Below are 1,019,974 nucleotides of genomic sequence, written 5' to 3'. Positions count from 1 at the left end.
TTCTCAGCAACGCGCCGGCTGACGCCATCCTCCTCCAAAGCCTTGCGCATCTGAACGTGGCGCTTGATGCGGTTAATTTCGAGCTTGATGCAGAGGATGGCAGTGTAGAAGGAGAAGAGCAGGATGCAGTCGAAGAAGAGGATCCACGCGGCAAGGAAGCAGAACTGCTGCAGGCCGCCCTGGACGCCAGAAGCAGCGCCCAAGACCAGAATGCCGGCCTCAATAGCGTAGTCCTTGACAATGTCAAAGCCCTTCTCCTTGATCGCAAGCTGAATAGCGGACTGGATGCTGTGGGCCGAATCGGCCTGCTTGGAAGGCTTGCCAGACTTTTCGGTCGGGCGGCGGTGGTCAATGGCATGCGACAAAACAGCGCGGGTCAGGACAATGTTCTTCTCAAAACCAATGGTAACGACCAAGAAGGGCAGACCCTCCGAAAGCAAAACCATGTTCATGGGAACTCCGAGCTTGGTGGTAACAAGGAGACCAAAGAGGAACGCGAAGATGGACGAGAAGATGACGCTGGTAGCAAGCCAGAAGTTGGATCCCATGCGGCGCATCGAGAGGAACAGCGAAACGAAGGTAAGGTGCATCGAGATGTAGCCCAGAGCCATGATGATGATATCAAGAGTCTCGGCGTTTCGGAGGAGATCGGTAAATTCGACCCAGGCGTTCTGTACCCACTTCACGATGCTGCTGCGAGTCTGGACACGGGCAGCCTTCATGATCCACATCTTCTTCTCGTGGCCGCGCTCGGTCTCAATGGTCTCCTGCGACGACACGGCATTCGGGATCTCCTGGGCGTTTGCCAAGAACTCGGGAGCTTGGCTGTACGGGAGAGAGAAGGCGAGCGCGCTGTCTTGGGAGTAGGTAAAGGAGATGGCAGTCGACGGCAGAGGCGTGATCGAGAGGTTGCTGGGGATGGGAACGGTGTTCGTCTGCGCGACAACGGGACCGGACTCGGCGGTATCGGGGAAGACGAGGGTGAGAAGAGCGAGGTGGTTGGCATTCGCAGGAACGGGAGCTTCGGGGTCGTGATTTTGCCAGTTCCACTCCGTATTGGCACCGGCGCGAAGCATCCTACTGCCCGCCTGGAGCGACTCCCATTCGGCCTTTCTGACGCTTCTGGTGACATTGAAGAGGCTGTTTTGAAGGAGGCCGATATAGGAGGAGCTGGCGAGCAGAGCGACGAGAACAATGGTGTGAATTGGGTTGGACGAGGTGATCTTGGACAATTTCTGGAGCGGAGGGGTGACCTTTTTGTTTATCCACGAAGGTGTGGCGGCCTGGGTGGCCGGCTGCTCCCCTCGAAAGCGCGAGGGGAGAAGGCTCGAGGCGATCATACTGGCAGATGTGTAGGGGGGAATTGGGACTGATCACCGAGATCCGACCGACATTGAGCAGGGTCGAGAGTGCAGTAGATATGGAATCTAGGACAAAGCAAGCGTCAGTAATCATGATCGAGACGAGACGACGCGCCGCGAGGCACAGATGGTTCAGTTATAATAAGCCCGAGTTGGCGGTCAGCAGCAGCGCGTGCCACCCGGAGGAGCGAACTAGGCCATCCCGCAGGTTGCCGAACATGAAAAGCACCACGTTCTTTTGCCGAGGATTATGGTGATAGTGCTGAAGGAAGGATTGCGGCGCGAAAGGGTCAAACTTACATCACAGGTTGCGATCAATTGTCGCGGGTACCGAGACCGCTCGACAGAACCGGTGCTGCGCTCCGCTTGTGAAAGCCGTCACGCGAACCTTGCGTCGTGCGCACTGGCCTCACAGCAGAAACGGGGAGTTTGAGAAACTCGTGCTGGCGAATCTCTCTTCCCGCCTTTCAGTTTGGTTGCACAAAATCCGATTATTGCAAAGAATAACCAGAGTGCAACAAGTCCCAAAGAACTGGAAAGGTGGTGGAACAAACTGAAGTTTGGTTGGCGGCTGCAATGAAGCTGCTACCTCGAGGTACGGTTGATGTACCTTTCAAAAGAATGAGGGGAGGAAGGGGGGGGGAGGGGGAAGAAGAATCGTTAGACAATGTTGAATTGAGCAACAAAAAAGTCCAAGATCCTGACCGGAGGGAGATCGGTACTTCTCCGTCACTTGTTGCTTGCTCTGCTCGAGATGAGGACCGAGGCGGAGTGGGTGTCCGGGTTGCCCTCTTGATAGGCAGGTAGGTATGGGAAATAATAAAAACTTCCAAAAAAAATTGGGAAGGACCAGGGGACCTCTCTCACTGGGTTGGACGATGCAGTGCCAGTAACACGGGCCACACCCGCTTTTGTGTCTTTCCCCAAGACGATCCAATCCGGGCGTCGCTTCTTTCGCGCTGCACGACGACCCCCTTTTTTCTTCACGATGGAACATTTTCCCACTTCCATTGACGACGGTTCGCCCAAGACACTGGAGATCTAAAAGACATTACTATGCTCGATTTGGGCTACGCTATGTGCACCGATCCATATCTTTTGCTTCAACCACCAACGATATTTCAACACGCCGTCCTCGCGCAATGGCCTTGGGCCCGAATGTTGGGTAAGGTAGAGCGAGGTCGCTTCACCGCCTAGGTTCCATTCACCACCTGCACTGTACCATCGCGACTAGTGACATGCCACTAAGTACGGGGCAACAGTCCACAACCTCTTCTCTTCTCTTGTGTTCTCACCATCCGGCGCATGGCTACCGTACAAATACGTGCTCGCCGTTTGGATCATTGTTTGATTGATGGGATCAAGCCAGCGTCATCAGCTTTGTCTTTGAACATGTTGCGCCGGCTATATGCGATGCTCGATACGATGTGCAGTGGCTTGAGGGGACAGAGCGTGCATGTGGGAACAAGCCGTCCCAACTGGATCGTTCACTTTGACGGCTACGTAATGATTGTACACCACCCCCTTTTCCTATTGTTTTTTTCTTCCCCAACGAACACTTTTCCGGCTTCCAGAAATCTCAAAATGGCAACCTGGCCACAACACAATCATTGGCTGTTCAAAGTTTTTTTTTTTCCTCTCGTGAGCAGCGCCAACTGAGCCAGTCATCACGGGCACCAAACGTTCAAAGACGAAAACCCCGGCACGGCGAATCGACATGATCTCCCAGATCCCTCCCAGCTGGGCAGGTTTGTTTCAATTCCAGCCTCCTCCAGCCTCTCCAGGTTGTTCCCTGAATATCATCACGTTGCAATAACCAGCCCCACCGAAAAAGGCCGAATGGATGTCTGGGCGCAATTTACCCCCCCTAGCCCCCACCATTATAACCGTTATCGTCCGTTATCGCCCGTCAAGCTCGCTTGGACGTGGCATTGCAGAAGGCTCTCGGCTTTTGGACGAGGTCGTGGATCCTGGCGACAAGAATGCTGATGCGGGACCCATGGTTGCTTATCGATACCGGTCATTGCTTATGATGCTTATCAGATGATCTGATTATTTCTTACTGCCCCTCCATCTCCACCATGACTCTACACACATGGAGTAGCGTCGAGTCGCCAAATGCCCCTCCATAACTGGCCGTCTACAATTACTGAACTGATCGTGAACTCCAGCAAAGCCAACGCTTAGTTTGGTGGGAGTTTGGCTAATGTTTTGTGGTGAGAGTGTACGGATGATGGACTTGACAGTTTCTCGGAATTCGGGGTTTCTCTGGCGTTGGGGGGGGCTTTAATATGATAGGTGAGCTGTCGCAATGACCATCTGTTTTCGAGCCGGACTTTGGGAAGCATTGATTCTGGGTTTTGGAACGTAAAACCCCGCCGAAGTGCAGACGTTCGAGCTGCGTTTGTACCCAATGCTACCGAGTCCAAAGTCCCATCACAGCTACAGGGAGCGTTCATAGGCGGAGTTAACACTCGGGGTTCTGTTTCACGCGCTTTGCATTTTCTACAGTACATAAAGGCCGCCCTTCTCCGATATCGTTCTCAGATCACGTCGTACAAAGGCGTTGAGCCCGCATTGATAAAAGAATACCACGTCAACTTCAGCTCGACATAGTTTGCCAGATGCAACCAAGTTGTGAACGAACGACCCCCATCACGGTATGTAAAGCGGAGGTACGGAATTGTTGCGAGCGGAAGCTCATGGGAAGTGCCCCTGGGTTGACTCTTGGAACCCTAACCCTCGTGCATTGACCGTTTGCGCCGATTAGTTGTGATTCTGCGGCGGGCTCAATTGTATACCAAGTATAGGATGCGCACAGGCGCCGTTCCTTGGTACATAGTGTGCGCCGATGAGTGAGGTCCAGTGGCGTTCAGGGACCTTATCGACGCTTGTTTATCCGTCTTATCTGAACTTTCGTTGGGGGCCGTGCCTCCTGTTTCGCCGCCGCTCTCGCTGATTGCGACATCCACCTACGACGGCCATCACCAACCGCCTGATCCTTCTCAAAAGATACTGCAGGGTCGTCTATTGAATAAACACGCCCGAATATCATGGGCTTCCTCGAGTGGCTGATGCCCCCAAGTATCTTCAATGTGTTCCAAACACGCCTGCTAGAAAACGGGCAAGGTGCTCAGCCGGAGCCCGATTTCAGGCCGGCTCTCCTGGTGGTTGACATGCAAGAGGACTTCTGCCCACCGGTAAGCCTCAGGATCTGCTTCCTGCACGTACCTGTACAGAACTCGCAGCAGCATCGATATTTTAGTCTTTTTCTGTGACGTTTTTCACCCATCCTGACTACCCTCACTCGTTATCATTTGAATCCTCGCATTGTTCTGGCCTCTTTTATTGCTTCAAGAAAGCTGGAAGTTGTACTGTGGCGAGAACATACCATTCGTGTCGTCGCCGTGTAAGCCTCATTCTACGGGCAGACAGACCACTTGCAATCTCCCTATGAGCTCAGTGGCTTGCAAAAAATACACAGGCCCATCTCTTTCTTCATCTCATATTAAGTCAAATCACCTCACTCTTCACATCACCACAGTCCGCTCACTTTACCTTGATTTCACACCCACCTTCACCCATACTCAAACACTAACACTGGTCTTGCAAACAGAACGGCACCCTGGCAGTCACCGGCGGCCGCTCCATAACCCCCCTAATCAACACCCTCCTCTCCTCCCCTCTCTTCGTCCTCCGCATCGCCACAAAGGACTGGCACCCGCCCAACCACATCTCCTTCGCCTCCAACCACAACCACGCCTCCTCCCCATCCCCCTGCTGCCCTGACTCCTCCGGAAAAGCCGCCATCCCCTTCCTGTCCACCACCACCGTCCACAACCCCCACAACCCCTCCGAGTCCTACACTACCCGCCTCTGGCCCTCGCACTGCATCGCCGACACCCCCGGCGCTAGCCTCATCCCCGAGCTGGACGTTTCCAAAATCGACCAGATCCTCGAAAAGGGAACCAACCGCCTTGTCGAAATGTACTCGGCCTTTTACGACCCCTTCACCTCACCCCGCGTGAGCGATTCGGGCCTCGCACACATGTTGAGGGAGGCCAAGGTAACGCACGTCTATGTGGTGGGGCTGGCGGCCGATTATTGCGTGTGGAGCACGGCGATGGATGCACATAACGAAGGGTTTGAGACGGTGGTGGTGGAGGAGGCGACGAAGCCTGTTGATGAGGACGGGTGGAGGAGGTGTAAGGAGGCGCTTGTGGGGGAGCCGGGGGTGAGGGTTGTGAGGTGGGAGGGAGAGGAGGTTAGAAGGCTGTTTCCTGGGGGTTTGGTGACAACAACTGTCGGTGCTGGGAATGACGAGGAGGTAGTGGAGGAGGAGGAGGAGGAGGAGAAGATTTGAGGAGGTGGAAGGAAAGGGAGGGAGGAAAATTGAAACTGGAACTGCTGGCGGGGATGGACGAGGTCAGCGGGAAAAGGCTTTGGCTTTTTGTTGTGCTTTTGTAGGCGGGTGAAGAGGTACCTTATATGCAGCGTTGGCTGCTCGGTCGTTCAACGGGAGCATGACAACATGCAGTGCACAGGCATGGCATGGCGGCCATGCTTCAGGGCGGATACTGCGTTGCTTCGGCGCCTGCGTTGCGTTGCGTTGCGTTGCGTTGCGTTGCGTTACGAGCTTTAGATTGTTTATTTGTTTTCATTTTCATTCCACGGCCGATTATAGCTGACTTTGTTTAGGCTTAGCGATGAGCGCTCTTAGCGATACATTCTTGATACCCTTTCAGGAAGATGACGAGCAGATACCGACATGTGTTGTGCAATATCATGGCGATTTGAAGGGGAAGCTTTGCCATGTGTCAGTACACTGCCTAGTATTCGGCATCCCGCTCAACGCGGATTTAAAAAAAAAAAAAAAGAAAAAAAAAAAAAAAAAAAAAACCAAGAGGTACTCGGAGTCTCCCGCCTACTACGGTGTCGAATTCGTGGTTGGACACATGGAGTCAACAAAGTTCCAAGAAGTAAGCGGGCAAAAAGAGACTCCATGCCCTTGTGCGCTCGTGAAACTACACACGAAATGTTGACAAATCGTCTCCCTAACCCTAATGACATGAATGGAATTTACTGTACAAGAAAGTGATAAAGATAAATTGTCATTTCTCATGCAATTCATTAAGGGATGGTATGATTTCCCATTCAAACGGGAGTAAATGTGTGTTCAAGAAACCCACGCCATTCCGACCTTCGTTCCCAAGCGCCAATGCTATGATCCCCGGCCAAACCAATGCCCCTTTTTGATCCCCTTTCGTTCATTTTTTTGTTCTGTTTTACCGGCCAACGCGGATGACGCCAGCAGCGATAAGCTTCTGGATCTTGGTCCTGACGTTGGGGTTCCTCATGTGCTCGGCCAAAGCGGCAGGGTCGGACTGAGCCTGCTGGAGGATGGCCTGCATGACAGGATCGGACATGATACCCATGATCTGAACGCGAATATGTTAGTATATGTTGCAAACAGTGAATCTGGTATTACGATATGACATACCTCAGGATCACGCGCCAGACGCTCCCTTGTCTGCTCCTCGGTCTCGTTCTCGCGAGCCGCATACATGGCGTTGAAGGCCTTCTGCTCCAGCTGCTCAATCTCACGAGCGTTGGCGCCATTGTGGTACTCGGCATCGATCTTGCGGGCTTCGGTGCAGGCGTCAACGCACTTGCTGTACTCGCGCATGCCAAAGTAGATCTGAGCCTTGCGGATGTAAGCACGGATGAACTTGGGGTCCTTCTTGATGGCCGTCTCGCAGTCTTCAAGGGCGCTAGGGAACTCGAGGAGCTTCATGAAAGCAGCAGCACGGTTGCTGTAGCCGCGGGGGTCATCCGGAGCACGCTTGATCATCTCGGAGTAGGCAGCAACGGCGCCGGGCCAGTCCATCTCCTTGAACTTCTTGTTACCCTCCTCACGAGCCTCCTCGGCCTTGACGGGGTCAATGTAGGCCTTGCGGGCAGCCTCGATCTTGTTGCGTTCAGCCGCGCGCACCTTGCTGATGACCTCAGGGGTACGGTGCTCGCGCAGACTCTGGTTGTAGTATTCAATCGCATTGGTAAGATCACCCAGCTTCTCGTAGGCAGAACCAATGCGCGCAAGCGACTTGGCAATGACCTTGAAGTCGGCATAACGAGCACGACCCTCCTCGGCAGCCTTCTTGCAGGTGTCAATGCAAGCCTGGTAGTCGCCCTTCTCAAAGTAGGCGGCGCCAAGGTTGTTGAGGTACACAATGTCCTTGTACAAGTCCCAAGCGGCCTGGTAGTGCTTGATGGCCTCATCAAAGTTGCGCTTCTTGTAGCACTCGGTACCAAGGGCCTTTTCCTTGTCGGCCGCCTCCTTGGCCTTCTTCTTCTCCAACTCCTCCTCATCCAGCTCCGGCTCGGGCTCGGGCTCGGGCGTCTTGGGCTTTGGTGGCGTCTCCTGCTTAGGGGCCGGGGCATCAGTCATGTTGACGTCCTCCTGGGGGGCTCCAGGGGGCACGTCCGAGTCCCTCAACTCCATGTCTACACCCATCAGGACACCAAGGACCTGGATCATCCTGGGGTCGGAGAAGAGATCTTGCGCGTTCGAAGGGTTCTGCTTGACAGCCTGGAGCTTGGCCATGAATGCCGGGTCGGAGAGGAAGGCAGCCGTCTTGGGGTTGCCGGCGAGCTTCTGGATGAGGTTGGGATCGGCGAACATCTGGCCAATACCACCGCTGAGGTCACCGCCGCCAGCCTCCTGCTGCATGGCGCGCTGAACAGCCTCAAAATCCTTCTTCATGCCAGCATTGTTGGGATCAATCTTGAGGCCCTGCTCGTAAGCATCGTTTGCGCCCAGCAGGTCACCCTTGCCGAAGAGCGCTGTGCCCTTGCGGCCCCAGCCCTTGGGCCAGTCAGGCTTGATCTCGGTGGTCTTCTCGGCATCCTTGAGAGCATTGTCCCAGTCCTTCTTGGAAGCGTACGCGGCGGAACGGTTGCTGTAAAGGATGTGGTTGCTAGGGTCGAGGGCAATGGCTTGTGTGAACTTGTCACTGTAAAGGGACAGCTAGTGTCAGTGGATAGCTGACATGGATGTATGTGATATCGGCGGTAGAGCTTACATGGCCTCGTCAAAGTTCTTCTCGGCAATGGCCTTGTTGCCAAGAGCCTTGAGCTCGTCCGCGGTCGACATTATGGTGTGTGGTTACTTGTATTAATGATTTCTGAAGGTGATATGGGTATCTCGGGATAGAAGAAATGCGACGGGGAGTGCAAACTGGTGCGTTACAGAATCTTGCTTTTGGGTATCACGGAATTGGATGTCAGTGCCCAGGAAAGAGGCTTCGTCGGGAATCAGGCTGAAGGATCACCAGATTTATTCACGGGGAGAAAGAGGGCGCGACATGACTGGAAACGGCAGCGGCCTGGGCGGGCGGCCTTCTGTCGTGGAAAGGGAATGGAAAGCTCTGGACCTTCGATGCCTTTCGATGGTCAAGTCGGCTTGTGATTGGATGGTATCGTTGAGCACTGGAGTACACTACAGCTCCCCCGCCAACTGCGTCTTTCAGGGTGGCAGGTGCCCCTCTTTTGAGGCTGCTCGGCTGCCGTCTATGTACCTAATGACCCCGCTGACAGCTGAGGTCCGACCCCCGCATCGACCTTAGGTTGTCATGGTCGAGGCCGATGCGGTGTCTCGTCCGTAGAAGTACCCGGGCTGAGAACGGCCAGCGTCACCGGAAAAACACCCTGGAGGTCCTTCAGAGAGAGCGGTAGTGATTCTGTTTCACTTCGACTCTACTTCGGGATCAGGTCGACGCTTGCCACCAGTTCAGCTCACTTACCTTCAAGCCTATAACCTGGACACGGCCGCCTGCATTGCCCCGAGAAATGGGCGCGCCTTGGGCTTTCTAACCATTCATCAGGCAATACTTAATAGGGTAGTGCAACACTTCCTACGATGGGAATTTTCTCCTGTCCACCTCCTATTCGGTATCGCAGCAGGCAGCCGAGAAATAGCTAGTGTATGTGGCCAGACTCCACAGACAACCTCAATCATGTCTGGGTAAGCATCGCGAAGGTCCTCAGCCCATCCCTTGTGCTCATCGATAGAGAGGACGTCTACCGGCACCGAAAAGCAGGGCGAGGACAAGCCGGCGCATATTCTCGGGTCAATAGTCTCTCAAAGCCCGAGGACATGATGCTTCTGATGCTTTGAAGTCGGTGGACGAGTTCTCCTCAGCGCCACATATCCCCAACTGCTTCATACCAGCTCTGTCCCTGTCCTCTCTTATCCGTGTGTTGGCACAGACTGGGAGTCATGCTCGAATGACACGCTCCTTACGTCAACACCTCTCATAACCACCTTCTGTCGTCTGAGAAATCCGTCTTCCTTACCTAAGGGCCCGGTTCAGGCAGATACGGCTATTGGACCATGAGTACGAGCATTGAACTGAAGCTTTAGGTAAACCCGAATATGTTGGATCAGCCTCACACGTTGTTAGCTCAATTCGCCATGATCAAACATCCGTCTACTATTGGGTTCGTGGCCGGTAGATCGTATGCTATCTCATCTGGGCTTGAGTGATGGGGCGGCTTTTGCGCATTGCTGGAAACTCGTATGGCATACAAGGAAGACCGAGTTGTTGAACTCTTTGCTTGCCGGGAGTATTTGAACGCTCCCGCTGGTTGTCATTATGTCACCCATGGGCTTTGACCTCACGATCAAATGAGTATATGACGACTTACGGACCTGCTACTTGCATAGTCAGCCTTCTGTCCATTTCATTGGGAACCAAGTTATCATCAGCTCAAACTGCGACAATGCCTACCGTACCAGGAATGCCAACGGGCCCGGAGGACCCTAGGCGTCCCGGCGAGAGTCCACCCACAATATCCATTGTTATGTGTATCATCGTCTCCATCCTCATCTTAATAGCCATATTTGTGGCCAGACGAAGCTCTCACAGGACAGAGTCAGACGAACACCCACACCGAAGACTGAAGAAAGGGTCCGGAGGCATTGGGGTCAACGCTCTCCGCTCATTGCCGCTCGTCAAGTACGACCCAGACTTGATGGGCCAGGACTTTCACCATGACGGGAGTACAAGCCCACGGGGGCTGCATCTGTTGCGCGGCATGGACATGGCAGTCGGCGAGTCTGGTGTGGGAGATAAACCATCTCGAAAGGCATGGCGCGCGTTCTACCCCCAGATACGACACGCACTCTTGGGCAAACACAAGGGACAACCGCCTTGCACGGAAGACGGCAACACCAATCACTTGATACAAACTTGTGCGATTTGTACCGATGACTTTGTTCGTGGCACGAACGTGAGGAGGCTTCCTTGCGGTCACTTCTTTCACCCACCCTGTATCGATCCATGGCTTCTGAATTTTGGGGTGACATGTCCCTTGTGGCAAGTTTTCCTCCCCTCCCTCTCCTTTCATCTCGTTGCCCCAGACTTGGGTGGGCGATGCCTCCTTTTGCTGACTCCATCACAGCCGGGCAAATCTCAGAACGTTAGCGAATGCAAATAATCTGAGCGAAGGCTGTGTAGCTGAACCGCCACGAGCAATGGTAGCAGGAGCCGGATGGGTATAGGATTGGAAAGACTTACTGTACACCAGTTTCTTCGTCTACACGCACCATCTCGAAGCGGATGAGATTTCTTGCAATCATGAACTGAAGTTCTTACACTTCAACTGTCTTTGAACTGACCTCCAAATACAAAGTACAACCTTATAAGATTGTATACCTATTTGTCATTGCCTTTTGTGTTCACAGCAAGAGCTTTCTTATCTCCTCGCAGCCATCTTCAGTGCAGTATGACGGGACATCGGCTGCTGATGCCCCACTCGGATTGGCGATAAGGAAGGCACCATACATACATACCCGCATACATACATACATACACTACATGGGCGTCCGGCCCCCGCCCCCGCCTCCGCCTCTTGACCGAGGCAGGAACTCCGGTGCAGCATTCATATATAAGTTGTAGCCGAGGAACTTGTTGACGAAAAAGTAGATAATCCAATCTTGTTGGTTTTTGCTTCTTTTCACCTGAGCATTTTCTTGTTGCTGCACAGCTTGAGAGTGTCCATGAGTGCGCCCCGGTCTTGTCTCCACTGCCCGTCTCCTGGGCAACCGTATTTGTATACAACAACCCTGAATCTGTATCATCGCGACTTGCATAACGGCCAAACACCTTTGAGTTAAAAACATGACCACGGAACATTTGCTATGGATTGGGGGTCTCGAAAAGGCAGGAAATGGAGAACTGCAAGTTACTGCTTTCCGGCCTTCAAAAGAGATGGCCTGAGACCGTATCACTGACTGGACTTCGATGCAGGATCCCCGTCGAGAACCCAGCGACAGGCGAGATCGTTGCCCAGTAAGTAGAGCCTCTCATGTATGCAATAGCTACCTCGACTAACACAGTTTTCCTACAATTCAGCTGTCACTCCGCGTCCAAGGAGGACGTCGTTTCCGCCGTTGAGCTCGCCCACGACACCTACAAATCCGGCGTCTGGTCTCGTGCTCCCCGTCATGTCCGCGCGGAGGTCCTCGAACGAGCCGCCAGCCTCTTCGAAACCCACCTTGCCGCCCTCATTGACATCGAAGTCACGCAAACTGGTCGAGCAATCCGCGAGATGAACGCCCAAGTCCCCTCCCTTGTGAAATGGTTCCGGTACTACGCCGCCTTGCTCCGTACCGAAGAACGCTCCGTACTTCCTACCGTCGGCAAACTACACAACTTCCTCGATCGTCGACCGCTGGGTGTAGTCGTCCAAATTACTCCCTTCAATCATCCCCTCCTGATTGCTGTCAAGAAGCTTGCTCCAGCCTTGGCGGCAGGTAACTCGGTGCTACTGAAGCCGAGCGAGTTGACACCCATCACATCACTGATGCTGGGAAAGATCATGAAAGAGGCGGGTCTGCCGGACGGAGTCCTGAGCGTACTGCCCGGGTACGGTGCTACTACTGGGAAGGCACTTGTTGAACATCCGCTTGTAAAGAAGGTGGATGTTACGGGCGGAACAGCAGCGGGACGGGCCATCGGTGAGATCGTAGGGAGAAATCTGGCCAAGTATACGGCCGAATTGGGTGGGAAAGCGCCACTAGTGGTTTTCCAGGATGCCGACTTGGACGCAGCTGTCAACGGCATCGCTTTTGGAGCTTTTATTGCGAGTGGGCAGACGTGCGTGGCCGCTACGAGGATCATCGTTCACGAATCGATCTACAGTGAAGTGCTTCAGAAATTGACAACCAGAGCTACTTCCATCGAACGGCGGATGGGCTCACCAAAAAATCCCGAGTGTATGATGGGTCCACTGATCTCGGAGCGGCAGCTGAAGAATGTGGAGGAGCTAGTGGATGAGGCGTGCCTATATCACGAGCGAATCGTACAAGCAGGCGGGAACAGACTGGAGGGGCGAAGTGAACTCGACGATACAGACTTCTCCAAGGGCTACTACTTCCCACCTACCATACTTGCATACAATAAGCCAAAAGATAGGAGCATACTCAACGCAAGGATCTGGCGCGAGGAGGCATTTGGCCCGGTTGTTGTGGTGGTCGGATTTAGTACTGAAGAGGAAGCCATTGAGCTCGCCAATGACAGTGAGTTTGGACTTGGAGCAGCGATATGGACGCGCGATCTGGCGCAAGCTTTCCGTGTGTCTGAGCAGATCGACGCAGGTATTGTCTGGGTCAACACTCACCATCGCAACGATCCCAGCAGTCCTTGGGGAGGAGCCAAAAGCTCAAGTGGTGTAGGAAGCGAAAACGGGATCGATGCGTACCATGCATATACTAAGACCAAGAGCACGATAATCAACTATGCTTCTGCGGAAGAGATGGCAGCGGAAGACTGGTTCAAGGAGGGCGCAGGGACTGTGAGATATGGCTGAGATCGGCTAACTGGCACTTCAGATTCCTTCGGGTCTGCCTTTTTCACTTTTTCTCAGAATACCAAATACTCACAACGAAGTCCCGGCCAACTTGTCTGAATCACACATACAAGCAAACAAAGCTCACAGGCACGGAGTTATACATTTAAAACCCTCCTTACCCTCATGCTTCCATCCATCTGAACCAGTGAAGATGTCATAGAACTGTAAAGATTGGAATATAGAACAAAGAGGGGTCAGACTAAATACAAGATTCATCCCAAAGTCGCCATTCGTTCAGTCATTCATCGTTCCCTTCCGTCCTTACCCGCAAATCCTTCCATCCCAGATTTGTGCCTAGAATAGTACTCCATCAATCGTCCAATAATCCTGTTATCCTTTCTTCACCCTTCCTTCCTTCCTTCCTTCCTTTCATCTCACTTCCATCTGCTTCACTTACTCCGAGATATCCTGAGGATAGACATACGGGCGGCATTTATTGGCCGCGCAGAAGCCGTTGCAGCAGGTGCCGACGTACTGTCCGTTCTTGACACAATCCTCTGTTGAGACACACACACCACATTGTCAGCCATTGTCCAGTCATCATTTTACTCACATACAGTATACTCAACACACTCCTTCTCACTTGCTCACTTCAGGGTGGATATGTCGTGCACCACAAAAAAAAGAAAAGAAAACGAGAACAAAAGAAGATCTTCCCATATATGAAAAGAGGGGAGGGGAGGGGGAATGGAAGAAGAAATAAGAACATACCATAAATCCCCAAACAATAACCGTGGCATCTGACCGAGTCAATCGGCTGCGGCGGACCAACAGCAAACTGCTCCTTGGGGAACGAGTCACCGCTCAGCTGGTAGTTGAAAGCGACCTGCTGGTGCGTGGCGAACTCGCACTGGTTGACGGTGAAGTCGAGGGCGGTGATGATGTTGATGTTCAGACCGTTGTCTAGGTAGGTAGGTAGGTAGATGTTTGGTCAGTCTGGATATATTTATATATATATATATACCTCCGTACTTGGAGTAAATCAGATGGATAGATAGGATATGTATTGACATACTGGTAGGATACCAGTTCCCGTCGGCGGGAACAGTCAGGTTGTAGCCGGTAGCGGCGGCTTGGAAGTAGAAGTGGGCAATCTGGGGGTCGGCGCGACGGTCAAGCTCGGGAGCAGCTGGGTGGGAGACGGCAAGGCCGAGAAGAGCTGGGAGGAGGAGGAGGAACTTCATTTTTGCTGAGAGAGAGAGAGAGAGAGAGGTTTGTCGTTTTGCAGACCGGTTAGTAGTATGGTATCTTAACTAGGTATGTTGAACGTGTTCTTTGATCTTGAGAATGATCTTTGAGATGGGGGATGCTAGATCAATTCGCTCCTCTCCGTCTGGAAACCCCAGGACCTTTATACTTCCTTTCCTTTCCTTCCTCCCTCCTCCCCGTATACGTCCTCCATGTGTGACTGTATTTCTGACTGATGCAAAATTGCTCTACTTCCGGGCGGGAGCCGTAGAGCTCAACCGCCATTATCGACATAAGCACACTTCGTGATCAACTGCACGGGTGATCGGTCGGTCAGCTACAAGAATAGCAATGAACCGCCTCAACCCCTCAGATTTTCCCAAAGTATATGTGCACGTGTGTGCCGCCTCGGTGTTCATGTTTGTCATAGATCTCCGCGCTCCTCCTCTCAAAAAAAAAAAGGTATAAAAATCGATAGGTAGTCAGCAAACCCCCTTTCAAGTTCTGATGAAAGAGGCGTCTCTCGATATTCTCGTATAAGCAGCCATGGCTTTCCAGTCACAACGCGATGATGTAAGACCACAACCGACTCGGATTATATTACCTATGGTGTCGGATCCTTCTTGGACTAAACAGGTAGGTTTGCAAGTGTCCCGTGATGATCTCCTGTTGAAAAAAAAAAAGACTGGGCAACATAAATCCTGAGCTGAGCGGCGCTGCGCTGATGAGGAGGAGGCGCACCTGTCAAATACGAGACAATTGCCGTTTTGGGCGCTCGTCGCTCCATCATGACCCGTAGTGATTGGTTTGGTGTTCCCGTTCCGTGGGGTGCTTTTTATGTTCTGGGTTCCGGCTTCCGGCAGTTACGTAGTATGAGCTCAATTGAGAGTCTGGTGGTGGTCATCACTCATCACACCACTGCCGATTGTGGGTAGGTAGATATTCGTGAACTAAAAAGTTACGTACGTAACGAACATCTTACATACCTATTTCAGCTTTGCGAATATGCAGTCTTTACTGTGGCACGTGGATACGATGGGAAAAAAAAAAAAAAAAAAAAAAAAGAAAAAGAAAAGAAAAACTCTGGGGTAAGTAAGACGGAGAAACTTTTTTCGATTGATGACGGACCATGTTCTACCTACTTTTGGCATTTCTGTTTCTGTTAGCAATATGACTTACAAGCCACCACACGGTATCACACGAAGAGTCAAACTGGAAACCTTTGAAAACAGCATACGGGCCTCGAAGTGTCTTCTTGACTTGGCGCGCGCAAGACTGCGATTGCAATCGAACCTACGCATCTGGCATCTGTCTCACGAGGACCTGAGGAGGACCAGACACTGTAGGTATATACTAGTGTTCGGGGCGGCACGCCGCACCCTTCCGTATAGGTGCAAGGCTGGATTCTGGGTTGTTATGTGTAGAGCTGGATTCTGGGTTGTAGCCCGCCAATACCTAGGTATATCTTTGGAATTTGGGCTGGCCGTTTCTTTCTTAATAATTCGTATACTTTAGAAGTTGATGCCAGGGGGCTGCGCCCCCCGGGACCCCCCCTTAGGCTTATTTACACGAAAAGTACACGAAAACGCGAAGAACAGCTGTATGGGAATGCACTAACAGAAAAACCACAAAACTCAGATAGTGCTAACAATTATTTTGCGGGTGAAAAGGGGGTTTTCGGTCCGTGCGTTATGATTTGGGTAGTGCGTGCAGGATTTTACGTAGGGACCGCCCGCGAAAGGCACTAACACCCTACCCTTGCAGTTGACCGCCCCAGCTACTGTAGGTATATAGAGATCGAGGATACCTAGGTTCAATCACCGTGATTCGGTCGAGATCCGGTGTCGCCTCGGATGTACCAAAGTCCCCGGGCTCTGCTCAAAAGTGGATATAAATTGCCATCTTCGGGGTCTGGTTTGGTCCCTTGATGTAACTTCAACCTGTTGGTATCCTACATTACACTAGAATACATAGGCTGACTGGGAGCTGAAGATCCCGTCCCGTGCTCATGGCTGTTTATGGAAGGTGGGGAAACCCCAAGGCCAATGACGCCTCCCACCGACGGGAGAGGCGGTGAGCCAGAACTCATAGGGGCATTTATAGTGGGGCCTGTAAGCCGGGAAATGTGGGGCTTGCGCGGCGTGAATCTCGGAGGGGACCGGTGGACGCCCGGACCAGGAGGGATTTGATATCAAATTGCCAGTCATATAAGGGGGCAAGTTTGCACCAAAGTATTTATAACTCCGGGCTTTCCCCCCTCTAGTGCTGAGGGAGAATAGAAGTCAACATGGTGAGGTGAAGCTATCATTCTTCAATAGTATTCACGTGTTTCCCATGGGGAGAAGCTTTCTCACCAGTCATGACGTTTCGCATGGATAAATATTTATCACGGTAACCCCATTGCTTATTGTCCGTGTTAACTCTCAATATTGTTGTGGTATAAACTTTAAACTGTTAGGTACCTGTACCTTCCCCTTTGTAACCCTCTGCCATCTATTTCTGTACCTCTGCCGGTATGAGTTGATATCTTTATCCAAGCCCAGAACGCCATCATTCATAATCATTCCCAAGAAGAAAAAGTCAGACCCAATATTCGGTAAAACAAAGGGAAAAAAAAGACAAAAAAACCAAATCCAAAAAAAAAAAAAACCGCACTCAACACCACCGCTTTTTGCTAATAGATCATGAGCATATCTTTATGCCTCCAGTCATTTTCCATCCATGATGTTTGCTATGGGGAAATTCTCTCTCCTTCTCCGTCTCGCACAACTCCAACTTTATGGCTTGTAATGTAAAAAGGTTAAACTCTAGAAACTGAAGAGACCGCTCCGCCTCTTTCCAAATGGGTAAACAATCAGAGCACTCAGAGATAGCCCAACCGAGATGCTGATAGCGACCTGAATGACGCTGAATAAGACGTTGAAAGCCGTGCTGTTCAGGTCTGCCGTTTGCGCGCCCCGGGTGAACGTCTGTCCATCGGCGGAGAGCGTCTCGTTGCGAGTGATCTGGTCGGCGCTCGCCACGCCACTGAGGAGCGAGCCGCTGACGGCCAGGCCCGAGGGTACCTGTACGAAGATGGCGGGTAACATGGCGGCAGCGGCAAGCCCGTATCCAATTTGGCGAGTGTGTTTGTGAGGGGCTGCGGCGGATTTTTCTGCCGGTAGGCCCAACTCAGGGTCTTGGTCCTTCCGGAAGGAGCTGTTGGATCCTCCTTCCGTGGAATATAAACGCCTGTGCTTTCCCTTGAGACGAGCGATGCGCGGCTCAAAGATCTTTTCCCAGCAATCGAGGAACTTGTTTTGTACTACACGGCCCACCCGTGAATACAGGTTTGCCAGGACTCCAATGCAGAGAGCACCCAATGAGTTGGAAAGGGTCGTGTTTCCTGAAAAGTACCTAGATGAAAAGCTGTTCACGCAGTAGCCTGCCAGGGAGATGATAACCATGACTGTGGAAAGTCGTTAGTAATGTTATCACAGGAGCAGGGGTAATAAGATGATGCGTACCTGGAAGCTGCTTGAACTTGGCCTGATTGATGGCACAAAGACACAGCGTGAAAGGCAACACAAACAAAATGTAGTAGTTCTGGTCTGGCCGTTTGCTGTACCACTCAGAACCAATCTTGCAATGAACGGTACTGACTGCATTGTGGTCCATGTATCCGTAAATAACGGATCCGATAGTGATGCCATAGCCAAGGAACAGCGAATAGATGAGTGCGTAAACCATGCGGACCGAACCGGATATCATGGAATGACTTTGTAGCTCCAAGCTTGCACAAAGAACCATGTAACCCGGAAGAATCAGAGCAATTGAAGACTGTGCAAGTGAGGAGAAGCAAAACAAGTCTCCATTTTGGAGCGATCCGAAAACACGCGCGAAGAAGGATGTGAGGAGAGCGGCCGTGATTTCAAAAACGTTTGCGTACAGCTCGTTCGCAGGCGCAATATAAAGCTGCAAGATGCCAACCATGCATCCGAGAATGAAGGCGATAGGCATGTCGATGTACCGACCCTCAAAACCAAAAGGGGCCACCGTCGCGGAAGCCACACCAAAGAGCAGAACACGCAGCCAAGTTGGATACTTGTTCTTCCGATTCGTAATGTCGTTCAATCGCGTTGTAGCCTCATCGACGCTGATGAGATCATGTACGACCTGTTTGTAGACTTCGTGAACGTCGCGTAACTTGCCGAGGTCGACGCCGGCATTACTGCGCACAATTTTCATCTCGGTAGTGTGAGTGTTGCTGTCGTCGAATGAAATGATCATGGTTCCCGGCAGGTACATGAATTGGCCTTCGATGCCAAGGACGCGGGCGGACATTCTCATGTAGGCTTCCAAGCGATGTGTGGGTGCACCGTACATCATCAACGCGTTGCACAGCTTCAAGAGGTACCGATGGCGGCTGATAATCTCTGCAATGTGTTTGGTGATGCGGAACTCTTCCAGCTTTTGCTTATCGGCTCTGAGTCTCGATCTCGACCGTCTTTTGGTCTTGTCCTTTTCCTGCTTAGCCTTTTCCGTAGCTTCGGCTACCTCTTTTCCGGCACCGGGGACAGCAAACATGAAGGACGATTCCATGAGCCTCGATGTGGACGATGATCGAAACCCGCGGCTTCTTCCCCGATCCTTGTCCGTCTTGGGAGTACTGGGCCTCGAGGTAGGAGGAGTCGTTGTTGGCGTTCTGTTCGGTGTCTGACTTGGGGTGGTCATGGTACTGGAGCCACCAGACGTTCCTGCGCCTGCCGTCTCTTCTGCGTTGTATAACTTGAGCAAGTTCCCCAGAATACCACCCCTATACTTGTCTGGGCGAGGTACATAGTCCAGGTCGTGAGGGATTGGTGTTGCAGTTCCAGACACGTGCGTGCTCTGGGCGGTTTGTGGGCGGCTGAGAGCGTTGAAAGCGCTGATGCGGCGTGTATGCTTCCGGACCAGATCATTGGCGACTTGCTGTGATTTCCTGCGAGCGCGGAGGCTGTGGGAGTCGTCTTGATCCTGCGCCTCAAAGTCGCGACTGATAGAGATACCAATTGGCGGTACGTTTCCGTTGAGGGTGGTTTCGTCTCCAGAGTCGCTATCATTGCCAGCAAACGAGTTTCTTCGAGACGCACCGACTGATGAAGTGCCGACGGCGTGGGCAAGCTTGTCGGCGCGGTTACGTGCTTCCACCTCGGATCGATGGGGAGGCTTGAGCATATCGGGTTGAGGATCGGGAACAGTTGTCGTGTTTTTGCGAAGAACAGGACGTGGCCGAACGGGATGGGCGGAACTGGCCTGGTTGTTGAGCTCGGGCCTCAAGATCTCGGCTAGGGCAGCCGTAACCTCATCTTTATTAAAGGAGTCGCGTTTTGCTGGAGGGCCGAAGGTGTGGTGCGGAGGGGTCGTGGCAAAGTCGTAGTCGTGGATGGGCGAGGAGAAGTAATCCTGTGCAGTATGCTCCTGTCCATCCGGAGTGACGACTACCTGGGGGGCTGGTGGGCCACCGGCCTGTCCTGGTGGTCTATCGCTAAGGAAGCCAACTCGCTTCTTCTCTTTTCCCTTTGGAAGCTGAAGGTGGGGGATCTGTGGCGCAAGTAGCGGTTGCTCCGGTAGAGGTGTCGCAGTTGCGCTGATGTTGGCGCTGGCATTCTGGCTGGTGCTACTGCTGCCCTCCCCGTTTCCACCCCCAGATGGTTCAACCCCAATTCCTCCCTGAACTCCCTGGAGGGTTGTCTCACTATCACTTCCACTCCGGCTGTTGCTGGCCCCGCCGATATCACCCTGATCCTGCGCAGAAACCATGGCTACAGCAACGCCCTCTCACGGGCGAGAGGGCTACTTTGCCCTTCCCACAAGTATCCCAAGATTGATGATGTCAGAGTTGGTTGAGATGTCTTGGAGCTCTGGTGCTAATAATGGCGAGGCTCCAGACTGGTTTCGGATCGTCGTGGAGAGATTCGAGGAACGTGGAACTGAGGAAGAAGGAGAAATAAGGTGAATGATAATCTCGGAAGGAGAGGTGTCTCTGGACTGCCCGTGATGTGACTGGGAGTTGGCTGCGTCGTGGGGGTCGGCCGTCAACAGACGTTGATCAACAACAGGGATGGAGATAAAGGAGTTGAGAAGGCAAGGTTCCGGCCTTGGACAGTGGTGTAGAGGCTGTGGTATGTGCAGGTTGTGGTGGTATGTACACTAGCACCGGAATTAAGCGAGTACACAAACAAAGAGGGAATAGGGACTGGATCAGCAGGAGAGGGTGAGTGGAATGGATGTTCATGGACGATGGAGGAGATATGACACATGCTGGCCAAGAACCATGGGCGGAAAAAAAAAAAAAAAAAAAAACAAATGATAAGGTATACAGCGGCTCGCCCACGCCCACGCCCGCTCTACTGCGTCCAGCCGGTAGCAACGAGCTATCATGCCACATGTGCTGCCAGACCAGTAGGTATGTACCTGTACTTGCATTGTTCCCATCCGATTTCCGTGTCCTTGTCAGCGTCATTGATGATTGGACGGCGAGGAGTGTTGGCAGCAGGGCAGCTGGAGCCAGGTACCGTCTCAGACCGAGGACACCCAAATTGTTGGTGTTAGCGTCGATGATGGTCGTGGTGTTAAGGCCCCGGCCCCCCGGGCGGCGGGCTGGTGGAGGCGGCCGAAGCGACGATCGGTTATCCCAAACAAGGCATCCGCAAGGGCGGGCTAGTCCAGTGGAGATGCACCTCGAAGATTCAAGGCGTCCTGTCAAAGCATGGATGTCTTTCCTTGTTTTGTCTTGCCCTGTCTTTTTGGCTGAAAGGGTACTGTCCCTCTTGTTTCAACAGTCTCAAAACCTCCGACTAAGGACACTATATTCGACCCGTGTGAGGCTTTGCTTCGCTGAAAATTTCCGATGAGAAAGACCAGGGCACGTGTTGTGGTTGTGATATCACCTGGACTCGTATCCCCCCCGTGCGTCGATTGAGCGCTCTGAGCGCGTCCTTCCACTTTTGATCGGCATCTTATGGTGATCTCAGCGTTGCTCTGGACAAGGTGCTCGCGGGCGGCTAGAACAGTCGACGCAAATTGCCCAGTTGCCCCTGAAGTATGTGGTCAGGGTACGAACAAGAGGAAGTGGAATTGGCTGGTCGCGGCTCTCGGTGAATTCTTTGGCTACTGCGGTTACTGCAAGAACAGCGCTGTGCCTGTGTGTGTCAAGCCTGTCCGTCGCTTTGTGCAAGCCGGTTGCGGGCGGGCAGCTGGTTGCAAGCGGCGCGGCAACGGTAAGGTATTGCCGTCCTAACGTGGGATGCCGCCATTGTCAGAGTTTTTTTTTTTCTCTCTTCACAGTTGCAGTGCAAGAACGAAGGGCCTCGAGCGTTGGCCTGGTGGATGAATGTACAGTACATACCGCAGTTCCGCCACTTCAGTGGGACTCGTCGAGTTTCGCAAGTTCCGCTTTCCAGGTTTGGCTCCCAGGTTTGCTCCCAGATTGTGGTTGTCGCGACGTTCCTGACCAGTCGAAATGGTGAAAAGCGACGACACACGTCATTTGAATCCTGGTCCTTCCATGAGGTTTTGCATTGTCTCCACCAAGGAACCCACCGCCTTTATCGCCCTTGTCCGAAGTGGCCCCGCCAGGTGGGTGTGCCACCACGGGTCCACGGCTGGGACAGCCAGAAACTGACATGGCGAAAAGGGGAACTCGTTAACAGCTCCAGCGCCCGGCCTCACCAGGATGGTGTTAGCGGCTCCATGACAGTTGCGAGAAGATCTTGTTGCCCATCACCCATCATGAGACTATGGCTGAGTAGCCAAGAGAGATACCGATGGGCGACATAGCGAGAGATTGTAACGCCCCGAGTATTCATATCTGCTATATCGGTAAATACCGCTGCGCGTTGATGATCATTTCAAAGAGTCCCTTGTTCCCTATTTCAGGGACGTGGGAGTCCCATCTGCTGTTGGTGAGCACTGTAGTGTACGAGTTTCCGGTTTTCGATCGATCGATGTCGGTCCATAGGTAAACGAGTCATGAGGATCGATATGTACTTGTCGACACCTGACCCAGGCTCCAAAGATGAAGAGAACCCCCAAAAAAGCGATCCAGGATTGTGTGGAAATGCACTTTGGGCATTGCGAATGGCAGCCCAAAATGGGGTCAAATTTCACAACTGTGGGGGACAAGGGGAGAAGAAGGAGAGAGAGCCTTGCACTTTTGGTGAAAAAACTAGCAGCTCGTCTAAAATTGGCCGGTCTCGTTTCGAGGGTTGCGCCATTGCGGTCCGACTTTTGGGATGCCGTGATGAAGCTTGTCACGCCGCGGGCTGAGAGAGGAGAATGCGGCTCTTCACTAGCAGTGGTCGGTTGATAAGGTACCTGTACCCCTTTGGTCCTTTCCGCCAATTGCTTCGATCCGATTGTACCTGCAGACATCAAACCACCATCGCGGCGGGAGGGGAGTGGGAGGACCTAACGGGCGTTTAGGTTGGAGGGAGGGAAGAAACCCTCGGACGGTGATGGACAAGAGCCCCCTTTTCAGGAACAGCCCTGTTATTTTTTGGGGGGCAAGGAAAATGCTGGACATTGGTTGTCCGGGCCGCTGCGGCAGCAGTGGGTTCCTGCCGGCCTGCCCTAATGCCCGCCGCGCCTAACAAAGCGGCGGGAGTGAACTGTGCCGTTCCTGTATCTTATTTGGCGGGCGCACAGCGCACTAACCAACCTCATCACGGCACTTCAGTGCTTCCGACTAGTCGTCTTCGACCAATCTGGGCCTTTCGACTCAAGACGAAACACCACCACCAAAAAGCGAGCGACTACACAACCACAGTTCAGCAGCACGGTCAGTGACAAATCAATCAGTCCATTGCCCGTTCGAGACCGATCCACTCTTACTTCCCAAACGATCCTCGTGTCCGACTTTAGAAACCTGGTTTCGCATGATCCCCGCAGTTCCGCCCACCACGAGGCGGTGCCTGACAGTCTGATACACTACATACACGTCAGCTCTCGTGGTTATCTGTCTGAGCTGGAGCTCCAGTCCGTGATCAGAGCGACTATTTCCAGTTTTCGGATGGAGTTGACAGTGTGATCGGCCTAGGTCGTTGCTCTTCGTACATACCACCCTCAGACCACCCAAACACGTGCCGTCTCTGTACCACCCCAACTCGTCTTCCACCATTCCACGATTCCCTTTCCACCCACACATTCAACATCAACGACCGAGAAAAGAAATTCGAGTTATCTTACTGCAGGGCCGTACACTACACCTGAGCTGACCAGTGCTGTTATGAGTGTTTCAGAATATCCCTTCGCCCATACCTTGCCATGTTGACGGCTCCAGCCCCTATGTAACAGTCCTCGACGATACGCGCGACAGCCGCCCGATACAGAGTCGCTCCAAGCGTAGCGTGGATGGACATTGTGTATTCTCGTTGGGTTTGAACGGCTGTGCTTCTCCAAGTCAAGTATGGCGTGTCGGCCTGACTCTGGTCAAAATGTCACATGGCTTCGAGTAGGCACTACATACACGATAGCATAAGTGGGTGGGTGACGTGATGGTGATATCAACCGCCATCCACTCACCTGGTACATTGAGAATGCTCGACATGGAATACGCAGCTGCTGGTCACCATTCATTCAAACCCATCCTGAGAAAGTCGGAACGGAAGTCCGCCAAAAGATCAGCAATTATAGCGAGCTTCAACATTACGGCCGATACACGCAGTCGCATTTTCCGGAGCCGACAAACCCATGCGCTGTTTCAGATTCGACGCGCTGAAAGACGCCGTATACGCTAGAGAATTATCCAGGCGAGGCGCGCTGTTACGACGGGCCACAAGCCGTGGTGTTTCTTTTTCCTCTAGCTCTCCTGCTCCTGTTTCCGCTTATTTCTGGCCAGGGCCGCCGTGAAGGTTTCGATTTTGTCTTTTGGGCGAGGTGCGTACGAACTCGCGCTCGGCGCCGATCACCTCCCTCTCGCCTTGTTTTGCTGTCGCGAAAAAAGATCGACCCGGCAATGGCTGAGGCGGCCACTTGCGTAGAGAAGGAATACGGCGCGAACAAGGGAGGAGGGTAGGATCTGCTACTTGACCAAATGGTTAAGCTTTTGAAGAGGTGACGACATCTGTGAGACAGACATAGGAAACCCATGGCTTCTCTGAGCCGTCAGGCAGGCAGCGGACGTTGTCTGCATGCTGCAAACCACCACAACACATATAACGTGGGCTTATGAATCCGGAGGGCAGCACACTCGGAACCTGAATAGCCATACCTTACTGACTGGCCCAGGTACCCCCTCAAGCCAGATAAGCATGTGTACTATGATGATATGGGTAAGTTAAACCCGTGGGCCAGGTCGTTGACCACACAATGCTCACGAAGCGTTGACTGTCGTGGTCTGTGTGAGATACCTGACAGGGAGGTAAAACTTATGCTCGCAACCGCAGTATATCTGTCAAAGACAAAGCCTGCCTTTCGTCTGCATCTTCTTATTCCTTCATACAGCACACATCACACGTTTGCTTACGGTTAGTTCAGTAGTTAGTTGAGCTGAGCGTACAGTACCTTGCGCTGACATCCAATCCGCAAAATGCGACCCGCGGTTCCGTCTTCCGCAGTGTCGAAGTTACAAGCAGGGTTCCGAGCATCTGGATGTTGGAAACTGTATCTTGGACGTTTTTCAATTGAGGATTATGGGCAAGTACAATGTCAAGGTAGGGTTGTAATGTGGGGTACTTACTAGCGAGCAGCTACCATTCGGTTCCTAAAATAGCCTCCATCAGCACTGTATGGTAACTCCCGTTATGTAGCCCAGTCTCACCAGTCACCTTGTGTGTAAGTCCGGTGGATAGGTCCTGTAACTCTCGACATTGCTTTTCAGCGCAACGGACTGGATTCTACAAGTAAGTTGAGGCGCCAGAGGAGGCGGTCACCATGCAGGTATCAGAAAAAAAAAAAAAAAAAAAAGCATAACAGTTCGGTCACCTGGTTCTAAGCTCACTTTGCTTACTTGCGACATGGAAGCTGGAGGTGATGGTTCTAATTGGATGGCTGGAACTTCGGCGGTTGGTGGTTTGACAACTTCCTTGGTACATATGTACCGTCGTAGCCCGTGATGAGAGAGACATACATGCACGTGATAGCGCGACGATGGAATGTCTTATATCCCCAACCACTTTTCTTCTTTTTGGCTTTTTGACGCTACTTATGCATAGGCATCTTACTGTCCTTCAACCAAAAGAAGAAAGAAAACATGATATCAAAGACGCCCATATCACCGCGTCAACAAGGGAATCAGTCATACACCACACATCAACCAACGAGATCTGAACATAGAACCCCAGCAGACACTAACTCCAACAACAACAACACCAGTTTTTGCTTCTACCCAGACGCCAACCAGTCATTTATCACAGTACAAGACAAATTTTCAACAGACGCCTGCCTCCTCTCACTCTCGCCATGTGACGAGTCTAAGGCCCAATGCGGTATCCCTTGCCCTGCCCTTAGGGTGTTGACAGCAAGAACTAAGTCTAGATGAGGGGGCTCAAGGTATATCGGCGTCAGTACGAAAGGCGGTCAAGAGGGCAAAGTAAAAGTTCCACGCGCACGGATAAGGTGAAGGCCGAGACGAGACGCAGGAAATCACATATACCAACCACCAGGCTACTATGATAGTTTGAGACACACACTCCAGCGCAAACTGAACATCAAGGAAGGGGTCCTTCTTTCTTGGTGTTTACTCACTCAGATTTGGCGCCATCATACATCAAAAGCAAAGAAGACGGACAGACACTTTTCATCTGATTGGTTCACACGTTTCCTTTCTCCCTCCCATCTTTCCCGGGATCCCAGCTGGATAAGCTATTTGTCGCGGTACAACAAGCTGTAAGTCTATATACACACAGTAGGCAGTGACCCCTGGAATAGATGATGATCGGAAAAGGTTGACACCCTCCTCAGCGGGCGCCGCGCTCCCTCCACAGACGAAGAAGGGTCCCCTGATAACGACGGGGTTGGGGGGAGAGGGGGGCCTCGACGCGCTTGTGGTAGCGCTGAGGTGACTGTTCGGCAATAGGTACAAACGCAGGTTGTTGCCAACGGTAACGGCGGCATTGTTTAAAACCTTCGATGGGCGTGGGGATTATCCGTTGCTCTTGTTGAAGGAGAGAGACGATCTTGGGAAAGAGAAACCTTCATGGTACCACGACGACTCGATGAACTTACCCTTGGGGCGTGTGGATGGATTGCTTGGCAGCCACGTTGCACGTGTTTACTTCAGGGGTAATGCGCACACCATGGCCGTACTTTTCATGAAACTTAAAGACGTAGAAAGAGCACTGGCCGCCGGTCTACTTGTAGATAAGGGCCCAGACGGTGAAGCGGGTGTACCAGGGACCGGGAATATGGCCCAGCGGGCAAGTGAGAACCCTGGTAGATGGTCTGGAAGAGGACGGATGCTCTGGTAAGTAATCGGGGAACTGTACGTCGTGGTGGACCGGTGCATGTGGATGGAAGAAGCTCTGCGGAGACTGATGGTGGATTCCAAACGTACCGGAACGAGGAGAATGGCGATCACTGTAAGGCTGAAGAGGGGGACATTGGATGCGGGTGGTCCCAGAGAAGGGCGGCAGATCTTCCAGACGGGAATTACGGCTGAAAGTCTTCGGTGAAAGTACATATCCATGGCTTTAACCTGACTACAAAAGGTGCGAAGCTGGCTCGAGGCTTCAGATGTTTGACACTTTGACGTTCGAAAGAGATCGCTTATCGCGAAACAGCCCCCTCCAACAACAACAGCAATCCGTGAAAAAGACTCAATCAGCTACCGATACTCATCCCTGGAAGACGGATGGCTGGCTCTTTTCGATTCTATGGGGGAAGATTCCCTAGGTAGGCTCCTAGCATGGGCGAGAGAGGTCGATGCGTTGCAAGGGCGGGTCGGCACCATCCGTCCTGTTGACTGTGGAGGCTGAATGTGTTTCGATGGGAGGAGACGGCAGTCCCTGACACACGGTTTGATCGGCCAATCATGGACAGCCGGCTCAGCTTCGGCGTCGATCTCCTCCAAGCCCACAACTACTGCAACAGCCGAGTGCAACGTCGGGGATGAAAGAACGCTTTTGACGTCACATGCGGTCCAATTTTCGGTGTGTGTTTGGGTCTCAGGAGGCAAGGAATAGGGAAAGTATAAACGTCGAGGCTACTCTTCGATATTCGTCCACGAATTTGTTGACAAAATGCCCATTTTCTTTTCGGTAGCCTATCGACGATGGCCGGACACGAAGCTATGAGAGCATGGCCAAGCTGAGGACTCGAACTGCAATCAAAAACAGCAAGTCAGCAACTGAATCGATTTTTCGACAAACCATCACTATCGAGATACTCGACCTTCTTGACGATTGTACCTTGACACTACTCTTACAGGGCTCGAGACCATAAGCCGTACAAGGGCGCTCTCACATTCGCACGCAGAGTCAGTTCCAAGAGATCAACCTCGATTGGATCCCTCGTTCAGATGCGAGTCGATTATCGTCATAACTTTGTGGCCGTTGGACTCGACGAGGCACCTGAAAGCCTCGACGTCTAGGAGAAGGGACAACACAGACCGATTGCCGGGTTAGCTGTCAACATGTTCTCGAGCTAGCCCAATCACCTTGCACATCCCGAGCTGTTGGTGAATAAAACTGTTGGTCATCTTGTCGCTCAAAGGAAAGAAGTGGACGAATACCGGCACCCAGCTTGCCTGTCCTCGTTTTCTCCAAAATAACCGATCGAGAGAGTCAGAGCGGAAACTCCAGGTTGCCGGATACTTTTCGTTGAGGAAGGTGCGCAGAGCGTGTAAAGGAAACGATTCGACTAAACTTTGAGTGAGTCGGCAGTCGCACCCAACCGACGAGTACCACCTCGATTGCTTTTTCCATCTTTTCGAGATGGAACGGATCGTAGCAGGATGTCTTAGTCAGCGGAGCGTCCCGCCGGGTGTTCGTGCCACCTTCCATCAAGACTTCAAGCAATGGACGAGATAAGACTGGAATCTCATAGATGGGTGAAACCTACCCTAAGGATATCATCGCGCTATCGTGAAGCGCAGCTGCAACGAAATTGGCAGAAAGCCGATCCCCGGCGCCGTTTGCTGACCGGAAGTCGTTGCTCTTATCGCCGTAAGCATTCGGTTCAGTTTCCAAAGTTCTGCCGTGTGGAAGCTACGGGACCCAGGGGTGTGACTCCTCAACGCGGCACAGCCAAGGGAAGTGCAGTGGCTTCCGAAACCGTATCTATTCCGGGATGGTCCTCCCCATCATTTCTCTTCCGTTCAGATGACGATCCTACCTTTTCTCGCTTCTTTTTTCTCATGGTTTCTTTCACCTTTACTCCCACACTCATCCGCGGTACCATGAGAATTACAACGTTGACCGCACTGTCTATCGCTTCTTCATGCTACCGCCCTGGTGCATCAACTGTCACCAAAATTCTGGGGGCCCATCGATTCCGACATGCTCTGTTCTTCTTCCTTCACTTTCCACTCAAGCCGTCATGATGCACGGCATTATGCTCTGAGAATGTCTCGGGGCCGCCGATGGTGTGCACATCTTCACACTTTGCAGACTTCGCTACATCAACCATCGTAAACACTGAGGTCGTCATGGCCTCGTCTATAATTGCCTTCGTGCACCTCATAGCCCTAGCATTAGATTGATTCGCCATGTCCGATCGTTGATCGTCTTCTCGCAAAGGCCGCCAGGGTGAACCTGGTGGGAACATGCGGAGTGCATTACTCGACATGCGATGCAATTCGGGTCACCCTTGCTTTGCGACATATCAGCTTCTGACTCGATGAAAGAACCATTCGGTTGCTGTAATAGCACCTGCGAACGCTTGACTGACAACAGATTTCACCTACAATCCATTTGCTTACTAGAATCTTTGGCGTGCAATTGAAATGTCGACAAATTGGAAGCGGGCTCACCTAGCCTAAACGGAGAGTTTTACACACAACAAGCATGCAGCAGTTCTAGGTATACCGAGACACCCCCAGACACACGGCATCAGGAATGTAAATAACAGTAGCTGAGGTTACACTACCACAACGAGTGATAAGTATGCAATGTCTTTGGTCAACAAATTTGCATCAACGGAGGAGTCAGCAATGCCTCCGAGCAACCCAACGAGAGGCTTCCGCATTTACCAGATCGTTCAACTACAAGGAAAAGAATATGGCGGTGATTGATGGAATCCTACTAACTGCACTGGTAGCCTTGTCATTACTTCAGATATCGAGGACACAATGCTTCCTTGCGGATAAAACCCTAACCCTCACAGAGACAAGAGTACCTACCTATCTGCGAAACCGACCCCTTCGCCATGACACTCGCAGATTCTCGGTCGAGGAATGGGATATCCAAGACATCGGTGCCGAGGAAGGAAGAGAGGCTGGTTCGCCATACTGTCTGGGTATAGATACGTCAGTTCACCTGCGGTGTATTGCTCAAAAGTCACGAGTGTCTCAGTTGAGACAGTTGCACTTGCCCGCTTAACCGGCTCATCTTGTTACACGTGAAGGGAAGCGGAATGTACTACGGAAGGTACAAGCTCGAAATACTTTTCAAAAGTCTCAAAGTACATCAGGGTACCTAGAGTCGTTGCCATGTCACGGCTCGAGAAGGATCTGCGATGTTCCATGAACAAGGGAACATCGATGGGAATGATATGCCGGAATGGCATGCTTGTTGGAGTTGGGAGACAGGCGTACTACATCATTCATCATTCTCTACGAGACGTGCACATTCTTCCCAAGTAATTGTTCACGACAACTCTGCCGTGCTAGCTAATACCTGATAAGCATGTTTCACTTTCTTCTCCGTGAGGCTGCACTTCGGAGATGCCCTATTGCTGACTTGAAATCACCTGAAGCCAGAATTGTGTCCGAGTACCTGCTAGGCAGCCAACGCATGACACCATCATCGTCGAATTCAATCCGAAGGTAGCCTCTCACTCCATCAACTTCACCAGCTTTGCACCCTGACCAGGTCTTCTCCCCTCCACCACGTGTCAGTTTTCCAGTTCTTCCTGCCCTAGTTTCAAGTTCGCCCTGAAGTTTTCCCACCTTGTCCGCCAGACAACGATGTCGGTATCCGTCCCGCGGCCCCATGCCGTTATGCCCAACTGCCGACTTCCGTTCCCCGACACCCATCCCTGCCATCATCCACTATTGGGAAGCTACAAGGCTAGATAGGACACTGCGATACTACCTAGCTAATTGTGATATAAAACTTCGATGATGAATGTGACACAATATTCCGGCCTCATCAATGGCAACAAACTGGCAACTCCCTCGCCATATCCTCGGCCCAAACCGAGAAGGAAGTTGGAATGCTTGTCAACTTCCGGTTCACATGATGCCATCAGCTACTGCTCAGTGCATGCAGTTGCTTCCCAGCTTGCCGCTCACAGATTGTTCGGCTAAGTCCCGGTCACGAGCCATGAAAACCTCTTATTGCGGTGCAGGCGGTGCCTGATGGCGATGTTAGCTATCTATGACTTCGCCAGAAAGACTGGGTAATCACTTTAATGTACAACGGCGCAGCAACCCGGCAAAGCAAGCTTTACACAGAGAATCGAAAACTGCATGTTCACTATGGTGTCTACAACTTCTAGGTAAAGGAGTCATGAAACATCGACAACTCTCACATAGTAAGAAAACAATGTCCCATGATATCCCAAACTTAAGCCGTCTTTACCTTTGCTCACATCCTTAACTGGTCAACCTGTAAGCCCAGATCACGGGGCGGAACTGCTTATTTCCTCACCGAAGTGAGAAACCAAAACCTACCCTGCAGCCAGCACACTTGTACAACCCGACATCAAGTCTCGCTTTACCGAGCCTCGCTTAGGCAGAGTCTGACACTCAACCTCATGTATGTCTCGAATTTCAACCCGGATCAGCACCAACTAGTCGCTAGGGACACCCCCATAAACGTCAATATTTCTCGCAAGGCTGCCACGATTCTTTGATGGAACTGTTCACCCACTTGTTTCAGTCATAAGGCATCCGTCTGTGTGTTTTTGCCACTGCCATGACATTCAGATACGACCGAGACCGACCGACCGACTGCAGCAAACCAGCAGAGAGCTTTCGGGACCGTGCCGTGTCGGCTCCATGACTCAGAAATGCGTGCGTATATGAACTCCGATTGCGGTGCTAGAGAACATATCCGGCGCTTCTGGAGTCTCTGCTGGTTAAACAAACGGCTGGCTACCTTACAGCCTAGAGGTACCATCCGATTTAGGCATACTATCTTCAGTTACTAGTCTAGGGAGCTAGTGCAAGGCCAACCAAATCATTGAGTCAGAAAGCTCAAATAGCATTACGGAAAGAAGACAAGCAACCGCTGACCGCAAGCAAGCAAGCAGCGGCATCCGAACAAGAACCAGAAGAGTCGGATCTTGTTCGCCAAACACACCAAATATTTGTGATAGAGGTACTTGGTAGGTAGGTAGGTAGGCATAGATATGAACTGCATGTCTCAAACAAAGGCGAATAGGTATCAAGTAGGTACCTAGGTAGGTAGGTAGGGAGGTACTTATCCCGTTTCAACGCAGAAAGATCGTTTGTTTGCTCCTTTCTGTGTGCTGCTGCACACACTCAACCAATAATCTTTCCCGATATCCATCACAAGCCCCCCTTAGACGTAGTTAGTTTCTGCGACCTCACTAGATAGATGCCAACACTAGGTAGGCAGATTAGATTAGGGCTTTTTTGCCGACTCCGATCTTTTCCTCCCGGTGAAGAAATCTTGTTCCGCAGGAAAAAAAAAAAAAAAAAAAAAAAAAAAAGAAAAGAAATCTCCGATACCTCCGATACTCGCACCCCACACTTGCAGTGATCGGTAGTGTTATTGTTGTTTGCCTGTCGTGACCAGTTACGCAATACCCTAAGGCTGACTCGGACATTCAAAACAGATATTGATATACCAAACTGGCCGTCAATCTTTTTCGTTGGAAAGCGAATTATTTTGTATTCCTTGTATACAGGTACCTAGGTAGGTTCGAATGGTACCTCTAAGTCAGGTAAGGTAGGTAAGTATGTAGGTAGGTAGGTAGGTAGGTAGGTAGGTAGGTAGGTAACATTGTGCAAATCAGATCACATGTGTAGTGTAAGTTGCCTTGTTTGGATTTGGATTGGGACTTTTGGACCGACCGCCCCGTGAGACCCGTGAGACGGGGTGTAACGGGCACAACGGGCAACGCTGGATCGGGCGGAGGCATGAGGCTCTGCTGGCGACGTTGGTTCGGTCAGTCGTTTTGTGGGACTACCATGTAACAGTCAGTCACTCCAAACTGTAGAGGTAGGTAACTTGGTAAGTCGGGACTGGTATGTAGGTAGGTAGGTAGGTAGATACTCGACGTGGCTCGGCTTGGCTCACGAAACGAAGCTAAATGAGAGTTGCAATTTTCTCTTGTATTGTGTAGATGACTTACTTGATTGTGACTGGAAAGAGAATGGGGGGCATTCATTCATTCCTTCATTCATTCATTCACCCAAGGCCTGAAAAATTATCGATGTAAGCCAGGAGATAAATGGGGTTTTGGCTGTTGAGGAAGTGATAAATTTTAAGGTTATCTAACTTCATACAACTACTGTGACTGATGCTTGAGATTCTGAACTGAAAGTTTATGTTGCACAGGGAAAGTTATTAATTAATTTTATACCATACTACGATTGACCATTACAGTGAATAAGATACATGATAGAAATGATGTAAAAAGCAAGTAATTAACATTTTATATCATTATCTGGAGATTAAAATCAGGAGCAGATTAAAATCATAAAGATGATCAAGTCCAAGTACTTAAGTCAGACTTGCTGCTTGTGCCTCCCAACCGGTATGCCCATACCATGCATGCATGCTACATATTTGATCCAAAACGCCGTTGACCGTAAAATTTGTAAAAAAAAAAAAAAAAAAAAAAAAGGAGCCACCGTTGATGCTTCCCATATTCCCAAAATTTTGCACCGCGGTTATTCCCCCCGTAGGTGTAGGTATGCTGTCATGATGTTTCCATCTGCCAATCTGGGCGACAGCTATGTAGGTAAAAAGGAAAGAAAGAGGTCAAGGAAACAACGCTAAAAGTTCAGAAAAAAGGGGGGAAGAAACTCTTTGAAGAGCTTCTGAAGAAAAGGAAAAAAGAAAAAAGAAAAAAAAAAAAATAGCGAGGATAGCAGAGACAACGTACTAAAGCCTCGAAGAATCTCCCCACATACTCAACACCGGGTCCATGAAAAACCCATCAAACTTCTCCATCGCCACGTTCCTCTCGCCTTTCTCCCTCCAAATCAAGCCATGCTTGTCATGCACCGTAATCGGCGGCTCCGCCGGGACGATGCTCAAGTCGGCCTTTTTGGAGTCAGAGACGATAGGCATGGCATCATCAAACAACTGCCTCAACCTCCTCCTGTGCTCCGAAGGAACGTTGGCCCGTACTGCCTCCCTGTACACCCAATCGCCCAGTGTCTCCACGTTGGGGCGTTCCTTGGGCCGGAGCGAGTCACCCTTTGCGCAGGCCACCTGAGCAAAGCACACGGCAAGGATGATCCAGGCGATGGCTTCACCGGGGGTCGTGGAGCCAGGAGGCTGGCGGAACTCGATCGTGCCTCGAGACTTGTTGTGCACGAGGTTGAGAAAGTTCCATCGGTAGCCGGAATGGGGAAAGTCGGACCGCTGGCCGAGGGCCCGGCCCGTGGATGAGTTGGGATCGCAGCGGACCATGTGGGCCGCAATATATTTCCGTTTGCTGAGGGAGTCCAGGTGTGAGAAGCACTCGGCTGTGGTCAAGTTGGCCATTTGCTTGTTGTACCGGTTGCTCTTGGCGAAGACAGAGGTGCGGCGGTAGAGAGGCATGACAGCGTCAAGGCAGGACTCGAAGTAGAGAATGGACTTGGAAAGGGCGCGGATATCGGAACGTGTCCACTCTGGGTGGTCCTGGTCCAGGGGAGCGAGGTGGATAGAAGTGCTGCATTCGTGTGTAGAAGTGGTCTCAAAGTCTCGGTTGAGGACTTGCATGAAACTCTCGAAATGTTGGATCCAGGTGTCGAAGGAGGAGAAGCGGAAGAGAGGAGAGACAAACTTCATGGCGTGTTTGTACTCGGTAGGCTTGGACTGGATAGAGTGGTCGCTGGTGATAGTCCAAACTTTGTAGGAAGGCGTGTGAGTGTGTGTGGGGTGGTCGTATGGATAATCCGAAAGAATTTGAGACTTGATGCCTCCATTGGTAAGGGAGTAGAGGATCTCGTCCTCAAGAGACTCTGAGCTTCGATGATCAGCCCGACGGCTTCGGATCTGAAGGGTCAGTTCTGCGCAGAAACGGAACTGCTTTGGCTCAGGCTCTTCGAGGTAAACCATGCTGTGACGGCGGTGGTCACGGTCACGGTGACGATGACGGCTCCTGGCCGACCCATCTGAACTAACGGAAGGAGTGGTGGCATGCGGCATGGCTGCTTTGATGTGTTCAGGTTGTTCTAGATGTTCTTTAAGAAAATAGCTAGAGTGACTGAAGAAGCGAGTGAAGAAGCGAGTGAATGTGAAGCTTGATGACTTGAACAGCTTTGAAACCAACAATACGAACATTGGGATCTGTCGAGGAATCTTATACCTACATCTTGGAGGATGAGAGAGTGGCCCTTGGTCAGTCTCGATCGGCTAGGGCCACCAAGGGGCCCAGGATGCGCGAAAGCGCGGCGTTCTAGCAGGGGGGGTGTTACGGCTCGTCCTCGGAACGGTCATGTTCTTTTTGGTCGAAGGTTGCATCGCACAAGAAGCTCAAACTTCGTGAACGATGAGTGGTACGGTGGAGAGGCAGGTATCTACCAATTCGGTACAAGAAGAACTGAGCTAGGTCTAAGGCGGTAAGGAGGGACGATGGTCGTTTCTGTATGACCATGTCACCATTCGAAGTGTCGAACATGGGTGAGAGTGGGCCGTCGGTATGGCCCACCACCCAGTTGTAGTTGGAGCTTTGGTGTCTACATGCGAGTGTCATGCGTAGCAGCATCGAGCTATTCTTCCATTGCACACACCTACGCACACCGTCAGTTTAGAGTGGACAAGCATACAGACAGCCTGCAGATGCAAGACGCAGGCAGAACGAAGTGCCGTCCTGTAGACGATCACTCATCGGATGGCCCCGAAGTAAGCTGCTGCTGCTGTGCCCAATGATGTTCCACAGAACACGCCTGAAGCATAGCCGGATGTGTAATTACTGCCTTGTTTGAGAGGAAGGATACCAACTCACAATCTACATCGGGAAACTGCTGTACGGTAGAGTGTCCCTGTGGATCGCCAAAACAAGACAATCAAACAAGGCTGCCAGTGGGGATCACGCACCCGATCGAACCTATCTCTAGGAATGGCAGTGGTTAACAGGCGGCCTTTGGCCCTTTGGGTGGCTGCATGAGCTCCGCCACCAAAAATATATCATCCATGGCCATCAGAGAGTGCTGTGTTGTCGACTTGGCCGTGTTACAATGGGCCTAGGGCCATAATGCTGCAGTCGTCAGGAAGTGGATTTTTCAACATTTGGACTCCTGATGAGACCGGCCAGACTCTTGAACCCCCATTCTTTTCTTCTGCTCTTGACCAGTAGGAGCTTTCTTTGAATAGCCATGGTAGCATCGAAGCGGCTACCGGGTTTCTTCCAGCCACAGCGGCCCCAGGTAGTATCGGTCGCTGTCGTGATTGGTTCCCTCAGGTGTCGACCAGGCCGGAACAGGGCCTCAAACTGTTACAGACTGCAGCAATGGACGCATGGATTGGTTGTCAACGTCCCATTCGAGCGTCCCTCAAGGGACCCAGGGAACTGGTTCACAAACCCCTGGCGCATCAAAATCATCTAAAACTAGGTCTCCTAAAAGCGCGAGCGCGGATCGGGATGTCGACATCAACGGTAATGGCACTGCCACCTCCGCGCTGTAGAGCATCTTGTTCGGAAGCTTTTGTATCAATAGCCGCGCGGATAGCACAATGGCACTGCCAAGAGTGATGGGGAGGGAAGGGTGAGTTGGAGTTGAGAATAGGCCAGAAGCCTAACGCTGCGCGGCATAAAAAAAAGGATCCGGCTTTGATCTGTGTCCCTAGCTCGGGCGGAAAGCGCCGACTAGTAGTGTGGATATGTGGCCGCCCACCGAAGCTCTTCAGGGAAGGATGATGAGTTCAAACGTCGTCCTGCGCCGATCTAGGCAATGTCTGTGTTCCGTTGCCAGCCAAAGCATGTATGTAAGATGATGTCGTGAACTTGTGAAACCGCATATCCCATTTGGACATGAGAATCTCCAGATCCAGGATGATGCCGCCTTAAGGGTCTCTGCCTGTTCATTTATGCAGTCGAGCCTTACTTATTAACCTCGTCTTGGTGCTACACCGGGCATATGTTGCGGCACTGGGGCGACCTGTCGTGTTCTCGTGAAAGGTTCTTCGCCTGCTTCAAGCTTTGGGTCTTGTCTTTGTTCTTTTGAACCTTGTCATGCTTGCAAGTGTGCGTCCACACCAAACGAATACCCGAGCAACCCAGTCCATTCATATATGAACCAGCCTAATCCCGTTTCAGATCTCGGTGTTGAGTTTATCCTCGGTCCCTTGTTCTGGATCGCCTCCGTCTGGGGCGTCTGGATGCCTGCTGGATCGACGTGGACTCACGAAAGCGAGCTGCCGAAACTGACACTGCCAGCTTTGGCTTTGCGCACCGTGGCTCAATCGCGCCTCGGTTGGTTTGTTTGATGGCGGGAATGTGGTCTCGTGTGTTGTGCTTCGTAGCGAAGGTCTCGGTAAAATTGTCCGAAAGTCTGATGTAAGGATCGTTCAGATTCAGATCCTGGTCTCGTGATCTGCATGGCAGTGCAACTAGCCCTAGAGAATGAGTTGCATTCGATCGTCTTACACTCTCCGAAGTTGGGTGGTGATGCATCACTCGTTGTCGCTCTCTCGTATCTTGAAAAATTGTAAGTTATCTGCTCTTGCTTGATCAGCCACTCCACCACCTGTTATCCAGTTTGAATCGGTCTTTCGGTCCGAACAGGGAAGTTGACTATAGACGAAGTCAAGTACCTCCTCAGCCGTTTGGGATTAGTGTTTTTTTTTTTTTTTCACAGCAATATGGAAATCGAATGATGTCCTCCCCGGGCGATATCCGATGATCACAGCATGGCAGAGCTGTCAAATGAGAACGATTATTCAACTTCTGAAGTTTCAGTAATTTGTGTGTTCTCGAACCCCTGCATCGCGTTGAGCCAGGTAGAGTGCACATGGCCGGTCGATGGATTGCGACTCGGTGGAATGGACTCTGCCGAGTTAAAACTTGGTCGTTAGCTTCGGACCATGTAATGGCAAGGATTTGTGTACATGATATCGGACGAGCACTTACAGTAAAATGGATTCATCCTCTGAATCTTCATGTTCAGTTGACTGGCTGGTCCTAGACTTGTGTGATGCATGATGCGCGATACTGTTGTCCTTGATGGGCTGCCCAGGATGACGGTTTACTTGCTTCCGCCAAAGAGAGAAAATAGAGGGTTGTATGTTTTGGAGAGAAATTTGGATGACGCGGAGGCAAAGCCTAATGCTGTATTTTCCCACAGGAGGATAAATACTTTCCTCCTGTCGAAAAGGGTGAAGTGGGCAAGAAAAGAAAGAGAACACGAAGAGGAAATCCGCCCCGCGTTGGGTTAATGAGGAAATCCAACCTTCTCGAGAGCGTACCTCCCGAACATATTTGAGACACCATACTCAAAATTGGAAAGAACTCTGAACGACATTCATTGTGATAACCTTGGCAGTATTCTGAATAACGCCTATGCATCAGTATAGCTGTAGCTACGTCCGGGTAGAACCTCAAAATAACCTTCTCTCACCCGTTTGCGCCAGCCTATGGTATCTCACCTACTGGTGAAGCCCTCTTTGCAACCCAAACAATCCATGAAACAGCAAAACCACTTTGAAGCAAAACAACATCAAGAAGAGAAAGAAGCGCCATGAAGGTCCCGGAGATGAATCCTCACCGTGACCAAGAAATCAACCTACTCTCTCTTGGCAACAGTATCAAAGCACTCCTTGATACTCGTAGCACTCCTCCTCAACGCCTCCTTCTCCTTCTCATTCAGCAACAGTTCCACGTCCTGATGCGCTCCCTTGCTGTTCAACTTGCACGGCATGCTCAACGCCACACCCTCCACGCCGGCATAGTCACCCACTCTCGACACGGTAACCAGCTGATCGGCATTGGTAATGATAGGCTCCAAGATGCTCACCAGTACGCTTGCCACACCGTAGTTCGTCTTTCCCTTCCTCTGGATAATCTCATAAGCCGCCTCGCGTGTGCGTTTGCTTAGCGCATCCATAGCGTCCTCATCGTAAGCGATGCCCTTCTGCTTGCAGTAGTCCTCCAGACGCATGCCGGCGATGCTGGCGAGCGACCACACGGGCAGCTGGCTGTCGCCGTGCTCGCCCACAATGACGGCGTGCACGTTGCGCGGGTTGACGCCGTAGTGCTTGCCGAGCTCGTGGCGGAAGCGGGTGGTGTCCATGGCGGTGCCTGAGCCGATGACGCGCTGGACGGGGAATCCGCTGAGCTCGTACGCGGCCTTGGTCAGCACGTCGCAGGGGTTGGTGGCCACGATCAGGATCGTGTTGGGCGCGTGCTTGGCAATCTGCGGTACGATTTGCTCAAACAGACCGTAGTTGGTCTTGACCAGATCCATGCGCGTCTGTCCGGGCTTCTGGTTGACGCCGGCGGTGATGATGACGGCCGTGGCACCAGCGCAGTTTTCGTACTCGCCCACGCTGACCTTGGCGTGCGCGAAGTGGGCGGCGTGTGAAAGGTCCATAACCTCGCCGAGGGCGCGGTTCTTGTCGATGTCGATGAGGACGATCTCGGCAGCGAGATGGCTGAGGAGGAGGGCGTACGCGGTGGTGACACCAACGGAGCCGGCACCTACGATGGCGACCTTGATGGACTGAGGTTCTCGTCAATGGAAACCCTTGATCATGATGACCGGGGTTCAGATGTAACTCACCTTGGCATGGCTCTCGATTTCCGTGCTTGGTACCGACATTTTTGCTGTTATGTTTTCTGTGGAGAGTGTTGATAACCTGCTGATATCTGAGGGTTGGACTTGAACGAACGCTTGAGATGTGGCTCGGGAGGAGATGGTCTATTTGTAGTAGGAAGCGGGGGATGTTGTTTGGGTATGATGACAACCTTGATGCCTTGTTGCCGAGATCCTCAGAGCTATCTTATATGAGATCCAGATTTAGGCACCGTCCGCCCAGTTGGGATGGAGCCCGGTTGGGTACCTTTGCCAACATTGGATGACACCTTATCTCGATCGCGATGCAGATTTGAGTGGTTGACAAAGAATGAAGCTCCCGTCAGATCGGCCTGTTGCAGAACTCGCGCAGTTTGTCTACTTGGGGGTTAGCGGTGGAGTCTTTTGCCAACCCCCTCTCATTAAAGAGGGGGAAAATTTTCTGTGGGACAACCGTTTAATCTGGGACAGCCCATATAGAATTTTACTAGTAATCTGACCCATCCCTATACTAAACCACTACATTATATACTACAACAATGTTATTAGAAGCTACTAGAAACCCGGTATATTGCTTAATAAGGTAGTAAGTAAATAAAAGGACGAGTTGCAGCTATTGTATATTATTTTTTAGTACTAGTACCTCCTCTACTACTAGTGCTAGTGCCTCCTCTACTGTTGGTGCTAGTGCCACCTCTACTACTAGTACTGGTACCACCTCCTCTACTACCGCCTCCCTCCTTATTAGTGTACTCTTTATACGTGCCGCTTGTTTTCTTGCTTGTATTTGAGGTTTTATAGTATTCTTAATATACTTTATAACCCTATAGTATAGTGTTGATTTAAAAGATTGTAATTGTAATAGAGTAGAGGGGTTGATGGTTGGTGTTAACGGTCTAGCTTATATAGTATAAAGTTTGGGGGTAGCGGGCGGGTTAAAGAGACGGCGGTTAATTAATTGGAGTGGTGGTAAGTCGACTTCCTCCTCCTCCTCCTCCTCATCCCCATTATCCTCTCCCTCGTAGAGCTCCTTATAATTGGCTTTCTCCTTATTATTGTTAATTAGAGTACTTTTATTTTTAAAGAGGGTATTAATTATTTATATATTAAAATGACTAACGATGTCGGTAGTAGTCTCAATAGTAGACTATTAAAGTAGGTAAGGGGGGGAGAATAGAGGGTCGGCTGGTTGAGCGGTAGAAGGTAGTTGTATAGTAGAAGGATTATTACTTAAATTAATATTAACTAAGTTGTTAAATAAAAGGTAAGAGGGGTTACCCTATATTTTCTTAAAAATTGTTAGTATTAGTATATTAACTGTATTACATATAAATAATCTATCCCTATCCTCTTTATCCCTCTCCCTCTCGTTAAGTATATCCTCTTTATAGATTAGTATATACCTATCCTTCAATTGCTCCTTCCTCTAGTTATTAAGGTAAACTCTCTATATAACCTTACCCTTACTATTAACCGAATTTTTAATCTAATTATTGTAAACCTACTTTTAAATCTTTTTATTATATAATTTAACGGCTATAAACTATCTCTTCTCTTTAACCAACTACTCTCGTTACTACCTCTCAATAGTATATTAATTAAAATCCCCCTTTAAAAGACTTAATACCTCACCTTCCCTTAGTATTTTATATACCTATTTCCTCATTTTACAATTGAAGTTAGCTACCTTCTCTCGGTCTTAATAGTTATATTCTTATATAGTATTATATATTAATAGCGCTTTATAAATTATAACTTCAGCGGTGTAATAACGGGCATGCGTTGGCGAATTGAATATATAATAGTATTTATCTTTAATGTAGGTAATGACTTTAGTAGTTTTTTAAAAGTAGTCCTCTTTAGGGAGTAATAAGGGTAAGGCGGGGTTGGCTTTTTTAGGTTGCTTTATTCGGATTTATATTAAGACTTTCGTATAGTTAATTAGTTATATATTAGTATTAGAGAACCCGTTAAAGATATTATACCTAGTTATACTACTATTAAGGATATATTAAAATATTGGGGATGCTATAGTTAATAGGGATATAAAATAAAGGTATAGGGAGGGAAGCGAACCTCAAGCTCTCTAATAAACGTGGTGCGAGTAAAGCTAAATTCTCTATATTAAATGAATTACTATAATACCTTTTAATAATAAGCTTTAAGGGACGAAAATACCCTAATATTAAACGGCTATATTATATAAATTAAGTAGGGAGGTAATACTATTAATATAATATTAAAGGTATTAATATACTCTTTAATTTCTATATTGCAATAATTATTAAACCTATCGATAATTAATAAATAGTAGATTAATCGGTATAGCCTTTTTAACCCTACTCTATTATTTAAATCGTCGAGTTTCCTATTAGTATAGTCAACCCTATACTAGTTACACCTAAACCAATTTTAAAAAGAGAACCCCTTATTTCCTAGCTTATAGCCGTCCTCTTCCCTTAATTTTGTAAACGTTAGGGACGAGTAGAAGGAATACTAATTGAAATACTTTAACCAATTGAACGTAAGGTCGGCATTCGAGAAGCTAATCGGCGATTTAGTAAACCGGATAGTATTGTTGAAGTTGTTAATAATAAAGTCCTTTATTAGATCCGTTTTAAATATTATATAAATAGGGATAGTCTTACTAATTGAACTTATATTAATTATAAGGATAGCCGACTCTTAATTAGTAATATTATTAATCTTTAACTATAATAAATAGTAAGTATTTACCCCTATATAAATTTACTAGTAGAACAATATACTAACTTACTCTTTACTTTACTAAATCCCTAAATATAATTACCTTTATATACCTACCCGCTATACAACCGAATTTTACCCCTATTTTATTATAGTTCTAAACGTTACCCTTAACAACGTTATACTTCTTAATTATAACTTTATAATTATTAAACTACTTATTAATAGAATTTTTATTCAATTCCCAAAACCTCCTCTTAATATCGATAGTATAGTAAATTATAATCTTTAATTTTAGATAGTCTTTAAGGAAGTTTACTAACTACATTGCATTATAGATCTTTAAAGCACCCTATAATAATTATAACTAATTTACTGTACTAATAACTATTTAATATAATGCGGAAAATCGTCCTTAGAAGTAGAATATTATATATAATACAATAGCATCCTCCTCTATAACTATCAATATACGGAAATAACCTTTTAAATATAATGAAATAATTAATTTGTAGTACTTAACTAGCGATTTAATATAATGAAAGATAAATATACGGGACTCCCTAATAATAGCGGTAATCTCCCTAATAGTCGGCGGCTTACGCAATATTTTAAGGCGCTTACTAAGGCATTCAATACGATTGCAAGCAGTTAGATATATACGGGCGCCGTAGTAGCTAGCGGGCGCTTTCCCTATTTTATTAAAATATTTATTAAAATCCATTGCGTAATAGTAGGTTAACCTCTATTAATCTATAGATATATATAGACTATTTACTTTTATAGCTTTAGAGTGCGAGTCGGCGGTTAGAAATAGTGAGTTTGAGTGTGGTTGTGTTGCCGGTGTGCACGATGTTAAAAAGTCATTTTGCGTAGCGTTAATAGTCGATTGTGTATGGTACCGATCGGCGCTTGTCCTAGATTAAACGGTTGTCCTACAGAAAATTTTCCCCCTCTTTAATGAGAGGGGGTTGGCAAAAGACTCCACCGCTAACCCCCAAGTAGTCGTGATTGGGAAACAAACAGACAGTCTAGAACTAGATGGCCTTCTAGCGGAGAAGTCGTCTGGTTTCGTATTGGTCTGGGCAGCGACAAACGCCGTGCCTCACTGGTGGACCGACAGCCAAGACAGAAACTCCATCTCGATCCCCTATCCGCGCCTACCTCTAGCTGCCGTTCCTTAGGGCTGATGTGCTGAGCTGTGGCGGCTTGGCCACCAGCACCAATTTGGAATTCAAGACTCGCCCTCGCTGTCCAAATTCCACTGCTCGGATCATTCTGATGGTACCAGGCTCTTGTGCAACATATCGTTCGATGCGAAATCGTTCCATGTTGCCCGGAGGTTGACGAGTATCGTGCGAATGAGTCACTGTTTGAGCGTTCTAGTGCGAGTTATGCGCTGAAAGATGAGGATCTGAGTTTGTGGTGATACATTCATCTGATTCGTTGTTACCATGCACAGGGAATGACAGATCAACAAACCAATAGGTCTCGAAAACATCAGGGACGACGTGTTTGTAAATGCAATTGAAGGGTATCACGACAACAGCAGCAGCAACAAAATAACAAGAACAATCATGCGATCCAAAACCAGATCTTCTCCAACCAATTCCTCGGAACCGGGTCCACGTCATTCGCGCACATATCGTCCATCTCCTTCTTGCCTGTCAATACATCGATCTCAACGGCGGGCTTGTGGAACGGCGTCCTGTGCCAGATCTTATGGCCGAAGTATAGAACAAGGAAAGCAGGCAAGGTAATGTACGCTGCAAGGAAATCCTTGTAATTCCACTTGACAAACACCTGGAATCCGTTTGTGAGTGTCAAGATGCTGATCATGACCAGGGCAAACCATGCCGCATATGGCTGGCCCGGAGTTTTGAAGGGCAGTGTCGCCAACAGTCCCTGGACCTTGAGCGCCTGACGGAATCGCAGGTAAGTGATGAGCAGAACGATCCAGCCAATGTACCCGGAGATGGTGGAAAGGTTGGAGAACCAGGTAAACACCTGAGCGCCGTTGTTGGATACGTTCAGGTACGCAAGCAGAGAAAATGCCCAGGTCATCAAGACGGCGGTATATGGAACACCACGCCTGGTAGTTCTCGTGAAAATAGCGGGTGCTTGGCCGTTTTGGGCCAGAGAATACAGGATACGGGATCCTGAGTACAAGAACGCGTTACCGGCGGACCAAGCAGAGGTCAAGATGGCAGCGTTGATAACATGGTTCAGGCCGCCGATACCGGCGAGCTGAATACCTATAACCCAAGGACTGGCGCTGGCGTCCGAGGTGCCGGAAAGCAGGTTCTTGTTATCCGAGGGAACAATGCAGCCTACGATCAAGGAGCTGATACCATAAAAGACAGCCAGACGACCCAAGAAACGGCGGGCGGCCTTGGGGATGTTGCGTCTCGGTGCGACAGTCTCACCAGCAGCGAGACCGATGAGTTCGGGGGAGGTGATGAAGCTGAATCCGGCGCGGACGAATGCCGTCCAATACGCAGCAAACCTGCCAGTGGCACCAGGTGCGAGGTACTCCTTGAACGCTCCCGGATCGTTCCAATAGTGGAACCCTAACCGCTTGTGGTTTGGCCCGCCTCCCAGCATGATGACGAGGCCAACAATGATGAGCCCCATGATGGTGATGAACTTGATGCTGGCAAACCAGAACTCGGCCTCACCAAAGACCTCGACCGCGATGATGTTCAAGACCAGATTAACAACAAGGATGATGGTGATCCAGGCCCAGGTAGGCACTGGTGTTTCCCAGTAGTTGAGGAGGATGGCGCCTGCGGACGCTTCGGCGGCGACGAGGATGGCGTACGCATACCTAGGAGCCATGGCGTCAGTTGGACTGAGCATTTCGTTCCCTTGCTCCCAAAAGAAACTCACCAATAATTCCAGCCAGCGGCAAACCCCAGGCTAGCATCGACGAAACGTTCGGTAAAGTAGGGCAGTGTGATTCCTCTGAGAGGAAGGTATGTGCACATTTCGCCGATACAGTTCATGACGATCCAGACAAGAAGCATCATGGATAGGTAGGCCAGCCATAGCGGCGCTGGGCCGACGGTGGCCAAGATACCACCCGAACCGACGAAGAGACCCGTTCCGATACTGTGAAGAGCACCATGAGCGGATTAGTCTAGGAAAACATTGGGGTTGTGGCAGTCGTCGTCAGGGAAGGAATTGGAACGTACGCTCCTCCCAAAGCCAGAAATTGAATGTGCCGACTCTTGAGACCTCTTTGCAATTGATGGCTGGCGTCCAGAGAAATGGTACCGTCAATCACCTGGCCTTGGTTGTGAGAGGAAGCCACATCCAGGGCCTCGCCGCCGCCCTGCTTTTCGGCGAAGTTTCCATCGCCGTACTTGGACATGGCAACCGGATCAGGACCCTTTGGAGGCACAGGAGCTGGATTTCGAGATTAGCCAAATGCTGACGGGATTCCGTTGGTGATGGTTGTCTTTGGTGTAGCAATCAGACGAGGCCCGCGGTGCAGAAGACCAACGACACCCAGGAGAGTGGAGGAAGGGGGACAAAGTCTTTGATGCGGACTTGTGTGTCGAGGTCAGCGGCGTTCTTATGGTAGTATTTTGGAGATAAGATCAGTAGGGTTTCTTTGCAGAACATGCCCCAATCCGTTGTCTGAATCCATGGCAGCCATGCCGCTAGTGTAGGAATGTCACACCCGATCAGGGGCACCGAGTGGCCGGCGATAAGCGCATGTATCCATGAGCTGGGATATTTTGGACGTCTATCAGCCAAGAAGCCATATGAGTCAAGCCCGGTTCAGTTGTTGGTGTTGAAGTCGGATCCATTGAAGATAGCAGTGGGCGGATCAAATCCGTAGTGAGAGAATAGAGCCGCGATTACCCCGGATTTTGGAGTCCAGGAGTGGCATCCGTATCGCCGACGAGAGGTAGTATTGGTTTACCTAAGAGTAAACAAAAGTCTGGAACTTGACGACAAGCGAGCCGACAGCAATAAGAAGATCTTTGCCCTGTTTGAACCAAAACCTTGCTGGTCGGTTTCGAGCGCTCGGTGAAGGAAAAGAGGTTGGCGTGGCTGGCAGAAGAAAAAAAAGAAAGCAGAAGAACTGGTGCAGCGCCGTTGGGATAAGGCCGGACACACCTTCCCTTTCCAGTTACCATCTCCAGATGCTTGGCGGGGGAAGCGGTGGGGTTTTCTGCTTCAGCGGGGATGGTCCTGGCGTACATACCGGGAGATAGCGCCTTGTGGAGTCCAGTCTTGGGGAACTTGGGGGCCCGGGTTGTAGTGTAGGGTCTGGGCTGTTGGGGACACCCCCCCCCCCACGCTTCTATTCCACTTAGCACTAAGTTGTTCAGTTCCTGTTCCATCATCCCGTCCTTCGTGTTGTGCGGTTCCCTTCGTTTCTGATATTCACTTCCATCTTTGTGGGAACATGAAAAGGTCTGTCGGGCTGTTGAATGAACTCTTCATTGTCAACACCATATGAATTCAGTGCCAGCAGATTACTACGGGATTAACTTAAATGAGCCAAGAAGGCTTCAAGTTCATGCCAAGATGACCGGCGAGAGGCCATTCCTGACTTCGGTTCCTGGCTTTCTTGCAAGGAGGTGGCATGATTCCCCAACTGTTCCCGCCGCCCCGCACAAAGTTCCATTCATCCCGTTCAAAGTCGGGGTAAAAGCAACCCCTCGGGTGACGCTGTGCCGAATGACAGCTTTCGCATGTAAACACTACTTGATCGAGAAACGTTGAAGCAACTCGGACGGGCCAAGGGATGAAGCCGGTAAAGCTGTTTTGGCTTGGGATGGGTATCGCGATTGAAATGATGAAGATTGAGAAGCTCTACACTCCACCTGTGGTGAGATTTCAGTCTTCTCGTCTCGACGGAACGGATTGATAAGGCATTCGTTGTTCATGAGTAGTTATACTCTTGAGGAGCTAGAAGACGATGAGGATGGAGGTACCACATGTCCTTCGAAGCACCTGGTCTAAAGTTTAAATGGCCGAGTTCCAAAACAGATGTAGTTTTGCTAACGTTTTCGAGGTTACGATGGTCAACTGATAGACGTCGGAGAAGCATTCATCATGAAAATGCTGGTTTAAACCACCTCGAAATGTCCACCCGACTCAATGCTTCGAACCGTACAATGTGTGCCGACTTGCCATGACTTTTTACTCCGCAATCACGGCCTAAAACCGGACCGGTGATCGCTCCAGAACCTCACAAACCCCGACTAACGGTTGCCGCTGGAGCGCTGATGATCTTATCTGATCCGAGTCATCTCCGCATCGAGACCCTTATTTTCACTACATTCACGCGTAGCAACCCTGCAGGGCTTCACAATACAACTTCGAGACATTAACTGGTCAGACCACAACTAAATCTACAATTCCTCAACTCACACCAACCCAGAGGTCATCATTACAAAAACCAACAAAGATGGCCAAAACAACCCTCTTCATCAACGGCCGCATCTTCCTCTCGCCCCTCCGCCCCGGCCAAAACGCCGGCCTCCACACGCCCCCCTCCTTCGCCTCCTGCCTTCTCATCCGCAACGACACCATCCTCCACGTCGGCTCCCCCCAAGATGAACCCATCACCACTGCCCTTCTCTCCTCATCCTCCGAGGGGAAAGAAGAAGTAGTAGAAACCATCGACCTAGCCGGCCACTCCCTCCTCCCCGGTTTCATCGACGGCCACATGCACCTGATGATCATGGGCCAATCCCTCACCAAACTCGACCTGGGTCCCTGCAAATCGCTGTCCGACATCCGATCCACCATCCGCTCCTACGCCGCCTCCCACCCCGACGTCCCCAGGATCTTGTGTCGCGGGTGGATGCACTCCATGACTCCCGACGGCGTGACAGCCAAAGACCTGGACGGGCTTGACATGGACGGCAAAGACCGACCGATACTGGTGGACACCAAGGATCTACACTCGGCTTGGTGCAACACGGCCGGCATCCGCGACTTGGGCGCCCAAGAATGGACGGATGTTCCCGGCGGGACGATTGAGCGGGATGCCGACGGCAAAGTGACGGGCGTGTTCAACGAGGCGGCCAACATCACCTATGTATGGCCGTACCTGGCGCGGGTGGCGACGGTGGAGGAGAGGATGGCTGCTATACAGGCTGCGGTGGAAGCGTACCATTCCGTGGGGTACACGGGGGCGATCGATATGGCCATGGACGAAGGGGCGTGGGACGCGTTGCAGGAACTAAGAAGACGGTCGTCGCCTTCGGAGGAGGGAAACGGCGGCAAGGAGGGCATTCCGTTGAGGATTGCGGCGTATTGGTTGGTGAAGCCGGGAAAGAATGACGAGGAAAATGTGAGGCAGGTGGAGAGGGCGGTTGAGCTTGCAAGGCAATTCAACAGCGAGACGACGCCGGATTGCAGGATTGTCGGAGTGAAAATCATTTGTGATGGCATCATCGATGGATGCACGGCTGGCCTCTCGGAACCCTACGAGCATAATGGGCACAGGGAGGTGCCGCTTTGGACGGCGGAGCAGCTGGAGCCCGTGGTCAAGAGGGCGGATGAGGCGGGATTACAAGTGGCGTTGCATGCGATTGGGGATGAGACCATCAAGACGGTTCTGGACGTGTTGATTGCGCACGCGAGCCCGGAGAGGAGGCCGCGCGTGGAGCACTTGGAGCTGTCGAGCGAGAGGGATGCCGAAAGGCTGGGCAAGGCGGGCATCACGGCGTCGATTCAGCCGGTGCATGCGGACCCGGCGATCCTGAGGGCTTGGCCCAAGTTGTTGGGAGCGCACAGGTGTGGAAGGGCTTTTGCGTATCGCGAATTTGCGGATCATGGGGCGCCGTTGGCGTTGGGAAGCGATGCGCCCACGGCACCGCATGCTCCGCTGCCTAATGTGTACGTTGGAGCGACGAGGAGATCGTATCGGGAGCCCGACTACCAGACCACGGTCAACCCGCACTTTGCTCTAGGCGTGTGCGAGGCGATCGCTGCGGCGTCCCAGGGCGTGGCGTATAGCTGCCGTGATGAAAACAGGATAGGAAGACTGGAGAAGGGGATGAAGGCTGACTTCACCATTGTGGACATGGATTGGGAGAAGGAGAAGCTGAAGGAGGCAAAGGTTTTGGAGACATGGTTCGATGGCAGGAAGGTGTGGTCGGCAAAGAACTGATGAAGAACGACTTGTGGATATCGTCCTCAATTGTTTTTGGATATCAACATAGCAAACGCAGCAAGCCGAGTATTCTATTCATAAGGCCAGTATCGCCTAGGCCAAATGTTCATCGCGGTCTTGAGCCCATCCCCCGGTGGAAGTCCGGCATGGTTTGTCCGTTCATCACCAGTCCCGTTGGCATGAAGGTTAACCCAAAAGATAGCATTGCCAGCAACCGGTCTGAACGCCAACCCTCCATCCTCATGCTCCCGCCAAAGAGGCTTTAAATCAGTCACGTTCTTCAGCTTTTGGTCCTCTAATCCGCCACGCCACATGGGTTCTTTCCACGGACTCGACAATATGATTGGCTTCGCATGAGGGAAGTGTGTCTCGCCTTTGGTGCAGTTGTCCTGGAGTATGGCAAAGAAACTGGCAACGCGATTCCACACCCTGTTGCTGCCGTCGTTGGCTAAGAGCGGCCTGTCAAACCAGTCATGATGGACATTGAACCTCTGACCGGCCCGATACCGAACCAACTGCGGCGGACCCATCTCGTCCCAGCCATCCCTCAACATTGTACCCATAAAGCCTCGTGCCCGGTCCAGGACGCACTTGACAGCGGGATCGTCGCGTGGTAGTCCAGCTGAGCTCGACGTGCGGTCTTGCGTTTGTTGTTGACGGCCATGTTTGGTTACCACCGATGGTTTGAACATGGGTTCGGCTGTGTAGAGGAGTGAGGAGATCTCGGAGGGTGTTATGAGGTTGTGGATGTAAATAATCAAAGGGTCCAGAGAGACGAGCTCAATCTTGTATGAACAGGATACATCGCAGAAGAAGGGCTGTCGGGGTTTTTCTGTACAAGTTGCTGTATTCCGGAAAAGTTTCAGGGGTTTTGCGAGAGGGTGGTCAGGTACTGGAAGGCCGCTGATGATGAAGGTGAGTGATGAGATCTGGGAAAAAGTCTCGGACAGGTATGGTGCACTCAAGGCAACCAAGACTGTCCAAGCCACGACTAAACCAGCAGCTTTCGTCAAACCTAAGCCAGACATGCTGAATTATGCTTTTTCGCGTAAGGAGCTAGCTTGTCAATCAGGGAGTGAAAGAAGGATGAAGGGGCCAGAAAGATTGATATTGATGGATTCAACCACCAAATCAACCCCGGTCTATTCGTCAGTGAGGGACACAATCGCTTTTATTCTCTGCGCATAGTCCTGTGTTCCTCCTCCCGTCATGAATGATAGCGGAATTGGATCCAGACCTCACTGGCCCGGAAGACGTTGCCGAGAATCTAAACTCGGGGAGAGATCTTAAAGAGCACCGAGATGGTGGTGACGGGCAACCAAACATGGTTCGATGTGGCTGCTGAGTACCCGACCATAGTCGTCGTGACCGCTATCCCCAATCTTGCACACATCTTGGCTCATTTTGGGCAGAGCGGAAGTTTTGACGCCGACGTGCATGCGGAGGTGCTCGTTTTGGTAGTCCGACCTTCATCTATGGAGTTGTGGTTCTTAGTTTGGAACCGTGGGTGAATGAAAATGTTACGTCAACGTGAGCGAATGGTGGGATTGACGATCCAGCGAAATCCGGGGCCCGTATAAGTGCCGTCCGTTGAAGACACCAAACCGCTAAACTGTTAGCGGGGAAGGTACCTGAATACTTGCCTGGTGGTTGCCTACTAAGCGAGCATACTGTGTATACCGCTGTGAATCAGCTGACCTGGCGCTTTAACGTGCATCGGGCATCCGCTGTCGTGACAGGTCAACAACCAAGGGACGGGAGCTATCTGCACGGGGACCTTGATGGCCTTCGCCACTGCATCCTGTTTTCCCTCCTCCCGTCGTTATCATCAATCCGGCAGCGGACACTCTGTCACCCTTTCCATCTCCTCCTACATCTTGGATTGTTTCTTTTGGATAAGGGACAATTGGAAGTATCCCACCACGGCTCTTTCCCTTCTTCGGCAATATCACCATCTCCCCAGATCGCAGCAATGGGCATAGGCAACACGGCCACCTCGAGCAGAAAGCGGAAGCAAGTCGATGATGAACCAACTGTTTCAGATACCAAACAAGTAGCTACATCCTCAAAGAAGTCCAAGAAGGACGAGTTGGCCCTGGTCACAGACGAGAAGCGACTACGCAGGTACGCACACCCACCCAATGCGCATGTTTTCTCTCTGTGACTGCTAGCTGACCCCAACCCAGATTCCGTGACAAAGCACCCCAAGCATTTGCTGTCATCTACGAACGAGCCACAACTCAACGCTTTTTTGTCCTCTCGCGTAAACGCATACCCGTATGGGACAGCTTGGAAGGCTTCGAAGAGGAGGTGGAAATTGCAGGTTCGACAGGCAATATCTACACCGTGACAATTGCCCGACAGCCGACATGCACCTGCCCCATGGGTGAGAAGAACGAGCAGTGCAAGCACATCATTTACGTACTGGCCCGAGTACTGCGTGCCAAGTACGAATATGTCTACCAACTGGCACTGCTAAGCTGCGAGCTCCAAGACATCTTTAGCAATGCCCCTCCGATCGTGGAAGGGGACGGTGACAGTCTCACAACAGGCGAAGGAGACAAGAGGAGGAAGCCGATTGAAGGGGATTGCCCCATCTGTTTCAACGAGATGGAGGTACTCAAGCCCGAGGAAATTGTTTGGTGCCGGGCGGCATGCGGCCAGAACGTTCACAAGGAGTGCTTCGAGATGTGGGCGGCTACAAAACGGAAGCAGGCTGGTGGATCCAAGGCCGACGTCACTTGCCCGTACTGCAGGAGTGTCTGGGAAGGCGATGATGACTTGATCAAGATGATCAAGAAGGGGAGGCCAACCTCGGAAGGATACGTGAATGTTGCTGACCAGTTGGGGATTAGCCAAGTACGAGATACCAGCACGTACTATTATGGGGGGTCACGGTCAGGGTACTACAACTATGGCAATAGGAGCAGACGGTACCGGCATTATTGAGGAAGTGCCAGCTTGGGTTTTAGGCAGGAAGAGAGTGTTGGCTGTCTGGCTGGCCGATATGCCGCCCAAACACCCCGCCTGCTTGATTTTTGTACCAGTCCGGCTACAGGACACTCGCGAGGCCCGGGAGAGCAACGCGAAGTCCGTTCTGCGTTTGATGAGATTTCTTTTTTTTTTCTTTTTTTTTTTTCTTCTTTTCTATGACCGCCTTGAATGCAAATTATCCCCGCGCTGTATCAGTATACGACAGTCACGTATTCAACACACAACATAACGCAGCATATGAAATTATCAGCATTCCTCAATTTCACCCAACACTTCACTACAGCATGATGTAGGAGAGCCCGGTTCTCAAGGCCGCACCATGGTATGGAGCCTCACCTACGACTCCTCAGAATATGCTCACACTAACTGGCCCCATCAGTTCTTCCCGATAAAGTCCTTCATTCGCACAGTCAGGCTAACGATGCGCGCCGCATCGGTTACTTTCTCTTTTATTATCTTCGCAATAACCAGCGTACTGGATTTCGCTTGTCGTGAGGACACCGCCTATCACCAAGCTGTCGACTACGTCCTCCAAGCATTCCTCAATATGGATTTGGACACATTCGAACTCACTTACGTGGACACTGACGCCAACCTTGACGTCGGCCTTGGGTTCTACCTTCTAGTATCCGTCACCGTTGCCGTGTTTGGGAGCATTCTTTTCTATTTGGCACGGTGGAAGTTTGGAGACCCGGGAATTCAAGAAGAACTGCGTGGCTGCCCAAATCTGCCTTCTCTTTTCAGAGGTGTCCACACCAGGTTCTTGAGACGAGGGTTTATCGGTTGAATGTAATGGAAGTCGGCCAGATGGAAGGTTTGTTATTCCTCCACCCGATCTTCAATTCCGGTCTTGGTTAAAGAGAGGCTGTGATGGGCTAAAAGGCGGACCGTGTTGTCCCATGGGGCCGTCTATGGCTATCAGCATGCCTTCACCCCAATTCACCATTGCGGAAGAATACAGAACGAATCGAACGAGATGGCTGGATGTTGGATTAGGCATTGGGATATGACAGCGGATTGGTGTTTTTTAACGGATGCAGCATTGAGCAACAGATTACATGAAGTATAGGTACGTACCGATCAATCATAGTCCTGATTACCTTTGAGCAGCAAGCCGCTACTATGGTAGCCAACAACAAAATATCATCAGAAATCAATGCTAATCAGCGAAACCCAGCGACATACTATAAGTATCACAGCCTTTTTCACAAAAAGAGCAAATGTACACAACGCCGAAACGACGCCGAGAAAGGTGCCGAAAGACAACGAAGACACCATCACTCGTTTTGCTTCCACTCTTTTCAGCCTGGAATTGACCGCGTAAGAGTGTTTAGGTACTGTCCGGACAATTCTCTCGTAGAAATCAACGCTGGGGCATAACCACTTCATTACAAACAGAGAAAAAGATGTACGCGATGGAGCAAAAAGAACATTGACAGAAGTTTTACTTGCCTTACTACGGAAGGGCTTCTCAACAATCAAGAGGTCCAGTCCCTGCCATCAGCGGGCCGTCACCAACTGATTTTCCTCGAGTTTCTAAAAGAGCGCACGGAGGGTGGTGCCCTGGGCAGTTATCGTATAGCTCTCGGTGCACTGACTGACTGACATTTTAATACCGACCGAGAGCTCGTATCTAATCCGTGACTCTACCTCTGCCTACGTAGCGTTGAGACTTTAGCTGAATACACTAGTTTAATGCAGAACAAGTAACCCATCCTTGTCACGAGGTCAAGGCAAAAGGTGATACTCCTTACCTGTCTCAACTTGTCTTCGTTGTGTACCAGCCATGCTGCTCTGATTGACTTTTTTTTTTTTTCCAATCACGAGAGGGTAGAAAATACATTTAGCAAGTCATAGCCGTGACTTAGGTGAAATTCTTCGAGCCCGTTGTCAAATGGAAATGATGGAAAGAGCGGGAGGGATAATCAGGAGCTGGGTGACATATTACTGTATTAGGGTTCACAGGAAAAGGATCGCAATACAGTACATTGGCAAAGGATAATACTACTACCATCAGTAGTATAGATCAATTAAAAAAGGTCGAAGTGCATCGGAGGTTGGAACGAGTCGGTGGCGAAATGGGCGATAAGTTGGACTCACGACGTTGTTGAAAGCTGATTTGGGCACGTAGGAACCTGGAAGAGGGGGAGGGTGAAGAGGGGAGGAATTCACAGGTCAAGGCAGTGGAGATATGGTGATGGGAAAAAAAATCCGTACGATGAAGGCCATGTATTAGTGAACAAAGAGCATGCATGCGCTGAGCTTTTCACTCTCTCTGTTTGTCTACCTCCAGATCATCAGTGCCCTATTTCTAAACCATATCCCACGGGTGACCTCCTCTCCCATGCTCCGACCGCAGTTCAAGTTCATAGCCATCCCGCTGGCAAGTTCCATCATTCCTAATATCATTACCATCAATACCATTCAACCACGCTCCAATAGTCGAGAACAACCTGGTTGACCTAGCTTTGAAAACGCCGCCACGATGCTTACTACTTGTATCGCACTGCTCATCATCATTATCATCATCGCGTCGTCCATGTACTGAACCTAAACCAACACCCCAGACAGCAGCAGGCCATCGTGTACTCCTTGCCCCTCTAGCCTCTCCAGCAGCCCTTCTTCCCGCGCTCTGTGTCTGTTCTACTTCTTGTTGTTTCGATCGTTGCCCCCACTCCCATTCCCACACTTGTTGTTTTCTCTCTGTCCGCCCATCTAGCTGTGTCCCCGGTGCCCTCCTACCCGGCGATACAGCAGGTACAGGTAAAATAGGAATCTCATTCAACTCAATAACCGCATCCCCATGCCCATGCCACCCGTCCATGTGCACAATGGCACTCCCAACCTCCTCCTTCTCCTCATTTATGCCCTCCAACTTATTCAAGGTTTCTTGGTCCACCAGTCGCAAAGTCGTCCTTGGTCTCGGCGGTAGGCTGTACTTCAACTCGATGGCGCCTAGAGAAGAGCGAGGTGGAGGGTCTAGACCAACGGGCGAGGGAAGGTCACGGTGGTTGAACCGGGTGTCGTCGTAGTTGGAGGGGCTGGAGTCGACGGAGGAGGTGTAGGAGTCGTGTTGTCTGCGTGTTTGCGTCTGTGATCGGGTTCGTGCTTGGGTTGGGTGGATTTGGGTGGTTTTTGAGTTGTGGTTGGAGGTGTAGATGTTGGGTTTGACCGTCGACACCGGATCAGGATCGGGACCGGAATGGGGATGGTGGATCGGGCTGGACGGAATGTCGGAGCTGGACGGTAGGAATATGATCCCGGAGGGGCGTTGTTTTTTCCACTTCCTGTGTGTTTGCTCTTGTGGATTGTACCGGTTGGTGTTGGTGAAAGGTGTTGCCCGGCTGTCATTATCGGGTACGGCGCCGGGGCCGGGGCCGGGGCCGGAAGGCTTCCTCGGTTGAGCGAAGTGGGCATACAGGTCTCGGTAATAAGGAGCATCAGCCAAATCAATGGATGCCGATGATCGGCCTTCCAACTGGTCCAGAGCGTCACTGCGCGCTTGGAGAACGGTAATGGAAACTGGCTTGGGTGGTGGTTCGGTGACAAGTTCCCGATTGTTTGCAAGTCCTTCTGCTCGGCAGTGTTGTTGCTGGCTCTGGTTGGGACTCTGCTGCTCCCCTGGTCCTGCTGCTCCTTCCCGACTTGACGATGTCCATGCGCCCCCACCCCCGCCGCGTCCCTAACTGCGGTTGTAGGTGTTGATCAGGTCGCTCCCTCTTTGGAGCACTGGGTTGCCAAGTGAGCGTCCTGAAGTCGCTTCGTGGTCGGAACCGGAACCAAGCGAGCTGTCGACTCTTGGGGAGCAGTCGTACCGGCTTGAGCCCGTACCGAGTCTACTTGTCGTGTCGACCCGATATGGGTTTCCAGATACTGTGTCCGCTTGGTGGTAGGTACCACCGCCGCTCCTGCCTTCGCCATGAGCTACGTTCCCGGAATCTAGACTCCGTTTTCTGACGTGCATATTCGGCCGTGGCCGGAACTGCTGCTCGGCTCCAGAAACAACCTCCTCCAATCCCGCCACAGAGATCTCGGACGGACGGCGATGATAGTCGATGTCACCCACCGGACCACTCATTGCCCTTGCGCACAATAGTGCTTTGTTGAACTGCGTCTCCTCAGACGCGATAACCCCGACCGAGGCAGCGCTTAGGACGAATGACGCGCAGTCAACCAGCATAAGGACCCAGAAAAGATAGATTTTCGTGCATGACACACGATCGTTTGGTTCGCTAGAGAAATTCAGGACCCCCAATGGGCCGGCTCGGAGGACAAAGCCACCCTCTGCTTTGACTCGAGGGCACTTTGTACCGCCATCGTGCATGGGAAGGCCGAGGAGGACCGAGAAAACACCAAAGGCAATGAGGAAAATTAGGTCGGTGACGATAGTGACTTTGTAGGGAAAGTGGCGACGGGAGTAGCCGGACAGGGAGAAGAGGCACCAGAGGAGTGAAGCAGATGTCTGTAGATTTCGTTAGCGTCTCAAGGGTTAGAAAGAAACAAAGGAGTTGAACATACCAGGATCATGAGAGCCACGAGGCTTGTGGCTGGTGATTCACCTGCTTTAGTCATGTTACCAAGCAAGCTGCCAGCTATCCCGGCCATGGTGGAAAGCGCTATAATCAATAAGAAACGGGAAAAAAGAAAGACATAGCTATAGAAGCATTGGGGAGTAAGGGACTCAAAGTTCCGGATAGGCGTCGTGCCAGGGGAAGAGGAGCCCATGTTGATCTCACGGGCTTGAAAAGTCCCCAAAAGAAATGTCGTCAGTGAGTGTAGAGAGATTATAGTCAAAGAGCAATAATCCTTGATATGCGGTTCCCGTTCCTGACGGGCTATCAATCATGTAGGTCAGTTTGTAAAGAAATTGACTTGAATTAATATGGCACGCATCCAGGCGGCTGCATTATTTATGTCGCAGAATGGGAAACTCGAGGGAAAGAATTGGACCAGAAAAAAATAAGTAGAGCGTCTGCATGGTAGAGAGAATTAAATAGATGTTGAGCACGGTTCCAAGATCAAAGCCACTGATCTGTGATTTTTCCGTGTTGCTCACGGCAACAGACGTTTCGACGCATTGGCCATGAGTGTGCGCTTTGGTGCTCGTAGTCATTAATCATTTTGGTGGTAATGACTGATCGACTGTTGAGGTTGTGATCGGTGGGTCGAGGGTGTTCGAGGCTGGCCTTGCGCCGTCATACCGAGCCGAGGGCGAGTGCGGAGGCTTGAGTCACTGGACACATACTTTGCGATCCATGAACTCACTATTGGATGAAGTATTCTAGCTCATGTTGATGGACTGCATGTTGGGATGATGCTCCAGCCTTACGGTTGTTCAAACCATTCGAGGAGGCTGATATGCCAGAAAAATAAAGACAGACGGAAAAGGGGGGGGGGGGGGGGGGGGGGGGGGGGGGTTGAGGGGGTTCACCAGTTCATAACGGGCCAGAAGTGAAGCCAATAAAGAAGGCAAGGAGCTTCAGTGGTAAAAGTTCCATCAAACGAACATCAGGGATGGAAGCTATGCGAATTCCACAAGATAAAACAACAGATCGACCGCAACATCGGGTTACTTGACCATGAGCGACTCAACAGCCGGCTTGGGTCTTCTGGAATTGTGAAGGTGAGGATGAGTGTATACGGGGACTTAAGTTACGGATCAGTTCACTCTTTGAGGGACTCGCACGCGGAAACAAAACGTGACAAACACAAAGAAGCCGAATGCAGCATAAATAGACGTGAAATTTTGTTGCAGACGAGAGGCGCTGCAAGATACCCACCCCTACCTCCAATAACATTACGTGGAATATAAATCGTTTAACTGCTCATCTCCTCTTTGTGTAACTGCACACCCTTGATCTACTCCAAGGATCCCGCTTCCGTAAGTAGACGACAGCGGTTCTAAATACTCCTTGGAAAACTCCTCACACCCAGTCAGGTAATTAACCGAGCAGATCGTCCAACCCGTGGTTGCCGCCAGTGGTGGGCCTGCTACCGCTGGTCGGAGTGGAGGGCGCAGGAGTTCCCCAAATACCAGCACTACTCTTCTCTTTGGCCAGTTGTCCGATAGCCGGACCCTTGGTGGTAGGCGTGCTCTTCTTGATTCCAGCACTAGCCTGCGACCACAGCGCACCGAAGGCGTCACCGCCAGCGGCTGGCTTGGAGGCAGCTGAACCGGTTGCCTTGGTTCCTGAAAGCGAGGACCCGGTGGACTGGGTCTGCAGCTGTACCGGGGAAAAGTAGTTTGGCTGACCGGCTTGGAAGCCAGTTGGCTTGGGAGCCTGGGAGACGGGCGAAAGGGGCGTGGAGAAAGCCGAGAAGTTGGCAGCAGGAGTCGCCGTGGAGCTGGGAGGAGGAGAGATGGAGGAGAGGGCAACCATGCCGCTAAGGTTGGCCTGCTGAGGCGCCGAAACTGGTTGCGGGGCAACAAACTGTGTGCCAGTAGAGAGGGGGGCGATTGGGGGAGAAATTGCAGAAGCAGGCTGCGTGGCGGGGGCTGCAGACTGGAAATCATCGAACTCGTCGTCGTCGTCTTTGGCGCCGCCGGCTAGAGCCGCAAGCCCAGAGCCGTTGGAAGGTGCGGCAGCGAGGGGCGCGGTCGGGATGGATGGCGCTGCGGGCTCGTCGAAGGAAAACAAGTCGATCTCGGGCTCCTTTTTCTTGGGCGGCTCGGCGGGTGCTGTTGTTTTCTTGACCCCGGCTCTTTCTGTCGTGGATCGTGGTGTCCTTGGCGCGGTACGAGACGACGCCTCAGCGTCCAAATCACCTGCATCGTATTCCTCAAACTGCTCTGCCCGTGCCTGGGTCCCGCGGTAGTCGTTGTTGGAAGGCTGGCCACCAAAAACACCTCCGTCGCCATAAACTCCTCCAGAATAGCCACCGTAGGTAGAGCTGCTACCACCGCCACCACTGCTGCTACCGCCATACGAAGTGTTGCCGAAACCGCCATAACGTCCGCTGCTCCCGCTGGAGAAGCTCATTCCACCCGAAATGCCCGTGAACTTGCCCTTGTTTGCGCGGGCCTTCTTGCGCTCTGCTCGGATACGCTCGACATCGCTGAGGAGCTCGGCGAGTTCCTTGGCGCGGTTGCGGACGTTGATACCCTGGTCTTTGCCGTTCTGGTCGATAAAATGGAACTGGCGCAGCATCTTGAGGAGGGTAAGATGCGACCGAGCATCGTCCACCACTCGTTCGGAACCGTGCTTAATCAGGTACTCTAGTAGTTGAAGGGCCTTGTAGATCTGGCGCCATTCTTCGGCGGACTTTTCTGTGAAACGGCGGTAAATCATGGGCATGATTTCGTTGAGTGTTTGGCTAAGAACAAGGAGGGAAACGCAAGTTAGCCGCGTTCGTATACAAGCGAGCAGTTCTCGAGAACGTACTAGTTGAAGGTGCCATCGGCGATCTCTTGCATCAAAGTCGACGATGCACCCCAAGGTTCATTGTTGGTGGCCTCGCGCACCTGGGTTCGCTGTCAGCTCCCGTTCCATGGTCTCTTGTCTGGGATCAAGTATATGGCGAAGGGCGCAAGAGAATGGTGCCAGTGTGGCGCGTGGATACGGGCATACCTTGGACTCCATCTCGGTATAGTTCATGACAGCTGGTTGGAGCCATTGTCAGCACCCTGAACACGAAATCATGAGGGAGTCTTGGTTCTGGACTAGGTGGTCACCTACCATTTTGAACCTTTCGTACGCCAGCCTTGATGTCGTAGAGTGTCAGGTTGGACACGGTATCCTTGAGGCTATTGAAATCCATTGCGTAAACGTGTCTATCGCCGGAGTTGCTGGGAATTGTTCTGATGGGCTAAGGTAATTCTTCTCTAGATCCAATCTGAGCCTCGCGGTGATGATTGCCAGACGGGCGGGATGCTGTGGCGACTTGGTGGTTTTTGTTCGGGCTGATCGCTTTCAGGGCGACGTTTCACGGTCTTGTCGGGATCAGATGGACATTGAGGTGGCCTAGCGTCAGGGTGCCGCTGAGCGCTGACCTCAACTGACGCCGTCCAAGGCCGACCCCTGCGCTTGACCCAACACCCTGACACCAAGAAGCCAGTGGAACCCAGGAGGTCTGCCAAGACTTTGAAAGCTTGGCACGAGCGTCTCAGCTCTTTGAAGCCTGAGTTTTCAGGCAAGAATTCTGCTTGTAATTGCCGGGCCGGCCGACAACGCGGGGCGGCGGGAGGGGACGCTCGGCCGCCGGAGCTCGCTTCCATGCATTTTGGATGGAGTAAAAATTGTTAAACACCCGACCCGACTCCGTTCTCCCTCTCGTCTCAGGTCTTTGTTGTGCATCCATCGCCGTGTAGCAGATTTCCATCGTTCGTTTGTTCGGACTTTACCTTGTACTTTTAGCTTCATTATCATCCTACAATCATCCAGGATTTCATCTTCCACAACCGGTACGTTATCATTTTTACTTTTGTTGCCATGTTCTTCTTGAGCCTTTTCTGTCTAGAGGAGCTCTCCCTGCCGGCTGGGAGCTTGCCCAAAGCTCCAAGCTCTATCTGTGGCAGAGCTCTGAGAGCTTCCATTCCCGGGATTTCTTGGCATCAGATTCAATTCGAATGTCCTTTTTTCCATCCACGCTCGAGATGAGGGGTGAGGTTTGTTAGTTTGACAATACCACCACCGCCTTTTGGTCCCTACCCCAGACATGGCCATCAAGGTCGTTAATGCCGTCCATCCCTCTTGTTCGGCTTGGGGTATCGTCCATGGCTCCGCAATGTCGTCAATGGCTGCATTGACAGAGGGGGACTCCAAATGAAAGAGGCAATCGCAACGCTATGAAGACCCAACAAGCCATATGATGGAGCCATGGGTCTACGGTCCTTTGGCCCGGATGTCTTTGGATAGCTCTTGCCAGCGCTTTAGCTGCCAACTATACACACACGGGTGGTGGCAGTTTTGATTGTCATTGCCGTCAGCGTCAGGGCCGACGGGACCTTGGAGACTCGGGGGGGAAGCGCCAACACCAGATGGCAGCTGTTTACTTGTTCGTACTGGTGTTCCTGAGCCAACGAACCAATCCGAAGCCCACATGCGCCAAAGATGACACTTGCAGAGGCTCATACCACTCCACGTTGTCAAGCTGACCTGCTGTTTCGTCGTCTCCCGCCGCACTGGCAAACGAGACCGAAACAGGCGGCGTGGCGACAGGCCGACAGCTCGAGTCGCAACAATCAATCACGTGGCGAGCAGCTACGTACCTTCTCCGCCCCCCACTTCTCGGATTGGCTGACCCCTCCTTTCCATTTTAGTGAAAATGTTTGGACCCCGCCATTTCTCTGTCCTTAAGACAACAGGTTCTCTCGTCTCCTCGACTTTCTCGTCATCTCTCAAGCCCACTGCAACTTTCTCCTGCGCCAGAGCTTTTTCGCAAACATCCAGCATCATGTCCAAGGTGTAAGTCCAGCCGCTTCTCCAGGTCCGCGCAAACATGGGAGCTGCGCCTACCTACCCGTAGCTTCAGGGACACCGACTGACCTGCATGCTTTAGTTTCTTCGATCTCGAGTGGGAGGGTCCCGTCCTCGGCCCCAACAACAAGCCCACCAGCGAAATCAAGGGTAAGTCTACTCTCCTCATCTGCTTTGTCTTCATCAATCAGGCTCAGGAAACTTGCGACGGTCGCTGGGACTTCACCTGGACGTCTGTCGTTGTTCGCAATGAGCACGGCGTCGTCCCGGTGTTGCCGCAGCCCGCAAGCTCCTGAACTACCCCTCCATACCGGTGCCCCTGAATCATAACGCCCGCACCACTCAGCCTCACCGCCCTCCCCCCGGCCCCGCCCGTCAACTGTCATGTCATGCCCATCGGATGTCTAACTCCCAATGCAGCTCAGTCTGGCCGCATTAACTTCACCCTCTACGACGACGTTGTCCCCAAGACCGCCCGCAACTTCAAGGAGCTCTGCACTGGCCAGAACGGCTTCGGCTACAAGGGCTCTTCTTTCCACCGCATTATCCCCGAGTTCATGCTCCAGGGTGGTGACTTCACCCGTGGTAACGTAAGTCCATGTCCGCCCAACAAGCTATCGAACATGGGAAAATAAAGACCTAACCTCTCTGAACAGGGCACTGGTGGCAAGTCCATCTACGGCGAGAAGTTCGCCGATGAGAACTTCGCCAAGAAGCACGTCCGCCCTGGTCTTCTCTCCATGGCCAACGCCGGCCCCAACACCAACGGCTCCCAGTTCTTCGTCACCACTGTCCCCACCAGCTGGCTCGATGGCCGCCACGTCGTCTTCGGCGAGGTCGCTGACGATGAGTCCATGAAGGTCGTCAAGGCCCTTGAGGCTACTGGCTCCAGCAGCGGTGCTATTCGTTACTCCAAGAAGCCCACCATTGTCGACTGCGGCGCTCTCTAAATTCCCTTGTGGACATTGTCGAGGGTTTTAGGGATTGGAGTCGCGGTACCATAATATTCATATGAATGTGCTGCTATAATATCTAGATAGCCCATCAAAATGGATTTCCTGCGCTGCACACCCACCCTTCTTCACTGCATCGTCATCACTGTCGCTTTGATGGTTGATGTGATTACGCAAACTGATGGTTGATGAGATCACGTAAACTGATGTCTTTTCCTAGACAGTTTGCAGGTCATGTGAATGTTATCGCCAACACATTGAATGCTAAACAGATTACCTCCAACGCCTAGATGAAACCAAATTACCCTTGCCTTCTTTTTTTTTACGCCGTTAATGCAGTTGTGATAGAGACCATGCAACGTCTTCTAAACGGAGACACAAACACATTCGAGTCGATCAGATCGAAATGACTTGTTCCTGTACCTCGTCACCATCCAGCCACCGTCTGAAATAGACGCAGTTGCTGGGGCTGACAGGTCCGCCTTCCTCGCACATATCATAGACAGGGCACCGCCCACAAGGCGCCTCCATAAGGCCACTTGCACTCGGCTCAACTCCCATAAATGAGGTAACAATGCCTCCTTTGGTTGGATCATGGTCGAGGCGTCGTTGATTGCACGTCCTCGGATCCTGTTTGGGGATGCGCGTCACACGGTACCCCTTGCGCCCATTGACCTTGACAGGCTCTACTAAGCCATCGTAGTATAGCACATCCACCAACTGCTGGATATCCGCCTCGCTCAACGTCGTATTATTCGTGATGCCGGCGTGGTGGATGAACTTTGCAATGTCCGACACAGTCGGGTACGACTTGTAACCGGCCGGGAGAGGCAGCAATTGCGGCTTGCCGGGCCTGGTCTTCTTGGCCGGTGCCGGTGCCGCCGTGTCGTCGTTGGAAATCTCGCCCGCGCTGCGCTTCGTCCCCTTGGAAATATCCTCCGAGTGGGGAATGGTCCCCTGAACCACGCCCTTCTTGGGATTCTTTTCACGCTGCTGTGCTCCTCCTCCTTGTGCTCCTACTCCTGGTACTCCAGCACCGCCGCCGTGGGAAGTATATGTCGATTTCTGCTTGATAAAGTCAAACACAATTTCCTGTAGCTCGTTGATGAAGGCCGTGTCGAGCTCGCCCTCAGTAAACCAGGGGCCACCTGTGGCGCGATCGGAGGGACGTAGGTTCGCCTTGATGTACATCTTCTTGTTGGGGTGCTCGACGTTCTTCATGCTGGCGATGTAGCCCTTTTGCTCGAGATACTTGATGCAATGCTTCATAAGCGAGTCGGCCATGTTGAGCTTGTTCTTGATGGTCCGGTTCCAGATGCCGTCGGCCCCGGCTTCGTCGACCATGGCGTATACCATCATTATTTCGGAGTTGGGGAGGGAGGTGTACCTTTTGGGAGGAAGGGGAGGTTAGTTGGTGTGCTCGGTTGTGTCCTAAAAAGAAAAAAGAAAGGTAGTAACGCACTTCTTTGCATCCTCCCGGCTTCGCCATCTCCACGACAGCCCCGATGCCGTGGTGTTGCCGACAAAGAGCTTCTCATCGCAGAGAATTTGGATCACCTGCATGAGCAACCCGATATTGTCTTGGGGGATGACCTGCATGTCCAACAGGTCCCGCTGCGTGAAGAGACGCTGATCGGAACCGTGGTCCCTCGCCGCCTCGTAAAGCGCATCCTTGAGGATCTGGATCTTGTCGCGGTCGGCCATCGTGTGCTGGTGGTGATTAGGAATTTCGTGTGGTGGTTCTGGTGACCGAGACGCAACAATTTGGAAGAAAAAAAGGGACTCGTGACGGGACAAAGACAATGCCCTGGCTGGTTGTGAGCGTCAATGCCCAGTCTGAAATGGGTCTGTTGATTGGATTTAGAGAAGGTGTGGCGTATGGCCAACTGCAGGTCGGTTTGCCAAACCGAGTTGCACTGGTCGATCACGAAATTTCCCAGAAGAAATGCCCCGCCTTTCTCAGCCTTGCATGAAAGAGCAGAATAAAGCGTTTTGTGATTGGTCACTCATGTTATGCCAAGACGGTGACTTCTGCTCAGAGTTCCAGGAAGTTGATTCGTCAGATGTCCTCTTCCCGATAAGTAAAGAGTCATGATCAACATGAAGTAAAACTGCGAGCATTGATGAGCCAAGTCTTGTATTTCTATATCAAATTGTCAAAGTAAATATTCCCTGACTTCTTACGCGTGACGGAATCCGAAGTGTTGCATAATCCACGGAATGCTCGATGTAAGCGTCCTCTTCAGTGGAGCACGTTCCACTTTCTGATCAGCCTTGCGGGACCACGCAGGCCATCCCAGTTTCGCAGGTCTTCTGCAACCTTATCATTTTTCTCATCCTTCAACCTTCCAACCGCCAATTTTCTTTGACAAAGCAACTCTCGCGGATCGAGTCACCACACTACATCGTGTACACGTCATCTAGCTCACCCATTGTCTCCTGCTTGATTTCCCTTTTCCCCCCACCCTAAATCTATCTGCTCATCAAATTCCTTCTGCGAAACTCAACGTGCAACCCGAAGGATATCGATGCCCACAATGGACGATAAATGCATTGACTGAAGGAACTCCTTGCCGCAGTGTATCCCATGATCCAACCACCGACAATCTGGGCTTGACTACCTCTTCATCTTCTTACAACTTTCGCTCATCACAGGATGATACGCCAGGTTGCTTGACGGTGCCTGATTCTCGCACCAAAGGGAATCAACACTGCCATACCTCCGCCCACTATGAGCGCAAATACGCCTGCCGTTGTTCCGAAAGCCTCAACATAACCCACCATCTGGACCCAGATCAAGACCGACGCCGCGAAGAAGAAGCTTACAATATGCTTTGTTCCTATTGACATCGTGCCGTGATTAGCAAGGTTACTCAACCAGGAGGGACTCATGCTGCTTCTTACCATTGACAAGCATAAGAGCATCCGAGTTTAGTGGAAGCAGACAGTCCGAGACATAGGCCATGGTGATGGTCGGCACCGCCGTCAATGCTACCGACATCATACCATATCCAAAGAACAGGCTGACCCAGCCCATTGCCTTTTCAATGCCATATCCGAACACCAAGCAGCCCGAGCCGCTGATGATCAGAGGTACGATGCAGAGCCACAGTCGATTCTCTGGTTCGTAAACGCCATTGTTGCGCCTGGTCTTCCAGTCGCAAAACTTGTCAACCGCCCAGCCGCCCAATACGCTGCCGAAGAGGTTACCAATGAGTCCTGGGATGTTGATCAAACCGTTGACCATGGGCGACCAGTTATACGGCGGTGCCTGAAACACAAAGGGATTTAGGATGTTCACGGCCACCGTCATCTCCAGCGAAATTGCATATGCAAGAAAGGCAAAAATGACGCAAGGATATAACCACAAGGGGAAGGGTCGGATGAACAACCGCCAGAGGGGGGTGTCACGAGAGACTACAGGCCATAGTCCAATCTCTTCTGCCCAGCACTTCTTTGGAAGATTCACACCGGCGTCGCTCTCATCAGTGTCGCCCAGATGTGAACGAGCTCCCTGAGCATTTCCGAACCCGAGCCCCTTTTCCGCATTCGAGCGACTGACTAGCCTTGGAGTCGGTCCTCGACTGGTTCCCGAGTCGAAGTCAACTGCCCTTAGGCTGTAGCGGACATAAGTTGTCTCGGGCACCAGGAAAGCAACCGCCAAGAAGTTGGGGACAGCCAGAATGAAGGTCAGCCACTTATGCCATCTCCAACTGTACTTCGACACGATGAAGCCACAAATGAGTGGACCGATGGTGTTCCCTCCCGAGAGGAAGGTCATATAGGTACTCATCACAGAACCCCGTTCGTGCAAGAAGTACAGGTCGTTTAACATGCTCGCTCCAAGGGTTTCTGTCGACGATCCAGCAAACGCTGCAACGATGAGGGACGATAGTAAGGACTCGAACGTTTCAGCCACGGCTCCCCACATGGAGCACGCGCAGAGCAGCCCGCACGCGAAAAATAACACTGGCCGTTTGCCCCAATAGTTGGCAATGGGTACCCAGAAGAAGTTGGAGGCGCCGAGTGTGAGGACGGGCCATAGCAGCAGGGCGCCGGTCTCTGCTTGTGTCTTTCCGAATTCCAGGGAGAGGAGATAGAAGGCAGGTGTCAAGCCTCCGATGCCGAAGTTGGTTAAGAAAGCGAACCAACATACCGATAGGAAAGCGACCCTCTTCTTGCCCCGGCTCCAAAACAGGGGATCGTTTGGGTCGTTGGATGGCTTCGGGACCAGGACAACTGGGGAATTCTCGAATCGGTACAGCCGCACTGTCCCTTCGGTGGGATCCAGGTCATGAACACTGTGGAGTACCATGATGCCTTGGCGCGCTTTGGGTCCTTGTCTTCTTGTGGTCAGGGCTGTCGAGGTTGTTACAACAATCAGAGACTGACGACTGAACGATCAAGAAATGATATTTGGTGCTTCCGACTTTACAAAATCAAGTCGTCATGATAATGGTACCCAGCGTCCATGAGGGTCGAACGAGCCCTTTTCTCATTTTCTACCCATCTCTTCTACTCTCTTGTCGCGCTCTGAACTGGTCATCCGATTGTGGAATCGTGATTGCCCAACATCGACGCGCCTATACCTTGCAGGGGCACATCGACATCGTCTGATTGATATGCTCAGAAGTATGTAATGTCGCGGTGTGAGCCTCTACAAAGCCCGTTGGCTTCCAGAAACATCAGTCCAAAGTCTTCGGCATACAGCTGATGACAGAGATGCTGTGCATACTCTCCGGTCAAAAATGCATACAAAAGAACAGGCGATTCATAGTCATAGACCTACCACTGCTTACATACATGATGAGGTTCAGTCTAGGTATGCAGGGTTAGCCAGCTCTGTAAATGACATCCTCGACAGAGTACCACGATCCTTATAAACTACAACCGCCAATGTTAAGTTGTGTCAGCTCACAATGCGAAGTCGCCACATAACAACCAACAGAAACAAACCATCCTTGTGAATCAAGGCTCTTCAGCACCACAACCAAAAGACATCCCGCCCTGATTGCGCACAGCATGCCGTATGATCTCGTCAACCGCGGGTTACAGATGAGGCATGATTGTGCGGATTCTGTGGGGCTAAAGGTCTGCCGGCTACGTTCGGCTGTATGTACGTGGCTGTAGAGGCAAATGGCACAGCTGTAACCCTGCTTCTCGACGAAATCATACGGTATCCCCAATTCATCCAGAAGATCACGTAATTGAGTTTGTGCTCATGGGATAATTCTCATGCTCACAGGTTGTGGGTTCTTTCGGAGACTTTGACAGTCAGCGAAATGGCATCAGCCCAGATCAATGGCCTTTGCGAAATTCAGGGAAGAGGGTTTAGCGGTGGCTTTCACTCACCCGGCAACAGGATTGTTTAACGGATCTGAACCGGTTTAGACGAACTTTGCAATTTCTTGTGTCGTCTAGATTCTTGTTCAGACACAGTTTGAAGTTGCATCTCTTCCACCGCACTCGCCGTCGACCTGTAGAATCAGGTTTGAGGGCTTCCATTGCTGGAAGAGCAAGTTGTTGGTTATTCTGAGCAATGACGATGGAGCAAGCATCTTCGGCGAGCAACAGCAATACGGAACCAAGTGCAGGACGTTCCAAGACACACACCAGTCTGCCGAGACTGCCAACAACTGCCAATACCTGCCAATATCTGCCAATGGCCTGCCAATTCCTACCCATTGGATGCCCATTGGATGCCGCCAATCCGCCAAGCGAATATCGAAATCGTCCTTTGGATCTGTCAGAAATTGGATACGGTTTTGACTTACGATTGTCATTTCCTCCCTCGGTCGCTTAATCGGTTGTTTGCGATGTTTGCTCTATAGCTCGTCGTCGATCTCCGACCATCTCAGCTCTTTAGCCGTTACCTAGACTAGTGGTTTGATCTCGCCTGTTGCCGCTGTGGGTAGGACTAAGTCTCAAAAGAACACCAAGCCCGAACCCTGCAGTCTTGTGGATGCCCATATCACCGGTCTTACCCACAACGGCCACTGCAATCTTTTCTCGCTCGTTCGCATCATCGGTTTCATAGCCCACAAAGTGAATGGTCTTTTCCTTGTTCCAGCCTTGTCGGGCTACATGTTACAACCACATCCTTCTGCCTACCGCACTCGTTGCCTCCGGGCTGTTTTCCCGCTGCTACGGATCTTGTTCCGGGCAATGCAGACTCGGGCGCCCAAAGGTGCGCCAGGATGGATGTGTATGTTATCTCCCTGAAGGTAGACGCTGGGAAGGACCTGGAGAGGCCCGCTGCGTTCATTCGCTTCTTGTCTCTTGGTGGATATTTGCTCCAGAGTGCCACGCTTTTTTCGATTGTCTCGGACATGACACTCCAGCTAGGCGATCACATTTCGATGCCTGGACAACCCAGAACATCATTTCTTTCATGGCAAGGGGAGGCCGGCGGCCGCCAGAAGGCACTACGCAGTATTTTCCCGTCCCAGCGTTGTGGAGGTTCGTCCGAACGGGTACCTACCTCTAGTACAGATGAGATGCAAGGTACGATGCAACCTCGACATTTCCCCGGGTCGTGCACTTGGTACCAATTTCTACTGGCTCAGCAAAAGCCATGGTGATGATTATGGCAACCAACAAACTGTTTTCATTGGCCCTGCTCATCCAATTTCGAAATGATGATGCAAGTCAAAGGCAATCTACGACAGAGATGGCCCTAGTTTCAATCCCTAGCGTCCTTCTTTCGCTCACGGAAGGCACCCTTCAAGCGAAGGACATCCCGCACATCTTGCAAGGTGTAATTGTCAGGGGTAGTATGGTACGAGATGAGCAAGATGGGGCAGAGCTGAGAATCAGGACCATTACAAAAAGAAGCCTAACGGCCACCTCCACGATTTTTGTTCTTCTTCTTTATTTGTTCGTCGTGCGGCCGCAGTCACTCGTTTGTCATATCCGCAGTGCCGTCACTCCTTGCAGTCAGTAATCACGATATATCTTTCTGGTCACTTTGTTTTATATTTTTTATTTTTATTTTTTTCCAGATCTCATTCAAGATGCGTGTGCTCGCTCTCGCTGCCCTCGCGGCGCCGCTTGTCTCGGCCCTGCAGTTCACTGATCCCGTCGCCAATGCCACCCTTCACAAGGGTGAGACCTTTGACCTGAAGTGGTCCACCGTCGATACCGACCCCACCGACTTCAGCGTGTACCTGGTCAACTTTGTCAACTGGCCTCCTTACTATACGCCTTTGGCCTATAACATTGAGCCTTCCTCCGGCGAGCTCAGCGTGACCATTCCCTGCGACATTGATAGCTCCTATGGCTGGCAATTGTATGTTTACCCTTTTGCATGTTCATGTTCATGTCACGCATGACCTGAGGACCCCACCCCACCCATCCCAAACAAACCCCTGGATCTCCTTCTCCCTTCCTTTCGGGAAGTGGACCCCGTCTCAGGAACCAACACAATGAACAACGTAATGGCTGACTCGCTGCCCCCTTTCTTCTGCTGGCAGCAATGCTATCAACGGGACCAACGTCTACGTTATCTATGCCCAGACGCCCAAGTTCTACATCAGCGGTGGTCCCTGCTCGGTTGATTCGCCCTTCCCGACCGGGGCGCCCTCGAGCTGCGCGCCGGCGGCCACCGTTACCGTCACGGTGAGCACAACCCTTTCGCAGTCTTCCTTCTCCACTCTTCTCTACGCCAACTCCACCGGAACCGCCAGCCCTACTACTCTCATGAAGCCCGCCACCATTACCAAGTCCCCCATTCCTGGAAAGTGTCCTGACACCATTGGCTGGGGCCCTTCAGGCTACGGTAATCCCGTAAAGCTGGCCGCTGTCCCTACCGGACCCGGTGACGTCCCCGCGCCGGCCACCACCGCTCCGCCCATGATCAACGGTGCTGCCTTCTTTGCCGAGACTGGCATCACGAGCACCATCTACCACACCGTCTACAAGGATCTCTCTGAGGTCCAGGATTGCATGTGCTAAGCAACATGGCTCGTGCTACCATGCGAGAAACAAAGACGAAGGAAGCTTGATTGATGGAAGGATGTAAGGATGTGATGGGGGATGTTTTGTTAGGCTAAGGGTTGGTGATTTGTGGGCTTGGAAACCTAAAGCGAAAGCGAGCGAGACAGGAGTTGTATCATTTTTATTTTCCTTTCATTCTAATCTTCAAAGGCACTAGCGTCTGAATTGTAAACCGTGGTTGGAACATCCATCAATTGAGTTCGAGCTTGGAGTGCCAATGTGTTTGCCTTTGACTACGGTATAAAGAGGATAGAATAGGGAAGCTGTGCGACGGGAGTATATGGCATGGCTTGGACTTTAAAAGACACAAGATCTGGACGAGACGTAGACCGAGCACATGAAGATGCCGAGGCTGCTGGAAGCAGTTTACCGTTTGATTCGGTCGGAAGACAGCTTATCTACGGAGGACCTTGGCCGGGCAGCAGATGTCATCGGGTGATGTCTTGCCATTCCTGCTCGTCCAGGGATCATGGTGAGGATAAAGACAGCCCGAATCTGGTCTTGCTGTGAGACCATCCCGGACCCTCTCGGATCCTGCTCTCCGAAAGCCCCACGAAGGGACGGACGATTGTGGGCCGCGGGAACCTAGGTACCAACGAGACTTGCAGGTAGGTCATGACCGGACAGCAATCTCATCCCTACCACGCCTGGTTTTAGCGGTATTCACATGCTGAACTTTGCACCATCCTGACTTTAATTCCCAAGGTAATCAATACCTGATAAATTGGAGAGGCTGACTAAGTCGCTAGAAGATAGAGCCATGAACTCACCCACAAACCACCAAATATCACAAATCACCTATAAAAGATTTGAGGCGTCACCAGTCAGTTGTATTGGAAAGTCGCTGTGAGTGGTAGAGAGGGAATCGGAGATTGAGTCTTGCCCCGTAAACTCCGGTCATCTTTTCGTGAACCAATGATATCTGTCGTTGTCTCCGAAAATGGAAAAGCGGGTGGACCCTGACACGGAGAAAGGGCGTTGTCAAAATCTCCGGTCAAACGCCGATTGACATTCCAGACCGTCATCAGTTCTTCAATCGATGATCCCCTATGCGACAGCCATGTAACCCATTTCTTAAGTTTTTTGTTCATAGATTCACGAAAATGGCGCAGGTTGGGCGAGACGAACCCCCAACGGCAACGACGCACGGAGTCGGCGGTGGAGGACGACGGAGTGATTCACTCGCATCGGAGAGCGCGCCGTCCAACACGCATGCGAACTCGCATCCGACAAACGCCAAATGGGGAAATGCCTGTTCCCAGTGTGCGGCGGCAAAGGCAAAGTGTTCGCGACAGTCTGATGCTCCTGGGACCAAGTGCCAAAGGTGTGAACGTCTGGGTAAAGATTGCACAAGTCAGGTGCACCGCCCGAGGAAGAAGAGAGCTGTTCGGCCATCGTTAGTAACACACCACTCACGTATTCATTGTGTGTAATTCGCGATCCGATCTCACTAACACATGTTCGACGCCTAGAAAGACGGCTCAGCTGGAACAACGGCTCAATGGATTGGTCGATCTCCTCAAGGCCACTGGGGATTTGCGAGGCATCCCCATCGCGGATAGTGTTGCCTCTCACGAGGTGATGTCGACCTATGATAGTGTTTCATGCATGGCCCGAGATCGTAAGCGATGATTTTACTATCATCATCAACCTTCAGGGTCTTGCTGACTCAACCCCGTCCATACACCTAGACGGCCTTGATATTGCCGTAGGCGCTCCTCAACCATCCGGCTCTGGAAAGAGGCGAGCAAGTCTCACGCCCTTGGAAGATGACCGTCATGGCACCACCGAGGGTGGATATTCCGACAATGAAAGCCACAGTGGCAGCTCAGAACTGCTGGGCGAAAGACCTATCCATGTGCCCAATCATTACAACTCTTGCGCCCCTTCCGGTTGTATGGGCAGAGCACAGGGCGAGTCTCGTGGTCCGTCAGAGTCAGACGAGACCATCCTCACCATCTACCAGACCCATCTTAGTCCGCTCTTTCCCTTCGTCGTTATTCCCGTTGGTACGACAGTCCAAGAACTCGAACAGTCCCGTCCGTTTCTCTTCTCGGCCATTCGGATGGTGACGACCCTCACAAGTATGCGGTCGATGCGAGCTCAGATGTATCGGCTGGTCCGACATGTCTCTGAACGCATGCTTTTGCGGTCAGAGAGGTCATTGGATCTGCTGCAAGGCATTCTCGTCATGATTGGCTGGTATCAGTACCATTGCCTGATGCATGCCCAGTTGAACAACCTCATACACCTGGCCGCGAGTCTTGTTTCCGACCTGGGACTGAACCGGGATCCAAAGGTGCAAGAGAGGGTAAGCGTCATGGTACTGTACCCCGACGATCCAAAACCACGGACAAATGAGGAACGGAGGGCGCTTTTGGGCTTATGGTATATCGCTTCAACGTGAGTATTACGTGAAACCGTCACCTTCCCTGTTATACCTATGAGCTCTACGCTGACATGTAACACCATCAGTATATCCGTGGCGTTTGGAAAACTCGAGTCCATCAGGTACTCGCCATACATTCAGCAGTGTCTTAATGAGCTACAAGAATCGAAGGAGTTTGAAACAGACGGAATACTGGTCCACATGGTTCAGTTACAGCGTCTGACGGAAAAGATCGCCCAAGTTAACTCCAAAACCGAGCTTACGGAATCCATTGGAGGGATTGCTAGGGCTCCAGATGCAGCTTACATGTCGACGTTCCAGAGTGAACTTGACAAGATATGTGGTTCACTCAACAAGGGCCAAGAGAACAATAGTATGATTGCACTCAACAAGCCTTCAAAAGTTGCCAGTCTATGCTGATGAGCTCATGCTGATACACGCTTTAGAATACCTCATGGTGTACGTACATTCGGCCAAGATGCGTCTTTGCGAACCTCCAGTTATCGATGCATCATTGCTGGCCAAGTTCTACACAGACCTTACTATGCTTGACGACAACACTCCGTCGGCTCTTGATGTCTTTTACCGGGTAAGCAGTGGGGTGCGAGAGTGGTTCGATCATTGGTTTACCGTACCCGTATCAGCATACTTTTACCTGCCGGTGTCTATCATCTGTCAGATCGTTTACGCCGTAACGATGCTTGCTCGATGGTCCAAAATCGTCTCCCCCATCAAACCCTTAGCATCATCACAAACCAGGCACACCCTCTCGACGCCAGCCCATCCTCAGCAACCCACTACCACAACATCATATACTTCAACATATATCTCAACACCTGCCTCCGTACCTACGCCCTCTCCACACTACAGCCGACCACCCGCCACATCCTCAACCATCAGCACCCCCGCGACCACCACTCCCGGTCCCGGCCTCGGAACCCCATCCCCCTCCATCATCTCCCGGGACATCTCCGGCTTTGTCGGCTCCCGCGCCACCTCCATGGAGCCCACGACGACCACCACTCTTAATGATACTACCACCGCCGCTGCCGAGCACCCAACCGCTCCCAACCCTAATAACAACAATAACAACCAAACCAACAATCTGAACAACCCCCTCTCCTCCTCCATCCGCTGGCGCGAAACCACCGACCCCCACCTTCCCCACATCGTCGCAATGCTCCAAGAACAGCTCAACTCCCAGCCTGGCCTGCGCGTCGACATCACCGAAATCATGACCCAGCTCGGCGCCCGCTTCCAGCAGGCCAGCGACAACATGAAGGAAGCGAGCGGCGGCGAGCCGGATAACAACATGTGGGAGGTCAGTGCTAAGGGGTTGGCTATGACTAAGGCCAAGTTGGAGCGGTTTGCCGAATTTGTTGCTCAGGGGGGTAAACTTGATGATCATGATCAGGGGAAGGGCGAGGGGGATGACGCGGCTTGTTTGAGACCGGGATGTGGTGGAGATGGGGGGAGGAGGAGGAAGGTAAGGAGCACTTTTCCTAATCAGGAAGAAAAAGGAGGAGGAGGAGGAGGAGCAACGGGAGGTGGAGGTGGAGGTGGAGGTGGAGGAGGGGTTGAAGCGATGTCTGGGCGTAGTACCTCCGCGTCTGGCTCTGGTTCTGGAACCGGAGGAGAGAGACATTCCCAGGCCACCACTTCGACACGAGTCAGGGAAGCAGCAAGAGAAGAAGGAGGAGGAGGAAGAAGAGGGGGAGCTATAGTAGCAAGCGGCAATGTCACTGCTACGCGGCAGTCACAGTCACAATGGCTGACCAGTCAAAGCCAAAACCTGCAAGGACAAAGCATGGGGAAACCACATCATGCGCAGCAGCAATACCAACATCAACAACAACATCCACCTCCTCCTCTTCATGGGTCCTATTCGAATACAACAGCCATGAGTGGTGTGAATACTCACCACAGCCTAGGCGCCGGGGCCCATGGCGGGGAGACCGGATTCTCCGCCGCCGCGGCCGTGACGGGGACGGCAGGAGGGGGGGCAGCAGGAGGGGTAGGAGGAGGAGGAGGGCAATGCAACAATCTACTTGCCACAGAGTTCATGGATCAACTGGCCCCTTGGCTTTGGTACTACGGCGTTGAAGACTGGCCTGGGACATAATTGGGCGGGGTATAGCCCGTTGAAGGTGTATGGATGGGTACCGACCTCTATGGGTGTGGATGCAGGCACGAATACGGGCATAGATATCGGTTGGTATGGCTTAAGGGCACACACACTACATACCTACCTACCTACCGAGGTATATACAGATAGATGAGTAGGAGAAAGATCAGCATAGTGGCCCACATGGCAGTTTTTACTCTGCCTTTTTTTTTTTTTTTTTTTTTTTTTTTTCTTAATTAGTTGCCAGACGTTGATTGAATACATGCAACAAAGGCAGCCTCGCCTTTCTAGAAGGACTCCATTGCAAGGGTCGCGCACACGTACTTACATATACCCATAGAGGTACATAGAGCCCAGTGTTTTTTTTTTGTACCATTCGAGGGTATCATTGAATGATGGGACATACGGGCGTGGCGTGATCTAACCTGTTTTCATTTGTTGATCGCGGCAAGAACAAGAGAGGACGTGGAGTTTCGGTTTTTTTTACGTGCCGACTGCGACTATGGCATACGACCCTGGCACGGAAAGCGACCCGGATAGTTACCTAGGTACACTACGAGGATACAAGGGGAGTGGAAGTAACATAACATAAAGTCAAGTTTTAGCGAAAGGCAAAAATTCTACATATGTACCTACAGTAGTAGGTAGGTAGGTACGGATACTACATAGAACAGTGGAGGTATGTATGTATAACGCTAGAAAATCTCGACTGCAACGCCTGGCGGGACACACATGCACCATCTGTCAGTCATTTGGCAAAGCTGTAACCGGCCGGCAGGAATAAACAACCCCCTCCCCCCCTCCTTCCCCCTCTCGAAGAAAAAGAAAAAGAAAAACAAAATATATATATAAAAATAAAGGAGCATTGCAGAGGCACGCAAATCCGGAGTTAACATGACTCTTACGCCGAGGTCTGGACGGTGGTTTCCCGCTTCGGGGCTCATGTAAACTCCGAAGAGGCCGTTCGTGCGATTGATGATTTCTTGAAACCGGTCAAGGTAGCCCGAAGCCCGGATGACAGAATAACCCCGAACGGCGGCATGTCTTATCCCGTTACCTACCTTACCTACCTACTGTTGTCTAGGTGAAGAGTCATACGTACTACCCTTTGTACATACACGGGCAAGAAAGAGATCTCTCTCTCTCTCTCTCTCTCTCTCTCTCTCTCGCGCGCAATGCGAATGCGACCGGCCAAGCCAATCACAAGAGTAAAATTCCCCGAAGCGAGAAAGATGATTACATGTGATGCTCCTGCATCCACCCATCATCATCATCATCATCATCATCGGGTAGCTACACGGTACCGACCTACCGTAGCTCCCTCTAGCGAATTTGAAGATGTAACGGAGTCTCCAGCAAAGGGGGCAACGCGCAGTAACGACTCACGAATATTCTCCTCGATCGTTATGGTAAGGTACTATCCAATCGACACCCCATATATTGTCTGTCGCCTTGGTAAAAGAGTTGGTAAAAATATTGGGACTTTGGGTTCTTGTCTGGGGCGTGGAAAAGGCACCTCTGAACATATGTCTCTCTTTTTATATCCCGGACGGCACATATAGTACGCATACAATGTATCGGACCGTAACGGGCTGGAGCCAGACTACAGTGGTTGCATTGGCGAAACGCATTGGCGACCTGCCATCAATGCCACGAAATACGGAGGCTACCAAACAGGCAAGTATGTAACTGCAATGGTCAATGGAAGCGCTTGCATCTCCACATCGAGATTTCTTATGTAGGTAGGTAGGTAGGTACATACTGACATCGCCAAGATAAGCTGGCCGAATAGCCGGCGGTCGTGCCGGTGTATGTAGTATGTAGTAGGGTGACTACCACCTACCTACAGAGGAGGTAGTTCACACCCAGAAATGCAAACTACCTAGTTATCAAGGTATGTAGGTAAGGAATCCATTGAGAAGCCAGACCGGCGTTGTACACAGTCTCGAGACAGTTAAACCGTCAAAGAAAACGACATCCCCCTTGAAATTTTAGGCATAACCCTACCTCTCTACTACCTCTACATATCAAAAGATGGTGGAAAGGAAACTCACTATTTGCCTCTTTCAAGTAGCTTTCCCGCATCTTTTTCACTCTTCTTACTCCACCTAGGGAACGTCTCCCATAATCTTCTCCTATAACGAGACGTACATATTACGCGAGGAATACTCCATGTGGACGAAGATCAGGACATGAGCGCACACGGGGATATGCACGGCATTCTGCCGGCTGGTTTCCCAGGATAGACCAGAAAGAGGAAACAAAAATCGGCGATACGACTGTTGATGGTGGTATATAGTATCATCAGGAAATATGAAAGCTTGTGATGGATACCGTGGCCGACTGTGTGGGCTGGGTTTTGAGTGGTGGATCAGACAGCAGTGGTGGATAACGAACTTGAGAATGGTTACAGAAATGGGTATCAATCGGAGGGCTGCTAGATGGAGATAAAGCGGCTTACTTACCACATGGAGAGTTAATTCGTGTTGTGTGACTGATGAGGGCGAGCACTGCTACATGGAGTATCAATTGTGAGAAAAGATGGGGATGAATACGACAGACTGTCGGATTGGAGGCAACATGAGTTCCGTTAGACAAGGCAGGGTCGCCGAAGTCGTTGCGTATAAAGTGAAAGAGGTTGGCTCACCATCTTCGAGCGTCCTGATCGATGTCAGTCATCTAAGTGCCAGCTTTTAAGTGTTGAGTGAAGACTCAACAGGAAAAAAAAGTTGCACGCTACTCTCTCTCTCCTTGTCCCTTTTAGGTCAAAAAGGGCTCCGGACTCTTTGTTCAGTCTTTGAATCAAGCCCCAGGGCAACAAGACACCATGCCCGTCATAGACAAGCTCGCCGGTGTCACCGGGTTGTCAGGACTACACCTGCTTCTCGGTGCCGTTGGCGTCACTGTAAGCAATTATCTTTTCATCTCATCAGTCACCCCCAGTCAACATATACCGCCTCCTCATCTTTCAACGTTCCATATCGATGAAGGAGAACCTTCACTAAGCCGTCTAACTTGAAACCCAGATACTGCTATACATCATCGGCTCCGCCATCTACAACGTCTTCTTTCACCCTCTAGCCTCATACCCAGGTCCGCTCCTGCAGCGCGCCTCCCCCATCCCCTTCAGTATCCGCCATGCCCTCGGCGTACAACCCTTCCACACGCAAGCTCTCCACGACAAGTACGGTCCCGTTGTGCGAATCGCACCCAATCACCTCTCCTTCACCGATGTGCGCGCCTGGCGCGACATCTTCGGCCACATCGCCGGCAGCCGTCACGGCCAGGAGGAGCTGGCCAAGTTCAAGTCCTTCGTCCGCCCCATCGACGCTCAACCCATACACATCATCAGCGCCGGGCGCGAAAAACACGGGCAGCTGCGTCGGGCTTTGGCCAATAGCTTTTCGGACGCGTCGATGCGCGGACAAGGGCCGCTGATTGGAAAGTATATCGACTTGCTGCTTCACAAGCTTCATGAGCAAGGACAGGAGGGGAAGGTACCCCTGAATGCAACGTCGTGGTATAATAGCGTGACGTTTGATGTCGCCGGTGACCTGATCTTTGGTATGTCGTTCGGAGCGTTGGATCAGAATGGTAACCATTCGTGGTTGCAGTACATTCTAGGCAGCCTGAGCAGCTTAGCGCCGATGGCGGCGTTAAGTTACGCGGGACTGCATTGGCTCGTTCAGCTCCTCTGGAGGGCGAAGGGCGCGGAAGTGTTTAGGAAGAGTATGGAGAGCGTTGATCTGATGTTGAAAGAGAGGTTGAAGATGCCCGTGGATAGAAATGACCTCTTTGAGGGTTTGGTTCAACGCCAGGAGAAGCTGGTAGGTGCTCTTGTTTCCCGTTCCTCCCCCCCCCCTTCCCTTTCTGTTTTCTTTCCTTTCTTCTTTCTGTTGTCTCGGATTCCAACCATACGGAATTCCGCCGAATCTTCAGCCCTACCCGTCGGGAGATTTTCATTTTCGCGTGAATGACGTGCATCTTTTGGATGCCAAGGTGGCACAACCGACAGCTACCCGTCAGCATAACGTTCATCCCCCCCGCCCCTCTCTCTCTTTGCGAAACAACAGCAGATAGCTAATGATGAGTTGTCAATCAGGGTCTCAGTTTCGAGGAACTTGCTTCAAATGCCTGGCTTCTTGTGCTGTGGGTCTTCCCGAACTATGGCATCGTCTGACACAATCCACCTAATTCTAACATACGTCAACAGTGCCGGTGCTGACACAACAGCAACTACTCTCTCGGGCACAACCTACCTGCTAACGCAGCACCCCGAAGTCCTCAAGAGAGTGACCCAGGAAGTCCGCTCTTCATTCAAATCCGTTGAAGAGATTGATATCAGCTCCGTCAACAGACTCACATACATGCTTGCCGTGCTGAACGAAGCTATGCGTTTGTACCCCCCCGTCACATCGTTGACAGCTAGGATTGTGCCCCGGGGAGGGGCCCATGTTTTGGGAGAGTATTTACCTGAAGGAGTGAGTAACGACTGATCAACCCAACCACTTGCCGCTGAGAAGAGGAATACCGACTGATCTTTTAATACGCAGACAATCGTCGATATCCAACAATGGTCCATGAACCACAGTAAGGAGAACTGGGTTGACCCCTGGGCTTTTAATCCCGCTCGCTTCCTCGACGATAAGGAGACAGCCAGGGAGAAGGGCAATGTGCTCGACGCTTTGCAAACATTCAGTGTCGGTCCTAGGAACTGTATCGGCAGAAAGTAAGTATATATTGTCTGCCCTGTCCTGTCAGATGTCGATGGTCCCTGTTCTAACCACAGCTCTCACCTGGATAGTCTCGCCTATGCTGAAATGAGATGGATTCTTGCCCGTATACTTTTCGATTTCGATCTGCGTGGGGCACCGACCAACCAAAACTGGATCGAACGGCAAAAGGCGTACGGTCTCTGGGACAGAATACCCCTTGATGTGTACTTTGAGCCTGCGAGAGAGAGGAAGTGAGGGAGATACATGGATACAGCAGGGTTGGCAAAGTTCGATCCATGGGGGTTGGTAGAGGTTTCACTTTCCAGCGACTTGGTGAAATGTAAGAGGTAGCGAATGAGTCCACTGAGATTAGTTAAGACTGACTGAATTCTGAGAGCCGTTGCCACCACCTCATGAAGAACATCGTAACTTCTTTGGCTCCCATGATTCCTTGCACGGCTACCCTGCTCCCCACCCGTTTTCACGAATCCTATAGATCCGTTCACCCTTCTACTACCCGCTGGTATGTGAGCTTTTCCACAAAAACCTTCGGATTACCCGTACGGGATACCGACCTAAGCTTTCACAGAACAGCGAGATGGCTGAGCAGAGATAATTGGTTGGCCTTAGGCGGGAATGGAATGTCCCCATAGTGACCAGACGAGGTCGTAATGGTACTTTGGGTTCCAATTCTCCCGATCCCAACCGTGTCTTAGAAGTCGCTCGCGGATATGGGGTTGCTCGAGAGTCAAGCAAAGAGCGTACTTGGCCACAGACCGGCCGAGGTCCCAGGTCTGCCAAAGTCGCCGGTTGTTCCTGTCAGGCTCCGGGACGTCGGTATCGAGGAACACTTCAAGGCCTTCCATCCCTAGAAAATGTCGGATCGTGGTGTCCCAATTCTCAAAGTTGTGGTGCCTGTCTCCATACAGTGGCACCAGAGTTTCCGGCACCCTTGCCAGCATTGCCAACCGGTGCAACGATTCCCGAGGGCGCATGCCACAGTACCTGTGCATTGCTGAAAGGCTAATTGCCACTTGGCAAGTGGTTGTATTTGGCGCTTCTTAGTTGAACTAAAAGAATGGAGAGACGACAACGAGGAAAGATCCCAAAACGCTTGTTTCTGGGTACGAGATTTTGCTGAAGAAAGGTTGCTGGAGATTTACACCAGTCAGCTGTCGCGTCTGCGGAAGTGCGCGATGAGGAAGACGCCGGTTCTCGCTTGACTAGATGTGTTGGAGAGAGAAGTAACGAAAGGGTAGGCAGTGACTGGCAGTGTTCTCGAGGAATGGTAGGGTGACTCTGTCATTTGACTTGATATTGGACTTACCAGCGCGATGGAAGGTTACAGATCGATCAGAAGTCGAAATCGACGGCCAAGGGCGGATACTTCGAGCGGCAATGCTCGTGGTGAGAGTGACTGTGTACGGTAGTATTGTCTCGATTTTCCCCAAGGAGACTGAAATCGCGGATGCGGCGAGGGCGAGTGTAATGCTGTTTTGTTTGTGTGGATGGGGAAGAGTGCGAAAGGTGGGGTGGTGAGTTGACAATCGAGAAGGACGAGAGGGGAAAGTGCAGCTCGAGGCCGCTCACGCAGCTCCTTCGCAACTTCAAGTTCTTAAACGCTTTGACCGCCTGGGACAATTGCAAGTATGGGCGACAACTCAAGGTAGCCGTTGGGCAGAGAATCAGTAGAGGTAGGTATCTTCAACACCTGTTTGAATTAGGACAGAGGCTATTGTCATTCTACGGGGCACTTGCAGCTTCGTCCTTCTACGCGCCGGACATAATTAGGCAGAAGGATTGCTTTAGAACAAGCCAGTTTAAATTATGTAATTAAGCATGCCCGGTGATGGCCACTAGCTACCTACTATCTGTACTTAAGCTATCTCATCTAGAATAAATCGATAATGACTGCAGCCGAGCAAGAACACGGAAACTATGAGTTCGCAGTAAATACTGAAATGGGGTTTCAGTCCTGCCAAAACTTTCATCCCTTTCATTTGTCATTATGGTCATTGATAGTGTCCAATAGCTTTTTACAACCTTACACGTTCGTTAATGTCTTGTCCATTTGCCGTTGATAATGTGCTCTGGAGTCCACGTTTATTGGTCCGGGACGAGGGTAAAATCTGCAGAGGCTGGCCACATCGGCGGGTAACGAGATAGATGGCGTTATCTATCACTAACTCGTATAATCGTCAGGTCTTTAAAACTGACCGTCTGACTAGCGGGTAGCTGAGCGCAACGATATTTTGAAGGGTTGCAGGAAAACGGGAAGGGAAGCCAGGAGAAGGAAGGCTGAAAAGGAGAAGGGATTTGCCCTTGATTCGTAACTCATTTCATAAGGACAGAACACTACAGGTAGTTGTATCGAAGAAAGGGAGAGTGAAGAGCTTGAACTGATCTTTCAAAGTTTCCGACGGCGGCCGAGTGGGTGACGTCGTGAATTACTCCGCAAAGTCACAGCCTAGGTCCTCCATCTGCGCGGTACCGTGAAGAATGAAGAAAAGCACAAAATTTCCATGGCCAGGGATCGAATTTGCATGAGCGTGAGGCAGTGTCGCCTTCCTGTTCTGAAGACAAAACGACGGTGGAACTTGGAAAGTAAAAACTAAATTGAAACTCACCTGTGTACCTCCTTCCATGTTTCCTCTCGTCCCTTCCTCTTACACCGGTGAAGGCACGATCTACCATGACGTTGACAATGTCGTGGGAAGAAGTTATTTCACGGCAAACTGTTGTTGTTCTCGTGCTTTCCTCACCTAGGTCTTTACAGATAAAATGAGCAAGTGACTTTCTACGCTTATGAAAATCAGCGTACCTCTGGTCTTTTAGAAACCACACAACTATGACCGATGTTTTCACATGAAAAAAAAAAAAAAAAAAAAAAAAAGGCGATATTCCAGACTGAAACAAGAATGTCGTGATCCCCAGAACTCCTTCTTCTCCTTCTTGTAAGTTCCTACCCATGCAATTCCCATCAACCCATCCTTGCAGCAACCGAACAAAAGCTAAGAAGAACCGTCGCCCGAGAACATAGGCAAGGACCGAAACAAGAAATCCTAATCCTCAATTTCCCTACTGTCCTCCTCCCTGTTGTTTTTGTCTGCGCACTCCTCGTCACCGTCTCCTTTGTCGTTGCCACTGACCCGGTCATCGTTGTGCTTGCTCTCACGAACCCTGTTCTTCATGCGGACAGTCTTATTCGAAGCTGAAAGTGCCTGATACTGAAGCATCAGAACGGTGAAAGGGGGCAGGGCTTTGTTTGCCTTGATGCCCTCGCGCTGAATGTCGCCAGTGCCGCCGGGAGTAGATAGCAACTGTGTGAGTTGGTGTTTATTGAGGGTGGAGGAAGATGTGATAGCACTAATGGAACAGACAGGGTCGATAGCGGACATGGACGAGAGGAATAAGAAAGATGGGTGGAGACGGGTGGTTGATAGTGATGAGGCATCAAGATGGGGAAGGCGCGGAAGAAGGCCGTTTTGCGGGTGGGGAAGGCTGTCCCTTCTGGTCTTCGTATCAGGAATGATGTTGAATCTGTTTCTCTTTAGAGTGGCGGTGTTCTGGGCCGGGATCTTGGGTCTAATGTTCGGGGGTGCAGCCTTCATTCTCGCGGGCGTGGCAGCCCAATGAATGGGAAAAGAAGACATCGCGTGGAACGAATATATGCCTGGATTTTTCCAAATCCTGGGCGGTCTTGCATGAAGCTTTGGCCGGTTGTCGTCTAGTGACGTGCTTTGGCTTATCTTTGGCGATGATTGTTGGTGGTGGTTGGAAGGTCGGGGAAGTAAGGAAAAGGGAAACTATTTCCTATGAGCCATCAATTACGGAGTGATGGAAGATGCGAAATAATAAACGAGGACTTAAGGCCGGAGAAGCATTTAAAATGTGCATCTTGTGGTTCTCCGAGCTTCCAGCGCCGCATATATGCAATGCTTCCATTTATTCGATGTCCGTGGTCAGCAAACTCAATTTGGTCACTTGACAGACGAATACTGTAACGTCTTTGAACCTTGTGAACCAACATTCACCATACCACACCTTGGGTCCCAACTCCTAACTCGAACGCCACGGCGCCTCAATGTTCATGACCGGTGCGAATTTTCATGGTGATGCCTCCAAAAATTGACCGGCAAAGACGCCGCTCGCCTTCGGACAAAGAATAGCCGCGGTGTAAGGTAGCCGAAGCGCGTCTCAACAGTGTAAACGCTCCTGTCCGCGTATCGACGTTGATATGTCCCATGATGACTTCCGTCCAGCAGCCCTATAGGTATTCATCACAAGCCTCAAATGGACTGGCCAGGCGTACATAATGGTTCGAGCCACGTTCAAAGCTTCGCCGGCCAAACCAACCACTTCGGTGACGTCTCCACGCCAAGTCGACGGATTTCAATGGCACTTGCCATGACAGGATATTTCCTATCGGAAGAAACGCAGAAGGTGACGCCTGGTGATACGCGGCGATTTCCCATAACGCTGAAATGACGACAGTTGAAGATGCTGGTGAGCCGGAAAGTCGACAGTCGTGAATGGGCGGCAATATCAAGGCTCGCTCGGACACGGGAACTCCAAATGACTCGTTCGTCCCAAATGGGTCATAAGGCTGAGATATGAGCCTCAACGTAGACGCAAGCAATGGTGGCAGTGCTGGTCTAGATAGTGGGTTATCGTCGTCATCCTCAATGGATGAAGCCAAGGTCCTCGGCCCTCGGAAACCGGGAGCTGGTATAGCATCCGCGTTGTAATATTGAATGATTCCTTGAGTGGAAGGAAACAAAACGACATTGTAAGTAGAGTAGGTAGTCCGTTTTCATGGCCATAATCCCTCGAGTCTCAACGTGGCCCACTGTGATTCTGAGGGCTGCAAACCAAGGGAACATCGGCAGAAAAAGCGATAAGATGCACGATAAGGCGGTCTCTGCCGACGGGAACAGGCCTGGCGGCGATCTGCACATGCAGATTTAGTGTACGGCACTTTCGCCCAATGACGTCTTTAGCTCAGCCATTGCGATGTTGCCTTCAACACGTCCGGCTGCTTTTTGCCAACGCAGTCTCGCAGATGGTTAGCGTCCCGGCCCCAATGTCCGTGGTCGATTGATTTGAGTCCACCGTTCGTTTCGTTCGTCGAAGCTGTTGCTCACACTCCATCATGAGCCCATTTTTGGGGAGTCAAAAGACGGGAACTACCTACAAGCACTGCTCGGAGACCGATGTGGCAAGTTGAAAGTCTAGAACAAAATGGCCCACCCATGATGATTGTCTGATTTCCATTGTCCACATTATTTCTTGGGACTCTGTGCCTTTCCACGGCTCACGGGTAGAGACGTCAGTCAGCTCCCGTGATGTCGGCCTTAGGCGGGCGCTATTGACTGCACAGACGACAGGTCGGGTGGGCCTTGTTGAACACACCGGACCAGCAAGAGGAGCGGAGTGTTAGCGCGTACAGACACAATAGCCGTGACTCTTAACAGAAGCCATCAGCGGCTTACAAGCGCTTTGCCTGCAGCGCGGGGCGCGGGCAGGCACCTCCAGGTCTCACATCCACCCACCAGTCCACCAACTGCATCGGTCGTTCCCGCTAGCCTTTTCTTCACAAAGTCCCCGGTCTAAAGTGGTGCCCTTCCATTCTTTCAATTCGACTAAGTTCTTGCCCGCGCGTTTCGAGCCAGTGTCTCTGTGACAACATTCAAAGACAACAATCCGGTGATTCTCTGACTTGGTCATCATCTTGCATTCCGTACGACCCCCGCTCGAAATTTCGCACATCAGAAGCCCCAGGGAGCGAACAGAAGCCGATACGAACAACAACGGCTGATTCAAGCGACCCCTCCAAGAGAAGGCCGTCCAAAAACTACAACCACCCTCTAGACTAGTCTCTACTGTACATCCGAGACTTCAGCGACACCGATACCGTTTTGCGCATTACCAACGATCTAGGCTTCGATACCCGTTCACAGTTCTGCGGTCTTCCGAAAACCGACAACCACGATGCCAAGCTTCCGGCGGAAAATCACCAAACATTTTGGAGATTCAGTGAGCCACCCGCGTTCCGTTCCTTTTACAAGTTCCAGAGGTTCATGATTGTCAAGGCGATGGGAAGCAAGCTGGGTTTGGCGCCGGGGTTGGTGCTTGGTGCTACCTCGATCTGGAGTGACCGAGTAGCCGCCTTCGCCAGAGCGCCACGGAGACGACAGCTTCAAGTCGTGATTTGCGGCCAGTTGCCGGTTGGGACAATGAAGAGACTGTTGAGTTATTCGAATTGGCCGCCCTTGCCTGTAGGAAGCCGAATTGACGTCGCAGGATGACGAGGTCGCGGGACTAGGCACATCGCATCGCTATTTGTCCAAGAACACTTCTGCTAACACAGACGATCCGTTTAGCTCACACCTTCAAAACCGTACCTCTCGTACCATGACATTCTCCGTATGTGGATCGGTCTGGCATATGTCTGTTGACCTCGATCTGACTTGGGGGTGATTAGTGACGAGTGACGATATCGTCTCGCTCAAATATGACTGGCTTACTGATAACGTATGTTACAATTCACTGTTGTTGTCGCTTTGGTCGCTAACCTGGTTTAGAACATTGCCTTCTGGGAAGAGTATGTACACATTGCCAATACCTCACTCCCCTTCTTTCCTACACCGGGTCTCCCGATCTGACATGCGTACTCTAGGTGGCTCGAGAGAGAGGTCCTTCCCAAGTACCCGCGCGCCCACATCGTTCTCCTACGACCTAGCATAACGTTTCTCCTGATGCAAGCTATCGATCTGAAAAGCATCGGGAGCGCGCTACCCGATTTCAAGAAAACGACGCACATTTTCCTGCCGGTCAATGACAGCCGGGACCGCGAGCGCGCCGACGGTGGTTCCCATTGGTCACTGCTCGTCGTGTCCGTCATCGACCGTGTTGCGTTCCACTACGACTCGCTCGGTGGTGCAAACTTTTACGAAGCCCAAAAGTGTACGGACCGTCTCGGCCGGGTACTCGGCATGCCCCTGCGGTTCCACCAGATGGAGGACTCCCCTCAACAAGGCAACAACAGCGACTGCGGCGTCTACGTCTGCATCGTGATGCGCCACCTTCTCATCAAGCGGTTGCTGAACGCCAACTCCAACGAAAAGGTGTCCATGTCAATGGCCAACAAGGTCATCGACAGCGCGGGCGGCCGCAAGGAGATGATGCAGATCATCGAGTCGTTACGGAAGGAGGGCGAGAGGCGACGGAGCTTGAGCCCCATGTCGACATCGTCGAAATCCGGATCGTCAAAGACACCGCCCCGCATTGAGTAGTGCTGCGAGTCAGCGAGTGTGCGATGCGAGTAAGCTAGCTGGCTGTTTGTTGTTGATTGTGTGCGTTGGACAGGTGATATCCCGCCTGTCTCTGAAGCAGGTTTCCATTCACAATGGCACAGAGAATCAAAAGTTTTAGGATACCTTTGAACGAGAGAGCGCAACCCCATTGGAAGAAGGCTGGAGCAAGGAACGGATGCACCGTCAATGGGCCCCTTCTACTAGCAATATTCCTGCATCACTGCGTGCAACGGGAGAAGTTTTCTTTTTTTTTTTTTTTTTTTTTTTACTTGGTCATAGCGTCGAGATGGACGACCACCCGCGCTGTAGGGGTCATCAGCACAAAGCGCCGCGTCAGACTGACGGAGAGGCGTTAATAGGCGTTAGGGTTCAAGCTACGAGCCGTAAAGCACTCAACACCACGCATAATCATTCCCAGGGGGAGAGAGGCATGATTGGAAAAAAGAAAAAAAGAAAAAAAAAAGAAACCAAGTAAATTATGACTCGAAAGGATAAGCTCTCCCGTGGCTTGGTTGAGAGCCCGGAGTGCTATGACGCCCGAACTTTATAGGAAATATCTAGCATAGGACGGGGAATTTTTGCATTATGGCATTGTAGCCTATTATCAGGCGTATGTATATGGCTTAACAAACGTGGTCCTTCCTCTCTCGTTTCTTCTTCTTTAGGGATCGCTGTGCTTGAGATACTCGTAATCATGGCTCTTTATGGCTCACATTCTTCCTTAGGTCGCAATGTCGTCTTGCTCGAAGTGCATGGAACGAGCAGGAGCAGATGGATATGTACTGTTTAGTCTAGGTAGAAAATCGAAGCGAAAAAATGATACAGAATTGGTACATGTATGCCTCTCCAACGCCGCCAAATTCCCAACAACAACAAGGTGATCTCAAAATGACAAGGGGGCATTGACCGACACGATCATGCCGTCTTGCCCAAGAAAGCAGGGTTCTGCTCCATAGTAGCAGAGATGAACCCCCTCAGCGCCGCCCACCTATTCGTCGTCGCCGGTTGTTGTGTCGTCGCTTGTGCCCCCTGTGTCTGTGTCGGCTGCTGCTGCTCAACCTCCATCGCAGGCGCCGCCACCGCCGCCGCCGGTTCCTTAACCGTCGCCAACTGCGCCAAACTCCTCCCAAACCGATCCATCTCCGTCTTAACCACCTTTTCCTTCCTCTTCAACGCCCCCGGCCGTGTCTTCAAGCTCTTATGCCTCACCCTCCCCATCGCTTCCTGCTGCGCATCCATCGTCTTGCCGCTCTCTTGGTCCTCCCTGATCTCGTTGCTGATTTCACCCAACACATCGCCCAAGCTCTCCAGCGTCGTCACCAGCTTTTTCGAGGGACGCCTCCGCTTGAGTTTGCGAGACGAGCCCGAAGATGAACCGGGAACGGTCTTGGCGATCCGCGACACAAAGGCGTTGTGCTTGATGGTGCGCTTGTCCTTTTTCGAGTCGATGAAGGCGTCTGACACCACGTTGTTCTCGCGGTGGAGCTTGCGCGGGAGGAGGGGGTCGGCGAGGCGCTTCAGGGCTTTTTCGCGGGCCGAGAGGCGTTTGCCGGGGGTCGGGGCTGTTGGGGCCTGTGAACGTGGCGTGGTCACAAGGTGGGTTAGCCTACACTACACTACCTACAGTAGTTGGTGTTGCCAAATGGGGAGGAGAGAGGGGAAAAGGAGTTTGGGAGGTTGTCTTTCGTTGCGCAAGGGGGGAGGGGGGCCCTGGGAAGAATGAATGAATGGATGAATGAATGAATGAATGAATGGAAGGTGGGATGGGTTGGGGACTTGGTTGCTTTGGTCGGTTGATTGTTGGGGAGAGTAGACGAACCATGACTGTTTATGTTTATTCGAAGTATCTGTCTGGTCTTGAGGGACTGATACGATGTGATGATGTGAGGAGGGCGAGTGCAAGTTGGTTTTAAGAGACGATGATGCAGATGTTGGCAGGGTTCAAGATGTGGACTGAATCGAGTTGAACAACGTGCCCGCGTACCTCGACTGACCACAATTGCTTCCCCAGGATTGAGTGATGGGCAGAATTGACTTTTGAGTGGAGCCGGAAATCGATAACGGAGGGAGGTGAACGTGCCAATTTCTCACCGCCTACGCCCGCCTCCGCTACAGGGGGCCGAGCTGTGTGCCAAGAAGTTGAACTGGAGGGCTGCAGCAGTGGTCAGTGGGGTTGATTCAGCCCTACGATTTCATCTTTTCGTCTACCTTTTGCTCATTCAGTTTCATGCCTCTAGGATTGCATATGGATGATATACACAAGGGAATTTGGTCATATATCAAAGAGGCAGAAGCTCAATGCTAGGTTTCCAAGTGCTGAGAATGTTGAGATTTTATTAATCAGGAAGTAATCAACCAGAATCAATCAAGCTCTTTGATCTCACTCGCGATAGCTGCCCCGCACTCGCTACCTACCTTCCTATCACTGACACGGTGACTGGGAACTTTTTATGTATCGCACTCCAACGTTTCAAATCATCTTACCCCAAACACAACAAGATGCAGAACGGCGGTGCCAGCTCAGACCAAAATGGCTCAATCAGCTCTGTCCCTCGGGACACGAGCCGGCCTCTTACAGAAGACGAGCTCGATAGATACTCCCGCCAGATGATTGTACCTGGAATGGGAAAAGAAGGTAAGCACCTCATCCCTAACGTTACTTTTCGGCCTACCGTTCGTTACCCCTGAACCAAAGTAAACAAACCACATCTGACCAACACCCCCACCCTTTCTGTCCCCAGCCCAACTTCGTCTTATCAACGCCAAAGTCCTCATCATCGGCGCCGGCGGCCTCGGCTGTCCCGCCGCGCAATACATTGCCGGCGCCGGCATCGGCACTATCGGCATCGCCGACGGCGACACCGTCGAGCGTTCCAATCTGCACCGACAAGTCGGCCACTCCACCTCTCGCATCGGGCAGTCCAAAGTCTCGTCCCTCATCACCCACCTTCGCGGCCTCAACCCACTCCCCACCTACGTCGCTCACACCACTCACATCACCCCACTCAACGCCGCCGATCTGATCTCACAATACGACCTCATCCTCGACTGCACCGACAACCCCGCCACCCGCTACCTGATCTCCGACGTCTGCGTGCTCCTCTGCAAACCGCTTGTCTCGGCCGCTTCCGTGCAAACCTCGGGGCAAATCATTGTCCTCAACTGCCCGCCTACGCCGCAGGGTCAACTCGATGGCGGTCCTTACCCGCCTTGCTACCGGTGCTGCTTCAAGAAACCGCCACCAGCCAACGCCCAGCTCTCGTGCGGCGAAGCGGGCATCTTGGGTCCCGTGGTAGGACTGATGGGCGTGGCGCAGGCGGGGGAGGCCATCAAGATTCTGGCTTCTGCGCTTCACATTCCTACTACTACTACTACTACTACCTCTCCGCCAGCTCAAGGGGTGCCGCGGGCCGCGCCCGTGGTGGAACCTACGTTGCTGCTGTACTCGTACTCGCTGACTTCTTTCCTGTCGCCCTTCACTTTCCGTGCTTTGAAGATGGCGCCGAGAAAGAAGAACTGCTTCGCTTGTGGCGAGGGAAGCAAGCAAAGGTTGACGCTGGAGGGGGTGAAGAATGGAGAGCCGAATTATGATTTTTTTTGTGGGTTGGGTGGTGGCGGGCCGGAAAAGGGGGTGTTGTCAGAGGAGGAGAGGATCACGCCAAGGGAGTTTGTGGAAAGGGTACAAGGAAAGGACGGCAATGGGAAAGGAAAGAAGTATGTGGTGCTGGATACGAGGGAGAAGGAACATTTTAGCTTTGGGAGCATCGAGGGGGCAGTTAATCTGCCATTTGGTAAGTTATTGAGCAAGGCTGCACAGTTGAAACGGAGCGGGGAGACTCCCAAGGTAGGAGATATTCTACCGCCAGAAATCCAGGTCCGCGACGGACATGGAGACAAGGACATTCCCATATACGTGGTCTGTAGAAGAGGGCTGGACTCGCAGGAGGCGGTGGAAAAGTTGAAGGAGATGGGGCTTGATAATGGAGGGAGCAGGAAGATTGTGGATATTGCCGGGGGAATGAAGGCTTGGAAGGAGCAGGTTGATCCAAGTTTCCCGTATCTATAACCACAGTGTGTCCTGTCTTTTGACGAGATGGAGTCCAGGATACAAGTCTTCGGCGGCGAGGTCCTTCGCGACGACCAAGAGATACCAAATATATATTTACATATTTATATATTGAACACAAATCTCCATGTCTGTGGGGGAGACCAAGCACGGAAGAAAATGGTTCTGTGGTGACATAGACCTAATCAGTCCTCATGTCCCGGACGAATGCCCCTGCGGTATCTATCCTCGTGCATACCACGCGACCTGACATCAAGTCATCATGTCATTCCTTTTCATCCCTAGCTGCTTCCCAGATGTTAAGCACAACTCATTTTCACTATTGCCCGATCGATACGCTCAAACAAAGGTAGTGCGCTTCTTGTTGAAGGCCCTCTGGTCCTTGAGCCATTGTCTGTAGCCAGCAACGCTGGAGATCTTCTCGCCGTAGAAATCGGGAACTAGGTTCCAGTCATGTTAGCCCAATTGGTTCGTACTTTTCCATTTTATGCGCAGTCTTTCCCCTCTGCTTCAACCTGAGACTAAAAGCAAAAAGATAAAAAAAACCTACCAGGGTTACCCATAGAGCTAGCGCTAGGATCAACACGGTGCTTCTTGATCCTCGCAAAGAACTGGCCCTCCTTGATCTCCATCTGACCTCTGTACTTGCTCTTCAGCGCGTTGAACACCATGCCGCCCATGGCAGGCCCCATCAGCCACCCCAGCGCACCGAAGCTGGCCGTCATCAGGCCGACTGCAAACATGGGCTCGAGCGGCACCTGCGCCACCATGGCGTCGGCCACACCCGTGCTCAGAACCGCGCCTCCGGCCCCCGACGTGATCAGCGTCATGATCACACTAAAGGCCAGCTGCACCCTCCGCCTGGTCTTGCGCAGCTTGAAAAAGGTGTTCCAGTCCAGCACGGGCTCCCCGGCATGGGCGGCTGATTGCGCCGCGGCGGCGGCTTCGGCGGCGTTGGCGTCGAGCTCGGCATCGGAGCGCGGGCGGGTGCTGGAGGAGGAGGAGGAGGAAGAAGAAGAAGCCCTACGAAGCTGCTGTTGGGCCAGCTGGGCTTGTTGTTGGGCGCGGAAACGGAGGACGAGGGCAGAAGGTGACGTCGAGAGAGGGCGCACAGAGGTTGGTTGTGAAAGCTTGGTGTTCATGGAGAAGGGCGAGCAGGGGCAGGCGGCGCTGCGGAGGAGCATGGGCTGGAGGGCGCCGGAGGACCGGCTGACGCCCGCGCGGAGCATCGTTGTTGCTGTTGAGCTAAGCATTGTGTATGTGTATGTGTATGTGATGTGTGTGTGTCGACAGAAGAACCGGTCAAGTCGTCGTCGTCGTCAGGGTGAGAGTTGTCTCGGTTTCGAAGCTTGGCGTAGGCAGAGTTGAGAGCTCCCGGTTGAACAATGGATCGAAGTGCGTAATTTGGTGGGGTGGGGATGGATGGACGAGGCACGGTCTTTCGACAAAGTTCGCTGTGATGCAAGTGCCAGTGGGCTGCTTTTAGCGGCTGTGAACTGCTGCAGCTACCTGTAGGTACGTACTGGGACTTGCTGTGCAGCAGCCCCCGTCTGGGGTACCTCTAGGTACCTCTATGTTGCCCGTGGAACCTGGTACTACCCCAGACAAAGATAAGATAGAGGTAGGAGCCATCGCCAAGGGAACTTCCCTTGTGAACTCCCGGTTGATGTCTTGTGACAAGTTTGGTCAGGGGGGCAAGGACTGCGATGTGATTGTTGGTCAACTGCTCAACACCCAATGGTCCATCACCTGTCGAAGATAACTCCAAGGTCGTCACTTCGGGCTGCAATATTACCTAGAAATGAAAAGAAAATCAAAGGAAAAAAAAAGAGATATGTAAATTAATTCAACATTTCTTACTTGGTAGTTAGAATGATTAAAATAATATCTATTTGATGATAAATTTTACAAAATTGATTATAAACTCAAGCTAAATCTCTGATTATTGCCTAGCTAGTTATGTATAAGATTAATACAACGTTCTTGGCATCATGAAATTAAATACGTATAGCGCAATAACCTGACATAATCCGGCCTTGGCGCCCAATATAAACCTAACGATCAACGCGATGGATTAGCAGCGCAACGCCAACTTACCTAACAATCAACGTGGAAGCAATCATCACCCGAAACACATCACGACATGGCGACCGGCAAGCTTTGTCGAGGCGCACTTTGCAAGTAAACCGTCAGTGTCCCAATGGCGCATCTCGAGGAAATACCGGCGGTCATCTTTCTGCCCTCACGCGACAAGTCTCGCCTTCGGCCCCTTCCTCCACAGCTGCGCGGGCCAACCTCGCGGGGCGCGTCGCACACGCCCACTTGAACCTACCTCTAACCACGGACTCCCAACCATTCAGTTCCACATACCATCTTCCTAAACTGCGCAATGGCCGGCAAGCCTGTCAGCGGCCGTCCCAAGACGACTATCGAAATACCTCTCCCTTCCATCAAAAAGTACACCCGTGGCTCGGGTCCACCGCCGCCTCCCATTACTCTCGCGCCGCCTCGAGATTCGACCGCATACATCATTGACCAGTTTGTCCTGCCTGTGCTCAAGGACACGAAGCCAGACTCTCGACGGCGTATCTTTTACCACATTGGATTTACCGACATCCCGGCTGCTAGGCTTCTGGTCCCATGCGACGAAGTCCTCGACTACGTATCCCCGCGCGAGTTGGAGGAATGGGAGTACGATGCTCTCCAAATTAAGGAAGCGGATAAGGCTGTGGAAGCTGAGCAAAGGCGCAAGAACCAGGAGCAAGCTCCTGCTAAGAAGAAGCCTGGTCGCCCTCCAAAGGCCCGCTTGAACGAGCCAGCGCTTGACGCACCCGCGGAGCCTGTCATATCGTTGCAAGAGGGGGACGTCCTGTTGGCCAAGCAGGAGGCTGTTGCCGGCCCCTCGTTAGCTACTCCACAAAAGCGGAAGCGGGCCGAGATCCCCAGGTTTGATGATTCCGACGAAGCGGCGATCCATCTCCAACTACAAAACCAGTCACCGGTTCCCAGCGAGGTAGAGGATAGCGGCACGGACTTGGAGGGCTACGATTCCACTGATCCTCTGTCGGCCGATCTAGGTCCAAAGACTACATCTTATTCGCGAGCTAATAGCTCAGGGTCGTCCGCGCAACAGCCTGTGGCTGGGCCATCCAAACCATCAGCAACAAACCCAAGTGTCTCGAGCAACCTTGCCTCGCGTCCGTCATCGAGTGTTGTTTCCACCCCAGGGAGAATTCATCCAATGTTTGCCCGCAGCATTGAGACAGGAAGAATCTCGGTCAGTGGACACGGCGGCCAGAAAGGGGCAGGCCAGAAAGGGGCAGGCCAGAATGGGGTAGGTCATTCGCGTGGCTTTGGAGGATTAAATGCGGAGGCCATTGCGCGAGCTTCTCCGTCTAGAGACAACAGCACACGTCAGTTCAAAGCGGTTCCTAAAGCAGCAGTACTTCCTTTTACACACCCAACACAAATTGCGCCGATTTCTTTCACGCCTCTTGCGGCTCCCATTGCAGTCTCTAGACCGATAGTCACTTCTGACTCTCTATCCAAGCAGGTTGAATCTTCCAGCGCAAGGAAGCGTCGAAAAGACGAGCAACCGAAACCGAGCAGAAAGCGCAAGAAGTCTCACATTGAAGAGCCCACTGATTCCTGGGTAGTCAAGGAACTACTCGACGACCAATGGGTAACCGAACACGGCGTCAAGGTTCACAAGTATCTGGTTCTCTGGGAAGGCAACTGGCCCCCTGACCAGAACCCGACATGGGAACCTGAGGACAACATTGATGACCAGGGCCTCATCAAGACATACCTGAAAAAGAAGGAAAGCGGGATGCTAAAAGCCCCCAAGAAAACACAGCGGTCCATGCTGTCGTATCTCTCGCAGCCCCAGTACTCGAGTGTTGCCGAAGCATTTGAAGGCGATATCGACGAACTACAGCCAGAAGCTGCAGCTGTGACACCGGAAAGTGATTCGGATGACGGTGATGAGCTTTTGGTGACGGAAGAGCCTGTCGCCAAGACACAGAAGAATGGGAACGGGGAGAAGAGTAGCAGTTTCACCTCGTTCGATTCGAAGCTGGAGCAGTACCAGAAGACATTCCCAAGGTGATGAGGAAGATGCTCAGGCCTATGATCGGGGTGCTAAAGGGCACGCACTTTCTTTTTGCTGGAGAAGTATGCTTGAAATACACTACGTTCTTGGGATGAACCTAATCGAGTAACCCTATGGGCAGAGTGATGGCTCGCTAACATCGCTGTTTCGCGGCTATCGAACTCGGAGGATCACAAGCCATGCCGTAATCTGATACTATGTCGCTATGTTCCTGTCCCGCCAGTTTTCATCCCACCAATTTCGGATAGACTGGATAGAGGAGACTGTTTCGACGGTGATTCGGGTGGTATCACAGAAGGCTGGATGCATGAAACATGTTGGACCTGGCGGGAGCGGCAATGGGCAAAATAGCTCGGTTGGCATGAAGAACCCATAGACAAGTACGGACAGCCAGAGTCGAGATCTTGGGTTGCTGGTATATGTATTCTCATTGCACAGAACCCCAACCGCTACAAGCTTCAGCGAATTACAACTCACCATCAACTTCTCCGTGTTTTCCACCCATCCAGACATTTCCGACGGGCGTACTATGTCTAGAGACAGCCTTGTTCTGGAGACATGGAAATCATCATGATCTATCATTTTACAACAATACCTCCATGCAGCTTTCACCCTTGAAACAAATATACCTCTATCCTCCATTATCGGCACCATCCACCTCCAATTCCATATACCCTCATTCACATTCATCCCAGTGCTCATCACCATTATAGTCCACCATGCCTACGTGCTCCCCCAAGTCCGTCCAACAAACCTCGTAGCGGCCCAGCAACGGCATGAACGTCGTCACATCTCATATCCCTCTTGCAAGCGCCATCTAACTATCCACGAACTGGCCCGTGATCCCTATAAATACTTGCACCTTCCGCAGTAGGTAGGTACCTACGTATCTTGGCTAGCCTGAAGAAGACACCTCCCCCGAACAGGCTGGCGAGCTTCGTTCAGTTCTTGCCCGATTCCGACTCAGACTTCGTGCCAAGTATGTAGCTACCTTACATACCTAACTTTGCGGCCAAATGCAACAAGTCCGCTTCAATCGATGGCCACTTCATCTAGCAAGCGAGCGCAAGAGCGCGTGTGTGTGCGTGTTAGGGCACCACTCCTCCGCCACCACCTAGTCAGTCAGTCCTCTGACTCCAGTCTGCGACTAGGGGCTTAATCCCCAGCAAGCATGTTGTCCGCTATACTAGGTGACACCCACCTAGTTTCCAAACCTTTCGTCATTCATCAAGTCAACGGGGGTTGTTGTCTGGTTGTTGGGTGTTGCTGACGGTGAGGAGGGAAAGAGGGAGGGAGGTTGATGATCTGAGAGGAAAAGGAGGGGTGGGGAGGAGGATTGAGATTGGGGTTATCCTCATTGGCGAGAGTCGGTGTTTTTCTCATTATTGGAATTTACCTATTGTCGGCTAACGTCCAGCACCTAGAGGTAGATAAGCACCCTAGTTCAGCTTTGGCACATGTCGTGAACTAGGGCAATATGTCACTTGGGAGAATGCGGCACAATCAGATAATGAGCTTCTAAAAAGGACGTGTTTTTTTTTTTTTTGGCCAGATTCATCGAGGTCGTTGCAATCACTTTGTTCATCACATCGCAACTTTGTAATTTCGTGACTGTTCCCTAATATCTTTATATCGCCACTTGTCCATTCCTCGAACGCCAACGCAAGTCTGTTCATTAATCCTCCACTCTGTGTATTGCGCAGCACATGTCGAGCAAATCTCCGCGAGCTAACAGGAACCATACCGCTCTATAGGTAGTTATACGACGTGCTGTTGGATGTGAAGGCATACTTAGGAGGAAAGTTGATGCCATTCGGTCCAACAGTGATATCTTGTCAACCTGGTGAATGCCCAACATCTGTCGCAGCTTCGTCTCCCCTTCAGGTCAAACTTCCCCTCCAGGTTCCACGAGGATTTCCCTTAATCTTCACTCCACGCCGAACACTTCCAGACTTTTCGAGACTTTTACGCCCATAGTATCATCACGTTGTATAGTATATCGTCTTAACTTGTGGTAAAAGAATGCCTTTCGTCGAAGACACCAAGGCCAACGTCTCTGACGGTAGGGATATCGTTGAAGTGAAGTGAAGAGAGGGGCTGAGCATCGCGTAGTTCAAGCCCAGTTCTGGCCGGCGGGCCCCCAGATGCCGATTACCATATCGTAATGGTACGTTGGGCTCGGGTGGTTGTCCTGCCAGCCGTACTCGTAAAGAGCCTCCCGAACGAGCCTATTGCCGAGGGTGAGATCGATGAGGGTTAACACCCTGCCCCGCTCGACGTGCCAATTGTCGCGACAGGCGTCGCACGCGCGCTCCTCGGGACTCATTTCATCAAGCACCAAGTGGTGCAGAAGGGAAGCCGCTCTGAGATACTGGCGGAGGGCGGTATCCCACATCTCAAAGTTTTGGTGGCCCTCTAGCTCCACCAGACCGAACGGGAGGTGATAGTAATTAACCACGTAAACGGGCTGATCGGGGGCGGCCATTGTCACTTCTGCCGCTTGGCTGGTGCTTGCTTGCTTTGGTGAAGTAGTAAGGTTGGTGATGAGGTATCGAGAGAAAAACGAGGACGCTTGACCTCGGTGTTGATTGAAATTCTGTGAGGAAAAACTGATATTTGCGCGCGTTAGCTGGCTACTGTACTTACAGTAGGGGCATCGATGAGATGATCGCTTGTTTGCTTAGTTAAACGAAATCACGAGCAAGAGTGACAGATGAGTAGCCAGGGCAAGAGTTAAATAGGTAGAAAAGGCGAGGCCTGTCATGCTGGGTTGCTTACATTGCACTCGTAGATGCCGGCTTGTGGTCCAATCAAGGATGGGTTCTGACCTTGAAGCTTTAAAGGGTGAAGGACGATGTGGGCTTATAGGTGTAGATCTGCGTTACTGAGGAGGAGACTCGATGTGTCTTTCTTGCGAAAGTCAGGTCTGGTCGTGAAGATAATGTTGTTGTTTGTGCGAGAGGAAAAGCTTCGCGCGGCGGGGTATTTGACCTGAGTGTCTTCAATGGGAGAGGGGGGGGATGGGAGCAAAACGGAGGGCAGGCAGAAGAGGGAGCGTACCTCGGGGCCCACCATTAAACTTTCAACCACTTTGTTTTCCTATTCTCGGTATCTGTATTCTTCCAGTTGTGGCACTTGCTTACGATGTTTCATACGTCAGGGAGATGGGCTAGGGCTAGATATTCATACTCTTGAACTGTCAGTCTCATATGTGGCATTCTGGGGCATTGGAAACTACCAGTATATAGTGTCAAGACCAACGTGAATTGAAGGCCACCACTGGCACAATATTGTTGTCTATATCGAACTAGGATTTTCTCAGACACTTAGCTCCGGTCTTTCCACCAGCCTCCAGTTAACAGAGAATTTGCACATGTGACATGACTACCCGAAAGTTAACACTTCCCCCAATGATACATGTATCTGTTCGGAAAAATGGGGACAGAAAGATTCCTAGACAACGGCCAATGTAACGAAACATTATGTAAAGGAACAGATTAGTCAACGTAATCACTATCCGAGTCATAGTGTGACGACACCTCGATGACCTCCTGAGAAATATCAGACAGCATCTCGCCAGCAGAAGCAGGCTTCTTCTGCTTCAAACCAAACATGGCGTTATCATCCTGATTCATAGCTTGAAAGGCGGGTTCATGTTCGTCCGAGACTCGTTGAGCATCAGACTGTTTGCTCGGAAAGCCTATCTCGTTGCGGAGATTCTCAATGAACTCATCTGCTTCCGCATCGATCATCTGGAGCTTCGTGGTCACGTCGACAGAATGTCCGATCTGTTCGTATAGCTGTGTCTTGAAGAGTTCCACAAGGTCGTCCTTCTTTGGGACTGGATCCTCTTCTTCGGTCGTCGCGCGTGAAGATTCTTCAACATATTCTTTCAGGCGCTCATCGCACAACCGATTCAACATATGCATTTTTTTGACAAGTTCAGGCTTACGGGCACTGGCCAGTATCTTCGAGATGTCAAATGACTGCAGTTGCTCCTGCAGGTGTCGGACGTCCTGCAACGCTGTGTCGAACATGGAGTACAACCTTTTGGTTGCGGCGTCGTGGTTATCAACAGTGGTTTCCCTTTCAGTTTCATGGCAAGTGTTCATAAGCTCAAGTAGCAGCACTGAATTCTCCAGGTAGTCCTTGATTATGTCGTCCACAACTTCTTCGCTCGGCTTAAGTGCGCGATGTAGCATCTATAGGGAGATCGAGGTCAGGACATCAAACATCACCAAAGAGGCTCATGGGCGGTGGAACTCACCATTCCTATCTTGTGTACAATCGCATATGTAGAGTTATCCTCTGTCTCTCTCCGCCAGACCTCTCCCGGGCTCGTTGCTCTGCTTTGCTCCAATGGCGTCGAAGCACTCCATTGACTTTGCGGGCGCTGAACTGGCGTTCCTTGAAATTCGCTTGTAAGATTGGCAGCATGCGGCAACGAGTAGGCGAGGTCAGATTGCTGAGAGATAGCCTGGACAGGCAATTGGTCGTGGGACGGCTGTTTGCGAAGTGTGTGAGCTGTGTTGCGATGCAAAACTTGGTCTTTGAACGTCTCCAAGCCATTGTGGAACATGTTCCTAAGCGACCTTGGTGCCGCTCCAGGTTCTTGATCATCGTCATAAACAGGACCTTGATCCATGAACAAAGGAGAACTAGAGAGTTGAGAGTTAACGCCATGATGCTTTTGTCCACGAAATGTAGGTTGAAGTACGGGAACTGCCTCCTGCGCCTGTTCAAGGTCGATAATCTGGTGTTGGGGTCCCCTCTGAGCCAACCTATCCCACACATGAGCGACATGTGAAGGCACGATGTCTTTGGGCGCTGGCGAAGAGACAGCGTCTCTTGAAATACGTTTGGGTGGTTCATTGACTACGGCATGTACGAGGGCTGCTTGCTCGCGAGATGGCCTCTGCTCATATTGTGTGACCGCCATCAGATTGGCAGTTGTCTTAGCAAGGAACGCGTCTTCAGATGTCGGCTGGGAACTGAATTGCTGTATTGCCTGATTTTGGTAGATGGGCTGCGTGTTGATCTTCTGAGTGCTCTTGTGAGGGGGCTGCAATATTTCCTCCAGCTCATTCGAAGTTTGGACTCCAGTGGTTGCCGAGTCTTGCTTTTCTACTCTGTTGTGATCGGAAAGCACCGACTCCTCCGGCTCATTGGGAGTCTGAAGCTTGTTACTTGCCGGGATGTGCTTCTCAGTTCTGTTATCATGGGGAAAGACTTCCTCCTCGGGCTCAGCTGGAGTTCGAATATGTCTGTTTGCTGGCCTGGGTCTTGCTGCCTCACTCTGTTTGGTAGTAGGTTCGCCCTGGGCTGAACTGGCTTGCTCAAGGCGTGGGACTTTGGAAGGCTTGGACGACAACGCTGATGCTGCCTTGTATCGTTCATCCGAGCCACTCGTTTCCAAAGTCTCGATCGCATGTGGTCGTGCCTTTCGCTTCCTAGGTATGGGGGGAATTGGGCCACTCTTCGGTTTCTGGCTGTCCTTCTCGACTTCAGACCTTGAAGGGGGAGGAGTCGTCTTCTGAAGCTTCTGGTGAGCATTAAGCTGAAAAATCCGAGGAGATCTCCGAAGAGCAAGCCCATCACGGGGGGACGTAGAGTCGGTGGACATGTCAGGTTCGGTCGGCGAGGTTGAGCCAGCACCTTTGCTGGGCTTGGCCTTTGGCTTAGCTTGGGACTGACGGGTCTTTGTAGGTCTTTTGCGGGAAGAGACAGAGTTCCATGGCATGTCGGGGGCTAGATCGTCGGCGGAGAGAGGTGTTCTGTTCTGAGTTTGGGCAGTAGCAGTAGGCTGGGCCTTGTTCTCGGGCTGTGGTGGTGTTTCCGTACTCGGATTGGGATCATGCTTCTGAGTTGGCTCCCAGCTGTCGGGGAGCATATCCGCCAACGGATCCCTTTTCTTAGGACTCCAGTCCATCGTGATGGGTTTGGAACCGAGATAGGACAGTCCATTGACATCGGAAAACGCTGTGAGTCTTGAGGGGCTTCTAGCACGGCGTTGAGAGGAGAGGACTGTCCACAGATCGCCTCCGTCAGCCCGTGTCAGGTCGGCAGTGCTCTCGTGGCTTGGAGGTAGCCACTGCTCCATGGCGGAAGGATGATGACGGAGCGCGGAAGAACTGCTCGGTCTCGATTGCCAAGTTGATCAGATGCGTCAAGTTCGAAGTGTTGTGAAAACCTGACCCATCTGGATACGAGAACCAACGGACACTGACTGAGACAACAGATTTGGACGAAACACATCATCGAAGATTGTGCGATGTGCGCATCGAGAGGGCAAAACGGTCTCTTGACCTACTCATTCCTTCGCGCCTTCCCATTGTGCTCGGAGGCATCCGGGAGCTCGACCACGAAGGAAGGAACGACCGAGTGACATTTGTAACATTCTCAACTTAATCGATGCAAAGAAAAGTCAGGCATCGGCTGTAAATACTTCTAACGCCATTCGAATCGTGTACTCAACACCTCAGATCGACGATGTAGGTGGTGGCATCATGCTGGGCCGCGGGAGTCGTCTCACCCCTTGAACTACCAAGAGGTGGTCAGGTGGCCCGAACGTAATCCGTGCAATCATAACGGAAGCACCGCGCTTCGCAGCCCTCGACGTGATACCCTGATGACTTCACGGAACCAAACGCAACCGGGGGGGCACTCGGGCACCGGATACCCAAGATTGCCGAGCGGAGGATGGTAGTCGAAGCGGGACGGAGTCTCGGAAATCATTGTCGCTAGAATGCCCCGTTCCGATTCGGCACGGCGAACGAGGTGGTTATTTTAGTGTACATACCTACGCCATAAGATTGCATTCGATAAGCTTCCACCAATCAGATCGATTAGTCAGCAGTAGTGCTTCCCGGATTGTAAATCCAATCCGACGGCAACATACGACCTTCCTTCAACCACAAACAAATCTGTCATCCCACCTTTTGGTGCCTTAGTTGATCTTGAATCTTGTATACTTCAACATCATCCAACGTCCACCTTTCGCCATTCTCATTGCAATCACGTCTTTGATAGTATCCTTCTGATTGGTACATCTTTTCCATCCCCACTACTGATCTGTCACCACCTGTGCACGGGCGATATCCCGACCCAGGCAATCATGTACTCCCGGAAGGACTACAACGCGACGGAATGTGGCATGTACGCCAGGGATGATAAGGATACAACGTCCGCAACGCTCAAGCATCTCGAATACCTTCCATCCTCGGCCTCCACCGCAAAACCATCCGTATTCTCAATCCCACGGACCTCTCGCGCCCGTCTCTCCCAACCAGACGTCTCACCCACTCCCTTCCCCGATGAACCGATCCCAGTACCTGCTGCGGCGGATGTGGGCAAACTCCCATCATCCAGCACCGTCCTCTACCTTGCCTATGGCTCCAACATGTGCGCCGAAACCTTCCTCGGCATGCGCAAGATCCGTCCCCTCAGCCAAGTAAACGTCTCGGCGCCTTCGATCCGTCTGACCTTCGACCTGCCCGGTATTCCTTATCTGGAGCCCTGCTTCGCCAACGTCGCTTTGCGGAAGCTGCCCAGGAAGCCACCAGTGATTCCTATCCCGCCTATCGATCCGCCCCATCTTCCATCTCCGGGACCCCAACCACCGGCCCAGGGAAACTCGGGGGGAAAAAGTGCAGCCGACTCGGATTGGAACATGGACACGGGCGGTCTTATCGGCGTAGTCTACGAAGTAACAGCAGAAGACTACGCCCGCATCATAGCGACCGAAGGCGGCGGAGCCAGCTACCACGAGATCTTGGTCCCCTGCATCGAACTGCCCGCGCCCGTTCGGATCCCCGAACACCCCCGCCCGGACTTGCCCAAACCTTTTCTGGCGCGGACGTTGTACGCTCCTCAGGTGCCTGACCTCCCCGACGACGATGGCAACGATCCTAAGCACCCCTACCCGAAGCCTCCCGGAGGCTTGGATTCTACTACTATTACCGGCGGAGACTCCGACCCCAAAGACCCCAAACAACCACCCAAACTTCCCCCCAAATGGCGCCAGGCGTTATCTAAACTCCTCCTCCCCATACACCGCCCCCAAACTCCCCCGACTCAACCTTCCCTCCGCTATCTTACCCTCCTCCGCTCCGGCGCCATCGAGCACGAACTCCCGCCCGCTTATCAGTCCTACCTAAACAACCTCGAACCCTACACCGTCACCTCCACCCGGCAGCAACTTGGTCGGCTGATATTCATGGTCGTCTGGATGCCGCTTTTCTTCATTGTGTTGAAGTTTACGAAATGGGTTGCTGATGATAAGGGCAAGGTTCCGGGGTGGGTTGCGGGGATGATGAGCGTGATGATGCATTTCGTTTGGGGGAGCTATGATTTTGTATTCAAACCGCTTTTTGGAGAGGGGGAGAGGACGGTTCATGACGGTGATGGGGATGATGGTGATGACGGTAAGGGTGGAGAGGAGAAGAAGGGGCGGGTGAATGGCAGAAAGAGATCGGGGTCTTGGTTGAGTAGACGAAGAAGTGAGATGGTAGTCGATGATGAGGAGAAGAGGTGTTTGTTGGGTAATCTTGTGGAGGATTCTGAATGAGATCCGGGACAAGGTCTGGTTTGATGCATGGTTCAAGGTTTAATTTTGGGGTCGTTGCACTCTGCACAGTTTACCTGGATACTATATCGACATGGTATGTAATACAGGAAAAAGGTTCCATTACGCCCTAAGCTAAAGACACCGTACACATACCAAATTAGGCTACACCATCCCGCGAGGAAGGATCTTCTCCTTAGAATTGTGAATGATTTTATGTTCCTCAATGGTATCCGACACGCTATGGCACGCATAAAACCGAACCCGTATAACACGATGAACTCAAATGCCGTTCCCCACACCTTGGAACAGTGGAACTCCCCCGACAACAGGCTCGATGCACTTTAAAAACCCCAAAGTACCTAAACCGCCGTAAAACGCCCCATGATCGCAACCCGAACCGATATTTGCATCTCTTTTCCATGTCTTTTACTTGAAAAGCTTGGGAATCTCCTCCACCTTAATCTCCTGGTCGATGATGCGTTCAACAGCCATGAAGACGGGGTAACGCTCCTCGGCGCCCTTGGCACGGAGGAAGCTGCTGACCTCGCGGGTAGTGGAGATACCCTGCAGCTTCTGTCCGTTAAGCTCCGTCTTCTCAACCTCCTCAATGGGCAGGTTGCGCTCCACGGCCAACTTGGAGCACCTCCAGTTGCGGGCGGAAGTGCAGCTCACGATCATGTCACCCCAGCCGGCACTTTCCTCCCAGAAGGTCCTGGGTTCGATCTGGCCGGGGAAGAACTCGTTGGCGAAACGAATAATCTCCTGCATGCCGCGGCGCATGACGGCCGTCTTAGCAGTCATGTTCCAGCCGTGTCCCTCGACATAGCCGCAAGCAATGGCGACAATGTTCTTGAGCGCACCAGCCAGCGAGACACCGACAATGTCTGACACCATGGAAACAGTGAAGTAGGGGCGGCTGAAGAGCAGCGACCACTCATCGTGATCCAGAGGAGGGTAGTCGAGCGGCAGCGGCGTGAGTTGCTTGGTGTGGTCGTTAGACTCGCCGTTGCCGACCGGCCTGCCGTTCTCGTCGCGCCTGTCAACCAAGGGGGTGTTGTAGGCAATGGTGGTCTCGCACCACTGCTCGTTGGCAATCTCGCTGGCAATGTTGGCACCGCTAAGGGCACCGCAGTAGATGTTGAGAGCGTCGCTGACGTAGTTGCAAATAAGCTCGATCTTGTCGTCGGTGACGGAGACACCCTTGATGCAGCTGATGCCGCGAGCATAGGGCGCAATGTGGTCCTTGATCTGTCTGCAGATGTTGCCAATGAACTCATGGGGAAGGTTGAAGATAAGGATGCTCGAGTCCTTGACGGCGTCTACCAGCGAAGGGTTGGCGACAAGGTTGTGGGGCAACGGGATGCCGGGGAGGTATTTGACGTTCTCATGATATGTGTTAAGGATGTGGGTGAGCTTCTGCGGTTGCTCGCCGATCGAGGCATCAAAGTGCTTGGAGTCCTTGGGGAGAGTGACGTTCTCCTCGTAAACCCACATCTGAACATCCTTCTCGAACGTATCGGGGTGCTCTGCGCAGTTCTCGGCAACGAGCTTGGCCACTGTGGTGCCCCAGTTACCGGAACCGATGACGGTAACCTTGTGTTTCTTGATGAAGTTGTTGACAGTCATTTTGGCGACTTGAGAGTATCTGCGGACAGGGAGGTGTCGTGTATTATTCAGAGGAGGAGCAAGGGAGGCTCTGCTACTGCGGGTGGACCAGAGGGACGAAGCTGGCTCAAGAACGTCGGCACGGGTTGCGATTTGGGGGCTTCGGGGGAGTTGTTGGTGAAAAGGAGAAGTTGGCTTCGAAATAGCGGCCGAAGACTGGACGTAAAACCGACGGCGGAGCGCTGAGTGGGTAGGCGGGGACGAGAACGATAGAGGTAGTTTTGGGCCTTGACCCTGTACAAGATAATGGAAGACGGAGGCGGCGTCTGAGCTCAAGATTCGGCTTCTGTAACGAGCCTGATGGAGAAGGGGTTGTCCGAGACGGGAACAGTTCATCTGATAAACGAAGGAGGGGAAAAAAGAGGAGGGAAGGAGGTAAAAAAAGAAAAAGAAGGGACGCCAGGAGCACGAGGGTCAACAGATCTGATATGTGTACAACAAGAGCCCGGCACAATGACGCAGGAGGAGCGCGCGGCAGCCGAAGGAAGTTATTCGCTACTGCTCGATGCCCTATCAGAATCTCAACAAAAAAATCGCTCCCGTAGCGCACTTTCCCACCATCCGTTTCACGCGCATGCCCCGGCAGAATTGGAGACGGCAAGCTTGTGAAAGTTACCGGGGTTCGTTGTGCAAGGCCTGGATGGCCTGGCTTGGGTTACAATTACGAGAATGCCTGAGTCGCGCCCCTGCTTTCCGCATTTGATTTTCACTTCTGCCGAGCACCTCGGTCTACGTACATACATCTCGGCCAAACCTGATGCTACATTGTAAAGGGGAAAAAAAAAAGATAACCATCGGCCAAAAACCAGACCTCATTCAATTATAAAGCGATATCGTCATTATGTACCGAGGCAAAACATGCTCCAGCATCGTTGGCGACAACGCACAAAAAGAGCCATACCGCCCCTTTGTTGCCAGAATACTTTCGAAATTTTGGGCGGGCACAAGCGCGAACCGTTAAGGGCTCTGCGGGGAACATGGCGGGGTTGCGGAACCCCCTTTTCGGTTGACACTGCGAATCCCGTCCTGTCACGGGAGTAAGAGAAGCGCTGAGGGATCCACAGAAAGCAAGTCTGGATTCTGCTAGAAAATCCGGGGCGCCTGGATTCTAATCGGGAGCTATATCATGTTGGAGTCCGACTGGAGTGTTGGTGTCTCAGTCTGGGGACTGAAAGGGGCCCGTCGGTCGCCGTGCGGACCTTGTCCCGGACAGCAGGCGGTTGGTGTCGAGGCTGGGTAGTCTTTTCTTTTTTTTCTTCTTCTTCTTCTTTCTGCTTTTTGTCCGATAATTCTAAAAAAAAAATTTGTTTAATTTTTTTTTTTTTTTCTTGGAAGAAATTGAGTTCTGCACGCCCGGTCCCGTAAAGCTTGTTTAATGGAGTTACCATCTCCGGATGAGGACCGTGCTCGAGCAAACTTGAACAAAACTGGCGGGCTTGCCTCCCTTGCTCAGACATCATGCCATACGAGCGGTCCCGACAGGAACATTATCAGGGTCCAGGAGTTGATCACTTGAACCGCACAACCTGCTTGGCTTACACGTGAAGGAGAGAGCCCACGTGGCCCGATTGTGTTGCACTTTGATGAGAGTTTCCCATCCTGGAGGATCGTCGACATCAATCCGGCTGAGACCCGTCCCTTTGATTTAGTCCTGAATAGCCACACCGTTTTCAGACGCAACGTGAATTCTTCGGGCAAGCATCGATCTTCGACATCGTTAGGTCTTGCACGATGCATATGCAGCAACATCTTGACTTGGGATCAGTCTAAAGTCCAAAACCCACCGTCTGATGTGATTAAGCTTCTCATCTCCCAATCATTAGAAGCCCCAAAGTTTCGCGGGCATATTCCACTAGGCCACTTATAAGGTCCTCACCAGTTCCCGCCCAGAGCCGGATTCGGATCTTAGCCCGGCAAAGCTCCGCCCAAATCTCAGTATGTTGGGCTCCGGAAGCCGTACATTTACCGGGTTCCGCGTTCAAAAAAACGGCCGTCGCGCATCACCTGCAGTCGGACAAGCAGGGAGAAGCGACAGAGGTGCCGATCCGATCGGTTCCACGACTGTCGTCCGATGCCGTCCCCTTCCGGATGCGGGAGTTGTGGTGGTCTGTGCGCCTACCACGGCCATTTGGTGATGTCATTGGAGATGTGACAGGGACCTGGAATCGACGCGGGGCAGCCCAATGCCACCCCTCGCTTCGTTCCTTTTTCCAAGACAGCGTTTGAACATCCCATTGCTTTGGGAGCTGTTGATCGTTATGGGTGCAGTTTCTGCAGTCAGGCAGGTCCGGGGCCCGAAAAGTGATCCCAACCAACATTTTAACTCTCACAGCGGTCGAGACTCTGGTGACGGGATAACATTCGTCAGGTCTTTCGTAACTTTGTGTGCAGGATGAGGAGAAGGCCCCTTCTCCAATCCAAAAGTCCAAGCCTCTACCGAGTACATCTAGCTCCTACTGGTGAATATCGTCATCCCGTTAGAGGCGGGAATAAACTGCCCCGCTTAGGTCTTGTTGCGGTCAGCGTCTCCCGTCGTTATGTTTGGAACGGGCAGGCGTGTCGAGGAAATTACTCTGCGATTCCAGACAGCGGGGCATTGATCTGCGCTCCAGGGAAGCTTGTATGTACACTACACCGGCCGTTGGGCGCCATGGGCAATGTTCTTGGGACCTGGAGCTCCCCGAGCGCTCTCTCGACTCGCAACTTGAATGGTTCTGGAACTGGCCAAGCACGTTGTGACGAGTCAAGGATCTTCAGGCACAGACTGCCAAACTGTCAAGGCGTTGTTTAATCGCCGATGTTGAAACCGACGATAAGGCAAACCCTCAGATCTCGCGGGAGGGAAGGCACACGGTTCAGGCCATGACATGGAGAATGGACATAAAGGAAGGTGCACAACACCTTCGTTGCTTCACGAACTAATGCGGCATCGTCCACCACATCACAACTCCCATCGAGGTCTCGTCTCTTTTTCTTTCAAAGTCGCAGCTGCCCTGCAGCAGTCATCTTCGCTGTCAGTGTCACTCCTGCACGCCCGTCTGCAATTGGACAAGTAATTGTTGGGTGTGGATCGAGCTCGCTCTTGGCGCCGTCTCGACGTCGGGTGCTGCGCTCTCACGACCTCCATCAGCTTACTTCCTTGTCTCGTCTGTCACCACGCACTCAAGTTGCCGTGGCAGGTCCGAGGTGGTGTTGAACACGGGCTGGGGTGGCATCGCCAATGTTAGGTTGTCTTTGCTGCTTTTTGCCTGTTTTCTGACGGGTCTCTTCAGCTCTAGACTGACATTCTGGTATATCAACCCCTGGCCAAGCTGTCGAGCTAGAAGCCAAACTTGGTTGTAAGCTCGCTCGCCAGCCAAGTTACTACAGTCAAGCCCCAGTCTGGAAGCTATTGTCTGCTTCCGGTCCTATCACAGCCAAACTACACGGGCCCATACCTACGATACTACGATTTGGACCTCTCTTGGACGCCATCACCTACATTGCCTACATACATAATCTGCCTCTGGCTCCCTTGGCTTTCGTTGGAGCCACGTCGCTTGCAACTGAAAGCTCTCTCTGTCTCTTCTGTCGTCTACATATTTCGTGTCCAAGAGACCAACAACCGTAAGACCAGCGGTATCCCTGATTTCCTGTGCCCTCTCAGCGTTACAGTCGTTACAGGCATCGCCACCACAGCTCCCACAGCCTGTACGGACGTCGTTGATAGGGTGAAAGCGTTCTAACTTTGTTGCTGATCAGGCAGATATACTTGGGATCCCACCGTGTTGATCCTTACAAGTTTTGTCTCCTCTCGAATCGCCTAGCACCAAGCTCCATCGCCGCCGGTCCGCTACGCTAGAGCCTAGCCCCTCACCGACACGCCAGCACTCTCAGAGCTCCCCTTAGTACTAAAGGTCGCGGGAAGCTCCCTCCGACCCCGCCTCCCTTTCCCCAACATGATCCCCAGAACCATGGTTTCCAACGAAGTTTACCTATTGCCGCTGAAGGACGATGGCTCGCCTGACGTGCCTGGCGAGTACATTTACATTGCGCCAAAGTCGAAGGATCCAGTAACCATTCGCTTTGCCATCGAGGGCACTTCCAGCATCTGCAGCCATGGCAGCTTGTGGGTGAACATCCCTGAGCACGGCGAGCAGTTCCAGCGGAACAAGTTCCGCGAGTTCAAGTAAACAACCCACCCCCTATTCTTTTCTTATCAGATGAATTCTCTAGAATACCGGGAAACATGGCTAACAAATCCGCTACAGGCTCGTCCCTGACTTCAACCGCACACTCGAGATTTCGATCCCGATTTACGAGGCTGGCGCGTACGCCTTCTACACCACATATGCCGAGCTCCCTGATTTGGCCAGCAACCTGGTCAACGCCGACGGCACCGTGACCAAGGCTACTCAGAAAAAGACACCGTTGTACTATATCGATGTCGCACCCCGGCTCTCGCTGGACGGGCAGCCGCTGCCACTTCCGGCGCTCTCCATCTTCTCCATCATCAGCAAGTTCATGGGCAAGTATCCAACAGACTGGGAGCGCCATCTTCGGGGAATCAGCGACCGAGGTTACAACATGATCCACTTCACACCGTTGCAGGTACGAGGTGCATCAAATTCGCCATACAGCTTGTATGATCAATTGGGCTGGGACCCAGCTTGCTTCCCCGCAGGCGAGCCGGATGTCCAGAAGATGGTGGAAAGTCTGGAGAAGAACCACTCCCTGCTCAGCTTGACGGACATTGTCCTCAATCACACTGCACACAACAGCGAGTGGCTCTTGGAGCATCCCGAGGCCGGATACAACTTGACGACTGCGCCATGGCTCGAGTCCGCTTACCTGCTCGACACCAAGCTGCTCGAGCTGGGCACCAGGTTGGAGGAGCTTGGCCTTCCCACCGAGCTCAAGGACGTCGATGATCTGGTCAAGATTATGGATGCCATCAAGAAAGAGGTAATTGCCGAGATTCGTCTCTGGGAGTACTATACTCTTGATGTGGAGCGCGATGCCGATGCCGCGGTTAAGTCCTGGGCTGCCAACGACATTGACTTCCCACAGGCCTCCGTTGGAGCTGGAGGTATCGACTCTCTACACTCCGCTACCCCTAAGGAGCAGGCAGATTTCTTGATCCAGCATGGTCTGCAGAACATGGATTATCTTGGTGAGCGCTTCAGGCGGAGGGCTAACCCCAAGGTGGCTGCCGCTCTTTTGTCTGCTATCTTCGGCCGGTACGAAGGAGAGACAAAGAATACTGCCGATCAGGCTGCAGCCAGAACCAAGATTGTCGAGATTCTGGAGATCGTCAACGTTCCATTCTACAAGGAATATGATGACGAAGTTGCCGAGATCCTGCAGCAGCTGTTCAATCGCATCAAGTATGTCCGGCTCGATGACCACGGCCCGAAGCTCGGGCCCATCAACGCCGAGAATCCTCTGATCGAGACGTACTTCACTCGTCTTCCCGTCAACGAGAAGACGAAGAAGCACAAGAAGGAAGACCTGGTTCTCGCAAACAACGGATGGGTATGGGGCGGAAACGCGCTGGTCGACAATGCCGGTCCCGATTCTCGTGTCTACCTTCGCCGAGAAGTCATTGTCTGGGGAGACTGCACAAAGCTCCGCTACGGAAGCGGTCCTGAAGACAGCCCATGGCTTTGGGAGCACATGACCAAGTACGCCCGCATGCTGGCCAAATACTTTGCCGGCTTCCGTATTGACAACTGCCATTCCACGCCTCTTCATGTCGCTGAGCACATTTTGGATGAGGCTCGTCGTGTTCGCCCCGATCTCTATGTCGTTGCGGAGCTTTTCACCGGCTCCGAAGAGATGGATTACGTCTTTGTCAAGCGTCTGGGTATCAGCGCACTCATTCGTGAGGCCATGCAAGCATGGAGCACTGGCGAGCTCAGTCGCCTGGTTCATCGTCACGGAGGTCGACCTATTGGCAGCTTTGAAGTTGACGAGGTATCAAGCAACGAGGGCCGCTCGTCGTCCATCAGCGGCACGAATGGGGATGGCGTCTACACACGCGAGGTCATCCGCCGTATCAGGCCGGTTCCCGTACAGGCACTATTCATGGACTGCACTCATGACAATGAGGTTCCTGCTCAGAAGCGCGATGCGCGTGACACGCTTCCAAACGCAGCCCTGGTTGCCATGTGCGCTAGCGCTACCGGCAGCGTGATGGGATACGACGAGATCTATCCTAAGCTTGTTGACTTGGTTGGCGAAACCCGCCTTTACACGTCCGAAGCTTCCAAAGCTCCTGTTAAAACGGGAGAGGGCAAGGATGGAATTGCTGGTGTGAAGAAGCTTCTCAACCAGATCCACACCTTGATGGGTATGGATGGCTATGATGAGACGCACATTCACCATGAGGACGAGTACGTCACTGTCCACAGAGTCCATCAGGAGTCAAGAAAGGGCTACTTCCTCATCGCACACACTGCGTTCCCCGGTTATGGAAACGGCAATGGCGCTTTCAACCCTGTCCACCTGACCGGTACAAAGGCTCGCCATCTCGGTAGCTGGATGCTCGAGGTTGATGCCAGCAAGGAAGCTGTTGAGGAGGTCCTGAGCGACAAGAAGCATCTTCGTGGTCTTCCCAGCCGTCTAGTAGGTTTGCCAGGCGTGCGGATGGAAGTCAAGGGCCAGGATACCATTATCACCGTCCGCGAGAAGTTCCCTCCTGGAAGTATTGCTCTCTTTGAGACTTGGATCCCGGCGGCAGAACACTCGAGTGGTTTGGACAACTTTGTCACCTCTGGCGCAAAGGCAGCAATGGATGAGCTTGATCTTGTCGATCTCAACTTCCTTCTGTACAAGTGCGAGCCTGAGGAGCGTGATGCTAGCGAAGGCCAGGATGGAACCTACGACATCCCTGGCCACGGCAAGATTGTGTACGCTGGATTGCAGGGTTGGTGGAGCATTCTGAAGGATGTCATCAAGGACAACAATCTCGCCCATCCTCTATGCCAGCATCTCCGAGACGGCCAGTGGGCTCTTGACTACATTGTTGGGAGACTTGAGCGTGCCTCGAAGAAAGACGACTTTCGCCGGCTGGCGAAGCCTGCTCAATGGTTGAAGGAGCGCTTTGATGCTATTCGTCCCATCCCAAGCTTCTTACTTCCTAGATACTTCGGTCTTGTGCTTCGCACAGCCTATAACGCGGCCTTTGAACGCGGTATCTCCCTTATGAACAACAATGTCATAAAGGGGCAATGGTTCCTGCAGAGTTTGGCCATGGTTAGCGTTCAGATGACTGGTCTGGTAAAATCAGCGTCATTGTATCCTAACCGGCTCGTGCCGTCGCTTGCTGCGGGTCTTCCTCACTTCGCTGTTGAGTGGGCTCGCTGCTGGGGTCGCGATGTGTTCATTTCTCTCCGCGGCTTGTACCTCGGTACTGGTCGTTACGCAGAAGCCAGAGAGCACATCCACGCCTTTGCCAGTGTGCTCAAGCATGGCATGATCCCTAATCTTCTAGGAAGCGGCAATAACCCCAGATACAACTCTAGAGATTCTGTCTGGTTCTTCCTGCAGTGCATCCAGGACTACACCCGTCTGGTTCCTGATGGCTTGTCGATCCTAGACGACAAGGTCAAGCGCCGTTTCCTCCCTTACGATGACACGTACTTTGACGTCGACGATGAGCGTGCGTACAGCAAGGAAAGCACCATCGCCGAGATCATCCAGGAAGTTTTCCAGCGCCATGCCGAGGGCATGAAGTACCGTGAGGCCAACGCCGGCCCCAACTTGGATATGCAGATGAGCGATGCCGGTTTCAACCAGGAGATCAAGGTTGACTGGAGCAACGGTTTCATCTTCGGCGGTAATCAAGCCAACTGCGGTACCTGGATGGACAAGATGGGCGAGAGCGAGCGTGCTGGTTCCAAGGGTGTTCCAGGAACTCCCAGAGACGGTGCCGCCGTTGAGATCACAGGTATGCTGTACAGCAACCTGAAGTGGGCAGCTTCTCTCAACGAAGCCGGCAAATTCAAGCACTCTAGTGTTCGCAAGGCCGATGGTACCGAAATCACTCTCAAGGACTGGGCTGCTCTCATCAAGGACAACTTTGAGCGTTGCTACTTTGTCCCCATCTCCCCCGACGAGGACTCCAAGTACGATGTCAACCCGGCGATCATCAACCGTCGTGGCATCTACAAGGATCTCTACCGTTCCGGTAAGGAGTATGAAGACTACCAGCTCCGCTGCAACTTCCCCATTGCCATGACATGCGCCGCCGACCTCTTTGTTCCGGAGCACGCTATGCATGCTCTCTGGGTTGCCGACGCCGCTCTCCGTGGTCCCACTGGTATGGCTACGCTCGACCCCAGCGACATGAACTACAGACCGTACTACAACAACAGCGAGGACAGCGACGACTTTGCCACCAGCAAGGGTCGCAACTACCACCAGGGTCCTGAGTGGCTGTGGCCGACTGGTTTCTTCCTCCGGGCGCTGCTCAAGTTTGACTTGATGCGCCGCGGCCGTGACGATGCCGAGGGCCGCACTGAGGCGTTCCAGCAGGTCACCAGGCGACTTATAGGATGCAAGGAGATGATTCAGCGGAGCCCATGGGCTGGACTTACGGAGTTGACGAACAAGAATGGAGAGGAGTGTCATGATTCGGTGAGTTTCCCAGATGCACAACCGCCTAAACACACGAATAGTATGCTAACCGTTGGGTTTCTACTGCAGTCTCCTACCCAAGCGTGGTCCGCCGGTTGCTTGATCGACCTCTACATGGACGCTGCTGAGGAACAAGCCAAGCTTGAGAAGCACTCGCTTCCCTTGAGATAGGTGTCGAGGGTGGTTGAAGAGGCTACAAACTTGGTTACGAAGCTTATGACTACGGCAACGATGACGAGTGAGCGTGACGGTGATGATGGCCATTTAGAAAGTGAAGAAGACGATGGTGCGTGAAACACCGAAAGGTGCAATAACTGTAATAGAACATGGGCGGAGTGATTGCAAGCAAACGCGTTGGTTAAAACCTAGACAGAGAAAAGATTGCCACCAAGGCAGATAGAGACAACCGAGGCAGGCAGGCAGGCTGGACCTTTCTTTCTGAATGGACAACAGAGATATAGAACATAACCTGAAGAATACAAGTTATGCCCATATCAACCATTTATTTACCCAAGCAGTACGCCTACTTAGGTATGCATTCGTCGGGGCTGAAATCGTGTGTGGCCACTCAAGGGTAGGCAGGTAAGCTCAATTCGAGTATGTATGTACATACACCCAATCGTGAAAACCGCCCACTCAGCGTTCCATCAAATCGATAGATAGGTACCGACTATCCACTGAGTGTCTGGGCCTCGAGTAATGAGCGGCAGCAAGGGCATTATTGGCAAATTATAGTTCTGCCAAGGCACCAAGGCTCTTGGGGGCTCCAAAAGTCAAGAAGAACTTATGAACGTAACGAGATTGCCATTTTTGGGATTTGACATTTGCTACGATCATGGGCAGTGAGTATCCATTTTACTCTTTAACATTCTGCCCTGCGAGACACATGCGGGAAGAAGAAAAAAAAAGGAAAAAAAAAGGAAAAAAAAAAGAAAAAAGAAAAGAGGCAGATCGAAGAGGATATGGATGATGGATGATAGATGGATGGATGGATAGATAAAAGGGCTTTGCAGCAGTAAATACGTAGGTAGGTAGGTAGAGACTAGAAGTGCATTAGACTAGCGTTGCGTTTTCTTTCCTTTTTTTTTCCCCCTCCTTTTTTTCTTTCTCTATAGAAAGAACTCCGTTAAGCTCGATAAAGGGCTTCTCAATTACTATATATTTCAATAGTCAGGCACTCATGAGCAGAACACGGTTGCAGCAGCATGAGTGTCGAACAAAATTACAATTTTCATTTTTTTCCCCCCGTTCTGAACACCGGAAACCTTCCAGTCTATCTGCTAATGATGAAGAGATATATTCCAAGGATCGAAGAGTCGGGTTTTCAACTGGCTGGCTGGCTGGCTGGCTGGCTGGTTGCTTCAGTTGATTCGGAGGGTTGCTTGGTAATGGAATGGAATGGATTTGGCAGGGGGGGATATCCTTTGTCGTCCCTTTTTTTTTTTTCCTCTCTCCATTTCCTTCCATCTCCGCTATGTCTCTTCTCTTCCTTTTTCCTGTTTCTCTTTCTCTACAGTCCCATAGTATGTATACAGTCCATATCGCACATCCCATAGCCCATGCCGCAATGTGTGTGTGAGAGGTGATAGTGGGTACTACTGATACAGTTTGATAAAAGGCCTGCCCTTCTTCCGCCCTCCGCCCTCACCCCCATCCCGTGTATAAGAAGACTGAAAATATCGAAAGAATACTACGCCGCAACGCCGACTAGATGGAAAGAATGTCCAGGTCCACAGAGGTGGATGGACGGAAATAACATGGACCCCGCCCCGGTGATACCCAAAAAGAGAGCAAGGATGATGATGTTGGTGACTAAAACAAAATATGCGAAACTTGACCCCGTTCGAAGGAGGGGAATGTGAGGAGGGGTGGCGGCGGGCGGCGGCGGCGGCGGCGAAAGACAGATCTATCATGACGGCGTCCGCGTCGATGGAGGCGTGTTTGTCCATGTTCTTTTTTTACTTTTTCCCTTCTCAAGTGTCGACAGGAAAGTCAAGCAACCGTTCGGGTTCCAACAGCCATATACGTGAACGTAAGCAAGGCCCTTTATGTCAATTCATGTCCTCTCATTGACAGTCCACTTCTTCTTCGTCTTCTTGGGCTTCTCGTCGAACACGGTGGCCTCAGCGATGGGGGCCGGGGAGAACATGGTCGCTCCGGGAACATGCACGCCGTCATTGGGAACCACGCGGCCGGACTCGGTGGTGTGGGCGAGGTTTTGGTCGAGCGCGTACCGACGGTCCCGCTTGCGAAGGTAGGACCGCCGCCAGAAGCAGGCGCCTATCCAAATGCCGACGATGGCGACGACGATGATGACGAGGAAGATGATCCATTGGTAGTGGTTGTCCACCCTGTGAGGTGCATTGTTAGTTACGTTGCTGGATCACGTAATGTGGGAGCAGCTGTGTGCACAGCTTTACCACGTCGGCGGGTAGTGTGCGGATGAAAAACTGGGGCGCCGTCACAGGGACGTCGATCAAAGTCGGGATGGAAAAAAGAACAGGACGAAAACAGAACATACCATGTGCCTCCGCCGCCTTTAGCCTTGCTGGCGACAGCAGTACTTGTCGACGTTGCTGCTGTACCAGTCGCAGTGGCCTTGCAGTAGCCTGTGTACCATGCCTGTTTGACATCATGTCAGTCATACATACTGCCCCTGTGTGTAGACGGCCACAGGACATGTGAATTGCCCGTACCTGAATGCGTGCCAAATCTGTAGGAGTAGCCGCACAAGCACCATCGCACACGCCGGCCGTGCCGGTACTGAAGGGAGCTAATCGTGCATCACCACAGAAGCAGTTCTGGAGGACATTGGCGGCGGCTGTCGCGGTTGCGCAGGCTCCGTTGACATCGTAGAGAGGACCACATGCTGTTACGCATGCAGGCAACGATTGGGTTGGGAAGACTGTCGTTACTGGCGCTAGAATACAGTGGTCTTGTTAGGCACAGCAGCAAACAAAGGAACAATGCGGTGACATCTAGAAAGGGCTCCTTGTGGAGAGCCAATGCAACTCGTAAAAAGAAAAAAAAAAGAGCACCAAGCGCCGTTTAACGTACCAGCCATCCTGAAAGATTATGTACGGTTGGAGGGGATATTCGGTGGTGTCTGTGCAAATGTCGACGAGGAGGTCGTTTTGAGGTTTGGTGTTGGTTCTGTTATTGTTCCCGCAAGAGTTTCTCTTTCAGGTGTGTCGGCTGTCGTGATTCCGCGACAGCGCTGCTGCGGGTGGTGGCTTGCTCCGCCCCAAAGGGTGTCGGCGGATGGAATGTTACGTCCGCCCGACTGGATCTTCCTTCAATTCCTTCCACCCGATGCCCTCCTCGAATATGCGCCCGTATCGATGCGATTACAAAGTAATGAATGTGGGATTTGGGTCGTGTGTTGGTGTTCAATTGACACGTTCCTTTCTATCCGATGTTGGCCCTATTGATTCCTGTCCCTGAACCCGTAGTCGTATGGTCGAAAGCTTATTCGTGCGCTCGTCTCACCGTCACACCCGATGTCAAATGGCTGCTGGCGCCCGGATATCGGAAAAGAAATTAAAGATAGAGGGGACGACGGTGCAACGGATGCAATCGTCTCGGTCCCTGACAAGACGCTATTGTGTTTTTTTTACTGGCGTTGTTGTTTTTGGTGATGATGATGACGACGAGAGGGCAAAAGAGACGATCGCAGATTTGGCTGGGTGTGTGAAATTCCGTGGGTCCCTTTGCCGGCCGTCCGGGGGGTTTGTCTGAGCAGACAAGTACGCGGATCTTCCCTCAGTTTATTTCCTTGGTAATGTCCGAGTGTTCCTCTCCGATTAAATCAGTCCAAGCGAGCGGACGGAAGGTGCGGGTGTCGTCAAAGCTGAACGATTGATGGAGTGGCCCGTCGCAAGCGGCAGAGTTTGGGCAGCTCGACAGTCGAGGAGTCGTCGGGGAAAACGAATGTCGGTGGTCGTCGAGTCGTTTGATGATGGTGAAATGGCAGCGGTAAAAGGAAAAATAGCGAAAGGGAAAAAGCAAGTGACAAAGCGTAGTGTAAAACGAGAAAAGGCGAAGCGAGGGGAAGGCGGATGATCACGCAGCGCAAACGAGGGTGTAAGAAGATGGACCAATCTGGACTCTGGCACCGGCTTCTGGTTTTGGTAACCAATACTATCGACCTTTGGCTTTGCTTAGTTCTTTCTTCCATCCTTTGCTGCTGACTAGAGGTGATAGTGGACAGCACGCCGCGGGCTTCCCGGTCATCCCTCTCGCTGGGCGTTTGCTGGGCGTGTGCTGGGCTAGAGGTACCCAGGCCACACGGGCTGAGTGATGGACTCCTGGCCAATCACATGGCCGAACTCACGGTCAAGACCCATCCGCATACGGGAACAATGAGCGCCTAGAAAGGTGTCCCCCGGAGTGCTGGAACAGTGCCACGGAGACGCTTGGCTTGGCAAGCATGACACCCTACAGATTGGATTAGTATGTAGTGGGTACCCAGGGCAGGTGGGAACTCCCGTCAGATCCACCAGCTGGCACGTCGCACTTGTTCCAAACCTCACAGCTGTCCGTCGCTTCGAGTGTCTTGCAACTGAACTGAACCAAGTTCCCGTCCCTCTTGCTCCATCTTCCCGAATTCAATGTCTCAATCATGATCCTCAATTCCGTGGCACCGACTCTTCTCTGCTCAGTCAGCAACATCAACATCAACATCAACATCAACACCAACACCAACACCAACACCTACACCAACACCAACACCAACGTCCGGTAACACCGTGTGACCTGACTGCCCTCCACGAGACCGAGGGCAAGTGTGTCGAACACCAGAACCGGATTTCTCAACTAATAATTCGATTCCAGTGGTGACACGTCCAATTTCTCGACATTTCCCTTTTCTTATTTTCCAGCTCAAATCACCCTTGGCACTCTGGAGGGAGGTCGGTCCCTTGGCTCTGATCCTTGGCATCTTGACTGCGAATCGAGGCCATGCCGCTTTGGGGAGTAGCCGCCATTCCATTCTTCACTCCAGACCCCAAACTCGGACAACGATAGTCTGGGTTGACGTCACACTTTTTTTTCTATGATTTTTGATTTCTCTGGCAAGTTGTGCTGGGTGTCGCAATACACTCAAGCTGAGAGTAAGTGCGGAAATGCTGCTGAAGACATACCTCCCTCCTGTTTATTGATGATAGTATCAATGAGCTCTTTATTTCCCTCCAGTGTCTTGGCCGCCAACCACGATGCTGCTTTGCTTTGTCCTGTCAGCAAAGCTTCTCTTGTTCGTATCGGTTGCCGCAATGTTCAGACCGTCTCTTTTCTCAAGTTCCCAACTTCAAAAGTCCCCCAATTCTCAAAGGGAGCGTCGAACTTTGAGTAACAAAAATGGGACATGAAACAAGAAACAGAAACATAACCGAGCCGCTTCTCCGACACTATCCTCTGAAATACCCCTCATGTGGCGATCCGATCTCCCCGGATCTTCCTTCTGCAGCCAATGTCATCATTCCTCGGGTAATAATCTGGTTCTGATATGAAACTTATGCCGATGCGTACCATTGACTAAACAAAGGAAACCCATCAAGTGGAAAAAGACACGACAATGCGACATTCCAGGGTTCAAACTCAACATTTCTTTCTTCATTTTGTCAAAAGTCTCAGTCAAAGAAAACATAAGAGTTCGACGGGATAACCATGATAACCGGAAGGCTCAGTAGCTGTTATTACCCCCAACCCTCATAGAGCATCAAAGCCAAGAGAGGCATATGGTAGCTGACCACATGGCCGGTTGCCTTATATCGCAAAATTTGGGTTGCCTTGAGCTTGGGATCATCTCCGTGTCACCAGTGGCTTGCTGCTGTGCCATTCTCACGTGGCAAAGCCGTCTCTGAGAGCAAGAACATCGTCCCTTTCCCATCCGATTTTACGCCCGTATGGCATGTTCGAAGCTCCTTCCGCGCTTACATGCTTTGCTGTCCAATATATCCAGGCTGATCCGATGTGTTCTTGGATGTATACTCTCCATTCGGCGGTGAGAAAAGGGCAGCCCTGCACGCATGGGCGGGCATGGTGCGTTGCAGCCTTCTCTCTTCTAGGTACAGCATGCAAGTGCATGATATGTACATGCGGTTCGGCACATGATACCAAGTGACGGGTAGGGTGACAGGATGAAAAGGACGTAAAGTTCTGAAATTAACGTGACTTGGTACCGGAAACAGCATCCGTGGACGGTCGAACCTTTCCTTCGGGTGTCGGAATTGAGTCCCTCGTGCTTCTCCACGCTGCCGTAGAACCCGCGGATGCCCCCATTCGCTTCCATTCCCCTGGCAGGTATACCTATCTCGTCCTTCGGTCACGCAGTCGGGTATGATCAGCTCATCAACATGACATGGGCGGTCAAGCTCTCCTGCACATCACCTTGTGTTTCTGCTGCTTAAGCTCGTCAACGACTGGCTTTGGACTCTTGGCTCGCTTCCTTGTTCTACACCACACTACGGGCGACACTAGACGCTGTGTGACTGTCCAGACGCAGTTATGGAAAAAGCACCGCGAATCCCCATAGGTGCTATGGTCGTCGAGGCTATTCCAAAGGTATCACCTGACGATAGGACATCAAGCCTCAAATACCTTTAGACGCGAGATTGCCTGTCCATGTAAAGGCACTGACCTTTGCCTGTAGTACCGCCGAAGTGCATCGCTCGTGGGGGCTTTGGCTGCCAATTTCCATCACAGGGACATACTGACGGTCAAAATGCAACCCCCACTCGCCGCAAGACCTCTGCTATGGTCGCAGCTCGAGTACGTGGCTGTCCGCGGAAGATGATCTTTAAAGTGCGGTTGGAAACACGACCTCGGGGCTTCCTATTGGCAACTAAGGCTTCAACGACCATCTGGACTTGAGAAAAGTCGCACGAACTGTTAGAAGTCCGAGGGCAGCAAGATTGGCCGGTATCCGCGGTACAGATCGTTATCCGAGCCAACTCCAAGAAAGCCATCAGCAAGGTGAACATCATGAACTCGCTGATCTTTCCTGCTGCCTGTCGCAGTCCATCTCAATATACACCACACCCCGGTTCCCATACGCCATACCTTTCTCCATGTACCAGCGCAATTGAAGGGCATCCGACTAGTCCCAGTGATGTCGATTTAGGGTTCGTATTCGAACCCTATGACTTACGAGCTTTGCTCGCTGGTACACGAGATGTCTTGTTCCCGCGTGTGAGGGAAGTACTGGGATCTGACCTGGCATCTCGCCATGTATATCTCCTGCGAGCCTTGCTCCGGAGTGACTTCAACCCTGTCGTGAACGGGAGGTTGCATTATGGTACGGCGATGCGGTTGAAGCAACAAGTATGTCACGCCGTCACCTTGAGGAATTTTCACACTTCTGATTCGCATACTAACCAGTTTACGAGAGGCTCAGTTGAAAATGAAAATTTTCTACCCTGCAACCCAAGTCATCCACTAACGATACTAGGAAGTAGCAGGTTGTGCTACGGCCATCGTTAGAACCGTTTTCCCCTTGATATCTTGTACAGTACTTGCGGGCCGTAAGATGACTGGGCTCACCTGCTGTTTATAGGATATGTGAAAACCCATGACAAGCTGCACCTTTCCGCGAGAAAGCACTCATTGATAACGAATTATCAAGCCAGGGCGCTTATGATATGCTTGCTGTCTTGGGCACAAGATCCCCCGTCTTCGGGACTCGGAACCTCCAGGTTGCGGATACGGATTCCGGCTTACACTCACGGACCGGCTGGATAAGGCCCGCTGTGGGAACCCTTGTCGGGACACTATGAATTTCGAGGCAACAACTAAATATCAAGTGCTTCTTCTAGGTGAGACCGGCGCCGACAGGAGGAATATTCACGAAGACGGCAGTCCGTCGTAATGTTCAAATGCTTAAGGTTCATGAACAACACTAAAATGGCAATGCCTCGGAGAAAATGACCAGGAAAGGCATCCATATTACTGAAACATATCGAGCATGACAGCCCCCCCTTCTTCCAGGATGTCTGACAGCTGACAACAATAGAAGACAATTCCCTAGTATGTCACCTAGGGCGGGAAGGGCTCGACGGACGCTTTCAATCCTGCGGCTCAACATTCCTGGTGCCTGCCTTCGGGTAGTACGGGCGGGACACTGCCTATGTAGGCCTTATGTAGCTGTCATCACAGGCTACCATTCGACCGTCCTATCCTCTCAAACGACCTCACGTTTTAACTAGACAATATCCCACTTTGATTGGGATTGCCCAAGCCTTGAAGTGCATACTGCGCCTCTCCCACACCTGGAAATTTTCCAGATTTCTTCGTCATGCGGCCCCCTACTATGTTGCAGGTTGAAATCCGCCAGTGTCAACTAAACAGGCGTGAGAGACTACAACATGTCACCCTACGCACGTAGGTCGATGCTGCTGGCACACACATGCACTCTATCGATAGAGAGCGTGCATGTCATACACCATGCGTGGCTTACATGCTGGCACTATAGTTGGAAGAAGACTGGCCCATGAGCGGGATACTCAGACCGGAAGTCACCCGAGACTGGGATACCTTGACTCCCGTGAACTTCGACGAATGCGTCTCAACTCTCGTCTATACAGACCTGGCGAGTAGGAGATGGGTGATCTACACCGGTCAATCTACGTTGGAACCAACCTATCCAGAATCTCACGCATACACCACTTCGTGGACACCAAGCTTCTATCTACCACCACACTCGGGGGGAAAGTATAAAAAGAAGGCTCGTCCGTAGGTCCATTGCCACTTCAATAGCATCGGCATCAGGCCTCAGCTCTTTATCGTTGTTTGATCATTGTCAACATATCAACTGAACTGAACCGCAGTCCCGTATAAACTGCTTTCACTCATCGGTCAACCAACCGCTTCAAATCCAAAATGTCCGGCCAAGCTTCTTCAAGCAACAGTACGTCTACCTCCAAGCACCACCTTCAGCATAGCCCGACTGCCGCCCCCCTTCCTAAGACTTCTTTCACGCACCATGTCAACCATAGATCTTATCCCTTTTCCTCCTCTCTCTCCCCTTTCCCATCCTCGTTCCCATCCCCTCCTCCCCTTACTCGTTCTCATCTGGCCTCCCTCTCCCCTCACCTCTCTCCAGCCTCCCACTTACATAAACACTTTACTAACTCCCTTCCACCAAACCACTTAGTCAACAACTCAACAAACTCCTACTCCTCCTCCCCTTCCTCCAACAACAGCACCAGCAGCAACTCTATCAACTACTCCGCCTACAAAGACACGTACGGCTCCGCCAACGGAAACACCCCGATGGATCGGTACAAGGAGCAGAGCCGCTATGACGAAGGGTGGAACTCGCACCACGTTACTAGCGGTGGGAGTGGTGGGGGTTATGGAGGTGGGTATGGGAAGAAGTAGGGTACCTAGATACCTGGTAGTAAATCGCAGGATGGATGAAGTGGAGGAATGGAGCACAGGGGGAACTGGAACGGTCGAAGGGGGTAGTGATGTAGGGCTGGTTTTATTCAAATTTGGTCCTGGTCTGGTGGTATGGAAATGGCGGGGGCAAGAGGAGAGTGGGCGGCTTTCGTGGTTGGTGAAGTGGAGGAATGGATGGAGAGAGAGATGATGGGATTGAGGTGGAGGCCGAGGCTGAGGCTGGATCTCGCTTCGCGTAGGTACCTTACCCTTTATGTCCTCTTTGGTTTCGAGTAGGATGAGGTGGGCAGGAGGCTCATCGGCATGATCTGGGGATCATGATCTAGTTTGGTTCGGTAACATGTTCCTTTGTTCGATGGGTTTGGGATGGCTTGGGTTTTGTGGATTTCGGGTGTTGGTGGTGTTTATGCTGTTTGGTCTTGGTTATTCTTTTATCTCTCATGCTTGTCGGACATTTGGTTGCGTTGGTACTGTTTTTGGGCGTTCAATTGGATGAAACGCCGGTTGCTCAACCCTATTTGTTAGGTTCCTCTTGTTCAGTTATAACTATTTCCTCTTTCCACGAGCGGTAAGGTCTGTGCCGCAGGGCAAGTTACCTAGAGGTACCTAGCTTGGAGTTGTAACCCGTGATGAGGAAGAAGGAACACGATTGAGAAAGCAAGCTTGTGAGGCTGTGAACAGGCAAATGAGATTCTTATGAGTAGGTGTATGTCTTGTCGATGGAAACGTGATGGTCGGAGCTAACTCTATCTTCGTGTAGACTACATGACAGGCATGTTGCTTAGGTAGAACACTACCTAAGTATTTCTTGGGGTACTATGAGAAATTAGTACTCGTTCTGAAGTCGTGCTAGCGAATGCCTCTTTCATTATGGTACCTCTACTGTCCAAATCCAGACCTATTCAAGGTCCTTTCGGCTCACCACAAAATCTCGGAACCTCGGAACCTTCCCGGCACAAAGAAAACGCCTACGGGAATCTGGCCATGCGCCGAAAACCTTTGTCCTTCTTCCGCTCTCTTGTCCTCTTTGGGCCTAAGCATAATGTCATTCATGCAAGCCTTATCACTGCTCCTTCATCCCAAATACTCCGAGATTCACATCTCCAAGAAGGACACAGTGGCTGTTCACTGGCAGCCTGAGGGATGAAGTTTGAGTGATTGAAGAGCTGTTCACTGCATTTCTCGGTGCTTTGTCTCAAGAGAACTCGAGCATAGGTAACGGAGGTTCTTTTGGGAGTTAAATATCATACAATGTCCTTGTTTCTTATACTTTTGAACCACCAGTACCACCATCACCAACTACAACTGCTCGAATCTTCTGGCTAATCAGCAATTATAGGAGTTCGTGAGATCTTGAACTTTTGGAAGATTATCTAATCTGGAGGGTAGAACTTTCCCTGAGGCTCCAGTAGAAGTACAAAATGGCAATTGTAAGTACCCCCATGTCCTTCCCCCTTTCTCTTTCTGTCCAGGTATGACCTAGGCACCAAACAAATGGACTCGCTAACTTCATATACATCACAGACCTACATCAGTCCCCGAAAGCTGAAGAAATATTACATAGATCCGTCCTGTGACGCCAAATTTGACCAGCAGTTCGATGGGTTCGTTCAACAGGCCATGGAGTATGCCCGCCGAGCCGTTAACAGGCTCACATCCTCCTCCGACTTAGACTTTGCCCGGGTCTACGAGACTCTCTTCAAAATGCCAAAGTCCGACAAGCAAAGGTTCAACTGGGCAAACGACTTCCGGCTAATGAACCCCCACAGTGCCTCGGTCCGAATGACAGCTTATGAACATGTCATCGGCGTATTGAGAGACTTTGCTACAAACTGGAGAAGGACTCCCAACCACTGGGAAGCAGATGTACGGTTTCACTGCGACGCTCGTAAGTAGCCCCCTTTTTCTTCCATGATCAGTTCCCCTCTCTGTTCAATCTCAAGCCGTCAAGACCTTTGCATGATGCTAATAACCTGCAGAAACCCGCTTCATCCCCATACACCACTCCAGCTCCTCCTCCTCCTCCCCTCGTGCTCTCACCTACCTCGACCCCACAAATTCAGTCTTCAATACCGGCTCCTTCCCCTCCAACCTCACCCGCCAAGCCTTCACTTCCTATGAACTTTCTACCGAGGGCAGCGCAAACGGACAAGTCCATAACCTATTTGGTCTCACCGGCATCCAAGGTCAGTCCAACGTCCAGAACCCAGCCAGGGTTGTGATCGACCTAGGCCAAGCAACGTGGGAGGCCTTCTCGGACAGCACAAGACGGGCAAAGAGGAAAACTTCTACCAGATACCATGACAACGCCAGTGTATCGGACCTCGGCATGTTGCTAAAGTCCAAAGTGGAAAGTAAGGTGGATGATGATGTCTCGCAATGGTCGTCAGTGCCGAAAATCATTTTCCACGAGATGATGCATTGTCGATACTACGGCCTTTGCGATGCAAATGCAAATGCTACAGTGGGCTGGCAATCGTGCATGGATGTCGTCCGCTGGGGATCTGGACCGAGCTGCGTGGTCTTGAATGCGGAGAGCTACGCGATGCTGGGCCTCATGGCTTGGCTGGCTGATATAAGACCTGACGATGAGGAGACGGCGGGTGGGTATACGTTGTCGCGCGAGGATGAGGGGGAGAGGGTCAAGGGAGTGGTGCGCTTTTATGCGGATATTACTGCCTAGGTAAGGTACTAGGTAGAGGTACCTAGGTAGTCTGGAAGAAGTATTTGAGGGCTAGTTGGAAGATACCTCTTCGCTAGGTACCTCTAGGTGGGATATCTCTCTTTTGTTTGTTTAGTTTGCACCAGACGGTATCTCCGACGTGGCCAGTAGTGCTGGACCCGGTCTGGCACTCATTTGGTATCATCTCTATTGAATTCTATCGCTATCTTGTTTCTCCTCATTTTATTTTCATTATCTTTCTCCTTCAGTCTTTTGGCACAATGCCCTCAATTTTCCGTTCCTTAGGGACTCTCTTGACCACAGTTGTTACCTACATATTTCATTCTTTCCTCTACGAATCTAGGTCCCTCGGTACCTACTTCCAGGCTTCACTAACGTCTTCGCCTTCCTGTTAGGACGAATTCGACGACCTCATCCATTCTATTTTCCTAATTTTATTTTATTCAAAACACTAGGAGTCCCAGGTCAAAGGTCTGGATGATGCATGGGATGGAATAAATAACACATGGCAGAACTAAGCTTTCAAGTGAAGACCTAATTACTTAAATCTATTATTGCCACTGTCAGGAGTGCTAGTGACAGCCGACCTAGTACGGCAACCTGTATGTATGTATCGTTCGTCTTTGTTCACATGAAGGTCCAGGTGAAGGCGCCCCAAGTGAAGGAACTACCCAGTGAATAGTGACTCAGTTGATAAGTACTTTCCGTCTGATATGAAGGCGTTCCTCATAAAGACGTGTATTGCTCATATACGGTAGTGAGACTCGACCAGGTATTTCTTAGGTGCTAGGCATTACGTGTAATGCCTCCTAACCCACCCCAGTTTTAATGGAGGACGGACATGCCAATAGACAAGAGAAACCACGTTATTACGTTAACCGTCGGCACCGGGTGAAGACATATCTTTCGGATACAATGGAGATTTCTGCCTGTCGTTCAAATGAACAATTCCGAGATGTGTTCAGTGACACACCCCGCTCGACATGGTCAGTTTCATGTCCATTCCTTGCGATAAGCATCGCAGCTTCATGTCCAGAACGTACAACACATTGTGCACGACGGTTACACCCGTGTTTCCAGTCAAGCTTCACTACCCATCTGGTGCCCGTATCTGCCATACCAGACCGAATGACGGGGCTTATCTCCTGTCGGTGTGACCTCCTTGAACCCCTGAACAAACATGTGTGAGTGTCCGACTACCCGTATGAACGACAATACGTAATGCCAAATATTGGGTTCCACATAAGTGAAGAGCTTCGCCTATATAAAGGTCAGGCAGAGCCCCTACCCTGGGGATCTTCAATACTGTAAGGAAAATGCCTTGCGGTAGCTCTCACAAGCGAATAATATCTGGGGAATTCGTTTGTTGAGATGCCTTAATACCTCTAACGAAGCTACCTACGCAGCCTCGTCCCGCAATCATGATGCACCAGCTCTTGGATCCTTTATCTTCAGCCATTCAAGCCTTCAAGTTTACATGTTCAAGTGCAGGACGGGTCGTGAATGTCATTGGAGTCATCATGTTCAACCATCATGGCAACAACATATGATGAAGAGCGAATATTGCCAGCACCCATGACATGCTCACCTGGGGCAAAGAAAACAAGCCAGAATGTCCATTAAAGGCCGGCCATAATGCATATGATTTTCTCCTGGAGCTCTTACTTTCTTTTCTTCCCCATCCGCACCTGAACTCGAGGGGAACGACGGCAAGCCATCAGTCAACCACACGCTTGGAGTCAAGGCCGAGATCACACAACACTAACTCTAGGTATCAAGAGGTACGTAGTTTGCCTTGAATCTTTCAATACTTGTCAAAGGCAGTATTTGACTGCATCTAGACCTCCCAACAACCAACGCCAATCGCACAGGCAAGCCAAAACCATATACTCGAGCAGTCATCATGCTACCAAACACCCAGAACCCCAGCGTCCAGGAGGTTCGGGAAGTCCACGAGTTCGATGGAAACTCCTCGGCCAAAGGGCCAAGCACACCACGTGCCTTTAACAACTACTCCTCCTCCTGGATTTCCTCTTCCCCAGCCACCGCAACCACGACCATATCCTCTCCTTCTCTTATCCCCTCCCCCTCCTCCTCCGCCGCCGCGGCCACCGCCCAGAAGCAGCAGCTTCAGCCCCTCAACGTAGCCCATCCAGTAATTTCCAACTTCGTCGTTGCCGAAACAGACGCGAGTTTCTTGGGATACACAACCCCCACTGGAGCCACAGAAGGAGTCCTTTCGGTTCGGTCGCCGTCACCACCACCGTCGCCGTCGGTGTCCAAGCCCCAAACTAGGCCTGAACCTGATTTTGAACTCGAAGCGGGGGAGTCGAAATCAGGGGCAATACCAATAGGAAAAACAACGGCGCAGGTAACGGCAGGCCAAGATACGGTCATGGCTATTTTGATCACACCACGGGCGCGTGATGCCGACTTTGCACAACGTGAGAAACAAGAAGAAGAAGAAGAAGAAAAAGAGGCCGAAGAGGCTGCAAAGAAGAACAAAATCAGGAGGCAGACTGCTGCTTCATATTCTGTCTGTGCAAAATGGTTGAGAGAGCAGATGGAAGACTCGGGGCGAGCAGATATAAGAAGGAGGAGGAGAGGATAGGGGGTAAGCGGATACCCTATGGATAATGCCTACCTCTAAGTAAAAGGGAGCGAGAGAGGTTGCAACTGCCCGGTTGGGAACTTGGGTACAGCTATTGATTTGGAGGTAAAAGAAGTTAGTAGGGAAAATAGAAGGTGCCACCTACCAGTAGGATTCAGCATTAGGGAAGTTAAATGACATCATCTCTTCTGCTCAAGATGGAAGGTTCCGATGAGAAGCGAACGGAGGGAATAGTGGGAAATTTGAATGGACAACGTAAGAACAAACAGGGATCCAAGAAGGAAATGGAAATCGATATGCTCAGAGAGCAGCGCATTTCGAAGTAGACAATAGTCCGAAAAGCGGGCAAATAAAAGCAATAACAAACGTTGAATGGCTTTGAATTGTCGAAGAAACGGTCTGGCCAAGTCTTTTCCAGTATGTTCTTATAAAGTCGTGTCCCTGTGGAAGCAAAGCTGATCGTCATACAAAAAGAGACTGGTCTGGTCGGTTCCTAGGCTTAGGAAGAAGCCAGTCGGGTAGCTTCCGTAGAGATAAGGTAGGTATTCTTATAGCAGTGAGGCAAGCTTGTCCATCACTGTGTGATTTGTACAAGTTGTATATGTAGGTATACCTATCTATTAACAATTGGAAGCATGATCAATGACGATGAACTCCAGTCAACATCCCTTTCAGGGGCTTCATGAACCTTCAAGGACAGTAAGGTGACGTACTTTCTTTCCATTTAAGCGTGAAGCCGACGAATGCGAGTGGTGAGTTCGGATCTTGGCACGCCCTGCCCCTTTCTACCTAATCCGGTGCTCTCCGTGGATTATGAAGCTACTAGGTACATACAGACTAAGGTCATTTAATCACTAGGGGCACCGAAAAAAGATGGAAACTCTAAGCCTTGCCATGTGATATTGATACTTCATCTTGCTCATTTTATTATGCCTTTCGGGGTGGCTTGGGTAAGTCAAGGACCAGCCCTTCGGCAATGCAATCCTATCCCCCGGTCTGGATAGGTAGAGGGGATTAAAGTTGGGGGAAAAGCAACGAAAGAAGGAAAGGAGAAACATGAACCGAAAAGAAAAAAAAAACAAAAAAGGGAGAAGAAGAAGAAGCGGAAGAAGCAGAGAGAGAGTGGGCCGGTAGATGCCTTGATACTAAGCAGGATGGTAAACTTGTTAGCAAGGTAGGGAGATAGCCTCGCCTCGCCTCAACTCTTGTACAAACTATGTACGGCTTATATGATTTCGGCTAAGGGGCTTCGCAACTCCAGTGCACTTCTACTAGAGAAGAGGTCGCGAGGAGAATCCATCGTCCAACCCTCTTCTTTTTTCTTCTTTCTTTCTTTTTTTTTTTTCTTTCCCTCTTTTTTCGCCTTGACCAAAGCACAGAACAAGCACAAAGAACAAGTACAAAGAACAAGCAAACAAAAAGCAGACCCAACGGGCCGCTTACGTCTCCTAAAGCTATGGAGTGCCAGAATTTCCAAGCTCTATCATTCGAGGATATATCGAACATGATTTTGGGGATGTTTTAGGCCCTGTTAGGAAGTTGCAATTGAAAGAACCACAACTTTCGAGAAGTCTGCGTCTGTTTAGAGTGTTCACGAATCAACACTGCCAATAGGTATCTATCTCTAGTTAGCTCGTGGATCTCGTCTCCCTCGGCTCCTCGTGGGATAATTAGGTGGGAGAATTAGAAGGCAAAACAGGGTGGACATACATACCAGACAGCCCTCACAAGGACGGAAAGACAAACCGGATACCAAGGCTGACAGGCAACCCGTTTGTATATTCGCGGTCTTTGGCGTCTTTATCAAAGTGGAAGGTAAAGGAAGGGCAAGGACATAGGATGACAGGAAGACGATATAACATGACGTTGGCCGTCAGCCGTGCGTGTTTGACACGGCGTCTACCTATGCAAGGTCCAGTCCCAACGCGGTTCGTCCCTAGGTACATTACGCTACAGAGTTTCTAATATGGACGCATCGTACCGGGCAAGCTTTCCCTTTGATACCTTGTTCCAATGTTATTCCAATGAAGAAGAGAGCACTAGTCGGAGCAGCTAGTGTAAGACTGGCCTAACTTCCCACTGTCTTCCATCTGATCTTCATGGCACGCCGATCAGGCAGCAAGACTGGGGTATAGTTTATCTACTAAGAAGGACCCGCCCCAGAATGGGCAGCCTTCAATGGTTTCTCCAAGAATACCAGAGCTGTCGGTTCCAAAGTAGACCGAAGACTGGTATGAAGACAACCAATAGTAGGAGAATATCATCATCAGCTTATCTCGGGCGAGATTTGACCGCACAAGTGTACGATATGATGACGGCGAGGTGCGCGAAATTGCCTCAGCTTTAGGTAAAGCCAAGTATGTTTCTCCTGATCTCTTAACCTCCGATATGGTTCGGAGAGAGAGTGGTCGGTACGGTAGAAGTAGGGTTTGTCCAAAAAAGGTGCAGCTCCGAGCTTTGATAGGTTCGGTATAAAGCTGCGGGGGCCGACGAAATGAGGCGAAGGCTCACAGCTCATACAGTACCTACACAGCACGAAGGTGAAAGGACCTTGAACCTTCACCGGCATTGGGTAGACAGGACAACCATGAAACCGGTGAGTGTCTCACTTGTTGTTGATACTTCTGTTCCAAGCCAACACAGCTTAAAAAGCAAAAGAAGAAAAGAAAAGAAAAAGGAAAGAGAGGGAGCTTGCTAAGCCTTACCAAAAGGTGTGTAAGGTGCCTGCCGTGTAGGTATGTATGTGTCTGTTGCCTGGCAGTTTGGTTCGGATTTCGCTGAGGGTCTCACCATTTCCACCCCCCGGTTTTCCGGTATTACAATGCCCAAACGTCTGGTTTAGCCCTATATACTATGGTATAAATTCCTTTGCGGGAATCCCCTCATGGAACATAAAGCTAGGTCAGTGTCTCGGTGTGTTTGGTCCGATGGAACACTGGGCACCTAGCAGGAAGGTTTTCGATCAAGAAATGCTGCACTGTTCTTCACATATCGTGGTTACCCAGTGGCTATATGTTGGCCAGTTTTCCCCGTCTTTTGGGCAATGGAAGATGCCGACGATCTCGTTTGGTGTCTTGCAATGCTGAAAATCATATGATGTGTCACCGATGCGGGTAAGGGTGTGGATGATCATGTTTCGTTTTTGCATCCGGAACTCATGGGGGGCTTGAGCTATTGTGTCGCGGGATCTTCCGTCTCGCCTGCGTCCGGTGGTTCAAAGTGTGCCGGGGACGATGGGCACGGTTCCGTGAGTGAGGACTGTCACTTCCCCGGTGAGCTACGACTGGAGCAGTTCCGGGGCTTGCGGTCGTTGACGATGCGCTAGAGAATAGCGTCCAGCTTTATTCCTTGCTGAGTCCTTAGGCGCCCCGCTCACCGAGTTAAGCCCCTGATTGGGCGACATGGAGGAGCTGTGATGATCGGCCTATTCTGGCCTTTTTTGCCTTCTTCTTGCCCGTTCCTGGACATGATGGGCACACCATCAATCAAGGCCAAGGGGAGTGTAGTGAGTGAGTGCTTGGGCCTAAATAGAGTAGTAAAGGGAAATGGTTCGGTACATTATATCCCACCCAGTGGCCACCCGCCACAGTCTCTCACAAGTGTCCCCGTCCGTGATGGTTGGAGAGTGATTGGGCGGCCAGCAATGGAGCATGGAAGCTACCTAATAAAACCGGGTCAGCACATGGAACAAACACAAGAGGGAAACCAGGGCATCAACCTGTACTGTGTCAAGAGGGGATAAGATTGAGCACATATGCATCACTGACCTACTCCCTTTTGGCAATGCCCTGCCAATGCCTTCTTGCTTCGTTGCAACGTGTGCTGGCCTTGGTTGCTTCACCACTGCGTGTAGAGAGCTATATATTAATGTGTTATCCCCCGCGCCCTTTTCGCATCCACGTATTCGGGTATAAATGTATTCGGGCATAAACCCGACGACACACTCAGAATCCCCCTTGCTGTGGCGGAATAGTTCAAGGACGATCGACCACACGGATACCCTTCCTTACGGCCTTTCCTGTCTCGAAAGTCTCGTGAGCGTTCGCTGGCACCAAAGTGAATAGTCATTGAGTGGCGACTGTTTGATCGCAAATAGGACGGGCCTTATCTGCCCGGCTTGCCTGACTTGAGAGAGGGTCTGCATCATGGCTGCCACGCTCCCACGTCCGGCTGCCCTGCCGCATTCCAGCGGGTGGCAGTCGTGTTCAGCTTCAGATCGTTTTTCACTTGAGACTGTCTCCTCTTCGCCAGCACCATCAACCACTAGCGGCAATAACACCACGGCGGAAAGCTTCCCCAGCACTACGCCCACCAATAACCCGAACCCGTCTACACCAAGTGGGACCGAATCACCACCACCACCAAACCAACACCAGCAGCAGCATGTCGGTTCCAACATGTCGCAAAGCGTCGTCTTGGTCCATTCAAGAGGGCTGCAGTATAACCGTCCAGTTCCGACATCGATGCAAGATATTACCTGGTATCCGATGCAAGAGTCACCGCAATCTGAAGACGGTGTGACGAGGTCTTCCCCCGAGATGCTCGTAGCCGTATGGCCGACAACAACAACAACAGCAACAACATCAACAAGGACAACATCAGCAACAGATGGGCGCAGCCGACAACCATCTCAGAATGTCAGCATCAGCGCGTCCGCCGAGACACCCTTCATCCACATCCCGCGATGCAAGCTTTCCATCACTGATTTTGACGACGTTCGCCAACCGTTACCTGCAGCAGGAAGAGGTCCCTATCCGGGACACGGAAGCATCAAGATCGAGCAGGTTGCTCTGCCGCGAGCCGTAGTGCAGCAATTCCTCTCTGGCATCCGCCTGCCCAACGAGCTTGCTGGTGGAGTGGACGTTGACGTCGCCTTTCCCCGCCACTTTGATGACGACGATGAGTGGGTGCAGTCGCGGTGCATCTTGTCAGACTTTTCCGAGCTGGACGAGGAAGAGGCGGCTCGGCTGTCCAGCGAGGGGAGGTTGTGCTGCTGGGGAAGCATCATATTGATGAGGGATGGAGAGCATGGATGGGACCTGGGATTCGTGGTGCACCGAGTGTTGACTTGTGGATGCGGTGGTCGATGACGGGTCATCACCCATTGTCACTTCCGCCGACAGTACACACTTTTCACGGTACACGTAGCATCCCATCATATTGACCGTGTCGATTCCGGGAATTTGGCGGTTTGTTGCTCTTTCCTTCTGGGTCAACAGGACAAGGTGTTGGAGGAGTCCGTGGTCTCTCAAAAAGACGGCGTGAAGGCGAACTTGTATGGGAGGGGCGGGTGCCTAGCGTAACCACGCATCACTGTACACTATTCACATAATGTCTGTAATTGATCCCCATGCCAGGCGCATTAGTCATTTTGAAGGGCTTGAAGCACTGGAGCGTTGGGGGGTCTTGGATCGAGGAGGGGAGTTGTAGTGTACCTTTTTTTAAAAAAAAAAAAATTAAATAAAAAAAATTCTTATAAAAAATAGAAGGAAGGTAGGAAAGAACAGGAAAGAAAAGGTTCAGTACAGGGCTGCGATTGGCTGGTGTTATCCGTGTTAGCTGTGACCAACCAAAGGAGCAGGAACAGATTTCTGCCCCGGTTACAAGGTAAAGCGGTCAACATAGAAGGTAGGTACATAGGTATGCTGTGGTCAGCGTCGTTGTGTTTGTGCCCAACAATTCCTTCCCAGTTGGATCTCGATTCCTTGAAGGCCCAACATCGTGAACGAACGAGCCAATCGGGCATATATTGGACATGCTGCAAGACTGTTCGAGATTGGAACAGAAAAAACCATCATGATGTCTTGGAGGAAGGCCGAATTGCGTGCAGATTGAGGCTAGACCTGACGGAACGCGGTCTTTGTCGTGACCAAGAGAGGGTAAGAATGCAGGGTTCGATAGAGGCACGTTGTTAAGGGTTGTCACAAGCGCAGCATACCGCTGATCGCTCAAATGCTCGCTGAATTTACCTATGTGAACATGATGTTTCCTGCCGTCCTACGCCCGAAGAAAACAGACTGATTGGATGTCTGAAGATAACAAGAAGGAGGAAGTAGGTGGAAGTGACAGAGATTCGACGATCAGCCGCCATCGGAAAAGCTGCCTGACAGTGAGACGGCAGACAGAGCAGTCTAGAAAGTGTCAAGTGTTATTGACAAGTGGATTGGATGGCAATCCCATGGCAGTTGCCAGAAAGGTCGTTGACTGGTCCGGGCCAGTCACCGACGAGGTCTAATTGGTCATGACAACATCGGAGGTGCCTCCTACTATCGTATGATGGCTAGCGAGGGTCTGCACCGGGCCTGCGAGGCACTCACTGTCAGTGACTTTACCCACCCACGCTCGTGACAGAAAAGCTGGTACCTGCCGGGCACCACATGGGTGACCAACCAAAAAGTCGCAAGAGTAGCTGCATAGGTACTTGCTCTTTTCACGCATCTCTAGGTAGGCAGTGCTTGAGTAGAGAAATCTCCAAAAAACTCTGTTCGATATGTTTGCAAATTGTAATAATCACGCACTAAGAAAGGTTTACAAAGGCTTTTCCAGACCGAAGTGAGCCGTGTTGTCGGTTGAGGTGGCATATCCGGTTCCTTTTTTTCTGACCACTTGCATAGAGGAACTGAAGGTGCCAGCTTTTTTGTCATTGGCGTGCCACCATTCAGCACTCAACTTGCGGAAGTGCCATGCCTGGCCCCTGGCTGCCACAGCAAATCAGCGTTCAACAGAGCAAGCGCCAAGGCTGCTGGGGACCACCGGATCGAACTGCATCAAGTGCATCAGAGAAAAGCAGACAGGGAACCCCCAAAAAAGAGCAGTGGCCAGAGTCTGTTGCAGCATGATCCCGACTTAGGAGCGCTAGCGAGCACATATAGAACACGGTCTCCCCGGCGAGCCGGTCATGAAAATGCCATTCTTACGGTCTGATGATGGAGGATACGAGAGTCAGTTTCATGTCAGTGGTATCATGTTTTCCTATTCCAGCATGGCGGCAGCATGGCTTCAACGCGGCTGAAGGAAGAGGAATTTCCCGTCATCTGGATGTCGGACCCTGATGCGCTGAAAACCGACTATCATTTACCATACTGAGGGACCGGTCTGTCGTTCGTCCACATCTCAAACTTGTCTGTCTACCTACACTCAGCTTACACTTACACTCACACTACGGGTCCAAGTCCCGTGCCCAACTCGCAAATCTCAACCCTCTTGAAGATCAAGGCGGAACAAGGTTGGCGGAAGGGAACAACCTTGTTGGAGGGGGTCATGGCGATGGGAAAGGGACCTCAGAGCTGACTTACAAAATCGTTACCAATCCCCCCACTACGACCACGACCTAGGCACCTACCACAGCAGCCGACCACTTGCACCACTTGCAACACCACCACCTACCGGCGACACCTCCGAATGACCCAGGGGAAGGGGCACACACCGGCACCAGACTCGACCGACCACACGGGATGGGAACACGACTTGTTTTCACCCAAAACTAAACGGCATTCCTTCAACACAGTACAAGTGCGCGGATCTTTCTGACGTCAGATACCGTGTCTCTCTGCCGCATTGCATGGAAAATCCAAAATTCACTGGTCACATATATCCATTTGTCCTCAGTTCCCCGTCTTTGCTTTGGCAAACAAAAAATACACCAGTTCCACCACCAAATTCACCACCAGCCTGTCTTCCCCTCTTCCACCACGACGATGCACACCACAACTGAACAACAACAACAACAACAACATCACCGCCACCAACCATTACTGCCGCTACCGCTACTACTGCCACTACACTACCACCGACGCTAGCACCACTGTTAACGCCGCCGCCACCACCACTTACCTTCACTGTAACTTCACCACCGCCAAAGCCGAAAGAGCAACAATGACAGAGCTCTTCATCACGTTGAAAAAAAACACAGCAAACCCAACTTTTCAGGGCACACCACAAGCACAGCAAAACAATTTGGAACTTCTCGGTCTAGTTGGAAGGCATATTAAACAATTGTTCAGAACAGAGGAAAAAGATATCATAGGTACATTATTCCAGACGCCAGACTCCAGATCCCTGAGGATTCCAAAACAAAACAAAACAGCACACCACGCCAACGCCCGCCCGAAGAAATGATGGCAAAGAAGCAAAAGATATATATAGAAAAAAAAATGGACATGACAGCAGCAACATCTGAGGCTCCATGTCGATATTGGCCCTCCGAGCTCATGTACCGAAAAAAAAAATAACCGATCACTAGACATCTCTCAGCTGGCATTTCAGCTTGAAAATGGCAGCGAAACGGACGAAGCGGACGACTCGCGTCTCTTGGTCTCCAGCTCTTGCATCAACTTGGCATTCGCGTTTTGGAGCTCATGGATGTGATGACATGCCCTCTCTAGGACCTCGGCTTTGCTCCAATTCCTCGATTTCCGCCCCGATGCGGACGAAGACGACTGCGACTCATCATCGTTCTCGGGCTCGGCTTTGGGCTCCATCATGCCAGGGTTGTCAGGAAGCACCTTGAGGAGGTTATCAAAGTACTCGTGCAAGCGGTTGCGGTATTGCTTCTCAACCTGGTTGTGGTTTACTCTGGCGCGACGCTCTTCTGCCGACTCTCCGGGCTTTTGCGCCGACTTGAAGCGCACCACCTTGCGGGCAGCGGTCCGCAACGCACGGCCGGATGCAGGTACAGGAGTGGTGTTATCTTGACCACACACTTTGCGGGCGGATTCAGGAGTCTTCTTCCTGCCACGTTTCCTGGATTCTGTCTTTTCAGGCTGCGACTGGTCGAGCCCGGGGGTTTGCAACGGACTGTCAACACCGGATGGCGCGCCTTCAACACTCTGCTGTGAATAACTAGGGGAAGAAACGAAGGTCTCCGCATCTACGACTCCAGCAACATCGTCCAATAACGGCGGAGTTGCCATATGAGGCAGACCGGCACGTATTGTGATTGTTTCGGCTGTGCTGCCTTTGTCAAATGATGACCTCATCGGCCACGCCTCGACACCAAACGACACACCAGGACTCGTCATAATGTCGGGGTTCTGCCAATCGAAGCCTGCGACCGAGTTCACAGCATCTGGCGTGAGAGGAAAGCTTGTGTTACTAGCAGCGCTACTGAATGTGCCCATGGGGCTGGGGACGTAGCCAGTCATGGTCTCGCCTCCGACTGGAGTTGTTGGGTCGGCTGACGCCCACGGTGAGCCAGTCTGGATGGCATTGTCGAGGGGTGCTGTGGCTGCATCGACGCGTCTTGGGCCTACGCTGTGCGACACGGAGGGCGTGCGGGCCGCGTATCTCTGGGCGATTGGAGCAGACGAAAAATCACCGTTTCCGAGGAAGAGTTTTGCGTTTGTCGCCATCGCGAAATCAGCATTCTGCCACGGGTCAAATGCGAAATGCGATGGCATCAGTTGAGGCTCGACATTGGAGGATAGGAATTGCTCTGGTTGCAGCATCTGATGATATGGATACTAGATGTTGAACGCCATCAGTCAGCACACGATCCAGCAGAAGAAAAATGCGATGCTTTCCATCTTTGGCCGATGGCTTCTGCACATAACTGCGACCAAATCGACGTTGATGACAATTTGAGCCGTTTTCGAAAAAAACACAACACACGACTTGCGCACTGTGTATTTACGAACACGAACGATGGCACACATGAAGAACAGCGAGAAGAAAAAGAATCGATTGCCATTTGTCTGGGTTTTCAGCTATCGCCGCGTTCAGGTGTAGCTGGATACTAGCACTGGGCGTGGGCTTGACGACACGCTGACTGGCTTTTTCCTTTTCTTTTTTTTTTTTTTTTCCCTCCACGATTTGGAGCCAAAAGTAACATTGAAAGAAAAAAAAATTGGAAGAGAAAGAGAGAGAGCAAGAGAAAGTGTCACGAACCTGATAATGAGCCATTTCGGACGACCTACGGACAGCAGTTTGGTGGTGTGTTTGGCTTAGGAAGTCCATGTTGTGTATCGCTTCACGTTGGTGATGGCGATGGCGATGAGTGTGTGGCTGCTTTGGTTCGTTTGCAGTCAGTCCGTGTGTGGTGGTTTGCTGCTTCTGGATTTTAGCAAGGTACGCGGGGCACACGGTTTATGCTGTTCTCGTTGATCTCCAATGCTTCGTTTCCATGGGTACCTATTCCGAACCGGGCGGACATTTGGCTGCACTTTCCAATGGTACAGTCTTCAGGGATGCTCGGCATTGAGCAAGCCAAGTGCAGCAGTTATGTGAGCGTCGGGGGTGCCAAGTGGAAAGCAGCACGAAGGCCAGCAGCGGACATGGCCTGCCACTGACCACCCAACACACCGCAAGCCCCAGCCGGTGCAGTTCAACCCCCCGATCCAACGGAATCCCATGTCGATGGATTCTTACCTAATGTAGAGATAGCGTCGGTTCTACCCACTACCTACTGGAGCAGCACCCCTCCCTCTTCAACCACACCCCTCCCCCCCCCCTCCCCCTTCCCAAAACCCTGACATGGACGCCCGGCAATTTTGGCAACAGACAGGCCCCGAATATTACGAGTTTCGCGCAGTCTGACTGCTCGGTTTCGGGTTATGGGTTATCGGTCATGGCACGCATTCAGAACCAGCAGCATCGGAGGGCTCCCAGGCCATCTCGATGGAGGGTGGCATCCGATGAAGATCGCTTCAAGTTGCAATGCAATGGTGAGTGACAATTGCCCAGCACAATGCAGACCCCCCCCCCTTATCCCCATTGTTCCCACAGACGGAATGGACGGGCTGACCCTCCGACTCCGAAGGGTACACCCAGTATGTAGAGGTATCATATGTACCCCTACAGTATGTACCGCAGCCCCGAAAATCCCACGTCCGTAACGCGCGACCGGACAAAACAACGCTAATGACGCCGGTGGTGGTGTCTTGACCACAGCCTTGCAGTACTATCTTTTTGCCCCGGACGCTGCACCCATCATCGGCATGGTCCAGGTTCTTTCTGGCTGTCGCCATCACCCTTCTGCGAGTCCAAGTTCAACCGGCACCAGAAATTCTTCCATGTCCAGCACCGGGTTTGTACTTGAAGCCCGGACGTTTTTGTCGGGCATGGAGCTCGCAAGCCCGTCACCTATGTACAACGTACGGTTCCAGTCTGCGACCGAGAAAGGAAATCAATCAGTGAGGTGGTGGAAACTCGAGGCCCCACCCGACGTGATTGGTGAGGTGGGATCCTGTGGAGAGTTCGGCCGTGAAAGCACCTGCCCACTGGTGCTGCAAGTGTTCCAGTGGTGTTCCCAGCGGTGGTCCGCACGATATGCCGTTGTGGGAGCACTTTTGCAGCAGTGGCTTCGCTTTTTCCCTTGCCCAGCAAGGATTGGCCGCCAATTCCAGCCTAGCACGACGCGCCTGTCTACAGTAGCGTCGCAACGGCCATTCGACACCTGTTCACAGTCAAGCCATCGCGATCCGCCAATTATCGCCAGTCTGGGTGGCAGCCGGCCCGTCTAGTGTACCTACGGTGCAGATCTGGGAGATGATGCTGCTCGAGATCTCTCAGGGGATGATGGTCTGTCTCCCAGGCCTCCTCTCCGGCGGGGGTGTTCGTCGTCTTGGAATTGCCTGGATGGCATGGCTGCATGGCCGCTGCCTGCCTGCCTGCCTGCCTGCCCTCGGGGTTTCAGGGCCCCAGGCTGTACTTTACTTACACCTGGGAGGGACCGTTGGGACCACTGGGACTGGTTTCCCTTTGGGGGGTGGGCGCTGGCTGCGGTGTGAGACATGGGCTCAATAAGTGCGGTGAAGGTGGAAAGACTCGCGGCTGCATGGGCTCACCTGACGCAGCCAGTAAGATGAGGCTTGACAAGTCGCCAATCCCATCCGCCAATCTTTGCTGCTTGTCCAGAGGTTCTAGGCCGGCCCATGAGGTCATTTAGCTCCCCCCACGCCTTGCCAGAGAGTGACAGGTACGAACATGCTGCCCACAAATCCGCATGGGCATTTCCACCTGGCTGCAGGGCAAACGAGCAGCCATTCAGAATTGTTCGCAGAGACGATCACCTTGCAGCAAGATACAGAACTGAGACACCCCGATTGGGCTCCGAGCTTCAGCCGTTCATGTCTTTGGTTCAGTCGGTGAACATGGGCAACAATTGATCAAGAGTGACACTGTGGATTTGTCCGAGGGAATGATAGGAGAATGCCTTCTCGCTTCTTCAGGCACACTCGAGCCTTGATTAGGCGTTTAGGTTCTTGGCACGGTAAGTGCTTGGCTTGGGGATGATGTGGATGTTTGCAGCCCAGCAAGCGAATAGAGTGGCGCTTACGAAAGTTTGCCCTCTCCATCTGAACCGGGAAATTATGGATTTGCGGTCCTTCATCTTGCCAGCATCAACGTTTTTTTTTTTTTTCCTACTGACCATGTCCTTGTCCAGCGTCTGCGGAGGTTACGCTGGTGAGGGTACGTATGTATTCGACTTCCACCACTAAAAACTTACTGCTTGGCTGGTCGCTCGCAAGGACAGGGAGATTGCGGCAACAGCCAGCGGATATGCAGCTCAGTTGCCGCGAACATGGCCACCCCCGGAGCATTTAGCAGCGTATCAGCAAGTCACCGATTGATCCCTGGACCACCAAAAACATTTCCCCCAGCTATGTAACGCCCTTCATACTAACTAATGTCCAGCCTGCTTATGTACAACACTTCACAGTCGGGTCAGCAAGATGCCATAATCGCTTGTCATCCACTCGAGACAGTCCAGCTTTTTGATGCTGAAACCGCGGGACCACGAGAGCGCAGCTATGCCACGGGTGCCACGGTTGCGTGATAAGCATGGATGAAGAAGGGAAATGGATCTCTTTTCGCTGTTCCCAGCAGCTTAAACGGCTAGTCCCGCTTTGTGCCCACAGAGCAGGGCTCATCATTACATATGGCGTTGGAAAACGGGGACATCAGGGGTCGGGTATCGCCTGAGCGTCCGGGGCGGGAAAGGGAATAGACCGGCCGTGGTTTGTGGTGGGTTCGGTGATGGACAAATCGTGGGGCGTGACACATGATCATCTCCAACGGCCTCATCGGTCTCACTCGAGTGGGATTATTGGAAGGAAGGATGCTGGAATTGAGCCAAATCCGTTCTTTATACAGACGAAATTTTGGGCGCGACGTGGTCAACGGGGTGGTCAACAGGGTGAACAGCGCACCGCGCACACCCGACGCGAATGACTTGTTGTTTTGCTGAGGCGGAATGGGCTTGCTCGAGTCCTATCAGGACGGACCGCTGGGCTGCGCTGCCTTGCGGCGCACCCAGGGGTCAATCTGATTGTGCTTCAAAGTCAGGATATTGTCTGTTTATGATTTCCGGAGGTGAGGAGGGAGGGAGAGAATCGCATCCTATTATCAGGGTTGTTCATGACTAACTGCTTTTGCAACCAAGTGTTCAACGGTTGAGTAGATTGCGTCTACAACATCTCCATACCTCTACGCACACTACGTCTATGACGGAGACGAAATCACGATGGCCGTTAATGGTGATCGATAGAAGCGGAAATCATGGCCTTTGATTCTTTTTTTACCCTCAAGTTGCCTGTATTCCTCACATTTTCAGAAATTACGTATGTACACTACCGTTAAAACAATGGTCCGTGCATCCCCCCGGGAATCAAGTGGGACGGGCATTTGTAGCCAGTCCCGGGCCGTTAGACCGCTGGAACCCACCTAAAGAATACCCGCACTACTTTACTAGGCCCCACCTAGTAAGCCTGTTACGGGGATCATCATTCGTTCTATATAGTACAGTGCAAAGAAACAGTATATAAGGTAGGTAATTACAGTTATTGCTGAGGGTCCGCTCGTTCTTACACTACACTAAGTAGTGTACTTACTTCCATGGTGATTGATCAATCACCCAATGGCAGATGTCTCTTTCCGGGTGCCACGTCGCAGCCGTGTCTTGGTTGCCCGTGGTTCCATGCCGGTCTTTGGAATGCCTGCCCTGATGCTAGGTAGCCGGGGCCTTGCTGCTGTCCCCTCATAGGGGCCCCTGTCCGAGGCTGGGGGTTCAGTTTGCCGGCCGCGGGTTATGTACTACATATGCAGTACACTAGGGCAGCGTGTAAAATTGGCGGCTCAAAAAGAGAGAGAGAGAGAGAGAGAGTGAGACATTACGAACCTAATCCATGTCACCGGATTTACACTGTCCAAAACCAAAGAGATATCTCCAGGGCCGCCAAACCTACGTACCTTACCTAGGTACGTAGTATCCGTCACAGAACTACACACCTCATTTGTAACCAACTGAATAATTCCATTTATTCAATTCGACGTTCAGGCTGTCTGTCTGTTTGTCTACCCAAATCACGGAGACAATTTAGACGTGTTTCATATACTCCATGGAATCCGTGTTGGAACGTGGTGTGATGCCATTCCTAGAGGTAGAGAATGCAGTTGTTTATCCCCCCAACTATGTACTGCGCAATGTAGAATGATGGTATGTAGTGTACCTGTACGCAATTCGCAGTGCTAGTTGTCAGGCGATAGATACTATAGTAGTCTACTGCGTACTGCGTATAGTGTACAGTGTACGTACAACAACTTCCCCTCCCCCGCCAGTCAGTGGTTCCTGGATTTCCACTATCCTGGATCCTGCCCACAAACACAAACACCACCAACCTCAACGTCGGGTCTAACCTACCTATACACATCAGTCCTGGTAAGTTCGTTAGCTTGGTACCTACAGACGGGGGTTTTAAGCAGGGGAGACAGGGGACGTAGCAGCCCGCTGTAAGTACACTATTAATGCCCTGTGAGAATGTGTGGGGCGAGTAAGAGACTAACAAACTTTCCAGGACTGATGTGTACACCCAACCGCAACATCTCGTTTCGAATATCAGATCGGGAACTCGCTATGTGTCTACCCACAGTGATCTACAGCTGCTCGTAAGCACTATTGATTTCTTTTTTTTTTGTTCTTTTCTTTTCTTTTTTTTTTTTTCGGGGTGAAGGGAGTGCGGATTAATCGGTATCTGCTCGACTAGGTTGTGAAAAAGTGTTACCCGACTAGGTACCTACCTACTGTACCTACCTACCTAGGTAGTGTGCCTGTGTTACCCGTCAACACAATAGTGGTCTCGCTTGTTGTCAATCAATCATCCATCTATCTATCCATCCATCCATCCATCCATTCATCCATCCATCCGTCTGATGATCATCACTATTCTGGCATTTCCAGTCAATCACATGCTGGCGTTCTTTGTGTCTTAGCCAAGTCCAGTTCGCGCATGGAAGCGGAAGCGGAAGGGAATAGGAAGAGAAGGAAAGGGAAGAGAAGAGAAGAAGGAACAGAAGAAGAAAGGTTTTACAAGGAAGCTACATTACAGTCATGACTCCCTGTTCTAGCAACCCCCAGTATGAGCAAACCCCCCCGCCCGTGTAACAGCAACAGCAACAGCATCGGTCTCACGGAGACTATTTTTTCCCTTCTTTCTTCCAAGTGCAAATTTACAAATCGCAACGCCAGCCGGATAGGAAGGTTTTGTTCGCTGTTAACTTGTATAGTCAAATGGAAAAAGAAAAAAGGGGGTCTGAAACAGGGGCAAATTTGCTTTTTAGGTAGCATGCCAGTTTTGGTTGTATTGTGTGTTTTTGGCCAGGTTGGATGGGATGTGGTTTGTGCACGACATTACTTTTAGCAACCCCCCCCCCCCCCCCCCCCCCCCACCCTCTCTGCTGTTTGAACAACATCTGTGGCCAGATTTTTGTGGTTGCTGGAACAGAGAGGATGTGGTCTGGAGGCTGAACTCAAAAGCAAGATGACACACCTGCCAAACTCGCTGGACGATTGATTACTTCAGCGTGCTGCCCGAAACAATTTCGGAAAAATGGGAAAAAAAAAAAATCGAACGATTGATCGTCGCCGACGTTAAACTATCGGTTTTTTCTTTTATCGAGGATCCGGTAGGTTGGCACGCTAGCATGTATTGGAAATGGTGGAATGATGTCGTCGACGTTGACTCGTTCATCGTTTGTTGTTGTCAATGTCTCACTGCAGTGATGATGAATGGAGTGCGGGAAGCGGGAATGGTGTCCTTCCCCCCGATAACCCCTCCCTGCCCGGTCCTAGTCTAGGATGATGGGACTGGTGGACCCCTTACCCTTGCTTACTTAGTTTGGCGTGGCTCGTGAAGTGTGAGTGGGCGTGGGGCTATCTTGATGCCGGTCGGGACGGCTGTTCATCCCCGACCGGCCAGCTCACAACGCAGATGCGGCGGCAGTCTCCAGCCTCCCTCCGTAGGACGCGCGGACTGTGGCTTTGTACTATGTATGGTTGAGCTAACATTTCACTTCGGGCACGACAGGGTAGGTATTCGAGTAGGGCAAGATGGGAATTGGGTAAGCACAGACCTAATGCCGACAATGGGACTTGCCTGAAATCCCGTAAAGATGATCCCAATCGAGAGAACCTGATGCGACATGGTGTCGTGTGTCGCGTCGGCAGCTCTTGGCTTCGGGGTCGGGCTCAAGGTAGGTTTTTGGCTCAGGGGAACACGTTATTCCCGGTATTGCGATACTGCACTGGGAAGTGGAGCGATGCCTGACTGGATGAGCGGAGCGGCGGCCGCGGAGGAATCACCGGTGTCACAAAAAATTGAAAAAGAAAAGTGATAAGGACACTACTATGCAGGCTGAGGGGAAGCTGTAGGTTATTATTAGTGTAGTACGTATGCGTGCTTTGCCAGGCGAATGTGACAATCAAACCAATAACTCCCTTTCGGATTGGGGCTACACTACATAATCTAGACTTATAATAGCGTACAAAGACAAAAGAGGTTATGTATTCTCCCCAACGTGGATCGGCAGTAGACCGCTCCCTTCTCCTCGTTGATTTGTGTATGTACCTAGATAGTTGCTGTAGCAAGACCCAAACTCTGGGAGGGTGCTGGCGGAAATCGCTGGTGGCAAACATGAACATCCCGTGTTTGGAAGGCACGAGGGTACAGTACCAGAGTACCAATCCAATGAACTTCCCGTGGAGGAAGTTCAGGTCGAACCCGGTGCGCTTGTTGGTTTCCCGCGTGGACTTGCACGGTAGCCGTTTACTCGGCGCACCTTCTTAAAGACGGGAGTACGGTGATGGAGGGTGTATTAGGGAAGTTTGGTTTTTGTGTTACTCCTAACGCCACCAGGACACAATAGTTTCGGTTCGGCTGCGCGCCTGATCTTGGTTGCGGTTGCACCGAGACTGAGGACTGCAGCAAAGTGAAATGAAATTGAACAGTTCTGGCTGACCAGGGGCATACGATGATAGAAGGTGCTTTACGCTGCTTATTTGGCTTTGGAGTCGCAGTTGAAAGAGGATTGCTTGCAAATCACAAATGGATGGGAACAGTACCATGGATGGGCAGGGAGTCTTTTTCCTCACTATTCATTCCCGGGTACCCGTTCACACCGGCAAGGGTGATTTGGTCGAGTGGAATAAACGGAAACCACCAAGACAGAACCATCACATGGCATCATCGCACCTACATGACATTCATTCCTCGCCATTGAACTGCACCACCAGTTTCACTTACTCCCTCTTTCACGGGGCACCCCAACCTCCACCTTCAATCCTCTCCGTCTTCCTCCTCGCCTTCACCCTCCAGTCCACTACAGCCCTCACATCCCTCTACTACTTCCCCCCCCACCTCCGACACATCCGGTCCCTGGCCCCTTCTCCTACCTGCCTATCGCCCGGCAACACTTCGCCAGCACATTCAACTCCTTCTACATACCAGTCCCATCCGCGCTGCGATTCCACCAACAGCCCACTCATCTGCATCGCGCCCAACTACCTCTATATCCTAGCCAACAACCTCGAGGTGTTCAAGCGCATCAATACTAGGTACCCGGCCGACGCACGACCGCGATTCCTGGAGGGCGCGAGATACAACAAGATGAAGGCAAGGGTGATGGGGGGCGTATGGAGATGGATGGGGTGGAGAGGCGGGTGGAGGAGGCTGTGGAGGAGTCTGTGAGGTTCGTGAAGGAGCGGTATGTTAGTGAGAATACCTCCGGTAGTGAACATGGAGTTGAAAATGGCTGGGCCGGACCTGGCAGATCGGTCCTCATATCTGACTAACTAGAGGTATGGACGTGATTACCGATCAAGCTGGGGTTTGGCGAGAAGAAGAAGAAGAAGAAGAAGAAGAAGAAGAAGAAGAAGAAGAAGAAGAAGAAGAAGAAGAAGAAGAAGAAGAAGAAGAAGAAGAAGAAGAAGGGCGTGTTTGGCTTCTTCCAGGGTTTGGGGAGGCGAATTGGTATTAATGGGGTTTACGATCGATATGACCGTCCGCTTTCGTTACCAGACCGACGACAATCAAGGCTGTCTTCCTCACACAGGGAACATGAATGGCTGGGCCTGACACGGGCTGAATTCGAGCACGAAGTCGTCTACCTAGGGCCGCACGAGAGGGCAAGGCTTCCAATCAGGTCCAGTATGTCAAATACGAGGAGGCCAAGACCTTTCCGTATTTGCAGGTACGTCAGCTAGGGGTTCTTATACGATGTGAACCCCCCCAGAAATGCCCACATACCTACCAGTCTACAGGCAGTTGTCCACGAAGGTCTGCGTATGGCGACCCCCAGTAATCGCTCTCTTCTTCTAAGCCATGCCACCAGAAGGTGACACCATTTGTGGCCGCTTTGCTCCTACTGGTTAGGCGATAGACTTCAACATTTCGGCCATTAACATGGCGATGGAGCTCTACGGCGACGATGCCGAGTTCTTTCGCCCTGAGCGGTTTCTCGACGCTAGCCAAGAGCAGCGCGAGGAAATGTGGAGGTAACTGAATGTCGTGGTGATCCTTGGCTCAGGAAGGTGGATTGGACGTATGCTGGGTAAAACATCGCTTGTAATTTCTGTTCAGAATGTTCAGACACTTTGACGTTGAGCGTGGTGGTCCCATCAAGCCTAGGTATGAAAACAGGACCACAGGATATTTGCCGGAACGAGGATTATCTGACTTAATTCAGGGAATCGAGGACAGATTACTAAATACCTCTAGGTACCTGCCAAGGTACCTGCACTTCCAATTCACCAGAAAACGAGACACCGAACTTCAACGCTCTCCCTCCAATCCTCCTCTCTAGCATCTGGATCCTCAACGGCGCAATGCGGTGCCCTCCTCGCCATCCCTGGGGAACTGTCGCTATCAAAGCACTTGATCAGCACCACCTCGTCCGGCTGTTGTTGGTACTTGAAGTACCACCGATGTTCTAGGTTGGCCTTGACCGTCCAAGACTCCCTGCGCTGTCCGCTTTTGAGAATGATAGATGCCGGAACGAGGTCGGCATCGGACACGGTGCGGGCGTCGCAGAGGGCTAGAGGGTCTTTGTGGATGGGCTTGATGGGCCGCCAGATCTATGATGTGTTAGAGTGAGCTAGCTGCATGTGCATTTGATCCTTCATGATGGGGTCGGGTAAAATGAAGGAGGTGTATTTTCCGACGACGCGCTGTCGACTTATCAACGAGTAACGGAAGTGTCTCCGGTGTTGGTGTGCAACTTGGAGTTCAGCCTTGAGGTACCTACATTAGCGCAACCAAAGCTGTCTCTGAGATAAAGAAGGGCTTTACTGAACCCATCCATGCCTTCATTGCAGTTCCATTAGGCAGTAGGTACGTAGGTAGTGACCATGAACTGACAAAGGGAGATGAACAGAAAAGGGATTGGTCAACCTACATTAACAATTCCCCATCTTCTCTGCATCAGTCTTCCCACTTCGTCCGGATTGGGTACCTTCTCCCGCAATACCATCTCCGCTCCGGCGTATGACTGGTCCACGTGTGCGCGGTGCAGCGGGCCCCGGTGCCGCACGTTGTACACAGGAATCTCATGCCAGTCGGAAGGGCCGCGGCGGACCCGATGGTCAAAGGCGAAGACGCGGGATGCACCGGTGCTGTTGGTTTTGGGGTCCGAAGAAGGGGATATTTGGTTAGTTCGTGTGCTGCTATTACTCGGCAGTAGTATCTCGGTGGGTAACTGACAATCAAGGGTGTCAAGCTGAAAATTAAGGGGAGAAGGGGGGGTACAGGATGAGGAAAGACACGTTGGAGGTAAGTAAGCTGCACAGGCGCAGATCTTCGGAGTCTAGAACGTTGTTTTTTGGTGTTTTTATGTTTATTTTTGGAATTAGAAAGTTGGGGTAAAAAACTGAGGAGTGGAGTTCGACGAGTTTCTTGTCCCTGCATAAAACCCTGCCGAGCCTGCTCGCAGAGTGCCTGGTTTCATGGGGTGTAGTCAGTGCAGACACGTTGCATGCGTGCCAGCGGTCCGGCGCTCGCAAAGGCTCCCCCCTTGAGACTGATAGCTGAACATCATGGGGTCTGCTGTATGTAGGTAGAGTGGATGTTGTAGTCATGTGAACAATAACCTCTGACCATCAGACTACCTACCTCTTGAGAACGCGGACTCCATCGAGACAAGTACATGTAGCGGGGACAAAACGAAGGAAGCTTGCACTTACACCTCCTTCAGGAACCCCTCGCACTCGGCCAAATACTCCCTTTGGATCTTCTCCTCGTCCGCGAATTCCTCTTGCGCCAACTCGCTAACGTGCTTCAGGTACTGAAACCCGTTTTGATCAAGCGTGAAGCTCTTCTCAACGCCATCCCCCGTCACGTCGGTAACGGTGGTGGTAACAGGCAGCATGAGTCGCTTGTTAGTGACTTGGTCCCTAATCAGAGGGCAAAAAGGAGTGAGGTTAATCATTAGCACTTGACATGGATGTGGGTAGCGGATGGTCTTGACTTTGGCTGGATAGAGGTTCATAACGTGATTAAAATGAAGTGGGATAGGACCAAAAAGGTAGGCTCAGGGAACTTGTGTGTTATCCCCAGCATGCGTGTTTTGTTAGGCAAATGTTGCTGCTGAGTGATGACCCCCTCTGGGATTGGAGCTGTATAAGCTGGGCCTGGGGCACGCGGAGTGTTTGCCATATACAAAGACAATAGACGTTTCCATACTTCCCAACGTAGACCGGTGTTGGAGCACTCCCGTCTCCTAGGTCTTTGTAGTAATTGATCGTCGTAATCAGGCCGTGTCGTGCTGGCTTTTCGGTCTCCATGTCAGATCCTGGTTTCGGGCCTGAAAGCACTGAATTTATTATGTTGCCTTCGAGTTTTCCAGGCAATGATGCTGAACTAAAATCCAAGTAGTTCGGTGTCGCAGATGTTTGTGCTATCCAGGTCTGCGCCGGCTCTGTCAAACCAAGTTGGGGTGTACTAGGTAACCTTTTATAAGTCCGAGTCACTCGGTCTATGATCAAGGTTGGAAAACCCCGCACCTGAAAACCTACAACATGATAGGCGGGCTGTTTGGGCTATCGACTGAGGATATGTGGCGCGGCTGAGGTCAAGATAGGTCGCCAAGCGATGTTGGTTAGTAGAGGTAGTATTGTCCATCCCGTAGAACCCGACTGGCTTGACCAAAGTCATCGGGAGCTATGTTGTCCAGTTGTCGGTTGACTTCGACTGGAGGCGAAGACCCAGACAAACATGGGATCGAAATCAAAATCAGAGGCCATATACAACAAAGAAGCTTAACCACCAACACAACTTCCTTCCTCCACAACACCCAAAAGCGTCTAAATAGCCCAAACTAATTACATTGAAACCGGCCAACCTCAAGCACACCCACATTCCCCCTCTCATCCCAAACCGCCCGTCTAGACCACGCACAATTCGGCCTCCCCCTATAATCCCGCTCAAATCCTCCTTAACGCCGTAGCAACCATCTGCTCGACCTCCCTGCCCTCCTCCATCCACTTCGCAAACGCCGCCAGCACATCATATCTCTCATCACCCAAGTGCCCGGGGACCAATCACCCCTCAAACGCTTTCTGCACCGTATTCAACGCCGGCAGCATCCGTAGCTGCAAAGCCTGCCCCGGCACGCTATAGTCCCAAGGAGCGTTAACCAGTTGCCGAAGTATCGGTGTTGCATGCTCGGGACATTGAATTAGGGAAAACCAAGAGCGAGTTTTTTTTTTTTTTTCAAAATATGTTCATAGAAGAAATGGTCGTGTTGTGATAGGCTAGCGACGCCTTGGGCGATATGAAGCCGTCGGCGAGGCCATGGTACATGATCATTTTCCCCACCGTGATTTCGGTGGAAGGAAAGGGCACCGAAGTGGTTGGCGGTAGCTTGGCCCAGGTTTGTCTATTCTGAGTCCAGCACGGCATGGACGTGGTTCCAGTATTTTTGCCATGTGTAGGGGGGTTGGGTGGACGTGAAGTTGTCGAGGAAATAACGCTCGTAGCTGAATTCGTACTCGGCGAGGAAGGCGTCAGGGTCGAAGCAGACAAACCAATGTTCTTCAAAGCTAGCTGAGGGTGAAGCATTTGTAAATCGTCCGGTTCGACCATCGCTTTTGACAATGTAGTTGCCCAATATATTGCCGGCGGTGTCGGCTTGCGCGCGAGTGAGGCAGCGGGAGGGGCAGGAGCAGATGATCTTGGATATGGCGAAGCGGTATTGGTCGGATTGGCTGATGATGTTGTCTTGGACGCGGTCTTGGGCGTAGCGCAGGACCTCGGTGACGAGGATGGATAACTGCGTAGCGCGTAGCCTGCCGTTTGCAGCGGTGATGAGTTGCTGGGCAGCGATCTTGGAGATCCATGGCATGAGGTGCAAGATGTCCCAGGCTGGGGCTCTGATGAGAGCGCCATCGAAGCTGCTGGCGTCGTATTGGATTGCTCTCAACCCCTGGCGGCCTCCGGTCGTGCATGCTGCATATTAGGAATAGTTTGGTGAGTTGCTGTTGTAACGGGCGACGAGTAGCTTGCCGACTACAACTGAGCCATGCAGCGCTCGGTAGCGCCAGTCGTAGAGCCGCGCTGGCGTTACCCAGGATAGATCATTTCCCGCCAAATTGTTACCGCTGTGGCGTTTCTCTTCGCTGATTCCTGGCCAGTTGATGTCACCCACGAAGGAGGCATCGCCTACAGTGAGAATCTATTATCCATACGAGAAATAGATTGAGAAATTAGTCTCCCGTGACCTGATCCCATGATACGTCGCCGTAGTCTAGCAGAGAGAAGTTGACGACCCCAACGGCGGGGGGATATGTTGTTTCTGTGCTGGATAGTACGGTATGTAAATTTCGGTGTGCGATAGTGACGTAAAGGTATTCAGTGGGGCGTAACATAGATGACCGAAGATGACGGTCACAAATGGTAAGAGGTTGACCACTCCCAGCCGTTTGGTGACATCGAGGTAAGATATGAATGACATTTCAACGTAACCCTTCTTTGGGAAAGACGTTAAGTTTGCCGCCGTATATGGTGACCAGACGTCTCTCGTCAGCAACTGACAACCTCAAAAGTCGTGCTTGAGTAAGATGTTTTGGGCGATGTTGTGGCAGTTAGGGTAAATACTGCGATTGGGAGTTGATGAGACCTGATGAGGCTGATGTTGCTCCGTAAAGCTGACAATACCGACGATGGCTGGACCAACGAGAAAAGGTAACGAGCAAGGATCAAGGCGCCGGACTCAACAACGTTGAAATATGCCGAATATATCCGGAACCGGTACTGATCTAGCCTGAAGAATTGTGCAGAAGGATGACATGATCTGCACGACTTTCCCGGGCTGACGGTACCGTGTCGTCAAGAGATCGGTTATCCTTCATCCCTGGAGTCGGCTTGACGTGCTGAGGCACTAGCCTGAGGATACGGAAACGAGTGGGTGACATGCGCAAGAGATGCGGCAAAGGCTGTCCGTTGATAAATGCAATGAACTGATAGCAAGTCCAGTACCTCTGACTGGATCTATGGCTCCAGGGATTTACCATCAACTGGCCATCGAAAGGTCGAAAAGGGTAGTGTGCTGGTATAGAAAGAGCAAAAAATGGTTATGATAGGAACAACAAAAGACAAATATAAGAGCAAAAGAAGAAGACGAAAAAAGAAGATGAACAAAAAGAACAAAACCACACATAATAAAAATCAGGAGGCATCGCAAGGAAGTGATTCGAGACGCATGGCTTGACTATCTGTATATAAGGACATGCCAGTCACTGGACAAGCAGCCTCTTTGTCACATACCTCTGAGGAACATAGCCAAGCGTGACTCTGGTCTCAGTGGGCAACACTGTTTGGGACGCCATACCGCCGTAATAAACATTTACAGAAGCATTAGAAGGTGATCGCTCAAAGTCGTTCAAACCGAGTGTCCTGCCTCGGTTGATCCAGCATGACTTTTCGCAGTAGGGGCATTACATCAACGCACTCCTTTCGTCAGTCCTCCTCCGTCCTCCCAGGTCCCAATCAGTTGACGCGGTAGGCGTCGTAGACGATCTCGGCGCCGCGGCGGCAACCACTGCCGACCCAGACGCCGCTGTTGAGCTCCTCGTAGCGCTCATCGCCCGTCTCAAGCTTTAGCGTGACACGCAGCTTGTAGCGGTTAGCTGCAACGTTGTCTGCGGCAACCGGGTCTTGGAGACGCTCCATGATCTCCTTCTCGCCGACCCACCAGCCCTCGACCTTGCAGATAATTAGGGCAGGATGGTCGTCGTTGGTCTGGATCAGGTAACGGGCATCGATCTTCGTCTCTGTTTCCTTAAAAGAGGTCTGAGTATCTTGACCGTTAGCCTGCGAAAAGCACGAGATGTTAGCATGCAAAATGTCAAAACCAAGCTGAGCCAGTCAATGGATGGACGGCATTACGTACCAGGACGTTACCCTTGCCCCAACGACCAGCCCATTGACCACCAATGCAAGAGATCCAGCTCTGACGGCCATAGGTGCCGTTACCAATGTTGATCTTGGGCTTGACCCGGATGCTCATCCGGAAGTCGAGCTCAAGAGTGGGGGTGGGCAGAGCGAGCGATGCGGCAACATCGTCATCATCAAAGTGGTGAAGAAGGTTGTTGGCCGGGATCCTGTCCTTCATGGTGGCCTGATAGCCAGGACACTGGAGCAGATGCTCGCGCTGGCGGGACGTGTTCTTCGCACGCACTTGGTTGCAGTAGATGCATTTGGCGGACAGGCACTTGTCACCCTCCTTGGCTTGGAACTCGACAAAGGCCGCATGGACCTCTGCAAGAGGAATCTCGGGCAAGTTGGGGTTGGTCTGCTTGGTCTTCTGGCGCTTGGCGGGAGGAGCACTCGATGCACCCGACATGGGGCGAATATGCTGAGGAATAGGGGTTCCGGTGCCATGGGGGGTGCTGGTGCCGTTAATCCGAGCATTGGGGGTGAAGCCCAGATTGGTATGCTGGTGCGGGTCAAGGGACGTGGGCTCGGGATAGACACTGGACGCGCCGGCAGTAGTCGCGGCCGGATGCTGGTTCTGCATCTGGCTACCGGCTGTCAGGTTGGCGTTGTTACCGCCGGTGTCCTGGCCGGGACCGTGGCCATGACCGTGGCCGTGACCGTGACCGTGACCGTGACTGCCGGGACCATGAGAGACGACGCCGCCGCCGCCGTGGCCGCCCGAGACGTGGGCGGTGGAGCCATCATGACTCTGCGCATGCTGCTCCAGAGAAGACTTGATGGCAGCAGCGGCCTCGGGGTGCTGGGCGAGGTACTGGGTGCACTGAGCCAGATGCTGCTTCTGCCTGGTGGTGTTCTTTGCGCGGACTTGGTGACAGAAGAGGCATTGAACTGACATGCACTTTTCGTCTGCTTGGTGGAGCCATCCAGAGACGAGTCAGCCTTGATCATCATTCATCGGCGACAGGTGGTGTATGGTACTGTCACCGATAGTATCAAATGTAAGATGTAACAACGCGCGATTGGTAACGATCGCGGTAAGGATGGCGGGCGGTAAGGATGGCGTAACGGAGAGGGTGAAATACCTGCGTTGCGGAATTCCATGAACGCGCTGTGCACGTCCGCCTCAATAGGCCTCGGCATGGTCGCTTGTCTGTCTATGAGGTGGAAAAAATGGCGAGACTGGATGCTGAGGCTGGGCGGCCGGAAAAAAAGAATTGGTAGAGGGTGGTTCGAGGTTTGCAACCCCAAAGACTTGTCCAAACACCTCAGTTGTTGCGCGGTGGAAAGAAATTGCTCGTCACGCACGGGACGGTGACTACCACAATACCTCAGCGCAGCTAACAAAATGCGCGGGCAACGGCAGGCATTTGGCACGGTCCCTGCTAAGGCAGGTGAATGGAAATTTTGGAATTACATTGACGCGGACTGTCCGTAATGTCGCACAAGGGGGAATCTCATTGGCTGTACATGTTCAAGGGTGTCCACAAATTAAAGTTGCTGATCACTTCCTTAGCCTCACAATAGTGTTCCCCGCACTTCTTGAACCGCCGTACAGAAGCGTAGAACCCCTACTATGCAGTAGAGACAGCGGCTGTGACTCCTGTCCTTAAACTTCACTTCTGCCTAGAGGTAGGTATCGACGTCATCATTCAGTCCAGTCCCGTCACAGCAAATAACTTCTGGAAGCTGCCTGACGTCCGAGGAAGTGCTTTTGGTGATCAATCGCCAGTATCTAGTCACTTCACTGTACCTCAAGTGGACCTGAATGGTACTCGTCTAGGCTAGAAACACCTCAGACTCTCGACCGCGCCAAGGGGAAGAAGACGACTCTAGTCCTGATGAGCATGCCTGCCGCTAAATGTTGACACAACAACCGGAAGCAGGCACAGGACGAGTGGATACGGGGAAGCCCATTTTGAGACGGGAGACCCATTAGGTAGTTGACTCAAAGATAGACCCACTGAGACGACCAACAGCAGACTTTCCACGTGGGCTCGTGGGACACTTGAAGCGCAAATATCTCAAGGGCACGGTAGCCCTACTATGACGCTGCCTGCCGCCTGGAAAACAAATGGCCTTCATCACCGGCTCAGAATTGTGTACGGCAGTGATTCTCTGAAGACCTAGAGAGTCCATTAGCAATGCTGGCCAGTCAAACCGACCTCTGTCTACCTATATTACCAACCACTTCGTTACCTATACAAGAAACGACGAGCACATCCTCCTCGCGCAGCCAGATGATCCTGATATGAGAGTGCCACCAGTAAACTTGTGAAGTACATACAGTAAAGATAGGAACTACCAGAAGGCTTCGATAAAGAAGGCTAAAGCTGAACACGATACAGCCTTAGGAAGTTGGTTACCTAGCTTGAAACGTCTGGGCTGTAGGCTAAGGCGTTTCTGATCCCAGCCTATTTCTATGTCTGCTGATTAATGACAATGGCCAAACCCTAGCGTAATTGTGTCGACTGAGGAAGGCACGAACTGATGTGATCTTTTCGGCTTCTTGACGGTGTTCTTGTGGCGCCAGGACGGGCTAGCATAGGCCCCATCCAGGGTAGGTATCAAAAAACAAGTTCTCAAACCGACACCGGACTCCGTTGTATGCTGCCCTTATGTAAAATGCTCACTGTGAAGAGACTTGCTAGTGTTCGTATTTTGCTTCGAACGTCGGACGACTTCATTGTTGACACCGCATTATCCACGACTTTGACAGAGGATCCCAACATGGTAACAAAACAGGGACATACGCACATTGCAATATCTACTTTCAACCTAACTAAAGGTCGGATACCTAGGTATGGCGAAGTAAGACCCTAACTGTAGGTAACCTAGCATCAAAGACAAAGGTGAACTGGATCAGACCTGCCCTGGAATTTTGATAAACAGTTTGTGGCATAGCTTGGATCGGAGGTCCTACGCAGACAGAAACTAAACTAAAGTGATACTGCGTGAATTCCCTAGTCTTGGTCAGGCCTGAAGAGGAATACTGTACGATATTATACACTGTCGGGATTCTCCCCCTCGGTACAACAGAAACGGTCATACTAATCGAGTGTCCGTATAAGGGGTAACCAGTGTTAGATAGAGCACCTAAGAAAGAACCACTGTAGCGTAGGTACCTACCTAGTTGACCGATATGCTATGCTCACCAGCCTGCCCATTGCAACCACTGGCGGTTCTAGATACATTTTGATGCATGCACACAAGCTTCAAACACTTGTAGACTGCTGATCTTTGTGGGTATTCGCGGTCCTGGTCGTTTCGGACGAGGAGGTTTTGGTCCTATTTACAGACATCTCGAAGCGTGATATGATGTCACCTATGTGATATAAACTGCGATGAAGAAGATGGGCCGAGGAAAAAAAAAAAAAAAAATTCACAGAGAGGAAGGCAGTTATAGCTACCTATGGTTGTGCAGTAAAACCTGGAACCTGATGTCCAATGTGGATAGGTTGCGCATAACCTCGATTTCTGCCAGGATCTGATAGCTTTCACCAACCACAGTCACTCTCCTTTTACTTGTAGGTATATGTAACCAGCCACGAGCTCCGCATTCCTTTGGAAAATTCAATGTCACCGTTTTGTGGCAACCCTTCCGAGGTCCGTTGCTTTTGGGTACGGCCCGCAAAATTTCTATAGTAACAGCCGAATCGTGGGGAAAAAGTCCACCGTGAAAATTTTCATAAGACCTACTAGTACCGCAAACTAACTGTGCCGGATCGTCCCGTCACATCCGGTCAGTTTAAACGCGTGGGAGATCCATCGTCCTGTGCATGTTAATCCACGTTGGGGTAGAGGTAAGGTTATCTAGGAGCCGGAAATAAGAGACATTGCAACCTGAATGCAGGAGCTTATCTCCTTGGTGATGGGAGGATCTTCCAAAATGGCCTCCCAAAGACCTCCAACTACTGGGCGATGTGCTGTCTATCATGATATGGCGTGTGTTAAATCAAACCTGGAGGTAATCTTAGACTTACCTAAGGTTGATGTTTACACATTCTGTGTCCCCTCAAAGCACCTGAGCATTTGAAGCTCGTTCTGTACACCTGCGACCTCATGGCGAGCGAGATCCTTGGTGTTGATGTCAAAGTTGGTGCCAATCCGTTGCCCACACTATAACCTCCGCCAACTTTGAAAATATGTGACTTCTGGTGTTGGTTTTCCTCGAAGGGACTTACATATCGATAAGGTACGGATCCTGCACCCTATCGATTTTCCAGAACCCATGTTGTTTCGCAGAGCCGCAACCCACGAAACCTGCATGCGAGGTGGATTTTCGCTTCGTTATTCCGAAGGTCCACATCTTTTGTTTTAGGGCCTTGATCCCTCTCATCGTACGTAGAGTACAGATTCACAGTAGATCACACTGTGTATGGAAGTCGTCGACCTTGGCAGACATGGAGTCATGGCAATACGAAAGTGCGTGACTTTGCTGCACAGCGAGGTGATTTGGAGCCATGACTGTCTAGCTCGTTCAGCTGGTTTCAGGTTGCGAATGTTGTGAGCTGATACTGCCCGTCTTGGGTACCTAGTGTCGTAATGTTGGGACCAGCGAGGCACTTATGATGACTACAACTCCAGCTCATGAAAAGTACACAGCGTTAATACTGAGTGTCAGAGAACCATCTGCCACGGAGCAGCGCCGTCAATTATCCAGCAACTTTGCTATATTGTTCATTTCATAACCCTTTGGACCCTACACTCATAGAAAGCGAGAGGAGGCATTTTCTGGGAGCTTTCGTTGACTCATCTCGATAGTGCTAAGTAGAGACCCAGACTGGGAGGCTGGCCTGTGGAATAACGCACCGAAGCGAAAAAGAACCTCCAACGAACTGTTGTGAGCGACAGCGACCTTGGCGCTCGTGGACTGCCTAGTTCGCTATGAATCAGTTGCGTCTGCCCGTGGGCGCGACGGCCCGAGGACAACCAAAACTCAAGCCCAAGCCGAGCTGCCAACGAGGTGACACCGTTGAAGTGACAGGGTCTATCCAGTCGCGTGGGTCGAGAATTCGCGCAAAGTCGGTCGAGGACAAACCAGCGGCCAGCCGATCGAATGAGACTGATCCGAAACGAGCAGCCAATGTGTTGAAGTCAAAGTGGAATGTCAGTGGGCCGTGAAAACAACTTTATTGAATGATCTCGATGGATGTTGCTGGTCCGCTTGGTCGCGTCGGAGAGAAGCGAGAGAAAAGGGCCGCAGGGCAATTGCGAAGGTGTTCACCACCGTGCTCGAGTGTTACGGAATATCGAAAACATCGGAATGTTGTGTCGTTGGGTCTTCAGCGTACATTCCGAGAGTATGTTAAATCTGGTTTCATCTGATAGTGATCTATCGCAAATGTGGCCATGTGAACATCTTAAAGAGATCGAGTTTCGGCTGGGACACTGGGAAAAGATCATGAACTTCTGTGTCAGACAGGGTGCAAGTATTGGCTGCATCACGTGAGCGAAAACACATGCCACACCATACTGGTGTACGTACCTTTGAACCGTTGGGCAACCGCAAATTGCTCGGCACTACATCCTGTGTAGCTCGGATCCACTCGCTGTCGCGAAGTCGGAGTTTTTTTTTTCTCTTGTTTCCAAATTTTGGAAAATGCAAGGACCCCGGCTTGCCCCACCGGGGCCTTACGTAATGACTCGTCCGTGACCTCGCTCTGTCGATCACGGCGCACATTTGGAATTGTCGTAGGCAAGGTCTTCAATCAACTGAACCGTTGCGACTGTACGACCAAAAAGAATCACAGCTTGACACAGAGGCTCACAGAATGAAGCGCCGAGCTAGATTCGATCAAACAAAAAAGACTGCAACAAAAAGCACTGCAACTGCATGTATCCCACTAGATGTTTCGCCGTTGGTGATGGCGTCTCAGCGGATTCCTACTCCCCATCTATACAGCATAATGATGGATGAAAATCGTGAGTGAGCAGCAGCATCTCGCTGAACAGCAGAGTATCACCGAGCTACACTCCTTTACCTACCAAGCGGCCGCCATCAATAACACAGCAGCAGGCCAATCCGACGTCGTGTACTGTAGGTATCATGTACACAGCCCTATGACACAGTACGGATTCCTACCGAAACGCTTCCCGCTGCAAATCCTCGTTAGCATTCGTCGTCCGGAGCCGCAATCCGGTGTCTTGGTCGCTCTTCGGGTCAAGTGGATCGGAGGGTCGGGCCCGGATTCGACAAGCGGAACGGTGACAGGGCCGCAGGGATGAGGTCACAGGGCAAAGCGGCCTTATTCCAATCGGGCCAAAGCGGCACACCCGAACTCGCCAGTGGTCTCTCCGTCGAGGGTCTCCCGGATGGGGCTTCTTAACATGGCCAGATGGCGCAAGGCAAGTTCCGACCATGCCGGCCATGCAAAAACAAAAATAAAAAGACAAGGAAACAGTTAACAAGGTCGACAAGCCTTTGAGTGTGTAGGCATAATCCCAGCGGTTGACACCGAGCACCAGCCAAACTAGACGCGCAAACATGGAGTTGATGGAGGGGCCAACTCCGAAGTCATTTGTTGCGAACGCCGAAGCTATTGGCGGGTTTGCAGTCCGGATGGAACTGTATACATCTGAAGCAGCCGCTAAGAGGCGCGATAGAACGCTGCTTTACCGTCCTCATCACCTCCCCTGAAACCTCTTTCACCGATTTCACCTCTCACTGTATCATGGGAGCAATGACTTAGTGGGCCTTGAGTTGTGGCCAGAGAATCCTCCCTCTCGCGGTCAAGCGTCCACTTCCTCGGGGATGCCACTATTCGAGAGGAAAGTTCTCCTATCAACAGTGGACCGAGAGGAGGATGAGCTCGAAACTCCGACAATTCGATGATGCTGAATCGAGTGATCAAGGCATCACGGATCCCAACCGAGAACATACTTCCTCTATTCAGTTGGGTATCAATCAGAGAAGTACAATTGGCATTCATCGCCAGTTCTGGCCATGGCAGGGACACTGGAGTAGTGTATTAAAACAGGTCGAGGGTTCAAAGGGGCGAACGAGTTCGTCGCGTCTATGAGAACTTCGCGATGCCGAGCCTTCCGGCCAATCACTTCCCTTCCCGCCTGTAAAACTGGGGCCGAACTCGGCCGGTTCCAGCAAACGTGGAATGACCTGCACAAGAGTTCGACACCAGCAATCTCTTCTTGGCAATCCTCATGATTCTGGCAGCTGGCTGCATGACGATTTTGACTCGATTGGGATGACCGTTCCCAAAGTCTTTGTTTCAAGGGGCCCACCGTCGCCACCAGGAACATGGCGATAACCATCAGGAAGGACTGTCCGCCGCAATGGCGACAGCACCTATCTCAGCCCATTGGGCACTTTCATTGGTTAGTTCTGGGTCACGCCGTAGGGCGTCAAAAACGTACCGCGAGATATGCTCGCTGTAAGAAGCGAGTCCGTAATGGTACAATACAGGAGTACCTACACCTACCCCTACGCAGCAGACAGTACGTACCGTATAACCACGACGGCGAGAGCACGAGGCTCTTTTGTTTATGATCTACGCAAGGGTGGTAGTGAGATTCCACATCATGCAGATTACCGAGTAAGCCCGAACCAAGGGCGAGGACGGTACGCGATAGACGATGAGCGTATCTAGGGAGATGGAAAACATATAATATTACGGACGGGCCTTTCCCGGGACGAAAGTGGTCCTCGCTACTCTATAGCAGATAATCAACACAGATTGACCGTCCAGTGGGGGTCATCATTCATTTTCTCTTTCAGTCTCTCTTAGATATTCCAGTGTTTACACCCCGTTGCATGGTAAACCACCAACCGGATCGATCGATTTACCCCTGAGCCGAGCCGAATATCATAATCCCCTCCAACACGACCGTTGTCGACTACAGTCTAGCCCTCTTTCATTCAACAACAAGCTTTTGTTATAGTAGCACCAACACCACGAGACATCGCCATGGCGACAACACAAGCAGCGCCCACGGCGGCTGGGGCGCCACAACCGCCCAAGGAAAAGATCCCCGAAGGAGGAGAGATACAACAGGACTACAAGCTCGTCACATTTGCGGAAGGAGACCCTGGAAACCCAAAGAACTGGTCGAAAGGATACAAGTGGTACTGTACCATGGTGGTCGCCATTACCTGTTTCGTCGTCGCCTTTTGTTCCTCCGTCATCACTGCCGATGTCGACAGTGTAGCTCACGAGTTTGGCATCAGCCACGAGGCTGCTCTCCTCCCTATTACCGTTTTCGTCGTTGGTTTCGGTGTTGGTAAGTTTCTCCATCTGGGAAGAAGAAGACAACATGGAACCATCTGGGTTATCCTCCGAGATCTAACATGATATGACACAGGTCCGATGGTTTTCGCTCCGCTTTCCGAAGTCTATGGAAGACAGATCATCTATGCCACAACGCTTCTCCTCGCCGTCGTCTTTATCATTCCTTGCGCCGTTTCCAAGAATATCGGTACACTCATTGTCTGTCGCTTGATCGATGGTATTGCCTTTTCCGCGCCCATGACCCTGGTCGGTGGTACTCTTGCCGATTTGTGGAGGAATGAGGAGCGTGGTGTCCCCATGGCTGCCTTCTCTGCTGCTCCTTTTATTGGTCCTGCTAGTAAGTTTCTGTACTATGGATCCCTTTTATCCACTGTTCTAGAATACCGATCTCTAGCAAATACTGACTTGGCAATCCTCAGTTGGTCCTCTCGTCGGTGGTTGGCTCTGTCTCGCTGGATGGCGCTGGCTTTACTGGATCCAGCTCATCCTGGCCTTCGTCGTCTGGGTCCTCATTTCCTTTACCGTCAAGGAAACCTACGCCCCGACTATCCTCGGTCGCCGGGCCGCGAAACTCCGCAAGCAGACGGGTGACAATTCATACGTGTCCGAGGGCGATCTGGACCAGCGTCCCTTCTCGGAGCGCATGAGCGTCTTCCTGATCCGGCCCTTCCAGCTCTTGTTCCGCGAGCTCATCGTGCTGCTCATCTCGCTCTACATGTCGGTCCTCTACGGCCTGCTGTACATGTTCTTCGTCGCCTACCCTGTCGTCTTCGAGGGAGGCAAGGGCTACTCGCACGGCCAAACGGGCCTCATGTTCATCCCGCTCGCCGTCGGCGTCATCTGCTCTGCCCTTTGCGCCCCCTTGGTTAACAAGCACTACCTCACGCAAGTCCAGAAGTACAACGGCAAGCCCCCCGCCGAGATTCGTCTGATCCCCATGATGGTCTCGTGCTGGTTCATCCCCATCGGCCTCTTCATCTTCGCCTGGACCTCGTACCCGCGCCTGATCTGGGTCGGTCCCTGCCTCGCCGGCTTCCCCATTGGTTTTGGTTTCATCTTTCTCTACAACTCGGCCAACAACTACCTCGTCGACTCGTACCAGCACCAGGCTGCCTCGGCGCTTGCCGCCAAGACCTTTATTCGTTCCTTCTGGGGTGCCGGCACCGTCTTGTTCACGGAGCAGATGTACCACCGCATGGGCGACCAGTGGGCCTCGACCTTCTTGGCCTTTTTGGGTTTGCTGTGCTGTCTAATCCCCTTTGGTTTCTGGAAGTTTGGTGCTCGCATCCGCCAGAGATCCAAGTACGCTTTTGGCGGCGATGACGAGGATGGCTCGCAAACCTCGGATCTTGAAAACCAGAAAGACGTTGTCGATCCGAATGCGCCGCTTGTTCATGATTCGTTGGCGTTGGAGAGGGCGAGGTCTTATGTTAGCAACCCTTGAGCGGTCTGTCTACCTAGGTACTAAGCAACGGTTCAATCGTTCTTTCCACAAATGGATCGGTCTTTATGAGGGACTGATCCGGATCACTCGCTTCGCTACATGAAGTAGCAATTGCGCAATACAAACGCAGAGTGAAGGAGACGACAAAGAAAAAAGGAGGATCAATCCATCTCCCTTCTCCTTTACGATCAAGTCGCCAAAAAATCCTCTCTATAAATAAAATCAGGGGTTGTTTTACTACACACAATCATAGAGGTACATAGAGGTACACATACACAAGCATCACCATCAACATCCTCGGCGTCATCAATAATCAGATATCCCCCTTGTTTTTCGGCGTTTATTGCGAGGAGTCAAAACTTTGTTGGGCGTTGAAGAAGAAGCAGACGAAGAAGAAGAAGAAGAAGAAGAAGCATGCATGATTTTATGGGTTTATGTTTTTTGTTAATGCGTTCCAGTTGTTTATGGGATACTTGATGTCGGACGAGCCATGGGACTGAAGTTGATGTAGATTTCCTTTTTTTTTTCTTTTTTTTTTTTTTTCTTCGTTTTGTTTTAAGAGATTCCCCCCCAACATTTCATACCTTAGAGGTACCTACACTGGTAGTCAATAATAGAAGACAGCACACATCTACACTAATACTAAATTCTCTTTACTTGCTCGCTCCGGAACAGGAGATTGTACAGTGATTCAACAACGAGCGTGCAAACAGAAATCTAGGTAGGTAGGTAGGTGAACTGGTAACGACTGTGCCAACCTAAGCGACGGGAGTTCCTCGTCCATCCCCCTATGGCGCCTTCGAGCTTCCTCCCCTCCCCGGGGGGCACTGGCCCTTCGGGGGTACCCGGAAATATTACATACATAGCGAGAAGGGAAAGGATCCACAGTCCGTCCTACTGCATACCTAGTACATACATAGTACATACCACCTGCACCACCAAACTGGGCAGTTCCCGCCGCTCACAATCACATCAACATTAACATGTCCACGAAAACAAAACTACAAGACGCCACTCGCTGCCTTCGAAGACGAACATGCCAAAAGCTTTGTATTTAGGTACCTTACACGACAAACAAGTTCAAGTGATTCGAACTAGTCTATTTAGAAGCGCCTTAGCGCCTCCCAAGTTTTGCTCACACAGTAGGGTCCCTCGGTCTGGCTACATAGTCAATTCGCCGACTTCGGACTGGATGCACGACAACCTATGTCGGCTGCTAAGCTACCTCTAGCGGACCAAAGTAAGGTACTTAAGGTACCTACCTTACCAACCGGCTCCTAAATCAGGGAGATAGGTACACCATTGCAGCGCCGAAGAAAACCTACCTTACCTACCTACCTAAGGTAGTCACTGTGTAGGTAGCTCGCTCTACCACCTGTAGTAGGTAGAAGGTATTAGGAAACTCGCGAATCGATTATGTACCTCTAACCTCCACCTCGGCCGCGTTTCGCACGAAAACTAACCCACCAGACCCACCAGACCCGCCAAACCCACCAGTCCCCTCCCAGGGACCCAGCCAGCCTTCCTTCTGTCGCTCAAGTGCGATTTCCTTTTACCGCGAGCTTTAAACGAGTCCCAGTAGTAGTGTACACACAATATCTCTTACGAGCGAGAGCCCTAAGCTCTTACGATTTTGCGTTCGTTATCCGAACATCCCGTCTTCGTCCCGTCGTCATGTCAGAGACCAGACCGCACCGACGACATTGGCTTCGGATCGTATGTCCTAGGCTGACCGTTGGCCTTGACCCCTTTCATTTCCAAATAACTCCTTTGTGCTGACCAGCGAGTTCTACATTGCACCACTGCGCGACGTTGCGGTACAGGATTATCGTGCCAGACAAGCACATTAGTACACTGCAGTATACGCGCGGCCGCGGCGCGAACAGGAGGAGTTACCCCCACTGGACTGTTTAATGACGTATGGCCAAGATAATTTGGTGTGTCCCGCCCGTTTAAGGAGCCGGGAACTTCAACGTCGATGTATTTGTACATCGTCCAGCAGTTTCTGTGGCCAAGACATTCTAAAATGCGGCGAAGGAATATCCTTTGAGACAACACACAAATCAGAGTCGCAGTCACTTACCCGAGACAATTTGGACGGTCGTAAGTATGTTTGAATGATAACGACTTTTGTTTTCAAATCTCTGTATGACTCCATCCTCACAACAACTCGAACGTCTACACTAACCTAACATAAGATGCAATACATGTTGACTGGACACCGTGAGAACCAAACTCCGTAATATCATGCTTTCAAAGCTGTGCCACACGGCGGCTATGTGGTTCATGCAAAGTACGCAAATCATCAAACCCGGGACAATGCAACCTCCCTTTTGCGCACCCACACACCTCGTTCTTTGTTTCTGTTCTTCTCGTCTTCGTTTCGTTTCGGTAATTTTTACTTCCGCCATCTTGATGCTCACCAGCCTCAGCCGCAGCCAAGGCATTACTTAGACTCCCTACGCTGACTTTGATGACAAGCTTCATCAGACCTCAGCCGGTTTTCGGCTTCTTGGACCGCGTGCTCCCAATCGGCTTGGTGGAGATACCAGAGCTCAACTGTGGATACCCTAGACAAGCACAAACCTAACGTCAGCATGCGTTTCGGCCCTAATGCACTGCAAATCATCCGCTAAAAGATAAGCAAATCACTGGGGAGAAATGGGTCACCACTTACACGGCCAAACCAATTGCAACTCCAAACCAGAGTCCTTGCAGTTGCCATCCCAGAGCCCATCCAGTCGAGAACGAAATGGGCAGGGCAATCAGGTAGTACGAGAAGAGATTGGTGAAACCGCCAATTCCTTGTCTGCCAATACCTCTGAGCAGACCGTGGGATATGGCCGCCAGAGCATCGACCAATTGCAACACTGCGCAGATTGGTAGGACCTTGGACACGATAGCAGCCACTTCTTCATCCTTGGTGAAAAGATACGGAATCTTAAACCTCAAACTGCTTAGTAGTGTCATGTTGAACAGACCAACAACAATACCGCAGCACAGTGCCTAGACAGATTGTGAGAGTCAGCGTTTTTGCGTGCCTAACCGTTATTTTGAGCTTCCAGAATTCGGAACATACCACTTTGGCACTGGTACGGGCAGCGTCACTCAGTTTGGCGCCAATGAGGTTAGCCACACGCGTAGACGCAGCAATAGAGAGTGGGAAAGGAATGTTGAACGTCGTCGATGTGACCGTGACGAGGACGCTCTGCGCAGCCAGATGGGCACTGCCGAATTGACTGGCGGCAAGAGTGAGAACTTCAAAAGCAAAGTATTGAGCTTCAACCATGATCATGCCAGGCAAAGCCAATCGGATCATAGGACCTAGTTTGGATATCAGCAAGTTGTCTTCTGCGCACATCTGCTGGGTGTTCACTTACCCCAGTTACTGAACGCATGTCGACTCAGTCCGTTCCAACACTCCATACCCTGGATGAAGCGGACATAAAGGAAGAGAAGGAACGGCAAAAGATTCTGCGTAAAAACGACAGCGCTTGCGGCACCCGTGAATCCCCATCCCATCCTCCAAACGAAAAACCAGTTAGCCAGCACGTTCAGTGGTGCACCAATAAGCAGAACGAATGTGGTGGCGTGGAAGAGACCTTGGGCTTGGACGAAGCGCTTGCCGCTCTCAAAGGCCGCCACTCCGGGAGTTCCAAGAATGAGGACTCGAAGATACATGCCGGCCAGTGCTGCGGTATCCGGATCGGGGATAATGCGGTGCAAGACACCACCCGAGAACCACCATAGTGTTGCGATGGGCAGGAGCAGAAGCCATAAAAGATAAGTCATTCTCTGTAGCTGAAGTCCAACCAGCTTCTTGTGACCAGAACCAAATGCCTGGGCGCAGAGCGTATCCAAGCATGTCGAAAGCCCCTGAACTGGAGCGTAACATGTGATGTTGGCCGTCATGGTAGCAAGACTGACTGCTCCGAGCTCCAAGCGCCCAATTCGTCCGACTGTAAAGACACTGGTCACGGTGACCGAGTAGTGCAGCAGGAAAGTCACGATCAGTGATCGCGAGTACTTGGTAATTGTCTGGGCCTCACGTTGCCAGGTTGTCTTGAGCATGTTCTGAGCAACAGCTCGTTCCCACTGATTGATCTCCTCGCTGATGGTTGGCGATGGCGGCAAAGGATACTCCTGAAGGAGCGGTGTCTCCTCGAAGGCCTTGTCTGAGACAGGGACCTTGGTGCTAAACAGACGGCGGTACATTTTCTTCCATAGAGGATCGTCGGGTGACCGAGGATGCTTGGGTGGGAGCAAATGGTTATCGCGAAGAAGACTGCGTTCTGCGGCGCGCGATTCGACAACGTCGGTCTCGCAAACAATCGGACTACCTTGCATTTCGCTGGCGATGATGGGTCTGAGGGTGCCATAAGCGACACCGCCAGGCCGTGAGACGAGATGACCAACGGGTAGAGACCCGACATCGATAGGCGGTTCGACATCTTCCTCATCATCGGAGCGGCATTCCTCGTCTCGTTCATGTTGCTCGTCATCCTCCAACTCTGCTAAATCCCTGGCGAGGATCTCTTGGGCGATTGGTGCGGTGGACAGGTACGAGGTCCCGAGAAGGGATACTGTGTCGAAGATGGTGTCATGGAAGTCCCGAGACTCCCTACGTGCGGCAGACCCCCTACGTCGCCCGGACGACTGAATGGGTATAGGTGGTGAGGCCATGATGAATGGTACTAGAAACCCAAGAACAGTTGTAAGCTATATATAGTCCCTAGACTTCGTGATGGCATCAGGGCTTCAGAACGGTGGGCAAGAAAGCCTATGTGCAGTTCTTTGGGGTGTTCGTGGAGAACAGGTGGGTAGGGAAAGGATCATGATGGTCGGGACGTAAAACTAACCTCTGCAGCAAGTGGTGAAGATGACGGAAACACTCGACGGAATAAGAATGACTTGACGGAAAGAGGTCAATGGCCTTGGAATGGCGAGGGGCAGGTTTTATACACCAGGCAGATGAAGGGATGGAGGGGCAGATCAGATAAAGCACTTTTGGAGCAAACAGGCTGGCCAAGCATCAAGTCAAGCCAACCTACTGTGTGAACAGAAAGTGGCGACTCCGAGTGGTCTCCGTCGTCACTGCACCGCACTCCGGACTCCGGTCAGCAAGCCGGCCCAAATTGGCAGGAGAAGGTACTTACTGTACTCATGTAGAGAACACCGTCAATTGCCTACACTACGTACCTCTTTCCCCCATCCATTGCACCATATCAGCATCTCAGCATCCTAGGTACATCTGCAGTGAGCTCTCAGGAATCTGTGCACTGGAATCCATCGACGGGGGTGGAAGCGATCGGGAGTACCACATTGCGCAGCATCGTCCACCGGCAGGTAATCACCGTGATCTCGGGTCTCTGCCGCGACCACCTCAGTTCCCTCAATGAAACTGTTGAGATGTAGAATGAACAGCGTAATGTGTCACGTCGGAAACGTGATTCCACCTGCGATTTGCGACGGGAAGCCAGGCTCTGACAGGTTCAGTTGGTAGGTACCTACCTTATCCTCGAGATGGGCTTTGGAAACTCCGGACACGGTCACCGGCGGCTACCTTTGTCTTTGGAAGGGGGGCAAGTCCACAACGGCCAACCGCTAGCCGGCCCACCGTGGTCTGTCTCTGCCGTGGCTACCTTGCAACACATGTGAAGGCGGATAAAGAAATATGTGCGGTTTCCAGCATTCAGACGGAGTGGGAGGTGACGCCTGCCGGACTCTCGTCCAATGACAGGCGACAGGCGCGAGGTTCTTGATGACGCTTGAGGCTGTGGTGAGGGGGCCCATGACGGTGTTGTGCAGCCCGTATATTATTGATGGTGGTGGTAGCCGTCACAGAAAGGACCAAGGTCGAAATACCTACAACCAGGATTGAAAAAGGAGGATGTCGCGCGAAAATGATCATGGATGGTGTCGAGAACGAATTCCAGTCCTTCAGTGGTTGCGACTGCCTCCTGGGCTGTAGTGTCCATACCTGCCCGGGGTCTGCTACGACCTTCTACGGTCTCGTCTCAGGTGGAAGTAACTTGTACCCACTGTATTTCTCAGTCCTTCCTTCCTTTCAGTTGTCGCTGTTGTCGCTTTCTTTTGACTCGGGCCATTTCCGAGCAATGTTTTCCTTGGAATCCCACTCCCAAAACTAGGTATCCATTTGTACATAGTAAGTGGACAGGCTCCTTGGCTCCATGCATCTGCAGCTGAGTGGTTTGAGACTTGGGGCCAATGTACGCCGTCTTGGAAATCGCCTCCATTGCCGATCACCTCATAAACTTGGGGTTTCACAGAACTACCACTCCATTATAAGGCGAGCGAATCACGGACAATATCTGGCTCGTGAGAAAACGCAACCAGCTCGTTGGTGATGCAAGGAGGCTCAAGGCTCAAAATCCGTCGACAGGATGGAAGAAAACCGGTAACCTGTGGCAAGGGCCTACCATCACCTTTGACCGTCAGGTGGTGGCATGCTGAAATGCACATCATCATCCGTCGCCCTCGGTCTGCTCAGTCTTCCACCACGGCGATACACAATGCCCACAAGTCCTTCACCGATTGTCGCACAATGGCTGGCCACCTGCAACGGTTGGAGAGCCCTGTCGACCCTGCCAATGCCCGAACTGGCATCCGACGTAGTGCGGATAAGTCGACTACACTACCTCTACGTAGGTAGGTGAAAGAAGAGGTCACGGTGTGACAGTGCAATATTCGATCCGAAGGCTTGGAATACCGTGGCTTCTGCACAGTGAGCGCCCCGGCCATTCCTCTCTGATGCCGCTGGTGGGGGCGCAAGGGCGCAATTACAGTGGAAGCTAGTACCCCTCACGAGCCCTTATGGTAGTCTCGACAAACGGAGCAGTCTACCCGCCTGTGGCACCGATTGTTCAATGACAGTGACGAAACAGTCAGTCTGAAAATGGCGCATGTTTCACCCAAGAGATAAGGATTTTTTTTTTTTTTTTTTTTTTTTTTTTTTTTATTCTTTTGGTGAGTCGAAGCCGGCAGGGCGATACGGTCTGCCCATGGATTGTCTTGCTCAATAGGCGGCGGGCGGGTGTTCCAAACCTGGTCATGGTAATGTCTCTGGACAAAAAAAGAAACCACCAAGATCCCCTGACCTTCTGGGTTTTGCGCATGCCGTAGTGCGGCTGCATCCCACACCTTGCTGCCATCACTGCAACCTGAATGCACGATCACCGAGAAGGAAGGTTTCAGTATCGAATTCAGATCTCTCCTAGTACCATACAGGCAGTTACTGCACTGGCGAGCCTCTGCAGGGAGCTTGGACCACGGACTCTTATCACGACGTCGCTTCCAATGAGGCACATGGCCGACGCCAATCGATGTGCTGCGCCTCTGCTCTTCATTGAGCAGTCTACTCGTCGGAGGAGATCGATCAACACGGTAACCACGATGAACACGAGGGTAGAGTCGATCCCTTGCGGGGAATACTTGTCGGAATATACCTCTACGCACCATTTCAACCCAAGCAGCGCGGGATGTCCACTCGCTTGACACTGACCACCATCAAGCTTCACTTTTGGCCATGACTTGGATGCCATGAACTACTCCTACAACTACACACCATCATCTCTACGCTCATTGGCCTCGAGAGTTGCGGTGTGAAAGCCACATCGCATGCCCAGCCGATACATGGCCTTTTGCAGTTGCCAATCTGGGTATCCCGTCGCTATAAGTCATCGGTACTCAAAAGATTGTCAACTTTCGGTGGTGTGCACGACCCCATCCTAAATCAAACCCATCTCGCCCCAGTTATGCAGCATAACGCAGATGTGAAGACACTCCGAATTCTTTCTACTACACTACTATTGAACAAGGCTTCAGAATCTTGACCTGGATAACCGATATGTAGCATTTTTATCCAAGTTTCTGGAAGTAGTAGACCCGACTGCTCCGTGGTTCAAGATTGAGTGACATGGAGGCCTCCGTTAGGGTCACCATCTTAGCTTCTGGCAGTTCCATCACTCCCAAGTGGGTCTTCGTCGAGGAAAGCAAAACGGGCAGGTTCTACTCTTTTCAAGAAGTCCAGTATCTTCACCCGCCCTTTTTTCTATCAGAGCAACGTTAGCTTTTCGTCTGAGTTCTTCTCTGTCTTTGGGGATAGACTTGCAATCACAACTGTGTGAGCAGAGACAACCCAGACTCATGCAACACATGAAGGCCATCCACCTGACAGCTTCGCATAGTCGAGGACAAGCACACATTGCACCCCAGAAACATAAAGCGTTGTCTCAGTCTTAAACCTTTGTTCCTTGACTACTCAACCCCAGCAAAAGTTCTTTTACTTTTTGAGAAAACACCTTTTGACCAGCCTCCCTGCAATCTACCACGCCACCTCCCTATCGTGACAAGAAGTCTACATGGGACATGAAAAAGAAAGCCGTGCTGTCGAGCACCGGCAGACGAAGCCTCCATAAGACAAAGCCGAAACATTATATGTGACTCGTGACAACCAGTCCCGACTAAACCAACCAGCCATCTCAGCACCTCCTCCACTCAAAGTCCCAGGTCTCGCTAGTCGCCTCAAAGTACGACTTTTCGTTGCGCAGAGCACCGCGGAAATTGATGTTCAGAATTCCAAACCCGTCATTCGAGGACGTGGTGCACGACGACCAGGCCTTGTCGGTGAAGTGGTTCTGGAGAGTCACTGCCTTGTCGATCCTGGACGAGCCGTCGTTGGCGAGTTGTCCCTTGCTAGTGGCCTGTTGATTTTTTTTTAGTTTCCCCCGTGCCATCTATCAGTCTCGTTTCCTTCCTTAGGTATTTACTTGCTCGCATTCTCGAACAACAAGAACAACAACACAAATCAAAAGACTTACAGCATCATCCGCACTAGAGCTAAAGTAAACTGTCGAAAAGTAATCCAGTGTCGCGCCCGGGTCCAGCGTCACGTGGCCGTCCACGAACGTGTCCTTGACGGAAACCTGCCAGCCGGCCGACACGCCCTGGGCCTGCATGTGCACCTGGCAGTTGGCTGTCCGGTTCACCGTGTTGGGGTACTCGATGGCGAAGTGGTTGAAGGTGAGGGTCGGGTCGTCCAGGCTGCCGCTGAACCGGGCCTGCGTCTGTGGGCATCCGCTGCCTGAGTAGCTGATGGAGTTGATGCGCGGGGTTCCTGCTGGGGACTCGGCGAGGGCGAGGGTGGTGAGGAAGAGGAGGGTGGTGGTGAGTGTACTGGTGATGGTACCCATTTTGAGTGTGGTTCTATGTGTGGTTTGTTTGAGATGGGTACTATGGCTGACTGCTGGCTACCTACTTAAGGTAACACCTAGTACCTGTGCTGATGGTCGATATCCAGGTGTTGAGCAGATGGAACAAGTTTTAAGGGTTAGGTTATTACAGCAAAGAACTTCCGAGAGCCTTCAGTGGTTTAGAGGTATTATTGCAAGTGATGATGATGATGATGATGATGATGATGGATGACAGCGAGCAAAAAAAGAGGGAAGTCGGCAACTGAACAACAGGGTTTCTCATGTCCTTCTTATAGAGACTGCTAATGTGATGCGACTTGGACTATACCTTACATAACTCACACTATCCCTCTCTTCCCGAGATACTAAACACCTTCAAAAAAGTGGTCTAGATCAACCATCGTTGTGACGGACGGAACGTGGTAGACCATGTTTGCCACGCAAAGTACGTAGGTCAAATTAAGTAACGGAATCGTGCAATACATCCCAGGTAGGTAAATGGAAGGTCACCTATGTTTGATTCGCCTGCCGGTGTCATTAAATTGCCAGGATGGGCCCTGTTGGTAGCAGTACCACTCGTTCATTCTCCGGGAACCACCACAATATCTCTAGAGGGGACCATACCACAATAAACCCAAAGGAGCCAAGAGGCGAAAAGAGAGAGAGAGAGAGAGAGAGAGAGAACCCAAATGTGTTGAACCACAGTTTGGATGCGGACTGGACCTTCTGGGACCCTATTTATCCATATTGGGCTACCCGCGAATCCGGGCCACCTGGATTGGGATTGGACCAACGGTTCAATTGCTACCTACATACCTATGTAGTCCAGCCCCAAGTTCCCTATATTAACCCCAGTTTGACCCACGTCGACCTTTGTGCTAGGAAGGTTACCTCTACCAAAAATAGCTGTGCCGTGCCCACATACACTGAGCTGGGACTGAACTGCCAAGTGTGATTCCGTTATCATCATTGGTTGCCCGAGTTTGAGGTAGTAGAAGGTAGGTAGGTGAACTGCAACTCTAATGTCCATGTCCCGAATGTTCGTCTAGGTACTACCTTGGTGGATATAGGTTTGGTAAGGTACCAAGGTAGGTAAGGTACTATAACGTGACGGTAGGTAGAGATGCAATGGTTCCATGGGATGGTCGACTATCCATTGGATTCAGGATTCGCTTCTTTTCTTGGCTTGGCTTGGGGTGACTACCTACCTAGGGTACCTATACTGTTGCGGTTGAACGGTTCGAACCAACCAAATGTAGGTAGGTCCCTTACCGGACGGGGGTGCATTATACCGTGAAATGGTTCTTTTTCTTTTGGGAAATGGAACAAGTAAAATGGAGCAGAGGGTTCCGTGACCAATATCAAGCTGTAGAGATAGCAGGTGTAGAGGTACTCTATGCAAACACTCAACTGACGGCAAAGAGGGTCGAACTATTCAGGTCCCAAGTGCTTATTAACCAAAGGCACCGAATTTGTAACCAAAATTCTTTCACGGCAGTTATGTGGTAAGTACTAGGTAGGTAAGATAGGTACTTGGGATGAAAGAACTCTCATTCATGGCAAAGACAATTATAGTCGTAAGAAACGCAAGTTGTTTGAAGCAAACCTTATCATGAAGTGGTAAAGAGTTTGAATCCTCCAAAGGAATTTTCAGGGTCCAGTGGGACGGACGGACAGTCGGCCTAAATGGACGACCCAGGCATTGACGTATGTAGTCCCGGGACTACTTCCAGTCAAGAGTCTATGACTGCCTGGAACATGTGAAATTGCTGGGCCGTCATTGCACTGCAGGAAAGTTAATATGCAGGACCATTGAAAGACGTTCGAACCCATGGAAGGGGTCCTATTGATGGTACTATGCGTGATGAGGTGGTAGTGCAATATCCGGCTTTTCTGACATGGGTCTGGACTCTCTCCAACTCGATTCTGGGGTAGTGCCGTTCACGTCGTTGACGACTACCTACCTACCTAGAGGTACCTTACTTTTTCCGTCAACCTTCTCGGCAGTGCATTAGAGGTATGCGAGATCACATGCACTGAAACAGAATTCGGGGTTCAATGATACATAGGTATGTCTGCATTGAATGTGACGAAAGCTCATCCCATCCTGGCTTGGACCTTGCCTACCTAGAGTCCGTGAACCTCGCTTGTATAACGCGTTGACTGGTGAAAAGTTGGAATTCGGAGCGGTTCTCGATCCACTTCACCTGTCCCGGATGGAGTGACTGGCGGAGGCCGGGACCATGAAAGAGGTCGCTTCGGTACTCTAAGTAACCGTGACCAAAGGTAGTGCCACGACGGAACTAATCCCGTTCTCGTCCCTGCGGTGGTGGTTGAGGTTGTATCGTACCCGACTGACGTTAACGTCGGATAGGTAAGAATGGTTCGTCCCTGGAACTGCCGGTGACGGAAGGAAAAATCTGACGCTTCAGCTGGGGCTGTAGTATGGCATTATTCACTTTTCGTCGGCCACCAATCCATTCAACTGCGGATACCGCAGTGCAATACTGACGGTGAGTGCAGCAGGACCTTTAATGCAGTTGGTGCGAAAAGCGTCATTGACTGCATTGCACTGCACCACTGTATCACTGCACACTCAGGGGCACTTGTTGAGCAAACGAGTGCCCCACTGACACTGCAGTGCACTCAGGCACCCGGAACAGCTGGAAGACCAAAGCGTTCAGTTCAGTTGGTCAAGCTGAGCTGTTCTTGACGGAACGAGTTGCCAGACCCGCACAAATGATGGAAGGAAGTGGAAGGCACCTCCCGTCCTCGCCCAGTTTTCGTCAAGTTCGGGGTCTGGATTTACTTACGCACTGCAGTCCTAACATGTATAAATTCAGAGAGCGTTTTTAGGTTGTTCGTAAGTGTATATCTAGAGATACGTAGCCCGCTTTGACAAGTTGTACTCTCTAGAGGTACTTACAGTAGGTACTAAGCGAAGTACTACCAGTAGGTACTTGGGTGACAGACGCATGGGACTGACGACGGAAAGAGCCGACAGAGCTTCAAGGGTTGGGGTAAGCGAGGAAGTGAATACCAAAGTGCTGACATGAAGTGGGTGAGCGACGACGGGAATGCCTGGGAGGGGACTGAGTGACTGGTAGTGACCGGCCCGTGACCATCGACCTCACTCACTGTAGTGACTTCCGGAACACTCGGACAGACGGATTTGTGATCTCAAACACTCCGTCAGAAGCGGGTCGGGACCGCAAGCCAGCTTACCTTATCTCCGGGCCGCTTACTTCACTGCAGGTCAAAGATGGCCTTCCGGCTGGTGTACTTACTTAGTTGATTGTACAACGATCATGATCGTGAAGTGCAGTGCAGTGGTGTAAACTTCACTGTCGTTCACAGGTTCCTGCCCCTGGGCTCTAGCTCTGTCTGAGCTCGGACCAACCCCCTGAAATTACAGTACGGTCCAGCTGTGTCCTGTACCGGGGGGTTAGGGTTCTTTCCAGCCAATGGCCCATGCCCCCACTGCAGGAGTTTCCTTTGATTCAGATATCAAGATGAACAACCAAGAACCACCCAGCAGACGGATTCACAGGTTGACTTAAACAATCGTTCATGTCACTCACTCATTAGCTGCCTATCTATGTACCCAGGTAGGTAGGTACTCTGTGAGTGTGACTTCATGCACTAACGTTTACCGTAACCAACATTTGGATTCCATCATTATGCCGTTCATCCCGCAATGAGGGGAGTGAGATTCCCACAATGCACGACTTCCTTCGTACCTATACAAGCTTCGGCCCCCCTTTGCGCGCGGGTGGCCCAAAACTCTTTCTCCAAAGGGGTGTCCAAATCCATCCGCCGATATGAGACCATACCAGTTATCGTACGCCATGCATGCCGTTTCCAAAACCAACTCTTAAACTATATCAAACGCCGCACAATCGTCAGAATTATTGCTTCTTCTGCTCCTGAGTGGTAACGACGTATTCGTCACTCTCGTACTGGGGAAGCGCACCACCCTCTTCGAGCTTGGCCAAGTCGGCAGGAAAGTAGATGCCGTCAATGGGAACCGGGTCCTGGTTGTGGAGATACATAAAGTAGTAGAACATTCCACAGAAGCCGCCGCCGCCGATGACGTTGCCGAGGAGAGAAGGAATTATGCCTGTGACCAAAAAGTGTTAGTTTCTTATACACCGCGAAGGGTCCTAACCAAGATAACATACCCTTCCAGATGTAAAGGCCTACAGTGACGCCAGGGGTGTGGTGCCAGATACCAAAGGGAATGTAGAACATGTTGACGACAACGTGGTCGAGACCGAGAATGGCAAAGCAGAACACGGGCCACCACATGCCCATGGCACGGGACATGAGATCCCGACCGGCCAGACCGAGATAGGCAGCGAGACACACGAGCCAGTTGCAGCCGATAGCGCGAATGAAGATCTGATGCCATTCGGGAACAACTTGCTTGTTGTAGACGAGGTTTTGGATCACCTTTACCTGCGCAGGATCCGTAAACAAGCCGCCATCTGGAAACAGAGAGACCAATCAGCGTTGCGCCAATGCGCCAAGTCCCATCGGACGAGTAGAAAGAAACAAAAAAACTTACAACCAAAGATAATCGCCATGACAAAAAGACAGCCGGCGAAATTACCCCAGAAGCAGATGAACCAGTGCAGCAACATCTTATGCCAGGGGATACGGCCTTGAAGACAAGCCACACCAGTTAACTGTTGGACAAAAAGTTAGCATCCGAGAAAGAGAGATACCTGGCATCTTCAACATCCACCCTCCCAAAGTCACATACCATGGTCGAACCGGTAAACAAGTCGGCACCGCTCATAAAGATCATAACCAAGGCGCAAGGGAAGAGAATGGAGCTGAGAGTCTTGACAAGACCAGGAGTATTCTCGGCCATCCAGGGAATATTGATGGCGACAAGGGTGGCACCGGAGGCGAAGGCTGCTATACAGCCGGCAGACACGGCCGAGCAAAAGACCTTGGCGGGGAACATGTTGGCCTTGAAGGTGCCCAGACGGCCGACGATTTCAATCGTCTCGATAGGGCTGTAGGCGTTGCCATTGCGAATCCAGACGGTATTTGGCTGGTTTTGAATGCGAGACATTGTGGCGGCTTGACGATCAGCTCTCACAAGCTCGAAACCGGTGGGTGTTGTTATATGACGGATGGAAGAGAGGCGTCCCCCCGTATTGGGAACTTTGGCCGATGTTGGGACGAACTGCTGAGTGTCCAGGGAGGTTCAGGAACTATGTCGCGCCCAGCGAGAAGTGAGAAGTGTTCGTGACGGTACGAGCTTGAGCTGAGGTGAGCTATGGTGGTATGAGAAGAGAGGATGAACCAACGGCTGACAAACTTGGACCAAGGTCGAGGCAAGCGGTCCTTCAAATGTATGTGAGCCGAACCGGGGAGACAGGCCTAAAAAAGTAGTCCCCCAAAGCGGTGGATATCTCGTGGCTCCTGCGGTGGAGTCGAGTTCCAACACCAGGTACACCCATCGACATTCGAGACCAAGAATGGAAGGCCCCATCCCTGTTTGTTGAGATATGAAGTCACTCCCTCAGGAGCATGTTCATAGTGGTGAAGCATACGCGTCCGCGAGTTTTCGCAACTCTACAGGCGGCCAACTTGGAAATTGGATCAAGACTCGGTTTCCGAAATCGAGGCTCAGGAGGGAACGGATAAGGAACGCTATTGACTCTGGATGAACACCCTGACTCTCACGCTGCCAGTGAGACTGTGGAAGTCCAGTTGTTTAGAACCGGAGCTGCTCAGGTCTCGTCCGGGATTAGCACGGCAGGGTGAGGACAGAAAAACCTGGGGTTGAGGAGCACAAAATGTGCACAAGAAGAAGTGAAGTCCAGACGCGGCGCACCGGCCCCGTGCGCATCCGGGTCTTGACGGTTCTCGAAGTCGGCATGAGTGGTTCATGAACAACACAAACCCCCAACAGTGACGGCTTCATGTGTCGAACGCTCACTTGACTATCCCATTTTCCCCGTTCCCAATGTCATCTGTTTCGGATGGCCCGTAACCCCCACAACAAGAGGGCTCAAGTGAAAGGATCGTTGGAGAAGGCTTTTCTCCAAAGGGGGGTTCAAAATCTCTTGCTTCACCACAACAAGGGAGCAAATTTGACCGAGGCGGTGGACCCCAACGAGGTGTGATGACTCGCGCCATACCCTGCTTACCGTGATCAGCTGTGATCAAACCCCGCGAAGTCGCAGAAGCTTACACATAACCCTCGATGACCTTCTTTTGATTTTGAATCCAGCGGCTGTTGGATTACCAGTAGTTGACTGTGGACCAGATTGCCTAACGGGCATCTTTGAAGTGCGAGGCGACGATGCTTGGGCTTCTCTTTTGCGTACAAAGGTCCGTCGACGGTGAAGCGTGAATCTTTGCCGACTGTCCCGCCTGCAGCGGCCTCTCTCGAATCCCCATTCTGCCTGAGGTTAATGCGCGGTCTGTCGTGTGCGACCACAAGATAGTGTAACCCCCTTTTCTTCAGGTTTAGCCGAAATCCAAGGTAAACAAAGCAAAGGAGGCAACGAACGCCCAGACTGCCCGGCAATAACGAACCTCCTTGTGTCCGTTGGGCCGTGCGCTTGGCGGGCAGCCGGCAATATCGAGGTAGCATTGCGTGAACCGGCACCGATACGGCTAGCACGCGACACTCTGCGCCCCATTACATGGAACATTCTGCGCACCAACAAGTGCGACGCTAATAGCGTACGACCAACGGGTAAGCCAGGTCTTGGCAGAGACGACGATCTCGACTGACGAGTCGACGATGAGCCGATTTCTGAGCAGCCGGCGAGCATGGTGTCATCTGCTGAGCACTGCAAGTTACAGCGGCACGCCTGGCGCTGTATCGTTCGCATAGCAGCTCTGTCCCTATCGTCCGTACTGAAGCCCGTATTGTAACTTGCGTGTGTAACCGGGGGATGGACCGTTCTCAATTGTCATTGGCGGTCGGTTGGCGGTTATGCGTTGGCGCGGGAGGTTGACCTGGGCGGGAGGAATAGATGGGGTTAAGGGAACGTGGAGAAAGCCCCGAGTGGAAAGCTTAAACCCGACGGGGGTGTACAGGTACAATGAGTGAGGAAATATTGTAATCCTTGAAAACCCCCCCATGAATCTGCAACCTCCCATTAGGAACACCCCAGCATCCCACTCTGCGCTCTCTCCGCTGCACAGACTTGTGAGCCTCCCCTTCCAGATCCGCCGTCGATGCTTGCCCAATCCGCACAAAGCCGCCCTCACCTACTCCGCTGCCATTGTCAACCCTGTCGGCGACAAAATTCGAATGTCTGTGACAACCGCTCATAATTCACTACATGTGGAGTAGACCCTCTTATCTTCAACTCTTGTGGGGAGCCACGGACGAAGGATAAGGCAACTTCGTGCCGGTCGTCAAGGATCTCGGATACAATGGCGGAGAGTGGTGTGTTGTCGACCTGTTGCGGCAAGAAATTTGGAAGTCCGGTTGTCGGTCGTGACGGTGTAATGCCGGCGTGCCGTTCTTCCCATCAGTATGTCGTCCTTCTCATTTATCCTCCATGATCTCGATGGGGGAAACCCTGCTCATACGAGCTACTCTCCCAATTGCCGCTTATGGTCCAGCAACTGGTAAGCCGTGAGCGCTGGTCAAGATTCGTTGTCGTTTTCGGAATAGCAAAGGCTGGCAGATATGAGGCCAAGCTTAAGAAGCATGAAGGTGCCCTCGAAGGCCGTTTCAGGCCCGCTAGGAGCACGAGTATCATAGCTGTCGTCCGCCGGTGAACACTGGGCCTCTCGACTCCTTGATTCTCCTTTTTCTCCGCTCGCCCTTGACGGAGCGACACCGACTCTTCGACCTCAGGGCGGGATTCAGCCGTGGAGAAGCTTCCAATGCTCAGCGCCTGAGCGCCTCCTGTTGTGGACCAAGGGCACGATTCCAGCCCACGCAGCTGACTGACGTCAGCCACTTACACAACAGAAACAGTTTTTTGTACCGGATGAACTGGAACTCGAAGGAGGTATCATGACATCAGAGATATGGGCAACAGACACCGATCGATGATCCCCTGGTCCAGCGGCTCCGATGATTCCACACCGACCTTGCAGCAGCAGAGCAGATAGTATCTTTTCCCAAGAACCATAACCCAATCTCCAAACCCACGAAACACCAACGCAATTATTGTGGACGACAACGACAGCGACGACAACCCTCTTGCTCGACATAGAAGCAACAAACAAAAAGAAAAGAGAGGGTGGTGTCGAGTAGGGCAGGAAGACCGAATCCGGAGCGGAAAAAAGCAGATCTAAGGCCCTAGCTTAGCCGAGCGACCCTGTTCTCGAAAGCTTTGCCAATCAACGGTTCCCGTCCGCCGCGCGAGTCTCCTGTTCACTTGTCCGCGCTCCCCGTCTCAGGCGCCAAGCTCGTTGCTGTTGCTGGTCAACAGTATAACAAAGCTCATCCACAGGTGACGACGGCATGGACACAACACCAGTACCCTGGGGGGGCCGATACCACTGGGTGCTGACTGTCTCTCTGCATTGTCTCGACCTGGCAACTATTGCACTCTCTCTAGCAAGTTCCCGTGACGGTACACATCTTGGGTCTCCGCCGGAAGATGGCCTAGAGCTGGAGAAAACTGCCCCTATCTCCACCTCCCGGGGCTGTTCCCCATGGAGCTCGCCCAAGATCTGGTTACCGTTATCCTGCATGCCAGCGGCATCGTATCAACCTTGTCGCAACTGGTGGCTGAGTTGCTGAGCGGCGACCGAGTGACGTGAATGACGTTGTCACGTGGATGAACAATCGCAGATGGACCCTTGACGGAGCTTGAAGCTGGAAATCTTCACCGTCATCCCCATCGGACGTGTCGCGACGTTGATGTGGCACTGATCCACCAAGGGAGGTGTTCGTCATTGACAGGAATCTTGGTATCGGTCTCGTCCAGGTTTGAAATTACCCTGTTCCCACGCTCTTGCGTCGAGGCAATCGACATACCGCTCCCACTATCACCACCATCACCACCAGCACCATCGGTCCCCCGAGCTTCGATGTCGGATATACACAGCGCGTTTTTTCCCCCCTCGAAACAACCCATTATAGATGCGACGGTCATAGTTGTCGTACACGTCCACGCTCGACAAGGCGCCCACTCCACCTGGTTTCATCTTCGACATCGGGCTCGTTGTGGTAGGGTTTGAGCGGCGCCGTCGTTGTGTGAAAGACAGTCCCTGATCCTCGCCTACTGTGGAAGCTTCTGCTGTGGGTGCCGTGGAATAGGGGTCATCAAGAGGAGACTGTGGTCGTGGATGCAATGGCTAAGGGTGGACAATAGCCGACCGAAAAATCGCTGAATAAGCGGCTTGAGAATCATGATGCGAGCACAAGTGATGGCAGCATTGGCTTTTGCCCTCGTCCAGTACATGAGTGTCGGCATGTTGGATGTCGAGTCGAACAACTCATATGTCTTGAGCGATGGTGTAAAGTTCTTTCGGTTGTTTTCGATGGGAACCAGGAGGTGGAGGACAGAGACGATGCAAATGCTGAACGAGCGGGAAACAGTGAGCCATGCCAAATATGATAACCGGCCCTTAGCTCCATCGATGCAAGGGGAAGAGGAGGCTGGTTGGTGTTTCTCGACTGACAAAAGCCCAAAGCAAGCACATCAGCTAGGGCCGTCTTTTGCTGCCGTGGTAGCTTCACTCTGGAAAAAGCCGGCATGGCAGAGAGTTGCGAGAGGGATACATCCGCTCTATCCAGCTGTAGGTGAAGAAGGGCTGATAGAGTAGTAGGATGGAGATTCTGGTGAAGGCGAGATTAAGAGAGCATCAGAGAATGATCCCGTAGAATTGAAGGCTGCTGGGGTGGTGATAGCATTGATCATTTTGGTGTAGACAGCCCGGACGGCCTCTTCATCGCGTGGATCTGCGTTGTCCAGGCAGCGGGGTCGATCCTCTGCGACCTGAAAAGTTCATTCTCCTGGCCAAAGTAAAGCTGCGGACTCGATCTGTTTGGGACACGTCGTATGCGGAAACGCTGTTGCCAGACGCTCGGACTTGTCGGTGTGTTTGTTTTTCTACTGCCCAATGTTGGTGAGAGGTCTAGCGGTGGTGGATTTTGGAAAGTGTGAGGTGTATGGATTGAAATTCGGCTGCTGTTGCGATTGGCTGGGGAAGGTGAGTTTTGGGTTGCCTCGATATTGCAACTCCGTCGCTCTTGCCCTCGTCATATTATAGGTACCTCTAGAGGAAAGTACCCATGCCATCCAACCCCGCCCCTATCAGTTTTTGATCTCCTCCAACTGATCAAGGAAGTCACCCGGAGGTACGGGATCTTCATCGATTTTAGTTACGCCACGCTCAACCGAGCATGTTGGTGATGTTCCTGCGGGAGAGTACCGTGTCGAGTGGAAGAAACCACACTACCGCAAAATCTCTTCTTCAAGTCGAATTTATCCCCACGCTCGAAGGCCAATCGTTCACAACTAATCCACCCAAGGAACAACCTGCAGGCCGGCACTTCAAGAAGGGAACGTAGCATTCAGACACAGCGAAACGATGCAATTGGCTTGTAAACCGTGGGGATATTCGGTGATCCTTTTCCGTGACGGTTGGCTTCGCGAACAGGGAACTATCCTTGTCTTGTACCTAAAAAGTGCCATGGTGAGCATGGATGGGAATTTTTGACCTCATTGGCGTCGGAGCATGTTCGGGTTCGGGAACGGCAACCATCTGTCCACTCTGCTTTGTGAAATCCGAACCATCAAAGATACTAGCCGGGATGAAACCTCTTTGTTTTTTTTTTTTTTTTTCATGTGACAAGTTTTGTCCTAAACGAACTACTATTCCAAAAATTCCACGCTTTTTTTTTTTATCATTTCTTGAATCATGTTCTTTTCTGCTTGCAGAAGAACTGCCATCCTTGTTGACACTTAAAATCGGCCCTATTCCTTGGCTGCTTTGACAGGCGGGTCTGGCGTTTCTTAACATACCCTTCCTAGAAGCAAGCAATACGCTTTTGTGGTAGATGGTGATGGCTTCAATGGCCTACTTGGCGTTGCTTGGATGCATTTTCAGCCCTCGATAAGTTTTGTAATTAGAGTTGAAGAATCGATCCTACGTAGTGTGGCGGGGTCCGTCAAAGCGAGAATGTACTGCGTACGTGGTTGCCAGACATTTTCAGCTCTGCATCCAAAACATCGGAACAAACTGCAGTGGTACTACTATATCTTTATAACGCTGTGACCAATTCTTGGGATATGATTTGCACCTAATAACGACTAAAAGTCTGAGGTGCTTCTAGCCCAAACAAGTGAGTACATGTCAACACTATTCAAACTCACGACTACACAAGATGAAAAAAATAAGAAACAAGAAAAACAATTTACCTCAGCCCATTCAACAAAAATCGCACCGCTAACACCTCTCTTGTATATGTGTAGTATGGATAAATTGTTTCAGCAAAAAAGAATTGAACAACCTGAAATCTTAGCAAAGAGCCAACCAAACCGAACGGCCGATATACGCCTTGAATTCCAACCCAAGCAAGAAAAAAAAACAATCAATTGAGCCTCCTTTACCATTTGATCCCACCCATCCCTACGCAAACCTTTATTGATCCGTCATTATCATTACAATTAATGTACACGGGTCACTAACAACGGCCAGGTCGAGGCTAGTTCAAGCATCAGTGCAACAGTCAGTGCAACAGTCAGTCCAGCAATCAGTCCAAGACCAAGTCCCGAGACTTGATCTGGAGAGTTGAAGCTGAGGACCGCAAGATACCTCAAGCAGTGGAAAACAAGAAGCGAGGTCAGGTCAAAGCCACAGAAGACCGAGACCAGTCCGCGTTTCTACACTTTAACTGTCTTCGGTTACCTGTCCCCTGTCCCTACCCCTGGGTCTGTGGGAGCCCTGCAACCTCCTCCTCGTCCTCATCGTGCTGGCCCTCCTGGGGAGGAGAGGAGGATCCTTCATTCAACTTCCGCGCCCGCTCGACCGCCTCTTCCAGCTCTTGATGATGTCTCGCCACGACCTGACGCATCTTGCCCAAGTTGAGCTGCAACATGTTGGTCTCCTGATCGAGCATGCCGCGCTCGTGTTCCGTCAGCATCAGCCGGCGCTGCAGCATCTCGACGCGCTCACGCTCGCACACTTGCCAGGCGTCCTTCCGGATCTGCTCGGCGGCGGCGCGGGGGTCTTGGCTCATGGCTATTGTAGCCATGGTGTTGCTGGGCCGATGCTGGCCCCGGCCTCCGGGAGTTCCTGGTACCCTCATTCCCATTCCTACTCCGGGATCGCCGGTCATGGGTTGTTGTGGTGGTTGCTGCATGTATGGTGACGGTATTGGGAGAGGTGCTGGGGAGGCCATACCCGAAGTCATCACCATGCCCGCTGATCCCATTCCCATGGACATGCCGCCGTGCATGTTTGTTACGGGCATGCCCATGTTCATGCCCATTCCCATGCCGTTGTCAGGCATACCGTTGGGCATTCCGTTGGGCATTCCATTTCCCATGACGTTACTCATACCGTTGCCCATCCCCATGGGCATTCCCATCGGCGTTATCGGTTGAGCGCCAAGTCCACCTATAGGCGTCGTCGGTGTTGAGTAGGCGTTGCGTGCATGTACTTGATAATCTGCCATCCAAGCCACAGGGCCGCTAACTCCGGGAGTATGGGTCTGCATGGTCTGCATGATGTTTGGTCGGCCTGGGAAGTTGGGGATAGGGCCAGGATGTTTGCGCTTCATCTGCGACTGGAGAACTGCCGTGTTCAACGCACTTGCTGCCGCGAGCTTCGGCTTGCTGTCCGGTTTCCCAATCTTGCTGGTTGATTTGACCTTCCTGTGATGGGGTCCAGTTGGCATCAAGTTTAGTTTCCCTGCTCTCCTCGCCTGACCCCCTGGAGATGCTGGTTCGTTGACACTGGATTTCTGCATGAGCGGTACTAGGCGCTGGTTGCTGGGTTCGATCTTGATCTCGGCAGATTCGCTCCTCCTCAAGGCGGCAAAGTCGGGAAACTCGGTATAGGGAGAAAGAGCCGGCTGGCTACCCGTCTCCCAACCCGCTGAAGCATTTGGGTAGGACATGGACTCCTCAGGCGACATGGAGTGCGTAATCGCCGCTGTGCCAAAATAGTCGCCGCCATGGGGATATGGTTCGTGAGAAGGCGTCACTGAAGCAACACTCCAGTCGGCGGCGAACATGGAGGCATTTGGATCATGGCCGCCCCATCGCGGGGTGCCTGTCGGTGTTTGCTGATTCTCCCAGGCGTTGAAGGGGACACCTTCTGTAACCACGGGCATGGGAACGCTCATGCCGGGCTGTGTCCATGGACTCGAGACGAGATTTTGGGTATCCCATGCTTGAAGGGCGTCGTTCGGATGGACTTGGGAGGTGGGCATCTGAAATTTAATCACTAGGTCAGTTGTAAGTTCAGCAGACGCATGTGCCTTGCATATATGTACATGTCAGGCGGCAGAAGCAGCGACGGGGATGCGCACCTCTCCCAGGCCATTGTCGTGGGGAATGTAGCTGCCTGCCATCATTCCGGCGGTGCTCGATGCAGTTCTTTAGCTCCCGAGTTGAAAACGCGGAGCGCAACCACGACTTTTGAATGCAAATCGCTGTGACAGGTACAGACAGGTACAGGTGTTGGACAAGCTTGTGCTTCTGTTGAGGTTGGACGGGGCGCGGGGTGTGACGTTGTGGTGGTGGTGGTGGTGGTGGTGTGGTGCAGTGCGTTCCCTGCGAATCGCCAAAACCTAAAAACGAGCGTGTGTTGTTGCCGTGTTCCTGTAACTTTTTTTCACGAGATGAAAGGCGTTTCGAGGCGAGCTACCGAGAGACTCGAGTTGTCGTCGAAGGAGTCGGTCGCGGCACAGTGATGGAGAGGTGACTTTGGTTATTGGATCTTCCCGCCTCGGTGGTGCTAGTGGTCAGTGATGTTTGATGGTGCAGCCCAGTGCTTTTGAGGTTGGCGGTGCTTCTGGGTGGTGCTGGAGAGATGCTTGGCGTCCGATGACGCAGGCGATGGAGCCGTGATTGGAGAGCAGCACACGGGCGGGCAGCTCAGCTGTCGGCCGCCCAACCTGTCTGTCACTTGGTGCAGCTGTCTGCTCTGCTACAACAAGTATCTGCACGCGTCTGCCGCCCTGCCCAGGACGGAACAGGATGCCGACTACCTAGTACACCAATTGACAGCTCTGGATCTGCAGGGCCGATGCCGCGTTTGGGGCTCAACAAGAGAAGTCGAGAGTGGTTGTGCTTGTTGTTCGTGTCCGTACGTGGTAACTGATTGTCCCGGGAATAGCTGCGCGGCGGTTGTTGCGCTGCGAGTGGTCGAGTTCAGGCTGTGGAGGGTCGCCCTACAATTACCCCAAGTTGCCAACAATCGTCATTTTTGAACACACTTCCTTAGTTGGGTTGCCGCAACAGAAAATGGTGGTCGCATATGCGACCCGCGCCCTGGCGGCCGACTACTTTTATAGCTTCTTCGTCTTTCATCCCAGACACATCCCAGACAGCCCGCGCGGGGATGGTGTGGGATATTCATTATATTGGGATGCTAGTGCCGGAGTAGCAGTTTTTTTTTTCTTCTCTATTGCTTGGCGCTGCGATCGTGATCTCCCGTCGGCGCATCGCAGTGTGCACATGCCGTTGGAATGCCCATCGCCATGTCCATCCATGCTAACATTTGGGAGGTTGATCCAAGGAAAGGGCCCGGGTCCCCTTGTTTGCATGCCCGTTGGGCGTGGCTTAGGTTAGATAGAATACGGCCCAATTGCACCGGCGCAACCTCCGTGCCGAGAGCGCATGTGAGCATTTGATATTGCATTTCTTGGTATGTAGTAGCGACAAAAGAGAGGGAGGGACAAGCCGATCGAATTTGGAGATATCGAGATGGATTTCCCAGGCCAGATCCATAGGTGGGTGGGCAAGTGGGATCCGCCACCTTGATGCTGTCGGCCCTGCACTCATTGGGTTTTGGCAGCACTGCACCTGCACCTGCACTGCCCGCCTCCAGCACTCAGTGAGCGGGGCCCGGACGGCTGGGAGAGGTGATAGATAAGCGCTTATCGCGGTCTGCCAGACCGTTGCAGACTGTCAGCAGACTGCGGGGGATTGTGGTGGTCCGTGGTGGGGTTGGTCGGCCATGTGCATTGTTTCAAAGGGGACTGCGGGCATCCAACTAACCAATGTCGTGATATCGGGTTGTCCGCGAAAGATGGAGATGCACTCACCTCAACGCTCCAGCGGGTCCTGCAACACTGCACTGCAAATACGAAGGTCTTGAAACAGACCGAAGCTCTGGAAGGCGGACACCAGACCATGGATTCCAAATGGACATTTGTGCCTGAAATCGGCTGTGTGCTGGCACGACAAGGATGACCGTGGATGGCAACCCAACCGGCCTCGGCGCTGCCTCTTGAAGAGGGATTCGATATCTCCGGCCCCTTTTCAGATGGACGTTCCTGATCGCAGCTACCGACGCCGGGTCAGATCCCCTTTGTTTTTTTTTTTTGTTTTTTTTTTTTTTTTGTTTTTTTTTTTCGGGCGAATGAGCTCCCGGGCCGGGCCCATGAGGCTCCCGGCTCCCCTTTCCCATCGGACCCTGCGCAGCTGATGATGGCCCGATTCATCGCCCGGCCACGCACATTGCATTGTTACTGTTTTTAGCATTGCTTTCGGTCACGTCCTTATTTGCCCTACCGATTGCTGCGATCCTCAACATCCCATCCGTTTCCACAGCATCGATAGCTCTGGTTAGTGACCAGATGGCAGTCGGCATAAGAGAAGCCTTCCACCGCCGGTGTACACTACACCTTGCCCCTGTTTGATCTTTGCCTTTTTGACTCTTCTGCACCACCTCCCGCGCACAGCAGGCAGTTCATCTCCACTCACATCCAATTCTCTCCACGGGGACAGTCCTGGTCAGCCGGTCAATTCATCTCTATAAAAGACTCATCGACCTTCGCAAACACGCAGAGTATCCAAAATATTTGCACATGCCATCCTTCACAGCTCCTCGATTTCTAATCCAAATCTTTGAACCCCCTCTCCCTTCACCTTACAATTCTTATCTAGACGGCCGAGGTTCGCGCGAATACAGCCCATTCCATCCCGATTCCGCGTCGATCACTTCTGACAGGCTCCACTGCTATCAATCCCTCCCTCAGTCACCGCTATCCACACATCACGCGAACCCTACAGCATCACGAGCTTTTTTTTTTCCGCTGTGGATTTCAGGCTGCGCAGCTCCATAACCTCCACCCATCGCCATCCATCTGATTCATCGCAGTTTTCACCCGCTGCAAGCCGAGACATCGGACGGCATATCGGAGCGGTCTTGTACGTACAGTCGAACCCCCTGAAACTGCATCCTCCAGATACTGCATATACGCCAGTTAGAGCATAAGAATCGGCGGTCTGAATTAATTCCCAGCTACAACTGCATAACTGCATACTGCATACGAATCTCGGACAATTTTTGGTACGTATGCACTTACAGACTTGGTCTTGAGCGGGAAAATCTATAGTATAGGGTCGAATTTTGGTGTCTCGGCCAGTTGTTGGCTGCCTATTTGGGCCTAGCTCCAATCTAGAAACTGCATAGATGCTACTTAGTGCATAGAAATCCCAGGTCTGAATTACATGCAGTTTCAGGGGGTTCGACTGTACATATGCAATCAGACCGGCGGCGCTATCCGGCGGCGCTATCCCCTTGGCCCCAATTTGAACAACACCCGCCAAGCCGAACGGGCCGCCCTCGCGGCCTCTGGACCCGGCAGAAGTCCACGCTGAGTTGCTTGCGCCGTGGTCCGTACCCAGCGGCAGCGCGGCAGAGTGGCGACTGCCACAGTCACATCCCGACGGCCGCCGGCCTATTTTGAGCGATAAGGCACGATGATCGGGTGGATGATTGCTTCATTTCCAGGGTACGCTAGCGCAGGTACAGTCGCCTACCAGCCGTTTTCCTGCCCGCGCTCCATTAGTGACGGGAACATCAGTGATGCACCTCACGTAGTATTGTACCTACCGGGTAGCACCGGTAATGTTGTCGGATCGCACTTATAACGCTTCTTTGCGCCCAAGGGCAGTCCGGTTCTGCGTTGCGTTTGTATCCGTTTGAGCCCCCTCCTCCGAGTCCTCAACAAACCCCAGGCCTGTGCATATATGCCCAAAACACATGTCCCGAAGCGTTCTCTGGTTACCGGTCAGTGTCTGGATGATGAAAGATCCCTCACTCTTAGACCATGGACCTTGAACCTTGGCAAAGCTTGTCGACAATCAAGCTTTCAACGAACACGGGTTATCCCAGCCCTTTTCCCAACCTTCGATCTGCGCATTTGTTCTTTCAACATTTCTGGAATCCATGACGCAAAGCCAGCGACATGGAGAAACAATCTCAACTCAAAACGTGATCCGCATCTCGAGTTTCACTACATACTGCGGTGGCTTTCACGCGTCATGTGAGAGGAGAGCAGTTCTCAGCAGGCAGAATTCTGGCAAATGTTTGTACGTCTGATTTCTCAAAAAAAAAAAAAAAAAAAAAAGAAAAAGAAAAAAAAAAAAGAAAAAAAGCCAACATTCACGCTAGTGAAGAACCAGGCACGAGTTGATGGTGCAATCTTGTTCTCAAAGCCGCAAAGGGGGTGCAACTTGATGAACCCTGGTAACCAACAACGTCCCTTATATCCTGAACATCAAGCACAAAGCCCCGCCTTCTCCCTTGTATCAGAAAGGGAATCTGAGGATTTATCGCGAGCACGGTCCCGACTCATTGGTCAGGCACATGGCATTGTGTGCCTTGTGTGAAGATAAACCTTCACCCCCATCCCTGTGACACGTATGAATTGAAGGTTGTGCCATCACGCCGTACACTACAGTTGATCATCAGATGGATGGGCCGCACTGCCCTCGTTCAACTCGCACAAAAGTCAGGCCCGAGTGTGTCCGACCAACTACCTCAATGGCGGGGATGAAGTGTTGGATAAACCCATGAAAGATGAACAGGAAAAACACGTTGTTGCATTGTGGAGAAAGATACCAATATCAGACGGCTGGTCGACAGGTTAGTGAACCAACGTCCCCGTGTCAGACAAATCGTACCTGCCTACCCCCGGGGCAAACCATGAACTCGAATGGCCCAGGTCTCCAATACCAGATGAGTAGCAACACATAACTCGATCAAAGTTGATGAATCAATAAGAGAGAACTTCCCTATTTATTCACCTTCAGAGCAAGAGAGGCTACGGATGCTTTCACATCTCCCATCCGCTGCCTCTGCCTCTCCCGTCCAAAGTTTGGGTAACACGATAAACGGACGCAATGAGAGCGGTATTTGCCGTTGCCTTTCAGTTGTTCTTGTCAACAATCATCATCTCTCAATTAGCTTTGACTGCAACATGTGTTCGAATAGTAGTCAACGTCACGTATAGCGAATATGTCGGAGAAGAACTTGGCAACGACGTCAGTCAATGGCTTGGACTCCGGTACGCGGCACCGCCTGTTGGTGCCCTGAGATTTGCGCCCCCACAAGATCCGCCATCTAACTCTGAGCCTCAAGCGGCAAATAAGGTGAGAGCTCCATGGCAGGATGGCGTAAAGGCCAGGGAAAGCTTTGGAGGGCACATAGTGACTAACTGCTGATGCAATAGCATGGGAACTGGTGTGTCCGAAGGCCGGGTAATTCTCTGACTTCGGAGGATTGCCTGTTTCTGGACGTCTATGCACCGACACAAGCAACCACAAAGTCCAACCTCCCAGTCTTCGTCTTCATCCAGGGCGGAGGATTCAACGACAATGCTAACCCGAACCTCAACGGAACTGGGCTCGTAAAGGCGAGTTCAAACAGCATCATTGTCGTTACACTCAACTACCGTATAGGACCATACGGGTTTCTCACCAACGGACAGCAAGTTGTTGCCAACAACGGGCTTCGAGACCAGCGCAAGGCTCTGGAATGGGTGCAAAAGTACATCAGCCAATTTGGTGGTAACCCTGACCATGTCGTTCTTGGAGGAGCCTCAGCTGGTGCGGCCAGCGTCGCTTACCACATGATGGCCGACAAGGACGGCAACAGAAAGCTGTTCCACGCAGCAGCTGCCGAATCAGTCTCCTTCGGTACCGTCCTTACCGTCCAACAAGCCCAGTACCAGTATGACAACCTGATGATCCGCCTCGGCTGTGCCAGAAGCGACGCCGCTGCCAGTCTGACCTGTCTGCGATCCAAGACTCAACAAGAAATTGCCGACAAGGACGGGGACATCCCGTACCCTGGCTCGTCCAATGGACCCATCTACATGTGGTCCCCCGTCATCGACGGCGACTTTGTAATAGACTACCCGTACTCCGCCTTCCGCAACGGCAACTTCATCAAGAACATCCCCGTCATCTTCGGCGACGACACCAACGGCGGCAGCGGCTTCGTCCCTGACCGCATCAGCTCCCTCGGCGACAGCAACCAGTTCATCAAGGACCAGTTTCCTGCCATCACCCTGAGCCAGCTCGACACCCTGAACATGCTCTATCCTAACCCGAACGCTTCGATCTGTCCTAAAATGGGCTGTTGGCGCGGACAGGCGGGAAGCGTCTACGGCGAGATGAGGTACATGTGTCCTGGGCTGTACCTGAATGATGCGTTTGACAACTACAACGATCAATACTCCAAGGGCACAAGCTCATGGGCGTATCGGTGGAACGTGGAGGACCGGGATCAGATGGCCAGCGGGCTGGGAGTGCCGCATGTTGTCGAGCTCAATGCCCTTTTTGGACCGGCGAACATGTGGTATACTGGCCAGGTGCCCCAGAGTTATTTTCCGGGTGCGACAAACGCGGCGGCGGTGCAGGTAATGCAGAGCTATTGGGTCAGTTTCATCAGGACTTTCAATCCGAATACGTTGAGGTGCTGTGGGGGCGTGGAGTGGAAGGCCTGGAAGAGCGGCGATGAAGCCAGTGCACAGCATCAGAGGTTGTTGTTTGGGACGGGCGGGAAGACGGCGATGGAGGTGATTCCATTTGATGAGGGGCTGGGGCTGAGGTGTAAGTATTTGCAGGCTATTGGGAGGAGCCTGCTGCAGTGAGCATGTGGCATGTCTGGTGGTGACAGTGTTGGTCGGGTCGGGTTGTTTGCTTCCGGAATCTGGCCACGACCAAACAGACGAGGAAGAAGATGATGGCGTGCTTGTTTCTCTGTGAATACCTCTCTTGAAGAGATGTCCTTAGCTACGCGACATGAATGCAACAAAGATCATGTTTTTCCAATGAAGAGGTCCCATCCAAGTTCAACATCAAAAGTGGAGATAGGGGAATGTTGTCGATGGCATGATGGACGTGATCTTTGACAACAAGTCGCGGAAGCTGTCGGCCGGACTCGCACAATTCAGTCCAGCGTTCATCCCCTCTGAGTAGTAACTTCCTTAAGCACATTTCTTTTTCCATTGCACGATTCGAATTCCTCGGGAAGGTGCAACTCCCCGAGCTGCGCGTACACGGACACTTGTTTCCGACCCTAACCCTGCCCCTGATCTAGTCCTTTAGTTGGAAAGCTCCTGCACATCGTCCCTCCCCCGGTCATTTCAACTTCCAATTGCGGCTGGCCAAAGAAAGTTGGAAGACTTCCATTCTCGTCCATATGGAAATCAAGGAACGCCCTACGGTTTCCGTAAAGGTGTTGCAGGATCTGCGTGGGCCCTGAACTCAAGGATCATTGACGGATTGGCGGTTCCACGCTTCACCCAACACAGCTACGGAGATTGTCCATCCGCGGTCCAAACCGAACGACGGCCCCGGCCTTACCGAGTTCCCCGCGCCGCTGGAAATGTTTCGATTTCCAAGAACCGGAAAGCTTCATCTCTCACCTGAGTTCGCGGGCCGACAACCTCGCGCTTAGTCCAGAATGGGCATCCGGGCTGCGCTCTGCCGCCCCCTTCATTGTCCAAGGCAGGAACTTATGCGAATTTCTTTCCTCCAAGACACTCCCCAGGTTGCCGGCTCGCAACCTCTACACGCATAACCTGACGTGATCCAAGGCCTCTGGATGCCATGCTGCCACACTAACTTCGCTTCGATCGATAGAACTGACGGAGGATGGGAACGAGGCCCGAGCCTGGAGCCGCATCCTTGCGACCTTGCCTGGCCGCCCGTGCTTCGTCGACATCGACATCAAGCCTTTCGTAGTGCATATATAATGTCAACATCACCGCTGCTGTCTTGTTGGTCCTCACTTGCGGGCCATCACCAAGGATTCTAGTTCCCCGGATCACCCTCCTCCCAAATCACCATGAAGGCTACGATTCTTGCCAGCACCTTCGCCGCTGGTGCCCTCGCCCAGAGCGGTGCCTGGGGCCAATGCGGCGGTAACGGTTGGTCCGGCGCTACCAGCTGCATCTCCGGATACGCCTGCAACTACGTGAACGATTGGTATAGCCAGTGCCAGCCTGGTACTGCCGCTCCTACCACCACTGCCGCCGCCACCACCCTCGTCACCTCGACCAAGACCGCCCCTCCTGCTAGCACCACCACTGCCACCGCCTCCGGCAAGTTCAAGTGGTTCGGTGTCAACGAGGCCGGCGGTGAGTTTGGTGATGGTATCTTCCCCGGAAGATGGGGCACTGAGTTCACATTCCCTGACACCAACACCATCCAGGTATGTCACCTCCCCTTGTTGTCAAGATATGTATGTGGTTCTGGATACTAACCTCGCTTGGCACTATAGACTCTCCGCAGCCAGGGTTACAACATCTTCCGTGTTGGCTTCGCCATGGAGCGCCTTGTCCCCAACACCCTGACGTCGTCTTTCGATAACGGCTATCTCACCAACCTCACCCAGGTTGTCAACTCTGTTACCAACTCTGGTGCCTATATTGTTCTCGATCCCCACAACTATGGCCGTTACTATGGCAAAATCATCACCGATACCGATGCCTTCAAGACTTTCTGGCAAAATGTTGCTGCCAAGTTTGCTTCCAACTCCAAGGTCATCTTCGATACCAACAACGAGTACAACACCATGGACCAGACCCTTGTCCTCAACCTCAACCAGGCCGCCATTGACGGTATTCGTGCGGCCGGCGCCACTTCGCAGTACATTTTCGTCGAGGGTAACCAATGGACTGGCGCCTGGTCATGGAATGTGACCAACACCAATTTGGCTGCCCTTACCGATCCCGAGAACAAGATCGTCTACGAGATGCACCAGTACCTCGACTCCGATAGCTCCGGTACCAGCACTGCCTGCGTTTCCTCCGAGATCGGTGTTCAGCGCATTGTTGGTGCCACTGCCTGGCTCCGCGCCAATGGCAAAAAGGGTGTCCTCGGCGAGTTCGCTGGTGGTGCCAACTCAGTCTGCAAGGCTGCCGTTACTGGCCTTCTTGAGCACCTCAAGGCTAACACTGACGTCTGGGAGGGTGCCCTTTGGTGGGCTGCCGGTCCCTGGTGGGGTGACTACATGTATAGCTTTGAGCCTCCTTCGGGCACTGGCTATACCTACTACAACAGCCTTCTCAAGACCTATACCCCTTAAGTAAGGGAAAGTGACAGAGTTGCTGTAGGGAAAGCGATCAATCGCCCAACGAGAACAAGCCTGTTTTGTCGTTGAAAAGCATTGATCCCCAAATCGTTTAACTTTTTCTTGTACATACATACTACCTTTGAACATATTAAATCGCATTGATTGCGCAAACAATTATCATCCCTGATATTCCATTTTATACTGGTGGACAGGGATCTAACCGTGTTATAAATATTAGTCCACACTTCTAACTAAAGCAACGCTGCGCTCAAAGCACCTCAAAACGAAGAAGCGAACGGACGCAGCTACGAATCACAGTGACCTTAAAGAACGAGTGAAAGCCGGGGGCAACGATCACGAAACCCTCAAATGGCTTTGTCGCCTCAACAAGACCATATCACCCGCCCAAACTCCTCCGCCCGTTGTAAACACCCACCTTCTTACGAATTCGATCCTCCTCGTCCAAACCCACCAAAGCGAAAATAGAAACTAGCAAACCTGCCGATAGTTGTGGACGCTTCGGACACCGCCATTGCGTCTTCACTCCCGTCCTCCTCCTCATCACCAGTACTTCCCATTGGTTCATCCGAGTCACTCGAGTCCTCACCATCCCAATTTACGCCGAGTAGGCTACCGTTGTACAACATATTCCTGGCCTGGAACCTTTCAAACTCGAGCCGGCGTCTCTCTAGCTCACGTGGAGACAACGGGGCTGCTGGCTCTTCCTCCAAGTGTTCCCAACCAACTATGAGCGAACTAGGCCCCCTTCCAACCGCAGAAACACTACTTTGTGGTATCGACGACGATGCAAGCTTTTGTTCAGATTTTCCTGATCCAGCCCCGAAGCCCTCCTTTTCCTCTTCTTTCCCAGCAGGGTGGTCCTCCTGTATAATCGCTTGTGGAACCGCTGTCACTCTTCGTCCCAGCTTTAATCCAGCAAACAATCCACTCCCTGCCCTTCCGGCTTTGCCTCCTTCGGCCAGGTCCCGCGGCGTCCAGGCTTGTTGCAAGCGGCTTGGACCTGGGCCCCTCAAGACAGTGTTCTTCCGCCGCGCCCTGAGGTCGTATTGACCACCCACTTTGCGGTTGGTGGGATTCAGTCTGCGTACGAGTGGTGTGGGTGGTCCCGGTGGTCTTTGGGGTGGTAATGCTGATCCGCCTGGTCGGTTATTGGGCAAGATGAATGCTGTGGGGAGTTTGAGTTGTTGAGGTTGCTGTGGCGGTGGTTGTTGAGGCTGCTGCTGCTGCTGCGGTACTTGGGCCTGCTGAGGCAACCAATTTTGTTGCGGCGGCCGATTCTCCTGTAGCGGCTGATTCGGATGCTGCAGAGGCGGCCGGTACATCCCACCCGGCTTTCTCTGCCCCTGAGCTGCCGCCCCATGATGGCCAATTATACCTCTATTAAGGAGCCTTTGCGGCTTTCCTCGGGCTGATCCCAAGTCCCGAGGCAGGAAAGGCACTACTGCATCTGCAGCGATCGGAGGGGGAGTCTGGAAATTCACTTGCTTGCGAGGAGGATTCGGTTGCAGCGGCGTACCTTGGATGCCGCCGGACTTGGTATGCGGAAGAAGACGGACGCCTGCCCCAAGTGCTGTCAGTCGTTTGTTGGTGGGAGAAGATGATGGCGCTCCCTCTCGTGCCGCTCGTGCTTGTGATGTAGCTTGTGCTATTGCAGCTGCCACTTTGGCTGCGGCTGCGGCTGCGGTCGAGCTCGTGGCCGCGGTGGAGTCGGAGGGCACGACGAAGGTGCGGACTCGTCCGGCTACCGCGTTGGTCCCAGCCTTGGGTGGTGGTAGTTGCGGGATTACAGGTGCCGGTGCGGGTTCCGCTGCGGTTCCCTCTAATGCTGCTTGGATGCGTTCCTTTGGAGTTGGTCTTCTTGTAGGTGCTGCTGCCGCTGCTGGGGTTGGAGCCACTGGAGCTACGGGTCGTACCGTTGCTTCTTGGTCAGAGCCTTGTAGATCGGGAACAGCTTTTTCTTGTGGAACTGGGTTGGCCTCAACTGCTTCAACGGCGGCCTTTATCTGTTCCGCTTTCACCCCACTGGATTTTCTGCGTGGACGCCCAAAAGGACTCTTTGCTGGGGGCTCTTCCGCCTGTTGAGGAGCAGGATCTGGAGGGTTTGGCACGGCCTGTTGAGGATCGTGATTCGGAGTGTCCGCTGCGGCCTTTGGTGCCGGTCTTGGAAACGCTGGTTTCTTCTTGACTTTGACGGGCCTCGTTGACTGGAGCTTAGGCCACTTTCCGGGAACCTTGAAAGTGAAGTCGAAGGTGCTGACACTCTGTTTACTAGGCGACACACCGGCTAACTCGGGTATCTTGCCCCAAGGAGGTCTGGAATTCTTTGCGAGACTCTCAGCTTTCTCTTCCCCCGGCTGTTCAAAGACGGCGGGCCTTGCTGGTCCTGGGACTCCTGGTGATTCGAAAAATCTTGCAGCCCATTGGCGGGCCTCATCTTCCGACAAACCTTCCCATTCAGACGATGTCTTCTCATGAATCCAATCCCAAAGCTGCTTTGCCTCAGGCCGCATGGCTGGACTGTCGGCCATGCATAAGACTATGGCGGCACGAAGGTCCTCGTCAATGTGGTTGTACCTCGTATGATTGATGAGACCACCCCAGGACCAGAATCTACCCTGGTTTTCAGCTCGACCTCGACGGCGGCCAGGAGGTCTGTGGTCGGTAATCCAGTAAGGAAACGGCATTCTGGAGGGTTTGTGGAGCGTTACGAGACACCACATAACTTGACCGATCCAGTATAGATTCGTTTTCCAGGTGTAATTGCCGGCGATGGTAGGAGTGAAGTTGACGGTTGTGGATGGTGTGTACTTGATGTAATCCCATTCGGGGTGGAATTGCTCCTAACCAACGAAGAGTACAGTGTTAGTTAGACGGGCATTAACTTGGATGCTATCACTAAACTATGATACCAACAGATGTCGTCGCAACGGGGTACCGAAAGAGTGTATTGGGAGAACATGACCCTTACCGGTGAAAGCCAGCCCGCCCCTGGCTTGCCGCAGAATCTTGACCCCCACATCTTGAAGCTGAGGAGAAGGTCAGCGAAATGATTCAAGACTGAAAGCCGTGAGTTTGAATATCGTGTGGCGTCATTCTCGGTCTCGATCTTGAACTTACAAATCGTTTTTCTCAGTGGCCATGTTCGTACCCAAGCCAAGATCAGCTATCTACAATCCAGGCAAAGGTCATTGTCAGCAACTGCTCATATATTGCATTTGCATTATGCGGTATATCTCGGCTATGTCACTCACCTTGATATTTGGCGTTACCGAATGCGACTCTCGAGTGGGAACATTGAAATCTCCAACAAGGACTACATATTCACACATCAGCAAGCCGTTCTGAGATTCTTACTGGGTCCCGGGAAAAGAGCCACTCACTATTTGCTAGATCTAAGTCAAAGTGTATAAAGTTATCCTTATCAAAGCTGACCACATCCTCTCTATCTGGCAATCGCTCTTCCATAATGGGGCCCGTCCTTCCTCCAGTTTCCCTATACTCATGATAGTGCCGCGGGGGATGAGCCATGGCGAGAACGCCCTTGAACACTGTTTGAGATCACGGTCAGTACGATACATTCTCTTTCTTTTGTCTTCTTCAGCATCGGGTCAACCGGGAGGAAAGAGACTTACAACACTCAAAGATCAACCAAAGCACTTTGGAATGAAACTTCTCTCCCGAGTGGGCCATCTTTCTTATCCACAAGTCAAAATCACCACGCCACATCGGCTCAATGACCATTAGGTCTGGATGGTTGTTGATGTCGTGGTCGCCATCGCTGCGTCGCTTGCTAGCCCCCTTAAGGTGCATGGCCTCTCTCGCTCGGTCAAAGATAGCCCTTGCAAGCGGACCACGGAGTGCTGCTCTAGGCGATTCCCCTGAAGCTGGCGCCGCAACTATCGGCCTGTCACCGCCCGGTCCTTTCTCCTCTTCGCCCGTTGTCAAACGTGTCCGTTTGGCGACCTGAAAAGCAGAGTCCGCAGCATCGCCAGCATACTTCCTCTTCATTGCTGCTGGTGCATTCCTGTTGATACCCAGTCCTGTTTTGTTCTTGTCTTTATCTTGCTGCTGCCTGCCGTCCTCCACCACAAGACACTGCACCACGTGCGCGGCCCTGGCCACCCGGACATGATTCTGCTTCTCCTGCCTGAAATTGTCTCTACCCCTGTCGACCAAGTTCATTTTGATCACCACGTTCTGTGACTGCCCTTCCCTCGGCTGTCTCAACTCAGCCAGCAACACCGCTCCCATGCCACCCCAACCCAGCACCTTCTTGATCCGAAAATCCGAGCTCGTCTCCAAAAACACCCTCGCCCTCGCGATCGCCTCTTGAACATGCACAGGCTGTCCCCCTTTGAACCTGTCACCCACCTGCGGCCCCGGTGCCTGCGCCTGGTTACCAGGGTTGTTCTGCCCAGGCGCGCCCGCTTGTTGTGCTCCGACTGGATTCTGGGGAGGCAGACCCCGGCGCGAAAAGGGGACGATTTCGTACATCTGGTTGGCGCCGTAGAACGGGTTGGTAAAATGGTTTCTCCACATGGGGCCGGGAATGGGCGGTTTCCACCGCTTGCGCAGCGCCCGGTGTTCGGGGGTGTCTCGCAGGTGCAGCTCGCCGCGCCGGTAGAGCACACACGGGTAGCCGTTGTCTTGCTGGTAACGAAGCATCTCGCGCTGGACGGCACGCTCGCCGTAGAGGTCGGCTGCGGGGGGTTCCACCCGGTCCATGAGCCCTCTCCCTCCTTGTTTCTGGGGTCGGTACGCCATGCTGAGTGTGAGGTTCAATGGGAGAATGTGGTTGTGTTGGGTTGTTGATGAGAGAGTGAGGAGTGAGGAGGTTATAGGTGTTGAGAAGAAGGCGGATCAATGAACTTCGTGCCTTTGCCGAAAACTATCGGTTCTCAAGCTATTCCAGTATCGCTCGTCAGTATGTGAAGCAAAGGGATAGTGAGAGCGGTTTGGTGATATTTGAGTGATGGCGGAATGATTGGGACGCCGTCACGCGTTGAAATGGCGCAAAGTTAAATGAGATTGAGTTTGATGATGACGAGAAGGAAGAGGAGGAGGTTGAAGTGCTATTCTGATGACGGTTGGACTGGCCCGCGATAGAACGAGTCTGTATGACGCGGGCTTGCTGGTATTGTTGACACGATTCTGACAATGGTCCCTGACCGCACCTATCGAACCGTTCCGCTGTAGTGGGAGTTGGCCGAGGTCGCGGAGTTGAGAAGAGAATGAATTAGTTGCCGGCGTGGCCGACGCTGGTGGTGTTGTCGCCACCAGGAGCGAAATTGTCGCCCTCGTCCTCGGCCTCGTCGTCGGTGATCCAGCCCGACTCGGTCTTCTCAATCACGTCTTCCTCACGTTGTGTGTGGGGGCCTGCAATATGGGTTGTGTCGACAGTGACTTTGGTGGCCTTGTAGATGCCGTCCTTTCTGCCGAATATTTTCTTGGTGGTGACGAGCTCGACGGTGGTGGTCGTGGTGGTGATGCGAGTTTTCGTCTCTTTTATGTAAATCTCGTTCTTCCCAGCATGTCGGTTAGGGGTGAGGTACTTGTCCTCCACGTCAGTACTACTGTCAGAGCCCAAGTGCGACTCGGACTCAACGCAATGGGGCTGGAAAAGATGCTCAAGCAGGAGATCTTCCTCTTGGTGGTGGAGGTGGTGATCGAGGAGAGGTTGGTCCTCGATCTCCGGGGTGGTTGTGGTGGACTGGCCATTTTGGCTGTCCACAGCCAGGCTCTGCGCCTCGGCAGTGGGGCTCTGGTGCTCCCGGTTCTGGTTCATCTTGGCTAATGAAGCTGATTAGCTGGTTTTGGGCGTTGAGAACAATGGAATGTTGTCTTTGAGACAAAGAAGACCTACAGCTTGGTGTGGGTGGTTGTGCTGTTCAAAGAACTAGTGGTGATGTTTCCGGGAGGGAGGGGCACTGGAAGAACAAAGAACGGTGGTAGTATGAGAAGGGCTTGAAATACCTGCAGAGATTGGAACAAAGACAACGCACAACAATGGGCTACTACCTACTGATTTTGCTTTGACTGAATAGTGAGCTACGCGTTGTTTCTTGTTTGCTATCTGGATTAGGCAACGCACCTTGCGAGCTTGCTGCCCAGCTAGCTGAGGTTTCTTCCTGAACATCTTTTACAATAGGATTTTCCAGGCCTCTTGTTCAAAAGATTGGACGTTTTCGAGTCTACCTACCAGACTTTGAAGGTTAAGATGAAATTTCTGAATCAAAGCCTGGACAGAACGTCAAACACATGATATAAAAAACAGCTAGATTCGGAGAAAGACAACGCCATCTGTGTTTGCTCAAAGGTCTTCTGATATTCTCTCGTCTGATCCATCAAGCAAAAACCCGAGATGTGTCAGGGGTGCCTATTCAAGCTGGGGTTTTGGAAGCTTGTGGAAGTGCTAGCTCAGCGCTACCCTTAAGATCCCACCCCCACATGGTAAGATACCTCAGAGACCTAGGTAGATGTAGTTATGCCCTTGAAAACTCGAGGTTCTCGATGATTTCAACCGTGAATTTGTTGCTGCTTCCAGACTTAGCATCTAGTCTATTCGTTTCGACAGGATATCTAGAGGCACCGTTTCCTTTGATTGATACCAGATGGAAACATCGTTGTGTCTTTAGCTGAACGTGAAGAGTATTTCATTTCTCTGATAGTGTCTTGGTTAGAATATTCACCGTATCTCGACTCAACTGTTCGGTCCACTCGCTTGAAAGACATAATTTGGTTTGTGGTGCTGAAATACCAACAATATTGTTCTTTGGATAACATCAAGTATGTAGTGATATTTGCAAGTTGAGGGCGTATGACGACAAACGCAACCAAAGGTTAAAGTTCGGTTCCTGTGCGAACATTCAAATTTGGAGACCTTGGCTAAAGTCATTGTATGTTGTCTCTGTCCATCTACTTAAGTTTCTCCTTTTCTATTTCTAAGTACTTTGAGTATCTTCTGCACCCACGATGTTAGAGGTATGTTTAGAGACTCCTCTATTTTAGCCGGGCAGTCGAGTGTCGAAGGGATTCTTATCATCGCAGCAGACTAGAGTCCGTTATAGTGGGCCTAAATTCGTTTGTTTAGAGCTCGGCAGCCAGATCGTGAGCAGGGTTGGGGGTAAATGTAGGCTGGAAATAAAACGTACTCGCGATCTTAGTCACTTGGCTGGCCATACTCTTATTTCCTAATGTAGCCTGCAGTATCTCGTTTAAATAATCGGTCAGATGTCGAAGGTGCTAGTATTCGTCTGGAATTGACCTCAGGGTATCATATGCTCTTCAGTCGACTCGAGCCAGATCGGCATAGTCTACAGCTGTAGACGACGTGCGACAACGTGGTAACATCATTTCTGATAGGGCCTATGACTGGAGGTACAGGTTTATTTACAATCAGATGCTTGAATACATTGTCGTCAGCGCGAAGAGGCAAGCAAACCTATCTTTCTTACCTCTGTAGCTTTCTATGAGCTCCTGCATCTCCTTCGTCTGCTCCGGGGATAACGCAGCCGTTCGAAAAGTCCCGGATCTGAAGTATCAGATCCTAATGGTTCACTAGTTGGATAGATGACCGTTTCTCGTCTTGCCGCACATTGCGCCTCTCTTTTCCGGTCGGTGGCATCGCCATCACAGTAAACATTAAAAAAGAAAATGACGTGCTTTAGGAAAGCCCAGAAGGTCTTCTCCTTCAAAAGAAAGTACACATTCTCGTCCTTGTCCTTATTCTCCATGTCGCTCCCCTTGGGCTCTAGGTTGAGACTAGAAGGGGTTTCGGCGTCCGGGATAGGGGGGAGAGCGGTCAAGGTAGAGGTAGAGAAGGTGTTGCGGGCTTGGATAGGGTCCGTTCCGTCTTGGTTCTCGCGAATCCGATTGCCGTGCGTCAGGGTGAACGGCTCGCGGGTTCCGACGAAGGACAAACGCTGTCAGGTGGTGACTGAGCTGCGCGATCCCTTCATGTGTGGAGTTTTCGAGTACTTTTTCGGAACTGTACCGACTACTGGTTGTACCTTGCGCCTTGGAGATGAGGCCGTGACTCGGGTATGGTCTTTGCCGGCGTAGAATCGAGCGAACGGAGACTGATTGTTTGCGTGGAGGAACTGCCGGAGCTTGAGTAAGTCAGTACAAATAAAGAAAGTGATTTGTGGGTGGCAGCAAAAGGACAAACAATAGCTTACTGAACTTATTATCCCCAGGTGAATAGCGAAATGGGTTTCTGTTATGGTCGCTCATGCGATCCAAGGCCTTCGCGTACGCGCGGCCAATCGGTCGACCAGCGGGTTGTGACGGTGAGAGGCAATCTAGGCCAAGGGGTAGCATGTTAATCGGGGCTACTACTCAGGTTGGTATCTCTCGTCGTGGTATCCACGATTCGTGTCTCTGTAGAAGTTGTTGGTTCAGATGAGGTGGTTTGCTCGGGGGTTCGCAAAGCGAGAGAATATTGGGAGGTCTCGAGGTTTGGAGATCTGGGAGCAGGAGAGCTGTGTCAGCCGTGGCAGGGACTTGAAATCAATCACTTGCCTACCCTGAGTAAAGTTCAATGGAAATACCAACCTTTGCTTGATCCATTGTCATGTTTATGGTTAAGTCAACTCGGAAGTTGGAGCGCATCAAATGTTGTTGGGAGGGAATTGAAAAAGGGTAGTCGCGACTGGCAGTCCCTGCATGCGCCCACAGTTGCAGCTGCACAACGCATTTAGTTCTGGCAAGACTGGTACAAGACACTTGAACGCAGCACATTCACGGATCCATTCCGTATTTTCCCCCCAAGGCATACCCTAATGGAACACCAAAGAAATGTAGTATGGTTCATTCCACTGTTCTATCAACAATGGCACACATGGCTTCTCGGGGGAAAACCTGACCTGTATCTTTGATGCACCTCAACATTCATACCGCTACGTACAAATCGCATGCAACAGAAGGAGAGCTTGAAAGAGGCGCTTGTTTCATAACCCACCTTACCTAGTCACCAGGGCCCAACGTGTTGTTTCATACAGGGCAAGTAGAGGTGGCTATGGAACATAGAGGTATGTTTTCACGGCGAGATCTGGAATCACATCACAACGCTGAAGATACCTCTACGAAAGGAACACCACAAGAATGCTTGCCTACCAGTACATTGTCTATGTGCTTTCTGAGCATGACAGCAAAGGAAATCTCCCTCTGATGACAATCATCCAAGGCGCTGAGAACTGAGCCAGGACGAACAATGCAGAGGTTTTGAATCTCTCCCCATGCGATGCACGGCCAACGTGTGACGAGAGGACGACCGGGCAAGCGCGAAGGGAAACACGATCAAGCCAGAGATCAAAAAGAAAAATGTTCCTCACTACGAGCCAAGGCATGGGAAAGCCAGGGCGTTCAAGTTTTAGAGGAGTTGATCTAGCCCTGATACCGACAAACCATGAAAAAGGCAGGTCGGGTTGGCGGCGGGCGAATGATGAAGTCAGCAATCAACAACAGAAAATGTTCCTCACTACGAGCCAAGGCATGGGAAAGCCAGGGCGTTCAAGTTTTAGGGGAGTTGATCTAGCCCTGATACCGACAAGCCATGGCAAAGGCAGGTCGGGTTGGCGGCGGGCGAATAATGAAGTCAGCAAGAAATGTCCATCTCTACGAGCCAAGGCATGGAGAAGGCCAGGGCATTGAACGTGTCAGAAGGAACTTTAGGGTCATTCATCTAGCCCTGAGACCGACAAGCCATGGAGGAGGCAGGTCGGGTTGGCAGCGGGCGAAGGAATGATCAAGTTAGCGATCAAACAAAAGGAGATGTCCCTCACTACAAAGCCAAGACATGGAGAAAGCCAGGGCGTTCAAAGTTTTAGAGGAGTTTGATCTAGCCCTGGCACCGACAAGCCATGGAGAAGGCAGGTCGGGTTGGCAGCGGGCGAAGGAATGATCAAGTTACTTACCTCTAGTGATCAACAAAAGGAAATGTCCCTCACTACAAAGCCAAGACATGGAGAAAGCCAGGGCGTTCAGTTTTAGAGGTATTGATCTAGCCCTGGCACCGACAAGCCATGGAGAAGACAGGTCGAGTTAGCTGCGGGCAAAGTGACCTACCTTTGGCATTTGAAGAAGAAGAAGAAAAGAGGAAGAGGTTCTGGGGGTGAGGAGGAGGATATTAAATACCCCTCGAGGACTGGTCTGTGCACGAGTGCAAATTCCCTGTCACGAGTGCAAATTCCCAATCAGTGTGTTTGTTTCCGTCAGTTACAGCCGTTGAGTATCGTCTGTTGCCATGTGGCGGGATGGAAATCGGCTGGTCGACGGGCTGATTGCGCGGCTCGAGGGGGTGGCCGGCCGGCCTGGGTCGAAAATCTTCGAGACCTTCTCAACTTCCCCCCAGACAGCACACTCCAGCCAGCCTTCCCACTTGGTGACGCTGCGAGAGGGGTCTGACTAGACTTCAAATGGTTGCCTTGTGCTCATGAAGTTGTTTATGCCAGTTGGATTACCTCTGCGGGACTGGATAGTGTGATGACATGAGCTTGACATTATCTACGAGAGTGTCACTTCATCTACGACGGGTTCTGTTATTTTCTGATTGTCTACCATATGAGAAACGAAGTGAGGTCCCATTTTCAGTGGCGCACACATGCCGGACTCAGGTATATCTTGACAGAAGGCAGACCAGTTTATGCGTACCTACAAAGATGACGCTCTCCTCAGCATGGAATGGGATTTTAAATCTCAAGTACAATTCATACGTGTTCATCATTTAAAGATAGCTAGCAAAGTTCAAATTGTTCGTCCTCTTCCTCGTGTGTTACTACTGTTCTGCTTGCCTTGGTGGATGGCGGCTCTGTGTGAACTCGAATTGTTGTGCCTGCCATCTTCCCTCAGTACGACCCCCCCCACTGCAGCCTGGACAGCTTAACCCCCCAGGACATGACCAGTGTGTGTGTGAGAAAAAAGCAGCATTTTGATCTATCCCACAAAGCTCAAAAGGTGACTGCTCACGTCGCGAATCGACCAGAAGCAACGGAGTGTATGTTGCCTTACCTTTCCCATTCTGAGCTCTTTCACACTTTCGCCTGACTTAGGAACTTCTCGTAGTCGTTGTCACTGTGCGTGACCACTTCAGAATTTGCTGACTTTGATATTCTGGATGGCAGTGACGCGAGCCGCCTTAATCACGAAGTGAAATAAATCCTCGCGATGGACCTCGACGAACGATTCTTCATCACTCGGAAAAAAAAAAAAAAAAAAAAAACAGGGCCCAGCAAGAACAACACGATATTCGACAGCGACCTACGTGTTCTCGATACTCGCGCTTTGCAAATTCCAGTTCGCTACCTCTAGGAGGGAACTTGGACAACAACGCGACAGCCCACCACTCAGAAGATGAAACCATTACGAGCATCATGGGATCCGATAGCCCGAACTTGGATCAATATATCTACTCCTAGTAGACAAACCCGAAGATACCTATACCGCAGTCATGATTCATGGTGCGATCAACACACAAACTTTCTTCCTTATGCGCACACGTACATCTATCTCGGGATGTTTTACGTTGGCTGTCAGCAGACGCTACAGATGACACTCGGCTCTCGCGATGGCAAACTTGGAAAGAAATCAAAGGGGACACGCTCTTCATATCAAAATACGCCTACACGCGACTTCACAACCTCAACCGATCGTGGCGGTAGGTATATATATGATACTTCCTGCCTTTTGTTCATGTCTTGCCCAGGAGAGAACAGCGAACATTTGCGCTCCACGAGCCATGGATTGTACCACCCCTACCTCACACGATAAACACCCACAACATCAGGGGGCCGGCGAACATGGAAACCCAGAACTTCAGTCGCATGGGCTACCTAGGTACCTAGGTATTAATCCAGTTTGCTGGGTGTCTCTGTGCTTTTACAACACGGGACACTGGAAAGCACCTGCCTACCTACCTTAGCGGTTATATAAGGAGGGCACCTAGTATAGTTGGGGGGGTACTAGGCTAGGTTCAATTTCTAACCACGATAGTGAGCCTAGCCTAGGCAGTTCACCTAGCTTAGTTGTAAAATGGGGGGTTCTGATTGGTCGAATTTGGGTATAAAAAAGCAAAAATTAGAGACCCTTATAAGGGTCTTCTGGAAGGTCCCTATAAGAGTCATTAGTAGTAGTTGCTATAGTGGTCTTGACTTCGATTTTGAAACTTAAAATTTGGATGAGGGTATTCACACTTCCGCGCGAAACTTTTCGCACGAAAAAAGACGACCACCAGCGGGATCGAACTGGTGATATGGAGAAAGAAAGCGACGACGAGAACCATTGAGCTACTGGCCCAATTGATTGATAAGAACGCTCGTTTTTCTATTTATATAAGGATTTGGACTTTGAGTTTAGGAAAGAGTAGCCCAGCCGGAAAAAAAAAAAAAAAAAAAAAAAAAAAAAAAAAAAAAAAAAGAAAGTCTAGCGCACCGTTATAGGGGGCACCTGAATTGACCAATCAGAGCCTTCCATTAAACAACTAGGCTAGGTGATTCAACTAGGCTAGTTGAATTACCTAGCCTAGTAAAGCCCTACTATGCTAGATGCCTCGGGGGATTTCCCGCTATGGTACCTAAAGTTCCTAGCAAGAACTACCTCTACCTACCTCTATCGATGCGATTTACGTTATCACAAGGGAACAAGAATAACTACCTCTACGCACTCCGAGCAGATATAGAGGTAGGCAAATAATCGGGCTTTAACCCCCATGATCCATCCTTGACTCCTGATGATAAGGCTCAGAGGCTCACACATTATACCTGAGAACACCGCAGACACTCCACGATATTCAACGAACCAACCCGACGAACGAACAAAAAGAAGACCCAAACATAGAGAAACTACATCTACCAACCTCTACCGACAGAAAATTACCTTCACCTTGAGCCACTGTCCACTCTGGACAGTAGCGAGTTGAGAAACTCAAATTCCAAATCGAGGAGGGGATGAATTGAAGAAGAGCGCAGTCGAGCCAAGGCGCCGTAGGATCAACACCAACCTGAACGCCAAGCCTGACACCCCTGAAGCGGGTAAACAAAGCACTGAATGCCCTCTATATTCAGATGAAGTCGGTATAGCAGACTAGCTTCGAGTTGTATGTTTGGCGAATGATTTGATAAAATCCCGGATAATCATCAAGGAGCAGCGAATGGAGGAGGTTTGGCAAGGCAGTGGACAACACTTGAACGCCAGGGATCACGCCACCCGACCTTGATGAATCACGACTTGTAGGTATGCACCACGACCCGTTACGGGGAAAAGCAAGACGACGTTAAAATAAACTTTTTCGAACCTGTCCCCCACTCTATAGGCCCTAGCTCTATTCCCCCTAAGATTTAGGAGAGCCTTCTCACGAGAATGCAACGCCAAATAATGTAACAGTAAAACTATTGACCGACCAAGCAACCAAGACAACGCCGAGCTCCCAAGAAGTTAAAGGCAACGCAGAGCAGTTGAGGTGCTTCTATGAAAATAAAAGAAATACAAGGAGGACCGTCTCCTACAGAGTCGTACAGGAAGTGAAACCGATCACACTCCAACGGGTGTACGCACCGACATATCGGTAGCGCGTGGCGAGTGCGTTAGGGGGCCGGTATAGTAGTGGCGTCCATGGGTGTACCAGAAAACGAGGGCAAAAATGAGAACGAAGAAAAAGACAACTATGGCGTAGTTCATCTGGAGGACATGTTAGCATTGCCACATCCTCTGTAGGTAGAGCCCAAGCGGGAGAAGATGGCGGTACTCACATTCTCAGGTGTAACAGGTAGCCGCGTGGGGAAGAAGAAGATCACGGCCATGAACGTATTCCAGGCAACCGCAAACGCATTGACCCAGACACTGTATTTGCCCATATGCCAAGGCCCCTTCTGCATGCGCCCATAGACCATCTTGCAAATGATGGGTATGACATAGGACACGTTCAATGCGACCGTACACACATTGAAGACGGCGCCAATGGCAGTACTGCTTGCTAAGCCGAGAAGATTGATGATGATCTCTAGGACAGCATACGTCCATACGGCGATAAGGGGAGTCTGTGAGCGTTTGGAGATGCGGACCCAGATATGAGAGAAGGGAAGAAGGTTGTCGCGGGAGAGTGCGAAAATGGTCCGACTGCCGGCTTGTATGCCAGGGATCGCGACGAGATTCATCACGCCGAAGCCGCAGAGTGTGAAGAAAATTGCGGGAGCACGGCCCATGCCATTGAAGAAGAGCTGTGCAACCTTGTCATTGACAACGTTAGTTTGGAAGAGGTCAGAACATGGAACCTTGGCTTGAGTAAACTTACCGGTTGGCCACTGGGGCTATTTATAAGGTCTTTGGGGTCGCCCATGCAGACAACCAAGACCAGATTGAAAAAGAACCCAATGACATAAGTGAACGTGGTCGCATTGGCAATGGCCCTAGGCACAACCATCTGAGGGTTCTTTGCTTCTTCAGCAATGCTTTCCTCGAGTCAGCATCATGGCTACTTTCATCATCCATGGGTCGGCCCAAACTTACCGAGCTGTACCATCACAGCCAGTCATGATCCAGGCTGGCGTAAGGCATCCAAAAAGAAAGGCAAAACCAGGAGGGCTCCAGCCCGATGAAGGCTGGAAATTGGTAAAGGCATATTTGAGATCGTGCATATCGTGCCGCTTCTGGACCAACAAGGTAACACAAGCGCCGAGTAGAACACTAATGTGGAAGACAACATAGCCGCTTGTTAATCGGTTCAACCAAGCCGTCGGTAGAGTGTTGATCATGGCATGAATAGTGGTAAGCCCTATCATGACACCCACAACATGGGTTGGTGTGGGCACGTAGCTGAAGTTGGATGTAATCGAAACAGCTGCAAGAAGCATCTGGCTCGCGGCATATTCGGTAGAGGCACCACCTGCAACGGTACCCACGAGATTGAGATAACCTTTTTCAGATCTGGTCAGCAACATGGGAGAGACGAGGGTGTCCTAGACATGGAACTTGCCGGCAATCCAACATAGGAAGGGAACTTGCTCTTCAGGAGCGAGAAACTTCAAGGTGAAGTACATGGCCCCGGAACTGGGGTAGGCAGATGCGATCTCAGCGATACTGTATGCAAGTGCCCACCCGCCAGCGCCGCCAATGATCCAGCTCCACATGATCGCAGCCGCACCTCCGGCTTGCAGGCCGTATATCCATGTCGACATGAGTGTGCCATATACTCCAGATATGCTCATAGCAAAACTGAAGCTGGACCACCTTGAAAACTCGCGTTTGAATACCTAGAGGTATGATATGTGAGTAGAAGCCCACAAATATTAGTGAGAGCGAGGCCCTCTAATACTAAACTCACTGGTGTATAGCCTAACGCCTCCAGCGCCTTATCGCCACTTTCGGTAGAGCTTGTTGATGGGGTTGAAGCTGCAGCTTCGCCAGAAGATGGAGTGCCTTGCCGGGTCATCTCAGTAATCTGGATGGTGGCGTCTGCCGATTTGTTTGGTGGTGAAAAAGACATGGTGGCACAAATGGTGCCGATGGGCTTTATGTAAAGGATCTCGGTACAGAATCTTCACCGGATTCGCTATCAGATCGGGGCTTGAGTTCCCCTCTTGCGAAGCGATGTGTTCCATAGACAAACAATGACAACGGGATGGCGGTGATTTTATATGGACGACACCAGTTAATACGGTTCTGACCGCCACATTCAACACGAGTCGCTCACTGAGATATTGGGCACTTTGACCTTCGTTCTCTGGTGAACCACCCCGCACAGTTCAGGTATCTGATGTTCGAGGCATAGTAAGAAGACCAGGAAACAATCCTTGTGGGGCTAATTCTTCCAAAGATGCACTTTTGTTGCATGCACGTGCGTGCCTCAGAAACCGTACATGTGGGTTGTGCATCGACGGGCTCAATCCTTGCGGTGACAAGTTCGTCTGGAGCTCTTTAGCTGAAGGCTAGACCCAATAAGTAGTTCGTCCCATAGTGTCGTCCAAGCTAAGGGTCGAGACCCAGCACTTGACACGGTTGAGTCTTTTGTGCTCGAGTCTCGAAAGCTGATACTCGGTCGGTCAAGGCGATAGACACCGCCTTGGTCTTGCCCTGGCCAGTCTGTGACGGTGAGTTTCGAAGGACGTTAGTGTCCTCTTCAGGCTTCAATCTCCCTTTCCTGGTCTTCTGATTTGGGAATCTTGTAGTCAAAGGCAGCCGTCTAATTGTTGATGCCCCCGGACGGAGGTGAAATAATCGCGTCCTGCCCATAGTAAGACCCGCTTATCCGGCCGTGATGGAGGTATTCCGATGTCGGCACTTGTCGGCTTGGGTCGGTTCAAATCAGTTTGCTCACTTGATCCCTTCTTTTCCTCGAATGTGTGGTGCTTCCAAACTCTTCGCCCTGGTGATGTCTGCGAAAGAATGGCGCACGATGTTGTAAGGCCTGTAGGATATCGGTTTGGTGGTTTTGTAGCTTGTTGTCCGTCAAGGGCTCCACCTCGTACACCAGGAGGCTTTGGATAATCGTGAACGATTGTGAAGGTATGGAAGTTTGACTAGTATGGAGTGTTGGATGTCAGCGAAAGATTGCCAACACATCTAGAACACTGCTTGGGGCAAGAGGGTTCGCCAGCAGAGCCCCTCAATCACCGTCTCTCATTCGTCCTGGCGTTTTAGACCAATGGGCATCTATACCCACATACTGAATCCATGCTCGTAACAACCAAAATTATCGGTCACTCCTGAAATGGTCCAGACTCTATAATACAGGCGGTGTACGCAGTATGCACTGGTCACGCTTGAAGCCAACTTTTTACACCCAAGGCTCGAACGGTCTCCCAGGGGCAGCTTACCTGTTCGAACATACAGTTCTTGCAAGTCGCGCAGTGGCCGGAAAAATATTCGCTTCTGAGTTGAATGATGATAACGTATTGATGTAGCTAATTGTTGGCTCTGGAAGTTTGATGTCGACTAAGACGTGCTGTCGGGTTGGGCGACGCAAGGGCTCGTGGGCCGGATATCGTGATAGGGCTCTAAGGCGTCGAATAAAGCTCCTAAAGTAACGTATGGACGGTGAACTTATCAATGAACGAAATCAATCCATTGTGTGAAGGAATTCACTTTCAGAAATGGGTTTCCTGCAGCTTGGTGGTTGCTGGCAGAAGTGTCCCCAGGCCACGCTTTGTTTGGATGTCTAGCATGCTGTGATTTACTGATGGAGCTTAGATAAGTAGCATTACTTAGTATGTGATCCCTCGCTCTGCCGCATATTGTTCCATGGATTGCGAGCTGCCGCGTCCGACCAGTCGCGCCTACCTGCCTGAAGAGCTAAATCCCCCAAATAGCAGTTGGTTGGCTGTTGGCAACTTCACGGAACCTCGTCTGTCACATAGAAGTCTGCGGGTTAGGGTTGTTTTGGGTGTGATTTTCCGACTTTTTGTAATCCGAGTCTGCTACCACCCAGTGGCTCGAGTCTGACTTGACTTGACAGGTAATCTCACTTTAATTGAGAAGGCAGATGTCTCGCTTTACACACGGTTGAGTATCAACGTAGAGCTCATAATCAACAACACCAACGAGCAGCACCGGCTCGGTTGCCGGAGGCTTTGACCCACTTATCGGTAGGTGGGTGTCCGCTTATGTCGACTGGGTCAATTCATTTGGTAGAGGTACCCTGGAGCCCCGACGACGAAGGCCTCCGTTGCTCCGAATCCAGTATACAGGAACATATTTGATAGACCTAACTCATAGCACGTCGTTCGTTGTGTAGAGGACTTGACAATGATGACGTGTTTGAGAAATCTACGAACTGACTGTATATACAGGCGAGGTCAATCTGAGGTCAATTTCACTGTCGATGTACCGAAAGTCTAAGAGGCTAGGTACTTATGTACGGTGAAGAGGCGCAAAAGTTGTCCTCGTCCGTCGTGACGCTACACCTTTGGCAAGTTGAGGCACTTGGACGTTTCCCGACAGAGATCATACTTAAGTGGAGGACCTCGGCGACATACCCCACGGCAGCGGCAGCTTGCTTCGGCGACCAAGCACATGTTCTTGTTTTGGGAAGATAATTTGGCAAAGGCCATGGACGGTGATCATGTTGTGTGCTAAGACAAGAACGACTAGACTTAGTGCCCCCCCCCCCCCCCCCCCCTCCCCCCATCTCTTCAACCCCGGAATTCTTCAAGAAGGTGCCTTGGTTGAAAAAGGGAACTATAGATTTCATTGCGATCGCTTTCGGGAAGGGCAAGATCAGGAACGGCCAGAACAGGTATAGCGTGCTCGGCCCCGCTATACTATTAGTACGTCGACGTCATTACAGCCAGCGACCCTTGCTCGCAATCATGGCAGTCAGTTTTGGCAGCAATTGCCAACGCGCCAATTTCAGTGCCTTGGACAGGCACTGTATACCAGTAAGAAAGTGTCATTCGGCAATCAGGGATGGAAGAATCAGGGGTACGGTAGGTACGGCACATACCGGGCAAACGACAGTGCAGGTGTCAGAGACACAGGCAGAGACAACCAACTTGAAGACGGACGGCAGTGAGACGGACCATGATCGACCGTGCAGCAAAATGACGTAGAATGGCGGGGCAACTTTGTCTTTGAAGCTTCCACCAAGCCCTCCCCTGCCTTTGGCTGCAAACCATCATCGTCATGCAACCGCAAAGGCAATGCACGGTGGGGTGTCTGTCTTTCCATGTGGTTGTACAGGCATATAAGGGACGCATCGGTCACACACTCCAAACCCTTTTTGTAGAACATCACTGCTTCCAATCCATATCCATTCAAGCCACTCCACTACTACTACTGCAATAATCAAGAGAACATCTTTCTCCAACCAACAAGGACCAACCACAAAACCAAACCAAACCCGCAAATCACCAATCCCATCAAACCCATCAAAATGGCCTCCAACCCCAACAAGCCCGGTGCCCCCCTCTACTCCCAGGCCGTCTCCCAAGACGCCGGCGAGCCCGTCACTGCTGAGCAGATCGAGAAGGCCCCCAAGACCCTCGCTTCCCTAGAGAAGGAGCAGAAGAGCTCCACCGAGAAGAAGGATGAGAGCAAGACCGAGGAGAGCTCCTCCACCTCCAACGATGATGCGCAAAAAGAAAAGTCCCCCGGCCTCCTCGCGAGCGCCACCAGCACCGTTACCGGCGCCGTCGGCAGCGTAGCCAGCGGCGTCACCACCACGGTCGGAAACACCACCGCTTCCGTCGCCAACACGGTTGGCGGTGTAGTCGGCGCTGCCTCGCGCGGCATTGGCGAGACCATCACCAGCGTCACGGGCGGCCTCGGAAAGCCTGTTGGCGAGACCATTGCCAGTGTTGGTACCAGCTTCGAGGGCGCCGTCAGGGGCAAGAGCGAGGAGAAGGACGACAAGGAGACCAGCAACAAGAAGAAGGAGGAGGAGGACAAGTAAAGGATCGGATACCCTACACATTTCAATTGCATTAGGAGTTTGTTGGTTTCGGGATGCATGCATGAATGAATGAATGAATTTGGGAAAGCATTTTCGTCACAATGGACATTACTTGGTGTTTTTTTGCGAGCCGGATCACCACAGCGCGGGAAGCATGTTGGACTCCGTCAGTGGAAAATTCGCATTTGGGCTTAGGTCTCGCACATAGGATACCCCCATTTGAAACACTCGATTTCGTTCCTTCTGTTGTTCTTGTGCTTGGTTTACGTACCGTCTTGATTAACCTATTGTCCCGCTGTTGCAAGTGTCATGTAGGGACGGGCTGTTGAAGATACAGAATACACGTGATTACCATGATGCGCGAAGAAGCTATCAGACCTCACGGAGGTTTAAAATAATCAGTCGACAAGCACCAAGAACTGTTTGTATTCACTCACGAACGAGTGACAACGAAGTCACCGCGATATTCACTTGACTTCACAACACGGCGAGGAACTACAAGTGTTTGGAGACGATAGTGGTATTCGTGTGTTTTCAGACTACTCTGATTGCCACTTATCCTCTTCCGTTACCACTGCAAACTCTCAAACACATCCTGTCGTCTCCTTTGCACCTCGCTCAGTTCTGGCAAACCTCTCCTTCTTCTCCTTTCTTTTCCTTCTTCTCCTCCTCCTCCTTCCGTAAGCGGCGCTTCCTCTGTTCTTCCGTCTCATTCGGGTCAGGAGCGGGCTCGGCAGGAGAGGTGCAGAAATTTGCATCGCTGAACAGTCAACCTGATCAAGCGGAAGTGAAGGTGAGATCAAGGTGAAGGTCCTGCCAACCTGGATTCTTGCCCCGCGGTCTAACAGGTGACAGGGTCGCTGACGAACTCCAGCGAGCGGTTTCCTCTATCGCCATACCTCCAGGATCCCAACTGGCTCTTCTTTTGCTTCTTGCGCTCAGCCTTCTCCTCGACGGTCTCGCCGTTGTGCTTCTTGCGCTTCTTGTTGTCGCCAGCCTCCCCGCTAATCTTCCTCTCCTTTCGTAGAGCTTTTTGTGAGGGCAAGGCATCTTGGTTGTTGGCGGCTATGACCATGCAAGGTAGGCGATGAGTTAATGGTTGATGAACTGGTTCAACGATTAGTCATGTTTTACATGGGAAGGAAAGCGAGGGATAGACATCTAGGTACTTACTGCTCAACCCCCCGGCTTAATTTTGAAGCCATTGGGTCCAACAAACCGGCCGAAAGATACATGTAACCTCGCTCGGTAGGAAGGCCCGGATCCAGACTGCCCAGACATGCAATGTCTGGCAACTTCGTTAGTTCTGCCGCTCGTGGTCATCAGTCCCATGATGATCGGAAAGAACGGGGAGGCCATGTGAGGTGTGGCCGAAATTGAGGGTCCCCTCCAATGGGGCTTTGGAATATTATTCGGCGATGTCGGTAAAGTGTACAGATGAGCACATACCTAGAGGTACCTCCATGTTCATCGGCCTCCGCGGAGAGCTTCTTGATCCTTGAAAACATATTTCTGTGTGACCAGGGCACACGCCATTCTTGTAGTGGATAAGGGTGCAGAGGGGTATCCGGCGTAGCGTCTTCGCCGGGCCTGATCCCCGTCATGGCGTGTGCCTGGATTCGGTGGTGGACATAGCGATGCTTATTATTGTTGGCCGATGACAGGAAGCATGTTGTGTCCCGTCATCGGCCAGCACAATCGAAAAACCGGAGATTTGATCACTGTACTTCATGAATGGTCAGCAACCATACCAGTACCTCTAGGTATACGATAACGAAAGAGTCACAGGAGGAGAGCGGAGTTTTACCTGACGTGGCCGGCACTACAGTCGTTGGCGACAGCGTCTTGCTTCTCCTGCTTCATTTTGTCCTCGGCAGACAGCTTTATGGTGGTGCCGGCGGCCAAATGCATATTACTACCTTATCAAGCCAGGTCAGTTAGATGCACTTCAAATTTTTTGACATGATCGCAAAGTGAAAGGAGCTTGAGTGTCTGCTGAGCTTTGTGTGCACCTTTGCCAGGCCCAAAATGCCCAAAGTCGTGACGAAGATGAATTCAAACCGGGAAACGGGTATCAAGCGGTTGAAGACGCTCGTCAAGGCAATTGATAGAGCTCACACCTTTTACGAACGACCGTATGGATTAAAGCCTTACCTCACAATACTTCGACAGGATGGAGGGGCCCTTGAGAAGGGACCCGAACCCCTTGCGGCACGACGCGCCTTGTTGTTGTTGTTGAGGAGGAGGAGGAGGAGGAGGAGGAGGATAGGAGAAGAAAACACCTGCCTAAGGCAACGGGTTTGGGTCGAAAGTTGAAGTTGAAGTCAAAGGAGGCAGTAGAATGCGAGAGCTGATTCTTGATGACTCAAGTTCGAGCCGTGAAAAAGCTGAAGAGTTTTGTGGAAGAGTCAAGTAGATGGTGCGGCGAAGTAGGGCAAGATCCTGTGCACAATTTCAAAGTACAATCTGAAACGGAGCAAGTGGAAGGTACTACCTACTTCGGTTTACCTATAAACGGTCCAACGATATCTGGTATGGAAGGTACATACTGTACGATAATACACTTGCCGCACGAGAAGACGGCCACTAAAGAGGATGGCCAACCATAAGAGGTAGGTAAGTAAAGTATACTTGCGTAAATAACGATCCTGAGTGAGTGCATGTACCGTATCCGCCCCTGCTAGGACAGGCTAGCCTCAATGGCTCTACGTACTGAGCCGTTCCCTCGTCCTTCGTTCGTTGCCTTCCAGCTCCGTTGACTGTGTTGACTCCGTTCCCCTTGAGTTTAGTTCGGCGCTCCGTGCCTCACTCTGTCCGACATCCTCAACCGGAGCCCCGACTTGGGCTTTATCAACGTCCATTTGCCTCCGTCGTTCATCTGCAAACCGGGCCATCTGCGCTCGGTTTCGTGCTATCCGCCTTCGCCTTCTGGCCCTGTTCTTCAATATTCCCGAGTAGACACATCCAACCGAAGCCATAATTATAAACAACGCATGAAGAAAGCTGCATCGACAACTTCGACGTCAGCAATGGCATCAAAGTCAAAGAAAGAAGACCATCTTGACTCCTGCGATTGGGGAAAGGTGTAAGGAGCAATCAACAACGTGAGTGTTCCGCATCACACACTTCAATCGGACTCAATGACTTACCAAAATACAATCATGAAGATCATTGCTTTACTCTGGTCCCTCCTCCATCGTTCCCGCGTGGAGTCCGTTCTGAGTCTGTCCTGAACTGGGTCGTTGTCGATAAGCCCTAGAAGGAGGAAGCAAAAGGTGCTACCAGCGCAAATCAGGACGTCGAAGCACACGGCAATGACATTGATCGGTCGTCGCCGGTCCAAGCACGAAAAAGAGACGATCTCATATGCGTTCACAAGAACGGCCACGCCCAGCTGCGCCCTCCATGTTAGCAAGAGTCCTACAACTTCAACTGCCCATCTTTGCTCAAGCCAAGAGACGTACTGGAAAGAAGCACGGGAAGATCAAGTCCACCCTCGCGTTGGGATCCCCTTTCCATCCATGGTACCACCAGCCCATTAGAGCGAGAATCCCCGCCTCATACATCAGGGCCAGGAACCGGGATAGGATTTGCGACAGCTTGAAGACAAGCCCTGGCCCGGCATCATACCTCGAAAGGCTTCGAGAACCCCGTTCGACATCCATCCATACCGTCCATCCACGTTCCGTCACAGTTGCTGATACCTTCCAGTCCTGCTTCCACCCCTAAGCAATCTGGAATTGTGAAGTATCGGGGAAGCTCTTCGGAACACGGTGTTGAAAACCCGAGGTTTCCAGGATTGTCCAATGGGTCTTTCTAGAGGTCACCTCCAAGCTACCAACCACCTCAAACTCCTCTTCAGTCCTCCCAAACGTTGGTTTCCTTTACCACCACTGCTGCTTTACAAGCATGAGCCAACCTTTAACAGCACCGGGTTGGTTCCAGATATCGAGTTGTCGCCGTCGTTGTCGCCGTTGTCCGAGCATCGAACAGAGGGGAGAAGAGGAGAAAAGACAAAAGGAAGCGATGAAAGGTTTTAGAGGAGGAAACCATCATTATAAATACATCTCGTCTCGAAATCCAGCAACAGCGAATCTCAGCTCCCAACGTCAGCAAACATGGGTACTACGGCACCGATTCTAAGCACTAGCGGAACAAGGCCCAGCGGCGGCCAGCAACCGACGACTCGGAACAGCGAACGAACGGGAAACCCCAGCCACCAAAGATTTCTTCGAGACCCAATCCAGGTCGTGAACCCTGCATGTGCAGAGAGGCTGCAGCGAGCAGCGCGCCTGTAACATAACGGGCTGTTGCCTGTCGAGCCTGTCTGAAAGGGGAATAGAGGCAAGCCACATTTGGGGTTGGGGGTGCTTGGCAAGATGTCACCGACCCACGATCCTTCACGACCAAGCTATTCCCGATCGAAAGTGCGACCTCGGATATAAATTGTACATCCACATACCTACCTCTTTGTACACACATCCTCATCCTTTCGTCGTCTGGGAGAAGACCACAGTTGATGGTTTTTGATTAGCAATATCTGAAGCAGAAGAGTTCGGTGCTCTCTCCCGTCCGATTGGCCCTCACAGAACCTCTTCCATGTACATCGGTAGACTTTGAGCTGCGCAGTGTCTCTGCAGGATCGTCAAGGTTGACTCCTGCGATACCTTTATTCGAGCCACCATTCTACCACTGAAGAGCTTTTCCTCTCCAGAACCCGTGTACGATGTATCCCGAACTAACGACAACCTATGTACATGTAATTGGACCCGAAGTCGCCAGCGAACCCTGCCAATAATAACGGCCGCCTAGAACTACAGCACTGTGTACATTAGTACTGCGAACAAGTGATACTTTTCCCCTCGCAGTTCACATGTCTGCATGTGCTGTGGACGGTGATGTCGGATCAGGGGGGCATTCCACTGCAGTACTCGTCCTGCGAATGGCATGTGGTGTTCGTATCAATGCTGGGCAACCCAAAGGTGAGCTTTGTGTGATGTTAACTGCTGGTTACTGTCTCAAAGGGGTAGCATGTTATTGTTTTGCTTCTTTGAGCAACTGTTTTCAGGGGTATCAGCGGGGGCGGAAAATCCAGACTACCGTGCCCTGGTATCTTGGAGATCATCCAAAGACAGATTGTGGCCGAACAAACGACAAAGATGCCGTTCAAAGGATCAAGTTCGTCATGGCTAGTGTAAGGAAATGATTTAAGGTACCTAGGTATGCCTGGGAGCCGCAGCCGATAGTAATAGACTTTTTCCTGGGGCAGGGGGCCGCTGAGGGCTCAACTATAGGCTGACCACAAAGCTTCCAATGTCCTAGAGAACATAGCCAGTAGAAGATAAAAGGAATTGAAAATTTCGACTAGAATACGTAAAACTGTGGGAAATCCTGGATGCAGTCGAGGTTGGTTCTGCTCAAGCGCTAGTATCAAGCCATGCAAGGCCTTACCACCTTCCCCATTCACGTAAACATGCCCCAGAGAAGTAACCAAACAATGCCCAAGCAAAGAATAGATTCAGCATAGTGAACTTGATTCACGTAAGAAACTAAGGACATGCAACCGCTGTACACAAAAATTCTATATCACGCCGTTCAAGGCACACCACAAGTATAATAACTTCCGTAGTGGGTCACCTTGGTATCTCATTCTCTTGCATCGAAGGAAATGACCAGACACTTTGCTCCTTATTCCAGCTGAGCAAATGCCAGAGCTGGCAATCACCATTTACCCGATTGGCAATGAATATACGCCGTTGACTGCTTTCACTCCGTTCCTTCCCATCGGCCTTAGTTCTCGGTGCCCCTCGGGCCCGAAACGCCGAGTTAGCCCCAAGGAAGCCGCAGAGAAAGCTCAACACGCAGTCTCCCTGCCCCTCCTGGCTGTCTTTTTTTTTTGAGCCTCGCGGTCCGTTAGGTCTGCACTTTGGATTACACGAGAACGAGTGCGTGAACTTAACGGACCCAGTTGGCACATGCAGATGGTCACTTTTCTTCTAACTACAAGGCAGGCAGACAGCGAGGTACGAAACTAGGTACCTACGTAAGCACTCACCTTGATTCGTAGCAACCCAACTTCATGTTCGCTGAAGAAGCCTCCAGTCTTTCCAGATCACATCGACAAAGGCAGGGGACCTTGATGACCACGCAGCCCCAAGTCCGTTTGTTCCTGCCTTTCTTGTCAAACTTTCCAAGACGTTCCGTCTGGACTGGAGGTCCCAATTGTTAGTACCTCTACTATAACCACGCAGTGCAGGTGTAGTAGTCAAAGGACCCCACATCGGTCTAGTCCGGGTGTCCTTTCTTTTCTGCGTATCTTCCATCATGACTTGCAGGCTTCTGCGTATATACAGGAGCTTCTCCAAAGTTGGGACGAAAGCGGGGCTGGGACTTTTTCCATTGCATTCCACTCAAAATCACAAATCTCCATCTGCTACTTAAGACCCAAACCCTCTGGTTCGTAAGAATGGGAGCAGTGTTTCCAAGTTGGACTTTGTTGCCTGTTGGTAAGGCTAGCCCTTCCCAAGCTAAACCTGGAAGCAACCAAGGGTAAAGATAGAGTGAGCTCATCAGAGTTAGAGAGGGAAGCAGTCAATAATGTCCACCATAGGTACATCTGAGGGTATGCTTTCATCCACTAGGAGGACAGGGCAATTTACAGTCGGGTGATGTGAAAGGATGCTGCCCTGCCGAGAAGAGTTCCAGTGGTAAGCTGCCAGCCCTTTAATAACCCGCGGCGTGTTACAGTGATGGCAGACATGAGGTCTGCGTTGACACCTACCAAACACCTCATACATGGTCATTGAGGAAATTCGCCTCAATCCACGTTATCAATGTTCATATCCGTATCCGGAACAGAGCATACCCAAGATAGCTGACGAGGCAAGCAAAATTGGAAGTCTTTCAACGTTGGTGCAAATCATCTTTCGCTCCTCTTATTTTAATATAGCAGTCCATTTTCCACTTTTACTTCCCTCTTAGTGTTGTTAGTACTTGGGCTTTTCAGAAGCCTCCCGTGAATGCTTGAAAGACTCTGGAGAAGCATGGTAATGAACGGGCTGTGATGAACAGGGCTGCTCGGCCATAATCACCATAAACGTTACTGAGTGAAGATATGCCGAAACGCCACTTTCACCGTATCCAGAATTATCAAGGATGGCTGAAAGTTCGTCTCCGGGACATGGATGGCCATAACATAGGTAGTTAAGATGCGGCCTGTGAATGGTTAGCCTTAGCTATGTATGGGAAGGGCTCGGGCTTGGGCAACATCAATTGTAGGTATCGATGTGAAGCAAGGAGAGTGACGCACGATGCATCAACCATAGCCTCAAACTCATCTAAAGTTAATCAAGATGAAGGGCACAGCAAGGCTCGGTGGATCTCATAGCGAAATCAAGTGCAACAAAGGACAAAAGACTGTGAAGCACAAAGCACAACGAAACGAGGTATAGCGAAGTGATTTAGCGATGCTAACCCATAGATAATCCGCCACACGCACAGGAAACTGTGAAAGCCAACCTAAGCTAACTTGTGACGAATCTGTCAAGATATCTTTGTATCTGGGTTGCGGAAAAACTTCCCATCGCTCGATCGTCCAGATGAAATGAACGAAAGCAACAATGCTCGCCGTAAAACCAATCTAAAGACGCGTTGACAAGCAAGAATTTTGAGACTAGACCACATCCTCTTTCCATCGTAAAACCCATGATCATTTTGAAAAACTCCGCGCAGCAAGCCATTTCGTAGAGTAGACCAGAAAGACCCGTACGACGCCCCAAGCAAACCCCGAACGACACAAACAACTCGAGCAAAAAGTGGCCACCTCGTCGTGGCTATCGGACCGAGAAGAATGATGGGAAATGCTCAAGCCAACCGGTTACCTGGGGACGTTTTGATTGCCGGTACGCCACACCCCAACGCCGAGCGATGATCAACCATAAGCATAGGCAGAGCGTGATTACTGTTGAATGTTGTTGTTAGCACAAACTAAAATGTTGTTTGAGAAAAGAAACAGGTTGTTTAAAAGAATTGAAGAAGAAAGTTGTTGTCATGTTAGGTCGTTGGGCTGCTTAGGTCCAGAGGTTGTGTGGCTCCCGAGTCTCATTTCATTCCGCCGCGGCGGAAGAAGCGGCCAACTTGGCCATTTGAACCACTGGGTTCAGTCTTAGGCTTGGTGATTCGACCGCTGAGAACACGGCCGTTGCTGCCGACTCTGCCACCAGCAACTCTGCTGGTGGGCTGGCGGCGACGTCCAGGGTTGGACGCCTCGGAGGTCACCGGCGGGGGGGTTACGGTATAGAGAGTGGCATAAGCCAACACAGGAGTAGCCGGGGGTTGAGGGGAGCCGGCAAGCTGAGCCGGGGAGGGGGCCGGGGTATACTGATCAGAAGAGGTGGGGCCTACCAAAGCCGGGGGCGGTCCGCCGTTGCCGCCGAAGTGAGGAGCGCCATAAGGACCAGCAGGGCCGGGCGGAGGAGGAGGGCCCATGTAGTGAGGCGGAGGGGGGGCGGGGCGGTAGGGAGTACCGACGCCGGAGTTGTTCTGGGAGCGACCCCAGGAGAGACGGACGCGAGAGTTGCCGATCGGGTAACCCTGCATCTGGTTGATGGCCATTTCGGCCGCGTGGCGGTGGACAAACTGAACAAAACCGCATCCCTTGCCGGGAGGGATCTTAACGTAGGTGATTTCACCGAAACCTTGGAAGAAGGAGCGGAGCTCATCCTCAGTGACGTAGCCAGAGAGACCGCCGACGAAAACAGTCGTGTTGTTGGGGTCGGTAAACTGGTTCATGGGCTGCATCGGGTTGAAACCGGAGTAGTACGGCTGGGGGGGAACTCCCCACTGAAGGTTGGTCGCGTGAGCGGGGACAGGGGCCATCATGGGGTTGGCGGCATGGGGTGCATGAGCGCCGTACTGATGAGTTCTGCTAAGAAGTGTTAGGACCGTGTTTAAAAGTATAAAAGGGCAAATGACTAACCTAGTCTTCGGAGTCGCGGTGCTAATTCTCATCGGACGATTGCCACAATAAACGCCTTGCATCTCGACGAGCGCCCTCTGCTGATCTCCTTCGTCTGAAAAGCGAACAAATCCGTAGCCGCGGGATTGGCCGGTCATGGCATCGGTCATGATCTTAGCTGACTTGCAGGACGGGAAGCGAGACTGGAAAAGCGAAACGAGGACAAACTCGTTGACCTCGGGACCCAGATCGCCGACGAAGATGCTATACTCGGGGCCACGGTCATCGCTATATTGCTATCAGTCACATGTTCAGTGGATGACAAGCAGATCTGTACGCACCGACGGTCAATCAGACCACCGCCGGAAGCCCAGTTCAGCTTGAAGGCACGGTTGCTGTTGGGAACCGGGGTGCCGTTCAGGTTAAGGGCCTTCTGAGCGGCCTCAGGGGTGGCAAACTCAATGAAGCAGTAGCCGGCGTTGCTGTGGTTTGGACAATGTAAGTATACAGGAGCGGCAGGACGCAAGGCGATGATCAAGATAGCAGAGATACTCACCCAGAGTTGCGATCGCGGATGACCTTGACCTGAACTGTCTCGCCGAGGACAGTGGTGAAAACGTTCTTAATAAAGTTCTCGTCCATCCAGCCTTCCATTTCGCCCATCCTGAAACCGAAGTCAGACCTCATTCATGAAGACCACAGTGAACACAAGGTTAAAAGCGAGCCTAATGGCTTGGTACTTACCAAAGGGTCTTGCTGGCCTCGTTGGTGCCGGGCTGAACAAGGGCGGCGGGGGCCTGGAAGTTGGCCTCAGAGTTGCCGTTCATAGTAGGAGCGGCGTTGTTGGTGCCGGGGGCTCCGGGAGCAGTGTAATCGGCCATGATCCTTTGCACTGTCAGTCTAGTTCAGGAAGCGGCACGAGAGCATGAGATCTCGGCGACAGGTGACATTCGTAGTGAGGCGGACGCGACAGAAGATCGAAAGAGGAATGATCGGGTAAAAGAGGAAGCGGGGAAGATGGAAAGACGCGTGTGACTGCTGGCAGAAGGGTCCAAAGTAGAAAGATAAGAGAGGGGATGGTTGCCACAGGAACAATGAAGGAAGCTGGAGGAAAGTGGGGTGTACGCAAGATGGGAAGGCAGATATAAACACAAAGTTGGGAGTGAGATGAGATGGCAAGAAGTGTAAACGGCTGAACAATGACTGGACTTGTCCTTGTCCGAACTCTGGGCTGTTGTCCTGGATATGAACAAACGTTGTACCCGAAAAGGACGCGGGGTGTGGGAGATTCGAGGATGAAAACCGCGAGGGTATGCTTCTCGAGCGTCAAAGAAGTGGTGGAAGGGTGCAAAGTGATGCCTTACCACTTCGACAGCAAGTTGGTTGCGCAAGGCAAGGGTTGCTGAGGTGTAAGAGTGGAAGGTATGGCACAGAGGCCAGGGCAGGTGGAAGGCGGTAGTGGTAGGATAGGGTACGTAGAAGTTGAAGGCAGGAACTGCGAGTTGAAGGACAAGGATGGAAGTTTGCCCAGAGTGGAGAAATTTTTGAGTAATGCTCTGCGGTCCCGATATTTTTGCCAAAGATGTGGGCACTGCTCAGTCACTCGGCCGAGTCCAGACAAGACCCTCTTGCCAGACTGCACAAGCGCGCCTGCAGCATGCGCAAGTAGCTGGGAAGATGGCAAGGAAACTGGGATAGCGAGTGCCGGAAGTAAACAACAAGATCAACACTTACAAGTTGCGCAACTCGGCGACCGTGTCGATGCGAGGTTTAGGTGAAAGCGGTATGTGCCGCAAGTGCGTGACGCGTCTCTGAAAACTCCTCATGTTGTCAGCTCTGACGAGTGTTGTGACGAGTGTTGGGAGAAGGAGACAATCCAGGCAAAAACCACTGTCCAAAAGACAATTTATACTCCGACATCCAGAATAAGCTGCCTGATCCATTTCAGGCAGAGACACAGTAGGGCCATCCGTGACGCAATAGGATTCTGCTCATATGCAAAGGCCAGAATGCGGAACACCTAATGTGCTCAAGTGCTCACCACATGGGATGAAAGCGAAGTACAAACACAGGAGGAAAGGAGGCAGACACTCACCGGTGTCGGGCGGAGTGGACTCAACAAGCAATATGTTGAGCTGCAGTCGAATCGAGCGCTTCTTAGAGTACCGTTACGCCTAACAAGAACGTACTATGACGAACGAGTTGGCCGTGATGAGACGACAAACTGAAGACAGGAAGAGGGTGGTTACCTGTATCCGGCAAGAGTTCGGGACGAAAGAGAAAGAACAGCAGAGACCTGCGAAAGTCGGAGCATTAGTAAACATTTGAGATAGCATGAATAGGCCCGTCCGTGCAAGATGGAGGCAGCATCCGTTGGCAACTCTTGTCATCCCAACTTCAATATTTGGCCGCTTTATGTAAAGCAAGACCTTTACACACACTCTCGGCACTAGCGTTAGTTTGGCCAGGCCGGCCATCAACGGGTCCATCTTTAAACCAGCTTTGAGCAACTGCTGAGCAAAAAACGTAGTAGGCCATCGACGACGAAGAGCCTGGTATCGAAGGATGCAACATAGCGGCCTCAAGACCGACTATTTGTCCCTCTGCTTGCCGGGTGTGTGATGTAGATGTAGATAGCGTCGAGTCCCGTTCTTGATCCATTTCTTTGAAAGCCCGCCCGTGTGCCGTCTCACACGCTGAGTAGCAGGCGTCCCGTCGTGACTCAAGCCTGGAACGTGCGGGCCGCGGAGAGATCGTTGGAGACTTGAAAGGTCGAAACTCTCGCCGAATGGGGTGTAGATTTTGGCAGGCGGGATATGAATCTTCGTTGCCCATACACAAGGCCATTGAGAAGAGAGGATCATTGTAGGAAAGGATCCGAGAGAGGGCGTGAACACCACCAATTCTTCTCACGGACTATCCAGAGACTCCATCTGTCCTAGGAACACACAGAAAGATCTCTCGGCCTGTGAGGTCCTCGACGTGGCCCACCGATCTCCATGTATCATGTTCATGTTCTCCTCCCTCCTCGATTTTCAAGGGCCTCCTGTTCCATTGAGTGTTTCCCATCTCTCGCTTTGGACGTAGTATTTTGTCGAATCAGCGTTGCAGCGCGCTGTGTGGGCAGCGTAACGAGGTCTGGGAGATCGGGGCTCGGGATGACGCCGGAGGACGGAGAAGGAAGTGCAATTCGGGGGCCCTCGGACCTTTGAAAGGGGGTACCCGTATCTTCAAATCGCGTGTAATCGAAGTTATCTGTTGGATGGGCCATTCCGGTAGATGTCCTAAAGCTCTTTGCCAGAGAGCTTGGGAACAGTCACAACTACACAATAGCCGAGCTTCGCCGGGCACCACGCCGACGAACAGAATATCGCTTGCCACGGCACACGCAGCTTGCAAGCACGGGATGAAGGGGAGACGAGACCGGTTGGGGAGCAGGACATGGCCAAGTGGTTGAACTTACTCTTTAACAGCACTGGAAGCTGAGCAGTGTCCTTGCGTGTTTTTTTCCAACTGGAGGAAGGGACAGGACCAATTGCTATGGGAGCCGCCAGTTCAGCATGGCGTCGACGGGCACCAGTAGGAGGATAATGGAATACGGACCTTGTCACGACGCTAATGACGACTTTGGGGGTTGCTGGCGGTACAGGAAAACAACCGCAAGGCACGAGAGAAATAATCGAAAGCCGAAAGCCAAGAGGACGTTTGGTGCGAGTAAGGCAGGAATGAAACCCTCTGGAGATGTGCACCACACACGGCAAAGCAAACGCAGACGACTCCAATGAAAAGAGAAGTGAAGAGCGGAAAGCAGATGAAGAAGAAAGGTGGAGGGAGTCCTTGCTACATAAGTGGTGGTAGAAGTAGAAAAAGGTGAAGAAAGAGGACGAGGAATAAATGTGGTGGAGTTTCCAGTTTTCGGGCAGAGCAAAGCTAAAAAAACGTAAAAACTTGGAAAGTTCGCGCCGTTCCTCGCTTTCAGGCGTGTATATTACGGTGCGCCGACGTATCGCCTGACGCGGGGACCGACCAAGCCCAGAGCAGATTTTCACACGCAGCGGGTGTTGAGAGTCACGGTACCTAGTGTACTGTGTCCGCCATCGATACCGATACTTTTCCCCCGCTGCAGTGATGTACGGTTCGTTACTACCTGCAGCGAAGTCTTCTTTACGCCGCTAACGAGGATCCTGGCACAAGCCGCAATGGTGGGCATGGTGGGGAAGTGGAAGGGAGGGGAGGCCGACGCCATGACCGCGTTCTAGCGCATTGATGATACTATCATGTGCGGATGTACCCGAGACCAAGGTGTACTTGGATTGCACGGCCGGTTTGGCCATGTCCGTTAGGTACCAAGCTCCGCTGGAGTGACTTGCATGAACTTGCACCCTGTTAGTGCAGATCACCACTTGCGTAGGGAAAGAACTAACGTGAACTGGGATGAGAAAAGATCAAAATATTCCTCAGAGCAGGTAGGTACGATGCAAAACGCTCTTCTTCCCACGCCGCGGCCTCAACATCAAGAGCAGGCAGCTTCCTCCAATTCGCACTACCACACACAACCTGGGCAGAAAGCTCAAATATTTGGGCACCCTCCTAGCGGTTGTAGCCGGCGCAAACCCTCTCCTGTCTGGTCTAAACTGAAGAAACAGGCTGGAAGACGTCTGTTTTCGAACGGTAGGAAATGTCTTTAGCAGCATGTCTGTCCCTTGGGCGTAAACGTGGCCAGATATGACGGAATCGCTCTCAACGTGTCCGCATGAGCACGTGCATGGTGGATGTTATCGAGACCCGGTATATATGCACTCTCCTTGATAATTCAAGCTTCTGCCAGCATGTGAACGGAGGCGGTGAATCGCATACCGGAGTTGCTTGCTTCGGGCTTCCGTCTTTCTGGCTACCGGTGCCTTGGGCGTCCAAAGTCTCCAACATCTCCCGGTACCTTCCTCTAGTAGTCAGTGCGTTCCATCTGTATGTAGGTGGGAGGGAGAGCCAGGAGTCAAGGCTAACCATTACTGTGGCAAAATGCATTTTTGGTCGGTGATAAGAAGCAGATGGGATGGTTCGTGGTCATTGGGGGCCTGTGATGGAGAACAATTTGGTCGTCGGACTGGATTAGGTAAGCCCGCGCGCTCCATCATTTATGTGTCTGGTGGCGGTGATGAAGAGTGTAACTTGACATGCTTAGCGGTCACAAAGTGCTTCCAAGTCGGTAGTGAAAGCGTGGTCGGCTTCAGGCTGGGCTTCTCTGATAAAGCTCCAGAAAGCTGCTTTCAGTCGGACAGTGGCAGCAGTATCAGAAGGGAGAGAAAAGATATGTGCCACGAATCTTGTGAGGATACGTGAATGGAACCTCCAAGCAATGCAAGTCACAGAAAAACTGGGCGTGTTTTGCCCCGGAGCAAGTGGACGAATCAAGAAATGGGACATTCGCATTGACAGGGCACAATGGGGGTGGGAAAGATGCTTTAAAGTTCCAAGAACCCCGAATGTCGTGCATCTCCAGCAACCACGCGGCGCCGCCTGTCACTAGCGATCCGTTGTATGTATGTACACCGATCTAGCCAGGTACTTTTTGCTGACTGGTGGGTTAGTCCCCATGTGCCGAACGATCAAATAACAATCCCCATTCTTTAACCCCAATATACCTCTTGCCTGTCAGCCTGTTAACATAGACGACTGGACAAACGAGGTTAAGCATTGCTTAACCGTCCTATCCCAGATCTGTTGAATGGGAATTCTCTCATCCAGTATCCTGCTGTCAGGAAGAAAATGGTAAGATTTCCTCGACGAGAATGGAGAGAGAGGTTTCTATCAGCGAGGGTCGTCATAAATCAATCCCAGCATGCACTGTTTGGTGTGCGATACAACCTTCCCCGGATCTACAGTTACCTCAATCCGCATTTTACGACCAATGGGGGCGGAGTTTGACCGCCACGATCGAGAAGCATGTCTTGGAGGATGCCTCAACTTTTCTTATCGGCGTCGACATGCTACGCTCTTTCGTATCTTGACTTTTCGCAGCCAACACTCCATGCCTCCAACCTTGTTAGATTTTGGAGTTTGTATCTTTAGCCCGTGGGGATGTCCGTAATGGCGTAGATACAGACCACCAGATGAAGTGCCTAGACTTAGTGCTGCCTGTCGGCATGAGCTTTGAAGAGAGTGAGCCGGTTAACTTCCGTGTTAGTTGTCACTGAAACTTCCAGGGAAGATTGTCAGCCGATTACATGAAGATAAAGCACGAAAGCAGCCGTAGCATATGGGGACGATACGAAGAACTGCGTTCAATGTGGCACTCGGGCCCTCTAGCATTGCCGTACTCATCGAAATTATAAGCTAGATAACTAAGTGTCTGTACATATTGGAAAAGGTCAATCGACGGGCAGTAGGCATAGCGAGGTGCGCTTGCCACCAATCTGCAATGTAGTGCGTACGCTCACGCAGAACGAGTTGCGAGCAAAAGTATCGATCGACATCCGAGCGAGCAAGAAAGTCGTTGACGAATGTTTCAAGATGGCCTCTACAGTACTGCCATGGAAGGTACCTTCATCGTGATTAGTCCCAAAACCGGCATTAGAGGACTGGACGGAATGATTTGATGGACTGGACCTTTCCTCCGTTGAATCCGTTTGGCCTTCAGTTTGCTGAAGCTTGCCCAAGCAGTTGTCCAATCGGCAGGTCCGGATTCGGCAGCTGCTGTCGGCCCTGGTCCCACTAGTCGACAAGTATGATTAGTCATTCATGGCGGGGTTGCGATACGTACCTCAGCCAAGGTACCTGCCAGCTCGCGTGGGCATTTTGTGCCTGCCAGCGAAACCATTTGCAGCTCGTCCGGTCAGGAGTGCCCCTGGTTGTCAGTTGTCATCGACCACAATGGATGATCAAGTGAGAGCCAACCGACACGACTATCAAAGCAAAGAGATACCATCCATACCACACAAAGATCGCCAGGCACAGCTGGATGACGAGGATTTGGAACGTGGCGATGCCTGCCTAATAGTGTAGTTCACCTCACCATTTAATTTGACTGTTGTTCTCCTCTGCGCGATTGCGACTGCCGCATTCTGGGGTGAAGCCTCCAACTCAACTCCTATCATCATCACCAGAGCAAGCACGGATATTGATTTATTTACACCAGCCCCAAACTGTGCAGTATGGCGACCTCATCAACCGAACAGAGAGAGCTTGACCTTGTGGAAAAGGTGGATTTTCGCATTCTCGCCGTGGCCAACAACGAAGAGAAGCTACAGCAGCTTCTCAAAACATTCCTACCGCCCTTACTCCTGAAAGCCGGCAGCGACTATGCTTCAGTCCGCAACAAGGTCCGTCATCATAGGTCGCGCCCCTCTTGAAAGACCCAACCTGCGTAAATGCTCACATTGCCATGTCCGCAGGTCGTTCAAGTATGCCAGAGGCTTACGACTTTCATCAAACAACCCAGCATTGTACTCCCCGTTGCCGCTCTGCTTGACCAATACAAGGCCACAGGGTCACAACTTATCAAGCACTTCGATCTCGTCTTCATTCAGCACAGTATCGTCAGACTAGGTCTGGTAGAACGTCGAGAGCTCATCCCCAAGATCCTCCCTGGGATCGGTTCGGATGTGAGCGCTTCGAGAGCCGGCTTGTTCAACGTCTTCCTCCGTTGTCTTCATGACTTCAAGCTGCCGCCCAGAGGAAGCAAGGAGGATGAAACGCTCCGGGAACAAACAGGCCTTCAGGATCCCAAAGACGCCCAGTTTGTCGCGGACTGGTTGGGAAAGCTGCTATTGTTGCGTATAGCTGCACAAGGCTCTGCGATTTCCCCTGGGCTGGCCCAGTCGGATCTCCCTTTTCTCACACTGAACAAGCCCGAGACTTGGAATCCTGCCGAGTCGGGTCTCAGTTTGCCCGAGACGCGAATTCAGGCCGTCAACTTTCTCGCCAGCGGTGCTTTCACGGACCAAGAACGTTTCCTCCCGGCCATCTATGCTGCCTCGAGCTCCGACTTCCGCCTCGCCGGTGTTGGAGATGATATGCTGAAGAGAAGCAAAGTGTCGCTAGAAGACCGAGAGATTGTTCGCCAGCTCTTTGACGCTCACTCAAGACTACCAGCTCGGTACAGGATACGTATTCTTGGTCTGCTGAGCAAGTCGGAAATAGCAACTACTTTCACCGACGAGATCCTAGCAGCTTTCCGTCTAGATGTGGCCACGCAAAGAGAGAGTCCAGATGCTATGCAAGTCGACGGCTCTTCATCGTCTTCTTCATCGTCCGGGCTTGAACTTACCAAGGTACATCGGGCCTTGTTTGAGTTCATTAACTGGGTCGCCCGCATAGGTGCCAGCAAACCGGAATTCTCCAAAATCAGGACCTTGCTTGTCACACTGCTCCGGGAGTTCGTTGAGGCACAGGGATGGCCTAAGCCTGAACGCCAGTCTCTTGATGACAACACACTTCGCTCCAGGGCCTACGAGACTATTGGCGTCCTTGCGAAGGGCACGGCCATGTCCGACACAGAGCGCATGGTTTTGGCCCAATGGCTGTTTAAATCTCTTTGCGAAGATCCCACTGCGGACGTCGTTGTCAACATTGACGCCGCTCTCTCCAGTCTTGCCGCAAACTTCAAACCACCTCACAATCCCGACCTGTCTGAACAGCTTCACGCTCTGATCCTGGAATCCATGGTCAAGACGGAAGAAGGCAACATTGTTCGGAGCTCTCGACACGCTGCAACAAAATGGGCGAACCAATGCTTGCCATTTTCCGATATATACGCACGATGGGTTGATATCCTTGCAGTAGCTGGTCGGCGGGATGAGCGGAGTGACGTCGTTGAAGAGGGTCAAAAGGGCTTGGACCCTTGGACGTACTACGCCAACGAGGAAAAATCCCGGACGCTGCCGGCCTGGCACGACATGGTGGTTACCTTCTTCACAAAGACCATATCATACGGTGGCAAACCCGGTGCTGATATGGATATTGATGAGGGATCATCCTTTACCAACTTCCCAGGACAGTGCATTCGAGCCTTTCCTGTTGCTGTCGATTATTGCAAGCGGATTCTCTTCCTCACTGCATTAAAAGACTTCACCATTGAACCGGGCTGGGAACGTCAGTTGAGTGCAACCGTACACTCTGATCTGAAGACCCGGCGTGCGGTCCGTGATTACCTGGCCTCCAGCGAGCATAGTGAAGCCATCTTCTGCCTCCTCCGTTCGGCCTTTGACGGCATGCTCTTAGAGGACACCGAGATTGCAGGGGGCTGTGCACGTTCTTTCGTAGAACTTGCTTCCTTCACTCCGAGCAAGATCCTCGCACCATTGGTTCCTCGTGCTGTGGACTTGATGTCGCTCATTACTTCCAACAAGCGGGAGATCCGCCCACTTGCATGCTCGGCATTTGGCATCCTCGCCGCGCATCCAGCTAACAGCTCGGAATCTATCAACATGTTCAAGGGTACCTTGGCTGACATAGCCAAGAACCTCAAGACAGCCGTTGGGTCGGAGCTCAATGCGGTCGAAGGAGCGTTCAACGCACTTGCACATCTCATCTCCAGATCGGTGTACTACTCTACAGATAAGGACAACAACGTCAGCGGTGATCTTGGTAACGTGTTTCCCACGCTTGATTCGGTATCCTCCAGCACGCTTTCAACCCAGGAAGCTATGATCGAGGCCTATAGCCAGCTCTGGACGGCGGGTATCTGCGTACTTCCTGGGGCGGACAAGGATACGATTTCCAAGGCCTTCGTGAATCCACTGGTTCTCCTTGCCAAAAAGGGCAATGAAAAGGCTATCACCGCTCTTGGGCGACTCGCAATGCCTTTACCTTCTGCGGAAACATCATCTAGTGAAGAGAGCAGCGATCTTGTTGCCCTCATACTTGAGAAGCTATTTGCTCTCTACGAGCTCAGACAGGCAGAGGTCCATTTCACAGTTGGCGAAGCCATTACCGCCGCCATTGCCTGCTGGGATTCTGAGGTCGTTCAGCTTTCGCTGGACGTTGAGGCCAAAGGCGATTCATACCGCATTCCCAAGCGATCTAATCGGATTACCGCGGTGTTGGAGAAGCTGCTCGCCGACTGCAAGAATACCAAGCCATCTCTGCTCAAAGCCTCCGGTATCTGGCTCTTTTGCATCATCCAGTACTGTGCTCATCTTGAAGAGGTTCAGTCTAGACTACGCGAATGTCAGGTAGCGTTCATGCGCTTGCTCAGTGCTCGCGATGAACTGGTCCAGGAGACTGCATCCAGAGGTCTCTCGCTCGTATACGAGAAAGGAGATTCGGCACTCAAAGGTGACCTTGTACGCGATCTTGTGTCATCATTCACGGGATCCGGTCCGCAGCTCAAAGTGGATGAAGAAACAGAACTCTTCGAAGCCGGTGCGCTCCCGACTGGCGACGGCAAGTCCGTTACCTCGTACAAAGACATTGTTAGCCTTGCGAATGAGGTGGGCGATCAAAGTCTTGTCTACAAGTTCATGTCAATGGCAACGAACGCTGCCACTTGGTCCACCCGATCTGCCTTTGGTCGTTTCGGACTGAGCAACATTCTTTCCGAGTCAGAGGTCGATCCAAAACTGTACCCGAAGCTGTATCGATACCGGTTTGACCCCAACCCGAACGTGCAAAAGTCCATGAATGATATTTGGAAGGCTCTAGTCAAGGATTCCAATGCCGTTATTGAGGCGAACTTTGATGCTATCATGAAGGACTTGCTCAAGTGTATCCTTGGCAAGGAATGGAGAGTTCGCGAGGCGAGCTGTGCTGCCATCTCCGACCTGGTCGCCGGACGGCCTTTTCAAAAGTACGAGCAGTACTACAAGGACATTTGGATGGCGGCCTTGAAGGTCCTCGATGATGTTAAGGGTACTGTGAGAAATGCTGCCTTACATCTTTGTATTGCTCTTTCAACAACACTGGTCCGCCAGTTGGAAGAGTCAGGCAACACTGCGTCTGCCAGAGCCATGATGAACGAGGCCTTGCCATTCTTACTTTCGGACAAAGGAATCGAGAGTGGAGTGAAGGAAGTCAAGTACTTTGCTACCCACACAGTCATCAAGATCTGCAAGAAGGGTGGAAAGGCACTCAACCCTTACATCGCCACCATAGCCTCAAATCTCCTCGGAAGCCTTAGTACGCTTGAGGCTGATATCGTCAACTACTACTACCAACGAGCTGGAGAAGACGACAGAGATAAGATCGATAAATTCCGGAGCTCAGCGGTCTCTCAGAGCCCGGTCACTGAGGCAATCGAGAGCAGTCTCAGGACAGTTGACGCCGACGTCATGGTGGAACTAGCGCCGGCCCTCGAAGAGGCCATCAAAACAGCCATTGGTATGCCTACAAAGATCGGCTGCAGTCGCGTTCTATCTATTCTGGCAACTCGGCATACCGTAGACTTCAAGCCGTACTCAGCCCGATTCCTGCAACTCATGGAGAAGCAGGTGCTGGATCGAAACGACGAGGTCAGCCAGGGTTATGCGCGTGCTGCAGCGTACATTATCCGCGGCTGTCCAGACGAGGCAAAGCTACGCTTCTCGGATAGGCTTTTGGAGCTCTACCTTGAGTCGGAGGACGAGGCTAGGCGTCAGAAGGTTGCAGATGCCGTCCTGGCCCTTTCGAAAATTTCGCCCGACCATTTCAATGCGCTCGAGGGCAAGCTTTTGCCTTTTGCGTACCTCGGAAAGCACGACACCGACGACTATGTCCGGAAAGAATTTGAGGAAGTCTGGGATAAGCACGCCGGAAGCAGCCTTAGCGTTGCTAGATACGTGTCCGAGATCGTCGAGCTTGTTCAACAGTCACTGAATACGGCACAATGGGCACTAAAGCATGCTGGCGCCCTGGCTATTGCGTCTGCCGTCGCAGGCATCACCAAGGCCAGCGATGTCACTGGACAAGTTAACGTTGAGAACCTCAAGACCTTGTGGCCCGTCTATGAGAAGGCATTGGCCCTCAAGACGTTCTCAGGAAAAGAAAAGCTCCTCGAGCCGTTTCCTGACTTTGTCAGTAAAGGCAAGGTGATCTGGCAGAAAGACGCCTCTTTCGGGGAACAACTGAAGAAAATCGCCGTACGCGAGGCCAAGAGAAACAACAACGAATACCGGCCTCATGCGTTCCGCTGCCTGTGGAAGTTCGCAGCTGCAAGAGACGACTTGACAATGCTGCCGACCATCTCGGAGATTGTGACGCCCTATTTGGACATGACCGCGGACGAGGACGCCATGGATGTCGACGACAAGGCGAGTACCAACAACAAGGCGAGAGGTCTGGATCCGAAAAGTCAGACGGCGTGGGCGGCTATGGAAGCTGTGGCGAAGGGGTACAATCGTGCAAAAATGCAGGAGGATGCGATGGGACAGTTGAAGGAGATTGCGCTTGCGCTGGAGGAAAACGCAAAGAAGCCGGATTTCAAGAAGCCGTACATCGGCCAGGCTCCGTTCGATGCCATCAGGAGGGTGTTTTGGTATGAATGCGTCTTGGAGTTGCTGGAGGCAGCTATCAAGGGTGGGGAGGAGGGAGCTGGATCTCCAGATCCCCAGGTTCTTGAATGGTATTTGGCGACCTTGGATCTTGACAAGGCTGATACTGGAACGGAAGACCAGAGGCTGCTGAGGGCCAAGGCTACCATGGCGGCTGTGGCGATGGGGAAGCTCCCCAAGCATGCGAGTGGCGATACCTTGTCGGGAGTCAAGGGAAAAGTTGCGAAGGCGTTGACTGAGGAGCGTTCGTCGGAGGTGCAGCTGAAGTGGAAGGCGTGTTTGGTTTTGCTTGATTAGGACTTTGTGTGTGTGACAACGCCCTAGTGTCAAATCCGTAGTCGAAATGCAGGAAGGGACTGTCGGTATATGGCAGACATCATAATGGGAACATAGGCTCGAAAGTCCAAGATTACTTAACTTCTCTACATCTCCGCAACTCGAACCTTGATCACTCGCTATCTCTGAATCCCAAATTCTAAACCCCTGATGCAGGTTGTTGTGGTTGAGGGTTGGTTGTTCAGAGTCTCACGCACAACCCTAACCCCCATCCCCAGATTCTAGCCTACTGTGTAGAGGTAGTGCTCGTCTCGTATTACTCGTGTAGAGTTGCCAAGGCCAGGGCCATTGGCGGCAGGCACAGTAGCCGGGGGATAGCAGGGAGAAGCTTCTATACAGGCCCAGACGCCTGCCTGACTGCCCGCCGAGCGGACTCCGGTCTTCAGTGCGGCAGTGTGACAGCGTCCCTCTTGCGTCACTAGCTTGGGCGCCTTAGGAAATCGATCCAATGCAGAACCATTGACGGGATTCAACTTTTGACCTCTCGAAATTAAAGACGGCAAAGGTTTCATTCACTCTTCTACCGCTTGTCTTTACTGCCGCGGAATATCCCCCATTATTAATCGGCTACCAGAAATCAGTTCGCCACAATATCTTTTTCTATCAACTACGCCCTCGAACCCGAAAGCACCATCAAGCTCCCGCCGCCAAACGAGCCCGACCAGGACCCCCACCTCTCCGTGGCCTCGAACATCCCTCCTCTCCGCCAGCTTTAAGTCACTGCGCGTGCGCTGTACAACAGTAGTCGGTGCAGTCACAGCTTCGCGTTACGATAGCGCATCCTCAAAATTACAAGCAGATCGAGAGATTCCCCTTCCCGCATCCGACCTCGACTGCCTGCCCTCCAACTCAGTCCTTTCCCCATTTCTTCCCGTTTCGCATCAGCTCCAGCTGCCAGAGACCAACGTCTTGTCCCCTCTTCCTGATAACTCTCAACTCAAGATCCGGCACCGGGCTCTCGCGTACTGCATTTCGTTGATTTGGGAAGCTCCTGTTGACGGGACCCCCTGGCCTCCTCCCAACTCTCTACGACCATCCCTTCGAACGCCATCACTCAACCAACGGTCTTCACGATGGCTGATTCAGAATCTATCGCGAACTTTGCGAGCATCACCGGGGCCAACGACACAGCTGCCAGGCGCATGCTGGAGCTGTGCGGCGGTGATCTGGAGCAAGCCATCCAGCTCTGGTTTGCCGACGAAGAGCTCCAACGTACCCTTTCCAACCCCGCGACAGAGACAGCTCCCGCTGCCGCTTCTCGATCTGCTGGCGCTCCTCGCTCGTCAAGCCGGCCCAGCCGCCCCAATGTCGGCCGTGAGGACGCAGCCGGTGTTATTCACATCGACTCCGACGACGATGATATCCAAATGACGGAAGATGATGACCTAGGACAGTTCGACGACTCGGGCGATGAGGCGACGAGGGCGGCCACCATTGCCCAGAGGGCCCAGGAGGAGGAGGATGCCGCCATGGCAAAGAGACTACAAGAAGAGATGTACGGCGGTGGTGGATCCGGAGCTGGAGGTCCAAGCGGTGAGGACGACGTTCGTGCCCCCATGGCCCGAACGACAGAGACTCTCGTTGCTCCAGGAGGTTTCGGCGGAGACGACGACGAGATGTTTGAGCAGTTTCGGCTGGAACAACAGAGGGTGAGGCAAGCTCGGGGTAAGTTTCCACAATTTCCAAGGCACTGTTCCATGTTATGCTAACACGCTTCCAGCAGGGCGACCCCATAACCCGTTCGCACAGCCCACTGTTTGGGATCAACCTCCCGATCCCATTCCCGGCTCCGCTGCCGGCGGTGTGGTTTCTCCCCCGACGGGAACTGCCTCAACGCGGGCTGGCCGTCTGGCAGAGCTTTTCCGCCCCCCGTACGAGTTGATGGCACATCTTACCTGGGATGAGGCGCGTGACGAGGGCAAGGAGGAGAAGAAGTGGATCATGGTTAATCTCCAGGATATGGCTGATTTCAACTGCCAGGCCCTCAATCGAGACATTTGGAAGGATGAGCCGATCAAGGAGCTCGTTAAGCACAACTTTGTCTTCTTGCAGTACGACAAGACCGACCGCTCAGCCGAGCAGTACATCTCGTTTTACTTCCCGAACCAGACACACGAAAACCCTCAGAACTATCCCCACGTTTCCATTATCGATCCTCGCACAGGCGAGCAGGTCAAGGTGTGGAGCGGCGTTCCGTTCCCCAAACCGCTGGAGTTCCATGCCCAGCTGGCCGAGTTCCTGGACAGGTACAGTTTGGAGGCTCACGCTAAGAACCCCGTCCTCAAGACAAAGCAGCCCAAGCAGGTGGTGGATGTGGACAGAATGACGGAGGAAGAGATGCTTGAGATGGCACTTCGCAACAGCCTCGAGAACGGAGGCAATGGCAGCTCTTCGGCGCCCAAGGTCCACGACCCTGATGCGCTTACCAGGCCGACAGACTCCACCAAGGGCAAGGAGCGAGCCGATGAAGAGCCCGCTCAGGCGGCTCCCGAGCCTGAACCTGAGGCTCCCTCCACCGAGAACTCCGTTTTTGCTCAGATCGCCTCGGACCGACCGCATGTCGAGCCCCCCATCGACCCCGCCACTGTGACGAGACTGCAGGTCCGCAACCCCCCGCAGCGCATCATTCGCCGATTCAGACTTGACGAACCCGTTCGCCGTATCTACGAGTGGCTTAAGGCCGAGCCCCTGCCGGGCAAAGAGGGACTTGAGTTTGAGCTCAAGTCTATGCCTGGAGGCGTCAACCTGCTTGATGTTATCGATGAAACGATCAGGGAGGCCGGTCTGGCCAATGGCACTGTCATGGTTGAGTTCATTGAGGAATAGGATAGCCATCAGCCTGTTGACGAACTCACGCAGAAGATGGGCAGGCCCGGGTGGCTGGATGATTAGAGCTGGCTTTATTTCCAGACGGGTTATTATACCTTTTCACAGTACAAGGAAGGATATATCGTTTTGTTTTTCCGCACAGCGGGGAATTGGCGTCACAGGGAGGACATTTGGAAGGTATACGATTGGGAGGATAAAGCAGACGTTTCACAGCTGAAGAGAACAGGAAGAGGACAGAAGAAGGGAACAAGGCGCATCATGGGTCATAACATTAGCTTTCTATATCTTTCTGCTTTGATCACCCCTCTTATAGCGTGGTTAAACGCATATCTAGGGTACACGCAAAACGATAGATGACTCAAGGTACCACTTCTTCTGCCCAAAAGGCCCCTACTATTAGCAGAGGTTATCCATCACCACTAGTCATGCAGCATCTGCTGTGGTGGCTGCCCCATCGATGGTGGTGAGGAATGCGCCGGCGTGCACGGTTACCCCACAAAAACCACACGGGTAGGCAAGGTCAAAGCTGCAAGCGTGCGACCAAGTGTCACTGCTGCAGGGCAGGGCACCGCTCTGATATGTAATTGTTAGTGCATGCATGTCGTTGACCCCCGCATGTGAATGTTTTGCACGTTCCTTAACCTCCACCTCCTCATGTCCTACATGTTGCGGCCTACAAAAGATAGAACTGAGAAAGAACACGAGAAAGAATAGATCGGCCTTGGAATACGCGAACTTGGATTTTGTAGATTTTGACTCATGATGCCACAGCATGCGAATAGCTCAAGCGGTGGTGCTGACAGGCCTGCCCTACGAGCCTACGAATGAGATTCCGCTCCTCGGCCAGGATCGCAGAACTTCATACCTATACATATGTTGCTTGGGTGTTTTGTACATAGGTACACTACACTATCTGGCGGCCCTCCCTCTCCCCGTTCCCAAGAGATTTCTGCGCGTTCCTGATCGTCCAGTCGATTGACGAATGGGAGGAATGCTCCGTCTGTGTAATTTGTATGAAGGAAATCGAGCATCTTGGCTTGGTTCCTTCCCCGGTTGTTGATTCGTGAGCTACGTACCGCCCTACAGGTACTTACTTCTGTTGGTGAGACACTCGGCGCTGAACACAGTGCGCGCGGGGAGGGATCCATTCTCCCAAACACTGCATGGAGCGGGCTGGGCGGGATCGCCATTTCTTAGGTAACCTTCGCGGGTCCGTCCCCTGCCTCCATTCAACTTCCAGAGTGTAGAGTAAACATCGGACACCTCCTTCCAAAGTCCCCATTCCTTCATTCTGATTGACCTTTCTCCCATTTTTGCGCCTGCGCCCTCCAACCTCCAGTATTCTTTCCCTCCAGCGTCCGACCGACTCCTCGCGTAACTGAAATCCCCAGACTGCCCGCTTCGCGACACTCCGAGTCGTCCTTGGAACTCAGGCGGTCATCGGGGCTGACCTGGTCCCGCCAATTGTTCGAGCTTCCCCTTGCTCAGTCCCCCGTGTCCCGGCTGCACCGACAACAGACCAGAGCATCATCCTAGTCACCGTTCGCTCCCGCCCTTGATCGCCCTCTCCTGCCTCGTAGCCCTACGACTTGTGCAGTGCTTCTCGTCGCGCATCTTGCCCACTACAATAATCCTTTGCGACCTTCGAGCGACATCCTACGACGAGATCCGACCCGATTGGCGCACTGTTGTGTCCCAGGCAAATCAACCAACCCATGCGACCCTCGTTCGCCTGCACTGCCGTCTGAAATAGAACCACCTCGCCCCTTCGCACGACTCAAGTTACGTACGCCATGGCCGACCGCGATCATGACGAGCACGAGGGATCTGTGGACCCCGAACTCCTATACACCAAGGAATTTTGTATAGGTTGGTTCACCGAGCGTCCAATACGCCCATGGCCCTCGGCGCCATTCAAGCGGCGGTTGCTGACCAGTAGACCGTGATTTGCAGGTGGAGGTAGTTTCGGCAAGGTCTTCAAAGGGTACCCTACCTATCCCATGTCTCTCCCCCCATGCTCTCGCAGCGCCGCATACTAATCTCTCTACTCAAAACCCAGTGTCGACAAACGGAGTGGCCAGGCAGTAGCTATCAAGGTTATCGACATTGAAAGCGCCGAGGACGAAGTAGAAGACATTATCCAGGAGATCGCCATCCTTTCCGAGCTACAGTCGCCCTACGTTACCAAATACTATGGTTCTTACGCCAAAGGCGCCGAGCTATGGATCGTCATGGAGTTTTGCTCGGGGGGCAGCTGTGCCGATTTGATGAAGCCCGGTCTGATTGGGGAAGACTACATCGCCATCATCGTTCGTGAACTGCTGCTGGGACTGGACTATTTACACCAAGACAAGAAGCTACACCGCGATGTCAAAGGTAAGGGACAGCAACTGGCAAATGCACATGTCCCGTTAAACAGCTTGTGCTAACCGCTAGTAGCTGCCAACATCCTCCTTGCTGCCAATGGCCAGGTCAAGCTAGCTGATTTTGGTGTTTCCGGTCAGCTATCCGCGACCATGACCAAGAAAAACACATTTGTCGGCACCCCATTCTGGATGGCCCCCGAGGTAATCAAGCAAAGCGGCTACGATCACAAGGCTGACATCTGGTCGTTGGGTATCACGGCCCTTGAGCTCGCCAAAGGAGAGCCACCCTATGCCGATATCCATCCCATGAAGGTGCTCTTTCTGATTCCCAAGAACCCGCCCCCACGCCTGGAAGGCAACTTCAGCAAGGGATTCAAGGACTTCATCGAGTTGTGCTTGCAGCGTGACCCCAAGGAAAGGCCAACGGCAAGAGAACTTCTCAAGCATCCCTTCATTCGGCGGGCAAAGAAGACGAGCTATCTGACGGAGCTCATTGAGCGTTACAACCGGTGGGCAGCTACGCACAAGCAAGATGACGAAGAGTACCATGAGCCCGAGGAGAACAACTATGTTGAGCAACGGAAGCATATCAATGAGGACATGTGGGACTTTGGCACAGTGCGGCTGGTTAGTGACCGCGGCGGTGTTGTTCACAGGCCCGGCATGTTGAACCCGATGGACGAGTCGACACTCAATGCGAGATCTTCGAGAGCTAATGAGAGCGCGGATAACCGGGACGACTGGAGGAGAGAATCTAGCCAGACGACATCCAAACTTGCAGTTGACACCAGTGGGACGGGCACCGCGAGGCAAGCATCCCCTGCGAGGAAACCTGTAGGAACGCCGAGCACAGCGATGCCGCCGCCTCCGACCAGAGTCCTTGTGCCTAGTTCGCCTGTCAAGCAGCAGATACAACAACTAGAGCAACAGCAGCATCAATCGAGGGAATCCGCAACGCCCCGCACATCACTAGCCAGGCCGGTCGCACACACACCATTAGGCAGTTCTCCAGATTACGATCGTGTGCTTCAGGAACAGTTACGACGGGATATCGGGGGTATGAACCTCGGACCGGCTATCCAGAACAGCACACAGCCACAATCAGCATTCTCTCCATCACAGTACAGCCAACAAGCTACGTCTTCATCGTCAAGAACGGCTGCTGGACCCATGAAGTTGCCCGAGATTCCCCCATACAGAGGAGGACAACAGCAACAGCAACAATCCCCTCAAAAGCTTACCAACCAGCAAACAAGTCAGCAAGCACCAAACACCAGCAAACCTTTCCAGCAGCAGCAACAGCCTCCCCTCTACCATCAACCTTCGCGTGAATCACTTTACCGGCAGCAACAGCAGCAGCAACCACAGCAGCAACAGCGTCAGCTAAATCACCAACCATCGCGCGAGCAAGTGTACCAACAACATCAGAGACAGCAGTCACAACCTACAATGCTCTATCATCAACCTTCGCGCGAGTCATTGTACCAACAGCAGCAGCAACAACAACAGCATCAACGACGAGATTCACAGTATCAGCAGTCCTCTGGACAGTATCAACCTAAGAGGTCAAGCTACCATCAGAGTCAAGGGCTGAGCCCCCTAACATCAAAGGAGATGCCACGCTCGTCGCCATCAGGGAGCCGCATAGTCTCCACCTCATCCAACCATGGCGGAGCCAGTACACCGTCCTCGTCATCAACATCACTGGCGTTTCCTTCGCCTGATCCGCCGAGTCCCAGCGGCGAGTTGGACGCCCTTAACGACGTGATTTTCCCTGCACTAGAGGAGGCGCTCAAACGCCGACAAATCATGCTGCAGCAGACGTACCGGCCGGAACCGGGGTATGCTCCAGCCCCGCCTACTCCGAAGCAGCAGCGTGCTGAGGCAGCCAACGAGAAGATACGCAAGTTGGTGTATAAGCTGGCACATGTGTGCAAGGAGATCGACCACTACGACAAGGCGGAGCCGGTGGGGATGGGCAAGGATGTGGGTGGGTTTCTGGAGGGACTGTTGGAGGAGATCTTGGTGAGGGTCGAGCCGCTTGATGTTTTGGGGGAGGATGGGCATGGTGGTTAGTGAAATGATGCGCGAGGGTTAGGGGTGAAGACAGGGAGCGGGCATGTTTCTGGAGGGGAAATAGAACTTAATGTATGACCGTCGACGACGATACTATGATGTGTTATGATCAGCATTGGACTGGGTTAGGGAAAACCAAGGCTTCCATCAAGCCGTGTTACCTACTGTTATTACCTTGAAAGCATCCGTTATGAAGGGTGTTTTTGAATAGAGTACAGGACTGAGATCTGTAAATGGAACATGGATTACCATCTGATGATAGAAATACATGTTCGGGATTTTTGCTCTCCTAGTACGAAGCCTAAATCGGGCCCACGTCTCGTGAGACATTCGACACATGGATGGGTTCATTCAGGCCTCAGGTCTCATGCTTGTTATACACTGTCAATCACTCTTGTCTTATCTTTCGGGACCGGACCGGATCTAGTGTTTCTATTTTCCGCTGATCACGTTCTGATTCGCGGTGATCACATGAACCGGATATGTAGAATCCGGTCAATGACCAGTTCAAAGGTGAAAAGTTATTGCCTAATTTTATGCATGATCAGGCTCAACAGTGGACGCTTCAACTTGTTAACTGACTGATACAGTAAGAGCCCCGCCTACGAGCTTCTTTAGGTTGGGCGAGCTTTGTGTGTCCCGACAATGAAGAAGGATCACTCAAATACCAAGAGTACATTACTACTGGTACTATCCGCCGCGTTGCCATCCAGTAATCCCCAATTAACTCATCTTATTACGTAGGCGGTTTAACGAACTGGCAGAAACATGAACAATGGTCACGCATGCCACCCGCTGATCTTTATCTTGAAGATGATGTGTGTACGAGAAGAAGATGGCTTTGTTTTTGGGCCACTCAAGCGACAGCACCAAGATATTCGTGTTTACCATCAAACAAAAATTTGGAAAGAAAGAAAGGAAATGAATCAAGATTCTGACGTGCTGGTAACACGGGAGATGATTTGCCATTTGAAGGGTTCGTTCACATCAGCTGTCACAAACGTAGGTACCCTTTCCATTGTCACTCCCGTCGTCAGGCCGTGATGAACGTTCACAGAGAGTGGACGGTGTAACATGAACTGAAGAAAGTTTGAATGAGGGTACAGTACTGTACATTCCACTCATCCTCAGGTACATGTCGTCGTCAAAAGGAAGTGGAAGGCGCGCCTGCTACCATAACGGAACTAAACTAACCGAACAACAATGGCACTATGATCTCGTCATGTTGCCTTAAGTTGAGGCACGGTACACAAATGACATCCGTCCCTTCCCCAAATGATAACGTTACTCGAGCCTCTTCTCTTTTCCTTTCCAAGTAGGTAATCAAAACACCACTAGTAACGAGGAAACAACGAACCGGCCAAAACCAAACCAAACCAAACCTTCAACCAACTACCTCTACCTAGGGTCGTATAAAGCGGAACGTGACTTCCACGAGAATAACGCTAAGATCACGACACGCCCAGAAAGACTGTTAGTTGTCTTACTTGACTGTACGGGAATACGAGATTTGTTAGTCCAATGTAGTATGTACGGGTTCATTCTAGTCTAGTTTCTGGTTCAGTTGTTGTTGGGTTGTTGGTTATCCCTGCCGCAGTTCCCTGTCCTCAGCGCGATCATATCGTGCTTGCCTCACTGTTCGGCTCATCCATGGAAACTACCCCGCTAGACGGCACATCCGCACTCTGCCGCGTTTTGTAGTCTTTTATCTTACGTGTTGGGATCGAGCTGACGGTTTTAAGGTGCAGTGTGGGAAACAGAGAAATCGAGATCAGGTGAAAGCAATTGATCTGACCTCAGAAGTCCGAACTGAAATACGTCTTTGGTGGGATACGATCGAACCAACTGGACTCTTCTATTTGGTGATGGGTATATATAAGCTGTTTCGCTGCTTCCCACCCTGACGGAATCAGAAGTACTTTGAATCCCACAAGCGCAGAGCAACACCCAGGTCCCCTGCCTGCCTACCTCAGGTAGTATACGGCTTTTCAGTCCAGTTTACTTACCATCTTCAGCATCATCTTACCTTCCATCAACCTCAAACAGCCCACCCCAAGCTCCCAACATGACGAACAAAACCAGCAATCGCTCGGGACTCCTCCTCACTGGCCTCTTCCTCCTCCTCTCCCGCTCAGTGGCCGCCTCCCCCGTTCCTGCTTCATCGGCATCCGGTCCCGTCGTCTCAATCCAGCAGTCCCCCAACTCCAACTCAAATCACGCCATGACCGCCTCCTCCTTTTCCACCAACGACAACCTCCCCGCAGGCTGTACCAACACCTCTCTCCACGGATTCCAATGGACCGTGTCCGACTTTCACTACTCCTCCTCTCTGACCTACACCACGCCCTCGCACCGCATCAACGGCGCCACGGTCCGGTTTAATCTGACTAGTAACGCGTTGCCGGAGCTGAATGTGTTCTGCGATGCTTATAGCAGTGATTTCTCGGATCCGTTTTATGGGCAGAGGGTATATGATTGTACGACTGTGGTGAACTCGACTTTGGGTGCAAGTGTGGGGGGAAAGGGGGAAAGAGTGTTGGCTGAGGGAGGACAGTCCCGGACGCAGTTTCGGTATTGGAAGAGTAGTCAGAGTGTGGAGGTGAGGCAGACTTGGGAGTGTGATGATTTAGAGGGGCCGGCGGCGAACATGTAAGTTCTAGCAGCTCCCTCTCTCTTTCTGCTGCCAGCCAGCTCCCCAGACTGGAATTACTAGAATGATGTCTGAGCTAATAACATCGACGAACTCCCCAGGGCCATATTCTCGGCCAACGGCACTTCTGCCGCGCAGACGCCCAACTGCACCTTCGAAGAGCACCAGACGCCTCCCGCCGAGTGGAAGAATGGCGATACGTACTACTGGAACGTCCAGGCTTGCACTCTGTCCGAGTTCTCGTTTGCGCCGTCGGAGCTTCAGGTGTTTGCGTAAGGATAGGACGCCGCCGCCGATACGGGGATAACATGTTGCGAACGAGGGGTGTGTGGACGAATAAGGATAAAGAAGGAGGAGGATGGTAACGGCCTTTCAATCACGGCAACGGCGTTAATGACGAGACGGGACGGATGACGGATACGGATGACGGATACGGATGCGGATCTGGAAGCGGGAACGGGCAGTTGCAGACTGCTGAGTAGTGACGGGTGGCTGATAATGAGTCTGTTCGACTAATGGGTGGTTGACAGACGTTTGGGGGTCAAAACCTGGGGATATCTGCTGAAAGCTCGATGATTCAATTAATGGTAACACGAAAACTTGACGCGAACATTTATTTCAATGCTTGTCAGTGGTATTCCTGTGTCGTGTACGATACGATTTCCCGAAAACGATAGCTGGCAAGAGTCCACTTGGTATTCACCACGACTTCGGAAAGACACCTAGAAGGGTCCCATTTCCAAAATCACTAAGCTTCGGTCGCAACGACAGCATCAAAAATGGGGCCAAATGAACTCATCTTCCTGGCGTGAGTGTCTCTCTACGATCCTCAGATGTCAGAACATCCTGAGGTCGGTTTTCGCTTGAGTCTGCGCTTGACCTGACCACTGTCATAACCAGCTATTGGTCATGCTCCAAAAGAACAAAACACTTCAAGCTGGGGGTGTGGCCTCAGAAGTATGGGGGTATTCCGTGGTGGTCTTGCTGCCTACTACCAAATGGACAGTTGCTGGCTACCGTTTCCGACAATCGCCCAATGGTTGTTGACAACAACGACATTTTGATGCATGACAGTAGCACTTGGCTTTTCCTCATCACCCAACAACTTTCCCTCATGCATCGATGCGTGGGAAACCGGCATACGGGGCAGGGTGACGAAAAGGCGGGGTTAGCTGTTGAGAGTAGCTGCATATTGCAATGTGGCAGTGTTCGTTGGTTAGGTACGGTGCCTTTACGCCTTCGCCTTGGATTTAAGATCTGAATCATTTTCTTCCTACTCGACCCCCTCATCCGACCGTTTGTTCCAGTCTTCATTGCGCTTTCATGGTTCTGACGGATTCAATTTTCTGGGCATCAAACGCATTTCGAAGTTCGCCTTTCTTCTTGACAAGAACATAAAAACTCAGACAACATGACAAACCTCAAGTCTACCGCAGATCCGTGAGTAGAGACAAGCATGAATCAATTGATTAGGAAAACGTACTGGAATTTTCAGCTAACAAACCTGCGTCAAGGCCTCCTTATTACCCCCCTTCCATCGCCGACGAGATCACCACCTGGTTCCTCGACGAATACTCGGTTCTCCATAAACGAGTTTCCGAGCTCAGCCGAGTCCTCGGACACAAAGTAATCATTGAAGCCGACTGGCAGCGTCTGCTGGACGAGTTCGGCGAACAACTACAACCTACACTCGTCGAAGCAGCCAGTGACATTATGCAATTATGGTGCGTTGAGCTGCAATCGATTCTTGATCACCCGGATAACGATGATTGGTTGACTCGGCTTCTCACCCGTCTGGTCAAAGCCAATGGACAACTGAGGGTCATGTTGGACGTGTGGGAGAAAACTCAGTTGGGTACGAGTTGGTCGGATGAGAGAAATGGTTTCCTCGTGCACTTGCCGAAGCATTTTCTATTTGTGAGGAGGGCGTTAAAAAGGGGAGAGAGTGTGATTCGCGAAGAGTTCCAAAAGGAATTGTTGTCGTGCTTCGTGACGACTGCAAATGATAAGGAGGACTCGAACCCCGAGCTGGGAAAGGAAGCGTGGACGGGAACAGCGACGGAGTCATTGAAGCAGTTGAGTGTGAGGGACGAGAAGTCGGGAGAAGAAAGATCAAGCACTGCGGCTGGAGCTGCTCCGGCCGCTGCTTGTAAAACACAGCCGAATGTCGCGAACGCGAAGACGACCACGACCTCGTCTGCGTCTTCTACCAAGCCAAAACCAGCGAGCTTTCCTACTGTCGCTTCCCTCCCGCCGCTCTCCGAAATCTGCTCGAACCCGCCCTACCATATCACCATCCACGATGGGTCAAGGCCTGGTTGGATCAGCATTCATGGTAGCCACGGCGCTTCGCTGAAGCTCATTGACAAATACATCAGCAAATGGACCCCAGACGTCGTCATGGAGAGCAAGGATGCGCCGCCGACCATTGACAGAGCGGCAAATGGAGCGTTGACTACGCTGACAATCATGAAGGTCGTCGAAAAAAGGGGGGAAAGGAGGCCTTTGTCAGTAACGATGCCGATGGTGTTGGCGATTATAGAAGGCACGCTGGGCTATGAAGTCGTCTGGCAGGGAAGCGGAGAGTACAGGTTGAGGAGAGATGCGCCGTTTGTGTAAGGCGAGCGCCTGGTGATATGTAGTCCTCATGAGTCTCAACGCGTTTTCAATTGCGGCCATCGGACCCGAGGTCGATAAAGGCGGGTCGAAGATAACCAGTGATGTTGTCGCTGGCGATCAACAAAACAAAGCCCCTGAGACCGGACCCTGGGTTCCTGAGAGGGAGCCTCATTGCGGATCGCGACTCGGAGTGGTGGATCCCGTCATGGCCGATCAATGGACATATGGCTTATCTCTAACGACGAAAGGGCATGAATGGAATGGGAGGCTCATTTTGTTCGGTTTCTGCGGAAGTTGCAATTATAAGTAAATTCGGACCCAACCCATGTTGTTGTTTGATGAGTGTCGTCGTGTGTCCGAGTTGTTTGACGCGAGGCGTTGCGTTGACGCGAGGGAGGTGACGTCGGAGATATGGTGGGTTCGAAGCGATAGCGCCGACGGGATTCGGCCAAGGCGACGGTTCCCCAAAATCTTCAGGCTGAGGACACGACAGTTTCAGTGGATGCTTCAGACCAATGCACAAGGCTTTTATCTCTTGGCAGCAACACTAACACCCGTCAATACACTACAAACAAGAACCAACGGTACCGGGAAGGTAGTTAGAACCCCGAACCGCATGTCCTCGTGTCTGTTCCGTAGGTAGGTTGACCCCGGGCTGACGGTCAGTGGGAGCTTTCAGGTTGTGTGCGGGATTCCAGCTACCTACCTCAGCTACCTCGGTAATAAGGTAGTGTAGAGAGCTGTCTCGCAACAGATGTCCAGACCTAGCACCACTGAACAGCCAGATGGAGCGCTAGAACACACTGACAGCGGGCGCGTAGAAGGTGTGTAGAAGGCGGGAAGGAAGTAGCACAGAGGACGTCACGGTGGGGCTGCTTGATCCGTGCACCCACTCGCCGGCCACACGCCTGCCACACGCCCTGTGACGCTAGCCTTATCCAACCCTAGCGCGTCGAATCTGTTCTTGGTTTCTCCGAATTCTGGTTCCCCACCAAGGCAGGGCAGGCGTATCCCGTAGTGTACACTCTGGGCTGTAGACGATTGGAGGGCATCATTGGCAGCAGCAGACTGGCTCCAGGCTCTGCATGTTTTTTGTGAGGCATTTGCCCTGCCTGCCCTGGGGGGGAGCCATATCTGCCAAATCTGCCAGTTCACCCGACTCGACCTCGATCCTCAAACTCCCTTTTCTCCAGTTCGAATATTTTTCCTCCCTCACCCTTCGGCCGCCGCTCCTTCAATCCCTCTCCGCTCTTGTCCTTGGTCATTGGCAAACCAGTCCTTCAAAATGCTCTCCAGAAACTCCATGGTATGTTTGCTCATACTGCTGCTGCTGCTGCTGTCTTGGCTCCTTGTGCTTCTGCTGCCGCAAAAATCTGCCACCCGACGTCATCCCCGCTCCAAACTCAATAACAACCATCTCGGATGGCGGGCATATTGGTCGCGTACATGACGCCCGCTTGTCAGACTTGCGCCGTGCCGCTGCCGCTACGTGCCATGCCAGCACATGCTCACGATACCTACCTATACGGTCGACGCACGCGACTAACATGTGTTTCCCCTACAGCGCCTTGCTCGGGCCGTTGCCCAGCCCACCCCCCGCCTCGCCCGCGGCTTCGCCAGCGTCCAGGACACTCCTGCGCAGACCCTCCAGTCCGACATCTTCAAGCCCACCAAGTACGGCGGCAAGTACACCGTCACCCTCATCCCCGGTGACGGTATCGGTGCCGAGGTTGCCGAGTCCGTCAAGACCGTCTTCAAGGCCGACAATGTCCCCATTACCTGGGAGCAGATCGAGGTTTCGGGTGTCCAGGACAACGCCAGCCGCACCGAGGAGGCTTTCCAGCAGGCCGTTGCCTCTCTGAGGAGGAACAAGCTCGGTCTCAAGGGTATCCTCCACACCCCCATCAGCCGCTCCGGCCACCAGAGCTTCAACGTCGCCATGCGCCAGGAGCTCGACATCTACGCCTCCATCTCGCTCGTCAAGAACCTCCCCGGCCTCCAAACCCGCCACAAGGACGTCGATCTCTGCATCATCCGTGAGAACACCGAGGGTGAGTACTCCGGTCTCGAGCACCAGTCTGTCGATGGCGTCGTCGAGTCCCTCAAGATCATCACCCGCGCCAAGTCCGAGCGCATCACCAAGTTCGCCTTCCAGTTCGCCCTTGCCAACCAGCGCAAGAAGGTTACCTGCATTCACAAGGCCAACATCATGAAGCTTGCCGATGGTCTCTTCCGCGGCACCTTCAACCGCCTCGCCAAGGACTTCCCTCAGCTCGAGTGCAACGACATGATCGTCGATAACGCCTCCATGCAGTGCGTCAGCAAGCCCCAGCAGTTCGACGTTATGGTCATGCCCAACCTTTACGGTGGCATTCTCTCCAACATCGCCGCTGCCCTTGTCGGTGGCCCCGGTGTCGTCCCCGGCTGCAACATGGGCCGTGACGTCGCCGTCTTTGAGCCCGGCTGCCGTCACGTCGGTCTTGATATTCAGGGCAAGGACCAGGCCAACCCTACCGCTCTCCTTCTCAGCGGTACCATGCTCCTCCGCCACCTCGGTCTTGATGACCACGCCAACCGCATCTCCAACGCCGTCTACGACGTCATTGCTCAGGGGTAAGTTCTCCTACCACTGCGCCTTTACTAAAAACACGTGCTAACCCCCTCACAGCAAGGTCCGCACCCGCGATATGGGCGGCGAGGCCTCCACCCACGAGTTCACTCGCGCCATCCTCGACTCCATGGAGAAGTCTCTCTAAAGATACCCCGCAACGTAGGACAAGCCTTGGCCTGAATAGAAAAAGACCATGGGTTTAATCCGACTGCATCTGCGCTCATTTCCATCTTTCGCCTTTAATTTACACTGTATAACGGCCCAGCCGCCGCCGGCTGGTTGGAGATACCACGACGGAGGTGATTACTTGTTCTTGACCTGGACGAGTAGATTGGGAGAGAAGGGAGCATTCGCCGTCTCCTATTATCCCTTGTATTGTACGTAGAGTTGGCTATACGAATTCCATTTCATTTGTCTGCTATATACCGGCGATCTTGGGGCGGGAGACAAGTCGTGCAATTTCCGAGCAATCCGAAGCATTTACACAGAATATAGGAGTTTTGGGTCTTATAGGGGGCTTTCCTCATGGCGCCTAGGTTGTTGATCTTGAATCGTGTTCAGCTCCATCAAGCTCTACCGAGCGGTCCGCTTTGTCTCTTCCGTATCTCCATCGCCTGCCTGTACGGGGGTTAAGCTTTATCAGTGGGGGGTCTTGACTAAGGCCTATCGGTGGAAATGACTGATATTCTCACTCAAACAGGAACCGCGTCAGGTACGCTACCGATACCTAGTTAAACAGGTCTTTTTAGCGCCCGGTGTCCACCATGGTCGGCATGCAGCTGATGCCAAGGGAAATAGGGCTCCCGGCTCCCATGTTCCGACGCTGAAGCATCCCCACGGATCGGGACTACTTGTCTAGGCTTTGGATGACCACCACATTACGACGACCTTGTAAGGTATAGGTCAAGAGCATTGCCAACGGCAGGTAACAACATCCCCAGATCACCAACACAATGTAGAGGAAGAGAAAAGGGGGCTGGCTGTCAGGCAAGCACGTCAAACACGGACCGTCGGTATGAGCCAATCAATGGCTACGTGCCTTGGGATATGCCATGGATGGATGGATTCAATGGAAGTGGTTCTTCCATCCTCTTAATCACCTGAGTGTCTAGTTTAGTCAAGACATACAAAAACCAACGACTTTATGCATTCCAGTCATTTGTTGCCAAAGCCCTGCTGTCCGTTGAAGGACTTAACGAATGGAGACATCAATACGGACAGATGTAGGTAGAGATTGCCCCAAATGTGAGATGTAGCCGGGGTTGCATCGATAGGTACCGCATGGTAAGTACGTACGCAGCATGCGGCGTATGTAGAGGTATGTATGCGCCTATGACGCACACCAAGACCACACTACTTTATATTGCCTTTCCCATGAGTGGTTGATATCCGCACAATATCAACTTACAGATATATATTTTACTTCCCAGGTAGGCAGACTTTTTGCAAGTGTAGGGCTGAAGATGACGGGCGTTCCGAAAAGAGAAAAAAGAAAGCAGATTTTGCAACACCGGCTGGCTACCTACCTACCCTGGCATCCTACCTAGGTAGCCCTCCTCGGATGGATCGACCGTATGCCGTAACAGCTAGCTATCTTCAACAATAATGCGTCGCGATGTTTGTGCGCGGGAGTTTCCTAACTACCTAGGTAGGTAGGAAGCTCGATTAGGTATCTTTAGAGGACGTCGTCGTCGGGTGGTGGGCCAGACTGAGTGGTTGAAGATACCTACCTCTACCATAGCCCGTACTGCTGCGTTAAGGCTTTATTGAATTTCGTAGGAAAAAACGCTAAGAAACAAAACAAAACAAGCAGTGATTCAGAGTCGTAGGACCAACCTTCCGTGAAGGTAGGTAAACAAAATGCGGAGAAGCATTGATAGACATGGATTTATTTGATGGGGGGGCTGAAACTCGGAACACCACTTATGAGTCCGGGGGAACTGGAAGGAGCTGTAAAGAGCTGTGTGAATCTGACTGCATCGCAGGATTCAAGCCCACCCAGTAAATTGATTTGATTGCTCGATTGATAGGTAAAAAAAAGAGAGCTCAGCCTCTTGTGAGCCGTGGGCGGCTCAACATATTGCTGATTGCTGACGACAGCCACACACACACACTTACACATACCGACTCCGACCAACAGCTCATGAACGCCACCACCAAACAAACCGGGGGATCGGGGCGGGATACTCGAAACAAGAAACCCGAATGGGTAAACTGGTAGTGGCGGGGAAAGAGAAACATGTTTCCCAACGAGGCTGAAAAGGAGGTAATCAGCTGACTGTTTATTGACCGGTCACTTGCTGGATGGACGCTGGGGGGCGGTAAACCTGAGTAAGTGGAAGATCATGGTCTATCTCGCTGGGAGTGACTTGGGAAAAATGACGACAGCTGGTTTTCCAAAGGGGATGGAAGTTGTCTGCCTTGGGAAATTCTGAGAGTATTTATACTTTGGATTTTTCCTTGTTGAAAAAGTGTCACCTGAGATGGGAGAAGCCTTGATGTACTACATCAGCAGTTATCTCCTTACGACATATAGACCACCAAGCAACCCATACAGAACAACGAACCAAGAACACTAGGCCATAGAGCAGCAACCATGAGCACCGACATCAAATTTGCCATCACGGGTGTACCCACCCCTCCCTCCAGCAATGGTGACCCTCCCTTCCCTTCGTTATGACTGCTTGTACTAACACAAACACCCAGGAGCGGTCCCTCTCCGCCGCGAGCTCCGCGACCTCCAACAAAACTACCCGGAGCAGTTCAATCTCTACCTCCTCGGCCTGCGCGACTTCCAAGGCCTCGACGAAGCCAAGCTAGACTCGTACTACCAAGTCGCTGGCATTCACGGTATGCCCTTCAAGCCGTGGGCCGGTGTCCCTTCCGACACGGACTGGTCCCAACCCGGCAGCAGCGGCTTTGGCGGCTACTGCACGCACTCGTCCATCCTCTTCATCACCTGGCACAGGCCCTACCTTGCTCTGTACGAGCAGGCCCTCTACGCCTCCGTGCAAGCCGTTGCCCAAAAGTTCCCTGTCGAAGGGGGGCTGAGAGCCAAGTATGTCGCGGCCGCCAAGGATTTCAGGGCGCCGTACTTTGATTGGGCTAGTCAGCCTCCTAAAGGAACGCTGGCGTTTCCGGAGTCCCTCTCATCGCGTACCATACAGGTGGTGGATGTCGACGGGAAGACCAAGAGCATCAACAACCCGCTGCACCGGTTTACTTTCCACCCGGTCAACCCTAGCCCTGGTGACTTCAGCGCGGCGTGGAGCAGATACCCAAGCACGGTCCGGTATCCAAACCGGCTGACAGGGGCATCGCGGGATGAGCGGATTGCGCCCATCTTGGCGAACGAGCTGGCGTCATTGAGAAATAATGTCAGTTTGTTGTTGCTGAGCTACAAGGACTTTGATGCGTTCAGTTATAACAGGTGGGATCCGAATACCAACCCGGGTGATTTCGGCAGTTTGGAGGATGTGCATAATGAGATTCATGATCGGACAGGCGGAAATGGACATATGTCGAGCCTGGAGGTGTCGGCTTTTGATCCGCTGTTTTGGTTGCACCATGTGTATGTGGTCACTCCCCTTTTCCCTTTTTTCTTTGCATCGGTCATGCCTGACAGGCCCCATTCCGTTATCGTCGCTGACAAGAAGCCCTTGATCTGAAGTAACGTCGACCGCCTCTGGTCTATCTGGCAAGACCTTAACCCCAACAGCTTCATGACTCCCCGACCCGCTCCCTACTCGACCTTCGTCGCACAGGAGGGTGAAAGCCAGAGTAAGAGCACGCCTCTGGAGCCGTTCTGGGACAAATCTGCTGCCAACTTTTGGACCTCTGAGCAGGTCAAGGACAGCATCACCTTCGGATACGCGTATCCTGAGACGCAGAAGTGGAAGTACTCGTCCGTAAAGGAGTACCAGGCAGCCATCAGGAAGTCTGTCACGGCGCTGTACGGGAGCAATGTGTTTGCCAACTTTGTTGAGAATGTCGCCGACCGAACGCCGGCGTTGAAGAAACCGCAGGCAACTGGCGAGGAGAGCAAGAGCACCGTCTCGGCTGCTGCTGCTCATGCAGTTGAGCTTTCCGGGGCCAAGAAGGTCGCAGAGAAGGTCCATAATGTGTTCCAGCACGCTGAGGAGAAGGCGCAGAAGCCGGTGGTGCCTGTTAAGGATACAAAGGCCGAGTCGAGCACGGCCGCAGGTATGATGATCGGCTTGAGCATAAAACGTCCATCCAAGCTGACAGCTTCACCAGGCCCAATTCCAGAGAGCCTCAAGTACCTCGCCCCAGACGGAAAGTACACCGACTGGATTGTCAACGTTCGCGCCCAGAAACACGGTCTGGGGCAATCCTTCCGTGTCATCGTCTTCTTGGGCGAGTTCAACCCCGACCCAGAGACCTGGGACGACGAGTTCAACTGCGTCGGTCGTGTGTCCGTGTTGGGACGGAGCGCCGAAACCCAGTGTGGCAAGTGCCGCAAGGATAACGCAAACGGTCTGATCGTCTCAGGCACTGTGCCCCTGACCTCCGCTTTGCTGCAGGATATTGTGGGCGGCGAGCTCCAGAGCCTCAAGCCTGAGGATGTCATCCCGCATCTGCGCGCCAACTTGAAGTGGAAGGTGGCCCTCTTCAACGGCGACGAGTATAATCTGGAGGAGGTTCCGGACCTCAAGGTTAGTGTGGCTTCGACAGAGGTGACTATCGATGAGGAAGGCTTGCCACATTACTCTCGCCAGTATACCGTCTATCCTGAGATCACCGAGGGGAAGCCGTGCGGACATGGCCCAGAGGATCACATCTAAAGGGGGATTCAGCATCAGAACGTAGGAAGGTCCAAAGGGGGGGGTCCTGTAGGGTGAGATCAAGAAACCGGGTATCGTTATTTCAGCCGTAAAAGAAATGGCAAAATCCAGAACAAAAAAAGACATATTTTTTCATCGCCGTAACCACCCAAACGCCTTCCCAATGCAGATGTGAATAAGAGACAAACAGACCCAACAACCCCGAAGCTCAGAACTGGATACGACGCTTGCGACCAGTGTACTTGGAGGTGGCTTTGACAATCTTGCCCTTGCGCTCCATCTGCTCCTTCTTCTTGATGATCCAGCCCTTGCTGCCCTTCTTGATCTCGCCCTTTCCGCCCTTGCCCTTCTTTCTCTGGTCAAGGATATCGACGCCGTCCATGTTTTCGACGACAGTGCTGATGTCCTTGCCACCGGTAGCGTCCTTGCCGACCGTGAGAACCAGGTAAAGTTTGACGTTCTTGGTGTTGGGGTCGTCCTCGAGCAGACCGGCGCCGAAGCCAGCCTTGACGGCGGCGGCAGTGATCATCTGCTTTTGTACGTCGTTCTTGGGGTAGAACTGGCAGACGGCTCTGCCACCACGTTTGAGCGAGGCGTAGAGGCCGTTGAAGAAGCGCGAAAGTCTGGTGGACGGGGCGGTGTCGCTGGTTTCGGCGTTGCATAGCCATTGGATGGCACTGATGCTGATGGCGGCGTCGAAGGAACCGGCGCGGAATGGCACGCCCTGGCCAATATCTGCGAGGAAGAGATCGCCCTCGACGTCGCGCTGTAGAGCCGTATCCAACATGGACGGGCTGATGTCCATGCCAACCCAGACGTGAGGGCCGCCTTCGTCTTCGGGAACGTCCGAGAGGATCTCGCCAGAGAGGCCACTGCCGCAACCGATGTCGAGGATGAAGCTAGGAGACTTGAGGTCGAGGAGCTCGAGGGCACGACGGGTCATGGAGGCCTGGATGTTCTGGATACGGGAGCTGGTGGTGTACTTGCGAGCTTCGGTGTCGTCATAGTGGACATCGGCCGCGCTGGTGTTGTTAGCTTTGGGGCACAAAACGAGGAGGACGGGAGTGCTTGTCGCGAGGCTGTCGTCGAGTCGTGGACCTACAGGGTATCTTCGGGGCGAGACATGTTGGGCTGGCTGGATTGAGACTAGACAATTACAAAACAAGGAAATTGACGACTGGCTAGAGGAGAGAAGTGATTTCTGTCCAGGAATGCGACAAGCAGAAGTGGAAATGCGCCGACAGCGGATGGATTGACAGGATGGTGCTGCTGGTCAGCCTGGTGCTGGTGCTGGTGCTGGTACTGGCGAGCGGTGTGGTGGGACACAAAAAAGTTTCAATGGGCCCTTTTGGAAGTGGGGTTGTTCTGGGGTTCCGCCAAGGGCGATCGCTGGTGGGATTGGCGGCACCTAGCTTATCGACATATCCTTATCGTACCTTAACGGCCGCCAATTCCAGCCCATGATGACATTCCTCGCTTGCAACCTGAACCGTCACGGTCCGCCCCACTTTAAAACACGGTCTGTTTAATTGAACACGTCAGGGGTAAGTAGCAGTGACCCTCCGGGGAAATAGGGACCGGGAGCTTCCATAGGGTACAAGGGGTTGTCTCCAGGCTCACCACTTGGCACCAGCCTTGAGCTTCCTTTCTCCAGAAACAACATCTCCATAACCCAACACATTGCCATTCCTTCAGCTTGGATGACCTCCCTACCACCACCAGCCAGTTCCCATATTATGCCCGTCTAATTCCAACCCAATCAATCTTCTATCTCAACATGTGGATTCTGCCTCTTGTTGGCTATCTCGGCTCCATCGCGGGCTTCTGTTTCCTGACCCTGGCTATTGGTACGTCTTGCTCCGTGAAGCTGCCTGCTGCGGGAGACCGGCCTGCATTTGCTAACAAGGCGTCCATTGCACCATAGCCTCGGGTCTATATTACCTGTCCGAAGTTGTCGAAGAACATACCGTTGTTGCCAAGCGCTTTCTTACTCGACTTATTTACACCATCATCGTCATCCAGCTTCTACTATGCCTTGTCGACCGATTCCCCTTCTTCCTAACACTGCTCAGTGTTGGCTCCCATGTCGTCTACTTGGGTAATATGCGGAGGTTCCCCTATGTCAAATTGACAGACCCGTTGTTCGTGTTGTCATGCGGTAAGCTTGAGCAAACAAGCCCCTTTTCAACCCACATCAACTCCCTCATCTCGTATGCATCTGCTGACATTGGCTGTTCCTGTCAGGCCTCGTTCTCGTCAACCATTACCTGTGGTTCAAGCACTTCTCGCGTCACCAAGAGCGCGCCTATCAAAACATGACTTCTTACTACGACATGCCATCCAATGTTCCCACCTTCACCGAGATCGCATCCTACTTCGGCATTTGTGTATGGCTGGTTCCTTTCGCCCTCTTTGTCAGCTTGTCGGCAAGTGACAATGTCCTGCCCACCATGGGTAATGACGCCTCTTCGAGCGGTGGCGCTGGCGGCGTCGGTGGTGATGGTACAAGGGCAAGACGAGGGCAGGGCCTGATCAAGTCCGTTGTCGACAACATCCTGGGGGCTGTGGGAGGAGTTACGTCCACAGTGGGCTGGAAGAAGTCCGACGATCGGCTATAGGAGGTCTAGGGCACTGTGAGAAAGAGGAGGGCCAGTTATTATCATAAATTTCGTGTAAGTTCTCATGTTGGCGAGATAGCAGTGTCAATCACACGCTAATCACATACCTAGATTGATATCGAGCAAAAACAAGCGTTGTTATCCTGCTTCGCCTGCCCTTATCTGCGTTAATCGCCCAGCGAATGAGCAGGTCTGCTATACTGTTTGACTCTATAAAGTCCTAGGTCATCTCCACGCCAACCATGCCCCAATCTCGGGTACCGCATTGTATCGTGACCAAAAACGAAGCCACCCTTACAATAGACTTACCGCCGCGAAACCTCTAGCTACTAATACAGGTCCATCGATGAAGGTGTCCGACTAGAAAAGGAGATCCACTGTCAACTCTTCCCATGCTTGGTCGCTTCTTCTGTCCGCCTCGCTCCGCGGATGATGCCACTCAGTCGCCTCATGCCTTCTCAGCTCTCGACTTTCGACCCTTCGCAGCTCCTTCAAGATATCTTGGACGGCATCAAGATTTCGAGCCGTCAGACAATGGCAGGCCACTCCGCTTATCGCATGGGTGCATCCTAGGTCCTCGTCATCCGAATGTACGTCGGTCGCGCCAGTCAGATCCAAGGAAGGAACCAACATGGCATTCACCATGGGCTGAAGAACCCCTAGCTCCATTATGCTTCCCAAGTCGCGCTCAGATACCGTCGAAGGGAAGCTGACATCCAAAGTCAGTCCGCTATGCTGCGTCACGAGGTCGTTAATGGAGAAATCGCCTCCAGTCGAGACGCTGATAGTTGTGACGTCGGAAACATGCTCCCGTTGCGATCCGCTATATTCGCTGTCCGAATCGAAGTCTGAGCTCATGCCAGCTGCATCAGTCATGCTTCTGTCGTCCTCATTGTCGCTGTCGTAAACGATGATGACCGACGGGGATTGGTAATCTTGGTCATCTGTCTCGTCCTCAGCATGATTGATGTGAGGAGGATAGATGACAGTCAAGGTCTCATGCCCAAAGTACCAGTCGCTAGAAGCGACATGAAGGGTATCATCATGTTGGATGGTGTAGGTCATTCTTTCAGGCTTTTTGGTGCCTTTGCCACGGCCCGGAAGTAGGGGTGTTGTTGAGCTCGATTCAGAGCGGCCTTGAATGTCTTCAGGGGTTTCAAAGTTAAATGGAGAAACCGGCGAGGTCAACAGTCCCATGGAACGCGGTCTGAAAGGAAGAACTACGAAAGCCAAGGGTTTCGTCCTAATCGTCCTACCGGCAGAGGATCCCGCCTCCGATTCATCGCCCGGTATCAAGGCCCCGCTATTCCCCTTCCCATCCTTCAGGATATATTTTCCTTGCGGAACGCCCAGGGCAAGCCTTAGGCCTTTTGCCATCCCACCATTATGGCAAACTGCATGAGTGGCGTTGTGTAGCAGACCGCGGGTAACCATGGAGAGCCAATCGTACCGCTCCGCTAACGAGAAATCTGCCGTACCGTCCTGAGCACGCAATCGTGGGAAGAAGGATTTGGGGGGAAGTCTTGCCTATTGGAGGGTGAGGGGCATTGATGATGGGTTCGGGTCTTTTTCCGACACGTTAGAATCGGTATCTCGCAGCTTTATTCATGTCTGTCTCAGATTTATAGTGGTTGTAGAAGGTTTTGGCAGCAAAGGACTTCTACAAAAATCAGGGGAACCTGGGATATATATTTGCTTTCAAAATACGATCGTCACTAGCGCCCTACCACAGCATCCAATGCTTCGATGCTCTCCCTTCTCAGTACCTCTCATGACAACGGCCCGTAGCCGAAGGAAACATCACCAGGGACAACAGTAGACTTTCCTTGCTCCATGTTCCAGCATGAACCATGCAGAGGCTCAGTGTTCAAGAACGCCCTGTGCCAACCCATAAGGCACACCGCAGTGAATGTCTTAAATCCCTTCGCGGACATAAGTGACTGATATTCTGTCATATGCCAAACTGCCATGGACCGCTTCACACCACATTAGTCCTATGACCCCAGTTTGCAGGTTTGGTCAGAGAATGGCCGTTTTCCCTCCTGCATCTATCCGTCCGCGCAACAAGGGTTGTACTATGCAAACGCTGGGGTCGCTCTTTCAAGTTTCAACAGCCATCTCTGCTTGGAGCTTCCATTCGCCCATCCACATGTGATTCTGATTCCCGCTTCACGGTATCTGATGCCTTCACCAACTTGGTGGAGATCTTCTGGAAGTAGTCCCGTTATTCTTCTCTACCTCACCGCCGGATGGGCACATGAATGGCCTACTGTACTCTAGCTTGGAAATGGTAACGGCACCACAATCACATCCATTCTCGTGTTCGTGATCAAACAACCTCAACTACCTCAACCAGACTTGAACTTGATGTTTTTCCGGCAGTCTCATAGTCTTAAGCTCCACCTATATTCCCTTCGATCTTTGGCTTTTAAACCCTCTTTGAGTTCGATGATCTCAGCATCGACGAGTCAGTATTTCCCTTTTCCTTCCCTCTTCCATTCAATTTCCCTTTTCCTTTTCCTTTTCTTTTCCTCTTTCCCCATTTTTTCCTTCTTCTAGCTTCTCACTCCTCCTGCAGTCTCCCGGGTAGGTAGGTAGGCAAGGTGATCATATTACCTCTACTCTACCCCGCGGACATAACACCACGAGAGCATACCTCTAGAATATCTTGGTATCGGAAGAACAAACACACCATGATGATGATGTAACGGGAGATCGCGCAGGATACCGGCGGGTGTTTGTGTGTACATGTACACCTCTTTGTACAATCTCTGTTGTTGATGGACTTAAAAGGACCATGCATGCCTTTCCTTCCTTTGTAGATGCTGGGGGGTAGATGGATGCTTCCTACCTGGCTTTCTTTAGGTTGCGTGCTCGCCACGGTTTAGGTAGGTACCTACCTATGTTGGTGTTGGTGCGCTAGTAGAGTCTCGCTCTTCGTCTATTTTATTAGAAGAAAGGTCGTGGATAATGTTGGATCTGTTGAAGAGGACTTGTGGTCAGGTACCTGTAACCAAGTTTTGGTGAATGTTCTCTACCATTTTGTTTTTTGCTTCCTCTTTTTGTTTCCACTCATTTTTTTCTTATATGAAATTTTTTATTCATTTCATCTCTGGAGGTTTTCCTGTGGTCTCCCTTCTCGTTCCCCTCGGTTCATTCACTTCAGTTATCTTCTGGGTGCCCAAGAAAAAAAGCCCATTGTTCACTAACTCACCCCAGGACACCACGGGCAGACCATAAGTTGACGAGTAACTGGTCGCAGATTCCCTAAAAGTAGTAGATACCTATGCAAGGAATCATCATCGACATGGCTCCAAAAGTAGATCTTTCTCTGCCCTTTCTTTCATCTTGTCACGTACATAATTTGACCAACGTCTTACTGGGTCTATATCTCCAGTCCATAATGAAGCCTAATAAAAGTTTGCCATTAGTCACGGCAGTCACTATAATAGTTTCCCTCACCGTGGTTAACGAACATCCTCAACCTTTACTTTATCAGAGTTCAAGAAAACAAAACCAAGCTGGCCGCGACCCAAATCGGGCCGTCTAAATGCAGGGCCTAAAGCAACCTGTCTGCCACGTCGTGAAGCCCGTTTGAGGCGTTGCTGAAAAGTGTCAATGATCTGAACGGATCGAGTTGTAGCCGGTTGCTATAAGGATTTTGGGGGCTACAATGTCAAAGAATAAAACATATTCTTTGCAAAGGTCTCGCCAGGTCACACAGGCAGGAACGGTTGTAACAATCTTCATGGCACTTTACAGGAGGCGTGACCCTTGTCTTTCTATACCCAACTCCCTGCTCCCATGCTGGAGAGAGAGCTAAATTGAGATCGAGAACCAGTTTAACCTGGGGAGCAAAATCTAAGAGACAAGGAAGAGCAGAGGTCAGTTATTCCTAGGTAGGGTAGCTATCAATGCAAAGCAAATTAGCATGTTGGTCGGAGGCAACCATTTGCAACTAGTGTGACCACCGTTACAACCCCGAGCCCTATGCGGCATCGTATCTACACCCATCAAATCCGAACAGGAACAGAGTCTCTCCGAGCAAGCAAATGGCCGTCAGAAACCAGCGAGTTCTTGCACGGCACTCGTCTGATAAAGTCGTCCAAATTGCTCAACGTAGACTCCGCAATCTCTGTCAACGCCTCCTCCGTGAAGAAAGCCTGGTGGCCACAAATTATCACATTGTGGAACGTTGCCAACCGCATCAGCTCATCGTCCTGGATGATATGGCCACTGTGATCCTGGTAGAACAGGGCGCTCTCTCCCTCGTAGACATCAAGCGCGAGCCCACCCAGCTGATGACTCTTGAGGGCGTCAATGACGGCCTTTGTGTTGACCAACCCACCACGCGACGTGTTGACGAGCATGGCGTCCTTTTTCATCTTGGCGAGCGTCTGCTTGTTTATGATGTGCTTCGTCTGATCTGTCAGAGGACAGTGGAGAGATACCAAGTCGCATTGGGGAAGCAATTCGTCGAGGCTGGCATACTCGCCGTACGGCTTGAAGGAATCGGTAGGATAGGGATCGTAGGCGATCAGCTTGCAGCCGAAGCCCTGGAGGATGCGAGCAAGGCTAACGCCAATCTTGCCAGTGCCGATGATACCGACTGTTTTGCCGTAAAGTGTACGACCGAGCAGGCCATCGAGGTTGAAGTTGCCCTCGCGCACGCGGTTGTAGGCTCGGTGCGTCTTGCGGTTGAGCGTCTGGATCAGAGCAATGGCAAACTCGGCGACGGCTTCGGGTGAGTATGAGGGAACGTTGGCGACGAAGAAGCCTAGACGCTCAGCTTCCTTGAGATCGACATTGTTGAACCCGGCGCACCGGAGGAGGATGGCTCGTATGCCTTCTTGGCGGAGAGCCTTCAGGACAGACCCATTAAGCGTGTCATTGACGAAGACACAGACGGCAGTGGCGCCGACGGCAAGAGGAACAGTCTCAACAGAGAGAGGAAAGTCGTGGAAAACGAGCTCAGTGCGAGGAGCTAGGGAGCCTTCAAATCCCACATGGGGGTTATCTGTATTTGCGAGACCGTAGCGGGTAGCGTGTACTTGGGATAGATATTCCCTGTCGTAAGGCTTCGCGCTGAAAACGGCCACTTTCATGGTGGTTTCCCCGCTGTGGGCGTCGACGTGGTAGTGGTTGGAGAAATGCTGGGGTAGTGGGGGAGGCTAGCGGCTGATTGGTGCGCTTTATGGGCCACTGTATTTCGAGGTCAAAGGATGATTTGGAGATTTGTGATGATTGTGAATTCAGGAGAAAGATGTGGTCAAGGATTGAGATCGAAAGCGAGAGATTGTATCAGCGTTTCGCATTAATTCGGGAAATCAGAATTAGGGAATGCAGGGTTGAGGTCACGATTAAATTGCATCATAGGTATGGACCTTGGGCATACATGTTCTTTTACATCTCTAACCCAGCATTGTGCCTGCCTTCCCTAATCTCCAGTCAATATTGCGAGTTCATACGGTAGAAAAACAAGTACTATAAACCAAACCCCCTGATCGTCAGCGACCTAGCCCACGGGTTTTACCTACCTTAGCGACATATCACCATACCTGTAGTAAGCACGTGTTCCCAAATTCTGAACAGCTTGATGTTGCAATGCAGTTTGTTGCAAATCAAGTGTGAGGTGATTTTGGACTTGGCGCTGCCATCCTCTTTCCCATGATGCCTCCTCGCTGCCCTGTTACAGAAGCCACTGTCCATCCACTGAGCCACTAACATTTTCCCTCAGGAGCTCCCAGCCAAGATGCCAAGCAATCCCCATGTTTTTTTTTTTTTTTTTCAGGTTAGTCTCGCTGCCAGTTCCGCGGTCGCTTTGGTATTATAAGGGAGGAGCATTCGGGGCAAACACGTCTTTGTCGCCCTTGAAACGAAGTAGAGGTAACAAGTGGAAATTCGTCCACCTCGAATTGTCCCAAACGTTCCCTTTTACATACTGTACGGGCTGTGCCTAAAGAACGATACTAAGAACCCCTGGGCTCTGGGGTGATCTGCACTAAATTTAGCGAGTGGGAGCTAGCTGTAGGGCAGGACGGTGCATCCCGTTGCCGACCCGTGCGGCCCGCTTGATGACCTCCCGACATCTCGGGGGCGAAAACATGACTTGATTACCTTACCTACCTACCGTGCCGCCAAAAACAAAAGGTAAAGACAATGATTTGGTGATCAAAGTTTCTGTACCTTGAGACATGGAAGCGACTATTCTTGGAACATTCCTGATCTGTATTTGTAGGAATACGAGGGAGTGTCTCTTGTGTTCAAATGGTGCCAAGCGAGTGGAACCGTATTCAGGGGTCAAGTAAATAAATAAATGATGGACTGACCCGCCAAAAAGTGGGAAATTGATCCCTGTGGTGCCCATGCTATGGCCTCCAAGAATTGAAGAACGCCATCTCCCCTGTCCATAACTCCTATCTATACCATGTATATACCGTTTTCATCTATCTATAACACCTGGAATGATACATCCGCATGAGCTTGATACTCCTCCATCACGGCCGGTTTCTTGGTAGTAACCAACCTTCGAGGGACTTGGCGATGTGTCGATGAATGATGAAGCAAACGTCAGGCTTGCCGGTATCTATGCTTAAGGAGATGGTGGCAACCACAGCTCCGAAACGTCTGCACTCGAGTTGAGGGAGGTTCTTGGCGAGGCGATCGAAGGTACCAAGGAAGACGACCATCGGCGACCTTCATGATGTTGGCCTTGTGGATGCAAGTAAATTTCCTCCTCTACTCGTAATGTCCCCTAATCGCCCCCTTAGTGCTTGGTATTCGAGCAGTCGTAGCACATATCGCCGGGATACTGGACGCTCTCGCCGCAAGTGCAGGCCTTGCAGGCGCAAATGTATTGCCCGCCCTCGAGGGGGGACTTGTGCTGGTCGCTGGAGGAGTCGCTTCCCCTACGGCTCTGGGAGCCCGAAAACCCGTCGGAGAACCCGTAGTACGGGTCAAATGCTGTGGCTGGTATAGGGGCGAGGGCCTTAGTCTTGTGGCCTCTGGCCTTATTGTTTGACTTAAAGAAAGGCATTCTTGATCTTGGCAGAGGCAGCCGGTCGCGTCGTTGATGGGTTCGGTCTTGGTGATTTTGGCTGTACGGATATTTCCAAAGTCTGATCTTGTTCTTGTGACGCCTCTTCGAAGTCTTTTAAGGAGTGAATAAAGTCTTGGGAGGACTATATTTTCGTCGCAGATGTTAGCGTTCATGCTTATAGGGAGTAAGAGCCGGTGACCTACCTACTGTATACTGACGGTTGAGGATGTTACTATCACGATGAAGATGTTAGCAACGAGTGAACTGAAGGAAGTTCGAAAGCTCAGTCTGAAAGTGGGGTCTTTGATTTCTGTCAACGGTCAGCTCCTCCTCAGAATTATCTCAACTTTTCAATTGCAAAGCTGCCCGTTTGCCACAGATCCAGCAGCTGACGCATCAAACCGTTTCTAGGTAGCCAGTCTCTGACAGGTGATAGATTAAGGTTAATGTCAGGCGTCATTACAGGTCTCCACTCCATTGCTATTGCGGTTTCAGAACGTGTGGATAAGGCTGAACTGCAAAGTCCCAATCCCGGTGGAATTTGGGGCTTCGACTGGAGCCAACACAAGCGGAAGGCGTCCTGACGAGGCAGAAGGGGGCGAACGCAGAGTTTCCAAGAACCGGTCACGCTTGCATTTGGTCACTTGCATGCCGAAGATGCTCACTCCCTCCTTGAGGTACCTTACCTACCTTGACTGCTCTCTGAGTGGTGCAACTGAAACTGACGCGAGGCAGATTGCATGCTCGATGAAGCAGATTCAAGCCTTGCCAAAGTGTTGCGGATATCAAAATCGCTTCGTGTAAATGTAGAATATGCGTATGCTTGGATTAGCGAAGCCTTTGCGTGGATAGGTACGGTCTCCAACATCAAGAATAGTACCATATCCTTGTCTGCCTACGGGGCCTCCCAACGCCAAGGTACCCGATGGCCGCATTAACGGTGTCGAGGTTTAGGAAGCGGGCCGAGGTCTGAGACTAAGAATTCATGTCCACTCAGTGGTGGATGAAAGATTGGTACCGGATAGTAGCGATGCTTACTCCGCCCAACTGCCGTCATTTCAATCGGCAGCAAGGGATGAAACATGACACTTTCACCGAGATCACACCACTGCGTTTAATTTTACGGGTTCTCCACCCGATCTCGTTCATTCCACCTGCAGCAAGATGGCCAATGGGGATATGAGTGACCCTGTGAGTGGAGGTCATATGCAAGGCACCAGGCACCAGGCACCAAGCACGATTGGGGAAAAGATATGGCAAGCGCGGTTGTCAAAAAAGCGCAAGGAGCGAACCGAATAGACAACCAGATACCGCGGCGGTGTAAAGCGGAAGGTTGAAGAGCAAAGGAGAAGTATGCGAGGGCAAGAGTACCTCTAGGTAAGCCGTCGCTGAAGCTGAGTATTCTGCAGTCGGCGAATGCCGCCGGTGGCTAATGGCTGCAAGACGCCAAGGATCAAATCAATCGATGAAGGAATCGAAAGGGACCAGCAGCCTTCAGCGGCGGAGGCACTTTAGATACAGCCTGGATGCTCATATTCAAAACTGAGCCCAATAATTGCAGAACAGTTGTAGTTATGCCTGCACGAAATCCCAGACATTTGATGTTTACTTTCCGACGTCTCATCTTTTGACCAACGATCCTATCAAAGCCAATGGTGGAAAAAAGGAACATGGCGTAGGGGTATGCAGGCCACCATGCAAGCTGTGACCAAAACGTGGGCAGAAATCAGGAGAAAATCCTATCAAACAAGCCAAGTTTAAGGCATCCGCATGGATCCTGCCAAATGAGGACGGCTTCGAGAAAAGTGCAACAAGAAGGAGCGTGACATGGAACGAAGCAAGACCTATCAAATACAGAAACCCGTTATTTCCACTGCATGGTAATAGCAAGAACGACAGCCTTTTCCACAACCGGCCACGAATCGCAATTGAATCAATCCAAACATCACCTCATTTGTCACATCAGTTCCTACGAGCCCTAGCACAATGACGCGCCCAAGTTACACAAACCAGTGTCGGGCAACACATGCCAAGAGTGATGTATCGTCAGAAAGGCAACCGTAAGTTCATTACTTGCCGTCTGTCCGATAAGCATGGAAAGTTGGGAAATGTAGTTTGTCGACGGAAAGGCAATCAGGCATATCTGGTCACTACCTACGTTAGTTCCCCAACTCCGAAGCCAGGAAGCCCATATATTCGACCAGATCACCACTGTATACAGTAGGTATGTAATGCGCCCAAAGCGCAAGCTTAATTCGACGCAACCTTGGCTTTGCTCTATAACATAAACTCTCTTGTGAACAGGCTCTGGGCTACCATGGCTGCTAACAGGCAAGCAGGAATTGGCTGGACATCATTTCTGCTACACAGATTCTCCAATGAAGCACCAATACCACTGCAGTTTCCTGTACCAGCGTTAACGCACTGTGAGAGCCTGGGAATAACACCTTTAAATCCGGGAGACATCTCTTGTCTTGCAGAACACAATTTGAACCCTCGACTTAAACATTCCATTCGTGACGGATCATTGCCTGTGCGTACTCCCAATCTCCCAAAGTATCGAAGCACACTGAAGCAAGTCCAAGCCTTCATAAGTCGCACAAGTCATTGAAGAAAACGCTCACTTCGTGCGTTACGCGGTTGCGAACGGGGGACAAAGACCTCCTTCTCTCCATATTCCCCTCCCAAATTCGAGGATCAGCCGTGACGATTCTGGGACATGGGACAAACTGACAAACTCGCTCCTTCCATGTAGCAAGGCAAGTCGAAATGATTTCCATACTGTACCACAAAAGACTACTGAGTGTCACACTGGTTGTCCGTGCCATCGATTCCTTCCATACCCTCACGTTATCCCCGCTTACCAAGTGTCCCATCCTTCCTTCTGCTTCAGTGTCCGCCAATGACAGCACTACCACCACCACTCAGTGGAACTTGCCCGCCCACCCGTACGTGGTGTCATCCGTGCCGTCCGTCTGCCGATAAGCTCCTCAACTCGGTCCCGGCTTTCTCCCGCCCCAAAACCAAATGGTATCTCTATTCCAATAGTTCGGTTTTGGGAGTTGCCCGTCCGCCCGTGTACGACAGAACGAAAGATCAGAGTACAACGGCGTATGTGGTAGACGGCTACTTGACAACGAATAATTACTGCCCAGGATATTATGACACATTAAACTTTCATTGACATTGGCTACAACAGCTGTCATGAATTCTTGAACTTGAACCATGGATATAGAGCCATAACTAGGTACCTAGGTACCTACCTCTATATAGCCGCAGACCCGGACAGCCTTTACAGAAAAAGGTAGGTGGGCAATGTTATCACCTAGTTCATATCTGCGTAACATTGCCTGAATCAAATAGATTCACCAAAGCATGGCAAGCCTGACCTTGCTTCTATTGCCATGTCATTTTTCATGCAAGTCGCGGATAGAGGGCTTGACAGATGACAGTTCATATAGACTCATATCACGGGCTGGGGAGAGCCTGGTATATGCGTAGGACGAGACTTGTCCATACAAGTGATGATGGTTTCTGGTGGTGGTGGAGATTGTGGGAGTCTGGTAAGGATGTCGATAAGTTAAGTAAGGCCGGGGGATGAAAGTCCCACGTCCACAGTTGACATGTAGCTACGTCCGGAGCTGTTATCGTCTTTTGGTGGTAATTGCTATCTAGGATCGGTTAGTTTCCGTTCCTTTCGACTTCGCAGTGGACTGGCTCAACGTTTTTTGCTTATCAAAGGTCTGAATGCAACCAACCCCGACTGCACTGTCCCAAAAGAAATCATGATGTCAAGTTTGCCATGTCGTAGGTATTGAAACTAAACTACAGACTGCGACGGTAAAAAGGAAAGAAAATGAGGAAAATGCAACTGTAAAATGCAACCCATCCGATAACCCGGGCAGCTACCCCCACCATCAATCACAACCACCATGGCCGCCTCCGTTCCTTGATAACACCTAACCAGAATTTCACCGCCGCGCGTGTTCTGAAGGGAGAGCACATGACAATATCCAAGTACCGACCTCTACTTATCTGTAGTGATAATGGTGACCCAACTTTGACTTGTGCCCTGTCTCTATTTTCATCAAGCATTGGAAAATGACAAAGACGAAGAGAAAATCATAAAAGGTACCACCAAATCTTGTGACCCGTGAAGTCCATACCAAACACGTATCGGCCCTTGCGTGAGGAAGCGGCTCCAGCCGACCCTACAGTACCGACTTCATCGCAACATCACCAAGTACCTAAGGTAGGAAGCCATTCAAATGCCGATTTTCTCTCTCTTGGGTTTTCCATCACTAAACGATAACTGATCCAAATCTCACGTACAACTCAAATCCACCGAGACATTTCCAAAAAAAAAAATAAAAAAAAATAAGATAAGGAATAACCCCCATCCCCCACGCCGGCCAAACCAAAGCACACCTGAAACAGATGCCAACCCGTAACACGTCCCTGAACTGCACGTACGTGCTCAAGTAGTATAGTAAAAATCAGGCCTCATATCCCCCAACTTATCAATCTGCTTCTCATCCAATCCCTCCACAAGATGATCCCTCTCGCCCCTCAGCCTCTTTCCGTTCTCGGCCCTCAGCAGCACCGTCATCACGATGGACCCGCCAAACAGGAAAACGGCCAAGAACCCCATGACAATGGCATGGCCCGTCTTGTGGTTGGCGTAGATGTTGCTGCTGATGATGCCCGACAAGTTACCCCAGCCAATGACGAACCCCAGCACGACACCGCGCTTGTACACGCCCTCGACGTTGTTGGCCATCCAGGTGACCGTGTTGGAGATGCAGGGGTAGATGCCCAGCGCACCCAAAAAGACGCCGACGTACTGCACCGCGGGCGAGTTGGACGCCAAAAGCATGGCGAAGCCGGCAACGCCAATGACCGAGACCAAGATGTTGCAGAGCCCGCGCTGGCGGGTGCGATCGGCAACGTAGCCAATGAACACGGTAAAAACGGCCGCCGCGGCGTATGGCGGTACCGACATGAGCTGCGACCGCACCGTCGACGTGTTCCAGCCGAGACCCTTAATGATGGCTGGAAGGAAGAGCGAGAAGGCGTACAGCGGCATGTCGCAGCCCATGTAAATGACCATGCCGAGCCACATCTTCCAGTCGCGCAGGGATTGATAGAGGTATGTCATCTGGAAGGTCTCGTGCTCGGCGGAGGCCTGCTGGTCCAGCTTGAGGCGGCGGACGACGCGGGCGCGGTCGTCTTCGGACAAGAATTTGGCCTCGTCGGGGAAATCGTGGACCATCCAGAAGGAAACGAAGCCAATGACGACGGTGAGGAGACCCTCGAGGATGAAGATCCAGGCCCAGCCGGGGCGATGGCCGATGCCGTCCATGTGTTCGATGGCGGCGGCGAGAAGACCGCCAAAGGAACCGGACAAGGCCGCAGCGGAGAAGAAGATGGCAGCGCGGATGCCAAACTCGGAGCGCTTGTACCAGCACGACAAGTAGTAGTTGACGCCTGGGAACAGACCGGCTTCAGCCAGCCCGAGAAACCATCTGGCTGCCATCAAACCATCCCAGTTGTAACAGAAACCCATGCCCACCATGCTACCACCCCAGAAAACCCTGCAATCTTTTGGTCAGTATACTGCGTGGAGCAGCCGAGAAAAGAAGGAAAAGTGTGTGAACTCACATGATGATGGGAATGAAGATGGAAGGGCGGAACTTCTTCAGCATGATATTCGTGATCGGCTCGAACACCGCATACGAGACAAAGAAAATGCTGAGAGAAGCACTGTATTGGCCATCAGACAATTTCAGATCTTTTTGAACACCAGCGATCTTAGCATTGCCGATGTTTGTGCGATCCAAAAAGGCAAGAAGATAGAGTAGGCATAGCTAGACGACATGTTAGACTTTTCTGAGCGGCGAAAGGCATGTATAACATGAACTGAATTGCTTACCCATGGGATGAGCATGAAATCGAGACGTCGAACGAGTTTGCGGTCCTAGATAGAGTATGTGGTGTTAGCATTGCATGAGGGTCATTGCAGAACCTGACCAGGAAGCGTGAAGTGTGGACATACGATTTCTGCCTTTTCCTCATCTGTCCGATGAGCATCCGGATCAGCGGGAAGGTTGATGCCCTCTTCATGTGTAGAGACGCGGCGACCTTCGCCAGACGACTTTTCCTTATCTTCGGTCATGGTTGATGAGCTCTCCAGGTAGTACTTTCCCTTGGGTCTGAAGGAGAATATTCGGGCTGTGGTGTGGTAGAACAGAACGTGTCAGTTATGTAACCAGTGACTGGGCTTCCACGGTGAGGTGCTGTGAGTTTTCGGGTGGTGCTGATGACGGGAGAGGTTGGAGCCTTGCGCGCCGTTCGTTGTCTGTCTTGATTTCCAAGAGGCAAAATGTAACAAGAGACCAGTGACTTATAACGTCCTCGGAGTTGCCTCTGAGGCTGTCGAAACAGGCAGAGGGGGGTAAATGCCAATGCACGGGAAGAAGAAATTAATAAGTACAAAGAATGAATAGTGAGGTGGAAGTAGAAAAGCGGAAAGATGAGTTGAGCTCTTATCTACAAATCGGCACCAAAAAGGGAGGGAGGGGAAGGCAGGGAATCATGTATCATCATAGCGAATCAACAATGGGATTGGTACAAATCGAGAACATTACAAACCCATTGCTCATGTTTGCCCAATACGGGGCAGCCTGATTCTGGAGTTTGGTCGGCGTGGGTCTTTGTTTTTGGTCCGTTTTTTGTGCTTCGGAAATGCTCACGCGGGAAAGCTCACTGAATCCTGATCTGCCGAGCTGCCGCAATGGCCTTTCCTTCTTTTGCGTTAGAGCTGTCAAAGGGGGATTGTCAAAGCCGGTCAAGGTGGAGTTTCTGGAGCTTTCCCCAGATGAGGGCGAACGAAACAGAATCCACGTTGTTTGGTTTTGACCCACGCGGAAGGGATGAGATCCCGGAGATGTAGATCGTAGTAAAGGAGGAGATTGGCGAACGTCGAAGCGACCCAAACCGGAAATTTCGCCGCAATGTGATAAGTTTATGGCATTCCTGTCTGGTAGTTGGGCACTGTGACCTGACTAACTCGCCGAACCCTTCACTGTGTCGAAGAAGCCTTCGTTAGATGTTGGCCCTATTTGACTGTAGCCACGCAACGGTTGCACTATTGGTGTTTGCTGTACCGGTACAGGCCGGGGAGGGGAATGTGGATGAAGTGTCGGAGGGAGGGACAGAGAACAATGGAACGTGTGCCCAAAATAGGATAGTCCCGAGGACGGGGACGGTGCGGGTGGGGTTGATAATGCGGAGAGGAGGAGGCTAAACCAGCTGGGGCAGCTTATAAGTAGTTTGTAGCATATCCGACACGCCGCATATGCGCCTACAGGCCCAATTGGGACGCCACCACGGACAGATGGACGGCAGATTACCAATGCACTCAACACCACCCCCACCCCTGCTCCTGGCACACCTCATCCTCGGTATTCGTAGAGGTACATGATAGTAGCCAGCCATGAAGGCATATCAACGACGGTGAGCATGGATACCAGGGTTGGGGCAAACATTCACCTGGAAGCGTGCTCCCCGATGCCAGAAGCCTCAGGCGTGCTGCTTGCTCCTCCTGCGGTCCCAGCATGTTGGGATCCTGGTTGATATGATCCCCTCAATCTCACATCTTACCAAAACGCTTTCTAGCATCTGTTATGACAGAGCTCACCAGACTTGTCCAACCGAACTACTCCAGTGTGTTCTCTTGCAGTCACTGTTAATTTACCGGCAATACCCCGCTCCAGCAACCTCAACAATAACACGACTCGAGAGAGTTGCCTTGTTGGTCGGTTTCTGGACAGGCTTTTACCTGACTAGTTCATGTCCGTGACCCACATGTTGTAGGATTCTCTCGTCCGAAGACGAAAAGGTGCCCAAGGCAATTGGAGAGTCGGACAGTGATACCCAGACAGGGAGGTGCACTTTCATCTTTCTAGAACCCCCTTGGAACATCGACATCAGTGATGCTTGCTTCGTGGTTCGTCAGAGGCTAGCAAACGAGGGAGCAAGAAGTACCTGTGCTCGTGTTTGAATCGCCAAGCGGGAGTGTCGTGCTGTCTCACCTCACTTTTGCTTGTCCCATGGTCTTGGAACATGACAGCCGGAAAGTAAAGGTGCGTAAAGGAAGGTCTCTTTCTTACCGGGCTGTACAGTTGTGTTGAGTACCTGATGGACCAGGAATGCCAGATAAATGAATTTGCTTGACCAAGCCAATCTGGCATCCATCATCTGTGGGCGACATGGTGTCTCAGCAGACCTTGTATCACCAAATCCTCAACCCTAGGAGCCCCCCTCAAGCGCACAGCAGCAACTAGTAACTTCTGTCCACTACGGCCTTTAGTGAGACTCATGTACCAGATTATTCATTGTTGACGATCCGAAGAACGGCATGTTCGGCGACTGCGCACGCAGAATTCGCCAAGGTCAGTTATGTTTCAGACAAGAGGAGGGGGGTTTGACACAGACTGTTGTTCCGAGTTTCTGGTCGTTACTAGCGGAGTGCTGATTCGGGGAAGGCTGAATTGATGGGTGCGCTAGATAAAGGAAATGCATGGATGCACCACACCATCCCGTCCTTAGGTCAAGGTGTGTTGCAACCCGAGTATTGGTTCCGAAGAGAGAACGTGCTGTGTACTGTCTTGGTGGACAATTTGTTGAGACCAATTTCTTAGTTCACGCTTGGCAGGTGTTTCTGTGTGTGTCCGCGGCGCGGCATGGACAAAAGCATGGCTTGTTTGCTCCCATGCGGGCGCCACACGAAAAGGGGCAGATGACAATGCCTGGTTCGAGGAGAACCGAGTCAAGCAGGGCCGCCGTGTTTGGAATTTGATTTCTTTTTGGGCGGACCAAGTTTGCTTTGTGTGAAGGTGCGGTCCTTTCGGTTTACCGTTGCTGGCCAGCTGCTGTAGTCCGTCGCCCGAAAGGCCAACAAAGTGGGCGAGCATGGCATTGTTGGAATGCTTTGGGAAACTTTTCAGGCGTGTACCCGCTCGGGCGACAGCGTATGTCATGGTTATGATTTGTGGGTTATCGTTTGGCAGGTCTCGCCTGCAATAGCGGCCTATGAGCAAGCAGCCGCTGTCTGGTAGGACTACTTGCGATCCACGTGCTGAGGACGTTCCGCCAGATCTGTGGCTGTACTCGGCAAGAAGAAAAGCAATTAGCTACGAAAATCTTGACGATGTTTTTGGGAAAATATCGAAGGATTTGCAGCTCCTTGCACTAGTTGAATCGTGTCACCAAGCTGCTGCAAGCGGCCGCCACGTCCATTGCGTCTGTCCAACCTGCCTCCAAAGCGAGCCGTGGCCGTCTCGTTCAAGGGCAAACTGTGACCTTGTTCTCCTTCTTTTTTTTTTTTTTTTTTTTTTTTTTTAAATTCTTTTTTTTTTTTTTTTGGACAAGGACGAATATAGAGACGGGGGTCAATGTGTGTAGGGCTGTAATCCGGTACTTGTATGTGTCTGTGACTAAGGGCATAGGCTGTAGTATTTTGGGAGGAGGCTAGAGGGCACATACTTGGGCCGTCTCGGCGGTCAAGTCTCCTCTTGGCTTGGGCAACATCAACCCCATGATAGCGCTATCGATCGGGTCGGGCCATATCAGCCTCTGGACTAGCTCTTCAGGTACCGGTACGCAGTGTGCCAGGACAAGCGAGAAGCTGCCAAGACGAGAAGCGGTTTTCTAGCTTGCTTCTGTGCTTCCTCCCCTGGCGATAATAAAGCCACCAATTTCTTGGTAGGTGACTGGCAGACTAGGGACTGGGACTTGGGCACCGGGTCAGTCAGGTGCCATAGCCAAGGGCCATGTGGCATGGAAAATCTTTTTCCATGGCGGTTGGGAGCTCAACATCGGTAGTGTTGATGAAGCCATGGCTGTTTCCTATGGCTCTCGACTCGAGGACTGTGCGATGGAATGATATGGCTGCAGGAGCAATTAGGAGAATTGTGCCAAACGACGAGCGAGATCTGCCAGCTCCCGAAGAGGGTCATGTCGAAGGTCTCTGGAAAGGTGCAGTGCGTCGGGTGTCCGGCTACACAACCAAGCGACTCGCAATTTAGCGCTTGAGGTTGGCTGCTGTTGGATCCATGGCAATCCAGGGAATCCCTTCTTGAGCGGCTGTCGTCCAGATAGGCAGGTGATGCGTATACTGTGATTGGAGTATGGATACGCTATGTGGTGGATGTCGTGTTGCCATGGCGGCAGGGTACCTCGAGGCTTTTGATGGTGGGGGTGGTGGTGGTGGTATATTGGACTTGGCGTCATCAAACACCTGCACCGTCTGCGCCGTCTGCTCCGGAGTGGCGGCGGCAAATGGCCCCGAACTCGACAACCAGGCGTCCAGGCTGGATTTCCACCGTGGGGGGCGGCTGGTGTCTCTTGGTATCGGTCCGGCTTCGGCGACTGTCATGTGTGTGGACAAGGCAGCCGACGGGGTCGGGCGGTCAGCTGAAGAGCACGGTGGTGATGGGTGTTTGTGTTGACTTTGTTGGTGTCGCAGGTCACTCAAGATAGACGGGGAGCGTGATTCCGGATCCAAAGCGCTGGGACTGCTGTGCTGGAAGCGTGGATTATGCAGTGGGGTCGTTGTGATGTTTGTATTTACAAAGAGGTAAAATTGGAGGGATGGATGGCCTGGATTCTTGGAACGGCAAGTACCTAAGAGGCAGCTGTGGACACATCCAGATGTTTGCCAGACGGCACGCGGACCGTGACCGGCATGGAGCCCCCCGAGTCCTGTGCTCCACTTCAGTTTTCATGACCCGACTGAATGGAGGCTTCCGTGTGCGTTCGGACTTTGGACCATGTTGTTGGAACTCGGTGCGCTGGGAAACAGAGGCAATCAGCGGATCACTAACAGTAGAAAACGTCATTTCCCTCGTTACTTGTCCTTCGGGTATACAACGGCACAAACCCTTTCTAAATTGCACATCAACAGGTCGTTGTCTTAATAAAAGAGTCTTCCAAAACCTAAGCCGACAATTAACAACTGTTTCGAAGCTTAAGATAGGATATGATGATGTGTGATGGTGACGTCTGCCTGAGGAACACGCAAAGAGCGCAGGGTTGAAGTGTTGAGAGATCTCGTGACTTGGATGAAAGGCCTGGGCCTGGGGTGCGAGGCACTTACAGGTAACAACCTCCATAACTATCCGGGAGGCAATGTACCGAACCCCCGACAGCTTATGCCTGGCCCTCAATTCGTGGAGACAAAACACACTAAACGTCTCTGTCTTTATTTGGCTGGCTGTTTACGCAATTGGTGCGCCAGATAATAAACCGTCACAGAGTGTATCGGGCAGGTCTAGCTAAAAGAATAATACATCGATATTTGCTCTCATGTTTCGCTCCTTCAATCTTTTCTCTCTCTCAAGCAGTCCCGTGATGCCGCTCGGCAAGTCTGTGACGTCTACCGGAACTCCACTGTTATTTAGTGTACATACCTCTACACTAGTCTGTGGGGTCGCTTGGTGCGGGGAGATCTGCGCCTTCCCCATTCCCGCCTAAAGCTTAACTTGACCTTCCCCCAACTCTTCTGTTCCCCGCTTGAGGAGACTTTCAATTGGTACCTAATTGGTCTGACCCCTCACCCCTCATTCCATCCTGAAGGAAGCTGACAGCTGCCGGACATCGCCCAAAGCCTGATCCCTGCAATATGACCGCCACTTCTGCCAGCTGAGGTCTGCTGTCAATCGGGAATATCGGATGAAATGTGACTCCACTCAGTCATCAAACCACACCTCATCACCAAAAAGGAACTGAAAGGACAGCGGCAGACAGCGGCACAACTTGGAGTTGGCCATCCCGTCTCGTAGTGGTGAGGCACTGCACGTAAACCGCGGCCCTACGTAGCCACCGTTACTCTCTGTCATATTTTGACGAGTTGTTCTGTCGCTCCCCAGCACCCGACAAACCTAATTCAGGAAGTGCTCTGGGAGGTTGAGCTGCCCCTGCTTCAGTTTCTCACCTGAAGCTGCTCCCTGTACACTCATACCATCGACATTGCGATTGACCACACCGAGTCACCACTCAACATACTGCCAGTCCGAGCCACCGCACGCCCCCGGGCCGTATTCCCCAACCTCAGCTCTCTCGGACTGTCCAGTTGGAGACGTGGCCTCATGGCGGCTTCAAAGAAAGTTTGCATTGTTGGTGTGTTCATGTTTGCCTCCAATTCACTTCCACTTCCAAGCCATCAGTCTTTACTCGTGCCTTCTCTTCTTCGTTTCTTTTCCCTTTCGACACTACGCGCCTGCACATGTGTCGCCAACATCAACATCAAACATGCCACTTTTCAACCCATCGACTCTTCCCTCAACGCCCAATACCGCCACATATCATCTCTGTGCAGCCATGGCTTTCTAACCACTCCTTGTTACAGGTGCTGGCCCGTCTGGTTTAGTTGCAGCCAAGTCACTCCTCCATGACCAGCCCAAGGGGACCTTCGATGTAACCATCTTCGAAGCGCAGAACCGTGTGGGCGGCCTTTGGCCGTCGAGGAAGGACGACAACGCCGGTTTGGTTCACCCGCTCATGGTAGCTAACCAGAGCAAACATACCGTCCAGTTCAGCGACCTGGCATGGCCCGATGACGCCCCCGAATTTCCCAGGGCTTGGCACATTGGGCGCTATCTTGAGGCATACCATGATCGATACTGCCGGGACGCCAAAATCCACCTTGGCCAGCGCGTCGTTCATTCTGAACTGCTTCAACCCTCTGACCAAGGTGTCGAGGGAGCCAAGTGGAAGGTCCGGACCTGCTCTCAAGATGGCCAACAGCTCGACCATTTGTTCGACTACCTACTCGTCGCATCCGGTTTCTTCGGCAAACCGGTGATACCTCCACCAGTGGCCGCTAGTGGTGATATACCGGTGGTCCATAGCAGTCAGTACCGGACTCTCACCGCGTTACTCGAACAGACAAAAGGTGTCGGGCGCAAGATCGTGGTGGTCGGGGGCCAAATGTCGGGCGTCGAGATAGCCGGCACTGTCGCAACCCACCTCTCCTCGGCATTGCACGCGCCTGGTGCGAGTCCGCTTCAGCACTTGGACCAGTACTCGATTCACCATATTTCCCAGAGGCCTGTGTGGGTCTTTCCACTCTTTACCTCACCAAAGGTGCCCATCCTCCATCCATGTCCCCGACTGTTTCCTCTTGGTGCCTTTGCGCTGACTTGTATGTCTTCTGGCTAGCCCGCGTCGCCCGCACCGCCCTTCTTGCCCATGGATCTCTGTTCATACAATCTGGCCAACAGACCGGATAATCTGACCAATATGCAAGGCCATGTCTCGATAGAGGCGGCCAAGACACGTCACTCAATCTTTGAAACCATGCTAGGGACTGATCAATCTGACTTCTCATCCAGTCTGGCCATTACAAACACCGACACAGACCAGCCCCCTTACCTGGCCGTTAGTGACACTTATGCAGACTTTGTCCGCAGCGGGCTCATCTCGGTGTCACGTGGAAAACTAGACTCGCTGACCGGCGATACTGTCACCGTCACAACAGCTCGGGGAGAGGTAAGCAAAATCGACAATGTTGCGGCAGTAGTGCTCGCAACTGGCTTCGAGGCAGCATCGTCCATCTCTTTCCTGCCGTCCCCTGTTCAAAAAATCTTGTCGGTGGTGCCCTCTGACCTGAACACTACTGTTGCCTTGGCCTTTCACGGTACCCATCATCCGGCAATTCCCTCCTTGGGGTTTGTGGGTTTCTACCGATCACCTTATTGGGGTGTCATGGAGATGCAAGCCCGCTTTGTCACAGCTTTGTGGGCGGCCGGAGGACCTGCTTCTTCGTCACTTCCTCCTAGGATGGCTACAGCTCTTGCTGAAGATGATTCCATTGAGCAAACTTTGGCTCTGCGAACTGATCCTCGAGTTTCTCAGTTTCCCATGGGCGATTACCCGTGGCTCATGCAAGAGTTTTCGAGGGCTCTAGAAATTGACCGCATACCACCGTTGGGGGAAATGCCCAGAGTTCCACCAGCTGACCAGAGCATGAACATCCTGACACCAGCACGCTATCCCGCAAAGCGAGCAGGTGAGGCACAACGTACAGAAGCCACAAAGGCCATTCAGCAGACTGAGAGCACAGCATGGTCTGGTGCTTCCTCGGCAAGGTTTGTTGCAAAAGCCGTCTTCCGTTCCCTTTTAGGTGAATGGAAGCTTGAGAGGGATCTTGTGAGTCGTCTTCCCACTCACCCGAGCGGGAATTTCAGTGGTACTGCCCGGTTCCTGCTCAGGGAACGTACAAGAGACGGACGTGAAGCCGAGCACGATGCTGCTTTGGAAAAAGATGACGATATCGGGTTGGAGTATCTCTACGTTGAGGAAGGAATGTTCACTGCCTCTAACGGCTTCTCCTTCCGTGCCACGAGGAGATATGTTTGGAGGTATGATGAAAAGAAAGACAAGCTGAGCGTCTGGTTCGTCAAGACGGACGATCAAAAGAAGGCGGATTATCTGTTCCACCAAGTGGAGTTCGTCATTCCGAACACAGAGACCGAGGATGCACCCCAAGCATGGCGAGCAAACGCTGGACATCTATGCATCGACGACTTTTACGACGTCGACTACCGCTTCAACTTCAAGGCCGTCAACCTCAAAGATTGGTCTCTAGCCTACCGAGTCAAGGGGCCGAAGAAAGACTATGTGATTGAGGGGACCTACACACGGTGAATCGGCGATTAGGATTGTTCACATGGGAAGCAAACAGCAGCGTGGTAATAGGACCCATAGTAGCGAGCCACAAATGATGCTATCACAGATCCTTGGTGTAAGTTAGCCTTGAGTGTCAAGAAAACAGCAAGAAAGTTTGGGTTGACATGTAGTTCATGTACCCACATGCGCATACATACAGTTAGGTGGATGGGAGTGCCGAGAGTTGTGATAGTGCCACAACCAATATCACCTTCCACCCAGCAACCTGCTCAGTGGCGATGGAATCTTGAGAGATGCGATGAATGCGGTGGCTTTCAGGCCATTCGTCGTCTAGAAGGCTGCAACGAGCCACCCAGGACAGGCGTGCAGTTGATGTTTGCTTTCCCGTAGCTTGTCTTCCCGAGCGCAATCAGATATTTGGCCAATGAAGCCAAATTGCTAAACACATAAAGGCTCTTTTTTGAACAAACATATCAACGTGAAAGGATACCACAGACCACAGACACGAAACGACTGTGAGCTGACAGAGGGCACATGAGTGGTTATGAGGCAGAACAATGTGAGTCCTTCCTTTTGGCGTCTAAGACACTATTGCGATTCTCACCACTCAACACAGGCCAGGTAACTAATGCAGGTACAATTACAAGCGGATCTCGATGTTACAGCATTAGGTCACTACAAAGCATGGACATCAGGCCCCTGGCTGTCTAACGATGAGGTACGAATAAGTCAGTCCCCTCCAAAAACCGCATGGATCAGCAAGTGGCCAGGGGACCAACGCTCTCGCGGAACACAGCAGAATGCCTAGTGTGTTCACAACCACGGAGCCGCGATATCAGGTCACTGTTACCTAGAGGTATGACCTGTTGGTGGGAGGTAGGTTGGTAGGTGAAGATGATCATTGCCCTTGGTGTTTGTGGCCTGGTGTTACCGCACGATAGTGTACGCTGGAATGAAGGGCTCTGATTTTATTCTGCTTACACAAAGCTTCGATAGATCACTCATTCTTTACAATCCCAAAAGGTCTGGGAGGGGGACTGTCGCTCGCGCCTATTGTCGCCTCTTCGGCAACCTACCTGATCTGCCTCATGTTCCTATTATCATGGCTGGAACTCTGTGCTCGTTGTCTGCACCGCCAAGCCGGCAGGTTACTTCTGTGACCGTAAGTCCAGCAGACAATGGGGTTATATCAGGTTGGATCTGCACGTCGTGTCGTACCTTTTGGTTCAATCACCAATCACGACCGGGATGAGGCGGCCGTTGTCGCATACAGGGCACGCAGCTACCCGTCGAAACAAAGGACCCGGAAAGTCATACATACCACTCTGGCCACTCAAGCCAAGGAAATTCCTTTGTCGCGGCGTGAGGGAGAAAGGGCATATCTATACTTCTTGCTCTTCCAGTTGGTCGTTGTTTCGAAGTGGTAGGTATGTTTGACTTTCATCTTCCTTACAACCTCACGAATGACTCCCTCGCAGCTCCTGGCAACGGAAGTTCCTGGGCCATTGGTCGTGGTCTTGCTCCAGGGTGCCATTGATGTCGAAAACGAAGAAAAAAAAATCTGTAACATGCCCGGGGAGGAGACGGGACGGTACGGTGCCATCGTATCTTTGCATGGAGAGATTGGCTTGGGAAATGGCGATCATTCTCGAACTTGAAGGCTCCTGTGATTTGACAGCCAAGAAAACCGTCAAGCGCCACCTACCCAGTAATCGTGGAGATCTGGTTTTGCTTCTTTTCTGCGGTTCTTAGCTTTGGAGCTCTCACCGTTCCCTTTTATAAGGCTCTCCAACCCTACCGCTACTCATGGAGTTTGGGATAACCTTAAGTGGTTGGTTGCTGCTCTCACGACGTGGACTATTTGGCAAACCTTGTCTGCAACTAAACTGCATACATCCTCGCTGACCTCACACCAACGGGGCACAGCGATGCTGTCAATCCCTCTGCAGAGGGCAAACAAGCATCCCGTGCCTACAATGGCCCTACGCATATGGCCAGACCCCTGTTCGACACCAAGTTTACAAATGTACTAACGAACGTCCAACCACCAAGACTATCAAGATCGAGGCCGGCAACCGCTTTCTGACCAGTGTCCGATTCAGCCTGCATCTCTAGGTGGAAAACGTTTCGTTGTTCTCAACAATGACTGCCGGCCAATATTGTCTTCGATTTGCATCATCGTCCGTATCATGTTTTACTCCTACACTGGGAGCACTAAAACCGTCTCGTCTGGGAAACATATTGCAGCTGATGGGTTCCATATGTTGTGAACCTCGACGAGTTCCGCTTCGACCAATGAACCCGGCGCATACCCATAGCGAGGTCACACAAGTAATCTGGTTCGAGTCAAGCTCCCTGGCCAGACGGACTGGGACACAGCACACCAGCTCAGGGCCAGGAAAGCAGAGCGATATGAAGAAACCGGATCGTAAGCACGTCTCGGTTATCGAGTGTTTCCCCCGTGCACATCACGACAACTTGCCAGAGGACATCTGCTGTCTCTTATTGGCGTTGGACAAGTCGCGCTGGCATCGAACCGCCAATTCGAGAAGTGCCCTTCAACTTTACACTGAGGTATGCTTGCTAGGATGCTTCTGGTGTTAACATGGTGATGTTGGATGGCCCCCTATCCATCAAATGCGTGTCAAACAGTTAGAGCCCCAGAAAGGCATTTGTTTTGCACCCGACCCTCACACAAAGACGGAAGGCAAGTTTGCTTTCCGACTTACCGGTGGCTTGCATGATACAACACTAAATCTCCTGCTGGATACTGGGTGCTCTCCGCAAGGCCCAGGTTACTTCCCTCGTGTTAGGGAGTTAGGGACGAGAGAGACGGGTTCGTGCCTCGCCGTATGCTGGGAGGAGTACCGCACACTTATCTACCTACCTCTATACAATGCTCAGACAAACATCAGGAACTCTTCAGCACCCGACAGCACCCCCCGGAGCGCGGAAGCGCAACTAAACTGATACATGCTATACAGCGGGACTTCCATAGTTTGCTGAGCATTTCTCCTCAATTTCCTTGCGCATTCGCGGTGAAAGCATTTGCGGGGAAATATAAGGACCAAAGTCCCACTTGTTGGAGGGTTGACAAATTTCCAGTACCGCGTCGAATCGCTGCCAAAAACCAAGACCGCCATCTCCCACCATATCAAGAGCCAAGGACCGTTGCCGTCGAGTTTCGTCAGGGGAAAATCCAGTCCATTCGTGTAATCGATTAAGCGCGTGTTTTGTGGCTGCCGTTCAGCTGTCTTTCATCCCGCATTTTCCCCAGACAAACCATCATCCAAGGTTTCTGTTCTCGAAACCTTCCCTTCTCTTTTTGTCCACTGTCAACCGATGACCAATTCACACCGTTCATAACGCGCCTCACTTACTAAACCCTTTCAAGGGTCAACTGATCTGCCGACCATCCATCGTCCTGGAAATAGAGACGCCGCCAGGAGGCCCAATACTTGATGCGAGTTGTGCGGGAGCAAACAGCTTCGCAATAGACGGCTTGCATCTGATACTCTCCTCAGCCTGATTTCACTAACGTTTCCGCGGCCGGCTTCCCGACCGATCGGCCTCTCGAATCGCACCGGCAGTGGCTCGTCATTAGTGTGTGGAGATAGGCGGGGACGCTTCTAAGCCTTCTAATTCTTTGCTTATTCGTTTCTGAACGCGGGGAGTGACCGTTGGGTGGGTGGGCTCGCTCCGGATTCTACTGGTTCGATGAAGCCAGCCTGCTTCTACAGCCGCAAGAGACTCAAGCCCACACGCGACACCCAGCTACCACCACACAGTCCCCAACCCCGCGGGATCTTGGGCATTCCTGCCTGCTCTGCCGCTTTCTGCACTTGCAGCAGTCTTGCTTTCAGAAGTCAAGCCACGTGCGGTCCAACACATTCCAAATCGGGTTTACGAGCCTGGGTTGTGAAGATTGCTACGCCGTCTCTCAGCCCAAACACAGGTCTGAAGCCAAAGACAAGGCTTGGCCAATTAATCTATCCCTGTTCCTCAATCCACTTAAGATATTTTCGCCTCCCCTCCTTTACCATGGACGACTTCATCGGCACCACCCAGGCTCAGGTCGAACAACCGCCTGTGGAATACAGTCAAGGCTACATGAATCTCACACAGACACAGCGGAACACCATCGAGCATGTCGAGAGGATTGGCGCCTCTCTTAGCTTGCTTGGGGTGTTCCTGATATTCATCGCCTATGGCCTCTTCAAGCGAGTTCGGACAGTACCCAACACCTTCATTCTCTTTGCGTCTATCGCCAATGTGGGGGCTAGTACGGCATGCTTCATCGGCTATGCGGGTATCGTGGCCGGCGAGAACTCGGCGCTCTGCCACACGCAGGCGTTTCTTCTTGAGATGTAAGTGAACTTGTGGTGAGATTGATCTGAGATGGACAACACGTTAACACACTTCTCCCCAGGTTCATGCAATCAGACCCGTGGTGGTCACTTGCCATGGCAATAAATGTCTTTCTGGTTTTCTTCTTCGCCCTAAACCCCAACGCTTTTCGCGACTACCTCTGGTTGTATTGCCTGGTGTGCTATGGACTTCCTTCGGTTCCGGCAATCGTCCTCCTTGCTCACAGTCCTGCTACCACTCGCTACTATGGAAATGCCACGGTATGGATCCCAACCCTTGTGAAGGCGGTTTGCTCACGAGATGCTGACTCTCTTGGCAGTTGTGGTGCTGGATAGCCGACACATGGAATCCTCTGCGGATTTACACCTACTATTTACCTATTTGGACGTGCATCTTTCTCTCCGGACTGGTATACCTCGCCGTGGGCTATCAAGTGTTTCATCAGCGCAACCAGCTACGAAATTTGACCTTCAGCAACCAAGGGAAAAACTACTCTGGATCTGAACACATAGAACTAGGCGAGAAGCACAGCTACGGTATCAGCGCTGGCCGGGATTCGCCATGCCCTACTGTTATTCCCATGGTCAGTTGCACTTTACTATTACCTTCAAGACGTTGGCTTTCCACTTGACTCTTTTGCTTCCTTCATCCTCCTTCCCATGTAACACCACGCTATGGCACTACTGTCGTACCACTTCCCAAGCATGCAAGATTTATATCTACCCCTTGCTGACACTTCCTTGCCGCACGCACACAGGATCTCTCCAATCACCCAGGCTGCTATGGCACCGTCACGACTCAAGTTGAAGTCAACATCTCCGACAACACCGACTTCCAACCGATGACTCCGATCTCACCGGCCCCGTCCATTACCGAGGTCCCCCTTGCCACCCACCCCCCGGGCCAGAACAACAGCATCCACCCTTGGGACTCCAACTACTCCTCGTCTTCCTCTTCCAGCGAGGACCACATCGTCCCTCCCGCCGCCGTCTACGCCGGCTCTAGCTCCCCTCCCTTCGGTGTCCACGTGCACCACGCAACCAACGAGACCACTCACAACGGGGTCCCAAAATCCAGCCTCAAGAAAACTACCACATACATCTCCCAAGGGGACCGCCCCTACCACCACGGCCCCGGCTACGGCCACACGTATTCCTCCTATAATCGCACCTCGAACACCACCACCACGGGCACGCACCAGGTCCACGCCTCTTCCTCCTGCGGGCACCAATCCGCCTCCCACCAAACCCGCTCCCACACTCTTCTCTCCTCTCTCCGCCGTCCCTTTCGCAAATTCTGGGCCAAGCTCCACCGCCTCGACCCCATCAAGCTTGCCTACCTGCGGACTTCCTTCGTCTTTGCCATTTCCATCCTGGTCACCTGGACGCCGTCCAGCATCAACCGGGTGCACTCGTTGCTTTACCCCAAAGATACCAGTTACCCGCTTAATCTGGCGAGCGCGGTGGTGTTGCCGCTGCAGGGGGTGTGGAACGCGGTGATTTTTGCGGCGACGACGTGGGTGGTGTTGAGAGAGGAGGTGGACGGGTTGTGGAAACGGAGTTCCTTGGGGAGGTGGTGGGAGAGGAGGGGACGAAGAGGAAGAGGAAGAGGAAGAGGAAGAGGAACGACGACGACGACTACTACTAGCGAGGCACGTACTGCAGTTGTCAACATGATGATGATGGGTGGTGGTGGTGGTGGACATGGACATGGACAGAGAGGGGTTCGGCTGGGGAGTGATGGGTTGCCTCGTCCTTCTCCTCCTCCTCCTCCGTTTTCTACTACTACTGCTGCTGCTGCTACTACTACTACTACCAGTGGTGCTGGTGGGAAAAAACCTACTACGCAGGGGTATAAAGCGTGGAGAAACGGGAATGGAGGCTCGTACAACGGCTATGGTGTTCATTCGACGGTGATGAAGGATGATGATTTTCTGGAGACGAGGAGCCATTGTAGTGGCGGTGCTGGTGGTGGTGGTGGTAAGAAGAAGAGCGGCAAGAAGGGGCCGATGGATCCCAATCGGTTGGGCACCGTGCGAGTCATTAGGGATGGCTCGTTATGATTGTGTCTTCGACCTACTCTCTATGTTTTTCTTGCTTTTTTTTCTTCTTCTTTATTTCTCCTCGGTGTGTATTTGGTTTCGGAATTTGGTCTCATGGTCTGTGCCGTATAATGATGGGCGAAAAAAAATCAGTCTGGTCTAATGTGTCGGCTTTTCTTCCCGTGGGTCGTCCACGTTGCAGGCGTTTTGGGCTTTGCCTTTACTATAGCGTGATCGGTTATTGGCGTCTTATTTTTTTAATTTCGTTGATACCATGGAACTTACCTCGAACGAAAGGTACATGTACGGAATGAAGAACATGGAGAGTCATGGTGAATGGGATATACCATTGAGTTCCCCTTTGGTTGCTTGGCCCCAGGGAAAGGGAAGCCATAGCAAGCTTAAAGTAGTAGGTAGTTTACGTACGATAGTGTCTATGTAAAAATAATGTAACCTTGTGACTATTACAACGAGCTACCAGCCGAATCAAACTACGTGATGTGACAAATGCGATGAAAGGACAAGAGGTACAGATCACCTGAAGTCAACCGGCATATTAAGGAAAGCTGTGGATAGGTAGGTAGAGACAGCGGTTGAGATATCTCCATCCATCCAATGGATAGAGATAGTATACTTCTAGCAATGGATGTTACGAGGCAAGTAGAAGCTACCTTGTACCGTAGATGCACGTAAAGGTACCTACCACAGCGGAAATATAGGCAGACTATCAAGGCTTGGAAGGGGGATACAAGGCTAGTTCCAAATCTTGGAGCAAATAACTGGCCCAGCCTTGTTGTGAGATCTAGCACTGCTGGTTGAGGGAGGCCCCTGATTGGTCGGATTTGAGGGCAAAATAATGAAAGCTAAAGACCCCTATAGTGGCCTTCTGTAATGGCTACTATAAGACTTTTTTTTTTTTTTTTTTTTTTTTTTTTTTTTTTTTTTTTTTTTTTTTTTGCCTACTTTGGGGTGGGCAGGGGCTCGGATGAAGCTATTCACACTTTCACTTCGGCGAAACTTCTCCCGCGACGGAAAAAAAAGCTGTCTCCGATTGGAATTGAACTAACAATCACAAAAAGGAGAGCGACGACAGAAACCATTGAGCCACTGGCCCAGATAATCGATAGAGCTGTTCGTTGTTGCCGTTGATATAGGGAAATGAGAAGGTGGAGGGAAGGGGTAAACAGGAAAGAACGAAGAGTAGTTCAGCCAATAAGAGCCCTTCCTTGAACAATAGTGCTAGGGAGCCAACAGTGCTAGATTTCACAACAGGGCTTGTAAAGATTCCCTTGCGAGCATTGGACGTCCCTACAAGGCCAGATGCCCTCGTAATTTTCAGGCTATGGTAGGTAGGGAGATCGACATTACGAGAAGAAAAAAAGTGAATATGAGCCCAATCTCGGCAGATTTAATAACTTCCCTATCGCGTAGTATGCTGCTCGTCCATTATGCTTCCCAATCAAGACCTATTCCATTGTAAATCAACTTTATGCCTCCGCAACAAAAACCAGGCCTCCGAAAATGAACATAATGCCTCTGGTCCATCTAAAACCCCCTCAAATTCACGCGTTGGCGCCTTCGCGGCGGGTCATCCGCTCCTTCTCCAACTCAATGATGCCCAGTACAAACTTCCTAGGCAACGCCAGGATCTCGCCGCCCAACGCCTTATCCTTATCGTTCTTGAGGGCCTGTTCCAGAATGGTCGTCGAGTTTTCGAGGTAACTGACCGTGAATGCCTTCCAGGCCTGCTTCTCCGCCTCGGATTCCTTGAGCGGCTTGGGAAAGTACGGGTCATTGAGTTTGACCGCTTCCACGGCCAAAGCGACCCCGGCATCATCAAGGGTGATGTTCCTGACCTGGTTAAAATCCAGGACCCACATCTCTGTCTCCCGACAGAAGAAATCTTCAAGGCCGTGGTAGGTCGAGGGACCGACGTACCGCGGCTTGGCATCGTCCTCGATATTATCGAGAATATCTTCGAGGGTGGCTTTCTTGGTTGAGCTGCTGCCCAACACAAACTCAACGTCGCGGGCGTCAGTCTTCGCCCCCCAGTGCATCACGGCAAGGGCAATGCCCATTCTACAGGCAAGTTCATCAATATCGAGATTAAGCTCGATGAGCTGGTTGAGGTGCAGCTTGAGGTTCCGAAGGGAGAAGAACATGCTGCTGCTCTTGCCGTTTGTCGAGCCGAGGTAGACCCGCACCAGGCAGTCGTTGTTGGCTGGGTCGGCCAGGGCCTTCTGCTTGCCTCGGGGAGCGCAGTACTTCTCGATGAGGAGGTGGCGGGTGCTGCGGGGGAGGGGCAAGATGCGCTCGGCAATGAGGGCGTGGGTAGGAAGGGTGCAGATGTTCTCTGCTGCTTTGGTGAGGCCGGGTTCCGCATCCCAAAACTCCGTCTTCTTAGGCGGCACAAATCCAAGCAGCTTGGGCACCCGGACTTCTTCAACTTGGTACACCTTATTAAAAAGGCGTGAGATCTTTCGGTGCTGCTGGAAGTCATTCCATAGCGCCTTGCTGTTGGGGTCCTTGGCAAGCTTGGCAACGACTGATTTGCCCTCTTGGGCGAAGATGGCACCGCAGGCGCCGGCACCAATCTTGCGGTAGGGGCAATTGTTGGTCGGGACATGGTTCTCTTCTTCGGTGAAGGAAGAGGAAGGCGAGGTGGAGTGGAGGGAGAGGGCCAGGCGGAGACTTTTGTCGAGGACGGATTCCTCGTAGGGGCGCCTGTCTGGGAGGGGACTGGGAGCGCCTGGCAATTCGGACTCTTTTAAAATTTCGTTCATCGCCGAGGAGACATCGGGGGTCGCGGAGGAGGGGAGTAGAGGCAGGCTGCGTTGAAATTGAAGAGGCATATTGTCGTAGTCGAAAGGCGTATTAGTAGGCGACGATGTATTGGTTAGTGACGAACTGGCTTCGAAAAAGTTATTAGAGAGATTGAAGAAAGAAAACAAGAGGAGGGGTCGAAGACAGAAGACGTGGACTTTTATATCGGACGTATTTCCTAGATTTCCAAACACGTAGCTGTTTCGGCATGCAGTCTCAATGTCTGTATTCTTGGGTATGTACCTGCTGTGCATAAAGCACTGACCCTTCCCGAAACTTCCAAGAAGACTACATATTACTACCAGCACATGGCTCAGAGACCACCTATAGAAGTTACACTTCATTCCACTTGGGAAGGTGAATCCGGCTTTTTATTTAAAGTAAGAGGTGTGAGTGAAGGGATCAAGGCAGGGCTTACTCCAAAAGCAGCGGGTGAAGGTGCAGTTGCGAGCTGGGTCCACCCACTTACACGCAATTGACCAATCACCGTATTTCTTTCCCAAGGTTGTCCAATCACAGCACGAGGCCGGGAAATCATGAGCAAAGGAGCGCCGACAGTTGGGAACGAGCAGACGGTTCAGTTCGAAATCTTGAAAGACTGCGCAGCTCGCGGTTACGGTATACACTTGCCTACCTCTACCTCTAGATTTCGAAAGGAAAGAATCATGGTCGGTTTTTTTGAAAGGCAGCGTTCAGTTTGAAATGACGGCCCTGATTTGGCGAATGTCAGTGACACTGCAAAGAAGTACAAGACAAAAGGGGCAAAGAGCTCAAGCCTCCTCAGGTCCAGCGTTGTCCAGCCTTTGTTCTACCACCCCATCTGCCAAACACAAAGGGAAGATAACAGAGTCAATCAAAATAAGTAACCCAAGTATGAACTAAAAATATTGAGGAGCCGGACACAGGCACGCAAACCCCATCACTTGAAGATATTCCGGAACGAAGAGGTGTGTCTCTTCATGGGATGATCCGGGACAGAGGGAGGGCTGACTCCATTCTTGTCTGGATCAGTCTTCTGATTTGTTTGTAACTTCCTCTCGCTATCGTATAACGCATCTAATTGTCCGCACTCGCTTTCTGCGATTTGCAATTGTCGCGGTGGTACCGGAGGTGGCAACTGGGGCGGACCCCGGGCCGTGGCCTCGACAACTGTATTGCTACGCGTATCCCCGGCTACATTAGGGGTACTCGCAGGTAGTGGTCTTCGCCGAGGTGTGCTGGATGACCTAGAGACTCGATTTGCAGCCGATTGCGGTTCGTCTTCGCCAGATGTGCCATCGGTGAGATCACCATGTTCGTCTGGTCGCTAAGAGGATGGTCAGTCAGCTGCTACTGCGTTCAAAGGAGGCCGGGTCAATTATACCTCTCTGAGTTCCTTGCGCATCGCCAAATCGGTACAGGCATCTTTCGCCTGTTCAATGGCCTTCCGCTGTGCCGCCAAGGCTTGTCGTCGGTCCCGTGTCTCCTGATTCTCGGCAGCAATGGATTCAACCACTTCACTGGTCATCGCCATGACTTCAACAGGATTGAAGATGCCATACATGCCTTGGAGAAGATGGCGCTCAACCACTTGCGTGATAACGTTCCGAATGAATGTTTTCGCAGAGAGCTCATAGAAAATCAGCATCTTCTCCAAGATTTCCTCGGCTTCCGTGTAAGTCGCTCCAGTTTCAGCAGCCTTGCTCTTCCAGGCCACCAGACGTTCTTGATATTCAGGATCGTAAGGCTGAACCTCGAGGTTCAGGTCTTGCAATAGATGTTTCAGTTCTTGGTCTGCTTCGTCCATCAGCGCCTTCATATGAGGGTCGAGGAAGTGACGGCGCAACGGTTCTCGCATGCGCTGGGGCCAAATGTAATTAATGACCTCGCGGAGAAAATCGTTGCAGACCGCTCCAACGTTATCCTTGTGCTCTTGTGCTAGTCTAGGCCAAGGCTCCGAATGGCTTTGGAATAGCATGTAAACCGCTCTAGGCGTGGAATCCATGGGAAATTCGGATCCTCGAATTTGATGGAGAAGTCGGCTGACCTCCAGACGGGCATATTCAGACTTGGAGTAGCTCGATGCTGATTGTTTATCGGCAGGAGAGGGATCACTGGAAGCAGAGAGCTTGAACTTGCGGCCGTCAGCTCGGATTCTGGCCGAAAACCGATCGTTTTCCTCGGCGGCACGTGCCCGGAGGTTTTGTGCCGGCGTTCCCTTTGGGTCTGCAGTTACACGAAAAAAAATCGTCTTGGGTGGGTTTTTATAGAAGCCGTGGGCTGCGGGAACAACGAGCTCGTTGGAGAAATAAAACAGTTCAATGAGCTCTAAGCGCATTTCTTCGGGTGTGCTTTTGGCAGTGCCAAGCGACTTGAGTTCGGCATCACAATCATCCAAGGCCTTCTGAATCTGTCTGCGTAACGCGTTGACATGTCTCCCAATGTGCTGCTGAAGCTGGAGACTTAGCCTTTGCTTCAGAGCGCTGGCTCCGCACATGGACGCCGGAAGCGAGCTCCATTTGCCTTTGGAGAAGAAATCCCGTTCAGTCGACCGGCGTTGCTCCGCAGAAGGCCAGGTTTCTCCTTCCGTTCGCGGGCCAGGGTTCAAAAGGACGTACCAGCCCAAACGAAAATGGTTACGCCGGTCATTGTTCTTGACGAGCTCGACGAACTTGTCCTCAAGACCAATGGAGTCGGTAAGATCAGGCTTGGTGAGAACGCCGATAGTGCGGGTACCGTTAGGGTCGAAATGTCGAGCCTTGGTCAGTATGGGGGCCTGGACGTAATCGGAGTTCCCGCCAACGACGGCAAGAATGATGGTACGGGGACTCCGCATGTAGCGATCGGAAAGCGCTTCGATGATATGGATGTCTTCAAGGGACTGGTCCTTGTTGGGATTCCGTACTAAACCAGGTAAATCCACAAGGGTCAACAGTGGCATATCTGGTCCTTTCTTCTCCACCACCAGAATGTCCCGTGCAGCAAACCGTCCTGGAACACCCTTTGGAGCAATGAGTTCTGCGGCTCCCATTACTGTAAGATCGAATGGGGAGCTACTGTTGATTAGACGACCAAACTCTAGCAATTGTTCTTGCTCGCTAGAAGGGCGATTTCTGTCGGGAATGATGGAGACGGTGATGCTGGACTCGGGGGATCTGCGCAATCTGATTTCGGTAGCAAACCTCGTACAAGCGCCAGCTTCGCGGGGGAACGGGATTCCAGTGAGAGCTTCGAGGACCGAGCTTTTGCCAGCCGACTGGTCGCCGACGACCACTATCTGAGGCAATTTAACATTGTCGAGTTGGGCGTATTGCAGTTTCTCGAGCAGGTTGAGCAACTGTCCCTGTTCACCAGCCAGGTCTCGGGCATCGAGAGTTGATTCAAGGGAAGATGACATGACCACCCGGAGAGCGTGGAGCGAAAAAGATGTAGTGGATTTGACTGCTTGACTGTAACTATGGAGCGAGCACAAGAAACACAAAATGTTGAACACTGAGAAACTTGAGCTTGACAACAGTCAAGAAGAAGAAGAAGAAGAAGAAGAAGAAGAAGAAGAAGAAGAAGAAGAAGAAGAAGAAGGGATGTTTGACGACGGATAGTACACCTAAGCACACCGGATGTCTCAATCGAGACTTTGACCTATTCATAGCAGCATCAACGCGTGGGTAAACATGAAGAGAGTGTCATCTCAACATGACTTGGTGACACTTGCCAAAGGACATGGTTTAAGGTGTTACGTAGAAATCGTAGCCAGTGCAACCGCGGTGTTGGAGATTTAGAGGTAGTAGGTACCTTAGTATGAAGCTGCGACAAATGGGCGACTGTCCGATGCAGCATTTCTGCGGAATGAGCGCGAGTCGAGGGGGAAACATGGGCAATTCCTTGAGTGCAGTGGCGACATAGACACGCTCTTCGTTGCGAACTGACGGATCGATCAACTGCTCGGCGGAGTCTGCCGGGAATTGTGGCTGTGCAGAAGCCCTGCAAGGCTGCCACGCGTGGCTGATCACATTCTTGGTTCAGTTCAGTTCCGTCGTTAGGCGGGTGCGGCGGGAGGGACTGAGTGCCCAACGGTGAGTGGATCACTGGGAAGCAACGTCACCCCGCATGACGGCGCCCAGCCTCCAGTTGAACCCCCAGTTCACAGCGGTGTCGACCACTCACTGTCCCGCCTTCCGCCTTGTCGTCTCCAGTTGATGCTGCCTTGTGCAGAACATGCCGGCGCTATCATCGTGGAAAGTTAGCGCAGGACAACACAACCTGGCACCACTGCGGGCACCACTCTCACGCCTCCAGATCCGCAAAACGAACCCCCCCGGCTGCACTGCTGCATGACCAAATTTCCCAATCACACCCGACGGGCACCTATCTTTCCACAGTTGCGGCTCAGCCTGACAAGAAGATCTTTTCCTCCACCACCTCCTCCGTCCTCCTTCTCCTCCTCTTCCTTCCTCGAATACGATGTGGCTGTACTAGGGTGAACCACATCCCAATGTCGCCCGCGTTTACACGACCACCCGATCCCACTTACGCCTAACCCGCCTGTTTACGCGAACCTCAAAGCACGAATCCGGAGGCTGAACCCGATATCCGATCTAGCGCACGCACGCTCCCGCCTGTGGCCGGCCACAGCACAGCGATTCGCCATGAACTGGATCCTCGAGGCTGGAGATGGCGACCCGGGAGGGTGCAAAGGCGAGGATTATGTTAGGCCGGGAAACAAGGATACCTGGTACCAGTTTATCATCTCAGTTTCTCTGGGCATCTCGGCCTTTCTAGCTTTCTGCGTGAGTACCTTACATGACCTTTCAAGGCGTCATATCATCATCTGCTAACTTACATGTCCCCCATGTCCAGGCCCTCCGACCACGATGGAAGTCTCTCTACGCTTCGCGAAAGCGGGCGTCCATGGCCGACCCCTCGATCGCTCTCCCTCAACTCCCAGATACCTTCTTCGGATGGATGGGCACCCTGTATCGCGTCACCGAGCGGCAGGTCCTCGCCTCGGCCGGCCTTGACGCCTATGTTTTCCTCAACTTCTTCAAGATGGCCATGAAGCTGTTCGTCATCATCTTCTTCTTCGCCTTGGCCGTTCTTGAACCCATCAACCGAGCTTTCCCCGATGACCTCAACACGTCAGAGGTTCCGCCCACCCAAGTTTTTCGCCAGTATACTTACCCGTACGGCCACACAACTCTTTACGATGACGACCCCGACCAGCCTGATGACAGTTTCAAAAAGAGCAAGCGCTACCTGTGGTCATACCTCGTCTTCACATACTTCTTCACCGGTCTCACGTTATTCTTGATGAATCGCGAGACCTTCAAGGTCCTCCGTGTGCGTCAGGACTACCTTGGTACACAATCCACCATTACTGACCGAACCTTCCGTTTGTCTGGGATCCCCAAGGATCTGCGCACAGAGAAAGACATCAAGAATCTGGTAGAGAAGTTGGAAATTGGCAAGGTCGAAAACGTCACCCTGTGCAGGAAGTGGAAAGAGCTGGACGATTTGATGGACAAGCGACAGGCTATTCTTGCCAAGCTAGAGGAGACATGGATCGCTTACCTGGGCCAGAAACCGGTGCAACTAGCGAGGGGTCCGCCTCCAAACACGACTGCCGACGGGGATCTTGAGAACGGCCGCCTCATTCCAGATCTTGGGAATGAGGAAGTGGGCGAGACCGGCCGTCTTCTCGGCAACACCACTTCTGATCTCATCTCGAGCGAGAGACCGCGGCCTCAAACTAGGATTTGGTACGGCTTCCTCCGCCTGCAGAGCCGCAAGACCGATGCTATTGACTACTACACGGAGAAACTCCGTGTCTTGGACGACCAGATTCGTGCCGCCAGGAAGAAGCACTATGAGCCGACCGACCTTGCTTTCGTGACCATGGACTCTATTGCAGCCTGTCAAATGGCAATTCAGGCGCTCATTGACCCCCATCCTGGCCAGTTGCTAACAAAACCAGCCCCTGCGCCATCCGACATCGAATGGAGAAACACCTACGCATCGCGCCTCACCAGGCGGGTGCGATCCGTTGCAGTGACGCTCTTCGTCGCGTTCCTCACCGTCGTATGGCTTGTCCCAGTTGCCTTCCTGGCATCTTTCTTGAGCATTTGCACCATTGAGGCTTACTTTAAGGGCTTCGCGATGTGGCTCAAACAATATGACCTTGCCAGAGCACTTGTCCAGACCGGTCTCCCCACAGCTGTTGTGTCGTTGCTCAACGTTGCGGTTCCGTACTTCTACGACTACCTCTCGTACCAACAGGGCATGCTCTCACGCGGTGACGCCGCCCTCTCCACCATCAGCAAGAACTTCTTCTTCACCTTCTTCAACATTTTCCTCATCTTCACAGTCTTTGGTGCCGTCACCTCTATCATCGATGTTCTGCGCGAAAGTCTGAAAGACACCACATACATTGCCTACGTCCTGGCCAGCAAGATCGAAAACCTTGGTGTCTTCTACACTAACTTCATCATGCTCCAAGGCATTGGCCTGTTTCCCTTTCGCCTGCTGCAGTTCGGCAGCGTTTCCCTCTACCCCATCAATCGCCTAGGCGCCAAGACCCCTCGCGATTTCGCCCAAATCGTCAGCCCGCCCATGTTCTACTACGGCTTCTACCTCCCCACCGCCCTGCTCGTCTTCATCCTCTGCCTTGTCTACAGCGCCCTGCCACAGGGCTACAAGGTCGTCGGCCTCGGCGTCGCCTACTTCACCCTTGGCTACTTCACCTACAAGTACCAGCTCCTGTACGCCATGGAGCAGCCCGCGCACGCCACCGGTGGCGCCTGGAACATGATCTGCTACCGCATCATGCTCGGCCTACTGGTCTTCCAGCTGACCATGTCGGGCTACCTCGCGCTTCGCAAGGCGTTCACCGCCGCTCTGCTCGTCTCCCCGTTGCTAATCATCACGGTCTGGTACGGGTATTCGTTCCGTCGCCACTTTGAGCCGCTCACCAAGTTCATTGCGCTGCGGAGTATCAAGCGTGGCGAGGACATTGGGGAAAATGCGATTTTGGATGAAGATCTAGATGGCGAAGGAGCGGAGACGAGGGAACGCATTAGGAGGGGGAGTACCCTGGATGAAGACAAGGAGAAGGGGGCCAAGTTTGTCAATCCAAATCTTGTGAAACCGTATGTTATTTCTTCTTTTTGTTTTTCTTTTCATCTCCTTCCCGCCCCAGCTATACATCCTTGCTAACACCCCCTAAACAGCCTCGAACAACCTTGGATTTTCAAAGACGCCCCACCACTCCTCTACCCCTCCTCCAGCCTTTCTGATGTAGAAGACCGCTACACAGACGAGGAGCCTAACTCCGGGGGCGGTAGTGACCTCTACGCGGGCTCTCGACGTCCCACTCGCAACGCTAACGGCCTTCGCGTCGAGACCTCGCGCGGTAGTTCGCAGAGTCGCGCAGACAGTGGTGGTGGTTATGCAGACCTATTAGGCGCGGATATGTACACCGGCCTTGGTAGGGGAGGAGAGAGAACGCCCCGGACTCCGGCTGCTGACACGCCGAGGAGTAACGCATCAAGTGCGGCAAGTCTTGGTGATACCCATATATGGAGAGACGGGTTCTGAAACTGAACTAGAAAAGAGAGAGAAAAGAAAAAGAAAGTTGATGATTGATATGATGAAAGAAAAAGGAGGGTGTTGTTGTATTCCATCGGATTGTTTGTTTGGTGTTGTTGTTGTTGTTGTTGTTGCAGCTCACTGCTGCTGCTGATGGTCATTGTACTTTTTCTCTCTTTTTTTTCTTTTCGTCTTTTTTTTTTCTCTCTCTCTCCTGCCTGTTTGGTTGGTTCTGGGTCGTTGGGGCGGCGTAGTTGTCACTTTCTGTTCTATTCCTTTCTTTTCGCTTTAGACATGAGATATGAGAAACATACATCATTCTTACAACAAAAGCTCTCCATATGGGCGTGGGTGTCAAATACCATTTGCACACTGCAGACATTGCTATCGATTATATAAACTAGATGGGCTGATGGTCGTCTAAATGCGCAAAGTTGGACACTTCCTCGCTTACATCGATACTTTCATTCGTTCGAAAATGGACCTTAGGGTACCTTATACATTTGTTTATAGGGATCCAAAGCGCCGTGAATACCGCTAAGCTCAATGGTGTCTTGCTGTAACGTGCCATGTGTTGGAGCTACTCGCCGCGGATGTCGACTGCAGACGAACTTGAGGCTGTTCGAGATAAGGTTTTGTTAAACAGATGATGGGAAACAAGGTAAGATCATTCAATTCATGGTCGGGTTTTTCAAATTCACTGCACAAGAAAATGCTCATATCATTTTGCAATTTTCTTTTTGATTCGACAGCTACATCTACAAACTATTTCCCACCCGTCCTTGTATTCGGAACGAAGTGTTTACAAGTTAGCAAGTAATTTCCGACCGATATCCGGGAACCTTTGACCTTCAAACTGTTCAAACCCCCTTCGCCTTCGTGGACTAATCTTCCTTCCTCCGCTTCTGTCTTCCTTCGCGTTCTGCATCACTCTCAGCTTCAGCAACTTCTCCTTCCTCGCCCCCATCATTCTCAGCAGCAGGCCGCTTCCGTCCACTTTGACTAACGTCCATAACCTTATCACCTTCTGCAGGACGGCCTTCATCGGCCTCTCCAGCATTCTCATCGACTTCTTCCACCTCGCCGTCTTCTTCTCCCTCCTCAACACCAAACCACCTAAGCGTGAACTCGGTCTGCAACCTCCGCAGGTACGAACCCAATGCGGCATCGTCCATGGTCGAGTCGAGGGCTTGTTTCATAACAACAGGCAAAGCTAGCGTGAGCTTCCTTTGTCTAGCCTCCCTTCCCTTTTCTCCACTCTGTTGTGGCTTCTGGCCCTCACGCAAGGCTTTCAAAACCTCCTCAGCAGTGTTCACTATGGATCCAGGAAGAACGCAGCGCGCTAGTTCGATGCCGTAGTCCTCGTTCTGCACGGGACCTCCGGCGAGAGTATGTGGCAGTGTGATCTGTGTGATTTGGCCTACTGCTTGGCTTTGGCCTTGGAAGTGAACGTTCAAGACATCTCTCGGATAAATTTTGTTCAAAAGTTGAGCTGGTACGACTGGGATTAGCAGTGAATCAAAGAAGAGAGACACCCTTTGAACCTACGAATACGAGTGAAGTGCGTTGCAAAAAAGACACGTGGTTTCATCTTGATTAACTTCTCGACGATAGCAATGGCGAGAGCCTGACCGTCTTTTGGAGAAGTTCCCCGGCCAAGCTCGTCCATGATGATCATGCTTTGTGCTGTGGCTTGTCTAGACATCCCATTAGATCAATTACTCCGACATGTTGTAGGGAAGGAAAGGATACCTCAAGATGGCATTTGTCTCCCTCATCTCCACACCAAATGTTCCCAGGTTATTCTCAGGCGCATCGTCCGTGGAGACTCTAGCAAATACTCTGTCACAGATGGAAATGGACGCAAATTGCGCAGGGACGAAGGATCCCATCTGTGCCATGATTTGAATCAGGGCAACCGATCGGATGAACGTGCTCTTGCCGCTCATGTTACCGCCGGTGATCACCTGGAAACGTCCGGATTGATCACCAGAATACACGTCGTTGGCAACATATTGGTCGGTTCGCGCCTCAACAATCGGATGTCTCGCCTGTTTTATAACCATGCTGTCGGTGATCATGGGTCGAACGTAGTCTTGAGTAGTGGCAGCCTGTGTAAATGAGCTAAGCATGTCGAGCAATGCAATAGCATCGCTGATATCGAACATGAGACTCGAATGCTCTTGAAGTCTCCTTTTGAGCTCGATGACCAATCTATCGCTCTGCATCGTTGCAATGTCTGCCTGGAGCTGAATAGCCCTGCTTCTCTGGAGAAGCTCAGTGGTCTGGCATTTGAAATGCCTTTTATCCCTAGTGCCGTTAATCATTTCGAGACCGGCGATGGAGACCTGCTTCCAGTGGCTGACTTCGCCGGAATTCCCCTTTTGAACGTCGGATTGAGGTTGTATTTCACGTTCGACATCTGAGTAATCAAACCTGAGCCAATACCGCCGGTTGCTGTCCATGTGCAAGTTTGCACGAGTTCCCAAAACCTCTGAGCTGCGTCAGTGATAATAATCTTGATGCAGGGAGATTGACCTACCATTGAACTGGTTGTCTAGCACATCAAAATACTCATTGAGGTCATTCGTAAGAGCTGTGAATAACCTCCGTGCTTTTCCAAGAACGGAATTACGCACAGCCTGCCGAATAGCTGTTAGCCCCGTAAAGGAAAACCAAGCAGAAATGACTTACTCTGACAGCCCACATCCGATTGTTCCTCAACTCTATTGGCTTTTTACTGTAGGCAGCATCATCCTCTATCATCTCTTCCATGGCCCTTTGAACGGGCTCAGTGTGCTCTGGTGCAAACCTATCCCTGATCCATCTCAATAGACGGCTTTTGCACCCAGCTGCTTCAAGTGTACCATGCAATGCGTCAATGCCACTAAGATACTTCTTCAGCATGAGTATGGAGTTCAACTCCTGTTCCGCTTTGGTAAGCTCCGCGTGGGTTGGTAGGAGTAGGCCTTGATTTGTACATCCTGGAACGCCTTCTTCCAGAGGCTGCCGTGGGTTGGGTTGTTCCTGGCTGATCTTTGGAAGAATTAGCATGCTAGAGGGACTGAGAGTGCTAAAAGCAACTTACCCATACGATGACGCGCTCAAAGTCGATTCGAACAAGCTCTTCGAGTGCTTTGCGCAACTCACGAAAAAGGTCTTCGTTAGTAGACAACTCCTCAACTGATTCATACCGTTCTATAACCTCTTCCTTGTTTGTACTCGGCTGTAAGAGGGTTGTGCGTAGCAAGCGGTGTCCTTGGGGGGTTTTAGTACTGTTGAGTATACCGAAAAGCGTCGAATTCTTTGCAGTGGCTCGTCGTGTATTTTGAAGCAGCTCTAACGAGGCAACGGTGGTGCGGTCGATACCCATGGTGTTGAGTGGCTGAATATATCTGATTCGTAACGCGTTGCTGGCAAAATGAATGTTCAGCTCGTTCTGTACATACTTCATTACCTTGATATAGTTAGCCAACAGTCTTATCTCCACGATGACGCCGATAACTTACAGCAGAAAAGGCACAAGGAGTGTAGAAGTTGTTCTCAAGGTCTGAATTGAGAGCAATCACATGATCCCGAAGTGCAAAACGCTCAATCATCCTGAGCCCTTCTGCTTCACTCCAATGTTCCCTTCCCCAAAGCACTATGGGGACTTCTGGGAAGTCTTGCTCCAGACAAGAAATGAGTAAAGACTTGCTGCTATTCGTCGTGACGCTGTTGACGACGAGGAACTTTTCCGGCTTTGACGACATCTTCCACAATGTGTCTCCCAGACGCTGATACAAGTACTTGTCATCGTTCAGAATTCTGGCTAAATCCACTTGTCCCGTAGTGATATTGATGACGGCAATGCCAACAACCTCCGCAGAGCGACTCTCTGATATAGCACAGATGGCGTGATCTTTTTCTTCAGAACTGACGGTTGGAGCTGATTCTTTCTGTGGAGTTATGATTAGAGAGGAGCCAACTAGGCGGTGTCTTTTCTCGAGGCTTGACTCTTCAGCGTCTGAGTCTGAATCGGAGTCACTCAGGACAGGTGTGGGCAGGGTTGATCTGGTGCTCATTGCTTGAGTCTTGCTAATGCGATCGTACAATAAGGTGCGTGGTAGGCGTAATGTAGTCTCAGAGGTGTCTCGTTGAGAAAATGATTTGGATGTACTGCTCCGCCAGCTTGACTGAGAAATCACAGGTGAACTCATCTCTCTCGAGCTGGGAGTCGTACCGGAACACTCCTTCAGGTCCCTTAGAGGAGCTCTGCTCGAGTACTTGGCTTTGGGAATACTTGCGCCGCGGCCATTTCCCTGTTCTTCTCCCCTATATCGATGATAGGAAGACGAGCTTGTGGTACCAAGGGGAGATGGGTGTACATTCTGTACACTGGGTGTTCCGGGGATGTCGCGACGCGCACCCATATTTGAGCGTCGTGGCTTGACAGGAGTAGAATTTTGTGTGCCCGTGCTGGCCGGCCGGCTTAGCGGTAACCGTCTGTGTTGGCGTCCATTATGGGTTCTGGGAGAGCTCGAAGCTGAAGTGTTGCCAAAGTAAGGGGAGCTGCAAAGATCTCTTCTAGGCTCTTCTCTGATTGATGAGCTTTCCGTGATAGGGGGCTGGGGCGTGATGTGTGCTGGTCCTGATCCAGGACCCCAAAATTTTGTTGCTGTGATGTTCTCAAAAGCAAGATATGGGTAACTCGCTCCCGCGAAGTTTCCGTTGGACCTCGGGTTATAGCTGTGCTCGGGGCCATACCCGGGTTGATAGCTGAAGTCGGGCTTACGGGGATCGGAGATGGGAGTGTGGGGAGCGTGGGTGTTGACCGGGTGCAAGGCGTAGTTGCCTGTCACATATGTCTAGAAGTTAGCTCCTTGCCACTAGTTTTCTTCATTTGATGGGTTTGACATTAGACTTCATGTCGTACCATGGGTATCAGGCAAGTAGCGCTCATGACTCTGGGAAACAGGATATCCGTGTGGGACCTGCCTGCCTCTAGGATCCTGCCAGTTATACTGGGTGGGAGGGCAAGTTGGCAGCTGTGGATATGGGAGCGGCTCTGGGATCATAGTAGTATGAAGGGGCGGCCTAGACTTGATAACAACATCATCCATGAGCGCTGATCCCCTTGCAAAGGCTTGATGGCGTGGCTCGCTTCCGATGGCAGCACCGGACAAAGCTCTCCTGCGGTAGTCATCGGACAGGAGGCGAGGAAACCGACCCTGGTGCGCGTGGAAGTCTTCTCCCATGGCGCCAGAATCGATGGGACTGCTGTCAATAGGTCAAGGTGAGGGCGAATGGGAGTTGTTCAGTTGTTTTGTGACTGGTTGTTGACCTTTGAGTGAGAATCTGGGGAAAGTGTGGTTGCGACGATGAACGCGTCTTGAGCTGGGAAGAGCGCAAAGTTAACACTGCCCTGAAATGAAAACAGAGGGGAAATTCAGAGGGGAAATCCAGCGTATGGCGCACAACGTGGTTCAGTTTTCCAAAGTGCGGGCGAGGAAGGTGGATGCAAGGAAGGAGCGCCCGGGTTGGTTCAACTCTGTGCTTTCGATGCTCCCGTCTACCTAACGTTATGTGCCTTCCTAGAATTCCACTTCATGAACCTATGGCACACGCTCCTTCCTCTCAGTACCCATGCTATGAACTGATGTCCAACTGACTTTCTGCAATGAGACAAGGGAAATGATCATGATCCTCCACCTCCACCTCTACTGGTCTCCGTCTTGTCGGCAGTTTCTTGTTTGGTATGGCTCTCTGACATGATGGGAAACTGACAAAGCTCAGTTCAGAATAGACATCGCCAGACCGAGCATCTCTCAATGTCCCTTCAAATCTCCTTGACGAAGCCTACCTCAACCAGACGGTCCGTCGCCAACTGCAGATTCGCAATCTTTGCCCGCGTGTTGTCCCTGATCCACAAGAACACCGACAGCATAAACCTTCGAGCAATCGGTGCACCCGTCTTGATTCGCATCTGTTCCTTCCCAACCACGTACAGAATCTTGGAAGCATACGCGCGGTCAAGACGAGCCAATTCTGCCGCCGCCTCTTCATCGCGGAGCTCGACGGGGAGTAGCACACCATCAGGACCCGATGCCCCTGATGATTCTGTCCGGTGAGAAGTCTCCCCCTTTGCGGCCTCCTGTTCCCCTTCCCCTTCGCAGTCCGTATCCTCACCCGTCCTCAACTTCTCTAACGCTCTCATTCTCTCCGTAGCCTGTCTCACTACAAACCGCCTGATTTGTTCGTAGATCAAAGCCGCCAGGTCAGGACTGATCACCTGATCCATGAAACCATGCTTGATCACCAGCCTATAACACCCCGGCACCGCAGTGAAATGCGACACAGCATACCGCTCCTCGGGCAACACCGTCGGCGCCTCAACTGGATGCAGATGGAAGAACACCGCCACCTCCGGGATCGCGACAAACTTGGTCACATAGTGCGTGAACACCGCAGGCGTCATCACGCCTGTCTTGTCAAAGAAGATGCCAAACCCGCGAAGTGAACTGAGCGGGTCGCCGCCCCATACTGGCTGCAACCGTAGCCGACCACCCTCATTTTTGTCCTTGACAATAAGATGCGACGGCTTGAACCGGTCTTCGGCCTCGGCCCGCCACTGGTTCTCCTTGCCGAAGCGCCACAGAAGAAACAGCGAGGTGAGAATACCGGAAAGCGTGAGCGTAAACCAGGCGCCTTCGGGGACCTTGATCAGGGCCGCGGAGAGATACAATCCGTCGACGGAGGCAAAGACCAGCCAGGGAACAAACACCAGGAAGGGCGAGAGCTTCCACACAATGAGGGAGACAAGTGTGACCATGCAGGTGTCGAAGAAGGTGACAAACATGACACAGACGCCGTAGGCATTGCCAAGCTTGACGGTGTCGCCGTAGACAGCCGTGACGAGAATTGCGCCGAGCATAAGTAGCCAGTTCACAAAGGGTACGTATATCTGCCCGTGGAAGGTCTGTGAGGTGTGCACCACTTTGACTTGCGGACAGTAGGAAAGCTTCATGATCTGACTGATGAGCTGGAAGGTTGCCGTAATCATGGCTTGGCTGGCTACTATGGCAGCAAGAATGGCGATGACCAGACTTGGATACAGGGTTCCTGGAGGAGCTGCGTTGAAGAAAGGGTTCGTGTAGGCGTCCGGGTGGTGACTGATGTAGGCTGCTTGTCCGATATATGCCAACAGCAAGCAGGGGTAGGTGTAGCACATCCAGCTCAGTTGGATGGCATGAAGACTAAAGGCTCCTAGGTCGGCAAACAAAGCTTCGACGCCAGTGAAGGACAGAAGAACACCGCCAAGCATCTTCCAAGCGCGCGTTTTATGCTCGATAAAGAACTGAAAGGCAAAGTAGGGGCTGAAAGCCTTCAGGACCGTCCAATCAAATGTGACCAGGTTGTAGATGCCAAAGGAAAAGTTTAACCCTAGCCAGACGATGACGATGGGCGCAAATGTGGTTGCAATTTTCGATGTACCGAGTGGCTGGATCAGAAACAGAAGGACCAGGATGCCGCACGTTGTGCCGGTGACGGTGGACTTTGAAATATCAGGCTTGACAACGGATAATCCCTGGACGGCTCCGAGGACCGACTGAGCCGGGGTCAAGACGCCGTCGGACATGACCATGGAGACGGCAAGGACGCCAATGATTTTGAGCAAAACGTGGGTGAACCGGCTCCCCTCGAGTTTGGCGCGCAAACTGCGGGTAGGGGGTTTGAGGTCGTTGGTTAGATGTCTTTCCATCCGCACAGTCACTTCTTCTCGCGGGTCGCGCTCGGTGATGTTGGCCTGCATTTGTTAGCAACCCCCGGGAACTGAAGGGTTTGCTTGTACTTACAAATCTGGTAAGCAACGAATAGCAGCTAAAGGTGCCACCTTCGCCCTCATTATCCGCATGGAGAATGACAAAGATGTACTTGAACGTGACGAGGATGGTGATGGACCAAATGACAACCGAGAGAACTTGGAGTAAATCCCTGTGGGTGGGCGGAGCAGTGAACGTTGACGAGAACACGTAGAGCGGACTGTACCAGAGACATAGGTAGGGATGGTTAGATTGTCATCAACAGGGTGAAGAAGTAATGGAAAAAAAAAGGTATCTGGGCGCATCACTCACCTCGTTCCGATATCTCCATAGATCACACCAACAGATTGGTAGGCCAACCAAAGCAAAGTTCGTCCCTTAAACACCTGCTTCTTCTTCTCATATCCGCCCCGCCAATCATCTCCCTCTTCGATATCAAGATGCGACTGTGATGTGCCATTGTCGTGCGAAGAGCGACTATCAGCCGGTCTTTTCCCGCGCGAGATGATGCTGCGAGGGTTGAAAACTCCTCCGACTAGCTCGGGGCGGTGGCAACTGGACATGGAGCTGCCTCTCGAACGGAAGTTCACGCCGGTTGAGACACCGGTTGCAGGTTCTCGGTCTCGGGCTCGGTCGGGATCATTGGTGTCTTTTGGGGGGAAGGATGGTTCTTCGATTCTGATGGTCGTCGTTGTGTTGGTGGGACCCGAGCTTGGTTTGGGGGCTGCTGTAGTGTCGTTGTCCATCTTTTTTTTTATGGAAGTGTGGAAGTCAATTGAGATGGAAAAGAGACGTGCCGTAAGGGACGTAAGTAAGGGGGGACCCTGCAAAGGATCTGGATACACCTAGATAGATCGATCGATGAGTGTAGGTAGGTAGGTAGGTAGGTAGGTATGGAGAACAAGAACCAAGCGCAGGCGATGGAAAGCACGACCACCACACACACACACACAACAAAGAATTCGAAAAGCAAAAGAGACGGGAGAGTTCTACTCTTCGCTTAAAGGGCCCTCACAAGTTGAAGAAGCAGCTCGATACAGCTCCCTCGGCCGGTTATATAGTCGGGGATCACTCGTATCCGGTGGAAGGATGGCAAAGACGAAGAATAAGAGGCCAACCAGTCCCGCCAACAGGGAGAGGCTCCCGTCAAACCCTGTCATCCTCTGTGAACTTGAGCCGACGTCCAGTCTTGGAGGAGCGATAAGCGTTGTGCTCGAAAAAGCTAGCGTGGCCGGCTGGTTTGGAGGTAAGGTAGGTAGGTAGGTAGGTAGTAGGCAGGTAGCTAAGGCAGGGATGATAAGAGGAGGTCCGGCCGTCGTCGTGAGGGGGGTGCCCAAGGCAGGGTAGGTATCGATCGGACAGGGATATCAGCGCCGGATATTTGTGGTATTGTGAAACGCCTCTTTTTTTTTTTCTTTTTTTTCTTTTTCTTATTTTGTTGCATGGGGTGGTGAGAAGGGCAACTTGCCCGCATTTGGGGAGATTCCAGTTCCCGGTCCCGACCTAATCAGGGCATTGGACAGCTGACATGACAGAGAGCAGACTGACTGACTGACGCAAAGCAGCTGTGAAAGCCCCGGAACCGCATACTGAGTGAGCATGCATGAAGCAATAACGCTTCTTGAGCAATGAGGCTGGGCCTAAGCTTGTGCTTGAGCCATGGGTTCACTGCAGAGGGCTGCACTGGACTGCACCCCACTGGATGGTGCACGGTCTGGTGATGACGGTGGAAGAAACAATGCCTGGTGGGTGTGCGATGGGGTTTGCAAGCGACCTTGTCGATTTAACAGCGAGGTGTAAGTCAAGAACATACATGTAGTGTGTTCCGAAGAAACAGTCGAACATGGGATGAATTATGGTCCATTCACAGCAAAGCCGCCTGGCATGATGCCAGATGCCACAAGATACAAGCAGACCGGTAAAAGTCAAGCCGATATCAGCATTCCAAACACCACCTACACTTCCAGATCAGGCATACCGAAACTTCAACCACTCGGGGGCAAGGAAAAGAGGTGGAGGCGTAGCTTTGAAGCACCCCCACTCAACTTCCATCTTCTCGTACTGGACTCGAGACCCGAGGAAGGAGACGCGGAGCACGGGAGCTGGCTCCCTCTATGCTCACAGTTCAAGGAAGCTGGGAACAAGACTGTATTGAACCTCCCGCCAAAATGATAGGTGAGTCCCTGTTTGTCGGTGTTCATCTCGTTTACTTCATCCGGCTTCTGGTCCACCGTATCACCAATACTCGACTGGATGTCACCACTCCATACCCATCATGCTGGGTGAGGTCCTCGAGCTCGACTGGAGCTCTCAGCTCGGACTGCAACATTCCTTTGCAACGGTCCTGCTTCAACACGGCATTGGACATGTGCGTGGAGCTTAGGTACCTATCTGATCTTTTGATCTGCAGCTCTGGTATTTTGCATTGTGTAGTTGCATCAGCAGCACTGCCACTCACTCTACCGAATTTCTTCGAGTTTCCTAACAAGGAGTAGCACGTGGGCTGGACGGATGGATGGTCTTGTTGAAAGGGTTGAGGACTGGATGGGAAGAAGAGGGACTGGAACTTTCCGGTCCGGGAGGCCTCCTCACTCTAGAGCTCTTGTCAGGACCGGCCGGGATTGAGACGTGGGTGATGGCAGTAACCCGCGGTTGAAACAAGGAACAGAAAACAGAGAAAAATCGCGCGTACATATACACGCTGCAGGCGGCTCAACTTCCAATGTCGGATTCATGGAGCGGTGCAACGTGATTGGTTGGGGATAACCGACATCTCGCTTCGTTTGGGGCGTGCGTGCGACTTTGCGACTGTGCAAAAAGCAGAGGTCCAGATCCCGGAACTCTTACATGCAATGGAACGAAGCGACGGTGAGGAGACCGATAGGATCCAAGAGGGCCGACTGGATGGCAGGATCGCGGACATGACATGGAGGTGTCTGGCCTGGTGGGGGGTGAGACCTTCAGTCATCAAGAGGGAAATCATCGCTGGAGAGGGCCTTTGAGCGCTGACGGAATTGTACGAAAGGGAAAGATAGACCACAAGGGAATTACATATCGTCAAGTATCGTTTGGTGTTGTTCGCTCCAACGAGTGACATTGAAATAAGGTTGTTTCGCCAAGATTTGGTCAAGACGTACGGTATGGTGGTCTCCACCCACCCATCCACCCGCCTACCCCCTACATAGTAGATCGACCCCCCGACCATCGTTCCCGGCCTGGGCGCTTTAGGCGCTTCCCCTCGCATGTCATCCTTTGTGTGCGGGGAAGCTTCTAACATTTTTTGCTTTTTTTACGTTATTCATTTGAAAACGATTCGCAACATCAATTTTGAACGATTTTGCACAGCCTCAAGCCATAGGTACCTTAGCTTGCTCATTCTATCTCCATCTCCTCATGCCTTTGTAATACATCTCTAGTGGTCTGACATTGTTCAGATAAGACGGAGGCACATCATGTCACACGCGACCAGACAACCATTGGAGCCATAAGAGCCGAGAAAAGGGCAGTCTTGAATACCTCTATTTGCAAAGACCACTCACAATGCCTCCAGCTTGGAAGCACAACTTTTATCTTCCCACGTGCACCGCGATCACCTCTAACGTGTTCCGAAGAGTCCCCTTTAAAGCAATCAGACATGTGATATCCTTTTTTGCAAGCTCATCCCCTTGGGACCAACCTGCATGTTACCAGGTGCATCACATAAACCCCCTTAAAGCAATGTTCACTGTGCTTAGAACGGCTAGATCGCAATACCGATTAGATATATGACACCTTCGCAATGAACGGGCTCGAAATTTTGTCCCCTGCCATGCCGCATCATGTCCAAGTAGGCGTTGCGCTGTACCGTCTTGCCATTTTACCTCTAGGCCATGCCCCAGGAAAACCCCTCCCAGCTAGTCTTCTAATCCATCTGGTCAACGGTCTGCGCCTCCTTGCCCTGACCCTCACTAGAACGAGCCTTCTCCGCACCCTCTGCCTTCTTTCCATCCTCCTCGGTAACCGCAAAGCGCCAGCCGAGCTTATCCTCGATCTTTCCGAGCTGAATTCCCTTAAGCTGGGAGAGCAGCTTGAGGCAAAGGTCCCCGGCGTCCTCCTGGTTATCGGGGAGGTATGTGACTGTCTCCTCTTCGGCCTCTTTGTTGAAGGAGACACGAGCGTGCTCTTGGGTAGCAGTGCTGGAAGCGAGTGACTGGGGAGATGACGTCTTAACGCGTCTAGTGATTGAGCGAATGGGGACGAGAGCGGCGGCGGTACCAGCGGCCATGACCTCGGAGAAGGAGGGGAGTTCAGAGTACTTGATCTGTGTGGGTGGTAAAACAGGGTGTTAGCGACTGATCCGATCCAGATATCCGGTTGAGATCCATGGGAAAGAATATCTCCGACTGTTGTGGAACACCCCTTCCGTTCGCCAGTCATTCTCCGGTAAAAAGGAAGGTATTGGCCAGGTAGAGGTCGTAAGCCACTCAAGGCCTGGACCATACACCAAGGATGCCCTCCGTTGCACTTTGCTTCCGGCTTGCATCTGAAATCGAAGCCTCCACCACTCCCGGGTCCCTCATCCGATATTGGCACCATGCCGTGATCACAAAACACCGACGACAAAACCGGGCAGAGGTCGGAATAAACACAAGGTAGAGGTAAGGAGGGAAATAGAAAGCAGCAGACAGAAATCACTTACCGGTCTCTTCTCAACCTTCCAGCCAAAGCTCCTGCCAATCTCCTGGATACTGTCGCTCGTGACACTATCAATCACGGCCTTGGAGCTGGGCACAACAACAGTAACGTCATCCTCTCCCCCATCGCCACGAAGAACGCCAATGAACCCACTGGTGCTAAACTCGTCGACCTCCTCGTGCCTCGCACTATCCAGATGGAGGGTGATATCATACCCTTCCTTGCGGGCCTTGTCGCTCCAGCGGAGCACAGGCGCATAGTTGCCACCAACCTTGGCGCTACCGGTACCGTTGGGCGCGGCACGATCAAACTCCTCCAGGATGAGCGCCTTGACGGGGTGAGTACCATGGTACACGCCCGTAGGGATGACAAAGACGGAGAAGAGATACTCCTCAGGCGGGCTGAGACCGAGCTGCGCGGAGCTTCCAAAGATCTGAGGGCGGATGTAGAGGGCCGCGCCCGTCTCGTGGGGTGGGACGAACTCGGCGTTGAGAGCCACGGCCGCTTTCACGGCGTCAATGAACAAGTCGACCGGCACGGGCGGAATGCTGATGTACTCGGCCGAGTGCTGCATGCGGCTCGCATTCTTGTCGGCGCGGAAAATGGCAATCGAGTCGTTGCCGGGAAGACGGAAGGCCTTGAGCCCTTCGTACGCTTGCTGGCCGTAGTTGAGGGCGGGCGCCATACCGTGCATGCGCAAGTAGGGGTCGCTGACGAACTTGAGCGGGGACCATTTTCCCGTCTTGACGGAGTAGGAAGACTCGATATGACCGTTGACTGTGAAGTGAAAATGGTTAGAGGTTAGCGGACTGTTGCTTTTTTTTTCGTGTTACGCGTAGTCGTGGAGATTGGCCCGTTGTATTCTCTCGTCCAACCCATGGATACATTGTGGAACATGAATGATTGCAGAGGACTGAATGTATAGAGGTGGAAGGGATCTGGCAGAGGAGATGCAGGGACTCGGGTCTATTCCACTACCCACCTTCGCGGACCTTGAATCCGACGTTGGACCAGTCGATGGTGCTGACCGGAGGAGGAGGGAAGTTCGCCATGGCGCGGATCTCTTTTTTCGGGACTAGAACTGGTCTACTGCGAATGTTGTTGAAGAGGTTGTATTCTGGTCAACAGTCTCTGGTGATGAGTCTCCGTCAGCTTCGGGAATGTTACAAATAGGTACCTGGAGGTGGGAGACAGGTAGAGTGGCGCAGGATTGTCAGATGAATCTCGGAAAAGTTCAGGCGATGTATGTCTTGTGTAACATGGATAACTATTACCAAATTTCCCTCAGACGAACCGCAACAATCTGCAGGCCTACCTTGAAGAAACACGTAACTAATCTGTACTGCTGACACTTGAGAATTATCAAGTCTATCTGCTCAGAATTTGTTCAAAGTACGAAAAGAAAGTGAAAAAAGAGAAAAAAAAAAAATGCAAACGGTCATCCAGTCATCGAGGTTCCCAAGGATCCTGCGGCTCTCCGATATACGGCCGAGACGCATGCATCAATGCCGGACGCCCGATGTCGTTGCCGTAGGTACGTGTAAGTTGACAGGGGTTGATTGATGACACAGCACTTTACTGCCCCGCCATCTCTTCACCTGCCCTGCCCCGCACTAAGTAAGCATCATAGCCCAGGGGCATCCCGCAATGGGAGGTCAGGGATGCTGTGCTTTACATATGAACAATACAGTACCTACCTACCTGACGAAGATGTGGACAGTTCTGGGGAAGTGATGTCATCGTCACCATCGCGACATTCCCCTCAATGACCGTCTATCTTCTCTATTCTTTATGTGATCGAGACGGGGGCTTTGAGACTGGAAGTGGTATTAATGCATATGAGCATTGCATCGTACGACGGGGCAGGTATGCGAGCTTCGAATGCAACGCCCAGTGTGCAGTATGATGTACTGACACCTCTCTTGCTCTCTAGGGTAGCGTCCACGCACCACATCATGTCAAATTACTGTCTCGACGCATATCACAAATATCTTCAAGCTATCTCGACAAGAAAACACAAACAGACGAAGAAAGGCCTTATAAGAAACCGATGAACCATGCCCGCGCCTGGCTACCTTATTCTATATATATATACTACCTTGTGGTGCAGTGTAAGAATGATCATGATGCGCCCCATTTTCCGTTTCCCATAATCCCATGCTTTCCATACCACGTGTCATTGTTGCCGTAAAAGAAGAAAGAGAATCACCACCATACATGTACACACCGCCGCCCAATGTAGTGTTCGTCAAGACCGTGTCCTTTCTGTCGCTAAACGAGTTCCCTTAGCTTTCAGATTTTGCCATGCAGTGCTTGATGATCGCAGATCGCTGGGCATATCGGTGAACATGTGTGTGGTGCTGCAAGAAAATATTGATGAAAATGAAGTGAAAAGAAAACAAATCATAAAAGGAGAGGAGGCATTGAAAGCAGGCACCCTCCAATACTGGAGAGGGCTTGCGATACAAAATGCCAAAAATTCCACCAACGCAAAACGCCACGCAAAAGGGGGGATGCTGCAGCAAAGCAAACAAGCAACGCCCGGATTGCTCACATATTGACGAGAGACGGAATAGTTATAGAACTTCGACGACGCTGATGCTCAGCAGGAACCCTATATGTCATGAGTCGGTAAATGTGGCCTCAAAGAGAAGGCTACTGCTTACACGACTTGGGATAGCTTCTGGAGAGCTGCGAGAACGCCTACAAAATCACATAAACCACATTAGCGACTGCTTCAAAAACAAAAGAAATAAAGAGAGATCTGCTTACCACTAACGCCCTGGGTTACCGTCGCCTTAGCCTCAGTGTTTCTATTGCCAAGGCTAACAGTCACCACCTCCTGTACTGTTCCATCAGTGCCCAACTGGTTGGCCCACTTGAAGACCTTCTCGTCGTCACGACCGTCGCCAACCACCATGAGGAAGTCAACCGGGGATTTGTGCTTCTCATCTGGCCCCATCCGTTGCTGCAAATCATCAAAGATCGTCTGGGCCGCGGTGCTCTTGGTCCAATCTATGGGCTCAACAAGCACGCAACCGTCCATTGGAATAGCGTGAACGCGTTGGTCCTCGCATGCGTCATTGATGTGGCTGGCCAAGTCGGAAGCTTGTGTAGCGGCCGTCTCGTAATCATCCGCAGACTTGTAGTGGAACACCAAGGAGCAGCGACGCTCCTCAATCGCCGCTCCCGGCGTACGCTCCAAGTAGTAGGTCATGATGTCCCGGAGTGAACTCTTCCAAGAGCGGATCTTGTTGGCATCGGCCATTTCGGTCCAGGTGTTGCTTCCGCAGTCCTTGAGATAGCATCCGCTTTCGGCGATCAAGCCGAGGTTGGTAACGCGGCGGAAGATACGGTCCAGCTCCTCTGGACGTCTACCAGACATAACATAGATAGTGTTGCGCTCATCGAGCAGAAGATCGTTGAGAACATCCAGGGTGCGTTGAGGGCTAACCGGAATGATTTGATTAACGGGGCCCCAGCTGACAAGGGTTCCCTCAAAGTCAATGATGAAAAGGCGGCGATTAGTGCGCTCGTATTGTTGCAACAACGTCGTCATGGAGAGGCGAGGTACTGCGGTCTGATCGCGGCTATGTTGCTCCTCGTAGACCTTATCTAGGCGGAGCATAAACTCTGAGAACCAATGCGAGCCGGTGTGAACGTTGACGGCCTCGTATAGGTTCTTCCAGCGGCGCTCCTTCTCCTCGCCTTCCATCTCGAGAGCCTTCTTGATGGCATCTGCACAAGCCCTGTAGTCCCAAGGGTTCACCGACAACTCATTTCCGTTGAACAACGAGGAAGTACCCGTGAACTCAGAAAGGATCAATGAGCCGTGCTTCTTCTCGCTGAACTTGCCATCCTGGCAGAAAAGGTATTCATGGGATGTGAGGTTCATGCCTTCACGTTGACTGGTGATCATGAGAGCATCAGCAATGCTCAATAACGCAAGGTACTGGGCGTAGTCGATGTCCTGCTTGAGGTAGACCACAGGTTGATATGCCAAGTTGGCCCACGAAGAGTTGACGCGGGTCACAATGTCAGAAACGGTAGCGTCCAACTCGCTCTTTTCGCTTGTTGAAAGGGCAACCTGAATCAGAACGACTTTGTCCCTCCACTCAGGGTTCATGTTCAAGAACATCTCGTAAGAGAGGAGCTTCTGGCGCACGCCGCGGACGTGGTCAAGCTTGTCACGGGCTACGATGAGCTTCTTGCCTGCATAGCGCTCACGCATGATGTCCAGCCAGCGCTTGACTTCACTCTCACCACGGTGACGGCTGAGGCTAACAGGGTCAATACCGATCGGGAGGTTGATGACGTCGACAAAACGGTCCTCGAGCTGAAGACCATCCGGGGTGGCCTCAACGCTCAGAATGCGGCTGCAAGTCTGGAGGAAATGTCTGGCGTACTCACGGATCTGGAATCCAATGAGGTTGGCGCCGAGCATGCCTTCAAGCAACTCCTTGCGAACAGCTAGACATCTAAAGACCTCCGAAGAAGGGAAGGCAACGTGCAGAAAGAACCCAATCTTGGCTTCGGGAATCTTCTTCCTAATCATTCCAGGGACCAAGAGGAGGTGGTAATCGTGGATCCAGACCGTGTCTCCTTTTTTCCAGTTCTTAACAATCTTGTCGGCAAACGCCTGGTTGACGTTTACGTAGTACTTCCATGAGTGATCCTCGTAGGCCTTGCTCTTTGGGTTGTCCGGAATCTGGTAGTGGAAAACGGGCCACAAGATCTGCTTGCAGAAGTGGGAATAATGACCGTCGAAGTCTTTGTCCGAACAGAAAACAGCCAGCATGTCGTGCTCAGTGGCAAGTCTGTCATCGATGTCCTGGAGCTGCTGGGTACCCCGGAGGGCGTCCGTGGGCATGCCCAAGGTGCCAATCCATGTGTACTCTCCAAGCTTGCCGTCCCTGGCAGCTGCCTCGGCGGCGTTGCGCAAGCCACCGTTACCCTGATCGGCGCTAACGATCTTCCAGTCGGCGTGTGCGAACACTCGATCATGGCTTTCACTTCTCACGAGGCTCCGTGGCTGCGTGATGCCTTGGCGACCCATTTCTCTCGCCTTCTGGTTCAGAGCACGGCTGCTGTTGATCAGGGAAGGAGGCGGGGGAGAGTTCGCACGGGACATCGGCTGGTCCGGCCGGCCGCCCCATGTCGGAGAGCTTCGATCGATTGGAGCACGGTAGCTACCATCGGGAGAGAAGGGCATTTGGGGAATTTGCACCTTCAACCCATCCTCGTTTGCCCAAGGGTCATGATGCTTGCGGTCTTCCGTCGGTGTGTGCGGAGGAGTGATGTGACTAGGCGCAGGCTGGAAGAGGCTAGGAGGAGTGTTGGGGGCGAGCTTTTTGGCCTTGCTGGCCGGCTTCTGGGAGGCTGAAGCCCCTCTTGGCCGGGCACCAGGCAGGTTGAAATGAACGGTCTTGGGAAGAAAGCTGCAAAGGTTTCCGGCAAGTCAGTAAATATATCCATGCCCTCCTTCCCATCTTTTCATTGTTCGGACCCACCCATCCGAGGGGTGTGTAGAAGGGTCGGACAAGGTAGCCTGGTGCAGAGATGCAATGCAAACGCATGGAATGTAAAAAAGAGTCCAAACTGGTGAGAACTTACAGCGAGGCAATAAACACAGTCATGGTGGGCGGCTGTTAGTGCTTTGTCGAAACTTGAAAAGACGGTATAATCTGCTAAATGGTATATAGATTTGATGGAGGTGACGGCGACCGAGATGTCTGCTATCGGTCGTCTGTTGTGCTCATCAGATATGGCAGTGAACGCGTCGCCGAGCTCGGGGGTGTCGAGGGCTGTATCAGGACTTTCAGGTCGCGTCAGATTCTATTAGGCGCAGAAACCGGGCGTTCTATGTCGAAGGCGAACAAGACGAGATAGCGGTGCAGACAATGGACGTGCGTAGGGCAGGACGAGTCAAGAATGCGGGACTCGGCAGAAGTTGAGGAGGTTGGAGATGGTCGAGCTTCCGCCTGAGGACGGGGACTCTTAGGTTAGTTAAGAGGGAAGAAGAAAGGTTGTGATTTGGTGGAATGTGAGAAAAAAAAAATGACCAAAGGACACGGGAGAAGCTAGTACATAGAGCATGACCAAGACCACGGGGTCACGGGCAGGGTAGGCAGCATACCTTAGTTTCAAAGTAGTGCTTGGGCTGGAAGGCGCGATTACTCTTGGGTCTCTCCTGCCAGGGGGATAATACCGGTGAAGGAAGTGGCAGTGGATGGATGTAATGGACTGGGTTCAAAGACGTGATTCTTGCTTGCTTTGGGAGGAAGAAGAAAGGAAACTTTTTATTTATTTATCGAGTGTCAGCCCAATTGGATGCAATTCCTTGACATCTTCTGCCCAGACACATGCAGCGGGGCAGTTGGGTGAAGCTGCCCAAAAAGGTATCGAAACAGTGGCTTGTAGACACGGCCGTCGACTGGACGAGCCGGGTAAAGAAACAGGGCGATGACGAATGTAGCGCTGAGGAACTTGAGCAGCCCGGCGTTGGAGTGGAGCCCAGCTTGAAAAGACTGCATTGACCGACACTGACGTAACAAGCAGCGAGCTAGCTAATGCACAAAGAAACTGACCTACCATCCCGCTGCTGGCCCTATCTCCGTTCCTACCTAGGTAGGTAGGTACCTTAGCATGCCCACGGTACTCACAGTGAACAGAAAGGCAAGACCGGCTCGACAGCATGGTAGTTTCCCAGCTCAGGAGCGGCACGATCACGTCAATGGGACATGTCGGTGTAATGCAAACTGGGGACATGTATAATGGAAACTGAACAAAACTCACTTACTTGGAGAAGGGCAAGAACTATTGGTTTGGTCTTGAGGGATGATAGGACCTTTTCGTCCGGGAATGGGGTCACGTTGCTGATGACAACAGCAGAGGCAGACAGAGGTCGCTTCGGGTATTGTGGGAAAGAGTCAAGGACGATAGAATGGCGCGTTTCGTGAAGATGATGACCGGGGATGTGAGGACTCCAGCAAGAATGGAAATCACGAAACACATGGAAGAGTGGAGGGGCTTCGGTGATTCTTATTTTGGGCCGCGGATCACTCGATTCGATCGAGGATGTGTTGACGGGAAGGCGGGGCCGTATGGGCCGGGGATACCAAATAGCCAGTCCGAGATGGGCTGGGCCATACAAATCCTCGAAAAGCAGAACACGGCCTCTTTTCCGGTACCTCTTCGGTACCTCAACACCTGCGGAAGAAAAAAAAAAAAAAATGGTGTGGGTCCTGTCAAGTGAAGAAGATTTTGAACATGCGGCTTTCAGTCCTCTCTACCTCTATACTAGTACGAATGGCTGGGTCACGGCCGAGCAACTTGTTTGGGTAGCAGAATTGTCTCAGGCCCTGTTTGCCTGATTGTTTTTCTTGACTAGGTCCTTCTGCCTTGTCACTTTCATCCAATATCTGCAATATGAGGCGTACGTATGCCTACGTATCTCTAGAGGTACCGAAGGTAGTGTAGTGTACCTTTGGCCCCAATCGCTCCTGCTTCTCGAATTTTTTCAACTCTGTCCTCTGCTGACCCTGTCATCGTGATGAAGACTTGAAGAGGGCCATGAAGGAAGCACGTTTTGGCAGTTGCGCCAGGGAACAGGTTGGATTTCCCCTGTGGATGACAGGGATTACGTTGGAATCGTGATGGGCGCACTGGCCGTGGAATGTGGATGAGCACCGAGGTGAGGGGCCGCAGCTTGACAAGGGTTTGGGGTCCGGAGCAAAGTGACATGGTGGTTGTCTTTTTGTCGACTTCATCTAGTCTCGACACGGACGGAAAACTTCATTCCATTCTTCCCATCCTTTGGTCTTACCATCTCCCAGAAGCTTCAATCTTACTCGTTATCCTTCTATGTGACGGTCTGACCTGACCTCAGGATGCAGAACGGACTGCAGCTCCCATTTGACATGAGCATGACGTTCCCGTGCAATTCTCCCGATTTGGTCCTTCAACTTTGGTGAGACTCGAGATTGCAAAGGCCCGGTGTCAAACGTGCTTGCTTATCTCCTTCTTCTTCTTGGAGACGGTTGTGTCCATCTTTTCTGGACCAGTAAAGTGGTAAGCAGCCAAGGCCAAGCTGGGGCTTGCTTCGTTTCACCAACACCACTCATCACTTTACAACCACCATCCTCTTTTCTGATATCCTATCACGTAATCCTGCGTCTCCCGTCATTACGCAGCTTCCAAAAGGCCACATGTTTGCGGCAGCTGATGAGCTCAAGGAAACAGCTGTTAGCAAATAGGTCTTGGCCTCACCCAAACCGCATACCGGTGTAGCAACACGTTGAACGTAAAGATGCTCGTGATTGAATTCCACAGAGTCCGCAGCCTGTGGCCGAGGGAAGGAGTAACTGAAGGAAGGAACCCATCCAAATTCTGTGCTCGCCAAACAATACTTACTGCCTTAGACGCTTTTCGAGCTGGCACTAATATGACAGTGAACGTGACGTGCTTTGACCCAAGAGCCACGTTCGTAAACGTCCATCGAGTGTGAAATATACAAGTGCCGAGATCAACGCTGCGAGAAGATTGTTTATGCAAATGCAATCATACTGGGTTAGTGCAGACCGATGGCAGACGACCGAGCCTTAGTTACAAAAGACTGGCGCGTACACAATCGAGAGACCCTGGTTTTCTGTAGGATGGAAGTATCGTTCCCCACTGACCTATCAACCTGGATCAACACCTTGAAGTTCCCAGCACCATCACCTTTCTCAGCCCATCCATGTCTGCTACCTCCCGATCGAGGAACCGAAACTCATCGATGCGGTAGGGTTGTTTGTCTGGAATATAGGGCCAGGCTTCCCACAAGGACCTTTGTACGCCTCGACTCACGATGTAGGGGGATTGAGCGCTCTTGTTTTTGGAAATGTGAGTGGTGTACACATATCCGCAAGGCTGGTATCTTGCAGCATCGACAGGTATTCTTTTATTGCGTAACCGACTGGGGATCGGGTAATCCCTGAGCCCTAAACTAGAATAGCTCTAGTGCAATCATGGGGACATGGGAATGGAGGACGACAGTTGTATGTACATTTACAAACTCAGACACACGTGGGGAGAGGATCACTGGGGACGTACTTCCTGTGTGTAGATGGACGCAAGTCTTGAGTGTGAGAAGGGAAGAAACTGAACGAAGCTACCTCTACATAACGTTGCCCCATGTAGTGTCGTTGTATCCAAGCTCTTTGCATGAACCGCGAATATCAAATTGCCTCTGAAATCCTAGAATGATGGGGTATTTCACTCGAATACTACAGCCCATCCAAGTGAGTGGAGACAAAAGACAGGAACTCGGCCCAGCAGCCGGCTGTAAGACGCCGTCGATCCGGCAGGCGGTTTGATGGAGATGGTCAGAAAGTCAGAGGCGCATTGCATGCTTCCCAATTTCCGACCTGGCAAGCGACGGTGGGATGGGTTTTTGGTGAATGCGGTGCGATGCTATCAACACCAATGACCAACGGTATAGCGGTTGTTTTGCAACCCATTCATAGTATACTAGGTAGGTGGGTACACACACAGCCCAAGGCGAAGAAAAAGTCCCGAAAAAGAGACGATTTGATCGTGTCCCGAATGGACTCCCAGACCCCTTTGGTTGACGGACTCAAAGAAAGACATCATGAAGGACTGGGCTACACGAACACGGCATTGCATTGCTCAAAATCATTTATGAAATCTCCGGGCTCCGATCACGGGGTGAGGCAGAGAGGCGAGTCGAAAGGGCGTTTGAGGTTTTTTTGCGGTGACCATAACATACATTCTACCTGTAGGTAGGTAGCTCTGCCGTCGTTGACTTTCACTTGTTGTCGTCGTTCTTGCTGCTGTTGTTATTGATTTCGCGTCCGGCCGGCAGAGTCAAACTTTTCAAAACTTACCTATCCGGCCAGATCTTCAACGCGGTACCACTAGGGTGTCCAGTAGGATCGACAGCTTTCAAAACGTGCTGCTTGGACGGACTAGACCTGATGCCCGAACTGACGATCACCTATCCAGACCTCCATACCAGACAACTAGTGTACACTACACTAGAGGTAAAGTCGGGTCGGTCTCGCTTCATTCCGTGGATCGGCAGATCTGCAAAAGAAGCTGCCTGGCGGCGCTTGCCAGACCGGCTGTAAGCTAGGTGGTTGAGGATTTCAAATCGACTTTTCATGACAATATATGTTGAGAGGTGATGAAAGGACTTTGGTCAGATGAGGCTGGCCATGGCTTCAGCGTATACAAGTGAAAGTCGCGATATGCAAAGAGGATCGAAGGGGGTTGTTTCGCGTTGTGTTTCGATCGACAGACAACCAAGAAATAAACGTCTATCAGGGGCAATTCCTATCGATGACAGCAGAAGCGGGGGAGGGGAGATTTGGGCTTTTCTGTACCGGTCGGTGTATCCACTGACCAAGCCACCCATAGAAGGCGCAGCTGTCTAGGTACCTCTGTGTAGTTGACTTGTAGTGTGAAAAGGGAACTCCTGTTAAAAACGTCGCCCAAAAGCCCAGAACAATGCCCAGAGTTTCAGTTGCATGGAATCCATGGCTTGCCGTTTCAAGTGGGTGTGACACGAATGAATGAGGCAAGGCGTGTCCCGATATCTCCCGAGATACCACTGTATTTCGAAGGTTGCGGTTGGCTGTTGACGAAGGCTGGGGAACAAGGTTTTTAACCAGAAATTGGAAAAGGTTGGTTTTCTTTCTGGAGCACAAGGGCTTGTTGAAGATGGAAGCTTCCAATTCTTCCATCTCAACGTCGTATTGGTTGTTATTTCCACCATTCACTTGCCGCTCTGGAGGAAATAGCTCACTAAGTTTGCTAATCAAAGATGTCATCGCGAAAAGCATGAGGCATAACCGAATGCTTCTTTATTGGTGTGACGGACAAACTCAATCACAAAGAAATCGTGAGGCATTTGTGAACAACAAGAGAAAGTGACAAGAAAAGAAGAAACAGATGAAAATTGAAATCAATGACTGTTGGACTTGCCGTTTTCTAGCGTACATACGTTTTCCAGACTTGGGAAACATACCTTGAAAAGCGGGGGCGACGACGTTGGACCCGACGCGGCACGGCGGGGCGGGGAAGTGGAAGGCTGCCTCCTGCTCCCTCTTGCCTGCTACAGACCGGGACCCATAGGACCAGTGGCAGCTCCCGTCCGGGCCTTCGAAGGATGCTTCAGAAAAAAGAAAAAAAAAGGCTTGCAGTGTGCGTGGTTCTTGCTACCTCTGGTCTGTTGCTTCGGGAAAGTGAATCATATGCCGTCTTCGAAAGTTACATATTCGTAACTCTGAACATCAACGGCTGGTTCACTAGCTCCAAACGTCATGATTAAACAACGTCTCTCTAGGTTGCCATGAATGCATATCACTATCCTTGTCTATATCGTGGCACCTATGTAACGCCCTGCATGATGCGCGCAATGAGAACCATTCCATCAAATGCTCGCATCTATCAAACCTCAAATGGATACCCCCGGACATCGCTTAACATGACCACGTCTCTGTCTATCTATGGTGCTTTCCATTTTCCAAATCTTTCGAGCGTCTTGTTGGTCTTGGTGTGTGGTCGCGCGGTTTGGTAACATTGAACTGGCGGCGGGAGATTTTACCGATTTGCCAGGCCCATTCCATCGCCTCTTTCGCTCTTGCCCAGCGATTCGGAAAGTTTGGCAGAGGCGCAGTCGGTAAGCACTTAACAGCCACACAACATCACCACCCTGCGAGTCGAGGTGATGTGTGCAGCCGTGTTGCGTATTGACTCAGCAAGGCCTCTTTGGTGAGCCGATACTAGTAGCTAGGCTGACGTCAAGGAAACTTGGCTCGCGAAGATTGCCGTGAAAGTTGTTTCTGGCAGATACCTGGGCATGTAGTATCCCAAGCCGGCTCGTTCGTGCGAACGGCAAACTGCTGCAAACACCACGGAAGCAGGCCAGAAGTCATATCACCCCGCTGAGGCCTCCGCGAGTGAAGTAGAGCGGGGGCTCTCGGGTTCCGACTGCTGGCTGTAGGAGAGTAAGGTTCGTTCTTGCCCTCTTCTTTAGTTTCTCCATGTCCTCACGGCCTTATCCTTTCCGCCTGATCCTACCATCTTGCCATCCGGCGACCAGTCCACAGCGTATACCTGGAAGCGAGTTAGAATTTTCCAGCAGTGGGAACACCGATGTCGCCGTGATTTGGTTCACATACCTCGTCTTCGTGTCCGGGAAGGTCCATGGCGAGAGTGCCAGTGCGCACATTCCATGCCTTGAGGGTAGTATCTTTGCTAGCCGTAATCAGAAGCCTGCTATCGGCGGACCAGGAGCATTGGTAGACCTGAAGTATCAACGCGTTAGAACTTTCCCCTCGTGGTAAGAGATGAATGTGGGTAAGGAACTCACGGGTGCAACATGACCCCTCAAGCTCTTGAGGAACTTGCCATCCCTGGCATTCCAGAGCTTCACGCTGTTATCCCAACCAACCGAGGCGATCAAAGTGCCATCGGGAGAGAATTGGACCTGGTTCACCTTGTTCTGGTGTCCCAAAAGTCTAGCAACGGGCTTGGTACCGTTGTTGGTGGGGTCCCACAGGTACATGGTAAAGTCGTCACTGGCAGATACGATGCGCTCAGCAACCTTGCCATTGATCTTGGCCGCTCTCTCGAAACGCTCCTTGGCCTTCTCCCTCCTGCCCTCCTCGGTGGAAGGGACGTCCTTGGTGTGGTCAAAGTAGGCGGTCCTCAGGGCGTGGTCGCTGGACAAACCAATATGGTTGATCCAGTGGGCGTGAGATGTCAAGCTGTGTACCAAGGTGCCCTTGACGGCGTCGAATACCCGGACAACCTTATCGTGCGAACCCGTGTAGATGAGGTCGGTTCCACCCCATCGCACGCAGGCGACGGAGCTCCTGTGACCGCTCAGGACGTGCTCGGTACGGCCTGTGTTGACAACCCAAATCCTACAGGTACCATCCTTGCTAGCACTGGCAATCCTAGGGGTGCCGTCTCTCCACAAGTGGTACGGCTGCCACGCCGTCATCAACACCCATTTGGCGTGGCCCTTGAAAGGCTGACCAACGGGCTTGCCGGCCTCGGGATCCCATATCCTCACTGTGCCATCCATGCTGCAGGTCGCTAGTTGCTCTCCATCGGGTCTCCAGCTGACGCCGAGGACCCAGCCGGTGTGCCCTTTCAATGTGTGCTTCGGGGTACCTGTATTTGTATCCCAAATACGAGCTGTGTTGTCGCCGCTGCCGGTAGCAAGGCGTCCGGATGAAATAGGCGAGAACTGGGCTGCGAGGATGGGTTGGCCGTGACCGGGAATGCGATGGGCAAGGCGCGAAACTGCTTGTACCCTGAAAACAGCCTGGGGCTCGGCACTAAGAGTAATTGTGGTTCTATGCGGAGGTTAGCGAAGCAGTTACGTGCTGGGCTTCCTGTGTCCGGGTCTTGCATACTCGAAGGGGTTCTCGACACCATGCTGCTTGAGAAGGCCGAGGAGGTCGGAAGGGTACTGGTCGACAATGATATCCTTGCCGGGAATATGGATGCGGAATCGGTATGGGGTGAACTCTTCGCGGTCCCTCTCGAGCAGGGTGTTGAGCAAGACGGAGATGTTCTTTTCGGTGGCATCGGCAAAGTTGATTTCGATGACATCGGTCATCTGGTTGCCATCGCTGTCGACGAAGTTGGCCTTGAAGGAGCCGAGCTCAGGCGCCAGTATCGGGGCGACATCGAGCTGTGTTGTGGTGCGCTCAATCTCCTCTCTCTTTTGGCGCTTCGACGGGGGTGGTAGTACTGTCGCCATCTTGGATTATGTTGTGCCAGAAGTTGTCGCTGAAAGTGTGTTGCGATACTCGCCCGACTTCCAGGAAGTGTTGATGGATTGGGGGCCTTCTGGGTTTGCACTGGACTTGCTGCCCCTGCAAAGGCTGGACCCAGCAGAATGCGGACAGTCCAAAATTTTGGCGGTGATGGCGTGCAAAACTGGCTTGGCATGTCCAGTTCCAATGGAGCTCTGACCCACACTTGCTTTCCCCATGTCTCCACAGGGGCATCACGAAGCTGGGCCAGGGCTGTTTACGATTTAGCGCTGTTAGTGCGTCTGCATCCAAACCTTCCACTTGAACCATCGGGCATCATCCCATGTCATCATCATCCCATCTCCAAACATTCCAACACTCCGAGTCAACTCCCACTTGTCGTCACCACTGCTTCCCAACAGCTGTTATACTGTATACCCTACGTGATCTCCCATCTATGTATGAACCCAGCATGAGCATCGCCCGGCTGTTCTTGACTCCTCCGGAGGGGATTCATGTTCCGACATGACGCCTTTTTGTTTCTCTATACTACTACACAAGGCACAAAAATTCATTTCTCTCCCTTTGTCTAGGTGACCCAGACCCTCAAATATCGCCCACGTCCAGAGGAATCGCTATACCCTGGATTCCCTTCACCAGGATACTCGTCAACTATCTCTACTTATTGACCAAACTTCTCATTCCCCTCGCTTCTCATTGACCGGCAGTCCCGATATTCCAGGCTGCCCGGGTTTTCGCTTTCCCAATGCCACTTGCAAAGTATTGCGGCTGCTGCTGGTCCCAAGTCGGGTACGGTCACGGCTGGCACTGGCTCTGGTACTAGCTTTGATACTGCATCTGATGCGGCCTCTGCTACGACAATTACTGATATGGCTGTTGGCAAAAGCCTAAACCTCCTTAGTCAAGACAAACTACTCCTTCGGTCTGGGCCTCAACCATAACCGTTCATCTGTCATCCGAACCTAGGTAGCCTACACACTCCGACCTCCCATCCTAAATTCTGTCTTCACCCTTACCCAACAGAGCTAGCCAACCTTGGATTTGGCAAGTAAAACGCTGCCACGGCGATAATGAGGTAGGCAGATGCCAAAAGTGCTCCCTCGAGGTAGTTACTCCTCCCATCTCTAACGAGAAAATTCACAATGAAGGTGCTAACGAACATGCAGACAGTCTCGAAGAGGGTAAAGTAGAGAGACATGTCTCGATCCATGATCCAGCCCAAGATAACCACTACCGGCGTCACAAACAGCGCAATCTGGATACTGCTGCCCAGTGCCACGCCCAGTGCCAAGTCCATCTTGTTCTTGAGTGCCACGCTCACAGATGTGATGTGTTCAGCTGCATTGCCTACAATGGGGATGAGCACTAGACCGATGAAGGCTTCAGAGATGCCTGTAGTTGCATTGGCATCCCGGGCGACGATTGCATCGATGGAGTCCACCATGAACTCGGCACAAACGGCGACCAAGCCGGTCGAGGCCAGAAGAAGGATTACGGCGGCTTTCTGTGGCATGGCTTCGACCTCTGTTGTCTCTTGGGCCGCTGGCTTTTCCTCACTGTTGCGAGGCGAGGCCGGTGTGCTGTCAACCACAATGGGGACTACTACCGGCAATTGGCCGGGTGCCTGTCGATTGCTCGCAGCCCTCTGTGTTCGAGTCGGCATAGACTGGACACGCCGCAGTGGCTGTCCTTGTGCATTATGCTCCGGTTGCTCTGCTTCGTTGGGGTTCTCCAGCATGGAGGCAACAGCAGTTGAGATCGGCCGGAGCGATCTGAGTAGAAACGGCGCAGCACGAGAGGCCGTGTCCCACTGTGCCTCTAGGTCACTGGCCAGACCAAGACCAGCATGATGTTCGTTGGTCCCAGAATTTTGGTCTCGGCCTTGCGACGGCTCAACGTCTTTTGTTTCACCCTGCTGGCCTGGGCCTCTTGCATCATCGGCAGCGAACGTGTCAGTATCAGGCTGGCCAGCAGGGATGAGTTCCTGCGTCTGGTGTAGCGTGTCATCTGTGACAGCTTCCGTCCTTTCGGCGGCGTCGTGCTCTGTTGTGGTTGCACCCCTGCTGTTCTCCTGTCTTCCAGCTGTGCCACCATCTTCGTTCGACATGGCTTGGGGCGCTTGTAATGCGTTCTCATCAGGAGTCCTAGGTGGAGATGAAGACGAGTTACGTCTAGAGCTGAAGTAATGAGCTGCGGGGCCGGGTGCCGCTGCTTGTTCGATCAAGTGTCTTGGCGTTGGTGCGTACAAATAGGAGTGCGACTGTAGCTGGAAGATGAGGTAAAGGAGGTAGATAACGAGCAGGATGACACTGGTTCCCCGGCTGAGCGGCAGAACCTTGATATCCGCCTCCTGCTCGTTTTTAAACGTGGCGTGGAACGCGGTTGGGAGCATCAAGCTCAGCACACTCAGCGTGAGCAAACAAGCGCTCATCTGGGTTACGGTGCTGTTGTAGATCTGCTCGCGGAATCGCAAACCGCCCCAAATGAAGCACATTCCCAGGATTAACAGGAGATCAACCAAAATTGATCCAACGAGAGAGGCCTGGACGATCCGGATTTCATTCTTCACGAGCGCAATGCTGTTGTTTGCGCACCCTTCGTCAGCTTTAAGCCCTTTCTGATCGGCTCAGTACCTCGAAAGACGTTGTGAAAGAGCCTGTGGGGGATCAAAGTTCACTCACATGAAAATGATTAGCTCGACAGCGTTTCCAAAGGTGACGTTCATCAAGGCAGCAACCGTGTCACCGCAACGACCGGCTACGCTTTCCGTTGCGTGGCTGAGGAGCCCGGCCAGAGGAATAATTGCCACAGCGTTCATGCCGAATACCACGCCAGCCGGCATGGACGTGAAGTCTGCGGTGACAACCTCAAGGGAATCAGCAATCTACCTGTAGGGATCTCACGCAAGCAGCACATGACGGCCACGAACTGCTACAAGTGTAGCTCATTCTGAAGGGTTAGGCGAGGTACCTCCTTGGAGCCTAGCCCTGAGAAGAGCCACTGGTGTACGGCGTTCTAGCCTTGGAGATAGCCTAGACCGCCCAGTGCCCTATAACGAGGAGGATGTAAAGTGGATACCGGTGAACTTACGGACGGCAAATGCTACTGGTACAAAGACCAGTCCTATGTTCAAGAAGCGCGAGAAAAGAATTCCGTTGGCGCAGGTGTAGAAGCGCGCCAGTGCCGAGGGCTTCTTTGCTTGTAGCTCTTCAGATATCACTGCACCGTGGCGGCCAGTCTCGGCTGTCGAAATCGTGCCATGGCGGCTGTGACTTGCTCTGAAAATCGGCGCAGCATCAGACCTAGTGCGCACCAGAGGCGTTGGGCCATGAGCTTTTGCCCTAGCCCAGGTCCGGATTCTGTCTGTAACCCACACAGATGTTAGTGAATGGCCTTTTCGAAATTATATGCCGGTGGAAGGCGGACGTGAGGAGCTCAGGGAAACTCACGCATGACTGAACGGTTGTAGCACGCGGTTGTTGATTAGATTTCCGCTCACTTTACTTTGAAAGCGCGGGAGAAAAAAGGGGGCGGGATGAACGAGTGTTAGGACCAGATACCAAAAACTGACGACTGACTAAATCCAAGCAGACTGGAACATCTGGAGTTAGGAGCTGAAGTTCTTTTCTATATACATAAGGTAACCTAGAGGTTAAAAAAAATGGTTTGCGCAAGAGAGATACTCTGATGGCATGTTTTCTGCCATGGCAGCATCATCACACGGCATTAGATTGCATCTGACTTGGAGCAGTTCACGACATCAAGTGAACCTCCAGTGTCACGCTTATGCACGATCAACTGCATCTAAGGGACAAAGATTGCATCGGTAGCCGGTTGGTGCCTCCAGATCTCTTCTGCAAGTCCTTCATTCTAACATCAAAAACCCATCTGTGACGACAAGCCACATCATCGAATGGAAAGGATCAGAAATCGGGGAACTGTCACTAGCAGACCATGCGGTGATCTTGAGTACATAAAGGCAAACAACAACAAGTGAATGTATGTCGTGTACACAATACGTTGTTAAGGAGTGTTGTTAGGCACCACACGGAGTCCGCGATCTAGTCGTCACCTATCCAGTCTATGATATAGGTACGCTTCGTCGATGGCACATATATGTAGGTCTATATTAGGAAGTCAAATCAAACTAATTAGCAAGGAAGGTAGTTTCCTTGTGAGTCACTCAACCGTTGTTTTGAAACAACCTTAATGCTTGAATCCGTAGAGGTACCTGACAAGTCGAGCCTATCTGTTTCATCTGATCTACATCCAGGACTATCCTAGCACATCTCCACTTTCAAGTAGAGATCTGAGATTTGCAAGTACACCATAGAGCAGGGATAGACAACCTCTGCATCACTCATGTCCTTACTCGATCGACCTATCAAACTCATCAATAACACTAACCGGCTTCACGAACCTGCCCAACGGTTCGTACTTTAGATGGTCAAAGCCAAACGCTTTGGGACCACCAAGATCGATGCCTCTCTGTGACCCCGTCCACTTGTCTGAAGCGGCGATTCCGATAACAATGACCAGCAAGCCATACCGATATTCCGGAGTGCCCACGGCCTCACCGCTTTGAGCATCGATGACCGAGATCAGATCCGGCACAATCGCCAGTACATCCTCCTGCTTCTCCAACTCCTTGTTCTCGTCGTTAGAACCATCCTCCGCGGGTATACGGATGGCAGCAATGTTCTCGTTCTTGAACGGGATCTTGATCCTCTTGCCAATGAAATCCTCCTTCTCCTCCCCATCAACACCTTGACCTCCACGTCGACCCCCTGTTCTTCTCCCATGATTTGTTGTCGTAGTATCATCCGTCATATCCGTCCCCTCAATAATACACTCCCCATAAACATGTCCCATCCTCAGCGTCCTCCTAACACCCACAATCTTTCCCTTGAACAACATCTTTGCCGCCGCCCCCTTCTGCCCCCCACCACACTCCTCCACAATCGTCTCTGCCACCTCGTCCAACCGGTTCATCGCCCTCGCCCTCGCCACCGCCCTCCCCAGCCTCCACGCCTGCGACACCGTATTCTCCACCACCCACCTCTTCATCTCCGCGCCCGTAACCGGCGGGTCGGCCGCGCCCACCTGGCTGCCCATCTGGCTTAGCGCCGCGCGAATGATGTTCTCGACGGCGGCATCCGACGCCGCTTTGGGCATCACCAGCACGTTTCCATTCCCGTCCGCGACGGCGATGGGGCTCCAGATGGGCGACCGCTCGTTAAAGACTACTGGTGTCGTCTGCCACTTGGTCGGGTACGCGCGCCCCATCCAGTCGCCGTCGACGCAGGGGATGTCCATGTTGGAGCTGGCGCCGAGCGTCATACCTTGGAGGCCGTTGCCGCCGCCGATTTCGAGGGCGATCATGTGCGTTGCTTTGTAATTTTGATTTTGATCGGAGGAGGAGGAGGACAAGGCTTTGTAAAGCTCCGTCTGTGCTTGCATCATCTCGTCGCCTTGCAGCTTCTCGATGCTCACCGTTGGCGAGCCGGCGCCGCAGCCGCAGCCGACGGCGGCCGAGTCAGGCACGTCCGCAGGGGAGACGACCCGTACCGAGGCGCCGGAGCGGAGGAGCTGCCGGAGGAGAATCATGGAGGCGTAGGGAGAGCCGCCGCCGCCGGTGCCGAGGATGTAGCAGCCGGTGGAGATGAAGGTGAGGTCTGTTTCGGAGATGTGCCAGATGCGGTTGAGGACGTTGGGGGTGTAGGTGAGGACATTGACTTGTGATGATGTTGCTGCTTTTGGCTTGGTGTCTGTGACTGTTTGTGGCTCAAAGAGGTCTTTGCCCACGGCCTCTTCCTCTGATGAGGCTTTCCCATTGTCATCGCTTGACGTGTATGACCGCGTGAAGTCAAAGTCGCCGGCTGCGCGGACGACGAAACGAGTTTTGTTCTCAACGTACTAGCAGGTGAGAGTATGTGTCTTGTTAGTCGCTCGCATGAACTTGCATCACTGATGCAAGGGAAGTTCTTACCTGCAAAGGCAGCATCTCAACCTCAACAACCTCGACAGATTCCGGAGAAGCACCAGCCGCAATGGTTCTCTCGACCGCATCCTTCTTGATCTCCTCCAAGAACTGCTTCTCCGTCTTGGCCTCTGTAGACTTGATTGTGTCCACAACAGCACTGACACGAGCGATGGCAGCTCCTATCGCATTCGCAACCTCGGACCATCGGGGCTTGAGCACCTTGCTTGCACCCTGGAGTTCATCTGGGGCAATGACTGCACCACCGCCGACAAGAATAGCTGGCAGGTCCTCTGGTGACGTCTTCATGTTATCGATGATCTTTTCGATCTTGCTCTTGACGATGGCCTTGAACTGCTGGGTTTCTTCTTCGGTCAGTGCGGCTTTGACAAGACTGGCGTCGCCTATGCTGGTGATTTCCGGGTTGGTGAGCACAGTACAGTCAGTTGTGGTAAGCGTGCTTCCACCAAAGAGCAGGGCTTCCTTGTTGATCCTATAGCCCACACTGTCTGGCCCAATGGTGATGCCGTTTTTGCCCTTTCGGACAATGGAACCGCCACCGAGACCGATGCTTTTGATGTCAGGGCATGAGAAGTTCTATACACCCCCAGTAATGTCCACACATGGATTGGATCAGTCAGCCGCCAACAATTGGAACAGGGAGCAGTTCACAGAGACCATTGTGGGCAAAATAACATACCATTCTTACTCCCGCCAACTCGCTATAAGCAGCCTGCTGTCTCGGAAACCCATTAGGCAAAAGTAACCCCACATCAGTCGTAGTCCCACCAACATCCACCACCATCATCGCCTTTCCCTGTTCCTGTCCCTCCTTCTTCCCATCCTTCTCCTGACCCTGCACGAGGAACGCGGCACCCCTCATGCTATTCGTCGGCCCGCTCGAGAACGTCTTGATGGGCAACTCCGCCGCCTTTTCTCCTTTCAAGATCGTCCCATCATTTTGCGTGATAAACACTGGCACACCCTTGAGTCCCAACCGACCCACCGCCTGCCGAAACTCCCTAATCGTCCGTCTTGCAAACCTCAGTATACTCGCATTCAAAACCGCCGCATTCTCTCGTTCCAAGAACCCCAAGTTCGCCACCTCCTTGGAGCACACCACATCCACTTCTTCCTGCCCGCCCAGCTCGCGCCTGACAATCTCCGCCGCCCTCTCTTCTTGTCTGTAGACGGTATCAATAGGACTGAACACACCGTTAATCACTACCGCTTTGATCCCGCCGCGCTTGCGAATTTCTTTGCATTGCTCCACGATCTCGGACTCGTCAATATCGCTGATCAACGACCCGTCTACCTCCAATCCGCCCTTCACGCGCGCGTGATACCCCAGCATTAAGGAGCGCATGTCATCGGGCCAGTCGACGCAGGGCGGAACGTGCTTGGAAAAGGGACCGGAAAGACGGAGGACGGCTACCCGCGAAAGGCGGGAGGGATCCCGCTCGATGACGGCGTTGACGAAGTGCGTGGTGCCGATGGTGACGCTGGCAATGGCGTCCTCCGGACGGATGTCGGCGGCGTGGGTAGCCTGAAGTTGAGTGAACATGGAGGTGATGGCGGTCATGATGCCTTCACTGGGGTTGGGCGTTGTGGCGGTCTTGACGTGGGCTAGGATGCCTTTGGATGGAGAGGATGAAGCGAGGGATGGGTCGAGGATGACGCCGTCGGTGTTGGTGCCGCCGACGTCAACGCCGATGCGGAGGCGACGGGGTGAGGGTTGGGGTGCCATGTTGCAAAGGTGTATTTGCCGTCGGTCCGAGAGTACCTAGCTACCCTATGTATATTACCAAGGTGAGATGAAAGGCTCGTTGACTGTGAAGATTGGAGTCAATGGAATTAATTGGGCGCTAGAGAGCTTGGGGTCAGCGGGTGTAATTGAGACAGCGTCCGTTTATCGTCAAAGCAAGGCGTTTTGCAAATGATTGAGCAGTCCATGAATGGCCATATTCAGGGAAAATACCATGGCCCCATCAAGGAGACAGACATGGCGGTTATGACGCATATTGGCCGGCCGGAGGTGTCTTCAAGGTGGGGAGAATGGAGACGTTTGTGAACATCTTCGGCGGTTCGCCCCACATAAACCGAGCTGACAGGGGTGTTTGATCCCTAAAAGAGGAGTGGGAAGTGGAGATGCGTGATTATCTGATCATCAGATAAAGGACGGCCACCTTCCATCTTTATCGGCCTGTCCCTCTTTCATTCGTTCATATTACCCTTCTCGTTTTCTTGTTCTTTTCTTTTTTGTTATCGCTTCGGGCAGTGGGTTTTTCCATGACCGACGAACTCTTTCCACGAGACGAGTCTCGTACGCCAGAGGTATGATGGTATCTCTAGACATTAAGGACATGTGCCAACAGCGTAACATGACGTGCAGTGAATCGGGCGGCCGCCCAGTCATGGTAGTCAAGCTCAATTCCAATCTTCTTCGTAACTCCAATTTCTGGACAGACATCGTCTCCGAGGGTCTTGGTCAACGATGACGTTTGGACCATTGGCCCTCGTTCCAACCTCGCAGCGTCTGATGATTGCATGCCCCTGCGCACCCGGTGGTTGAGTCTCCCTCGCACTTCGGTCTACGGTCAGCATTCCTCCGTCTGCAGCGTAACACCATGAAAACGATAACGCGATGAGACATCGGGTTTTTGTCCAGAGCCCATTGGCCGCCCTAACGCCGAACCGGTGAATCTTGATGGGGTGTGCGCATGTCAGTCGTTAGTTGCAGGGGCATGGTTGAGGTAGGTAAGTAGCTGAGACGTCTTTGATGCTGTCGAAGATGAACTTGCCCCTCGAACTCAGATATATTACGTCCATCTATTTAGCTAGGTTCTGTGTTGTTGTGATCGTCTTTTCCATCTTCCATGTTGCTTTTGTTGTTAAGATAAGATCTCGATACTTTCGTGATTTTCGGAGGAAGCAGCCCTCACTCAACCTCAACCAGAACTAATTGCACCATGGCCAACACACCTCTCAATCTCACACAAGAACCCTTCATCCCTCTCAACTCCCTCATCCTTGTCACCGGCGTCAACGGCCTAATCGCCAGCCACATAGCCGACCAGCTCCTCTCAGCCGGCTACCGCGTCCGAGGCACCGTGCGTAACAAAGCTCGATGCGCCTGGGTCGAGCCCTTCTTCACCACCCGCTACGGCTTCAACCGCATCGAAGTCATTGAAGTCCCCAACATCACTGCCCCCGGCATCTGGAACGCTCACGTCGCCGGCGTCTCCGCCGTCATCACCGTAGCCGGGGTCGCCTGGCTCGACGACAGAGACGTGCCAAAAGCCGTCAACGAAGAACTCAAGTGTCTCTACGGTCTTCTCGACGCCGCCAAGATGCACTCCAACACCGTCCAGGCGTTCATTTACACCAGCTCTTCATGGGCGGCTTATACGCCTAAGGTCGGGATCCGCAGGACTCTGACAGAGGAGTCATGGAATCACGAGGCGGTGGCGTTGGCCGAAGATTCGGGCATCCCTGATGCGGAAAAGGGCCTCGCTCCGTTCATGGCCATCAAAGTCAAAGTTGAGGAGGCGCTGTGGGACTGGGTTGCGAGGGAGAAGCCGACGTTTACTTTCAACGCGATGCTCATTTCCACCGTCGTTGGGCCCATCCTTGATCCCGACAATCAGCCAGCCAGCACAGCCGGGCTAGTTAGGGCTTTATACAATGGGAAACCGAAGGACGCACTCGATGTAATTCCTACTTTCGGTCCACAGTCGTCCATTGATGCTCGAGACGCAGGTCGGCTGTATCTTGGCGTGCTTGTGTCGGGACTAACTGGATCAAGGGTTTATGGGCTCGCGGAGCAGTTTAGTTGGAACCAAACTCTGGACATTCTCAAGGAGTTGTATCCTGAAAAGAACGACTGGGTGGAATTGCCGAGTTCAAATCAGATTGATGAAACGGAAATTCCGGCGGACATTCCTTTCTTGTTGTTGCATGCTGTCGGACAGGAGGGATGGACGGGCTTGAAGGAAAGCATCAAAGATGCGGCGGAGAGTTTTGCTCCGACTGGACGGTGCTGAAGGGAAACTTGAAAACATGTTGAGGGTGGCGGGAGTGCATAGCCCTTGAATGGATACTGATGTCATCCGATGCTTCGGCTCGAACATCTCGGCCAATCCAGCTTATTCCAGGCACCCAGCTTCGCTCGTTCTCCCCTTTCTCCTCGTCAGTTTCGTTTCTTTTTGCATCAGGGCTCACGGTACCTGCAGTAGCGTTTAAGATTAAGCCAAACAAGCCCCAGACCCACTATCGGTCATTGCACTTGATTGAAGTCGCCCCGTTGGGCTGTCAATGGTTGTTCCGGTTTTCTGGTTCCTCTCAGTGGGATCCACAAACTATTGAACTGTAACTCGATGGATGGGGTCTAGACCCTGATAGTCCCCAAAGTTCAGCCAGCCACGATTGAATTACCTCTCGGTCAATTGAAGGAAGAAGCCTGCTAAGATTTGGACTGTTGACCGATACTTTGTGTGATTGCTTCTCCGGCGTGTGGTGTAAAGCGTTGACAGAGTGCCATATAAGACAAAGCGTTGTGAACATGAAATCACACAAACTCAAACCTCTTGTCTCTTTCCCCGTTTCGCGTTGTTCCGCGTCCATTCTCTGATCAAATCCCTTCGAATCATCGACCATGCGTGCCTCGTTTGCGCTTTTGCCAGCCCTTGCGGCCATGACCGTGGCAAGTCGATGCCGCCCACGGACAACGACGTCGTCTTTGGCAACGTCGACCTTGACGTCAGCGGTTGTTGGCAGCCCAACAAGCTCTGCCGACTTGACTTCCAGCGCTGTCAGTATCATTGAGAGCACGACGACCACTACATCCGATGAGCCTACAACAACTGAGGCGTCGACTGTGGAGCCCTCTACCACGGAGCCTGCCACGAGTGATCCACCCACCATCAGTGAGCTGCCCACCACGAGTGAGCTGCCCACCACGAAGGAGCCATCCACCACGAGCGAGCCACCCACCACGAGCGAGCCGCCCACCACCAGTGAGCTGCCTACCACCACCGAGGAGCCTACCACAACATCCGTCGAGAGCACGACCTCGACCGCTCCCAGCTCTGCTCCAACAATCACGGGCTTCTGCCTGAAAGCCATCACCCCTGGTGTGAGCAATGAAGACTACCACATTCGTGTGCTCTCCCCCAACTCCAACCTAATCACTGAGGCGCCAACCGGCTCCAATTTCGGCTTGTTTGATCTCGACATATCCACTGGCAAGCTGAGCATCAGCGGCGGTACATGGGCCGGCTATGAGGTGTACGCGCTCCCACCATGGGCAAGCCAAATCCTTCACGTTATCCGGTTCACGAATACGCCGGTAGAATATCCGTTGCGCTGCTCGACTCCGGATGGGGTGTACATGACTGGATCGGTGTTGAAGTGTGAAGTGTCCGCCCCTTCGGCTGACGGTGTGATGAGGAGGTATGCCCTGTGGAATAACGCCGATAGCTCACCTGTCGGTCCGTGGCTCATTATGCGTGATGACTATGTGAGGGCTGGGTCCTATAACTACGATTTGGGCATGTTCTTTGGGGATGACTGCAGTGCAGTGGGTGGCCAATGATGATGGGCTAGGAGAAACCGTCAAATGTCGATGCGGTCTTGTACTGATAACATTGAGGTGTCATTCGCCATCATAGTAGTCTTTTTCTTCGTTGTGTACAATAGGATTCCTTGACGGGAATGGCCGGTGCTAGATACTGCTACGCCGCTGGAGAGGTTGACATGTGGCCGTAATCTTGTAGGGTCCTTCGTAGCCTTCGAATGTGTTCGGGGGACGCCTTGCAGCAACCTCCCACAACGATGGACTTCCAGTTTCCTCTTTGACGTGCGGCTTCGACAACACTGGCTAGCACTGTTTCCCAGGGGGCCTGTTTGAAAGAAGTGAGTGTTGGTGTGTGAACCAAAGGACCTGTAAACAATGGTAGATCACAGCGTACCTCTGTCTCTTTGTGTCCTGGAGACAACTCCCAAGTCTTGGTGGCCGTGTTGTAGACCTCCCCTTTTGTCCCGTCTGGATAGAGGACCAAGCTTGGCCAGGCCATCTGCTCTCCGTTCTTGATGCAGGTCTGGATCGCATCTTCGTATCGTTTGACCAAGGAGTCGAGCTTTTCCACCTTTGTGCAGTTGATGCCAATACCCCATGGAGTCTCCAGGCCTTCCCTATGCGTGAGAACGGCTTTGACGACCTCCTCTACCGTGCTGCCGTCGGGAAGCTTTCCATCATCGTTTGGGTAAGGAGAGGAAATCCATACGGGGCGTCCACGGAGGGATGTTGGGATGTTGTCGGCCGAGAGCAGATTTCTGATGGCAACGATCTCGTCAAGCCTGGGAACCGTTTCAAAGGCAATGTAGTTGACTTGGTTGGGATCGACGTCCTTGAACAGATCCAGACGTTCCTTGTGCCATTTTCCCAGGGCCTGCACATGTTGGTGTTCAGGATCGTACCTGCCGCTGTATTCGGTCGATGGAATCATGGTGGCGCCATAAGGACCCAGCGACAAGGCAACCTTGCCCTCCGTCCCCGCTGCATTTGCGGCAAGGACAACCGCACGGCTCAGGAAGCGAGGAATCTCTTCCTTCTCGATGCCCTCCCTCTCCTCGTCGACGGTTCCGCTTCTCGGCGCCTTGGTGGCAGCAAATCCATTGATGGATATTTGGTACGTCGCGGTGGAGATGATGTTGGCTCCTGCCTGCTTGAATGCCTCGTGGCAATCCGACAGCTTGTCCTCCTCGCCGGAAACAAGGAGATGTGATGACCAAAGCGGAGTTTCAAACGAGAAGGTGATGTCGTGCATGTCTTCCAGAGTGGTTCCCATCCCTCCATCCAGGATCTGAACTGGAATCGGTGTAGCCATTTCTGCAGAGTTTTGACGTGTTTGCGGCGGTTGGGTGCTGGTTCTGGTATTGCGCTCAAGCTACTATATTTGAGGGGGGCAGGAGTGAGAGCGTTGCGATTGCCTCATGTGAATTTCCAAGTGAATCTCAAATAATGCAAGAGCTACCAAAAATGACGTTCAAGCCGCCGCCCCGCTACGAAAATTGTTAAGGATCGGCCCAGGTACGGCGCTGCGCTTCCATTGTAATCCCTGCTTTGAGGTTGCAATGGTAAAGCCTGGGCACATGAAGTGCTGCGGTCTTGTCCGATTTCCACGCCGAAACCGGCTGTCAACACCAACCCAGCAAACCTCAACCATCCCCCAATGCGCCGCATCAAATTGAAATCCCGGACAACCTACCCCAGAACAAACGCCAAACGCAAGAGGATTGAAAGGGCTGTGCTCCGTCCTCTGATCATTAAACCTTAGCCGTTTGTTGTTTCCGACCATTCTCAATGACGAACACTGGGGTTTCAGAGGGCGTCTGGCGCACGAAGACCGAGGAGCTTCTTCACTATCGTAGCAGCTGGACATCTCACCGTGACTTTTTGTCTTCTGCAATCTTATCAATGAGGCGATTACTCACCACCAACCTTTTGAATGTGCTTAGTACGAGAGCCGTGACGCACAACCATATGTTGGCTCTGTAGATGAAGTTGAGAGGTTCAAGCATTGACGTAGGAGGACATCTCGCTCAGTCTATAAAACGTGAGGGATTCCATCAAGGTATCGACCTTCATCCATACACCCTAGCGCACTCGTACTAAGCCTCACAATGTTAGAGCCAGTTTCTGGATCTCAAACGCCTCTGCATCCCACTCACCACTCTGGAGACTATCCACGACTGGGTTCTCTACGCGATGTTCAATGCAGGTGCTACGAATGTCAATCTGGTGAGATTGAGCTATGGGAGCCAAGTCTCTTGCAAAGTGCCCTCCCCTTTGAATTCAATTATCAGGAAAAATGCCTAGTAGCGCACGAAGTTCCTCGTGGAGCTCTTCGGATTGTCAGACAATTTAAACCGAGAAGCCTAGAGGCTCTTGTTTTCGCAAAAGAGCACATTGTTGCTATTACAAAGCCCAAGGTGGGTCAATAAACCCCGACCAAGTTTGTTTTCACAGTTTTCCATGTTCCGGTCATTAAGTTACTAACCACCTTTATTTCGGCTTGCTTTGAAGTTTGCATACCACTTTCTTCGGTACCTGCAAGTCTTCCAAACCGATAACCACCAAGAGAACAATGGTATTCCCGACCTCCATCTCATGACGGAGGATTGCCCCCTAGGAGATCTTCAGTCCTTCGTCGCGACCCATGGATCCATACGGGAAGAGGAAGCAAGAACAATCATGCGTCAAATCTGCAATGGCCTAGGGCTGTTACATCAGGAAGGCCTCGCCCATGGCGATCTGCAACTGTGTGTAAGTGAATTCCAAGAAATCGTCCTCGAGTAGATGCAGTGCAGGTGCGGTCACTAGAATAACATTTCGGTCTTCGCTCTAGCACGTGTTTATCGACCGTCTTCCCGAACACAACCACGATCAACACCACAGAGAATGGCGCGTTAAAATTGGGGGATGCAGGCTTCATTACCCAACGTCTGCTAACAGTCATGGCAGTCCCGGAACTTTCATCAATACTGTTGCCTTTGCAAATCTCTCCTTTCTCTCCCCAGAGATTCTAGGGGGTTATACACCGAGAGACCCTGCAACCTTTGGAGGTTTCAATGGAATACAAGCATTTGACGTTTGGGCAGCAGGAGAGGTCGCCGCTCAGATGTTAACCGGCAGTCCAACCTTTGGCCTAGATCTCCAGATGATGTTCGACTACCAGGCCGGAACAGTTTCATTTCCAACCAGGAAGTTGGATCAGGCGATGGTCTCAGAACTTTGCAAAAGATTCATTGCGACATTCATGCACCAAGATCCCTTCATGCGACCAACGCTTCCCCTCGATCCAAGGCGAGATGCCGTTGTACAGTGGGTCGAACCAGCCAACTGCTGGCAAGCCAAAGAACTGAAGTCAGTTCCACTAGCGACACTCTACCACGACAAGATTCTACCGCCAACAATGCATTACACCCCCGATGGGAACACATTGGTTGTTATAGACTCCTATACCATTACCATTCGTTCAAGTTCCGCCGGATTCATTAGCAGCTGGATCTACGAGAACGACCGGCATGCTGAATATCGCGCTTCTGCTCTTTCGTCTTGCGGGAAGACATTGGCGGTGTATGACGCACACTCCAATGCCATCAAGATATTTGACATTTCGAAGAGAAAATACACCGGGCCATTCCTATCCTACCCCGTTTCTGAGCCACTCATCACCCCTCCAATGTTTAGTTCCCTGTTTGTGCAATTACGGCAGCCGCAAACAATCCTCAACTTTCATCCTACCGGCTCTACGCTTCTTGCCGCCTCTCCAAGCACCTTCACAACTCTCAATCTCTCTATTGTCCCGAATCCTGCCGATCCCCTCCCATACCAACCCAAGACAGACTCCCGAGAAGAACCAATTCTCAACGCCTGCTATACCAATGACGGCCTTGCAACGGTCGTTTCCCATAGAAACTATACAAGGTTTACCCTGCTATCAAACGGGCAAGTCACCCGTACAGTGGCGCACCCCGTCCCCGCTCGCGTTGTAGCTATTGCACCCGATGGACACCGCCTTATTCTGGGGTCAAAGGATGGTGATATCTGGTCTCTTTCTACTTCATCGTTCGTCCAGTCAGACGAAGGTTGTTGGGTACCGGTCTGGCGATGTGTAGACGGGTATCCCGTCGACTCTATCGACATTGCCCTGTCATCTACCCATCCCACTCGGAAGGGGGGTACTAGTGCTGATGCAGTTACGGTAGCGGTTGTTAGTGGGGAGCGATTGACTCTTCTATCTATGGGCAGCGATCAAGACGATCGCTGCTTGGGATGGGTAGAGTTCAAGAAGCGGAAGGCACTGATTGCCAAGATCAAGCCCAGAGCGGACAAAGAAAACCATTTGGAGATTGCGCTATGGAGTGGAGGTGAAAGCAGGATTACCTTCTTGAAGTTTGAGGGGTTCTATGAAGATGAAAAGGCTGAGGGTGGTGGCAATAACTCCAAGGGGCTCGCAGAGTCGACCATCGCTGGAGAAATCGAGAACCACAACTAAAGCGCAGAGGAGCAAGAGGAAGAGCAGGGGAAGGAGCAAGGTAATGTGTACTATAAGCACTACAGGGATTTTGATATGTGAAGGGGGGAGGAGCTAGAAGCTCTGGATGTGGGAGTTGGTTTGTTGATGGCTACTTTTACATTGAGGAGTAGTTGACCTACTTCTAGCCATACTTGCGTATGGGAAGGAAAGAACGAAGAGTAGAAGACAAGTGTCTTTGAGTTGTCTGGAATTAAATTCTGGGCCAGTGGGAATTACATGTGGACAGAATGTAAACGTTCGGACGCTCAAAAGTTAGTGGGCTAGTACATAGGTAGGTCATTGAATTCGCGAGTACATCCAGACATGATTTGTGCGTTGTTCTGTTCATAGGTACATGTTGATTACTTACAACTTGGTGAATGAATTAATGTTATGGCTAACTCAAGGAAAAGTACACGGCTGGATTCCAGAAATGCACAGGATTCGGAATGCGATGCATCCTAGAGGTAGCCAGCAGCCAGCCCTCCAGGGGTGTACTCTGTTTTTCAACTTCAAGGCCTAGAACCATCGAGTGTCTCGTCCGTACCTTCTTTGTCTTGCAGTAGTGGCTCCGATGCCCTGAAGATAAAGGCAGGTCCGCTACAAATTGGAACCTCCGCGCCTGACTCACCGCAGTCGACCGACATGACCCAAGGATCCCGAGGCTTCGGGTGCGATGGACCGACATATGGCTGGGAGTTCTGGAAGGAACTCACCGCAGCTTGGAACCTCCTTTAGAGATGGGTTACGTCTCGGAGGCCATCTCCAGGTGTCCGGTGCACATGACTCTTCGTGTTGTGCAATGTCGAGAAGAAACAACACATGAGAACTGAGAGCAACAACTGAATAGGTAGAGGTATGTTCAACCGTCCCGAGTCGCATATGAATTCCTCTCTCGATCCCAGCAGCGAAGAGCATGGCCGGAGCAGGCGGAACTCGGTTCCAGCGCATCAGCAACTAGACAGCCGTGGTGGCATGGACTTCCACTCATTGGAAGCCACTACCGTGCAGAAGAAGAAGAAAAAAAAATACACATTAAAGGTCCAGAAGCCGCGGCGCCTGTCGAAATCCAAAGTCACGGTGGAAACAAGAAATCCTGCAGCGAAGGTTAAAACAGGGGCAGATTAGTCGGGGGCTCCATTAGGTTCAGTGCTCCGGTCCCTCGGAGAATACATGTATGCCGTCGAGGGATTATTTTTTTCGTTGGGACCAGACCAGACGGGACTGGACGATTGGAGCCGCTCGACTGGCTGCTTACTGCAATGTTACCCCTCAATTTCCCCGGTCTCTTTGAGTCCCATTTCCTTCATCGTCCTAGGACCTGGGTCTGGGTCTAGGCCTGGGACGCTAGATAGGCGATACCTGATACCGCAACAGGTTTGAACCTAACCTTATCCAGGCCTCCTTCGTTATATCCTTCGTATCTGTCTGGGTGCCATTTCTCTATTCTTCACATGGCGTACCTCTAGGTAAGTACAGTACTAGGTACCAGGCCAACGACGTCTAACATGAGTGCGTGGAGATGGAATTGCGGCTGACGGAGGGAAGCAATAGCGTGTAAATGGATGTTACCTAGGCATGGCAATAATTTAGGTAACATCGATGGAAGCGAGAGAGACCTTACCTCGACGACTTCCTGCAGCTCCAGCCCAGTTACGTGGCAGCGCCGTAAGTAAGCAAGCAAGCGATGGTGATGATGTGGGAGAACCGACCCCTAAAATTCATACTGAAGGCCAAAATAGCAAAGGTTCTGCACTGGATGAGGCGGATTGGTGATGAAAGCGCGGCCGCTTCCACTTGGCTGGTATATGGACTTCACTTGGTCTTGACTGGAGTCAACCGAGGTGATAAGTTCAGGTCATGATTCCACACGATGAGCATGGCATAGACGAAGTCGATTATGATGGCTGCTGAGTTTACCAACTCTTCGGTACTTCGTGCTATGGTTACTGAATGCGACAGCGCATTCCCTGCACATTGTTTGTAGTATCCTGCTTGCAAATTCTCCAGACAAGGACCAGCAACTCAGTTCGATTGCAGAAGGAATTGGAGGCACATATGGATTGACGGATGGTGTTGATGTTGGGAGACGACTTCTCTGGAGGTCCGGGGATGTGGTTCATTGTTAGCGGTCGGGTGTTAGTGGTGAAAATTGTTAGCGAGGCAGTCCCCCCCTCCCCCCCCCCCCCCCCCCCCCCCCCCAAAAAAAACAAAAGTAGCGCTAAATGGTGCCACCCGCCCGCTAGCTCGATGGAATTGAGGGCCGACGTCCGGACAACTCGACGCGACACGGCAACACACGAGCAACGAACTCGGAAAGTCTCCCATGAACGAACTCCTTTCACCGTCGTTCCTCGGTAGAACAGACTGCCCATCGTCCCGCCATCCCGGCCAACAAGTCCATTCGAGCATGGGGTCCGAATCCACTCTATCGAACCTTCTACGCCGACGGATCATGCGCATTTCCCACCGCCGACGTTGATCTTCCATCCAACCTTGGGAAGGCAGATGGGATGGGCAAGATGTATACTTACCTTACCTCCGCAGTGACGATCTGTCGAAACCATCTCCGTGAAATAACATCCAAATTAAGGAACATTCGGAGGATTTCTGATCTATAGAGGTAGCAATGCTCAATGGCGCGCCTTGCTCCTCGCATCCGCTGTGGAGACCTCGGAGGGAACGAGTCCGACCCAGGACGGGGACAGCTCCAACGGCCGCCAACGGGGCCAAGCATCAGCTACACAGTGAAAAAAGGGGCCAGCTACACACAACCCAAGTCTTGGCCATACCTCCTCGAGAGGCATCTCGTTGCCGCTTGTTGCTGACCGCAACGGTGCATGGTCGTACTGTGCAAGGAGCATGGCCATCTCGTCAAGTCTGGTGTTCTCGCGGGACACCTGAGTGCTAACTTCAGCGAGGTAGTATCATAGAGACAGGAACGGGTTCTAGATTTCGGATCCCTCCACAATCTTATGTGCTGTCATGGTCTTACCATGGCTCCATGGCTCACGTGGCAGCGAGGCGCGCTTCCGTACCCAGCCGTCTGGGGGTGACCCGGGGTGATCTGGGGTGACCTTCTGGGGAACCTGGAGATGAGGGGGCAACCTTCGCGCCAACCCGAGTCCGACCATCTCACTCCATCCTCAAAAACATGATAAAGGATGATACCGCCGCCGTGGCAACACCCTTCCCCTCTTGCTCCTCAGCCAGTCCCGTCTTCTCTCCATCGTGCCGAGTAAGAATTGCCATGGTCGTCCACTGTTGACCTGTCCTCAACTCCCTCATCGACTGCCAGACGACACAGGAAGAGGGCCTAGCACGTCCAGATCAACACCCATACCATCACCGACATCCTCAAAGACATCCAACATGTCGTCTCACGGCTCCCATGACGGGGCCAGCACCGAGAAGCATCTTGCTACTCATGACATTGCGCCCACCCACGACGCCATCAAGATAGTGCCCAAGGGCCATGGCCAGACAGCCACAAAGCCCGGTGCCCAAGAGAAGGAGGTCCGCAACGCCGCCCTATTTGCGGCCATCAAGGAGTCCAATATCAAGCCCTGGAGCAAGGAGTCCATCCACCTCTATTTCGCCATCTTCGTCGCCTTTTGTTGTGCATGCGCCAACGGTTACGATGGTTCACTCATGACCGGAATCATCGCTATGGACAAGTTCCAGAACCAATTCCACACTGGTGACACTGGTCCTAAAGTCTCTGTCATCTTTTCTCTCTATACCGTGTAAGTGATTAGGGATTTAGCAAATCACTCCTTTTTGGTTTGGGGCTTTTCTAACACCTCGAGTCTTCCAGTGGTGCCATGGTTGGAGCTCCCTTCGCTGCTATCCTCTCTGATCGTTTTGGCCGTAAGAAGGGCATGTTCATCGGTGGTATCTTTATCATTGTCGGCTCCATTATTGTTGCTAGCTCCTCCAAGCTCGCTCAGTTTGTCGTTGGCCGCTTCGTTCTTGGCCTCGGTATCGCCATCATGACCGTTGCTGCCCCGGCCTACTCCATCGAAATCGCCCCTCCTCACTGGCGCGGCCGCTGCACTGGCTTCTACAACTGCGGTTGGTTCGGAGGTTCGATTCCTGCCGCCTGCATCACCTATGGCTGCTACTTCATTAAGAGCAACTGGTCATGGCGTATCCCCTTGATCCTTCAGGCTTTCACGTGCCTTATCGTCATGTCCTCCGTCTTCTTCCTCCCAGAATCCCCTCGCTTCCTATTTGCCAACGGCCGCGACGCTGAGGCTGTTGCCTTTCTTGTCAAGTATCACGGCAACGGCGATCCCAATTCCAAGCTGGTGTTGCTCGAGACTGAGGAGATGAGGGACGGTATCAGGACCGACGGTGTCGACAAGGTCTGGTGGGATTACCGCCCGCTCTTCATGACCCACAGCGGCCGCTGGCGCATGGCCCAGGTGCTCATGATCTCCATCTTTGGCCAGTTCTCCGGCAACGGTCTCGGTTACTTCAATACCGTCATCTTCAAGAACATTGGTGTCACCAGCACCTCCCAACAGCTCGCCTACAACATCCTCAACTCCGTCATCTCCGCTATCGGTGCCTTGACCGCCGTCTCCATGACTGATCGTATGCCCCGCCGCGCGGTGCTCATTATCGGTACCTTCATGTGCGCCGCTGCTCTTGCCACCAACTCGGGTCTTTCGGCTACTCTCGACAAGCAGACTCAAAGAGGCACGCAAATCAACCTGAACCAGGGTATGAACGAGCAGGATGCCAAGGACAACGCCTACCTCCACGTCGACAGCAACTACGCCAAGGGTGCCCTGGCCGCTTACTTCCTCTTCAACGTCATCTTCTCCTTCACCTACACTCCCCTCCAGGGTGTTATTCCCACCGAGGCTCTCGAGACCACCATCCGTGGCAAGGGTCTTGCCCTTTCCGGCTTCATTGTCAACGCCATGGGCTTCATCAACCAGTTCGCTGGCCCCATCGCTCTCCACAACATTGGCTACAAGTACATCTTTGTCTTTGTCGGCTGGGATCTTATCGAGACCGTCGCTTGGTACTTCTTTGGGTATGTTTTGGGTCTTCTTCTCTGTCGACATCGCGTAAACAGCACACAGATCGCTAACTCGTTCCACTACAGTGTCGAATCCCAAGGCCGTACCCTCGAGCAGCTCGAATGGGTCTACGACCAGCCCAACCCCGTCAAGGCCTCCCTAAAAGTCGAAAAGGTCGTCGTCCAGGCCGACGGCCATGTGTCCGAAGCTATCGTTGCTTAGACAGGCGACAAGGAAGCGTCCGACCACCACAGCGAGTTTCCTTGCAGGTCTTTCAAAAAGCCTCAAGTGCGCCCGTCCCTATATGATATAGGAGGACGGTGAGGCATGTACAATATATTATAATGAGCGTCATGTTGTGATGGCTGCGGGTGGATTTAGCAAGCAAGCAAGCATAATGTATTAATGAAATGTAATGTCTTTATTATATTTACGATTACGTCTTTCTTCTTACTCTCGTGTTTGACATGTTGTGAATGACCGAACGTACAGGTAGTTGGGTTCCTCTAGGTGCCTAGGTAGCTTTGGGCTTCCATTCAACCTGACCCATCCATTATTACCAGTCCGCTATTTCAACATCTTTCCTACATCCTACGCGAACTTCATTGTTGTTATCACTCCAGAATCATGCCAAAACCGCAATAACGAATCAAACCCAGACGTCAACAAACCACCAAAACGTCGAAGTAAAAATGACATATAACACTTCAAACTCGGGTCCGGTCTAACGGCAGAGCCCTGCCTGCGGGTCTAGACATTCTAACGTCGTGGAGAAAAGTGTAACGGTAGCGTGCCATTACCGGTAAAGAATGGACGGGGTACACTTGATGGTTTTGAGAATACCTACATGTATCTAAGCAGGCAAGGCAAGTAGCTTCAGTTTTACCCCAGTCAGCGCTCACGGGGTAGGTGGGGACTGGGGAAAAGGGTAGCAATTCGGTGCGTGTAGGGTGCTACATCCGACTTTGGGTATCGTTCCGCTTTTTGGCATCACGTGTACCTCTACGCTTAGAGGTATATGTTCCAGTTCTTTATTCTTTACGGGCGCCTGTTTTTGTCTAGGTAGCCTTTCTAATGGGAGGTAAGACTCTATCAACAACATGCTTCTAGAATGCTCTTCACTGTATCTCGCCTTCTATACTTTGGATAAAATCGCCTAGCAATACCTAATAGCATAGAGCTTTGTACCTAGGTAGCTCTTTATTAGAAACACTCCATTTCATCAACGTCGCCTCTTACCCACTCCTCCCCTATAACCCGCAAAAAGCCGCAAGAGCGTCCAGTCGTCGTCCAGTCTCCTTACAGCACCGGCGCGACGGCCCGTCCATCCGACTATAACATGTCATATCACCAATCTAGAACCCCAAAACCTTGGATACATGCACATGGCAGGTGTCTACAACCCTAAATGCCTACGTGGGCCGTCGGCCGGGGCCTATCTTTTACACTATCTACCTGTAAGATACCTAGGTAAGCTTTAATATTTGTCGTGAAGATAAACGTTCGTTACAACGCTCGAGACCGGGCCTGTTAGGGAAGGTCAATGGAGCACCGGCTTCAAGTGGAGCATTACGGGAGGAAGTAGGTACCTCCAGGGAGCGCCAAGCGGCTCCGGGGCTCCGGACTCGATTTTCACTCGCTTATTACACATTAAGGAAGGCTCCAAATGCTGAGAAGAAGAGCCGGAACTGTTGGTACCTAGTAGTTGAAGAGGTAGTTCGTAATATCTTTTCAATTTTTTTTTCCGCTACAAGTCGTGACCCAGAAACTGCGGGAGTGTTTATACCACCGGTTTCCAAAATCTATACCTCTAAGTAGCGGAGACCTCAAGTTTGAGCGTGCAGTGCAGGAGCATCCCATAGCTCATCGGTGAGAGAGCAGCTGCCACTACCATGTTTACACGTAAAATTTTACCTTTCTTTCCATATGTTTTCTTACTACACAACATGATACCAAAAATAGGTAGAGGTAGCTTCTCAACGTGCGTCCAATGACCTCCCGAGGATAGTACAAGCGCCAGCAACGAGTGGTGTTGCTAGGTATACTCCTTCCGGAACTGAACATCCACAAGGGATTATTCTTACCTCTACCTATTGTACGTACCTCGTAGTTACCTAGCTATCGAACTTGGACTCATCTTGTGTCGTAAGGCTTGCGTCGTGTAATGCAGTGCTTACAACCTAGAATTGGGAAACTACCTCTAGGAGCAACAACATCTGGCTTGGTACGGCCCTCTAAAGTTGGCTTGCAAGAGCTGAAGCCTTTTTTTCTTTTTTTTTTTTTTTTTTTTTTTTTTTTTTTTTTTTTTTTTTTTTTTTTTTTTTTTTTTTTTTTTTCCCGGTTTTCTACCCGACTGCTGCGTGATTAGACGCCCCCTCCATACCTCATACTTCCAAGTTCAAACAGGTCGAGTGTCGATGAAGTGATAGCGAGAGTTTTGAAGCCCATCTCTCATTGGTACCGAAATAAGTCCTGTTAAATGCTGACGCCAGGCCCTTGCTAACAAGTCATCAAGCTCCGCAATATAGCCTCTCCTATTGCAGAGGTTCATGGGTTTTCCTGTCGTGAATTGCCGAGTTGAAGATCGATATTCGAAACATGACATATTTGATACCTCCAGTCTACCTCTAGGTTGATCTCCAGCCTACATAGGCCATCAACACGGCGCTGATCCTCGAGGAAATTTACTTCGGGGCGATCGTGAGCATCTTGTCGTCCTAGTACGCGATGCTAGGTAGGTGTTCGAAAGAAGTAACCGAGTCGTAACGGCCCTGGAAAACGTCCGGACCCGAGATCGCATGATTTGAATTGGTTAGAACCGACACGAGAAAGAGCAAAAAGGAACCAATGAGCACAAAGCCAGCTTCACTAAAGCGGCGTGCACGAGACGGACCCTGGAAACAGGAAAACCTGTAGTGCAACATTTTCTACCAGATCTAGACCCACCTCCAGATGTATTCACCCAACATTGAACCCTTCGACCCCTTCACCAACCTAAAAGAACCTGAAAATCGAGTCCGACCCTCTCCTCCTCTTAAACGCGCCATACCACTTGCAAAGCGGATACAGTATAGCCAACACCAAAAGCCAAAATCCAAAGAATATCCACAAGTTATCTACCCCCACGGCCGGTTGGTCCGGGTTCCAAGGATCCGGGTGCGCAAGCACATGTCCAAACCAGTGCCTCACGGGTTTAGCCAGCGCAAACTGCAGCGTCAAATGGCCGACAAAGAAAAACAAGGCTGATGTGCCAAACACCAAGAGGGGTTCAAAGATGATGGTAGCAAGACGCGGGGGGATGACGCTGAAAAAGGCAAAAAGAAAGAGGTTGCCCGCCATGGTAAAGGCCCAGAAGGCCACGTCAGGCGGGTATTTGATCAGGTAGATGAAGGACCGCCAGGAGGCGAGGTACTGGTTGTCGGGGGCGTCGGGCCTCTCGTGCTCGGGCATATGGAGGCACCCTTCAGAAAGGTTTCCGGCGTTGAGGAAGCGCGTGCCTACAAAGACGATGGTAAAGACAATGCTGGCGAGGAGGTTGCCAATGGCGATGGCCTTGGTGCTCCACGAGCGGGCGAGGATGATGCGGCCGGCTACGAGACCGAGGATGGCGAATGAAATCCAGGCCAGTGGGGGGAAGACGGAAATGATGCGCCACTCTGTATCAAAGACCCGGTAGAACCAGATGCGAGCCAAGATGGTGTCGGGGAGCTTTTGCACGGGTTCGACGCCGCAGTGGCCGTTGGTGGGACTGAGCCAGATGTTCCACCAAATGGTCACGACTGCGAGAGCTGAGAGCACCACGTTGTGGATGTGCCAGGAGATGTCGGCGGCACGAATGATGGCCCTGTCGGGGGCGATATCCTCTACCCCTCGGCGGTTAGCCAGCAGCGGTTCGGTGGCATCGTCTTCCTTTTTCTCCGGGAGCACCTTGAGGATGATGAAGGCGAGCATCTTCTCCGTCTTGGCGGTCACAAGCCAGATTAATCCCGAGAGGAGATAGTCGACAGCCAAGGCAAACAAGACGATATTGAGGAACCAGGTATCTCCCAAGGTGATGCCCAGGCTCATGACGATCATGACCAGGGTCAAGACGACTGCTCTCGTGAAGAAATGCCAGGCCATGCGAGTTGTGGACCAGCCTAGGTTGGTTCGAGACCGACCAAAGTAGACGATACCCATACCGAGAAGGAACGTAAAGCCCGGGGCGCATAGATGGGTCAGTACCCGAATATGGTGAGCAATCGGGCGATTCCACTCGTGAACGGGGATCGAGTCGTTTTCGCCCTGAGAAGCGCCAGTTTCGTCCTGAGGAGCGGCAGTCCCATGGTCCCATGATTGCAGGACCATAGAGTTGTGATCGAGAGCCATGAGGACCATCAAAAATCCTCGCAGGAGGTCGGGCGCAAGGGCGCGGGCGGTGGACTTGTGATGGCCATCATGGCCGGTCCTGAGCGTGTGGGGGAAGGAGCCATAACCGTAGGTGCCATGCTGATGATTGGATTGGGACTCAAGAGCAGATGATTGTCCGTTCTGGGCATGCCACTCTTCGTCCGGGATCGGTTCGTGGTCGAGAACCTGGAGGTCGGAGGATGCGTCGTAGGCATCAGCCGCAAACGAGGTTTCCTGGACAGCAGAGTCCGGCTGCTCTGGGATGTCGACCTGGCACGCCTGCGCCGGCCGGTTGCTATCGGGTGGTTCTTGCGTCTTCATGACTGCAAGCTGTCTCCTTTGTCGTTACCAGTCCTTGCACAGGATAGTTGAAGTAGCGCCCGTAAAGGCAATGAAAGCAGATGCAGCAGTTGGGTGATGTTGGGTGGTTGGACTTGTTGAGTTTAGGTTGTAAAACCCAAAGCGGAAGGATTTGAGATGTCAAATGTGGAGTGCGCGTCGTTGGTTGCGATGAGGTCACTCCGCTTTAAACAGACAGTGTTTGCTGTCCTTGTGCCTGGACCGCCGCATGACTCCCTGCCGCGGGGGCCTATCACCTTCGCCGAGGCGCTGTCTGGCACTGTCATTTTAGCACATTTCCTCTTCGCTGTGCATGCGTTGTTCCAAGCCCACCGATTTGTGGGGCCAAAAGAGGAGGTACGCCCCACCATCCATGTCTCAGAGCACAGGAGAGATCAAGCCCTTCATTCTGAATCATTTTTAGGGGAGCAAAATGCTCTCACCTTACAATTTTCGACGATATCACATACAGCAAGCAAGGCAGTGAAAGACACCTGCGGTTTTCTGGTAGGTAGGTACCTATGTTCCTTCATTCAACGTTGCAACGAACCGCGACTGATTTATAGCAGCTGTTAACTCCGGTGCGGTTGGGCCAATAGCGATCGATTGTGGGGCAGATCCTCTGTAAATCCGGGGTGTGACTTGGAGTCTCGGGACCATCCTTCCATCTCAATCGTTTAACAAACGTCCGAATACCCTATGGGACACTCGAAATGCATAAACGCAAAAGATAGCCTGACACGAAAAATCACCATTGCATATTCTTTGCAGTGATTAAGCTATTAGTTTTAAGTTCTTCGAACATTCAGGATATATCTTGTGTTGAGAAAGGTACAAGTACAATGGCAGCTGCTCCCCATGATGTTACTAGGTACTACAGCCCAAGATTTTTGCGCGGGGCCGGTGGAGACATATTGAAACGACGGTGTTGATGTTCCAGCAGTTGATGGTGCATGGGCGGCTGTTGTGAAGAACGCTGGATGCAGAGGAGGCGATCCAGTTTGCCAAGTCGTATAGGATCAAGTGCTTCGTTAAGAAGTTTCCGCTGAAAGAGGCGGACACGGCGTTGGAGCTGATGAAGGCGGGCAAGCCGAAGTATCCCTGGGTGGGCACTTGTTAGTTACCTCTATAGAGTAGAGGTATTAAGACTAGACGTTTGAGTTGCTTTCAGAGTCCGCTCTATGAATTGAGCGTATATTACTCCGTCTTTGATCCCAGTTACTCTGGCTGTACATGCACGGGCAGATGCGTAATACTGAGGGATTGACAAGACATCCATCTCGCTTTTCAAAACCACACTTACGTTGAAAAGCTCAGTCGCTAGTGCTAATGATGAAAGAACCTAGAACCTGAAAGTAGTTGAATGGACTACTTGCTTTAACAGAGCATGGCCTGTGGTCAAGCGGCGTTGTGTTGTCGTGAACCTTGAGGGTATTATAAAAGGGCAAGGTGAATAAAGGGAGATCTAAAGCTCTGTTACATTGAGGAACAAATACCGTGTAAGGAAGGTGCACACGGAGTAGATGCCCAGGTTCCTTGTCTTCGAAAAGTATCTCTAGAGGTAGGTCAAATGATTAAAAAAAAACTAACGATTGTATTCAGAACATCATCTGAACACATAATATTCGGGGGAATATGATCGGCAAATGGGTATATCGGAGGAGTGTATATAGATCACCAAGAAAAAACTAGTATGTGTACCGGAATCCGGCCTGAAAAGTCCAGATTAGCTTCACGCACAGTCACTGCAGAGACCACACTACCGGCTTACGGTTCTTTCAACGGCTCCATTCGTGCGCGCAGCCCGGTTGTTCCGGAAGTAGAAGTATATCGTAAGAGTACCAACGAGTGAGATCATCAAGATGTGAGACCTAAAGGTATCTCTAGCGGTCAGTTCAGGCAGCAGCAAAAAGCGATGAGCAGAATTTTTACCCTATCGACACCCAGACAGCAGTAGTATATCTCGGAGCTTCGACATTGCGGACAATGTAGCTGCCAGCAATACCGCCAGCACCGTTAAACATGGTGCACACGGCAGCGGTAAACACTCGCTTCCATTGTCTAAGACAGGGTCAGCAAAGCGCCTAGCAACAAATCCAATACGATGGGGTGCAAACTTACCCGACCACATTGTTGGCCTGGTAGGCAGTCAAAGCTGCCCAGTTAGCTACGTATGCTCCCGTGGCGAGGAACACTCCAAAGTAGCGAGCCCTGGAATTCTCGGCAAACCCAAGGATAGCAAAGCCCGTTATCATGCAAAGGGCATTGAAGGTGATAATCGGGCCCCTGATCCGGAACCGATCAGCAACCAAGGACGACAAGATGACCGGGACGACTGCATAGTAGTAAGGCGGAGCCGAGAGAATGATTGCCTGGTTGGGCGAATAGCCTAGGCCATTCTCCAAGATAATGGGGACAAAGTACGCCAGAGCTGTCGAGACGACGTTCTGCATGAAGAAGAGGCAGGCAAACACCCAGATTTTGAAGTCCTTGGCATGAACAACAACTGCCCTCAAGCTGAGCTTTTGGGCAATGAGATCCCCACGATCTTTTTCAATACGGCGCGAGGCGATGTCAGCTTCTTCCGGCGTCAGGAACCAGAAGCTCTTGTGTGAGTTCTCCGGGAAGTCAACGATCCACCAGTACGTCGCGATGCCGAGCACGCATGTGCACAGGCCTTGCACAATGAACATCCATCGCCATCCCTCCAGGCCTGCGCCGCCGTTACGCTGCTGGAGGCCATAGTTGACCAGGCTTCCAGTGGCAAGAATGATGACCTCGCCACTCTGCATGAAAGCAAAACGGACTTGCTGTTCGCGACGTGGATACCAACAGCTGATAAGGTAGGAGAGGCCGGGGTAGATGCTCGAAGTTGTGGCGCCGAGAAGGACGCGGAGGACGATCATCTGCTTCCAGTCCTTGACGAATCCGGTCGAGAGGGTGATGATGCCAAAGGAGAAGGTTACCAAGCTGAACCAGATACGGGGACCGAAAGTGCGCACGGCAATGGTGGAAGGAAGCTGGAAGATAATGCTCGCTACGGTGAAGATGAAGATGGAGACGGAAAAGCGATTGCCCTGGTCAAGTCCCAAATCCGATAGCATCGATGTGACTGCGGCGCTCGAGAGAACATTGCTGTCGAGGAGGTTGAGGCTGCATAGGATTCCTGCGATGGTGCAAAGGCGAAAATCTACCTTCCGGCGGATACGCCGTTCCTGGGCATCTGAGAAGCCGGTGAAGTGGGAGTCAGGGAAATCATCTTGGCGCAAATTGACATTCTCAACTTCGTCTTCAACGCGGGTATCGATTCCTGGTTGCTTCGTGCTTCGGCTACCTATACTCTTTGGTTTCGAAGTATTCGAATTGCCAATATCAGGCGAATAGGAGTTCCTCAGTCTGGAATCGGATTGCGGTTGGGGTTGAGATGGCGCTCTGCCCTCGATGGCAGGGATGCTAGACGATATCATGGCCAGCTACCTACCCCGTAAGCCCAGTGAGCGAGATAGAGATACAGCTACCTAGGAACGTGGTGTCATTAGGTAGGTAGGTAGAGCTAGGTATTAGAGCAATCAAGGGTCCTAATAACACACACAAAAAAAAAAAAAGAAGAAGAAGAAAAGGAAGAGAAAAAAAAAACACTATCGCATTGGAAGCGTTCGAGTCTTTGAGGTGACCATGATTTGCAATTGCTTGCAAATGCTTCAGTTGACGTTGCAACTAGATCGGAAGTTCTAGAATGACCCACCACTAGGTACATCCATGAAGGGAAGGAAGCAGCCGTCGGAGGGAAACTCTGTCGCTATTCCCTTTCAAGTCGTTGGTCTCCTCCGGCAGGCGGGAAACTTTGGCTGTTTGGTCTTGAGAGAGACGGGGCGAGCCATCGCTGGATTTTTGGTTGTGTAACGCCGGTCACAGAGAGACATATTGCCCAATGAGGGTGGAATATTCTCAAATCACAGTTCAAATCGGTGGGGTTCCGAGGGCGCCAAAAGTTCGCCCAGATTGCGACATTGCTACATTACGATATCGCGCCCGCCGTGCCCCCTCGGGGGTTTTGCTACTGTCGAGAAATGTCGGCCGAACCCTCTCTCACTTTTCTCCGGCTGGTCTCACATCTGTCGAGAGACACAAAGCCGATCATTCAGCCGCATAGCATCCGAAAAGCAACTTTGTGTCCTGGTATTGGATAGAGCCCTTGTAGCTTTTTTCTTTTGTGTGTTTATGTTTTTCTTTCTTTTTTTCGTAATGTCTCGCTTGATCGGTTTCGCAAATCCGCGTCTCGCATCGATGGCGTTCTTCAATAATGCATCTGATGTACATCCACCCAGATTGCGAGCTGCTCTTTCCCCGCGCTTTTTGGAGAAAGCTTTTACCCCAACAGGATCCAGATAGCAGTTGTGGACCAATCGCCGGGGCTGAAATTGAGAGGCGCTTCCTTTTTTCACATGTCTCCAGTCCTTCACCGTGTTCGCTCAGTTCCATGACGGACACTACATCCCGTCGACCATGTCGCCTAAGCAGGGGAATTCTGTCCGCTGTTCGAGCTCAAATCGTTGTCTACAGGTACCCAAATGAAGGCACTGACTTAGTTTGCTTCAACATTATAGTGTGCAGATTCTGTTCATTTTCCATCGTTCTTCGCGATGCCAGCGCCGAGTCTTATAAGTCGGCGGGTACTCTTTGGGACAGCAGGCGCTAGGTAGTCAATGGCACTCGACCCCCGCCGAATGGAGTATAAGACAAGATACCCTTGCGGGTATTTGAGTGAATGAGCATTACGCGTGAGAACTAGGAGCCTTATATATAGGATTCGGGGTACGTACAGGTTGGACCTGGTGTGCGCGGAATCCATCCCAGGATATGAACCGACTTGTGCCTGCGACTTAACCCTAACCCTTTCATGTGTCCAGCTCTCGCCTGAATATACCTTGCCTACCTCTACCCCGAGAGACACTCACTTGTGTTAGCCTTCCTGTGCAAGGGTTTTGTATCAAACGCTTGTAGATCATTTGATGACGACCTGTCCCATCATTCGATTTGAGATGGAGCATCATATCTACATTTGTTGTCTTACAAGCTTCCTCATCCTGACAGATATAGAACCAGAACGAGACATGTCGGCGCTAAGATAGAGAGGTAGCTCTGAACTCGGACATGAAGCTGAGAAAAGGATATGAACCGGACCGAAAATCTCGCTCAATCGCCACAAGAATTCTTTTATTCCGTGGACGTGTTATTCCGGTCATTCAAGGCGGGAGTCTCAACCTTCGGCTCCACTGTCCCCAAAATGGAGTACCCCATGACTTTGGCTGTGGCGGTCTAATCTGAAACACCGCAAATATCAACACACAAATCGTCAAGCATTTGTTTGTATGCCTCCATACAAACCAGCAGGTTGTCAACACTTCTCCCGAAAAGGGGGATATAGAATGCCTGCCTACCTCTAGGCAGCCGGCCACATTTTCCTGACGATTCTCCATCGTACGATGCCATCGTAAGAGTTCACAGACCGCTCCGGTAGAGGGGAAGAGCTGCCACCAAACCCTACGTCGTTCCAAGTATGTAGCCGGTCCGTTGGTCACACGTCAGTGGAATCGCCGTGAACTTGCGCGATATACTCGAGTAGAGGTAGTAAGTAGGTAATACGGAGCTCATTATAGGTGTACCCAGTCCACTTGGCCTCCGATGTCCAGTCCTTCAGTGTCCAGTCTGAGCCCGCTATTGAGACCGGGATAGGTAGGACTGATATGTCTCATCCCCGGAGCGTAAACCCGAAGTAGGTAGGGCTGTCAATTTTTAGATTCAGGGTTCAAGAGCGGGCCTGCACATCTGTCATCCGTGCAGCAGGGACAGGATAGATCTCGACAGATTCTGACGGCCGCACCCCCGAAGCGGTAACCGAATTTTCCCAGTTTGGTATCCATACCCATTGGACGCCAGGTGGTTCCAAGAAAAGACTACCACACATAGGCTCACCAGACGACAGTCGTCGTGTGTGGACTGTGTTTCGTTTGAACCCACACCTGGACGCTTTAAAAGGTGTTCGTCTCCGATGTCTCGGGAGCAACCTCTCCCGACACCGGTGCTTGGCGCGATTGATGTTAACAATCGTCGACAGATGACAGTTAAGGAGGTGTTTCAGACTTCAACAACAACTGACGTTGGGACCACCATGTGATTCGCCCAAGCTACACCGCGCTTCCCAGTGGGCCCGCCAAGACATAGTGGCTTCAGTAGCCTCATTATTGCTGAACGTTAACAAGCCACAGGAAAGCTTGCACGTCTCTCTCTCAGGGATCCCAGAAGATCCTCAGGGGCTTGAACAGCCTGTAGGTAAGATCTCACGTACACGTGTGTGGTGACGTAAAATGAAAGCGAGTGGTGAACTGCTCGGGTCTTTCCGAGCACTCGAGATGTTGATGTGCGATGTCGATATTCGTGGTGCATGTCAGATCGAGCTAGGAAGATGTGTTCGGTGTTTGCTGGCACAACTCGGCCCACAATGCTTTCCAAAATCGCACCGTATCTCCCCTGATGCCCGGCACTCGCCAGTTATCGATAAATTGCGTCTTCTTTGCCTGTCTCTCACCTATCGTAATTGCTCGTGCTGAGGATTGCTGAACATTGGGGTAAAATACAATGTCTGCGGACAAGGAAGAGAACAGGGAATTCAACCCTCCTGTTAGCCCAAACCAGGCCAAGGCCAAGGTAAGAACAACAACTGATCGTTTCTCTCCACTTGTCTAGGTACATACAGCAAAGCTTGAATCTATTCGTGGTGAGCAATAAAGAATCAGATGCTGTTGACACCGCAAAAAAAAGTGTCGAGGAGCCCTCTGCAAGGTAAGTATCAAGCTAACGAGCTTTCCCGCAGAAGATTCAAGAAGCGTAAGAACATTCAGGATTCGTCCCGAATGCTCCGCGTAGTACATACATAGTGTACATAGTATGGAAATTGGTGGCAATGTTACCTATGATCGGCGGTAAGGAGAAACTGATGTTGATGTGAGACAGTGGTGGAAAAACGTACGAATTTTGGTGCGTAAGGAGCAAAGCCTCTGTTACATATAGCCCCACGTGTCGGCGTTGTCGCGATAAAGCTTCCCGACCGATCGGTCTGATCGATGGTAAGATACCTTAAAGTCCATTGGCGGTTCCCCTTGTGAATACATAGGGCAACGCGTCGGTAGAAGGCCATGGAAGGATCTGAAAACAAGGCCATGGACTCCGGTCACTTGTGGCTGATAGGTTGGTGCTGCGCCGAGTCTGACAAACAAATCTTTAACGTCTTGTCCTGTCGATGGGGTTAATGATGATGATAATCTAGCCTGTGATTATACTCATGCAGGGGGGGGATGGACATGGAGCAGGATTTTCTCCGCGGTGCCCCTGTCCCCGTTTGTAACTTACAGTAGACCACCATCAAGCGGAAGAAAGTCCGAGAACGCCCCGCGAAAGCGTCGCCAATACAAGTTGTTTTCCTCGGGCGGGCAAAGTTCACTCAGATGTCCCCTCACACGATTCATGTCCACACAGCGAGCTGGACTCTGTCACGGAAGCAGTTAGGGTGAGCTGTGATGAGGCGCTATGAAGTTCCTATGATTGGCATTTGGCGCATAAAATTGTACCGGCTCTCACACGTAGGTGTTTGGACATGGATGGGATAAAACTCGGCAAGATCTTGAGATGGCAGCCCAATTTGCATGCGGGGGTGATTTGGGTACTAATCGGAGATGATCACGCAAACGTCGAAATACAGTGTAGTATGGGCTAGCGCCAGGTATCATGCCTACCGTCACTTTGACCTTCCAAGGGCACCGACTGACCTTGCAGTTGTGGCCGATGGCAGACATGAATAAGGCCAAACCATGCGTGAACAGACCAGCCTTCTGCTGGAGTACCATCCGAAGTAGAAAGTTTAAGGTTATAAGCTCCATAAATCGTGACCACGAGGATCGGTAATCCGTGAACGCTTTGTTTATCCGTTCAACGGGAGCCGACAGGACCACCGGCATTGACTATTTTCGGAGACCGTCCCCGGAATATGCATATGAAGCTGTGTTCGTGTCGTGTAACAGAACGTCCACCGCCAGACTGACTTTCTTCTCGTAAAATTCAGAAGAGAGACAACCGACTGAGTCGTTGACTAGTCAAGTGCTTTGCGCATGAAGACAGAGCTTGCCCGAAATATGAAAGCAGGCTGTAATGGTGTAATGGCGTAAATATGTAGTGTTATAGAAGGCAAAAAAAAAAAAAAAAAAAAAAAAAGGAAGCTTACCATGAATAGTCAAGACGGTGTACTGCGTACTGCGTAGAGTACGGGGTCTGGGTTCCATAGCATCTGACCGGGTATGTCGGCTCGCCCGTTACCAGTGTGATCTGCAGATGATACAGTGCTAGTGTCATTCTTTCTTAATTGGCCAGGTGCTGTTCTGCCTTGCCTAGTAGCAAACCTATTAACACGGACTGAACTCCGTGGAAAGAAGCAGTAGTCAGGTCTGTTGATATTGGGATAGTCACACCATACCTCTTCAGCATTGATTTCGACGACGGTTGAACATGGAAGAAGAAGAAATAGGAAAATCTAGCTATCTATAGCGCTTGCTTTTTTTCAGTCTGCTTACATCCATTAGTATAGGTCGTGCATAATGATGCTAGGTTGGCAACGGTGACGACTTGGGCAAGTAGACCAGACGATCCTTCCTGGTGCTGGTGGCACGTCAACCATTTGTAGCTTCTTGGCCCTTTTCATGAATTTCGAATGCCCAAGGGATGCGCCTGGGAGTCAATCATGCCAGTAGTTGTGCAAAGATGATAGATGTTCGAAATATTGCATTGGCAGGGAGGCATGGGAGGGCGAGCGAGGGCATGGGATGATTATCCGTTGGTTGAGTCCCCATTCCCACCAGTAGGATTACGCTTCTAGCGAACTCTGAAACAAATGTCGAGGAGCATAGCGTATAGATCAATGCTAGTTTGATTGTTAGCTCGAGACTTGCGACGTCCTCAGACGAGGGAAAAGACAAGGATTCCGGAGCTTCCATTGACCCAAACCACTCCAAAGCCAGGCGATTGTGTCCCGCCACAGGCAACCAAAACTTAACACCATATACAGCGAACAATGGCCAACTGGATGCTATTCGCGCCAGTAGTCTCGCCTAGCCGGCCTGAAAGTGGCTCATAAGCCCTGCAAGTACCGCGCTAGCAATCAAACCAGGGGTGCATTGTATGTATAGGACCAGACAACATGCTATAATAAGCCTTCGGGTGGTGCCCTTGAGAAGGTTTGACCCCTGAAAAGACGATCTCAACTCCTGACTTTCACACACGAGGCTCGGGCCGTGAAGCAGGGCTTTTGTAGGCCGAGAACTAGAAGGCGAAGAGGAATCGAAATCTGGTCTTGTCTCGATGTTTGTTTTCAGGGGACTCTGCCGCTGAAGAAAGGGGGAAGTCTCCGTGCCTCGGTGTCTGTGCCTTTTGTCGAGTCGACAAATCAACAGTCGGACAAGGTGTCAAGAATGGGCGAAGGGCCACACAGTGGGCAGGTCAGCAAAGAGAAACAGGGTCCCCGCCGATCATGACATAATAATCAGGCGTGAAGACGGGAAAGAAAATCCCAGTGGGGTGGGACCAATACAGAGGTTGAACCAGTGAGGTTCATGAGTCGGTGTCGGCAGCCACCCCATTTGACTTTTTCCCCGAGAGATTTTGGAGGGGTTCTGGCGCTGAGTTACACAGTACGTATCTGCGTTTCGACTTGCATTTTGGCTGCCAGATCTCTCGAATGCTGCAATTTCGACTGAGGTTGGAGCAACCCAAGAGCAAGCAATTCGTGAGGTATGGACCGGTAGCATGCCTTATCTTTATGTCTTTGTATTGCCTGGCTCATATGGCTCTTTTGTCGTTCCTTGTAGTTCGTTGCTTCGAAGCAAGCAGGCTCATTCCGGTGTATCGACTCGGGGTCTGTTGGCGGTCGGACGTGATCGGACGTGGGAAGATAAGGAAGAGCCTGAAGCTGTCAGTCGAGCCATTGAGAAAACAGAAGACATGGACAAGCCGGCGGTGGAAGAAAGGGCGCTGACTTTAATGTTCCCGAGCCTTATCGCGTGGTTTGGGGTTCGGGCTCACGGGAAGATGGCCTGGTGGAAGTTGCCAAACTAACCGCCTTCAGAGTAGTTCAAGGGAGTTTTATCTCCATTGGCAGCACTTTGCGCAAACAACAAGGGCAGGTGGCCTGCAGAATCTGCGCTTTGCTGATATCTTGATTATTTTGTTTGATTGGGTGTAACACCGTGCCATGTCGTTATGTGATGCACTACTACTACCCGTAAGTTTAGGGTGGACAGTTCTCCGGGAAGCCCGTAGCGAAAAACAAGAGACATGTACCTACTTGCTACCTGGAAGAGGCTGCTGCAGCCCAGAGCACCGAGGGCTTGTTGTACCTGTGTATATAATCGCGGACCGGGCCTGAGAGAAAAACGCAGTGCAAGAGTGACAGCGAGATAGGAAAGAACAAGGGACGGGCGGGGTCGAGGGAGAGGCCCGGATGATGGTTGGACGGACGGATATCAAACAGTGCAGCCATTTCATCATTGTGTGACACGAGAAGGGGACAAAGCGGAACGTACAGTAAAAAGATGCCCTGTAAATACATACGAACACCAACCTGAAGTACCAGACCCAGCAAATCCAAACCTCAACACGTAGGTAGGCACAAATTAGCCCCTTACCTAAGCGTAAACGGGCACCTGGGACCCGGGCAATCTGGTGCCCGGATTTCGCAGTTCTGTGATTCAGTGCAGGACTACTAATGGAATGCAAAAACCTATCAAGTGCAAAGACTATGACACTTTGCCACATAGTAATGCCCAAAATCTTTGCAATTATCTACAGGGCATATTATCTGTACACATCAAGTTCGTTGAAAGACTCCGACTGCCGCTGTTCGTTGCGACCCGTTCACCCAGTCACAGCACCAGGCCACCGTTGTGTTGTGAGTGCCCGTTAAGTAGGTACTTCGTTAGTGAGTCTGACGCTGAGAAAATCCGTCGATTGCGGAGAAAGAACGAGCCAATCAGATTGACACACTGTGGCGTCACCGATGCCGATCGGCAATCTGAGAAGCAGTGACGACCCAGTGCTCGTGTCAGTCGGAGGTCCCATTATTGGGAAGCCTAACCAGAAAGATGAGTGAACGACGACGACGCGACTTGCCGCTTGTGCCAATTTGTTTCGGTTTCAACTTCTCCATCATTCGTTCTTTTCACTATCCCAGTTAGTTTCCCCACCACGGGGCCGCCTGAGGTTTTCGAGCATGCAACCGAGATGTACACTAGTACCAGACCAGCTCGAGAGACCCACACGTCCCTCCCTCATGGAGCCGAGATGTGGCTGCCGCCGCCGCTACTACTACTACCACCTGTTTGATACCTCGTGTACATAGTACTGTGTACTGTACGCAATGACCATCACCTTTGCCTCTGTACCTGACTCCTGCGAGTGCCTCATCAACGCCGTTGCCGTAAGGGCATAATGAACATGTCATGGGATGATGCGAAATGCCAAATCGATCAGCTCGATCCGACGATATCCTTGCATTGCCACTGCAAAGAGAGTCTTTGGTTGCGCCCTCCCCCATCAGCTCGATCGATACTTATCTGCTTGGACATGCGCCGCCAGGTCCCAAACTGGTTGACAATGCATTCTGGAAGGTCTCCATGGAAGGAGTGACACTCCCTCACCAGACTATCGTAACTCCCCTTTTCGGAAAGCACCTCGCTCAACACTCCGGGCTCAGGGATTGGTGAAAGCGGGCCCTGCAACCAGGTGGAGACGGACGCTCAAAAGGGAAGGGGCGTGGAAGTCGGCCCAGAGGGGAAATGAGAAACAAATTTTGCAAAGTCGAAAGAGAAGGAAGGTCCTTGTGGTCCCGTCCAAGCCACGGCATCGTTGCGCCCAGGGGCCCGGGCTCCCCTCTTCCCAGGGCTCCCACGTTTACGTTCCACGTCCCTCCTCTTCCTTCACTTCGAACTTGGGAGGGGACAGCCCGGTGCCCACCGGGACAGCAAGCAGCCTCTGCCCGCTGGCTGGCTGGCACACGTTCCCTTGGCGACCACCACAATCACAAAACCCAAAATATCTGCACCCAAATCTCAGCCTCCCCACTGATGCGGTTCCCATAATTGATTGCTGCCTCTTCACCACCATTGATTCATTCTCTTCTGTGGAACGGTGCAGAAGAGATATACCCTTTTTGTTTTTCCATTTGTCAAAGTAGCAGTATACGAGTCGCCGCCTGTCGTCCTGCTCTGCAGTGTCGGCGAGACCCCCAACTCGCTCGCTCGCGTACACGTAAAACACGCCGCATCTCCCCGTCTTTCACTGCCTCGGTTCAGCGCCCCAGGTTTTCCAAAAGAAATAGACGACGCCGCACAGTGGGAGCACAGGCGCCCGGAATTAAAAACGCAAAGGAAAGGCAAAAAGGAAAAAGGTATGTTGGCGTACACTACACTTACCTATCTGCGTTGTGGTGCACCAGTGTCGCGGTGTGAGAGGGCTTGCGGTCGTCGCTGCCAATCCTTTTATTTTATTTTTTTGCTTGCCGTCGGGCTTGGCCCAGGGGGGCGCATCGTCAACCACAAAACTGCCCTTCGATCTCTGAAATGCTGTGGTTTTTCCATCACTCCCTCCGGTCTCCGATCGACGAGCGGCTTGCCCCAGCGAGCTGCCACAACACAGCTTCTCCAGTCGCTCTTGTGACCACACCGAACAGCAGCCCTCTGCAGCCAGTCAAAAAGCTCTCCCAAAGTTGGCAAGGCACAGCTCGCTGATCGCGGCAGAAAAACAGGTCCAAGGCCGTCTCCTGACCAGCCCCCGTCGACCACCCAGCAAGGGGTCCACTCGCCGCCTCCATTCCTCCTTTTGCTCCGTCTTTTCGCTGTCCACCTCACACTCTCCAGACCCTCTGGCCTTTAGGTCTGCATTTCGTCCCAGTCTGCGAATTTGAACCTGTTCAGTTCTTGTTCTGCCACCAAACCCACCAATTCCAGGGTTATCCCATCGACCCATCCCAGCATCCTGCCAGCATAATTTCGGACAACCGCAGAGAAGGGCAAAGAAGGTCAAAACCAAGCACCACGCGAGCCTCAGTCCAGGGTCCCAGCTCAGAAACACAAGAGCCTTCACATCACCGCGTAGCAGTCGGTGCTCGCTATCTCAAGGGTTGGTACACCACCTTCAAGTCTTTCAACCTGTCATATTATCCCGCACACCCATCAACCTACCCACCAGCTGGCACTCTCTTTGCCTGCCCATACCATATTTCGTCTTCCATTGCGCGAACGTAGCACTGCACTGCACTGCACCGCGACCCTCTCAGGCCCGGCGCTCACACTACGCCTTCTCTAGCTTCCTCGTCTACACCTCTCCGCAAACGTCTTGGCCAAAACAAACGACTAGGGTCTTTTTCATCACTACACCACTTCCCCCCCGACTTTTGCCTATTACCTATACCAAAAAAAAAAGTAGAGGGTAGGGTACGTTTCGATATCCTGACGTCGTCGGTTCTGCTTCGGCCCAGCCCGTCCTCTGCAAAAGGCAACCCTCGACCACTTAGCCCACGGGCCCACGACCCACGCTTTAGCTTCCTCGCTGCTGCCCCGTGCAGCCTTTTCCAGTTTCCCCCCTCCCCCTTTTTTTGGGTGCCTACGATCGCTTGCTCGCTCGGAAAAAAAAAAGCGCCTTTACCCCTTGAACACTCTATCTTTGCGACACCATTCGCATCCACAACAGTCCAGTTTGGTTTGGACACACGGGACGACACGTTGGTGGCAAAAAAAAAAAAGAAAAAGAAAAATAGATACCGCCTTACCAAGAGGACGGACGCAAGAGGGAATCGCTCCACAGGCGGACACTTTCGTCCCATCCATACCGACACACCTCTCCTGTGACCCTTTCCGGTCGCAGCGATATCACGACTACATCAGGACTACTGCCCGCCGTGGACTCGTAATTGACAATGATGGAGGACAATCACATGGGCAAGGTATCCGGCATGGAGTGGTCAGATTCATCATCCGGGGCGTCCGACGATCAGCAACATGACCAGCAAGAGCAGCCAGTCATCCATGCTCCAGTCCCGGTACGACCACGATTGCCGAGCCGAAAGAGCAGTGGGACCATGATTGTACCGCGCGACTCTATTGAGGTTGGCCCCGTCGAGATGACGCTTGGGCCCGACGACGTGAGGGCCATGAGTCCGAGGAGAACGAGCCAGGACCTCGAAATGCTGAGCAAGGAAGCAAGAGAAGAGTTGCAAAGGTGAGTTCTCCCTGCCAATGACCGCTGCCGATGACGGCGCTCGCACAGTCATGGATGGTAGGTATGCTAACTGTGAATGACAGGCACGCCAAGGCGCTTCAGGACTCGCTGTTGGCCCTCTTCCACCGGATCGAGGCTGTCAAAGAGGAACACAACAAGCTCGACAACAATAACAAGTTCCTGCAAAAGTACATTGGTGATCTTATGAGCACTAGCAAGATCACAGCGCCCAGCAGCCGACCCAAGAAATGAAAGACGTCGAGCATCTTTACCTACGTTTGTTTAGCTGGGATGACGAACAATGTTCGACACGAAGCACATGGCTTCATCAAAAAGAACGGACCTAATTCAGGCTATGATGCCTTACGACATGATCCGACTCGAATTTGCCAGCAGGGGGGCTATATGGAAAAGCGGCGAGCGTTTATACCGACTTGGTGGATCTCAACAACGCGGAATCTTTTGGCCATTTTCTCGGAGTGTATCTTCAGAGAGAGACGGTTCCGTTGTGCCTGCATAAGCACTCGATTCAAGACGGCACGCGTCGGTTCTTTCCCGACTCGGATTTCTTTTCTCCGACGACGCAAACGGCTCAGGGTCCGGATGGCGTCTGCACGGCTTTGACCGTGGAGCATTCGGATCCCACGCATTATCCGTTGTTTCAACCATTGGCGTCTACCATGGGTTTTGGGTTCTTTTCAACTTCTCTTTCTTTGTTGTTTTGCGAGTCGCCTTTGCCTCACATGGGTTAAGAGTTTGATACCATTTATACGCGACTCGCTCTGGGGTGGCATGGAAAATATTATTGGGGAATTATGCACTATACATTGGCCAAGGCAACGACCACTTGGCCGACGAGCTTGGTTACTGGACATGGACTTGGGGAAGCATTACACTATGGCGTTGTCCGGAGTCTCGTCTGTCTATTTTGGGCCAAGTTGGCTTGTTATCATTACGAAGTGGAAGAGGAAGAGAGGGGGGTTGTGTAACTAGGAAACTTCCGTTTGTTCAAGAATACCGACACAATCAAACTCGAAGCCAGTGTCCATGCAAGGTCAATTATCGGAACTCGAAAGGAAGGGTTCAGCTTCTTACCTGGATGAGAAGCCTTAATTATGTCATGAGGCGCAGGTCTTCGGGTGTTCGATAACACACGGTCGTAGCGCCATGGCAAGATTTCTTTGCAATGATAAGCTTGCGCCGCTCGACGTTGATTTCAAAATGAAAAGACTAAATTAATTAAAAGAGGAATCATGGTGACGAGAAGCCAGCCGTTGGCATAGATAGACGGTTTGGGTTGTCACGGACCAGGCATTGTGCCACGACATGGACAAGATTTTTGTGTTTTTCAGGGTCCTGTTTATCTTCCAGTTCTTGGTCAGGCCGGACACGGACATGGACACAATTGCGCAACTTGACCCTGATCTTCGCGGTTGCACTGTGCTTGCGAAGCTTTTGTCGCACGCTCACCCACTTTCAACGAGTTGCCGGCCAAGCGGTTCGGTTTGTTCAAATTTGGAAAGCCGAGCGACAGAAGGGAGGACCCGCAAAACGGGCGCAACCCAACTGTCGTGAGCTTCCAGTGAGGACTCCTCATCTGATCCATCCGATTTCACGCGGGATTCCAGGGGCCCAATTCAACTCCCACCGAACCCTTGTTTGCTGTTTTTGTTCTTTCTCCGCCTTCCGCCTTCCGCCCTCCGCTCGTCGCTTGTCGCGCATTGCCGGCCGGATGGCCTTCGTGCCCCTTTGTTTTCGTTGTTTGTTATCGTTGTTTTGTTTTGTTTTGTTTTGTTCTGTTTTGTTTTGTTTTGTTGGTCGGCAAGATCGTAATGCCTACAGGATCCATGGAAAAAAGAAGTGCACAGGGATGATGGTGATGATTTTAGAGCTCTCCCCGCCTCCGGCCTTTTCCCGATTCGTGTTCTTCGTCACTGTCGGATGGAGGGGAAGCTCACAAATAGGCATTAAAAATTTGTTCACATTTTGCACATGTGGAAACTCGTCCAAAAATGACCTTGACGATCCGACGGGCGGTGTTCGGCGTCTTTTGCAGCATGGCTGCACAGGAAACCATCCTGCAATCATACTCCACCCACTGGCCTGACAACGACATGAATGCATTCCCGCCCGAGGGCTGGCTGGTGCCTGCCACTACAATACCTCACCCGCCGGCGGGCACCCAGCCATTCAACCACCAGGGATTGATGCTGCAACACCGTATTGCAAACATTGTAAACACAGTGAGTAAAAGACAAAGAACTCAGCAGCCAACCGGCACTGCACGCGGCCTGCAGGCTTTATCATGGATCAGGATGCACGCAGGGTTTGGCTTGGCCAGGAAAGCAAATAAGGGGGGAAAGACAATGACGCCCTGTGCCCTATAGGGAGATGAACAGCGTCATTTTCTCAACCTAGCAAAGTCAAGCCCGCGTGGCGCAATTGGTTAGCGCGTCAGACTTTTACGAACAAGTGAAGTGATCTGAATGTTGCGAGTTCGAGTCTCGCCGTGGGCGGCTTGATTTTCTTCTTTCATTTTTTTTACTTTCACATCTACGAGACTCTGTCCAGTACGATTGTCTACAATCTTTTTGGCAATCCCATACTAGAACCATGCTTTATGAACCTTTTTTGGTAAGAACTCTACCGCTGTAGAATGCATCTCAGTTCATGGTTTGCTGCGTTTGCAGTATCCGGAATAAACAATCGTGGTCAAAATGTTTGCAATTCTGCGGTTGATCAGTGTTGATAAAGCTTCGCACCTTCCGCGTTTGCACTCATGTACTGGCATACGACGTGGGATATAACTCAACCATTCCGCCCTTAACATACATCATCGCCTTTTTAAAGCTATTTTCGGCTGCGAAAGTAGATGTCTTGAGGCATCAGATCCGCCAATCCGAAATCGGCCTTACTTGGGCAAGAGCTTCGGTCCCGTCTGTGCCAATGCCGGGCTTTACTTGACAGACTCAATGTTGATCTCATGGACAATTTGCGGCCATAGCCTGAACTGTCCAAGACGTCAAGATGGAGGTGGTTGGTTTCGGACGTACACAATCACATATGCCCAGGCACGTTCGTGACAGTCAAGAAGGAGGAAAACACTGCATTCAGCTGGGGATCAAGTAGGTATGCATTTTGATTAATCTTACCTGTAGGCAAGCATAGGTATCTCCGTGCTCAGGGTGTGAGATGTAGGTCGACAAACTGCTGTTACACTCGAGTATGTCATGTCACGGACGACTTGCTCCCATTGAAGGTACTGAAGGGTGAGTCAGTTTCCGTCTTTTTTTTGGCCTCACAATTTCCCAGTGGATCAGGGATGAAATAGGAAACCCGCCCTATAGCCTAAAGTTTGCTTCATGTCTGAATGAGAAGCCAGTCGCTTATGTATTCTGCCCGCTCAAGAAACTCGAGTGTCTGGCTCTAATCCCGGTTTGTTTTCAGTCCTCTACCTACATGTACCTACCTCTACTTATTCCTCTACCTCTTCCGCTACCTCTACCCAGGTAGTGAACACATTAAATGAGCTCACTGATTAGTTCGAGGAGATAAGTAGGTAGGTAGATACACAAATTGGAAGTTCACAGTGTTCTTTCCAAATCAGGTAGGGCTTGCTGGGCTATCAGGTAGGAAATCTGGAAAAGTGCCTCTATCTACCTCACGTGTGTTTGTTGCCGTTCCTCCCTTCAAGGAAGTGAAGCTCTCTGCGTCGCGTCCTTTTCCTGGAGGGATTGGAAGGTTAGATGATCCCACCCAAGAACCGCCCTGGAAGAGGTCTGGTCACCTGCTGTACTTGATACCAGACGGAATGGCCCAGCCCCCTATGTGCCCTCTGGAGCAACCATACCTACCTCTACTACTCATCCGACAAGCAAGGAGCACAGCCACAATCTTGTTGAGCTCTGTGACTTACCTCCAGATTGAACCCCTCCTCCTTCGAGCCCTAACTGCCACTGGCCTTGCTCTACTCTGAGGACTGTACACCCGTCCAACGCGTCCTTGAAAAGTCCAGACTGCAGTTCAAACACACGTTGACTACCTCTAGGCAACAAGGACTCGCTTTTTCTTTCTCGGCCGAGGGGTTCTGAGCTCAAACACAACCTTAAGCCCCGCAGTGATTCTTTCTTCTACACGAGCATAAATTCTCCAGTCGTCTCGTTCCACCTAGCTCCTCTTCCCTTCTCCCTTTCTCACATAACAAACTCTCGAGTAGCCCGCGCCGTCCTTCATTCCACGCAGTCTACTCGCTCTCACTTCTTCCTCTCCTTCACAAGGCAAGTCGTGAACCAGCAAGATGGACAAGATCATTGTCGCCACCTATCGTTGGCAGTAGCATCTTCACTGCTGCCGGCATCGTCAACGCCATCAACGCCATCTCACCCTCACCTATCATCGCCCTGGTTGCCACCCTCATCGTCAAATTCCTCGTCTGGGGTGACTGTGCTTTGCTCGCCGAGCTCAACGTTGCTCCTGATGTAATGTGAGTTAAACTCCCGTCGTCATCAATAGCTTACAACTTCAATTTTCCTTCATCATGTCATTTCTCCCGTCATCTTCGCGACCTTCATAATCTTCTTCTGCTGCCCTCAAACCCCATGACCCGGGCTCCTTCTACGCTGCCAACCTCATTTTGTGATGGAAATCTGAAACGATACTGACAAAAACAGATCACCATCGACACCATGGCTCCTCACGTTGCCAACGTTCATGTTCCTGGTTCTGCGGGGCCATGCAACAGAAGGCCCAACAAACCCGGCAGCAAGCCATGACGAACTGGAGCAGGTGATGGACAGGAATGCCCGGTATGCCTGGTATGAATAGCATGATCCCTCAGAACTGCATGCCATAGATGTTCCATCCCAGGTATGCCGGGCACATTCAGTCACAACGCTGTGGTTGTAAGTAACACACCCTTCCTCCATGCAAAACCCGTTCTTTTAACGATCAGTCACTAACCTACTCCAGTCAACAACTCCAACCAAAGACTGCTCCCCGTTCTATGGCCCAGCGACGTCCCCAAGCAGCAACAACTGTTAATCGACCCTACCCCTCTCATCATCGTTCTCTTCCTCTTCTTCTTCGTAACCTTCTTCGGCCTGACCTTGTTGGCTACGAGCAAGCACATGCACCACGCTCACAAGCTGGGCGTCCTATACGTTGTAGGTTCCGTAACCCGCAAATGGTTGGATCAGGCAAAGGCCCTTGAACAGCCCACCGCCCTCGGTGCGCAGGATTCACCTGCGGCGCCTGTACGTGCTGGACGACACGCGCTGTTTGAGGTCCAATCAACGACGACCCCGACTATGACAACCGTTCTCGCGTAAAACGAACCATCGGCGTTCCCAAATCCTTCGTCAAGACAATAAACAAAGCAACGGCCCAGCGGGACAACAAGGACCAGACCATTAACAATCGTCGTATATCTTTTTGTGTTGTTTTCCCAGCATCATGGTCAATGCTGACGGAGAGTTCGTCATCGCCGAGCCTGACAAATCTTCATGAGAACAGTTTCAGGCCGAGGCCAAGTCGAATTCTGCAACTCAAAAGGCCACTCATGAGGGAGATAAGGAGATTTAGTAGCGTGGGCTGGAGTGCCCCATCGACCACAAGTTGTTCATAAACCCAATAAAGACACCACCCCAGCCCACGCTCTTGACAAGAAAGAAATAAACACAAAAAAAAAGAAAAAAAAAGAAACACCCCCCCACCCCCCCCCACCCCCCCCCTCCCCCCCACAAAAACAAGGAAAAAGACGAGAAAAAAAAAAAAAAAAACATAAAATAAAAAAAAAAAAAAAAAAAAAAAAAAAGAGAGGAAGGATTGACCTTGTCGATAACCGCCTCGAACCAGCGAGACCACGGCACAACCCAGTTTTCTTGCAACTTGTACTTCTTAATCACGCTAGCGAGTTGCCGGGACCAGTTCGGGCGCTCAGGACTGGAACTCGAGGGGGCCCAACACGACAGCGACTGGCAAGCTACCTTACATGAAGTGCTTGCTTGGAGGAAGAACAAAGAAGATCAACGACATTACCTAGGTATGCTCGAGATGAATCCAAACAAGCGGGCAAGGACCAAACCCTCTGAGCAGCGAAGCAACCATGCCGAAGCATACCAAACTGCCAAAGAGGCTGGGGGGTGTTGGATCGCCAGAGAGCAGATATCAGGCTTGAGATTGAGATGAAGCGAGTAAAGACAGAGTTGCCGGCTGACTGGTGGAAGAAACTATATAAGTACCGTAGTGGGAAAACCTGTTTCCAGACATGCGTTGTAGTTGTTGGACAACAACCACAATCAATGTTTCCTGGCCAATGCATCTTTCCTTGGAGGGGGGTTAGGCGTTGTAATATAGAGGTAGTGTCCTTGGTTTCGAAGCTGGGTCGGGTCCGAATTTCGAGATTTCTCAAAGGTTTCAAAGTCCTTCTTTCCCCCAACTGTCATCCCCTTAAATTAAAGGAAACAACCAAGCGTTTCTTCCATCTTTGATGCTCAAGTTGTTCCAGACTAACCATCCGCATCAGCGCATCACCACTTCAGCATGCGGCACGGCAGCAATTCACTCAACCCATTATGATAAACTCGACATCTTGGCCCGTCTTTCAACAAGGCGGGTTTAGCTCAGTTGGGAGAGCGTCAGACTGAAGTCCACTTCACTCATAAATCTGAAGGTCGTGTGTTCGATCCACACAAACCGCATCAACTTTTCTTTTTGTTGTTTTCGACGTGGTCGTAGTGGAGTTGTGGCCGAAACAAAAATGGATGCTTAGGAGGGAAGAGCAGGGGTCATCCTTTTTCTTTTTGTTATCTCTTGTTGTAACTTAGACACTGTGAACATGACTCGCGTATAAGTCATGGGTTTGGAATCGCTTGCCCGAGTTTCAAAGAGGAAATGAAAAGGTCAAGTTGAGAGAACTGCGAACTGCCTGTAAGTGCGAGCTTGTTGATTATACTTCAGTCGATAAAGGTAGGCTCCGCGGAAGCGCTTTCACCGGTTGAGGGTAATCTAAGACGTATGACTTTTACCTGGTGGAACCGGACTTTGGAGAACTTCAGGTTCCAACGTATGGCCTGTTAGCGGGTAGAAAGCGATGTAAGCCGCAGCAACGTTGCTGAAGAGCTCGAAGAGGAAGGGGATGTGAAGTATTGACCTTGATGGTCACGAGAGTACCTCTACCTCTACCATCATTAGGTAGTCGTCTCCTCGGCACAGCTCGAGGGTCATAGGACTGTCTAAATTGGAGATCTGACGAAGCAGGATAAGGTATACAAATGTTCACTTACCAACATCGTCAGCCGGAAGCGCTTTCTGGGCTTTCATCCGTTGCTACTGCGGTATGTTGCACAGTCCGCGTGGCTCTTTCCTTGCAACAAGAAGGCACCCAACAAGGGCATGAAAAGTTCAGTAGCCTGGTTCCAAACTGACGGGTTATTCAATGACCTAGCATCACCATAAGCCAGGCACTAGCTCAAATGTAGGACTGACCAACTGGGTCTCGTGGTACTATACACGGAGAATTGAAGGGGGACATGGGCAGTACGCCTTTGCGTTGCAACATGCTTTGAACTTGCCTTCAACCCCCACGCTTACCAGCAACCTTTTCTTCACTCAGTTATAGGTACCGAGAAAGCTACATTGTCATCAAGGTAAGGCTGTGTGCTGCCGAGACCGAGACGCTGGTTCTTTCCATCGCTGGTGAGAAACGACTACCGAAAATTGCTCAGGTTATGAGTTCGGAAATCTTTGACACGGTACTAGAAGGACTCGATAAATGTACCTCTAGCGAGAAATCTTGGAGGTAAACACTTTCAAGCCTTGTATGGTCATGTCCCTCCACGAAGATGTTAGTTTAGCAATGAAAAAAAGGTCTGGATTCAAGCAAGGTGATCCTATTGCACCAACGAAATAGGCCAGTCCTACGACTACTGGAAGCTCCGTATCGACAATGCCCTGCGCACCATCGGCTAATTTCCCGACGGGACTCACGAGACATGGAGCGACTCGCTCTTCCTTTGTACTATTGGCATCGCCGGCAGCGCGGTTCTTCAGTTCGACGAGTGGTGCAAGGCCCAACGGCCAGAACTGGGGACCAGCTGGTCTAGATAGAAGGTCGAACGTCACAGGACATTCCACTTCGTGCTGTTTGCCTAGCTAGGCTTGATGTCTTCGGCCCTTTGAAAGTAAAGACAAGGTAATGTAGAGGTAGCTAGCCGTCTGCTCCTTGATTAGCACAGCATACGATATGGAATGGGTTGCAACCACACTACTAGAGGGAAGCACAAGGCCAGGAGCTGCCATCCTCAGATCCGGAAAGAAAAAAAAATTGGAAAAAACCAAGACAACAGAAATACCAAAAGTGAAAAAAGGTAGAAAAGGAAAAAGCGAATCACCGACTTCAGAGAAGTGGAGACAATTGAGTTTGACAAGAGTGGGATTCGAACCCACGCCCTTTCGGACCACGGATATCTCGGATTAAGGGTTAACCTTAACGTGGCGCCTTAGACCGCTCGGCCATCTTGCCTTTATGATGAAATTGGGTCCATATTCTCTCATTTTGAGATTGGTCTCTTTTCGCGGTCCATGCGATCTGCCATCTTACTCCTCAATGCGGCCTTGCTCTTCATCCTTTCCACCCTTATAGACCTGTCTGATGAACCTCTCAGCCTCCTTGATAATATGTATACTTTGATTCACGCTGGGCGAGCTCGGATCTCCTTGCACTTTCTGCCATCCTACCAACAATTCCCTCAAGTGGCTTCCCGCTTGAAGGATCTCGGGCCCGATGAGGTCTTTGAGCAAAGATATCCGGCAGGCGGCCAAGAGAACGAGCATTGCGCCTGCCATTCTGTTTTTTTTTTTGGGTGTCAGTACTGGATTCAATTCGAATAATGTATGGAAATAAAAGACAAGAATGGAAAAGAAAAGAAAAGAAAAGAAAAGAAAAGAAAAGAAAAGAAAAGAAAAGAAAAGAAAAGAAAAGAAAAGAAAAGGAGAGCGACGCACGAAAGTGAACAGATCCACGTGTCAACTAATAAGGTCTGAGAAAACCCCCTAAGGTTCAAGATGTGAAGCAAACATGCATCCAGGCAAGACTTGCAGTTAGCTAGGACTTCGTGTTCTGCTAGCTTTATGTTCATAGCTGACGGGGTAGTGGTACTGTTCACGCGGACGGCCGTGCTGCTTGCTGGAACGGAGGCCAGAGGACCTTGGATGCCACTGGATCCACCGGTTGTTGTAATTGGGCTGGTTACGGGGCTGGAGCCGGCATTCGAACTGCTTAGCATCCACATAAGATATCTGTGGCAGAAGGTTAATGGCTAGGTATCTTCCAGGTTCGCTTGAGGGTAGCGAACGAGTTGTAACTTACGGCCGGTAGATGACACTCCTACAAGTGAGATACCTTTGCCTCAGGAACCCCCCATGCTCCGTCTTTACTCCGGTGATATTGTGCTTCGCACCGACTGGCGGCCACTCAACCTCGAAAGCAAAGGCTTCTGGCAGCACAGTCCTCCACTCATCCAACTGATGATCCAGCTCCTTCACAATGCCAGGGAACCGCTTATCATCCAAACTCGCGCCTGTTCCCCTAGCATACAGTAGCTGATGTACTCGATTCAGCAGCCTCCTCATCGAGATACAGGCCAAAAAGTACAAAGAGCTCTGCTCCTCCTCTTGGGCGTTCGAATGCGTGCTATACCATGCATCTGGTAGCGGAACTGAGGATTCAACACGAGCAATACCTGATAGCGGCAAGTTGGAGAGCTCAGCTAAGTAATCCGATTCGAGAATGTAGCAGGACCAAAAGATGCGGCGAATACGTTCTTGATCTTCGGAAGTGGAATCTTGGGAAGAGTATGAAAGGAGAAGGAGACACTTGGTGGCTGCGGCGGAAATATACTCCCATGCTTGGAGGGGACGGCGAAGGAAGGCGAAGTAAAGACTGAAGGTTGAGAGATTAGTATTAGTCGGAAAATGAGCTGGAAAGATGGAGGGTGGTTAAGGCACATTGAAGCCAAAGAAACTCACGCTACGAAGAAAAGACACTGTGTGGCTATGGAGCTGACATCCATGTGGGCAACGTAAAGCTTCTTGAGCGCACTCTCGAAATACATATCGCCCGTTGCACGATAAGTTGCTCTGCGTCTCTGTTCGCTCTCAGGGACAGCAGCGCTTTCCATCAAGCCTGCCGTCACCTTGCTTGCACAACCCAGTGCCATGACGAGTAAAGCAAGGCAGACGCAGAGCTCATCGTTGTCTTCAAAGTTTCCGTTCGTGATGAGTGCCCGAGCATTATGTAGCTGATCGCTTGACGTTGTAGGATACCAGAAGTTGACGGCATGGCCGAAAGCATCCAAAATGCTGTCGACCTCTTCTTCTGTCATATACGGATAAATGTCTCTTTTCTTCGTCTTGATGCGAGGACGAGACTGCTCAAGGTGGAAGATGGAAGTGTAGTCCTTGCGAAGACTAGGAAAGACGTCGAAATGGGGCCATTGTAATATCGACTCCGTTGTAGAAGTGTGCCGTGATTCAAGAACAGCATTCTCCAGGTTGTTAGCGTTGTCTAGCTCGTCCGGATGTGGACAGAGGGTAGGGCGAGGTGTAATGCGCAGGTCGGTTAGGGAGCCTCCGGAGAAGCTCCCTCTACCAACTGACGAGCCGACCGCGGATGACAGTACATGATGAGAAGAACTGCGACTAACGAAGTGTGGCGATGCTGCCTAGGTATACGAATGTTAGTGCCGGAGATGCGATGAGTGAGAAGGGCAGCTGACAATGTTTGCATTCAACTCGTGAAGATACTTCTCAACACGCAACACCCCTTCCAGGATGAGATCACTCTTTCCTCTCCTGTGGTTTATTTTGTCAGCCAGTGATCTGTTTAATCAAAGGAATGCCAGACGTAATGGTATCACTCACGAGTTGGCTTCAGATCCATAAGTGCAGTCGTTTTCAGTTGCGACACAAGCCGCACATGGCGTATCACCGTCACATCTATCATCAGGAAAGTAAGCGGCATGAACTCCAGGTTCAAAACACCTCCACCACAGCGGCATGGCACCTTTGCAGGATGCACATGCGGGTAGCCAAGGGAACGATACGAGGATCAACAAACCTTATTTTTCTGAACCGGCACAAGTCACACTTGGATAGTAAGTTGCATAAGCGGATGACCCCTTTAAGCAACATGGGACGAAATTCAGAAAAAAAGCAAAACTCACTGCGTGGGATGTTCTGAGCCGCTTCCTTGATGGCCCGCTACTGGTGTCGTTCTCCATGGCCATCTTGCATCATCATTACTTCCATGCAGGATCGGCGTAGAAGGCTATCAACACTTTTAGCTTGATTCGAAGCGGTCCGGTTTCAAAGGACTGCTAACTAAGACCCGGCGTCAAGAGGTGAAGAGGGAGAAAAGGGACGCGATGGTCCGGGACATTCCAGCCATACCCCCCTGGCCCTAATAATGCGGGGAAAGCGGAGACTACCGAGACAAGGGGTCTGGGGTTGGGAATGATTTGAACGAGGGGAGGTAGCTTACAGGAACAGGCTATCATGCCAGGCTCGGTCCCTGGTATCAAGCCATGAAGCCGTCGTGGTATACGAAAGCTGGAACTTCTTGTCCGGAAATTGTTGGGCCATGACTTTACGATAGACTGTGCTCAGCACTTTTATAATGAGCAAGGCCAGGCGCTTACGGTCCGTAGTTGAACTCTGTAGCAACGAACCCTAGTGTACTCTCTTATAATCACACCAACGTGTGAAGGTTGGGCTGATGAAAATATTGATTGGCCATCGGAATCATGGGCTTGACCTCCATTTAATCACGCACAAGTTCCATTGACCAAACTAAATTGTAACTTTCTCGTCATCCGGCGCTCCCATGGTGTTCAATACTGTCTGCGCACTCCTCTTCTCCAGGCTTTTCTTGACCGGGTTAGGAGCCGAGAACACTTCCTCGAGTTCTTCGAGGGTGCGATCCTTGGTTTCAGGGAAATAGAAGAAGATCAGGACACCTTCAATGAGGTCCCAAAACACAAAAACGAGATAAAAGTAGTACCCGATCTTCTCGAAAGCAGGCCCAGAGGAATATTGAAGAACGACAGACGAAGCAGCAGATACGAAATTTCCGACAGCAGTGCCTTTTGCGCGGGTAGCTGTAGGGAGTGTCTCCGCAATATACATGGACTGCAAGGCCGTCCATCCGAAAGAAAAGACAATGCCAAATATAAAGATAAAGGCAATGGTCGTGTTAGCGGCAGCACGTTGGGATGGGGTGAGAGCTTGAGTATCAGCGTCGTCAAGGTTACCAACATGGCCCGGCATTGCGAGTTTACTGGTACCCGTCATAATGGCGAAGCAGGTGGAAGAGAAGACGATTGTGTAGAGCAGAAGAGGACGGCGGCCAACGACATCGGTCATGCGTGCTCCCATTACGGCGCCGATGAGCGACAAGGCCGGGTTGATACCGTTCAGCGCCAATACCTTGTGCTCATCGGTAATACCGGCTGATTTGAGCATGTTGACCATGTAATAGGAGGACAAGCTATTGCCGCTGACTTGGCCAAAGCAGGCCATGCCGAGGACGCAGATAAGGCGGCGACGGGCGGAGTGAGTGTTCCAAAGCTCGTGGTAATCGTACCACTTCTTGTCGGATGCCTCTGACGAGATCTGGTTGGCCATCTCCTTGAGTTGCAGCTGTACTAGAGGGTGGTCGAGCCGGCCTTCGCCGTGGTAGGTGGCCAGGATTTTGGCAGCTTCTTCGTACCTGTCTTGAGCCACGAGCCACCTGGGACTCTCGGGCAACCAAAAGACTCCCAAGCACACGATTCCGGAGGTGATCATTTGGCACCAGATGGGAATCCGCCACGCGTCCTTGTTGTTCTCGATATAGGAGCAACCATAGACGACCCACGAAGCGATAATAGAGCCAATGTACCAGGTCGTATTATACAAGCCTGTCAGGGTGCCGCGCCACTTGGGGTGAGCCATCTCGCTGACATAGCAAGGGGCTGATACGCAACAGAAGCTGACGCCGAAACCGAGGACGAAGCGACCGCCTAGGAACTGGGATTTGGTATGTGTCGTGGCTTGGACACACGTGCCAATGATAATGACAAGAGCACCTGTGAACATGCCCCAGCGACGCCCGAACCAGTCGTTGACAGGGGCGGTGAAGAAAACGGCAGCAACACTGCCAATGTTATACATGGCGAAAACAAGGCCGGTTCCCGAGCCTGCAGTGGACCTGGAAGAACCCAAGAGGTTAGCTGATGTATCACTTATGGGTGTCTTGGCCGATGAACACATACATATGGAAGTAGTTCTGGTAGGCTTTCATACCGTTTAAGCCTCCCATCAGACTTCCATCGTACCCATTGAGACATCCGCAGAGGTAGGCACACGCGAGGACAAGGTAGAGGCGGAACATGCTCTTGGACCAGGGCGAGTACTTTGTGTTGTCGACATCATGGGCCAACTGGACAGTAATATCGGATTCTGGGAAGGCATCGTCATGGGCACCCATGGCCTCCTTTTCGTTTATGCTGTGAGCCATGTTGACTGGCTGGTAAGGAGTTATGCTGAGAGAGCAAGTGGAAGTTACCAGAGACACCTCTCCAAAGCGGAAAGCGAAGAGGTCATCGTGCCCTTTTGTACCACGATGGCAAAGCAGTGATGAGCTCGTTACATGTGCTTCCACCGTCCTGGATCAGTCCAGGCTTCTTGAATTGGCGCAACCCTGCATGCTGATTGATGTTGCTTTCGCACCCGTCAGCACCTTTCTAAGCTGCCGTGCCGAAGGGGAACTTGAAAGGTGTGGCTGCCAAGGGTGTCATAACCAGGGTTGATCCGGGGCCCCAGATATTAGGTGCATTGTGATGGCGAATCTGGGGGACAAATCTGGGGAAACGGTGACAGGGTCGGTCTCGGTCCCTTTTCCTCCGAACCTGGAGAGGCTGGACTCTCGTCCGCATAGCTATGGTAGCATAGGTATCCCTATCCATGGGGTTTGAGAAGACCGTGGTGGCGATTCTGAACATTGGGATGACCAGCGAGTGAGGAAATGGACGAGACAATGATTCTGTTGGGGGTCCTGGTGACTGGTAGTGTTGCCCAATCTGTCACTCTGCCGAAGGGGAGGAATCAAACAAACGGCTGAATGTGAGCCCAGCAAAAAGGCCTTGATAATGTACCATTGCTGTACAGGTGGTAGAGATCATAGCAGCTGGAATGGGCTGCAAGCAAGAAGAGTGAAGAGAAAGGAGCAGAAGTGCAAGTTGGAGAACAGAAGCGATTTTGGAGTGCAGTGCCTGCATGTTGTTGAAGCACCCATCCGCACCAACCAATCTCCTTCCACAATTGGGCCGGCTCCGACTTCCCCGACAGTTTGTGCCTCCCCCGCATTTCCCCCCAGTCATCCAAACATGAACTGTTCATGAACTGATGTGCTAACCCTTAACGGCTAGCTTCTTCGAACGCTTTCTTCTGGTGACGGGACGGAGCCATCCTTTCTCATGTCTGCACCTTCCTTACTTCACCTACAAACAGCTTGGGAAGGAAGAATCCTTTCCCAACCTGAACCGCGTATACTTCTACTGACAAGTTTGATTGGTGCATGTTACCTACCTCTATGGGCCGCTACGGAGGGAGCATGTACTTTGTAGGTACCTGTCTATGCAGAAAGAAGAATGCGGGGTCACAGGGTCGCAGTGTGCTGCCTCAACCCCTCGCGACAGTCACTCAATGAGTCTCGCCTTTCACCATGTTCAATGCCCGATTACGAGCCAAAACACCAGGGCAGAACGTGCGGTGTTGCACTGAAACCGACGCCGATGACCGGGTAATGCGGCAAGACACAAAACAAGATGGGCTGTCTCGGCTTGCTGGAATATAAACGCCTGGACACTTGGCTGGCGTCCTCTCTTGTGCTTGAGATTTGCCTTCGATAACACCACGTCGTACCTATCCTTCACTCTTTTTTGTCCATCTCTTTCCCAAGCCCCAAGAGCTGCCGTTTCCGCAATGACGGCCTCCCGCTCTCGGGGAATTCCCCCTGAAGAAGTCGACGGCACACCCGACTACTGCAATGAGTCTGTCTTCCGGCGCAACACTCTACCTCCACGGACATACCACATTCCCACGGAAAATTCCCTCTTGCTCAACGGCCAATGGGACTTTCACTACGCCTCGAGTCCTCTAGCTGCTCCAGACCCGACCGCAGAAAATGGCCACAACTCGGCTGACAAGCACAACGCAAAATACCAGTGGACTACCATTCAAGTTCCTGGCCATTGGCAGCTTCAAGGCCACGGTATCCCACACTACACCAACGTCCAATACCCATTTCCCGTCTGTCCGCCCTTTGTGCCTTCGGAGAATCCCACTGGTACCTATCGACGCTCCTTCTTCGTACCGGACACGTGTGAGACTGACCAGCTCCGCTTGCGATTCGACGGCGTTGACAGTGCCTACCACATTTGGATCAACGGTGTTCTCATCGGGTACGCTCAAGGTTCCAGGAACCCTTCCGAATTTGACGTAACCGAATATGTCGACCGAGCCGGCCCCAACGAGCTCGTTGTTCGGGTCTACCAATGGTCAGACGGCTCATACATTGAAGACCAGGATCAGTGGTGGCTTTCGGGCATCTTCCGCGACGTACACCTCTTGGCCTTCCCCCAAACGCGCATCGAGCACTGGTTCTTACGGACAGATCTCGACGTCGAATACAAAAATGGAATACTCATTGCCGAGATCGATGTCAAAACAAACTCTCGCTCGGTGATAGAAGTAGAAGTTCTGGATCACAACCAAGATATTGTCGGCTGTGCAGAAGACTGGGGTTTTGGCAGCAGAAAGGTGATGCTCAGGATTCCCATCAACAATGTTGACCAATGGACAGCGGAAAGCCCGAATCTCTACACAGTCCGGATAGAGCATGTGGTCGACGAGACACTTTTCCATGTGGTTAAACAGAGGGTCGGGTTTCGCAAGGTTGAGCTGAAGGACGGACTGATCTGTGTCAACGGGAAGCCCATCAGATTCCGCGGCGTCAATCGACATGACCATCACCCTTCCTTTGGACGTGCTGTACCGCTGGACTTCATCAGAAAGGATCTCCTGCTTATGAAGAGACACAACATCAACGCGCTGCGATGCAGCCATTACCCATCGCACCCAAAGCTTCTGGACCTTGCTGACGAGCTCGGTCTTTGGGTCATAGACGAGGCAGATCTTGAATGTCACGGATTCTACGATGCCATTGCACGGCCCTTGAATATACCTGAAGAGGTGGATTACGAAGAGCGAAAGAAGCTTACTTTCGGTCATGCCGCCAAGTTTACAAGTGACAATCCGTCCTGGAAAGCAGCGTATCTGGATCGTATGGCGCAGCTCATACACAGGGACAAGAATCACGCCTCTGTCATTATCTGGTCCTTGGGCAACGAGGCTTTCTATGGCCAAAACCACAAAGCCATGTACGAGCTTGCGAAAGATATCGACCCTACAAGGCTAGTCCACTACGAAGGAGACCCTCATGCTGAGTCTGCAGACATGTTCTCATACATGTATCCATCCGTTGAGCGATTAGTCAGCCTCGCCAAGACTGAAGGCGTTAGGTCTGATGGCACCTTTGAGAAGCCTATAGTGCTTTGCGAATACGCGCACGCAATGGGAAACGGACCTGGCTGGCTCGAGGATTACGAAGAGGCATTCCGCGCCTACCCTCGCCTTCAAGGAGGCTTCATATGGGAGTGGGCTAACCACGGTTTATGGAAAGAAGACCCTGATGGAAAGTCCTATTATGCTTACGGAGGTGATTTCGGCGATGTTCCTAATGACGGGACGTTTGTCATGGACGGTCTTTTGTACAGCACTCATCAACCGACGCCTGGGCTACTCGAGCTTCAGAAAGTGTATCAGCCTATAAAAGCCGAGTTGATTGACTATAGTGATGTGGCCTGTAAGCTGAGGATCACGAACTCTTACGACTTTGTCTCAGTCAATCATTTAACCGCGACTTGGAAAGTTGAATCTTTTATGAACACCACTAGGTAAAGTCCTGTCAACTTCCCCTTGACTAACTTGACGCCGAGGCACTAACAAATTTGCATTCCCTAGTACCATCTTGCATAGCGCTGGCGTCATGGAACTGCCACATATACTCCCACGATCATCAAAGAACATCGAGCTGAGTCTAAGGCGACCATTGCCGTTACATCCACCTATGTGGTTGAGCGTCTCATTCCGCCTGAAAAGCTCGACAGCATGGGCGGAAGAGGGACACGAAGTTGCTTGGGCTCAATTTGAACTCGGGTCTGATGATGGATTTTCCCATGGTTCCACTTTCTTCTATTTACCAAGCCTGACCAATCTTCCACTCCGATCCGAATCATCTGGCACTCTAACCACCATTACTGGACATAACTTCACCATCAACTTCGACAATGCAAAAGGCTATATGACCAGTTGGACAACTGGTGGTACCCCCCTCCTCGAACCCAACCCGCGAACTGGCGCGGCCATTATCCCCTCTTTCTGGCGTCCACCCACCGACAATGATAATCCCATTTCCCTCCCGTACTGGAAGCGCTTCGGTGTCCATGCCATGACTAGCCAGCTCCGATTCTTCGACGTTACTGCCACTGCTAAGATGGTCGTAATCACAACGAGAACGCTTCATTCCCCGCCAATTCTCTCCTGGGGGTACCTTGTCCATACAGTCTACGAAATCACTAAAATTGGCGACATTCACATATCGGTAACCCTGAAACCTCAGTCTTCTGACTACGTCAACACCCTTCCAGCCCACGTCCCTCGTGTGGGTCTTGATCTCCGTCTCTCACGCCGTCTCGATGCCGTGAAGTGGTTCGGCCTAGGACCGGGAGAATCCTATCCTGATAAGCGCACTGCCCAGCGCCTCGGAATTTGGTCGGTGGACCACGTCGCTGATCTTCAGACCCCTTATGAGGTACCACAGGAGAACGGCAACCGCATGGGTACCAGGTGGGTAGCCATCCATGAGCCTCAGGGGACCGGGCTACGAGCTATAGCAGGGGACGACGGTGAGTGGTCTGATAAGTGCGAGAGGAACTTCAGCTTCGTAGCGACGAGACACAGCGCAAAGGCGTTAGAAGAGGCAAAACATCCATGCGATCTCGTGGAAGAGGATGCTACGTTGTTGAGGCTTGACGCAAAGGTTGCGGGTGTGGGCACTGCAGCTTGCGGGCCGGGTGTGAGGGAGGATTTGCTCGTCAAGGTTGAGGAGATGAAGTTCTCGTTTGTGTTGAAGCCTCTGATTTGAAGGGGAGGCATTAGAATCACTAGCAGGATGCTTCTACATTGAAAATTTGAACACCTTCAAAGCACATAGTTCCATACTTGCATATGCTATCATGACACAAAAGCACTTTCATCACACGTCTTTCGAACCACGACCCTCGAACATAGTCCCACGTGTCATTCAACAATTGTGCAACTGTAGTACAAAAAAAATAATCAGTGAGGAGCGGAAACTGAAACCATTTCAATGTCCCCTTTCTCTTGGGTCACACGACGCGGGGAAAGTGACAAAAAGCATGTTGAAGGCGCTTCTGATGTAAGTATGATAGCAACACACAATGCAAGACGCACAGCAACATTCAGACACCGGCGTGCACGCTTCGACCCAAAGAGAGATGCCAGCTTCGCAGCTTATTATTTACTGATTCGATGCCTAACCGGATGTAAGCATAAAGTGCTTTCACTACCAGACCTTAATGCATCCAGTGGTGCGTGGGTAAGTACACATCGTCCGCTTAGAGGGGGGAAAGGAGAGGTAAGGCAAGAGAAAGTACCTTGCCTTGCATCAGGCACGTCATGCGTTGGATGCAGACTTGTGCCACAATAACGCTGATGCATGGGAATAAATTGACGGCTGCTAGTTAGCGGCCAGCCAGCAGCAATAGCTTCCAAAAACATTATCACGCAAGCTGAGATGACACGGAACATAACGAAGACATTGATCAGTAACGTGGTGTCAAACTTCAGGTCGGTTCCAATCCAACCCTGCTATTATTTTCAGGGGGGGACTGGACTCGTGAATAAAAGAGCAAAAGAAGCCGAAGAAAAGGAGCACAAGCACAAGGAAATATCAAGCCAACAACAAATCTTGAGGAGACTCCCGTCGTTGATAATGATCCAGGGGGGCATCATCAAGAAACCGCCGGGACATCGAAGGGGGGCGGCTGTAGTGTAGGTTGGAATAAGCATAACAACTACCTCTTACGTCCCAGTAAGAGTACCTCTAGGAACGGAAGGGACGGAATACGTAGGTACAGGAAACCCCGCCCTCTCACTTTGTGCTACCAACAACCAACCACTCCATCGGATCCTCCAACTAATCAACGAAGTCTACCACGGCCCAGGACTGTGGTGTTTTCCTATGCCTTTGTTCGCATTGATTGCAATTCCCCCAGGAGGCCGGCTCCCAGAGAGGGAATTGGGCCGTGGAACCCTATGTCGCCATGTGCGCTTTTATTTTGGGTTTGATCGGCATAATTATCCCTGCTTCGCGTGGATTGATTCTCGTATTCGAGCGATGATACTAGTATATTTAGAAGCCATGCGTGGTGGTGGTGTCAAATGCCGCGCAGTTCTATCTGTGGCGTGGCGCGGCTGCTGTTTGTTAGCATTCATTGCCGGCGCACATGAGATCTTGCAAACAGGAATGCCGCAGGTAAGTGATGAAGTGGACTTTTTGAAAAATAACGGATATCACCACACGACCAACGATTGATTCGAGTCATCAAAAATGGTATTGGATTAACAAATGCCTAGATAACGTAGCCCGTACCCTCGCCGGGGAAGCACCAATTTTCCAAGCACACCACGCCGCCCCTTCGTGAAGTATATAACAAGAAAGCAAGATAGGAAGGACCACATTGAACCACCATAAATCAGGCTGCCTACAAGGCTCCATCGGTCATCGTCATGAATCGGAGACAAAGGTTTCTATTTCGGCAACGAAATGTTTAGTCCTTGCCGCTGTAGCCGACCTTGATGTTGAGGGTGACCTGCTGGCCGCTCGCGATGTTGAGGCCAACACCGTCCTCAGCCTCCATACCCTTGGTGTAGGCGTTGGTACCAAAGCCACCGGGGAGAATGGTGGAGCAGGTGTCGTGGCCGCAAATCTGGCAGCCGGGAACGTCCATACCGGCAGCCTGGGCAACGAGAGAAGAGCAGTCGGCACCAGACCAGCCACCGTTGCTGCTGTTCTCAAAGTCGAACTCGGCCCAGTTACCGGCAAACTGGCCGTTCGTAGTGGTGGGAACCTCCTCGGCAGAGAAAGCGCAGACACCCTGGGTGTTGGCGGCGGCGACGACGAGCTGGGTCTCGCCAGGCTGGAGGGTGAAGACGAGCTGCTTGTTGGTAGCGACCTTGAACATGCCGTTGAGGCCGTGGTTGGAACCCATCTTGTTGCCGCAAACAACCTGGTAGGGCACGTCGGCAACGTTGGTGTAGTACATGCGGTTGTGGTACTTGTCGGCGATGTTCTTGGGGACGGTCATCAAGTTGGAGTTCCACTCGCAGCCGTCAGCGTCGCCGGTGTTGCCAGTGTACATGATCTGAGCGTAGGTGACGCGCTTGGTGTTCTTGTTCTCGCCGCAGAAGGGAATGTACTCGTCATCGGAAGAAGAGTCGTCCCCGGTCGCAGCAGCCGCAGAGGACTGGGCAGGCTCAGGAACGGTGGTGCTGGAAGGAACGGCGACGGAGGAGGAGGAGGGGGTGGCGGCAGGGATGGGGATGGGGAAGTGCTTTTCGGCCTTGTAGAACTTGAGGTCGCGCTGCTGGTGGGCGGCGCGGTGGAGGTGGGCGTGGCCAGAAGGCATGGCCGAGGCGCCGAGGACGCCGGCAAGGACGAGGAGGCTGGTGATCTGCATCTTGTCGGTTTGGATAAATGTTTGTCTAGTTGGAATGGATAGATGGCGCAAAGGATGCTGGGTATATGTCTAGTCTATAGTAGTCGATTGAGATGGGGTGGCCGACGTGGTCTATGTTGTGCAATCAATCCAAGGAGTGTTGGTGTAGCGTGGGACCGCGGTCCAAAGGAATGGCTGCGAGATGGGGATATCTGCGCAAGAGTTGTAGAAAAGAGTGTGGTGAAGCGCAACAAAGGAGGCGTTGTGCGTCGTTGTGGTGTGTTGGATGGAGGAGGAATGAAAATCGCGAGGGAGAGGGAGGAGGGCGTCAAGTGGTTAAAAGAAACGAACGACAGAGCGACAGGAGCTGCCCCTGGTCCACGTTTGTGGTCCCACGGCGCCTGCAGGGGCACGCACACGCATGCGTTCAGGGACCGGCATGCCTTCCACACAGCGCAGTGCGACGTTGCCCGGGGCAGCGAAATGAGGGCCTGGCAGAAATGATCCCTGGCACCTGGAAGATTGGTCTGGACAGGTGAGCCGAGTGGGTCTTGCAGTCCCTGCCACTCGTCAGGGCGGTGATCGTCCCATCTCTCGTCCCTGAGTGGCCAGCAGCGACCCGCCGTCCACGACATCTGCTCAGGTACTTGATGCTTGTGATTGGCTGGCCCCTTTGCTATCCCCCGCCTACATAATTCGCCGGCAGTTCGGTGGAACAATGGAACCCTTCGACGACGCACAAAGGCGTAACGCTGACTTCCAGGTTTGTATTATGCAGCACCTTTGACCCACTGCAAGAATAGGTAGGTCACGTCCAGCTTGCCAAAGTCAAAGAAGCCATTGTTGTTTCGCTGACAATAGACTCGTCATCGTGACCCCATTCGTTGAGTTCCTTTCTCTTCGTTTTCACTCAAAGGGGCCCAAGACAGGACGCACGTGCATTGACTGGTGTTCTGGAGATTAGGTGAGCATGGGGGCGGGAAGGTTCCGTTGCTCTGGCGTCAAGGATAGCAGCGCTAGCCCTGTTTCTCGAAGCCTGGTCGCGGTCGGGTGGTCTGAAACGAGATGAACGGAAACGGGGGCAATGCCAACCAAAGAGCTTTGATCCCTAACACATGTCCGGATTAAGTGCCGCGAAATGTGTTAGCGAGCCCCCTTGGCTAATTCATGGTTCGTTCATCCACAGTTTGATTAAAAGTGTAATGCGAATTGGCGTTGGCGGGTCGTTCCTTGGTAGACTGGGCAACACAGCACTTCCCCATTGCCCCGTTTCTCCGTTCCATTGGACCCCGTGGGCTGGTCGGGCCACCAGCGCAGTAATTCTTCAATGAGTAAGCGCGCACCTCGAGGTTTTCACAGTGAAACGAGAAACAAACCGCGCCTGATGAAACTGTTTAGTTGACAAAGACATTGTGGTCACTGGATGACGACTTGCTCATGGTGGATCTCTGTTCAGTCATATCGATAGACTAGGCCAATTCGTGCTAGCCTGGGCCGGCTGTCTAGGGCTGCATCATGCGCCGACCGACGGCGCCTCCTAGTGTAGAGACTTGATGTTGAACAAGTCTCCCCAAAAACACCAAACGGAATCCTCTTGAACCTTGATCGATTCGCACCCCAGATAGGGAGCTCCAGGAGCATTGGCGAGCGTTCCAGACTTCTAGAACCGGATCACTCTTGGGTCCGAGATGATAGAAGATGACGACGCGCTCAACCGAGGCTTCCAAGAATACAAACCAATTGACATTTCGAACACCCAGCGCATCGCGGTACCCATGAGATGATCTTGGTGGCCGTTGTCCCGTATTCACTTAGCGAAGGGGGGAATGGAGGAATGCCGGTTTCCTCCTTGCTGTTGACAAGGGGTCACTGCCACTGCCACAGTGTGCCCCTGAGTAGAGGTAGCCTACCTACCTCTAGGTAGGCTACCTAGTAGTGATCACTCCTGAGTCCAGACTTCAGGCCCTCTCCTGCTCACAATGCACGATCAAGATCCCATCAACATTGCGCATTCGATTGATATCTTGCCATCAACTCACTGTACCGCTATGAGCTGGAGAGGTCAAATGGGGGCTGTCAAGATCACGTGGAGAGTAGATGGACGGGAACCTTCAATTCCATGTTCCGGGGCCATCACGTCCCGTCCTCTGTCTGCAGCTGCAAACAACTTGCCTACAAGTAGTGTAGAGGTATGCACAGACCACTTGCATGCATTTTCAGCTCCTGATGGAAGCGAAGCAGAACTTAAGCAGAAGCCCTGCGGATGGAACTCCCGTCCTGCCGAGTGAGGTGAGCGGTGGAGCCCGGCACGGCGACCCCGCGAACGTGAGACGCAGCGGATCTTGCCCCGCCCCGCCCAGCTAAACTTTTCCTGTCTTGCCATTGGAAACTTTCGGCCTGGCCCAACCACGTCCGTTTATTCCTAGCAAAAGGCGATTTCAAAGTCAACAACCGTCCACCAGAACCTGCTGTCGATTATTCAGACTGGTCGACCGGAAGCTCCGAATTCCCACTTTGCGCGATAACTTAGTCACTGAAACTGGGGCCCCGACACTTCCGCATTACGCAAGCCTTTCTCTCCTCCGACTCAACGTACCGAGAGCTTGCGCGTCGCTCGCGGCACGATATCGCATCGAATAATCTGTCCCATCGAGCCGAAACTGTACGCACTAACCACGATCTCCCAGATCGAGCTTGGCCGACCCGACTCGAAGAACGACTAGGGTACAACTACAAGCACAACCTGAGCTTGGTGGACACTAAGCAGGGGAAGCAAGAGCAAAAAATCTCGACTCAGGTCCGGCTCCCCAGACAGGCCCTCAGGGCGTTTGTTGTTGTTGATCCTTACTGGATACCGTACCCCAATCTCGACCTTTGGTGTACTCGCTACCTGCCCGGTAGAGAGATTAGCCCGAACCACGATACCCAGAGGAGTAGAGTGAAACGCTAGAACAACAGAACATAGAAAGAAACACCTGTCCACCCAGCTACACCGCTATGCCTCTCGATACTTCAGCATATAGCCTCGCGCTGTTGCGCGTCGACGGCCGCAGGTGGAACGAGCTGCGTCGCATCCATGCCCAGATCCGCACCCAGGCCGCCGCCGATGGCTCCAGTTACCTCGAGATGGGCCACACCAAGGTCATGTGTGTCGTTAACGGACCCAGCGAGCCCGGTCCTCGGAGGGGAGCCACGTCGGGCGGTGGTGGTGGCGGTGGTCAGTCCAAGAACGCCGAGGTTGCTGTAAACATTGTCATTGCCGGGTTTAGCTCGGTTGACCGTAAGCGAAGGGGGAGAGGTGATAAGTAAGTCAAAACACCCAGGGGTTGTTTCCCCCCCAGTGTCAACTACGGCTATTCGTCTGTCACTGTTCGCATAACTAACCCGTCATCCTTCCTTCTTCCATCATCACAGGCACATCCTCGAACTCCAATCGACGATATCTCAAGCCCTCGCTGCCAGCTTACACACCCACCTCTTCCCGCACTCCACCATCAACATCTCCCTGCACGTGCTCTCGCAAGACGGCTCTTTGCTGGCCGCCCTCATCAATGCCGCCACGCTCGCCTGCGTCGACGCCGGCATTCCCATGACAGACTACGTCGCGGCCTGCACGGCCGGCTCGACGTCTACATACGCGGCTAACGACGAGGGCGCCGACCCGCTGCTGGACATGAACCACCAGGAGGAGCAGGAGCTGCCCGGCCTGACGGTGGCCACATTGGGCGACAGCGACCGCGTGGCGGTGCTGGTCTGCGAGAGCAGAGTGCAGGTGAGTCGCCTGGAGGGCATGTTGGCCGTGGGCGTGGACGGGTGTAAGCAGGTGAGGGAGATCTTGGACAGGGTAGTGAGAGAGAAGGGGATAAAGATGATACAGGAGGGCACGGTCGAGAGAGGGGTTGGGTTGAATGACATGGAACTGGATTGAATGGACACTACTGAATCAATGGTTGGGCTCCGGGTCACAGAATCGGATATGGTACGGTAGGTAGCATTACAAAGGCTTGGAGCAAAAAAGAATAGGCAACATGACGAATTTGACGAATTTCACGACTATCAATGTAATCAAAAGTACAGCTCTTGGTCAGGTGAGCAACATGTCGTTTCTGTTAAACGTGCGCCAACTTTTGAAAGCGTTCTCCGAAACTGAAAGGTACCAAAAAACCTTCAACTTTTGACCAGCCATTCACTGACACAAGTCACAGCAAACTACGCTTTCACCAATCTCTCACAGCTCATCGTGACCACTGGCCGTCTTCGACTGGGCCTCAGGCGTCTCCCCCTCCTTTGAAGCAGCCTTCTCAGCCTTACCAGACTCTTTCTTTTCCTTCTTCTTCTCCTCCTCCTCCGTCGAAGAAGCCTCAACAACAATACCCTCCGGCAGCTTTTTCTTGGTGCCCTCGCTCAACCTAATCGCATCAATCCACGCCTCCACCTTGTCATGATCCGAGAAATCATCTCCCTCACCAACAGCGTCGTAGCGTCTCCACCATCCGCGACGGGCGTTGATGACGATGAGTTCAATGTCAGCATCCTCCTTGAGGCCAAGGGATTTGAGAAGGGACGCGCCGGCGGGGTTGGTGTCGAGGGGCACCTCGTAAAAGGGGAAGAGCTTGTGTTGGCCGAGGGCATATTTGAATTTTATTTCGGCGAGGTGGGTGAGGGCCTTTTGGGCTTTTTCGTTGGAAGAGGATACCAGCGCGAGAAGGCAGGTGCTGGATTTGGACGTGAGGCATTCCTTGACGAGCTTTTCGGGGGTGTTGAGGGAGGGGATGGGGAGGGCGGTGTGGATTATTACGGGAATCTCTTGGGTTGGGGCAGGGGTTTCGGAGGACGTTTCAGAGGAGGTTTCGGAGGAGGCGACCTTCTTGGAGTCTTGCTTTCCGTTTTTTTCACCACCGTTGGCCTTGCCGTTGGCCTTACCATTAGCCTTGCCATTAGCCTTGCCATTAGTCTTGCCATTAGTCTTGCCATTAGTCTTGCCGTTGGCCGGTGCTGGGTCCGGATTAGGCTGGGCCGCCTGGGAAAGGAACTCCACCATGGCGGCCTTGTTGATCTCGCCGTCGTACACAATACCAGGGGCATCACCGCCAGGCAACAAGATCAGAGTAGGGAGTTTGTCGACACCGAATGTGGATACCGCCTTGGACTGAGTGTTTCGCACCTGACCGACGGGCATGACACCGAGGAATTCAATGGCGACGCTCTTCAGCAAGGGGGAGGTGGTACCCTTGTCGGTGAAGAGGAGCGCTTTGGCTGTCTCGTTCTTGTCACTCAGGAACTTGTCGAGGTTCTTGTCCTCGACTTTCACGACGTGATTGTTGATGCGCGAGACCACAGCATCGACAATTGCGCTGGCGGTGCGCTGGCCTTGGTAGTCCTCCACTATGGGCTTGCCGTTCTTAGAAGGACGGATGATCTTCAAGGTCGGGAAGCCCTGCACGCCCATGCTGCCGCAAAAGGGCTTGTTGGCGTCCTCATCGCAGTTGACGGCGGCGACCTTGGCCAGGCCTTCGAGGTTCTTGGCAGCCTTTTCGTAGGCGGGCTTGAGGTTTTGGCAGTGGCCGCACCAGGGGGCGTAGAACTCAAGAATCTGCAAGGGAGAGAGGTCAGACACATACATGCATTATTACGATGGCTGATCTAAGATATAGTCGGTCTGGTACTTACAGACGTCTGGTTGCTCTTGGCAATCAATCTATCGTAATCCTTTCCGTCAACCTGCAAAACTGGGGACTTTTTGGTATAAAGGCCCGCCTGGGCTCCGGGGAGCGCAGACAGGATACCAACTGCCAGAGCACAGAGGGTGGAATGATGCATGGTACAGTCAGGAAGGCGACGCTTTTGTTTACTGGGTGACGGTGGTATGTATGTATGGGGGGATGATGATAGATGAGGTTTGTGGGGTTGGAGCTATAATGTCATGAATGTACAATAGCCGATACCAATACAAAGTGTAAGTGAGAACAAAGGAAGCTCTTCCGTATGGGCGTCCTAGGGATTCAGTCCCGTGTGAAAGATGGTGTCGTGTATTTGAAACCCAAGGAAGCAACAAACAGACACACCGATTGAGATGAAAGGAAAAGCTGTCATCTTCCCAGGTTCGGCAAAAGAACACATTTCAACTCAGAAGCTGTGAAAGCTGGCGCCACATACAAATGAAGTCAGAAGCGTCCAGAATCACCAGGGGAGGAGCTGCGGTCCGGGAGCGCTTTCAGTGCTTTGAAACGCGCTATGACTGGAATGTGGCCCAAGCTCCAAGGCACATCATGATGTGGATGGCATCGATGGCGCTTGAGACCTAGCAGAGGGCTGGGCGGGAATGTGGGGAAGAGGACGCTAACAACTGGACTGAATTGGTGCCGCCTGCCGTTCGTACGCAGTACGTACTCTAGAGACAGCCGCGGAAAGATAGGGTAGGGTAGGTGACGACGCTAGTCACGGACGGTCCAGTCCATGTTCAACTGTCAACCCTCCTCTGCTCCATGGGACTTGACAAGGAAGCGAGCTGAGAGATAACGACGAGCAGTACTTCCCCTCTTTCCTGGTTTGCATACCTTCAGTTATCCTCTCTCCCTATAGATTCTCTTATCTTGATCCGAACGTACAGCCAAGGCATTCTGTCAGACGCCCGAACGCAATCGTCATGACAGACAACATCACGATCCCCGCTGCCGTCAAGGCGGCCGATATCAACCTCTGGAAATGCGCGACAAAGGCCCTCCAGCTTCAATCAGTAAAACCGGAGATTGCGTATTGGTGTATGTACTAGAAGCAAAGGAAACAAAGTACCCTCCAAGACAACTGGGGGCTGGCAGTGTCTGACTTTTGCAGGCAATTATTGGGTCGTCAACCAGATCCTTAACAGGGGACTCCACAAAGAGAATGACGAAATGATGACTTACACGATGGACTTGATGGGGAAGCTGGAACAGGCACGCTTTATTCCACCTCCCTTTACCACCTCCATTGCTGACTGTTGCTCCCTACAGGCCAAAGCTGAGCACCCGAACGAAGATGCCTACACAGACGACGAGGTCGGCCAGCTCGTCGTCGACAGATTCGCACAGGAAACCCTTGATCGCGCCGAGCGAGTGGTCAAGGCAAACAAAGTGACACAGCAAACTGCCATGACGTTCGATGCCGCCGCAACCTTCTTCCACCTGGTCAACATCTGGGGTCCTCCCGACGAGGAGACGCAACAAAAGATTAAATACGCAAAATGGAACGCCGCACGCATCGCAAAGGCCATCAAGGAGGGCAGGGACCCTAACGAATCCAACCCGAAACGAGAAGAACCCCAACTGCCGGCCTTGGACCCCAGTGATCCAGAAGTTCAGACATTGACCGGTTCGGTCGAAAAGACATCACCACCGCCCCTTTCGGTCACAGTGGAGGAGGTCCCAGACAGAGACTTGCAGAGGACAGACGCTGCCGGCGTGTCTCTGCCAATCAGCCCAGCCTCGGCTGGCCCATCCCCGATATCCGAAGCCGAACTCAAGCTGCCCGGTGTACCCAGTGGGCTTGCTGAGCCAGCACCGTCAACAGTCTCCTTGGACTTGGACACTCCAGTCTCAGCTCCCACACATAACCCTGTCAACTACAGGCCTGAGCCCGATCTCCCATCCGCCCCCAGCGCACTCTCATCCTACCCGGATCGTGATATCTCGATGCCGGACGCGGGCACTGCAGCTTGGACACCGGATGCTGATCGCCAGCCTCCCGCTCCGCCTGTCGTTCCTCCCACGTTTGCTCCCAGTGCACCATCAACAGCTGCTGTGGTATCGCCCCCTGTCAACCAGCCAACTGACTTTTCCTTCCAGAACCCAGCTCCGCCAGCTGCACAAGCTCCCGCAGTTCCCAGTCTACAGCCAGTTCCTCCCCCACTAGCTGTCTCTGCAGCCACTTATGCATCTTCGCAAGTTGCTGGAGGTTTCACAACCGACGAAGCTGCCATGGCCTCAGCCCAGAAGCACGCTAAATGGGCTATCTCAGCACTGAACTTTGAAGATGTTCCTACGGCGGTGAAGGAGCTAAGGAAAGCGTTGGAGGTCCTGGGTGCAGCGTAGTTGATAGGTGTTACACGAGCTACGCCATGACCCTGATGGAGGTTTAGGTTATTCGCTGCACGCCCACTGATACATGATCCCCGGGCCGGTCAGATCTATTTATTACCTGCTATCCAGCCGTATATACCACTGAAACCAAGGCATCAAAATCGGGGTTTAAGCGGCCGTTATGCAAGCTCGGGCAAAAATGCCTTTCACACTATCGGACACTTGGCGTTTACCAGTGGAACATGGAAATTTTCCAGAAGTAATGTTTACCAGGGCCCGACAATGAGAATGTGTAACCACCCAGTGACCGTTCGGCCGCATAGGGAGCCCTAGGCGAGTCTCGTTCTGACAGCTTCCCGAGAGCTGGGATAATACATTGCGCACTTTGAAACGAGACAGCGAAAACACAATCTGCCGATTTCAAGGCAGGTCTGAGGGCTGGTACACAGTCCTTCGCATCGACTTTGACGAAGCTGGGTGGAAGAGAGGCTGCAGAGAAAGGGTCCAAGCACCCCAGGGAAACTTGCTGATAGACGTAATGTCGCGAGGATGGAGCTATTGGTTATGTGTCAAAGTCAGGGGCAAACTGAGCGTGGAATTCTACTGGTCATCGACACACCGATATGTGCACATCTTTCGATGAGTGAGGATGATGGCTATGCAACCCTTTGGTGATGACCATCTTCATCAGTCTTGGTCATCTCGGGCAGTAAACAACCTTTTGAGATTTGGTATTGCGCCTTTTGCTTTTAGGTGATCGATTCCGCTGAACACTCGTCGTCCTCATGTGGCGTATATAACGCGCTTCGTCCCGTGGGTATTTTAAGGGTTATCTTTTCATCCCAAATCATCTGTCTCCTCTTCATACACAATACCGACTCGAACCTTGCTACCCGCAAGTCTCAGCCGGCATCTTGCAGATTACATCAGATACCCCGTCAGTCATAGTCTACCGTTTCGGATCCTAATTTCTCAACTTACGCCACAACATCAAAATCATCACCGAGGTCTCACATTCCACCGGGCCCTTCCCGTACAAAGTACATTACCCTTCCTTCGAGCCTCCTTGAAAGTCAAGCCTAATCTCTTCCACAGGTCTTCGAGCCTCGCGATACAAACTTTCGGTTTCCCAGGGAACCAACTTCACCTTCGTTTACGCAACGCAAAAAGCAAGCCAAACCAAACACGCACTCAAGTCTCAAGATGCCTGAGGAAATTATCACCAGTAGCGGAAACTACACCTTCACTGGTAGTGGCACGTCCGGCTCTTCTGGCTACACCGGCTCGTCCTCCTCAGGCTCATCCAGCTGTGGCTCAGGCGGCAGTGATGGCTGGAGACCCCGCAGCTACGTCCCTCTACCTATCTCCGATGGTAGCGCTGCTGGCGGCGGTAGTGGCGGCGGCAGATGCACCGACGAGGCCAAAAGAAGGAGATAGACAAATGGAGTGATGGTATACACAAAAACGGGACAGGTGGCAGGAGACTGAATGGGATAACGATGATCTGACTTACGGCGTTGGGGCATGACTTTTCTTTCTGTCTCTAGCAATACTACATACCCGGCGGCATGCGGTTAGGTAAAGAAACTTCTTCACTTTATTTGTTAGCTATCTGTTGTCACCCATTTTCCCTTCAAGCTAGCTCTGTACCAACACTTCTTCGCGATGACATAGACATCAAAAGTCAGGGACTCAAGTTCGGTAACTGCCGTAGAGGCTTTGTTTAGGTACGCATCGGTGATGACACTTGATGAATGAAGCATCCTCAAGAACCGCGCAAAGCTCCTCGTTCAGCAGCTTCTCTTGAACACATTTGACCACCTTTACTTCCGCTGATGGAAAAGCAACTCCGCACATTATAGGTAGGTAGTTTACGTGTAGACAGTTGCCGCATCGAGCCTCCATCAAATAGGTCAAGCCATGTCTCTCACTACTCACGATAGAGGTTTTGAACATCTTCCAATCGCTCTAGAAACAGACTAAACCTGACCCTTGACTAACTGACTTGCCCGAACCTCGCAACACATATCATATGAATGGTTCCTCCCTTAAACCTACTTCAACAGAATCCCAACTTTCTGACGCCAAGCCCTCCAAACTCGGTCACCTTCAGTCGTTCAGCCGTATCCGGGTGACGTCGCACATGGCTTTCCTCGATTCCGATTTCTTGTCTATAGCAACTTGATCAACCTGTGTGCTGTGTTCAACCCACGTGGTTCGTAGCACCCTGAAATGGTACCTAGAACTCGGGGAGGGCTGTATGCTGCTATTGGGTGGTTCAATGGGTGACTGGCATTGCGGGGGGGCTGACGCGTAGGGTGAGTCGCGATTGTGTTCTAGAGGTACAATAGATAGAGGTTAAAGAAGGTGACGCGCACGCTACGCGCGGTGAGGTGAACTGCATTGGTACAGGCTGCAGTGGCAAGTACAATACACACACAGCTGGCGGGAGAAATCTGCATCTTCGCCGAGCTCAACAAGCAGCAACTCGCGAGTGAGGGATTCCATTGCAGATATAGTCTTTAATAATCGTTCGCGTAAGTAACTGCATTGGTATCACTGCCGAAGATGCTTTGTAGATGGCGTCCGGGCAAGTCAACACGCGACGACATGGGAGATGGACGTTACAGATTGGGTAAAGAGTTGCTTCCGAATACTTGACTGTTACTTCTCTCGAGGCACCAAGTGAAGCTGTGTGAGAGCCTCGTGCACTGCAGCGCCGCGTCGCTGGAAGGATGAAGGGCTTCAACGCCATATTAGTTATTAATATAAAGATCTGCGTTTTCAACGTCGCGCATATATAAAGGTCTGCGTGCATATTTACCGCTACTCTGCTTATGTCCATGGTTGGTTTTCTCTCATTAAAATCACAGAAATGCTGCAAATTACAAAGTGATGGCTGGTATTGAATGTTGTGGGTGCGCAATCACAAAGGTCGTGGCCCACAAGAATAGAAAGAAACACCAGCAATGAACTCGATAGAAGCGTTGTGTGCTGAAACAAAAACAACAGATCCATCAAGCAGGAGTCAGCGGGCTCACTTTTGCAAGCAAACAGAAGGAACAGAATGGCCTCAACTCACCACCATGGTAAGCGTCACCAGTACGCTCAGGTCCCCTGTCAAGGAAGGAAGGCACGCCTTCACGTTACCGAGCCTCAAAACACCAGACACCAGTCATCGACGGCTACACTACTTACCTACCAGCACCAGCACCAGCATCAACACAAGCACTGGCTTCACCAGCTCCACCATCTTAAGCACCAGCGTCAGTCTCAACATGAAGACAAGCATGAGCATGAGCATGAGCACCAGCACGAACACGAAAACTACCAGACCACCAGACCATCACCACCACCACCGCCACCACCAGCAGCCAAACTACATGGTCCCTGACTCGAGGTACATAGATTAGGTCGACAGACCCCAATTCAACAACAAAACAAAGTGCGGTTGGCGTAGTGGTCAACGCGTTCGCTCAGTAAACTGTTGTCCTAACAGAGCCTACTTGGGTCTGCATAGTCAGTGCCCTTACAGGTGCCAGGGGAGAACATCTGACAGCGAAAGAACCCGGGTTCGAACCCCGGACCGCACATCTTTTTTTTCTGTTTCGTCCCCCCTTTTCTATCTTTTATCTTTTTTTATGCTGGAAGAGACGGGGAGGGGTGGACGGAGGAGGAGGAAGAGGAGGGGGTAGAAGGTATTAACCACCTCTAGACTTGACAGATGGGAGCTGAGCATTCATTGATTGCTTGTCACACTGGCATTAGACTGGGATTTGGGAGAGAACGGCAACTCGGAGAAAGTGAGGTTGGAGGACTTGGTTTCTGAATCCAGCAGCTATCCGTGGTGTTTGCACCACCTCATGGAAAGGGCGTACGCGTGAGTGTCTGTTGACTGTGGGCATCAACATCCTAACCCCGCGCATCGGACTGGCATTTAGTACAATCTAGTATATCTACAAGTATTGAGCAGGAACTCATGGGTAGCTACTTATGTGCATATGTAAAGTGTTCTTGTAATGATCTTCGTGGCTCAAATCGAAGTGTCTTGCCCGTAGCCAGCTGTCTGTAGATGGCCCCACTTTAACCCTGGCGTGGAAAGTGACGAAGGCAGCAACTCGTACAAGACACTCGTTCTTTCCTTCAACATAAAGTCACAACACAAAGAGAAATTTCTCGAAAATGAGGGGTTTTTGGCGAGTGCTTCGTTCAATCACTTTTTTTTGTGGCATTTCTAGTCGCGCTCAAGCCGACGTCACTGAGTGTCTACCCTATATTTCACACACTCGAATTCTCACACAGCAAAGAAGAAGAAGAAAAAACATCACCATTGCGCCCAGACTTAACTCATATCCACACAATAACGCCGCAAACGCTTGAGAATGTCTGGAAGTACTCGGCAACGTTGGCTAGTTGGCTTCCAGTTACATATGCGGTGCCTGCAACTGCTAGGCTGCCCGGTACTCCCAACCGAATCTTCAACGTTCATGTCCTTCCTGACCCTCTTGGCCCAGTTGTCTTGCCCTGTCTTCTGCAATCTATTCGAGCTCAGTGACCCTGTTCTTAGCAGCAGAATCCCGGAGCCTTGCGCTCCTTCTCACTGGCGTCTCGGAGACCGCGGAGCTGGACATAGTCGCTGTCTTGGCCCGCTTTGCTGCTGGCTCACCTTTCGCCGGTTCCTCGGCCGCGCGCTCTGCCAGTGGGGAGATAGCATTGGCCTTCCTCTTTCCATTTCCATTTTCTGTTCCTTTCACTGCCGCCTGTCTCTTCCCGTCTCCCTCTGCTTGCATTCTACGCTCTGGCTTCTTGGTTCCTCTGGTTCCCTCTGCTTTGCTCTTGGGTAATGCGGCTTCCAAGCGCAAACCTTCCCCTGTGCCTTCGCGCAGGTTCCGCGACTGTAGCCATGGAGTCTCTTCCTTGTAAAGGTTTTCAGGACCCTTTGCAAACGTATGTTTCACTACTTGCTCTCTTCTCTCCTCCCCTGTCTTGACATCGCCAGAGACATCATCCCCATTTCCACCCTCTGCATCCCCGACCCTTTCTATATCCAGTGCAGCAAGCTGTGACCGCGGTGGTTTTTCTTTCTGCCCCTTAAGAAGCTCAAGCGCAGAAGCAGCAACAAGAACGGCAACAGAAGTAGACACAGGAGCAGAGAAGTTACCAGTTACAGAGTGGATATCCGAACCATCCGCGTTGCGCCTCTTGTCTTTGCTGGGGAACGTACCACTGAGATCACCTGGGCCCACAGTCGCTGACAGAGAACTTGAAGGGTGGTCGCGAGTGCCAGCAGAAGAGGTGGAGGCAAAGCCAGTGTTAGAGCCTGTGGTGTATACAGCACCAGCAACAGAAGCACACTCCGGCTCCAAAGCACCACCACTGGGGCCGACGGGTGCCGAAAAAGAACTTGAAGGTTGGATGTAAGGGTCCGCGGAAGGGACCAAGGTAAAGCCAGAGTAGGAGCTTGAGAGAGATCCAGCACCAGAAACACAAACGGCATGCCCAGAGCCATCACTATGAGGACTAGTTGTGGAAGTAGGCCGACCCCAAAGACTACCAGCCCTGAGCGGTTGCTGAGTGGTTTCGCCAGCCAGCTGCCTCAACATTTTGGTCGCTGGCCTACCCGCACCAGGACGGGCGCCGCCTCTCTTGTTGAGTTTCTTTCTTGGTAGTTCTTCTTGTCCTTCTTGTAGCGAATATAACGCCGCATCGCTGGAACGTTCTCTTACTGGCTTTAAAGAGGTGGTGAAGCCGTACGAGGCTGCTACACGCACCTGCTCATGCTCTTCGGGATTAGGTTGGCGCAGGAATAAGTCATGCGAGCTAATGTCTCTGAACATGGCTGGCGCTTTTGGCCTGGTGTTTCTCTGAGGTATGGGAGACGTCCTTGGAGCATTTGGTGGTGCGAATTGGGGTGCGGACTGTGGTAGTGTTTGAGCGAGGGTGCCTTGAACTCGGCTATGATTCTGGTACTGGTCCGGTTCGACAGCAGTTGCCGGGATTTGATGAAAACTAGAGGCTAAAGTTCTGCGGGACCTTGAAAGCTTTATCGTCAAAGCAGTAGTCAGATCAATTTCGACGCGGGGATTGGGGACCGAAGATTGAGTGTTGCTGCCGACGATCTGTTGGAAGTTAGGCTCGCTGAAAGCGGGACTAGACTCCGTTGCCACTACCGTCTCGATACTGCCATCGTCAGACAAAGCGTTGCCCAGCACGGGCTCGGCGGCGACAGGCAAAAGTACAAGCGGCGACAAGACTACGTCTATGTCCCTGACGGGATCATAGAAGACGCCCCTCATCGCCCTGCTACGTGTCTCTTGTGCTGTCGCTTGCTGACGTGGAGGAGCTGTAGCCGAGCTACCCCCGTCAATGAAGCGACGTGAGGCCAGTTCGGCGTTCTCTTGGAAAGACAGTGAGCCATGCAGGTGGCTGGTTTGATGCTCAGTCAAGTTTTCTACCCACGGGTTGCTACCCGGGAGCCCTGTGGGAGCCGCCTGTTCTCGTCTGTTGTTTGTACCTGTTGCGAACCTTGAGCTCGGCGGACGGTAGTTGCTTGGAGGTCCTTGGTATACGCGGCGCATCGTGAACGAAGCAAGGTCCTTCGCGTGGGCGGGTGATTGTTGGTGACTGTTCAAAGGTGTTGCCGTCTACGACTGTTGATAACTGTTAGCGAAGGCTATATGTACCAAGATTGCCGCAGGCGACGGCCACGATTCAATGTACCAAATACAAGGTGAAAGATGGAACGCTTGCGTCCACAAAGGTGAAGACGATCTGACTCGCGGTAGCCCTAACAACCTCAAGATACACGCTACTCCTGTCCGTCTTGGGATGGCAGAATAGAAGATGTCGGAAGAGGTAGAGGTTCGCGGTTGAGTGTTGTGAGCAGACGAGAGATGCAGCGATTGAAGCAAGGAAGGTAGAAAGGTTGTGCTTTGGGATCGCTCTGACAGCCTGGATCTTCGCGTCACTAAAGTCTGCCTTGGGATAGCGGGAAACGCGAGACCGGACCAGGCAGAGAAGGGTATGGCTGAATGCCGTCTGAAGGCGAAAGATGCAATGATCGGTTCAATAGATACCTACCTAAGGGTGGACAAATTCTCTGGCTTGTGATTCCCCTATCAACGTGAAGGTATGTACGTGCTACTTAAGTTTGTACTGGGATAGCGGGAAATGCAAGAAGAGTCGATTATTTGGAAATTCTACGTTTGAACATGCGCGTGCAGTGAAGTAGGGCAAAAGAACAGATGAAAAACCCGCAAGCCTTTTTATTGACCCAGTGCATGACGCATATTCAGCAGGCAGCGGGCATTTAATATTTCTACATGCTTACTACTTGCAGATATCATAAGTACCTCTAAGCAGTACGAGCAGGAGCAGCAATGGACAACCTCTGCACTGCAGATAATAACATATCACAGACAGGAGGTATCTACCGGAGCCGCAGGTGCCTTGGCTATCTCTATATCTCAACTGGTCTTCATCCTTGATGAGCAAGAGGCAGCTGGTATTTGAACTCGAAAATGTTCCTATTTTGGCCCAAGAGAGGAGCGGAAGGAGCGTATTGTCCACCTAGCAAGACAAAGGGCCCTTTGGGGGAAAGAGAAAGACTGCAAAAGGGCGACTTGGTTATTGTCCAGAGCGGAGCATAGCAGCCGGAGCTCAAGATATGTTTCCAGAGGACAACTTTGTTTCAGTCCGACTTGAGATGAAGGTTATGTCTGCTATCAGCGGCAGATTGGTATGTACGTAATACGTTTTGCTCAAGGTCATTCAAGGTTCAATAGACGACAATAGCTTTAGTTCAGGATCGGATACACGTAATTAACTTGGATCAACCCGCCAAGGTCGTGGACCCCTGAGTGTGACTTGCATGACTAGAGGCATGGACTGTTGTGTAGGCTTTGGAGTTTATTTTGACAACTCTGTAGAGGTATGCATCATGAACCAGATATGACAATTTCGAAAGGAACAATAGGTTTTGCTCTTCATCCTTTATATCTTATACCGATTGACATTATCTACGTACACTGTACCCCTAAGATGCAACACTCATTCCAACGATCATTATCTCGACGGTGATGATATCGACAATAGCAGCCACATGAACACCTCGATCAAAGTTGCGATTCATATGTCCATGAAGAATTAGGTCACTGATGTTCATCACGGGTCTCCCATACCTCTAGGCACTAATTTAATGCAACTATGAGTTATTAAGACAGCCTTTCACATGCTTTATGCAGGACAAAAACTTGGAAGATTCAAGCGCAACCAAAGCATGTCATGTGCCTGGCCCCTCCATACCTCCTTCAAGCCAGGTGGGCACGCACCCAAACAAACCAAATTCCATGCATAGGTGCACACTTGCATACCTACCTAGCTCTAGGTACTTGTTCCCGAAAGAGCGGCTCAGGCGCTCAGGTCAAGCCGCCTTGAACATCTCGGGCGTTTTCGAATGGCCTTTCGAATATGTAGTCTTGGCCTCTCAGCTGGCCAAACTAGGCCGACCACCCAGCCCGCGCCGCGCATCACCCGTTCCCATCACACCTATCAATCACTTGCCATGTAAACCCATTTCAAAGTTTGAGAACCAGTCGCACGTCACCATCTTTGTCCAAATGCTTGAGATCAGTTCAACATCATTCATAGGTATGTCCGTATACGCCAGGCCCAATCTAAAGTGACGTTTGCAAGTTGTTCCAGGATTACCCCGGAGGGACACACCCCGTGTTTCAGCCTTCCCGGTCTTGTCGGTCTTGAAGCTCTCGATCGAAGCTAAGATAGGTAAGGTAAGGTACCTACATGTACTGGGCGGGAGACTTGCGCGATTGATATACTTTGTATATGGCGCCTTGTATATAATGCGGCCTCCCAACCCAACCCCATCTTGAACGTCAGTCCTCGTTTCTTTCTTGGACGAATATTGTAGGCTTGCATCATTTTCCTCCCCTGAATACACGACCATTCAATTTCTTACTCCATCAACAACAACATCACCACAACAGCTATTACTCATTGAGCAACCACATGTCACTTTGCCCATTCCCTGCAGACCGTAGCTGATCAACGGGTTAGTGACATTACCTCAAACTCCAATCACCAAACCCAGCCTAAGCGGACACCACAAAACCACAAGACAAGCCTACAAGGAACTTAACAAAACGACAATGATACTCAAGACCCTCTTCAAAAAAGACCGTCGCCCTTTCTCATTCGCCTCCAAATCAACCTCCACCCCTTCCTCAACCCCAACCTCCACCTCCGCCTCCGCCTCCGCCTCCCCATCAACTTCTTCTTCAAGCGCCTCTCCTTCGTTATTCCGCAGAATGTCCATCAAAATCCAAGAAAAGCTTCCGTCAAAGGGCGTCCAAGTATCCGCCTACATCTCCCCCACCGTCGCCTCCTGGGGAACATGCAGCATCACTTTGACCGTGCCTGGCGAGACCGTCGTCTTCCAATCCAGTAGTCCCCCTACTTCTTCTTCTTCATCAGCAGCATCCAGTCAGCAGCAGCAGCAGCAGCAGCAATTCTTCTCCCGCGCCATCGAAGTGGAAGCCCGCAACATCCCCTCACTCTTCGACAAAAAGGGTCGTTTTTCGTTTCGCGTCGAATTAGCCCTGGGCCAAGACAGCAATAACAATAAGCTGATAACAGAGCAATGGATCGACGTCAATGCCATTACCGGTTTCGCCACGGGGGGAACCATGGACAGTATCGCTTCGACGCCGTCGATTTTTTCGTGGGTGGATCCCGAGGGTACCACCACACCCAACCGACGGAGGAGAGAAGTGGTGGTGACGTATGGGTTCTACGAATCCGGCCCCGCAGGGCAGGATATCTTGCCAAAGCGACACCAGTGCTACATCACCGTTTCCTCCGCCGGCAGTCGATGGATGGAGGACATGATTCCCCCTGGATCATGGCAGGCCAATCGAAGGTTCAGAAGACTGGTGCTGCCCAGCGCGCACGATGCGGGCATGAACAGCATGGCGAGCAGCTCCAAGTTGCTCAGCAAGTTGGGCGGTGCGGTGGTGGGCACCTTGGTGCACGATAACCGGATCATGACGGAGATTGCAGACACGCTTTCGGGACCGGCGATAGCGCTGATTGCGCCGAATATCATCTTTAGTCTGGCCATGACGCAAAAAGATAGCTTGGATGCCATGTTACGGATTGGAGCCAGATACTTTGAGTTTCGCCCGGCGTACTGTCATGCGGCGGTGAGGTCGGCGATGCAGAGGGGGAAGGATGGTCTACCCGACAAGTTGTATTTCCAGCATGGCGCGATCCCGGGCATGGGGTATGATGTGTTTTTGGCGGATGTGGTAGCCTTCTTGCTGGCGCATCAGGAGGAAATTGTGGTGGTGCAGCTGAGGTGGGATGGCGTGCCGAATGAATGTGCGAGGCCGTCGGATCAGGATAAGAGAGAGTGCCTTGACCAAGCGTTGAAGATGGCGGGTGATCGGATAGTGGCTGGGAACGAGAATGACCTGAGACACGCGACGATTGCACAGCTGAGGAGGGATAAGAAGAGGCTGATCATGATGGAGAGCGTGGATAGCTTGTCGACGTATACGGATGAAGGAAATGCCACGATGGATGGTCAGAGCATTGTGGATGCCTTCCCGAAGGTGCTCACCGAGGATAACTGGAGAGGCAAGGCTTTCATCAACATCCAGTGCCAGGCAACGGCGACGAACATTCCGAAGGCCGTGGCATATTCAGTTTTGGATGCCGGGACAACGTCGAGCTGTATTCTGGCGACGAAGGCAACCTGTGATTCCAAAACGCTGCCGTGGTGTAGGGATAACGTTTTGAGGACGTGTGGGTACGACACGCTTGTCGTTATGATGAACGATTTTATTGATGGAGCGACGGCAGATGTTGCATTCCAACTCAGCAAACAGAGACTAATGGCATAATTCCAATGGCGTTGTTTGGTGGTGAAGGATCATCGACAAATTATGTTTGTTCCAGCGACATTTCGAACCGGACGGGTGAATCACAGGTTGATGTGAACTTTCGAGCTGCTACGATGAGCCTCGACTCGATCATCAGCAGTTGCTTATCTAATTATTTGTCTTATGAATTTCCTCGTTCTGCAGAGAGTCCACAGGGTAAGGTGACGGCGTAGACTATGGGCGTTGATCATTGACCCACGACTTTGCCACCCATCGAGTGCAAACTGCTCTCTATCACGTACTGTTGATAGTCCTTCCCTGCACGTCTTGACGATCTTAACGGCCAATCTTTATGAAGAAGGAGAGCAGAAAAGGGTAGGTAGGTTGTTGATATTCTCGCCTTACAGTCCTCCGATCATAGAGCAAAAATGGTAGAGCTGAGCAGCAATCGAGAAGTTCACAAGCATGGGGAGATGAGGGTAAGATGAGTAACGCATGCTTTAGGGACGGTATCCCCACTTCCAGTTGCACACCATGAGGTAAGACGGGGAGAAGACATTTCTTGAGACTGGTCAACAAGGAAAATGGGCCGATTCAAGCTATAATGTCTGGGCTGTGATTTTTTTTCGAGATAGACTCTGTCAGAAGAGAAGCCAGACTGCAACATCGTCATGGTGATCTTGATATCCAACACATGAGGTAGCCATGGGTTACCCAGCAAGGGTGCAAGGCTGCAGCAGCAACTTGAAGCGCGTGAAGGATCGTCTTGTGTCACATATAAACTGCTTGTGCACACTGTAGAAGCGGATAAAGTCGAGTCATGCACGTGTATCACTGGATACAGTTTGGTAAGTGATTCCACATCAACTTCAGATGGGACGGAAGCTGCTTCGAAACCTGAACTTTGAAACGATTATTCATACCATCGCCGCTAAGCATCAAGTGTCTCTGGCAGTCACTTGCCAGGTTGGTGCCTCGGATTTGGATGCCTGTCTGGCGATAAAACAGACAAAGAGAGACGTATGTCTCACAACGATAAACAAGTTGCGTCCAGGCGTTGATAACGGAGAAGGTCATCGTAGTTAGCTCGGAGGGATCCGGCAGAGATATTCCGCAAAACCGTGTGTCGGCGCGGGGAGATTCGGCCCATCCAGGAGCAGCCAAGCCGGGGCTTACCATAGTAATACTGGTACTCGGGCTTGGCTTGTCGATCGCGCATGCGGCGCCAGCAACTTTGCCGAGAAGCCGGTGGTTGCGGTCAATGTCTCTCGAACGAAGGCGGCGCCAAGATGGTCAAAGCTCAGGCACCGAATGCTTGCAAGGAGGATCCGGCGATGGCTGCCATACCCGTTCCGACGACATGATTCGGCACGGCGTCGTCTTATCGCTATCACGCATTTATGACCAAGGGGTCAAGGGTGCCCATGACTTCTCTGAGTTCTCTCCGAAGGCCAAGGCCGCTCCCGTAAGATGAAGCAATTTTGTGGTTTTGCGCGGGATCCGGGCGGTTACCACTTGCATGCCAAATGCGACAAGTCTTCCTGACAGCACACTAGACTACAGTACCGCATGCCGTAGTGGTGCCGAATTTGATGATGTTCTTGGCGAGTCAGTAAGTTGAAGCTTTATTTTTGGCGCCGGCTCCGATTCCGCGGGCGGGCGGACGGTGGGGGGTTCGGTGGCAGGACGGGAAGGTGGGAGAGGCGGTAAGGCTATGAACGGCATGCGTGGCGGACCGGAACATCGACGGGTCTATGAATGGCTGCCAGCCGATTCGGGTTCACGTACCCAGAAATCAGTTGAATGGGGGCCGGCTGTCTGAAGCTCAGCAGTGTGCCAGAAACTGGACTGAGGACCGGAGAATGGAGGGTTTTGTCGACTATTATGATTTGTGAAGGTCTGTGTCGGTGTATGCTGCATAGTACACCGAGGTGGCACGTCCACCCGCTGCCCATGACAGTCGCCATTCTCCTGAAGATTATGATGAAATATGCTTGGCTTCCAAGGATGGGATTTATAAGGTGGGAATGTTGGCCGGTGGAGCAGCAGTGAATGGCCGAGATAATCGCAGTACGTATCTTTGCATTGCTTGGGTGTTTTCTTGTTCGGATTTGTTGCTTGCTCGGGCGCTGGGATCGTCAGGGCCAACAAAGATGCTTGGAGCAATGATAAGCCACTGATTAACACCCAAGAGTGGAAAACCGACGCTCCAGCTGCGAGTATCGAAAGATGTGTTGAGTGAATTAAGTCTGTGCCTGCCGACAGTGTTTGCCCGAACACAAGACGTCCAGAGTGGAAATGAGTGATTCCGCAACGGAGCCCCTTTTTCACTCCACTCCTTTTCCCCGGCCTCCTCCATCCCTTGGTTGTACAATACACAGTAGTGTAAACTATCCGGACTGGCGGTGGCGCACGTGTGTTTGCCATTTCCCCTCATTTCCCCCAGACCCTTCAGCCCCAGACGACAGGATGGATTCTGGGGAAGCCTGCGAGATTCGGGTCCCAACAGCGGTAAACAGGGTCCCGTGATAGTTGCACTTCCTCGGGGTGCATGCGTGGGAATGGTCCCTAGTGGTTGAATGGAAGCCATCACGGAAATTTCCATGGTCGAGACCGGGCTGCCTCTCTGGTCGAAGATGAAGCTACACTACTGACGGACCCAAAGACACACACACTTGGGCCCCCAAAGGGATTTCATGTCAACTGCCTCTTTTGGCACTCTGCAGCCGCCTGTTGGGCCATGGCCACCGTCTGGCGTGTGCAACATGCGTCACATGAAAATCCGAAAAAATCGGGGTAAAGAGGGGCGATCATCACGGATGGTGGTCAAGCTGAGTGGTTGGAGACACGGCCAGCGCCCGAACAAGGGCCGAGAGCCCACAAAAAAGCAAAGCGGCGGACGACAGAGAGCGGCGCTGAGGGGTTACATCTCGAGTCGGGTGCTTTTGAGACTCCACTGGCACGACCCACTATGAGCATCAACGTTGCAGTGGTGCGGGTAGGAGTTGGAGAGAGGCGGGGAACAGGGCTGCGGGGGTGTGCCGAAGGGTGGTTGGAAGCGTGTTGGAGTCCGGCGGATTTTCATGAGCTCGGGTTGACTGTGGAGCAAAGGGACCCTCGGTTTCAGGATTTGAGGTTGCTCTGACACCTGAAAGAGAGTCCGTCCTGTTTTTGTTGTTGGGCCTTGGCGATGATGTTATCTACCTTGCCAGCGGCGGCAACAACAACAAACAACAGCAACAAAGAGGTCTTGCCCGGTGGTGTAGTGCGGGTAGTGTAAAACAGATGCATGAGACAAAGAGCAGGTGAGAGAGTGCTCTCTCTGTGGACAGCTGAGATTGCAGAAGGAAGAGCGAACTCAGAGGCACCACTGGCAGCCAATGAGCAGACAGTGTCCCTGTACTGTGCTGCGGCAATCTAACACCCACAAGAACCACTCAGTCAAGCACACCCGCCAGCGGCACTTTGGAAATTGACCAGCACCGCTTCCGTCCCTTCTACACAGTAGTGTCAGTATTAAACCAGGTTATTCGTCACATCATTCGTCCGCTCCCAGGGACAGACAGGGGCAAGAGTCAGGTCGGGCAAAAACAGCCCGACAAGGACGGGAAGCCAGTTTGAACAAAGCAAACTCGAAGCCGGCGGTTCATTGTTTTCGCGCAGTTTGTGGTCTTGGGCTTCTTGGCGGGTTCATGGTCATGAAAGCTGAGTAAGGGAAAAAGTCTGATGGAATGCACGAGTGCCCCACCATGACCTCATATGCTCCATGTTAGGTTGCAGTGGGACTGGACTTCCCTTTCTCCAGGCTTCACGGCAAGCGCTCCCAAGGCTCTCACGGGCCCCCTCCCAATAGATCCCGTCTGGGGTGAAGGTTTTCTGACTGGGGAAAAAGACTTCCACTTACTCCACCATTTTCTTCACCTTCGTTCCCAGTGAGTTCCATCCATCCTTCTCTTCATCGATGCGTGGCTACCACGTCGACCATCGATCAATAGTAGTGTATGGTTTGCTTTTTCCGTCTCGACAACGTGGTATGAGACAACTAACGAACTGTGTGGTCTGTAGGCCATCGTACAACTAAAACTAAGTAGGAATGGGAGCCCCGGACAGAGGAATGCAGTACTATTACACTACTCTACCAGGATGGCGCAGAGACGATCACTTCTAATCGTCATCTGTTTACGCAGTAGCTGCGCTTACACGGGCAACAAGGCTGCCCTTTCTCCATCCCAGATCCATGAACAACAAACGGGATTCCGGAAAGGGACATGTCCTCCGTGGACTTGGACAAATGACAGCTCATTATGACACTTCCCGTTTCCTGCATTTCCACGACCCTGCATTTGCCTGCCGCCTCTGGCGTCTTGGCAGCTTGGCCATCGATAGATGCAGGTAGCGTCTGATATCAGCACTCGCCGCGGATAGCCTCTTCAGGCGACATGAATACCACGGCACTGGGGTCGTGTGTGTGTGCGTGTGTCTTCTTCACCGTGCGTAGTCTACCTCGACGCTGGATGCGGCCCAATGGGGACAAGATGAACGCTTCCGCTTTGTCTGCTTCCCCGTAGTTCACCCGCTCCGAATCCGTGATCGTCCCCCATTCTCCACGCACCCACAGCATCCAAGAGTTCCACCGCTCGACCACCGCCTGTCGCTGGTTTCACAACACAATGGGGACGCCGTTGCGGTCATCGCAAGGCCCTGGCACAAAGATATTCACACACTAGTGTACACTACACCTCCGCCGGGGAGAAAAAAAAAAAAAAGAGAGGTTAGAGCTGAGAGGTATTCACCGTTAGTGCAGATCAGTGGCAAAAGACAGGTCTCTACAGAAGAGCAACATTTATACCGGCAAGATATCCTAGTTTTCTGTACACTCAAAGTATCACGCTAACCTTTTTCCCCCTCCGGCAGACGTGTAAGCATGGCCGACCTTGCGACCTCTCCTTGTTTTCGATTCGTCTTGGCTTGTCCGCCTCCCGTGCTTGGGTTCGACCTCCATCAAGCTTAAATATCCACGGCCTCGCTCCTACCCAAAGCTTGAGTCCTGATCTTGAATTCCGTCATCCCTCACATTCCATCCCATTGTCCAAGATGGCGCCTCCAAAGTTCCTGGGCCTCTCAGGCCGACCGCTCTCTCTAGCTGTCTCGACTGTAGCCACCACGGGCTTCCTTCTCTTCGGCTATGACCAAGGGTGAGTGCTCAGTCAACACCATGAGTCGCCCTCGATGAAGCCGAATGTTAACACACTCCAAACAGTGTCATGAGCGGCATCATTACCGCCCCCGCTTTCAACAACTTCTTCACACCAACCAAAGACAACTCGACCATGCAGGGTCTCATCACTGCCATCTACGAAATTGGATGCTTGATTGGTGCCATGTTCGTCCTCTGGACCGGCGATTTGTTGGGTAGACGCAGGAACATCATGGTGGGCGCCTTCATTATGGCTCTCGGTGTCATTATTCAGGTTACCTGTCAGGCTGGATCCAACCCTTTTGCTCAGCTGTTCGTCGGCAGAGTCGTCATGGGTATTGGCAACGGCATGAACACTTCGACCATTCCCACTTATCAAGGTGCGTTCCGGCTTTGCCAACCACTGACCGACAAAAAATTCTAACAGATTCTGTAGCCGAATGCTCAAAGACATCGAACCGCGGTCTTTTGATCTGCATTGAAGGCGGTGTCATTGCCTTTGGTACTTTGATTGCTTATTGGATCGACTATGGTGCATCTTACGGTCCCGATGACCTCGTTTGGCGCTTCCCCATCGCTTTCCAGCTTCTCTTCGCCATCTTCATCTGCGTCCCCATGTTTTACCTTCCCGAGTCGCCCAGATGGCTCCTCAGCCATGGCCGGACCCAAGAAGCTGACAAGGTCATTGCTGCCCTCCGTGGCTACGAGATCGATGGTCCCGAGACCATCCAAGAGCGCAACCTCATTGTTGACTCCCTGCGTGCCTCTGGAGGTTTCGGCCAAAAGAGCACTCCCTTCAAGGCCCTCTTCACTGGCGGCAAGACCCAGCATTTCCGTCGTCTCTTGCTCGGTTCCAGCTCCCAGTTCATGCAGCAAGTTGGTGGTTGCAACGCCGTCATCTACTACTTCCCCATTCTGTTCCAGGATTCTATTGGCGAGTCCCACAACATGTCCATGTTGCTGGGCGGTATCAACATGATCGTCTACTCCATCTTCGCTACCGTTTCCTGGTTCGCCATTGAGCGTGTCGGTCGTCGTCGTCTGTTCTTGATCGGCACCGTTGGCCAGATGCTCTCCATGGTCATCGTCTTCGCCTGCTTGATCCCCGACGACCCTATGAAGGCCCGCGGTGCCGCGGTCGGTCTCTTCACTTACATTGCCTTTTTCGGTGCCACTTGGCTTCCCCTCCCCTGGCTCTACCCCGCCGAGGTTAACCCCATCCGCACACGTGGAAAGGCTAACGCCGTCTCCACCTGCTCCAACTGGATGTTCAACTTCCTCATCGTCATGGTCACCCCCATCATGGTCGACAAGATTGGCTGGGGAACTTACCTCTTCTTCGCGGTCATGAACGGCTGCTTCCTTCCCATCATTTACTTCTTCTACCCCGAGACTGCGAACCGCTCGCTCGAGGAGATCGACATCATCTTCGCCAAGGGCTTCGTCGAGAACATGTCGTACGTCACTGCCGCCAAGGAGCTGCCTCACCTCACTGCCGAGGAGATCGAGTCCTATGCCAACAAGTATGGCCTCGTCGACCGCGATTCCAACGGCGAGGGCGGCAACCGCCATGACGAGGAGAAGACGCGCGACCGCCCCGACCAGAGTGACAGCGACTCCCCCGCTCACGTCGAGATTGATGTTGTCGACGAGCACGGTGTCGAGTCCGGCTTCGGTGATGGTATTAACACCAAGGAAACACGTTAAAGAGCTGGAGAAAATCTTTTATCATGACTTGAGTGGTGTGGGGAAAAAGAAAAAGAAAAATTGAGGCGGTGATTGATTGGGATATGCATATGAACGACGAAGGATGACGAAGAGACAGAGGGTTTTAACGACCACAACCCTTCTGTGATGATACCCGCCGGGTTTTTCGGTTTTTTCTTTCTTTTCTTGTTGCTGTTGGAATCTGTTCAGTGATGATTTTTGACGATTCCCAGCACCATCATGTTTTGTGGTTTACTGGCGCCGTCTGCGCGGCCTTGTTAGCTGCTTTTCTTTTCCTTTTGCACTTAGCATTATACCTCTGGCTTGATGGTTCGGTGTATAAATACCCTCGCATATACCCATGAAAGTCGAGTGCTTTGGTAGATAGATGGACTAGTTATATGCTAGATCTTTTGTATCCCATTTTGAATAAAAAAAAATCATTATAAAATACTTGTCTGACCACTCAGTACGTATATTCAGTGCGTGTACACTTGCGAAGATGTGTGATGGGTGGAAGGTGCATCTCATTAGTTATGGGTATTTGGCTGACATGACACGCCCGGGCATTTTCCCCATCGTTGCTTCCCATCGTTTCAGATGTCTGATCTGTCAGAAGCAGATGACTCAAATTACCGACCGACCTCGAATGACAAACGCCCAAGTGAGCCACTTAGCATTGAGGTTTCTTTGTGATGCTTGAGCTTACAAGACCACATCCAACAAGGTAGCCGTTGTTCACATACGCGCCGCTTGAACAGCCAACCAACGCCTTTGATACGCCAACAGTTTCTCAACGTCCTTTGATCTTCCCCATTACTCTCATCTTGGACGCCAATTCCATCAAGGGCGAGCTTTGCATAGGTACCAACTCGTCTGGCCTGACTGATCTCAATGCGGCTTCAAATTCGCAGTGTGCAAACATAACCCTCCGTTCAATGTTGGATGTCGCGCCTCTCACATCAACTCTCCCAGGAACAAGAACTCGAACTTTTCACTTCATTTCAGCGGACCCCTATCCGCCCATGGATGCGCTTGCAAGTTTCCATATTCTCCCTTTCTCTCTTTTCCCCAGATTTTTCATTGTCGTTTGAACGAGTTACGATGCGGCGCCTGATACATGACCGAACCAGACTTGACACGATGGGCGTCTAATCTACCTAATCGACCTCGAGATGTTTGCTCCCATGGCTCACCTTGCAATATGTGAAATGCGTCCGTTGCTATACATCCTTGTCCTGGTGACCAGCCCATTTGTAACCCCAAGTCTTGTATAAAATATCGCGTCCGGGACCCTTGTATCTTGCCTGAGTTCCCTTCTCATCGCTCATCACGTCAACTCACAAGATGGTCCACGTCAACAAGTTCAGTACGAGCACGGCTACTGCCGCACTTCTTCTCTTTACCAGTGTCCAAGGACATATGGTGATGCGAACCCCACCTTCCTACAATCTTTACAAGGGAGATACACTACTTCAAGTCGATCCTCTGGATGGAGTGAAGTACCTGTACCCATGCCAAAACCGCTATGAGGCCGGCAATGCTACCACAGTCAAGGCAGGCGATGTCCAACTCGTCCAGTTTACCGGCGGTGCTCAGCATGGCGGCGGCTCCTGCCAGTTCAGCGTTTCGTACGACGACCCAGAGAAGTCCAACGGATCATGGAACACATCGGCCACATTCAAGACTATTTACACCATTATTGGCGGATGCCCGGCGGAGTTTCACGACGAGGCCAATAACTTACCTACCGAAGGTCGCCCGAAGGATGCGCAACAAAGATTGAACACCGATTTCTGCAACAATGATTCTGGCATTGACTGCACTCGAGAGTTTCTGATTCCTATTCCTGACTTGTAAGTTCATCAGTTCAAATTGAGGTACCCAATGTTAGTAGCATCGGCAGAACAGTGGCTAACTCATACACACTCACCTGATGCCATAGTCTGCCACAAGGTAAAGCAACTTTTGCCTGGACGTGGTTCAATAAACTTGGACAGAGGGAGATGTACATGTAAGTTGTTCTTTCTCCGCTTTCATCAACCCCTCTTTCCACCTTTCTCCCTGCCGCACACAGCACCTTCCCTATAACCATATCCACTACCTCGCTCCCCCTTAAAGCACTTTCCCTTCACATCAACCTGCCGACCAAACGCCAAGTACTGTACTTACCTACACTAACCACTGCCCCTCTTCCCCAACTAAAACAGGAACTGCGCCCCCGTCGAAATCACCGGCGGCCAACCCTCTCCCGAGAAGTACGAGTCTCTCCCCAACATCTTCATCGCCAACATCCCCAAACAAAAGGGCATTCCCGGCTACGACGGCTGCGTGACCGGCGGCGGAGCGGCAAACGTCGTCAATATTCCCAACCCGGGCAAGTACGGTCGCATCATCAACCAGCTCAAAAGGCCATTTAGCAAACCAGACCCTGCTCCGACTGGGTTGAATTTGTGTCCCAAAATTGATAATGACACGCTGCCCGTGTTCGAGGACAATCCCAAGACGATCAGCAAAGGCGGTGCTGCTCCTACTGGAGGAGGAGAAGAAGTCAACGCTGGTACTACTTCTGCTTCTGTTACTGTCACTGGCACTGGCACGGGAAAGCCACCGGCTGTTACCACCACCACCATCACCACCACCTCCGCTTCAGCTGCTGCTACTGGTACCGAGACGACGGTCGCTCCTATTTCCAGTGCCAGTGCCAGTGCCAGCGCCAGCGGCGATGCCAAGGCCACTGACGTTGATGCTAGCGGCACGTTCATCACTGCCCCTAGCGATGGGCTAGCATCAACTGCTACGGCTAGCGCTACCGGTGGTGTCGAGTCCGGCCCCGGAGGAGGGAAATGTGATGATGATGCTAATGCTACCGAAACTGGAGCCGGGGCTGGAGAAAAGACCACAATAGAGGTAACAAAAACCATGACGGTCAAGGTAACGGTAACTGCCAATGTTTCATCAGGTGCTTCAGCTTCAGCTTCTGCTGGCTCTGGTTCTGGTGGAGATGAAGGTGGCTCGGGAGAAAAGAAGAAGCAGTGCGAGAAGGGTCAAGTAGCCGTCTGCTTCGGTGATGACTTCTTTGGCGTGTGCGATAACGGGTGGGCCGTTTCTCAAAAGGTGTCTCAGGGGACGAGATGCGAGAACGGTTCGTTGGTGTACTCGGCGGTGCGGAGAGAGGGTGGGCAGAGGGCAGAGAGTTATGCGGCGGGCGAGGGGCATGCTAGGAGGCATTTGAAGAGGAGGAGCGGGAGGCCGCTTTGAGTGTTTCCTGAAGGGAAGACAGGGCACGAAGGAAAAGGGGATCGGGATGTGTTGGCCATGTTACTATGAAGGAATGGATGGATATCTCGAGGCATGTCGGGTCAGTCTTGCTTTTTGTACTGCGTTATTTTGTTTCTTCTTAGTTCTTCTTCGCGTAGGTAGAGGTCCTGCATTGCTCAATGTTGGAAATTTTATTAGCATTTAAGGGTCTTTACTTGATATGTGTGGATAATGGAGCGAAGTGCAACGAGCGATCTCACTGGTAAATCCAAAGTTTTCTTTGGTACGTACGTTTTTAAGCATGACGGACGGCAAAAACGGGTTCTGATAGCAGGTATCTTGAATTTCATTCAACAATCTATTTTTACTAGTCACTTGGATGTATGGTATATCCTCAAATATGTCGAAAATGCAAAGAAAAAAGAAAAAGCCGCCCTGAACCTAAGAAATTGAGTAACCCGACAAACCGAACCCAAGACCGAACATTCTACCGTTACCTACCTATCATCTAGATCCAGTCAGGATACTCCCTCTGCCTCACAAAGCTTTCATTCCAACCACTCTTCCAAGGGGGCGGAACACATACACGCTTGATACTCCGTCTCCTCGAAGACCGAGTCCCGCTCTTGTTTGACGAACAAGCGGAATAAGCAGAAAAAGAAAGAGCAGGAATAGAAGCAATCGAAGAAGCCACAGTCGAACAAGAAAAACCAGCTGGGGTCCATATCCCACTTGACTCAGCCGCACTATCGATATCAACCCCAGAACCCAGATAAGAACCTGTCTCGACGGATTGTTGCTCCAAAGATAACCACTGCCAACTCTCAATTTCATAGTCAATCAGCGCAATGGTATCCTCCGAACTGGCTGATGCACACGAAAAAGCGGGACTTGCCATTCTTACCGGTAACAGGGCCGGCGGCACCGGGGCTTGAAGACCTTCTTCCCAAGCAGCTAGAGTGACGGTGTCTAGTGGCAGGCCTGGCCTCTGGTGAAGGTAATTATCTCTAGCTCCATCTCGATCGAAAGCTTCAAAAATCGATGACAGTGCGACCGGAGGAGGCAACGAGGCAGCCGGTGCTGAGGCGGGCCAAATAGGGATACTCTTTTGGTTGACTTCAACTTGCGCTGTATTGTTAGCTTGGGGTTCTCCTGGTTCGACACCAAGGCGAATGGGTCTTGGGCGAGGGGAGGGAGGAGGGGCAGGAGGGGGGTTTTGAGGAAGACGAATTGGACGGGGACGTGGGGAATTAGGAGGAGGATTGGGAGGATTGGGAGGTAGGTACCGATGGTTCCTCTTTTCCTGTGTAGTTCTGGGGGTGGTGGTCCCCTGGTGCTGGCCTTTTCGAGTTAGCATCGTTTTATGTTGATGGCTTCCTTTCCGGCTGCCATTGCGGCCGCTGGCTTTGTTACCGTGTCTTTGAGCATGTTGGTTCTTGTTGGGTTGCGGACCGCGCAACAAATCGCTGAGGATCGTCTTCAGGTAAGCTGTAAAACCCATCTTGACTTGTCGTTGGCAGTGGTCCAATGTTGTTGTATGACTGTAGGTGTTTTGTGGATGACAAACAGAACGCATTTGGAAGTGTGAGAGGTTCTTCGACATTTATATTCGGATGAGAAGCCTCCAAGAGACGAGCCTGTGTCACGAACACCACAAGTAAACAATGCAATTATGGGCATGGCAACGCTGTGCAGAGCATCTGTCAAAGGACAATGGTGTGTAACCAAGAACACCTTTCCGCGCACAAAGACGTGGTGCACTCATTCCTGTGGCATCAACTCAGGTACAGAATCGGAAACAAAGAGAAATTGATGTCACTTACACCACTAGCCACGAACCCGTAAACCAGTCACTGCAGGTCTGTACCTGAACAGACAACCCCATTCACTGAAAAGGAAAACCGAATCTTGAACATGGCTACCGGTCTAGCTGCCCATCCTTATACCTAACGCCTAGTCATACAAAATCACAAGTCGGAGGTATGCGCCTGCAAAGAAAAAACGTCATGCATGCTTGTCCTTTTGGTTAGGTAGGTACCTATAGCTGCTCCTCCTCGACCTCCATCTGGTCGCCATGTGTGGTGCCATTGGCCCCAGCGGGGGTATCCTTCTTCGCAATGGTCGCCTCCTTGTCGATCATCTGCCTTGTAACGGCAACAATGTTGTCTTCGATCAGTTGCTGTCCGACATCCTCCAAGTGCTTCTTGGGATCCACCTTGCCAACATAGCGTGTCTTGAGTTGGTCCTTGGTCAACTCTGTCTCCTCCTTGACTCTCTTCTCGTAGCCGTCAGCAAGGCTAACCAGGCGGTCGAGTCTCTCCTTCGTCCTCGATCCCTCGCAGCGGAAGTCCTCCATTTCGAGGGCCTCGGTCCAAACGTGCTTGTGCAGATTCATCAACATGTTCTCCTCCAAGGCGGTCTTGCGGTAGTTGATGCCGATCGAGTAGTAGTGCCTGTTCAGGCCGTGGATGAGGGCCTGGATGGAAGGCTTGTTGAGATGTCCCAAGTTGGATGTCGTCTGGCGGGGCTCCTGACCCAGCATGAGCGACTGGGGGTTGATGAGACGGAAAGCATCAATCACAACCTTGCCCTTGACGGACTGAATGGGGTCAATAACCACGGCGACCGCACGGGAGTTGAGTTGTTCGAAACTTTGTTGGGTGTTGATATCAACCGACGAAAGCCAGCAGCCAAAACCGGGATGCGAGTGGTACCAGCCAACGACGGCCTCGGGCCTGCGAAGGGAAATACATTAGTGGGTGGTGAAAGGTCAAGTTGAGCTGAGTATCCTCTCACCTTCCCGTTTGCCTGAGCATGTCCATCATGTTCATCTGGAAGACGGGGTCGACAGCCTCTACACTGACACCAGTACCGCTTTGGGGCATGGCAAACACATCGACGACGCGAACGGTAAAGTCATCGACAAACTCGCCCAGCATCAGGCCCATGACTTCCATGGGCACACCAGCGCGACCGTGGCGCAACATCTTGAGGAGGGCTAGGGAGGAAATGTAGACGGTTTCCGAGTTGTCGATGAGGTTGGTGTTGTCCTGACCAGAACCCAGCACATTAGCATCATGCCCTTGTCACCTTCACGCCAGACCAAGCAAGCCTGCGGTTCTGTTGTTCAATTTGCGAATGGGAACAAACATACGGCTCCTGGCGCAGTGGCACCGCCCATTCCCAGGCCGCCGCCCAACAAGCTGCGCATGCGATCCATCTTGAATGTGTTTGTTGGTTGGAGAGTAGTGTATTATGTTGACGTAGCTGTGTGACGGGGGTGTTGGAAATTAATATCGGCGTCGTTCCTCGGGTGTAATGACGTCGCGCAGAAGTATATGGAGGGTTGCGATGCAAACGGTGGCGGTTTCGTTGTAAAGTCGAAGTGGGATGTCGTCGATGACAAGACGGGAGACGGGGCGGTTTGTTGTTTAGGTTGGTGGGTTGAGTACCTCTCTACCTACCTACCGCGTCAGGTTGGAGCATGGAGCATGCAGCACCTATGGGGAGCTTGCCGCAGCTGGCTGGCGGCGGCGTTGACGACAAGCTGTGGCAGCCTGCAACGCCAACTGCCACAAAGTCCACTGCAGGCCAGCCCGGTGACGGAAGGTTCCCTTGAGCTGGAAGCTGTGGATTACATAATCTTATCTGGTTTGCAAATCGGCAGGCAAAGCGGTTGACTTCATAAGTATTGGCGCTTTTTTGGAAGGTTCGACGTTGCCTGCCGACAGGACGTCAGGTGCACAATCCGTTTTCTGATTGGTTACTAAAGTTATTGGAGAATGGAGAACAGCTCAATTATACCCCACTCGCCCGTTGGGGTTGCTGGTGCTTGCGCTTTCTCCCCCGCCTGTCCGCCCACGGCTTCACGCACCGACCTCAGCGTTGTGCCGTGGCTCGTACAAGCAATTCTGCCACTCAGTGACAGACACCCCGGCGTCAGGAACCGAGCTCGAACTAAACACCATCTTTCTTTTCGTTGCTGGCAAGCCATGACGATACCGCCCAGGTGATTTGCCACATCACGGGGATATTTCTATATCATACTTTGTCATTCTATCAATACCACGAAACCTCAACACGTGTTTCCCCCATTCAGCCCGGCGACCCTGAACATTTCCTTTCACGACGGGGTCCTTCCCATCCCAGCGTCTCCCGGTCAGCGATAACTTCTACATACTTGGACGTGATATCCACCACCACAACACACACACACACACCATCCAACCCACAATCCGGATTGTACCGCAATAGTCCTCCGTATCCGCCAACGCAACGCAACACAACACAACGGGCAACCCGGCAACATCTGCCCACCATGCCTTCCACATTCACCGATCCCGCCGGAGTCGCGCGTGACGAGCCGTTGTATACCGTCGTCCACAATGACAAGAAGCGGGTCGCCTACTTCTACGACTCCGACATTGGCAACTATGCCTACGTGACCGGCCATCCTATGAAGCCCCATCGTATCCGTCTTGCCCACAGTCTGGTCATGAACTACAACGTGTACAAGTTTCTCGAGGTCTACGTAAGTTTGCTGTGTTGGGGGTACTGGCCTTGGTCAACGACAAACTGACCCTCTCTGTGTTAGCGTGCAAAACCAGCCGTTACTGCCGAAATGACACAGTTTCACACCGACGAGTACATTGAGTTTTTACAAAAGGTTACCCCCGACAACATGGACGGCTTCATGCGCGAGCAGGGCAAGTACAATGTTGGCGATGACTGTCCCGTTTTCGACGGCCTGTTTGAGTTCTGCGGCATCAGTGCCGGCGGAAGTATGGAGGGTGCCGCTCGCTTGAATAGGGACAAGTGCGACATCGCCATCAACTGGGCCGGTGGTTTGCATCACGCCAAGAAGAGCGAGGCTAGCGGTTTCTGCTATGTCAATGGTATGTGGCCTTCACAATTTCCTGGAACCCGTACGACGCCACCCATGCTTACCTACTACACCGAACAGATATCGTCCTGGCTATCCTAGAGCTCCTGCGTTTCAAGAAGCGCGTTCTTTACATTGACATCGATGTGCACCACGGCGATGGTGTCGAAGAAGCCTTTTACACGACGGATCGCGTCATGACCGTATCCTTCCACAAGTACGGCGAGTACTTCCCCGGTACCGGCGAGTTGCGCGACATTGGTATCGGTTCCGGCAAGAACTATGCCGTCAACTTCCCCCTCCGCGATGGGATTGACGACACCACCTACAGCTCCATCTTCCAGCCCGTCATTAGCGCTGTCATGCAATACTTCCAACCTGAGGCTGTTGTCCTCCAATGCGGTGGTGACAGTTTGTCCGGTGATCGTCTTGGCTGCTTTAACTTGAGCATGCGTGGCCATGCCAACTGCGTTAATTACGTGCGGAGCTTTGGACTACCCACTCTGGTTCTCGGCGGAGGTGGCTACACCATGCGCAACGTCGCAAGGACTTGGGCCTACGAAACCGGCCGTTTGGTTGGTGTTGAGATGAACCCAGTCCTTCCTTACAACGAGTACTACGACGTAAGTGGATTAGTTCCATTATGGCTTGCCGCCTTGCTAACAAACTCTTAGTATTACGGTCCCGACTACGAGCTTGATGTGCGTTCTTCCAATATGGAGAACGCCAACAGCCCAGAGTACCTGGAGAAGATCAAGATATCAGTGATAGAAAACCTGAAGAAGACCGCCCCAGTTCCCTCTGTCCAGATGCAGGACGTTCCGCGTCAGGGCTTCGGTATGTCAGACGATCAGGAAGACGAGCTTGACGACATGGATGAGGACGAGAACAAGGATGTCCGGCGGACACAGCGTCAATGGGAGAAGGAGAGAGCTAGGCAAGACGAGTTTGAAGAAAGTGATGACGAGGACATGGCTCAAGCCAATGGTGTGTTCAAGCCGAACGGACCGCAGCGCCGGTCCATTCTCGACTTCAAGAACCCCAAGGCCGTGGAGGACATGGATCTTGATATTGGAGAACCAGCTCCGCCCTCGATTGCCGCCACCGCCGCCGCGGCCGCCGCTAAGCCAGCGGAGCCTACTGCTGTCGACAACGATGAGACCATGATCGATAACGACGAAGCCCAACCGGCCGCCGCTGAACCTGAAGCCGAAGCCCCCGCAACGACAGCCGCGCAGCCTGCAGTAAGCTCTGCGGCCAAAGTTGACGAAGATGGCGATGTGGATATGGGCGAGGCCGATGAGAAGCCTGCAGAACCTGAGGCGGAGATCAAGACCGAGGAAATCGAGACTGCCCCTGCTCCGGAGCCGGAGGCAGAGCGCAGGCCAAGTCCCGCCGCCGCCACTGCGGAGCCTGCTACCGAGGCAGCAGCAGCAGCAGCAGCCTCTCCCAAGGCCGCCTCGCCGGTACCAGACGCCAACACTGAGAAGCCAGTGGCAGAAGAGCCAAGCAAGGTTGCCGAGGAGGCATCCGACAAGGCACCGGCAGCAACAACAGATGACAAGGAAAAGGAGGCCGATAAGCCTCAAGAATAGGACGCAACCCCCCGAACAAACACTCAGTACGTCTGATAGCTCGGACTAATCGGGCCCTGAGTACGTCGGCAAATTTCAGTTGTGTTATCCCATGAGCATGATTGGCATTGGCGTTTGGGGATTTAGGGGTGTTGTGACGAGGAAAATGTTGTTTTCAATGATTCCCCCACATTACATCCAGGCTCTTTGTTGTTTGTGTTTTTTCTTTCTTTTTTTTTCTTTTTTTTTTTTTCCTTTTCTTTTCTTTTTCCATGTTTCGGAAAAGTTTCTACAAGTTAAGCGTCTAATAAAGGTGACTTTAGCTAAACATGGCTTGCTGATATGTGATTGTGGTTTGGAAGCCAGGGATGTTCACTAAGTGGTGAACGCTTGATTAAACTTGTGCCACTTCCCTCACCCTCGTCTCCTGAAGAGCTTGATTGATCCTGGATCGCCAAAGATGCCCCGGCCTCCACTTCAGACATCGCGTTGTATCATGCGGGGTTGCCCTGCGGATCAGGACAAAGTCCAATCGGGCGTGCAGTTTATCCCCGCCAGTTCCTATTAGCGGCTTCTTTATTGGGGCGTTTCCTCAACCTTCGTTATCCGGAGAACGAGGGACTGGACCCTTGGACTCTAGAATAGTGTACATACACAACCTCCATTACTTCACACGTACGTAGGGGTATGCAGGAGTTATCTACAGTATGTTTGGTACCAACGCATACCTTGAGTGGGATTGCCAGATTCTGGTGCCAGCCAATCTGGATTGCTTGATCTAGCCGTCAGCTGAAAAGCAACTTTCAATGGCGCCAAAGACTTCTGAGAAATGATCAACAACCCCGACGGGTCCAATTATGGCAAATCCTCGAGTCGTACAGCAAAGAGTTCAGCTGGTGTTTAGCATATCCACATTACTACTTTAGATACAAGTGATAGCGCCCTCGTTAAATTCTTCCTGTTCGTCTTCTTCTCAACCCTGATGGACTTGTCAGTGTCTAAACCAGCAGGAATCCTCCAGAGGCGCCCATGGTGAGCAAGTTTACGATGGGCAGGACACAAGGAGCGGGTCACCGGGTGTCTGCCATCAGTGAGCGGCATCCTTTGAACCAAAGAACGCATTCGGAAATCACAAAGATTGCACGATTATGTACAGCTGTAGCACTAGCCATACTGGTGGTGCTATCGTTGTCAGATTTGTCCGCGCTTTCCTGGACAGCAAGACCAAATTGGTCCACTACCAACACAGTCTACCCGCTGAACAAGGACCAGAAGAAGGAAGATAAGGAGTTTAACTGGGCAGATATTACACCCGGTCCATCACCGATTCAATGGCACCCATGCTACGACGACGAACTTGACTGCGCGCGACTCAACCTCCCCATGGACTGGCAGCAACCAGAAGCAACTAATAGCTCTGCTTCAGAACGGCGCGTCAACTTGGCCATCGTCCGTCTCCGAGCTGCCGTGCCTTCAAACAGCCCCGACTACCGAGGGCCTGTTGTCTTCAACCCCGGTGGACCAGGAGGATCGGGGATTTGGTCACTCCGCGACCACGGGCGAAACCTGCAAACTATCGTGGGCACCAACCACGATATTGTCAGTTGGGATATACGGGGTGTCGGTGCCTCAACGCCGCGGATTGACTGTTGGGCTTCGACACAGGATCGTGTCTACTGGGATTTGCAGGACCCAGGTGTCGTGGATGCCCATGAAGGGACCGTGTTCGAAGCCTTTGCTCGGGCGGCTGCGTACTCGCAGGTTTGCGAGCGAAATCTCGAAGAGTCGGGGATTTTGGAGCATAGCAGTACCGCGTACCATGCTAGGGATATGCTCGCGATTCTTGAAGCTATGGGGGAAGAGAAGCTGAAGTACTGGGGGTTCAGCTATGGGACGGTGCTGGGTGGGACATTTGCTGCTATGTATCCGGACAGGGTTGAGAGGATGGTCAATGATGGTGAGTTCTACCCAGAAAGAGCCGGGAGGTTTACTTGCTTCGATGCAGCTTGCTGACTTGAACCATGACAGGCAACGTCGACTACGAGGACTGGTACAACGGCACATATATCAACTTCCTACATGATACCGACAAAGTTATGCAGGCCTTTTTCACCTTCTGTCATTCCGCTGGTCCCGATCGCTGTGCCTTTTACGACTCTTCCCCCAACGCAATCAAGTCGCGTCTCGACACCCTACTCACCAAGCTCCGGACGCACCCCATTGTCATCCCTCAGGGCCAGCTCCCATCTCCCTCTGGAACCCCATCCAACCCGTCATCTCCATCTCTAGCTTCAACCAAACCTTATCACGTCCCTCAACTAGTAACCTACTCCCACATCCGCCGCATGCTTTCCACAGCCCTCTACCAACCTATCTTCCGCTTCCCCCACATCGCCCGTGTCTTATCGAGTCTCGAAGCCGGCGATGCCCTCCCCTACCACAAATACACCCTCTCCGACTATCCACCACCGGCTCCCTCCTCTCCGACCACCTGCGAAGCCGGCGACCAAGACGACACACCTCCTCTCACTTTCATCCCCAAAGAAGAAGCAGGTAACCCCGACGTCTTCCCGGCAGTCATGTGTTCCGACGCTTTACCTTTTACCTCCACCCCTCACGCCTTTGCTCTCTATGCCCAAAAGCTACTAAATATTTCCCAGGCCGCTGGAGCGGTGCAAGCTTCTGTTCGGCTGTTGTGCGCCGGGCGGACTGTCCGGCCTCGCTGGGAGCCGTTCAATTCTTCTTTGCTGTTCAAGGATGTACAGACAGCTCACCCAGTGTTGTTCGTCAGCAATGAGTTTGACAACGTTACACCATTGATCAGTGCAAGAAAGAATGCAAAGGGATTCAAGGGGGCCAGGGTGGTGGTGCAGAAAGGGAGTTGGGGGCACACGAGTCTGGCGGCGCCGTCGGTTTGTATGGCGAAGGTGGTCAGAAGGTATTTCGTGAGTGGAGAGATGCCGGGGGAGGAGAAGGACGGTGTGGAGTGCTGGGGTGATGTGGTGCCGTTTGGGGAGGTTTATGAGGACGTTGAGGGTCAGAGGAGTGATAAAGATGGTGATGAGAATGAGGAGTTGAGAGGGGCGTTGTGGAGGCTGTTGACGACGAGGAGGAGGAGGGGTTTTGGGGGGTTATGAGCAGGGGCTTGCGATGGAATGCAAAGGATATGCCCTTGGGACCAAGTCAACAAGACTATGACACTCCAGTTGGGATGAAAAGTTAGAGTCTAGTACATTAGAATCCACAGTAAAGCTGTAGAAGTAAAGACACCGGAAGCTAGGTACATTAAAGGCGGTTTATGGATTCTAGGTATATATCTAAATTCACGATATTCTCCGTACTTCTCAGCGCATTCTACGCTGTCTCGGCCCTACTACCTTGAAGTTGAAAGAACCCTCTTAGCAACAAATTCGTTTTTAAGGTACGAAAAATTGGTGGAAAATGCCGTCGGGATGGGGTCGAGGTGCCCCATCTACCTCGGGTCTTGGGATATGTCATCTTCAAGACAACAACTCCGAGCTTTGCATGAATTGAACCGAACGTTGCATTGATGATAATTCCATCTCCTTCGATAGAGGTAATCACATCCATTCCGTTTTCCTGAACTCCAAGCAAGCGCGTACTACCTAATGCCATGACCTTCTCCCTCGCACAGGGGCAGTCTTTCAAGAGTGGCACAAATAAAGAGTGAACTGAACGCAATTCATCATCACGGAACTTCAACAGCCACAGTCTCCCCCTCAACCACAACCTTTGGCACCTTATACACCTCCCCCTTTCCATCTCCCAACTTCTCCAAGCCCGGCAACGCCAAGAGCCTCATCGTTCCCTTCTGCATACCCACCCCCACTTCTTCTTCTTCTTCTTCTTCTTGTTCTTCTTCTGCTCCCCCTTGTTCCCTAAGACAAGGGGCAGCAAACACAAACCGCCACTCACACCCATGCGCAAACAACATGTACCCGAAACTTACGCACTCCTGAATGACGCCCTCCAGGTTCCTCTCCTGATCAAAGATGGCTCGGCGGTCCGAGTGGACAAAGATGCCCAGGAATTTGTTCAAAGAGGCGCGGAGGCTGGTTACTTGGGCGGCGACGGTGGTAGTGGTGGTTGAGGAGTTAAAGTGGCGGTTGGGGTTGTAGTCGTGCTCGTCGGGGGGGAGGATGTTGCTGGTAGTAGAGGTAGTGATGGGAGAGGACATGGAAGGGGAGATGGGGTTGGAGGAGGGTTCCTTGTCGAGGAGGATGGGGAGGAGGAGGGAAGCGGAGAGACGGCGCCAGAGGTTTAGGGCTGTTGCGGCTGGATACATTGTAAGTAGGTGGTTAGTTCCAAGGTGGTTGGTTACTTATTTGGAGGTATTTGGGGGGCTACTTACTCTGAGGCGTCATGGAGTTCTTTCCCATGCCTGCCGCTGACGAAGGAATGGATTCGAGGAAGGAGGTAACCTGCCGCGGCAAAAGCGAGACACTACCCGGGTGAGTGCGCACATGGTGCAAGTCCAAGGCAGGAAAGATGGTAAGCGCCAGGAAGTGACGAATGGCTGGGAATCGAGTCTGCGGGTCCTGGGAGAGCTTCAAAATCAGGGCGTGGGTGCGATTGTCCAGACCAAAGGCTGGATCTGCCAAAGCCTGGTTAAGTTTGAAGACCTCGTTTCTGCTGCCATCCAGTGGGTCAAGGTGGTAGTTGTTCTGTACGTGTTCCTGGAGGAGATAGCCGAGGGCAGACAGTTCCGATTTGATCTCCTCGTCACTGGCGCCTTCGTGAATGCCGATGCCAGACAGGACGTTGTTGATGCTACTACTACCTCCGCCAGTAGTGCCGGTAGACGAAAGCAACGCCTCGTTTCGGACACTGCTTTTGGATGATAATCTCTCCTTTGGCAACGAGGCCGGGGGAAGGAAGGTGGTCATTGCTGTACCTTCATTGTCAGGATCAACAGTGTCCTGACGCTTTCGACGCTTCGCACTCAGGCAAAAGTAACCGATAAGAGCTCCGACCATGAGACCCAGTAGCGCCGCACCGATAGCCGCGCCCGCGATCGCGCCTCCGTTTGTCTTTGTGTGGGTGAGTTCGTGAGTAGCGGTAGGGTGAGGGGCTGTGTTGGTAGTGTGTGTAGGTGATGCCGTCGAGGCTCGTGAGGTGTTTTCCGAGGAGACAGCTCCAGTCTCAGCAGCAACCCGATAGCTACACGCGAAACTTATGCTAGTCTGAACACTACCTAAGGCGGTGACTATGAAATCGGCAACTTGACGTGTAGGACTGTCAATGTGGAATTTTTCAGAGCCTCCGCCAGTGTCAGCATCATGCTGTTGGTGACCAAAGAACAATTCGGGGCACGTGAAGTTGGCGGCAGGGAAAGTTGAAATGCTAGGCGTGAACCAGGTTGTCGTCATGAGAGTCAGCCATGCTGTTGATGTTGTTGGCGAAGCCATTTTTGTTCAAAAGAGTCCAAAGATACACGTATAGATGACTCGAATGACGTTAATTTTTGTGGCCTCGATGGGCGAAATTGCTGCTGAATTTCGAGAAAGAAGGTATTGCCCAGTGCCAGAGAGAGAAACCCGCGACTGAGGGAGGCTTGGAAGTGAGCGTAAACCATTTGCTTTCATATCCCCCCTCTTCGATTCCGAAACAAGCAACAAGAGAAGAAATGGAATTGCTTTGGCCGGCTTGCCCCACGAAACACAAAACCGTACAAGAAGCAAACGCAGTCATTTTATGCCAGTCATTTTGCGCATTCAGTGTTTGTGGTTCATACTGTTTGGTAGCACGTATGCACTACCCGTCTGGCCGCCTTGTATCGCACCAGTCGACCACCTATCCCATGGATTTCAATGCGGGCTTCCGGCCGAGGGCATACCAGAAGTCTTGGGTTTCTTGGTTTGATATTGGCTCCTTACATGCTGTCATACTGTGCTACGAGAGCTTCGGTTACTCCCTTTGATGATCACAGCTGCAAGCGTACGGTACTTAGCGTTGATACAACCTCACGAGCCTCATGCCTGACTGTCGTGCTGCTCTTGACTCAACTCTGTGAACTCGTTAGCATTGAACAATCACGACCGCACCTAATTTTTTCGACTTTGACTCGCTGACTTGATGATGTGCTAGAATGTTTAGCCGGCCAGCCCTATCGCAAAGGATTATCAAATGGCTTTGGTTATGATGCTGAGTAGCTCATTGCAATCTCGACAGGTAGGTACCTATCTTTGCAAAGCTCAGCATATTAGAGGTATGAATTCGAGGCTCCAGCCACAGACTCGTGATGATTAGGGACTTTAGGGCCAGCATAGCGTACCATTCGGGTCGAGGGCCACTTCCACTCGGACCGCTCTCCCTTGGCCGATCGCGCATAAGCGCCCACTCATCACATTGTTACGTCCAGAAGAACCGTGCAGGTGTTAGCTATGGCAGTGAAGCCATTTCACGGTAATGAGCTGTCCGATGGGCCCTTATGGTCATATTTCCTCAAAGGGAGTCGAGACTCGGACATGGCGTTTTGACAGCCGTCTCCCGGGACCTTTGTTGACATGGTGATAATGGAGGGCCAGACAGGCCCCGTGGCCCCTGGTCACAGTGACAGGAGTGACAACCGTCCGCTTGGCATGCAGGGACCTCCCGTTGGATCGCCACGAGGTAGGGCTGATCCAGCCAATCCCGTCTGGCTGGACAAGACCCCTCACGACCCTAATGGATCCCTCCTCGAATCTCCTCACCTCCCCCAAGGCTCCGACTTTTCTTGCCCTTCCCTCCCACACTCCATCTTACGACTCATCCTTCAACTTCCTATTCCTCTCGACCGCAGCACCTTGTTACCTACTACCTGCCTCTAGTCACGCACATTTCTATCCAGCCCTGGTCTCTACCTAGACTCCCCTCTCTCTCACTCTCTTATCAGCAAATCTGCCTCAGTTATTTTGATTTCCCTTCGTATCAAATGGCACCGCCATAGAAAAGGAAGGGACACGGAAGAAAAGGGGACTTGGCTGGCGACTTCGGCAACCCTAAAGCAACCATGATTTTCACGTCCACCATGTCCAACAACAACAACAACAACAACAAACCTCCCAACCTTTTCCGCCTTCCCGGCGAGATACGCAACCAGATCTACGAGTCCCTCCTCGTCTTTCCGGAGCCCATCATTATTCATACCTCTACCGACGAAGAACGGAACGATCAGAGAGACGGCGACAAGTCCAAGAGTGGTGCAGTGGTGCGGGTGCACCTCGACAACGCCGACGAGCGAAAGCGCTGGCCGCTTTCCTCCCGCCTGCTCACCGTCTTCCTCATCTGCAAACAAATCCACTCGGAAGCCAGCGCCGTCTTCTACTCGCACAACCAATTCCGGGCACCACCTGCCCTGTGCCGGTTCCCCTCCGCCCAGCTGCAGTCCAACTATGTCATGCGCGGCTTCATCGACCGAATTGGGACGCGCAACCTGACCTCTCTCCGCCACTTGTGCATCCCGTTCCCGCTTGACTCGGGAGCGGGGCAGCGATACCTGGACTGGCCGACGCGCCGGTCATTCGAGGGCCTCCTGGGCCTGTCTCCGGCCAAGCTTGATGCTTTGGTCTTTCGCGCTAACGTGGTGCCCGGTGCGCTGCCGAGTCTTTGGCGGAGGTGTCCGAATGTTGAGGTTGTCGAGTTCGATCTCAGCTGGTCTGGGCCAGGGCATTCATTTTGGAAGGTCCGGCCGCACGACCGCGAGATTTTGCTTGGCAGCATGGACACGGCGCTGCGAGAGGAGTTCACGCGGCTGAGGGAGATCGTCGTGAATATTCAGTACGACGGGCCGATCCGGGAGATCAGCGAGTCGTGCGAGGCGTTGATGGAGGAGATGCGCGGATACGGATGGAAGGTCGAGGTGCGCGATTGTAGCGGCGACAAGGATGAGCGGTTGAGGATCCCGTACTGGTACCACCCGTCGCCTAGTTCGCACGGCTTTCGGTGGACCGGCGGATGGGAAGAGTACAGCGCTGCGTTTGCGAGCACTGGCAGTCGGGACGACGACGACGCTGACGACGACGCTGAGCATGTGAAGCCTACGGCTGAGCGAAAACGGCAGTTTGCGAAGGACATCGGACGAAAGATTGTGCATTCTCGGGCGTTTGGATGGAGCGCAGTCGTGATCTTTTCGCCGACGATTCCTGTGCTTATGGCTATCGACAGCATCAACAAGAGGAGGAGGAAGCGGAAGATCGAGAAGCTGAGTTCAGGGCAATCGACTGCTAGCGTCTCGCATCATGGTTCGGTTCGGGAATTCCGGTAGGCTGGGAATTGAGGGGGGAACAGCCCGGCCGAAGGAACGAACGAATGAACGACTTTTGTAGATTGGCTACGATACGTGCTGGTTGCGACATCTGAACGGTCGCGGTAGACCGTCTGAGGCAAAACAATCGGGGCGTGACGAGTATAACGACACCTAGAAATCTGATGATGCTGGTTGGGATGGGATGGAGGAGTGGCGGGATGTCTCAACCATAGGGGTTGGCGTGTGACTCCACACTTGCAGGAGAAGGAGTATCGCGGTGTGCTGGCCATGCCGGCAGCGCCTGGTAACGCGAAATCCATGCACAGAGGTAAGATGCGATGAAGGAGACCAAGGCCGGCGTCGGGCCGGAATCAAACGCCGTCTGCCGTCTGCCGTCTACCGGCTGACATGGACGATGCAGTCACCCAGAGATACCTGCATAGGGGCGTCCTCGTGCTGCTCTACATTATATTAACGTTGGGAATTCGGACCCTTTTTAGACCTTTCCTAGGTACTCTTCAATATCCTGAACATGCTGCTTTTTTCTCCTTGTCACGACTTCTTTGCTCTCCTTTTCCTCGGCGTTCTATTGTTGGACTTGACTCATCATTTGTTTTTTTTTTTTTTTTTTTTTTTTGTTTTTTAAGCATAGAGGTATGTAGATGCTGCTGAGATGTAGGTACCTATGCAGTGCATCCTGCACTACAAATAGACAGACGAGGGATACGCGTGATTATCGAACCACCTAGCAACACATTGACATGGTTACTGGCATTGCCGAGTCCAAAAGCCTGTTTAATTCCCTTGCAAGCGCTAAGTCCACCCAGTAATCCAAACCACTCCCTATGCTGGGAAGAAAATAATGAAAAAACATACAATGACCATCTTGACCTCTTGGTTGGCGATCCAAAGCCAGCCATATGTGCGCCGATTAGTATATGTAAAGATGAAATGCAGTAACCGACCCGTGTGATATCCCAACAATGTTCCAGGACGTAGAGCCGCGCTTATTTATTATGCCAAAGGAAGTTGCGCAACCCATCCCAGGTATCCGCGTCTCTGTAAATGTACACCATGCTACTGCGTAGACTCGGTTGCAGCTCGGCATCATGCCACCTAAACAGGTGCATGACGCTAGCCCATGACACAGCTGCAAATACCGGCCAAGCATAATGACTGATAGCGGTGCTGTTGTTGGGCTCGGACACGCCCGGCAATCCATACCCGGGCTTGACGGCCAGGCGGGCTAGTGCCAGCACCACGCGCGCAAAGACGTAGACGACGATTTGCTGGTTGACGCTCGGGATTTTACCCTTTCGCGATCGCTGACCGAAGACGACGTAGCCTCCGAGGAGACCGGCGAAGAAGCTATCATATGGACCTATTTTTTTTTTATCCCAGAGGGAACCGTGTAAGCCAACGTCCTCTCGGGTCATGCGCTCGACTTTTGGCGCCGTCGCAAAGGGGGTGGGGTATGGGTATCTGCTTGCCTTCCTTGCCAGGCGTTGTCCCGTAATGTCGTAGAAGATAGCAGACGGTCTTGTATATGGTCGCGAACTTTGCCAGATTGGTAGCGTGGGTTTTCGTCGCGCGGAAGATGAGTTTTGCTTTTTCACGGAGACTGGCGCAATGATTTGAACATGGTCAGCTGGAGGTCCGTGTAGGAGTGGAAAGGGGCAAAGGGAAATTGTGAACTCACGTCCCCGATCGGAATAGGAGCATCATGCTGTCGCATCGTCAGTTCAGTCTCGTTTCAGTGTTACAAAGCAAAGTCGTGGGCTCTGAACGTGGGCGTACACCAGCGCGTGCGGAAACCGCACCTTGGCTCCGTAGACGGCGCCATTGCGAGCACCCTTGACAATGGCAAGAATGTCGCGATTCTTGGGGTCAAGAATTATTTGTTCGACGTAGGCCTGTACACGCAAATGTGTCAACTTCGGCGATCTCGGATTTGGGGCGCCTTTTCGCAGGGGCTTTGGCGTTGTTGTGGTCGCACCTTGAGGCTCTCGAGAGCGGTGCTGGACATTGTGCCTCGGCTCAAAACGGGGTTCGCTGGGAAAGTGGACGGATGACGAAATGGGAGTGCGCGCTGCACACGCTCGAGAAAATAGCAAAAGGTGTCGGTCGTATTCTACATGTAGCTCATTGGGCGGCGCTAAGGGAAGGATGCGGCGAGAGTCGAGATCGGAAAGAGAACAAAAAGATGAGACTTCACGAACGGGTGGGATGAAAATACCAAGGTAGTGTTGGAACAATGCTCAGGTCACGGTGTAGTGTATGGAGTGTAGACGGGACCAAATTGGGTTCGTTGACAGGCTCCCGCGCGCCGGGCAGATCCACGGCAGGTGGAAATGACGACGGCACATGTCGGTTTCGGTGGAACTTAGGCGGTGGGGGGGCTTCCCCGCAGAAAACTGATCTCCAGTGGGTGGTCACTCAGCGAACGGGGGCCCATGCATCGGGCATGCCCACAGCGCCTAGGTACAAAATGGCATGTGAAATTTCCAGGGGCAATCGCCCGGGCTCTTCGTCCCGTCCCTCGTCCCGCCCGCACATGTTTGACAAATCGGGCGTTATCTTTCCAAAATCACTTGTACTTCGCTTGTATTCGTTTCAAATTTGGCAACATCTTCCATTCAACCACATCTCCTATTGCATGTCCCAGCTATCTTGTTCTCGTGTCAATACCTCGACGAATACTTGCGCTTCACATCTGGCCCAGCGATGTTGTGTGCCTGCAATCATAGGGCATCTGATTTCAGGAAAGGGCCTCTACTAGGTAGGTTCGCCCTCGTTGCCCAACATTACGGTGGACCCACATTTCTTTCCCGTTGTTAATCGTGGTGGGAGACACTCAGCAGTATCTTCCCAATTGATGCCCATGAATTGCAAAGAGAATGACAGGTAGTGTAAAAATCTGACCTATATCTAGTCCCTCTTTGTTCAATATGACTGTGGCCATCCAGTCTCCAGATCGAAGAGCCAAAGTATTTGCGTCCCTATCATTTGGTTTACTTGTTCCAAGCATCATAGTGTACACACGACATGGGGCAAGTCTCATTAGAATGGCTTCACGCGCATCGGATTCTCATAGTTCGTCGTTTGTTCATACACTAATATTGCAACTAACATAAAGTGGGGTATCTCATCAGAAACAGCAAGGAAAACTACCACTCCAGTCTGTCATCACATACGAGCCGCACATCAAAGCGGTCCTCGCCCTTCCAGACCTTCGAGCCAGAGTTGCAGTCAGCGACGACGTTTCTCAGCGCACCAATCATGCCCGGAGGCCCACTACCAAACACGCGTGTGGAGCCTTGAGCAACACCTTCGACGAAATCCTTGACCACTGTCGTCACATCCGGCCTTCCTCTCGCCGTGGAGCTGCTGGCTCTTTGGGCAGACACCCTCGGCGCTCTCTTGATGCTGCCATCATCCTCCTGCGACGACCCCCCACGGCAGCCAGTGACCGATGCGGCCCTCTTTGCGGCATCATCATCATCATCATCATCATCACCATCATCATCCGTGACGAAAATGCGAATGATCAGACCGTGGACAGCACCGAGTCTGCGCAACTCCTCCATCTCGGGCTCAACCCATTGGACGTCTTCGCTCCTCTTCATGGCCCAAACCAGCTCGACTTTCCTTGCGGGGTTCATGTTCCTGTCCCGAAGCAAGTCGATCAAGAGGGGAAGCACATAAGTGATACCGGTTCCGCCGGCAATGCAGAGGACGTTGACGTCGGGGGTCACTCCCTCAACAATGCTCTCACCATAGGGGCCCTGGAGGATAACTGGGGTCGTGGGGGTGGCCGCCTTCTCCGACAGCGCACCAGCGAGCTTATCCTGCACAATCTTGGCCAACTTCTTCGTCTCTCCGCCCTTGGCCCGCAAGATGTACGAGTGCGTGACAGTACCCTTTCCGTCCTCCACCGGCCACGACAGCGGCGTAAACGGGTGACTCTGCCAGATGCTCCCCTCAGTGAAGCACAAGAAGAAATGCTGGCCAACCTTCCACGCCCTCTGCGGGTGCGCAAAGTCCAACCTGACCACATCCCCATGCTTCTCGTCCCTCCAAAACTTTATCTCCGCCTGCGCCGCCGCGAACCCGACCCTGCCTTGGCTGGGGATATACCCATAATGCAGCAACGCCGTCCTCACCAGCCTGGCACTGCGATCAACAAACCACAGCACCAACCCGGGCACCAAGAAGCACTGCAAATTCTTCCAATGCCCAATCACGGCGCCAATATACACCATAGCCAGGACGTAGTGCGCCTTTCTGAAGAACTCGTACCCCGTGCGGCGGATGGTCCACTGCAGCGCGCCCACCCACAGCAGCACAAGCAGCACCAGCGCCACCACGCCCCAGCGGGCGTACGGCTGCGCGATGAAGGCGTTCCACACGTCCGGATGCGGGCGGTACAGGCGCGCCTCGACGACGACCCAGCCGATGGTGTGCAGGATCGACTGCACGAGAATGATGTGGCCCGTCCAGCGGTGGAGGAACATGAAGCTGGTGTAGGGGACGCCGGTGATCAGGGACAAGATGGATTCCCGGCTGGCGAGCAAGATCGAAAGCGGAGTGAGGGCGTAGGCGAGCACGCCGATACGGTCGGCCCATGGCCCCAGGGAGGTGCGCGTGTTTTTGACGTGCTCGGGCTGGCCCTTGACGGGCGTGATCCATTTGCCGTAGACGATGCCGACGAAAGTCCAGATGGTGAGGTAGCCGACTAGGACCAAGAGGATGAGAACCTGGAGGCGGGTGACTTGGCCGAAAACGGGCTTCACTACTCCGCGGCTTGAGAGGAGATACCTCCTCCCCGTGGCACCCCCTGCCCTCATCGCCCTGGTGAATCTCCCCACCGAGCGAGGCTTGGTGACTACCTCCTCCCCGGTTGAAAGCGCCCCTTTTTCCTCCTCGAGGGGCATCTCATACTTGGAGACATTTCCCCCGCTAGCACCAAGTCGCCTTAGAACACCCCAAACGAGCAAGATGCCCAAAATGGTCGCCCAGAAGATGCCCATGTAAAGCATCCCCCGATCGTGAGCGGAGTACACGACTTCCAGGTAGGCGCACGAGCCGGGGTCGCTTTGGCACGGGACCACACGGTAGGCGTAGCCCCAATGCCACTCAAGGTTAGATTGGCCGGTGAAGTTTTGGATCATTCTGGCGGAAAGCTGAGGTTGACTTGGTGGTGTCATGATGGGATAGAGAGAATGGCCGTTGGCCGTTGGATGTCGAGCGAGCCAGGCAAATTGAAGTCGGGGTTTATGTTAGGTGCCCTGCCCTTGTTTTGCGTGTGGTAGTTGGTGGCTGGCTGTTGGTAAAGTTGTTATTGTTGTTTCGTTGCCCGGTAATTCTATAACCTGTTGTCGAGATGATTCAAACTCATTGTCGAGGCGGAAAAGGGAATGGATATAACAAGTGGAAGTTTCAATGTTCCACCCCGGAAAACAACCGGTCGACTCGATCAAAAAAGTCATAACAACCGGACCTCGCGTCGCTTGCTGCCCCGGTAGCTCCAGTCCCTAGAGGTATCGATCTTGAACAAGCCCCGTGTTCTGGAATCTCCAAAAAGAAAACGAAACGGATCCGATTGCGTGTTTGAGTTGGTTTCACATCGCCGGGGTTCGACCACGGCGGGCACGGTGTGGAGCGCCGAGAAAGTTGAGCAAGTTTCCATTGCAACGGTGTTCGTTTCCCTGGTTGCTGACTCCTTGTCGCCATCGGATCCAGAACATCACTCATCTTCAACAATATAGTGTTCCGTGAGCCGGAAACCGCCTCTCATTGCCTGTTTGGTGTTCAATCCCCCCCTCCCCTTCAGTTTTTTTTCCATTTTTTATACTCCATTGGTTCCCACCGGGTGAGCATGTTTTTGGCTTGGCTGTATATCATGCCACTGCAGAATTTGCCTTCATTCCCGGCCTTCTCGGTCATGCCATCGAGAGAATTTGAGTGTTTATTCTATCTCGGAAAGGGGGGCCAGAGAGAAACGATATGACGCTAGAGTCTGGACACAGCTGCAGTGGTTGAGCATCTTTGAGCACGTTTTTTTGCAATCAACAGTGGAGTGACGGTGTAACGTAAGGTCGTGTTTCGGCCACTTCGGCGTGGTGTGTGGACCCTACAAATGGGGAAGTACTCGCTTTTCATTGGATGATTGAAACAATTGACCCAGGTACTCGGGGCTTCAACCCCCCCCCTAAACATGATGGGATGGAGGCGAGACGAGCTCCCCGTTCGGCGCGGCGCGCTCATATTCCAGGCGAACGACACTCGGCCGGGAAACCGTCATGATGTCCCCGATTTGATGACATTGGTGATATCCATAGCGGACGGAGAGCTACGTACCGACGATTGACCCCTGAATCATCTCCAGAGATTCGTCGTTGATGGCGAGGCTGGACGGAACATCTCGTGAACAAGAAGGTTTTCATCCGAGATTCCAACTCATACCTGCTCATTCACTCAGTCACTACCCATTGACACTTTTCTCCCTCTTTCCCGCTCTTTTCCCCTCATCTCCTGCCTCTTTTGTACGCTATCTAGCCTCACGAATGGAACCATAACCGTCCTCTTGCATTACTTGACTCCAAGCTAGTAGCTGCTGGGTTAGGGAACCCAACAATTGGTCCTTGTCCTACCCGTTGGACCAAGTAGTGTGACTGAGAAGGTTTTCAAATACCCAATTACATAGACTACGGACATCGAAAGGAGTCGTCGTCAAGAAACGAGCTCAAAGACGAGGCTAAATTGAGAACGAATCCTTCATCTTTTCTCTCACAAACCGCCATCACTATTCAAGCACCAAGCCGACTCCAGCTTCACCCCTTACCCTTTTTTTTTTTTCGCACACACATCCCCAACCAACCATGGCGCAACACGGCACAACCCTTTTACCTCGAATGGACATGGGAGACGGGAACATGAACGGACCGGCGTGTAAAATTTCGGTATGTTCTATTCTTCCCGTGTGGTTAACCAACTACCCTCTCTTATACGTGCACCAATCCCACATACTATTCTCGTTGTATCCCTACCTCTAGGTACTCCCACTCACACCGTAGGCACATCAATACTAACATGTTTCCAACCAGATGCTCTGGAACTGGTACACCATCGATGCCTGCTTCCTCCACCAGTCCTGGCACATCACCACGCGCGGCGCCTTCGCCGCCACCTGCATCGGCATCATGTTGATGGTCGTCATGCTCGAGTTCCTGCGCCGGCTGGCCAAGGAATACGATGAGTGGATCGTCCGTGACTTTCGAAGACGGTCGGCCTTGATTAGCGAACAACAACGATGTCTGCGTCAACAACCACGACAACGACAGGCTTCACCATCATCATGTGGTACTGCGGATGCAGCAGCAGCAAAGACTGCTGGACTTTTAGCGTGCACAACGTCCGCCGTCACCACCACCGGGAAGAGAAGAGGAGGATACATGGGAAGCAGCAGAACAACAACAACGACAACGACCACCACCACCCTCAAGTTCCGCGCCAGTCCGTTGCAGCAGCTGATAAGGGCCCTGATTCACGCCGTCATGTTTGGCCTGGGGTATCTGATCATGTTGCTGGCCATGTACTACAATGGCTATGTGCTCATCAGCATCTGGATCGGGGCGCTGCTCGGCAAGTTCTTGTGCGATTGGTTGACGGTCAAGTTTGAGATTCGTGGTGGAGATGAGGAGGAGGAGGACATGATGATGAGTGATGGATTCACGGACGAGGTGCCGAGGCTGCAGGGCGTGGAGGATGCCACTGTTTGCTGTGGCTGAAATAAGCCAGACGGGATGAGGAAGTTGAGGATGGAAGAAGGGACGGAAGATGTAATGACGACTGCGATGATACCTCTTTGTGCTTTTTCATTTCCACTGTTGATGACTAATGAACTGGGCTTACACTCAACGCCGCTTGTTCGGTTTATATTTCTGTATCTGCCTGGTTTCATAACATTATTTGGCTAAAAGTTTTTGACGATATTAAAGATCTGAAGAGGCTGACGGGCAAGAAGAGGAAAGGATGGAATGTCGCGGAGTATCGCGTAAAGCGCTTGCTAATCGCAAAGTCACACTGACCATAGGGCTAATATGGAACTGAAGCTGTCACTCACCTTCCACTCAAACCCTGTAGAGTACTTATTCCGGACAGTGGAACGTAACTCCTCTTCTTTACCACCTTGACCCACGAATTGCCATCATTGGTCCAATTGCTCGTCTTGAAGGCTCTCCTGTTCTCTGAATTGTAGGTACAGCGGCAAAGATCGTAACAAGAAATACAAAGAGGTGTATTGAGTATACATCAACATACATATTCATGAACCTGTGTACGGTATCCAAGACTCTTTCCGCTCACTGCTATCCAGATGCTTTGTATTTAATTTAAGCATGCTTGCTCGGTTAATGATCCCGCTCAACATGCCTTTCCGTCACAAGTCCCCTAAAACCTGCTGCTCATCATGGACGCCGGCACCTGGGAAAAGGTTAGTATGACACCCGTTCACAACACAAGCCACTAGTCGACCCTCGATACATGGGCTTCTCAAGGCTTCGTACTTCCATGTCCATGTCCATGCCCGCTCTTCTTAAAGTCCTGAAGCCAAGCCTGCACAAAGTTCTTGATGGCCCTCTGCGTCTCCTCCACCGGCTTAGGGGGGAAGTTGGGGGCGGTCTCGTTGGGGAACAGGCCGTTCTCGTCCCAGTGGTGCACGCCGTCCTTGATCAGGATAAAGGGTTCGCTGATGGTGCTCTTGCGATCCTTGAGGCCGATGGCGTGCGGGGTGGCCGCGCGCCAGGGGTCCTTCTCGCCGTCAATGATGGCCAGGCGCGGGTAGCTGATGCCGAAGCCACCGTACTTGTTGATGGACTCGACGTCCGAAGGCTTGTTGATGTTGAAGGCCTCGCGGCAGGCGATGGACGTGTAGTTGAGGTCGATAGCGCGGGAGATCAGCGGGAGCTGGTTGTGCGGAACACCGGACCCGGTTTGGAGGAAGCCCCATCTGTAGGGACCATGTTAGTTGATTCCGAAAAAAAAAACTGATGAAGAAGTGTTCTACTTACTGATCGCAAACCTGATACAGCCACAAGCGCCACGTCTGCTTAAGATCGTCCTTCTTGTAGAATTCACTGTCATAGGAGGTAAAGCAGGCATTCTGATCCCCGTCGCACGACTGGACTGAGGTGACATTGACATAGCCAATGTAGTTCAAAAACTGATTTGTAAGCGTCTTGACCTCCTTGCCGTATCCGCCAACAGTCAAGAGCTCCTGGACGTCCTTCTCAAGACGAGCCGTCTCGGGATACAGCAGCGCATTGGAGCTGACATTGTTGCAGTATTCGCCGTATGAGGTGTCGTTCAACGCGGGATCCCAGTTGGTGGATTGCAGTCCTGCGATGCCGAAGCTGATGGTGTTGGCAAAGTCATCGGTGTGGGTGAGGTTGCCGAGACCGAATGTATCCTTGAGCTTCTGCACGTATCTGGCGTTGGCCTTGTTGAGGATGATGTTGTCGACAACGTGGGTCAACTTTTGGGTAGCAGTCACACAGTCCTTAGGACCGTAGATCCGCGCGGCTTCGTAGTATTGCCAATAGTCATAGATGGCCTCAGTGACACCGGACGAGGAAATGGCCCCCCAGTAAACATCGGGGTACAGCTTGCGCAGGAAGGCGACGAAGGCGCCAGCATACGAACCTCCGTAGGCAATGTAGGGAGTGTTGGGCGCAGTCAGGTCCAGGTGCTCAAGACCGGCGAACTTGACGTTCTTGGCAAAGTAGACGGTATCGGCTAGCGCTTGATCAGTAGTGAGGAAGCGCAGGTTCTTCGTGCTGAAGTCGGAGGTAGGCAGACTCTTGCCATAGTAGCGGTGCTCGAGGATGACGCCAACCCCACCAGTCGCCTTGGCGAGCTGGTATACTATGCCCTTTTGGAGGAACTGGAGACGTCCGACACCGCTCGTCTCACCGGCAGCTAGAACAATGACGGGACCTCCCTTCTTATAGTAGGTCGCGTCGAACCAGTAGCGCAGGTCGAAAGTATCGTTGGTATGCGGCTCATACTTGGTGTCGTTGTGGAAGTGGTCAACGGGAACCTTGATGGTCCGGGCCGGGTATAGAAGCGTGGGGTCGGTGCTCTCCTGGATGGTGAAATCACCCTCCGGCTCCAGCGCAAGATCGCTCTCTGACTGAAATGCCTGTTAGTCACGATCTGTCCAGAAAGCAATGGGAGGAGCACTGAGGACTTACCGACAAGCGAAGGTTCCGGACAGACAGGGGCGCAAAAGCGGGCGCAAGAGCGGAGGCTAGTTGCGCAACGCAGGCCGTGGCGGCCAGCAGACGTCCAAGTCCCATCATTTTGAAGGTCTCAAAACGACGACGACGAGTGTGGGCGAAGGAAAGGAACGCCTCCAAAAAGAGGCCACTTACCTGGAATAAATACTGGGAAACTTGAGGAAAGATGAAGGGAACCTGAAAAGCCAGGCGATCAGCAAGGGTCCAGTGAATAGTTCACCTTCCTCTTTGGGGTCTAGGTTGATGAGGTTGTTGGACCTGGACCAATATCACTGAAGGCGCGTATCGTACGTGAGAGTTCATACCTTTCGTCTGGCTACAAAGCCATGTAACGACCGTGACAAACGACCGCGATGATGCGGAGCAAATGACGAACGCTAAAATCTGCGGTAAGCTGCGCCATAAGCCGGAGCGGGCGGTTGGCTGTGATGGTGGATGCTGCCCGTACTGTAGATGCCGATGCCCGGCGATGGGTCCAGCCTGCGCTGTTCAACGCTGTGCCACTGTAATGAATGCTGCTTAGGTGCTGCTCCAATATTGGCCTCCCGAAGGCTCCCAACAGAATCGATGGATGAGGCAGGCCGAAACTCTCCTTCGGGAAGGTGGTAGTGCTGTGCTCCGGGAATGAGAAAGATGGTGGAGCGGTGGGCGTCGCCATTGACGCCGGGGATTTGACTCGAGATCCAGAGTGCCGATCCGAAGTGGGGAACTTCCCGACAGGGCCTAGCGAGCTGAACCTGCCGGCCGCCGACTTGGCCTATCTAGAGTACATAGTGTATGTACGCGGACAAGACCCGGGCCATGGTGTTGTTCCCATGTCATCGGTGATGAAGACGAGAACTATGCGAGACACCTAATTGCGGTCGTGGAACGTTGAGAAATCGGGCAGTTGATGCCAGGCAGTTCATCGCACACGGGTGGTCCGTGTGTACTTACATACACGACAACCAGGGCTCCAAAACGCAAACACTGTATTACTGGATAAAGAAAGTTCATGATATAGACACATTTCGTTCCCGGGGACGCACGAGATTTCGGACGACATAAGGTTACCTCTACTTAATTAGTCTCAAACCCACCAACACGGGATGGGTCATCGGAATGTCCCAAGATTTGAGAACTGAGAACTGAGGAAGCAACAGGGCAACTCCCGTGCCGCCTAAGAACACGGCCCCGAGCCGAGCCCGGCATGGTGCAACCCCACTAGACTTACAGCACGGGTTGAGGTCCCGGCAGGCCCAGCTCCACCAACTGGCGTACAAGTACATCTGTTGACCAGTACGGAATTCCTTCAACGCCGACCTTTCTCTCCCCAAGGGCCCTTCAAACTTCTTTCTTCAACGTGGAAGCCACGACCAGAGTTACAATTTCTCTGAAGTTGGGTAATAGCCACCAACAACCTTAGGACTGTCGCTTTTTTTCCCTCCCCAGAACGAGCCAGCACAGGGCACCAGCTAACTGAGTGATGTCTCCAGCGACCGAAGAGCCTGGCATCGTGCGGACGAATCGGCAGCATAAATCATTCATTCATCTCGTCGTTGATACAGTGAATTACATTATAAGTACACCGTTGTCGTCCAAACTTCAGGCCCACCGCCACATGTTGGCCACCCGACCCAAGTGGAAACGGCCAGCTCAGGTCCACCTCCCAGGGCCATTCGGACCCAGAAATACCTAACCATATCACGGGTGTTCACTCCTTTTGACCGTGGGTTTTTCATTCTCTCGATTCTCTGTATCCGAGCCGTTATCATCAAGAACATCGAATATGAATCAAACAAAGCAATAAGACGTGTTGGCCATCTCGACATCGCACCATGCCCGTTACAAGGCCCAGGCACGACGGAGGCAGGGAAAATCATTATCGAGTTTTCTGTGGTCGTGCATCGAGGTGCCGTGCTTGCTTCATTTCTCGAGGCTACTTCAACCAGTTTTAGTAATGCTCGTTATAACTCGCCTCAAACAATGGGCAAAGTCTTACCGCTAACGCTAAGGATGATATCGTTGGGTTTTGAACATTCGGGGTTTGGAGTTGCTTTTAGTGGTGGCCTAGCTTTGCCTCGCTGTCTCCCATTTGCCCAAAGAAGAAGACACTGGAAGCATCGGCCTAATATCGCCGAAGCCCCGTTCTTCTTTCCATAACGGTCTGACCTAAGGACGTTCTGAGGCATCCGACAAAGGCTGTCCTGGCGATCGGCGTTCCGACAGACAACACTCTACCAGATAACGCCATGTGTCTTTTTGCCAGCTGTCGCATCACCTCTTCTTTTCTTGCGACGCGTCCTGATGCCACTGTAGAGATCTACCACAGCCATGACACAAACGCCGCTGAAAGCCAGAAGGATCACCACGGCAATCAAAATCGTCACGACAATGGGGAACCACACCGACACGGCCTTCCACGTGGGCCATGCATGGTCTTTCGGAAGATCTGTGTCGAGCGCCTGCAGACTGACCTGCATCGAGTTGAGCACGACGGAGCAGATTGCAAAGATGGTGAGCAGGGGTCCCAGGCTGTGGGTGAGGAAGGAGCCCCATTGAGGGTAAATGTGGAAGAAGGCCAGCTTCCTCTTAAAGAATGCCGCAGCCATGTTGAGTCGACTGAGGCGCAGTTCGCCGTAGTGGTACCGCTTGGGGACTTGGATGTCGTGGATTTTGGTGAAGGGCTCGATGAAGTCGCACCACTCTTCGTATGTGGGAAATTGCCCGTTGGACTTCTTGGGGATCAACATCTTCTCACATGCCAACGCAAAGTCGACCTCATACTGGATCAAGTAGTAGTAGCTCCTCATGAAGCCGAGGCAAGCTCGATAAACATCCAGGTGGGCGTTGGCGATGTACTCCCAGAAGGCGGCGCAGTAGAAGTAGGCCGGGATGGGTTTGACGTAGATTCGCTCGTAGTACCAGACCAGATGAAGACAGGGATGCTCGTCGATCTTGATCTCTCGGTCGTGTGCGTACTGATGGTGGAGAGACATGATGTGAAGGAAAGATGGAGTTTGGACCTTGCAAGTCTTAGTATAACAGTGCCAGGGCGGCTCAAAAGGACTCGGAGGAAACTTACAAAGACATACTTCATGTACTTGAACATACCATCCAGCTTCGTGGTCAGGTGGTTCTCATTCAAATAAGTCGTCAAGGTCTTCCAATGACTGCCGGGATTCTGATCGTCCAGCCGAACTCGCGGTTGACCTGGAAGATGGCGCTTGACAGTGGTAGTGCCGTCTTCATTTGGTGTCTCCACTGGTACCAAGGCCATCGATGTCGGGTTTGTGCTGTTGTACGGTCGAATTCCGATTCTGGCTACGTTTCCCGCCATTTCCTTGATGTTTTCACAAGGAAAAACCTTGGGGATCTTGAGATTCACATCGCAATCTGAAGGTTGCGATTCAGCGGTCTCGATATCAAGCGTTGAACAAGGGAAAGAATGCGGGGTTGGCGTTGTCGCCGTCGATTTCAGGTCGGGCTCAACTGCGGCTCCCATATTGATCGACAAACGTGAAAGTGAAGCGAAGTCTTGACAACTAGAAGAGAAACACGACCAAAGTGCAAGTATGTCTTGATGGTTTCACGAGAAGAAAAGAATCAGATATGGGTGGAGAGATGCAGTGTGGTCAACTAACATCAATTTCCAAGGCCCAGGTAGAGAGAGGTAGGGCGGCCGGGCGCTTGACACTGTTATTTAAACCGCGGATGGCCATCGTGACCATTTGGGATTTGGGGGCCAGGCAGGCTGCAGCTGAACCGCCCGAGGCAACCATTACAGACGGATCGCGATATTGAGGCGGCTAATCGGAGCATGCCACCACACCAGGTCCGGGCACCTAGTCAAACAAGGGGATGTTTGGGCATTTCTCGAGCCAGAAATACCTACCTAATTCGTTACAGGTCCAGACCAGCACTACAGGAGAAGCTGGGGGTGCAGAACTGGAAGGAACGATGACGGAAGGGAGGAGGAGGGGTACAGTACTTAGGTTGGTCACAGTCTGCTGCGTCACTGTCCACGCGCCGCACACTCCCGTATCACCAGTTACAAACTTCGCGGGTAACTACCTCTACCTACCTACAGTCCACATCGAACACAAAAAGACCGTAACGGCTTCACCTTTGTACAGTCAGGAAGGAATTTGATGCAGACGATGATACTCTTCAAGACCCATCACCAGGCATATACCACCCTCCTACATCTCTCCACCAAGTATGTATAGTACACAACAACATCAGAGCACTTACACAGCCTTCCAACGAAAGCAGAAAAAGCAGAGCGCTAGCCAATCAAAAGAAAAAAAAAAGAAAAAAAAAAGAAAGAAGATGAACAAGGTTCGAACCACTCGATGGAATCCCCCTGGTCTCATCTCATGCAATCACCCACCCGAAGCTCAAGCAAGCGCTGCGGATAAGGACAAGGATGGATGGATGGATGGATGGATGGAAACAAATGCTTGGGACTTTTTTTCTTGCCTCTTGATTTTTTTTCTTTTTCTTTTATGTCACCAAGGAAACCTGAACCATTACATTGAAGCGCCGAGGCCGGGCTTGCGAGGATAAAACTTGACCCTCCCGGGCCCCTTCCCAATGGGACGGGTAAAGTACATGCCTGCCTCTAACAACTCGGCGCCTAAGGTAGAAAGGTATTTTTGGCAATTTTAGTACAGTACAGTAAAAACCCCTGCAACCTAACTGCATCCTCCGGCTAGGAACTGCATACCTATGTATACGCCCATGGGTGCATAGGTAGGTAGGTTTTTGCGGGCTGGATTATTTCCCAGCTAGGTACATACAGCCTCACATGGAAGTACGTACTGCACACCACATGAATCCCGGCTAGTCTTCGACGCCCATATACTTACCTACGGACTTGGTCTTGGACTGTTAGAAATATAAGTAGACTGTCAGAATTTTGTGTTTCAGTCTTTGGCTGGATTCCCATGTGGGCTTCTTCCTTCCAGTCTAGCCCATGCCGTATATATCCATACCATTTAGTGCATATAGAATCCCAGGCTTGAATTACGGCATGCAGTTCCGTTCCAGGGGATTGATTCTACTGTGCAGTATGCACTAGGTACAGTAGTAGCGCCTACGCTAATGAAGGTTCCTTATGTGGGTCCCCCTTTGTCTAGTTGTCAAAGATGTCGGTTGCAGCACCAGGTTAGGTTTATCTCACAAAGTAGAATACCAAGGGGGTTGAGTTATTAAAGAACTCGAGTCGTAAATGACGAGAATGAACAGAAGAAGGGAAGTGATAGAGAGAGCGGGCAATCATCACTACCATCGCTGACGATGACGATGATAACAGGAACAATGAAGACCGGGACGACCCGTCCGTCCGTTCCTGCCGCGCGCCCTCCACAGCGGTCCGCCCGCTCTCCGCTATAGCCCGCCCGTTAGGCCACTGTGGATCCCGCCCACCCGACGCTAGCGAAAGCAATTGTGTAGGTATTCAAGTAATGGGGGTCATAGGAGATGTTAGCGCAAGCTGCGCCGGCCGTAATCCTCACCCAGGGATCGATGTTGATGCATAACAATCTGTGCGCTTCATTATTTTACTTCTTGTTTTTGAACGATCAAAAAGTGTATACGACAAAGCCAAGAGCAAGAAGCAAAGAACCTCTCGCTCTTTCCAAATACACAGCATCCGATGCATCCAAGTAGCCTCATAGGAATGATCAACCAATTGACCAGATCATGATGCTAAATCCAACAAAATACTCCAAACACTTGGAATCGAGAAATGATCCAACGGTCTTCCAAACCGGAACAAATCAAAAGCCATACGCCATGGTATGTACACATAACTCCCGTATCCTTGCTTGTAACCATCGAGAAACACCGATTCTCCCTTCCAGTCCATACAACCACACGACTAAACAACACTCAATCATCCAAAGTCAAGTCGATCACATCCGGCTCAGCCTTTCTCTTCACGCCCCTTGGCGCCGACTTCGATCCCGAACCAAACGCCGAAGCCGATCCGCCCTCGGATCTCGGCGTCAAGGGCGGAATTTTGAGCCTACTAGATTTGACAGCCCAAGCACTGGTGATGTCAATCCTGGCCACCTTGTTACTCAACCCGGGCGTGGCAGGCGCGGCGCTAGAAGAGGGGGCAGCCATTCTGTTGGGCTCGATCTCCATCAACGCACGGTCAGCTGGTGAGAAGGAAGCCGGGTCAGGTCGTGTGGGCGAGGAGGACAGTGAAGGAGTGGCTGCTTTGGAGCCAACGCCGCGCCATGTGCTCGGAAAAGGAGTACGAGGCGTTACCGTCTTGGCGGGTTCGGGAATGTCTGGCTCTTCGGGTAAGCCGCAAAGTTCCCGCAATTTGTTGAACATCCGGCGACCTGCCACATTCACCCTCATCCGCTTTGCCTTATCTTCAAAATCACGACGTTCTTCGTGACTCATGCGCTCCCACCGTGACTCCGTGATGGTGACAACTAGCTCGTAGTCCAGCTCACGATTCTCCTGCTTGAAAGCGTGTCCCCAGGTGTTGAGGAACCAGTTAAAGCCGCCGTATTTGTAGGCCCAAGCCTCCCATGTAATGCTTCTAGAGGTATTAGAGCTTGGTGCAGAAGAAGAGGCAGTGAACGCGGTAGCAGTGGCAGATGAAGAAGTCGGTCCTCGCGGAGCGTCATGAGCAGGGGGAGGGGGGATCGGCTCCTCAGGTAGGCCGCAGGCTATCCTCAAGTTGTTAAAAGTTACTTGGCGTCTACCACTCATCCTGGCAGCCTTAGCCCCGTCTTCATATGCAAGCCGTTCGACAGCACTCATGCTCTTCCATCGCGCCTTCATCTTAGCAACAACAGAGTCGTAGGAAGTTCTTCTGTCACAGTGAAGCGTCCCTGCAGTGTTGAGATAGAAACTCCAGCCGTCGTATTTTCGTTCCCAATCGTCCCGTGTCATGATACTAGTGGCAGTGGTAGCGGTGGCGGCATCCGGCGGGGGAGACGGAATCCACGAACGAGGGTCTCGTTCCAGAGGCAGGTCGAATGCTTCTCTTAGTCTGTTGAACAAGGCCCGGCCTTGGGCACTTTGCCTCAAAGTATACGCAACCTTTTCGTACTCGCGCCGTTGCATAGCTTTCAAGCCACTCCATTGCGAGTAGATTTCGGTTCTGTGTTCGTCGTATCCAAGGTCTGGATTTTGTTTCTTGAGACTCACTCCTACGCTGTTATAAAACCAGGTGAAGCCGTCATATCGACCAGCATCCGAGGGTGAGCGGCACCTGGCGGCTGCTAACCGCTCACGAGGATCTTGCCCTGGGGGCAGGCTGTAAGCTTCTCTCAGTCTGTTGAACATCTCTCGACCTTCGGCACTCTGCTTCAAAGTACCCGCGACCTTTTCGAACTTGCTTCGTTCTATACTGCCCATGCCACACCAGCGTGCGTACATTGCAGTTCTTAGATCGCTGTATGCAACATTTGGGTTTTGTTTCTTATAATCCACTCCTTCGCTGTTAAGAAACCAAGTGAAGCCGTCGTACCGGCCATACTCCGAAGGTGAGTCATATGGGCCACAATCCCCGATCGTAGAAGCGGTAGCTGCGGATGAAGAGCTTGGTGGCGCCTGCGAGGCAGTTGGCTTAGCTGTTATGTCCGCGTTGACTTTTGCCTTCGCTGCCATGTCCTCGTAGATTCTTCGGGCCATCTGCGTCATGCCATCCCATGTCTTTTTTAAAGCAGTGACCGTTTCTTCATATGTAAGCCCGGGGTTCTTGTCTCGGAACTTTCGTTCCTCAAATTTTAACCAAAACTCGAAGCCGCCATGTTGCGGGGGTTCTGAAGAGCTGTTACCAGAAGCGCTGTAGTTTTGCGCCGCCGGAGTTGATGAGACGGGTGCTTTATCCTTGGCTACTCTCTTGAAGGTATCTTCCAGCCAGGTGAAAATACCCTTATCGAGCGGATGTTGTGCGGCCGCGAACGCTTTGTTACTGTAATTACTCCTTGCCGTGGACGTCAGAGCGTCCCATTGCCGCTTCGTGGCTTCGACAACTTGGTCGTAGGAATATCCAGGATACTTTCTTCTGACGTTAAGGCCTTCGGTGTTGAGATAATACTCAAAACCGTCATATTTGCGGCTTGGCGCAGCAGTGCTGGTAGAAGCGGATACCGCAGAGGTCGAGGTTGAGGTCGAGGTTGAGGTTGAGGTTGAGGTTGAGGTTGAGGTTGAGGTTGAGGTTGAGGTTGAGGTTGAGGGGGCCACGGTACCAGATCCTGACTTTGCTTTATCCAAGGCCATGGTTGCGTAGACTGCCCGGTGCGTTTCACCCATCGCTTCCCATCGCCGTTGTATCACCGACTTGAGCGATGCTGCCGAGGCGCTGGAGTTCCTCTTCCGAAGGCGTCCCTCCATTTCTTTAGCAAAAGCCTCGTAGCCGGACACAGGCGGTGATGTGGCTGAGGCTGAAGCCGGTCCTTTTTGCGCAGAGCCGGCAGCCGTCGCAGAAGTCGAGGCCCCGTATGTTCTCGCCCGTTTCGTGGCCCGTTGTAACATAACCTCATTTAGACTGTTCCGTTCCCTAGCGAGAGCCGACTTCGCCTCTTCAATACGTGCCATATCATCGGTCCTCAAACGATCACCCATAGTTAGGCAGGTTTCCCACTCAACGCCAAGTTGCTGCCTGATTTGTTGTTCCGACGTTCCTGAGAGTAGACGTAAAAGACCATCTGTGTATTTGTTTATCCACCAGGTCCGGCCACGGTTCAGATCCTTGCGGCACGGGTCGAGATGAGCGACATTTGGGTACGGGGCAAGTCGTGCTTTGCTTTCCATATAATCCTTCTCGGGGATCGACAGCCTGGTAGATGTACGAACGACGACCATTCCATTTCTGTCAACAACAGGTTTTGCGATCGCAAGCGCCGTGGTAAGTGTTACCTTGGCCTCCTCACGTAACGCCGCCACTCTACTTTGAAGAGAAGGGAAAGGTTGAGCTTGATCTGGGAGCATGCCTGGGACTACGCTAGGAGGTGGAGGAGGTGCAATGCTAGAAAGAGACGGGATGCTCCGAGTTCGCGACGGACCCACAGCCCTCGCATTGTTCAAAGGAGCGAGCTGGGGCTGCTGTTGCTTCTGCGACAAGGCTTGCTTGTTGAACCATTCGCGATGGGTCCGTGGCAATGAGCTCCATGCTTTCGAAATCGTATCTAACAAGAGTTGGTGGCTGTATGTTGGGTGCTTTGCTCGAAGAGAACCCATCTGTGTCGAAAAGTAGTATTCCCTGCCGGCCTTTAAATCATCCTCCGTAGACAAGCTTGAGCCTGAAGGTTGGGGTGCTAAGTGATATGGCGCAGGCAATGAGGGATGAGCCTGGGTTTGAGCTTGGTTTTGGGCCACCGTTGCCCTGGTCACGTAACTCTCTTGACGACTAGAAGCCATGGTAGTCCATCGTCTCCATAGCTCCGCATTAATCGCACCACTCTGCCAGCTGGGAAATTGTCTCTGGATCACGATTCGCTCCGTAAAGAAGAATAGTTGGCGACCATGCTCTAAGGTGTCCTGAATATGGGTGGTAGTTTGGTGGCTGTTGACGTTGTTGGTCATTTGAATGGACCCGGCAAAGCCGTCTGAACCAGCCGATATGTTGTTACCGGATTGGGTTGATTGAGAGGTAGGATCCGAATAAGCCCAGGGGTTGGCGGGGGCACGATGACCCTGGTTAGGCGGAGGAAGCTGGTAACTGTAGTATGTCCCTACAGGCTGTGGGCGCGCTTGACCTGGTTGCGGACCTTGACAGCCAGAGACATTAGACTGGTGAAAGGGCTGGTGGTGATTCTGGTGAGCTGCCACAGGTTGACGGTACCCTTGAGCTGACGGAGTGGAGAGATCCGGTCGACCGATAATGAAGTGGTCAACCGGTTTCCCAAGAAGCGGTGCGGAGGGCACAGGAGGTGGAGGAAGTTCTTTCTCGTCATGAACTTCAATTTCAAGATTGTTCTCCAAGAATCGAAATCCTGTAATCCACAAGTATTCTTCGCCAAGAATGGCATGCAACTTTGCTTGATCAAACTTTGCGAAAATTTGTTTTTTCATTTTGTTCTTCTTGGTCTCCCATTGCTTAAGAGCAGTAGGATCGGGATTCAAGCGTTTCGTGACGGTTATAGTACCCGAAGCAGCATCAATCGCAAAGTCACAGGAGATGCCCTCCCGCAGTCCTGTCAAGTAATGTCGTACATGGTCAAAAGCTGTACTGGAGCCGTGAAGCCGAACAGCTTTGAAAGAGCAGGATTCGGAAAGGAATTGGTTGACCCGGAAACACAGTCCACAGTCACAACTGACCGTGCGCATAACAGGTTGCCAGATCTGTTTCGGCGCCCTGCCTACCTCCCTGAGTAGGTACATCTCCATGATAGCAGCGAACATATTTTGATATCGAGGTGTTGATAGCGGGATAGAATGCTTTTCGAGAATGTCCGGGAGGAGATAGAGGAAAGGAACCCAGAGATGGGTAAGCTCACGAAGCGGGATGCGTTTTGCATCGCCAACCAATTTCATTGTCAAGCGCATAAGGAGGGTATCGGCGTTTTCAGCGATTAGTCCAGAGATGAAGCGAGACATGTCAGCCTTGTCGATACCTTCAATTGCCGCTTTAATCAGTTTTAGGTCTTGCGTGACCTTGGTTGAACGAAGCTGGATAATTTCCCTAACCCGTGCCGTCTCCGCGGAACGACTGTGGAGTTTGTAGATGTGCAATTCGTTCAAAATGTGTTCAGCCAAGTCGAGGTAGAGCTTTTTTGTTGCATTTTCTGTGGAGCAGGTCTCGTGGAGTTCGTTGGCAAAGCCCAGAAGGAAGGGGATCTTTGTCGAGTTTCGTCTCACCAACTTCGTGGCGAGTTCTATGAAGTCAGGTCCCATTCCGAAACAGGTCTTCAGGGCGGAAACAAGTTCACTTCCATCTTGTTGGCCGATGATTTGCCAACCGGGAAAGTCGGCTATGCGGACTACTGCGTTCCGTGCCCAATCTCGGGGAACTGTTTCGTCCGTGGTCTCGTAAAAGGCGGTAATTGAGGAGCACCTGTACTTGATCAAGCTGTGGGAGAATGAGATGGCCAGGATACTAATAGTTTGCGTTAGCTTCTTAGAAGACATATCACCAATTCTTTAGATCACTTACCCCTCCTGAATGTCTTGAAAGGTGGCTCTCCCTTCTGTGATCTCAGCACGAGCCCATTTGACAAAGGATTGGGGATCGTAAGGCAGTTTGCGAAAGGCAAATCCCGTAAAGCCCGCGGCGAATGTGAATAAATCCCAGTCCTTGGCAGATATGCAAGCCTTGAGAATGTTCTCTACCAACTCCCCAGGCATAAACCCCAGTCCTTTTTCGTTGTCCCAGGTACATGCCCTCCGGATGAGGCTGCTGAAGATGGGCCAATAGCGAACGTGATCTTCGACGCTCCCTGAGCATAGGGTCTTATAGTTTTCGAGCAACAAACGCAGAGGAGTCTGAGTGACGTTGTACTTGGCAGTCGGCGGGCCGTTTGCTTCAATGGTCTCCCACAAGAAGTCCGCCACAGTATCTCGAGGGACAAGGACGAGGGCCTGGCGGATTGGGATGTGGTTAGCAGAGATTCAAAGAGGCTTTAGTGGTGATATGCGAGGAACGTACCGCATCACAGTAACCAGGAAGGAGTTTGGGCTTTCGGTGTTCGCTAGTCTTTTGTGTCCAGTCATTCTCGTCAACGGGAACAAACTTTGCGTAGGTTCGGCCCTGCAAGTCAACCAGATCCTCAATGACGTAGGAGGGAGACACTTGTTGAGGGTCGATGTCAGTGTCTTCATAGCCTCTGTCGAGCCGGCAAAGAAATAGTTCGAAGGGGATCGCTCGCGCGAGGCGATCCAGAGTCAGAGCCAATACCCGGTCATGCCTTGCCAAAGCCTCTGGAAGCGAATCCGCCTTCTTGTAGGTGTAGTGGAGCCGATGGAAGAACTTGTTGGCAGTCCTACAGCCCTTATCTTCGGATGTCCAGTATCGCAACAGTTGACGAAGGTAGCCTACCTCGCCGTCCGCCAAGCCTGCTACGAGAATAGAATCGGCCGGTGGTGGATTTACCGGAGGCGGGGGAGGAGCATCGAAGGGGCTATCGACACGTGGGCGCCAGGTCTCGGGATATGTGAGACCAGCCCAAGATAGCCGTTCACGTAGCTCTTTCCGAAGATCTTTAGGTATGTATGGAATTTCGGAATCATACTCGACTTCGGGATCGTCCATTTCCGGAGGCTCGACGACCGCGGTGGTCTTGGACTTGGACTTGGCCTTGATGTTTGACTTTGTTGATTTTGGCTGGACACGGCGTCCCGAGGTTGTACTTGATGTGGCTGAGGGCCTCGCTCTGTTGATCTTTGCGCTCGGCTGGCCAGAGATGTTGAAATTCTGTTCCTCGTCGTCGGGAGCAATTGATGTGTTCGAAGTTCCTGTCTCAGGGAGCTGCACATCGGTTTCGGCTTGCTCCTCCTCTTTCACACTGGGTCGGACAGCTTCTTTTGCGGCCTTTCTGCCCTTGGGTTTGACTGGAGACTGTTTCTTTTTCGCAGGTTTCTCAACAATCGCCATCGGCTGGGTGTTATTCGGTGTCGCGTTGCTGCTTTGTTCGCCATTATTCTCGTTGCCAGCCATGGCGGCCATTCTCCGGGTTCGCACCATTCTCGATCATGGCTGTCTGGACTTTGGAGTCCAGACTAAACGCCGTAGGAGCAAAATAAAAGAGCAAAACAAGCGATCGATTGAGGACAAAAGCCAAAACGAGCTTCCAATTCACTCCGCGGGGCACGATGCGTGCGGATAGCGAGCTTGACGCTTGATGACCGGCAGATTCCCAAAATTGCGTTGTGTTTGTGGGCAACCCAGGCCGTCACGTCACACTCCGGTCGACGCGGGATTGGGCCTGTAGAGCGCTGATCCTGGATTGTCCCAGCACTGTGGTGAGTGGAGTTCTCCACATCCTGGAGATTTCGCGTCACGAACCCAACATGCCCGGAGCTTACCGAACCCTAAAGTGCACTCCGCCGGCTGTACGGTAGCGGGAGGGTTAGGGTCGCTCCCTTTTTGTTTGTTTACTTTTCATCGGACACTCGAGTTCTAAGCCACTATGAGCGTAGTTCTGGCTAGAAAACAAAAAAGGATGATGCTCTGAGGCTTACAGTCAAATTTCTGATTTCATGCCATCTCTTTGAGGTCTTGAGCCTGTCATTTTATATGACTGTAAGCTGCAGCCACTTTGCTCTTCCTTGTCACCTTGTTCCTTCGATCTTCGAAGATGGAACGGTTCGGGCGATCCTTCTCAAGAGTGTTACCACACCCAAACTGAATTGGCGAGGATGACGGTAACTACTTCCTTCTAACATCCCATAGCTCTCTTCGTACGGATCGCCTGAATGGAGTCACGATGCGTTATAACCTGAGCAAAGGGGGACGAACCGTAAGCTGCCTGAAGCCGTACCAGACTTGAAGTCTTTTGGCTAGAGATGTTACTGATGTAGAGCTCGGGCTACTCGAAATCTAAAATGATAGGTGGGGCGATGCAGAGTATAAGATTCACCACTGACGGATCACATAAACGTAACATGGATACCTTAGGCTTTAGGTCTTGAGGCATTTGAGCAGTCCGCATTGTTAGGGATGCCCCAAGTGTGCTCAAAATGCGAGATCCCAAAGCCGACCGGCCGGATTCCTTTGCGATACAAGAAAGTACCGAGTGCAGACTTCATGCTGACCTTCATCAGTTGGTGAGCTGTGGGGTTTGGAGTTTGAAGTTAGATGAAGTGTATGTTACTGGGGCACTTTGGGGAAATGCAAATCGATACGGCGACTCGTATTCCATCCCAAAGATACCTCTAACGTTTCACAACCGAACGTTATCTCTAGGTATACAATAGCATCAATCCAGTAGTAAGTATGCTTACTGCACCCCGAATACTGCAAGACCTGGACTAGAGGTACCGAACGTTGTTCTTGACGCGAAACCGAAAAGACCCTGAGGGCCTGGAGCACAACGTCATGCCTGGATTTTGCTTCCATGCCGCCACACATCCAATCATGCAGCCCCCGCAACTTGAGACAACCTTGGAGCTTTAAGTTAGGTACATACAAGATGTGTCTCGTACTTACCTCCCGAGGCTCAAGAGCAAGCCATGAAATGCTCAAATTCCATCTTGCTAGAGAGGGGGGAATCCCGCGGCTATCTTTTCACGACAGATTTGAGACCTCGTCAACCTATTCCTCCTCTCCAACCAGTTTTCGATAACATTTCGACACATCACCACAATGATGTCTTCGCAAGATAAGACATCTCCAAGCGCACAAGTGCAAGAAGAAACCAAGCCAGTAGCGCGTGTCATGCAAACGGCTACTCCCTCCTCACGAACCAACGAGAACAACACCAGCGATGGCCATGAATCCGACGTTCCAGTCCCTCACCTCCACGCGAAGACCTTTTTAGCCGTCTTTGCCGTGTGCCTCATTTACATCGCCCAATTAATCAGTCTTGTGGGCGCCGGAGCTGTGCGTACCTCTTTCCTTCCCTTCCAAATCCAGTCCGAAAAGCCCCACCTTCCTCGTCTTCCATCTTCCTGCGTTCCAGGTTCCCACCTTCCTTTTTCTATTCTTTTTTCTATATTCCTCTTTCCCTCGTTCTCTCCAGTCTGTGCCCAACTCACGAGTCCCCATCTTCTCCGCATCACAACTTCCCAGCTTACGACTTGACTCCTTCCCTCGCAATCCTTACTGACATCTTCGTTTAACCTTTTACAGCAAGGCCAAACCATAGCCTCCCACTTCTCTTCTCCAACCCAATCAATCTGGTTCTCTGCACCCATCACCATCCTCACTGTTGTCCTCGGCCCCATCACCTCTCAAGCGGCCGACTACTGGGGACGTAAATGGTTTCTCGTCATCCCCACCTTCCTCGGCGGCGGGGCAGGGTCACTCATCGTCTCCCGCGCACCCTCCATGCCCATCGCCATCTTGGGATTCGCCATCATCGGTATTGGTTTCGGCTCGCAGCCTTTGCTGCACGTGGTCACCTCGGAAGTATTACCCCGGAGATGGCGGGCGTGGGGCCAGGCGGCCGACATGGCGAGCAACACGTTAGGTGCGGCGGTGGGACTCTATGTAGGCGGTGCGTTGAACAGGACTGGGGATCCGAGAGGGGAGGGGTTTAGGGTGTATTTTTTGCTTAATATGGTTGTCTATGTCGTGGCGGCGGGGTTGTGTTGGTGGGTGTATCATCCGCCCAAGAGACTTTTGCAGAAGAGTTTGAGTACGAGGGAGAAACTGGCAAGATTGGACTGGGGAGGGTACTTCTTCTTGGCGGTCGGGTTGGTGCTCTTTTCCGTGGCGCTGTCTTACTCCAGAAATCCGTTCGAGTGGAGGGATCCGCAGGTTTCGGCTACTTTTGCGGTTGGAATGCTGTTTGTGATGGGGTTGGTGTTGTATGAGACATGGATAAAGAAGGACGGGATGTTCCCTCATAAATTGTTTACGGGTAATCGCAACTTTGCTGTGGCAATGTTTTGCGTCTTCTCAGAGGGTGTGGCGTTCTTTGCGGCTAACACGTACTTTGCTTTCCAGGTCAGCGTGCTGTACGAGTCGGATGCGCTGTTGGTTGGGGTGAGGTACAGTCTGATAATGATCATTGCTGCGGTCTTTGCTTGCTTGACAGGGTGGTATTGTGCAGTTACAAAGCGTGTGAAGTGGGCGACCTTTGCCGCTTTCGGGATGTTTATTGCCTTCTTTATAGGCATGGCGACAACCACGAGACAGACGGATATGCCAACTTGGGGCTATGCGGTTCTTTTGGGGAGCGCTTTGGGCACGACTCTCACTACGCTTGTGACAGTTGCGCAGTTGTCGACACCGCCGGAGCTCATCAGTGTTGCCAGCGGACTGATTATCAGTATTCGGTCGCTTGGCGGAACCGTTGGGTTGGCCGTATACAATGCGCTTTTTCACGATGTGATGAAGAACTTGGGGAATAACGTTGGAAAGGTTGTAGTGCCAAGGGGAATATCACCCGATGATGTGGAGATGTTTGTCACAGCACTTGAAGCCCAAGATCAAAAGAGGTTGGGGACAATATCTGGAGTAACGGCGGATATCATTGAAGCCGGTGCCATTGCTTTGCAAGACACGTTTGTTGTCGCGTTCAGGCACGTTTGGATCGCCGGTGCTTGCTTTGTTGCGCTGGCTGCCGCTGGTAAGGCGAGCAGAACCCCTCGGTTTACTCTCGAGTGTCGTGCTGACACAATGGTTTAGTTTCTCTCCTCTTGTTTGACCCCAAAAAGGAGTTCAACATGCACATTGACGCATCTGTTGAGAAGGAGGAAGATTTGTATTCCGTCTGATATTGCGATCGTTCTGAATCTCTTCATAAGGGTGTTTGCAAGTTGAAAGCTTGATCCATGCTCTCGACACTGAAACAAGGCCGTGATCGAGCAGCTGGTACCTCTATACCAAAAGGAAGGGAACATCATTCCCGCGGGTACATAAACCCCCGGTTACCAAAACTTGATGAAGGGACTGAAGGGGCATAGACGACCACGCACCTAGTGTCCTAGTGAAAAGACAAAAGACTTGATCTTTATGGTTTTTCCTGCACAGACTACAGGGTGGCCCATTTGTGTTTCATTATCTCCCAGTTATCATGATTCACGATCTGTTTGTGCTTTTGTGCATTGTGGACTGGAAAAGGCATGTGTTGGTCGATAGTCGGTAGAGAATTAGAGTCCTTGTAGTGTCGCAACTTCACGGTGGTGAATCGGAAAAAAAAAAAAAGGGGGGGGGGGGGGGGGGGGGGGGGGGGGGGGTGTGTCTCGTTTTCAGCTATCTTCCCAGCCACGATATTCAGGCCAAAATCGACACTGTTGAGAATGCAGACCCCCCAGTCGGGCGTTCCAGAAGCGTCGGCTTTCCAATGGCTTCCCAAGATTCTTGATGGAAAGTCAGGAACGACGACTTAGCTAAACAGAACTGGTACAAGTGGAACTCACCCTGAACCCTAACCCACGTCCACATGTGCGATCCATACCGGCGTACCGGCGATGTGTGGAAAATTGGACGAGAGTGATGGCCGTCAATAGCAACGCCCGCAGTTCGGCTTATCCGACCAAAAGTCTCCCGAAAACGTCATCAAAGCTTCGATTGGCAGGCTGATGACAATTTCTCACATCAGCAGAAGCGGCTGGGGGTAAGGCGTTTTCTAGCTAGCTAGTAGCGATGCTGTGTGAAGCAGATTCCAAGTTGGGGCTCGCCCGAACTTGATGGCAGCATGGCGTATCTAGCGTGCAAGTGAAAGACGTGGTGGTGGTGACGGAGAAAAGGAATCATTGGCTGCAAGTCTCCAGTCATTGACCAGTTTACACAGGGAGGTAATATCGTGTAGTATGTAGGTATCTCTGGTGACTGGTGGCCTCCTGTCAGGCTTCTGACGGGTTCTTTCCATGTTCTCAGGGACGGAAGCTCCGAAACAACGATGGATGGGAACTTTCGCTAATAGTAAACAAACATACAACCAAAGCAGATATCTTCACATGGACCAAAGCCTGAGCTTTGTACGTAGCGATATAGATAAACACCGAAATTGAGACGTATCTTTTGACTGCAACTTTTTGGTGCGGCAATCATGGCACCGGAACTGGTGTCATGTTACTTCGCGGGTCTTGCTTGCCCTTTTGGGTGCTGCGATTGGTGCAGAAAGGCAGACGCGGCTATCGTCTTGTTTGTGAATTGGTGGCATCCGCGCGTTCATTCTTTTATTCTTACAAGAAGCATAGAACAGACCAACTATGAAGCTTGGGGCTGCCAAGCTGGCGCGGAATTTTTGAAGTGGCCACTGGCCCCCAAATCTGGTGAAGATCTTGAGGTTCGAGGGGCGGAGGAGGTCGGAATTGTTGTTGTACTGTTTCTGGTGGTGCGGTATCGCCATGTCTGTGGTACACGAAAAGTGCAAAAAAAAGTGATGCCTAGAGGTAGTTGTATGACATGGCTGGTGGCAAGGGGGGTGTTGTATTAAGCGGGGAGAGGACGTTTGCCCCTGCTCTCTAGCTGGGGCATGGGTTGTCGAGATCAGGTGGTTGTTACTGGGAAGGATCAAAGAACTGAAGGGTTCGCAGACGGGATGAGAACAAGTTCCCGTCGGCATGGATGCCGCTGGATGGGATGGAAGGGAAGCCCGGGTCCTGCCGATTGTTGAAGACTTATTTATACACTTTGTACGATGTTAGGGATTCACAGTGCACATCAAGTGGAAGCTGGAGAGCAATCGTTAAAGTTTACTTCAAGTTACGCGGGCGCCCAACCCCAAATCGAATTCCTGATGCCAAGCCTGTAGTGCACTGCCTGACACAGCCCGCTCCCCGCCTTCCCGTTGGCACTTCCACTTCTACCTAATTTTTAGGTTTGTTCTTGACCCAGTTTTGGTCCATTTTTCTCCGCATTTTCGGGTCAAAAAAACACATCGCGATGATGATCATGTCCACCAGTTCACCACTCTCAACGAGACATCCCTCGACCTCACCAACTCCGACCCCTCCTACACCGGCCCAGCCTCAAACGCCAAAGCCATCATACCATATCTCGATATGCGCAAGGCATGCAATGAGAGCTGTGCATCCAAAGTCCGCCACAGAGACGATGACGACCCAGCCGTCGTCGAAGGGTCTCCCGCCGGTGGATCGCCATCCTTTTTCTCTTTCCGTCAGGCGTCCGCCAACAAGCCGTCTGCCAACTTGTCATTCACATTTCACCGCCAGCACCGACTGGATGCAGCAATGCAGGCTGGGTCACAGCAGAAGTGGACGGACAATACTGTCGTCTTCTGCATTCAAACCTGGGCGAGAACAACATAACTTTCAAGAACCCCTTGCCTTGCTGGGCGGACGGTTCAGTGAGCACGCTGAAGTGTATGCCCGCACTGGGGACACTGCGTCTCTTCGTGTTCCCCTCGTGCTGGAACCCAATCAGAATGGTGCTGCCTGCGGGCCAAGCCTTTCCATGTCAGCTTTTGGCTCATCCTTTGATGAAACCTTCTTCACTTGTCGTTACTCCTTTGGGTAAGGTTGATTTCAGCCCATCAAGGCCACCTCTTTGGTCATGATCCTGGTCCGTCTTGGGTCCCGGGTCCAGTATCAACTGCACTCGTTTTCCAGCCATTGTTCTTACTGGCCCATCCTCTACAAGCATAGGAATCCCGTCAGCTACCATATGATGTAAAAGCTTCGGGATTGCCTCCGTGCAGGTTCTTGAACCTCTCCCTTTTATCTCTTCTCGTCGTCAACCTCTCCCCGTCCAGTCTCAAGATTTCCTCCCGCTCCCATTCCTGATTCCCATCATACCACTGGACTCACCATGGCAAGCAGTGCAGAGGTCATCTCTCAACTCATCGCATACTGGGGCTTCTCGTGCCCAAAGGATGGAAGCTTCTACATCTGTCCTGAAATGAAGCACGAATTTCTCGGTTGCTGCACCGTCGACCCATGCACCGAGGAACGAAACGGTGTCTGCCCGGACGACGAACTCCAAGTTGCATCCTTCTCTTCCGCAAAATACAAACTTCTTCCGGGTCAATCATGCGACGTCTCAATTCAAGAAGCAGTATTCTACACATGCGCAAATGCTGCCCCTCCATTTATGGGTTGTTGCGCTGACAACCCCTGTAACGCTGGTTGTCCCAAGGATAAATTAAGACCGACAGTGTTAAACAAGTTGCCCGGTGAGGAATGGAAACGTGACTACATACTCAACCCTGCTGGCACCGGCATCAGCTATAACAGCACCAAGACCAAACCCGAGTCCCCCAGCAGCAGCAGCAGCAGCAGCAGCAGCAGCAGCAGTAGCAGCAGTACCGAGCCCCAACCCGAGCCCCCCAGCAGCAGCACTGGAGGACTATCCACTGGCGCCATTGCCGGCATCGCTGTCGGGGCTGTTATAGCAGTCCTCATTATTGTTGCTGGGATTCTGTGGAAGTGTGGATGGTTCCCAAGGAAGAAGAAGGAAGGGGATGTGCAGGAAGGGGATGTGCCCGGAGCAGCCATGTCTCAAATGGGCCCCATGACTCCCATGGGCCAGCAAGCATACCTACACCAAGGACATCAAGGATACGGCTACGTCGATGAGAGCGGACGGTCAGTCATGAGCAGCCCAAGCACAGGCTACATGCGAGGTAAGAGCCAAGATTCTACTATCCTCTGTTCTTCCCCGCCATCGCACTAATCAGACCGGCTAATGCTCAGTCTCCCAAAATGCAGACTCATATGTGAGTGGCCTCACTGCTACCGGCAGCCAGTATGGCCCTCTCTCTCCCGCCCTTTCCAAGGCAGGTTTCCAGAGCCAACACACGTCACCGAATCTTGGGCAAGAAGGCTTTGATCAAAAGTACGGCTACAATGCTTTCCCAGGCTATCAGAACAACGGGTTGGGACTAGATACTGTTTCAGAATTACCCGTTACCGACCACCATTTCGGCGCACAGGAACTACCCGCGGGGAATCATCCTGGATTTGAAATGGACGCCAGCACCGTCCAACGCCCACAGGAACAAAATCAGCCACAGCAGCATGTGGGCCACCAGGAGGGCGACCGGCAGGACGTTAACCAGGAGCAAGCTACTTTGCATGGCGATGAGAGGAGGAATTGACCAGAAAGAAATTTTGAAAAAAAGGATGAAAAAGAGGGATGGGCAAACAAGAGGACGGAGAGGGAGCCATTGCCCACAGGAGGAATGATATTATGGAAATTCAAGATACCACGGCGTCACGGCGAACATGAAGGGCATCGGACGTTATATATGCATGCACATTACTCCCCCAAACCGGGGCCTTAATGCAGATGTCTATGTTTGCGATATCTGTGAAACGCCTCTTTATTTTATTTTTTATTTTTTATTTTTTTGGCAATCAGACCGTATATCATTTTTACTTCTCCTGCAGCCTGCTTTCAGTTTCTACCATTTACCGTACTGATAGAGCTTCTTTACTGAGCCTTCAAGGTTCATCCACATCATGGATTGGTATCAGACTTGTATCTACTGTTGAAGAGCAGCCGCAAAGAATACATGGCATCGCCTATTTGAAGACCTTCATGTCCTCTTTCCCCAATACGAGACATTTGGCCAATGACCACTTTGCCCGGTGGTGCCCATGTTCCTGGATGTCCCAGGACAACGCCAGCAAGTAACATCACCAACACTTTGTCTTCACTCGCCTGTGGGTACCTACCTTGATGTAAACCTGGGATGCAAATACAATCTTGAATCGCTACTTGGTACGATGCTATATCAAACTACCACTCTATTCCAAACATATGCATGCAAGACCGTGGCCTCATGCTGGCACCAGCACTTCCACCAACGGCCAAGTGAAGAAGTAGAACAAACTATATACAGATATCGTAGGCCTTTCACTCCCAGCCGAGTGAGCGATCACCGACCAAAAGTGTGAATGCCCCGGTTGAAGTTATTCACAAGAAGATTAAGTTTTCCCTTTCCCCTTCCATCCCCTCCAGTCTGCCAGGTCAAGTCCCACATGCAGTCCATCATCCTCTTCTCAATCCACGCTCCTCACTCCCTCCCCTTTATTCCTCTTCCCTTCTCATAAGGGGGGACACCCTTACAAGCACTGCGAGTAATAGTCATTGCCAACCTTGCAGGTCGACCCGCTAGCGCAGCTCGTGCACCCGCTGTATCCAATGCCACCGCACTGTCCGTACTTGGCCACCGTGCAGCCAGAAGGGCTGGTGGGCTGGCTGCCTGAGGAGGAGGCTGACGAAGTGGTGCTGCTGCTGCTCTTGGTCGTGGCGACGACAGTCGAAGTCTTGAGGGTGGTCGCGACAACGGTCGAAGAAGTCGGGAGGGTAGTAGAAGTGGTCGGCTGGGATGGGGGGGTAGAGCCGGAGCCGGAGCCGGAGCCGGAACCGCTGCCAGAACCGCTGCAGGTGAATACCTCGGGGCCGGGGACGGTGTAGTTGTTGAAGTTGGAGTAGATCTGTTCAGTTTGGGATTAGTAGAGGTACTTGGAGGTAACGAAGTACAGCGGATAGGCGAGGAGGGGGGTTGAATCGGATGATAGTGGCAGGACATAGGGGGGAAGTGGGGGGAGGAAGGTTCCTAGGCAAGAACCCCACCAGAAGGATAAGGTAGGCAGGAGCGACCTGGTGATCTGGGGGAAGAAGAGGAGAGAAAGAACTTACGTTGACGGTGTAGCCGGGATCGGTCTCCTTGAAGGCTCCAGGGATGGAGACAGTGGCGGGGGAGGCGCTACCACCGCCCGTCACGGAAATGTGAGCGCAGGAGAGGTAGAACTGGGGAACACCTGCGGGCCAGGGGCTGTTGTTGAAGGACAATTTCGTTAGCTCATCTGTGTCCATCCTTTCTTGTTCCTCGATCACATCACGGCACGGCACGGCATGGCAATGATTCAACTCACTTGTGGATACCAATCTGCTGAATACGCAAAAGGTAGTCACCCGAGGGAATACACGAAGGGATCGTGAAAGTGTAAGTGTCCGACAAAGTCCATTCACCACCGGGGAAGGTAGCGCCCCAGTCCTTGATCTTGAACCAACCGCCCGAGCCATCATAGTCGGAAAGGGACCCGTCGGCCTTGGAGAGGTAGACGGAAGTGGGACCCTGGTGGTAGACGGCCGTGTCGGTCTTGAAGGTGACCTGGGAGCCGGCAGCAACGGAGAGGGTTTCGACGCCCTCAGCGCTGGCGCCGACGTTGCACACAAGGTCTTTGGAAGTCAAGTCGGTCACGGGCGAGTTGTAGTTGGTGTGCTTGCGGATGTACTTCCAAACCGGGTTGACCGAGGTCCCGGCGCCGACTTGCTGGAAGATGTAGTGGGCCGAGGCCTCGCTGGCGGCGAGAGAAAGGGCGGCAGCAACTGAAAGCTTCATGATGGGCTATTGGTGTAAAGTGGATGTCGGGTAGAGAGAAGGGTTTGTTGAAGCTGTGATTTGACCGTGCTAGCAGGAAGATCCGAAGTCTGGTGTCTTGGGGCTGAAGGCTTGAGGGATGGTGAGGTAAAGGGAACAAGAGCTGGCAGAGTGCGTCCCGGGTAGATATATACCACTTGACCCAAAGACCATGATCCGTCCTTGAACACACCATCTACCTACTATCCTAACCCGAACACATCGATCCCAAACCTGATAATCTGTGATATTGGAGGATGGGAAGCCCCCACCTCGACGGCGACACCATTCCAGAATTTGGCGCCAACGTTGCATGGCGCGACAAACCGCGGCCCGGTAACCGGAGTCACGGTGTCTGCAAGCCGTACTTGGACCTCGGCGAGCAAAGACTTGGTGTTCTTGTCAAATCCAGTCATGTTCAGTGGAAGTGGTTCCGATTCCCGTTACGGACATCGAGCTCCGCCATTCCCAAAGCGGTTCTAAGTCGTGGTTATGCGGACCAATGGGCATTCAGGGGGGTAATTAAGGGCCATGCGAACAGCTTCCATGCACTCCACAACCCGATAACAAGCTCGAAGAGCTTAGAGCGTGCTTGAGTTTAGCGCCGAATTGTTTTGGTGATCAGTGTCACCTTCTTGGCATCTATCATAGGTTTCGGAACGTGGCCCTCCTCGTCTACCTCTACACTATCTACACTAGGGCCTGGGCGGTGATCGGAACTACGGGACCGCAGTTAGGTCGAAAACTCCACATGTTTCATCAACATCCCTCCCCGGCGGCACAATGTTTCATGAAGGCGACCAATAGGTGTCCATGCTTGCCGTCAAACGGCCTTTCACTGTGCTGCATCCACAACCTGGGCGATGGTCGGTACATGGTGGTTTGCAATCTAAATCTTGTCAAGCGATGGCCCTGTCCATACTGAGGAAGCATTCTTTGGGAATTGCGACGGATGAGCCGCTTATGCGTGGGCAAGAATGCGTAAAGGGGTGGAGGGAGAATAGTCCAATCCGTTGATATTAGTTCCCTTTTATTGAAGGTCATTGTTTAGGTACTAGCATAATTTTTAGTCAGGAATGCAGAAAATCTCTAGTCGTTCGTCTCCAGAATACCTCTCGCGGGCTTCCACTCAAAGTGGTGTTTACCCGTCACCGGCTTACCCGGCTCAGCAGTTTTTAGGTCAAACATGTGAGCCCCGAAGTAGTCCAACTCGGCCTCTTGGAATTGGGTGGGTAGCTCAGTCGAACCTGAGTACTTGTAGTATTCGAGACTGGTACCCAGCGCTCCAGCATGTAGATCAAACTCGATAGCCTTCAGTACAACCCTCTTGAGCGACGGGTACGTCTTTGCCAGCTCGCCAGCAATCGTTTGGTGTCCTAGGAGATCATCGTTGTCATGCTCCCTCGAGCGATACACAGTCTCGAGCAAATCGGCAACTCCGTCGCTTTGAATGATGCATCCATTGCGCCAGAGCTGCAGTACATCAGCAAAGTCGAGCTTCCAGTCGTTTTCCTCGTTTGCCTTGGATAGGACGTGCAGGCCCTGGATGAAGCACATGAGGAAGGAGGCGTAGACAGCGTTGTACAAGTCTTCCAGGAACTTGGCCTTATCGACACCCTCGATTTGAGCGGGCTTCACCCCCTTTCCGTCCAGCGCCTTGTTGACTGTCTCTCTCCTCGCTGCATCTGCCGAAGCTACCCTGAAAAGATGCGAGACGGCAATGGTAGGATCTGGCACATGGAGTCTGGTACCCTCCTGGACCGACCACGTTCCCGTACCCTCGGAGTTGTCTACATCCTGAACGACCTTGTCACGCACGTTGGCCAGCACATAGTTGCCCTTCTCATCCTTGGTCCGACAGATATCGGCACCAATGTCAATCAAGAAGTTGTCCCTCAATGGCCTTTGCTTGTCACCGTTCCACTTCTCAAAGATGGTGCCGATCTCTTCGTAGTCCATGCCCAAGCCGATGTTCATGATGGCCCAGGCTTCACAGAGGGCAGTCATCATTCCGTGCTCAATGCCGTTGTGGATCATCTTGACGTAGTGCCCGCATCCGCCCGGTCCAAGCTTGGCCACGCATGGCCGTCCCCTGTTGTCTTTGGCCGCGATTTTCTGGAGGAAGGGGAAAACTTTGTCGAGGGCCTCCTTGCTGCCACCCGGGGAGATGGAAGGACCATGGCGAGCAGACTGGTAGCCCCCAGAGACGCCCATTCCAATGTAATGGATTCCCTTTGGCTCAAGGCGGGCCTGTCGTCTCTCGGTCGCCTTCCAGTGCTCGTTGGAGGCGTCCATGATGATGTCGCCTGGCTTGAGGTAGGGTTCGAGGGCATCGATGCTGTCGTCGGCGGGGCCGCCATGGGGGATGCTGAACATGAAAACCTTGGGTTTATCACCGTCCTCTAGAGCCTCGCACAAAGACTTGTGATCGTCGTGGTAGGTGATCTTGTCTTCGTGCTTGCTTTCTTTGGCGTGCGATTGGAGGGCTTCGATGTTCTTTTTGGAAGGGTCGTAGTAGTGCGTGTGGATGCCGTACTCGGCGAACAGAAGAGACATCATGCCGCCCATGCTGCCGGTTCCAATCATTCCAATCTGAAAACGCCATGATGATCAGCTAAGCCGCATCTGTCGAGTGTCTCGGGAGCATCCGTACTTTTTCATTCCCACACTCAATCGCCTGTGCAGTCTTGGCAAGAGGTGTGTGTGCGCGCACACACACACACACCGCATTTGACAAATCTGGCCATTTGACATCGCTTTACACGACTCAACTCAATCGTTTAATATTGAAATCTGGCCAAAACTAATACAAAAAGTCGATATTTTGATGCTCTACGTCGTATAGTTGTCTATTTTAATATTTACATTGTCTTTTAAACTATTATTAATATAGTATACTACCCTAATACCCGCCAGAAGGTATTGATAACGATAATACTAGTAAATAACGAGTATCTTAATAACATTATTAAAATTATTAGTATAAGTATAAGGAGTGTATAAAAATATAAGTATATTCTATTAGATATTAGTAAGGTATTTTTACTATTGTAAACTTCCTAGAATATTAAAAAGTTTCCTATATAGGCGTTTAAGGTATAGCGTATATTATATTACTCCCTATATTTTATTAATTATAATTAATATTATAAAGGAAATTATAAACTTCCTTATATTAAAACCCAATTTATACTTCGACGAGATTTGTATTTTTTTGGCTAACGAGTATAACGTATACATTTCAATTAAAATTGTATAACGGTACCTTCGATAGGAGAAGTAGAAGAAGAAGCGACTTTATATAAAAGTATTATAATAATCCTCTATATTAGTAGTTAAGTAGATATTAAAGATCTCTTTATTTATTATAGAGATATTCGTATTCTATAACAAGTTTGGTATAAACTAAAGGGATAGCGTTCGTTGTATTAATTGGGTACTCCGTAGTGCTATTACAATAGTATTAAATAAATTCGTATACAGTACGCAGTATTACTTCCTCTTAATTATTATAGTAAATAGGTTATTCAATATATTAGTATTTAAAAGTATAATAAATTTAGTTAGGGTTTGGAATTAGATAGTAAAATACTTACTCCCTAAAATAAATTTATTTCCCGGTTGCAATAGTATTTTAGTAATAGATAATATTAATTAGTACCCTTATACTAAACTCTAGTACGTATATAATTAGAAGGGGGTTCTATTATAGTATTTACTATTGTATTCTTTTAAGTTTAATTTTATTAAAGTATATTTTAGTAACTTTAAACAGTAATTTAAAAGGGTATATTGTAATAAGGGCGGTAATAAAATATTAAATAATAATTTTATTGCGTTTCTTAAGCAATTAGCGTAGGATGTAGGGTATAGAGTATAATAGATCCGTAGCTATTTTAAAAATATAAAGCTAGTAATAGATCGATTTAATAATATTAATAAAGAGTATGGCGAGTTGTATATTAATAAATTAGTCGAATATAGAAAAATAGGTATTATATTTGGGCGGCAGTAGAGAGTATGGAAGGGAGAGATGGATTTATATATATTAAATTGAATTATATACTAAAAATACTAAAAATATTAAAAATACTAGAAATATTAGAAGTATTAGAAGTATTAGAAATTGTATTTATTTATATAATAATACTAAAATACTAGAAACCCCCCTCTTTCGCTATAAATCGACTTATAATATTATTATTATTCGCTAGGACCGTTAGTAGTAGTACCTACTATAGAAGTAAGAGTTCTAGTAACGCTATATTTAAGTATAGTATTAAATTGTAGGTTTGAAGTATATATTAATTAATTAAATTATAGTAATAGGGGTTAAAGGGTATATTTACTATAGTTTAACTATATTATTAATGCTATATATTTAGTTTTAAGGAAATTTTTAATACTATCCCTAAATATTATATAGAAGTTATAATTGAACCCTAACCTTATAAACTACTCTACCGGTTACTTTTTAAGTATAAGTATATTGGGCAGCGCCTTTTTATTCTAGAGCTTATTCCTTAAAGTAATTAGAATTCTATATACTAGTATTACTTTAATTAATAATTTAATATAGTAACATTTGTAGAATGCCTTAAAGAATTTAATAATAATCTCTTTAGCCGGCCGATTAGGCGGGGTAGGGGGTGGCGGTAATAAACGAAGATTGAGAATTAAGGGTATGGGCGGATGTAGTATAGATAATTCTCCGGCTTTTATTAGGGAGTTTCTAGTCTCTTCGCTTTCGTCCTCTTCGCCTATTACCAATAGTAGTACAATTAATAGTAGTACTGGTAGCTAAATAGATATTATAGTCGCTATAGAGATAGGAGGAGGGTTAGTATTAGTACGCTTAGTAGTGAGAGTTTCGCAGTCGGTCGGGTACTTATAGAATACGGTAGTAAAATATTCTAATAGTATATACAAATCGATAGTTATTGCTTTACCCGGTAGGGGGAAAGCGCCCGCTATATTATAATTATAGTTACTAGCGATTATTGAATTAGTAATAGAACCGCCGGTAGTATAAGGTAGTTGGATTTAGGGATATTGAAAGTAGGGAGGGAAGTGTTAGTATAGTAGTAGGTATAGTAAGTATAGGGGAGGAGGGTATAGTTAGTATAGACTTTTAAAATCGTCCTTCCTTAGTATAGTTTGTAATAAATTGTTTATAGTTTTTGTGTTGGTATTACTATTATTATTATTAATATTATTAATAATATTAATATTAATTAGTAGATTATTATTTCCTCCCTTATATTTATTACTACTATTGTTAGTACTAGAGGCGGTTATTGCCTTATTACTTAATATATTTCGTATTAATTCAAATAGTAGGTTAATTACTATAGCCTTCCCTAGCGATATAGCGCGTGCCTACTTGCTTATATTTTTAACATTGAAGTTATAATAAGTTATATTCCTATTTATAATATAGTATATTTAGTATTTAATAGCTTTATTATAATTTTTATATTTATAATTAAAATTATACGCTTATACCTATGCTAGCTTTTAATATACAGTATTGTATAGCTTTACCCTTATACGTTCCTTTTACTACCGGTCCTCCTCTAGATTCTTTTTAACTTTTACTAATATAATATTTATTGTAACGCATTTAAACTTCTTAGTATTAATTAGAGTTTGTAACCCTCGTAATAATAGTATATTGACCGTTTATAGAGTTAGGGTAATGAAAGGATTGATTAAATTACGAGAGGGGGTAGGAGTAGAGGGTATATTGTTATAGGAGGATGGGGTAGCGGGGATTTTATTAGTAGGCGGGTTAGTTAATTGAAATTTAAATAATATAGTAAAATAGTAGTACTAGCTAGTGTAGTGGAGGTACGACTTTATAACGGTCTTATACTTAATATTATTATACTTATTATAAAAGTCCTTCCTAGGAATAGTTTTATTATATATAATAACCCGGGCGCGGCGGTTATTATAAGTAGCGGCGATATATATAATATTATATAAAGAGATTAATTGCTTTGTCCCTACGGTTATATTATTATTAATAATATTTTTTATATAACTTTATTATATATATAAGATTTTGCTAAGTAGTATCGTCCTAAATTGCTATTTATAGAATTTACTATCGTTTTACTCAACTTCAACCTCTTTAAATAAATTATATTCTTTAATAGTAGGTAGTTTAGTATAGTTAGTAGTAATATATAAATTAATTATATTAAATTAGACTTGTATTAAGTTGGGGTATTTAGAACGCGGCGGTAGCGGTACTATAGCGATTAGCTTGCGGGCAGCGCAGGGTTGGGCTAGTAGTATTGAAGTAGTTAGTTTAGTTAGGGAGGCTACTTCATTATTATTATTACCCGATAGATAAAACGAGGTATTAAGAGTCTACTTCTTAGGGGTAAGGCGGATAGGGAGTTGTTATTCGATTTTATTATTATTACTAGAGTCTTTTTTATTATTAGAAATTTTAATAGGTATTACGGGCTTAGGGGGGAATAACGGCGGTTTTAGGACTAGGATTGGAATTAGTTCTAGCTCTAACTTTAGTACAATAGCCTTCCCCTTTTTAACGGTAGTCTTTTTAATAGCGGTCTTCTTAACGGTAGTTTTAATAGGAGTAGCCTTCTTTTTGGGTAGAGTAATTTTAGGGATAATTTTAATAAACTATTCGGCTTTACAGCTCTTCTTTTTAGGGTAGGAGGAGGTGCATTATAGAATTATTAGGCTAGGATCTTCCTAGTCTTAATCTTCGTTGAAGTGGATTATTAGTACGCTATTTCAAGTATAAAATTGCTTTATACCGGCGGGTTTTGAATTGAGGATTGTTTTGGGAGGTATTGTTGCGATGGATTTGATTGATTATTGGTGTTGTAATTACTTTGCACGTTGAAATAGCTTTAAATTAATATAGAAATTATTGTAAAATAATGAATTTTGACGAAGTTGTGTAATATAGAAGTGCGGTGTGTGTGTGTGTGTGTGCACGCACACACACCTCTTGCCAAGACTGCACAGGCGATTGAGTGTGGGAACAACGTCCATTTTGGGCCAATGTTGCCGGGGTTAGGGTCTCGCGTGGAGTCTTCTGTACTGCAGTGTTCTTCAGGGATGATTGGTGCTGTCGCAAATGCCTTGAACAAAACCTGGAATCGTATCGGTAAAGTTGTTGGATGAAAGGCTATATAGCTCTTGTCAAATCTTTTAATGTCATAAATGTAAACGCTCTTCGTTTCAAGTGAGAACCCTCCATTTTGTAGTTGCGTCTCTGTCGGGAGAAGCGGTTGTTGTCGGTGTTGTGGGGCATTAACAACCTGATATAATGTGGGACGAACCGCCTGGGGGTGACAATCGTTGACATCATCGACAGCCAGCAAGGTGCCCACCGAGCCGTCAAAACAACACAAACAACACCTCAGAAACCAACCCCAACAATAAATCACATAAATTCCTACCATACTTTGATCATCAATCTCTGCGTCATTTTCGATCCCAAAGTGTCCATACAGCAAGCACAATGCCGTTCGCTCTCGCCTCCTGCTCCATCGGCCTTCCCAAACACACGCTCCACCAAAAGATCGAAGCCATCCGTCACGCCGGCTTCGACGGCATCGAGCTCTCCTTCCCCGATCTCCAGTCATACGCCAACCTGCACTTCGGGCGCGACATTGCCGAAGACGACTACGACACCCTCTGCGAAGCCGGGCAAGCAGTTCGAACCCTCGTCGAGCGCCACAACCTCAACATCTTCGTCCTACAGCCCTTCTCCAACTTCGAAGGATGGCCCGAGGGCAGCAAGAAGCGTGAGGACGCCTTTGCGCGTGCAAGAGGATGGATAAGAATTATGGAAGCAGTGGGGACGGACATGCTCCAGGTTGGCTCGTCCGATTCTGAGGGCATCGCCACCGATCCCGAGCGGGTGGCAGCCGATCTTCGAGAGTTGGCGGACATGCTGGTCGAGAAGGGGTTCAAGCTGGCGTACGAGAACTGGTGCTGGTCCACGCACGCCCCCAAATGGTCGGATGTTTGGAACATCGTGCAAAAGGTCGACAGGCCCAACGTCGGACTGTGCCTTGATACGTTCCAGTCCGCTGGAGGGGAGTGGGGAGATCCTACAACTGAGTCTGGCAGGATCGAGACGCCGGCTATCACCGAGATGGAGCTGTCTGTTAGATATAGAGCCAGCTTGAAGGAGTTGGCGGAAACAGTGCCGGCCGACAAGATCTTCTTCTTCCAGATCAGCGATGCGTACAAGGTCCAGCCACCGTTGGATGACAAGCCCGATCCGGAGTCGGGGCTGCGGCCGAGAGGACGTTGGAGTCACGACTATCGTCCGCTTCCCTACGACGGTGGTTACCTCCCCATTGAGCAGTTTGCCAAAGCAGTGCTGGACACGGGCTTCAAGGGATGGTTCAGCGTGGAAGTGTTTGACGGGAAGTTTGAGGAGAAATTTGGCCAGGACTTGAACAAGTATGCTCAGAAGGCGATGGATTCCTGCAAGGAGTTACTCTCAAAAGCGAAGGAAAAGGAGACCCAGTGAATGTCATGAAGACAACTACGGCACTTCTTACCTTACAGGACACCCCACGATTAGACACAGCGAATCTTGTTAGCCATTATTCTCTCTCTTTCACTACTTCTTCCTTATCTCGTTCTTTACTTCTGTTTCCTTGGCTATCTGGGTGATGCGGCGTTTTTAAAATATCTAAGAACAATCAGGGCGCACAAGCGTGTTGACTTCGACGATAAGCCGATTGTCAATAGTACGCTAACCCATTCTTCCTTCTTGGGAGATCCGATATTCTCATGAGGTGAAGCTGCTTCACTGCGCTCAGTCTTTTCCTGAACCTCTTTCTTAGGAGCCTCAGTGCTGGCAGCGGACTCCTACTTCATCGTCTCCTCCTCCTTGCCACCATCGTCCTCCTCCTTCTCCGTCGTCAAATCACTCTCATGAAGAGAGATTTTGCCGTCATCCTCGCCAAACGCATGACTAGCCTCCTCCTCCATCCACGACCCCAACGCGCCACTCCAGGGCAATTCATCATCCAACTTCTTCCCCGGGACATTCTCTTCTGAGAACTCCTTCAAGTATATATCCTCACCTGTCCACTTCAACTGCTCCATGAAATCCCCAAGTTCCTGCGTACACTCAGGGTTATTCTTCTTCTTCTGCTCTCCATGCGCCCGCACGCGTTCCTCAAACTCGCACCGTTCCAGGCACCACTCCATTGTGGCCACCTTCTCCTTGAAGGAACGGAAGTGCGTGACCACTATCTCCATCATAAAGTGTTTGTCAACCATGAAATCCAGTTTCATGCGTGAAAAGTACTTGATGGTGGTGCGCATGTCGTGAGCTTCCTTCGCTAGCTCTTTGGCACGGTCAAACAGCCGCTTCATCTCCAAACTGTGACTCTTGCCGTTCTCCTTGTAAGACTCCATCCACCGCTTACATCCCTCTTGGAGGTTCGACAGCTGGTTTGTCGAAAGCTTCTCGATATCCAGGGGCTGGCCATGGTTGATAGGCCGGGAGCCCTCCTTGGCCAGGCGCTCTCGGAGTTCGATGAAGCGCAGGTACGGAGATACGTTACCCCAGCGGGGCCAGAGCTTGGCGGCTTCCTGGGAAACGTAATGAGGGTTGGCCACTATAAAGTCAAAAATGGTCAGGCACAACTGAAGGGACTTCTGTGAAGCGCTTGCCTTGATTCGATCTCAGGTCGGACTTACTTTGCGCCTCCCAGACGCCGATGCGGCTGGCTTCAAGCAATAGCTCAGCTTGCTGGTAAATGGGGTAGTTGCTACTGCCAGCAATGATCTCCTTGTACACGTCCTCCACAATCTTTCCTGGTCCCTCGTAGATGCCCTTCTCCCTCAGGACCTCCTCAGTTTTCTCTTGCGTTCTCTTGAGCTTGATCTTGGCGATGTCACGCAAGTGCTTGCGAATCTCCTGGCTCGAGGTAGTCACGCACACGAAAACGCCATCCTTCTTGACCTCCATCTTGGTCTGTGTCTCCTCTTCGTCACGAAGAAGGGAAGTTTTTGTCCTGAAGTTGAGCTTGAGCTACAGGCGCGCCCGATGAGAGCGCTTTTGTGAAGGGACTGTTAGGAACATAACTTCATGAACAGAAGGTGTGTTGGTTGTCAACTTCTTCGTACCTTGAAATCTTCGATGGCGCTCCTTCTGAAGCTGAGTCTAGCTGGGCCCAATGAGAGCAGCTTTGGGAAGTGAGTGTTGTGAACTTCGTGAACGGAAGGTGTGTTGGATGTTGACGTCTTCATACCTTGAAATCTTCGATGACGCCGCGCCCCGAAATCCGGGCCCTTGATGGGGGGTGTATGAACCAAACGCGCGGTCGCAAATCGTTTCAGCTTTATCTGGTGACCTTGGAGGAAGGTCGTACTGAAAGGGAGAACTGTAACAAAGTCGCGGGCTGTTTTGATGATCAAGAAGCGAGGATCAAGAAAAGGCGACCATGGGGTGAGAGGTGTTGCTTCTTGGCGGGTGAAGGAGGGGAAGGAAGTGAGGGAAGATAATTCTTGCTTGTGGTGGAGGTTTCTGGGTCAACCCAGAGCTGTGGCTGGGGTAGGGCTTTCCGCCAGCTGTAAAGCAATGACGAAGGGAGTGACAGCAGAAGGAGGGCAATCGGATGAATGGGGGTTGACAAGTGCTCGTTCTTAAGGACTCTCTACCCGTATACAGCGTATTACGGCTGGCGATACGCCGCTGCCTGGGTGCCTGTGTTATCAAGTACCAACCTGTTTTAACCTTCTCATACCTCTAGGTACCTCTACCCATTGGCTACATCATCACATTTGACACTTTCTGGACATCCTCGTCATGGACATTGTCTTCAGGAATATGTCAACTTCCACTCATCAAGGACGCAGGTATCATGCCACCTGACGAACTTTTACTGTCTTGAAGACAAAATCAAATTGTCGCAACTCATCTCAGGTTCACGCTTGCATCTTTTCCCCTTATGGGTGGGTGGCTCCATCTGCAACGAAGGTCTGAGGCAGTACCAGATGACCAGACCGAACGACAAATAGTGAGTACCTGCTACATGTTATCCCTCAGCTTCGCAAAGGAAAGAACCCTTGTTGTCTGGTGCCTGCGTTAGAAGTAACTGAATTTCTGCAACTACAAAGAAGCAATTCCCGCCGCTCTTCTTCACACGCACCCTCCGTTCCTTCTTTTCTTCATCTCCTTCCATTCAGTACCTCTCGTGAAGCAGCGACAATGGAACTTGACTCTAGAAGTTGAGAGTCGACAGGCATTATCTAACACTTGAACCTTCAAGCGATTTGCACACCCAAAATTGCTCGAACGGTCAAGAAGAGGTGAAAGTCGCACGGAGAAGTGCCTGCCGCCAAAAATGCCTGACGCCAGGGGCAAGAAAACGCTCTTTCTCTTCGTCTTCTTGTACTACCCAGTAATGTACTACTTATCTGGCATCAAAGAGCCCCTAGCATGCAAGGCGAGTGACGTCTCGCGAACCTTCACTGTACTTCTCATGTGACGCTTGTTCATTCTGGGAACCTGTGACTTTCCACCACTGTGTTTTCATTAGCTTGTTCTTCCACCTAGCGGTTTTCTTCTAGTTTTGACGATGCGCAGGATGTTCTACAGTGTATGGGTCATCCCTTTGTATCAGTAATTCCTCCAATTTCTACGATTAGCCGACAAATCCCATAACTCGACCAGTCCTGCAGAACAACTACTTTTATAGCTTCAATAAGGTAGGGTATTTGACACTTACAATCGCCCAGCTGAGTAATCCCTTTCTTATAGCTCCAATTGCTAACATTCTCACCTTTGTATTGCAAAGCACAGCCAGAACCTCTACCCAAAATGTGGGGCCTAGTCCTACCTATCAGCTTCTCGATGTCAACAGAACTAGTGCCTTATCTCTACCAGGAAACACTATCTCCAGTCACCATCGCCAACAGTGGACTACAAAATACACTTCTCAGGACTCAGAGCAGACGACTCCATCGGTATACCCCCAAGTGGAAGCATAACAACCCGTATCAGGTCGGTGAAACGTTACCTTTAACCTCTCGCAAAGATTCACTCGTTGTCAGGGGCTACAAAACCTCAATAAGACGGGCCGTAATAGGAAAGAGACCGAATACATCGATGAAAAGGCTGTCCAACGATCACGCAGCCCCATAACAGCGAGGTCATGTCTACTATAAACGACGGATCAGCGTCCCAGGACAGGCAGCCCGGTAAGCTTGAAGCGAATCATGGTCGTCTTCAAGCAGAACCGACTACAAGCCAGGCTTACTCCTCCCTAATTGCAGAGAACCAACGACTGGAAGCTAAGATTCAGGAGTTATTGAGTGAACTCTCTAAGAGGACACAGTACATCGATAGGCAGAAAGATTCGTTGGCAAAGAGCGCGACTAAAGCTTATGAATACAAAAGGCTAGCCACTTGTCAAAAAAAGGAAGTCGCAGGAGCAAAGGAGCGCCATCTCAAACAGCAAGGATGTGCAACAATCAGAGTTGAGGGGTTTAAGCCGATAAATCGTCGAGACCAGTCAGAGGACCACATGCACGCTCCTCAAAAGCAGCAAGCTGAAGCTCACAGAACTAATGAGCTGGAGCGGGAGTGCAACAATCTGAAGATACAGCTAATAGAGGTTGAGAAAAATTGGGCTACTGAGCGACAAGCCGCAACGGAGAGGGTTGCAAAGCTGGAGGCCGAGTACGATTTCTTGAGAGAAGAAAACAAGCAAACAGAGAACAGTCACCATGATGCATTGAACAAATGTAAGAGGTGGAAAGATTGCTATCATGAGCAGCTTGAAAAGATGAAGGTACTGCAAGAAAAGCACGAACAGTCGGAGAACCAACTGAACATCGCTAAACACGAACTAAAGACAAAAGCTGAGGAAGCCCGCATTGCCGACTCGGACAGAGAAGCTGCTAGCAACAAACTCAAAGACCTCGAAAGGGAATGCAAACAGCTAAAGGAACAGCTAACTGTCGTCCAAAACGAACGCAATTATGAGCAACAGGCCGCAACCAACAAAGTCAGCGAGATGTCAAAGGAGTGTGGTCGGTTGAAGAAACAGATCATTGCGATACAGAGCGAGTCGGCCGCAAAAGTCGAAGAAGCCCTTAATGCCCAGAGAGATTCCTCAACTCGGACGGTTGCCAGAATCGAGGAAGAACGTGGAAAGCTGAAAGAACAGGTGGCCACTGCTCAAGAACAGTTAGCCACCCAGGCCAAGAAAGCTCTAGAGGCCGAAGTCAAAGAGAAAAATGCCACCAAGAGAGTTACGGAACTTGAAGAAAGGTGCAAAGCGTTGGAGAAGCAGTTATCAACTTGTGAAACCCGGCTAGATGAGGAAGCAGCGGCTTTTACCGTCACCTTGAAGCAAGTGACAAAACGAAAGACAGAGCTCGAGGAAGAGTGTAGCCGCCTGAGGGAAACGATGACTGCTGACAAGAAGAATGCATCCGACAAAATTTTTGAGCTCAAGAAGGAATGCCAGATCGACAAGGAAAAGGCCGCTAAGTTTGAACAGAAATTTCTCGAATACCAGAACCAAGCTGCCACCATTGAATGCCAACTAGAGGCAGCTATTACCTCAGGGGAACGAAGCCGGGACCAGCTAGCAACAACTGAGAGACAGCTGGCTATCAAGACCGAGGAAGTCAATGAGGTCAACGTCAAACTACAGAATGCCGGTGCAAGAATCAACGAACTTGAAGAAGCGCAAAAACCTATCGAAAAAGAGATCTCCACTCTCAAAGGACTGTTGAGCTTAGCAACAAGCGCCAAAAAATATCGTACTGCCGAACTGGAGCAAGCATCCATGCGAGTGAGGGAACTGCAACAACAAAATAACCATCTCCGCAGGGAACAGATTCAAACTGCTGCCGCAAAAGCACAAGCGATCGACCAATGTGCGAAGCTCAAGGCGGAATGCGACCGTTACCAAGTGCAGGTCAACAATCTCGAAGAAAAACATCGCCGCTACAGCAAGGAGGTCACCAGACTTGAACAGGAATGCCTCGGTCACCAGAAGCGTATTACCACCATTGAAGGTCAACTGGAAATAGCTGTGGAATTAGATAACCGAAGCCGCGCGTCCGTAAAACTGGTGGACGAGTTATCACAAAAGATTGCTGCGCTCAAGGAGGAATGCCGTCAATACGCTCTTACGGAAACCAACGAGAATGACCTGGCGGTAATACCTACAAGACTCGACGCAACGGGGGAATTGGCAGCTCTTCGAGACGCTGTCAACAATGGCTTGAGCAGAAAGGCGCAGGCAGTGAGTATGACTTGTAGGGTTATCCGGTTCAGCTTTGAAGGGCAATCGAATGCAGGGGCAGGCGTGTTATTAGCAGTTCCGATGCTTTTGTATAACGTTTCCGAGCTGGATATTGCCGTCAAGGAAGTTATAGGCCGGTTAGCGTGCTTAACTACCTCTACAAATTGAGGGACTATAGGGTTACTACTGGAGGCCTTGATGCGGTAGAATGAGGGAGTTTCAGTCTTATAAAAAGTCCGGCTATTACTGTAATAATATACTTCTACCACCTATGTAGTTTCCTATAGCGAAAACACTTTAATGGGTCTGAATTCAGCATGCTTTGAGCTAGAAAACGCTTCCAACACCTGTCAAAAGATCTATCAGCAAAGACCAAAGGCCTCAACTAGTACGACTAGATGTAAAGGTATAGAAGAGGCAGACAAGAAGTACTCCGCTCAGACATTGTAAGGATCTTCCCACAACCATTCATCAGCTCCCACTCCCACGTTGAACCCCTGGCCGCCCTGACCCACGTCCTCCTCAAATTTCTTTACAACCTGCTTCAGATCCCCCAACATGCTTGCAAGCAGATCGCTTGCCGCCGGAACACTGCCCTCCTTTACCAGCTCACGAACCACTTTTCCCACGCGACTCACTTGCTTGGACTTGGTAAGTATGGCGGCGAGGCCCTTCTTCGTGCCCTCTTCCTTGGCTTCCAGCGCGCGACCCTTCTCCTCGACTTCTCTGGTACGACGCTCAAGGTTCTGGGTTCTGACGTGGAGCTGACCCGTCTCCAAGTTGCGACGATCGACGAGGTCGCTCAGCCGGCGGCACTCGAGCTCGAGCTCGGCATATGTCATCTTGTCGGATCCAGAGCTTTCTTCGTCGCCGGTCTCGCCCTCATCGTGAACCTCGATCTCTTCTATCTCCTTGCCGATCTTGTGCACTCGCGTGCGTTGTTGTGCCTCGACTTTGGCGAGGGTCTCGTCGATTGATGCAAACCTGAGCATCGGGGTTGTGACCTGCCCCTGCCCCTGGTCTTTGACTTTCTTGTTGAGCAGTTGCTCGTTCTGGGCCTCTAGGTTTGTGATCTTGTTGGAGAGTTTGACTTTCTCCGCAGCACTGTCGTCTTTGAACTTCTTCAGTTCAGCTGCTAGGACCTGTTGATGCGCAATTTCCGCCTTCAGCTGGGCGGTACTTTCCTCCGTAACCTGCCTGAGCTTGGCTTCCAAAGCCGCGACCTTGCTCGCCATCGTCTGCTCCGTGACTTCCTTGGCAATCTCGGCTTGCTTGACCTCTTCCTTCAGTCCACTGATGACTTGGTTGTATGCGGTCGCAATCGCATTTTTCTCAGCCAAGGCCTGTTCGTGCTCCTCGATTTCCTCGTGCAACCTGTCGATTTTCCTTGAGAGGTGCCGATTTTCGTTCTCAGAGGCAGTCAAACGGTGCCTAAGCTGCTCAGTAGTGTGGCCCGAAGCGTCAGGGCAAACTGAGAATAATGTCAGATGAGCTATCAGCAACTATTCAAACCTCTGTTGTGTTTCCTTGGTGTCTGTTTACGGACATGGAGCCACTTACTGTACTTATGCCAAATCTGGCAATCCGCAAAGAAGTCTTGAAAGTCGTTCGCGTAAGTCGGGTGAATTGCACCAAAGCACTGGACACGTGCAGGCGCAATCGACCTCGCCCACCATCTCTTCATGGACTCCATTTCTAGCTGAAGCTCAACTCTTGACACATCCGGGTGAAGTAAATGAACGTGTCGGAGAATTCCCATTAGGTTCGGCACGTACACCCTCGAGGGCCCATGGGTATGCGGCGACATTTGCGGTTGCTGTACCGCCGAATATGGCGGAGGGGGAAGAGGGGGAGAGGGTGTCTCGTCTGACATCGTGCTTTCCCTTGTTTGGTCGTTGTTGATCACTGACGAAGACGAGGAAGAAGATGATGAAGATGGAAGGGGGAAGAAGAAGTGTAAGGTATGGTCAAGGTGAGAGTGGGCTTGAAGGAAACCGAGCTTGGCTCTTGAAAAGAGAAAAGAAGTGAAAAAGGCACTAATGTGACATGGAAGGTTATTAGAAGTACCCCGCGGCAGATAGAACGCAGATTATTGCGGCCTAAAACCCCGTCCTCGTCCGAAGTATGAAACGCGTGAGTTGAGATAGGGGGGCGCTTTGGAGAGAGCATTGCTAGCTCAAGCTCTGGATTAACGTACAAGGAACTCTTGCCAAGTAATGACAAACAATGTATGCAGTACAGTATTGCTATTCTCGAGCCGAAACATCCAAAGAACACTCCACTCTATTTTAACCCATGTATATTAAGATGGATTACCGTCTGGTGATTGGATATCGCACGGTAGATGCAAGCTCAACAGGTCAATACATGTAACCCATTGTCTGAACTATGCGAGTCCTGAGCCAAGATATTCGTTTGCGACTCTCAATGCTCTTAATCGCTCAAAGGGATGTATGATCTTGCGAGATCCACATGAAAGAGACCACAACTTGAGAGGTTAAGGCTCCTTCCTGCTTGAAGTGCAGATCTACACCTAGCTGTCATGTCACATACAGGGGCTTGAGCTACTGCGTGCTTGTAACAAGAAGACGAACTCGTCCGCTCCGTTTGCTCGCCACATAGCCGCCATGCCATCTGCCTGTCATCAGAAGCAGCTACTGAATCATACGTCTTATGGCTCGGAATTTCATCCGATCAAGGTGCTATGAACCGTAGTCCAAGGCATATTGCCTGTCTGTTGATGCGTTTTGTGTGTCAATAAAGACCTGGTGTAGGCGCTGGATATGACAACCCTCGGCCGAGGTATCTTGCGTTGCTCAGGCTCGAGCGAGTGTAATTGTGCCTAGGGCGATAAATGATGGGGTAACATAGGTAGGGTACATACCTCTAGGTAAGTACCGTAGAGATACTTACCTCTACCGTTTGAATTTGGTATCTCTGAATCGTACCCGTACCTGCTGCCTGACGGTAGCCTTCCTTCAATTCCTCACCCCTTCTTGTGGTTTCAATTACCGTGGGCCTGTGGCTGTCACCGGCTGTCCAAGTTTACTGCCGGCCCTTCTTCAAGTTCTTGCCAGTGCCCCCCACCCTGCGGCTTGGTATGAATTTTCCCCTTCTCACCCTCCATCCACGTATTTCTTTTCCTCTCTTTCCCACCTACATCACACTTACAAGCAAGCGTTGTCGCTTTCTACCGCCGCAACCAAACCACAATGCCGATCCGTCCCCCTGGCAACCCTCACCCGGTCAGCGAGCCGTAAGTCAGCCCACATCACCTTAAAACTCAATTCTCAAATGACCCAAGCACTTTGTCCCCGCTCACATTGTTTTCTTGCTTGTAGGACCCTTCGCTCGGTCTTTTGGGACCTTAACCATCTGGCCATGGGACACTGGGGGTAAGTCGACATGATTCATGCCAACACCTAACTCGACCCTAGGTAATATCTGAAGCTATCTCGTCTTCGTGCTGCTAATCATCAATCTCACAGTACCGGATATGAATACCTCCACACCTTTGACCATGCATTCCAGACATGGTGTCGGCAGGCCGGCATCGACCCCGATACTCCGTTTCGCGCCAACGGCAGGATCTTGCCCATCGTTCCGCTGGGTAGTAGGTACGTGGCCAATCCATCTGAACATTTGCTGAACACAAAGTGATATACTGCCTGCCTCGTGTCATGTCGCTAACCTTGGTCGTTTGCTGTAGCAAGCTCTAAGCGCACACCAGCGAAGAAGCGCGCAAGGAAAGCTATGTCACCGTGGGTGGCGTGAAGACTTTCCGCACCGAGGTCCAAGCAGCAGAGGTTCATGGACGCTCGAAGGCTAAGGTCATGGTCATTTACACAGACCCATCGGATATTCCACCTACGCCCAAGTCGCCTGCTTAACCAGCCTTCGCTTGATGACGACAGCCTCGGCCTCGCCAACATCAAACAATTCTTCGCAGTTTAAATGTGATCGCGGCGGATACAACAACTCGTACAACAACCGCCACGATGACTTGACCGAAACTGATGAGGACTGTCGAGGAAGCACATGGCATGGAGGATTTATCAACCTAAGGGACTGGGTTAGATCATTAGACCAAATATCAGCCGTCTTCACACATCTTGCTGCGTGCGCCTTGATTCCTCTACTCGTAATATAGTCAAGTGCATTGTTGATGTAGTGTGACTGCCCATCGAGTTGCGTGTAAGTTCCTTGTCTTTGAGTGCGGGTAGGTTTTCTCCCCATGATAGCGAGAGCCTGAGGCACTTCACTCGGCTATTTGCGTTGCGCCGCTTCTTCCTGCTTGGCTTCCAGCAGGGTATGTTACCTACCTCGAGAACGAGATGAAGAGCATGCATGAGACGAAGGGAGGTTGAGGTTTTGTTTCGCAATATGGTATGGATCTCAGCATTTGCCCAGGACTCCAGGTGCTTCTTTCTTCAAAGGTTGGCTCGTTGCAGGCGAAGGTCTCTAGCTCTTTACCGGATTCCTTGGATTTCACTGTGGTTGACGATAATGCTCTTGGTGAGTATATCAGTCTGGTCGAAGGATGTTTGACATGAATGGTCGGTCATTTCATATCATGATATGGTGTCTCAAAGATCGACAGAATGACTAGATCGTTGGTACTGCAAAGGCCATTGGGAATTCGTAATTGGGAACATTGGTGAGTTGATGAAGGCCGTTATGCGTATGGACCGTTGTGCATATAGACCGTTGCATCCGTCAACATAAGTGTTGTATGTAATCAGGTCGTCTCCGGCTGTTTGTGGTGGTGTCCTTGTTCTGCCATGGCCCATGTAAATGCCATCTTTCGTCATCCCCTGAGTAACGTCGATAGCAAGAGTTGATTTGCTTTCTGATAGCTGAGTGAATTACTTGGTAAGCCTTCACATGCTGCCGGATAATGGTCGTGCGGATCTTAGACAGTGATGGATGATGGTGAAGAAAAGAAAGAAGGACGAAAGTCAAGAAAACGACCGACGTCAAAAGTGGGTCTCTCACGTGAAGATAACATACCAATGATATGGAACTCTATTTCTGCTTCCCGTGGGGTTCGGCGGGTTTTCAGGGGCTAGCGCCAACCGAAACCCACTGAAGCCCCTCTTCGTTCCGGGGCTTCCCCGTCCACCGTTCCACTCGCTGCAGCAAAATTTCGGCTGCTGTCACGTCATTGGGTCCGGTCCATGTCCGAGGAAAACGACCTAGGGACCCAATCACTCACTCACTCACTCACACCACACCACATCAATTTTGATCCGCGGACACCACTGCTACACTCTCACCCTTTTCTTTCACTTCTCACTCTCTTTTCACACGTCAAGGACCACATACCTACTTCCCTTACCCATCCGCCACCGGCCTTCCCAGTCGCCCGCCATGTCCTCCCCCGCAGAGTGCCGCATCCTCGTCTTCGCCTCCGGCAACGGCTCCAACTTCCAGGCGCTCGTCGACGCCCTGGCCGCCGGCAACATCCCCAACGCGCGCATCACCCGCCTGATCGTGAACAGGGGCAAGGCGTACGCGACGACGCGCGCCGAGAAGGCCGGGATCCCTTGGGAGTACTACAACCTGATCTCGCACGGCTTCCAGGAGCGCGGTGAGACGGACCCGGAGAAGTTGCAGGAGGCGCGCAACAAGTACGATGCTGCCCTGGCCGAGAAGGTGCTCGCGCTGGATGAGAAGACGGAAAGGCCGCATCTGATTGTACTCGCCGGGTGGATGTATATCTTTGGCAAGCACTTTTTGGCGCCCATCGCGGAAAGGGGGATCAAGGTCATTAACTTGCATCCGGCGCTTCCTGGTAGGTCATTGCTGGGACGAGGGGCTGTATGCTGTGGGAGGGAAAACGGGATTGTCCGCTGACATCTCATGCGCTCTGCACTAGGCAAATATGACGGTACACACGCCATTGACAGGGCGTACGCCGACTTCCAGGCTGGAAAGCTGGAGAACAACAAGACCGGCATCATGGTGCACTATGTAATCGAGGCCGTTGACCAGGGTGCGCCCGTCCTTGTGCGCGAGATCGAGTGCCGTGAGGGTGAGAGCCTGGAGCAGCTAGAGGAGAGGATACACTCCCATGAGCATTCTCTCATTGTTGAAGCCACCGCCAAGATTGCCGGCGAGATCATCGCCTCTCAGCAGGCGCAAAAATGATTTGGTGTCGGCAGCTTCAATGAGGATGTGGTATGGCAATGATGAAAGACGACAAGGAAATAGACACGAAAACACCGGCATGACACGAGGACCTGGGCCATGTTCAACATCACAGGCTCAACCGCATAGATGTGCAAATCGACAGGGCAAATAAGGTTTCGAACGGAAAGGACTACGCGTTGGATGGATACTAAACAGACCAAGGGGTTTATGCATTTCAACACTAAATATACCTAGTACAGGGTACCGGGAGACCGGCGTGATGACATGAACTACGCTTCAAGGCTTCCCTGAAAGGTCAGAACGGAGACGGGCGTTCAAGATGAAGGACACTTTTCCGCGGCGATGTTCTGGATCGTGGGCCAAAAAGCCAAAACATCCATGTCGCAATCAAAAAACGATGAGTCAGAAGAGGACAGGGATGGTTGTTCGAGCTGGCCACAAAGCACAAAAAACATACAACACCAGGGATTCGCTGGTCGTCACCGACCCAACTACTAGTCTGGCCCTCACTGGCTTATCTATGGGAGAGCGGACGGGATCCCGAGTTCTCCAGTGGGTATGGTCGTATGTGATCGACATGAACGAGGAATAGGTTTAAGTATGTGTATTTGACAAAAGCAAGACGGCTGTTGTCTGCGATCTCTTCAATGTGGGTTCCGTGAAACACCCCTTTTTAGTGTAAACAATCGAGGATCCACAAACCGATACGGCCACTGACATAGTACTTCTATGATCCCAACCCAGGGATGTTGACTGAGGAAAAAAACCGACTGTCAGCCGATATGCGGTACATACCGAGACCAGTTAGGTACCAGGTATGCAGAGTCCGGGAGATGAGCAAGGTTGATGAAGCAAACCACCACCAAGTAAAGCCGTGTCAAGGTGTAAATGGCAAGAAGCAATATGACAATAGTGTCAAAGATGACCTTGTAAACGAAGAAGAGAATGAGAAGAAAAATGTATACGACATGTGCCAGTCCCTTGATCATATCTTGATCAAAGCCTTCCCAGGGCTGTGGCAACAGTCGAACAATCTTGCGTATGGGGATAATCCACATGACCCATGATATCAGTAGGGAGATCCAGTCCTCGGGCTTGACGTTCGCTTGGATGTTTTGGAGGACGGTGTGTATCTCGGTGATCCTCCCAAACGGATCTTGCCAGAACGGCGGAAACAAGCTCCACGAGGCGACGAAGAAGACCGGGATGATGGTGGCTGTTATGGTAAGGCTCGACACCCTCCACAGCGTCTTTTCAATCTCGGTGAAGAAAGGTGCATTCCAGGCAACGCAATGGAGACCACCGTAAATAAATCCAAAGATGCTGAATCCCAAGCAAAACCCGAAGTGTGTGCCGGGTTCTCCAAACCGAGGAAAGTTTCCAATGCGATCCTTCAGGAGGTTGGAAGGGACTGTGTCGAAATCATCATAGAGAAGGGAGAGTTGCCACCGCCGGACGTCAGAATGGAGGACCCGCACATAAGGAACTAACCGACTGATCTCCTCCAACCGTCTCGCTGGGACTGAATCGTCTATAGGCTTGTCAAAGAACCCAGCGCCACGTAACTCGATACTATCCCAGTCGTTACCCTGCTTCATATCGGAAGCAACTTTCTCCTTGTCCCCCGCAGGTGTCGTTTGAACAAGGCGCAAAAGATCTTCGGATTTGTCCACCTTCAGGAAAAGAGGCTCTCGAGAAGTCCTACAAGGTTTAGCTAGTGGTTAGCAAACTTGGTGGCCAGCGGATACTGACAGGCATCTGCGAATGTGTTGGAAACTCACTTGTGCCTGTCCGAGAAATGGTAGTCCAAAGGCGTGTAAACGAGATCTTCGAAAGCCGTCCGTCGAGCGCCAAACATACCGAATTTTCTCTTGACTGGTCCCTTTCGGTTGATACTGATCCTGTGCTCAAGCTTTCGGTTTCTTTTGGTTCGACAGGAAACACAAAACTTTGCACATCCTTGTGAAGGTGTGCTGATTCTGACACTCTGAAGTCCAGCCTACTCTTGGTGCACATACTTGCAAGAAGCTTTGCCTCCACAGTTATACCTTCGGGGTCGAATGGGATTTTCTCCGGCTCGTCAATGCTCAGAGGCTTACTCCACCACAAGCTGTAGATGATCAAGGTGCATACTGCATGGCCAAAGGTGTTGAGTTCTAGTAAACTTATTGCTAGACCCTGGGCAAACCGAGTGAAGCATTGGGCACAGAACCATGATGCTGCCAGACGATTATGTTTGTTAGCATCTGTGAGAAACACGACAGGTTTCAGCAAGCGTAGTGAAGATAAGTACCTTGCAAGCAAACCAGTGCCTTGGCCAGGGTGTTTCCTTTGCTCTTGTCCTGTATGTGCACGAGTGATGGCTTGGGAATCAGGGAGTTTAGTCCTTTCTCCTTGAAAAGGGCCAGTGCTTCCGGAACCAGCGTAAGCCGTGTTCGGCATGCCCCGTTCGACTTCCAAGGGAGGAAGGATTGCGTCTCCGCCTTGTCATCGCTTCTGGGTTGATTATTCATTTCGACAACGAAGCCGCCCATGACAGCCAGAAAGCTGTGCATCATGGTCCACTTGGGTGTGGGGGAGGTCTATGTCAAGGTGTTAGCTTCTGGCGACGTCTGTTGGCTTGTGTGCAGTATACCTCCAAGTCCATTGTGCGCCTGCGACGCCTGAAGCAAGATGACATGCGTGTCCAAAACCGTGAAAAGTAGCCACGGGTCTCTTCGGGTGGGTTCATTGCTTTGGTGAGCTTGTTTGCCTGTGTGTGTTGCTGAAACGCAGCAAAGGCAATCTTTCGTCGTTCAAGGTGTTAGTGCAGAAAAGACCAAAACAAAGGGGAGAACATCTTACCAGCTCTGGGCAGACAAGACCCATTATCATCCATCCAGTCTTGCGTGAAAATTGCCTCGTGCCGCTTTCATTATGCCCAGGAACGTTAAAATGGAGAGAAGTCCACACACAAAGACCGAGGGTTAGGAAACATGTCGAGAAGATGGCAAACGTGCCTCGGCGGTCAGGCTCTGGTTCAAAGCGAGGGTCAGCTGGGCCGGTGAAAGCACTTCCGAAGATTCCAGAGTGGAACATTGCAGATAACTTGAAGTGGGAGTAGAAGAATGAAGGGTGTGAGTCAGGGGAGCGAACAAGTCTCGGGGTGTCAACAAGGACTATGATGCAAGAGTCAGCAGGAAGTCGAAGATACCTGGGAAGGGAGAAGCCCGCAATATATGTGCGAGAAGGCTCTCAAGAACCTCTTATTCGTACTGCTCCAGCTGTAGGTAGGTTTCGGGTGTTGTTGTACAACCAAGGAGAAGCATCTAGACTTAGCCCAGATCGCTAGGTAGGCACAATAGAAACCAGCCGTGGCGCACCCTACACCATTAGTCCCGAATATGAGTCTGCGAATCATCAAGTACATCGCCATAGCCGAGGGCTGGATTTTGAACAGCTGGCAGCCGGGCATATCAGAAAAAGGAAGTATCAAAAGCAGCCTATGGTCGTGGAACTTGTCAACTGGAGGCTGAAAGCCACCAAGGCAAACTAGACCTAGTGGATGCATTCAACCTTAGGGGCTCGCGCCGGACGGGATCGGGGAGGTGCTCGTCAAGAATGGAGAATTTGGGGCGGGTCAGGGCGACGGAGTGGATTGACGAACCTTAACGGCATATCATTAGCTTCAACGCTCCAGTATGGTAATAGCAAAGAGGGCTTTCGTACGGCGTGAATGTACATAATGCATAGCGGTCCAAACCAACTCAGCGTAAACACCTTTGACACCGCCTAACCCGAAGGTCCATGTATAGCACAGACTGAAACACCGTAATCAAATAGCATCGTACGTGAGCGAACGACAAGGCGACCAATCGCAAGGACGAGATAGATCGTATCTAGCTCGGTGAGCAAGCAGCCGGCTTGCAGCGGCCTGTGCGCCTATCAGGCAAAGGGGGTAGAAGTCAAGGAGGGGAGCAGAGCCTAGAACAGCTTGTCCACTCTGTGGCGGCGAAGTGGTGAGGTCAAAAAAAAAGAAACAAAAGCAATGGAATGCTACTGTAGAAGCTCAGTGTTGAACGTTGCTTCGGACATATACTGTAATCGGAAGTGCTGCTTGTCAAGGTCGAAGTGTCGTCGCAGAATTTGTCTCAATTCAGTTACCCCTCCATCGATCCAATTGAGAGGATAGACAGGGACGGGATGTGACTTCCTGGCTTGCGCAGAGTCCAGGTGCAACATCAAGAAGACGGGAAGGAAGCTGCCTCCCACGTTACACAACTTCCCTCTATAGGCGAAGAGGAGTAATCATTCGTTGTTCCCACACTCGAACTGAATGACTGACAATTGTCACTGTCGTGTTGCCCCGCCCCCTTCCCCCTACCTTCCATCCAGAGCCCAGTCCCCAGGTACTCGACCCTGAACCCTTGCGGTTTTCGCGATGTACTCAACTTTCTTCCCGCACCTACCATGATAGCGTCAAGGACCAGCGGCATGCTCGCACAACGACACGTCATGGCCCAATGGCCCTCAAGGCCACAGCTCCCTTTCCGAGCAATTGTGCCCCTACAAATCTCAAACCGAGTAAATCACCTGCCTCGGCCTCAAATCAGACCCTACTATGACGAGCCAACTACCCCCTCACACCTGGACGCCATCTATCGCGACCCCAAGTACTCACGCATCCTGCGCAAAGTCTACGGCGCGCCCTTCCAAAGCCTCGCCAAGCCGCGAATAGACGAATGGTTTGCTTATTGCCTCCAACGTACATTCCCCTCCTCCGGAACACAAATGACCATCCAAGACCGCACCCGCGCCAAACACGAATGGGCCCAAGAAGTCCTCCATCTGCGCGAACCCTACAACCGCACGCCATGGCGGTGGGACTCGCTCAGTCAGCGGTCCGAGCCGCCAGCGGGTGTGCGGCAACCTGGGGAGCCAGTCGCGGATTTTCTGGACAGACTGCCGCCGGTTCCGGGGCCGAAAATGGGCGGGAAGAATGACCGGTTTGTGCCGCGGTGGTATGTAGTTGAGAACCCCAATCGGGAGGCGTACTTTGTAAAGGGGTATTTGGATCATGGGAAGGCGCATGAGCCGCATCGGTTTGGGCTTTGGATTGCGAATCTGAGGAATGCGTACATGACGCTTTTTCAGCAGGTGGCGTATAAGAGGAGGATTGGGAGGATGAGTGAGGAGAGGTATCGGGAGGAACTGAGGGACTTTATTGGGAGGAAGGCGAGGCAGTTTAGGTTGGTAAGAGGGGAGGTACGTACTAACATATTCTTGGTTTTTCCTTACTGAAATGCCAACTGGCTGTCAAGCTAACTTGTTTTCCCAGTGGATGATTTCCGTCCCTACTTCTGAAGCGACCAAAGTCTGGTCGGAAATAGCCCAAGCAACTGACCTCAACATCCTCGGCACCTCCGCCCGGATCGCCACCTCTTCCGTTATAGACTACCCAAACCATCGGCTAATCGCCGTCCAGACGGTCGACTTCTCCGACCACGAAGATGTGGACCGCGTCCTTCGCCGCCTTGAGGGCATGGGCATCGTAGACCGCACCAGCACACCGCCCATCAGCTATCAAACAGAAGCATATTACTATCTCGGTATAGGACCCAACAACATCCACAATATGCCTACAGCCTTTTACACCAGCGAGCAGTTCTTCAATGACGGACTGAGATCCAATCTAAAACGGAGGCGGCCAGGGCAAATGCTGGATGAATCCCTGCTGCGAGGAAGCGACGATTTGCAAAGGAAGCAGCAGGAGGAGCAAGAAGAACAGGAGGAAATTGCGGACTTCGGCCGGATCTGGAATCAGGAGCCCGAGGAGAAGAAACGGATGTGGATCCCGCCGCAAGTGATGGTGCAGAGGGATCCGAACGTGTTCCAGGAGCTGGAGATCGCCAAGGCGGAGGCGGAGAGGGAAAGGGCTGGGAAGAAGAAGGTGAAGAGGATGACGATGAAGGAGTGGGAGGAGACGGAGGATGACGATGATCCGGTTGCGATGGCGTTGAATGCAAAGAGGGTTGAGTGAATGGGCCAGTAAGCGATTCGTGACGGGTCAAGTACTTCTGTTTTTGGTGTTTGACTGGTATTAAAGGGTGGTATGTAGAATTTTGAGGACGTTGTCTAGCTTGTGCTTCCAGATGTTGTTGCCGGAGCTGTCGCCTGGTGCTTGTCCTGATTTCGGTCCCCTGGCCTTTCTCTTTCTGGGTTAACTACATCTTCGATTGGACGTCAGGTCCGTTGGTGCTACTTCTGCGTCATTCTCTACAGCGTGGCTTGCCCGCAATGCTGTCCAGTCGATTCGCCTTTGCGCTACATCGATTGAGGTCTCTCGGTCCGTCATGCTGGCGTCTGATATAGTTTCCAAGTCTCTCAGCTGCGGGACTACTCTCAGCCAGCGAGCCCGAGGAAAGAAGCGTACGAGCAATGGCTTTAGACAGGGCATGCAAGCGCATATGATGGCGACGTTCATTTCTACTATGCTGTTACGGTCAAGAGCGTGAATCTGGTTAGCTTGACTGAACGAGTGTCGCCACGGGGTTTGAAAAGACTACTTGCCCCCAGATATAGTTGAATGCCAGGCGCCAAGTGCGATCTTCATCTTCCCTATCCAGGATTGTCAAGATGAAGCGAAAAAGGCTGACTCCCAGCACGCTGGATTGCCTTCGCGTCAGCTACAGCCTTGTTCGAAAGTGTGGGCTGCGAGAACTTACAAGCCGCCTGTCCCCAGGATAGCGCCGATGGCAACCTTTTGAGCGAACGCCACTCTCAAGGGCCTGATGATAAATATGGGCAGCAACAAGATAATGACGTCAGTCACAACATTGATTCCCAGGAGCGATATATACCAGGTATCACTTTCCACGCATTTTCCTCCCTCCCAATGCTTCCAGAAGGTCTCGATCGGTTGGCACCAGTAAAGGACGCCTGTTGCCCCGACAAAATTGAAGGCAAGGACGAGAGCAATGGTGGAATAGACGGTATAAGTGAAGCCACGGCTCGTTGTAAAGCGCAGGTAGAAAGAGAGAATTGAGAATTTGGTGAAGAAGTTGGCAATTGGATACGTGCCAGTGACTCCAAATGCGCTGATCTGAAGGACGTGGTAAGTACCGGGGGACTGTTTCGAAGATGGGATATGAGAATGACATACGAGAAGATACTTGGTGTAGGTATTTTTGAAATCTGGAAGGTCATCCAAATGCTTACCAAGCCCATATTGTGTTTCTAGGTGAACACCCCTGAGATTAGCCCCCTTGTCTCAAACTTTAACCTTGGTGGTGCAGAGGAAAGACGAGGACACATACGTATCGTTACAGATACCGAGAAGAGGATGGAGAATATCTGGAGAAAACATTAGTTCAGCCTGGATCCTTGATAGGTAGGTATGCTCATATGTTTGGTATCGTACCAACGCAACGAGAATGTACCCTGTGTTGTACGCAGAGTTAGCGAAGCTGAGCACTTCCCTTAGGATCAATACACCTGATTCTGGGAGGCAGGTTCTTTGAGCTTACAATCTTCCTTTGGCTTGGATTTTAGGATGCGGCGGGTCGTGTAAAATCTAGCGCAGACAAATATGGCGGGGAAGACGGGAACAAGCCAAGCAGTTACAATAAGTTGAGGGACAAGCGTTTCACCTTCACCATGTGGCTTCCTCATTCGCGCGACCAAAACATTGCTGGATGGGCTTTGATGTTGGACGTCCATGGATCAAGACGTGCAGTTCAATGCCAGAGTGCGGCCTTGCACAGAATGAGGGCGGCGTGATATCGCAGTCTTTAAAAGGGCATTCGCTTGCAATCTCCTATCTCGTCCGCTAGGACGTTTATTCTTGTCATGAAGGTCAGACAAAGTCAGCAAAGGCCCACCCCGTTTGTGACTTGCGGGACCGACGCGCGAGGGGATCTAGACAGAAGGGGTTAGGCTGGAGCGGGTAGAGATTGGCGTTTCACTGCTCTCAGCCCAGACCATTCCTCAAACTGCCGCACTCCTTTCCATGGTCCGTAGGGCGTCCATCCACGATCACCGCTCATCGCTTCCAGGCACTACAGTAGTGCTAACGACTGAGGGTCTGTGATGGTAATGGAGCGCGTGGCGGCGAGGATCGAGGGATCGATGGAACTTTTTACTACACGCTAGTTCCGGGCATGCACAACGGTACGGGTCGTTGCCTGGCCTCACCGTGCCGGATTGATGAGGCCGGGGTTCGGATTGTGATCGACCCAGTGATCGAGATTCATTTGGTGTGCTTACTACGTAGACATATTCATTGGAAGAGTGATGAAAGGGTGAGCTTGAAGACCAAGACACGATGTTCGATCGAGGAAGGAAGTTGCAGTGTAAAAGAAGCAAAAGTACCCAAAACATTGCAATGTTCGTTAGTTGCATGGGATGTGCGCAGAGGATTCTACGATTGGTCACCTGCAGTCGGCTTAATCGCATAGATCAGCCCCTATCTCGCTAGGGTGATTCGTGCGGGAAATATGTAGAACGCGTCGCGTATGCCCCTGCCCCTCTACACCTGAAATTTACCCCGCCATGGGTGGGAACCTTGATGGCCTCTTTCGTGTTTTCCTGGATTCGTCCTTACCTCTAGCTTTTACACTGCAATAAGTCATTCCTTCCACTATCCTGGAAAGTGGAAGCCACGACTTTTTCTGGGTTTCTGAAAGTTGCATTTCGAATTCTACCTATCTACCTAGCCCTGATGTGATCGGCGGCATCCCGCACACTGCAATGTCTCATCCGCCGCCGTTTGTAGCGGCCCCTGCCGGCGATTCGCAATCCGACATTCCTCAAGTCCACGACCCAATTTCAGGTCCGAATGTCAAAGCTGTGATGGTCGATACGGCAACACAAACCGACTATCCTCCGTTGTATATCCCTGTACCTCCGCCTAGGGTGATACCGCAGAGCTCGCCATTCTTTAGAGTCTTGCGAACCGCCTACGAGAAAGCGGATGCCTCTTTGGTCTGCGAGTCACTGCTGTCGTGGCCGGAAAAATACTTGCATCCAGAGCCTTCGGCGATCCTTTTCGGCCTCCCAGGCACCGAAGGGATATGCTTTAATTCCCTCCGACAATTAGACCACGATGCGGCGCGACGGATGGAAATTGTCTGCCGCGGCGCAAGAGCTGCTGGCTGGGACGTGTTCTTCGCCAGCGTCAGGGCCTTGTGGTCTGGTCCCACCATCTCAAAACCTTACCAGAGTTTTCTGCGTTGGCCCGATCACGACCCCGAATCCGGCCTCTTCGAACATTTGCGTTGCCGAGATCTTACTAGCGCCTTGTTCGACGTTGAGATCATGTCCGTATACGACTTGGATGGGGAAGTCGTGTTGCCGCCGTGGGCTCACGACCACCATGCAACCAGGTTTTCCCTATTACACACGGTTCATGGTCTAATACACGAGGAACTGTTCCGTAACCAGCCTGATGCAGAATACCCGGTGCCGCCGGGCCTTGGACAGCCGGACCGTAAATGGACCCAGCAAACCTGGTACAGAGATGTGAGTCTGCCACTAGCTGTATGTTTGACCGTGTGCTAAAGTGTCATATGGCAGACTGTCCTCCTCATACCTCAAGCGCAATCCCCATACGTACTGTCCTCCGCGGTCGTCGCTCCTTCTCCCTGGCCGGACCATCAAATCCAAAATATCGCAAAGTACTTTCTGGGATTAGCACTTGAGAATCACACCGGATTTCCCAAGCCCAGCCTGACAGTCCACAATGCCTATCTCGTCGTTGATATGTTGTACCAAGTTATGACTACTGCCTCGTGGGGGTCGCTAAACGCTGAAGCTATGATGACCCCCGTAGTGAAGTCTCAAATACTCATGTTGGCCGGCGAGCAATGCGACCATACGCTCTTTCTTCGGGCTTGCACTCGTCAAAGCGCTTTCGATAGCGCCCCCGACCATCAATCCTTCATCCCCTGGCTCCACCGCCTCGTCAAGAGCAGGCGCCTGATGAATTTTTGGGCTCCGTATCTCAACAAATGGTTCGTTCCATCGTTTAGCATCCACCACACGTATCCAAGTAGCTAACGTGTACCCGAAAATGAATAGCTTAACCCAGGTCATCTTGTCTTACGAGAACATGCATGATAGAGTCATGTTCGCGCTCAACTTGCCAAAGCAAATCACTAGTCAACATTCCCTACCCTACCTACTTGCGTCATCATGGCTCAAACCGTTGCTCATTCCCGACGACTTGCGAACAAGTGCCCTTTGCTCACTAAAGGATGGAGAAGCCCTAGCCAAGGCCGCGCTCCGCTTTGACAGCAAAGCGGCTATTGTTCAAGAGTATGCCGAGTGCCCTTCATAGCGTTCAGGCATAGTTGCTAACTTTGAACTAGACTCATCACGGCTGTTGTCAATCAAATGCAGCTGCCCACGGAGCCAATGCCATGGATCGCGGGTTTTATCAAATATATAGGCACGTACATTGGCGCCCGAAACAAACGGCTACTTTGCGAAAGGTTCATTCAATTCGATCACTTCCTCACAACCCGACACATATCCAAATATGCATCTGGCTGTCTGTCTGAAGAAATCGCTACCTCTATCATTGACTTTCTCCTATACCTCACAAGGGCGGTCGATTACAGCCTCTACCCAGCGTGGATAGCTGGTCTCAGCAGATCGATCAAGCAATGGGACTGTCTTCACCCTGACTTTGTGTTCTGTCTTAGTAATATCTTTACACATGCAGCCAGAATTGGGCGGTTAGGAGAGCCAATATGCGTCGCATTGCTGAAGCAGTGGTACCGGATACTGGTCAAGCCAGTACAAGCTCGCTTAAACTGTCCCCAGGATCTGTCACGGAAGCCATCCCATCCGGTTGATACCAGAGACCATGTTGCCATGGAAGGGTACCGCTTTTTGGTGGATGCAAGCCAAGAGACAGCGAGGTTCAGATGGACAGCTCTCGAACGGGACTTGGCCCAGTGGTTGTGGAAAGACACCCGTGTTTCCACCAGTCTTGATACGTCCACGCAGCCTCCTACTTTGGTGGTAAAGAAGCGCTCTACGTCCAACAATGACTGGCTTGAACGGAGAAAGATGGCTGCGAAGTCATGCGCAGAATTGGAAGAGATTCGCCACAGCATCCTACAGTATGACCCAACATACAGCGGCTTGCTCACGGCGAGAGATCTCGTGGACTGGTCCTTTGCGGAGGGTACCGGTCCAGATCCAGCATGGGTCTCTGAATATGATCCAGCGGATCCATCCATCGAAGAGCCGTATACACCAAGACGTCCAACGTTAGCCAGGATCGTCTCGCCTGGAAGCTCCCCCACATCTGCTTCGCCTGCCGGGAGCACAGTGACTCCGCGGAACCCTAAGCCAAATCATGACCGCGACGACAAAACAGACTCAGAGTCGAAGGAGCTCGATAAGGCCGAAGCTCTCAAGTCCCTTACACTCGAAGAGTATCTGAAGCGCAGGGCCAGAATGAAACTGAAGGGGCGATGGGACCAACTTCATGAAGAGGACGAGGAGGATTTGCAGGAGCTTTACTTGCTTCTGGGGCGTCGCAAGAGTCTTTCAGAGAGAGCATACATTACCGAGGAGGTTGTGGAACTCGTTGAAAGTCCTTCCGTTGGACTTTGTTCTTGGTCGCGCGGGAGTGATATTGCCGGAACGAGACGCATCTTGGAGACATCTTGGATAAGGCGACTTTGGGAACACAGAAAAGGGATCAAGTTGATCACCCCAGCCGATGATCCAACCTATGACCACTCTCCGCACGGGATCAAAAGGAAGCGCGACGATGACGATTCAGAAAGCGAAGGCTTATGGTGATAGGTGACATACCAAGTTCTTTTTTTGTTGTTTCATTTGCCGTCTTGTACATATTTATGGATACCCCCAAAAACAAAAATCGGCAAAAAGGGTGCCGGTAAACGGAATGTCCCCGATCATGCATCGCTCGCCCATACCACCCATCAGCATACCATGCACACTACCAACAGTCTCCATTCCCACAAGCCTCCTACTCTTCATCCTCATAAAACACCAAGCACCTAACCTCGATACTCTCCCGTCCCGGTGTCCCCTCGGGCGTCGCGGGATCCACAAAAGCCGTATGCGGCGTCCAGCCCGCCACTCCCTTCTTTCCCTTTCCCCACGGCTCCTCCAGCCCCTCGCCCCAACTATCAAAGCACTTGATGAGCACCACCTCCTCGGGCTTCATATCCTTGACATAATAAAACTTGTGTGTCTCATTCGGAACAACGCCGTACGTCTCGCCCTTGACTTCATACCCTTCCGTTTTGGGGTATGTCTCCTCAGCAGGGGCTACCTCCTTGCCGCGATCATCGCCGTCGTCTTCAGGCTCAGACCGCTTGGGGTAGAGCAGATCAATAGGAACCAGATCGCCCGGCGAAGTAGAGCGCCAATCAATAAAGGCCAGCGGAAAGTCGGTCGCCGGGTGCGAAATGGGCCGCCAGACGTTGATAATTTGGTACCTCCCCTTCAGCAGCTTCTCGGCCTCTTCGGGGGGAGACACATGTCTCCGGACGCGCGTGGCGGCAGCAGCAGGCGTCTGATCGACATGCACCTGCTGCACGGGCCTCCTGGCTGCCGAACCGTTGTTCCTTCGAATGGTGTGGTCAAAGATCTCGACGCGCTTGATCCCTGGCAACTTCTCCCGCAGCAAGGCTTCCACCTCGGCGTAGTACCCCGACCAGATGGCGCGCTCGTCGGTGAAGGCGGTTTCCTTGGCTGGGTGGGTGTACAGCGCGAAGCCGGAGACGTCGACGCCGAAATCGGAGGGGGAGGATTCAACAGCAGAGCGGAGGTCGTGAACGGGCTTGGAAACGGAGACGCGCGAGAAGGACGAGTAGTCGACGTCTACTTTGGACCAGGACTTGACGAAGGGGGTGGTGGAGCGGTTGATGGTTGCTGGGTCGGCGTAACGGAAGGTACCGGTGGTCATCTTGGCGGTTGTGGTTGGGGTTGTGGTGATAGTGCGAGCGGGTTGTTGTTTTCGGAGTAAATGCCCAGGAATGCGTGGAGTTCTGATGGTGGTCCTTATGAGTGAAGTAGTGACTGCTTGCATTGACTACTGCCGCTGTGTGAGATTGATGATGCAGATATGTGTGTGTGTATCAATCAAATGCTTCTGCTCCGTGTGAATTTTGACGGCGTCCGGGAGATGTTGTCGTACAACGCGGGGAGTTATATATATAACGGTTCGGACGACTGCGGGAAAGGCGGGATAGGCGGGGCCCGGATTGCGCCACCGGTAGTCCCGCTGGCGATATCTCCACAATTCGCCGAGATGGATTAGTAATACCATTGGCGGCTTGGTAATGTTGTTGTGATTGCATCAGCGACTTTATTTCCATGGCGTTTCTGCGAATTGCGTCAGGTAATAATTAATGGTCTTAGTTTATGTGACGGGCTGTGAGGAAGGTATTCGTGCTGTGGATTTGTCACCGTGGGTGTGTGAACTGGAGTGTGGTGGTTTGGGTTGTTGTCGCCATGCTGCGAGTGTACGAGTGGGCAAATCAACTGAGTGAAAGAACGTTAACAGAATCACAAGGGACTTTGCAGTGCAACTGTTAACGACTTTCAGTTGCTTTGCTTAGGTTGGAGGTCCGCCGCTGGCCTCTCCCATGACAGGCAAAATTTCATGCCGAACGGGCAGATGCCCCTGTGTCCATGGAGGTCTCCGAGTCTCGAATGTGCTGTGTCTCTCAATTATCTTTGCCTTTCTTCCTAGGTACTCTCCATCTGCAAGGCGACAATAGCCCAAAAGACCACCAGCTCTCCACTACACTACGGTCCATGGTCAAGTGGATTACTAGGAACGAAGGTAACCTCTATTTCATGAATACCACTTTGATTGCCGATGGGATTCTTCAGCGCATGCGCCGCATGTTAATGCAAGGGTCTAGAACTAGACGTCGCGATTCGATTCGCGTTTCACAATGCGCTGCGGCCGTCTCATGCTGTCATGCATCGGCCGACATGCTGTCATGTATCGGCCGAAACGAGCAGTACATACCCGTACTACGCCCCCACTTTTTTGGGACTCGCAAACTCGCACCCACCTAAGTGGGTGCTTACGAATAACACGGCCACACCACTAAAACGGCCACCAGGGTTAGAGGTGCGAATCAGATAAACGATACCAAAATAGTGAACGCCCACAACGTATTTCAACAACTAATTGAGAATAAAGAAAGAGTTAGAAGATAGTCAGGACAGAGTAATGTATCCGTTCAGCTTTTCATTTTTCAGAAATTTCTATATGTTGGGAAGTTGTGCTTTACCCTACGAATCGAGCCTCAAAACTGCACCTCTAACCCTGACCTGGCCGTTTTACTGGTGTGGCCGTAGTACCCGTGAGCACCCACTTTAGGGGGTGCGAGTTCTACGAGGTCCAAAAAAGTGGGGGCGTAGTACGGGTACCTAGAGGTAGGTATGTACAAGTGGGCTATAAGACACGGATCGCATTTCTTCATGCACTCACTGCTAACTGATGGCTGCACCTCACGAGACAAGCACGCACGTGTGGTTCATTTTGCAATGCGATAGGTGGTAGGTATGTGGTATTTTGTTCAAAAGATCGTGACGACCTTTTTTGGTCTTGTATTAATGAGGTATATCTCTAAGGTGGTATCTAGTATAGTCCCGAGGCCTGTCTGTTCCTTTCCTTCTTTAGGAACCCCAACCAACCGACCAACCCATATAACGATCGTGTGTGGTATATGTCATCATGATATGTAAGTGGAAGTCATGGTCTTCTTGTCTTTCGTAACGTTCGAACCCGCCGCGTTTCCGTTCGTGGTTATAAAAACATCCAAAAATATTACGCCTTTTGTCTTTTTTTGCGCCGCGCTTAGTATCCAATTTGCAATAAAGATAACGACAACAAAAATTCTGTACACAAAACAACAAAAACTCAACCAGAAGAAAAAAAAAAGAAAGACAGTGAAAGAGCCAGCTCAACTGTCAAAGATGGGGCCATAGGCCGGAATGCCTCGCATCTCGCACCCATGCACGATTTTCTTGGTCATCATGGGGTTGCTGATGCAGCACACTGCCTCGGCGTTGAACTCCTTGAAGAGCCGGAGAACGATAGGCAGCATGTCCACGCGACCGGTGATGGAGGTGTCAAGAATGACGGGGTTGCTATCCATCCTGTGAACGAGGTCCAGGGTGCGCTGGCCATAAGTCTTGAGGGGAGACTTGGTCTGCCAGATGACGCGCATATCGGGCCTGTTGGCATCCTCGATGAAGGAGAGGCAGGGGCCAATGCCGGAGCCGGTGGTGACGACGATGATCTTGGGGAACATGCGAAGCACGTAGCCGAAGCCGTAAGTGGGGACGCCGCGCTTCCAGAGGTGGGTGGGCTGGTCGTTGATGGTGGACTTGGTCCAGTCGCCGACCTTGGAGACAATGCACGAGAACTTGGCGTCGGGGGTGTCGAACTTGTCCGTGAAGCAGGCGAAGCTGTGCCAGTCCTTGAGAGGGTGCTTGGCGACCGAGATGCCCTGGCCAAAGACGACTTCGGTGTGGCTGAAGTGAAGACGGATGGCGTGGGCGGAGAGAGGCTCGGGCTTGACGGGGATCTTGCGGAGCAGCAGCCACGGGTGGATGGTGGCAAGCGTGAGGACGATGATGATCCAGAAGGCGGGGAGATGAAGGAGAAAGTGACCCAGATTGGCCTCCTGCTTGCCCAACAAGATGAGCAGGATCCAAAATAGGACGAGGATAATCCAGTTTGCGAAGCGGTGGGTCAGCTCAAAGTAGTCGTGCAACCTCATGCGGAACGTGGGGTAGGCGACAATGACGATGGAGAGGAGGAAGCCCAGTACAAGCCAGACAAAGGTCAGGACGGTGGTGTTGATGACGGATGGCGTGTAGTTGTACGTGAAGACGGCGGCGAAGCCAATGTACCAAATGACCGATGCCACACCTGTCCCGCTGTGGACGCCGCCAAAATGGAAGATCTTGCACGCCAAGCGGCGGATCCTAATGGGGGCAGATCTGGGGATGGATCCGAAGATGAGGAAGAGGGCGTTGATGACAAGGGGCTGACGGCACAGACCGCAGACAGCGATATTGACAGCAGCAGCGTTGACCAGGTCCATGGGAGCGGCACCCTTGATCATCATGATGATAAAAGCAATGGCATTGCCCATAAAGGCTACAGTGAAGAGCCGGCGGTAGATGGTGAGGATCGCGTATCGGATACGGCCCAGGGGCTTCTGCTTGTATTCATCCTCCTCGGTCTGGGCCTCAAGGTCAACGATGGTCGGACATGTCGACTGGTAAGTGAGACGCTTCTCGTTGACGATGAGGGGCTTTTCTGAGTTGGTCGATGATGTGGAGATGGCGGAAGCTTGGGAGAAGGTGGATGAGACGGAGTCGTTCTGCCTGGTATGGCCGAACTTCTTCCCATTGGGATCGTTTGGTGTGGTTGTGGTCTCAATCGTAACTGTGATCCCTGCCGGCGAGGGCTTCTCCTCTACAGGAGATGTGTGTGGTTTGTCCGCCATGATGGGATGTCTGATGGTAATTTCGACTACAGATTCCGAAGGGTGAAGTTTCGGACTTGGTCGTTGGAATATGTGATGGAAGAGATTGAGATCAACTTGGACTTGGGACGGGGCAGAGGAGAACGGGATGGTACCATGATATATCAGCATCGAAAGTCCGTCGTCCCTGGATCCATACATACATAAAGCCAAGGGCAGGCCCACCCCTTGGAGTTCGATACTGGGTGGTCACCGAGCACATGTCGCCGCATTCGTCGAGTAATTGGGAGACTCTCCATCCCTTTCTGGTGGTCCACGGCACGGTCTTGTTGCGGAGTTTGCGGAGTCACTTTGTGGTCCATCTTGTCCACACTCACCCACACGGAACCAGCATTGCGGTAAACGATCTACGGCCAGCCCACTTTGACATTGCCAGTGGATGGAAACTGATAAAAGGAATGGCGGGAACCGTACACTACACAGTAGTTGCACATCTTCACGACAAGCTACCGGTTACACAGTACACAGCTAGACAGGCAGAGAACGAGCGGGTCGAATCCGACAACGGAACCTCACAACGCAATGTCCTACACGTACTGCATGACGACACAAGCTCGAGACAATCCGAGACGGTGACTGGCCTAGAGACAACAACGGCGGAGATTTTTGGCGGGGGAGGTTGAGGTGTTGGCATGCAAATTCTTCTGCAGCTAAGACCGTGTTGAAAGAAAAGGGGTTCTATGGGAAAGAAAACAAGAAATCTGCCGGGACCGGGACAGGAATGCTCTTCCACTTGACGGTGTATGGGTTGGCATCCAGGGCTATCCAGGTCTCCACGCCCGGCGTCGCGGGCTCCAGAATGCCGGAGTATCTTTTGAGGTGTCTAGTTTGGCAAGGGCGATGAAGATCACGACAGTCCTTCCAGCTCTGCATGCAAAAACAGTTTTTGGAGGGCAGCTGCCAGCTGCAGGTCCCAAAGTCATGTGATGATAGCCCGACACTATCAGAGATGTCTCGGCCTTCGGGCCCGAGCAGCCCTGGACAGCTGGACAACAGCGGGTCGCACTCCCCACCAACAGCACTGACCGACATGAGAAGTGGAAAGGGAGACTTGATCCTGATTTGACGGCCATGGAAAGCACAGGCCACCAGATGCTGCTGCTGTTGCTGCTGCTATCGCAACGTTCCCCAACCTTTTGAGAAATTGAGGCTCTTTTGATCAGCAGAGAGCTTACGCTAACCTGATATGCCCTAGCACCTCGTCGCTCGCTAAAGTACCTCTAGCAGGTACTATAGACTGCAGCTTGTCTGTGCCTGTCTTTCCTTCTTCAATCTTCCGCTTTGCTTCTCACATCATTCATCCGTCTTCTCTCGCAGCATTCTGTTACCATCACTGCAAGCCACTTCAGATTTTCGCCCTGTGATTGATTGACTGACTGTTAGACACTCAATTTGTGTCAACGCCATGTTCTCACAGACAGTCAATTGTCTGACCGGGCCCTTGGGCTTCCCCGTGTCCCCATTCCCACCGCTACCGGAATGATCAGCGCCATTACCCGCATCCACATAGTGCTGACGGCTGACAGGGAGCTGGCAAGGGGACCTGCCATATTGACTCGCTTCCCTTTTCGCACCACAAAACAACGAACAAACAACGCCCTGTATTCGTGTCATGCCATTGGTCCCCAACGAGGCCAGTCTGGTGCCCACCCAACTACACCGTGCCTGGACTACCGTCGTCGAGTATCAACGTCTTCGAGATTAGCTTACGCCTGGAATCATAGACTGTGCCTGGCGAGATGGACCTAGTAGCGAGGTGCGCAGAAATGGCACAGTGATCCTGGTGGGCTCAGCTACTGCGAGAAAGCAATCATCATGGCTGGCCTGTATAACCACTCGTTCTTCATTCCAGACATGAAGGAAGTTTGCGAGAGACTCGCTTACCGACGCTTCGGATTGTCGATAGCCGATCCGATCGCCAAACTACGGTGGAGTCGTCATCTGAATGTGTTCTTGTTGCTACTGTGTAGCAGTTGCCAAGCCCAAACCAGGTGTACACTACACACCGTCTACACCATGGGCTGTTTTCCCAGCCGTCCTCAACCTTCACTAGGTACACGTGCTGCGGGACCAGGCGAGAGGATTTTTATCATTCGGATCTCGTCAGCATCGCACTCGACAGGCAGTATCTCCATGACCAGGAGAAGCCGCTCTTCGTGGATGCCCATGACCCACCCTATCCTCTCGTTATCTGCCAGTCAAGAGATAGCATTGGTGTTCGGACTGGTCGCAGGGTTGCGTGCGGCCGGACTCAAAAAGGGCCATGCTGTGTTATCGCATCCCGGAAACCATCCGAGTATAGTATTCGGACCTCCTCTTGTGCGTTGTTCTTTCTGTCCTCCACTCTGCTCCGCATCCCAGCCAACGAAGATTGCAGCAATGGTCGCCGATGTCCCCCCTTTTGTTCCCTTCTCATCCGGGATCTACATATCTAAGCAGAACATAGACCCACCCACGTTGGCCCCATTGTCCGGGTCCCTGTCCCGACCAAGAACGGCTGTCCTTCCCCAGCTTTGCTCCTCCTTTCCTCCGGACTGCGGACTCCATGCTGCGTAGTGTACACTACACTACTTACCGCTTTGATAATTGGAGTTTTTTTTGCAGTCAGATTTTGACTCACCAACAACTCATCAAAGTATCTCTACGCTGCCCTGTTCCTTACCATCATCGGCGCAGGTGGCATCTGTTGCGGCTCTAACTCGGCCCACTAGTTCCAAGTTATAAACCATGTTGCTTATTTTTCAGCCCCCAGATTCATGATCACAACCCAGACCAAGACGGCTATCGTGCACGAGGTATGCGCGAAAAACAGCATCCCGCCCTACAATGTATTTTATTGTGGAAGCTGTCGACCACCAGGTTCTTCAGCAAATCCTCCGCAGCCTGAGTTGGGTGGAACAGCAATTCGGAACCATCGTAGCCCATGATGACCCAGGCAGGCCACTCCCTGATTTCCTTCGCCATGATTTCACTGCGACTGGATTATACTGAACAGCAAATTGGCCATGAAGCAAAAAACTGCTTGCTACCTACTATTCCGCGCTTAGCTCTACCGGCACCCCCAGACCAGTCGCCGTTCGCACTAGCCCTCGTAGCTCAACACATGGCGGTTCGTCCGGGGGATCAGCCCTACAGCGAATCCGTAGTCCGGCTAACATGTCTCCCGCTCTACACTACAATATGTTTCGCATCGTGTGGAACCTCCTTGCCGCTGTACACTACGATATAGCCGTCCCGTGTACATCATGTCCAAATCTACGTCGACACCTATCGGGTATTTGAAACATATCTTACGCCATCGATCATGAAGCTTCTCACTAACCTTGATGAACCTGGCCTCCGAGCAAGCTTGGACACTCCCCGCTACTTTGGCGTGGGTGGAGGGCCGATCGACTCGGTTGCCCTAGGGAAGCTGAAGGCCGTCCTCCACCCGGAAGCTACCGCATCTCAGATCCGGGGCATGACGGAGTTCGGGGTTTCTGCGCTCTTTCGCTGGGGCGAGCAAGATGAGGCAGGATCCGTCGGCCGGCTACTCGGAGAGTACCGGATTCGCCTGGTTGAACACAATGGTCATGATACCACGATCAAAGGCCGGCCCGGAAAGCTCCTTGTTCGATGGCCGAGTCTCATGACCGGGTATATAAGCATGTTGCCCTACGTCGGAGTCGATCAAGAGGATTGGCCTCAAACTGGCACCGGCACCATTGTTTCTGTCAAGAGTGATAAGCTTTACGTTCATGTTGTTAGCAAAGCAATGGAGTCATCCAAAACCCCGAGGAGCACACATTCCGGACATCTCTCACCTGGTCTGAATCCAGAAGAAACATCAAGAGGACGATGGTACAGAAACGAGATTGGGACCCAAGTGGCGTCGCCAAATGTTCATCGGCAATTGCCGTGGCGTCTTCATACCTCTACTAAAGACATCCAGCTCTGCCTACCTGTAGCTTATCATTCACCACATACACCGCTTGATTGAGATGAAAACGTTAAAGGCAATCGGACCTGCATCTTGGCCGGTGCAAAACATCTTTTTCGCACTGAATCGCCTGCACCTTCATCTCGGCCAATCGGAGCTTTTCTCTCGACGACATCCACAACGTTCGCGGGTGATACGGAGATCACTGCGATGCGTGGGTCAAAAGCGAGCTGGCGAGTAAGCTGAATTTGCCAAGCTGTGCTGCAGGAGGAGACTCAAACACGAGATGTTTGCTGATCCGCGATGGCATGATATCATGGATAAGGTTCTAGAGTTGAAGAATGGTGGCAGCTTCCACAACTGAAAAGCGAGATATTGGTGCGCTCTCCATGTGTGGCTGAGTCTCGGGTGCACCTCCGCCGAGGTGACAAATTTGTCAAGGAAAAGCAACCGGGGAAGTCACAAATTGGAAAGCATGATTGTGGTTTGTAGGTCAATCAGACCTTTCTCATTACCTCTAGGTTACAACTTTGCGTGATCTGTCCTTTCTGCTCAAATGTCTGTTTCGCAATCCTGCATCGTTTTAGACCTTGAGGAACTCCTTGCCACCGCGATCACCTTCAAGCCAGCTTTTGGTAGCCCAGCTATCCCTGAAAAGCCGATCCCCCATGCAAGCGAACCACCTCAGAAACAGACTCTAAGTCAGATCCGCAAGAAGACCATCCTGGAGACGCCCAAAGTCAGAACACCCCAGCAATCCTCTGACTTCGAGGCTTCCCCGGCCTCGTCTGACACCGCGAAGTCCTCCATGTCCCCCGCACCGTTTTCCTTCAGGGGCGCACCGCTGGAACCCGGACCAAGACCGGATCTGTTCGCTACATCAAGACTCAGCTTAGTCGATAGGCAACGCCGTGATAACGACCAGAAACCATTGGATACGTCTCTGTTGCGCGGCCAAGTCCGTGTAGCTGGTGTTGTGCAGGTGTGTGTACATGTAGCTACCTTTGTCTGGAGGTGTGCCATCTTCTGCCGAGGCAGTCCTGCAGCTTTGCTTTGAGTTCGTCAATTTCCTAGTTTGTCTCTATGTGGCTATTGGTATATTCAATACCGGCTAATGCATATTGTCCAGGACATGAGGGCTTTGGTTCTGGAACCAAATTCGTATGTTTGATGTCCAAGGTGAGAAACACCTGGGAAAGTTAACTCGGGAGATCTGAGCTTTTCTGTATAGGAATTCTGATCATAGGTAGGTTGGCAAGGCTCTTTACTGTTTGTTAATGTTGTTTCTTTCTGTTGTTCTCCCTCTACCTTGTGGCAGCAACCCAAATGCTCATCTTCTCTTGCTTTACTTTGCTTTGCTCGAGTACTCTCTATCCCATTCCCATCGTCAAACACTCAGCAATGCGAAACCGATCTCACTTTGAATTGGGAACCAAACTCCTGGCTAAAACAAAGCATCAAAACGTTATTGAACTGTATCTCCGCAACTCATAGTCCTTTCAAATTTCCAGTAGTTCCTATGTTACCCTCTTGAGCCTCGCCTAGGTAGACCGTCCCACCAATTTCGTCGTCGAGATCTTGATATCCTCATCCAACCTTTTGTTTCCGTTCTTGAGCTCAGCGATATACTCCAGTCCTCGAGCGCTTTCTCTATTTCAGCAGCCTGAATACTCGTGTTGTGAGAAGAGCTCTTCGACGCTTGCGCACTCTCCACGTACTCGGCGAGGCCCTTGTGCTTCTTCAGCTGGGCGACCTCATCTTCAAGATCCTTGATCCTATCCTCCTTCCTCTTCACGTCCTTCTCAAGGTCCATCTTCGCCCCCAAAAGTACCTCGAATTTGTCAAACTGCTCCTCCCGCTCATCAAGCAAGTCCTGCTTGAGGCGCTTGACCTCCGCGTTCTCCTCCTTGAGACGCTCGTTCTCGGCCGACAGCTCTTTGATCTGGCTGCTATAGTCCGCGCAGGCGCCCTTGTAGAAGGCTTCATAGACGGCTCGATGCTCGCTCTGGAGCTTCTTCTTCTCCGCGGCATGCTCCTCCTTGAGCTCAGCGATCCTGGCCCTGAACTTGGTGACGAGTTTTGTGCCCTGTTGCAGGGTGAGGCCAATCTCAGGCTTGTCGTAGACTTAGAGGATTATGTTAGTACGGTACTCGAGAAAAGCCTCTGGTCTTTCATATCAACTTCAGACTGAGAATTAGAGGTACGTACTGTAACGGGTCCACATCAACTCATCAGCAACAAACGCCTTGAACGCGTCGACTTGGTCGCGCGAGATATGGTTGAAGGCGCCGTACTCCTCAAAGAGCTTGGTGGCATACGGGCCCTCAACTTTGGTTTTGAACTCTTTCTCGAGCTCTTCTGTGGTGAGGTTGGGGTGCTTCTTGGTGATTTCCGCGAACAGGTGGCTGTGGTGCGAGCAGTACACAGGCGCGGTGGTGGTGTCGTCTTGGTTGCCAGACATCTTGAAGTTGAGGTAAGTGCAAGAAGGGGAGCTCTTGCAAAGTGAGGGCGACGAGAATGAGGTTGAGGTAAGTGCAAGGAGGATGGAGACTCTTGCAGAGTGTGTGTGCAAGAAAGAGAAGATAGAGGTAGAGATACCTGTACAACAGTGATCTTGCTGTCGTAGCTTCCTGACTGATTGAAGTTGAAGATCGCAAGTTATTGTAAGCTGTTGCAAGATTTGAAAAAGCAGAAGAAGGAGAAGGCAGGAAAGGTAGCGCGGGGTACTGCTGAGTAGGTAGATGTGGAAGTCGTCTGAAGTCAGGTCATAAATTCAAACGCACGAGGCAGAATAGGCGAACGCGGGGTACAATACGTCTACTGTTGAGTAATCGTGCAGGTACAGAGGTCGTCCTGTGTCTGATTTCAGCTGTCTACGACTGGCAGTGGGTGCCGAAAGACCAGACGGTTATTTACAAACAGTATATTCCATGAAAGATGGGGGAAGGTCATACACTATGGTCAGCCGGGGTTACGTACACCTTGTGGGGGATATTGCCGGCCTTGGTCATTACGCTTCAGGGCTTCCAGATTTTTTTCTGGAGTGAAGGGGTTATCAGGGTGGGTACGGAACTCGGATATTGTTCTTGAATAAGACATGTCCATCCTCACATAAGTTGATGACTTGATTCCAGCATACAGAACAGGTGTAGCCAGTGTAGACAGAACATGAGGTACTACCTACTTACCTAGGTACCTACCTCTAACCCCCAATCTTCGTTCAAGCTGAGTTGGCCCTCCGTTCAAGCATCGCTCGCCCCTGAGGAGAGCTTGCCACTCGACGGTTGGATGCACAGGAAGAAAACGTAAGCCATAGCGGTTCCCGGTTATGCAGGTACATACCTCTACTCTACCTATAGAAGAAGGAACTTACTGTGCGGATATCGTCGCGGCGTTCGATGGAAAATAAGAGCGGTTATCTTTCCCCCAGCCACAAGTTGTTAGAAAGATTAAAGGAATGATGAAAGTCCTTGCCTGGCAGCAACCAATGTACCTCTACAGATGTAGACTATTCGCAGCGACTGTAGATAGCCAGACTTTGATCGTCGGAGACCATTATTTTGGTACCTCTAGGGTGGGTATTGTGAGGTGACCAGAGCATAGGAGGAATTCCAGAATCCAGTCTCACTCCAAGTCGTGAGTCTAATCTGATTTGTGCGCGGGATCGCGGTATTCCCTCTTGACTATAGGCTTCACCTACATGTAGTGTAGCGTAGGCTTCCCAACAACTTCCATGCACCACTCATCTCTTCCACGTCGTTTCAGAGATTTATGATCCTTCCATCCGATCCCAAGAGAACCTTGCTATTGTTCCCGTTTCATGAATACAGTGAACAGGTAAAAGTTGTAGAATGAACCAGGATAATAATTGGATATTCCAGTAATTTGCAAGAACCATTCATTTTTACTTTTTCCTATCCTTTGCTTATCTCCAACTTTGCGATCAAGGGAACCAGAGATCAGTTTACAGCCTTGCCTACCACAGCGGGAATATAGGGAGGGTTTCTAGGCTAGAAGGGGGTGTCTAGCCTAGAGTGGAAAACTAAACTTGTCTGGTGAACTAGGCTAGATGAAGAAGTCTAGCCTAGATGAAGAAGTCTAGCCTAGACGAAAAATAGGAGCCTCTAATTGGTTGAAATCGGCTTATAGGGGGCAAAAGTGAGGAACTACTACAACAACCGCTATTACTGCTATAGTAGTTTCCCTAGAGGTAATTAGGTAGGTGACTTCGACTTCGAAGTCTGAATGAAGGTATTCCCAAACGCGAAACTTTTCGCGCGACGAAAAAAGGCGACCACCAGCGGGATTGAACTGGTAGCTATAAGAAAGATAGCAAACACAAGAACCATTGAGCTACTGGCTCAATTGAATAATAAAAGGGTTCGTTATTATTATTAATATAATTATTCGGAACTTTGGGAAGGAAGAAGTCAGACTTGGGGAAAGAACAATCCTCCCAAAAGATCTGACCAATCAGGAAATCCGTTCAATAAGCCTAGATTGAGTGTCTAGCCTAGACAATGTTATCTAGCCTAGACGACCGCCCGGTTTTCCCGCTATGGTAGGTACCTACCTACCTAATCATCATACACTACTACCTCCAACTATGCCTGCCTTGTAAGTTCATATCTTACTTTGATAATTGTGTGACAATCATCAGCCACTCCTTGCTGTATACGTCAGATAGGCGAGTTTGACTACTGTAACAACCCCCCTGACGTTGTTGTTGTCAAGGGAGTATCCTTGAACCGACAAAGTGATGTCTCCGGAAAGCAGATCCGCACGGCATTAGTTACCAGGGGTATCCGTGTCCATGATTTCTCCCTAGGCTGCAGGTACTTAGCACACCAAAAAGCTCCTTTGGCAACTATCCGTGCCATCCTGAGTAGGGTATGAAAGTACACGAACGGGTTGGCCCAGAATGCCTGTTCATGGTCTCAACTTACGTTTTAAGCCCCTGTGTGCTTTGCATCCTATGGAAGCTGATAGTGTCAGGAAGGGAGATGCTGTGAAGGCAAAGATCATACCTCTACATATAATTGCTTAAATTGGAAGGCTGAAGATATTTTGGCGGCGGTTGTTGTTGTTGTTGTTGTTGTTGTTGTTGTTGTTGTTGTTGTTGTTGTTGTTGTTGTTGTTGTTGTTGTTGTTGTTGTTGTTGTTGTTGTTGTTGTTGTTGTTGTTGTTGTTGTTGTTGTTGTTGTTGTTGTTGTTGTTGTTGTGTTTGATGGGTAGAATGAGGAAGTAGGAGCAAGCTTAAGGTGATTGACGACGGGAATGGAATTCTTTCTTACCTACTTACGCAAAACTGAGGTCACATTGAGTATAAAAGCTCAATATATGGCAAAGGCAGCTCGTTGGATTCGGGAGTCGGTCGCATCTCCCACTTGCTCCGTTGCTCTTTCAGGCCCGCGAAGTGGATCATTTTTACTGCATCATACAAGGGAATGTAGAGGCTCTGGAGTTAGAAGTTATCTGGGCATGGGTTAGGTGAAGGGATGAACCTCCGGTCTAGCTTGAACTTGAGCCCCGGCGCGCTTCAACCCGTCTTTTGCTCCGATTGGACGTCATCGAATGGACCGAGCTCTGCACAACTTTCGGGTTCTGCTCCGGATAGCGATTTTGGGTTGGGGTTTGTATGTAAACGTTTGACGATGAGAAAGGCCAGCAGCCTTATTGGGATCATCATTCGGTATAGCCAGTGTCATGAACTCATGATAGCGCCAAATGCGAGCCTTCCGTCTTGTCGAATCGGTATTCATTCGATTTTCAGTCCACTTTATTTCAACGTCAAACTGATCGTCTCGACTCACTTATGCGGTGAAACACTTTTGTCCAGACTGTGTCCGGTTACTCCGATAACCCTGTATTCGAGAGCCGGTTCTAGAACTCCAAGACACTCAGGGTCAGCTGCATGGGAGTGTCAAACCCAAAGGTGATCATTGTGAGTCTAGTCCATAGAACGGCGTGACCCTGAAAATCGATCTCCCCGGTAGAATGAGACATGTCTTGGTATCACGCAGGGTAACAACCCTCCAAGCAGTGCAAGCCATAGCAGCCTTTCGGGATACACGAAGCCGAGATTGTGCGACCGATGTCAGGACCCGATGGACTGGGTGAAGAAGCAGTGAAATGTGCTTACAGCCAAGGTGCCCTCAACAGTTGCTGGCACGGCTAGCTGAAGAATGTCATAGACGGAGCAAAAGGACGTTCGAGAACAAGGGCGCTGTGATTGTCCGCCCACAGGGTCTGATGACGTTGTCCACGTGGTACTCTTTGCAGCAAAGATCTTCCCTGTGACGGAGTGGACAACCGACGATCAGTACGGACTGGGGATCCCAAAGTGTTGGATTGTGGAGAAGTGATGTAAGGATACAGATCGGTCCAGACTCCAGGCGACCGGATTGATCCGACGATCTCGAGGACCTTGAGGTTATGTCAACAATCTCGTGGAGTGCCATTCTGTTTTCGATGCGTACTGAATGTCAGGGTTCAATCATCAGGATGATCGACGAGAGAGCACAAGCGCAAGGGTGCTACCCTGACGATCACCAGAATCCATGACGATAGCTGTCCAGAGCAAGAGTGAAAGAAACGTGCTTCGAGTTTGCTGTCGGAGCTGTTTTTCTGACGTGTGCCTTAGAAACGAAGCATAAAGGTCGAGTTGTACCATACTGGCACGTTCGACGAGGTTGGACACACAACCACAACCAACGCCGAGGCACATGGGATTCACGAAGAATCCCATGCTTTATTGAACCTAAAACTCTGTGCAATCCATCAGCGCTTTGATCCATAGGTAGTGATCTGCTATAGTGGTTAGTGCTTACAACCGTTCTCCTCCGAAGAACAGCCCCTAACAATGATAAGACGATTCGAAGTTGCTGACGTTTTTGCTCGTAGGTGAAGTACTCCTTCGCTGAGAACAGCGGTGAATTTCTCCTGCTTGAACGAAGGTGCCTGTTTGATTCAAGCCCCAGCAGCCTGTTCACCCTAGGGGTTGTGACCTTGGTCTTCAGCGTTGCTCGGTTCGAGTCAGCCTCCGGACCTTCGGTCCCGCGACTTTGCGCAACCTCACCAAGCCCGGCATCTGATGGTGAGAAAGGACTCGACACTGCAGCCAAAAATCTCCGGCAATAGGAAGGTCGACGGCCTATATAAGCTCCTCGGCCACTATCTTGATCCTTGGAGTCTTGTTCACTCCTATCATAACCACATATACCAGTATTCTCACGACCTGGAACAAGAACCGTTAGCTTGTGTTTGAACAGCTTCCCCAATTTCGGCACGGACACTCACATACCGAGCACCCCTTTTATGAGCCTGCTATAAAGGAAAAGAACAACCACGTACCATAAAGCATGCAGCTCACTACGCTCTTTTCCGCCATTGCGGCCCTGGCCATAGCCCCCCTAACCACTTTGGCCTCCCCAGCTGGGACCCTGGGTAACAGGGACTTCCCCGACCCAGCAATCATTCTTGACCCTCGCACTGACGAGTGGTACGCTTTTGCAACCAGCAGCAACGGCAAGAATGTACAGGCTGCTTACAGCCCCAATCCCCATGACGGCCCCTGGACATATGTCGAGCACGACCTACTTCCCACCCCGGGCAAGTGGGTCAACCCCGACCAACACGATATTTGGGCGCCTGATGTGCACTACTTTGAGGCCAGCGATTCTTTCGTCATGTATTACTCGGGTCTTTTGGCGGACTCCCCTTACCACTGCATTGGTATTGCCACTGCCGAGAACATCACCGGCCCGTACGAAGCCCTTGATGAGCCATTTGCCTGCCCGGATTCCGAGGGTGGTGCTATCGATGCAAGCGGCTACCTTGATCCTGTCGATGGCTCTTTCTTCGTTGTGTACAAGGTGGATGGTAGCGCCAAGGGCCCCGGTGGTCCTTGCGGCAACGGTGACCCCCCCGGCGAGCCGACTCCCATCCGCCTTCAGCGTGTCAATGAAAGCGACGGCATCACTCCCATCGGCCATTACACCGAGATCCTTGACCGCGATCCGGAGCTTGATGGCCCGCTTATTGAGGCACCTAACCTCATCCGCACCTTCAACGGCACATTTGTGTTGTTCTACTCCTCCCATTGTTACAACACTCCGGAATATGACATCAAGTACGCCACGGCGGATAAGATCGAGGGACCATACCACCGCCGCGGAGAACTGATGGGCTCGAACACCAATTCCTATGGCTTTGATGGTCCAGGAGGAGCAAGTAGTGTCTTCGGCGGTGGAATCTTGGTGTTTCACGCCAACTGCGATGCCGGCCGTTGCATGTATGTGACGGAATTCGAAGTCGAGGAGGAAGGCATCGTGACGCTACTGGATTGATCTGTTTTCAAGGTTCATGACACATGAAAGAGAAGACATGAGTAATGCGGAGTTATTCGGTACAACGTTGGCTTTTGGGATGCATAAGGTACCACAGCAGCACAGGCGTTCCTTTGGTCGTCTCTTGTTTTTCTTTTTGGTTTTGTTTTAGCGATAGGCGTATGGCATGCGTTCAATGGAATACAGTAAACACTGCACAAAGCCCTGTCTTTACGTCAAATGATACTGCAATCACAATAACATGGTAGTACTGGGCCAAGTGTAGGTGGCCCTTGAACAATCAATCCAAATTGGTGCGGGATGTGGAAGAAGACGGGGGAAGACAAGACGGCTGGAGAGGTGCCAGAGTTACCCGTAGAATAGTGCTCGTAGCAGACAAGATGATGCGGGATGCACCTGCCTTTTGTAAGACAGTGACGATGCGCTAAACTACAGGAACTATGGTGGCTCGCTCCTTCGATATCGACATGCGGGATTGGAGTTCTGAACTTATTTCAGGTTGTAGCCGGCCAAGAAAAGATAGCACCAAGGATTTAATATTGGTAAAGGAGAAGTCATGGTATTCTTTATGAATGGGGAAGGGAAGATCTCCCCCTTGCTTGTTCTAAAGGCATACATTGCCTACACACTCTTCCAGTGTCGTTGGCCCCCTTCACCTGACCTCTATAACTTCAACTGGCAGCAATTAATAGATGAGTACGTGCCACCTCTTTCCGCCGCTGGATTTGGGTTTGTCTCGTTGCGACAGGGATGACCATCCGAGCAACCGCTGGACCGAAAAGGGTTCTTTCTTGCCAGTCCAACCACAGCCGGAATGATGAACAACAAGATTTGATGCAGTTAATCCATTCGCCCCCTTACGATCCTTGCCCCTAAAACAAGTTGAAACACTTATTAATCCCCTCCCAATCCGGATGCTCCTCCTTTCCCCTAACCAGCTCACTTGCCCAAGATCCCCTTGGGGCCTTCTGCGATTCCTTCAAAGCCTGTCGCACAATAGCATCCCCAAGCTGCTTCTTGATCTCCAGCCTTGGCAGCTGCCACTTGACCAAATTCGCCGAAGTAGCTCCTCCCGGCAGACTATCAGCCGGCGGTACGGGACAAAACCCAAAATCCGCCCGTTTGGCAAATCGCAGAGCGCGCGCGGCACCGCTCAACCGCTCCGCAATAGTCGGATTCGTGTGTAAAGCGATAGCCAACCAAGCCTCGCGGACCGCCAGGGCCGGGATGTTATGCGAGTGTAGCAGATGGGCGGCTACGTCCGCCCCAATGAGCTCGAACTGCTCTGCGATGGCATCGTACTCGGGAGCCAGCCCAATGGCGTGGAGAATACAGACGACGAATAAGATGTGCGGCGGGGTACTGGTCGCGCATTCTCCGTAGACGGGGCTGATGCGTGCTATGCCAGGGAAGTTAAGTGGCAAGGAAGGGTCGGCCGGGTCGGTCCAAGGGGTGATCCGCATGGAGGCTTGGGCATACATGTAGACGCGAAAACTATGGTAGAGAATTGTGGCGGGAAGATGGGTGCGGGCAAGAACGAGGGCATCGGTGCAGACGGGGTGGGTCGGCATCAGGGCGCGAAGGGCGGCGGTGATGGTGCCTTGGTCGGATACTGAAGGCGACGATACAGACTCAGAATTAGAACCGGGGTCGGTGCCAACCGTGTCGGTTGAGGAGATGGAGGTGGAGTTGCTGGACGTCCGACTGCCCATGGCGCGATGGCGGCTACTGGGGTGAACGGGTACTGCTTGCTTAATTGGGATCACGAGGGGGGGGGGGGGGGGGGGGGGACTTATGGTTTTTGGTATGCTAGAGAATGGGGTTCGAATATAAGGAGTCCATTGGTTAAATACCAGAATTTGGACTTGCCAGACCTTTCTGGAATTTGTGGGTGGTTGCTGTAGCTGCAATGCAAGCAGCTGTCGGTGTCGATGCGGGTCGACTGGATGTAAATGTCATTGTGATCACCGGTATTGCGGAAACAGATAGCTCGACCCGTTGCTGTCGTGTTGCCTTTCACTTCCTCGGACCCTTCGTACAGAACAACACAGGATCTCAGTATCTGGATACTTCATGCTTAGAGGTACTCTTGGGAGGATGGGAGGAAGGAAGGAATATGTGAACGGGCGGAAGACAATGGAGTGGCTGCCTTGGAAGTGTCTCAAACGTCAAAAGGGAGGCAGCTTGGGAAAGAGCAACTGGTCGTGGAACAAGCCGGGCCAAATGGCCATGCAACAGACCAGGGCAAGAGCGCTGAAAAGCTTTTTAAGCTCGAAGTCTCCGTCTCTTCAGGTTGCCTGGCACTTTATCCTTCTGGGGGATTCCCTTCAGTTCTTTGATGACAGAACCCCGAGCATGTCGTTCCAGATACAGGCAATAGTAACTTGTCTTTGGTCGATGGCAAGGCATGCTGAAGGGTAGGCTTGCAACATAAAATTCAAGGCGTGTTGAGATAGGTAGCATTTGGACTACCAAGCTACCTACAAGGTATTGTGACACTGTACGTAATGGTTGACAATCTGACTGAGTACAGTATTGTTGTCTGATGATAATACACAATCAAAACTATGCGGATAATATGCTACTTGTAACAGCCAGAGATACTCCAACAGATATGGTCCTGTTTTGAATCACCCCCAATGCCGGCCAGATGATGATGAGCCCCACAATGATGCCTGGAAGGTAATGATGCAACACCAGAAAGCGATTTACAACTAAGCTATCTTTCAACCAGCCGCCCTGCCGAACATATTGAGCCCCCATACGGGCCTCTGACTCCAAGTAAGTAAGCCCAAAACCCCTTTTCCGTCAATACTGGTACACAACCTTCCCGAAGTAGGGTAACACACTTTGATCCCCAGGAAGATATTGCTGGCTTCCGGACTTCGATTGGCACTCTGTTGCCGTAACTCCAACACATACCTACTCCATTCCACTCTACAAGTCCCCCATATGAGCCTGCCTGACCAAGCTGTTGATCTCCTTCGGCTGGAACTCAGGCTCATACCTACCCGCATGGCTCAAATCATCAGGCGGCATCAGCACCGGGTGACCTGGACCTGCCTGTCCTTGCTCCGTTGCCTCCGCATCATCGGTAGCAGTAGCAGTAGTAACAACCCCCCTCATACTCTTCGCAAACTCCTCATAAGCCCTCTTCGCCTCCTTCCGATCCTCCTCCCTGAACCTCTCAACAATCCCCTCCACCACACTCTCCACCTCCTCCCTTCCTCCCTTCCACCACTCCAACAGCATTGCCTGGGCCTTGACCAGCCTCGTAGCAACCTCATTCCCCGCCGCCTTCTCTTCCTTGCACTCCGTACAAACCATGGGCACGGCTCTCTCAGTCTTTGTCTTTTCCCTGGCATCCTTCTGCATCTCCATCAAGAACCGCATCCGCTCCACCTCAAAATGTCCTGACCTCAAAGCACGGAACCAAGCACCCAAAAATCCCATCCGGTTCCAGGCCGCATCGGACATCTCCGGGGTTGCCAAGGCACACAGCAGGGGGGTCTCCATCCGCCTCCAGAGCTCGTTGTCGTCCTCTTCGGCGCGACCTTCGTCTTCAGCAAAGGACTCGATAAACTCGCGAATGCTCATTCCCAAAGCGACCTGCTTGAACGAGAGCACGTTCTGTTGCTCTTCGGGGTTATCAGAGCCGGCGACGAAGGAACCGGGGGCCATGCGGGTGAAGGTGGTAGAGAGGACGTGTTTGCAGAGAGTTGCGGGGCTGAGGGATAATCCGTTGGAAGAGTAGGAAGGGGAGGGGGAAAAGTTGCTACTGCTGCTGGCGCCGCCGCCGCCGCTTTCGCGGATGTGGTCGCGAATGGAGGTCAAGCGGCGGGTGAATACTTGGGTTTGGAGAGTGCTGGTTTGGAGGAGGAGGTCGCTGTCGGGGCCGTAGATCTCGTTCCAGGTCAGGGCGTGGTCGAGGGCGACATGTTGGTGATGGGATTCGGTGACGGAAGGGGGAATGTCAAGGTGAAGCTCGATCGAGGTGAGGAGCTCGGCTTGGGACTGTTGTGCGCGCAGCGAGGATTCGATGTGCGACAGATACTGATCAGCGCGACCTTGGAGATCGAGGAAGGCGGCTATGAGCTGGCTTTTGCTGAGTGAGAGGAGGTCGGCGCGCGTGTAATGTGGCTCGCGAGGGACTTCATCCACGGAAGAGTCAAAGTCGTGCGACAATAGCAGATGCTGTGTCTCGGGTGGTAAAGGCATCTTTGCGTGCTTACGGCGCGATGAACGGCGCCTACGTCAGTCTGGGTGTCCTGCGCGGGGTAGTGATGATACCAGGCAAATGCTTAACGAGAAGAGCAAGTAGTCGGCTGAGGCAAGATGAGAGAAATGAGATGTATTATGATGTTGATCTGCTTGTTGGCTTGTCAGCTTGTTGGCATGTAGGTTTGTGGAAACGGGCAAACATACCTCTACCTAGGGTAGCTTCAAGGGAGATGGTTACTGCCTAACTTTGTTGGAGCATTCACATTGCACCCTGCTTCCAGGTTGCACCAACTGGACAACACGAAGTGAATGGGAAGTGGAAGGTCCGCGAAGAGCTACAGGACCCGCGGCGCTGAGACGGCGCAGAGCCTCCCGGTACCGTGGAAACGGTCCCCAGATATCCCAGGCACAAACACGTGGCAGTGTCGGACGTAGAGTGGAAGGAACAGGCACCACTCACCAAACAGCCGCCGCGCCGACCACAGGTTCATCTCAAGAACTCGGTCCTCTTGAGCCACCTTTGACAACAATCCTGGAAAGCTCCCGTGGCATACCGTATTGAATGGAAACCAACGTACAGCCTGATCCTCAGACTGATCTCCCCTCTCTTTCTGCAACGGGTGCTCCCGATCTCCTCTCACAGCGAACCCATGCTTGGCTCCCGGATACACCAGAGCCTCATGCGCATTCGGTATAACCGGCCTATCCGCCCCCTCTGCCTCCTTCACTTGCGCTTTATTCTTGTCTCTTAGAATGCTCATCACCTCCTTCATCTTCTCCTGTCCCATAGATGAATCGTTCTCCCCGTTCGCCAGGCTGAGCGGCAGCTGTACCTCATGGATATGCCTCGGCAACTTAAGCATCGACGGATGGTCAGTTGAAGGCGCAGTCAATCAACGAGACCTTTTTTTCCATCACGTAAAAACACCCAGTTGACGGGATTCTGAGTATTGGTGAGGCCGACAGCATAGGGCCCACCCCAGAAAAACCCAGCAACGCCGACTTTCGGAGGTTCACCATTCGCCGTCGGTGTCTTTCGCACGGCAGCCAGAAAGGATCGCACACGCGGCCAACTAACGGAAGGACGGGTGCAGTAAAGCCAGAAGAGGCAAAAGGGGACGGCCTTGATAATGTTTCAGGACCGACACAGGATACGGAAGATCCAGGGAGAGTTGGGATCGGGTTTGGACTCGAACGAGGCCATGAGCCAGAGGGAAATAGCTTTGCCGTCCATGAAGTCAGGAACGTACACAATGCAGAGAACACGCCGGGCATATGAATTGGCGAGGGCGCGTGTGTTGCAGACGGACTGCCCAGAGGCATTGGTGATGAGGACCACCGTGCCTAGCGGTTTTACCCAGGGCTTCCACTTTGGGGTCGCGATGTATGTGGGAAGTCCGTGGATGACATCCTCGTGGCCGGTAGGGATGACGTCGCCGCGGAGGGTTCCTTTGAAGCAATCGGCACAAACGAAGATGGAGATTGTCGCTGTATCATCGATACATATGGTATAGTGGAACAAATGGAAGTAGTGCGGAAACAATTGGTTTCCAGGCTGTCATGTCGATGAACTTGCTGAAGTCATCATGTAGTTGCCGAAGTTGAAAACGGGGGAAAAGACAAGCCGCGGTACAGCGCTCAATGCAGCGTGTTTTCAGGAACCAGGAAAAGGTTACGTGCGAATCGGGTTAGGGTTGGGTATGCTCCACCCATTCACCAGCCGCCCCGTTAACGGTTCATCACACCAGTGAATGGCCCGGGGACGGAACATGTCTCCAAACACCAAAAAGCCACAACTCCATGATATCGCCCGAAACACGCAAAAAAGTAATCATCGCAAGCTTCGTCAGGCTTTGATGCCCACAGCCAGAATCGAACTGACGACCTCATCATTACTAGTGATGCGCTCTACCACTGAGCCATGCGGGCTTTGATGGTTATCCTGGCTTCAAAGATGAGGTTATATCCCTCATTCTCCACCGGATCCCGAGCCTCCACCGCGCCGACAAAGGTATCACGCCCCGCCCGAACCGAAGATGATACCCAAATGAAAGTAAGACGTCCATGTCAAAACAGGCGAGTTTATCCAACCACTGGGTGAAGTCTCATTCTCGCTGGCCTGAACGGTCATGTTCCGGATCGGGTTGGTGTGTCCTTCAGCGGTTATGTCTGGTGTTCGGTGTTCCACGAGGACCATTGCGGAATGTGCCAGTGGCCATCGGGGGTAACATCTTGAATGGACAAAGGGGGAAAGGACGACTTTTGTACTGTGTATGAGGCCCAGATCCTTTTATACAATGACGGAGCCTTTCGGTTCTCAAAAAAGTTGGGTTGAATCGATGAGGATGATGATGATGATTGGAATGAACAGAAGGGAAGTGCGGTGGTGATGCGGTGTTCCCGCTTATAAGCGCTAACCGCTAACACTCCCCTGCACCTTCTTAGTCGGCTACCTGCGCCTCGCCCGGGCCACCGCCCCATTCTCGGATACTGTAGACCCGGCCCCCCCTCCTCTGCGTTTCTTTCGCATCCGCCCCTCCACCTCATACCGATTTCGATGCCGTCTTCGAGCTTGTCGTCATTGAGAAGTAAGTAGCGGGCATCCACATTGTTGCCAAGACCCAAATCACCATCACAGTGCTTCCTGATGGCCTGATGCACGTTCTTGACTAACTACACAAGGTTCGCTTACAGTGACCAGAAGCACATATCTCTGGGGCTGAGTTATGCTGCGTTGTCGTCGTCGTCGTCGTCGTTGTTATTGTTATTGTTGTGGCTTTGGTGGTGTTTGCGATCAGTACATGCAGGGTGCTTACTAGCGCCGAAACAATATGTGTTTGATGCATGGCTACTTAATATATCTTCCGCTGTGACAATAATCACGGCAACGGGAATACACTTGATCACCAGATCTACGGAAATATCACGGGACGAGCAAAGGTTCGCTTACTCGTATGCCTTCTAATGCGTGGCCGAGATCGGAATCCCGCTTCTTCTGGAATTCCAAAGTCCGAGTTGACAGGTATGTTGTACGGCAGGACGAATCTGCTGTCTGATGCAGAGCGGAAGAGGCATGGTTTAGGTGACTGACCATCTGTTTTGGTACTTGAATGGAAGAAAACAGGTGATTGGTGACAGTTGAGGTTTCGAAGAACACATAATTTGGAGATGGAGAAGACTGATAGCGCCAAATTACAAATACAGTGGCAAAAGATGGATTATATTATGTCCAACATCAATATATGTACTGGTTACCCAATTGAGCTGAGAAGCCACCATATATACGTTCCTCGATGGCGCCATCTCATTTATACAGCCCCCTCCCATGATCACAACCAGTTCATCATATCGTCAACCCAGATCCTTTATACACAGTTGGTGCACTGGCGGCACTGGATGTAATGAGCCTGATGGCCAGCATCAATGCCATTGACCGAGTTGTACAAGTTGGCATCGCCGGGGTATGTAAGGATGGCGAGGCCGGAGCCGGTGCAGTCTCCGTTGCTGAACTCCAAATGTTAGCACGTGTGTCAAGTGTAGGGAAAGGCACTCAGAGAAACGTACGCAAAGAGACGGCAAATGGCGCCCTGGTCAGGACCAGCAGAGCCAATATGACCATCATAGGTGGAAGGAAGCCTGGTGCAGGTGCCTGTGATGCCGAGGCTCAGAACCTCGCACGTGTTTTGCCAGTTGGAGCCGGTGCAGACGTAAACCTGGAGGGAGAAAATGGTGAGCTTCATGGCCTTTGATGGGATTTCTGGGGAGATAAATTTCGTGGACTAACATTGCCGGGAGTACGAGCGACAAGCTCAGGATGCTCAGCCGAGGAAGGAACAGCGAGGACGGGGGAAAGGACGGACAAGAGGGTGATAGTGATGGCGAAAATGGACTGCATTTTGGCGGTTGTTGGTGGTATTAGTTGAGAAGTTCCTAGTCGAGGGAGAGTAAAAAGAGTTGAGTGTTGAGAGTCGAGTAGATGATGTTGTGATGGAAGCTGTGGATGTTGAGATGATTGAAATCTCTGACTCAATTGAGGGGGGCTTCCAGCTTTTTATCCTTAGAGAGCTGACTCTCGTCAACGCCTCTTAGTCTTCCCCAACACCACAAAGCTATCACCGGCTAAGCATAGCTACGAGTCCTTGACACGAAACATACTCATCAACCGTACAACATCCACCTCTTTTTCCCTGCATCGCTCCAGCCACAGTCGTCATGATGGTTATGGCCCCAGTAAGAATCCAGAAGCGTGCTGGGTCTGGACGATATCATGATCTCACATTCAACTACAAACTGCAGTGAGATACAAAAGTGAAGCAGCTCGGCCATCAATATGATCCACGGCCATGGAATATCCGGACTGATGATACCTCGTAACGCGTACTGCTTTGTCCAGTCCAACAACGTTTGGCTTCCTGGCCCCGAAGCGGGTTGGTGATCCTTTGAAAACCCTGTAGATCAGAAGACTAATGATTATTGTCTGGCAGACAATAAACGTTAGGTACTCTGGTATGTAAGGTTCAAAAAGGTGCATTTCGTGACTTTTGAGATGGATGAATGGTGCATTCTCCATTGTAGCTCTGTGAGGTGCCTTTTGTCAGGGTTGCCTTTTCTCAGCCGCAAGGATACATGAAAACATTCCCGCCGCAGCCACGATTTGAATTGTCACACGGATGGAATACGAGGTTACTAAGCCGTCCTCTCGTGTCATGGCTAGCCGTATGTTAACCTCCGCTATCATTGGCGGGTAACAGCGAATGGAAGGACGTACAGATACTGGCTTCCCGAAAAGCACCCACGAGCCGACGACATCAATTGTAATTATAGAGATCCTGCGGATCATGTCTTAACTTTGGTGGAGGCACCATAAAGCAACGACCGAGTACATCCGAGATCAACGAGCGACTCAATCGGCCTGGAAGAGCATCCAGCAAAAACGGAAGGAAGCTAGTGACCAGACTAGGACAGAAATTCGTTGGCATCATGTCGATGTCTAGCGCTGACTGCGCTATCAAGTCACGATGCGCCTCTCGAAATTTGGTAGGAAAATCGGGGATCCTGGTTGAGCATCGCTAGTGCCGGAAGGATTCAACTGCTTCAATTGTCGTGATGTTGCTGCCTAGTGGACTCCAATAGTCTCCCCTATTTTGCTCAACACAGCGAGGCACATGACGCCTTAGTAAGCCGCCACAGAGCGGTGGATCGAGGATGCGACTCTTCCGCCGTGCCGGATACCGTAATCTTGAACAGTGCTTTGGCTGATTCGCAACACGGCCTCGTACCACTAGTAATCGAGTTGCGACTTGAAATCCGCCCAGTCGACAATCGTCAAGACATGCGAGATCTTGCCATGCTCGAGCCAGTAAAAGGCATGCTCAGCGAAATGCACGCGGCGCCCATTGGGCGTAGCACCACCAAATGGCTTGATGGGCAGCCCAGAAAATTCGATACGGACAGCAATCTGCTGCTTCGCCTCGTCGATCAGAACGGTCCGTGGCACAAACTGCAGACCGGCAATAGCGTCAAACGCATTCTCCATCAGCTGGCCGTAGTGGTTCAGAGCCATTTCCGCTCCATTCCAAATCACCGTCTCCTTGCAGTATTGGTGCAAGTCTTGTTGCATGGTTTTCCCGTTGATACACGCGATATAATCGTCATAGAACTGTCGTAGGTCGATGGAAGACGGAGGCGGTGGGGGCCTGAACTTGGGAACTGGCACAATGTTGGGCGACTGCCGACGCTTCTCGGCTCCATCGACAATGTCTTGAACCTCGCTGATTTTTTCGTCCATAAAGTAGACAAACATATGCCGCGTGTATTCAGTCTGCTTTCTTGGCGAGGAAGCCATAAAAGGTTCTTGTACGAGAAGATCCTTGACCTTCAACCTCGCTGCGACAGGCTCCTCTTCTTCTGGGGTACCAGCAATCAGGGTGACAATTTCCATTTGGGTACATGATCTGTGTGAAAATTCCTGCTTGAAGGAATCCACGAACTGGTATAGTGAGATATCCTCTTTGTTATAGGTAATGGTCCCGTGGACTTCATTGCTTAGGAAGCTCCATTGGCGTCGGTTGATGCGGTCAATGAATGATCTGAAGCGGCTTTTGTTGTTGACTTCGGTTGGAAGCGTGACGGTACGCTCCGAGTCAAAAGACGAACTTGCCAGCGGGAGAGAATCGGAGAACGAAGGAGTTGCCACTGCGACAGAATCGGAAAACGAAGGAGTTTTGAACTCGGACTGGCCCAGCTGTTCTAACATTCTCGCGCGTCTAGCGGCATGCTCATTCAGTTCGGATATGCCAAGAAAAGAATTGTGGAGGACCGGATCACGAAGTTCACCGTCTTGACGGAATGTTAAGGTGGTTGAGGGATGGTGGGAAGGCAATGGAAGAATGTTGGGCGGCTCGGAGTCATCATCGCGTGCTGGTAATAGTGCGTCGTCTTCCTGGCTGGTCGAAAGGGAGGAGCGCGAGATGAAGGACAAGAGAGCTGCTTGTCCTGACGCTGGTTCGTCCAGCGAGGGATCCTCTGGGGCGTGTGAGTACGGCATGGTAGCCTGAGTACGTGGAGTGAAGAAAAAAGAACCCCTGTGAAAGAAAAGGTTCAAATAGAAAAGAGAGTGAAATCCGTCAAAACTCAGACGGAGTGTGTTGCACGGGGATGGAAGTGGTCGAGAGCAAGGGCCCGGACGGGGGACAAGGATGGGAGCTCGCGCGAGAGACATGACAGTGGACCCCGCCCATGTCGCGCTTTCACGTGCTGATAAGGTTGATCAGGGGATAAGAAACAGCGCGGGGTTCGGGGCCGCCAGTTGTTAGGTAGGCCCGTTAGGTCGGCTGTCCGTCGTGGCCCCACTTCACCCGGCCCCAGTGCTGCCCGCCCAAGTGGAAGTACGGGTGTTGCTTACTGACCCACGACCCGACCCAGGCCTCTTCGGCCACTGCAATCCTTCCTCCAGCAACTTCAGTTCGCTGTTTCCCTCCTCTTTCCACTTCCACTTCCACTTCCACCTCCATTTCTTCCACCAACCTTCTCGCTGACCTCGCCCTTTCCAACTCATCTCTTCCCTGTCCCTTGCTCATCCCAGGGATCCATGCGCCAAACTGATGGCCTTTCGCTGCATCGACGCCCTCGAAAGCTTGACCATGCCAGTCACACCGTCCCGCTGCTCAGGTTCTGCCATGGGCTCGCCGGAACAACGATATCGGAACACCAACACGATGACCGCACTTATCTCGCAACGTCGACTGCCGTGGCAAAACGTCAAAATCTGGTCTCACCCAAGACGGCATTGTTATGGACACACGCCGCTAGTGCCACGGTATCACCAAGTCACGGCAGCGTTCCAGTGCTACGGTGACATGCTTCTGTCATTATGCGAGTAGTACAGAGTGCATCTACTCTTTGTGCTCCCGGACGAACGAGCAGCATCCAGACTACAGCGCAAAAGAAACGGAAAAGAAAGCAGAGAATGGAGTGAAGACATCACGCCGCAATCACAGCAGCAGGTACGAGATTTGACAGGACACTGTTTAAATGACTCGAATCAAGAATAAGGGAAGAAGAAACAAAAAGGAGGGAAAACAAAAGCATCTTGCCAGACTTTTGCCTATCCATCCGTTATCGTGTTATCCGACCAACTGACAACCCATGTTCAAAACACCAAACGCCATTCACCCACCCCAATGCCTAAATATAGAGGTTTATCTGACAGAAAAAAAGGAAAAAGGACAATAGTTGGAACTGGGTATAGTGTATGTGTCATCACCATCGTGTACTGACCCTCCATCTCTTTCCTTTTTTCTTTCTCGTGCTCGTTTACCCCTACACTCTTGGCCAACCTCCTCCTTCTCAGCACGCACACGCATCATCTCAAGCCATGTCGGTGTCCTTCCAACTAACTACCTCTCGAGTAACCTCCGAGGACTCGACCTTGTGCTTCAGGTCAAAGTCACTATCGAGGCCCCTCCTCAGTTTCACCTGTCTCTCCAGCAGTGTGACGAGCAAGCCGGTTCCTGCAAGACCCAGAAAAATGATCCACGGCGCCCTTAACCCCAGTGCAAAGAGTGACACAATCTGGGCCTTGACCTCCTCTCCAAAGCTGCCGACAAATTGGGCCGACGCGTGCTCGTATGCTCTTCCCTGGGTCAGCGCCTCCTGTGCCTCCCTGTCGGTAATGGTGTGCAGGAGAGTTGCCACCTGAGCATTGAAAGCGGCATTGGGGACGGCAACGCCAAGGAGCGACCCGAGTCCACGCAAGAATGCCCATGATCCGGTTGCCGCCGCGTTATCCTTGTCTGTAAGCTCTACCAGCACGCTGGGAAGCGTCGTCGACACAATGATTCCGGATCCAATGCCGACAAGGAAGGAGAACACGATCCACTCCACCACTTTCGACTTCTCGGCGTAGGCGACGCAGCATGCGAATCCGACCAACATGAGAGTAAACCCAGCTTGGTGCATGAGTCGATATCTGCCAAATTTTGCCAGTAACGGGCCACCGACGGCGGACAGCACCACGATTGTCAAAGTGCAGGGTAGAATGAGAACACCCGACTTGGTAGGGGAGGCGTTCAGCACGGCTTGGAAGAACGGCGGCAAATAGAACTGGTAACCGTATGTCAGGAATCCGTGGATGATGGTGACGATGAAGCCGGCAACGGTTGTCCGGTTGGAAAAGACGTGTGGAGGCATGATGGGGTGTTCACACCATCGGCAACGTTCCCAAAATGCAAAGCAGAGGACCCCGGTGAGACCAGCAGCGCCAGTGCCAAGTACCATTGGGGATGTCCAGGCGTAGGCCGCGCCGCCGAGTGTGAGCGAGAAGAGAAGGAACACGACGGAAGACGTCAACAACCCAATCCCAAGAAAGTCCACGCGCCCGAGTTGCTTAAATATTGTCAGCTTGTCGCTGTCTGTCGAGCGGCCGCTGCTGACCTGAAGCCACATCCACATCATGACAAGGGATATCGCGCACACCGGGATGTTGACGCCAAAGCACCATCTCCAGCCAACCTCAGCAAAGATGCCACCGAGCACAGGGCCTACGGTTGTCCCCAGAGCATACACGGCAGCCTTGATTGCGACATAGTGACCTCTGCGCTTAAGTGGAATGATGTCGCAAAGGATAAGCTCTGCAAACAAGTCAATGCCACCCGATCCAAGGCCCTGAAAGATACGGCCAAAGATCAGCACGGCCCCTGAGTTGGCAAATCCCGAGACGGCGCTGCCGGCACAAAAGATAACCACCGCCACCATCATCAGATGTCGGCGGCCCCAGATGTCGGCTAGTTGGCCGTACAAGGGTTGGCAGATGATGGATGCCAGCAGGAACGCCGTGGCAACCCAAGATGAGTTTGGCCCAAGGCCTAGGTCCCGTGAGATTGTCGGTAGGGCGGTGCTCACCACGCTTCCCTCAAAGGCTGAGAGTAGGATGGGAACACAGAGCCCAATGAAGCACCGCCAAAACCCGACTCCTCGAACCCATTCGTTGGCATTGACCTCGGCAACTTCCGTCTTCTCGGACAGCGACACAGTCGATGGTGTACTGTTCTCACCGAAGCTGGTACATGATGAGGACTTGAAGTCGGGGTCCTTTTCGTCGCGGCAGTATGCTGGGCTCGGCGGATTCATCATGGCATTGGCCTTTAAAGCGGCTCGGACATTTTCTGGAAACTCCGTCGAGGTCGCGTCTGGCGTTCGCATTGTATTCGAATGATCCGAACGTGTGATGGTATAGCTGTTGAAGAAGGGACAGGAATCTTGTTCATGGATAGACAAAAGATATGATGGTTGAGGACAGAAGGATCGAGGTAAGTCGCCAGGGATTTTGAGCCATCACCGTTGCATTTAATACACCCTCTCGATACAAATTTGCTTTGAGTCAATGTTCAACATCGAGAGGCATTTGTCCCGCGATCTGTGAAGCGTTGTCTTGACGATCCAATGCACCGTCACAAACTCACTGGCATTTTTTTCCCCACCACACCGAGGCCAAGGGCTGTCTTCCATCGCATCACTCATGGCAGGGACGAGTGCACATCCACGAGGCGAGTTGCCAATACAGTGGTATGTACTTTAGGTGTGATGAGAACTTTCTCTTTGGTTGGGTCGGTTTCTTGGCCCCTATCACGGTTGGAATGCTACCTATTTCACAATGGCCATCCACGATCGACCTCATCTCCTCCTTCACCTCTCATCCCAATCCCCGCAGCCAGACCAAAGCAGTCTCTTCGTGCAACTGCACGACTGTCGGTATGGCTGTTGTTGACGGTTGACGGTCACCTTGGGAACGTTGTGCTGCCTAATACAAAGATTACTGCTCCTTTCCTATCTTCTGTCAGATTCAAGGACTTTCTGCCACGTCCGTGGACCGGTAATACAACAAGTCGAGGCAACCAAGATTTTACATCTGTCATGGACTGTAGCCCAATGGCTTGCCTTGGCCACACGGGTCTCTCAGAGTGGCCAACTGTTTACCTAACAGTCACTGATTGCCCTGGGAATGAGCATTGTGCCGTCATCAAGCGGCGGCTACGACAGTGTACTCAGTGGCTGTCTACTTGTCACGAATGACAATCTATACCAAAAAATGATAGATTGGAGAGGCTGTTGTGCCCAGGATCGTGTGAGTGGATTCGGAAGTACCCCGTTCACCATTCGATATGCCGACCTTTACATCATCTAGGCTTTCTTCAGCTACTCGAGTCCAAACAGGCAGGAGCTCGCGGCTAAGTGCCTTGGGGCCTGTTGAAAATACATTTGTCCCTGTGCTCTACCTTGCTCTTCCTGGGATGTAATTCATCAATTCTGGCACGAGGCTCGGACAGCCTCGAGCTGAGTATGACACAAGGCATTATCTACGAATCAGAATGAGCTGGTCCCTTGCAGCACCTGCCAGCTTGACATGTCAATGATTTTTTCATTGGGTACCATTACTTCGACTCATCCCTTAGCCAGAAGCATCTAGATTCTTTACACATCCGAGCACATTGCCAGTCTCAGAACAGAAAAAAGGTTCCCTACCTTGTGCTCTTGGTATATTAGGAGCTTTCTCGTTTGCGCAAGGTCGGAGAATTCTCAGCAGGGAAAAATTCTGATTCAGTAGAACGTCGTATTCTATGAGTCTTCTGTTGCACCAGATTTGGAACAGGTTCGGGGGCACGAACCCAACATGCGAGTGCTTTTTTCTACCGATTTCGGAAACCGAGAACCTCTGACCTCGAAATCGGATCACAAGGAACTGTCCTGCCCATCGGTTTTCCCATCCCCACGGTTCAGGATCTGGCCCATTACACGTCAGGCGAGTAGGACACAGAGGCTCCAGAAGGGGTTTCGGCAGTCCACATCAGGAGAAAAGCATAGTCCGTGGTGGATGTTGTCATACCTCACAAATCATCTGAAACATCTGTTTTGCAGCTTCTGCATGTCTCAGAGGTCGTGATGTCGAGGACTGAGGAGGCATTTTGTTTCCACGGGGCTATCCGCCACTTCGATTTGACGGCTGTCTACTATGGTGATATGGGTAAGTTAAACCCGTGGGCCAGGTCGTTGACCACACAGTGCTCACAAAGCGTTGGCTGTGGTGGTCTGTGTGAGATACCTGACAGGGAGGTAAAACTTTAGCTCGCAACCGCAGTATAAGGTTTTGGATGTGGTAATAGCACGCCGTCCACTCTTTTCACTTCATCCGTAACACAGCACATACAGCACATGACGCAGCACACTTTTCCCTTTGTTCTAATTCACCTGCAGCATGACCATAACACTGACATCAGACATTCGGCACACGACTCCCTAGACTCGAGGCTGACTACAGGTCGCAGACTTGCTTAGCCCAGTCCGACCTACCAGGTCGTAATTTGTGCGATAACACCACTCACATCGTTTTTATGTAGCTCATGGAATTGCCGCAGGACTATCAAGCCAATAATCGGTCATACAGACACCAAACATGGACGCCGTTTGGGAGGCGCAGCAGTTGTTATCATGACACTGCATGTTATCTGGCTCTTTCGGAATCCCAATCGGGTAATGCGGACGCAAATTGACTTGGGATGAGATGTGAGTGTAAGACTGCGGAATATCGGTGAATGAAGAGACCATGACCAACTGACCATATCCAAGAGGAAAGATTACCTACCTAATCTTCACAAACATGCAAAGACATGGTTGAAGATCTCCCGGTGATGATCTCCCGTTAACATGACTTAAAAGCCAGTAAGTGATCACATTCCTGCGCAGGCTTGGCACTCAGTCCCTAATTATGTTTTCTCCCGCAGCTGGTTTCCGTTACAAATATGCATTCCCTCTTGAAGTTGGTGCTTCTCAGCATTAGTAGGTCTGTCCTTGCTCTTGAAGCGCTCTCACCGACTTTGCTTTTTGGTTGCTCGTCAGCGATGAGTGAAGAAATCTTTGTCGACCAAAAGCACAGTTCGGCCCGGAACAATACCTCTACGGCACAGAACCTCAAAGTCCAATAGCTCTACTTCGCCAAGGCTGGGGAATGTTATGATCAACCCCGGGCTCGGACCCTGACATCTCAGCTACCAACCGCTGATGCGCCACCGTCTGACGTCAACATCAGCCTTTTCTCCCTTTAACTTTATCATTCTTGATACCTAACATGACCCAGGAGACTGATTGGTGTCACAACACGCGAATTGCATACGCCGGTAAGCCTCTTACTGTCCCCAACAGCCCTATACCTTGCCGTCATGCGGGTGTCCGTTAAGATCATGAACATGCCCTGATCTGAATCATGAAAAGGCCCTCCGATAATCCTGATTCCCCTTCAGCTTCGATCCCAATGAAATCCAGCCAAGGAACACCCAAGCCTCTTAGCATACCGCCCATGAAGAGCACCCACTCGCCTATATGGCCGCAGCCATGATCACGGCATGAACTATCCGAGCTTTCCCCTCCTCAACCTCCAGACATCCAGTTTGTCGGTCTCATATGGCTCCCTCCTTTACTCGGTGCTGGTGGTCGGTGGTTGGAGGTTGGTTGGTCTTGGCTTTTGTCAATGGGGTGGTAAGCATAAGCCAACATTCCGTCCGTATGGGGTTATGATCTAGTCTACCTCCGGCCCTGGGCCCCGGCCAGCCGCAGCCGCACATGTTCAATTCTCCCCAGATGGACGGCGGATGCTGACCTGATATCGACACTCCGTACCCATATTCATAACACCAAATACAGGTTTGCCCCGAGAGCCAAGCGACGGGTATATGGGAGGAGGGAACCTTCAGCAAGCCGGCCGTACGGGCCATCGGGACGTGTTGACATGTTCATGATGCTCAGATTATCTTTTCTTTACACTTACCTAACCTATTCACGTCCTAAATAGTAACGAGAAAAATCATTCCCCGAGTAAGACGCCAATTCGCCAATTCGTCAGATGAGCACCTTGCCAATGCCAAATGGTAGTATTGCTATTGTCATTGTCATTGTCATGTAACGGAAAGTAGTAAGCTATGTTAATGCCAAGTTCTTGCCCATTTTCGCGTGGACGTGGTACAACGTGAGGATGCAAGTATCCGGTAACATTGGCATTGACAATTGGACTCTGGATTCTAGAGAGAGTTTGCACCGTGCCTTGATCAGGCGACCTCATTTGAGGAAGCTCAAAACTGACTTTAGTCCGTCATGCGAGGATGTTGGAGAGGTAGGTACATATTTATCCACATCGCGTGAACCTGTAAGTAGTTGGGTGAAGAATTGCACAAGGGGCTTACATGTTATGCCTACTACAAAGGCAAACCCTACATGCAAGACAAATAGCCAAGCGGCCAAGTTCTCAGAAAGGGAGATGTGCTTCAGCCCATCATCTGATTATTGTTTCCTTGATGGCCTCTTTAATGTCAGGTATTGCCTAAGCGAGTACGGGAACCTTCATCGACCAGTACCTAGGTAGCTACGGGCTTGTTTGAACAAGTCTCCCATCATTTGATATTACTTGTGTGCACATCGTCGTTTGCATGCCGTCCGGTGAGTCGGCCACTCAATGGTACTGTACGTAGAGGTACTAGGTACCTAGGTAGTCGCTTCGCGGTTCCCCTCGGAGTTCAAACAACTGAAAGAAGTGGAGGACGGGAATGGGGCCCGGGCTCGGATGACAACCAGCCGCTCGCCGAGCGTTCATTCAGGAAGCAATCTCTCACCTAGGTACCTACCCATAACCACAACCTCAATTTCATAAAACCTTTTTCAGTCCCGGACTCGATTTCCCGATTTCAATGCGGGGCTAATAAAGCGTGGCCAATTTTTGCAAGCGAATGCTCGTCGGGATGGTATTATTCCTTCAAGTTAGTTTTCCCCCTGACTGAATGGTTTAGTCTAGCCCACGACGGATCGCCAAGCAATCTCATGATCGACTTTTTAGTTATTAAATTACAGTAGTGGTGCACAGGGGTGAGTAGAGGTACATACATGTTAGCGGGAGAGCAGCGCTACAGCACGACGTTGTCACGCTACACTACCACTTACATACACAACACCGACGCAAAACATCTTGACCGTACCGTAAGTATGTATGTAGGTAATCTCCTGGTCCTGGTCGTCTGGCTAGACCGGGACCTATCCTATCCTATCCTATCCTATTCTAGATTCCCGCTCCACATTTATTCCTCGCTCCAGCTCCTCGGTCGAATTCCTTTTTGTCTGAAATGGCGTCAACTTGCATTTCATCCCCCATTGCCCGCCCCGAAAAGGTAAGGTAGGTACCGAGGCGCGAGAATGTGTTAGTTGAAACCCACCTACTCAAACTACCTACCTCTACCAGATATAAGATTGAATTTTCGGTAAACCAAGCCTAGAAGTACCAAGGCCTGACTGCACGAATAAGGGGGTAGGGCTAGCTAGGTTAGGTCCCCGGCCGTCTGCACCGGACCTGGCTCCCGGCGTTCATGTCACGACAACAAAAGTTATGCGCGCCCGCGCGTAGGCCAAGCATAGGTAGATTCAGTCAGGTTGTCTGTGTCTGTGACTGTGACTGTGATGAGAAATGTATGTATTTCCCGAATCCATCCATGTGCCTTATAAGAAAAAGTGGAGAGATGCTCGCCAAGGCCTCGGCCGTAGAAAGAGGTGGTACATAAACCCAGATTTTGTTTGGCGTCAGCCCGGCCCAAATGAGTCGGCGTAGATCTACCACGCGCCAACCGATTGGTCTAGTCCGATCTTGGATTTAGACTACATTCCATCTCAAACAGGGTAGTTGCCCCTCCTCCTCCACACCCAAAGGGGGTAGTGTAAGACAATACGGTGAGAAGAAGCTACAAACGGCTTCATCTTCCAACCCCTCCCCGGCTCTCCATCGTGATTCAGAGAATCAGCTAACCTAGGTACCTAATCTTAGCCGAGACCCGAGTTGTTCGTACACCGAGTTCCTTACCTGCTGACTCGTTGGAGGCTCAATGGCTTGGCTTGGTGTGTGTGGGGAGATGAAATTGAGGCACTGGACCTTGATGGCTGTGGAATGAGGGGAGGGGAAGGAGGGCTTGAGATGACTTGTGCAGAGGCAGGTTATGACCCGATGGGGCAGTGGCATCGGCCAAGGCCAAAGGCAAGAGCGTCAGGATAAAGAGGGTCTATATAAGACCCTTACCATGTCTGCCTCGATGTTGTCATTTCCTGTCACAATCCAAACATCGCCCTCATCGGACCGATCAACTAGCTACCAGACTCCAGAGACCGCACGGTTTCAGACATTGTTGTCTCACTTTCCAATCTTCCGAGTTTGCGGCAACTTCCTATACATTCATATTTCCTCAGCTTGTCCCACAAAGCCCACCACCGGTCCGGGCCAAAACATACCTTACCAACTTCCATCAAAACCTTCCTGCGATACATCTTGTCAGTGTCACACAAGTCACAAGCAATGATTGTCACCCAAGTCCTCCTCCTGGTCGGCATGGCCTTGAGCGCCACAACCGTCACCGCCGACCCCGTCATCAAAACCTGCCAAAATATCAAGTGTGCCGTCCGATGCCAGATGGTCAATGGCCACCCTACCTGCGTGGATGGTGGCCCTCCCACAGCTGTCACAGCCGCCTCTGAGGAACTCGTCAACGACAACAGAACCTCCGTCGTCACAGGCGAGAAGTGCGGTATCACAACCTGCCCCACCGGACAAACCTGCTGCAACGCCTCCTGCGGCCTCTGCGTCTCTCCAGGCATGGCATGCACTCAACAACTCTGCGAGCCCGCCGGCGTGCAATGTGGCCCCAACGTTTGCTCCGGAGATACACCTGTCTGCTGCAATAAGAGCTGTGGAATCTGCACCGCTCCGCGTGGATTCTGTACGCAGCAGTTTTGCGAACGCGGGTTTACCCCCAGCGAGAGCAAGAGGAACGAGGAGGCCGATAAGATCAAGTTGGGAAACCAAAAGTGCGGAAAGGCGACTTGCCCCGAGGGGACGAGCTGCTGTAACTCTAGCTGTGGTATTTGTGTGAAGCCTGGTGGTGCGTGCACGCAGCAGTTTTGCGAACACGGTTTTATCTCCGGCGAGAGCAAGAGGAATGAAGAGGCTGATGAGATCAAGCTGGGAAACCAAAAGTGCGGAAAGGCGACTTGCCCTGAAGGAATGAGCTGCTGTAACTCTAGCTGTGGCATCTGTGTGAAGCCAGGAGGTGTGTGCACTCAGCAGTTTTGCGAACACGGTTTTATTTCTGGCGAGAGCAAGAGAGAAGAGGAGACTGAGGAGATCAAGTCGGGGAACGAAACTTGCGGGAAGGTGACTTGCCCTGAGGGGACGAGCTGCTGTAACGCTAGCTGTGGAATCTGTGTGAAGCCGGGAGATGGGTGCACTAAGCAGTTTTGCACCTAGTGCGGATGCTCAGACTGTTGAGGATGCTTGAAGGGGTTGAAGGGCGTGGTGGCGGTATGATGACATAGGATAACAGGGAGTAGTGGAGGTGGCTGGCCGGGCTGATTCGAGGTGAGAGGCTGCTGGCTACCGAGCGGGAGGGTTATGGTTGGTACGGGTATCTCGCGTTGGAATGGGTGAAGATGTCCGGTAGGAATGGCGGATGACCGGCATCCAGGAGGTTGAAAAAGACGGTGGAGGGTGGAGAGGGTTTGATGATTTCATTCCATTGGGTTGGGTTTTGTCTGATGTGTCCTTGTTGGGGGCACAATGGGAGTATAAGGGATGATCACGGTGGTTATGGGACAGGGAATCACCACACATACTCGATTTTTGGGAGGTTTCTTTAGATAATTTTCGATTGCTTCATCCTCTGTGTAGTTGGAGGTGATGCTCTTTGTCGGTATTGCGTTTCAGTTGGAAGCCATTCGACCTTCTTGTTGGTGTGTTCTTTCCTTCAATATACATGTTCTTATGCGGATTGAGTGATCCTCATCTCGTCCTATCGTGAAGTTGCTTTGTCGATTGATGTCTCTGAACTCATTGGGATTTACCAAGAATGGTACCGGACCGGCAGTGATGATTTGATAATGTCTACCTGCTTGAAGCTTTTGTCAGCTGTCGACAAGTCGGGTGGCTAGTGTAACCACCCGATGGCCTACATGGCTTTTTCTTGTAGTCTAGTGTCTGCCTCCTTCGCTGCCAAAGCGACCGAAAGAGGGAGGGTTGAGTGCGGGAATGCGATCGTAATGGCCCAAACTTTCTTTCATCGAGGTAAGAATAAAATGACAAAGGCAAAGTGGTGGTGGGATTGTTGGATTGATTGCCCACACGAAGAAGATTGCAAAGGAGACTGGAGGGATTCAGGTCAACACCCTGGAATACTGTACATACCTACCTCTAGGTACAGCAAAACGACATTGGTGGTCCACGGCTTCCACTTCCATACAACGTCGAGGTCAAGATTGCCAGTGAAGGATCATCGGTTTGGTTGGGAAGGAGCAGGCAAAGACTGCAGACTGTCCAGGCATGCCGCATTGTACATCTGGCAAAGTGGCCAGCACCTGCCCCAGGGCACCCGGCAGCAGCTGGAGCCTGGGCAGAGCAGGTTCGACCTTGGTCATGGGCCGCTGTTTCCTTTCTCTTTTCTTTATTCTTTTTTCTGGCTCCCTTCCCTTTGGCCTCTTGGTTCCCTTGATAATTCCTTCCGCCCAAGTACACCACTAAGGATGGCGTTAAGGATATCCTGGTCGAGAAGGATTCGGACCGCGTCCAAGCACCCGAGTAATGATACAAGTGCCACCAGGCTGGCGATGCTAGCAGGCGCCTTGACAGCCTGGGCCTGGGGTTTCCACCGGACACTCGATGCGCTGAACATGATCGACGCAAGCCGGGTCGGCGTGACGGGGGTGTTCCCGCTTAGAAAAGGGTGCTCTTGAAGCCGGGCTCTTTGAAAGTCACCCACTTCGACTACCCCTCCCAAGGCGCAGTGAGAAATATCCTGGGATCTTTAAAAGGACGTCGTGGCGTATCGCATCAGATGAACGGGATCGAAAATCGAATTAGGGATGGTTTCCAGAGACACCATAAAACGGGATGTTATAGCGAGTTGTTTCAGCTCGAATCCATGTCATAGCGAGTTTCTGGGTCAGGGGCAGGTCCTATGGAAGATGGCACGTGCTAACTTCTTTTCGATAGTATGAAGACGGAAGATGACCAAGTTGGGAGCTTGGCTCGTTGAAATTGAAGTTGCATGTTCGAGGTTGGCCTTAGCAGAGATGGGACCTTCTCTGATTGGCTCAACTTTCAATATCCGGCAGGCATCTAATCCTTGTTCGTCAATCGGCAGTCTCCAAAGCGGCGACTCCACCGGCAGCTTCAAGGGACACCCACCCGGGGAGCATCCACAGGGGCCGTTGTAGCACTCGTCCCCTGCTGCGCCCCAAGCTTCTAGAAAGTTGTTGCCAAGTGGAATTCCCAAACATCATCGCCTTCCGTTTTGTGTTCCTCTTCAGTCTCATTATTCCCACTGCCCGGGCTTGGCCTTCCAGTTCAATTCAGTTCAGTTCAGTTCAATTTGTCTCAAGGCTGGAGCTGCCGGATTGCGCTAGCCGTCGTTTTTAGTCTTTCCGTTTCCATCATCCATTCTACACTACACTACTTATACACTACTTAATAGCAACGTCTTTTTTCCCAGGATCATCGACGTCACTGTCTCGTTCCCGTACGATCCGAACTGGCCTGTCGTGCCCTGGAGGATGCTGATTCGAATCTGGAGTTGAGACTGCTGCTGGAGACCAGGACACATTCGCCATGGACACACTTCAATACGGGGCGCGAGGTCGGTCTTCTGCCTTGTCTGAGCATCCATCATACGTGTGATCAGCCAACTTCGACCTCTTGCTAACATTAGCTTCTTCTCTCAGACCTCCCATGGTCCTCGATTCCGACTGACCTCCTCCGCGCCGAGCTCTCGAAACGCGTCGATGCTACGGACAAATCCCGTCCGCAATGCGGTTCCGGCGAGAAGGGGGAATACAACACAGGGCTACATGTCTTTGCACTTGTCTTGATCCTCCTGTTGAGCACCTTGTGTATGTTGGACCGTCCTGTTCCCTTGTGGCTGCTATGGTGCATTGGTACTGACTGCTGGACGACACGACAGCCTGCGGATTTCCTCTCTTCTCGCGCCGAGCCATGAAAGGTAGCAGACTGCAACGAAAGATCATATTTTTCAGCCAGTACTTCGGCACCGGCGTGCTGATGGCGACTGCTTTCGTCCACCTGCTCCCGACAGCTTTCCTGTCTTTGACGGACCCTTGCCTACCATACGTCTTCAGCGAAGGATACAAACCGCTTGCCGGCTTGGTTTCCATGACGGCTGCCTTGGCCGTCGTTGCCCTCGAATCATACCTCACAACACGCGGAGCTACCCATTCGCATTCGCATACCATCTTCGAAGACGAGGAGGAAAACGGCCATATGCACAATGATACCCACCATGACTTCAAGGATACCCCGGAACGTATCCCGCTTCAGGATCGTGAGGTTACTCAAGGCCTCATAGGCCAACAGTCTCCCATTGCCAGCACTAGCGCCCACCATTCTCCTTCCGACCAGCCTCGAGCTGTTGGAGACAACGAAAGCGCCAATTCCCTTGATCTCGACTTGACCTTTGACGAGCTCCAGCCTATCCCAAACACCGATCATGACCAGCTTCTTGAGCCCAGTAACACCAGCCCCCATAGGACGGGACTGAAGCCTGCGGTAGCTCCCGATTCGCCAAACCCCGAAGAACAAAAGCGCATGCTGTTGCAGTGTTTGCTACTCGAAGCCGGTATCTTGTTCCACAGCGTCTTCATAGGAATGGCTTTGTCTGTCGCAACTGGGCCTCCGTTTATCGTATTCCTGATCGCCATCGGCTTCCATCAAACGTTCGAAGGCCTTGCCCTGGGTACACGCATCGCCGCCATCCACTTCCCTCGTTCTTCCCCACGGCCATGGCTCATGGTATTGGCGTTTGGCACCACCACCCCCATTGGACAAGCTATCGGTTTGCTTATCCACACTTTTTACGACCCCCTGAGCCAAACTGGCCTCCTCATGGTCGGCTTCATGAATGCCATTTCCAGCGGTCTTTTGTTGTTTGCTGGCTTGGTGCAGTTGCTCGCCGAGGACTTCCTTTCAGAGAAGAGTTACGCAACGCTTCATGGCCGGAAAAGACTACATGCCTATCTTGCTGTAGTAGCAGGGGCTGGGCTCATGTCTGCTGTCGGAGCCTTTGCTTGAAGCACAAATCCTCCGTTGACTTCTTGTAGATATATGGGCATGCTTTGCATCTACTTATGGTTGCATCATTAGCGGCGTTTTCTTTCTGTATAGAGCATTTCTGCCATCAGCGGTACCCCGGTAAACTTGAATTCTACTTGCCTCTTTGCAATGCCTTTTGCCTTCCGTCTTTGAGAGCACGCATGGACGCACTCCTCCTTTGCGAGGGCCAACGGCATGATGACAGTATCATCATGATCCGCAAGAAATACCCGGACAAAGATGGAGTACAATGATGGTAGGGCATCCAAACAAACACGCCACCCTAAGTTTTACTCCCCTGCTGGGAAGACCCAGTTCTCCCGGATCGTATTCTAGTAACAACATGCATCAGACCGGACAAACCGCATCAACTCACACACCATCGCCACAGCCAATGAACTTGAGGTCCAATCGATAAAATTCGCAGCGATGTTAAGGAATGCCGCTGAACTCGCACGATCAGCACCTTGCAGCACGTTTAGCCTTCTTAATCTAGCCGCTTAATCTTACTTTTCGATATCCGGTCATCTGAAGGTTGCATCGCAGTTGGCCTATGAGACGGTGTTTCCTCAATTTCCTAACGGAATGTTGTAGGTTACATGCCAGATCACGAATACACTACCGCTTTGAATGTGTTGATCATTGCCCGTGCTCACCAACAAGGCTAGTTTTAGGCAACGTCAAACTTCCAACAGGTCCATATTGGCACGGAACCATACTGCCCCCGCTGGTTGAGATGGGAACTACGTGGGTAAACGTAAGTAATTCACGGTGAGAAGCGAGTTTTCCAAGATTTTCTGCCGCATGCCGAGCAATCTAATGTATATCTCCGTTGAGGTTGATGTTCGACTCGTCCTAGCTGATAGTGTTTGCCCCATGGCCATGGTTCATAATGCCATTCTGAGCTTGAGATTCCCTGCATACAAGGGGTTGGAGTTGAAGCTGTCCAAGTGAGGCAAACTTTGGGATCAAGATGAGGGGTGGTTTACCCAATATGGGACTGCTGAGGCTTTGGGTATATAAGACGGCCCCCGTACTTATGTTCATGACCACTCTTTCCTTGCTATCCGCCCTTCACATCAACCCCTTCGAAATCATCCAAGATCCTACGACATGCGTCTCAAGGCGATTGTTATTGCGGTTGGCTTTTGTGCCGTTGGCGCTCAAGCCAAGGAGAAGGCAGTCGATATGTCACGCCATGGTAAGAGTTTAGCTGGTTGACATGATTCATCATGACTGACATAATCTCTATAGCGGAGTATGAATCGGGAACAGTGATGGATCGAATTATGGCTCACAAGTTCGTATGTAAACACCGGCATTCTTTGCAATCCAAGGCCCTCGAGACTTAGTGACAGATATCAGGAACAATGGAAAATCAAACTTGCTAGCGGGGCTCTCAATAACACCCAATGGCCTCGTCTCAGCTATACCAAGTGTGTCAATGGATTCGCTGAAGCCGTCCAGGGTGATGCTTTACATACTTTCAGGTGCAAGAACATGGACCTGTATGACTTCATCAACCATGCGACTATCGGCTCGCCATTGGCGACCGAGGAAGGAGCAACTGGAAGCTCCATTTGGGGCTGGACTGACCCCAGGTCCGGCAGAGAGTTTATCGGTAGGCTCATGTCCCCTTGGCTAGATGGCATGATGGTCATTAAGTCAGGAATGCATACTGACTTGAGCAGCTGTGGGGATGTATCAAGGAACCGGCCTGGCTGAGATATTACCCAAGGGGAGACTGCTCGTTTTGGGTTTCCTGTAAGTTCCTCTCACAACCTCCATGTCGACGACATCATCTCTAACGGAGGCCAAATAGACCTGCCCCTGCAGCACTAGGACAGCACGCACTTTGGAAGGAGATCCGAGCGTACAAGAACTATATGATCATAGGCAGTGAACTGGAAGACCACGGAATCCAAATCTTTGATATGCGAAAGGTGAACTATCCTTCGAGGTATTCCTTTCTTTTGTCTCTCGATTCATCGGCTGACATTACACAAGCTTCTCACAATCAACCCTAAGGAAGCGCCCGTCACCTTCTCTATCGACGACGTAACGGGCCACTTCAAGGACTTGCCTCTTGGGCGCACCCACAACGTCGTTGTCAATGAAGAACTCCAGTACGCCGTATCCGTCGGCGCCGTTCCTCGCGAAGACGCTTGCGGTGCCGGTCTCATCTTCATCGACCTCAAGGACCCATCCAAGCCCACGAGACTAGGTTGCAATGCTCAGGACGGTTATGTACACGATGTAAGTCGAGCCCCGAACCTCGACAACCCCTTTTCCCTCTCCGAAACTCCCAAAGGCCAAGGAACCACCCCACTAACATAGTTCGTTCCCTTTCAATAGGCCCAATGCATCCGATACCGCGGTCCCGACAAGCGCTACCTTGGTCATGACATCTGCTACGGCTACAACGAAGACAGTCTTACCATCTACGACGTCACCAACAAAGCCAACTCCTCCATCATCTCCCGCACTTCGTACGACGGCGCATCCTACACCCACCAAGGCTGGGTGCTCGACCCTTTAAACCAAGAATACCTCCTGCTGGACGACGAGTACGACGAGAGAGACGCCGTCGGCCCAGCCAAGGACGGGTACCCTGTTACTTATATCTGGGACATTCGCGACTTGCAGAACCTCAAAAATACGGGTTTCTACAAGGCGACGAATCGCGGGATCGATCACAATCAGTACGTTATTGATGGACTGAGTTATCAGAGTAGTTATGGGGCGGGCGTGAGGGTGTACGACGTTTCGAGTATTCCGGCTGATCCGACCGGAACCAGTGTGTGTGAGGTGGCGTATTTTGACATTTATCCGGAGGATGATGCAGAGCCAGGTGGAGGAACAGTCGAATTTGCGGGCAGTTGGGCGAGTTATGGGTATTTCAAGAGTGGGTTCATTGCTGTTAACACGTTTGAGAGAGGGGTGTATTTGGTCAAGATCACAAAGAGGGAGAGGTGCCAGAGGATATATGCTTAACAGGATAAAATTAGTTTGGGGGACAGACTCGTTTGCTGCGTGTCAGTCAGGATCATGTACCCTAATCCTGATGACCAAAAAGGGGGGGTCAGAGAAGTGGATGTTCCACCACCATCGAGTCAGGAACATGGGATCCAAGACGGTGGATCCCGTCCCAAGTGAAGTCTGGAACACCAGAAAAAGAGAGGGTCTTTGGATTCTCCCATCTGTAACATGTGATGATGCAATTCTTCTGGCCGGCAAAAGGGTAGCCGCCGAAAGATTTGGAGGCAAGTTAGGTACGATCCGCAAGGCATCTTGCAAAACCAATGGGGAAAAAAGAGGATGGATACATGAGGAGATGTATCGCTCGACCATCCTGGGACTCGAACCCAGAACCTTTACCACCGGAAAGTAACGCGCTACCAATTGCGCCAAACGGCCTTTCTTGTCCCAATATCAGCAAGATAATCAGTTGGGAGCGGTAGTCCATGTCCAGATGTTCCTTTGAGTTTTTGTGGCAATGGCCAGCCACTAAAGCCTGTGTTGATTCCAGACTGGGCCAGGCGGGGCATTCCTCTTATACCTCAATTCTTCCAAACAAGCATCCAGACAAGCATCGATGAATCCGACGAGACAAACTTTCCCATGCTTTGTCGTCCTCTCCTTTTAGGTCTGTTTCGACCGCACAATGTTTATCCCAATCGAACCAGTCCTGAACCCATGAGCGTCGTCATCAGTTGAACTATAGATCGCCTATCAACACCGCGTCAATATCACCTCTGTCGTCACCAATCGGCGTCATCATCAGTGTTTGGGCCAAACCTTGGAGTGTTGCATTGCCATCGAGTGCTACTGTACTTGCCTATATCCATCCGATAACCCACCCGGGGTAGGAACAAGCTTTTTCTGCCATCCAACCTATTTGATTTTCTCCATTTGATACACGTCGACAAACCTCATCCATGCCCGCCTCCCCGATCCCGAAAACCGAAAGATAGAGATACATTATTCCATATAAAACAGAGATCAACCCGGGGGAGGCTGACAGCCTGGAAGGGTTATTTCTGGGTTCCACGATGGAAACTGGTAACCATCTACATATAATACAAGGATGGCCGGTCTTCCTCTAGTAACAACCAAGTCGGTAATCGTCCAAGTCCAAGCACCGATGGTCTGACCAAGTTGAAAGTTGCTTTTTTCTTTTCTCATCTTTCAGGAGACCATATATCTCGGTTCTAATATCGTCTTCAGTTTAACAAACCAAATTCGGCGAAGCTAAGGCATTCTTGCATCACGAAGGACTACACTACCCAGAGGTAGGTAGATATCTGTAGGTGATTACTGGTTTCGTGTGGTGGTCAACGTCCGAGTCCATGCCAAGCCCCTGCATTGACTGGATCGCCCTGGGCAGCCAGGGCCTCACAGCGCCGCTGCGTGGTGTTTCAGGCGTTGGCTGACAGGGTTCCAGGGGCTGGCCTCCAGACGTCGACAGCCCATCAATTCTCCACACACTCGACACATCACCAGGGGTCACCACTGGGCGAACAACACCACTTCTCCCACTGCTCACCAGAACACTGCACGAGATGTGAAACTCGAAGAATTTCGTCGTCGTGGTGTGGCTGATTCTGGGTCCATGGGATGCGATGGATTTGTGGACTACTGGATTCGGTTGCAGTCTAGATGGATTTGATTTTGGAGTGTCCAATGCCCAAAAACGAAAACAAAGAAACCGTGGGGTGTCCCGCTCCCTCTCTCCCCGTTCGGAGCCAAGAAAAGCTCGGGATTCCCTCCCTCTTTTCCTTCTTTTGGACTATTACCCGTGTATTCATTCACTGTGAACAATAAAGAAAGGTTGATATTCAACTTTCTCCTCACGTTCTTTCTCTTTTCTTTTCACAGCCTGGTGCTGGACAGTTTTACATTTGCTACTTTTTTGTCACAGCAGGCCTGTCTTGCATATACACTCGACTTCTTGCTGGCTCAAGGAGGAGCTAACTACGGTTCGGTGGTTGAAGATATCTAATCAGAGCGGAGGCAGGATTTCTAGATATGGGAGGATATTCGAGACGTAGCATTAGACGATGGGTGGACGGCGTTCTACTACACGCCCGCAGTCATGTCTCACGCGATGAAGACGAAGGGTATAAACTGGGCGACGGAGTGACTCTGAAAGCTGGTGACAACGATAATCTATCGATAAGATCAGAAGAGGAAATCGAATTCGTCGATGGTCCAGTTGATGATACCCAGTCAACAGAGTCGGCGTCAGTAGCAGGATCAACGCCTACGGAGCCCGAGACAACAGCAGAACACCCAACCTTTACCCAACCTCTTCCGCCACCTGCCACTTTCACCATCCGCACCGTAACCGCATCCGCACAACCGCAGCCGCTAACAACACTCACGCCCATCACACATTCAGCCAGACCTCTACCCACGACGACGACAAGAGACAAGGATGACGATCCGGAGAAGACAAAGGATAGGGATAGGGATAGGGATGGGAAGCATGAGAAGACGGACTCAGCCTCCGTCACAGATGGATTCACGACCGTTACGATGTCTCTTAATAGCACTATCGCCATAACAACACCGACACCCACCGCCGTCTTCGCCAGCGTTACGTCCAGCGTGTTGATTTCAGCCACGGCGAGCCCAGCTATCAACAACGCAGCTGCTCTACAAGGAGCACAACAGAAGGGGACCAGTAGCGGGCACATGTCTGGAGGTGCAAAGGCTGGCATCGCCATTGGCGTCGCTGGTAAGCTCGCTGATCCTGACTTTCTTTTGTGGTGGCACCATCTAAGATAAGAAAACTAACCCTCCCCGTCAACAGCCGGCGTGTCCATGCTCGCAATCGTCCTCTTTTGGCTCATCAAATGCTTCTGTTCACGCAAATCCGAAGCAGATACCGAGTCTTCCATCCGCGCTTTTCTCTCGGGCGGAAAATCCGGTCCCGGTGACGGTGGCCTGCCACCCCCAGCCACTGCCGCAGGCGCAGGCGCAGGCCAGCTCTCGTCCAACATTGACCCGCGCAGCAACTCTCAGATCCTCGACGAGCTGATCGCCGCTTCGTACGCCCACCAAAACGGTCAAGACAGCAGCATCCCCAACGGCTACGTCCTCTCCGATGAGAAGCAAGCCGACGGCGCCTACCCCGTCACCATCATCCAGCCCGCGCCTACCCACCAGCCCGAACTCCGCAAGTCCGTCGCCAGCTGGCTGCGCAAACACCACCCCCTAAAGTTGAACCCGCTTTCCATCAGAGGCAGCACCTTCTCGGCCTTTAGCAGCCGGCGCGCCTCATCAGCCTACGGCAGCTCCCAACAAGGAGGAGGAGGAGGGGGAGGAGGAAGGGAAGCACGTGACTCTTTGGTTTCTGATTATCCTTCTCCTACCTCTTACGACCCGGATGCTCCCCCGCTGCCGGAAATCCCCGCTACGTATTTCAACGAGATCCCGAAGCCACTGAGTCCGATGCCCAAGAAGCTGCCGACTGCGGCGGCGAATATGAAGGCCATGAAGTTCCAGAGCGTGTGGTCGGATAGTAGTGCGGGGACGGATATGGACCGGTCGAGGATGACGGTGTCGACGGAGGGGAATGAGTCCTTGTTTAACTTGTATGAGGGCGGTGATGGCCAGGTCAGGGTCCCGTCGCAGGTAGTGACTTCGTTGTCGCCGCCGCCGCCGCCGCATTTGATGAATAAGGATCAGGACCAGGGAAAGGATCAGGGTCAGAGCCAAGTTCAGGACCAGAGGGCGAGTTCGCCTACTTTGCGGCCGTAGATGGCGGTAATTAGACGGAAGGGATGTGACCGAGTGTGAGATTCTGTCAGGACAGGCCTGTTTGTGTGCGATAAGTGTGTCCAGTAGGGCTAGAGTTTGGATGGATTTGGCATAGAGGGAGAGCTTAGTGGTCTTGTAATACTGTTCCTGTTAACCAACCAAAGAAATTGTTTGTACCTCCCGGACCCTTACCTAGGTAGGTCTTTAAATTTGTTGGCCATTGGATAGCCCCAGGAGCTTTGCCATTGCCTCTGCGACGTCATGAGCAAAGCCCTTATCATTGACATGCCTCTCGTCATCCTTGACTAGAATGCCACTGCCCTTGAGACCCTCGCGAACAGTCTGAAAAAGCGCCTCGTCCGCATCTCTGTCCTCAAACGGCGCTCCCGCTACAGACAACATGCTCAACCCGCCCTTCGGAATCCACACCTGGATCTTGCTCGCATCTCCGCCGTCTAACAGCCTCTCACACATTCGCCTCCCAATCTCCCTGCACTCCTCCACCGACGTCCTCAGAAGCGTAACCGTAGGGTTATGCTCATAGAGCTTTCTTTCATTAGCATCCTTGCTACGAAACCTCTCCGGCACCGTCCCCGGCGGCCCGAAGTTGACCATATCCAGCGCCCCCAACGAAACAATGTACGGAATCCCCTTCCCAACCGCCGCCCGCATCCGGTCTGGCCCGGCACTCATTACCCCTCCCACCAGCTCGTCCGCCAACTCGGTTGTGGTCAGGTCAATCACCGCGTCCAGCTCTCCGGCCCGCACCAATCGTTCCATTGCCTTCCCACCGTGGCCTGTGGCATGGAACACCATCGTTTCGATGACGCCGGGGTATTTGGATTCGAGATACTGACGGATGGCGTCGACGGAGGGGGTAGTAACGCCGAACATGGTGATTCCTACTCTCGCCTTTTTCTTTTCTTTCTTTTCCTTCTCCTCCTTCTCCCTTCCCTCCCCTATTTCCCTCCCGCTTTCCGCCCCTTCCCGTATCCTCCTCCTTTCATAGTACGCATTCGCCATGCCCACCACCGCCCCCGCTGCATTCCCCAACACCCCCCGCAAAACCTCATTCAGCCCCGCCACGTCTACAACACTATACATCATGGTGATGTCCGTCTCGCCCACATAAGGGCCCGTATCCCCGCTCGCGACTGTCGACACCATCAACTTGGGAAACCCAATCGGCAGCGCATTTCTCATGACGGGGGCCGCGAGGGCGGTGGCGTTGGATCCGCCTAACGACACAATGCCATGGATTGTTTGACGAGAAAAGAGGGATTGGATATGGCTTGTGCACAACCGGGACATGAGTTCTACCAGCTGGTTTCGGGGAAGGGATTGGAGGGATTGCATGTCCATTTCTGCTTCTTTGGCATAGTGGGAAAGCAGGTCGGGGGGCCCAAAGGTGATGGAAGGGTGAGAGACCGGGTGGCGGCCGACGTCGATGAGGAGGACGGTGGTGGAGGGGTGGAGGAGGATTTGAGAGCGGAGGTAGAGGAGTTCGGAAAGTTTGGTGTCGCAGGTGCCGAGGAGGGCGATGGTTGGCATTTTTTTTTCCTTTTTTTCCTTTTTTTCCTTTGCTGGTGGTGATGGTGGTTGCTGTGACTCTTGGTAATAATGTGATGCTTGAGGACTGGGGTTCGGGTCGCTGTAGTGCAGTTGGGGAGAAGAGGGGTAAAACGCGGAGGTGGTGAGGTGGTTAAAACTACCACCTCTGCCGATGATGAATCCAAATCACATGGGATGATGCTGCAGAGGTAATCTGTATCACTATGTTTACCCGTCCCACCCACGATCCCAATTTTTACACTTCAGATTGAATCAACACATTTCACCGTGTGTTTCGTTACATTCGAATAGACGACGATAACGGGACGATAACGGTCGTGACACCAATGACGTAAAGACACAATCCCACCTCCGCAACACTCCACTTCCCCTTTTCGAATCCGGCAGTTTGTTTTGTTCAACTCCCCCGCCCTCATCTCTCCAAACTCAAGCTTGTCAGAAATCTTGACAAAAAAATGGCCCCCCAACTCACCCGCACTCAGATCCTGGAGAAGCTGCGCGGCCAAATCGCCCAAGGCCAGACCATTGTCGGCGCCGGCGCCGGCATCGGTCTCTCTGCCAAATTTGTCGAAGCCGGCGGCGGTGACCTCATCATCATCTACAACTCCGGTCGCTTCCGCATGGCCGGCCGGGGCTCCCTCGCCGGACTGATGCCTTATGGCAACGCCAATGACATTGTTGTTGACATGGTACAGTACCTTACCTACCTTACCTACCTACCTACCTACCTACCACTCATTACAGCCTATTTCCACAACCTTTTATTTGTCACTCATATCCAAATGGATGGATGGGCTACGGGCATCAAATCATGCAGTCGTCGCTAACCAAAAGAACCATCCATTTTCTTCTTCTTCCCTACACTACACAGGCCAAAGAAGTCCTCCCCGTAGTCAAACACACGCCCGTCCTCGCCGGCGTCTGCGGCACCGACCCCTACGTCTCCATGCCGCGCTTCCTCGCCAAGCTGCGCGATCTCGGCTTCGCGGGGGTCCAGAACTTCCCCACCGTCGGGCTCATTGACGGCGAATTCCGCGCCGCCCTCGAAGAGACGGGCATGGGCTACGACTTGGAGGTGGAAATGATTGCGCTCGCGCGGTCCATGGACCTCCTCACCACGCCCTATGTCTTCAACGTGGAAGAAGCCAAAAAGATGGCGAGCGCGGGGGCGGATATCCTGGTGGCGCACATGGGACTGACGACGGGCGGGTCGATTGGCAAAGGGGAGAAGAGTCACGGGACCAAGAGCCTGGATGATTGTGTGAGGCTGATTCAGGACATCAGGAATGCGGCAAAGGAAATCAACCCGGAGGTGATTGTCTTGTGCCATGGTGGGCCGATTGCGAAGCCGGAGGATGCGGAGTATGTGCTGAGCAGGACGGAGGGGGTGCATGGGTTTTATGGAGCGAGCTCTATGGAGAGGCTGCCGGTTGAGGAGGCAATCACGAACATTACAAAGAGTTTCAAAGCGTTGAAGGCGGGGAAGTAGGCGGGTATCTGTCTTTGATTGAAATCGCCCCAAGTTGGAGTGCTCACGGGAGATAACAGCGACAAAGGAAGAAATTTGGTAGAGATACACACTTTTTGGAATGAAATTTAGCTGGATACATAAGTCATAACATCGGAACAAATCGTAGGTAGGTTGCAGATCAGTCCTAACCACTCACTGTCCTCAAACCAAACCTAATGCAGAACCACAAATGCAGCCCCGCCAATGTCTCCCCACAAACTCACTCACTTTACTGAGCCTCAGTACCCTGGGTGACCTCATCCTTCTTGGGATTCTTAATCGCATCCAAAAACTTCTGTCGCGCCTCCTCATCATCACTGAACAGCGTGTCAGCCACCTGGCGCTGGGGAGTCTCACCCAGCCACTGGAACAGAGAAATATCCCGGAACTCATCAGCCCTAAAGATCTCGAGCATGACCAACGGCTCGTCGCCAATATTTTCAACAAAATGTCCCATGTTCCTGGGCACAATACCGACGTCTCCAGGCAGGTAGTTGAACGTGCGGGCGTTACCCTCGGCAGCAAAGACGGTCACGCGGGCACGTCCGCTGATGAAGTAGGACCACTCGTCGGCGTTGGGATGCCAGTGCATCTCGCGCAGCGCACCGGGCTCGATGATGACGTGGGCCGCTGCCACGGTCTTGGAGACGGGGAAGTTTTTGGAGTCGGTGATCCGCACTTGACCACCCGAGGTGACCTTGGGGTCCTGGGCGAGCATCTTGTGGGTGAACTGGTACTTGGACTTCTTGACATTGCTGCCCTCGGGTCTTTCCTGGTCGATGGATCCCGGCTGCGAGCCCTGAAAGATGTACTTCTCCTTCTCGGGGAGGTGGGCAAAGACCTCTGGGGCCAGGTGAAAGTTCTTGGAGATAACCGACTTGGGGGTGTGGGCAAGCCAGTCCGTGACCAGAAAGGTGGACTCCTCGGAAAAACTTCCGTCATCGAAAATGAGCAGGAACTCGGTGCCGTTGTCGCCCAAGCCCTGGAGAGAGTGGGGGATGCCGCTTGGGAAGTACCAGAGATCGCCCTTTTCCAGGTCATCGATGAAGTTGCCGCCCTCGTAGTCCAAAGCGGTCACGCGGACCTTGCCCTCGAGGACATAGGCCCACTCGGCCTCCTTGTGCCAATGCAACTCGCGTATGACGCCTTTTTCGAGGCGCATGTTGACGCCAGCCAACTCAACGCTAGTGGGGAGCTCACGGACAGTGGTCTGGCGAGTCCAGCCTCCTTCTTCGATACGTATATGGGAGTCGGCAAAGCTCCAACGCAGACTGGGCAGGTTGCCGTGGTCGGTGCTGGGTGGGCGGACCAAGTCAGGATTCTGGCGGGAGCGGTCCTTGTTCCATGGTCCTAGGACGCTAGCTCCCTTGCCGTTCCGGAAGGGAAGAGGATCGAGACCCTCACCGACAGAGTCGACAGCGGTGTCATACGGATCACGATACGATGGGGTGTATGGGTCCGTGACGCTGACACTCCGGGTGCGGTACTTGGAGGGCAGAGGCTTGCCGTCGAGAAGGCGCTGGCGGGGGCTGTCCTGAAGAGGAACAGCCGATACGAGGGCAATGCCCAAGGCGAGGAGCGATCCCGTGAAGCGCATCTTGCTGAGGGTAGTTTGAGTACTGCTTCTGGAGAGCGGTGATGAGACTGATCTGCTGATGGATTTGGGACCAGACACGCTGGCCATCGACGCCTTTTATCCTCGAGCTGGCGTTCAGTCTGGTCACGGTCAGCATGATCCTGGTTCGCTTACACATATCGCAGCATCACTCAGCGTCATTGACTCTACAGTGTATCATGATGTCAATGTACGCTTCGCCTGTACACCCGTAAACAGCATCTCGGAGAAGTCCCGGAAGGATTCTGAGGGGTCAGGCCTGCGGTATGCGTCAGCTCGCGGCAGTGTAACAGGAACCTGTGATCCGGATGGTCGCTTCGATGGCTGTTTTCGATCCCGAGGGTGGTGCGTGCCTTCTGGCTCTGGTCGCAAGGGCTCTTCCACCCTCACCCTCGAGTAGAAGGTCGGAACGGTAGTGGGTGTTGTTGTTGTCGTCGTCGTCGTCGTCATCGTTGTTGTTGTTGTTATTTTTAACGTCTACTTCCGCCTCCCGTAGGCCATGTGACGTGCTGCAGCGGTGAATCTAGTGTACATAGATAAGCGCCTGGCATGGAGGTGAGAAGGAGGACGGAGGATGGGAGACGGTCTACTAGCTCAGGTCTAGAAGCAGAAAAGAAGACGTACCACTGCGCCATTAGCGTCGGGCATCGTTGCCAAGTACGTACCACCTGCCAAGAAGAGGTTGTTCGGTTATGCCCGTTCTAGAGCATCGGAGGGGTTTGTTACATTCCACATCACCACCGACCTCGGTCACGCTCGGCCGGGGCTGTCAGTGGCCCATAACCTTCGGGGCTGCTTCGGCGTTGACGTTACCTGAGCTCCAGGTCGCGTGCGCCCTGTCGACGTGCTGTGAGTATGTACTATGTATATTCCTACCTTGGTTGATCTGTTATCGTGGTTCCTGCGACAGAGTTACGAAGACTGCACAGTGAAGTCCCGCGCTAACAAATGAAGAAACCAGGTTGGATGTATACATAGAAGCAGCGTGTGTTTCCGCAATGTTACAATGTGCCATTCCGTCTCATCCATCCGATCCCGGGACCTTCCGAACGGAAACGAGATTGGACGGGATGAAGATGCGGTGAATTTCTCCCGGCCATCCCGTTCGTTGTTTTTGGCCTTTCCCGTCCCTCGATTGTTTTCCAGAATAAATCAAGATCATCGACACTCATCGACGGGCCGTGCCGGATTTCCATCATCGTGGACCTCACCAAACGACCAAGAAGACGGAACTAAAACAAAACAAGCCTTGGCTTTTTACGTACAGCGGAGCTATCCCATAATCGCCCTAATCGATTGCGTTATTTGACGCCAATTCTGACTCACTCATTGTTGTCACCACCTCACTCCCCACGACGGGTAAAAATACCCGGCAAAAATGTATCCTCCAACCGTGAACTCGTCTTGCTATGGCACCATCAACAACAACAACACCAATGGCCCTCACAATACCACCATCCTCAACAACTCTGAAATCGAACCGCTGCTACACCCAAGCGACCAGATGCCAACAGGCACCAGGACGCCCGACCTGCCAGGCTTCCCCAAGGTCTCACTAGGGACGGCCCCCCCATCATCGCGATGGCGCCGCCACCTCACCACCGACATCGATCGCAGCTACGCCGACGTGATTCTCATAATCTGCTACCTGATCACGGGCCTGCTGGACTCCTCCTCCATCTCCATCTGGGGCTCCTTTGTCTCCATGCAAACCGGCAACACAGTCTATGCCGGTCTCGGCCTGGCTGCTCCTAACGAATCCGCACGCTTAATAAAATCCGTCACATCCCTTGCTGCCTTTTGCCTTGGCTCGTTCTTGTTTAGTCGGTTCCACCGCCTCTGGGCCCCAAAACGCCGGTGGGTGCTCTGCGTGTCGTTCACGGCACAGTCTGCATTTACCATGGCGGCGGCGGCGGTTGTTACCATGACGGGCAAGCCGCACTATAGCGAAGACGTCGAGTGGCATGTTTTGCTCCCGATTGCGCTGTTAGCGTTTCAGAGCGGCGGGCAGGCCGTGACGAGTAGAGTGTTGAGATACAATGCGCTGACGAGCGTGGTATTGACGAGTATCTACTGCGATTTGTTTTCGGATGCGGACCTGTTCAAATTGCATAATCGCGAGAGGAACCAAAGGGTGGGCGCGCCCGTGTTTCTGTTCTTGGGGGCGCTTTTTGGAGGGTTTTTTGCGCATACGGCGTTTGGCGTCGCGGGCGCTTTGTGGATGGCGTCGGGATTGAAGTTGGTGGTTGTCGTGCTTTGGTTGGTTTGGCCTGCTAAGCCGAAGCCGGTGGTTGAATATCCTGATGGACTTGAGACAGCTTGAACTGAGTCGGTGTGGACGAGGAGCTTGTTATGGTCGACGGCCATTGTTGTTCGAAAAAAACGCCCAGGCGCAAGTTGAGCCCGTTGAGCGAGCAAGTTTCTTGTCTCGTACTTTTGTTTGCATTAGAGAGATGTCGACTCCCACTAGACCGGTAGACTTGGTGGACATATAGACTTGGTGGTTCTCATAGATAGTATCATTCATCCAAATTCCTAATAGAATCTCATCGTCATCCTCGCTGCTCACACAATCAATGGGATTGCACTCAATCACAACTTTTCAACATTACGCAAAGCCCACAACTCCTTGGGCCGACCAGCAGCATCACAAGAAGAAAACTTCCACCAGCCCGAGTGCAGAGCACCGGCAATGTTGACTAAACCCCACTTGATGGGAGCAGGCATGGGGGGCCAGTTTGCCCACATGCCGTCCTCAACCGTGCGGTCAAGGTTGAGAAGGAAGAAGGGTACGCAGTCCGTCACGCCGGCCTTTGTCACAGTCGCCTTGCCCCATGTCTTGAAGGTGGTGACGGCTGCTGTATGCTCGGGGGTTCCCTCCTTAGGGGCGTTGGCGTGCTCGGAGAGCTTGGAAATGGTGGAGATTTCGCTGTGGAAGTGGTCGGAAAAGGAGTCTTGGAAGGTACCCATGATGCGAAGCAGCTCGTCGCCCGAGAAGTCGTTGGGGCTTTTGAGACCGCCAAGGTACTTTTCGAATTCGGCAAGACCGGGCAGGAATGCCTCTGCGTTGAAAAGTTAGTTATCAAGAATCAGTAATTTGAGGTTCCTGGCTTCTCACCATGCTCCTTGTGGGTCTCCTCGAAGACAGTCTTGTCCTGCAAGAGGTCCTCGATCTTGGGGAACAGCGACTGCTCCTCGTCGTCATGGTGAGACTTGACGAAGCGGTACCAGGTCAAGCAGTAGCCAACAAAGTCGGCCTTGTCCTGATCGGCAACATGAGCAGCCTGCTGGTAGATGGAGTTGTAGCCGCGGAAGATGGAGTTGTGCAGCAGGGCCATGTGGGTGGCACCCGAGGTGAAGATGTCCGTCTTCTTGGTCGCGTACTGCGGTGTGGTGATGAGCTTTATGGGCTGGTCAGCCCAGGCTTTTGTAGGTGCAACGGATGTCATGGTGAATGTTGGGGCGCGAGTGAGCAAGAGGGCGACAATCAAGAAGGGGATTGAGAGAAGGATTGTTGTCGTTGTTGATGACGATGATGATGTTGGTTTGGGGCCAGCCATTGGAAAGAATAAAAGAGAAGCAAAGTCCTCTCTCTCGTGATGAGTGATGGGATATGGACAGCTGAGATGATGGAAAGGGAAGGAAGCTGTGCTTTGGACGTCCAAAGTCGAGGAGGGACCGGCAGAGAACGAACAGTCCTAAGCCCAACTAATCCGACGAATGATGTGTCGTACGATGTTGGTTACACGCCTCGTCAGAATCGTCCAGTCTTTTCCTCGAAACAAGATGTCCTGCGCATCGCGGGGTTGACGAGAGTCCGTCGCGTCTGCCAATTTGCCCTGGAGATCAAGGTCCAGGTACCACTGTGCTCGTGGGCGGGACGGGACTCCCCGCTTTAGGTACCCACTATTAGCGCAGTAAGATAAGGAAGATAACCGGAACGTGCCCATGACATGCCCAGACACGGGCGGAGACACCTACAGTACAGTGCAGTGCAGGTGAGCCATACCCTGAGAACCTCGAACACCCAGTTCCACAGACGGACACTGTGGAAATGGAATTACAAGTAATTAGCATCCTTCCAGTTCTTCCAATTCTTGTTTCTCCTCCTTGCGTCCTTCTTCCACGCCGTCCATCAATTCCCAAATTCCCGTCATCTCATGCAGCAACATTCGCGGATGACACGAACGCTCCAGATGGCAATATCTCACGGCGGCACACATCACGTACGATGGACTACGAATCCTGGCACCAGCTGACCACCACGAAGCTCAGAGAGCACCTCATCGAGAAGGAAAACATTGATCTTATCCCACCCATTCTTCACTCATCCAGCCATCCGATGACGACAACCAGGGTCGCATTTCAAGGCAGCATTACCTGCTGGCCGTTGACTCACCGGGAACTCCTCGCCGGAAACGCATAAGCCATCTCCACTACCGGGCGGAAAAGACAGGAATCAGCCGAAGGTCAAGACGCCGGCCGCGACATTCATTACATCATGTCCGGGTTCCGTGTTTAGGTATACGCCTCGTCGCCCGTCTTGGCCTCGTCAAACTCAGCTATAAATTGGACCTCACCACTACACCCTGAGGTTCAAAGGACAACGTTAGCTATCTTCAACGCCACGCCACCATGACAGTCGCTCTCAACCCCCGCATCCGCGTTCGCGAGGCCGTGCCCGCCGATGCCGAGGCCATCACGAACATCTTGAATGACGCCTTTTCCGCAAACCCGATGCAGCAGCTGATGTATCCCAACGGTGTATCGGATGAGTCGAGAAGCAAGTCCGCTGCCAGACTCTTCTTGCCCATTCCTCCCAGCGAAGGAGAGACGTTCATGGTGGTGGCAGAGTTGCTGCCAGAGGGTTCTGATGGTCCTTGCGAGATTGTTGCCTTTTCCGACTGGTGCCTGTTCAGGAATCCGCGTGCTGAAGAAGAGTGGAATGTCCAAGAGGTACCAAGGACACAGGAGCAGCTGGAAGAAGACTGCGATGTGCGGGTTTTCAACGAATTCATCGGCGGATTGCACAGGAAGCGCCGAGAGCACATGAAGGGTGACCCTGGGCTTGGTAAGTTTGGCACCGATACCACAATGCCCTTTTCGGTGGCCGCTTTTCTAACTCCACGACCTGTCACAGTTCTTAGAACTCTTGTCTGTCAGACGAATCGCCAAAGGCTGGGGGCCGGAAAGGCCCTTCTACACTGGGGTACCACCCTGGTTGACGAACTGGGTCTGCCACTGTTTCTCGAGTCATCACCCACTGCTTACCATCTCTATAAGCAATTCGGCTTCGAGGACATTGACGTTTTCGACCTTCCCATCTTCGATTTGTTCGGCGCCGAAAAGTGCGAAGGTCAGGACTGGGGAGAATACACGGCGCTCGAGCTGGCTGGACCTCCCGCCAAGGGATGCTTCCGCAGCACCATCATGAGACGACCTGCCAAGAGCACCTGATACCTAGGGATGCCTTTCAGGGTGTCGGCGGCAGTAAATTTCGCTGCTGCACTTCGCCGCGTCACCACATCCTTTCCCTGATCGAAGTGTATACTACATTTGTTGCAATTTTCACCAAGCTGAAATTGATTGGCGTTCTGTGACCCTGTCCATCGTCTTGCGTTACCAGGCTCGCCAGGTTGTGTTGCATTGTCTGACCGGTGGAGGACTTGACGTCCAAAAATGGACAACCGCAAAGACTCATTATTTGTCGCTTTGTCCAGTAGCACTTGGCGTGTGCATGCCACCACTGCGTGTGTATCACTGGCATACCGAATCAGGCTGAGGACTGTGGTGATGGGGGCGTCAGCTCTATACTAGGCTGCCACTATAATCTTACGGACCAGCCAACACCATGTGGGGAATGGTTGCATAGAGAGAGGCTTTGCCAGGCTGCTCCCAACAAGAGCGCCGGAGAGACTTATATACATTATGGGTTCCGGCAGTCCTTTGGTCTTGGATACTATTTTCCTTTGCCGCCGACTCTAAATCGTCCTTCCTTGACGTCTTGATTTTCTTCCTTTCCATTGACCGACTCCTAGTCAGGATGGCCGATTCTTCGCATGCTCACTCCCAGCAGATGTCACCAGCCGATGCCGGCAGCGACTCTCAGGACACCAACAATCAGGGGCATGTCTTCCAACCTCCTCAACCGCTATCGCAGCCGGCTACGGTTGGCATTGCTACAGAACCCACGCAGGCCTTTTACTATCCGCCACAACAATATGGCTCGGTAACCGACCCTGCCACTGTTATCTCGCCACAGCAGTATTACTATGCACAACAGGCGAGCCAAGTGGGAAATCCGTCGGTGGACAATCAGCAAGTCTACTATGTACCGCAACTACTACAGCAGCCTGGTTGGACGGCCGATTCCACTGCAAACAACCTCTACTGGCAACAACAATTCTCGAATCCTAATCATGCCGCCTATTCCCAATACACGCCCGCCCACAACCAACATCCGGCGCCCGACTCCATTCAAGAGGCGCAGAGCCCAGATCTGCAGTTCAAGCAACCGCCCCTTCTCTCATCAGAGGAGGTCACCACTCGGCACATGTCTTCGCCACAAGCTGTTCCCCAGCCAGGCGCGAAGAATGACATGAAGAAGTGGAAACGATTCTGGCCTCGCTCCAATGATTATATGCAAAGGTTCCAAGACAACCTGAAAGACAAGTTCAGCGGCAATTCAGGGCACAGGGGTTTCCGTCGGGTCTATTTACCCACTGAACGGATGAATGACCAGGACAGTGACAGCGATGCTGGGCCTACCGGCGAGAGCAAGGTCGTGTATCGTATTGGAACCGCCGAGGCCGAGGATATTGATGACCTTGGAAAGGTACACAAGGTTGATGGCAAACTCACCTACCTCAACCAGTTTCACCAACGTACACGCAAGTTCCTGGATGTGGCCGTTTACCTCAGTCCAACCCGCTCTACTCCTCGAAGACTAATAGTTCAGGCAACTGATCATGTCATCAAGACCCGATTGGACAGAGGCGACTGGATCAGGACCAAGGTCAGGGGCAGCGCGCCTCTTGTCCTGGCGATGTCTGAATGGGCATTGTCTCCCTTTCAAACCCACGGGTTTTGGTCAAAGACAAAGGGCGCCTGCCGTCTATTTGTCGTCGCCATTCCTGTGCAGATTTTGCTTGCCCTTCCTTTTCTCGGTAAATACGATGAAGACGATACGGTGACCGACACATATACTGACTACCCCGGGTACTACTGGGAATGGCCCAAGTACGCTGTCAACGAGCTGGACATGTCTCCTGCTGCTCTCGAGAAACACAGTGAGGGCTACAAAAAGTCACTTAGTGTTGCAAAGCGTGCGGCACGGCCCCGGCTGTTGTATGCCAAGGTGAACGGCGAATGGAAGACTATTGAGGGCGATAGCTTTGAAAACTCTACGCGGCGATATATATTCATCAGCTACATGTGGAACATGTTCCCAAACGCAGATGGCGCAGAAAAAGCTCACGACCTGGCGCGGAGTATTACCGAGCACGAGGGCTTTGACGCCTACTGGATGGACCGTGAGCTTGTTAACAAGAATTCGCCAGCTGAGACCGATTACGATGTCTACACACTTTGCGACACTGTCCGAGGATCAGCCAAGGTGTGCCTCATGATGGACAAGGATGGAACGACACAGCGTCTTGACTGGGGCAGCCGCATGTGGACGCTGATGGAGGGTCTGCTCGCCCCTGGAGATTACATAACTTACTGCTTTCGGGATCCAGAGGGTCAACTTGTTACCAGAAACATTGGAAAGATTGAAATGACAGCCTCTTTCTGGCGTGTACACGACAGCGAATATACGGACGACAAGGAAGCTGTTCGTATATTGGCAGAGCACTATGCCAACGTACTGACACTCTCTCGCCTGGAGCTGCTTCCAGCGACGATTACAGCGCTGAGTACCAAGCAACGCGCCGAGTTTACCGGCTCAGATCTTGCCTACGCCGTCATGGGCTTTCTTCACTACCGGATCGAGCGCCATAAGGAGACAACTGTGTTCCAAAACCTTGCTCGCCTCTCGCTTGGCAATGATAGTGATGAGCTGGCCGAGAGGATGCTTTGCTTACTTCCAAAGCCGTCAGACAAAGACATTTTCGAGACTCTGTCTGAACGTGATGAGTATGGAACCTTCCTCCACCACATCACACCGCAATGTCAAGTGGTGGGTGTGGCGCACGAGGACGAGACTGTTATCCTGGACTCTTGCCGTGCAATCCACATCCGATGGAAGGACTTTCCCCGAGCGACTGTTCAACGCGATGTGGGATTGGGAAAGATGCTCGCGGTATTCTTCCTGGCGTTCGGCATTTGGTGGTTACTGTTTGGTATCGAAATGTCACTGGCTTACATCCCGTACTTCGCCGGCTTTGTTGACCTAGCCGCCGATGGCAAGTCAGATGTCGGTTGGGTTGTTGCTGGCTTCCTCTTCGTGGGCCTGTTGCTCTCTGCCCCTTCACCATTTTCGGTCCGACGGCTCTTTGGCGGTACCGTGCTGAAGAGCACCCCAAACTTGGTGGGATTCGAAGGAGTTATGCCTATAGCGCAACTGGAAAAGATTGTCTTTGGAAATGCGGAGGGCCGGCTTACTTATGCGCCGTCCGCTACTCCATTCAGCAGAGAACACCGGGAGAACTACGAGAGGCGAGGCACGGAACCTCTGTGGATCGACAACCCAGAATCTGCCCTTGATGATCTCAAAGCCAAGAAGCTGTTGCCGTCAGACAGACACCAGCTCTTCACTCTTGTTGATATGGGCGAGCTTACGGTCACTATCTTTGCGGCAGAGAGGCCACCGACTGTAGCTCTCCTCTGTGGCAAGGAAGGCGGCATGCTCCGTGCAGTCCTTTGCAGCTGGCGTTTTGAGACGGATTGCTTGTACAGGGAGACAGTAATAAGGATGCCCACACGGGTCTGGGAGGTAGCCGAGCCCAAGGGCTGGTTGAAGCTGTGTCTACGATCTCAAGACGATTACAGACGCAGGGAGTCCCTCATGAAACAGTGACAGATTGATAGGGACAAGAGACAAGCGGAGGCAAGGGTGAAAAAGGAGGCTGAGGAAGCAAAGAAGACATAGAGTGTTTTCTTCGTGAACAGCGCCGCATGACAGCATTATGTATCGGCGAGTATGACCACAAGAAGATTTACCAGTTCGGGTGCTTTCCAAAATACGGTTGATGACGAGGAACAGCAGCAGAGTTGGTTCATATATCTGATCAATCAATCCTCGTATCAGTTCAACACGCTTCCACCTGTGAACCGTCCCTCTTCGTCATGATCATGACCCCGTTCTCGAGCAAGTCGTAGTCGCACCACCGTGTCACGACCCCTCTTCTCATCATTAGCTACAGCGGATCTTATCCCGACAATACCATGACCAGCTGTAACTACTGCGGCCAAGCACCCCAATTGGCGTTGCATTCGCCCCCTACCCCGAACCGGCAACACCACATCTGACATCTCCACAAAGGCACCGGACCCCCGGCTAATATGCATAATCCCGCTAAGTCGAATACGGTATACGCGGCTGGTTGCCTTCCGAGTATGCCACCTTTTCATGAATTCAGGAGCCATTCGAGAGTTGAGTACATGACCACGAACGGACAGTTGTTAATCATCTTTATAAGCTTCATGATTCCTGATATCATAGGTAGACTTGATTGAAACATCAAACATCTTTATCTGCTGATATACCCCCATTGTTTTCACCCTTCCCCTAATCTCTGTTCAAGATGGCTGTCTCAGCCAAGCCAAAGACCATCAGTTCCGCTCCTCAGAAGAATTCACTCGCAGGGACAATCCCAACCAAGAAGCTCACGAAGGAGCAGCTTTTCAAGATACATGCGGAACACATCAAGCAGCAAAACGCTACCCAAACTCCCAATGGCCCCAGGCCAGTGAAGCAGCCAAACCTAGCAGAAGCATATCCTGCTTCTACAAAGTCTATCAGAGATCTCGAAATCGTATGTTGTTGCACACGAATCTTCATCTTGTCTTCATCTCCATCTTTTTCTGAAAAGGAAATAAATATTATGTGATCGATAAAATCTGGCTAACACCAGCTCCAGATCCCACTGAGTGACCTCAGCGTGGAAACACATCACCGTGGCAAGGGGCTCATCGTCAAAGTAGTCAGCCCGCCCTACCTTGGCGCCGGCGCTGTCAGTATTGTCGAGGACCATTGGGGTAATGTCGACAAGCTCGCCATCTACAACCAAGGCGACTCAGCCATCCTGTCGGGGGTTCCCGAGGGCTGTATCGTTGCCATCAAGGAGCCCTACTATGTCCAGAATGGCGCGGATAACGATTTCATGATCTGCGTCGATCATCCGTCAGATGTCATTCTGCTCCGTTTCATAGATTCTATCATTCCAGAACCGTTGAGGCTCGGGCCGCTACTGAAGTCAGCGGGGGAATGGACGACGGCGGGGGATCAAGCATTCTTACAACGGGATTTCCCTACGGCCGTCTTTTGGTGAGTTGCCAAACCCTTAGCGGTGATATCGAGTCCTTCAACTTACGAAATGCACCCTGAAATAGCTACACGGAAGCACTAGAAGGACTAGAAGACCACTCTGCCAAAGCCCCCGTTTACACCAAGCGCGCGGGCGTCAACCTCCTCCTCGGCCGCTACGACGCCGCAAAAGCCGACGCCCTCGCCTCCCGCATCGGCGCTTCCACCGACTGGAAAGCCTACTACAACGCCGGCCGGGCCGCCTACGGTCTCTGCGAGTACGCCACCAGCAAGTCGTACTTTGAAGAAGCCCTCAAGCTAAACGACAAGGGCACAGCCAACGTGCAGAAAGAATACGAGCGGGTCCTAGCCCGCGTGGAAGAAGAAGAAACCGGCAACTACGACTTCGCAGCCATGCACGCCTCCCTTTCCCCGACATCCGTGCACATCGACGCTGGGTCCTTCCTCCGCAACACGCGCGTTGCCGACTCGGGCTTCCACGGCCGCGGCCTCTTCGCCACTCGTCCCCTCAAAGCCGGCGACTTGGTCTATGTCGAAAAAGCCACGCTGATGCCCAACCAGTACGACCCCGCCCGCGCCTCCGCGGCGCTGTACTCGCTCATGGTCCGGCAACTGTGCGATAACCCTTCGCTGGCCGATACCATGCTCAAGCTCTACCCCGGCCAACTTCCCTACGACCTAACCGGTGCCGAGGGTAGTATGGTGGATGGCGTCCCCGTAGTAGACGTCTTCGTGGTTGAAGGCATCCGCACCAAGAACTGCTTCTCCTCCCCTCTGTCCACTTACGACGACACTAAGCCCACTTACAACTCGGTGTGCATGGCCAAGGGGCTGTGGGCGCATTCGAGCCTCATGAACCACAGCTGCGTGCCCAACACTATGCGCTCGTTTGTCGGTGACATGCTCATCTGTCGCGCTACGCGTGACGTGCAAGAGGGCGAAGAGCTGTTCCAGCAGTATGTTCCCGTCAAGACGCTGGTGGATGTGCGCAACAAGGAGTTTGAGGAAGGGTGGGGTTTCGAGTGTCGGTGTGGGTTGTGTGAAGGGGAGAGGAAGTCGTCAGAGGAAAGGTTGAAGAAGAGGAAGGAGGCGATGCTGGCGCTGGAAAAGTTCCTGGATAAGAAGCCGAGTACTGGCAAGGGGGCGACGATTGTACCCGACGCGACAATCAGGACGGTGGACAAGATGATGAGGCAGTTGGAGGACCTGCATGAAACTGAGGTGTATGAGAGTCTCCCAAGGTTGACGCTCGTTTATCCTTGTAATTGGCTGGTGGATGCATACAGAGCCAAGAAGCAGTGGGCGAAGGTGGTGAAGTATTCGTTGAAGGTGTTGCGAAACTTTGGGTTTAACACGGCGCCGAGGGATGAGGATCCGGCAAAGTTGACTGCGGATTGGGATCCGAGGGAGATCTATACGAGGAGCGGTGAGGTGAGCTTGATGGCCGTCCATGTGGTGGCTTCGTTGAGAAGGTTGGCGGAAGCATATGCTGCTTTGGGACATAAGGAATTGGCGGAGCGTTGTGGGGAGGCGGCCAAGTTTGGATATACCATGGTGACTGGATTTTCGGAGGATGTGGATGCTCTCGGACAGTGAGCCGATGGAGGTGTGGCATCTAATGGGGCGATTGGGCGTACATATCTGGCAAGCATTGAATTTCTGCTCTCGTTAACTGAATAGGTAGCTTACCTCTAGGTACATAACACAAATGATTCTTCCTTTGTATGACAGGATCGGCCACGGCGCGGTTTTCGGGTATCCGTTTGCAGTTGTTTCCGGCAAAAGCAACTGTCGTGGGTCAGACGGAGAATGGCTGACTACAGAGGCAAAGGAAAACAAACAACTCCAGCTGAAAAACAGAGCAACGTGACAAAAACACAGATACCTGTCTAGGCGCACGTTAAACACTCTCTCGTGTGTCACTTGTTCATCCAATTTTGGACAAGCTTATTGGAGATTCAGACATCTAGTTCTATATAAGTGCCAGTATCATGCCTGGAACTTTATGTGTGATGTTGTGCTAGGGTGACACAAAGCTCGGCAGTAAGGGAACCGAAGGGTGACTTGGGTTCCGCCGGTGCGACCCGATGGTATGGTCTACAAATATTAAAGTCAACGGTAGCACGTCCGCACCTCTCTTTACTGGATCGCCGAGATAAAAGTAGGCGTACAGTCACGGTTACCCAACGCTTGTCGCTTCTCGTCTGTGGTTATATGTGATTTTATGACCCCTATACCACGTTTCGGGTAACTAGGAGCAACCGGCCGGTTAATCCAACGCCTGTTCTTGTCCGTGGCTTGCAGGCCATAATAATTCTGACAGGAGTTCATAGGCCCTACCGGATGCTCCCGCCCCTTTTGTTCTCCAAGTTGACCTACAACACAGAATTTTCACTTCCAAAGGGAGAACACCATGGCTCTGATTACAAGCGCCATACCCGAAGGCCCTCATCCTTTGAGGTTCTGACGCCCACTCCCAGTCATCTCCACCACCTTGTCACTGTTACCGTCACTACCACCACTCACCAGCTTCACCAGCCTCGTCAGGTTCACCACCATGGCCATAACCCCCAACTACGCCCTCCCCTCGACCGAGCTCATCATCCCCGACAACCCCTTCCTCCGCGCCGCCAAGCTCGGTCCCGCTCCCCAGCCTCCAGCCCACGAAGACCCTGAAGAACGCCCCCAACTCCGGGTCGCGGCCCTCATCTCCAACCACCGGTGGAAAGCCGGCATCCGCGGTCCCCTACGACCTCTTCCCCCGCGCTCCGAAGACGTCCAGGGAGCCTACTGGTACCACGACTGCCCTTACTTCAAATCCAAAACACACTGGGTCGAGCGACCGCTTCACTTGCGCCTTGAACCACCCTTTGCTGTCGTCGTCGTCGAGCCCAACAATAACAGCAGCACTAGCATGAATTGTAGAAGCAACAACAACAACTCTAACGAAATCCCCCTCGAACTCTGCGACTTGGGGTGCGGCTACCTCGCGCCGCGTGACACCGTTCTGTACAACAGCAAACGCGTCATGGTCGAGACTTTGGAAGGGTTTAACTTGCTACCCGGCAGATTCGACGATTGGTTCCTGTCTTGCTGCCAGTGCGGGAACTGGGAGCTAAACCTGCTCAAAGAACACCCGTCGGCGCAGGATAGCCATGTGAAGAGAAAAGTGGTTGGGTATAACTGCTGCGAACACTGTGAGAGGCCGGATGAGAATAAGTGCGAGTTGTGCTTTTCGTTGACCAAGTACTTGGAGGCGAATTGTTGGCGGAGCGGGGAGCCGGTGCCTGGTGGTGTGAAGTGGAGGCATGAAAGGGCGAGGGTGGAGAGGAAGGAGGGGAGGAGCCGGAGTAGGGGGAGGAGCACCTGTCCGAGTATGACGGTTGGCCCGTTGGCTCTGGCTGCGGTAGTACCTGTGTCGTCGGCGGCGGGGACGGTGTTGGGGACGGTGAGGGAGTTTTCTCATGGGGAGGATGAGGCGTGGGTGGAATAGTTCTGGTTTGGAGGAACATGGAATGCCTTGGGAAGAGCTCCTGAAGCCTTGGGCGGAGCTTCCCTACCTACCTACCTCTAGGTAGCTTGGCCGCTCAAAACTGGCAGTGACATCCCAAAATCCCCAAGCCAACCATCTCATAGTTAGATAATGGGTACCTGCCTCTAGGGTACACGAATGTAGTTCTCTTTTGTTTACTTCATCCTACCTAATCAGGCACCAAAAGTTCAGGGGTCAGTGGATAATGGCCAGAGGTGCAATGGCGATCTTCAAATGACGTCGAGTTTCTAGAACGGAATGATGATATATATATATCTTTGGGACCGGAACTGCATACAGACACGTTAGGCCAATGGTATAGGCTCGAGAGCGCTTGTCCGACTGAGGCATCAACTGCACTTGCTCTCTCTGCTCTCCCACCCTCAGAATTGTCGTGTCTGACGCGCGAATTCAGACCATCAAAGACCTAGAAGAGGAACTCGACAAGGCCATGGGCGGCGGCCATCTAAGCACCGAAATGGGCGAGCGGTTGGTCAAGTAGTACAAGGAAGAGATGCTAGAAAAGTATATCGGTTATGCGTACACGAAGGCGGCGTTGATTTATGCCATGTTTGGGGTGGAAGGGAAGAAAGGCAAAGGACTTTGCGGTACTGGCGGCGGATTTGATGACATTGGAGTTGGGTAAGGAGGCGGGGGATGTTGTGGCTAAGAGGACGTTGGCGAAGGAGCCAAAAGAGCATTGGGCTCAGGAGGTGAGGAAGGCGAGAGCAGAGAAGATTGAGGAGAGAGGGCAGGAGGGGCTGGAGGGGCAGAAAGATAAAGGACGGAGTGAAGGGTGAGCTTTAGGGGGTATGAGGGGTCTCTGTCGCGGTGTGAATTGGGGATGGTTCCTTCCGTTATGTCGTTGTTTACTTGACCACGCTTTTGCCAATTTCTCCCGTCCTTTCAAACGAGGAAATCTCTATTAAACAGCAGTACCGCTGAACAATAAATCAAGAATTCAATGATAGAAGCAAATCTTCTGCCAAAGTCAGTGGGTATAATCCTCCAGTGTAAGTGTACCATCGCGTGAATGACATACTTCCCGTCATCAACTAAACCCTCTCAACTCGTTTGCAAAAGAAACAGCTAAGCCTAGCTGATCTTCTCCCGCTCTACCTCGTCCTCGCAAACTGCACCTCCCTCATACCCCTACCATTCCAAACCGGCCTATCTGAATGCGCCATGGCACTCTCCTCCGAGTCCCTATACCCTTCCTTATTTCTCGCCCCATGGTGTCGGTGACCCATCGTCTTCCCGTTCCTATACCTCAACGCCTGGAACACCCACCCCACGACTGTGAGCAATGAAAACCCAACCGCGACCCAAATGAGGATCGTATACTTGGTTCCCGCCTTGGCGCTCAAACCGATATCCTTTCCGTATTTGTTGGCCTTTGAGGCGGCAATCCGGGATCCGACTGTAGCGAGGATACCGGTGATGAGGACGAGAATGAAGGCGATACTCGAGAGCACAGCATTGATGATGAGTGTCGGCCGTTCCTTGTTGCCGAGGAAGAAGATGGCGAGGAGGGAGGCGAGCATGGAGAGGCCGGTGAGGATAACGTCAACGATGAGAATTATGGCGAAGGCTCTGATGACGCGGTTGAGCGTGTCGAGGGCGCTTTGGACTTCGTCGTTGAAGCCAATGTCTTCTAGCGTGAGCTTAAAGGGGCCGACGCGGAGTTCCTTGTCAAGGATGTCGGATACGTTGAAGCCTGTGTATCTGTTAGTAGATGTGTGGACAGACTCTTGGCCTCTGCGAGATTAGGTACTTACCGCTAGGGAAAGTCTTGATGCAATTAGCGACAGTCCTGCCTGCGCCCTTGGCTGTTGGGCTAGGGCTGTACTCGCCCTCGCAGACAGTTCTCGCATGAAGAGAGTAGAATTCGTGGATGCCCAGCTTCTCTGCTAGTTGGTCCGCTATATCGTTCTCAATGTCGCCTAGGGCGTTCACCAGGTCGTCTTTTGCGTCTCCGACCGCACCAGTAGCGTCTTCGCAGGCCTTGCTGAGAAACCCCAGCTTTTCACATACCCCATCAGCCTCTGAGCCAGGCTGATTATCGCTGAGTTGATTGTAGACAAGGTTCTGTCCAAGGGTTGACGTGTTGAACTAGAAAGTGTTAGATCGCTGAAGAGACACATGCATAGGGTTACCTTACTGTGACGACGTCGTAGCTTTCCATGAAGCCTTTGCTAGAACCGGCGACGAGAGCCAGTAAGACTAGCACGAAGGCTGCTATGGAAGCTATGATGGGCACAAGTGTAGAAGGGTGTCGCATGATGGCGCGTTTGGTGTGGGTTTTCTGCTGGTGGAAAGACCGGTGTACAAAGGAAACGTCGTCGATGGCAAATACAAGAGCTCAGTAGTGATTCTGTTAGCTATCTCCATTCAATGGATGGATCACGTCGCGGACGTTAACTGAGCTCTTGAACAAAGATGGCTAGAACCTGAAGCAAACACATCTTGGGACACTGTCGGCATTATATTCGATGCTAGTGATGTCGTGAGCAAGACTAGCAACATCGTCATTCTTGTCAGCGATCATCTTTTTTGACGCCTAACCATTACACGACGCCAACAATGCCATGATGTATCCCGTGTTGTGTGTACTACAGACCGCTTCAGACAAGGAAAGGCAACCTTTCAGGTTGCTCGTTTCAAGATCAACTGCTGAGACAAAGGTTGGTAACCTTTGAATGGACCCTTGATAAAGCGCCAGGTGTGCGTCATAGTCTGAATTGCCGGCGGTACAGGGGTCGGTAGTGGTTGAGAAGCAATTGTTGGTGTGGCTGACGTTTGCCACCAATGACACCCAAGCAAGCGAGCTTCTGGGGATGGTCAGGTATTTGGATCCTGACACGATTCAACACCACCTAGAGATACGTCTTGTCGAAACGAGAATAGAAACATTCTGCGTCCAAGCGTTCACAGACGTGGAGGTAAAGCAACGTCCGGGTCCGACCTGCCAGCACCTGCCATGTTGATTAAGGATTTGAGCTCCTCGATCAGGACCTGTCTGAACTTCCGGTCCTTGTACATCGTTGACAGCAGGGCATGATACTTCATGGCGTACACGGCGTTTCTACCGTCAAAGTCCGCCTGAGGCTCGGAGATGGGGACCCTTTTATGGTATTCTTGAACACATGGTTGACCTAGCTTATACCTCGGATTCCGGCAGATACCCAGATCAGCTGTGTATATCAAGTCAGTTTAAGATCAATCACCCGTTTGTGAGGAAAATATACCTTCATTGTGGCCCCAGTAGGCGCATGCATCAAACATGCACAGCTCCACGTCGTAAGAGTCGGCTTTCGGTTTGATGTTGCCTGGCCAGAGGTCGGAGTGGATAAGGCAAGGGGTTATGGACCTGCCCTCCGATTCGAGAGGTCGCAAATATCGAGGAATGACCTCGGACATGTACGTTGTCTTGAGTGCTTCCAACTCATCGTCGGGTCCATTGACTCGCGCTTCTTGATCAAACAGGCTCTTCATCTGTTGGGTCCAAAACGCTTCCCACGAGACATTCCAGGCATTGTTAACGGGAACGTTGGCCAGGTGGGTGGCAACCGGAAAGCCGAATTGTCCGGTGGGTGACTTTCCCATACTGAGCAGGTGAAGGGAAGAGACAGCTTTCGCCCACTCTCGGGGACCAGGAAGATCATCGTCCATGTCAACGAACTCGCACAAGTAGAAGCTGGTGTCGGGATCATTCTCGTATGTTCCCCATCCGACTGGCTGAGGAGTGTAGTGGGGAACAAATTTGTACAAGGCGCTCTCCGCTTCCCATGTGCCTTTCATCATATTAATCCCAACCGATCCATGGGCGCCCTGCGAGAGTCAACGGATGCGACCTGCAGTATCAAAAGATAATCTACTAACCTTCTTGAAGAACTCTGCGGTAGTACCATCGGCCAGCTCAACCACGATCTTGACTGTCCCGACCCAGAGACTGTTCCCAGATGGCGTTACCGAAAGTATCTTGGAGTTTGGCGGTAATTCTAAAAAGAATTGTTCTGTCAAATTTGAAGATCGTAACAACATTGGCGGGTGTTAACGCACTGGCAACGACAGCCGGATCAAGCTGCACATTGTCCCCAATTGGATCGGTGTGCAAGGTCTCCCTTTTCTCCATGGTTGAACGAATACCCGAACACTGAGGCGGGCTTGGTAGCTGAAATGACGATGTCTCCGAACAATACCAAGTATAAAATATCAAGGAGTATTGAGTCTGCAATAACAATGGACAACGTCCCTCTCTTCCCGCAAGCTGGGGGGGCCATCGTCTCTTCTTATGCCACCAGCTAGAGGATGTATCCCCTGTCGAGTAGGACGAACCCCGCGCGAGGCTGGCGCTTCCGTGCCAATATCATAGATCATGATACCACCCAAACCGAGGTGATTCGCGGGCTAAAGTCGATGTTCTTGGCGAGAAAGGAGGGTGTCTGCTGTCGGGCCGCATCTCATGTCCTCAGCTTCTTCAGCGCCGCAGCGCGTGCCCAACAGTCCCGACAGGCTCACGTGAATGACCGAATGTAGGGCGGTCGCAGAGCCTGGTTGTATCGTAAAGTTGGAGACGACCCGAAAGGATTTCGGATAATGGCGCCTGATGGAATCCCTGATCATCCTCCGCACCCACACACCGACGTTCCCCTTATCGCTCTCATACAACATTGAAAGCGAACGGTAGAAGAGAGACACTCGCCGCCACAGGGTGTTGAATCAGACTCGATGCCAGAATGGTTGGCGAATACTCGGTAAGTAAGCCATGCTTATATTGGGAGTTTCTTTTGCGATGGAGCATCTCGACAGTCCGTTGCACATCTGATCGGTCGTGTTGTGAGATGGTGGTGGTGTTTTTGCTGTCGAGGGGAAAACCCGCGTCGAAGTTCCCGTCCCCGCAGGACCTACACTACCTACCTAGCTTCAAGGCTTTATAGCACTGCCTCCAAGTGCGAGTGCGCAAGCCCCACAGCACATTACAGCGCATCATAGCGAGCGCAGAACATCGACCGAAATCTCGACTTGAAACCTTTGCGTACCCGATCATCGACCGTTTCCTACATCCAGAACAGGCTTCAGCGATTCAGTCTTTCCTCGTCCCCCACCACCTTACATGCTGTCGAATCTGCCGAAGATGTGAAAGGTCCATTGGGCTTGAATCTCCTCAACGAACCGTCCGATCCCCGAATCGACTTCATCTTCATTCACGGATTGGGCGGTGGCTCGAGGAAAACATGGAGCTACTCGTCCGATCCGGGCATGTTCTGGCCCAAGGAATGGCTGCCTAATGAGGTCGGCTTTCGACACGTCCGCCTTCATTCGTACGGCTACAACTCGGACTGGACAGCGAGGAAGGGGCGCGCGTTATCGATTCACGACTTCGGTCAAGCATTGCTAGCTGACATCTACGGCGGTCCTCATCTCCGGAAGAATGGAGATGTAAGTGGCTTGGATTACTGCCCAGCTGTTTGTGCTACATCTAGGCAGTTTGACTGACCCGAGTCTCCCTATGGAACAGACCCCAATCGTGCTGGTAGCCCACAGTATGGGCGGACTTGTTGCCAAGAAAGTAAGTCGACAATGTATTGAAAAGTGTGGTGGCCCGGCAGCCTGTCATGTCGTCTGATGTCTGACATTCAGTCAATCCGTAGGCATATCTGTTAGCGACCCGAGATCCAATGTATGCCTCGATTGCGCAAAGAATCCATACCATCTACTTCCTCGCCACGCCCCATCGCGGTGCGGATTCTGCCCAGACGGTCAAACTTTTGCTTTCATCTGCCGGATATGGGGCCAAAGGATTTGTTGATGATCTCCTCCCTGGCAGCGGAACGTTGGATGTAGGACAATCTGCAAACACATGTTGCTCATCTTCTTTATGCTGACTCGAACAAGCAAATCAACGACGAGTTCCGTCATCATTGTGGGAATGTGCACCTTCGGTCCTTTTTCGAGGGTGTACCAACAAGCTTTGCCGGCATCAGGTCGTGCTTGGTTGTGGACAAAGATTCGGCCGTTCTAGGCAAGTTTGCTCAAACCGCGTACCGGCCGTGGAAGCACCGTTCTAATTCCTCCCTTCTTATATGATTTAGGACTTCCAAACGAAACCTCGCGATACATCGAAGCGGATCACCGCAGAATCTGCAAATTCGAGAGCCCCGTCTCCCCTAATTATACAATACTACAGCAGTCCTTCCTGACTACCATTGAGGACATCGAAGCAGACAGTAAGTGCGACGTTATCCTTGGCTGAATATCTGGTAACTCTATATCAGGCGGATATAATCCAAAGGACGAGCATAGATCGCAAATGAAACTAGTCTCCTCATTTCTGCACGTTGATCAGAGACCTGACGCTACCCTTCTGGAATTAAAAGGAAAAGAACATCAAGGATCCTGTCATTGGGTCACAGAAGAGCGCGCCTTCCAAGACTGGATGCAAGAGCCTTTCAATTTGGAGAGCTGCGACCCGCTTGAGACGGCACGACAGACTGACAACAAGAAGGTACTGTGGCTCAACGGAAGACCAGGGACTGGCAAGTCCGTTGTTGCTGGGCACGTTATCAGATTTCTCGAGGCGTGCAATTTCGACTGCAGTTTCTACTTCTTCAGACGCAACACCCAGGCTGCTACCACTGTTTCCGGATTACTTCTGTCGATGGCATATCAAATGGCGCAAAACAATTTCGATATCCGGCGCTCCATCGCTGCAATGGCCGAGGATGGTCAGAGACTCAGTCACGCCGACCATCATATGATTTGGAGCAAGCTATTCCTTGAACGAATTTTCAGGACGGAAACCACTCGGCCTCAGTTCTGGGTCATAGATGCAGCAGATGAGTGTTCTAGCAAGGGCTTGGCTGCATTCATATCAATGATATCGAATTTGAGCTGCAAGGTTCCTATTCGAGTTTTCATGACAAGTCGGCCCGGAGGACAATTGGAACGACTACTTCACCACGAGAAAACCCAATACTCCGTAATTCGCACTGGTCAAAAAGGATCTATGGGAGATATCGAACTCTTCGTTAGGGGTAGATTTCCTATTGAAGCCTCCCAAATGCTCATCGATGAAATCCTTGCCCGATCCAATGGGATCTTTCTTTGGGCCTCCCTCACGATGACAAAGCTTGAGGACTGCTACACCATCGAAGACAAGCAGGACGCTCTGAGGGGCATTCCATCTGGTATGGACGATTTCTACCTCCGAATTGTCGAGTCCGTTGTCGACTCGCCAAGTTGTGAGCTGGCCAAATGCATTCTCACATGGGTCATATGTGCCCCCTTGCCGCTCCGAGCTGAAGAGCTTGCGGAAGCCGTGAAGCGGGACATCGGCCGGACACTGGACGCACTACCAGGTCAACTGCCATCTATCGCGGGACATCTCATTGAGGTGGACGATAATCACCACGTCCACATTCTCCATCTGACCACATCGGCTTTCCTGACCCAGAAGCGAGATGAACCAAGTTTTTGGATTGATAAACAGGCTGCGCATGGTCAGATCGCCCAAGTCTGTCTTGAGCTCCTTTGTGGCACAGAGTTTGCTCCACCGAAGTCACGCCGCGCTGGCGCCGCTTCCAAAGCAACTCCGTCACCACTCTCTGACTACGCGGCCACCAACTTCTCCTACCATCTTATGCATAGTTCATCAGCTTGCGATACATCTCTCGTACTATTGGACAAGTTCTTGCGATCCAATGTCCTTACCTGGATAGAGAGGGCAGCAAGAAGTGGCGATATTTCCATCCTGTACCATACGGCACAGAGGTTAAAAGCCTATCTCGCTCGCAGAGCTAAATATCAGCCACCCCTGAGTGTTGAAACGCAGACTATCTCTGGATGGATCACTGACATGTATCACATTGCTGCAGCATTCTACTCAGGTCTTCTCAGTTCGCCATCGTCGATCCACTTCTTAATTCCTCATTTGTGTCCTCCCAGGTCCATGATACACAGCATTTTTACGAAGCCATCCAAGCTGCTCAGAATAACAGGAACCTTTGAGGAAGAATGGAGTGATAAGCTCACATGTTACCTGTTTGCTGAAGAGGCCCTGTCTCTTGGGTTCTGTGGTCGGTACCTAGCAGTCGGCCTGAGAAATGGCAACATTGAATTGTACCAGACCGGTTCAAGAGCATTCGGTTCCGCCCAGACACTGAAACACGGGAAGAGAGTCCAGCGTCTGGCCTTCAACCAGTCATCTACTTTGCTCGCATCTTTTGGAGCTCGACAGGTGACAGTCTGGGATATTCGCCGGTCCAGCAGCTCAGCGTTCCAAGCTATGTGGTCACAACGGCTGGAATTCGCACCTTCCGAGATCAAATTCAGTCCTAATGATGAGATACTTTTTCTCGCAAACCCACAGCAAAGCTCTTTCAGCGCCTTTGATGTCACATCGGGCTCTATAAAGGAGCCCTTGCTTCTGCACGCACCTCCAGGCTCGCCTCCGGACTCGGACTCGTCAGACGAAGAGGCGCAAAGACCCAAGGTCTGGACGCCAGCGCAGCTGATCCGCCTCGATGAGAGTCAAAAATTAGCCGCGCTCGCATATCGAGATGGAACAGCTGCTATATGGAATCTCGAAGATTTTGGAAAGATCGGCTGCTTTGAGAAAGAAGGGTTCGAAGGTGTCTATCCTGCGCCGCCGATCCTCGACCTTATCTTCAATCCTGTATTTGAGCTTGAACTACTCGCAATTTCCTACAAGGACGAGGAACTCGTCATATGCAATCCGTGGTCCCTGATGCAGCAAGCAAGCTATCGTCTGCAGTATTCGCTTGGGATCCTGGCTGCCACCTCTGACGGACGCATATTGGCAGGCGGTGACGAAGTTGGGGCAATTCATCTGTTTTCCTTTGAGACTTTGCAGCCTCTGTATCGAATCGAGAGACCTGACGAGCGATTTCATATTCCAGGTTTGGTATTTTCCTCTGACAACCTTCGCCTGTTCGACATCCGAGGGCAGTGCTGCAATGTATGGGAACCACTTGTTCTCATTCCAAGGGGCGGATCGGACGACAGCTCATCAGAGCCTCACAGCAAAGAGGTAGCTAACAACGATACTGTGGCACCAAGCGCACACTTCTTTCATTGGGGAGAGGCAATCACTACTATTGAGTCGGCCTTTGACGGAATCGTCGTTTTCGTGGGTCGTCAAGATGGAACGGTCGATATTTGCGAGTCGGCGACCGGCGAATGCATAGAAAAGCTGAAGTTACATGATAGCCACGCACCCATCCACCAGGTGGACTGGAATAACGAAAAGAAGACACTATTCTCCATGGATATCAGCGGCCGCTGTATCCTGACGAGGTTGGAATTTGACCCTAAAAAGCGCACGCAAATTGGGGTGACGAAATGCTTAGATCACAAAGAGCAGACTGGATGCCCATTTCAAGCGATACTGAGTCCCCAAGGACTTTCGATTTTTCTACACACATTAGCTGGCATCAAGGTCGTTGCCGCCATGGCAGATAGCATCGAAGGGACCATCGTTGAGAACAACAACTTTCACTGGGGATCTTCAGATGCACGTGCTCGCTGGGTAATTCATCCATCCAACTCCTCACACGTGTTGGCTCTTAGAGACAAGCGCGTTCATGTTTTCGACTGGTCAACCCTACAACCTCTCACTACAGCCGATGGCATTCTCGCAGATAAAATCACATGGCAAACAGACCTCCCATGGATCAGCCGTTCGGGTTCAACCTATGTAGGGTGTGTCTCTACTGTTCTAAGCACGCCATCGTGCCATTTCACTGCCTTTGATGCTTCACAAGTCACGCCAGAGACCAAAAGTCTCGCCCTGCCTACCCGTAATATCGAGGTAGTGGGCCTGCAAACAGTGGCAGGCCTCATCCGGTCTACTCTTTATTTTCTCGACACGAATGGATGGGTTTGCTCGATCAGCCTCAAGAATCTTGATCGGACAAGCTACTTCACTCGGCACTTCTTCATTCCGCCAACGTGGCACACGGGAGGTAATGTCGTCATCAAGGTGATATCAAAGACTGCAGTAGCGCTTGCCAGAGGAGAAAAACTCATTGTCTTTCACGGGTTCCTGGAATTTGGCGAGAAGGTTCTCTTTGATGAAAAGGTTATCATTAGCTGATGGCAAGTGCCCTGGGCAATTGATGGGTTGTTGGCTTGTTCGTTAGGGGCCCAGCCGTTGAATACACGTTCTGTTCTCGTCGAGAGGCTGGAAGTCTGTTAGCATTTTAGATTCACCCAATGCCGGTTTGTTGGTTCGTAGCTGAGCCTGGTATCACAGTGTTTCGCCTTGTTCTTTCCTTCCATGGATACAAACCTTGCAGGTCTCTCCCGCGGTGACCAATCACCCAACTTCCCTTGTGGCGGGAGTCGCCCCTGCCTGTTCCAAACTGCACAAATGGTTTGCTATCTACCCCTCTCTCAAAATACCTCTAACGAACCATGACCGCAAGGAAGTCCTCAGCTCGGTTCTTCTTCTCATCTGCCTCCTCGATACGGTGATCCTTACACAACACGGTGACAACTGGAACTACCGGAGACAAAGTGAACTGGACAACAATGTCACCAGCCCCACCAGTCGAGACCAAAACACACTCAGTCGCAGTCAACGAACTCACCGAAACAACCAGCGTTGTGGTTCCCAACCTGATCGATAAAGATGTGGGAGAAAGTGCAACCGAGTGCCCTCCAGCAGCCTTTTCCTCGACAGTACCACCAGCACCAGCACCAGCACCACCGTTTTCCGTCTTCACTGCAGCCGAGAAGCAATGGATCAGCTACACTGCCTCCTTCGGGGCCATGTTCTCCACGCTGAGCAGCTACATATACTTCCCGGCGCTGGTTCCAATGGCGAACGGCCTTGGAGTGTCCGTCTCACTTGTCAACCTCACGGTCACTTCTTATCTGATCGTTGCCGGCATCGCGCCGGCATTATTGGGGGATATAGCTGATCAAGGAGGACGAAGGCCGGCATACATCCTCATGTTCATTCTGGTTGCGGCGTCCAATGTTGGGCTCGCATTGCAGAACTCGTATGCCGCATTGTTCGTGTTGAGGATGCTTCAGAGTGCTGGGGCTTCTGGTGAGTGAACACTTGGTTTGGTAGATAGGAACAGCACCGATGCTAACGCAGATAGGGTCGTACGGCGCTGCGTATGGAATCATTGCTGATATAACGACTGTTGCGGAGCGCGGCTCCTATGTGGGCTCGCTGATACTGTTGTTCGTTACCATAATCCCATTGTTAACATGTTCGTTTTAGGGCTGATGAACATATTTCTTGTAGTACCAACGCTGCTCCTAGTTTCGGCCCTGTCATCGCCGGTGTACTTGCCCAGAAGCTCGGCTGGCGATGGATCTTTTGGTTTCTGGCCATCATGACGGGAACCTACATGATCATTGTTATCCTTCTGATGCCGGAGACCCAGAGAAAGATTGTCGGAAACGGTAGCATCCCGCCAAGAGGCATTCACAAGAGTCTCTTTGAAACACTATGTCGAAAGCGAAGAGTAAGGCGTGCAAATAACGACGGGCATGTGGAAACCCAAGTTGCGCAATTCACGGATACCAAGAAGGCAAGGAAATGCCACATCCCAAACCCTTTCACATGTATCCCGATGCTGTTTCTCAAGGGTAATTTGGTCGTGATTCTGATCGGATCCATCACATACGCGGTTAAGATGACGCTGCAAACGTCATTGGCCGCTCAGTGCATCGATATATACGACCTGGATTATCTCCAGGCTGGGCTGGTCTACCTGCCATCGGGCATTGGAGGCGCACTCGCATCTTATGCCACTGGTATGTGTGAAATCCGTCCTTCTGAGCGTTGTGATCAATGTCTGACATATGCTGCTAGGCAAATTCCTTGACAAGAATATCAAGAAATACTCTGCCGAGGCCGGTAGGGAGGGACAATATCGCCGAGGTGAGGACATATCGGACTTTCCCATAGAGAAGGCTCGATTTGTGGGGATTCACACCCTCATCCTCGTCTCGTCGGTGGGATCTGCTGCTTATGGTGTTGGCCTGAGTGAGCGAGCGGTGAGTTAGCCAAGTAATGACAAGGACGGGTTCTGAAAGTGAGTGAGCACAAGCTGACGGGTCTTTTCACGATATTAGCACCTCGTAGTGCCACTCATTCTCCAGTTCCTGACGGGCGCCGCAACATCGAGCATCTTCACGGTAAGTCATTCCTCGAGCAATAATTGCCCAGTATCTGTCCGCTGACTTCCATTGGACAGCTTTGCGGAACACTCCTTACAGACCTCAACCCCCAAGCTTCCGCCACCGTCCAAGCATCGTATAACTTGGTTCGATGCCTGGGAGCCGGTGCTGCGATTGCTGCACAACAACCCCTGGCAGATGCTGCTGGCTCCGGATGGTGTTTTGGTGTTTTTGCCATCGTCATGCTGATGGCTTCGCCGCTTGCTGTGCTCATTGAGAAGCGAGGGCTGGAATGGAGAAGAGCGAAAGTCTGATGTTTCTGTTCATGAAACATTCTTTCACGGCACTAGGGGCATAGCTGAGCCTTATCGTCCTGTGGTCCCCTATTTATGCAGCGCCTCTAGCGCCCGTAATTGTCCTGGAAAAGCGGGGGAAGTCAGCGGGGGTCGAGCAGCGGTTAACGTGCGCCAAGAAGCGGGTCGCTTACAGGGCCCCCACAGCACTCCACTGATAGACTCACGCTAAAATGTGCGCTAATTATCAGATGATCAGATAAGATCCCATCTTTGCCCTCGCCTTCCTTCCGTCCCACGTCCGGCGTCCTGTCACTCCACTTCCCATCCCGTTTTCATACTCTTTCATCAGAGCTCCGAGTCCTCTGCATCGGCGACACTGCGGCTCGGTCGCCTTCCATTTTTTTTTCAACCCACCAATCCTCTTGGGTCATGAATTACGGGCAAAAGGGCGCATGGGCGCAGGACGCTCTGCGCAACGCCGCATCCGCCGTATCCTCTACCTCATCGTCCATGTTGGCGGTCCGAGATGTCCAGAACAGTGGTGATGAGGGTGGCGACCCCCTTGATTTGATCCCCTCAGAAAAGCTCGAATACCTCTTGAAGCTCGTTCGGGCTCTCTTCGACGCACGCTTCATCGCCAGCTGTTATAACATCGCTGTGCTCTTCACCATCTCCGTCTTCGCAGGTTTGCACTGGCGTAAATTCAGAAATGACCGACGACAGTGGCTGGCTAGGATAAGGGGTAAAAAGTCAGATTCAGTCCAAAGGACGACAATGACATCGACAACAACGGTCCAACCGCCTTCTTCGCCGGCATCATCCAGCCGGTCCCGCCCCGGCACATCCACACCCACTGGCAACTGGAAAGACAACCTCGTTGATCTTGAACGATCGCCCCTTTTACGAGGGCGCACATCCAGCCTCACCATCAACTCAACCCGTCTCGGCCGCAAGTCAACAACCATTGGCAACACTGTCTCCTCCTGGCTCGCCCGTCAACCGCCACCCATCCCCATCATCAATCGCACCCTCCCCAGCAACGGCACCTCGCTCTTTATTGCGCTCTGGATCCTGTTGAACATCTTCTTCCAGATGCTCCTGATCCCGCTCCGCTGGGACTTCTTCTTCGTCTTTGGCGACAAAATGGGCTTCATGTTCATCGTCAACCTCCCCCTCCTCTACCTCCTGAGCGCCAAGAACCAGCCTTTGCGCTTACTGACCGGCTACTCGTACGAAGCGCTCAACATCTTCCACCGCCGCGTTGGCGAGATGATGTGCTTCATGGCGCTGGTGCACTTCGTCAGCATGGTCATCTGGCAGTTCGTCCTGGCTGAAGACTGGATGTTGGCTTCCAAGACTGCATGGGCGTACTTTACGCACCCGCTTATCCTGTGCGGTCTGGGCACTTTCACGTCGTATGAGCTGCTCTACTTTACCTCCCTGGGGAGTTTCCGACAGCGATGGTACGAGCTCTTTCTGGCCTCGCACGTCGTACTCCAGATCGCCGCGCTCGTGTTTCTCTGGTTCCACTTCTACACCAGCCGTCCCTATGTCAGCTTGTCACTCGCCATCTTTGTCCTCGACCGGCTCGTCTGGCGACTGCGCTTTAAGCGAGCCACCGTCACGGCCGACATCCAAGTGCTGGAAGACGGCCAGACCTTTCTGGTCTCAGCCGACTGGGACATCCTTCCCCGTCCTCGACCCAGTCAAGACCAACAACCCTGGTGGAAGTCGCCGCCCTGGTCCTTCTTTTCCTTCTTCCACCCAAACAAATCCATCCTCAACGGCTGGCACCCCACAGACCACGTCTTCCTCACCGTCCCCTCCCTAGGCGGTTCCCACGCTTTGCAAGCCCACCCATTCACCATCGCCTCTGCCGCCCCCGTTATTAACCCTCACTCCACATCAGCGGCGGCAGGCGAACAACAGCAACAGCAACAGCAACCCACCCACGCATGGTTTAATCTCCTCATCCGCTCCTACTCCGGCTTCACATCTGACCTCCTCCGCCACGCCCAAGCGGGCCATGCCCGTGTGTCGGTGCAACTAGACGGGCCGTACGGCTCTTCGCACGCGCTGGACATGCTTCGGGCATCGAGGAGTGCGATTCTGGTGGCCGGAGGGAGTGGCATTGCGGTTACGTTTCCTTTGGTGTGGGCTTTGCTCCAGCAACCGAAACAAGATTTGTTGTTGTCAGACGCAGAAGAGGAAGAGGATGAGGGGGAAGAAGATAAGGTAGCAAGAAGGGTATCGCCGTCAACCAGGCGGCAGAAGCAGAGAGTACATATGCTCTGGGTGACGCACTCGAGGTCACACAGGGGTTGGATACCGCAAGAGCAGTTTGATGAGTTAGTTGCGCTGGGACTGGACTTGGTCATTCCGGAGCCAACGGAGGATGCGGGGCGGCCGGATGTGGCGGGGATTGTGAAGGGATGGATCTTGGATGCGGCGAGCGATGGGCTGGAGTGCGGGGTGGTGGTGTCGGGGCCGGATGGACTGAATAGGACGGTGAGGAATACTTGTGCTGATGCGATTGGGGAAGGATTGGATGTACGGATAGCGGTTGAGAAGTTTGGGTGGTAGGTAAGAAGAAAAATAAGCCGTTGTGGATATGATAGAAAGCCTCTCACATCACGAGGCGTTGGCGTTATGTTTCGTGTTATTCAGTTGGGGAAAAGAATGAGAACAACGTTTTCGTACACACCCAAAATCCTATTGTTGTGTCATATGTAAACAGAAGAAATATGAATTTGAACAGTTGTGAAGCAAAATCAATGACTTAAATCTTCCCTTCAATGCCACATGTACCCTTCCTTTTCCATGAAAAACCGATACCTCAACCTCACAGAAACACCACATCATACACCCCAAAACAAACCACTGAACAATGCCTTCCACGCTTTTCGTCTCCTTCTTTTCTGTCAATTTCCGATTTTTCTTTTTCTCACTTCTCTTCATGGCCTTTCCACTCACAACTAAATCCTCCTTTCACACCATCTTTCTTTCTTTCTTTCTTTCTTTCCTACTGCTGCTGCTGCTGCTCACTCCCCTTCAACTCCCCGGCATCCTTCACTCCCTTGCCCACCTCCTTCGCGCCCCTCTCCACTCCACTCCCGATATTCGACACCACATCCCCCACGGGCTTTCCGATCCCGCCGGGAACCGCGCTACTGACCGTCTCCCCCAGACCCCGGGTCGCCGCGCCCACGGTGCCGCCGACCGTGTTGGCCACGCCGCCGAGCGTGTTGCCGAGCGTCGAGGTGACGGGCTTGGCGGCGCCCGCGAGCGTGTCGGTCATGCCCGAGGCTGTGCTGGAGGCTTGCTCGGTAGCTTCGCCCATGGTTTCTTGGGCCTTCTTGCTTGTCTTTTGGGGATCCATTTCGAAGGGGACTTGTAGTTGGTTTTTGGGGGGAAGAAGAAGAAGAAGAAGGAGGAGGAGGAGGAGGAGTTATGATGGGTGTTGGTGATTGGTGGGTGAGAGATTCTCCTCTTGTTGACCTGGTGGTTTCTTGACGACTTTCTTGGTGGTGCCAGATGGCATAGAAGTGTGTTATGTTGCTGCTTGGAGGATGTGAGATCAGAGAAAGACAAAAGAAAAAGAAAGAAAAGGAGAGGGAAAAGTAGAATAGCGGATGCTGTTTGCCCGATTTCACTACTTGTAGGTAGGTAGGGCAACGAGAAGGAGGGGAGGGGGGGTTGACAGCACTTTTCATCAGCCTGACCGCACGGCGACGAGTTCTGACGTCATTAACGATCATGGAGGGCTTATTCATTCAGAACCTTTTTGAAGCATGAGGCCAATGTGTAGGCATGCCAATGACAAGTTACCCAAAATCTCTCATGAGTTTGAAGGCATCCTCGAATATCTGAGCATCAATCCACGGTATTGTTTTGTATCTCAAAGGTTACGGTTGGGAAGTACTGCTATATTTAGAGAGAAGGGTCCCGTTCAACCCCTGTGGGGCTATCACATGCATGCTCTACTTGCCCCGCGCCCCCGCCGAGGGTTGGCCGTACGGGGATGAGGGGGCAAAAATATCATAAAAAAGTTGGAGACTCGGATACCGGGAGTCGAACCCGGGGCTGTTGAGAGAGCAGTCACTCCTAAGAAGTGAGAGTCAACGATGTTACCGCTACACCATACCCGATTGAACTGATATGGTCCGATTTCTTGTTGGAGACTGGGTTTGCAAGCTGTCATTATAGTAGGCTACAGAAACTGCCACACCTTTCCCACATGTTGGGCCTCAATCTCTCAAAATCATCAACGCACATCCATTTTACCATTATTGGCACAGTACCGCGAGACGTATAGTACGTGTTGAGTGATATGCGGTTTGCCGTTTTCTTGTAACAGCCCCTTGCGTGCACAAGATCGTAGTGACGGAGATGTGGTCCCAAAAAGAACAACCTACGGTTGAACAGCCTAATCGCGACATCATATCCTTCTCCAATGATCTAAACCCCCTCGAACACTTGGCAGTTACCACCAGTGTATTTGTTTTCATTGCCATGGTTCACGCTGTGTGACGGGACAGGTAGCTGTTGACACTGATTTATGGATCAAACAGGAAGACGCGAGCCCAGTGTTTCCCCTGTTGCTATCAGCCTTCCTACCCCTTACTAGTGGTAGAACCATCTTTCAGCCGGGTAGGAATGATCCATTTAATATCCATTGTTTCCAGCTGATAGCGACAAGCATCATGTAAGTCCAAGCACAAACACTGCTCCCGTTCGAGTCCGATCGCATTCTACCTTACATCTTCCCATTTCGGGTTCACCATCTGGAAAACCTATAAGAGTGTTAGCCTGTGGCTATCTGAGTCCAACGGAGATAGGTTCAGGACCCAAAAACAAAAATCCCATTTATCGCCACAACACACAGTACTTCCACCAACCAATATCTATCATTGATACAGAAGACGCCGTCCATCTTGTGTAATGGTATCACGTAAACCGTCTTCGCGGGATTGTTGCCCTCCGCGGCGCAGCGATATAGTAGCAAAGTTAAATCGGGAGGAGAAAGGAAACTAAAGGGAAAAAAGGTAACAGCAGGAAAACCGTGTCTCGGAGACAGAATCACCGACAATCAGTTAATCGTAACTGAGCGTCCAGTCCAACTTCTCTTGACGGCGAATGTCCGTATCCTTTTGAAATTCCTTGGCCCTGTGCGCCTTAACGGCTTGACAGTCATCGCACTTCTGGGCTTTGTTTGGCTTGCCGATGCGACCGCGGTCTGGCTTGCCGCAATACTTGTGCGTGGTCTGGTCGGTCCACTGCAAGGGAGGTTCAATATTGGTGGCCCTGGCCGCCTTGTCGTAGCTGCGACCCATGGTTGAAAAATGAAGGTTTGACAGTCTAAGAAAGTATTTTGGGTAAAGGCTATGATATCATTGGAGTGAGTTCAGGGTGGAAGAGGATGTCGTGGCGAGTGAATCGATTTGGCTCAAGATTGAAGATGGAAAGAGTTTGGGGGTCCCTTCAGCTTTTATGGAATGCTCTCCCTTGAACTTGGGAAAGGAGTGTTGCACAAACCCGGCAAGTGAGTCAAAGCGGATGATGCAAATTGGCAACTGAATGGTCGTGCAGTGGCATGACTATTTGTGTAGGGTAAACCCACAATGGGAAACAATTTGTTGTGTGGCAGCTGGATGATGTAATGTGTCGTCTGGTCATTGCTCGATCAAGCGTGTGAATCTCGCCACTGAACGAATCGGATCACAACACTTTGGCTGGGAACACTATGCGAATTTCTAATTGTTTGGTATTTCCATGTTCTCGTCGAGTTTCGAGTGGGCAACACCAACGAATTATGACCCCGTCGACATCTTCACCTCCTGATCTGGTAAACACAAATGAGCAAAGCATAATAACCAGCATGGTATAAGATAAGATGATCCCACGTAATCCAGCATATACGGGAAGTCTATCTTCTGATACAAGTGCCCTTACCATCCATAATCACGATTTCTTTCATCTACCTTGCGCAACGGGGTATGTCTTGGCATAGCAGCAATACCCTTGGAAGACCTTGCCAGCCCAGATGCTGTCGAGAAGAATAAAGCATATTCAGAGGTACCTAGCCACATCCCAATATGTATGTGCTTTGTGGCTTCAAGCCGATTTCGAGCATAGCTCAACGCAGGGTGGATGCCGGTCTGGTATTGCGCGTCAAACGAACAGGCGACAAGGGCTTATCGTACTTGTTCGGCGAATAGCTGAGCAAAAGGTCGGAAGTGGTATCGGAGGGTGACTCGACATCAATCTCAAACCTGAGAGGAGATGCCTTATTGGCGTGACGCCTCGGACGGACGGGTGAAAGGGGCTTATCGTACTTGTTTGGCGAATAGCTGAGGAGATCAGAGTGAGGATTCACGGCCGATGTGACCGGAACCTCGAAGCTCAGAAGATCAAGAACATCAGGCGTAGCAACGCCTTGGTTGGTGATATCCTTGAATACACCCGTCGTCTGTTGGGAAAAGTACTCCTTCGCTGAGCCAAAATCGGGGCATTGATGCTTCTTCTCCTAGTCGGTGCCACTGCCGGATACACCCCCACGCCAGAGCCCGTAATAGCCGTCACAGTTCTTCCACATCTTGATTGTGCCATCCTCTGACCCAGTTGCATACAAATTGCCGTCGGGAGAGAACGCAATGGACCAGATGGGGCCGTGGTGACCCTTGTGCACATCGATTTCCTGGCCCTCGTCCCAGGTGTAGACGCGAGCCCAAGTACCCGGTTCTTCGCCAACAACAAATTTTCTACCCTTTAGGTCCAGCCCAACACTAGCAATTCCATGGGGAAGCGTGATCCTCTTGAGCTCATCCTCAGCTCGGCTTCCACCCCAAAAATAGGCGGTTTTTCCCGCAGCCACCGCCAGGACAGGCAAACCGCCACCGATATCGGTGGGAGCGCTATGCGAAGGCGCAAGTGAAACCAGCTCGCATGACTTGATCTCGCCTTCCAGTTTCGCCTCACGCACACAACGACGAGAGGGAAGATCGAACCAGCGCAGCGTGTCGCCAGACGCGGTGATGATTACGTTGGGGTCGCGAGCCCAGACGATGAACTTGATGATATCTTTGTGTACCCCTTCGCCAATCTCAAAGGCTTTGGATGCGTCAATTGTGACTGGTTCGGGACTGGTGCCCGATGGTGAAGTAGCCGGCCTCTGATCCGCCAGGTCAAAGATGCGAAGCTTCTTCTCGTATCCGCCAGTTGCCAGCAGTCCGGAGTTTTCGTACGGATAGGCAATGGCGCGGACAATATGGTCATGCTTGAGGACATAGAGCAGTTCGCCGGTGTGGGTGTCCCAGATCTTGGCACTGAAGTCCGCAGACGAGGTGGCAGCGGTCGATGCATCAGGGCTGAGCCTTGCTTGCCATGTAGCTCCCTTGTGCCCTAGAAAGGTGCCGATCCAATCACCAGTCTGGCCGTCGCGGAGCATTGGGTTGCCATCTGTAGTGAAGAGCCACGTCAGTAACCGTCGTCATGTATGGTTGTTGGCTAACCCGTAAAAGACCCATGGGTACCTTTGCAAGAAGAGATCATGTAGTAGGAATCTTCCTTTTCAAGTGGGGAGAAGCTCAAGTGGGTGACAGGCCGCGAGTGGCCATGGCAGGTCAAAGGGACTGTCTGGCGGCGCGCGGGTTCGGTCATCGTGGATCGTGATGTAGTGATATGTAAGGACTGAAGCAGGCTACAAGAAGCCTGAACGGCGGTCGTCCCTTGAAGAGAAATAGAGGCAGTAAGTCCCGTCGATTAGTGAGGAGTATGCGTGGAGAGGCGGCCTAGAGTATCGAAGAAAACGCTGGTGATGACGCCGTGTATGATGAGCAAAGCCAGGAGGGGCAGGTCTATCGTCAGTTTCGCAACGAAGTCGAGTCGAAGAGTCGGACAAAGGAATGGAAAGCGTAACGGTCGTGAAGAGGGAGAGCCCAAAATCGTCGTATTTAACCGGAAAAGAAATGGAGAGATGATGCCAGAGTGGTGATCATGTCTCTAGGTCGTGGCGCCGTCAAGAGTAGGTAATTAAGAGGAGAAAGAATGGGTTTGGCGTTTGCTCTGGCTGCAACGGGGCGATGCACTGGTGGCACCTGGTTGCCGTTTAGGGTGTCCCCTCCGTCACAGGTGCCCCTTGCGGAGTCTCCATGTAGGGACTACATAGACCTATCCGCTGGAAGTGGGTGCCACCGGCAGGCAGGGGGCAACGCGGATGCTATCAGATCGATGACAGTCCCAGGTTCTATCGCCATTTCAAGACCAGGAAGGTGTTTATCCGAATAAGTATCCGATATCAAGGCAACTATCTGCACTATAATGTACTATGGTGTTGTTTCCAAGTACTCGTAACTTGCAGGGTTTAGGGTATGTGAATAGCTGTGATGATAAGTCAACGTCTGGAACCTGAGCTTGTAAGTCGAGGCGTACACAACCTATCGTCAACCTTTACAATACCTGAAGACGGGATTTTGACACCTCCAAACTACAATGATAGGGCAAATAGTCTAAACGAAAGTGACGTGATTGCAGTCCGGCGAGGCTCAGTCACCTGAACTAATGTACATAGCAAAAGGGCATGGGAAGGATTGACTGACCAGACGAACCTCTCCTGTCCGTACTATCAACCTCACCCCCCGGGCCCCAGTGGCTCAAGCTCCCCCGCCTCCTGCCAGGTGCAGTGCGTCAACAGGATGGGAACCTAACACAGGCAACGTTCAACGACCCGACAGTGATGCCCCGCCAACCGCCCCTGCCGGTATCGATACGGGCGGTGGTATCCGCAACTCCAGTTCGTCATCTGTCAGGTTCGCAGGGAGGAAGCTGAGGACCGCTCCTGCCATCGGAACTTCGACCCAATTCCCATTCCTTCTATTTTCCCAACATCAGTATACCCTCGGTTTCCTTACAAATCAAGCGCATCCTTTTCTCTTCCATTTTACGTGCTAGTTCACCCTCAACGTGCTCGAGCACCGAACCACGACTTATATTGCCCTTCTGAGACCCGTGTACGCCGGCGTTGTCCCGTTGTCGACTGAAGGAGCACGCTCGCCGCCCCGACTGAGCCCCGCCCCCGTCTCTAACCCATCATTATCGGCCGAGGTCCCAACAACAACGACAACAAAGATGGTGCAGGAGTTCAAGCTCTCAGCCCAACTAAAGGGCCACGAATCTGATGTCAGTACGGCGATTAAGAGACCCGTCATTCAAAGCTAACACGTGCGTCACCCAGGTTCGGGCAGTTAGCTTTCCAGCAGCCAACGTCGTCCTCTCTGCCTCCCGAGACCACACTGTTCGACTTTGGCGCAAGGCGACAAGCCAGTCGCCCTTCGACGACACTATCGTTAGCCAAGGTCACGGCTACATCAACTCTCTCACCTTCATCCCACCCACTGGCGAATACCCCGACGGCCTGGTTGTTTCAGGCGGCGCTGAGCCCATCATCGAGGTCAAGAAGCCGAATGCGACACCTGATATCAATGCCGAGCGACTCCTAGTTGGACATGGCCACAATGTGTGCACACTCGACGTCTCGCCCGACGGAAAATGGCTTGTTTCTGGCAGCTGGGATGGCAAAGCGATCGTTTGGAATACTGCTACTTGGGAGATGGCCCATGTGCTCGTCCATAACATGGACAACAGAGGTGTCTGGACAGTCCTCGCATACGACGCGGATACCATTATTACCGGTAGCGCCGATAACAACGTACGGGTATTCCGACTAAAAGGCGCTACGGGCCTCGAAATCGAAGCTTCACGCACCCTCAGTACCGGTGATGTTGTGCGCGCATTATGCAAGCTTCCCTCAGGCCTGAAGGGGCACCCCAGCGGTGCTGATTTCGCCAGTGCCGGTAATGATAACGTCATCCGGCTATGGAAGTTGTCAGGAAAAGAGGTGGGAAAGCTTCAGGGCCACGACAGCTTCATCTACTCACTTGCCGCCCTACCCACCGGCGAAATTGTCAGTTCTGGAGAAGACCGCACTCTGAGAATCTGGAGGGGCTCCGAATGCATCCAGACTATTACACACCCTGCCATCTCGGTGTGGACTGTGGCCGTCTGTCCCGAAAATGGCGACATTGTGTCCGGTGCCAGCGACAATATGGTCCGTGTCTTTACCCGGAGCGCTGATCGGACAGCGGACACCCAAACCATCGCCCAGTTCGAAGAGTCTGTCCGAAGCTCGGCAATCCCACAGCAGCAGGTCGGCTCTAATATCAACAAGGAGAAGCTTGATACCAAGGATTGGATGCAAACCAATTCCGGGACCAAGGATGGCCAGATCAAGATGATTAGGGAGGAGGATGGCACCATTGGCGCCTACCAATGGTCCATGGGTGAGTGCAACTAGCCCGCCCTTAGTCTGTGAATCAAGCTAACATGTTACGCAGGTCAACAACAGTGGATTCACGTCGGAACAGTCGTCGATTCTGCTGGTAGCAGTGGCAAAAAGGTGTCGTACAATGGCCAAGAGTACGATTACGTCTTTGACGTGGATATTGAGGATGGCAAGCCACCACTGAAGCTCCCTTACAACCTGTCGCAGAATCCGTACGACGCGGCCACCAAGTTCCTTGGTGATAATGAACTGCCGATCTCGTATCTCGACAATGTCGCCAACTTCATCACACAGAATACTCAGGGTGCCACCCTAGGACAGGCCAATGAGGCCCCCTCGAGCGACCCTTACGGTACCGACTCTAGGTACATACCTGGCCAGGACAGTCAACCTGCGAAGCCTAAATACTTGCCGCATACCGAGTTCCTCAGTTTGACCAGCGGCAAACTTGAGCCGGCCCTTGCTAGACTCAAGACGCTCAACACCAAGCACATTCAGGCCGGGAACAAGCATATCGCGATGAACCCCGATAATGTTGAGATTCTTGAGGAGCTTGTCAAGCAGCTGCTTCAGCCAGCTTCTGCTGCCGGAAAGTTGGCCAACTTGGACGCATCAAAACCCATTCTCCTCACACTCGTCACTCAGTGGCCGTACGCGGACAGGCTGCCAGCGCTCGATATTCTTCGTTGCCTCGCCGCCTGGCCTGCTGCGGCTTCCATCACAGACGACCGCTATGGCGACATCATCGACATTGCGGTCAGGGGAGCACTTGACGTGGAGGACACTGTAACTGCAGACGGCTCACTGAGCGACTTTATCGCCAACAAGCTTGACGCAACAAAAGCAAATGCTAACAGCGTCATGATGGCTCTTCGTACCATTCTCAACCTTTTCAAGCTTGACGATGGCCGGAAGCTCGTAGCCAGCAAGGCCGGTGTTATTTTGTCCTTTATGGGACACATTGTTGGTCTCGACGGGGATAAGGGCGTGATTGGCGCCGAGAACAACAATTTCCAGATTGCCCTGACTTCGGCGGCCTTCAACTTTGCTTGCCTATTTTACAGAGACAGGAAGTTGGATGCGAACTTGGACGAAATTGCGCTTCTCATCATGATTGTTGAGGCAACTGTGCGTAAGCAGAAGGATCCTGAAGTCCTGTTCCGCGCTCTAATGGCGCTCGGCATGGTTCTTTCTATTGGCCCACAGCCGGTAGCGGAGGCGAAGAAGCAGGGAGTTGATGCTTGGTTGACTCCGGTGATCGGGCAGACTCGGGAGCAGCGCCTCAAGGACGTTATTCAGGAGTGTCTCTCGTATATTCGGGCGTGAGGATGTCGGAAAGGAGTGAATGCCTGGATCTGATATCAATATAGTAAGGGGTGTTGAGATGGAGGGATTATTTGACGGCGGTCAATGCAGTTACCATCTAGCACCAGTGAGCCTAGCCGGCGTAGAGCTGAGCACGTTCAGTAGATACAGATGATCTTGAACTCTGACCACTTGGTCATGGGTTGTGCGCTAATACGTGCTTATCGTCTCGCCGCGTATATGACGGTTGCAGTAGGTATCTTTCGATGACATGTTCGAGTAGGCGCCCGGCTGTTTGCCGAACCGATCATCTGATGTGATCAAACGGTGCAGTGAGCGGATGAGACGAAGAGTTGAGTGAAATCTGTGATGATGGTACCTACCTATTTCAGTTTTGTCAAAACCATGGTCAATGCATAAACCCAGAAACAATGTCATTGTCAAGTGATTGTGGTCAAGTGGAAGGCTTTTGCGTCAAGCAACAAACAGTACACTCGGGAAACGTTCACTAAGACACCAGTAGTTCATACCAACCGGGTTCAGTATTTGTTCATTTCATAGTCGCGAGAATAGCAGAGGATGAAAGAGGAAAGAGGTACATACAAATCGACAGAATAAAGAACTGAAAACGCGCGCCTGCCGTCGCCCGCGCTAGGGAATCTTGTAACAAAAAAATGGTTCCAATCCACCTTTCCTTTCCTGCTTCCCAGATAAACGCCTAGTGGACAAATCGATCCGTCCTCCAAATAATCGATACCTTGCTTCTCGTTGTTGTCGTTGGCGCCTAATAGCCACACAGACAACCTCAAGGTTGTTATCTCCTCGCATTATCTCATCTCAGCGCATCTCAGTCACCCAACCACCCGACCTCTTTGAGTTGTTGTTGGTCGGTGTTTTTAGTAATCATCATCTCCCTTTCTTGAGTGTCATCGTATCATTTGGATCCGAACCCGCTTCTCATTTTGCCCCATATGAACATCCATCGAACCGATGTTTTTTTTTTTTTTTTTTTTTTTTTTTTTTTTTTTTTTTTCCCAGGGGGGGGGGGGAAGGCAACTTATAGCATCAACCACAACCCACCAGCGACAAGAGGAACCCAGCCCGCCATCCGGGCGAGCGAGGCAGCGGCACTGGTGAGCGCCAGCCTGTCGCGGCCGGACTCGAGGATGTTGATGGTGTACAGGTCGGCGGCGCCGAGGTCGGTACTGTTGAAGCAGTTGGATTCGTTGACTTGGGCAACGCGCGGGTCCCCGGGGGGAACGAAGGTGATGTCGACGCACTGTTGTTTTTCCAAATCAGCACTGCATTTTTTTCCAATCCAGTAGATCACCTCAACACAATAGCCGGCAATGAGACCCAAGAGAGGGGAAAGAGAGAGGAGAACAATAACAACAACAACAACATACCGAATACAAAGCAGCACCATGGATCGCCAACTCCACAAGCTGAATCGTCGCATTATCACCTTCCTTGAACTCAAACCCGGCGGGAGTCGACACCTGCGGCAGGCAAAAGGTGCCAGGGTACGGGTTCTTTCCAGGCCCGATGATCTGGAATGGGCTGACCATGGGGAAACTCATGTTCTTCGGCCCGCCATCGGGACCGTCGTTGCCGATGCCGAGGTTGACGTAGATAAAGGCTGTCGCGTGGCCTTGAAACCAGCCTGGTTGGAAAGAGATGGCGCCGCCTGTTGTGGGCCAGTAGGTGCGGTTCTGGGTGAGGGTGAGACCGCCGCCTATATACGAAAAGAGAGAGAGGGTATGGTTAACCAGTGGGTTCGGTGAGCGATATGGGAATGGGCGTGGGGAGGGAGTGGTGTTCGAGATGATGGGCTGATGGATGGGATGAGTACTTACAAGGATATGTCCATTGCATGCCGTAGGGAAACTCTTCATTGTCTTTTAGGTTGTTGCCTCTCCACCCGGGGTATGTGATGACAGTGTGGGCGGAAGCCAGCGCCGCGCTGGCGAGGGCGAGGAGTGTTGATGTGAGCATGGTGTATATTTATGCGTATGTTTGAGATCGAGTCGAGTGTTTGAGGAACCGGAGTCTTCACGTATTCCTCCCTTTTGGAACCAAAGTCGAGTCCTCCTCTTCTTTTCGAGTTTTCTGATTTTCGTGACCCTGTCGACTGAGATTGTGCTGACCCAAGACGTGTGACCTGTTTGATGTACTTGGCGTATGCTGATGAAGATACTTTCGATGTTCTGATGGTGAGTTGATGGATGTCTCAGGTCAGATATCCGGACTTGATGTCGAAGGGGGGGCTTTTGGGCTGATGAGAAGAAAAGAATTTCGGAGAGAGACCGAAGGAGTGACTAGTCGGGTCATGGCAGGTAGGTATATCTTACGACATGAACCAACGCGAGCCATCCTGTGCTTCCTATCCCGCCAGGCCGCAGCCGCCCAGGCCTTGTCAACTCAGCAGAGACCCATCGGCACACAGGACTGGGGCCGTTGGTGACGGGAGCGACTTGGGTTCCGCCTTGGACCCCCCTGCCCAGTGGATGTGACCCCCAGTCCGGCACACGCTTCTCCTCACAAGGTTGAGAGAATCTCACGACGGCAAAAGAGAGAAAAGGGGATGACGGCTGAAGAGAGGTCGAGGCCCCTGTTAGTGATCCTGACTGTCCAGCCAATGGGATCGCCGTTCCGCCTCGGTCCTGCAGGCGACTCGCTAGGACGGAGCAAACTCATGTCGAAGACCCGGCCAATGTGATTGAACCCTCGTCCTCCGGTGCTGCAGGCTACTATCACCAACACTTGATCAGCGCGGCGGCCGCTACCACCTCGCTGGATGGATTTTGCCATGCTCCGTTTTAATTGGCATCGAACATCGTGGGACTTGCATCAAAGTCTCAAAAGAGTCAACGATGAAATCCAACCCGAGTTGTCTCTGTTAAAGTTTCCTCGGGGAATAAAAAAGGTACATACAGCCAGCTGGCTTGACCCTGCGGTAGTGTACAGTAGTGTCGATCGCTGAATGTCCCTCTCCCGTTACAGTGTGATCCGTTGGCGTGTCCGTCGTCCGAGATCCAACCAATTCTTTTCCAGAGCTAAGCGCCAAAGTCGGGGGACCGTCCAATCACAGGCAAGAAGAGGTACTTGGCGGTTGCTCGAAGTGTGAAGGTCAACAATGTTTTCTTGGGTGTTTGAATGTCGCATGCGCAGGCAAATGACCCATGTGCCACAGGTTTTGAAAATGGTCGAAGCCATCGCGGGGCGCTATGTAGTGTATGATACCGGTACGCAACACCTTCTGGAAGAAGTTGGAGGGTGGTACCTCTATGTAGTTCGTGATGACTTGCAGCGGGGATGATATCTTGAGGTGCTTTTGCTCGGTTTTTGATAGTTTAAGGTGCAACCGTAAGCGTCAAGCTTACCCAGGTTCCCGGCCATGCTCATCATCCCAGCCCAAAAGCCAAGTATAGCGGGAGAGCAAGCCACCCATCGCCGCCGGGAGAGAATATTTTTTTTTTGTGTGAGGAAGAGAGAAAGAAGACACGCTAGTAGTGTTGATCTGGGAAAGTCATTTTGGAATGATCGTCGTCGAGTTCGGCAGGTTGATCAGACACGACCGGAGTCAGTGGTTAGTGTACACCACATGGACCTCCTCCGAGCAGAAACAAAAACCGGATCACCGAGATGACAATGGGAAAGGCACGGTACCCGACCTCTAGCGCGCGACAACCAAGGGCCCCCCCGAACGACAGGAGCTTTCCCGCTGTGGACTGCTCTTCTAGGAATGGAGCTTGGGCCATCCAAGGGAAGAGCTCTCGGCTGTCAGCAGCAGCTCTCCAAGCCGGCAGGCGGTGAGCCGATAAGGCAGAATCCATTTCTTATCGCATGTCCCTCGCCCAAACGGAAGTTCCGATGACAACAATGGACAGTTGTCAATGATTGCAGCACATCACACTTGAACTCAGAAAATGCCACAACAAGACGGAGAATGGAGTCAAGTAAGCCGGAAGCGGGGACGCATCCGTAATGTGCCAAAGCCCAAGACGGTTGTGGATGAGAGCAAGGAGAACGAGCTGGGAATCCGACCAAATCCAAACCCCGAATTCACAGTCAGCGACATCCACAAGCATCACAATACGGCCAGACAAGAGTGGCAGATATCGGATTGCTGGAAGACCCTGAAGGACCTGCTTGCCACTGCTTGGTCCGAGTCCAACCATCCACCCATCACCAAAGCCATTTGTTTCGGGCCTGGTCCCTATGATCCCAGCAATGGCAGCTTTGCGGCTAGGCGAACCGCTCATATGCAGACTGCAGCCTTTTGCGCCATTGTAGACTTCCTAGGTCGGTATCTCGGTGGGCCATGGCCTTGGGGAGATTTCAATTACTGATGCTGTATGATAGAATCTCAATGTGATCACAAAATCAAACGTGTCATTCAGGAGCCCATGTTCACCCAGATCGACAAGGACTTCTGTGTCGAACTTGGGTTTGAAGTTGCCGATACCCCTGATGCATTTCCCATGGTCGATGAACAGACTTTGGTCTATGGCATTCATATGGAGCTTCGCACGTATTACCTTGCTCTGGCTACACTTCCAGCTGCATTTATCGGTGGAGGTTTGGAAGAATGGGAAAAGGTTATCGACTTTGACCCCAGTCTCAACGAGTTCATTGGTCCCATCTCCGAGATGGATGCCACTTACACCAAGTACCCTTTTCCCGACATGAACTACATATTCTCCAGCACGACCATGTACTGGCGGAAGGGCGACCACGCCCCTAACATCCCAGGTAGTCCGAAAACGTCACTACGAGAAACCTCCCAGGCATCGAACCAGGCATCGGACGTTATTGAAGCATTGGAAGGCTTAAAGTTGTCGGAGCAAGCATCAGAAGAGAAGGAATCTGATACGGAGTCCTCCAAACATACAGAGAAACTTGTGGAACCGAGCGGTTGCAGAGAATCGAAGCCACCGACCACTGAGGAGTGATGGTCATTTCAGGCCTCAGAGCGCTTGGTAATTCATCATCTTTCTCCTACACTCATCTTTCATGGTTGGCTTTGTTATACGCTCTCATTCATGATACCGGATTTCTTATCATCGGTCGAATCTGAAAATCACTTTGCCCTCAGCCGCCTAGTCCTCTTGACTTCGTGAGCAGTACAGACAACCGGGATTTCGGGTACCAAGATGTCTCATCTTATGCCTGGCTTCGCTGCGCTCATTTCCCTCTCGCAGTTCCGGAAAACCTGCATATCACATCCACATCGCCATAGCCTGTTGCACTGTTGGTTTAGGACCACAAATGTCGACGTCGGGTTCCCCTGCGCAGACAGCCCCAGCACCATCAGACCACACGATAACATGTGTTATAGCACAGGGGCATCTGCTATACTTACATGTCTCGTGTATCCTTCTTATCATTGAGATTTGAGGAGGTTCAACGGTCAAATGCACAGCAAAGGAGTTTGGCGGCGCCGGAGACGGGCGAGAAGAGCAAAGGAGCCCACATGTGATGTCACCTTGGCATTAAAACACTCCCGATCGGGCAAAGGGTCAAAGCGTAAAAGTCGCGATGCAATTTCGCAAGATTGCGGTGGACAGGGAATGGAACTTCGGGAGAGGCCTTGGCGAACGCCTGTTCCAGAAGACCATGGTGCCGGAGTCGTGCTCATCAAGTGATGTTCTGTCTATCGCTCCGGATGGCCTCTGTACTTTCTCCTTCTTTTCTTTCTTCTTCAGCTTATGTACTACGGCGCAATCGAAACCCACCGGCGCCGTATTCCGACAGCACCATCTTTTGAGTTTACTACAACGCCGATCCCCTACGGCAACAGACGAGACACCTTCAAAGACGGCAACAAGCGAGCGAGATGACCTCAGGGCTCTCATAGCCCCTACACCACAACCCTACCATAGAGCTCCAGAGCGATTCCCAATAGATCTGTCGCATCGTCAGGGATCAACAAGTCAGAGACCAAAACCGCGTTCGCTTTACATAAGGACCACCAAAACACCACATGGACCGATCTCAACCAAAACCGTCACCAAGAAACTCACCCACGCAGGGGAAGGTACCCGAGGTATACTGGGCAGATGATGACCAGGAGGATGAGCGGGGGAACGCAGAAGACTCGCAGTATACTTTCTTTCGTGAAGGATCACCAACACCGCCAGAGTACGAAAAGGGCCTTGCGGCTGAGCGAGCTGCTGCAGGCGGATCGGTAACTGGAAGTTATGCGGCCTCTCGTTCTACAGTTGGCGGTAGTCTGCCGCCAGATGAAGAATACCGAGGCTGTCTCGGCAAGTATCAACAAAGATGGGGTATAAAGAGAGGCGTCCTCTGGGCGATTATTATAGCGGTTATACTGCTTGTTATTGTGCTTCCCCTGAGTGTGGGCCTTGGTGTTGGCTTATCGAGGTCGTCAAAGTCGTCGTCCAGTTCAACAAAAGCACCTGGACCATCAAGGTACGGTATAGCTTTTTCGAGTTTCCGCACTTACATTTCATGCTGACACTTGCAATAGTTCACAAACTGCCCTTCCCATATCGAGCAGCCAAGACGCTACCACTATACCCTCACTCATGCCCAGTCATTCTCAAACGGCAGTCTCAACCGCAACAATCATTCCAAGTAGCACCACCTCGTCATCAATCAACAAACCAAGACCAACAGCCTACTCCGACTGCCCCGCCGCCAACAACACGATGCACAGGATTCCTGGGCTGGCTAAAAGCTTTTTGCGCCTTTGCGGAGTCGACTACACCGCAGACGACCTCGGCAACTTCCTCGCCGGAAATATGGCCGAGTGTATCGATGCCTGTGCGGCCATGGAGAGGTGTAGCGGCTGCTCTTGGGGCTATCTGGATGGTGACAAGGGCAACAAGCACCGGTGCTGGTTGAAGAGCAATTTGCAGACTGCCAAGGAGCAACCGAGTGATTGGTGTTTTGCCATGATTCCCCGATGATTTATTGATGCAGTGACGGCTGAAGGCGTGGGGCGTTTGGTGTGATCGGAAGTTGAAGACGAAAGATGGAAGATGATGGAAGATACCCAACCCTAACCAATTTTTGGTGTACCTACGACTTTAGTCGACTGCATTTCCCAATGTCTACTGGTGCTCTTGTCATTCACCCAGCACGCAACGTCCGTTGATACATGCAGCTGACTGGTGGTATCCAACCGAGTGTTTACGGTGTCTCGCTGTCCCCAAAATCTCCTACGCTCACTCTATCTCAAAACGGTGGACAACAAATCCCCTCTTGGTTTCACTGTCTTATTCTTTGGACAAGCGGCATCCTAGAGCTTCTATCTAACCACTTCACCTACGGCATCACGTAGTGCTGATTCAGTGAGTCTTGGGGATGACACGCGCCTCCTCAAGTTCGCCGAAAGTGTCCACCAGCGACTTCCACGTGTCCATGTATCTGATATGAGAAAGATCTAACGTTAGCGAATGTCCATCATCGTGGAAGAAAAGGAAAAAAAAAAAAAAAAAAAAAAAAATGGGGTGTCGATGAATACGTACCCAGTCCACCCAGCCTCCCTAGCCTTGCTCATGCTACCCACCACATCATAGTTTCTCCCCAAAATAAAGTCAGTAAACGCCCAAGTCGCCTTCTCCAAAGCATCCTTCTGCAACCCCTCTCTCTCGGCAAGCCTGTTCCAGGCCTGCTTCACCTCCTCGGTCTTGGACCACTTCACCAAACTGATCCTCTGCTCCAGCTGACTAGGCGGGATCGACTTGGCTCCCTCCAGTCCGAGCTCCTTCGCCAGCATTGTCACGGGCTGCGGCGCTTTCTCGGTGAGCTGGACCAGATTCGCCAGATCTTTGGGAGCAGGAGAAGCGAATTGGTCCGCCTTAACCTTCATCCCGAAATGCTTCGCCACTCTAGGCCACAGATCCTGCCAGCTCTGCACGTCGCCGTTGAACACGTTGAAGCCTTCATTCGCCGTCTTGGGCTCCTGCACCGCCCACACGCAGAACTGCGCGTGCAGCTTGCTGCTGGTGAAGACGTCGAACTTGGTATAGAAAGTCTCGTTGCCTGGGAATTCCAGATCCCGACCGAGCTCCTTGTTCACAGCCGCGTAGATGGCGATATCCGTAGCCAGGTTCATAAAGTTACCGCTGGCATACCCGATGACGTCGTTGGGGTAGGTCACAGTCCAGCTGATCTCCGGGTGCTTGCTTCCCTCGCCGCAGAAGGCCGTGAGGATATCCTGCTGGCGATAGTAGAAGTTGGGCGGCCACTTGCTTTCGTCGCGCAACCAAGGGTCGGACTCGAGCATCGGGACCTTGGCCTGGCCCAAGTGCACGCCGTACTGCTTGCAACCGGTGACCAAAACAATACGCTTGAGCTTGGAGACAGCGCCGGTGATTTCGAGGGCGTCCAGGAAGTTCTGGAGCATGGCACCGTTGACGTCCGCGTTTTCTTTCTCCGTGGCCTTTTGCAGCCAGGCGCAGAAGAAGACGTGCTCGACGGCATCTAGGTCGCGTATGGCTGAAAGGTCCTTGGCCATGTCCTGGGCGGAGTTGAGCAGGTCGATGTGGTGCTGCTGGACGCTAGGGCTGCCGAAGTCTTCTTTCTTGGAGCGAGAGAGAGCATGGATGGACTTCCATTGGGAAGGGTGGGCGGATAGCTCCTTGATTAACTCGCGGCCGATAATACCTAAAGGAGAAACGTGGTGAGTTCATGAGTTATGGCGGGTGATGAACGCAGGAGTGTCTTACCGGTCGCGCCGAGGACGATTGCTGAAGCCATGATGGTTTAATCGATAGTGTGAACTTTGAGGCAAAGAATTGATGCTATCGCAGTGGTATGAAGAAGAAGGAGAGCCTAATATCAAGCTTCGTTTCTCTTGTTTGTTGTCTCGAGCACTGCGGGAATAATGGCGGGGTGTTGATGCTGACAAATGATAGCTTCAGGTCAATTACGTCACACCGACGACTCGCTGATGAATCGCCAACTCATCGCCCATAGACAACAAGTCCATTACCCTTACACACTAATGCATATCCAACCTATTTCGTCAAAATAGTACCCTTTGACCTTTGGTTCGAAGTATGCCCAAGTGTACCATATGGTACTATGTATAGGGAGAGAGGGTGAAAGAGGAGCCTTGGCGCCAAGAGCTAGAAGGCAAACCCCGCCATAACTGAAACGATGAGCGAGTGAGCTACCTACCGTCTCCCTGGTCCGCAACAACAGTGCTTGATATCTGAATGTATTGCTGGTCCCTCAGTCACACAGTCTCGCGACCAAAGCTGTCCTCATCGATACATTCATTGTTGCCAATGTGATGCCTTTGATTCCCAGAAGAGGAAGTTCAGCAACTACGACCGCCGTCGGTAATAATGGGGCCAGTTGGGTAATGGTAGGCAACTAATTCCTTCTCGAATAGCGGGAGGGAAAAGTATCACTTTCATGGGGTCTCCATGATTAGGTTAGGTTATCTTCGAAGCCTGCTCTCCGGCCACATCCTACTTTCCGCGTTTATATCCCCTCACCATCTTAAACAGCAAATCAGAGCAATGACTTGACCATCGCCGACAGCCGCAGCCCCACTATGGGACAGAGTCTAACCAATCGGTACAGGAACCGACGGTCGACATGGAATGCATGAGCATCTTTGTAGACTTCGCCAAGACATCTTAACTCGACGACAACATCCTTCACGTTGTTGACACTTCGATGGCATTGCACCCCACAACATCGCGCGCGGATTTTGGCAACTTTTCCATTCATACTCCTTACTCTTGGACACTTTTGGCTGGATAACACTATGTCATGTTCACATCTGGCAGCGATGGCCCCAGACGCAAGTCCGAGGACTCTGGTTCTCGAACAACCAGCCTTCGTGCCTCAACACAACGGCTCTGGAAAGCCTCCTCGACCTTCAAAGAACTTACCTCACCATGAACATGTAATGCTTCATCGGTCAGCATCTCACTGAGCTATTTGATGCAATATTCGCTGCCTCGGGGCCTGGCTATCAGCGAGTGTCATACACATACCCTCTGGCACCAAGGGCGTTCCCAACGTGGATTGGGCCTTTGATACATAGTGTATATGGTAGTTGCCCGTCCATTCAAACTACCGAGACAATGGACTCTCCGCAGTGCATTGATACTGTGCAGTTTTCCATATGTTTTTGTGCTCAGGTCGATTTCCCCTATTTTGATTTCGAGCATGGGGATACTGCCAAGCTTGAGTGTCAATCGAATGGAAGTTGCGAGCTACTTCGGTTGAATTTGAGGATGCCAAACTCAAACATACCGTCTCCTGCCCGCGAAACAATATCATGGGTTGCTTGGAAATGGGAAGCAATTGGGTACGACGAAACCTGGGCTAGATTTGTTCTCGAGTCACGAGGCGATGAACGCAGGAAAATGCACAGGTTTCTTTCGGATAAGGGCATGACGGCACAGCCGGAAAATGATGATATTGCTGGATATTCCACCTGATGTTTCCGCGCTCATCCTGAACATGCTTCTCATAATTCATCCTGGGTCTCATGGGCTTGGCTGGCGTCTGTTTGTCTTGTGCAATGCTACTTAGGATCAATAGGATGGGGTACTGAGGCAGAGGTTACAATACAGTCATTACCGAGTTCGCCGTGTTGATTTCAGGCCCGGGTGGCCCGCTCTCCTGCCTGGCCTCCGTCCGGTTTTTCGTCGTCAGGCAACTCCCGGCCACGTACCTTCCTTACCTGTTGTTCCAAAGAGCAACAATGCCAGGACGGCAGCGCCTTCACCTTGGCCCCTTGCTTTTCCCCCACCTTGTTCCAGAATCTGAACTGGTTTCCTCTCAGCACATCGGTTTCCATCACCATTACTTCGTCTTCGCCTTAGCGATCAGGACTCTATTCCCGACGTGACACGACAGAAGCGTGACGAACAACATCATCATAAAGATGCCAGACGACGATCTGATTGACAAGCTGCTAGCTCAGCTACCCGCGCCATACCCACTCTCAACCGGGCGCAGCAGCAATGAGACGTCACGCACGTCGGTCAGGAGGGAGGGAACCGGTATGGGATATTCATTTACTTCCTTTATCACCCTCATTCCCTCTAGTTCTTTGATTAACCACCGCAAAAGTTGTTCCTACGTTTCGAAACATTCCTCCCCTGCGCGTCTCGGACTGTGGTTCAAGCAGTGAGCTCGGTTTGTTACCTCTTTCCCCTCATGCCTTGCTTTGTTTTTGTGCTCGCAGTACTAAAAGGCCTCGGGCAGAGCCAGGTGAAATCGCGTCCACCCCCACCTCCAGCAGTTCGCCGTTGGATGGCAGTCGAAAAGGGCCAATGGCCATTCGCCCTGCGCCCGGAAAGGTTGGCGTCGTTAAAGAGCTACCTGGCATCAAAAATCCCTTGTCTTCTCTCCTCCATTCACAGGTGCCGGCCGGTCCAAAACTCATGCCGGGATCACCTCAGGATCGGTTTAAGAACTCTGTTCTGGCCAATCCTTTGATGGGTACAAAGTCTCCACGTGCCCCGGGCGGCTGGGGCGGCTCTCAGCCAGTGTTCCGATCCCATGCTGGCCATACCTTCTTCTCACAGAGTCAGGAGCGTGTGAAGGGCGATGTGCAGGGGGGCTTTGGGGGATTGCAAGCCCCCAGCAAGGCAAAGACAAAGGTAGCCACTGCAACCGTGGCTAAACCTTCTGTTGGATCCTCTGAGCACGCGAATGACCAGACGCTCCAAACCCGCAGCACCAGCGCGAGCCGCCCCTCTACCAACGTCCCCTTTGGTAACGTTCCAAGGGGACCGAAGAAGGACCAGCCCCAGGCTTTGTTAGCGCCAGAGGCTTCAAGCTCCTATGATGTAAACGCTAAGAAGAAACTGTCATTGAGATGTCAGTCGCTTGGGTTTAACCCTGAATGGGTTTTGTGTGCAAATGTGGGCGGCAAGTGCAGTTTCAACGTCAAGCTCCGAGACGCCATGGTCGAATCTGACGGTTTATATGTTGGAGAGCAAATGGCAAAGGCGGTTGTTGCAGATAAGGCACTGAGGGACTCGGAGCTTTGGAGAAAACTGGAGCGCTGGTCCCGTCCACCAGCGTCTTCCAAGGCTTCTGCGACCAGCCATGCCAATGGTTTCTCGGCCACGTCAACAAGCAACTCTCGCCAGAACAAATCTCGTCAGCACAACTCTCGTCAAAACGTGTCCTTAGTCAAACGAGAGCCAGGCATCTTGGATGTTGCTGTGAGCCGCACCACCGAGGAGGGTGAGCGGCTCAAGCTTCTGATCATGCTTCAGAAATACATCGGACCCTCGGTTCCCAACTATACCGATCGTCCTGATGTTTGCAAAGCCTTTTTTGAGGGACTAGCCATGGGGGCTCGTCTTACAGGGCCTTCCCAAAGCCCTTCCGAGCACATTCAGAAAGACCGCGCCAGATCACGCTCCCCTCCAACCCGCCACTCTAACATTTCTGCTAGCTACCGGGCCCGTTCACCTCTTGGAGTACGTGGAAGGCTCACTCCGCCGCCGGTCTATTTTCAACACCCGGGCCGACCTGACTCAAGTTACTACAGGCCGTGCAATACGCCCCGTCGCGAGCCCCCTCGCGGACCATCTGGTGATTCCAGGGGATACATGGCTGTCAAGAAGGAGTAGGATGGACCTGATCGACAGCAACTCTGCTAGCAAGCAGAACAAATCGGTCGCGTACGACACAACGACCACATGAGAAGGGGCTATGATGGCTGCTCGGGTGCGAAGGTAAACGTCTCGAGACAGATTTACCCTAACTTCTATCCAAGAAGACTTAGTAGGATAGTGAGAAGGAGCTATTATCCTGACTTTTATCCCCCAATTGGTCCGCACCGGTGGATATTCAGGAAGAGGATTTTGGGACATCGGCTGCGGCGTTTGCAAAAGGGGCGCATGGTGTTGTGAGCTTGGATGACTTTTTGTCTGTATGTATTGGCCTTACTGTGCGCCATTCAAGCACAATAAAGGGCATGGCGAGATACCAGGCGTTTGGCTGCTCATTATGAGGCTCTGCTATGGTTATACAATTAGAGCGGTTTGTATGTACGTACTGTCAGTAGTTGTTGCATTGCTTCAGGTCTATCATATGGAAGAATGGCTACTTTCACCTCAATAGAAAAAAAAGTGTCCGCTTACAAGTTACTGTGATGACGGATCTAGACGCTGTCGTTATCAATCTTGTCCGCCCGATGGGGATGAACTTAGTGATCTGCCTCCGCCATCCATCCCACGGATGTCTGCACATCATGCCCATGTTCGTGATCACAGCCAGGACCAGGGGATGTCGCTCCAGGTCTCTACGTACCTACACTAGACAAGCTCAATCAAGTTAGACTTTCGGATGGCCACGAGGGATCGGTCCAAAACGAGGACAGACCCTGGTCACTGTGGACCGAAGTAGACTAGGATCAGCCAACATTTAAAATTACATGGCTTGGTATTTGACCATCCCTGGCGGTGTTTGAACCCTTCCCCCTCTCCCCAAAGGCACCCTTTCAGTCCCCTCCTGTTCTCTCACTGTCGCTCTGATGGCCGCGCAATTTCTCTTCAATCCTTCCTTCTCACAAAAGTCCTTCGTTTTGAGCAGCACATCAGTGGATAGTTGGGTCGCGTTTGACATATCCTGCCCTGATTGATACTGGCATCCATGCTCCTCCTGTTCTGGCAGTGAGTCGTCGTCGTCGTCCTTACGGTTCCTACTTACGGTCCCTAGTACGGTCGTCAATCGTCAATGGGCTCCCACTTATCGACCTGCGCCCCAAAAGGGGACGAATATTACCACTGCGACTACTCCATTGCCGGCTTTCGTGACAATACGAGTACGGTAGCGGACGGCATACTGGGCTTTACAAGTGTTGCGCTCCAGGAGGAGTTGCAGTCTCTACAACCTAACCCGGATGTAGCAGGTGTCGGTGTAAGTCGATATACCTTTTTTTTTTTTCCTTACCCCCCTCGTTATTTTTCAGACGCTATGTTTTTGTTTGTTTAGTTGTTGTTCGTTGTTGTCATCCGACCCACCTTTGACCTACAATTACTGAAAGCATACTGCATGTGACAGACCTTGGTCGGCTTCGTCATATCCTTCGCCGCCTCGACATTACTGGCGTTATTTATCCACTCCGTCGAATGCCATGAGATCTTTGGCCAAAGTCATAAAGGCGACCATGAGAAGCACTCGACCAAACACTGGTGGAACATCGCCGATACCATCCTGATCTCGTGGTCCGACCAGCAGCTCGTCTTGGGCATGGCCACCTCCATCGCGGCCCTCAAGACCTGGTGCTCCTTCTCGACCTACCACCTCAATCTCATCGGCCAGTGGCTCGTCCTCTGCTCCGTCACCCACGCCAACGCCCTGCTCGTACACTGCAAGTATTTTCATCGTCGGCGCCTGCTTGCCGACGGGTTGCGCGTTGTCACCATCTTGACCAACCTCATCCTGTCGGGCATGGTCTTTTTTGTTAGTCGATCCGTCGGAGGCAAAGGGATGCCCTCGGTCGCGGACCATACTCCCTTGCAGATCTTGCCGGCGCAGTGTTTCTTCAAGCACGCGATCCTGGCGCCCGGATTAAAGCTGGTGGATGGGTATGACCAGTATTCTCATCCAAACGGACAGGCGCTGTTCTTGATGAGTTTGCTGATCTTGATTGCGGCCGGGTTATCCATGGCGGCGCATCGATGGCGCGGCAAGGGAGCGAGGAAGAGTCGGTGGTCGTGGAGCCTCAGGACTGTCATGCTGTTGGCGAATATCGGCGTTGGTTTTGCGTCGCTGGTGTCGTCAGTCGAGCTGAGGGATTGGATGCATGCGAACGGGTGGATGGAGGATGATTCGGAGTTGGAATGGTCGTATGGACAGTTTATTCCTGCGCTGTTGGGTTTGCTTGTTTTTGTATCGGTGTTGGAGAATGTGTTTGGTAAGTTCTCTTTACGTGGTTTATTGCCCATCCGCCCCTTCCTGTTGCCCGTCAGCTCACTAACGTGTTGTTTCGTTCCGCGGTTTCCAGATGAGCTTCCGGACAGGAAGAGCATGGACCAGCAGAGCTTGATACAGCTGGGTCGCGACGGGCAGTTCGAGATGGATATGCGACGAATATCGGCACAGTCAAAGATGGATTTCAAAGTCCCACAAACAACGGTCTCGCCGCTCGATCCAAGACCGTTTGACCCGAACGAAGGGCGAAAGTGGTAAGGTGAAAATGACTAACGGCGAAATGCGAGGGGCAGACTGCCGGTAGCCGAAGGGCCCCACCTGCTCCAAATTCGCATTTCGGGGGACTCAGTCAGACCGACGTCAGTAAGTTATGTAGTGTTCATCGGCAGGGCCATGATAGCGAAAGAACATGTAATGTATGAAAGTATCGATACCCTCAAATTCTGTGATACCCCATCAGACTTGGACTGCCCTGGGTCGTTGTGATTGCACTAGTAGTGCGTTTTTGAAACTCGGACGGATTGTCTTCGTTCGCAGCGAGTTGTCGAAAGGAAGAGAAGGAAGGACCCTTACCCAGGGGCAGGTGGATTAGTTATGCAAGGTACCAACCAATCAACGCTGGTTTAATCTACGCGAGCGGAACCCCGCTTTCGTCCTTTTTTTTCCGTCGGTCGCTCTTTGGAAGCGTTTGTCAACTTCAAATTCCGATAAGTAATGTTGCGCCTACACGCTGTGGCAACGCAAAACACAAGAAGTTTATAGGTTCTATTCGAAATAATACGCACCGAGACTCATGTCCCTTTTACGCTATGATCAATGTCGCACCTTACTACACATCGCATAACTACTTTAGTTGAAATCGAAGGTTACTAGCAGCAATGGTGTTCATGCTGCCCTTCTTGACTTAACGCCAAGCTACAGATACTGAATTACCATATAGTGGTAAAGATTTCAAAAATAAATCATACCAGGCAAGATGGCCGAGCGGTCTAAGGCGCCACGTTAAGGTTAACCCTTAATCCTCATTTGAGAAATCCGTGGTCCGAAAGGGCGTGGGTTCGAATCCCACTCTTGTCAAACATATCCCGTCCACCGAGCTCGGGCGGAGTTTTCTTTTTCTTTTCCTATTTTTCACTCGGTTGACATGGTTGGCCCCCTCATCGGTTGTTGTTTCGTCTTGGGAATAACGGTACGGTACTTGCAGCTTCAACTTCAACGGTCATCGACTGTAACTTTTCTTTTTCCTTGAATATAAAAGTTTCCTCAATACCTGCCCTTATCATTTCAAACTACTAGCCAACGTACTTGCTGACAGTGACCTGTTGTTGTAGAAACTAAACCTTTTGAGTGAAGGTAGAGGTTAGGGTTTGTGATGGGAGGGGGAATGCTTGGCATTTTCTTTTCCCACTTGTAAGGTGTGAACAAAACTCCATCCAAACTCCACAGAACAACTTACAGTTGATCACGACCCTCAGTTCTATTTTGCTACGAATTGCCTCAGCCGCTGCATATATAACTTGTGTCTCGCAATGTTACTTCACCAGCTTGGCTAACATTTCTTGAGCTGGCGAGAGCGACACTTCAACAACAACAACAACAACAACAACAACAATAACAACAACATCAACAGCGGCAGCTCTTTACACAATTATTCTGGTTACGAATGCTTTTCGAAGCAACACATCCGAGGGGATAGCTTCTGCTACTTTCAGGACCCACAAAAAGAACGCAAAGCACCCGTTCTCCATCATATTCATGTAATCCAGTTAAAACCCAGGAGCCATCAGTTTCGACACCGCCTCACATACCTAGCCATTATGGATATCCCGCAGCAGCAGAAAGTACAGCAACAGGTGCCCACCATGGAAGAAGTGCAGAACATCATCAAGCTGCAGCGCTCTATCGTCATGGCCGACATCCTCAAAGTCAAGCCGGAAATGAGCGATCCGGAAAAGTACAACGCGGCTCTCAAGGAGGCTACGGCACTGGCTCTCTACAACATCTACCACGCCAAGCGCGACCGCAAGGTCAAAACCGAGGCTTTTGTGGGATGGTATATCTCCAATTTCCTGTGGATGATGTTCCACGGTGGCGTCGATCCCAAGAAAAACCCCATCCGTCACTTGGAGCCCATCGACTTCCCAGGAGAGCCCGAGTCTTTGGCGTATGAATGCTACATGTTGGGAAGGCGAAATCGAGACGAGGAGGCCCAGGACAATCAGCAACAGGTTGCGGCAAGTGACAGGGAAGACGCTAATGACGCGGCGCAGCCATACGTAAAGGTTAATGTCGATCAGAGCACTGAATACCTGATCACGGTTGAGGTGGATGGTGGACGTGAGGTGGCTCATCCTCTGTACCGGAACATTGCGCAGTGCGTCAAGGACTTTGGCCAAGGGTCTCACTATGTCAGAAAAAGGCCAGGCCCAAGCTACAAGAAAAAAGTTGAAAGACCTGCCCCTGTTCAGCAGACTTCATCAAGGCCGGCGAAGAGAGCAAGATATTGACTTGTGCTCACAAGAGACTGGGTTTATCGTCTGCTTTCGCTATACGCGATGCTCATCAGCCTGCTGCCAGCGAAGAATGGGGGCCGATAATACTTGTTGATTATCCATCTCCAAAAACTCGACCTAATACAAGCTCAAACTCAACTGCTCGCCCTTCACCCATCTCTCCAAGTTCTCAATTTGTTGATCATACCACCCGGAAAGCGTATCCTCCTCAACATACCCCATATGGGGTGTAAGCAGCACTCTGCTCCGCCCGTCCTCTCCCCACTTGGTTGTCCTCCACTTGCTATCCAACGGCAACGGCTCCAAGTTGAACACATCCAGCGCCGCCGCCCTGATCTTGCCCTGCTCCAACACTTGGAGCAGATCCTCCTCGACCACGAGCGGTCCGCGCGACGTGTTCACAAAGATGGCCGTCTTCTTCATCAACTCCAGATCCTTCTTGGCGATCCCACCCTTCGACCGATCCGACAAAACCAAATGCACGCTCACTACGTCCGCCGTACTAAACAGCTCCTCCTTGCTGACCACCTTGAACGTCTTCTCGCCCGTCTGCGCATCCTCCACCGGCAAGCCGGCCTTGGCAGCCTGCTCGTCCGCCTTCTCCTGCGTGAGGTTGCTGCTCCAAGCAACGACCTTCATGCCAAAAGCGACACTCATAATCTTGGCCACCGCCACGCCAAGTCTGCCCAGGCCAACAGTACCCAAGGTCTTGCCCCGTAGGCTGACGGCGGGAACGGTCTGCCACCCGCCCGTCTTGACGGCCCGGTCGTCCTGGGCTACGTTGCGGGCGGCGGCGAGGATCATGGTGACGCAGTGCTCGGTGGTGCTGACGGAACCGACGCTGCCTGGGTTGGACTTGTCGACGGCGCCGGCGACGGGGATGCCCCGCTCCTTGAAGGCGTCCAAGTCCAAGCCCAGGTTGCGGTTGCCGGTGGTGAGGAGGAGCTTGAGGTTAGGGAGGCGGGAGATGAGCTCGCGTGGGAAGGGGGTGCGTTCTCTCATTGTTGCTGTGAGAGAGTGTGTATTATGTGTCAATTGATTAAATGGGTGATCTCATGCAAGGAAGTTGAAGGAGAGGGGGGAATTGCAAGTCCGAAAGGGACGTACAGATGACAGTGAAGGGCTCCAGCCTCTTGACAAGCTGATCCTTCACATCTTGAGTAGTGTCGGGGTGGTTATACGGGCGGAGGGTGTCCTTGAAGAAGGAGACTTCGTACTTTGACGCGTCCAAAGCCTTGAATTTTGGTTCCGAAATGCCCTGGTAGTCATCGAGGACTGCGACCTTTAGTGGAGAAGAGGACATTGTTGCGAAGAGCCTGGAACCGCGTCTAAGAGATGTGGACAAGAGCGACATTCGATATGACGGTCAGGGGGTAAGATCCGATCTTTTAGGAGGTCTCGTCGTGGCACGGTGACAAAGCGCCCATGGGATGAACTTGGCTCAAAAGGAAACCGACGCAAACCGACACCCGCGCGCTGGTGATGCCGTCATCTAGATGCCCCACTTGCAGCTTCATACCCCGCAATATCGGGTTGTTCCGAACCGTCGGGAGTTCAGACACACGGTCCCCACTTTACCCCTTGTCCGTCCCGTGGGCCCCTACCCAACCCCGGGTTTGGCTTCCTGGAGTCCCTTGTTAAGACATCCACATCCACATCAAGGTGGGTGCGCAATGGCTGAAGTTGTTCTTCCTGATGGTACATCTGTGTCACAGCATGGCTGTAAAGAGAGTTGGAGCAATGCCATCAGGGAGACTGAAGACACACTTGGGTGAGGCTTCCATTGTAGATGGTGAAAGTTACAATTTGCTGGGCATCCTCGTGGCGCCGTCCAGCCGAATGACTACCCCGTTCAACATGACATTCTCAATCGCCTGCCTGGCCAAGGAAGCAAACTCTTCTGGCTGACCCGCCCGTGAAGGAAACTCCATCGCCTTCTTCAGCCCCGTCCTCACCTTGTCGCTCATCATGGCCGTCATAGCCGAGTCAAACATGCTCGGCGCAATGGTGACGACTCTGATTCCAAATCGGGATAGATCCCGAGCCATGGGCAGCGTCATGGCCGCAACAGCGCCCTTGCTGGCGGCATAAGAAACCTGACCCATCTGACCATCAAAGGCGGCAGAGCTGGCAACCATAATAACAACACCGTGCTCGCCGTCAGGACCGTAGGCCGGGGAAGAAGCGAGAGCAGGAAGGAACTGGCGCACGAGATCGAGGACACCACGGAGATTGATGGAGAGGACAAAGTCGATGGACGACAAGGAAAGTGGGTTCAGGGACTTGTCAAGCATCTGGTGAGTGTTAGATCAAGTCCAACGCGGAGACATTGGCAGGAATACTTACCAAACCCGGACTTCCAACCCCGGCGGCGGGGATGATTCCACCGAGAGGCTTCCCAGTCTCCTTGATCCATTCCAGGGTTGACTCCACGACGGACGCAATGCTCTCGGTGTCCGTCACGTCGCACTGGAAGAAGCGGATGGATGACCCAAGTTCCTTGGCCAGAGCGGCTCCGGTTTCCTCGTTCATGTCAAGGACAGCAGCATTACCGCCCGACTTGACAATGTCCCGAACGCAGGCACGGCCGAGGCCAGAAGCACTGAAAGTACATAGTGTATGTAGTTGTCAGTCAAAAGAACCCACTCGACTTGGGATGTGATGTCATCACTGATACGTACCCGCCCGAGACGACAAATGTCCTTCCTTCGATAATCATTCTGAAAAAAGACTCTTTAATCAAGACTTTTCGGACCAAAACTGAAATAGTTCAAGTTACATGTTCAGGATAATTCATGACAAGAAGCTGAGAGGATCCCGACTCGAACGGGGCTAACAGTGGATGTCGGGAATCGGGGTCCTCCCATCCCCGCGGTTTTGGCAGACATGGAGTGCCTCGGCACACGCTTGCAGGCAGGCGGTTGCTTTTTAGGACCCTGGCCCAGCCGAGGGCTCGGTGGCCTGTGCGTTCCCTTCACAGCGGCAACCGGCTGAAGCAAGCAGTAACAGCTCATCACCCGATTTCCAATTGCAAATTGTTGGCTGCAATCTTGCATCCTGTGAAAGCAACCCTGATATCCTACCTCTAGACTACCTCTGCAGACCGACTTTTCCGTTGTCAGTACTCTTCACCTTTGATAACTCAGTCGTCACCTCGCAACCGACATAGGTACGATACCCAACGACCATTTTACCACGCGACCATACCATCGAGTATCGACCCCTGCCTGGCGCCCTTCTACAAGCTACTGGACCTAGGGTAGGCAACTTGGGAGGTCCGTCCTTATCAAAGTCCCTTGTTGCCGCGATAAAGCCTCTCCCACACGTTGTGGAGCCTTGTCTCGTCAACCCCCCAGCGGCCGAACCGGGTGACAGCATATCCATGGTTTAACAAACACGAACAATTCAACCTTCAAACTAGGTAGATATCGACGACTTCACCATCTACGACAGCATTTGCGCGCTGCTCGAAATCAGATTGCCCGACATATTCCTCGGATTTGAGAATCGAGAACAAACAGATACGCCCAAGTCAACTGACCACATGAACTCCTCACAAAACGACAGAGCTCGAATTCGTCATCACAGATAGCAACCCGATAACAGAATCTCGCGGCGAAAAGACAACCAAACTCGGCCCATTGTGCTCCATCGCTTAATCGAAAGACGGTGAATCGTAAGACGGTGAATCGTCCGTCAGTAGGGATACCAGAGGATTTCAAGAAGCCATATTTCCGGCCACACTTCGGACCATTCATTCACCATGACAAGACCTAGGCGGTCATCCGCTACGAGCGAGGAGAGCGCGGGGACTGGGAGAGAGCAGGTAATGAATCCAAGAGTGGGATTACGTTGGCACCTCTATCTAACAGTCATTCGGAGCACAGGAACTGGGGAGTATGTACGATTACCTCGCAAAGATCATCCTCCTTGGGCCAAGCGGGTCAGGAAAGTAAGCATCGCTAACCCAATTCCACAACTCTGATGCCCATCTAACCGCTTGAATCCCAGATCCTGCCTCCTTCATCGCTTCGTGAAAAGCGAATGGCGCGTTCTCTCCTCCCAAACAATCGGCGTCGAATTCGCCTCCAAAATCATAAAAGTCGGCACCGGCGCCCGCCGGAAGCGCATCAAGCTACAACTCTGGGACACTGCCGGAACCGAGCGCTTCCGCTCCGTGTCCCGCTCCTACTACCGCGGCGCCGCTGGAGCCGTGCTCTGCTACGACATTACATCCCACAACAGCTTCTCCAACCTACAGCCCTTTCTCAACGACGCCCGCGCGCTCGCCTCGCCGAACCTGAGTCTCATCCTGGTGGGGAACAAACTCGACCTAGCCGGAGGCGGCCATCCCGGTGACGAAGAGGACCTGCTCGGCCCGCTGCCGCCACCTACACCAAGCAGTACCAGCGCGCATAGCATTCCGTATACGATTAGTAGTGTGCATACGGGGAGCGCGGGCGTCAGCGTGGCCGGGACGCCGTTGCAAGCGGGGAGCTACGCTTCGTCTACTACATCTACCATCCGCCCGGGGGACAGTACGAGTACGAGTTACGGGTATGGACTCGGGTCACAGCTACAAGCTACGGTGGCGCCGGATGGACGAGAGGTTTCGGCGGTAGACGCGAGTCGATGGGCAAGTATGGTCAATGTACCAGTGACAATGGAAGTCAGCGCCTTCAGCGGCGAGGGTGTTGACGAGGTGTTTGGGAGACTGGCGAGGATGATCTTGACCAAGATTGAGTTGGGCGAGATTGACCCAGACGATCCGATGAGCGGGATCCAGTATGGCGATTACGTGGGTGGATGGAGCGGTGGTGCGAGCGATGGAGCAAGTATTAAAAGTTCCATGACCGGGGACGAACAGGGAACAAGAAATCGGAGGCGCAAGCCAAGGCGTGGAGTCCAGGGGTTGAGGGAGTGGGAGGAAGTCTTTACGCTCACCAGTGGCAGAAGGAGGAACAATGGTTGTTGTTGAATCTGCATGGGTTGATGTTTTGGGTCGTTATTTTTCTGGGAGAAGGCGTTCTTTACCCCAGCCTTGCCTATGATACCATATGCGTCTTGCTTTTTATCTGGTCTCAACAATGGCACATCCCTCGTTTTGGGAAGCAGAGGGGGACATGTTGACAAGTCAGGGCTTTATTAAGGGGTTTGAAAATTGGCGTCGGCGGAGCGGTTTACTTGGACCTTTGTTTTGCATAGCCTACCATTATATTGACTTGTAGATTATGACATCTTTTGTATATTCAAGCTTGGCGTTTACTGCCTGTAGACTTTGACATTTGTACCAAGATTTTTACACATCTTATGGAGAAAGTGAAGCGCTTTATAACGGAGCTTGTCTTTACGGAGTGCGCCCATCCGCCTCAACCGGGATGGAACTTCTCCGGGAACGGAACGATATAACTTTTGGTCTTCAACGCCATACATAATATCCGCACCTGTGATATCGCGCCTAATACCGTGCGAATCCACCTCTCCCATTGTCACACCAGGGTCGATTACCACGATGAGGGTCGAAAGTCTTTAAAGGGCTGGGGCCAAATGTTGCTGAAGCTGGCCGTAGCCGCGCTCACACGGTGGGGATTTACTATGTAGCCTCCTACTATGTAAAAGGGAAGCGGAAGGTCTCCCTCCGCGCTTCAGGGGTCTTGAGCCAAGACTTCTCTCATGTTATCAGATCTCTGGACTTTATACAATCTTGGCGTGGTGTTATCGCAGACTTCATTCCGGACTGTTCAGTTGCAGAATCACAAGTCATGGACATCAAGATGAAGAGTTGACAAATCCGTTTGAGAAGCGCACCAAGTCATGATATCTTGGGTCGGTTGACAGCTACGGTATCTGCGGTTCATGACATAGGTACCTAACGATACAGACGCAAGATGCCTGACAGCTCCGAGAAAATATGCACATGTCAAGATGAAGCAGCCGCCTTGCAATAACGTCCCCGCTGTGCCTGCATCGCCAGCATGATGGATGGATAGGTAGGTAGGTACGTACCACTCATACAGTCTGGTGTTTATGGTAGTGTGGTGTATGTAGAGCGCTACAAGCGTCACGCTTGGTGGGGTGTTCAGGGGTTCTCATGCATTCAGCTGGCAGCTGGTACTGTATTGTACCATTCGTTCCCTCGGGATGTCTTTCCCCGCCATCAACTTGCAGAGCTTAGGTTCATGAGGAGGACGAGATGGGACTACTACCTAACAGCCCATCAAGGTACCCGGGTAACTTGGCTACCTCTGACTACCATTCGAACGTATCGCATCCTCGACTTAATAAATATGGGAAAACTGCACTTCATTCTCAGAACCAAGTGGTTCCTTTTTTCAGCAGCATCTTACCTCGTCAGTGTCCTGTCGTTTCTGTCTCTGGAAGCAGGACGGGGAATTGTTTGATACTCTGGATATAACAGATTCCCTCCATCGATCCTCTCTTCTTTACCTATACATTCCTTCTACAACATGTCTCCCCGCTCCGTAATCCCCATCGACAAGAACTGGAGGTTCAAACAAGCCGACAAGGAGCACAGCAAGTTCCTGCCCGTCGCTCAGTTCCCTACCAATGTCCACCTAGACCTCCTCCACCACGGCTTGATCCCCGATCCCTTTATCGGCAAGAACGAGCTCGACGTTCAGTGGGTCGGCGAGGCCCAATGGACTTACAAGACTACCTTCAAGGGAGCCAGTGTTCCCGAGAATGGCAAGGCCGTCCTGGCCTTTGACGGCCTCGACACCTTCGCCACTGTCAAGCTCAACGGCAGCACTATCCTTGAGGCAGACAACATGTTCATCCCCGAGCGTGTTGAAGTTACGTCTTTGCTCAAAGAGGATGATAACGAGCTTGTCATTGACTTTGACAGTGCTTACCTCAGGGGATGGAAGCTAGTTGAGAAGTATCCCGATCACAAGTGGGGGTGCTGGAACGGTGATAACTCGAGACTGGCCGTGAGGAAAGCGCAGTATCACTGGGTGAGTTGTCTCGGTCTGTAACGCCTGATCTTAGAAACACTTTACTTACTAGTTGCATATAGGGATGGGATTGGGGCCCGACCCTCCTGACCTGCGGTCCCTGGAGGCCTATCAACCTGGAGATCTTCGAAAGCAGGCTAGCAGACCTTAACATTCAATCGACTGTTCCGGAGGACCTCAAGTCTGCCGATATCGAGGTTACTGCTGAGGTCGAGGGCAAGGCAGACAAAGTGCGGTTCGATATTTCCCTCGACGGCACGCAAGTTGCCTCGGAAACTGTCCAAGTCAGTTCTGGCAAGGCCACGGGTTCGTTCACCCTTGAGAATCCTTCACTCTGGTACCCCATTCGATATGGCAAGCAACCCCTGTATCAGGTCAAGGCTACTCTTGTTTCCGGTGATAGCGAGGAAGACGAAGTCGAGAAGAGGGTCGGGTTGCGCAGAGCTGAGCTCATCCAGCGACCACTTAAGGGCCAGCCCGGCAAAAGCTTCTTCTTCCAAGTCAACAACATACCCCTTTACTGCGGTGGCAGCGACTGGATTCCTGCCGACAACTTCATCCCTCGGATCACCAAGGAGAGATATCACGACTGGATCAAGCTTGTGGCCGACGGCAACCAGTTCATGATCCGCGTCTGGGGCGGCGGTATCTACGAAGAGCAAGCCTTCTACGACGCCTGCGACGAGCTCGGCATTCTCGTATGGCAAGACTTCATGTTCGGCTGCGGCAATTACCCTGCCTGGCCTGCCCTTCTCGAGTCCATCAAGCGCGAAGCCTACGAGAACGTCAAGCTTCTGCGTCACCACCCTTCCATCGTCATCTGGGCCGGAAACAACGAAGACTACCAGTACCAGGAAAGCGTCAACCTCACCTACAAGTACGAGGACAAGAACGCCGACAACTGGCTCAAGACCGACTTCCCCGCCCGCTACATCTACGAGAAGATCCTCCCCAATGTCTGCTCCGAGCTTATCCCATCCACTTACTACCACCCGGGCTCACCCTGGGGCGACGGCGTCGACACACACGACCCTACCGTGGGCGACATCCACCAATGGAACGTGTGGCACGGCACCCAAGAGAAATGGCAAAACTTTGACAAGCTCGGCGGCCGCTTCGTGTCCGAGTTCGGCATGCAAGCCTTCCCCAACGTCAAGACCATTGACGCCTACCTGCCCCTCGGCAAGAGCGATCCCGATCGGTACCCTCAATCCTCCACAGTAGACTTCCACAACAAAGCCGACGGGCATGAGCGGCGCATCGCGCTCTACCTGGTGGAAAACATGCGCTACGGGCCTGACCCGCTCGAGCAGTTTGTGTATGCCACCCAGCTCATGCAGGGCGAGTGTCTGGCCTCAGCCTACCGGCTCTGGAAGCGGCAGTGGAAGGGCCCCGGCAGGGAGTACTGCGGCGGCGCGCTGGTATGGCAGATCAACGACTGCTGGCCGGTCACGAGCTGGAGCATTGCCGACTATTATCTGCGACCCAAGATGGCCTATTTCACGGTCAAGAGGGAGATGGCGCCCGTGAGCATTGGTATCACCAGGACGGAGCACCGCCACCCCAGGGATCGGTACACGCGCGTGAATGTGGATGTGAGCACCAAGGTGGAGGTGTGGGCAAGTAACCTGACGCTCGAGGACCTCGAGGTCGATTGTCTTGTGAAGGCGTGGGACGTCGAGACAGGCGAGCAGACGTTCAACGAGATGGTTGTCGAGCGGGTCACCCTCCCGGAGAACAGGTCGACGGAGATTGACGCCAGGGAGGTGCCCATTATCGCGGGCGGTGGAAAAAACCAGGAGAAGCGCACGGTTGTGGCGGCGTACTTGTTTGATCGCGATGGCAAACAGATTGCTAGGTATGTGAACTGGCCTGAACCGCTCAAGTATCTGCATCTGCAGAAGCCGAAGGAGCTTAAGGTGGTGCTGTCGGAGGATGGCACGGCGGTGGAAATCAGCGCCGAGGTGCCGATCAAGGGTCTGGTGGTGGAGACGGAGGATGATTCGGTGGTGTTTGAGGATAATTTGGTTGATATTGTGCCGAACGAGGTGGTGAGGATTGGGGTCAAGGGGGCCACCAAGGAGACGAAGCTCGAGGCTAGATATTTGGGGATGTTATGAAGGGCACAAAGCGCGAAAAGAAATATATTCAAAGAGGTGGATGATACCTAGATACATTTCACGGTGGTCAACTTCAATGTAGAAGAGGAAGTGCATGAAGTCATCTCAATCACATAGACTTGCTTTCAGACTATATGCCTACGTATATATACAAAGAATGACCCAAACCTAAACGCCATCGCCAAAACCAAAGAAAAAGTAAGAAGGAGCAAGAGTTACAATCCGATATTTTCCTTTCCTTTTTTGTCTTCACATCCGCCCCAGCACTTAGCAGCAGCCAGAACCACCGCAAGCCTTGGCCTCATTCAGCTTCTTCTCATCAACAGTAGTATCAAGACTACCCTCGACATCCTCGTTAGGGCCAGCAATGAGGATCTTGATAACCTCACCCTCCTTGACCTTCTTGAAAGCCTCCTCGGCATTCTTGAAGGGAACAACGCCGTTGACGAGCTTCTTGACATCAACCTTGCCCTGCTCAACAAGCTGAATAGCCAGCCTGTAGTCACCGCTGCCGTAGCGGAACGAGCCGCTAGCCGTGACCTCCTTGATGCAGAGCGCCATAATGGGGAAGGTGATGTTGTCCTTGCCCATACCGCCCTGGACGTAGTGGCCGCCCTGACGGACGACGTGGAGTGCCGCCTGGATGGAGGGCTCAGCGCCGCTGGCGTCAATGACGGCATCGGCACCCTCGCCAAGGTCGGCGGCCGCGATGATGTTGCGCGCGTTCTCCTCGGGCGACACGCGCTGCGAGAGGTAGGTGTGGGTGGCGGCGAACGACTTGGCGAACTCGAGCTTGGAGGGGACAATGTCGACCGAGACAACCTTGGAGGCGCCGTAGGCCTTGGCAACGGCGGCGCAGAGGAGGCCGACGGGGCCGGCGCCCATAACGACCACGGTCTGACCGGGCTGGATCTTGGCCTGCTTGGTGATGTGGACGGCGACAGCGAGGGGCTCGATCAGGGCACCCTCCTGGAGCGAGACGGTCTCGGGGAGCTTGTAGCAGAAGTCGGCGGGGGCGGTCCAGAAGCCGGTCAGGGTGCCGTCGTAAGGAGGGGTGGCGGCGAACCGCATTTCGGGGCAGAGGTTGTAGTGGCCGGAAAGGCAGTGGACGCAGCGGCGGCAGGGGTAGCCGGGCTCGAGGGCGACACGGTCGCCGACGGAAAGAGTCTTGACGGCATCGCCGACGGCAACAATAGTACCGGCGGACTCGTGGCCGAGAACCATGGGGTCCTTCACAACAAAGTGGCCGATAGCGCCATGGAGCCAGTAGTGGACATCGGAGCCGCAGATGCCGGTGTAGTTGACGGCGACGAGTACGTCATGGGGGGAGTTGATCTTGGGGACGGGCTTGTCCTGGAAGCAGACGTCGAGGGGCTTGTTAAGGACGAAGGAGAGGTTCTGGAGAGGGAGGAGTGGTCAGTTATGGCTTCAGGGAGAAACAGGGTAAGGGGAAACTTACAGACTTGCCGTCGGTAGCCATGTTCAAGATTTGTTTGGTGGCGATCAGGGGACAAGGGGTACTATCTCTGTGGTGTTGTTGACGGAGGTGACCGAGGACAGAAGTTGGACGGAAAGACAAGACTGGAAGAGGAGAACTACGAGGGAGGAAAAGATGAAGGGAACGGAGACAGGTTTAAATATGACATCCTACCTATCATGATGTTAGTCTAACATGGCGGCTCGGAGTCTGCTTTTACCCAGAAATCCGGATAGCTTCCTAGCTATGGGGTCCAGAGTCCAGACTCCAGCAACGGCTGTACGTATGCCTTGATGCTCTGTCCGGTCTGGCCACCCCTCCCGCTAGTGCATCGTGTGTGTTGCTGCATCGAGGAGGATGGAAGCTTGGATGGGTTGTCATACGCTAGTGCGTGGAGTTGTGGTTGTCCTGACAGCAGGAAGAAAAGTCCAAACTGTCAGAGATCATGCCAGGCGAGCACGCAGGGCGGGGATTTGCTGGAGGTACCCAGCACCCGCCTCAATGAAGGTTGTCAAGATGCCCGCAGCAGAGCGACGCGATGCATGGAAGCATCTACGCCATGTCATTGACGCTGTCTGGTCTGTTGGTTAGTGAAAGCTTTCCCGGAGCTAGGGGTGCCCTGCAGCGGTTCCTTCAGGGGGGGTGGCCGAAACAGAACCCCACGCTCCCCTCAGCTCCACCCACCTCACGCAGCCGCATTCCCATAGCTCCACATCTTTCGACTTTATCCAAGGCATTTAACCGTGCCAATCACCGACGGAGCGCCTGTCCAACAGTATCCGCTGGCATGGGCCAGACATGATGAGTCTGGCTCGACTGGGCAGGAACTGATATCAGGTGAGAGGCAGAAACTTTTGGGATAAACTGATAATAGGATGTATTGGTGATATCCAAAGCCATCTGGGCGTAACCGCGCATTCCGCGAGGCGAAGACGGAAACCGAAGGGATCAAGAGGACATTGTGGGCTGATAGGCAAGAGAAGAGTCGGGCTACTTCCATTATTACATGCGGAGCAACCTAGGTCTCGGTAGTGTCTGCTGTAGCTCCGGGACATTGATATTGTGCAGCATTGCACAAGCTGGGCTTCAATATACTACATAGGGGGGGATGCAAGTTCTATATAACATGATCTGCTTGCTGTACATCGTTGGCGGCAGGTTGACATTGCTGTGGTGAAGACGTCTCCTTTCATCCCTTCCTTCTCGGGGATAATTACACCGGGAAAGCGAGCGCTCTGTCATCCCATCAAAACGAAGCTCACCCGGGCCGTCAATGCACGGCGGATAGCTCGGGAAACACATCTGCATCCATGGAATGTACCATAGTGTACACCAGATAGTAAAAGGAAGCTATGCGAAAATAACAACAAAGTCTACAAAAAGACAACTGACAAGGGCGAGATTCGAACTCGCGCCTATTTCTAGACCAGGAAACTCGGGATGAGTGAATTCAAGTGGACCTGAACCTGGCGCCTTAGACCGCTCGGCCACCTTGCCATCGATATTATATTTTTATCGTGAAAGTGGCTTTTGAGGACATTAGGGAAGATGCTCAGCTTAACTAGTAGCCACAGCATAGACTACCGGTAGTACATAGCTGAGGTGGGGCCAGGTCGTTTTTGGCGGGGTTCAAACACAGTTGAAAAAGCCAAGATCGGGTATGTTACTGACGTCGGTGTTCCAGAGCCGGCGTGTCTAGAATAGAGTTCTAACCGAATGGGTAAGCCAAGCATCGCGAAACGGAACATCCCGTCTTCTTTTCTTTTACCATCGAAGTGACTGTGAGTGACAAGGTGGGTTAGGATTGAATCACAGCTGATGGGATTGGGAGTTTTGGTATTGTGAATGCCACTAACACCAGGGCAGCTATCAGACGCCTCGAGATAGTACCCGATTATCACCTCTTTGAAACCAACGGCCTGATGCACCATGTTTTGAGGCCCATAGCTTTTCGACTTGCCCTCGTCTCCCCTCTGAGGTCGCTCACCATCACCCATCATCACCTCTTCTTCACAAAACGCACCATGGCATCCAGCGCTAGAACATACAATGTGAGTCAACCAACCTTTTACCGCTCCACAGAACCCCAAACACTCACTCACCATATCGTAGGACGCAATCGATGCGCTCAACTCCCTCCAGACCCCCTTCGCCGTCATCGAAGCCCGGCGCAAAGCGGGTATCCGTCCCGATGCGCACTCGGTAAAGGAAATGCGTGCCTACCTCGCCCGCATCGGCTACTCCTCCCAAGATCTCGATCGCCTCAACATCGTCCACGTAGCCGGTACCAAGGGCAAGGGCGGCACCTGTGCCTTTGTCGACTCCATCCTCACGCGTCATCAGCGGACTCACGGTATCCCTAGGCGCATCGGTCTCTTCACCTCCCCCCATCTGATTGCTGTCCGGGAACGCATCCGTATCGACTCCAAGCCCATCTCCGAGGAACTGTTTGCCCGCTACTTCTTCGAGGTCTGGGATCGTCTCGAGACATCTCAGCTGGCTAAGGATGAGGTGGAACTGGGAAGCAAGCCCATTTACGCTCGCTATCTTACCTTGATGAGTTACCACGTCTACCTGTCCGAGGGCGTCGATGTAGCCATTTACGAAACTGGCATCGGGGGTGAATACGATGCCACCAACGTAGTCGACCGTCCCGTGGTCAGCGGTATCAGCACCCTTGGTATCGACCACGTCTTTGTCCTGGGTGATACGGTCGACAAGATTGCGTGGCACAAGGCGGGTATCATGAAGACGGGCAGCCCTGCGTTCACGATTGAGCAGGTTCCCTCCGCAACTCAGGTGCTCAAGGATAGGGCGGTGGAAAAGGGCGTGGATCTCAAGATCCTTGATGTTGATCCCAGGCTCAACGGCGTCAAGATCCGTCCCGATGCAGTCTTCCAGAAGAAGAACGCAACGCTGGCTATCGCGCTCGCTGAGACTGCCCTCAAAAAGTTGGACCCTTCTTTCAAGCCTGGCACCGACAGTCTATCACCCGAGTTTGTCCAAGGCCTCGAACAGGTTGTCTGGCGTGGCCGATGCGAGGTCAAGGAGGAGGATCAGGCTGTCTGGCATCTTGATGGCGCACATACCGTTGACAGCCTGAAGGTGGCGGGGAGATGGTTCGTCGAGGAGTGTGTCAAGAAGGCCAAGGGCGGACCCAAGGTGCTCATCTTCAACCAGCAAGGCCGGTCTGAGGCCGTTGACTTCCTTGATGGGCTTTGCAACACTGTCAAGAGTGCTGATCCGGAGGGAACTGGCTTTAGCCATGTGATTTTTTGCACCAATGTGACATATGCGACGACTGGCTACAAAAAAGGTATGTTGTCCTGGGTCTTTCCATGATTTGCTCAAGCTAACCTTCAATAGACTTTGTCAACCATCAATATAACCCCAAGGACATTGAAAACATGACACAACAACGAGTCTTCGCGGAGAGGTGGTCGACCCTCGACCCCTCTGCGAATGTCATGCTTATCCCCACTATTGAGGAGGCCATCAACAAGGCCAGGAGCCTGGTAGACACCACGGAAGGCGAACAGAAAGTGCAGGCACTCATCACCGGCAGCCTTCACCTTGTGGGTGGCGCGCTCGGCATTTTGGAAAAAGCAGATGCTCTCTGAAGGGGACTTGTGGTTCGGCAGCAGTTTTCAACATTTATATTTTAGATATCCGTCCATTTTTTACATGGTATGTACAGGATTTGGCATTTTGCTTCGCAGCATCTTTTCTTTGTTACAAAACACAGGGAAATACAGGAAAAGTACAGGAAAATAGAACAAGGGGGTTAAAGGAAAACAGGCAAGCCAGGACTTAATATTCAACATACTCAACTGTCTTGAGAACGCCACCAAGAAGGTGGAAGCTTCCCGTTACAAGGACATTACACGTCTTGCCGTCCTTGCGCGCCTGCTCAGCGATCTTCTGAACCTGTTCCATGGCCGGCTCTACTGCGTTGTAGACCGAGGTCTCGGTCTCCGCACTAGCTTCCTGAATAATCTTCTGCCCCTGCAACTGCACCGCGAGATCTCTCTCCGGCTCACCCTCTACCGGCGCCTTTTCCTCGTTCCTTGTGAGCACCGCGTAGGTGAACACCGGCGTCGTTGTCCCGCTTTGCTTCTGCGCGGCCGCAAGAAGAGCCCTCAACAAGACCTCCGGGTCCCTATCCTGCTGGTTGAACACCAAGACGTTGACATCGCCCTCCTTCACCTTCCCAGAAAACCACTGTCCAACACCCGCCAGGCTATCCTCCGTATGCGCTCCATCAACAAACCACTCCGTGCCCTTGGGGTCTCTAAAAGACTCGCACCTGCCCTTAAGGCTAGCCTCCTTCAAACCCTTCTCAAACTCAGCCGGGATATCATCCAATTTCCAGCCTTCCTCCCCAAAAGCCCCCGCGAATTTGTGTCCCACCCTGGTCAAGTGCTCCCTCGCCGCCGCCACGGCCAACGCCATGTTAAACTTTTGAAATGGCCCTTCCAACTTGGCCCCCTCTACGCCCTTCCACTTCTCAACCTGCTCATCCTCCACTTCTACCAGCCTCTCCACTTCCTTCTCCTGCGCTCTATTCCTCAACACCTCCATCACTCCTTTCTGAGTTTCCCCATCCAGCCTCCTCGTAAACCCTTTGACCCCTTTCCTAAAAATCCCGCTCTTATTCCACGCAATTTTCTCAAGGGTATTTCCCAACATAGCCACGTGATCAATTCCCAGCTGCGTGACCACGCTCGCCGTCACGCACTGCGGGCTCAAGAAGTTCGTCGAGTCGTATTCCCCGCCAATCCCACACTCAATCACCGCTTGCTTGACCCCCTCGCGGACAAAGATGTGAAAGGCCAGGATGGTCAAGAACCGAAAGTAAAACGGTTTCGTGCCGGGCCCGTCATACTCTGCCTCGGACTGAACCGGATCCCGAGCCGCTCGGGCGGCGGCCGACAGCCGGTCCCAGACTTCAAAGAAGTAAAGCGCAAACTTTTCGCGGGAGACGGGCACGTTGTCGAGCTGGATCCGTTCGCGGACCGAGAGGACGTGCGGCGATGTGTAGGTTCCCACCACGACAGGTTTTTGGATGATGTGGGCACCACCACCACCGCCGTCGTCATGAAAAGAAGGAGGAGGGGGGTATTGGGAGATGATGGAAGAAACCAGCGCCGACACAGATCCTTTACCCTTGGTTCCCGCTACGTGCACGCACTTGAGCCCCGTGGCGGCAAGGGATGAGGGCGTGTAGCCGGCGCGGGCGAGCCAGGAGAGCATTTCGGGGATTGCGAGGGAGTTGAGGTCCTTTTTGGCGGCAGGCTTCTTGCTTTGGGAGTCATTGTTGCTGTCGTCGCTACCGAAGAGGTTGACGATAGTGCGGTTGGATTGGAGTTGGGCGAGACGGGATAGGGCGTCGTCGTAGGTGCGCTGTGAGGAGGCCATTTTGCAGGGTGTGGTATGGCAAGTGCGAAGGGGAGGTCTGAAGATGAAGTGGTGGATGTTTGTTGTTGGCTTGGCTGAAAATAGTTTCGCTCTTGTGGTGAGGCCAGAGAGCGGCGAGTGGGAAGATGAAGTAGAGAAGCGGTTGGGTTTGTTCGGCCGAAAACGGAAGCTGGAGAGTTGTCGCTGGTGGATAGGTCGAAGTGAGTATAGAAATCGATGAGACATTTATGGCTCAATTATCCGCGAGATTTTGCCAGGTGAAAGGCTCGGAGCCAGTGGAATACTTATGGGTGAAGTTGAGGATATTCTTTCGTGATCTCGTATGGTGTGCTTGGTTTCCAACCCGGCCCCTCACTGCAGAAGTCGCCGTCCCAGCGCCGCAACTCGGAGCCCGCAATTCGTCACATCAACTAAAATACGGAAAAATTTCTCCCAAAAAATCGTTTTGTACATTGAAAGCTTTGAAAGTACCGAGCATAGAGAACATTGTTAAATGAACTCATGCTGCCCAATCGCCGAATTGAATTCATTTCATCTGACATAAACTACAAGGATACAAAGTACGCACACAAATACAACCAGAAAAAAAAAAAGCGCCTCTATTTTGTCTCGGATTGCCACTGTAACCTTAGAGTCTCACAACAAAGGGAATGCGTGCTAAGCCTACTACTCGTAACGAACATTCCTATTTACTCCACCCTCAGGCTCTGCAGCCTGGCCTCTGCCTGAATGACATCCAACGCCTGCTGAACCTCCAACACCTTCCTGACCTCACCGAGCCAATCCCTGCTGAGGGTCTTGGCCCAGCCCTTGAGACCGTTCATCTCTCTCGCCGCATTGTCGAGATCGCCCTCCTCAAGATAGGTCTGAGTGCGGGTAAGGATGCTCTCAACATCGTCACCAGCCGCAAGGCCCTCCTTCTTGAACATCAACTTGCTGAGGACATAGCTAGAAGCGTGGCTGGCGACACCGGCATCCTCGGGGAGAAGAGAAGCCTTGCGAACCTCGGTAGCAACGCGGCGGAAGCGGTCGATGAGCTCGGCGGTGGTAGGAATGCCACGCTGGTAGGCGGTGGGGTTGATGGAAGCGATAGCAGCATCGACTACGGGGTCGTCGGCAGCAATCTCCTTCAAAGCAACGAGCTCCTTGATGAAGGGACGGGGGTGGTGAGCGTCCTCAAGGCTGGCACGAACGGCATCAACAGCAACATGGAGCTGCTGAGTGCGGAGGTTGGTATCGACAACCTCGTTCAAACCAGAGGTGAGCCTCTCAAGCTCGGCAACAGCCTTGTGAAGCTCGTTAAGCTTGCCAAGACGCCCATCGCGCTCCTGCTCAACGTGCTTCTTGATGTTCTCGGTAAACTGGCGCTGAAGCTGGATGGCCTGCTCAAGGAGACGGTTGTTGAGCTTCTCCTCGGCAATCTGGTGCTCGCGGTCCTGAATCAGGTGGACCTTCTCATCGTAGCTCTTCTTGAGGCGGGTGATCTCCTCCTCAAACTCGCGGCGCCAAGCAGCCTCCTGAGCGGCCATCGCGGACTCAACCCGAGAAACAAGCTCGTTGGCGGCCTTGTCGAACCCATCAACGCGAGCCTTAACCTGCTTAGCAGCGTCGGCCTCAACCTTGGCCTTCATCTCATTGATCTTGTCGGCAACCTTGGAGAGCTCGTTCTTGGCCTTGCAGATGGTGGGGGCGTACTTCTCGTTGGCGTTGTCGTGGTTGATAACGGTGATGACGTCGTTCAACATCTTGACGAGGTCCTGGACAATGGGGTCGGTGGCACCGTTAACAGTCAGGGGGTCAATGGGCGAGGCAGGGGGCCAGCGAGAGGGCTCGTCAACCTCGGGAGCCTTGAAGGGCTTCTTCACGGGGGTGCCAGAAGCATCGGTGGCGGCGGGAGCAGGGGCAGGTTCGGCCGGAGTAGCGGTGGTGGTGGCCTCGGTCTTGGGAAGCTCAGCAGTATCCTCCTTGGCAGCAGCAACAACGGCGGGCTCAGACTTGGGGACAGCGTCCTGGGCGGCAGCGCCAGCCTTCTTGATAGAGCTAGACTGACGACCGGCAGGCTCGCCGCCAGAGGCAACGCGCCACGAGGCACCACTCTGGGCAGGGACCTTGACCTGCTCACCGGAGTCGCGAGGACGACCGGTCACCCGGCTGACCACATCGGGGAAGCGCTTCTTGAAATCCAGCTCCTCCAAGTACAGAACAGCCTGCTCGCCATAGGGGATGTACTCGGTGAAGAAGTCGTGGAAGGCGTCGTTGATGCGCGAGTAGTAGACGCCACCACCAAAGGCGATGGCGCCAAGAATGGTGAGGGACAGGAAAAAGTTGCGCAGCCTGCGGAAGAAGCCCTTCTTCTTGCGGGGAGTAGGAAGAGTAGGAGGGACGACGGGCTCCTCGGCGACGGGGGGAATGACAGTGGCCTCGGGGGTGGGGGGCGTCAAGGGGGTGGTCTCGGGAGGGACGGTGGACGTGGGCTCGACCTGGGGCGACGCAGGAGGAGGAGTGGATGGAGAAGTCAGGGTCTCGGAGGCCGGGAGGACGGCAGGCTGAGAGGGCTCAGGGACAACGGGCTTCTTGTCGTCGGCGAAGAAGCGCTATATGGGAGCGAAGGAGATGGGCGTTAGTTACATAGTATGATGGGCGATAGAGGCAGGCAGGTTCATAGGTACCGAGTCAGGGCTCGGGACGGGGATGGTGAGGAAGCTTCGCAGAAGTAGTGTAGATGACCTCATACCTGACCGGACACGGCCGCACGGCGCACGACGGTTGCTTGCCATTGGCGGCCAGCAACAGCGGCAGAAGGCCTGCTGCCCAGCGCCCTCACGGATCGCAATGATGTGCGCAACATGAGGGGGATGGTATAGGGCCTTGAGGCGCAACTGAGGATATGGGATGGGCGGAGGGGGGGGTGGTGGTTGAGTGCAGCGGAGAAGTCCCGGGCCTGGAATTGCGAATTGGAGGCTCAGACGGAACGGACTGGGCTCGGAGGGTCTGAGCAAAAAAGAGCTCCCGGTCGGCAAAGTTCCGGGACGACGCGGGCAGGCAAGAGTTGGCAGCCCACCACAGGTTCAACTTACACTAGTGTACTGTACTAGTACTAGCTTCAACACAGTGTGCCGCTTTCCTTGCTTCCAGTGGTGCTGCACTTCAGTTCTTGGCCTTGCTTCCATCCGTTTGTGGCCATTTTCTGGGCCATTTCTAAATCCAATGAATAATCCAGGTCGCTGGGTGGTCCCCCACCCATTCAAGGTCACTTAGTTCAGTTCTCTTTCCTACAAGAGCTATTTAGCTAGAGATAGATAGGTATGTATGGCTGCACACTGTACGCAGATACACATCTCCGTCGTCTCAGCTGTGGTACCAACACAGTAGTAAGTCTAGAGATGCAAAACACTTCTTTGCCAAACGAAGCGGGCATGCCTATTAAAGGCAGTAAATATCTTTCAAATTGCCCGACGCTCAAAGTAAAATCAATAGCATCATTACCATTAACCACGCGCGCAACATCCCTCCTCCAGCAGGCTGTTGCCTCTATCTGCATAGTGTACAACGCAAGATGGACCTACCAGTATCATGAATCATGTCCACAGGGGCAGCTGATGTGCTTCACCAGTCCTTCGACCGTGGAAGGGCACCCCGTCCAACGAAAAAGAGGAACAAAATACCCATCGACCAGAGCCGGTAATGAAACAGAACGATGTCATGCAGCCGCACGACAGCCCAGTCTCACATGAGAAACCCCACCCATCTCCCCTGGCCTTCTCTTTGTGTAAAGGGGCCCAGGTCTGCCGTTGCGCCGGTCATTCACGCATCGACCCTTCGACACCGGCACGCTCCCCACCCACTCCTGTAGATGCACCGGGTATTTCTTCCATACGTAGCTCCCAAACTCCGAAACAGTCCCCGTCACAGGCTCAGCAAGCACAAGGCCCTCCGACCTGGGTGTTGGCCCCCTCGGGAGCTAGACTGACACCCGGTCGTTGGCCCGGGCGAGCATGCCTCGGTCCAACTTGGTCGAGGGGCAGCTTCTTCGCAATCTCGGTGAACAGGTTTTGCACGTTCTCGGCAGTCTTGGCAGAAGTCTCGAAGAAGAGAAGGCCGGCCTCCTTTGCATATGCCTGGGCGTCGGCCGTCTGAATCGCACGCTTATCGGGTTGCTCCTGCACGAGATCCAACTTGTTACCGGCAAGAGCGATAATGATATTCTCGTTTGCTTGGCGCTGAAGTTCCTTGACCCACGACTTGGCCTTGTCCAGAGATGCCTAGAAGGGGGTTACGTCAGCTCATGTCGCGCGGGCAGAGACAAGGACCTCGAGAAAGGCCACATACCGCCTGTGTGATATCGTAAACGACTACTGCACAGTTGGCATTTCTGTAGTACATGGGCGCTAGAGACTTGTAGCGCTCCTGGCCGGCGGTATCCCAGATCTCGAACTTGACCGTTGTGTTTTCGTCGAGAGCAATGGTCTGTGTTAGGAAAGCGGCGCCAATCGTGGATTCTCTGTACGAGTCAAACTGGTCCTGGATGGAGGTCAGTTGCCCGCTTCAATCCCATCAAGCGCCGAGTAGGAGCTGGGCGTACCTTGACGAAGCGCAAGACTATCGAGCTCTTTCCAACCGCCGATTCACCTGCATGCAGGTCAGCATCAAAGCCCCCCTCCACGAGCCCATTATCATTGTTACGAACCCAACAATACCAGCTTGAACTGGGCAAAGCGGTTTCCCATGCCGGGGCGCGCGCCGGGAGGTCCACGAGTGGCCATTATGGACAGATGATGTGGTGTGGTGTGGTGACGTTGATGTGTAGTCGGGAGATTAGACGGGGTTGCTGGCGAAGCGGGTTGCGGCGCTACCGGGGGTGGCCAGATTAATTAACCAAGAGATAAAAGGGCAAAGAGGTGTCAGGTGCTTGATTAGTCGTTTGCAGGTCGCCACTACAAAGGCTGGACGGGAACGTGACGCGCGAAGCAGCAAGTTTGGGTATCGGGTATGGAGTCGTTGAAGCAGAAAATCGAGGAAAACAGTTGTTGTTGAGTTCAAGACAAGACGTTTGTTGTTGAAGGTGACGGAGGGCGGGAGGAGCAGCACGCCGCCGAAAGGAAGGCCAGGGAACAGTTCAGTGTGGGAGTGCCTGGTGGTGGTGGTGGACGGGATGACTGGGGGCCCCGTGGACGGATTAGGTTCGCTTCAGTGTTTGGTGTTTAATGGACAGGGCGGCCGTCATTCTGGTGATGACGGGGAAGGTCAGGTCGCTGGAAGCACTCTGACTACGGCAGCCCACCGCTGCAGCAATCCACTGGCGGGAGCCCTCAGCAGGAGCCCCCGGGCAGGTTGTGCTGCAGGGCGGTGCAAGAAATGGCACGTGCACTCGGGTCTTTCTTTACACGTGATTGGGCCGGGAGAGGAAGGGTTGCGTCACGCCAGCAGTGGCTTTGATGATGACGGCCGGCAGGGACGGAGCTGACTGAAAGGGGCAGGCGGGCATTTCCTGGTTGTGTGTATGTGTGTGTGTGGTGATGATGTTTTGGGGGCAAGCACTTCCTTCAGCGGCTTCGAGTTTCATCGAGGTGATCAGGTCTCTGGATGCTACAGGTAGTGCGGTACCTACCTCTACCTCTACCTCTATGGTAGGTGCCCGGGCAGTGGCCACAATGTTCGACGGTGACGGGAGGTGGGATTCCGGGCAACTGAACAACTTAAAGTGGAAGTGTTCGTTCCACTGCATCGCATTGGATGTCCTGGAAATTCCACACGTCAACGCATCCGGGGAAGGCGCAGTGAGATTACCGCCCGCTAACAGACCCGCTACAAGGACCGGCAACAGGAGGCAAAACTTCCAGAGTTCAGGGCCCTGTAGGTCCATGTCCAGATCGGGACACTGTATCGAAACAACATAATTTCGGTCCATTTCATGACGAGGCCATCCCCAAGTCTGTTGCTGTCCCTTTTCATCCGTCCCTCAAGAACGTCGTCCAAGTGCTTCCCGTCGAGTCAGCTTCTACGATATCTGCAGACAACATACATTGCCTCATCATCATGACGCTCCCCTTCCGGGACATCAACGTCCAGGCCGCCTCGGACTCTTACATCTTCACCTCGCCCTCCAGTCCCAATGCGCCGGCCTTGACAATCGACCGCCCCACTGGCGATATCCGTCTGAGCGATGCCTCCCTCCTCGCCGGCAAGCGCGTTGCCCGCGTATCCAGCATCGCCGGTATCCTGGGTGTTGTCAGGTTGCGCCTAGGTGAGTGAGGACAACAATCAACCCCTGTATCGTCATGTAACTCCTTTCCGTAAACTTACCTACGTTTCGCAGATAAGTACATCATCGTCATCACCAAAGCGCAACCAGTCGGCCGCCTCAGGGGCCATATGGTGTACAAGGTTGTCGCGACCGAGTTCCTCCCCCTCCGCGAACGACAGATTCACGACCACGATGAGGACAAGTTCTTGAACTTGCTCAAGGGCTTCATCAAGTCCGGGCCCATGTACTTTTCCTACTCGCTCGACGTCACAAACACCAGCCAGAGACAAGCCCAACATGACCTCTCCACGCCTTTGTGGCAGCGCGCCGACGACCGCTTTTTCTGGAACCGATTCCTCCAGTCCGACCTCATCAACTTCCGAACCAAGGGCGGGAGGGGCTCTCCTGCTCCCCAGCCCGGCATCGACCCCTACATTCTTCCCGTCATCTTCGGCATGTTCGAGATCCACCCGACCACCTTTAAGGGTACCCCCATAACGATTGCCTTGATCACCCGCCGATCACGACACCGCGCTGGTACCCGTTACTTCTCTCGAGGCATCGATGCCGAGGGCCATGCCTCCAATTACAATGAGACGGAGCAGATCGTGGTCTTGAACGACCGTGGTAGCGGCTTGGGAGGTTTCACTGGTAGCGGCGACATGCAGAGTGGGAAGCTTGGTGGAAGTGACGGCAAGGAGATGCAGGTCCTGTCCTATGTGCAAACACGTGGAAGTGTCCCTGTCTACTGGGCCGAAGTGAACAACCTCAAGTATACCCCTACGATTCAGCTCAAGAGCACTGAGGCCGCCTTCCCCGCAGCAAAGGCGCATTTCGACGAGCAGATCCGTCTCTATGGCGACAACTATCTGGTGAACCTGGTCAACCAGAAGGGCCGCGAGACCCGCGTCAAGCTAGCTTACGAGCAGATGGTCGACCGCCTCGTATCATCGCCCAAGGAACGTGTCCAGTCCGACGCATTAACCGACGAAAAGTTCCACACCATCGAAACAAGCACTAAGCCCCAGACCTCCTTCGACCGCCTTCACTACATCTACTTCGACTTCCACGCCGAGACCAAGGGACTTCAGATGCACCGTGCCCAGCTCCTCATCGACAGGATGCACGAGGCCCTGATTGCCCAGCAATACTTCCGCGCCGTCGACTCTCCCGCCAGCCAGGTCAACGGTGGCCGTCTTGAAGTTCGCAACCTCCAGACGAGCGTAGTGCGCACCAACTGCATGGACTGCCTTGATCGCACCAACGTTGTGCAGTCCATGCTCGCGCGCTGGACGCTTGACAGGATGTTCATCGACCTTGGCCTCATGGCGCGCGGCTCCCAGTTCAAGGACGAGGACCCGGCCTTCGAGTTCATGTTCCGCAACATGTGGGCCGATAACGCCGACATTGTGTCCAACAGCTACGCCGGCACCGGCGCCATGAAGACGGACCTGACCCGGACGGGCAAGCGTACCAAGGCCGGCGCGCTCGCCGACGCCAACATTGCTGTGACGAGGTACTGCAAGAACAACTTCTTCGACGGTCCAAGGCAGGACGCCTTTGACCTCTTCCTGGGCGTCTACCAGCCCGGCGCAGCGAACATTGGTTCTCAGCTGGTCTTTGTCGACCGCAGGCCGGTGTTGATCCAGGCGATCCCCTACCTGGCCGCCTTTAGTCTGTTCTTTGTCTTTGTGGGCATGTGGACGCCCAGGCTACCCGATAGTGCCGTGTGGCCGATGAGGCTGTTCATCATTTTCTGGACGGCTGTCGCGGCATGGTCGTTGACATTTATCATTTCGAACGGCATGCTCTATGTGAGTTCATTCCTTGCTTTAATTCATTTAAATTTTTTACCCCTTTCTCTTAGGAGGTTTACTAACATGAACAAAAACAGGTTAACTGGCCAAAGCTGGTTCCTCGCCCCTGGGCCGTGGAAGGTTATCACGAGACCATCACCAAGGTTGTGCGCAAGGACAAGATCCTTGGGCCATTGGTCGCTAAGCATGAGCGCGGCCTTAGCACGGCGCGGTACATCAACGCCGAGGAGGGTAAGAAGAGGATTGAGTAAAGTCTTGTTGACGCGTGGAAAAATCTGGTTCGGCGGAACGATCACAATGTTGGCATATAGAATAGACACATATTTTACAGGTTTAGGGTGACTGGCGACCGGTAGGGAACGAAGACCATGAGCTTTCCAGCTCTACATTCTTATTTTTATTTTCTTTTGTTGTATCAGTTTGACTAGTGTTTAGTTTTCTTTCCATACTTTGGAACCTTTAGAGGTCTTTTTTGTTTAAACCTGGTAATTGGTAATACCATTGAATTACACAAGTATTGTCATTGTTCTAGATGGAGAGTAGTGTGATGGGAACTAATGTGATAAAATAAATTATCTATATTAACTCTGCCTCATGGCAATCTGTCTATAGTAAACCTATGCTCGAAGTGTGTCCCAACGCCGCACGATGCAGATTGCCTAATGCCAAAACAAGAGAAGGAAATAACCGCAGAACAAACAAACTCCCAATATCACCCAATGTGCTCCCACTAGCACTGTGGATTAAGCGCCCCGGCCTCTCGGTTTCGGCGCTCAACGAGCACCATCATGCCTTCCCCGAACGAAGTATATCAGGACCTTCATCTCCTCACTCCCTCTTATCACCCTCCTCCCCCATCTTCATCGAAGTGACTCCCTGCGTAATATTCGGTCCTGTGCCAATGCCCGTCAACGTCCTCATGAACCAATGAAACCACGTCTCCGTCTCCAGTACGTTCTTCAACTCCTCCGCCCGTCTCTCCACGTCTGCCACCTGCGCCTCAAATCTCTCTACCCCATCCTCCACATCCTGAACCTTGTCTACGAGCGCGCCAATCTCGTACTCCAGCTTGGCTACCAAAACCTCCACGTCTTTCACGGCCTCGTTCAGCCTATGGCGCTCCTCGCCCACAATCTCCTCCCCGGAATGTCGGATGCGCTGGTACGCGTCGCTGACGTGCAGGTAGAGCGACTGTAATTCGTGCTGCTGCTGAGTAAAAGTCTCGTCTAGCTTTTCGACTGAGAACAGCTTGGAGGAGACCCAGGGCGAGAGGTCGGATTGGAGGGCAGAGAGGTGTGCATAAAGGGAGCGGGCGAGCTCGGCTTGGGTTTTGAAGAGGGTACCGTCGGAGAGGTGCTGCTGCTGGAGGGCGGCTGATGTTGTAGCGGGCCCTTCAAGGGATGAGATAAGGTTGCTGATGTCGTAGACTTCGTCCCACCCTAGCACAGCGTCCTCGGCTGCGCTGAAGGAGAGGCGGCGAGGATATTTGGCTTCGTTGGAAGGCTGGTTGAGGATGAGCCTGGGGCTAAAGCCGTGGATGCTGTGGCGGCGATGGAGTAAGGATATGGGGAGGTCTGTGGTTCGCTCGAGGGTTTGGATGGGTCCTAGAAGGTCGTTGGGATCTGGGACTGAGTTGGTGATGGGAGCCTCGAGACTTTTGGCCTTCTCTGCGACCCCGGGCTCTGACCTTGTAATACCAGCTTCTCTGCGATGTGAGCCTGGTGACTGTCTGATAATCGAAGGAGCTCCGGCTGTGGTGCTGGCAATTGATAGTGCTGGTGTAGATTCGTTGGTGTCCCTTTCCTTGATTCCGCTCAAGTACTCCTCTGGTCTCGAACGCCATGTGAATACCCGTCCAACCGCCACTGGACTTGTCAGAGCAGCAGATGTCTGCGCCAAGCTTGCTATACTCGGGGCTAGACTCATTGCTGCCGCCGCATTGGGAGTATCGTCTCTAGATGGGCGGTTGACGTGGCTTCGTAAACCTGTACCGACAGCATCTCTGATACGGCCCAGTCCTGAGCGGGCATCGCTCACCTTTCCAGCCACACTCTTGAAGACCGTTTTGCGTAAAGCGTCTTTATCGGCAGGAATATCCGTGGTACTAGGTGCTGAGGCTGTCGGCGCTGAGTATGAACCCATTAACTCCTCTGTCGCTCTTTTGACTTCCTGCTCCTCGTCTATGAGCATCGACTGGGCCCTTCGACTTCCTGCTTGTGATAACACATCATCTTTAACATCTTTCCCGCCAAATGGAGGTAGCATATGTTCGTAATCGTTGACCGTCCTCCTCGGTTTGCCATGCCATAGCCACTTCGGTCGCTCGCCTGTTGTCAAGTTGATAAACTTGTCCAGATCCAGGGTTTCGATATCTCCAATGTTCCCTTTGTCTTTTCCTCCCACCATACCTATCACCAGCTCGCCTCTCTTGCCTCCTATTTCTGCAACAGTGGACTTGACGGCCTTTTGTACACCCCAACCCTCTCCTGCGGCGGCCTTGGCGGTTAACTGGTGAAGCTTGAGAAGGGTTTGCCGGTCGAGGCGTCGAGTCCTTTCGAGTTTCTGCGATTTTTGGAACGCTCCGATACCCCTTTTCGTGCAGTCAACATCAAAGACATCCTTGGAAACTGGAGCATTGCAATAGCTAAGTCGGTTCCTGGCGCCTATCAGGGTTCCCAACAGAGCCGCAACCGTAGTTGGCCCCAAGATTCCATCTGTCGGTTCAACGTTAAAGTACTCGGATCCGATATCTGTCCACCAATTGTTGATGGCTGCTTCCGTGACGTCACAAAGGAGCCCGTCAATGTACACCTGGTCGAGCAGGCCAAAGATGAACAATGCCACCTGGCATAGCTTGACCAATTCGACCACGGCGTCCTGAAAGGAGATTTTCTCGGATATCTTGTACAGCTGAGTGAACTTGGCCTGGGTGGCGGGCGTGGGGTCTGATAAGGTGAGACCTGAGCGTCCCGAACATCCCAGGCGCTTCAGGTTCTCGTTGACAATGAAGACGCGCAGATTGTGGCGCAAGTCACCGTCGGGAACGGGTATAACAGTTAAGGCGGACGGGAAACTGCTGAGATTAGTGACCATGAGCTCACCCAACTCTGTCTCCTTTGGCCTAGCATGGTGCTGCTGTATTGCCTTAAAGTAGGCTTCCAGTCGTTGGGACCAGCCCTTGTCTTCCTTTGTTACTTCCAGGACGCCGACAACTATCGAGTGTTTCGGATCACCTGTATAGGTAACGATAGCCAAAGCGGGTGATAGCCGGGAGCAGGCCCATTGTTCGACCAGGTATAACTCGTAGCCATCGAGGACACAGTTCGTCGCGACAACCGTGACGGCAGGATCCTCTCCAAGATATCTGAGCCTTGTTAGAAGCGCGTTGATGGTTCAGGGGCATGTATGTATTGGGGTACGTACTTGAGCGCAACGGGATCCGGGAGGACTACCCGACGGCGTTCCGGGGGCGAAGACGCAGACGGCGACGGATCTTTGGTAACAGGGGCAGCGGTCGGGGCCATGGAGGAAGACACATTCGTGTCGAACACAGCTGGTTGGGACGGTAAGATGGCATTTCGATGAGAGTTTGTCCTGGCCAAGCCAAGTTCTTCTTGTCGAGCATCAAGGGCAGCTTCGGGAAAGGGCATCGGTAGTGACATGGCCGCGTAGGCGATCGCTGGGGTCTCGATCCGGGTCGTGGGATTCCCCCTGGTTTACAGCCTAGCTCCCGGCCTGGGTCCAACTCTGGGTCCTTGGGGGATGTCCAACTCTGCGTGTCAACACGGGCGGTGGACCATGTGTACAGGCGCCAATCGTGGATGGACTACACGAGTTTCATCGTGGAGCCAGGATTTCCTTGCCGTCTTGTTGGAGGGAACGGCTTGGTTCTTGGCTGTTGGGGGGGCGGTGAGGGCTCCGTTGTCTTTCACAATCTCGTCCGATGGGTGATGAATGTGAGCGAACAGTCATGCTCTCCTTCTTTTCAAGGGCACAGCTGGTGATGGCAGCCGGTCCTGGATGGTAGACCAGATACAACTTTGTTGGAGGTACGTAGGTGTGTTTTAACAAGCAGTTGGTGCACACACTACAAGTAAAGGTGGCATGTGATGGGATCACGGCATTGGTAAATCGAGGAGACATGGTTGTGAGTAAAGGGATCCATGCCATCCGGACGTGCCTGCCTGGCAGTGCAAAGGGCGAAGAAGGAAGCTTCCATCAGATGTTCCCTGAATTCCAGGGCTCTTCTTCCCCTTCAGAACTGTAAGTCCCGAGCGTCACCTACCTTACTGCTCTGCAATTCCTACCTCTACACGTGTAACTAACTCAACCTAAAGGCACCCTGCCAAGAGCCGGGGTTCCATCCGTCTAAAAGTTTTCATCTTTCCTTTGTTAGGTAGGAGTTGCATGCTTTCGTGTTGCGAGTTCCTCAACATTCGACTTCAGATGTCGTGGTACCATCGCAGATAGGTAAGTACCTCTAGCCATGACACACATGACCTCCTAGAGGTAGTGTAGTTCTAGAGCTACCTAGCCACTGTCCTTACCCACTACAGCGGGACCTCTTCCCTTCCCTTATACTACCTCTATGTAGGTAGAGGTACCTAGGTAGTGTAGAGATACCTATCGGGCTACCTCTAGTACCGCAAAGACTCGGGGCGTTGGGTTTTAGGATCCCAGGAAACCAGGCATATTCCGGGCCAGGTTCTGTAAGCATACAGCGCCCCGAGTCTTTGCGGTATGGTGGGGTAATGCTACCTCTACAGGTACTTAGGCACCTACCTAACCAACCTACCTACGCCCGGTTAACGAAACGTCACTGGCTGTGGGGCACGGCACTTGCACTGTTGTAAGTGACACTGCATACACCTTCCCTACTACCTGCTGATGACCAAAACTCAGTGAGTGAGGCGCGTGCCTTGCAATCCAAGTACGGCCATCCACGACACCGTAGAGGTACTCTTCCACCCAATCCTCCACTTTATCTTTGAATCAAACACCGGACTACCTTCTATGTACTATACGTTCATTATTCCCATCTTAACCACATCCTCTACCCAGGCCACACAGTCCTGAACTTTGATCTCACCACCTTCCGCGTAGATGATGCACATTTCCCCCTCACTTGGCCTGCCTAGATAACTCCGGTTTGACCAGCTTTCCTTTTCCATATCATCACAGCAACGCACACGAATCTAGATAACATGACGGCACAAACAACAGCCATGGAGGCTCTTCAGAAGGAACTGGACCGGCTCAACCGGGCACCAGGTCTGTCCGCGACAGAAGACAGGGTCGACAACATCATTGAAATGCTCACCTCGGTGAAGGACCAAATTGTTCAAAGTGGTACGTACGCTCAGCACTAGTCACTCATGGGAGAGTGACACTGACAGAGACACAGGCATGGACACACACGTAGCCAGCATGTCCATCACAAAAATTCAGAACCCCATCAAATCAAGCTTTGAAAAAATAAACGACGATCTCAAAGGCGTGACAGCGACTCAGAGGAAGCTGGGCAAGACGCTGGACAAGCACTTTCCTCTCAAGGACCTACCCTCAACACATGACGCCATGGCTGACCAGGAATCCTTGATAAATCGTGCCATTTCTATGCATTTGCTGCGGGAGGGACAGTTCTCGGTAGCCTCAACTTTCATAGAGGAAACGGGGGACGCGGCAACTCTTGAAAACGCCAACGCGGTAGTCGAGGGTCAAGACCAGGTGAGCGCGAGCGATAACTATGATGACGAGCCAATGGATGAAGACAGGGATGATGATGATGATGATGATGATGACGAAGACGACGACGATGACGAGTACATGAGCCCCCTTGAAGGCGCTGCAACAGGTTTGGGCTTCAGACAGCTCCAGAACCTCTCCTCCCTCCAATCCCACGAACTCGAAGCGAAATTCTCCCAGATGTACACCATCCTACAAGACATCAAGTCCCGGAACCTACTGTCCGCAATAGAATGGGCCCGGAGCAACTCGGGCGAGCTCGAAGCCCGCGGCAGCAACCTCGAGTTCGAACTGAGCAGGCTGCAATACGTCTGGCTCTTCAAGGGTCCCCGCGTCAACGGCCTGCCCGACAACGAGCTCAACGGTACAGCAGGAGCACTCTTGTACGCCCAACAAAACTTCTGGCGGTTCGGCAACCGCTACATTGGCGAGATCCAACAGCTCGCCAACGCGCAGATCTACGCTCGCAACCTTTCCGAGTCGCCCTACAGGCACACCTTCTCCACAGAAACCGCCTTTGCGGACGTGGCCTCGTCCTTTACGCGCGAGTTCTGCAGCCTCTTGGGCTTGTCAGCCGAATCCCCCTTATACGTGGCCGTAACAGCCGGCGCGCTGGCTCTCCCACTCCTGATGAAGTACCAACAAGCCACCCGAGCCAAGGGAACCGAGTGGACAACGACAAACGAACTAGCCTTCGAGACCCCGCTCCCCGAACGCATGCTCTACCATTCCATCTTTGTCTGTCCAGTCTCCAAGGAGCAGACCACGGAACAAAACCCGCCCATGATGATACCTTGCGGACACGTGCTGGCCAAGGAGACGTTGCAGAGGCTGCTGAAGGGAACGCGCTTCAAGTGTCCGTATTGTCCGGCCGAGGGGTTGGAGAAGGATGCCAGACGCATCATGATTTAGGGGGGGCATTATGTCGATTTGTCTTTAACTCGGGAGCAGTGGACGGGGAGTAGTAGCAGTACTGGTAGAAATAGTATTTCTGGGCTCGCCACGCCCACATTGGGTGGCATGAACTTGGATTTCCTCCAGAGAGCTCTACGACGACGACGATCCTTGTCTGACGGCCTCACGTTTGTGGGTAGGCAAACCCGGTGGGATGAGCTTGGGAGGTTAAGGCTGGTCCAAAGTGCCTCCTCGCGAATTCATCGTCGGCGGTTTCAAGCTATGCGTCCATCCCGATCCCATACAAGCTGAGGAGAGCTTCCTAAATACTTTGCATCCCTCTATTGCCATTATCGTGGTATGATGGTTGTAGTAAAGAGCTTTCTTTCTTTTATTATTTTTTCCTCTCTTTTTTTAAGGACCTTGTTCTGGTTTTCTTCACATCCTGAACTTGAGTTTTCTTTTTTTTCTTTTCTTTTTTGTTTCGTTTTGTTTTGTGGTTTTTTCACATGCAGCCCGGAACAGCGGGAGGGGGGGGGGGGGGGGGGGGGGGTATGACAGTTTATTGCTATTGACGAAGACATACTCTCAACACGCACACGCACACGCACATAAGCATTACTATCGTAATAGATTTGTCACGTCGTGAAGAAGGATGGCGGTGCTGGATTTCCAGTATACAATCAAGGCTGCGCTGGTATGGGATCAATAGGGTACAGGTCACTTACTCTCTCGTACGTCCTGGATTTGGTGGCTTAGGGAAGCGAACTACGTATTATACCTTTATACCAAACAACTGGAATGAGCAAGCGCATGATCCAATAAATCCAAGAAGACAACTGTCTAGGTCGTAAGTAGTATCCACTCGGCCCTTATGCCACTCCTGTTGACCATGTGTCGTGGGCTGCCAGTGTTTTGCGTGAGGGTTGTGATGGTACAAACTTCAGCACCTGTCAGCTCCTTATGTTACCATATGGGGGGGTGAGGGGTTCTTAAGTTGGTTTTCCATCCCATAGTCATCTGTCATTAAACATGTGAACCTTTTCCCACCCATGTGCATTCTAGCTTCTTACTTCTCCATATTTGATGTCTCATTAGTTTCTTCGAGTCTTTTGACGCATCAGGTTCTGATTCTACGTGCTGTGCCAGCGGTTATGTCTCAAGGTTATGTCTCAAAATTGGGGGTCACATAGGAACAACATCTGAAACAGCATATAGACAAAGCGGTATGCAACGAACATGGGAGCAAATGTAGTCCACATCAATGGATGGTATATGTAGGTATCTTATGCATATACACTGTAACTAGAAGCGATGCCATCGTCTTTTCGATGACGTGGGAATCACCCTTGGCAAGGACCAAAATAGGATACCTCGTGACTTTTGTGCAATCTGTAAAACCCAGAAATCATTTGCAAAACCTCCGTTGGCCATTTACCCTCAATATGATGGAAGGTTTGCAACTGTAAAACGCCTCTGCTTCATTTTTTTTCCCTAGAAGCATTTGCAAACAGATCACGCACACCATTCTAGGCTCGTGTGAATAAGACATCGAAGAGAAAAAAAAAAACAGTTAACGAAAAGAAGGGGGGGGGAGGGGGGAACCATATAAAGTATAAAAAAAAATTAGGATGTGCGTTATCCATCCCAGGTATCCGCCAAAACAATAATAAATCCTCTTGATATCAAAAAAAAAACTCTCCGGAGACGCGCGCAAATGGCCTTTGTTTCCCTCCCTCTCCAACTATGCGCATTCATATCATGCCATATGGTGTTCCTTCACACCTTCCCCTCCTTTAATTTGGTCGTAAATGTCATCAATTGGCAATGGTCATGTCAGATAATCCTGCTCTGACGGAAACTCTTTCGCCGCTCGCGAAACGCATCCAAAAGATGTTCAAAAAGTCCACAACCAACTTTTATGCTTCCTTTGTCGCGTCTTGCTCGTCTCGTTCTTTATTCTCTATTTCCGCCTCCCCCACTCAGTCGATTGTCATCCGAGTCGTCAGTTTGGGTTTCTGATCCGTCATCTGGAATGAGTTGATGTCATCCTTTTCCGGGTCCCTACCCTGGGGCTTGACCAAGTGCGTCTTGAGTCCATTGCCAAAGTTGCTCGTGCAGATGAACGCGTTGGCGATGGTGATGAGAATCAGGAGGATGGTCATAACGGCGAACGCGGTAAGGGAGCGCTTAACGGGCGTGTAATGCCAGCCATGACTTTTCGAGTAAATGCGGACAAGCTTGAACAAGAAATAGGCAAGACCACCAAAGAAGAGCAGGATCACTGCGTACATTCCAACGCGGTTTTCGCGCTGCGTGAAGAAGGCGGCGCAAAGCAGGATGATAATGGTGACGGGAATCGCGGCAGCGGTAAGACCGAGTTCGATGCTTGTCTTGCCGGTTACAACAACCAGGAACTGGATTGTGAAGCCCAGGAAGAAGAAGAAATCAAACTTGAGCAATGCGATAAAAATCTGGCAATGGGTTGTTAACAACTGATGGACTCCTTTTTGGCGGCAGGAAAGATCTGGCACAAACCTGATAGTGAAGAAATCGCTTCTTCATGCGATAATCGGCACCAATCTGCTTCAAGATATCCCACGCAAACTCCTGATAAAGTTGCCAGGCGCACGCGCTCATAGCAACAGTGGCGACGCCAATGACAGGGGGGATGGTATAAAGGAAGGGCGCGCAGGCGTGCCATACCGCTTCATGAACTTCAAGAGGCCGAAAAATACCAGCCAATTGGAGCTTACTAATCGATCTATCAATCTGATCGATCTGAAGAATCGTATAGACAAAGAGCGCGAGGTTGGCGATGCATAGCCCAATGATCTGAATGGTGTTCTTCCAGCGCAAAGCATCCCACGTAAGAAACAGGACGTAGAGGAAACCGAAGATGAACAAGGCCAAGAACGTCGGTATCGTCATGTACTGCGCATCGCGTTCCTCATTTTCGCCAGTCGTGTAGTCCTCAAGGCTGTCCTGGAATCTGCCGAAAATATATCTGTTGGCGGTTAGTTTCCAGTCACGAGACGACCAAAGGAACCAAATGCCACCACTCACGATTCGAACGTCACACCAATAATAGCCTGTAGAGCGACAATGGCGAAAAAAAACTTTGCCCATCTAGACTCGAGAAAGTCAAAGACGCCCTTCTTGGGGCGTGAAGCGATGTTCTGAGCCATGAGGGTATCGCGGTATTGAGCTGCGTTATCCGAAGCGTCGAAACTAAGGATTGGGTGCGAACCGGCCAAGTAGGACCGGCGGATCTCTAGGCGGCTAGCCAGGACGGGCGGTTCTGACGACTCCCCGTACAGGAGCCGGACGGCGTGGACCAAAAATCCGAGGAGGGGGGTTAAATTTGAAAGGTCGAGTAGATGCTGTTGTGCGCAGCAAGTGGGATTATGTCGAAAAGGGATAAAGTGTATCGTCGGGAACGGTTCAGCGGGGAAGACCAAAGCTAAGTGGCTTCTTTGTCGTCGGTCGACGCGGGACAGGAAATGTTGCGGAGGCTCGGCGACGATGCGACAGACGGGTGCGCCTCAACCGGTGTTGCTCAGGGCGAGACGATTTGACAAACGAATGAAAAGACGCAGATGTCGACAACGGAATGGGTTGCCGTCACTTTGTCAGGGGAATCGTGCTTCGCAGGTTGGAGGCCGTGGCCGTTCTGAAACACGAGGAGGAGTTGAGTTGTGTTCGAGGGTGACAGGGAGTTCGTTTCCAAGTTGCGCCTGAGATTCCTTCTAAAGGGCGGATTGTCCCGTAGGGGTGGTTTAAGGCCGAGCTATACCCAACCAGGCGACGTGCGAGGCCAACGTGGTAGGGGGCCTTGGGGAGGCAAGGGGGGGCATCAGCCGGGCCGGCGGATTGTCGAGTCGAGGCGTTGAGCTGGCGCGTCGGGTGAAAATCAGAATCTCCCGTCGAGCGCAAAGCGATGTTTGAGGGCGGGCAGGACTGGAGTGAGCGGCCGGGTGGACGGTCTGTGGACGGGGAAGGGATCGCGTGACAAGGAAAGAAATGAAGAAACGAAGGACTATCGATCAAAGAGGAGAAACGAGTGACTAGGTAGGTGTAGGTAGTAGGTAGGTGGGATGACGGATATTATTGTACACTACGCACTGCGTGTAAGACTGCTGTTGGAGGTGGGTACACGTGTATAGCTAAGGAAACGCTCCATCACGGACTAGAAATCCGGGGTCTCGTTCTTTTTCGCCCGAACGGCAGTGCATGCAGGAGCCAGCCCACAGGGTTTGTGGACACCTGCCAGGGCCACCAAGGATGTGCTCATATGAGTACCTCTGGGCTAGAGGTAAGTAGGTAGGTAGTGTAGTGTCGGATATGGGAACAGTGTGTGGCAGACGGCGGCGGGATTGGGTGCCAGTGTCAGACACCTAGGAAGGAACTAAGCTTGACCTCTAAGCCAGGAGAACCTCTCGTAGCGATGAAGGAGAGCCACCACTCAGCCAGCGGCCTCTTTTCTTCTTTTTGTCGTGCAATGCAATGTGCACCGATCAGCCCTTTCTCGCACTAGCGGCCGCGGCGCATCCACATGTTGTACATACAAGTCCGACGGGAAGTCTGAATGCACATCAGCCTCTCTCGCTGTCACCACCATGCCCGCAAGAGGTACATTACAGAACAGGAGCACAATTCTCAAGAATGCCTCAGCTGCGCTCGGGGCAGTGCCTTGCCAAGCCGGGGTTAATCTCGTTAAGGGCTCGCTGAAAAGCTTGCTGAGCGCGCTAACACGAGACATTGGGTTGGCACGGCAGGCTCGTCCCGTCTTGCCAAAAGGGTCAGATTGTGCTATACCTTATGTACAGGTAGAGGTAGTTTCCCGATTCTCTCAGTGGCCGACCTCAGCTCCAAGTGGAAGCCATGAAGCTTCAGTTAGGTACTGCTTGTACAACTCCTTTTGAATGTCAGGTATGGAGTGACGCGGTAGAGGTACGAAGCCGTGCGCTTAGCGAGCAAATCTGTCCAAGATCACGACTTCTCAAGATGCCTAGGACTGAGCTGGAGTCTCCAGCGACACTTTGCCTGGGAATCATACACACAATACTATACAAGGAACCCGACGAATACAAGGAGGTGAACATTGATTGATGGGTGCACAAGCTACCGAACATTCTATCCCGCCTAGGCTCTCTCTGTCTCGCAGAGCAACACCAAAATCCGAGCCCCTAACAAAGACCACCAAGGCCCCACCGCATTCATTCCCCTTTTTTGACTCGTGAGGAGGGTCGCTGAGCCACATTGTCCCACACCTTCATGCAGCCCGATGACGATGGAGTGCAGTAATTGAGCCGAGCCAGCCTTCTCCCGGCCCTAGTGTACAAGTTATACTGTCCGTCATTGCGTTGGCGGCTCCATCACGATGCTATTTTGGATGTTGATGTTGCTCTGGTCGACGATGGTGGTCATTGAATCCGGTAAATGATGGGCGATCTATCAGGACGTTGGACGCACACATCCAAATCGTGTCTGATGTATTGCATGTATGCCCGATTCTGGACTGCAACCACCCCCGCCCGCCCTTCCATATGAAGTAAAGTAACAGACTCGAGTTTAAATTGGCAGCGAGAAATGCCATCGATAGGTCCCCAGCCGCACTTGTGTCACTTCGGCGCCCATAATGTACATATAACGTACCCAAGAGATGCCATAGCGGAGACGCCGAACCATGAGCCTCGGAGGCGTAGCAGCCATGCCGCCAAGGCTATGTCTTCAATACTACATAGGGCGTTTTTGGGATGCACAAAGAGATCTGGAATCTAAAGATATTCACATTCTGATTTTGACGAAACTCAAAAGACCTTGTCATTCAACAGTGACTTGCAATGACACTCGAACTGGCAAACAGCCAATGAAGCAAGTACCAAGCAGCAGCTTGCACAGTGCCAACTTGAGACTGTATGGGCAAACTGAACGAAGTTGAGACTGAGAACATGGGCACTCCCCGCTGGTTCTCCCTCAATGCTCATGGAACTTATTCATATGCTTCAAGTTGCTTAACAGCCGGTAACAAACCATCGTGCAGAATAAAACAGTCCAATCCAATACCAGGAAGTTTCGTAGGATGGCAGAGGGCCCGAGGAACTAAAGTCATGGCAGTGGCACGACTGGTACAACCGCTGCATTGGTACCGGTTCCACTTACACGGTGCGGCCAAGCTCCACTGCAGTTCGCGTCGCCTGGCAACCGCAATTCCCTTGTCACCTTGACATTTCATCCACGACGGACCAAAACACGCCTTCGAAGAACGACATCATGTCCGAGATGGATGCTGAAGTTGCCGACGACATCCTGGCCAGGGTCGCCCAGGATGGCTCTATGGACTAGTATGTTACTATGCTGACTGAATCTTGTGTGCATCCTTGTACTGACGGCCCTTGGTCAATCATCTCAGTTCGTGCTGGCCCAAGTTGTTGCCCATCGTAGTCTCGCGCATTGAGAAGGCAAGCAAAAGCCACAGCTTTCATTATCAACGACAGCTAGCTAACCTAGCCCGTTCCCCCACCTCTAGATTGCCCATACTGAATTCCCCATCCCCGACATTCCTTCGCCCCAACCGCCCGCCCGACCTTCGTCCTCGCGCTTCCTCACCCCGCTCCCCTCCTCGTCCGACCCGATCGATACGCCGCTCAGTTCGCAAGAGACCAACAACAAGGAGAACGATGCCCCAACGTCAGCGCCACGCCCACCTGCTGGCGACCATGTTGCTTCCTCGCCGCCCAAAGCGCCCTCGCCAAACCCCAATGCGACGACCGAGATGTCCCAGGCACAACAGCCAGTCCTTCCTGTCCCCGTGGCCGAAATGTTGAACGGCGTTACATCCCATCTGACTGCCAACTTCCCCGACTACCCGCCGCATACCATTCAGCGCCTCGCCGAGCTGGTCCTCAAGCCGCGCCCTCAGTACAGGAGCGTCGTAGGCTACCTGAATGCGCTCGACCGCGTTGTCCACGTCACCAGTGGAGCAAACCTATACCCATTACCGCCCGCGATCCCAGACCTGAGCGGTATGATGTCCAACGGAGGTCCTGTTGTGGACAAGGGCGCTCCCAGCCTTTCCGCGGCGAATAATATCGGATCTGACGAGGCCCTGGGCGGCGCGCTGCTTACCCCCATCCCGTGGTTGACTCGAAGGGCCAACGGCGAAGGCGGTGATGACGACGGAAGCATAAGTGACGCAGGCAGCTCGTCACCCTTATCAGCCAGCGGGGCGTCCGACCCCAACACGCAGCACGAACAGCAGCAGCGAGCTCTCGCGCAGCAGTACAGCCACATCACCTTCGCCCAGAGCTCCGTCAATCCGCAGGTTCGTAAGGAGAGCACCGAGATGATTGAGGGCCCCAACGGCATGGGAAGCATAGAGACGGTATCCATCTCGGTCAACGGGATTCCCTCTATCGGAGCTGGCGGTGGCCTGCTGGGTCTCTCACAGCAGCCACAGCGAGGCGTCACACAAGGAGAGTTGCTCAGGCAGGAACAGCGCGCGGGCGTTGTGCCCGTTAGTCAGGTTACTGGCGGGAACAACGACAACAACACTGCCCAGGGCTACACGGCTGCTCAGACTACGCCCCTCAGCGCTGCCGCCCCTGGCGAAGGTCCTTCAGCTACTGCTACTACTACAGGTTCATCGGTGGACGAAGACATTGTGATGGGTGAGAACTCGGATCATGAGGAGGAGCAGGAAGAGGAGGTGCCCCATGCTCGCGGTCCACAGGAGATTGGACCAGAGGATACCGGGCCCCAGAGCGCGAGGAGCAGCATTGTCTTGTCACATACAGGCGAAGTGGACATGAGTGCGCTTGACGTTGAGGCTGCTGTAGGTAGGAGGCTACAGTCACCACCAGCAACAGAAGCTAGTAGGAGTGCGCAAGCAGATGGCACGACGACAACGACGACGACGACGGCCACCACCGCTTTAGAGAGCGGCAGCTGCGATGCGGAGAAATCAGTCCCACCGAGCCCTAAGCGAGAGGCGGAGCACGATGATTCGGAGCTCGGCAGTACACACAAGAGACAGCGAACGGAGGATAAGGCTGGCACAAACACTGCGGAGGCTAGCAGCTCGACGACAGAAGTCACAAAACCCGATACTTCGGAAGCGGCAAAAGAGGAGGAGGAGGAGACTGCAGCAAGAGAGGAGGAGCAAGCGGAAGGAGGGGAGCCGTCGGATCAACAGCAAGCGGAAGCGAGAGAAGAGCAACCAAAGTCTTCCTAGTATGAGAGAACGTTGACTCTGTTGGGTCCTCTCAACAGAGGAACATATCTCTTCCGAAGTCGTAGAAGATAATAGTCGACAGTAATCAGGAAGAGAAGAGGTTGTTGGATGACACAAGCGACATGTCTGGTTTACTTGATTTGATAGTTTAGCTACCTGTATCAGCGGCATAGGACATTTGAGATATGATATATGGACTACCGAACACACACACCAACACTCCGAGCCGTTCAGTTTGTTAACGGTATTCTTGTTACGATGAAACCTCTTGCAAATTCGTCTGTGGCCAGTACGTAACTCATGCTAATCAATTGGATCGGCCAAATTGATCGTGAAACAAACATGGGCATTGGAACCCACATACTTGAATATGCAATCCGAGAGAAAGGCGCCTGCTCAGTGAACAAAAAATCTAGACCTCATGTTCTTCCTTTGCCACCTGTACAACCCAGCCCCCCTGAGATGCCCTCAATATCAAACTTGGGCATTCCTACCACCAACCTCTCTTACTCCGAAATCCTCGTAATGCTCTCCCTCGTAATGACACTATTCTGATTCTCATCCCTCTTTACCCTAAAGAAACTATCGCAGAAATCGCTGCACTGCATATGCTTCAAGAACTCCTCGTCATGCGTGATCACGATCAGCTGGAAATTGTTCTGTGACCGCCTTGCCTTGATGATCGCGTGCAAACTCTCCGCCAGACTGCGGATATTGTCACTATCCAGATTCGTCGTCGGCTCGTCGAGCGCAATCATGCCACAATTAGCGCCAAACGACTCGGCCAGGGCAAGGCGAATGATAATGCAGGCCAGCACCTTTTGACCCGCACTGCACCGCCCACGCATGTCCATTTCCGTGTCGCCCTTGATCATGGACACGCGGTAATTGTAAACGCGGCGCGTATTGGTGGCGCCCGAAGCCGTCGATTCCATGTAGGACCGAATCTGGATCGTGTCGATGTCGGTTCCTTGGTACGTGCTTTGCCAAAGGTCGGCGATGGTCCGGTTGATCTCCTCCATCTTGAGCGAGTGGTACTGCATGATGGCGTGGTCGAGCGCCATGTTGCCCTGTGCGAGGTCCTCGATGGCCGCTTTCGTCGTCTCAACTTTGATGTGGCTCTCTTTGTACCGGGCGCGCGCCCCCTTGAGCTCAATCTCGTACTCCTCTTCGAGCCGGCGGAACTGCTCGTCCTTGGTGGACATGGAGCCCATGAGCCGCTGGCGTTCGGCGTTGAGTTTGCCACGGTATAATTCGAAGGAGTGCGCTTCCTCGACGAGACGGTCGTAGTCCTCTTGTGCGTTGCGGGACTCGAGCTCTTCGATTTCTTCCTCGAGAGCATCGCGCTCGCGCAGGTTCTTGCGGTATGTGAGGTTGTCGGCGATGTTGCGCCTCTTGGCGTCGCTATTATCGATCTCCTTGTTCAGCTTGTTGATCTGAATGGTGACGTCTTTCATCTCTTTCTCGAGGGCAGCGATGGTGCTCTCCAGGCTGGCAATGGTCCGCTGGTTGGAAGCAAGGTTGGCAGGACCTCCTCGGTCGAGATAATCCTGGATTTCGCGGTTGATTATCTTGAGCTCGCTCACCGTAGTGGCGATTCCATCACGTTCCTCTGCGATCCTCTGCTCTCTAGCACGGCCCTGCTTCCGAGATTCCTCGAGCGCGGCTCTTGCGCTGGCGATTTCTGGGTCGATGCCCTCGACCTCTTTGTCAATGTCTTGCATGTTTTTGCGAAGTTCGCTCTGCTCGTCTCTGTGATTCTTAATCGTGTCCTGGAGACGCTTCTTGTGTTCTAATTTCTGGACGGCCTCCGTGATTTTGTGCTTCAACTCCAATTTCTCAACCTCGAGCTGAGCGGCCAGGTCCTTCAACCGTTGTCGTTCGGCGGTTGACTTGCTCAACTTGGCTTGGGCAATTCTTAACTGCTCTGCACAGGTTGTTTGGTCATCGTTAATCTCGTCAGCACTGCGCACCTGATTGCTCGAATTCTGCTGTGCTCTCTCGATGTGTCTCTCGGAATCCGCAATATCCTTGACAGTCTGCGCAATTTTCAGTACGCTCTTGCTCAGCACATCCGCCGCATTCCGCTTCTCTTCGGCAATTTTGAAAGCGCCATCCTGGTCTTCAAGCTGTCGAACCAGTCTTTCCTTCTGAAGCGTGAGCGAGTTGATTTCTTCGACCATGGACGGCAGCTCCTTACACAACCGTCCATATGTTTCGTGCTTCGTCCGCACACTTCTCAGTGTTCCAAGGTGACGTCCGTACAAGGCTTGATCCTCAAGCAGCTCGTCTCTATCTTTGTCATCAATCTTATCTTGAATCCTCTTCATCAATCGCTTCATGGTTTTCTCGTCGCCAAGCGATTGCTCACAGAGGTAGCATTTGTGCTTTTCCTCTGCCTTAACCTTCGCTTTTAAGAAGTATTCTTTCAGATACATATTGAGTTCCAGGTCCGTGTCGGTATCCTTCAACAATTTCTCGATCTCTTTGACAGCATCTGGATAATCATCTACCGACTCCGTCACCGGCTTATTTTGACGCGGCACCTTCTTCAGGGCTTCGAGAACGTCTTTTTTGCAGCTATCCCTTTCCTTTACGGACTTGATTTGTTGCTCACGAGCAGTGGTAAGCTTGTACTCAACCTGCTTCAGTTCTTGCTGCGTCGAATCCTTCGTCTTTCTAAGCTCAGATAGTCGGTCACTCAGCTGTCGAAGGGCTTTTTGAAAATCTGACTCAATGGTTTCCGGTGTCCAATTTCTGCCGACAACATCGGTAAGCTGCTGATTGAATGTGTTCTTCAGAATGTCTAGTTCTCGCTTCCGTTCTGTGAGCTGCTTTTTACGAAGTTCGAGTTGTGCACGTTCGGATGCTAGGTTGGTGCATTCAACCAATTCCCGACTTAGCTGGGCACCCTGAGCTTCTAGAGTCAAGACCTCGTTGTTCAGCTTTGTGATCTGTGAATCAAGTTCTGACACTCTGTTGTCAGCTTTCGCTGCCTTGATCTTGGACTCCAGCCCCTCCATCTCGGTCTGTAGTACTGCTTCCGCGCCTTCGTCAACATCGAGATTGTTCAGTTCTCCTTGAAGTTTGGTAATATCTCTCTGAAGTGTCGCAACCCGCTGTGAAGAGATCTTCCGGTCTCGAATGCGGGACGCCTTGTGGCTCTCTAGCTCCGTGATGGTGGCGGATTTTGCGTCCAGTTCGGCGGCATTGTCGCGTTGTAGACGTTCCAGGTCTCGTTTTGTGTCTTGAAGCATTTTCTGGATGCGTTCGTAAAATGCATTGATCTCCTGGTCATCCAAGTCACCGTCGTAGCCACGAATCTCGTGTTTTTCAGCTGCTTCTTGGATCATCTGACGTTGCGAAACGAGTTGGCGGTCATACTTTTCCTTGTCAGACTGATGCTTTCCCTGCTCCTCCACCTTAGCGGTATGCTTGGCTCGGGCGGTCTTGAGCTCCGTCTGTAGGGTGCCAAATTGGGCCACCTTCTGATCTCGGTCGCTGTTCATTCGCTTAACAGTTTGTTCGTACTGGCTGAGAACGTCACGAAGATATTCATCAGACTCTGTGCTCTCCTCGATGCGTTCGCGCAACTCTGCGATGGCATCCTTTTTGTATTCGAGTTTCTCCTGTTTAGTCTGTAGCTCGTTGACGATCTTGAGGAAACTGTTGGCCTGCTCCCATTTTTGCTTAATTCGAACATCCTCATCCTCGATTTGTTTTTGCAGTTCGTTGCACTTGTCGCGATCCTCTTGTAGCTCGCGAATAAGCTTACTCAGCTCTCTGTCGACCTTGTCCGCCCTCTCCTTGTTCTCCTTATCTTGAGCCTCTTGCATCCTGAGTAGTCGAAGCTCTTCGCCCTTGGTCTTTCGGAGAAGCTTGATATTATCGATGACTTTGGCGTACTTTTTGGCCTCAAAGATTTCATCGAACCTCTTTTTCAGGTCAGCCCCCGGGCTCATGGGCCAGAGGGACTCATCCTGATGGCAAAAGATAACCGCATCTAGGACAGCTGGTGAAACGCCCAGTTTCTCGGGAACGAGCTTGTTGAGATCCACTACTCTGGTAGACAATACTTGGCGATCGCCATTGGCTCGTAACAGGAGACTTCCTTCGAGGGTCTTTTGTTTACTTGAGGTCTTCGTGACGGCCAACTGCACGTTTCTAGTCACGACGAAGGATTCACCAACAGTGGAGCGGAAGGAAAGCTTGATCTGAGCTTGTACATCTTTCTCGCCAACGAGCTACAACATGTCACCGTTTAGCCAGAGTCTTCATACAGCCAGGGACAGTCGACAGTGGCACTCACGTTAGGGTCGTGGATGAAAGCCCCGCTTTTGCTGTTGGGCGGAAGCTCGCCAGTAGTAGCGTATTTGAGACATTCGATGATGGTGGTCTTGCCCGAGCCATTGTAACCGACGATGAGGGTCAATGGGGTGTTGAAAGCGATGGCCTCTGGGTGGCGTGGCCCAAAGGAGCGCACGCCCAAGATGGACATTTTCTCGAGCTTGGACATGTTGGGCAATCTCTCAACGGATGCGTCTGCTGGACAGGGCCACTGTGAGGGAGTTCATGCGGCGTGCCTCGCCTATCTCGACGGACGTCCTCCGAGTGAGGTTCGTGAGGTCCCTTCGACGATGAAGCAGGTAGGGAATGAAGTCGCGAACTTGTCGATATTGGACGCGTTGCAGTCGCGGGTTTGCGGCGTCTGATGGAGCATGGGACCAGGCAGCGGTAACACGTATTCACGGGATCGAGGCTGCCAAGTATCTGCCTGCCTCTGGCTACAACCTTCCTCGCAGCTGCCAGGCGAACCGATGTTGCTGCAAAAACATGCTCTGCCAAGCCGCCAAGCGATCGGTTGCCGAAAGCAGATGAAGCCGATGACTGCCGAGAGCCGCCAAGCCTTGGAAAGTGCGCGTACAAGTGGAGGGAATGGCTCTAGCTCTGCACTAATGTATATCTGGAGAAGGGAATCCCCGCCGCTCTGCAAGGAGACATGAGTGGCTCCATCAGTGACCGCCGCTGCGCGTGTTTTCCTTTTTCCATTTACTTTTTTTACCCAGTGAGAGGGTCGAAAAGGGCAAGTTAAGCAAGGGTCCGGACCTTTCTGTCCGGCTGTGGACACAAAACGGCACAGTGAAGCAGAAAAACTCCACTTACATGGATGTTTTGGATGTCGGTTGTCCAGAAGCGTTTTGATATTCTGGACAATCGCTTCGGCATTTTGGCAGCGGTTTTCAAGCGTCCCTAACTATTGCAGACGGTGGCTCTCCCGACAACCATGAGCCAGGTATTCCCGAGCCGCCGAGCGTGCTCGCGAGGTGTTTTGTTTGGGCGCTATGCCCACTCACGATTAGCGATGGTCGGAGTTTACCAATTACCGTGACCGGTGACAAACCCGAAGTAGGTGGCAGGGAAGCCCAGCCCAGAGAAGGGGGTCTTGATGGGCCGAGGGGGCACGCAATGGGGAGAAGCGCATCTGTTTTTGGTCAGAGTTGAGGAGAGGCGACCAGCAGAGACCATCGAATACTATGGTGCTATGTACTCTGGGATTATGAGGTAGGCGCGCAGGGCAACAGAATAAAAATACATATATATACCTCTATATGAAAAGGGAAAAAGAGATACCATAGTAGAGGTAGAGAGAGCATGCTAGGAACATGGAATGAGGCTGCGTGCGTACACGTGCACTGGTTCATAGATCTCGCTGACGGAAGCCGAGGTAGGTATCACAAAGAACGCCGCAACCCCTTCTTCCATCTGAAGTAGCTGAGGGACGAGTGACGAGTGACAACCAACGGTACCGTTCCCGGTTCCTTGGTATGGCTTTCTGGTTTCGAATCAGTCCCTGAGCTTTCCTTGATCGCGGTAACTTGAGCAGATTTGCGGTTAGTATCTTCCACATCGCTTCCCATCCAGCAGTAGCTGCTTCGGACCAATAAAGAATAAAGGCTGTTGTTGTGTACGTGCATATGTATACTGAGTGCTCAGTTCAAGCTCATCCCTTTCAACTAGTGTACACCACAGCGTCTACAACGTGATTTATAGAAACAGGCCGCACGGTACCATTAGATCTGACCACTGACAGCATGCGAACCGGGAGAAGACAGACGTGACAATATATCTTGGTTGTCTGTCAGGCCTGGCCAGTCCAATGCCACCGCTTCTTTCAATACGTATCCATGAACCTCGTCCTACTAGCTCCTCACTGCGCACGCATCGAGACATCCATGGATGGAAGCTCGAACCACGGCCCCTGTCTACCACCTCTACGACACGGCACCGCAGAGCAGAGTGGCGGTTATGAGTTGGTAACAACCAAGTTTCCTGCTGTAACCACGACCCCTCGACCAGAGCCCTGCTCGACCTTCCACCACCACCACCGCTAGCACGGCACCAGCAAAGCAATACCTTGACGAGCTTGGGTCTGAAAGTGGGGACTTTTTGGCGGCTCCCTTCAAGATTCCCATCTGCCATCCCAGAAATCCCATCCTCGTCAAGGGCGGCATTCCTCCAGGTCCCAGGTCATCACACGCCCACCCCCCGCTCCCGTCCTTACTGGGCTTGTTCTCTTTGATCGACAATACCCTTTTCCTTCTTCCTCTTTTATCGTTGCTGCGCCGCGGGTTCTAGACGTAACTGACGACGACTTGATTCCGCAGCACTTCACCTTTACTCTCTGCTGCATTTCGGCCTGAAATAGTCCTGAATTCAATCCAGCAAAAGCACCGACCACACAAAGCCACAGTACAACGCCGCCCATCAAAAGGAACGTGATTGGAATATCGCCCCGTACTCCATCTTTCGAAAACGGCGGCAGTCAGATGCAGAAAACTATTACACAGCAATATCGCATGGGGGACTAACCTGACGAAAGTCAACGAATCGCGCGCTTGTGTTGCTGTTAGTAGCCCATTCAAAGCGGGCTCCTTCTTAAGCTCCTCCACCGCCGAAAAGGCAGGAAGCACCAGGAAGCAGCAGCAGCACGAGCAGCAGCGGCAACATTGAACAACAGCAACCGTTAATACTTCAGTTCCCACCCCCCCCTCCTCCATTCGAAAACGAAGGCCTTCTTCGATGTGCCGCCGCCGTCTACACCTGCACTTGTCAGCTTGCCGCCATCTCGCCGCCTCACCACTACGATCCGCACTACTACAACCGCCAGAACAATGTCTCACGGACAGCCTCCCCCTGGATCCAGCATGTATGGCTTTGGAGCCATGGGGATGGGATCCGGTATGGGATCCGGTATGGGATCCGGTATGGGAACTGGCATGGGAACCGGCATGGGAACCGGCATGTCAGCCTCGCAGGTGCGCAGCAGCAGCAAGCAGCAGCAAGCAGCATTTTCTTTTCCGTCAGAGTTGTTTTTCTCCTTTTTTTCGAGAGAATAAAAAATTGTTTCCCTTTGCTGGACGAAAATGGGGAGCAAGCTAACGATTGGCCGATTGATTGGCTTTCAAGCTGCAGATGACTTCCGACCCACAGGACATGATGTCGCTTCTGGATACTTCAGTGTTTCCTGGGTTTGACGGAATGTCGATGAGTCTCGATGTTGGCGATTCCATGTCAAACCCCTTCACCCCGGTCTCGGTCCCGCCACCCCTCCCTGCAGGTAATGCAGGGCCCAGTCATGTTGGGGTGTGCGGCGGTCACGGGGCACCCGACCAGCTATTTTCCCCCGACGACCTTATTGCGACCAGCATGTCCAGCGCCGGACCGATGATCGCCACGCCTACCACCACCACCTCCGGACCTTCGGGGGGCCCTTCGTCGGGCGGCGGAAGCACCCTGACCGAATTCACCAAGCGCCGCAATTGGCCCGCCAAGGTTGTCGAAGAGCTCCAGGACTGGGAACACATTCTGGATGCCAACGGACGGATCAAGCATGTTTCGCCCAGCGTAGAACCCCTGACCGGCTATAAGCCGCCCGAAATCATTGACTTGTTCCTCAGAGACCTGATCCACCCGGATGACGTCGGGGTCTTCACCGCGGAGTTGAACGAGGCCATTGCGACGGGATCCCAATTGCGACTGTTCTACCGGTTCCGGAAAAAGGATGGAAACTGGACCATTTTCGAGACTGTTGGTCATGCGCACATCGCCGCCGCCAAGTTTGCACCCAATCCACAGAACCAGTCGCCTTTCTGCCAGGCCGTGTTCATGATGGCTCGACCCTACCCGACCAAGAACGCGGGTCTGTTGGATTCCTTTCTGGAACACAAGATTGAAAACGAAAGACTGAAGCGCAGGATTGCCGAGCTGCGCAGAGAGGAGCAGGAGGAGCAGGAAGAGTCGCATAGGACATGGCGAATGAGCCAGGAGGGACGATCTGATGTTACGCCGTCCGACGATACCGCGACCCAGATGGGAATGACGCCCTTCTACATTCCCATGAATGCCCAAGCTGACGTTATGATGCCACCACCCAGCCAGCCGGCGTCGTCGCTTAACATTGCGCTGACGCGGGAGAACCTGGAAGGCATTGCCGGAAGCCGGCCGGATTCTATACGCGAAAAGATGTTGCGTTACGAGGGCAATCACGCAGACACGATTGAAATGCTTACAGGACTCAAGTACCAGGAGGGTGAAAGAAGTCATGGTATCACAACGGGTAATGCCAGCCCGACGCTCATTAAGGGTGATGCGGGAATCGCGATTCCCCTAGACCGAGATCCCCGGACGGGAGAGAAGAAGAAGAAGATCAAGGTTGCAGAGGAATACGTGTGCACCGACTGCGGTAATTACCCCTTCTCCATATTATATAACCCGCTCCCAAAATAGCTTCTTGATGACTGCCAGTTGCTGACAAGGATGCTGAAACAGGTACGCTCGATTCCCCCGAATGGCGAAAAGGCCCTAGTGGACCCAAGACACTATGCAATGCCTGCGGTCTTCGCTGGGCAAAGAAAGAGAAAAAGAAGAACGCCAACAACAACAATAACGGCGGAGGTATAGGCGGTCACAACGACATCCATACACCCATGGGCGATCATATGGGATAGAAGATAAAGATGCGCAATGAACAACGGATTCCAGCAGCTATATTCAGGCAACAGAATTCGACCGCTCTCAACACAATCTCGACGTTTATCAAGATCCGCAGCACAAGCTCGGCGCATTGGCCTATATACAGATTGAGAAAAAGAACAATGACCAGTTTCTAGAAACAGGAAACGCAGCTACGAAGTGGGAGTAGACACTGATCTTGCATTCCTTGCTTTGGGTTGATGAAGAGGGACTACCTAGCCATGGAAAAGGGCGCGAGTGCATGAGGAAGGGATGGACCATAGAAACAGAACTGCATCGATTCCGTGCTGCCTGGTGCGTAGAGTGGTCTTGACATGTGCAGCTTAGCTTTGTGGACCGTTCCGAGAACGTGCCTTGGAGAGCCGGTAGTGCTGCGGTGCACGGTAGGATGAGATGGCAGGAAACGCAACCCCGGCATCGTTACGATACACACTATCTTTCTTTATGCGATGGACATATGACTGGAAACCGATTCAGTTGGTTTGGCCAGGGTATGGAGAGGAGTTTGTTACGCCGCGTCGCCCTTGCTGGCGGGTGTGTTCATCCAGCGATGAACGGAAGGACGGCCGCACATGAAAGAAAGGGGCTACTATACCACCATGTCAACGTATGCATTCGATCTATGATGAGCTACCGCCACCTGCTGATACTAGGCTTTTTGGTTTTCACAAGGACTCTTAATGGCAATGCCAACGGTATAATTTTGCAGTGATGGTGAATGATCGCGCCGGCCTTTCGAGCGCTGTTGTTCAGCAACTCGGCCTGCTGGGTTCTTATGGGCCCTTGGCGGCTACGCTGCATTTGACGTCTGACTTATTTGGAGCAAGAGATTCCTCAAATGGATTCCTCAAATGGGCAGACGATGGGATCTCATCAACGGCAGGGGCACTGGGGATCACGAGAAAGATCATGACTAGGAGCAATCTCCACTTCCCATCATTAAGCTGACCGTCAAGGGAGAGCAGGTTTATCAGAAACTGAACACATCACGATGATAAAGCAAAAGACCTGAGTGTGCAGACGGAAGAGACGGGCAGAGCGGGAGCGGGCAAGAAAGCCAACGAGGATCAATACGTTCGAGATCCACAAAACGCCGTTACCCAGACTTTATCGAACCCTGCGACTGGGTACCTCTACTCTGGCACTCATCTTCTCTTTCCTACTCCCGTGCGAAGGGATGCAAAGCGCCAAATGAGCTTGATTCAACGGGTTGATGCCCGTTGGTGTTCTACAAGGGATACCGTTCCAACGTCACCCGTATCACGGTGGCTTGACTTGTGTCAGAGTCATCAAGAAGATGGGGATGGGATCCATGGGATGGTTGGTCCCTCAATACCTCTAGGTTACAGTGAAGACCCCTTAGAGGGGATCTTGCAGTACCTAAGCTACCTCTACCTAGCTCTGCTGTCCACGGTGTGATCGCGAGGTGCACATGTTCTCTTCCAACAAAACGAAGGACCTTGTAACTGCCCGTGCAAATCCGGATCACATACTTTGCTAACTCATCGCAGTTGCCGGTTCCAGTCTCACGAACTTTTCTTTGCACTTGCAAGTGAGGCCGGATTTGCAGAAAGGAGGGGCTGCACTAGCAGGGATTCACTGTAATCGCTGGAAGGCAACTTCGAAGGAGGGGGCCGGTTTCAGACGGGTCCAGCTTTCCTCCAGCGACCCGGGCAGCGTCCAGACTCGCCGAACCAGGGGCATCCGCAGCGTACCGGACCGCCCACCAGCTTACGACGAACGACTCTCCTCCTATCGATAGGCGCGATAAGGGGCACCGCCCACGCTTGCTACCCCGCAGAAACGTCATGCCCAAGGCGGGTTGTGTTAAGAGTTCCCGTCAAGTCAGATAAGTACCTTCTGATTACTACGGCGACCCAAAGCCCGAGAAGGGAAAGGAGGTGACCGGATAAGAACCGAGTTACCTGCCTAGCTAGCCTTTCGGGCTGGTGTTGAGTGAAGGGGAGATCAGGAGAGCGACAAGAGGCATGACGGGAAATGTTACATGCTGAGTGTAGTGTGCAGTCTGGAGCCGCTCAACAGCCCAGTTGGGTTGACATGGTTGATCTCATCTTGCGTTGATACCTTACATACCTTGCCGCTTGCTTCGATGCAAGCTGTTACATACCTGAGGTACACTAGCAGCCCTCTTACAGCCAGAGAAGCAGGTCCCCTTACTTCTGTAGCTCTTCTCCACCTTTTCCCAACCTACCTACCTACTCGTACATCTGGTCTTGCATTTCCTGTCAGGCACACACACCATACACCATACACCATACACTTCTACATCAACCGACCGACCAACACCCGAAATACAGACACAATGGATAGATTCATCGGCAAGGTCGTCGACAAGGTCATTGGTGACGATGATGATGACGCCAAGAAGCAGCAGAGCCAGGGTAAGTTCTCAGTTCAGCTCTCCTGGAGAGCTTCGTTGACCGCTCGTCCTGGTCCTCCTCCTTGGGAACCTGACCTGCGGCGCGACGACATGATGCTAACTTGCGCTTCTCTTTGTCAACAGGCGGACACCAACAGCAACAGCAGTACTCTGGCGGACAATTCCCGTCTGGCGGCGGTGACTGTACGTAATGTACCATACCATACCATACCTATTACCTCTAACTCACGCATTTTTCTTCACATAGTCGCACACGGCGGCGCCTATCCTGCTGGCGGCGGCTATGCCTACGAACAGGACGATGACTTCCGTGGCGCGGCCAACCACGCGGCCAACCACGCCGAGGAGGACGAGAGCTTCTTCTCTAGCATCTTGAACAGCCTCAGCTCCAAGAAGCAGCAGGTTGCTCAGGAGGATATCGATGAGGATGGTTAGTACATGTTTTGTCCAGTCCTACCTCCTGCGCGCGCGCGCACATACACACCCGCCCTGTTCTCCCCCAGATCCAAGAATCCATCCCCAGATTTTCCACCATGCGTCTCATTACTAACCACGTACAACCCTCTCTCCCCCAAAACAGAAGCAGTCCGCGCCCACAAGACCTTCTACTCCTCCTCCGCCTTCTCCCCCAGCTCCGAGACGCCCGAGGCGACGTCAAGCGGCATGGGCAGCGCCGCGGCCCTGCAGGCGCTCAAGCTGTTCACCAGCGGCTCCTTCTCGTCATCGCAGTCACAGTCGCAGAGCGCATTCATTGGCCTGGCCATGTCGCAGGCCTCCAAGCTGTTCGACCAGCAGGCGTCGGCCGGTAAAGTGTCGGATAGCACAGACAAGCAGAGTGTGGTGATGAAGGCGGGCGAGATGGCGCTCAAGATGTACCTCAAGAGCCAGGGCGGCACCGGTTCCCAGCAAACGTCATCGCACACGCAGACGCAGGAGAGTTCGAGCGGGTTGGGCGGTCTCTTGAGCATTGCTGACAAGTATTTGAACAAGTGAACGAGCGACTTTGGCATGTGTCTCTTGAAGTAACAAACAGGGTTGAGTGTGGTATATGAGCGAGGGAGCTAAGGCGTACGGGAATGATCCAGTGAGGAAATATGAAGAGATGATGAAGTTAAAAATACGACTATCTACAGTCACGGAATTTGGACAACTCCCCAATGTTTTGCGTTTAGTGAAGCCTAGTAGGTACGTGTTTATAGGTACCTGAAGTGTAGTATCTATTTAGGAATAGGCACTGAATGAACAATACAAAGTTCTAGGAGAAGGAAGGAATACGAAAATCAGGGTATAAACAGGAAACTGGTTTAAACCATACAGGTGAGGACGTTCAACCCACAAGCCACCTTTTCGTCAATGTCACGCTTTTTTACACTTTGCCACAGTCGAGCCAATGTATCCTAAAGTCTTACCACTCCTGAATCTCGCCAGGCGCAGGTTTCTGCATGCGAACGACCTTGTCGCAGTTGAGAATGCACTTGGGATCCAGTGCCTGCTTAATCTGGCCGTGGAAAAAGGGGGCGTTAGCACTTCACTCTTGGCTGACGCTTGGTTTGATGGCGAGTAGTTTATGGTGAGTAGTGAGTGGGAGATGTTAAGCTTACCTTTCTCATAGTGTCAACGGTGCTCTCACCCAACTCGTGGGGGAGATAATCACGCTTGACAAGACCGACACCGTGCTCACCAGTAACAGTACCCTCCATTTCCACAGCACGCTTCACCATGCGGTGGACACAGTCCTCTGCCAGCTTCCTCTCGGCGTCGCTGTAAAGGAGAAGGATGTGGAAGTTGCCATCGCCGACGTGGCCGACAATGGAGCTCTTGAGCCCACTCTTCTTGAGGTCGTCCTTGGTCAGATCGATTATGTCAGGGAGCCTGCTCATGGGAACGGCGACATCGCCAGTCCAGAGGTGGTCACCGGGCTTCTTGATGCTGAAGGTGCTCCACAGAGCCTCCTTGCGCGCGCTCCAGAGCTCGGCCTGCTCGTCGTTATTCCTGGCAAACTCGAACGACTGGCCGCCCGTCTGCTTGGAGAGACCCTGGACGATGGCGACCTGCTCCTTGACGCCGCTGGGGGTGCCGCTGAACTTGAAGAAGATGGTGGGGGCCTCCTTCCAACGGCGGGTGGTGACGCCGGCCTGGTTGATGATGCGCATCTGGTCATCGTCCAGGATCTCGACAGCGGCGACGGGGACACCATTGGCGACGACGGAGGCGACGCACGAGGCGGCCTCGCGGATGGATTTGAAGCTGGCAACGGCGACGGACTCGGAGGCGGGCTTGACGGTGAGCTTGAGGGTGGCTTCGGTGACGAGACCGAGGGTGCCCTCGGACCCGATGAAGAGCTTGGTCAAGTCGTAGCCGGCGGACGACTTGCGGGGGCGCTGGCGGGTCTTGATGACGGTGCCGTCGGCAAGGACAACGGTCAGGGACAAGACCCACTCGCGCATGGTGCCGTAGCGGTAGGCGTTGGTGCCGCTGCAGCCGGTGCCGATCATGCCGCCAATCTGGGCGCCCGGGCCCGGGTCGGGAGGGAAGAAGAGGTTATCCTTGGCCAGGTCCTCGTTTAGATCCTGCCAGCCGACGGCGGGCTGGACAACCACGTCGAGGTCCTCCTTGTGCAGAGCCAGAACCTTGTTCATGCGGCGGAAGTCGACGCAGATACCGCCGCGGGTCGGGGTGAAGTGGCCCTCGAGCGAAGTGCCGCCGCTGTAGCCAACGACAGGGATGGCGCGGGAATGGCACACCTTCATGATCTCGGACACCTCCTCGGTGGAGGACGGGTAGACGATGCAGAAGGGCCTAGTGGAGGCATCAGACTGGTGAGAAGACCAGTCCGAGTTAGAGTGCTCCTCAAGGTCGTAGTCGGCAGTGCTGACGTTCTCTTGGCCGACAATCTTGACAAAGTCGGCCCAGGCAGCCTCGAGGTTGGCCTTGCCGGTGTCGTGTCTTGGGGGAGTGGTCTTGGCGAGGGGGAGGGTGGAATCGGGGGAGATCTCGCCCCTGGGATACTGGGTGCCCACGAGCCAGCCGAGACCGGCCGTGAAAATGAGGACTGCCGCATTTGTTAGCTTGGATCTCTAGCATACTGGATGGAGCATTAAAGAAAGCAGCGTTGACGAAAGGACTTCATACGGCCAGTAAGGGAAAAGTTGTTCCAGCCGGCACGTGAGTCTCGGTAGGCGGCCATGCGAATGCGCTCAGCCTGCTCACGCTCCAGGCGCTGCGTGACACTCTCGGTCAACTGCCCCTTGAAGCTGCCCTTGGCATTGCTGGAGTATAGTCGAGCAGACCGGCTGCCGCGAAGAAGGGAGACATTGTTGGACCTGACAGCGACCCGGCCGAGGCCGTTGGCAGCCCTGCTCGCGAGCTGCGACATTGTTGAAGAAAAGTTGTAACTATGGCTGCAGTTGAGAATTGGAGAACTCTGCGGTCTTTACAAGCTATGTAAGGTAAGTAGGCTGAAGAATGATGCGAAGGGGTTGTGTAATGATGTGATAGCTATGTATAAGTACATACGGCCCGCGGGTATTACCTTGGCGACGGCTTTAACTGGCTTGGCGCCGGGGGAGTCGGCCGGGGCAGATGAGGAGAAAATGGGGGCGGGAAACGGGACGGACTGGTGGGGAATTGGTGAGGGGAGCGGGAAGAACGGAGTTTTTGTGGGCCAAAAAGCTCACTCCCCCGCAGTCGCCCACACCGGGTCCGCATCGGAGCACAGCGGCAGGTCTTTCTCCACCGAGAGCTCTCTAGCAAGACGGTTACTTCAAACGATAAGTATCCTCGCTTCTTATTCACCTGCATCCGCGGTGTTGGCTCGTAATTGCCGACCGGCCGTTAGCGTTCGTATCGTCATACGTCCATCCGGGTCATCCGGATGGTCGTCAGTTGACTTTGTTCTAGCCATCGAGCCCGATGTGACATACATACGCTCCAGAGCCCCCGACAGACGTCTCCAGACATTTTTCAGCTCAATCCAATCAAACATCCGCCATGGAACACTTGATCAAGGAGTAAAGAAAGGGTTCCAAGGCCGGAAAGAGCTCCGATGCCGGCGCAAGCCCTGAGTGACGACTGACGACGACCTCCGAACGATTCATTCCGTCTCAGAATTATCCGGCCAGTGCGTTTTCGTCGCCGACAGGCCGGTCACAGATAACATAGTTGAAGACAAGGGGAACCACTCAAGCAGAGAACTTTCGCGCAGACGCGGGACGTGATCATGGCCAAGGCAAAGAGACCGGTGTCGTTCCGGGTCAAGCCGTACTCAAATATTTTCAGTTTATCAGTTTATTAGCATATCCGTTACACCTCCAAGCTCATCTTCGCCAGGCCATCATGGACGCCTGCGCGCCCAAATCGCTCCAAAATCGAGCCTATATTAAACCTTCACCTGACCCTTCGCGACCCCCAAAATATCCACCCACTCCTTTGGCCTCTGCCTCCCGCCCTCATACGCCTCAGCAAGATACCTCTCCATCTCCCTCGCGAACCCCAACAGCCTCTCCTCCTCTCCCCACTCCGCCATCGCCATCACGCCCACCGGCAATTTGCCCTCCCCTTGCTGCGCCTCGACATACCCTCCGGGGCACGTCACCGCCGGACACCCACTCGTATTCGCAACCCACACATACGTCATATTTCTAATGCTCCTATTCCCATCACTGCACCCATACACATTATCACCCGGCATGATCGGCCACCCAGCCATGGGCGTAGTCGGCGTCACGATTAGCAGACCGGGGTACTGCTCGTACAGGTGGGCGAGGTGCTGCATAATGACATGGCGCAGCTGGTTATAGCGGAGGTAGTCGGCAGCGGGGGTCTGCGCGCCCATCGACACCATGATGCGGTTCGGGTAGTTGAGTGGCTTGAGGTAGTCGTCCGGGTTGGCGACGCGGTTGCGGGCGTCGGCCGCCGCCTCGGTCAGGCAGGTCGCGGCGTGGGCGAGCTGGCCCTCGCGCAGGTAGGGCAGCTTGATGGTTACGAGCTCGTAGCCGCCCAAGGAAGAGCTGCTGCAGAGCGTCTCGATGGCGCGGTTGAAGGTGGTGCGCACGTCCGCGTCGGCGAGGGCGATCCATTCGGGGCAGAGGCCGAGGTATTTCTTGGCCGTGGGCGAGGGGGGGATGGACGGGGCGAGAGAGGATTGCGCTGGGTCCGACGGGTTGGGTTGGGCCATGATCCGGTAGGCGATGGTCAGGTCGGATGGGTTAGAGCACATGGGGCCGACGACGCACATGGATGAGTTGCGGCTGACGACCCGGTTGTGGGTGGGCTTGAGGCCGTAGACGCCGCAGAAGGCTGGCGGGATGCGCATGCTGCCGCCTGTGTTTGGGTTGAGTTGGTGAGTTCGGGTGCTTTTTGATGTAATGGAGCCAAGGCAGTAGAAATGGCCAACTTACCGGCATCAGTACCAATAGCGATGGGCACAAGACCGGCGCTCAGGGCAGATCCAGCACCAGATGACGAGCCTCCAGGGAAGTACTGGGTGTTGTACCAGTTCGTAGCCGTTCCCGTAGCAGGGTTGCAACCCGTCGTGTCTGCGTCGTTATCATCAGCACTTCTAGCCCTTCTTTCTCTCGCTCTTCACTTCAAACAAGCAAGTCCATTGATGCACTCACCCATTCCAATCTCATGCTGATTCATCTTCCCCACCATGATCGCCCCGGCCTCTCTCAACTTCTTCGCCGGCCACACCGTCTCCGTCGCTGGCTTTTTGAAATACTCAAACCTCTCATCAACCTTCATGCCCATGGTCGACACGTATCCCTCCACCTCGGTATCATCTTTCACACCAAATGGCACGCCATCCAAGATGCCCAACGGCCTGCCGGCTTGCCAACGCTCCGTCGACGCCTTGGCCTCGGCCAGCACCTCGTCCACTTTGGACTGGATGAAGGCTACGGCGTACTTGGACTGCTGCTGCTTGGGCTTGATGTCGCGCCGGATCAGAGGGAGGAGCGCGTCGATGACCTGTAGCGGCGTGAGCTGCCCAGAGGCGTAGGCGGCGTGGTAGTCGGCTATGGAGTTGAAGCGGCCCGGGACGGTGGGGGGTTGAGGGGTGGTTAGGGAGGGGTCGAGGGGTAGGATTGGCTGGGTGGAGATTGAGGAAGAAGAAGATATGGGGATGACGTTGGGCTATGTGACTGTGTTAGCCTTGATAGTTGAGACCCAGGAGTGATGAGGAAGATTAAGAAAGGTGACGCGGTCAGAAACTCACTTGCGCCCTCCATTGTTCACCATTCAGTTCCAACATATATTTGGCCTGGCCGAATTTGGCATTACTCCACATGAACCTTTGAAGCCATTGCGAGTTGGAAATGCTGGGGAATGAGTTGATGTGTTAGTGAGCACATGCTTGGGCTATTGATTCTCTGTCGTTCGAGACCATCCATGAAAGAAGTACTGACAGCATCGAGGCAGCTACCAACGGCAGTCCGCGCATGGGAGGATTGTGGTCCGCCTCCGGCTGGAACTCCAAGGCATGAGCCGGAGCCTCCTTGGCTCCCGGGTGGTTAAGAAATTTCTTAGTTGAAGCCATCGTGAGATTCGAGATGGTCACTATGATTGGCGCTGCTTGGAGTTTGGAAGGGCGCTGGTGGGTGGTCGTGTCTGCACGGGGCAACGATACTGAACTAGGAACTGAGATGGGATGAACCTGTCTCGTTCACGTCGTCATCGATCAACGAGTCCAGGTGTTTGTGAATTAATCGAGATAGGGGTAAAAGATTTAGATTCACCTTCCCCAACCCAGGGAAAAAAAAAAAAAAAAAAAAAAGAAGATGGCTCGGTCACAAAGTCTTACAAGTACCGTTGTCAGCTTTGTCGTTACTACACTACGAACGGCGGGCCCATATCTTCGTCCATTGAGGGAGGCTTCGCGACACGATTGGTTTGTACACAATTCAAATTTGCTGAGGTGCAGCTACCAGATGCTAACAGTGGAGAGGTCGCGATAAACATAAAGCCATCTGCGTATGGTGGGGATAACGCTGCTCCAGAGTTCCAGAATACTTGGCACCTGTTAGGAGATAATTTGACATACCATTGAGTGAGGTGGTAGCTTCCACTTGTGAACAACGAACGCTGCTACCGCATTGGGGCGATGCCGAGGCTATAAATCCAAGCAGGCAATAGGCCCGCGGCTCGCTTTGAGGTTGTATCTGTTATTAGTGGTTAGATGGACGCGAAGCATTCAATTCGGACCGACCAAGTAGACAGAAGGCTATTCAAAGTTACTTCAAGATTTAACGACATATTCCAACGGGTTTCGATACTTTGGTCTTGATATCTGTGCCCATCTCCTCTGTATATCCATAATAGGCCGTCTAATGGTCGTAGATTCTTGTTTTCGAAGACTAAATTCAATGGCGCGAGGTACCAGGAACCGAGTGATCATTGATCCTGTATCGTAGGAGAGGCTCCCAAATTGAGTGGTGGTATCCCGCCGTAAGATCAATCAATGTAACGGACTGCGCAGCCGTTACAACTTACAAGCAATCGATAGCGCTTAACCACAAAGCAATGCAACCCTCCATCCGTACTTCATCCACTTACAACCCCAAACCAGAACCAAGGAATGGGTTCTGGTTATCCTCCCAGCCCCCACTTCTAGACGATATCGAGATCATACACACCGAGATTACCGTTGGCAAGAAAAAAATAGTATGTATGTCTAAATTTTACTGTATTGTTTGAGTGTGTCTGTCCTTTGACTGAGTGCCAGTCGATACTTGAAAAAGTATCCAGCTCTGAGAGCTGAGGATCTAGACTATCTGAGGAGCAGCTGATGCTCAATATCCTATCGCAATGCTCTAACTAAATATGCGTTGAAATCAAACTCTGAGACGTCCTGCTGTGCAGGACCATCCAGTCCATAATCGCCGTCCAATGCAAGATCCGTTCTATGCCCTATCCAGTGTCATAACAGGCGCTCCATCGAGGGCCTTCATCATAATGAGTGTAAGAAAAGTAAAAAAAGAAACCGCCACCGGATGCAAAAAATAACTCCAGTGCATGTGTAAGAAAAGATTACCAAAACGCCTGTCGCTGCTCACTTCCCTGTCCAAACGGGAAGGGCTAGGGCACTAAGACCCGTTGATGCATGCTGATGAAAACAAATAACGCCCGCTACGCCTTCTTGTGCAGAAAAAAAGTTGCCAGCCCAAGGTATGTTGACGAACGAAAAAAAGGATCGCTTAATGTGATGCTGAGTGTTGATGATTTTCGTGACTCGTGCACGACTGATATCATGAGGCGCTGGGTCCGTTCAAATCGATGTTTGTGAATAGGATTTGTTGTTGGAAGGGTCCTTATTTAGCGACCACTCAATCGAAGAATCTTGGTCCTCAACCAAAGGATAAACTCTTGCCAGTAGTTCTGGGTCTTCCTTTTGGGTCCGCTAGACCGGCGGCGAGTCTGCTCGAACTTGACATGATCCACGGGGTTGGCGATGAAAGCCGGAGGAGCAGCCTGATCAGCCGGTACGCTTTCGTACTTGCGGCTGGCGAAGCCAAGACCATGCTTCTCAGACATCTCGGGTTGCGAATTGTCGCCGCTCGTAGGGTTGGTAGCCGGGCCGATAGTGGAAGACCGATCCCAGAATGAGGAAGCAGTGACATCGCCCTTGGAGCGACTCGTCTTGGAAGAACCGCCGCTGCCGTGCTTGGTGAAGCTGAATCCCGAAGCGGTTCTGGTAGGGCCGGTAATCGTTGCGATACTAGTTGCGGTGGCCTTGCGGGTCATGGAGGGCCTTGGAAGATCGCTGAGGCTGCTCTTTCTCGCAGACTCCTTTTCGATGCGGCTCGCTTCCTTGGTGTCCTTGCGCTCGCGCTTCTTGATCAGTTCACGATCATACTTTTCCTGGTTGGCCCTCTCCTTTTCCTCGAACTTGCGGCGCGCATTGCGGATCTTCTCAAGACGGGCAGCCGAGTCGATCTCAGTGGAACGGCTGCGCAGACGAGGGAAGCCCGAGGTGAGATCGAGCGAGGTACGCAGGGGAGACATTGGGGTGCCAGTTGAGGATGTCGGAGAAACAACCGTGGACTGCTGCTGGGTGGAGGAAGCAGCACCGCCCACGGTGCCAGTAGGGGAGTCGTTCTGGCCAAGCTGGTCGTCTGAGCGGCTGGTAGTAACAACGCCATGTGCGTCAGGGTGGGAAGAGATGGCCGTGGGGGTTGATCGGCCAGTGTTGATGCGGAGGGCCTTTGAAGCAGAGTTGGCGTCCGAGTAGGAATTGGCGCGAGAGCTGGCGATGGATGGCCTTTGGCGCAGAATGTTGGTGGTGTTGGACCTGACGGGAGGAGGAGGAGGAGGCGACTGCATAGGGTGACTTGTTGGTTGCGGCTGCGCTTGCTGTGAATCAGTGGCCGTTTCGTCTTCTGTCTCTGCAATGGTAGGCGAGTAACGACCGTTATCGAAAGAGGCGAGTGAAGGGGCATACGACAGCGGCGGGGTAGCTGTACGCGGCGTCTGCTGGAAAGGATGGCAGAAAGCTCGGGAGCCACTGCCAGACGATGTTTGCGAAGCAGAGCGAGCGTGCTGGTACTTGACACGAACGCTGTTTCCAGTAGCACCCAGGTCGGCAACACTGTCCTCGTCTGCCTTTGCGGCTACAACACCTCCAGCGTACCCAAAGCCGACATCCTTTGCGGACCTATAGTTGACGCTATTCCTGTTGTTTCCGTTGTCGATGTCGAGTTGATCCACCGGCTGCTCATCCCATCCACGGTTCAAATCCAGCGAGTTCTTTGGCGACGACGACAGCTTTTTCAGAATTGGCTTGACCACCTTTGCGCCTCGGGTCTTTGTGAGTTTGTTGGGGGCGGCGCCCGTGAGGGAGAAGGACGTCATGGTTACAGAGTGGGATAACCTGGAAGATTCCAAGTTGAGGGATCCTGAGGGGGGGACTAGCCGCGGAAGCCGGCGCGGGGCAGGGTGGGTATTATGAGAGTTGGGATGATATTGAAAGAAACTTGGGATCGAAGGAACCTTTGATGAAGGGTAGGAGGGGAAGATAAGATCGCAACCGGCCACCGAAGTTCCTGTCCAACCACCGTAGCTTCCGACGACGATGGCGTCTTGGAGGGGGAGGGGGGGACCGGCGGCGATGGAAATATAAACGAGAAATTGGCCCTTGTTTGGGACCACTTGCAATTTGGGACCCAGTGAGCGTCCCCAGCGGTGCGGTGGACGCGGTGGACAAGACCTAGTCCGCTTTGGAAGTCCGCTCTGGAAGCAGCACCCCCTTCGACAAGTGCCCTTCCCTTGTCTGGTGCAAAAAACCAGAGTCCCTGTCGGGTTTGTTCTCCCCGGGCCCTGTCTGGTGGAAAGCGAGTGGAAAGAGAGTGAAAGCGGAAAGGTTCGAAGCGCAAGTTATTGCCCGCCGCCCTGGTCCCTTGTCAGGCGCGCGTCAGGGGAGCCGCGAGCGGGGGGGGGGGGGGGGGGGGGGGGAGCGTCTGGTAAATTCCAGTTAAGCAAAGCCCGCAGTAAACAGTCCTGGTCCTTAACCAGGCACTAGCATTCACGACGGGGCGGGAGACGAGACCGCCAGTTTGGATGCATCGGGACTCCGCAGACGCAGCAGTAGCGAGTGGTTAGCGAGAAAGGAACAGACGAGGAAGACTGCTTCCGCCTTTTCGAAGGTGGTATCTGTGGTATGAGATGCAGCACCAGACGCTCGATGGAAAAGGCGGAGGAGGGGTAACTCTTGGACCAATCCCACTTTGGATGGCGAGGAGGGGGATCGGTGACCAAGAGCTAGGGCTGCTCAGACTTTGTGTCGTGTGTAGTGTACAGTATCACGGCACGAGAAAGATCAGATGGTCGATACCGTCAAGATGTACTCTGTGTGTGGGCAGAGTGCAGTGGTAGCGCGGAGAGGTGCTTGAATAAGTAAAATGAAGAGTTTATGCAAGCCACAGCCCGAGTTCCAATGGCACTATGCACAGAGAAAACCCGGTTTTCTGTCGGTCTCGCTCTGCAATTTCATTTCGCCTGCGCAACTTCCACTTGTGCACTGCAGTGGCTTCGACTCTCGCCGCACGGGCTACTAGCTAGTAGGTGAAAGGTCAAAGGAGATCTGCGCGCTCAAGTGACGAGATTGCCTCCTGCTGTTCCTCTTTCCATCTATTCTGGGCTCCTTTTCCAATCGAGCCCAAGGTGGAATCTCACCATGGTGTATGCCGCACATCGCCATGTACATAACTTGGCTAGCTAGCAGTACGTACACCACACTAGAGCTAACGATGAACTGCAGCGCGCAACTCGCAGCCCATGCAGGACATCCGACTAGAAAGTGGACGGCTTGGACGGCGCCGCTCAATGGGGTCCGCCCACTGACCAAGGCCGGCTTCTGATTGATTGATTCAGCCTCATTCCTCATTTCCAAAGCCCTTCTGTGGTGCTGCCAGTAATGAAGCTGCAGCGTCGTGATGCCAGTCACCGCACCAAAGCACCCGTCAACCCACCAGTCTGCGTGCGTGGTTCTCGCTCTGAGGCAGGCGGCTGTGGGGCGGGGAGAGGAGAGAGGACGGGAGGAGAGATGGACCCTCTTCCCCAAGCTGCATTAGGTTGGGAAGAGTGGAGACGCACGCTCAAGTGTTAGCCGTGGGCGGGTCGCACAGGCCAAACTCTTAACAAAACACCTTGACCGCCTTCAGACCGCCTTCAAGCTCGCTGCTGCACCAGCTGCACGCTGCTTGCAGACCGTAGAAAACTCTGCGAGTCTGGTCGAACCACCGGCCAATCAATACTACATGATCGTGACGGCGGTCCGGCCGCTTGTTGGTTCTGGCTTCCGGGCCGTCGCCGCCCGGACGGAATGCGGGTCTACGGTTTGGAGAAGAGACACCGACTCTCAAACCCCGAGGCCTGGAACCTGAGAGCTCACATATCGCACATATCCATCAGAACACTGCTCAGACCACGCTATCTGGCCTGACCAACGGGCAACCATCATATCATGCCTATCCATGTCCCATTTTGCAGGACGAGGCCATGGATCGCAGTGGGAGTTGCACCCGGCATCACCGTCGTCCATGTAGGCCCAGGTGTGCAGGCATTGGTTATAGTGTTTCAGTATTCCTTATCACGTTTCACCCAACATGAATGCTCACGGCAAAAATAAAAGAAAGACATCATAAACAACAAACAATCATGGCAACCATGACAGCGATCTGTGGTGGGGATTCAGGACGCACAGAGCACATGTTGGTTTGTGATCACTGGTCCCCTTTCCCTCTTCAGCCAGAGTCCACTCTTTGAATGGCTCGGCCGGCAAACATGCTTCAGCCATATTGGTTCCTCCAAACCACCCACTCAAGCTCTCACACAATTTTCAACCCAAAAGACAAAGGCACCAGCAACCCGGACCATACTACCGGGCTTTCTGCTGGTCCGTGGTTCCATTCCATGGCCCAGACGCTCAGTAGCGTCCATGATAGCGCGCAACCACCGCTGCGAGAAGTGGGAACTGAACTCACCTACACTGGAGCAGACCGGCAAGTCCTCAGCAACCCCGTTGGTGCTCTTCCAACCGAATCCCGCCCGGTACTGTTCCGCGGCGCCGAGGGGCAAAAAGTGAGCATGGGATGCTTGAGGAGCGGTGACCAGCACCACCAAAAACAATACAGAAACCCCGTGGATCGTAAACGGTCGGAGAAACTCGAGAGCGATCTATAAGTGGCGGACTTCCAGCTTGAAATGTAAAAGACTGCATCGACGATGCAACTCCCAGCTGCTACTTGGTAGGGTTTGAACTCGAAACTACGGTATGTATAGTGGCAAGTGACTTGCATAGGGTACAGGTTCTCTTCCTCACATGTTACAAGGATGGCAGCATAACAAGCGGTCCGCGAGCAAGAGGAGCTACCGGAGTCCGCAATTCAGATGCCCCCCCCCCCCCCCCCCCCCCCCCCCCCCTTTGATTGATCAACTTGTTGCTTCACAGCCTCAATGGGTTATATGAAGTGAATCGTTTCCCTGGGATCCGGGAGCTCGGGTCTCTCTCTTTCCGCCTTGCTCTTATCTGAGTCGGGGCAAGTCAAAATCTCGTGATAGGGGATCTGTCGACCGAGCGGCGACCGCGAACTGCCAGGGCTACAGAAGATGGATTCACCAACGGATATTCAGGAACGGGCAGAGTGGGAGAGCTTCCAGAAACAGGGGTTCATCGCTCCACCAACTCAAATGAGTTTGGGTCCTTGACTCCGGAACTTACCAGCCGCCTACGAACCTCTTCCCAGACGAAAGTCAGAGTCGCGGTCGAATGCTTCACTCATCCAGCAAACACCACACGGTCTCAACAGCATGCGCAGCACACCAAGGAACCACAGAGCCAACCTCCAAAGCCACAGCACCTTCCCAAACCGGCTCAAGGCGCCCTCGCTCACCAACCACAAGTCTTGATTATCTATCTCCACTGTCAGGCTTCAACCAGTCCAGTTGAACCACTCAGAGGGTGGCTTGCCAGGGGGGGGGGGGGGGTCCTCGAGGGGGTCATCCACTCACCGACCTGTTGACATGCAGTTCATAATGGCCTGCAGTGTCGCTCTCCCAGTTGCTACACTACACTGCAACTGCGCAAATCCCGCGTCGTTGTCGGTCGGGGAGGAGGTCGGGGTCGGTTAGTCGGCCGGGTTACAGTCCCCGGGGCTCTTTCTGCGGATCTGCGCACAGAACGCTCTGCGGTTCGTGTCGTTTGGGTCAGTCCTCTGATTCGCCCGGCCCTTCCCTTCTCTTTTGCTTCTTTTCCTTCCAAGGCCCACACTTTCCTCCACAGGTCAAGGGTCAGACCGACTTCTGGGAGTCGTGCACGGGTTCGCTTCCCGTTAGCTTTGGTGGTGGCTCCCAAGGTTCTCGGTTCGGCCGAGTTCGCTCTGCTGAGAAGCTGCTGACTGAGAAATCACCGCTTTTGATGGCGATGAGCACCGAGAATCACTACACGTGCATGCATACAAGGTACGCAAACCTCCATAAAGGTCTACCGAGTTAACCAGGGATGAGGAGGATCTGTTACCAAAAAGTCACTCTTTGAGGGATTCTAGCTCTAGTGTAGCGCTTGAAAAATGCCTCGTTGTGTTTTGTGACTATTCACGGCTCGCTTGAAGCACAAGCGAAAGCGAATCCGTGGGTTGTTTATGAGGAAGGGCGGAGCAACTGGTGGATGCAGTAATTAAACGCAACCCGGGCGACCTGATGCGGTGTGGATCCACGTCCATCAACTCTCCCAGGGAGGCACCTACCTCAGCTACAGTACCCTAGCTCTCTTGTTGTCGCAAATCATGGTGTACACTTGTAAGTACCTATGTAGCGGTGCACGGTCGCGCCACCACGCGATGATGAACATGAACTTCCACAGCTCCAGAATTTCATTCGCAGAAGGGTCCTCGAAAAAGCCCAAAACTCATTTCATTCACCAAGCTGAAATCCTATCCCATGGACTTGGCAGCTCGGGGATGGATCGATGCTCAAGCTGTTGTTGCCATGTGCCCTTTGTCCCCAGATTCGATGCTCTGTGTTGTACATACGCTTGGTTGTGTTGTGAGCATGTGCCGTGTCGGCCGCTCTGATCAGGTCACGAGATCGAGATTCAGTGGATTTTGGCCAAGCGCTCCGAGCTGCCGGGACTTCAAATCATTCTGTTAGTAAGCCGGTGTCTTGTCCGAGCTTGGGATGGCAGGTGATACTGACGGACAGGCAAAATTGGCGTAGCCTTAACCAATGTCTAACAGCAGCTGGATATAACTACCTTTGACCTAACACCAGCACTACACTCTAATTGGGATCGACCTCCTCCTCCTCCTCTATACGTCAGAGGCGCCCTATTCACACTTCACGTTCCAAGTTGATGTTTTGGCGTCAACAAGAACCGAACAAGTTCTTGGGATTTCAAGCCAGTCGCGCAAACGTTCATGTCACCATTTGACACCAGGACACTACTTCCCGTCAGGTAACAGCTCTCTGTAGGTGACCGAGTTGGTCAACGGCCCGCATCAACTTGAAGCCAATCCAGCATGTTTGACATTACCCAAATCGGCTGCACAGAGGAGAACACAGGAGGTAGTTAAGAACGGTAGGTAAGCAAACACTTACAAGAACGTACCAGCAGTACAACCCATCCCGTACATCTAGTAAGTTAGTTTGTCTGAAACCTATGGCTACGTGCCTAATCCGACGCCGATGAAGAAATGCTCATTGATGATGTTTGCTGAGGTTGTACTACACAACATGAAGCAGCAACTCATGACAATCACCCCTTTCACTTAAACCACCTACATTCAAGCCTGATGTGGTTATCGGAAGCAAGTTGATGTTTGTTACAACTAGCTAACCCTTTTCGCTCCCTTTCGTTCTTCTTTGCTTGTTCTGTCCCGAGTGTACTTACGCATCTTCAACGCAGTCGTTCCCCCATTCAGACGAGTGTTATCAAAATTCGCGTCTCGGTTAAGCTTTGGTCAACGGACACACATGGCAACGTCTGGACATAGTTTGATCAAAACCCGAATCACATCCGACCCTGTGAACGTATCTGCTGTGGTCAGGGCTGACGGCAATCTAACGGCTCGAAATCAACAGCGTCGACGTTCGCGAGTGTTAAAAGCCAATGCGAGAGCTAATGACATCTCAAAAACGATTATTTTCTGTTACTCTTCAACCGTTGGATTGCAGAAAACAGGGCGGTCGTTGACTGCCTGTACCTAGATTCTAGCGGTGATCGTACAGCACCGTGTAGTGCGTGGTTTGTGATTTTGTGTTGGTGTCCATTGGATTGAAAAGCCCAGAGGCGTGAGGCGACAAGGTGGTTGACCGAATAAGAAGGGACGTGATACAAGCAACATACCTCGTTAGACTCGCAGGTACCTCTAGTGAGTGATCTTGCATAGAAGCAGCCAGGGAGGACCTGTCAGCTACCTCTACAGAGCGCAAAGTACCTAACCGACACCACTTTCCATACCACGGAAGAAGTCTTGTTGTCGAGGTACGGTGTGGGAAAGGCTCATGATAAGTTGATATCATTCCATCGCGCACATCCTATGGTTCTTTTGTAAGCAGCCAGAGCTTCAACCGGCTAGAGAGACTACGGGACACAAGATTCCATTGGCCACCAAAAAAAAAAAAAAAAAAAAAAAAAAAAAAAAAAAAAAAAAAAAAAGGAAAGACAGCTTCTCCGTGATTTGTATGCTGGTCTTTACTGTTTTAGGCCACCTCTGCCATCAACTAAAGGAGAATAAAACTACTTTATACGCCTAAGAACATTTTTCCAGATGATACATGTAGTGGCCGGCTCCGGTAGCACTCACTATTTCACTCGCTCTGTTGATTTGACTTTTGATTAGGTACATGGTTGGGACTTGGACTATTCCGTCCTTCATCCTCCGTTGCTTCGTTTTTTCAAACCAGCAGGATTAGATCCAAGCCCTAATAGGGGGGTCAGGAAAAACGATTCCAATGTGATCAGGATCCTAGGATCTCTCTTCTGTTCGCAATTTGGATAGAGGAATGACCCTTACCTGCCTTTCATCAACTGTGTTCCTACCAATGTCTATCATTAGATGAGGAAATACTTATCAAGATGGGTTTCTTATTTTTTTTTTTTACTCTCTTTTGCTTGCCCTAGGATCCTGTGCAACGATCAGACGATCCCTGGATATGGACTCTTTTAGTGCGGATCAAGCAAATAGGATCAAGATATTGCCTAGCCAGTCCATCGATATATACAAACGAGACACGTAAACAGTATTTAGGACTGAGCAATGATTTCTCGAAGCACTATAAAGACAGAGCTGTATTGATCATTGTACCGTCATTTTCCCAAGTATAAGATGCCGTTGAACTTATTGGTCGGGGAGAAAATAACCACCAACACCTTCGGACAGGTCTTGAAGGTAGTCACGTCTCCGACCTTCAAAGGACACTCTCTAGGTACTCTCCTAAATTACATCCACAGCTGTCTGAGTTAAAGTGCTGACTGTTCGCGCCCCGTCAGGTTCAAAACTGTGTTAACATGGATGGAAACAATCTATCCCTATAGTACCTAGTACTTTCGGATTTTAGTCCAGATCTATCAGAGTGTCGTTCAAGAGATCCACATTGACTGATTTTTTTTTTTTTTTTTTTTTTTTTTAAAAAAAAAAAAACAAGATTTCAAGTGAGTATCTGAAACAACTGATATGTGAGTACTACCTGACTGTATCGCTTTATTCCCTTCTAGGAATATATGGCATCTCCGTCACAATCAGCCACACCTTCCATCGGGCACCTACTTCTCCCGTCGTTGTGCTAGAGGACAACAAGCACCATCGGACGAGATCTGGACCTCCAGCGCTCGTCCCGTCTGCTCTTGATAAGCGACCAACCTAGGCTCAGTTGGTACTTGGTAGAACCTTCCTAGCCCAACTGGTCCCATTGAGGGTACTGCACTGCACCTTCAGCGACAGAGACACTCTTCTACTGAAGATTAGTCAACACTTGTAGGAAGACGATGGACCTTTGGCTACAGTGTACCATATGAGCGTCTCTCTCACCAGGTACTACTCGACCACCAGGCCCCTCTTCTTGGAGCTACCCTAGATCAACCATACGTAGGTAATCATGATGATGCAGTGTTTTGAATAACGACGTGATACGTGCAAAGTCAACCAACCTCTAGCACGAGACATCGGCCTGCTTCAACACTCATTTCTTCGTAGCGTCATCCCAGTTCCACTGGATAGTTCCTTACTTGTAATACTCGCGTTTTGCAAGGGAATGCGAACTTCAGTGGTTTGAGAGTGTTAGTCTTTCTCGTTCTTGCAACTATGCAGTGCCCCCATTGTCCCGCCAGTGTTGTTCGCTTATCTGCTTCTGATCGAGTTGTCTCCTAAGTTGGATTGGCTCGAATAAGCAGGTAGGTAGTAGGATTTGGAACTCCGACAAGGAAATGAATTGTCTTCTCATTCTGTGAACCAACAACTAATTCATCTGGCCGGAGAAAAGAATCTGCTTGGAGGCCTGAGCTGAAAAGATCCGTGCTTGCTTACCTAGAGGTTCTAGGTAGGAACCTCTACACTACACCAGTTAATCATATCCAAAAACCGATAGTATGCAAGCACGACGGATGTCTCTCAACTGAGCGTGCCTTCCCAAACTCGTTTCTCCTTTCTACGTACGGCCAGGCAGGTAAGAACGACTTTCGTACGTGAGAGCAGGATACAGCTGGGTATCTACCTAGGGTAGGTACTTGAGTACCTTAGGTAGTAGTTGCATTTTAGCCTGAGGTACCGACGGACTTCGTTCCCTTCCCTGCTCAAACTGAACTACCTCTACGTACCTAGAGGTACTAAGTAATTGTAGGGGTAAGTATTACAGTATTGGGCAGTTGCTCGTGAGCTGCCACTTCCGTGAGTGGTGGTCACGCGGCGGTGATCGGGGCGACCACCACGCAACTGCTTTTTTGCCTGCGTGCAAGTTCTTCACGATTGTCTCCCCCCCAAGTTGCTCGGTTGTCGCTGCAGTCAACCAAGATTGCAGTACTGAGAGGCAGTGGCGTAATGACAAGTCCCTTACGACGCTGGGTGGCTGAATGTCAAGACCTCTGTTAGTGAGTGCCATCCTTAACTGGTATGATAGATTCGATCGCTCTACTACCCCTTCTAACACTCGATATTCCAAAGACTGAAAAACAAACTCGTAATATTAGTGACCGACTGTAATGGACTTTCGGTTTTGGTTGATCAACTAGGTAGGTAATCAATGCGATTGAACCAATGCACACTGATGATGAATTTTCAAACCCAAACAGTCGGGAACAGATTATCAAAATAAGTGGTCTGGAGGTAGACGTCGTCTCTAACATGACGATTCCGAAACTACCTACCTTCCTTCTTACTGATACTTGGCATCCACACATCTGTGCAGAGGCATTCGCGAAGCACAAGATGGGAGTAGTACCATTCATGTCAGCTACTCAAGGTAGAGGTAAGCAAGAGAATCACTCCGTACCTCCGAGAACCGGGCTGAGCTTGGCAATATGATGTAGGGCTGATCTATGTGTCGCCGCACATGCCATTATCTATCCTTACCTGACAATTGTGAGCTCTCCATTTGCTCATGTACCTTATCCAGTGCTCCCTGCCATTTCATAATTTACGCTCTGCGGCGTTCAGAGAGGATATGTGTTGAAGTGTTGGAGTCTCCAAAACACTCCAAATACAAGGAACATGAAGATTGAGCTACTACTGTAATTGACATCAATGGCTGGGTGACTTGGCTCTACCCTGAAATGTTTCTTCACGCACTGCATCTTCAATCAGGCTCCTGAGAGTAAGTCCTCAGTAGTACACTACTACACGGGCAGTAAGCAGTAGCTACCTACCTACCTCTACTCACATTTACAACATGACTTACCGATACTCAAGTCAGAGGATCAACACAACACTTTTACATCGCACATCGCTACCCAAAAGAACCCCGAAAGAGGGTAGTTGGCCTCCCGGCTCCCTGTGGAGAGAGAGAGACTGTAAAATTCCGTCATGAACAGCAAGGGAATCGACTACGGTGTCAATGTCAGCATCGATGGTAAAGAAGACCACGAAACAGTGTCGTACGAGAGGGAGGAATGAGTGAAGCCAACTCCAACAAAGTCACAAGCCAGCCACACTGCCACTGTGAAGTGTGCAAGCTTATGTTCGGGCTCGGACCAGTCTAGACTCCTGGCGTAGCTTTCTCCGCGCGCCGATCCGTTTCCATTCACAGGACGGCGTCGGGGAGGGGGGGGGTGTTGTTATACCAGCCTACCATACTACCTCTTTGTATGAAGACAGACTAGTAGCAAAACGTTTGAGAGATCCGTTTTGAGGGGCGGGCTTCTAGGTATAGTGTAGTGTACTGTGGCGTACTAAAACCAACGTTATCTCTTACTCGGCTCCGGTGATCAACGTTTCCCCCCCTCCCCCCCCACGCTGTTTCACTCCATCTTGACCCAGAAAGAGCCTTCGGCAACCAGAGCCGCACGGGTGGACGACCCGGTTTGGTGCTGACCATCCGTCCTTGCCATGGCCAAAGTGCCGAGTCACTGGGTGATGATCATTTGAATGCAAAGTGCACTTCGCACCGTTGGCAATGCCCTTTGGTCGGAACCAAAAGAAGAAGGTTGTAGTTGTATCAACAGTGTGTAATGCTAGTACTAGGTTAGTCTTGTGAAAGCCGTCTGGTAAACCTTTGGGCATCAATCACTAGACTACCTACCTAGTCCATCCGCCCTATGTGGTTGGTTCTCAAAATCTCGCGACAAACACGCCTGCGAGCATTGGCCAGGGCAGACTATTTTCCGTCATTAGATGTGGCCATTCTTCAAGTCACCCACTTACTGCTTGTTCTTATTCTTCTCTTCTGCCCATTTATCATATCTTTGTCTATTTCGTGAGTGTATCTTGGTGGCTCGTTTCCCGCTGTAGTAGTAGTAGTAGTAGTAGTAGTAGTAGAAGCCCCTTCACTAGGCCTAGGATGGACATGGAAGTTGAGCCATTGCCCAGACAAAAGCATGTGGACGCGCTCTACCTTTGCCCTCGAGACAAGCATCTCTAAGCACTCGGTCCGTTCCGCAACCTACCTATCTGGTTGGCGAAGGGGTTTGGGTCAACCCCTTTATCCGTTCCACCGAATGGAAAGACAGCAGGGGCTGCTGCTTGGTTGACGAGTCAGCATCGTGGATGTTACTCGCCATCGGGCCCAGGTGAGATATCCCAATCACCCCGCGATCCTACACTCTCCCTGTCAAAGCCAACCTGTAACAGACCGACTACCAGCGAAGGACAGCTCGTCAATGGCCCCAGCTTGGGGAAAGTCGGCACGCAGTGACTACTGTTCTGGCGCGGGGTGGACTATCCATCAAGCCATAGAAACCCCGCATATCCAACCAGCCAGCCAGTCCTTGATGCGGAATGCCTTCCTTCTCACGCCCAATGTGCCTCTCTCTTTTAGCTGGGCCGTGACCCTTCAAGCGGCCCGAACTAGGCTCAAGCGATATGTTATTGTCACCTAACTACCTCCCTCCTTCAAGACGGAATGATCCCGTTCCTCGAAGGTGGGCTAGACCTTTGCGGTGGTGGGGTCTCGACACATCTTGGGGCTCCGACATGCGAAAATCCGAAACATAAGGAGGGGGATAGTCGAGGGGTTGGGCTTTGCTGAGGGTGGCGATACTTTGCTTGTCGTATGGTTTTTATAAGCTCGACAGGGTTCAACGAGATGGGACGAGGATTAGGAGGGGAAGAAAAAAAGAGAAGAATGGAGGTAAGAATATCACTTGCAAATCCACTCTTGAGCCGGATCAACTCGACAGGGGGGGCGGGGTTGCTCCTAGGACCAAGAGGGAACTGCTGACTTCGAGAGGGATCCCCATCGGGCCAACCAATGGAGAGAAACTCGCAGTTTTTGATGGTCAGTCCAAGATGACACGGGATGGAAGCAGGTCATCTTGCATCAGTGTTCAAATGAGGTCCATGTGATGACTGGAAAATCTTGAAGAGCAAGAGTTTGAACCTCGAAATGCGCCGGAATTCTTCGAGTGTCCTTGGGTCAATGTAGAACGGCGGGAGTGTTCTTTTTCAATGGCAGGCAAACAAGTAACAGCATTTTCAAGACAATCTTGGAGAGCGAGGGGCTAAATGGATGGCTAAGCTGGTAATGGAAGGATGGCGGCACATAGCCACTAGAATGGACTGATGGTATCATCGCCTTGCCATAGGAGGCCACCCATGGCTGAGAACTGCAGTCCAGAGAGGGAAGAAAGCCCTTTGGAGGGTACCTGTATCTGATCATATGTGAGTCTGATGCTTACACTAAATATGGAGAAACAGGAGACCAAGTCTGCCTAAGAGAGGGAACTAGGGTAAATTCGTCACTTAAGCCTCGCTGAATAGGGATCTCGCCTCTTTCTGTAGACACCTCGTGCTATTTGATGAGGACCGGCTGCTGGTGTGGATGGATTCCCAGCGGGGACAGGTCATCCTGCATTGGCGATTCGAGAAGAGCCCACCTCGGTACCTGGACAGTTCGAAACCATTCTATTCGATGAGTTGGCCAAGTGGTCCGCCAGAGGGCCTGTTGAAACGGCATGGCGAGTTGATGATTCGGGTATGGTTCGTTGACCGCCAGTCGTAGGATCCAATCAAAGGAGGATCTCGAGTACAGCTCCTGGCCAGCCTTTCAGCCGACGAGGCCAGACTAGAGGAGTTTCTGTGGGCTTGGAGGTTTCAAGGCTCTGCAGTGGTCCAGGCAGGACACAGAGCAATAAATCCCGACGGATCTTCTTGGATCCCGTTCCCATCAAAGGTGCAGACGATCATAGAACCTGACAACACCGACGCTGGACCACTGCGGCCTCTCTCAGCACTGAGTTCGAGACTGGACAAGTCATGAAACAGAATTTGAACAGGCACGCGTTTGCGGTCCACTGACACAAGATAGTATGCAGTCGATGCTGTTCTTGCAGTGGGATGGAAGGACGTTTCAAGTCATTTTAGCGTATCCAATCTGTCATTGATTTGGGAGGAACTCGGGGCGCTACGTCGGATATTCACCGTCTTTCTCCCTTGGATTTGTGGATGGAGCGTTGTGCTGTTTCTCGGTCTCGGCTACTCCAAAGAAGAGCGGACGACGCCGATTCTCATGCCGAGTGCATCGAAACAGCATCGAGGCCCTGAATGCGCATCATACAGATCGTCCGGGAGAGCGATAATGGTTCCGCGAGCCATGTCTTCCCGTCGACCTTTTCTTAGCAATCTCGCGGTTGCGCGCGTGGATTGGATTCTTGATTGCCAACTGAAGGCTGCCAAGTATGCCAAATCCTCAGACACGGGTAGTGCATCCATCCAATACTATCGTCTGCGGTCGAGTCCCTTAGGTAATGCTGATGAAGATGGAAGTCACCCCCTGGCTACGTCCTCAACACGCATCCTAAAAAGGAACCACGCCAGTGCAAAACAGGCGATAGTGCAGGTCCATTACCCCTGACCTCCCGCGCCCAGCAGGGGCAACTGGTGGAAAGCTATGACCGCAGTGGAGCTTCCATTGCGTTGGCAGCAACTAGGGCGGCATGTTGCGTGCATTCAGAGTAAGCATCGTTGTCTCCAAACCTCTTAAGCTTCACCGCGCGGTAGGGTTTGCGAAAGTGTCCATTTGCCTATACTATATCCATTGCACACTTCCGGAATATCCATCACCATCATCCGACGTAAGCCCGGGCGCATGTTTGCTAGTGTGGAAGCTTGGAGACCACTGGAACAAGTGACCACTGACGGGATTGACGGCCACGTACAACAGAAGAATGTTCCTGCATGAAAGAATGAGCATCAGTTCCCTTGATTGTTCGTTCGTATCGCATGTCTTGAAAGCGACATGTTGATGTTGCAGTCACAACGCCAATAAAGGGATCAGCGATATATATCTACCCTTAGGGATGACCATGGAGATCGGTTCCTAGTAGTGGTTTATCAAGCAACGGTTCGTCGTCTCGCAAGAATGCTTCCAAACGGCACCACATCCCAGTGCTTTCTTTCTTAGGGTAGCAGGGCCCGCCGCTCTTGATTCGGGGAGTTCTTAACTAATACTGGTCATGGTGTGGGTGGTGGATGGTGCGTTGAGCATATATGTAGGGCCCTATTCAGGTCTTGCCGGCTAACCCTCATGGATCGGCTTATGGTGAGAGCCATAAATCAACGTCGGCCATTTTTACAGGCCAAGAGAAATTTGGAGGAAAACAACCTATCAGCCCGCAACAGATGGGTAGTTTTCCCCCTGGGAAGGGTGTGATGTGTGAGCAGGGAACAGCCACGTGCCGATTAGATCTAAGACATCGATGGTCGCGCCAGAGCTTCTTTCACATATGATGGATTGCGAATGCGAATGCCGTTGCCCATTCTGGAGCGCGTTAGGCAAATACGATTTCGATCCGGAAACTTGATGTTTGGGGACAGCCGGATGTTCGTCCCATTTCGGCATTTGACGATCCGGGCAGCTTTATGGTTTCGCTAATCGTATGTATCACGGGGCAATCTGGAACTGCGTATTCAAAAATGATTAATACAGGCATTAGAAAACATTTGTTGTCGTTGAGTCCCAAAGACCCGTGCTTGTCTCGATAACCGAATGTATAACCCCGGTAATGGGTTATTGATAGAAGGAAGGTCACCGCGAGGCCACTGTGGATCGTCTGCTTCTATTCGTATCAATCGACACAACGATGGTAAAGTAATTTTAGTTCAGTTTGCCGATTCAGGCTCAATCTTTGTTTGCAGTTTGATTACTGAAGGAGCTTGAACATGGAAAGGGACAGTATATGGCTTATCTTTGGTGATCAGTGTCCAGTGCATTGTTGGATCAGGGTGCGTGTATCGGGGTAAACGCTGCACAAGCTTCTCTTCGCTGACCGACTGTTGCCGGTGCATACCATACTTTAATTGGGTGCGTGTCGTTTGTGAGCGAGCTCCATCCGAAGCTCTTTGACTTGTCCATCTTGTCTGCAACGGTGTCTTCATCCGGGTCTGAAACAGCAGCTCGACGACGTTCGCCATGCTGGCGAAACACAGCTTCGTTCTGTAACCTGCCAAGCGTCCCCGTCGACGAATATCATGATGTTTTGCGTTTTCGGTGACAAGGATGGACATTCCATTCCCGATCCAGATCGGACGGACCGGCTCGGCGCGGTACGGCCACCGCCACAGGGCTGCAGAGACGACAATAAGGGTCCCTGAACTGACGGATATCGGAGAGTTGCCGGCCTAGTCTTGGCAAATGGATTGCTCCACCGTCTGTCTCCGGGCATCGCTTATTATTCGCGAGAAAGTCGACAATGTCCCGTTCCGATTTGACCAGCCGGCCGAGGCGCGGTTACGGAGCGCCGAAGGCAGATATTTTTCGGGCCTCTGCATCTTGTTCCAATAAGCCGAAAGAAGTGAATAAACAACCTCAAGATCTGATCATCTGCAGTCGGTATGTTTCGGGACAAGCCGAGACGGACAGTTAGGCATCTCCATCCAAACACATTTCCGGTCGATACAAATGCTGGATTGGATAGTATTCGTCGTCGTGACAATTGGTAAGAAGGCCCAAATCCTCCTGATACAGACCCGCTTCGTAGCGATAGATGCTTTCTGTGTAGCAGTCGACATTGCTCCTAACCATCTGTAGGCCGTGAAAGGGGAGGGAAACCGCCACGCTGCCAACCCTGACCCGCCTTAGACGACGGCAGCCATTTCTCTTTTCTTTTTTTTTTTTTTTTTTTTTTTTTTTCTCATTTGGGAAAATGGTGCCATGTAGCCTGCGGCGCGGCGGCAGGTGTGCGCATCGCACGTCAGCACGCCGGCAGCATGCTAAGTGAGCTGGTACCAATGCCGTGAGATAAAATTGACCAGCCGGATGCCGACAAACAGCCTGTTCGTCGGTGTCATACAGAATGCCCCATCCCGTTGCTGCAAGCACACGACACTCCGGAATCTATGACCGTCGGAGAATTGGCGAGTGGTTGGTAATTTGTACCTTGCTGCTATGCTAGCATGGCATCGGCCTCCTCCCGGTTCTCGCCAGCTACGTGGAGCCCGATATGCATGAGATACGGAAATAGTATCGGCGAGCACAACCGGCCGCTTCACCATCATCACCGACGCGTGTCCCTTGAACAAAAAGGGTTGGATTATAACGAATCCCTGAACTCAACAGGGGGTCTTTGGGCCTTCTATTAATCACCTTTTGTTCGAAGGTTGCAGAGTTACAGGTCAACTTTCAGTTCCGGAAGGAAGCCGGATGTACTGCGTAGTGATCTTGGCGTGGATGTCTATTTTCAGACATTCGGAACCTGGTTAGGCGTTTGTAACTGGCGCCCCTTTCATCGATGATATCCAGAGAGCCAGATATCGAGAAATTTGAAGTTTCGGCCGCTTTCCATGCTCGAAGAATTCGAACTATAAGTTAGCGTTGAGGGCTGTCGATTGTCAGACTTCGAGAGCTTCACAAATCCCACAACTCGGGCTCCGGCCCGAACATCCTTGGTTCCGTTGGTTGGCGAAAAACGGTGTTGTGTTCCGTACGGGAGGAAAGTGTTCTGTTGGTCCCCAGTCTGAGTGGGGAGTACAAGTGCCATAGAAGTACTTCCATAGTATATGCTGTAATGAAACTGCCAAACTTTAGGCCTGTTTGGTGCGTGTCTTCCTACTGCCCGTAGACAGAGTATTTGTGGTACCATACAATTGATGATGCAATCTCGGAAAGTGATCTGTGCCATTGAGAATCTTTCGTTGGCGGCCAGATCGTCCCAGCATTGGTTACTGAGGGCCGTAAAGTGAACTCGAGTTGTGCTGCATGGTGTGCCCTATCCCCATCCTCCACAATGTTTGTACCAGTAGATGGCCGCCAAGAGGGACGTGCCAGCGTCTGATAACGCTGTTCACGCTGCTTGTCATGTATGCAATCTCGATCGAAGGCCAAGTCGTGTCGTTATCGATCTTTCTTCTTCTTCGTAGACAGTATTACGATCGTAATACTAGTGACAGTTGGTCGAGCTGGTGCCAGCCATTAATCATTCGATTGAAAACTCAGCCAGCGTTAATCCTGTCCATCTCAAACTGGATTATGGTAGCCCGGGAGGGGGGCACAGCTAGGTAGTCTGAAAAACGCAGTGTGCTCGTGGTTGGCGCGGGCGGGCAGACTGGACTCCTGCCTTTGGCGTCATGAATTGAGGTTGCCTCCTATCATTACTATCTGACTCGACCACTTCGTCCATAGTTAGCCACGAGACTACAGCATGCCTGGAATAAACGAAGAGCAGGCATACCTCAACGGTTCGTGAATGCCTTTACAGCTCGATGTTGTGACTCGGCCAGCTTCTCCGTACGCAAACCGGCAGTCGAGCCAGGGTCGGGACCTTGCATCAAGAATCCTCCTAGCTATCATATGCCCCATAGGCATTGGACCAGAGTATTGACCATACCTTGTTTTCCCTTCCCTCTTGCGCTTCATACTACATGACCCTTTCGCTTCGGCAGGCGCAGGACGGGAGGTTTCACCGAGTTCAACATGCAAAAGAAGTGCCACTCAGGGACGTAACACCCTATCCCGTCTGTTTGTTCTTGGCGCAACCTGATGGGCAGGGAAAGTGGTTAGCATGCATGCAACATCGCTGAACGACCTAGCAATGTGCTGCGAATGCAAGATAGGCGACTTTGCGGTTAGTTTTGCGGATTGTGTCATGCTCGAACAAGATGTACCTGCATGGGCCGGCAACATTCATTGCTCCCACCTGGCTTTTGACTTGCTTTGCAATATGGAGGAACATTTATGTCGTTAGAGGGAGAAGGAAGCAGACGGTAAAAACCGGCACCGCATTGAGATTTTAGGCACCATCACTTCGTTCGTCTTGCTCTCCAACATACCGTCCGTGCGCAAGACTTTTGGACAGAGGTTGGGCAAGCTGCTGGTTGACGGTTGGTTGTGTCTCGGTGTGCGGTTGTAGTGTACCTGGGTACCACTCCACGATAGTCTTGGGACACTGGGGAAACCGTTATAAACAGGATCCTTGGAAGGTCGAGGCTTATGTCCGCCCGAGCTACCCTGGCTCGCCTAGCTGATGAGCCCGCACTTCTCGAAGGATAATCCTGGGACCGTGACATCGTCAGGACAAGCCACCTCGTTCTATTGCCGGGACCCTTTCTTTTGGGGTTTCCAGGATCCATGAACGCTGCAATACGCACCATGTTCCACGGAACATTGGTGCAACCGTCAATTCCACCTGGGTTGGCTCGCCGGTTTCCGTCTTTCCAGTATGCGTTGGGATTCAAGGTCCTATTCATCCAGCCAAAGCCGAAAGCTTTGTTGGAAGTTAGCATGATAGGTATTCTTCCATCTTGTTCTCGCTCCTCATCTTGAGGCTCGACCCGATCCGCCGTTCAGGGCCGATCTATTAGCGGTTTGGCGTAGTTCTTACGTAGCTAGTGGTTACAACCCCCGGCATAGCACGGAGCTACCCCGTCCAAATCAGCACGAGCCATGCGCGCCGAGAACGCTGTTTTACTGGGACACTGGCAATTACCGGCACACCCTGAGCTGGATCCACATTGCCGAAGCACCCTTAGCCTGTCCTTTTGCTGGCTCACTTTGATGTATATCACGGGCGAAATGCTGACGAAACGAGAACATTGAAGTGAACACCATGACCGTCAAGCAAAGCTCGCCGAAAATTAAAGAGAGGATATTTCTGCGAAGAAGTTGTAGTAAAGGAATAAGCGACGAGCTTTGAGGGCACCGTTCGGGTCGCGAGAAAATCGGTTGAGCGTCGAGAACAGGTACACTGTGTGCGAAGCTAGATGGTGTGGAGAGTATCGGAGCGAATCGATCGTCGATGGAAGCCCATGATGGACCAATGCTTGGTCGGATGTGAGCCAAAATAGTATCTTGAGCACATCCAAGGCCGGAATGGATGGTTTCAGGATCTCCGCCGTCATCTGGGTTCTTTCACACACGGTTTCGTGAACAACGGACGGTTGCAGAATGTTGGACTGACGAATTTTCAGGCTGAGCCCTGTCGGTGAACAGTAAATCAGGAGTGTGTCGAGCTCGGTATGGCCCGAGCCGTGTTGCCGTGACACTTGTTCCGGAATCGGCTGAAGGGTCACCGCCAGGATTGGTATGTACACCGCAGTCAGGGGAGCACCTGGGTGGAGGGAGGGCCTACGTGTAGCAGGCTTACCCTGTGAATGCTGTGCTATCACAATCCAGTGCCCTCCATATTTTCTTGTACGGCCAAGTAGTAATCAGGTATTTGCCTGCTCGCTGACAGTGGTAGTGGACCACGAACACGACTCCGCATGGCTGCTCAAGCTATTTTAAAGCCTCGCCGTTGTTTCGTATAGGCACCGGACAACAGCTGGGCTGTCAATGGCTCGTCACCAATTACATATGCTGCAGCTGGCCTTGCTGCTGGCCTCGTAGGGAATTCGCAGCTGTATTTTATAGCGAGGACCACGTCCACTGTCTATTCATGGTCAGGTACATACCTACATGTTCACGGCAGGCTAGGGCGGCCTGGGGGTGGCCCCTGAACAGCAAACTCGACGCTGTCTGTGTCATAGTCCACTTTCCTCGCTTGCTGTAGGGCCTACCTTGTTAGGTCTCGCTCGACCGTAAGCCCTATTGCAAGGACCTCCATGTCTCTATGCCTGGGGGGGAGATAGTATGATTTCAGGCAGCACCAGGAGAGCTGATTCGCGGACTGCAAGACGCGCACAGTGCAGCGCTATCGCGGAGGACACTGGGGCTTGGGCTCAAGCCATCACGTTCTCGCTGTTGCCGAACAGCAGCTTGTGGTTTGAATGTTGAGATGGAAAACTGAAGACTAGTTCTAGATAGCAAAGATCAAAGAGTGGGAAGGAAAGGGGCGGGATATATCATTGGCCCAGATGAGAGGACGTGCTCCAGCCATATCGGGCAAGACAGACACTCCAGACCGCAGAGTCCAGTTCACGGAGGGGACCTTTGAAGAGCGGACGAAGGCCCAAGACTGGACTGCTCCTGATATGCGGAGGGCGGGAGACGTTGTTGACATTTAGATTGAGGTGGTATTTGGTGGTAGTTGGTGTGAGCGGCAGCCAATTCCACGCCTGGGGCGGGGATTGAGTTCTGACCTAACTTGCCACCAGGCTCGGCGCCTTCATCTTGCAGCATCGCCGCCCGTTGCCGTTGGGGTCCTGGACGGGAAGTGTAGGTGGGTGTGTGGCCGTCCGTATCTCGATGGTTGCCGTCCATGACCGCGCAACCTGGAACCGCTGTTTGTGATGGCTGCATGTGAATGTCCAAGATGTCTTGCGACTGGCCGAATGGCAGATAAATGTCGTAGGAAGTGAGTACCACCTAATGAACGCTTTCGGTGATGCAGAGAGGTGCAGTGCTAGAGGTAGGTACAGTAGGTAGAGTGGCAGAACCGCGAAAACGAAAGTGGTGAGGGTTGTGCGAATGAGACCAGTGCGCTTGCACAATCTACAATCTCTGAAGGCAGGCAGTGTGGTGGGTTCCGTTTCTCTTGTAGGTTAGTTCGTTGTGGTCAGTTTCGATCCAAGCCCGGTTTGAGTAGTGTACTTCTTTCTACTGAACTAAGTACCTCTAGTACTATTTCATTACTTACTTGACCTGCCTGCACTTCAGTTGGAGTGCTACACGCACGCCCCTCCTCCTACCGTTTTGAAATGGCCCGTGCCACCCCGACCTTGGCACTTACTCGAGATAGAGGGGCACAAAAAAATCGGGGGAGAAAATGAGTGAGAAACGCATTGATGAGCTCTCTAAACTGAACTCTCTTTCCCCGGGTCAAAACATGGACAAGGTTGCCTTTCCTTCTCTGGACGAGGCCGCTTGGTTTTGAAATTCGACGATCAATCACAGTGTCACGCTATGTACACAAAGGGTTTACCTGATATGTAACGGAGCGCCTGGAGCTCTGCAATGAATACTTCATGACTGCGTGTTGTCCCGACTCGCAGGTTTGCAGTTTGTTACGCCGTCGACAACTCGCCGTTCTGGCCGCAGATTCGTTCGAGTCCACCCATGCTAGTCCAGAATGGGAGACTGGCTGGGGAAGGAGTTAGGTAACGACTCCACCAAACCAAAAGTTTTAGACTTTTGAAGACCGAAGCAGCAGCGATGAGCAGAAACAGACAGATCAAAATGCTGGTCCTTTGAAGGAAGGTCCAGGTTCCCTTTTTGTTGCACGCACGGAGTCATCTGTCAATGCAGCGTTCAGTGTTGCAACCGACTGGAGAGAAATTCCACTCTGGGTCGCCATTTTTGCAGCGTACTAACCCGCCCTCCCACTCACATTGAGCCATGGATGGATGGATGCGTCCAATCTGTGCCGCCGCAATTCGCACACTCTCGACACAACGCAAGCCAGTGTGAGTACTTGCTTGTCGAGCTACTGCTCTGCACTGCAGGTACCTACAACACTAGGTCCAGTACAGCAAAGAGTATCCATCTTCCTACCTCTAGGAATTCCACTCTCTTAGGTTTCCCTGGCCCTGTCCACCCGTGGGTCTTTTTTGGCTCTTGCCCTGTCAGTTTTCCTCCGACCCGGCTACTACTACCTTCCGATTCTTCGCTCTTTCCACTTTCCCTCAATATGCAAATTCATTGTCGAAAGAACTTCCTTGTCTCTCTGTCTGGCTATTCCCACCTCTTTTGCGCTGGCACCATGGTCGTATCGGCCACTTGCAGTGCCCCCTCATCATTCGTCCAACATGCCCCAACTTATCCATTGCCTATTTCCACTCTTGTCTTCCTCCCCCATGCCGCGGTTCTGGGGGTCCGTCCAGGACCAGCCAGAGTCTAGACTGAAGTCACATCCAATTCATCCCATCCACCACCCCATGTTCGTGCTGTGCATGATGGAACCGTCGACCTCTCAAAGCATGTGGATGGAGTCGAGAGCTGCATCCCTCTGGGTCTGCTCGAGACCGAGTCTCCAACGCGCGTCGTTGATTCCCCTCTAGCTCCCGTCTCCCGTCTCCCGTTGTGGGATGTGCCCTATCTTGTCTCCTTTCGTCTTCTGCAGCTTCGTTGTTTGTCTCTTCTTATATATCTCTGGTCCCCGTCTCCCCCTCCTCCACGTCTGGACCCCGACCTTCTGAACTTCTCTTACAGTTCTAGTCTACTTCTTTCTTCTCATTGTCTTGGACAGACCAATTGGTTTCGTCAATGACCTTGCTGCTTTAGCCTCCTCCATCTTCCCATCATCAAACGCTTAGTTTAGGGGTCCTCCTGGAAGTCAAGCATTAAGTTGTCTGTCTTAACGAGCTATCCCCCCTTCTCAACGTTTGTTGTCGTTCGCTATCCCACCCACCCTTCGCTCGAGAACGGCAAACCTCTATCCCCCGGTGGTGACGAGTTCGCCCTATCCAACCCCCCCGACAAGTTCGACCTGTTGACCTTTCGACCGGGAAACCAAGCTTGCCGGCAACCTGTCCCGGAGGACTGGAAAGAATCAGAGAAACCTCCTAGCTCCAACCTACATTTTCACCCATCGTCCCCTTTTCCAATTCAGCAACTCCCGCCTTCGGTCTTGCTTTTTCTTCGGATCCTTCGTTCTAGTGTCATATTTCGGACGTCAACAACATATTGTTCACTTGTCCGCTCCCATCTGTTCTGGACATCTCTTCCCGATTACACAGGCTGTGCTATCTTCGGGCTGGGTTCCTTGAGTAGAGCAGATCCAGTGCGCGTTTGGTTTATCCCTTGTCGGGCATTGATTTTTCAGCATGGCTGAGTTAATGGGTTTTATAATACCAAACTTGGACTTTATATGGTCCGCCAAATTCTGGTTTTATTTCCATATTGTTATATGGTATGCTTGACTGGTGCAATTCCAATCCCACCCAAACCTACGCCTTCGCGCGTGCTAACCGCTTCACTCAGGCTTCATCGCTATGTGCGTCTTCTAGTCCACTGTGTCAGCCACTGGACCTACAAGTCCGTGCAGCCGAAAAAGGACCCCAAGTTCACCTCGGCAGATGTCACTGTCGTTATTCCCACAATCCACAATCAATTCGAGGAACTGCGGACCTCGCTTGAAAGCATCCTAGCATGCAAACCCGCCAAGCTCATACTCGTAACCACGTGGAACAAGTATGAAGCGCTCACAGCAATGGCGGCCACGCTGAGGAAGCCGGCGTGCGACCACCCCATAAAAATCGAGGTCCTTCATGTGGACAAGGCAAACAAAAGACTGCAGGTGTGCAAGGCGTTGGAGGATAACCATGTCGAAACCGAAATCACGGTCATGGCTGACGATGATGTCGAGTGGCCATCGACACTGATGCCGTGGCTCCTTGCCCCGTTTGAGGACGATCAAATCGGCGGAGTCGGTACCTGCCAGCGGGTGAAGCGCATCGATGGCGACCTCGCAACCCGCATCTTCAACTGGCTTGGGGCGGCGTATATTGAGCGCCGCAACTTTGAGATATCAGCCACCCACAACATTGACGGCGGTACTTCTTGCATGTCTGGCCGTACCGGTGCCTACCGCTCGAGGATTCTCAAGGGCTATCCGTTCCTTAGTGGCTTCAAGAGCGAGAAATGGGGCAAGTACATCCTCAACGCTGATGACGACAACTATGTTACTCGCTGGTTGGTCGCGCACCAGTGGAAGACCTGGATCCAGTATGAGCCCGAGTGTGAGATCGAGACGACGTTGGAAACCAGCGTCAAGTTCCTGTATCAGTGTTCCCGCTGGGCGAGAAGCAACTGGAGAAGCAACTGGACCAGTCTTGTGCACGAGAGACACGTGCTTACGTGAGTTGAGCCGCTCCCAACCGAACCCTAGCAATACCCTTTTAGGTCACTGTGCTCGGCACGACTGTGTTGTGCGCACCACCACTTTTATTACCCCTGCCCCCCTTCTCGACCTTGTTCCCCACCTGCAATAGGCGCCCGTATCCACCCATAATCCCTGTTCCTCCTCGTTAACACTCTTCAATAAACAGTCAACAACCATGGTGCACTTACGCTCTCCACATCGCAACTTTTACGTCCTTGGCCTTTGTTGTCGACCCGCTCCTGCTCTGTTCATGCTGGTGGGCCACCGAGGGCTGGCATGCCAACGACCGGTACACTCTTTTGGCGGCTGAGATTGTGTTCATGTTTGGCTTCACCAAGGTCGTCAAGCTGGTTGGACTCTTCCGCAAGAACCCACGAGACCTTATCTATTTGCCTGTTTCGATTCTCTTTGGATATTTCCATGGACTCATCAAATTATACGCTCTTTTTACACTTAAACATGTAAGTCATTCCGAAATGTCGGCATGCATTAGCGATAGACAAAACTAACTGAAGACGCCTCACAGACTTCATGGGGAAGCCGCGCCGATGGTGATGAGCACAATACGTTCCGTCTGCAAGAGAAGCCTCCTCGCAGTCAGACCATGTTGACACCATCCGGACCAGGCTTGGATGACTTATCTGAGAAGCCTTTAAGAGGCTCTCGAAAGACCGGCGGTGTCACGCAGAGTCGACGCCTGACTACCACCGGCACCGCAGTCTCGCACAACACCTGTGAGCACACCGACGGCGGAACTGCGGCTGTACCCACGGACCTTTCACCCCCATCTCTGCAAGGTTAACGGTACTGGCTTGCTGCTGCTTCTAATGCTGCACCTGTGCGTATGGCTAAGAGCAACAGCAGCTGCCAATTCAGGCGGTAGACCATTGGGGGGGGGCTTGGTCCGGGCAGCAATTGAGTCGCCTGGCAGATTTATGCAGAATACGAATTCAATGATTGAATGACGAGGATGAATATCGTGTTTTCTCTGTGAAGCCGTCGGGGAAGGGGCAGGGTGGAGGTTGTGGAGGGCCATGCTTCTGGCAGAACAAGATGCATTGGTCAGTCCCTGTCCAGCGGTTTCAGGGTTTATTGCTGGCGCTTTTTAAAACCTGGAATACGGTTATACACAAAAGCATTTGGGTTTGCTGGGAGCTTTTGACTTCCTTCTCGGTTTCTGTTTGGCAGGCATGCGGAGGCGGGGACTGGTTGGGAATATGGGCGACCAGAACTCACAGCATTGGGTGAGACGGTTCTGGAAATGAGTGTGCATGTTATTTTGGCTTTCTTATTTTTCCCATTTCATCTCTTTACGTTCATTATGGGATATAGACGGACACCCTGGGAGGGGTCGCTTGTTTTTGGTTCATCTCGTCTACGCCTCGACACAAGGAGGTTAGACGAGGAAGTGTGTTTCGCAGGATTCATAATAATTTTCTGAGCTCTCGAGAGTTGAGCGGCAGAGGCATGAGGAGATTGGGGTGTAGAACAGATTCCATGATTAGATTTGGATAGAACGACGGGGAAGCTCCCACAACAGCGATATCTGACTTTAACACAACCCGAGACACTACCTCGATGGAAGCCATCTCCCCATCCATGCCACCGTACTTTATCCAGGTGAGGCGTCACAAAGCTGTGCCGATCACGAGCTGGGAGAAGTCGATTTGATGGCCAATCAAATGCTAGAAAGTTTCCTAATCGGGACATGAGATGAAATGCACGAAGTACCAGATACGGATACAAGGCCCAACGGACCACCACGTAGTAAAAGACATGTCGTGTCGGTAGAAGACCGTTTGGACTGGGCCGGGCCTCATCATGTCACACAACAGGTCTACTGCAAGCCATCATGCTTCAAAGCAAAAGGAATAGGGGCGCTCAACCAACGGGGTGTGTTACATGGCATGGTTGACAGGGCTGCAAGGGGAAATGTCAACAAGCAGAGTGTCGAGATCACGCTCCATGAAAGCCATTCCCTTTTTGGCTGATGTTTTAGTCAAGCTTTGATTTTGATCAGTCGATTCCGAGCCTGATAAAGCGACTGTGTGCGATTCCAAACGGTCTATGTGGAGTCATATACAGTACCATCGCTGGCTCCCATAGAGGTAGCCCCGGCCAAGACCTCCAAGCTTGGCATCAGCGTGACGGCAACCACTACTGAAGTCCTCACCAAATGTTATCCTTTGGAACTACGATAACGAGAGGCCAGAACCACCTTTTTCGAAGCGCTCATTTCACTTTGATACGCGATGGCCTCTCTCGCCGGCCCCTTGTACCCCCAGAACTACATAATCCAACACCTTACCCTAATCACTAATATGGGTTTCCATAGATGACATGGACCTTGGCTCCACACAGGCCGTTTGGAATCGTACACAGTCACTTTATCCGGCTCGGTCGATTCAGGTGACGTGATGGTCGTGTAAGTAGGCTGGGGTATCCTAGCCACGTATCCGTTTCCAGGGATGGTCGTCAATGGTGCAAAACCCCTCATTATTATTAGTCTGCCTGCTGTGATGTTATGGCATAATCGAGTAGATATGATTGGTGGTGTAAACAGCATATGAACACTAGGTAGAATAAAGTGTTGGGTGTTGGAAATCAGTAATTGGGTCCAAGCTGGGATGGACCATCAATCCGGATCTCGAAATTTGGAGAAATTACCTAGGAAGAACGGCAACCTAAGTCAGACGGGCACACGATTTATACACTGCATGCGGATGTCCCCATCTTATCTGCTCTATGTAATCGCCCCGCTGGACCCGGAGTTCATCCAAGATCGTCCGGCTTTTATTTAGTTCCCCTGCCCTGGCAAATCTTTTGGCTTTGGCCCTGGTCCCGTCCCCGTCCCCGGCCCTACCGTCCGCAGCCCCCCCTCCCCCCCGAAGGGGGCCAGGACCTCTTTATGTTTGGTCTAATCAAGATTGCCGGCAAGCTAGCCCAGCCCCTCCTCCTCCCCCCCCTCTTTCTTTTTAGGTCCCTGTGTTTCCGGATGAAGTGACAAGAGTCCCTTGACTTGACATTTTCATGACTTGGACACCGGCATCTTGCAGTGACATCCATTGCACACGACATTTTAGTTACAACACGTACGAGCAGGTGGGCGGGATCGGCTGTCCCGCAAAGAAGCAGATTTTAATTATCACGAGAACGGCTTGACAATCGGCCTCAAGCAAGCCAGCCGAAAGCGGCTGGGCCATCTTGCGTTTATAGCCGCTGTGAAGCATGACGTGCATGTCCTTCCCGTCATGGGGCCTCGGCCGTAGCTTCGTTGATGGTGGCTTTCGAAAGAGTCTTCCAAACGAAGGAAGTTATGCAGGTAGTCACAAACCCAACGCGGGCACTGATATTGACCTCCCATCTCTTGTATGATTACTAGGTATATTTGAAAGCAGGTAACCTCACTGCACTGCTGAAGGATTTCAGTTAACAGAAATGGAACTGAATGGACAGACGTTGCAGTCTGTTCGGGCCGAGCTGCAGGCACTGCCTGCCTCTGCTGTCTGCTGTCTTCTGCCTGTTTTGTTCCATTCAAAATACAAGCGAAGATAGGTAGGTACCAGTCCGCGACCTCAAGTCTTGGCGTTGTTGACCTTGCAACTTTCTTCCTTTCCTCACTCGTCCTTCTCCCACAATAGCATCGATCAATGAGACATGACCATTGTACGCTTTTTAACTAAGCTTAGATGCCTTTCCACTCGCAAAAGTCTCTTGGGGATAGCAAGGATCGGATGGGCAGGTACAGCATGTATGCTCAGTGGGGGGTGAAACGTTTTGCCTTGGATGCCTTGCCTTCCACTTCTCTGATCACCACTTGCAATTCGATTTGCTTCAATTTCAATCAAGCCCACACAAGGACACCCCCCTCCCCCCCCCCCCCCCCCCGGGCACTACCTCGAGAAAAATCCTTTCCACCGAATCACCATGGCTGGTTCAAGCTTGCATCCGTACAGTGTTCCCCTTCTCCGTCCATATCTCGGCCATAGGGGTGTTGAAGATTGACCTCGCTAACCGTTTGCTCCTAGCAGGAACCTTCCTCCTTCCTATTCGGCTTTTTACCCCAACGCACTGTTTCGGCTGTTCGGTTACCGCTCCCAGATGTGAGCCTCCAGGCGACGTGTACACAGTAATCACAAAAACAAACTCGGCCCCCGCATGGCGCCTCCCCACCCAACCCACGACAGCAACAAGCATCCGAGAAATGCGTACACTACAGCTCGAGCCTAACTTTTCGGCAGCAAATATCATGATACTCGATCCAGACAACGCTCCTTTGCTGAGCACAATTACGTCGCCGAAGCTTGACCTTCGGTAGAGCTTGAAAATCGCCGTGCCTTGGCCTACCTGCCTGCCCAGTCAGGCTAAATGTGAGCGCTAGATCGCGTCAATGGGGCGTGGGGTGTTACATCGCCCCTAGAACAGCTAGATTATCCCGGCAAGTCCAGACACGGGGCATATCTTTCGCTAATGCGCTGTGCATACAGTAACTCTTTCTAGGTGACATTGGGTGTCGGAAACTAACAATGTCTCTGGGTACCCTTCCATTTCGGGGCCTTTGCCAAAATGTAGCCTTTTTGCTGAGGATATTGGCTTCTCTAGGCCTCTTACGGACTTCAACGACGAACGAAGCCACTCAATTGCAAAGCTCGAGCGCTCAGACCCCGGCCCCACCTACCTCTTCATCCACAAGACGCTTAACCCTTTTCTCTTGGACCTGCGTCTCCTAACAGCGACTTTGTACAAGTAGTGGTGATGGTTGGCGGGGTGGTTTGCAGGGTTCGGAAGTCGCATTCGGCGCACAAAAACGGACCCCTAGGCGTGCCTCCATGTTGAGGAGCATTTACGGTGGGGCTCATTTGACATTCGACAACGAAGTTCCCGGATGTCGTTTCCAGGGCCTGGACCACAGCATTCCTGTTTCGATCAATGCCGCAACCCAACAATCTGACAAGCCGGGTTCTGTCAAACTTGGCGCTGTCGAGCGGCGCTTAGAAGAAAAAGAAAAAGAAAAAAAAAAGGCTAACGTCTCGGGAAGGCCACATGAATTCGAGGTCAGCACCCAAGAATCCCCAGCCACTCATGGCGCGTCTTGGTTTGGGCCTCAAATCTCAACTCTTCGGAGCAGTGTGATGAAAGTGGTGCACCAGCGGGGAACTGGGGCAGGAAATGACAAGAAAGTGGAAAATCTGAGGGCATGCGAAAAAAAAAAAAAAAGCTGTGGAGAAGATGCCAGACAAGATTACTACACTAGTACTATCGTACCTAGGTGAGTTCAAAGTTGAAGGACAAACTCGAGTTCTGCTGTTTTTTCCTCACCGTTTTAGGTGGAGATCGACTCCGTCTGCTGCCCTCGGGATCCATCGAAACCAAGCTTTCCCAGAATGCGGCGCCACCACCATTGTGATTTGTTTTGAAGATTCGTTCGCCATCCTCGCGCCACGCACAGCATCAACTAGTTCATGTCTTACATGTATATGTATGGGCATCACCAAAACAGGGACTATGCGACATCGAATCCATCGTGGGTTTCATTCGAGATGGCGCCTCGCATGTGGAGCTTGAGGAGAGCAACGTTCCTGCGAAGCTGTTCATGAAGGTGCTGTCGCGAGCGCTGTGTGCGGTTGTACCTGCGACTACAAACATCACAGTCTATTACTTACAGCTTCATTATCGGAAGGCTTTACAACGGCAGCTACACATTATGTGAGGGTCCGTTAGGGCACCGCATACATTTATATCGAAAGCTGACAGGGGAGACGTTGCTTGACGTTCGTTGCCTGACGACAGTTACTGCTTGTCAATAACCAAAACCATATTAACCTTGACTAATCGTTTATGGCAGTGTACGAAAATGAGGGGAAATGCCCCAACGCAAAAGAAAACAAACCGGAAGCGAGAAGAAGCGATTACCATCGTTTACGACATTTGGGCATGTTGTGCGGAGAGCCAGATGCGAAATCGGCATTGAGACTTAACCGCATGGGTATATCGACCAAGTTGCTATGTGTGATGCTACAGCGTCGCAAAATGTTAAGGCGATGCATTATACCATACCATTCTTATCACACCAAAGCCTTGAGAGATGGCTGTGTTTGATAAGGGTACAACAATCTTGGTACTATCCGCTGTTGCGCAAGACCAGGCCCCTCACACCATCATCATCAAAGGGTTGGTAGCATTGCCTGAGGTGGTGAGAAGGCTAACTTCGATATACCTGCAACAAGCTCGACCGGCTAATGACAGAGCACAATCGTTAATGATTACGCCGGTACCTATAATGAGGCGCCCCCCTTGAAGGGCCCATAATGTCAACAGCGCCAGTGACATGAAGTACGACAAGATGAACCGGGCCAAGATGTGAGGGCAAGCGAGCCGCAATTCTCATCTGCAGAGCCTGACTGCTGTACGAAAGGATGATCTCGATATACTCTGCTGACGAAGTGGTGATGGAACACTTAAAATAAGCGATGGTGGGCGATTCGACATCTACATAGTGCAAGTTCGGCGATCTGGTTTTGGGTTGCAGTTCACTTCGGAGCTACGTTCGCTGCACTAGGGAACCCGAACCGACCGTTACGCCGCCGTCTATCGCAATGTCGATCAGATGTTCTACCCACGTATCAAACTGATCAGGTGCTAATACACTAAGCCAACCTCCTTGGTGCTCCCTCGGCGGCACACCTGACATACAAAGACAGAGCATTAATCTCGACGAGATCTTGCGATGGAGATCAAAGATACGGGAAGTGATGTCTAATCGGATGGCGAGCTGGAAAAGCAAACGTGCACGGCTCGATGCTGAGTAGCTACTTGGCTTCTAGTCTCTAACTAAAAAAAAAAAAAAAAAAAAAAAAAAAAAAAAAAAGGAAGGGGGGGGAGGGGAAGCAAAGCCGACATAACCGGACCTTACTCGCAGATTCGTTTGCCTGTGAAGGGCGTGTGTGAGGAGAGAGGTAGTTCAAATGCGGACAAGCTGATGAGACTAGGCCTCGCGGAGGCGGTCCCTCGTCGGCCGGCTGCGGGGTTGTACCGGGAAGATGCCGGCATCGTGAAGTGGGAAATAAGACAGCAAGCACGGCAGTTTGTTGTTGAGATTGTAAAGTTGGGAGTGAGAGTGGAGGAAGAGATTGTGAAGCTTTTGGAAGATTGGGCAGGAGAGCCGACAGCATGCATGCTGTAGCAAATTGCACCGTTGCTCCAAAGTGAAAGTGGATGGGGTTCGTCCGTCGTTATTGCCAAAAGCCCGCAAACGAGAGATGGAGAGAGACAGACGAAGGCCAGGGAATCCCCTCCATGAGCCGAACTTTTTTTGCGGAGAGTCCGCAATCCCGCAATCCGGTGATCCACAATATACCGCAAGTGGGTTCCGTAATCTGGATCCGCAATCGGGGCAGCGCTCCGTTGTCCGGAAGAGGTTGGGGCCGTAATCGTGGGAAAAGACACGGCGACGAGAGGAGGACCACCATTGACGAGCCTGTAACGAACGGGGGATGGGAGCCCGATGATTGAGGAAGATGTGACAAGGAAGCCCCAGGATCCGCACCGGATGAAGTAGCACCCACCTCAACGTCCATCATAGTCAGGAAAGCAAAAGAAGCCGGCCTCTCGGTTTGTTTCTCTACGATTCCTGGTTAAAAGACGGAGATGAAGCTGGGGCAGGTGGAGATGTTGTAATTGTGAGAAACTGCTTGACAACGGAGGCTGGGGAGAGGGGTGCCGAACAGAAATCTCTCTCTCTCTCTCTCAGCTGCTAAAATATGATGCGGGGTGAGATTATCAACGAAACAGTTGAAGACCTCGTTTCAGGCCTGGCCCAGGTGGGCACATTTCGTTCAGTTCTCTCCTCCGTCTTGTTCAGTTTTTCCCCTCAACCGTTTCCTCTTGCACCAACGGCACAAACGGGTAGAGCCTAAGCACGTGCGTCATCACATCGCTAGGTCGCAAGCTGAGGACCCCCCAAGAGGGTACAAAGTGATGAGTTATTGCGCCAGTAATGTTGTTCATTGGCTTCGGAGGAAGCATGCAAAAAGTACCATGTAGGTGCGCTGGTGAAGTCACCTGCAGAACCCCCACTGGTCTCACTGCACGGGATACGGTGTTTTACTTTATTTTTATCTCTCCTCTTTTCTTTTGTAAGGTTTCTTCACGTATCTCGGAAAAAAAAGAACCTTGAGGGCTACGATGACTGTCAGTGTAGCTTAGACAGCTTAGAAAGAGAGGCGGGACGGCCTCGGGGTGGCTTGAAACGGTGCGAATGGATTCATCTTATTGGCTTTACGTCTTTTTATTTTTTATTTTTTTTGGTGGTTTTGTTTGTGATTCTCCCCCTTGTTTTTGCTTTTCGAATTCTTTGCTTCGGCGCCATTCTTTGACACCATCATACATGTCAATGTACCATGCTATTGCACAGTACAACAAACTCAAGGCGTCCAGATTGACCGGCAAGAAGGAAGACAATCAGACCCTAGGGTAGTAACACTGCCGACAACGGTAACATTGTGATATTGGCATACATACTGCACAATGCTACACAGTGAGGTAGGTAACCATTATCAAAGTGTGCAGGAAGCTCAATCTACTTTTTAAAAAGTAACCTGACCTCACCTGATGCTTATGAGGCAGACTGCCCCGGGGATACTCCTTGCTTTGCTGCTTTCGAACTCTCCTTGAGCGGCAACGGCAACGCTCGGGGCAGACAACGACAACAAGACAACATCGCAACGCCTAACGTATTCAATAATCAAGTTGGTCCATAAGTCGAAGCGTGCCAGATATTCTGTTACTGCTGACTTCTTGTTACCCAGAGGAACCTGAAAATGGTACCGTACCTCCATTTAACGTATGTCTAACAGGACTTTGAGAAAACACACTTTCAACGTCCACCTTCTGTTCCGCCCCCCTCCCCTCTCAGCAATGCATTTGAACCAAGGTGCCTTAGTGTCCTCCGCCCTTCCACTCATTCTCTTTCAGTCAAACTCAAGACTGGTTCAGATGGGGTATCTCAAGTCCTGGAAGCCACTCATATCACTCCTTCTCTCTGTCTTCTTCCGTTGTACCCAGATATCAGAAAAAAAAAATGGCGATAGGTTCCTTTGGAAGGCCTCTTAGAAAGGGACCAAAGATGGGGGGAAGGGGAGGGGGGGACATATGCAGGCAAAAAGGGGTCCGCATGTAAGGGGAGGAGAAAGGACCCAGATCCCCGGGGAACAACAAGCAACACTTGGCCGACGCTCGTCACGACACGTATAAGGTACATATGTACGATGCGTATAGCGTACCTGTTAGTTTGCCCCCCCCCTTCTGAACTGAGACGCAGGTCCGCCGCGGGTTCGCAGGAAAGGCCCCCGAGGTACCTACTTACCTAGGCAGACTAGAGGAAGCACCGGAGGGAGGCGGGCCATATGTGTGTGTGTGCTCTTGTGGCTCTACCTGTCTATGTCTGTGTGTGGGTTACGCCGAATCTATCCGTAGTCCCCGTCAGGAACAGGCGAGACACGCTCGGATTCATACGAGAGGATTGGGTCACGTTAGGAGGGGGAAAGATGTTAAGGCGAGGACGGTTACATAGCGTAGGCGCCCTGTCTATAGGTGCCTGGGGTTATTGGTAATGAGATCTATGAGACAAAACGGATCGGATATAGTTGAGGCATACATAGATGAGGACTATCTGCGGTAGGTATCTGCTCTGTGCACAATCTCTCACCTTCAACGAATACAGATCCATTCGTTGTTTCGTTCGGTCATTCTTGGAAATGGGATCACCTAACTTCACTCACTCAGACCGCTACAGGCGGCCTTCCACTCCGGTGTTTTGGGCCCAAAGAGATACTATGGGGCGCAGAAAACTCGGATGGGCATCTAACTGGACCGTCGAAAACAAGTGACATGGATGATGGATGTAAGCATATTGATAATTGGGAGTGCGCACAAAGAAGGGAAAAACTCTGCTACAACTTGGAGCAACTTGGAGCAACTTGGGGGGGGAGGGGATTTCCATTGAGTGGGGAAGCAAAGAAAGGAAGTGAGTCTGCTAAGAACAATGTTCGCATGAGATTATATCTGTACATGTAGGCATCAGTGGGCTTCCAGTGTACTACTTGTGTATTTACGGGTAAAGTATCTAGTCAGCTCCAGCTTTGTCCGTGAACTAACTAAGTGATCCTGGGGAAAATCGTGAAAGCGAGAAGCGTAAAAGGCACATTTGCATACTCTGATCAACCAGAGTGTGGATGGACAGGTGATCAAAAAGGTGGTATACAACAACTTAAAAGAATAAACAAAAATAAAAGAGCATGATGTAGTCACAATGCTCAAGAACAGTAACGAACCGGCAGCAATCAAGACATCCCGGGATGCTAGGATTTTGATGTTCTCAGGCCATATCTCGTTCTTTCCTCTTCTGGGTTGAGATTCATCCCACCACCTCACGATTGATGTCCGAAAGACATCGTATATACCCTGAACATTCGGCTTCGCCAACCATTCCGGGATCAAGCGGATACCTAGGGCTGGGTAACGATTATTTCCCAGCACCTGTTCCTAGTATCTATTCTATCTCCAGCTTTTAATTCCGGAGCAGGTCCTGATGTCTCTCGAGATACAGCTGTGCAAAACATACATGGTAGGTAGCTAGAGGTAGTCATAGCTACTAAGGTATGTACGTATGTACCTACATCTGGCCATCTTTTTGTCTGAGCTGTACCTGCTTTCTCCATTGTGCTCGGTACTGCTGAATGGTGGGAAAAAAACATTGGCAAAGACTTCGTTCGGGCTTTCTACATACGTTGACACACAAGCTTGCATTTCCAGCTTCGGCAACTGACCTGGACTCCATGATCATGAAGTTTTCCAATACATGATATCTGTTTAAAGCATGCTTTACGTAAGGTCGACATGTCAACACACAGTCCTGCGTTGTGTCCATTCAACATGCCACTTGTGAGACTTGTGTAGCAATTTGGCAAGGATGGCCTATGTTAGGTCCCGGTGTTATGGGAAAACTGTAGCGCTCGCAGTAGTAACGCGTGAGGAAGGGAGGTAACAATTCCTCGATTCCCTCTCCCTCGAAAAGGGCCGCCTAGTTCTGGTGCGTCCAACAGATCGAAGTTCTGTTTTCCTCGAGTCTCTTTTCTTTGCACCCTGTGAGTTAATATAGGTACTTCGCGGGTGATTGTATACAAACAGACGTTGAGAAAACGGCAAGAAGCGAGAACTGAAAGCAAGATGGACCACTCGTTCTGCGGTTCTGCAGACGGAAAACGGAGAACCATGAAAGTGTACAACGCTAAAGTTCCGTACTAGACGCACTATCTAGGTTCAGGGGACCACGTCAAAAGGGCTGAAGGGGGAAGACCCTTGAAACACATCCCTCCCCGATAGTTCCTCAGCAGGACAGGCCTGGACCTTGTTGATGTGGGATGGCGTGTGTCGGTAAGTAGCCTGTTAGGGAAGTGGCCTGGTGGTTTTGATTTGGAAAGATATCCACAGCGAGCTGTGGGTGTCTTTGTGTGTGTGGGGAGAGAGACTGTTGTTGTCATACTATGTCTCCGGTGACGTTTTTTTTTTTTAAGTCCGAAACTGATCGGAGGGCCGATACAGAAAAGGACCCTCAGTTGTCGAGGGCCATATGTACCTATATTTATTCCAAAGCCTTCGTTCGCTTGAGGTAAGACTTTTCCTCCGCTTGACATATTTGCGGTCCTCGAGCCTGCATCTAGCTCTCGGCTGTCTAGACTAATACGTACTACATGAACAGAGACTCGCCAAAGTCAACTACACACTACGTAGCAAAGGCAACTCCTCTGTCCATCCGGATATCCTGATCTGAGTTCGATGCAGGCCCCGGTGGTACTCCATCCGCCCGGAAATTAGCATGCGCTGTAGTGAGACTTACGTAGACTTATGCGCTGCCCCTGACCTTGCGTTGCCGTCGATAGTGTTGATTCTGGGTCATTAATTCACAAGATCTTTTGTGTAGAAACTGTGTGGATTGTGAGCTGTGGAGAGTGGGTTTATCCATGGTCTTGGCTTTGTCGTTGAGTTCGACGAGAAAACGGGCTCCATCAACGGAGTGGAAACTCGTTCTTGTACACTGTGCAGCTTTTTGCTTTCAGAAAGAGCAAATTGAACACTCACGGATACTGTGTGGGAAAATCTCGTCGCGAAGGATCGAGATAGGATAAAGATTAGCGATTTGAGGCTTCCGGGGCCTGGCCTGAAGATCGAGGTGCTGGGGTTTGAGGGAGGATCTTGATGAAGGGAGCCATAACCATAACTTGCAGCTCGATGGTTCACAGCGAGCTAATCAAGGTGAGAGCGATTTCTTGGAAGGCCTCATAAGACAATGTCCACGACGATCACTCATATTTTTTTTCGTGTTTTTGCGTCAAGGTCGCATCCAAACCTCTATGAAAAGCACAATCTCGATGAGATTAGTGTCGGCGTGGTCATGCAGGTGGTGGTGTCTTAGCAGACCGTGCTTGTGAACGTGGTTGTACGTAACGAGAGATTGATCGAGATGCTGAACCACGGTATGCGGTAAGGAGCGACAGACAAAAACCTTGGAGATCGGTGCCAGTCAAGTAATTGATCATGCCGGTCTCGGTGAGCGGACAGAAGATGGGAGATAGGAATGTGTACTGTCAAAGGTGTAAGACTGGGTGGATGTACCGCGACAGGTAAAGAAGTGACGAATGTCCCGAGATAGTAAAAAGATGCAGCAGATTGGAGAAGATAAAGTCCAAAGGAGACTGAAATATGGAGGATGCGTGTTGATGTTCGTGCCCTCATAGAGGTAAAGACGGACATGGCAGTCGTGACTCCCACGCTTGGGCTGACCTGACACGGGGTCTCCCGTGAGGGAACTACGAGACCCGTTGAGGGAAGCAGTACCCGTTGAGGGAAGCAGCTACCCCTGAGCATGAGCCATATACAAGGCTCGTCAACGGAGTCTTCAACTCCCTCAATAAGTTAGAAGACAACAACCAAGACATTCATCATCCATCGAGGTTACGCTGATGACCAGTCGCTGACACAAGGCGTGCCTCGATCTTCAAACTTTATTAGAGGAGTCCAGTAATGCCGTCAAATCGTAGATAAGTAGAGGTAGTGAGTAAAAAGATTGCTATTGAATGCGCATACGTGGTCTTAGACTTGGCATCAGTAACCTGCCGTGACGCAAGAATGTGCCTGTTCGAATAAACTGGAAAGCAGGGTCCTCGAAGAGTTCAGCGATACGACCCCGAGAAGAGTGATAGACAGGTCATGTAAATGGGAACTGAGAGTAGATGTAAGGTACCTATTAATATTTGTACTTTCGCGTTGGGGGCCTCAGGTGGCCCTACTCCGTTAGGTTAATCATGAACAGTGTACGGAAGATACAAAAGATTGAAACTTTTGATATTGTGAAGATGATCGCGATGGTGTCATTGATGAATATAGCCCGTCGCATTGGGCTAACAAGGAGGGATCAGAAGCCATGTCCCATCGCAGTTGTTTTAGAGTCAGTAGACAGCAAAAGTAGGACTCTGGACGGAAAGACACGAGAACCCAGCCACTAGAATCAGTCCCGGATGTAGGCCAGGAAAACACAGACCGTAAGCTACACAGAGAATTGTTATCAACGACATGAAAGGTAGTATGACGAAGATGGTAGACAATGGCTACAACTTGAGTCTTCAGAGCACAGCCTTTTCTTTAACATGTTCTGTGAGTTGGCTGAAAGGTAGGTCTGAATGTCATGTGCTTGGGTGTATGTAAACTGGACATCCATCGGGGTCATCTAGCCAGATAAACACCTTCACTGCACAAAAGGCTGACTATATGTTGGGTTATCTCACAAACTAAATTGCGTGCCAAAGGGGGCAGCGTGAATGCTCCTGAGAAGGCAAGCACCACGGAGCTGGTTCAGAATAGAAAGGGGCAGTTGTATGAATGACTTTGGGGCATTGTAGCTGCGAAACACAGTGAGATAGGACACCAACTGGGTATACCTGTTTTTTTACTGTCCTAGAAAAGTCTAGAAATATTCTGTAGATGTCTCTTTCGGCTGTATCTCTTCAACCGTTGGTTCTGATACTGGTTCACAGCTCGTATGAGAGTAGCCGAGGCTTTGTATCAGTCATCAGTGTACATGGGCGAGGCAGTCCTCAAAGACATGTTGCCATTTATTCGCCGCCACAAGACTATCGTGTATATTGGAGGGCAGCCCCGGTTGGTACAGGTCCAGCACTCGTCAAACCTTGATGGTTTGGAGATAAAACCAAGTGTACGTGTAAGGTGGTGGCAACAAGCGGGCGATGGCTTTCTCCTCTAGTGCTTCAGGAGCTTGTCATTTGGAAAATGTATGCGAATCAAAAGGCAGGGGCAGATGCCAGCTTGGTTGAGATGTCACCAACGTGCCCTGACAAAGGGTTCAATAGCCTCTGTAGGTGTCCCCGAGTGCAGTTGGTGGTTGAGCGGGATAGTGATAATCGGCGAGTTACTGTTGGTCGTGGTTCGCTTATCTGCTCGTGGAAGCGGATTTTGAAAGGCAAAGGATGAGGTTCACAAACAAAGACGCACAAGGATAGAAGCCACAAATATGGTAGCGGAGTTCCCGTCTGGGATCATATGACATTGCTGCTTCGACTATAAGCCGCTTTCCTTTTGTCCTAGACTATTTCACAACCCAACACTCGTTATACGGCTATTTCTGGTATGCACAATGAGGCAGTTCGCTCCATTCACACTCTCCCTCCTAGGTGTTTGATGTTCTCCCTGATGGCATCCGTTAACTCTCCCTGCTCAGTACACGCGTAGCGGAAGGTTTGATACCACGCCTTTGGGTGAGGCATCGGCAGTTCCAAGATGTCCTCAGGTTCGACATTCCCACTCTGCAGATATACAGCAACAAGCGGGAAGAAGTAGCGTGCTAGATGATAGTCTATGACGAGATTAATAACATGCTGATGGGAGGTACGAATGAAAGCACTTACGAATTGGTAGTGCCATTTCGCTCCACGGGTCTGCTGATTGCATCGGGGCGGACGATCGACGATGCTCCTTATCCAAACGGCGCCTCTGAGAGGTGCTGAGAGAAGCTCTCCTCGGACTTGGGTGATCTGTTGCATGCCTGGGTACGACCAATGGCTCCGGGGCGTCTTTTGGTATGGCCTTTCTCAGTTCTGCCTGGGAAAAGTACTTGATAAAGTGACGACCTTCAGGTTTTCCAGGCGACCATGCTCTCGCAGCATATCTGAGTTTCTGACCCATATCATCCATCACCACCTCTCGGAGAGCTGTATTATCGCCACTTGCTGAGCTCTCGCTAAATTTCCGGAGATCGACTGCCTTGACAAAACATCCTTGAAAGATATGCCTTCCATGAAGCTCCTGAGCCTTTTGTCGGCCTATGCCAATTTGCCGATGCACGGCCCGCACGGGTGATGGTAACGCTGCCGAAGGTATCGATGTGGGTAACGCTGATGGCACACCCGTGGGCATCGACTGGCGGCGCCCTATACCCGCATGAGTGCTAGTAGGTGAAAGGTGGGAATCGGAAATTCCGTACAGGAGGTGATTGCGAGTCCGAGCTGCCAAGGTAGGAGGAGGTGAGTAGGCATCATACGGGCGTTCTCGTGATGGTGGACTTTGCTCGGGGATCGGGGGCAGCAAGTGAGCAGAGTCTTTGCGAGCCTGAGAAGGTCTCCGCTGATCGAGACTGTCCAGCATTGCTCGCTCGTGCCGCCTCATTCCTTGGTCCAGTCCTGGCGTGCTCAAATGGAGAGGACTTGGGAGACAATGGGACCTCAGTGCTGGCTCGAAAATAGACGGACGACGACGTGGCGATCCAGGCGATCCATGGTGCAATAGTCTGGTTTGCACTGGCTCTAGTGTTGGCCGTGCTCTTGTCCGTGTCTCCATATTGATTAGCCGGCTTTGCTGTTTTGAACCCTGACAACCTCAACGAGACACAGATGAACTGGTTGGCGGGTAGTGGTTCGAGGTTCAGTCAGTAGTATATGTTTGGTGCAGATCGGCCAAGAGGTTGTTGCTGGTTTCTTGGTGAGAGCATGGTAATGATAACGGACGCGTCCATCTTTTTGTCTTTTGTCGGCCTGCGTCTGTGTCGTCTTCCTTGACGGGTGACGGAGTCAAAGAAAGGAGCTGCTTTGAAAGGAACCAACTTCTCGAGCCGTGGAGTCAGATTCAGTCCTGCATGACAAAGCTCCTCGGTGATATATGGCAGATATTGAACAAAGACAAAACGATGTGTGTAGAGTCTGAGCTGTGAAATATCTGATGCAACAGGCCAAGCTACCTCTTCAGCTTACCGCTGCAATGGGACACGACCGAACAAAGAAAGACGACGAGGCGCCGTCAGAATGTGGAACCGAGGAGAATATATGTTGAGAGCCGAGGTTGGGCGTTGGATTCCATTCGTGCCATTCGGCAGACCAACCGAACTGTGAGACATGGGCGCTGGAATTGCAAACGCTGGAAGCTAGGTTGGTAAGTAGAGCATGTGAAGTTGAAAGTCGATCAACCTTAAGTTGGAGACAGCATGTTTCGAGTTGGTTGCCCGGTGCGTGTTTACATGATGAAGGAAGTGCCAGGATGCCGGACAGGCCAGGCACCAGCTAGGCCCCCTGTAAGCCTCAAATGCACAGTGGTCTGTGCTGCTGGACAGGATCGCTCCCTGCGGCTCTACAAGGTGACCCCAAGGCCGTTGGGATTGGTCTTGGCACCTTGAAGCTTCAGGCAGGTCCCCTCCACGATTGGTCGACGTCGTCGTTGAACAACAGCTCAGTCGCTTCCTTCCGCGCATGACAAACTGGAAGGCCGAGACCAGCTGGGAAACTTGGTTCCAACTTCCACTTGTCATCGCGACCAATTTTCTCATTCTGACAACTCTCGTTTTCCACCATCCGTTCCAAGCGAGGAAACAAAAAAGAAAAAGGCCAATCACTTCCCGCCCGGAGCAATGTGTCGTTAGCCGTCGAGCTTCACCCTTCCCATCTCCCACGGCCGCCCATCAAATCCCGTCATTCTCGAACGTTGGCGCCTTGTTGAGCACGTCGAACGGCTGCTCGACCCTCGCCCTCCATGGCCATCGATTCGACAACAGCCCAGAGCTATAAGCAGCTCAAAGAGGACTTTGTCTCAAACCTGTCAGGAGGATCCGTCTCGGAAATCGCACAAGTCTGCGCCGTAGCACCTGTATGAAACAACACCCCCCGGGAGGATCGGAATAGGATACTGCTGTCCGTGTAATCATGTCACAAGTCGAATGACCGGAGCTAATCGCTGTCTTTCTACTAGGTCGTTTCGCTCGTCTGGTCCGTCCTCCAAGCTCGACAATCCTTTTTCAGGCCCTACACACCACTAGGCTATGCCATCGACTTTCTCCTCAACGTCGGCGCTCTCCTGCTCTCAGTGACGCTATACTCCTCCGCGCCCCTGCTCCTTAACCTACTTCTCCTCACAGTCGCCGCCTTTGTCTATCTCGTCCCCGCTCATACCCGAAAGAAGAAGCCCCAGCTTCCTCCCAATGCCCAGTCCAAGAAGAGCTCCTCGGAGCAACCGCTTGGGGTCCTCTCGACCAAGCCCTTCCTGACCAACTACCGCGGCAACATGCTTATCGTCACCTGTATCTGCATCCTTGCCGTTGACTTTCGTCTGTTCCCCCGCCGCTTCGCCAAGGTCGAGACATGGGGCACTTCGCTGATGGACATGGGCGTGGGCTCCTTCGTATTTTCGGCCGGCGTTGTCGCTTCACGGCCGGTCCTCAAGGAGCGCGCCGAGGGCAAGGCCGCACCCCTGAGCACCCGCCTCAAGACATCGCTGCGCCACTCTCTGCCGCTCCTCGTGCTGGGCTTCATCCGCCTGCTGAGCGTCAAGGGGCTGGACTACGCTGAGCATGTGACAGAGTACGGCGTGCACTGGAACTTCTTCTTCACCCTGGGCTTCCTACCACCTTTCGTCGCGTTGTTTCAGTCCGCGCTCAAGGTTCTTCCCTCGTACGCTGGCCTGGCCCTCCTGTTGGGCGTGGTGTATCAGGTGCTTTTGGAGACCACTTCGCTAAAGGCCTACATCCTGACCGGACCGCGAAATGATCTCTTGTCTATGAACAGGGAAGGCGTCTTCAGCTTCTTTGGTTATCTAGCCATCTTTCTTGCCGGCCAAGACACTGGCATGCTCGTTCTTCCGCGGAGCTTGAGCCGCAGCATCAGCGGCAGCAACAACAAGACTAGCGGCACCGTTCAACGTAGGTCTCTTCTGCTCAACATGGCCGGTTGGTCCCTCGTCTGGATAGCTCTCTACTTCTTCGCGACCGACTACAAGTACGGCTTTGGCCTGTCCGTGTCCCGCCGCATGGCCAACCTGCCGTACATGCTCTGGGTGGCCGCCTCCAACGCCGTCCTGCTTCTCGCCTTTTACCTTGTGGATGCGCTGCTTTTCCCTTCCTTCTACAGCGCTCAAGATGTCAAGACCGAAAAGGAGCTATATGACATGGCAACGAGCAAGGTGCTGAGGGCGTATAACCGGAATGGGTTAGCCATCTTTTTGCTGGCAAACCTGTTCACGGGACTGGTCAATATGACGGTGCCAACGCTTGATGTCGGCCGGGTGGCGACGGTAGGGATACTGGTTGCATACATGGGTGCTTTGACGGCGGTGGCGGTTGGGTTGGATGAGTACAATGTTACTATCAAGCTGTGAGAATAGTGTGAGGTGATTGTCCGTGAGGTTGGTCACATTTTGCGATGCCCTCAAAAATGAGGAATCAGACTCAATCGGACAACCCATTCGACGAAAATAAATTATCACCGTGGCCTCTGTATATGTCATTTTGTGAGAGCCATTGCTGGCATGATCTTTCTTAGACTATCAAATAATTAATGTTGGTTACTGTCGTGTAAATTGGGTAATCAACACTGCAAACGGAAGAAGCAGCTGAATGCAAAGTTCACATAGATCCAGCTCTGGATCGTTCGTTACTCTGGTACCAGACATCTATAGCTTTACTAAATATTGGAAAAGCGTTTGGCTTCCTATCGGGTAGACGCTGTCAGAGTGATACCTATCTTCTGATTTTGAATGGCTTTGGAGGAGACGGAGAGAAACATAACAGGACACCTATCATAGACTTCTGTAGCGTCATGAACCCTTACTATTATACCTCTACTATATCATTTGCTTTAAACGGAGGACAGTTCCTTCTGAAAAGACAATAAACCCTCCAAGGCTTCCTTATCCATCTCATGATCGAATAACCAAACTGATCAGAAAACCAGCAGTATCGTATTGTACGTACCGGCCAAACGTAGTCTCTGTGATAGATGTGGTCCGCTCCGCCGCCACACGTGGCGCAGTCGCGCGGCGCGCGGTTCAAATGGGTGGGTGAGAGTTTCAAAGAAACTTCCAACGCAAGGACCAAGCAACGAAGTACACGGCAGTCGGTAACTGAGCGAATGAGACCAGGCCAACCGATAAAAGCTGAATGAACTGCGAATCTGAACAAACTCTGACATAAACAATTCTTCAAAATCGATGTCCAGGTTGAGAAGGAGAGAAGATAAAAAAAAAGATAAAAAAAAGAAACCTCACCTGCAAGGCAGCGCGTTAACCACTCCGCCAAGGTGACCAACCCGTTATTGGCTGTTTAGATGGCACAGGACATTTGGACAAGGCGCAACTAAGTACTGTACTGCCCTGAACATCGCTGCCTCGACGCTTCCAGGTCGATTTCGGACCAGACACAAGGCAACATGAAGCTGCAATCTATCTATCTATCTACTAACATGTTATGATGAAAGGTGCTTGTGGAAGACTTGTATAGACGCCACCCTTCTACTCTTTCTCACATTTTGAAATTTTCAGGGTGCTACTAGTCTAGTTCAAGCTTTGCAGTGGATCCGTCATCTGTCGCAGGAGACCTCCTGGAGTTTGAAGAGCCGCCATGCGTAAAAGTACCAAAAGTCCGTCAGGGTATCTGTTTATGCATGTTGTTGTTCAGCGCATACTAAAATTAAATTCCTAACTTGACCTTTCTCCAAGTCCGACCTACCTATGTATGTATATATATGTATGTACTAGCTGGGTAGGTACGAACCACTCACATGTCCATTACATACGTAATGTGGTAGGTATTCCCAGATCTGAAATTGGACATGGAGGGTTGTCACACTTGACCTGCAAGCTACTCATTCTGCCCCTTACAGTAGCGTCGTCGTGTCTTGTTTTGTTCTGTAGGTACATTTTCTTTCTCAGTAGGAGCCCTTTGGTCTTTCTTCGCCATGAACTCCAAACTTTTGGGGGGGTTTCAGGTGTTCGCAGGTTTACGGTGAAATGTTGATGTACGTACGAGTCGTGTGTAAATCCGGGGTCGGCAGCCGGTTGGGTGGGTGTTGGCTGGCCGCGGCCACTTGCCCCATTTTTGGCTTCATTGAGATCTCTCGAGATCGTATACATCATACATACCTCTGCAGTATGTGTGTCAGCGAGAGAGTTCCCCGGCTGGTTGGGCGCCAGACAAAGAAGATTCGATTGGAGTCGCAATCTGCAAATCGTCGCTGGAAGGATCGAATAGGGCAATGCAGTGGTGAAACGATCTGACGTTCACTTGGACCTGGTAAACCGTGGTGACATCTGAAAAATAGACGCCATGCGACGGTGAATCAATTGGCTCGTGAACGATCGATACCTCCCTTTTTTTTGGCACAGGTTCCTTTTGGCATCCGGTCTGATATCTGTCCATATGGGTAAAACCCAGGCCTGGTTGTTCTCCTGCTGTCATACAACGTCATTACAGATGTTTCATGAGTGAAAAGGGCGGCAGCCACACCATTCCCCTTGCAAGGATGCGGACCATCGATGCTGGGCGTTCGCATTTTTCCAATGTTGACCTGGACAAAGAAGTTTGGCCGGTTCCATGGAAGACCAAGATCCCTGAAATATGGATCGATTGGGCGATCAGTATGGTCCGGGAGGTCAATGCTTTCCAATGCTCCCTGATTCTCCTATGGAACGGGATGGAAAGGGGATTGCTGCGTACGGGATTTTAATCTGGCGGTAAACATGGTCAACACGGCCATACCTCGCGACGAGAGGCGCAGAAGGCGTTTTAACGAGAGCAGCCCCTTTTGTCGCAGTCTCGGGGTTCTGGTTGCCAATCAATCCCCCCCTCGCCAGATGGACTTTTGATATGTTTGAGTGATTGAAATTGCGAATGTAGGCAGTTTGTGAGCCTATTAACCTCGACGCCGGGTTTGAAAAGATGTGCCTGTGTTCGCTGCACATTCATGCAAGCGCTGCAAGCTGCGAACCTAACCCTTGCGCTTCAGTGCCCTGATGAGCGATGCGTGAAAGTCCATCCCGAACCGGACAAGCGCGAGGGCTTGCTTCCGGCTACCTTGCTGGTACCCAAAGCCGCCAAACCTCAGCCAAACGAAGGTCGACAGTGACGGAGTTACTCGACTTCAAAAGTTGACTTGTAGCCCGTGTGGTGAAGCCGTGGAGAGCATTCGGATACGGCAGGGCCGGCCAGGAAATGCGTAGATCATTGGCTCAGATTTCGAAGGTCGGTACATAGCGTGGTTTGTCTGGATTCTGGAGACCGTTGAAATTAGAAAGAGCGGAGCTGGTGAGAGAGAGTCATCTCCTATTCCGCAAGTCAACGTCCAGGGTTGAGGACCGGGCTGTGTTGAGCAGCGGGGGGTACGAAGATTTCTTGCATTTGGGCCGTCTTTTTCAAGGTCGGTTGGAGTTGATGTGGTAAGTGGATGAAGTGGCCGAGCGAGTGGGTTTTACGGACTGGAATCGAGATGACGGCAATGCGCGGCCGGTGCATGGCCCAAACAATTCCATTCTGGAAGCTGACAAGGCCTTTGTCTGTCCCAAAGGAGGTGGTCACAGACTGAAACTCGCCAGATTCATCATGAGATGGATTCCTTTGGAATGAACGATTCCATGTCAAGGGCTGCTGTATTGAAACCTTCACCATGCTCTCTCAACCATGGGAAGGTAGCATTTGTGGGTCATCCCAAGGTGCTGCACAGACAAGCATTGAGCTGCAGGACCCTAAAGGTAACATAAGGGAAGAACGCGATCAACCGCCGAGTCTTGCGCCCTTATTCATCGGTCTAGTTCGGTCTGGAAACGGAACTGTTGCCCACCAGTACACTTGCCAATGATGAGAAAGGACCGAGATATACAACTAGGTGTGATGGATGACATGAGGCCGTGTCTTATTGATTGCTGTAAGATTGGGTGTCATCCCGTTACCTACCTAGGTAGGTACGGCTGTGTAGTCCTGAAAAAGCAGTGGAGAAGGTACCTACTGTACCTTTCTCGACGCCTGGCGCGTCGGTGGGTACATGTACCCGATAGTGCCCCTGGTAACAACCTAGCTCAACAGCAAATGCCCTCGGCTGTCCGCCTGAGTGCACTGCGGGAATGGTGCGCCGAATTGACGACGGCAGCTTGCACTCCCTCATCTAGTTCTCTTGCCTTACGATTCAAAATGAAGTAAAAAACGCGACTCCTTTGCTACACCACACGATCGAACATTTTCCCTTCCGGTCGCATGCCGGCCTTGACAGAGCGGGAAGGACGGTCATCGTACAGCAAAGTGTCAGGAACACCCTCGGATCCGCCCGTCGCAGTCTCTCAAGAGCCGACTCGGATTCGCCCAACTCCATCGGACCGCTTGTTCTGTGACTGAGAAGAGTCCAAAGCAAACAAGGACTCCCCGGGCCCTGACTGCTGGGTTCTTTTCCCACTTCCACGCGTTGCCGACATTGCATTTGCACCACTTTGGCATCCGACGACAGGAGGCACAAAAACCTCAACACCGGTTTGCGATACCCCTCAGAAAGGAACTGCGAAACTCAGGGACCAAGATACCTTAGTAGTGACCGCCGGCCATACGTACAGGTAGGATTTGGTTTGGCCTGTTCGTGAAAACAGCTACAATAAAGGTACTGCACTGTATTACTACCGCTAGTGAGGTCGGCTACCTAGGTAGGTAGTAAGCGGTTGCTTAGTTCTATGGTTGGCTCCCGTCTGTACGCAAACAGCCCGCCTGAGGCATTCAGTTCGAAAAACTCTTATTTTATTTTATTTGGTCATACGTACTGTGTTTCAAAGTGGTAGCCCGTCCCGGACGTGTCAAGCACCATCGTCGCTTTTTTTTTTTTTTTTTTTTTTTTTTTTATCTCTCCTGTCGCTTTCATTCTTCCTTCCCACCATCCTCCCCAGCTCTGGCTTCTCGGGCTTGCTACTACTTAGTAGAGGTGCCAGACCAAGTCGAGCAAGCCCAAAACAAGCAGACCCCCCCCCCCCCCCCCCCGGAAGACCCAACTGGGACTGGGCAATCCATCACAGCGTAGCCCACCTGCGTTGGGCCAGAGTAGCAGCCGAGAGCCAGCTCCTTGCCCACACAACATCAAAACATTTGCCCAGTGTCTCCTCTACCTAGAACTAGTCGGTCCGCCGCTTCGCTTCGCACCTCGCTGTCTTCACCGGCGGCCATCTTCACCCCCCGTCTCTCTCTCCTCTGCGCATCAGAGGGCAGAAAATGTCTACTGCTTTCCAAACGACGCCAAACCAGTCCATATCAGTATCCGCTACCACGTCGCCGTCCAATCGCCAATATTCGTCGTTCCACCCCGGCCCGACAACGCGAGAAGGCCCCGGCTCCGGCTATTATGCAAACCAGCACAACGCCGGACAATCATCGCCGCACACATCATCGCAACCACACTCCCGAAGACCTAGCGCCTACGACCAACCGACCGGCCTTGAGCCTCACATGAGCGCCCGCACCGCCTTTGCCCAGTCCATCCCGGCTCCCGTGACCTCCATTGCTTCCGACCAACCACCGTCGTCTTCGGACAGAAGGCGAAATAATATGCCTACCGCCGTACCTCCTCGAACATCGTCTCGCCATGACCCAAACACCAGCTCTCGACGCGCCCAACAGGCTGCCGACCGGGCCGCTGCATCTCGACAATCTAATACGAATGGCACCATGGATCCAGCCGTCGTAGACGAGGCTGCCGCTCGGAGCCGTCGACAACATCAAATGACACAGGATGCGCATCAAAGAACGACCAGTTCGCGAGGGAATCCCACGCCGACATCACTACCCGTCCGCTCTCAGCCCAATGCCACCAGCTCGAGACAGCAGTCGTCCAGAGAAGCGAGCGAGATCCTCAACAACATACTAATACAACAACCCGAAATAGATATAGAGCGGGAGCGGGAGCGATTGGCCCAAGCACAAGCACAAGCTCATGCGCAAGCACAAGCGCAGGCACAAGCGCAGGCACAGGCACAGGCACAGCAGGCGAGTAACTACAACCACCACCACCGTCAAGAGACCGCGTCGCAGGCTATGGCGGCTCCTGGAGGCGACCACGGAGAGGAAAGTCGGCGTGGTCATAGAAGCCGACATGATCATTCCAAGCGAGAAAAGCACACCAAATTTGGCGAATATATTCTCGGTAATACGATTGGAGAGGGTGAATTCGGCAAGGTCAAACTTGGGTGGAAGCAGGAAGGCGGCGTCCAGGTACGTAGGACAAATGTCTTGCCGCTCATAAATATGCTGCTTACTGACTTACCTATGACCAGGTCGCCATCAAACTCATCAAAAAGGACACAGTAGGCAACAACCCATCTCGTATGGCAAAGATCATGCGGGAGGTTGCGATTCTGAAGCAACTGACCCATCCAAACATTGTTCGGTTACATAAGATGGAGGAGTCTGACAGGCATTATGGTATTGTGCTCGAGTATGCATCGGGAGGCGAGCTGTTTGACTACATCCTCAATCACCGGTATTTGAAGGACAATGCCGCCCGGCGACTATTTGCCCAGCTCGTGTCTGGCGTAGGGTATCTGCATAAGAAGGGTATCGTGCATCGTGATCTGAAACTGGAGAATTTGCTTCTAGATCGAAACCGCAACATCATCATCACAGATTTTGGGTTTGCCAATACCTTCGATCCCAACCAGGAGCTTTCGGAGGAGGAAGAGCTCAACCTTTCGGATCGCGAGTTTGTCAAGCGCATGGGCCTCGATAAGGTCAATGACGCTGGCTGGCGAAAAGGAGATCTTATGCAGACTAGCTGTGGCAGTCCATGCTACGCAGCTCCAGAATTGGTAGTTAGTGACTCCCTCTACACCGGAAGGAAAGTAGACGTCTGGAGCTGCGGTGTCATCCTGGTGAGTTAGCCCCCCCGTCCTGCCGCCTGAACTATAGCTAACGTTAGTTCAGTACGCCATGCTTGCTGGCTATCTCCCTTTCGACGACGATCCGGCGAATCCCGAAGGCGATAACATCAACTTGTTATACAAGTACATCGTCAACACGCCTCTCACGTTTCCCGAATATGTCACGCCACATGCTAGGGATTTATTGCGGAGGATATTGGTACCTAATCCGCGAAAGCGAGCGGATCTCTTTGAGGTAGCCCGTCACAGCTGGTTGAGCGAATATTCGCATGTTGTCGAGTTCATCACGTCCTCCACTACCACACCTAGCGAGATCCAAAACACGACAGTACCTGCCGAGGACGAGGGAGAGTCTCCTCACCTTGCTCGTAGCGCTTCGGTACGCGAGGCGCCGAAGAAGTCAACCGCCTCGCCGGCCATCGGTGGCTTGGTTAGCAAGCAAGGCACCGTGGACCCCGAGGCAGAGGCTGCTTACGCTAAACAGCAGCGCGATAACAAGCGTCGGACAGTACAGGTCGAATATGTTGCTCCGAATACCACAACTCAAAGAGGTGATATTGCGGGACAACAGCAGCCCTCCAGTAACGCCAACAGAAACCGTAATGAGAGTCAGGCACCAGTGGAATCCTCAGACAGTCGCCCAACGACATCGGCCAAGGATAAGCAGCTCTCCCAGGGCCCCTCCGCCCCCAAAGACGCCTACAACAACAAACCCCCGGTTTCCTCGAGAAGACCGCCAAGTTCTCAGCGGAATGGTGGGAATGCTCCCACTACGGGTAACGCAGTGGCTCCTCCTAGGCCGAGCCGTGACGGCCGTCCCACCGCCGACAACCAGTATCTGTCAGGGGCAGCAGGTGCACCAACCCAAAGGCCTACTACTGGCGGGTCCATGCAGTCAGGAAGACCTTCGTACGCCCAACCAGCACCACCTGAAGTTGCTGACGCTAACGTACACGGCAGAATCCAGCAACCTTCCAAAGGATCCGGCAGCAGTCACTTTGGCGTACCTACAACCACCCCCGCCGAGCAGCAACCGAGCGAAAGCGCCGATTATGGCAGGCCCAGCATCAGCACGGGCTCTAGGTTTGACAAGGTACGGGAAGATGGTGTTGTCAAGGGCCACAAAAGGTCCAGCACTATGGGCGAAATTGGCGGCAAGCTCTTTGGCCGGAGCGGCTCGTTGTTTGGAGGTAGGAAATCCAAGCGACAGCAGGAGCTTCAGCAGGCTGGAGAGAAGACCAAGAGGTATCCCCCTGTTAGCATGAACAACTCAATGCCAGGCGGTGAGAATGGCTCTCGGCCGTCCTTGGATTCTAAGCGATCTCGCCGGTCCTTCTCGATGGGAATGGGGAAGAAGTCTTCTGGAGGCAGTATCACTGGTTCCAATGGCTCTCAGGAGAAGTCTAATAAGCGGTTCTCTTTCATCCCCCCTTCGCTATCCAGGGCCTTCGGCTACAACAAAGAGGATGAACCTCCAGCTCTCGATTCACAACAGGACCTGCCCATTCAGGAGCCCTCATCCGTTGACCAATTTCTGGGCCGGGAACAAAATGTGAGCGCGACCACTGTTGACGGGATGTACACTCAGCTTCAGGACTCGCAACAGGGCTCACCAGCGGTCAACACTCAATACCAATACGGACGACCATCCGCCAGCCAAGGCTTCATGCCCGGGACCATGCCTAACGCTGGATCCGACCCGTCTGTCAACAGCATGCCCCAGGCACCTGGGTCGACTCCTCAACTGCAGACCATGACACAGCAGGACGGATTATACGATGCCCGCAAGGGTAACAGCCGGGCGAATCGAGGTGTTCTGCAAAAGAACAAACGTTTTGTGGACTATGAAGGAGATGGCTTTGCGCGACCTCACGATCACTCCGGCAGCAGCGGTCCTGCAAGAAAGGTTATGGACTTCTTCAGGAGACGCGGCAAGGCTCGGGGTGGTGAAAATAACTGAAGTGATGGCGAAACGGATATACCATCGATATATGAGCTTTTCGCTCGCAGCCGATCAATGAAATAGGGCTGGACATTCGCTTCGTTTTTATTTTCGGCGGCCCTGTGGTGGCTTGCGCGGGACCTGACGGTCGGCTATCTCGACGGCTGGGTTTTGGTCACGCAGCTTACTTGCGAACGGGAGTTCGTCAATATGCCTTTGTAATCATTCGAGATCGAGCAACGAACAGATCTTAAAGCCATTTCCCTGATCTCAATTGGCGGCTGAGCGATAGGTCTATATCGAATCATCTCACTGTTGTATCAGAAATCAGTGGCAACCTCGGATGCGGATATACCCATAGCTACGAATGTTGCTTATATCTACTCATTGCGACGGCTAAAGAAGGGAGACCGAGAGTGTGTGTGGCGGGGAGAAAGACGGATATTCCCTCCATGGGCAGGTTGCCATAACGGGGGCTAGGACGGGGCTGCGAAACATGAAGACATCTTTTGTGCCACTTTTGTAATAAGTTGTTTTTTGTTATTATTTTTTTCTTCTGCATTTTTCTGTCTGTCTTCGTATCTCTCTACTCCTTGTTGGCAAAGGGAGTTACAATCGAATGTGGGATGCCCTCTACTATTGTTTAGCTGGAGTTGTTTTGGTGTTACAGGTTTCAGAGACTTTCTTTTTTCCAGCTTATAGGGCAAGCGGGGGATATGTATGGTAGTGAGTGGTTTTGTCATTGATTATCTATCACCTAGTTTGGCATGCATGAAGGGGCGTACGATATCCTTTCCTCTGCGAACAGTATCAACCTCTATGTACCTGTTGAGATGTCACGGATCGTATGGTTATGATTTCTTTGAGCGAAGCCTGTTTACACTTTTGCCGTATTTAACTTGTCATCTTCACATCCTCATGAGCACGCGGAGTAGAAGATAGGGTTGATGTCGAGGAACTGGTATCTGATAATTCACGAGGAGGTGATGTCGATAGGAGTGGGCATTATCCTATGTTGCTCGTTGCGGGCGAAGTTGAGCGATGGCATGCTGCCGACGGCGGGGACCGATGTGCACAAGGTGGCGATTGAGTGGTACGACCATTATTGGTAAACACTAGACTGTGGCGATGAAGTCGTGGAAGTGAGGCTCTTGGGGTTGAATGATGTACCTCTACTGCAAAGTGGAAAGGAGTTTGTACATAGCCAACCTGCAACGCACTGATTAGCGGACCACTGAGCGTGCACGGCCTGTGAGCCCTGGCGTGCCTGGTCCAAAGTCCAAACACGATACCATAAATGGGGAGACCTTGATGGCCAGACCAGACCGTTCACAGCCCCTGAATCCGATGGCTAGACCTACCTGACCTCCCAAGGTAAACAAAATCGCGAAATGGTACGTACTGGCAGCCGTTCGCCACTGCCAATTGTTGACTCACAACTGTCAGGCCACCTGCTGAGTCCGGTCCTTATCAGGGTCACCGTACCCCGCCGCCGGGCATTGGATTCCCTTCCCGCCGACGGAAGCTTGGAACTGCCCCGCCAAAATTCACCTTTCCGCGTCCGCGAATTCCACTATCTCCGCGCCCAATTCACTTTACTACACCACGCTAGTATCGAATTCGACAAAGCAACATGGCCGACAGCGCTGCTACCACTCCCGCACCCCCCGCCGAACAGCAGCCTCCCGCCGCTGCTCCCGCTGCCGCCCCCGCTGCCGAAGGCGCTGAGGGCGAGGGCGAGGGTCCATCCAAGAAGGCGCAAAAGAAGGCTGAGGCCAAGGCCAAGAAGGAGGCCGAGAAGGCTCGCCGCGCTGCTGAGCGTGAGGCCGCTGCTAAGGCTGCCGGCAAAACCACCGGGCCGACCGAGGATCTCGCCAAGGACAACTATGGTGTCGTCAAGGAGAGGAAGGGACAATTCGAGCTGTCGGCTGATGTCGAGGATGTCAACTTGAAGAACATTGGTGAGGAGCACGTCGGCAAGGCTGTCATTGTGAGGGCCTGGGTCCAGAATGCCAGAATCCAAGGGTAGGTTCGCTTCTCCGGACCTGTTGTCTGTTCTACAGCCACCAACGCAGCAAGATGGGCTGACCGGCTTCTTACACTGTTACAGCGCGAAGATGGCATTCGTCGAGCTGCGCGAAGAGGGCGCCTGGACCATCCAGGGTGTTTTTGTCGCCAGCAACGAAGGCACGCCTGTGAGCAAGCCCATGGTCAAGTTCGCGGCCGGTATCAACCCCGAGAGTTTCGTCGTCGTCGAAGGTACCGTCCAGAAGCCCCTCGAGCCCGTCAAGAGCTGCAAGGTTTCCAACTACGAGCTGCACATCCGCAAGATCTTCGTTCTCGCCGCTGCCCCCCAGATGCTCGGCATGACTCTGGCTGCCGCCAACCGTCCCATCACCAACTTCAGCGACGAGGAGCCCGCCCCGGAAAAGGCTGCCGAGGATGGTGTCGATAAGCTTTCCATCGCCGCCGAGTCCTCCATCCCCGCCGCCACCATGCTCACCCATCTCGACAACATTATCATGCACAAGCGCGCCCCTGTTCAGCAGGCTATTGCCGATATCCGTATGGAAGTCAAGGATTTGTTCAGATCCTACCTCAAGAGCCACGGCTTCAAGGAGTTTGAGCCTCCCTGCTTGATCGGTGCTGCCTCTGAGGGTGGTGCCAACGTTTTCCGCATGCCCTACTTCGACAAGGAGGCTTTCCTCGCCCAGTCTCCTCAGTTCTACAAGCAGTTTGAGATTGCTGGCGGCAGGAAGCGCGTATTCAGCATTGGTCCCGTATTCAGAGCCGAGAACTCCAACACCCCAAGACACATGACTGAGGTAAGCTAGGCGAAGGATGTTGGAAATGTAAGGACAGTTTTGGGGCTGACATGTGTCCTAGTTCACTGGTCTCGATTTGGAAATGGAGATCAAGAAAGACTACAGAGAGGTTCTCCTCATGCTCGAGGGCGTCCTGCTTCACATCTTCCGCGGCATTAAGGAACGCTGCGCGGCCGAGATCGAGCTCGTTCGCTCCGTTTATCCCGCGGAGGAATTCCTTCTCCCCGAGCCTGGCAAGGAGGTCAGGTTGACCTTTGCTGAGTATGTATTTCCCTAGCAAACCCCACCTGCCCCTGAAAATCACCATCACCGTGATAGCTGACGCGGCTGAATTCTAGGGGTCAGAAGCTTCTGCGCGAGGAGGGTCCCGAGGAGTTCCGTAACGTGACCGACGATGAAGACATGAGCACCCCTCAGGAGAAGGCCCTTGGCGCCATTGTCCGCAAGAAGTTCAACACGGACTTTTACGTGCTCGACAAGTTTCCCGAGGGTGCGAGACCCTTTTACGCCAAGCTCGACGATGCCAACCCCAAGGTCACCAACGCCTTCGACTTCTTCCTCCGCGGCCAGGAGATCTTGTCGGGTGGTCAGCGTATCAATGACCCCGAGGAGCTCGAGGCTCGCATCATCCAGAAGGGTGTTGACCCCAAAAGCGCCGGAATTAAGGACTACGTCGACGTGTTCAGACAGGCCGGTGTGCCTGCCCACGGTGGTGGTGGCATCGGGCTTGACCGCGTGGTTGCGTGGTTCCTTAACCTGCCCAGTGTCCACCTTGCGGCGTACTACCCCAGGACGCCCAAGAGGTTGCTTCCTTAAGTGACTTCATTGTCGGTGGGGAAATTCGGAACATGTGCGATTTGTGTTGTGAAAGTCATGAAGCGTGTTGGTTTTACTAGATTTTTCACGACATAGAGCTGATGCCAAACAAACAAAAAGTTACTATGATTTTTTTGACGATGATACATCTTGCGAGACTTGACGCACGGATTAGGCTTGACGGACGACGCCTGTCATCTGACCACGTTGAAGCCAGCTTGAATTCTGCGTTTTTGGTGAGTCGCTCGGGTTATTCGGCCATGAAGACTACCTACTGTAAGGCCTTTGTTACGACTTGGGTATTGCACCACGACAACGGATGGCTGAGGTCTTTGGCAAGGGGAACGGACCTAAGCTGCACCGGCGACCGCAGCTTGTAGGTACCTGCAGCGCATGGGCTTTGCAACTACATAAAGCGATGCCTCGCGCTGCAGTGGGTAGTGTCGTTATAACTGAAAGATGCACTTAGCTCCGTCATTCCTCTTGATTCGAATTAGGCCGCCAATCAGGGCAGCATCTCCCTTGCCATCAAAAAGTTACCTTGGTCTCAGCAACAGCGTCTGATTTCATTAGGGGGTCGGAGGCTCGGTTACGTGCTGTAATGGCAGGAAGGTGTACATAGTAGATGGGCGTTGCACTACCTCAAGGTGAAGGTGAGCTAAAGCGTGCCATGCGAAGCAGCCATGGCAGCCACCCTGCAAATGTTGCTTTGCCGACTTCTTGCTTGGACCCAGCCAAACTGCTACATTGGGCTTGTGCAGCTGTCGCATTGACCGCTGCTTTACTTGTACATACATAGGTATGCATCACATCGTCAGCGGCATTGCCAAAGAATTTCCAAGGTTCCATCTCGTCCATCTTTCTGCTGATCGCACGAGTTTGCGGATTGCGACTATTGGACACCAGAACCATAGCTTATCTGCTCACCGTCCGATATGAGCATTGTGTTGCGGACCTGTGAGCTTCATTGGTGGTGCTATAACAACGTTGAATGATCAATGCGACCGGTCAAATGACTGCTGAAAAAGGAAAACCGGGGGAAGCTTGGTCGTCCCAATCGATGGGTCATTGCGTGTTCCCACTTCTTCCATGTGTTGCTCCTGTACAGTAGCGTAGTGTAAACTAAATTCAAGGGACCTCTTCCACATCACAACAAGCGATACACCTATCCAGCCATACATACGCCACATTACGGCAACCACTCAACGCATCTGGATCTGAATCGTGAATCTAGAAAAGACGGAAAGTAGATAAAAAGCCAAGGGAACGCTCACGTGCCCCAAAGTATAAACTAGGTTGGGTGGCATTGGATACTACCACAACAGTTATGTATCAGGGTACGTACCCTGGAGCGACTCACGGCAAGCCCTGTTTCCATTCAGCCCTCACCGCCGCGGAGAATACCTATCAACAAACTCCGCCGCATTGGAGTCCGGGATGAGGTCAGCGGGTGGCACGCTTGAACCCTTTCACACCTATCTTGAAGTGACGAATTCGGCCTAGCGTGCCGATTGGTGAAGCGAGCCAGCCTCCCGTCTCGCAGCGGCCTCCCAGGGTATGTAGCCAGTCCCAGGTCCAGTTGGCCCCACCAGGCAACGACAGTCAACGCCAAGCCTGTTGTCGATCCCCCGGTCTTTGCCCCTTCCACCCACGTCCCACCTCAAGTCGTTCACCTCTTCCCTTTCTTGGCACGGCCTTATAAACCCCGGTGCCTATCTGCTACCTGCCCAACGTTGTCTCTACATCTGTCCGACTTCCCGCCCTAGTAGTGATAATCCCCAAGCCACTTGGCATCAACAACTTTCGGACTTACAACATCCCCCCCCCGCATCTGCATTTCGAGCCTTCAGTTATCTTTCTTTCTTTTCCATCGGTTGCAGAGCAGTGCGGTTGAACAAGTACACGCCCTCCCTCGAACGAGTTGACCGGTCCATTTCGATGAAGGAACCTTTGAATAATTCCTCGTACACAAATCGCATTCGCTCCTGGGTAAACCCCAAGACGCATGGAGCTCCAGGCCCCGTCAGCTTGCTTCCCATAAGCAATTCTCCTCCCATCACCACCACTACCACAACCGACACCACTCCCACCGTCGGCCAAAATGCCACGCTCAACGACAGCAGCCGCGGCGGAAATGTGCCCTCCGCGCACGAACAGCCCCAGACTTCCACAGACTCTTCGTCAACCGGCGGCCATCACAAGGAGGATAGCAGTAATGGCGCCAAGTCCCCGACGGCTGCATCACACCAAGCTGCGGGGCAGGGGCCTGAGTTAGAAACTACCGTCTCTGCTGCCGCTCAGGAACAAGAGCAGAAGCAGAAGCCGAACGTCGCAGTTAGATTTGGGAAGGTCCTCAAGCAGGTCTTGTTTCACAACAAGCTCGTGAACTTGATGTTGGTCTTTGTCCCCGTTGGCATTGTTGTCAGCCAGCTACCGGGCTCCTCGCCCGGTCTCATCTTCGCCATGAATGCCCTTGCCATCGTTCCTCTTGCCGGCCTCCTCAGTTATGCCACCGAAAGCGTGGCCCGTAAGCTTGGAGACTCGCTTGGCGCCTTGTTGAATGTCACATTCGGCAACGCTGTAGAGCTGATCATTTTGTAAGCCCAATGATGAAAGAAAAAAAAAAAGTCCCATAACTTTTTGGGACTGCTGTGCTAACACACCTTCGATAGCATGTACGTTTTCTGCCCTGCTAGTCCAGGTGCACCATCCCGTCTCCAAAACTGTCCATATGCTTACAGAGTCCGTTTCGTTCAACGTTTACAGCATCGCCCTCGTCAAAGTAAGCTTTCCGAGTTCTAATCGCACACCATGGGGTTTACATTGCTAACAACGGTTTCAGGACGAGCTCAGCATCGTACAGGCTTCGCTCCTTGGCTCAATCTTGGCCAACCTGCTCCTCATCCTGGGCATGTCGTTCTTGCTTGGCGGTCTTCGTTTCCGTGAACAGGTTCGTTCAGTCACCCGCTTGAGATGTGAACCCTTAATGGAGCCTTGTTTTGACCCAACTTGTGCAGATTTACAACAGCACCGTCACCCAAATGAGTGCTTGTCTTCTCAGTTTGAGTGTTATTAGCCTCGTCCTGCCTGTATGCTCAGCCTCGTGCCATCTTATTTGATTATGACCTGCTGACGCTCTTACAGACTGCCTTTCATTATTCTTTTACGGACGTGAATGACGCCGACAAGAAGACTCTGAAGATCAGCCGCGGCACCAGTGTTGTAAGCTTTGACTTATTTCCGACAACAAACCTCCAACGCTGACTTCCCACAGATTCTTCTGCTCGTATACGTCATCTATCTTCTCTTTCAGCTCTTGTCTCACTCTTACCTTTACGAATCCACCCCTCAGCATATCATTGATGAGGAGTCTACTCCGGGACCCGCCGCCGGCTGGCTCGATTCCTCAAGCTCTGGCAGCGACTCTTCGACAGATTCGGACTCGTCGGACTCGGACTATTCTCGCGAGACAGTCTCCAAGAGAATGAAACGTGTAATGCGTGGTGGTCACCGCAGGAGAAAGTCAAGCATCATTTCTAACCTTACGAGCGAGAGCGTCGTTGCAGGTCACGAAAGGACCCCTTCGTTCGGCACCAGTGATGCTGTCCCTGGCTATGATGAAGCCACACAAGAGGCATCGTCATCGCGACCCGCACTGGCCGTCAATTTGCATAGCCCTACCACTGATGGAAATGAGGAGGCTGTAGAAGACGAGAAGCACCACCGCAGGCGGCACAGGTATAAACGACACATGAAGAAGCATCGCAAGCACAAGCACAAGAAGCATCACCACAACGGATCTCAGGAGTGCATGAATGGACAAACCATCGATGAAAACGCCGAGATTCAGCCGGATGTTGCGCCAACACTATTATCGCCTGGCGAGCCCCGTCGTGTCGACTTTGCCGTGGAACCTGCTAGCTCTGCCGATAACGCTCAGGCTGAGACGTCAGCTGGCCGCCGCCCTTTCCCCGGTCTTCGCGGCATGTCCCTTCGTCCTGTTGCCAGAAACTTGGCGCCGGCTGTGTTTGTCACGGGCCCTGATTCCGTCAACTCTCCACCGGCCTCTTCCGGCCCTGTTCCGCGCGTCCGTTACGGCATTCGCAGGACGAACTCGCTGCCGGACCGCCTCAGCCAATCACTGTACCGTCCTCAGGGTGCCTTGATGCCTTCGCAGATTCCAATGTCGGCTGTTGTTGACGGCGCTATCCCCGATAAAGACGGCGATCATCCCGACGACTTGTCCCGCGTCAGCGCCATCATCCTTTTGCTCGTATCTACCGTCTTGGTAGCCGTCTGCGCCGAGTTCATGGTTGACTCGATTCACGACCTGGTCGAGACTGCCAAGGTTCCAGAGCTCTTCATTGGCTTGATTATCCTTCCCATCGTCGGCAACGCCGCTGAACATGTCACGGCTATTACCGTTGCCATGAAGAATAAGATGGATCTGGCGATCGGCGTCGCTGTGGGTAGTTCTATCCAAATCGCCCTCTTCATCACGCCGCTTGTCGTCATTATTGGTTGGTGCATGGACAAAGACATGACGCTCTACTTTACGCTGTTCGAGACGGTCTGTCTGTTCGTCTCAGCTTTCATCGTCAATTTCTTGGTGTTGGATGGCAGGAGTAACTACTTGGAGGGAGCGCTGTTGTGTGCGACATACGTCATCATAGCCTTGGTGTCATTTTACTCCCCCAATCCGACCGAGCCGGGCCAGAGTGCTTAGAGAGACGCCACAAAGACGGTCAATGTCACAGAGGACGAAGGATATGGTTGATTCATAGGGAATATGCGGAAGCTATGAGGGGGGACATTTTATACCTTTGCTTTCTACATGCCAGCATACCGGATCACGGGATGTAGCTGAGCTGTTTATGTACTTGCTGCTTCAATGTGCATCAGTCACTGGGCTGGCACGGTTGGTTGGATTCTGGTCTGTGGGGAACAATTACCGGTACGGGTACGGCTCTGATGAAATGGGACTGGTCCGATGTCTTAATGATGGCTGCTGGACACCAAGCGGTAGAATATTATGCGATAATGGAATAACGAATTGACCTGGGAGCGAATTGTGCTGCAGATGAACCAGTCTAATGTAATGTTGACATGTGATATTCACTAGTGAACAGCGAAAACGTTGAAAGGGGCAACCCGGCCGTACTTGTTAACAGTGCGCAGCTAGAGTGTTACCTTGACACTAATACGGTCGGTACGGCAACTCTGTCGTTCAGTTGGTGCCGGCCTCACTGCAGCAGAACGCGGCGCTCCCTGCAAAGATCATGCTCGTCCCCCGGTTAGAATGCTGATCCACCAAAACCACTACCATATTCATAACAAAGATAAAACAACGAATCAAGGCCTAAATACACAAGTTCAACTGCAATCGAATGCCCTGCTACCATAGAGGTAGTTCTTCTTTTAATTCCACGCTTCGCTGTATCATTTGATCGTTGCTAAGGAAGCGTTACGAGCGGCCCCGTCTGCCTTTGTTTTGGTGGATCGGTTTTGGTGGGGGTGGGGAGCGAGAAATGGAACCTTTCGTCGCTTGGCCCCGTGGCTTCGCGTGGATCGACCCGCGCACTCAATTTCACAATTGTCGCACCCTCAACCGCCGTAGCAAATCGTCGCCAACGCCGCGTCCACAACCACGACTGTAAGGGGAATTTCGCACCATGACTTACGACTGGGATCCCTACAAAGACATATGTCATCGTCTCTACGTTGACGAAAGGCGAAGCTTTGCCCAAGTTGCCCGATACATGGCAGAAAACCATGGATTTACCCCCAGGTACGTGAACAACACTCTTCGTCCATCTCCCTCGCCGTACACAGTACAACGAATGGGAGTCTTGGGCGGTGTATACAGCTCGCGCAGCAAAATTGCAGCTTTGGACAGCCTGTTCCTCAACACCAAACTTTCCCACGTAGTTTACCTTGCTTGGCTTACTGACCATGACGCCTTACTTCCAGCCGGCGTACCTATTGGTACAAGTTCAGGGAATGGGGCTGGCCCATCAGGGTCAATAAAGCCTACAGCAACACCGAGTTGATTGCCAGAATCAAGGAACTATGGGAACAGAACCTCAAAGCAACCGAGATGGTGCGCGTCCTCAATGAGGAAGGCTACGACATAAACGATCGCACGCTCAACAGGATCCGCCAAAAGTACAATTGGAAACTGCGCTTGAAGACTATCCAAGACTTACGAAAAGGCATCATCAGGCCGCCTGGGCAACCGGCTAACGGAACAGATGATGACGACAACAACAATGGCAGTGACGGCGACAGTGATTCCGCTGATGATAGTGACAACGACAGCGAAGAGGTAAGTAGCGAGGAGGACGAAGAAGATAATAATGATGATGAGGAAATCGCCGCCGAAGACAATGGACAAGGGTCGTCTAACACACATGGCCAACGCCAACATCAGCAACAGCAACACCAGAAATCAGCATCTGCAAGTTTGCCACTTGGCCCAGATGACGAACTGACCCCCGAACAACGTGCTCGCAGAGAAGAGAGGCGCCGGGTGCTCGAGCAAGAGTCGGCAGAACGTTGGGCTCTCAAGAAGCGACGACGGAGAACCAAGGGATGGGCAGGCCTGCCTCCAGACCCGAGTGGTCTGCCTCCTCGCTTTCCATCCGAGACAACCCTAGACGAAGCCAAGGTCATCCTGCAGCTCGACGCTGCGGCCTACAAGACGCTGCGGGAGAACTTTGAAAAGATTTGCAGGGAGAACAACGTAATCAAGAAGACAATTGCCGGGCCCGAGAAGTGGGAAGCCATGAAGGAGCAGATGATCCGCGATAGCATGCATCTCCGCGCCATCATGTGGGATCAAGCCAACATGGAGCAGAAGAAAATCGCGATCGATGTTATCTGCTGCGACGTGACCAAGCGGATCAGGACGATGCAGTCACACATGACACTAGCACAGGCCCGCAACCTCCTCGGGCTGAATCCGGAGCAGGGTAGATACATTCGCGGAACGCTTTACCTGCTGCTGGGTCAGGAGAAGTTTGGGTTCAAGCATGTCGAAGGTATTGACAAGTGGAATGAAATGGTACAGAAATGGTTCGACACCACGGAGCTATTGCAGGAACTCTTTCCTCCAGGCTGTGAGCACTGGCCTAACGCCAAAGAGAGGAAGAGGGCTATCGAGCTGCTGGCCCGTGACGGAATGAGAAGATACAGAGGCGATCAAGCAAAGTTGGAGAAGGATGCTTTGAATCCACCGCCTCCCAAGGTTCCTAGAAAGCGTGCTCCTCCAAAACCGAAGCCAGTCCCAACGCCCGCTCAACTTGAGGCGGCTGCGAAGAGAGCCGAGAAGGCTGCTGAGAAGGCCGCGAAGGCCGCTCAACCCAAACGGGGCCGTGGCCGACCCCCGAAGAATAATACGGTGGGGCCATCACCGGCAACGGCAACGGCGACGGCCACGGCAACGGTGCCGCATACAGCTGTGCGGCTCGCGCCATTGGAATCGTCAAGCTCGGAGGAGAGCGAAGCGGATCAGGATGCCCAAGATGCGGACAACGGCAACTTGGATCCGGATTATCTGCTGCAACAGTCAATTGAAGCCGACACTTCGTTTGGAAGTTATTCTGCCAACACTCATGTTGCCAGTGGAAGGGGCAGTGCTGGCGCCAACGTCGGTGCCAATACAATTACTGCCCAGGCCTCTTCACACACTCCGAATCTTGCTCAAACTCAAAGTCGGCCCCAAACCCATTCCCGAGCTACGCAGAATTACACAACCAACCGTAACCATATGCAACAAAGTTATGCCACTTCGAACCATGGCTTAACCCAGTCTCATACCCAACCGCCACCTCTCACCAAGTATACACAGCAACAACAGCAGCAGCAGCAGCAGCGACAACAACAGCAACAGCAACAACGCATCCAGCAGGAAGCCATCCAGCGGCAAGCAAGAGCCCGACAGCAGCACTTCCAGCAAACCGCCTCGGTCCCAGTCCAAGTCTCACAGCCAGTGGCAACTACCTCGTCAGCCTCCACCTCGTCCTCCATGGCCATCTACTTCCGCCTCCACGCATCCTCGCCTCTCCAAGGCGTGGTCTCGCGCATGTGGATCGCCACCCTATCGGGCCGCTCCGTCCAGGAACTACGCAGCACCGCAGTGGCCAACTATCCGGGCGTGGTGTGCCTGGCAATCGAGGGAATCGTCAAGGATGGAAAAGGCGGAGAGTTGCCGTTACCGGTTAGCGACGACATGGAGATGGAGGCATATTTGCAGCATATCCAGGGCATGGGGAGCGGAGCACCGACGTTTAGTGTTATGCTTGTGCCGGCGGCAACAGCGGCGACGGCAGCTGGAGGTGTGGGGGGATCTTGGTGAGGAATTGGCGTAGGAGTTGCTGTGGCAGGGGTGATGTATCTCGCTCTATGTAGGTATGATTCTATGGGAGTTTTTCGGGCATTTGCCGATTTCTCGCCCCTTGCAAAATTTGATGGCTTTTAGGAGAGCCTCAGGCAGTAAGTTAGCAGAGCAGATGAGAGCCGTCGTGGAAGATGGAACATGAGTGCCAGGCATACATCGAGCATAAATGACACTATGTGAACGACCGCGTGGGCTTGCGGAGTACGACGCCCGGTTTAACTTCCGGATAGCCCCAAATCTCGGACTTTTCAAGTCGGACATCGGCCGGTAGTGCTCCGGCTTTTGCGGTGGATTTTTCCCGATTCTCCGGCGGAGGCCTCCACTTTCCCCGATCCGTACCCGAACGACGACGTCATGGGGTGCCAGGGGGCTTAGACTATGTACAGGAATTTGCCCTGGTAATGCATGTACCTGAAAGTGCATAAAACCCTCTAAATGCTTAGAAATCGGCCGCCGCAATTATTTAGTATGGGTAAATGCTAAAATGCATATTTACATCTGTGCCAGGCCGTAAAATTGCTGTGTATGCATTTATAGGTGCCTCTTTTTAGACCCCTTTAGGACCTGATACTTATGCTAACCACCCAAGGTGCCCCGAAATTCCAGTACTTGGGCAGCTTGAGAGTCTTGGCATGGGAGTATAAATGCATGAGCCCTCTAAATGCATGAGGAATGGCGTCCCGGATTATATGCATTATCAGGGCAAATTCCTGTACTGCAGACGCTGCCCCTGCGCCTAGTGGGTTATTTGGGGGTGGAGAACCATGACACCCTGTTCAGGGCATGTCCTGCGGGGTACAGCGGCCTACCAGGCGAGCCAGGTAACGGGACTTCTTCATCTTTTCTCATCGTCACTTAAGGGAATTCACTATGCTAAGGGACTTTGCAGTGGTTCCAACTGGCACCTACTGACTTAAGCAAGTATCACCAAGGTGTAGTCCCGCTCGGGTATAACTTGGATGCGTGCATATCTATGTTGCAGGAGTGCTTGTCACCAAAGCGTCCGACAGTCCGATCGGACGGAAATGGACCAACATTAGACAATGACCAACTGGCCTGATTCGTACTACAAACATGTCAATACAAAAGAGCAGCCAATGGGACTCCCCTGAACGGGTTAAAGAACGGAGCACTTCCACTTCGCCCGCACCTGCTGCGTACTCAAATTGTAGTGGTGTGTAAGACATCCCACCCAATCGGCAACCTCGACTACTTTACAAGAGACGGGAGTTAGCCCAGTCATCCATCACGCACTTGACCATGTGTTTTGGGAGCAAAGACAAGGCCGACGATACGCCCGGTCCTCGACCAGCACAGCATCAACGGTCACCCCAGGCTTCAGGAAAGGTCAACATGCCTTCACCGGCGCAGTCCCACTATCAGCAGCAGCCTCAATCTCAATGGCAGCAGCAACAGCCAGCTCATGGCGACAGCAGTCAGAATGACTATGCCCCTCCTTCGGGACCACCTCCAAACTTTGGGCATAGCCAGCAACACTCCAGCACCGACTACGCTCCTCCGTCCGGTCCTCCTCCGAGCTGGGCACATAACCAGTCCTCTACAAATGATGATTTTGCCCCGCCACCTGGTCCTCCCCCTACCCACGCCAGACCGAACCAAAGCAACCATGACTTTGCTCCTCCTCCTGGCCCTCCTCCCTCCCAACGTCAACAACACCATGACGATTACGCCCCTCCTCCTGGCCCTCCTCCCTCCCATCACCGACCGCCGGTGAACGACGACGACTACACCCAGCCTCCTCCCGGCCCTCCACCTTCCCAGTTCCAGGAGTCCGCCGCCAACAATAAGCAACACGACTGGGAATCCTTCGTGCCGGACACGGCTCTCTTCCCCCCTCCTCCGGCCTTCTTCACCGGCTACGACCGCTCGCATACCACCAACGCCACGGAAGAAGAAGCCAATGCGGGCGAAGCCTGGTGCGTCCAAAATCCGCTGACGGCACCCATGGACCTGGACCCAGTGGCGCTCGACGCGCTCCGCACGCACAACATCCGGCTCATGGCGTCCCCGCAGTTCCGCGGCAAGCTCGACTGGGTCACCCAAGGCGTATGGAGGGGAAAGACGGAGAAGGTGGCGGGTGATGCATGCATTATCAGTTACCCGCCGTTGTATTGTGTCAAGTATGACTCGCCCTTGATCCCTTCGGTTGCCGCCGCCCAGAGGAAGACGACAAAGTCTATTTACTACGAGGTATCAATCCCTCCTCCTCGTTCGGCGGCGGCAGCATCATCTAATAATAACCCCTTTCTGGGCGGCCGCGGTGGAGGAGGAGGAGGAGGAGGAGGAGGAGGAGGTAACGACGACGAAATCACCCTAGCGCTAGGCTTCACAGCCCTTCCCTACCCGGCCTTCCGCATGCCAGGCTGGCACCGCGGGTCGCTGGCCGTGCATGGCGATGATGGGCACAAGTACGTCAACGATCGGTGGGGAGGCAAGGATTTTACGAGACCGTTCAGAAGGGGGGAGACGTACGGTATCGGCATGACGTTTACTAACACCGGCGGAAGGCTGGATGTGAATGTCTTTTTCACGAGGGAAGGGAGGATCACGGAGCAGTGGGATTTGCATGAGGAAGGTGATGCGGAGCAGGACTTGCCCGTCACGGGCTTGGAGGGGTTTCATGATTTGAGTTGTGCTATCGGAACGTATTCGGCTGTCGAATTCGAGGCTGTCTTTGAGCCGAGTAGGTGGAAGTTCAGGCCGCAGGGCTTGTGAGTGGCTCTGGGGAAAGTTTGACCTGAGAGATGCGAGTTGGAGAGAGAGAGAATGGGCACTGCGGTGATATGATGTTATGATATTTTGAAGGGTCAGGGTTTTCTTCTACTCCGTCGCTGTCTGTGTTTGTTTTCCCCTCATGCTGGTATCACTCGGAATCAAGATACGCGACACTCATTCCTAGGACAAGTTGAACAAAATGTAAACTCACAGAAAATCATTCTTTTGTCTAAGTACCAGCATATACACGGTAGGGGTATCTATCCTTTTAATAATCCGCCCGTCAACACAATGACAATATTATCTGCATGAACGCCCCAACGGCTACGCCCAGCTTTTTAATCCAAGCCGGTCCACTCCTCTTCCGCCTTCTCAGGGGCAGCACCGCCCTCCTTCTGCGCCTTCTGCGCCTCCCTCTTTCTCCTCTTGCTAGCCTCAATAGCCTCCCGCCTGTTATTCTCCCTCCGCCTCTCCCAACTGCTCTTAGTCGTGATCGTCGCCTTTCCGCCTGTCCGCCTGCTCTCCACCCCCCTGACCTTCAACTTCCTCTTATCCTCCTTGGCCACCTTGGGCAGCGCATCCAGCAGCCACTTTTGCACGCTACCCTGGGCGGCCTTGACGGTATCTTTCTCGTCGATGTCCTTGCCCGCCTGCTTCTCGCTCATGGCGATCACGTTGGCGACCGACTTGACAAAGGGGATATCGTCCTTGGTGTAAAAGGTGACGGCCACACCGCCCTCGCGACCGGCGCGACCCGTGCGTCCGGCACGGTGCACGTACGCCGCGGCGGACACGGGCACGTCGTAATTGACGACGCCGTTGACGCCAGCAAAGTCGACGCCGCGCGCGAGCACGTCCGTGGTGATCAGCACCCACACCTCGCCGCTGCGGAAGCGGGCCATGATCTTGGACCGGACCGAGTCAGGGAGCGACGAGTGCAGGACCGCCACGCGGGCCGAGCCGCCCGCCTCGAGCGGGATGTCGTACTTGAGCTCGTCGTGGAGCGCCTGGGCACGCTCGATAGTCTGGGTGAAGACGAGGAAGGGCGGGCGCAGCGGCGGGCCCGAGTCGGCCGAGGACACGGGGTGGAGAAGCTGGCGCAGGGCGAGCAGCTTGCCGGGCTCTGTGGCCGTGTAGATGAGCTTGTGCGTGATGTTGGGCACGGCGGTGTCTTTGAGACCAACGACGAGGCGGATCAGGGGCTTGGGAGTCTGTTCGGGGGTGCGCTTGGCGCGCTTGTCGATGTGTTTGGTGAGGAGAGCTTCGATGTTGGAGGCCATGGTGGCCGACCAGCACGTCATGCCGAGGTTGGGGTGGGTGCAGGCACGCCAGATACCCATGGTTTGCTTGCGGAAGATGGGATCAAGGAGAACATCGGCCTCGTCAAGGATGAGGGATTGCACGGTGGGGAGCGTCTTCTTGATGATCCTGGGCTTGCCCTTCTCCTTTTCGCCTCCGCAGAGGAAGTTGAGGAGAATCTTGGGGGTTGTCACAAGAATGTCTACCCTGGTGATCGGCCTCTCCTTCTTGAACTTCTGATCACCTTTGGCCCTGCTCTCCGTTTTCTTCTCGGCGTCAGAATCGCTTTCCTCTTCTTCCTCTTCTTCTTCATCGATTTTCATAACCTCCTCGGGCTCGCTCTCTGCTTCGCTGTCGCTATCACTGTCTTGAACCTCTTCCTTGGCTTCCTGCTCCGTCTCCTCCTGCTCATTTGATTCTGCCACCAACCGCAGGGTCCTCTTCATGAGAACCACGCGCACGCCGGTTCCGATAGCCAACTTCCTTCCTTCATTGACAATTTGACTTGCCAGCTCTCTCGTAGGCGCAACCACGATGGCCTGCAGAACATGCTCGTCTGTTTCAGGGGTGTAATCCTCGGCCCTCCTTTTGATGATGGCATCGATAGCGGGAATCAAGAAGCTGATAGTCTTGCCACTGCCTGTCGGCGCAACACCGAGGAAGTCGATTCCCTTTTCAACCTTGACGTCTTCCACATCTGTGGCCTTCTCCAACGCCATCTCTGGCCGCAGCTGCAGTGGCAAGCTGCCCATCTGCACCTCAGTCGGCACCCGGAATCCCTGCCGCGTGATGTTGTCCGCCAACACGGGGTGAATGCCGTAAGTGTACTTGAGCTCGCCAAACGAGTTGAGCGGCTGCGGGTAGATTTGCTTTTTGTCTTCGTCTTTCTTCTTTTTCTTCTTTTCCTCCTCTTCCTGCTTCTTCCTGTCCTCCTTCTGCTTCTTCTGCTTCTTGGGCGGCTTCTCCTCCGTAGCCGCTTCGTCTTGTGGCACGCGACCGGCTAGGACTGTGAACTTTAACCGATGGGATTTGAGTATCTGTCGGCATTCGTTTTCTTCCAAAAGCTTGGGCTTTTGCTTCTTGGGCTCGTCCGCCTTCAACTCGGCATCCTTCTTGGCGGCAAGCTCCTCGGGGGTGGGCTTGGGCGCAAAGTAGTCGACGTCGCTGGCATCGTCGTCTTCGTCTCCGCTCTCGGTCGCATTGTTGGCCTGAGCCCCCTTCCTCTTTCTCTTCTTGCCTCTTTTGGCGTTGGCGCCGCCGACATTGTCGTGGAAGAATTGGGGATTGACTTTTGCTCCGGCGGAGGGAAGGAGCTGCGGTGCGCCTGGCTGGTTTTTCTTGGGCTGGGCTTTGATGCCTCGCGAGAGGACTTTGAAGATATCCATGCTGGAAGATTTGCCTTCGTAGGATGTGATGTCGCGGGGCTGAGTTAGATAATTGACAGAGAATACGAGCTGTACAAAGCTTTGTGATGGGTGAAATCAGGTAAATCTGGAGATGGGAGACAGAATGAACTGCTGGACTTTTACAAAACAAAAGAATTCTTGGAGTTTCCTTCCAATCGCCAGAATTGATCCATGAAAATTTTCCGCCCCGCAGCGGGCGCCAGTGCTTATCTTAGCGGCCTGGGTGGGGCTCCGCACCGCTGTACCCCAACTTTGGGCCGTCGAGGTTCCTTTTCACTGTGCGTTTACAACGCAGCTTGGGATGCAAAGGGAATGCTCCCCTAGGCTGAACAATGTGAACAGGATTGCCCGCGTTGGAGATGTGAAGAACAGGATATGTCATGAAGGGGGGAGGGGTATCCATTTTGTGTACGGGCTCGTCTACTCTAGTCTATCTTATCTGTCCTTGGTCGAACCTTTTAGTTTCTTTCATTGTACACCCTCGCCAACAACATCCTCGCACCGGACGCACAAGGAGTCCTCAGCAGGAGCAACGAATCGCCAGCACCTGGGGCATTTATGGTCTTTGGGAGGCAGAACCCACGCCTGGCAACCATGACCACCCATCTCGAAGTCTTGGACGTACTTCCAGGCAGGCTCCCCCTCTATGGCACCGCCGAGGTCTACAGAGGATACAACAAACATGGTATCTAGCTCGTCCTTGTACTTTTGCAGGACGGAAAGTGCCTTGCTGTCCTTGGGAGCCTTGATAACAACAGAGCAACCAAGGGACGAGCCAAGAACCTTGCCCCTGCGTGCCAGCTCGGACGCGGCTTTGATGGCGGCGTGAGTTTCCATTAGGACCGGGATGTCCTTACGAAGCACGCCTTCATCGTAGCTCAGACGGCTGGAATCAATCAAGGGCGAGTTATAGAGCTGATGAAGAGGATGAAGAATGGATGGGTCTTCCTTCATCCAAGCAGGTCGATGCTCCCAAGCCTCCTCGACCAGGACAGGTGTGATAGGGGCCAGCATTCTGAGGAAGCCCATAAAGATAGGCTCTAGGACACCACCGCCATCGGCGCAGTACAGCCTGTCCTTCAGGGCTTCGAGGTAAAAGGCAGACAGATCGTTGGCGATCCATCTGTTGAGACTGCTGAAAGCCTTGTTGAACTCGTAGTTTTGATAGTGTCTCTCAATTTCCACCATAGCATCCTTCAGCTGGACAAGAGCAATGTGGTCCAAGGCAGTCAGTGGAGCTGCTCTGGCTGACTGTTCCATCGAGCCCGTCAGCATCTTGATGATGGTGCGATACTTGGTTAGGGACTGATGGATAGTCTTCAGCACAGGCTCGCCGAGGACAATGTCACTGGTGTAATCACTGCTCGCTACCCACAAGCGCAAGGCGTCGGGGCCAAGGGCATCCTTCGGGGGAGGCGCATTCGGATCCCTGTCCTTGTTCCTGACCTTCAGCGGAGGAAGCAAAGAACCATCCATGACCTGGTCCGCCGAAATGATGTTGCCTAGTGACTTGGACATCTTCTTGCCGGCTTTATCTAGCGTGAAGCCATGAGTGATGAGTGTCTTGAATGGTGACAGGCCAACAGCATTGGTCGTACCATTAGCTGTCGGGCTTTGAACCGCCATAGCTGCTACTCGAGTGAGCAAACTCGACTGAAACCAACCGCGATGTTGATCAGAGCCTTCGAGATAGACATCCGCTTGCCTATCCGTCTGGGTCCAGCTGCTACCACTGTCAAACCAGACGTCCATGGTATCTCTACCACGGGTGAAGGGGCCCTTGCCCCGAAGAGATGCGGGAATCCAGACAGGGTCATGAGGGTCATCAGACCACCAAGCATCGGTACCTCTCTCCTGAATGACGGAGATAATGTGCTCGATGGTCTTTTCAGTCATTACTGCATCGCCATTGGCATCGTATAATGCAGGGATAGGTACACCCCATGCACGCTGTCGTGAGATGCACCACTCGCTCCGTCCCTTGACGAAGGCTTCGAGTCTGCTTCTCCCGCTTTCGGGAACGAATTTGACCTCCTCCAAAGCCTTCAGTGCCAACTCTTTGATGTTGTCCACATCAGCAAACCACTGCGCCGTGGCCCTGATGATGATGGGCTTCTTGGTCCGCCAGTCGTAAGGGTACTTGTGCTTGTACTTGTGCACGTTCAGAACATTGTCCTTGAAAAGCTCGAGCACGGCAGCAGAACCGCCCTCAAGCACAGGAATGCCCTTGAGCCGGCTTGGGTCATCGGGATAGGCTTCCTCGGTGAAGATACCATCGTTGTCAACAGGTGCGGAAACAGGAATTCCCAAGTCTTTGCAGAGCAGGTAGTCATCGAAACCGTGGCCTGGGGCGCAGTGAACGAGACCGCTTCCCGAATCTGGCGTGACGAAGGGGCCGTGGATGAATGGCTGAGGAGCAGCAGATTTACCCTGGAGAGGATTGACGTACTGCAGCTGGGTGAGCTGGCTACCAGGCACAGTGGCTAAAATCTCGGGAGTCCCCTCCTCTCCCATCAAGACCTTGGCGACGCGCTCGAGACCGCCCTCAGCAACAAGATAGGCGTCATCACCCACGCGCACCGCATGGTAGAGCAGATCATCGTGTACGGCAATGGCTCTGTTGGCGGGGAGGGTCCAGGGAGTGGTCGTCCAGATAACGGCATAAAGATTGCCGGTAAAGCCCTCCAGGCCAGGGATGCGAGCGGAATCCTTGGTGATGGGAAATCTGACGTATGCAGATTTGGAGATATGCGCCTCGTTGTACTCCAACTCGGCTTCCGCCAGGGCAGTTCCGGAGGACGGTGACCAGTACACAGGCTTGAACTTGCGGTAGATCAGGCCGCGACTGACCATTTTCTGGAAGAGACGCAGCTGGTTGATCTCGAAGGCCATGTCCATGGTTGTCCAGCGGTTCTCCCAGTCACTCATGACGGCATATGTCCGGAAGCTATCCATCTGCTCCAACACCGTCTTGGCAGCCAGACTGCGCGCTGCCTGGCGGATGGCATGGGGTGTCATGGTCCTGCCTTCTTCGGTGCTGACGGCCTTGAGCTCGATCGGAAGTCCATGACAGTCCCATCCTGGAATGTAGGTGACACGCTGGCCTGACGCAACACAGCTGATCAGTCAAAGGTTCGGAGCGCTCGGAGAATCAGCCGCCTGGCATCGTTCGCGCACCTTGCTGGACCTTAGTACGGATGATGATGTCCTTGAGGATCTTGTTCAGGGCATGGCCGGCGTGAAGGCTGCCGTTGGCGTAGGGAGGGCCATCGTGGAGGAGGAAGGTATCGTCAGCAGGGCGGTTGGCGGCCTGCCACTTGTACAAGTCATCGGCGCATTTCTTGATGTATTCTTTGTGTTGGGTGGGGAGAGGGCGCGGCCTGTCTCGTCTGATGTCAGTATCCGCACAGATGTCTGGAGAGACGGTTCGTGTTCTTACGGAAGAGTGGACTTTGGCAGTCTCAGCGTGGAAGACCAGTTCTTCGACATGTTTGACGCCTCATGTTGGGGTTGGATACAGTAAGGTACCCAACCAAAGACCTCAAGATGCTGTGAATTTTCGCGACGCGATATCGCACAGAGGGGCAGCGCAGCCCCCGTCAGGCTGCATAGCTCCTCGCTAGCTCCCGCTCTCCCCTGTAAACGTCGGCGCTGCAAGGCTGCCCGGTCCGCTGAGCTAAGGACGGGCGCACGACATGCCCTGGCAACCGCTAACCCCACTGCTTCCTTTGTCAACAAAGAATACCTACATCATCGTCATCAACATCCGTCTCATCCCCGCCACTTAACAAAACAGAGTTGTATGACCCACGTGCACTGGATATTATTTATCCATGGCGCCGATAAGACGTTACCTTCGGATCACAAAGTATTCGGTGCTCGAATGTCGTATCTACCTCGATAACCCGGCCCTGGCACACTCATGGCTTCTAAACCCCAGGAATCCTATGCTTGCCAAGGTCATCGAGGCCGTACGTCCACTGGTACTGCCAAAGCTGCGTGAGGAGAGGGAACGCGCGCAAAGCAAGAAGAGCAGCAAGAAGCGGAGTATCAAGGACGTGGTCATCAAGGGTATGTCTGGCTATTGTTCGGCCCAACACCATAACAACCTGCCTCCCTGATCCGTCGCGTTATGGCTGATGTGCACTACCTACCTGTAAACTGACATCTTCATAGATGACTTTGAAGTGTCCGTCTTTCTTGCGGAAACAGACACTCGACACTCCCTGTTGCACAAGCAAAAGCACTTTCGAGACAAGGTCCAGACCAAACTAAAATCCAACTCGTCCAAGCTCACGGGAGAATCACGTGAAGCACCTATCGACGTTGACGTAGAGGCCGCTCTACTTCGGGAGGCAGCCGACGACGATGATGTGCCCGTTCTACGAGAGGATGATAGCGAAGATCAGGAGGTCAATCTAAACGATATCCCTACCGTTGATGAAACGGACGTCATATCCGACTCCGCCAATAGGAGATCAAAACGACGACGTCAACAATCATCGGGACCAAAGAATGAGGGTGGCACCGATGACGAGGCCCAAGCGGTTGCCTCGGACCTATCTGACGATGATGGCCTGTTCATCGGTGACAGTGACGATGCTGGAAGCGAAGGGCCTCCGGAAAGGAAGCGTCGCAAATCCAAGCAGCCCGCTGCTCAGGAGGAAGAACGTGATGACAAAAAGAAGCTCGCTATGGACATATCATACGAGGGCTTTGCCATCTACGGCCGCGTACTCTGCCTTGTCGTGAAACGGCGGGACGTTGAGAAGACCGTTACTGGGCCCTCGAGTGGCAAGGCTCTGACGGCCCAGCCTGGCGGCCAGGCGATGATGGAAAACTGGATCACGTCTACACAACTTCCCGAGGCTGCCGTAGGAGAGGACGACGCAGTTTGAGACGGCTGCCAAGCTGGCAGTTCGGCTGAAGTTGGTCCACCAAGACAGTCCTTCATGGCTATCACGATGCCACTTTACAAGGGATGGGAAAAGCAGGAGGACCCAAGCAAGCTTCTCTTCCCTCCTCCGCCTTCCATCACACCGCCTGCTTTTGACGGTTCTTTCAGACTCCCTGGATTTCATCGGGACTCGGAGTGACCTCTCCGCCGCTCATCACCAGGCACCGTGGTCAGGTTAGACAGGCCAGCTGATCATTCTGTCTTCTGATGTCATCAACGGCTTATTGCCCCACGGACTTGAAACGAACAATTCAGCCTGGAATGCGATCTACGGATGTTGTGCACCTAGCGTTTTTCCAAATGCTTGGTATGCCTGGTGTACCTGTTGTACCTGTCGTATCCGGAACCCTCAGCAAGGCAAGGTTCTTCTTGGCCTTCAAAACATTCCCATTTCGCTCAACCGATTGGTAGATTTCGCTTCCCAGAGCACGAAAAGGGCATGGCGGATACCTTGGCAGAGATTGCCATGCTGCCAGGACGTGATGGGCAATCACACCACATAAGAATCTGTGGTTGCAACTCCAAGGATGAATCATCCGTACGGAAATACCTTGGTCTGGGGTAGTTTTACCAACACGGTACGTACGTACCCTTACGTTACAGGCCTCATTCCAGATGATGCAATCGGCAGCCTTTTCAGTCCCTTTTTGGGGATCGACCACCAACCCAGGCACATGAAACACGCCTCCCCCTGACGAAATTAAACTCGTGTAATAAACACCGAACGACTCTTGATGCAGCCCACACCGGATCTGGGGCAAAAGGAGAATATCCAATTTCACGTTGAATTTCCATCAATAACAACACCGAAGTTTCAATTCATGGATGCCGATCGAGCCGCTGGCATAGGATTTACACACCATCCTGGGGGGGGCCATAATGCATCTTGGACAGTGGCCAACCTTGGCGCTCCACTGGTCCCTGATGTTCAAGTAAGATCTCGATAACCGTACATTGTTGTCGCATCTTGGTGGACTGCCCATCACTCGGTTTTTCGTCAGCATTTTATTGGGTGGTGACAATTTCGAAACCTGTATCATATTACTGGAAGATCGCAGAGGTACCAGTACGGTTGTCGGGGATCTATGGATGTATCTTCTTGACAGTGGAGGCAGGAGTACCACATTTCCACATTTGTTGTCTTGAAGTTGCTAGAAATCCCCAAAGGCTTAGGAACGGCGAATTTATGGTCTTGGCTTGGTCCGGTTCCGGTTTGAGGTTGTCGAAATGCTGGATCGCTGAGTCAGACATTCTTGGAGAGTCCCCCTGTGTTCTCTCCGACACTGTCCATGTTGCAATATCAGACAGTTTTTTATGACCCAAGGACGCGGACTCAGCGTCGTAATAGGTGTCGTCAGCTGAACAAACACGGAGTCTGAAGCTAGAAAGGTAGCCCGAAGATGGTGTGTTGATAATTTCCCTCCCTATGCACCACTGGCATATCTCTCACAGGGCAGCCATGGCATATCTTTCAAACCTTCCTTCAAGGTGTGCGTAGTCTGAACGAAAACACTATGGGGGATGATGAGTCCCGCGGGAGCTATCTGCTGGTATTTTTGGTAAGGGGGGCTGACCAAGGTAGCGACGGCAAGATATCAGTGTACGCTGTGAAACACCCCCACGCGGTACCGTAGGACTACGATGCTCATCATCTCCCCAGGTTTATCTATGTTCATGTTTATGCATAAGGGGGGAAAGAGGAAAATGCGGTTTAACCTGGCATCTAGAGGGGAGGAAATAAATACTACGCTATAGTAACCAGGCAGAGGATAAATGTAAGAAACTCTGACGGAAAAAAGGGATGATAAGTAATGCCGTTGGCTTGGGGTTAGTGATAGGATCATTCACACATACACTTGCAAGGCACAAAAACGACAGGTCACTTTTTGGTGCCAGCATACTTAGAATAGAATGCTCTTTGCCTGGACGAAGTAGTACGAACTAGCATTTGGTGACATGCCCAGATGAATAACTCGCATCCACAGCAGATAAAGTACTGGCTTTGGGAGGCAAATCAAGAATAAACTGTTTGTAGCTTTCGTAGAAGGAAGTTGTGTGTCGTGGATTCATAGGAGGGTAGCTCTAATGTTCCATATAGGCAAGATGCTTGAAGCCAAATAATAACAAAATCCAAGGCGCGATGACCGAGTGGCCTAAGGTGTTTGACTCGAACTACCCATTCGAGGCCTATCAAATCTCTTCGGAGGCGCAGGTTCAAATCCTGCTCGCGTCGTTCGAATTCCTTTTTTTGCATCTTTTTACGATGCCTTTTGGTGTTTTTTCACATCGTCCAAAGCGTTTCCAGATTTTTTGCTACCTTTTCGTTGTGGACACTTTCCACTTCTACGCTCGATGATGCTGTTTCTTGTATTCTTTTTGTATCGGTTCATGGGGTAATTTTTTCCCAAGGCTTTTTTCCAATCGTCTTGTTTCGTGTGATAGCAAGATGTGGAACTATGTGTGGTATGATGATTGCTGTGCAACGGTGATGGAATCACTCCAGTGGGTTGTCAGTTGGGTGAGCATGAAGTTTTCATTGTAAAACATCGCACGATGTAGTAAAGTCGCTCGTTCGTCTCGCCTACAAATCTCCTTAGCGTCATCACCAAGCCACTCACTATACACGCAGTTGTCGAAGTCGCTGAAAAACCGAGAGCAACACAAAGCCAGACGACGTCTGTGCAGTAATCGTGAAGTTGACTCTATCGCTGGCATCCGAGGCATGGTGCAAGTACAACGCTGTAGTTCGAGGCTAGGGTGACATGGCACGTAGAATGCTAGCTGGACTCACAAGGCCTGATATGGCCTCATGGTCTGGGCGTAATTAATATCAGGCACTGCACTTGTGCCAAGAAGATAGCCGGACTAAACCGACCAATATCATACATATGGCGCCATCTCAACAAGCACAACACAACACAACTGCCAAACAGACAGAGAGAGGGAGGAACGGTAGAGGGAGAATCCTTCAAGGCGGAAAGAGGACGAACTGGTTGTGATGCAGGTTCGTTTATCACCTAGTTCCGGTGTACACAGTTACTGTGAACCAAAACCGGTCATATGTGCATCATCGCCTGATATCTGATATCCGTTTTCCGTTTGCGCAAGTGGTTGCAGAAGAGGCGGCCACCCTCACCGCAACCATCACGAACGTCATGTAAAACAGGCTGAAATGGGGCAATGGCCAAGAGAACATTGTATGTTATGCTATGCTGTGTGTAGCAGTCAGTGGCTGGTGTACTGTGCAGTATGTATGCCTCAATTGAATGGGAGAGATATTGCCTACGTCCCAATGGAGGAATGATCGTTGACTTACTTGGTAAATGGCGTGTCGTACCCCGTTATTCCCCCATCAGGTACATTTGTGTGAGTGTTTGTTGCACAGGCGAGATCTGGTACGCGGCGGATGTTACCAAACAAACCTTGGACAACACCAACCCTTCTGGATTGCCGAAACAACCGATCGATACCCGGCTTGATGACAAAAACAAATCAAATCATCTACATTGCTCCAGGTTGCCAAGAACAGGCCAAGGCTAGGAGTAGAAACAAGCAGGGTCCAATATTACATACGTACCCTCATAATGTGTTGGGTTGGGAAAGAAACTGTTTTCTCTTCCATCTCTGTGAAATTGTGGTACTAGCAGCACCGTTGACGGGCACCTGGGGCAGCGAGAACCTCGGAGCTACCAGCGCAATGGAACCCACCGTATGTCCGTAGTGTCGCAGCATCAACACTTGAATCACGAGAACACAGCCCTTGGCAACGTTGACACAGGCACGAAATTTAGCAAAGTGGGAAGAGAGGGTTCATAGTCTGGCACTAGTGGCTCCCCAGCGCTAGCCTGTCTGTTTTTCTTTTTTTTTTTCTTTCTTTTTCATTTTAGCCTCATTGTCGTCGTTCTCGGGACTCGGTTCACTGCCCTCTCAAGAGGCATGGGTAAGTTCAGCCAGATAATTGTACGTAAGCTTGTTGAGATGAAGCGTGAAACTTTCGCCCCAGAAACGAAGTCGGAACCAACCGAGTCGCGGTAACATTGAATACGTGGAAACGTCTACCCACACTTTTCAAAAGTTTCAATGATCGACACTCATCGCCGTCAGCGGTAGCGTCCTGTAGCGCCATAAGCTTGACCAAAGTAGGTAGTCTCGCCGTAGTGGTGTCCACATGGAGCCATGGTAAGACACCCCCAGATATGTATCAGCAAATTTTAATTTGGCGTATGCGGGGCGAAGGGACGGCAAGCCAGGCAGACGTCCAAACAAAATTTGGTGACAACGTTGGACATGGTGGTCGTTATTGTTGGAGAAAGTACACTAAGACAAACCACATCATAACGATGAACCCCGGAGATGATGACGGGAATATCTTGGTTCCAACATCGGACTCGGCTCTTGGCTGCGGCTCATGAGATAATGTGAGGAAATCGACCACGGCACCTCAACCACAAGATGTTTCGAGGCGGTAGCAGAACAAACAGCTTATTGAATGGCCCTTCATCACCATCATGAGAACATGTATCGACACAGCAGCACTTGGTGCCGGCGCTGATCATTAGGAACCACACTCGTCATGATGATGTTGCGCATCAATTTTGATCCCCTCCCCCAACGTGAAAGACGAGATCGGAGAAGAGGGACACCGACAAAGTTCGGACCAAGCTACACCAACCACAGATCGTTAGCGGCTCGTAGTCTTGTCCAGTCCAGGGGTGTTCATTCAGGTCCACGTTGTTCGTTCGCTCGATGCGGACGAGCAGCTCTTCCCACGTGGCAAGACAGGGGTCTAGATCGCTCCTCTGTCAGGTACGGCGTATGGCGCAAAATAGTGCATACACTACCCCTGAGCAGCTGTAAGTTTGCTGGAACGGGATGCCAACCACCCAGTGTCGCCAACTCCGAGAGGAAATTGTCCGTTTCGCCGTGGTGAATTGAACAGTGTCAGCTCCAGAGAAGATTCCTCACAGGCTGTTCACCGAACATGATAAGCCCTGCCGTATCATGTTGATGCGTTTCAAACCGAACGAAACACTTCGTTTCAGGATCAGTGTCCCTCGAGTTGGTATTAGTGTAAATTACAGTAATGGTCTTACGAGCGACTAGTCTAGTCTCGCTACCATCAGTCTTTTTCCATTTTCAACCAGCCTTTTCCTCTCTCGTCGCCCGTTTCCCCAATCTCCGATGGAAAATCCGATGGAGGTTCGCGAGTTCGTCTGACTTTGGACTGGCCGATACAGACCGTGGGGCGCATCAATCGTGAAATTCTCGCTTGGCGTTGCTTTGGTTGAGAGATACAGGCGAGAAATTGGATATCTCGGCCGCCCTAGCTGATCAGGCTAGCTGGAAAACCCCGAGAATGACCTAGAGATGGTGAGCTTTGGAAAATGGAGTGAGACCATGATCTTCCTCGGCTCGTTAACCCCCTTGCTCTGTCCTTTGATTGGTGATAATCCGAGCCCTCATCCCTGACGGCCCAGCCATGAAGCTATATCAAAGGGTCGATGTGTTTGGCGTGCCTAGTGCTGTACCTGGTCGCTTCGCTCGAAACACTCCGTAGCAGCTGACCGGGCTGGGCGAACGTCGCGCGCACCCAAAAGCACTCCGCATGACAACAGGGTGAGCAGAAGAAACGTTTGAGACCGCAATTACCCAATCAGAAAGAAGCAGTACCTATCATCAATATGTACGATTGAGATGAACATTCAGTTCTTCCTGACTTGGAGAGATTCGGGGTCGGCGTCTAACCCAAAGCAAGCACGCCTCCACGTGGCCCCAGGTGCGCGCCCATATCGGTAATCCGCTGCTAACCGACACCTTACCATAAGAAGACAACTCTATCACGTCATTGAAGCACATATCGTGCGGGGTCTCGTGATGAACTGGAGGGTGGCCTTGGGCCTTCGGGCTGAGTCGTTTCCCTAGAGGTTCTTAGTGCGCGGATACTTGCGTGCCGACAAGAAATAACCCATCCTAGGCCACCGCGTGATAGTGGTGAACCCCAGCCTTGAGGGTAATGCGGCTCTGGTAACACAAGACGGCGCAGATTAGGCATCCGGTAGCCGTAAGGGAGACGAGACAGATGGAGGGGAAGGGCAGAGGGATGGGTAGGACAAAGGTACGGATGCTACCTCTACCCAGATAATTCCAAGGGAGCAGTGCCATATTTTACCGCTACTACGCTACTGACCCGAACTAAAGTCGCGATGCTGTGCCCGTTGGTCTTGCACAGAGATGACGGCACAGATTGAAAGTTTTGATACCGCGGGCCACATACCACTGGTGCGTGCCTGCTGGCTGTATACATAGTGCGGATCCTGGAGCTGCGCAGCTGGCGCCCTCGTTTTTTTTTTTTTTTCTTTTCTTTTTTTTTTTTTTTTTTCTTTCGGTGGATATGCTTAGCCAAGCCCACGGACAAGCGCGCCTTGCTGGAAACAGGGCACATTCTGATAGCTTCTCTTCATCACAGCCTTTGCTATTCCGAAAGAGCCGTAGGACTGTCGTGGATGTGTCAACCCCCCCGCCCGATATCCCACGGTTGAGGCCGGTGTGCCGGTGGTTCCGTGGGCCAAGTGTTACCACTGCGGTGGTAAGAAGGCGGTGGAGGACTGCTTACGCCGTGCGACTCTCGCCGGCCAAATGATGTGATGGGAATCTTTCTCCATGCGCATGTGGCTGCTGTCTTCGACTGCGGCAGTCATTTATGTCCGAGACGTGTCACATTCCTTCGTCGCAACAACCCGACCAGAGTGGGTGCCTTGTTATCGGTCAGCATATAGCCCCGTTGCCTGATACTCTCCGCTATCGCATCATGTCTAAGCCGCCTCGCGCCTCGCTGTTGGACGCAGCGTGTTCATCCCTAGCCTATGGCGATCACGATGGAATTGTCGGAGGTCGTTCCCTGCTGCCATGTGAAAATTTGTCTAGATGCATGACAGTTTCCATGGTTCAGGGCCTCGGAGCGGGCCACCGACGACATTGCGCCGGCGGTGTGGTGGTCAAGGTGAACGGGGGAAAAAAATGAGTATCGGTGAACCTGGCAGAGTGAAGACAGCTTGATCAAACGCTCCAAGAGATGGGATCCTGGCGACACGTTGCCGTTTCTTTTGCTCCGCAGCTTCCAGAAGGTTGGAAAATTTTTGACAGCCAATCCCCAGAGCCCCAACCCAGCCGAGGTGAAAAGTAGTTGGTTCCGGTGCTCTGTAATCGGTGCCTGTATCTGGCCGTATACGACCGAGACAGGGAAGGAGGTTGTGAAAAGCTGGGCGAGTTGAGTCAGATGACTACACTGTTATATATTCTTGCCGGGATAAACATGTAAGCCACATGAAAACCAACTCTCACAACATCATGGACAGGGGTACGACAACTCTTGAGAAGGCGGCCGAAGTACTGTACAAGTGATACTTTGCCAAACTCAATGGTAACCTGTCCGTCTTTTGACGAACCATGTTTATTGCCAGCCATCTGGTTTCTCCCACGAAATTCTTGGCAACATCACCGAGCGAGGGGTAAGCTGGCAGTGCTAGATATCGGGTGCCGACGATACGAAGCGGAGGTCGATTTGCTGTGCTGACCCCGCACTAGAGATGATGATCTGGCATGTGAAGAAGCGGTTGGGACTGTTGGGTGTTCATACGTCAGCATGGGTTGAACACGATTCACGGGAAGCGTAGCGGCGAGATGTCGTGATGTTGTGATGTTGATGTTTTTGTTGTTGTTGCCCGTTTTGGAGCAACGCAAAGCCCTGAGCGGCAAATCCGTACGCTACCTACGCTAGAGGGCTGGAGAACCCAGCGACTCGTGGGGCTTGAAGCTTTGTGCGGAGGGCAGGATCCACAAAAGAGGTCCCAGCCTGCCGGGTCAGCCGTCGCAGGACGACAACGACAACGACAACGAGCAACGGCATTAGAAACCTTTGTCAGCAGCAATTACCACCACCCAATGATGCTTGTCATCATTCGCAATCCCACATGCAGAGACCCTGGACACAAGATCCCCAACAACGCTGACTCTCACGCTCGCCGTGATCGATAAACCTCAGCCCGGGTAGGGCTCCAGGGATAGCGAAGATACGAGGGTGACGCCCCGTGCTTTTGGTAATTTACCCCCTCCTCTCCCTTGCACAATATTCTATTCTTGGTCACCATCAGGGTTCAGGTTCGGTATCGACCGTTCACCTTCATCTGAGGAACCGCATTTCGAAGCACTACATACCTCTACTCCGCGAAGCAGGCCGCAAAGGGAAGTATTGCCCGCAAAGGGCGCAACCCACTGGAGAGGGAAAGGGTCGGAAAGGGACTCAGAGTCAGCGGTCAGCAAATCCACCTCAACACACGGCTGGAGAGGGCTGGGTACGGTACTCAATCGGTGTCCGAATAGGACTGGGAGGCTTGAGTTACATTCCCTGGCCTTCGCAGGTGTTTCGCTCCCCTTCGTTCCCGTTCTATTTCTGCCGTACACTTACACATCGCTTATCCTTTTGACCCATCCCAGCCAGGAATCCGTTGTTGCGAGCCTCGCGACGGTATCCCGTTCAGCACCTCCGGCGGCTTTGCCTGGCTTCAATGCGCTTCCTCCTACACTCCCGAGCGTCCTATGTGTATGTGATAATGGTACCGAAAGGCGCGGTCACGGTCAAGAGGATTTGATAGGCGCCAGCGACTCGAGTCCCCTCTCCAGCCGTCCGCGTAGAGCATAGTATACTACAGTATGATCATGATGTCCCAAGTTGTCAATGCTATGGCCAAATAAGCGCTCGCTAAAGTCGGTTACGCCATAAAGCCTAAATATTAATGCTGATCAGGTACGAATGATCTGAAACAGGCCCACACTGAACACACTCGATAGGACATGCAAGTTCGATCAGCCAGCGCACGCCCTTTGGGGGCAGAGTCTCAGCTAAAGCACAGTGAGCCTTATGCAGGATATTCGTGTTGACCATGTCTTGATATTTCGACTTGGGACGGACAAGTTGCCAAAATGGCGGGTTAGCGCTTAGATGAGTAAACTAGCGACACGTACCTTGATAGGATCTTCCTTATCCCTGCCTGCTTGCCTTACATCTTCTGACTTCCCCGGCTTTCTTTACACCACTGATCGCGACATATCATTGCAGTTGAAGCCCTGTATTAGGTCATTATGGGTGATTTGCGATAGATAGGCTTAATAGCCAGTGGGGTTTCCCAACCACCAGATGGTATAATCGAAGAGGCTGTTCAGCCCGAGCTGACCCAACTCGACCAGCTCTTTCTTATCAACCTACCAGACTTCGGCTGACACAGGCTCACCCCCCAAGGTGGTGGGATGTCTCCTTTGGGCGCAGACACTGTATAAGTTGTGATGCGGGGAAGTGGCCTTCGCCCAACCAAAGTGCGTGGCGTTCTCCAAGGACGCCAATCCAGTCGAAGGTCGCACCGTCAGCCCAGTCCTGGCCCAGTTCCTGACCGAGACGGTTCCTGACAAGAGGAATCTTCTGAGGCATTCCCGTCATGCAATCGTCTGTCGAATGGGGCTACCTGCGATGGCTTTCTCTTGCTCTTGGGAACGAGCCAAGGAAGGCGATGCTCCCGTTCCGCTCCTCCATCCCATTCCAATTCCGTCCAACACTCCGCGCACGCAGCGAAAAACGAATAGCTGAGGACTGCAGTGCATTTCATTGCCGGGCCGCTCTGTCGGCTTCGCCGCCGGGCAAACGAACAACACAAGGACGGACGATTTTCTTTTTCGGCGGCGCGGTCTGGATCTCAGACGTCCACTTTAGTGCGTAAAGACTATCAGCCTCAATCAACATCGTGGGGCTCCGATCCGGCGTCGGTCTCACCCCTAAAAGCAATTCCCAAGTGCGGAGGGGGAGGAAGCTGTCTCAAGGTTACGGTTTAATGACGTCAATGAGAAGGCAATGTGATCGAATCTCCTACACTGATGTACACACTTGCATCGCGCTGACCATGGCATGTCCTCGTCCCTCCCAGCTCATCGCCGACACAACTTCCAGTCTCGGTAGTTTTGTGAGCTATCAACTAGCCTACAGGGACAATGTACCGCGTGGGCATTCAGGTCAGCCACTTGCAACGGTGGCGTGTGGTTGGTTGTAACACAGGCATTGCGAGCAATATGTAAACGAGGCCACAACAAGGCGACCGCCATCATTGTTGATATTATCATGGCGTGAAGACAGCATAAGATAATTTACGAGTGTTTGAAAAGGTAACCAAAAGGGGGGCCAGCTGACGATCGGATATGCAGAACTGACTGCTAACAGAAGCGGTGCATGCTTTTGAGAGACACTCGGAGGGTGTACGTTTTCGAGAAAGCACTGTGACATGCAGCATTACAGATACGCTTGAACCGACCTCTTTGAAAACCCAGACCCCAAGGTACGTATTCTTTGTGATCGCTATTCGCTAGAACCGATAATTTCTACCGCACACTGCGAGAATCCGAGAACGAAGGCCCCGAGTTTATACGGTATTACGTGTTGATCGGTGCTGTCTCAAGTCGAGCACACGGCTCCTGCAGCTCTTTGAAACATTTCTTACATGTCTTAAGTTGAACACTGACCGACGGTCAGCCGGGAACCGGCTTTTGGCTCGTTCGACCGCAGGACAGTTGTGCGATCACAGTCGCGTCCGAAGGGTAAACCGTATCCCGTTGTTGAGCATGAGTTCGGCCGTTCGTTTGACAGATTCGCCGCTTTCTCGTGCCCGAGACTGAAACGTTTGTGGTCGGGCGGCCCGAAGATGGACGGTGGACAGTGCCCGGAGTTGTGGTATGTAATTGTCCCAGGAGGGTGCTCCATGGAGTCTCAAGAATTTTTAGGGCCTGTTTTGGCGGGTTTCGTGGAAATGAGAAAGTGGCAAAAATTCCTCAGCATTCTGAGCATAGTGTAATACTGTAAGGGAAGGGGAAAAAAACCAACGGCATCGGCGACAGCGGCAAGGCAAATCAACCTGTTCCTGGTTCCTGGGGAGACCCCGAAAACAGAAACAACGCTGGTCTGGCGTGCCTGGGACTGCTGGGGGCAGGCTAGCAGCAAAAAGCCAAGAGGAATTTTCCCCTATGCAGCTTTGCAGGAACTTTTGTGCCAAATTTGCTCTACCTCTATACAGTACTGAGTCTAATGAAGCACCTGAGATTGCCAGTGGATACGCTCGAAAAAAAAAAGGCAAGCAAAATTTGCATACTCCAAGTGGAAGACACGATAGGAATCGCCAACGCCAACGCCAACAACTTTCAGCTGCGATGTGCGCACCAATGTACGCTGCCCTTTTTGGACGTCCTTGAGTGTCAAAATGCCTGACCTGAATGCGGGTAATGCGCGAATGAATGGTGGCAGCCCAGATCATCGATCACTTCCCGTTTTCTCACAGAAATGTAGAAAGCAGGATGAAATCACGTCCCATCCAGTACACCTGAGTAAACATGATGTCGATAACTGTTGTCAGTGGACGCAAGATTGTTTCAGAAGTTATCCCGCATGCCGAGTGTGGATGTGAGTGAGGTCTTGGCTAGGCCCGCTCTCAATGGCCGGCCGACCACGACGGCAACCGCATCTTCGTTCTCCAGCGCAATAGCCGGCGGGCTGGCCTTGGCGGGCGAGCACTGGCAGAGTTCGGACGGACAGCGCGGGTCGCCGGAGGCCCGGCGGTCGCATGGCCACCTCATGTTTTGCCATATGGCACCGGCACGCGAAAGAAGCCCAACACATCTTGTCACAGACAAGCAAACCCCAGGTGCGATGAGGACAACAATCACGACGTCTGATTGCAAAGGAGTTGCCGTCGTCATGGATGCCATGGGAAAGCAGGCCGACCGCTATTTCCAGAACACCAAGGACGTTCTTCTCTTGCAAACCGATTCCAGGACTTTGCCTGTTCTCCCATTATTCCCAATCCCACTCATTAGCCCATTATTACAGCGCGGGCCCCCGTACGATCCCGTACCGATCGTATTTTTGGCGTCCTGCGGGACCGGCGACAACAACAGCCAAAAATGGGTGAACATGGAAATGAAAGGCTGTTTGGCCTGCTCCAGTCATCAGGTACTTGCGGCAGGTACTATACAAAGGGCACTTTCTCTCTTTCCCCAATCGCCTTTCTTGCAAGACAGGGGGGAAAGCGGTGTCATGCAGCAGGGCACCCCGGTCGGCCTGCTGTGTTTCATTTTTCTCGCAGCGCGAACTCACTCAAAGGTCATTCATTACCAGGATCGCTCTGGTAGCCTTCCAGGCACAATTCAGGAACCTTTCACTGCTTTGAGACGTTCAATTACGCCAAGCCATGGCTGCGTCACCGCAAGTTAGCGTCCTTCATGTCCTGGTACAAGGCTCGACACCCCTTGAGTGCGATGCGCAACTTTATTTTTGTAACGCGCGCAGCAATTCATCGCGCCAGCAGCGCTACATCGCTTGTACCTGAACCCCCGTTCAATGTACTACTCCACGGTCTCAGCTGCCAGGTCCCGCCCGTTCCTGATACCATGACGGTACGTACCAGGCATACAACCATGCGTACCATGCGTACCATGCGTACCATGCTTACCATGCGTACCATTGTCGCCGGGCATTTTCCATTCACGCTGGGCTTTTCTCGTTCGAGGGCTGCGATCCACAGACCCTGGCAGCAACTAACTGCCTGGCCGCAGCCCTGTCTGTGAATTCACAGAGCCTGCCACCCTGCCCATCTCCACGTTATCCGTAAAGGGCAATGTTGAGGTCGTTACTCGGCACATTTCCTACATATAAGCCTGAGCCCTCCCACCTTCCTCTCACCACCTTTGAATAGCCATCATCAGATCAAACAACACCAATCAGCTCACCATCAGGACACTCAAGACACTTCAAACAGTCTTCGGATTACACAAGCTTCTACCAACGACAGCTTATATCTACCACCGCCGCCAACCTCCAAAGAACTCAACTCGGCTCTTGACTACATAGTCATCCACACGAATATCTATAACAACAACAACAACAACTATCACAACACCAAAACAAACCATCAAAATGCCTGCTGCCGCTCAGCGCCCTTCCCAGCTTCCTCCCTGCCCCGGCCCCCCTCCCAGCCGCCCTCTTCCTCCTCTTCCCAAGAGGGGTTAAGCAGCTCGCTTCAACATGGATGGAAAGCAACTCGATGACATCTTGGCATCTCTCATGTCTCCTTGTTCTCATCATTGTCTGTCTATGCTCTATCCTCTTTTCACAAGGGTTGCGGCCGGGCCGAGCTTTCTCAAGATTGGTTTCACTGGCCGCGGAGCACAAGGCTGCAGAGTGCCCACTGCAGAGCCCCAGTAGCTTTTTTAGTACTGAGTGGCTCCCCTTTGGCGCATCAATCATCACGAGCTGCACGCCATAGTGCGTTTGCATGCCCGCCTGCATATCAACGCAGCAGCCTCTCACCGTCGGTCTCGACATGCCATCACTAATATCAACCACTCCAGCGGTTGGTCGATGACCGTACGATTTTCCCTGGTCGTTCTTCGGCCTTTGAATCAACCCAAGCGACAATCCTGCCGCATCACGATGGCTACCACCACTCATCCAGTCTTTTGGAACACAATTCACCAGCCGGGCTCGAGGGAACTTCAACCACAACCTCCGCGAGCTTGAGCTCCGGATCCAGCTGGCGCGAATTTTGCATTTCGACACTGTACCACCACATAATACCGACCTTTTAATCAATGACTACTCTCGCTAATTCTTCCAATTTGGAATGACGATTCAACGAGCATTGCGAAAACCACCAACTTTTTCTAATTTTTTTTGTTTTTGTTTTTGTATTTGGGAACTGTATCACTATCAGTATGGGAGCATGGGCATCGGCGTCAGACATCACCATGGTCGCTGGTACGGGCATTGGCTGGGGGTAATGGGGGGCATGGAAGGAATCGGAAGGGGGTTTCTGGGCGGGTTTGGGAACTCATTGGGAAGGTGTTTTTCTGTAGTCGGTCTTCCGACATTCACATGTACTACCGCAACTTGATACCACGAGCACTTTGAGTGCCTCACTCTCTGAACGGCCCGGTTTTTAACCACTCGAATACCACAATCATTCAGTGATCTACCATTATGCGATTCTCCTTGGCTCCTCTCATCATGTGAATTCCAATGCATCTGGATGCGGGAACCAGGAATTTAATTGACATGTCATTATACTCCTGGGCCCACAATCCTGAGATCAGAATAATCTTTCGTGAAACACGAATTGAATTGTCCACCCTCCCATCGATCGCATATCGAAACCGTTATCGCTCTCTTCTTCCAATTCCTCGAACTGGATGGCCTGCATGCGTTGTTCATTCCTCCTCATCCCTTTCTCTTCTCACACTGAAACTGAAGCCCGTCTGCCGTCAGGGAGTGGGGAGAACCAGGTCACACTCAGTTTCTGCATACAATGCAAAATAAAGCCAAGGGTCATCTCCACACTCATGTGTGTGCTACACTACGGTATGTACTGGTCTCGGACGAGGGTCGAGACCCGGTCTCAGCTTGAATTACATCATTGCAATGGAGTCCAAGTAAAATATCTGCTGGCCCCGGTGACTTTGGAGAAGGGCAGGATGGAGAAGCATGGGGAGAACAGCAACCATCAACTTATCGGAAAGATTTTTTCTTTCGAAAAAATTTTCAACACCAGCCTCGGAATTTCGCGATCAAAAGAGATAAGGGCACGCGCGACAACGTAGCTACTAGGGTGAAGCGCGCAAAAGCAAGGAGTTGCTGAGTGCCGATGGGGCTTTTTTTCGCCGTAGCTGGAGCTCGTGAGGTGGTAATGGGCAAATGCAACAAGATAGGGTATGTCGGCGAGTACGGAGACCGACTGAAGGACAGACTCAGATATGGTCGCCGATGAAAGGATGACATCTGAGACTTGCATCCTTCAGAGATGGATATCGCCAGATTTTCGGTGTTTGTTACACCTCCGAGGAACAGAGCCAACTGTTTATTTTCTTCACACTAGCTCATGTTCAATGAAGCACTACAGTCTTACGAGGTCATCAATACACTACCAGTTTTGTCAGTCTGATTCATTCTTACGTTCCTTTGGACTCTACGTTACTTCACTTGCCGTCGACCATTGCTTTGACTTTTACAGATCACGAATCTCCGATGAAACCGCCGGACGATGCCTGCTCATTGTTTACTCTCGACCCATCCGCTCCAAAAATTCTACCCTCTCTTTCATTTTCCCCCCCCCCCCCCCCCTTACCCTACCTCTCCTGTAAATTCCCCAGAAAGGTGGAGGAGGAAGCGAGCGAGGCTTTGAGGTTTAAACATGACAAAACGTCAGTATTCGGCTACGAATACCACCTCGCAATGGTACGCAAAACTTTGCCAAGGCGACATGTTCGGAGGACAGTGTTGCGGCTTATTAATGCAGCAAGCCTGAAGCAGCTGTCCAAACCGACGCTGTTGTTGTATCGTGCGTAAGAGAGAGCGACAGGCTGCCATGACTTTACCATTTGTTTTCCCCATCAAGAGGCCATCCTAATACCCCTCCGCCCCCATGTCCCCTTTAGCGCAGCCGCGTTGCCGAAGTATCTCATCTCAATTCAAGAAAGAGGAGACTCCGTCTTCTTGGCGTCCAACTTGGTGATGGCACCGCGCAACAATGGTCTTGGCCTCAGCTCACCAAGGAAGAGTCGTGTAAAATGAAGGGGAGTAGTATGTATGGGGAAAGTCGACAAACGATAACGGTAATAATGGGAGCCGAGGACAAAAGTCTCAGAAACCGCGCTTAAAGTGCGTGATATTTACCTAGGGGGTGTCATGATCTTCTCCATACTGTCAAGACCCATCGCTGTCTCTTTACGTGGTTGGTATTGCTGCGTGTTGTACAGTACACGGCAATCGTTTTCTTGATGAAACGCAATCTCTATGCACCTCATTCACGTTTGGCTTGGAGGAGCAGACGTGATGATCTCTTGATCGAAGATCCATCAGCAGATCAGATGGCATAGACAATTCATTCCCTCCCCCATTAGACTGTGCCGAAACATTCATCTTCAGCGTCGTTCTCTTTCCAAGATCTTCTCTGTCCATCCATACTACCTTCCCCTCCTCTCTGCCCCCCTGTTCCTGAAGTTTCCCTCCCGTCCCTTCCTTGCTCTGTTTGGCTTTTGATATCGATCGCGTGGACAGGAAACGAGCCTGGTAACCGCGCATCGCGCGCCTTTGGCCTCTTCGGTGACTTGGCCAGTGAGATTCTGGTCATACGGGTATAGGATGTGCACGATATAGAGAGATATCAAGACAGAGTTGTATTCGTGACAACATTTTTTCCTTTCTTACGACCTTAGCACATGGGTTTTATAGTGTTGCCATCTTGATTGCTATGATGCGATAGCCACTTTATGACAAAAGCCAAGTGATGACATGAAGGTTCCTTTTTTTTCTTTTCTTCTTCTTTCTTTTTTTCAGCCGCGGTAAACGATGAGGTTGAACTTTAATTCATTCCCCAAAATTCGCAACGCCCAATGTTACCCGTCCAATGAAGGGATCCGATCCTTCCCGTTGCTGCTACGCGTACCTGGCATGAAGACCGTATGTGGCAGCATATGGCTACTATGCGCAGCGCAAGAAAGGGGAGCATCGATCTACACTGTATAGATGCCCTACTACTAGCATATGTAGGGTCAAGGAGGAAATTAACCAGAGGCGAAAACACCAAAAAACACAAGATCCTCACTGGCCACAAGGTTTCTTTCCAACGACCGAAAGGGAATCTACTGCTGACAGGAGTTGTTTCGAATCTTGGCGTGATGTGCACGCACCGTAATATTCACATTTCATTTCTCTCCGACCAACACAACAGGTTTGATTTGAGCGAATTGCCATGGATATTTCGGGATCTCGCTTGCCGTTGTATGATCGCGCCAGACTCCAGAGGAGTACCAGGAGACGTGCTAAACTCGAAGCAACCGCGGATGGTAACCTGGGTACCTCTTCAGTGCTCTCCAGGCATGCATGTGGGAAAGTAGATCCACAACCATCATGACGCGCTCCAGCAAAAAAATTCAAAACCACCTTTCCAAACCCGATACTCCGATGCATCTTTGCAAGTTGCACCGTCGGAGATGCATGCCGAACAAAGACGGGCACGACATTGGAAAGATAACGACAATGACAAGGAACGACGGGAGAAGCACAAGAGAAAGTGGAGGCCGAAGACGGTCGGTGTGTCTCAGACGTCGGAAACAATGAAGCCGCTGATACCGATGGGGATTGCTGTATCATTCATTGATCCTGTTTTTCCTTCTCGGCATATCTCACGTTTGAAGACGACCCCATCTTCAACGTAACAGAGTCCTACATATGTAAGCAGTAGATGGGAAGGGCAAGATGGAGCAGGGATGTTGTTGACTTGTTGTCATGCTTTCAAGAGTGTGGAATTCCATCGGAGAATTTGCGACCTATGCGAACGGTATCCGCATATTCATGCACCAAGGGACGAACCCTTATTTTTTTGTTTTTGTTTTTCCTTGTGTGCTTGTGTTGAATTGACAAATCAGAAGGACGAGAGCGCATTTCTATCAAAACAGCACACGTGCGCACCACACGTTGTTGAACACAAGAGAAAATTGCAAGGCGGTCTGTGACTGGCTGAGTGCCTACGTTCTGCGCTTCTAGATTTCTCGGGCATACCCGCTACCCGCCCCTGTCTCTTTTGTGTTAAGTTCATTGTAAATTTCAAAGTTGTGCATCTGGCAGTGTGGGAATGCGACAGCCGAGGCAAACCTAAAATAGGGCGTCGATCATCATCTGGTCGTTCCTTGGTGCCGCAGGCAATTCTGATGAGATGTTAGTGTAGGGACCTTGCAAGGGCCAAGGCCCGTGCTTTTGCTCGCTTCTTTCCCCTTGAAAGTAGAAGTGGAAAAGGGGAGTTCTATCATCCTATCTACACGTGAGTTCGCGATTGTGCGGGGTGGGCATCTGCGGATGGGGACAACGAGAGCTCACGTCAGAGGGCGACAAGGAGTGAGGGCTTCGTTGTCACGTCCTGCTCTTAAACTTGCGACTGTTTCAGCCGAAATCGCACCATCATATCGTATTTTGACCAATAGACGACTGGCAAGATTTCAAGCCTTTTCTTTTCCTCAACATTACGGTCCATTGACCATCGCTATCAGGTACCCGCATAGGTAGGTTGCCCTTGCTGGGGTTAGGTTGGCAACGTCTCTGTCGTACTCATCAATCTCGGCAGAGCTTCGATCCCCCCCATCTTCCAACAAGCCCACCGGCATTTGACATACCCCACGATACGTGCCACAAGGTCCAACGACAACAACCCATCCATCAACATAACCACCCCATCCTTATAAGGCTATTCCCAATCCCTACCTGACCCTCCGAAGCAAATAAATGACGCTAGAGCTCCATGTCTGGGGCCCGGCTTTCGGCCTCCCCTCTATCGACGCCGAATGCCTTGCGACCGTTACGTACTTTGCGCAAACCCTAAGTGCCGCCGACTACCTGCTCGTACAGAGCAGCCCCTCTGCCGTTCCATCCCGTAAGCTCACCATATCCAGTGTCACTCAACCAGTCGCCATCTCAGACACACCCCAGCCCCGATTCCCTCCAACGAGCAAGTGCCCGCTCCATCCTCCCTCCGGCGCAATTTCATTCTCGTACGGTTTTCCCATGTCAATTCCATCAAGCTAACGGCCAAATCCCATTCATCTCGATACAGATCACCTCCCGGCACTCTACAACCCCTCCACGGCAACATGGATCTCCGGCTTCGACCCTATCGTCAACTATCTCTCCACCCTTCAACCACCCTCTTACCACCACCCTGACGTCACCACCCTCCCCTCACGCGTATACGCCGACTCTCAAGCTTACAAGGCCCTCCTGACCTCCTCGGCCGCCCCGCTCCTTGCCCTGTCCCTCTATGTCTCCTCGGCCAACTACTCTGAAACCACTCGACCCGCCTACAGCGCCATTCTCCCGTTCCCCTTACCGTGGACGGAGCCGCTCGCCGTGCGGGCCGCCATGGCCGCGCGCGCGGCGCACCTGGGTATGAGCAGCCTGGATACGGACGCGGAGATGGAGCGGCTGGAGAGGGAGGAGCGGGAGCGCGAGGCTGCGGGTTGGGTGCAGATCCCGAAGGCGCTGAGGAAGGCGGTCGGCGGGCAGAATAGCGGTGTCAAGGGCCAGTTGAGTCCCGAGATGAAGAGGAGGATCAAGTTGGAGGGGCTGGCGGCGGAGGTGTTTGATGTGCTTGGGGAAGTTGATTTCCTGGAAGAAGAGGACGGGGAGGAGGAGGAGGAGGAGGAGGAGGAGGCTAAAGAGGGCGGTGCAAGGATCAAGGTGACGCTGGAGACCAAGTGTCTTGCGTTTGCTTACCTGGCGCTCATGCTGCTTCCTGAGGTGCCGAGGCCTTGGTTGAAGGAAGTGTTGCAGAAAAAGTATGCCGGATTATGCAAGTTTGTGCTGGAATACAGGAGAAAGACGTTCCCTGACAGCGGCAAGGTGCTGCCGTGGGCGGATAGAGAGAGTGATCCCGCTGTCAGTGCCTGCGACTCGGCGCTCAGTATCGTTGGGCGGTTTGTGAGGGCCGTAATTGACGATATCCCAATGCTTGGACGGGAATGGAGCAGGTGGTGGGCGTTGAGGCAAAGAAGGGTAGCTGAAGAGAACTCTGCCGAGACACAGCTCGTTGTAAGGAGAAGCGTTGGTGAGAGTGAACGCAGTCTCTTGCTGGCTGGTGCCGGGTTGACTCTGCTGGCTATCAACGTTGCCGGCCTCGGTATTTACTGGTACCGATACCGAGGGTTGCTGGGCGCGCCGTTACAGACGTGGCATAGGCCACTGGTAGGCTTGGGCAGCTTTGGGGCGGCAGGAGCCATGTTCGCTGGTCTTGCATGAAGACGTTGAGGGTAGAGAACCTTGGGGGAGTGTATGATATGTGTCTATGATGGAAACTTGGAATGATACGAGAACGGATGAGGATACCCAATGGGAAAGCGATACAGGGTGAAGTTGGTTACAGCAAAGAAGATCCCATACGATGCATTGTAAAGCTCATGCGCAACTGATGCCATTTAGCAGATAAACAATTGTAATTGAGTGATCACCCCAAGAGTCACTAGGCCTTCTTCCAACATGCGAGTTTTTCTCTGGATTCTCTCGTTCGCCGCTGACAACCCCGGATTATCTGTCTGGCTATGTTCCATTCTATCAGCGGCCTTCACTTTTGGTCCCATCTCAACATGGCTTTACTTTACACTTAGCATGTGGACTTGCCTTTCGGTTCCCTGTGGGTTTAATGAGTACGAGTGAAGGAATGAGTTCGAAGGCTGCGTGCGTGCTTAATCACTGCACCAACAGCCCTCACACTTCAGTGCGCTGGGAATCACGCATAAAGGGGTAATCTTGAAAGGGCATGGGTGACGCGGACAGGCGGGAAGGGGACGTTTTTGCACCATTGGAAGACGTGACGAATTGATGGATATGTGCGGAAAGCGCCGAGATGATGTGGAGTGAGATCAAACTAGAATGATTGTGAAGCAGAGAGATGCCTCTAGTTGGTTGTCGATGTCTGGATATATACCAAGTACGGAATCGGTGACAGGATGACCATGAGTCTTTCCTTCGTTGACACTCGATGATAATGATGTAAATAAACGTACTAAACTGTTATATTACATTTGCCTTATGTTTGTTGTAGGCCTCTCAAATCTGACGAATCTCCTTGCCGGCCATTTCGGGTCGCTCAACCTCCCACTCATCCCTCAGGACAGCAAAGGCGAGATCGCAGACCAACAAGCTCAGTCCAAGGCCCCAAACAAGCGTGATAGCATAGAAGAAGTTTGCGTTTCCGCTACCAGCATAGATCCACAGATGGTAGAACGCAGGACCGAGAAAGGTCGTGTAAATAATAATGGCAGCAATGACAAACGAATACCGCAGCAACGGGAAGACATGTCTATACAGCGGCACCATGCCCAAGAACAACGACGCATCCGCGATGCTAGGGTATGGCTTGAAGATGCTGAAGATACCCAGCAGCAGAGTGATCACCGCAAGCGGCTGCTGGCGAAGGCGCACGCTCAACCCGCCAACATATGACGACAAATGCAGCCAAAAGACGGCCAAGAAGAATGAACGGAACGAGTCGAACATCTCGACAAAGAAGTACCACCACAGGCCGATATTGGGGGCCAGGTCAGACAGTGTAAGTTGCACACCATAGGTGGAACTAAGGAACTCCCATGAGCCGGTCAGGAAGAACGACATTTGGAAAAGCACTGCCAGAGCACCAAACGCATCCATAACCATGGTCGCGGTAAACTTGATCCACGCATTGGGCGCTCCGGTAGCGGGCAACTTCTGCCTGTCATAGCAAAGAAGAATGAGAGGCGGGAGGAGGAGTAGCGGATACATGGAGAGGTATGATGCGAAGGCTAGGGCGACCATGGCGTGAAAGGGTCTGCCGGAGATGGCATTGGCGACGGCGTGGAGAATGGCACAGGTCGTGAAGACGGTGGTCGAACGCCCAATGCATGTCGCGATGGTGAAGGGGTTGAACAGGAAGAGCGCGGCAATGATGGCACCACTCCAACGCTTGTCACGGCGCGGGGAGGTGAAGCGCGCAGACGAGCTGGCCTCGCCAGACTCTGCAATCCTTAAAAGAGCATGGGCGCTCAGAATATCGATAGCGATGTAGAGAAGGTACGTGAAGATGGGAAACGCCGCGAAGCTCGGGAGCAAGTTGAAGATGGGCAGCAAGAGGGGCGCCTGGTGGTAGACGCCGCCATCGTAAGGAGAGACGTTATGGTTATACAGGAAGAGGCCTTCTTGGACTAGATTTTGGTAGTTAGCAAACCTGTGTTCCTCGAGACGATGCGACGAATGCCGAAGAGAAAAACAAAAGCTACAACATACGGCGCTTGAAGCTTGTTACTGGCGTTGAGATCTCGACACGGCCAGTCAGGAGGTCTGGAAGACCGGGGAACAGAGTAAAGAGGGCAAGTCGCAGGACGGCAGCACCGGCGTATAAGCCAGCCGTCCTCCTCAACGTTACCTTGCCGCCATTCATTGTTCAATTCGCCATACGACGAGGTGGGAGCTGTGATGTCGAACTTGTCCCAGGGTCAAGTTACTTCTAACGACATGCCCGTCCAGTTGCGCTATACAGGAGTCGCGCCCAGCACGTTAGGTCGCCTTGTCAATCGCTGTCCCCGCCAAAGCAGACCGACAGCTGGCCCGGCCTCCACAGCTGGCGGGTCCCTGTGGGACAAGGGGTTCTGGAATCCAATCCAGACGGGAGCGGGAACCTATCTGGGCCAGACGGGCCCAGTATGTATTCTAGTAGCCTCATCTGTGCCTATCTGATGCCTCCCGTCTTTCCATCCGCTACGTTATCTTATCTTTGATCAGCTCAGGCGGTGGGAAGTGGCATAAAAAGTTCAGGACCGCGAGGGTCAGAAAAAAAGTTGATTGCAAGTGCACAGAGCGCCCCCACCTACAATTGGCTTCGATAACGATCGAGTCTGCAGACTGAAGAGATCCATCCTTGGTCCTCTTCTCCTTCTCTCACTCTTCCACCTACACCCAACAACCACAACCACCACCACCACACCCCAAAATGCCAAAAATCAAGAAGAAGGGCCAGGCCGGCGCGGCCAAGAACTACATCACCCGCACACAGGCTGTGAAGAAGCTGCAGCTTAGCCTTCCCGACTTCCGCAAGCTTTGCATCTGGAAGGGTATCTACCCGCGCGAGCCTCGTAACAAGAAGAAGGTTTCCAAGTCGGCCACTGCCTCGACCACCTTCTACTACACCAAGGACATTCAGTACCTCCTCCACGAGCCCCTTCTTCAAAAGTTCCGTGACCAGAAGGTGCTCGAGAAGAAGATCTCCCGTGCTCTTGGCAGAGGTGATGTTTCGGATGCCGCCCGCTTCGAGCGCCATGCTGCCCGCCCCGAGGCCACTGGCAAGCCCAGGTACACTCTCAACCACGTCATCCGTGAGCGCTACCCGACTTTCAACGACGCGCTCCGCGATCTCGATGACTGCTTGTCCATGCTCTTCCTCTTCGCCAACCTCCCTTCCACGAGCGCGGTTCCCGCCAAGATGATCGCCCGCTGCGAGCGTCTCTGCCTCGAATTCCAACACTACCTTATTGTTTCCCACAGCCTGCGCAAGTCGTTCCTGTCGATCAAGGGTATCTACTACCAGGCCAACATCCAGGGCGAGGATATTCTCTGGCTCGTTCCCTACAAGTTCAACCAGAGGATCGTCGGCGATGTCGATTTCCGCATTATGGGCACTTTCGTCGAGTTCTACATGACTCTTCTTGGATTCGTCAACTACCGACTTTACAGCTCGATCGGCCTCAAGTATCCTCCCAAGTTCGACCAGCTCAAGGACGAGAACGGTGCTGAGCTCGGCGCTTTCTCTCTGGAGGGTGTCAACATGGCCACCCAGGGCGAGACCAAGGCCGTCACAAACGGGGAGGAACAACAGCAGGGTCCTGACCCCAAGGTCCAGGCTGAGGTTGACAAGATTATCAAGCAACTGAAGGAGGACGAGTCCAAGAGCGACGAGACTGCCGAGGAAGATGCCGAGGCCGACGATGAGGAGAAGCCCACAGACTCCATCGACAAGTTCGAGCCAGTTGCCCCTGGTGGTGATGTTCTTCCTCAGCCGGCGTACAGCAGCAGTGACCCTTCGCAGCTGTTCGCCAACTTCACATTCTACCTCTCCCGTGAGACCCCCCGCCAGCCTCTCGAGTTCATTCTTCGTGCCTTTGGCTGCAAGAGGATAGGCTGGGATTCCGTCCTCGGCGAGGGTGCCTTCACAAATGACGAGTCGGATCCCTCCATCACCCATCACATCATTGACAGGCCAGTCGTACAAGCCGCTACCAACGAGGATGGCGATGGCGAGGACAATCAGACGGCCCAGAAGGTCGGACCCAACCAGAGATACCCCGGCAGGATATATGTCCAGCCCCAATGGGTATGGGACTGCGTCAACGACGAGGAACTCAAGAGCCCTGAGCTCTATGCTCCTGGCGCCGCTCTCCCTCCCCATCTTAGCCCCTTCGTCAAGGCCGCCCCTGGCCAGTACGATCCTACTCTGCCCCTTGAGGCTCAGCAAACCGAGGCCGAGGCTATTGAAGCCGACCTCGAGGATGCCGAGAAGGGTAATGCTGAGGATGGTTCCGATGTCGAAAACGACATGGATGTTGATGAGGCCGAGGACGATGAAGAAGAGGAGGAGGGTGACGAGGAGGATGCCGAGGAGGCCGAGGAGGAGGATGCTGAGGAAGATGAGGAGGAGTCCAAGACCCTCCAGCGTCAGCTTGAGCTAGAAGCCGAGCTCCAAGGCAAGAAGGTGCAGAATACAAAGGTAGACTCCAAGACCAAAGCCAAGCTAGAACAGCGCAAGGCTCTTGAAAAGAAGGCACGCGAGGAGGCGGAGGACCTGGAGCGCGCCAAGGGCATGCTGAGCAAGAAGAAGCGCAAGCTGTTTGAGCAGATGCAGTATACCAACAACAAGAAGAGCGCTCAGGACGAGAAGCTCCGCGCCAAGAGGAGAAAGCTGGAGAAGGAAAAGGCGCAGAAGGCGTAAGGTTAAAACACTGGCAAGGCGTAATTTTTTAGCACTTTATGTTTTGAAATGGGATACCAAAGGCTCATTTTTCTCTTTTCTTTTTGTGTAATCGACAAGTTTTGAATCCTACTCGTCGTCCTGAACTGATGCAAATGTGAATAATCGTGACATGAAAACGAGCGCCCACGAGGCTTTCGTCTGAGGGTTAGGGGTCGCTACGAACCAAACCGTAACGCCCAAGAGAAGTTGGAACGAACCGAAAATAGGACCAACGAAAGGTGAGAGTACAAAGTAAAAGAATTGAGTGAGGAGTCAGAGGTTCATCAGTTTCTCCATCCTTGTTGCTGTGGTACTACTACTGGGATGCTTTCGTACGTCAGTGCGGTTCTTCGACCTTCAATCTCTTGTCACTCCCGTCCTTAGTGATTGATCACCAGAATTTGCACTCAACAACCCTGCCAACGCGGGAAGAGCACCCACTAAACTGGGCCATGCAATGTCTTCACACTTGAATCAAGAAGATTCCGGCGACGAGGATTGGGATAAGGACACTGAAGAGATTAATTCCATCGCATCAGATGAACTGCACGAAACCCGCCCCAATCGGTGGAATGGGGCCCCCTCCACATGGCTCACATTCACCGCGCACGAAAGAAAGGCCTACCAAGCGTTAGAGGGCTTGCGCAGGCGAGACTTGTCAGCACATCTCTACAACGCGCACGCATTGCGAACCCGAGCCAAAAGGCAGGAGACCAAAGAAGTGAGTCTACCGAGTCAGTTTAGAAAAGCAAAAGCTAACAATTGCTCAGGCGACCAACGATCAGCCTGAAGACGAAGACGGTTCACAGCGCAGAGAGAATGAATGGGCTCCGAGCCACCGATGGACGGCTTGGCCACTGAGGACTGGTGAGGTGGTTGATGATGAGCTCCTCCCGCGGACCGCAGACGAGCACGAGGCTTTCACGCTGCGTCCGCCCGTCCGGACTTACCCCAGCAGGAATCTAGAGGAAGAGATTTCGGCAACAATTTTACGATGTGCCAAGGAAAAGTTCCGAAGCAGAGGCTTCCCCGAAGAAGACGACGAGGATGATCACTCCGCCATACACGCGATGGGCGAAAGGAACGATGGCGTTGTGGACTCGATAGAAAAGGGCGACAACGACCATCACCACCATGCCGAATCCAGTCAGGTGCTATCCAGCCCGCCACGGCGCAACGACGAGTCGGCCCGGTATAGCGTACCACTCTCGAGCCCGGTCAAACGTGAGCCGGTCTCCCAAGACGAGAGCAGTAAACAAGAGGGCTCTGCTTCGTATACCCCCAGCTCTTCACGTCGACGTCCTCGAGCTCCTACGCCTACCTACATTCCTGGCCCATCAGTCGATGACGACAGATCCTACAAACTGCTCCGTCCCGCATCGCGGCGCATCCTCTCAAAGCTGGACGAAACCTTGACAATACTACACAACGCCCGCGTCGCCGGTCTCCGCGACCTATCCGAATCTTCTGCTAGTGACACTGAGGATAACGACAACGACGCCGAAACGGAAGAGCCTGATCGACAGCAGCAGCAGCAGCAGCAGCAGCAGCGCACACTAAGGGGAAGACCCCGTGCGCGCTCCCCATCACATTCCGCAGAAGCGACAGCGTCCGAGGCTAAATCAAATTCGCCGCGAGGAATCAGCAAGCGAGGGCGTAAAAGAAAATTACGCATTCCCCTCGAGGGCGAGACCGAGCAGGAAATGCTTGAACGCGTCGCCCGCGAGACGCACAAGCGGATACCCTCTTTCTTTCGCTCCCGGGCTTCCTCCTCTCATACTACCGACGACGCCGACGCTGACGCCGACGAAACAGCTTCTGAAGCCGAAGCCCGCGGGCCGCCAAGGTCATACCAACTACCCTCCTCCAAGAAGAAGACAACGGAACGTCCCAATAGGCACAGGGCCAGAAGCAGAAGCAGAAGCAGAAGCAGAAGCGTAACCAGCACCGCCGCCTTGACCGCCGCCCAAGAAAAAGACCGCATGGGCCGCGTCGCACGCTGGGGTCTCCGCGACTGGCGCGACGTCCTCGGGGCAGCTGCCCTGGCTGGGTTTCCGCAGAGCGTGATTGCTCGCGCGACGCAGAGATGCGCTACGCTTTTCGGGGAAGAGATGGCGATGCATACCCTTTGTTCTTCTTCCTCTAGGCGTGTCAAGACGAAGATTTACCACCCCGGCGACCCGCTCCCCGACTCTTCTGAAGAGGAGGTGGACGCCACTGATATTGCGTTGGAGCAGAGACGGACGGTTAGTCGACAGCCGAGTCTTGTGAGGACGTTTTCACCTGATGTCGATGATGAGCAGCAAGAAGGCGAGGAAGTCACGAAGGGTGTTGAAGCTGCTTCTGAAGCGGGAACAGAAACAGAAAGGGCACGCGGTAGAAGCGAAAGCCCGGCCCGTAGCAGGAGCAGAGCTAAAAGGGCGGGTACACCCGCACTCGGTGGCGGGCTTAGGGTGAGGAGACGGTCGGTCACGCCGGCGGCCGGAGGGGATGTGTATTTCTGCCCGTACCCTGAGTGTGCGAGAGCTGTGGAAGGGTTTGGGAGAAGAGCGAATATGCATCGACATTTGAAGCTTGTCCATGGGCGGAGTCCACCTGCTTCTCCCGCAGGCTCTGTGGTGGGAAGGGATGATCAAGATAGTATGGATGAGATGGAGGGTGGTATACATTTGGACGGGTTTTTGCAGCCGATTAAGGTGCGGAAGGGGTGGAGAGGAGGGGATCTAATACAGAGGGAGAGGGAAAGAGGGAGAGGGAAAACGAGGCCGGAGTATGGGTCGGATGTGGATATGAAGCTTGGGAATGATGAGACTAGAGGACATGATTTCGACCTCTGAAACAAAGTAGTCTCGATATCTCATGAAGATTTCAAGAGATAGCAAGATCTGAACTGGGAAAACTGCTGTTATGGAAAACTGTTGCGGATGCTCTTTACCATACCAAGGTCTCACTTACCACTACCATCTCTCTGAGGCGTCAGGCAACCTTCCCAGGGTACGATCTTAGTAAATTTGTTTCCTCCCTCGATTTACACGTTTCAATGTAATTCTTCTATTTCTTCTTACGCAATGCGAGTGAAGCGGGTGTCTCCAACTTGAGCTTCCTTTGGATCCTAATAGCGCGAATCTTCAAGACATCTCAAACATCCAAGAGGCACAACTTCATTTCTCCTCAGTCAACTGCAACCAGTTCCAGATCTTGATATACGTCCCATCCCGGCCTCCAATTAATTTAACTCCCCGCAACCCAACAATGATTTCCCCTCATCTCCTCCTTTCCTATGACCAAAATTCAGAGGTAGTTCATAAGACACTGAATTTAGTGAATTACTTAATCAGGCTAGATGGCCGAGCGGTCTAAGGCGCCACGTTAAGGTAAACCCTTAATTCGAGAAATCCGTGGTCCGAAAGGGCGTGAGTTCGAATCTCACTCTAGTCAGTAGCATATCCACCTTCGCTCAGGTGGGCATTCCCTTTTTTTTATTTTTTAATACCTTCCCCTGACTCTTCGAACTATGAATCGGTTCTTGAGGATCTCTGCTTTGCCCTCCTGACTCTCTTTTGAGTGTGAGGTTCTGAAGAGTTGTCATGCTTATGTCTGTAGCTCCAAGATCCTGATAATGAGATATGGATACCATTATCATGACGCAAAGATGTTGAACAAAGTAGGTTGAACGCACAACAACCTGTATAGCAAGGTTCGACTAATTCTCCTAACCCACCAACCCACTGCGATGAAGTGGACACCACAAAACTGTCAATGAAGGAGAAACCAGTTGATATATGATGAGGGTATCAGTGCTCGATAAAGAGTACAACATAAGCGACAACAGCCAAACCAACCACCCCGTCCCGTCATCGGGAATGTTCTTTTAGCAGCCAAACAACCAAAACAACCTGGTTAAATAAAAATGATGAAAAGTATCCTTCCCTAATGGACCAAGCAACTCCAAAACACCTCTTCCCACTGATGTTGACCTTACTTCTCCGGTTCCCTAACCCAACTCTCAAAACAACTTAGAGAGGCCACCAACAGACTAGATCCGAAACCAACTCAACCTAGCCGTGGAGTCTTCCTCCTGTTCCCGGCAATGCCTACACTGGCATCTGTCGTCACCGGCATGTTTTCCAGGCCCTCCGTGATGATCCCGCCAGCATGACCCGTTATCTTTTTCTTGGCTAATACACGAGGTGACTGTCTCCGATTACTTCTTCTAAAGAGTGGTACTTGCGTCGCACTCTCTTCAGTGTGGTCCGTATTGTTGGCGTGGAAACCGATCACCGATGTAGATGGCGGCGCCATTGACATCGTGCTGGATGACAACTCGCCAAAAACTGATGTCCCGCCACCAAGGTTCGGATTCACTTCTCGTAAACTCGGGTCCATGGGATGCGACTTATTTCGGGTGCTCGTGGCGGGTCCGGGCGTGCCGAAGGGATTATTCCTGGGTGAAACAGGCACGGACAATGGCACTTTGGAGGGTGAACGTGAAGGTGACACGACGATATCACTATATACCGCAGTCATCGTTGCACGTTTAGCTGGGCTTGTCGTCGGCGTCGTCGAAGGCTTGTCCTGCATGCCTGCAATGAGCGTCTCATGGCCCGCAGTGCGCGGAAGGTCCGTCGGATATTCGTAGCGCTTCTTCTCGGGGGTGTCACCGGTAGGCTCGTACTCGCGGATCTTGGTGCTCTGGATGTCTTCGCGGAGGGCGGCAAGGGGCTGACGGAGGGATTCGTCAAGCGGCTCAAGAGATTCTCGCAGGATCTTCGCATCGTTATCCATTTCGCCACTAAGGTCGCGGATACGGTCGAAGCGCTCGCCAAAATGGTCCGCAATGTTAATGAATGACTTTTCGACCGTTGAGGTGAGGTTCTCCATCGAGACGACATGTTGTTCATGGTGCACGGAGTTTTCGGAGCGGGCGCGAGAGACGAATTGGTCAAGATCCTGCATCTGTGTATCGAGATCTTTGAGTTGAGCATCGACTACACGAACCGTCTCGGCATGGACAGATTTTGTGGTATTCTGTATAGAGTTGCTGTGCTCGTCGGCAGTCTGCGGCTTTCATTAGTAAATGAGTCTCCCAATTGAGAAACAGGACAGGTAGCTTACCGCCCAGTCGTCCTTCATCTTGTTCTTAAGCACATCACGAGACTTGACAACATCCTCCATAAGTCTGCTGTCCTTCTCGTTCCAAGCGTTCATGCCATCCATATATTCGGACATACTGCCCTCAAACGTTGCGTTCGAATCCATAACCGCTTGTCGAATAAGTGCTGTCTTCCCGGCGAGGCGAGACTCTTGCATCTCCGCTTGCGAATTGATGAGGGAGCCGATCTGTAGCAAAAGGTTTTGCCTTTCCTCGGCCGCTTGTCTTCGCTCCTCCTCCAAAACCTCCTGAATCCGGGCTGACACAGTTGCGTTGGATTCAACAATGGTCTGACTAGCACCCTCGAGCTCTTGCCGAAGTCTTTCAGCTTCGGCTTTCTGGGCGCTAATTGTTTGCAGCAGATCCCCGAAGATGGATTTACATTCCTTCCCAAGCGAACTATACGAAGCATGTAACTGACTGTGGAAAGTAGTTAGTTCGCCCAGGACATCACCTGCAATCCGCTCAGCCGCCGAGGCAATAGCCTGGAGCGATTCTCCAACGCGCTGTTTCACGGTGTCCCGAACAACCTTGATCTCTTCCAGCACGTTGTCCATCTCCTCCTTGGACTTTTGCTTCTGCTCCAACAGCTGTGTCCTAGACTCTGCGAAATGCTCCAAGTTTTGATCGAGGAAGGCTTGGGTTGTGGACAGCTTGTCGAGCTCCTCCTGAACAAAACTTTGCATTCGCTCTGATACGCTGGAGATATGCTCCTCCTGCCCCTTGCGGAACTCCGCAATCCGACTTTCAACAAGCTCAGTAATACCTGTGACTTGCGATTGCGACATGGCCCACGTGCTACGATTGAGCGCATGTAGGTCGGATCTTCTTCTGTTCTTCGCGTGGAGCCCTTCGACATCTTGGACGGTCCGCTTGACGGTAGAGATAAGCTCATCACCCACTTTGGCAAGCTTCTGCTCGGTTGTTTGATGCGCCCTTCGGAGGTGCGCCTCCTCCGCCAACGACTTCCTGGTAGCTGCCAGCACCAGCTCGGTTTGGTCCAACACATCTTTGGTCTCGTCTAGCTGTGCTTTTGTGGCTTCGTGCTCTTTTCGAAGCCCCATGAATGTTGATGTCATCGTATACAGCTCTTGGAGCTTGTTTCGAAGGTTTGTTTCGAGGGTCTCGATTCTGGCCGCTTGTTCTTCCGTAAGGATCCGCCGCGATTCGTTTTGTACAGTCAGCTCTTCGTAAGCATCGTTCGATAGATAGACACCGTTTCGCTGACGAGTGGCAATCAGCTCGCTTTTCAGTTTCTCGATCTCGGTCGCAAACTCGCGAAGTAATGTTTTTTTGTTGAGTAGCGCGTTGATCTGCGGTTTGTTTCGAATGTTTTTAGCCCTAAAAGCATAATCAAGGGTGGATATCGTCTCCTCCATGTTACTCCTGGCCGGGGATATTGTCGCAATGATGCACGTCTTTGTCCGCCCACCTAAAGAGTCTTGGAGTAGACGTGTAAGTTTCGATTCTCTGTAAGGAATATGGGGGCTGCGGTCGACCAAGGCGTTGATGACGCGACCAAGGGTAAGCAGACTCTTGTTGATGAGGCCAGCCTCAGCAGCACGTTTGTTCTCGGCTCCAGAGCGCTGAATGTTCTCACTGCCAGCGAGATCAACCAAATTCAGCTTTCCTCCCATTAGATAATCCTCCCCATTCTCGGTTTGTTGCTTGACATGAACGGTAATGGTGAAGACGGTGTGACTACGACTGCTGAGGTCGTTGCACTTTGTCGCGGCCACCTGACGCCTCACACTGCCCTCTTGAAGCCATCTGAGGCCGTCTGCCGCGCTCAAAATGTGTCTTTCCTCCATACCTTGCACAATAGTCGTGGCATGGCCCTTTTTCGAGTTGTCGTCAAATATTTTGAGCTTTGTGTTGTCCTCTGCCGAAAGCAGATCACGCAGCTCTTCATTATAAAGTTCGATAAACGAGCATCGCACGCAGTGTTCCTTGTCATCCACTTCAAGCTTATTAAAGAGAGCATGCAGGACTCTGGGGATGATGCCTGCGGTGTCGGGAAGCATGCCAAAAGTCTGATTCATGTCGCCTGACATGGTATATGTCTTGCCTGTGCCTGTTTGGCCGTAAGCAAATATGGTGCAGTTGTAACCGGCAAGCATCTGGTTCAAGTCAGCCATGAACAGGCCCTGATCGGTTTGATAGTCCTTACCTCTTCCAGGATCGGCTTCACCACCTCGTCAAAGACCATGGCTTGGTCGGCGGCCTGCGAGAAGACGCGATCAAAGGTATACGTCTTGTTGCTCACTGCATTGGGACCCATTGATAGCTCAACTATCCTGCCTTTGAGGCCCTCCGTCTTGACAACAACGGCGCTATTTTCCTTGACTTCCCGGTCATTGCGTCCTCGACAGCGCACAACAACATTGATGTTTGTGGTGCCCTCGTCCTCCGGGTCGAAATCGCGCTCCTTACGCTTCGCACCTGCTGTTGCCGATACCTGTGAGTCTGCGGGGGAGGCGGCGCCCGATCGCTCGGCGCGAGATCCTCCCGGTGCGGAGGCATTTCGGAGGGCTGATTGTCGGCCTGTTGAAGATGCCGTGTTTCTGGTTGGGGGAGGTCGCATGCTGCTGTTGCTACGCGTCCCGGCGACGGATGGTGGACGCGACATGGATGATGGTTTTTTACGCTCCATGCTGGAGCTGCGCGATTGGACGATACTTTATCGAAGGGTCGAGGTTGCGAAATCGGGGAGAAGTTGGGCCAAAGGAGGGACGAGAAACGAAAAGATGCGAAGTGACGACTGTTGGGCTAAGGTACACAATGGGCCAGAATCAATCCAAAAAGCATTGGTGATGGTGATCGAAGAGCTGATGGCAGAGAGGGAGAGGGAGCGAGATCGTGGGTCGTTCAGTCGGCCGGTCGATGCCTTTTTCTTATGTGCGACGAGCTGGAAACCTGCGAAAGACGGCAGCGTCGTCGTGAAGAGATTGGCGTGTTAGATTCCACACGCCGTCGGGAATGAGCGACTGGACGTCGCGACCCGGCCTTTTCTTGTCGATTATGCGAGCGACTCGCCTGGGTAGGTGCCGTGGTCTTGTTGGATGGCGGGGATCACTTTTTCCAATGTTAGCGTTCGCTGCTTGCTGTTCAAGTTGGGTACTTACTTGCCTTGTGCTGCTTTGGCGCGACAGGAGGCATCAACATCAGTCTCCACTGTCCGCAATGCTGTAAGCGTATTCGGGCTATTGCTGGGGCAACCGCTTCCCGGTGCAAGTAAACTAAACGCACAGACCACTGATCTTCGACAGCCCGGAATCATCGCTGTGAGCGTCACGCTGACCGGTCAGCAAACAGCGGACAGCGGACAGCGGCCAGCACAACCTCCCCTCAATGCCCCTCTTTGTGTCCCCCCCATTCCGTCTCATCACGCCGCTCTCGTCTCCAGAGTCCAGCACTGATGTTTTATCGTACATAAGGTACCTACCTAGTGCTGGCCCCCCATCCGCCCCAGGCCTTGCCTGCCGCTTTCACCGCCGCCTGCCGTTCGCCTTCATGTGATTCGAGGTAGGTACGTTGGTACTTCTACCTACGTAATCTGGAGCAGCTGCCGATGGTCGGGGTCGCCCTCCCCCAGATCACGAGGGGACCTTGACGGACAACACCCAGCAAGCGCCGCTTCGCCAACCGATGATACAATTACCCATCAGACGACCAACGAACAACTTTCACCCTCTCATCTTTGCTTTCTTCGCTCTCTGACACAAAGTCAGTATAGCCACACACCAAGTTACAATACGAATAGATGATATCGCTCTCCGCCGTTCTCAACCGTCCGTCCTGCCACTAAGCCCACTGGATGAACGAGACTCGACGTACGAGTTCGTCCCATCTCCGTCGTTCCCATATACCACCTTAAGCGGTGTACAACCTCAAACATCTTCATCAGCACATACAAGTTTCAATATGTCGACACCTACCTCGCCGCCGATTTCTCCCCTTCTCTTCTCCGCCCAGCTTTATCCTGGCCGAGCGCTCGGCTGGTTGGTCCTTGGAGCGTCGTTGCACGATATCTTGACTCGCCTCAAGACAGAGCCCCAGCGGTTCACGAATCTCGATGTCAAGTACAGCCCAACCGAGCCGACGAAATCCATTGTCGTTATCGATCTCCCCGCAAACGGCATTCGTCTACAATTCGACGCTCCAGAGCAGCGGTTACGCTTAATCGAGGTGGTGGACTTTACCAAAAATCATATCTTTATCAAGGCCGCCGATAACAAAGAGCGTGACCTTGTTCGCCCTTCCGCAGCATCTACCCCGTCAACCGATAACCCCGCGGGCCCTACGTTCCGTCACATCTACCAGCGCTTTCTTGGTCCCACCTATGATGGCGAGTTCATTGATGGACCGAAGACGCCAGACAATGCCGTCGATCAATATGGGCTCTACGTTCTGTCATGGCCCGGTGTGGCCTTTAGTTTCCTCATGAAGAAAGCGAGCTACTCGGCCAAGAAGAACGTGGTTGATCTGTTGCCATCCACGCAAGTCCCCGAGACCATGGGCATTTTCAGTGGGGATTCGTGGACACAAGCCCGGCAGACGCTGTGGACTGATGTGCTGCCCAGTCTCAAGACATTCACGCCACTTACTAAGGGAAAGGAGGTGTTTCCTGACGAGGTGTCTCTGATCAAGATATACGGGGCGGGGAAACTGCAGGTCTTTCGAAAGTGGACGGATCAGCACTTTTGGATCAGGCTTGGACAGACAACTCCGCAAGACCTTGTATCCCACTTGGGTCCTCCCGATGCCATATACCGGAAAAACGACCATAAGATGTTCGCCCACAAAGTGCGGACTGGTAGCGATGCCCTGAAGCGACCAGACAGTGCTGACTTGAAGCATCAGGACGACCTTACAGATACAGATCAATCATCGGCAAACGCTGGGTCGGATGGTTATCACTCTAGCGACGATGAAACCAGTGATGACAGCGTTGAAGGCCACGTGTCAGGCGAGTGCTTCTACAACTATTTCTACCATGGATTCGATGTGTTGGTCTCAAAGCCGACGGCGCCATCACCGGTACCGCCTTCCCAGGAGCAGGGAAAGAATGTACCCAACATTCCCAGGGACTGGCTTCTCACAGCCAATGCCGACAGCCTTGTTGCCACAAAGATTGTTTTGCACGGAAATGTGCCTGGGTCATATCCCTTTAACCGGCACCGTCGCTGCCGATGGGAAATCCCGTATCTTTCGTCTGCCTCGGACGTTGTGATCAACTCAGAGTCGGATTTCCCGCAAATCGAGGAGAGCCTGCGCAAAGAGTGGCAGTCCATCTACCCTTCTGAAGATGAGGCGCGCAAGGCGCAAAGGGGCATGGTTCTTAATAGGGGCTGGGGAGACAGTCCCGGTAGCAGCATCGAGTTTCTCGGCGGCTGGGAAGGAGACGGCGCTGCGGCAGCACCAGACGCCGGTGGCACGGCCAAGAAGTTTGATGGGCCCGCAGATTCCACAACTACGTTGTATGGATTCCCGGGACTCGTTTTTGAGGTGTTGAAGAACGGTGCTGTCACTGCGGTAACAGTGTTTTAACCCTTTTTGCATTGTTACGAGAGTTTTTTTTTTTTTTTGTATTTTCATTGGGCGTTTGGAGAAAATATCGACTTACACAGCTGGTCCTGCGGGACACATTGTTGATTGGTGGTGCTGGCTACATGATGGTAAATGGGTAAATGGGTCTTTGAGGGGTGGACCATCTCGCCAGTATTGTCTAATTTGCGTTTACAACTTCACACATAAGCGGAATGCTTTTCAAGATGGTTTAATTTCACCTAAACCTACAGCACTGTCCAGCACAGGGTCAAGATACAGAGTCAGTACCAAACATGCGTTGAACTCGGCAGTCTGGTCCAGCTCATACATACACTACACATATGCCTACCTATTGATCTCTTGCATGCCCCGTCCTATGAATCAAAGTGATAAGCACGCTGGGTATGCTATACATTTGCCTTGTTCTGCTTGAAGCACGCCATCCTTGCCGGGAACAATGGCTTCCATAGTATTGTAGTTCACTGCTAAAGGATGGTTGGACGGTTGGGAATACCCCTTGTTGATCATATCGCAACGAGAGCTGTGGGGTTTCTTTCTTTCTCGCAGACCAGCCCTGCCCTGTCACGAACATTCATTCAGTCGTGTACATAGTATACGAAGGGGACCGAGTTGAATACATCTACCGACGGGAGTTCTTGTTGCTGTCCCACCACATGGCAAAAGATACCACTGTACTTACTGCATGATCAGCCACAAAATGACCTATGGCCAATTATCAGGGAGTGTTAGGCACGTTACAATGTCACCATGTGAAGATGCAAGAATGCAGATTAAATTAAGGTGCGATGTAGGTGCTGACATGCGTCAAAGTCGACAAACGGCAGCCCAGGCCCTCCACTGTGAGGACGGGAGCTGCGCTTCCACTTCCAGTCGGCAGGGCAGTGCCCCCCAAGCCCCAACGGAACGTGATCCATAGCGGGTAACAGTGGGGTTCTTTGCCCCTGCCCCACTCCCTCGTTTCCTGGCTCTTTTGAGGTTGCAGGCAGGCTCTGGCTCGGCTGGATGCCAGGGCCCGGGGGTCCCCCTATGATGGAACTGCCGAAAGGTCGATGACACTGCACAGCAAGGACGATCCGCCGTTTCAACGGGCCACAGCAGGAAACAGTGAGCTTTGCAGGGCGATGCTCGCCGTGGAACCAGTGGCTTTCATGACGGGTTTGGGTGCCGTGGGAGCACGAGTGGAACTCCACTGAACAGGGCGGGCATTTTGGACGGGAGAGAACGAACCGGCTACAGGTAATGGAGGCGGAGGACTGCAAGTGTCCGGGAGAGACAGCCCCGTAGACCTAGAGGTAAGGTACCTTCTCTAGGTACTATTTGCATCCTGCCCTGGACCTCCATGACCTTCCCGTCGATTTCGACCTCGTGTTCCCATCATCTGTCCCTCCCAACCGAACGCAGCGAAGCACTCCTTTCAGCGGCCTGTTACTGTCACACTCCACTGGGTCATTGTTCTCTGCCTTACACGCGCCGCTAGAAGTACCTTAGTATAATGCACCCGACGACGAATAGAAAGTAGTCCTCGACCCAGCATAGCTGCATCGGTACCTTGCCCGTCTGACGTCGTCGTTGGCCCGTTGTCTTCACATGGGCAGACTGAAGCCGCAGGAAAAGCGCCCAGCCCAGCCAGCCAGACCTCCCCAAGACCAAGACCGAGACCATTACAGATACCTCACTGCTTCGACTATCACGAGAACCGATCCGACAAGACGGAGAGACTTTGGCGACGACTCTCAACCGACTGGACACAAGAGGAGCCGAACGACGCCTCGGACGCCAAGACGACGGATTGCATCCTCTTCATCTCATACGCGACGACGGCAAGACTGACGACGATGCATGTCATTATTCATTCCATGCGACTCTAGTTCCTCCGTTCCCGCTTCCTCTGAAGACGTGGCATGTGGACGGCGCAGCACAGCAATGACCGACCCAGATGCCAGCCCATCATCCAACCTTCGTCCGCGCCGAGCAACCAAACAACCCGACCTCGATTCTGACCGCCATGATTATGCCTCGACAGCCATCTCTCGCCAGGACCACCAGGTCACGACGAACCTCCCTGACGTCTCTGTGACTTCCTCGGATCTCAACGACGTCAAGGATGAATACGACGACGCCAGTATACCGCCTGATCAGCGACTCCCCCGTTCCCATCACCCTCGCGCCGATGACCGAAATTTCTCCAAAGGCGCCCTCCGTGCTCATAAGCACAGAACGAATGGCGCCTTTCTCCTTTCGGATCCCGCCCTGGGCGCGCATACTCAACATACCCAGCTACAGTTACCCAAGAGGCAGAGCTTGTTAGAGCATGGCAGGAATAGGATCACTAAGAATGGCATGGACAGGTCGCCTGGCCGGAACAAACTTACGGGCCCCTCAAACGAAGTAGGCTTGGGGCTTGTTCAGCGCTCAGGGTCGACAACTGAGCCATCTGTTCGACAACCAACCTCCATCAACGACAGTGCGGTCACGTCGAACCGCGGCTCTTCGGCGGGTGAGACGATCATTGGAACAAATCCATCCCCACGAACCAGCATGGCGCTCCTGGATATGGAGTCGGCCCATATTGTGAACATGGCTCTTAACCTGAGCGAGTCGAGAAGGATAGCGTCGCGAAGGATCGTCTCTCAGCCAGTGCCTCCAAGACTAGGACCAGTGCCGGAAAACAGTACTGGAGGAAGTCTTCGACAACACCTGCAGCAGCAGAGAAAAGTTTCGCGGAATATGTCACCTAGACCGGACCACTCCCCGCGCATCGCATCTGCACGGTCACTGCAAGCTTCAGCCGGTCTCGAAGCATACCAGTACCACTTTTCCCAGTCGACCTTGGCGAGAGCGCAGAAGGCAAGGGAATACTTGGGGCTGATGGCACAATACAGACGATTATTAGAACTGCTACCCCCATTGAAGGCCGCCCCATCAGCAACATATTCCACCGTTAGCCCTCCCCTGACGCCTAATGGCCCTAACTTCCCTACAAGACCAACCACTCATGACGCTGAAACAACGATTGGTCGTCCTTATAATCCGCTGCAGTATATCCGCAACAGAAAGATTCGGGCTCGTGAGAGGAAGACTTTGGATGGAGAGGGTCAGGGCTTCAACGATGTTGAAAGGGTTTCTGAATGGGTTGACGAAGTAGCCAAATGGATCGCCAAGGGCCAGGACCGAATTCCGGGAAACCCTTCGATACCTCCGTTCTCTCCGACTCGTATTCTCTCTCAGGAAATCCCGCCCCAGTCCCTTGGCTCTAAGCCGACAACAGCAACACCCAAACTGAAACGACCACGGGTCGATTGGGCCGTAGATCCGGCAGATATGATCGCAGACATCTATTGGCTTGAACAGGACGACAACAAGTTCCTTGTAGAGGATAGGAATTGGAAACGCCTCTTTCCCCAAGGTGGTGCCGAAATTTACCGTTCGCTCTCAAGAGATGATACTCCAGGCTCAAGCAAGATCTTTTCCAACTCCAACAGCATCACGGCTCTAGACAAGGCTCGCACGGAACAGTCACCCCAAGTTGTGGAACCAAAGACAACACAAAAGGCGCATCAAGAGCCACCGCACGGCTTTAGTGCCAGTCGGGCTCGAGACAAAGCGCAACAGAAACTTCGGGCGATCAGGGAATCCCACCATCGAGCCAACAGCTCCATATACAATCGCGATATTCTTCGCATCCATAGACGCTCCTTTTCAGAGTCGTCTGATACAGACAGCGATCGGAAGCGACGGGGCAGACACGGGACCATCTCCAGTAGTGGTAAGGACATACTGGCAAGGCAGATGGAAGACATGATCGCTCAGGAGCAGAGAGATATCGAAGCGCATCCTCTTTATGACCAGGATACGCAACAGCTGAAGCTCCCAGATGCTGGATTAGCGATGTCCGAAAAGGGTCAGGAGTGGCCGCGGATTACATCGACCTCTGACGGGGCTGACAATGTTGAAGGCCGCAGGCCGGCATCTCGCTCTGAGCCGGCTGATTTGGAAGGCTCCAATACCAAGTACCAAGCCAAGCCAGCCCCGGCACAGGTTCTCGCTGGACGGGCTGGCGTTGGGTCACTGAGTGGCGATGGGCGGATTTCAACGGATTACGATACATCACCGCCATATTCGCCTGACTTGCGGCCAGTGCATGACGCACTAATTCCTAGATTCAGCACGGACATGTCGGCAAGGTCATCGAGACCAAGCTCACCGATAGCGAGGTCACCGAGCAAAAACCCCCTGACCAAAGTTAGGAGCATATTCCGAGATCGCAGTAACGAGCATTTGGCTGAGCTCCCATCACACATCGGAAGAGACGAGAACCCCGAATCAACGCAGTTTCTGTACGATCGGCAACCAGTAGAGTCTCCAACCACACTAGGATTTGGCACTGGCATGCTTTCACCTCCCAAGCGGAAGACCTCCCGTAGTCCTCTTCGCAAAATAGTGACAAAAGGAACCGACTCTAGCCAAAAGTCGAATAAGAGCACAGGGATTTACAAACTTCGGGAGGATGGTAACAGTAGCCTGAAAGGGCTATTCCGGGGTCAACGCATTGATAGTGTTTTGCGTAGTGGTGTCTCCAAAGTCAGCGATATGTTCTGGCGAAAAGAGGCTGCTCCAGGTCCCTCGGACAAGTATGATTCTTCGGATGAGTCTGATGCGGAGAGTCGAGGAAGGTCCAGATCCTTACCCAGGTCGCCACCACGAAAAGTCAGTCGTAGTCCGTCTAACCACGAGAAGACGAACGGGGAGAAGAACTACCTGGATGTTATGCCACAGTTTGTACCCACCGCGGAAAAGCATCATAGCAAGTCCAAGTCCGTTGGCGGCTCGATCGACCCGAACGGTTTGCTTAGCGCTAGTCCCCCTTCGCAACCGCTCAGCCGTCGGTCCTCCCGCTTTGAACTTCTAAAACCGCCCAAAATCGACATTCAGAATGCATCGCCGACGTCATCTCCAGGTCCGCTGGAGATCACTGCCTTACGTCCATGGGGGCCTTCCGACGTACCTGACGTGGAAGGCTCGCGGAAGAGCAGCGTCAATACAGACGTTGGTGGTGTACAAGACGCCGACGCTCGTCTGAACGCCATGTTATCCATGGCTAAAGGACGTCAACTCGTCAACAGTGCCTCAGCAGGATGCTGGTCCATAGCCGCCGACCGAGAGAACAACGCCACTCCCGTCCCTCCCCAGACCATCGTTTCCAAGCGGGAGATTGCCCGATTACGTGCGCTTCTCCTAAGCTCCGGCATCCACGCAATGGAAATCGACAGGCGCGCTAAAGCCGACAAGCTCTTGAACGCCTCCAATAAGACCGATGACGAGAACGCCAACACCACCACCGCTAGTAGCCACATCAACAACAACTCCCGTCTCTCCTGGCCAGACATAGTTGCCCTCTCCCCCGACCCTTCCACTCGCCAACAGCTCCTTGTCCGCCCCATTGCCCAGATCGATCTCTTCCCCGTGGCCGCCAACATCCTCTCCACCTCCATCCAAAACTCTGCAACGGCATTCCAGTCCTCCGTGGCCGTCTTCCAAACACAAACCGCTCCGCGCATGACCAACCGCGTCGAAGCGCTGCGGAGCCGAATCAGCGGCGAGCTGACGGAGATGACGAGGCGAGCGGCCGAGGAGGCGGATGACGCCGGCGGCGATCTGATGACGCACCAGCGGCTGAAGGTGAAGAGGGTGGTGGATATGATTGACCGAATGGTGAGGAGACGGCGGAGGCGCTTTAGGTGGGTGAGGAGAGCCGGGTGGTTGGCGGTTGAGTGGGTGCTGGTGGGCTTTATGTGGTATGTGTGGTTTGTGGTGATGATTGCGAGGGTGTTGTTGGGGGTTGGGAGGGGAGTGGTTGGGGTGGGGAGGTGGTTGTTGTGGTTGTAGTGTGTTGTTGTTGTTTGTTTGTAGGAGGTGAGAGTGGCAGGTTGAGGAAGATGGTTAGGTTTTTTCTTTTGGATAATTGAGGTGTCTCTGGAAGAGACAAAAGAAGTCAGTGCCGCGTGGTTTGCGGCTTCATTTGTGTATATCGGGGGAGCTCGCATAGGTCGGTTCTCTCTCAGAAAAGTATGGATGCTGGAAGTAGGAGGTCATGAATGGATGCACGGAGCCTTTTTTTTTTTTTGTTTCATTTGTTTATAATCTTGTTCGTTGCTCTCTTTTGTGTTGTTAACCTTCCGGTCTGTTGCAGCCAGGAATCCAACAATACCCGGGTTTTGGCTGTCGAAGAGGCCGGATTTTGCATAGGTATCAATAGATATTGGGGAAGGAAGGAGTTGGGTATAGCTACAGCAGGTAATTTATTAGTTAGTTTCGGTGCTTGAAACACCGATCGAGTATATGGGGCGACCGTGGAAGAAGGGACTGAACATGGTCTTCACTCTTGATGCCATCCGAACGGCTTCGTAATCGTATCTGGTCCTTGCTCTCATTGATTTTCCAGATCATGCTGAATGCCCAGCCAGAACCGTCAATGTTCATCGATAATCATCACAGGTCAACCGTAACATGTCGTTGAATCGAGTATCTCGTCAATGTTCAACCATCAGTTGCCGCATATGTGCGTTGTTCCCTATCCACAGTATCCTCTATCTCCAAAGTCACAATGCCATGGTGTTGAGGTGTATAATACACGGGACGCAGTCCTTCGACCCTCTTTCATAGACACTGCGCCCCCTCCCTCCCCCCCGCTTCTCCCAGCACCTTATTCATGTCCTCTCCTGCTCCATGTCTTGCTTATCCTCTGTCTGCCGAGAACCAAGAGCCGGCGGGTTGGGGGAAGCCGGATCAATGCGAGCAGGTGTGGTGTGGGTATAACTTTTTATTCTTTTGTTTTGTTGTCGTCGTGTCCTTCCCCCGTTCCAGTAATCCAAAAAAAAGGCTGTTTTACATGCCGAAGCCACCTCCACCACGGGCCTGGGTCTCCTTCTGCAGCTGGTCCGAGATCTTCTGGTGCGTCTCAAAGAACTTGGCGGCGCAGCGGTCGAGGCAGACGGACTCGCCCTTGCTGAGGTCGCCCTCGCGGTACGACTTGTCGATGCACTTGAGGGTGCAGATCTTGACCATGCTGTTTGTTTGAAGAGTGTCATGTTAGTTGGTGGCCTCGGTGGGTATGGTCATGGGGGGTATGGTTATGGTGATGGGGTATGATGGGTATTGGTAGGGGACGGTTGGATTGATAGAGTTGGAAGGAAGGAATGGGTTTATGGGAAAAGAAGAGAGTTTGGTTTAAGGGTACAATGAAAGAGAGGAAGAAAGAGAGGAAGAGGGGGAAAGCAAAGGTAGGGAAGGGGGTATAGAATGCAGGAAAGAAAACATACCGAGAGTGCATCTCAGCGACAACCTTGAGCTCGTTCTCAACGGCGGCAATCTTCTCGGCCGAAGTGGGCTGCGGCCTGCCGAGTCCGAACATTTTGGATGGATTTGGTAAGATGGGACTCGAGAAAGAAAAAAAAGGTTCAAGTGCCGCTGTGGATGGACAAAGCTCGTGGTGTTTAGAGGAGCTTTTGGTTCTTGGTATTGTTAGTTGTAGATCTGGGACCGGGTCTTGGGGGGGGCGACCTACTTTTTGGGATCGTGGAAGGTGATGCGTCGCGGGTAGGTTGATGTCAGCGGCTCCGTTGCAGCGAAGCGACGACACTCTCTTTCGCGGGCGGGCGCAACAAGCTTCCAGGCAGCTTCTCTCTTGGCTTACAGAACTTTTGGATCCGCTTTCTGCCCATTGACCCACTCACCTAGAAGGCGGTACGGGCGCGGCTAATGCTCGGCTGCGGCCCTCCGCGCTCTCACGGTGAGCGGGAGGCCCAAGTTCGGTAAAGAAGGCGGGACACAAGGTGAAGAACCGATAACGCTCGGTGAGATCAATTGGGGGCTCTGATTGGCCACGACCCCTCTTACATAGAGCCGCTCCAGTTTCGGCTGAGTTCGCAGACAACGGCCCGAGCGGCAGGAAAAAAAAAAAGAGTACGACATAAAAGGCGGCATGGACCGTGTCGAGACAAATCTTTCGCCTCTACATCAAGCTCCAGGTGGGCAAAACACACTGGGGCAACCATCATGATTGTAAGTCTACCAACACACAGTTCTTCCGATATACAATCACATGCCCATATGTACTACTCTTCATGATGATCTGCCAAAACATTAGAACCGTTGCGACTGACACGCGCTTGCGCGTGCATGATCACACTATGCTCCATTTCTGAACTTTTACCCATTCCCCCCACCACTTTTGTCAACAGCTCTTCTTGGTCCAAGACGACCCGCCATGCTAACTGATCCATGACAATCTTAATAGAAGCAATAATGAATTCATCTACTCCCTGTCTTCAGTTCCTGCGGCCGTACGCCTGGAAGTGGAAGCCAGTGGGCGCCCGTAACACGGCGTACCTGCGCTTCTACCACCTGGCTCGGCAGCATGAGTTGATACAGTCCAATGCCCTCAAGTATCCCCGCATTCGCCATGAAGGCGGTGCGCCCATGCGGATCCCCACCTTCCGGGAGAAGTTTAAGGATGTTGAGATGGGCAAGCATGCCGACGAAGAGGTCATCATTCATGGCCGGGTACAGTCTGTCCGTCGGGCCGGCAACAAGCTCATGTTCCTCGACCTCAAAGGCGAGTTCGAGCATGTTCAGGGACTCTGTAACTTCAATAAGCTGCAAGTTACAGGAGTCGAGCTAGGAGAATTTAAGGCGCTTGCCAAATTGTTGAATAGAGGCGATATTGTCTGTACGTGACTCTGGTCCCATATGTCTTCTTTCTTTCCCTTGTCCTTTGCCCATCAATCATATGACAGTGGCATGACTGACCGTGAACCTCTTCTTCCGACACAGCCATCACCGGCCGAGCAACCAAAACGCCGACTGGTGAACTGAGTATCGAAGCCACAAGACTGCCCGAGCTCCTAACCCCAGCATTGGCTCCCCTGCCCTTCAAGCTAGAAGATGAGGAAGTCCGGATCCAGCATCGTCACATTGACATGCTGGTCAACCGCAAGACCATCGATACCCTCCGGCTGCGATCGCACCTGATCAAGTACCTTCGCGACTTCTTTCACGAGCGTGGCTTCCTCGAGTTCCAGACGCCCATCCTCGCCGAAAACGCCAGCGGTGCCACCGCCCGGCCTTTCACCGTCACCGCCTCCGAGACCTCGGTGAACAAGAACCTCGCAATGCGCATCGCCCCCGAGCTCTGGCTCAAGCGTCTGGTCGTCGGCGGCGTCGACAAAGTTTTCGAGCTCGGCCCTGCCTTCCGCAACGAGGGCATCGACCAGACGCACAACCCCGAATTTTCCATGTGCGAGTTCTACAACGCCTACGCCAACCTGGACGACCTCATCACACTCACCGAGGAACTCATTTGCGGCGCCGCCTCGCACTGCCGCGACCTGATCGCCACCAAGCTCGACTCTCTGCCCGCCATCGACATGTCGCAGTATCAGCGGCCCTTTCAACAACTCGAATTCATACCCGCCCTCGAATCCGCCCTCGGCTTCAAGCTCCCCGATCTCTCCGCCTCCTCATCGCGCGAGGACCTCCTCGCCCTTCTCAAGCAGCACAAAATCGAGGTCCCGGGACTGAACAAACCCGACATTACGCTCGCCAAGCTCCTCGACAACCTAGCCAGCGAATTCCTCGAGCCTTACTCCCTAACCAAACCGCTGTTCATCACTCACCACCCAGTCTGCATGTCCCCCCTCTCCAAGAGCTTTGTCTGCCCTAAAACAGGCCAACACGTGTCCGCGCGCACGGAGCTCTTCATCAACGGCAAGGAGCTTGCAAACATGTACGAAGAAGAAAACGACCCGGCTTCGCAAAGGCAAAAGTTTGTGGACCAGCTCAACGCCGCCAAGCGCGAGGCTAGTTTAGCTCCCGGTGTGTACAACGATGAAGGGGAGTCGGCCATGGAGGTGGACGAGAGTTACGTCCAGGCCCTGGAGTCCGGACTGCCGCCAACGGGCGGGTGGGGGTGTGGGATTGAAAGGATGGTGATGCTTTTTAGCGGGACGAAGAGGATTAGTGACTGTTTGAGCTTTGGAAACTTGAGGCATGTTACGAACGTTCCTGGAGCGGTCAGGACGGGTGAGGATGAGGAAAAGGCAAGGGAGATGATGGATGAGGTGGAGAAGAAGGGAGCGAGGGAGAGGAAACGGGAGAAGGGAAAGGAAAAGGAGAAGGAGAAGGAGGATATGGGTGTCTCCGACGGTGAGGCTTGATTTCACAGTTTGCCTTGGTGTGTTTTGTGTTGTTTGTATGTATCATTGTATGATTAGCGTGTTAGCGAGTGTTGCCTGCCCAGATAAATATGATACCCCCATCTTTACGCAGCTCCCGCGTCATATCTATCATGTGAGTGATTGCTGGTGGTGGTCGCTGACGCGATCATAGTGCTGTCCAGTAGGCGTCGGGTTCACAAGGCCATGGATACCTACCTACTCACATATCTCGGGGACACTTGGTGCTGGTGATAATGCTATCATTCAGTTTACTCTTTTCCCTTTGTCGTGCAGTGGCCTAAAACATAACAGTGTCACTCAGGTATCTTCGGAGATCTCTCCTTTTTCTTTTTGACACTCAGTCAATTTCGTGGCTACTGAGTGCTCTGCTAACATGGAAACACCAAAACCCCTCCAATGCAAGAAAGGTCGGATGGTAAACCTGGAGCGGAGTTCGAAGAAACTATGAAAGTCTGGAAAACTGACGAGGTACCTAAAAAAAAAGAAAAAAGAAGAAAAAATAGTTCCATCCCAATATAGCCTATCAGTCATGATTTAGTGTCAAGTCCCTTTCCTACCCCCTAACCGCTTCCCTCACAAATGCTTGACAAATAACCATCCGCAAAACGAGGTACCTGTGGGTTTTCTCAACGAACTTTCAATATCTCGAGACCTAGATGGGCGATTGGACGGTGCACATGATATACAGTATCTGATTGCGTAATAAAACGCGTCCAGGGCACACCGTCCAGCACCTCGAAAGCCCGCCGAGATGAACTTCAGTCCTCAACATCGACCATCGTCTCCGAATCTGAGCGATGCGTCCTGAGCGTGACAATGTGGTTTCTACCAATTCCCCAAGTACGCCGAAGGCTTCCTCTCCAAATTCGCCTTGCCCCTTTCTCTTGCCTCCCAGTTACGATTATAGGGCTCCCAATCAGGCAGGGCATGCAAATCGGAGACATATATGCCAAAGAAATCTCGACGATTTGCTCTGTCCACGTCTCGATATCTCTTCTTCGTCCGCTCATCCCACATAGGATTCAATCCAGCCTCGAGGTATGCGTTCTCATACTGAGGGCCACCTTCACGGTGATTTGTCCGTCCGGTCAATGGCCACAAAAGCTGTCTTGTCCTTTTGGTTGAGGATAGATGCGTTTCCCAGTGTATCGCCTGCGGAAATCGGGGCATACCAGGTTTGAACTCAAAGAATTCGTAACGCCAAGCTTTGTCTGTCAATTTGGCCATCTTGAGGGCATCTCTCTCCTCGTCCGTGTCATTGGGTAGATAAATGAGTTCTTGAAAAGGCCAACGCTTCCGGTTACCCAACCAGATCTGCATGACGCGATTGGTGCGGTCACGGAAATGGCTGTCTTCATGGTTCGCCACAAAAGCACCCATTCTGCATCCCCAGCAAACCAGATTCTTGGTGTTGGAGAAGAAATAATCTGGGAGAAGGGTATAGCATCCACTGCACTGCCTCTCCTTCGGCTCACGAGATATATTTTCACCTGTATCGCCACAGACTGCGTCGCCTAAATACTTCCACAGGTACCTGTTGAGTAGCCGATACGCCTCGAAACTACGATAGCAATAGACCCTATGGCGTTTCCATGTGATGACCGCTTCACGAGCTTTGTAAGCCCAGAATGGATCTGGACCAGGTAAACGACGAATGAAGTGCCAAATCCCTGAGCTGTCACTGAGAAGGTCGACGCCGAGTATTGCGGCAAGATCCCAGCACGCCATAATCCGAGCAAAGACGGCCTTCGGCACATCAAAGGTTGGCTTGTGGTAGGTCAGCCCGAAAGATCCCAGTGTGTTGGGCGCAGAAGTTGGACCCTCGAAGAAATACGGGTAGAAATCCAAGCGCACCCTCTTGTGGCGGCGGGTAGCTGCAAGCCCATTCTTCTCCTGAATGATGCGAAGGAGGGAGTCAAGTTTGGTAAAATCAAGCTGTTTGCAGCGCGTAATGGCGATGCTTTCAAGATTGGGCATTGACTTAATCATCAACCTTACCAGCTTGGTGTCGAGGTAAGGGATCTGGTCCAGCATCAAGTCTCGGAAACTCGTGAGACTGATACACATTTTATGAACCATCTTAGTCAACAACTTGAACTCCTGCTCAAATGGCTTGTCTTGAGGGCTAGCAGCTGCAACTTGGGTGATTGGTGTAATGATCAAGGTATTCATGCGGATTCCGCCCTTTTCGTTCTTGTAGTCTTTGTCAAGATGGAAGTTACCCGAAGAGAAGTCCCAAACTGCAAACCGACCGCTGATCAATCGAGCGGTGTCCTTGCAAGCCATTGCCAACGATGTCAGGTCGGCAACGGAGGGTTTGATGTAGTCCACTACATTATCGAAGATCTCCGGGATGTTCATGATATGTACCAGTCCGATCTTTCTGTTGTTAGGGTTCCTCCCAAGTTCAGTTTCGATCGACTTGGATGTATTGAGGATACCATCATCCGCAGTAGGTGCCAGTAGCAATCTTGGTTCGCAATCCTTGGTAGCTTGCATCAAGCGGAATGCCTTGTCTTGGTTCATCTTGTGGTAAAACATCTTGATTCTTAAACACTCGGCTTCAGAAGTCTCTTTGTGCACACGGGGGAATTGCCGGACGAAATCGCGCTCGTGTACCATGTCGTACACATCCTCGGGCTTCTTATCGCCCAAAGAGACCCATTTGCGCGTGTAGTTGAACGAGCGTACGTTGAAATTGTTGACGCTAGATGTCTATGTAAAAGAAAAATTAGCCGCTGCTTCACAAGACTTCGTGAAAAGGGATTTACGTACGGTGTTTGTCAAGTCGAGCAGGCTTTTGTAACGGGCAGGCTTGTGATTCTGAAGAAGCTCAATCTGCTGGAAGAAGTCTGATCTCGGTTCGGACAAGTCGACGACTGTTCCTGGGAGAGGGTCACGTTTGCCAGCTTGGGTGTTGACAGAGGTATCCTCCTTGTTCCAATCTTTGTCGAACGGGACAGCGAATGTCTCCGACGTATCTCCTCGCCGGCCCTCAGCCTTCCGATTACGATGTTTCGCCATTGTTCTGAGAGCGAGTGGCCCGAAAGTTCAGGGAAGAAAACAGCGGATGGCTGATGGATCTCTGTTGGTGATTGTCGAATGATGCAAGAGAGCGCTTGTGTGTGGTAGGAAGCAGCGCAGTTTGTGCGTACACACAGAAGGGTTAAGGGCGGACTTGTTCCAACCGGCAGAAGGGCGAGATGTAAGTGAGAATGGGAAGAGACGGCGAAGGCCTGAAATTTATGGATAGGGAAATCGGAGGTGATATGGGGGACGAGGGTGTGTCCCAAGTTTGCGTTTGAAAGATGGTGCGAGTGGCGTGAATGGGTAGGTTGTCGAATCCAGGTTTGGTCCCTCGAAGATCTAGTAGTGTGATGGAGATGAGGTTGATGGAAGGGTCTTCGCCTTTTGATGGCCAGTTTGGTGCAATCCGCGTCAGCCTGGAGTCAGAATAGACCCTTCATCTGTTGTAGCTGTTCACCGTCTAGTCTCCAAGCACTGTTTGCCTTGTTGAGTTCGGGTGACCAATTCCAAGTGGGAGGTACACCTTTAAATAGGTCTGGCACGAGTCGAGCTTGAGATGACTGGAGAGGGGGAATGCAACAATAGAATCCGTCCGATGCCTTTGACTCACTGAACGTGCATTCACCAACAACCGCACTGCAGGTTTATTATATATGCCCGACAATAGCATGGAAGGCACAATGGCCGGCTGCCTGCGAGAACCTGCCCGTATTGAATACTTAGGCAGGTAGGTAGGTAAGTAAGTACCCACAGTAAGGTCAGACGGAAGAACGGGAGCACACGTAGGCCACATTCAAGAACTCGCGAAACTGGCCAAATGAGATCCCCCTCTGCGCACCGGACCATGGCAGAAATCTGCCAAAAGGATCATGCATGGTCTTTAAGCATACTGCAACGTTCATGCCCACGAAAAATTATATGCAAGACAATAATACTGAATGCCCATACCGTAGAAACTCGCCAAACTGGCAAACCCTCAACCCTCTTTGAGCGCCCGACAGTAAGCACAGGAAGCGGCATACTCCCGTACATATGTCCGCTCAGTTGGTGAAGGCTCTACAATACTGGGCAACACTATCCTGCCTGCGTTCCAAAGTACAGGCTCCGACTTGAGCACCACAGATTTGCCTGTATTATGCCCCAAAAACCTCTTTTTGATGCATTAGAGGTTTGCAAGTTTGGTGCGTTTCTACGGTACCCTCTAGCGCCCTTGGATGAAAAGAGAGAAAAAAAGGTGGAAAGAGCAAGATACTAGAAGAATCAAACTTACAGTGCTCCGGGGTGGCAATATGGCTCCCCTATTGTTATTTGCGGGCATAAAATGTACAGATTTGGGTACATGTATGTCTGATGATGCATAATTTCCAGGAAAATTGAAAATTGATGGCCCGAGTCTTTGCGGTATCTCAGTAAATGTGGCTGTCTAATCAGTGAAAACTCGAGGACATTGCCTGCCACGTGGACTCATGCACACTTGAGTATACTATAGGACCCGGTCTTGTCCTGCCAGCTGCCTGTACAGGTCTGCCATCTACCCGGCGCCCAAAGATGGAGAAATTTTGACCAGTTTCGCGAGTTTCTCTAGTGTTTCCCGTAGGAATAATTAGGTATTCCTTCCGAAATCCAGGCGCAATAATGGAGTAAAATAGAATAAAAAAGAATGCCTTCAGGGTTGGTCCGGCCGCGTTTGCATGGAGGTATAGTGCAGGATCTAATGGCTTGAAGGAAGACACTCAACGGCAGTTCGAGGCGAGAACAGATACCACAATAAAGCTTCTAGCGTTGACTCCCTAGGTATCGAACTGCATAGTCCAACTAAATGTTGACTTTGATGTGAGATATATGCGAGTGTCTTGGTAGGGCAGCATTTCAAGGCATAGTTTCCAACCTATCCCGTTTCTTTCAGTGCCGCGGATATCTCTGTCAAAAACCGCATGTGATTATCTACTAGAGTTGAGAATGAACTTAAGCAGTCGTCATGACTAATTCGTATCGAGATGCAATGAAATTCCAAAGTTGACCACGAGCACCGGCCATTCGCCTCGATGATGACCCCAACAATACTTTGCTGGTGTTGATAACACTCAACATCCACTGTACGGAGCCAAACTGTTCTTGCGCAAGCTCCCAAATACTGAAGATCTCGAATAGGGACGCAATTTGTAGATAATAGCTTTGCCAATGTACGGGTCAAGTTAGAATCCCAGACACGTAGCATATACTGAGTTGAGTTAACGCAGTTCCATCGGGCTCTACCTGTCGTTCATATCTGCCGAGACCAGCCTGAACCAAGCCCCAGACGAGTTACCAACCCCTATCCTCACTACAGCAACCGGGTAGCCTCGCGTCTATATGTAAAGTTGTGCTAGTTGCTGAAGAACCGTCTGGCCAACGCTGGTTGATATCCAAGACAGACAGGAACCGGGACTCTCCGCAGCCATCCTATATGTCTCACACGCCGTGATACGGTGTACATCTGCCGTACCCATCACCGCTCCAGTGTCCTCACAGACACCTGAGAAAAGCACACGAAAGGAAGAAAGAGGGCAAGTGGTCGCCGCGATCATTATGTATTCAAGTCACTCTGCGATTAGCTGCCCTTGATTCGGTGTAGTGCGCCGAGTGGTAGACCGCATGTGCTGATGCATTTTCATATACAGAATGGTATCTAAGGATTTCCAACGCAGTGTAAAGAAGTATCGAAATGATCAGGTATTAGGCCTGTGATTGGCAGGCCCTACAGATGTAAATGACCTTGAATTGAGCTACCGACGACAGATAGTGAGGGGAGACAAATGGTCTCGAGGCAATATGCAACTGGCCAAAAGCTGAACGGTTCTGGATTGTTCGATTTTCGATGAGAACTGAGCCGCCGAACAAGAAACGGTCTTGTAAAAGGATCTGGAAAGGATAATCCGCCAAGTACACACACTATTTAGGTGACCTGCAATCTGCACTGATTGGCGTGTCCTGTATAACCCACGCCTTCATACCCATGGAAAGATAAGGACGCCCACAATCACGGCTACCCGCACGCCTTGACTGGAAGAGTAAGCTCCAGGCAGGAAACCGGACGCGGGCGGAACGGGAATCTTGTGAGGTACATGGAGGTGGACTGCCCCAACGGGAACCGAGCGCAAAACATGTCAGGTGCTTGCCGGACTTAAAGGTTGAACAATGGAGAGGAAAGCAGGTAGGTAAACGTAAGCTCAATACTCCCAGGAAAGATTGTGATTGGACAAGTGGTGACGCTGCCCGGCCAAAGTACGATATCGATTCATTGCCCTGAAGGTACCAATAGTCGGAAACAAGATAGAAACAGCGAAGAGCTCGTTGGAAGATAGCTTGCGATTGAATCGAGATCCGGACCTTGTAGTATGTCTGTGAGGCGACTCAAGCAACAACCTCGAAATAGCACGTGCACCCAGAAATCGAGTAGACTTACGATTATAGATGAAGCTAAGGTTGTGTCACCACCCTAGCGTATCGTCAGTACTTTAGCCTTCCCCTCAACCATCCTGAAGAGCGACTTGGTGAGACCGCCTCCGGGTCTTGAAAGCGCAGCATGATCCCGTCATATTTTCTAATTATCACGATTGATAAGGCTTAGGTGCTCGGAAAAGGTGAATAAGCAGTTTTGTCAAAGTGGTTGATGTCGAGATGGATAAAGGCGCGGGAGTTCTCATTGTAGATCCAATCACCGGCGGGCAATCTTTGGTTATCAACGTGATGTCCTACGCCTGTGTCTTGAGTGCGTCTTTGGTGCCAGGTCGGTCACATGGTGTGAGATGTGGGTGTGTTGAGAGCAGGGATCGCTTTGATCGACGGGTTGGGTTGCTCGACGAGAGGGGCACAGGAGGTCTGAGGACAAGGCACGAGATACCATCCGACATCGCCCCAAACGAGTTCTCTGGGCAAGGAGAAGAAGGATCGGACATCGGAGAACGACAACGCCCCCTCTTTACCGTCGGTTCTTTTCGATGGTCATCGGATTCTTACGGGGTAATCTTGTTGGTTTTTGAGTAGGTTGTTGAAGTCGAGGTCCAAGTCGCCGTTACCTATATTCATTATATGTCATGCTGATGATAAAAGAGGTAGGATGTCTTGGCGAGGGAGTGCGAGATAGAAACCCAAACCCATCAAAAAAGGCCCCACATGCGAACGGGCCCGGACCCGCCCATGACTCTGGCCATATGACACCAACATCATCATGTGTGAAATATGTGTGCAGTCGAGGAACACTGGAGAAGCATGTCAGAGCAGTTTTCGTAGTCAGACTTTACCTAGGTGAAGCGAAATGTAGATGGTGATCATGCTCCCGGCAATCGCTCACACGCCCCGTCTGTCGGAGTTCATCGAGAGGGAAACGGAGCTTTGAACCGAATGTCAGGGGGGACCATGCTCGAATCCACAGTGCAGCCCTTCTGTACCTGACGCTAATACCATGTACGTAGGCGCACTTTCCAGGTTGTGCTCCTCGAGGTGGAAAGAGTTTTGGCGACAAAACAAATCATGTCAAATTAACAATGTCAAGACGACAAAAATATGGGAAACATGAGTGAGGTGGTGGCCAGCGAAGGGCGGGAGCGCGGCGAACAAGTGGCTTGTTCCGTCTTTTTCCTCTCTTGGACCCCGATTCTGGTTTGACGAACACCTGTTTGAAACCCCGAAGGACAGGTATGCAGGTCGCAGGTTGCGCATTCAAGCTTTTCCGTCCCGCTCGAGCTCGTTGCCCGTCACCATGGTCGGCTGTCGGTACAGGCCTCATCCACCTCCATCTCGGATGGGAGCATTGTAGGTAACGCAAGGGGAGAACCTCACCGACTCACCGTCAGGTCCTCAACCTCGCTTGTGTTCGAGGAAAAGTGGATCGGGCCGGTTGCTGGAGCCTGGGCGAGAGAGCAGCGGTCAAAGCTATCAAGGACAGCCTGGTCCAGAGCCGAATGGTACCCGTCTGGAGACTCGGCTGCCACGGTCAAGTTCGGGATCGCGACCGGCGACGGCGGGGAAAATGGCAATTGCAGCACTAATCCGAAACTTTCATTTTCGTTTTTTGTTTCTTGCTCCATCAGCATGCTCTCCGGATACGGCGCGGAGCCGTTATCGGACGACATCTTGAAACGGAGCTTGACAGCTTTCTCGACACCGACACGTCAGGAAGGGCTGAAGGAAGAGGGCGCGCGGCGCATTGCAACCATCATCCAAAGTTGTCCGGTGACGCCCACTGAAAAGTATGGGCGCTACATGCCAACTACAAACCCCGCTCAAGCCAGCTGCAAAAAGAGATCATGCGTACGGGATGGTGGTTGCATGTGTGGGAACGCCATCGACCTCTCAAATGGTTCAGCATTTGTTTCTTGGTTGCATCCATCAGACCACGAGAGGAGCCCGTGGGTAAAGCCCATCTTGCGCAAACTCATGTGAGTCGCTGCGTGACTGGAAGAGCTCTTCGAAACCAACAATGGCGAACAGTCGGCCTTTCAAATGACTGGAGGAAAGGCGACAATTTGGCCAAGCTAGTAAACATGGCGCGGAAAGGCCCTGCTACCAAGACCATCAAGACAAAAGTCGTTGGGTTGACCGAACCTATGTAATCGCAATCACAAACAGCAAAATACAACAAGAGCCGGGTCAGGCCTACGTACACTAGCACTTCGCGTATTGGTGTGATAAGATAGTCGTCAGTATTGATACGACATGGAAGCAATTCGTGAACATCTTATCTCTGATCTCACCGCTCTTGCAACAGAAACCAACCCATTCGGATCACGGGTGTCTCTTTTGTCAAATTTGCTCTGTTTCTGGCCCGGACTTGTTCCGAACACTATCGCCAATCTCGCAAGAAGCACCCTTGACGGCGTCCCAAAAGCTGACACTAGATCGCGCCCCTTGGAGTGGAGGGAGGTCACGGATATCGCACTAGCATCTTCTGAGCCAACTATCTTTTTTGGAAAAAAAAAAAAAAAAAAAAAAAAAAAAAAAAAAAAAAAAAAAAAAAAAAAAAGAGGGAAGAGTAGGTTTTTCACCAGTTGCGGAAATGCAAATAAAAAGGTATTATCCTGCAGCTAGTGGAAATTGCCTTCATGGTCCTTCAACCCTTTTTAATTCAGCTCGTTTTTGAACGGGACAACCATTCTTCTTTACTTCGAGTCCTGTTAGTTGTTGCTCGCCGTCGATGCCGCCTGTGGTTTTCCTACCCCGGTTACGGTTTTGGTGACCGGGGTCTCCATCCCAAAGGATCAATGCGCCGCCACGGTACGGTTTTTAGAAAGAAAGAAAAAAGTCCGTAAGAAAGGGATGACTCCTATCATCTGGAACATCCATAGACAGAGGCGACCAACGTCGTTATGATGTCAATAATTTGCGCCGCTCTGTCGTATTCTCTCCACCGCCGCAGACAGGCGCTTCAACTGATTACAATCAACATCAAGCGATTCTACCGTACCATTCTCATCTGAACGCTGGCATTTCGATTCAATTGCAGCGCAGCAGTCGCCAGTGTACCGTTCCAGTCACAGTGGAGTCTTGACAGCAAAGGTTGATTGCACATGAAAATGGGCCAAGCCTGGAAATTTCAAGTGTGGATCCTCCGTTGCCCGCTTTCCATGTCTTGCCAGCAAGCCAGGCGAGCGTCAACCCAAGAACGCAACCAGACCAGTATTTCGCTTTCAGTTTTGCGTTCTTTTCGTTGTGGAGAGGACAAACCAAGATGACACAGTAGAGTCCTGCTGAAGGATTGAGAAGGGAACTGAATTTTATACGTATTTATCGGGTGGAGTTGAATTGGGCAAGCTGTCAAAGTCCCATCTCAATACATGATGCAGGGGGCACAGCCTAACGACTGCAGGGTAAACAATACCTACCTGCCTACCTGCTGTTGGCCTCGATTCGCAAGCCGCCATATCGCTCGCAAACTACCTAGTACTCTGCGGCGGCGACATGTACAAAAGATGCGAGAGACGAGCGAAAAAAAGTGCGAGACTGGAAAATCAAGACGGGACAGACTAGAGGTAGGTACTAACTTCCTGTGTTGGGCAAAAAGCACACAGAGAAGTCGTACTATGTTTGATGAAGAAGCGCCGTGCCCCACCGTCTCCATAGCGTGATCGACGGGCAAGGAGCACGGGGATAGGGGGTCTAATTAAGCTACCAGACGCTAAGGGGTCTCCTGGCGCTAACGGCTTCTACATGCACGCTCATCGGCAGGTACCAATCTCGTAGGATTCTCGTAGGGCAATCAACACCTTTCGCAACAGGTTGTTGGAAAGGGGGAAATTGACCTGCAGAAAGCAAAAATGCCGGTACTTGCCTGCCAGGTATTGTTGGTTAAGCGGACGACTTGGCCGGCACTACGGCCAATCAGGAGGCGCCTTGTGCGTGCAGCCAGAGCGCATGCGAAAATCACACATTGTCATCCCTGTCGGACTAGCTGCTAACCAGTTAGAAACAACGGACCAGTTTGGTTCATCCATGAACCAGGACATCTCTCATCTCCGTCAAAGCACCAGCACCAACCTCGCATAGCTGAGGCAGCTCAGGCAGCTCTGACAGCTTCAAGTTGGAATTAGGGGCTTCTTGGCGCCGACTGTCGGCCAACTGCCGCTACACAGACCTTCATGTTCCGTTTCAGACCCTGTAGCAAGCAGAAAAAACTGCAACGGAAGATGGGACGACGGGACGTTGGTTGTCCACAAAAGAAGAGGGGGGTCAGTCTGGTGGTGAGCAGGGGGTGACAGGACGTGAAGGGGGAGGAAGCAGTCGACCACTCACAAGAGCGCAGATCACCAAGATGGAAGTCCTACCGCCGTTTTCTCTCCCACGAACGACGAGAGGGACGAGAGGACCTTGTGTGAGTGAAGTGGAAGTGGAAGCGAGAACCTTGAAGCCAACACCCCCCCCCTCCCCCCATGCCTCTTGGTGTGGTCTTGACCTGGCAACCGGGGACGAGTTGCTGCAAAGTTACTAGTGCGCCCAGACTTCTTGCCTGCTAGGGGAGCTGCTAGGCCAGGCCACTCATTCATTGCCCGTACTGCCAGGGCTTCAATAAACTTAAGTACCCCAGGGGTCATCACGCGGTTTCCTCCTGCTTCCCTTCCCTTCTCTTTTCCCTCCCGCCATCACAACTTCTCCCTCCAGAGATTTTCTTGTGCTTCCCACACACCCAACCACCTCGTGTCAGAGCAACGTCGCGTAATAATCACCCCCCCAAAGCGCACGCTCTCTGCCTTTTCTTGCTGTATTTTTTTCAGTGATACCCAATACCCCTTTGTGTTTTTCTTCCCTTTTTCCAGATACCCATCCCTATTTCACACTACCCAAGATGTCCGACGAACAGAAGAACGTTGAGCTCCCCCAGGAGACTCAGCCTGTCACCACCGCCGACGTTCCCGCCGAGATCAAGCCCCTCGAGGTTGTCCCCGTCACTGAGGCTCCCGTTGTTGTCGCCGACGCCGAGGCTGCGCCCGCTGCCGCTGCCACCGCTACTGAGGCTACCGAGGCCGAGGCCGCCCCCGCTGCTGCTGAGGACAAGAAGGAGGAGGAGGTCAAGCCCGTTGAGGAGGGCCATCTTGAGCACAAGGGCCAGCCCGCCAACTTCCCCAAGTAGGATACCCCCCAGGAGCGCGCCTGAAGGAGAGATTCATCAAGCTAACACTTTCGCCCCCTCCAGGAACCTTCTCTTCTCCAAGAAGTTCTTCTGGTTCGGAAACGAGGCCGTCGATCTGAAGTCCATCAGCAGCTTCAAGGCTGACAAGGCCGCCGATGTTGCGCACCACGTTACCGCCTGGGCCGCCGAGACCGGCAAGGGTCTCCTCTTCTTCAGCGAGAAGTCTGACAAGGCCGCTCCCCACGGCGCCATCCACCTCGTAAGGCTATCTTGATCTTTTGCACTACTATCACCTACACATCGTGCTAACCGCTACTTTTGTAGGCCGATGCTTCTGAGCCCGCCACCGACGGTCCTACCAAGTTCCACTTCACTGCCAAGGGCCACAAGCACGCTTTCAAGGCTTCCAACACCGCTGAGCGCGACAACTGGGTCAGTCAGCTCAAGGTCAAGATCGCCGAGGCCAAGGAGCTCGCCACCACCGTTGTTGAGAGCGAGACCTACAAGAAGACCATTGAGACCCTCAAGCCTGCTGCTGTGAAGAAGGAGGAGAAGGCCCCCGAGGCCGCTGCCGCTACTGAGCCCGCCACTGAGGCTGCCGCTGAGACTCCTGCCACCGAGGAGACCCCTGCTGCCACTGAGGAGGTTGCTGCCACTGAGCCTGTCGCTAAGGAGGAGGCCAAGGAGGAGGGTTCCAAGCGCCGCTCTGCTAGCCGCAAGCGCACTTCGATCTTCGGCAACCTTGGCTTTGGCAAGAAGGAAGAGAAGAAGCCCGTCACCGTTGAGGCTGTCCCCGAGCCCCAGGAGGGTGAGACCGAGGCTCCTGCTGCTGAGGCCGCCACCGAGGCCCCCGCCACCGAGGAGGCTGCTGCCACCACCGAGCCCGCTGTCACCGAGGCCCCCGCCACTGAGGAGGCTGCTGCCCCCGCTGAGGAGAAGAAGGAGGAGGCTGCTGAGACCCCCGTCAGGCCCACCCCTGCCAAGCGCACCAGCCTTTTCGGCAACCTTTCCTTCGGCAAGAAGAAGGCTGCCTCTCCTGCGCCCGTTGCTACCGAGGAGGCCCCTGCTGCTACCACTGAGCCCGTCGCCGAGACCGCTCCTGTGATCCCTGCCGTTGACACCACTGAGCCCCTCTCTACCGAGGTCAACTCCCCCGCGACTGTCCCCACTGAGACCGTCGAGGTCCCCGCTGCCACTAACGGCGAGTCTTCTCCTAAGAAGGAGGTCAAGAGCGATAAGCGCAAGAGCTCTCTTCCCTTTGCCTTTGGCAAGAAGGAGAAGGCCACCTCTGACGAGGAGATTGAGAAGCCCAAGTCTCCCTCTCCCTTCTCTCGTCTCCGTGATACGATCAAGGGCAAGGGTAAGGGTAAGGCCGAGAAGGCTGACAAGGTTGAGGAGAAGACCGAGGAGGTTCCCGCCATCCCCGAGACTGAGGTCGAGGCTGAGGCCGCCAAGGAGGAGGCTGCTCCTGCCGCCACCGAGGAGGTTGCTAAGCCCGCTACCGAGACTGAGGCCACCCCCGCCGCCCCGGCTACCGAGGAGACTGAGGCTGAGAAGCCTGCTGCCTCTGTCCCTGTGACTGCTGCCGCCTAGACATCGGCACCGTCGGCGTCCGAACGGCCGCTTCGAGTTCGATACACTAGGATGGATTGACACGAGGACTCCCTCAAAATAATTTATTTTTTAATAATCACAACACAAACAAAACAAATACCCTACCATACTAATTAATCGCTGCGGGTTTGGTCGGAATCGGGTCTGCATTTCGAGAGATACCCCTTTTGAGATTGGTTTCTTCTGATACCCTCATGGAAAGAACAAGTAAGAGAGAGAGAATAAGAGAGACAAACGGGCATGGAAAGCTTTGCACTCGCGAGAGATTTTTTGTCTTTGGTTCCAGTTTAGCATCATCTGTGTCTGCCTTTGTTTCTTACAGTAGTGTCCTTATAGCCAATCAACCATACTACCATTATACCCAAGACCCTATGCTATAGATTCGCCTGTCCTGCTGTCGCTGCATGACCATAGGAACAATAATCCGTAAAGTTTTCCTCCACATTTGCGCTCACTTCTGTAAAGGCTGACCCATACCTCCAACCGTAACCATCTTGGTCACCTGGTATTCTCCGATACCATAAAGCGAACCTTCCCTTCCGAAACCACTCTCTTTAACACCGCCAAACGGACTCGCGGGGTCCGAAATCAAGCCCGTGTTGATACCAACCATGCCAACCTCAAGGTGTTCAGCAACCCTCACGCAGCGGTGGATATCTCTAGAAAAGAAATAGCCCGCCAAGCCGACTTGGGTCGCGTTAGCCAGCTTGACCACCTCATCCTCCGTGTCAAAGGGGAACAAGCCAGCCACCGGTCCAAACGTCTCCTCCGACGCCATGGCCATGTCGGGGGTCATACCCGTGATGACGGTCGGCTCGTAAAAGTTGGGGCCTAGGCTTTCGAGCCTGTGACCGCCCACCACCACCTTGGCGCCCTTCTTCTCGGCGTCGCGGACGTGCTGCTCGACCTTTTCAATGGCGCGATGGTGGATCAGTGGGCCGTGCGTGACTCCTTCCTCGAACCCGTTGCCGACCCGGAAGTTGTTCTTGACCTGCTCGGCGAATTTCTGGGAAAACTCGTCGTAAATTCCTCGTTGCACGTAGATGCGGTTGGCGCAGACGCATGTTTGGCCGGAGGAGCGGAATTTGGAGGCGATGGCGCCCGTGACGGCCGCGTCCACGTCGGCGTCATCGAAGACAATGAAGGGCGCGTTACCGCCTAGTTCGAGAGAGAGCTTCTTGAGCGTGCCGGAGCACTGCTTCATGAGGAGCTTGCCGACGGCCGTGGAGCCCGTGAAGGAGATCTTGCGAACCACGGGGTCGGTGGTCAAAGTGCTGCCGACCTCGGGGGTGTTTTCGAGGGCGGTGATCACGTTGACGACACCGGGAGGGATGCCGGCGCGGTGGGCGAGCTCGGCAATGGCCAGCGCCGTGAAGGGCGTCTCACCGGGGGCTTTGCACACCACGGTGCAGCCGACGGCCAAGGCAGGGCCGACTTTGCGGGTGATCATGGCGGCGGGAAAGTTCCAGGGCGTGATGAGGCCGCACACGCCGACGGGCTCCTTGATGGTCCATACGCGGTTACCCGGGACTGAGGAGGGGATGGTATCGCCATAGATGCGGGGGGCTTCCTCGCTGAACCACTCGAAGAAGTTGGCGGCATAGGTGACTTCGCCCTTGGCGTCCGCTAGCGGCTTGCCGTTCTCCAAGGTGATAAGGGTGGTGAGATCATCGTGGTTCTCGACCATGAGGTCATACCATTTCCGCAGGAGCTTGGAGCGCTCGCGGCCCGTCTTGTGGCGGAAGGTCTCGAAGGCGGTCTCGGCGGCATCGATGGCTTTCTTGGTGTCTTGTGCATCGAATTCGGGGCAGGTACCGATGAGCTTGCCTGTTGCTGGGTCTTTGTAGGTAGGAACGAAGCGGAGTTAGTTGTATGTAAGTGATATGCGCATCAATGCGAAGACACAGCATGGAAATGCAGGCATAGATAGGTTCATATACCATTGACTTCAAATGTCTTGCCCGAGTGGGCCTTTACCCATTCGCCATTGACGTAGCAAACATCCTTTTTGAAGAGGGATGGATCTTTGAGCTGTTAAAAGGAAGGGAGCTGGTCAAAGCGGTTCTTTTGGCATCAATGAGTCTGCTTATACGGACGGACCTTGGGGGCCATGGTGGAGGCTAGTCGTGAGTATGAGTGTAGTACTAGTGGTAGGGACTTCGTCTGGAAGCGGGATCTGATGATGGCTGTGTTTCTGGAAGCGGAGAAAAAGGATCTTTGTAAGAGAGTCATCTTGGTGACAGGACGGGAGTTTGACGAACGTCAGTGTGGGTGTGGCTCGAAGAAGGCGACGGCGTTCAACTGACTATACTAGTAGTTTGTATGAGGAGAAGGGTCTGTATGCAGCGAATAGGTGCTTCAGAAATCCAAGGCCGCGGATGTCAATGCGAGGGGAAGCTCAGACAGGATCGCAGTTTGACAGGTATGTAACGAGCGGAATGCCGGTCATGTGCGGGGAAGTAGTTGGAGAAAGTCGAGACTTGTTTGGATTGGATGGAGGCGAATCCATGTTGTCGATGATTCGCAGCACTACACTCCAAAGAGCGATGACGACCGCTCCTGCAGTGGAGTTAGTGGGACTGTTTTCCCCAAACAATGCTAGCCTCAATGACGTCGACCTTATCGGGTGGGGTACAGAGCTGGAAGCTATCATCGACAAGCCAACGTCCCTCCTCTCCCCCTCCTCCTCCTCCGTGTCCTTCCGCGAAATATGTAGTATTGGGCTGCCCAACCCGAACGTACATCCCGGCTCTCACAGACTCGCAAAACATTCTGATCCCCGAGACCGACCGGGACGAACTCCGTGCGAGCGTGCGCAACCATATTTTCACAACACGAACGTTACTCAGCAGATTCCCCGAGCCTTCAGCCCCCCTTGACGAGACAGAAGCATCCATAATACAGGTATCGTGCCGGGCATCAATTCTTGTTGACACAGGGGGCAATGGAGATATGGAAGCTAGTATGTGCCCTCATCAAGGCAAAGTCACGTGTATATGGGACAAAAAGAAACGCCAGTGATGTCTCGATGTAACGGGAAACACTCACCTTGAGAAGGGTGTTATATCAGCAAATAACTCTAGCCCAGCGAGAAGAAGACTCCCGGGTCGTGAGAATCCATGTCTATACCAGTAGAAACGCAGAACTTTTGAGTTGACGGGTTCTTCGATTCCTGGGGGGAATGACCAGAGCCCGAGTCTCAGCCACGGATATCTCAATGCTCAGACTTCCCCAAAGATTATCCCATCCCTATGGCCAGTTCAGATAATCACAAACATCTTGTAGGAGCCGCAGAAGCTAAAAGGGGGTCAGCTTTGGCGGAGCCTTAAGTAAACAAAAGCCGTCATCTCACCCCTGAGTTCTCGGCGTCTCGGCGACGACCCCCTGCGACCACGAGCAGCACCCGCTCATTCCTTCCCATCTCCCTGTCCATGCGTTGCTTCACCCGGTGTCGATCACACTCCCCCCTCAAAAAAAGCTCCGAATACGTATGTAGAAGGATGCGGGGTAACAGATAATGTCTTGTCCTCCCAAAGGTCACACCTCAAGGCGCATTATACAGACTACAGCACTGGGATCTCATAGTAGCCGCTAGGGTTGGCGAACAGTATCTTCTTTCTGACTTTCCCTCGTCAGCGGACGGACAAATATTGCGTTTCACAAGATCTTGTCGGAGGAGTCCTTCCACCAATCCCAGTCAGCCCGACTCGGGCAAATAATGATCGAGAAAAGCCATGGGACACGCCCGAAGCAAAATATTGACTAGACGAGATCAACATCAGGGTTCCTAATGGTAAGCTGGGGCTGGGAACGTGATGTATAGAACAAAAGTTCCCCGGTTTCTCTGCATCATGGTCGAACATGATCACACTTTGCGGGGTTTGGTTATGTCGCACTGCTGATCGCCTTATTCAGGCTCAAAAACATAGCCAACCGTATACTCCCAAATATCCTTGCATCTCGTAGTAAACGAGCATGCAACCCGAGGATACTATTTGTTTTTTGTTTTCGTCTAATGATGGGGGTTCCCCGCCACGACATATCGCAAAATCGAGTGGTATCACAGGCTTCGCACACAGCATGCCTGTCTGTCACTGAGACCATGATAGACTACTATGTACTTGGTCTGTTGTGGTGAGCAGGAAGGAGACAGGGAACGAAAATCCAGCATGGGTTCGCTTCATCTAAATACCGTGCCAGCGCCGGTCGGCGAACGAAAATGAAGATATTGTCTCGGAAACTGGGACGCAGCAATTTTCTTCTGGCCGACGCCGACATAATCAATCGAGCCCCTTGCATTTGACCATCATCATGAAGCGAATCCTGGGTCTCATTGCCTATGCTTCCGTCCCAACGGTAATTAATGCGGTGCAAATATCCGTCGACGAGACTGCGCCCAGCAACCCGGTCTTTGACGCGTATGTGAGCTACAGCATCGAGTTTTCTAGCTTCCCCGACTACGCAGGTAAGACTCCTTGCACGATCGCCGAATTTGACAGTTTCTGAAACGTGCTTTGCTTGCTTGCTTGCAGGGAACAACTCTCGTCCAAACACCTTCTCCGAAAATCTCCTGGACAACCTGGGCAAGATCACGGGTACCAAGCCGTACATCCGCGTCGGCGGCAATACGCAGGACTACGCCCTGTACAATGCCTCGCTGCCCTATAGCCTGAATGGCACGATTGATCCCAAGCGTTCATCCGATTATCCAACCACGATCTTCATCGGTCCCTCGTTCTTTGAATCTTACAATTCCTTCAAGAACACCAGGTTCATTCACGGCTTCAACCTAGGGCTGGGCGGCAACCGGACATCCGGCTGGCAGACACTTCTAGACACGGTCCCGCTCGCCTGCAAGGCCTTGGGCGGCGGGAAGTTGTTCGCGTGGACATATGGTAACGAGCCGGATCTGTTCTCTACTTCTGCCCAGGGCCCTGTGAGACCGCCTAGTTGGAACGAGGCAGAGTACGTCGACCAATGGCTAAACGGCACGAGAAAGATCCATGAGTTACTCGAGAGGAACTGTCCAGACTTGGCCAAGAATGGTACCTACGGGTACATTGCACCTTCATTTGCCGGCGTGGGGAACAAGTTGAAGGCACCGAAAGCGTGGGGCGAAGGACTTAATGAGGATAAGAACATCAAGCTGTTTGCTACACATAAGTGAGTTTATGGAACCCCTCAAGAGAAAGCGTGTCGTCTGGATAAAAAAGATTGCTAACGACGTTGGTGATGACAGTTACATCAGTGGCGCAACCTCTCCAGGGGTTACCCTCCAGGGGACCCTAATGAACCACTCCATGACGAAGGCCTCGGTCGATGCCCACATTGTTGAGTACAATCAGGTCAAAGCCATTGATGCTGCGGCTCCACCGCTCATTTTTGGCGAGACCAACTCGTTATACAACCAAGGTCGACCCGGGCTCTCAAATACCTTTGGTGCGGCTCTTTGGGGTGTCGACTTTAATCTATATTCCGCAAGTGTCGGTTTCAAGAGGGTACACATGCACATGGGCACTAATTACCGGGTACGTTTCCATCCACCCTTTCCAACTCCTTTCTCTTCCAGTTATTTCCTTATCCATTCTCATCTTGTTCTTTCATACACACTCTCTTCCTCTCTCTCGAACCGCTCAACCAACTCTAACCTTGCTCTCATCCAGTACGCCTCCTGGCAGCCCATTGCCACCAACAAAGCCACCATCGGCACCAAAGCCCCTTACTACGGCAACATAGCCGTAGCCTCCTTCCTCGCCCCCCCTCCCTCTTCCCCCTACGACTCCCCCGCCACCTCCCTCGCAACAGTCAAACACCTCCCCATCTCCTCTACCCCATTCCTCTCCGCCTACGCAGCCTACCACTCCTCCAACCTCACCCGCCTCATCCTCATCAACCTCCAATCCTACAACACCACCGCCTCAGGCGAAGGTCTTGCCCCTTTACCTCCTTCGTCCCTGACCCCTCGCCCTTCAGTGACATTCAACTTCACCTTACCCGCCGCTTATCTCTTGACGGATGGAGGGAAGGAAAAGCAGGTGGTGGTGAAGAGACTGATGGCAAACGGAAGCGATGCCATTACGGGAATCACGTGGGATGGATGGAGTTATAATTGGGAACTGGACGGAGGTAGGCCAGTTAGGTTGCCGAATGTGACGAGGACGAGTGAGAGCGAGAGAGCGTGGGTTGGGGAGGGGACGAGCGATGGCGGGAAGGCGGGGTTGGGGGTGGTAGTCGAGGCGGGGAGTGCGGCTTTGGTCGAGTTTGTTTAAAACAGGAGTCTTTCCCGGGAGGGAGGGGGTTTGGGTTGTTTAGCTTTGCTTTGTGGGCTTGGGACGGAGCGGAAGGCATTAATTTTCCTTATGAAGGTGGAAGAGTGTATGTAGGAGATGTTGTTTGGGGAGGGGGGTAAGTGATCAAGTGCTGTCACGAGCGACAAGGATCACACAGATGGTAAGGTATGCAGTAGTCCAGTCAACAATTGGGACTTTGTTATTTTGTTTTGACTTTCATTTTTGCTTTGAAGCATTCATGGCGAATAGGCATGCTATTCAATATGATACAATCCAGTTCCAGTCCTTCTCGTGGTATATATGTACAAAAAGAAAAAGAAAAAGACAGGAAAAGGAAGAAAAAAAAAAGAGGACCCAGTGATGATGGATGAATGAATGGGATGTGGAGGGAAAGATGTTGGTATCATGTAGCTGGAGAGACAAAAAGATCCAGCTTCCTTCCCTCGGCATTGTGAATACCTGTGCTGCCCTGTCCCATGGTAGTGATATTGGGGGATTCCATCCATCCTATGAGATGGCCTCGGATGATAATGACCATGTTTGAATAGTTTCCCTCTCCTTGGGCTGAAGCTTGTTTTTGGCAAGAGCAACCAATGAGCAGCACTTTTCCCGTCTTTCGCGAGAACCGTCGTTTCCCTGAGCAAAATTAACTTCAGTTCCAAGGTCCTCGCAGGTCGTTCTTTCCATCCCCTTCCAAGGATTGAACAGGAAACCCAAACAGGTGATCATTGGCCTCGTCCAATGAAATTGGGCTCATCTCCCACGCGCTCACTTTCGAGCAGTGCCCGTACGCGCACATCCATAAGTACCCGCCACCATCACTTCGTTCCACATCACACACACCAACACCCGGACCCCTCAACCGCTCCTCAAAGGCAACCTCCGATCCAACGCATGAAAAGCCTGCGTCCTGGGCGTGAACATTGGTGCCTCCACACCCCCATGACCACCGCCCATTGCCCCCGACATGTGCACCGCCCTCGGGCTCGTAGGAGGCTGCTGCGTGGGTTGCATCTCCCACTCCTTGTTTCCGTAGTATCCCGTACTGGGGCTGCCGCCGTGAAGAGCAGTGACGTTGACGATTGGCAGCTTGCCCTTGGGCTTGCTCTCTTGCTCGCCGCCCGAGTTGCTGTCGTCGTCGTCGTCGTCGTCGTACATGTCGAGCATCTTGTTGGGCCACATGGACCAGATGGAGAGGGCGAAGTTTGCTAGGTAGAGGAATCTGTTTGAGTTGTGTCAGTCGACAAAGAACTACTGCGGAGGGGAACAAGGAGGAAATAAAGTTGATGGATTAACCTACAGCATGTAAATGGTAGCAGCAAAAGCGCCCTTGGCGATCTGGCAGTTCTTCTCGGCGTTGAACGGCCTCGCGACCGAGCACGACTTGGCAATGTACCACGGCACAGGGCTAGGGTGCGCGGGGTCGGCGTAATCAGGCCCGGCTTGGCCATAGACGGAGACGGTGTAGACCACCGTAAGGCCGAGACTGACGATCAGACCGAGGATCGGGTAGAAGAACTTCATGATGATCATGATCATCTTGACGAGCAAGATGAAGAGGGAGACGACGGAGATGGCGACGTTGTAATCTGTTAATCTGTGTGGTGGCCCGTTGTCAGTTGACACCATGTCTGTAGTATCGGCTGCGTGTACTGGGACACTTACAGTTGTGACCATACAAAGGGCACTGTAGGTAAGGGTTGGTGGTTGGCGTATGCGTAGAGAATCATGTTTGGTGATGAGTTCCATCCCATGAGATGGCCGATCTCCCAGAATTGTGTGCGGAAAACGTCTGGTTGTTGGACTCCAAATAGGACGAGGACACCGACGATGCCGAGTAACTCGAAAACCATGCCAAAGTAGAGTGGCCGCCTCATGCGCCATGGCCTTCGAATGAGTCTGTATCCCTTTGCCGCCATTTTGAAAATATGGGTGATGTTGTGTTTTTGTAAGCCAAAAGGATGATGCCCTTTAGTACACAGTGTATCGTCTGATAAGCAATCGTGCCTTGATGATCAACCCTTCTTCCGTCCGATGTTGGTATTCGTATGTATCGTCGTCGTCGCTCTGATCTGATTACCCGTGCGCGCGCAATAATCTTCCGTGTATGTTGGATGTATTTGATATTGCTGAGCTACCAGCAATTTCCCAAGCGGCTCACATCGAATGCCCAAGAAGTCGTCGTCGTTTGTCTTGAATCCTTCAAACCACCCCCCACGTCAGTCGACAACAGATTCCAAAGAGGCGGTATTTGGCTAAGGGAACCGTAAAAGCTGAAAACCAAAAAAGAAGAGGCTGACCAACTACCTTTGGGAGGGAACGGGACAGGATTTAAGAGACAAGACAAGCAAACCAAGACCCTGGAGAGGGCGGCCCTCATGATTGCTCGCAGAAGGCCATCCTTTCTTCCCGCGGCCGCAGACTAACCGACCCGTCGAACCAATGTGCTTGGCTGCCTCGATGAGGTAGCAGAAGCTCAGTGTTACCCTTGTCCGCCCCCAAAGGAGCTCTCTACTAAGAATCTCTGGAGCCAATGCCAGACAGGCTGATGGGCTGCATGGCCCCAGGTCATATCACGCCAACCGCCCAATCGGAGGCCGTGATTGAATGGCCCTGGCGGCGTGTAAGCGCCCGCCATCCCCTCTGGTGCTCCAATCCCGCGCGGCACAGAGCACGAAGACCTTGGTTCACGGTTGAACTGTTGGGATTGACGGCGAGTTTGTGAGTGGTGAAGTGCGACTCTGGCGGACTCTTGTGTGCAACCGAACGAGTCGGACCCTGTTGCTGTTGCTGACACACCCATCTGCTTGTGAGGTGCGAGCTTGTTGCTTTTGATAGTGAGCAAGACACGGGCCCTAATGGCGAAAACCGCCATCATCATCATCATCATCATCATCATCGCCATTCATCCCCAAAGGCAGGGTACACTGCATCAGGTAGGGGAACACAAAATGTCCACCTAGTTCCAGCTGCGGCACTTCTGTATATGTACCTACGGTTCAAGTGTCAAACTGTCAATCTAGTGTAAGTGATGCAGGGTATTTTTATCCTTGGCTCAGTATTGCAACATTACCATTGTCAAAAGGGCGTTCCCGAGATGATCAACACTCATACAATAGTGTTTTGCCTAAAGCTTCTGGATTCGTTGGAGCCCTGAAGCTCTCATCACGGCACGCTCGTGCAATCTTTCCAGAATGTCAGGAGATGATGTCTCGACACAACGGCAGGTGGAAAGGGGCAATTCAACTATTGAACAGAAGCTGCGAGTGTAGGCGCTCTCCTACCTATGTGCCATCAATAGGGCCATCACCTCATGGCAGCAATACATAGATCTAACTCCAACGGCTGTGGCCCGGCACTTGCCATCAACCCATCACCGTCTCATAGGGCGTTACGAAGAGCCGGGCGGCCTCGGCAATCGGCCACTGAAAATCATCGATTGCGAATCGTACCTGTCTCGACTCTCGATTGAGCGGCAAGCTACCTACCTTAGATATGCCAGTGTATCGAAAACGACAACGGGGGGCAACGAGATGGGGTGAGGGTGACGAGAAGAGTATGCATCAGTTGACGTTTGACAGTCCCCCCGCCTGTCACTGTCGCTGTCGCTGTCGCTATCGCTGTCGCCAAACTCACCATCGCCCCGCTGTCTGCCAAACCTCGCTGGGAAATGGGACTGAAAACCAAACATGGAGACGGGCAGACAGAACTCACCAGGTCACACACAATCCACCCAAAATGGACTGCCAGCCGCCAAGAACTTTTCGAGGACTGACACGCAGCTTGGCCCCTTGGTCAGTGCTCAAACGCGCTCTTCAGTCTCCGTCCAAAAAACGGCCCAAGCCCCGGCGTGATCGACCGCGAGTCGATGACGAGGCGGACAGGATTCCACCTTTCGCGGATCCGACTTCAGCCGGTGAGGGTTGCCGTTCTGTGGACCGACCTCCAGTCGAGCCCATACAGTACACTAATTTCCCGTGTTCGTACCGGCTATCTGGAGCGGCACTCTTTATGCATTTAGAGGTCATATGCACTCACGGCAAAATGCCAAGCCTTCCAAGCCGCCCTAGAATAGGAATTTTGAGGGATGTTAGGGGGTTACCCGGTATACCTGCTATCTGATATGCAGATATCAATTATATAGCTGCCAGTACTAAATAAGATGATTGCGAACGGCCGGCTATAAGTATATAAAGAGCGTTATTCACTTTGGGGTGCATGCGCTTTGAGGGGAAGTTACTGCACCGAGGTGTCAATAGGGGGTTGAGGGGGGTTAGGGCTCAAGGGGGACATTCGGATCTTCAGCAGAAATGCCATCAAAACTCACCGTGGTGTTCACCGATCAGCGTCCTACCGCGCATGCTAAAGTACCGCCGGTTCCCGCTTGTCTCGTGACCGAAGCTGGCCGTGGGCCCGTCATGCAACGAACACGCCGCGAATGGAGGAACTTGGGGCCCTAGTGGGCTCGGGGGACTTGGCTTGTCCGTCCAATGCACACAGTCAACCCGTCAAAAATGTCAAGGTATCATTGTCATTGAGAAGATCCAGCACGTCGTGCACGCGATGAAAGGGTTCTCTGCGAATGGCAACCTTTTCTCGGCAACAGAACCCGAGTGTTCAATTGTAGCCCCACGTTTGTCGTGGACGGGTTGATGGTTAACGAAATGTCTGTGCCACTGTTTTATAGTTTGGTGCTGCCCATCGGAAAATCTCATGGTCATCGTGCTGAGCACCTAGAGGTAGCTGCTGGGCATGCGTCCCGATACCACCTGAGCTGAGCACACACAGAAAGTGTACCAGCGAAAATATCCCCGGTTGCGGTAGCTTTTGACTGCATGAGTGGTGACCTGTAGCCGTGAGGTCTCATGGCCAAATAAGCAACGAGGTGGCTTCGAACCTAAACAATGCACACGCTGCGGTCCAGAATATTCCAATTCATCCTTCGGCATGCCGCTCTTTATAGTGCACTACATGCATAACCAAGATGCTCAGATCTGAATCTTCTGAGCACCATCGATCATTATTTTGATACCACCTACCACTTAAACCGCGCTAAGATGTCCGCTTGTTGCATCAGCGCATTTCATCGACGATTCCAAGCAGACCCCCATGGGATATCTACACTACACCTCTGCAGGCATTTACATTTGTTAGTGCGGTGAAATTTTTTTTTGCAAGTGGTTGACTTTATCTTCCCTACAGAAAATGAATGGTATGCCCGCCGCCAACCAGTCAAATTCTGTAAGATGGCGGTACCGCGCTAAGTAACAAAGCAAACGCTGGCAGAGGTGTAGTGTGGTGACATGTTAGCAATCCCACATCGCCGGAGTGCATTCGGTTCGATGCCCGAGAATTCAAGACCCAAGGGAAGATCGGCGATCCAGTCGTGGAAACTTTGCGTGCTCATACCGAAAATATTGAAACTTTCACAACCGCTTCCAAATCGGTTGGGATGTCGGCGGGCGGTCGGATGTGAGTTTGCCATGCGTGTGTTTCCGCGAACGGTTTTGGTCGGTCGTATGCCGAGCTGATCGTTGTCCGCCAGGTATGTACCTAGTGTATGTATTATACCCAAGGGACCTGGCAAGGCGGCCTTGTTCAGATGGGATTTGGGTGAAAACCCGGTCTTGTTGCTCATGGGCTTTTTCAATTATCAGTCAGCCCTATTCAAAAACAAGTTGCGTCGGACACAACCGAAGCTCCTTTCTCAGGTCCAGTTCCAGGACGGAACCGGAATCGAAGCCTTGCCTTGGAGACCAGTTCTCAACAATAGTAGATGGGCAAAAATATGTAGCAGCACACTGTACATAAATAGGTACTTGATTTTTTTTTTTTTTTCATTGGGCAGATTCGGCCCGCCGAAATTCACGCATCCAAAGGGGGAAAGAAATGGGCCCTTCCAGAACGCGAGATCGGCGGACCCAACGATCGGAGCTGGCACAACCGCACAATGGTGTCAGCCAGCCGAGCCAGCTGCCGGCTGTCTCCTTCTGAGCCTGTCTGTTCAAAGAAGACGAGGCCGGCCGGGGGAGGGCTCTCCACGTAATTTTGGTATTGTAACAACGCCTTGGAACAGAGAGCCTTGGAGCCTCTATTGCAACGCAATGAAACTTTGTCGACGTCGGCAAGGGCCCATGAGGGCGGAAGCGACTATGTACTACATATCCAGAATAAACTTTTGCATCTCACTACAATGCACTCCCTTCCCACGTCCATCCAAGTAAAAGAAATAAACAAGAAACAATCAAAAGTCCCGAGTACTTTTGCCAGCTTTTCTTCCAACGGAACCGCTGCATCACCTCACCAAACCCCGATGTAAAGCTAACCCACGCCAAAAGCCCGCTAAAAAGGCGTGGGAAGGTACATGTATCTACACTACTCCGGATCATCGATAGCCCAAGAGGTCAGGCAGTGTCAGGGCAAGTCGGAAGATCGGTGAGAAATGTGACATGGACGCGTCCCAATGGGGTGGCAATCATGGCTGGAAAAGCAATAGCTTGGGTATAGCTTCTCGGCGCCGGCGGTCGTGTAGTGTACATAGTAGTGTAGATGACCAATCCACCTCTCTCTGTCGTTCTGCACACCGCAGCCCTCAATCTCGATCGGTTTAGTAAGAACATGGGAGTCGTGATGGAGTTTGGAGGATTGGCAGTCCCAAGAGTCCCTAGCGGAGGCCGGCAGAGGTAGGGCGACGTTGATTGGGAGGGTGTTTATGGTCAGAGCAGATCTGCCCTGGAAGCAGCAGTCCAGCACAGATCTCACAGTGGTGCTTTTTTTTTCACGCCTCTCACCGGCTACCTGTAAACATTATAGGCTTTGGTATGTGACTTTGACCCGGAGATGCCAGCTTGCGTTTGGTATCAATAATTCGGTATCTTGCCCGCCTAGACCTAGGGTTTTGAAGTTCGTTGCTATAAGCAAGTCGTCTCGAAATCGCCGTTGACCAAATACTGCATGAGAGCACTGACTGATACATGTGACGTGCCGCAACACCTGCGTGAAGTGCACTGCAAACTCCGTGTTGCGAGCCGACATTGCTGCCGTGCATGTGGTGCACTACCTAATTTGAAGTGCGCCTTGCTTGCTTGCTTGGATGCCGGGATGTGCCAGGTTGCGGCGGCGGCGGGTCTGTGGCAATGGCGTGTCTTTTTTTTTTTTTTTTTTTTTTTTTTTTTCCTCCCACCATTTTTGTATTTACCATGTTCCTTGCAGGAAGAAAAAGAATTCATGGATTTCTGTAGTGTACTACGTAGTGTAGCAAGTGATGGCAAAAAGAGTGATGACGGATTGGGGGCGCATTGGCTGGTTCTTGCCATAGTTGAATGAAGTGCGAAATGAATGCATTGCTCGTGTATGTCGGCACACTAGTGTACAATATAGAGGGTACGTACAGATGAGTATGGCTGCAGTGGTTGGTCAGAGCAGCAAGTCAAATTACACAAGACGGAAACCTTGAGCTCTGGACCTTCATCGACCGTCATCATCCCTGCGTAGCTTCCACTTGCTCGTACTCCATATGTACACTGCATAGGTTGCTGTGGCTCCCGTTTCCTCGCCCTTTCCCCGTCAGAATATGTACCTTCCAAGTCCCCATCGCGATCGGTCCCGTCTACGCAGTATATACCTAGGCAGGCTCAAAAGACAGCAGACGCAGACCTACGCACTCAAGACAAGATACGATACGGCATGACGGTTGGCGTCTCTGCGTGACACGACTCCGTGCCGTATCCAAGCGCCCTCTTGCCGCACTTGATACCCGGCCGAACGGTATCGGTACCTCACAGAACCTTGCCTTACCTTTCGGTCTGTGCCTAGTGCGCCTTGGTACGGAAAGCAGCGGCGAGACATCGGCAGAGATGTCCATCCAAATCTCCAACCGCCTTCGGCGACAGACACACACCTCCTGTCTCGCTCCTCTGCCGTCAGCCACTAGTATCCTCCCAGGCTAGACATGCTTCGAAGTTCCAATCCATCGTCCTCCCAACCGCCCACCCCGGCCTGCTGCCCTCTCCCACCTATCCGCTACCTGCGTAAGGTACCTCAGCTACGGTACTTACCTCACCCTCTTTCTCTTTCGGCCCTAGATCCTCGTGCCTGGTTCGCCTCTGTGAGACGGGAGGTGATGCCCGACTGTTGGACGTGGACATGGACTGCCAACTCGGATTTAGCTGATACCTACCGTGATTTCTGCCTATATACGACACAAAATCTACACGCACTCCATACTCCATACGTTACCTTACGCCTGTCTCACTAGCTGCGGGACGGATACCCTCTTTACCTATCCCTTTTCATTCTTTCTTTCTTTTTTATTGCTGCCCCCTCGCCTGCTAGCCCTACCTCATTTGGTTCTTTGGAAAGCGGTGGCATCCGAACTATTGCTGAAGTAGCCACTCACCGTCCTCACCTTGAGGAGCGTGTCCGGTTGATATCCTCATACCCCCGGGTGCGCCAGCAGGGCCACGTGAGTAGGAGAGTCAAGATCTAACCCTCGGGTCTGCCTTCTCATCATCTCCCCGTGGACAGCGTGAACTTTCGCCTTTCCATAATCACAGCGAAGAGACCGTCAGGGACACTGTAAAGACGGAGACACCTCCGACCAACAAATACGAAAAAGTGTGCCAGAACAGGGAGCCCTCGACTCAGCTCTCTCTCGGTCTCTTGCTTCAGGCCCTTTTTGGGTCACACTAAAGACCTGCCTATAGTAAGATCTGGAGTTAACAAAAAGCCGCAAGTGGGAGCTACATTCGACAGCTAATACCTGAGATTGGGTTGAGAGTTGGTGGTTGTTGATACGCAAGAGAGAGCTTGGACGTCCGATCCACTACCATACGTGCCAAACCACGACGGAAGGGGGAAAATACCAAAACAGCGGCTGATCACCTGCTCCCAAATCCGACCTGGCAGGCCCAAGACAACAAGCATAACCCTCCATCCGAGAGTCTGCTTTTCGAGGCAAGAGGTTCTAGATCCGAGCTCCCACATCCCAGTTCCCAGCTCAGTCTTGCTCCACCTCTACTCCCAGCTACCATTCCTCGTTTGGATTCAACAAGGGAGCCAAAACAGCAAAGCACACATCAGACCAAGAAACACGTACATACCTCATAACTCCATATCTCCGCTACCCTCTTCGGCTCCCGCACAGGCTCCACGTCTTCAGCCTTCACCAGCCCAGAACTCTAACGAATTTGCGCCGCTTCCATTCCATGGCCCCAGTCTTGAGTTTGTCAACCTATTGCATGAGCTTCTCTTGTGCCCATCCGTCACCCAACGCCCACGGCCGCGCTCAGCGACAGACTTGGTACCAAAGGCGATCTCGGCTACAATTCCCGTCTGTCCTTCGCGCAAGGCAGTAAGGTTTGGTGCGGCCCGCCTCTGTGCCATAAGCACCGCTTTGAGTTAGCGGGGACACTCCTCTTCCTCACCGACCCCCTTCATGACTCTGCAAGATACGACCAAGTTCCGAACTTCCGCTGAAGACGTTACAAACCCGTGTACAGACCTCCCCAAAGCTTCTGCCTTTGGCATCACGACGACGGTTTCCGGAGATTCCTCTCAATTGTTGACCAACCTCTCTCCGGCTTCTGGTCGCTCGGTTCCGGTCACTCATCTCAACCATCTCCAGGCAAAGGACCGGACGAAAACTCACCAACTCTCAGACCAAACTGCTGGAACCCAGGACGGAAGACCCCCAGGCGTCTGGGCGCCGAATAGCGGACGGTATGGTCCAATAGCCGACAAGGCGCCTCACGAACATCTTGGTGCTCTCTCGATTCCGCCTATCTCGGGGCACTCTGGCCACCCGCAGCCGTTAGCAACACCACCCTTCGAAGTTGGACCAGGAGGCGCGCAGCTTACACTAGGAAAAAGGATCACCGCCGAGGACAAATCAGAGTTGCGATCGTTCGATTCCCCCTCGAAAAAAACGCTTTTAGTGGCACACGGCGGTCTTCACCTACCACCACCCTTACCACATACCCCCGGCGAACTCGTTTCCTACTTGCCCGGAGTCTCGTCTCCTCTGTTCTTCTCACACCGAGCCAGACAACAACCCCCGACTCCCCGCATGCCCGGCTTCTTCGCAAACGGCATTGCCGCTCCCATCATGAGTATTGTTCAAGAAACGCAAGATGGAGTTACTACCCTGCGCCTGCCGAAGGGTCATGTCATCGCCACCACGGCGCAGGGTTCAAACAGGTCTTCAAGCACTCCTGGAAGCTGGACTTCATCAGAATCCCTAGATGGCACGATGCGTAGTCTGGATGGCAGGCCTCTCGCAATAGTCGCGCCGGCGCTCCAGGCGATACCTGCCACTGAACTCTTGGACCAAGACCCCAGGCCGGTATTTATCGTCGACCTTGCAAACCCTTTCAATGTCAGCTCGGGCTTGTTGCACATTGTGTATGCTAACCCTTCCCTCAAAGCCTCAACTAGTGTTTTGGAACTCCTCAATGGGGACACGGCAGATGCAGAAGCAGATAGTTTCGATTTCGCCCATTTCAAGCATTGGGTGATGAGTCCCGAGGCAAACACCGAGTCGATCCGCTTGGCCCCGACATGCACAACGTTTGGCGGAATCAATTGGACGTGTTCGACTCTCCGAAAGCGGTTTCGAGTTGTTACAGGACATAGCAACACCGTCTCCGTGACACCGACGACGCCGAGCCCCAAAACACAGCTGCCCCCAGTACTGAGCCGGAGTTCACGCGGCTCAATATCAGCACGCGAACTTTCGCCTGAGCGTGGAGATGCTGTGGATTATTTCGGCCCGGTGGAGGAAGTCGGCTCACCGCGCCCAAGGTCATATTCGGAGCCTAGGAGTCCTTCGAGGACAATCATCGACACCTCCCTGGCAGGTCTGAACGAACTGCCCATGGTTATCCCCATGTCGCAGGTTTATACGACTTTCGATTGGACGCGAATTCCCGTCGACGACCCAAATCTTGGCCCTCATCACCGCTTCGCTCGCTCTGTGGACTGGGCATCTACGCCCTTGGGGCCTGTTGAGGAGTGGCCAGCGGATCTGCGCATCATGTCAAATATGATCATGGGCAGCCCCCATCCAGCAGCGCTGTATTGGGGTGAGGAGTTTGTCGCCATTTACAACGAAGCCTACATTGCGCTTGCCGGGAAGAAACATCCGCAGTTGATGGGCGCCAAGTACAAAGATGCGTGGGCCGAAATTTGGGATGAGATTGAACCAGTCTTTGATGCCGCATGGAATGACGGTAGCGCGACGATGAAGCACGATGACGGGTTGTTCATAACACGAAATGGATTTTTGGAGGAAACCTTTTTCAACTGGGGTATTATTCCCTTGGTCGGCGGTGACGGCACGGTTGTCGCACTTTACAACCCAGCCTTTGAAAACACCCGGCGGAAGATCAACGAGCGGCGGATGCTGACTCTTCGCGAGGTGGGAGTGAGGACGTCGGAGGCTCGCGACGTGAAAGGCTTCTGGAGTATGCTTCTGCAGGGTCTAGAGTACAATGGACTCGATGTGCCCTTTGCCCTCGTTTATTCGGTTACGGAGGATCCCGAAAGCGAGGTTGCGTCTATCAACTCTGGCAGTGTTACGAATCCACCCCAGATCACACTGGAGGGCTCCGTCGGTGTTCCCGAGGGACATCCCACTGCTGTTCAATCGATTGACTTGCGCACTAGCGATGAGGGTTTTGCGCCATATATGAGAGACTCCATGGCACATCCAGGCAACCCCATTATTCTTAGCGAAGACGATGGCAGCTTACCCCACGAGTTGATCAAAGGTTTTGACTGGAGAGGATTTGGTGACCCTTGTCGGACGATTGTTGTCTTTCCCGTCCATCCTACGACGGCTGGAGATATGGTTGTTGGATTCATCGTGCTTGGTGTTAACCCCCGACGGCAGTACGACGAGGATTTTGAGTTATTTGTCAACCTGCTCTCCCGCCAACTCGCGACATCTATGGCGAGTGTCGTGCTATTTGAGGAGGAAATCAAGCGAGGTCAGCGGGCTGCACGCTTAGCTGCTCTGGATAGGCAACAGCTTTCAATGCAGCTTCATCTTCGAACACAAGAGGCCGTTGAGAGTGAATATCGCTTTGCGCGCATGGCAGAACTTGGCCCGGTTGGTTTGTTCATCGCCGACAGTCATGGACGCATCAACTACTGTAACGAGATGTGGTGGAGGATCTCTGGGCATGAACGGAGCGCAAGCACTCTCGACGCTTGGATGCAGAGCATAAGGGACGAGGATCGCGAAGGCGTTGTGAATGTTTGGCATCACTTGGTCCAGGAGAAGGTGCCGGTGACTTACGAGTTTCGATTCAATGGTACGCGGAAAATTGTCGATGGTCACACCGTTGATACATGGGCTCTGATGAGCGCGTACCCCGAACGAGACGAAACCGGTGAGCTCAAGAGCATCTTCGGATGTATAACCGATATTTCGCAGCAAAAGTGGGCCGAGGACTTCCAGAAACGAAGACGCGATGAAGCTGTTGAACTCAAACGGCAACAAGAAAACTTCATCGACATTACCAGCCACGAGATGCGAAATCCTCTCAGTGCCATTCTTCAGTGCGCCGACGAAATCGCCTCGGGACTTAACAGGTTTCGACAAGAGAATCCGGCGTTCCGAGGGCCCGACACTTTGGAGACGCTGGTTGATAGCTGCCTGGAAGCTGCCAACACCATTTCCCTCTGCGCCAGCCACCAAAAGCGAATCGTCGACGACATCTTGACTCTCTCGAAACTTGACTCGCAGCTCTTGCTTGTGACACCAGTCGATGTTCAGCCAGTCCAGGTTGTGGAGGAAGTTTTGAAGATGTTTGAAGCCGAACTCAATTCCAATGATATCACGGGTCATTTCCAGATCGAGCAGTCCTATCGCAATCTCGAAATTGACTGGGTGAAGTTGGACCCATCACGCCTAAAACAGGTCCTCATCAACCTGATGACTAACGCCATCAAGTTCACCCAAGGTCGACCAACACGGGCAATTACCATCAACCTAGGTGCCTCAAAGGATGTGTCATCGGCCGGGCTTTCGTATTTTCCACCGCGGCATCCAGACCAAGAGGATCTTACGGACGACGCAGAGTGGGCTACCGGCGAGAAGATCAACCTGCACTTGGCAGTTTCAGACACCGGACCGGGCTTAGATGAGAATGAGAAGAAGATCCTCTTCCAGCGGTTTTCTCAAACTAGCCCCCGAACACATGTCCAATACGGCGGCTCTGGCCTAGGCCTCTTCATCTGCCGGATACTAACCGAGCTGCAAGGCGGACAGATTGGAGTCTATTCGGAGAAGGGCGAGGGAAGCACGTTTGCTTTCTATGTCAAGAGTCGTAAAGCGGAGAACCCGCAGCCGGTTCCGACTGTTGTCGACAACTCGATGTCCATCCAGCCACTTCAGCAGCGCGTCAGTCCCCAAACACAGGGTCAGATCAGCCATCGGTCATCATCATCAGCCGCATTCTCTCTGCTCGGACACGGCCGATCACATGCGCCACCTACTAGAACACAATCCGCTCCCGTTCTCGCCGATACCACCCAGACAAGATCCCTTGACGTCCTCATTGTCGAAGATAATTTGGTGAACCAGAGAGTCTTGCAGCGTCAGTTGCAATTGTCGGGCAATAACACGTTCGTGGCCAACCATGGCGGAGAGGCCTTGGTGGAGTTGCGAAAGTCACGCTTCTGGAATAAGGAGATCGCTGCGACGGACGATGCTGCATCAGCGCTCCCGAGGAGCAACAAGAAGGCCGTAAACGATGGCGGAACTGATGGCTCGCCTGATGGTGAAGAAAACAGCAACAACAACATTTCTGTTATCCTCATGGATCTCGAGATGCCAGTCATGGACGGAATGAGTTGCACCCGCGAAATCCGTCGTCTAGAAAATGTGGGCGTCATTACGCGGCATATTCCCATTATTGCCGTCACTGCGTACGCACGGCCTGAGCAGGTCGAAAGTGCCAGGGCCGCTGGTGTGGTAAGCTCTCTCTCTTTCACTCTCTCTCATTTTTTTTATTTCCCTTTCTCTTCTCTCTGTTGATGATCAGCATTCTTTTTTTTTTTTTTCCCGGGAGTAAGGAAAGAGCGAGGAATGTCCGCTAACCGATATTTTTCTTCTGGGTAGGATGACGTGATTTCCAAACCGTTTAGACTACCCGAGTTGATACCCAAGATCGAAGAGTTGGTTCTCAAGTACGATAGAGAGCCATAGTGATGGGCGGATGGATTGGGAACTAGGTTGCTGCCGCAAAGCTTCAGTTTGACGGTTCATTACATTCAAGCATCTCCAGCTGCATTCCATCGCTACTACAAGCGCAAGGCAATGGAACTAAATCAGCGAAGTTCCACGCTCAGTCGTTGTGACGGTTGTTTTTTTTGTCAGACGGGGTATTCCCAGTACCGCAAATCTCCGTACCGTCACACGCTTGAACCCAGATGATCACGCCTGGGAAAAGTAGCGTACACGACTACTAGGCCAATGCCCGGGGATGAAGATCTCCAATGGATAATCATACAGAGCACACGAGTACCAAGAGGGGAAGTGCCAGGAAGTCGTTGGAAGGAAAGAGAGGGTGTAAGAAAGCACGCCAGTGTATGTGTAATGTGGTTTGGAAGAAGTTGAATAGTTCGGTAGCAACAAGCAGGACCACCTAGTTGGAATCGTGTTTTACCGGATCGTGCTTGCTAAATACTGTAGTCACGAGCTGGTACTCGCAGAAGGGAGGAACAATTGAAGACGGGTGGATGAGTGTGCTTGTGGTAGTCAGATGCCCTGTGTAGAAAACGGAAAGCAGACGGAAGGAGGCAGTGAACAAAGTAATTTTGGATCTTGCAAAAGCAGAAGTGTATGCTCAGTATATAATATACCATACCATCGGTCGGCAACAGGAAATATATATTATCCGCTAATAGCCCATCCAAACCCACTCTTTGCTCATCTATTGTAGTTGTTTTCGTTGTCTTTTTGTCTATTTTGGATGCTCTGAACGGTGCTTGCATTGTTGTGCTTTTCGTTAGGAGTTGCGCCATTGAGCAGGATCTGATAGATAAGCCATTTGTTAGTATGCTGAGATAGACACGTACATGACGATGTCCAAGGAAATATGTTTTGACAGGTGATGAGTCGTTTGGCCGCACTCAGCATATTAGCACCGTCGATAATGTTATCAAGATCAAGGTTTCCAACACTTGTGGACTCCTTCCTTTCTTGCCCTTTTCTTTCCCCCTTTTTTTTTTTATTTTTTTATTTTTATATATATATATATATATATTTTTTTCCTCTGCCCATGAACTCGTCTCGCTCCACAAACATCTCCTCCCCAGTCATCCGCCAACATATCAAATTACATACACAACCCCAATGAAATTCAAATTCGAAAGTCCTTGCTTACCCCTGATTAGGCAGTCACATACGATATAGGTTTCTCTCTGAACCCACGTTCAGCATGATGAAAAAATTTCATTGGATGAGTAGATAATTCGTGGCCAAAAGTATCGCAATTTGTATTTCCGTGCATCAACAACGCGAATCCATCATCTGGAGTCATCGAGCTCGTTGTGCACACTTACGCAGGCAGTACTCTCCTTCCATATTGTCTCTCGCGTTTGAAAAAGTAAGGTAAATCATACATAGATAGCTTACGCAACTACACCCGAGAGAAGATGGGCTACTAGGGAGAACTTCACTGGCTGAGGAAACCTACTTACCTACCACTTAGAGAGTAAGTTGAGATCGGTAAGAGTCATATATGATAGCCGCAGAGAGTCAGAAACAACAGCCACATGGTAAATGAAGTGCGTATGGGCAATCCGTTGCAATCCACTTACTCTCCATCGCTCTTTCTTGTATATACTCTTCGGCCGCCAGTCTGGGGAACTTGAAGTCAAGGATTGACCTGACGGTCTGATTCGCCACTTACCACATGTAACATCGATGTTTGTTCATCTTGCCTTCACCTTTCGGCGAATCCTTCCCTTTTCCCCCTCAGATACTGATGTCCACCATGAGCACGCGCCGATAGGCTGGTACGTTTAACGTATCGACGTACCAATGGATCAACGTATCAGCACAGTGAAGCGAGCGGCTTGCCGCTTGGCCGAAGTCGTCACACAACCCGTTGATGAGGCTGGCTGAGTTAGCTGAAGCGACGGCCTTTTCAATGATAGAGCGTTGTCAATCAATCGAGACCACTATGAAGAAGTAATCTATGTTTTTCTTCAAAGAGGTCGAACAATCGTCCAGTCAAGCTTAAAGTTTCTCACATAGAGGCGTGAGGTGTAGATCGTGCTCTGGGTCGCCAACCCTTAGCAAAATGGACACTCATTCCCAGACTAACTGAACTGAACGACTTTTAAAGGACAAGAAATAGAATCTTCTCATCATCAGTATGTCCCATGGAGTGTTGCTCTTTACTTCCTCGTGTTCCACGAGATATGGAGGCCTAAAGGACCAAAAGCCGACGCTCAATTTCGGTCTCAGCCGGCTTAGTCGGTATTAGACAGTCCAGGTGAAATGTACGGTAGGTATTTCGCACATCAGCCCCTCTGTGGACTTGAACAGCGAACAAAACTGTACCATACGCTCCATAGCCCTTCTGCCTGATCATGAACGATCCAGCTGCCGCCCAAATCTCGCTCATGGATGCCGCGCACTGTCACGAGGACAACCTCAGTCGGGGAAAAGATGAATGAAGGAGGGTAGAAGTGGTGACGGATATTCCGAAAGATTGCATGTGCGGCTCTAGGCCCTCTTAAGCCACCCGGTGGCTACCTGACGTGCCCTCCTCTTGGGCCCATGGAACGCCTCTCGAACCAGTTGCCCAGGACACCACCAAAAAACACAAACTTCCCAGAGGGTGGCAGCATTAGCGAACGTTGGCAACCGAAGTCGTTCATAATAGGTTGGAGGGTTTTGTGGGCTTATAAGGCGGCGTGCCACACCACCAAGCCGAAGCTGTCAAAGCTGGTTACCCATCAAAACCATTGGTGTCGAGGGTATCATCCACTCAGCCGGCGATTCTGGAATGGGAAGCGGTCAGGCCTGGTATTTGGGACTACCAACACAACATCGAGGATGAGTAAAACAATTGCCCATCAAATTTCGGAGAGGGCTTCCGAGCCACTTATGGAGGAATGGCTCCATTTGGTTTATCGTTATTGTCCTGCAATGACGGCAGCCTTTTCGACAAATCTGACAGGTTCTAAGCAATCAGCGATATGCTGCAGCTCAAGTTCGGACGATCCGTGAGACGTAATATGGTGTTGTGGGTAAGTTCACACCCATAGTCAGGTCGTTGAAGACACAGTGCCCACGAAGCTTTGGCTGTGGTAGTCCGTGCAAGGTTTCTGAAAATTGGAGGTCTTACTTTTGCTCGCAACCCAGTACATTAGCTCGAAGAGCGAGGTCGTCGTGGTGTTATCATGGCCGATCTCATTGAACTAGGGCTGCACCGCCAAGACACCATCTGGTGTGAACCGCGGGAGGCCTTGGAAGGGAATGTACCATACAGTGTAGACGCGTCGTGGAGGTTAAGTGATCTTCTCGTCCATGGTCTCACCTGCTGCATTCACAAGTCCTTTTCAACCCCAAATTCCTGCAAGGGAGAGAGATAATATATTAACAGCTCGCTTGCCCCTTCACGATTTCATTTCTTGTTCCTGCTCCCAATTGCTTTACCATACTCGAGAACATGCCGGGCGACAACAAGGACGATTTGGAGAGAGGTGGAAGGGAGGCACAGTCGAAAACAAAACCAACACGCTCGCCACTTAGCTTGCTCGAGGGCTCGGTCGAATCACTGACGCGCTGTTTGAGTCGGTCATCTAAAGAACCCAAACCCGTAGCAGAGACACCAGGCAAAAAATATGTCCATACGCCGACCCACGCAGCCGCTTCGCATCTCAAGACAACCAGGACGAGAAACATGGACCAGGCAAACGAAGTCCTTTGACCATATCAATGGGCAAGACGCGAAAAGTATGTTTCAGCTGAGGCGCAACTTGTTCGTGAAGTGATGAGCAAGGCTCTTTTGAAATGTACAACAGGCTAACTGGGGGCAGACCTTGGGCATCTTTTGTGGAGCACGATGTTGACGAGGCAGGCTACACCCTCAAAGCACGAGACACCGCCTCGGGTTTGGGTCCACACAACAAGCCTGGTCCAGAATGCTTTTCTGCGCAGAAACTGGGCGAGCGCCGAGTGAGTCCGCCCAGGCCGAGTTACAGGAGGCGAGAGACTTCAAGCGACCTGGTCCAAGATATGACGGTAAATGGCAGACGGCGAGTTTTCAGATTCGTGATTGGTGGAAAGATGTGATCGGGGAGTATCGGACCCGCTGTAGGGGGAGCATGGTTCGATTGGAAGCGGAAATACGACTGAAGCAGGTGATGGTGATGTTATCCCAACTCTTGGACCCCAAGGCAATAGAAGACTCGAGGCGCAGTTGCTCAGATCAAAGGGCGACACTCGTCACTGTCGAGCTGATTTCCAAATAAGTAGAGGGGATGAGCCTCATGTCGATCTTTCCGGACCTTGCGTGAAACAGCTTTGCCCCCGAAGCACGTAGGAATTTGGTGAAGTACCGCTCGAGATACTGAACCGTACTAGCCAAGTTGTTCAGGCTGACCTCATTGATATGGAACAACTGTACACTAAATCGAAGCCGTGCCCGCCGAAAGCCCTTGGTGATGGCCTATGAGGCCCCCATTTTCGAAACAAGAGTTAGGACCCGTTGTCACATCAACATGATGGAAACCCCCACGACAACCCAACCACCATATCAGAAGTCGCCGAGCTGATCAGGTGAAGCGAGTTCACCGTAAAGAATAGGTGTATGAGGGCCATGGGGTCACGGAGAACTCTCGAAGGGCTCGGAAATGTCAATGGAAGCGGGCGCTCAGGTCAAGGAGTAGATAGTCCGAAGCCGGTCAGTCGTATACCTAGCTGAGCAGTGAGTAGGTAAGTCTAGTAGTCAGGACCACAGCATCACGGGGTGTCCCCTGGCATCAGCACAACACCCGGAACTGCACGTCAACATGGCCGTTCCCGTATCTGCACATCGGCTCTGTGGTGCTCTCGAGAGGCTCTATGTGAGCTTCTGAATCACATCCGACTTGGGAGGGGCAGTGATGGTGGTGATAAGCGTGGCGCAGCACCAATAGTGTTGTGGTTGGTGGTGGTAGCCGCAGAGAGTAGCACCGGTCACGCGGCGCGGCTGTACAAGCGCGGCAATCCAGGAGCATACCGTATGTCAAGGACCATGATGCTATGCTTGGTTCAAGATGTAATGGTTTCGGCAGGGCAAGGGGAGACGACATGGATGGCGTTGGTGACAGTTCTAAATCTCGCATGCGTGCGGTATCGACGTCGTACAGAGTCGGTTGGCTTGATGTGTCGATGCTTGTTGTTAATTTGAGGAAGCCGATCCATTCCCCCTTAAATCCCACAGATGTCCATTGTCCAATGCGATGGTGGTGGTTCAGTGAACATGTATGTGGGAAAGAGATGCAGCTGATCGATGTGATGGAGAAGAAAAAAGTGACAAGTGGAAGTGGAAGGCGAGGAAGGATGGAGGCGTCCTCACAGGACGGGAGCCACCTGCAGGTGTTGGTTCCAACCTAACCGCACCGGGTTTTGAGGTTCTCGATGTTTTTAGCGCACGGCATCCGGCAATCTGCCCGTTGTGTAGCGGCTCAGAGGCTCCTTGATCCACCTGGCACTTCAGTTCCACTTCCATTCGGTGGGGTTTGGTCCCTTTCAGCGCTGTTGGTGCTTGTTGTTTCAGGCGGGCCGTGACTGCCGTTCCCGTCTTCCAGTTATCATCCCTGTGCCCCACCTACCCAGGGGCAGTTCGTTCGGTCTCTCGTCCGGAGCGGCACCCATCTCACCGTCATCTTCATCCCCCGCATCGGCCGACCTCCCGTCATCGCCGCGTGGTCAGGACCTTTTAGGCTCCACCATACGCCGGCCCACACACACTTCTTTCGGTCTGCTGCCGACAGGACAATCAACACCCCTCAGGAGAGGACTTGACTAATCGAGCACACCCCCAATCTCTCCCTGCTGTGACGGCGCAACTCAGCGCTTTGCGCCAACTAGACTGCGTATCTGGCCTGGACAGCAGTTGCTTATTTGATGAATAACTCGCTTCACGACTTTTGGCAGTTCATGATGATACTGAACCCCCTTCTTCAAGTGGTGGTGCGAAGCCAGACAGCCAGTCTAGAGGAGGCCTGAAGGCATTCTTCCTCTTCTTTTTCTTCCATTGACGGAGGGATCCCGAAGTGTTACGGAACACACCTGTGGTTGACACTGACATCCACAGCCAAGGTCTTTTATTCGTCACCAGTGGGGCATACGGTCCAGTCCAGTCGGCATCGAGTGAAGAAATGCGGCCGAGTCCCATCAACTGTTGGCAACACAGCAATCTACGGAGGCCCGGTCTATCGATATAATGGCTGTGCTAACGTTGGTTGCCGCTGTTGTGCAAACCCACAAACTCGTCCATTGCTTTACCGTCAAGCTGGATGAATTAATAGCCCTATGCACGGTTCGCCATACATGGGTGAGTGCTGCCTCAAACACTGACCTGGACCTCAGTTGGGTGGACGGCTGACTCCAATCTGCGCACTCTTCAATCATGCCAAAAGTAGTGTGCGTAATCTGGCTGTGTCGGAGCTTACCATTTGGGGGTCGCGAATGCTGCGAAGGACGACGTCGTCCTCGACCTTGGGCGGGTAGGTATCGACGGGATGTAGTGTATGATGCCGGCTGCAACGCTACCGTAGTGTAGGTCTATTTGAGCTACTGAAGGGGGGCCGAAATAGAAGCTTGCAGCCCTGTTGGCCAATGGTATCACCACCCTGGGCCTAGGGCAGATAGATCTTCGGATGGGGTGTTCAAGGGGACAATGTATGTATGTACCATAGTTCTGGGGCTGGAGAGCCTGAGCCAGGGGTCGAGTTGACCGGGGATGCTTTGGAACGATCCACAAACAACATCCAACACACTCGAAAAAAAAAAAAAGAAAAAAAAGCCACAGCTGGTCGCAGAGAGGATGCTAAGTCTGGAAACCAACCACCTGGGGCGCCAGTCGAGGCATTATCTACGGCCAACGTGGATGTTGACCCGCAAATGTCACATTCTCATCCCTTGCCCGCGGATAACTTACCGGGCGGATACAAACACCACAACCATTGCTCTCTGAACTCGGCACTCTGTACAAGTTTGCTGTGCAATGAGTGATGATAGAGTATGACGTGCGTGACTACGCCACACTCGGTACAGGAATTCCTTCATGTTACTTACTCTATCCGTCTCTCAGGCGTCCATCACCTTTAGTTGCCCCCCCCTTGCAAATGCGAAGACCAACCCAACCATGCGGGTCAGCCGTACTCTGTACGGGTCGTACAACACATATCGACAAAGGTGCCGTGCCCCAGCATTCCGATGCTGCCGTCAGGGCGGACACTTGCGAATAATATCATATCCCTCGCCTCCCCATGCCTCTTCTTGTTGTCTTGCTTTTTGGGCCCAAGGTCCTTCGCCTTTTTGCTAGTGTCATCATACGGTTAGCTGAGAGTTCCATAACTGCAAAGCAAAATAACGACACCTTTCGACACTGACAATCTCTGTCAGTCCACTTCACCCTTCACACACGCCGTATGCAAAAACAAGCTCACACTTCTACCCTAGTCTTTTTGTTTTCTTCCGTCATGCCCGGGGAGTCCGGCTAAGATGCTCTCAAAGCCGGGATCCACAATCCGAAAGCTTGTCTCGCCGCGAAAAACCCTGCTTGTCGGCGATTACGAGGGCTCTTACTTTCACCACGACGATGAAGGCTACAGGTCAATCTACAGAGAGCTTAAAACAAGGTCATGGGGTTTTCGAAGGGGTTCAAGGCTTGACCTCGATGTCCCGAAGAAGGAGGACCTTCACAAAATACTTACAATCATCCCACCCCTTCCCAACACTCCGCTCTCCTCAAGGTCTTCTTTGTCCAGCTTCGGCTATAGCACAGACTACACCAGTCCTCAATGTTCTTCCCAGCGTGTCGGAGGCCAAAGTCCTCAGAGGAGTCCACTTCTTTGTCCTGAACACCTCGAGCACCAGCCACAGCAAGCCCAAGAAAGAAGCGAACCCGCCAGCACGACCCCGGGGACGCCTCCTAGAACACCAAGTACACAAGAGTTACACCAAATTGTTCTTCTGCCGCCTTCACCTCCTCTGCAACAAGACGAGTGGAGCCGAGATCCCACGATTCGTCAACCGGATATCACCTTGACTGGCTTCGGGGTCAACCATCAATCCATTTATACAGATGAGATTGCCGAAGGCTATACCGGCTCCCAGGAGCAACATTATTTACCAAGCAATGGATATTCGAACAACATCCAGCAGCTCAATTCGGAGATAGATGGGGCATTCCAGCGAGAAGGGTCCCCAATCGAAATAAAGCTGCCGTTACCGCCGCTTGTGATCCCGCCGATAACATATTACTCGGCAAATCACACAAAGCCTTTGACGCCTGTGCATGGTCCCTCTCAGTGGAATAAAGCGCGGAGAAGAAGTCAGGCGTCATTGCAATCCTTCACACAGCCTTCCAAAAGATCCTTTCTGCCCACAAGTCCGGCAAGGTTTGCTTCGACCAGCAGAACAAAGAGAAAGAAGTCAAAGAAATCCCCCAGGCGACCGCGCATAGCCAGCACACAAGTATCAAAATGGGTAATACCAGACACTGCCCGAAACTTCTTCCAACTTTTCAATCCTATCGAAGCGGATGAGGTGCTGCCGGAGAGCATCTTGCAGGGAATAATGGACAGAGCTTGTCTAACTCAATCAGCAATGATGAATGATGAGGTGACGGTGACCAGTCAAGAAGGGGATCAACCATCCCAGCAGCCCATCACGCCTATCGAACCGTTCCACCTCGACGACTTGCCGACGCGGATCGATAATGCCGGTGTGAGTCTGCCTGTCGCTTCGGCAACTCTCTCACTTGCAACGGCACGACCCTCTTTATCTGATCACGGCGAGAGCACTAGAGACGACTGCGCAACACCAAAGGAACAGTCACGAGATGACGGGCAGAAACAGAACCGGCCGGGAAGTCCTCCCATTGCCTTGGCGAAGAATGGAAAGGAACACAGTCTACCCATTATTTTTCGCCGCAAAGGAGAAGAAGCTCAACATCCTCCTATACCCTCGAGTGTCGCTCATCTCACACCTTCCTTTGATGGCCCCATTAGACCTGTACCGCGACGCACCCCATCCAGGCAACTCCCGCCCCTTCCGACTATTCCTGAGGGCATCACCAGTTCGATCATGACACCTACGTCTACCTCGACGCCTGGATTTGGCTCCGATACCAGCAATGACGACTTCATTTTCCTCAAAAGTACTCCATACACTGGGACGATGCCATCCTTCCGTCACGGACCAATCCGACTGCCCAAGCCCGAGCCTCCCATTAACCTGCTCGCTGCCAATGCTGAAGATGGCCTTGACTGGGTAGCCTTCCAAATTTCGATAGGAAGCGGTATCGGCGACTTTGACAGTGACCCCCTTGACTACTCGCGGCCTTCGGGAGCTGAGCTTGATGAGCGCGACGATATCATTACGTGGTTCTCCGGTTTCGGCTTTGATGGGTATGGTACGTTGAGGACCTTTCAGACCGCCGAAGAGGAGATTGAAGTCAGGAAGCACAAACAAGAAAGTGGCGCCTTGCATGCACGGCCCGCAAGTTCTGGTAGCCTCTTGAACAATGGTTCACGAGAACCTCCAGACAGCGACAGCAAAGGCAGAGGATCTACCATGAATGGACTTTACCGGATCCAGCATTTGCAAGCATTCGACAGGGACCGAAAACATTCTCATGAGCGGTCGGCGAGCGTCAACGATCAACTTCCTTTCCGTGCCCTTGCAACTCACATTGCTGCTCATCAGACGCAGCAACCACACTTTTTGCTCTGGACATCACAAGAGACACATTCCGCAACCTGGCCTATCGATCGTCAGTCGAGGAGGGACCATCCCGAGAAGCCAGCGACCAACACTCCCTATGGTCACACTCACAGCCAAAGTTGGAGTTACTCGCCGCCACCTTTCCCAGCGCTAACATCCGATCCTACTGTTCGCTGGGATCATAGCCGCGGTCGCAGTTCAAGCGATGCTGCCTACAACAACAACAACAACGACAACAACAACACCAACACCAATAACACCCCGGTTCCAACACCAATCAACCGCAATCAATCACCAACGCTGCGAACGTCAACACTAACAAAGACTATATCCCGGTCCCAACCACCACATACCCAAAGACACGGGACGCCACAACATCAAGTCCAACAACAACAACAACAATCCTCCCTTGCGCCACCATCCTCACGAATCCCGTCACCAACCATTCTTCGATCCGAATCCCCCTTTCTTCCAGGTTTTGCTTTCCAATACGAGCAACAAACAGTCATACCATCATCCATTGTCCCGACAACCCAACAAGATCAACAAGATCAACAAGCACAAGCACAAGCACTAGCACCACCACCACCACCACCACAACCGACAAAGCAAACAGCCAAGAAAATTCCTCAAGCAATCGATGCGGCCCGCGCCCGCACTTGGAAGCAACAACAACAACAACAACAACAACAACAACAACAACAACAACCTCAAGGGTCTTCTCGCCACCACCACCACCACCGCCGCGCCGACTCGCAAGAAAGTATAAGAAGCCTGCCGCAGAGCCCGGCACTCAACATGGTGGTGTCAAGGGACGTGAATGGCCAGGAGTACGTGATTCCGATGGGGTTCAATTTGGATCATGACTTGGGGGATTTCTTGAAGTGGGAGGCGGAACATGTTGCGTGGAAGATTGATTGATTGATTGATTGATTGATTTGATTGTGTGTCGGGTGCATGGAATGTCTAGGGAAAAAAAAGGGGGCGTTGGTGTTTCTGGCCACTGGACCGGGGTTTGCGAGGTTATCTTCTTGCACTTCGTTGCACATTGGATTTTGCTGTTACAGGACTAGTACTCTCTTTCATGATACCACTTTTTTTTTTTTTTTTTTTAGTTGATCTATATCATAAGAGAAAATACCCAACTTCTCTCCTCCACATTCAACGGTCAAAACCATTTCTCGCTGACTGTGCACATCATATGTACTTGTTCACCTGGTAAATGAATCAATATTACTATCGCAAGAAAACATACTGTGCGTACATCAACGACAGGAGACATCCATTCGTCTGGTCCACATTTACCCAAGGTTGACCTGACTTCTTAATCACCCACCATATGTTCATTAGGGGGTATAATAGCTTCGGATAATACCAATGTCAGAGGTGCATGTTCACCTTTCGCGAAAACCGTCGCGAGATATAAAGAGGGGGGTGCCTCCGATGCGCAACTGATATAAACTACTAGATCCTGCGACAATTGCTAACGCTCCTACCAAGTACATAGGTATAACCTTGATTTGACTATCACCACGCATCACTGACACTTCTTATCTACGAACCTCATGCCTCACTCATGTCAACATCATCACCCTCCCCTTCAGTATCGGTCTCCTCATCCCCATCCGTCGCATACGGCACAAACCGAAAATCCAAGAAACTCAAACCAGCTCCTCCTCCCGGGACACCCCCGCCCGCACCCCCAGCACCTTCCACCTCCACCATAAACTGCATGCTCAACACACCCTGCCCATCGCCCCTCAAGCTGACCTTGCTCGCAATCCTCATTGCCTCCGTCGCCGCCTTGATCGTGTCAAACTTGAATGTCTGGCTCCATCTCCTCTCTCCCTTAGCCCGTTCCACCGCCCTGACCGAGAAGGTCTCCAACAGATCCCTTCCACGCCTAAAATCCACCGTGCTCTCCACTCCCGGCCCTCCCGCACCACTGTGGCTTCCGGACGTTCTGAACCGCAGATACGGCTCCTTGCGCGAGACCACGATCGTCAGCCGCTCCGGGTTGATGCTGCCCACCTCCGCCAACGCGTCGAGCAAGTAGCGCGCTTGCATGATCACCTTGAAAGAGAGGTCGTCGATATCAAAGGGTATGTCCTCCGGCATCTCGGGTAGGTAGGTGGTCAAGTTGCACGTCGTCTTGACCCCGGCTTCTTCGAGAATGATGCTGAAGGGCCCGCCGTCGGAGGGGTAGCTGAGGATGCAGGTGCCGTTGGAGGAGGAGGAAGCGAACCCGCCGCCGTGCAAGGTTTGGTGGCTGAAGGCGTCTGAACCGTTACCGCCGCGGTGCTGGTGGTTCATGCGCGGGTTGCCGCGCACGAGGGGGTCGATGTCGGAGCGGGCTTGGCGGGCGGCGACGTCGGCGACGCCGAAGATTTGGAGGGTCTCGAGAAAGGCGGGGAGGGAGATTTGGAAGGAGACGGGCTCGGGTTCAGGGTCGTCGTCATCGCCATTGCCCGCAGCTGGCGGGAGGTTGGTAGTATAGCTGGCGAAGAGGTTCTTGTTCCAGTGGGCGGCGCCTTGCATGACGCGGGCATGATCGGCGCTGAATCTGAGGCCCTCGGGGGTGATTTCGACGTGGATCTTGTTGGTAAAGCCGACTGCTTTTAGTAGCTGGTAGAGCGGGCGCGTGGAGCTGGCGACTGCCCTGAACAAGGGAGGGCCGGCGTCTTGAGTCGGTTGTGACATGTTGCTGGCAAGTGATGCCGAAGATCTGTGTGTAATAAGTGGAGAGGAAAAGATGGCGTGTTATGCGTATGATGTTCAGAAATCGGCTTGCTTTTTAGTAAATGACTCTATGTATTGTACAGAATCCCGCGGAGTCCGTAGGGCGAGGAGACTGCTCTCTTCTTCTTCTTCTTCTTCTTCTTCTTGTTCTTCTTTTATTGATCTCCAGGGTATCTCAATATTAAACGTAAACTCCGACCGCGCAGAACATGTAAACAACACCGAATCTGCGCCCAGTAATGGTCAGCGATGGAGTCCGGGATGAAAGAATGGCGGATGGGAAGATGCATGGTCCAGTGGAAATCAGCCGAAACTCGAAGCACAACGGAAACGTACGCAAAGGCCAAAGAAGCCGGGATGCCCAAGAGAAGGAGATTGACGATGGACCGGTCTAAGAGGTGGTCCCAGGTCAGCACAGAATCAAACCACGATATGTCGAGGTTGCAACGGAATCACGTACTGAGGGTAAAGGCGCCAGTCAAACTAAAGCCGATGAGGAGGAGGAGGGAAGCAACGAAGAACTGTGTGCCTTTGCCAACAGTGGGGAGAAACGGGCTGCCAGACGCGGCGTGCCAGACCTCGATCAGTGGTGAATCCATTTGGTCTGGGGGACAATTGGTCGTTGCGGAGAGTAGAAGATTGTACGAATCAAGCTGGAGCTCAAGATCTGGACATCCAAGGGCACATGGACAACGAAGAATCAAGGAAGATGCAGACGGGAGTTCGCTGAGAGCTTCCCCCGATCAAAGCTGAAGCTCCAGCACAGGCACAGACGGGGACCTACCTAGGTTACAGTGGACAGCGCTGCAGTGAGGTGAACGTGTTCGGAGCCGAAAATGGCTTAGCGTGGATCGAGCTTGGTCCCGCCCCGAATCTCAACCCCTGTTAGTCAGCCCTGCTCCTGTTTCCACCTTGACGGAATGGTCCACTTCTTCCTGCTGCCGCTCCGCATCCGCCGCTCCACCACACGTCCCCCGACGCGGTCACACTTCTCATCAAAGCAACCATCATCCATCATCAATTCATCAATTGCGAGCACATTCAAACATCGACCGGTGCTCAGCCGAGGCGGATATGCCCGCTAATTCCGTCACGGCCCTGCCGTACAACATCAAAATGAAGGAAGAAAGTCAGTCTCCCCCATCACCCCTCTTGCCACAATGCCCCTCGATCGGTCAAGCCCCCCCCCCCCCCCCCCCCCCCCCCCGGCCACCCACGGAACCACTGACACTTTGTTTGCAATGTCTACAGATACCAAGCGCAAGGCTACCGAGGAGCCTACCTCTCCTTCGTCGGCGAAACGAATCAAGCATAGCGACTCGAACGAGGAGAATGAGGACACCAAGAAGCCAAAAATCCCCGCCATTCCCTTCCCAGAAAAGGCCGCCGTTATCGAAGAACGCGACGGCGAAATCGAATTCCGTGTGGTCAACAATGATGGCGAACGCGAAAGCCTGATCATTCTCACCGGTCTCAAGTGCATCTTCCAGAAACAACTACCCAAGATGCCCAAAGACTACATCGCCCGCCTTGTCTACGACCGGACCCATTTGTCGATCGCCATCGTCAAAAAGCCGCTCGAGGTAGTGGGTGGCATCACATACCGACCATTCAAGGGCCGCCAGTTCGCCGAAATCGTCTTTTGCGCCATTTCTTCCGACCAGCAGGTCAAGGGCTACGGTGCTCATCTCATGTCACATTTGAAGGACTATGTCAAGGCTACCTCGGACGTCATGCACTTCCTCACATACGCCGACAATTATGCCATTGGCTACTTCAAAAAACAAGGCTTCACAAAGGAAATCACACTCGACAAGTCAGTATGGATGGGCTACATCAAGGATTATGAAGGCGGCACTATCATGCAGTGCAGCATGCTTCCACGAGTACGCTACCTCGAGATGGGCCGCATGCTTCTCAAGCAAAAGGAATGTGTTCAGGCCAAGATCCGTGCCTACAGCAAATCTCACATTGTCCACCAGCCCCCCAAGCAGTGGAAGAACGGCGTAACACCCATCGACCCTCTTTCAGTCGAGGCCATCCGCGCTTCAGGATGGAGCCCAGATATGGACGAGCTCGCCCGTCAGCCACGCCACGGGCCAAATTACAACCAGCTGCTGCACCTCCTCAATGATTTACAGAATCATGCCAGTAGTTGGCCCTTCTTGGTACCCGTCAACAAGGACGAGGTACATGACTACTACGATGTCATCAAAGAGCCTATGGACTTGAGTACCATGGAGGACAAGCTTGAGAAAGATCAATACAACACGCCCGAGGATTTCATCAAGGACGCCAAGCTCATATTCGACAACTGCCGAAAGTACAACAACGAAAACACCCCATATGCAAAGTGCGCCAACAAGCTCGAGAAGTACATGTGGCAGCAAATTAAGGCGATTCCCGAGTGGTCACACCTCGAGCCTTAGAAGGGTGAAAGTCGTGAGGACCGTCAGATGGAGGAGCAAGATGTGGACAATGACAACGCTGTCACACATGGCACATATGAGAACGCTGTTGCCCATGTCGATAATGACAATGCTGATGCTGATCCAGATTGGAGTGAAATTGGTCCTGCTACTAAGGCTGGCCGCGTCGGTCAACTCCCAAAACGTGGGCGTGGTAGGCCAAGGATCCACCTGAGAGGGGGAAACATTAACAGCGGCCGTAGCACACGGACACAACCCCAAGCTCAGAAGGAACCAAAAGCATTCGATCAACCCTCTGGAGAGAAAAAGACGGTCACTCCATGCTTTGAACCCAGGAAAACCCGAGCCACCGCTAAGAAAGAGGATCTGGTGATACACGAGACAATCAGGACTAGTACTGAACCTGAAAGTCGTCATGGCAGCCGGTCACTGTCCGCTGGTGCAGACCAAGAAACGTTTTATATAAGAGCTAGCCTTGATCTGCGAGCCTCGAGGGCTGACCCTGAAAAGTCACATCCCGACTATGCAGTACAGCCATTCCAAGATCTAGAAACAACAGCGAAGCTACCATATCAGGAAATGGGTGGTCGAAAAAAGACAGAAAGAAATGGCACAGCCACTGAGGGTAATGTCTCGAATATGAATCAAGGCCATACTCAAGGCTTCATTCAGGCACCAGAGCCCCTTATCTACCCGAACGGTTTTGGAAAATGGGAACAGCAAGCTGCGCTAAGCCAGTATGGAGAAGATGTTCTCTCGGAGTTTCGCGGAATATGGCGAAAAATTCTTGCATCCATCGACACCGACTCACAAAGTCGGACGAGGGCCGTGGACATATGGAAGTCGCTGTTGGATCCCAACTTAGCTACCAGGTTCCGTGCGCCACTGTCAGCGCGGTATCGTGAATTCAACGAACGGTGTAAACAAAATGGAGCACAGAACACCTGAACGAAGTTCCTCCGGACACCCAGGGGAACGACGATATGAGAAGGTCGAATCACCAAAGCAGGACGACTCGCCAGTGCCGCCGCATCCGAAACGACGCAAACGTGCGGCATCGTCACAGTCTGACAGTGCCTTCTCGGACAGTCCTGGACCAAGCCAAGGTTCTGCATGGCGGATGATAAGGAACCCATATGAGGAGTCTGTCACGGGCCTTTCGCGGAAGCACGATATAGAAGCGGATAACCCGACCACAAAGGTGTCTTTTAGAATTTGGAACGGAGGAATTTGAAAATGACAGGAGTAGAGGGACAACAACCCTATCGGGAAGCGCTAGAAACAACGGGAGGGCCCATACACAGCGGAAATGGAGGCTCACGGGGACGAGCGAGCATTTACTTACTGCAAAAAGTTGGTGATTTCCTCTTTCTTTTCGTTCTATACCTTTTTTTTTCGGGGTTTAGCTATCGTGTTTTTCAGAGCATGACTTAGTTGAGTAATGGTATTATGTTTCGTGTAGATGTTTTTCTTGAGCTTTACATCCATGTATTCAATCTAGTGACGTATGGCCACAGGTTGGTTTGCTAAACTACAGTAAGCATGTGCGACGTTCTCACAACTCATCTCGCTCGGCAACAGGATGGATATTGATACAACAAGGTAACAGACAACAGACTCTCATCAGTACGTGTGTGGACCATAATTGATTTGACGTTATCAGTACATGGTATCTCTTGCTACAAGTGCCAGCAAACGCAATGACGTAGATCGATGTTGTATTAATCCACTCCCCAAACAGAAGCAAGACTCCAGTTTTCATTTCATTAAGTGAAGGAAAAAAAAAGAGAAAAACGTCCATTAAAGCCAAGCATAAAGCATGCTGCTCTTCAACTCAAAGACCACCAACTAGATAGCGGCGCGCCTCTTGAACTTGGCCTTCAGCTTCTCAAGCTTCCCCTTCCTGGCGAACTTCTTTGTGAACTTGGCATCAAAGACATCCAGCTCAACCGCCCTCTTCTCCATAGTGATGTCGGCCCTCTTGCCCACTTGCGCAGGGGTAATATCACCACAATCTGGCCTCTTGAGCTTATCACCAAACTTGTCCGCGGCCCAAATCAGCACGCCATTGGTCCAGCCGAAGCCTTCCACGACCTCGTACTCGCCTCCGCTACCAGCGACGTTGGTCGAGTTGTCAGAGTACTTCTCGAACATGATGCCCTTGAGGTCGGAACCGAGACCTTGCAGCTTCGGCGTCTCCGATGTAGACCCGCCGGTGGCGTACCAGGTACAGAAGGTCGAGTCGACGTAACGCTGAGCAAGACGGAGGGCCAGAGTCTGTGTCTCCTGATACGCCGGGTCATCCTCGCCGAAGGTGGCCGGGGTGTTGAGGAGGCCGTCCATGAGGACATGCATGAGGGGTGGCCATACGTTAGGCTCGTCCCACTGTTGGCCAGTGACAAAGTTGGTAGCAGGAATGCCACCGGCCTTGTTGTCGAGCAAGTTCTTGATCCGTTCAAAGGCAAGCTTGACAGCCAATGGGTTGCCTTTGAGCTGGTCTGGGGCAGCACCAGTCCAGAAGGGGAACATCTGGTTGACAGAGAAGAGAACCTGGTAGCCCTCGGGGGTGCCGCTGGGCTGTTCGAAGGGGAAGACTTGAGGGTCGGCGGGCACATAGATATTTTGGGAGGACGATGTTAAGTTATAATCAAAGTAGCTCCACAGCGTCGAGTTCCACATGAGCTTGTACATGGCTTCGCTGCGCTCTTCGGCTTTCTTGGCCCACTCCTCAGCTTCGTCCTTGCTGCCCTGCTGAGCGAGAAACTTGCCGATGGTGACCTCATTCTGGTAAAGTATCGAGTTGAGGTCAACAGGGACAATCTCGAGGACATTGAGCGAGCGGAGAGGGAAGTACACGTCGCGGGCAGCGTCGCCAGGGTTCTTCAGCCATCTAGAACTGTAGTCCCATCCTGACTCGGCGCCACTGGCGAGGTTTGCGTAGAGCAGCGCTTTCTGGGTGTCATTAAGAGGAGTTGTCTCTGGGTAAATGATACCAGAGGTAGCATAATAAGAGTTGTTGTTAGCGGTAATGTAATCTTCACGGTAAGACTCGGGACGGGGTTGGTTGTTGTCGACGTGGTATCTGCGAGAAAGGATGTTAGCTAGACATGCTCGGGTCATGCCAGATCGTTCTTCCGCTCGTTCAACTCACCTCTGGAGAGAGTATGTCTTTCCATCCGCAGTGACTTCGACCGTGCGGTTGGTCGTCCACCACTCCCATTCCTTCTTCAGAACTGGCACCGCTCTCTCGAGGATGCTTGTATCGTTGGTGTGTTCAACATAGATCCTGACCATCTGCGTCAGGAGTGGAGGCTGCGAGCGGTCAAGGTAGTAGAGTCTTGCTCCGTTGGGAACAAATCCGATCTGCTCCACCAAGTCAAGGAAGTTCTCAATAATGTTCTTCGAGATCTCGGTGAAGGCACCCCCCGTGCGCAGAAGACCTTCGAGAATCCAGAACGAGTCCCAGTAGTAGGGTTCACGGAAGCGGCCACCAGCCACGACGAAGGTACGGTTGACGGGGATGAAGCTGTCAGCGCATCCCGTGCATAATTCGCCCGCGCCCACGTATTTCCTGGTGAGGTCTGGCCAGATGTTGATAACCGAATCGACAAATTGCTTGATCACATCGTCACTGACATTGTCAAGAAATGTCGGCGATACATGGAGCTGGTCGGTTGGTACTGCTTCAAGCTCGCCACCAGCGGGTCCGAAATAGGTGCTGAGGAATTCGTGGAGCTCCGAGTTGTTGCTCAATGGGAGGGTTAGCTTGCTGAAAGCTTCAAGCACCTCATCCACGGGTTTGATGGTGGGCCTACAAGGAAGTTGGGTCAATGCCATGCTTATACACCAGAGGATGTTGGGCCAAAGACTTACATATCGACGAAGGTCTTTGAATCGGAGAATGGACGAGCTAGCTCGACCTGGTGTAGAAGCTCGCCATAGCAATAGATTGGCGAGTCGCATGGAGCCGTTACTGAGCCATTGACATACAGCGCGCGGGCTCCAGGCAGAATAGCAGCAGCCAGGGGCACAGTTGCCCCAAGGAATCGTGATACCATGCTTGTTGTTGGTGTGAAGTCGGGAAAATGTCGATGGCCTCACTACCTCATAGTCCAAAACTAAGTAGCCATAAGGGAAAGAGTGCTTTTTGGGGGAGAGGAGAAGGGAGAGGAATAACAGGTTTATTATACCGACACACAAGACAACAAGAAGCTGGTCCAGATCCCCAACCAGTCAGGTCCAACGAACGCCACCAATTTCTGTAACCCCACAAGTGGTGAAGATCAGGACAGGAAAGAAGTACCGATGACAAGCGTGGTGATGATGTGGGGAGTGCCTGCCAACCCGGTAAACTTTCCACTTAACCCCAGTACAAACTTTCATTACTATGTGTAACATCATCAAATCCGGTCGTTTTTGCACCCGACGATGAGCAGGGCGCTCCGTCAACTCTGAGAACTGAAGGCTCCCTTCAAACCACACTATCGTCAGCGGCAAACAGGCTACTTTCCTTTTGCGTAAAACTGCCCAACTTATACATGCAACGGAAACCTGCATGCAGCCCTGATCCAGGAAACAGAATCGACGTGCGTCGAGGTCAGGTAGGCGAGCATGGCGAGGTCTCGCTTGTTCCCCTGCTTCCCTGCACCCCAGCTTGCCAAGAGAAAAAAAAAGTGACGCTGATCCTCTCCGCATTTCTCCAGGTTCCATTGTTTCCTTTGTTTCCAGGGCCCATCCCGAGTGGGACTGGTCAGCGTGTGAGGCATTTCTGGGGAACGAGACTGAGAAATGTGTGTTTTTTTTGTGTCTCATCTGCTGAATCCAGCAATCCGAGTAAACCATGACGTGCAGTAGGTATAAGGGGTATTGTTTTCATGTTTCAGTCCCCCAATGCCTTTTACGGTTGTGGAAGCAAGCACACATTTTGAGCATCTCATGTCATGTAACATGGAAAACTTCCCGCTGTGGATGACAAGCCAATCAATAATGTCCGTGCAATATCAGGTCAAGTAAACAACAATATTTCCATCTCCCGTCTCTCTTGCAGAGCTTGTCACTGGACACTTGAGGACACAACATTCGGCCATCCAGACCTGGGTGTGTGGATTGGTGTCATCCGAATACGCGGAGAACGTGATAACTCGGCATTCTTGTCGCGTTCTCGGAATTGGCTCGGCGCATAACCTGGGTGGGCAGAAATGCAACCAGCAATAGACGGAGTGAACACCAACTGCCGATTGAAATGTACACTACCTAGAACAACACCGAAGTTGAAGAGCTTCAGTACGGGGAGTCCACATTCTCCCCGCATCCGGGGAGTCCGAGTATGTATTGACTCCAACAATCTTGGCTGACCTTACCTCCGGCATTTCATTGACCGCAACCTCTCGGCGCTGTCATTCGCTCTTTCTCAGTGACGTCAGGCTAGCTTAGTGGTACTCAGAGGGTAAGGGTGGGGTCATCTCCATTGCGGGAAGCAATTGTGGGGTTGGAGCCCGCTGTCCTGGGCTCTCCTGTCGGTGGAAAGACGGGGAAGTCCCAGGGCAATGCGGAGAAAGGGAACAGCGTTTCAGTCGGTGTTGACGGAGGTTTGCCAGTCGCAACATCACACCAGGACAGGAACACCCGCCCCTTTCGATCACCGGCAAATTCAATAGTAACCAACCGGTGTGTTCAACTCCAGGGACTTTCAACCCATTTTTTGAACCATCCAGTATTCACGGCACATGTCGTCGTCGGCGCAATGAAAAGGACTATGCGCTTCTTTGTACACAACAAGACGAGATATGCGCTAATTCAAGTCACAACAGTCATAAGTGGAAGTCGGGATACACAAGAGATGCCAGCTACTTAAGAAGCAACCTTTGCGAATATGTGCTTGGTACCAATAGGTTCCTGTTGATCAAAACACCGCACCATCATGATCTTTGAAGGTGCCGACGGTGCCTTGCGCCCGAGTCTTCTCATTCGCTCATCGGCAGTCAAGCCTCCAAGCCCACACCTCTTAGTCAAGAGCGTGTTTTTTTTTCGGCCCTTTTATGGATGTAGAGAACGGGCCGGGGGGTTCACGGTTAGACTTAGACTCTTGGATTAGGTAAATTCTGAAGACATTGCAAGAGGCTATTACATGATAGTCCTCTATTTGCTCCGATATTGCGATATCTCTCCATCAGCCTTCTGAAAACCTTCTCCCGTCTTTGTTGTCTTCTCCTGCATGATCGTCTCGAAGATGCTCTCCAGCTTGGGTATTACATGGTCACGGTTTTCAAAAACCTGGTAGCTGATGACCAAGCGAGGTGCCCATAACTTGAGTCCCGATTCTTTGCCGAGCTCATTCATCCTCTCCGCCGAACACTTCGCATCGTTCAAATCGAGCCACACCATGTTGGTGTCAACAGGATGAAGAAGCTTGCCGCCCAAGCCCGTCCATATCCTCTCGATCTCCTTGGCCAAAATATGCGCTCCCTTCAACTTGCCGCCTTCGCCACTGGGCCCCTTGCCAAACGTTTCGTCAACGGCAACCCTCGCAGCAGCCGCCACGACGCCCGACTGTCTTAGTCCACCGCCAATCGACTTTCTTACCCACCGGGCATGCTTGATCACGTCCTTGGGGCCTACCAGCATGCTGCCAATGGGTGCTCCAAGGCCCTTGGAGAAGCATAGGCTGATTGTGTCAAAGCACTTTGCAAATTCGGCAAGGCTTCCAGCACCAGAGGCCACCGCCTCCCACAAGCGCGCGCCGTCGCAGTGCATCTTGATCCCATGCTCGCGAGCAAAGGCGGAGATGCGGCGCACCTCGGAGAGCGGCATGATCATGCCATTGAGTGTGTTCTCGAGCTCGAGAACGCGAGTCGGGCAAGTGTGCACGTCGTCATCGAGATGAATGTTGGCCTTGACGTCTTCGAGGGTAAGGTAGACGCCGTTGCTAGGCATGACAGGCTTGAGCATGGCGCCCGTTAGAGATGAGACACTATGAGATCGTGTTAGGGCTAGTCTCGGTACTAAGAGTAGAGATGAAGACGGAAAGACACAAATAGCCTCACCCTCCAGCCTCATATTTTACAATGTGGCAGCGGGCATCGCAGAGCACACCGTGAGGCGGTTGGGTGAGCAAGGACCTCATAGCTAGCTGATTGCCCATGGTGCCTGACAAAACGAGGAGGCCGGCCTCCTTGCCGCACAAAGCAGCGCAGTGGGCCTCAAGGTCGCTGGTGGTGGGATCTTCTTGCATGACATCGTCGAGCAGAGAGCAGGACTGGATAGCGGCAAGCATGGACGCCGTGGGAGTTGTCATGGTATCACCTGAAAACCGTTAGTCGAAAGCTCGGACTCGCGGTTTTTTTTTTTAGGATTCCCTACTGCGGAGATCAAAGGCTCCCGGGCCGGCGCTGCCAACCCAGGCATTTTGCACATCTGACTGGCCCATCTTGAAGGGTGTTGTTGACGAGAAACCACAGGACTGTCGAACGGACGAAAGAACCACCGGGGTTCTGAACGACAAGCGTAAAGGTTGTTGATGTCGACCAGCGATGCAAAGTTGTCGGGCAACTGCTCTTGAGGCCTGAGCCGGCATGGTCGATTGAAGTGGCGAAGAAATCACGTCAGAATCACCGTTGGACACCGGACAGAGGTGGTCAGCCCGGCGAGCTCTAGACCTCTTCCCGTGTGACTCTGCGGGCATATGTCGCCGTCTCCGACATGCCCTGATCGGAGCCCTGAAGGACAAATGCTATCCACTGTAACGGTGCCCCACCTTCGGATCGATTTTAGGCTCTCGAGAGAAATCCCCGTCACGGCCCGGCAGACCCGGCGGAAGCTGCTCGGGGAATGGAACATCCTGGGCATTGGGCCATCCTTGTTGCGTTTGCATAAATAAGCTTTGATAAAAGTGTTGGAGGCTATTTGGAGAGTTTCTTTGATTTAACATGTTCTTGGGAATGTTTCCCTCTTTTCTTTTTTCTTTTGTTTGTCTCGCCCGGACATGCAATCGGCCCGTGAGGCCAGTGCAGAAGGACGTAACCCTCACCACCAACAGAACACCACTAGACTAGAATGTCATATCATACCTTGAAAAGCCCTCGCTGTACTGTCGCTTCCATTGGGACACTGCCACGAGTGATGCCGCTCGACGACACAGTGAACCATATGCAAAGCCCGTTGAATTATCCCAAAACTCCCCGCTTCGGAGGTCGGGATCTAGGTCCTCACAAGTACCTATTTGGGCGAAATATTGGTCAGAGCGCCTCGTGCACAAGAGTACCTCCCGAACTCGGTGCTCTCAAGTCATTTTTCGCATTTCCCATGCTCATCACGGTGAAAGAGTGTACAACGACTATGGCAAACACGGGTCTGAACACAGCATACCACCCGAAAAGAAAGACCCCTTTTGTGGCCAGCTTAGGTAGTTGCGAAAAGGCGAGAGTATCCCAGCCAGGCGTTTGCTGTTGAGAAGAGTGCCGGCCGGAGGGACCTGCGACTTTAGAGGTGCACGGACATTCCATGTCAGGACCTGGACGGATGATCCCACATCCAAAAGAAGGAGGTAATTAATTGTCGCGGACCTGGATACCGACGGCCCCCAACTCTTCGATGTTCCAAAATACTATGGGCGGCCGCTCATCGCTGTTCAGATCGTTCCAAAAGTCGGTGTTTAACGTTCCCTTCGGCCCACTTCTTGAGTAGGAGAAAACGAATGGGATGTTGTCCGAAAATCTTCGGACCCAAGCAACTTCGGGCCCCCTCAGCCAGCATGGACCTGCTGTGCTCCGAATGGAGAGTCTAAGGGGTGCACTTGCAGAATCTTCGGACACACATGTTCCTTCCTGAACAAAACAAATACCATAAGAGGTGCTTACCTACCTATCCGTGGGGTCCCGTCGAAGAACCAAGACTTTTACCATCGATTACAGAAGAAGGAACAATGCACAAGCGCCAACGTTTTCCCCGTCTGACCGCAGAAACTGGCGCCCAAAGCAGAAGTTTGGCGTTGCCCTCCGCTTCCATCCCCGATCTTCAGTCCTGGACACCCGGCCTCATCCGTCTCCATCTCACTCACTCAGTCCTTCATCTGTCGGGGCCATCAACCTTTACCAAAATCTTTGATTGTTCTATTTGCAACCGTACTACTCCAACTTTAATATCCCACAAATCAACAGGCCCAATCACCAAGCACGAATCTGATCCAACCATTCATTCTCCTTGCCTGTACTAATGCGGCTTCTATTCGAAACAATACCTCGATCGATGCTCCTTGAACGGCTCTGCAATGCAAGGTTCCTCCTCCTCTGAGCCAGAACAGAACTCGCCCACATTCTGTAAACAACAACCCATTCCCTCAGCTTTATCTCCATGTCCATTGGCTGGACTAAGACCTAACACCCCAGGCACAGGACAACCAGCGCCCATGCATCGCCATGTACATCTGTCACCAGAGCTCAAGGCGAAGCCAACGGAGAAGGACTGTCCCACAGCCTAGGATTTCCAACGTGGAGGCCCTCCCAGTCCCAATGCTCTAGCAAGGTTGGAACCCCTCCGTCGAGTGGGAGCAGTTGCACCCCATCGAACAGGTCCAGATTGTTGTTCAAGTGATATTGTTGAAGCTGCCAGTCAAGTTGCCCGTATTGGCCTGGGTCGTTGCGTTGAGCCATCTCATACGTAGCTGGCTGGAACTTGCCAAACTGATCCACGGTGGTTTGCCATGGTGCTGTTGCTGCTTCTACTGGCGGCGGCGGCGGCAGCAGGTCGCACACCTGGAGGGGCTCTGCATAATTTGGCCCAGCATCACCTCTTACTCCTGCCTCGGGTGCAGCCGAGTTGTTGTCGATGACGGCTGAGACTTCGCCGGAAACATTGCTGCCGATGTTATCGCCTTGACGAGGTTCCTCAACCAAGTGGATGGCCGAATCGATACTCCTGCCCTGCCGAGCAGGGTCCGCGACTTCGAGCCCACCAGCAGCCGAAGAAACACTCGGAGACGTACTCGTGCTCTTGGACTTCACTCGCTTGGTGGAACCCATTAGTCCTTTCTCCCGATAGCTAAGTGGCAAATTTGCAACCATTTTTTCCAGAATCCGGCACAGGCTCAATGTCGTCTTTGAGTCGCCGGTACACTCGTGCAGCATACTCAACCCGCGCTTGATGGATTCAAGCACAGTCTCTCGATGTGGCAAATTCCGGGCTTCGTCACGGACCAGTCCAGAACACAAGACAGTGGTGGTGTCAAAGATGCAAAAGACGGCATAGTGGAATTTTGCGCCGGCAGACGCGAGATGCTCGAAGAACGTCCGAGATACTTCCATGAGGCCCAATGCGGCTAACACACCCGACTCACGAAGTTCCAGCTCCAACTCAGACAATGGCTCTGCAGAATCTCGAGTTACGAATTGTTTGAGAGGATCGAACAAGCACATGTGACCGACGAGGTGAAGATAGCGACGTTGGAATACGATCCAATCATTCTCCGCGTCCCATTGAGTGTCTGGGTTTTGGAGAGCATATGCAGCGGGCAGTTCGTCCATCCACTTCTGTACAATGTCTTTCAAAGCCTTACTCATCAAGGCCTTACTCATTCCGGTCGGAATGGAGTTGCCGGACAGCACGGTCTTGAGTTCTGCTGCCATCTTCAAGCACAGGGAGCTGTGGAGATTTATGTGCAGAAAAGGGGACGGTTTATCTGGGTTTTCGGGGTCTTTGTCGAGAGCTAACGTTGGCTCTACGAATGTGCAGTCGGCGTGGTTAACGAGCAATGGCCGAGAAAGCATCGAACTCAAGGTGCTGCCGATGTGTTAGCACGGCCACGGTTGGCGGGGGCGGGTTATTCGACTTACAAGTCCCATATATACAGGATACCCCAAACACGTCTTCTCATCTCGCGGTCAAACTCCGACATGCCATCAGATAAAGAATCCTGGTGAAGTCCTATCTCATATGCTGCATGAATGGCAGTTCCTAGGGCATGCCACGCTTCGGTCCATTTCTCGGCCGACTTGTACCAGAAACCGGTCAAGAAGAGCTGCTGGACATGGGCTAGCCCCCCTTTCCCAGAAGGTACCATTTTACTGAGCTTCTCCGCTGTTGTGTGCAAGGTGGTAGCGAGTGTCAATGCATCAGTCCCAAGCTCATACTCTAGTCTGTCCATGACGCCAGCGTCCATGATGTACAAGGCCGAGCAGGCACAAACCCGCAGGATCAAACTGGTCAACTCTGTTGTACGCTTGTTCGCGGGTGTCGCCCACCATCCATCATACTGGGTCCTAAACTGAGGTCGATACAAAACGTAGTAGTGATGGTTTGCACCGTTGAGCCAGTTGTCCACCAAACAATCTGCCAAAGGTCAGGCACAATCTCGCACGCGACGGAAAAAATCGAAGGGTAAGTGACATACCCATATATGGCTTGGCAGGCATTGACATGATGGCAGTTTGCAGTTCCTTCGACTGGACAGGCTCATCGTCCGCATCAACCGTACCCTTGTTTGTCTTACCAAGCAACACGTGGTGTGTGTGTGGCATATACCCGAGGGCATTGAGAGCATCCACCTCGTCGGCCTCGTCGTTTTCATTATCTTGGCAGCCGTTCTCATCGAAATAAGACTCTTCGGGGGACTCTAAAGCCCGTTTCTTGGACACACTGAAGAGAACGCCACTGTCAGAAAAAACCAGTTTCCATTGCCTCCAAGTTGTCTAGCGTATGATATGGCTTACCTCGATGAGCCCTCGTCAGAGGCTGTATCGCTTTTGTTGGCTTTCTTCGGAACAAATCTGCACAGATGGGCGACTCCTCTCTTCGAGCAATGGTTGCATGGAAACTGACGATTACACTAACTTCAAGGTTAGACAGGCGTAACCGTTAGGTCTTGGAGACCTCGTAGAGACTGGAGGTGTCCAACATCAAAAGCGCCTTGAAACTTACCTTCTGCTTCCGACGACGACACTCCAAGCACGAAATCGGCTGCGCGTTGCCTTCGGTTGTCAAGCTCATGATGGCCGTTGCGACGAATTGCTGTGCACGAGCGGCTGGGAAGATTGATGTCAGAGTCAACAAAAGCAGAGATATCTTGTCACACTCAAGATGGGATGAGACCACGCCTTGGTGAGCGCGGCTTGGGTGTTTGATATGTGTAGGTAAGAGGGGGGACCTCTAGCAATGTTGGGCTGAATGGGCTTAACGTGATGCACGCGGTGTCTGGCTTCGAAGACAAGAGCCTTGCCAGTATCTGTGCTACAGAAGTTACAAGCCAGCTTCAGAAATTGCCTAACGATGCTAACAATATCAGCAGGCATCAGTTTAGTGTACATCAGCTTCTCGACAAAAATCGATAGTGCAGACGTCGAAATACCATCCCCTCCTTCACCGCCTTGTCTCCCAATCATTTCCTGCCAAGTGCTGTCGGAGAGTTTTGGGGGGAAGGGGGGGGGCACATCGGTCCGCGCCTTCTGATCGCAACCCATGTCCCTGGTGTGCATCCGAAGAGTGTTCACGACACCAGTACCCCGGTTCTTGGGTCATGGCACTTGACAGGGAAGGCCTGTTCGGGCGTCTCTGATCCCGATTTCAGCCAAGTGATATCAATCTGGAAAGGGAAATAGAACCGAGCGGTACAGTGAGGATATTCAGGATGAAGAGGTCTCACTTTCCTCGACAACTTCCGACGGGACACTATGTACTAGCTTAGCGCTTCCTGGCGCCCCAGGTGGTGTCGACCCATCAAGACTAACCCTCTATCCCGCGTGCCCGCTCACAGTCTTCTACACTATTGTTCTCCGTTCACTGACGAAGCCTTTGCTCGTATGACCGCCAAGGTCGCGGTTTTCTGGCAAGCAAAATCTTCTCAGCAACCACTGCCCTACTCAACGGCCTGTCTGCACACTGACAAGCCGTCTCGAGGGGGTAGTAAAGGTAAGAGCAACATCATAGCACTGCATACACGCTGAACCGAGAAATCATAGATCTAGCTGCTAAACGGAGCGCAACAAGTCGGCGACCTCAATACAGACCCTGAATGGGCGCTTCTATCCGCCCAAATTAAGAGGAGCCAAGAGCCCGGCGTCGATAACTTCGGAGTAACTACTTCTTCTTCGGTCTTCCGTTGCAGCTGATCAGGGCGTGACGGGACACTACACTATCTACACTGTACGGTGGGCTAAACTTGGTCTTGGCGAGATCCCCTTTCTCCAAGTTTTATTTGACTTTTCTTTTCGAAGCCATCCCGTCATAGTATTCGGATTCCATTTGAGCAAAACAAGTTACATGCTGAATGGCACCCTCATCTGCACACCCAAGCTTCCAAAGTTGCTCTGGAGGATGGTAACGCGATTACTCTAGTGTATGTCCGCCACACCGGCCAGAGGCTAACCTAGAGGCTGACTGACTCGAACCCTATCTTATTAAACTTCGGTATTTGTTCAGTCCGCCGATCTCTTCTCGATGTTACGCAATTGCAGGTTGTTAGCTTTGCGTTAGCCCCTAGGGGCTGCCACATTAGGCTGGTTCCAAGTCGACATCCGGCCTCTGAAGCTAAAGGGGTCAGGTGCGGAGGGTCTTTTTGACCGGACTTTCAACATTGATCGAAGTTAGACAGCGTCAACAACGTTGTTGCATCAAGGCCTCAAAGTCATCTGTGTTCGACTTGGCAGCTTTCTTCTTGCCTTTATACAGATGCTAACGACACAGTGTTATTGTCAGATACAACTCGAGATTCAGACTGGTGTTTTTCAAACACAACATTGTTCAAAATCAGAGAAACCAAGAGACTCGGCGACTCTGGTAAGGAACTATAAACCATGTTACCGACATTCTGAAGCAGCATGGGCGGATGGAGAAATCCTGATGGGAAAAGCAATCGATGATGCTTGCCGAGATCCATCTAAATTAGATTCTTTCTTCTTTTACGGTGTATCCAATGGTCGGAATGAGGTACCTAGGCAACTGCCCTCTCAACCTCCTAACCATGTCGACTTTTCAGCCCAATCGAGATATCCGATTTACTCATCCTCTACGCCCATCTTCGTCTACCAATCGACGGATAAGTCAGCCGTTTTAATCAGAGCCAATCTCCCGACCTTGACAAACCGCACACCCCCCAGATCGCACGCACAGGCGAACCCAGTTCTATGGTACGATGAGCCAGAACAACGGTGGCATGTCTTCTTCACGCTCCGGGCCGCAGAGCTATGTTACCCGTTTAGGTTTCCAGGATCATGGACGCATTCCAACTGCTATTGCATCCGTTAGTACACTACGAATGCATGAGCAGGGACATTTTCGTTAAGATCGTCATCGTGGTTATAGCGTTGACCATGAAGCGCCGGGTCATGTCGCAAAACATCACACCAAAACATCACAAAGCCCCCGGATCTACTGCAGTACACAGCAATCATGGGGCTGAGGGTCTGTAGGTTCTAACTTTGTATACCAGAAAACCGGATGCGGTGCGCTGCCGAATCGGCCCCGACCGCCTACCACAAGAAACCGGAAGAGGTTGCTACACCTTTACGTGGATATAAAAGGGTACACAGCGCGGTGAATCGGGCGATCTCTGGGGGGCAGCAAGGTCTCCAAAAATGGCAGTCCGTACGAGAAGGGGCAATTTTCATCATTAACACTACAACCCTGGTTTTCTGTACGCCACCAGCGCCTTGGCTGTACTGCGCTACCCTTTTTACTGCTACATAGTATATCCATGCAGAGGTGAACTCGCTCACTTTTCTCCTCGGGCAAACACTGTGAGAAAGGAGAAGATATCTGCATCAACGGGCCGTGGTCCTGAACTGCCGAGAGTTTGTCTCTGCCTTTCGGTCCGGAGACAGTGTCGATTACTAATGGCAGTTCTTCTACGATACGGGATGATGCAACTCCAGTTTTTGAGCTCTGGCTCCATGGTAAGGTATGCGTGGACGCAAGCCCGCTTGCTCAAGTGGTATTCATATGAACAAGCAGAATTCACCACACAGCGGGATGCCACTCTATATGGACACCACCATATCTCAATTTCAGCCTGCACGGTACGGTACAGGTCAAAGATGAGTGCTGCAAAGTATTTGCGGGTCAAGGGTATTTATTGTACGTGCGTGTGCGTTGCGTACCGAACAATCGCGTCGCCGCATCACCATCTCATGATGGAGCCGCCTAAGTATTAGTGTACATGTACTGCGTAGTATGTACTGTGGTCGCGACCATAACTTTTGCCTCCCTGTCAGGTATTGGACACGGACCAGTTAGAGCACAGCTTCGTGACTCTGCATGGCCACTCGAGTGCCAGAGATCGTCAGTGACGGTGACCCACGGCCTCTTTACCCAACCATAGTACATTACGCCTCAGACTAAGCAAGGATGGTAAGTCCAGGTACGGGGGAAGAAATGTCTTGGATGGATGGACGGACAGACGAACATGGATAGATCTCGGCGGCGCTATTGTTTTGTTCGGCAAATGGGTCGGCCTGGAGCGAGGCCACAGTTCCGTTCGTCTAATTTCACCTGAATCAGGAAGGGAAAAGCGAGGTCTCTTGTTCGGGTTCGGATGAGTTCGGTGTTGTTGGCGCTAGAAGAGAGAGAGAGGTCTGCCTAGCGAGGTCCTTGTGCGATCGACGGACGTTGAGATAATCAGTGAGTGTTGGGCAACGGTAGATGGGGTCTGAGACATGGCCTAGGCAATTTCCGATGATCATTAGGCTGCTGTTTAGAGATTTCTCGTTACTGCCTGGATGGGATTCTTCGAAGTCCAGATTGGGAAAATGGATGTCGGTTTTCGGGATGGTGGTGGGATGGGAAGCGATGCCATGACGGAGGAAAGGGTCGGTGAGGTCTCATTTTGACTTTCACACTGTTTTGCTTTGCTTGGTGGTACTGATCGTCTTAGATCAATCTGGTGATAACGTGTCACATAGATTACAGACGAGTGGCTACAGGGGATGGAAGGGAGGGTGTTTTGAGGCAGGTTTAAGGCATGATAGGGGTTCTTGAGGAAGATGAGTGTAGCTCAAGTCGCTCTCTCTTCTAGTACTCCTCTTTACACCTAGTTGCTCAAACAATGACAAACTGACTTCCTGTGATAGAGTACGCCACCAACATCACTCCATCGGACTTGTGTTAATCATTGTGAATGGTCACCTCGGTTACAACAATACCTCTAGCCGTAAAGGGATGGCATGAAGCTGAAGCCTCCCAGGACAGATGAGGCGTTGCTAGATTGCATGCGGAAGACAATGCGGAACCCTTCCGTGATCATCCAGAGGCTCATCGGTTACCACCAAGGTCTTCTTGAACAAGGAGCTAGGTTCTAGTCTAATGCACCAACAACCGTTACATCTTCACAAAAAGGTCCCTGAGCCGTTTCACAGAGAACCACTCTGATGGCACATATGTTTCAGTAGGTATTGTCCAGACATATGAAGTTAGACAGCCCATGTATTTCGACAACCATACCACAAGACATTTTACACTTTCAGCTTCCCTTCGTCCACATATCTCGGCCACTCAAGCACCACAACCCATAATCTAACGCAGGATCTTCAGCAGAGCTGCTACCGGCCCCATGTCCTTCGCTTCATCTCTGGGAAATATCCGTCCAGTCTTCAGAGTGTATTTGACAAGTTCCTTCTTGGTGAGAAACATTTGCGGGATGTTCCCCACCTCGACGGCATCGAGGAAGTCCCAGATGTTGACGTTGATGCTTTTAAGAGCCTGATTGAATTGCGAAGCATTAGTGTCTACATTTTTGCTCCCCAGTTCTTTCTGTGTCTTTCCTTGGTTGCTTCTTCCAGTCTTTTAAGTCCCTTAACCTGAATTCTTGTCCAACCAACGAAAAGTGTTGTTGCCTTCTACCTACCTATGAACGATAAAAACCGTCCAAACCCACAACACCATAAAATAACAAAACAAGGAGAAGAAAAAAAAAGAGAAAAAAAAGGGGGGTCCAGAAATTGTAGTAGGGCATATACATACCGTTCGACATTTCGTCTTGCTGCCAAATTCACCACCACCCAACCCCAGGTCCTCACACAGACGCTGCCAATCTTCGAGATCACCGGCGCCAAAGTAGTTCTTCCATCGGACAATGACATCCTGCCTTTGGAGAGGAGCGGGTCTCTTCTTTTTACTCATGGTGATTGATGATGATGATGATGAGTTGAAGGAGGAATTATTATGGGTGGACACTAGACTTTTGATTTGATGACAAGAGAGACAGAGGCCGGTCGGTCCTTGCTCGTATGGTTCGTTGACTAGGGCTGATGTGGGAGACTGGCTGGGCTGGCTGGGCTGGTTCATCTCCGGCACGTCAAAGTTGGATGATGATGATAAGTCTTCTCAGGTGTGCGGGATGTTCTCATCATGATGCAGTCAGGGACGGGGTTGCGTTGCATGGTTGTTAAAGAAGAGAAATGTAAAGGGGGGATTCTTGGGAAGATGGAAGCGGCGTGGATAAAGAAGTTGCGTGTCCAGAAACTGCTGTCAAGTGTTGTTGGCATCCTGGTTTCACAGATCATGAAGAACGGGCATTCCGCCTTTTAAACATGGGACTTTTGTTGGTGCCGGAAGGTCAGCAACACGATATCCGTTGTGAAAGGAAGAAAAAAACGGGAATGAGACTGACGGGAGGAGTGACAAACGGGTGGACGGACAGAGAAAATGCTGGTTTCCGCTGGCCCCAACTTTCAACAGCAAAAAAAAAAAAAAAAAAAAAAAAAAGCAACAACGAACACCTTTCTCGCAGCAAAAAGCAAACGGTGGATGACCTTAAATGGAGAAATCAAAGGCACTTCATCCAACTGTCTACCTATCCAATGAATTGCGTCGTTGAATACGGAAAGCATCGAGGATTGACAAGCCAATCGCTCAGTTCACACAAGAACTCTCTAAAAGAAGCCTGGGCACATCGCCAAAGACTCCTACCGTATTCTTCTTCTTTCAAGTTACTCCTCACTCACATGCCCTTCCTCAACCAACTCATGGAACATATCCATCAGATTCCATCCCATCATCATCATCCTGCGTATCACATCCCTTCCACACCCCTCTTTACATATGTTCTCCCTTTCACAGACTTCCTCCCCTTATCTCTAGGTATTCAGCAACCATTCAAATACGCGCTACCCTATATCATCCCCCCCTAAAGAGGCCTCTCAACAACACCCTAACTGGTCCCACTTTATCCTTCTCCGCCATGTGCCTCGGATAGATCTTTCTGTTGGCAACCGAGTACTGTGCCAGCTGGCGAGGATTTCCAAAGCGTTGCGGGGTGGTTCCCTCCCGGACGGCATCTAGGAGGTCGTAGATGTTGACATGGACCGATCTCAGGACCTTTAAGTGAATGAGAAATAGAGGTCAGAGTCGGAGTCGGGCATGATTTATGGCGAGGAGGGGAGAAGGAGGAGATGCTAATTGGAGCTTGGGAAAAAGGTGTGTGTTGGGGGGGGAGGTGTTGGTTGGGACAAAGATGAAAAGAGGTGAGTGAAGAGAATAGGAAACCGGCAAACGAAACGTACCTCGCGACATTTAGTAATGCTTGGAAGCTCCTTGTGGATGCCAATGTCCCGGCACAAACGCTGCCAGTTCTCGAGAGTGTTCTCGCCAAAGTAGCGGGCAAATTCGCCGACGATTGGGTGGTTCTTTTTTTTGTTCTTTTTCTTGCCCATGTTTCTCTTGTTGGCGTCTCTTGACTGGAAAGTGGCCCGGCAGGTGTGAAGAAATGTAAATCGAAACGAGAAGTTGATTTGGGTTTTGATGGAGCGAATGAAACCTTTAGAGGTATTGGGATACCTCTTTGGACGGGATTTTACGATCCCGTCAAAGTTTTCGGAAACTACAGAAAATGTGTAAAGCAGACAAGATGTTTTTAGAATTCAGTTTCAACGGCGACCTTTCGATTTTCAATCAATTTACATCCACTCAGGTGAAATGCGAGAGGCCGTTCTCTCAATCATCCGCCAAAACGCCTTACCGTCGAAGATCTGCCTTTCCTTCCTGATTTTGCACTTTGCATGATTTCGATGTACGAGGCCTACAGTCCATAAACGCCAAGTCTACCGTTCCGTCAACTCAACGTACGAGAAGGCAGATAGCAGCCACTGAAAAAGGTTCTTCCGTTCGGTTTTGGACTGCAAGAATGCCCAGGACAAGGCGAACAAGGCGGACAGTTGAGCTGATTTGTTGTTGGTGAGGACATTTTGGGATACTGGCAGCATTGTAGGCTCATTCTCTGAAGCGAGTTTTCAAACCGGTGTCGAAATTCGGCACTGCGGGCGATAGGTACGGCAAATGAGGAAAAATAGAATGTTCTAAAGGGTCCTCGAAAATTGGGGGGGGGGGGGGGGGGGGGGGGGGGGGGGGGGCTAAACGGATGAACTATGTAGCTATGTAGATAGGAAACGAACGAATGATAGTGTGACTTGCAGTTCATGGGAGCTGCGAGTTCCCATCTACTCCTTAACTCCCATGGCAAACGTGCCAAAACGAATTGCAAGCTTGTCATCATGCCAGCAAGTGTAACTCAAACCGGACAGAAGGATGATATGACGCATATTTGCGCTGAGCTGGGGAAAGAAGGTACTGTAACGTCAAGTCAGCGATATCTTGACCTACCGGCCAGATGGAGAGAAGGAGGAGGGCAGAAGTACGTAGGTAGGCAGAGGATGCCCGATATGCCCAACGTCAGGCAACGGATGCATGATGACTCGGGCAACGGCGACTGGCTGACGGGCCGACCGCTTGCCTTGTTTGTATGTGTGAGAGGGCGATTCGTTCGTTGGGACAGAGAAACTGTGGTACAATTCCGAGGGAGATGTTGGCCCTCTGGTGGGTAGCACGAATGCCCTGTTGTTGTTAAGGTGTAGAATTTCTAACTCTTGATTGTCTGAGGAAGCGGAATGGTGGTAGATGGACCACAAGAGGATGGAAGATGGGCCGCATGAAACTTGGATCTGACGATATGTCCTTCATTGGATATGCGATCCAGCCTTTGGTGGGATGCTGGAGGCCGTTTCAAGCCAGAGGGAGGGTAAGGGAGAGGCCTCAACGAAGTAGGCAAGGTTTTGGTGGTATACAAGAGGCACACTTGCTAGTTGGCTTGATGACAACTGAATACTTGGGGGGAGATCAAGTTGATGGTCAAGTTACCGTGTAATCAAGGTGTCCCTACCCCGATAGACGACGACGTCTCTCACACCTACTCACCTAACCCTCTAGATTTTTCCCCAACCGTGCCCTTGTTTCACGAATGGGAGCCTTTTTACTTGGCAATAGGTAATCACGACAGCGGGAATCCGGGGTAGAGACATGGGCTGATGAATGCCGTCAAATGTGACTTTCGGCAGCATGTCCCGCATCCATCCATGGCCGCTGTATGTATCGGTATGTACTTCGCACGCCGGTGAAGCATGTTGCCATGCACGCCTTCTGGGGTACCTAAATTGTGCCATTTGTGCTTGCGTGGGCAGGATGCCACGATCAAGGGCCCGAAATGTCGGTGTCGAAATGAGGAGGAAGAGAAGTGGAAGTGCCTGTTGATGTCACTGGACAGCTGAGGAGGCTTGTTGGACAGTTGTCTGGACTCGCTGGCGCGGCTGCGCTGTGCAGCCCGAGCAGGCCCGAGCTTCCTGCGCGGTGCGGAGAAGCTGAAAGGACGAAATCCGGAGTCGGCCACGACCGGCAGCACTTGGCCATCAACAGGTGGCCGGGCCCACTTGCGTCTTTTTCACTTTCTCTCCCTGGCACCGCAACACCTCGCGCATCACGGGTTGAGGAGACTCGGGCAGCCAGTGGAATTTGTCCCGGACGCGGCCGGCTGTGCCCGCCATTGGCTGTCAACGAGCGAACAAGACGTTCCAGAACGTCATTGGGAACAGCGACCCGCGAGCTGTACCTGCGCTTGCTGGTGGTGGTGGTTGTGGTCCCACTAGATATGCAGACACTTTCCCCTTTTTCCAACACCTGGACTTGGAAGGAAAGAGCTCCCCTCGAGAGGAATCCTTATGGTTTGCAACAACATCGACGAAGGGACGCCGGCCGTTGTGTGTGAATGGATTTGACGAGTCCGAGGCTTTCTCCGTGCCATGCAGTTCTCCAAAAACTCCAGGGTATTCCAGCGTTTATCTACCCCACCGGCTAGCACCAGGGGCGACGACGCGATGAAACCCCGCCTTGCCCACCCGGGACCCGACGTGGCAGTCTCTGCAGGTTGAGGCTCCTCCAAAAAAGAGCGACTTGTGCCGAAGGAAACTCGGAGAAGGAATGAAAGCCGTGAGAGCGGAAAATAAACCACGACTCCGCCTGTGCGACACTGACGTCGGCCTCTGAAGGATCCAGCATCATGCCCATCACCATGGACCTGTGAAACGTGGAATGTGATGGCAGAGTCCCAAATCTCCATCTGATATTTCTGACAGCCCTTGGTGCCTGTGAAACCTCAGTGACGCCCAACATCCTCGAGAACTCTGTCAGTCGTATTCCAAGTCCTCCATCTCTCGATACAAGCTCCAGAAGGCCTGTACATGATGAGGACTTCCATTCTGTTAGACAGAAAACCGCCTGTTCTTGGGTTGAATGCACCTTCCAGGGTTCAAGTACACATATCACAGCCGAAAAAAGCGCAGGAACAACCTGCGAGCCTGCGTTAGCTCCGATGGAGGGGGAAAGTTTAGATTACCAAAAAATTGTAAGATAAGGCGAACTTCCGTGGTAGAGGTAACCTAGGTATGTATCAAGTTCTCGATAGGGCATGGACACACAGGGGTACCTTCCACACAGACGCGACTCCAGAGTCGACAACGTGTCAGGCTACTGCCCAAAGAAGCAAGAAGCGAGAAAACCTAAACTTTGTTATTCCGATTCAACCCGCCAGTCCCCTCCCCTCCGTCCCTCGTCTGCTAAAGATGGCAGTTGCGAGTGTGAGCATGGTGCTGCCACTTTTTCGGGCAATCGGAATGAGGTGTAAGGAAGGATTTGCGACAATTTTTGCCTCGCGTCAGCTTCTCTGGACGGATTCTTTTCTCGGCTGTCAAGAGTGTCTGGTGCCAATGCACGGCCGGCAGACGCTTCAACGAGTGACCACATTGTGCGGCAATCTGCAAGAATTTATGCCCTCCCCCCTTTGCGTACCGACGTACTCAGTAGGTCGAAGAACAAAAATGATATGGAGATCCAACCTCAACCAACGCGGAACGTTAGGTAGACTGCCTAATGTGGTGGGAGCCGTCCCGAAGCCTCCTACGCACACTTGAGTTCCATTCACACCTCACTCTTCGTCTCGCCAATAGCGTGTGATCCAACGGGCTAGGAATATACTGGCTTAGTTTCCATCTTGTCTTGGTTCAATGGCTCTTTCATTTTCTCTTCTATTGCTTCTGCCTTCTGATGCCATCCCATCCCATTGTTTACTTGCTCCTGAACTCCCGTCCTTCCTAGTACATCTCCAACCACTCAAGTCAACTCAAACTCCCTCTCACGAAGCCCTTTTCAACCAGACTACACAGTAGACTACATACACTACAGCAGCGGCCAAATCCACAACCTCACGAGGACTTGACAAGCACCCGCAGCATCCCTCCATCGATCCCCCATCATCTCCATGGGTCTATGGATCCGGACAGGCAAGATAGGCCCTGGATTTTAGCGATTTTCCTGTCCACTTTCCACTTCTCCCGCAATCCAAACCCTTCCAACCCCACCCGCCTAGTCTAATTGCACCGTTACCGCCGCCCTCATTGGCCCATGGCCAAGGCGTGTCCAAGGTCAACGACGTTTGAGCAAGAGGGAAGCTCCATTCGAGGGCATCAGGCCCGTCCGGGGCTCGTCGGCCACCGTCTCCATTCCCGGCTTGGCAGCCCTAGACGCCGGTGGACGCCTAGGACGCCCTAGTTGGCTAGCTTCATGCGAACATTTCTTCACGACCCCGTCCGCGCCTACCAAGGATAGATCCTGGATCACCACTTCCACGCTGCCGAGGGAATGGCATGGTGGGACTCGTCTCGCCGGAGCCTCGGGGCTTCACTGAGATCCAAAAAACAACATCCTCCTGTCGTCGAACCTCCAGCCCCTGCTCCTGCCGGTCCTCACCCAAAGCCTCGCCATATCGACACACACACTGCCACGCCTCACTTGACCATGGAACTGGAGAGGGCCCTGCTATCGCCCATTACAGAGGAACAACCCGCTGTAGCGACGCAAGCAGAGACAACAAACACCGGCCCTCTCGTCGTCCACGTCCATATCCAGTTCCACGATCAGGACCTTCACTCCGTCACTCACAACCAGACATATGTTAGCTCGCCATACTTCGAACCTACGGGGAGGATATGCAATGGCTTGCTTCGCCGCATCGAGCACTGCTCCGAAGAGCTCATCACCCGGACCGACCCCACGGCCCTTGACATGGTCAAGGAAGGATCCCATGACCGTAAGCCATTGCGCTTCGAACTCACCTATCGCGTCACAAGAGCTGGATGGATGGGGGAATGGGCCGTCAGGACGTACAGGTCGTATCAGCAACGGCCTTTGACAGCCGCGTCGGCCAAGGAGGTTATCATCGCAAGTCACCAGACGGTAGGCATGTTTTTCCGACGACATGACAGTGACTTTCGATGGCTGGGGGGCTCTGTTCTCGATGCGACACCCGAAACCGCCGATTCGTCTCTAGACTCAGAAGTTGGGCAAATGTCGCTCGGTGCTATTCCCTCACCCCGATTTGTCGAGGAGTCCCAGACATTCGAATTCGTCCCCGGTTACAGTATCGAGGTCTCCCTCCGACACAGAAACCCACGGCGACTTATTCCGGCATTCAAGAGGGCAGTCAAGGTTTACAGCAGACAGGCGACTCCTCTTACGGCTGAGATGGGCAGAGATCTACTGGCGAACGCAGCAGAGGCTATCAATCGCAGCTTGGGTCCCAGGAGGCAGAGGCTTGAAATTCATGCGCAGCAATGTACAACCATGACATGCCAGCATCGCGACAGTACGGCCCTCAATATCGACGTGAGGATCTCAAACGGAATGGGGCCTGCCCACAACAGCCTACAGCGCAGCATACGAAGCAGTCTCTCATTATTTCACGATTCTCATGGCGAAGATTTTGTGCGAGATGTTGAGGAGTCCCTTGCAGATGTCACACAAGTCATCGATGCCCAAATCAACCAAACGAACGATTTCGAATTCACGATATGTGAGTTGAAAGGGGTGAACTGGTCAGTTCAGGTACCTGCGGCATTCACAGTCGGCGCTTCTGCATCGCACGGGCGACGAGACATCCAGGCGGTTTTAGACCGTATCCAGACTAGCATCGGCGATGTCCTACAGGGACATAACACCGCTGTACGTGTCAACGCACGGAAGCGGGGACATCTGGTGTACAAAGAGGTGATACAAACACATGAGATACCCGGAAGGTTAAAAGAGACTTTCCAATCACACGAGGAAGAAGGGTCTGTCCTGATGTACAGACTCAAGGAACGAATTCAGAAGGATATCGACATGATCTTTAAGGACACCTGCTCGATCGACGACATTGCGCTGGAAGAGGAAGAGAGACACCCTCGTCCAATCGAGGTTCCGCTCTCGCCGGGCCTCTCAGTCGAGTGGCCCGAAAGACACAACGGACCATCACTAGAATTTCCCCCTTTATCGGCAAAGACTTCGACCGAACGAGTAAATGACAACCCAATATCCTTCGTCAAACGAGCATTCTCACTCAAGCGGCGCTCCACATCATCATTAAGGCAAAGTCTACGGTCTATTGCTAGCAGCAGATCCAGTCTGAACAGCCAAGACGACAGCTACTCCGTTAATATTCCACATGTTCCCGAAGCCCCCGCGAGACCGGTATCTCCCACTCCAGCAACATCAACAAAGTCCTCGAAGAAGAGGTTCAGCCTCGGCAAGAAAATTTCCAACATGTTCAAATCGAAGGACTCCAAAAGCGACTTGAAAAGCGATGTGAAGACCGATATCAAAAGCGAGTCGAGCTCCAGGCGACGGTTTTTCAGGTCTTCCTCGTCCAAAAGTACTAATGCAGTGCCCGTGGCACCTGTAGAGCCAAAGTTGATGCGAGCTCACACCGCCACGGAAGCAGGCGGCGGTCGGACGCTGCATCGCCCTACGCGTTCGATGACGTCGAATCCATTAGGTAGTTATGACGCCACTCATTCCGCAAGAGGATCTTTCGAACACCCTCGACCATTCCAAGCAGCAACTCCCAACCTGGCGAACGGGCACGGGATTGCATCCAAAATTTTCGAGACATATCCACAACCGACAGAACCGCGATGGTCTATTGATCGCTTGGAACGACCTGTGATGGATACTCCGCAGCTTTATGAAGATGCCAAAGAGTTCCCGCACCAATTGCTCACTCCGGGGCTTACGACACGAAGCACCGACACCCCTAATCCTTTCCACTGGTTGGCGAGCCCCGGAGCCGATGCATACTCGACGGCACCGTCTACACCTGCATTGAGTTTAGGTGGAGAGTCTTCACCAAGGCACAGCTTGCTAATAAGCCCGATACATGTGAGACATCTGGAGTTGAAGGATAATACCTCGAGCGACTTTGAACCTGAATCCGAGCCCGAAGAGGCTGAGGTTGGGACGGGGGTGACTACGGTGGGCGCTTCGGTCGCGGCGGGGATGGAAGTTTTGAAGCCTTCGGAAGATGACGTGCGATCTGTTGTGTTAACGCCTAAGGACCACACTATACAGCCCGAGCAATTAGCCGAGGGGTTCGATGAAGAAGCTGTAAAGTCAGTGTCTTATGATGCTACCGCAACGGCCATCTCGATAAAAGACACCACGACTGCGCCGTCAGACTTGCACAGTGAGCCACCACCATTACCACCACGACGACATTTATTCCCTGTATTACACAATAATCTGACTCTTATACCTAGAAACAGAATCGGAGCTTACAGCATTGGACGAAACATTGGCTCCCGAGAATCGAGAACTCAGAACCGAACCTGCACCACTGTCCAATGAGACTCTGTCTAAAGAGTCGGACTTCCCTAAACCAGCTATCCGCCCGCTGCAACCCAGTCATGAGACAACGGTCTTCGTGGATGCCCGCAATGCGAATTCGGAAACAAAGTCGGCTTCAGATAAAGGGACCGAAGTGCAAAATGCTCCCGTCGTCCAGAATGAAAATCGGGTGATTGCAACTGAGACCGACTACTTCAAGGATTTCGAGTCTGTTGCCGAAAGCAAACCAATCGCGGATATCATCGGCTCTGATATTGATGCGAGTGAAGTAAACGACGCGACTGTCTCTCTGGTTGATAACCCTGCCGACGACCTGAACGGCCTGATTGCGGAACCGGCAATCACCCAGTCCGGGCCCGAGGGAGACAAAGCCGAGTATCAACATGATCAGGAATGCGACACACGAGTATCCGACGTGGATGATGTGCCCCCTACCTCCACCGAGGAGGTTGCTCATGATATCCAGCCGACTGTGAAGGCGTTTCAACCCAGCCCCGAAGATCAGACTGCTGAGCCGGATAATTACGAGGCTGACATCGTCGCAAGCGAAATCCGTCACGAGCCCCCTTCAATGGATGAAGTCACCCAAGATTGCAATAATACAGTTCCTGAAGATGAGAGTGTCGACGCACCTTCAAGAGATGAAACAAGTCCTCTCGCTGAACTTGCTGCTCAGGAGCCCAAGCCAGCGCAGTCCAGCCCTGAAGCAGACGTAGCTGGAACAGGGGAGGATGGCGCCAAACTCCCCACTGAGGATCTGGACCAGAACGGGTCCGCGGATTTCTTCGGTGATGTCTCCGAACCTTCGGTTGCGGATCACACTACCTTCGAAGTATCAGGGGAGCCCATGGAAGCCAGGGAAACTATCATTCAGACGGACACATCAAGCGAAGGGTCTGTCTCTGAACATGACAAGGAGTGGTCCGAACTAGCAGAGGGTGACAGTATCTCGCCCGCGGGCTCAAAAACACTCGTCGAAGATCAAGATGAAACAGACATGATCAATACCTTCGCATCACTTCACATCTCTTATACCGACAAAGCTACCGGCGCGAGTACTAAAGGTCATCATGTTTTCTTTCCATGGACGACAAGTGCCGTCGGTTCCGTATCAGAACATCCTGGGTCCAACAATCAGGACGTTAGCGGGAGCGCACTGGTGGCGCACGTAGAGATTCATAAATCTGAAACTCGGGAGCCATCGGGCCTTGAATTAAAGGACGTGGAGAATACTTTCGGTCCCGAACCAGTACCCGTCGAGTCCAAGGAAGATGTTCTCTCCGATAATGACACAATCGAAATTACTGATGAAACACCGAATAGCCTCAGGCAACCGGATTGGGTGTTTGAAGAGACGGACCGGCCTCACTCCTGGGTAGACACCAATCTCCTCCAACCTTCTGAAGCTCTGGACTCTAGGTCTGATGCTATCAATGTCTCCGAGAGCCCTGAACTAACGGCAGAGTCTCCCGATATTCAAGATCATGATCATACCCACATCCCCCCCGAAACCCCCCTTCCGCTTGAGGAGGCTCCCGGTGCTCAAGAGTCGGAGGCGACCTTTTCAAAGGTCGGCAAGGCTGACGAGTCAGTGCCTGTGGCTGTGGCTACTGTAAAGTGGACTCCTGATGTCGAGGAGGATTACGAGCTGTCATTTGGTACGGTTGAAACAGCGGCCAATATCGATTCTGTGGAAGCTGTCGATGATGTCCAGCACGTCGAGCACGTTGAGGATGTCGGGACTACCTTTGAAGCCCCAGATTTCCAAGAAGACGAGAAGGTTGAGATCAACGCTACCAATTCCGACGTGGCCGCCCAATATGTTCGCAGTTTCGAGGAGCGGGGCCGGCCGTTCGTCAGCACCTCAGACGTTGTTGAGCGTGGCCATGTCTCTGATGAGGTCTATGATAATCGGGATGCTGGCGTTGTGGAGAAACCTCACTTTGATGATTCGGACACCGAGCATCGTGAGCCCACAATTACTCAATTCTGGCCCGATCCTTCCTCGGTCTTCATTCCGTTCGCCCCTAAGGAGGTGTTGGGAAACGACACTGAGCTTTTTCATCCTGACTCTATGTCCACGATGGATAGTACAATTCTCGGCGTGGAGACGGCTGAGCATTGCGACCCAACTCTACCGCAGTTCCGTTCCAGTGACGTCCTTGAGATTGCCTGTCGTTCTTACGCCGTTAGTGGGGATACAGAGGAGGGGTTTGAGGTATTCAAACCTACCGAAGCAGTTAGCGCTCGTGTGGAAGAAAAGGCCAATTACCGCGATCCCACCATGCCCCAGTTCCGGCCTCATGTACTTTTGCAGCCGACGCCCACCCCTCTGGTTCTACATGTTCAAATGACTGAGGATAACATTGTCTCTCAACAACCCATGGAAGCGTCCAAGGAGGAAATCCCTCATCGTGGCAAGGACGAGACTGAGTACCGTGATCCTACAATGCCTCAATACCGACCCAACTCATTCAGGAGTGTCTGCAGCCCCTCGGTCTCTATCATGATGGCTGAGACGGCTGGATATGGAGAGAAACCGGTACCAATACTCATCGATGCGGCTCTGATCGAAACCACCAAATTTAGCGAGGGAGATCTTGACTGTTGCGATCCTACGATGCCTCAATTCCGGCCAAACTCAATCCTTGACAGCACCCCCATTTCCTCTGTCTCCGATGAGCCAGTCCATGAGCAAAGAGAGCAACCAGATATACCCACTGAAGATGATAGCTCGGAAACCTCCTCACGAGATAATCTAAGCGCTGAGTACCATGACCCAACAATGCCTCAATTCAAGCCGAACTGGGACGGTCCGGAGTTACCTCACCTCGGCCAAGCTGGTGCTGAGCAACCGACAGAACAGAGCGCGGAGTACCATGACCCAACAATGCCTCAATTCAAGCCGAACTGGGACGGTCCGGAGTTACCTCACCTCGGCCAAGCTGGTGCTGAGCAACCGACAGAACAGAGCGCGGAGTACCATGACCCAACAATGCCTCAATTCAAGCCGAACTGGGATGGCCCGGAGTTACCTCACCTCGATCAAGCGGGCGCTGAGCAACCGAGACAACAGAACGCTGAGCTGACCAACCTTGAGCCTGTGGAGAACGAGAAGGATGATGATACAGCTGCAGAAGTCAACGCAGAAAATACACAGTCTCTCAGGCAGCTCAATGATTCCACTCAGCCTGAGCGTGTCGGAACCGAAGCTCCTGATACTGAAGAAGTGAGAGACATGCAGGCCGAATCGCTTGAGTCTGACAATGCCCGCGACAGAATGCCAGAAGCAAAGTTTGTGGAAGCGGAGTCTCCTGAACACATCCAGCCTGATAATGTCCCTGTTACTGAATCTGTGGGCGAGACTCATTCCGAGACTGAAGATGAAGAGGCCGAGTTTGACTCCAGTGAACCCCTGTCTCAGCCAGCTACTGAGCAATCTCAAGGAACCCAGGCAGAGGAGCTTCCCCAAGACCAGTTTGACACTCTTTTTGTGCCGGTTGATCCCAAACCTGCTACGGAGCTTGGCACCATCGAAACTGGTGCCAATGAACTTGCCGAGAGTGATTCCGAATCTTCCTCTCAGTCATCTTCTGAGTCAGGTTCTGAGCGCACCCCAACCCCTTGGGGGGAGGAGCTTTACCATGATCAGCATGATGCACTCTTTGAGCCTAGGGAAGGGTGCATTCACCATGTGGCTGCACATGATGCAGTCCTCAAACTTTCAGGAGTCTCTAAGCTCGACCAGGTCGAGTATCGCGACCCGACGATGCCTCAGTTCCGGCCTAATATCTTCCTTCCGTACCGCGATCCTACCATGCCTCAGTTCCGGCCTAACGCGGTTATGATAATCTCTCCGATCACTGTCCCTGAGACAGTGCAAGAATCAGCTGAGGAGCTCGATACCGACTACATCATTGATCGTGCCATGGATGTCCTTGATCAGCTTGAAAGCGAAGAGAGAGCGGGTCTAAACGAGGAATTCGTCGATCAAGTGATTGATCTGTGCGAGCAAGTTCTTGAGCAATCTAGTGCCGAGGCTGAAGAGACCGAAGATCCTCTTGAGCAGTTTGAAGCCAACAACGCTCTCGAACAGATCGAAGCTGAGACTGAACAAACTGAGAGGCTTCTCGAGGAACTCAACAATGAACAACTTGGGCGCACCATGGAGCTATTCGAGGAAGCCATTACTGGACAGGCTCTAAAAGAAACTGACAATGCCCTTGACGAAATTGCGGCCGAGGCTGTACAAACTGAGGAGCTTCTCAAGGAGCTTGATACTGCGCAAACCGAGCGGGTCCTTGAGATTGCCCAAGACCTTGAGATCCAGCATTCACTCGATGAAAGTGGGAAGACGCTGGAGCAACCTGCCATTGAAGTCGAATGCACTGAAGAGCTCCTTGAAAAGGTCAATGCTGAGCAAACGAAGAGGGCTGAAGAGCTTGTCGATCAGCTTGAAACAGAGAAGGAGAATGAGCAAAATCAGGCAAGCCTTAAGGAGATCAATGCTGAGATCGAAAAAACCGAGACGTTGCTCCAGGGACTTGATCTCAGGCAACATGAACGCGCAGAGGAGATTCCCCAGCAACAAGGATCTCAGCAAGATGTCACCCTCACTGCTGCGGACAAAACAACAGAAAAGCCCATCAACTCACCAGTGGCTGGACAAGCAGTTGATGTTCCTGAATCATTCCTGGATGAGTTCCCCGAAGACAAGGAGCAACCCCACCCTTCAGCTGTCCTTCCTGCCGAGGCTGCGATTGCGGAGGCTGCTGCTGGCGTGCCACTTGCGTCCCACAGATTTGTGTCAAGGCCACCCACTCTTGGGTACGCTGAAATTGGTACCGCCGAGATGCAAGATACTCCTCAACAGCCTACTGTCGCCGTGATTGATAAGGCTCCTATCGGTGAATCGAGTATCACTCCTAATGTTCAGCTTGAGTATCCCGGGATTGAGCTCGCCAATCTCGAAGATGAAGGTCTTGAGGATGCCGATGTGGCGTCCGATGTCCCTTCAGTTGAGCCTACTACTGGCCCTGTCATTGTCAACTGTGAGACTTGGATCGAGCATACTGATATTGGGAATATCGCCTTGGAGACCCCTGCTTCTGTTGTTCAGCGAGCGGCAGAGGCGACTTCTAGCCATGAGCCAATCGTCCAAGAAGCCCATCCAGAGTTTCCCAACATTGAGCACGCCAACCTTGAAGACGAAGGCCTTGAAGATAGCGAGTTACCAGCAGACATCGCTTCCGCTGAACCCGCGGCTGCGCCAGTCGTGATCAACTGCGACACCTGGATCGAGCATGCTGACGTTGAGGATGCTGGAGTTCAGGTCCAGGTGCCTCGTGTTGCGTCTTCCGGTGAGGAGACGACCATGGAACCCATATTGATCCCTGTTCAATCATCATACGGAGAAATTCTTGCTGAGAAGTCTTGCACTCCTCTTGCTGAACCTACGCCCATATCTGAGTGTATCGCTACACCTTATCTTGAGGATATGGCTGTCACTGAATCTCAATCCGAGCAAGAGACCAGCACCAATGAGCCAATGATCGTTAGCGATATCAACGAGGATGAGCCTTTGGCTTGTCAGGTTTCGCATGAGCAAGGTGCGGATTTTGAAGAGCAAGATACTCCCTCCGAAGTGGTTGATCGAAGCTTGGGTAATGCTCCTGGCACTGAAGACACTGATGACTCGACTGGAGATGTGGATACAACCAATGCCGATGGGTCTCTCAGAGTCGAGTCGCTTGATAACCTCATTCGATCCGCGGAGGCTATCGAGAACAAACTGAGGGAACCCCCCGAAGTTGAGTCTGCCACTGGCGAGGATGAGAAGGCTGGGGGTGAGGAAGTGATACCAGCTATGGATCCAGTCGAGGAACCGTTGTCTCTGGAACTCGAGGCAAATATCGAGGAGACTGGAGACTTTGACAAGACTCCACTTGCCATTCCATCGGGCAAAGACGAGGATGTGATCGTGGAACAGGAAATGCTTCAGGACATCCCAGCAGCTGCCCTTCCTGACCTGTGTCTCCTTGAAGAGATTGTCACTAACCAGCCAATCTCTGCCCCGGCAATCCCCTTCATCACCCAAGAGATATTAGAGCCAGCCCAGCAACTGTCTGACATCTCCAATCCCCGTCAAGTATTCAGAGTCAGTCCTCGCGGCTCTGTCGACACCATCCGCGGTTCGGATGTTGACGAGGAAGAAGCTCCTGAGCTGTATGCTCCTCCTCCAACGGCTGGTTTCTTTGGATTCCATCACTATCACGAGAACAAGTGGGCTAAGGTCGGTTTGTTCGAAGTCTTGATTAACTCAACCTCTCGTCGGTTCAGTCTTCCTCTTCAGTCCTTGTTGCACCGTAAGCATAGGTCCGACGCTTGTCCGTAAGCGACATTGATTGGCAACAAAAAACTCGACAAAGTAAATAACAACGAAGGAAAAAAGGGACGATCAACCCGGCAAGAGTGGATGCACGAAAGAAAAGAGGTGTTTGAAATGGTTCACAGTTGACACATGCTTTCAACTGGGAGGGAGGAAACAACAATCACGATTATTTGTTTTGCATACACATATACCCCCTCCGCTCTATACACTGCATGTTTGTGGTTTTGCATTTGGCGATCTCTGCCCTTTTTCTTTTCTTTTTTTTTTCTTTTTCTTTTTTTTTTTTTTTTTTTTTTTTTTTTTTTTTTTTTTTTTTTTTTTTTTTTTCTTTCTTATGGAATCTGTATCTTCACCAACTTTCCTTTGGTTGGGGGTTTGGGTTTTAGGCATCGGCGTTTTGGATTTATGATATACCACGAAACTAAACGAATGGTTGGGGGTGGCGGGACATGGTTATGAGGGGTACGTTTATACATGATTGTTATTATATACCACTTTCCTATGGGGTATACACGAAACGGATGGGAAAATGGGAACGGATGAAAGCAAATGAAGATAGACACGGAGATGGAAGGGATGGGATAGGATGATAGGTAAAACAGACGAAGCATTCGAGCAATAGCATCATCCTTTTCCGACGATTTATGTTTTTTTACGTTGCATGACTAAGGAGAATCCAGCCTGACAGGACAGCACAGAGTGGTTTATGAGGATTGGGGTTCTGGGGATGGCAACGGGGATAGATGAGTACTTTGGGACAGGGCAGTGCTCATCACGATGCCCATGGTTCCCGTGTAATGGCGCTCCAAGGAAACAACAGTACAGCACAGCGCATGCATACTTGGAGGAAGTATGTATATTGAAGGCTGGCATGTCTAGTTAATACAGCCAAGGTGACTGAACAACTAATCACTTCAAGAATGAATTTACAAGAACAAAAGATGCAGTGGGTCACCAGGAAAAGCATGGCAGTAGGTAAACGTAGGTAGCAGTAACCAGAAGTTGCCTCCGGTCTTGTTTGAACTGACCCATCGAAACTTTATGATTGCATTGTCCAATCAAGGCGCTTCTCTCGGATATCATGCCATTGAAAGAAGAAAATAACTCCCAAAAAAAAAAAAAAAAAACCCCAACTGTAAGATTCGCCCCATCTCAAACGCCCAACTCTAAACCGAATTTTGTGTAACCGCGCTATGTATGTGCCTTAACCGTAGATTGAAGAAAAGGCCCGAGTAAAAGAAGTGTAGAGACTTTTTGGGAAAGAGAGAACAGCCAGCCTATGAAGCGGCGACGGCAGCGGCAACGGGCTGCGAGGACTGCTGCTCGGCGACAGAGGTAGCGGCAGTTGTGGCGGCTTCACCGGCCTCGGAAACGTTGATTCTCATCGAGGGAGGGGGCTGCTGCTTCTCGGTTTCCTCATCACCATCCTCCCTCTTCCTCTTCAGGTTCTCCTGCTGAGCAACATTATTCGTCAGGTCATGCTTCTTCTTATCATCACCTGCCGCCTCCACCTTGGAATTATCATTACCACTGCTGCTGCTGCTGTTGCTGCTGCTTCCATCGGGAGTAACAAGCTTCATGAGCTCATCCGTCCTCCTCGCCATCTCCACGAGCTCCTCATCGCCCGTCAACCCCAATACCTCGATAATCTTGCCATAACTCTTGCAAGGCGTCAGCTCCCTGTACTTGGGGCTCTTGCCGGGCACCATCTGCGTCAACATGAACTTGGTGTTGTGAAACTTGTTTTCGACCTCCATCGCAAACCGGACGTACTTGGCCACGGCCTCCTCCCACGTCGCCAGTCCGCCGTCCGCCTTGGCGCGGAAGCACGAGCCGTTCTTCTCGGCGCAGGTCGCGATCATGGCCCCGTCGGTGCCGTACTCGGCCATCAGCTCGAGCGCGTGGTCCCTGTTTTCGACGTCGCCGTTCACCAGACAAGCTACTCCAAACTCGTGGCATACATCGGCAATCATACGCAGCTGGCCGCGGATGGCGCGCTCGCGTGGGCGCATGGGCGTGGTGCGACAGTGGATCGTCAGACCGGTGATGCCCGTGGCGCAAAGTCGGCGGACGAGCGCTTCTGTTTCGGCGGGGGTCTCGAGCAGGCGGATTTTGACGCTGATGCCGATGTCGAAGGCCGGCTTGATCTCGGCGACGAGGGCTTCGAGGATGGAAACCAGCTTCTCGGGCGTTCGAAGCAGCGCAGCCCCCATACCGGCGTGTGTGCTGAAGGGCTTGGGGCAGCCGGCGTTGACGTCGATTCCAGAGACATCAGCGGCGACAAGCTTGGCGCACTCGACGGCTCTGGCTGGGTCGGAGGTGCCGATTTGGAAAATGTGACGGCCGGCTTCGCGGACGGGGTCGATGCGGTAGATGACGGACTCGTCGAACAGTTCCTTTTTGACGTTGTTGGTAGGGACCCGAGTCCATTCGATGCAGTGGTTGCGGGGGTTGACACGGCGGGTGGTTCCGATCATGGCACGGTCAATGGTCTCCGGGCCTGTTGAAAGCAAGAAGTGTCAGTCAAAGTCAAATACTGCAGATAATTCAGATTGACATTGGACGCACCCCATACGAGATCGGCACCATAATGAAGAGCCAGCAAGCGCGAGGGAAGCTCTCCAGAGCGGACCATGGGAGCCAGAACGATTTTGCCACGATAGTCGACGCCCCGCGGCGGGATGGGCACCCTCTTCTGGGTCAGGCCCGCGGCAGCAGCAGCAGCAGCAGCAGCCAGGACCGGGGCTGTCGTCTCTTCGGTAACGGATGTCATGATGGTTCGGACAAGGCGCAATGGAGACACAAGCATATCATCTGTTGGCGTCTCTGCCCGGACAGAGGAGCAAAAAGGAGGGGAGAAAAGGGTGCGGTGCGGGGGGCGACGTGAAGTGTTTGGAACTGGAATTTCTGAAAGATGGAAAATAGCCCGCGGCGCTATCCAGAAATTCGATCTGCGACCGGATCGGCGGGCGCCGAGGCGGGCCGGGAACTCGGGATTCACCCTAACCCTCCATAACAACTTGTGAACAGCCTTTGAGCTTTGCGAGAGCCGTGATCAGATGAAAGGACGGGCCACAAGGGAAAGGATCAGATCGATGTTGCTTGCTCTTGATGAACATGTCTGGTTTTCGCGGGGAACCCTGTCATATGCCGGGAATGCATGTTGATACTCTATGAAGGGTGGGTTTAGACTACTTATCTCTCCAAAGACAACTATATTCTTGTGTTTAGCCAGCAACACAGCGGAGCATTTGACTTTGTAGTATCACCAGCGGTCGACAGCGAACATGGCCCTAGGTACTTGGGGGTTGTCGGGCAGCTTGGTTGGACGGGAGCCTTTTGTCAACCCCCTCTTATAAAAGAGGGGGAAAAAATATTCTGGGACAGACTTTTAATTTGGGACATCTGAACTCTTAGGCTGCACTATAGAAAATTGTTAGTGGGAAGATACAACAGCAAAAACAACACCAATCATTTTTCTAAAATTCCAAGAAAATTCCTAGTGAATAGAGTAATAATGAAAGAGTCACTCCTCGAATCTAAGAAAATTATCTTTTAATTTGGAGGAGCAATAACTTTAAACTCTATCAACATTCAGCAAACAGCGAGCATCGTCACTTCTAGTCGCACTAGAGTATAGAATGATATATAGCAAAAAGCAGCTTGCAGATGAATTTTCTCCCTAACGATAAGGCCAAATTTAATGCAACTTCGAAAGCCTTTTCCTTTATAAGTCTTCTTTCTTTTTGAATTTTTATAGAATTTTAGAAAAATAGTTGGTATTGTTTTCATTGTTGCATCTTCCCACTAACAATTTTCTATAGTGCAGCCTAAGAGTTCAGATGTCCCAAATTAAAAGTCTGTCCCAGAATATTTTTTCCCCCTCTTATATGAGAGGGGGTTGAGGAAAGGTTCCACCACCAAACCGCACCACAACCCCCAAGTAGATCTGCTCTTTGGTTGAAAAACCTGGGGCATTTTGTTGTTGTTCAAGCCACATGAGGTTGAGTGGAGTTGATGACCGCTTGAAGAACCAACACCATACATACTACATACCTATCTGTACATACTCAGCCAACGAGACTCGATCGTCAGATTGCGTGGGATCATCGAGTGTCATCAAGAGTTCAGCGTCCGGGGGGGTGTGGTGACAGCGGTGAGGGTACAAAGGTACAGCCGTGGACGGGACAGACAGCACACGCTGGAGCCAAGCCCCACTCTTCGGCAACGTTAGGATGGAAGTGGCCCCAGCTTACGAGCCTCGCTCAGCCAGGACCCTGGAGGCAGCATTGATTGAGAAGAAGAAAGAAGAAGCCGCGGCCAAAGTGAGCCGAGTGAGCAACAAGCCGACTCTGATCATCAGGAACAGGGCGACCGAATACTTACAGCACCCCTCCCGACGCTTTCTTCAAACCATCCACGTCTCACCTGCTGTGACTCTAATGCGGTCTCAGAGCCTAGTCAGGTTGCAGTTGCTGGCAAAGACGCGGTGCCGGCCATTGCACTTCCAGCCCCAGAGCATCAGACAGCACAGCACGCTCCTCCCGCTCCCGCACCCGCGCCCGTCGTCGCAGCCACACATCTTCCACGGCTACGGCCACCTCCCGTCCGTCCAAAACATGCCGCCACAATTCGGCCGTCCCGGCCAATCGCAGGCCCGCACGCTGGCGTCACTTGGCGGGCCCCAGTCCAATTCCACACACACCCCGTGCCCGGTCGGAGGGGGAGCTGGGACCCCTCCCCCTCCATCGGCTGGCAATGGATCGGGGGGGCCTGCCCAATCTCCGAATACAAAACCGCTGCTGGGCTCATCCACCCTGACGAGACCAAACATCACCACCGCCATTTCCTCCGCCAGAACACAACAGATTGCCCGGCATCTCTCGTCGAGCTCAGTCGCAACCATGGCTTCCCAGTACAGCGTCCGCAAGGTTGGCGCTCCCTACACCTTGGAGCACCGCGTCTACATCGAGAAGGATGGCGTCCCCGTCTCGCCCTTCCACGATATCCCGCTCTATGCCAATGCCGAGCAGACCATCCTCAACATGGTCGTTGAGATTCCCCGCTGGACCAACGCCAAGCAGGAGGTAAGCCTCGACCCCAGCTTCCCTCGAGAGTCTCCCGCGCACGCAGCTTTGTCTACACGAGGCTGCTTCGCGGCGTATTTACCTCAACCCTCTGCTAACAACTCGCCCCATAGATCTCCAAGGAGGAGCTCCTGAACCCCATCAAGCAGGACACCAAGAAGGGCAAGCTCCGCTTCGTCCGCAACTGCTTCCCCCACAAGGGCTACCTCTGGAACTACGGTGCCTTCCCCCAGACCTGGGAGGACCCCAACTCCATCCACCCCGAGACCAAGGCCAAGGGTGACAACGACCCGCTCGACGTCTGCGAGATCGGTGAGCTCGTCGGCTACACCGGCCAGGTCAAGCAGGTCAAGGTCCTCGGTGTCATGGCCCTTCTCGACGAGGAGGAGACTGACTGGAAGGTCATTGTCATCGACGTCAACGACCCTCTTGCCCCCAAGCTCAACGACGTTGAGGATGTTGAGCGTCACCTTCCCGGCCTTATCCGTGCCACCAACGAGTGGTTCCGTATCTACAAGATCCCTGACGGCAAGCCCGAGAACCAGTTCGCCTTCACTGGCGAGTGCAAGAACAAGACGTGAGTTTTTTGTACCGCTTTGTCACCGCAACTGCTACATTGGCTAACAAATAACAACAGGTACGCCATGGACGTCGTCCGTGAGTGCAACGAAGCCTGGGAGCGTCTCATCACCGGCAAGACTGCCCCTGGCGGTGTCTCCACCACCAACGTCACTGTCCAGCACTCCAGCAGCCGTGTTGCCCCTGACCAGCTTCCTCCCCTCCCTCCCAACGAGAATCTCCCCCCTGCCCCTATCGATAGCTCCATCGACAAGTGGTTCTTCATCAGCGGTGCTTCCGCTTAGAGAGTTCGTTTGTTGAGGTAGAATAAAGATAATTTATTGGCACTTTGTTGTATTGGTCAATTCGTCGTGAACAATCCTCCATGGTGTTACCCTCATGCGTTGTTTTGCGTAGAGTCGAACGTCTTTGCAACAAGGTATGCGCGGTCAGAGATTGGCCATTTCTGAGGCTGTAGTCCATGCCGTGGGATAGGGACTTGTCGAGGAGATGCTCGACATTCTTGCGCCATGAGTTTCGCCGTTGAAATATACCGATACCGTTGATGAATTCCCCATCGAAGGAAACACGGTCGCCAAAACAAAAACAAAAAAAAAAAAAAAGGCCGATCTCAACTTTGACTTTGTCAAAATGGGCGTACCGTGATGTGTGTGAATCAATCCATGGCAGAGGTGCTATATACGCATGTCTATAACAACAGGTACCCAAACTGCCTTGCCAACTGAAAATCGCCGGCCCCTTAACGCCTCCCAATGCTGTTGGTGTACACTTACAACCTCTTGCCCAATACAAATACAGGTTCATATCTTTTGTTGTTGTTTTCTTCTTTTTGGCTGGTAAGGCGATCTTACAGATCTCTCAGAGAGGTCGTCAGGTATCCGGCTCCAAGCTCGCTGGCTTTACCCAGGTGATTCGAATGTGCCTTTAGATATCCAGACTTTTCCTCTTCTCCTCCCGGTCAATCGTCATTTTGGTACCACGGACCAAAGCCAAGTAGTCTGGGTATCAAGACAAGATGGGCTTTCGTCGCTCTTCCCGTGGCTTTTCCCTCCTTTTTCCTAGTCTCAGTCTCCCTCGTTTTACCCGCAAAGTTCGATTGGTGGATCAAAACACAACAAGGGCGTCTCGAGATTGCTGGGTTTTGAAGAAGAAAAGAAAGACAGAGATTCGGTTAACCGTCGTTCAAGTCGGCCTGCTTCTGAAGGATACGAGAGTGGCGATCCACCTCCTCGACAATGCTTTTGATGCCCATGTTCTCAACGTCGAGGTTCATTTCCTTGCCGTCCTCTGTTTTTTTTCAAATACGTTAGACTACGGCTTGATTCACAGCTAACGACTCTTGATTGCCTTCCAGCCGGAATGATCCAAATTGCAACAACCAACTGCAACGGCGGTCCGTCGATGTGTGACAGAGTTGCAAGTGACAAGAAGAGAGACATTGGGAAAACGTACTGAACTTGACGTAGAGCAAAGGAGTCTCGGTGGAATTCCGCGGCAGAAGCTGGGTGGTGATGTTCATGCCATTGGAGCGGGCGTTGGGAGGGAGGAAGGAGAGGAAGAGCCGGGCGGCCTTGGCCTTGGCCGAGAAAGGGTTGAAGCGCGTTGATACGTCGGTGATGAAGCGGGTGAGCATGTTGGGCGAGGTCTCTCGGGTGGTGGTGGTGGTGACCTGAGGTCGTGTTGGGGTTGGGTTCGGGGAGGAAGAAGAAGAAGAAGAAGAAGCAGGAGGAACGCGGAGGCCTGACTGCGACTTTGCGAATTTGCGACGACGGGACTGCACTGCACACCGGACGGGGACGGATACGGAGACGCGGGAGACGGGAGACGGGTCTCTGTGGAGGATCGGACGGGGTACGTAGCTTGTGTGTCGCGATTTGGACTTCGATTCGGTCTTCGTGCCTGGCGCCGGCCGGCAGCGTGGAGGAGGGATGCGATCAAAAATTACTGGAGGTACGTACCGATTGCGCCGGGGACCGGGAGGGGTGTTTTTTGTAAAACGGAGAATGCGGGACGGCGCGTGCTACGTGTGAGAGATGGGCTGTGATTGGTTGGGAGCCAACTGGGATCAAACGGTGTCAGGCTCGATTTTGCATTCATATTTACACTACATCAGATCAATTGACATAATACATCTTTTTAATCTTCTGAACGGGAAGAGAATCACTTCTGGCCTTCTATTACATTGTGTTAGTCTGTAGCCCTGAGTGTGTAAGTTTGTGCTTTGTTCCTTCAGCGCAACAGTACGTACTCCCATTTGCCCCAGCGAGTTGTAACTTGAACTCCGTTACCGAATTCCGCATGTGATCCGTTTTCATTGACCTTGAGGATGACGTTGCAAGAGCCACGCCCACCGAGAACTTCCATTGAACATCGCTACAGTGCTCTCCTTTCAGGCCAGGTTTCCACTAATTATCAACAACAGCACAGCTGCTGATCAACACCAGGTACCTAAGTGGGATCCGACTACGATCCATGGAAACCATTTGTTACACATCCACCTTTTTCCAACACATATCTATCTACCTTTACCGAGTCAACTCCCTACGAATGCAATACCGACATAATACAACAAGTCACTAATGTCAACATTCGAAACGCTTCAAGAGCGGCTCACGGCCCTCCAAGAGACGACCGGCCAGCTTAAGGACCTCATCGAGCGTCTCGCCACGCTCAAATTCGAGCCCGGTTCCGTTCCTTTGAGCAACAGCATCAGCAGTCTCGCGAACACTGGCGCCGATGGAACCACCAACAGTGAGGCCGCTGACTTGAGCGCCGAAATCAGCCAGGTCTTGCGCGAGGAGGAGGAGGATTTGGAGTTGCTGCAGGAGGAGATTATCGACTTGCGCTCCGGCCGCCCAGGGAGTGAGGCGGAACATCAAAAGACGAGGTTAAAGGAGGGCGCGCAACGCTTGGCTGCCGAGCTTAAGGGGTGAGTTTTGTTTCTCATCTTTTCAGCCTGGATGGTGATGACGATGATGAAGATGAAGATAAACAACGTACCTAACAAAATTGCGTCTCAAAAAAATACAGCTGTCGAACCTCCTTCCGCAAAGCCCAACTCGCGGCGCGCCGCAACCTTGAAACCGCCCAGCGCCTCGAGCGCCAGCTCCTCTTAGCCTCCTACGTTGCCGTCGCCGCCAACCTCGCCGCATCAGACCGCGGATCAGGCGCCTCAACACCCGTATCTACTGCTGCTGCCCCCAGCGGTGGTGCTCAACCAACCTCGTCGACGACGTCTCCACCCCCTCTCTCAACCCCCGCCGCCGCCGCTTCGTCAGATGCTCCTCCTCTCGACCCCCGCCAAGCCCTCTTCGGCAACCGCCGTCGCAAACAGCACCAAACAAATCTACCCCCTTCCCACGACTCCGAAGTCGTCTCCGCCTCCTCCACCGTCACGGACGCCTTGCGGCGCACGCACGCCCTGATCGCCTCCGAGGTAGCCAAGTCCGCCTTCGCCTCCCAAACCCTTGCGGAAAGCACCGCTGCTTTGAAGGAACTGCAACGTAGCTACGAGGGGATCGACTCCCTTCTTTCACGCTCGCGCGACTTGGTGAGCACGCTGCTGCAGAGCCAGAAGAGCGATACGTGGTACTTGAGGACCAGCCTGTACATGCTGCTGTGCACACTGGGGTGGTTGGTGTTTAGACGGTGGTTGTATGGACCGCTTTGGTGGACTTTGTGGTTGCCGTTGAGGATGGTTTGGAAGGGCGGGAGGGTTGCTTATGGTGTTTCCACTCACCATGGTGGGCATGGCGCGGGGGAGACTAGAACGGGAGAGGGCGCGAGGATGGAGGTTTCGGTTGGGAATGAGGGGATGGGAGGGAGGAGGGTGGTGGTGGGGATGGCGGAGGAGGGGGCTGTTCCTACACTTCAGGTTCAAGTTGGCGGTGGTGGTGGTGGCGGTGAGAAGGTGAAGAAAAGGGACAATGATAATGATGTGGACTCGGAATCGATGGCTGAAAAGGTTGGGAGGATTATTGAAGAGAATTTGCCGCCTCTGGAGGAAGAGAAGGATGAAACTCACCCGATCGTGGTCGAAGATCCAGAGCTGGAACAGGGCTGGATCGGTCAGGAGAGAATTTTTACTGGGGAGCAAGGAGAGAAGGGGGAAGAGGAGAAGGAGGAGGAGGAGGAAGTGGTACAAAGAAATCCTAAAAAACGGATGTGGGAAGAACCCGTGGTGAACAGCCCACTTAGGGAGGAGCTTTGAGGCTTGATAGTCTGCAGCAACTTAGCCGATGGAGTTCTAGTCGGGAGCTAATCATCACTAAAAAGAGCTCGATGGTGAAACTGATGTCCTTGTATCTGTCATCCGCGTAGAGTTGAAGTCATACATTGGCTAAATGTTCACCATGATATAATCTTATCGTTCCCGAGGGCGCTTGAAATCCAAAAGAAGCACATTCATTTGTACCTAGTTGTCTATCAGGTAATGTCATACTTGACAAATTCTGGATGGTTCTACGGGTACGCTTGCCTCTAACAGATTGTTTCCGTTTTTTTTTTTTTTTTTGAAATCCTGAATTTTCCTCAATTGAGCGGTAACAACAATTGATGTACCGGCCCTCGCTGTGTTCACTCTGAGCAAGGGGTGTGTACGTGTGCGCTACGCATACTTTTTCTACCCTCTTTCTTTGTGCGTAATTGTCATTACCTACTCGGGGAACGCTTAACGCCATTCCCCCGTTCTTCAACTGTTGGCAGTATGATCTATACTTTCTTCCCCTGAGCCAATAGATCCGAGACCTTGGGTGGGAGTACTAATTGACTCCTGTCGTTGCGCCGGTGAAAGTCCACAAGTGCAATCGCCGTTTTCTCCGGCAAGTCCTCATGAATGAAATGTCCCGCTTCGGGAAACACTTGCAAGGCGTATTTACCTGTAGGACACAATTCCGAGTTAGTCTAATCACAAAGAACTCTTGAGAAAGTAGCCCCGTGATAGATCACCACCAAAGCCAGAACGGAAACGAGAAACATACCTTGCATCTGCCCAATAGTCAACTCAGTATCCAACCGATCCGTTCCCGCAAGCAACAACATCTTGCCCCCCCTGGCCTCCAAAAACTTCTTGCTCAGCCCCACAAACCAATCTTCCCAGAATGGCTGCGTCGCCGCCAAATCTGTCTTCCACCGCCACGGCTTCGCCGTCCCCTGCGTCCCCGCTACCCCTCTTGGCAGTTGTTGCAGCTCCGGCCTCTGCAGCTCCTCCACGGGCGCCAAAAGCCCGGGTACGCTTGTTCTGGCTGACGTCGAGTTCCGGATCGTCCGCGACCGCACGTGCCAGTCGATGCCGTCCTTCAGACTGGCGAACCCTTGCGGCCGTGTGGAGAGATAGGTTTGCATGCTTTGTAAGGCGTCCATGGCGCAACCTTCGACTACGTCTAGCACGGCGTAGCCGAGGAGGGAAGGGCCGAGACGGTAGGATTTGGCGAGCTCGGTGACGACGGCGCCGCCGAGGGAGTGACCTACAAGGATGATGGGTGGGAGTTCGGGCCAGTGCATGGCGGTACGGGTGAGTTGGATGACGGTGAAGAGGTCGGAGGCAAGGGTGGAGAGGCTGAGGTCTAGCGGCGGTGGTGCTTGTCCTGTGGTCTCATCTCCTTCACCTGGAACTGAAGAAGCGGCAGTAACCGTGGTTGAGCCATGGCCGCGTGCGTCAAGGGAGAGGATGCCGGCGTTGGGTAGACGTTTGCGTATCTCGGAGCTGAGGACGGCGAAGGAGAGGCCGGAGGAACCGGCGCCATGGTGCGTGACGAAGAGTGGACCTTTGCCGACTGGCGAGGTGAGGTAGGCGTGGTAGGTTATTGATGTTGGCTTGTTCTTGTTGCTGGTGCGGCTTCCACTGTCGGGTCCAGCTTCCTCCTTGAGAAAGAGTTCTCGTTCAAAGTAAGTTGTCCAGGGTATAGGATCCATGGATCGACTGGCAAATCTACAACAGAGGTGATTTCAGCCCTTGAATGGATAAATCATAGGTGTTAACTGGCAAAAATGAAGCCCGACTTACCCCTGTGGTCGCGCAAACAGAGCTCTCCCTGGAGAAGGAATCACAGTTCCTGTAGATGAAACAGACGACGCTGACGAGGAGTCGTCGTCAAAGGGAAATCCGCCTGGACTGGGCCCCGCCATTTCTTTGTCTTCGTCCGCCTCGTTGAACTCGGGCATCGTAGTTGTGATCGGCATCTCTGCTGGCGGCTGCCCCAGCGCCTGGCTGCCGAGCCTCGCCTTTGCCCACTGCTTTTGAAGCTCACTCATGGTGTGAGCTGTAGAGGCTTCCGTCATAGGATGTTTGGATAGATTCCCCTCATTCGCACACTGCTTTCCCCCTTGACAATATAGCAGTATGCTGCTTATGGTTGTAACGTATAATGTATGTCCTTAATCTATCCTGTCCTCTGCTAGATCGCTGAGACGTGTTCTTCGAGTAAGGTTCCGTTCAATTGTCGCCAGTCGATATCGAAACCCGTAAGCAACCAGGATGGGTGTAGTCAAATGTTCGCTGTAGAAGTCACCAGATGGACGGGTCACCCGTTGATGAGTGTGAAAGACTAAGGAAGGGTGTCGAACATCCGGACCAGTAGAGGACAAAATATATTTCGGCGAATTATCATTGAACACAGGTTGAAGGTGGCCTTTTGAGGTTGGGGTTTTGGGTTCGGTGATGTTGCTGGAGCGTGGAGCCCCGATGGAGGGTGAGGTCATTAGTGGCTGTTCAGACGCTGCCGTTTGCACTGTCTTATGCCTGCGGGACACTGCGATACAGCAAGAAGTGTAGTACTATAGGAAGGTACTAAATGCAGATACACAGTATTGCAGATACCGTGCAAACAGTGCTCGTAGCACACACATCACCACGCTATATTTGAACATGAGATAGGCACTGCATAGGACAAGCAAACTGTAATCCATACCATTCATTGGGATATAGGATGGGACAGGATCTGGAGAAAAAGAGACCCCCAACCCTTTCTGTGCGCCAACGGAAAGTCGTTTTGAGCGAAGGGGTTTGGTAGCTGTCCTCACGGTTACTAAGCGTCCGCTCCGGATGGTCACAATCTGTTGGTTTCTACACTAACAATTGTTACTTTGTCTATTTCACCGTTTTTACACGTTGACAACAACGGTTTAGTTGTGCTTTAAAACAGCCGCCATCAGACAGATACAAAGAGGCTAAACAACCTAGGTTGTTTGCACGGTCTGCCGCCGCCGCTCCTTTGTTGTTAAACTGTGCAGTGCCTTTTGGTCTTCCCCATGCCCAACCCGTTCTCACATCTCGCCCCGATGCCTCCTTCACCCATTCACAGCTTGGAATCCGGGTTATCCAGATACCACGTCGTATCCCCCTTCTCCTTTGTCGAGAACCCATTCCCGAGGTAGTAGAACCGGTTTTTCTTCGGCGCGTCGTAGATATAATCCCAGTCTTCTCCCCGGAAGTTCTCCAACATGTGGAAGAAATGTATACGGCTTCCCGGATGCAACGCCGTGACCGGTCCGTCCTCCTGACCATTCTTGAACCACGACCGTCCCTGGGCGCTCCACGTTGTACGGGGCATGAAAGCCGAGATGTGCTCGAAATAGTCATCGATCGCATCCTGGGAAGGGCAGATGGTCTTGATGCACTCCGTCTGACATTTCTTGATGATTCGGGTGATGTACTTGGCGATGTGCTCGGTTAGCGTGAAAACACTGCCGTGACCGATGGGGGCGTTAGGTCCTAAGAAGACTGGCACATTACAGGTCAGCATAATCAGTTTGATGTTAAATAGGTGGACGAGTCGGGCCTACCAAAGTAATTGGGCATGTTAGCAATGGCGCAAGACATATAAGACTTGGGAACCTCATCCCTGAAATCGTTTTGCAGATTTCCCTTGCGCCCGACGATGGGAAACCGCGGGCAAAAAGATGTGTTGAAGCCGGTGGCGCAAACGATTGCGTCGACCTTGATCACTTCGCCAGATTCCAGTTGAATACCCTCTGGAACAAAGCGTCTGATCCCTCCTCTTCTAACCTCGACATTCTCCTTGGTGAGCGCCTGGAGATAGTCTTGACCAGGGGTTAATCGCCTCGTTCCTAGCGGAAAGTCGGGAATCAATGCTTCACAAAGCTCCTTGTTCCCTCTAAGCATCAACTTCATGTATTGCTCCGCCTTTTGTTGAGCAAAAGTTTGTAGTGGGCTTCCTGCCAGAACCTATTTCAACGATTATGTTAGCAACGATCCTGAATTTGAAAGACAGCGAGAGCAGGAAAAAGAAATTTACCATCGGGAAACCATTATTGACTTCCTTTTCCACAGCCTTTACGAAACGGCCATAGAACTCGGGGTCGGACTTGAACCTCTCTATCGTCTCCTGCGAGAAATTTTCTTGGGCATCGATCCCGATCTCGCCGAGTATCTCCAGGAGTTCCTTATTCTGACCCATCATCTTCCACGCCATTATCCGTGGCGGGAGGACCCAAGTGGGCGTTCTAAAGAGATGGTACAGCTTCTCTGCCTCTGTCATAACGTTAGCTGAGCATTTTTAGTAAAGTAGCAGAGGATGAATGCTCACTCTTCTGCAGGTCCGGCACAACTTGGATTCCAGTCGAACCATTGCCGATGACAGCAACTACTTTTCCAGCGGCGTCAAAGTCCTTTGGCCAGTTGGCGGTATGTATCAAGTCTCCGTCGAAGGCCGAAAGGCCCTCAACATCGGGCCATTTCCAGTTGCTATAGAGAGAACCGTCAGTTATCCGACATTGCAATACATGCCATGGACATTTGGGAGTGTCACTTACTTCAGGATACCTGTTCCATCCAACAGAAAATCGGCATAATCATTGATGTGCTCGCCCGTCGTCAAATCTTGTACCATCAGGTCCCAGCGTGCTTTCTCTTCGTCCCACTGCGCAAATTCCACACGGTGGGAGGTCTTGATCGAGTCCCGCATATGCTCCTCGTCGCATACTTGGCGAAGGTAGCCACCAATCTCGTCGGCTGAGGAGTGGAAGTTGGACCAGTCATGCTTTGGCTTCCACGCGAACTGGTAGTTGTGACTTGGGATATCACATCGGCAGCCAGGATATCGGTTTTCGAACCAGGTCCCACCCACATCCTGGTTCTTTTCGTAGATGACGAAGTCGTAGTCCGTAAGATTCAAGCGAAGGGTACGGACCATGTTCAACCCGCTTGCACCGGCACCGATGCCGACGATCCGGAGATGCTTAGTCGTGCCAAGAGGCTCTTCTCGAATTGTGTAACTCTCTTCGAGGGAGCCATTGTGCGAGAAGGTTGAGGTTGGCAGATCGTGGGTACGGATGGGCAATTCAGGCCCAGATGTGTTGATGACCATTATGAAGAGTGAGGAAGTGGATGTGCCTGATGTGGTCCAGCAATATCAGGGCGTCCTGAATAATTAGAGACAAGAGGATGTGAAGTACACAAATGAGGTTGAGAACAAGCCGGGTATTTGTAGGAGGAAGTGAAGACGTCCACCCTTGGAGAAGTTGAGATTCAAGGCGTCGATAAATATCCTTTATCTAACATGGATCGGATGGCAAACTGTAGCGGCCAATAATGGCGACTTGAATGGGAGCCACGAGTGCCGATGCAAAACCTCAAGGTCGGTTGTTGAAGGAGACTGCGACCCGGTTTGAATGGTTTTCCAAAGCACTTTTAATGTCCACTGACAACCCGCAGGAAGTTAGGATGGCAACAATGGAGGCGCCTGCTGGAAAGCTGACGAAGCCCGTCCTGGCTTTCATTCATATCCGATCCCTTGTCTTTCCGATATTGGATCAGGAGGTAAGAACCAACTCTCCATCTTGTTTGTCCTGCTACGCGGGCAGTTGGCCGGTTTACGAAGCTCCACGAGTGGGCAACATGCTTCAACCAGAACCCATCTGACCAAGCATGGTTCGGCCGTCAAGCCGCAAAAGCCATCCCGTCCGGAACATGCCTCCTCATTGAGCCAACATCCCAAGCCGGGGGCCATGGATTAAGCAACGCACATATGCCATCGGAACCATTGCACACAGCAAGGCCACACAGTGAAGGTTGGAGGGATGGGCAGAGAACGGCAAATAGAGTTCGAGAGCTGACCGAGGCCAAGACAGTCCAATGGAAGAGCAGTTTGTAAAGTGTGAAAAGCAATGCATCATGTAGGATCCTTCTAGCCAAGTGCTGATGGCGGCGGAGGTGGAGGAGAGCGAGGACTGGAGTAGGAAGGTGCAGTAAGTATGGTTTGGTGTACGGATCATGCGCGGTTATATATGTCGTATATGGTCCAACCACAGCGGCGGGTTCTCGTCATTTCAAGAATGTCGTCGGGGCGCGGCGAATGGGGATCGTCGCCTGAATGGTACCTCGAGTCCCCGAACGTCGAACGTGGGAGTGCGAGGGGTTGAGCCGCCTTGGTTGACGGCAGTATCTTATCATCTCAATTGTTGCAAGCGATGTTTTGCCGTGCAAGCCAACGATGTAGTCAGGAGAGCAATCCGAGATGAATGGTCAATGAACAGTCCTTGGTTTGTTCACGGCGAACCGGGCTATCATGGTCCGGACAGGTCCACTTCCCCCGGAAAGTGCCTGGGCTGTCCAGTGTGAGTGAGGGTCCCTCGCCCTCGGGCCCCTGGAGAATAGTGGGGCAGCCGATCCCAGCTGTCCACGGCCCGATCCAGTGTCTCCGGGCGATAAGAGGCCTCTCATACTCAACCCTTGATCGCAACCCTAAAAGACGACGACAAGATAAACATGGATTGTTTCGCAGTGCTAACTTCAACAGGCTCCCTAATATCGAGACTGACCCTCTAGACTTACAGAAAGCCTCGGTTCCGGTAGCGGCTTGGTAGTACTTCACTCTGAGGAGAGAAGAAGCAACTGCAAAATACCGGGGGTTTTGTTGGTACGGTATACGACCAAGTCCACGCAAACATGGCATCTGGATTTTCTTTCGGTTTTGCGGGAGACGACATCGAGGACGACGGGCAATCAACCTCTCAGGTCAACAGCATAGCCACTCCGACACCGCCAGCGGCGACAAGTGCCAGTGCTTTCCCCGTTCAGGGAAAGCCACTGCTGCCACCAACCCACCATGATATCGATCACATGCTATCGAGGTTGCCGTCCAAAATCGCCTACAGCCTACTAGACGTGGAGCTAGAAGAGCGCAAGGTCATTCAGATCCCGCGTCGAGAGCTGTGGGATGTTCGGGTGCAGCTCATGGCTGAGGACGATGGCTCAAATATCTCCGAGACGGAACCCGGCTTGGGGGAACACGATGTCAAGACGGGTATCTACGAGGGTGGCTTCAAGAGCTGGGAAAGCAGCGTCGACTTGGTCAAGGTGCTCGCCTCCGAAAACGCTCCCACGGTCCTCAATCGCGATCCTTGTGTGCTTATGGAGGTACGCGTCGTCCTCTCTTCTTCTTGGCTCTTTAATCCTGTTCCGCTTTCTTCCCGATTTCTTGTGGTTGCTGACAGATCGCTTTTCAGCTGGGCTGCGGTACTGCCCTGCCGTCCCTCGCGCTCTTTCACTGGGCAATGAACGAGAGAAAGTCTGGCGAGAAGCAGCCGCTCACGCTCGTACTGGCTGACTATAACCCATCAGTTCTCTATCTGGTCACCCTGCCCAACTTTATCCTCGCTTGGGCGCTCTCTCAGCGAGAGAGCACTTCTGCTCTAGCGGACGCCTTTTCGCTAGAGGACGAAGTCGAACTGCTTCCCGGAGTAGTCGAAGCCTTCAAAGAGTTCCTGACCTCCAATCAAATCACGCTTTCTTTCCTGTCGGGTGGATGGTCCCCCGAGTTTGTCGACCTTCTTTATAACTCTGGTATTCCCTCAAACCCTACAGGAAATGTCCAGACACTGGTCATTGGCGCAGAGACCATCTACTCGCCTTTCGCCCTCGAGAGCTTTGCGGCCACGCTGCTTTTGATCCTGGAGCGAGAGCGCAACGAGCGTCCAAGTGGCCATGCTTCCTCTATTGTGGGCGCCAAGAAGATGTACTTTGGCGTCGGAGGATCGTTAGACGACTTTGTCTTACGGATGAGAGGTCTCGGTGCTTCGGTTGAGCCTCTGCGCGAGGAGGCTGAGGGTGTCCGGCGCGGAGTTGTCCGGTGTTATCTCTCCTGAGGGTTGGCTTAGGATAACGCCATCTGGTTGAAGATTCCCGTCACACATTATCCCCACACAGTCAAGCGCATCGATGCCTTGTTCTGATAGGGCTCCAACAGTTCTGCATGTCCCAACAATTAACTGACTCCTTCATGCAGCACAACGCTGGGTTTCATCGACTCAAGTTCCACGAGTACGGATGTACGGTCTCCTAGTTATGTTTCGGTCCACCCACGTACCTGTCAAACATGCGGCGACATGGGCAACCCCGTCTGTAAGCAGTGTGACGCTATTACAGTTACTCGGGCCTCGATTCGCGAAACAGAGCCATGCCCACGAGACTCTATCTGGCTGTTTACAACATCTGTGCGAACAAGTTGAAAGTCAAGCGAATGGCGAGCAGATGTGCCGGAATTCCGCATGAGTGGGTGTAACGTCACTCATCATTGGAGCCATCGGAGCCTTGATGACAACCGTAAACGATGTCCAATGGTCTCTTATTATGCCATTCGCCATTGCTGCACCCAAAAGAGATCGGAGCTCATGAGGCTGACTGTAGTCAAGCTCCGTTAGCCGCTGCGACGACATAGTCGGTCTTGATATCACAATGAAATCGTTTCCCACCAAGTCCCCACCTTTCGCTACAGCCCGTTTACACCCGTTGACAACAGCAATCTATGACGGAAGAAGATGAGTTGCTTCGATGGCACACGATAATGGTATACTACTTTCGGGTCAAGCATGCCATGCTCGCAGTCCAGTCTGAAACCGCCTCCCGATGCCTTTGGACCCAAAGACTACGGATGCTATGCGGCGGATGCATCATTTACAAGATGTGGCAGTGCCGCCAAGACTATCAGACATTCGCCCCAGCAATTGGAGTCTCTCATCATCAGTGCAAACGCCCATCGAGCTCTGACCGAAGACCAATCTTTATGGAAACAAAGGGGCTGAATACCCGGGCTGCCGGATATGTGAGTGGCCAATCCATAAGCAATCAAGCTCGAGTGACACAAGAAGCCACCCATTGCTCGCCCAATCATGCACTTGAGCCTATGATGGCGGTTGTTTGCGACCTTATATATGCACAGTTTTCTCTTTACCAGACATCATGGTAGGGCTATGCGCGCGCCCCTACTTAATCACCTGGAATGGGATTCCAATGAAGCGCTTAAGTGTTGCCGATTGCCCAGACCTTTTCGTAATAACGTTTCCACCAAGTAAACGTCAGTTCGTCATTTCGAGTTGTCAATCCTGGTTGCATGCCCGGGTTGTAATGTGACTACCACTTCAGTTGTGTGAACCGAGACACACGCCATCAGTAGCGTTTTGGGCCAAAAATTTCACCAGCTCTTGCGGGTCAGTCCGCTAATGAGGGGTCTCACCTGCAGTTACCTCTAGGAACGAAGGACGGCCGCTGAAGAAAACAATGTCGACGCCCTTTAACATTCCATTCTATTCCTCTCAGTCCGGCCCGCCATGCCTGGCTCCATAGTATGTTGCCCCGATATCTCAACACAGTGGATGACTGCAGTGGCCCAAGCAGATGGACTGCAGGCCAAGCATTGTCCGAACGAAATGCTGCACAGTCAGAACTCGGAACCGTTTCTTGGCCAACCCCGAAAGGTAATCCAACCAATAGAAGCCCCTGATGTCTGTAAAATTAAGACGAGAACCCCACATGTTGGCGCAGGAACGCGATGCTGCATGATCGCAACCAGCATTGACGCGGCTTCATTATTCGATCTTGCAGAGTCTTTAATACACCAAACCCCAACGAAGAGTCTTTTGCCATGTCGCTTTTGGTTTTACGACGAACACAGAAAGGGTGTTCCTTGTGCTTACACGAGGTCGGCCGCTGTTTCCATAACAACACAAGGTGGCAGTGCTGATCTCTAATGGTTGCACTTTGCGATCCACCAAGCATACGACACTACAACCGTTGGCGGGGCAAAGAGACCACCTTCGAAATCATCATGGGTTCCGAGCTTGGGGTATTTCCATGCGACGTTGTCTAGCACAAAAATCATGGCATCCAAACAGTTCAAACGAAGCGCGCCACGCCGAGGTCTGAACTGGAACATGTCTCTGCCCCTTGACCTCATCGCATTCCAGGCTTGGGGAAGAGGAGGTGCCCTGTGATGATGTGCCTGGCGGGAGATCTACGGGTTTGATAGGTTTTACTGTGTACACTACAGTATGGGATCTTTGTGCTCCCAGGATACTGTACTGTGTCATTGCTTGCATCCAATGATATGATATCTTGACAGGTAACTTGAACTCTTCAAGAGTCATCTCCGAGCAAATGTTTTGATCAGAAGACGCCGTGGAGATGGAGGCGAAACCAATGGCCGTTCCATCGAATTTGGGCAAGAACTAATCTGCAATTCAGCACGCCGTTCATGGAAAGCAACCCTACTTGGACGAGCTGTTGCAAGAGGTGAGAACCGAGAAAGGGTGCCTGGAGCGTCCCATCAAATAAATACCCCTGCTAACCAGGCCTTTTAATTGGTGCACGCATTTATGCAGAGTTGCAGCTTCACGACGATTTGGGATTTCCCTTGCGAGCGACTGAGGTTGCTTCGAGGGTGCCTGCCACTTTGGAGCTAAAACTGATTTGTGCCATTCTTACCCGTCCACCTTTGACCCGCCGTCCTCCCTGCCCGTTGCTGGGCTTGCCACTTGTACTCTGCCTCGTTCCCTTTTTTTCCAGACTTTTCGAAGCGTCAACCTACACTACACCGTCCCTCTCGACTCCTGACCTGACCCTCTCAAACCAGTACAATCGCTACCCTATATCGTCCACCTAATTTGATTCCTGTCCTTTCCACGCTCATTACTGCGCTATTCACAATCGAAAGCTCTTCACCACACTCACAACTACACTCAGAGTATTCTAGTAATCTCCATCGGGTACGTAGGCGAACATCCCCATACCCAACCCCCAGACTAGCGACCCGGTCGCCGATCCACACGATCCATCGTCCACCGCTCCACCGATTTCCGCGCGCCCGCGCCTGCTCCAGGATGTCGGTGGTCCTCAGATGAAGAACGAAAAGCGGAAGAGACCCGGAGTGAGATTCCGATGTGATCCGCTTCCACTTGGGAGGCTGGGGGGCCGCTGTCACAAGTTTATATCATGAGCACCCCGACTGACCGCGTCTTTTTCTTTCACTTTAGTTGCTCGCCATCTCTCTTCTGTCAACAGTCTCGTACTACTCGACACGGCCGTAACCTTTCGTCAACGTCGCCAAAATGAAGTTCTCTCTCGCTGCCGTTAGCGCCTTCGTGGCTTACGCTCTCGCTAAGCCCGCCATCACCAACACTGACTTCAACATCCAAGAGGGCGTCGATTATACCCTTAAGTGGAAGGATGCCACTGCTCCCATTACCATCACGTTGATGACTGGCCCTGATGCGGATCATATGACTCCCTTCAAGACTATTGCCTGTAAGTTTTGAACCTGATAGCATCTTTCGAGGAGCCGCGCTGACAAATTGAAAGCCGGCGTTACCGGTGACTCGTACACCTGGACTCCTGAGGATGTTCCTTCCGGCACTTATGCCTTCAAGATCGCCGATGGTGACTCCAAGGCGGACGAGAACTACAGTGTCCGCTTTCCCTATGTTGGCAGTGCCGCGGCCACTACCGGCGCTTCGAGCACCCTGAGCACTGTCACCAAGACCAGCACCTCGACCATGGTCTCCTCCACTGTTGAGTCGAGCACCATTGTATCAAGCTCCGCTGCCTCCAGCACTGATGCTAGCAGCACCGTCACCTCTGTCGGTAAGTTGCATGTCGTGACACGATCAACTTGATCGTGAATTTTACAACACGTACTCATACAAATATCTTTTATTAGCTTCTTCCGCTGCCACCACCACCACCACCACCAGCAGCAGCACCCATGCCGCTAGTTCTACCGCTTCTGCCCCTACCAACAGCCCACCCAACACCAACAATGCTGAGCGTTTCGCTTCTCCTCTAGCGCTCATCCTCGGAACCGTCGCTGCCCTCGTCTTCTTTAACTAGAAAGCCTCCAGTTATGTAAACGAAGGGAACTACAACACTTTTTGATGTGGTTCCCGTACATAATTTCTTCTTCTTCTTGACGGAGCAATATGTTTATAACTGAGCTTCAACGCCTCAGCTGCTCCAAACGACTGAATACCCTCCAAAGTTCGCTTTTGGAAATTTGGAGATAATCATATTCTTGGAGTTGGCTTGGCAGTTTACTGACGGAAAATATGGACGCTTTGTGATGGCTTAATGATAGGATGGATACGAGCGGGTGGAGAGCTATTGCGGCAAAAGTGTGGCTATGGACTGTAATACCCCCGACGATGGATGATGAAGCTGCTTAATGCATAATTTCTTTTACTAGGCCTATCATTGATGAGTCTTTACCACCTCTTGTGGATGAATCCCACGGGTTGGGCTCTGAGCGACCAACCCACGGCGTAAGCAATTGAAGTCGCCAGTTTCTTCAAACGTAACCATTAATATCCCCTTACGTACCTGCCTGGTGTTATTGTTGTTCTTGTAACCGCACCATTTGGTGCCCGGTCACATTCATATCCCCCAGCTTCAACTTTACATACATAATTCATCCACAACGACCCACATTACCCCAGATTTCTCCAGGGGATTCACCAGATCACTTGGGAGTTGTGGTGCGGTTGGGTGGAACACCCAAGATGCAGGGAGATGATGCCCGGGCAGGGACCTGTCCCCACAAGATCCAATGCCGGCATGAAAGACGTCACAGAGACGGGATTCTGGGAGTTTGTTTGGGTGTTTGACATGTCGATGAGTTAGGATCCAGGGCCCCCAAATGGCAGCCAGGCGGAAAATGGACATGTACAACACTCTCAACGGCCAACGGCTACCTGCATGCTGCGTGCGTAACGCAGGGGGGTAGTGCCAAGGACCGTGTTGCCGTGAGCCATGAGGCGTGGTCCATGTTGTCGGCCCTATCGCTTCTTACCTTGCTATCTTCTTGCTTCCCAATCATGTCGGAGAAAGTATAGAGGGGAGAAAGAGGGGGAAGGGAAGGCGTACAGGCGTACGTACGCACCCATTGGTTACCTAGTTAAGTTCATTCCTCGGTGTCGTGCAGCGAGACCTGTGACTTTCTGCCAGTGATCCTGTGGGCTCCCTTCTTACATGCCCTGGCGCCGCCATTATGCCGTCGGGGCCCGTGAGCTGAGTGAGTGTTATGCTGTTTTAACTATTGGTTGTTGGGTCTTCCTTCTTCTTCTTCTTCTTCTTCTTCTTCTTCTTCTTCTTCTTCTTCTTCTTCTTCTTCTTCTTCTTCTTCTTCTTCTTCTTCTGCCGATGTTAAATCGGGTCGAGATGGGTCTCTTAGTAGATAGAACACAGAATTAACGATGACCTCGGTAATAGGACCCGGGTGTGGTGATGATTTGGTGCGTTTTTCTTTTCTTTTTTCTTTTTTTTTGTGGAAGGGAGGAAGGCAAGGCGGAAGCCACAGGGAAGCGGGTTGAAGAACATAACATAGGCCTGGGGCGGTCGGGAGAAGTACCCTTTTCAACCTTGCGGGGCTGACATGGGATAGAACGGGAGCGGTCTTTCAGGGGAGAGTTCAATCAGGTCTGTGGGTTTTAAGGGTTAGGATGATGATGAGGCGGGGTGGTGAGGCACTTGATAACGTTGGTTAAGGGTGAGCAGCGTCGCCGACGAGGTAAGATTCACAACATCGAATCAATATATGATTTCTTTCAATATCTCGACATCCGACAACATGGATGCTTTCTTCGATCCAGTGCCATACTGCTTTGTCTCTGAGACAATAGCCGTCGATGGAAGAGACATTTGAACGCCGCTGATAATGCTCCATAAAGATATGTTCTGCGTTGTTGAGGATATGATATGCAAAAAAAACATGTGATATGTAATATGAAGATCCCTAAATTGGTCGTTGCGGTTTCAGAATACAATGCGCTCTCCATCCCGGATGCTGCCAATAAAAAAGATATTTGTTTATCCCCTTTCTATGTCGCTTTGCGCAAAGGATTTCTGATGTTGTCCTGTATTCCCTAAACATCCTTCCATTCTAGAGGCGTGGCTTCGGCGTCGCCATGTCCGCCGGTTCCTCAGAAACAAGTACGACGACCACACAGATATCGTCCTCCTTGCCGCCGTGCCACGCGTCCTGAGGGTAGTACTTCTTGACCTCCTTGGCGAACGGGCCGTCCAACTTCGCGTTCATGCTCGCCGATTTGGCGGCGCTGACAATATGCGTGGCAATGAAGCTCTGCAGCGTGAAAATGGGCTTGTCGTCGCTGTCGAGCTTGGTGAAGGGAGTCAGGTCCTCGGCGACCTGGACCCCAGCGTCGGTGCCCTTCCAAGCGCCGAGCTTCTGCATTGTGCTGCTGACCAGACGGAGAATGTCCTGGTTGAAGAGGTTGTCCCAAAGACCGTCACTTCCAAAGACAACAACGTCTCCATGCTTCAGCTTGTGGCGGGTCACATCGGCATCGCGGGGCTGATCGATAAGCAGTCCCCCGCCAAAGGTCGCAGCGCGGAGCAACATACTAGGCGGAACCACGCTGAGCTGAAAGGGGGTGTTGAATGCGTGTGTCTGGGGTTCACTGGCGGTGTGCACCCCGTTAAGCCGGAGTATTACGAAGCCGCTGTCGCCAAGGTTCGCAACCTCCATCGTGCCGCTCTCATCCAACATGCCAACCACAGCCGTGCTGCCACCAGCCTTGATAGTCGGGTCATGGCAAACAGCCTCGTATCCCTTTTGCATCAGCGAGCGTGCCGTTAGCGGAGCATTATCACTGGTGTTCCCTTCACCACCAGCGGGCGCTGCTGGTCCGTTAGCCGCCGCTGATGCAATCTTGGTGGGCTGCCTGTCGTTCTCGTATGCGGCAGCCGCCATATAGTCGCAGAAGGCATGCGAAAAGTCCGCAGGGTCGACACCGCTGTCCATCCAGCCGCCCACACCGTCGGCTACGCCCAGCGCAACCTCGCCGGGCCTGTTCCCCACACGGCTAACGAAGAAGGCATCCTGGCCGGACTCTGGGCGCGCCGACTTTGCCTTCTTTCCGGGCTTCGACACTCGGTGGTAGGGGTTGAAGTGGAAGACGTGGGTGGACGGGTTGAAGGGGAGGCCCTTGCCGACGTACGAGGCGGCGATGTTGTAGACGAACTTGGTACCGGATCCGGAGGCAGGCTGCTCGGCGGCCGTCGAGTATGGAGCTTGTGTCATGAGCTGGTGGACAATCCGTCGTCCCACTCTCGGAGGTAATGTGCTCAGATATCGCATGCCGTCGACGGCGGGTCGGTTATAGTTACTGATATGGCTGAAGCGGTACGACGCGCTGCTGGAGGTAGGGCTGATGATCAGGGTCGAGGACCTCGCCGGCCGCAGGCGGGCTGTATGACATGGGGCCGACAGCATGCGGAGAGCGCTAAGGGACGCCATTGCTTGGGCGGACGGTCAATTGCCCAGGCTGCGGAGGGGGTTGGGGGTGGTGGAAACTCTTTCAATCGGCCAGGGGGATCAGGCGACTGATGGAAAGACGTGATTGGTATGCCCCTGGTGGTTGTCAATGAAGGAGATCGTGGATCAATAGTAGATAACGCTGTAGGTTTGGTTCCATGCGAAGCCCCTGTGGGCCCGCTGTGTCGAGAGAGAGGTTAGAGAAAGGAGAGGTGTCTGTAAATCATGATAGTGTCTGCGGGCAATCAACACACCACAGGAATCGCCGGCAAAAGCAAGCGGGAAGACTGCAGTGACGACGGGAACCCGACGCACCGGGCGTCAATCCGATGCGCGAAGTGGACTGGCCAGACATTGCGGATTAGATAGCGATGTGGTACAGGAAGAGGGTTGGGGTTAACAGTGCTGGAAAACGGAAGTATCAGCGCGCTAGCGGCTCGCTATAAGCCTACTTACTGGTAGCAACTTCTTAAGTTCTTACCAAGCTGGACGTGCCGTGGCTCCCGCGCAATCACGGCACCGCGCTGTAGAAACTGAAGTTGGGACATCTCCATTCGAAGATGGGTGAAACGCTCTGGCACATGTGAACAGGTAGTAGCAGCAAATCCAGGGATGTTTGGCGTATGTTGTGTACTTGTAATGGTTAGTACCAAGCTCCATACAGATATAACATTCATCCACTCTGTCATGTTCACAAATAGCGTGGCAGACGAGCCGGTGGTTCTAGAAAATCAGATATGTAAAATGAGCGACAATCAGGGATGGGATATGCTGTTCACAGCTATACACTGTCCGGATAGCATGGCTAGTGGGCATTCCCCATGGTCGGAAGTCGGGACGCTGAAGAATAAGTGGGCGCTGATTGGCTGATGTCTACCGAGGTGTTCCGGGAAACACAAGGCGGTTGAAAGAAAGTCATGACGGCCCGGGGGGGTCCAGCCAAACCCGCCCGGATGCGCCACTCACAGTAGAAGGCATCTCCGTCCACCTCACTGCTACATCTCTCACTCCCGTCGCTCCGCCTGTGAACCCGGTTCCGGTTATTTTAAACGTAGTCTGGCATTCACCTCATCCGCCAAGCGGCTTCCCTTGCTTGCTTTTCCGCATCCTCGTCTCGTCTCGTCTCTGTCTCGTCTCTCAGTATCGCACATCGCCGTCAAAATGGCCGCTCTCCGCTCTTCGTCCGCCCGTGTCTTCGCCGCTGCCTCCCGGCCGGCCTTCCGCCCCGTCGTCGCCGCCCGCGGCATGGCCAACCTTGCCGACGGTGCTACCCAGAGCCAGCAGGCCTCTTCGGAGCAGAGCCCCAAGCTCAAGACCTTCCAGATCTACCGCTGGAACCCCGACACCCCGACCGAGAAGCCGCGCATGCAGAGCTACACCCTCGACCTCAACAAGACCGGTCCCATGGTGCTTGACGCCCTTGTCCGCATCAAGAATGAGCTCGACCCTACCCTTACCTTCCGCCGCTCGTGCCGTGAGGGTATCTGCGGTTCCTGCGCCATGAACATCAACGGCACCAACACCCTCGCCTGCTTGTGTATGTCCATGTCGCAGCATCCACCGAGATATATGTCTCTCGGGGCGGACGGAATGCTTACTTTTCCAAACCACAGGCCGCATTCCCGCCGACAACAGCGCTGAGATGAAGATCTACCCCCTTCCTCACACCTACGTCGTCAAGGATCTCGTCCCCGATCTTACCCTCTTCTACAAGCAGTACAAGTCCATCAAGCCCTACCTCCAGAGGGACACTCCCTCCCCTGATGTAAGTGGATACGCTTTTATAAGAAGCTGCGCGCACAGATCGATGCTAACCTACGTCATCACGTGTAGGGCAAGGAGTATCGCCAGTCCAAGGCCGACCGCAAGAAGCTCGATGGTCTCTACGAGTGCATTCTTTGCGCCTGCTGCTCTACCTCGTGCCCCTCCTACTGGTGGAACTCCGAGGAGTACCTCGGCCCCGCTATCCTCCTCCAGTCTTACCGCTGGCTAGCCGATTCCCGTGACGAGCGCACCGCCGAGCGCAAGGACGCCCTCAACAACTCCATGAGCTTGTACCGCTGCCACACCATTCTCAACTGCACCCGCACCTGCCCCAAGGGTCTCAACCCCGGTCTCGCCATTGCCAACATCAAGAAGGAGCTTGCCTTTTAATTGCGTCAACTACGACAATGCGATTTACTCTGTGCGGATCAGAAAAGCGAATACGTCGAGGAGAGAGAACCGCGCGGATGTGGCGGGAAACTTGCTCTTGACTAGCGAGAATGGTGGCGGGTGGTTCGGGAAGATCCGGGCACGGTACATGTAACGAACCTGTACCCTGTCTTGTGCATGGCTGGAGTTTACTATTGTCACAGTAACAGCAATACGAAATTGGTTTTTTTTTTGTGTCAAATACACCTTTTTCTATATCCTTTGGGGGGCCCATCCGATAGCCAGAGCAATGCGGCATTGGAAGCACTGGCTAGAGGCTTTATTTTGGATGAGGTATATGTTGAATTAATCAGGCGTCAAAATAGCGAACACACAACTGCTTTTGCAACCCAAAGCTACAGACAACCCGCTTTGGTGTTCCTCTATCTTCTGAGATTCACACCTGCGCTAACACTTGACAAAAATTTCGGGTAATAGGGATACCTGGATGAGAACGACAAGCACTGAATAGCGCAATAGATCTTTATCTCCATCACCGCGGTTACCTTTTCGCATCAATTACCGGCACTTCCGGCTTCACTTCCGACTATTACCAGTATCATCACCGCTTCGGGTTCCGTACGAGGTTCATTACTCCGCCGTATCCGCAATGGTGAAGATGGGTTCATACACAAGATCAACCGGCACAAAGTCCTGAGTGGTGGTAGCCTGGGCTGCTCGTTTCATCTTATCGTCAGCAATTACACACCTCTCACAATATCAATACGTTTCGAAATATGACTTACGATACTTCCACTTAACAACCCACCCACCCCTTTCCACCTTCGAACTCTTAAACGCCACCCACCCGCCCGGCCCCGCATAACTCACAGTATTGGCCGGCTTGCCCTCGATTGGCGCGCCTTGGTCAAGCGTAAAGCTCATCCACTCGCAGTCGAGGCCATCGCTGTCGCCACAGATGACCGCCGGATCCTCCACGCTTGTCAGGTTCATCAATCCCGTGCGGGCATTGCCCACTAAAGCGATGGCTTTGGTCTTTGAGGTGTTAGGCGAGCCAGGGGAAGAAATACCCGCCCAGTTGTGCAGCTCGACGAGCCCGGTGTCTTTATTGGGTACGGTGTAGAACTTGATGGAATTGTTGTCTGTGTCGGGGAAGACCCCGATGACGGAATCGCCGGGGGCGCTGAGATAGTGGGTGTCTAGGTCGGGGCCGCCGCTGGGAGGGTGGAGGGGGTTGTTTGTTAGTTGAGGTAAAAATAAGGTTGGGGTCAAGAGATACTTCCAAGGGGAGCGACGTGTGAGGTGTGAGTTGTGAATCGTGAATCGTGAATTGTGAAATTTGACGTACCCGGAGATACGAAGGGTGTATACAGGAGAGGGAGCTGAGGGCTCTACGTATACTGGAGTCGCGAGGGTGGTAGAGCTGAGGAAGTTGAAGACGAGTGTCTGCCACTTCATTGTGATGGTTCGGTGCTGGTTAAGAGTTCTGATAGACTGAGTCGTTGAACTGTAGGGGGGTATGGTCAAGGATGAATACCGATGAGGGCGATGTCTATAAATGATATGTGAAGAGAGTTCGAAGGGGGGCTTTGAGGTTATATGCAACTGAGTGTCGTGAGTCTCCAGTAGGTATGATGATGTGTTTATCCTTATTATTCTTGCTTTTGCGGCTCATAACTTCACAACTTCACTCCGTCACTTCTCCATCTTGGGCACATCATCCCACTCTCGATGTACTTTTACTCAAAATTGCCGACACGTATAGCTTCACCTCTTCCATGTTGATCTTCTCATCTTCCGACGTGATGTGTTGCAATCGAGTCACCTTGGCCTCGGCGATATTGCCCAAATGAACGATTCAACATTCTGGGCGACATCGCTTTAATTCTGCCGTTACCATTTTCCCTCCCATTCAGATGCAAGTAACACCGAAGAGGCAATGAAGAATTCGGAGGCATTATTGTAGGATATATCTCTTTCGGAGTATTCTGACGACGATCCGTCTGTACACTCATTGCCCAGCTTCTTAGGCTCTGTATAAGGTAAGTCATGTCTATATGACCCGATCGGATGCGACTCAGGTCCCGATGTCTGAACATCTGGGACTGACGATTCTAGATTTGCACATAGTTATGCCGTTCCTCGTGGTCCGCAGCAACTCCACCTGAGATTTACCGATGTAGGGTTCCGAGAGGAAATACCCAATACACATTAGGTTTGTCTCTTGTTAGAAGTTGAAGTATCTGCAACCAAACGTCACAACACAAGTTGTGACATGATTTTCCCCGTGGGGTGATCAGAAGGGACAAGTGGCTTCCATCGGTTTTGGAAATAAAAATTGCGGTTGTATCAACACCGCCGCATTCGACTCAGACCTGGTTATGGTTATGCGATCGGCAGAAGGCCAAGAACTCTATATAAGCCCATCATTGTTCTGTATATAGCATGAGTTCGACAGTTTTCCATGGTTTAATCTCTCGAATTTTCCACCAAAGAAAATGGAAAAAGAAAAGAAAATTAAAAAGAAAAAAGAAATAAAGGTTGAGATAAAAGGTTCGATGCTTGCCCTATGCTCTTGACTTCTTGGGTATAAATCTTCACTATACAGCGCCTGTTCATCATCTACTATTGTGCCACTTGTCGATACGAATGAAGTACCGCTACATTGCATTGCTCCGCGAAGCGTCTTGCCTTGTCTTCCTCCTGACACAAGGAAACACATGAAGAACTATTGTCATTACCCCTCGATATCACACAACCAAATTCTGTCATTACTAGTCCGACAAGTCTGGTAACACTTCGCCGTCACTGTTCTCTTCTCGTTCCGTGTTATTTTCTCTTCCTTTTCTCTCTGGTTGTGTCCCTAGAACTGAACTAGAGGAGAACAAACGGCCCCGACCGAGTGAAAATTCCAGTGTAGCCGAGTGTTATGATCAAGGATCCTCTGTGTCCGTCATAAGATCAGAACTATTCGGGCCATCAAGTTTGCACCCCGGGAGTTGGCATAGATGCTCATTTATTTCCATGTTGACTACATGATTCTGCTTGCTTGGTTTTGTGTAACCATATCTACCAACTCAGCCATACGGAGACACTCTCCCTCTTTCACGATTCAGCAAATGTTCATGGCTTTAGACACTGATCGATTTTGTACCTCATTCTTACTGAACCATCTACTGTACCATCTTGGCTGCCGCCATGTTATATAGCCAAAACATTGCGGATGCTGTGTGATTCGTGGGTCATAGAGCGCCGGATAAATCAGCGCAATCTGGATCACCAATATTCAAACCTTGGCTGCACCGTTATCGATAGAGATGGAACATTCTAAACAGTGCCTCTCCCCTAGATCCTCGAAGCTTGGGTTTAGTTCGCAGACTTAAACTCAAACTAGACACCAGGTAGATAATGTGGCGCGCGGGTGAGTAGCAGTATTCCAGGGGAAATCCGAACTTTGCATTGTATCCTGCTCGGTAAACGATAATTATGCGCTCGAACTTCCTACTGGGCCAGAAGCGAACCGAGAACGTGTCCGTAGTTTAGGAGCAACCAGTCTCCGAGAAGAATAGAGTTTGACGGGCTGATGCACCTTCTCCTTGTCAAGGGTCATTCGGTGAGATTTCACACACCTCCTCATGTTCCTCACCTAAAGTCCGTGTTTACCGCACCAAACATGGAACTGCCCAAAATCCCCTCATTACTCCTTCTTTTATGAGGAAGACTCAGCAGCGCGGCCCCCACAGCACAGGAATGCCACTCACCACACATGTTGTGTTTCGACGCTGTCAACCCCTATGGCGTGATGTACTCAGGGTGAGTCTTCTGCTTCACCTACAGACTCCCATCCCTTCATCTTTTCGAACTCACACACCCCTCAACCACCTTGGCAGCTGCTACGACAAATGTGAACCCGAAACTCGTCCCCAAGCCTCAACCTGCCCTCCTGCTCCTGCTCCTTCGAAACCGCCCATCTCCTACTCCTACTAAACCTCAATTCAAAAGACTGTAACAGTGGCCACCATCGCGGCCATCACCTATAGCGACACGCCTCCGCCCGTCATATCAACCATCACCCAGAGGGTGAGCGTGACCACCTAGATCGTCGCCATCACTAAAGGTACCAACTTTGGGACAAAGGATAACTGCCCGACGAGGACCGTGTGCCTGGACAACGTGGGTAGCTGTGGACAGACGGCGTATGGCGGGAGTGTGCAAGATTGTAAGCCCGTGGCCTACGTTTTCGGCTCCCGTTCGTCCTCCGAGGCCTACTACTACCACACGCTCCTGGATGCTAGAGGGGAAAAGACGGTTGAGGCGGTTGAGGGCGGCTGTCGCGACAGTTTGACAAGAGGTGTAAGAAGAGAGGGCAAGGCGGCGTGATGTGGAACTGGTATGTGATGGGATTGAGTGTTGTTCACTGCCATAAATAATTCAAACTGGACCAAAGAGTGAAGGAGCCGTGTTGGATAAACTACCAAGTCGCAAGAATACCGTAGAATCCCCCTTCCAAGAACAGGCTCGGACTTGAGCGCTACAGTTCTGCCAGCACTATGTAGCAAAAAGAGGGTTTTGGGGGATTAGCCTTTTGCCAGTTTGGCGATTTTCTACGGGACACTTCCCAACGGGGCTTGAAGGATTCTGCATGCAACGACGCATGGCTTACAGTTGACATGGTGCAAGTGTCGGACGCGAGATGCTGTTGAAGATAATGATGATCGGGTTGAATGCCGGGAACGATGGAAGCTTCGACAAAGCTCGGACCCGTCGGTCTGTACAGTTTGTCATAACAGTGGTTTGCCAACTGGCCCTGCGGCATGAGGCAGGCAGGTAAGTAAGCAGTGCCGCTGGGGGGCGTCTCGGGTAGGAGCACAACGACTGAGCACCACTTGTTCACTTTTTTTCTACGCCATCCCTACAGCTGAGGTGTCACGGCAACCTTCGATCGAGCTCTGTACGACCGCCTTTCGTCTCGTCGTTTTCTTGTCAAACGTAGGTATCGTATCGTATCGTATCGTTCCCGTCTTTTGCTGCATTGCTGTTTGTGGCAATCAAGGATCAGCTAACTCACCGAATCCTGCCTCCTCTTGTTGGTCTCGAGACATTTTGAAGGACCTAGACAAGACAAGACAACACGTAACTTGACCCTCTCTTTTCATCACCTTTTTATCGAGTTGCTGAGAGAGGGGCAGATCGGACCTTTTGGATATCATTCCGGCATGCACCTCGTTGCGTGGTTCTGACAACGAGTTCCGGTTGGGTTGCATCGACGACAGGCCACCCACTCACAAACGCAGACTCAGAAGACAGAAAAACCAACCGACATGGCATCGATCCCGTTCGGAAACATAGAAAACCGCCTTGTTGCTTTATTTGCCTCCACAGTCTGGCCATCCACCAATCCATAGCCCTGGCCCTGCGGATCTTACAGGGCGCATTCCCGGAAGATGAGGTGTAGATGTCTCTGGATTGTGAAGCAGCAGGTTCCAATGGCTCGAGCCGCACCTCACTGCAAGTTGTTGGGTTGTCGTTGCCCCCCTCCCCTGTGTCGAGACCCCAGCCTCTGCCATGGAGATTTGATATGCATTCGATGGACCCCAACATCACGTTCTTATCGTGGCTCCTACCCCATCTGTCCATGTATAGGTATCCCCAAGGTACCTATCAATGGCATCACCACCTCCCACTCACCCATGGTTCATATGATCGTCCATCTGACAGCTATCGCTGCCGAGTTGCCCTGACGAGGTCAGGTCAGGCTCCCGGGCCGCATTACGATGGAACTGGAGCGTGCCTACGTCCGTACACTCAGTAAAACGGTGCATATGTATTCGTGTCAAATATCACATCCTTATGCTGGTGTATTGTCCGCCCCGAAACTTGCCAATTTTGTTTGCTACTGGTCTGGCCGTCTGGGAGGTATTCATCCAGTAAAGGCAGGGGTCTCTTGACTGGGACATGACCCTCTCCTTGCCTTCCCTTTGACGAAACGGGAATCACGTTCGGTACTTTACCGGGACGGCGCTGTGTCAGCTACCTATGCTGTTTGACCGAGCGTGGCTCTGTGTCGGTGTCTAACAAAGTTTGGCCGGGAGTTTCCTGTCGGCGGCCGGACACTCGCTGGTCCAGACTCGGCCAGGGACTGTAACTCTTTGGTGTACATCACAGCGTTGTGCTGTGGTGGACTCGGGGATACCTATGTAAGTACGACCTTACGAAAGCATTACCCGACCTAACCTGACCATATACCCCCCCGTCACCCCGGTAATCCGGACCCCGTGTCCATCGTGGGATCCAGCTGGGGATCTAGCTTGGTATCCATCCGCCGGATATTGATAGTGCCACGCACCGCATCGCAATACGCCGCGCTATCGCTAAACTAACGGGGCTAACCAGCGAACTGGACTGAGTGACTTGGGGCCAATCTCCAGTTCCAGATCCCAGACAGCATCCAGACACCAGACCGGCTCTTGCGCCTTTGCACATCTCAAACGACCAGTTTCTTGAAATCCGTCCTCGACCCTTCCTCGACCGAGCCAACGTCCACTCGACTTCGACTGGACCCCGACCGCGACCGTTTCCCGTATCCCCCTTCATCCAACTGACGACCTGCGGAATGGCGCATCCGCTCCTCCTCCAGCGATGACCTCCCGGCCCCCTTTGGGCGTCCAGCAGCGACAGCCCCAGCAGAGAAAGTTGAGCGGCCCGGTCCTGTCGCAACAGCGCTCTCTGTCGCAATCCCAGGCGCAGGCGCAGGCGCAGGCGCAGCAACAACAGCAACAACAACAACAACAACAACAACAACAGCAACAACAACAACAACAGCAACAGCAGCAGCAGTATGATGCCTCGAGCTATCTACCACCGCCGCCGCCTGTTCCCACTCGTAATAACAACCATAACAACTTCTCCAACCCAAATAACACCCTCAACAACGCCTTCCCGCCCGAACTCGCCCAGCAAGACCCCACGAGCATAGTTTCTCCCGCAGACCCGTCGGGTTCGTCACCCGCACTTTCCGTGGGTGTTGGTCGCTATGGGACCCAGCGCCGAGGTGGTTCGCGCCTTAGGCTCGAGCTATCGCACAACGATCCTTTCGACGCCTTCTCGTCTCCCACCGTGATCGAATCTCCCGGCCTCGTGGAACCGCATACACAGAATGGCTCCTTGACGCACCCAATGATGCCTCTAGCCGATGGGCCCGACTTGGGCGACATGAGTCCCCATCATCGAGTCTCCATTCCCCCCCAACACCTAGATGCCGACGTTCCGATTCCCTTTCCCCAGCGCCGACCGAAAGCAGTGCCCGATCACTCGCGTCGAGAACAACCGCCACCGCCGCCGAACCCGGCTCGGAAAGACACGCGTCCGAAACCGTATACCATCGAGTTACCTGCCGCCGCGCCGCGCTATCGTATCCGTGGGAGGAGTGATGGACAAGGGGGCCAGGGGAGGTCAAGTGCGCTTGCAACGGCATCATCGTCCTCCACGACAGGCAGCTCTGCCACCGCAAACTATGGATGTGCCGACTTCTTCCCATGGTCAGGGACGGCCGGCAACCACCCCGAAGATCAGTTTAACGACACGGCCATACGGGTGGGATACAGCGAAAAGCAGTTTGTTACCCCAGAGACACAATCCGCAAAGACGGTTTTGTTTCACGGCTTAAAGCAGCGGAGTGGACTGAACGCGTTATCCATCTTCTTTGCGGGCGTGCTATGGCACAGGAGAAATGCGGGTCAAGTAACTGCGCCATCGACCTTCAAGCCGCCCCCAAGAGTCACGCTCACTGACACCAAAAAAGAAGTCTGGCTCAAAGACCTGGCCAACTCCGCCATCCCTCTTCGGAAACTCAGTCGATCAATCCCCCACGGCGTGCGTAACAAGGTCTTGCTGGATCAGTGTTTGAACAAGAACGTCCCGATAGACCGTGCCGTCTGGCTGGCCAAGTGTGTGGGCACCAACGAGCTACGCACCTTTAGGAGGCTTGGTAAGGGAAATAACGCTTCGGTTTTGGAAGGCGAGCGCAAGTGGCTCAAGGACTGGACCCTTGTCATTGAAAATTTCATCGAGCGTGTCTTTTTCTCGTTCGGCGAGCAAAACTGGAAAGCCAAGGTCAACTACGCGTAAGTGTCTCCGTGCCCTCCTGTGAGCGAGACTGGCCAGCTAACAGCACGTAGCATCCAGCTAGCGGCGCACCTATATGCTGAGGGCCTCATGGACCGTGAGCATTATCTTGATTGGACGGTTTCCAGCTTGGAATCGAGCCACCACTCTCAACTGCCCATGTGGATTATTATCGCACAAATATACTGGAAAGACCTGCTTCGTCTAAGGAAGTATGGCCGAAGACTTGCTACTGCTCTCATTAGTCATTACCATGTGGTACGTAGCCAGAAGGCTTCCAGTGCAAATCGGTCACCGTTTCTGACGCTTTTCTAGATACATGCACACGAAGACAGGGATATTTATGTTCCTCTGCTTTCCAAGCTATCGCACCTTTTGGGAACGCTGATGGTGGCTACCCCCGAAAACTTCGTATCTCCTTCTGTGTGGGTCAAGTACCGAGACGCTCTCAAAACATGTCTGCCTCAAGGGGACGAAGCACGCCACAGATCTTTTGCCGGTATCAACTATCGGAACGAACAACTAGTCGCCTCCGCCAACAGGTCGCAACCGGCTGCCCGAATTATCCTTGTGAGGAACTTGGACCAGGTCATCTTGGAGAAGCCGATGCCTGATGAGTTTCCGGCGCAGTGCTGGACTGTCTCCAAGGATAAGGCTGCCCTGGTCAGGGCTCTTCTCGAGTGGTGTACGACACCATACAGGCCGGGGCTCGCAAAAGTTTATGTTGCCCATCGGATATTGATGCACTGGAGTACGCTGCGGTTGGACGTCACTTCTGCTGTGCTGGGCTTCATGGAAGGAGAGGCCCTTGAAGAGATGGAGTGCAAGGACGCGCTCTATCACCTCGTATCCGAGCTAGTTCGCTCGGGGATTTTTCTGGTATCGCAGTACATTCAATGGCTGATCACGCGTGGTGGCCTGACTGATCCGCAACTGGTCATGCCGGACGGTCCCCCGTTTTCTCGGCTGCTTGCAGAGCTTCCATCGCATATTTTGGGCAGTTCACAGAAACGATCTAGAGATGCGTTGCTTCGCCGGGCAGGCTTTCGCATCGCAGACGACGCACAAGATGCAGATATGGCCATCAGACACCTCCGGCATGCACTAGGTCTGCCTGCAGGAGTTACTGATGCTGTGTCAATGGGCCGGCCCTTTCCGATTAAGAAAATAGCCCGGCGCATCGAAGACGCCAGCCGAGCGCGCAAGGCAGAGATCGCTTCCTGGCTACGGAACACAGTCTTTGGAGGAGAACTTGAACACAGTTCTCTCAATGCTTTCGGTCAGCATGACCTCTCTACCAGACTTTTCAACTCGATAAGGACAGTATTCGAGGCCGCCCAGGAATTTTCAGTATTTGCTGATGTCCTCCGAATGCTCACAAAATGCTCCAACCCTGAAGTACTCGCCTCAATCGCGGATACGATCACTCGGTATACCTTTGTTTTTGCTGCTCTCAGCTGTCTCAAAAACCTGTTTAGCATTCTCCATAGCAGGCTCAGAGAGGTGCAAGAGCAGGGGATAGGAGCGCGGCCGTTACTTGCGTCGCTCGCTTACCTGGCATCCCGGGTCCCTGGGATGGACGAAGTCGCTATGCAGTTGAAGTCCGACTTGGCTGTGAGCGACCGGCACAATCCTGTAGACGCCTGTTCACCTGTTAGTGACAATATGGTTTCTCGTCTTTCAGACCACGATGGCGATCTCCATGAAGAGGTTGAGAAGCTTCTGGCTAACGGTACTAGTCTTGATCGCAACACGATGGATCGGCTTTTCAGTGCGGTGATTCAGCGACTACAGGCATACTGGTCCAAGGGGGATGAACAGCAGAGGGTTTACGGTATTCTCCTGAAGCGTCTGCGAATGTTCAATCCACAACATTTCGACGAGCTCATGACAAGATGGCTTCTTTACGTACGGGGTCTTGACACGCGGGCAACGATCCTGCACCTATACCCTCTTTTGGTCTCTATAGGTTGTTTGGAAATGCCTGCAATTCTCGCAACAGCTTCGGAGTCACCCAACGCTCTTGGAGCCGGTAATTCACGACATCCTCAATCAGCCGTCGCCACATCTCAAATCGTTCAGACCACTTTTCGTACTAGGTATATGCAAGAAGTGCTCCAACTCTTCATGGCGCCAGTCTCGTCTGAAAGCTTACTGACGCCAGAGGAGCGCTACCGTTTTGGCATACTTCAAGAACAGGCCAAGAAGGAGAGCCCGCGAGAACTACTCTGCTTGATCCAGCTCGCCTTGGCCGAATATACTTGTGCTCGTGCTCAAAACGATCTGGAGGAACTACCCCTGGATAAGGAAGCAAATCAGGACCGTCTCCTTAGGCTTTTAAAGCTTCTTGTGTTAAAGGACCCTGTAGGAGTTGCCAAGGCGCTGCAAATCAGAGGACCTGATGCCCAAATTGACGGCTGGATCGATCGCATGACTACCAAGCTGCTTGTCACTGCCGCTGGCGAGGGCACACGCGTGACGTTCGAGCAAGTTCTCAACCTCACTAACGAATTCACTCTCCCCTTCTGCCATGTTAAGCTACTTTTGAGTCTGTCGTCCAACGACCAGCAGCAAAACGCGGCAGATTCGGGCGAACGAGTTCCTTCGAACGTAGAACTTTTTATGAACGCCATGGAAAAGTCGATGGACGCACAGCGGGTCTCATGGATCGGAATGCTCCCCTCTCTCTCGCCCGACCTTACACATCACCTCAAAAATCAGGCCCAGGCTCGGTTTCTGAACCTTCTGCCTTCGGCCAGAAACCCACCCTCAATGACGCTAGACAGGTCAATGCTCCAGATGCGCCTCCAAAAAGCCGAGAACTTTCTCGCCATTATGGATACTATCATACGCGGAAGCGGTCCAATGGGGTTTCGTCAGCACCAACTGGTTCCGGTTATGGTAGAAAGGTTCACTGACATTCTGGAGCTGTTACAAACTCTGACACCATTCCCTAGCCAAGCAGGTGGTCTTGGAGGGTGGGGAGGCCAAGGTGCCAGTGCTGCCGCTGCCGGCGGTGACAGTCACATTGATCTGAAAAGCGACATTCTGAACCACTGGCTTCCCCTCTTTCTCAATTTCCTCACCCTCCATGCCCAGACCTTTGACACCAGCAAGCCCGGAAACGAGGTTCGCGGCAGAGCTCTCATGGTGTGCGCTGGTCTTATCAGGGAACTCGACCTGATCCATGGGCCCGATTTTGACACTCGTCAATTGGGTGGGCGCATCTTCGATCTAGCTTGCGTGTTAGTTGACAACCTTGCCGAGGATGCGCGGCTGCAGTGTATCCAAGCTCTCAAGTCTCCTTCGGATGTGAAGCTCAGATACATCTTCAGCTATCAGGACAACCCACATGCAAACCTAATGCTCTGTCATAAGGAGAGGCCGACGGCGATGGCCATAGGCACTGCCACTGGCACTGGATCGCCAGCCCCTGGTACCACCCCAACACACACGCCAGGCGTTACTCCTGGGCCACAGAACGCAGTTGGTGCTGGTAGTGCTGTTTCCGGCGCTGGTGGTAGTGGTAATGGTGGAAGTTACTTTAGTCTTCCCGGTCATACGCAACAGGCTCAAGCACAAGGATGGCATGCCGCCCAACAGCAGCAACAGCAACAACAACAACAACAGTCACAGCAGCAGCAACAACAACAACAACAACAACAGTATCAGTTACAGCAACAGCAACAACAAGGAGGCACAGGACCCATACCCTCACCAGCCATCAGCATCAATACCAACCTCACCCACCTTAACCTTGGCAACAACAGCAACCCGCCCACACCCTCCCCCATGAACCCAACGCGACCAGCGATGATGATGGTAGCCAACCCCTGGGGAGGTTACTCGTGGGTGCCTACGATGGGCGGACCGCAAGAGCGGCTGACGCCCTTCAACTTCCGGCAGTGGGAAATGCTTAGCGAGCCGACCAGCCAGGTTGGGGAGAACGACACGGCGGTGAACTTGATGCTGTTTGAAAGTCGCAAGGTACAGTGATGCTACTTGCGCTGTCGGATCGAGCCTTTGACTGAGGGAGCTGGGCCGCGCTTTGAGGGATTTAAGCCTGGGGTTGAGGATACGGATGGGTCGGTGCCGAGTCGAAGAGGGAGTGAGAGGGAGAAGCGTGGGAGGAGGAAACAGGAGGAGGAGGTAGAAGAGTGGGAGAATGAGGAGAGGAGAGAAAAGGGGGGAGGGGGGTGGAAGAAAACATGTTGAGTTTATCTGTGCGAGGAGTAGAATGATAGATGTTGGGAAGTAAACGTATCGAGCGGGCAGGAGGACATTGTCTTCATCAAGACCAAGATCGGAAACTGGGGCTATGATGGATGGGTGTATGAGTGTATGTGTATATGGGAGCGAAACAAAATCATCATCACATTCAGATGATTATATTCGGACCTTTTTCTATCTCGTTTTTTGTCTCTTCTTTTTGGGAAAGCGGGCGGACGGGCGGATAGGGGAACATTGCGGGTGTCCGGCGGCGAGTTTTGATTTTTTTTTTTTTTTTCTTTGTCGAGAACAGTCTTCTTCGTTGACCTTGACTGTTATGTTTATTTTGTGACCCGTTCGGTATTGGTACTTCTCGGCTCTCTTTTTCGGGTTTCCTCGATTTCTTTTTTCACAAACCTTTTTTTTTTTTTTTTTTCTTTTTTTTTTTTTTTCATTCCGTCTTTCATCTGGTCACGTTAGTTTATGGGGGGCTTCATTCTCATAGCGATGCATATCATATACATAGGTACGGTCAGGTCTTGGTCAAGGTACTACATATATAGGTGTGTTTTGTTTGTTAAAATTTTGTTTGTTTGGGGGTTTGTTGTTCTTCGATTTGAGCGGATCGGTTTCAAAGGGAGCGAGCGACATGATGGGGAATTCTTGTGCTAGTTACAGTAGGTTGGTAGTTCTACTACTACTTACTGTTGGAGCTGGAGCAACTGATAATGATATACCCATAGGTTTTCTTTCTTCGAGTGCTAGTGCAAGTACTTTATTCTACTTGTACATAGGTCTGTATTTACTGTAAACATAACGACAATTCCGGGTATGTACCGGTAGGTTCAGCGGCTAATGCTTGTTGTTACTAGTACTATTTGAGATCCGATGATGACCGGGCCGGAAGTCACTATCGGGGTTCGCATGGCGCATGGACAAGCCGGGACGGAGCGAGACGGAGGAGCCGACGAGAAGTACACTGCCGAGACCCGGACTACACTGCGCAGGCTGCTCCACTCCACCGGCTAGTGCCTGTGTTAGTGACTCGACGGTTTCCGTGTTAATGAGTCACAGACTCATGTTTGAAAGAAGCAGACGAGAGCGTTGTTGCAGGTTGAACGGTCATTTTGATTTATGCGAGCATTCGTTCATCTGGTCTTTCGTGGTGTCTAGACTACCTATGGTGATTTGTATTTTGTCGAAGCGTGTTGTTACAACCCAGTTTTCTGGTGTTCCCAGATCCTTCTATATCTCTAGATTGGACGTCGAAGCGTGAAAAATTATAAACCAAACTCCCTTGTTCATGTACGTATGTGATGGTTTCTTTATGTACTTTGGACAAAAATCTAGTACAATCAACTAACCCCTTGCTCCCATCCTACCCAACCCTAACCATCCGTTTTTTTTTTCTACCCAGCAAACAGCCCTTCCAGAACTCGAGAAAGAAAAGATCAAAAGAAATTGTATAAAGACGCAGATACGCAAATCTTTAGTGAAAATACTGGGGGAAAATGTTCCGATCAACCCTCGATGAAGGCCTCGCTACGCGCCTTGGCATCTTTGGGGTCCTCGGGCGCAGATCCCTCAGGACGCGGACGGTTGGCGATCAGGCGCTGTTGAAGAGAAAGATGTATTGTTAGCGAGTCTCTCAACTGGTTGTATATGGCTGGGGTGTAACTTGGTAGCAAAATAAGGGGGGGAGGGGGAGGAGAAGAGGAAGTACTCACCACAAGGTTACGCAAAAGCACAGCAATAGTAACCTTGCCAATGCTGGGGACATAGATGCTGGCCTTCTCCTTAACCGCCGGACCGTCAAAGTTCTTGAAGCTGGAGAAGTTGATGCACACAGCACCGTCACGGAGCAGCTCGGTAGGCACCTTGAACTTCTCGGTCGGGACACCGCCAATAACGACGTCGCTGAGCGGCAAGACGTCCTTGAGCTCCCAGCCCTCCTTGTCATGGACCTGGTGGCGCAACTGGCGGATGCCCTCGCCGCGGGTGAAGACCTGGACGCCGGTAATGTCGACGGAGTAGACGGTGGCGCCATCGTTGGCGAGCAGCGCAGCAAGAGGGCGACCGTTCACCTCGCTACGGTTGATAACGGTGATGGTCTTGCCGAACAGGCGGTTGCCGTAGGCCAGAATGGGGTTGTAGATCTGCAGGTACTCGAGGGTCTTGACGATGGCGAGCGGCGTGCAAGGGAGGATGGACTTCTTGAGGTTGGTGGGAGGGTCGAGGAAGCGGACGTTGTGATACATGTTGAAGAGGTGGGTGTGGCAGAGACCCTCGACGTCCTTGGAGAGGGCGACGGTCTCCTTGATGTACTTGTCTTGGCTGTGGTTGCCGACCCAGATGGGGTAGTAGACGAGAATACCGTCGACCTTGTCGTCGTTGTTGGCGGCGATGATGCCCTCCTCGAGGTTTTCCTTGTCGACTTTGCGGAGGTCGAAGTTGAAGCCACTGGGGGTAGTGATTAGACCCTGGTGTTGGGGCAAGTCCGGACTAACCCATTGAGCGATTGCGAGATACTCACTTCTCTTCACACGTCCTCTTGGACCATTCAGCATACTGCAGAGCGGCCGGGTCATCGGTAGCCAGGAAAGCAGCCAGAGTAGGCTTGGAGGCATTGGGACCCTCGATCTTAGCAAGAGTCTCGCGGACCTCGGAAAGCAGCTTCTTGGCGATGGTATCGGAGAGGATGACCTTGCAGGTCTTGGGTACTTGTTGCGCCTCCATGATGTCGATGTGGGACTTGGTGGTCTGGTGAGTTTTGAAGACTCGTGGTAGTCGTAGTCTCGGGATGTTCTTCGTGAAAAGCTGTCTGGAGGAAAGCCGCACAAACAAGTTAGCCGAAGTTCTAGTCGGGCGCATTTCTGAGGCGCATCCCAAACGGCCAATTGGTCATATCCTAATAGTAATGCTCGAAATTCCTCAGTCTGTCCTTGTAAAAGCTCGTTTGCAGAAGATCGAAGCAGACGGACAGCCTGTGCCTTGGGGAGGAAAGTTGAAGTGAGGTGGTATTCGAGGTACCCCGCGGTTCCCCCACTGTCAAGTTGAGATGAGGTACCTACATGCTTCAGTTCAGATGAACCTTTGACGGGCCAATTGGTGATCTACAACAGAGACGGCAGTAGGATCTATGGGGATAAATTGGAAGTGTAAAAAGTATGGGATGAGGGCCACGATCTTGCGTGGCCGACTTTCTTTCTCTCGTACAGGGGAGGGGATCTCTCGTCGTCTTATACATGGCGCCAATCCAGGGCGTTTCAGCGCGACTCGAGTGGATTCTCGCATGGGCAGGCATTTTGTAACACTGAAAGCACGGGGAGCGAGGCCCGTTAACTCCAGGCCTTCTTTTACAGGGCATTCGTAAGAGTCACAGCCGGTGGAGGTCCCTCCAATATCGGGACAGGCAAGGAACAAAACTTTTAAAAATTTCAAGACTTGCCCGACACATCCATGCTGCACAGGAAGCCCCTCTTGCCGAAACCGGCATAGTGTAAATCTCAAGACCCCAGACACGATCGGATCCCGCGAAACGCCATAGCTTTTTCAGTCTCACCGCCCGCGATAACGCCGTTTTCTGCCACATATCGGCGGGGAACTCTCAGCGATAACGGCAGCGTGATGATCGATGTTGCCCCGGCCATGCCATGCCACAGGCCAGGGGGCATCGGCCACTGACGGCATCTCATCAGCATCTTCAATCCACCCTTCCCATCACCGTCACCGTCTGTCCTGTGTCTGACTAGGTAGTGTAGGTACCTATGCTACCGCTGTCAGACTAGACCAATCTCTATTCGCTTTGTTGGTCGACCGCCGGGTGACAAGTTTAGAAACATCTCCATTCACAATCCCGTCCATCATCCTGATCCATCCATACACTAAGTCTACCCATACATAACCTTGTGTTTGAAGTTGGCCCAAGCTTCCATCACCCCCCTAACTTGACCACACCGACGGCAATCCATTGAGGTCCAGGTTGAGTGCACATCATTTGGGAACGTTGAAGGTTTTTGTCGTTCATTCTCTCACAGCTCTGCATTGCCCTCTCCCGAATCCACCTTGCTGCTTGTGACAACATATAACGTCAAGTACCATCACCATCACCACTACCACCTACATCTCAATCTTTCAACATGTCGAGTTTCAAGGATTGGGCCCTGCAATACGTGCTCTCGGACGACGAGACTGCTCAGAGTGAGATTGCCAAAAAGGCGGCCAAGGGTAGGTCATGAGACTCTCACCTCGGCGAAGCACAGGGGCTGATCTGTTATGGCCAGAAATCGAGAACACAAGAGCCAGCAGTGCGTCGGTGGGAAGTTGGGCTGCCTCAATCCAGCCATGGATAACCATCACCAAACAAGACGATGATCAGTCAGACGACGACGATGACGACAGCGGTACCGGTGACATAATAGCACGGGCCAAGGCTCTGGGCTTCCTGGCCGATACTCTCGAAGCGTTGGACAAGAGCCTACTTCGACCTGAACAAGTCATCCGTCTCGTTGGTTTCTTTGGTGCCATGTTCTCCTACGACCACAAAGCAGGCATTACTGCCTCGGCCAAGGCACTGCGCCAGCTTCACGCCATGAAGGGATTCAAGCCTGCAGTCGGTGTCAAGATGATCGAGGACGTCTGCAAGCTCAAGGAAGATTTCAAACTACAAACGGCAGCCACCAGATTCGAAATTTACGAGCTATTCCTCAGTCTCATCCAAGACCAGTCAGTGAACAATGAACTGCAAGACAAATACGGCACATCTAGCGGTTTCATCGTCGAGATCCTTCAGCTTTGCCAGAACGAGAGAGACCCGCGGAATCTTATGCTATGGTTTAAATTGCTTCCCATCTTCCTCACTGAGTATTCGACATCCGACGAGGTAACCGAGGAGATCTTCAAGGCTTTCTCAGCATACTTCCCCATCACACTGAGGAACTCGGCTAGCCCGATCGGCATCACTGCGGACGACCTTAAGAACGCCGTAAGGGCGTGTTTTGCGTCTCATTATAAAGTAGCCAAGCTTGCATTTCCATTCCTCATTGGAAAGCTCGACCAGGGTGATGCGGTAACAGTTTCGGTTAAGCTTGACATCCTCAAAACGATCAAGGCCTGTATCGAACAGTACGACAACCCACAAACCAGCATTGTCCCGCACATCAACAAGATCTGGAACTCCCTCAAGTACGAAGTACGAAACGGGGAGGTCAAGGAGACTATCGATGCTACCCTGGACGTATTGCGAGCAATTGCGAATAGGCTTGACGGCACGTCAACACAAAAATTCGATGTATCCTTGCTCAAGAACTACATCGATACTGTAGTCGACGACTGCCGTGATGACTTGGCGAACCCGACATACACAAAGCAGGCTGGACTTCTCTTGATGACTGTCATCACTACTAATATCCGTGCATATACCCTTGAAAGTGCGGCCTTTGTTGACATCATCAGGAAAAACCTCCGTCTACCAAAATCTCCGTCTCATACAAAGGACCTGCTCCTTCTTTTGAACTCCACCCTCAAGTCTCGGGCGGATCTTTTCAAGAACAGAAAACAAGGTCATCCCGAGGACGAGGAGGCTTTTAAGACGGAGCCTAGTGATCATCTGGTAGCTCTCTATCACGATGTCTACCTACCAATCTGGACTGGAAAGTCGGAAGAGACTACACCAGAGGTTCTCAAACAAGTCGTCCAAGGTCTCGCGTCGCTCGCCACTCAGCAGACTCTTCGACCCGATGGACAAATCTCTTTGCTGGTCTCTCGTTCAGTTTGCTCTGAGATCTGCTCTTTGTTGACACACACATTAACCAAGGGTTTGGCGCTTAGCCAGAACGATAACTCTACCGACGCTGCGGTGGAGGATGAAGCGGTGCTGGCTCTGCAGGCAGTTGTTGCAACTTACACGGACGGGTATGCAGAGCTCGTTGAAAGAGCAAAGGCCGAGATCGAGAAGCGCGACTGGACGAGCCCTACAAAGTACACTTTAAATGCTCTCCGAGACATCCTATCTCGACTCGCCTTTATTGGGTGCTCGCGTATCCCCCTTAATGTTGCCCTTGATGGTGAATCTCCCAAGACCTTCAAGCCCCTTCAGCATTTCCTCAAACTTGCAACAACCCTGCACGATCTCTTCCCCTTGTCTCCACTCCCTACCTCGGAAAAGGAGTCGTTGGCGAACTCCTATATTATTTCTGCGCTACATGGCGGTATCCTTCACTTCCGCGACGCTTGTTTCGAGAAGTTCGAGCCAAAGGTGTTGGAAGCGTATTCAGGCAGTGACAGGAACTGGCTCGAGGAATTCAAAGGTCTATCGAAGGACTGGCTGCACCAGCTGCAACGAGAGGATGGCTCGTCCGAGGTGGTAATTGAGGAGGATGACCCCGAGGTCTACCGCGAGTTTCTCAGGATCTGTTTGTTCATCGTCAGACATCTTTACAGAGAGGCTGCTTACGGAAAGCAAGCTCCTTGGAGCGAGCGAGTGTTTGCCCAAGCGGCCAACCTGGCAGCACTCGTGGTGCGTAGTCTCGACGAGAACCTGCAAAAGTCCTGCAACTTGGCCCAAAATGCCTTCAACTTCTTCTCCCCCGAGAACCTCTCACCGTCTGGGCCGAGCTCGATTGCGCCTTTCAGGAAGTTGCTCATCCTCGGAATTCTTCAAGGGCTCCGTCCCGCAGCAATGGCCGAACTGGTACGTAGCATCGTGATGCCCTTCTTCCTGTCAACCTTTGCACTGACATCCCTTCTAGTACGCACCACAGGGTATCGCCGAGACCTTCATATGCGACACGTCGAGAATGGCTACCGTTCTGCTGGCAGTCGGCGAAATCCGCGGTACCATCTGCGCCGTTCTAGCCAACAAGTACAAGGGCGGCCAGTCAACCTTCGACCCTGAGTCCGAAACCATGAAGCGTGTCCTCAACTTCTGGGGCGAGCAAATCAAGACCGCCACAACAACCGATGACACCGACCCAGCCATCTTCGAAGTCTACAACACCGTAGCCATGCACACTCTCGCCGGCGCCTGTGCCCGCCAGGACAAGAACGTCCTGGCCCTGGTCCCCATCCTGCACGAGGCCATTGCCAGCCCTGGCCCCAACGGCGCCATCGTCGCCCGCACCATCGGCGGTCTCGTCAAGACCAACGAGCTTTTGAGTCCCGAAAACCACGCAGTCGTCAAGCGCTTCTACAAGCAGTGGGCCTACACGCACTTCGCCAAACCCCTCTACGACCTGGCCCTACCCACAGGCGACGAAGACACCGCCTTCGCCGCGGGCCGCTACACCACTGCCATCCTCTCGCTCGTCAGCAACTGTCCCTTTGAAGTCTACCAAGAAGACCTCAGCCACTTGGTCCGACTGCTCATCACTGCCCTCAACAACTCCTCCGTTTCCGGGGACATCACCCAACCGCAGGTGGCCACTTCTCTTGAAGTCCTCGTCGAAATCCTCGCAAACGAGCCCGAGGCGCTCAAGGGACATCTGAAGGCGATCATCACTGCGGGGATGAAGACGTACGAAGAGGCGGCCAAGAACACGAGTAAGGGGAACGTGGCGAGAGCTCTGGCGGCCGTGAGGAAGTTAACGCTGCAGCTTTTGGGGGCGATCCCGAAGAAGTTTGAGGAGAGGCATCTGTTGGCATATGCGCTGCCGATGCAGAGAATGCTGGCCACGGCTAGTGGAGATAAGAGCAGAGAGGCGAGGAAGGTGGCGTTGCTTGCTAGGGAGAACTGGGCCAAGGTGGTGTAGAATGAGGGAGGTCAGAGGTTGAGAGATGCTTAGGGATCAGGACATATGGATGATCGACTGGGTAGGCAGGGGTAAAGGAATATGATGCATTCATAGATATATGGGCCGTCAAGGCATGCATAGTGGTTAGAGCCTGGGGCGGATTGGGATCAACGGAGTTTTTTTTATTCCTCAAGTTATGCCCTGATACTCTTCGAAGGTGACAAGGTGACAGAGTGACGATGTATGGATTCTCAAAACGAGGCATAGTGGTGATCATATGGAAAATGGTTCTATTCTTTCATCGAGACAGCTCTCCGCTGAGCGTATGGGTACCGAAGCAAGCAGACTCGCGCCCAATTAACAAGTTTTGACTGCTTCTCGAAGGCCGTCTAGTCCAGTCATTAGTCCGACTTCAGCCTGGAAACAAAACAAGAACACGACATACAATCGCTATGAAGTAAAGATACCATGCTATCAGACTATTCGCGGACGACGCAACCGATATAACGAAGGTGAAAGCAACGCTGGCCAAAATTTGGCGACCACTCTTTCCCTTTCTTGCCTAAGTACAACCATGCGCCACGTCAAAATGGTACGGTTGAAAGCGACAGTATCTCTATTTCCTTCTCTTCTTCCCAGCATCCTGATTCGCACTAGACCCCGTCGTCGCCGCCGTAGTAGTCGAGCTCTCCCCCAAGCCACTAGCAATAGCATCCAGAATCTCCGCCGTATAGCCTGGCGTTTCCGCAAACTGTTCCCGTATGACATTCTGTTCAGAAGAAGGAGCAGCAGCAACAACAGCCCTCTTGGGATCCAACTTCCCCACCAACGGAATTCTCTGCGCCAAGACCGTCTGGAACGGCGCAGCGACAAACCGTCCACTAGCATCGAACCACTCGCTGAACTTCCTCTCCAGTTCAATCTTCTCCTTCTTTCCCGTTTTAACGTCTTCCACATCCACCCTCAACTTATACAACGGCGCCTCCCCCTTTTGCTGGGGCTTCTTGCTATCGCTAATCAATCTGACCCGCGTCTTGCCGTCCTTGGTCGAGCCGACGTAGATGGTTCCCCGCTCGACGAACATGATCCAGTACGTCAGGGCGCCATTGAGTAAAGTGTAGAGGATCACGGCGATCAAAGTGTATTGCTTGGTGGATTCGAAGCCGAACTTGTAGTCCCACGCGAAACACGCGGCGGAGAGGAGGAAGGCCGAGAAGCCTAGGGCGAGACGGGTGTCGAGTAAAGTGTGGGATTGCACGAGGCCGAGACTGTTGAGGTAGTTGACGAGGGCGTCGTCGGTTGTTGCTCGGAGATCTGCGAACACGAGTGTTAGTTACCATAGTACGTGCATGGATAGATCGCAATGGTTCGTGTAAGTGCTTACCGGCTACGTTGTAGACCGTGATCTTTTCTGTTGACGCCATCTTGCTTCAATGATCTAGGGACGGACTGTCCCTATGGATGTTGTCAGAGGTCTACTAGTAGTTGAATGATATGATGCTGGCGATGTGCGAGAAAAGTGGTTGAAATGGGAGGAAAGCTGAAAGTCAATGAAAGCTCCCACAACGTGAAGCCAAAGAGGTGCTTGACCGGGACATTGATTGCAGGCAGGGAAAGGCCACCTTGGTGGAATGGTCCTGTTGCGCCGGCAGGCACGATAAGCGATGATAAAGCGGCATTCTGGTCAGTGCACAAGCTCCGAGAAGATAGGTACGTACCTACCTACCTACCTACGTGCCTCTTAAAGAAGACACGGGCGCTGGGAGCTGATGCAATGATTGACAGGGTTCAGTAGCGCCCCGTCCCGCCCGCGGTCAACAGCGACTTGGACGTTGGATGTTGAGACAACGACGACATCCGATCTCACAGCAGCCTTCCGTGTGATATCAACAAACTTGTCTGCCAACGGTTTTCAACAGATATCGCGACAATGGCCCAAGTTCCGGTCCAAACGATCCATAGGGATCCCCAGTTATTGTGAGCGCCTCCCAAATGCGCTGCTAAGCCACGAAAGACAAGTTAGGAAGTCCAATTGCTGACTGCTAGGTGTTGATAGCTACTGGATCCTCTTCCCCATCACGATTGTCATGGTACGAACCGACCGATCCTGAATATGGCCTTGAGGTTTTCCAATGAAACACGAGTTCATCATCTAACACTTCATTCGACAACGTAGATCCTGACGGGTGTACTCCGACACTATGCGAGTGTGTTGATGCAATCCGCCCCCAAGAAGCTCGATCAGAAGGCCATCCGCGAACAGCGCTCCCTTCTCCATGGAATCAACTTGCGCGGAAACTTCCACGCCCTCTCCAAGAAGTCGTTCGCCACACGCCGCGATGCCCTCGTCACAGCCTTCGAGTCGGGCGCCTACCTCAAGGACCCTGAGCGCGCCGGACAGGGCCAGCCCAACCCACTGAGCGATCCAAGCTCAATGGAGGGCATGATGGGCATGATGAAGAACCAGATGGCCATGATTATCCCCAACACGCTGATTATGAGCTGGATTAATGCGTTCTTCAGTGGTTACGTTATCAGTATGTGGTTTGATCGGGTCTTCTCCGTGGTAGGAGCGTTATGGTGGCTAACGAGGTGTTAGTGAAACTGCCTTTCCCTTTGACTATCAAGTTCAAGAGCATGCTTCAGGCAGGTGTCATGACCAAGGATATGGATCCCAGATGGATGTCCAGCATCAGCTGGTACTTCCTCTGTATCTTCGGTCTTCAATCCGTCTTTAACTTCTTGCTCGGCAGCGATAATGGTAAGTGTTGTTAACTCTTTGATTACTTTGAGTTCCAGTATTGATGGTTTGTGACAGCTGCAAGCCAAATGGCTCAGCAGATGGGAGGGATGGGCGCGGCACCCCAAATGTTCGGCCCCGGCGTCGATCCCGATAAGCAGTTCAAGGCCGAGGCCGAGAACCTCGCGGTTATCGAGCATTACTCGGTCCTCGACAATGTTGAGGAGCGTCTTCTTGAGGGCATTACGGTATAAACTGAACAAACGGCCTAACCTGAGATGCCTCGAAACCAGACCACGAAAATTCTACACGCCGTGATCAGTTTAGGGTGAAGAAATATAATTGGATAACAACATAAAACGCCCCTCCCAATGCTTGGTCTAGGCCTTGATTCTCTCGCCTACGTGACGGAGTGGGCCATTCTACTCCCACCACAGACAGCATCCCAGTCCTCCTTCCTTCATGGAACCCGTGATCTTATATGGCGGTAGGAGCTGGTTTGCAGTCTGGTCGACTTCCACCGGGCCTGTTGGTGTTTGGTCGTGCCACTCCTCGCCGATAACTCGGAAACGGACCATCTCGTTGTTGTCAAAGTACAGCTCCTGGCCTTCTTCCTTCCATACCCAGACCTTCTCGGTTGTGTCGCTGAGGATGAGATGTTAGCATGTCCCGGAAAGACGCCATGGGAAATGAGCTGGTACTCACAACTCTGAGTTGTCCGGCAGCTCCGCGGCGGGAACAAAGATATCATTAAAGAAGTCCATGCCAACTGCAGGAGAACAGACGTGTTAGGCTCAAGACAGTGAACTAAAAATGACAGAGACGGGGATTGAAGGATGGAACTGACGGTATATGCCTTCCTCGGTCTGGTGGGTGATGCGTGCGAGAATGACTTCGTGCTTGAATGGCCTGAAGACCACCATCTCGAACTCAACTGCATAACATGTCAGTGATGACAGGAGAGCACTAGGATACGAATTTCATCATACCGTTCACGTTGACTAAACCACTGCCATGACCTATCTGACCTTCTGATGTCCAAGTGACATCCCACAAGCAGACGAAAAGGCCGACTTTCTGTACCACCTGTAGGCCAAGACAGCGATTAGATGGGTGATTCCGTGGGCCTGTTCAAAGATGTTGTTGCCCACCTTGTTTGCATATTTGGCGTTGATGTTGTCTTCAATCGCGACAAAACTCTCTTTGCTGAAGTCCTCGGGTGCAATCTGCACCAAGTCGGCGATTTTCGTCTATCTGATATTAGACTCCATTCGATTATGAACTGCAAACGCACTGGAAAGATGAAAGTTTACGAACAGTAATGAACATTGTAGCGTGAGAAGGGTCCTTGTGCCGTACAGCTGAGCTCTTCCTTCTCAAGTTGGGGTTTGCACCAGACTAAACGTATGGATGGTGGTATGGATTGTTACTGGACACACTCTCAGCTGGATGTAGTGAGTGGTGTGGTGACCGTTTTGGGCGAAATGTGACGACCGTATGTAAGTGGTTGTGTGAGAGGAGACCGAATCGAATGCTCACAAGAAAATACACATCGGTCCGGACATGGATCGATATGTAGTGTTGTTGAATGTTAATGCATGCAAAAAGTTTTGACGGGGGGCGGAAATTCTGCGGTCTTTGACGATATCAGATAATGATTATTTTGGCGGTCATTGATTGTGAAATCCGTCAAATTTCATGCAACGATGAAGATGAATGTCCCGACCAACATTCGAGAGGGTATGATCAGGGCTATGTAAAAGTCCCCTCAGTCGTCTCTTTCAACTTCCTTCAATATCACCACGCAGTTTTACTGGATCGCGCACCTGCCTGCCTGCTGCCCTTGGTGTAATCAAGACTGAAGGTGAAAGTTGAAAGCCCCACCATCGGGCACTGGACGGGAGCGTACCTCTAGGTACCTCTACCTAGGTAGGTACCTAGAGGTAGATTTGCACTTGGGACTCGAGGTCTGCCTGCCGTGCTGCAGTTTGCGCGCCTGCAATCCGGTCGAGCTCCAGTGCTGGAGCCTGCCCGAAAGTCCGCTGAACACCACTGCAATAACGCGGGCAGCAGCGCACCTGCCAACTCCCGGACCCTCGACCCTGCCCTGAGAAAACAGAGATTCGAATTCTGCCGCCTCCACCCCTGCGTAGATCGTCTGACCGCCTTTGGCTTGGGAACCTTAAGTGTGGACCCACCAACGCGCATCTCCTTCCACACCACGTCTCTCTCCTTCACCCTTCAACCTCCATTGCACAACTTCACCCCTCCATCCATCTCCAAACCTTCTTTTCGAGATAGATTGCGTTCAACCTCTACTTCGTACTTCTCGACCCCGGCACTCACTTGTGACCGTGGTCGCCAACCCAGCCTCAACCGTGAGTATTCTCCTTGCCTCGTGTGTTACGAACAGGCAAGTGCCCGTAGCTTCTGGTCGAAGTCGACCCTTGATCTTGTTCCCCGCGTCGTCGGATTCTCACCACGCTATCAGAGCGAGTTAACTCGCCGGTGGCCATAACGTTCATTGTACGGCGAGGCACGGTCGTCGGACTGAATTCCACTTCGTTCCAACCACATTCCTTAGCAACGTCCGCCGTTCATTCGTTCTAACAAATTCTAGTCCACATTGGGGAAGCAAAGCCCAAGTTGCAATCGGTTGAGGTGTAACATCTCGCCAACACTGCTGCTTGACGCCCAGTTGAATCCTACCAACCCTCATTGGGTGAAGGATACTCAAATCCTGATCATCGGCACCGTCTGCTGTCCAAGGGCATTTAACACTGCCAGTGAAAGCTTGTCATCTTGCCCGTGTCAAAAGGGATCAGTTGCTGCCGTCACATACCATTTGACGATCAGGACTGCCACACCCAAGTCGCAGAGGCATCTTTGCATTTGCTTCCTTCTCGGCATCTCCGACAGGACTCGAACGGCTTCAGATCCATCACGTGTTGCCTAGCTTGCAGCCTTGGGATTCAAGAAGCCCACACCGACCATTACAAGCCCAGGGTGCCAAACGACACTCCAACCGATTGACCATCGACGCGGCGTCTGAACTGTCTTGAGGCCATACCTGCCATCCCTCCTTCATCCTGCTTAATTCAAATTCTTCCGAGTACACTCCAAACGTCCAACTTGCAGGGACGTAACGGCAGCTCAATACTAGTGAGCAGCAACTACCCTGTTACGCAGGGAAAATCACAAGTGTCAAACACCAGGTGGCAAGATCAAGGTTCATCTAAATCCGTCTTCCTCCGTGCCATAGCTCGAAAGTGAACACACAGACCATGGCTTACAACTACGGACCGCCTCCCCCGCCTCCGGGACCGGCACCACCCAACAACCCGCCCGCTGGCTACCCCGCCACCTATGGCCAGTCGCCTTATCAACAGCAGCAGCCCCAGCCGGCTGCTCCTCAGCGCGGCACGTATGCTGGACGAGGCCGTGGTGGCTCAGATCGTGGCGGTTACCACTCTTCTCATTCTTACGGGTATGGCCAGCAACCTTCTGCATACGGACAACAGGCGCCCCCGGCAAGCCCGTATCCTTCACATCAGCCCCAGCCCCAGCCGGGTGCCTACCCTCCGCCACAACAGCAGTGGCATTCAGAGCAGCATAGCCAGCATACCCCGCAACAGCCTCCTGCCCCTCCCCCTCCTCAAGGTTACGCGCCCAGCTACGGCACACAGTCCCATTACCCCCAGGCTCAGCAACCATACGGCCAGCCCGCATACTCACCCGCGCCACAAACTCCTTACGGCCCGGCGTATGCTCCCCCCGCACCGCAGGCTAGTCCGCCTCCCCAGCCATGGGCCAGTCACCATCAGTCGCACCCTCAGACCCCTTACAACACCAGCAGCCGAGGTGGAAGAGGCTCCCATAGTGATCGTTCTGGACCCAAGGGCCAGATGATGGGACCTCCTATCAGAATGGGATTTGATGGCGCACCTGCGCAACCGCCCGCTCCGGCTCCGTATCCGCCGCAGTCATATGGTGCACCTCACGGGGCGCCTTATGCTCCTGCGCCATACCAACCCTATCCGCCTCCCACCACCTACATGCCACCGGCACATCCCGTCTATGATGGTGCTCCCGCCGCAAGCACGCCCCGCCATGGACGTGGTGGTCACAACAACGGCCATCCTCGCCATCGTCCCCAGTTTGGTGGTGATAAGGTCCGCGGCCGGAATGGTCATGCTGGCGGCCACAACAGCCGCGGCGGGAAGGCTTTTAGTCCCCCCGCTCACCATCAGAAGCACGACCACTCTGGTGGAAAGAAGAAAAAGCGTAAGACCAACACTCTAGGTCTTACTCCGGGCGATGAGTCCGACGAGGACGATGAGAACGAAGAGGAACGTCTCAATGAGATGATTGGTGCTGATGCTCCCAAGTAAGTGTGTCCCGCTGTTACTGTCTCATACGAATAGCATTAACTCTTGATACAGTCCCATCACGAATGAAGAACTTGCTGCTTGGATCGCTGAGCGTCGGGCCAACTTCCCATCAAAGGCCAAAATTGAAGCCAAGAAAGCTGCTGTCAAGGCACAGACTGCTGAGGCAAAGGCCGCCGACGAGAAGGCCTCTCTCCTTATGAGGCAAGAACAAAAGGCGGAGAAGCTCCGCAAACAGTTAGAAAAAGTCGAGTCCAGCATCAAGCGGAAGCGCGAACAGCAGGATGAAGGCGACGAGATGCGCCAGTCAGAACCCTCATCTCCCTCAACCATCTCAAAGTCTGACGACGAGAAGCCAGAAGTCTTGTCTACTCGTCCGGAAGAAAACGCTGTCCCCCCTGTGGCCAGGAAGGCTGATCAGTCGAAGCACTGCAAGTACTATTCGACTGGAGGAAACTGCGGTAAGCGGGGCAAGTGCCGTTTCGTCCATGATCCAAATGAGCGTGAGAAGGCTCTGAGAGAGCGCGAACTTAACGGAGGAAAGATGACCCTCCAGCAGCGTTTGCTCTTGAATGACAAGGAGCAGGAAGATTTGTCAATCATCCAGGCCTTGAAATACCTTCAAGACAAGGGTGCATACAAAAGAAAGAGCGCATCGAATCAATCTTCAAGTGGCGGTGCGACGTCAAACACCCAGCCTCAGACTACAGGCCCTGCATCGCTCCCGCCGAACCCGTTGAAGAGGGAAGCTGGAAGTGGTCTCCCAAACATTCCTCCCCAACCCGAAGCCTCCAACGCAAACGCGTCGGCGTCCAAGTATCCGGGATGGAATCTCAGCGGTTTCGGCAATACGGGCGTGCGACCTAACGACAAATGAGGTTCCTCTTGTCATTCGTCGGAACCAAGCGAGTCCGAAAAAGAACCGGCAGAGTGTGTCAAGAGAAAAGAGAACAAAGGGATCAGTCTTTCATTTCATATTTCACTAAACAACATTACGTCCTTTTTCAACAGCCATCTCCAAGTCGGCCTTGGCTGTAGGTCCCCGATCTGTTTTTGTTTCATTATTCACCCCACCTCGGACACCGAGAGCAGCGGAGGAGCTATTCATGGAAGACGATCTGGGCTTGTGCCCTCAAGAGCGACATTCTCTGAAGACAGAGTATCCCATACTTCAAAAAACAGGCAATAGTGGCTCTCAAAGGTCGCAAGCATGTAGGCGCATAGTTCGCCGCCCATGATTTTTTTTAACCTTCACCAAGCTGGGCAGAGTCGTTATGAAAGTCAACGAGAAGGAGGACCACAAACCAAGACACCACTTGAACATTCACTAGGCCACTTAGGAGCGTTCATAAGCAATCATCTCATTAGCGTCCATGCCTACATGCGGACTGGAGGAAGTTGTTGTCATTACTGGCACTTCTAGCTGAAGCCTAAGACGGACAATCTATGACAGAAAAGAAAAACAAGAAATCACATAAACCAAAAAGAGGACAACGAGTGCGAGTGCTTTCAAGTCGGTATATACCGCGGCGGTTTTTCGTCAAGGGTTATATGCCTCTCCCCAATGTTGGTTCAGGGAATAAAAGTCGCAAGGATGGCGGGCTTTGATGTCCAGAGACGAAAGTAGGGCGGATAAAGTTCGTCAGGGTCAGTTTAGCAAGGACAGATGGGGGTACGATCGCGTTTTGTCGTCGACCTTTCCGCATGAAGTCTATTTGCATGCTGGCTGGGAATTCATCGCAAGGCTTGCGTTCGGCCAGCGATTGGTCGGACCTTGGAAGTAAAAGCGCCTATATCACTCGTAGCCCATTTCATTGCTTTCATCAGTACAAACAGGAAAAGAGAAATTTGATCACGTTAGATTTGATACATTAATATATGAGCGCGGCTTGTCCCGATTTGAAAGGTCGTTTTCGTGCTCGTAATGAAGCATGTGTACATTAGAGGTAAGATAGCGATCTTCAATGCTTGGACTACGTCGCTTCAAGTTGATTGACGTGTTATCGTATCTCCAAAACATGCAAGTATGAACTCTTTTTCTACATGATGCCCTTTAATGAGACTAAAATATAACTCCAGCCATGATGCAAACCACAACCAGGCTCCCATCACAACTCATCCTTCTTGTTACTGGAAGCATTCTTCCTCTGCTCCTTCAACTTATTCCACAACTCCCAGCTCCAATGCCCCTCTCCTCCCTTTCCTTCCTTCTTGTACCTATCCGCAAGCTGCTTGGCGTGCCAATCCCAACAGTCAGCCTGACCCTCCTCCTTCTCCCCATCACCACGGCTGGCAGCACGGCTAGCACACTCCTTATCACTAGCCTGCACGTCCCCAGTAGCACCAGGCCACTCGCCCAAAACGGCTCCCATGTCTGCGTCTAAAAAGTTGTCGAGGATCAAGTGGCCGGCTTGACGACGGAGGTTTTCCCATTCCTCGGCGGCGCCCTGACCCTGAGACTGGGATGCGTCGGAAAGAAGGACCTGGAGGAGGTGGTCCATACCGCCAGCAGCGAGAAAAGATTGTCGAATTAAAGGGGATTTCAAAAGGCCGGAGATGGCGGAGATGCGGGCTTTGGTTAGGGAGGGAGGGATTGAGGGAATGGGTTCCGAGTCGGACGGGGAGCCGGACGAGGGGAGAGATGGCAGAAGGCGGAAGGCGGAGATTTGAAGGGGTTCAAGTTCCGAGCCAGAGTCCTTGGAGGATTTGGACTTGGTGCAGTGGTCTTGTTGAAGCGTGGGCCAGTGCTTGGTGATTTCCGCCAGAGCTTTGGGGTTGTTTTGCACGGTAGATGAAATGATTGAAGCTGCTAGGCGGGACCGGGTGAGGTCTTTTTCTGAGGGTCCTCCTGTCTCTGTTGTCTCTGGTGAAGAAGAGGACGTGGAACCAGATGAAGGGGAGGTGGAGGATGATGATGATGAAGAAGAAGAGATGATGGATGGCGAGTTAGCCAGACAGAATAGCTCGCGGACGGTATCATAGTCCTCGGCGATCTTAAGCCCGTAGTAAATATCGTGGGAAATCTCCTCAAGCATATCGAGTGCTTGGTCGATGTCCAGACCCTTCTTGAGGATGGCTAGGGACTTGTAGAAGGCTGAGCTTTCATCTTGGGCCTCGGCGGTTTCCATATTGGGCTCCTTGATCTTGCCGTGTGGGTCGTAGGCGGGGGCATTTTTGGGCGGTTTGAGGGGCTGCCCCTGACTTTGCTGTTTTTCTGATCCCGAGGAATCTTCTGGGTCGACGATCACAATGGAGTTGTCGACTGGGAGACCCTCAAGGGACGGGTCGACAGCTTCGTCGGGGACATTAATCTTGGCTTCTTTTTGGCCGGTGTAGATGTTCAGACGAACGTGAAGACCCGTGGGAAGATCTTGGTCTGGGTGGACAATCTGGAACTCGTGTGTGGGTTGGAAGATTTTGGGGTAACAGTCTGCTGGGTCGGAGGTGTGGCAGATGAGTTCCACTTCGTCTGATGTTGCTGATGATGAGGGTGAGGATGGCTTCTCGCCGGCTGGTGGTGATGCTGACGCTGAAGCTGAGACGCCGGCTAAGGCGACCCCTAGGAGTGCTAAGACACTCAGTGGGAGAGAGTGTAGTTTTCGCTTCGACATTTTGTTTAGATGTGTGTTGTTTGGGTTGTCCAAAGTGAGTGACGAATGTTGGTGTTTTTGAGCCTCTTACAAGCCTAGCGTTAGCGGAAGGCGAAAGTAAGAGCTGTGATACGAGGTTGAAGATGTACCTGTAGAACTATGGTACTGTAGGGTTTAACAACCTACAAGAAAGTTGATGCTGAGACTGAAGATGGAAACAAGACCATTCGCCTTTCAATGGTATAGATTTTGTAGTGAAATATATAACGAAATACAAAACACAATTAGAAGAAAAAAGGACAGTTTGTCTGATTATCGAGTGGATGTTAGTCGATTTTTGCCTCCCGTCTTTGAACACCTTGTCTGATTCCATCGACTTCAGCGTTCGGAAGGCTTCTGTGATGAGACAGGGCTTGGCATCGTATAAGCTCCTCTTTTCAACGCAGGGCCCTCCTGGCCATTTCGACCGTTAAGGCTTGGTCACGTGCAGATAATAGGCTGCGTACCTAGCCAAGCTACCTCTACCTCTACAGTACCGGCGCTCATCACATTGTCAACTCGAACGACGATCTTGGTTTGCAGCTTGCGCGCCTGGTCTCTGCAAAGCCCGGAAGGCTCTCACTCTCTACAACCGGCGTTTACTCTGTTTGCGCAATCGCTTCGCTCTCCCGAGACCGCTTCCAGGTCAACTTCTTATCGATCTCCCCGCAGAAAGAGGATCCCGGCGTCACTCCGCCAGGAGGAGAGAAAGGGTCCACTATTCCCGTCGACGCACGACTCGCGCTCCGCACTTGTCAATTACACGATATAAGTCGACGACAGCCATGTCCTCCTTTAGACTTGGAGTCTCTAGGGTCGCCCGCCAGGTTCGGGCCCCTTGTGTGCGCAACACGAGGCGATATGCCTCCGACAGCCACGCTCCTGCCGACCACACCCACAGCGCTGCCGGTCATGGGGAGCACCACCACGCCAATGCCGCAGATGCCAACGAGGAGCTTGGAGTACGTTCATGAATACAGTGTGGGGAACAGGGCCATCTTGCCGTGATAGCTTGCATACCATCGTTATATCAACTTGGAGGCTAACCTGGTAGTGACAGACTGCCTTCTATGTGATATTCGGCGCCATCCCCGCATTCGGTGCTCTTTATTACTTCTCTCGGCCGGGCAAGGACGGACAGCCGAACAGTATCACGAAGTGGTTGCAGAAGTGGGAGGAGCACCAAGAGGCTTTGGCGGACAAGAACGCTCTGGTGACAGCGGCACTCGAGCAGGCTGCTCACGACAAGCATCTTTTCTATTACGTCGACCAACTGAGAAGCGGACACTACGAAATGAAATATCCCGAGTACGTTATCAATCCCAATGTCTTACTACGAAGCTTCAAAGTGGACGGGGAAGTTTTGCGATCCCGGATATGCTTTCCTCCTCTGCCATATCCAACTTCGCGCAACACTACCATCCCAATGGCATTCCGCCCATTTTCACGCATCGACAGGTCACAGCTGCTGTTACACGAGCTGGAGAGCTCTCGAAGCTTGTGGTCCGAGCTTAGGCAACTAGATGTTGTTCTTTTGGCATTGGACGCCATCAATTGCTTCGTGTGTCTGACAGCTTGCCATTGGCATCGTGCTTCCCATCCTTGCTTCTCTGCTTCACATAACACAAGATGCCATTGGTGCGACCTAAAAGCTGACCACGTGACAGGGTTTTCCAGCACGGTAGCGCGCGCAATGTCCCGGCCGGTACCTATATCCCCTTGGACAAGGTTGTCGAGGTTTACAGGAAGCAGCACCTTGACGAAGAGGAGCGCAAGGCGAAGAAGCTGGCGGCGGCCAACTAGACAAGTGTCGTGCAGTAATTGCATACTTCCTCTTCTTATATCTAAGTTAGACGTTAGACTGCTCCTCCTTCCCATCTTATTGAGACGGGAGCCGTCGGTTCGTAGCAACATCAGAAAGTTACCTTCCTCATACGTGTACCTGGACTATCGACCCACCAAACCCACCAACGTCAATTGCCGAAATCATCACGGGTTTGTTACTTTTCCCCCCTTCCGTACTTTACTTTTCCCATGCAACCCCCGGCCTGCTATTTCTCTTCGTCTTAAGCTCTTTGAGTCGTTGCGCGGCGATTAGGCATGCGCACCACCGTCCCACTGGTTATCCCAGCCAGTGCTCAAAGCTGACACCAGGATGGCGAATACTCATCGATCAAAGGAACAAACAAGGACCTCCGATGAAGACGAAGGATTCGATGCCGCGAAGCAGGCGAAGGCATGTTGAGTATTCTAATTGTTCATCATATGTTTGGCCTGCAAGCTTCAACCATGTCTATCATCGTGTAGTGTCTTGCAAAGGTCGTTGTAGTCGTCCCCTCCATCATCATCATCATCAGCTTCGACTATTGGCTTTTTCTCATCATCTTTTTCTATTATTATTATTACTATTATTATTTTTTCTCTGCTTCTCTTTTCAGACACCTTGCTGATATGTCGTCCACTTAGCTGCCAGCCAGATTCCTACGTAACGCGCCCAAGGATGCTCCGGCTGTACGCATCGGCCTGGTGGGCGCCGGCGTAGGTTATGGCCTCTTCGCCGCCCGCGACTTTACTAAGGACGAATTCATTTTCCACGAGGCGCCTCTCATGACGGCCCTCTTCAACGAGAAGTTCTCGGCCGACGTCTCCCTGATGCACAGCCAACACCAGGCTTACAAGGCCGCCCTAGCCGACGGCGGCCAAGACATCGTCACGCTCGCCTTCCCTATACTCGCCGCCCGCAACGGTATCCCGCCTGCCCCCTGGGAAGACGCTGAGCCCATCTTCTCTGCCGAGTCTATCGAGCCCGACGTGACCAGTTCAAGGAAGAAATTCTTTGGCAGGAACCTCGTGCACGGCCGGTTTGCCGGCTCGATCATCACGCGGGAAGAGTACGAGACGTACGTGGCTGGCGTGAGCGAGATGCTCATCGCCAACCCGACGGAGGAAGACCGACAAAAGGCGTGTCACGATTTCTTCAAACATTATGCCTTCCAGGTTAAACGGACCACCGCTATCCCAACCGCGACCGACATCCCTCATCTGCCCTCACCATTATCACCCCCGGTCTCACCAACAATAATAACCACCAACACTCTATCGCCCATTACATCATCCTCAACAGCCTCCGCATCAATATCCACAAGCACACCCCCAACACCAACCACAAACTCGGACGCCTGCATCTACCTCCTTGGCTCCCTCATCAACCACTGCTGCACTTCGCCCTCCTCCTCCTCCTCCTCGGCTTACGTGGCGCGCAAGCGTACCGAGCGCGGCCCAAACTGCGAGTGGCGCATTGGTGCCTCGGGGCTGGCCCACTTTGTGAAACCAAAACACATTTGCGTGCAGGCTAGGAGGGATATCAAAGAAGGCGAGCAGCTGACGTGGGACTATGGGAAAAAGGAAAAAGGGTTCGTGTGTGAATGTGCGACGTGTAGGGATACCTTTATGGGGTATTGTTGCGGCGTGCTGTGAGGGACGGTGCGTTCGGTCGCTTGAGGGAGTTGAGGAGGAGGTTGAGGACGTGATGGTGACTGTTGAGTAGTGCAGGATGGGTGAGGCTAGGCAAGGCCATAGCAGAGGGCTGGTAGGATGATTAACAGATGAGGACCTGTATGCTCGATGACGTTGGTATGCTGGGAAACGGCCTAGTCAGCGAGGGTAGGTTAGAGTTCCGTAACGGGGATATGTGTGTTTATGATTTATATTCAAATCTTGATACTAAGAAAGGATCAATCTGCGAAGTGATGAATAAGGCAGGCTAGATACGATAATCCAAGGGAGTTCTGTTTTATTGTTCTCCTCATTCAGCAAAGCTCAATCAAGGAAACCGCGGACAAGAGCTATGTGTGTGATCACCTAGAACGTTGCACTCATCATTACTCGTTTGTACTATCTCGTCAAAACTAAGATAGTCCCTGGCACATTTGTCCATGCCATGACCAAATGAGCAAACCCGCGTCCGTTTTCGCCGAACCCATGATTTGAGACAAAATGCAAGTACCACCCATTTCCCAGAGCATTTACTTGAGAGGAATGAAACGAGAAGAGTGGGTAGCACCGATACCGGGGCGACCGTGCTTGACGGGCTTGCTGTAACCGTAGTTAGCACACACGTCTCCCTGATTATTCGACAGGGGCAGGGGATAACGTACTAGGAGATAGAGAACTCAGCGAGGTAGTGGCCAACCATCTCAGGCTTGATCTCAACCTGGTTGAACTCCTTGCCGGAGTAGATACCGATGACGCTGCCAATCATCTCGGGGACAACGATCATGTCACGGAGGTGGGTCTTGACGAGGTCGGGCTTCTCGTTGGGCTTAGCCTCCTGCTTAGCCTTGCGGAGCTTCTTGATCAAGCCCATGGGCTTGCGCTTGAGGCCACGGTTGATCCTGCGACGGGCACGGGCGTGGACGACATCGCGGAGCTCATCGGAGCCAAGGTCGAGGAGACTGCACGTAAGAGGTTGCTGTCAGCACATGTGCTTTCATGTGTCATGGCGCATCGCGAGCGCAGCATATGTTCCCTTCTGATTTGAGCAAGCCGACCGAGCCATCCAAAACTGCCCAATCCCCCAGTAATTGTTGATGTCGAGTGAGTGCCGCTTTCCCCTTTTCTCTCTTATCGGTAATGGAATGACGTCGCATGTCTGGCTCGAAATATATCGTGATATTCCCGGTCGGTTTGGTTTGGTCGTCTAGCTGGCTGGCCGGCTTGCTCTCTTCGGAATTTGGAATCTCAAAATGGCGAACAAGCGGGAGAACCTACGCATCGAGATCGATACCCCTGTAAGAGAACTTGCGGAAGGTTCTCTTCTTCTTGAGCTCAGCGGCCTCCTCGGCGTTCTACAGCGTAAAAGGTCAGTCTTCCGTTCTGCCCATTTTCCTCATTCTCATTCTGAGGGTGTGCAATTTTGTGTGCGTGTGTGTGGTCGTTGTCGTCGGGAGGGGACCAATTCGATTATGGCCGCCGTCCGCTGGGAAGTACACGATGATATGTGTTTGGCATCATCGTTATCATAAAATGAAGGGCACGTACGTATTCGTCAGCCATCTTTGCGGTAGGTGGTTGGTGATCACGATTTCGCTGTTCGTCGGGGTATCGAAGAGCGAAAATCTGACTGTCGCGATGATGGGAGTGGATTTAGGATTCCGGCCCTCACAGCAAGCAAAACCTCTAGCCAGTGGCGGCGGGTGGGCGGTGCACGTCTGTCCGTAGGACCCACCGGGGAAAATTCGTAGGGCTCTGTGCCCTCAACAGCCCCGCCCCAGCGCGCTTGAGCTGTGTTGTGGCTGAGGCCATGGATGTGGCTGGACAACCAAGGTTTTTGCTGTGAATCCGGCATGAGCCAACCTGTGGCGCACCAGGTTCTTGATAGTCACTGGCCATCACGGTACTTGCTTTAGTACACACCCGATCACCATACGTAACGCGGTCTTCGTCGCGACTGGACGGATGAAGCATCATCACCTCATTCATTCCCGCTGTGTCATCCCGGTACGAAGCCAACCACCGGATGACTACATTCTGTCATTTCCCAAATTTCCTCGCTATTTTTGGTCAAAAGTCCGAGCACCAAGTTTATTCACAGCATTGGCCTGACACATATTTAAGCATCAAGCATGCCAGCAGTTCGCCGGTCACGCATTGCCTCTCGTCATCTTTTCACAATTGGTGTTTTTGGAGGCAGGCAACTATGTACCAAGGTCACATTGTGCTTCTTATCTTATCTACCACCCTAGTCTGGACATCCGCAGGACCTGAATTCCCCTCTACATATCCTTTCTCATCCTCAGCCGCTCCTCTTCAGATGTTGTGGAACACTGACAGACTGGACAAGGCCTGCCCCGAGTTCGAGAACATACTGTTACTCGCACACGATGAGCCCAAGTTGGCATTGTGAATCCAAGCGGGTTCCCAATAGAACAGTCCCTTGCCCTTGGGCACAGAAGCTACCACGTTTGCCACGGCCTTGATCCACTGCGACTGGCCGGCGGCGTTGAAGGGGATGTTCTTGGCGTCTGACGGAAACGCATATGCCGGGTTTGGGCATGAGCTTGGCCAGTCGGTCTCAGCAACGACGAGCTCTTTGCCCCATCTGTTCGCCATGTTTGTCAAGCTTGACTTCAAGGACGACAGAGTCGCCGAGGGCGTGTAAAAGGGATAGAACGAGACCCCCATCATGTCAAAGTCGGAAGACACCAAAGGCCCTTGCTTCAACACATTTGTATACCACCAGTTCTGGGTGTCCCAGTTCCTGTGGTGGTTGGCCAGATGTTAGCTCTATACAGGATCCGGTTTTAAACAGCAAGGGGACCTACCATCCGTTGTCAAGATGGATCATGATTTTGGGCTTGGGGTTCAGCCTCGAGTCTCTAATACCGGCAGACGCTGAGTGCAGCAAGCGCGCGATGTTATACCACGAAGAAGTGCCTCCCGTCGGCCAAAGCAGACCGCCGGTGATCTCATTGCCGATGGAAATAATGGCCGGTTGCACACCATTATCATGGAACTGGTTCGACGCATCGAAGGTGTAGTTGTATAGCTTCCAGGCCAGGTCGTCAATGGCGGTCGGCCATCCGGAGGGAATCGCTTGGTGCGCGGGGTCGGCCCAAGTGTCGCTGAAGTGGAAGTCGATATAAACACCCAGCCCAGCGTTCTTCGCCCTCTTGGCCAGGTTGATGTTATAGGCCAGGTTGTATGTGCCCCCAGAGGGATTTACCCACACCCGTTGGCGGACCGTGTTGACACCGCTGTCTCGGAAAATGTGCTCAATGGACTGAGCAGCACCGTTCACGTTCTTGTAAGAGACGCCGGCCTTCTCTTCCACAGGTACAGACGACCAGTCAACTCCTTTGTAGGTCAGGGCAGCAGTCGCTGAGCCTGCAAGGCTGAGGACGGCCGACAATGCTGAAAGAAGCATGGCGAATATTCAACGGGGGAAAACCTGTGGTCCTGTCGAGGATAACACCATGACTGTTAACGCTGGAGCGGACATGCCAGGCTTTAAAAGGACTGTCGCCGTCAAGCGCCGATAACACTGCCATACTCCTTAAACCGTTCACCGCTGCCTGATTGATGGAATTTAGGTGGCATCGCGAATGGGGGTATTGGGGCGGGACATCGGTCCTTTTAATGTTTCGTTTGATTCTTCAGGACATCAATTTCCCGGAAGGAGTTCATCATATTTCCTAATACGGCTTGAAACAGCCGAAACATCACTGCTGCTACCCCGCAAAATGCTTAACGAGCTCTTGGGTCGATCCACCCCAAAACTACAGTACATATGTACATATGCATAGCCGATTCCCGAGAGATATTTTCAGTTTCATGTTTCTCATTGCTGGCTCCTTTACCCGGTCACAGAACAACATCCTGATTGGAGGAATCGGGAACGTGATGGGCTCTATTGAGTATTTGTGGCCAAGTCTTCGGTCACTACACCAGGACGCGGCCTTGTATGTTCCGGGCTGAAGCCAATCGTCACAAGGCTTGCAAAAGTAACGACCGATATCAATCCATAGGTGCAGGCAAATTCTCCTATGGATATGTATTTTCATAGGTCTCACTGGGGACAATGTGATGAAATCTCAAAGCAGCTGCCTTGAAGAACAAACAGAAAGAAAAGGTTATCTCCAATAAGCCTTAGCAAGGAATAGTGCTGATACAAAGCTCGGTAGTCGTCGAGTCGTCCTGGGCCAGAAAGTGAGGCAAAGTCAGTGGCTCAAATGATTGTCTCGGCTTTCGTGGGATCAGCCTTCGAAACCAAGAGATCCGGGAACAGATCCTGAGCCGACCTCTCATCAACTCTCCACACCAACTTTTCGCCCGATTGTGCTCTATCCCTAAGGATTCTGAGGGCATTCGTAGCACGCTCAAGCAATGTGGCGCCTTCAACGATCCTCTGCTTGTTCGGCTTGACCACACCCTGCTCCAACAAAGTCGGGACGATGTCCGGTTGGGCATGATTCTTCATGAACTCGTTCTAACACTCAGATTAGCTGAATTCTTCCAGGATGTCGCTGACGGCTCTTTCATTGAGAGACTCACTTGGGTGTATAAAAACGTTCTCACTCCCTTCAGAACAACGCCCTCCTTCCATTCTCCCGTCAAAAGCTTGGTGACATCCATCGCATACTCTGGCGACTCATCCTCAGTAGCATGTTTGACGATGACAGGCAACATAATCGCCACTTTCGTTCCCTTCTCGGCCAGCCTAGTCAACGGCCTCAGCGAACCTTCCAATGACCCGATACAATCGAGCACCAAGGGGATTGTCGCATCATTTGATGACGACGACGCAGTCGCCACATGCTCCCGAATCAAATCCGTCACGTCCTTCTCTCCATAATCAAAACACACTCCAGCGCCCAAGGTCAGCAGCTCCTGGTGATGTTTCTTGCTCGCAACAGCAATCACATTGCGGTAGCCCCAATTCTTCAACACCTGCAAGGCGTATTGGCCGACACTACTCCCCGCGCCCCAGACCAGAATCCACTGCTTCTTTTGATCTTTATCCTCGTTATTCTCCTCCTTTGCGTTAGAGTCATGAGAAAGAGGCCACCGCATCTCCAACCCCAAATCCTGAGTCAACGTATGCAAAACCGTTACCAAATTCGTCGGCACCGTCACAGCCTCTTGCATGGTAATGTTCTCGGGTAGTTTACTCATCAGGTAAGTCGCTGTCGTGATGAATGTCTGGAATCCGCGCTCGCGCGGCTCCTGCCAGGCCATGCCGAACACCTGGTCGCCGACACGCAACTTGTGATGAGCGGCAGGGGTGTTGGCGTCGGCGGGACCGAGGGCGAGGACGGTACCCCCGAAGCTGGAGCCGGCGACGTACGGGAGATCAATGAGAAGGCCGCCGTCGGCCTGGTGCAGGTCGAGAGGCGTTGATGAGGTCCATTCTACGTGGACAAGGGCTTCGCCGGGCCCGGGGGGGTCGGTTGGGCGCTGGACGATGGAGAGCGGGGCACGGGGGGCCGTGACGACTACAGCTGGATGGGTGGGTGGGATGCCGGATGGGAGGGGGGTGGTAGTGGCTGCCATGGTGTTTGCTGGGTTTGGGTCCAAGCCGGAGTGTATGCTTTGCTGTTGGGAGCCGAACAATGGTTGGACAACAAACAGGATGGCTGAGAACAAAAGGATTGTCAGGAGCTGATAACTTATGTTTCTTCACCTAGTGTTAAGTCTCCCCTTTTGTGGGGGATTTTGGGATTGCGTGATCATGGTGTTCACGATTCAGAAGAGTATACAATCTCTAAGCGCATCTCCATATGTCGCTGGTTGTTTGGTGGAGACTTGCTTAGAAATCTAGGAAGCTGAGAGAAGCCATAAGCAACAATCACGACGACGTAGGTATGTCGAATGGTCGTTGCTCTCTCTCTTTACTTGGACCTCTATCCATGTCCATGGTTCAACCCCTCATCGGTTTTTACCGGCTGTAAGCGCTTGTTAACAGCACGGTTCTTTTTTTTGCGTTTCGAGGGACGAGCCAGGACGGAACGGAGTCTTTCGTCTGTCAAAAGGAAGTATAAGATAGTTACGAGATCTTATGTCGAAAGTCTTGTGCTGGATAGAATGATTCATGATGTTCACGCGCAATGCAGTTGCGTTGCTTTCAGAACCGGTGCGTATGCAAGGAACTTCCATGGCATTTCCGAATATTGATTGGTCTGATTGATTGATTAGTAACGCATGTTTCCTGGATTGGTGATTAGTAAAAGAGGAGGAAAAAACTCCAAACATTCTAAACGGCTGGTTTCATGTTGCAGTGTTGATCAGATAGCACACAAACAAGCCTTAGCAGGGTGAAGATTTGTTGCGTTTCTGATCGTGGATTGGCAATGGTTGGTTTTTGCGATATTTTACTTCGCCCAGGAGGTTCAATGCTGTCTTCCGAGAAGTCCAATTGCAAAAAAGGCGGCGTGATGTGGCTGCCTCTTGATGGCCTACTGAGGAGGAATGGAAGCTTGGGACAGAACACATGAAGACCCTTTCTTCGTTGCCCGCTCCAGCCAAGCGCTCCAGCTTTGACATGAGAAAATATTGGATGTGCTGAGACAAGTCGAGGCTATGCAAATGCTTCAACTTAGGTATCACGGTTGATAGTCTGAAGATCGAACTAAGGAGTTGAAAGTCCTGCCCAACGAAGTGAAACAAGGGTCTGGAAAAGATAGTCGAGATGTTCGGAGCTTTTTGTTCTGAAAATAAACCATGCCCAGGCTGACAATCCCGGGCAGTCTAACGTTAGTACTTGCCCCTGCAGCCGGAACGGTAGTGTGCATGATCGGCACGCGGGGAACATGCCCTTGGATTTCGGCACAGTTGCCCCGTACTGCCCCCTGGCTCAACTCCCTTAACGTCACTGCCCTGCACTCAAACACGGACCCTTCAGATGCCCGCGCAGCATCCAATGGATGTCAGCACTAAATGTCGACGATTTTATTCTAAGTCGTTGTCTCACTCATGCCCTTCCAGTGATTCCCGGTATGGACAATATCCTTCATTTTCGACTGACCCCGAATGTGCTCGATTTGCAATTCAGACACACCAATGCGGCAAGGACTGGGTGAGTTCAAGTTGAGCACAGCCGAGGTGATCAGAGGGCTACGGCACCTACTTCCTTGCGCACTGTGAGATGAAAGAGGGTAAAAAAAAAATGCAGGGCGATTCCCTACCGCTATAGCTCCTTTTTGGATGGTGGCCGGTGCCGGTTACGGGCTCGTGACGGCTTGACAGGGCCTGATGGGGGAATTGCAGCGGGAACTCGTCCAAAGTCCCAATTTCCATGTCGCGCCTACCAGGGCGTCGTCGGTCCCCATCTCCGTCTCCGTCGCCTTTCAAAACTTTCCACCTTCTTGCTTTCCACTTCTTTCTCCCTCCCCCCGCGGTGCTTCTCTGCCTGGAAACCGAACCCCAACCGAAGCCCCCTTGTCGACGACATTCATTCTCTGGTCCCCAGTTTCGATCCAACTCTTTCGGCTCCGACATACCACAAACACGCTGCGACTTCTTTCAGCTACCCCCTCATCCATATATGTATTTGTGATCGAAGGCAAGCACATCTAGCATCAACAGCTCGTTTGTTCTCTGGCAACATTGGCACACAGCATACTTAAGCTGCGGTGCGGCCTCTCCTGACGGCGCGGAGAATGACACATTGTTGCGCACGTCTCCATCGTTAAACGAAGCAACTTCTACACCATCTTCACCACGCCTATAACTGGCCGTCGCCCCCACGTTCGTCGACGACCAGTCCGTGTAAACGTCTTTCGCTAAACCATCCTTAAATCACCGGTTACAGCTTTCCTATTTGCCCACCATGCCATCCCAGCGACGCATGAGGGCGCTTTTATACATTGCCTTGGCCGGCTTCATTACGTTACTCTTCTTCACCTCACGTGCCCGCCATGCACAAGAGCCCGACCCCCGCTCGATCCAAGATTTTTACCACAAGACCAAAAGTGCGATGGAAGGGTCAAGGATAGGCGGCGGCAGTAGGAGAGGACAGGCGGTGGTCGGGACACAGAAGGTCGAGTTTGACGAGGACGATGCGATCGTGGCCAAGGCAATGCAGGAACGTCTCAGGAAAGCAGAGCAGATGGCCAAGAGCAATGCCAACGCAAAAGCCCCCAACAAGCCCGACGATCCGGAAGCTGTCGTCGGCGTTGGAAGCTCGGCCCATGGACAGAACCATCTCGGCAAGGGAGACTCCGTCGAGACCGAGGAGCACCACGCGATCCTGGAGGAACTTAGGAGCATTCTCAAGAAGTCACCAAGTAAGTCCAGGCGTTACATTTCTACATACAATCATTCACGATTCCATCGTTCAAAACCAGCGCTGACCAAGTTTTCACCAGTCATCATCTTCTCCAAAAGCTATTGCCCGTACTCGAAGAAAGCGAAGAGCCTTTTGCTGGGTGACTACCAAATCGACCCTGCGCCCTACGTCGTCGAATTGGACCAACATCCATTGGGCCCCGGAATCCAGGCTGAGCTCGGCGACAGGACAGGAAGGAAGACAGTTCCCAATATTCTCGTCGGCGGGATAAGCATAGGAGGCTCCGACGACATTGCCAAGCTTGACCAGGAGGAAACACTGATCGAAAAGATCATGTCACTAGCGGGGAAGCGACTCACAGTGACGAAGCACTCCAAATCGAATTAGGATATCGTGGCGCCATAACGGCATTTCGGCCCGGAAGCATGTATCGATAGTCGGAAGGAAGAATGAAGACGCATTTTCCCGCATGACATGGCGTTGTTAGTTGTTTATAAGGCCAAACAAATTCCCGCCAGCTACAGCCAAAGGGTCGCCCTGAACACAACATCTCTATGCGACCCCTATACGTAGCGTCGATCCTTGCAAGATTGAAAACCGTTGTGGAATCGGCGTGCACCTACTTCGCTGAGAGGTGCGATAGGCTCAATAATAGGGCGATTGCATGAAGATGGCTGGTCGTGGCTCATGCGTACATATATCTAGGCTTGTCAGCAGAAGGTTGGATGGAGCGGGAAAATCGCGAGAACCGGTGGTGGTGTTGCAGGCTCAGGTGCGTCCATGGAAAGACCCACGAGACTGAGGGGGAAAAAAGGCCGTTCGCTCATACATCAACGATGTCGCCCTAATACCACGTTATTAAGTCATGGCGTGCACGTCACCCAAACCTGTCCGGGCCGTCCGAGCATGAGACCATCACTTTCCGTCCCGAAGATGTCGACATGGCATTCACCTCTCCACAATAAAGGGATCCACTAGTAACCTTGATGGCTGGACTTCTGCCCACAGGGGTGCATTGCAAAAACGATGCGCGTTACTATCGATATGTCGAACATTCACTTGCCATCCTATTGTCGCTCAGCCAGACGAGAATGGATGCATGACCGACATGGTAGGGTTCACAATGGGTAGGCGACAAACTCATCGTGTTATATATCTAGGCCCAAATCTTGACTTGTTGTGCCTCCCAGAAGGCGGGATTCCATGTCATTCTGCGCCAGTTCCTGGGTTGTGGCTGCCGACGAATGAGGACCTTGTTGGGCACCCTAACGGTCCAAAGCACTTATCATGACTGGTAGGGGCCGTCAAGGTCCCCAATTCGTCCCATGTGCCAATCGTCATGGACGACCTTCAGAGCAGACCCCTGCAACTACTTCCTCGCTCATCTTCACCTCCAGTTTCCTCTCCGACTTCAGGTCCCTTCTTCTTGCTCTTCACCGGATCTTATATATTCACCAGCGGCCAGACCTGGGGAACTCAACATGATTGACTTTTAGCTTCCTCACGGCACATTCACTTGGATACACCCCACCTTGGACATACTTCACTAGGATATCTTAAACCTAGGTGCCACCCCGTGCTTTATTCCATTCGTTTGCTCTCTCGCCATTTATAACACCCCCTTGAGTTCAACTGGCATTAAGTCCACCCTTTCCTTCAGCAGCCTGCGACCTTTCTGGAATCATCAAAGCCAGAAAAGCCTCGGAACTACGCATACTTCTCCCAACGAAGTCGAAAGGGTATCACAGCGACACGATGCCCGCCCTAAACGACGACGTTCTTCTCCGCGTTGCGAGTTTCTGCGACATCGAAACCATTGTCACCTTGATGTGCACCAGCAAGCACGTCTACGAGCTTGTGACTCGGTACGAACAATCCATCGTCAAGGACGCTGTTGCGTTGTACACTGGCTACGACTCCTCTCTGTTCCCCCCTTCAGGCGCAATCAGCTCCTCGCACAACGTTGAGCGCGAGTATCTTTATCCAAAGAGATTCGATATCCTCAACGAGCTCAAGATCCGCACTTCCCGCACGGAGATTATCCTGAGCCCAGGCCAGCCCCTGAGGAGCAAGATCGATTCCATCTTTTCGACGTCCGGAGCATTTCTCGATCTTCCTCAAATCGAACGCGAGCTGCTGATGGCCCGACTCAAAGAGACCTTCAAGGTGGTCGACAGGCTGGGAGATTGCGCGGCAGACGTCATGTCGATGTGGATGCTGCCGGCCGTCAACGGCAACTCTAACCAGAAGCTTGATGGCGATGAGGCCATGCTGAAGATTCATGATCGCCAGTTGGCGTATGTTCGCTCCCTATCACCACTCGACTTGGCCTATCTTTTTCATCTCGTCTCCTGGGCTGGCCAGGCCTATGCCTCCGAAAACTCCGCCCTGATGGCCGATGTTGATTGCTGGGAACGTCTCCTGGCTTTCAAGGAAGCTTGTCTTCGCCATGGCACAATCATGCTCTGGGCTGTCTTCCAGCCGCCGAAGGTCAAGAAGACGGTCGACCGCACTGATGATACCACCCATCGCAAGCCCAAGAATGAGCTTGCTCGCTTTGCAGAGACCTGCATCCGTCAGATCCTGGAGGAAATTCGCATCTACCAGTCCACGGATTCAAGCCAGAATCGCCTACCGCCTAGCTTACACATGACAATGGTTAAGAGTTTTGTCGAGAAGACTGGACGTCCGAGCACTCGGCATGCCATTGAGATGGAGCGCCTCATTCTGGATCATATCCGGATCGACTAGGGCCCGATAATGCAGGCGCTTATTCTCAAAGACATTCGGGATAGCCTCTACTAAGACAGAGTTGGGGGATAGGAGCTAGGGAGTTTGGAGTCCATCTTGTTTAGGGCGGTATGCTTTGGCTAATGCCCACATTCACAAGCCATCATGATTACCGGTTTTGCCGGTATTATTATTCTTTTGCTTTGGTCTCTTGGCCCTTCGCCATCTTGCTTTTGCTTAACAGGCAAAAGACAGCAGATGGATGGCAATGATGAATGATGGGCATAGCGAGGGAAGGTGTTCGGGCGTAAGCATTTACGTAGAGGGATAACTGCATGCGCAGGTGGGCGCCGTTAGGAGTTTGGACATGTTGCGATTAATGTATGTTTGAGGACAGGAGCCGAGACGGCGCAAAAAGTTATTTGACGCCCATTTCATTGAGCAGAACGGTCAGCATAAGGGGTTCAGCGTAAAAGAGAAGGACGTTTACTCAGCTGATTCATATCAAGCGGGGCTGGTCTGGTTGGATCTGAAGGCTAGAAGGCCTTGTCAAAAGAACACGGATATAACCTAGTAAGTATAGCTTACTTCTAATTAAACCTGCAATCACCATAATTCTTGTGGTCTCTGAGTTCGTCCATGATACACTAAGCTACTTGCATAGTTGATCAGTCGAAGAAGGAAGAATTAGCTAAAGTTGAACATGCTCGTGACTTGTCATCTCGTGCCCATGCCTCAGACTTAGGCTACCTGCGCACTATGGTGTTTACGAAGTATAGACTTTGAACAAACGAGCCATGTCAGCATCAATGACGATACTCGTAACTGTGACCGCTACAAGCCGAATGAAAGCAACAAAAGCTCAGTGACCCCTTGTCTGTACAACGAATGAACAATCCAGAGCCGGCATGAGGCGGGCTGACGAGGCCGCGGGATACTCTTCTTCACAAGTGTTCACGTACAATGAAATATATTGAGGACCTGGATTTTCGTGTTTAATGCACTTAGCGAAACTGAACAGCTCACTCGGAAGTCAATGACCCAAGGTGTCTGCCGAATATCATAGGGACGGCACATGGGCATTGTCTCTTGTGCGGGAATCAGGCTGCCTGGGTGAAGCACAGTCTAACTGTTCTTCGGGCCAGACAATGGGGTTGTTCTAAGCCAAAGTGTAGACGCACAAAGAAGCTTGGAAAGACTGTCTAAGACGGCAGCCTTTGTACACGGAACAGAGTCTTTTTTTCGAGTACAAGAAAAACCATGAGAATGCATATAAGTACGGGTGAGATCTTTTCACTTCGAGATGATTCAAGAGTCGATCAACAAGCTCTTTTGCAATCACAAGTTCAACAAGAAAGCAAAAGCATCAGACGTTATCAACGACACCCTGATCACCAAACAACCCAATTTACAGAATCCAGCAACAAGTCAGCAAACCGCCTCAAGCACACCAAAGCTCAAGATGTGTAAGATCACCGAGACTGAGTACAAATGTGGACATTCCACTTCGACTTCTCGCCCTTGTGAGAAGGCCAAAGAGTCCAACAGCACATGGGGCTGCTTACGCTCCTCCAAGGCCAAGTACTGCTCCCACCCCCGAGAGATAAAGAAGGAGCATGAGGGCCTTTGCGACAAGTGCCGAGGAAGGGCAGCCAGTAAGACTAGGCAGGGCAGATCAGCTAGCAAGTCTAGAGAGCCTGCCCCCGCTCACAACGATAACATAAAACTGGTCAAGGGATCGGCTACTGAACGTCATGACTTCTTCCTCCAACAAGAGTCCAGAGGCAGGTCCAGAGATAAGTCCAGAAGCGAATTTGAAGGCACTCGTAGTAATAAAAGATCAAGCATGATCAACCTCCCTCATGACAAGGCAGCAGTTCCACCTTTAAGGGGATCCATCACCAACTACAAGAGTAAGCCGTTGCCCAATCTTCCTCCCAACGCTTCGAAATCTTCAAAGATCGGAGGATCATTTGCTTCAACCTCGAGAAGCACCTCCAGAGACGGCCGCCCTCTAGTCCCTCCACCCCGACATGGCCCTTACATTCCAGATCGCGATACCACTGCGGTACCTGCGCCGCTCCGACCGCGTCGGCCTTCCGAATCCCAGGTGAGACCAGCTAGGGGAAACATTCGGGAATCTCAAATGTTCACGAACCCCGGCCCCGCACCGTCCATCCCTTACCCTGTGCCACAGCAGGAAAGAGGCCGCAATCCCGACCCCAGGCCGTTGCCCCTGCAACAGCAGCAGCAGAAAGGGCAAGTATCCTATCCACCGAACGCCTCTCGTCACAATGAGGTACCCCGCAGAAGACTGTCCAAGACTAGACACATTGAAGCTGTTGACGATTCGTTTGGAAACGGCGGTAGAAGTAGATCAGCCAGCAAGACCCGCGAGCGGTCTCTTTCTCGTAGCCGCCATGGCAGCAAGCACGACAAGGGCGAAAAGAAGCACCACCAAAAGCAACCCAGCGCTGCTAGCTCTTTCATGAACAAGCTCAAAGCTGGTCTCGGTTACGATGAATATGATGACGATGGAAGCGACTCGGATGAATGGGTGTGCGCGCGAAGTCGGGCACTCGAGAGAGGAGAGAATATTCCCCCGAGCGCGACTGCTACCTCACGGAGAAGAATGAGCTACCAGGCAGGCGACTATTACATGCAGGGTAGGTAAGCGGCAGGTGTTAGGGATTGATATCCCTGCCCCTAAACCACATGTATTTATAGTTAGACTCTTTCCCCTTCTACTTCCATAGCTCCTCGTGCTACAATGATTACTTGTACCTACCTACTTGGTTGGAGTACCTTTTATAATCCCTTACTAACTACTACCTACTAGAGAACTACGCCGTAACAGTTTGTAGCACTTTCACAACAACGTACACTAGCGTTTAACCTTACTCGCTTCTATTTACGATATCGCTAGACTACGAGAAACGTCAAACCTCGCGACTAATATATTAACCCCGTTACAAACACTTTAAGATATTCCCTAAGACGTCCCAAAATACTTCTAGAAGATTACCGCTCCGTTAAGCCCTAGCTTCAACTTCAGCCTTAGTAAGTGTTTTAGCCCAAGTTCTAATTTTAACCTTACGAATATATTTCAATCCCGGTCCCTACTTTTATAAGTACCTAATAATAAAGAAAAAGTATATATTATATTAATAGAGTACTACCCGACGATAAAAGGCTTTTAACCGATACTTAGAAATTAAATTATAGTATTAAGAACGCTGTGTAGTTAATAAAGTTCGATACCTTACTAAGTAATATATTATATACCGGGCTTACTAATTATAACCCTTATTAAAAGTTAAAAGAAAAACCATAAATATTATGCAATTAATTAAGATATAGCTCCTTCTAGGGTTTACCGCCTATATAATAATAATAATTCTCTAGGCCCTCTTAATACTCCCTCCCAAGGATTATCGCCCTTTAAATAAAGACCCTCCTTTTCCTTTGAACTTAAGGACTTTGGAAGACTATTATATACACCATCTTCGTCTCTATTTTAACGCACCAGACCGCGAACCGCTAGATAAACTTATAATTATAAATAATAATACCCCCGCCCCCCCTACCTACAATACGCCCTTTAGTATTAAGGAGTTCTTTATAAGTAACTTCCCTATTATTTTATCGACCTTATTCAAGTATAATTACTCTACGGATATTAGGGCCCTATTCGAAATCCTCCGCAATATATCCGATATTAGCCGTATCCTCTACGATATCTTTAGCAACCTAAATACTTCCTTTAACCGGCTAAGTATTATTAATATTTAAGGACGGTAGTAAAATAACTTTTTTACTAATTAGGTCGCTACCTTCCACAAAACTATTATCCGTTAGACCGGCGAAATATAAAGCTTATAAGCCGCTATAAATATTCGTAATAGCTCTAAAGCTAAAGTTCGTAACCCGGACACCTTTTCTAGCGATAAAAACGACCCTAAAAAGAGATAGGTCTAATTCTACTCTTAGCGCTCCGGTTGCGAATTAAAACTTAGATTAGAAAGAGATAATTACCCTACTAAGTTCAACCGTATTTTTTATATTGTCTTCCGATTAGATAGTGGAGCCTATAATTCCGTTTAGTTATATATCGATATTATTTTAAATAACGAAGAAAACCCTTTAATCTGGAATTGGCAAACTATTACCGACCTGTTCTTATATTTATAATAAACGTATAATATAATTAATAAAGCCGTCTAAACCGTCCGCGAAATAGAAGAATTTACTTAAGGAAGTACTAATTTTAATATTTTTATTACGGAATTCATTTGTATTGCTGCCGAATTAGGTATGTAAGAGGCGTATTGTATTTTCTAATTGAAAATTAAAGTTAATTTATTTTTGTAATATATAGTAGTAAACGTCTTCTTTTAATTATCCTCTAAGAACTTTACTGCTTAGGTTACCCTCTACTACAACTTATCTAAGAATTAAGCGGACTTCTAATTTCGATTGTTTAAAGCTACCTAATTAGCCTCTATACCCCCTCTACCCTATAATTCTAATATAATAAATTTCAACGCCTTGAGATTTAATAGAATTTCGTTTAACGAGCGCGAACGCCGCTTTACCCTAGGATTATACTTCTATTATAATTAACCGGGATATATTAAATATAATTACTTTATTATTATAAGTAATAATAATATACTACGTTAAATTACGTTTATAAATTCTTTACCTAACCTTACCCTCTAATTACGTTTCTAATTCCCTAATTATAGTAATAGTAATAGCAATAATTTATATTGTAATAATAGTAATAATAATAGTAATTCGTATTAAAATAGCAACCGCCCCCCTATACGAAGAAGCTTCTAGCTAAATAACCAACGTTCGTTAACGTTCCCTAGTAGTAATAATAACGGTAGTTAGAATAATTATAATAATAATAATAATAGCCGGTACTACGTCCGTACCTTCGGATAGGAAGACGAAGAGGACCTATTAATCTTCGAAGACTAGAATTATTTTAATTATTAGGAACCCGACTACGGCTATAGGAACTACTAAGATTAAGTTGGAGACTACGAAAAATAGATTAACGATTAGGGAAATGAATAAACTCCGAGTTAAGTCGCTTTTGGAGTAGTAAGGACCTGCTAAATATTTACCTTAAAGAATTAAAATTTAATTTATTAGGTCCTAGTACGTATACAAATTCTCTCCTCCTATTTATTACCCTCTCCTAATTTACGGTTACCCTATTTAATTTTAAAATATTTATTAATATAGGCTATATAAACCTCGCCTTTATCGATATAAACTTCGCTTATAAAAGATAATTAAACTTTTATAAGCTTCCCTAACCGAAGACGTTACGCCTGGCCGACGATAAAAAGACCGAAGACGTTATATACTTTACTATCCTAACCGTTCGAATTGGTATATATATTAAATAAATCCCCCTATTCGTTATAAGGCTTAGATAAAGTAACCTTATTATCCTCGGCCTACCGTAACTAAAAATCTATAACCCTTATATGGATTGGGCCTCTAATTTATTTACCTTTAATTTATCTTTTTGCAACCGATTTTATTTCGATAGTTTGCTAGCTACAAAGATCGGTAATTACCGCTATAGCCGCCCCAATTAAAAGAAAGGGCGCTTCCTAATTATACGATCCTTAAAAATTAATACCCTTAACGATATTAGGATGCTTTCTACTACTAACTTTACCTAATTCTGCTAATAGGATAACGTTTAGATCGTACGTATTTATTTAGACTAATTGGAAGAATTATTCGATAAAAATAATAAGATTGGCGACTCCGATTGCCTAGACCTTTCTAACGAAGAATTCTGCGATTTTTTCGAAGGGATAGGTGATAAAGAAGCGCTTCGAGCTAAGTTAAGCCTACGATTCTACTAGTTCTTCGACTTCTATTATAATAAATATTTTTTAATATAGAAAGTTAATAATAAGGATATAAATAAATTTATAAAGCTAAAAACCTACCCCTTTAAGAACGAGATTAGGGTTAAACTATTGGAGGAATATTATAACCTTATTACTGTCTTTATAGCCCGCGCCGCCGATAATTTGCCGCTATCCCAATTGTACGACTATAGAATCGACTTTAAGCCCAGAAAGGACCCGCCTATTATTAGGAATCGACCAATATCCTAAGTAGAATTCTAATGCGTTAAAAAGTAGTTGGACGATAACTTCGATAAGGGATTTATTCGACCCTCCACCTCCTGCGCGGCCGCGCCCCTCCTACTAGTTTGCAAGCCCGGCGGAGGAGTCCGAATTTGCTAAGATTATTGCGGATTGAATAATATTACGATTAAGAACTGATATCTACTTTTATTTATTTATAAAACTTTCGATTCCCTTTATAATGCGAAGATTTATATTAAGTTCGATATTATCGCTACTTTTAATAAAGTCCGTATAGCTAAAGATAACGTTTAGAAAATTGCTTTTATTATAAGGTTTGGCCTCTACGAAACCCTAGTAATACCCTTTAGCCTATATAACGCCCCAAGTTTATTTTAAAATTTTATTAACGATATTTTATATAATTGCCTCAATCGATACGCCTAAGTATATTTAAATAATATTATTATCTATTCGAAGAATAAAAAGGAGTATATTTAATATATTAGAACTATCCTTACTAAACTAACCGAGGCCGGTCTTTACGTCGATATTAAGAAGTACGAATTCTATACTATAAAGACGAAGTACCTCGGTTTGATTATTATTATATACGGTATCGAAATGGACTTGGAGAAAATTAAGGCAGTTACCGAATAGGAACCCTTAGGAAGCGTAAAGGATCTATAGAAATTCTTCGGATTTATTAACTTCTATTAACGCTTTATAAAAGGTTTCTCGTTAATAATTAAACTACTAATATTACTACTCCGAAAGGAGAATATTTGGAAATGGACTGACATTTGTTAAACCGCCTTCTAATGCTTAAAAGACTCCTTTACTAATATAGAAATATTTGCTTATTTTAACCCCTCTTGTAGGACTGTGGTTGAAACCGACGCTTCTAATTGGGCCTTTAGTAGAGTATTATTTTAATACGACGACGAGAACCGATTGCGCCCTATAGCCTACTTCTTGAGTAAATATACGGTTATTAAATATAATTACGAGATTTATAATAAAGAGCTCCTCGCGATTATTAAGGCTTTTGAGGAATAGCGCTTAGAATTTTAAGGTACCGATATAGATAAATTAGTAGAAATTATTATTAATTATAAGAACCTTTAATACTTTATAACAATTAAATTATTTAATTAATAATAAGCCCGCTAGTCCGAATTCCTAAGCCAGTTCAACTTCTGTATTATTTATTGGCTAGGTATGTAAGCTATTAGACCCGACGCCCTAAGCCGCCGCCCCAGTAATTCCCCTACCTTTAAATATAATATATTTAATAATTATGTTATTAAACGAATAATTCGGATTCTTATAAATAATAGATTATTATTAGGTATGGCCCCTATATACATTTACGCCCTAGATATTTCCTAATTCTTTGAGAATTACGTTAAAGCCGCTTATAACGCCTCTAGAGATGCTTAAAATATAATATCCGCCCTCTTATATACCGATAGTTAGCCCGCTAGACTTAAGCGTACTATTAGAGTCCCTTTTACTAAATGCTCTATATGTAACGGACGTATTTATTAGTAAAATAGATTATTTATACCGTCCGACGATGTGTTTAAATTCTAAATTATATACCGATACTATAGTTTACCTATAGCCGGCTACCTAAGAGATATAAAAATATATAAACTTATTCGATAATACTATTAGTAGCCTAATATATATAAGGAAGTTGCAATATTCGTATACGCTTGCTATATATGCCGACGATCTAAGCTATTATATAAATAATCGATTAATTACCTTTAATTATTAAGTATACCCTTTCAATTATAAATAGAAATTTATATTAATTATATCGGGCTACTACCCCCCTATATACGGAACGGCGTTATGTATTTATATATCCTTATAATTATTAACCGCCTAATTAAAATACGATACTTTATACTTTACTAAGGAGTTAGCGTAGAGGAGTTCGTCGATTTATTTATTAAATATATCTTCTACTTATATAGAGCGCCCTAAGTAATAATATTCGATAGAGGAAGTACGTTCGATAGCCTACTAATATAACGGTTATTGGAACGCTTAGGATTTAAGTACTAGATGTTTACCTCCTATTACCCGTAAATTAATAGCTAATTTGAGATTATTAATATCGCCCTAGAGCAATTCCTTTATAGCTTCGTATTAAGAATAAAAGACGATTAAGTAAATTGGTTGCCCTTCGCCGAATTTATAGCTAATAACTATATATCCGAAATAATTTGGGTATCCCCGTTCTTCGTTAATTATAAATTTAACCCTTTAATTAGAATTAAACTACTAGTCCCTAGGATACTTAGAATAGTAAACGACGCTAGAAGAATCGCTAAAATAAATAACCGAATCGAATGTATTAGAGAAACTTTCGAAATACTAAAAGATAATATAAATAAGGCTATAGAGTAATACCGAATATAAGTAAACGGTAGCCGGAATAATATACTTAGGTACTATATTAGGGATAAAGTATAGTTAAGAGCCGACTAGCCTAATAAGTTGGAATTTAAATAAATAAGCCTGTATAAGATTTTAGAAGTATACCCGCGCGTATATATATTAAGGCTACCCTGGTTTGTAGGTATAAGGAAATTCGTATATTTAGTCTTTTATATTTTATAATTATAGCTTGAAAAAAAAGAATTCCCGGGATAAATTAATAATAAAGATTCCGAACTCTCTATCCCGCCCGTTATACTCCTATTGTATAACTTACCGTTATTAAATTAGAGTATTCCAACCCTCCTTTCGCTTTCGCCCCTAATATTCCTATACTACCCGTTATTACTTAATTAACGAGCCCCTACGCTGCCTCTAATATTATTATACTACCTACTTTCGCCCTTATCTTTATACTACCCGTTATTACTAAGCCGGCGAGCCTCTATACTATTTCTAATATTACTATACTACCCGCTATTACTAAACTAACAAGCCCCTAAACCACCTCCTACGCTGCTATACTACCCAACTACGGCGCTACCGGACCTTATAACTTATAAATTTCCTATAAACGAAGCTATAGTTTAAATTAAGCCGAATAAGCTTAGGGGATAACCTAGGAAACGTAAGGTATTGGTACGCTTTATTTATAATTATTATAATAGAATCTTTAATAGCGAAGGGGCCTTAGAAAACTATATTATAATGGAAGGAATAATCTATTTAAACTATCCGATTTATAATAAGGTCCTTACAATTAGGGATATTATACGGGCCTATCTAAATAAAATCTACGGTAAATAAATATATAACTATAGGCTATAATATTTTAAGAAAGTTAAAAGAGACAATTATTAATGTACTTACAACCCCGCGGAATTTTAGTACAAATATATACTATACGATTTAATATTTAGAACTAAGGAATTATTCGAAAAGTATATAACGGAGGACTATAGTAAGAAAATCTTGTGTAACGAGTACTCTAGGAGATTCCTAAATACTAGGGATCTTAATAAATACCGGGCTAAGTGGTATACCGAGGTCCGGTGTAAGAAGTGTTTAATAATAGTTAAGGGTACCCTATAATTGGAGAAATATATAATATAGGACTATAACGATAGGTAATAGGTATATAAGGAATATAATACTACGTATAGATACGTAAATAAGAGGAGTCTAGATAGGTATTTTATAAATTACTATTCCGAAGGTAGATAAGGTTTAGTACGATTAAGGAAAGGCTATTCGAGGGGTCTGGCGCTACTTAAGAAGGCTATTCGAGACGAATAGCGCTTTAGAGAGGGGAGTACTGTTAGGGATTGATATCCCTGCCCTTAAATTATATGTATTTATAATTAGACTCTTTCCCCTTCTACTTCTATAGCTCCTCGTGCTATAATGATTACTTGTACCTACCTACTTGGTTGGAGTACCTTTTATGATCCCTTACCAACCACTACTTATTAGAGAACCACGCTGTAACAGCAGGTGTAAGGTTGAGCCGAAGAAGATGGGAAACTAAAGTGCTGGATACTTTCCATGTTTCTCGAATCGTCTTCCTTTGAGCAGGTGGTATGAGGGAATGGGCGCGATGGGCTATGCCGGTTTCTTATCGTCCATTTGTTGGTTTTACGTTGGTTTATTTGCAATCACCATTTGTTCGAAAATTCCCCCAAAAACAGTGGCATGTCGGTTTTGTTCAGTTTCTTTTTATCGGGTCTCCTTTGTTAGGTATGAGCGGAGGTCAGCAACGGGCGATAACGGTCAAACAGGTTTTCGACAGTGTCATAGAAACGGTAAAGCTTTGGGAGACGGGAATTGTGAAATTTCGTGCTACATTATGAAATTAATAAATATTCGTACTGATCTTCAAGAGGAAGTTTAACGTCCAGTGCGCTTTGTGCAGTGTGGGACAACGATGCGAAGAAGATACTTCGAAATGATTCTTCGCAAGTGACCCGTGACATACCTAAAATTGTCCAAATGCCTAGCTGCTCAATAAGGCCTCGTGCGAATTCTAATGGCACATTTCATCGGGGCGTGTGGTGATACTGCCTTCCAAATGGTTCGTCGGTATTGCTGCTGTGTCCAAAGGATAAGAGTGTAAGAATTCAGGCACTATTCAACAAATAAACCCCTTGTGGTGTAGTTGGATATCACGTTCGGCTGTAATTGTCTAGATTGTATACCGAAAGGTCACCGGCTCGATTCCGGTCGAGGGGAATCATCTTTTTTCGCTTTTTTTTTTTGGACGCTGCTGAGGACACTGCCGCACCCACGTCCCTGTCTTTAATTCATTTTTGTCTTTGTTCTTGTGGAACCGAAGATTTCTGTTCTCTCTCTCCATTGGCTGTTCTCTTTCTCGTGAATTGCAACAGGTCGAGGAGTGGTAGGTGTCGTAAAGGCTGCCGGGCCATACCCCGCGGTCATCCGTGGCGGTCTTTTTGCGCCGAATTTGCTCTTCGATCGAGAACTGAGCAGCGCAGATTTCAGTCATCGTGTATCCGTAAACTTGTTCGTAGTAGTTTCGCCTATGTAGGAATGGAAAATCGACCGTGTTGTCGTTCGTGATGTCGATATTGAAAGTGCTCACCCAGCTGAAGACCCATGACTTCGATTGGTGAATGCGGTTCCGGAGCCCCGCTTTATTTTCTGCCGGCGTAGCGGTGCCGTGTGCGACGACGCTTCGCTCCAGAAACGGGGCCCGATTTTTCCTCGCCAGCTTCGAGACGCAGGCAGTCAGGTCGCGGGATTGCGGAGCTCCGTCCAAGCCAGAACCACCGAAGCCCGAACCAACAGCCTCCGCCACTACCTCTCGACAACTTCCCCCTTTCGTTGCGCCTCGGACCGCACCGTACCGCCACTCCCAACCATGAGCAGGGCACTTTTGCGCTCCGTCCTGGAGCTGCGCACTCCCGTCACGCGCCTCCCACCATCTTTCCTCCTCCCCTTCCGTCCCGCCGCTCGTTTCCTCCACCAGACTGCCCAGCAAGTTGAGCCTACCAGCCAGTCCGATGCTGCTGCTGCTGCCGCCACCCTGCTCAAGGCCAGCCCACCAAAGGTCACTACCGCCACAACACCAGAGGCCCCCGCAGCCGTTCCCACCAGCACACCATTTTCTCAACAACCCCCGATAAGCCAGCAAGTCAAGGAGCTCCTCCCCGTGCTCGCCGCGCAGCCGGGCCACTACACGACCATCCACATCCACGGCAAGCCGTACCTCGTGACCGAGGGTGACACGGTAAAGCTACCGTTCAAGATGCCCGGCGTGGCGCCTGGCGACGTGCTGCGCCTGAACCGGGCCTCGGTCATCGGCAGCCGCGACCTGACCCTTCAGGGCGCGCCGTACGTGGACGAGCGCCTGTTTGAGTGCCGCGCCATTGTCATGGGTACCGAGAGCGAGCCGATGCGCGTCATGATCAAGAAGAAGCGGAGGTGCAGGAAGAAGAAGCATGTTTTCAGCAAGCACAAGTACACGGTTCTCAGGATCAACCAGTTGAAGATCAATGATGTGTCGAGCCTTTGAATGGGTCACAGTGGGTTGCTACTGCTGAAGGAAGGGAGGGGACAGAAAACAGTGAGGCTGGAATGCGACTGTTGAAAGGAGATGATGGGGCAAGGGGTGGTGGGCAAATAGTGGAGGAGGAGGGGAGAAGGAGAGGAGGAAGCCGACAACCCCGGGCAGGCCAATATCGAACAACATCGTTCAACCCAAAACAGCCGACCGCATGGCACACGGATAGCACACAAACACTTGACAAAGGGGATGGAGGAAATTCCTAATGTTATGCTGCTGCTGGATGGATTCCAAATGTGCTACAGATGGCGGACGCGGTGAGATTTATCAAGCACTACTCGTTGAAGCCGAGGTCTTTAGAAAGGGGTAGCAAGGCCTGCCCGGGCTTCTTCCGTCATACATCTGTATGTCCTTCGATTAGAAAAGGAGTGATTACAGATCAACTATGGACTAGTTGTGTAGGATCAAGGGGATATACCGACATATTCGGCATGTATCATATTTGTTCTTGTTCATATTATAAAACGGGGATTGGAATCATGGCTAGTACCAAGCGTGCATATTGAGCTTGATGAAGTTCGTTGTGTCTCCAGAGGTCGAAGCAGTCTAAGAAAACTACTTCGAGCATGCCTGAAGCATATAGTGTTGAGTTTTCAGGCCAAACATTGATATCCAAACCATCATCACTGAAAACAGCCTTACATTCTGGCCTCCTTATGGACACCAAAGCAAGTCGAGCCTTTCGCTGCGACATAGTACATGAAATCTATCATTCAGCAAGGGAGAAGGGATAAGACGGATAACTAAACGCTGCAATGAGTTGTCCTGATACAGAGCTTTTGAACAATGACAATATGGACGGTTGAAAGCAAATAAGAAGGGGTAAAGCTATAGTCAGGGAAAAAGAACGGAAACGCCCGCCCACCATTAATCCAATGCACCCTTTCCAGTCATAATCTTCATCACTAACAAGTAGTAAAAAGAGAAACAAAGCAAGCTCAACACAAAGAAAATAATAACGGCCAACTTTCCACCATTATACAACCCGTGCGTGCAACCAGATAGACATGGTGTTCAGCGAACACGATATCCACAACCCGTTTGATCCATCATTCATTAGCCACAGAACAAACCCGAACAGAGCCGCTCCCAGACGCAATCGCTCGCTTCCCAACCGCCACACGTCTTGTGGAAGGTATCTATACAAAACTCCCAGTAACCAACCGAGGTCTGATCAGGGGGGGTATCCAACAGAAACTTCCGACAACAACAAGGGTATCGTATCCAAGCCATAACGCTTAACAAGAACAATCCATCCATCTTCCAACATGTGTGAACAACAAACAACAAGAAAAGGTAAGAGAAGAAAACGACCTCCGAGTTATCACCTCTGGTGGCCGCCACTACCATTCCCACCTCCACTTCCACCAGCATTATTACCGGCACCCATGACCGCCTTCCTCACAGTCGCCCAGTACGCCTGCGGCCAAGTATTCACCACCTCCGCCTCCGTGGGCATCCTCTCCTTGCATCTCTGCACCACACTCTGTATAAGCCTCGACAATAGCTCCTCTGTGACAGGCAGGACCCTACCATGCTCCGCCGCCGCGTACACTGACGGATCGAACTCCTGCGGGTACAGGAACGGGTCCGTGTCAGCCAGTAGCTCGTCGCACGTGGGGCGCTCGCGCTGCTCGCGGTTGAGACATCGGCGCATGGTGCGGATGACCGAGGGGGGCACGCGGCTGCCGTCCTCGGTGGCTTCCGGAAAATCGATCTGGTACGACCAGTTGATGATGGCCTGGCATCGCGACATCTGGTTGGCAATCTTGCCAAAGGGCGGCAGGCCGTACACCATCTGGTACAGGATGCAGCCGAGCGACCAGACGTCTGAGGGCTTGCCGAGCTTCATGAGCTTGGGCGCGCCGTGCTGGCGGTGGTTCAGCGGCGGCGGGATGCAGAACTTGCCGTTCTGGGCGGACGTGAAGGCGTATTGGTTCGAGTCCATCAGAGATTCGGGCGACATGTAGTTGGGCGTGCCGATTTGCGTTTCTCGGTGCACGTTGACTGTCATTTCGGTCTGGATGGCGTTGGCGATGCCGAAATCGATGAGCTTGAGGCGGCCCTGGACAAGGACAAAGTTGGCCGGCTTGAGATCACTGTGCACAACGTCGCGGGCGTGCACGGCTTGCACGCATTCGAGCATCTCTTTCCAGTAATACCGAATGAAGGTTGGATCGAGACGAGCGCCTTCTGCGGTGCTTTGGCGGCTTTTAAGAAGCGTGTTGAAATCGAGTTCGCCTACTTCCATGAGCTATGGTGGGGTTAGTATTCAGTACGAATCCTTTGAAGTTGATGAATCACTTACCACACTGAGTACCTGCTTCTCCAGATTCAGCTCATGGTCGATGAGTTGAATGACCCGTTCCACACCATTCAAACGTTTCAGCAAATCAATCTCGCCCTTGAATCCCTTCACGGTGTTTTCGTCGGCATGTTCGAGAGACACCCTCTTCAAGGCCAACATCTTCCCACTCTCAGCGGAAACACGATAAACCTTGCCAGAACCACCTCGTCCAATACAGTCAATGCGGGTGTATGTTCGGCCGTTCACTCGCAAAAGGACCTGCCTTTTCTTGGCCGCCCCAGCAGTCGCAGAAGCTCCAGCCGCAGCTGTTGCAGTCTCGACAACTGACATCTTTGGTGGAGGTGGAGGCGCCGGCCTGTGCGGTGTATTCTGACTCTTATGCGCCAGCGCTTTGCGGTCGGGTGAAATCGAAAGCCTCTTAAGATCTCGCCCGATGTCGCGCCCAATGTCGAGGGCCATTGGTTCGGGGATAACCGGTTTCGGGATCTCGTGATCGAGCATTGCGGACGGGGTCAGCTTGGCCCTTTTGAAGGTCGGCGGTGCCTCGTTCTCCTTGTCGTTGTTCATGGGCATATCTGGATGAGGCTCAGCGATCTTGTAACCCAGTTCCCCGTTATCTCTTTCCATCGTTCTGAAGTTGGATTCTCGCCTGCGAACCGCTCCGGCTTTGCCGCTAACAGGACTTCCGGATGCGGCATAATCGCGATAGTTATTGTTGGACCCGTAGAACGACAAATGTTGCTCGCCCATAGCGGCTTCGACATGGCTCTGCATGTGGCTCTCGTAATTCCCATCGTTGTCTTGGTTCATGCCCATACCTTCGTTTTCTCCATGTGCTGCCTCGTCCTCATCGCTCTGCCTTCTCCGCCCTCGCCGCGCTGGGCCGCTGAGAAAGCTCCCTGGAAGCTTTGCGACTCTCTTGATACGCATTGAGCTTTGTGGTGCTACCGTTTGTGGCCTTCCAATGGTTGCAGGATCCTCGGGATTCTCGTGATCACTATATCCTGTGCCGCGTTTCCCGGAAACACCGGCGAACGAACTACCCGACGACCCTCCTCCTCCCCCTAGAGAAATCCGACCCTTGCTGCCTGAAGACCCAGAGCCCACCGCAATCCTGACCGTCCTGATCACGGGCGTTTGGGCATCTCCCGCTGAATCTGATCCTGCATCTCCTTGCTGCTGTAGAAACGATGGAATTTCTTTCTCGACCTCTCTTTCCCTGCTCTCCGTCCTGGTTCTCCTCTGGTTTGCCGTCGTCGATGAGAGTCTCCGGACATTTCCTGAAAAACTGACTGGACCCTGCACGGGATTGCTGAGGCGGACCACTCGTTTCCTAGGTACCGGGCTGCCATCGCGGTTGTTGCTGCTGTCGTTCTGGACTGGCGACGTCGGCCTGTCCATGGGCTGCAGGCTTCCTCCTCTGATACTCCGCCTCGCTTCCCGCGCCCTCACACCTTCCGACCTTTCCTCCGACTTTGACGACAACAACGCGCTTCTTCTAGTAACGCGTGATGGTGGTCGAGCTGGGGGTGATAACTGCAGATCCTCTGGAGCGCCATGTTGCGCAAAAGATGAGGCTTCGGATGCATGGCCGTCGTTAAGCAGAGCCTTGGTTAAGGCGCTGAGTTTCATGGGTACGGGGATCTCGTCGTCCGAGCTGTCGTTGAGGTTGGAATACTGTTGAGATTGCGACTGGGGATTCGACTCGCTGCGATTGAGCATGGGCCGCGATGGGGGACGTCGCAAAGCTTGTCTAGCGGATGTCCTTCTTCCCATAGACGTAAAGTGGCTTCCACCGCCCATGGGCGTTGGCGAAATGGACGACATGTCGTTCATGTGTTTTGTTTACCGCCCCTGTTGTTTTGGTTGCGGTTGCAAATGCGCTGGCTCGGCGTTGGGTGGACCTAACTTTTCGTCCTGTTTGCGAGCTTGGAACCTTGCCCGTCTTTCGCAGCCACGGACGATCCTGCTCTTGTTTTGCGCCTGGTTTGCCGCCTTTTCAGATGTAGTCCAAAATTGAAGAAAATAATACCTAATAAGCACAGGGCTGCGTGGGCGATTGCGAATCTACGTGCCAGAGTAGCGCATGGAACCAAGAATAACGAGAGTAGCGAGAAATCATATGGTGCGGCGCGGATGAAGCATGTCGTGAACGGAAGCTAGAGGAGACGATGGGGGGTTTCACTCTGTATTGGGGCCCTGGGTGCGTGCTGACTGTTGGCTTTCGCTAGGAGCGAGTATTTTGACTTGTGGAGCTGCGACCAATCAAAACACGGGGTGATGTTGCATGGTTGCTCGCGGCAACCGCTGAAATGGATCCTTTCTCTGGGAAACGCAAACTCCAGTGATGAGCTTGCCAAGCTTTGTTTACAGCAACAACAACAAAAACAACAGGGAAGCCCGACTTGAAGGAACCACATGCAACCGTGCGTATCGATAAATGAATGGAGACGACAATGGAGCTGCATGTCAAGTGAATATCAAGGGATTTGTTTACCAACGTTCTCGCAGGGCGCCGTCGATGGGACGCCATATCAGTGCGATAACAGGAACGGAAAAGAAGAAGAGCTCACAAACATGCATGTTCAAGCAACATATTCTCAGCAATTTTAGCTGCAGGCGCAGATGTCCAGAACAGCGCAGCACGCACATGTATGATCACGAAGGGACAAAAAGGTCCGAAGAAAACCTTGCGACTTGTATTGTTCCGCCTATGTGCCGTTTGACGCCCTTATGAAAGACGTGCCCTTGTAATCCCAAGAACTCCAGCTCTGCTGCCGCCGTCAAGGCGAATGTGATGCAGGTGACTTTTGAACCGCGTGTACAATCCGTCAAGGTTTCTCGGAAAATACCATGCCATGTTACCGGACAATGGTAGGAGACGCTTAGTCGAAGAGACCGAAGCCCATATCCTCGTCGGACTCCTCCTTCTCTGTACCCAGCAGTTAGCAGCTGAATGCGACAGCGCAAGCGATTGAATGTGTCCTTACCCTCAACCTTCTCCTCCTTCTTCTCCTCAGCAGCGCCACCAGCGGCGGCAGCGGCACCACCGGCAGCGGGGGCAGCAGCACCGCCGGAGGGGACGGAAGCGAGCTTGGAGGAACCCTCAGCGATCAACTGTAATATCTCGTGTTAGCCATGTGCGCCGGACACTCAAGTCTGCTCTCCGGACAATAGTCGTACCTCGTTGAGGTCCTTGCCCTCGAGCTCAGAAATGAGCTTGTCAAGGCGCTCGGAGTCGGCCTCAATGCCAACGGACTCAAGGACGGCCTTGACATCAGCGGCAGAGGGGGCGGTGTTGCCACCGAGGGTGAGGAGGAGGTAAGCGGCCAAGTGCTTCATTTTGTCTGTCTTGAAGGTCGCGTTGTTAGACGGAAATCCTACGGTTGTGGAAGGCTGGACCAAAAACTTACTGAGCTGGAGAACCAGAGATGTCAATCAGGTTTAACCGCTGAGTTGTGGCGGAGAAAGACTCTTCTTAGGTTCTTGGGGGTGGAAGTTCACTGTTTCGGAAAGAAGTTCGCGGACGGGACCCGATCACGGATTATTTTTACAATTTCGTTCCTGTGAAGCCCCGCAATTTTGCGCCCCACGAAAGCCCACAAGCCTCAAATCACCTGACCAATCCACTCGACTTAGGGCAGATCCCGTGCGTTCTTTCCCGCCAAGCTCCCTTCCGTCGTTGCCTGCCGGCCGCTTGCAATTACATAAAAAGCTGGCCAATTCATAACGCCTTGGGCGCTCTTGGCAATAAACACAACTTTTCGGTGACGTGCGGCTTGGCACGCTGCTGGTCTGGACCGTCTGGGCCTGTGACTTTGACCTCGGAGACCGCGATTCACCGCTCCGACCAGAAGTGACTGGGTGGGTCGTTCACTACGCTGACCATCCTGGCTCCCGTCTCTGTCTCTGCCCAGCAAAAGTTGCGAAACCAAGTCCCCGATCACGCAGGATTCTTTGTTCTTCTTTCGCCAACAACCCATCTCCAACCTAATTCCTATTCTTGGTTTCGGCACTATCGGGCGACTGGCGACCTCGCATACTCGCGCCCATTCTTTCGCCGTGTTTTTTGCCAAAGCATTCGCGCTTGTCCCACTGTGCATCTGCATCGTCAGTTGAGGCGATCTGTGACGGAAGCATATAAAACCCTGCCACCTACTTCCTTCTCCTCTTGTTCGATGCCTGGACAACTCTCCGTCTTTTGAACGCAGGAGAAGGATAAGCAAAGCTGGTAAAAGAAGGTTATTCACCGATACAACCACAGCCATGCCGGTAAGTTGCCATTCGTTTAGTGCGCTTGCCCTTTAAAAGGCTGGCTGACACGTGTGCAGATTTCGGATTTGCTCGCATCGATAACGGGCGAAAAGCCATCGTCATCATCGATCTCGACGAAAGATGTCCCAACAGCATCTAAACGGAAGGCCGACGATGACCTTCGAGGTTCTGCGCCAAAGGCCCCGCGTACCGAACCAGCGACAAATGGAAGTGCCCGGCCGAATGGAAACGTATCGAAACCTTCTACAGCGCGCCCCGCCGACCGACCGACGGAGCGCCCCACAGGAAATGCGAACCCAACGCGTCCCGCAGAAAAAACAACTGGCTACACCGGCACCGCGCAACCACGTTCGACCACGAAACTAACAGCTCCGGTGTCAACCAAGACCACATCGACGCAGTCAAAGGTGGGAGGAACAAGCTCGAATGGGAATAAGGCTCCACTTTCGCGACCGCTCGTCAGCCGACCCGCCCCTAGCGCTCCTGTCGCCGGCTCTGGACCTCCGAAGAAACGCTCCTATGCAGAGATCATGGCAAGGGCCCAGGCCAATCAGCCCATGCTGTCATCCGTTGGAAAGATTCAGCACAAGAAGGTGGAGAAGCAGTTGACGCTGAAGGAACGCAAGGAATTAAAGGCCGAGGAAGCGAAAAAGGGCAAGAAGGATGTAAGGCCACCGACTACCGGGAGGAGCGGTGTGACAGCTGGGCCAACCCGCAATGGTACCAACGGCACGACTGCGAACCGTCAGCGGAGTATCACCCCCTCAGCCCCGGCTGGCGCCAAGTCCAAGACAGGCCAAAATGCCGTGGAGGAGAAGAAGGTAAAGAAGGCTGCTTTAGCGACGACTGGATACCAAGGCACGGCACGTCCCCGCCCAGGGGCCACCACCACAAAACCAGGAGCATCCACCTCGGCAGGCGCAAGTAGGGGCCGTGGGCTGTCCGGTTATGGCGCCTCATTCTCACGTCCCCGGAGACGCGAGGAGGAGGATGAAGAGTTGGACGATTTCATCGAGTACGACGAAGATGAGGACGATGGCTACGGCTATGGTCGTCGCGGTGGTTACGAGTCACTGGAAGAGGATGACTCAGACATGGAGGCGGGATTGTCCGACATCGACGCGGAGGAACGCCGGGCAGAGTTGCAGGCTCGCAGAGAAGACATGGAGCAGGAGGCGCTGGAGAAGAGGTTGAAGCGCGAGAAGGAGGAAAGAAAGCGGGCAGCACTTGCAAAACTCAAGTCCAGAGCCGGAGACCGCTGATATGTCGTGGTTGCGTGGCGTGTCTCCTTCTTTCTTTTGCCTCTAAATTGGGAAGGTTTCGGCGCATCGTGATAATTTCAAGGCAGGAATTCGTTTTCTGGAGACGGTTTTGCAATGGCGTTGGCTGGAAGACAGGACGGACACCCAGAAACATTTTGCATCAGCGTCTGGAGTTTAGTCATTTTGCACGGATTCCGGTTTCATTGGCGGGCGTTGGCTGGCAATAGAGCCCGTCGGACGAATTATAGTATAGGTTGTCATGACACGGTGTAGCATATCTAGATATCTTAACACCCCCAAGCATACCACGTCTTTGGGTTTTGCCTTTGTTGACATACCTACTGTGCTCGTTGAAGCGGGTTATGCGAGCCACACAACTAGTGTCCCTTGGTAATAACCTAGTTGCAGGAGCCATTCTACGAATGGTAAGGTGATCTCCGGATCTATACAAAAGTTGTCCACTGGCCTTCCATCAAGGTTCTCGTCCTCAACGGGCGGCTCTGGCTGCCGCGGTGCACTTCCAATGCCCTGCAGCTGGCAGGCACCTTCATCCGAACCCACTCCACGTTTTCCTGGACATGCTGTTAAGTAGATATCAACCAATGACAGGTGATGAAGCTGCCCCACTATGTCCACCTCTTTACGGGTCTCCGCCACTGGAGGAGCCGCCCGATAAGGAAAGCTAGCCTTGAATGGTTTTTTTATCGGCTTCAAGACGTCCGTTCAGCAGGCATTCGCATAGGTAGAGGTACTGAAGCATATTGACCTAAACCGCATCGTCATTCTCGTCGCCCTTCGTCGCCCTACAACATCTGAAGGCCAGATTGCGTCGCCACATATCTTGAACCGCAAGACCCTCAAAGGGCCTAAAACACCAATATGGTACGGATATCATTTCTTCGAATTGCCCTCCCAATCCACAGCCACTCTCCTCAACATCATGACCCCTTCCGATCACTTGAGAGCAGACCATGCTAACCGACGTTTTCCTGAATACAGCCTCAGAACGAATACATCGGTATAGTTCCCTTCGCACTCGATCTTGATTACCGTCGACCTGTTTCCAGTCCCTAACCAATTATTTCGTTTCGCAGAACGCGCCCAGAAGCTTCACGGTAAGCGTCTGGACACCGAGGAGCGCGCACGCAAGAAGGCTGCCCGTGAGGGTCACAAGCAGAGCGAGAATGCACAGAACTTGCGTGGCCTGAGGGCCAAGCTCTTTGCCAAGGAGCGTCATGCCCAGAAGATCCAGATGCGCAAGGCCATCAAGCAGCACGAGGAGCGCAATGTCAAGGGCGCCCCCGAGGAGAAGGACCCTTCGAACCCCGTTCCCGCTTATCTGCTCGACCGTTCGAACCCCACGAGTGCGAAGGCTTTGAGGTACGTCACTTGAATGGGAGGACACATGAGAAGCGAACGGCCGCGGCGGAGGTGGAGGCCAATGTGAATGCAATGATGGCAGTAGTCATGGAGGTTGGAAAGGGTCCCATACGATGACGAGAGACTGACCGTTTTCTTCGTGCAGTTCCCAGATCAAGAGCAAGCGTGCCGAGAAGGCCGCTCGTTTCTCGGTCCCTATTCCCAAGGTCAAGGGTATCAGCGAAGAGGAGCTTTTCAAGGTCGTCAAGACGGGCAAGAAGGTGCACAAGAAGGGCTGGAAGCGCGTCGTCACCAAGCCAACATTCGTCGGACCCGATTTCACCAGACGCCCAGTCAAGTACGAACGCTTCATCCGGCCCATGGGTCTCCGTTACAAGAAGGCCAACGTCACCCACCCTACCCTCAATGTCACGGTTCAGCTCCCCATTCTCGGCGTCAAGAAGAACCCCAGCAACCCCCTTTATACCCAGCTTGGTGTTCTGTCCAAGGGTACTATTATCGAGGTCAACGTTTCCGATCTTGGTATGGTCACCGCGTCGGGCAAAATTGCCTGGGGTCGTTATGCGCAGATCACCAACAACCCTGAGGTATGACCAGCACAACCCCGCCTCTTAACTTTACATGGACGAACTGCTAATACTTAACTTCCACCAGAACGACGGATGCTTGAACGCTGTGCTCCTGGTTTAAGCGCAAGAGTGAAGAGGGTGATGGTTTGATTTGTCTAATTATATGTCTAGTCTCTTGGGCGGCAACTGTAACGGGATTGCGTTAAATCTGATTTTGCATCTGGGACTGGCGTCTGGTGTTTTGAAAGAGGATCGACACTCACGGCCGCGCAAAATATCTCGTCCGGGGGTTCACTTAGGTAGTATAGTGGTTAAGATACACACACAATCTGCGGTAGAACATTATACCCTCCGATCATTTGTTTTGGTTGATTGTATCACCTGATGGTTTAGAAGACATGGATTAATACGATAAGACACATAGATATATCTTCTCTGGTTGCTGCTGCGCTTGATCTAGGTTGACTCCCATGGGTTTCGAGCAGACTATGCTGGCAAGCGATTAACCTTACAAAGGTCTAAATGGCTGTATGGAACCCTGCATCCTGAGTCGATGGAAATTTGCTGGTCGATTTGACATGCAACACCGCAAGCAACTAACGCAAGGGCAACACATTGACTTCTACATCAGCTCAGAGCATCTAGCTTGTCTTCTGTATCTTGATTTTAGAAGGAGAGCAGTTCCGAGCTTCATCACTCCAGGGTCAACCCAGCCTCCAAGAATCAAAAGCAGGTATTTTCTATCCAGACCGACGAGTAACTTCTGTACTCTTCAAGCCCACTTGCCACCACTCAACGGTCAACGAAACGCTGATACCGTACCAACGAAGAGCTACTCGAAGCGATATAAAGAAGCGATTTGCCCATGTCTCGGGATCCTAGCTTTAATGGCCCCGGGAAAGCGCAGGAATCGGTAAGATGCATCGTAGTCACCCTCTCCTTGAAGCCAAAATCTACCAGAGAATGTGCAAACCAGCTTTTCAACTAAGCCAAACTAGGTAAGGTAAACAACCGGAACCCCAATGGATGAAACCAGAAGAACCAGTCATGATTTAGGCGATCTCCCTACTCTTTTGAGAGGCTCTGGCCTCGTCAACCAGCCGTCAGAAGATATACCACTCTAGAGGTATGAAGCAGTGGCAAACCGGCAGACGAAGTGAAGTGTTTGAGACTAGCTCACTTGTTTGCTCCTGGTCCGGACTACCGACGTGGCCATCGCTGATGAAGGAAACGAGAAAGATATGTCCGTAGCGGTAGGCAAGGCACTCGTTATTCGCGAGAAGAGAGGACAAGAAGCTGATTAGGAATAATTAACATCTGTTGGAAGTTTCCAAGCTGATCCTTTCATGGAGATGAAAAAAAAGATATTTTGAACCATTGAGGCGGAGTTCCAGTGCTTTGGCACACCTCATCATTGATACGTCATGTTGCGGCCGAGCTCTTCGCATACGTCTGGTTTGGCAGTGGAAGAGCCTAAGCTGAGAGCACAGCCTTTCCGTTGGTTTACACCGAGGCACCACATACTACATCTTTTTTCTCGGCTTGTGCTAAGTACATCGTCGCGAGAGATATCTCCCAAGTTAGTTTACACTCGCCGAACCACTGCTACCAGTGAACTGAAGATCCGCAAGCTCTCAACAAACCACCGGGCCTCATCTCACCCAACATGTGCCACAAAGCAGCATGTCCCGTCTGCCGTAAGTTCACTTGCTATCCTATCACTTGCGGCCCATCTCTTCCTTCATTCCCGGCTCTTCCGGTCCCTACCTAGATAGGTATCCATCCTTGGTTCGTTGCTTGCTTGATTGCTTGCTTGGGTCACAGCCTCATCAACCCACAAACCAACAGCGACATACCAAACACAAACAGGAATCTTTCTGCTCACACACCATCCCCTCCTCCGTCTTACTTACCTACCAGGTCATGGGCATCAATCAATCCTGCTTGTCTAACGTACCTACTTGCCGTACCTCTACCTACCTACCTATCCCGTCCTCACTTTTGGCCCACTCACTTTGATGAACAATGAAATCTTCCTTTGCCGACTCTGCCGACTCCCGTCGCTGATGAACATTTCGTACGTAGACGGCGTAACTTGGGTAGGCTGCGGCCACCACGTCCCCAAGATCATGGATGGCGTGCCGAAAGAGGAGTGGTGCAAGTGCGAGCCTAAGATCGAGAAGGAGGGACATCAGTATCCGCCCAAGGGATCGGTGACGGGGGTGTGTATTATTTCTTGAAATGGTGTTTTTTTTTTTTTTTTTTCTCTTTCCTTTTCTTTTTATCCCACCCTTTTAGTATATTTGGTTTGGAGTTTGAGGGTTGCAAAAAGTCTTTCGACTTTGCAGTTGGATGTCCCCTCTCCCCGAGAGACTTGTTTTGGTTGTGGTTTGTGGTTTGTGGCTATGTTGAGGACCACTGGCTATCAATATTGGTGACTGGCTCATGTTTCTAGAGAGATCATGGCTGACCGGTGGTGCGTGATGAAATTGTCTAGGACATGTTATAGACTCACGGCTCTCGGGTTGACTAGGGGGAGGATGTGGTCTTGACTCTTGAGGTACACTTTGGTGGAGAACCGGGCAAACAGTCAGGGTGAAGAGCTGTGGGGGTCAGGATACTTCCTATGATCTTTTATGTACCATGGCGGACACAAGACGCGAGTAGGCATGCCTAGGAGTACAGCGTTGAGCTTCCACATTCGGGTAGTACGTGAAGTTTGATTTCGAGAATGACACCGTACATGATCTATCCGGATTTCAATTGAGTATGTCGTAGGACTTCTTTACCGCTAGACCGAGTATTAGATTGAAATATTGAGCTGCGCTATCATCTTCAAGTGTATATGGTTCTCGAGCACTTCACTTCTTTGGCTTTTCACATGCTCTGGGCCCTTCATATGAAATGAAGTATCGAGTAGGAATATTGAAGAGACCATGGAAGAGGCCCCGAACATCAGACGCAGGGGGAAAGAGACCGGGGGGGGGATGCACGGAAATGGGACCCATCGATTCTCACAGCAGTTGCTGATGTAACATGAATGGATGACTGATTGGCTAGTGGATAACGAATGCTTTTTCCGATGGGATGTACCTATGATAACGGTATCTCTGTTCCCCTCCCCGACCACAGCGCCAGCTGCCCGTCAGCGCAAAGTCGAACATTTAGAAACATGAGCGACATTGGCCACCCCCAGGAACCCGGCAGCAAATCCCCGCGTTGTCAGATGTTGCCGCAACGTGGCACTATGGTATCCGTTCTGGAGTGCTGGACCCGCGATCTTCAATGCGATAATCCGCTGGCATCAAGGGCCACCAAAGGGAAAGATTGTCGTGCAATGGCTAGACATGGACAAAATGAGGTGGTGGATTGAGAGAATGGAGCGCAGTGCTTCTAAACTAAAATCGAATCTGAATTGGAAGACATGGCCCGGGGAGGACAGCAGCCCACGGCAGCGCGGCAATCGAGGTTCCTTGGAGATCCGCTCCAGGGGCTCGCAGGGAAAGAATGGGGTCTGGCACGCCGACCGGACTCGGAGCTCGGTCTCGGAACGCAAGGTCTCTCCGTCTTATTAGAAGTTGTGTACGATTACGATACCGTTATGTCAACGACGGACCATATTACATTATTATGCACGAGATGCCAGAACTTCCAGTGGAATTGCCCGTGTCTAAATAATGCTATGCCGCGTAGTGTGAATGAACGGTGAATACAGAGGCGTGCGCACGTGTAAATAGTGTGTATACGGATCAAAATCTAGCCATGGGATCGCTAAGTGGACAATTATTCGTCTGTCTACAGTTACCTACAAGCTAGTTAACTGAGAAGTCCCTCAGTTCAGATGTCTTGCTTGCCGTGATCTCGCCATAATTACTTTTCTGTGACGATGATACCCTGCAGAACTACGGGGCATAGCCATACTATGTACATAACTGGGTATCGTGCACTGAGAAGGTGACTTGTGCAATACATACCAACATAACAGCTAACGGCAGGTATGTACCCAATTCGCTCGAGGATTGACCGTCCCTTTGACATTTCAGTTTCTTTTTGTTTCTATGAACAATCGTTAGGTGTTGATAGGAAACGCGGAATATTTTTTTTGTTAGGCCTCGGCTTGCCGTTCCCCCCCGATCCACCTCCATGTCTCTGTCGTCATGATCATCGATTAGGTAAACCATACGGCTGGGGAGCCGGGGATGGACAGGCGAGGTTGTTCGACCGGTCCCTCGGACCTTTGCTGCGGTTGCGAGCCAAAGTCCAGTCTTGTCTCCCTGTCAGGTACCGGGCACGGACCAGTACATACAAGCAAAGCTTCATGGCTTTGCTCACTACACTACATACTCTTCCCCGCTTGGGAATGAAACCTATGCTGTTACTTTCTAAGAGTACCTATGCTTCTAGTTTTAAAAAACTCATAATAACAACTGAACTAGATAATCAACTGCGAGCCGACGGGGTCGGGGTGTCGGCGACGGACCTTGCGAGCCTGGCTGTCCTTTCAGCAGGGGGGGCAGCCAGGCCCCATATAAAGCGGATCTCGGCAAAGCTGCTTGGAGACCGTGGGGCGCCAAGAGCTTATTTTGACATCTTTTTTTCGGGCCGGATAAATCGACTGTGTGCCCAGATATTTCGGCGGTGTGGAACCGGGCTGGCCAATGATACACCCATGTTCCCGCCCGCCAAATTCCCACTAAAACGATATATGTGCAACATCCACACCAAAATTGCATAGCGATTTACACAGACGAAGCTTTCTAATATACTAATTTACGTAAATGCGGTAGAAATCGTTAAATTTATATTTATATTAGTATAATTATAGATTTCGTCTACTAGTATTAATACTACTAGCTCGACTAAGAGAACTAATATAATTATTAAGATTGCTATTAGCTAAATAGTAGCGGTTAGTAAGGATTTAAATATAATAGCTACTATAAGGGAGGAGGGGGCATTATTAGCTAGCGGGTAGGCTAGTAATATTACTATTATTAATACCTATAATATACTAATAATAGCGGCGGCGGTTAAAACTATTATTATTAACTCGTAAGTTCCCGCAATTGTACCTCTAGCTATACCTCTCTTTACTATAATTCTCTCAATTCCTAGAATTGTACTTTTAATCTCTCTATCTCCAACCTCGCGCTTTCTACTACTACTTTAGCCTTTTACTCTCTTTAATTAACTAATACTACTTTAATTATCCTCTTCTTCTTAAGAAGTTATATTAAAGCTTTAGGGGGGGTATTATAAAATAAATTATATTTAACGTTATTAAAAGAGGGGAGGGGAGGGAGGGTGGCTATTATAGGCATTAGTTAGGTACTATTATAAACCTTCTAACGGTTAATAACTATAGGGAGGGGGTCTTTCTCCCTACGTAATACTAACTATTTAATAGATAAAAGCGTATTTAGTTTAAATAATTAATATTTATTAATTATACTTTAAAGTATAGTACCATTAAATTTTACAATATCTAATAACCCGTACTAGTAGAGTAAACTATACTACTATATAAAATATATAGAACACTTTACTTTTAATTCTTCTAAATTAGACTATAGCCGTTTAAGGTTATTACTAACTAATTAAACTTACCATTAGAGTAACTCAAGGCAAGCGAAACTAGTAATGAACTTTAAATCTACTAGAATAATATATTTAAACTTTACTACGTCTTTTAAAATTTAATATATATATTTAATTGTAAAATTCTCTTTTAACCACTTAAAGGTTTCAGTAATAACTCCTAGTAACTAATTAAAATTAATATAATAATTCTTAAATAGTACTTTTAATACACCGTAAGTACCTTCTATACGGGAAATTACTCGTATATTAAAATTGCAGTATAATTTAATAGCGAAATAGGTAAATTCGTACTTCAATAGGAAGTAAATATAAAGAAGGTAATTAATTATAGCTATAAAAAGAAGAATTAATAATTATATAAATAATAATAGAAAGATATAATAATTATACTTTTTTATTTAAGGAACTCCCTCAATAATACCTACTATTATTAATAGAATCCCTCCTCTATATTAAAGTATATTATTACCCTCTATATAATTAAAATCCTATTCGTATTATCGATCTATTTACAATTTGAACTATAGGGGGCATAACCGTTAATAGGTTGAATGAAGGGATTCTTAGTCCCTAACTCGAAGTAGTAATTCCGGTTATTTCTATTTAATAGTTAGGCAGCAATTTGGCGAATAATAGAATTTTCGTTAGTAGGATTAATATTTATATAATAGTAATCCTTATAGAAATAATTTCTATTATTACTACAATTACCTAACGCTATACCCTTAAGACTACCCTCCTACTTCTTTTTAATATTGAAAGTAACATTCTTTATTATATACTAAAAATAGATTTAGTACTAAGTTATAGGGAAAACTACCTAATAAACTCTCTTATACGCTTTATTATAGTTAATAATAATAATTAGAGGTTAGAAAATACTATATTTTAAAAATATAGTATTAATTTACTAAAATACCTACGTAAAGTATACCTCCTTCTTGCTACTTAATAAGTAATAACCGATATTAAAAATCGTATATATAGCCGTTATCCTATATATTTAAAGGAAAGGTATATCGAACTTATTAACTTTATACGTACAATCCAAACTTATAACCTCGGGATTCTTCCTCAATTAGTTAATATACTATAGATAAATCTAAAAGATTTTCTTAATTAAACTAAACTCTTCGCCGTTGTAACAATAGACTTTATAATAAATCTCCTCTATTAACTATAACTAATCGAAAAATTATTGGGTCGGTATAAGGGTACCTACTTACTTTATTCTATTAACCGCCAGTACGTTAAATACGTCGCGTTATATAATAATAATACTAAGGAATTCATTATAAATAATAAATATAATATCTAACGAGGAAATTTTTAATTATTTGGCTAACCGAAGGATACTAGCGGTTACCTCCTCTATACGGTATTAGTAACAATTAACAGCGAAATAACTAGTACTATTAGGGTTAAGGGGATAGCTATAGTCTCCCTTTATAAAAGTAAACTATTATACCCTAATTTTAGTATTAAATATTAACTTTCCCTACTATTCGCAATTTCTTTTTATATTTACTACTAATAGTCTTTAAAGTAGGGTATCCTCCTTACGCTTTTTACTACGCTTCTTCGCTATAATATATTTAATATCGTACCAGCTAGTAAAGTAAATAGTCCCCTCTTATCAGTAATTATTAACGCAATATTTAGAAATACTAAACCCGAATTCTCTAACGACGTTATTAATATTCTTAACAGCAGCGTCGATATCGGTCTACTAACGAAAGGAAAGTATAACGAAGGCGGGCTCCCCTTTACTAATCTAATCCTTCTTAGTCGCTTTATTTTAATCTTCTTCCGAAGAAGAATTTAACAATAATAAATTCGAGGAGTTTAAGGGGGAATAACGGCGGCGGAATATAGGGATCGCTAAAGCTAACATTAGAATTAGAAATAGCTTTTCGTTTTTAATAAGGTCATTAATATTGAGAAATTCGTAGTTATCGTCGTATAGCTCAATTTTAATCTATTTAATTAAAGGGGTCGGACTAAACGCACATACGGGCGCTAGTATAGGGGAACCTACTAGGGAGGAGGCAGTCAAATCGATAACTTCAGGCATTTCTACAACGCACAATTAGTAATTTCAATAAGTAAGACCCCCTCAACACTATACTTACTAACTACAATAGTAAATAATAACGGCGATAGCGATGTATTCAATTACTTCAATCGTTACTACTAAGGTACAGAGATATCACACAATATTGCTCGCTAGCAAATTTGGCGGGCGCTAACATGGTCTGCCATTGGCCAGCCCGGTTCCACACCGCCGAAATATCTGGGCACACAGTCGATTTATCCGGCTCGCTTTTTTTCGGCAAAAGTAGACTCTTGGCATCCGCAGCCCCCCAAGCAGCGTCCGTTCCTGGTTGTGATGGTCGTGTACCAAGGTTGTCCTTATCAAGCTCGTCCGCTCGCTCGCGAATCGAAAATTCGATATGTCTCCTTGTTACAGTAACTTTCAGTCAATCATCATCTGAGCTTGAAAGCTGGGCATGCATAGGCACCGTGAGGCATTGCTCCTTAGATGCAGAAATCACAACAGCTGATTGGCCGGCTTGGTTGCCTCCTTCTATGTACTCCCCAAAGTCTCTGCAGGGTTGCCCGCCCTAAAAGGAGAGGAATGGTTCAAACAACTTCCGTCGGAGGACGTTCCTGCACATCTCGTGCCGCAAAACTGTGCGCATTCTGGCAACAAGCAAACGAAAAGCTCCCGGACACGGAATGTCAACACACACATGTAAGGGGTCCCAAGGAAGACGCAGAATTCAGCTATCGTTGGTTGGGGGTTTGTTAGGTCGACGAAGCTCTAACACCGGTGCGATGTGTTACTGGTCACCCTCGCATTTTATTGAAAGAAGGGGGCTTTGTGCCTTGGCAGCCCTTGTGCACGGGATTGCAAACACCGACACCCAACCAGTGGCCATGCGTCATGACGATTAGTACTGTATGGGGATTTGCTTGGCGCACACAAAGTGTTGAGGTGTCGTGTGACACCATGCCCACACTGCAGTTGCAATGGCTACCTCTACGGGGTCAGGTTAATGTCCGGGCGCCGCTTGACCGTGGAGACGACGGAGTTTGGCGCCTCTAGTGTACCGGGGCCCCGAATCGGTAAAACACACGGGGAAAGATTGGAAGGGGGGCGGCCGCGTCGTCATCACTCATGGCTTAGGTACCTATCTGTGAGCCGGTGTACACCATACAATCCCGCAGTGAGCACCGTAACTTCTCTACGTACAATAGGATATTTCTATCATCAATGGGTAGCCAGGTAACGGCAGACGTGACGACCGGATAGTACCTGCTCTAGTGTATATGGTAGACAAGACCGGACTGTTGAGGATGGATTTGGCAAGCAACCGCTTCTGATCTCCCACCTTGCCGTGCACACGTCACGGACGGGACCATCCCTACAATCTCCCAAAATTGGACAGAGATCCGCGTATCTCGAGCATTCTTTTCCCCTAGAGAAGAAAAAAAAGAAATTCCTTTTGTTACCCTGCAGTTTTTCACCCCTTGTCCTCGGGCCGCGCGCCCACCTCCCACTTTCCACCTTGTTTCCACCCTCTCTCTCTTTGCCTCAGGTCGAAGCCAGCGCCTCCATGCGCTTTCGTCCACTCCCTCCTGCCGATGGGGCACCGCAAGCGCCAAGGCTGTAAGTGGCTTAATCGACACCACTCGCTGGGTCTCACATAGTATGTGATGCAGTGAATCCATACCTTCCAAGCTGCCAAGATTCGATAGACACTGTGGAATAGCCCGCCCTTTATAACCAGCCCATCTCCAGTCAAATCTTGCCGTTTGGGCCTACTTTTTGCGCCTTTCATTGCCCTTTCTTTTCGCTGTTGCCCGGTTGTTATTTCGTGGCTGTCGCTGTCGCCTTGCTTGTCCATCGTTGTCAGTCCGGGTTTCGCAACACAGCGCAATTAGTACCTACACTGCACCCTCCACAGCGGTCTTCTATACTTGTACCGCCTTCGTCGTCAATTACGCCAACAACACCACCGCGACGTCCCTCCTTCTTCGCCCATCTCCTGGCCTTGTGGAATTTTGCGATCGTGGTGGCGCCCATTGGAACTCAAGGAATTCACAGCCTTGGACAGCCGTCTTACTGTTTTTGAGCCGTTCAAGCAGTCCTACCGTCCAGCCTTATAAACCTAATTCTCCACTCCGAGTTTCGCACCCGAGCCAATGGCGATCGGAGCCATATTGGAGCCCGGCATTGTCGTGGGTCTCCTCGCCGGTGGTACCCTCGTCAATCGCAACACGACCTACACCAGCTCAACTGCCTCAAGCCGAAGAGCTTCTTGGCACCCGCTCGATCAGACCGACCCCGAGGCGCTACCATCCGCATCGCTTTTGAACGACGAGCAAAATTTCGAAGGAGGCAGGAAAGCCAAGGTCGAGGAAGATGAGTACACCAGCGATAGCAGGAGACCGTGGAGCCCATCGCGGTCCAGTTCGTCGTCGACTGTGGTAGAGAACCAGGCGATCGAAAAGGATCTCCCATACGGAAAGAGGTTCCGCACCTTGAAGTTTATGGGCTGGGAACGGGAGGTCGTCACGCCGAACACCGAGATTCATCGCGACCGATTACTGAGCCGCGTCCTGCGCAAGTTCCCCTTCCTTGTCGAGGTGTGGTACTGGGCTCTGATTTACTGGGTATGTCACCCCGACGTCCCGTGCTGTCGCGCATGTCAGCGTCGCATCACGTCCCCTGCACACGGATCAAAGCTAACGGTGCCATGACAGGTCTACCAACTTGGACGAGCCTTCACAGCTGTAACTCTTAAGGCCAGCACAGTCGATACCGCGCGCGAGCATGCCCTTCAAATTATTCATATGGAGCAGCGCCTGCGCATCTTTGTCGAGCCCATTGTCCAGGGCTGGTTCCTTGGACACCCGACCATCCTCAAGTGGACGAACCGAACCTACTCCTTCATCCACATTCCCGGCACCATTCTCTTCCTCATCGTTCTCTTCTACGTCACCACCACCCGCCCCCGCGCCCGCATCCACGAGAACCATGGTGGAGGCGCCCTTGTCCGCGACTGGCGCAACTTCGTCAACCACTTCGGCCCGGATGTGTACGAGCGCCGGAGACGTACCATGGCCATGTGCAATCTTTTGGCCTTTATCGTATTTACTTTCTGGCCCTGTATGCCGCCCAGACTCCTCAGCGACCCCACCTACAACGGCGAGGACGCGAAGGAGGCCAAGTCCTATGGATTTGTGGATACCGTGCACGGAAAGGATGGTGATAGCAGTGTCTGGACTACCAACAAGTTCTGCAACCAATACGGTATGTTTTGATCTTGACTCGGAATTTACAATGAAGCTGCTCGCTCTAACTCTTGTCCTTAGCTGCCATGCCCTCCCTGCACTTCGGATACTCTTTCCTCATCGGCCTCACGATTGCCACCGTTCCCCTCAGGAGACAGGGCCGCTTCGGGTGGAAGAGACTTGTCGCCATTTTCACCGGCATGGTTTACCCTGCCATCATTCTTACGGCCATTGTCGCAACTGCCAACCACTTTGTTCTGGATGCGGTGGCCGGAGCTTGCGCTTGCCTAATCGCCTGGAAGTTCAACCACGTGCTTCTCAACCTCCTCCCCATCGAGGACTGGTTTTTGCACGTACTCAGGATGCACAAGCCCAATTAAATTACAACTAGTCTCGATACCTCGGGGTCCGAGATGAGACGGTTGACCTGATAGCTGTGCTGTTTTAGCACGGTCTGAGGTTTTGTGGAACAAGGAACCCACAGGGCAAACGCCAACAAGCATAACACAACAACGAACGGCAACATTATGTGTACAGAAGGGATATGTAATCCTGTAACGAATGATCTCAAAGCGAGCGAACGGATTGGGTTGGAATATGGGTTTGTAAGGGTACTTTCTCGCTACATCTGGCTAGGGCCAGGACCACTTTATCTCCTCGCATGTCGGAAGGGAATCTATACTAGAAGGGAGCCCGCGAGCACGAGCACACATACAGCACCAAAGAGAAGGAGAAGGCATCTTCCTCTCTCCCTCTCGTTACCGGGTCTCAGCACATTCCTCCGTTCTTACTGCATGTAATACCAGTACACTCACGGATCATGATACCCTCTCTTGCTTTTTTTTTCCCCTGGAGGGGATTCTAGGTACAAAAACTTAATTCAAACTCTTCGAATGGCTACAACACAAACGTTCATGTATTTTGACTGCTCCTTGCCCTCTGACCTCTCATCACCATTATCATCATCTGGCTCCTGAGACTTTCCCTTAAGTATTCACGCCCACCAGGATTTGTATGCAAGATGGTGATTCTGAATGTTTCGACCCTCCTGCGCCCTTAAAGAAAACAGGTGGAAAAGACAGAGCACCAAAAGGATAAAATTTACAGTGCTCCAGGAAGCGACAACATCTCCCTCACGATTTTTTTTTTTCCCCCGGCAGGCATATGTATGACTCACTATGCCTAACTTCCTGTTGAAGCTGAAGATTAACGGACCGAGTTTATACGGTAGTGATGCTGTCCAACCCCAAGTCTCATGGCAGTGCATAGGAGGGAGCCCATAGAACACTGCCTTTTGTTCATTGCTGCCTAGCTCCATGATTGTAAAGCGGAGTATTTCCCGTCTAAGCCATGCCTGGCAGCTGTCGCTTTCTGCCGGCGGCAGCTAGTGACTGTTTGATTGGTAGAACATGTTACCGGCCAAGTGCATTGCAGCTGGGCAAACATATGCCAAGAATACATGGGACGAAGGAAAGATGGCAATCATTTGTCACCTGTACACATACAACAGAATATGTCTGAAGTGAAAGAAAACGGGTATATAATGATCGAGACCGATGTTCAATCTCTATTTCCTTCTGGTCAGACTCTTTCAATTCCTCATCTTTTCTGGCCGCTATCATCCTTCCCTCCCTAGCTGATCTCCTCCACAACGCGGCATCTCAGACTTCCCCAATCAGCAAGTACCCCATACAATCATCTCAACGCCTACTCTCTATCTCACCAGGCCGTTCGGCTCGACAAGACCTGAAATGTTCGGTCATCCTAGCCATGGCCATGTTACTGGTCTTTACTACACTGAAGCCGTCAATAGTTGGACTATCCAAAGACATTATCTCCCCCAACTAGAACTCTCCGTCTCCACGCACATTGTAGGCTCGTCAAGCAGAACCACTCTGACGCAGACATTTGTCAACCCCTCTGCCGAGAAGAGCATCCCAGAGCTGAGGTACACGTTCCCGCTGTATGATGGCGTCTCCGTCGTTGGTTTTGTCTGCACTATCAACGAAGACCGTGTAATTCGTGGAGTCGTCAAGGAGCGTTATGAGGCACGGAAACAGTACCAGGAAGCCATCGACAGGGGCGAAACCGCCGGACTGCTGGAACAGCTTCCCAATGCTAGTGATGTCTTCACCACCACCGTCGGCAACGTCCCTGCTGGTGCTTCTCTCAAGGTGGAGGTCACTTATCTGGGCGAGCTGAAGAATGACGCCGGGGTGGATGGGATCCGCTACACCATTCCAACTTCTGTTGCTCCTCGTTACGGTGATTTCCCTGGTACCCTTCTCGATGCGCCCCAAGCCGTTGCCAAGTCTGGCATCCAGATTACTGTCGATGTTGAGACGCCGGGGGGCTCAAACATCAAGAGCATCCAGTCCCCGTCCCATCCCATCTCTGTCACCATCGGTCACACCTCCTCTGGAGCAGCTGCCGGCACTGATATGTCATTGCAGAAAGCCTCCGCTACCCTTGCCCTTGGTACCGCAGAGCTTGCCCAGGATTTCATCCTGCAAGTAGTTGCCACCAACACCGGCAATCCGATTGCTCTGCTTGAGACACACACTGATATTCCCCATCAGCGGGCTTTGATGGCAACACTGGTGCCAAAGTTCAATCTACCCTCAACACGCCCCGAGATCGTCTTTGTCTGTGACCGCTCTGGCTCCATGGGTGGTGCCAGAATCGAAGGCCTCAAGTCTGCTCTTCGGATTTTCCTAAAGTCCATCCCCGTGGGCGCCAAGTTCAATATTTGCTCATTCGGTTCTACTTTTGAGTTTCTGTTCAGTGATGGCTCTCGGTCGTATGACCATGAGAGCCTCAGGCTAGCAATGGACTACGTGAGTCGGATGGATGCCGATTTGGGAGGCACCGAGATGTATCAACCACTCGAAGCTGCGTTCGAGAAGCGCTACAATGACATGGACCTGGAAGTCTTCTTGCTCACTGATGGCGAGATCTGGAACCAGGAGCACTTGTTCACCATGATCAACAAGAAGGTGTCTGAGTCCCAGGGCGCAATCCGCTTGTTTACCTTGGGAATTGGCAATGATGTTAGTCATGCTCTCATCGAAGGTGCCGCTCGTGCTGGCAATGGGTTTGCGCAGTCCGTTACCGACAGCGAGAAGATGAACGCCAAGGTAGTCAGGATGCTCAAGGCGGGTCTGACTCCTCATATCAAGGACTACACCTTGGAGATCAAGTACGCCAAGGACTCTGACGCCGGAGCGAAGACCACCGATGAGGAAATGGACGATTTTGAAATCGTCGAAAAGGTCTCCGATGCTTTGGCCATCCGTCTCGCAGATGGCGCTGACAAGCCAAACGAGCCAGTCAAGCCGATTTCCCTCTTTGACGCCTCAGTCGATCTCGACATCGAGATGCCAGATGCCGACGCGGACTTATCTCTGGGAGAAAAGTTCTCGCACGTTCCCCCAGTCCCCGAACCAACAATCCTTCAAGCGCCTTTCACCATCCCCCCGCTCTACCCTTTCATCAGGACTAGCGTGTACCTGCTGCTTTCCCCTAGCACAGCACAGAAAACACCTAAATCAGTTATCCTCCGCGCTACTTCAGCCCACGGGCCCCTCGAGCTTGAGATCCCAGTCGCCGTGCTGGAGGAGAAGGGCCAAACAATCCACCAGCTCGCCGCCCGCAAAGCGGTACAGGAACTCGAAGAGGGTCGCGGCTGGATATACCACGCGACGGATTCGAGTGACCCCGACCAGAAGCTGCTCAAGGATAAGTACGAGGGCCGCTTCTCTGATATGGTGGAGCGAGAGGCCGTCAGGCTCGGTGTCACTTTTCAGGTGGGCAGCAAGTGGTGCAGCTATGTCGCGGTAGAGGAGAAAGATCGGACGGAGCACGAAGTGAATCAGCGAGTTCCTGAAGCTGCCTCGGACAAGTCTTCTGAGAGTTTTGAGTCTAAGCCTGTCGTCAGGTCGCGAAGAATGGGGCGCTTCTCTGCTCGTTTAGCTTCGTCTCCTACGGAAAATGTGGTCGAGACATGCTTCTTTGATACTCAAAGAATGCCTGCTCCATTCTCCCCGGCATCGCCTTCATATTTCCCGGCATCGCCTTCATACTCCCCGGCATCGCCTCCTGGCTCGGCGCTCTTTAGTGTAAATCCGGCTCCGCTAGCAGATCATTCACGTCCTATGGCAAGTCCACCTGGACAGATAAAGGGCAAGTCCATTTCTTATAGTTTACCGGCGACCGCTTTGTATTCCACTCCGGCGGACCACCCTTCTTTTGATATGTCCATGCCTCCTTGTCCTGCACCAAGTGCTCTCTACTGTGGTCAATCACTTCCTGATCACCTCCATATTCCTTTTCCTCCACGAAATCCTTTGTACTCTGCTCTTGTTTCATCCTCTTCTGCTCCTGATTCTGACATATCCTCTCACTTTATTCCATTGAAAGCTGAGCTGCTTGCATCTACCTGTAAATCTGATTCTAACGGCATGTATGTGACTACAGCAGCAAGGATGGGCTCAATTACAGCCTTCGGAGCCACTTCCAATAGTCCAGGTACGGCTTTCGGCAACGCTGCCTCCAACAGCTTTGGAGGTGGACGCTTCGGCGCCCCAGCCATTTCCCGTAGAATTCCTGAAGCTCATCATTTTGGCTTCCCAGTCTCCAACAGCTCAGGTAAGCTTTCAGCCTACCCTGATCCCCATCCCCTGCACCAAATCCTTACTCTACCATTTACCCAGAGTCCAGTTTGCTAACCAACCTAACAGACTCCGCCCAAGTCGAACCTGAGACGGCGACACCTCTAGAGCCTCTCGAAGCCCTCGTAAGCCTCCAGCACTTTGATGGCTCATGGTCATGGACAGAGAAGTTGCTCGATATTTTGGGGCAGTCCCAGTTGACGGAGGAGAAAGTCGAGGAATGCTATGGAGTGTCGATGCCGAACACGGACATGCTTGCTACAGCTTTGGTGTTGGCGTATTTGGAGGCCAAGTTGGTGGAGGAGCGGGATGAGTGGGAGATGTTGGCTGATAAGGCTAGGGAGTGGTTGAAGAGTGAGCTTACCAAGAGCTCCGAGAAGGGAGTGGTGTCTTCTGTTGAGGAGCTCGTGGAGAAGCTTAAGGCGTGTTTGTAAGGAGGGTAGGCAAGGACAATGATGGGGCCGTCTTGGTTCCTTTATTGGCTACAGGTATGAGGGCATACATGGATCATTTTCTAAAATAGGTAGCCTTGAAGGAGAAAGATAAAGTGATTAGTTCTTCCCTCCCAAACACATTCCCATTGATCGTAATGTTCACCACAAAGTGTGCTGAGCAACACGTAGCCAGGCACTTTTCCTATGTCCTTTGGTAATCCCATCACGATCGAACCAATTCACCGAGCTAACTCCCCATCACTGTTTCCATCTAAGATTACAGATCAGAGGGAGAAGAAAAAAAAAGCAGATCAACATTCTTCAACGACACCTGCCGGCATCTAAGTCTCCGTACAACAACACCATCTCCACTACGTGCCATGAACCTCCCTCAATAGACAACTGATTTTCAATGCCTGGCCACGTGTCCCGAACCACACAGAGACCACTGCTCAGTGATATTCAAAGCCCCGCCGGCCGCCGCTGTTCTTCGTCGTCATGCTGCGTGCGGGTTTGAGAGTCTTAGTACCTAAGTGTAGTACGTTACGCACATTTGCGGAGAGGCGGAGTACCTAGTCTAGAGCATGTGGGAATGTCTCACTTTTGGGTTTTTGGTTTTCTGGGGAAAAGAAGTCAAGGGAGCGCATGCAAATTGCTTACCTACCTCTGATTTGCCGAACGTAGCAAAGCGCGCCGGCCGTGGTGAAGTGAGACACCGGATGTATGTATGTACATAAGTCCGAAGTTTGGAATTGTTCGTTTTTTTTTTTTTTTTTTTTTTTTTTTTTCCTATGTGGACCTTCCTGTCGGAGTTGGTTCCCGAGGTCTTCAAATTGGGCGTAGTTGGTACATAAGGTAACTGGGCTATGTAGTAACGGCCTGCAAAAGTGCCAAGCAAATATTAGGTATCTTCTTCCCCATGGTTGTGAAAGAGCATGCATGCAGACTTTCCTTCTCGCCTGGTCTGATTGCATAAACTTATTTTGGTCACGCATCCACTGAATGGTATATATCTTGGTAGAGCAGTGATTCAATCTCCCTGGTTCACAAAGAAAAGGGTAGGTGAACTTAATAGTCAAAAAACAGGTCAGTGTCACCCTCACCCACATGTCCAAGGGGGGGGGGTAAGGGGTGACGTATTTTTTGTCCATTACACCGTAGTCTAGGTATGTACCTATGTATGACTGAACGTGGAAAAAGGTTGCGTGTAAGCATGGACTGTATGTAACCTCAACTTAGGTTGTTTGCCGTTCGGCAAGGTAAACATGCTTCTATTGTTTTATTCTTGCCCAGTGTCTAAACCGAAGGGCTGTTCAACGTAACGGCATTGCATCATAAAACAGCGGTGACTTCATGGATATCGGACATCTCCCTCTTTTACTTATTCTTTAGTGGTAGTTTTTGGTGAAAAAGGAGCATTAGTATGCACGGCAGGATTAGCTGCATAAGAGGAACTTAACCAATCCAATGGAATTCTCTCCTCATTTTCCTAGCTAGCGCCTTTGATAAATGTCTTACGAGTAGAGTAGAAGTGGTAACATGCGTACCTCTTGGCGAAACCATCTTGTGTGTGTCTCGTGACGCTGCTAAGAAGAGTGGTTGAGCGAAGAGAGTGCCGTTAACGTTATATCCTGCAACGCAACCACAACACAACACCACAGCATCACCGTCGAAGCACAACATAAACTGGGTATCACCGTTGAACAACAACGTAGTATTTTTCTCTTTTCTGGTAGTCCAGTCACTCGCTTGCTTTTCTTTTGTCTGGGCAGTGTCATCACATTCTTAAACGAGTCTGCGGTTGACCGTTTCTCGGCCGAGCTGCTTTCGACTGACTAATTGACTAACTGCCGTGGTCTTGGAAGTTCCAGAACTGACACCCCATGATCAATCATCATTTTGTTGAGATGGAATGTTTGGTTCCATTGTCATGCTTGGCCATCGAGAAATACGGTGTTGTTCAGTTGCTTCCCCCACAAAAGCGAAGGCTGCACTTGATCCCGACAATTGGATAGGGCAAATAAAGGTGCAGATCTTCAAGATCACAAGTCTGGGCTCATTATCCTTCCAATGGTTCGTATGTAGGTAAGCCTTGTCAATGGATCCCCTGACCGACGATCTTGGAAAGAAGGGAAGTTGTGTATCTGACCGGCATGAGTCGAGTAACCCGTCGCCTTGCCTGATGCTTCGCCAGTACGCCATGTACCTGGGCGTTGACCAACAACATATGCCATCCCATCTTGTTTCCAGAGTAGCGGGGCCTATTGCAAACCGATCGGTGTAGCTGGTATCAGACATATACATCTACTTGACCTCCCACAGTTCTCGAGATTTGAATTCAAGAGCTTCGTTCTTCCCGCAACCTCTCACATTCCCGGCGACCGGCGACGTTGAAGGGTTCACCGCAACGAATACCATGATGGCACCCCGCTCCCTCCTCTCCCTATCCCTCTCCCTCCTCACCCTCTTTACTCCCCTCTCCCACGCATCCGCTATCCGTCAAGGCGCAGCGAACCCGCCCAAAATCCCCAGCGGCCCCAACGGAAGCGGAGAAAGCCCACCGCAGCCCTACGCGCCGCAGCCTGCCCTCCTCACCACCGAATGGACAGCCTCCGTGGGCGCCGACCCGTCTAACCACTGGCCGCAGCACCCACGCCCGCAGCTGAAGCGAGACGACAAGTGGTGGCAGAGCCTGAACGGAATATGGCGTTACCAGAACCTTCACTTTGCGTCATCGGCGCGGATGAATGTGGATATCAGCACTCTTGCCCCTGATGTAGAAGTAGAAGGAGGTTACGACGGAGGAGAAGGAGGAGGAGGGATGCCGACAGAAGAGAAAGAGACGCTGATCCCCTCGTGCATCGAGAGCGGATTCAGTGGGATCCAAGAGATGAACGTGACCGGCATGGTGTTCAAGCGGACGCTGGAGTTCCCAAAAAAATGGATGAACGAGACGGGGAGAAGGGTGTTGATCCACTTTGAAGCAGTCGATTACGAGGCGGTGGTTTACGTGAACGACAAAAAGCTGGGACACAATGTGGGCGGTTATTTCCGGTTTACGGTTGATGCGACGAATGCGTTGAAGACTGGGAAGAAGAATGAGTTGCAGGTTATTGTTCGGGACCCGACTGATGAGCCGGGCTTCTACACGCCGCATGGGAAGCAGACGAGGACGCCGTCGCATATCTTTTATACCCCGTGCACAGGGATTTGGCAGTCTGTTTGGATGGAGAGTGTCCCAGGGGATAACTATATTGGGGATCTGGATGTATCGGCAGATATGGAAGGGAATGGTGAGATAACCGACCTGGGATTTATTGAATGTTTATACTGACGGTGGTTCTAGTGACCATGACGGTGTACTCCAGCAGCAAGACCACGACTGCGGTGAAGGTTTCGATCCTTGAAAACGGCACCGAAGTCGCCACCCACGATGCTTCGTCAGACCAAGAGTTCTCATTCCAGGTCCCTGATCCCAAGCTTTGGTCGCCCGACTCCCCAACGCTATACAACATCAGCGTAACAATGGGCGACGACCAAATCACAAGTTACACCGGTTTCAGGACGATCTCAAAGGGAGTGGTGAACGGGATCCAGCGCCCGCTCCTGAACGGCAAGTTCGTCTTTCAGTTCGGGCCCCTGGACCAAGGCTACTGGCCAGATGGAATCTACTTGCCTCCGACCGAGGAGGCCATGCTATACGATCTTGATCTGATCAAAAGTCTGGGGATGAATATGGTTCGGAAACATGTGAGTTGCGGTCGACCATGACAAAGACTGGAGAGGCGAGTACTCACATATTTAACCAGATCAAAGTTGAGCCCCAGCTCTACTACTACGCCTGCGACAAGCTTGGCCTCCTTGTTATCCAAGACATGCCCTCCATGCGCCCAGCGGCTAGTCTGGCAACTGACTTTCCCACTCCCGCTCAACAAGCCGAATTTGAGCGTCAGCTCAGCGTTATGGTGAACCAGTTCAAGCACCACCCCAGTATCACAACTTGGGTAATCTACAACGAGGGCTGGGGTCAAATCCGCGATAACGGCAACTACCCAGAATTTCATATCACCGATGCCATCCGCGCGCTTGACCCGACAAGACTGATCGATTCGGTAACTGGCTGGTTCGACCATGGAGCTGGGGATTTCCACGACAACCACCATTACGCCAGCCCTGAGTGCGGTACACCCTTCTATAGTAGCCCCAATACGCCTTATGACCCCAACAGAATCGGCTTCCAAGGTGAATTCGGAGGAGTTGGACACGTTCCGGATTCCAAAAAGTAAGACGCCTTTCTCTTTCTCCCCTTGGGATGATTTCATGACTAACAGACTTGCCTCCGAACCCAGCCTCTGGCCCGACCCCAAGGCAATAGCCACAATTCCAGAGACATACGAGATCAGTCCAGACCTAGATTCGTACAACTATCGCACGCACGAATTGCTTGGCGAGTTGCGCACCCAGGTGGAACGATATGCGTGTAGCGGCGCTGTGTATACACAGACGACGGATGTGGAAGGCGAGGTAAACGGCTTAGTAACGTATGACCGTCGCGTGGTGAGGGTTAATGTTACGCAGTGGCAGAGTGATATACAAGCTTTGTACGATGCTGCCGAAAAGAGGGCATCATGAAGTCAGCTCAAGCCTTTGTTTTCTTCACAATTAGCAAACAGGGTCACGATGCTTATAAATCAAAGACTTACATACGAACTGGATGCATTTGACTGTTGATACCTAGTCTCCTAGGAGATTGCGTAAAGTCAGATGATGGTCAACAAAGACTAGTAACGATCAAGTACAATCACTGACCTCAAAAGTTGAGAAGAACTGGCGAACAATGCCGTGTATAGTGGTACACTGTGTGTTAGTGACCGCATCCACCTGTGAAAACATAGTTTCAAACCCTGAGAAAGTGCTCGATGCACTCCAAAACAAGCTAATCATTTAGAAATGCTGTCGGCACAGTCTCGAAACGGAACTTCTTTCTGAACATGCTAATGCTGTCAAATAATGGCAAATGTGTAGCCGCAGTCTACCAGGCTGCGGACAAGAAGCCTCAGCACCAGATTTTGTGCAGGTGCCGTTGTTTGTTGCTGCTCAAGTTCCCTCCAAGTTGCTTTAAGCAGACTATAAAATCTTTAATTCCTTCTTGTTTTGGAACCCTTCCAAAATTGCCCTCATCTGAATGTCCTCTTCCTCAGTCTTGGGGACCTTGACCATCACGGGTATGGTCATTGCGAATGCCTTTCGCAAAGCCTAACATGAAAATTACGTTAGGAAACTCTAAGTGACTCGTGCATCATAATCAATGTATCGGAGCATACCGTAATAGGAAGTAGCCACCAAGCTGCACTGCAATATGCCCGGAATGCAGCATCCAGCAGACTCCTCATCTTTCGCATCACGGCCTTGGCAAACCAAAACACTGTCTGTTTGACGAAAGACATCTGTGTGTTAGTCAAGGGTATTTGGGGTTGTCTTCGCCAGATACACATGGGTATACCTCATTGAGCGCTCCATCAGGCAACTCCCCATCCCACCTATCCTCCACTCTAGCAATCTTGCCATTGTCATCAACCCAAATCTTGACCAAGCTGTGAATATCCTGTTTTTTGTTGATTGGTGGCAATGTGTATCTGTTGTGGAGCTTGATCTCGATCGGATTCCCGGATGAGACAACCTCGTGGGATTGGATTTTAACGGGACTGAGCACTTGCGCAAGAGCATACCACTGTGCGGCATATTGATTGTACCCCTGTGCCGTGGCTATGGGGTCGACGAAAGTGGCGTCAGGATTCCAGAGGGACAGGTGCTTAAGGGTAGGCTTTCCTTCGAAGAGCTGGTGCGAAGATACGGCAGTTAGCACTGAGGAAGTGGGCTTGGGCTTAGTTGTTTGGGTTGGGAGGCAGTCTTACATCTAACACAGCGCCGACAAGAATCTTGTTGTACGGGGTCAAGTCGACACCGGGGGCCTCGAGAATCAAGGTGTTGGAAACCGCTAGTTGCTGCATACTGGTCGGGACAGCTCCGATCTCGTTGCGGACTGTGGAAGCAGGTTTGTTCACCATCTTCACCAAAGGTATCTTTATATTAAGTGGTGGTAATCTTGGCTTTGTATGGATACTGGCGAGTCTTGCGGCGCGGAAGATCGGGATCCTCGAGCGAGTGGCTACAAGTGTCGATGTCATGATGGAGAAGAGGTCGAATTGATATCAAATCTAAGTACTATGCAGGGTGTTCAGCCAAAAGCCCGTCTTCGGAATGATGCTTGCTCATGAAAACTGATGCATGGCGAGATCGTGAAGGGATATTGGGCAGTACAGTAAAAGAGAAAACCAAAACCTTCATGATCAATTTTGCTTTCTCCATCTTCACTCACAAGGAAGGAGAGCACCCCCAGTACATGTTTCCTTTGGCCCGTTCTTGACGTCAGTTCCAAGCCTTGAAGACGACCGCCTTCTCGATTCAGCACGAGAGACCCAGCCTGCCAGTGTAGGAAGGAGGATCAGTGGACAACTGAACCAGCAGATAGGGAACGTGGTGTGTTTGGGCCTTCCGGAAAATACATGCTCATTGCTCGACTTCCGCCCGATTAGAAGGCGGTGCCAACTCCTTGATGCCTTCGTTTGATACATACTTGCTGTCTTCTCTTCCCTCGCCAACGTACTCATGTCGTGGTCTGTGGAAACCTTGCCCTGTATTCGTCGACAATGCTCTTGACCTCGTCCATCTCATATTCCCCCGGATAGTCTAATACCGTATCTCCGAATCGGTTCTTGGCTGTCGGGTCAGCGCCATGCATGACCAGTGTCCTCAAGACCTCAAGGTAGCCAAAACGCATTGCTGTATGGACCGGCCGGTCGCCCGTAAAGCGATTCGCCATGTTGAAATAAGTGGTCTTGTCCTCTTTTGAGTCGAGCAGGGCTGCCAATGTCTCGATTGAAGCTGACACCGATAAGCTCCATTATTAGTCTCTATCGTAACAACAGGAAAAAAGCGTAAATGCGGGATTGTTCGATTGGCAGTGGGCGGCTCGAGTGACTTGCATCTTTGTCCCAGCTGAGCTGCAATATGCGCCGCCGTTCTCTGGAAGTCGTCCTTGCATGAGATCAAGACCTCTGCTTCGGTCACCTTTTCCCGCTGGGCAAGACTCTTGACGATAATGGCAAGTCCAGCAAGATCGCCCTGCCCCGCGCGCACGGAAATCAGGTGGGACTCTTGGGGTGTAATAAACATTGTGGGCAAGAAAGGACGTCAGATGGGTTGGCTAGCAGTTGAGGTGTGACCGTATTAGGGGGGGGGGGGGGGGGGGGGGGGGGGGAAAGGTAAGAACGAGCTGGATAATAACAACGTTCAAACCTCCTGCTCTCTTGGCGAGACAAAACAAAACTGAAGAGGAAAGAGCGAGCCTTCCGAAATATCATGGTGAAAAGCATTCAGGAACGACAGTAGTCAATCGTCATATTGACACGCCGTGTTGGTTGGCGCACACCGGACATCCCCCATCAAGTCCGTGGTGGTTTCTGCTGATGCAAAGTTCAGCCTATCTCTAGTTAGCAAAACAAAACAACGGATGCCTTTGTTAACGGAGCTTGGGACATGTTTGTAACAAAACTGCGACTGAGTCTAACAGCCTTTAATCTTGCGTCTATCATGCATTGTCCCCTTCATAAAACGTTCCTGTAAGAACTGTGTAGGCTCTTTGTGTTGTCAAAGTCTTGTTTGTATGACAAGAAAATGAGTAAGAGCAAGGGCAGTCCTGCTGCTGGCGGAGATGTGTCGCACCCGATAGCAGGTGGCAGATCTAAAAGGAGCGCGTTTGGCCGCAAGTAAGCTCTGCATTAATGCACTGGAGGCGGGGTGAATGGCTCGATTTCCACACGTCACAGTTCCAAATTCCCCCAAAACGATAATTAGCAAACTTCAGATCACCAACTTCACCAACCGTGTTACATCATGTCAAGAAGATATCCGCAAAGGACCTCGCATAGCACACGCACCCATACCTACTCCCTGCCCTCAACCCCTCTTTTACCTAGCAACCACCACTGCCGGCCAAGGCTCAAAGATATCTAGACCCAAAATCGAAAAAGGCTTCAGAACATGTTGATTTCCATATGAAACAGAATACATATAAGGTTAGGTCCCCACGACGGGACTAGCATTCCAGCGGCGCCGCGGAAAATGTTCCAGAGGCCGAGTGGACGGTGAGACCAACCAAGCAGAGAGTCTGAGGTAAGAATTCAAGATTCATCTATATTATTCTTGTGGCCGTCGTGACTATCAGTACCGTATATGATAAGTGGACAAAGTTACGCTATTGTGAGTTGCATTACTAATTTGCTGATAGAAGCTTCAGATCATGATACTCCCCTTCCAACCAACGGCACGGTAACATCGATACCACCGTAGGCATGGTGCCGAAGGGCGTGCGAAAAGGACTGGGATTTGTAAAGAAAAAAAAAAAATACCAGTCGACCAAGCGAGACAAGTTGATTCGACGTGGTGAAGAAGCACTTCCGATGCTATAAGAAAGACAGTGTTCCTTAGCGGTAATTCCAATATCACTACAACTGTTGACCAAGCTTGGCTACTTTCATTGACAGGACTTGTGTCTCACCATGGGCGCAGCCACTCTCATCTATGAGGCACGATGGCTTCTCGCTTCGGTTGTGCTCGCAATTTGGGCGGTCCTCAAGACCAAGCAATATTACCGGTTGCGCCATTTCAAAGGACCCTTCGGCACTGGCTGGTTCGAGATTTGGCATGGCCTTGCCTACCTTTCTGGACATCCACACTTGAAGTTCAAGGAGGCCACGGATAAATACGGTAAGTAGACGAAGCTTGAGCCCGGTAACTTTCGCATACACCGACTGACTTTCAACAAGGACCCATTGCTCGCATCGGACCCAACGAGCTGATGACTACATCTCTCGAGTTGCTGGCACACATCAATGGAGCGAGAAACAGATACACGCGAACCAGATGGTTCTACATTGCCGCCCGCTTCCAACCGAACAGCGACAACATTTTAAGCGAGCTCGACGATAACATGCACACCAAGCGTAGAGCTCAGATGGCTGGCGGGGTGAGAACCCCTTTGCAGGCAAAGAATTCGTGAGCTTGATCGCTAATGCCACTTGGTCACATCACAGTATTCTGGCAAGGAAAACCGTGAGCTCGAGAGTTCGGTAGATATTCACGTTGCAGAACTAGTCCAACTGATTCGGACCAAGTACCGCTCGACCGAGATCAAGACAAACCCATTCGATCTCGCACAGAAAGCTCAGTACCTCGCCCTCGATGTCATCAGCCATATTGGGTTTGGCGAGCCGTTTGGGATGCTTCTTTCGGATCAAGATGTGAATGGCTACATCAAGCATGCCGATCAGGGCATGAACGCAATCACGTATCTGTGGGGCCTTGGACTGACAGAGCTCGTACTCGACACGCCACTCATGCATCTCTTGGGACCATCGGACACAGCAAAGACTGGCTTCGGAGCGATGACGGCCAACACTCGCAAAATCATCTCTAAACGTCTTGAGGACGACCCCGGCATGACCAAGGGGAGCGACATGCTCGCCTCGTGGTTCCGGCATGGCTTGGACAAAGAGCAACTCGTTACTGAGTCCATTCTCCAGCTCCTTGCCGGTGCCGAGACCGCTGCCACTTCCATGCGATGCATCATGCTGTACCTCGTTACTAACCCGCGTGTCTATGCCAAACTTCAGGCCGAGGTAGATGCCGCGGTTAAAGATGGAAGAGCGCCGCCGTACCCGAGTGTTGTTTCCAATGCTACGCAAAGGCAGCTTCCTTATCTGTGGGCATGCTGCAAGGAGGGCATGCGGATGCACCCTCCAGTGACCAACTCTTCCCAGAAGAAGGTGCCGCCTGAGGGAGATGCCGTGACAGTGGAGGGTAAGACGGTCTATCTTCCTGGCGGTACCAATATTGGCTACTGTGTCTGGGGACTGAACAGGGACCAGAAGATTTTTGGAGGGGATGCCGATTGCTACCGGCCTGAGAGGTGGCTGAATGAGGAGGATCCTAAGAAGCTGGCCCAGATGAACCTGGTCCACGAGATGCTTTTTAGTTATGGCAAGTTCCAGTGCCTCGGAAAGCCAATTGCACTAATGGAGATTGGAAAGGCTATTTTTGGGGTATGTTGAGGTTACTTACCTTTGGAAACATTCATTTTCAACACACTTGGGTACGATGCTTGCTAACATCATGGCAAGTTGATGCGGAATTTCGACTGGAGTGTAACCAATGCGGCAGAACCCTGGAAGGAGATGAACGCGGGTGCTTTATTCCTGACGCACGACTTCCTTGTAGAGGCAACTGAACGGTCGGTGTCTTGATGGTCTTGAACGTCGACACATGTTGTGAATGTTGGCGTTCACAAGTATTAACCGTCAAGTATAGAGCAAGCTCCATGACTACTAACCTGGCGCCATAATCCCCTGTATAATCGCGGAAAGATATCTTCATTCGATCATCTATCCCATACTAGGGGACGAACGCGACTGTATCTTCCTTTGTCTCCTGAATCGAGAAGCCATCAAAACATCTCTTCTTTTCCTGACCCTTTTCATACCTACTCAAAAAACAACAAAAAAAAAACAAGGACTTAAACATAAACCTCCACATGCTTCGACTTCTGATCCCCCTTCCCCATCTCCGACCCGACATCATCTCCACCATGCACCGACGACTTCTCAGCGGCAGGCCCATCAGTAACGCCAAACAGCTCATCCATGTGCTCAAGCGAGATACCCTTTGTCTCGGGCACGAAGAACCAGACAAAGACAAACATGCTGAGGCAGAAGCTGCCAAAGATGAGGTAGGTGCCGTAACCGTGGGGGCCGACCGTGACCAGCATAGTAGGCACGGCGCGGGCCACGACGAAATTGAACAGCCACTGCGTCGCGGCGGCGTAGGACACGTTGAGGGAGCGCAGGCGGGCGGCGGGGATTTCCGAGGCGTAGATCCAGCAGGCAGGACCCCAGCCAAATTGGAAGAAACTGTTAAGTGGTACAACGTTTAGTAGCGTACAAATAATGGGCATTGGGGGAAAGGAAGTAGAAGCAAAGGGAAGAAAAGGGTTTAGATGGAGTAAAAAAGGAAAAGAAAAAAAAAGACCAAAGAACTTACGCAGCAAACAGAAATATGCACACCAACGCTACATAACCCGCAGGCGGCACCGGCTGGCCATCAATCGGCGGCGAGATGCGGACATAAAGGCCAATATAAAACATAGCAAGACCCTGCGCAATCGACGTCCACAGCAGCGAACGTCTACGACCCAGCGAGTCGGCCAAGAACAGCAAGAAAATGACGCAGCTAACGACCTTGACAATACCATAGATGCCGGTACTAAACAAGCTAGTCGACGTGCCGGTGATACCCAAGTTCTTGAAGATGGTAGGCGCGTACGTGTTGATGGCGTTGGTGCCCGTCATTTGCTGGCAGATCATCAAGAAAATACTAATCAGGGCGCGCTTGCGGTTGCCGGCGACGGTCCACATATCGCGGGTCAAGTCCCAGTAAGTGGCGTCGCCCTGGAGACGACGCTCCTGTTCGAGCTGGTCCTGGATCTCGCGGAACTCGTCGACGATGTACGGGTGGTCTGGGGGGAGGTTGCGGATGCGCGCCAGCACAGACTTGCATTCTTCCCATCGGTCACGACGGGCCAGCCAGCGCGGGCTTTCGTGGCAGAGGAGCATGCAGACGCACAAAAGGCCGGCGGGAAGACCTTGGATGGCGAGCGGGAAGATGTACATGGATTTGCCCTTGAAGTGCAGAGAGACGGAGTAGTTGATCCAGAATGCGATCATGCCGCCGGTGACAATGAAGAGTTGGTAGAGGCCCGTCAACAGACCGCGGATCGAGCGGGGAGCGTTCTCAGACACAAAGACGGGGTTGATGCAGCTGGCGGCGCCGACGCCCACGCCGGCGACGAAACGGCCAATGTACATGGGTGCGAGGTTGCCTGAGGCGGCGGCTTGCATGATGATACCGATGATGACGACCAGGGAGACAGCGATGAGACACCACTTGCGGCCGAAGCGATCGGTTATAGGTGAGGCGATCAGCGCACCGAGGAAGCAGCCGGCTTGGAGGGTAGAGACGATATTGGCGCCCAGGTTGGCCTTGGCTTTATCGTTGCCGATGAAGCCAAAGTCGTGTTTAAAGGGTTCGAGTTCGATGACGCCGCCGATGACGGAGGAATCCCAGCCGAAAGACATGGCGCCGAAGCAGGCCTGTCATGGAGATGTAAAGGTTAGCAGGAAAAGATCCTTTGGGGTGATGCTGTTTAGGCACAGGGACGTGGACTCACAGAGCACGCTAGGAGATAGACACGCCAGCCATAGATCTCTGGGGGATCTTCTGCCATGGCCTCATTTTTGACAATTTTCCGGAGGATCCTATTTCCTATCGAAAGACCCATCTTGACGGCTTGGTAAGGTCGCACTCTCTCGTATAAGATGGCCTTTTTTTTTTTGTGTCTGGGGTGAGGTGATGAACAGCCTTCGAGGCCTCTTTGACCCCGGATAGATGTTAACCGATAAGTGAGAAGTCTTCTCCAAAGGGTGTAATCCCTTGATTCGGAGCTGAGTCGTTGGTACCTAGGAAAGGTTTGTTGGATGAGATGTAAGAGGGAAACGCTCACGAGAATAAAGAGTGTCATCCAGCCCCCGGGTAATATAATAGCAAGTAGAAAGTGACGGTGCCGGTGTCCGGAACCCTTATGTAGTTCCTGTATGTCTTGGAGCAAAGCGGTGCAACACCAGTTCGGCCAGTTCTTGAACAGCCCATGCAAGGTCAACCTGTAAGTCTCACTTTCTTAGCGATTTGAGGGCTTGACTGTGTAGGCTTAGTGAGATACACTACCCCATACTCCAGATTCATGATGCCGCGGCCCCGAATTCCTCTTGTCACAATAGTTAGTTTGCTCGCTTGTATCGCACAAGATGAATACACTGTACGCCTTTGCACATGCTCTCGCTGCTCTTTACTGGGCCTGATTGGAGTCAAGGTTTTGGAGAAGCATGGATGGACTCCGGCCCGTTTCCCTTTCTGCGAGTACAAGATATGGCATCTAAAGGGCAACAGAATTGGAGCTAGAGTGTGCCTTTCTTCCAACTGGGCAAAAGATTGGCCCCCTGCCCTGTTCGCCCACTACCGGTGGCATTTTTTCCACCAAGGGGAGGGGGACGTTGCACTGCAACTGGCTCCTCCCTTTTTGTCGTCTCTTGCCTTGCTTGTGAGGACATTGAAGAAAAAGAGTGTCGTATTTGCTACTGTCTTATCTGGCACATGTTAGCAGTGGGCACATCTGTACTTGGTATATCTTGTTGAAACGCTTCTGTAGCAATCTGTTAGGGAATAATTGCACGGGGCAAACAGTCCCGAGTAAGCGATAGCAAGTACCATTAGAAAGATGATGGGAATGAAGGACAAGAGGCTGGAGGCTGGAGGCTGGAGATCTGGGCTCGGCCTCTTCTTCCGAGTGGCTTCAAGAGGTCGTCAGACTGTGTTGCATACTGTCGCCGCCGCCATCCCCCAAGCCTCCATGTTTCCTCAGATCTCCGTGGAGTAGCCTTCTTTCCCCCCTTGTCCCTTTGTCCTCCGCACCTGCTACTCCCCTCAGAATCCCGACAATGCATGCCGTGTAAGGTAGAAGGCCCCGCCAATCAGAAGACGTGAACAAACCAACGGCCCCGGGATGTCTGGATGAGCATCTCTGGTCACGGTGTTCCACGTGCCAAGCACGGGGTAAGCATGCTAAGCTCAAAGCTTGGTATTAGCCTATTGGTCCCATGCCAGTCATGGAGTCAAATGGACGTGAACAAAGTGCGGAGAAGAACCAATGCTTGTCCTTCGTGTGGACGGTGGTGGTGGTGGAGGACTGGAGGATATCGAGGCCGAAGCAGTGTGGAAATCAGAGATATTGCAAATATGCAAGAAGTCCATCGAGGACGGGGGAATGGCCAGAGTGAAACCTGTGCTTGTCGATGTCGCCTTGATGCCGTCGTGCCCGGGGTTCCTAATACCAACTCCACAAGGTGGACTCTGGGGATACGGCCCGGGAAATGGGGGCAAAGCTAAGGCTTGGAAGCGCGAGTCGAATCCACTGTGAGTCCGCTGTGGACCTAACCTAAGTCACTGCTGAGGAGGAGAAGGGAATGGGGTTTTATGGGGCCGAGTTTGTACCCCACATCCCGCCAGCGACGACCTAACAACCCGAGGCATGATCTCTAGTAGAGTCGTATAGTGAAAGCTGCAAGTCGGATTTGAAGAGCCAAGCCGAGGTTGTGAGAGTCTTTTTTAGTTGAGCTTGAATCCAGAGACTATCGTGATTACTAAATATGTAGGTATTTTAAGTTGTGTTTGGTCTATAACATTTACCTCGAGCCAGAATCAGAACAGACGAAGAAGGGAACCATCGGCACCAGGCAATATATTCAGCTATATAATTCGTAGTTCAGGACACCCGCCATTGTCAAAGAATAGCATACCAAAGAAACGTGGATTTCTCCAGAGGCCAGTTGTTCCACCGAACGGCGTGGCGATAATGATCACGGCGTCGGCGCGGGGATAAGTGAATGGGAAGTTGGGGTAGCACACTCCCTTGTTTGGTCTCTTTATTTCTCCGGGGTAAATCCGCGCTACGTACATAGACGGTTAGGTACCTTCTATGGAGTTTCGGGGACGGTTGAGAGGGAAAGGGCTTCCAGAACCCAATTCAAGCCTCATCCCCATCGCCAACACCTGACTACAACCGCCTAAATGAGTGCGAATTGTGTTCGCCTCTGTCACACTGTAAAATCGGTTCGCGACACACCTGGTGACCTGGTAGTTTCCAAGTGCGATTTGAGTGTTAGAGTACCTATCAAATATCTGCATAGTCAGGTAGGGATTGGGGTAAGGGTAAACATCAGTCCTTCTACATGGCAGTTTGCTTATTTGGTACGCGCCCCACTACTACCTATCTTCTTACAGGGGAATGATAAAGGGAAAGGGATTGGTACAACAGGATACGTCTATACATGCGATCTGATTAGGTAGGTGAAATCCATTGATATTGCCTCTAAGGTGAGAAAGAGTTGAACCGCCAAAGGGAAGTCACCTAGAGCCTCCCCTCCTCACCTTCTATAATCGGTAGGTAAAGTTACAGGCCATGCAGAGGCACTCTGTCTTCCGCCCTGTTTCCACTCAAGACCCCTGTAAGTAGAGGTACCGAGCTAACGAACTTTCCAGGACTGATGTGCAAAAAGCGAGGAGGATTGGCCGGAAAGTAAATCATCCACAAATCAGGAGACGGTACAATACTATTGGACCCGGTTTGATACCGCGTGCTGGAGGTTCAAGAAAGAACACTTAGGTAAAGTGAGAGCCACACGCAACGTTGGGATGCGTTTAGCCCGCAAGTCTCAACTTGGCGAGCCTGAATATATAAATGCTATTAGACCATGTTCGATGATGTTTATCTGATGGTTCGCCAGAAGGGTTTCCATAGAGAATGTCAGTTCGTCTGAGGTGAAGGTATCGGTCGGATGTACAAGGCACTGTGGAACATGAAGTGTTCTGATCAAAGTAGCACCCGACTGTGTGAATGCTCTCCTCTTTACCTTACCTCCCATAAATTCTCTATAACACGGTGTATCGGGATCTCGCCTTTCAGTAGTGACCGTCATCCTCCTGTGCGAGATGTTTCCCAGCGATCCAATGCCGAAGCTGGGGCACCAGAACATCGACACCGCACACGTGCGGCTGCCTCAACCCGTCGTCACGAACTTGGGATGTCGATCTGCCACCCCAGGTCGCAAACACAAACTCAACGCCTACGCGTTCCAGCAGGACGCCATAGTCACCTTCAAGGGCTACCAATACGTAGCATACTGGTCCAATGCCGGACTAGATGATGGCGACACACTGTATCTTTGCGTGGCTAGAAGGCTTTTACGACCCCGTTTGGACATGCCTGTCCTGAGCAACGAAGACCAAGTCAGCGAGAAAACGGCCTATGGGTGGGAAATCCTCGAGTTGCGTGACTACAAGCAAACCGTTGACGATGGTCATAACACCATTTCGCTTGGAATTTGCCCGGGCGATGGAACAATCCATCTGGCATTCGATCACCACTGTGACATGTGAGTTGCGTCTCCCTCCTTTCTCTCACCTACTGTTTATGTGTTCACCATCGCCAACACAATTATCGAGCAGTCTTCGATACCGCTACTCAAAGCGGGACGTAGCCTCTCAGCCCCGTACCATCAGTTGGCGTCCAGACATCTTCTCGGCCACTCTTGACTGCCTCCCGGGAATCCTATCTACCCACAAGCCGCTCCGTGACGTGACATACCCCCGGTTTGGCTTCCTCGGCGAGAACATGTTCTTCTCCCACCGTGACGGGAAGGCGGGGCTCGGTAACGATCATCTCTACACCTACAACGGCAAAGACGGTCGCTATGAATACATTGGCCCCTACCTGACAGGCGTCCAGAGCAGTCCGTACGTCAACGGGATGACCTCCCGCCACGGGGTCCTCTACGTCACTTGGGTATATCGAGGCTTTGTAGAATATCCGGGTTGGGACGATCCGCTCGATACCAAACACAAGCAGCAGGCGGGACCTAACGGGGCTGAAAACAACCATAACATTTGTTATGCCTATAGCGATGCCGACGGATATGTGTGGAAAAACGGTTGCGGCGAAGTGATTGCCGACTTAAGGGATCCCGCCAAGTTTCCAACCAGTGTACGGGGGAAAGAGCGCACCATTAAAAATGACTGCAGTGGTATCGCTGCCTTTGACATACCCAAGGGGAAGGGCCTGATGAACCAAGAGGCACAAGCAGTTGACCAAGAAGGGGGTGTACATGTATTAAACAGAGATATGATGAATGAAGGGGGGACGTACCTATGGAAACATTATTACCGGTCGCCAGATGGTAAGTTATCGCCGTGCTACGGTTCTCGTATTTCTGGCAAAGCCGATTGACAGGGACTAGGGACGTGGACGCAGCGGGCACTGCAAGTCATCACCGAAGGCAGCAAGCGTGGTCAACTAGCCGTCAGCAAAACAGGCGACTTGTACGCAATCCTTCCAGACTCGACCACGAAGAGTATGCGGATTCTGAGGGCCACCAAAGCTAGTGAATTTGCCGATTACCGAGAAGTTTGGAAAGGAGATGGCCTTGGCGGAGAGCCGTTGGTGGATTCAGCCAGGCTGGAGTACGACAATGTGCTGTCGGTCTTCGCTCGCAGCAATCCAGTCAACTCGGCCAAGCAAGCTGCGGAGAGTCAAGCTATCGCCATCCTTGACTTTGAGCTGTTCGTGTAAAGACAAGGATCCCAAGGCGGAGGAAGAATCCACAAGAGTACATCAGTGATTCAAGTGACGTCGATGGTCAACCCATCTCTCAGGCCCGTAAGAAGCGAACACTGGCAAGGAAAAGAGCCTCTGGAACGGGCCTTGCCGAGTTTTCCCGCGGAACAAAGTTGAAAGCGGATGGCCTGCGCTAGCTTAACAAGGGGAGCTTGTCAAATAGACAATTGTGGGGAGATCCCTGGAGCTCTTGAAGCTCCTGAAGCTTCCGACAATAGATACACTCGTCGCCCGTAACGCAGTAGAAGCTGATAATGCTCAGTACAGTATTCGGAGCAGAGTCTGGGGAATTACCTGAATGGTCAGATGGAACAGTTTGTGCACGTGTCAACAAGAAGTCTAGAACGAGGAGCCCCCCCAGAGCGTTCTGGCCTTTTGAAGACATTGTGCAGGGAAGTGATTGAGGCGTCGGGAAGCCGTGCATATCGTTTCAGGTCTAAATCCCCCCAACCATGCCAGCCTAGAGGACACGCATCTCCAAGGCCGAGTTGATGACGTCCAGAAAGCCACCCGAGGGAAAGACAATTTGGGCAGTTGCCATTGGTCATGGCTTTCAATGTTCTCGGCGGATGACCTGGGGCAGTATGCTGTGCTCGTGGTCAGCTGGGCTGTTTTCAGGACATCTTGACCTGATGTAGCACGGATATCCAGGCACGAAGCCTGCGCAGTATGTAGAGGATGCTATAGTGATTGTTGATGCCGTGTAACAAGAAAACGCGTCTTCCCACTGTCGCAGCCCGTGGGGTTTGCCCCGATCAGTATGCCGAATCTTGGGCCGCCGTCCCATAGCACGCACACACACCTCGCTCGACACGCTTCCATGTGGCCATTGCAGTGTGCCTGCTGATGCTCCCATCATTCCAACCAGCTTCATTGTGTGCTTGACGCCGGCAGCAACAACCAACAATGAGGTTCTGATATGCGACAAGTCATCGTCAAAGGAAGCTGAAGACTGTGCTTAGCCCCGTCTGTCCGGTTCAGACAATTGGTGTAGACGTGGTGAATGCCGTCATCACACCGCGCCGGGTACCCGTCGCAGAGCTTCGTCGATGGACGAGTTGGCAGTCGGTAGATCCAATCCAGCGCGGCATGGTCAAGTGTAGATGGCTCGTGGGTCCCGTCGGTCGGACGAAGAAGTACGAGCTGCTGCTGTCAGTGCCACGTCAATCTGGAACAGCAGGCCAACGACTTTTGTTGGACAGTTGGACTCGATGGAAGGGCAGGAGAACTGTGCGCATGCGGCTCAACCAAACAAGCTCGTCAGGGATCGGCAAGGCGGGGTCGGTGGGATGGACGATGATGGCTCGGCTTGTTCATTTCTTCTGGTTCGATGGATGGATGGAAGGTCGAAACGGACTGGCTGGCTGGCAGGGACCATGATGGCAATGATGGAGCGTGAGTGATGGAGGAGGCAGTTGAGTTGCGGTGCAGGGCAGCTGGTCGCAAGCGAAGCAGGAGTTGGCCGGGATGGAGTTCCTTGCAAGGTTCACCTCAGATTGGGTTTCCCGATCGGGAGCCAAGTTCCAGCGTTTTCAGCTGGCCTGGTGCGCAGCCGCGGGAGCCTTCAGCTTGCCATGGCTGGCCCCACGTCCCTGATTGGGTTGCTAGCGCTGCAGTGACTCGCGAGTGGATACGGGCAGGGGCAGTCTGGTCTGGGTCAAGGCTTGGCAGGAGGTGTGTCTCTGAAAGAACCACTGAGAGGCCGCGGCCGCCAGCCCATTTTGGTACAGCAACCCATGGGCCACGAGCCTGAACCTTGCCAGCCCTCATTACGATGGTACCGTTCCCACACTCAATCGCCTGTGCAATCTTGGCAAGAGGTGTGTGTGCGTGCACACACACACACACCGCACTTCTGTATTGTACAACTTCGTTAAAATTTATTATTTTACAACAATTTCTATATTAATTTGAAGTTATTTCAACGTGTAAAGTAATTACAATACTAGTAATTAATTAAATCTATTACAATAATACTTCCTAAAATAATTTTTAATTTAAAACCCGTCGGCGTAAAGCGATCCTGTATTCGAAGTGGCGCGCTAGTAGTCTACTTCGACGAAGATTAAAATTAGGAAGATCTTAGTTTAATAATTCTATAACGCGCTTTATTCCGCCCTAAAAAGAAGAGTTGTAAAGTTAAGTAGTTTATTAAAGTTATCCCTAAGATTATTCTACTTAAGAAGAAGGTTGCTCTTATTAAGACCGTTATTAAAAAGATTATTATTAAGAAGGGGAAGGCTATTATATTAGAATTAAAGTTAGTTCTAGTCCTAGTTTTAAAGCCGCTGTCGTCTTCCTTTAAGTTTGTAATACCCGTTGAGATTTTTAGTAGCGAAGAGGATTCTAGTAATAATAACGAGGTTGAATAATAGTTCCCCGTTCGTTTTATTCTTAAGAAGTAGGTTTTCGATATTTTATTTTATTTATCGGGCGACGATAATAGTAAAATAGCCTCCCCGACTAAATTAATTGCCTTAGTACTACCGGTTTAGCTTTGCGTTGTTTGTAAGTTGGTTATTATAGTATTATTACTATTGTATTTTAAATACCCTAATTTAATATAGGTTTAGTTTAATATAATTAGTTTATATATTACTACTAACTATATTAAATTATTTATTATTGAAGAATATAATTTATTTAGAGAAGTTAAAGTTGAGTAAGATAATAGTAAGTTTTGTAAGTAACGGTTTGGGATAATATTATTTAACGAAATCCTATATATATAGCGAGGTTATATAGAAGATATTATTAGCGATAATATAATTATAGGAATAAAGTAGTTAGTCTTTTTATATAACGTTATATATATTACTATTACTTATAATAACCGCTGCGCTCGGGTTATTATATATAATAAGATTATTCCTAGGAAGGATTTTTATAATAAGTATAATAATATTGAGTATAAAATTATTATAAAATTGTACTTCTATTATATTAGTTAGTACTACTATTTTACTATATTATTTAAATTTCGGTTAACCGACCCGCCTATTAATAAAATCCCTATTACTCTATTTTCCTATAGTAGTATACCCTCTATTCTTACCCTTTTTCGTAGTTTAATTAATCCTTTTATTACTTTAACCCTACAAACGGTTAATATACTATTATTACAAGGGTTACGGACTTTAGCCGGTATTGAAAAGTTTAAGTACGTTACAATAAATATTATATTAATAGAAGTTAAAAAGAATTTAGAGGAGGATTAGTAGCGAGAGGAGTATATAAAAGTAAAATTATATAGTTTTGTATATTAGAAGTTAGTATAGGTATAGGTGTACGGTTTTAGTTATAAATATAAGAATTATAATAAGGTTATTAAGTATTAAATATACTACGTTATAAATAGGAATATAATTTATTATAATTTTAATATTAAAGATATAAGTAAGTAGGTATGCGTTATATTATTAGGGAAGGTTATAGTAATTAACCTACTATTTAAATTAATACGAAATATATTAGGTAATAAGGTAGTAGCCGCCTTTAGTATTAGCGATAGTAGTAGTAAATATAAAGGAGGAGGTAATAGTCTACTAATTAATATTAATATTATTAATAATATTAATAGTAGTAATAGTAGTACTAATATAGAGACTATAAATAGTCTATTATAAATTATATTAAGGAAGGACGATTTTAGAAGTTTATATTAATTATACCCTCCTTCCCTATATTTACTATATCCGCTACTATATTAATACTTCCTTCCTTACTTTTAATATCTTTAAATTTAATTACTTTATATTATTGGCAATTCTATTATTAATTCGGTAATTACTAGTAGTTATAACTATAATATAGTAGGTACTCTCCCCCTATTAAGTAAAATAATAATTATTAATTCGTATATACCGTTAGAATATTTTACTATTATATTCTATAAGTATCCGACCAACTACAAGATTTTTACTACTAGGCGTATTAACATTAATCTTCCTCTTATTTTTATAGCAATTATAGTATTTATTTAATTATTAGTATTATTATTAATTGTACCACTATCAGTAGTAGGCGAGGAGGACGAGGGCGAGGAGATTAGAAACTCCCTAATAGAGGTTAGAGAATTATTTGTACTACATCCGCCCGTACCCTCGATTTTCGGTCTTCGTTCGTTACTATTACCCCCTACCCTACTTAATTAGTTAATTAAAGAGATTATTACCGAATTCTTTAAGGCATTCTATAAACGTTACTATATTGGGTCGTTAATTAAAATAGTATTAGTATATAGAGTTTTAATCGCTTTAAAGAATAAATTTTAGAATAAGGAGGCGCCGTCCAATATATTCGTACTTAGAGAGTAGCTAGTAAAGTAGTTTACGAAGCTGGGATTTAATTACGACTTCTATATAGTATTTAAGAATAGTATTAAAAATTTCCTTAAAATTAAATATATAGTATTGGCAATATAGTTAAGTTATAGTAAATATACCTTTTAACCCCTATTGTTGTAATTTAATTAATTAATATATACTTTAAACTTGCAATTTAATATTGTATTCGAGTATAGCGTTACTAGAGCTCTCGTTTTTATAGTAAGTCGTACTATTATTAGCGGTCTTAGCGAGTAATAATAATATTACGAGTCGATTTATAGCGAAAGAGGGGGGTTTTTGGTATTTTAATATTATTATATAAATAAATACGATTTCTGGCACTTTTAGCACTTTTAGCACTTCTAATACTTTTAGTATTTTTGGCATTTTTAGTATTTTTAGCATTTTTAATATATAATTTAATTTAATATATATAAATCCATCTCTCCCTTTTATATTTTCTACCGCCGCTTAGATATAGTACCCGTCTTTCTATATTTAATTAGCTCGTTAGTATATAGCTCGCTATACTCTTTATTAATATTATTAAATTAATCTATTATTAGTTTTGTATTCTTAAAATAGCTACGGATTTATTATACTCTGTACCTTATATTCTATACTAGTTGCTTAAGAAACGTAGTAAAGTCGTTATTTAATATTTTATTACTGCCCTCGTTATAATATACCCTCTTAAATTACTACTTGAAATTACTAAAATATATTTCAATAGGATTGAATTCGGGAGAGTACGGCAGTAAATACTATAATAGAACCCCCTTCTAGTTGTATACGTATTGGAGTTCGGTACGGGGGTATTAGCTAGTATTATTTATTATTAAAATACTATTACAACCGGGAAATAGATTTATTTTAGGGAATAAGCATTTTACTATTTAGTTTTAAACCCCGGCTAAATCTATTATACTTTTAAATATTAGTATATTAAATAGCCTATTTATTATAATAGTTAGGAGGAAGTAATACTGTATATTGTATATGAACTTACTTAATATTATTGCAATAGTATTACGGGGTGCCTAATTAGTATAATAAGCGTCGTTCCTTCGGTTTATATTAAATTCGTTATAGAATATAAATATTTCTATAGTAAATAAAGAGATTTTTAATATTTATTTGGCTACTAGTATAGGGGATTATTATAATACTTTTATATAGAGTCGCTTCTTCTTCTACTTCTTTTATCGAAAGTACCGCCGTATAATTTCGGTCGAAATATATACGTTATATTCGTTAGTTAGAAAGGTATAGATTTCGTTGAGGTATAAATTGGGTTTTAATACGAGGAGGTTTATAACTTCCTTTATAATATTAATTATAGTTAATAAAGTAAGGGAGTAATATAGTATATACTATACTTTAAGCGTTTATATAAGAAGTTTTCTAATATTTTAGGAAATTTACAATAGTAAAAATACTTTATTAGTATCCGATAGAGTACGTTTATATTTTTACGTACTCCTTATATTTATATTAATAATTTTAGTAACGTTATTAGGATACTCGTTATTTATTAGTATTATTATTATTAATACCTTTTGGTAGGTATTGGGGAAGCGTACTATATCGATAACAGTTTAAAAGATAATGTAAATATTAAAATAAATAATTGTACGATGTAGAGCATTAAAATATCGACTTTTTGTACTAGTTTTGGCCAGATTTCAATATTAAACGATTGAGTTGAGTCGTGTAAAGCGATGTCAAATGGCCAGATTTGTCAAATGCGGTGTGTGTGTGTGCACGCACACACACCTCTTGCCAAGACTGCACAGGCGATTGAGTGTGGGAACGGTGAGAACCCTGATCAGCGTTCTTTTTGCTCCATCGAGCATGGGCCCGCGGGGATATTCTGGCATCCTTTCACCTCACTTCAAGTTTTCTTCTCAATGAACCTCCAGACTTCGACACTGTGTCTCGCCCAAAGGTCCCAACAACTCTCCAACCGACACCGACTGCGGAATACGGCGGCGATACTTGCCAGCAAGGGCGCGGAACGGTGGAAGCGAGGCAAAAAGCGAGTGGAACCTAACCCAAGAGGAACCAAGCTAGTTAGACTTGACGATACACGAGAAAATCCATCTTTCAGGTCCTGTCTTTCCTGGACGGACCTCGTCTCCTCATGGTTGTACACGACACTACACCAATACTAGCAGAAGGATGCTGAAGCCATCGGCTCTGCGGTGGCGTGGTCTCCGCCTGTTTTATTGCTCCTCACTGCTCACGATGGCGATGTGGCTATGACTTTTTTCACTTTGACCACATCAGTCCTCTCATTCTCCTGGACCCCATGACGAAACTCGGCAACCCTGCTCCTCTGGCCCGAACGCCTGGTTTGCCGTGAACTGAACGTTGGCCGGCTCCGATGTGTCTCGGCACCCTACAGGCTCGACACACCGTGACTCTCTATCTCCACAGTTGGACAACAGCGAGAACCGGGCATGATCTGTCTCAATGGATCCAACCTTTTCGGTCTTCCATTCCACCACTATTCTATTCTGATATCGACCCATCATCCCTGGATCATGCCCTTCTTCCACCATGAAAGCCATTTTCCATAAGAGCTAACCAGATACGGAACTCTCGGTCGTGCTTGTCGTTCAAATCTTGAGCAGCGTGTGCCACCCGACTCCTCTTCTCAGCCAGCCTCTGTCTGCTGCTTTGTCCAAACTACCGGCATCCGCTCTGTATTTGGCAATAATCCAGGCTATTATACATGTTACTACCAACCTGAAATCCTTGATCAAGAGATGTGAGCGCTATTCTGGTCATGCATGATATCGCCTCATAATCCCCAGTCCCTATTAGTCTTAGTCTCCAGCCCGGGTCCTGTTTGGAGTTTGATAGCCAGCTGCCCCTTTCATATCCACGCTCGCCACGATCCCATCCCGATCCACCATCTCTAACCGGTTATGCTACCAAGATTCACAGACCATTGAAAGTTGCCTTGAGCTGTGTTTCTCTCCCGTCGCCCTCTAGTGTGCTCACAAAGGCACACTAGTCCTGCCGCCACCGCTCATGTTCAAGTACCCACGGCAGCCACATTCATAAATGCCGGGCGTCGTGAACGATCAAAGGCGCTGCAAACCAGATCTATCTTTCCCAGTTCGGTCTATTCACTGCTTCCGGGCAACTGACCAGTCTTTATGTCACCAGTGGTATAGACTTGGCTCCACACCGCAAGAATCACGGTGGGACGAAGAGGTTCTTCGACGTCAAAGCGCTTTCCCCAAGTGTCAAGTGCTTCACACCATTCAGGTATGGCTTATACATACCTACCGAGCCCAGCCTAGTCTTTCTTCCCTCTTCTACTTCCCTTACCCATCTCTCGCCCCACCTGATCTTGAACCATGAGCTCATATAAGCCAAGTGTCCCAACCACGAAACTTCTCTTCCGCCCAGTCTTTCATCCATCCTGTGTGCCGAGGACAACATCATCAATATCAACCACATTTCCGAATTCACTAACATGCAACTCGACGCCTTCGTATCGAGGACGAGCGGCCTGCTCTCCCGGATAGCAACTTCCGCCAACTTCTCCCTCCAGTCTGATCAGGCCACCTTTAACCGGGCCCTAGTCTCATGGCTCAAAGACCCCGACTCCAACCTACCCAGCGGCCACATCATTGGCCTCTGCTGCTCCAGTCTTCTGTCTATCTGGTTCCCAGACGAATCCAGAGGCAACGACCTCATCCCCGAGTTCCGCCGCTTCGTACTGGCAGTCTCTCTAGCACACCACGGACGGAGGAACAGCAACAGGAGCAAGCTACATCAAAAGCACGAGCATTGCGCGCGCCACGAGTCCCGATCTCATCTAATCAAGAGGCTCGATGGCATCCTCACCCCCCAATATCTCTCTAACTGTTCCCCAGAATCTTGCCAGGTCCTCTTCCATCTGGTGCTCGGAGTTATTCTGGATATAGGACATTCACCATGGCATACCACCAATTCCTGCGACTACTCGTCGTCGTCGTTGACTGCCCCATCAAATCTCCTCAGCCCCGAGTGCCAGCAGAGTCCAACACTATGGCTGTCCACCAAGAACCAACTGGTCCGCACGCTCGCCCAAGATCTTGTTTTCTTGGGATCCAGCAAACTGGGAATCAAACTCGAGGGAAAACCGGATCTAGAGAAGCTCATTATCGGCACGGCGATCAGCAGGTGGAACGAGATGGAATCACGCATCTGGGCTGATAGCATCACTGAGAAGGCCGCAACAGGGCAAGAACCACAATCACCAACATCGTCAGCGAGCCCCGCAAGCAAGTCCTCCAGCTGCGAAAGGGAAAGACGACACTCTTCTTCACCAACCGACAACGACAATAACCTAGACCGAAACCCACCCTACTGGGAAGATCCACCACCCACTCCTCCTCCGCCCACCGTTGAGCCGACGCTCATTCCCGTGATGCCCCCATATCATCAGCATCTTACCGCACCTCACACCCAAATTCAGAGCCAATTCCAAACAGCAGCAGCGCGCATCTCGTTTTGGTCGGAGAACCCGGCCTCGTACTTGGAAATGACGGATGAGCCCGAGAGCTATTACCTTGCTACTGCGAACGAGCATAACAAGAGGGAGAGAGCAGAACCACCACCGACAGCGATGCCGATGACGACGGGAATACCGAGGTCAACGACTGATCCGTTTCCTTTGAGGAGTACGATTGAGGGTAAGTCTTTGAAATCGTCGCTGATTTGGATCTTGATGGCTCTCAAGACAGAGTTGCTGACAAACACTGTGGGATAGATCTTGGTTCATGGCGAAAAGTCAAGAGGCGAACGATGTGGGTAGTACGGACGATTGATGCAGGTGATCAAGGACAGATAAGCATTCATGCTCGGTTACGGGGGAGGGAAGTCAATGATTTTGGGGTGTATGTGTAAGAGATAGAGGAGAAAAAAAAAAAGGGGGGGGGGGGGGAGGAGAAGAGTTGCTGGATAGGTTTTGTTTGATAATGATGATAATGAATAATGAGACGACGAACCGGCCATTCAGTCTTGTCATTTGACTATGAACAAGAAGATGGATGATGTTGAACCGGTTGCCAAATGCAAAAAAGATTGAAAAAAAAGATTGTTTGAGACTCGGATACCGGGAGTCGAACCCGGGGCTGTTGAGAGAGCAGTCACTCCTGAGAAGTGAGAGTCAACGATGTTACCGCTACACCATACCCGATTGAACGGATAAGGTCCGATTTGATGGAATGAGGTCTTGACGGAAGCGTATAAGAGCACCCCTTCTTTTCACTTCAATGCCCGCAGCTTGGAGATCGATAGCGTAGCTGAAGCTCCAACGCAAAAAGGAGCCAAGTGGGGTTCGCGCCATGTCATCATACGGGTACCCTATGGCTTGGCATGTACGGCATCGAAGTCATCGGAAACCAAAGGAAACGCCGGTCGCCGACGCTGGCAAGATGCGTGGTTGGGACAAAAAGAGGAAAAGATTGAAAAAATAGAGGTCGTGCCCGGGTTCGAACCGGGGTTACTGGAAGAATTGAAAGTTTTGAAGTTTCAAAATCCAGAGTGATAACCACTACACTACACAACCTTTTAAGGTTTGTTGATATTTGATGTTCAACCTGTGCATCATGTACCACAAATTACAGTGACGTAATCCCTCAACAAAACACAACGCAACACCGCCATTATGCTTTGCGCAACGAGCTCGACTTTGATTTCTCAACTCCATTTGTCGTCGGTACGAAATATATGCATTTACCATGATGTGGTTGTTACTTTTAGGACCATTGTCGAACAGTGCAGAACAAGTGCATTGGTCTCTCTTGTCGTTTCCATCCTTGTACCTCTTGCGCATTCTATCTCCAATAAGTTCCCTGGAGCAAAGCATCCCCGTCCATCTCCTGGCGTTCATCATCCAAATCAGTTTTTAAACTCTGTTCAATCGTCTTCCAAACCAGCTGAGCCACCAGCCCCGCACTTTGAATCCACGGACCCCTTTTACATATTCCCCCCTCCTTCACCACCACTTTCCTCACTTCACCCCTTCCTCATCACCATTCTCAACGCCGCATTCTCAATACTCACCACCTTCCCACTCCCATCCACCACAAAAAAGAACTGATCGAGCGGCATACTCCCAAACGTTACCCCGGTCAAGCTGACCCAGCTCCCACAGTCCGTTGAGAACATACTCGGCGGCGTCCTGCTTGGCACATTCAAATCCTCAAAGACGGCCTTATACGCCACCCTCTTCCCCTGTGTTGCTGCGCGTCCATTCTTGCGATCCATCTCGCCCGGAATCACCGTTTCCAAGCCCGTCGGGTACAAACGGATTGACGGAATAACAGGCGCGTACCCCGCCGCCAGCACGGTCGCCATGTATTGCATGTCCGTCCCGTTAGACACCCAGTTTTCGATGCCCAGTCCCGGGCGGTCAGGTTGCGTGGTGATTTTCAGTGACGAATTCCCGACGCCGTTTGAGTTTGAGTTTGAGTTTGAGTTTGAGTAGCTCCCGCCATAGGTATCCTGCGCCTGCTCCCTCGCCGCCTCCTCCAGCGCCGGCAACAGCTGCTCCCCCAAAACATCGGCGAGGTTGAAGTTTGCGTTGGCGGGCAGGTTCGGGCTAGCCAGCAAAACGGAAAAGCCGACGCCGTAGTCGGGGAGCAGGTTCAAAAGCGAGTTGTAGTACCCGATGCGACCGGCCTTGTTGTACGCGTCCACGACACGCTTGCCGTTGGTTACACTTGACAAGACGATGCGCCGGATGCCCCAGGGATAGCCGACGCCGGCGTTGGGCTCGGAGGTCAAAGCGGCGGGTTTGAGCCAGCGGTTCGTGAGCACGGGAGCTAGAAGCGTGGATCGCATGATGGAGCGTCCGAGGGCGGAGATATCTCGGACGGAGGAGTACATGTTGCCGGTCGGGTTCTCGTCGCCCAGTTGGTAGTCCCATTGGGCGTCGGAGGGGGTGCCGGGGCCGGGAATAATGCCGAGGTTCGAAACTGCCTTCTGATAGAAGGTCCTGGAGAGGTTGAGCGGGCGGAGGATGGATTCTTCCATGAGCGTCTGGAAGGGCTTGCCCTTGATGGACTCAAGCGCGTAGGCGAGGATCTGGAAGCCCGTGTTGGTGTAGGCTGGGGTGGTAAAAGGGGCGTAGGAAGGGTATACTTGGAGAAGGCCGGAGAAGAATTCTGCCAAGTGGTCAGGTTCTCGTTTCTCGGTCAAAACGAACCAAGGACTTCATTACCAGTCCTGTTGCAATGGGGCCAAACGCCGCACTTGGGCAGAGTGGGATCCGAACTATTCAGAGCCGGAAACCCAAGCTGGACCGCGGTATTCTGATCTACCGTCTGCGTAAGTTCGCCCATAAGGCCATCTTTTGCGCCCCCCACCCCATCCTTACTGTTAGTCCTTGACATCCTCAAAACATCTGCTCCTGTTTAGAGAACCACTGCACTTACAATCCCTCACAGCCCCCGAAAGCTGTTCAGCCAAACTCCCCACCGTCACCTCCCCCCACGCCACATTCCCCACCGGATCATCCTTTGCCTTATCCGCCGCCTTCGCCAGCTCCGGCACGTACTTGGTAATCGGCTCGTTCCACTTGACATCCCCGTCCTGCACCAGCCATGTATAAACGGTAAAGATCTTGGTCAAGCTACCCAGGCGATAGACCGTGTCCGCGTCCGTCTTCTTCACCCCGCCATTAGTGATATTGCTGGAAGCGTGCGCCGGCGCGGTGTGATGCCAGTCAAAGATGACGGGATCGGTATCGCTGATGCTGAACACCTCGAGGCTGTAGCTCGTAATGTTGGCGCGGACGGCGGCTGAATTGTCTTCGTCACGGGCTTGGAAAGTCTCGGTCAGGTTCGCGAGGGCGGCGCGGATGGCGGCGCTGGACTTGAAGTTTCGCGGCTTTTCGAAGACCGGGCCGAGAGGTGGGCAGTTGGGCGCTGCTGTTGCACATGTTGTTGCTAGAAGGAACAGCAGAAGGGCTGTGGTTCCAAACATATTGAGCCACGAGCCGGGAACCACAGTGCCGTGGGAGAGCATAGAGCATAACAAACCGGAGGGGGATGGTTGGGGTATCTTTATAAAGCAGAAAGAACGTCTCCCATCTTCATATGTTTTTGAGTTTGGGATTGCCTATCTATTTCTCGCTGTTTATCTCCCTCTTCTGCATACTATTGAGTGTGGCATCCGGAAACAAAGTTCTGTCCACATATGCCCAGCTCACAAGTAATATGGGATTGATAACTAAGAATCCCAGCCGGACCCCTGGGCCGTTCCATACTTGGGGTCGACCCGTTACCCGTATCATCGCATGGTACCTGTATCGCGTTGACTCTCAAACGGAGCCCGGTGCTCTAATAGGACATACAGGATTCGAGATGGTCCAAGATTATAAGTCACCTATTTTTGACGCGGTCTATAACGGACCGGAAGACGAGAAGTCCACCAACTGATCATTTGACTTTACCAAGGTATATTCATGTTCAAACATCTGAACTATCATCTTGAACAGCTCGTTTAAACTTGAGCAATCTACGGTTGAATTTGGAGATTAGATTTACAAGTTTCAGGCTGGTTCCTTACATAGCTTCGTAGCATTCGGTTAAATCGCATGGCGCAATCGGCATAGTAGCCGGGAACTATACTGCCATGTAAATGCTGTCACAATTGTTAATGTAAATTGGAATCATTTCTATGGTTCAACGTGTCTCTCTTCGTTGTGTCCAGGCGGAAGCTTGCACGACTACCCTTAATAGAATCTCGCAGTTGTTCAAAACAGTTTATCTGGATTTTCTCCTCAAAGTAATACGAAAACCACTCAACTAAAACTATAATTCGGTATGCTCGAGCAAAAAGGGGAAATCTAGGTTTCTGATCAACAAGAGGAACCGAGTCTTCCTGGATGGTCCAGCCATATACCCACCCACTCGAATCATAGGTTTTTTGCCGCCCAACCAAGCTGCAAGCCGCCAGCATCAAATACGACAAAGCTGGTCTTCAGCGCGACATCGCCGAAAATCGAAAAACCGATACCTGTATCCGTTTGAATGCCACCAAAACAGTTCTGGTTGGCACTATCAGCTGGTGCATAAGAGACCATGTCTCCTGGAACAGTAACAATGCCCTTGTTGACGCCAAAGACAAAGTCAGGTGGAGTAGGGCTGCAAGGGAAAATATAACCGCCCTGATCACTGTCATACTGGGCGCCCTGGATCTCCTTATAGTATGCACTGACGACGGACTTGGGCAGAAGCAGTAGCGTAGTCCCGGTGTCCGCAATACCACTTATTGAGTGATTACGGAACGCTCCAGTGCCAACCGCATATCCTGGGGAGGTGAAACCCCAATAGCCCTGGCTACTGTCAACCGGCGTCCAAGAGATGTTGCCGATATATGCTGCGGGATCAATGTAGCCGAAATTGAAGCTGCCCGCTATATGTTAAAAGTGTTAGTTTCTTCTCATGAATTGCTCTTGGGCAGGGGAGGCAAGCTTACGGGTCCCATGTTTCAGATCGACGGTAAACAAAGGAGCGTCAAGGCTGCCCTTAATGTTGTCGAAGAATGTGTTCTGTGGGGTAGGCTCAACTGCGTTGATAGCACTAAAGCCCAAACCCAACAAGCCATCATTGTGTGAGTCGTCGGTGAACTCGGATGAAACCTTCTTGGCCGCCTCCACGGCTTGGCTAGGGACAGTCAAGTTGCCAATTGTGACCGTGTCGAGGTAGACGTCGCCGCTCGACGAGCTGCCGTCACCGTAAGTGATCTTCCAAGTCGATCCCTGGACCTTCTCGGATGTGGAGCTGTTGTTCGGATCATACACAGTTTGGCCTTTAATGTCACTCGTGGACATCTCCGTGCTGAAAACCCAGAGGTCGCTAGACCCTGTGTCGAAATCAACCACGAGATCCTGCGATGGGGTACCAACGGAAATGGGCGTTAGGTACTCGACGTCGTGCTTCTCAGGATCCGTTGCAATGGTGCCAGTCGTTCGCTTCTGGTTTTGGCGGAACCTAGCGATGGCGGCTCTGAGATCCTCCGGCATCGGGGCGCCAAACTTCTGGTATGCTTTGGCCAACGCAAGGGGGCCATGCCTGAACTCGAAGCTCGGATTGCGGACTTGCAGCAGTGAAGCGGTGCCTTTGTTGGCCGTGGTGTCGTCACGGCTAGGGATAGCAGCCGCCATGCCGGTGGCCGCAAGAGCGGCGGTAAGGATCGTGGGAAATAGCAGCATCTCGAAGATACAATGGAACAAGTTTTGATCAATGATAGAATAGACAAAAGAACGTCGTTTTGCAGGCCAAGAGCCGAGTAAGAAGCGTAGGAGTTGGCTAAAAGACCGCGAGCCAAATACTGGAGGTAAACCTGAGGAAGGTTGACTGCAAGTTCTGTGAGGTGTTGCAGGCCGCCACCAATGAAGGCTTTGGGGATTGCGGACTTGATGAAGAAGATTGATTCAGATGCAGCTCGGATAAGGAGAGGAGAGTAGAGAAAGGGGACGATTCATGGGAAAAGGGATTGGGGTTGCTGTTAGATGAGGATTTCTGGGAAGGGCTCACCCAAGCCAGCAAAGTTTGATGCCATTATGGGAAGTTATTTCCCTAAATATCAGAACATCACGCTTGAAGCTGAGGTGCGAAATGCTCCATAGGGCATTAAGGCGTTCTTGCCCCCTTTTTCGACCCGCGGTAAGATTTTCGTAATGGAGAGAACACCTCAGTTCACACTCAGGTCACTCCTCAAAAGAATCACTGGAGGATGGGAGGTGCTTTGCACTAGTGACTGCGTGCACCAGCGGCGTATACCAGGAACTTGCTTTCAAAGACATGTAGCTTCCCTCTAGTCCTGCATCACGCTCATCTGGCAGGTCCTGTCTGACTTGAAGCCAGACAGGCGAGGTAACGCTTGAAGTACAGGGCCTCCTAAGAGATCATCCCCGAAGACCATTATGTGCTCGGGTGTTGACTTTGATCTCGCAATGAGAGCGCAATCGTGGCCGAGACACAATCTAGTGGCCGGCAGTCAGAAGTCCTAGGAATTCGGAAGGGGATGTCCAAGATCCTGAATTCTGGACTCGGAGTGAGTGGAAGAGTCAGGTGGTCCTTGGGTCGGACTTTGAGAGCCGCGACTGACATGTTGCCAAGATATCAACGATTCCCTGGAAAAAAAAAAAAAAAAAAAAAAAAAAAAAAATCTCGATCGGTGTTTGACGGCGCTTTTTGTACTTGTCTTGATCTCTCAGCTTTGATACGTGATGTCGTTGTTACACTATAGCAAACATCTTCTGCGGGAGCTACCACGTCGTCGGAGGATCACCCTGAATCCATTGTGAAGCCATAGACCTGGGCTTGCCGAAACAGGACGAGCTGTGACTCTGTTACCGAACACAACAGACACCAAAGAAGGTGGTCCATGAGTACGTCTGGCGCACTCTCAATCGAGGATGATGATCGTTATAACAGAAACGTCACAGTCTGATGTAGTGAGCGGGAGGAGGTGAACCTACAGCAGTCGCTCACCTCACATCAGCGCCTGCGCCGCGCTTCTATCCGCTGCGTGGCATGGGCTGCTTTGAGCCAATGACAATAGCCTGACAGCTGTCGCTTCCCTTCGGACGTGAAGTTGCCATCTGTCTTGGCGCTCTCTCCTGTGCGGCAGCTGCCGAGGTCTCTCGAGCTGGTGGAGAAGTGGATGCCAAGAAGCACACCAGTGAGCGCTCTTACTGGCCAATTCCTTTCTCTCTTCTTCGGCCCCACCTGTCCTTCTGTCGTCGACTGCCTCACGGTTTCCTCTATTTTCACATTCAACCACCCTGCATCAACCGCGCAGCCAACTACAGTACTCACAAACAAAGATTGAACTTCGTCTTTGCTATACTATCTACCGCACTGGGTACAGTAGTATTGACCAGCTTCTTGCGCAACACCTTTTTCAATAAGGAGTTGGAATCCAGTGTCACTACTTAACGTCAACTGGTTAGACTTGTGCCGCTTCAGTCTGACAAGCCTGAACTTGACATCCCAATGCCATGTATCTCACCTTATCGCATCCCGCAACGCATGCAAAACGAATCCTGCGTCAGGAACATGCAGCTGCACTACTTAAAATGCACGCCTAACCGTTATGATTGACAAATGATAAACTATCAATGTAATCCTTTCGTCGTCAACCTTGAGCCGCTATATCCGGCATATGTACAAGCTGCACAAAAGAGCTACACACACATCTCATAATGTCAAGTTTTGATAATGCATGGTTAACCTCCGAGTCGTGTCTTTGTCAGCGCAAACGCAACCTTACCGAGGAACACCCGACTCACCTACCTAGGTAGGTATCACTCAAGTGAAAGTTATCACCTGTGCCTTGCTTACTTCGGTTGTTCTCGGTCTTAGGTTGTTCTACTTCAGTCCCATTTGATGTCAGAATACCTCCAAAACTGGTAACGCAATCCACGAGTCTGGTAGCGCACTTGCCGGTCACGACACGGGGTGTATGTAGTAACTACAGCACAAAGAACACATGCGCCATCGTGTAACATCATAAAATGGAACAACGGCTCCCCTGAAGTGTGTTGTCCATGTGGAACAAGTCTAGAACATGATGTACATTCAAGGGGAGGTGGAATAAAATCAAGACTCGCTTCCCAAACTTGAGTCATACAGAAACTACTTCCGACCGCCTACGGTACAGCTTATCTGCGAAAGGGGGGTATTCTGAACAGTCGGACAATGTTAACACCAACGATTGTCAGGAGACGAGCTGAAATGGTTTCCATGCGTTGGTGATACGTGCCAGTGTGTCCATTGCTTTGAAGCGGATGACATAGACCAACCATATACCGATGACACATCTATCGGCGTAAAGGGAGTTCAGGCACATGAGAAGATGATGTCCACAACTAAAATGATATCCACAACTGAGAAAAGCCCGCAAGCATCATACTTGATAGCGATTCTCCCTTTTGTTGTTTCCTCGAAATGAAACCTTTTGTCCATCCGTCCTGTATCTTGCGCATCCGCTTTCCATTGACGGAAAATTAGAGATGATCAAGCACCTCATGGCTGACTTCAGGTTTGTGATGCATCGTCTTGTGTCCCTTTTTGGTATGGGGTATGTGAAAGAATAAGCGATACTGCAGCTCGTCGAACCGCACAGGTACTAGGAGGTCAGACTTGGTGGGAGGCGATATGTCGGCTTGTCTATGGGAGCGGGAAGGACAGGAAACGGGTCTTTTAATCACGTGGTAGGGTCAAAAAACTGAACCACTAGCTCCCATATCTATATCGTTCGGACGGAGGCAAGACGGTAAGTTGGGAGGCGGCGCTAAAAAGATGAATATAATTGGGCGGATTACGAGAAAAGTTGACCGTCCTGACACTGCCGCTAGATCTTTTACACGGGTAACAACAAGATTGCACTCGGTCAGAAGACCATTCCTAATTGGTTCCTAGTACTCCTCGGCTCAGTTATGTGTATGCAGTTAGTCGCCGAGTTTGATAAGAGCGTGGTAAGGGAATCTCTCGCTCTTGTCTTGTTGGACGCTTAGAAGTTTGCTGATTTTACTGTCCTATTTAATTCTAAAAGGAAGAGATCTACATGCAACAGCATGTGCTTCAAAACGGTTGTTGACAGCATGCAGGTTCCACTCAGATTTGCAGCCCTACCCGCGTTACGCGTCCATAAATAGTGCAAGCTACCAGGCCGCTGCTAGTACACTATTGCCAACCCTGTAGACGCCCTGAAGCCTCCGGGTCTATGAATGCCCAGCCTCAAAAAAGAAATATCGTTTGGGTAATTAGCGTGTAATTGGGAGGAAGCTGCCAGCTATCTCGCGCCTAACAAAGTGACAACACAGAGCCCTATGCTCCTTCATAACCTCGAGGAAATATAGTGTTCTAGTTTCTTTTTGTTGTTTTGTCCTAGATGGCAGGAGAGAGGAATTCCCGGCACTTTTATAAACCCAAAAGGGCACACGGAACCAAGCCGCCAGGCGGTCTGAGTACGAAGTGCGGTTTCGTTATCTTCGTAGCTCAGACCCTCTGGCTTCATTTAGTGCCGGTACTTTGATATAGCTTTCTTTTTCGGACCTACTACGTGGAAGTTTTAGGCCAATCAAAGAGCACCTCCACCTCACTCGCCAAAATAGCAACAACATGCAGTAGGGTCCATGAAAGCGCAGTTAGACTTGCCTATTGTAGTTGTCCGAGTGCTGTGACGCATATTGACAAGGGATCTCGCTTTGAGAGTTTAGGTAGGTAACAATATGGGTAGCTCTATGAAAGCGCAGTTAGACCTGCCTATTGTGGTTGTCCGAGTGCTGCGACGCATATTGACAAGGGATGTCGCTTTGAGAGTTTAGGTAACAATATGGGTAGCTCTATGAAAGCGCAGTTAGACCTGCCTATTGTGGTTGTCCGAGTGCTGTGATGCTGCTTTGCCTGGCGGTCATAATAGATAAGGATCCTGGAATTGACCGACTCCAGGGCGCTTCAATGTGACGGACTAGGTATATAAGATACATAACTTCCCAAGCTTCGGAGTCAATCGGAACCTGTTCATCACCTCCCCCAAAACCAACATACCAACCGGACACTATACGACATACCTACCACGACCCCTTCATTCTACACCATTGTACCTACCTACAATACCTCTATCATGTGGTCGTCCGTTGCAAACAAGGCTATCATCGCCTTTGGTACGGCTATTATGACCGCCACGCACGTTACGGCCGTGAACGGAGACTGTCAGAGTCAGGGGCAAGGAAATTGCCAGCTCCAGCTCACTGCCACTGCACAGTGTGAGTAGATAGGCAGATAATTAACCACCCGCCGGGCTGCATCAGGCCATAGGTCAAAGTTAGAAGACTAATAGGTGCTATACTAGACGATTGGGTGCATTGGCAACACGCAACCATTTATGACTATAAGTGCGATGTTATCGGCGGCAAAGATGTCATAGTTTCCGGCACGGCTATTTCCTCGCAACTGCCTTACCTAGTCATCATAGACTCCGTAATCCACGTCCTTGGCGATATCAGCGAAATCAAGTTCAGATATGCCGACTACACGTGGACGGGGCAGTTTCTTTGCTCGGCGGGGAGGGACAAAATAAATCGGGACACGTATCTCTGTATTCATGCTTTCCCTTGTAATCAAAAATAAGGCAGTGTGGGTGAGGGGGAGACTTGGTGCTAGTTAGTGGTGACGGACGGAAGGAGGCTTGCTGTTGGGGCCGAGGTGTATGTTCCCGGTGTTGGTCTTGGTGCGGGGGCGGGAAGCTGAGCGATGCAGCTGAGGCAGCGAGGCAGACCAGGAGCGACCAGGGTGGACCGGGATGGGTTCGTTGAGATAGAAGACTACAGTCAGATCTGCAATTAACGATCAAGTCAGTCATGCCAGTTCTGATCGTTAATCCCAGAATATCGTTAATCTGGGATGTGGGTCATTTTTACACGAAACAAGGCGGAGATTACTGGGAAAACCCCGGAACATGGTCGCATTGTACCGAATAACAGTTTTCTATATCATTTGGCTCTAAAATTGTTCTTAAAGTACAAATCTAGAGTGGCCTGCTTGGTTCCTGTCTTCTCTTTCAACTGCTGTTGAACCAAGACCTTCTGTCGTTGTCTCAACACCGTCAACGCCTTCAAATCTACATCTTCATGTTGCTCCTCGAACTGAATGACTAGATTGACAGCTCGAAGCGCTTCTAATACTGTAATTGGCTGTGATTCGCGCTGCTCAGCTTCCTCCTCTGCATCTTGTTAGTCCACCTCTGTGAAAGCCTCAGCGATTTGTGTGAGCAAGTCCTCGGCTGTATTAAGCACTTTCTCTTCTGGGGGGTTAACAAAGTTGTTGATATCCATCACCTTCTTAATTCTCCCAGCTCTAACAAGCTCATCTGCAAGGTGTTGCATATGAATGGCTTCATCCCAGTCATGAGGGCGACGTTCAGGACCATACACAGGTCCTAAAAGCTGTGACTTCTTCCAACAATTGTCGATCGTCTCAACTGTGAGCTTATTCCTCCAAACATCAATAATCCAGTGTACTGCATTCAAGACTGTAGTCTCTTTGACAGCATCTCTTCCATCCAGTGTAAGATTCACCATATACTGTAGCCAGATTTTCTAGTACTGCAACTTCAAACTGTTGATAATGCCCTGATCCATTGGCTGGTAGATGGAGGTGGTGTTGGCTGGTAGGAATTCGATGGTCGTGTTGCGAAGGTATTGGTCGCCGTGTTGTTCTTTAAGTTGTTTTACCGCCGAGACGTGAGCTGAGAAACCATCGACTAACAACAACACTCGACGACCTGCCATCTGACGATCAAACCAGTACAAATATTCGATGAAGATAGTGGCGGTCATATAGGCGGTCTTATTATTACGCCAAACAACGGGAAGGTTCCTGATGTAGATAGCATCATTGCCAAAAGCACGCGGGCACTTGGCCTTGCCCAGAATCCACAAATCCAACTTGTGTGTGCTGCTGGCATTCGAACAAGGGAATATGGTGATACGGTCCTTCTGCTTCTTCCTTCCCTTTTGGGCGCAGGTAGCGAGTGTGGTGTCAGGGGTAGCCAGCCAATATAACGCTGTCTCGTCGGCGTTGTAGGTGTTGTCTATACCGAACAAGGAAATCAAAGTTTTGACTCGCTGGATTTGTTCTAGGGAACTCTCGATATCAGCTGACCCGGACTCGTCAGACTGTCGAAATTTCTTGATGTGATGACGCCGCTTGAACCCAGCCAGCCAGCCGACTGAAAAGCTTGGTGCCTTGAGGAGGCAGAAGTCAGGCATCCTTTCCTATAACGATTTGGCGGCAGTCTGGATCATCTCTCCAGTAACAGGCAACTTATTACCCTCTATACGCATAACCCATTCGAAGAGAGCTTTCTCCAAGACGGAGTAGTCAGCAGTATAGACTTTGGTAACTCCAACAGCCCCGCGTACGAAGGTCTTGTTGTCGACATAGGCAAATTTGGGTTTAAGAGAATCGCACACAGTAGACTGGCTCACTTTGCGACCAAATTCACATGTGGCCCAATCGGCTACGTCGCGTTGGTTGAGGAGGGGGTTCGCCTTCGCATACGAACGAACCGTTTCGGATATCAAGTCGAGCGCCTAGGTCGACCAGCAGCTGGATCAGATGTTCTGCTATTGGCCAGTTGCTACCAACCAGGTACTCTAAGGGCGTGACTTGTTCTTTCTCTTCCTCCTCTTCGCTGTCCTCCTCTTCTTCTTCTTCTTTATTGGTGGATCTGTCGAAAAGGAGAGCGTTAAGGTCCAGGCTATAGTCTTGGACTAGCATGCGGATGATCTGCTTAACTTGTTTAATATAGTGCTCCTCCAAACGTGCTTTGAATGCAACTACCTTAGTTCGCCGAGTCTGATGAGAGCGTGGCAAGGGAATCTCTCGCTCTTGTTGGATCATAGTTTGGTAATCCACTATAACAAACTGATCACGATGGACCTCCTTCATATACCTGCCTTAACCTACCTTCTTCATCTGCCTGCATTAGCCTACCTTTTCCCTTCCATCCTAGCATATTATAATCATAGTGGTTGGCTTGCAACACACTATTGGCGCAGCCGCCAACTATCACGGGGCAAGGGCACCGTTATGGGTAAGCTACGATATTCGTTGTTGTACGAAGGAAGCAAGAAGAGAGTGTGTGCCAGCCTGGGCTTATAAGGGTTGCGTGACCCAATTGGGTGGGTCGCGCAGAGCCCCGTTGCCCGGCTAGTCCTAGTACCGTAGTATAGTACTAATAGCACGTAATCTATAGTAAGGTACAGGGTATATAATCTAGCCCTATAACACTACCTCCCTCCAAAAACGCTCCCGGCTACAGAAATTATCTCTAAATATATTATTTTACCCAAAGTAGGCCTTCCCAAATCCTCCATAAATACGTCCAATCAAATTGCAGTAAAAAATCTTAGCGCCCGTACTAAAACGGGAGGCTACTTAGTATTCCAACTCCCGCTTAAGGGCAGAATACTAACCAAAATATTGCTAATCTAACTCTTTCGCTATAAGAGCTATTATTACCCTTAATAATCCATTTATACTTTACAAATTATTTTAATTAATATATATAAAGGACTTTAATAGCTCTTACTATTACTAGCCCTACCGGGGGTACTATAGGGATGCTTATAGTATAGTAATTTGTAGGGACGCCTATAGCTACTACTAATATAAATTTAGAGAATTTACGTATTTAACTTCTTATTTATACTTTATTTCTTCTTTAAACATTTAATTATTATACTACTAACCTCTCTTAGATCCTTCTTATCTTTAAAATTTAGTATTAATTACGTATGTGGCCGTTCTAGGGATAGGAGACGTAAAACCGCTATAAAATATACTATTTCTTAGTACCATTAACAGTTACTTTATAAAAGGGTATATTATAAAGTATTCGATTAAGGTATATAGAATAAATTGTATTAAATTTCTTTTCTTTTTATCTTTCTTAATTAAATTTATCCCTTTTATTAAGCTACCTAAATATTTTATTAAAATAATTAAAGTAAATCTAAATTAGGTTTAAAGATAAATATTAGTAATAAAGGAGTTAGTAAATTTAGAAATAAAGATAATAATAATTTCTTTTTTAATTTCCTTTTAATATATCTCTATTTTACTTAAATTAATAGTAATAGTATATTTGAATAAGAGTTATAATACTTTTAAATAGCGTTATTATATCCTTCTAAGTCTTTAGTAAGTTACTATATTAGTTCGTCGATATCTCTCTATTTAATTTAGTATATCCAATAGCCGTTATTTACTTTACTATAACCGATAATATTTTCGAACTCCTATTCCTACTATTTATTATCGTTATTACTATTAATCTTCGTTATTAATCTTCCTTAATTAGCTAGGATATCTTATTCAATATCATACTACCTAGGAAGGCCCACTATCTCTTATAATTTAATTATAGAAATATAGAATATAGGATTAACCTTTATATTCTTAGGTAATTAAAATTTAATATAGTAAGAGTCGTATTCTAATATTACAAACGGACCTTCGAATTTCAGTACCAATTTTGCCTATAGTTTCCCTATAGCAAAGTTCTTAATATTAAATAGTACTCTATTACCGGCCTTATACTTAGGGGCATCCGTCCGGTATTTATTTATTTAAGCTTTATATTAGTTTTATATTTATTTAAAGAGGGCAATAATATTATTTAATACGGTTTAAAAACGATTAGTTACTTTAGAAGCTTTAAAAAACTCCTTTTTCTATACCTTAAATAAATTTAAAGGGTATAATTTAAAGGGTTCTATACTTATTCGTAGGTAGAAACTATAATTAGTATAAAATAGGTTGATTCTTATAGTTTCGGATACTATATTATTATAGGCGAACTTAGCTAAGGGTAACTAATTAATTCAATTATTTTAAACCTAATTAATATATAATTCAAGGTATTATTTTATTTCTATATTAATTCTCTTAGTTTGGCCGTTAATTTGGGAGTAAAATACTAATAATAATTTTACTATAATATTTAATCTTTTATATAAAGTCCTTTAGAGTACCGAAATAAATTATAAGTTCCTATTTAATACGATTTTATTAGGTAGCCCGTAGATACTATAAATCTTCTTAATAAACCTTTCAACCAATTCGTCCGTTTCTAATATTTTTATAAGTATATAGTACCTCATCTTCGTTAAGTAGTTAACGACGACTATAATATATTGGTAAGTCCGGCTATTTCTAGTATAGGGCGTTATAGGAATTATATAATCGATAGAAATTTATAACTATAATTTAAAAGGTACCGGAAAAGGTTTTAAGTAGCCTATTAATAAGTATTTTAATAATTTAATCTTTATATATACAAAATATATTTTATAGAATTCTTTAATAAATTAGTATATCCTTAATTAATAATAAAATTTATTAAATATTTTGTAAATTCTTTCTTAGCCGGAATACCCGCCCGGCTTTACCGTATACATCTTATAAATAAATTACAATTGAATCTCTTTATCGTTGGGGTCAATTAATACTTATTCTTCAACGTCCTTCCTCTAATATACTTGTCCTTACCTTATTAAGTATTTTGCGTAGGCGATTTTAAAATACTTCTTAATCTCCGAAGTCTAACTTCGCCGGTTGTCCCCTTATAAATATAAAACTATTTCCTATATAAAATTCAATTTAGCGTAACTATTATTAATTAAGTTATTTATCGATTTCGTAATATTTAATTCGTATAAGTTAACCTCCTAAAAGTTTAAATCTAAATTATACTACCCTTAATAAACTTCCTCTATAGCACTTAAATATATATAAATAGATTCCTCTTCTTCGAAGAAAGTTAAGTCGAAATACTTAGGATTAATAAGGGGTTTTTTCCTAACTAAGAATCTCTCGTCTTCGTTATTTTAAGGTTTGTCCTTTAGTTTCCTGCTTAAAATATCTAATTGTATATTCTCTAGGCTTTTTCTATAAGTAATACGGAAATTGAAGCGACTAAGGAATTCGGCCTAATATATATATTTAGGTATAAATTATTTAATTATTACGAATATTTTAAAGTTCTTATAGTCGGTAATAATTTCTACTTATTCTTATATACCTTTTAATTCTAGTATTTACTCCTCTAAAACCTTTATAATAGCTAGTAATTCTTTATTATAAATATTATAATTATATTCTACTACTATATACTTTATTAAGAAGTAGGCTATTGGGTAGAGAATACTGTTATTTCCCTATTACGAAAGGGTGCCGCTAAAGGCCTAATTCAATACGTCTATTTCGATTACTATCCTCTTTATTTAATTATAAATTTTTAGGATTAGTATTATAGTAAATACGTTTTTTAAATTATTAAAAGCCTTTTAATACTTAATATCCTAATACTAATTAATTATCTTCTTCGTTAATTTGTATAATAGTTTAACTATATTAGAGAAGTCTTTAATAAATTGTTAATAGAAGTTCGTAAAGCTTAAGAATAATTATAGGGATCTTTTGGATTCTAATACTTCCTATAATAGTACGGCCTTTACTTTATCTATATCCATTTTAATACCGCCTAGTATAATAATAAGGCTTAAGTATTTAATTCTAATAATATAGAATTCGCACTTATTTATATCAATCTATAATCGGGAGTATTCAAAATAGTCTAGGATATTAGAAATATATTTAATATACTCTTCCTCATTATTAGAGTAAATTAAAATATTATTTAAGTAGGTAGTAGCGAATTTATCTAATATATTATAAAGGATATTATTAATAAAGTTTTAAAAAGTAACTAGGGCGCCTTATAAACTAAAGGGGTAAATTAGCGACTTATAGAGTCCGAACCTTATTATAAACACAGTTAATTACTTATAACCTTTATAGACTTGTATTTAATTAAATATTGTAATAATATTTAACTTAATAAAGATCTTCGCTTTATAAATAGCATTCAATATTTCCTTAATTAAAGGAAGGGGGTAACGTATCTTTAGAATTATATTATTAATACTTTAATAATCGATATAGATCTGTATACTACTGCCCGGCTTCTTTATTAGTAGTATAAAGGATACTGCCGGTAATTAGAATAGCCGGATAAAGCCTTATTTAATATTATTATCTAACTATTTTTTAATAACGCTTAATTCTAAAGGGGAGAATAGTTATAATTAGGCGTTAAGAAAGTCTACGCTCGGAATAAATTTAATTTTATAGTTATAAGAACGGTATTGTAGTATTACTTTTATTTCCTTAGGGTTCGCTACGTTCTAATATTTATAGTAATAGATTAGTATTTTAATTTTAATTTTCTATTCAATAGCTAAGGGTCTATCTACTTTCTCGTAAAACTTCTTAGCGTTCTCCTTAATAATTGTCACTATAACCTTTCCTACGTCGCCTTATAGTACTTAAAGGAAGTAATTTATAAACTAATCCTTATAATCCGCGCTATTACCTATATAAATATTATTATACATTTTCTCTATAATTTTTATCCTAGAATCGGCCTAATCGTCTATTATTTCTACTTCCAACTTTCTTAATACTTTATTAATTTCCCCCCTCGTTATAACTATAACTTCAAAGTTTTATATTTTAATTACAAAATTAAAGCTAGCGGCGTTAAGTATTATAATATTATTTAAGTTAATAGGAACCCTATTAATATTTATAGGTCTTACGAATAGTAGTACTAACAGTCTTCTTTCGGGGTTTAAAATCCTAATACGCTTACTATTAATAATTCTATATAAAATTAGTTTGGTTAATTGTACTAATTATAGTATTATATTAGGAATTATTACTACTTAGTTTCCTATAAATAACTAGGTAGATTAGAGTTATCTAGGGTCAATACTATAAATCCTAATAATTTTCTATAAGAATCTAGTTTTCCTACGTTAGAGGGCCCTACAAGTTAGTAACTAATATTAGTCTTCCTTATTTACACTATCGGCTTAATCCCTCTTAATTACCTTAATAGCTTACTCCTCCTCGGCTACTTCGACGGCTTACTCCTCTTCGGCCGCTTTGATAATTTACTCAACTATATTACCAACAGTCTCCTCCCTCAAAACTTTAGGTACTTATATTTAGAAGTTTAATATATTAGTAGGGATACAACTACCTTAGTACTTATAATTAAATTTAAACTCCCCCTTCTTTTAATCCGTAGACAAATTATATTATTAAAGCTATAATAAACCTAATATAATAGAATTATTCGAGGAGAATATAAAAATTAGGAGTTTAATATTTTTATTTTACAATCCGACTTATAGAGTAACTTTAATGAAATTAGTTATATAAATATTAATATTACTATTAGTTAATTGTAATAGTTTTAATTAGCCGAACTTTATTATAAGTATTTAATTTCTTTTAACAAATTTAGTATTAATAAAGCCTTTACCCGTATAGCTACTATTAATTAGAGCCGGGTATTATATTTTATATTTATTATATAGGAGGTAATTTGAAAGGAGGATAGATTTTTCTAATTTAATTATTACTAAATTAATAAATAATAATTCTAATATTTCCTCTTCCTAGTCCTAATACAACTCCCTATTTAAAATATCCTCAATATACTTATTTAAATATCCCTCCACTTCCGGGTCATTCCTATATCCCTTTATATTTCCTTCTTATAATAGTAGCCTCCATTTACAATTTAGTATAAAGGTTCGGCATTTCCTAATTTATTAACATCCTTCGTAGTATTATTATTATTATTAGTAGCGTCGAATTATTACTATTATTATTACTATATCCGTTTTAGCCGGTCCTTCTCTTTTTAACGCCCTTAGGAATCGGATTGATTTTCGTTCCTTCAATTTTACTTTTACTATTTCTAAAATTAATAAAATTCTAGTATTTCTTCTATTTGTAGCCGATCTTACTATATCTTTAATATTTATTATTTTCCTACCGCTTCTTCTATAAAATTTAGAGGATTAAATATTTATTTACTACTTCAAATTTATCTAAATCTATAAAATCGTTACTTTAAGAAATAATTTTAAATTCAGAACTTCCTCCTCCTTTATTACTAGAGGAATTATTACTACTAGAAGTTGTAAAATTAAATATTTTCTTCTAAAAGGCTTTTTCCTTTTAACGTTTAACGAATTTACCGAATAGGGTCAACCATCCTTAGAAATCTTCGCTACTAAGAACGTCGGGCTAATAAATAATAAATACTTTAAATTAATTTATAACCTTTTAATATAGTAAGAATACCCATATAGCGTTGCTTATATTGTAATAGTCGGCGTTTAAAATAAATTTATTAGTAAAGTCCTAGAATAAGAATTTTATTTAGAGCCTCTAAAGGGTACAATCGGCTTCCACCTTTATATTTATAATATTATACCAACTATTAAAGTATTTAATAAAATCTTCGGCCGTTTGCCACTTTTAAAGATCGGGGTGCTCGTCGGCGAGAATAACCTATATATCTAATTCAATTATAAATATAGAGGTTTTACTTAAATAGACGAAGATATATATAAATTTATTACACTCGTTAGGGAAGTACTACTTATTATAAGCCTAATAGAGACGGATTTTAATACATTAAATAGTATATATAGCGTTGTAGTCTTTAGGGGTAGATCCTAAAGCGTTAAAAATATTAAGGTTAGTAGATATATAGCGTTGTATACCGTTAGTAGGTTTGACGTAGCTTCTTAAGTTAGAGTTATTCGAATTATCTCCTACGCCTCCGCCGTTATAATTACCGCCGCCTAATCCGCCGGAGCTAACGGTATTTATATTTTTAATTATAGCATTAAAGCCATCGTTGGCTATCTCGGCAATGATAACCTTATTTTATAGAGAGCGGACTTAGGCTTTAAAAATAGTATTCTTATTAAGGAACTTTATTATTTTAATGTTATAGTCTATATAAAGAGCCTCTTTAACTTTAAACTTATTAAACTAACCTTTAGCCTTATTCTTCTAATAAATAATATTATTCTAAAGGCCCCTCTAGGCTTAAATATAAACCCGTTCGTCGGCCTCTCTTCTAAGAATTTCCTAACAATAATCGGCCTAAATCGCATTAAAAACTTCTACAATAGTATTAATAATAATACTAAAAATTAAGAATAACGTTAAGTTAGTAATATACTATTTAAAAATAATTAAATATAAATTAACGGAGTTGGTAACTTAAAATCTATTATATAAATAGGCCTAAAAGATTCAATAATAATAGTTATTACCGTAGAAGCGTATAGCGACTATAGCTAACTCGTTATTAATAACTATCTTATTAAAGGGGGGCGGTTAAATACTAACTCTCAAGAATATAAATTCCGGGCTATAAAAATTAAAGCCCGGCGAATAATTAAGGGGAGGAGCCTACGAACTTTACTCCACAAGAATAAGTTAATTTTTTACTATTTTGTAAT

At 51.5% G+C, this 1,019,974-nt stretch overlaps 290 protein-coding genes and 23 non-coding genes across 344 annotated transcripts in view; 154 read left to right on the top strand and 159 right to left on the bottom strand.

The window, feature by feature from the left end:
- NCU00712 (3-hydroxy-3-methylglutaryl-coenzyme A reductase) overlaps nucleotides 1-2,226 on the bottom strand; it is a 4,896-nt gene extending 2,670 nt beyond the window's left edge. Inside the window, exons 1-2 of the mRNA XM_959453.3 lie at nucleotides 1,662-2,226; nucleotides 1-1,427 (exon numbers count right to left, since the gene is read on the bottom strand). The exon at nucleotides 1-1,427 is cut by the window's left edge and continues 1,818 nt beyond it. Coding sequence (XP_964546.1) covers nucleotides 1-1,340 — 1,340 coding nt within the window. The 5' untranslated portion in view covers nucleotides 1,341-1,427; nucleotides 1,662-2,226. The remainder of the gene's footprint in view (nucleotides 1,428-1,661) is intronic.
- A 1,844-nt stretch (nucleotides 2,227-4,070) lies between these two features.
- nic-8 (nicotinic acid-8) lies at nucleotides 4,071-6,260 on the top strand. The gene is made up of 2 exons (XM_959454.3): nucleotides 4,071-4,561; nucleotides 4,978-6,260. The coding sequence occupies exons 1-2, from the start codon at nucleotides 4,415-4,417 to the stop codon at nucleotides 5,722-5,724; spliced, it is 894 nt and encodes a 297-aa protein (XP_964547.1). The 5' UTR covers nucleotides 4,071-4,414; the 3' UTR covers nucleotides 5,725-6,260.
- Nucleotides 6,261-6,333: 73 nt separating this feature from the next.
- NCU00714 (heat shock protein STI1) lies at nucleotides 6,334-8,798 on the bottom strand. The gene is made up of 3 exons (XM_959455.3): nucleotides 8,444-8,798; nucleotides 6,862-8,374; nucleotides 6,334-6,799 (listed from the first exon to the last, which is right to left on the bottom strand). Exons 1-3 carry the CDS (start codon nucleotides 8,512-8,514, stop codon nucleotides 6,647-6,649), a joined length of 1,737 nt encoding a protein of 578 aa, XP_964548.1. The 5' UTR covers nucleotides 8,515-8,798; the 3' UTR covers nucleotides 6,334-6,646.
- A 245-nt stretch (nucleotides 8,799-9,043) lies between these two features.
- NCU16443 (hypothetical protein) lies at nucleotides 9,044-10,859 on the top strand (the record flags this gene model as incomplete). Its single annotated transcript, XM_011395109.1, has 3 exons — nucleotides 9,044-9,384; nucleotides 9,436-10,652; nucleotides 10,824-10,859. The coding sequence occupies exons 2-3, from the start codon at nucleotides 10,056-10,058 to the stop codon at nucleotides 10,857-10,859; spliced, it is 633 nt and encodes a 210-aa protein (XP_011393411.1). The 5' UTR covers nucleotides 9,044-9,384; nucleotides 9,436-10,055.
- Nucleotides 10,860-11,289: 430 nt separating this feature from the next.
- NCU00715 (betaine aldehyde dehydrogenase) lies at nucleotides 11,290-13,507 on the top strand. Its single transcript, XM_959456.2, has 3 exons — nucleotides 11,290-11,601; nucleotides 11,672-11,713; nucleotides 11,777-13,507. Exons 1-3 carry the CDS (start codon nucleotides 11,543-11,545, stop codon nucleotides 13,230-13,232), a joined length of 1,557 nt encoding a protein of 518 aa, XP_964549.2. The 5' UTR covers nucleotides 11,290-11,542; the 3' UTR covers nucleotides 13,233-13,507.
- On the bottom strand, nucleotides 13,413-15,161 carry ncw-5 (non-anchored cell wall protein-5). The gene is made up of 3 exons (XM_959457.3): nucleotides 14,290-15,161; nucleotides 13,986-14,177; nucleotides 13,413-13,771 (listed from the first exon to the last, which is right to left on the bottom strand). The coding sequence occupies exons 1-3, from the start codon at nucleotides 14,456-14,458 to the stop codon at nucleotides 13,668-13,670; spliced, it is 465 nt and encodes a 154-aa protein (XP_964550.1). The 5' UTR covers nucleotides 14,459-15,161; the 3' UTR covers nucleotides 13,413-13,667.
- Nucleotides 15,162-16,852: 1,691 nt separating this feature from the next.
- NCU00717 (DUF1212 domain membrane protein) lies at nucleotides 16,853-22,961 on the bottom strand. Its single transcript, XM_959458.2, has 3 exons — nucleotides 21,832-22,961; nucleotides 17,969-21,719; nucleotides 16,853-17,910 (listed from the first exon to the last, which is right to left on the bottom strand). The coding sequence occupies exons 2-3, from the start codon at nucleotides 20,241-20,243 to the stop codon at nucleotides 17,270-17,272; spliced, it is 2,916 nt and encodes a 971-aa protein (XP_964551.1). The 5' UTR covers nucleotides 20,244-21,719; nucleotides 21,832-22,961; the 3' UTR covers nucleotides 16,853-17,269.
- NCU14034 lies at nucleotides 20,685-21,897 on the bottom strand. The gene is made up of 2 exons (XR_897784.1): nucleotides 21,832-21,897; nucleotides 20,685-21,719 (listed from the first exon to the last, which is right to left on the bottom strand). It is a non-coding gene; the product is annotated as a ncrg84 (non-coding RNA).
- A 195-nt stretch (nucleotides 22,962-23,156) lies between the features above and the next one.
- Nucleotides 23,157-23,842, bottom strand: NCU10793 (hypothetical protein; the record flags this gene model as incomplete). Its single annotated transcript, XM_001728414.1, has 4 exons — nucleotides 23,157-23,236; nucleotides 23,316-23,411; nucleotides 23,542-23,612; nucleotides 23,742-23,842. 4 exons carry the CDS (start codon nucleotides 23,840-23,842, stop codon nucleotides 23,157-23,159), a joined length of 348 nt encoding a protein of 115 aa, XP_001728466.1.
- Nucleotides 23,843-26,719: 2,877 nt separating this feature from the next.
- Nucleotides 26,720-27,081, top strand: NCU00718 (hypothetical protein; the record flags this gene model as incomplete). The annotated part of the gene is made up of 2 exons (XM_959459.1): nucleotides 26,720-26,886; nucleotides 26,943-27,081. The coding sequence occupies 2 exons, from the start codon at nucleotides 26,720-26,722 to the stop codon at nucleotides 27,079-27,081; spliced, it is 306 nt and encodes a 101-aa protein (XP_964552.1).
- A 6,027-nt stretch (nucleotides 27,082-33,108) lies between these two features.
- On the bottom strand, nucleotides 33,109-35,043 carry NCU00719 (hypothetical protein). The gene has a single exon (XM_959460.2). It carries the CDS (start codon nucleotides 34,913-34,915, stop codon nucleotides 33,659-33,661), a length of 1,257 nt encoding a protein of 418 aa, XP_964553.2. The 5' UTR covers nucleotides 34,916-35,043; the 3' UTR covers nucleotides 33,109-33,658.
- Nucleotides 35,044-37,993: 2,950 nt separating this feature from the next.
- On the bottom strand, nucleotides 37,994-39,904 carry tca-17 (tricarboxylic acid-17). Its single transcript, XM_959461.2, has 2 exons — nucleotides 39,487-39,904; nucleotides 37,994-39,426 (listed from the first exon to the last, which is right to left on the bottom strand). Exons 1-2 carry the CDS (start codon nucleotides 39,523-39,525, stop codon nucleotides 38,491-38,493), a joined length of 975 nt encoding a protein of 324 aa, XP_964554.1. The 5' UTR covers nucleotides 39,526-39,904; the 3' UTR covers nucleotides 37,994-38,490.
- Nucleotides 39,905-43,336: 3,432 nt separating this feature from the next.
- Nucleotides 43,337-46,256, bottom strand: NCU00721 (proline-specific permease). Its single transcript, XM_959462.2, has 3 exons — nucleotides 45,399-46,256; nucleotides 45,094-45,315; nucleotides 43,337-45,031 (listed from the first exon to the last, which is right to left on the bottom strand). Exons 1-3 carry the CDS (start codon nucleotides 45,575-45,577, stop codon nucleotides 43,780-43,782), a joined length of 1,653 nt encoding a protein of 550 aa, XP_964555.1. The 5' UTR covers nucleotides 45,578-46,256; the 3' UTR covers nucleotides 43,337-43,779.
- A 682-nt stretch (nucleotides 46,257-46,938) lies between these two features.
- On the top strand, nucleotides 46,939-50,656 carry NCU00722. 2 transcript variants are annotated; one of them, XM_011394519.1, is made up of 2 exons: nucleotides 46,939-47,152; nucleotides 47,258-50,656. In XM_011394519.1, exon 2 carries the CDS (start codon nucleotides 47,633-47,635, stop codon nucleotides 49,343-49,345), a length of 1,713 nt encoding a protein of 570 aa, XP_011392821.1. In that variant the 5' UTR covers nucleotides 46,939-47,152; nucleotides 47,258-47,632; the 3' UTR covers nucleotides 49,346-50,656. The 2 variants fall into 2 exon arrangements, with proteins under 2 accessions (XP_011392821.1, XP_011392820.1); XM_011394518.1 differs by having other exon boundaries at nucleotides 46,981-47,152; nucleotides 47,237-49,470.
- On the bottom strand, nucleotides 49,420-50,885 carry NCU16442 (hypothetical protein; the record flags this gene model as incomplete). Its single annotated transcript, XM_011395108.1, has 1 exon — nucleotides 49,420-50,885. The coding sequence occupies exon 1, from the start codon at nucleotides 50,374-50,376 to the stop codon at nucleotides 49,420-49,422; it is 957 nt and encodes a 318-aa protein (XP_011393410.1). The 5' UTR covers nucleotides 50,377-50,885.
- A 223-nt stretch (nucleotides 50,886-51,108) lies between these two features.
- NCU00723 (Znf1p) lies at nucleotides 51,109-53,662 on the top strand. Its single transcript, XM_959464.2, has 4 exons — nucleotides 51,109-51,472; nucleotides 51,535-52,664; nucleotides 52,722-53,411; nucleotides 53,520-53,662. Exons 1-2 carry the CDS (start codon nucleotides 51,321-51,323, stop codon nucleotides 52,295-52,297), a joined length of 915 nt encoding a protein of 304 aa, XP_964557.2. The 5' UTR covers nucleotides 51,109-51,320; the 3' UTR covers nucleotides 52,298-52,664; nucleotides 52,722-53,411; nucleotides 53,520-53,662.
- Nucleotides 53,663-54,625: 963 nt separating this feature from the next.
- Nucleotides 54,626-56,947, bottom strand: NCU00724 (hypothetical protein; the record flags this gene model as incomplete). The annotated part of the gene is made up of 4 exons (XM_959465.1): nucleotides 54,626-54,741; nucleotides 54,836-55,915; nucleotides 56,030-56,804; nucleotides 56,861-56,947. The coding sequence occupies 4 exons, from the start codon at nucleotides 56,945-56,947 to the stop codon at nucleotides 54,626-54,628; spliced, it is 2,058 nt and encodes a 685-aa protein (XP_964558.1).
- A 1,041-nt stretch (nucleotides 56,948-57,988) lies between these two features.
- On the bottom strand, nucleotides 57,989-60,325 carry NCU00725 (epsin-3). Its single transcript, XM_959285.2, has 4 exons — nucleotides 60,019-60,325; nucleotides 59,911-59,942; nucleotides 59,725-59,804; nucleotides 57,989-59,656 (listed from the first exon to the last, which is right to left on the bottom strand). Exons 1-4 carry the CDS (start codon nucleotides 60,098-60,100, stop codon nucleotides 58,285-58,287), a joined length of 1,566 nt encoding a protein of 521 aa, XP_964378.2. The 5' UTR covers nucleotides 60,101-60,325; the 3' UTR covers nucleotides 57,989-58,284.
- A 231-nt stretch (nucleotides 60,326-60,556) lies between these two features.
- csr-1 (cyclosporin-resistant-1) lies at nucleotides 60,557-62,992 on the top strand. Its single transcript, XM_011394520.1, has 5 exons — nucleotides 60,557-60,743; nucleotides 61,602-61,746; nucleotides 61,841-61,908; nucleotides 62,179-62,348; nucleotides 62,415-62,992. Exons 2-5 carry the CDS (start codon nucleotides 61,607-61,609, stop codon nucleotides 62,706-62,708), a joined length of 672 nt encoding a protein of 223 aa, XP_011392822.1. The 5' UTR covers nucleotides 60,557-60,743; nucleotides 61,602-61,606; the 3' UTR covers nucleotides 62,709-62,992.
- NCU00727 (hypothetical protein) lies at nucleotides 62,899-64,608 on the bottom strand. The gene is made up of 2 exons (XM_959287.2): nucleotides 64,174-64,608; nucleotides 62,899-64,098 (listed from the first exon to the last, which is right to left on the bottom strand). The coding sequence occupies exons 1-2, from the start codon at nucleotides 64,413-64,415 to the stop codon at nucleotides 63,108-63,110; spliced, it is 1,233 nt and encodes a 410-aa protein (XP_964380.1). The 5' UTR covers nucleotides 64,416-64,608; the 3' UTR covers nucleotides 62,899-63,107.
- A 972-nt stretch (nucleotides 64,609-65,580) lies between these two features.
- NCU00728 (hypothetical protein) lies at nucleotides 65,581-68,122 on the bottom strand (the record flags this gene model as incomplete). The annotated part of the gene is made up of 2 exons (XM_959288.2): nucleotides 68,064-68,122; nucleotides 65,581-67,966 (listed from the first exon to the last, which is right to left on the bottom strand). The coding sequence occupies exon 2, from the start codon at nucleotides 67,024-67,026 to the stop codon at nucleotides 65,581-65,583; it is 1,446 nt and encodes a 481-aa protein (XP_964381.2). The 5' UTR covers nucleotides 67,027-67,966; nucleotides 68,064-68,122.
- A 1,329-nt stretch (nucleotides 68,123-69,451) lies between these two features.
- On the top strand, nucleotides 69,452-71,051 carry NCU00729 (hypothetical protein). Its single transcript, XM_959289.3, has 2 exons — nucleotides 69,452-69,999; nucleotides 70,184-71,051. The coding sequence occupies exons 1-2, from the start codon at nucleotides 69,725-69,727 to the stop codon at nucleotides 70,662-70,664; spliced, it is 756 nt and encodes a 251-aa protein (XP_964382.1). The 5' UTR covers nucleotides 69,452-69,724; the 3' UTR covers nucleotides 70,665-71,051.
- A 909-nt stretch (nucleotides 71,052-71,960) lies between these two features.
- Nucleotides 71,961-75,379, top strand: NCU00730 (hypothetical protein). The gene is made up of 5 exons (XM_959290.2): nucleotides 71,961-72,102; nucleotides 72,179-72,327; nucleotides 72,398-73,109; nucleotides 73,182-73,468; nucleotides 73,542-75,379. The coding sequence occupies exons 2-5, from the start codon at nucleotides 72,288-72,290 to the stop codon at nucleotides 75,215-75,217; spliced, it is 2,715 nt and encodes a 904-aa protein (XP_964383.2). The 5' UTR covers nucleotides 71,961-72,102; nucleotides 72,179-72,287; the 3' UTR covers nucleotides 75,218-75,379.
- A 2,668-nt stretch (nucleotides 75,380-78,047) lies between these two features.
- On the top strand, nucleotides 78,048-80,190 carry NCU00732 (trichothecene C-15 hydroxylase; the record flags this gene model as incomplete). The annotated part of the gene is made up of 6 exons (XM_959292.2): nucleotides 78,048-78,125; nucleotides 78,247-79,047; nucleotides 79,323-79,369; nucleotides 79,434-79,701; nucleotides 79,774-79,949; nucleotides 80,025-80,190. 6 exons carry the CDS (start codon nucleotides 78,048-78,050, stop codon nucleotides 80,188-80,190), a joined length of 1,536 nt encoding a protein of 511 aa, XP_964385.2.
- A 2,767-nt stretch (nucleotides 80,191-82,957) lies between these two features.
- On the bottom strand, nucleotides 82,958-83,931 carry NCU00733 (hypothetical protein). Its single transcript, XM_959293.2, has one exon. The coding sequence runs from the start codon at nucleotides 83,586-83,588 to the stop codon at nucleotides 82,998-83,000; it is 591 nt and encodes a 196-aa protein (XP_964386.1). The 5' UTR covers nucleotides 83,589-83,931; the 3' UTR covers nucleotides 82,958-82,997.
- A 1,573-nt stretch (nucleotides 83,932-85,504) lies between these two features.
- Nucleotides 85,505-88,090, top strand: NCU00734 (Ulp1 protease). The gene is made up of 5 exons (XM_959294.3): nucleotides 85,505-85,971; nucleotides 86,319-86,361; nucleotides 86,420-86,469; nucleotides 86,520-86,539; nucleotides 86,615-88,090. Exons 1-5 carry the CDS (start codon nucleotides 85,927-85,929, stop codon nucleotides 87,228-87,230), a joined length of 774 nt encoding a protein of 257 aa, XP_964387.3. The 5' UTR covers nucleotides 85,505-85,926; the 3' UTR covers nucleotides 87,231-88,090.
- Nucleotides 88,006-89,269, bottom strand: NCU00735 (hypothetical protein). Its single transcript, XM_959295.2, has 2 exons — nucleotides 89,071-89,269; nucleotides 88,006-88,823 (listed from the first exon to the last, which is right to left on the bottom strand). The coding sequence occupies exons 1-2, from the start codon at nucleotides 89,071-89,073 to the stop codon at nucleotides 88,167-88,169; spliced, it is 660 nt and encodes a 219-aa protein (XP_964388.1). The 5' UTR covers nucleotides 89,074-89,269; the 3' UTR covers nucleotides 88,006-88,166.
- Nucleotides 89,270-89,745: 476 nt separating this feature from the next.
- NCU00736 (molybdenum cofactor biosynthetic protein) lies at nucleotides 89,746-91,436 on the top strand. Its single transcript, XM_959296.2, has 2 exons — nucleotides 89,746-89,886; nucleotides 89,993-91,436. The coding sequence occupies exons 1-2, from the start codon at nucleotides 89,751-89,753 to the stop codon at nucleotides 91,315-91,317; spliced, it is 1,461 nt and encodes a 486-aa protein (XP_964389.1). The 5' UTR covers nucleotides 89,746-89,750; the 3' UTR covers nucleotides 91,318-91,436.
- Nucleotides 90,262-92,754, bottom strand: NCU00737 (presequence translocated-associated motor subunit pam-17). The gene is made up of 2 exons (XM_959297.3): nucleotides 91,868-92,754; nucleotides 90,262-91,757 (listed from the first exon to the last, which is right to left on the bottom strand). Exons 1-2 carry the CDS (start codon nucleotides 92,568-92,570, stop codon nucleotides 91,657-91,659), a joined length of 804 nt encoding a protein of 267 aa, XP_964390.1. The 5' UTR covers nucleotides 92,571-92,754; the 3' UTR covers nucleotides 90,262-91,656.
- A 665-nt stretch (nucleotides 92,755-93,419) lies between these two features.
- On the top strand, nucleotides 93,420-96,068 carry cdp-2. 2 transcript variants are annotated; one of them, XM_011394521.1, is made up of 2 exons: nucleotides 93,420-93,505; nucleotides 93,678-96,068. In XM_011394521.1, exon 2 carries the CDS (start codon nucleotides 93,707-93,709, stop codon nucleotides 95,423-95,425), a length of 1,719 nt encoding a protein of 572 aa, XP_011392823.1. In that variant the 5' UTR covers nucleotides 93,420-93,505; nucleotides 93,678-93,706; the 3' UTR covers nucleotides 95,426-96,068. The 2 variants fall into 2 exon arrangements, with proteins under 2 accessions (XP_011392823.1, XP_011392824.1); XM_011394522.1 differs by having other exon boundaries at nucleotides 93,420-96,068.
- Nucleotides 96,069-97,541: 1,473 nt separating this feature from the next.
- NCU00739 (hypothetical protein) lies at nucleotides 97,542-97,913 on the bottom strand (the record flags this gene model as incomplete). The annotated part of the gene is made up of 1 exon (XM_959299.1): nucleotides 97,542-97,913. One exon carries the CDS (start codon nucleotides 97,911-97,913, stop codon nucleotides 97,542-97,544), a length of 372 nt encoding a protein of 123 aa, XP_964392.1.
- Nucleotides 97,914-98,658: 745 nt separating this feature from the next.
- Nucleotides 98,659-102,165, bottom strand: NCU00740 (hypothetical protein). Its single transcript, XM_959300.2, has 2 exons — nucleotides 99,696-102,165; nucleotides 98,659-99,630 (listed from the first exon to the last, which is right to left on the bottom strand). The coding sequence occupies exons 1-2, from the start codon at nucleotides 101,526-101,528 to the stop codon at nucleotides 98,926-98,928; spliced, it is 2,538 nt and encodes an 845-aa protein (XP_964393.1). The 5' UTR covers nucleotides 101,529-102,165; the 3' UTR covers nucleotides 98,659-98,925.
- Nucleotides 102,166-102,340: 175 nt separating this feature from the next.
- Nucleotides 102,341-106,001, top strand: NCU00741 (gliotoxin biosynthesis protein GliK). The gene is made up of 2 exons (XM_959301.3): nucleotides 102,341-104,088; nucleotides 104,156-106,001. The coding sequence occupies exon 1, from the start codon at nucleotides 102,543-102,545 to the stop codon at nucleotides 103,992-103,994; it is 1,452 nt and encodes a 483-aa protein (XP_964394.1). The 5' UTR covers nucleotides 102,341-102,542; the 3' UTR covers nucleotides 103,995-104,088; nucleotides 104,156-106,001.
- Nucleotides 104,020-106,172, bottom strand: NCU00742 (glycerol-3-phosphate dehydrogenase). Its single transcript, XM_959302.3, has one exon. The coding sequence runs from the start codon at nucleotides 105,993-105,995 to the stop codon at nucleotides 104,421-104,423; it is 1,575 nt and encodes a 524-aa protein (XP_964395.3). The 5' UTR covers nucleotides 105,996-106,172; the 3' UTR covers nucleotides 104,020-104,420.
- A 2,642-nt stretch (nucleotides 106,173-108,814) lies between these two features.
- NCU00743 (glycogen debranching enzyme) lies at nucleotides 108,815-114,826 on the top strand. Its single transcript, XM_959303.3, has 4 exons — nucleotides 108,815-109,265; nucleotides 109,401-109,827; nucleotides 109,910-114,278; nucleotides 114,348-114,826. The coding sequence occupies exons 2-4, from the start codon at nucleotides 109,598-109,600 to the stop codon at nucleotides 114,447-114,449; spliced, it is 4,701 nt and encodes a 1,566-aa protein (XP_964396.3). The 5' UTR covers nucleotides 108,815-109,265; nucleotides 109,401-109,597; the 3' UTR covers nucleotides 114,450-114,826.
- A 583-nt stretch (nucleotides 114,827-115,409) lies between these two features.
- On the bottom strand, nucleotides 115,410-118,449 carry NCU00744 (hypothetical protein). Its single transcript, XM_959304.3, has 4 exons — nucleotides 117,336-118,449; nucleotides 116,975-117,198; nucleotides 116,800-116,900; nucleotides 115,410-116,629 (listed from the first exon to the last, which is right to left on the bottom strand). The coding sequence occupies exons 1-4, from the start codon at nucleotides 117,340-117,342 to the stop codon at nucleotides 116,335-116,337; spliced, it is 627 nt and encodes a 208-aa protein (XP_964397.2). The 5' UTR covers nucleotides 117,343-118,449; the 3' UTR covers nucleotides 115,410-116,334.
- Nucleotides 118,450-123,050: 4,601 nt separating this feature from the next.
- Nucleotides 123,051-124,240, top strand: NCU00745 (hypothetical protein). Its single transcript, XM_959305.2, has 2 exons — nucleotides 123,051-123,180; nucleotides 123,427-124,240. Exons 1-2 carry the CDS (start codon nucleotides 123,153-123,155, stop codon nucleotides 123,651-123,653), a joined length of 255 nt encoding a protein of 84 aa, XP_964398.1. The 5' UTR covers nucleotides 123,051-123,152; the 3' UTR covers nucleotides 123,654-124,240.
- Nucleotides 124,241-125,095: 855 nt separating this feature from the next.
- Nucleotides 125,096-126,357, top strand: NCU00746 (hypothetical protein; the record flags this gene model as incomplete). The annotated part of the gene is made up of 3 exons (XM_959306.1): nucleotides 125,096-125,104; nucleotides 125,199-125,562; nucleotides 125,654-126,357. 3 exons carry the CDS (start codon nucleotides 125,096-125,098, stop codon nucleotides 126,355-126,357), a joined length of 1,077 nt encoding a protein of 358 aa, XP_964399.1.
- Nucleotides 126,358-128,154: 1,797 nt separating this feature from the next.
- Nucleotides 128,155-129,015, top strand: NCU00747 (hypothetical protein). Its single transcript, XM_959307.2, has one exon. It carries the CDS (start codon nucleotides 128,261-128,263, stop codon nucleotides 128,966-128,968), a length of 708 nt encoding a protein of 235 aa, XP_964400.1. The 5' UTR covers nucleotides 128,155-128,260; the 3' UTR covers nucleotides 128,969-129,015.
- A 3,676-nt stretch (nucleotides 129,016-132,691) lies between these two features.
- NCU00748 (hypothetical protein) lies at nucleotides 132,692-134,982 on the top strand. Its single transcript, XM_959308.2, has one exon. The coding sequence runs from the start codon at nucleotides 133,114-133,116 to the stop codon at nucleotides 134,056-134,058; it is 945 nt and encodes a 314-aa protein (XP_964401.1). The 5' UTR covers nucleotides 132,692-133,113; the 3' UTR covers nucleotides 134,059-134,982.
- Nucleotides 134,983-136,933: 1,951 nt separating this feature from the next.
- Nucleotides 136,934-139,182, bottom strand: chc-1 (conidiation at high carbon dioxide-1). Its single transcript, XM_959309.2, has 2 exons — nucleotides 138,854-139,182; nucleotides 136,934-138,429 (listed from the first exon to the last, which is right to left on the bottom strand). Exons 1-2 carry the CDS (start codon nucleotides 138,920-138,922, stop codon nucleotides 137,230-137,232), a joined length of 1,269 nt encoding a protein of 422 aa, XP_964402.1. The 5' UTR covers nucleotides 138,923-139,182; the 3' UTR covers nucleotides 136,934-137,229.
- A 350-nt stretch (nucleotides 139,183-139,532) lies between these two features.
- Nucleotides 139,533-141,743, top strand: NCU16441 (hypothetical protein; the record flags this gene model as incomplete). Its single annotated transcript, XM_011395107.1, has 5 exons — nucleotides 139,533-139,629; nucleotides 139,856-140,058; nucleotides 140,634-140,763; nucleotides 141,351-141,376; nucleotides 141,627-141,743. The coding sequence occupies 5 exons, from the start codon at nucleotides 139,533-139,535 to the stop codon at nucleotides 141,741-141,743; spliced, it is 573 nt and encodes a 190-aa protein (XP_011393409.1).
- A 3,979-nt stretch (nucleotides 141,744-145,722) lies between these two features.
- NCU11095 (hypothetical protein) lies at nucleotides 145,723-148,082 on the top strand. The gene is made up of 3 exons (XM_001728417.2): nucleotides 145,723-146,871; nucleotides 147,063-147,867; nucleotides 147,926-148,082. Exons 1-2 carry the CDS (start codon nucleotides 146,287-146,289, stop codon nucleotides 147,441-147,443), a joined length of 966 nt encoding a protein of 321 aa, XP_001728469.2. The 5' UTR covers nucleotides 145,723-146,286; the 3' UTR covers nucleotides 147,444-147,867; nucleotides 147,926-148,082.
- Nucleotides 147,177-149,731, bottom strand: NCU00751 (hypothetical protein). The gene is made up of 3 exons (XM_959055.3): nucleotides 149,418-149,731; nucleotides 148,634-148,850; nucleotides 147,177-148,313 (listed from the first exon to the last, which is right to left on the bottom strand). Exons 1-3 carry the CDS (start codon nucleotides 149,720-149,722, stop codon nucleotides 147,987-147,989), a joined length of 849 nt encoding a protein of 282 aa, XP_964148.3. The 5' UTR covers nucleotides 149,723-149,731; the 3' UTR covers nucleotides 147,177-147,986.
- A 1,380-nt stretch (nucleotides 149,732-151,111) lies between these two features.
- NCU00752 (hypothetical protein) lies at nucleotides 151,112-151,576 on the bottom strand (the record flags this gene model as incomplete). The annotated part of the gene is made up of 1 exon (XM_959056.3): nucleotides 151,112-151,576. The coding sequence occupies one exon, from the start codon at nucleotides 151,574-151,576 to the stop codon at nucleotides 151,112-151,114; it is 465 nt and encodes a 154-aa protein (XP_964149.3).
- Nucleotides 151,577-152,908: 1,332 nt separating this feature from the next.
- On the bottom strand, nucleotides 152,909-154,827 carry NCU00753 (hypothetical protein). The gene is made up of 3 exons (XM_959057.3): nucleotides 154,752-154,827; nucleotides 153,623-154,575; nucleotides 152,909-153,543 (listed from the first exon to the last, which is right to left on the bottom strand). The coding sequence occupies exons 1-3, from the start codon at nucleotides 154,807-154,809 to the stop codon at nucleotides 153,220-153,222; spliced, it is 1,335 nt and encodes a 444-aa protein (XP_964150.3). The 5' UTR covers nucleotides 154,810-154,827; the 3' UTR covers nucleotides 152,909-153,219.
- Nucleotides 154,828-161,201: 6,374 nt separating this feature from the next.
- NCU00754 (multidrug resistant protein) lies at nucleotides 161,202-164,010 on the top strand. Its single transcript, XM_959058.2, has 3 exons — nucleotides 161,202-161,904; nucleotides 161,986-162,249; nucleotides 162,332-164,010. Exons 1-3 carry the CDS (start codon nucleotides 161,592-161,594, stop codon nucleotides 163,354-163,356), a joined length of 1,602 nt encoding a protein of 533 aa, XP_964151.2. The 5' UTR covers nucleotides 161,202-161,591; the 3' UTR covers nucleotides 163,357-164,010.
- A 1,461-nt stretch (nucleotides 164,011-165,471) lies between these two features.
- On the bottom strand, nucleotides 165,472-169,308 carry NCU00755 (hypothetical protein). The gene is made up of 6 exons (XM_959059.2): nucleotides 168,513-169,308; nucleotides 168,216-168,450; nucleotides 166,737-168,050; nucleotides 166,436-166,680; nucleotides 166,034-166,362; nucleotides 165,472-165,926 (listed from the first exon to the last, which is right to left on the bottom strand). The coding sequence occupies exons 3-6, from the start codon at nucleotides 168,037-168,039 to the stop codon at nucleotides 165,803-165,805; spliced, it is 2,001 nt and encodes a 666-aa protein (XP_964152.1). The 5' UTR covers nucleotides 168,040-168,050; nucleotides 168,216-168,450; nucleotides 168,513-169,308; the 3' UTR covers nucleotides 165,472-165,802.
- On the top strand, nucleotides 169,260-169,830 carry NCU00756 (hypothetical protein; the record flags this gene model as incomplete). The annotated part of the gene is made up of 3 exons (XM_959060.3): nucleotides 169,260-169,383; nucleotides 169,524-169,586; nucleotides 169,667-169,830. 3 exons carry the CDS (start codon nucleotides 169,260-169,262, stop codon nucleotides 169,828-169,830), a joined length of 351 nt encoding a protein of 116 aa, XP_964153.3.
- A 1,777-nt stretch (nucleotides 169,831-171,607) lies between these two features.
- On the bottom strand, nucleotides 171,608-172,780 carry NCU00757 (hypothetical protein). The gene is made up of 2 exons (XM_959061.2): nucleotides 172,197-172,780; nucleotides 171,608-172,079 (listed from the first exon to the last, which is right to left on the bottom strand). The coding sequence occupies exons 1-2, from the start codon at nucleotides 172,566-172,568 to the stop codon at nucleotides 171,858-171,860; spliced, it is 594 nt and encodes a 197-aa protein (XP_964154.1). The 5' UTR covers nucleotides 172,569-172,780; the 3' UTR covers nucleotides 171,608-171,857.
- Nucleotides 172,781-176,158: 3,378 nt separating this feature from the next.
- Nucleotides 176,159-179,350, bottom strand: NCU00758 (formate/nitrite transporter). Its single transcript, XM_959062.2, has 5 exons — nucleotides 178,780-179,350; nucleotides 177,334-178,727; nucleotides 177,136-177,256; nucleotides 176,750-177,055; nucleotides 176,159-176,688 (listed from the first exon to the last, which is right to left on the bottom strand). Exons 2-5 carry the CDS (start codon nucleotides 177,649-177,651, stop codon nucleotides 176,477-176,479), a joined length of 957 nt encoding a protein of 318 aa, XP_964155.1. The 5' UTR covers nucleotides 177,652-178,727; nucleotides 178,780-179,350; the 3' UTR covers nucleotides 176,159-176,476.
- A 4,407-nt stretch (nucleotides 179,351-183,757) lies between these two features.
- On the bottom strand, nucleotides 183,758-187,457 carry NCU00759. Of its 2 annotated transcripts, none has more exons than XM_011394524.1 (2): nucleotides 186,049-187,457; nucleotides 183,758-185,949 (listed from the first exon to the last, which is right to left on the bottom strand). In XM_011394524.1, the coding sequence occupies exons 1-2, from the start codon at nucleotides 186,091-186,093 to the stop codon at nucleotides 184,435-184,437; spliced, it is 1,560 nt and encodes a 519-aa protein (XP_011392826.1). In that variant the 5' UTR covers nucleotides 186,094-187,457; the 3' UTR covers nucleotides 183,758-184,434. The 2 variants fall into 2 exon arrangements, with proteins under 2 accessions (XP_011392826.1, XP_011392825.1); XM_011394523.1 differs by having other exon boundaries at nucleotides 186,013-187,071.
- An 847-nt stretch (nucleotides 187,458-188,304) lies between these two features.
- NCU00761 lies at nucleotides 188,305-192,630 on the top strand (the record flags this gene model as incomplete). Of its 2 annotated transcripts, XM_011394525.1 has the most annotated exons (3): nucleotides 188,305-188,896; nucleotides 188,991-191,125; nucleotides 191,206-192,630. In XM_011394525.1, the coding sequence occupies exons 2-3, from the start codon at nucleotides 190,877-190,879 to the stop codon at nucleotides 192,628-192,630; spliced, it is 1,674 nt and encodes a 557-aa protein (XP_011392827.1). In that variant the 5' UTR covers nucleotides 188,305-188,896; nucleotides 188,991-190,876. The 2 variants fall into 2 exon arrangements, with proteins under 2 accessions (XP_011392827.1, XP_011392828.1); XM_011394526.1 differs by having other exon boundaries at nucleotides 188,305-191,125.
- NCU00760 (hypothetical protein) lies at nucleotides 188,791-190,017 on the bottom strand (the record flags this gene model as incomplete). Its single annotated transcript, XM_959064.1, has 5 exons — nucleotides 188,791-188,832; nucleotides 188,905-188,937; nucleotides 189,055-189,078; nucleotides 189,200-189,429; nucleotides 189,996-190,017. 5 exons carry the CDS (start codon nucleotides 190,015-190,017, stop codon nucleotides 188,791-188,793), a joined length of 351 nt encoding a protein of 116 aa, XP_964157.1.
- A 522-nt stretch (nucleotides 192,631-193,152) lies between the features above and the next one.
- gh5-1 (glycosylhydrolase family 5-1) lies at nucleotides 193,153-195,227 on the top strand. Its single transcript, XM_959066.2, has 2 exons — nucleotides 193,153-194,195; nucleotides 194,265-195,227. Exons 1-2 carry the CDS (start codon nucleotides 193,830-193,832, stop codon nucleotides 195,069-195,071), a joined length of 1,173 nt encoding a protein of 390 aa, XP_964159.1. The 5' UTR covers nucleotides 193,153-193,829; the 3' UTR covers nucleotides 195,072-195,227.
- A 272-nt stretch (nucleotides 195,228-195,499) lies between these two features.
- On the bottom strand, nucleotides 195,500-199,844 carry NCU00763 (hypothetical protein; the record flags this gene model as incomplete). The annotated part of the gene is made up of 6 exons (XM_959067.1): nucleotides 195,500-197,920; nucleotides 198,049-198,106; nucleotides 198,198-198,247; nucleotides 198,332-198,393; nucleotides 198,461-198,628; nucleotides 198,713-199,844. The coding sequence occupies 6 exons, from the start codon at nucleotides 199,842-199,844 to the stop codon at nucleotides 195,500-195,502; spliced, it is 3,891 nt and encodes a 1,296-aa protein (XP_964160.1).
- Nucleotides 199,845-200,316: 472 nt separating this feature from the next.
- Nucleotides 200,317-200,865, bottom strand: NCU00764 (hypothetical protein; the record flags this gene model as incomplete). The annotated part of the gene is made up of 1 exon (XM_959068.1): nucleotides 200,317-200,865. The coding sequence occupies one exon, from the start codon at nucleotides 200,863-200,865 to the stop codon at nucleotides 200,317-200,319; it is 549 nt and encodes a 182-aa protein (XP_964161.1).
- A 7,477-nt stretch (nucleotides 200,866-208,342) lies between these two features.
- On the bottom strand, nucleotides 208,343-210,555 carry aap-2 (amino acid permease-2; the record flags this gene model as incomplete). Its single annotated transcript, XM_959069.3, has 6 exons — nucleotides 208,343-208,751; nucleotides 208,823-209,299; nucleotides 209,365-209,521; nucleotides 209,580-209,985; nucleotides 210,046-210,322; nucleotides 210,394-210,555. 6 exons carry the CDS (start codon nucleotides 210,553-210,555, stop codon nucleotides 208,605-208,607), a joined length of 1,626 nt encoding a protein of 541 aa, XP_964162.3. The 3' UTR covers nucleotides 208,343-208,604.
- Nucleotides 210,556-213,685: 3,130 nt separating this feature from the next.
- Nucleotides 213,686-214,703, top strand: NCU00766 (hypothetical protein). The gene has a single exon (XM_959829.2). The coding sequence runs from the start codon at nucleotides 213,940-213,942 to the stop codon at nucleotides 214,456-214,458; it is 519 nt and encodes a 172-aa protein (XP_964922.1). The 5' UTR covers nucleotides 213,686-213,939; the 3' UTR covers nucleotides 214,459-214,703.
- Nucleotides 214,704-215,299: 596 nt separating this feature from the next.
- Nucleotides 215,300-216,062, bottom strand: NCU16440 (hypothetical protein; the record flags this gene model as incomplete). Its single annotated transcript, XM_011395106.1, has 2 exons — nucleotides 215,300-215,565; nucleotides 215,918-216,062. 2 exons carry the CDS (start codon nucleotides 216,060-216,062, stop codon nucleotides 215,300-215,302), a joined length of 411 nt encoding a protein of 136 aa, XP_011393408.1.
- A 130-nt stretch (nucleotides 216,063-216,192) lies between these two features.
- Nucleotides 216,193-216,774, top strand: NCU16439 (hypothetical protein; the record flags this gene model as incomplete). The annotated part of the gene is made up of 3 exons (XM_011395105.1): nucleotides 216,193-216,211; nucleotides 216,287-216,390; nucleotides 216,439-216,774. 3 exons carry the CDS (start codon nucleotides 216,193-216,195, stop codon nucleotides 216,772-216,774), a joined length of 459 nt encoding a protein of 152 aa, XP_011393407.1.
- A 160-nt stretch (nucleotides 216,775-216,934) lies between these two features.
- Nucleotides 216,935-218,575, bottom strand: NCU16438 (hypothetical protein). Its single transcript, XM_011395104.1, has 3 exons — nucleotides 217,923-218,575; nucleotides 217,608-217,852; nucleotides 216,935-217,461 (listed from the first exon to the last, which is right to left on the bottom strand). The coding sequence occupies exons 1-3, from the start codon at nucleotides 218,121-218,123 to the stop codon at nucleotides 217,164-217,166; spliced, it is 744 nt and encodes a 247-aa protein (XP_011393406.1). The 5' UTR covers nucleotides 218,124-218,575; the 3' UTR covers nucleotides 216,935-217,163.
- A 3,324-nt stretch (nucleotides 218,576-221,899) lies between these two features.
- Nucleotides 221,900-227,344, bottom strand: NCU00768 (mRNA binding post-transcriptional regulator). Its single transcript, XM_959831.3, has 11 exons — nucleotides 227,018-227,344; nucleotides 226,878-226,952; nucleotides 225,664-225,710; nucleotides 225,510-225,602; nucleotides 225,149-225,225; nucleotides 224,159-224,299; nucleotides 223,971-224,078; nucleotides 223,756-223,896; nucleotides 223,436-223,702; nucleotides 222,862-223,381; nucleotides 221,900-222,418 (listed from the first exon to the last, which is right to left on the bottom strand). Exons 6-11 carry the CDS (start codon nucleotides 224,293-224,295, stop codon nucleotides 222,416-222,418), a joined length of 1,176 nt encoding a protein of 391 aa, XP_964924.2. The 5' UTR covers nucleotides 224,296-224,299; nucleotides 225,149-225,225; nucleotides 225,510-225,602; nucleotides 225,664-225,710; nucleotides 226,878-226,952; nucleotides 227,018-227,344; the 3' UTR covers nucleotides 221,900-222,415.
- A 2,882-nt stretch (nucleotides 227,345-230,226) lies between these two features.
- NCU00770 (hypothetical protein) lies at nucleotides 230,227-236,321 on the top strand. The gene is made up of 2 exons (XM_959833.2): nucleotides 230,227-230,733; nucleotides 230,806-236,321. Exons 1-2 carry the CDS (start codon nucleotides 230,566-230,568, stop codon nucleotides 236,173-236,175), a joined length of 5,538 nt encoding a protein of 1,845 aa, XP_964926.1. The 5' UTR covers nucleotides 230,227-230,565; the 3' UTR covers nucleotides 236,176-236,321.
- Nucleotides 236,322-236,648: 327 nt separating this feature from the next.
- On the top strand, nucleotides 236,649-239,580 carry NCU00771 (UBX domain-containing protein 7). Its single transcript, XM_959834.2, has 2 exons — nucleotides 236,649-237,879; nucleotides 237,935-239,580. Exons 1-2 carry the CDS (start codon nucleotides 237,288-237,290, stop codon nucleotides 239,038-239,040), a joined length of 1,698 nt encoding a protein of 565 aa, XP_964927.2. The 5' UTR covers nucleotides 236,649-237,287; the 3' UTR covers nucleotides 239,041-239,580.
- Nucleotides 239,581-240,279: 699 nt separating this feature from the next.
- Nucleotides 240,280-243,741, top strand: stk-6 (serine/threonine protein kinase-6). Of its 2 annotated transcripts, XM_011394528.1 has the most exons (4): nucleotides 240,280-240,912; nucleotides 240,997-241,027; nucleotides 241,103-241,419; nucleotides 241,483-243,741. In XM_011394528.1, exons 1-4 carry the CDS (start codon nucleotides 240,837-240,839, stop codon nucleotides 243,483-243,485), a joined length of 2,427 nt encoding a protein of 808 aa, XP_011392830.1. In that variant the 5' UTR covers nucleotides 240,280-240,836; the 3' UTR covers nucleotides 243,486-243,741. The 2 variants fall into 2 exon arrangements, with proteins under 2 accessions (XP_011392830.1, XP_011392829.1); XM_011394527.1 differs by having other exon boundaries at nucleotides 240,280-241,027.
- A 1,476-nt stretch (nucleotides 243,742-245,217) lies between these two features.
- On the top strand, nucleotides 245,218-246,738 carry NCU00773 (hypothetical protein). The gene is made up of 2 exons (XM_959836.2): nucleotides 245,218-246,134; nucleotides 246,237-246,738. Exons 1-2 carry the CDS (start codon nucleotides 245,551-245,553, stop codon nucleotides 246,409-246,411), a joined length of 759 nt encoding a protein of 252 aa, XP_964929.1. The 5' UTR covers nucleotides 245,218-245,550; the 3' UTR covers nucleotides 246,412-246,738.
- A 238-nt stretch (nucleotides 246,739-246,976) lies between these two features.
- On the top strand, nucleotides 246,977-249,287 carry NCU00774 (hypothetical protein). Its single transcript, XM_959837.2, has 2 exons — nucleotides 246,977-247,575; nucleotides 247,650-249,287. Exons 1-2 carry the CDS (start codon nucleotides 247,547-247,549, stop codon nucleotides 248,752-248,754), a joined length of 1,134 nt encoding a protein of 377 aa, XP_964930.1. The 5' UTR covers nucleotides 246,977-247,546; the 3' UTR covers nucleotides 248,755-249,287.
- Nucleotides 249,288-249,754: 467 nt separating this feature from the next.
- tca-6 (tricarboxylic acid-6) lies at nucleotides 249,755-252,594 on the top strand. The gene is made up of 3 exons (XM_959838.3): nucleotides 249,755-250,060; nucleotides 250,319-251,367; nucleotides 251,423-252,594. The coding sequence occupies exons 1-3, from the start codon at nucleotides 250,040-250,042 to the stop codon at nucleotides 251,508-251,510; spliced, it is 1,158 nt and encodes a 385-aa protein (XP_964931.2). The 5' UTR covers nucleotides 249,755-250,039; the 3' UTR covers nucleotides 251,511-252,594.
- A 1,244-nt stretch (nucleotides 252,595-253,838) lies between these two features.
- Nucleotides 253,839-257,503, bottom strand: NCU00777 (methyltransferase). Its single transcript, XM_959840.2, has 3 exons — nucleotides 257,273-257,503; nucleotides 256,091-257,192; nucleotides 253,839-256,017 (listed from the first exon to the last, which is right to left on the bottom strand). The coding sequence occupies exons 1-2, from the start codon at nucleotides 257,293-257,295 to the stop codon at nucleotides 256,379-256,381; spliced, it is 837 nt and encodes a 278-aa protein (XP_964933.1). The 5' UTR covers nucleotides 257,296-257,503; the 3' UTR covers nucleotides 253,839-256,017; nucleotides 256,091-256,378.
- T (tyrosinase) lies at nucleotides 253,962-256,170 on the top strand (the record flags this gene model as incomplete). The annotated part of the gene is made up of 3 exons (XM_959839.3): nucleotides 253,962-253,992; nucleotides 254,072-254,936; nucleotides 255,036-256,170. 3 exons carry the CDS (start codon nucleotides 253,962-253,964, stop codon nucleotides 256,168-256,170), a joined length of 2,031 nt encoding a protein of 676 aa, XP_964932.3.
- A 270-nt stretch (nucleotides 257,504-257,773) lies between the features above and the next one.
- On the top strand, nucleotides 257,774-260,614 carry NCU00778 (sed5 vesicle protein). The gene is made up of 4 exons (XM_959841.3): nucleotides 257,774-258,017; nucleotides 258,095-258,328; nucleotides 258,415-258,842; nucleotides 258,900-260,614. The coding sequence occupies exons 1-3, from the start codon at nucleotides 257,948-257,950 to the stop codon at nucleotides 258,786-258,788; spliced, it is 678 nt and encodes a 225-aa protein (XP_964934.1). The 5' UTR covers nucleotides 257,774-257,947; the 3' UTR covers nucleotides 258,789-258,842; nucleotides 258,900-260,614.
- Nucleotides 259,149-260,617, bottom strand: NCU00779 (hypothetical protein; the record flags this gene model as incomplete). Its single annotated transcript, XM_959842.2, has 1 exon — nucleotides 259,149-260,617. The coding sequence occupies exon 1, from the start codon at nucleotides 260,220-260,222 to the stop codon at nucleotides 259,149-259,151; it is 1,074 nt and encodes a 357-aa protein (XP_964935.1). The 5' UTR covers nucleotides 260,223-260,617.
- A 2,036-nt stretch (nucleotides 260,618-262,653) lies between these two features.
- On the bottom strand, nucleotides 262,654-264,101 carry NCU00780 (D-lactate dehydrogenase). The gene has a single exon (XM_959843.2). It carries the CDS (start codon nucleotides 263,891-263,893, stop codon nucleotides 262,802-262,804), a length of 1,092 nt encoding a protein of 363 aa, XP_964936.1. The 5' UTR covers nucleotides 263,894-264,101; the 3' UTR covers nucleotides 262,654-262,801.
- A 1,453-nt stretch (nucleotides 264,102-265,554) lies between these two features.
- NCU00781 (hypothetical protein) lies at nucleotides 265,555-265,844 on the bottom strand (the record flags this gene model as incomplete). The annotated part of the gene is made up of 1 exon (XM_959844.2): nucleotides 265,555-265,844. The coding sequence occupies exon 1, from the start codon at nucleotides 265,822-265,824 to the stop codon at nucleotides 265,555-265,557; it is 270 nt and encodes an 89-aa protein (XP_964937.1). The 5' UTR covers nucleotides 265,825-265,844.
- A 4,243-nt stretch (nucleotides 265,845-270,087) lies between these two features.
- Nucleotides 270,088-272,097, bottom strand: NCU00782 (pantothenate transporter liz1). Its single transcript, XM_959845.3, has 4 exons — nucleotides 271,883-272,097; nucleotides 271,760-271,804; nucleotides 271,489-271,694; nucleotides 270,088-271,421 (listed from the first exon to the last, which is right to left on the bottom strand). The coding sequence occupies exons 1-4, from the start codon at nucleotides 272,000-272,002 to the stop codon at nucleotides 270,305-270,307; spliced, it is 1,488 nt and encodes a 495-aa protein (XP_964938.1). The 5' UTR covers nucleotides 272,003-272,097; the 3' UTR covers nucleotides 270,088-270,304.
- A 581-nt stretch (nucleotides 272,098-272,678) lies between these two features.
- On the bottom strand, nucleotides 272,679-273,621 carry NCU14033. Its single transcript, XR_897783.1, has one exon. It is a non-coding gene; the product is annotated as a ncrg83 (non-coding RNA).
- A 2,429-nt stretch (nucleotides 273,622-276,050) lies between these two features.
- NCU00783 (hypothetical protein) lies at nucleotides 276,051-276,338 on the top strand (the record flags this gene model as incomplete). Its single annotated transcript, XM_959846.1, has 1 exon — nucleotides 276,051-276,338. The coding sequence occupies one exon, from the start codon at nucleotides 276,051-276,053 to the stop codon at nucleotides 276,336-276,338; it is 288 nt and encodes a 95-aa protein (XP_964939.1).
- Nucleotides 276,339-277,605: 1,267 nt separating this feature from the next.
- NCU00784 (hypothetical protein) lies at nucleotides 277,606-280,979 on the top strand. The gene is made up of 3 exons (XM_959847.2): nucleotides 277,606-278,007; nucleotides 278,237-278,973; nucleotides 279,049-280,979. Exons 1-3 carry the CDS (start codon nucleotides 277,977-277,979, stop codon nucleotides 280,534-280,536), a joined length of 2,256 nt encoding a protein of 751 aa, XP_964940.2. The 5' UTR covers nucleotides 277,606-277,976; the 3' UTR covers nucleotides 280,537-280,979.
- A 3,580-nt stretch (nucleotides 280,980-284,559) lies between these two features.
- Nucleotides 284,560-286,948, top strand: gpr-1 (G-protein coupled receptor-1; the record flags this gene model as incomplete). Its single annotated transcript, XM_959849.2, has 4 exons — nucleotides 284,560-284,885; nucleotides 284,948-285,146; nucleotides 285,206-285,469; nucleotides 285,644-286,948. 4 exons carry the CDS (start codon nucleotides 284,560-284,562, stop codon nucleotides 286,946-286,948), a joined length of 2,094 nt encoding a protein of 697 aa, XP_964942.2.
- A 1,285-nt stretch (nucleotides 286,949-288,233) lies between these two features.
- On the bottom strand, nucleotides 288,234-289,846 carry NCU00787 (hypothetical protein). The gene has a single exon (XM_959850.2). It carries the CDS (start codon nucleotides 289,777-289,779, stop codon nucleotides 288,490-288,492), a length of 1,290 nt encoding a protein of 429 aa, XP_964943.1. The 5' UTR covers nucleotides 289,780-289,846; the 3' UTR covers nucleotides 288,234-288,489.
- A 570-nt stretch (nucleotides 289,847-290,416) lies between these two features.
- Nucleotides 290,417-293,621, bottom strand: NCU00788 (hypothetical protein). The gene is made up of 2 exons (XM_959851.3): nucleotides 291,114-293,621; nucleotides 290,417-291,056 (listed from the first exon to the last, which is right to left on the bottom strand). The coding sequence occupies exons 1-2, from the start codon at nucleotides 293,124-293,126 to the stop codon at nucleotides 290,670-290,672; spliced, it is 2,400 nt and encodes a 799-aa protein (XP_964944.1). The 5' UTR covers nucleotides 293,127-293,621; the 3' UTR covers nucleotides 290,417-290,669.
- A 330-nt stretch (nucleotides 293,622-293,951) lies between these two features.
- On the top strand, nucleotides 293,952-297,848 carry NCU00789 (DUF221 domain-containing protein). The gene is made up of 3 exons (XM_959852.2): nucleotides 293,952-294,516; nucleotides 294,587-296,871; nucleotides 296,953-297,848. The coding sequence occupies exons 1-3, from the start codon at nucleotides 294,376-294,378 to the stop codon at nucleotides 297,317-297,319; spliced, it is 2,793 nt and encodes a 930-aa protein (XP_964945.1). The 5' UTR covers nucleotides 293,952-294,375; the 3' UTR covers nucleotides 297,320-297,848.
- A 190-nt stretch (nucleotides 297,849-298,038) lies between these two features.
- Nucleotides 298,039-302,547, bottom strand: msh4 (mutS ortholog 4; the record flags this gene model as incomplete). Its single annotated transcript, XM_001728419.2, has 8 exons — nucleotides 298,039-298,802; nucleotides 298,859-299,007; nucleotides 299,063-299,804; nucleotides 299,853-299,952; nucleotides 300,005-300,346; nucleotides 300,399-300,767; nucleotides 300,820-302,144; nucleotides 302,226-302,547. 8 exons carry the CDS (start codon nucleotides 302,545-302,547, stop codon nucleotides 298,195-298,197), a joined length of 3,957 nt encoding a protein of 1,318 aa, XP_001728471.2. The 3' UTR covers nucleotides 298,039-298,194.
- A 44-nt stretch (nucleotides 302,548-302,591) lies between these two features.
- Nucleotides 302,592-306,040, bottom strand: hak-1 (high affinity potassium transporter-1). Its single transcript, XM_959853.3, has 3 exons — nucleotides 305,425-306,040; nucleotides 305,146-305,332; nucleotides 302,592-305,096 (listed from the first exon to the last, which is right to left on the bottom strand). Exons 1-3 carry the CDS (start codon nucleotides 305,856-305,858, stop codon nucleotides 303,129-303,131), a joined length of 2,589 nt encoding a protein of 862 aa, XP_964946.1. The 5' UTR covers nucleotides 305,859-306,040; the 3' UTR covers nucleotides 302,592-303,128.
- Nucleotides 306,041-308,588: 2,548 nt separating this feature from the next.
- On the bottom strand, nucleotides 308,589-311,241 carry NCU00792 (branched-chain-amino-acid aminotransferase). Its single transcript, XM_959855.3, has 4 exons — nucleotides 311,102-311,241; nucleotides 310,769-310,917; nucleotides 309,791-310,563; nucleotides 308,589-309,412 (listed from the first exon to the last, which is right to left on the bottom strand). Exons 2-4 carry the CDS (start codon nucleotides 310,836-310,838, stop codon nucleotides 309,014-309,016), a joined length of 1,242 nt encoding a protein of 413 aa, XP_964948.3. The 5' UTR covers nucleotides 310,839-310,917; nucleotides 311,102-311,241; the 3' UTR covers nucleotides 308,589-309,013.
- A 548-nt stretch (nucleotides 311,242-311,789) lies between these two features.
- On the bottom strand, nucleotides 311,790-315,772 carry NCU00793 (trehalose phosphate synthase). Its single transcript, XM_959856.3, has 4 exons — nucleotides 315,400-315,772; nucleotides 312,559-315,224; nucleotides 312,453-312,489; nucleotides 311,790-312,400 (listed from the first exon to the last, which is right to left on the bottom strand). Exons 1-4 carry the CDS (start codon nucleotides 315,420-315,422, stop codon nucleotides 312,337-312,339), a joined length of 2,790 nt encoding a protein of 929 aa, XP_964949.2. The 5' UTR covers nucleotides 315,423-315,772; the 3' UTR covers nucleotides 311,790-312,336.
- Nucleotides 315,773-316,103: 331 nt separating this feature from the next.
- Nucleotides 316,104-317,529, bottom strand: NCU10894 (hypothetical protein; the record flags this gene model as incomplete). Its single annotated transcript, XM_001728420.1, has 4 exons — nucleotides 316,104-316,328; nucleotides 316,378-316,409; nucleotides 316,582-316,995; nucleotides 317,271-317,529. The coding sequence occupies 4 exons, from the start codon at nucleotides 317,527-317,529 to the stop codon at nucleotides 316,104-316,106; spliced, it is 930 nt and encodes a 309-aa protein (XP_001728472.1).
- A 3,590-nt stretch (nucleotides 317,530-321,119) lies between these two features.
- Nucleotides 321,120-323,717, bottom strand: NCU00794 (ribosome biogenesis protein Rsa4). The gene is made up of 4 exons (XM_959857.2): nucleotides 323,217-323,717; nucleotides 322,163-323,156; nucleotides 321,972-322,097; nucleotides 321,120-321,906 (listed from the first exon to the last, which is right to left on the bottom strand). The coding sequence occupies exons 1-4, from the start codon at nucleotides 323,564-323,566 to the stop codon at nucleotides 321,823-321,825; spliced, it is 1,554 nt and encodes a 517-aa protein (XP_964950.1). The 5' UTR covers nucleotides 323,567-323,717; the 3' UTR covers nucleotides 321,120-321,822.
- Nucleotides 323,718-324,404: 687 nt separating this feature from the next.
- On the bottom strand, nucleotides 324,405-326,424 carry NCU00795 (membrane bound cation transporter; the record flags this gene model as incomplete). The annotated part of the gene is made up of 2 exons (XM_959858.3): nucleotides 324,405-326,161; nucleotides 326,264-326,424. The coding sequence occupies 2 exons, from the start codon at nucleotides 326,422-326,424 to the stop codon at nucleotides 324,595-324,597; spliced, it is 1,728 nt and encodes a 575-aa protein (XP_964951.2). The 3' UTR covers nucleotides 324,405-324,594.
- A 1,350-nt stretch (nucleotides 326,425-327,774) lies between these two features.
- Nucleotides 327,775-331,593, bottom strand: NCU00796 (hydantoinase). The gene is made up of 3 exons (XM_959859.3): nucleotides 330,263-331,593; nucleotides 329,572-330,159; nucleotides 327,775-329,498 (listed from the first exon to the last, which is right to left on the bottom strand). Exons 1-3 carry the CDS (start codon nucleotides 331,307-331,309, stop codon nucleotides 327,951-327,953), a joined length of 3,183 nt encoding a protein of 1,060 aa, XP_964952.3. The 5' UTR covers nucleotides 331,310-331,593; the 3' UTR covers nucleotides 327,775-327,950.
- Nucleotides 331,594-332,052: 459 nt separating this feature from the next.
- On the top strand, nucleotides 332,053-334,025 carry NCU00797 (hypothetical protein). The gene has a single exon (XM_959860.2). The coding sequence runs from the start codon at nucleotides 332,532-332,534 to the stop codon at nucleotides 333,603-333,605; it is 1,074 nt and encodes a 357-aa protein (XP_964953.1). The 5' UTR covers nucleotides 332,053-332,531; the 3' UTR covers nucleotides 333,606-334,025.
- NCU00799 (homocysteine S-methyltransferase) lies at nucleotides 332,334-336,568 on the bottom strand. The gene is made up of 2 exons (XM_959862.2): nucleotides 335,532-336,568; nucleotides 332,334-335,462 (listed from the first exon to the last, which is right to left on the bottom strand). The coding sequence occupies exons 1-2, from the start codon at nucleotides 336,447-336,449 to the stop codon at nucleotides 335,295-335,297; spliced, it is 1,086 nt and encodes a 361-aa protein (XP_964955.1). The 5' UTR covers nucleotides 336,450-336,568; the 3' UTR covers nucleotides 332,334-335,294.
- Nucleotides 334,010-335,594, top strand: NCU00798 (hypothetical protein). Its single transcript, XM_959861.2, has one exon. It carries the CDS (start codon nucleotides 334,217-334,219, stop codon nucleotides 335,153-335,155), a length of 939 nt encoding a protein of 312 aa, XP_964954.1. The 5' UTR covers nucleotides 334,010-334,216; the 3' UTR covers nucleotides 335,156-335,594.
- A 266-nt stretch (nucleotides 336,569-336,834) lies between the features above and the next one.
- Nucleotides 336,835-339,623, top strand: NCU00800 (hypothetical protein; the record flags this gene model as incomplete). The annotated part of the gene is made up of 4 exons (XM_959863.2): nucleotides 336,835-337,196; nucleotides 337,253-337,554; nucleotides 337,649-337,888; nucleotides 337,971-339,623. The coding sequence occupies exons 1-4, from the start codon at nucleotides 337,121-337,123 to the stop codon at nucleotides 339,621-339,623; spliced, it is 2,271 nt and encodes a 756-aa protein (XP_964956.2). The 5' UTR covers nucleotides 336,835-337,120.
- A 2,293-nt stretch (nucleotides 339,624-341,916) lies between these two features.
- On the top strand, nucleotides 341,917-345,109 carry cdt-1 (cellodextrin transport-1). The gene is made up of 3 exons (XM_958708.2): nucleotides 341,917-343,390; nucleotides 343,462-344,691; nucleotides 344,764-345,109. The coding sequence occupies exons 1-3, from the start codon at nucleotides 343,017-343,019 to the stop codon at nucleotides 344,897-344,899; spliced, it is 1,740 nt and encodes a 579-aa protein (XP_963801.1). The 5' UTR covers nucleotides 341,917-343,016; the 3' UTR covers nucleotides 344,900-345,109.
- Nucleotides 342,175-342,514, bottom strand: NCU10770 (hypothetical protein; the record flags this gene model as incomplete). Its single annotated transcript, XM_001728421.1, has 2 exons — nucleotides 342,175-342,384; nucleotides 342,437-342,514. The coding sequence occupies 2 exons, from the start codon at nucleotides 342,512-342,514 to the stop codon at nucleotides 342,175-342,177; spliced, it is 288 nt and encodes a 95-aa protein (XP_001728473.1).
- Nucleotides 345,110-347,361: 2,252 nt separating the features above from the next.
- Nucleotides 347,362-349,387, bottom strand: NCU00802 (hypothetical protein; the record flags this gene model as incomplete). The annotated part of the gene is made up of 2 exons (XM_958709.2): nucleotides 347,362-347,394; nucleotides 347,798-349,387. The coding sequence occupies 2 exons, from the start codon at nucleotides 349,385-349,387 to the stop codon at nucleotides 347,362-347,364; spliced, it is 1,623 nt and encodes a 540-aa protein (XP_963802.2).
- Nucleotides 349,388-350,807: 1,420 nt separating this feature from the next.
- Nucleotides 350,808-353,060, bottom strand: NCU00803. Of its 2 annotated transcripts, XM_011394530.1 has the most exons (4): nucleotides 351,527-353,060; nucleotides 351,338-351,466; nucleotides 351,177-351,276; nucleotides 350,808-351,117 (listed from the first exon to the last, which is right to left on the bottom strand). In XM_011394530.1, exons 1-4 carry the CDS (start codon nucleotides 352,870-352,872, stop codon nucleotides 351,094-351,096), a joined length of 1,599 nt encoding a protein of 532 aa, XP_011392832.1. In that variant the 5' UTR covers nucleotides 352,873-353,060; the 3' UTR covers nucleotides 350,808-351,093. The 2 variants fall into 2 exon arrangements, with proteins under 2 accessions (XP_011392832.1, XP_011392831.1); XM_011394529.1 differs by having other exon boundaries at nucleotides 350,997-351,117; nucleotides 351,177-351,466; nucleotides 351,527-352,969.
- Nucleotides 353,061-356,044: 2,984 nt separating this feature from the next.
- NCU00804 (hypothetical protein) lies at nucleotides 356,045-356,820 on the top strand (the record flags this gene model as incomplete). The annotated part of the gene is made up of 3 exons (XM_958711.2): nucleotides 356,045-356,113; nucleotides 356,163-356,248; nucleotides 356,754-356,820. 3 exons carry the CDS (start codon nucleotides 356,045-356,047, stop codon nucleotides 356,818-356,820), a joined length of 222 nt encoding a protein of 73 aa, XP_963804.2.
- Nucleotides 356,821-361,399: 4,579 nt separating this feature from the next.
- NCU00805 (bZIP transcription factor) lies at nucleotides 361,400-365,023 on the top strand. The gene is made up of 4 exons (XM_958712.2): nucleotides 361,400-361,895; nucleotides 362,253-362,626; nucleotides 362,813-363,724; nucleotides 363,808-365,023. The coding sequence occupies exons 3-4, from the start codon at nucleotides 363,423-363,425 to the stop codon at nucleotides 363,974-363,976; spliced, it is 471 nt and encodes a 156-aa protein (XP_963805.2). The 5' UTR covers nucleotides 361,400-361,895; nucleotides 362,253-362,626; nucleotides 362,813-363,422; the 3' UTR covers nucleotides 363,977-365,023.
- On the top strand, nucleotides 361,604-363,372 carry NCU14032. Its single transcript, XR_897782.1, has 3 exons — nucleotides 361,604-361,895; nucleotides 362,253-362,626; nucleotides 362,813-363,372. It is a non-coding gene; the product is annotated as a ncrg82 (non-coding RNA).
- A 1,128-nt stretch (nucleotides 365,024-366,151) lies between the features above and the next one.
- On the top strand, nucleotides 366,152-366,240 carry NCU15054. Its single transcript has one exon. It is a non-coding gene; the product is annotated as a tRNA-Lys (tRNA).
- Nucleotides 366,241-366,751: 511 nt separating this feature from the next.
- Nucleotides 366,752-369,304, top strand: NCU00806 (hypothetical protein; the record flags this gene model as incomplete). Its single annotated transcript, XM_958713.3, has 7 exons — nucleotides 366,752-366,773; nucleotides 367,332-367,353; nucleotides 368,058-368,207; nucleotides 368,395-368,529; nucleotides 368,591-368,625; nucleotides 368,693-368,976; nucleotides 369,236-369,304. The coding sequence occupies 7 exons, from the start codon at nucleotides 366,752-366,754 to the stop codon at nucleotides 369,302-369,304; spliced, it is 717 nt and encodes a 238-aa protein (XP_963806.3).
- A 1,029-nt stretch (nucleotides 369,305-370,333) lies between these two features.
- NCU15053 lies at nucleotides 370,334-370,422 on the top strand. The gene has a single exon. It is a non-coding gene; the product is annotated as a tRNA-Phe (tRNA).
- Nucleotides 370,423-370,995: 573 nt separating this feature from the next.
- On the top strand, nucleotides 370,996-371,692 carry NCU00807 (hypothetical protein; the record flags this gene model as incomplete). Its single annotated transcript, XM_959257.1, has 4 exons — nucleotides 370,996-371,058; nucleotides 371,169-371,260; nucleotides 371,343-371,497; nucleotides 371,634-371,692. 4 exons carry the CDS (start codon nucleotides 370,996-370,998, stop codon nucleotides 371,690-371,692), a joined length of 369 nt encoding a protein of 122 aa, XP_964350.1.
- Nucleotides 371,693-372,144: 452 nt separating this feature from the next.
- Nucleotides 372,145-372,245, bottom strand: NCU15052. Its single transcript has one exon. It is a non-coding gene; the product is annotated as a tRNA-Leu (tRNA).
- Nucleotides 372,226-375,364, bottom strand: NCU00808 (C6 zinc finger domain-containing protein; the record flags this gene model as incomplete). Its single annotated transcript, XM_959258.2, has 6 exons — nucleotides 372,226-372,569; nucleotides 373,092-373,664; nucleotides 373,751-374,445; nucleotides 374,500-374,575; nucleotides 374,645-374,719; nucleotides 375,264-375,364. 6 exons carry the CDS (start codon nucleotides 375,362-375,364, stop codon nucleotides 372,320-372,322), a joined length of 1,770 nt encoding a protein of 589 aa, XP_964351.2. The 3' UTR covers nucleotides 372,226-372,319.
- Nucleotides 375,365-375,385: 21 nt separating this feature from the next.
- Nucleotides 375,386-377,989, bottom strand: NCU00809 (MFS monosaccharide transporter). The gene is made up of 2 exons (XM_959259.2): nucleotides 377,035-377,989; nucleotides 375,386-376,970 (listed from the first exon to the last, which is right to left on the bottom strand). The coding sequence occupies exons 1-2, from the start codon at nucleotides 377,277-377,279 to the stop codon at nucleotides 375,572-375,574; spliced, it is 1,644 nt and encodes a 547-aa protein (XP_964352.1). The 5' UTR covers nucleotides 377,280-377,989; the 3' UTR covers nucleotides 375,386-375,571.
- Nucleotides 377,990-378,271: 282 nt separating this feature from the next.
- Nucleotides 378,272-382,131, top strand: gh2-3 (glycosylhydrolase family 2-3). Its single transcript, XM_959260.2, has 2 exons — nucleotides 378,272-380,778; nucleotides 380,846-382,131. The coding sequence occupies exons 1-2, from the start codon at nucleotides 378,746-378,748 to the stop codon at nucleotides 382,026-382,028; spliced, it is 3,216 nt and encodes a 1,071-aa protein (XP_964353.2). The 5' UTR covers nucleotides 378,272-378,745; the 3' UTR covers nucleotides 382,029-382,131.
- Nucleotides 382,132-382,837: 706 nt separating this feature from the next.
- On the bottom strand, nucleotides 382,838-384,957 carry NCU00811 (hypothetical protein). Its single transcript, XM_959261.3, has one exon. It carries the CDS (start codon nucleotides 384,643-384,645, stop codon nucleotides 383,737-383,739), a length of 909 nt encoding a protein of 302 aa, XP_964354.1. The 5' UTR covers nucleotides 384,646-384,957; the 3' UTR covers nucleotides 382,838-383,736.
- A 2,057-nt stretch (nucleotides 384,958-387,014) lies between these two features.
- On the top strand, nucleotides 387,015-389,590 carry NCU00812 (exosome complex exonuclease RRP41). The gene is made up of 2 exons (XM_959262.3): nucleotides 387,015-387,929; nucleotides 388,039-389,590. Exons 1-2 carry the CDS (start codon nucleotides 387,622-387,624, stop codon nucleotides 388,550-388,552), a joined length of 822 nt encoding a protein of 273 aa, XP_964355.3. The 5' UTR covers nucleotides 387,015-387,621; the 3' UTR covers nucleotides 388,553-389,590.
- NCU00813 (disulfide isomerase) lies at nucleotides 388,580-390,771 on the bottom strand. The gene is made up of 2 exons (XM_959263.3): nucleotides 390,295-390,771; nucleotides 388,580-390,217 (listed from the first exon to the last, which is right to left on the bottom strand). The coding sequence occupies exons 1-2, from the start codon at nucleotides 390,442-390,444 to the stop codon at nucleotides 388,853-388,855; spliced, it is 1,515 nt and encodes a 504-aa protein (XP_964356.1). The 5' UTR covers nucleotides 390,445-390,771; the 3' UTR covers nucleotides 388,580-388,852.
- Nucleotides 390,772-390,951: 180 nt separating this feature from the next.
- NCU00814 (hypothetical protein) lies at nucleotides 390,952-394,255 on the top strand. Its single transcript, XM_959264.2, has 4 exons — nucleotides 390,952-391,385; nucleotides 391,459-391,559; nucleotides 391,617-393,721; nucleotides 393,777-394,255. Exons 1-3 carry the CDS (start codon nucleotides 391,271-391,273, stop codon nucleotides 392,691-392,693), a joined length of 1,293 nt encoding a protein of 430 aa, XP_964357.2. The 5' UTR covers nucleotides 390,952-391,270; the 3' UTR covers nucleotides 392,694-393,721; nucleotides 393,777-394,255.
- Nucleotides 394,256-396,126: 1,871 nt separating this feature from the next.
- On the top strand, nucleotides 396,127-396,274 carry NCU15051. The gene has a single exon. It is a non-coding gene; the product is annotated as a tRNA-Thr (tRNA).
- A 945-nt stretch (nucleotides 396,275-397,219) lies between these two features.
- NCU00817 (hypothetical protein) lies at nucleotides 397,220-399,259 on the bottom strand (the record flags this gene model as incomplete). Its single annotated transcript, XM_959267.1, has 1 exon — nucleotides 397,220-399,259. One exon carries the CDS (start codon nucleotides 399,257-399,259, stop codon nucleotides 397,220-397,222), a length of 2,040 nt encoding a protein of 679 aa, XP_964360.1.
- A 2,216-nt stretch (nucleotides 399,260-401,475) lies between these two features.
- NCU00818 (hypothetical protein) lies at nucleotides 401,476-403,678 on the top strand. The gene has a single exon (XM_959268.2). The coding sequence runs from the start codon at nucleotides 401,849-401,851 to the stop codon at nucleotides 403,601-403,603; it is 1,755 nt and encodes a 584-aa protein (XP_964361.1). The 5' UTR covers nucleotides 401,476-401,848; the 3' UTR covers nucleotides 403,604-403,678.
- A 332-nt stretch (nucleotides 403,679-404,010) lies between these two features.
- Nucleotides 404,011-405,056, top strand: NCU00819 (hypothetical protein; the record flags this gene model as incomplete). The annotated part of the gene is made up of 3 exons (XM_959269.2): nucleotides 404,011-404,061; nucleotides 404,456-404,548; nucleotides 404,637-405,056. 3 exons carry the CDS (start codon nucleotides 404,011-404,013, stop codon nucleotides 405,054-405,056), a joined length of 564 nt encoding a protein of 187 aa, XP_964362.2.
- Nucleotides 405,057-408,253: 3,197 nt separating this feature from the next.
- Nucleotides 408,254-410,938, top strand: NCU00821 (sugar transporter). Its single transcript, XM_959271.3, has 4 exons — nucleotides 408,254-408,433; nucleotides 408,497-408,777; nucleotides 408,843-409,159; nucleotides 409,216-410,938. The coding sequence occupies exons 2-4, from the start codon at nucleotides 408,677-408,679 to the stop codon at nucleotides 410,484-410,486; spliced, it is 1,689 nt and encodes a 562-aa protein (XP_964364.3). The 5' UTR covers nucleotides 408,254-408,433; nucleotides 408,497-408,676; the 3' UTR covers nucleotides 410,487-410,938.
- Nucleotides 410,939-411,833: 895 nt separating this feature from the next.
- On the top strand, nucleotides 411,834-413,946 carry NCU00822 (hypothetical protein; the record flags this gene model as incomplete). Its single annotated transcript, XM_959272.2, has 3 exons — nucleotides 411,834-412,342; nucleotides 412,432-412,500; nucleotides 412,697-413,946. 3 exons carry the CDS (start codon nucleotides 411,834-411,836, stop codon nucleotides 413,745-413,747), a joined length of 1,629 nt encoding a protein of 542 aa, XP_964365.1. The 3' UTR covers nucleotides 413,748-413,946.
- Nucleotides 413,947-415,398: 1,452 nt separating this feature from the next.
- rpn-11 (regulatory particle, non-ATPase-like-11) lies at nucleotides 415,399-417,298 on the bottom strand. Its single transcript, XM_959273.3, has 3 exons — nucleotides 416,902-417,298; nucleotides 416,544-416,797; nucleotides 415,399-416,482 (listed from the first exon to the last, which is right to left on the bottom strand). The coding sequence occupies exons 1-3, from the start codon at nucleotides 416,965-416,967 to the stop codon at nucleotides 415,786-415,788; spliced, it is 1,017 nt and encodes a 338-aa protein (XP_964366.2). The 5' UTR covers nucleotides 416,968-417,298; the 3' UTR covers nucleotides 415,399-415,785.
- Nucleotides 417,299-417,621: 323 nt separating this feature from the next.
- Nucleotides 417,622-420,909, top strand: hda-3 (histone deacetylase-3). The gene is made up of 4 exons (XM_959274.2): nucleotides 417,622-418,278; nucleotides 418,342-418,642; nucleotides 418,711-419,252; nucleotides 419,304-420,909. Exons 1-4 carry the CDS (start codon nucleotides 418,066-418,068, stop codon nucleotides 420,222-420,224), a joined length of 1,977 nt encoding a protein of 658 aa, XP_964367.2. The 5' UTR covers nucleotides 417,622-418,065; the 3' UTR covers nucleotides 420,225-420,909.
- A 108-nt stretch (nucleotides 420,910-421,017) lies between these two features.
- On the top strand, nucleotides 421,018-423,530 carry NCU00825 (hypothetical protein). Its single transcript, XM_959275.2, has 2 exons — nucleotides 421,018-422,160; nucleotides 422,232-423,530. Exons 1-2 carry the CDS (start codon nucleotides 421,233-421,235, stop codon nucleotides 423,338-423,340), a joined length of 2,037 nt encoding a protein of 678 aa, XP_964368.2. The 5' UTR covers nucleotides 421,018-421,232; the 3' UTR covers nucleotides 423,341-423,530.
- Nucleotides 423,531-423,912: 382 nt separating this feature from the next.
- On the bottom strand, nucleotides 423,913-425,661 carry NCU00826 (hypothetical protein; the record flags this gene model as incomplete). Its single annotated transcript, XM_959276.2, has 2 exons — nucleotides 424,576-425,661; nucleotides 423,913-424,499 (listed from the first exon to the last, which is right to left on the bottom strand). The coding sequence occupies exons 1-2, from the start codon at nucleotides 425,630-425,632 to the stop codon at nucleotides 423,913-423,915; spliced, it is 1,644 nt and encodes a 547-aa protein (XP_964369.1). The 5' UTR covers nucleotides 425,633-425,661.
- A 1,272-nt stretch (nucleotides 425,662-426,933) lies between these two features.
- Nucleotides 426,934-429,193, top strand: NCU00827 (hypothetical protein). Its single transcript, XM_959277.2, has one exon. The coding sequence runs from the start codon at nucleotides 427,216-427,218 to the stop codon at nucleotides 428,467-428,469; it is 1,254 nt and encodes a 417-aa protein (XP_964370.2). The 5' UTR covers nucleotides 426,934-427,215; the 3' UTR covers nucleotides 428,470-429,193.
- NCU00828 (peroxisomal membrane protein) lies at nucleotides 429,102-430,768 on the bottom strand. The gene is made up of 5 exons (XM_959278.3): nucleotides 430,448-430,768; nucleotides 430,249-430,364; nucleotides 430,151-430,177; nucleotides 429,942-430,072; nucleotides 429,102-429,832 (listed from the first exon to the last, which is right to left on the bottom strand). Exons 1-5 carry the CDS (start codon nucleotides 430,475-430,477, stop codon nucleotides 429,459-429,461), a joined length of 678 nt encoding a protein of 225 aa, XP_964371.2. The 5' UTR covers nucleotides 430,478-430,768; the 3' UTR covers nucleotides 429,102-429,458.
- A 733-nt stretch (nucleotides 430,769-431,501) lies between these two features.
- NCU00829 (ferric reductase) lies at nucleotides 431,502-434,000 on the bottom strand. The gene has a single exon (XM_959279.3). It carries the CDS (start codon nucleotides 433,656-433,658, stop codon nucleotides 431,619-431,621), a length of 2,040 nt encoding a protein of 679 aa, XP_964372.3. The 5' UTR covers nucleotides 433,659-434,000; the 3' UTR covers nucleotides 431,502-431,618.
- A 675-nt stretch (nucleotides 434,001-434,675) lies between these two features.
- tcu-1 (ctr copper transporter) lies at nucleotides 434,676-436,575 on the top strand. The gene is made up of 2 exons (XM_959280.3): nucleotides 434,676-435,413; nucleotides 435,558-436,575. The coding sequence occupies exons 1-2, from the start codon at nucleotides 435,333-435,335 to the stop codon at nucleotides 436,239-436,241; spliced, it is 765 nt and encodes a 254-aa protein (XP_964373.3). The 5' UTR covers nucleotides 434,676-435,332; the 3' UTR covers nucleotides 436,242-436,575.
- A 25-nt stretch (nucleotides 436,576-436,600) lies between these two features.
- scp (serine carboxypeptidase) lies at nucleotides 436,601-439,714 on the bottom strand. 2 transcript variants are annotated; one of them, XM_011394532.1, is made up of 4 exons: nucleotides 439,055-439,714; nucleotides 438,705-438,984; nucleotides 437,523-438,643; nucleotides 436,601-437,461 (listed from the first exon to the last, which is right to left on the bottom strand). In XM_011394532.1, the coding sequence occupies exons 2-4, from the start codon at nucleotides 438,810-438,812 to the stop codon at nucleotides 437,005-437,007; spliced, it is 1,686 nt and encodes a 561-aa protein (XP_011392834.1). In that variant the 5' UTR covers nucleotides 438,813-438,984; nucleotides 439,055-439,714; the 3' UTR covers nucleotides 436,601-437,004. The 2 variants fall into 2 exon arrangements, with proteins under 2 accessions (XP_011392834.1, XP_011392833.1); XM_011394531.1 differs by having other exon boundaries at nucleotides 438,705-438,926.
- Nucleotides 439,715-439,769: 55 nt separating this feature from the next.
- Nucleotides 439,770-442,383, bottom strand: NCU00832 (hypothetical protein). Its single transcript, XM_959282.3, has 3 exons — nucleotides 441,814-442,383; nucleotides 440,731-441,754; nucleotides 439,770-440,670 (listed from the first exon to the last, which is right to left on the bottom strand). The coding sequence occupies exons 1-2, from the start codon at nucleotides 442,231-442,233 to the stop codon at nucleotides 440,966-440,968; spliced, it is 1,209 nt and encodes a 402-aa protein (XP_964375.1). The 5' UTR covers nucleotides 442,234-442,383; the 3' UTR covers nucleotides 439,770-440,670; nucleotides 440,731-440,965.
- A 1,881-nt stretch (nucleotides 442,384-444,264) lies between these two features.
- On the bottom strand, nucleotides 444,265-451,633 carry NCU00833 (hypothetical protein). Its single transcript, XM_959283.2, has 3 exons — nucleotides 450,349-451,633; nucleotides 449,857-450,281; nucleotides 444,265-449,799 (listed from the first exon to the last, which is right to left on the bottom strand). The coding sequence occupies exons 1-3, from the start codon at nucleotides 451,381-451,383 to the stop codon at nucleotides 444,624-444,626; spliced, it is 6,636 nt and encodes a 2,211-aa protein (XP_964376.2). The 5' UTR covers nucleotides 451,384-451,633; the 3' UTR covers nucleotides 444,265-444,623.
- Nucleotides 451,634-453,003: 1,370 nt separating this feature from the next.
- Nucleotides 453,004-455,110, top strand: NCU00834 (hypothetical protein; the record flags this gene model as incomplete). The annotated part of the gene is made up of 2 exons (XM_959284.2): nucleotides 453,004-453,240; nucleotides 453,490-455,110. The coding sequence occupies 2 exons, from the start codon at nucleotides 453,004-453,006 to the stop codon at nucleotides 454,990-454,992; spliced, it is 1,740 nt and encodes a 579-aa protein (XP_964377.2). The 3' UTR covers nucleotides 454,993-455,110.
- A 2,156-nt stretch (nucleotides 455,111-457,266) lies between these two features.
- Nucleotides 457,267-459,639, top strand: NCU00835 (hypothetical protein). Its single transcript, XM_958608.2, has 2 exons — nucleotides 457,267-458,896; nucleotides 458,982-459,639. Exons 1-2 carry the CDS (start codon nucleotides 458,083-458,085, stop codon nucleotides 459,368-459,370), a joined length of 1,203 nt encoding a protein of 400 aa, XP_963701.1. The 5' UTR covers nucleotides 457,267-458,082; the 3' UTR covers nucleotides 459,371-459,639.
- Nucleotides 459,640-460,047: 408 nt separating this feature from the next.
- gh61-7 (glycosylhydrolase family 61-7) lies at nucleotides 460,048-461,742 on the bottom strand. Its single transcript, XM_958609.2, has 4 exons — nucleotides 461,157-461,742; nucleotides 460,921-461,056; nucleotides 460,257-460,715; nucleotides 460,048-460,220 (listed from the first exon to the last, which is right to left on the bottom strand). Exons 1-3 carry the CDS (start codon nucleotides 461,624-461,626, stop codon nucleotides 460,341-460,343), a joined length of 981 nt encoding a protein of 326 aa, XP_963702.1. The 5' UTR covers nucleotides 461,627-461,742; the 3' UTR covers nucleotides 460,048-460,220; nucleotides 460,257-460,340.
- Nucleotides 461,743-462,636: 894 nt separating this feature from the next.
- On the bottom strand, nucleotides 462,637-464,236 carry NCU00837 (6-phosphogluconate dehydrogenase). Its single transcript, XM_958610.2, has one exon. It carries the CDS (start codon nucleotides 464,228-464,230, stop codon nucleotides 462,734-462,736), a length of 1,497 nt encoding a protein of 498 aa, XP_963703.2. The 5' UTR covers nucleotides 464,231-464,236; the 3' UTR covers nucleotides 462,637-462,733.
- A 4,750-nt stretch (nucleotides 464,237-468,986) lies between these two features.
- On the top strand, nucleotides 468,987-470,755 carry NCU00838 (3-dehydroshikimate dehydratase). Its single transcript, XM_958865.2, has one exon. It carries the CDS (start codon nucleotides 469,152-469,154, stop codon nucleotides 470,172-470,174), a length of 1,023 nt encoding a protein of 340 aa, XP_963958.1. The 5' UTR covers nucleotides 468,987-469,151; the 3' UTR covers nucleotides 470,175-470,755.
- Nucleotides 470,519-471,629, bottom strand: NCU00839 (hypothetical protein; the record flags this gene model as incomplete). Its single annotated transcript, XM_958866.1, has 2 exons — nucleotides 470,519-471,276; nucleotides 471,359-471,629. The coding sequence occupies 2 exons, from the start codon at nucleotides 471,627-471,629 to the stop codon at nucleotides 470,519-470,521; spliced, it is 1,029 nt and encodes a 342-aa protein (XP_963959.1).
- A 1,854-nt stretch (nucleotides 471,630-473,483) lies between these two features.
- On the top strand, nucleotides 473,484-476,122 carry NCU00840 (hypothetical protein; the record flags this gene model as incomplete). The annotated part of the gene is made up of 3 exons (XM_958867.1): nucleotides 473,484-473,666; nucleotides 473,800-475,923; nucleotides 476,102-476,122. 3 exons carry the CDS (start codon nucleotides 473,484-473,486, stop codon nucleotides 476,120-476,122), a joined length of 2,328 nt encoding a protein of 775 aa, XP_963960.1.
- A 238-nt stretch (nucleotides 476,123-476,360) lies between these two features.
- On the bottom strand, nucleotides 476,361-477,796 carry NCU00841 (hypothetical protein; the record flags this gene model as incomplete). The annotated part of the gene is made up of 2 exons (XM_958868.1): nucleotides 476,361-477,394; nucleotides 477,484-477,796. 2 exons carry the CDS (start codon nucleotides 477,794-477,796, stop codon nucleotides 476,361-476,363), a joined length of 1,347 nt encoding a protein of 448 aa, XP_963961.1.
- A 1,339-nt stretch (nucleotides 477,797-479,135) lies between these two features.
- On the top strand, nucleotides 479,136-479,813 carry NCU00842 (hypothetical protein; the record flags this gene model as incomplete). The annotated part of the gene is made up of 4 exons (XM_958869.1): nucleotides 479,136-479,179; nucleotides 479,265-479,318; nucleotides 479,412-479,540; nucleotides 479,654-479,813. 4 exons carry the CDS (start codon nucleotides 479,136-479,138, stop codon nucleotides 479,811-479,813), a joined length of 387 nt encoding a protein of 128 aa, XP_963962.1.
- Nucleotides 479,814-481,054: 1,241 nt separating this feature from the next.
- ad-9 (adenine-9) lies at nucleotides 481,055-482,833 on the top strand. The gene is made up of 2 exons (XM_958870.2): nucleotides 481,055-481,717; nucleotides 481,802-482,833. The coding sequence occupies exons 1-2, from the start codon at nucleotides 481,294-481,296 to the stop codon at nucleotides 482,071-482,073; spliced, it is 696 nt and encodes a 231-aa protein (XP_963963.1). The 5' UTR covers nucleotides 481,055-481,293; the 3' UTR covers nucleotides 482,074-482,833.
- On the bottom strand, nucleotides 482,527-482,642 carry NCU15604. Its single transcript, XR_897781.1, has one exon. It is a non-coding gene; the product is annotated as a 5S ribosomal RNA (ribosomal RNA).
- A 16-nt stretch (nucleotides 482,834-482,849) lies between the features above and the next one.
- Nucleotides 482,850-485,819, bottom strand: NCU00844 (hypothetical protein; the record flags this gene model as incomplete). Its single annotated transcript, XM_958871.3, has 8 exons — nucleotides 485,785-485,819; nucleotides 485,270-485,722; nucleotides 484,921-485,090; nucleotides 484,712-484,861; nucleotides 484,370-484,658; nucleotides 484,095-484,295; nucleotides 483,858-483,951; nucleotides 482,850-483,777 (listed from the first exon to the last, which is right to left on the bottom strand). The coding sequence occupies exons 3-8, from the start codon at nucleotides 484,948-484,950 to the stop codon at nucleotides 482,850-482,852; spliced, it is 1,692 nt and encodes a 563-aa protein (XP_963964.2). The 5' UTR covers nucleotides 484,951-485,090; nucleotides 485,270-485,722; nucleotides 485,785-485,819.
- A 616-nt stretch (nucleotides 485,820-486,435) lies between these two features.
- Nucleotides 486,436-488,182, top strand: NCU00845 (hypothetical protein). Its single transcript, XM_958872.2, has 2 exons — nucleotides 486,436-487,320; nucleotides 487,394-488,182. The coding sequence occupies exons 1-2, from the start codon at nucleotides 486,526-486,528 to the stop codon at nucleotides 488,093-488,095; spliced, it is 1,497 nt and encodes a 498-aa protein (XP_963965.2). The 5' UTR covers nucleotides 486,436-486,525; the 3' UTR covers nucleotides 488,096-488,182.
- On the bottom strand, nucleotides 486,668-490,317 carry NCU16432 (hypothetical protein). Its single transcript, XM_011395103.1, has 8 exons — nucleotides 489,582-490,317; nucleotides 489,476-489,495; nucleotides 489,372-489,408; nucleotides 489,218-489,291; nucleotides 488,781-489,157; nucleotides 488,626-488,721; nucleotides 487,333-488,549; nucleotides 486,668-487,179 (listed from the first exon to the last, which is right to left on the bottom strand). Exons 1-7 carry the CDS (start codon nucleotides 489,772-489,774, stop codon nucleotides 488,276-488,278), a joined length of 1,071 nt encoding a protein of 356 aa, XP_011393405.1. The 5' UTR covers nucleotides 489,775-490,317; the 3' UTR covers nucleotides 486,668-487,179; nucleotides 487,333-488,275.
- A 319-nt stretch (nucleotides 490,318-490,636) lies between these two features.
- Nucleotides 490,637-493,793, top strand: NCU00846 (hypothetical protein; the record flags this gene model as incomplete). Its single annotated transcript, XM_958873.2, has 6 exons — nucleotides 490,637-491,574; nucleotides 491,629-492,065; nucleotides 492,133-492,369; nucleotides 492,423-492,506; nucleotides 492,759-493,641; nucleotides 493,761-493,793. The coding sequence occupies exons 1-6, from the start codon at nucleotides 490,804-490,806 to the stop codon at nucleotides 493,791-493,793; spliced, it is 2,445 nt and encodes an 814-aa protein (XP_963966.1). The 5' UTR covers nucleotides 490,637-490,803.
- A 62-nt stretch (nucleotides 493,794-493,855) lies between these two features.
- NCU00847 (hypothetical protein) lies at nucleotides 493,856-495,278 on the bottom strand. The gene has a single exon (XM_958874.2). The coding sequence runs from the start codon at nucleotides 495,128-495,130 to the stop codon at nucleotides 494,063-494,065; it is 1,068 nt and encodes a 355-aa protein (XP_963967.2). The 5' UTR covers nucleotides 495,131-495,278; the 3' UTR covers nucleotides 493,856-494,062.
- A 1,344-nt stretch (nucleotides 495,279-496,622) lies between these two features.
- NCU00848 (integral membrane protein TmpA) lies at nucleotides 496,623-498,954 on the bottom strand. The gene has a single exon (XM_958875.3). The coding sequence runs from the start codon at nucleotides 498,759-498,761 to the stop codon at nucleotides 497,025-497,027; it is 1,737 nt and encodes a 578-aa protein (XP_963968.3). The 5' UTR covers nucleotides 498,762-498,954; the 3' UTR covers nucleotides 496,623-497,024.
- A 4,002-nt stretch (nucleotides 498,955-502,956) lies between these two features.
- On the top strand, nucleotides 502,957-504,155 carry NCU00849. Of its 2 annotated transcripts, XM_011394534.1 has the most exons (3): nucleotides 502,957-503,596; nucleotides 503,669-503,718; nucleotides 503,790-504,155. In XM_011394534.1, the coding sequence occupies exon 1, from the start codon at nucleotides 503,096-503,098 to the stop codon at nucleotides 503,594-503,596; it is 501 nt and encodes a 166-aa protein (XP_011392836.1). In that variant the 5' UTR covers nucleotides 502,957-503,095; the 3' UTR covers nucleotides 503,669-503,718; nucleotides 503,790-504,155. The 2 variants fall into 2 exon arrangements, with proteins under 2 accessions (XP_011392836.1, XP_011392835.1); XM_011394533.1 differs by having other exon boundaries at nucleotides 502,957-503,521; nucleotides 503,669-504,155.
- On the bottom strand, nucleotides 504,081-505,056 carry NCU00850 (hypothetical protein; the record flags this gene model as incomplete). The annotated part of the gene is made up of 3 exons (XM_958877.2): nucleotides 504,748-505,056; nucleotides 504,258-504,663; nucleotides 504,081-504,189 (listed from the first exon to the last, which is right to left on the bottom strand). The coding sequence occupies exons 1-3, from the start codon at nucleotides 504,998-505,000 to the stop codon at nucleotides 504,081-504,083; spliced, it is 768 nt and encodes a 255-aa protein (XP_963970.1). The 5' UTR covers nucleotides 505,001-505,056.
- A 2,512-nt stretch (nucleotides 505,057-507,568) lies between these two features.
- NCU00851 (hypothetical protein) lies at nucleotides 507,569-507,964 on the bottom strand (the record flags this gene model as incomplete). Its single annotated transcript, XM_958878.1, has 2 exons — nucleotides 507,569-507,794; nucleotides 507,858-507,964. The coding sequence occupies 2 exons, from the start codon at nucleotides 507,962-507,964 to the stop codon at nucleotides 507,569-507,571; spliced, it is 333 nt and encodes a 110-aa protein (XP_963971.1).
- Nucleotides 507,965-509,900: 1,936 nt separating this feature from the next.
- NCU00852 (endo-arabinase) lies at nucleotides 509,901-510,887 on the top strand (the record flags this gene model as incomplete). The annotated part of the gene is made up of 1 exon (XM_958879.1): nucleotides 509,901-510,887. One exon carries the CDS (start codon nucleotides 509,901-509,903, stop codon nucleotides 510,885-510,887), a length of 987 nt encoding a protein of 328 aa, XP_963972.1.
- Nucleotides 510,888-511,759: 872 nt separating this feature from the next.
- Nucleotides 511,760-512,846, bottom strand: NCU10889 (hypothetical protein; the record flags this gene model as incomplete). Its single annotated transcript, XM_001728423.2, has 2 exons — nucleotides 511,760-512,499; nucleotides 512,762-512,846. 2 exons carry the CDS (start codon nucleotides 512,844-512,846, stop codon nucleotides 511,760-511,762), a joined length of 825 nt encoding a protein of 274 aa, XP_001728475.2.
- Nucleotides 512,847-513,393: 547 nt separating this feature from the next.
- NCU00853 (hypothetical protein) lies at nucleotides 513,394-515,105 on the bottom strand (the record flags this gene model as incomplete). The annotated part of the gene is made up of 1 exon (XM_959676.2): nucleotides 513,394-515,105. The coding sequence occupies one exon, from the start codon at nucleotides 515,103-515,105 to the stop codon at nucleotides 513,825-513,827; it is 1,281 nt and encodes a 426-aa protein (XP_964769.1). The 3' UTR covers nucleotides 513,394-513,824.
- A 128-nt stretch (nucleotides 515,106-515,233) lies between these two features.
- On the bottom strand, nucleotides 515,234-517,954 carry NCU00854 (hypothetical protein; the record flags this gene model as incomplete). The annotated part of the gene is made up of 6 exons (XM_959677.2): nucleotides 515,234-515,254; nucleotides 515,313-515,962; nucleotides 516,037-516,181; nucleotides 516,257-516,596; nucleotides 517,658-517,781; nucleotides 517,925-517,954. 5 exons carry the CDS (start codon nucleotides 517,952-517,954, stop codon nucleotides 515,444-515,446), a joined length of 1,158 nt encoding a protein of 385 aa, XP_964770.2. The 3' UTR covers nucleotides 515,234-515,254; nucleotides 515,313-515,443.
- NCU15050 lies at nucleotides 516,966-517,037 on the bottom strand. Its single transcript has one exon. It is a non-coding gene; the product is annotated as a tRNA-Thr (tRNA).
- A 334-nt stretch (nucleotides 517,955-518,288) lies between the features above and the next one.
- NCU00855 (hypothetical protein) lies at nucleotides 518,289-519,095 on the bottom strand. Its single transcript, XM_959678.2, has 3 exons — nucleotides 518,893-519,095; nucleotides 518,673-518,821; nucleotides 518,289-518,612 (listed from the first exon to the last, which is right to left on the bottom strand). Exons 1-3 carry the CDS (start codon nucleotides 519,001-519,003, stop codon nucleotides 518,474-518,476), a joined length of 399 nt encoding a protein of 132 aa, XP_964771.1. The 5' UTR covers nucleotides 519,004-519,095; the 3' UTR covers nucleotides 518,289-518,473.
- A 292-nt stretch (nucleotides 519,096-519,387) lies between these two features.
- Nucleotides 519,388-520,103, bottom strand: NCU16430 (hypothetical protein; the record flags this gene model as incomplete). Its single annotated transcript, XM_011395102.1, has 2 exons — nucleotides 519,883-520,103; nucleotides 519,388-519,818 (listed from the first exon to the last, which is right to left on the bottom strand). Exon 2 carries the CDS (start codon nucleotides 519,676-519,678, stop codon nucleotides 519,388-519,390), a length of 291 nt encoding a protein of 96 aa, XP_011393404.1. The 5' UTR covers nucleotides 519,679-519,818; nucleotides 519,883-520,103.
- On the bottom strand, nucleotides 519,909-521,761 carry NCU00856 (hypothetical protein). The gene has a single exon (XM_959679.2). The coding sequence runs from the start codon at nucleotides 521,653-521,655 to the stop codon at nucleotides 520,390-520,392; it is 1,266 nt and encodes a 421-aa protein (XP_964772.2). The 5' UTR covers nucleotides 521,656-521,761; the 3' UTR covers nucleotides 519,909-520,389.
- A 698-nt stretch (nucleotides 521,762-522,459) lies between these two features.
- On the bottom strand, nucleotides 522,460-524,741 carry NCU00857 (hypothetical protein; the record flags this gene model as incomplete). Its single annotated transcript, XM_959680.2, has 1 exon — nucleotides 522,460-524,741. The coding sequence occupies one exon, from the start codon at nucleotides 524,739-524,741 to the stop codon at nucleotides 522,978-522,980; it is 1,764 nt and encodes a 587-aa protein (XP_964773.2). The 3' UTR covers nucleotides 522,460-522,977.
- A 5,631-nt stretch (nucleotides 524,742-530,372) lies between these two features.
- On the top strand, nucleotides 530,373-532,449 carry NCU00859 (the record flags this gene model as incomplete). 2 transcript variants are annotated; one of them, XM_011394536.1, is made up of 2 exons in its annotated part: nucleotides 530,373-531,501; nucleotides 531,670-532,449. In XM_011394536.1, the coding sequence occupies 2 exons, from the start codon at nucleotides 530,983-530,985 to the stop codon at nucleotides 531,928-531,930; spliced, it is 780 nt and encodes a 259-aa protein (XP_011392838.1). The 2 variants fall into 2 exon arrangements, with proteins under 2 accessions (XP_011392838.1, XP_011392837.1); XM_011394535.1 differs by having other exon boundaries at nucleotides 530,983-531,659; nucleotides 531,895-531,961.
- A 1,462-nt stretch (nucleotides 532,450-533,911) lies between these two features.
- NCU00860 (ZIP family zinc transporter) lies at nucleotides 533,912-536,160 on the top strand. Its single transcript, XM_959683.2, has 3 exons — nucleotides 533,912-534,310; nucleotides 534,396-534,563; nucleotides 534,635-536,160. The coding sequence occupies exons 1-3, from the start codon at nucleotides 534,283-534,285 to the stop codon at nucleotides 535,756-535,758; spliced, it is 1,320 nt and encodes a 439-aa protein (XP_964776.1). The 5' UTR covers nucleotides 533,912-534,282; the 3' UTR covers nucleotides 535,759-536,160.
- A 732-nt stretch (nucleotides 536,161-536,892) lies between these two features.
- NCU00861 (hypothetical protein) lies at nucleotides 536,893-538,773 on the top strand (the record flags this gene model as incomplete). The annotated part of the gene is made up of 7 exons (XM_959684.3): nucleotides 536,893-536,980; nucleotides 537,034-537,083; nucleotides 537,145-537,400; nucleotides 537,471-537,543; nucleotides 537,602-537,722; nucleotides 537,787-538,035; nucleotides 538,135-538,773. 7 exons carry the CDS (start codon nucleotides 536,893-536,895, stop codon nucleotides 538,771-538,773), a joined length of 1,476 nt encoding a protein of 491 aa, XP_964777.3.
- Nucleotides 538,774-539,123: 350 nt separating this feature from the next.
- On the bottom strand, nucleotides 539,124-539,196 carry NCU15049. Its single transcript has one exon. It is a non-coding gene; the product is annotated as a tRNA-Arg (tRNA).
- Nucleotides 539,197-540,325: 1,129 nt separating this feature from the next.
- NCU00862 (hypothetical protein) lies at nucleotides 540,326-542,726 on the top strand. The gene is made up of 2 exons (XM_959685.2): nucleotides 540,326-541,519; nucleotides 541,595-542,726. The coding sequence occupies exons 1-2, from the start codon at nucleotides 540,808-540,810 to the stop codon at nucleotides 542,542-542,544; spliced, it is 1,662 nt and encodes a 553-aa protein (XP_964778.2). The 5' UTR covers nucleotides 540,326-540,807; the 3' UTR covers nucleotides 542,545-542,726.
- Nucleotides 541,470-544,354, bottom strand: NCU00863 (transcriptional regulator). The gene has a single exon (XM_959686.2). The coding sequence runs from the start codon at nucleotides 544,093-544,095 to the stop codon at nucleotides 542,749-542,751; it is 1,347 nt and encodes a 448-aa protein (XP_964779.1). The 5' UTR covers nucleotides 544,096-544,354; the 3' UTR covers nucleotides 541,470-542,748.
- NCU00864 (TIM-barrel enzyme family protein) lies at nucleotides 544,298-545,790 on the top strand. Its single transcript, XM_959687.2, has 2 exons — nucleotides 544,298-544,805; nucleotides 544,988-545,790. Exons 1-2 carry the CDS (start codon nucleotides 544,572-544,574, stop codon nucleotides 545,603-545,605), a joined length of 852 nt encoding a protein of 283 aa, XP_964780.1. The 5' UTR covers nucleotides 544,298-544,571; the 3' UTR covers nucleotides 545,606-545,790.
- NCU00865 (oxalate decarboxylase oxdC) lies at nucleotides 545,595-547,814 on the bottom strand. The gene has a single exon (XM_959688.3). It carries the CDS (start codon nucleotides 547,308-547,310, stop codon nucleotides 545,856-545,858), a length of 1,455 nt encoding a protein of 484 aa, XP_964781.2. The 5' UTR covers nucleotides 547,311-547,814; the 3' UTR covers nucleotides 545,595-545,855.
- A 360-nt stretch (nucleotides 547,815-548,174) lies between these two features.
- On the top strand, nucleotides 548,175-549,902 carry NCU00866 (DUF1275 domain-containing protein). The gene has a single exon (XM_959689.3). It carries the CDS (start codon nucleotides 548,620-548,622, stop codon nucleotides 549,562-549,564), a length of 945 nt encoding a protein of 314 aa, XP_964782.1. The 5' UTR covers nucleotides 548,175-548,619; the 3' UTR covers nucleotides 549,565-549,902.
- On the bottom strand, nucleotides 548,236-551,089 carry NCU00867 (hypothetical protein). Its single transcript, XM_959690.3, has 2 exons — nucleotides 550,360-551,089; nucleotides 548,236-550,303 (listed from the first exon to the last, which is right to left on the bottom strand). The coding sequence occupies exons 1-2, from the start codon at nucleotides 550,799-550,801 to the stop codon at nucleotides 549,834-549,836; spliced, it is 912 nt and encodes a 303-aa protein (XP_964783.3). The 5' UTR covers nucleotides 550,802-551,089; the 3' UTR covers nucleotides 548,236-549,833.
- A 307-nt stretch (nucleotides 551,090-551,396) lies between these two features.
- On the top strand, nucleotides 551,397-553,181 carry NCU00868 (hypothetical protein). Its single transcript, XM_959691.3, has 2 exons — nucleotides 551,397-552,312; nucleotides 552,382-553,181. The coding sequence occupies exons 1-2, from the start codon at nucleotides 551,877-551,879 to the stop codon at nucleotides 552,696-552,698; spliced, it is 753 nt and encodes a 250-aa protein (XP_964784.1). The 5' UTR covers nucleotides 551,397-551,876; the 3' UTR covers nucleotides 552,699-553,181.
- Nucleotides 553,182-553,284: 103 nt separating this feature from the next.
- NCU00869 (hypothetical protein) lies at nucleotides 553,285-556,547 on the top strand (the record flags this gene model as incomplete). The annotated part of the gene is made up of 1 exon (XM_959692.3): nucleotides 553,285-556,547. One exon carries the CDS (start codon nucleotides 553,285-553,287, stop codon nucleotides 556,258-556,260), a length of 2,976 nt encoding a protein of 991 aa, XP_964785.1. The 3' UTR covers nucleotides 556,261-556,547.
- A 404-nt stretch (nucleotides 556,548-556,951) lies between these two features.
- On the top strand, nucleotides 556,952-559,455 carry NCU00870 (hypothetical protein). The gene is made up of 3 exons (XM_959693.2): nucleotides 556,952-557,218; nucleotides 557,324-557,730; nucleotides 557,796-559,455. The coding sequence occupies exons 1-3, from the start codon at nucleotides 556,988-556,990 to the stop codon at nucleotides 559,324-559,326; spliced, it is 2,169 nt and encodes a 722-aa protein (XP_964786.2). The 5' UTR covers nucleotides 556,952-556,987; the 3' UTR covers nucleotides 559,327-559,455.
- An 832-nt stretch (nucleotides 559,456-560,287) lies between these two features.
- NCU00871 (hypothetical protein) lies at nucleotides 560,288-561,223 on the top strand (the record flags this gene model as incomplete). The annotated part of the gene is made up of 1 exon (XM_959694.1): nucleotides 560,288-561,223. The coding sequence occupies one exon, from the start codon at nucleotides 560,288-560,290 to the stop codon at nucleotides 561,221-561,223; it is 936 nt and encodes a 311-aa protein (XP_964787.1).
- A 1,154-nt stretch (nucleotides 561,224-562,377) lies between these two features.
- NCU00872 (hypothetical protein) lies at nucleotides 562,378-563,543 on the bottom strand (the record flags this gene model as incomplete). Its single annotated transcript, XM_959695.2, has 3 exons — nucleotides 562,378-562,979; nucleotides 563,041-563,374; nucleotides 563,424-563,543. The coding sequence occupies 3 exons, from the start codon at nucleotides 563,541-563,543 to the stop codon at nucleotides 562,378-562,380; spliced, it is 1,056 nt and encodes a 351-aa protein (XP_964788.2).
- Nucleotides 563,544-563,726: 183 nt separating this feature from the next.
- Nucleotides 563,727-565,397, bottom strand: NCU00873 (hypothetical protein; the record flags this gene model as incomplete). Its single annotated transcript, XM_959696.2, has 4 exons — nucleotides 563,727-564,456; nucleotides 564,511-565,093; nucleotides 565,145-565,263; nucleotides 565,325-565,397. 4 exons carry the CDS (start codon nucleotides 565,395-565,397, stop codon nucleotides 564,191-564,193), a joined length of 1,041 nt encoding a protein of 346 aa, XP_964789.1. The 3' UTR covers nucleotides 563,727-564,190.
- Nucleotides 565,398-566,082: 685 nt separating this feature from the next.
- NCU00874 lies at nucleotides 566,083-571,553 on the top strand. Of its 2 annotated transcripts, none has more exons than XM_011394538.1 (6): nucleotides 566,083-566,704; nucleotides 566,784-566,834; nucleotides 566,917-567,105; nucleotides 567,161-567,287; nucleotides 567,358-567,492; nucleotides 567,541-571,553. In XM_011394538.1, exons 1-6 carry the CDS (start codon nucleotides 566,525-566,527, stop codon nucleotides 571,377-571,379), a joined length of 4,521 nt encoding a protein of 1,506 aa, XP_011392840.1. In that variant the 5' UTR covers nucleotides 566,083-566,524; the 3' UTR covers nucleotides 571,380-571,553. The 2 variants fall into 2 exon arrangements, with proteins under 2 accessions (XP_011392840.1, XP_011392839.1); XM_011394537.1 differs by having other exon boundaries at nucleotides 566,784-566,857.
- Nucleotides 571,554-571,816: 263 nt separating this feature from the next.
- Nucleotides 571,817-573,738, top strand: NCU00875 (hypothetical protein; the record flags this gene model as incomplete). The annotated part of the gene is made up of 6 exons (XM_959698.2): nucleotides 571,817-572,339; nucleotides 572,395-572,479; nucleotides 572,544-573,058; nucleotides 573,117-573,301; nucleotides 573,380-573,442; nucleotides 573,502-573,738. 6 exons carry the CDS (start codon nucleotides 571,817-571,819, stop codon nucleotides 573,736-573,738), a joined length of 1,608 nt encoding a protein of 535 aa, XP_964791.2.
- Nucleotides 573,739-573,988: 250 nt separating this feature from the next.
- Nucleotides 573,989-576,428, top strand: NCU00876 (ferric reductase transmembrane component). Its single transcript, XM_959699.2, has one exon. It carries the CDS (start codon nucleotides 574,150-574,152, stop codon nucleotides 576,301-576,303), a length of 2,154 nt encoding a protein of 717 aa, XP_964792.1. The 5' UTR covers nucleotides 573,989-574,149; the 3' UTR covers nucleotides 576,304-576,428.
- A 20-nt stretch (nucleotides 576,429-576,448) lies between these two features.
- Nucleotides 576,449-577,331, bottom strand: NCU00877 (hypothetical protein). Its single transcript, XM_959700.2, has one exon. It carries the CDS (start codon nucleotides 577,097-577,099, stop codon nucleotides 576,743-576,745), a length of 357 nt encoding a protein of 118 aa, XP_964793.1. The 5' UTR covers nucleotides 577,100-577,331; the 3' UTR covers nucleotides 576,449-576,742.
- A 445-nt stretch (nucleotides 577,332-577,776) lies between these two features.
- On the bottom strand, nucleotides 577,777-577,868 carry NCU15048. Its single transcript has one exon. It is a non-coding gene; the product is annotated as a tRNA-Glu (tRNA).
- A 175-nt stretch (nucleotides 577,869-578,043) lies between these two features.
- On the bottom strand, nucleotides 578,044-579,158 carry NCU00878 (hypothetical protein). Its single transcript, XM_959701.3, has 2 exons — nucleotides 578,568-579,158; nucleotides 578,044-578,513 (listed from the first exon to the last, which is right to left on the bottom strand). The coding sequence occupies exon 1, from the start codon at nucleotides 579,051-579,053 to the stop codon at nucleotides 578,814-578,816; it is 240 nt and encodes a 79-aa protein (XP_964794.1). The 5' UTR covers nucleotides 579,054-579,158; the 3' UTR covers nucleotides 578,044-578,513; nucleotides 578,568-578,813.
- A 215-nt stretch (nucleotides 579,159-579,373) lies between these two features.
- NCU00879 lies at nucleotides 579,374-582,178 on the bottom strand. Of its 2 annotated transcripts, XM_011394539.1 has the most exons (3): nucleotides 582,156-582,178; nucleotides 581,253-582,099; nucleotides 579,374-581,178 (listed from the first exon to the last, which is right to left on the bottom strand). In XM_011394539.1, exons 2-3 carry the CDS (start codon nucleotides 581,377-581,379, stop codon nucleotides 580,247-580,249), a joined length of 1,059 nt encoding a protein of 352 aa, XP_011392841.1. In that variant the 5' UTR covers nucleotides 581,380-582,099; nucleotides 582,156-582,178; the 3' UTR covers nucleotides 579,374-580,246. The 2 variants fall into 2 exon arrangements, with proteins under 2 accessions (XP_011392841.1, XP_011392842.1); XM_011394540.1 differs by having other exon boundaries at nucleotides 581,253-582,178.
- Nucleotides 582,179-582,271: 93 nt separating this feature from the next.
- On the top strand, nucleotides 582,272-585,652 carry NCU00880 (phospholipase A-2-activating protein). Its single transcript, XM_959703.3, has 3 exons — nucleotides 582,272-582,897; nucleotides 582,953-584,057; nucleotides 584,112-585,652. The coding sequence occupies exons 1-3, from the start codon at nucleotides 582,847-582,849 to the stop codon at nucleotides 585,383-585,385; spliced, it is 2,430 nt and encodes an 809-aa protein (XP_964796.3). The 5' UTR covers nucleotides 582,272-582,846; the 3' UTR covers nucleotides 585,386-585,652.
- A 15-nt stretch (nucleotides 585,653-585,667) lies between these two features.
- Nucleotides 585,668-587,994, bottom strand: ham-7 (hyphal anastamosis-7). 2 transcript variants are annotated; one of them, XM_011394541.1, is made up of 4 exons: nucleotides 587,221-587,994; nucleotides 586,771-587,099; nucleotides 585,968-586,643; nucleotides 585,668-585,872 (listed from the first exon to the last, which is right to left on the bottom strand). In XM_011394541.1, the coding sequence occupies exons 1-3, from the start codon at nucleotides 587,357-587,359 to the stop codon at nucleotides 586,422-586,424; spliced, it is 690 nt and encodes a 229-aa protein (XP_011392843.1). In that variant the 5' UTR covers nucleotides 587,360-587,994; the 3' UTR covers nucleotides 585,668-585,872; nucleotides 585,968-586,421. The 2 variants fall into 2 exon arrangements, with proteins under 2 accessions (XP_011392843.1, XP_011392844.1); XM_011394542.1 differs by having other exon boundaries at nucleotides 585,668-586,643.
- A 444-nt stretch (nucleotides 587,995-588,438) lies between these two features.
- Nucleotides 588,439-590,687, top strand: NCU00882 (hypothetical protein). Its single transcript, XM_959705.2, has 2 exons — nucleotides 588,439-589,669; nucleotides 589,730-590,687. Exons 1-2 carry the CDS (start codon nucleotides 589,294-589,296, stop codon nucleotides 590,317-590,319), a joined length of 966 nt encoding a protein of 321 aa, XP_964798.1. The 5' UTR covers nucleotides 588,439-589,293; the 3' UTR covers nucleotides 590,320-590,687.
- A 663-nt stretch (nucleotides 590,688-591,350) lies between these two features.
- Nucleotides 591,351-592,299, top strand: NCU00883 (hypothetical protein; the record flags this gene model as incomplete). Its single annotated transcript, XM_959706.1, has 3 exons — nucleotides 591,351-591,654; nucleotides 591,725-591,799; nucleotides 592,007-592,299. 3 exons carry the CDS (start codon nucleotides 591,351-591,353, stop codon nucleotides 592,297-592,299), a joined length of 672 nt encoding a protein of 223 aa, XP_964799.1.
- A 2-nt stretch (nucleotides 592,300-592,301) lies between these two features.
- Nucleotides 592,302-594,411, bottom strand: NCU00884 (NAD dependent epimerase/dehydratase). The gene is made up of 3 exons (XM_959707.3): nucleotides 594,064-594,411; nucleotides 592,861-594,001; nucleotides 592,302-592,759 (listed from the first exon to the last, which is right to left on the bottom strand). The coding sequence occupies exons 1-3, from the start codon at nucleotides 594,092-594,094 to the stop codon at nucleotides 592,681-592,683; spliced, it is 1,251 nt and encodes a 416-aa protein (XP_964800.1). The 5' UTR covers nucleotides 594,095-594,411; the 3' UTR covers nucleotides 592,302-592,680.
- A 1,835-nt stretch (nucleotides 594,412-596,246) lies between these two features.
- NCU00885 (hypothetical protein) lies at nucleotides 596,247-597,951 on the top strand (the record flags this gene model as incomplete). The annotated part of the gene is made up of 2 exons (XM_959708.1): nucleotides 596,247-596,364; nucleotides 596,570-597,951. 2 exons carry the CDS (start codon nucleotides 596,247-596,249, stop codon nucleotides 597,949-597,951), a joined length of 1,500 nt encoding a protein of 499 aa, XP_964801.1.
- Nucleotides 597,952-598,821: 870 nt separating this feature from the next.
- Nucleotides 598,822-600,714, top strand: NCU00886 (hypothetical protein). The gene is made up of 3 exons (XM_011394543.1): nucleotides 598,822-599,242; nucleotides 599,387-600,242; nucleotides 600,333-600,714. Exons 1-3 carry the CDS (start codon nucleotides 599,060-599,062, stop codon nucleotides 600,515-600,517), a joined length of 1,224 nt encoding a protein of 407 aa, XP_011392845.1. The 5' UTR covers nucleotides 598,822-599,059; the 3' UTR covers nucleotides 600,518-600,714.
- A 515-nt stretch (nucleotides 600,715-601,229) lies between these two features.
- On the top strand, nucleotides 601,230-601,336 carry NCU15047. The gene has a single exon. It is a non-coding gene; the product is annotated as a tRNA-Leu (tRNA).
- A 344-nt stretch (nucleotides 601,337-601,680) lies between these two features.
- On the top strand, nucleotides 601,681-602,918 carry NCU00887 (hypothetical protein). Its single transcript, XM_959710.2, has one exon. The coding sequence runs from the start codon at nucleotides 602,077-602,079 to the stop codon at nucleotides 602,764-602,766; it is 690 nt and encodes a 229-aa protein (XP_964803.1). The 5' UTR covers nucleotides 601,681-602,076; the 3' UTR covers nucleotides 602,767-602,918.
- On the bottom strand, nucleotides 602,110-604,244 carry NCU11195 (D-isomer specific 2-hydroxyacid dehydrogenase). The gene is made up of 2 exons (XM_001728425.2): nucleotides 603,880-604,244; nucleotides 602,110-603,779 (listed from the first exon to the last, which is right to left on the bottom strand). Exons 1-2 carry the CDS (start codon nucleotides 604,124-604,126, stop codon nucleotides 602,890-602,892), a joined length of 1,137 nt encoding a protein of 378 aa, XP_001728477.2. The 5' UTR covers nucleotides 604,127-604,244; the 3' UTR covers nucleotides 602,110-602,889.
- A 1-nt stretch (nucleotide 604,245) lies between these two features.
- On the bottom strand, nucleotides 604,246-605,654 carry NCU11196 (3-hydroxyacyl-CoA dehydrogenase). Its single transcript, XM_001728426.2, has 3 exons — nucleotides 605,454-605,654; nucleotides 605,119-605,374; nucleotides 604,246-605,066 (listed from the first exon to the last, which is right to left on the bottom strand). Exons 1-3 carry the CDS (start codon nucleotides 605,489-605,491, stop codon nucleotides 604,572-604,574), a joined length of 789 nt encoding a protein of 262 aa, XP_001728478.1. The 5' UTR covers nucleotides 605,492-605,654; the 3' UTR covers nucleotides 604,246-604,571.
- A 168-nt stretch (nucleotides 605,655-605,822) lies between these two features.
- On the top strand, nucleotides 605,823-608,068 carry NCU00889 (RAB family GTPase). Its single transcript, XM_959712.3, has 3 exons — nucleotides 605,823-606,598; nucleotides 606,660-606,724; nucleotides 606,784-608,068. Exons 1-3 carry the CDS (start codon nucleotides 606,536-606,538, stop codon nucleotides 607,748-607,750), a joined length of 1,095 nt encoding a protein of 364 aa, XP_964805.3. The 5' UTR covers nucleotides 605,823-606,535; the 3' UTR covers nucleotides 607,751-608,068.
- An 893-nt stretch (nucleotides 608,069-608,961) lies between these two features.
- On the top strand, nucleotides 608,962-612,031 carry gh2-1 (glycosylhydrolase family 2-1). Its single transcript, XM_959713.2, has 2 exons — nucleotides 608,962-609,746; nucleotides 609,809-612,031. The coding sequence occupies exons 1-2, from the start codon at nucleotides 609,240-609,242 to the stop codon at nucleotides 611,864-611,866; spliced, it is 2,565 nt and encodes an 854-aa protein (XP_964806.1). The 5' UTR covers nucleotides 608,962-609,239; the 3' UTR covers nucleotides 611,867-612,031.
- On the bottom strand, nucleotides 610,127-613,915 carry NCU00891 (xylitol dehydrogenase). Its single transcript, XM_959714.2, has 2 exons — nucleotides 613,326-613,915; nucleotides 610,127-613,264 (listed from the first exon to the last, which is right to left on the bottom strand). The coding sequence occupies exons 1-2, from the start codon at nucleotides 613,344-613,346 to the stop codon at nucleotides 612,134-612,136; spliced, it is 1,152 nt and encodes a 383-aa protein (XP_964807.1). The 5' UTR covers nucleotides 613,347-613,915; the 3' UTR covers nucleotides 610,127-612,133.
- Nucleotides 613,916-614,731: 816 nt separating this feature from the next.
- Nucleotides 614,732-614,840, bottom strand: NCU15046. The gene has a single exon. It is a non-coding gene; the product is annotated as a tRNA-Leu (tRNA).
- Nucleotides 614,841-615,067: 227 nt separating this feature from the next.
- met-6 (methionine-6) lies at nucleotides 615,068-618,879 on the top strand. 2 transcript variants are annotated; one of them, XM_011394544.1, is made up of 4 exons: nucleotides 615,068-615,136; nucleotides 615,210-615,394; nucleotides 615,456-616,659; nucleotides 616,710-617,408. In XM_011394544.1, the coding sequence occupies exons 2-4, from the start codon at nucleotides 615,266-615,268 to the stop codon at nucleotides 616,961-616,963; spliced, it is 1,587 nt and encodes a 528-aa protein (XP_011392846.1). In that variant the 5' UTR covers nucleotides 615,068-615,136; nucleotides 615,210-615,265; the 3' UTR covers nucleotides 616,964-617,408. The 2 variants fall into 2 exon arrangements, with proteins under 2 accessions (XP_011392846.1, XP_011392847.1); XM_011394545.1 differs by having other exon boundaries at nucleotides 615,129-615,394; nucleotides 616,710-618,879.
- On the bottom strand, nucleotides 616,979-619,132 carry NCU00893 (folC). Its single transcript, XM_959716.2, has one exon. The coding sequence runs from the start codon at nucleotides 618,984-618,986 to the stop codon at nucleotides 617,154-617,156; it is 1,833 nt and encodes a 610-aa protein (XP_964809.2). The 5' UTR covers nucleotides 618,987-619,132; the 3' UTR covers nucleotides 616,979-617,153.
- Nucleotides 619,133-619,147: 15 nt separating this feature from the next.
- Nucleotides 619,148-621,775, bottom strand: NCU00894 (hypothetical protein). The gene is made up of 2 exons (XM_959717.2): nucleotides 621,496-621,775; nucleotides 619,148-621,355 (listed from the first exon to the last, which is right to left on the bottom strand). Exons 1-2 carry the CDS (start codon nucleotides 621,607-621,609, stop codon nucleotides 619,451-619,453), a joined length of 2,019 nt encoding a protein of 672 aa, XP_964810.1. The 5' UTR covers nucleotides 621,610-621,775; the 3' UTR covers nucleotides 619,148-619,450.
- Nucleotides 621,776-621,976: 201 nt separating this feature from the next.
- Nucleotides 621,977-623,997, bottom strand: NCU00895 (RAB GTPase Ypt5). Its single transcript, XM_959718.3, has 4 exons — nucleotides 623,449-623,997; nucleotides 623,344-623,390; nucleotides 623,091-623,282; nucleotides 621,977-623,023 (listed from the first exon to the last, which is right to left on the bottom strand). Exons 1-4 carry the CDS (start codon nucleotides 623,522-623,524, stop codon nucleotides 622,676-622,678), a joined length of 663 nt encoding a protein of 220 aa, XP_964811.1. The 5' UTR covers nucleotides 623,525-623,997; the 3' UTR covers nucleotides 621,977-622,675.
- Nucleotides 623,998-624,282: 285 nt separating this feature from the next.
- Nucleotides 624,283-627,408, top strand: dot (synaptojanin-1). Its single transcript, XM_959719.3, has 3 exons — nucleotides 624,283-625,005; nucleotides 625,078-626,819; nucleotides 626,900-627,408. The coding sequence occupies exons 1-3, from the start codon at nucleotides 624,798-624,800 to the stop codon at nucleotides 627,071-627,073; spliced, it is 2,124 nt and encodes a 707-aa protein (XP_964812.2). The 5' UTR covers nucleotides 624,283-624,797; the 3' UTR covers nucleotides 627,074-627,408.
- Nucleotides 627,371-630,943, bottom strand: NCU00897 (Sin3 complex subunit). Its single transcript, XM_959720.2, has 2 exons — nucleotides 630,246-630,943; nucleotides 627,371-630,186 (listed from the first exon to the last, which is right to left on the bottom strand). The coding sequence occupies exons 1-2, from the start codon at nucleotides 630,482-630,484 to the stop codon at nucleotides 627,651-627,653; spliced, it is 2,775 nt and encodes a 924-aa protein (XP_964813.2). The 5' UTR covers nucleotides 630,485-630,943; the 3' UTR covers nucleotides 627,371-627,650.
- Nucleotides 630,944-631,724: 781 nt separating this feature from the next.
- NCU00898 (hypothetical protein) lies at nucleotides 631,725-634,078 on the top strand. The gene is made up of 2 exons (XM_959721.2): nucleotides 631,725-632,171; nucleotides 632,227-634,078. Exons 1-2 carry the CDS (start codon nucleotides 632,027-632,029, stop codon nucleotides 633,477-633,479), a joined length of 1,398 nt encoding a protein of 465 aa, XP_964814.2. The 5' UTR covers nucleotides 631,725-632,026; the 3' UTR covers nucleotides 633,480-634,078.
- Nucleotides 634,079-634,701: 623 nt separating this feature from the next.
- On the bottom strand, nucleotides 634,702-637,908 carry NCU00899 (hypothetical protein). Its single transcript, XM_958723.2, has 3 exons — nucleotides 636,528-637,908; nucleotides 636,000-636,468; nucleotides 634,702-635,935 (listed from the first exon to the last, which is right to left on the bottom strand). Exons 1-3 carry the CDS (start codon nucleotides 636,647-636,649, stop codon nucleotides 635,444-635,446), a joined length of 1,083 nt encoding a protein of 360 aa, XP_963816.1. The 5' UTR covers nucleotides 636,650-637,908; the 3' UTR covers nucleotides 634,702-635,443.
- Nucleotides 637,909-639,258: 1,350 nt separating this feature from the next.
- Nucleotides 639,259-642,057, top strand: NCU00900 (hypothetical protein). The gene is made up of 3 exons (XM_958724.2): nucleotides 639,259-639,808; nucleotides 639,877-639,925; nucleotides 639,994-642,057. The coding sequence occupies exons 1-3, from the start codon at nucleotides 639,738-639,740 to the stop codon at nucleotides 641,695-641,697; spliced, it is 1,824 nt and encodes a 607-aa protein (XP_963817.2). The 5' UTR covers nucleotides 639,259-639,737; the 3' UTR covers nucleotides 641,698-642,057.
- uvs-6 (ultraviolet-sensitive-6) lies at nucleotides 641,920-646,470 on the bottom strand. Its single transcript, XM_958725.2, has 2 exons — nucleotides 646,007-646,470; nucleotides 641,920-645,941 (listed from the first exon to the last, which is right to left on the bottom strand). The coding sequence occupies exons 1-2, from the start codon at nucleotides 646,211-646,213 to the stop codon at nucleotides 642,204-642,206; spliced, it is 3,945 nt and encodes a 1,314-aa protein (XP_963818.1). The 5' UTR covers nucleotides 646,214-646,470; the 3' UTR covers nucleotides 641,920-642,203.
- Nucleotides 646,471-647,813: 1,343 nt separating this feature from the next.
- wc-2 (white collar-2) lies at nucleotides 647,814-651,421 on the top strand. The gene is made up of 3 exons (XM_958726.3): nucleotides 647,814-649,013; nucleotides 649,171-650,440; nucleotides 650,527-651,421. Exons 1-3 carry the CDS (start codon nucleotides 648,870-648,872, stop codon nucleotides 650,703-650,705), a joined length of 1,593 nt encoding a protein of 530 aa, XP_963819.3. The 5' UTR covers nucleotides 647,814-648,869; the 3' UTR covers nucleotides 650,706-651,421.
- Nucleotides 651,422-652,608: 1,187 nt separating this feature from the next.
- NCU00903 (hypothetical protein) lies at nucleotides 652,609-654,416 on the top strand. Its single transcript, XM_958727.3, has 4 exons — nucleotides 652,609-653,132; nucleotides 653,255-653,314; nucleotides 653,379-653,561; nucleotides 653,712-654,416. Exons 1-4 carry the CDS (start codon nucleotides 652,736-652,738, stop codon nucleotides 654,122-654,124), a joined length of 1,053 nt encoding a protein of 350 aa, XP_963820.2. The 5' UTR covers nucleotides 652,609-652,735; the 3' UTR covers nucleotides 654,125-654,416.
- Nucleotides 654,294-656,742, bottom strand: NCU00904 (D-lactate dehydrogenase). Its single transcript, XM_958728.3, has 3 exons — nucleotides 656,264-656,742; nucleotides 654,733-656,183; nucleotides 654,294-654,629 (listed from the first exon to the last, which is right to left on the bottom strand). The coding sequence occupies exons 1-3, from the start codon at nucleotides 656,505-656,507 to the stop codon at nucleotides 654,537-654,539; spliced, it is 1,788 nt and encodes a 595-aa protein (XP_963821.1). The 5' UTR covers nucleotides 656,508-656,742; the 3' UTR covers nucleotides 654,294-654,536.
- A 97-nt stretch (nucleotides 656,743-656,839) lies between these two features.
- NCU00905 (N-acylethanolamine amidohydrolase) lies at nucleotides 656,840-659,880 on the bottom strand. The gene is made up of 5 exons (XM_958729.2): nucleotides 659,539-659,880; nucleotides 659,349-659,451; nucleotides 658,750-659,266; nucleotides 658,531-658,668; nucleotides 656,840-658,453 (listed from the first exon to the last, which is right to left on the bottom strand). The coding sequence occupies exons 1-5, from the start codon at nucleotides 659,667-659,669 to the stop codon at nucleotides 657,510-657,512; spliced, it is 1,833 nt and encodes a 610-aa protein (XP_963822.1). The 5' UTR covers nucleotides 659,670-659,880; the 3' UTR covers nucleotides 656,840-657,509.
- Nucleotides 659,881-660,988: 1,108 nt separating this feature from the next.
- Nucleotides 660,989-663,297, bottom strand: NCU00906 (hypothetical protein). The gene has a single exon (XM_958730.2). It carries the CDS (start codon nucleotides 662,978-662,980, stop codon nucleotides 661,445-661,447), a length of 1,536 nt encoding a protein of 511 aa, XP_963823.1. The 5' UTR covers nucleotides 662,981-663,297; the 3' UTR covers nucleotides 660,989-661,444.
- Nucleotides 663,298-665,410: 2,113 nt separating this feature from the next.
- Nucleotides 665,411-665,809, top strand: NCU00907 (hypothetical protein; the record flags this gene model as incomplete). Its single annotated transcript, XM_958589.1, has 1 exon — nucleotides 665,411-665,809. The coding sequence occupies one exon, from the start codon at nucleotides 665,411-665,413 to the stop codon at nucleotides 665,807-665,809; it is 399 nt and encodes a 132-aa protein (XP_963682.1).
- An 18,383-nt stretch (nucleotides 665,810-684,192) lies between these two features.
- NCU00911 (polysaccharide synthase Cps1p) lies at nucleotides 684,193-688,066 on the top strand. Its single transcript, XM_958707.2, has 4 exons — nucleotides 684,193-685,490; nucleotides 685,562-686,437; nucleotides 686,629-686,923; nucleotides 686,989-688,066. The coding sequence occupies exons 1-4, from the start codon at nucleotides 685,405-685,407 to the stop codon at nucleotides 687,262-687,264; spliced, it is 1,533 nt and encodes a 510-aa protein (XP_963800.2). The 5' UTR covers nucleotides 684,193-685,404; the 3' UTR covers nucleotides 687,265-688,066.
- A 12,979-nt stretch (nucleotides 688,067-701,045) lies between these two features.
- NCU00912 (hypothetical protein) lies at nucleotides 701,046-703,049 on the bottom strand. The gene is made up of 2 exons (XM_958626.2): nucleotides 701,441-703,049; nucleotides 701,046-701,388 (listed from the first exon to the last, which is right to left on the bottom strand). Exons 1-2 carry the CDS (start codon nucleotides 702,366-702,368, stop codon nucleotides 701,189-701,191), a joined length of 1,128 nt encoding a protein of 375 aa, XP_963719.1. The 5' UTR covers nucleotides 702,369-703,049; the 3' UTR covers nucleotides 701,046-701,188.
- Nucleotides 703,050-703,216: 167 nt separating this feature from the next.
- On the top strand, nucleotides 703,217-705,619 carry NCU00913. 2 transcript variants are annotated; one of them, XM_011394547.1, is made up of 2 exons: nucleotides 703,217-703,664; nucleotides 703,767-705,619. In XM_011394547.1, exons 1-2 carry the CDS (start codon nucleotides 703,551-703,553, stop codon nucleotides 705,165-705,167), a joined length of 1,515 nt encoding a protein of 504 aa, XP_011392849.1. In that variant the 5' UTR covers nucleotides 703,217-703,550; the 3' UTR covers nucleotides 705,168-705,619. The 2 variants fall into 2 exon arrangements, with proteins under 2 accessions (XP_011392849.1, XP_011392848.1); XM_011394546.1 differs by having other exon boundaries at nucleotides 703,217-703,708; nucleotides 703,767-705,452.
- Nucleotides 705,620-709,832: 4,213 nt separating this feature from the next.
- stk-16 (serine/threonine protein kinase-16) lies at nucleotides 709,833-714,847 on the top strand. 2 transcript variants are annotated; one of them, XM_011394548.1, is made up of 4 exons: nucleotides 709,833-711,021; nucleotides 711,084-711,677; nucleotides 711,730-712,595; nucleotides 712,647-714,847. In XM_011394548.1, the coding sequence occupies exons 1-4, from the start codon at nucleotides 710,026-710,028 to the stop codon at nucleotides 713,644-713,646; spliced, it is 3,456 nt and encodes a 1,151-aa protein (XP_011392850.1). In that variant the 5' UTR covers nucleotides 709,833-710,025; the 3' UTR covers nucleotides 713,647-714,847. The 2 variants fall into 2 exon arrangements, with proteins under 2 accessions (XP_011392850.1, XP_011392851.1); XM_011394549.1 differs by having other exon boundaries at nucleotides 709,865-711,021; nucleotides 711,730-714,441.
- Nucleotides 714,848-714,952: 105 nt separating this feature from the next.
- Nucleotides 714,953-718,124, top strand: NCU00915 (aspartyl-tRNA synthetase). Its single transcript, XM_959648.3, has 5 exons — nucleotides 714,953-715,022; nucleotides 715,075-715,653; nucleotides 715,739-716,453; nucleotides 716,515-716,714; nucleotides 716,792-718,124. The coding sequence occupies exons 2-5, from the start codon at nucleotides 715,262-715,264 to the stop codon at nucleotides 717,267-717,269; spliced, it is 1,785 nt and encodes a 594-aa protein (XP_964741.1). The 5' UTR covers nucleotides 714,953-715,022; nucleotides 715,075-715,261; the 3' UTR covers nucleotides 717,270-718,124.
- An 837-nt stretch (nucleotides 718,125-718,961) lies between these two features.
- NCU00916 (membrane bound cation transporter) lies at nucleotides 718,962-722,418 on the top strand. Of its 3 annotated transcripts, none has more exons than XM_011394551.1 (6): nucleotides 718,962-719,866; nucleotides 720,036-720,051; nucleotides 720,112-720,219; nucleotides 720,287-720,358; nucleotides 720,414-720,491; nucleotides 720,544-722,418. In XM_011394551.1, the coding sequence occupies exons 1-6, from the start codon at nucleotides 719,208-719,210 to the stop codon at nucleotides 721,993-721,995; spliced, it is 2,385 nt and encodes a 794-aa protein (XP_011392853.1). In that variant the 5' UTR covers nucleotides 718,962-719,207; the 3' UTR covers nucleotides 721,996-722,418. The 3 variants fall into 3 exon arrangements, with proteins under 3 accessions (XP_011392853.1, XP_011392852.1, XP_011392854.1); XM_011394550.1 differs by having other exon boundaries at nucleotides 719,942-720,051; XM_011394552.1 differs by having other exon boundaries at nucleotides 718,962-719,944.
- A 442-nt stretch (nucleotides 722,419-722,860) lies between these two features.
- NCU00917 lies at nucleotides 722,861-725,852 on the top strand. 2 transcript variants are annotated; one of them, XM_011394553.1, is made up of 3 exons: nucleotides 722,861-723,057; nucleotides 723,240-723,594; nucleotides 723,700-725,852. In XM_011394553.1, exons 1-3 carry the CDS (start codon nucleotides 722,942-722,944, stop codon nucleotides 725,623-725,625), a joined length of 2,397 nt encoding a protein of 798 aa, XP_011392855.1. In that variant the 5' UTR covers nucleotides 722,861-722,941; the 3' UTR covers nucleotides 725,626-725,852. The 2 variants fall into 2 exon arrangements, with proteins under 2 accessions (XP_011392855.1, XP_011392856.1); XM_011394554.1 differs by having other exon boundaries at nucleotides 723,240-725,852.
- Nucleotides 725,853-726,529: 677 nt separating this feature from the next.
- Nucleotides 726,530-728,728, top strand: NCU00918 (hypothetical protein). Its single transcript, XM_959651.3, has one exon. It carries the CDS (start codon nucleotides 726,928-726,930, stop codon nucleotides 728,401-728,403), a length of 1,476 nt encoding a protein of 491 aa, XP_964744.2. The 5' UTR covers nucleotides 726,530-726,927; the 3' UTR covers nucleotides 728,404-728,728.
- NCU00919 (ATP-dependent RNA helicase rok-1) lies at nucleotides 728,465-731,296 on the bottom strand. Its single transcript, XM_959652.2, has one exon. The coding sequence runs from the start codon at nucleotides 731,085-731,087 to the stop codon at nucleotides 728,742-728,744; it is 2,346 nt and encodes a 781-aa protein (XP_964745.1). The 5' UTR covers nucleotides 731,088-731,296; the 3' UTR covers nucleotides 728,465-728,741.
- Nucleotides 731,297-731,312: 16 nt separating this feature from the next.
- Nucleotides 731,313-734,698, bottom strand: NCU00920 (isoleucyl-tRNA synthetase). Its single transcript, XM_959653.3, has 3 exons — nucleotides 734,548-734,698; nucleotides 734,286-734,488; nucleotides 731,313-734,212 (listed from the first exon to the last, which is right to left on the bottom strand). The coding sequence occupies exons 1-3, from the start codon at nucleotides 734,595-734,597 to the stop codon at nucleotides 731,577-731,579; spliced, it is 2,889 nt and encodes a 962-aa protein (XP_964746.2). The 5' UTR covers nucleotides 734,598-734,698; the 3' UTR covers nucleotides 731,313-731,576.
- A 147-nt stretch (nucleotides 734,699-734,845) lies between these two features.
- NCU00921 (hypothetical protein) lies at nucleotides 734,846-737,859 on the top strand. The gene is made up of 2 exons (XM_959654.2): nucleotides 734,846-735,179; nucleotides 735,285-737,859. Exons 1-2 carry the CDS (start codon nucleotides 734,942-734,944, stop codon nucleotides 736,004-736,006), a joined length of 960 nt encoding a protein of 319 aa, XP_964747.1. The 5' UTR covers nucleotides 734,846-734,941; the 3' UTR covers nucleotides 736,007-737,859.
- A 340-nt stretch (nucleotides 737,860-738,199) lies between these two features.
- Nucleotides 738,200-738,298, top strand: NCU15045. The gene has a single exon. It is a non-coding gene; the product is annotated as a tRNA-Ser (tRNA).
- Nucleotides 738,299-741,126: 2,828 nt separating this feature from the next.
- Nucleotides 741,127-742,318, bottom strand: NCU14031. The gene has a single exon (XR_897780.1). It is a non-coding gene; the product is annotated as a ncrg81 (non-coding RNA).
- A 5,207-nt stretch (nucleotides 742,319-747,525) lies between these two features.
- Nucleotides 747,526-748,629, bottom strand: NCU00922 (hypothetical protein; the record flags this gene model as incomplete). The annotated part of the gene is made up of 3 exons (XM_959655.1): nucleotides 747,526-747,772; nucleotides 748,008-748,089; nucleotides 748,605-748,629. 3 exons carry the CDS (start codon nucleotides 748,627-748,629, stop codon nucleotides 747,526-747,528), a joined length of 354 nt encoding a protein of 117 aa, XP_964748.1.
- A 237-nt stretch (nucleotides 748,630-748,866) lies between these two features.
- NCU10603 (hypothetical protein) lies at nucleotides 748,867-750,134 on the bottom strand. The gene has a single exon (XM_011395005.1). It carries the CDS (start codon nucleotides 749,600-749,602, stop codon nucleotides 749,003-749,005), a length of 600 nt encoding a protein of 199 aa, XP_011393307.1. The 5' UTR covers nucleotides 749,603-750,134; the 3' UTR covers nucleotides 748,867-749,002.
- A 3,830-nt stretch (nucleotides 750,135-753,964) lies between these two features.
- Nucleotides 753,965-756,188, top strand: tob37 (topogenesis of outer membrane beta barrel protein 37). Its single transcript, XM_959656.3, has 3 exons — nucleotides 753,965-754,203; nucleotides 754,266-754,571; nucleotides 754,752-756,188. Exons 2-3 carry the CDS (start codon nucleotides 754,424-754,426, stop codon nucleotides 755,930-755,932), a joined length of 1,329 nt encoding a protein of 442 aa, XP_964749.1. The 5' UTR covers nucleotides 753,965-754,203; nucleotides 754,266-754,423; the 3' UTR covers nucleotides 755,933-756,188.
- Nucleotides 756,189-756,411: 223 nt separating this feature from the next.
- On the bottom strand, nucleotides 756,412-758,372 carry gpit-2 (glycosylphosphatidylinositol transamidase-2). Its single transcript, XM_959657.3, has 2 exons — nucleotides 757,952-758,372; nucleotides 756,412-757,869 (listed from the first exon to the last, which is right to left on the bottom strand). Exons 1-2 carry the CDS (start codon nucleotides 758,103-758,105, stop codon nucleotides 756,740-756,742), a joined length of 1,284 nt encoding a protein of 427 aa, XP_964750.3. The 5' UTR covers nucleotides 758,106-758,372; the 3' UTR covers nucleotides 756,412-756,739.
- Nucleotides 758,373-758,526: 154 nt separating this feature from the next.
- NCU00925 (pescadillo) lies at nucleotides 758,527-760,757 on the top strand. Its single transcript, XM_959658.2, has one exon. The coding sequence runs from the start codon at nucleotides 758,655-758,657 to the stop codon at nucleotides 760,644-760,646; it is 1,992 nt and encodes a 663-aa protein (XP_964751.1). The 5' UTR covers nucleotides 758,527-758,654; the 3' UTR covers nucleotides 760,647-760,757.
- Nucleotides 760,758-760,907: 150 nt separating this feature from the next.
- Nucleotides 760,908-763,719, top strand: NCU00926 (hypothetical protein). Its single transcript, XM_959659.3, has 2 exons — nucleotides 760,908-761,388; nucleotides 761,438-763,719. The coding sequence occupies exons 1-2, from the start codon at nucleotides 761,125-761,127 to the stop codon at nucleotides 763,502-763,504; spliced, it is 2,331 nt and encodes a 776-aa protein (XP_964752.3). The 5' UTR covers nucleotides 760,908-761,124; the 3' UTR covers nucleotides 763,505-763,719.
- Nucleotides 763,720-764,004: 285 nt separating this feature from the next.
- NCU15044 lies at nucleotides 764,005-764,105 on the top strand. The gene has a single exon. It is a non-coding gene; the product is annotated as a tRNA-Leu (tRNA).
- Nucleotides 764,106-764,332: 227 nt separating this feature from the next.
- Nucleotides 764,333-768,949, bottom strand: NCU00927 (kinesin). The gene is made up of 3 exons (XM_959660.2): nucleotides 767,990-768,949; nucleotides 765,783-767,939; nucleotides 764,333-765,725 (listed from the first exon to the last, which is right to left on the bottom strand). Exons 1-3 carry the CDS (start codon nucleotides 768,470-768,472, stop codon nucleotides 764,721-764,723), a joined length of 3,645 nt encoding a protein of 1,214 aa, XP_964753.2. The 5' UTR covers nucleotides 768,473-768,949; the 3' UTR covers nucleotides 764,333-764,720.
- A 273-nt stretch (nucleotides 768,950-769,222) lies between these two features.
- On the top strand, nucleotides 769,223-771,779 carry NCU00928 (UPF0183 domain-containing protein). The gene has a single exon (XM_959661.3). It carries the CDS (start codon nucleotides 769,744-769,746, stop codon nucleotides 771,367-771,369), a length of 1,626 nt encoding a protein of 541 aa, XP_964754.2. The 5' UTR covers nucleotides 769,223-769,743; the 3' UTR covers nucleotides 771,370-771,779.
- Nucleotides 771,780-772,633: 854 nt separating this feature from the next.
- Nucleotides 772,634-777,815, top strand: NCU00929 (hypothetical protein). Its single transcript, XM_959662.3, has one exon. The coding sequence runs from the start codon at nucleotides 773,230-773,232 to the stop codon at nucleotides 777,274-777,276; it is 4,047 nt and encodes a 1,348-aa protein (XP_964755.2). The 5' UTR covers nucleotides 772,634-773,229; the 3' UTR covers nucleotides 777,277-777,815.
- On the bottom strand, nucleotides 777,766-779,062 carry tim10 (translocase of inner mitochondrial membrane 10). Of its 2 annotated transcripts, XM_011394556.1 has the most exons (3): nucleotides 778,955-779,062; nucleotides 778,710-778,901; nucleotides 777,766-778,456 (listed from the first exon to the last, which is right to left on the bottom strand). In XM_011394556.1, the coding sequence occupies exons 2-3, from the start codon at nucleotides 778,799-778,801 to the stop codon at nucleotides 778,276-778,278; spliced, it is 273 nt and encodes a 90-aa protein (XP_011392858.1). In that variant the 5' UTR covers nucleotides 778,802-778,901; nucleotides 778,955-779,062; the 3' UTR covers nucleotides 777,766-778,275. The 2 variants fall into 2 exon arrangements, with proteins under 2 accessions (XP_011392858.1, XP_011392857.1); XM_011394555.1 differs by having other exon boundaries at nucleotides 777,906-778,456; nucleotides 778,710-778,977.
- A 275-nt stretch (nucleotides 779,063-779,337) lies between these two features.
- NCU00931 lies at nucleotides 779,338-781,716 on the top strand. 2 transcript variants are annotated; one of them, XM_011394557.1, is made up of 3 exons: nucleotides 779,338-779,451; nucleotides 779,687-780,118; nucleotides 780,223-781,716. In XM_011394557.1, exons 2-3 carry the CDS (start codon nucleotides 779,695-779,697, stop codon nucleotides 781,602-781,604), a joined length of 1,806 nt encoding a protein of 601 aa, XP_011392859.1. In that variant the 5' UTR covers nucleotides 779,338-779,451; nucleotides 779,687-779,694; the 3' UTR covers nucleotides 781,605-781,716. The 2 variants fall into 2 exon arrangements, with proteins under 2 accessions (XP_011392859.1, XP_011392860.1); XM_011394558.1 differs by having other exon boundaries at nucleotides 779,428-780,118; nucleotides 780,223-781,713.
- Nucleotides 781,717-782,450: 734 nt separating this feature from the next.
- Nucleotides 782,451-784,649, bottom strand: NCU00932 (hypothetical protein; the record flags this gene model as incomplete). The annotated part of the gene is made up of 2 exons (XM_959665.1): nucleotides 782,451-784,340; nucleotides 784,401-784,649. The coding sequence occupies 2 exons, from the start codon at nucleotides 784,647-784,649 to the stop codon at nucleotides 782,451-782,453; spliced, it is 2,139 nt and encodes a 712-aa protein (XP_964758.1).
- A 2,745-nt stretch (nucleotides 784,650-787,394) lies between these two features.
- Nucleotides 787,395-788,528, bottom strand: NCU14030. Its single transcript, XR_897779.1, has 2 exons — nucleotides 788,098-788,528; nucleotides 787,395-788,021 (listed from the first exon to the last, which is right to left on the bottom strand). It is a non-coding gene; the product is annotated as a ncrg80 (non-coding RNA).
- A 1,117-nt stretch (nucleotides 788,529-789,645) lies between these two features.
- NCU00934 (hypothetical protein) lies at nucleotides 789,646-790,246 on the top strand (the record flags this gene model as incomplete). Its single annotated transcript, XM_959667.2, has 2 exons — nucleotides 789,646-790,072; nucleotides 790,147-790,246. The coding sequence occupies exons 1-2, from the start codon at nucleotides 789,726-789,728 to the stop codon at nucleotides 790,244-790,246; spliced, it is 447 nt and encodes a 148-aa protein (XP_964760.1). The 5' UTR covers nucleotides 789,646-789,725.
- Nucleotides 790,247-792,411: 2,165 nt separating this feature from the next.
- Nucleotides 792,412-795,309, top strand: NCU00935 (hypothetical protein). The gene is made up of 3 exons (XM_959668.3): nucleotides 792,412-793,253; nucleotides 793,321-793,516; nucleotides 793,582-795,309. The coding sequence occupies exons 1-3, from the start codon at nucleotides 792,973-792,975 to the stop codon at nucleotides 794,848-794,850; spliced, it is 1,746 nt and encodes a 581-aa protein (XP_964761.1). The 5' UTR covers nucleotides 792,412-792,972; the 3' UTR covers nucleotides 794,851-795,309.
- NCU00936 (succinate semialdehyde dehydrogenase) lies at nucleotides 795,114-797,332 on the bottom strand. 3 transcript variants are annotated; one of them, XM_011394561.1, is made up of 4 exons: nucleotides 797,133-797,332; nucleotides 796,972-797,065; nucleotides 796,812-796,902; nucleotides 795,114-796,710 (listed from the first exon to the last, which is right to left on the bottom strand). In XM_011394561.1, exons 2-4 carry the CDS (start codon nucleotides 796,981-796,983, stop codon nucleotides 795,323-795,325), a joined length of 1,491 nt encoding a protein of 496 aa, XP_011392863.1. In that variant the 5' UTR covers nucleotides 796,984-797,065; nucleotides 797,133-797,332; the 3' UTR covers nucleotides 795,114-795,322. The 3 variants fall into 3 exon arrangements, with proteins under 3 accessions (XP_011392863.1, XP_011392861.1, XP_011392862.1); XM_011394559.1 differs by having other exon boundaries at nucleotides 796,972-797,103; nucleotides 797,178-797,332; XM_011394560.1 differs by having other exon boundaries at nucleotides 796,972-797,332.
- Nucleotides 797,333-799,038: 1,706 nt separating this feature from the next.
- On the top strand, nucleotides 799,039-801,582 carry NCU00937 (beta-glucuronidase). The gene is made up of 4 exons (XM_959670.3): nucleotides 799,039-799,336; nucleotides 799,404-800,034; nucleotides 800,111-800,399; nucleotides 800,535-801,582. Exons 1-4 carry the CDS (start codon nucleotides 799,183-799,185, stop codon nucleotides 801,138-801,140), a joined length of 1,680 nt encoding a protein of 559 aa, XP_964763.1. The 5' UTR covers nucleotides 799,039-799,182; the 3' UTR covers nucleotides 801,141-801,582.
- On the bottom strand, nucleotides 801,330-803,926 carry NCU00938 (hypothetical protein). The gene is made up of 3 exons (XM_959671.3): nucleotides 802,827-803,926; nucleotides 802,462-802,758; nucleotides 801,330-802,383 (listed from the first exon to the last, which is right to left on the bottom strand). The coding sequence occupies exons 1-3, from the start codon at nucleotides 803,078-803,080 to the stop codon at nucleotides 802,020-802,022; spliced, it is 915 nt and encodes a 304-aa protein (XP_964764.1). The 5' UTR covers nucleotides 803,081-803,926; the 3' UTR covers nucleotides 801,330-802,019.
- Nucleotides 803,927-809,116: 5,190 nt separating this feature from the next.
- On the top strand, nucleotides 809,117-816,084 carry dcc-1 (development and carotenogenesis control-1). Its single transcript, XM_959672.2, has 2 exons — nucleotides 809,117-815,139; nucleotides 815,287-816,084. Exons 1-2 carry the CDS (start codon nucleotides 810,598-810,600, stop codon nucleotides 815,371-815,373), a joined length of 4,629 nt encoding a protein of 1,542 aa, XP_964765.1. The 5' UTR covers nucleotides 809,117-810,597; the 3' UTR covers nucleotides 815,374-816,084.
- Nucleotides 816,085-816,609: 525 nt separating this feature from the next.
- Nucleotides 816,610-819,597, top strand: NCU14029. The gene is made up of 2 exons (XR_897778.1): nucleotides 816,610-819,138; nucleotides 819,222-819,597. It is a non-coding gene; the product is annotated as a ncrg79 (non-coding RNA).
- Nucleotides 819,598-820,246: 649 nt separating this feature from the next.
- Nucleotides 820,247-822,357, bottom strand: NCU00940 (hypothetical protein; the record flags this gene model as incomplete). The annotated part of the gene is made up of 5 exons (XM_959673.1): nucleotides 820,247-820,375; nucleotides 820,745-820,956; nucleotides 821,461-821,569; nucleotides 821,844-821,931; nucleotides 822,332-822,357. 5 exons carry the CDS (start codon nucleotides 822,355-822,357, stop codon nucleotides 820,247-820,249), a joined length of 564 nt encoding a protein of 187 aa, XP_964766.1.
- NCU00941 (hypothetical protein) lies at nucleotides 821,071-826,366 on the top strand. Its single transcript, XM_959674.2, has 2 exons — nucleotides 821,071-821,725; nucleotides 821,814-826,366. Exon 2 carries the CDS (start codon nucleotides 822,898-822,900, stop codon nucleotides 826,042-826,044), a length of 3,147 nt encoding a protein of 1,048 aa, XP_964767.2. The 5' UTR covers nucleotides 821,071-821,725; nucleotides 821,814-822,897; the 3' UTR covers nucleotides 826,045-826,366.
- Nucleotides 826,367-826,550: 184 nt separating this feature from the next.
- On the bottom strand, nucleotides 826,551-827,823 carry NCU16423 (hypothetical protein; the record flags this gene model as incomplete). The annotated part of the gene is made up of 1 exon (XM_011395101.1): nucleotides 826,551-827,823. One exon carries the CDS (start codon nucleotides 827,821-827,823, stop codon nucleotides 826,687-826,689), a length of 1,137 nt encoding a protein of 378 aa, XP_011393403.1. The 3' UTR covers nucleotides 826,551-826,686.
- On the bottom strand, nucleotides 827,615-828,621 carry NCU16422 (hypothetical protein). The gene is made up of 3 exons (XM_011395100.1): nucleotides 828,323-828,621; nucleotides 828,199-828,253; nucleotides 827,615-828,089 (listed from the first exon to the last, which is right to left on the bottom strand). The coding sequence occupies exons 1-3, from the start codon at nucleotides 828,459-828,461 to the stop codon at nucleotides 828,044-828,046; spliced, it is 240 nt and encodes a 79-aa protein (XP_011393402.1). The 5' UTR covers nucleotides 828,462-828,621; the 3' UTR covers nucleotides 827,615-828,043.
- A 205-nt stretch (nucleotides 828,622-828,826) lies between these two features.
- Nucleotides 828,827-831,842, top strand: ngf-1 (histone acetyltransferase GCN5). The gene is made up of 2 exons (XM_001728428.2): nucleotides 828,827-828,991; nucleotides 829,114-831,842. The coding sequence occupies exons 1-2, from the start codon at nucleotides 828,937-828,939 to the stop codon at nucleotides 830,289-830,291; spliced, it is 1,233 nt and encodes a 410-aa protein (XP_001728480.2). The 5' UTR covers nucleotides 828,827-828,936; the 3' UTR covers nucleotides 830,292-831,842.
- Nucleotides 830,290-831,747, bottom strand: NCU16421 (hypothetical protein). The gene has a single exon (XM_011395099.1). The coding sequence runs from the start codon at nucleotides 831,425-831,427 to the stop codon at nucleotides 830,981-830,983; it is 447 nt and encodes a 148-aa protein (XP_011393401.1). The 5' UTR covers nucleotides 831,428-831,747; the 3' UTR covers nucleotides 830,290-830,980.
- tre-1 (trehalase-1) lies at nucleotides 831,765-834,419 on the bottom strand. Its single transcript, XM_960043.3, has 3 exons — nucleotides 834,165-834,419; nucleotides 833,443-834,102; nucleotides 831,765-833,373 (listed from the first exon to the last, which is right to left on the bottom strand). The coding sequence occupies exons 1-3, from the start codon at nucleotides 834,347-834,349 to the stop codon at nucleotides 832,140-832,142; spliced, it is 2,079 nt and encodes a 692-aa protein (XP_965136.1). The 5' UTR covers nucleotides 834,350-834,419; the 3' UTR covers nucleotides 831,765-832,139.
- Nucleotides 834,420-836,102: 1,683 nt separating this feature from the next.
- thr-5 (threonine-5) lies at nucleotides 836,103-838,182 on the bottom strand. Its single transcript, XM_960044.3, has 3 exons — nucleotides 837,651-838,182; nucleotides 837,335-837,593; nucleotides 836,103-837,261 (listed from the first exon to the last, which is right to left on the bottom strand). Exons 1-3 carry the CDS (start codon nucleotides 837,970-837,972, stop codon nucleotides 836,430-836,432), a joined length of 1,413 nt encoding a protein of 470 aa, XP_965137.3. The 5' UTR covers nucleotides 837,973-838,182; the 3' UTR covers nucleotides 836,103-836,429.
- Nucleotides 838,183-839,206: 1,024 nt separating this feature from the next.
- col-20 (colonial-20) lies at nucleotides 839,207-842,595 on the bottom strand. The gene is made up of 5 exons (XM_960045.2): nucleotides 842,202-842,595; nucleotides 841,994-842,109; nucleotides 841,675-841,919; nucleotides 841,118-841,613; nucleotides 839,207-841,064 (listed from the first exon to the last, which is right to left on the bottom strand). Exons 1-5 carry the CDS (start codon nucleotides 842,268-842,270, stop codon nucleotides 839,726-839,728), a joined length of 2,265 nt encoding a protein of 754 aa, XP_965138.2. The 5' UTR covers nucleotides 842,271-842,595; the 3' UTR covers nucleotides 839,207-839,725.
- A 4,056-nt stretch (nucleotides 842,596-846,651) lies between these two features.
- Nucleotides 846,652-847,950, bottom strand: NCU00946 (hypothetical protein). Its single transcript, XM_960046.2, has 3 exons — nucleotides 847,910-847,950; nucleotides 847,233-847,807; nucleotides 846,652-846,971 (listed from the first exon to the last, which is right to left on the bottom strand). The coding sequence occupies exons 2-3, from the start codon at nucleotides 847,554-847,556 to the stop codon at nucleotides 846,786-846,788; spliced, it is 510 nt and encodes a 169-aa protein (XP_965139.2). The 5' UTR covers nucleotides 847,557-847,807; nucleotides 847,910-847,950; the 3' UTR covers nucleotides 846,652-846,785.
- A 208-nt stretch (nucleotides 847,951-848,158) lies between these two features.
- Nucleotides 848,159-848,923, bottom strand: NCU00947 (hypothetical protein; the record flags this gene model as incomplete). The annotated part of the gene is made up of 2 exons (XM_011394562.1): nucleotides 848,159-848,588; nucleotides 848,774-848,923. The coding sequence occupies 2 exons, from the start codon at nucleotides 848,921-848,923 to the stop codon at nucleotides 848,388-848,390; spliced, it is 351 nt and encodes a 116-aa protein (XP_011392864.1). The 3' UTR covers nucleotides 848,159-848,387.
- An 837-nt stretch (nucleotides 848,924-849,760) lies between these two features.
- NCU00948 (hypothetical protein) lies at nucleotides 849,761-850,904 on the top strand (the record flags this gene model as incomplete). Its single annotated transcript, XM_960048.1, has 4 exons — nucleotides 849,761-849,900; nucleotides 850,146-850,284; nucleotides 850,601-850,637; nucleotides 850,807-850,904. 4 exons carry the CDS (start codon nucleotides 849,761-849,763, stop codon nucleotides 850,902-850,904), a joined length of 414 nt encoding a protein of 137 aa, XP_965141.1.
- A 2,105-nt stretch (nucleotides 850,905-853,009) lies between these two features.
- Nucleotides 853,010-862,655, top strand: NCU00949 (hypothetical protein). Its single transcript, XM_960049.3, has 3 exons — nucleotides 853,010-856,089; nucleotides 856,163-857,314; nucleotides 857,366-862,655. Exons 1-3 carry the CDS (start codon nucleotides 853,233-853,235, stop codon nucleotides 862,642-862,644), a joined length of 9,288 nt encoding a protein of 3,095 aa, XP_965142.3. The 5' UTR covers nucleotides 853,010-853,232; the 3' UTR covers nucleotides 862,645-862,655.
- A 960-nt stretch (nucleotides 862,656-863,615) lies between these two features.
- Nucleotides 863,616-865,972, bottom strand: NCU00950 (tRNA dihydrouridine synthase). The gene is made up of 2 exons (XM_960050.2): nucleotides 865,210-865,972; nucleotides 863,616-865,141 (listed from the first exon to the last, which is right to left on the bottom strand). The coding sequence occupies exons 1-2, from the start codon at nucleotides 865,448-865,450 to the stop codon at nucleotides 863,919-863,921; spliced, it is 1,464 nt and encodes a 487-aa protein (XP_965143.2). The 5' UTR covers nucleotides 865,451-865,972; the 3' UTR covers nucleotides 863,616-863,918.
- Nucleotides 865,973-866,578: 606 nt separating this feature from the next.
- NCU00951 (inorganic pyrophosphatase) lies at nucleotides 866,579-868,874 on the top strand. The gene is made up of 3 exons (XM_960051.3): nucleotides 866,579-867,728; nucleotides 867,842-868,305; nucleotides 868,366-868,874. Exons 1-3 carry the CDS (start codon nucleotides 866,877-866,879, stop codon nucleotides 868,589-868,591), a joined length of 1,542 nt encoding a protein of 513 aa, XP_965144.3. The 5' UTR covers nucleotides 866,579-866,876; the 3' UTR covers nucleotides 868,592-868,874.
- A 38-nt stretch (nucleotides 868,875-868,912) lies between these two features.
- On the bottom strand, nucleotides 868,913-870,234 carry NCU00952 (mitochondrial 54S ribosomal protein YmL44). The gene is made up of 2 exons (XM_960052.2): nucleotides 869,760-870,234; nucleotides 868,913-869,594 (listed from the first exon to the last, which is right to left on the bottom strand). Exons 1-2 carry the CDS (start codon nucleotides 869,938-869,940, stop codon nucleotides 869,479-869,481), a joined length of 297 nt encoding a protein of 98 aa, XP_965145.1. The 5' UTR covers nucleotides 869,941-870,234; the 3' UTR covers nucleotides 868,913-869,478.
- A 466-nt stretch (nucleotides 870,235-870,700) lies between these two features.
- Nucleotides 870,701-872,768, top strand: NCU00953 (hypothetical protein). Its single transcript, XM_960053.2, has 2 exons — nucleotides 870,701-871,236; nucleotides 871,338-872,768. Exons 1-2 carry the CDS (start codon nucleotides 870,887-870,889, stop codon nucleotides 872,515-872,517), a joined length of 1,530 nt encoding a protein of 509 aa, XP_965146.1. The 5' UTR covers nucleotides 870,701-870,886; the 3' UTR covers nucleotides 872,518-872,768.
- Nucleotides 872,705-874,977, bottom strand: NCU00954 (carboxylesterase-mitochondrial 37S ribosomal protein YmS2). Its single transcript, XM_960054.2, has 3 exons — nucleotides 874,312-874,977; nucleotides 873,287-874,236; nucleotides 872,705-873,184 (listed from the first exon to the last, which is right to left on the bottom strand). Exons 1-3 carry the CDS (start codon nucleotides 874,584-874,586, stop codon nucleotides 873,018-873,020), a joined length of 1,392 nt encoding a protein of 463 aa, XP_965147.2. The 5' UTR covers nucleotides 874,587-874,977; the 3' UTR covers nucleotides 872,705-873,017.
- Nucleotides 874,978-875,222: 245 nt separating this feature from the next.
- On the bottom strand, nucleotides 875,223-878,814 carry NCU00955 (monooxygenase). The gene is made up of 5 exons (XM_960055.3): nucleotides 877,080-878,814; nucleotides 876,854-877,011; nucleotides 876,563-876,798; nucleotides 876,090-876,492; nucleotides 875,223-876,027 (listed from the first exon to the last, which is right to left on the bottom strand). The coding sequence occupies exons 1-5, from the start codon at nucleotides 877,631-877,633 to the stop codon at nucleotides 875,603-875,605; spliced, it is 1,776 nt and encodes a 591-aa protein (XP_965148.2). The 5' UTR covers nucleotides 877,634-878,814; the 3' UTR covers nucleotides 875,223-875,602.
- An 11-nt stretch (nucleotides 878,815-878,825) lies between these two features.
- NCU00956 (hypothetical protein) lies at nucleotides 878,826-881,596 on the top strand. Its single transcript, XM_960056.3, has 2 exons — nucleotides 878,826-879,684; nucleotides 879,774-881,596. Exons 1-2 carry the CDS (start codon nucleotides 879,214-879,216, stop codon nucleotides 880,410-880,412), a joined length of 1,110 nt encoding a protein of 369 aa, XP_965149.2. The 5' UTR covers nucleotides 878,826-879,213; the 3' UTR covers nucleotides 880,413-881,596.
- Nucleotides 881,597-882,715: 1,119 nt separating this feature from the next.
- On the top strand, nucleotides 882,716-885,672 carry acw-2 (anchored cell wall protein-2). The gene is made up of 4 exons (XM_960057.3): nucleotides 882,716-883,307; nucleotides 883,575-883,845; nucleotides 883,900-884,181; nucleotides 884,258-885,672. Exons 2-4 carry the CDS (start codon nucleotides 883,650-883,652, stop codon nucleotides 884,425-884,427), a joined length of 648 nt encoding a protein of 215 aa, XP_965150.1. The 5' UTR covers nucleotides 882,716-883,307; nucleotides 883,575-883,649; the 3' UTR covers nucleotides 884,428-885,672.
- Nucleotides 885,673-885,929: 257 nt separating this feature from the next.
- NCU00958 (5-azacytidine resistance protein azr1) lies at nucleotides 885,930-888,441 on the bottom strand. The gene is made up of 2 exons (XM_960058.2): nucleotides 888,348-888,441; nucleotides 885,930-888,271 (listed from the first exon to the last, which is right to left on the bottom strand). Exon 2 carries the CDS (start codon nucleotides 887,846-887,848, stop codon nucleotides 886,472-886,474), a length of 1,377 nt encoding a protein of 458 aa, XP_965151.1. The 5' UTR covers nucleotides 887,849-888,271; nucleotides 888,348-888,441; the 3' UTR covers nucleotides 885,930-886,471.
- Nucleotides 888,442-888,774: 333 nt separating this feature from the next.
- tca-10 (tricarboxylic acid-10) lies at nucleotides 888,775-890,859 on the top strand. Of its 2 annotated transcripts, XM_011394564.1 has the most exons (3): nucleotides 888,775-889,403; nucleotides 889,480-889,631; nucleotides 889,700-890,859. In XM_011394564.1, exons 1-3 carry the CDS (start codon nucleotides 889,028-889,030, stop codon nucleotides 890,018-890,020), a joined length of 849 nt encoding a protein of 282 aa, XP_011392866.1. In that variant the 5' UTR covers nucleotides 888,775-889,027; the 3' UTR covers nucleotides 890,021-890,859. The 2 variants fall into 2 exon arrangements, with proteins under 2 accessions (XP_011392866.1, XP_011392865.1); XM_011394563.1 differs by having other exon boundaries at nucleotides 888,859-889,403; nucleotides 889,480-890,414.
- NCU00960 (hypothetical protein) lies at nucleotides 890,651-891,478 on the bottom strand (the record flags this gene model as incomplete). Its single annotated transcript, XM_960060.1, has 3 exons — nucleotides 890,651-890,733; nucleotides 890,806-891,236; nucleotides 891,369-891,478. The coding sequence occupies 3 exons, from the start codon at nucleotides 891,476-891,478 to the stop codon at nucleotides 890,651-890,653; spliced, it is 624 nt and encodes a 207-aa protein (XP_965153.1).
- A 2,973-nt stretch (nucleotides 891,479-894,451) lies between these two features.
- Nucleotides 894,452-895,587, bottom strand: NCU00961 (hypothetical protein; the record flags this gene model as incomplete). The annotated part of the gene is made up of 4 exons (XM_960061.1): nucleotides 894,452-894,568; nucleotides 894,684-894,789; nucleotides 895,089-895,132; nucleotides 895,447-895,587. The coding sequence occupies 4 exons, from the start codon at nucleotides 895,585-895,587 to the stop codon at nucleotides 894,452-894,454; spliced, it is 408 nt and encodes a 135-aa protein (XP_965154.1).
- Nucleotides 895,588-896,411: 824 nt separating this feature from the next.
- On the top strand, nucleotides 896,412-902,528 carry NCU00962. Of its 2 annotated transcripts, XM_011394565.1 has the most exons (4): nucleotides 896,412-897,760; nucleotides 897,822-898,143; nucleotides 898,198-898,402; nucleotides 898,460-902,528. In XM_011394565.1, the coding sequence occupies exons 1-4, from the start codon at nucleotides 897,736-897,738 to the stop codon at nucleotides 902,138-902,140; spliced, it is 4,233 nt and encodes a 1,410-aa protein (XP_011392867.1). In that variant the 5' UTR covers nucleotides 896,412-897,735; the 3' UTR covers nucleotides 902,141-902,528. The 2 variants fall into 2 exon arrangements, with proteins under 2 accessions (XP_011392867.1, XP_011392868.1); XM_011394566.1 differs by having other exon boundaries at nucleotides 896,412-898,143.
- Nucleotides 902,529-903,488: 960 nt separating this feature from the next.
- NCU00963 lies at nucleotides 903,489-905,727 on the bottom strand. Of its 2 annotated transcripts, none has more exons than XM_011394568.1 (4): nucleotides 905,425-905,727; nucleotides 904,887-905,174; nucleotides 904,081-904,813; nucleotides 903,489-903,966 (listed from the first exon to the last, which is right to left on the bottom strand). In XM_011394568.1, the coding sequence occupies exons 2-4, from the start codon at nucleotides 905,087-905,089 to the stop codon at nucleotides 903,874-903,876; spliced, it is 1,029 nt and encodes a 342-aa protein (XP_011392870.1). In that variant the 5' UTR covers nucleotides 905,090-905,174; nucleotides 905,425-905,727; the 3' UTR covers nucleotides 903,489-903,873. The 2 variants fall into 2 exon arrangements, with proteins under 2 accessions (XP_011392870.1, XP_011392869.1); XM_011394567.1 differs by having other exon boundaries at nucleotides 904,887-905,170.
- A 276-nt stretch (nucleotides 905,728-906,003) lies between these two features.
- NCU00964 (hypothetical protein) lies at nucleotides 906,004-910,355 on the top strand. The gene is made up of 3 exons (XM_960064.3): nucleotides 906,004-906,580; nucleotides 906,637-909,044; nucleotides 909,103-910,355. Exons 1-3 carry the CDS (start codon nucleotides 906,493-906,495, stop codon nucleotides 910,099-910,101), a joined length of 3,495 nt encoding a protein of 1,164 aa, XP_965157.3. The 5' UTR covers nucleotides 906,004-906,492; the 3' UTR covers nucleotides 910,102-910,355.
- On the bottom strand, nucleotides 910,352-911,677 carry NCU00965 (hypothetical protein). The gene is made up of 2 exons (XM_960065.3): nucleotides 911,468-911,677; nucleotides 910,352-911,397 (listed from the first exon to the last, which is right to left on the bottom strand). Exons 1-2 carry the CDS (start codon nucleotides 911,505-911,507, stop codon nucleotides 910,700-910,702), a joined length of 738 nt encoding a protein of 245 aa, XP_965158.1. The 5' UTR covers nucleotides 911,508-911,677; the 3' UTR covers nucleotides 910,352-910,699.
- A 132-nt stretch (nucleotides 911,678-911,809) lies between these two features.
- NCU00966 (DUF850 domain-containing protein) lies at nucleotides 911,810-913,934 on the top strand. The gene is made up of 5 exons (XM_960066.2): nucleotides 911,810-912,060; nucleotides 912,140-912,173; nucleotides 912,260-912,620; nucleotides 912,683-912,844; nucleotides 912,902-913,934. Exons 1-5 carry the CDS (start codon nucleotides 912,014-912,016, stop codon nucleotides 913,075-913,077), a joined length of 780 nt encoding a protein of 259 aa, XP_965159.1. The 5' UTR covers nucleotides 911,810-912,013; the 3' UTR covers nucleotides 913,078-913,934.
- NCU11197 (DNA-directed RNA polymerase III polypeptide) lies at nucleotides 913,106-914,662 on the bottom strand. The gene is made up of 6 exons (XM_001728429.2): nucleotides 914,141-914,662; nucleotides 913,975-914,073; nucleotides 913,813-913,909; nucleotides 913,671-913,757; nucleotides 913,529-913,592; nucleotides 913,106-913,468 (listed from the first exon to the last, which is right to left on the bottom strand). The coding sequence occupies exons 1-6, from the start codon at nucleotides 914,150-914,152 to the stop codon at nucleotides 913,246-913,248; spliced, it is 582 nt and encodes a 193-aa protein (XP_001728481.2). The 5' UTR covers nucleotides 914,153-914,662; the 3' UTR covers nucleotides 913,106-913,245.
- Nucleotides 914,663-915,055: 393 nt separating this feature from the next.
- Nucleotides 915,056-919,182, top strand: NCU00967 (hypothetical protein). Its single transcript, XM_960067.2, has 3 exons — nucleotides 915,056-915,201; nucleotides 915,444-917,210; nucleotides 917,266-919,182. The coding sequence occupies exons 2-3, from the start codon at nucleotides 916,108-916,110 to the stop codon at nucleotides 918,086-918,088; spliced, it is 1,926 nt and encodes a 641-aa protein (XP_965160.1). The 5' UTR covers nucleotides 915,056-915,201; nucleotides 915,444-916,107; the 3' UTR covers nucleotides 918,089-919,182.
- On the top strand, nucleotides 915,086-916,062 carry NCU14028. The gene is made up of 2 exons (XR_897777.1): nucleotides 915,086-915,201; nucleotides 915,444-916,062. It is a non-coding gene; the product is annotated as a ncrg78 (non-coding RNA).
- NCU00968 (SIL1) lies at nucleotides 918,766-921,148 on the bottom strand. Of its 3 annotated transcripts, none has more exons than XM_011394570.1 (2): nucleotides 920,951-921,148; nucleotides 918,766-920,887 (listed from the first exon to the last, which is right to left on the bottom strand). In XM_011394570.1, exon 2 carries the CDS (start codon nucleotides 920,820-920,822, stop codon nucleotides 919,320-919,322), a length of 1,503 nt encoding a protein of 500 aa, XP_011392872.1. In that variant the 5' UTR covers nucleotides 920,823-920,887; nucleotides 920,951-921,148; the 3' UTR covers nucleotides 918,766-919,319. The 3 variants fall into 3 exon arrangements, with proteins under 3 accessions (XP_011392872.1, XP_011392873.1, XP_011392871.1); XM_011394571.1 differs by having other exon boundaries at nucleotides 920,988-921,034; XM_011394569.1 differs by having other exon boundaries at nucleotides 918,766-921,034.
- A 223-nt stretch (nucleotides 921,149-921,371) lies between these two features.
- nuo17.8 (NADH:ubiquinone oxidoreductase 17.8) lies at nucleotides 921,372-922,773 on the top strand. The gene is made up of 3 exons (XM_960069.3): nucleotides 921,372-921,802; nucleotides 921,901-922,148; nucleotides 922,508-922,773. The coding sequence occupies exons 1-3, from the start codon at nucleotides 921,626-921,628 to the stop codon at nucleotides 922,641-922,643; spliced, it is 561 nt and encodes a 186-aa protein (XP_965162.1). The 5' UTR covers nucleotides 921,372-921,625; the 3' UTR covers nucleotides 922,644-922,773.
- Nucleotides 922,774-923,129: 356 nt separating this feature from the next.
- Nucleotides 923,130-924,317, top strand: NCU00970 (hypothetical protein; the record flags this gene model as incomplete). The annotated part of the gene is made up of 2 exons (XM_960070.2): nucleotides 923,130-923,143; nucleotides 923,318-924,317. 2 exons carry the CDS (start codon nucleotides 923,130-923,132, stop codon nucleotides 924,315-924,317), a joined length of 1,014 nt encoding a protein of 337 aa, XP_965163.2.
- On the bottom strand, nucleotides 923,388-926,081 carry NCU00971 (40S ribosomal protein S15). The gene is made up of 4 exons (XM_960071.3): nucleotides 925,881-926,081; nucleotides 925,611-925,687; nucleotides 924,998-925,294; nucleotides 923,388-924,935 (listed from the first exon to the last, which is right to left on the bottom strand). The coding sequence occupies exons 1-4, from the start codon at nucleotides 925,893-925,895 to the stop codon at nucleotides 924,866-924,868; spliced, it is 459 nt and encodes a 152-aa protein (XP_965164.1). The 5' UTR covers nucleotides 925,896-926,081; the 3' UTR covers nucleotides 923,388-924,865.
- A 457-nt stretch (nucleotides 926,082-926,538) lies between these two features.
- NCU00972 (arabinogalactan endo-1,4-beta-galactosidase) lies at nucleotides 926,539-927,949 on the bottom strand. Its single transcript, XM_960072.3, has 2 exons — nucleotides 927,164-927,949; nucleotides 926,539-927,099 (listed from the first exon to the last, which is right to left on the bottom strand). The coding sequence occupies exons 1-2, from the start codon at nucleotides 927,763-927,765 to the stop codon at nucleotides 926,649-926,651; spliced, it is 1,053 nt and encodes a 350-aa protein (XP_965165.3). The 5' UTR covers nucleotides 927,766-927,949; the 3' UTR covers nucleotides 926,539-926,648.
- A 432-nt stretch (nucleotides 927,950-928,381) lies between these two features.
- Nucleotides 928,382-929,900, bottom strand: NCU00973 (hypothetical protein). The gene is made up of 2 exons (XM_960073.2): nucleotides 928,893-929,900; nucleotides 928,382-928,827 (listed from the first exon to the last, which is right to left on the bottom strand). Exons 1-2 carry the CDS (start codon nucleotides 929,889-929,891, stop codon nucleotides 928,567-928,569), a joined length of 1,260 nt encoding a protein of 419 aa, XP_965166.2. The 5' UTR covers nucleotides 929,892-929,900; the 3' UTR covers nucleotides 928,382-928,566.
- A 1,839-nt stretch (nucleotides 929,901-931,739) lies between these two features.
- Nucleotides 931,740-933,976, top strand: NCU00974. Of its 2 annotated transcripts, XM_011394573.1 has the most exons (3): nucleotides 931,740-932,623; nucleotides 932,705-933,397; nucleotides 933,489-933,976. In XM_011394573.1, the coding sequence occupies exons 1-2, from the start codon at nucleotides 932,167-932,169 to the stop codon at nucleotides 933,010-933,012; spliced, it is 765 nt and encodes a 254-aa protein (XP_011392875.1). In that variant the 5' UTR covers nucleotides 931,740-932,166; the 3' UTR covers nucleotides 933,013-933,397; nucleotides 933,489-933,976. The 2 variants fall into 2 exon arrangements, with proteins under 2 accessions (XP_011392875.1, XP_011392874.1); XM_011394572.1 differs by having other exon boundaries at nucleotides 931,749-932,623; nucleotides 932,705-933,542.
- On the top strand, nucleotides 933,722-935,966 carry NCU00975 (hypothetical protein). Its single transcript, XM_960075.3, has one exon. The coding sequence runs from the start codon at nucleotides 934,381-934,383 to the stop codon at nucleotides 935,374-935,376; it is 996 nt and encodes a 331-aa protein (XP_965168.1). The 5' UTR covers nucleotides 933,722-934,380; the 3' UTR covers nucleotides 935,377-935,966.
- A 692-nt stretch (nucleotides 935,967-936,658) lies between these two features.
- Nucleotides 936,659-938,603, top strand: NCU00976 (hypothetical protein; the record flags this gene model as incomplete). The annotated part of the gene is made up of 4 exons (XM_960076.1): nucleotides 936,659-938,021; nucleotides 938,195-938,211; nucleotides 938,373-938,415; nucleotides 938,581-938,603. 4 exons carry the CDS (start codon nucleotides 936,659-936,661, stop codon nucleotides 938,601-938,603), a joined length of 1,446 nt encoding a protein of 481 aa, XP_965169.1.
- Nucleotides 938,604-946,077: 7,474 nt separating this feature from the next.
- On the top strand, nucleotides 946,078-946,166 carry NCU15043. The gene has a single exon. It is a non-coding gene; the product is annotated as a tRNA-Tyr (tRNA).
- Nucleotides 946,167-946,647: 481 nt separating this feature from the next.
- NCU00977 (aconitate hydratase) lies at nucleotides 946,648-948,027 on the top strand. Its single transcript, XM_960077.2, has one exon. The coding sequence runs from the start codon at nucleotides 946,816-946,818 to the stop codon at nucleotides 947,467-947,469; it is 654 nt and encodes a 217-aa protein (XP_965170.1). The 5' UTR covers nucleotides 946,648-946,815; the 3' UTR covers nucleotides 947,470-948,027.
- A 179-nt stretch (nucleotides 948,028-948,206) lies between these two features.
- Nucleotides 948,207-952,018, bottom strand: NCU00978 (checkpoint protein kinase). The gene is made up of 2 exons (XM_960078.2): nucleotides 949,829-952,018; nucleotides 948,207-949,774 (listed from the first exon to the last, which is right to left on the bottom strand). The coding sequence occupies exons 1-2, from the start codon at nucleotides 951,662-951,664 to the stop codon at nucleotides 948,845-948,847; spliced, it is 2,766 nt and encodes a 921-aa protein (XP_965171.2). The 5' UTR covers nucleotides 951,665-952,018; the 3' UTR covers nucleotides 948,207-948,844.
- A 272-nt stretch (nucleotides 952,019-952,290) lies between these two features.
- On the bottom strand, nucleotides 952,291-953,394 carry NCU00979 (60S acidic ribosomal protein P2). The gene is made up of 4 exons (XM_960079.3): nucleotides 953,242-953,394; nucleotides 953,012-953,179; nucleotides 952,819-952,945; nucleotides 952,291-952,760 (listed from the first exon to the last, which is right to left on the bottom strand). Exons 2-4 carry the CDS (start codon nucleotides 953,168-953,170, stop codon nucleotides 952,714-952,716), a joined length of 333 nt encoding a protein of 110 aa, XP_965172.1. The 5' UTR covers nucleotides 953,171-953,179; nucleotides 953,242-953,394; the 3' UTR covers nucleotides 952,291-952,713.
- Nucleotides 953,395-953,699: 305 nt separating this feature from the next.
- NCU00980 (hypothetical protein) lies at nucleotides 953,700-955,988 on the top strand. The gene is made up of 2 exons (XM_960080.2): nucleotides 953,700-954,100; nucleotides 954,160-955,988. The coding sequence occupies exons 1-2, from the start codon at nucleotides 954,095-954,097 to the stop codon at nucleotides 955,363-955,365; spliced, it is 1,212 nt and encodes a 403-aa protein (XP_965173.1). The 5' UTR covers nucleotides 953,700-954,094; the 3' UTR covers nucleotides 955,366-955,988.
- Nucleotides 955,989-956,060: 72 nt separating this feature from the next.
- On the top strand, nucleotides 956,061-957,724 carry NCU00981 (ribosome biogenesis protein NSA2). The gene is made up of 5 exons (XM_960081.2): nucleotides 956,061-956,247; nucleotides 956,365-956,383; nucleotides 956,460-956,745; nucleotides 956,891-957,332; nucleotides 957,400-957,724. The coding sequence occupies exons 1-5, from the start codon at nucleotides 956,245-956,247 to the stop codon at nucleotides 957,433-957,435; spliced, it is 786 nt and encodes a 261-aa protein (XP_965174.1). The 5' UTR covers nucleotides 956,061-956,244; the 3' UTR covers nucleotides 957,436-957,724.
- A 1,079-nt stretch (nucleotides 957,725-958,803) lies between these two features.
- NCU16419 lies at nucleotides 958,804-960,053 on the top strand. 2 transcript variants are annotated; one of them, XM_011395097.1, is made up of 3 exons: nucleotides 958,804-959,011; nucleotides 959,400-959,536; nucleotides 959,812-960,053. In XM_011395097.1, exons 1-3 carry the CDS (start codon nucleotides 958,981-958,983, stop codon nucleotides 959,821-959,823), a joined length of 180 nt encoding a protein of 59 aa, XP_011393399.1. In that variant the 5' UTR covers nucleotides 958,804-958,980; the 3' UTR covers nucleotides 959,824-960,053. The 2 variants fall into 2 exon arrangements, with proteins under 2 accessions (XP_011393399.1, XP_011393400.1); XM_011395098.1 differs by having other exon boundaries at nucleotides 958,870-958,893; nucleotides 958,946-960,013.
- A 6,369-nt stretch (nucleotides 960,054-966,422) lies between these two features.
- On the top strand, nucleotides 966,423-969,241 carry NCU00983 (integral membrane protein). The gene is made up of 3 exons (XM_960083.3): nucleotides 966,423-967,595; nucleotides 967,686-968,235; nucleotides 968,298-969,241. Exons 1-3 carry the CDS (start codon nucleotides 967,125-967,127, stop codon nucleotides 968,594-968,596), a joined length of 1,320 nt encoding a protein of 439 aa, XP_965176.1. The 5' UTR covers nucleotides 966,423-967,124; the 3' UTR covers nucleotides 968,597-969,241.
- Nucleotides 969,242-969,733: 492 nt separating this feature from the next.
- On the top strand, nucleotides 969,734-973,472 carry NCU00984. 2 transcript variants are annotated; one of them, XM_011394574.1, is made up of 3 exons: nucleotides 969,734-972,398; nucleotides 972,693-972,863; nucleotides 972,956-973,472. In XM_011394574.1, exons 1-3 carry the CDS (start codon nucleotides 969,968-969,970, stop codon nucleotides 973,318-973,320), a joined length of 2,967 nt encoding a protein of 988 aa, XP_011392876.1. In that variant the 5' UTR covers nucleotides 969,734-969,967; the 3' UTR covers nucleotides 973,321-973,472. The 2 variants fall into 2 exon arrangements, with proteins under 2 accessions (XP_011392876.1, XP_011392877.1); XM_011394575.1 differs by having other exon boundaries at nucleotides 969,820-972,863; nucleotides 972,956-973,453.
- Nucleotides 973,473-975,739: 2,267 nt separating this feature from the next.
- On the top strand, nucleotides 975,740-978,029 carry NCU00985 (hydrolase; the record flags this gene model as incomplete). The annotated part of the gene is made up of 4 exons (XM_960085.3): nucleotides 975,740-976,613; nucleotides 976,667-977,070; nucleotides 977,130-977,602; nucleotides 977,670-978,029. 4 exons carry the CDS (start codon nucleotides 975,740-975,742, stop codon nucleotides 977,950-977,952), a joined length of 2,034 nt encoding a protein of 677 aa, XP_965178.3. The 3' UTR covers nucleotides 977,953-978,029.
- Nucleotides 978,030-978,226: 197 nt separating this feature from the next.
- Nucleotides 978,227-979,601, bottom strand: NCU00986 (hypothetical protein). The gene is made up of 4 exons (XM_960086.2): nucleotides 979,236-979,601; nucleotides 978,824-979,159; nucleotides 978,645-978,749; nucleotides 978,227-978,576 (listed from the first exon to the last, which is right to left on the bottom strand). Exons 1-4 carry the CDS (start codon nucleotides 979,506-979,508, stop codon nucleotides 978,448-978,450), a joined length of 843 nt encoding a protein of 280 aa, XP_965179.2. The 5' UTR covers nucleotides 979,509-979,601; the 3' UTR covers nucleotides 978,227-978,447.
- Nucleotides 979,506-980,589, bottom strand: NCU16418 (hypothetical protein). The gene is made up of 2 exons (XM_011395096.1): nucleotides 980,367-980,589; nucleotides 979,506-980,265 (listed from the first exon to the last, which is right to left on the bottom strand). Exons 1-2 carry the CDS (start codon nucleotides 980,554-980,556, stop codon nucleotides 979,988-979,990), a joined length of 468 nt encoding a protein of 155 aa, XP_011393398.1. The 5' UTR covers nucleotides 980,557-980,589; the 3' UTR covers nucleotides 979,506-979,987.
- Nucleotides 980,590-981,315: 726 nt separating this feature from the next.
- On the top strand, nucleotides 981,316-983,875 carry NCU00987 (pisatin demethylase). Its single transcript, XM_958804.2, has 5 exons — nucleotides 981,316-981,555; nucleotides 981,671-982,149; nucleotides 982,209-982,408; nucleotides 982,476-983,483; nucleotides 983,562-983,875. The coding sequence occupies exons 2-5, from the start codon at nucleotides 981,942-981,944 to the stop codon at nucleotides 983,682-983,684; spliced, it is 1,539 nt and encodes a 512-aa protein (XP_963897.2). The 5' UTR covers nucleotides 981,316-981,555; nucleotides 981,671-981,941; the 3' UTR covers nucleotides 983,685-983,875.
- On the bottom strand, nucleotides 983,744-986,006 carry NCU00988 (MFS quinate transporter). The gene is made up of 3 exons (XM_958805.2): nucleotides 985,664-986,006; nucleotides 984,478-985,586; nucleotides 983,744-984,347 (listed from the first exon to the last, which is right to left on the bottom strand). Exons 1-3 carry the CDS (start codon nucleotides 985,772-985,774, stop codon nucleotides 983,954-983,956), a joined length of 1,614 nt encoding a protein of 537 aa, XP_963898.1. The 5' UTR covers nucleotides 985,775-986,006; the 3' UTR covers nucleotides 983,744-983,953.
- Nucleotides 986,007-986,620: 614 nt separating this feature from the next.
- NCU14027 lies at nucleotides 986,621-987,252 on the bottom strand. Its single transcript, XR_897776.1, has 2 exons — nucleotides 986,758-987,252; nucleotides 986,621-986,636 (listed from the first exon to the last, which is right to left on the bottom strand). It is a non-coding gene; the product is annotated as a ncrg77 (non-coding RNA).
- NCU00989 (hypothetical protein) lies at nucleotides 987,197-987,810 on the top strand (the record flags this gene model as incomplete). Its single annotated transcript, XM_958806.1, has 2 exons — nucleotides 987,197-987,462; nucleotides 987,702-987,810. 2 exons carry the CDS (start codon nucleotides 987,197-987,199, stop codon nucleotides 987,808-987,810), a joined length of 375 nt encoding a protein of 124 aa, XP_963899.1.
- A 1,245-nt stretch (nucleotides 987,811-989,055) lies between these two features.
- Nucleotides 989,056-990,673, top strand: NCU00990 (hypothetical protein; the record flags this gene model as incomplete). Its single annotated transcript, XM_958807.3, has 3 exons — nucleotides 989,056-989,480; nucleotides 989,554-990,281; nucleotides 990,342-990,673. The coding sequence occupies 3 exons, from the start codon at nucleotides 989,056-989,058 to the stop codon at nucleotides 990,671-990,673; spliced, it is 1,485 nt and encodes a 494-aa protein (XP_963900.3).
- Nucleotides 990,674-996,944: 6,271 nt separating this feature from the next.
- NCU00992 lies at nucleotides 996,945-1,000,134 on the top strand. 2 transcript variants are annotated; one of them, XM_011394576.1, is made up of 4 exons: nucleotides 996,945-997,819; nucleotides 998,224-998,325; nucleotides 998,438-999,740; nucleotides 999,818-1,000,134. In XM_011394576.1, exons 3-4 carry the CDS (start codon nucleotides 998,537-998,539, stop codon nucleotides 999,952-999,954), a joined length of 1,341 nt encoding a protein of 446 aa, XP_011392878.1. In that variant the 5' UTR covers nucleotides 996,945-997,819; nucleotides 998,224-998,325; nucleotides 998,438-998,536; the 3' UTR covers nucleotides 999,955-1,000,134. The 2 variants fall into 2 exon arrangements, with proteins under 2 accessions (XP_011392878.1, XP_011392879.1); XM_011394577.1 differs by having other exon boundaries at nucleotides 996,945-998,325.
- A 20-nt stretch (nucleotides 1,000,135-1,000,154) lies between these two features.
- On the bottom strand, nucleotides 1,000,155-1,000,246 carry NCU15042. The gene has a single exon. It is a non-coding gene; the product is annotated as a tRNA-Glu (tRNA).
- Nucleotides 1,000,247-1,000,526: 280 nt separating this feature from the next.
- NCU15041 lies at nucleotides 1,000,527-1,000,618 on the bottom strand. The gene has a single exon. It is a non-coding gene; the product is annotated as a tRNA-Gln (tRNA).
- A 125-nt stretch (nucleotides 1,000,619-1,000,743) lies between these two features.
- On the bottom strand, nucleotides 1,000,744-1,003,127 carry NCU00993 (hypothetical protein). The gene is made up of 3 exons (XM_958810.3): nucleotides 1,002,489-1,003,127; nucleotides 1,002,275-1,002,403; nucleotides 1,000,744-1,002,218 (listed from the first exon to the last, which is right to left on the bottom strand). The coding sequence occupies exons 1-3, from the start codon at nucleotides 1,003,078-1,003,080 to the stop codon at nucleotides 1,001,068-1,001,070; spliced, it is 1,872 nt and encodes a 623-aa protein (XP_963903.3). The 5' UTR covers nucleotides 1,003,081-1,003,127; the 3' UTR covers nucleotides 1,000,744-1,001,067.
- Nucleotides 1,003,128-1,003,697: 570 nt separating this feature from the next.
- On the bottom strand, nucleotides 1,003,698-1,006,516 carry NCU00994 (endothiapepsin). Its single transcript, XM_958811.3, has 2 exons — nucleotides 1,004,536-1,006,516; nucleotides 1,003,698-1,004,472 (listed from the first exon to the last, which is right to left on the bottom strand). Exons 1-2 carry the CDS (start codon nucleotides 1,005,269-1,005,271, stop codon nucleotides 1,003,973-1,003,975), a joined length of 1,236 nt encoding a protein of 411 aa, XP_963904.2. The 5' UTR covers nucleotides 1,005,272-1,006,516; the 3' UTR covers nucleotides 1,003,698-1,003,972.
- A 3,012-nt stretch (nucleotides 1,006,517-1,009,528) lies between these two features.
- NCU00995 (hypothetical protein) lies at nucleotides 1,009,529-1,010,691 on the top strand. Its single transcript, XM_958812.3, has 2 exons — nucleotides 1,009,529-1,009,837; nucleotides 1,009,924-1,010,691. Exons 1-2 carry the CDS (start codon nucleotides 1,009,696-1,009,698, stop codon nucleotides 1,010,199-1,010,201), a joined length of 420 nt encoding a protein of 139 aa, XP_963905.1. The 5' UTR covers nucleotides 1,009,529-1,009,695; the 3' UTR covers nucleotides 1,010,202-1,010,691.
- Nucleotides 1,010,692-1,019,974: the final 9,283 nt, after the last annotated feature.

This window comes from Neurospora crassa, linkage group I (assembly GCF_000182925.2).
Source record: "Neurospora crassa OR74A linkage group I, whole genome shotgun sequence".
NCBI lineage: Eukaryota > Fungi > Ascomycota > Sordariomycetes > Sordariales > Sordariaceae > Neurospora > Neurospora crassa.
Note: the sequence above shows the minus strand (reverse complement) of the source record. Positions and strands in the feature narration are given on the sequence as shown.

What these genes read in the sequence shown, in the direction of transcription:
- nic-8 (XM_959454.3), top strand. Translation starts at nt 4,415, where the DNA reads ATGGGCTTCCTCGAGTGGCTGATGCCCCCAAGTATCTTCAATGTGTTC. An exon ending in AAGAGGACTTCTGCCCACCG is followed by an intron (nt 4,562 to 4,977) that starts GTAAGCCTCAGG and finishes TCTTGCAAACAG; the next exon opens with AACGGCACCCTGGCAGTCAC.
- NCU00714 (XM_959455.3), bottom strand. Translation starts at nt 8,514, where the DNA reads ATGTCGACCGCGGACGAGCTCAAGGCTCTTGGCAACAAGGCCATTGCC. An exon ending in AAGAACTTTGACGAGGCCAT is followed by an intron (nt 8,375 to 8,443) that starts GTAAGCTCTACC and finishes GTCCCTTTACAG; the next exon opens with TGACAAGTTCACACAAGCCA. An exon ending in GTCTGGCGCGTGATCCTGAG is followed by an intron (nt 6,800 to 6,861) that starts GTATGTCATATC and finishes ATTCGCGTTCAG; the next exon opens with ATCATGGGTATCATGTCCGA.
- NCU00715 (XM_959456.2), top strand. Translation starts at nt 11,543, where the DNA reads ATGACCACGGAACATTTGCTATGGATTGGGGGTCTCGAAAAGGCAGGA. An exon ending in AAGGCAGGAAATGGAGAACT is followed by an intron (nt 11,602 to 11,671) that starts GCAAGTTACTGC and finishes ACTTCGATGCAG; the next exon opens with GATCCCCGTCGAGAACCCAG. An exon ending in ACAGGCGAGATCGTTGCCCA is followed by an intron (nt 11,714 to 11,776) that starts GTAAGTAGAGCC and finishes CCTACAATTCAG; the next exon opens with CTGTCACTCCGCGTCCAAGG.
- ncw-5 (XM_959457.3), bottom strand. Translation starts at nt 14,458, where the DNA reads ATGAAGTTCCTCCTCCTCCTCCCAGCTCTTCTCGGCCTTGCCGTCTCC. An exon ending in CGGGAACTGGTATCCTACCA is followed by an intron (nt 14,178 to 14,289) that starts GTATGTCAATAC and finishes CTACCTACCTAG; the next exon opens with ACAACGGTCTGAACATCAAC. An exon ending in TTATTGTTTGGGGATTTATG is followed by an intron (nt 13,772 to 13,985) that starts GTATGTTCTTAT and finishes GTGTCTCAACAG; the next exon opens with AGGATTGTGTCAAGAACGGA.
- NCU00717 (XM_959458.2), bottom strand. Translation starts at nt 20,243, where the DNA reads ATGGTTTCTGCGCAGGATCAGGGTGATATCGGCGGGGCCAGCAACAGC. An exon ending in CAAGTTCAAGCAGCTTCCAG is followed by an intron (nt 17,911 to 17,968) that starts GTACGCATCATC and finishes GACTTTCCACAG; the next exon opens with TCATGGTTATCATCTCCCTG.
- NCU00719 (XM_959460.2), bottom strand. Translation starts at nt 34,915, where the DNA reads ATGCCGCATGCCACCACTCCTTCCGTTAGTTCAGATGGGTCGGCCAGG.
- tca-17 (XM_959461.2), bottom strand. Translation starts at nt 39,525, where the DNA reads ATGTCGGTACCAAGCACGGAAATCGAGAGCCATGCCAAG. An exon ending in AAATCGAGAGCCATGCCAAG is followed by an intron (nt 39,427 to 39,486) that starts GTGAGTTACATC and finishes CGAGAACCTCAG; the next exon opens with TCCATCAAGGTCGCCATCGT.
- NCU00721 (XM_959462.2), bottom strand. Translation starts at nt 45,577, where the DNA reads ATGTCCAAGTACGGCGATGGAAACTTCGCCGAAAAGCAGGGCGGCGGC. An exon ending in TTTCTGGCTTTGGGAGGAGC is followed by an intron (nt 45,316 to 45,398) that starts GTACGTTCCAAT and finishes TGCTCTTCACAG; the next exon opens with TATCGGAACGGGTCTCTTCG. An exon ending in GCCGCTGGCTGGAATTATTG is followed by an intron (nt 45,032 to 45,093) that starts GTGAGTTTCTTT and finishes CATGGCTCCTAG; the next exon opens with GTATGCGTACGCCATCCTCG.
- NCU00722 (XM_011394519.1), top strand. Translation starts at nt 47,633, where the DNA reads ATGGCCAAAACAACCCTCTTCATCAACGGCCGCATCTTCCTCTCGCCC.
- NCU00723 (XM_959464.2), top strand. Translation starts at nt 51,321, where the DNA reads ATGGGCATAGGCAACACGGCCACCTCGAGCAGAAAGCGGAAGCAAGTC. An exon ending in GACGAGAAGCGACTACGCAG is followed by an intron (nt 51,473 to 51,534) that starts GTACGCACACCC and finishes ACCCCAACCCAG; the next exon opens with ATTCCGTGACAAAGCACCCC.
- NCU00725 (XM_959285.2), bottom strand. Translation starts at nt 60,100, where the DNA reads ATGGATTTCAATAGCCTCAAGGATACCGTGTCCAACCTGACACTCTAC. An exon ending in CGTACGAAAGGTTCAAAATG is followed by an intron (nt 59,943 to 60,018) that starts GTAGGTGACCAC and finishes GGCTCCAACCAG; the next exon opens with CTGTCATGAACTATACCGAG. An exon ending in ATACCGAGATGGAGTCCAAG is followed by an intron (nt 59,805 to 59,910) that starts GTATGCCCGTAT and finishes CAGCGAACCCAG; the next exon opens with GTGCGCGAGGCCACCAACAA.
- csr-1 (XM_011394520.1), top strand. Translation starts at nt 61,607, where the DNA reads ATGTTTGGACCCCGCCATTTCTCTGTCCTTAAGACAACAGGTTCTCTC. An exon ending in TCCAGCATCATGTCCAAGGT is followed by an intron (nt 61,747 to 61,840) that starts GTAAGTCCAGCC and finishes TGCATGCTTTAG; the next exon opens with TTTCTTCGATCTCGAGTGGG. An exon ending in GTGACTTCACCCGTGGTAAC is followed by an intron (nt 62,349 to 62,414) that starts GTAAGTCCATGT and finishes CTCTCTGAACAG; the next exon opens with GGCACTGGTGGCAAGTCCAT.
- NCU00727 (XM_959287.2), bottom strand. Translation starts at nt 64,415, where the DNA reads ATGGCCGACCGCGACAAGATCCAGATCCTCAAGGATGCGCTTTACGAG. An exon ending in AGCCGGGAGGATGCAAAGAA is followed by an intron (nt 64,099 to 64,173) that starts GTGCGTTACTAC and finishes TCCTCCCAAAAG; the next exon opens with GTACACCTCCCTCCCCAACT.
- NCU00729 (XM_959289.3), top strand. Translation starts at nt 69,725, where the DNA reads ATGCGTGTGCTCGCTCTCGCTGCCCTCGCGGCGCCGCTTGTCTCGGCC. An exon ending in AGCTCCTATGGCTGGCAATT is followed by an intron (nt 70,000 to 70,183) that starts GTATGTTTACCC and finishes TTCTGCTGGCAG; the next exon opens with CAATGCTATCAACGGGACCA.
- NCU00730 (XM_959290.2), top strand. Translation starts at nt 72,288, where the DNA reads ATGTCGACCTATGATAGTGTTTCATGCATGGCCCGAGATC. An exon ending in TTATGGTATATCGCTTCAAC is followed by an intron (nt 73,110 to 73,181) that starts GTGAGTATTACG and finishes TAACACCATCAG; the next exon opens with TATATCCGTGGCGTTTGGAA. An exon ending in CAAGGGCCAAGAGAACAATA is followed by an intron (nt 73,469 to 73,541) that starts GTATGATTGCAC and finishes TACACGCTTTAG; the next exon opens with AATACCTCATGGTGTACGTA.
- NCU00733 (XM_959293.2), bottom strand. Translation starts at nt 83,588, where the DNA reads ATGTCTTCTTTTCCCATTCATTGGGCTGCCACGCCCGCGAGAATGAAG.
- NCU00734 (XM_959294.3), top strand. Translation starts at nt 85,927, where the DNA reads ATGCCAAGCTTCCGGCGGAAAATCACCAAACATTTTGGAGATTCA. An exon ending in CCAAACATTTTGGAGATTCA is followed by an intron (nt 85,972 to 86,318) that starts GTGAGCCACCCG and finishes CGATCCGTTTAG; the next exon opens with CTCACACCTTCAAAACCGTA. An exon ending in ATGACTGGCTTACTGATAAC is followed by an intron (nt 86,470 to 86,519) that starts GTATGTTACAAT and finishes AACCTGGTTTAG; the next exon opens with AACATTGCCTTCTGGGAAGA.
- NCU00736 (XM_959296.2), top strand. Translation starts at nt 89,751, where the DNA reads ATGCAGAACGGCGGTGCCAGCTCAGACCAAAATGGCTCAATCAGCTCT. An exon ending in ACCTGGAATGGGAAAAGAAG is followed by an intron (nt 89,887 to 89,992) that starts GTAAGCACCTCA and finishes TTCTGTCCCCAG; the next exon opens with CCCAACTTCGTCTTATCAAC.
- NCU00737 (XM_959297.3), bottom strand. Translation starts at nt 92,570, where the DNA reads ATGCTTAGCTCAACAGCAACAACGATGCTCCGCGCGGGCGTCAGCCGG. An exon ending in TAGCTCTATGGGTAACCCTG is followed by an intron (nt 91,758 to 91,867) that starts GTAGGTTTTTTT and finishes ACTGGAACCTAG; the next exon opens with TTCCCGATTTCTACGGCGAG.
- cdp-2 (XM_011394521.1), top strand. Translation starts at nt 93,707, where the DNA reads ATGGCCGGCAAGCCTGTCAGCGGCCGTCCCAAGACGACTATCGAAATA.
- NCU00740 (XM_959300.2), bottom strand. Translation starts at nt 101,528, where the DNA reads ATGGAGCAGTGGCTACCTCCAAGCCACGAGAGCACTGCCGACCTGACA. An exon ending in TTGTACACAAGATAGGAATG is followed by an intron (nt 99,631 to 99,695) that starts GTGAGTTCCACC and finishes ATCTCCCTATAG; the next exon opens with ATGCTACATCGCGCACTTAA.
- NCU00741 (XM_959301.3), top strand. Translation starts at nt 102,543, where the DNA reads ATGTACTCCCGGAAGGACTACAACGCGACGGAATGTGGCATGTACGCC.
- NCU00742 (XM_959302.3), bottom strand. Translation starts at nt 105,995, where the DNA reads ATGAACTGTTCCCGTCTCGGACAACCCCTTCTCCATCAGGCTCGTTAC.
- NCU00743 (XM_959303.3), top strand. Translation starts at nt 109,598, where the DNA reads ATGATCCCCAGAACCATGGTTTCCAACGAAGTTTACCTATTGCCGCTG. An exon ending in AACAAGTTCCGCGAGTTCAA is followed by an intron (nt 109,828 to 109,909) that starts GTAAACAACCCA and finishes AATCCGCTACAG; the next exon opens with GCTCGTCCCTGACTTCAACC. An exon ending in GAGAGGAGTGTCATGATTCG is followed by an intron (nt 114,279 to 114,347) that starts GTGAGTTTCCCA and finishes TTTCTACTGCAG; the next exon opens with TCTCCTACCCAAGCGTGGTC.
- NCU00744 (XM_959304.3), bottom strand. An exon ending in CAGATTTGGCACGCATTCAG is followed by an intron (nt 116,901 to 116,974) that starts GTACGGGCAATT and finishes GATGTCAAACAG; the next exon opens with GCATGGTACACAGGCTACTG. An exon ending in AAAGGCGGCGGAGGCACATG is followed by an intron (nt 116,630 to 116,799) that starts GTATGTTCTGTT and finishes TGCACCTCACAG; the next exon opens with GGTGGACAACCACTACCAAT.
- NCU00745 (XM_959305.2), top strand. Translation starts at nt 123,153, where the DNA reads ATGTCCGGCCAAGCTTCTTCAAGCAACA. An exon ending in CCAAGCTTCTTCAAGCAACA is followed by an intron (nt 123,181 to 123,426) that starts GTACGTCTACCT and finishes CAAACCACTTAG; the next exon opens with TCAACAACTCAACAAACTCC.
- NCU00747 (XM_959307.2), top strand. Translation starts at nt 128,261, where the DNA reads ATGCTACCAAACACCCAGAACCCCAGCGTCCAGGAGGTTCGGGAAGTC.
- NCU00748 (XM_959308.2), top strand. Translation starts at nt 133,114, where the DNA reads ATGGCTGCCACGCTCCCACGTCCGGCTGCCCTGCCGCATTCCAGCGGG.
- chc-1 (XM_959309.2), bottom strand. Translation starts at nt 138,922, where the DNA reads ATGGACTTCCTAAGCCAAACACACCACCAAACTGCTGTCCGTAGGTCG. An exon ending in CCGAAATGGCTCATTATCAG is followed by an intron (nt 138,430 to 138,853) that starts GTTCGTGACACT and finishes TTCAACATCTAG; the next exon opens with TATCCATATCATCAGATGCT.
- NCU11095 (XM_001728417.2), top strand. Translation starts at nt 146,287, where the DNA reads ATGGATGGGAACAGTACCATGGATGGGCAGGGAGTCTTTTTCCTCACT. An exon ending in AGGCAAGGGTGATGGGGGGC is followed by an intron (nt 146,872 to 147,062) that starts GTATGGAGATGG and finishes TTACCGATCAAG; the next exon opens with CTGGGGTTTGGCGAGAAGAA.
- NCU00751 (XM_959055.3), bottom strand. Translation starts at nt 149,722, where the DNA reads ATGAACCTCTATCCAGCCAAAGTCAAGACCATCCGCTACCCACATCCA. An exon ending in GAGGGGTTCCTGAAGGAGGT is followed by an intron (nt 148,851 to 149,417) that starts GTAAGTGCAAGC and finishes CAAAACCAACAG; the next exon opens with CACCGGTGCATCCCGCGTCT. An exon ending in GAAGATGGGGAATTGTTAAT is followed by an intron (nt 148,314 to 148,633) that starts GTAGGTTGACCA and finishes AACACATCATAG; the next exon opens with ATCTGGCGGCCCATCAAGCC.
- NCU00753 (XM_959057.3), bottom strand. Translation starts at nt 154,809, where the DNA reads ATGCCGAGGCCTATTGAGGCGGACGTGCACAGCGCGTTCATGGAATTC. An exon ending in CATGGAATTCCGCAACGCAG is followed by an intron (nt 154,576 to 154,751) that starts GTATTTCACCCT and finishes TCCACCAAGCAG; the next exon opens with ACGAAAAGTGCATGTCAGTT. An exon ending in GGGGCAAGGGTAACGTCCTG is followed by an intron (nt 153,544 to 153,622) that starts GTACGTAATGCC and finishes TGCTTTTCGCAG; the next exon opens with GCTAACGGTCAAGATACTCA.
- NCU00754 (XM_959058.2), top strand. Translation starts at nt 161,592, where the DNA reads ATGGCGACAACACAAGCAGCGCCCACGGCGGCTGGGGCGCCACAACCG. An exon ending in CGTCGTTGGTTTCGGTGTTG is followed by an intron (nt 161,905 to 161,985) that starts GTAAGTTTCTCC and finishes GATATGACACAG; the next exon opens with GTCCGATGGTTTTCGCTCCG. An exon ending in TCCTTTTATTGGTCCTGCTA is followed by an intron (nt 162,250 to 162,331) that starts GTAAGTTTCTGT and finishes GGCAATCCTCAG; the next exon opens with TTGGTCCTCTCGTCGGTGGT.
- NCU00755 (XM_959059.2), bottom strand. Translation starts at nt 168,039, where the DNA reads ATGGCCTCACCACCTATACCCATTCAGTCGTCCGGGCGACGTAGGGGG. An exon ending in CCCGTACCAGTGCCAAAGTG is followed by an intron (nt 166,363 to 166,435) that starts GTATGTTCCGAA and finishes CAATCTGTCTAG; the next exon opens with GCACTGTGCTGCGGTATTGT. An exon ending in GTTGCAATTGGTTTGGCCGT is followed by an intron (nt 165,927 to 166,033) that starts GTAAGTGGTGAC and finishes GTGCTTGTCTAG; the next exon opens with GGTATCCACAGTTGAGCTCT.
- NCU00757 (XM_959061.2), bottom strand. Translation starts at nt 172,568, where the DNA reads ATGGGTACCATCACCAGTACACTCACCACCACCCTCCTCTTCCTCACC. An exon ending in GCTCTAGTGCGGATGATGCT is followed by an intron (nt 172,080 to 172,196) that starts GTAAGTCTTTTG and finishes AAAAATCAACAG; the next exon opens with GCCACTAGCAAGGGACAACT.
- NCU00758 (XM_959062.2), bottom strand. Translation starts at nt 177,651, where the DNA reads ATGTCTCGCATTCAAAACCAGCCAAATACCGTCTGGATTCGCAATGGC. An exon ending in TGTTTACCGGTTCGACCATG is followed by an intron (nt 177,257 to 177,333) that starts GTATGTGACTTT and finishes TTTGTCCAACAG; the next exon opens with TTAACTGGTGTGGCTTGTCT. An exon ending in CATGGCGATTATCTTTGGTT is followed by an intron (nt 177,056 to 177,135) that starts GTAAGTTTTTTT and finishes CTCTGTTTCCAG; the next exon opens with ATGGCGGCTTGTTTACGGAT.
- NCU00759 (XM_011394524.1), bottom strand. Translation starts at nt 186,093, where the DNA reads ATGATGGCAGGCAGCTACATTCCCCACGACAATGGCCTGGGAGAG. An exon ending in ACGACAATGGCCTGGGAGAG is followed by an intron (nt 185,950 to 186,048) that starts GTGCGCATCCCC and finishes ATTAAATTTCAG; the next exon opens with ATGCCCACCTCCCAAGTCCA.
- gh5-1 (XM_959066.2), top strand. Translation starts at nt 193,830, where the DNA reads ATGAAGGCTACGATTCTTGCCAGCACCTTCGCCGCTGGTGCCCTCGCC. An exon ending in CTGACACCAACACCATCCAG is followed by an intron (nt 194,196 to 194,264) that starts GTATGTCACCTC and finishes TTGGCACTATAG; the next exon opens with ACTCTCCGCAGCCAGGGTTA.
- NCU00766 (XM_959829.2), top strand. Translation starts at nt 213,940, where the DNA reads ATGGCCTCCAACCCCAACAAGCCCGGTGCCCCCCTCTACTCCCAGGCC.
- NCU16438 (XM_011395104.1), bottom strand. Translation starts at nt 218,123, where the DNA reads ATGGATGTCGAACGGGGTTCTCGAAGCCTTTCGAGGTATGATGCCGGG. An exon ending in TCTTCCCGTGCTTCTTTCCA is followed by an intron (nt 217,853 to 217,922) that starts GTACGTCTCTTG and finishes TGGAGGGCGCAG; the next exon opens with CTGGGCGTGGCCGTTCTTGT. An exon ending in ATCTTCATGATTGTATTTTG is followed by an intron (nt 217,462 to 217,607) that starts GTAAGTCATTGA and finishes TTGTCGATGCAG; the next exon opens with CTTTCTTCATGCGTTGTTTA.
- NCU00768 (XM_959831.3), bottom strand. Translation starts at nt 224,295, where the DNA reads ATGGCCGATTACACTGCTCCCGGAGCCCCCGGCACCAACAACGCCGCT. An exon ending in ATCCGCGATCGCAACTCTGG is followed by an intron (nt 223,897 to 223,970) that starts GTGAGTATCTCT and finishes TCCAAACCACAG; the next exon opens with CAACGCCGGCTACTGCTTCA. An exon ending in GGTGGTCTGATTGACCGTCG is followed by an intron (nt 223,703 to 223,755) that starts GTGCGTACAGAT and finishes ATAGCAATATAG; the next exon opens with CGATGACCGTGGCCCCGAGT.
- NCU00770 (XM_959833.2), top strand. Translation starts at nt 230,566, where the DNA reads ATGGCGACCTCATCAACCGAACAGAGAGAGCTTGACCTTGTGGAAAAG. An exon ending in ATGCTTCAGTCCGCAACAAG is followed by an intron (nt 230,734 to 230,805) that starts GTCCGTCATCAT and finishes CCATGTCCGCAG; the next exon opens with GTCGTTCAAGTATGCCAGAG.
- NCU00771 (XM_959834.2), top strand. Translation starts at nt 237,288, where the DNA reads ATGGCTGATTCAGAATCTATCGCGAACTTTGCGAGCATCACCGGGGCC. An exon ending in GAGGGTGAGGCAAGCTCGGG is followed by an intron (nt 237,880 to 237,934) that starts GTAAGTTTCCAC and finishes ACACGCTTCCAG; the next exon opens with CAGGGCGACCCCATAACCCG.
- stk-6 (XM_011394528.1), top strand. Translation starts at nt 240,837, where the DNA reads ATGGCCGACCGCGATCATGACGAGCACGAGGGATCTGTGGACCCCGAA. An exon ending in CACCAAGGAATTTTGTATAG is followed by an intron (nt 240,913 to 240,996) that starts GTTGGTTCACCG and finishes CGTGATTTGCAG; the next exon opens with GTGGAGGTAGTTTCGGCAAG. An exon ending in TTCGGCAAGGTCTTCAAAGG is followed by an intron (nt 241,028 to 241,102) that starts GTACCCTACCTA and finishes CTCAAAACCCAG; the next exon opens with TGTCGACAAACGGAGTGGCC.
- NCU00773 (XM_959836.2), top strand. Translation starts at nt 245,551, where the DNA reads ATGACGAACAAAACCAGCAATCGCTCGGGACTCCTCCTCACTGGCCTC. An exon ending in GAGGGGCCGGCGGCGAACAT is followed by an intron (nt 246,135 to 246,236) that starts GTAAGTTCTAGC and finishes CGAACTCCCCAG; the next exon opens with GGCCATATTCTCGGCCAACG.
- NCU00774 (XM_959837.2), top strand. Translation starts at nt 247,547, where the DNA reads ATGACAAACCTCAAGTCTACCGCAGATCC. An exon ending in CTCAAGTCTACCGCAGATCC is followed by an intron (nt 247,576 to 247,649) that starts GTGAGTAGAGAC and finishes ACCTGCGTCAAG; the next exon opens with GCCTCCTTATTACCCCCCTT.
- tca-6 (XM_959838.3), top strand. Translation starts at nt 250,040, where the DNA reads ATGCTCTCCAGAAACTCCATG. An exon ending in TGCTCTCCAGAAACTCCATG is followed by an intron (nt 250,061 to 250,318) that starts GTATGTTTGCTC and finishes TTTCCCCTACAG; the next exon opens with CGCCTTGCTCGGGCCGTTGC. An exon ending in TACGACGTCATTGCTCAGGG is followed by an intron (nt 251,368 to 251,422) that starts GTAAGTTCTCCT and finishes ACCCCCTCACAG; the next exon opens with CAAGGTCCGCACCCGCGATA.
- NCU00777 (XM_959840.2), bottom strand. Translation starts at nt 257,295, where the DNA reads ATGTCTCGCCCCGAAGATACCCT. An exon ending in TCTCGCCCCGAAGATACCCT is followed by an intron (nt 257,193 to 257,272) that starts GTAGGTCCACGA and finishes TAACAACACCAG; the next exon opens with CGCGGCCGATGTCCACTATG.
- NCU00778 (XM_959841.3), top strand. Translation starts at nt 257,948, where the DNA reads ATGTGGATTCTGCCTCTTGTTGGCTATCTCGGCTCCATCGCGGGCTTC. An exon ending in TTTCCTGACCCTGGCTATTG is followed by an intron (nt 258,018 to 258,094) that starts GTACGTCTTGCT and finishes ATTGCACCATAG; the next exon opens with CCTCGGGTCTATATTACCTG. An exon ending in GTTGTTCGTGTTGTCATGCG is followed by an intron (nt 258,329 to 258,414) that starts GTAAGCTTGAGC and finishes TGTTCCTGTCAG; the next exon opens with GCCTCGTTCTCGTCAACCAT.
- NCU00780 (XM_959843.2), bottom strand. Translation starts at nt 263,893, where the DNA reads ATGAAAGTGGCCGTTTTCAGCGCGAAGCCTTACGACAGGGAATATCTA.
- NCU00782 (XM_959845.3), bottom strand. Translation starts at nt 272,002, where the DNA reads ATGACCGAAGATAAGGAAAAGTCGTCTGGCGAAGGTCGCCGCGTCTCT. An exon ending in ATGAGGAAAAGGCAGAAATC is followed by an intron (nt 271,805 to 271,882) that starts GTATGTCCACAC and finishes TACTCTATCTAG; the next exon opens with GACCGCAAACTCGTTCGACG. An exon ending in ATCTTCATTCCCATCATCAT is followed by an intron (nt 271,422 to 271,488) that starts GTGAGTTCACAC and finishes AAAAGATTGCAG; the next exon opens with GGTTTTCTGGGGTGGTAGCA.
- NCU00784 (XM_959847.2), top strand. Translation starts at nt 277,977, where the DNA reads ATGGCGGCTTCAAAGAAAGTTTGCATTGTTG. An exon ending in AAAGAAAGTTTGCATTGTTG is followed by an intron (nt 278,008 to 278,236) that starts GTGTGTTCATGT and finishes TCCTTGTTACAG; the next exon opens with GTGCTGGCCCGTCTGGTTTA. An exon ending in CACTCTTTACCTCACCAAAG is followed by an intron (nt 278,974 to 279,048) that starts GTGCCCATCCTC and finishes TCTTCTGGCTAG; the next exon opens with CCCGCGTCGCCCGCACCGCC.
- NCU00787 (XM_959850.2), bottom strand. Translation starts at nt 289,779, where the DNA reads ATGCCTCTTCAATTTCAACGCAGCCTGCCTCTACTCCCCTCCTCCGCG.
- NCU00788 (XM_959851.3), bottom strand. Translation starts at nt 293,126, where the DNA reads ATGTCATCTTCCCTTGAATCAACTCTCGATGCCCGAGACCTGGCTGGT. An exon ending in TGCGCAAGGAACTCAGAGAG is followed by an intron (nt 291,057 to 291,113) that starts GTATAATTGACC and finishes CCATCCTCTTAG; the next exon opens with CGACCAGACGAACATGGTGA.
- NCU00789 (XM_959852.2), top strand. Translation starts at nt 294,376, where the DNA reads ATGAACTGGATCCTCGAGGCTGGAGATGGCGACCCGGGAGGGTGCAAA. An exon ending in CGGCCTTTCTAGCTTTCTGC is followed by an intron (nt 294,517 to 294,586) that starts GTGAGTACCTTA and finishes CCCCATGTCCAG; the next exon opens with GCCCTCCGACCACGATGGAA. An exon ending in AATCCAAATCTTGTGAAACC is followed by an intron (nt 296,872 to 296,952) that starts GTATGTTATTTC and finishes CCCCCTAAACAG; the next exon opens with CCTCGAACAACCTTGGATTT.
- hak-1 (XM_959853.3), bottom strand. Translation starts at nt 305,858, where the DNA reads ATGGACAACGACACTACAGCAGCCCCCAAACCAAGCTCGGGTCCCACC. An exon ending in TATGGAGATATCGGAACGAG is followed by an intron (nt 305,333 to 305,424) that starts GTGAGTGATGCG and finishes TCTCTGGTACAG; the next exon opens with TCCGCTCTACGTGTTCTCGT. An exon ending in ATTCGTTGCTTACCAGATTT is followed by an intron (nt 305,097 to 305,145) that starts GTAAGTACAAGC and finishes TAACAAATGCAG; the next exon opens with GCCAACATCACCGAGCGCGA.
- NCU00792 (XM_959855.3), bottom strand. Translation starts at nt 310,838, where the DNA reads ATGGCGAACTTCCCTCCTCCTCCGGTCAGCACCATCGACTGGTCCAAC. An exon ending in CGGATTCAAGGTCCGCGAAG is followed by an intron (nt 310,564 to 310,768) that starts GTGGGTAGTGGA and finishes TTCACTTCACAG; the next exon opens with TCAACGGTCATATCGAGTCT. An exon ending in GGAAGGTTGAGAAGAGACCG is followed by an intron (nt 309,413 to 309,790) that starts GTAAGTGATTTC and finishes CCACCCACACAG; the next exon opens with ATCAAGTACTCTGAACTCCC.
- NCU00793 (XM_959856.3), bottom strand. Translation starts at nt 315,422, where the DNA reads ATGACTGTGTTTATTGCCTCGCT. An exon ending in ACTGTGTTTATTGCCTCGCT is followed by an intron (nt 315,225 to 315,399) that starts GTAAGTTCTCAC and finishes AAACCTTTGCAG; the next exon opens with CTTTCTTCCCAAGACCGTTC. An exon ending in GGTAACCCAGGGCGTTAGTG is followed by an intron (nt 312,490 to 312,558) that starts GTAAGCAGATCT and finishes GTGATTTTGTAG; the next exon opens with GCGTTCTCGCAGCTCTCCAG.
- NCU00794 (XM_959857.2), bottom strand. Translation starts at nt 323,566, where the DNA reads ATGGCGACAGTACTACCACCCCCGTCGAAGCGCCAAAAGAGAGAGGAG. An exon ending in GGTGTCGAGAACCCCTTCGA is followed by an intron (nt 323,157 to 323,216) that starts GTATGCAAGACC and finishes ACCTCCGCATAG; the next exon opens with AACCACAATTACTCTTAGTG. An exon ending in TGAGGGGTCATGTTGCACCC is followed by an intron (nt 322,098 to 322,162) that starts GTGAGTTCCTTA and finishes TTGATACTTCAG; the next exon opens with GTCTACCAATGCTCCTGGTC.
- NCU00796 (XM_959859.3), bottom strand. Translation starts at nt 331,309, where the DNA reads ATGGCACCCCAACCCTCACCCCGTCGCCTCCGCATCGGCGTTGACGTC. An exon ending in AGTTGGCGGGAGTAAGAATG is followed by an intron (nt 330,160 to 330,262) that starts GTATGTTATTTT and finishes GGGGGTGTATAG; the next exon opens with AACTTCTCATGCCCTGACAT. An exon ending in TTGAGATGCTGCCTTTGCAG is followed by an intron (nt 329,499 to 329,571) that starts GTAAGAACTTCC and finishes CTCACCTGCTAG; the next exon opens with TACGTTGAGAACAAAACTCG.
- NCU00797 (XM_959860.2), top strand. Translation starts at nt 332,532, where the DNA reads ATGGCCAACACACCTCTCAATCTCACACAAGAACCCTTCATCCCTCTC.
- NCU00798 (XM_959861.2), top strand. Translation starts at nt 334,217, where the DNA reads ATGCGTGCCTCGTTTGCGCTTTTGCCAGCCCTTGCGGCCATGACCGTG.
- NCU00799 (XM_959862.2), bottom strand. Translation starts at nt 336,449, where the DNA reads ATGGCTACACCGATTCCAGTTCAGATCCTGGATGGAGGGATGGGAACC. An exon ending in CAGGACACAAAGAGACAGAG is followed by an intron (nt 335,463 to 335,531) that starts GTACGCTGTGAT and finishes TCTTTCAAACAG; the next exon opens with GCCCCCTGGGAAACAGTGCT.
- cdt-1 (XM_958708.2), top strand. Translation starts at nt 343,017, where the DNA reads ATGTCGTCTCACGGCTCCCATGACGGGGCCAGCACCGAGAAGCATCTT. An exon ending in ATCTTTTCTCTCTATACCGT is followed by an intron (nt 343,391 to 343,461) that starts GTAAGTGATTAG and finishes CGAGTCTTCCAG; the next exon opens with TGGTGCCATGGTTGGAGCTC. An exon ending in GTCGCTTGGTACTTCTTTGG is followed by an intron (nt 344,692 to 344,763) that starts GTATGTTTTGGG and finishes GTTCCACTACAG; the next exon opens with TGTCGAATCCCAAGGCCGTA.
- NCU00803 (XM_011394530.1), bottom strand. Translation starts at nt 352,872, where the DNA reads ATGATATCGTCTAGCATCCCTGCCATCGAGGGCAGAGCGCCATCTCAA. An exon ending in CAGGCCAACAATGTGGTCGG is followed by an intron (nt 351,467 to 351,526) that starts GTAAGTTTGCAC and finishes ACCCTGTCTTAG; the next exon opens with ACAATGGAAGCGAGTGTTTA. An exon ending in ATGGAGCCGTTGAAAGAACC is followed by an intron (nt 351,118 to 351,176) that starts GTAAGCCGGTAG and finishes TGGACTTTTCAG; the next exon opens with GCCGGATTCCGGTACACATA.
- NCU00805 (XM_958712.2), top strand. Translation starts at nt 363,423, where the DNA reads ATGATGGAGGACAATCACATGGGCAAGGTATCCGGCATGGAGTGGTCA. An exon ending in GCAAGAGAAGAGTTGCAAAG is followed by an intron (nt 363,725 to 363,807) that starts GTGAGTTCTCCC and finishes TGTGAATGACAG; the next exon opens with GCACGCCAAGGCGCTTCAGG.
- NCU00809 (XM_959259.2), bottom strand. Translation starts at nt 377,279, where the DNA reads ATGGCTCACAGCATAAACGAAAAGGAGGCCATGGGTGCCCATGACGAT. An exon ending in TACCAGAACTACTTCCATAT is followed by an intron (nt 376,971 to 377,034) that starts GTATGTGTTCAT and finishes GGGTTCTTCCAG; the next exon opens with GTCCACTGCAGGCTCGGGAA.
- gh2-3 (XM_959260.2), top strand. Translation starts at nt 378,746, where the DNA reads ATGACGGCCTCCCGCTCTCGGGGAATTCCCCCTGAAGAAGTCGACGGC. An exon ending in TCTTTTATGAACACCACTAG is followed by an intron (nt 380,779 to 380,845) that starts GTAAAGTCCTGT and finishes TGCATTCCCTAG; the next exon opens with TACCATCTTGCATAGCGCTG.
- NCU00811 (XM_959261.3), bottom strand. Translation starts at nt 384,645, where the DNA reads ATGCAGATCACCAGCCTCCTCGTCCTTGCCGGCGTCCTCGGCGCCTCG.
- NCU00812 (XM_959262.3), top strand. Translation starts at nt 387,622, where the DNA reads ATGCCTCTCGATACTTCAGCATATAGCCTCGCGCTGTTGCGCGTCGAC. An exon ending in CGAAGGGGGAGAGGTGATAA is followed by an intron (nt 387,930 to 388,038) that starts GTAAGTCAAAAC and finishes CCATCATCACAG; the next exon opens with GCACATCCTCGAACTCCAAT.
- NCU00813 (XM_959263.3), bottom strand. Translation starts at nt 390,444, where the DNA reads ATGCATCATTCCACCCTCTGTGCTCTGGCAGTTGGTATCCTGTCTGCG. An exon ending in CCAAGAGCAACCAGACGTCT is followed by an intron (nt 390,218 to 390,294) that starts GTAAGTACCAGA and finishes TCTCCCTTGCAG; the next exon opens with ATTCTTGAGTTCTACGCCCC.
- NCU00814 (XM_959264.2), top strand. Translation starts at nt 391,271, where the DNA reads ATGACAGACAACATCACGATCCCCGCTGCCGTCAAGGCGGCCGATATC. An exon ending in ACCGGAGATTGCGTATTGGT is followed by an intron (nt 391,386 to 391,458) that starts GTATGTACTAGA and finishes TGACTTTTGCAG; the next exon opens with GCAATTATTGGGTCGTCAAC. An exon ending in TGATGGGGAAGCTGGAACAG is followed by an intron (nt 391,560 to 391,616) that starts GCACGCTTTATT and finishes TGCTCCCTACAG; the next exon opens with GCCAAAGCTGAGCACCCGAA.
- NCU00818 (XM_959268.2), top strand. Translation starts at nt 401,849, where the DNA reads ATGATACTCAAGACCCTCTTCAAAAAAGACCGTCGCCCTTTCTCATTC.
- NCU00821 (XM_959271.3), top strand. Translation starts at nt 408,677, where the DNA reads ATGGCGCCTCCAAAGTTCCTGGGCCTCTCAGGCCGACCGCTCTCTCTA. An exon ending in CTCTTCGGCTATGACCAAGG is followed by an intron (nt 408,778 to 408,842) that starts GTGAGTGCTCAG and finishes CACTCCAAACAG; the next exon opens with TGTCATGAGCGGCATCATTA. An exon ending in GACCATTCCCACTTATCAAG is followed by an intron (nt 409,160 to 409,215) that starts GTGCGTTCCGGC and finishes CAGATTCTGTAG; the next exon opens with CCGAATGCTCAAAGACATCG.
- rpn-11 (XM_959273.3), bottom strand. Translation starts at nt 416,967, where the DNA reads ATGGATCGCATGCGCAGCTTGTTGGGCGGCGGCCTGGGAATGGGCGGT. An exon ending in GTGCCACTGCGCCAGGAGCC is followed by an intron (nt 416,798 to 416,901) that starts GTATGTTTGTTC and finishes GGTTCTGGTCAG; the next exon opens with GACAACACCAACCTCATCGA. An exon ending in ATGCTCAGGCAAACGGGAAG is followed by an intron (nt 416,483 to 416,543) that starts GTGAGAGGATAC and finishes TTCCCTTCGCAG; the next exon opens with GCCCGAGGCCGTCGTTGGCT.
- hda-3 (XM_959274.2), top strand. Translation starts at nt 418,066, where the DNA reads ATGCCTTCCACATTCACCGATCCCGCCGGAGTCGCGCGTGACGAGCCG. An exon ending in ACAAGTTTCTCGAGGTCTAC is followed by an intron (nt 418,279 to 418,341) that starts GTAAGTTTGCTG and finishes TCTCTGTGTTAG; the next exon opens with CGTGCAAAACCAGCCGTTAC. An exon ending in CTTACAACGAGTACTACGAC is followed by an intron (nt 419,253 to 419,303) that starts GTAAGTGGATTA and finishes ACAAACTCTTAG; the next exon opens with TATTACGGTCCCGACTACGA.
- NCU00825 (XM_959275.2), top strand. Translation starts at nt 421,233, where the DNA reads ATGGTGAGCAAGTTTACGATGGGCAGGACACAAGGAGCGGGTCACCGG. An exon ending in TGAGAGGATGGTCAATGATG is followed by an intron (nt 422,161 to 422,231) that starts GTGAGTTCTACC and finishes GAACCATGACAG; the next exon opens with GCAACGTCGACTACGAGGAC.
- NCU00827 (XM_959277.2), top strand. Translation starts at nt 427,216, where the DNA reads ATGATTTTCACGTCCACCATGTCCAACAACAACAACAACAACAACAAA.
- NCU00828 (XM_959278.3), bottom strand. Translation starts at nt 430,477, where the DNA reads ATGTCCAGCACCGCTCTCGAGAGCCTCAAG. An exon ending in CCGCTCTCGAGAGCCTCAAG is followed by an intron (nt 430,365 to 430,447) that starts GTGCGACCACAA and finishes TTGCGTGTACAG; the next exon opens with GCCTACGTCGAACAAATAAT. An exon ending in CTCCTATTCCGATCGGGGAC is followed by an intron (nt 430,073 to 430,150) that starts GTGAGTTCACAA and finishes TCATTGCGCCAG; the next exon opens with TCTCCGTGAAAAAGCAAAAC.
- NCU00829 (XM_959279.3), bottom strand. Translation starts at nt 433,658, where the DNA reads ATGACACCACCAAGTCAACCTCAGCTTTCCGCCAGAATGATCCAAAAC.
- tcu-1 (XM_959280.3), top strand. Translation starts at nt 435,333, where the DNA reads ATGGCGCAACACGGCACAACCCTTTTACCTCGAATGGACATGGGAGAC. An exon ending in GACCGGCGTGTAAAATTTCG is followed by an intron (nt 435,414 to 435,557) that starts GTATGTTCTATT and finishes GTTTCCAACCAG; the next exon opens with ATGCTCTGGAACTGGTACAC.
- scp (XM_011394532.1), bottom strand. Translation starts at nt 438,812, where the DNA reads ATGATGGGACTTGGACGTCTGCTGGCCGCCACGGCCTGCGTTGCGCAA. An exon ending in TCCGGAACCTTCGCTTGTCG is followed by an intron (nt 438,644 to 438,704) that starts GTAAGTCCTCAG and finishes CAGGCATTTCAG; the next exon opens with TCAGAGAGCGATCTTGCGCT. An exon ending in CTGTATCAGGTTTGCGATCA is followed by an intron (nt 437,462 to 437,522) that starts GTAAGTAGAACA and finishes TGGTCCCTACAG; the next exon opens with ATGGGGCTTCCTCCAAACCG.
- NCU00832 (XM_959282.3), bottom strand. Translation starts at nt 442,233, where the DNA reads ATGGGAGCCGCAGTTGAGCCCGACCTGAAATCGACGGCGACAACGCCA. An exon ending in AGTACATGAAGTATGTCTTT is followed by an intron (nt 441,755 to 441,813) that starts GTAAGTTTCCTC and finishes AAGACTTGCAAG; the next exon opens with GTCCAAACTCCATCTTTCCT.
- NCU00833 (XM_959283.2), bottom strand. Translation starts at nt 451,383, where the DNA reads ATGGTGCGAACCCGGAGAATGGCCGCCATGGCTGGCAACGAGAATAAT. An exon ending in TTCCTGGTTACTGTGATGCG is followed by an intron (nt 450,282 to 450,348) that starts GTACGTTCCTCG and finishes CCAATCCGCCAG; the next exon opens with GCCCTCGTCCTTGTCCCTCG. An exon ending in TTTCAAGACATTCAGGAGGG is followed by an intron (nt 449,800 to 449,856) that starts GTAAGTGATCTA and finishes GCAAACTATTAG; the next exon opens with TATCCTGGCCATCTCATTCT.
- NCU00835 (XM_958608.2), top strand. Translation starts at nt 458,083, where the DNA reads ATGGCAAGCAGTGCAGAGGTCATCTCTCAACTCATCGCATACTGGGGC. An exon ending in AAGCACAGGCTACATGCGAG is followed by an intron (nt 458,897 to 458,981) that starts GTAAGAGCCAAG and finishes CCCAAAATGCAG; the next exon opens with ACTCATATGTGAGTGGCCTC.
- gh61-7 (XM_958609.2), bottom strand. Translation starts at nt 461,626, where the DNA reads ATGAAGCTTTCAGTTGCTGCCGCCCTTTCTCTCGCCGCCAGCGAGGCC. An exon ending in CAGCAGATTGGTATCCACAA is followed by an intron (nt 461,057 to 461,156) that starts GTGAGTTGAATC and finishes CTTCAACAACAG; the next exon opens with CCCCTGGCCCGCAGGTGTTC. An exon ending in ATCCCGGCTACACCGTCAAC is followed by an intron (nt 460,716 to 460,920) that starts GTAAGTTCTTTC and finishes CAAACTGAACAG; the next exon opens with ATCTACTCCAACTTCAACAA.
- NCU00837 (XM_958610.2), bottom strand. Translation starts at nt 464,230, where the DNA reads ATGATTGGAACCGGCAGCATGGGCGGCATGATGTCTCTTCTGTTCGCC.
- NCU00838 (XM_958865.2), top strand. Translation starts at nt 469,152, where the DNA reads ATGCCGTTCGCTCTCGCCTCCTGCTCCATCGGCCTTCCCAAACACACG.
- ad-9 (XM_958870.2), top strand. Translation starts at nt 481,294, where the DNA reads ATGTCCTCCCCCGCAGAGTGCCGCATCCTCGTCTTCGCCTCCGGCAAC. An exon ending in CTTGCATCCGGCGCTTCCTG is followed by an intron (nt 481,718 to 481,801) that starts GTAGGTCATTGC and finishes GCTCTGCACTAG; the next exon opens with GCAAATATGACGGTACACAC.
- NCU00845 (XM_958872.2), top strand. Translation starts at nt 486,526, where the DNA reads ATGATAGCGTCAAGGACCAGCGGCATGCTCGCACAACGACACGTCATG. An exon ending in TTAGGTTGGTAAGAGGGGAG is followed by an intron (nt 487,321 to 487,393) that starts GTACGTACTAAC and finishes TTGTTTTCCCAG; the next exon opens with TGGATGATTTCCGTCCCTAC.
- NCU16432 (XM_011395103.1), bottom strand. Translation starts at nt 489,774, where the DNA reads ATGGACGTCCAACATCAAAGCCCATCCAGCAATGTTTTGGTCGCGCGA. An exon ending in CCTACACCAAGTATCTTCTC is followed by an intron (nt 489,158 to 489,217) that starts GTATGTCATTCT and finishes CACGTCCTTCAG; the next exon opens with ATCAGCGCATTTGGAGTCAC. An exon ending in ATCCTGGGGACAGGCGGCTT is followed by an intron (nt 488,722 to 488,780) that starts GTAAGTTCTCGC and finishes AAGGCAATCCAG; the next exon opens with CGTGCTGGGAGTCAGCCTTT.
- NCU00847 (XM_958874.2), bottom strand. Translation starts at nt 495,130, where the DNA reads ATGCAAGCAGTCACTACTTCACTCATAAGGACCACCATCAGAACTCCA.
- NCU00848 (XM_958875.3), bottom strand. Translation starts at nt 498,761, where the DNA reads ATGTATGGATCCAGGGACGACGGACTTTCGATGCTGATATATCATGGT.
- NCU00849 (XM_011394534.1), top strand. Translation starts at nt 503,096, where the DNA reads ATGTCTGTTTCGCAATCCTGCATCGTTTTAGACCTTGAGGAACTCCTT.
- NCU00855 (XM_959678.2), bottom strand. Translation starts at nt 519,003, where the DNA reads ATGCAGTCCATTTTCGCCATCACTATCACCCTCTTGTCCGTCCTTTCC. An exon ending in TCGCTCGTACTCCCGGCAAT is followed by an intron (nt 518,822 to 518,892) that starts GTTAGTCCACGA and finishes TTCTCCCTCCAG; the next exon opens with GTTTACGTCTGCACCGGCTC. An exon ending in GCCATTTGCCGTCTCTTTGC is followed by an intron (nt 518,613 to 518,672) that starts GTACGTTTCTCT and finishes TTTGGAGTTCAG; the next exon opens with CAACGGAGACTGCACCGGCT.
- NCU00856 (XM_959679.2), bottom strand. Translation starts at nt 521,655, where the DNA reads ATGCCGTACTCACACGCCCCAGAGGATCCCTCGCTGGACGAACCAGCG.
- NCU00860 (XM_959683.2), top strand. Translation starts at nt 534,283, where the DNA reads ATGGACACACTTCAATACGGGGCGCGAG. An exon ending in ACTTCAATACGGGGCGCGAG is followed by an intron (nt 534,311 to 534,395) that starts GTCGGTCTTCTG and finishes TTCTTCTCTCAG; the next exon opens with ACCTCCCATGGTCCTCGATT. An exon ending in CCTCCTGTTGAGCACCTTGT is followed by an intron (nt 534,564 to 534,634) that starts GTATGTTGGACC and finishes ACGACACGACAG; the next exon opens with CCTGCGGATTTCCTCTCTTC.
- NCU00862 (XM_959685.2), top strand. Translation starts at nt 540,808, where the DNA reads ATGGGAGGATATTCGAGACGTAGCATTAGACGATGGGTGGACGGCGTT. An exon ending in CATCGCCATTGGCGTCGCTG is followed by an intron (nt 541,520 to 541,594) that starts GTAAGCTCGCTG and finishes CCCCGTCAACAG; the next exon opens with CCGGCGTGTCCATGCTCGCA.
- NCU00863 (XM_959686.2), bottom strand. Translation starts at nt 544,095, where the DNA reads ATGCCAACCATCGCCCTCCTCGGCACCTGCGACACCAAACTTTCCGAA.
- NCU00864 (XM_959687.2), top strand. Translation starts at nt 544,572, where the DNA reads ATGGCCCCCCAACTCACCCGCACTCAGATCCTGGAGAAGCTGCGCGGC. An exon ending in ATGACATTGTTGTTGACATG is followed by an intron (nt 544,806 to 544,987) that starts GTACAGTACCTT and finishes TACACTACACAG; the next exon opens with GCCAAAGAAGTCCTCCCCGT.
- NCU00865 (XM_959688.3), bottom strand. Translation starts at nt 547,310, where the DNA reads ATGGCCAGCGTGTCTGGTCCCAAATCCATCAGCAGATCAGTCTCATCA.
- NCU00866 (XM_959689.3), top strand. Translation starts at nt 548,620, where the DNA reads ATGTATCCTCCAACCGTGAACTCGTCTTGCTATGGCACCATCAACAAC.
- NCU00867 (XM_959690.3), bottom strand. Translation starts at nt 550,801, where the DNA reads ATGGCTGGCCCCAAACCAACATCATCATCGTCATCAACAACGACAACA. An exon ending in GGAGACCCACAAGGAGCATG is followed by an intron (nt 550,304 to 550,359) that starts GTGAGAAGCCAG and finishes TTTTCAACGCAG; the next exon opens with AGGCATTCCTGCCCGGTCTT.
- NCU00868 (XM_959691.3), top strand. Translation starts at nt 551,877, where the DNA reads ATGACAGTCGCTCTCAACCCCCGCATCCGCGTTCGCGAGGCCGTGCCC. An exon ending in GAAGGGTGACCCTGGGCTTG is followed by an intron (nt 552,313 to 552,381) that starts GTAAGTTTGGCA and finishes GACCTGTCACAG; the next exon opens with TTCTTAGAACTCTTGTCTGT.
- NCU00870 (XM_959693.2), top strand. Translation starts at nt 556,988, where the DNA reads ATGGCTGTCTCAGCCAAGCCAAAGACCATCAGTTCCGCTCCTCAGAAG. An exon ending in CTATCAGAGATCTCGAAATC is followed by an intron (nt 557,219 to 557,323) that starts GTATGTTGTTGC and finishes CACCAGCTCCAG; the next exon opens with ATCCCACTGAGTGACCTCAG. An exon ending in TTCCCTACGGCCGTCTTTTG is followed by an intron (nt 557,731 to 557,795) that starts GTGAGTTGCCAA and finishes ACCCTGAAATAG; the next exon opens with CTACACGGAAGCACTAGAAG.
- NCU00874 (XM_011394538.1), top strand. Translation starts at nt 566,525, where the DNA reads ATGTTCTGGCCCAAGGAATGGCTGCCTAATGAGGTCGGCTTTCGACAC. An exon ending in CAAAGATTCGGCCGTTCTAG is followed by an intron (nt 567,288 to 567,357) that starts GCAAGTTTGCTC and finishes TATATGATTTAG; the next exon opens with GACTTCCAAACGAAACCTCG. An exon ending in TGAGGACATCGAAGCAGACA is followed by an intron (nt 567,493 to 567,540) that starts GTAAGTGCGACG and finishes ACTCTATATCAG; the next exon opens with GCGGATATAATCCAAAGGAC.
- NCU00876 (XM_959699.2), top strand. Translation starts at nt 574,150, where the DNA reads ATGAATTACGGGCAAAAGGGCGCATGGGCGCAGGACGCTCTGCGCAAC.
- NCU00877 (XM_959700.2), bottom strand. Translation starts at nt 577,099, where the DNA reads ATGGATCCCCAAAAGACAAGCAAGAAGGCCCAAGAAACCATGGGCGAA.
- NCU00878 (XM_959701.3), bottom strand. Translation starts at nt 579,053, where the DNA reads ATGGGTCGCAGCTACGACAAGGCGGCCAGGGCCACCAATATTGAACCT.
- NCU00879 (XM_011394540.1), bottom strand. Translation starts at nt 581,379, where the DNA reads ATGACCGAACCCGCGCGCCGCCAGACAGTCCCTTTGACCTGCCATGGC. An exon ending in CATGATCTCTTCTTGCAAAG is followed by an intron (nt 581,179 to 581,252) that starts GTACCCATGGGT and finishes TCTTCACTACAG; the next exon opens with ATGGCAACCCAATGCTCCGC.
- NCU00880 (XM_959703.3), top strand. Translation starts at nt 582,847, where the DNA reads ATGGTGCAGGAGTTCAAGCTCTCAGCCCAACTAAAGGGCCACGAATCT. An exon ending in TAAAGGGCCACGAATCTGAT is followed by an intron (nt 582,898 to 582,952) that starts GTCAGTACGGCG and finishes TGCGTCACCCAG; the next exon opens with GTTCGGGCAGTTAGCTTTCC. An exon ending in CGCCTACCAATGGTCCATGG is followed by an intron (nt 584,058 to 584,111) that starts GTGAGTGCAACT and finishes CATGTTACGCAG; the next exon opens with GTCAACAACAGTGGATTCAC.
- ham-7 (XM_011394542.1), bottom strand. Translation starts at nt 587,359, where the DNA reads ATGCTCACATCAACACTCCTCGCCCTCGCCAGCGCGGCGCTGGCTTCC. An exon ending in CATGCAATGGACATATCCTT is followed by an intron (nt 587,100 to 587,220) that starts GTAAGTACTCAT and finishes TTTCGTATATAG; the next exon opens with GCGGCGGTCTCACCCTCACC. An exon ending in ATGGTGCTGCTTTGTATTCG is followed by an intron (nt 586,644 to 586,770) that starts GTATGTTGTTGT and finishes GAAAAACAACAG; the next exon opens with TGCGTCGACATCACCTTCGT.
- NCU00882 (XM_959705.2), top strand. Translation starts at nt 589,294, where the DNA reads ATGCCACAACAAGACGGAGAATGGAGTCAAGTAAGCCGGAAGCGGGGA. An exon ending in CGCCATTGTAGACTTCCTAG is followed by an intron (nt 589,670 to 589,729) that starts GTCGGTATCTCG and finishes GCTGTATGATAG; the next exon opens with AATCTCAATGTGATCACAAA.
- NCU00884 (XM_959707.3), bottom strand. Translation starts at nt 594,094, where the DNA reads ATGGCTTCAGCAATCGTCCTCGGCGCGACCG. An exon ending in AATCGTCCTCGGCGCGACCG is followed by an intron (nt 594,002 to 594,063) that starts GTAAGACACTCC and finishes TTTCTCCTTTAG; the next exon opens with GTATTATCGGCCGCGAGTTA. An exon ending in AGGGAGGCTGGGTGGACTGG is followed by an intron (nt 592,760 to 592,860) that starts GTACGTATTCAT and finishes TTCTCATATCAG; the next exon opens with ATACATGGACACGTGGAAGT.
- NCU00886 (XM_011394543.1), top strand. Translation starts at nt 599,060, where the DNA reads ATGGGCTCCCACTTATCGACCTGCGCCCCAAAAGGGGACGAATATTAC. An exon ending in CGGATGTAGCAGGTGTCGGT is followed by an intron (nt 599,243 to 599,386) that starts GTAAGTCGATAT and finishes TGCATGTGACAG; the next exon opens with ACCTTGGTCGGCTTCGTCAT. An exon ending in GGTGTTGGAGAATGTGTTTG is followed by an intron (nt 600,243 to 600,332) that starts GTAAGTTCTCTT and finishes CGCGGTTTCCAG; the next exon opens with ATGAGCTTCCGGACAGGAAG.
- NCU00887 (XM_959710.2), top strand. Translation starts at nt 602,077, where the DNA reads ATGGATATCCCGCAGCAGCAGAAAGTACAGCAACAGGTGCCCACCATG.
- NCU11195 (XM_001728425.2), bottom strand. Translation starts at nt 604,126, where the DNA reads ATGTCGCTCTTGTCCACATCTCTTAGACGCGGTTCCAGGCTCTTCGCA. An exon ending in GGAGCCCTTCACTGTCATCT is followed by an intron (nt 603,780 to 603,879) that starts GTACGTCCCTTT and finishes ACTCTCTCACAG; the next exon opens with CAACAATGAGAGAACGCACC.
- NCU11196 (XM_001728426.2), bottom strand. Translation starts at nt 605,491, where the DNA reads ATGATTATCGAAGGAAGGACATTTGTCGTCTCGGGCGG. An exon ending in ACATTTGTCGTCTCGGGCGG is followed by an intron (nt 605,375 to 605,453) that starts GTACGTATCAGT and finishes ATGTACTTTCAG; the next exon opens with TGCTTCTGGCCTCGGCCGTG. An exon ending in GGGTTGGAAGTCCGGGTTTG is followed by an intron (nt 605,067 to 605,118) that starts GTAAGTATTCCT and finishes AACACTCACCAG; the next exon opens with ATGCTTGACAAGTCCCTGAA.
- NCU00889 (XM_959712.3), top strand. Translation starts at nt 606,536, where the DNA reads ATGACAAGACCTAGGCGGTCATCCGCTACGAGCGAGGAGAGCGCGGGG. An exon ending in CGGGGACTGGGAGAGAGCAG is followed by an intron (nt 606,599 to 606,659) that starts GTAATGAATCCA and finishes TTCGGAGCACAG; the next exon opens with GAACTGGGGAGTATGTACGA. An exon ending in GGGCCAAGCGGGTCAGGAAA is followed by an intron (nt 606,725 to 606,783) that starts GTAAGCATCGCT and finishes CTTGAATCCCAG; the next exon opens with ATCCTGCCTCCTTCATCGCT.
- gh2-1 (XM_959713.2), top strand. Translation starts at nt 609,240, where the DNA reads ATGTCTCCCCGCTCCGTAATCCCCATCGACAAGAACTGGAGGTTCAAA. An exon ending in GGAAAGCGCAGTATCACTGG is followed by an intron (nt 609,747 to 609,808) that starts GTGAGTTGTCTC and finishes AGTTGCATATAG; the next exon opens with GGATGGGATTGGGGCCCGAC.
- NCU00891 (XM_959714.2), bottom strand. Translation starts at nt 613,346, where the DNA reads ATGGCTACCGACGGCAAGTCT. An exon ending in TGGCTACCGACGGCAAGTCT is followed by an intron (nt 613,265 to 613,325) that starts GTAAGTTTCCCC and finishes CTCCCTCTCCAG; the next exon opens with AACCTCTCCTTCGTCCTTAA.
- met-6 (XM_011394545.1), top strand. Translation starts at nt 615,266, where the DNA reads ATGCACCATGTTTTGAGGCCCATAGCTTTTCGACTTGCCCTCGTCTCC. An exon ending in CCAGCGCTAGAACATACAAT is followed by an intron (nt 615,395 to 615,455) that starts GTGAGTCAACCA and finishes ACCATATCGTAG; the next exon opens with GACGCAATCGATGCGCTCAA. An exon ending in GACGACTGGCTACAAAAAAG is followed by an intron (nt 616,660 to 616,709) that starts GTATGTTGTCCT and finishes AACCTTCAATAG; the next exon opens with ACTTTGTCAACCATCAATAT.
- NCU00893 (XM_959716.2), bottom strand. Translation starts at nt 618,986, where the DNA reads ATGTCTCATCGATTTCTATACTCACTTCGACCTATCCACCAGCGACAA.
- NCU00894 (XM_959717.2), bottom strand. Translation starts at nt 621,609, where the DNA reads ATGTTGCGCACATCATTGCGATCCGTGAGGGCGCTGGGCAGCAGGCCT. An exon ending in GTGCGGCCGTGTCCGGTCAG is followed by an intron (nt 621,356 to 621,495) that starts GTATGAGGTCAT and finishes GCTCCCATATAG; the next exon opens with CGCTTCTTCGCCGACGACAA.
- NCU00895 (XM_959718.3), bottom strand. Translation starts at nt 623,524, where the DNA reads ATGGCCACTCGTGGACCTCCCGGCGCGCGCCCCGGCATGGGAAACCGC. An exon ending in TAGTCTTGCGCTTCGTCAAG is followed by an intron (nt 623,283 to 623,343) that starts GTACGCCCAGCT and finishes ACCTCCATCCAG; the next exon opens with GACCAGTTTGACTCGTACAG. An exon ending in TTTACGATATCACACAGGCG is followed by an intron (nt 623,024 to 623,090) that starts GTATGTGGCCTT and finishes ACCCCCTTCTAG; the next exon opens with GCATCTCTGGACAAGGCCAA.
- dot (XM_959719.3), top strand. Translation starts at nt 624,798, where the DNA reads ATGACGCTCCCCTTCCGGGACATCAACGTCCAGGCCGCCTCGGACTCT. An exon ending in TGTTGTCAGGTTGCGCCTAG is followed by an intron (nt 625,006 to 625,077) that starts GTGAGTGAGGAC and finishes TACGTTTCGCAG; the next exon opens with ATAAGTACATCATCGTCATC. An exon ending in TTTCGAACGGCATGCTCTAT is followed by an intron (nt 626,820 to 626,899) that starts GTGAGTTCATTC and finishes GAACAAAAACAG; the next exon opens with GTTAACTGGCCAAAGCTGGT.
- NCU00897 (XM_959720.2), bottom strand. Translation starts at nt 630,484, where the DNA reads ATGTCACTACCGATGCCCTTTCCCGAAGCTGCCCTTGATGCTCGACAA. An exon ending in CCGGATCCCGTTGCGCTCAA is followed by an intron (nt 630,187 to 630,245) that starts GTACGTACCCCA and finishes AACAAGGCTCAG; the next exon opens with ATATCTTGGAGAGGATCCTG.
- NCU00898 (XM_959721.2), top strand. Translation starts at nt 632,027, where the DNA reads ATGACGGCACAAACAACAGCCATGGAGGCTCTTCAGAAGGAACTGGAC. An exon ending in GGACCAAATTGTTCAAAGTG is followed by an intron (nt 632,172 to 632,226) that starts GTACGTACGCTC and finishes ACAGAGACACAG; the next exon opens with GCATGGACACACACGTAGCC.
- NCU00899 (XM_958723.2), bottom strand. Translation starts at nt 636,649, where the DNA reads ATGGCTCAGAACATCGCTTCACGCCCCAAGAAGGGCGTCTTTGACTTT. An exon ending in ATTGGTGTGACGTTCGAATC is followed by an intron (nt 636,469 to 636,527) that starts GTGAGTGGTGGC and finishes AACCGCCAACAG; the next exon opens with ATATATTTTCGGCAGATTCC. An exon ending in AGCGATTTCTTCACTATCAG is followed by an intron (nt 635,936 to 635,999) that starts GTTTGTGCCAGA and finishes ACCCATTGCCAG; the next exon opens with ATTTTTATCGCATTGCTCAA.
- NCU00900 (XM_958724.2), top strand. Translation starts at nt 639,738, where the DNA reads ATGTCCGAGATGGATGCTGAAGTTGCCGACGACATCCTGGCCAGGGTC. An exon ending in CAGGATGGCTCTATGGACTA is followed by an intron (nt 639,809 to 639,876) that starts GTATGTTACTAT and finishes CAATCATCTCAG; the next exon opens with TTCGTGCTGGCCCAAGTTGT. An exon ending in TAGTCTCGCGCATTGAGAAG is followed by an intron (nt 639,926 to 639,993) that starts GCAAGCAAAAGC and finishes CCCCACCTCTAG; the next exon opens with ATTGCCCATACTGAATTCCC.
- uvs-6 (XM_958725.2), bottom strand. Translation starts at nt 646,213, where the DNA reads ATGTCCAAGCTCGAGAAAATGTCCATCTTGGGCGTGCGCTCCTTTGGG. An exon ending in CTTTCATCCACGACCCTAAC is followed by an intron (nt 645,942 to 646,006) that starts GTGAGTGCCACT and finishes GACATGTTGTAG; the next exon opens with CTCGTTGGCGAGAAAGATGT.
- wc-2 (XM_958726.3), top strand. Translation starts at nt 648,870, where the DNA reads ATGTCTCACGGACAGCCTCCCCCTGGATCCAGCATGTATGGCTTTGGA. An exon ending in CCGGCATGTCAGCCTCGCAG is followed by an intron (nt 649,014 to 649,170) that starts GTGCGCAGCAGC and finishes TTCAAGCTGCAG; the next exon opens with ATGACTTCCGACCCACAGGA. An exon ending in ATACGTGTGCACCGACTGCG is followed by an intron (nt 650,441 to 650,526) that starts GTAATTACCCCT and finishes ATGCTGAAACAG; the next exon opens with GTACGCTCGATTCCCCCGAA.
- NCU00903 (XM_958727.3), top strand. Translation starts at nt 652,736, where the DNA reads ATGCTGAGTGTAGTGTGCAGTCTGGAGCCGCTCAACAGCCCAGTTGGG. An exon ending in CAAGAAGCAGCAGAGCCAGG is followed by an intron (nt 653,133 to 653,254) that starts GTAAGTTCTCAG and finishes CTTTGTCAACAG; the next exon opens with GCGGACACCAACAGCAACAG. An exon ending in CCCGTCTGGCGGCGGTGACT is followed by an intron (nt 653,315 to 653,378) that starts GTACGTAATGTA and finishes TTCTTCACATAG; the next exon opens with TCGCACACGGCGGCGCCTAT.
- NCU00904 (XM_958728.3), bottom strand. Translation starts at nt 656,507, where the DNA reads ATGTCGCAGCTCGCGAGCAGGGCTGCCAACGGCCTCGGCCGGGTCGCT. An exon ending in CAACTTTTCCCTTACTGGCC is followed by an intron (nt 656,184 to 656,263) that starts GTATGAAGTCCT and finishes CAAATGCGGCAG; the next exon opens with TCCTCATTTTCACGGCCGGT. An exon ending in CCGTTGACACTATGAGAAAG is followed by an intron (nt 654,630 to 654,732) that starts GTAAGCTTAACA and finishes TTCCACGGCCAG; the next exon opens with ATTAAGCAGGCACTGGATCC.
- NCU00905 (XM_958729.2), bottom strand. Translation starts at nt 659,669, where the DNA reads ATGGCTTCAACTAAGAAATTTCTTAACCACCCGGGAGCCAAGGAGGCT. An exon ending in TTGGTAGCTGCCTCGATGCT is followed by an intron (nt 659,452 to 659,538) that starts GTCAGTACTTCT and finishes CTCATTCCCCAG; the next exon opens with CATTTCCAACTCGCAATGGC. An exon ending in TCAGCATGAGATTGGAATGG is followed by an intron (nt 658,669 to 658,749) that starts GTGAGTGCATCA and finishes ATAACGACGCAG; the next exon opens with ACACGACGGGTTGCAACCCT.
- NCU00906 (XM_958730.2), bottom strand. Translation starts at nt 662,980, where the DNA reads ATGACGTCCTTCTCCCTCACGGGCGCCGCCCCCAACAAACTCACAAAG.
- NCU00911 (XM_958707.2), top strand. Translation starts at nt 685,405, where the DNA reads ATGGCTGAGTTAATGGGTTTTATAATACCAAACTTGGACTTTATATGG. An exon ending in CACGAGAGACACGTGCTTAC is followed by an intron (nt 686,438 to 686,628) that starts GTGAGTTGAGCC and finishes TTCAATAAACAG; the next exon opens with TCAACAACCATGGTGCACTT. An exon ending in CTCTTTTTACACTTAAACAT is followed by an intron (nt 686,924 to 686,988) that starts GTAAGTCATTCC and finishes GACGCCTCACAG; the next exon opens with ACTTCATGGGGAAGCCGCGC.
- NCU00912 (XM_958626.2), bottom strand. Translation starts at nt 702,368, where the DNA reads ATGGAGACACGGACAAGAGCACGGCCAACACTAGAGCCAGTGCAAACC. An exon ending in CGAAATGGCACTACCAATTC is followed by an intron (nt 701,389 to 701,440) that starts GTAAGTGCTTTC and finishes ATCTCGTCATAG; the next exon opens with ACTATCATCTAGCACGCTAC.
- NCU00913 (XM_011394547.1), top strand. Translation starts at nt 703,551, where the DNA reads ATGGCCATCGATTCGACAACAGCCCAGAGCTATAAGCAGCTCAAAGAG. An exon ending in AAGTCTGCGCCGTAGCACCT is followed by an intron (nt 703,665 to 703,766) that starts GTATGAAACAAC and finishes TCTTTCTACTAG; the next exon opens with GTCGTTTCGCTCGTCTGGTC.
- stk-16 (XM_011394549.1), top strand. Translation starts at nt 710,026, where the DNA reads ATGTCTACTGCTTTCCAAACGACGCCAAACCAGTCCATATCAGTATCC. An exon ending in AGCAGGAAGGCGGCGTCCAG is followed by an intron (nt 711,022 to 711,083) that starts GTACGTAGGACA and finishes ACCTATGACCAG; the next exon opens with GTCGCCATCAAACTCATCAA. An exon ending in GGAGCTGCGGTGTCATCCTG is followed by an intron (nt 711,678 to 711,729) that starts GTGAGTTAGCCC and finishes ACGTTAGTTCAG; the next exon opens with TACGCCATGCTTGCTGGCTA.
- NCU00915 (XM_959648.3), top strand. Translation starts at nt 715,262, where the DNA reads ATGGCCGACAGCGCTGCTACCACTCCCGCACCCCCCGCCGAACAGCAG. An exon ending in CCCCAAGACACATGACTGAG is followed by an intron (nt 716,454 to 716,514) that starts GTAAGCTAGGCG and finishes CATGTGTCCTAG; the next exon opens with TTCACTGGTCTCGATTTGGA. An exon ending in GTCAGGTTGACCTTTGCTGA is followed by an intron (nt 716,715 to 716,791) that starts GTATGTATTTCC and finishes GCTGAATTCTAG; the next exon opens with GGGTCAGAAGCTTCTGCGCG.
- NCU00916 (XM_011394551.1), top strand. Translation starts at nt 719,208, where the DNA reads ATGAAGGAACCTTTGAATAATTCCTCGTACACAAATCGCATTCGCTCC. An exon ending in TTATTAGCCTCGTCCTGCCT is followed by an intron (nt 720,359 to 720,413) that starts GTATGCTCAGCC and finishes ACGCTCTTACAG; the next exon opens with ACTGCCTTTCATTATTCTTT. An exon ending in TCAGCCGCGGCACCAGTGTT is followed by an intron (nt 720,492 to 720,543) that starts GTAAGCTTTGAC and finishes GACTTCCCACAG; the next exon opens with ATTCTTCTGCTCGTATACGT.
- NCU00917 (XM_011394554.1), top strand. Translation starts at nt 722,942, where the DNA reads ATGACTTACGACTGGGATCCCTACAAAGACATATGTCATCGTCTCTAC. An exon ending in AACCATGGATTTACCCCCAG is followed by an intron (nt 723,058 to 723,239) that starts GTACGTGAACAA and finishes CCTTACTTCCAG; the next exon opens with CCGGCGTACCTATTGGTACA.
- NCU00918 (XM_959651.3), top strand. Translation starts at nt 726,928, where the DNA reads ATGTGTTTTGGGAGCAAAGACAAGGCCGACGATACGCCCGGTCCTCGA.
- NCU00919 (XM_959652.2), bottom strand. Translation starts at nt 731,087, where the DNA reads ATGGATATCTTCAAAGTCCTCTCGCGAGGCATCAAAGCCCAGCCCAAG.
- NCU00920 (XM_959653.3), bottom strand. Translation starts at nt 734,597, where the DNA reads ATGTCGAAGAACTGGTCTTCCACGCTGAGACTGCCAAAGTCCACTCTT. An exon ending in CTGCCAAAGTCCACTCTTCC is followed by an intron (nt 734,489 to 734,547) that starts GTAAGAACACGA and finishes CAGACGAGACAG; the next exon opens with GCCGCGCCCTCTCCCCACCC. An exon ending in CCGTACTAAGGTCCAGCAAG is followed by an intron (nt 734,213 to 734,285) that starts GTGCGCGAACGA and finishes GTGTTGCGTCAG; the next exon opens with GCCAGCGTGTCACCTACATT.
- NCU00921 (XM_959654.2), top strand. Translation starts at nt 734,942, where the DNA reads ATGGCGCCGATAAGACGTTACCTTCGGATCACAAAGTATTCGGTGCTC. An exon ending in CAAGGACGTGGTCATCAAGG is followed by an intron (nt 735,180 to 735,284) that starts GTATGTCTGGCT and finishes ACATCTTCATAG; the next exon opens with ATGACTTTGAAGTGTCCGTC.
- NCU10603 (XM_011395005.1), bottom strand. Translation starts at nt 749,602, where the DNA reads ATGAGTGGTGGTAGCCATCGTGATGCGGCAGGATTGTCGCTTGGGTTG.
- tob37 (XM_959656.3), top strand. Translation starts at nt 754,424, where the DNA reads ATGACGCTAGAGCTCCATGTCTGGGGCCCGGCTTTCGGCCTCCCCTCT. An exon ending in CCCCTCTGCCGTTCCATCCC is followed by an intron (nt 754,572 to 754,751) that starts GTAAGCTCACCA and finishes ATCTCGATACAG; the next exon opens with ATCACCTCCCGGCACTCTAC.
- gpit-2 (XM_959657.3), bottom strand. Translation starts at nt 758,105, where the DNA reads ATGAATGGCGGCAAGGTAACGTTGAGGAGGACGGCTGGCTTATACGCC. An exon ending in AGTAACAAGCTTCAAGCGCC is followed by an intron (nt 757,870 to 757,951) that starts GTATGTTGTAGC and finishes ACCAAAATCTAG; the next exon opens with TCCAAGAAGGCCTCTTCCTG.
- NCU00925 (XM_959658.2), top strand. Translation starts at nt 758,655, where the DNA reads ATGCCAAAAATCAAGAAGAAGGGCCAGGCCGGCGCGGCCAAGAACTAC.
- NCU00926 (XM_959659.3), top strand. Translation starts at nt 761,125, where the DNA reads ATGTCTTCACACTTGAATCAAGAAGATTCCGGCGACGAGGATTGGGAT. An exon ending in AAAGGCAGGAGACCAAAGAA is followed by an intron (nt 761,389 to 761,437) that starts GTGAGTCTACCG and finishes ACAATTGCTCAG; the next exon opens with GCGACCAACGATCAGCCTGA.
- NCU00927 (XM_959660.2), bottom strand. Translation starts at nt 768,472, where the DNA reads ATGGAGCGTAAAAAACCATCATCCATGTCGCGTCCACCATCCGTCGCC. An exon ending in TGAAGCCGATCCTGGAAGAG is followed by an intron (nt 767,940 to 767,989) that starts GTAAGGACTATC and finishes GACTTGAACCAG; the next exon opens with ATGCTTGCCGGTTACAACTG. An exon ending in AGATGAAGGACGACTGGGCG is followed by an intron (nt 765,726 to 765,782) that starts GTAAGCTACCTG and finishes TGAAAGCCGCAG; the next exon opens with ACTGCCGACGAGCACAGCAA.
- NCU00928 (XM_959661.3), top strand. Translation starts at nt 769,744, where the DNA reads ATGTCGACACCTACCTCGCCGCCGATTTCTCCCCTTCTCTTCTCCGCC.
- NCU00929 (XM_959662.3), top strand. Translation starts at nt 773,230, where the DNA reads ATGTCATTATTCATTCCATGCGACTCTAGTTCCTCCGTTCCCGCTTCC.
- tim10 (XM_011394556.1), bottom strand. Translation starts at nt 778,801, where the DNA reads ATGTTCGGACTCGGCAGGCCGCAGCCCACTTCGGCCGAGAAGATTGCC. An exon ending in GTCGCTGAGATGCACTCTCG is followed by an intron (nt 778,457 to 778,709) that starts GTATGTTTTCTT and finishes TCAAACAAACAG; the next exon opens with CATGGTCAAGATCTGCACCC.
- NCU00931 (XM_011394558.1), top strand. Translation starts at nt 779,671, where the DNA reads ATGACAATCTTAATAGAAGCAATAATGAATTCATCTACTCCCTGTCTT. An exon ending in GAATAGAGGCGATATTGTCT is followed by an intron (nt 780,119 to 780,222) that starts GTACGTGACTCT and finishes CTTCCGACACAG; the next exon opens with CCATCACCGGCCGAGCAACC.
- NCU00935 (XM_959668.3), top strand. Translation starts at nt 792,973, where the DNA reads ATGTCCGACGAACAGAAGAACGTTGAGCTCCCCCAGGAGACTCAGCCT. An exon ending in CAGCCCGCCAACTTCCCCAA is followed by an intron (nt 793,254 to 793,320) that starts GTAGGATACCCC and finishes CGCCCCCTCCAG; the next exon opens with GAACCTTCTCTTCTCCAAGA. An exon ending in CCCACGGCGCCATCCACCTC is followed by an intron (nt 793,517 to 793,581) that starts GTAAGGCTATCT and finishes CTACTTTTGTAG; the next exon opens with GCCGATGCTTCTGAGCCCGC.
- NCU00936 (XM_011394560.1), bottom strand. Translation starts at nt 797,103, where the DNA reads ATGACTCTCTTACAAAGATCCTTTTTCTCCGCTTCCAGAAACACAGCC. An exon ending in CCTCCACCATGGCCCCCAAG is followed by an intron (nt 796,903 to 796,971) that starts GTCCGTCCGTAT and finishes TCCTTTTAACAG; the next exon opens with CTCAAAGATCCATCCCTCTT. An exon ending in CAAGACATTTGAAGTCAATG is followed by an intron (nt 796,711 to 796,811) that starts GTATATGAACCT and finishes CTACCTACAAAG; the next exon opens with ACCCAGCAACAGGCAAGCTC.
- NCU00937 (XM_959670.3), top strand. Translation starts at nt 799,183, where the DNA reads ATGAAGCGAATCCTGGGTCTCATTGCCTATGCTTCCGTCCCAACGGTA. An exon ending in TAGCTTCCCCGACTACGCAG is followed by an intron (nt 799,337 to 799,403) that starts GTAAGACTCCTT and finishes GCTTGCTTGCAG; the next exon opens with GGAACAACTCTCGTCCAAAC. An exon ending in ACATGGGCACTAATTACCGG is followed by an intron (nt 800,400 to 800,534) that starts GTACGTTTCCAT and finishes GCTCTCATCCAG; the next exon opens with TACGCCTCCTGGCAGCCCAT.
- NCU00938 (XM_959671.3), bottom strand. Translation starts at nt 803,080, where the DNA reads ATGGCGGCAAAGGGATACAGACTCATTCGAAGGCCATGGCGCATGAGG. An exon ending in CCCTTTGTATGGTCACAACT is followed by an intron (nt 802,759 to 802,826) that starts GTAAGTGTCCCA and finishes GCCACCACACAG; the next exon opens with ATTAACAGATTACAACGTCG. An exon ending in GCTGCTACCATTTACATGCT is followed by an intron (nt 802,384 to 802,461) that starts GTAGGTTAATCC and finishes CAACTCAAACAG; the next exon opens with ATTCCTCTACCTAGCAAACT.
- dcc-1 (XM_959672.2), top strand. Translation starts at nt 810,598, where the DNA reads ATGACTCTGCAAGATACGACCAAGTTCCGAACTTCCGCTGAAGACGTT. An exon ending in GTGCCAGGGCCGCTGGTGTG is followed by an intron (nt 815,140 to 815,286) that starts GTAAGCTCTCTC and finishes TCTTCTGGGTAG; the next exon opens with GATGACGTGATTTCCAAACC.
- NCU00941 (XM_959674.2), top strand. Translation starts at nt 822,898, where the DNA reads ATGCTCTCAAAGCCGGGATCCACAATCCGAAAGCTTGTCTCGCCGCGA.
- NCU16422 (XM_011395100.1), bottom strand. Translation starts at nt 828,461, where the DNA reads ATGGATTCACCACTGATCGAGGTCTGGCACGCCGCGTCTGGCAGCCCG. An exon ending in GACTGGCGCCTTTACCCTCA is followed by an intron (nt 828,254 to 828,322) that starts GTACGTGATTCC and finishes ACCACCTCTTAG; the next exon opens with ACCGGTCCATCGTCAATCTC. An exon ending in CCGGCTTCTTTGGCCTTTGC is followed by an intron (nt 828,090 to 828,198) that starts GTACGTTTCCGT and finishes TACTGGGCGCAG; the next exon opens with ATTCGGTGTTGTTTACATGT.
- ngf-1 (XM_001728428.2), top strand. Translation starts at nt 828,937, where the DNA reads ATGCCCGCTAATTCCGTCACGGCCCTGCCGTACAACATCAAAATGAAG. An exon ending in CATCAAAATGAAGGAAGAAA is followed by an intron (nt 828,992 to 829,113) that starts GTCAGTCTCCCC and finishes CAATGTCTACAG; the next exon opens with ATACCAAGCGCAAGGCTACC.
- NCU16421 (XM_011395099.1), bottom strand. Translation starts at nt 831,427, where the DNA reads ATGGGTTCCTTATCATCCGCCATGCAGAACCTTGGCTTGGTCCAGGAC.
- tre-1 (XM_960043.3), bottom strand. Translation starts at nt 834,349, where the DNA reads ATGGTATCACGATTCCTTGGGGCAACTGTGCCCCTGGCTGCTGCTATT. An exon ending in TCAAAGACCTTCGTCGATAT is followed by an intron (nt 834,103 to 834,164) that starts GTAAGTCTTTGG and finishes ACTTCCTTGTAG; the next exon opens with GCCCACCATCAAACCCGTGG. An exon ending in AAGACATACTCTCTCCAGAG is followed by an intron (nt 833,374 to 833,442) that starts GTGAGTTGAACG and finishes CCTTTCTCGCAG; the next exon opens with ATACCACGTCGACAACAACC.
- thr-5 (XM_960044.3), bottom strand. Translation starts at nt 837,972, where the DNA reads ATGCCCGCAGAGTCACACGGGAAGAGGTCTAGAGCTCGCCGGGCTGAC. An exon ending in GGGAGCCTTTGATCTCCGCA is followed by an intron (nt 837,594 to 837,650) that starts GTAGGGAATCCT and finishes AACGGTTTTCAG; the next exon opens with GTGATACCATGACAACTCCC. An exon ending in GTAAAATATGAGGCTGGAGG is followed by an intron (nt 837,262 to 837,334) that starts GTGAGGCTATTT and finishes ACGATCTCATAG; the next exon opens with TGTCTCATCTCTAACGGGCG.
- col-20 (XM_960045.2), bottom strand. Translation starts at nt 842,270, where the DNA reads ATGAGCTTGACAACCGAAGGCAACGCGCAGCCGATTTCGTGCTTGGAG. An exon ending in GTCGTCGTCGGAAGCAGAAG is followed by an intron (nt 842,110 to 842,201) that starts GTAAGTTTCAAG and finishes CCTTGAAGTTAG; the next exon opens with TGTAATCGTCAGTTTCCATG. An exon ending in GCCTGCCAAGCCATATATGG is followed by an intron (nt 841,614 to 841,674) that starts GTATGTCACTTA and finishes GACCTTTGGCAG; the next exon opens with ATTGTTTGGTGGACAACTGG.
- NCU00946 (XM_960046.2), bottom strand. Translation starts at nt 847,556, where the DNA reads ATGAACCAGCCCAGCCAGCCCAGCCAGTCTCCCACATCAGCCCTAGTC. An exon ending in GCAAGACGAAATGTCGAACG is followed by an intron (nt 846,972 to 847,232) that starts GTATGTATATGC and finishes CAATTCAATCAG; the next exon opens with GCTCTTAAAAGCATCAACGT.
- NCU00949 (XM_960049.3), top strand. Translation starts at nt 853,233, where the DNA reads ATGGCATGGTGGGACTCGTCTCGCCGGAGCCTCGGGGCTTCACTGAGA. An exon ending in TGCGCCGTCAGACTTGCACA is followed by an intron (nt 856,090 to 856,162) that starts GTGAGCCACCAC and finishes TCTTATACCTAG; the next exon opens with AAACAGAATCGGAGCTTACA. An exon ending in TACCGGCGCGAGTACTAAAG is followed by an intron (nt 857,315 to 857,365) that starts GTCATCATGTTT and finishes GTTCCGTATCAG; the next exon opens with AACATCCTGGGTCCAACAAT.
- NCU00950 (XM_960050.2), bottom strand. Translation starts at nt 865,450, where the DNA reads ATGCTTGTGTCTCCATTGCGCCTTGTCCGAACCATCATGACATCCGTT. An exon ending in TGGTGCCGATCTCGTATGGG is followed by an intron (nt 865,142 to 865,209) that starts GTGCGTCCAATG and finishes TGCTTTCAACAG; the next exon opens with GCCCGGAGACCATTGACCGT.
- NCU00951 (XM_960051.3), top strand. Translation starts at nt 866,877, where the DNA reads ATGGAAGTGGCCCCAGCTTACGAGCCTCGCTCAGCCAGGACCCTGGAG. An exon ending in GGACCAACGCCAAGCAGGAG is followed by an intron (nt 867,729 to 867,841) that starts GTAAGCCTCGAC and finishes CTCGCCCCATAG; the next exon opens with ATCTCCAAGGAGGAGCTCCT. An exon ending in GGCGAGTGCAAGAACAAGAC is followed by an intron (nt 868,306 to 868,365) that starts GTGAGTTTTTTG and finishes AAATAACAACAG; the next exon opens with GTACGCCATGGACGTCGTCC.
- NCU00952 (XM_960052.2), bottom strand. Translation starts at nt 869,940, where the DNA reads ATGCTCACCCGCTTCATCACCGACGTATCAACGCGCTTCAACCCTTTC. An exon ending in TTTGCTCTACGTCAAGTTCA is followed by an intron (nt 869,595 to 869,759) that starts GTACGTTTTCCC and finishes GAAAAAAAACAG; the next exon opens with AGGACGGCAAGGAAATGAAC.
- NCU00953 (XM_960053.2), top strand. Translation starts at nt 870,887, where the DNA reads ATGTCAACATTCGAAACGCTTCAAGAGCGGCTCACGGCCCTCCAAGAG. An exon ending in TTGGCTGCCGAGCTTAAGGG is followed by an intron (nt 871,237 to 871,337) that starts GTGAGTTTTGTT and finishes AAAAAAATACAG; the next exon opens with CTGTCGAACCTCCTTCCGCA.
- NCU00954 (XM_960054.2), bottom strand. Translation starts at nt 874,586, where the DNA reads ATGACGGAAGCCTCTACAGCTCACACCATGAGTGAGCTTCAAAAGCAG. An exon ending in CTGTTTGCGCGACCACAGGG is followed by an intron (nt 874,237 to 874,311) that starts GTAAGTCGGGCT and finishes CCTCTGTTGTAG; the next exon opens with ATTTGCCAGTCGATCCATGG. An exon ending in GACTATTGGGCAGATGCAAG is followed by an intron (nt 873,185 to 873,286) that starts GTATGTTTCTCG and finishes TGTGTCCTACAG; the next exon opens with GTAAATACGCCTTGCAAGTG.
- NCU00955 (XM_960055.3), bottom strand. Translation starts at nt 877,633, where the DNA reads ATGGTCATCAACACATCTGGGCCTGAATTGCCCATCCGTACCCACGAT. An exon ending in TGTGCCGGACCTGCAGAAGA is followed by an intron (nt 876,799 to 876,853) that starts GTGAGCATTCAT and finishes ACGTTATGACAG; the next exon opens with AGGCAGAGAAGCTGTACCAT. An exon ending in TAACATGCCCAATTACTTTG is followed by an intron (nt 876,028 to 876,089) that starts GTAGGCCCGACT and finishes GTAATGTGCCAG; the next exon opens with TCTTCTTAGGACCTAACGCC.
- NCU00956 (XM_960056.3), top strand. Translation starts at nt 879,214, where the DNA reads ATGGCATCTGGATTTTCTTTCGGTTTTGCGGGAGACGACATCGAGGAC. An exon ending in ATCCTTGTGTGCTTATGGAG is followed by an intron (nt 879,685 to 879,773) that starts GTACGCGTCGTC and finishes ATCGCTTTTCAG; the next exon opens with CTGGGCTGCGGTACTGCCCT.
- acw-2 (XM_960057.3), top strand. Translation starts at nt 883,650, where the DNA reads ATGAAGTTCTCTCTCGCTGCCGTTAGCGCCTTCGTGGCTTACGCTCTC. An exon ending in TCCCTTCAAGACTATTGCCT is followed by an intron (nt 883,846 to 883,899) that starts GTAAGTTTTGAA and finishes ACAAATTGAAAG; the next exon opens with CCGGCGTTACCGGTGACTCG. An exon ending in CAGCACCGTCACCTCTGTCG is followed by an intron (nt 884,182 to 884,257) that starts GTAAGTTGCATG and finishes ATCTTTTATTAG; the next exon opens with CTTCTTCCGCTGCCACCACC.
- NCU00958 (XM_960058.2), bottom strand. Translation starts at nt 887,848, where the DNA reads ATGGCGTCCCTTAGCGCTCTCCGCATGCTGTCGGCCCCATGTCATACA.
- tca-10 (XM_011394564.1), top strand. Translation starts at nt 889,028, where the DNA reads ATGGCCGCTCTCCGCTCTTCGTCCGCCCGTGTCTTCGCCGCTGCCTCC. An exon ending in CAACACCCTCGCCTGCTTGT is followed by an intron (nt 889,404 to 889,479) that starts GTATGTCCATGT and finishes TCCAAACCACAG; the next exon opens with GCCGCATTCCCGCCGACAAC. An exon ending in GGGACACTCCCTCCCCTGAT is followed by an intron (nt 889,632 to 889,699) that starts GTAAGTGGATAC and finishes CATCACGTGTAG; the next exon opens with GGCAAGGAGTATCGCCAGTC.
- NCU00962 (XM_011394566.1), top strand. Translation starts at nt 896,660, where the DNA reads ATGACCTCCCGGCCCCCTTTGGGCGTCCAGCAGCGACAGCCCCAGCAG. An exon ending in AAAGCCAAGGTCAACTACGC is followed by an intron (nt 898,144 to 898,197) that starts GTAAGTGTCTCC and finishes AACAGCACGTAG; the next exon opens with CATCCAGCTAGCGGCGCACC. An exon ending in TCATTAGTCATTACCATGTG is followed by an intron (nt 898,403 to 898,459) that starts GTACGTAGCCAG and finishes ACGCTTTTCTAG; the next exon opens with ATACATGCACACGAAGACAG.
- NCU00963 (XM_011394568.1), bottom strand. Translation starts at nt 905,089, where the DNA reads ATGGAGGCGCAACAAGTACCCAAGACCTGCAAGGTCATCCTCTCCGAT. An exon ending in AAGAGGACGTGTGAAGAGAA is followed by an intron (nt 904,814 to 904,886) that starts GTGAGTATCTCG and finishes CACTACCCCCAG; the next exon opens with TGGCTTCAACTTCGACCTCC. An exon ending in TGCTTTTGCGTAACCTTGTG is followed by an intron (nt 903,967 to 904,080) that starts GTGAGTACTTCC and finishes TCTCTTCAACAG; the next exon opens with CGCCTGATCGCCAACCGTCC.
- NCU00964 (XM_960064.3), top strand. Translation starts at nt 906,493, where the DNA reads ATGTCGAGTTTCAAGGATTGGGCCCTGCAATACGTGCTCTCGGACGAC. An exon ending in TGCCAAAAAGGCGGCCAAGG is followed by an intron (nt 906,581 to 906,636) that starts GTAGGTCATGAG and finishes TGTTATGGCCAG; the next exon opens with AAATCGAGAACACAAGAGCC. An exon ending in CCGCAGCAATGGCCGAACTG is followed by an intron (nt 909,045 to 909,102) that starts GTACGTAGCATC and finishes CATCCCTTCTAG; the next exon opens with TACGCACCACAGGGTATCGC.
- NCU00965 (XM_960065.3), bottom strand. Translation starts at nt 911,507, where the DNA reads ATGGCGTCAACAGAAAAGATCACGGTCTACAACGTAGCCG. An exon ending in CACGGTCTACAACGTAGCCG is followed by an intron (nt 911,398 to 911,467) that starts GTAAGCACTTAC and finishes TCGTGTTCGCAG; the next exon opens with ATCTCCGAGCAACAACCGAC.
- NCU00966 (XM_960066.2), top strand. Translation starts at nt 912,014, where the DNA reads ATGGCCCAAGTTCCGGTCCAAACGATCCATAGGGATCCCCAGTTATT. An exon ending in TCCCCATCACGATTGTCATG is followed by an intron (nt 912,174 to 912,259) that starts GTACGAACCGAC and finishes TCGACAACGTAG; the next exon opens with ATCCTGACGGGTGTACTCCG. An exon ending in CTTGCTCGGCAGCGATAATG is followed by an intron (nt 912,845 to 912,901) that starts GTAAGTGTTGTT and finishes GGTTTGTGACAG; the next exon opens with CTGCAAGCCAAATGGCTCAG.
- NCU11197 (XM_001728429.2), bottom strand. An exon ending in TGGTTTAGTCAACGTGAACG is followed by an intron (nt 913,758 to 913,812) that starts GTATGATGAAAT and finishes CATGTTATGCAG; the next exon opens with TTGAGTTCGAGATGGTGGTC. An exon ending in CTGCCGGACAACTCAGAGTT is followed by an intron (nt 913,469 to 913,528) that starts GTGAGTACCAGC and finishes TCTCATCCTCAG; the next exon opens with CGACACAACCGAGAAGGTCT.
- NCU00967 (XM_960067.2), top strand. Translation starts at nt 916,108, where the DNA reads ATGGCTTACAACTACGGACCGCCTCCCCCGCCTCCGGGACCGGCACCA. An exon ending in ATTGGTGCTGATGCTCCCAA is followed by an intron (nt 917,211 to 917,265) that starts GTAAGTGTGTCC and finishes CTCTTGATACAG; the next exon opens with TCCCATCACGAATGAAGAAC.
- NCU00968 (XM_011394570.1), bottom strand. Translation starts at nt 920,822, where the DNA reads ATGTCGAAGCGAAAACTACACTCTCTCCCACTGAGTGTCTTAGCACTC.
- nuo17.8 (XM_960069.3), top strand. Translation starts at nt 921,626, where the DNA reads ATGTCCTCCTTTAGACTTGGAGTCTCTAGGGTCGCCCGCCAGGTTCGG. An exon ending in ATGCCAACGAGGAGCTTGGA is followed by an intron (nt 921,803 to 921,900) that starts GTACGTTCATGA and finishes TGGTAGTGACAG; the next exon opens with ACTGCCTTCTATGTGATATT. An exon ending in TACGAAATGAAATATCCCGA is followed by an intron (nt 922,149 to 922,507) that starts GTACGTTATCAA and finishes ACCACGTGACAG; the next exon opens with GGTTTTCCAGCACGGTAGCG.
- NCU00971 (XM_960071.3), bottom strand. An exon ending in AGGGGTATCGATCTCGATGC is followed by an intron (nt 925,295 to 925,610) that starts GTAGGTTCTCCC and finishes TCTTACGTGCAG; the next exon opens with TCTCCTCGACCTTGGCTCCG. An exon ending in GCTGAGTTCTCTATCTCCTA is followed by an intron (nt 924,936 to 924,997) that starts GTACGTTATCCC and finishes CTACGGTTACAG; the next exon opens with CAAGCCCGTCAAGCACGGTC.
- NCU00972 (XM_960072.3), bottom strand. Translation starts at nt 927,765, where the DNA reads ATGCTTCTTTCAGCATTGTCGGCCGTCCTCAGCCTTGCAGGCTCAGCG. An exon ending in ATCCATCTTGACAACGGATG is followed by an intron (nt 927,100 to 927,163) that starts GTAGGTCCCCTT and finishes CAACCACCACAG; the next exon opens with GAACTGGGACACCCAGAACT.
- NCU00973 (XM_960073.2), bottom strand. Translation starts at nt 929,891, where the DNA reads ATGGCAGCCACTACCACCCCCCTCCCATCCGGCATCCCACCCACCCAT. An exon ending in GAACGTTTTTATACACCCAA is followed by an intron (nt 928,828 to 928,892) that starts GTGAGTCTCTCA and finishes TCTGAGTGTTAG; the next exon opens with AACGAGTTCATGAAGAATCA.
- NCU00974 (XM_011394573.1), top strand. Translation starts at nt 932,167, where the DNA reads ATGCCATCCCAGCGACGCATGAGGGCGCTTTTATACATTGCCTTGGCC. An exon ending in CATTCTCAAGAAGTCACCAA is followed by an intron (nt 932,624 to 932,704) that starts GTAAGTCCAGGC and finishes AGTTTTCACCAG; the next exon opens with TCATCATCTTCTCCAAAAGC.
- NCU00975 (XM_960075.3), top strand. Translation starts at nt 934,381, where the DNA reads ATGCCCGCCCTAAACGACGACGTTCTTCTCCGCGTTGCGAGTTTCTGC.
- NCU00977 (XM_960077.2), top strand. Translation starts at nt 946,816, where the DNA reads ATGAGCAGGGCACTTTTGCGCTCCGTCCTGGAGCTGCGCACTCCCGTC.
- NCU00978 (XM_960078.2), bottom strand. Translation starts at nt 951,664, where the DNA reads ATGAACGACATGTCGTCCATTTCGCCAACGCCCATGGGCGGTGGAAGC. An exon ending in AGAAGCAGGTACTCAGTGTG is followed by an intron (nt 949,775 to 949,828) that starts GTAAGTGATTCA and finishes ACCCCACCATAG; the next exon opens with CTCATGGAAGTAGGCGAACT.
- NCU00979 (XM_960079.3), bottom strand. Translation starts at nt 953,170, where the DNA reads ATGAAGCACTTGGCCGCTTACCTCCTCCTCACCCTCGGTGGCAACACC. An exon ending in AGGGCAAGGACCTCAACGAG is followed by an intron (nt 952,946 to 953,011) that starts GTACGACTATTG and finishes GAGATATTACAG; the next exon opens with TTGATCGCTGAGGGTTCCTC. An exon ending in GAAGGAGGAGAAGGTTGAGG is followed by an intron (nt 952,761 to 952,818) that starts GTAAGGACACAT and finishes TGCTGGGTACAG; the next exon opens with AGAAGGAGGAGTCCGACGAG.
- NCU00981 (XM_960081.2), top strand. An exon ending in ACGAGTGCGAAGGCTTTGAG is followed by an intron (nt 956,746 to 956,890) that starts GTACGTCACTTG and finishes TTCTTCGTGCAG; the next exon opens with TTCCCAGATCAAGAGCAAGC. An exon ending in AGATCACCAACAACCCTGAG is followed by an intron (nt 957,333 to 957,399) that starts GTATGACCAGCA and finishes AACTTCCACCAG; the next exon opens with AACGACGGATGCTTGAACGC.
- NCU16419 (XM_011395098.1), top strand. Translation starts at nt 959,333, where the DNA reads ATGAACAATGAAATCTTCCTTTGCCGACTCTGCCGACTCCCGTCGCTG.
- NCU00983 (XM_960083.3), top strand. Translation starts at nt 967,125, where the DNA reads ATGGCGATCGGAGCCATATTGGAGCCCGGCATTGTCGTGGGTCTCCTC. An exon ending in ACTGGGCTCTGATTTACTGG is followed by an intron (nt 967,596 to 967,685) that starts GTATGTCACCCC and finishes GTGCCATGACAG; the next exon opens with GTCTACCAACTTGGACGAGC. An exon ending in CAAGTTCTGCAACCAATACG is followed by an intron (nt 968,236 to 968,297) that starts GTATGTTTTGAT and finishes TCTTGTCCTTAG; the next exon opens with CTGCCATGCCCTCCCTGCAC.
- NCU00984 (XM_011394575.1), top strand. Translation starts at nt 969,968, where the DNA reads ATGTTCGGTCATCCTAGCCATGGCCATGTTACTGGTCTTTACTACACT. An exon ending in CCCAGTCTCCAACAGCTCAG is followed by an intron (nt 972,864 to 972,955) that starts GTAAGCTTTCAG and finishes CCAACCTAACAG; the next exon opens with ACTCCGCCCAAGTCGAACCT.
- NCU00986 (XM_960086.2), bottom strand. Translation starts at nt 979,508, where the DNA reads ATGACATCGACACTTGTAGCCACTCGCTCGAGGATCCCGATCTTCCGC. An exon ending in CTGATGGAGCGCTCAATGAG is followed by an intron (nt 978,750 to 978,823) that starts GTATACCCATGT and finishes TTCGTCAAACAG; the next exon opens with ACAGTGTTTTGGTTTGCCAA. An exon ending in GGTGGCTACTTCCTATTACG is followed by an intron (nt 978,577 to 978,644) that starts GTATGCTCCGAT and finishes TTTTCATGTTAG; the next exon opens with GCTTTGCGAAAGGCATTCGC.
- NCU16418 (XM_011395096.1), bottom strand. Translation starts at nt 980,556, where the DNA reads ATGTTTATTACACCCCAAGAGTCCCACCTGATTTCCGTGCGCGCGGGG. An exon ending in AGCTCAGCTGGGACAAAGAT is followed by an intron (nt 980,266 to 980,366) that starts GCAAGTCACTCG and finishes TATCGGTGTCAG; the next exon opens with CTTCAATCGAGACATTGGCA.
- NCU00987 (XM_958804.2), top strand. Translation starts at nt 981,942, where the DNA reads ATGGGCGCAGCCACTCTCATCTATGAGGCACGATGGCTTCTCGCTTCG. An exon ending in GGAGGCCACGGATAAATACG is followed by an intron (nt 982,150 to 982,208) that starts GTAAGTAGACGA and finishes ACTTTCAACAAG; the next exon opens with GACCCATTGCTCGCATCGGA. An exon ending in TTGGAAAGGCTATTTTTGGG is followed by an intron (nt 983,484 to 983,561) that starts GTATGTTGAGGT and finishes CATCATGGCAAG; the next exon opens with TTGATGCGGAATTTCGACTG.
- NCU00988 (XM_958805.2), bottom strand. Translation starts at nt 985,774, where the DNA reads ATGGGTCTTTCGATAGGAAATAGGATCCTCCGGAAAATTGTCAAAAAT. An exon ending in TCTATCTCCTAGCGTGCTCT is followed by an intron (nt 985,587 to 985,663) that starts GTGAGTCCACGT and finishes TCTCCATGACAG; the next exon opens with GCCTGCTTCGGCGCCATGTC. An exon ending in TGCATATTTCTGTTTGCTGC is followed by an intron (nt 984,348 to 984,477) that starts GTAAGTTCTTTG and finishes ACCACTTAACAG; the next exon opens with TTTCTTCCAATTTGGCTGGG.
- NCU00992 (XM_011394577.1), top strand. Translation starts at nt 998,119, where the DNA reads ATGCCGGGCGTCGTGAACGATCAAAGGCGCTGCAAACCAGATCTATCT. An exon ending in AAGTGCTTCACACCATTCAG is followed by an intron (nt 998,326 to 998,437) that starts GTATGGCTTATA and finishes ATATAAGCCAAG; the next exon opens with TGTCCCAACCACGAAACTTC. An exon ending in TTTGAGGAGTACGATTGAGG is followed by an intron (nt 999,741 to 999,817) that starts GTAAGTCTTTGA and finishes ACTGTGGGATAG; the next exon opens with ATCTTGGTTCATGGCGAAAA.
- NCU00993 (XM_958810.3), bottom strand. Translation starts at nt 1,003,080, where the DNA reads ATGCTCTCCCACGGCACTGTGGTTCCCGGCTCGTGGCTCAATATGTTT. An exon ending in TTCGGGGGCTGTGAGGGATT is followed by an intron (nt 1,002,404 to 1,002,488) that starts GTAAGTGCAGTG and finishes GGGGCGCAAAAG; the next exon opens with ATGGCCTTATGGGCGAACTT. An exon ending in GCCCCATTGCAACAGGACTG is followed by an intron (nt 1,002,219 to 1,002,274) that starts GTAATGAAGTCC and finishes ACCACTTGGCAG; the next exon opens with AATTCTTCTCCGGCCTTCTC.
- NCU00994 (XM_958811.3), bottom strand. Translation starts at nt 1,005,271, where the DNA reads ATGCTGCTATTTCCCACGATCCTTACCGCCGCTCTTGCGGCCACCGGC. An exon ending in CGATCTGAAACATGGGACCC is followed by an intron (nt 1,004,473 to 1,004,535) that starts GTAAGCTTGCCT and finishes TTTAACATATAG; the next exon opens with CGGGCAGCTTCAATTTCGGC.
- NCU00995 (XM_958812.3), top strand. Translation starts at nt 1,009,696, where the DNA reads ATGTGGTCGTCCGTTGCAAACAAGGCTATCATCGCCTTTGGTACGGCT. An exon ending in GCTCACTGCCACTGCACAGT is followed by an intron (nt 1,009,838 to 1,009,923) that starts GTGAGTAGATAG and finishes GTGCTATACTAG; the next exon opens with ACGATTGGGTGCATTGGCAA.